Source organism: Myotis myotis, unplaced genomic scaffold, assembly GCF_014108235.1.
Source record: "Myotis myotis isolate mMyoMyo1 unplaced genomic scaffold, mMyoMyo1.p scaffold_m19_p_5, whole genome shotgun sequence".
Lineage (NCBI taxonomy): Eukaryota > Metazoa > Chordata > Mammalia > Chiroptera > Vespertilionidae > Myotis > Myotis myotis.
Window position 1 is genome coordinate 35,097,158 of NW_023416357.1, and position 1,153,433 is coordinate 36,250,590.

General features: G+C 41.5%; 2 protein-coding genes and 1 pseudogene across 10 annotated transcripts; 1 reads left to right on the forward strand and 2 right to left on the reverse strand.

Annotated features, from left to right (window-relative positions):
- The first annotated feature begins 95,887 nt into the window (after positions 1-95,887).
- Positions 95,888-616,997, forward strand: MAST4 (microtubule associated serine/threonine kinase family member 4). Of its 9 annotated transcripts, XM_036310366.1 has the most exons (31): positions 95,889-96,531; positions 239,876-240,029; positions 265,209-265,333; positions 368,928-368,959; positions 382,088-382,123; positions 514,048-514,136; positions 519,240-519,371; positions 539,362-539,431; positions 544,821-544,899; positions 551,102-551,259; positions 553,132-553,207; positions 555,178-555,387; positions 560,774-560,875; positions 563,521-563,653; positions 568,652-568,719; positions 570,938-571,023; positions 578,009-578,217; positions 579,945-580,083; positions 581,423-581,555; positions 582,393-582,558; positions 584,388-584,489; positions 590,376-590,498; positions 590,685-590,797; positions 593,054-593,181; positions 593,557-593,792; positions 598,064-598,264; positions 600,653-600,882; positions 601,473-601,595; positions 607,751-607,887; positions 610,097-610,278; positions 610,598-616,997. In XM_036310366.1, the coding sequence occupies exons 1-31, from the start codon at positions 96,184-96,186 to the stop codon at positions 614,476-614,478; spliced, it is 8,001 nt and encodes a 2,666-aa protein (XP_036166259.1). In that variant the 5' UTR covers positions 95,889-96,183; the 3' UTR covers positions 614,479-616,997. The 9 variants fall into 9 exon arrangements, with proteins under 9 accessions (XP_036166260.1, XP_036166259.1, XP_036166261.1 ...); XM_036310367.1 differs by lacking the exon at positions 519,240-519,371 and having other exon boundaries at positions 95,888-96,531; positions 610,598-614,478; XM_036310368.1 differs by lacking the exon at positions 598,064-598,264.
- Positions 616,998-625,725: 8,728 nt separating this feature from the next.
- CD180 (CD180 molecule) lies at positions 625,726-642,046 on the reverse strand. Its single transcript, XM_036310689.1, has 3 exons — positions 641,838-642,046; positions 631,333-631,499; positions 625,726-629,244 (listed from the first exon to the last, which is right to left on the reverse strand). The coding sequence occupies exons 1-3, from the start codon at positions 641,925-641,927 to the stop codon at positions 627,519-627,521; spliced, it is 1,983 nt and encodes a 660-aa protein (XP_036166582.1). The 5' UTR covers positions 641,928-642,046; the 3' UTR covers positions 625,726-627,518.
- Positions 642,047-916,379: 274,333 nt separating this feature from the next.
- LOC118657221 lies at positions 916,380-916,525 on the reverse strand (annotated as a pseudogene).
- Between the last annotated feature and the right edge of the window lie 236,908 nt (positions 916,526-1,153,433).

Below are 1,153,433 nucleotides of genomic sequence, written 5' to 3' on the forward strand. Positions count from 1 at the left end.
TACCATGATTAAATACAATGTGTTTCACCTTGCTTAGTATATCAAGGCTGTAATTCTTCTTTTTATTTTTTTAAAATATATTTTATTAATTTTATGTATTTATTTATTTATTTACAGAGAGGAAGGGAGAGGGATAGAGAGTTAGAAACATCGATGAGAGAGAAACATTGATCAGCTGCCTCCTGCACACCCCCTCCTGGGGATGTGCCCGCAACCAAGGTACATGCCCTTGACTGGAATCGAACCTGGGACCTTTCAGTCTGCAGGCCAACGCTCTATCCACTGAGCCAAACCAGTTACAGCAAGGCTGTAATTCTTTTTAAAATTAAAAGGTAAAGTCTAATGCATGCATTTACTAATTAATGATTTGAACACTAAAACATGTGCACAATGCCACATTTGTGCACACATATGGACAGCCTTAACTGACGTTTTTTGGGTAAATTATTTGGATCCTTCTTTAATTTATTGACTGAATAAATAAGAAGATTTCAAGGAAACTCCTGTCATTTCCCTGGAATGCATGATGTCCTTTCCTCAGCTTGGCAGTAAGGGGCCCTGACCTGCAGTGTACAACTTGGACATATTTTACACACACACACACACACACACACACACACACACACACACACACACACGTGCTGCTCAGTTTTTTCATAAACCTTGAATAACTTGAGTCTTCTGGGAGCTTACTTTCACTCAGAAGAAATATCACATTTCTTTGGTCCAGATTCAGCCAAATGACTTTTGTCTTCAGAAAAGTATCAACATGTACTGTAAACTATCATAGATCTGTAATTCCAGGACCTGAAAGATACTCCCTTTGGAAAGTAAACGTTAATAAAAATGTAAACAATTCCAATTTGACTCACAACATTATTACCAGGGCTCATTGCCTCAGAGAAACCATTACGATATCACAGGGGACTGTGGTAAGAATGCGTAACAACTCTACAGGTTGATGAAATGGTGTTTGCTTACAAAAAACAAACAAAAAACCCCCACAAATAGCTACAGCCATACTCAAAGCAATATACTTTATTACATTTAGGACTGTAAATTGGGTTCGGAAAAGTCAAAACTCCCTCCACCAGTCTTTATTTAAACAGCTCTAAGATTGGCAGGTTAGCAAATTTCTGCAGATTAGGGAGGAAAAACAAAAAAAGAGCACCATTCAGGAAAAGAAAAACCGACCCTTGGGATAAAATGTTCTTCAGAGAGGCTAGACATGTTAGCATCTTTCCTTCCTCAGCTCTTTCAGTTCTCATACTAGAAAATTACAGGAGTCCAGGCACACACAGTCACAAACGTTTGTCAGTGACATGTATTGGGTCTGTCCTCTGCGCGGGAGTGGGAATGGATGGTGGGAGAGATTCAAAAGAATGGCAAGGTCAGCTCTTCCTCTCAGACTATTGATGAAGAGAAATAAACATCTTCATAGAATAACACAGCAAGAGCACATGATAGAGTAAAATCTCTAGGTACATAATTAATGAGGGCTCATTGAGTAGAGGATTTAAGAGAACTGGGCCAAGTTAATCAGGGAACGTTCCTATGAAGTGATTCTGAAGACAGACTTGAAAGGTGAGCGAGAGTTTAATGGATCCGTGTGAGCAACCACATCCCTCATTGCTTGCCCATCCTACTGGAGGACTGGTGTGATATGGGCTGTGTGTGTATCCAATGTTACTTGTATTGGCTAATGGTCTGGCTGAAGGGAGATGGCATTATACTGCAGATGCTGTTGAAATATCTGCAGTCTGAGGGGAACAGGGGGATGTTTTGTTCCACAGGGGACAGGGGGTACTCTCTGATCCTTCTCTTCAAAAGCCAAATTCCAAGCCAACTGCAGATCCCACGATGGTGCAGATCCTTCTCAAGAAGAGGCAGCCGAGAGCAGCAAAGTTTGCTGGGCAATTGGAAACAGGAGTTTCTTCAGAGAAACCTTGGGGGCACCAGGAAAGGAAGAAAGGCCCTTTAGGGGAACACCCCCTGTGGACCGTGAAGGTGAGGGAGTGATAGGAACCAGGTGTTCCCTACAAGGTGGGATGGAAGGACATGCCCACACCTGCATCCACTCAGACACTATGGTCACTGCTAAGGAGCAGGCATTACGTGGTGGGAAAGCTGGGTGCTGGGAAAAGCCCTGGTAGGGTGTAGCGAGTGCTGTGACAGCGAGGACTGAGAACAGGATGGGACCCGGCGGCGTAATCTGCCTCGGAGACCTATGAATATGTCACAGGCTTGGTGAGTGACCTTTGACTTTCGAAGGGGGTCCTGAAGACCGAGTAGTCGTTTTGTAGGTAGAGAAAGCAGGGTGGGCATTTCAGGTGGTGGGACAAGCTGGTAAGAAAATATAGAAGCACGAAATGGGGGAGGTGTCCCAAAAGGCTGAATCTGCACCTTGGAGGGAGGGCCCCTGCCTCCTGGGTGGCGGAGAGAGAAGGAAGAAAATTTGGCTCCCCGACTTGTTAAAGCCAAGCAATAGAATGAATCCAGCTTCTAATTTGTGGAAAATCCCACGGGCAGGAGGACATGTTGGATGCACCATCAATGTGCCATCAGCAAAATCCAGACTGTTCAAGCTATTGATCCACCTTCCCAGGGAAAAGAAAAGGGCCGAGGGGGTATTTGCAGGTTTAAAGAGACATAAAACACATACTTTAAATAGGCAAGAGTAACCTATAGTTTTTATCACTTGGGTAAAAAACTGTAAAGGAACATAAGAAAAACTTCTATACAATTCAGAATGATAATCACTTCGAGAGGAAGGAAAGGGCTCCTGGGGTTGCTGGCAAAATCATTATTGACCTGAATGATAGTTATAAGGGTGTTTGCCTTAATCATTCATTAAGCTATAAATTTATTTTATGAGGTTTTTTGCATTTCTATATAAAAAGTTTTTATAATCAGGTATTGACTGATGCTTTTCTAAGAGTGAACTGACTTTCATGCAGAGATTGGGTAGTACATATGGAAGAGAGCTTACTGGAGCCAAACTGAGCACCAGGTTCTTTGTTTAAAAAAATAGAATTTATTGAGGTGACATCGGTTCACAAAACCATACAGGTTTCAACACAACATAATCTGCACACTGATTTGTGCACCCATCGCCCCAAGCAAAGTCTCTTTCCATCCCATTTCCGCGCCGCCCCCCCCCCTTTGCCCACCTCCACCTACTCTCACCTCCTTTCCCTCTGGCTATCGCCACACTGTTGTCTGTGTCTATATGTTGTATATATATGTGTTTTGCTTAATCCCTTAGTCTAGCCCCCTAACCCTCTTCCCCTCTGACAGCTGTCAGGCTGTTCCATGTAGCCATGCCTCTGGTTCTATTTTGTCTGTCAGTTTATTTTGTTCATTAGATTCCACATAGAAGTGAGACCATATGGTATTTGTCTTTCTCTGACTGGCTTATTTCACTTGGCATAATAATCTCCAGGTCTTTCCATGTTGTCACAAAAGTTATCTTTTTTTTAGTAGCCAAGTAGTATTCCACTGTGTAAATGTACCACAGCTTTCTACCCACTCATCTACTGATGGGCACCTGGGCTGTTTCCAGATCTAGGCTATTGTACCAAACAGCGCTGCCAGAATCATCTTAACTGAGCCAGAGTGACAGTGGCAGGAAAGACCAAACGCAGAAGGCGGAGACCAGTTCTGCCTCTCCCTGGCTGCTTGGAGCTCCAGCGCTGAGGGTACAGTGTGCTCTGCCTACTGAACCATCCAGCTTCCTCACTTGCCTTTTCAAAAGCAGAAAATTGTATTAAAAAACAAATGTATAACAAACAATACCTTTGACCCCAGGTTCCCCTGACCAGAAAGCCTCAGATCTTTACATCCTTCTTTGGTCCAGTAAGTTAATTTTAGGTAACTGAGCGGAAAGTATATTCATTAACTCTTCAGTTTGCCCAAGATGAGGATCAGGGTCTAGGGCAGAAAACAAGCAGGTGCAGGGAAACCCCATGTCTTTCTCACTAACCATCATCTCGGCGTTGAGTTGCAGATCACATCTCCCAGTTCCTCAGACAGTCACGCATGTTTGTTCTGTAGTAAGGAGTTAAGTATCTCAAACTGTGGATGACAGAGCTGAATGTACATGAGTGCAGTCAGATGTCAAGCAGGAATAATAAGAAAGCAATAAGTAATGTGGTTAAATAAATACGTTCCAAACTCCCTTCGTCTTCTTCAAACATCGAATGCAGGTGTATTCTGTCCTTATTAGCCAAGCATTTGCTCCTCTCTCGCGCCTCCCCTGGCACTGACGGAAGGAGCAGCATGTCTTGAAGAGTGCTTTCCCATAAACAGGCTGTCAGACTCTCTTAAATATAAACAAGTAAAAGTAACTAAGGACTGCTTACGTACGTTTATGCTTTTGATACTGGTCTCTGTAGAAATTCTGGTGCGCTCATTTTAATGAATAGGGTGCGGGCCTTGCTGTCCTTTACTCCTCACGCAAAGGCAGGAGGATATGGTGTGAATAACAAATCTAGGATCGGATGCTTGCAGTCAACAGAGCCTTTACAATGAACACTGTTCAATGTCATAGACAAGGTCAATTTGAAATTGTAATACCACTTGGCAGAGGAAGAAGAGACCGAGAAAGAGCCTTCAAACTTTGAAGGGGATTAGCCATCAAGAGTTAACCAGTATGTGTTAACTATTTTTATAAAAGAAGGCTCACTTTGAATGGTTCTCATGCTGAAAATCTGGGCAAGTAAAATCTCAGCTTTCTAGTACCCTTTTGAAATGAACAGGCCATTCCAAATAGCCAGACATTCTGGATAGCCAGAAATTCATCTAATTCAACACAAAATATTTTTAAAACAATGTTGAGTGAAAAACTTTCTGGAAAATGTTTTACACACTCCCCTGAATGTCCAATAGAAAGATTCCAGACTTTGGAGGGCAAGAGGGCGGGAATACCTACAGCCCTATTTACTAGTTGAGTGCCCTTTCTTACTATCTTTATTGAGCCTCAGTTTCTTAATTTGTAAATTGGGCATAATTGCAGTATATAGTAAGTCTTGGTTAATTGTAACAAACAGTAAGTACTCCTCACTATTGGGTTTTCTTAGGCCACCAGTCTGTTCCCACCTTCCATATGTTAGACATAGTCTGGGGAAACACCAATACCTGGAAGGATCATAGAAAGGATAGAAGGATACACTTGACTAAGTTGGAGGGTCCCTGATTTGAGAGGAGAGGGAATCAGGGGGGTTGGGTAGGGCTGGCTCTGAGGGCTGAGTAGGCAGCATTATGTGTGTGATTGAGAAAGTTCTCCTGGCCCCACTCTTTCCCATCTACCTACCGTAATCAGGATGCCTCCCTGGAGGTCAGACCTTAATTCTTTAGAAATTCCCTCTTAAACAGGGTCTTGGAAGATGTGGCAGATACCCATACGGATCCCCCTTTGAGGAAGGTCTCACTGCCCAGCTTCAAGTAGTGTTGCAGACTCCAGTTCTTTCCTCGGGGTCAGCTGCAGCTTTGGAGCCAAGATCATAGTCTTTCCGGGGCCATTGCCTGAGCAAGTGGATGGTAGTTGAGGGCATACTGTTTTCGAGGTGGCCCCCAGCCAATGACTGAGGAAGACGATGGAGCCAGGGTCTGGGGATTTCTGCCCAATGTTATTCTGCCCAAGGTTGTAGTTCTTTAACAGCAGCTTCCTGCTGGGATGCAGAGAGCTGGTCATATCTGCATCACAGTCTGAGAGTTCTCTTTGCCTAATCCTGTTTCGTTCCTTTCCCTTTCATAGGTGTTACTCCCTAGTAAACCTTTTGTACTTACTCCTCTTTCTCAGAATCTGTCTCCTTCCTGGTACTGAGGGAAGTCACACATCATCTGGGAAAGGGAGGGACTAGCACAGCATAGACTAGTGAGTCAATGACCAAGTGCTATGATCTGAATGTTTGTGTCTCCCCCACATTCATATATTGAAATCCTCACCCTCAATGTGATGGTATTAGGAGGTGAGGGCTGTGGGATCTTTGCCCTTATGAATGACATTAGCGTCCTACAAAAGAGGCCCACGAGAGCTCTTTTGTCCCTTCTACTATGTGAAGATACCGCCAGAAGTTGATAGTCTGCAACCCGGAAGAAGGCCTTCAGCCGCTGGAAATGGTCTGTCAATCATGTAGTCCTGCCTTTCCCATCATGGGGGTGGGGATAGGAAGGAGGTTGCATGATTCAGGCTGGCCAATCAGATTTCTCAGAATCCCTGGGTTTAGTGAATTCTCTGGGAAAGCATGTAACCCAAGGTGTGTGTGTGGGGGGGGTGGGGGTGGGGGGGGTGGGAAGGGAGTATATTCAGGGATAAATATGGATGCTGGGGGAGAGGGTTATCTTTTTTCTTACTGGGATTGGAAGCCAAAGGGTGGTGTAAACCCAAAGCCTCTGAGGGCATCTTTCCTACAATTTAGAGAGAGCCTGTCTGAGGATGAAGCCACTGTGATGATATAACTTGAGGACACTTTAGATCCATAGGAAAACTGAATTCTTATGTATCTGAAATGTGTAAGGGAGGTGTAAGGACAAGTCTTTTCTGTTTCCTTGAGCTATTTTGACTTAGGTCCCCGCTATTTATTATCTATGTGTAATTTAACTCAAATGATACCCAAATTTATCCTGGTGCTAAAACTGATATTGCATCTGAAAAGTGTTCAGCTGCTAAGCAAAACCTAATGTGATTCTTTTGAAAAATAAAACATTTTGTTTTTAATAGGGATGGCCTAATACTGTATACTCAACATTTCTTAACAAGAAACCAAAAAATAACTTTTCTTAGATTTGTCAAGTTCTATAACACCTTATTCTGACACCGAGTTAAGATATCCTGTCTGGGAAATATCTAAATTTTATAAAGAGTTGAGCATGAAAAGAAAATAACTAAAATATGACCATTGGGTAGCAACACTGAGCTGGGTTTCTCAGGGTCTGAAAGAAATGGTGAATGAAGATGTTTTAGATCGTAACCCTCTGTCTAAAATGATGGACTTCTTTCTGTCAAGGTAAAAGAATGTCCCCTGTTGAAATTGCTCATTAAAGATAGGTCCGAGTGGACATTTGAAAAAGCATCCCAGGAGTTAGTTCAACTGTGAAGTAATTTGTTAGTGCAATGCCGCTGAGACGAGGATGTTTACGAATGTCCAGAAAGGGGTTTTAGGTGACTCGCTTAAAAGAAAACCATCAACTTAAGCACAATTACTGTGCCCACAGATACCCTATATTCTTGGGAACAGGGAGGTGCAGGGACACGTCTTAATGATTCAATATAGAATATTGAAAAAGGAAGATTGTTGATTAATAATCCAGACCTGTTCATGGGATAAGGACACTGTCTCAGCCTGAAATCCCAGACTCGAATAACTGGCTTACCACACCTCTCCCGGCTTCTTTAGGCTCCACTGAGCTGCTGCAGCATTTTTCGTTGGCTTGATAAGACAGTTGCATTAGCTGGTGGTTAAGGTGGCTTCACTCTCCCAAAGTGTGGCTTCATCCTCCCTGGTTCTATGTTAATATGTCCAAAAGCGTCCTTGGAAGGGCCCTCTAGCACTTCTTGTTGAAAGATTGTGGTTTCTACTGTAAACAGCTCCTCCCTCCCCCCAACCTTGCCACCGAGGATTGATTGGAGAGATGCAGTCAGCCCTTGAGCTCACTTGTGAAGTCCCATTACCTGATTGTTAACTTCCTTAAGCTCTCTGTTCCACTGTCTCCCACTCTCCGTCACATCACAGCATTCAACAGCTCAGTTAACACATTAACAAGTAATTACTGTACATTTACATGTACCTGATACTGTTTTAGATACTGAGGATATAATGGTGATAAAATAGGCAATTATCTGATTTTTTAGAGTTCATATTCTCTGGATAACTTAGAAGCAAATATAGATGACAGGGGATTCCCCTCAACTAATTGCCCCACCCTATTCCATAAATAAACACCTCTATATTCACATGTATCCTTCCCCACTTCTTAGTGGAGAAGCTGTCCCTCTACCTGCGTAAGGCTAATCTCACTACCGTAGATATTTCCTATTGTTTCCTGGTCCCTTAATCAATTTCTCACTCATAAACCTTTGCCTTTTCTACTTTACCTCCTAGTTTCCCTTTGCATATAAATATATTGCAATTACAAGTAAAGGCCTCATACAGTTCTGTCTTTGGGTGGTGGTAGACTATAAAAACAGGTAAGGCAATACAGGTGGTGATTGCAATAATAGCAAATACACTGGTACTAACCACTGTACGCGAAGGCCTGTTATTTGTGCTTGTGCATTATTAATCAGTTTCATAGCACCCTTCTTGAACCGAAAAAAATTAAATTCTTGACCAACAGTGATCCCATGAAGACACTAGCAATTGGTCAAGTTTTTCTGAAATAATTAGCTCTTTCCAGCTATCTTAGTTTAGGCTGCTATGATAAAATACCAGACTGAGTGGCTTAACCGATACTTAATTTTATTTCACAGTTCTGGAGGGGAGGAGCCCACGACTGAGATGCTACTTTTTACTGGTTTTGAAAGTTAAACATTTTATTTTCATTGTCATTTATTAATTTTTAAATTTTAGACATGTACACCCGACTTAACAAAATCTAAATTGTCGTTGCCTAGTATTATAGTCTCATTTTATTTTTATGACTGTCAACATCAGTTATTGTTATTAAAACATATTTAATTTACCCACAGGAAATGGGTCTCTTTGCTCAGCAGTGCACTCAACTCCTTCCTTTGGGTTGAATTTCCTTCTTTGTGAAGTATGTGAAGTATATGAGTTGAATCTTTCAGTATTTGTTTCAAAATGTCTTTATTTTGGCCTCACTCTTGAATGATAATTTTTCAGGGTATAGAATTATGGGCTGCCTGTTATTTTCCTTCAGCCCTGTGAAAATTTGATTGTATTATTTCTTTCTTTTTTTTTTTTTTTTTGCATTCTATTTGTTGCCAATGAGAGATGTGCTATCAGCTATTCCTTTATAGATACTCTGTTCTCTCTGGTTGTTTATAAAATTTTTCTCTTCATTTTGGCATTTTGAAGTTTCATTAAAATGTGACTCAATGTGCTGTATTTATAATTATCTTGCTTGAGATTCAGTATGCTTCTTCAACCTAAGGATTAAATATTTTAAAATTCAGAAAAATTCTCTTCTCTTTTCTCAAATATTGACTTCGATTATCTCTGGACCAGGGGTCAGTAAACTATGGCCAGTGTCTGGTTTTGCAAATAAAGTTTTATTGAACACAGCCATGTCCATTTGTTTATGTACCTGTCTATGGCTGCTTCTGCACTACAACTGCAGAGCTGTTATTTGTTTCTTTTCAGATTTATTATTTGTTTCTTTTCAGATAAAACTTGCCAATCTCTGTCCTAGACTTTCATTCTGGAGCTTCCATTAAACATAAGTGGGCCCTAACCGGTTTGGCTCAGTGGATAGAGCGTCGGCCTACGGACTGGAGGGTCCCAGGTTCGATTCCGGTCAGGGGCATGTACCTTGGTTGTGGGCACATTCTCAGTGGGGGAAGTGCAGGAGGCAGCTGATCAATGTTTCTCGCTCATCGATGTTTCTGGCTCTCTGTCCCTCTCCCTTCCTCTCTGTAAAAAATCAATAAAATATATTTAAAACAAAACAAAACATAAGTGGATTTTCATTCTATCCCTTGTGTCTATTAATCTCTAGTTCTAGTTTTCTATAATTTTATTTCTCTGTGCTGCATTCTTGGTAATTTTTTTAAGTTCAGCATTTTTCTGTTATGTTTTGTGTAGCATTTTTATACAGATTTATCAGAAGTGGGGGGGTGGTTAACTCAGTTTGTCATGTTTTCAGAACCAGAGGTCTGATCTGTCTATTCCTTTCATACATCATCCTAACCAAAAGACTTATAGCTATTAACACGTGATCTGATCATATGTTAGTTGGAGTTCTCCTGATAAACAGAACCAATAGGATATCCATGTTTACTTTAAGGAATTGGCTCCCACAATTATGGAGGTTGGTAAGACCAAAATCTGCAGGTTGGAGTCTGGATACCTAGGAAAGAGCTAATGTTGCAGCTCAAGTCCAAAGGCAATCTGCGACAGAATTTCCTCTTGCTCAAGGGACATCAGTATTTTGTTCTATTCAGGCTTTTAACTGGTATGATCAGGCCCACGCATATTATGGTGGGCAATTTGCTTTCCTCAAAGTTCACTAATTTAAATATTAATCTCGTCCCAAAACACCCCCTCACAGAAGCATCCAGAATAATGTTGACCAGATATCTGGGCACTGTAGTACAACCAGTTGCCACATAAACTTAACCATCACAAGTTCACCCCCTGTCAACTTGACACCTATATTCACCTTCTTAAATCATGCTTAATTTCCAAATAAAGATAACAAGGTCATACTTATGCTTAACATGATACAACTATCCCCCAGACAACCAAAATACACTAATGCTTTCCACAGAAAAAGATGTAAAGTCCTTGGTGATGTTTTTTCTTCTTGATACCCTGTAACTGAAATATTATGATGTAAATTTAACAATTCTTAAAAATGATATAATATGATATGATATAATGTCAATACATCTTATGCTGCATTATTAGGGAATAAGAGGAAGAAGAAAACAAGACATTTGCTGTATACATGCAAACATATTCATAACAAAATAAGGAAGAAATACTCATGACAATTACATTGCTTGTTCTTATAACTGGTCATGTGGTTGTAGCTAGTATTTATAACTATTGTTTTCCACTGTCTATTCCATATTCCTTTCTCTCTCAGCAAGCACCTCATATGGTCATGGTTCTTTCTTTGCCTTGTGGGTTTACCTAAATCTTCTTTCTTGAGGAGCTGGGCCATTAGTAGTACTTCTTGAATTGGGCTATAGTAGTTTTTTAATTGACTTTAATCATAGGACCTGGTAATACTAAGAGATGTCCTAAGAGATTTCCTGTATTGCAGACACTCTTCCTTACCTTCAGTGTAGCCTAGCAGTCCAATTTCTCCTTGGTGGTCAGGATTAATTACCCCAGCCAACATGGTTACTCCTTTTTGCCTATTGATTTAGAGGTATAAGGAGCCCAGAGTGACTAGGTGGCAGTCTTCACTCCTCCTTCAATGGAATCATTGTTGTGTCTCCTGGTAGAGGTATTCCTCATTTTGGAGCTAAGACCTCTAGGCCACCAGAGGATAAGGTCTCAGGGATAGGAAACAAACATTTTGCTAGTCAGTCACTAAGGGTAATAGTGAGTGGTGCCAATCCCATTTCTACCCCTTGATTCCTGGCCCCCTGAGTGCTGGCTGGAGGAGAAAAGGGGCCAGATATTGGACACTGATTCAGAGCATATACCATCTCCTGGAGAACTCTGCCCACTCCCACTAGACATTGCCATCTAGCTGGTGCTGCAACTGAGTCTTCAAAAGACCATTCCATTGTCCTATCAAGCCAGTTGTTTCAGGAAGGTGAGGAACATGGTAAGACCAGTAAATTCCATGAGTATGGGCCCATTGCTGCACTTCATTTGCTGTGAAGTGATTTCCTTGATCAGTAGCAAGTCTGTGTAGACCAACATGACCATGGATAAGGCATTCTATAAGTGCCTGGATGATAGTTTTGGCAAAAAAAAAAAAAAAAAAAAAAAAAAAAAAAAAGGAAAAAAAAGGACTGCATTCAGGGAAGGCAAATCTGTACCCAGAGTGTTTTTATTTTTTTCTGGCACACAATGTACTAAGTCAGTTCTCTTTTCTAAAGCGGTATATAATCATAAACATAGCTAATTAACTTGTTGCAGTTACCAGAAATAAACTGAAACTGTAGAAAGCCTATGAAAGAATTAACAGTGTTTAAAACCAAGAAAAATGTAATAAATAACACCATTGAGTCCACAGGAGTATTGGAGCATTCATATTCCAGAAATCAACCGGAGCACAGAAATGATTGAGTTAAACATGTACAATATATACTCATTTCCCCTTGTATGAAACACAGATGACCCATATTTTAAACTAAAACACACACTGCTTTTAGTAAAAAAGCAAAGTCATTTAAAGCAGCTAATTAAAATCCACTTGAGCAATTACAGTGGGTAACAGGATCATAAGATCATTAACAGAATAGAAGCTTGCCTCTGAAACTTCCATATGATCTCATGGACTAGAGGTTGGCTGGTCGGGCTCCGCGGACATCAGATAGCTGAAGTTGCTAAACTCCATTAAGTCCTCAAATTTCAGTGTCCTAGTTTCTTTCTGCGAAGAACTAGAGCAAAAAAGAAAAAGCTATGGTAAGGCAAATATACCATGACCTGTGGTAAGAATTGGCCTGAAGTTTTAGGCATAAAAGCTTAGTGTTGGTTCTATATATATAGACACCATCTAGGTCAAGTACGTACTGAATGCTACATGTTAGTGCTTTGCTGGCTACTCTGGGGAAGGGCAAGAGAGGGATTGAATACTGTGAGATGCTTCCACCTAGGTGAAAAGACTTAGATAGGTGACAATTAAAGCCCAGGACAGTGTGCATCACAGGGCTAAATCAAGAGCACCAACTACTAAGGAATGAGTGCCTTCTGCGTGACAGAGCACCGATTAGCTGAGAGGCAGCCAATACTGGGGAACTGTGAGATGCTGACCGACAGGGTTCCCCACCCTTTAGTTGTTATTGACACCAGGGATGAACTCACATCTGGAAATATTATGTATATTTGATTCTCATTTATAAAGATAAAGACTTTTTATAATTTAAAGCACCGAGTTGTTTGTGTTGCCTGAAGTAAGAACTCCCGAGGAGCCCTGGCACTCCTTCCCGGCTTCAGTAATAAATTACACGCCTCAGGGGGCTCCTCTTCTTTCTCTGGCTATAAGTACATGCCTTAAAGGCCTGGACCCGGCAGCCCAGAGTAGGTGATACAAAGTGTGAAAAGACAGCATGGCAGGCAGCTTTGCCTCTGCCTGCCCTGGGAGCAGCATGCATCTTGGTGCACCCTCCTTGCCAGGGCTCTCCTCCCTAACTCTGGCCCCCAGACTCCCTGTGCCCAGACCTTTCAGCTGTGCCGGATCCTTTCTGTCTTTCCTGGTCTTCTGGATGCTACTTGCCAGACTGCTGAGGTTAATCCCCTGCTTCCAATTCTGTTTACTTCCCTTAATGGCCTTCATGGTTTCTCTGACCTGAGATACCAAGAGATCCTTCCTGTTGGTGGGACTCTGAGTCCTAAACATCACAGACCTCTGAATCCACTCTGCTCTGGGTCACTTCACTATGATGAACTGATATAAGAAGATAATTCTTTAAGGGATTGATTCCTTCGGGGCACATTGTTGGCATTCTGCTCTGCTCAGCCTTTAAATGAGGCTATTCCTCAGAGTCCTGTCCTCAGCCCACTTCTCTTTTCACCCCCACATGCTCTCCCTGGACAATCTTATTCACCCCTTCCCACCTTCATCTCCTCTCTGCTGACCTCCCAAGTCCCTCTTCCAGGCTTCAGAGTATGTGCTGGTGTGAGGAAGTCTGTGCAAGCCTTGAGCAGCAGTGCAAATGATCAAAGAGAAAATGGGTAGCTCTTAGAATTGTTGGAAAACAAGACTTGGAGAATGTGCTGGAAGAAGGGGAGGTCAAAGCTTAGCTCAGCCATGGTCCAGAGAGGTCCCTGCTGCCACAAGCATTGGACCCTGCAGTTTGCATTATTGGTGTTGTTCTTTGGAAAATGGGAGTTGTGGCTACCTTCAGAATGGACCCTCCACTGTCCTTGCTTCTTTGAGTCACTCATTCCTAATTCAAAGTCTCAGAAGGGTGCATTTGACTGGTCAACCCTAGATTATGCGTACATATCCTTGTTATAAGGGGCTAGGAAAGTAAACATCTAGCCTTTTAAGACTTTGCACTGGGAGGTGGGCTGTCTCTTATCAGGAATCCTTCAGTATGAAATTTCCCATCTACACAAAGCAGGAGACACAGACAGTGGAAATGAATCAGGGAAAAAGGGAGAGAGTCAACTGAAAGGAACAGATGAGAGGCCAAGTCCATCACATTTCCTATCACTTCAGCCTTTTCTTCTAGACCTTGACTATGGAGTGGTGCTTATTCTTACTGTTGAGAGAGAGGTGTGGTAATAGCTTCTTAGATGGTATCCAGTGGGCCATACCTTCTAGTATACATCCATTGAACTTGGGATGGACTGGGCCTCACTTTAACTATAGAATTTGGCAGAAATGACCTTATGCTAATCATGGGACTAAGTCTTGGGAGGACTTGGCAGCTTCCACTTCTGTGCTTTGGGGAATCCTGAGCTGCCATATTAGACGTGTGGCTACTCTGTTGGAGAGACCACAGGGAGAGGCCACAGGGAGAGGCCACAGGGAGAGGGAGAGGCTTCTGACACTAGAGACAGAAAGCACCCAACTGTCCCAGTGTCCCAGCTGCACCCATCTTCTAGCTGTCTCCCAAAAGGCACCCATCATATGCGAGAGCTAACCTGAATGTTCCAGTCCAATCAGGCCCCCGAAGACTGTGGCCCAGCTGATGTCAAGTAGAGCAGAACTGCCCAGAGGAGCCCAGCCATGGACCCAACATGGTTGTTGTTTAAAGTCACTGTTTGGACATGGTTTCTTACATAGTGAGAGAGAACTGAAACAGGGGTCATTGATTGTGTGTGTGGTCTTGTTCAATTATTCATTTGGCTGAATTCCACTTGCAGGCATTTAGTATGTTTTCCTGTGAGTTAGTATTAGCCATTGAATGCAGAACCCTTCTAGTTCACAACCAGTACAAGGCTTTGATTTTTTAAAAAAAGATGGGCTCATTTGCTGGCCCTTATCAATATTTGAAGCACAGACAAGCACATCCATAAAACCATAAGCTTCAGGCTATGCATTGAACTGGTTAGAGTCCTCCTGGTCTATTCTCCATCAGACTCAGCATAGCACAATTACCTTAGCCCATGAAGATACTTGTTAAAGACTCTGAAATAGAGTGATCTGAAATTCCTTTGGCAAGAAATACAGACAATGATAGGTAAGAGAAATGAAATTTTAATTTGAAGAAATTTTATGAAATAAGGAAATAACAGAAACCCGCAAAATCAAACAATGTCCCTCACCTTTACAGATGCTGTCATTTGATTCACTGGCAGGAGGGAATAAACCCTGTGTTATGTTGACATCGTATCCCCTTACATAGAATCTAGTTGTTGTTGAGAAGCCGCTGCCTGGCTAAGGGACTATATTTCCCAGCACCCCTGCATCTAGATGTGGCCACTTGACTAGTTCTCATCAATGACGGTCAGTAAAAGTGACGTCTGATGAGCCAAGGCTTTTCAGAGGTCATTCTACCTCTTCGTGCTCTCCCTCCCCTTGTGCTAGCTAGATAGAAGTGATTCCCAGGCCTTGGATAGCAGAACTCCCAGATGGAAGAAACCTTGATGTCTGAGTCACAGCAAAAAGTCATTTGACAACTAGGAACACCCACCGTGAAAAGTGACATGAAAGAAATAAATTTCTGTTGTGTTTGAGCTTTTTAAAAACTTGAGGTTTATTTGTTACAGCAGTTAGCATCCCCCTAATAAATATAGTTGTTCGTTCATTTGAAAATTCACTTATTTATTTTTTACTGATGAGATCACTAGTTTTGAAATTGTGGAGGCGAAAGATTCATTTTTCTTAGCTTTTGTCATATATATATATAATGGGGCTAACTCTATATGTCATAGGATTGTTGTTATATTAAATGAGATATTACAGCATCACATGTATTGAATGTTGCCGTGTGCCAGACCCTGTGCTAAATCCCATTGAGTCATCTCAATAGCCCTGTGAAGGAAGTTCTGTTAATATTTCTGTTTCACAGACATGAAAATGGAAGCTTAGTGAGGCTAAGTACCCATCCGATGTTATACAGCTAGTAATGGCAGGTCAGGATTTCAACCAAGGCCGCCTAACTTCAGAGGCCACGTGCCTAAGCACTTGGCCGCTTTGATTGGGACCAGCACAAAGCCTGACACACACAAAATGCACAATAAACATCAATTTTGTTTTCCTTCCACTTTAAAGAAAGAGGCAATATAAAACATAACTATAAATGTATGCTAAGTGCAACACACACACACACACACACGGCCTTACCTTTATTCATACTCCTATTCAGCTTGGTGTGTTTAAACTAGAAGTAAACTAGACTTTACTCGTGTTCACTGTTACTACACAGCATAACAGGTCTTCTTTGCTGGGAATGTCAGTATTTTGTGCTTACAGCCCGACAGCAACCACATGATCTGAAGGAGCAGTAGAAACACAGAAGAAATGAATCCCAAAATGATTAAAGCATTTTGGAGTTGCTTGTGCAACATTCATGTTATCGACCTGCTGGGTGAAAATTGACAGAAAACCCACCTCAGGATGGACTTACCACAGGAAGGGCTGGAATGCTGGGTCCCTGAAGTCTTTCTCATTTCATTTAATATACCACATATTTCTTGAAACAAACTAGGTTAACACATTCAGTCAGAGGCATATCTTGGAAATAGACTGACCTTTATATGCGGCATTTTATACACCCGAAGTACTTTTTAAAAAAACTTATAAACCATCATAGGACTGCTAGTGCTTCCTCTAAAATCACATCAGCGATTATTAGATTGTCTACAGAACCAAGCTCAGAGTGCAAATTTTGCAAAAGGTGCAGCAATTTGCCTCATTCTAATTGCTACACCAAGAGCAATTTGTCTTCTGGGCTACAGAGCTGCTGAACCACTTTCTTCTTTCGCCTGAAGTTTCATCAAGGCAATATGCTTAATCAATGTTTGCTGATGTTTATGGTCTAATGCTTCCTGACAGCAGGTGCAAAAAAAGGGCTAAATTCCCATCTGCATAAACATCTTCCTTAAACCCCCCAGCATGCTGTTTTGCTGTAATTTTAGGAGACAGGTGATTTTTCATGGCACCTTCATGAGTGGCGTCGCCCCGTAGCTAGCTCCCTTTCCCTACCTGCTGTTCTCAGAAGCTGCGCTTTTGTTGCACCACTGCGGGCTGCTCCTCTCAGGCTGTCTGCTTGGCTTGTGGATGAACTCTCCTCAGTGCTCAGTTTCTACACTCTGGTCCAGGAAATGGACTCTATTCCTCAGCGATTTAGAAGTTGTTGTTACTCCATCAGTTAAGCCAAGCCTGGCATGGGCTATGGGGTTGCACCTTTTGGATATCAGCAGAGATCCGAAAGTAGCTTCATTGACCCAAAGGATCTATTTCCAACCGTCTACAATGGACGGGAATTTAACCGGGGGAAGTCAGTTACCCTTAATGTAGTCACTTGGCTAATTACCCATCGAGAACCCTGGAAATGTGCCTCTCACTACAGCTTTCTCCTCATTATTTGTTTACTGACGCAAAGCAGGCGGCTCACCTTTCTGCTCCCCATTAGGGAAGGGTAGTTTGTAAACGGAAGACGGCAGTCCAGGCTCCAGGCGAGCTTTTCTTTTTTTCACCGTGGCTTCTTCACTTCAGCTCATCTTAGATTCCTTCAGGAAAGGGAACAGTTCACCATCCCTTTCTGCGGAGGAGGGAAGGAAAGGAGGAGGGCCTGGCTTCCTGGAGAAACTCGTGTTGACCCCTGTGGGTTATCAGTGTTTCCATGTAAATTCCTGACCCCCTCATGTGCAGTGTTGTGCTAAAATCGTGTGAGCTCCAATGCACATCTTAAATTTTAAAATATTATACAAAGTTGAGGCACTATTTAATTCTGTAGAACTAAAATTTTGCACCATACCTGGACAGCAGTCTTCTTTGAATGTCAGGCAGCCCAAATAAAGGCAGCAGAACTAAACCACAACATTCGAAGACTTTTATTTGCTTGCTCTTAAGATGAGGAAAATAAACAACCGCCCTCATCAGAAACCTTTAAAGACTTTGTGAAGATATAATGCACATTTAAAAGTGTAACTGAGTGATGAATACACCACTGTTTTTACTAAGGCAGCTTTCCTCCTACCACCCGTAATTTCTAAAACACCACATGAAAATCTTGCTGAATCAGCTTAAAAATAAGAAACAAAAGAAAATGGGATGGGGGTGGGACTCAAGACCCTGCTGGGGGGAGGGAGGGCAGGGAGGGGGTTCAAAGGCCAGACATAAAACGACAAGCTAGAGAGAATGAAACAAAACCCGTGAGAGAAATCTCAAAAGAAGATGCATCAGAACCAATAGAAATTCAAGATCAATTGTGTCAGCAGATCAAAGACCAGACCTCGCCTGGTGAAGGGCATTAATGATCATCAGGGGAGAAGCATCCTACTTCCCAGAGTGAAACAGACACTTTGCTTCTTTATGGCGATCAGGCTGGCTTTTGAGGAGATAACAAAACTGAGCAAAGCAGGTACACTTACCCATAGACTGGGGTTAGAAATGGAGGGAAAGGTATATTAGCGTTGTAAAAGGTGTTAGAGCTCAGGTACTAGAGATCTTAGAGCAGTGATGGCGAACCTTTTGAGCTCAGTGTGTCAGCATTTTGAAAAACCCTAACTTAACTCTGGTGCCGTGTCACATATAGAAGTTTTTTGATATTTGCAACCATAGTAAAACAAAGACTTATATTTTTGATATTTATTTTGTATATTTAAATGCCATTTAACAAAGAAAAATCAACCAAAAAAATGAGTTCGCGTGTCACCTCTGACACGCGTGTCATAGGTTCGCCATCTCTGTCTTAGAGGCCAGGGTTCACTGTCCCATCAGAGGAGCTGTTCTACCCAACGGGATCTCATTCCCATTGGCAAGTACTGTGCAGGAAGAATTCCTCTGCCTGGCCTTCATTGAATAACCCTTGCTGCTTATCTGGCAGATAAGCAAGAAACCTGTTCCTCCATTTTAATGTAGCAGACTTAAATAAATGTATTGTTGGCAGAGAATCAAGACCGTGGAGTAATGGTAGCAATCATGATAGAAAGACTTGGCAAAAGCAACTGCACAGATTTGTCCAGACTCTATTTAGAGACCTGCATGAGATGAGGGTGATAGACTGCCAGTACTCTGCCTCACTGCCAGGAGTCTATATTCATCTCAGTACTGGAACATTACAACAATGCTCAAAATGAACACTACTGTTCTTGCAGTATGGGTGTTATGCATACCTGGCAAAAGCTTACCCAAGTGTGACTATAAAATGGAAGTCAGTTCTCTCTTACCTCAATAAGACAAGGGCCCATGTTCCTGATGGCCCACAGTCAACAGTAAAATAATCCTTGATTCCTAAGGAACAGAATGGTGTAAACAGCTAAAACATCATGAACAAGTGGGATTAAGCAGGTAATTCAAAACACAACTGAACTGTCATATAGTGGTTATCAATAAGGAGAATAGGGGACAATAGGACAGTTTATCTGTTAATTGAGTATTTTTGTAAGCTCTGTAATGATTATTATTGGAAAGTAAATGATCATTGGGGTTAAAGGAGAAAACTGAGCCACAGAGGGTAAGATCAGCCAGTCTGCTTTACAGAATGGGTAGGTGTGTCTTGGCTGATGATCTGGTTTCTGACCTAATTGTAACATAGTGCCACACCCCTGCTAAGTACATACAGTATTAGGAATTTTTTTTTTTACAGAGATAGTCCCAATAAGTCCGCAAATAGGTTTATGTGGGAAATTATCTCCATGAGGCTGAGCTAAACCTTCCCCAACCCCTCCAAATACCTATCAGTTAATAAAGGTTAGGCAGAAGATGGGTGAGAAATCTTAAAATTTGAGATTAAACTTGGGCTCCCTTAATTTCTTTGGCTTGAACAAAAAGAGAATAGTGAATCATCACTTAGAATAATTTCTTCAATAGAGAACGTGTAACATCCACAGCAATCATCTAGCACCCTTCTTACTTGTTGAATGAGGATTCAAAAGAGAGAATAAATGAGCTAATTTATTTTCAAAGTATTTTAAAATCTCCCAATCTGAGTGTGGACTCATCTATTGCTCCATGAAATACTTTACATTTTTGCTTTATATATTTTAACACTATTTTATTATATGCAGGCACCTTTTAAATAATTTTTCTTTTGGATGAATTGAACATTTTATCATTATAAAGTGAATGCCTTTATTCTTAATAATACTTTTTGCCTTAAGTTTTACTTTATCTGATATTAAAAGTTCACAGTTTTTAAAAAAAATTATGGTCAGTGTTTATCAGTGGTTCTCAACCTTCTGGCCCTTTAAATACAGTTCCTCATGTTGTGACCCAACCATAAAATCATTTTTGTTGCTACTTCATAACTGTAATGCTGCTACTGTTATGAATCGTAATGTAAATACCTGATATGCAGGATGGTCTTAGGTGACCCCTGTGAAAGGGTCATTTGACCGCCAAAGGGGTCGCAACCCACAGGTTGAGAACCGCTGGTTTAGATGCTATATATTTTTCTATTATAGTTTCAATCTTTTTATCTCTCTCTCTCTCTCTCTCTCTCTCTCTCTCTCTCTCTATATATATATATATATATATATATATATATATATATTTAAATATATTTTATTGATTTTTTACAGAGAGGAAGGGAGAGAGATAGAGAGTTAGAAACATCGATCAGCTGTCTCCTGCACATCCCCCACTGGGGAAATGCCCGCAACCCAGGTACATGCCCTTGACCGGAATCGAACCCGGGACCTTTCAGTCCGCAATGTGACTGAGGCTCTATCCACTGAGCCAAACCGGTTTCGGCATATCTCTTTATATTTTTAATGGTATCTCTCATAAGCATCCAATGTGTTTTTGCTTTATTTATTTTTTTAAATCTTGGCTGATGATCTTTGTCGCCGAGACATTTAGTTCATTTAATGTAGTTGCTGGTATATGGAGATTTAAATCTACCATTTTACTATATTCTTTCTATTCTCATCTTTCTTGCCACTTTTGGCATTGAGTAGTTTTCATTATTCCATGTCTCACCTACCTCCTAGCTCGGGAGCTATTCTGATGATTTATTGTTACATAACAAACCAACCCAAACATAATAACTTATAATAACAATTTTAGTTTGGTCATAATTTTGTTAGTCAGGATCTCAGGAAGGACTTAACTGGGCAGCTCATTTCTAATTCACGTGATATGGCTGTAGGATCAACTTGTAAGATGACTTCTTGACTCATATCCAATGCCATGGTGCTCCTTGGCCTCTTATTTAGACTGGCTTCTAGGTGGAAGCTGTCAGGCTAGTTCACAGCTTTCCCAGAATTGACACATTATCACTTCTGTCATATCCTACTAGTCAAAGGAGTCACAAGCCCACCCAGATTCAAGGGCGTGGAGAAGCAGAGCCTATCACGTATGAGAGGAGGGGCAGGGTCACATTGCCAAAAAATCATGTGGTCAGACAGATATTGCTGTGGCCATCATTAGAAAATACAATTTGCTACAGATTATACACAGATGTACATGTTTTACTGCTTTTGTTTGTTTTAGTGCTTACTCAGAAATGAAAACATATATACTGACTTATATGGTTAAGAAATTAATGCTTTTACTTCTTCCTGGCTAATGAAAAGAACTTAGAGCACTTTAAATCCCTCCATTCTTACATATATGCTATTGTTGTCATGTATTTTAATTCTATATCTACTTCAATCACACCAGAAATTATTATCACTGTTTTATATATTCTGTGTTCATTTATATTTTGGCCCTATGACTCTTTGGCTGCTTTTAGGATATTTATTTTTATTTTTTGTTTGCTTGCTTTTAGCAGTTCTATCATGCTGTACCTTGTTGTGATTTTCTTTTTCAAATCCTCACCTGAGGATATATTTATTGATTTTAGAGAGAGGAAAGGGGAGAGAGAGAGAGAGAGAGAGAGAGAGAGAGAGAGAGAGAGAGAGAGAGAGAGAAACTTCAATGTGAGAGAGAAACATTGATCATTTGCCCGTTGTAATGACCCCGGCTGGGAATCAACCCCAAAACCTAGATATGTGTCCTGACTGGGAATCAAACCCACAACCTTTTGGTGTACAAGACAGTGTTCCAACCAACTGAGCTACCTGGCCAGGGCTTGTTGTGATTTTCTAGTGAAGTCTTATGCTTCACATTTGTAGAGCTTCTTGAAAAGGAGGACTAATGATTTTCATTATTTGGGGGGGGGGGTGTTAGCCATTATCTGCTTAAATATTGCTATTGTCTTTTTATCTTTATTTTATCCTCTGGTGCTTCCACTACATATACATTAGATATTTTTCACTAAACTCCTATGTCTCTCACACTCTTTCCTAGTTTCTTCATCTTTTGTGTGTGTATGTGTATGTGTGTGTGTGTGTGTGTGTGTGTGTGTGTGTGTGATGAATTCTTTCCTCAACAGTATCTAACATGCAATAAGTTTATTATTTCAGCCATTACATTTTTTTTTTCAGTTTTAGAATTTACATCTTGTTCTTCTAAAATAATAGTGTCCAGATTTCACATGGAATAATGACTATTGTTTATCTTGGTTTGAAATTACATTGTCTTGTCTGTTCATTATGTTTCTGATTATGATTTTTTTATCTTTTACTTTTTAAAAATGTAGAAATAATTTGAAGCCTAAGGAGATTTACATTTAGTTTTGGTGGGCAATAAGGAACGTGGCTATCCCAGATCACTTTACTACTAATGTAGGTATTGGTATTAGTTACAGCTACTCAGTCCAAGGGAGCGTGAGGCTATTCTAGTCCACTGTTATCCCTAAGGCGTAGCCCTTAGGGGTTCCAACCAAAAGCATGGGAGTTCATCAGGGCTCCCCCTCCTTGGGGGGGGTCTTAGACTTAAATTTTTATTCTCTTGGAGAGGCTGACAAAAATCTGTATTTAATCTCTCAACTTCTCAGATGATTCTTTTAAGTGCCAGATGCTCCTAGGGGAGACACAGTTTTAAATGCTGAGCTGTTTCTTCTTCTTTTCTTGTATCTTTGTCTCACAATTTTTCATGGTCTTATTAGGTCCTCTATGCTCTCTAAGTTCCTCAAAAAGAGGGTTGTTCTGCATTACTCAGTCCAATACTAACCGAAGCAGGAGTCCTATTCTCAAAATATTTAATATTTATAAAATAAACTGAATTTTATTTCATCCTCACTAGAACTGGAATTGATTCAGAAAAAATACTAATAGTAATGAAGTATTTTCCAGCTTCAAGTTACTTTTTAAACATGATAGAATGTGTCTTATTTTCACAAAATTTAAAGCAACCAAAAACTGTTAAATAATAAATGGACTGACTCATTTTAAGTTCTATACCATTGGCACTCACCCATGTAAAATCTACATGACAAATTAAGCCTACTTTTCAAAATGAACTTTTATGCTTGAAGATAGAAGCAGAAAGTCAGTTTCCCAATCCAGAAAGGATAAATTCAGCACTGCCAATGGAATGGGCAATAGTTGATAACTGTCTGTGATGTTCACAGGCCAAGTGAATAGTAAGATCCAAAGAACATAATTTACTGTATGTGATCTATATATATCAAAGTCTAATATGCAAATTGTCCCCTTGGGAGTTTGACCGGGAGACTGGGAGTCCAATCGCTCGCTATGACATGCAGTGACCACCAGGGGGTGGTGTGGAATGAAGGGAGGCCCTGGCTGCAGCCGGAAGGCCCTGATCAGCCCTGATCACCGGCCAGGCTTAGGGACCCTACCTGTGCAGGAATTTCGTGCACTGGGCCTCTAGTCTATAATAATTATTGAGCAACCTCTGGCTCTAAGACAGTACAGGCATATCTCATATTGCACTTTGCTTTATTATACCTTGTAGTGATTGCATTCTTTTTTTTATTTTTATTTTTTACAAATTGAAGGTTTGTGTCAATCCTGCATTGAGCAAGTCTATTAGTGTCATTTTTCCAACAGGCGTAGATGATTAGCATTTTTTAGCAATAAAGTATTTTTTAATTAAGGTAGCTATATCTTTTTAGATGTAATGCTATTTCACATTTAATAGCCTACAGTATAATATAAATATAACTTTTATATGCATTGGGAAACCAAAAATTTATGTGAGTTGCTTTATTGTGATATTCACTTTATTGAAGTGGTCTGGAGCTAGGCCTGCAATAGCTTCAAGGTATACCTCTATCTTAAGTCCCACAGGAGTAATTATCTGTTATCCAAATCAGATTGCTACCTGACATAACGTTTTATATGACTTGGTATATCTATAGTACAATAAGACAAAGGTGTGATGATTGTCAGAACAGGCAAATACCCCAATGAAACAAAAAGGAAGCCTAATAAAAGACTCCTAAGTACCCAAAAACTTGGTATATAATGAGGTGACATCTAAGTAATTTTGGGACTAATGGCTTTCTGTTTGAAAAATGAAAATTGATCCTCCACATCAAGTAGAGTAAAAACCTAAGTGTAAAAGGTAAAGTTATAAAGTTAACGGAAGAAAATGGTGGAGAATATCTTTGTCACCCTGAATAAGAATTTAACTCAAAAAAGCACAAAGCATAAACGGAAAAAATGATGAGTTACATAAATATTAAAGACTGCCTAATAACAAAGGGAACCATGATTAAAGTTAACAGATGAGTAACCTTCTGGGAAAATATATTTACAACATCTAAAACAGAAGGAATACATAGTGGACACAGCGTATTACTACCTCTAAGAGGATTTCCTGGACTTTCTGTCTAAAATACTACTGCCTCCTTACTATTTATTCCTTTAACTTACTTTATTTTTCTTCATAACACTTATCAAAACCCAACATTATTTGATTACTAGAGGCCAGGTGCATGAATTTGTGTACCAGTGGGGTCTCTCGGCCTGGCCTGTGGGATCGGGTTGAAACTGGCTCTCCGACATCCCCTGAGGGGTCCTGGATTGCGAGAGGGCACAGGCCAGGTCGGGGGATCCCACTGGTGCACGATCAGGGCCGGGAAGGGACGCGGGAGGTTGGCCAGCCAGCGAGGGATTGCAGGAGAGCTCCGGGGCGTGTCCAGCCCAGCTTGCTCAGTCCCCATCAGCCAGACCCTAGCAGCCAGCTAACTACCCGTTGGAGCATCTGCTCTCTGATGGTCAGTGCACATCATAGCAACTGGTCAACTGGTTGACTGTCTGCCCCATGGTGGTCAGTGCACATCATAGTGAGAGATTGAGGGGATTTAGCATATCATTAGCATATTATGCTTTGATTGGTTGAACAGCCAACCAGACAACTGGACACTTAGCATATTAGGCTTTTATTATATAGGATTTGTTCAATGTTTTTTTCCTAAATATATTCTAAGCTCTATGAAATCAGGACTTCTTTTCTGTTTTGCTTACTTTACTGTCTTAGTATCTAGAATAGTAGATGTTCAATAAAAATTTGTTACGTGAATGAATGACTAACAGAACTCCTCCAAATGGACATGAAAAACAGCAGAATCCCATAGAAGAGTATCAAAGGAGATGAGTAGGCAATTATCAGAAAGAGAAAACTTAATGGCTAATAAATACATAAAGACATGATTAATCTCACATCAGAAGGGTATAAATGAAAAAAGTATGAAATAACATTCTATGTCTATTAGATTGGAAAAAATTTGACAGTCAGAAAACTAGGGAAGTAGAAACCTTCAAGCCCTGCTGGTGGGAGTGTAAACTGGTGCAGCCATTCTGGAGAGCCATCTGAAAGTAGTCAGTGAAATTAAGTATGCATGTATCCTACTACTCCCGTGATCCCACTCCTGGATGTATACCCAAATAACTCCCACACTGATCCAAAAAAGGAAATGTCTGTAGATATCCATTGAAGCATTGTTTGTGGTTGCAAAGAGTAGAAAACATCCTTTATGTCCTTCACTAAAGAACTTGATCACTCTAGTATGTTACATGCATACCATGAAATATGCAACAGTCAGACATAAAAAACTAAACTTACATATAGCAACATGGAAAGGGTTTTTATTTCCTTTTTCCTCATTAAAATAAAGTAATAGAATATTTAAAACTCTACATGTGTGTGGCTTGAGTGGTATCATCAATGTTTTTGTAAATACTATGTTTTCCTATTTAGCTTAATTCCAACAATTTTATACTTTAATAAAACATTCTAAAGATTGCCAAAAAACCTCAACAGTTATCTATAAGCAGGTAGACAAAATCAGACAAAATAAGTGACTCTCTGTTGATTACATATTTCCTCTGAGTCTGTGGCTCTTGATAGGAAAAGATCCCCCAACTAAAAAAAAACTTCTCCCCCTAGCAATTTTAGGATCCTAAAAACCACCAGGTCTAATCAATTTGCTTATATACTTATTTTAAATTGAGGAGAATCATTTTCATTAGCAGTCTCTGGTTAGTTTTAGATGCTGTTCAATATCTACTTTGGGAAATTATGGGATACCTGGTGTTGTTCCCAGGTCTTAATTTGCGTCATATCTTTCATATTGGATGGCATTCACTAGATAAGTGCTTCTCCAACTGGGAATCTTATTAAAATGCAGATTTGGATTCAGTAGGTTTGGAAAGAACCTGAGAATCTGTATTTTGGCAAAATCCCAGATGTGGCCAACACTCTGGATCCTCAGACCACACTTTGGGTAGCGAGGCTCACCTGGAACACCCGTGGAAGGACTTATTCTTAGGGTATCTGAGAGCTCATCCTGGGCCCAGTACAATCCTTGGATCCACACATTTATCAAAAGATTGATGAGAAGACAGCTGCACTCTGTGGTATTGCAAGAGCTTGCTCCTCAGTGCCATCCTGGAGAAAGGTAAACATGGTCCTCCAAAGAGCTCAGGCTCTAATCTCTGCTTATTACACATCTGAGCCATTTTTAATAACATAATGGTGATAGCTTGAAATCAGCCTTGGTGGTAATATTTCCACCATGGAAATTGGCAACTGCTACCAATCAGGGCTTTTCCTCCCGAGCATACCACTCTGACCCCAGTGCTCCGCAGGGAGACACTGCAGGTCCCTTTGAGGGACTGGTCCAGGGATGGAAGCGTAAGTCCCAACCATGGTTTCTGGTTGGAATAAGAGTCTAATTATAGAGAAAACACATAGTAACTGGTCCACCTAGAAGGATGTAACAGAAAAAGAGAGAGTGTTACATGGGAAAATAGGAAATAGGGCTTTAAAAATACAACTAATTTCCCCTACACCCCTTTCATTCCTTTAGATCTATTGGGACTCATCAGTCCTCTCTCTAGTCATATACAGGCCAACATTAAAAGAACATTATGCCTGCAGTGAGGGGTCTGTAGTCGACACTGATGAACACTTAGGAACAACTATATCATTTTAAGTATTCATAGAAATTAAAAACAGGGAAGAAAAAATAGAGAAAATATATTATTTAAAACAGGAACACTTTCATTAAAGAATTAGTAAGTCTTTAGTTAGCTAGGAGCACAGCGGAATCCGTACAGTAACTAGGGAGTTGAGTTCTTATTAAGAGACCATTATATGGGCTTATTTAATGGCTTTAGAGAAGTTCTATACATTTTTTTTTTTTTTTGGCCACAATTTCCTAACATGTAAAATATGGGAGGCTATTTTCCAAATTATTTCTATGATTATCTTCAGGGCAGTGGGATTATGATACTAATTTATTTTACATGTTAATATATATTAATACCTATATTAATGTCTTATATGTTAAAAATGAAGATATATTATAAAAAGAATAACACACACACATATACATATATATTTTTTGTTTTCTGTGTTTAAGCCTGTCACTTTCAACACTATAAGACCTCAGAGTCATAAGACAACGTATACAGAAAAGAGAATTAAGGGATGAATTTGATTGTTCTTCAGTATTGCTGTAGAACTTCGTATCTGAAATGTATTTGGAATGCAACTACTAAATAAGACTTCTCACAGTTCCACCAGGCTTCCCTTAGATGACGCATTGAAGTTTCAGGGTGAGCCGATTCATGGAGTCTGTTGAAAGTGAAGTTTTCCTATCTCACTGTCCAGTACTTCATTCCTGGTTTATGCTGCTTCTTTCAGTCCTTAAAACCCTGTAACTTGCACAGGAACAGGGCTTGCCAGCTGGATCCAGGGTTACAGCAAACTAAGTATTGACATCACCGGGCCAAACACAGAGCCAAGGAAATGAACATGCCTGATATATGTGTGTCCTGATTTACTTTGGAACCTATTCCATGGCTCACAAGAAGTCCGTTGTACTTTTTCCATTTTGCATCCCAAAACCCACATACTGGCCCAAGGCTAGAGTGTTATAAATGGTGAGGAAGGACAGGAAAGCCGGTCATAGCCTATGTACTTTGAGCTGTCTGATTAGGGAGAGATTATATATTTGGTGTTATGCTTTGAATATTTTAACTCCGGGATTTCCATGCTTGACTGTGTGACTTCACCTGGCTATAATTTGCATTTTACTGAAAGAGTCCACAGAGCACGAACCCATTTGGAGACATTACCTCATCAGTCCTCCCTGTGGTCCTTTGGGAGACATGGGGTCAGGCGTTTTGGGGACGAGAAAGCGGAAAGCAGGCTTTTCAAAAAGAAACGCAACTCAGAGATGTGGGCCCCAATTCAGAAAGGAACGTGGTGTCCATTGTGAGACACCGGCAGGAGGGTAACCCCTTCATTTCAGTTCACCCCCCGTTTCTGATCCACACAGTGGGTCCAAGGTACTTTGTGGTGGGCATTCTGCTCTTTGTCTTTCTCTTTCCCCACAATTTCTTTCACTCCCCAGCGTATCCCAATGTTTTTTTGACTTTAGCTCAAACATATAAACTATCTGATTGGTCCCCTAAATGTCAACCTGTGGTGTTTAATCTCTTTGTCCAAATTGTAAACTTTTAGTCACAGAGATGGTATTTCATGATTTAAGCCATTACTCAGAGCACGGGCCTGGCAGAGCACAGCTCACGCCCACCTCTGTCCACTTCATCCCTCACGATCCCTTTGCCCAGCATTGTTTTTCTAATCTCTGCTTATTGCTCAGCATGTCTTCCCTATTAGAATGTAAGCTTCTTAAAGACAGGAACTTTTTCTGTTTTGTTCATTGCTGCCTCCCAAGTGCCTACTATAGGGTCTGGCACATAGGAGACCCTCAGTAAGTATTCATTGAAGAAAAGAATTAATGTTTCTAGGAAAAGCTTAGTAAATGCCTGGATATATCTTTTTATTATTACTGATTGTTGGGGCTGGTTCTCCAATTATTCTGTTCTGTTTCTTTTCTCTTCTCCTCAGAGTGGCCAAACAAGAGAGCACAAGTGATGACTTTTGGGTTTACAGAGATGATGAGTTCATACTAAATGGCTTAAGAAAATGTACCAACTAATAATGGGTCCAGGGAGGGTGGCACTGAAATGCAAATAGGGACTAGAGTGCGTGGCATTTCCTTGGACTTGGCACAAGCAAGATACTAGTTGGGGAACCTGGGGTGCAGAGAGATGAAATAATCTAGTCAGAAGTGCACAGCTAAGTGATGTCTGAGCCGCCTTCTAGTGGGTGCAGAGTCATCTTTAAGAAGTATTTACTTAAAATAGATCTACTGGGACTCACATTGACTAAGCTTCCATAGCTTCTCAGAATCCCAAGAGTATCTGAGCTAGTTTTACAGTTGGTGATCACAGAGAATCACAGCATTTTGTACAGATTCTGGTCACAGTTGCTTAAACCAGGTTATACCTGGGTTTAGATTCGTGAAGGAAACATTTCAGGAAGACAAAGTCTCTAATATCATGGGGCACGGAGGTACAGATCCACCTGTTCCGGTAGATACTAGGATCGCTAGGGCCTGTGCATCCACGAATCATCCCCGTGGCCAGTGCTCTTTAGGACCCACACTTTGCAGCTCTCTTTTGAAAAGCTGAGCAGGGATAGAGTCAGACACTTGCCACCAGGTTGAAAGTTCGATTGCTGCTTCTTGACAAGGAGCAAGGCAGGAACGCTGTGCACGTCACCCAAGTGCGCTCTGAACTAAGGTCAATGCTCTCCTCGACTCGGACTCGTGGTAACCCCTGCCTGTGGACGGCTTTCTGGGCCTCATCTCCTCTGAGGCTGGGCATGGGGACAGAAAGAACACTGGAGTGAATCCAAGAGGTCTAGAGACAAATGAAAACCTTCGTTCCAACTTGAATCAAATTAATACTCTTTGAGGGTATGGTATTATGGACATATTAACTTTGACATTATAAGTCCATTCAGGAATAGACTACTTAGCAACATATGTCTTTCTAGCAGAAAGAAAGATACTGTAATGGCAAGGTACTGCTCGTTACTACCTGTATGCTAGCCTTTCTCTCCCCTCTGCATTCACTCTTTAATCCATCCTTTTCTCTTGATCCCACCTTCTTCTTTGCCTCCGCCCCCTCCCTCCCTCTCGCCTTCCTTTCTCCCTTTTCCCTCTTTCTTTCTTGGATCTTAGGCCTGCCAGGGTCACTCACAATCATCTTAGTTGTCTCACCAACAGGCAGGACTAAAAGAAGTTCCTGGCCTCTCCACTAATATAGTTGTCAAGATATTTTTCAATGTGGTAATTTCTCTTTATTCAAAGAAAGAGAATATCCAAGGCTGTACTTTCTTGTTTCTGTAAAAATTACCACAAACTCAGTGGTTTAAAACAACACAAACTTATTATCTTATTTTTGGAAGTGAAGAAGTCCTAAAAATCAAGGAATCAGCAGGGTTGAGTTCCATCTGGAGAATCCATTCTCTTTTCCAGCTTCCAGAGGCTGTCTGCATTCCATGGCTGATGGTATCCTCCATCCATCTTCAAAGCCAATAGCATAGCATCTTCAAATCTCTCTCTCTCTCTCTCTCTCTCTCTCTCTCTCTCTCTCTCTCTCTCTCTCTCTCTCTTACACACACACACACACACACACACACACACACACACACACACACACACCCTCTGCTTTAATCATAATATCTCCTTCTCCGGCTCCAACCCCTCTGCCCCATTCTTATACGGACCTTTGTGATTACAGTGGGACTACTTGGGTAATTCAGGTTAATCTCCCCATGCCAAGCTCCTAAGCTTAATCACATCTGAAAAGTCTCTTTTGCCATTTCACATGGACATCTTTGGGAGCTGTTATTCTTCCTACCACAGCCGGGAAGCCAGTGATCCCAGAAGTAAGTTATTGGCTTGAGCATTCTCATTCAAAGGACAAGCAGCTTGAGGACCTCTTGTGGGAAGGAGCTCAGTTTCCAAAAATAAAACTAATAAAACACACAGGCAGGGTCATGCCTAGAGATAGGATTTTAGTTGCTTCTGGGTGAGTTTCAGTCTCACAGTGGTTTGGTTTGGGGAAAGCTGTGGCAGCAGCATGGTCAAGCAGATCTTCAGAATAAACCAGACTCAGGGTTTGAAGTTCAACTCTGGCACTTGGGACGGGACCTTGGGTATATTTGCTTAATTAGTAGCAAATCTTTTTTTGCTTGACTATAACATGGGGATGATAATTCTTCCCTATAGAGTTAGAAGACTGAAAAAAATGTTGCATACTAATATGCATACTATTGTGCCTGGCACATAGAGGATGCTTCATAAACATTATTTCTTTCAACCTTTTCTTAGTGATTAGACCAAAGGTCAAGAATAGAAATGCCAGTGTGGCCAAAAGTAATTAGGTTGGGAGTATCAAACAGATGTTGAGCAATGGAGTTGAAAATAAACTCAGAGGATTCATCAACAGAATCCAATGGGAACTGACAAAATCTATTTCTTCTCATGTAGCTTTAGTCTAATTACATTTTATGTCTCTAAATTGAATGAGGATGTGTAAGGGAAGGCTTGACCTGTCTCATGCCTGTGCCTGAAGAATTGTAGAAACCAAAGAGAATTTTGGTCCTTTTTAAATTAGACAGAAACATATTCTTTAGGATTCAGTGGGTCTTTAGGTACCACCCAGAACATCCTCCTAGTAAATGTCAGCATATTATACTTGTCTTTGCTTAAACACTTCCCACATGAGAAGTTCACCATGTTTTGAAGTAATTCATTGCATTATTGGCTTGTTCTAATTAGAAAGTTCCTCCTTCTTTTAAGCCAGGAAACTGATTTCCACTTTTGATTTTAATTCTGTCCTCTAAACTTATAAAAACCTAATATAATTTTCATAACAATTCTACAGATACACCCACCTTGAGTCTCCCTTCCTCCTTCCTTTCCCTTCTTCCCTCCTTCTTTCCTTCCTTCCTTCCTTCCTTCCTCCCTTCCTTCCTTCCTCCCTTCCTTCCTTCCTTCCTTCCTTCCTTCCTTCCTTCCTTCCTTCCTTCCATCTTTTCTAAATTAGAATTGCAAAGTTTCTCCAACCATTTGTTATTTACCACTCTTCAGATCTTTCAAAATCTTCAAGCTGTTGTTCTTTTATTGCACTCTAGTTTATCAATGTTTCCCATAAAAGATGTCACCTAGAACTAAACATAATAGTTCAGATGTGCTTGGATTCATGCACGGTATGCTGAGACTTATATTTCTGTTGGATCTGGATTCTATTGCCACAGATGAAGTCTGATTTCATCAGTTTTTTAAAAAGTAGCCTCATAACACTGGCATTTGGCTTATTCTGAGCTTGCAGTCAATCAAATCACCAGGTGCTTTGTAAACAACCTTTATTTTCCCCATCCTTACCTGTCCAATTGATGTATCATAATGTTTGTCCTACAAACAATATCATAAAATGATAGATGAAAATTAAATAGGTGACCCAAGGTCTTACTGCTCTGACATCAGCAATTTTCAGTTGTCCATGTTCCTTTTTAGTCCTTACTCATCAGTTTTCATAAATTTTATATAGTTTTCAATGTAATCTAGATAATTTTTCACATTTTGACTTTAAAGGCTAACATATGAATATTTTCCTAAGTGACTACATTATTTTTTATAATTACAGTTATGTGCCACTTAATGACAGGAATACCTTCTGAGAAATATGTTGTTAGGCAATTTCATTGTTGTCTGAACATCATAGAGTACACTTACACAAACCTAGATGGTACTGCCTACTACACACATAGACTACCTGGCACAGCCTATAAGCCTGTGTAGCATGTTACTGTACAAAACAACATGAGATTGAATCAAGCACAAGAGAAAATTTTTTTCATAAACAGAAAAAATATACTCCAAAATAATGATAAAAAGTATAGTAAGTACATAGACCAGTAACAGTCATTTATTATTAACTAGAGCAGCCGTGGGCAAACTACGGCCCGCGGGCCAGATCCGGCCTGTTTGAAATGAATAAAACTAAAAAAAAAAAAAAGACCGTACCCTTTTATGTAATGATGTTTACTTTGAATTTATATTAATTCACACAAACACTCCATCCATGCTTTTGTTCTGGCCCTCCGGTCCAGTTTAAGAACCCATTGTGGCCTTTGAGTCAAAAAGTTTGCCCACCCCTGAACTAGAGGCCCAGTGCATAAATTCGTGCACAGGTGGGGTCCAGCTGGCTTGCCCCAATGGGGGCCTATCGGGCTGGGATGGTGGGGGGAGGGGCTGCAGGCAGTTGGTTGGCCAGTCCCGCCCCCATCAGGGTGTTGGGGGCTGATCGGGGGCGGGGCTGGCCAGGGGGAGGGACCGATTGGGGCCCGGATCAGGCTGGTTGGCTGCCACAGTGTGTGCCATAGCCACCAGTCGTTCTGGTCGTTCTGGTCATTCTGCCATTCCAGTTGTTGGGCTTTTATATATATAGATGGGACCACTGTCACATATACAGTCCTTTGTTATGTGTGCATGACTATATACATTTCAATAGCTGCATTAGATTCCATAGTAAGATGAACCATATTTATTCAACCAGTCCCTATCTCAGAATTTATACAGAAAATGTTTTCTTTTGGGGGATTTTTATATAGTCCTTGAAATCAAGTGACTTTTTGGACCTAAATCAGGGTTTTATATTTCTCTATTTTAGATTTCTTCCTTTTTAGTTTTATTCCTGCTTCCAACTTTTGTGGGTCCACTCTCTAATTCCCCATCCCTTTGCTCTTAACATATCTCAATTCATAGCAAATGAAGAAGTAGACAAGACTCTGTGACTTTAAGCTCTACTTTCCATAATAATTCCTACATTGAGTTCATAACTGTATCAGCCTGACACAATAGCCCTTCTCAGCATCAGCCTATGAGCTCCTATTTCGGGAGCAGTTAGGAAATCCATCCCCACCCCCAAACACTCCTTTTTGGCTGATGTCTGCAATTAATGGAGGCCACATTCTGTAAGTTCCTTGGGGGCAGCCTCTGTGTCACTTTCACTTACTGTATTTCCACTTCCTCAGGAAGGTTCTCAGCGAATGCTTATTAGTAGAAAGAATGAAAGAATATAATTAAAGATAAGACTTAACAACTAAAATCAGCCTGGGGGAGAGACCACTTCGTTCACACTAATGAGTAAATTGCTGGTATTAGATATTTCCCTGGGCATTGGCTTTACTATGAGGAAGAGGGGGTGGGAGGCACTCAGGTCCTGTTTAGGAAAAGACAGCGATAGACTTGGGACACCTAAAATAGGTACCTCATAATTTTGCCCAGGGTCAGCCTTGGACTTTATAAACCCAGACTATTAGTGCTGTGACTAACCACAGAGACTTGGAACTTATAGAGCTCATAGATTCTGCATTCAAATGTGTGGGGTGCTTTGTGGCCTCTTTATCTTGGGCTAATGCTACCAAACAACAAAAGTTGCCTTTGATATGACTACAGAAATATTGGGGGGGGGGGTGTTGGGGCGGGGGGGAAGAGAGGGAGTAAGGAAAAATGGGAAATAGTAAAAACTGATAGTATAAATACTGAGCGCTACTACTTCTTTACTGAAAAGCTAGTAGGGTACAGATGGTAGATCAATACCCTCTCCTGGTATACCTCACTCAAGTCAGGGCCTGATGTAGGTGAGTAGGTATGTTAGAGTGACCAACTGTCTGAGTTAGCCTATTAGCCTAGGATTCTCATGGTTTAAAGACCAAAAGTTTCATAACCCAGGTGCCCTGCAGTTCTGGGAAAACTGAGACAGCTACTCACCCTTCTCCAAAAACTGCCAGCAGTCTTCGTTGAATTGTCTGAGAATTAAATTGAGAAAGGGTAAAATAGCCCCAGCTCCCTGGCCTATGGAGAGTAAAGGGAGGTCTCCTCTCTGCCTTCCTTATTGGAGCTGAATCAAAGTTCTATATGGAATGCTTTGAGAAGTTATGCCCGGAGAACTTCCCTGTCCAACCTTGTCTCCCCCATGGACTCATCAACTTGCCTAAGACACCTTTGGAGCCTGAATAGCTACTCCTAGAAAATCATCTTTAAATGTAAGTGCCACTGCAGGTGAACTCACTAGTACTCCCATCCCCATTTGTGTGGGTGAGTTTACCAAACCCTCACTTAGAAACGTGTTCTGAAATTAGAAGACAGCAGACAGGAGAATCTAATGGGGCCATGGCAGTAAGTGTATCTGGGAGTGGTACTTCACTGGACGCCTCAGTGGTACCTGCTGTCCAGCCCGGGCAGTGAAGAGACTCCGGGTACCCTGGAAGAGACTCACCAATTATTTATAATCCAACTTGGATATATGTTGACTCTTCTTTGGGTTCCAGAATAGAGACACTCTCCCAGTTACCATCTTAGACCTTGAACATTTGGATGATTAGCTGGAATCTGATTTCCCTCTTGCCACTGCATGACTGCACTGCCCTGTGTTTGCTCTCGTTTATTCGACCACCACCAAACATCTCCTGGAGGCAGACTTATCTTTATTGTCCTTTCTTTTCCCTTTCTGCTTTGCTATGCACAGATCAATTCATTCCTTCTATACACACACGCTCTTTTTAACTTCTTTCCCCTTATTTATAGTTTCTCGGAAAGATCTTTTTGCCATGTTATCCCCTCTTTCCCTTCCTGTGCTCCTTTTTTGAGTACATATATTCATCTGTGTGTGTTCATACATGTGCACATCTGCATCGATATCCTCCCAGTCTACTTATATACAGCTGTTTCAAGCAAAAAGGAGGGGCAGAGACTTGAAGTTAAACATAAAGACTCAGAGCCCCCACATTTTAGAGAATTTAAAGGTGCTCAGAAGATTTCCTTCATAATTTTTATAAAAATCTTCATCTGCCCCTATATTCTCCACAAATTCAGCCAGCTTTTCTTAGACGCTGCTATTCAATATAAACAGGAGAAAAAAATTTCCTACTAATTTTCCCCATTTTGTTTTGTTTTGTTTTTGCGTGTTTTTTGTTTTTTTTTTTTTTTTTTTTTTTTATGAGAGCTAGCATTGTAGTAGTACTCTTTCCTATTTTTCATTATAAGTCTAAGGCACATGCAGCAATATTATATGTTAAATAAGGTTTTGTGGCCAGTGTGAAAATGTAAGGCACCAATTTATTAGGAATGATCAGAGACAGAGAAAAAGCAGGTGTGAGGTGCTTTCTAGGATGAGACTAGATGTTTGAGACCATAAAAGAGACAAGCACATCTGGCTTTTGAGCTTTGGCCCTTGGTTATGGGAGGAGCCTCAGAAATCTTTAAGAGAGACCTGAAACCAGGCATGTGCTTAAAAAAGAGCAGCGGGCTCCAGTATGCTCTCGCAAGTTCTATTATATTACGGCGGTTCCAGCCTGGGACCATCACTGAGGGTTGGACTGAGAGAACATAAACCCTGTTTAACAGGAAATGCTGAGAATTGTGGGTCTATGTGCAATCTCGACGTGTCCCAGACCATATGGAAAGAGCATTCGTTGGTCTCACCTTTCCAGCAGATCTGCTTCCCAGGGGCCTGACTGCTGGGATGCGGGGGGCGGTGGTGGGCCATTGGAGTTCCAAACAACGGATTCAAGTTGCATTTGTATGCGGAGACTTCTTGTGTTTTACAAAGATCTTTTTATTAATTCACACGGCAAACCTGTAAAACATAGCTATTACCATATTTTATAGATGCTAAGTAATTTGCCAGAGTTAATAGCATATTTGACTTCTCCCCCCCCCACCCCCCCGCTCTGCTTCAAAGAATCAAAGCCCTGCTGAATTTTCCTTCAACATGCTACTCACACTCACTGTTCCCTTTTCATTCCACTGCTACCCACTCTATTCCGCCCCTGCGTCACTTCCCCCTCCACCCCTGCACACACTCCTGTCTCCAGCCTGCCTCGGCCTCAGTATATCCAAATATCCAAATATCGCGGCAAGGGCTCAATGCGAGATTCATTGTCATAGCACTGCTCTAGCTCAGTTCCCCATTAAAATCATCCAGGGACACTCCCATCCCGCTACAGGATAAGGACCAGGCCCTTCCGCCTGCCATTCAGGGTCTGTGGTGGCATTTCTCAGCCTTCCCTAGGAGTTTCCCTCACCCTGCACCACAGGCAAACGCTTACATTCGTTGCATTTCAAGTAACACTCGCAGTCCATATTCGCACTTCTGCTTGTCATGGTTCCCACCTGACATTCCACCATCTTCTCCCCTCTCTCCATCTAAGCCTGTGCGGCTGGGACCTCTCCTTCCTGTGAGAATCCACACCTGGCGTCCACAGCAGCCCCTGGCTATTAATAATGCAGCCCCGGCGACACCTCTTTCATAGCTGTTTAATATTGTTGCTTCGCTCTTTATGGTTATTAACTTTTCATGAATTTCCCCATTTTTCATGTTCTCGCGGTTGTGTAGGCAAGAATCATGCTTTCGCCTATTTTGATGTAGCAGGATAATATCGTGAAATATTCATCTCTGCGCCTGTGTTTCCCTCTTGTCCTTGCCCGTGACTTTCCTCCTCTCAGCAGAGGCATCTATGTCGCCTCGGGGAGGAAAACGAGAGCAAAAGAAAAAGCAAGAAACCCTTAAAGGTCCAGGTTTCCACCTTTAGCTTTCCAAACAGATTTTCTGGTCACCCAAAGGGGAAGTCTGAGGGCTTTCTCCCATACCCAGGGTTTATACTGTAACCATGGAATTGGAAAGTGAATGTGACATTTTGCCCGTGGTCCACTCAGCCCATGGAAGCCAGCATCTGCCTCAAGATTTTCTGAGACCCAGTCAAAATGACCCACGTGGCACCTTCAGCCATAACATGGTCCGGGGAGTGCATAACAAACACCAGCCCTGAAAGAGGGTGGAGGGCTTTGATCCCCGGGGAAGAGGGAAGCGGGAAAGGAGAATCCCAGCTGGAACACTTGGGAGGACAGGCAATGGGAACGCCCCCCCCCCCCCCCCCGTAGTCCCTTACATCCTGGATCGGTGCTGGCCAAGATGGTGGCCGCTGGCCACCTGTGACTAGTAAGTACTGGACATGCAGCAAGCGACCACGGAATTGGATTTCAGTAGCTGCATGTGGCCAGTGGCTATTGTACTGGAGAGAGCAGCTCTAAAGCACCTGACCACAGTCTGACTGATTCCATGACTCACAGTGTCTCCACCTTTTCTGGCACATAATAGGCTCTCAATAAATATTTCTAGAATGAATTCATGACACACATTCTAAAAGCAATAAATACGTATTGACCACTTGTTCAAAATAGACCTGAAGCCTCTTAGCTTCACTGCTCTCTGTTCTACTGATCATATAGAAGCCACTGCAGCTTATTCCATTTAAAAAAATGTTATAGGAATTGATTTTTCTCAGGTGCATAATTCCCAGGCCATCAACATCAACAGATAGGCAGCTATTGAGCCTGACAATCACAGCGCTGCTTGGAATCTGAAAGCACCTAGATCAAGTTGCCAAGGTTTCAAATCACTCCCTATGCAACACACTGGAGGGAGCTCCCGGTTACGTGCTTCCTCGCTTCTCCCAGTGTGGTTTAGTGTTGGTTTATGCTACATTTGTAACCTGATTGTCCCAGGCCTGACCAACCTGTGGATAAAGAGATACAGTCATATTGATATTCAAATCACAGCAGCCTCAGTAGAGCTTCAGTCCCTCTCTGGGTCTCTGGTGTTCCTACCATTATTGCTACTGCTGCTGCCTTGTAAGACATCACACAGGCACTAGGCACGGCTGCTTCCCCTGGGAGCTGCTCGAAGCCCTGGGATGCCCAGGCTCCCTTGTGGCCCAGGGCTGACCTCCACGTTTCTTCCTGGAGCAGCTGCTTATGTTCTGAGTCCCATCACAGTTTTCATTTTGTTTTATTTTGTTTCAATGAACATAAATCTTTCAGATTCTTGCCCTCCGCACTCCTTTGGGGGATCAAAACCAGTTCATTAGGCAGAAGGACTAAGCTGAATGAAATGATCAACAAATACTTGTGGATTCTATTATGTGTAAAGCTTTTATTTTTTTAAAATCAATGTATATTGAATATATACCATAACATTTAATATCCAGACATTTTGCTACACTCCCATCTTCGATGTCTCTTTCCTTCATCTAGAAATTCTGAAACTTCTGTGCATGGAGCGCGATACGCATAAGGATCACCAGTTACACAGGCAGCCAGACACTGAAACCAAACTTGGGCTCAGCTGGGAAAAATGATAAATCATTCCTTTAATCCAGGGGTTGTCAGACCTGTACCGAATTACCTGGAGGGCTTACTAAAACACAGCTTTCTGGGCTCTACCTGCAGAGTTTCTGATTTAGCAAGTCTTGGGTGGAACCCAAGAATTTGCATTTCCAACAAGTTCCCAGGTAATGCTGATGCTGGTCTGGAAAACACACTTTTCCAGAACCATTAGCTCTCTGGGAAAACAATTTACAGATTCATGATAGTCCTCCGACTTCATGTCACCTTTGTTTTTACATGCCCTGAAACATTAGTTGGTAAAGACCTTTCTTGCCTGAAGCCAACCAGATGATGAGTTTGAAACATGAGGAGAATTCTCAACACCTTCATTCATAGTTCTAAACAGATGATCAATTTAAGGTTCTTACACGCTTTTGGATGGCTTAGTGTAGAGGTGGCAGAAAGCAGTGATTCACGGAGGAGTCAAGGCACTGAGTGCTTTCAGTAAGCCTGAAACACTTGACTAATTAGGTGGAGCTCTGTCTGCTGCAGGAACCCACAGGAGATTGTTGTCCTAATTATATAATATAAATTATCCCCAAACAAGGTCAGACAGAATATGACTCCTTTGCTTTTCATTATTTAGGTGAAATTTTCCCAAAGCCACAAAACATTGACTCAGTTCAATTAATTCATTAAGAAATCCAGTTATCTTACAGATGTTTTATCCACAGTTCAAAGGTCAGATGGATGAAATTTTAAATATCAACAGATACTTTGCTGTCAGGAAAAGACAGCTTCACTCGAAACATTTTAGGAACCTAGAGTTTTCTGTGTTTAATCACCCTTCTAATCAATAAATTCTTCGTTTAGTGGCCAAACTTCACTATCGTAATTTAAACTAATTTCTTCTTGTTTCTATCTTGTGTAGGGAATGAACAATGCTGGTAATTATCTTTTGGTAATTACTCTTAATTTATTTGAAGACAGCCACTCTTTATCTTTTTCTTTTTCATGCAAAATTACCTCTGACCCTATTTAAAGCTTCCCTCATAGATCCTACTTTTAATCTTCTTAATTTGTTCATAACTGTCCTATAGAACCTATTTTTTTTCCCCCTCAGGCCCTTCTTTTAAGGCCCTTGCCGGGGTCCTGCCCCAGCAGGTCCAGGGGTCCCCAAAGGTGTGGACGGAGTCGGCGAAGAAGAGATGACATGGAGACAGCGTTCAGTTGATCAGCAGCCTAGCCAGGATCTCCAGCCAGGATCTCCAGCCAAGTTCTGGTCTGGATCTCCAGCGAAGTTCTGGTTCGGATCTCCAGCCAGGTTCTGTATCCATGTTGTCTTGCTAGGTTCTCCAGCCAGGTTCTCCAGGTTCTCCAGCCAGGTTCAGTCACCAAGTTCTAGTCAGGTTCTCTTGCCATGTTCTATAGTCAGGTTCAGTCCAGGATCTTTTGCCATGTTCTCTCCAGTGAAGTTCTTCTGTCTCTAGAGAACGTTCTGTGTAGGTTCTGTGCCTAGGTTCTGTGCCTAGGTTCTGTCTCTTCGTTCTGTCTTCTTACATCTGTATTCATACCAGTTGATTCCAATCCTATCAATCTCTATTTCAAAGGTTAGGGCGTTTCTTATCTCCATTCCAGGGAGTAAAGATTATGTAGCTTAAGCATGATTGTTTGTAGTTAAAGTGATTAACTACCCACCTGGCACTTAGTTAAGAGGTTTTATTCCCTCCCTAACTTCAGGGGAAAATCCCTACCTGGGGAAACAACCTATCTCAGAGACCTTGGTTAAAACACATAGTGCCAAGAAGGTGAGCAAACATATTAAGAACAGTATGCCATATATGCCAGGTCCCTTGAAACAGCAAGCATGGACCGGCTCCCGGCAGGCCCTCACCCAAACTCTGAATCCCTGGCTCCCACAGATGTGCCCACATCACCTGGGCCCCCAGCTGTGAGAGCCCCTAGCCCTGTGATTCCTGGGTCCCCAGCCTTGTTCTGCTAAGTCTCCAACCTGTGAAGTACCACACCCACATCTTTTCAGGTTTGGAATATGCTCATGTTGTAGAGTTTTATTTTTAATAATTATTTTTTAAAAATATATGAATTAAAAGAAGCCATTAGATTTATAGAAATTGACTCAGTTCACAGTTAAGTAAAATGTGTACTGGGTTTGATTAATGAATGCAGTTCTGGTTCATGTTTTTTTGGGCTCACTCTGATTTGTTTTATATTTTACATAAACAAAAGTTAAGGCAGCTCTCATGGGTGTGTGATAAAAATACTTTTTAAAAAATCGTGAGAAATCTCTAGCTCTAGGCTACCCCTAGGGAAACATCAGGATATAGCTAACAATTGCAGTGTCCTTTGACCTGCGGTCTCTCAGCCTCCTTTCTTCCAATGGGTTCTTTGTGGCTCAAGCCCTTGACAGCATTACCATTTGTTCATCTCGTAGTGATGATGGTACTTGAAGAAGAGGTCTTTTCTCACAAATTACACTTGCATCAGCATATGTTATAAGAAACTTACACCTGGCACTTTCATTTCTGCCTGCTTCTCTTTTATGATATTGTTTAAACTTTACTCCTTCATATGCTATCTTTTGCATTTCCAGAAAATGTTGTTTTTATTTTAAACAATTACTTCTTAAAAGAGAAAAATCATTTCTATATATCCACATAATTACATTTCTGGCTCTCTTTATTATTTTATGCATTCCATCTGGTATGACTTCCCTAGTGCCTGAAGAACTTCCTGTAACATTGCTTATCATTCACATTGGCCAGCAGTGAGTTTTGTTTAAAATATCTTTAGTGCACTTTCAAATTTGAAAGTTATTTTTTAAATAGGTAAGAATTTTAGGTTGCTGTTTTTTTTCCTTTTCATATTTTAAAGATGACTTTTCACTGTTTTCTGATTGAATAGGTTCTGATAGGAAGCTTGTTATAATTCTTGTCATTATTGCTCTGTACCTACAGTATCATTTTCCTCTGACTTCTTTAACATTCTTTTCTCTTTATCACTGGCTTTAGTGATTTAATTACAATGTGTGTTTTTTAATACTTATTTTGCTCAAATTCATTGAGTTTCTTGAATCTGTGAGTGTACAGATTTTATCAAATTTGGAAAATTTTGACCATTATTTCCTTACATATTTTTGTTCCCTTCCCCCTTTTTTTCTGAGCCTCCAATTAGCTCACTTGATAGTGTTCCATGGGTCACTGATGCTCTCTTCATATTATTTTAGTTGCTTTTCTGTTTCATTTTGGATATTTTTATTATTATGCCTTCACGATCATTGAATTTTCCTCTGCTCTTCTGTTAATCCCATGCAGCGTATTTTCATTTCGCATGCTGGATTTTTTTTTTAGTAGTTCATTTTGGTCTTTTTATATCTTCCATTTTTCTTCACATCATGATCGTGTTCTTCTTTACCTTCTTAAACATATGGAACATATTTATAATAGCTCTTCTTCTTTTTTTTTTTTTTTTTAGATTCTTGTCTGCTAGTTCCACTCCCTCTGTCATTTTTGGATCTGTTTCTATCAATCAAGTTCTCTCCTGACTTTAGGTCTTATTTTCCTACTTCTTTGCATGCCTACTAATTTGTTATTAGATGCTAGTTGTTGCAAATTTTTGGAATTAGTTGAAAACTTTATAGACTTCCTTTTAAATTTGGTTAGGACAATTCCAGACTGGCCTTTAGTAGAGGTTAAAGAATAGGGGAGGATTCTACTCTGTCTTGTAGATTATTATGACTTTCTATGCTTGCCCTGAGTGAACTCTGGAAGTCATTTTGCTTACTCCTCCTTGATGATTATTTTTCTGGATTCGGGTAGTTTCTGCTCAGACATACACAGATCAGTACTCAGCCAAAGGCTCAAGGCAGAAATGCCCTCCTGGCAGTAAGCTTGTACAATCGTTCAGTCAACTTCGCTTGTTTTCATTCTGTTAGAAGCCACCGTTCCTTGCTATCTGTTGTTCAATGTCTGAGTGTGAGACAGATTGTAAGACAACCCTCAATGATCTCACCTTGGGCCATCCACATTTTGTGTAACTCTCCTCTCTCTCTTTTTTATTCTTTACCCAGGGGTATTTTTCCATTGATTTTAGACAGAGTGGAAGGGAGGGAGGGAGAGAGAGAAAGATCAGCACTGTGAAAGAGACACATTGGCTGCCTCCCACTTGCGCTCTGACTGGGACCAGGGATTGAACCTACAACCAAGGAATTGAACCTGAGACCCTTCGGTCCTCAGTCTGACATTCTAACCACTGAGCAAATCAGCCAGGGTGTAACTCTCTTCTCTTGAGTGGGAGTTGGATCTAGTGACTAGCAAGTAGGACATTGCAAATGTGATAAAATATCACTTCCATATTACAGAAGGCTACAGAAGACTATGACTTCCATCCACTAGCAGACTCTTACTGGTTTTGATGAAGCAAGCTGCCATGTTACACAGGCCTACATGGCAAGGAACCCGGATCAGCCTCCGGCTAATTCGCAGAGAATAGCGGAAGCCCTTGGTCCAACTGCCCATAAAGAGCTGAGTCTTGCAACATGAGTGAGGGCCCAGTAGAGCATTCAGATGAGACCATGGCACTGGCCAACACCTCAGCTGCAGCCTTGGGAGAAACCCTGAGCTAGAGGATCATTCTTGACATTGGTGATCTTGTAATTTTGTAATTTTGTAATAGGTAACCGTGCCTGAACTCCTGAACCATAAAACTGTAAGATAATAAATGTGTGTTGTTTTAAGCTGCTAAAATTTGGGGTAACTTGTTACTCAGTCCTTGATAACTAAAACATTCTGAAAATAATCACCTCACAGCCAAGGCCGGTTTGGCTCAGTGGATAGAGCGTCGGCCTGTGGACTGAGAGGTCCCGGGTTCGATTCCGGTGAAGGGCATGTGCCTGGGTTGCGGGCACATCCCCAGTGGGAGATGTGCAGGAGGCAGCTGATCGATGTTTCTCTCTCATTGATGTTTCTGACTCTCTATCTCTCTCCCTTCCTCTCTGTGAAAAATCAATAAAATATATTTTAAAAAAAATAATAATCACCTCACATATAATGTCTGTTTTTGTACTGTCATTTAGGGCAGGAGGATAAATTAAGTCTCTTTTACCCCATCTTCGTCAGAAAGAAGTCCCAGACCATTCAAATTAAAACCCAGATATTAATATTTTGTAAAGCGTCTAGATCAGCCGTGGGCAAACTACGGCCCGCGGGCCGGATCCGGCCCGTTTGAAATGAATAAAACTAAAAAAAAAAAAAAGACTGTACCCTTTTATTTAATGATGTTTACTTTGAATTTATATTAGTTCACACAAACACTCCATCCATGCTTTTGTTCCGGCCCTTCGGTCCAGTTTAAGAACCCATTGTGGCCCTCGAGTCAAAAAGTTTGCCCACCCCTGTTCTAGATAGTATCAATATACAAACAACTATGAAAGCCAATACCTTAGATCAGTGATTCTTGGCCTTTCATGTGCATTGAATCACCAAAGGATCTTATTAAAATCAAGATTCTGATTCAGTAATTCTGAAGCAAGACCTGGGATTGTGGATTTGCAACAAACTCCCACATCATGCTGATGCTGCTGGTTTGTGGACCACACTTTGAATAGCAAGGACTTAGATTATTGGGCGTCTTCTGTTTTTCAATCTATTGAAAAATTTGTAACAATTTTTCCTTTGTATCTGTACCAAAAGATATTTGAATAGCTCCACTCTGTCTTATTCACTCTCCATTAACTGATGTCTGATTCATTAATTCAGCAAATATTTATTTTAAAGCTCTTGTGTGATAGATGAAGTAGCTAAATGAATGAGACACAGCCCCTCTATCCCTTGCAATCTGAAGCCATTCTCCCTTTGGTGGAACAAGCAGATGTGTGAGGAAATACATTGTAAAGCAGGCTAATAAGTGCAAAAGTAGAAGCACAAATGAATTACAAATCCTCTTAGGGTGCAGTGGTCAAGAAGGCTTCTAGCAGAGAGGATGCTTGAGTTGAGTTTGGAGAGGTGGATGGCCTCCCCGGTGTGTAAGTTGGAGAGAATGGAATACTGGAACTTTACCTCTCACTACTTGAGCACCTTAATCCTGGCGGCTCATTCCCTCATGCAAATGATTCCTGGTGGTCTGCCCTGAGGTCTCCGAACCCTGAGATCAGTATGCAGATTAGGTCCCTTCCTCTGTAGCCCTCGCTGTCTTCACCCTCTGTGTTTAAGCAAACAAACTTAAGAAATATCTCTTAATTTTAGCCCCAAGTTAGTTTTATTACAGAAAAGTTACAGATGTCCAAAATTATCATTCTTCATCCTAATCTCTACCCATTTTTCTCAGGGTGGGATGGAGAAGAGAGCAGATAGACAATAGCATGCTTCACATGTATTGTATCCATAGTCCCATCCCTGACTTTACCTTGAGGAGAATTATTTGTTCTGAAATCCCTTTCAGCACTTTCCCAAAATATCTCAGTTGGGCGAATGAAAGTAACAGGTGAACTTTATGTAGAAACAAAGCAGAAAAATTTTAAGCTTTGCTCTGTTAGGATCACAAGTAAGAGACTATTAATTTCCTTTGTAGAACAGCCAGTGCAATATAGGCTTATGAGTCTACAATAACCCAGAGGTTATTTTTCCCTTGAGGCGGAAAAATCAGCCCTTCAATATCTCTCAAAAAATTTTTTGATAATAATTGGAGAGTAGAGCAAGACTCGCTCCTCCTCATAGTTAGAATACGAGGCTCACTTGCTGTTCTTATACATCTGAGGCTAACCCCAACTCAGTCCCCAGAAAAGGTGTGATTAGAGACCAGAGAGCTGGTAAGTAGTCCAGCAAAATCCTTGCACCTGCTCACATATTATAAGGGCACTGAAATCGTAGAATCAAATAGGGGTTTGGCATTCATCTTTGGTAGATTAATTTTCTTCTCATCATTAAGGACTCACTGGTTTACCCTCCCAAAGTCTAAGGAAAGAATCCAAGTGAATAATTGCTGTTTGAAGTTCATCACTCTGATTGTGACCATGATGAAGGGAGTAGGTAGGGCAGTGTATTAGTGAGCTTTTGCTGTGTAGCACACCGCTCCAAAATTTAGTGGCCTAAAGCAATGGTACAGTCAAACATCACATGTACATTTATCCAAATTATAAAGTATTATAATTTCAGTTGAGCATGTATAATTTCTCACCATTCTGTGGATTTTATGAGCATTTCTTATCTAAACCAGATTATCTGGGGCTGCATGCTTTAGGTTGGTGTCACTCAGCTGTCTGGATGACTTAGGAGTGGCTGGAATAGAGCCTCTACCTATTAGGTCACTCAGCTTCCAGAAGGCCAGCCTGGACTTGGTCACACAGTGGTGGAAGAGTTCCCAGACAACATCAAGAGATGTAAACTCCAGCCCTAGAGGGTTTGGCTCAGTGGATAGAGCATCGGCCTGCGGACGGAAGGATCCAGGTCCCCTGGGTTGCAGGCTTGGTCCAACATGCAGGAGGCAGCCAATCAATGATTCCCTCTCATCACTGATGTTTCTATCTCTCTCTTCCTCTCCCTTCCTCTCTGAAATCAATAAAATATTTTTAAAAAAATAAAAAAGAGATGTACACTCCAGTGTGCAAGCAGTTTGCAAGCTTCTGCTGGCATCACATTTGCTGGTGATCATTTGCCAACGTGAGTCACATGGCCATGCTCAGATTCAAGTAATGAAGAAACAGACCCACCTCTTGATGGGAAGAGCGGCAAAGTCGCATTGGAAAGAGCATGCATGTGAGGAATTGCAATCCTTAGCAGTCACAGCTTGCTTCTCCTGTTCTCAACAGCCTGGGCACATCATCTCACACACCGGTTACTCCAGGCAGCAAGTAAGTACAGACTGGTCATTAATGGTAATTTTCAGAATTACTTGCTATCAGTCTCCGACCACGTACCACTAGGTTTCCACTCTGCCTACACCACTCTTGTCTCTTACCCCAAACACCCAACATCTCCGGCCTCTGTATGTGCAGTTTCATCAGGCCTGAAAGCCCATCTACAGTGTCCTCATCTAATGAACTCTTAGGTGTATGTTAATCGCTAGCTGAAGTATCACTGCTATTGAAGCCTTTCGTGACCTCCATAGTCGATTTTCCTGAGCTCCTACCGCTGTTCTCTCAGATCACAGAGTTTATCAAAAATCCTTCACCAATCATTCCCACTGGGCTATGGATCTCAAAGGTCAGGAAAGGCATTTTGTTTTATTCATCTCTGTATTCCTGGAGCCTAGCCCAAGGTCTGGCTCACAGTAGACGCCCAGTAATTGTTGATTATGTGATACATAGCATAAATAATGCTGCACTCAGCTCATTTGCAGTCTGTTTGGAAAGAGAAACATTCACATGTGAGTCATCTAGAGAACAATAGAAATTATTTGCTATAAGAATCAAGAGGAGGGAAACATATCTCCTGATTCAATTTACCCACCTTAAGTCCTTTGCTTTCCATTATTTCTTTGTGTCTCTCTCTACCCCCAAACCTAATCTGTCATCATTTTTCATGGCTCTGGAAACAAACACTTTGTGTTCTAATTTCACTCACGTACTGCCTTTGCACAAGTTATTTAACCTCTGAAAGTTGCAGTGTCCTCATCTATTTTCTGGGGATCTATGAGGATCGAATAAGTTAAGAGACCTACAAGTACTTAGCAAGGTGCTCAATAAATGTTAGTTTTTATTGATGCTTATAATATTATTGTAATTATTAGATTTCCAAATGTACCTACCCTTCCTGCTTTTGTCCCAGCCCTTATCATTCCTTTCTTGGGCCATTGCAATCACCTTCTCAGGACTATTCCCCCTAAACCATCCTCCAACTTTTACCTGATTGTCTTTTCTGAAGAACAAACCCGACCACTTCTTTTACATGCTTCAAAACCTCCCTTGGCTGCCCTTTGCCTGAAGATTCAAGTTTAAATTGCTCAGCATTCCTCCAGCAATACCAGACAATCTGCAGTTCCCCGAATGTGCCCTGCTATTTTAAACATCCTTGCTTTGCACAGAGGCAGTTTACAATGATGACATGAGGCTTATGAGACAGGGTCCCTCATTTGCACATGCACCTCCAAGTGCTTGACATCTTCTCCAGGACTTAGAGAAAGTAGCAGCTCAGCTGGGCGTCTGAGCCAAAGAGCACTGTGGAACCCAGGGATGGCAGTCCCGAAGGTTCAGGTGGGGCCAGTGGGCTTCCAGCACTGCCTCCCCTTCTATCCAGCCCTCAGTGACGCCCTGCCCCTGCAACCCCATTGTGCACCCAGGCCTTGTCTTTGATCCCCAGAGAAGATTTGAACTAGAAGTGTCTCCACCCCTGCTTGGGGACCACTGTGACTACAATCCCACCCCCAACCCAGGGCCACCACCGGGGGATGGGGAACCTCTCAGGCTTCCCTCTGGCTGGGAAAGAGGCTGCAGAGGAAGTTACAGAGGAGTCATGGCTGATAACAAAGTTGTGAATCCAAAACAAACTTCTAAAACTCTCAGTAACAACAACCAGATTTCTCCTGAGCATACCAGAGGAGAGATGGAATCATCTTCCTAGTCTCTCCCCAGAAAAAGATATTACAAAAGCAGTGAAAGAGCAGGAGGCCGAAATGTAGGGGGGAAGTATCACAGCGGTGGTTCAGGCAGTTAATTCACTGATCATAGTAACAACAACAACAATCATAACAATATGTTGTTCTTCTGGAATTTGTGGTGCTCCTGGTACTTAGCAGCTTTTGAAATTTTTAAATTTTGCCTAACTCCATAGTTGTAACATTGCATTTTTTCTAAGTCATGGACCCCAAATGGTATTAGGTTCAGGCTCCACACACTGAATCTGTTGCTATAGCACATGGGGCTCCTTCTTTGCAGGGCACTCATTTCCCCTGAAGACACAGACCCCCTTTCCTGGCTGATCACTGTACATCGTGCGGGCACCATTCCTGCTGCGTGGAGCACTCCATCAGAAATCGTTTACCACCGCCCGCTCTGGACTTGTTCAGGGCAGGAGGCGCTTTGGCCCAGCTTTGTAGTCCCTCTACCTAACTTCTGTCTGCTACATCACAGGGGCTTCACAAATGTTTCTTGAATACATGAATGAATACATAAGTGGATGAAGTAAACAGCTGGATATAATGGACAGTGAATGGGCATAATCAGAGACAGTTTCATGGAGACATGGAATCTGATACCTTAGAAGATGATTATTGTATGACTTGGAAGAGAAGAGGTGCGTGGACATGCTTGGTAATGAGATCAGCACAAACAGAAGGCAGGTCAGGTTGTCAGGGTGATGGTGGAAAGAAGGGGTGACACTAAAGGGATAGCACTATACAGGGAACTTTCTGGAATGATGAAACTGTTTTGTATCTTGACTTTGGTGGTGGTTACATGAGCCTATCTATGTGTTAACATTTGTAAAACTGCACGTCAAAAGAAAAAATAAACTTTACTGTATGATAATTTTAAACAAAATGTGTATAGAAACTACCAGGATAAGAAAGACATTCACTTTAGGATATTAATCAGGGACAACAGTGGGCTCTCTGCCCTCACCAAAGCCAAGGCTGAGAGAGGCAGGGAGTCACATCCATGGTGATCAAAATGTTTTCTGGACATTTTTGCAAGGGAACCCACAGAAGATTGTGTTTCCATTCTTTTAGCTGATCCTTCTTACGCAGACCAACATCAGAGCAAAGGGCTGTGCGTCACTTGGAAATAACGAACAATGGCCTCAGGTAGAGAAAGGGGTATGTCAGATGTGTGGCTTTTCTAAACCTAAAATATTTGCTTTCAGTGCACTCAGCAGGATTATAATTCCAGGGTGTTAAACCTTTGGAAGTGTCATGCCTGCTCAGCACTCCCCTTGATAATCATTAAAAAAACAACAGCTTTATTGAGATATAATTTACATAGTCCCCAAGTATGCTATCATAACCACTAATCTAATTTCAGAAGATTGTCATACCCAATAAGAAACCCAGTATACATTAGCTGCGACTTTCCATACTGCTCTCCTTCAGCCCCTGGCAACCACGAATCTACTTTTTGTTTCTATGGAGTTGCCTATTCTCGACATTTCATATAAGTGGAATCATATGACACATGGTCTTTTGTAACTGGCTTCTTTTACTTAGCATCATGTTTTCAAGGACCATCTGTGTTGAAGCATGTATCAATACTGCAGTCCTTTTTATGGCTGAATAGTATTCCATTGTTTATCCATTCATCAGTTGACAGACACCTGATTTGTTTCAACTTTTTGGCTATTATGAATAATGCTTCAGTGAATACTCATGTATAGTCTTTTATGTGGAAAGATGTTTTCAAGTATCTTGGATACATACCTAGGACAGGTATTGTTGGGTCATATAGTAATTCTATGTTTAGCTGTCTGAGAAACTGCTAGACCATTTTCCAAAGTGGCTGCACCATTTTACATGCTCACCAACAGTATGGAGGGCTCTCCGAATAAGAACTGAAAAATATATGTAAGTGTAAGGATGCTATAGACTACATGGGAGAATATCCTATTCCTACTAACAACCCTGACAAGTCTGAAACCCTGTGTTATTTTTGGAATTATTATATTGAACTTCGAGCTGGTAGGTCTATTTTTTAGGGCCACAGCTGTATAGAACAGAAGGAATAGCATGCTGTGCGTGCAGCCCTGGGTTCTGGTTCTTCTGCTGCAGTTCGCTTTAGCTTGGTTCGTGTAAGCTGCTTGAGGTCTCAGGGCCTGAGCTAAAGAGATTGGACTGAAGAACCCCTGCAACCTCTGATCCTGTGAGATCCTGTGAATGAGAAGGGCTCTGTGCAAGCCAAATACCCTGCCTTTGCAAGAAGTACGGACACAACTTTCGGAAAGCGCAGTGTACATGCAGTGTAGTCACAGCTACCAGGCCACCAGGGCCTCCTGATGGAGGACACGCGTGGGGTTTGATTTTAAATTCCTACCTACGAGCTTGTATGGTCTTGGTCTTCAAAGATCATGGAGGGGCAGGTGATCATATGACAAGATGTTGTACTGGAGCATGTGTTCTGGATGAGGATTGGTTTTTCCAGATAATTCATCTGAGCAGAGGTAATATAAACTCACCATCTCCTGAATATTGCTGACACACAGCCTAGGGAGTTTCTCCTTTAGGCTTCTCCTTCCCCGGCCTCATGACTATCCTGAAGTAGGCTGGGGAAGGCCCCCTGAAAGGCCTGTAGCTATGGGCTCAGAGCCTCTGCTTAGCAGCAGGTGACTGCACATCTTGACTTGCCCATGACAGAATCTGTTTATACATGTTATTCCAGACCAATTATTAATGGGCCCTTTTCCTCTCTTAACTCCCCTGGCTTAGATAGTACATTATATACAGTAAACCCTTGCTTGGTTAGGGGTTTTTTAGTTAGGTTCTGTGGCTTTAGACAAAACAAAGTATGGTGAAACCAGTTTTTCCATAGGCTGATTGATATAAACAAGAGTTAAGTGCCTACAGCATTTCATCAACCTTATAATAAAACAAAATTAAATGAAATGACATATTTTATGACTTGGTGTAGTCACTATAAGAGCATATTATTCCTAGGTCCTTTATCCCAATGTTGTTGTTTTTTTGGTAGTAAAATAATTTAAAATGTTATTTAATTAAGTCCCCTCACTTGCTTCATTTTCTTGCCTTAATAACATATTAGCTTTCATTTATTTCATACCCACATGCAGCATACTCTGGGCCAAGATTTTATATATGAAATCTTATTCACAGCCCCTTGTTAGGGTGAGAACTGTTAACCCCCCTTTACAGATGGAGAAACTGAGGCTCTGAGAGGAAAAGTAGCAGATCCAGAACTTGAACACAGGTCTATTGGCAACAGTAATCTTTTATCAGTGTGCCTCTGTGTGTTCAAAAACAAAACGAAGTATTTTAAACCTTCAGGAAATAAAATTTGTCTTATTTGTGTTTTTAGATTCATAGTGCTGAAAACAAAATTAATGAAGCACTTTAAATCCTTGCATGGACACCCATTGTGCATTCTCTCAGTTCCTCAGTCTTCTCTTCGGAAAAATGGGGCTATTAATAGTCCCTCTCCCTGTAGGGTATTGTTGGGATTAAGAGTTAATACGTGTAAAGTGTTTACTTAGAACAGTGCCCGGCACATTGAAATCCCTCCATAAATGTTAGTGTTACCATTGCCGTCACCGTCACCATCATCATTTATACTTGGCTTAAGTGCCACCGTTGTGTGCGATGCTCAGATAAAGCTGCTGCTCCAACTGCTCTCTGCCATGATTAGCTGTTCCTGACTGCCACACCCTCCCCTGCCTGCCACTTTCCCCTTACCTTGCCATCTGTCTCTGGTTATATTAACTTTTCATTAACATCCCTTTGCTGTTATAATTTCAGTGAGCACAAAATATATAGGACATTTGTGTCTTTACTGTAGAAGCGTGTTTTTGCTTTATCTACCCACTGATTTACCCAACTTTGTAAAACTGGAGGGTTCGGTGGTAACACCTGAAACATAACTTGGAAAAGGAAACTAAGGGATCCAAGACAATTTCTCAATTTTGCAGTAATTCAAAGTATCATTTCACCCCTCAGTTTCTCTCTATATAAAACAGATAGAACAATGGTTTCAGGATTCTTATGTGGACATTATAGTCTTAAAATGAAGGAATGGTATTTAACTATTGACTTGATTTAGGCATCACAATGGTTGAGAAACTTGAAAAGTTATTGAGACTCATATAGAAAACATTTTTAAAGTTAAAAATAACTTTTCCCTATGACCCCAAAGAATAACATGTTCGTTGTTATATGAATTGTTTGTGTGTATTTTTATGTGTATTTATACATATACATATATGCAAAAACAAAAGTGAGATGAAACTGAAGTAGTTTTGCAGCCTTTTTTCTACTCTACAAAGTATTCTAAAGCTCTTTCTGTTTCAATAATATTCAACCCATTTCCAATTATTTTTGGCAGCAGAACTAATTTTCCAAACAGAACCACCCTATATGAAATGCATAAAGTTGAAGCTGTTGAGGTTGGAGCAGAAATGTGAGATCCAGGCATCACCCACTCAGGCTTCCACTGGGTTTCTTTCTTCTTCACCCTTCACCCCATTGCCCCTGAGACAATATCAAGGAACCTTGTGGATCCAATCAACAGTCATGATGGATGTGCCATAATATATTTAACCAATCTCTCTTCATTTAGATTATGTCTAATTTTCCCTGTTATAAACAACACTGCAATGAACATCTTTATAGCTTATCTTGGCACATACACTTCTTGGCATATATGCTTTTTTATATACTTATTTATTCCTTTGGACATTTTTTAAAAGCAGAAATTCTAGGTCATATTTTAAGTGTTTTTTTTTTTTAAATAATAGTGTGAAAATTGTCCTTTAGAAAGTCTGTATAAATTAACTTCCTAACCCTGGGTTTTTTTCATTAAAAATAAAATCCTAGCCAATGTGTTGGTTAATAGTGAAATCAGAACACTTAGAACCCACACTGACACCATTAAACTAAGAGAGGAAGAGACAGGATCTCCCACCCCAAAAGGATTTTGTTTTTAATGCTTGCACACAACTTCAAAGCAAAAGTTCTACCCTCAAAGAGCTTGCATTTTACAGTTTAAAAAAGAAAAGTGTGGAGAAAATCCTGCATATTTTATGAACTGGACGCAGAACAGGTCTAACATAGCAAACACTCTTTTTTTAAAAATGTTTTTATTGATTTTAGAGAGAGAGAAAGGGAGTAGAATAGATAGAAACATCAACGAAAGTGTAACATTGACCCACTGCCTCCTGTACACCCTCTATTGGGGATTGAGCCCTAAAACCCAGGCATATGCCCTGACCAGGAATGAAACCTATAACCTCTTGATTCATGGGTCAATGTGCAACTATTGAGCCACATTTGCTGGGCAGCAAATAATCTTGAAGTAGGAATCAAGAGTCAACTTGGCTTTAATGATGTTGGCACTTCTGTAGGTATTGCTGGTAAGAACAGATACAACTTGATAATAATGTAGCTTTACTCACCATCATGATCATACATTTGGCCCACTGGGCACTGGGCCTATCAGTTTAGTGGTCTCACTTCAATGTGAGGAAGAGTCCTTGAAAAAGCCACACAGGACACCCTCCACTGAATCACTACGGTTACCCAGAGGTCATCTGTCATATCACCAGCCCTCTAATCTTGAGATACTATAGTGTCAATAAAGTCACACTAGATGGGGACAGCAGCCTTGGATGCTATAGAAGGGAAACGTCATCTCCTTCAAGTTGGGTAGAATTTTTCTTCCCTTTTTTCCTCTTAAAGAAGAGATCAGCTTAATTTTCTAAGGAGGTTCTGTGTTCTTTGCATTAACTGTATTGAGAAGTTTGTGAGGTCTCTACAGATTTCTCTTCAGAGAGAAACTAACTTGATGAAATAGTTGGTGTTGAGAACCTTGGGTACATAGCAATTCTTTACTTTTTATTTGCTTCTTCCTGTTATAGTAGGTCACCAAGGGTCCCTATACTAGCATTGTGCATGAATTTGAAAAGGCTTTTTAATTAAACCCAGTAAAAGTCCTTCCATAGATGATTTCCTAAATATAAATCATCCTAAGTTTCCTTTATACCATAGGTTGCAAGAGACTCCTATCTCCCAGCCCAATGCTATACCTGGCAGGGCAATTAAACTAACTGCTCTTTTGATGACCCAAAGCACACCTCATCCAATTGACTAACTGTCCTGAAGATTCTCAACATTAGCTGCACACTGGACTCTTTTGGAGAAAATTAGAAACAGATACCTGGGCCCAGCCCCCGGTCTTCTGACATAACTGGCCTGGGGGGTGGGGAGGGGCCTGGACATAGGGTTGTTTTGAGAGCTCCCCATGTGGTCCTATGTGGAGCCAGGATTGAGAATCCAGACTTAACCCAGCACTTCTCTGACTTCATATTTTTGTCTAAGAATTGGGTTGAATATAAAGTAGCCACTTTAAGGAGACTAGGAAAAATAAAGAAAGCGATTGGAGGAGAAATTTTTTCTGTATTTTAAGAATGTCTGTTTCACTCAACTAAAATGAAGCATAAATATTGGGACAAGGTCAGGGTTCTCTGTCATTGACTTACCTGGAGGAAAGTTGAGCATTGGGAGAGGACGTGGGCAGTGTGGGAGGAGACAATATGAAATTCATGTCAGTTTAACATACGTAACGCCTTCTTACAGCAGTATTGCTAAGTGGCCAGAGTGGTTAGAGCAATCATCCAAGCTAAGTAGTTCTTGGCACTTCAGGAGAAGGCCTTACTTTTTCCTCAATCAAGCGCTTAATTGCTTAATTTGTCTGGAATCTCATTGTGGAACTCATTACTAAATCCATCAGGGCCCAGAGGGTGTCAGAATGATTTAGCAGTCTTATAAATTTCTCTATATTCTCTAGTAATTCTCATTGTCTGTTAAATGCTTTAGAATGACAGGAAGATATAACTTATCAAAATGACTGGGAATGACATTGAAAACATCTTTAAAAAAAAAAAAGAGGAAAGAGCTTTGAAAAGCCTTTTAAACACCTCAAATTAATATTTAACTAAGTTAGCACAAACCTGTTTTTATTCAAACCCTTGATTGTATTATTAGAAGCAATTGCTTATCTGGGTTTCCGAAGCTTGGTTTAGGCAGGTTACTCACTTCCATGTCTCATTCATATAAACTTTATATTAAGTTATATTAATTGCATTGTAACTGTTAAGGTTTTGCAAATTAGACAGGAACCTTCAGAAAGGAGAGGTATGCTCCTTTTTTTTTTTTTCATCTTCAAATATATTAGTCCTATTAAAAATATCATTATCACTAATGTCAAATGGTCTTTTGGTACCTAATGATCTTGACAAGAACAAAAACAACCATGTGGATTTGGAACCAGGAGAGAATAGGGTCATTTATCTGCGGTGCTGTGGGAGAGACATTTTCTTTTTCAATTTTCTTCCTCCTTTTTCATATTACAATTACTGTTTGGGTTCATAATGACAAGTCCCATCATTATGACTTTTCCAGCTCACAAGCTGGAGAAAGATTAATGGTAGAAGAAAATACAGTCTTTGAGCATTAGCGCTACATCGAGCAGAAGTACATGAAATCCATTTATAAGATTTATGCTTGTGATGGAGAAAAAGTGGCACAAGGTATAAAATGTTAAGATGTAGAACCTGAAATGTTCGCAGGTGACATGCAAATTTCATTCATTCACTCATTCAACAAATCTCGAGCATCAATTCTGTGTGCATGTCACACATGAAAATAAAAATAAACCCTGGTAAGACCCCATCTGAAAGGACAAGGGGTGGAGAGCATGCACAGGGTGCTAGAGGAATGGGGGAGGTACTAACTTGGTTTTACCTATCCTAAAAGCTAGAATTTTAATTCTAATTATCTTGGTTTACCCTACATAATAAAAGCCTAATATGCTAAGTGTCTGGTCGTCTGTTCAACCAATCAAAGCTTAACATGCTAATGATATGCTAATGCTGCTCAACGGCTTGCTATGAGATGCACTGACCACCAGGGGGCAGACAGTTGACCGGTTGACCAGTCACTATGACGTGCACTGACCACCAGGGGGCAGATGCTCCTACCAGTAGGTTACCTTGCTGCGGGGGTCTGGCCCATCAGGACTAAGCAAGACAGGCCAGATATGCCCTGGAGCCCTCCTGTGGTCCCTCCCTGGCTGGCCAACCTCTCGTGTCCCTCTCCGGTCCCAATTGTGCACTGGTAGGGTCCCTAGGCCTGGCCTGTATCCTCTCGCAATCCGGGACCCCTCGGGGATGTCAGAGAGCTGGTTTCGGCCCCATCCCACAGGCCAGGCCGAGGGACCCCACTGGTGCATGAATTCATGCACTGGGCCTCTAGTGTGTTTATTATAATGGTAGCTAAAGGTTGTTTACCACAAATCTTTGTTGAGAATAAATGAATCTATAAATGAGAACTGTATATTTACTAATTCATTGTAGTACACAATGAGTCTAATATAAGCCTTTAATTTCTCCACACTAAAAAAAAATAGGTAAGCCTTCTTTAACTATTATAACAAAGAACACGTTTGGATTTTTCCCAAAGTGATTGTGTGCCTCTGTGGTATCCTCCTATGATGGGTTTAGAGGTGCCTCCTGGCTGCAGGTCTCTTATTACTGAGCCAGAGAATTATTAGACTTTGTTCACCTTGGGACGGACTGCTCTACCTCTGGTTTACTAGAGCTCTCTAAATGTCTCCGTGGGATTTTTTTTTCTCAGCCCTGTAGCTTTGGGTGGGGCATTTAAAAAACCCTTTGAAGCAAAAGAGTCATTTCCTGCTTGGAGGTCTAACAATTATAAAGAGCTTTGTCATTGCTCAGAAATAGGGAGTCCATGACAATTGTGCAACATCGTTTAATACTATCCCAGGTAGAAGGAGGTTAGAAGTAGCTTAGAGGTGTTGCCCTTTAATCACTTCTTTCTCAATATCATTTGGAAGACAGTCAACACTGTGCTAATCACTGGAGACGCAACAATTCAGTCTTTGTCCCCAAAGACTCACAGTCTGGTAAGGCAGTCAGTCAGGTGGTGACTATAATAGAGGAATGCAGATGGTGGTGGTGGTGGGGAGGGGGGTTTGCTATAGGATCACAAAAAAAGGTTACATAACCCAGAAAGGCTAAAAGCATTTAAAATTTTGCTAAATAGCACAATTTTAGAAAATTGATCACTCCAAAATAAGCTGGGAACTTTCTCCAAAAATGTTTAATTCTATATTAAAATATAAACTGGTAAATCTTGTGCTCTGTTTGTCATAGTGGTATCCTGTTATTATTTAATTTCATGAACCCTTAAAATGTGAAGTATATGATCAGAAGGATATTAGGAAAGATTTCCCACAAAGATCCTATCAGAGCTGGGGCGTAAGGAACCAATGACAGCAAGCCAAAGAAAGCCAAGAAGCAGAGCGGGAGTATTCTTTGCAAAGGAAATAGCACTCACAAAGGCTGGGACACCAGCGGTGGTGGTTTAGGAAAGTTGGGTGGATGCTTTCTATCAGGCACTGGGGAGAGGAAGGCATAGGAGTGAGAGGGAATGAGGCTGGAAAGGTAATCAGGGGTGTGGTCATGGAGAAACTTATGTGCTCAGTAAGGAGTTAGAGTTTATCTTGAGGACATTGGAGGAAGAAGAGATGATAAAGTCCTTTGACAGGAATGGGATAAGACCAGGTTTGTATTTAAGAACAGCCCAACTGGTATGGCTCAGTGGTTGAGGGCAACCTATGAACCAGGAGATCACAGTTTGGTTCCCAGTTAGGGCACATGTCTGGGTTGCGGGCTCAGTCCCCAGTGGGGCCGTGCAGGACTCAGCCGATCAATGATTCTCTCTCATCATTGATGTTTCTCTTTCTCCCTTTCTCTCTGAAAACAATATATATATATATATATATATATATATATATATATATATATATATATAAACACACATATATATATACACACATATATATACATATATATACATATATATATATATATATATATATATATAATTTTAAAAATAAAATAAAATAAGAACACTCTACCTGCAACTTGGAGGACGACTGGGAGGGCTAATACTGGAGAAAGACCAAGGGAAGGCTGATGCAATAAACCAAGGAAGGGAAGCTGGTGGCCTGACCTTAGGCTAGGAGAAGAGTAGAAGATAAAAAGAAATAATGGGCTGGATTGATAATTACTTGGGCTCGATTTGGTGACCAGCCAATGAAGGGACGAGGGAGAGGGGGAAATCTTATTCAGCCTTGGCCATCAGCCTATGAGTACTCAATCTGATAGACCAACAGTAAGGAAAGAAATGATAACAAACTGAGTAAACAGATACATTCCCCTCCTTTGTCATCAATACCACATTTTGAGTATTTTTATATCTTTTTCTCCCTCAAAATTTTATTATTTGTTCTGAACAAGTAATATATGCACATAGCTCAAAGCTCTAAAAATCTGAACAAGGTATACATTGAGAAGCCTCACTCCTTGCCATCGACTTGTTTCTTGTGTACCTTTCCAGGGTCTCTATGCAGATGCCCATGTACACAGGTTTCTCCTTTGGCCAGCTCCAGCCCATAGAGGGAACAGTTTGTAGTTCTGGAACCCAGAGCGCCCAGCTTAAGCAAGTTAACACAGCACATTCCAACCTAGGATTGTATGGTTTGATGCATTTTCATCTGGCTTCCCTTCCAATGGCAAGAGCATTTTCCTATATCATTGAATATTCTTCCAAATTAACTTAGAAGAAATTCTGATGAACCATTATTTATTTAACCATCCCTCTAGTATTGGTAAGTTAGGATATTTTTCTGTTTTTCTATATTACAGATAGTGCTGTAGGAACTCTATGCATGCAAACATTTGTCATGCATAGAGTTTCCTGGAAATGGATTCCTAGAAGGGTAGTGCTGAGTTAAAGGAAGTGAAATTCTACAGATCCCAGTGGTTCCTGCCAAACTGCTTTTCAGAAATGATGTGTCAGCTTTCATTCCCATTAACACTAGGTCCTGGCCAATACTGAATACTATGCCTTAAATCTTTCCAAAGAGGCACTTACTATTTCTGATGTTAGGGATCATGGTTGCTTGAGAACGGATATGAGGTGAGCTTGCTGCAACCCTCACCTCGGCTGGCTGGCTGGGCTGATGACACCTTCCTTCCTTTATCTCCATGGTGCCTGCACCTTCAGAAGCTGCGCTCTTGCCAAAAGGGGACTGCCTCTTCTGAGCGGGAATCCAGCATTTTCCAGTCAAAAACTTTGGGGAATATATTGCTTAAAATTAAATATGTCCTCACTTGTGTACAAGGAAAACTGAGAAACATATAGAGAAACAGAACCGAAATGAGAGCAAGGAACTTTTCCAATTATAACCAGCAAGTTCCTAGCAGCATCTCCATTAGCATTTCAATCATGACTGAAGGCTTTTCAAAGTATCTACATTGTACCAAAAACTAGATTCTGCATCAAACATAGCAAAGGCATGATCTTTGACTTACTGCTAAAACACTAAAACACATTACCTGGCTAATTCCCGTTGCAAATCTTTGAATTAATCAGGATCTCTTTATGGCACACTATTTTAAATCATCTTCTTGATTCTCAGCTTTATTGCAGAGCTTAACCAGCAAGAGAACTCACCTCTGTGGCACAGCCAACCAACACTTCACATAGATGAATGAACTATTACTACACCTCTCGATCAGATGTATTAATCATAAGCATTTGGGAACGTTCTAGATTGAGATCACAACCGTTCTCATAGAGGTCTGTAGGAATTCTACCCACTTATTCATTTTATAAAACATTAAAAAACTGTGTAGCTCTACTCCTTTTGGGGAATTACCTTGTTGGAATAACTTTGTTCATTGAGGGCAGGGGGGCAAGTGGGCAAGTTTTGCTGAACTACAACCACACAGTTTCTCTCTAGGATCTCTAACCAGATAGAGCGTCTCTATTTCTAAAGGGAAGCTCTTGCATAATGGCAATGAAAAGAGAATTTGGTGTAAATGATGTTTGTAGTTTATTAAGCATCTCACAGATGATAAAAAAAATCTAGTCATCTCTAACTCATATTGTGACCTTATTAAATAATTTTCTCTTCATTTAATCAAGTCGTATATCACCAGATGGAAGAAGGGATTTATTTGATTGAACTTTTTTCAAGGACATCTTGAGTCTTATAAGTACCGAGGATATGATACTTCTATTTTAACAGTTTCCCAGTTCAGCAAGGAGCAAATGGTCCATGAGGCATTGTCTTTACTAAAATATAGGTCTGTCTGTACAACGTAAACACGTAGCTAAAACACGAAAGACATTGGCACTTGAAGTTGTGGACATGATCGATGCTTTAAGAGAGGCTTGTAGCAAATACCTTTGGAATTAGCATATAAATTCAAGGATACTGTAATATGTCACAGTGACATTTCTGGAAAACTGGGATGAGACCGTGGGCAGAGCATTAAAGTCAACCCAATAGAAATAGAAATAGAATGTGAACCACATATGTAACAAAATTTTCTAGTAGCCACATCATAAAAAAGTACAAAGAAACAAGTGGAATTAATTTAATAAGTTTTTATTTATCCCACTATATCCAAAATATTATCATTTCAACATGTAATCAGTATAAAAATTAGTAATGAGAATTTACTACTTATTCCTGTATTAATTATTTGAAATACAGTGTGCATTTTATACTTACATATATCTCAGTTTGACAAGTTACATTCCCAGTGTTCAATAGCCTTTGATAGCACAAGGATAGACTTACTAGTAAACTGAACATATTTCTAGATGCCTCCCTAGCCTATCTTCACCCCAATCTTAAATTTCAAATGGTCAGCCTTACCCTCAGATCTCTATAAGTAACTCTTTTGCAATGCCTCCGGGTCTCATTCTTTTATTATTATTATTATTATTATTATTATTATTATTATTATTATTTTCCTCTCCTTTTTTTCCCCTTTATTGAATAAGATATTACAAATGTGTCCTTATCCCCCCAATGTCCCCTCATCCCCCGAATCCTGCCCTCCCCCTCCCCCCCTGTTGTCCACATCCATCACTTATGCTTATATGCATGCATACAAGTCCTTTGGTTGATCTTTCCCCCTCATCCCCACCCTCCCCCGCTTTCCCTCCGAGTTTTGAGCATCTGATCGATGCTTCTCTGTCTCTACATCTGTTTTTGTTCATCGGTTTACGTTGTTCATTATAATCCACAAATGAGTGAGAGCATGTGATATTTATCTTCCTCTGACTAACTTATTTCACTTAGCATAATGCTCTCCAGCTCCATCCATGCTGTTGCAAATGGTAGGAGTTCCTTCCTTTTTTTACCCTATTCTTTTTTTCTCCACTTTCTCTCCTTAGGTCTTAAGGCTTTATTTAAGTGCTGATGCCTCCCAAATTTATGCCTCCAGCCCAAACCTCTCCTCTGATCTCTAGACCAGTGGTTCTCAACCTTCCTAATGCCACGACCCTTTAATACAGTTCCTCATGTTGTGGTGAGCCCAACCATAAAATTATTTTTGTTGCTACTTCATAACTGTAATTTTGCTACTGTTATGAATCGTAATGTAAATATCTGATATGCAGGATGTATTTTCATTGTTACAAATTGAACATAATTAAAGCATAGTGATTAATCACAAAAACAATATGTAATTATAAATGTGTTTTCCAATGGTCTTAGGCGACACCTGTGACAGGGTCATTTGACCTCCAAAGGGGTCGTGACCCACAGGTTGAGAACCACTGCTCTAGACCCTCATATCCAACTAAATACTCAACATTTCTTCTTGGACCTATAACAAACACCAAAAATATAATGTGACCAAAATAAGTATTGATTAGCAACTCCCAGCATAATCACCACATTTGCTCTCCCATAAGCCTTCTTAATTGTACCACTGCCTACACCAGTGATGGCAAACCTATGACATGCGTGTCAGAGGTGACATGCGAACTCATTTTTTTGGTTGATAGTTCTTTGTTAAATGGCATTTAAATATATAAAATAAATATCAAAAATATACATCTTTGTTTTACTATGGTTGCAAATATCAAAAAATTTCTATATGTGACATGGCACCAGAGTTAAGTTAGGGTTTTTCGAAATGCTGACACGCCAAGCTCACAAGGTTCGCCATCACTGGCCTACACAGTTGTTCAGCTTAATACTTCTCTTTCCCACTCACCCACACCTAGTCCATCAGCCACCTCTGTTGACTTCCTCCATAATGTATCTGTTTTCAAACTCCTCTCACCTCCACTATCATAACTCGAGTCCAGGATGCCATCATCTCCCTCTGGATTACTACAGCCATCTCTTCACTAGTCAGTTGCCCATGGCCTAGTCTCCATTTATCAGCCAGATTGAGCTTTAAAGCATAAGTCATCATATCTCTCCCTTGCTAATAAGGCAGCGGTTCTCAACCTGTGGGTCGCAAACAATGAAAATACATCCTGCTTATCAAATATTTACATTACGATTCATAACAGTAGCAAAATTACAGTTATGAAGTAGCAACGAAAATAATTTTATGGTTTGGGGTCACCACAACATGAGGAACTGTATTAAAGGGTCGCGGCATTAGGAAGGCTGAGGTCTCCATTGGTAATAGGACATGAAAAGATACTCAACATCATTAGTCATTAAAGACATGCAAATGAAGTCCACAATGAGATACCATTTTACACCCACTAGAATGGCTTTCCTAAATAACACACAACCACAAATGGTGAGTATGTTGAGTAATGGGAACCCTCATACACTGCTGGTGGGAATGTAAAATGGTGCAGCCACTTTGGAAAACAGTTTGGCAGTTTCTCATAAAACTCCCATACCACCTAGCTTTTCCACTTTTAGATATCTACCCAAGAGGAATGAAAACATAACCACATAGAGACTTGCATGCAAGTGTTCATAGCACCATCATTCACAATAGCCAAACTCTGGAGCAACCTTGATGTTGGTGTTTATCCATTCATCAACAGGTAAATGGATAAACAAATAGTGGTACAGCCACACAATGGAACACTATTCCCCAATAAAAAGGAACAACCTACTGGCATGCTATGGAGCCTCAAAAACATTATGCTGAGTGAAAGAAGCCAGAAATAGGAGACCATGTATTGGGTGATCCCATTTATATGAGATGCCCAGAAAAGACAAATTTAAAGAGGCAAAAAATAGGTTAGCATTTGCATGGGGCTGAAGGTGGGAATGGGGAATACCTTACCTGGAAGTGGGCATGAGCGGTCTTATTGGGAGGATGGAAATGTTCTAAAACTGATTCATGCTGATGGTTGCACCCCTCTGTTGAGTTATTAAAAAAAAAACATGTTGAATTGCTCACTTGAAATAGATTAATTTTATGATATGTAAAATATCCCTTAATGAAGATTTTTATTTATTTTTTTATTTCACTTATTTTATTTTTTTACAATATACAAAATGAATCTATTACCAGATTGTAGCTACAAAATAATTAGCCATTTACATGCATGCAATAAACATTAATATTTCAAGAAAAACAATTTTAAATATAATAATGTTACATGCAATAAACATTAATTGAATCGCTCACTTGAAATAGATTAATTTTATGGTATGTAAAATAGCCCTTAAAAAGATTTTAAAAAACACACACAAAAACCTCCATTATGCTTAGAATAAAACCCAGACTCCTTACCGTGGTCCACATGCCCTATCCGTGGTTGGCAAACTGCGGCTCGCGAGCCACATGTGGCTCTTTGGCCCCTTGAGTGTGGCTCTTCCTAAGCCTTAGGAGTACCCTAATTAAGTTAATAACAATGTACCTACCTATATAGTTTAAGTTTAAAAAATTTGGCTCTCTCTCTTGGAACCAAGATGGCGGCATAGGTTAACGCTGGAGTTTGCTGCTTTGAACAACTACTTCAAAAGTGAAACCAAAAAACGGAAGGGACATCACCCAGAACCACAGGAACGCTGCCTGAGTGGAAGTCCTACAACTAGGAGGAAAGAGAAACGCATACGGACACTCAGAGGAGGCGCAGTGCTGAAGTCAAATTCTGAGGTGCGGAGTGCGCGAGCGGGCTGGCGGCGGAGGGCGCGGTTGGCGTTTTCAATCGGGAGGGAGTCGCAGACTCTGAGCTCCAGATCCGGGCGAGTCTTTAGGGACCCAGACTCAAACGGGAGAAGCGGGACTGTCTGGCTTCGGTCAGAGCGAGTGCAGCTTTCTCTCTGAGCTTTGCAGCGGGTGCTGGGACTCAGAGAGGCAGAGCCCCTGGGGACAGGACTGAGAGCCGCCATAACTGCTCTCTCCGGCCCACCCTGTTGATCCTGTGCGACCCGCCCCGCCCAAGCCCTGCACACAGGCATTTGCCGGATAGCCTCAGGCAAAGGCTAGATTAGCACCTCCCTAGAGGACAGAAGTTCTCTCACTGCTGACACAGCTGATTCTCATAGCCACTTGGCCTGGAGGTCAAACCCTCCCTGGAATTAGCTACAACAATCAAGATTTAACTATAAGACTGTGAACAAAGACCACTAGGGGGTGCACCAAGGAAGCATAACAAAATGCGGAGACAAAGAAACAGGACAAAATTGTCAATGGAAGATATAGAGTTCAGAACCACACTTTTAAGGTCTCTCAAGAACTGTTTAGAAGCCTTCGATAAACTTAATGAGATCTACAAGAAAACTAATAAGACCCTCGATCTTATATTGGGGAACCAACTAGAAATTAAGCATACACGGACTGAAATAACGAATATTATACAGACTCCCGACAGCAGACCAGAGGAGCGCAAGAATCAAGTCAATGATTTGAAATGCGAGGAAGCAAAAAACACCCAACCGGAAAAGCAAAATGAAAAAAGAATCCAAAAATGCGAGGATAGTGTAAGGAGCCTCTGGGACAGCTTCAAGCGTACCAACATCAGAATTATAGGGGTGCCAGAAGATGAGAGAGAGCAAGATATTGAAAACCTATTTGAAGAAATAATGACAGAAAACTTCCCCCACCTGGTGAAAGAAATGGACTTACAGGTCCAAGAAGCGCGGAGAACCCCAAACAAAAGGAATCCAAAGAGGACCACACCAAGACACATCATAATTAAAATGCCAAGAGCAAAAGATAAAGAGAGAATCTTAAAAACAGCAAGAGAAAGAAACTCAGTTACCTACAAGGGAATACCCATACGACTGTCAGCTGATTTCTCAACAGAAACTTTGCAGGCCAGAAGGGAGTGGCAAGAAATATTCAAAGTGATGAATACCAAGAACCTACAACCAAGATTACTTTATCCAGCAAAGCTATCATTCAGAATTGAAGGTCAGATAAAGAGCTTCACAGATAAGGAAAAGCTAAAGGAGTTCATCACCACCAAACCAGGATTATATGAAATGCTGAAAGGTATCCTTTAAGAAGGGGAAGAGGAAGAAAAAGGTAAAGATACAAATTATGAACAACAAATATGCATCTATCAACAAGTGAATCTAAGAATCAAGTGAATAAATAATCTGATGAACAGAATGAACTGTTGATTATAATAGAATCAGGGACATAGAAAGGGAATGGACTGACTATTCCTGGGGGGGAAAGGGGTGTGGGAGATGCGGGAAGAGACTGGACAAAAATCGTGCACCTATGGATGAGGACAGTGGGTGGGGAGTGAGGGCGGAGGGTGGGGCGGGAACTGGGAGGAGGGGAGTTATGGGGGGGAAAAAAAAAGAGGAACAAATGTAATAATCTGAACAATAAAGATTTAATTAAAAATAAAAAAAATAAAAAAATAAAAAAAAAAAATAAAAAATTTGGCTCTCAAAAGAAATTTCAATCATTGTGCTGTTGATATTTGGCTCTGTTGACTAATGAGTTTGCCGACCACTGTGTGGTTGACCTTTATCTATCACTCAGACCTCGTTTTCTGCTGGCCTCTTTGCTCATAGCGCCAGCAGCTGCAATGTTCCTTTAGTCTACTCCTCTAACATGCCAAGTGCATTTCTGTTTTTAGGCATTTGTTCCTTTGCTAGGATTGCTGGTCCCTCAGATTTCCACAGGCTTGCCTCCTTTTCAACATTCAGGACTCAATTCAGAAATCAACCCCAACTCCATGTGAGCCGAAGCAACCACCTACCCGCCGTAGTCCAAGTCGTCCTGTCAATGCTACCTGCTTATTCTCTTTATGTCAGTGCCTGAAATTCTTTCAAACTTTTCTTCTGCAAAAATAATAAAGAATAATTATGTCTGTCCTTTTGCCTCCTGGGGCTGTCTTTGAGGGCCGGTTCAGAATTTATGTGGAATCACTTTGAACACAGAGCTTACTGCTATTATTTTTCTAAGAGGATTACCTCATGGTTCCTTGGGACCATCCTTCTGTTTACATATGCTGGGGTCAAGAAAATACTATAAATTAACGACTGAGTTGTACACTCTGTATACACTGAGATAAGTGAGACAAAGCATAGAATGGTGGTGGTTCAAGGAAACCAATGCTCTACTGCTGTGTAAGGCACACACTGTCTCTGCTTCTGTAAGTGAAAGAGGACCTCATGCAGCCTCATAGGAAACCATCTATTCTTCTGGTGACAATGAGCAATCTGTAGGGAAGTAGATCTGTTTGTTTGTCTGTTGCCCTTGCTATGGGAAGTGGGACAAAGCCAGGGCACTTGCTATATTTGCTGAGAGAATAAAACCCCAAATTCCAAATACAAGAAAGTAGACTTCAGAACTGGATTATTTCACATAAGTTGCTAAATGAATATCCAGAGGGTTAACAACTTTTCATGGCCCTTAACTAAGCTGCTGAATAAGAAGTTATCTTCACCTCTTTTTTTTCTTGCTCTCTCTCCCTCCCTCCCTTGCTCCCTCCCTTCCTCTCTCCCTCTCCCTTCTCTTTCTTTCTCTCTCCCTCTCCCTTCTCTTTCTTTCTCTCTCCCTTTCTCTCTCCCTTTCTTTCTTTCTTCCTTCCCTCCTTCCTTCCTTCCTTCCTTCCTTCCTTCCTTCCTTCCTTCCTTCCTTCCTTCCTTCCTTTCTTTCTCTTCTTTCTTTCTTTCTTTCCTTCTTTTCCTCCCTCCATCCCTCCCTCCCTCCCTCCCTTCCTTCCTTCCTTCCATCCTTCCATCCTTCCATAATATAATTTTTAAGACAATTTATTCAGAGTAGTTTTATTTTTACAGAAAAATTTAAAGGGAGATGTGGAGATTTCCCCTATAATCCGTACACCCACTCATGCATAGCCTACCCTATTATCAACATCAGAATTTGAACCTGCATTTGAACACATTATAATCACCCCAAGTCCATAGTTTACATTAGGGTTCACTCTTGGTGTTGATATTCTATGGGTTGAGACAAATGTATAATGACCTGTATCCATCATTGAAGTGTCACACAGAGAATTTGCATTGTTCTAAAAATCCTCTGTACTCTGTCTGTTTATCTCCTCTGATCTTTTTACTCTCTTCATAGTTTTGTCTTTTCCAGAATGACATATAGATGGAATTATATATAGTATGTAACCTTTTCAGATTAGCTTCTTTTGCATTTAACACTCCTACTCCTCATTTTATGGCTGGATAGCTCCTTTTTTTTTTTTTTTTTTTTTTTTAGCACTGAATAATATTTCATTGTGTGAATGCACCACAGTTTATTTATCTGTTCATATATTCAAGGACATCTTTGTTGCTCCCAAGTTTTGCCAATTATGAAAAAAGTACAGTAAACTTTTAAGTACAGGTTTTTTTTGGACATAAGTTTTCAACTCCTCTGAGTGCAATAGCTGGATATGTGGTAAGAGTATGTTTAGTTTTGTTTAAAACCACCAAACTGTCTTCCATAGTATCTGTACCATTTTGCATTCCCATCAGCAGTAAATCAGCGATTCTATTACTCCACAGCCTCACCAGCATTTGATATCAGTGCTCTGAATTTTAGCCCTTCTGATAGGTATGAGTTGTATCACACTGTTGTTTTCATTTGGATTTCCCTGATGACCTATGATGTGAAACATCTTTTCAAATGCTTATTTGCCTTCTGTATAGCTTCTTTGCTGAAATTTAACAAAATCTGGATGTCTTTCTAGGTTCAGGTCTCTGGCTCATTTTAAAATCTTGTTTTCCTTCTTGTTGAGTTTTAAGAGTTCTTTGTATATTTGCAAAAGACACATCTAGTCATATACTATGTCTAGATGTGTCTTTTGCAAATACTTTCTCCCAGTCTGCAGCTTGTCTTCTCTTTCTCTTGGTATTATCTTTCACGGAGCAGAAGTTTTTAATTTTAATGAAGTTCAGCTAATCAATTGTTTCTTTCATGGATTGCACCTTTGGTGTTGTATCTAAAAAGTTATCACAATACCCAGGGTCATTTGGGGTTTTATGTATGTTCTAGGAGTTTTATAGTTTTGCATTTTACATTTAGGCCTATGATTTATTTTGAGTTAATTTTTGTGAAGGTATAAGGTCTGTGTATAGATTCTTTTTTTTTTTTGCATGTGGATGTTGAAGTTGTTCCAGCACCATTTGTTGAAAAGACTATCTATTCTTTATTCTTTTTCTTTTTAAAATGTACACCTTTAGCAACTATGCTGGATGTTCTCTTGGTAATTTTTTTAAAAGCAATCAAAATCCTCTCCTTCTCAAACTAAAATACAATTTCCCAACTGCCTCAACATTGTAAAACTTTAATTCCCTTAAAAATTCAATAATGTGACAAGTGTGTCTTGTACTTAAAATTGTAGTTTCTTGTTACCCTTTAACTTGGATATTATTTTTTCCAGGAAAAAATACTCCATTCAAAATGTTCCTCCGTTACAGCATTGGGAATATAGTCAATAATATTGTAATAACTTTGTGAGGTGTCAGATGGTACTAGATTTATCAGGGTGATCCCTTTGTAAGGTATATAAATGTCTAATCACTATGCTGTACACCTGAAACTAATATAATGTTGTATGTCAACTGTAATTGAAAAATAAAAAAAAAATAAAAATATTTTCCTGGCGAGGGAAGATGGCGGCGGTATAGGCAGACGCGTCCCAGGTCGTGTCCCTGAGCAAATGGAGTGAGCAGCTGAAACTAGTAACATCCACCCGAATTGGCGAAATTCCTCAGCTGGCGAGACGGTTTGCAGCCGGGAAGACCAGAACTCCCCTGGAAAGGTAAAAAAAACCAGGGATTTGGGCAGGAAAGTTTGCCAGACCTCTGAGCCCAGAGAGTCGGAGGGAGACCACGTGGCAGACAGCCGCGTCCCTTGGGACAGGCACAGCCCCTAACAGGGGAAAGGAGAACCGCAGGATTCCTGGCGCCGCCGGGGGAATTGAGAGCTGGGTTCTGTGATCACGGAGGACTGAGCCTAAAGGGGGCAGCCTGAAGAGCTGACCAGACCATGCAGTCCCTGTAAGAGAAGAAGCTTACAGAAACCAAGCCTTCCCCGTTTCCGCGGCCGGCGTTTGTTTGTTTGTTTTCACTGAATCCTGTTCATGGGACATTTCGGATACAGACACTCACCTGTGCTGAAGAGAGGAAGAGGGTGCGGAGGATTGGAATCTGGGGAGAGACTGAAGAGAGAAGGGGGGCCGGGAGAGGTGGCAGCGAATTGAGTGCTGAGACATCCCTGAGCCCAGGACTGAGGCAGCCATTCTCTCCGGAGAGTGAGACTCCTCCCCCCAGCCCCCAGGCAAGGAGCACAGCCACACCCAGATTCCACCCTGTAGGAGATCAAGGATTAAAATAACCTGATCAGTCCCTGGGAGTTAACAGGGTCTGGCCTATAGAGGGATTTTCAATCCCAGCAACAACACAGCACTGGTAACTCTTACGCAGCCAGCTCTGGGCAGTGAACTTCCACTGGACAGAGAGGCCCTATAGCCTCAGAGGCCAACCCCAGAACACTGCCACCCAGAGGCTGACCCACAAACTGACTCTTTGCTAAACACAAAATAAGGCAGTCTGGGAAACAAATGCGGCTTGCTTTAAAATAAGGACTGTGGTTTACAACACAGAGGAACAGGGTATCGCAGGGAAACTCAACACTCTCCTGAATACCTGGCAGGTCTAAGGCGAGCCACACTGAAGAATAGAAGAACCGAAGGACCTTCACTACTGCAATATTTTTTTTTTCTTTTTTCGCCTTTTAACTAAGAAACCAATTTTTTTTTTCTTCTTCTTCTTTTTTTTTTTCCTCTTCTTTTTTCCATCACCTGATTTTACCCTTTTAATTACTACCTTCTTATTTTTAACCAGCATTATTACTGCTACCATCTTACCATTTTTTTTTAAAGTGCCATTTTATTTTCTCTTTATTTTATTTTGGGATTAGTGTTCTCCATTCTATTTTCATCGTTATATTATTGGTTGTTTCTAGTTTGTATTCATCTCCAGGGAGCTGTTGCTGGAATTTGTTGGGATTAATGGCTGTTCTATAGGAGTATTCTCCTCATATAAAAAAGTCTCTTCCCCTCTTCCACTTCATTCTCTCTTTTCGCTCTTTTTTTTTCTTTTCTTTTCTTTTCTCGCTTTTATTTTCCCCCCTCCTTTTTCCCAATTTCATTTTTGCACTCCTTTTTTTGGTCCCTAATTTTCTTTTCTTTTTTCTCTTTTCTCTTTTTCTCTTCCTTCTTCCTTATCCCCTAATTCTCTTAATTCAGGTGGTCACCTTTATTTGGGGTTATTAATATCGTGAATATATTTGTGTATAGTGCCTGGTACGTGGTGCCTTGTTGTGTTGTATTTTGTGCCTTTAAAACAACGCAGCAGATCCAAGCAACAGCAACCTCCTGAGCACCACACCCTCTGCTGAGGAACAGCAGCTGTACGTGAAACCTTGCCCCACCAGCCAGAAGAGCCACCACAGCTGTGAACAGCACCCTCCAGAGGAGCTGCTGCCAACTGAAGAGCAGCTGCTACCGCAACCGCCCGAAGAGCAACCACAGACAAAGGAGTCACTGCCACCAAGGGAGCAGCCACTGAACAACTCAACGTCTAGATATGTCAGCGAGATCAAACATGGGTAGACAAAGAAACCCCCAAAGGAAAGAGAAGGAGGACTCTCCAGAAAAGCAGCTAAGTAATACAGAGGCATGCAACATGACAGAAAAAGAATTCAGAATAAGGGTCCTAGAGTGCATAAACCGGATGGAGGAAAAAATCGACAACCTCTCCAAGAAGCAAGAAGAAACAGATGAAAAAATCGATAACATATGGAAGAAGCTAGAAGAAACAGATGAAAAAATCAACAACTTAAGTAAGACCCAAGAAGAAATGAAGAGTGATATAGCTGCAATGAAAAACTCCATTGAAAGTATCAACAGTAGACTAGGAGAAGCGGAGGACCGAATTAGTGATTTAGAAGACAAGGAAGCAAAACACACCCAAAACGTACTGCAATTGGAGAAAAAAATGAAAAGACAGGAGGAGAGCCTAAGGGAGCTTTGGGACAACATGAAACGAAACAACATACGAATAATAGGGGTACCAGAACAACAGAAGGATGAACAAGGATTAGAAAACCTATTAGAAGAAATAATATCAGAAAACTTCCCTGAGGCGGGGAAGAAAAAAGTCACACAAGCCCAGAGAGTCCCAAACAAGGTGAACCCAAAAAGACCCACACCAAGACACATCATAATTACCATGGCAAATGTTCAGGACAAAGAGAGAATCTTACAGGCTGCAAGAGAGAAACGGAAAGTTACATACAAGGGATCTCCCATTAGATTGTCAAATGATTTCTCAACAGAAACACATCAGGCCAGAAAAGAATGGACGGAAATTTACAAAGTGATGCAAAGCAAAGGACTGAATCCAAGAATACTCTATCCAGCAAGGCTATCATTCAAACTTGAAGGGGAAATAAGAAGCTTCACAGACAAAAAAAGGCTAAGGGAGTTTATCACCACCAAGCCAGCAATGCAAGGAATGCTAAAGGGACTGGTATAAAAATAAGAAATAAAAAGCTCAGAAAGAAAACAGCCACACAAAAACAGAAATGCCTACAAACAAGTACCTTTCAATAATAACTTTAAACGTAAACGGACTAAATGCTCCAAACAAAAGACATCAAGTGGCTGAATGGATAAAAAAACATGACCCATACATCTGCTGTCTACAAGAAACCCACCTCATTAGAAGGGACTCACACAGACTGAAAGTGAAAGGATGGAAAAATATCTTTCAGGCAAATGGAAAGGAAAAGAAAGCTGGGGTAGCAATACTTATATCGGACAAAATAGACCTCAAAGTGAAGGCCATAACAAGAGATAAGGAAGGCCACTTCATAATACTAAAGGGATCAATACAACAAGAAGATATAACCCTGGTAAACATATATGCACCCAATGCAGGAGCACCCAAATTCATAAAAAAACTCCTGGAAGATATCAAAGGAGAGATCGACAACAATACAATCATAGTAGGGGACTTTAATACACCACTGACAGCACTGGATAAGTCCTCTAGACAAATAATCAGCAAAGATACAGCAATCCTAAATGACTCACTAGATCAGATGGACTTAATAGACATCTTCAGAACACTTCACCCGAAAGCCAGGGAATATACATTCTACTCAAATGCTCATAGGACATATTCAAAAATAGACCATATATTGGGTCACAAGCAAAGTATCCCCAAATTCAAGAAAATTGAAATCATAAAAAGCGTCTTCGCAGACCACGATGGCATAATATTAGAAATAAACTACAATAAAAACAACCCAAAATACTCAAACACCTGGAAGCTGAATAGCATGCTATTAAATATTGATTGGGTTACCAATGAAATCAAAGAAGAAATTCGAAACACCCTGGAAACTAATGACAATGAAAACACAACAATCCAAAACCTATGGGACACAATGAAAGCAGTCCTGAGAGGGAAGTTTATAGCTCTACAGGCCTATCTCAAAAAACAAGAAAAAATGGTAGTAAATCATCTAACTCTACAACTCAAAGAATTAGAAAGAGAGCAACAAGAAAACCCCAGAGTGAGCAGAAGGAAGGAGATAATAAAGATTAGAGCAGAAATAAATGACATAGAGACCAAAAAAACAATACAGAAAATCAATGAAACCAAGAGCTGGTTCTTTGAAAGGATAAACAAGATTGACAAACCTCTAGCCAGACTCACCAAGAAGCAAAGAGAGAGGACCCAAATAAACAAAATCAGAAACGATAGAGGCGAAATAACAACAGACCCCACAGAAATACAAATGATTGTTAAAAAATACTATGGACAGCTCTACTCCAACAAACTAGACAACCTGGAGGAAATGGACAAATTCCTAGAAAAATACAACATTCCAAAACTCAATCAGGAAGAATCTAAAAATCTCAACAGGCCAATAACTATGGAAGAAATTGAAGCAGTCATCAAAAAGCTTCCAGCAAACAAAAGCCCAGGACCAGACGGCTTCACAGGGGAGTTTTACCAAACATTCAAGGAAGAACTGAAACCTATCCTCCTCAGACTACTACAAAAAATTCAAGAGGAAGGAACACTTCCAAGCTCATTCTATGAAGCCAGCATCACCCTAATACCAAAACCAGGTAAAGACAACACAATGAAAGAGAATTACAGGCCAATATCCCTCATGAACATAGATGCCAAAATCCTCAACAAAATCTTAGCAAATCGGATCCAGCAGTACATCAGAAAGATCATACACCATGACCAAGTAGGATTTATCCCAGGGATGCAAGGATGGTACAATATCCGCAAATCAATAAACGTGATACATCACATAAACAAATTGAAAGAAAAAAACCACATGGTCATATCAATTGATGCAGAAAAAGCATTTGACAAAATTCAACACCCATTTTTGATAAAAGCTCTCAGCAAGGTGGGAGTAGAAGGATCATACCTCAACATAATAAAAGCCATATATGACAGGCCCACAGCCAACATCATACTCAATGGACAAAAACTAACACCATTTCCCCTAAGAACAGGAACAAGACAGGGATGCCCCCTCTCACCACTCCTGTTCAACATAGTACTGGAAGTGTTAGCCATTGCAATTCGGCAAGAAGAAGAAATAAAAGGCATCCAAATTGGAAAAGAGGAAGTAAAACTGTCCTTATTTGCAGACGACATGATATTATACATACAAAACCCTAGAGACTCCATCAAAAAGCTACTGGACTTAATACATGAATTTGGCAATGTAGCAGGATACAAAATTAACCCCAAGAAATCCGAGGCATTTCTATACACCAATAGTGAACTTTCAGAAAGAGAGATTATAAAAACAATCCCGTTTACCATCGCACCAAAAAAATTAAGCTACCTAGGAATAAACTTAACTAAAGAGGTAAAAGACCTCTACTCAGAAAACTACAGGACGTTGAAAAAAGATATAGAGGAAGACATAAACAGATGGAAGAACATACCGTGTTCATGGATTGGTAGAATCAACATCATTAAAATGTCCATACTACCCAAAGCAATCTATAAATTCAACGCACTTCCCATTAAAATACCAACGGCATACTTCAGAGATCTAGAACGAACTCTCCAAAAATTCATCTGGAATAAAAAAAGACCTCGAATAGCTGCAGCAATCCTGAAAAAGACCAAAGTAGGTGGGATCTCAATACCAGATATCAAGATGTATTACAAAGCCACTGTTCTCAAAACTGCCTGGTACTGGCACAAGAATAGGCATATAGATCAATGGAATAGAATAGAGAGCCCAGAAATCGGCCCGAACCAATATGCTCAATTAATATTTGACAAAGGAGGCAAGAACATACAATGGAGCCAAGATAGTCTCTTCAATAAATGGTGCTGGGAAAATTGGACAGATATATGCAAGAAAATGAAACTAGACCACCAACTTACACCATACACAAAAATAAACTCAAAATGGATAAAGGACTTAAATGTACGACAGGAAACCATAAAAATTCTAGAAGAATCCAAAGGCAACAAAATCTCAGACATATGCCGAAGCAATTTCTTCACTGATACAGCTCCTAGGGCACTTGAAACGAAAGAGAAAATGAACAAATGGGACTACATCAAAATAAAAAGCTTCTGCACAGCAAAAGAAACCATCAACAAAACAACGAGAAAACCCACTGTGTGGGAAAACATATTTGCCAATGTCATATCCGATAAGGGCCTAATCTCCAAAATTTATAGGGAACTCATACAACTTAACAAAAGGAAGATAAACAATCCAATCAAAAAATGGGCAAAGGACCTAAATAGACACCTTTCAAAAGAGGACATTCAGAAAGCCAAGAGACATATGAAAACATGCTCAAAGTCACTAATCATCCGAGAGATGCAAATCAAAACAACAATGAGGTACCATCTCACACCTGTCAGACTGGCTATCATCAACAAATCAACAAACGACAAGTGCTGGAGAGGATGTGGAGAAAAAGGAACACTTGTGCACTGCTGGTGGGAATGCAGACTGGTGCAGCCACTATGGAAGACAGTATGGAGTTTCCTTAAAAAACTGAAAATGGAACTCCCATTTGACCCTGTGATCCCACTTCTAGGAATATATCCCAAGAAACCAGAAACACCAATCAGAAAGGATATATGCACCCCTATGTTCATAGCAGCACAATTCACCATAGCTAAGATCTGGAAACAGCCTAAGTGCCCATCAGTAGATGAATGGATCAGAAAACTGTGGTACATCTACACGATGGAATACTATGCTGCTCTAAAAAGGAAGGAACTCTTACCATTTGCAACGTCATGGATGGAACTGGAGAGCATTATGCTAAGTGAAATAAGCCAGTCAATGAAGGAAAAATACCACATGATCTCACTCATTCATGGATAATAGAGACCATTATAAACTTTTGAACAATAATAGATACAGAGGCAGAGCTGCCTCAAACAGATTGTCAAACTGCAGCAGGAAGGCCGGGGAGGGTTTCGGGGCAGGAGGTAGGGGGGTAAGAGATCAACTAAAGGACTTGTATGCATGCATATAAGCATAACCAGTGGACATAAGACATTGGGGGATAGGGGAGGCTAGGGGACTGTCTAGGGCGGGGGGATAAAATGGACACATATGTAATACCCTTTGTAATACTTTAAGCAATAAAAAAAAATAAAAATAAAAAAAATAATAAAAAAAAATATTTTCCCCTTAAAATTTTGAGGAGGTTTCCTAGTGTTTGTTGGTATCCAGTGTTTCTGATAAGAAGTCTGATGCCAAATTGGTTCTCATTCTGAGTCATCTTTTCTCTCTTTCTCTCAATGGGAACTTTCTCTTTATCCTTGGTATTTTGCAATTTTGTTAAGATCTGCTTGGCGTTCTGTGGGTTCTTTCAATCTGAAACATGTGTCATTTTTTGGCTTTGAGAATTTTTCTTGTATTATTTCTTTGATTTCTGCCTCTTCATTTTTATTATTCTCCCATTCTGGAGATCCTCTTAAACCATTCCCACACCCATGTATTTTTTCTACTTGATTTTGGCTATGGTTTTTGTTACCAATGTGATCACATCATCTTTGATTATTACAGAGTTTTTTCAAAATTTCTGGGTTGCTGATAACACACTAACTTTTCGAGGACAGACAGTTTGTATGTGAGTGAATTTGTTTCTTGTGATTTGAAGCTGGGATTAGAACTATGTGACTAATATGCCATATTGACCCAGGTTCCCAGGTGACCATTTCTTTAAGGCTGGATCCTGTCTGTCTCACATGTGGAAGCTCCATATTTTAGGATTTTGGAATGCCTCCCTCAGATAAACTTTATGAAGAAGTATGATTTTTATGGACATAGAATGAAAAAATTATTCTTTTATTGCATTGGTTCCATTCTAGTCTGCCATGTTGCTTTTGGGGTTCTACTTTCTGTTAATAGTTGTGACTGTTCTTAATATTCCATTATTTTATATGGAATATACATATAGTCTTCATCAGGTTCAAGTTTTCATTCTGTAATTTTTCAAAATCTTGAAATGAAATGTTCCTTTTATGCTGTTCAGGCCTGGAGGCAGGGGCTTTTTAAAACATGCTGCCTGGAGACTTAACCTTATGTCAGCAGCACCTTTATAACTTCTGAACATTTTAGGGGGAGAGAGAACATTAAAGAAAGAAAGAGGTCATGCGTCTCAACTCTATAGTCCTGGGAACCAGTCAAAGGAATAATTATGTTCCAGCCAGAGTAATCAGAGCAGATATGGCTAATAGGTTTCAACTTGAGTTGAAATAAATGATTGATAGGGGCTGCCTGGAGCACAGCTGTGTTGGAAAAGATTTTGAGGCCACATCTGGGTTCACAGGACAAAGTGTGATTAATGATGTCTGCCATGGCTGTGAGAGGGGGCAGCAATGGTAGCCATGCCATGTATTTCTAATCCCTGAATAAGAATCTCCTGGCGAATAGAACTGTTCATCCATAAGGCTGCCAGATTTTACTTGGGAGAGTATGGGCATATTCTTCTGACAGCATGGAGATAAGATGCTAATGGTATTTGGGCTGATTTTATTCAACTAGTCGTCAGAATGATTTGCTGACTTGCCGGAGCCAATACGTTGAAGAATAAAGTATGTCGGATCTGTGCATCTACTGCTTGATTCCAATATAAGCATAGAACCGTAATGCCTCCCAGTGCAGGCACAAACAGGATTTTATTCAGAAAAAAATGGACTATTAGATGGTCTGAATTATCAGTCTAATAAAAATTGTCCTGTGCCTTCGAAGGCAATTTTTCACTTGCTTGATTTTACACTTTGTTCAGTCAATATACAAAGGTATGAAGAAGAGAGTAGTATTGACTTATAATACTTCCCTAGATGATATTGCTGTATAATCTTCTAGTCTCTTTTCCATGTACACGTTCAAATTTAATGGGATCAGACTATGCATCCTGTTTTTCACTTAAATTTTTCATTTAACAAAATATCGACCTCTTTCTAAGTTAAAAATAAATATGACTGATTATAGTATTTAATGACTAATATATTACCATATAAACATACACCATCATTTATTTAATCAAACTTCATAGGTTGTTTCTCATACTTTGGCATTATAAACAACACTTTGGTGAGTACCGTTGTACATAAATATTTGCGCACTGATTATTTCCTTATAATAATTTTCTAGAAGAGCATTTGCTAGGTCAAATATATAAATTTATGTTTTCATTTTAAGAGTTTTGATGCTGTCTTCAGAAGGTATTAACAAGATGTGTAATAAATCTTAAAGAGAGTGGCATAGCACAATAACATTTTTAAGATCACCACGCTGAGTGAAGAGCCTGAACTATTATTCCCCACCCACCACTGACAGTCTCTTTTCCTCCTTCATAATGTTATGTATCTTGATTGTGGAAATCATTACAACTCAGAAGTACAGCTATGCACTTGGGGCCTATGGAGGGGAGCCAGGTAGAATCGCAGCTATTTGACCAAACAGCTTCCCAGGGCCAGCTGTCCCCAGACCGCTGGGCTCCAGGGAGGGACTGGGCATTCTTCCTTGTACTTTCTAGGACATGCGAGGCTCATGTGGACAGAGTGTGCAGGCCCCCAGTTCCATCCAGTCTCTGAGGTTCCTGCAGGGCTCTGTTTGGAAGGCTGGGGAATGGAGGGTGGTGAAGTCTGGAAGAATCTAGGGTACAGCTTCAAAATTTTCATTCTCCCCATTAATTTTTGTGTTGTTGCCTTTGAAACACTGGTAACCAAAGCAACTAGGATAACTACCTCTGCACATTGGAATGCACAGTGAGCTATCATGAAGGCGTGATGAAAGACTGTTAGCACACATGATTTACAGGGCGAGTTTCCAAACACACCCAGTCTGAGCAGGTGAAATGAATGGACAGTTATTATCAGTGATAACTGAATTTAGTTTCCAACCTAGAAAATCTTAGTGGTAAATACACACACACACACACACACACACACACACACACACACACACATCTCCCAATAGATGAGAAAAGTACAATTTTTCACATTCCATTTATTTTTTTTAAAATGTTGATAGTAGAAAATTATTTTTACAAATTCTCAATATAAAACTTCAGGTAAAAAATTTCCAGAAATAAATTTCCATATATTTCTAAATTCCCAATTGTGTATGGGGTTTTCTGTTTGTCTCTCTCCACCCCCAAGCCCCCCACCCCCGCCTCCCCAGCTCCCCGCCCAGTCTGGTCCTCTATAAAGTCAGTAAGGGTTTGTAGAGGGTGGTGTGCCATAGACCCACCCACTTTGAGCATGAGCAGGAGACTAAAGCTGCAAACGCATCCCTAAAATACTTAGGTAGTCATAAATCAGGTATCAGTAACAGACACTCCCCTTCTTGTAAACCATCTGCATTATCTCATACAGAAAACTGTCAGCTACTCCCTCATCTGCACTCTCCCACTCCATCTAAGAACCTCTTTTCCTACCTTTTGTTAGTCAACAAACATGTATTCATTTCTCACAGGGGACCCAACAAGGTATTAGGCATTTGCTATTAAGTCCTTTCACTCACCATAAGTATTACATCAAAATTATTTTTTTCTGACCATAGGACCAATTATTTCCTCTGTTCTGTTTTTTTCTTACCCGTTTTGTTCTTTCCTCTTTCATTGACTTGAAGCACCCCAATCTCTCTTTGAAGCAATCAGTTTAGCCTTCTTTTTTTTCTCTTGTTTTCTTTAGTAGCTTTTTAATTTCTTATTTATTTCTCTCACCATTTATTTATTTTCAACAATTTTATTTTCCCAACTTTGCTGCATTCCCAGATCGCCACATAAGATTTGATTGGTTCTTACCTTCCAATCAATCTCTCTACCTTCCTTGTGAAAACAAAACAGAAACTCTGTCAGGGGCCAGTGTTTACCTCTAGATTATCACTTTCCTTTCCTACAAGTGGAATATTCATCCAATAAGGAGACATCATTCTCTATTTCTTTTTAAAAACCATCTGTTCTAACTAGAAAGGGTAACTTTTGATACGCTTTGCTCTGTAACCATAGCCCATTTAAAGCAGTTTTACATGAAATCATGCTGGATTGATTGCTGAATGGGAGAGTCAGGTTTCCTCCAAAGAGAAAGACAGAGTTGGAGAGGTGGTAGAATGGACACTTCCAGTTAAGGGCAGAGTGTTCCAGGGTACTCATGCTGTGATTGCAGAGCTGCTACATGTCTATATTCTCTCTCTCTCTCTCTCTCTCTCTCTCTCTCTCTCTCTCTTTCTCAATTTCCACTAAGATTTCTAAAAAAAGAAAAGAACAGAACAGAAAAAAAGAACAAGGGTGTGCTATAAACAGAAAAGAGTTAGAACTTGTGGAAAACTGCTTTTGCAGTAGCCTGGGAAAATATCCAATTAGAAGAATATTCCTTAATCAGAAATAGCCGAAGGTGTGTCAGTTATGGAAGGTGGTCCAGAAACATGGGGTTTGATTCTTGGGAAGGTAAAGAGTAATTAATTCTATTTAAACTCAGGATAAACCAGGGATTATATTAAGCAGTGATTAACAACAAAAATGATGGGAAAGAAGGACGTAATTGTATCAAGAATCTTATATTTCCTTAATTACATCCTAATTATATGTCATTTTTAAACAGAGCAATTAGTAATGTGGGCTTGTCTGTTTTAGCAAAGAGTTGTACTTTCTTGTAAAGAAGCATAAAGTCAGGGGGAAACATACTAATCTTTATTTATTATTTAATAATGCCTATGGGACACCATTTTGGGAGGAAGCAAAGTCATAACCAATAATAACACTCTGACAACTGAAACTATTTATAGTTTAAATGTTTATAGTTTAAGTTCTAGTCATGGAATAAAGAGTCCTTTAAGAGTTGACCTTGGAAACCCAAATTTGGAAAATGGTAGCAAATCTTAGGCCAACTAAGTTGCCTTTTTAGTAACAAAAATTCATAGCAATGTTTTAAATTATATATGATTTTATTATTAACTCTGTGCATAACCAATACAGGGTGGGTCAAAGTAGGTTTAATCTTATATATTACTATTTATTCTTATATATTACTATTTATTAATCTGTATTACTTTCCATATGAACAACTGTAAACCTACTTTTGACCGACCCTGTGTAATTAATTGTATAATAGTTTTGAAATATTATTTGATTTTTTTTTTTTTTGTTCCTGGAAAATCTTAATTGTCCTGATTTCTCCCCATTGTATCAATGGCATTTAGAAATGGCAAGGACAATCTAAAATAAAGCAATTTGCACTTTCAAAAAACTTATTGAAGTACAGAGTAAAGAAAGTAGTCTGAAAGCAAAATCAGGTTTGATTTTCAAGAGCTCTTAAGGCTCTTAAGAGAGAGTAGATTTAGATTCTGAAAACTTGGCTTCATGTATGAGAGTCTATGCCCTGCATTGGTGTTGTGACATAGTAAGAAATCTATAAGTGTTTTTCTTTTTGTGTGTGTAAATTTAGAGGATTTATACCATGAGCTCTGAAGAAGCTCCGTGTCTACTTTGGCCAGTGGGTAGTAGAGTGGCGTGACTGAGGGAGCTGTGCAGGGGCCCAGGATCCTGCCCACCAGAGCGGAGAATAAGGTGAGCGGCTGAGAGGAGGGCAAAGGAGTGACTAGCAGAACAGTTGTGACCTTAGAAAGAACAGTTGGGCATGAGCATGAGATTTGTGGAGGGAGGCCTAGGAGGTGGCCCTGGAAAGATAGAGGGGCCTTGCGTGCTAAGCTAAGAGTTTTGGCCTTTGTCTATTGACATGCAGGGGAATGGCATGATCAGGGCAGTATTTTTGGAAGGTTAATCTGACACAGGATGCAAGATGAATGGGAAGGGCTGGACTATCAACTAGGAACTCATTTAGAGGGCTGTTGCAGTAATCTTGGAGGTGATGAAACTTAGGGAAGCCGAATTTGACATGGAAAAGAAGGGACAAATGGGAGAGTTATGTGAAGGAAAAGCAACAAGACTTGATGACCAACGGGGTAGGGAAGGGATCATGAGAGCTGGTGAGTTGTCTGCTTCCTACAGAGGAAAAACAATATAGAGCAGGTTTCCTGTGCCAGTGGCAAGCTGAAGAATTGTTTAACTCCCAGGGTGGGAGGTAGTATCTGATTGAGCAGGTAACATTAATCTTCATCCACGCAATCTAATGTGTAAAAAAAACTAGTTTGGAATTAGAAGTGGCTATAGTTGGAAGACACATCATGGGAAAAGCAGTTTTCAAAATTTTCCCTTGGTCTCTCCTCCATGCCACCTGCTTAATAAATATCACATGTTGAATTCTCTTATCATAGATACCACCATAATTGTTCACTTCTTTATACTTTTCTTTATGAAAACCACTCAAGAAAAAAACAACAACAACAGCACAACTATAACATCAAGAACAACCATCAATAATTGAACTTCACACTACCTCGAGGTTCACCCTATTTGAGAAGTACTCTCTGCTTCCCTTGTTGATAATCCATATTTCCATTGGTATGAACAGCCTGAGCTATGGAAATTACTCAATGGTTTTATTTATGGCCTATTCCACAGCTTTGAAATTAAGTTTACATCCGGTGTTAGTAGCTATTCATTACCTTTCTAAAATGCCATTTTAAAAACTGATTGCTTGGGGACTAGATGGCAAAGAAGGGGACATTTCACACACAGATGGTTGGCCCTGTTCATAAAATGCTACATTTAGACATTCTTCTATATTTATGGTGTGTACTGCTACTTCTCCTAGAGGGCCAGTAAACTCTCCTGGGTTTCTTTGCATCTCCTTGTTTTAAAACAGTCGTTATCCTGTTTCTGGAGTAAAGCTTTTGTGTTCTGTAAAAATAATATGCATGTTGACAGCAAGACATAAATAATGAACCATCTAAAGCAACATTCCAGCTAGCTAACACAATTTGAGAGACTTATCTATACTGGAATTTAAAAAAAAAATGGAAAGGGGAAAGAAGCAACCTACTAGAAATGAAAAACTAAGAAATAAACATGTTTTTCACAAAGAACATCCTGTGTATGGATGCCTGTGAGCTTCAAAAATCACTCAGTCCTAGAAGCTGTAAACCTAGTCTTGGCTGAGGTGCTTTTCTTTTCCCCGAAGAGGTCATAACAGGTGTATATACAGATCTATGGAGCCTTTCTGTTGGAGAAATGAAAGTACTTCCAAAACAATCTTATAACATTGTGATGGAGGAAATGATGGCAGGTTTTATATTACTCCCATCACACAGGTGATGGAGGCCCGGATAAATGGTGCTGGTGACAAAGTCACAAATAGATGCTAGGCCTTCTGATATATGGCTAATACTTCAGTAGTTAAATGAAAAATATGTTCCTATTTTGCTCAGCCCTTTCTCATCTTTCAGAAAGCAACTTTTTAACTCTTGCTCATTCCTACACAGACATGTATTTCCCCTGCCTGGAAATAGGTCTTTTGACTTATATTTAAAATTTGAATCTTATATTGAAAATGATATCATAGTCAATAAGTGCAAATATCAAAAATAAAAACAATTAACTGGTGTACAAACCCCTTCCCAACAACAGCTTTATGATTATAAACTGATCTGGAACTTTGGGTAGTACAGTTGTCCACTAGTGCTTGGGGGTCATATATGCCCCTTTGGAACTGATAAAAGCTATATATAGATGACCTCCCCAGAGAGATTCACATCCATAATTACAAGGGCTTCTGAAGCCAGTACTACCTTCAGCAGGTCCATGAAGGCCCTGGTTAAGAATCCAACAGAGTAGAAAGAACATAACTTGGGAGAGAACTTAGATAAAATCCGAGCCCCACCTTCCTATTGACTTTAAGAAAAAGGATTTCTTCATCTATAAAATGGGAATTGTACCCTTGAATTGGGATTGAGGAAATGAAATACTTAGTGCATGTAAAGCACTTAGCACAGTGTCTAGCATAGGTAATGTGCTCCATACGTGAGAATTCTTTTCTCTTATGAGATATTTATCAGGGAATGACTGATGCTGGCACAGGCATCCTGAAGCTGGCACTCTGGCCCACTTCTACCTGATGGCTGCAAATATTATGCCAGGGGGAAGATTAATACAATGAATCAAGAGTTGGAGCCTTTTAAAGTCTAAATCATCCTGGTTGACCCTGTTAGTCAAATCTTTTGACACTCTTTCTACATTGCGATGGTTCCCCATGGTGTGAATCCCATCTGCCCAAGATAGAACACAAAGCTCCCACGTTTCTCACTTTCCGTCGCCTCCCTGATGCAGCCATGTGACTCAAGTTCTGCTAATCAGATGCACATACAGAGATGTAGATACAGAAGTGATTTATGTGAGGAAGCAGGTGGGATGCAGGGCATCCGTTCTGCAGGCACAGATGGTGGGAAGAGGCAGTGTGGTTCTGGAATCATCAGGAGCAGAGAATTCCTTCCCAGCCAGTTCTGCACAGAGGTTCTGGGGATTGTTCTTGGAGGCTCACTTCAGAGCCTGTTTCTTCAGTTCTTCCAAAGATTGTGAATATTCTTAATCTTTATTAAATTACTTCCTACGCTAACTGGATAGAATAGGTTCTGTGGTTGGCAACTAAGAACCCTGACTTTAGCAATGCTGAAATGTCTGTTTCATTTCATCTTCCCTGCCACAACAATTTCTTTGCATTAATTTTGCAGCATAACCTAATGTAATAAAGGACCCTAATTTCTTTCCATAAGAATAGAATTTCCATAAGAATGGGGCTTTCTATAAATAAGGCACAGACTCTTCTCACCCTGACTAGGATCCTGAGTGGTGCCTTTGGGCTGCCTGCAGGGAGGTTCTTATAGCTCACAATAGCATCTCAAGAGGCTGGACCAAATTGTCTCAATGACTCCTCAAGTTGTTTGTTTGTTTCGTTTTTTTTCCACCCTATTCTCATTACATGCAGACAGTTCTTACTCTTTTGGCTGTTTTAGGAAGGCAAAGAATTGGAAAGAAACTTCTGTGAGCATGGCAGTAATAGTGGTTTGAGCTGAAGATTTTTAAGGCAATTATTATTTTATTAAAATGAGGGACTCTTCAGGAATGAGGCCACCTTGTTACATAAACAGATTTTTCCTCCTAAAATATTTTTTGATGGTTTTAATCAACCTATACATGTCTTAGACTAAACAAACATCAGATAAATAGAGTTTTAGTAAAGCTGGTTTAACGTCATATGGTGGCACCTGGGCCGGTGTGGCTCACTTGGTTGGAGCGCCATTCCATATACCAAAAGGTGGCAGGTTCAATTCCCAGTCAGGTTGTGTGTTCGATCCCTAATTGGGGCACATGCAGTACACAACTGAATGATGTTTCTATCTCTCTCTTTCTGGAACCAATAAAAAAAATTTTTTTTAAGTCATGTGGTGGTAATGTCTTATGCATTCATTCAGTAAGTATCGTGAACTATACTCTATGTCAGAGATTGTGCTAGGTTTTAGCAAAATAAGGTGCTAGATAAATAAGATTAGGTATGCTTGTACCCTTAAGAATCTCATAACTTAGTATAAAGACAGACTGATAATTCCAACAGAGTGTGGTGCTAGAATCTGTTTCTGCCATAATTGCAAATAGGGTGTTTTGTTTTTTTTGTTTTTTACCAGGGCACTCTTTTTCTCAAATATTTTAGTAAGAGTGATCCCTATTATAACTGAAACAATAATGATTTTGTAAAATGTGATGGAAGCAGCACTGTTATTGAGGTCAGGAATACTGTATCTTTCTGTTTAGTATCACTGATAGCTTTTGGATGGCATTCAGATGTCTTTTTCCCACCTGGTCTGGGTGACCAGGGGATTCAGGACAGCACACATGTTTCTTAAGGTTCCTTGGTGGCAAGCAATAGCTGATTTTAACTAATTCAATCAGAAGGAAATTTTACTGGTAGCTCAGAAAATCAAAGGGAAAGCCCAAGAATGCAAGTTGGAATAGTACTGGAACCACAGTAGCTCTGGATCTAGTCAATGGGAGCTAATCAATAGCTCTGTCCAGACACCCCGTCCCTGTATTTTCTCAAGATTCAGAGTTCAAGGATAGCCCACTCCTGGATGAAGGTCATCAAGATTACTCAAAAGGAAATAAGTAACTCCTTAAAAATAAATTCTGCTTTTACCAAAAGAAGGCAGAATGAATATAGGAAATCCAGATACCAAATATGTCTACCATGATGTTTATGCTCCAAGTGTATGGTCCCCATGGATGTTTTCCTGGATGTAGCATTGATGTTGTTACAGCATTGCTCCTTATTCAACCACCTTAAGCTATTCCACTTGATGAGGGAAAGATAAGAAAAACTGATTTTCCTTGAGTAAGAAGAAAGGAGGGAAGGAGTCCAACCACTGACTTCTGGAATAGTAGTTTTCAACCTTGGCTACCATTAGATTCACCTAGGAACTTCTGCTTTTTAACTATTCATTTTATTTTGAACTAATTTTAGATTTTCAGAAAGTTTGAAAAATAGCACAAAGAGTTTCCTAATATCCCTTCCCCTGCTTTCCCTGATTATAACATCTTATATAACCACTAGAGGCCTGGTGCATGAATTTGTGCATGGGTGGGATCCAGCCGACCCGCTCTGATGGGGGCCCATCGGGCTGGGCCAGTGGGGAAGAGGGGTTATGGGTGGTTGGCTGGCTGGATCTGCCCCCAATTGGGGTGTTGGGGGCCCATCAGGGGTCAGGCCGGCTTGGGGGTTGGTGGTGATCAGGGCCTGGATCAGGCTGGTTGGCTGCCGCAGTGCACATCATAGCCACCGGTCGTTCTGGTTGTCCTGCCATTCTGGTCGCTGGATATCTACACTTATAAAAGAGAAACATGGTAATTGGCATACGACTGCTACCCTTTTCATTGGCTACTCAGTGAGATATGCAAATTAACTGTCAGCCAAGATGGCGGCCAGCAGCCAGGCAGCTTGAAACTAACATGAGGCTTGCTTGCCTCAGTGATGGAGGAAACCAACGTTCCCCGCCTGCAGCTGCAGGCCTCTGAGCGGGCAGTTTAAGAAACTCTGTAACAAATACCGCCGGACTTCAGCCAGCAGATTCGCAACATTGTAAGCAAAGCCCAGAAACCTACTTTCAGTCTAAGAGCTGGAGCCAAGCCTCAAGCTAAAGCTGGCCCAGAATAAAAAAAGAAAAAAAAGAAAAAAAGGAGCAGTTGGGAGCTTCAGTCACCCACAGCCTGAAAACAGCTCTCAGCCCCTCACCCAGACTGGCCAGGCACCCCAGTGGGGACCCCCACCCTGAAGGGTGTGTGACCAGCTGCAAACAGCCATCATCCCCTCACCCAGGCTGGCCAGGCACCCCAGTGGGGACCCCCACCCTGATCCGGGACACCCTTCAGGGCAAACCAGCCGGCACCCACCCATGCACCAGGCCTCTACCCTATATAGTAAAAGGGTAATATGCCTCCCAGCACCAGGATCAGCGGAGCCGCGAGGTCTCCTGGCACCAGAATCAGCGTGACAGGGGTCAGCGCCCAAACCCCCTGATCGCCCTGCGGCTCTGTGTGTGACAGGGTGCAGCGCCCCAACCCCCTGATCGGCCCTGCTCTGTGTGTGACAGGGTGCGGCGCCCCAACCCCCCCCCCCCCCCCCCTACGGGCCCTGCTCCGTGTGTGACGGGGTAGAGCCATAACCTCCCCATCGGCCCTGCCCTGAGTGTGAGAGTGGCGGCACCCCAACCCCCTGATCGGCCCTGTTCTGTGGGTGCTAGAGGGCGGTGCCCCAACCCCGATGGGCCCTGCAACCCCCTGATTGGCCCTGCTCTGTGCGTGACAGGGTACAGAACCCCAACCCCCCTGATGGGCCCTGCTCTGTGCATGACAAGGGGTGGCGCCACAACCTCCCCATCGACCCTGCCTTGAGTGTGACAGGGGACGGTGCCCCAACCCCCCAATTGGCCCTACCCTGAGCGTGACTGAGGGTGGCATCACAACCTCCCGATCACCCTGCTCTGTGCATGACAGGGGGTGGCGCCCCAACTCCCCAATCGGCCCTGCTCTGAGCCCAACCAGGGGCTGCACCTAGGGATTGGGCCTGCCCTCTGCCACCAGGGAGCAGGCCTAAGCCAGCAGGTCGTTATCTCCCGAGGGGTCCCAGACTGCGAGAGGGCACAGGCCGGGCTGAGGGACCCCCCTCCCCTCCCGAGTGCACAAATTTTTGTGCACCGGGCCTCTGGTATATATATATATATAGATATATAGATATATATCTATATCTATATATCTATACCTATCTATCTATCTATCTATCTATCTATCTATCTATCTATCTATCTATCTATACACATATATATGAATTATCAAGAACAGTCTTTAATATTGGTATAATATTATTAACCAAGCTATTGATTTTATTCAAATTTCACCATTCCCCCCCCCCCCCCCCCCCACTAACATATTTTTTGTTCCAGGATACTATTTAGGATCCCACATTGTATCTAGTTTATTTAGTTGTGACTTTTTAGTTTCTGAAACAGTTTTTCCCACTTTCTTCATCTTTCATAACCTTGATTTTGTTGAAGAGTACTGATCAGTAATATTGTACAATGTCCCACAATTTGGGTCTCTTGTGTTTTGTTACAGTTGGAGTGAGGTTATGCATTTTTATCAAGAATGCCACAAAAATGATGTTGTACATCGTAGCAAGAGATTCAGGATGTTGAGATGTTTTCTTACCAGTGATATTTACATTGTTAAGTTGGTGTCTGCAGGGTTTCTTTGCTGTAAAATTACTGTATCTTACTCTATATTGGTAAGTTTCATGAGAAGAGTACTTTTTGAATCTATGTAAATCCTTTTTCTCCTCTTCTGCTTGCTAATTTGAGCATACATTTTTGGGTGTTGTCTGCAACAGTTATTCCTTTGATGTTTGCCTAATTCTCTATTTCCCTCTTTCTTTCTACATTTATTAATTGGAATTAGTTGTGAGGATGAGTTATCTCTGCTCCTCCATTTACTTTTTTATTTCACTATTTGTATGAGTTTGGACTTATGGATTTTATTTTATTCTATGGTTGAAAAGCCAACACTACCATGATTTCTTTTGTTTCTAAGATTGTTCTAGCTTTGACCATTGGGAGTTCCTCTAGGTTGCACCTGTGTTCTTCTGACGAGTCCTACCTTTCTTTGAGAATTTCCTTAACGAGTTGTTCCAGGCTCATCCCTGCCCTGACCCTAAAATACACCTTTTCCCAGCTGGGGAATTTGTTAAATCCTAGTGTGGAGGCCCCAACCCAAACCAGTAAAATCAAAAGATCTGGGGATGGAACACCAGTATATCTTAAAGTTCCACAGGTAATTCCAATGCAGCGCCAAGTTTGAGAACCAAATTAGAGCAGCACTTTACTAACTTCAATGTGGCTATGGGTTCCTGGGAATTTTGTTAAGGATCTGGCAGAGTAGGTGTGGGATGGGGACTGAGATTCTGCATTTCTTAGAAGCTCTTGGGACGGCTTACTGGCAAACCACTCTTCGAGGGGTAAGGGACTAGAAGACATGATTTCCTTAAGAACAACAACAGCAACAACAACAACAACAAAACACCTTAAAATTACCCCTAGGGATACAAACTGGCTGATGGTTGTGGAGAGAGTTGCTACTTGCTAGGTTACTATTCAGCATCATGTTATTTTCTAATGACTTGGTGTTAGTGGTGAAAGGGACTGCTTGCCATGCAGTGTGGACAGGGTCATGGAGATTGCTCTAAGAACTGGACATGGAAGAGGAAGCCACTCTACTCTGAAAGCAAACCACTAGAATGAATGAAAATGAGTGAAAGTGTTTGCTTGTCTTCTATTTCCCAAACAGGCAGAGAGTACTGAATAAATCTTTTTGAAAAATGAGGAGTGATAATAAAAGAACATTTCATGCTGGAGGCATAACAAAAAAAAAAATCCCAGATGTGAATATCCATCTTACCCATCTTGGGAAGACAAATACAAAAGATTGTAGTCTTCTGTGGGAAATAGGTCACCATTTTGGATTTTGTTTAAACAGAATCCTCGAGGGAACATTATCCTCAGTTCTTTTTGTGTATTAATTCAGTTTTTCCAGCTGTTTTCAGTGCATATTCCTGTCCAGCTGCTAAGCCGCCTTGGTCTTCCCTAGGTAGTTGTTCTCTGGGAGATAAGAACAAAGGGGCCTGAAGAGACATAAACTACAGTCAGCCAAGCTCCTTTAGTCCCCTTCTATAGGGCCATGCACATTTGCTTCATAAAATGGCTCTTTGATCTCCAACTTAGGATCATCTTTAGTAATCCTCAAGTTTTAGTATAATTGACACTTACTTATGGGGCTTAAAATATACTGATTCCCAAATCTTTGGGTTGGACCAGGAACCAGCACCCCATCTTCCCTTGCTTGCATCCTGGTGATCTGATGAGGTGTTCCACATACAGAACTTTGAGAAACGTTGATCTAAGAGATGAGATCAGCAGCATCCTCCCCTTTGGCCCATTGTAGGCTTATTTTAATTTGCTAACATAGCTTAGTTTCCCATTCTTTTTAACCTTTACGTCAAAGACTCCAACAGCTGCAAATCACATTATTACTCTCCTGCCCTATCCTTTTAAATAATCATTTTAAAATCCTTCTACTTTCCTTCTGGAACCTTGTCCTGTAACCCTTCCTTTCGTAGAGCCTCAGACAAACAAAAGCTATGAGGGCTTTTCCTCCTGGTTGGCTGGCTGGAACTGCCATGGTCTGCAGCATGCTACACCCTCTCGTGCAAATCAGAAACCCCCATCTAGGTAGCTCAAGGGCCACCTTTTCATCAATGTTCATTTTCTCTTGAAATTGTACTTCATTGGTCATGGACAGCAGGCAAATCCAGCACTGATAATAATAATAAAAACCTACCAAGGATGAATAATTTCATCATCGTCATAAACCAAGATAATATATTTAGGACATTTTAAATATATGTCATAGGAACATATTTACTTATAATTTTGCAGAAATGTTCATTCTGAGTTTTGATGTTCTAATTTTAAGTATGTAAGAAAGAAAGGTAATTTTATTTCAATCGTATTAATTCCCAAACCTAACTAAGCCTTGGGAGAAAGGCCATGACACTGGAAATAGACTAAGGGTGTGATGACTTGTCTTTGAATACCCTCCATCTCTCAGAGAGGAGCTTGCCATTCTCTCTGAGCTGCACACACATAGTAGAGACAACAGAGACTCCCCAAGGCAATGTCTCCCATCACTTAGGACAGTGGTTGGCAAACCGCGGCTCGCGAGCCACATGCGGCTCTTTGGCCCCTTCAGTGTGGCTCTTACACAAAATACCGGCTCTTCTACAAAATACCAACTTCTGCACATGGGCCACGAAGTTTCAATCACACTGTACGTGCGCGCCTGCACATAGTATTTTGTGGAAGAGACACACTCAAGGGGCCTAAGAGCCACATGTGGCTCTCGAGCCACGGTTTGACTACCGCGGACTTAGGAGAACTGAGGCAAGTGATCACACAAAACACAGCAAGCACTTTGTCAGTGCCCAGGGGTGCACGTCCCTGAACCAAAGGACTGGGAGTATGTCTGAAAGAAAGTCTGGACCCCATTACCTTGGAGTAAGCTGACCTGTCCTTCCTTGTCTGTAGGCTAATCTGGTTCTGCCATGTAAAGCTACACTATCGGCTTCCCAGGAGTTATGACTAAGTCCTTTTTATTCTTCTGACTCTTGTCTACAGTGACACTGCAGGAAAAAAGGCCATGCTATTATACCCATCTCTGGTCCCAAAGTCTCCAACATTAGGGACATTTATGAGAAGTTCTCTTGGCGGATGCTTGCCTAGCCATGGAAAAAGATGTTTATAACTTAATTACAGTAATAAGAAAGGTGAGCTGTAGGATTTAGATAAAAACTGATTTGGATCTAGTGGTCTGGCTGTACCCCAGTATTTGTCTGTAGGTATAATCAGGATACAGTTGGGGAACTAGTCTGACCTTCTGATCATCTTCTATTTAAGAGTCTATACAAAAGACTGGAGTCTTCTGTGGGAAATAGGCCACCATTTTTGAGTTTGCCCAGTTCTGGTCTAGAAATTCTCGCCTAAACCATAGTCATACTTTCCTCCTGGGTCAGCTGTGGAGATGATCAAGTACTGGTACACTGCTTTTGCTTATGTGTCAAAGTGGAGTGTGACATACATTTAGCTGATAGTAACCAGCAGTTTTATTTTCCATTAAACTATCACAAAAATGTTAGACTGCAATGCTTATAGGAAGGTAAGTATTGTTTCATGGAATTTCATTTATATTTGTATGTATGTATATATGTCATGAAGTGCAATGTCAAATATATTGCTTATTTGGAGTTAACATTTAAAAAGTTCAAGAAATATTGAGCTAGGACTTGACTTTGGTCTGTAGAGATTAAAAGCATGAATGCTGGGGCCTAACTGTTTAAGTTTGAATCCTGGCTCCATCTCTTGCCAGTTGTGTGACTTTGGGAAAATTACTTAACTTCTCTGTGCCATAGTTTTCACACATTTCACATATGTGTATGTGAAAATAATAATAGCTGAGTCCCCAGTACTGGATTGTGTGAGAAGCAACCGATTGTTGTTTCTCATCTCTCTTTCTCTCTCTCAAAAAGAAATCAATAAAAACATATCTTCAGGAGAGGATTAAAAAAAAGAAAATTAACATTTGTATAGTGCTTAAACTCTTGCCTGGCACATAATAAGTGCCTTGTAAATTGCATGTGTGTGGGGGGGTGGGAGGGGGCAAATCTGTTCCTTTATATTCTTTTACATACTGAATCAAGACAACAAAGTCCCTGCCTACGGATATTTATAATTAACATTATGCATATGTACTCAAAAAAGTTTTATGTTCTGAGTGGCATTATACTGGAATGTTTTAGAAAGTGTACTTCAGAATGAGACTGCTGGGTTCAAACCACAGTCCTACCACTCGCTTGCTGTGTGACCATTGGCAAGTTATTTGACTTTGCAGACCCTTGGTTTCCCAATCTATAAAGTAGGGCTAATAGACTCTAATAAGGTTGTTGCCACGATTAAATGAGACCATCCATAGACGATGCTTAGAGCTCAGACTATAATCGCTATTATCATTCCTCCTGTTAGTAGTTCAGATCATGTCATTGCTTCTTATTCCCCTCCTGCTCTTTCACGTGCATGGCTTGCTTAAGTCATCATTTCACTTAGGCTGTGGTGAATCGGCCACATAGGGGCTCAGATAAAGACCTGTATTGCTGACTGGAAAAGCGACTGTGAAGCCTAGGGTTGACTCAGACTGCCCCACTGTGCTTTCTCTTCAGCCTTGCTCTCACAAGTAATTCAAGTCACTTAGAATCATCCTTTTGCCTCAGCAGGTCTTCACAGCCGCGCAGATAATTCTGAAGTGTCACAAAGCAAGCCTGAGAGCCCAAGTCCATTTTGCAGTATGACTACTATGGCCATGGGTCACGTCCTATTTCCTCCCCCTTCATCTCTAGGGAGGAAACTGATCAGGACAAAGCATGCTGTCTAATATGATTAAGCGTTTTGTATGATGTATCACTTTTAAATACCGTGATAGCATAAAAGGGCTCATTAGCTGAAAGGGATTTCAACTCGAGTCCTTCAGTTCTTAAGGACCTTTGGGAAAACTGTTCTGACAAAGAGAAATCTAAGATTCTCGGGCACTCAGCTTGAGGAGCTGGTGACTGTTTTGCTGTAACTCTCTCCTCTTCTCCATGGCACATTGTTCCTATAGCACTACTCAGCTTTCAAAAATTGAAAATGGAGCTATATTATGCAGCATCAATCTCTTGCTTGACCATAAGCTCCTCAAGGGCAGAGAACCTGCCTTATTCATCTTTGTAGCCCCTGCAAGCACCTGGCACACATCTCAATCAACGTCTGTGGAATTGAATCTGTTTGAATTTATATCCCGGGTCACACTGCCAGAGCTCAGGATAGAACCGGAGCTGAAAGCAAGTGAGGAATCATTTATTTCCCACTGCTGAGCCAAGGGCTCGCCTCTGAGTAATTCAAGTCATCCCATCACCCCCAAAGCTGCCTCCTCCAGCCCCAGAAAGGGCCTTAACATGATTCTATTGGTGCCTTTGGTGAGAGTTCTTTCTCCTAATTGTGAGAAGTAAGGAAAATGAAGCACCCAGTTCTTCATCTTGCTGATTGATAATCCAGGGCTAGGAGAAAGAAAACGGGAAATGTGAACCTTTTCCATCCTCTGCTTCGCTGATGTGGGGGTGACAGGCCATGGGAAGCCACGGAGCCCGTTCTCGTTCAGCTCTGTCTAGTACCGGCACAGTGCTGGGTGCACTCGTGGTCCTAATTAAATATAGGAACATAACTGGTTATTTCCCTCCCTTTCCAAAGGTACAAGTCTTGGACTTAACTTTTTATTCTGTAAACAGAAATAAAGACAGGAAAATGTCTTTTTGAAAACTCTCCATGTGTCTAAGCCAGGCCGCCTGCTGAAGCTTTATATATATATTTGCTCTAATTCTGCCCATAGTCAGACAAGTATCAATGTCTCCATTTCCAGTTGAGGAAACTGAGGTCCAAGGAACTTAAATGAAGAATCCGGGACTGGAGATCAGCTCTGATTGGACCCACTCACTATACCATGTAGTTTCCCCCCTTTCTCCTCCAAAATGCGGTTGGATGCGTGTGTGCGCGTGACCGTGTGTGTGTGTGTGTGTGTGTGTGTTTCCTTTTCTCATCAAAGTCGCGCTACTTCTCCTTCTGGCCAGTTTCCTCGGATCTACTTCTTCTAAACAAAGTCCAGTTCTCCAAGGTCTCACCGCTCCGCGGCCATCTCCCGGTGGCGTTCCGAGGGCAGCCCGCCACTCCTGCGCTAAGTTCGGAACCCCAGCCTTTGGCTCGCACCCGGGAGGCGCGCGCCTCGCCCAGCAGCCGCGGCCCCAGCGAGCCAACCGGACCCGGCGCTCCCGCCGGACCCCGCCGCCTCCGCCTCGGCCCCGCCCCGCTACCTGACGCCCGTGCGGCCCGGGCGCCGCAGCCCCCGCCCCCCGGCGCGCCCGCCCTGCCATTGGCTTCCCCGGCTGCCCGTCTCCCCGCCCCGCGCGGTCCCGCAGGCAGGTTTGCTGGGGAAGCCGCAGTCCCGGCGGCTGGGGCGCAGCGCGGGAGGACTGTTCGGCGCGGAGCGCGGACACCAGCCGGCATGTCCCCGCGCGCGGGAACCCCCACCGGCCCGTGGGCCCGGGCGGCCGCTAACTTGGCGGCGGGCTCCGGCGACCGTGCCGGGGCCATGTAGTCGCCGGCGGGGCTCCCCGCAGCCCGGGAGCGACCACGACCGCGAGCCGGAGCCGAGCAGCCCGCGGCTTTCCCCAGAGGCGCTGAGTGCGCGCCGCGCCCCCGCCGCCCCTCCGGTGGCACTTTGGCCCGGAGCGGGAGATGGGGGAGAAAGTTTCCGAGGCGCCCGATCCGGTGCCCCGCGGCTGCAGCGGCTACGGCGCCCGGACTCCCGCCCCTGCGGCGACCGCCGCGTCCTCGCAGGGCGCTTCCTCGGCCGAGTCCTCGTCGGGCTCAGAAACTCTGTCGGAGGAAGGGGAGCCCGGCGGCTTCTCCTGCCAGCGGCCGCCGCCGCCGCCGCCGGGCGGCGCCCTGGGCACCCGGCCGCCCGCCGCGTGGGCTCCCACCCGCGCGCTCCTGGAGCTCGGAGTCTCCGCGCCGCCGCCCGGAGGAGCCGCGCCGCCCGCGCCCCGAGGCAGCAGCGCGTCCCAGGAGGAGCAAGATGAGGAGGTGGGCGCCGCCTCCCCCCTCAGCCCTCGGGGTCCCGGCTGCCCGGCGAACCCTGTTCTCCACTCCGCACGCGGGTGGTGGGCTGGGCTCACTGGGGCATGGAGAGGGGAGGGACCCCAGGCGCTCTGTCCCGAGCGGGGCTGTAACAGGAGCCTCCCGGTGGGCCGGTGCTGCCGGATGGTGTGCTTTTAAAACGGCCGAGCAGCAAACTTCTCACCTTCTGTGTTTGCTGTCGAGGCTCTGTGAATGGATGTGATCTGCAGACCGGGCTTGTCCCCACAACTAACATCTCAGTCTCCGAGTGGGTGTGGCTTTCCACCGGAGCGCTTGGGTGGAGGGGGAGTGTGTTGACGCGATGGGTGTGAGAGGGAGAGATGGGGTGTTGCGGGTGGAGGGCGGGTGGAGCCGTCCCCGCGGTGCGTTTCAGCGGCGCCCCCCTCCCGGGATCGCCCCAGGATGGTTTTGGCTGGTCCCCGCCGCGGCCCTCCTGCGGACTCCCAGCCCTTGGCCGGCGGCGCCGAGGGGAGGGGCGCATCGGCAGCTTCCATTTGGACTTGTTTCAGGGTGCCCAGATGTGTGCTGGTCGCCAAACTAAATAGGGACCACCTTCCCGGGACAGTGCCATCCTAGTTTCCTGGGAAGGATGTTCCTCCAAAACTTGTGGGTTGCATCCTAGACATTGAAATGCACGTGACTGGTGTCTTCTGCCTGCTTTCTCTGGCCTCCTCTCCCCAGGCCTCCCACCCTCCCCTCCCCCTTTGGAGGGAAGACACTTCAGGAAGCATAAGGTTCTTCATGCCTTGAAGATTGTTTGCTTTGGACGTTTCTTGCGGGGAAGTCATCTTGATTAGGCAGAGCCATAAATAAAACATCACACTAACACAGCCTCCTTGTGAAGTTAATTCCTCAGTGCCAGAGTGGTATTTTCCTTCTCTCCGATGGGATTAGCTGTAGTAAATGTCTTTTTTTTCTCTCAGAGATTCTGCAAGCTGAGGCCATTGCCCTGACAGTAGCCCCCTGAGACCTCAGCCTGGAGGCAAAAACTAGATCTAGCACAAGGTGAGGAGTCCAGGTCCTAGCCTGGCAGGGAGGGGGCAAACCCTAGCCGGTGCTGGGTTCAGCCCAGTCTCTGGCAGTAACCATGACCCATCCCCCATTCCCCTGGAGGAGGGCAAGGATGCTGGTGTGGAGACTGCTTTCTAGAACTGCCTCTGCTCCTGAGCTGTGACATTTTGGGTGAGTTGGTTCCTTCCCCTGAAGTTCAGTTCAATAATTTTTGACCAATGAACTTCAAGGTAAAAATCATTTATATGTGTCCACGTCTCCATGGTCTGATCAGGAATTTAATTTGGATCCAGAGTTCAGGTTGGTTCTTGGGACCAGATGGCAGGAGTTAGGCTGAGTGCCACACCCACCATGGAGCTACCTGAGCAGACCGTGGACTCAACCAGGGTTCCTTAGTGGTTGCATCTCCTTTTGAAGATGCCAGGCATGTGCTTTTCACGCTTTTTATATTTGTTTGCCCTGCGACACCTGCCTCAGTTTTCAGAAATGTGCACACTTGTCACTGGCAGCTGGCGGTATGCCGTAACATTGATTTACCGCGAGATTCTAGTAACTATTGTCATTGGTAGAGAAGGTGGTAGAGTTAGTTGCGCTATGTTTTCTGTGTAGCTAGGAAGGTGCTCCTTGGTACACGCCATGGTCTTGCAGATCCTAGGCAGGGGATGTTGGGAACTTCTCACTTTTGACCTGGATTCTGTAGCTGATGTATTGCCTGGCCCCAGGGTGACAGTGTTTTACTTTTCCGGAAGTGAACGTCATGACAGCTTATTTCACAGGCAATGCAGGTGAGGATTGGTTGATTGAATCACATTTTGGAAAGTGGAATGGCAAAATGACATTGGTCAGTATTTGTGAGATCTCAGAATTGGATGTCAACTGATACACTGTTGCAATTTATTATGTAACTTCTGGTAACCTGTAGCAGGGGGTGCGGGAATTGTCCAGAAGTGGGAATCTTGATTTGCTTTGAGAATTTTAAAGTGAAAAAACTGAGGTTCCCCACCTCCATCTCCCTCAGGTTTAGGGAAGTGATAGTCCTGGTGAAAGGGGTTGAAGTGCAGTGCACATTTGTGGGTTCATACACTGGTGATGGTATGGTGCAGGGGTTCTTAACCTTTTGGGAGGAGGGCCTTCGGGAATCTGATGAAAGCTCTCCACTCTCTGCTCAGAAAACACACACTATTCTAGAGGTTTCACTTTCGGGTTTCAGTTCAGTGAAAGACCTGAGCTTGATTCTCAGCTCTACCACCTTAACTAGATGTGGGGTTGTGGATCATTCAACTAACATAAGCCCCAGTTTTTTGCCTCTTACGTGGGAATAATAGCAATAGAGTTGCTACACATTTTATACACACCATCTAATTTAATCCTAGCATAATATCTAGCATATAGCATTGGGTGCTAGGTAAATGGTAATTTTTCAAGTTCATTTGTGATAAAATTTGTGAAATGGAAGTATAAGCTTGGGCAGGCTTATTTATGCATAATTAATCTACCGTATACTTTCAGAGACCCTGAGGTTGTCTATTCAGTTTATTTCCATTTTATTAGCATGAGGTGGGAAACAGTTTTTATTTGTATCAGGTTGTATTATAGCAAGGCACAGAGTATACAGCACTAAAAGGTTTAAGTACAGTCAATAAAATGCAAAGAGGTTCATTTAGATTTTTAAAATCGTTATGTCTAACTTGGGAGAGTCATTGTTTTTCCAAAGTTATTTTTACACTAACTTACTGCATGAATTTTATAAAGCCACAAAATTAAAGTTTCTAGCATATTAGTACAGTGCTAGCTTTTTTTGACAACTTTGTTAAAGCTGTTTTCAATAAATCTAGTAATGTTAACAGTGTTTGATCAATTTTATATATTATTTTACTGTTACTATTTGTGTAAATTTACAAAGTCTTGTAGACTTCAGTCAGCCCTTTAAGCTTTTGGTGCTTATAAACAATACCAGTACTAGTGTCTTGGTGCACAGATTTGTGCACATTGAAAGGAAATTAATTAGAATAAATATTTTAATATCGTTATTTGCCCTTTCTCTCCAATAGAAGTGTCAACCAAATTCACGGTCGACAATGACAGATTGAAACACATGCGTGCAATTGGCGCCAGCGAGCGCTTTATATGTATTGTGCATGCGTGCGTCAACTTAGCCTTTTATATAGAGAGAATAAACTTGCTTAATTAGACCTGCTTTCTGATGTAGCTAAACTTTTTCCAGCCCAGTGAAGCACCCCAACTTCTCTTTCAGGTAATTGTCAGCAACACAGCAGTAAATATCAACATGAAGCACATTATTATTGTAGTTCAAGCAGGGAGAACAAAGGGTAAATATTTAACTGCAGCAGTGTTTGACTATATTCTGCGCAGTGAGAAAACCTGAAGTCATTTTCAAGGTCCACCATTTCTTCTTTTTAGTTGGGTCAAGTTTCTAAACTTTGTAAATCTCCGTTTTCTGGCTAATGAAAACAGAATTCAACTGAGTCTCCTATCTACCTACTCCAGGACTTCTGTGAGGACCAAATGAGATGAGGCACGTGAAAACGCTTCACAAACATTTGGTTAAAGTATAAAATGTTTGCACCTGGCTGTAAAGCAAGTTGTGTTCCTGAGCTGAAGAGACTGCAAGGACGCTAGTGGTAGCTAGAAAGAGGAAGCCAGGCATTGCTACGTGATGTCATTACCCCGCACCCACAGTGACCATTTCTGGGCTGGGCTGGGCTGGACTGTGGTCCGCATGTTGCGCCATGGGGTCTTGGCAGCGTTGGCTATGATTTCGTGGGGTGTCGCTCCAGGGTGGTGATGGGTCCTGTGTCCCACTTGGGGTTTGTCTGCACCAGGTCCGTGGTGCTGTTTATTTTTAAATGGCCAGTGTGCATCATGGCAGCTTCTGCATTGAGCATCTGCTCCCTGGTGGTCAGTGCACATTATAGGTACCGGTTGGATGGACACTTAGCCTTTTATATACATAGATAGGTAGACCTGGGAGATTTTACAAGGACAGTTCCAGACCTCCACAATAAAGCAAGTGGTAATCTTTTTGCTGGTGGAGGGTCTTGTCTTCAACTTGTAAAACAATGCAGTATCTGTGAAGTGCAATAAAGTAAAGCCAAATAAAAGGAGGTGATAGTTTTATGTACTTAATTAGTGTCAAACACATGAGAGTTAGCCATGGCATATGATTTTTTGTTTAAATAAACTTCATCTGACTTTAGCACTTCTTTCTGAAGCCTGCGGATTTGGGGTTTGTGGGTGTTGAGGGGTGGTGGGCTGCGTTTCTGACAGTTAGACAATCTGGATTGGACTGTTGTTCCTCTGACCACAGCTCTGAGCTTTGCTCTAGGCATCCTGCCCTGTCCCTTCCCAAAGAACCCTGTGATGACTAATAAAATCCTCGGTGCCGTTTGCTGTGTGTCAGTGAACTTGGGGCCGTTTCTGTATGCCTGCCACAGTGCCTCTAATATATTAGTGGGGGCTCAGTAACTGTATCCTGAATGATGAGGAGAAAGCGACATCTTTGAAAATAGTTACACATTTGATGGAAGGGTGACTGTGTGTGTATTTAATTGCTTTGCCCATTGTGATTTTTGTTTAAGTTTCTTGATCTTTTATATATATATATATATATATATATATATATATATATATATTTAAACCCACCTCAATCATAGTGAAAATGTGTGAACAGTTTTTCTAGGTAATTTTTGAACACAGTTAAATCCCCGAGGATCCACTCAGAATGCCTGTGAAGGGACTTGTGTGTTATCTTTGTTTTCCACTGTGTATTCGAACTTGAAACTTTCAGGGATTCTTAGAATGGCAGAAAAAAAGGCTTAGTAGTTGAAAGGATTTACAACTCAATATAGAGTGTCTCCTTTACCCTCTGCTACACTAAAGGGTTTATTTTATTGGCTTACGTTTGGAAACAGTGTCCCTTATTAACAATAGGCACAATTATGGGTTGTCTTTTAACTGTTCTAGTAAAAGGAGTTTGAGGATTGTTTCTAATATCATTTTGGATGTGTGTGGGTCCCTCACGTGATAGTAATGCAGTAGATGAATTTCTAGTGCTCACTGGTTAAGAGAATAAATAGCAAAAAACAGCCATCAATTTAGTAAAGCTTCTTATTGAATTTGAGTTTTATTAATCACAGCAGCTATGTGCTTTGAGAAAAAGAAAGTAGTGCATAGATCTTGGCATATTTATTATTTAGTCTGCTTTTTGACTCATTACTTCCATAAGAGTCACGAGTTCAGAAAATCAGTCACTGAGCTCTGGGCACTGAGGACACGAAGGCAGGCAAGACGGAGATGGTTTTGACCTCACAAAGCTTCCAGTGTAGTGGAAGTGATGGTCACTAAGCACACGGTTATTAATTAATGGGGTTCAAAGGTCTTCACTGGTGTATGGGGAACAGGCTGTGAGGGGTGTATGTGTGACGGCCTTGTGTAACTCATTTAGTCTGGGGGAACTGCCTCCCTGAGGACACTGACATTTGAGCTGAGACCAGAAAGGACAAGGAGGAGTTAGGTGGGAGAAGGGGCGAGATAGGACTGATGCAGGTAGCAGGAGGCTCCAAAGCAGAAGAGAGGATGGTGGGTCTGCTTGGCATGGTGGAGAAGAGAGCATGGCGTCAAGTGATGCTGTAAAGAGAAGCAGCCCCTAGGTCAATGATGGCGAACCTTTTGAGCTCGGCGTGTCAACATTTTGAAAAACCCTAACTTAACTCTGGTGCCGTGTCACATATAGAAATTTTTTGATATTTGCAACCATAGTAAAACAAAGATTTATTTTTTTGATATTTATTTTATATATTTAAATGCCATTTAACAAAGAAAAATCAACCAAAAAAATGAGTTCACGTGTCACCTCTGACACGCGTGTCATAGGTTCGCCATCACTGCCCTAGGTCTAAGGGCATGGGGAGCCACGGAAGGATTTGAAGCAAGGCAGTGCCATGACCGGATTTGCATGTTGGGAAGGCCAGGTAGCATGAAGGGAGCTGCTGGTGTAGCCTGTTTAAACGTCCCAGAGTCGGAATGGATAACCTGAGAAGGTGGCATGGTACTGAATGCTTTGTGGAGGGTACAGGGGGCTCCTTCCTGGTAGTTCAGGCACTCCAGGGAAACACATGGGAAGTACAACAGGAAAAGAATTTAGGTCTGTTCAAGAGACTATCTTAGTGTGAACACTAATTCTACTTTTCATTGTGATATTGCGCTGAACCTAGTATTTTCTTGAAGGAAAACTAGTATATTAACATGAATGGACTTGAGAAGAGGGCCTCGAAAGGTAAATTGCAGGGGAACGTTTACTTGAGGTGAGCAGCGTGGAGATGGCTCTGAACTTGTGTGAGAGTCTCCGGTGACAGGAAGGGTGATGTTCTAGACCAGCACACATGACCAGGGTGTGCTTGTTGGCTTGGATTTTCCTAGAGAAGGAAGGGTCAGCATCAGAGAACTAAGGCTTTCACCCTTACCCCCTTCTGGCCTGAGCTGTTCTCAGAAGTGTCAACTGTTTATATTGCCAGTGCTTTGGGGCCAGTGACAAAGGCTGTCTATCCCCTCAGACTTAGTGGGTACTGGATGTGAGTGCAGTTGATTTTAAGTTTGTCCCTGTGAGGAAGGGTGTGGAATCAGTGCCATGCATGGTGCAGAGCACAAATAGTGGGAAGAATCCTGCTCTAAAATGTCTCCCAGTGAGAAGGGTCCTTAACCAGGTGGCCTGGCATGAGACAAAACTGAGTACTGTGTGTGTGCGCGCGCGTATATGTGTGTGGTGTGCACACATGCACAACATGTAGAAGAGATGATTGTACTTTTTAGATGAAAGACACCCCATGCCATTGATAATCACATTCCCACATCTGTAGTGTTGCCTGAAGAGGGCTTGTGCTCCTCCCTTCATCCCTTCAGAGCCGAAGCCAGTGTTTCCCTGCTCTGGGATCAGGGTCTGTGGAGAGAGCCAAAGGGTACAGACTAATGACCTTGGTTCAGCCACGTATAGGCCATGTGACTTTGCAAAGGTTATTACTACTGAGACTGTCCCCTCATTTGTAAATGGGCATGCCAATATTTATTACAGGGCTTGTTATGAGAATTAATGGAATTTGCTATTGTTACGGAGTGTGGCCATGCTGGTTTATGCAGAATATCAGTGCCATAGGCAGGACTCGCCGGAGCCCAGAGGTCCCTTCGCTGAGGGAGCATGCTCCCAGCATGTTTGTTGGTAGTCCCGGCAGGTCCTTTCATTCATGAGTAGGTTGTGTAAGTTATCACTTTTAATTTCATGGACAGAGCATTCTTACGATGCACTCACAAGCAAAGTTTTATGGTGTATGGTTCATTAACCCTTTTATTAAGACACTATCTCTCCTTTGCTCATGGAACCTGCTCTTAGGGATCACTTATTAAATAATGCCCTAAAAGACTCTATGAACATTTTCATTACTAGCTACACCCCCAGAATTAGTCGGAAGGCAGCATGTCAGCCATGTGGTGAGGTCGGTGAGAAGACCATGTACTTCACTTAAGCTTCCAAGGTAATGATTTAGAGGCTGAGAAGAAAGTAACAAGGAAATTCAGTGATTTTCTGGAAGCCAACCTTGGTTCATATAAGCATTGCAGGCGGAATTGGGGGGGGAGGGGTGCGGTTAGGCAGGTGGTCCAGGGGCCACCCTAACCTGGCAGAGGGGAAATATGTTAGAAGTGCAATAGATCATAAAAATGCAAGAACTCATGTATGTAAATTGCCCCCCCAAAATTCTGTTTTGTCCCTTTGAGACAGTGTAAACAATTCACGTTTTAAGGCAAATATGCAAATCACCCAGGAGCACTTTTGATATAACTCAAATGCTGGCACCTCCCAAGACTGCAATTCATTTCCCTTCTGCCAGCCCTGTGCTCTGCCTCCACACCTGTTCAGTTGATATTTACACAACTTTGCATTGTTTAGTTCAAAGATTCTTGTTCTCTTTTATGTCTCCGATATTTTGTCTGGTTTCTTATCTGGCAATGTTATTTTGGGGTGAAGCATAACACAAAATATGATTCAGCAGAAATCTCATTCTCTGGCAGCTGCTGTGTACTTGTTTCCTTTCCTCTCTTTGCCCTTCTCGTTAGTTCTCTCACCCGGTTCAGAATTCCTGGGAGAGATTGGACAGTAGTCACCTGTGCTTCCAGGGTTGGAGAGAAAACTTCCCTAAATGTGAATTGTTGGTTCAGGACCGTGGTCAGCAGTGCACCCCCCAAAGTCACATTTAAATGTATAGAACTTGTGTGACATTCCTGATGGCTCCTCCACCTTCTCTTATCGAAAAGCTTCACTCTTATTCAATGATTTGAATTCATAACCAGACACATGTCTTTGAGACAGCTTATAAATTTGTACCCTAAGCCTGTACTCCTTTGCTAGCCCATCAATTCCCCTCTTGGACACAGTCGATATAATTTTGATTATGGTACTTACTTCCAGTGAACCTGTCAGCCTAAATGTTTTGAACTGATATTGGGGAAAGGAAGAGGTGGGGAGGTGGGGAGGAAACTAGCAAGACTGACATATTGGCTTTCTTTTCTTAAATTTCATAGGCTATCATGTGGACAATGAAATTTTTGTAATTTTGCAGTATTTTTGGTGAGTGGCAAGCTCACAGGTGTTTTGGCTTCTGCTGTAGAACTTGATCAGCTGCTTTTCTAATAAGCTGAGAAGTTAGGTATGTAGTTCAACCCTGGATGATGATTTTGTGCCTTTCTATGTTTATTTGAAAAATAATACTATCATTTCTCGGGCTTCTGGTGTTAACAGTTGTCTTTTTGGGTGTTTCTTTATGCGGAGATGCCACACCTTCAGTGAGTGATACAGCAAGGGCCCCAGTGCCTCATCAGTGGTAGGGAAATAGAGTCAAATTGGGTTAGAATTGTGGTTAACATCTTCTGTCACTGTACACTGCCATTGAAACATATTCACAGAAATTGCAAATTTAAAATGGCTTCTTAAGGCAAACAATACTGGCCAAACTATATTAAGGTATTGAAATAGACTGCAGTGTGGGGAAATCCATTTTGTGTAGACGGTTAAGTGATGGTTTTTACCAATAGGCTCTTTATGAATACGTTGGTTCCATAGGAATCTGTCTGGCTCCCATACACAGAAACTCGTAAGATTTGTTTTGTCGCTCTCTGAGTTGTAGCTGCAGTGCTTAATTGAAATCACCTGAGGTTTAGTTTTAGCCATCACCCCAGGCTTCGTTTTAAAAGGGCAGCTCAGAGGAGACTCACTTAGAGGCTGCCACGACGGGGAGCACTGCTCCAGAGAAGAGGGCAGCTTGTTTGGAGAGAAAGGACCACTGAATAAGCTCCACCTAAGGACGAGAACTTCAGACTCATCTCAGGTGAGTAACGCACCTATGGGGAAGACCCAAGAAAATGCCGACCTTCCTGTTCTTGTGGCTTTTATCAGAGTAGTAAGTGGAAGCGCCCTGCTGTCTGTGCCACCTTAGTTTAAAGACTGAGCAGGTGTGTGAGCCCGAGAGTGAAGGAGATTGAGAAGGAAAGTATTTGTCAAGTAAGGAAGATAGTCATCGCTTTGCCCTAGGTTCCACTACTTTAACTTATTTATCTATTGTTTGAAATTTTACCCTTGTCAACTTTATTTAATGAACCACCTTATTTCCTTGGCAATTCTTGGGTCTTATTTCTCCCTAATAAGCGACCCCAGTTCTCTTTCATCGTGGGCATGGGTGGGTCCTAGCCATGGTGCCCATTCTCTAGCAATAGGAGGAAAAGAGATAAAATGGAAATTACTTTGAACTCCCTTGGTTTTCTCTACTAAAACGTCAGTATCACTTTTGTTTTCAAGAGTTCTGCTTTTGAAATTAAAACATTTCTACCTGGAGAACACTGAGGGCAACAGTTTTAGGATTTTGGAATAAGACAGATAGGCTAGTAGAGTAGTGACATGGTACTTTGGTAACCTGCTAACATCATAGTTTTTTAAATTCCCTTAGAATTATTTCCCAGTCATCACTTTCTGTGTATTAGGTTACCTGTCACTCCTTGTTCTGATTCATCCATGTTTCCTTCCACCCCTTCTATAGCTGGGTCATCGGAATTTTAAAAAGAAAGGCGGAACCACTTTGGTGGGGAATTGTAATAAAACGTTTGTTACACAGAATGTTTTGGGGAAAGGCCTTTTGGTTACTGAATTTTATGATTTCACCAAAATGGGAATTTTATGATTCACTAAAAATTAATTTGAAAGCTCTTTTTGTTCTCACTTTGTTGCTTACTCTTTTGCCTTAGAATGTCATGGCACGGTGTTCCTGCCTTATTATTCTGTGCTGAACAAGCTAGATTTTAAAAACATGATTGGACATCTTGTAGTGCTTTAGGGCTCTCCCTTTGCACATCAATCATCTTTGAAGACCATCGAAGACATAAAAGTGTGTATGCAGAGGTAGAAAGTGAGTATGAAATGGCATGTGCTATTAACAAGAGTAGACAATCTTGATTTCTTTTTTTAACTTTAAAAGTTGAAACTAGCAGGGTTTTGCTGCATTACCTTTGTTCCTGGGATATGCCACACCATGTATATATTGTCAGTATTTGTATGGTGTTTAATAGTTTGTACAGCCTTTTCTGATACTATTTCAACTGTTCTCTCATTCCCATTTTGTACACATTTCTTTTTGTAGTAGAGTTAGTAGTAATCTCTCTCTCTCTCTCTCTCTCTCTCTCTCTCTCTCTCCACTGTGGGCTCCTCAAGTGGGAGCAATGTCATATCAACTCAAATCTCTGCAGCAGGGAGAGTGTGTGGCATATAGTGGGAATTAATCCATTGCACCAAATGGCAGTTGAGGCATATTGTGTGTCAAGACAGCTTTCTGAGTGTTTTACATGCATTTGCTCATTTAATTACCATGCTGTAGCTAAGTCATCTTCTCAATGTTATACAAACGAGGAGGAGAATAGTGGGAAGAGATTGGGAGAGGACAGGTTTACAAAGACCATTGAGGGAACTGTGCATTCCCTAAGGTCCCAGCCTCTTGGTCATCTTCGTATCTCAGATCTGAACAAAGATGTGGCACGCAGTAAATGATGGTTGAATGCATGATCGTTGAGGAATGAAAACACCACTTGCAGATAGGTCCCTGTGCATTTGGTATCTAAGAGCTTGAATTAAGTGTCTGTAGAACATTCGTTGAGGTCCCGGCTAAGATTTAACAGGCCTCCGATCTGGGTTTCAGATGGTCAGTTTAATGGGTTGAGTGAGTTTGTTCAAATGAAAGGTTTTGACTATAAATCAATACTTATTTTCCTGTTAACTTTGGTAAACTGTTTTCTGTTTAGGTAATTTTTGATTATTCATTATAATCATGCTTGTAGCAGTAAGCCATTTTGGCTACATGTTTAAAGGAATTAATTTGTGATGATATATTAACAGCTAACCTTAAAATATTAGCAGTAACACTGGGTTGTACTCATTAGTGCTCAGGATAAAACTGCTGTCAGTGGACATGAGTTAGGATTTCTGGCAATTTTATGGGGAGAGTTGGCGTAGGAGTTGGAAGGCCTGAACTTTGCCTTGGCTTCTTGCTGGGCAAATTATCAGCCCCCACGGTCTTCACAGGTGATGAAGTAAGAGGTCCTTTCCACTTCAGTGCCAGTGGGATTCCCTCTTACTATAGAAACATCAATTTAAAAACTTAAAGTTCTATTGGTATGTCATTTGTTATAGAACTGTTCAGTCACATGTTTCTTTTGACAAACCTGACAGTTGTGTTTTCTGATTTGTGAATAGAAACATATAGTTAAAGGATTCTCTCAAGGACACTCACTCATGGATTCTTCCTTTTAGCTTATGCTGATGTGAACATGCAGAAGAAATATGGTTTACTTTTATGTTCCATTTCTGTTCATCTTTTAAAGTGATTTGGTATGTTCCTGTCAGTCATCAGAATACACGTGGAGGGTACCTGCTAGTCCCTGCAAGGGAATTTTATTCTGGATGACGAGTCAGCTGTGCATACTCTTGACACTACACCTTTCTGTTGGGGGCACCAGGCATTATTATTATTATTGTTCCAGGAAACTAGGAAGCATGGTTCTTGGTGCTAGCTCCTGGAGACTGCAGAACTAGATCTTTCCTCAGAACCACCTGCCAATCCTTTGGTCTGTGGCAGAACCTGCTTTCTTACTACAGGCTCCAAACAGAAAACACGTGGGTTTGTGATCTGCTTGCTGCCTGGAATTGCTCTAGTGGCCACATCACAGGTCTGTCATTCCCGTGTGCCGGACCGATAGGTTCTGATGTTTAAAAATCATTCTTTCATTTCAAAGATTGGTATGGTCTCTGCTCCCCTAGGCAGCAGGGCCCTCCTATACTGTTCTGGACCCTCACTGCTCAGGCCTGGAAGTGGATTAAAGTTTGTTTGCAAAGTTAAATCTGAATCTGTCATATAGAGAACATTGTGATGGTTTCCAGATGGTGGTGATGGGGGCAGGGGCGGGGGGCGCAGGGGGCTGGGTGGAAAAGGTGAAAGGAATTAAGATGCATAAATTATCAGTTATAAAAACAGTCACGGGGACAAAGTACAGCATCGGGAACATAGTCACTAATATTCTAATAACTGTATGATGTGAGATGGGTAATTCTAATAACTATGTGAGGTGTCAGGCGGGTAATAGACTTATGAAGGTGGTCACTTTGTATGCTATGTAAATGTCTAATCACTATGCTGTACACTTGAAACTCATATGTCAACCATAATTGAAAAATAAATAAAGATTTAAAAAATCAGAATCTATCAGGAAAAGTTGCTTTTTATCAGTCAACTGATTTTTATTATTATGTATTACTATTGTCTTAACCAGAGGCTGGTGGCTCCATCCTAAGCTGTTAGCATGAGCTTTCAGAGTTGTCTTCCGTTTGTTTGCGAGTCAGTTGTGTGCAACTTGGAGCGTGGAGTCTCATAGAGGTAGTTTTAAATAGTGATTCAGCTTCCAAATCAGCCTACAAAAGCCTACTTAACCTCCAGAATGGGTGATAAAGTCCTAGTAATGCGATGATGGTGCTGGACATGGTGAAGAAAGTGTTTTAGGTCTGGAAGGTCAAGGCTGCTTTGCACCCTGCCTTAAGTTGCCCTTGGCCAGATTGGGAGCAGAGCCTGGGCCTCTGGCTCTGTCAGTGCTCCTGCCCGCTGGGCAGTGCTGCTGCTGGCTTTCTGCTAACCGTAGGTTCCTTGTCGTGGGCGAGTCTTTTCTACAGTGTTGGGGGCACTGGAGGTGGCACTACAATGTGGCACGAGTACATTGACTGGTAATTCTCAACATTGGCCCACCTGGATGAGCTGGACCTGCCTCCCAGGTGTTCTGGGTTAGGGAACAGGTGAGTTGGCAGAAAGGGAACCCAAACACCAAGTCTTCAAGCCAGCCACATAGTGGCTCTGGGTGTCTGCCTGGAGATATGGCAGTGCCCTTTCTTAGTCTTTAGGACACCGTCATGGGTGCCCAAGACTCCTTCCTATTTGGGGCAAATCCTTTTAACCTAAAGCAATATCTCCTGCCACTTTCCTGTTCATTTCTAAGTCGTGAGGATGTATTGTACAGCTTGATGACTATTGTTAATACTGTATCACATATTGAAAAGTTGCTGGGAGATATTTTTTTTTAAAAAATTTTATTTTATTGTTTAAAGTATTACAAATAGAAGTACATATGTCTCCTTTTTTCCCCATTGACCTTCCCCTGGCTTCTCTTACCACCCCCTCCACACCCCCACACATGCCCTCCCCTTCACCCCCAGTGCCTTGTGTCCATTGGTTATGCTTATATGCATCCATACAAGTCCTTCGGTTGATCTCCTACCTCCCCCCTCCCAACCCTGCTGGGAGAGATTTTAAAGGTTCTCATCACATGAAAATAATTTTGTAACTAGGTATGATGATGGATGTCAACTAGACTGATTGTGATGACCATTTCACAATATATATGAATAGCAAATCATGTACACCTGAAACGAATATAAAGTTATATGTCAGTTATACTCAATTAAAACATAATGTAGAAGGTGGTTATCTCAGAAAACCCATCAGAATGCCTTAAATTAACCAAGTACTATTAATATAGGGACCATTTATGTCCAAAACATTCTTTTTTGTGTTATAAAATTTGTTCATAGAACACATGAAGTTGTAAGTTGCAAGGTCTTGTCTCTCCCTCACCAGCAGACATTACATTCTCCCATGCTTTTTCTTTTAGTTTAACTCAGATGGCAGGATAGTTCCTGTAGATCAGTGGTTCTCAACCTTCCTAATGCCGCGACCCTTTAATACAGTTCCTCATGTTGTGATGGCCCCCAACCATAAAATTATTTTCGTTGCTACTTCATAATTGTAATTTTGCTACTGTTAGGAATTGTAATGTAAATATCTGGTATGCAGGATATATTTTCATTGTTACAAATTGAACATAATTAAAGCATAGTGATTAATCACAAAAACAATATGTAATTATATATGTGTTTTCCGATGGTCTTAGGTGACCCCCGTGAAAGGGTCATTCGACCCCCAAAGGGGTCTCGACCCACAGGCTGAGAACCGCTGCTGTAGATGAAGCTTTAAGTAATTGCCACGTCCTCATTCCACTGGGGACCTGTCACTTACATGTGTGTTTTTAGGGACCCCGTTCTCTTCTGAACCTTAACCCACAGTCTGAGGATGGGTGGCCTCCTCACTCTAACCAGAGGATGTTTTTATTCATTATGCCAGGAGCTGCTTGTTTTCTTTTTTCTTCTCGCTTCCTGTTTTACCCTGCCCTCCTCTGGGTAGATGGTTAAGGCTGTGTGGGATTAGTGTAATTTGTTCTTTTAAAGAGATGGGGAAGGGCCATCAAGATTGTTTATAGCATTTCCAGCAATGGGGCTGACTCCAGCAGAGCCCCGCTCAGTGTCTCCTTAGAGATTGTCTGTGGTAATTAAAAAGAAAGCAAAACAGATTTTTAAAATGATAAATACAGGCTTACCAAGTGATTCCATAATGGTAGGTGTGAGCCCTGCTGAGAAACGCCAGGCGTGCTCACTTTCTGCTCCTGAAAAACCTGTAATCAGATGGGTACTTTCTCCAATTGTTCAGATACCATTACCTGCAGTTTTTAGAAATTATTTTGACACTTAAGGACATCTAAGGATGTAAATTTAATTACCACTGCTGCTTTCTCTGTGGGCTTGGATGGAAAGTGGCAGATTCTGTAATAGAATTGCCACTGAAATGTAGTGTTTGGTTTTTTTAAATATATTTTTATTGATTTCAGAGAGGAAGAGAGAGCTAGCAGCATCAGTGATGAGAGAGAATCATTGATTGGCTGCCTCCTGTGCACCCCCTACTGGGGATCGAGCTGGCAACCCAGGCATGTGCCCTTGACCAGAATTGAACCTGGGAGCCTTCAGTCCCCAGGTGGATGCTCTATCCGCTGAGCCAAACCAGCTAGGGCTGAAATGTCATTTTTTTTAAAGTTAAATTTCAGGAGCGTTCCGAATTTTTTTCTAAACTGGCAATATGGACTGATGACTTTGAAGCATCACCGCCTTACGGTCTGGGGCAGGCAGAGTAATTTGGCTTTTGAGGGAGTAACTTTCAGTTGTGTTAAATCAGCTGCTTGCTTATGATACTATACAAAACTAGGGCTTTATTGCAGTGGGATTTTGGGTGTGGGGCTCATTTTAACCTACATGTGCAGGCTGGAGCGACGTATCTGGCATTATTGCAGTTCAGGGTGGTGAGTGAGCTGAGCGAAGACACCTTCCTGGGTTTCTTTTTTGAAGTACTTATCTTTCTTCCCTTGCCTGTTGGCCTACACATTTGAAGGCAGAAAGGGAGGAAATATTATGGAGTACTGGGTGGGTGGACATGGGATACTGGGATGTAAGGGCGTTACCTTAGCATGCTGTTTCAATAATAAATGCGGGTGAAGATGGCCTTGTTGGAGGTGAGATCCTATTCATCCTTGCTGTGGGCACAGCTGGTGTGAAAGTGCACATTGTTCTCCTTTGGCACATCAGTAGGTATGTATTGAACCTTCCTGCTTGCAAGGCTCTGTAGGAGTTGGAGGCTTGGAGGGAAGGGAGATGCAAAAGAAATAAAAAATCTGGTCAGTGCCTAAAGCAACGGGCTAGCAGTCAGAGTGCACACAGAGCGAGTTGGCCTGAATGTGCACAGTGCCTTGTCAACAAGTGAAAATGGGATTCAGACTGAAGTACATAATCATCGACCTGACGGGCTTCATCTGGAAGCGGTTTTCCTGGTGGCTTGAAGATGTAAGCATTGGACAGGAGAAAAGAACATTGTACCAGATGAAATGATTGGCCCTCTCAGAATATTCCTTCTATATATCTGCAGTTTTAGGAACGTCTCCTTTTTTCTCTTTAAAAGTAATAATATTTAGAAGCAATAGTAATTGGCAGGTTGGTTTTTCTACATGCGTATGGTTAACTCTTTGTGCCTGTGGAATTTAAAATGACTGGTACAAAAATGTATTACCAGGATGTAGTATTTTTCTAAAACCAGCTTACTCATGGCTGCATAATTTCTAATCAAGAATATTTTTTAAAGGTTCCTATTTCCCTAGATAATTAAGCAATGTTTACAACGAATATTTTCTTAGCCACTGTCTTAAGGAACTTTTTGGTGTTGTCTGTGGGGGTAGAGTTTGGGGAGAGAGTATGTTTGGTGAGAATTGACCAGGTAAGCCATTTTTGGTAGCATCTCTTGAGGCCAGCCCTTTTCCTGTTTTGGGATATCTTTCGGTTACTCATTACTTGAAATTTGCCAAGTTTAGAGCAATGATGTTTTTGGCCCAGCTGGAATTTAAAACACTCCATCTTTTTTTTTCCTTCTTCCTCCTCCTCAAAGTGCATTTGAAACACTTCTTAGAGATGCTCTCACCATCTGGGTCTTTGGCAGAATCATGGCCTCTGCCAGGGATGTGCCCCCAGTGCTGAGGACTTACCCTGTGCCCGAGGCAGCCCCTGACCCGAGCTCCCAGGCCTCTGAGCCATGTGGAGTGCCTGTAAGTCCTCCGCTTCCACAGACTGGATTTTATGAGGCACATCCTGTGATTTTATAAGGCAGTTTCTCCAGGCTTCAAACCTGTCAGGATAGCTCATTCCCAGTGTTTGCAGGCGGGGAGGGAAGTGAGCCAGCTGACAATAAAGCCTACTCTTTACAAAATTCTCAGGGTGTTATCTGTCTCCTTCAAGTTTCTGCAAGCGTGGGGGGAAATTCCTTCACCAAAGCATTAGTGATTGCCAATCATGGTCTACCAGTGTGGGGGGCCCTGTGTGACATGCAGTCCTTGTGTGGCATGGGGTCCCCCGTGATGTGGGAGCCACTTCTCAAAACCACACAAAATTACAAAGCAAGACAGCAGGGGTTCTGGGGGAAATGCGTTTATAGCATGAGCGGGGACAATGCAGAGGAGATGATGCTACTATAGGCGTCCAAGTCAAGGTGGAATGATTAGGACAGCTCTGCTCTTATAATTAACATCAGTCTCCCAAATGAACTCACGTGGAGCTTCATTCTCTTCCCTGGCCCAGCACACCTTATCCTTCCCTCTTCCCTCAGGAAAAAGAACGAAGCAGGCAGTCTGGGAGGCCCTAGGCGAGGGCCTGGCTGGTTCCTCTACTTCTTCAAAGAGTCTCTGTCCCAGTTATTTTTATTATAACCACAGTGCGCACTCTGGACTCCTGAAATTGACAGTTACAGCTGTGCTGTTCACCTCACCTTGGAAAAGGAAATATTCTGCCTCTCCACATATTTCTTGCAGACAGCTGGGGAACGCAGGAATTGGCAGGGGAGAAGCTGTTCCTATAAGACTTATCTTCTCGCAGGTGGAGTTTAAGGTGTCTGTGTCCCTTCTTGACATGTATTTGGGGTCTGGATTCTTTGACTCATGAGGAGGCAATGAGATCCCACTTTTAGATTAAGCGTTGAAACAAGTCTTATTGGCACGTTTCCATGTTGCAGAGCAGAAGACCATTCAAAGGGCCCCGTTTTTTCCATCCCTTGGAGAGCAAGTTCCTCCTATTTTTGGAGCTGACAGATCACTTTTGTGCCAAAAAGACTTGGTACTTTGCACACCTCCCAGTGTGAAGGGGCTGCGAGGACAGTGGTTTGGGGAGAGCAGGAGCCTCATGGTGCCCACGCAGGGAGAGGCCAGGGTCTCTTCTGCTGGAAGTGGTGGGGTTGCCTCCATAAGGGGTGGGTTTATCTGCATCTACAGACAGGGCCTCCTTTCTGATGCTGTGTTCAGGGGGCTCATGTGGCAGAATAGTTTTTTTAAGTCATTAAAGCTGTGCCTTGCTCTTTACTTTTTCTCCTCTCTGGTTTTTAAGCAGGAACTGTGACGGTTGTAATTCCTTGCCTTGGGGATATTTGCTTTGCAGAAAACTGAAGCAGTGAGAAGCAGAGGTTCTTCTCTGTCTCTTTATAAAACGCCTAAAGCCTTAGAAGAGAGACCGCCATGCCTCCTGGAGTGCAGGCTGGTTTCTCTTTGAGTGCAGGGAGAGAAAGGAAGCAGGTTCCCCGAAGGGGTTAAGGTTGGTGGGTTCTGAGCACAGGGGTTGGGATTCGGTAAACATCTCTGGTGGCAACATGAGGCGAGGAGGAGGCCACTGGCCACTTCCTGGGAAGGCTTGATTTTAGGTACCTGGGCTGCTTGCCTTGGCAAGGATTCCAGTGCCATGTGGGGGGCCTGGGAGCACAGCTGTGCTGGATTTCTAGGGCCTTTGGGGTCTGGTAGACCAGAAGGCTCAACAGTGGGCATGCTAGGCTAGGCTTTCCTTTGAGTGACATCCAGGAGTAACTGCATGCCTTACTATGGGCCTTAGAATCAGAATTAATTTGATTTCAAGAAAAGAGTGATTTTTTTTGTACTCCTGACTTTGTGAATTGAGGTTTCAGACCTCCTCTACTCATGAACATACCTAGAGGAGGTGTGATGATAGCCCATAAACTTAATCTGGGTCCTGCCCTCCTGTGTCCTGTTACTAAAATTACAGTGTGGTGATCCAGACAAATCAGAAGAAGGCACCAAGGGCTCAGCTTCTCCTAGCTCAGAGGCCTTGCCTCCACCCTTCCCTCCCCTTGTTTGGCCCCCAGCAAACACTGACTTCTTGCTTTGGGCATCGCCCTGCCTGTTAGTGCACTGACCTCGTAATGTTGGGATGTCTTTTCCCCTCGCTTGACTACAAGCTACACACGAGCAGAGACGCTGTCTTATTTATCTTGGTAGCCACAGCAGCTCAGCGTGCAATAAATCTTTGTTGAATAAATAAATGCACAGAGGAAACTTGATACCGTAGTAAGGGAGGTTGAGGCTCTAAGACAAGTGCCAGGCTGATGCAGGTGGAACAGGATGCAGGCAGGGACAGAATTTCCCCCACTCATCTTTCCCCCACTGTCAAGGTGAATGACTCAGAGTGGGATTCAAAGGAGAGATGACTTAAATTTTTTTGTTTGCTTTAAGTATTATGTATTCAGTTATATGTAAGAATCAGTGACTAGGAGTCTGCACTGCTGGCTGGCCAGTTAACCAGTTAGGCAGAACTGCCTGGAACAAGACCAGTTCAGGCTGGCTGGACATCAAGGGAGATATACAGGGCTCCTGGTTCTCCTACCTTAACTCCTGCGAGTGCTGGTCCAGGCGAGGGTGAAGCCCACAGCCCCCACGTGGCCTCCTTGGAGGTGAAGGGTGTCCTTCCTGGATTGCCAAGTTCCCAGAGGCCCTGAGGTGCCAGGGTTTTGCTTTCTCAGGCTCCCATGAGGAGCAGCTGACAGGGGCCTCTGTGTGAGTGAACGTGGGCTCTGTGTACCTCATCCCAGGAAGGGGCAAACGCTTAAAAATGCTTGCAAAAGCTTAAAAATGCTTGCAAAAGCAAATTCTGAAAAGACCAAGACTTCCTTGTGTAAATAGTTGGTAAGTAGCTCCTTTTTCTTTCCTGTTACTGATTAATTTCCCCAACAGCATTGCTGGTGGCTCTTCTTCACAATTGGTTGCTGAATTGCAGCGTTGAATTGCCTGTGTAATTCGGCACTATAACAACATATAAAGCCAGAAAAAAAATGGTTTATACCCGGGCAGCTGAGCCTTGAAAACTGACACCTTGCACTTTCACATCTGGGCTGAAGGAAGAGCATTAAATGTCTTTAATGATCTGATCGAATTTCTTCCTGAAGGTAAATGAACACATTCAAGTTGAGCATGAGGCACTGAAATTATCAACTGCGACCAGGGGCAGTACCTCCCTAAAAGATTTGGGTTTTCTGTTGCTGTTAATTAGATGTAACTCTCTGGCTATCTAGCTTTTGAAAATGTTTGTAGAGCATTTCGGCATATGCCTTATTGAAGGCCTACTATGTGCTGGGCACCGTGCTCATGCTTTGTGTACATTATAACTTTAAAACTTACCTGTGATCTTGCAAGGCAGGATCTCCATTTCACAGTTATGGAAAGGGAAGCTCACAGAGATTAGATAACTTGCTCACGGTTTGTCTGTTTCCAAAACCAGGGTTCTTTCCCACGGTGGGTCAGAAAGAGCAGAAAGGAGTTGACTTTTTCCCTAAAGTTATTCATGAACAGCTTTACCCATTTACTGTCAGCGACTTAAAAAAAATAATGTTACAAACTACGCAGAGCAGAATTGCAGAGGCCTGCCTGCATTCCTGGCTCCCAGAAGTGTGCGGGAAAATGAGACGGTGTTTGTTGGAAGCCACTAAGTTTGGGATAGCATGTCCCCCATGATGGATAACCAGCTCAGGTGGCCCTTGTTCTTTCTGGCCCTTTTGCCTGGGGTGCTCACCCTCTCCTCCCACAGTACCACCGTGAGGGGAGCATACCCAGGAAGCACGGAGGAGGATTGGCCAGGACCATTAACAAAATAAACACCAGTGCAAACTACTAAAGGGAGAAAGACAAAGGCAGGAGCACAATCAGCAGGATATTTGGCATGTCTTTCTGGCAGCTCGGGTTGAGAGGGAAATAGGTGCCACGGCAGTGTTTTGGTGTCGGCTTTGAGCACAGTTGGTTCGCGCTGGAGCTTTGACCCGTGCCTGTGCCTGCCAAAGGCTGCCCGGTGGCTCTGGTAGGGGCCCGCGGTGAAGAAGCATTGGCCTGTGGAGGAAGACTGTGTACTGCCCAGTGCCATCCACTGAGGGCTTTTATGAGCAGGAGCTGTGCCAGATGCTTTTTCTGCACGTGTCATCCTTTTCATCCTCACTGCAGGTTCCTGAGGTGCAGCCCCGAGTAAGTGAAATGCATTCCCACTTTACAGGCCAGGAAACAGATGTTTCAGGGAACTCAGGTATGGAGTTGGTACCTGGTCTTCTGGTTAGTGACAGGGATAGGATTTGAACTCTTCTGTTTGTCTTTCCAGATTTCTGCCCTTGCTAAACGTAACGTTTGGACAGACATTAACGTCTCATTACATAAACAAACAGTTTTGTCTGTATTGCCATTTAAAAGACTTCAGAGTAACTAGATATGACTTCTGATGTTTACCCCCATCATTTCTGATGGATCTTCAAATAACAAGGCGGTTATTAAAAGGTGTCATTTCATTAGGAGTATTGTGTCTTCCTTTAGTAGTATGAGGTTTGCTCGTGCACATTTTACAAAAAGAGAAGGATTGATTTTTGACTCAATTTTGCTGAACTGAAGGGTACTAGAATTGGGGGATGTGAGGACAGAGAAATGGAGAAGGAAGCCTACCTCTCACCCTTCCTAGGGCATCCATGTCTTTCTGTGGTTTGTAAGCCAGCAAAGTTCAACTAAGTTCCATTTATGAGTACAATATTCTCTTCATGGCAATGCTCTAAATGCCAGCCTGCCACCCCAAGGCAGGCCGATAGCCTATGTAGAGGATGGTGCGGATAGTGCAAACAGTGGCAAGAGATCAGTGGGTGAACAGACTAACACTCAACCCAATATATTTTTGTCATCATTTATTAGTATTTTGATCCTCAAATAGAAGTGTGACCAATAGCGAGAATAACTTTTACAGGAGTGACTGTAGTAGATGGTTTGTGACACTTGATAGGGTTCCTGTCCCTGAACCTGGATTCCCTAAACACGACAGGGCCTCCCTGGTGCTGAGTTACAGCCTCCCTACCTGTGAAGAGGGGATTCGGTGAGTGAGAGCCTGAGGGTGAATGTATTTCACTTACTCTGGGCTGTCAGGTCTTATCAACCTTTTGTTAGAAATATTTCTTCTCCCTGAAAACTCATAAAAATTCATGTTGTAATATCAATGCCTGCAGGATCCTGTAGAATTTTGTTGAGCTGCTTATACCCTTTTCTCCCTAATAGATATATCATCCTCCTCATATATGGGCATACAAATGTGTGCTTGTGAATTGATAGAGGCAGCTCATGTCTATGCCAAAGTGGGTTTGCTGAGGGAAATGAATAAACTAATTTCCCCCCCACTGGTTCAGTGTGACTAAGATAATTCTATGTATATTCTCAGGAGATTCCATTCTGGCAAATATTTTAAATTTCATTAACCTTGTATACATTTCACCAGATGCCTTTTCAGCACATCTGTGTATTTTGTTATCATAATAATGCTTTGCTGGTGTATCAGGAACAGTACAAAAGTGATTAATGGAGTTAACATTTTGTTATGATTAATATATTTAGCGAGGTCACCTTTCGTGATATTAGAAACAACAGATTTGTCAATTCTTACCAACACTGTGCATATTCTTATGCCCTTAAAAAGAAAGTATGGTGTTAGCCTAATGCATTATACCAGAATTTTAGTGTTTTAAATATAGGTCTTTAACTGAGAGAAACATTTAGGTTACTCTTTCCTTTTTTGTTTTAAACAAACAAAGAAAAATTGATTTGTTGGCATTTCCCCCCTGTTTGGTAGAGGAGAGGGGTAAATATTTAAAAATAACGGTGACTCACTAATTGTAGTGCATCATTACCAAAACATTCTGTGGGGAGAACCATATCCCATTATGCTTAACTATGTAAGATAGAACCTTGATACGTGTAGGGTGCATAGCTAGTCCTTTTCTCCAGCACTTTTATTATGCAACAATTGTCCAGTATTGTGTGGGCATATTTGTGAATGGGGAACATATGTAGATCTCTACTCTTTTTCTATCTTAAAACCATATAGAGCTATGCCTGGAAACTAATATGTTTTAAACCTCAGTACAATTTCAAATTTCAAGTACAGTTATGTAGGGCTTACCTCTTATTAAGAACAAAGAAGCTATCTTGTAAAACAAAACCAATGTGTAGCTTTTCTGGTAGTGGAGAAGAATTTGGCTCAGTGGACAGTAGTCTCATTTATGGAATGTTAATTACACATTGTGACTTAAAGTTTTTTATGAATTTTATAAGAAAATATTTCTGGTACTTATTTCTTATGTCCTTGCGTTCCCTGCTTCTGTGTGTCCTTCTTTTCTCCCACCTGCTACGAGGACAGTTCTGTTTTTACAGGTCCTGATTTTTTCCTCTGTCTCACCAGAAATGATAACTCATTTTGTTAGAATGGTAGTGATCTCAAAAGTGGAGGATTATGACTCCAGTTGGGGCTTAATCAGCCTGAGCAGGTGCATTCTAAGTAAGAGAGATACTGTTTTAATGCAAATGTCCCCCCTAATTCAGAGGAAGGGAGACATGGATAGGAATTGACATAGCAGTTAAGTCAGAATTGTTTCTAAATAGATTGTTTTTTTTTCCCCCCTGAATTCTCAGGGTACCAGCAGCAGTATCTGTTAATAAATGAAAGAAAAATCTAAAGGAAGAGAAGTTGAGGGTAGCTGTCTTAATTTCTTGCTCTGAGGGATCACAAATGCTTAAGATAAAGGAAGTCAGAGGCTCACATGAGGACTTGGGAGCCTCCTTGGTACAGTGCTCATTTTAGAGGGGAATTGGATTCTGGGACCCAAGATAAAGAGCAGATGATTACATTAAAATACCCCAAGCCCCACTATACGGTGATGGAACATGAGCCTTACCAGGGCTTTAGAGTGAGCCTTCAGAATTTTCCCTGCTCTTTCTTCGTTGACGTGTGCTAGTGGGTGAAAAGCAGGAAAATGTTTAGTGGTGCCTGAGGATCACAGCATGCAGAGTAAACCAGCACTTCTTGTTCGGTGAATAGAATCTTTGTGGCAAGTAAAATTGTACTTTGAATTTTAGTTAATTTTGGATTTTAGACAAATACTGGCATAGTGTTGTGATTGAAAAAAGCATTAGCCATATTCTCCTTCCTGGGTGGTTACTTGAGTGTGTGTAATTATTTATTATATTTATTATTATTTATTATAATAATTATTATATTTTATGTTTCAGGTGTTTTTCTGTACATTTAAAAATAAAAATGGTTTAAAGAACAGCCACCAATGAGTCCCAGATCTTCTAGCAGCTAGAATCTAGCTCACCATATGAATGCATTATTCATTCCTCCATCTGTTCAACAATACTTACTGAGCACCTACTATGCACCAGGCACTGTTACTGGCTCTGGGAATATGGTAATGAGCAAAAGAAGTAAAAGTCCCTGATCTCATTGAATGGAGACAATATGTTAAACAATGTGTTAGAGTCAGGGAGGGAGACCAGCAAACTTTTTCTGTAAAGGGCCGGACAGTAAACATCTTAGGCGCTGTGGGCCAGGGGTTTCTGTCACAGCTGTTCAACTCTGCCATTGTAGTGTGAAAACAGCCACAGACAACATGTACATAAATGAATATGGCTGTGTTCCAACAAAGCAATATTTACAAAATCAGGTGGTGTGGCCACAGCCCGTAGTTTTCAGATGGTAGTATGCCCTAAGGAGAAAAGAAAATGAAAAGCAGTTTGGACCAATGGGGTATGGGGTAAGGGGTGTTGCAATTTTTGACTGGAAAGGCCTCACTGAGAAGATGATTTATGTAAAGATCTGAAAAAAAAAATGATGTGTTCAGCCATGTGTATATCCTGGGAAAAGAATGAGGGAATAGCAAGTGCAAAGGCCGTGAGGTAGAACATACCTGGAGAACTGAAGGAATGGTAAGGCCCCAGGGTGTTTGGAGCAGAGCAAGTGGGGGGTGGGGGTGGGAGTGGTAGGAGATGAGATCACAGACAAAGGCTGAAGATGAGGGACAAGGTCCCATCATGTCACCTTGTAAGGCATTTAAAAAAATTGTAAGTCAGTTGGGTATTCCTGGAGGGTTTTGAGTAGAAGAGTAATATGATCTAATTGTTAACAAGATCACTGCTTCTCTATGGAAAACAGACTATTGGAGAGTTAGGGTGAAAACCCAGACAATCAATAAGAGGTAATTGAGGAAATCATGGTGGTGCTGGAGTGGGCTCCCGGAAGTGGAGGTGCTGAGAAGCAACCAGGCTCTGCATGTACATTGATCATAAACTCAACAGGGTTTGCTCATGGAGTAGAAGTGGGATATGAGACCTGGCGGAGTCAAAGAGGACCCCAACGTTTTTGGCCAGGTAAACTGGATGGGTGGGGTGCGATTTACTGAGTGGCAAAAATGGTTGGGCAGATAGCCCAATAGCCAGCAATCTTACTGCACAGAACCCCTGGCCCAATAAAGCATACAGCCTGAGGTTCAAGACTAAGCATGGCGTGTCATCTCCTGGATTTGCGTGGGCCGAGGTCAGTGATGGCGAACCTATGACACGCGTGTCAAAGGTGACACGCGAACTCATTTTTTTGGTTGATTTTTCTTTGATAAATGGCATTTAAATACATAAAATAAATATCAAAAATATACGTCTTTGTTTTACTATGGTTGCAAAGATCAAAAAATTTCTATATGTGACATGGCACCAGAGTTAAGTTAGGGTTTTTCAAAATGCTGACACTCTGAGCTCAAAAGGTTCGCCATCACTGGCCTGTGTGGCCATAAGTGCCCTGTTCCTAAAGCTGCAGTCCTTACTGTCCATGCTGGGACTTATTCACAGCTCCCAGACTGTTGCTGAAGTTCATGCTTTGTGCTACTGTGGGTTTCCAAGAGTCCTGAGCTCTTATGGGGTAGGTGAAGATTCCATATACAAATCTTTGTGTGAGTCCTTTTTGATCTATAAAGTTATCCTGATATTCAGTGGGTCCCAAGTGATCCCTCAAACTTAGGGAGATGTGTGGACTGACATCTGGTGGTTACAAGAGCCAAAGGTCTTATATGAATCATGGATTTCACACACTATTGATGGTTCTGGCTGTGTTGAAGAAGGTGCAATATTCTCCCACTCCACTGTTACTGTGCGTGTGAATAACATGTAAAATTCAGTGCCAATAAGCAATTTAGGACAGTCTTGTCTGCTTAGAGCAGTGATCGGCAAACTCATTAGTCAACAGAGCCAAATATCAACAGTACTTCAAAATAGACTCGCCCAGGCTGAAAACTGACTTCTGCGCATGGGCCACGAAGTGTCAATCACACTGTACGTGCGCCTGCTCATGGTATTTTGTGGAAGAGCCACACTCAAGGGGCCAAAGAACCTCATGTGGCTCGCGAGCCGCAGTTTGCCAACCACGGGCTTAGAGCATTCTGTAAGTTGTCTGCTAAAATATCTGCAGGGTATTTCACGAGTACTTGCTCAATTTATGGCAGTTAAAGTGCAATACTGATTTGAAGGCAGTGAGTGGTGGTTCTTGCTTCGATTGAGACAGATGCTTTGGTCTTACTTTTATCTCATTAGGGAATTGTCTGTCGGTGTTCATAATGCTCTGCTGTATGGTATAGAAGGAATTAAGTTCTTTCAAGAGGTGGTGGTTGAGATTTCTATTAGTCATGGAAGTGGAGAAGTGAAGAAGGTAGTATAAATGAATCTGGAGGTGAGGAAAGACTTTCAGGCTAGAGAGAGACATTCAGGGAGTCATTGGTGGTAGATAAAGTAGTGGGTCAGTGCGATCAGCAAGGGAATTAGCGGAGGTAGAAGAGAATGAAATGCTGGGGTACATTGGAGCTTATAGTTCAGGGAGATGAGCAACTGGCAAAGGAGATCAGGATGGGTGGCCAAGGAGTAGATTTAAGAAGAAATCCAGTGGTGTGCTGGAGGCCCAGTAAGGATGATGTTTGAGGAGGATGATGGGTCGCCATGTCCAGGGCTGCTGAAAGGTCAAGGAAGGCCAGGCTGAGAAGTGAGTCTTTACCAGGGCACAAGTCTTCGATGACCTCAGAGCAGTGTGGATCGAGTGGTGTGTTCATGAAGAATTTTTAGATCAGTGGCTGCAAATAATGAAAACTTGGCACATATGATTTGGGCATCTGTGACCTGCCATTTTTCTTCTCACCACTTAGCAGCATCATTACTTTGTATTAATGGATAAAGAACAAATAACCTTCTATAGTACAGTTCAGAGCCTATCCACTAAGGAGGCTGAAATGGGAAGAGGTGAAGCTTCTTTTCACAAACTTGCGTTGATCTTTCCCATTTCAGCCGTGTGACTTTGGGGCCCTGCTGTTGTCAGTACAGTTTCAGTGGGCTCACATCACGCTCTTTCAGAGTTGTTAGAAATCTGGACAGATTTATTAAAAACCCTCAGGTCCCCTCGGGGCACAGTGCCAGCTGTGCTTCCTGTGTTTTTTGTTTGTTTGTTTTCCAAGTAGTAGATCACAGAGCTATGAGACAAGGAACAAGGAAGGCTCTTGTCAGTAGCTCAAAGGTGTAGGGGACATTGTAACCCACCTGTTTAGCCAGAATCACATGCTGCTTATGTAAAGATTACTTCACCTAACAGGGGCAGGTTGAACTTCTCCCTGTCGATTGTACAGGGAGTTTTTACTTGTGCTTAGAGGATAAATACCTAGATCAGGAAATTGGAGCAAAGGGAAACTTAAAGGTAGAAGGGGGAAAAAGTCATAGGGAGTCCTGCCTGGGTGGTTCTCGTTCTCAATCATATCCTTGGTGAGGATTTACAAAAGAAAAAGTCAGGGAGAAGTTAGTGCACAAGAATATATGGGAGCAGGTCCTAAGTAGTTGCTGGAAGAGGGCCAAGACTCAGTTATGAAATTCATAGATTTAAGCAGCCTGGGCTTGGAAGGAAACGCGATTGTGAAGTGACTCAGTATGCTGAAGGCAGAAACAAAACAGTTACTCAGGCGAAACAGGGCTTTTCTTGGTATGAGACATTTTCCTACGACATAGGGAATGTTGAATTATGAGTCTACAATCTCCTCCACAGTGTCTCTACTATCGATATTCCAGAGTTACCCAGAATTATATCTTACACTGATGGATAATGCGAAAGCATGATTATATTCAGGATCCAAACAATTCTATTGTGTGTGTGTGGTTTTTTTTGGTGTGTGTGTGTGTGTGTGTGTGTGTGTGTGTGTGTGTTTGAGAAAACCTTCATTACTGATATTCGAGGTTGTCAATTTGTCATCTCCATGTATTTTGACAGTTGAGTGAGTGGAGTGCAAGCTGAGGGCTTCTTGGGTTATTAAGAAGCCTCGTGGGGCTGTGTGCCTGCATGGATGACCACCACGATGGGGCGGGGAGGCAAGGGAGGGCTGTGTTGCTTTCTCCCTGGAATCCCTTTACACCAACAAAAACATACTTGGCATAGAAAACTATCTTCTCTTGGCCCCAGAGTCCTTTAGAAGCCCCTTTGTAAGTTCTGGTTTTGACACTGATGGCTTTAGTGAAAACTAGGAAAGGTGAGGTTGGAAGAAACACACTTCCAGGGAGGCCCTACATCTGATACCTGCGTGGTTAGCTCTGTGATGAGCCTGCCAGAGCTCTGACTCCCACACCCACCCGTGGACCAGCCTTTTCCTTTGTTAGCGTTTTTCTTTTCAGACCCACCTGTCTTACTCTTTTTAAGTTTTAGCAAATTACTTAGAGCATTTCATATTAACATTATGAACCATTTCCACCTGGGCCCATCCACATCTCCATTTATCTCTGTGCAAGGATTTCAGATAAAGCTTCAGTATGTTTTACAGCATATACAGCTGCAGTCTGCCTGTCTCTCATTGGTTTCCTTTGGTATAACACAGTCTTTAGGGAAACACTCGGAGGTATTGTCAGACCGCTAAGAATTGCCTGGGGGCTGGGCAGGAATGACTGAGAATGTGTGGACTAACATTAAAGCAACTCACTAAAAAGCTAGAACTTACTAATTTTAACTGTAAGGAATGCCTATGAGTCGTTCATACTCACATTTGAATAGGAATGTGTTTTTATTTTGAAACTTTAAAATATTGGAGCCCTGGCCAGAGTGGCTCAGTTAGTTGAGCATCGGCCTATGCACCAAAAGGTCGCTGGTTCAATTCCCAGTCAGGGCACATGCCCAGGTTCTGGGTTCAGTCCCCAGTTGGGGTGTTTATGGGAGGCAACACATCGATGTTCTCTTTCTCCCATTCCCTTCCTTTCTCTCTAGAAATAAATAAAAACATATTTTAAAAATATTTGAGTTAACTATTTTATTCACTTTCAAGTAACAAGGATGGAATGGTGGGCTTTTTCAGAATGAGGTGAAGGTTAGATCACCCATTTTTAACTCATGTTAGGGCAGCGGATCTCACTCCTGGTTGCCATTTGAGTTTGGGGGTAAAAAAATTCCCTGGCCCTACCCCAGACCAATTAAGTCCCTCTCTCTGGGTTGGAGCCTGGGTATTGCTTCCGTTCCCAGGGGACTGGAAAGTGCAGCAGGGCTGAGAATAGCTGTTCAAGGATGTCACAAACTCTGGCCATCGGAATGCAGATTCAAACGGTAGCTGGATGTAAAGCGTAAATGGACCCTCCAGATGATCCATTTTGTTCTACAGAGTTATGCTCAATCCACATTCTGTGTTCATGGGTGTATTTAGGAAAAGTATGACCTTTTGACATGTGCAGTGGGTAATAGTAATAATTTGGATTTTATGCTGGGAGTTGGTTTGGGTAACAGCTGGACTGAAGTTTGTCCCTGTTCTACCTTGAAGAAGACTTATAAGCAACATAAACAAGGTTGGGCAGGGAGTTGAATATAGTTGATAAAACCAACTCATACGCACTTCACAGCATATATAAAATTCAAACTATTTGTGCATTAATTATATGTCATTTTCTCTAAAGGTTCCTTGAGACTCTGCCTGGAAAACCTCGTCAGTGAGTTTTTGTCACAGTGTATGTACAGTTAAACTTGGCTACTGGAGCTGTTTCAGATGATTCAGTTTTCCCAGCTAGCTCAGAGTTTACCTATGAGAGAGCATCAGAACTTAAAAAAAGGAGGAAGAAGAGGTGGCTGCAGAGAGTAGTCTCTGCATCTCTGCTGCCTTATAGATTTCTAAGGATAATTCAGCTACTTCCTGCTGACTCAGACCAGCGTTGCAGACATAGTAACCTGGCTGGGTCACGAAGGTGCTGCGTTCAGGAGCACGGGGAGGGTGGGGAGGACTGTTGTCCTTTTACTAAGTGCCCTCAGACTGCTGTGCTTTGTATTCCATCTTATTTCCATCGTTTGTCTATAGTTGTCCCATTTTTTCCTTTTAATTTATTCCTTCTAATCTGCCCTGGACCTGGAAACCAAGTAATTATTAGTTAGAGTTGTGGGCCAAATAAGAATAAATAGGCTGTCAGTAAAGAAGACCTTTTAAAGAATAAAATCTATTAATTGCAGTGAATAGACTTACTTTTGTTTGTTTGTTTGTTTACTTCTGTTTCTGCAGCCATGTTCTAGGAAGGTGGGCAATTTCTAAATTGGGGGTAAAAACTTACTATATGTTAAAATAAAGGCAATGAAGCAGGGCCTTAAAATGAAAAATATTCTGGAATTTGGATTTTTATGTTTTATATACCCATGTATCTTGAAATCTGAATCCTGCATTTCAGAATGTGAACTTGCTGAGGAGATATACATGGACACAGAAGAAAGGGAGAAGCCAAAAGGGGACCCAGCCCCCACCCGTGTGGCTCAGTGGTTGAGCGCTGACCTATGTATGAATCAGGAGGTCATGGTTGGATTTCGGGTCAAGGCATGTGAATGGGTTGCAGGCTCGATCCCCAATGTGGGGCATGCAGGAGGCAGCCAGTCAGTGATTCTCTCTCATCATTGATGTTTCTATCTTTCTCTCACTCTCCCTTCCTCTCTGAAATCAATAAAAATATATTTAAAAACCAAAAAAACCAAAATGGGACCCAGTGCCACAGTGAGCTAGCTGTGGGAGACCAGGGTTAGGAGAGTGAGTGTGAAGGATTTATTTCATGCCCGTTCTGTGATAGACAGTGTTCTAAGTGCTTTACATGTGTTATAAGCCCCTCAATAACATGCTCTAAAATGGTAACTTTAGCTCTACAGCTGTTGGTGATTCTTGGGCATCGTGGAGCTAGTCAATGGCAAAAGCTTGCCGTATACATAATTCCACAATAACAATATTTTGTATTTTTACGTGATTTAATGTTTGGACCCTCCTAATAATGCTGTGATTGGATTTTATTGTATTGATTAATTTAATTCTTGAGATAGCCTGTGAGGTAGGTTATAACACCATCCCATTTTATAGATGAGGAAACTGAAGCAAAGGGAATTTTAGTAACTCCCCCAGAGTCTCTCAGTTAAGATTTGGCAGTGGGGGTTTGAACCGAATTTAGACAGTCTCATGACTCTGTGCTTTCACAAGCTATCTCTATTGCCTTGAGAAATGTGTGGGGGTGTTATATTTACTAGGAACCCAATTCGGAGTTTTTATTAACAAACAACAATATACTAAACCTTTCCATGAATAAAATTTTCTTCTTTGAATTATTTTCCTGGGAAAAAAAACTCCCATAAACAGAATCGTTGGTGTTATAGGTAGAATTGTAACTACCAAAAATTTGTATGTTGAAGTCTGAACCCCCATACCTCAGAATGTGACCTTATTTGAAAATAGATATTGCTGATGTAATTAGCTAAGGATGAGGCCATCCTGAGGTAGAATGGGCTCCTAATCCATTATCACTGGCATCTTGATAAAAAGGGGAAATTTGGCCACAAGTGCCCCGGAGGAGAATGCTGTGAGGGTTGGAGGTATGCTGCCACAAGCAAAGAAACACCAAAAGCAAGGAGGGAGGCCTGGAACAGAGCCTTCCCCAGTGCTTCCGTGGTAGCTCAGTTCTGCTCACACCCCGACCTCAGACTCTAGCTTCCAGAACTTTGAACAATAAATTTCTGATGTTTAAGCCACCATTTTGCGGTGATTTGTTACATCAGCCATAGGAAACTAATACAGATTCCTGGAAAAAAATTCTCCTAGGTCAAAGAGTAATCCTAAACTCACTGCTATGCAGTATCTCTCCAAAGCTCTGATTGAGAAACTAGTAGAGATGCCTATCATTTCCTCATGGCCCACACCCTTCCCACAGTTGGTCAGTGGTAGCTTTCAGTACCATGTGACCAGCCCCGCAGCTGATTAGACTAGGCTGGGCATCTGGCCCCAGGAAAGACAATCAGATAGACTTTTCAAATGTTCTGCAATCAGGATCTGAAGAGTTGTTAGGGAGCTGAGAGGAAAGGTCATGAGAATATGAGGATTAAGGCCACTCTTTGGCAGGAGCCTTGAAGTGGTTGCTTGTAAACAGGTGAATGAATAGAGACGCTAAGATTTTAGCAGCAGAGGAGAGTGAAGCAGAAATGGGACATTTATAGAGACCGATGGCTGCTGGGTATGCAAGAGAATTGTAGAGCTGATGCCTTGATTGTTGATGGTGTACAATTTTGGGGTTGTATTTTTCTTGGTGCCCAGTTGTCCTTATTGCATTTGAACTTGGAGAGATGCCTCTGTTGGCTTTGATTAAATTCCTTGTGCGTTTCAATTCTGATAGCCAAATGAACCCAGACTAAAATAGGAAAGTGATGTGTGGAAGGTTGCCTGAAGGATAGGTAGTATATATGTCCTTGTGTAATTTCCAAAACCTATCCCTGGATAGAGCCCAAAGAGCTGTGTATCCGGCCACATCATATTGGCATTCTTAGAGTTATATTGACACATTTGTCTTTGGTTGTCATGAATGCCCTCAGTATTCTTGTGGCTCTGATCAGTATTGTCAAACGATTTTTTAAAAGGGATGTATCACTGCATCTTACAAAGTTTGAGCGTAACTGTTTTACTGCAATTTACCATCAGTGAATAATGTAATGTTTTAAAATTGTTGATAATTTTAAGTGTAAAATTAAGTCTATTTTTCAGTATGTATTTTTTTTATCATACAAGCAGTTTTATGTTTTTTCCCCCTTTCTATTTGCTAACCAATAGTTTATATTAATTTCCTTTGTAGCCTACTAATCACTTATCTTTTAATAGTTTGGTGTGTGTCTTGCATATTTGTGGATTTGACTTAAGAGATCCATAGAATCCCTTCCCCCAAAGCAATTATTCGCACATCTATCCAGAGGGCACACTTAACTTCTGGTTGTTTTATATGAGGAATTGTGTTTTGGCCAGTGGCATTCCACAAATCCAGAAGGAAAGGTAGGAAGGAGTTGACATCTGCCCTGGGACTGTCCCCCAAAGCCTGGCCTTGGGAACAACATAGTAGCTTTGGATCTCTCAGGGGGACAAACCGGTTTGAATAAGTTGTGTCCAATTGGAGAGCATTTTCAAAATAAACATCCATACAACTCTCCTCCCTTAGTCTGTAGAATCATTCCCTGGGGGTGAATGTGATTTTCATAACAGTTATATTCACTTCCGAGGGTGTTTGTGCTTTGTCTAATTGGATATGTGTCTTACAGGCTGATTTTTAATTTTTATCCTGCATTTCTTACACAGAACCTTACATAGAGTAAAAAATGACAGTGATCCATTGACTCCTTCCAATCTGGGGAGATTTACTGCTCTGTTCTCTCCCGAAGAGACTGCTCTTACTTTACTCTAGGAAATGTGTGATAGCTGCCTTATTTTTAAGTTGTAAACCTGGTTATCTTAGGCTCGTGTTAAGGAGAAGGCAGGCTTGAGGCATAGCCATGCTGCTATCAATAGTTCTGTTGTTGATTGCTTTCTGAAGAAAGCTGTAGGAAAAAATGCAGAATTATTTCCTTAGCGCTTTCCATTTATTCTTCTGTAAAGTACACCTCCTGGGTGTTAGAGAGCTTGGAGTATTTTAAAAATACCAACCTTAATGATGCCATTATTAGTACATATGATGGTAATATTACTGGGAGACACCATAGTGGTTGAACAGGGACTTTGCAGCAAGCTGACCTACTATGAAGTGGGGGTGGGATATCTCTCTCATAAGGTGTTTCTTGAATAGAGGGAAGCTGTTAACTATTTTATACTCCCCTACATCGATCTGGCATAGATCTTATCCCCAGGTGCACATGTGTGCAACCTAGTCATCTCTTTTCTGAATAGTGTATCCAGGTAGTTTGTTTAAAAGTTCTATTGCTTAACTTATACTAGTAGTTTCATAGAATTCAAACACTATTCAAGTAGTGTTTATTGGAGACTTGGTTAGTTTTTGTCTGCAACCGGGGTGCTGCCTTTGTTTTTTAATTAACTTTTTTATATACATGCATATCATCTAATTTCTTAGATATTTAAAAAATTTGTTGCTGGAGCAATTCAACTCCCCAGATGGCCGAGTTCCTGAAAACCTAGCTTTAGACCTGTGACAGTCAGTCTTATCCAAAAGGCCAGGAAGTGATTTTAGACTCTTGAAATGAATTCTTCGGAATGGTGCTTGGTTGGAGGCCGCTAGCTTCCACCATGGCACATTCCCGGGAAAAGTCCCCTAAAACCTTTCTTTGCTGGGAGGATCCTGTTACACAGTCTCCTGTTAGGAAGACATAGGGAAGAAGTTTCCCTTGAGAGCTGAGTAAGCAGTTTGTTTGTTCTGAGGAACATTGTTTTTCATGCAATGGAGCCTGTTTCTTTCCCATGCTACCTATGAGCATGCTAAAGAGCCTAATTTCTGGCCTGCCTATCTATAGAGCACAGAACCTTAAATCATATGTTTTTACTTATTTTTAAAAAAACTTAAACTGTTTCAGCCTCATCTTTTTAAAATCTAAAAAAAAATAAAGTAATTTGTCCATTTTCCCCCTTAACTTTCTAGTAGAAAATTGTCCATTTCCCCCCTTCTTCCTAGTAGAAAAATGCACACATTTTATGCACTGCTTTAAGTGCTTTTGTGGACATAACCAGGGAAAAATAATTGTAAGAGGCCCTAGTGCCTGTGGAAGCACAGCCTCCTGAGCATGATCAGCAATGCCTGGTGGAAGGTGTTGCCCCCTGGGTGCAGCCGCCTCACCCCCGGTGTGAATGCGCAGGTACACCAAGCAGAGCCTCTCTGCTTCCCTGACCTGGGATAGCCCTCAGTGCTCCCTGTCCCCAGCACCTGCTGGTCCTGCCCTATCAGTGTCCCATCTGGGTCATTTCCGAAGTGCTGAGCTCCGAGTCAGCCTCCAGACTCAACCCTGTCATCCCAGTGTTTACTTTGAAAAGCTGAGGGTCTAGGTTCACAAGTGAGAGAGGTGTACAGTGTCTCGTTTTTGTACATCAGGTCCATCGATCCACATCGGCTAGGCTGTACTGCTGATACAAACACCATCACATTTTCCTGGCATAACACACCATCATGATACCTGTCTGTCGCAGGTCCACAGGGGCGTTGTGGTCACCTGGGGAACCAGACTCCCTGAGCAGCCTCCCTGTCTAACCTTGCTGGGAACGGTGCCGGAGGTAAAGGACTCTGGGGATTTCCATCAGCAGTTAAATGTGCTGCCCTGGAAACGGCACTGCCACTTCTGCTCACAACTTGGCTGGTACTTGTTACGTGCCCTACAACCAGGAAGTGCAGTGCTGTTCTGTGCCTGGAGAAGGAGAGAACTAGAAATATGTGGTCAGTGACACCAGTAAGTATCACACTAATGAATGGGTTTTGAAATTAGCATGATGGTTTGTTGTTTATACTCTTCTCCTTAGCTTTGTCTCCTCCCCCACAGATTAATATCGCAGGATATGTGAACTTCAGCAAAACAATACATGAAAAGTTTGGGGTAGAAATTAGTACACAGATGTAAAGTGGAACCAGGTATGCAAGTATTGCAGAATGCATGTCAAAATGAACAGTGTAGCCCTGACCGGTTTGGCTCAGTGGATAGAGCGTTGGCCTGTGGACTGAAGGGTCCCAGGTTTGATTCCGATCAAGGGCATGTACCTTGATTGTGGGCCCATCCCCAGTGGGCAGTGTGCAGGAGGCAGCTGATCGATGTTTCTCTCTCATTGATGTTTCTAACTCTCTATCCCTCTTCCTTCCTATAGTTTATGTAAAAAATCAATAAACTATATTAAAAAACAAACAAAAAAACCCCGAACAGTGTATTTGTTAAAGAAGTGAATTATATGGGAAGTTAAACTTTCTCACAGCCCATGTGAATGGAGACGCGTGAGAAGGAAACTTGGACCATAAGATGGGAGTTCTCAACCCGGATTATGAGAAGTTGTATCTGAAGTCCTTGAGATTGTTTGTAAAGTGGAGGGTGTGCATGGGCAGAGAGGAGCTATGGCTTTCATCAGATTCTCAGGGGCCTATGTGATCAGACCCCAAGATTAGAAACCACAGTCATAAGGTAAAGGTAGACCGATTAGTTAGAAGAAACACTACCGATATCTGATCTAAGCCCAGGCAAAGATTCGTCCCAGGAATAGTAGCGATTCCCCTCCCTTACAGCAGACACCATGATGAATTTTATAGGCATGTTTATGACAGCATGCCACAGTATATAGACTGATGGATGTCCATGGAAGCGAATCCAGGAAGAGCAAGCTTCTAAGGGGCAGTAGGTTTGGTACCCAGTGGTGGTTGTGGTGGTGGTTGGGGCCAGATTGGTCTCTGCTGATCTGGCCTATTGTAGACGCAGAATCCAAAAGAAAATGTGGATTCCATAACCTTACTTTGTTTCAACCAGCGTTTGATAAGTATTCAGTGGTTATGACAGTGAGATTATAGTTACTAATAGAACCTGGGGTATAGCTTTTCTTGTGTTGCATATTTAATATGGACATACGGCCAGGATATATACCAAAGAGAAGGGCATGCCATCTCTATCGGGAGAGAGCTAAAGGTGTATCACTTAAGAGGATGCTTAGTTTTCATCTTATTCTATAACCCAGAACATTTTAACATGGGAATTGCATTTTTAAAAGATAAAAACTTTTTATAATTATACAAGTAACATGTTATTTTTGTTAAAAATATTAGAGCTGTGGCCAGTGTGGCTCAATTAATTGAGCATCTTTCCATCCACTGAAGGGTCCCCAGTTTGACCCCCATTTGGGGCATGTGCCCAATTGTGGGTTGTCCCTGGTTAGGGTGCATTGGGGAGGCAGCTGATTGATGCTTCTCTCTCTCTCTCTCTCTCTTCCTCTCTCTCTCTCTCTCTCTCATACCTTTTCCCTTCCTCTCTCTATAAAAATCAGTAAAAACATTAAAAAATTAAAAAATGAGACTATAAAAATAAAAGTTATTTGTATGCAACCTAGAGGTGACACTATTGTGGAAATGTTGGTAGCCTTCTAGATATTATGTACATATACATACTTAAAAAAACAACACAACAGGACGTGCTCAGCTGGAGTAGCTCAGTTGATTGAGCTTTGTCCTGTGCACCAAAAGGTTGCCAGTTCGATTCCCAGGCGGGGCACATACAGAAGGCAGCCAAGTGATGTTTCTCTCTCACATGGATGTTTCTCCCTCTCTCTAAGCATGTCCGTGGGTGAGGGTTAAACAAAAAAGCAAACAAACAAAAAACAAGGTGTGGCTTCATAAAAGGCTCATAAAATACATACATGTTAGTAGTCTAGTTTTTCCACTTAATACATCTTAAGTATTTCCAGAAAAAAGTATTTTCAGAAAAAAGTAGACTTTTGTTTTAAATGATTTTACATTGTATGGATGTACCATAATTTAACTTACTTCCTTTAGGATGTGTGGATTATTTTCATTCATTAAAAGAATGACAGTTGTAAACAATGTTTTATTCATACGCTTTGTGTAAATTATTGCGCACTTGTGTTATCTTCCTTTTAGGATAAATTTTCAGATGTTGAATTGCTGGGACAAAGAGTAGATATATTTTTTTAAGATGTTGGATATGTATGCTACATTGTTCTTCAGAAAAGCAATATAATGTATATTAGTATTTCTCTCACACTTTTACTTATATTAAGTGGTATTATCTTTTCTTAAAGTGTGTTTATCTGATAGATGACATTGTTTCAATTTGCAGTTCTTTGATTACTAGTGAAGCTGTAAATTGTCTTATATTTCTGGGCAGTTTATTTTTTCCCCTCTAACTTGCTTATCTGTGTCCTTTGACATTTTTCTATTGGGTCTCTTTCTTAGTAATTTGTAGGAGTTCTGTGTATTTTTAGAGTACTGAGCTCTTTCTGTGAATGTTAGTAAGCGATATATTAATGGGGGGATTTAGCCATTTTATTGTAGCTTGAAAGTTTTAGCTTTTATGTTAAAACTTTCTTTCATGCCTATTGACATATTTTCTCTGTTTTCTTGATTAAATTTGTATTGATTTTGTTTCTGTTTCACTCTAAGAATCTTCCAGGGTGCCTTTCCTTGTGGAAGCTCCTGCTCAGGCATTCTTTAACTTTCCACGTGTTCTGAGCCCATTGGCAGTCTGGGAGGCCGGGGGTGGTCCAGGCAGTGGAGTTCCAAGGAAGGGGTGGTGGGAGCAATCCACTCTGGGTGTAGGCAAAATCGGGATGCATGGCCTGGAGAGAATTTAAAAATAATACTAAAAGTGACAAAAGGACAGCCTCCTCTTCATTGTCACCATGTGCTGTGAATTCTTAACAAGTCAGTGATAGAATTCTTCTCCCAACTGGATGAGTTTCTTCCACTTTTTTTTTTTTTTTTAATTTCTGAGAGGAAGGGAGAGGGAGAGAGAGATAGAAACATCAATGATGAGAAAGGATCATTGATTGGCTGCCTCTTGCACGCCCCCCCACTGGTGATCGAGCCTGCAACCCCGGCATGTGCCCTTGACTGGAATCTAACCCCAGACCCCTCAGTCTGCAGGCCGGTGCTCTATCCACTGAGCCAAACTGGCCAGGGCTCTTCCACCTTTTACCTCTTCATTATAGTCACTCATAGTATGTGGGTCCTTGCACATTCATGACCCCCTGAATTTTATCTTTGGATTGTTTGGGGGTCCATGAACCAAAGGGCCCTTTATAAATAGAACATTTCAATATTAGTCATATGTAAAGTTCAAGGCAGCAAAAGGAATTAAAAGGAGTGAGAATCTAAAACGGAAACTAAACAACATGGAGATTTGAAGGGTTTTAATGTCTTCTGTGTTAATTTATTGGTGTTCGGATATGCCATCACCATCAGACACGGCAGCAGGCTGTATCTTTACATTTGTTTTTGGCTTCAGCTGCTTTTTTATACCAGGTTTTCCCTTTTGACATTCTGTTTTTGTTCTACTAGTCAAAATGAGTTTTTCCTTTTTTATTTTTTTAAGAACATATTCCTCCTGGGTTCACTCTGTCTCCAAAAAAATGAAGCTGTTTTCCTTCTGTTTAAGTCATCATTAAGTATAAATGCAAATGGAAAATCCATTCACATTCCTAACTTGTTGCTGATGCTTCTAAGGGATTTATTGGGAAGGAAAGAAGAGCAGGGTTTGATTTGTATCATAGTCAAGTGACCCAAGTAGTTTTCAGAAGTAGAAAATGAATTTTGACCAAGAGTTGTGATATTTTTTACAGTTATGCATTTCTTAATAGCGGGGATATGTTCCGAGAAATGCCTCATTAGGCAATTTTGTCATTGTGTGAACAGCACCGTGCACGCACACAAACCTAGCCAGCAGTCGCCAACCTTTCGGACCTCACGGACCACCAGTGGTGACCGCTGGACAGACTACTACACACCTAGGCTATATGCTACAGCCTGTTGCTCCTGGGCAACAAGCCTGGACAGTGTGTGACTGTACTGAATTCTGTAGGAAATGATAACCTAATGGTAAATATTTGTGTATCTACACATAGGAAAGGCTCAGTAAAAAATGCAGTATAAAAGATAAAAACCGGTACACCTGTATGGAGCACCAACCATGACTGTAGACCACAGGACTAGAAGCTGCTCTGGTGAGTCAGCGAGTGAGTGGTGAGTGATGTAAAGGCCTAGAATATTCCTATACACAACTGTAGACTTCATAAACACTGCACACTAAGGCTACACTAAATTTATAAAAAAGTATTCTTTGATAATTAACCTTAGCTTACTGTAACTCTTACTCTACAAACTTGAAATTTTTTAAAAAACTTTTTGACTCTTTTGTAACAACACTTAGTTTAAAACACAAACACATTGAATTGCGGCACAAAAATATTTTTATATCCTTATTCTATAACCTTTTACCTATATTTTTTTACTTTTAAAACATTTCTGTTAAAAACTAAGACACTAACACACATTAGCCTAGGTTAGGATCGCCACTGTCACTATCTTTTGTTTCTCCGTCTTGTTCCACTGGAAGGCCTGCTGGGGCACGGAGCTGTCAATCTCCTGTGATAACAATGCCTTCTTCTGCAGCACGTCCGGAAGGCCCTGTTAAGGTGACTGTTATCGAGAAGATAAAAAATAGCATGTTGGAGAGGATGTGGAGAAAAGGGAACCCTCTTACACTGTTGGTGGGATTGTAAAGTGGTACAGACAATATGGAAAATAGTATGGAGTTTCCCCAAAAATGTAAACTAGAACCACCATATGATCTAGCAATTTCTGTTTTAATGAGATGAAAACTGAGCTGGGGCTTCAGGGAGGTGGCAGTGGTGGGCAGTCTAGAGTTATAAAATATTTATTTGTTTTTTTATCAACTACATATGTTCACCATTCACAACTGATGGAACATGGTTAGAGAAGTTGTTTTAATGGTTTAACTAATTTAGAGAATGCCTGCATGTAAAGAGAGACTTTATTTAACAAAGTTTTTTCTCCCGAGTAAAATGTCTTAAAAGCACTATTATAGTATTTGCTTAGCTTCCTGTTTGTTATTAAAAGAAGTACAGGCAAATTAAAGCTGAAGTTATATGCTTTTATGATAATAAGCCATTTTGAACTGCTTGGAATTCTCTGACAGAGTTTGTAATTTTATTTTGAATTTTTACTTTTCAAACATTGAAAACTTATTTTGTTCTTTAAATTTTAGTTCATTTCACATTTCTTTCTCTTTCCTTTTTCTTTGGTAGGATATTCTTCACAGATTTGAAATTTTTTCCATCTTTACCTGGTAGTTTTAAAACATTTTACAGAGAAATATTTTCTTTATTCATGTAAGACTTAAAATAGTTGTACCTTTTGTTCCATATTGCTCATACTCTGATTTTACAATAACAGGCTAAAATGTTCTGGAATGAAGATTGATAGCATAGGCAATTATAAGGCATTTTCTAACAGTGGAAACAATGTCCTTTTTTTGTACATCTCCTCCACCCCCAATTGTTTCATATCATTCCCTCCACAATGTGCAGTGGATTAATGTTATAAACCCTTCTTTTTGTCATTCAGTCAGATAACTGGTTGAGGAAACTTTATCATCGATAAAGGATATACTTAAAAATATTTTGTGATAAATCATTTTGATTGTTTTCAGAGCTCTACTTTTAATAAGGGATGCCACTGGTTATAGTAGACATCAGAAATTGAATTGTGACAGCAACATATATTTTAAATCTCAATTATAGACTCTGATTTTAATTCTTCTTGCTGAGCTTTGAGCTTCTCTAAGTGCTAAAAATTCCTTCAATTGCTAGCTTTTAAAAAGTGACATTCTGTGGCTACTTAACTTGTCATTTTTGCTCATGTAGGAGTAACAAAAACATGGTGATAATGTGTAAATCTAATGTAATTTTTCCAGAAAGCTATTATTATTATTTTAGGGAAGAATACAGCATTCATTATCTTTGTTCATAGAGATACTATTAATTTCTTTATTAATCTGTTTTAACACCAAGTATTAGAAAATCATTGTACCCTTTATTTTCCATTTAACTCTAATTCATGTCTCACTCACTCCTCGGCTTCAGTGGGGGATGATGTCAGATGTGCCACGAGCACTTTATGAAACCATTTATCACGACTGTGGAATACAGCTCAATAACTCAAGAATGCGATAGCCCCAAGCAGCTACCCGGGCTGACAGAAGTGCATGTCAGGCTCCAGGCCGCCGTCATGTTTCTTTGCAATGCCCAGCTTGCAGCCTATAACTTTTAAAAGCCTATTGTTATCAATGTGACCGAAAATTTAAATGACTCAAAATAACCTTTAAATAAGGTGTCCAACTTAGCTATTTGTCTAAGTCATTGCTGTGAATTTCAAGCATAGAGCTTTGCCCCATGCTTCCAAATGGAGTATAACACCGATTGGCTTTCCCAGTGCATGCAACTGCCACTGTAGGACTAAAATCTGGGATTATGAATGTCAGGGCTTCATGAACAAATTTCCAAATGACCTTCGTATACAGAATTGCTGGCCAAGTAAGCTGCCTGTTCATAACCTGTGTCCCATTCTCTTCTGAAAAACTTGGGCGTTTTTCAAAAGTTGGCTCCAGGATCACTGATGGAGACATCATTGAAATATTTTGTCCTCCCAAAACAAATTATAAAATCTTTAAAGAAATGGTTATTTAAAACTGCATATTTTGGCCTCTGGTTCACCCCTTCCTCCCACTCCCAAGTGGCTGCTCTGTGTCTGTCCTTGAGTCCAACTAAAGAATTAATTTCAAAATATCTGGTAGGATGCTTTTACCAAATGACTTAAGATATTGAATAAAAAACCGATAGGAACAAGAGCTATGTATGTGTTTACCATATACTGAAGGTTGAAAGTGATCATCCAATGTTTTGCATAGATCAACTAATTCTTAAAAGAAAAATTATCTGTAATGTTTGCATTGTTTCAAATAAGGAAAAAATGATTTGAATAATCCAATAGAACTGGCCCAAGTTGTTTGAAGTTTGATTGAAGACTTAGTGTCTGCAGAATCAAGCAGAATTCTTGAGGCATGGGGGGATGGGTTCCAGGCTCCCTGGATGAGGTGTAGGAAGTAAAGGCCCATTATATACTCACAGACTACCGCGTCTCTCGCCACAGGCAGGCTATAATTGCTTCTTGAGAATTTACTGAACCATTCAGAGAATTTACTGGACCATTCAGTTTTCATGCCTCTACCTTTGCTGTCTCAAACATAAGGGAAAAGACTGAGTTTTTGAGTTGCAGTTTAGAAATATAGGAGTCAGGTAGGAATTAGACCTACCTCTAATAACCTGCAGTTTAATTATATGTGATAAATCATTTGCATATCGATATTCTACAATTTGTGAGAAATTCCTAACTTTGAGTGGTGAATGTAGCCAGTGAGTGTGTGCATGTGTATGTGTGTAGTTGCACTCAGTATTTACATGCTATTTCAGGTTTTGTGGCCATGTGGTGACTTTGGCCATAATATTTTTAAAAATCTGAATTCAGAAGCTGCTTTTTGTGATAGGTCCTAGTCATTTTAAGGAAGTCTCACTCAGTTATTTTATTTTATTTTATTTTTTATCCAAGTTTGCTGTGGTGTGATTAGAACATGAAGATTTGGGAAAGTTTAACTTGATATGGCAGAGATTCTGCTGCAGAAAGAAATATTTGGTGAAAAAGAATCAAGTGCACAGGATGCTCACGAGTGAAGTTGAGCCGTAGCAGGAAAATGAAATGGGGTGCCTATTTTATGTGTCTCCAACAGCTTATATTTTAGATTTTATGCCAGAAATGCCTTAGGTGCATATTTAACAGTAGCAGAAAAAGACAGTAACGGCTTAGTGATTTAACTTACTTTTTTTTTTTTTTAATTAAATGATTCTATCCTGTCTGGCATTTCTACTGAGTTTTTTTTTTTTTTTTTTATAATTTATTTTTTATCCAAGTCTCTGAAGAGAATGGGCCTATTAATTTTAGTATTTCATTGCAGGCTAACAATCTCAGAAGGACAGACTCATGCTCGATTGAACTGTACCCCGAGATATTTCTAAATGAAAGCCTTGTCAAATATATTTTCCTCCAGTGTTTCAATATTTGAATTGTCGTCTAGTAAGAATGACTTTAGTTGGCTGGATTTACAGTGTGGCCAAAAAGGAAGTTTGTTTTTACATTATTTTCAGGGTAGTCATATTTATAGAATTAATTATTGAATCAAAAATCTTAGATTAAGACTTGTTGTTTTATGATTGTGATCATCCACTACCAATTGGGACTGTTTAAATTAAAAGAGCCAATTTTAGAATAGCTTGACATTTCATTTTTCTACTTTAAATTGCTTGTTTTAGCTGGCTGGTTTTGGACATACCTTTGTAACTGTAAGTAATAGGCTTACACTTTGGATTTTCAAGAGTCTATAAAGGAAGTGGTATCCTCCACCAGTGTGTGTCCTCTCCCTTGGTTGGGAGCACAGGGCGATCCTGCTTTTGTGATGCAACGCTTCCTAGAGGTCCTGGGCCAAACGCTGAATTAATCCACTTGGATGTCCTCCTGCATAGACAGTACTTGTGCATAAATGCTCTTCTGAAATGCAAACTGAATTTGAGCGGCTGAGTTTTGCTTCTGGGACATGTTCAGGGTTGTCTGGCAGGTGAATGGATAAAGCTGCAAATGAGAGGTGAGAACAATGGCAGTAATCAGTGTCTGAGCACAGATGTTGGACAGTCTCTAGGCTTTGTGCCTGGGTTGCATAGATGAATAGGACCTCTTCCTGTGAACAGCCCCCACTTGATACAGGGGGAGCAGAATGGGCTGTTTCCTGGCCCAGCTGGTGTTCCAAGCCAGCTATGATGCCTTGTGATCCAATCACCTGTCAAATCCTGCTCATTGTTCCTGTAGATTTTTTTTTTTTAAATTCTAGCAGCCTTCCTCATCACTTCAGTTGAATTTTTGGGAGTATTCTCTGCTTAGAGATCCCATGAACGCCCCAAGGGGCCTTTCCTTTGTGCTTGTGTACACCCTGCCACTGGCCTTTCGCTGGCCCCTCAGCACCATGGATTACATAATAGCCCCTAGAGCAGTGGTTCTCAACCTTCCTAATGCTGCGACCCTTTAATACAGTTCCTCATGTTGTGGTGACCCCCAACCATAAAATTATTTTTGTTGCTACTTCATAACTGTAATTTTGCTACTGTTATGAATTGTAATGTAAATATCTGATATGCAGGATGTATTTTCATTGTTCGCGACCCACAGGTTGAGAACTGCTACGAGTCTAGAGTTACATATTTATTCTCCTAGTCTATAAATACGTGGACTGCATTTCTCCTTTCATTGCTGAATCCATGGTGCCTGACACTGTGCCTGGTGCGTTGTAAGGCTAAATAAGTTCTTGTTGCGTTCCCTGCGCAGGCCACCCTTCTGTAACATCACATTTGGTCCTTAGTACTGCTATTTCACTATACATCTCTTTAAAAATTAAATTTATTACCCTGGCTCTTTTGGCCCCGTTGATTGGAGCGTCATCTTGTATGTCAATGGGTGGCAGTTTTGGTTCCTGGTCAGGGCACATGCCTACGTTGCGGGTTCAGCCCCCGGTCGGGGTGCATGCGGGGGGACAGCTGATTTTTGTTTCTCTCTCCCCCCTCCTTCTCTCCCCCCTCCCTCTCTCCCCCTAAGGAAACAATTTAAATTTATTGAGGTGACATTGGTTAATAAGTTTCAAGTGTACAATTCTATATACATCATCTATATATTGCATTGTGTACTCACCACCCAAGTTTGGTTCATTACACTCTTTGAGAATGGCATTGATATTATTCTCTCTGTGGGTGCCCATCAGCTTCTCACTTCCAGGGCCTAGACCACTTCACCTATTTTTTTTTCTGTCCCACCTTTTCAGATAGACTAATCGACCAAACCCCAATTTACCATGTGTTTCAGTCAGCCATTGCCGCAATAATGTTGAGTAACTAACTCTCTCCTAAATCTGCTCATTCAATCAGGATTGTTCTCAGACTCAGGTTCTCTTGGTTGCCTGTGGATTGGCTGATCGAGGCTGGGCTCAGCTAGTGGCTCTGCTTCTGATTGTGGTCTGGCTGGACTTGCCTCCTTGCTGTGAGCTGGGCTCAGACCTGCTGCATATGTGTTCTTTCTGGGGCCCCAGCTGAAAGGGTGGACGCTTCCAGGAATCACTTCTGGTGATAAGAAGCTTAACCAGCTGTCCAGAAGAAGAGATCCGCCCATTCCTGTGGTGCATGTATTCCTCTCATGGCTGATTTCAGACTACCTGTATGACGTCACTGGGAAGAGCTGCACAGTAGCACACCATTATATAGTACTTTTCATCACGCAGGTTCAACAGATAACCTCAAAAGCACATTTAGCAGTAAAATGTCATAGAATAATTAGGAAGTTACGAATTTGAGTACCTTTTAAAATATAATTTATCTTTAACTCTTGGTAATTTAATTCTTATTAATGGAGGTTTTTAACAATAATCTGTAAATCCCTGAAGACTTAATCAGCTTTCCTGAACTGGTATAAGCTGGCTCCAGTACATCACTGGGTTAACCCACACAATGTGCAAGAAAGCCTAGGCCTAGGACGTTCACATTGTCACTTCTGTTCACACTTCATTGGTCACAGCAAGTCCTATGGCAGAGCTCAAAGTAACTGGGTGGGGAAGCACCCTGCCTCCAGAGGGGGGCCTGCAGTCTCATGACAAAGGGTGTGGCTAAATGGAGGGAACAATGGGGGCCAGTGAGTCAGTCTACTAAACATGTTGCCTGCTGGCCATGGCTACCTGTTGAAACAATATCTGTACCAGGTTAATTGCTCTTAACCCTGTTTTTGAAATGCTTAAGTCATACTTCTTATGGGAGCACCTTTGAATATCAATTCTGTTAGCAGATCTGCTTCTGATAATTTTTTGAAGTGTGTCTCATACAGTGTAATTTGGGAAAGATTTAGGGTTAAAAATTGAAGTCTGAATTTTTGCTTTGTATGTTTATAATTTTGCCAGGCAGTGTCTGGCAGCTATAGAGGCAGGATTGTCATTTTCTAGTATGCTGCTCCTTTATCATTCAGTATATTCTTATGCTAATTTTTCTCTCTAAAGTCTTTTGTCTGATATTAATGTTTAGTCTTACTCTCCCTTTATGTTTTTGCCCTCTGTGTCCTAAGTAACACTGATAGCTTCATAAAATTTGCCAAAAAATTTTTTTGATGGTTGATTCGATTCTAATGTTTTTTGATGGTTGATTGACTTCTAATTTACTTTTTTGATGGTTGATTTACTTATAAACACTACTAATGATAGTATTCATAATGATTGGTACTATTGATGTGTTCATTGGATAAATTTCAGATATATTAGATAACAGTAGATAGCTGAAACCGGTTTGGCTCAGTGGATAGAGCGTCGGCCTGCGGACTGAAAGGTCCCAGGTTCGATTCCGGTCAAGGGCATGTACCTGGGTTTCGGGCACATCCCCGGTGGGGGATGTGCAGGAGGCGGCTGGTCGATGTTTCTCTCTCATCGATGTTTCTGACTCTCTATCTCTCTCTCTTCCTCTCTGTAAAAAATCAATAAAATATATTAAAAAAAAAAAAGACACCTTGGATGTTCATGTGTCATCTTTAAAAAAACAAACAAAAACAAAACAAAACAAAACAAAAAAACCAGTAGATAAACAGATTACTTTTATTCAAGACAAGGAAGGTCTTAAAAGGACTTTTAAAAAATCCCTACTTAGAATTGTCCAAGATATAATTTTTTAAAACCATATATAGTATATTCTGTTTTACAAATTGCATTTATATTATTATATATCTATTTTTTTTCACAATTCCCCCAAAATTAGTGGCTTAAAAACAACAAACATTTATTACCTCCTAGATTCTGGTGATCAGGAGCCTAGCTGTGGGTTAGCTAGGTACCTTGATGTTTTCATACGACTAGACTCCTCAAAGTGTCAGCCAGGCCTGACGTCTCCTCTGAGTCCTCAGCTGGGAGAGGAGCCACTTCCTTGCTCACTCACAGACTTGTTGGCGGGATTCCGTTCTTGGCAACTGTTGGACTGAGCACCTCAGTTCCTCACAGGCTGCTGGCCAGAGAACTCCCTCAGTTCCTTGCTGTGTGGGGTCTCCATAGGGCAGGCAAGACAAAAGCCACTGTCTTTTCATAACCTGATCTTGGAAGTGATATCCATAGCTTGCCTGGCTCTGTTCATTAGCAACAAGTCACTAGGTCCAGCCCACAGTTAAGGGGCAGGAAGCATTACCGAAAGGCATGGATGTGAGGAGACGGTGATTGTTGGGGTCTATGTTAGCAGTTCCCCACCACAGTGGGAAGTCCCTATTTTTCAGGCTAGGAAGTGAGTGACTGGAGAGGTTAAATTATTTGTTTCAAGGTCAGGATGCAACAAATATTGTAACTGGTTCTTCAGGTTGGAATCTTCTCCATCCCAGAAGACAATTTGAATCACTGCAGTCAAAGCTAATGCTGGGATGTTAATTGCAAGAAGGAGGTGTTCATTGTACCACATCACCCTCTACAGTGCCAGAAATGTAGTCAGTATTCCAAAAATACTTGCACTGATGAATGATTAAATGACAGTGTAGTATGACTTTCTTAAATGTTCTGTTCCTGTAGTTTTCTTTGTGTTTGGTTCCTTAACTACAGACAAAGATATCTTATAATATAACAAATTCACTTAAATATTTTTCAAGCTTTTAAAAACTGCTTGCTCTCCATTGCCCGAGTCTGAAAACTAAAGTAATATAACTAATTTGTTGACAAAGCAGTTTCAGTTAGAATTTTGTGTTTACTTCAGAATAAGGTATAAAGAACAATTTGTGAGTATCCATAAATACCCACTTATCTACCTAATATCCATATTGCCTAAGAAATCGAATTCAATCTTTAATGCCACCTAAGAGATAGTAACATAGTTTTTCTGTCTTTTGACAGCTAGTCCTTTGGTCATAATTGGTCTTAAGAGTCCAGTGTTTTTCTTTTTAGTAATAAGGATGGCTTTTGGGATTTGGGCGTAAACGAGTATTATCTTTAATTTTCTTTAGGTTCTTTTTTTATTTAAGGAAAATATATTGTTTTATTTTAGGCAAGTACCTCCATTGCTTGCTTCTCTGCTTTAAGTACCAGCCTTGAACATTTGGATTAGTGTGATTTTGAGCTTTGCCTTGTTAGTGTGGATCCTGGTGCCTTTGAGAGGCCACGTGGCTCTGTTCTTTTGCACGTCTTTAGGGAATAGTTTGTGTAGGAGTCTGTGGCTGTTGAAAGGGGCAGAGCTGTGACAGGTTTTCAGTGGTTCTTTCTTGTGATCAGCCTCATTTACCTAGTGTGCAGTGTTACCGGTTGGTAGAAGGATTTAACATTTGTCATTAACAGTAAGTACTGTGTTGTTCTCATCTCCCAGGCATGTAGTATATATTCATCGAGGCAAAGAAAACATGTTTATAATTATTCCCACTGAAACCATATAATTTCTCCCTTTGGCTTTTCTTCTTTTCCAACGTAGAAAGGGCCGTTGTGGGAACTTGCACAGTTGTCAGTATTTGTTACTTCTCTCTTCTCCCTTGTGACCGCCGCCGCCTCTTTGTTGGCCTCCAGTCTTGTGTTACTTGGTTGATTGTAACTACGAGGCTGATATTAACCAGTGCCACCAGCATACTCCCCACTGACCCTGTGGAGGTTTTCTTTTGACAATGGCATCGAATGGAAAGGCTTCCCTCTTGTGTTCAAGGCTCTTCCTAATTTGGCCTCTCATTTCATAATCTGTTTCCAGGCTGCCCAGCCGGTTCTCTTCAGCAGCGTGAGTCTTGCATGTGTCATTTCCGCATAGGCCAGGCTTATTCACATCTCCTTCCTTGGCATATGCTCTGTCAGCTTCCTCTCATTGGGGAATGCCATCTGGGCTGTTCTCTAGCCTAATTTAATTCATCCACCAAAGACCAGCACAAGTCTCACTTTGTCCATGTAACTTTCTCTGGTGGCTGCTTTCATCCATCCATTCATCCATCCATTCATTCATCTCTCTCAACCCTGATTCCTTTCCTGTTAGGTGCTTGTAATTGATACTATGCCTTTTTAGTGTATTGTGTCTTGTTTCCCAAATAGATGGTAAGTTCCATACAATTGTAAGTTTCCCGAACAAAATTGTTGGTGTTAAATTATAATTCCATATGGAGGACCATGTCTGTTGTTCCCCCATGGAGCCTGACACTATGTGGAAGCACATAAACATCCCAAATTTCATTGATTAATTCAACGCATATATATTGAGTACTTGGTGTTTTATGAGACACTGCACTAGATATTTGGCCTCCATTGAAGAATGACTAAATAAAGTCCCTGTCCTCCTGTGGCTGGAAGACTGGTGAAGGAGACAGATATTAAATAAATAATGTTGTGCTACTGCTATGAAGGAAGCAGTGTGCTGTGATAAAGAAGGGACTTTAGATGGGACAGTCAGGGGTGACCTCTCTGGGAGATAATGTTTAATAAAGTACTGATGGTAAAGCTTTGTGCCAGAAAAACAAACAAACCAACAAAAAAAAGAAGAAATACCAGATAATTCTCCACTAAGTATCCTGAAGGGAAAGTGGTATCCATCAAGCATCCTATACTCTTGGTCTCTGTTGTAGGACAACCAGAGATGGTTTGGTTCTGAAGGACTGTGGTTGCTATGGAGTAGATAAATCTCTTTAGGAGCTTCTTGAAGGGACTGGGGCTCCAGATGGTGATGGGCCATCAGAGAAGAGACGGGAAGGGAGTTTGAGGGGAGGAAGTCGAGGATGCCGACAGTGGCAATTGTTGATTCAGAGAAGGGATGAGGAGGTGAGGGCACGGTTCAGATGGACAGGGTAGGTAGGAAAAAATGGAAGGTTTAACTGTTGCTGAAATCTTTTTTGAATACAAATTAAGTATCAAAGATAAAAATGAAGTTTAGAGAAATGAACAATTTAATCACTGTGTGCTCATACAGTGATGAAATAGAACAAATAAACTTTTTCACTTTATTGATTGGTGGCTTTATTCAGAATTATATTCAGACTAGAGGCCCAGTGCACGAATTTGTGCACTGGTGGGGTCCAGCCAGCCCACTCCGATGGGGGCCATCAGGGGCGGTCTGGCTGGGGCAAGGGGCCATGGTCAGGGCCGGCCAGGGTGAGGGACTGTGGGTAGTTTGCTGGCCAGCTCCACCTCTGATTGGGTGGGGGTGCCCACTCAGGGGCGGGGCCTCCAGGGTGAGGGGCCACAGGCATCGCAGTTGTTCTGCTGTTTGGTCAATTTGCATATTACCCTTTTATTATATAGGATTATTTTTTTTAGCAGGAAATAAGATTCAGCAAAAAGATGAGAATCACGCAAAATTAAATAGGAAGGTTCTGGGTTGCTGGGATATGCTTTCTCTTTATTCTATGATGCTTAGTGGCCAAGTGAACATGTCATGATTTTTTTTTTTAAATTTAAATTATTTATTGTTTGAAGTTTTACATATGTCTCCTTTTTCCTCCATTGTCCTCTCCCTGGCAGCTTCCACCCCCCAGCACATGCCCTCAGCTGCCCCCCAACCCCTACTGTCTGTCCGTTGGTTATGCTTATATGCATGCATACAAGTCCTTTGGAATTTCTAAACAGACTCAGTTTGTCAACTTGCTGACGCTGAAATTGGGACAGTTGATGAGAAATCTATAGAACTAGTTCTAATTATAATTACTTCAATATTAATAATAACAGCTAATATTTATTTAGGGCTTGACTAAATGTCAGGCATGGAGCTAAATGATTTTTATATTCATTACTTGATTTAACCGTAACCACTCACAGCAACATTCTGAGGTAGACACTGCCTTTAGTGCTGTATCAGGTCAGGCATGTTGCATTGTAATTGAAGTCTTAGAACTTGGGTATTAAAAGCTTCAAAACTGTCTTTAGGGTATTAATGTTTTCATTAGAAGATTGCTACCTTTTAAACAATGTTTTAAATTTAGAATCGAGGAACTCTTCCTAGAAGGATAGTCCTTAAGCACTTTGTAGCTGAGGGAGCTGAAGGACAGAGATGTGAACTTAAGTCAATCACTGGGAGGTGGCAGAACTGGCACCGGCCCAGTTACTTAGTTCCCAGTCAGGAATAAAAGGAGGCAAAGAATCCTTTTTGGAAATGAAGTCACTAGAAAGAGTAGTAATCTGGAGGTTAGTGAATTTGCCAAAGACCAATAATCTTGATGCTGAGGTAACCTTTTGTCACAAGTTTCTTTTTCAGGAAACCAATAGGGTTCCAGCTGCCTTGTAGCAAATACCCACTCTGAGGGTGCTCTGAGGAGAGAAGGCAAAGGGAACACTCAATAGATTTCTCTCAAGGTGTTTATACCTCAATTTGGGAATCAAGATGCATCACTTGGTGATTATGCTGTAGTTAGTCATGTATCACAGTGCAGTGTAAAGTGCCTGTGTGTTAACGTGCAGGTGTTAACAGTGGCAATGTGGAAATTGGCTCATGAATAAACAGGCCCACCCAGCTGACACATGATAATGCCTTTTCTGACGGCAAAGAATGGCGTGATTCGGAACTTTTACTGTGCTAACAAAAAATGAAATTCACAAACCATTAGCAATATGTCCCCCCACCCCCTTTTTTTTTTAACTTGAAAATGTTTGTTGAAAATTTCAGCCCTTGGAAATACAGGATTGCAAAAGTTGGTTTACAGTTCGTATGGAAAAAAGACATGCAGGTTATGATTAGTACAACAGCTTTAGTAACTTTTGTGAACTCACAACTGTCAACCTACTTTTGCCTACCCTGTAGAAAGGCTTTCAAAGATCAAGAGAGGTTTATGAAAGTTGGGAATGGCATCTTCAAATAGATGAGCCAAGAACCTTGTCATGAAAAAAGTGGTGCATGTGACTTAGCAGAAGAGGCAAGCAAGGCAGGCTTGCTGGAGGCGGCCGCACATGGGCCCAGGTGTGGAGGTGGAAACTCTGTAGGGCAGTGGTTCTCAACCTTCCTAATGCCGTGACCCTTTAATACAGTTCCTCATGTTGTGGTGACCCCCAACCATAAAATTATTTTCGTTGCTACTTCATAACTGTAATTTTGCTACTGTTATGAATCGTAATGTAAATATCTGATCTGCAGGATGTATTTTCATTGTTACAAATTGAACATAATTAAAGCATAGTGATTAATCACAAAACAATATGTAATTATAGATGTGTTTTGCGATGGTCTTAGGCGACCCCTGTGAAAGGGTCGTTCGACCCCCAAAGGGGTCGTGATCCACAGGTTGAGAACTGCTGCTGTAGGGGCTGTGTGAGGGCAGAGACCTTTCTGCTTTGTGCTTGTCTTAACAATGGGCCACTGCATGTCAGTTATTGTTCAGGGTTTGGTTTTTGTGTGTGTTTTTAATAACTCTGACATATGAATGCTATCTCTGTATTATCTTTTATAAGATTTATCTTCTCTAGCATATTTTCTACTAAAATTGCCTGTTTACTTGCTGATGTGGTTGGGAATGTTGTTGAATCCTGTTCCATTAAATTCCACATTTAACCCTTTTCCATTTATTCAGTAATTGAAATAGCTTCTCTAGGTATGTTAACTCTGTTTCAAACAGTGGAAAATAAGCTTGTGTGCATACCCATCAGTCACAGGGTTATCTGGTCCTTTGTAATTGGGGAAGAGGAAGCCTTGAGGAATATTGATGAGACGACAGTGTGGGTGGGACTCTACATTCGATTAAAGGAACTCTGATAACCTCAGTTGATTAGGTTCATTGGTTTCCCCATGTAATGGGGAGACAATTCTAAGATAGCGTGCGCTATTGGCTAAAAGAATGCTTTTTGCATTGCATGTACATTTCCTTGCTTATGTGACTTGACTTTATGGAAAAAGAGTATCTCCCAGTTTAAAAATACTCTAAAGTGTTAGGCTTACGTATATTTTGAAAATTGCTAAATGCAATGTTATCTATTTCTACTGCCTTGGGAAGGAAAAATGCCTTTGTTTATACCTGTGAGACCTAATTCTTGGGCATATAGTGTATGTCAGTTCAAATATTGGGTATATTGGTTTCATTTTCCCAAGCAAAATTGTGTTTTGAGAGCGTGCATGCCCTACTTTGCCCAGTAGTATCCAAGATCTCTTTCTTTTTATATATTTATTTATTTTGCAGTTGTTGAGTATTATATACGAAGTCTTTTTCTTAATTTTTAAAATCATTTTTAAATTATAGTTGATATACGATATTATATTAATTTCAGGTATACAACATAGTGATTAGACACTTATATACCTTATGAAGTGAACACCCTGATAAGTCTGGTACCCATTTGGCACCGGATATGGTTCTTACAGTATTATTGACTGTATCCCCCTTGCTCTACTTCACACCCCTGTGACTGTTTTTATAACTGGCAGTTTGTACATTTTAATCCCTTCTCCCTTTTCATCCACCCTCCCAACCCTCCTCCCATCTGGCAACTATCAAAATGTTCTCTGTATCTATGAGTTTGTGTCTGTTTTATTTGTTTATTTTGCTTTGTGTTTTAGATTCCACATATAAGTGAAACCAGATGATATTTGTCTCTCTATCTGTTTCACTTGGCAAATTATTTACCATATTTCTGAGAAGATTTAGTAAAGGTAGGAAACATAAATAAAACTTCCAGGGGTTTTTTGTTATTTCTACTTTATAGAGCGATTTCTGATCGGCTACACAAAGCTGATCTGTCTTTGCCTTCTATGAACAACTGAATTTACTCACCGTTCATTGTTGTTGGATGTTTGGATGCCCAACCTAAATCAATAGCCTATCTAGTTTACTGGGTGACAAGCATAGATAAAAAATTATCATTGTTTTAACAGAGGACATTGTCTTATCACCAAGGAGAATATCTGCAGCATCTCTAATAGGCTAGAAACCTGCCACCTGATCAGAATTGGACACTGCCCAGAGACCCCTTAACATTCTAATTGTATCCTCATAAAATAAATGTAACGCTACCCCAATTTTGCTTAGAGAAGAAATTGCACGTTCTGTATTCATGTGCTGATATTCCATCCCCCCCTTGATTCAGTAGCAATATTTTTCTTCAGCATTTTATACCAAAGTGAAATCCGTATTAGTAATATAATTCCCCATATACATTTTCAGCTAATCGAATTTTGCTTTTGTAAATGCATGGCCCTGAATGAAAGATGTGTGTGTGTGTGTGTGTGTGTGTGTGTGTGTGTGTGAGTATTATCAGCAAGGGAAGTTTAATTTCCATTCAGCTTGAGTTCTGCTTATTTCTATATGCTCTTTCTTCCTACTTTGCTGCCTGTCATTTTCCTTGTTAACCATGAAGACGACTGGAAAATGTGCCTTGGTTACTAATGGGTATGAAGGTTCTTCAGTTCTATTCCAGTGTGATAAAACATAGAAACAGTTAAAAAATGGAACCTACCCACACAGGAGGTGGCAAAGGAGGAAGGTTAAAAAGTTGAAAGATGCTTTCTTAAAATCTTCTATGTGCTTCTTTATGGAGGTCAATGTTTGTGTTAAATTATACAAAGAACAATGGTATACAAATTTAGTGTCTGCATAGAAACATTTATTTTATGGATACTAGTAGGCTTTGGATTATCCGTTTGCATTTCCAGTATAAGGTGCTGCCACTTCATTACCCGCTGATCGCTTGTGAAAAGAAGCACTAATAGGAATGTGTATGATGTATGAAGAGAGCTGAGGAATAGGAGTAACTGCAGGCTGCATTATCCTGCTTTTTAAATTTGCATCATGAAAATACATAGGTTAAGTAGATGGTTTTTAGGCTTAATTGTGAATGTACCACCTTGATTCCCCAGCTAAACAGTTTAGGTTGGCATGTCTGGGCTAACTAGGGGTGCAGTTCCTTTCTAGAAAAGACAGTGTCACAAAGACCAGCCTGTTATGTAAGTGAAACTGTTAATTGTAGAATGGATATAGATACCCCACCTTTATTTCCTTTTAAATCAATATCAACTTAAATATAAGCAAGTGGAATTGTCAAGGCAACAACTGGCATATAGTCTTTCATGAGAACACTGTACTGAGCGGAGAACCAGTAAGCGATATTTTTAACTGAACTTGTAAAAAGGTGGTATTTTTTAAGGAAGCATTATGAGCCTGCCAGGTGTGGTGGGAAAAGGCCTGGTCTCTGAGTCCAGACACCGAGTCTTCTTTGGGTCATTCACTCAGTGACAGTTGCATGCCACTTAGGTGCCAGATACTGGGCTCTAGCTCAGTGGTCAGCAGCAAAGAAGTTGTATTCTCAGAGCAGCCTGCAAGGTAGGTGGAAAAGCTCTTGCTGTCTAGTAGCTGGGAAGTAGCCAGGCTGGGACTTGAACTTGGTCATCTGATTTCTAATCTGCCATCTCTGATACACCATATTGCCATACAATACCCACCTCATGTGGATGCTATAGTTTAATCAAACAATGCATGTGCAAACAAATGCTGAACTACGTGTTAAAGTGCTTTTCCTATGTAGACTGGCCTTGGTATCCAGGATTGAAAGATTTCTAGGCATGTGGTGACTAAAGCAACTCTTTGTTTTCCTCTAAAGATTTTATTTAAAGTCAACTTGGCTTTGTGTATATGCTATGCAGTAAATTTTGATGCATTTTCTATGATATTGGTAATAGTGAATGCCATCATATATTCATTGAATTATTCATTTAATCATTAGCAAACATTGGTTGATATATTTTTCATGTCTCTCATAGACTCTAGGGATGCAAAGATGAAGAAAGCTTAGGCAACATGGATGGTTTATAGCCATGCAAGAGGTACATGGACAGCGCATGATGAGGCTGCGTAGAGCATGACGTCGTACAGATGTGGCTGGAGCACTGAGGGGCTAATCTTCTCGGAGAGATGAACCCCTGGTCTGGGTCTTCTGTGGTCAGTGGGTGTTTGCTGGGTAGGACAGTGATGGAAGGACTGCCTCAGCGTATGGCAGAGTGCTCGGGAAGGCAGAGCTGTGGTTCACCTCGTGCAGTACCCAGGGCTGGGGAATCTGCACAAACATGACACCCATGAGCAGTAGCCTCTCTTTCCTCCAAAACCAGAGGGCCATGGGATTGTGCAGGTCAAGCCTCAAAGCATCTCCAACCCTACAGTGAGTAGGGTTTAGTAAAACTTGATTGTTGTCTGCAGTAACTCCAAATCTGAGAGAAATACAATAAGTCTGGTCTGGCTTGCTGACCATGGTGTAGGAAACATCGTCTTCACGTTACAAGTCAATGTTTTTTTGCAAGTTTTGGGAGGGTTTTTAATTTCTGAGATTCAACTATTTTTTTTATTTTTGCAAATATTTTAGAAGTATTATCCTATACTAATAAAAGGCAAACATGCAAATTGACCGTACTTTTGCTATGCCTTAAGCCACACCCACCAGCCAATCAGAGCGACTATATGCAAATTAACTCAACCAAGATGGCGGCCGGCAGCCACAGAGCTGGAGCGAGCAGGAGGCTTGCTTGCTCTAGTGATAGAGGAGGCCAAGGTTCCCCGCCTGTCGCAGCCCAGCTCTGAGCATCACTGAAAGCAACAAAGTTTCAATTATAGAAGGTAAATAAACCCCAGATACCTGCTTTCAGCCAGCTGTGGCCAGGGAGCTGGAGCGAGCAGGAGTGGGTTGCCCCTGGCGATGGAGGAAGCCAAGCTTTCCGAAGGCCTCCGCTAAAGGCAACAAAGTTTCAATTATAGAAGGTAAATAAATCCTAGAATAAAAAAAGAAAAGAAAAAAAGGAGGGGCTGGGAGCTTACATCGCCAGGGTGCTTGGCCAGCCTGAAAACGGCCCTCAGCCCCTCACCCAGACTGGCCAGGCACCCCAGTGGGGACCCCCCACCCTAAAGGGGGTGTGGCCAGCCTGAAAACAGCCATCAGCCCCTCACCCAGGCTGGCCAAACCTCCATGGGGTGAGGGTCCCCACTGGGGTGGACATCCTCTGAGGTCCCACACTGCAAGAGGGCATAGGCTGGGCTGAGGGACCCCCTGAGTGCACAAATTTTTGTGCACTGGGCCTCTAGTTTATATGTAAATAACTGACTTATTAAATACCAGGTTGAAAGGAATACAATTAAATTCTATAATTCAAACTTTTTATTAGTGATGTTTGAATTTTGCAAACCTCGTATGAATTTTTTTTTTAGGTAATTTTATTTACTAAAAGAATGTGTCATCTTTAAAGTTTAATCTCTCTTAGCATCAGACAGTAATTTGTCTTGCAGAACTGCTGCCTTGCTAAAATGCGTGAAAAATCAGAGATGAGCATGCATTCGTTTTTGTTTTTATAAATATGCCAGGTTAATAAGTTGAGGGAAAGCACTATCGAAATTGGTTATTTCCTTGCATCCACTTATCCTCACTAACAACTGTATCAATTGAGGGTTTGATTTGGCATCAGGAATTGCAACCTAAACACAGTGGCTTTCATCTAGTGAGAGTCTGTTTCTCTCCCTGAAGGAAACTGATGAAGGCAGTGCATACCTGAGGAGCTGGCTCCGGGGTTGGCGTTCCCTCTGACCCAGACCTTTCTCCCCTTATTGTCAGCTGCCCTTGGGGTGTGCCTGTCTACCTCACGATGGCTGCCCTGCTACCGGCATTGCCTCTACATTCCAGGCAGGATGAAGGGGATGGGTAAAACTCATGCTCCTAAGCCTGCCGACTAGAACTCCACTTAACCACTGTTTTATTCATGTCACTGGGTGGAACTGTTATGTGGCCATTCCTAGTTGTATAGGAGACCAGAGAATGTTGATTTTTTTTTTCTTTAGCTGGACATCTTGCTGTTCTGAAATAAATCAGGGCTCTGCTAGTGAGAAAGAAGGAGAAAAGGATATTTGGTAGGCAACTATAATGTGTGTCACCATACCCAATCGAAGGATCTTCAGATACGCCTGTTCAGATCTTTCATGCATTTGCCGCATCACCTTGGAGATGGAATGAATATTCCCTTTGGTGAGAAGATGGGCTGAAAAAGAAAATATAAATAAAGCCAAAGCAGACATTTGTCTTTTCTATTAATAAATTGGGAAATAAAATAGGCTCCACAAATACTTTTTTTGAGTTTTTTATTGTTGATACTATTAGATGTCCCCCGCTGCCCATCTCCTTTCCCACCTCCACCTGCCCCCCTTTCCCTTCCCTTTCTTAACATTTTAAACAGAAGGGTGTATTCTGAAATATTGAGCAAGATGGCATTCCAAGAGCTACGGTCAATTTTAGGTCCACCTCAGCTTTTATTTTGCAGGAAACGGCAGGATGTAATAATATTCTCCATTACAAGCTTGCTTTTTGTCCTATAAATAGCACTTTCTGGATGCTAACCAAACCCAAAGGAAGGCATGCATTATAGGTGGCCTTTTTTTTTAGTGGTGGTGGTAATCAAAACAGGTAGGTTTTCCCTATACCGTGCCTAGTATTCAGGGTGGTATTTAGCTTTTAATTTTTTTTAAGAGCACCTAACATGTATCCGGGCTGTTCTAGGCTTCGGGGATACAGCAGTGAGGAAAACAGACCAACATCTCTATCCTCACAGAACTTGTAATCTAGAGTGTTAAATGAGCTCTCCATTACCTAATAATTGAGGTTGTTAAAAATTCTTTGGACTGTGACTGCCCTTCAGTTTTGCTTTTGTATCTTCGAAACTTTTGTTGGCTATATGTGAGACATAATGGTTAATTGATTAAGCTATAGTTTTGGATTTCAGAGAGGTGGCACACAGGCAATCAAAAGTTGTGAGCAGAAAGAACACTTTAGAGTCTGTCAGATTATTTCATTTTAAGCTCTTCATTTCACATTTCCATCATGTAAAGTGCCTTAATTACAGAATCCTCTTCTTTTCCCAATTAAATATTATAATACAGTCATGGATTTTAGTTCTTTAGGCACTTCTTTAATGTGTTGAAGAGCACTTAATAGTCTGAACTTGGGGCCTGTAAATAGTTTATTTAAAATTAAGGGGACAGTAGTATTACAAAAGATCTATAGTCAGGTCATTAGAAGGCTAGGCATGCTGGATGTCTCTTACTGCTTCTCCTAGTTTAAAGACAATGAAAAGAAGTACTTGGAAAAAATTCTTCTAGACTGTAGATCGTTAGCAGAGAATGTAATTTTTATAAAGAAATATTTGGGTGATCTCTGAAAGATATTTATGCCTCGGCCAGGTGGCTCAGTTGGTTGGAGCTTCGTCCCATACACCAAAAGGATGCAGGTTCGATTCCCATTCAGGGCATCGAACCTGCCTAGGTTGCATTTCAATCCCCCCAGGGATGGATATGGGAGGCAACTGATTGATGTTTCTCTCTCTCACATCAATGTTTTTCTCTCTCTCTCCCTCTCTCTCTCTCTAAAAAATAAAATAAAATAAACACATCCTCAGATCAGGATTTTAAAAAAGATATTTATTCAGCTATGCTTCTTTGATAATTTTGATCTTTGATTGCCAAACCCTCAGTTTTGTATGCTACTTTGGGCGTGCATGTTTAGTATTTAACAAATTCTATATTCTAAGAAAGATATACATTTTAGGAATGATTTTCACCTGTTCATATAAGTCAGACAGATACAAATTAATCAGTTCACTTGGTTCCCCTCCCTCCCTTCCTCCCTCCCCCCTCCCTCCCTCCCTCCCTCCCTCCTCCCTCCTTCCTTCCCCTCCTCTCCCTCTTCCTTCCCTCTTCCCCTCCTTCCCTCCCTCCCTCCCTCCTTTCCCCCCTTCCTTCCTTAATAGTTATTTGAATACCTTCACAGACCAGGCTCTGATTTCTCAGCACTGAGCCAAGCAGATAAAATTCTTGCTTACAAGGAGCTTGAAGTCTAGAAGGGGAGACAGTTAAACAAAATTAATAAAACATATACTTAGTGCCAATTGGTGATAACTGCCATGGAGAAAACAAAGCAGGGCAGGAGGGATAAGAACTGATGGAAGGAGTTGCTGGGTTTTTTTTATTGGTCACTTATGGGGAGCCTCCTTGAGAAGGTGACATTTGGATAAAGACCTAAAGGGAGTGAGGGAGGGAGTCCCATGGCTGTCGGGGGAGCATGTTTAGAATAGAAGGCACTGAAGATGCACATCCTGAAATGACAGTGTGTCTGACTTCTTACTGTGGCTGGAGTGGAGTGAGCACGTGACAGGAATTGGGGGATGAGCTCAGAGAGATAACCGGAAGAACGTAGGGCGCCCTGTGGACTATTTTAAAAACTTTGCTTTTTATACCAGTTGAGAAAAGAGGCCGATGGAAAGTTTTGAACAAAGGAGCAAAAGGTATTTCTTTAGTCTTAAAGCCAGGATCATGCTGGCTACTGTGTGAACAGATTGTGAGAAGCCAAGGTAGGAGTAGGAAGGCCCAGCTGGGAAGTTAGTGCAGTAATACAGGTGAGAGGGGGTGGTGCCTGGGCCAGCCAGGTGGCGGAAGCAAGGGCTGTGAGAAGTGGCTGCATCCTGGCTATATTTTGAAAGTAGATCCAAGGATTTGCTGATGGGCCGGATGTAGGGTGTAAGGAAGAAAGGAGACAAGGAGAAGTTCTAAGTTTCTGATCCAAGGAGAATTGAATTGGCATGTACTAGGATGTGGAAAATTGCTAGAGGAGAAGGTGATAAAATTAAGAGTTTGGTTGTAGACATATTGCCTTTGATACCCTTATGAGATGGTCAACTGTAGATATCCAGTAGGCAGTGGGGTATAAGAATTTGAAGTTAAGGGGAGATCAGCGCTGGAAATACTAATTTAGAAGTTATTATCATAGAGGACATATTTAAGGACATGGGACTGGATGAGGATATGAAAGCAGTGAGTGTAGTTAGGAGAGAGAAAGACAAAGAAAAGACTTGTCTAAATATTAAGAAGAGAAAAGAAATAGAAACAAATCAGCAGGGAATTCAGAAAATGAAACTTTAAAATGACTAAGTATCTTTAAAGTGTTAAAGGATGAGATTGAGAATTTTGTCAGAGTACCAGAAATTAGAAAAACAAGAGGAAATGTTATAACCAAAGAATGAAATAATAAAAAATAAAGAACTTAATGGATGGTTTTAATAGAAGATGGTACTCATTTGAAAAGTTAGTCAGGTAAGCATATTCTTAACATACAATCCAGCAATAGGGCTCCAATACCAATCCCTGGGGTTTACCCCTTGAAGTTCTGACTTAATCGGTCTAGGTTCAGATCCCTAGACCATTAGTACTTTATTAAAAACAAACACACTTCACCCTGCCAGTGTGGCTCAGTGGTTGACATTGACCCATGAACCAGGAGGTTGAGGTTTGATTCCCGGTCAGGGCACATGCCCGGGTTGTGGGCTCCAATCTGGTAGGGGGCATGCAGGAGCCAGCCGATCGATGATTTCTCTCTCATCATTAAAGTTTCTCTCTCTCTCTCTCTCTCTCTCTCTCTCTCTCTCTCTCTCTCTCTCTCTCTCTCTCTCCCTTCCTCTCTCTGAAATAAATAAAAACATATTTTAAAAAACAAACAAACAAACATACTTCAATTATTCCAACTTGTAGCCGAGGTTGCCCTGGCTTTTAAGAAGGTGAGATGAATTCAGCCACTCAGCATTCCCTCCCTCGAGAAGCTTCGTTCTAGGCTTCAGTTTGCCGAGACCATGTTTACAAATGTGCCTTGGGTTGTGCCTTTAAGACTTGGCTCATATTTTCATCCTAGATGACTTTGAAATGTGTGTGATGGTAATGATGTTTATCTCTACAGACCCCTAACCAGCTGAACAAAGTATGTATCGTTCTTGTTTCCCATGCCATATCTGGTAATCTATATTCTGCTGTGTGATTCGCTCTTATGGAACTTTGTAGTCTGGGAAAAAATTGCACAAATCACAACAAATGAATTGCGAGGCCTGCCAAAATCAAATGGAATATTCATTCCTGCACATTTGCTTTTTATGTGACATAAAATGTACAGCCTTTGGGACAGTTGCTCTCACACTGACTGTGTTATGGCAAGGAAAGCTAATTTAGCAGAGAAATTGGCTGGAGTGTCTCCTCTAATAGAAATAAACACAAAACCACTTGAGTGTCTCTTCTTTTCAAGGACTGCTGTTTTTCCATAAAATTTACAAGCCTACAGATCAATACAGAAGCCCCTGTAATTCATGTGGCTGTGACTTTATAATTTTAAATATTATTTCCCCATAAACGAATAGGACTGGGAACTATGAGGCCGTTTTAAAATCACAGCATGCAAATGAAATTTAGGAATCAACTTTTGGCATCGTTAGTCAAGGGCCAAATGAGTGAAGAGACATTGCGGTGTAGCAAGTGCTGGGGTTGCATGAAGGGAACACTACCTGTCTGCTCCATACTTTTAGTCCGGGGAATGGGGCTGCTGCTACTAATAGCAAATCCGACAAATGATAATTGAATTTCTGTTCTCCAGCAAGTGGTGATAGGATTTGGTATTCACATTGTCAAAATGCAATTCATTTCTACCTATTCATCTGAATTTGAAAATGGTAAGGGCCAGCCCCATGATTGATCAACAGTGAGACTAGCTTTTAAAACCGTTTCATTTTGGAGTTTGCGTTAACAATTGATGACTTAATTTTTGCCTCATGCATTGAACTTTAGATTGCTTCATTCATGGAATCACTTTCTATTCATTCCGTATTAAGGAAAATCTCCCACTGGAATTCCAACGAGGGGGAAGAGGTTCTCTGGCCTCAGTGAACTGGCTCCTGGCTTTGCACCAAACCTGGCCACTTAGAGTGCAGTCACAGTTGTGCTAATTTGCAATGATTTTATTTTGTATTGACCGCAATTTGAGATGCAAGGAAAGAACAAGAGTTATAATTTTATTTTTGGTTTTTATATTCTGTAAATTAGACATCAGTACTCATGGTCAGGAAACTTAATGTAGTTAACTCTAAATTTTAAGTGGGATTTATGTATAGTTTGTATCTTGAGAAAGTCTCCTTTACTGCCCTTTTGAGTATTAGCATTACCTTTGTTTAATGACTTGCTTTGACATTTTAGGTCTCTCGCTTGTGGCAAGTACTCCAGATGTTTGAAACCCCATCTCCAACCTTTTCTTCCCCCTTTTTGGAAAGGGTTTGAAAGATGGCTTTTTGGGAAGGGTTTGAAGATGGCTTTTCTGCGTAGGTGGGTCGTTTGTACCCATGCAAGAAAGGGCTGGCATGGGTTGCAGGAGATGCCGAGGGGGGGATTCTTAGGGAGAACTAAGCAGCTTTACCACCCATCCTACTTAGTCTCCCAAGACGGCCAGTCTCCTCTGTGAAATGGGACAGTAATAGTACACGCCCCACAAGGGTGTTGCGAGGTCTGAATGTTAATTCATGTAAGAGCTTGGAAGAGTGCCTGGCATGTAGGAAGTGTGGACATGTTAACTGCTTTTGGTTTGATATCATTTTGTTTAAGAGAATCTTCAGGAATCTAGACTTCCTATATTAAGAAAGCTGCCCATGCCTGTAAAATATGGTTTGCTTAATATTCAGAGGTAGTCGGAGGAAGAAGCTGGGGGAGGAGGAAACGTAGCCTTGGCCAGATTTAATCACCAGCTGCTGGTTGCTCAGAGACTAGGAATGGGAGACGTTAGCCGGGCTGTTGTGGCAGAGAGGGGAGGAATCCCGTGGGAAAGATACCTGAAAGCTATCCTAGACTTGCAGAGGAAGAAAAGGCAGGAAGTGTCTGAAAGCCCTAGGAATTAAGAACTCAGTGGCTATAGTGAGAATGCAGCATCCATAGAATAATTTCCTTTACGTAAATCTTATTCTAGTGCCTGTATAAAAATTGTTAGAGGAAAACTGGAGAACCAGCATGAGAGAATGTTTCTCTATCCAGCATCTGTTACATCTGCTGAGTTTTCAGAGAAGCTAGTCATGAAGAGATAAAGGATAGTCTTCTCAGATAATCTCTAACTGGTGTGCCCTGGGGCTGAGTTATTGCCTGCAGACTCACATTCTAGCATTCTAGAAAAATGCTGCTAGAATGGGTGCTCCTGGTGGGGAGAGGGAGTCATATGGATCAGTTGTTAACGTGAAAAGTGTCCATTTTCACATAGTCTTTGTTTCTTTGTGAGGCTGCCTGGCTAAAGCAGGGCTGGGCTGCTTGGGGTGGGGCCCGAGTTGGGAACGGTGGTTGAGAGAGGGAGCTGGTGAGGTTGCATACAAAAGACTGTAGAGTGTCGTATTAGTTTGGAGATTCTCTCCTTGGGCTCAGCAGTGGTGGGGGGATAGGGAGCAAAGACCCAGAGAGCAGGAGTGAGCCAAGGCTGGCAGCTGCCTGGGTTGGGCACGCTGACAGGTGAGGGGAGTGTGGACCTGATGTCATTGTGTGGAGAAGGTGTTGGAAGTGATTCTGCAGTGCCCATCAGGAGGACAGGAACTTGTTGAGGGCTTGAGAGCTCTGCAGGCACCAAGAAGAATGATTCCTGGAATGAGTGAGCTAGTGCAGTGGGGAGCATGAGGGAAGAATTATACTTTTGGCCTCGGTTACTGGGGTTGGCATTTGAAAGAGGGTGACATTGGAGTTGCGCCCCGAATGAAGAATAGAAGTTTGCCAGGAGACAATGGGGCAAAGGCAGAGGTAGAGGACACAAGCATATCTCCCGAGTGTGGGCTTGCATGTCTGCCCAGCATTTAGGGAGCAAGGAGAAGTGATCAGAGATGAGCCTGGGAAGCCAGGCGACTGCTGGGATGTGCGGGGCTTTGCAGTGCCTTGTTCCGGGTTTGCTCGTTTACACTGCGGAATTGGGGTGATTCCCAGGGAAGGTGTGGCAATTAACCTTCTGCACTATGTGGTTATAATTTCTGTGAAGCTATTACAGAAGTTGACAGTCCTGTGTGTCCTGATCTTACTCAAAAGCAAGTATAAGAACAATTGCTCCAAGGTCAGATATAAATGGCTGTTGGAACAACTGTTATTTAGAATTACTCATGGCTCCCTGGATTCTTCTCCAGTGTGTCTGCTTGGCCATGTGCGGGTCTCAGTTTTAAGAAATATATAATTAAAATCTTTAATTTTTTAAATACAGTCATATTAATTTAATAATTTACCAAGCCCTAATCTTTGCTTTACTTTGTCCCGGGGGGAGAGGGGGATCACTTCTAACAGAGTTTGTTGTAAATCAGGACTCTGGAAGCCACTTAATTATGCTACCTGCTGCACATAATCTGTCATCTTATTACCATATTTTGGATAAAACATGCTAACTAATGAGAAAGTTTTGGCTGGAGAAATCTCAGAAAAACTTTTATTGAAGGTGTATAGAAAATTAAGCAAAGTATTTTTTATTTTTCATTGAGGCTTGCACCCAGCCGATGTCACTAGAACTATTTTGTACTACTGATCTCCTAATAAGGAGAGGCACAGGATCCCTTCCAAAGAAGATGAAGGGCTACTATTAGAGAAGGGATTATGCATTTTTTTTTTTGCTCGTTTGAAATGGAAAAGGTGACATAAAGATGTTAACTTGAAATTTTTGAACAAACCCCAAACATTACTCATGTACTGCGCTTGCCTGGGACAGTCCCCATTTTCACTTGTCTCAGCATAATTATTAATAGCGCCCCTTTCACTCTAAAATGTCCCAGTTTGGAAAGATAAATTATTTGGTCACTTTATCCATACACAGGCCTACCTCCCTGGCACAACTATTTTTACTTTGTTTGTTGTTATTTATACTTTGACCAAATGCATTGCTCTCATAGTGTGCATGCCATCTCATAGTCTTTGCCACCTAATACTGTCTTATAAATATTTTTCTATATTGCTGCATAGTTCCTGTGTATTCTCATTGCTATTGTATCATTTAGGAACACAGTTAGCCAGAACTCAACTCATAGTTTCTTACCCAGTAAGGATTTTGTTTATTTTACTCAACAAAAATGTAGACATAGATGGTCTTGGGCTGCTTAAGGACGTTAGAGACACTGTCTTCCCATTCCGCCTTCTTTAGGGTAAGGTTTTTATCTTGCCTCATTTCAGTCATTGCCTCTATTTCCAGTGGGAAGATGGAAGGAACAAAAGAGGCCCTGCCAGCTAAGTCTGTTCCCTAGGGCACTCCTGTGAATGTCTCATTGGCCAGTAATAGATCCCATGCTCACCCCTACCCACAAGAGTTTCTGGGAAACTTTGAAAGGCTATGTTAAAGGATGACAAGGAAGAAGGAGCTATAAATAAATGGTCACCAGTCCACAGTCTACCACAGCTGTAAAAATTCTTTTGTTTGATGGGGAAATGTGGTTTTTGGAATAATAATTTTCTTTCAAGAGTTAACCATGCCGCACTGCTAATAACCCTGTAACATCCATGACTGAGCAAGAATTATGAAAAGTTAAATTGAGTTTCCTCAAGTGTGGTCCAGTGGATTTTACATAATGTCCAACTTAATTTCCCCCCTAATTTCATTCTGAAAAGAAAGCTAACTGATTCAGCAACTGTTTCAAGGGTGTGTGTTTCATTAGCTTAGATTGTGTTAAGCATGACCAACTCACAAGGTACTTAATGTCATTAAAATTTGGAAAACATGCTGTTTAATTTTTAAAAGCATCTTATCTCAAATATCTACGTTGGCAAACCGATTTTAATTTCTCCCATTTTTAGCTGAACTAGAAACTCACCAAAGATGTGCATGAATATTTTAATTCTTTCATCTCCTTTTAAGTGCCTTAATTTTGTTTGATGTAAATACATAATGTGTTTTATGATACCTGATGCTGCTGTGAATCCAAACCATGTTCTGTTGATGTTGGCTGCAAGTCATGAAATATAATTGAATTACATAGACCTGGGTTTTAGCTTGTGTATATTTGTGCATAGCCTTCCCCAGCTCCCTCTCTCATTCCCAAGGGAAGATTGCCCCTAACCATGGACGCCTGGGAAATAGAATATTTTTGCAAGTTGAAAGTTTTATTAGATGATATGTTCTTCCTTTTTTCTTCCTCCTCCTTTTATCCCACGGTCAATTCTTATTTTCTCCTATCCCCTACAGGCCGTCACTTTCACTTTAACGTGCATTTTTTTAGATCAATAAGCTATTGTAAAATAACTATCATAAAAATAATGCATCTGGATTTTATGTTTTATTATACTTTATATTGCACCTATTTATATTATTTGCATCTTTAAATATTCTATGTCCCCAAGGATGATGGAATAAAGTAGGAAAGAGAAAGGATGCATAATATTTTAAACTTCGTGTAATATAAATCTTTTCTACTTTTTTTCCGCCCCATACAGTTTTTCTAAGATCAATTTCCTGTTGCTCTGTGTATACGGAGTCTGTGTTTCAAGCTGTGCCTGGCTGCATCTGCCATAGTTTACTTCGCTACTTATCAGGGATGGGCACTGAGGCGGCCTCCTGACCACGCCCAGCATTTTCCTCCTGCTTCCTGTAGCCCTGTAATGGTATGGCGGTCTTTCCCCCAGGCCTCTCTCATGTGCCCTGGGCACGCCTTTACATTTTGTTATTTCCTTGCTCATTTGACCTTGGGAGAGGTGCACTTGCCAGCATGGTGATCAGTGTCAGGGGCCAGCTTTATCAGAGCAGCCTCACCCAAGGCCAGGGGCCTCCACGAACAATGTTCCAATGGGCATCCCTGTCCATGTTGCCTTATGGGTCTGGGAGAGAATTTCCATGGGACTTACATATAGAAGGGGAATGGCTGGGTCATGGGCTAATGCTATACATCTTTTTATTCAGTAGGGTCTGAGTGCTCTCTGTTCCCCTGGCAGTTGCATGAAGTTTCCCCAGTCCCTACATACCTGTCTGCACCTGGTATCTTCCAGCTTTCTGATATATGCCAATCTGATAGGTGTAAAATAGTAACTCTTTGTTCTAATGGGCTTTTCTCTGACTAATAATGTGTTGAGCATGGCATCAAATGCAGTATTTCGTGTGTGTGTCTCTTCAGTAGATTGCTGGCTCATATCCTTTGCTCTTTTTTCTATTGGAGTTATCTTTCCTTTGTTAATTTGTAGAGGTTTTTTTTTATATATTGTAGAAATGAGTCTTTGTTATTTTTCTACATTAAGAATATCTGCTTACATTTTCTCAGCTGTTTATTAAATTTGTCCATGTGTCCGTCTTTAGACAGAAATTCTCATTTTTTGGTGTTTTCATTGTTTTTTTTCTGTTGCTTTTGTTTTTGTAGATTCCTAGGCCACCAACCTTGTTCATTTCTTTTTATGGTGTTAGATTTTCTAAAAGCATTTATTATATCTTAAGTTTGAAGAAACATCATTTTACTTGGCACCTTCCGAAATCACTGTGCCTCTCTGATGCATAAATTTTATTATTTTTTAAAATATATTTTATTGATTTTTTACAGAGAGGAAGGGAGAGGGACAGAGAGTTAGAAACATCGATGAGAGAGAAACATCGATCAGCTGCCTCATGCACACTCCCCACCGGGGATGTGCCTGCAACCAAGGTACATGCCCTTGACCGGAATCAAACCTGGGACCTTTCAGTCCGCAGGCCAACGCTCTGTCCACTGAGCCAAACCGGTTAGGGCTAAATTGTTATATTTTATCTATTGGAACTATAATGGTCTAGATTTTTTTAAGATCTGCAGGCAGAGTATTTTAAACCTAATTGAAATAGAAGTTGAAAGTTTTAGCTTGTCTTAGGGGTTTTGAGCCTCCGTCTCTCATTAGCATAACAAAGTGGTCATCTACATGAAACTGTACCTTGCATTTTTATGTTCAGTTAGGATTTTAAAAACAGCATTATATAGTGGAAGGCTCTCTAGATTACATAAAGTCTGAAAAAGTCATGAGATAGAAAAGTATATTAATGTAGCCTTGCTTCCCCAGAAAAGAACTTAGGTATGTAATGTGAAAGCTAAAACTTGACAAGAATGTGGCTAGCAATCAAGTCATAGAATCTGATGTTCTCTTAAAAACAGGAATGGATATACTGCTGGGAGTTTTGAGAGCCTAAACTTGGGAAGGATGACTGGGGAATACAATGTTTTATTGACTGTGCTGGAACAAAGTGTCATGATGAATTTTAGGTGGGGAGGGGAGAGATGAGAGGTTTTAAGAGAGTATCTTCTTTTTTACTACACCTAGAGGGCAACTACCTGCCTAGTTTGTTGTGAGAGTTTTTGGACCCTTGTGGTCTAAGACCACTTAGCTTATTCCAAGAAAGTGCACGGAGATACAAGCCTATTTCTTGGAGTGTCTAAATTTTTGGTTTGCTTGTGCTTTATTACAGAGAATGGTAGGGTGGAAAGGGCAAGAACAAACTTGGTAAGAGGGATTAGAAACCTAAGATGAGTGAGAAACTTGGACAAAAGCACCTTTTGGTATAAATGAGTCTAGATTCTCTGTTTTGGATGAATTACATCCCAGTGTCCCGAAAAAACCTGGAGATGGAATTTCTAAACTTAGATGCGACCTATTTTTCCTGCTGGGGAGTGAGAACGGTGCCAGGAGTGGAGATAATGGTGTCTAATTTTTAAAAGGGATAAGAAGGGAATTTTTCCACATTGGTATTGTCTCTAGGCAGAATCCTAGACTGATTCATTGATATATCGTGAGGCTGTTATCAGTAAAGCATTCTTGGCCATGGCCCACAGAATCCGATTCTGAATAACTTTTTCAAAAAAGTATTGGACATGTTGATGGGAAGACTGGAAGCCTGTCTCAGGAAATGGCAGACACCCGGGGAGGCCAGGTTGCTAAACACACAGCCAGCCTATGCTGAGGGAAAGGGACTGTCAGAAAGCTGCCCCTGGGGCCCGCTACTAGACATCCACTGCTGGGCTCTGCCAGCAGTACGCATTCTGAACCGACCTGGCTTCTCTGTGCTCTAAGCAGAGTCCTGGATAGACACAGCTGCTTGCTGAGCTTCAATAAGTCAATGCTCTAGTTGCCGGTGGGAGAATATGCATAGATTTAGCTTCATTTTACCTTTCTTAGAAGAAGGTGAAGTTTCCCCATCTCTCCTAAGTCTCTCTCACTTGGTAGAACCCTCAAACACAGGACGCATGTTCAGAAATTGGAGAGCCCATGGGAACTGTAAGTGGTCACTATGGCGGTCAGAGGAAAAGAAGAATGCCAGTGAGAAATGGCATGGCTAACGGGCCATTCATATCCCATGAAACATCCTTATGGATGGGATTGCTTAGTTAGAATGGTACAAAACAGTTACTCCTGAATTTTAGAAAGGCCTTTGCTAAACTTCCTGACAAAAGTCTCATGTACAAGTCATGCTGATCGGACATTTGACCTCAAAAAGCATTGGGTAATGTGAGCAATGCCTTGAGGCAAATCAAGTGGGAGAGCCTGGGCTCCTTAGTGACCTGGCCAAGAATATCAGGGGAGAGCACATCTGGGGACGCTCATCAAGTCTGCTCTTGAAGTTAAGTGGGAAGGGATAGTGAGTGCACTGGGAACAGAGTGAATCTAACAGGATGAAATGTAATGGGGAATAAATATCACATCTTGTTCTGAGGTTCTGAGCAGCAGCTTCATTTTGTGATGGATGGGGAAGTCCCCTCTGCGCAGCATCAAAGCGAAGATGTCACTAACCTTTAGTTGAATGGGAGCACTATATACGTCGGTAGTTCGATGTCTTTAAAAACACTCCTCAGGTGACCTACTGTGTGTTAGTGAAAATAGAGTGTCTATCCCAGGGGAGAGATTTTCCCGATTTTCTGTGTGGAACAGATGACATAGGTGGTCATCAATTCTGGCCACACTCAAGAATGCCTCTTTTTTTTTTTTTTTTTGGTAGAGAGTGACCATAATGCAAGCTGATATAAAAGCCTGGCATCTGAAGGGCAGAGGAAGGACTGATTGTTCCCTTGGAGACCTGGGAGACGGGGTAGGGTTGCTATTTGCAGATACAGGCAGGTATCTGGAAGCAGCAGCAGGTGGCACAGAGGGTGAACTAAAGGCAGTGGATGTTAGTTCCAAAGCTGGAGTTTTCTCACACCAAGAGCTGGCTGCAGCTTGAAGGGCAATAGTAAGTTGCATGTCACTTGTGTCCACTCACTGTGACCAACGAGGCATTTCACGAGCATTTTTGCCCATATTACTCCCACGGGCCTTAAGATTCCCTGATTGTTGAAGCTTCCCAAAGCGCTTTCTTCACAAGGCTATTGAAAATTTTATTATCTGCATGAGGCTGGTGAAAGACTCAGAATAGCTTTCAGATCTGGGAATATTAATTCATTATAACGCTGGAAGGGAAGGTCTTAATAAAGAGTGACATGAGATGATAAATATTTGATTTGAAGAGGTAGGATCCTAAACCAGTCGGCAGAGCCCTTGCTGAGAAGGAAGTTTTTTCTTAATTGGCACCAGGCTGCCATTACACAAGTGGCAGCCCTTCAGGAGGCTCGTAGTTTTCACATTAACGGGGTTTTACTTTCAACTTACTTCCATCCTTTAAGATGTCAGTGTGTTGGAATTGCCTGGCTGATGAAGTAAATTCTGAAGATAATTGTTATGGGAGTTTAACTTGCCAGAGACCTAGACAAGTCTCTTTCATACTTTAAAACATATAAACAAGTTGCAAAATAATGGCTCTGTCAAGAAAATTACATCTTGATTCATCATCCAGTGTTGGGAGTTGGGCTAAAGAGTTTGCTCATAAGACATCTCCTTTTTGAAGGTCATTTAGTGGAGGAGCAGCTTGTAGGGTTTTGTATGCTTTATACCTGTGTTGCTCGTGATGCTCTGAATGAACATCCATGAGTGCCTCCTGCACCCATTATTGTGGCTGAGGACTTCTGGCTCAGATACCCAGAATGGGAATAAAAATTTTTTAAAGTGGTGGTGTTTTTAAGGTTTTGGGCCTTGACGATGCAAACAAGTGCCTGTGTCTTCTCCAGCAGTAATATTTATTGAGAGAGATTAACATAAAAATAGCTAGCTTGCAGCATGATTTGAAAATTACAGCCTTGTCAAGGATCCCCAAGTTATAACGGCTGGAGATGTGCAGACACTGCATTGGAGAAGTCGGTACTCAGCCCTGTATTAATTTCAGTCCTTTGACATTTCTCCTTCCCATTCTGTAATCTCTCTTTTAGGTTATTGTTCCTGGATAATGAAAGACCATCTGAAGATAAACACTGCTGGTTCTCCATTTGGGGTTTGCTCAAAGTATATGCATTTGTTCATTTGTTCAAAATGTGGTCAGTATTTGAGTGCCTACTGTGTGTCAGGGCAGCAGTGGTGATTAAAAAAATAATTTAGATCTCGAGGCTAGTAAAATTAGAAAAGGAATTCTGATCTCTGTTTTAGCTGCTTTGCAAAGGGAGGTTGGGATGCCCAGAGGAAGGGTGTCTGTCTGGGGAGATCTTCCAAGGAAGGGCTGTTTGAGCCCAGTCTGGAACGGTGGGTAGAAACGAGCCAGGCACACTTAAGAAAGGGTAACCCAGTGGAGAGATCAGAGCAGCATCTGCAGAGGTTTGGAGGAGGAGGAGAAGGAGGGGAAGGGGGGGGGGGAGGGGGAGAGGAGGGCGAGGGGGAGGAGGAGGAGGAGGAGGAGGAGGAGGAGGAAGAGGAAGAGGGAGAGTCAGGAGATGCCACTGGCAAGGATACAGTTTAAACTTGAGGGTAGGGCTCTTGCAATGTAGTTCAATCAGAATCACCCGATGAACTTGTTGAAAGTGTAGGTTCCTGGACCCCCCCCCCCCCCCAACCCCCGCCAACCCCTGCCTTCCCTCAGATAAGACTCTCTGGAGGTGTGGCCAGGTGTATCTGATTGTGACATCTGACAGTTTGGGGCCCTCTTCTGTGGGAGTTGGGGAATTGAACAATGTAAAGCAGGTGAGTGCCATGGTCAGGGTAGATTTTAGGAAGGTTACACTGACAGTGGAGATAGATGAAAGTGATTGAGACTCCAGGCAGACTGGATATTGTGATAGCTCAGGAGAGAGAGGAGGGCAGGAATTAAAGCAGCAGTGGCTTCAGAGAGGAGGGGGCAGATCTACAGAGTATGTAGGAGCTAGAGTTGGCCAGATGCAGTGATCAAATAGATGAGGTGGAGTGGGGTGAGCTCCTGGTTTCTGGTAGATATCAGGGGGCCTTTGGGTTCAGAGAGATGCTCCAGGAGCCCTATGGCAGGAGCCGTGCTGGGGCAGGCGGGCTCCGAGCATCTTCCGGGCGAGGTTTGCCCTCTCTGCTTCCCTAACTGAGGAGAGAAGCAGTTAGAAGGCCTATATGTAGACCCCACGGAAGAGGAGGTTTGGTGAGTTTTTTTCTTTCCAGTTGCCTTAACCTCTTACCCCTCTTCCTTCACCACTGCTGAAGTTTGATAAACATGTCAATCTTAAAGCAAACGTGTTGTAGGAAATGCACCCAAAGTTACACCGGTCCAGTGATTCTAAAGACAGGGGAGTGGTAGGCTTCTCGGCAGGGTTGCCGACTTTCCAGTGTTGGGGAGGCCATTAACTCTGCACGTTGGAGCATGTACGCTCTCCCTGTGGCCCTGCAGCAGGTGCGCGGGCGGCTCTGTGCAGGACTGTCCTTTGGGTCTCACCTTGACTGATGCTGCTGGTGGAATTCATTGTCCTCCAAAGCCCATATTCTGACTCACTAAGCTCAGTGCGGGCTATTTTCTTCACGTTATTTTATGTTTTATTATGTCCTCAGGATTTAATGTTTGATATTACTTCCATATTATTTTTCTATTATACACAAATTTACGAATTCCCTAAGTCCCCTTTGGTAATGACTGATCATGTGCACCTTGAGGAAGGAAGCACCTTCCATCTTTAACAGAGAGCCAGACTTAATGGTTTGGATCGGGCCTCTGGCATCAGTCGGAAACGGTGTGTTTACATTGAAGGCTGGGCCGGGAATGCACTTTGCTGTGAACCCGGGTCCCTTTCAGTGTATGAGTTCCTGACCCCTTTCATACTGGAGAGATGCACTAAATTGAGGCGGAGTTCTGTTGACTTTTTTTGGTAGGATTCACTGGTTTGTAATCAAATGTAATTGGTTGTCTTAGAAGGAAACAAGGGAAGAGCGAGGTAGCAGATGCTAAACCTGTGTGTGGGCTGTCATTCACTGTCCTCCAGGGTGCCCCTGATCGAATTGACAGTCCCCTCCATGCCTGCTGCCTGCGCCCTCCCTCGGGAATTAAAGAGGGAATGAGAATGTCAGTTCAGCATCTCGCTGAGAGCTGGTGCTAACCACAGATCTTATTTTAGGGCAAGGCCTTTCCCCTCCAGCTTCCTTAGTCCCTATTAATTCAGACACTTTATTTACTGAGCAAACAAGCTGTGATTTCACAGAGAACACTGAACAGGTGCTGTGCTTCTGGGGGTGGGGGGCAGCTCTTAGGTTTTCCTCTATTTTTTGTGGTGTCACACCCCCACCGCCCATCAGAAGGCTAAATCTGAAGTAGAAAAAAAATCAAGACCACAGTGATTCAGTGGTCTTGATGGAAGCTCTTTTCACCTGAAAGGTCTCCCAGGAGCCTTCTGCAGAGAAGGAGTGCCCTTGACTTGGAGCAAGTGCACTGGAAGCTAAATGCTCAGTCTGAGGAGCCTAAGGGCATGGGCCCTGCCACCTGGGCCAGGTGTTGACACCCTCTGTGCTGGGAGCTTGCACCTCCAACCTCCCAGTCAAGGTGCCAATGCCTTTGGCCACGGGGATCATGGCAGAGTATGTTTTCTTCAATTCCATGAGGTACGAACAACCTGATATTCCCCAGTCCAGTTCTCCCTTATCTCTTCATGAAGAGGCCCACACATATGCATAGCAAAGGTGCTAACTTTGAGAGTTCATGACGCTAAAGGTACAGGTCTATTGGGCTTACTATCAAAAGCACGTTCCACAGTCACAGTATTTCCAAGCTAGAAGGGACCCTCAGAGATCACTTCCGGTCTTCTCATTTCACAGAAAAAGAAAGACCCAGAGAGTTCAATTGAGTTGCCCAGGTACTGTCACTTCTCAACAAGAGAGTCAGGACTTAAACCCAGGTCTCCAGCTCTTCATCGAAAATTGCTTCCCCAGCCGCTGGGCAGGGTGACTCATGTCTGTGTTTGGTCCGGTGTGGCCTGAGCTGCCTGCAGCAGATCACCTGGGACCCACTGAGAATGCAGGTTTCTGGGCCCCGCTCAGGAATGACTGAGTCAGCATCCGGAGGGGTTGGGCTCGGCGACCTGCATCTGAAACAGACTTCCCAAGTGACTTTTGCCACACTGATGTTTGAAAACTGCTGACAGAAGACCCTGGGATTTAACTTTGGCTCTGACCTTCCCGTGTTCAGTCGAAGACTTAATCCTGAACGTGCTTCTTTGGCCCTAATTGCTTTATATTTGTGCTTCTCATACTAAGGGGCCAAGCTTTGCTGATGGGAGGGAATTGCAGGTGGGGTCTGGATGCTTCAGGAATGGACTGTGGTGGTGCCAGTGCAGTCATGTGACGCTGGTCTCCCTGTACCTCTGTCTTCTCTCTTCTCCCAAACTGCCTCTCCATGAAGCGACAACAGCAAACTTATTTTCAGTTGTCACTGCTTTCCTGTATGTCTCTTCCTCTTAATGGCATTCTGTACCCACCCTTACTCTACACCCCCAAATAGTGTTACCACCATCAGCTCCTCCACTTGGGATTGTTCCAGGGGATGGGTGATGCCGGGTGAAGCCTCAGTTAAGGCAACTGGTAATTCAGGATTATATGGGAGGCTGGGAGAGCGGGACAGTCGTGTGTGTGTGTATTTTAATTGTGTTTATGTGTAGACAGGTGTCAAGGCTTCACTACAGATCATAACCATGCTTGTTCCCTGACCTGTATGAAAGCATCTGGGTTGGACCGGTCTGTGCTGCTCCCTACTTATGCAGGGACAGAAGTTTTCAGGGTGCCCAATAGATACATCAAAGCCAAGAGTGGGTATGAGTGGACCCACAGTCCAGGAAAGGATTAGAAGGTGTTAGGACGTGCCTGGCCTGGGGAGCTTGGTGCCTAAACTGTGGGGTCACAGAGGTTAATTTCACCAGCATTTTCATTAATCCCAGTTATAGTTTAAGTGCTTTCATAGGCTATGAGTTCCAAAAGGACAATGTGAGGAATCACCTGGACAGGAAAAGCTTTCACACGTGAAAGGTGCTATGTCACTGCTGATGCTATAGCAGCGAATTACATCAAGAGAGAAGCTAAAAATAAAGGTGAGTTCTGTTTAGTTTGGGCTCTGGAGTCAGACCTGGTATGAATTTCAGACCGCTGTTTGACTAACATTATAACTGGGAATAGAGAACTATAGTGGGCCTATCTCTTAGAATTGTTAAAGTAGACAGTATGGAAAAGAATTGGGTATAGTGACTGGCACAGAATCACAAGGGAATAGATGCTACGCATTATTATTGCCCAGAGGGGAGCGAGTGCCTTTGGTAATCACCTGCTTATCTGAAGAGGTAAAAGGCATTGGGGGGGCCAATAATTGCAAAGGAAACAAAACCATCTGGTCTTATTCCCTCAAAAGCCAACCTTTCAAGAGGTTTTGTTTGTTTTTTGGATTCTAGCTTGTTCGTTGGCTGTTGGTAATGGATGGAGTGAAAGATGGAGAAGGGAGGGTGGGGCCTTTGGGGGGAAAGGAGGAACCCCTAGCAGAGACCCAGCAGCCCAGGCTCACCTTGATTGGAAAACGAGATCCCGAGTCTTAGAAATGGGCATTCACTTCCTTCTCATGATGACCAGCTGCCTCACTGTCCCAGCACACAAGCTGCTCTTCTCCAGGGTCTTAGCGCCTTCATTCTGGCTGCCATGTAAGAGATCAAACTCCCTAATTTCCACCCAACTCTAGCTATGAAGTTAACCCTTTGGTGTCACGTAGGCTGAAGCAAGAAGACTATCACCATGAGAACTGACATTTGGATGCCCCTTTTTTATTCCTTTTGACCATTATTCTGGTACTTTGGAGCCTTAGATACTTTCTGCTAGCGGGGAGCATTGGTATTTAAAAGGTGTAGGTATCCAGAGACATAGAAGCATGGAAAAGACTGACAAATTTCAGAGAGAAGGCAGGGGTGGTGGGGTGGTGGAGCGTGATTAACCTGGGAACTTATGTGCGTTTATGCATTGCCCATGGATACAGCAGTAGAGCGGTGAAGGCCTTGGATGGGCGGTTATAGGGTCAATGGGAAAAAACCCCAAACAAACAAAGGGGACATCTGTAATATTTTCAACAATAAAGATTAAGAAAAAGGTACAGGTAGTAGTGTTTGCCAGATTAACCTGTCTTCAAACTGCTGTTCTTACGTATACTGTCCTGTTCTCTCTCAGTTGACTAGCCTTCACTCCTTTCAGCTGGGATTAGGGCTGATGGGTCACTAAAAGCAATAAAAGAAGATTGTTCCCAGGGAGACTTGCTTAGCATGCTAGCAGGCCTTGGCAGACTTCCCTGGTCAGCTGTGCATACCTAAAGGCCATGTGCCAAATATGTGTTAGGTGGCCTGCCTTGGGGCCTCTAAAGGTTACCTGCCTCCCAGAGGCTTACCTGAAGCTGGGATGTGGATTGCCCCAGAGCGAGCTGGACCCCTGGGGCACATCCTCCAGCTCCCTATCTGGCTCTGAGATAACAGGTGGGCCAAGACTGAATGTCATCCTCCCCTTGGCACTGTGAGATGTACTGACCTTTGATGCAGAACCTGCTATCACATTGGCTGGGAACTGAGCATGCTCTTCATGATGAAAGGAAAGTTGGAGTGGAGCCGGGGGTGTGAGCTGGGAAGACAGATATTACACTTGGGAATCGCGGTATCCGAGCACACAAGTCTTGAGTGGTTTTCATCCTAATCTCTTGGATTTTGGAGAAGAGGCTTGGCTGCCTTAAGCACTAACGCAGCGGCCTGTTTGAGAAGGCAGTGGGTCAGTGGGTTCTGTGCCACATCTGACGAAAGTGAGGCGCTTGCTCTGCAGAGACTGTTTCAACATCTTTCCATCTAAATAGGGCACAGATCAGGGTGGCCAGCCTGCCTGTCGCACTTGAGTCTAACGATGAAACTGGAGGAAAGGGGAGGAGTCTGGTTCACAAGCACTGTGGGGAAAATGGAGTCATTTCTTGAATATTTCAGCTATACCGGGAGCTTTTTTGTTTTGTTCTGTTTTGTTTTTTATGTTCTGCTCTCAAAGAGCACTGATTAATTATTCACAGACAGTTAAGAATTAAGAATTTCATTTGAAACAATGGTGGGTTCAATTTAACTGTGTTTGGAAATCAGATGTATACATTTCTCTGGAAGGAATTGAAAAATACATGTATGCATACATATACACGTGAATGTGGGTGTGGGTGCATGTGTATGTTTTATACACACACATTTGGCCAAAAGACAGGGTTGAAGAAGTTGCCTAAAGGGCTAGTTGCCAGTAGGATGTCTAATTAGTCGTGCATATAAAATTTAAAAAAGGCTTTGTCAATTATGAGCAGAAGGAGTTTTTATTTCCATGGTGGTGTTCCTGGAAAGAGTAAGGGCTGGCAACGTTGAGGGTTTCTAGAAGAAGAGGGAGAGGAAGAGCTATGCACAGGGGCCACTTTCTTGACGGTTTAGAAAAGCTGCAGAGAACCAGTATTTGTGGGTGTTGAGTCAGCACCAGCTGATTCTTGCTGGAGATAAAGGCCACGAAGCTGGCCTCTGGGACTCCACTAGTTCTTATAGTGTAAGAACAAGAACAAATGGGTGTGGGCATGTGTCCTTAACTAAATAATAGCTACCCACATGGGTAAGCAAGTCTACACAGATAATCTGGTAAATGATAAAGCAGTGTTGGCAAACCTTTTGAGCTTGGCGTGTCAGCATTTTGAAAAACCCTAACTTAACTCTGGTGCCATGTCACATATAGAAATTTTTTGATATTTGCAACCATAGTAAAACAAAGACTTATGTTTTTGATATTTATTTTATATATTTAAATGCCATTTAACAAAGAAAAATCAACCAAAAAAATGAGTTCGCATGTCACCTCTGACACGCGTGTCATAGGTTCGCCAACCTTTAGCAGCTAAAGGTTCAGAGAAGATGAAATGGGAGGAGCTGGAAGCAGGGTATAAGAACTAGGAAATAAAACATTTGCATAGTCATTTTCATGGAGACAAGCATAATTGACCACTTTGTTTTTCTTCTTAGAGATTTTTTTTTTTCTAAAAGAAATCATTTGTAGCCCTAGCTGGTTTGGCTCAGTGCATAGAGCGTTGGCCTGCGGACTGACTGAAGGGTCCTGGGTTTGATTCTGGTCAAGGGCACGTACCTTGGTTGCAGGCTCCTCCCCAGCCCCGGCCCTGGTAGATGTGTTTCTCTCACATCAATATTTCTGTCTTTCACTCTTCCACTCTCCTTAAAAATCAATGGAAAAATATCCTTGGGTGAGGATTAACAAAAAGAAAAAAGAAAAATCATTGATAAAATAAGACAGTGGATAGTAAAGAAAAATTCCCCTACAGAATGGCCATGGGTGAGTGTATCATAGAAACAGCGAGATTCATCCTTTGTTTCATCGTGGAGAACCGTGTTTGGGAGAGGGGTCTGATCTCTGTGTCCATCACTACAGAGGGAGAATGTCCTTTCTAATGAAGGTTTCTGTAGAGGAAAGGGTGATGCTTGATTCCATCAAAGCACAGAGGTTAAAAATGTGGGCACTAGAGCCAGACCACCTGGGCTAAAGTCTTGGCCCAGCAGTAGTTTTGTGATCTGGGGGGTACTACTAAACTCTCTAAGCCTCAGTTTCCTTACCAGTAAAATGGGATTAATCATGTTACTTAACCTTATAGTGTGGTTATAAGATTAACTGAATTAATATGTTTAAGTGCTTAGAACAGTACACAGCAGAATAATCTGAATTTAACAAATGTTAGCCATGAGTCGTTACTACTGCTATTATTATTGTTATTATGTTATTTTTATAGCTGTGTGCACTTTCAAAAGTCTATGAAATTTTTATAATAATGTCTTTTTCTGAGTAAGCAACATGAAGATTTGTAATGAATTTACTAATTTGGAGATTTAAAAATTTGTCATGAAAGTAAAGCTATTTTAATAAGATTTCAAGGAAGGCCTCCGGTTTATAGTTCTTCCCCCCCCCCCCCCCCAGGAGTTTTCCCCCTATTAGCTCTGCTGATAGGCAGGGACTTAACAGCAGCACATTTCACAACATCAGAATTCCAGCTGCATGCTTCAAGTTGGGCAGCTTCCTCATTAGCCCATATTCAACTCTTCCCTATGAGTCTTTCCCCCTCCCACCCTTCTTTTATGTACTTTATTTAAAAATTATTTTGCATACCCCAGTTTCTCCCCACTTCATTTAAATAGTCTCCCCTATCCCAGCCTTGTAGGAGCTTTTCGTGGTCAAGAATTACAGCATCTATATTTCTTATATTGCCAAATAACTTAATTTGGTACCTTATACATAGACAGTGTTTATACAACGTAATGTATAAGCATTTCAGCTAAACTTTTTCTTTTATTGCTAGAGGTTTTAAATCGGTTGCTTTTTGTAAGATTAAAGTCAAGTGTGCAAAGAATGTTCTTTCCTAAAAATATCAATTTTTTAGCAGATTGGTGGAAATCCTAACTTCAGTTACCTACCTGAAGTTGATTTTGTAACTTTCTAGTTTTCTAGCAGCTGTTTTTTTAAAAGGCAAAACTGACTTTAAAACAATGATACTAAATTCAATTGATATTCTAATCCAAATGAAAACCCTTTTGCTTATAACATCTGTCATTTGTGAAGGCCATGCAGCAGTTTTCCGGGTGCATTTGTGTGGCACCAAACATTAGCTTGTGAGTATACTGCATAACTAGCCACACGGCCCTCATGTCCAAATCTTATGTCCACCAGGATTGTCAGGCTTTTCTAATGTGGCGCCAACCTCTGGTTTGGTTGGACGTTAATGCAGCATGACTCACTCCCCAGTTAAGTTCATATGAACTTCACATTCATTCTTTACACAGTTCCCACTAGGTGCAGATGTCTCTGCCTCGGAGCATGTCCATGCCAAGTAGACTAAAGGGGAGGACCTATTTCCAAGAGCATTATAATATCAGTGACACTGGCCACATCAGTAAGGGTGACTGCAGCTTTGACATGCCCACTCCTATGGGTATGAAGTAACCTTAGGAATGTTCTGGCAGTCCTATCTCCTGAAGTACCATTACTGTTCATGGTTTCAGACCAAGTTTGGATAAGCTGAGCCTTCCTGGCCAGGCCAATTCCTAGATTGTAGGGCTGAGTTCTGCAGAGGTTGAACCTGCAGCGATGGCTGGGATTCTTTGTTATGGTGCGAGGGTAAGAATAAAAGGGGTTGCTGGCTCTTTATACTTTACTAGAGGCCTGAGGCACGAATTCGTGCACGGTGGGATACCTCAGTCTGGCCGGCAATCGGGGCCAATCGTGGCCAGCTGGCCAGAGGAGAGGGACTGCGGGAGGTTGGCCAGCTGGCCAGGGGAGAGGGACTGCGGGAGGTTGGCCAGCTGGCCAGGGGAGAGGGACTGCGGGAGGTTGGCCGGCCACAGGAGGTTGGCTGTGGGAGTGCACTGACCACCAGGGGGCAGCTCCTGTGTTGAGCATCTGCCCCCTGGTGGTCAGTGCATGTCATAGCGAATGGTTGACCGGTTGTTCGGTCAACTGGTCGTAAAGGTCGCTTAGGCTTTTATATATATAGATTCTATTTCCTCAGACAAGAAAAGTACCAGTCTTTCCATAGACGCTCTCAGATGGTTAGTGAAAAGAGTGATATCTTTTCTAGAACTCTGGAATGAGACAAGAAGGAAAGTATGATTGCTCTATTGTACATGATTAACTCGTGGGGAAATTATTCACATTCAAGGTTCATCGATTTTAGAGGCTGAGACATAAGAGATGGGGAAGAACCTTTCTTGGCCCAAGACTGGCCACTAAGAACAACAGTACAACCCAGTGAGAGTCTTTCCATGGTAGCCCCTCTAGCATCAGTGGACCAGGGATGGAATTAACTGAAGAGGAACAGTTTGTAAAATTTGGTATAAAAGATCTACTTTTAAATTCATATTCCTAACTTCTCTTCATCAGAATGGAACCACAAAAGGGCTTCTTCCAGACTGAACAAGTAGTTTATTTTAAGCATTTTATACTAACCTTGGAAAAGAAATTATAAAGGAGGATGTGAGGGTCTTTAGTAACATTGTTTTAAGAGTCGGCAATGGCTCTGCTTAAACGGTTTAAGCTTTTTGCAATTTAAGCTTTAGTGAAAATGAAATGTTGGTTACTTTGATCTTCATAAAAATTCTTCATATTCTTGAAGACCAGTAATTTCTCCTCAGTATTCTTTCCTTTGGGCTATCCAATCTCATGTTGCATTATTATTTATCTTAGATCTCCTCTGAAACATCTGTGAGCTCTTAGAAGAGAGACCTGGGCCACATTTAGTCAGTTCTGCCTCCTGATCAGGGCTTCTTCAATCCCAAGGAGAGGGGGTGACCGTTCTCCAGGAGCACCCACAGTTACCATACCCCAGTGACAGCTGTGCTTGTGTCCATTCTCTTCACTTCTGTACACTGACTCTTCTTATTGCTTTTAGTTAAGTGTTCCCTTTCCAGAGCCTTCACGTCCTCTTACTTCGCTTTCTTCCTAGACCTACCACTGCTCTATCTTTCCTGTTAAACTTCAGCCTAGCACCTTATAGTTTGTTTGACCTACCTTGGTCTTGAAATCCACTGGCTTCCAAGTCCTTGGGAATGCCAAGCCTGCCCTGGTCCAGCATAGGCTGGTTACCTTCAGGTTTGTCTGTCCCTGAGGTTGATGAATAACATCTGCAGTGACTACATAACCTTAGCTCTGCATTTCAGATTAAACAGTTTACTTTTTATCCTAGCAATCATTAAAGGGACAGTGCCTGGTCATGTAGTATATTGTACAGTACTATCCTCATGGAAAGCATATGTGTTACGAGATCTCAAATTGCATTCTATAGAGCCACTGAGTCACATAGATCTTTCAAGTTTTTGTTTTTTCACGTGATCTCAAATTATATTCTGTAGAGCTCACTAACATAGATCTTTCAGGCTTTGTTTTTTCACGTGATTTGGGTGCACCTAGAATTGGCCTTGTCAGTTGGAAAGCGTTAAGTGCGTTATAGTCGTGTCCTGTGGAAACTTTTTGGAGCAGTTAGAGCCCTTGCAGTTGCATTAATCATTATAAGTAATAATTAATCTGTGTGGGGCTATGAGAAAGCTCTGATTTAGGGAAACTCTGTTCCCCCGCTTGCTGGGCATGTGACCTTGGGCAAATCATTGAGCTTTTAATGTCTCAGTTTCTTTGTAAAATGAGAACCATGCTAACCTGCCTTGTCCACCTCAAAGGATCTCTTCTCTAATTTGAGAATAAATAATGAATAAAGAAGTAGTTACAGAACTTGGAATATTTTCTCTGTGTAAGGTATTTAGTGCTGCTATTTAATAAGTATTTATAGAATTGAAGTCTGGGCAGGAGATGAATTTTTACGATTCTCATATTATTTTAGGAACCACATAATCTTACTGAGGAATTACATGAGTTTGTTTTCATTGTCCAAGGTTAGAAAGTATTTGCTGTAATTTTCCTTTAGTTACTGCTTCCCAGCCTTGGGCTAAAACTTCACATGCCTTTGGGTATCAGTTTTCAGAAGATGTCCCAACTCCTCTTCTCTTTCTTTAAATCTTAGAATGACACTTCATTGCTTCCTTCTTTTGTCTTGATTATGAGTTGTTCATTCCAGAAGTTGACCCTTTATGGGCCTTTTTTGTGTACTTGTTTGAGTTCTGAGAGAAGAAAGCACCATTGTTTAAATAACTTTTAAAACTAGCACTGTTGAAAATGTGAGGAGGTGACTTTTAAGAGAGCTTGAGCAATAGAACTTATGGTGAAGGTGTTGCCTCTACTTTACCGACCTTATTCTTGTTGTTATGGAAGTGGGACTGTGTCCATTGGTGGCTCTGCTGACAGTATTTTATGCAGGATGGCTACTTTTCCTCCAGCATCATGAGAGCTGATGGCTACTTTTCCTCCAGCATCTGAGGGCTGTGGGATGTCTTGAAGAGGAATATTGAGTAGCTGCTTTCAATTTAGGCTAGTAAATATGAACTGGGCATTTTTCAATAACTTATTGTGTGACTCTTATTGGGTACACTTTGCAAAATGACTTATATAGTATTGTTTCATTGAACTTTATTTTATGCTCCCAATAACTTACTCAGAGTGACAGTCACTTAGAGGGTAATTTAGGTTAACAACTTGCCTAGGGCCCCCAAACCAGGAACTGCAATTATTATTATTGTTGTCAAGCATTAGAATTGAGTTGGTTTTCTCTTCCCATAAATTTTATATCCTAAGAAATTTTTAATAATTAAAAATTACTTTTGGAAAAAGTAGGAAATTTCAGATTCCTTTGCAGGAAAATTCTTAATTAAGAAATCATTTTAAATCACAGCTTTTCCCAACTATCTTAACTCCCCTAGGGTTTTTGTTAATGACAAAGAAATATATGATGTTGAGACTATTTTTAGTGCGTACAGATTAAATTAAATAATTTTTTCCAGATAGATGGGTTACAATAGGTAAAATAAAAAAGTCTAGCCCTAGCCCGTTTGGCTCAGAGGATAGACTGAGTGTCAGCCCGCAGATGAAGGGTCCCAAATTCAATTCCGGTCAAGAGCACATACCTCGGTTGCAGGCTCGATCCCCGGCCCTGGTTGGGGCGTGTACGGGAAGCAACCAACCGATGTGTCTCTCTCACATCAATGTTTCTCTCTCTATTTCTTCCCCTCCCTTTCACTCTCTCTAAAAATCAATGGAAAAAAATATCTTCAGTGAGGAAAAACCAAAACCAAAGCAAACGACCTCCCCCAAAGTTTACTTAGAAATTGAGTTTGGCAACAGCCACCTTTTAGTTATTCATGATAATGATTGTGATGTCCCAGATTGAGGGTCTGTTGGTAATGTACAGTTAATGGTACCCAATTTTATTTTTACTCAGATCAAGGGAGAAATTTTATGTGTGTGTATGTGTTTGTATGTGTATATATACATATAACAAAATTATTATATGTAAAATTATATATAATTTTTGTTATAGGAACCCAAGGACATATACAGAATATCCCTAGTTGAAAGCCTTATTTTAGTGTAGCTTTGAAAGATATTGAATGTTATGCTATACCCTTAGGTACATTAAAATATAACTCATTCTTATTTTCTTTCTCTCTCTCTCTCTCTCTCTCTCTCTCTCTCTCTCTCTCTCTCTCTCTCTCTCTCTCTCTCTCTCTCATTTTCTCTGTTGAGAATTCAATCCCACAGAAAGAGAATCCCAAAGAGTTATAATACTAACTTCGCGGTAACTGAACCAGAGGCTCAGGCACAGTTATTCTTTTCACTGCTTTTTCACATCCGCCTTTTCCTATATAAACACTTTTGTGCTCAGAATCTTTTTTTTTTTTTTTTGGTTCTTTTTTGTTCAAGTCCACCTTTCTTTTGCTGTATCTCTTGTTTGCTCTTATTTTAGGCCTATCCTGAATCACATAGGCAAGACCTGGCTTGCAGTTTAGCTCATGTTCATCTTCCATCCCTGGTAGGTGTTCTTTGTGTAAGGCAGTGGGTGTGTTTTACCATGAGAACACTTAAACTTGCCTTTTCCTGCTTGTGGAGAGTGGAGTCATTAAACCATTTTGCTGGAGATTCTATTATATAAAACAATCACCTTGTTTGTAATTCAGTCATCATCTTTTGATTCTTAGCCATTCCGATAGCTGAACTCTCTCCATCCGAATCCTATACAATTTTTGCTGTCTCTCTTTTTTTTAGTATTCGAAGTGTCTTTAATCTTGGTAAAACTCTCTAAGCCTTAAACTTGGATGTGATATGCATACACGTTTTGAATTTTGTGGTAATCTTATTAGGCTGTCCAATTTTAACAGATTTCATCAGAATTTTAGAAGGCAGAAGGTCAGACAGAAGCCGAGAAGAACTGCTTATTGGAAGGCTCTATCAATAGTAAAAATATTTATTACTTTATTTTTCTTTTTAAGCTTGCCAGTGCATTCTTGTGTGGTACACTTAGCACACTTAGAAGCCTGCCTTTCTAGCTGGTTCATCCTGGATTAAGATTCTCCTGCTTGGAATGAAGTGTCTCCTCTCTGTGGCCTTTGCCTCTGAATATTCATCAGTTGTGACATGAAGCACAACAGGCTATGAGGACTTGCATTCCCTGTATGGAAAGGAGGCTGTGAAATCTCTTTAAAAAGTGTATACATTAGTATATTAGAATTTCTGGATAACATGTTCAAATGTCCTTTCATTTTATATAATGGATTGCTTAATTTATAGCCTTTTAGGTCTTTAAATATTAACATACTGAGAAGTAGAACTTGGTTATGACTTAAGACTGAGACAAGCAAATAAAATGTTTTTAATCTTTTGTGTTGCATTATAAATGCTGTTTACATTAGCTATTTTTAATATAATGAAGTACATTTATTATTATATAACTCATTAAAAAACAATATAATGAATAATTAAAATATAGTTTATCATTAACTACTAGTACTATTGAAGTCACTACTAGTACATATTTTAACTATGATTTTAACAAGTACTGATTAGCTGAAGTTTGAGTTTTAGTAACCGAACAACCTTGGCAGAGATTGGATATCTTTCCAATGATCCTTATAACCTTTGAGATAAGTTATATAACTTGCTTCTCTGTAAATTTATCTGAAACACAATCTGAGAGATTATGGCACTGATGCTTGCTGTCTTATAGCACCTGGCTGGGTTTTCTTTTGTGTTGTTTGCCCCTGGTCCATTTCATCATTCGTACAAGCTCTGCACCTCTTAGAACTAATTTTCTCTTTCACTTGACTTTCCTGCTGCTCTGCGTCTCATGCCAGCAAAGCCAGCATTGGTTTTGCTTTTCTAGTTCTTCGTGGTCCATTAGACCTTGATTTTCTGACCTGGCTCCATGAGCTTCTCACGGGCTTAAGGCCACCGCTATTTGAACTTAGATGTTTCTTTAGTTAGGGCTTCATTTCAAAGATCATTTTCCCTTTTTTTAGAACTTGGTTTTCAGTCAACACAACATAAATAATGGAAAAAGAAGTGGAATAAGGTCAAGTCCTAATGCTGGAATTTCACGGCCTTGAGCAAGGCACTTAACCTTTCTTAACCTCTGTCTGCTCTTTCACCAAATGGAAATGGCGATCATACCTACCTTTTAAGGCTGATGTTAAAGTGAAAATGTCCTATGAGTATTATTGCCTTTCAGAAGACTCTGATTTACCAAAACTATGGACTTTTCAAGGTAAAACTTTTCTTAAAAATATATATTTTTTTTATTGATTTCAGAGAGGAAAGGAGAGGGAGAGAGAGATAGAAACATCAGTGATGAGAGGGAATCATCAATTAGCTGCCTCCTGCACACATCCCACTTGGGACTGAGCCCATAACCAGGGCATGTGCCCTGACTGGGAATCAAGCTATGACCTCCAGGTTCATAGGTCAATGCTAAACCATTGAGCCACACCAGCCGGGCTCAAGGTAAAACTTTTTTAAAAATTAAATTCACACACAATTCAAATTTTACTAGACTTTTATATTTTATTTTATTTTCATTCACTTTTGTATTCACTTTTATTATTTTGTGTATTTTTTTCTGCTACTAAAAAATATTTCTCACCTTGGAAGTGTTCTGAAAGAGGACTGTTCTTGCTCTGATCATTGAGGGTCCTGAATGAGTAGGCTAAGTAGACTGAGCTTTGATGATTGGAAAAGTCCCTGATGTTGATTTGCTCCTTGGCCCTTTCCTCTTTCTTCCATAAGTAGATGGAGCATACGACTGTGGACCTACTGGGAGTGTGTAACGCCCTCAAGTAAAGCAGAGCATCTTCACCCCAAGCGGTCTCTCACCTTTCTGACATAGGATTCACTCTTTTCTTTTTTTAATTCACTCACTACCACCAAGAGTTTATTGAGACCCATCTGTGGTCCAGGCTCTGAAGGTAGCCTTCTTCTCATGGAGCTGACATAGAGGCATAGGAATGAAGATGGATAACACACAAACAATAACAGTCAGTGTTCAGGGGTGTCAGTGCCAGGATACACATTGAAGCAGGGTAGAAGGGGCAGAGGGACTGTGTGTGTGTGTGTGTGTGTGGGGGGTGGTGATATGTTAGAAAAGTTGGTCAGAAAAGGCCTTTCAGGTAGGGTGACATCTGCATAGAGGCCAGAATGAAGTGATTGGGCCAGCTGTTTTGATATCTGTGGCAGGAGCCCCCCAGGCAAAGGAACAGCCAGTGCAAAGGCCCTGAGGTGGGTCTGTGTTTGATGCGTGTGAAGAAAACGAGGTTAGTGTGGATCAAATGAAGTGCGCAGGAGGGATCTGATGGTAGGAAAGGAGATCAGTGACTGCATGAGGCAGGGCTTTGAGGCTATTGTCAAGGATTTGGACTTCTATACTGAGAAGAGGTGAAGCAAATGGAGGGTTTGGTCAGAGGACTGTTGTGATAAGGCTTACATTTTATTTTATTTTTTTAAAATATATTTTATTGATTTTTTACAGAGAGGAAGGGAGAGGGATAGAGAGTTAGAAACATCGATGAGAGAGAAACATCAATCAGCTGCCTCCTGCACACTCCCCACTGGGGATGTGCCTGCAACCAAGGTACATGCCCTTGACTGGAATCGAACCTGGGACCCTTGAGTCCACAGGCCAACGCTCTATCCACTGAGCCAAACCGGTTAGGGCAAGGCTTACATTTTAGCAGGATCTCTCTGGCTACTGTGCTGAGAATAGACTACAGGGAAGATGGACGGAAGCAGGGAGATCAGTGAAGAGTCTGTTGTAACACTTGAGAAGGAAGACGACCATGACTTCGACCAGGAAGCCGTGACATGGGACCAGAAACTGGACATATTTAAAGTTAGATCTGTCAGGATTGGTTATGGACTGAATGCATGGCCTTGTGGCTCCCCCCTTCCTGGCCGAGTGGCTGGCATAGCGCACATCACCTCACTTCTCCTACCCTTTATCATAGGTGGGCTGGGTGGTGAAGGAGGGAGAGTAAGTTCTCAGCTTTGCAAAAATGTCTTCGGTACTTGGAGAAAGGCTCATTTTCCAGCAAACTGATCCAGGAAGAAGATGACACTGAATTGATAAGAGTTCTTCATTTTAAGCTCACTTTGCACAGCATTTATGACATAAGCAACCTTAAATTCTTTAAAAAAAAGTCACTAAAGCACTAGCCAGATGGTTCAGTTGGTTGGAGTATTGTCCCTTGCACCAAAAGGGGTTTATTTCTCGTCAGGGCTCATGCATATGTTGTGGGTTTGACCCCTGGTCGCAATATGTGTGGGAGGCAACCTATCTCTCTCTCTCTCTCTCTCTCTCTCTCTCTCTCTCTCTCTCTCTCTCTCTCTTTCTCTCTCTCCCCCCTCCCCCTTCCTCTCTCTTTAAAATAAATAAAAGTATATCCTCAGGTGAGAATTAAAAAAAAATATGAAGTCATTTTAAAAAGTCAAGATAATATTGGAAGTAGTACATAGTATCTGAAAGAAGTGTGATCATTCTTATAAAAATGGCTCTACAATTTGAGGAATATCTGGGTTTATTAGTTAGACCTCTTGTGGGAATGGGGTGCAGGATAAGGAATGGAAGCAGCAAGGTTAAAGCTTTCTTTTTCTTGACAGTAAACCTGCTTTCTTGGGGTGAACTCTACAGGTATGTACTAATGGTGTGTGGTTGTTGTTTTAACAGCTTTATTGGGGTATATAATTCACATACCATAAAATACACCCATTTTTAGTGTATAATTCAATAATTTTTAGTAGATACATATACAGAGTTGTGCAACCATCCCCCTAATCTAATTTTAGATCATTTCTCAAAGATCCTTTGCCCCCATTTGCAATAATTTTCTGTTCCATCTATGCAGTGGAGTGGTTATGATCTTTTGAGGAGTGTTCGAAGTTCAGAAATACCCATTTAATTTGTACATAAAAGAGCAAATCAGGGAAAAAAATTGTGTTTGTGCTCCAGTTTGAACTCTTGAGGCAATCAGAAAATGTGAGCTGTCTCGAAAAACAAAGATTGTAGTATTTTTAGTCACAACTTTTATGGGAACCTGAAGCATTAATGCCTGTGAACACCATCGGGATGTCCATATCTCATGTAAAGTGCCAGAATACTGCAGATGGATGAAGTTGGTTGGTGAGGTTTTAGTGATTGCCAGAGTGGAAGAGGCCAGAGGCTCGAATGGACTAATTTTCATCAACAATATAATTTTGTTCCAGGACTAGAATGTTCCAGAGTTTATTATTGAGACACAGACTTCTTGAGTACCTGATTTTTCCCCTGTAAATATTTATCTCATTTTATTATGCTACTAGAGGCCCGGTGCATGAATTCGTGCACCGTGGGGTCCCTCGGTTTGGCCAGAAGGATCGGGCCAAAAGTTGCTCTCTGACATCCCCTGAGGGGTCCCAGATTGCGAGAGGGCACAGGCCAGGCCAAGGAACCCACCGGTGCACGATCGGGGCTGGGGAGGGATGCGGGAGGTTGGCCAGCTGGGGAGGGACCATGGGAGGGCTCCAGGGGATGTCCGGCCTGTCTCGCTCAGTCTTGATTGGCTGGACCCCAGTAGCAAGCTAACCTACAGGTCAGAGCATCTGCCCCCTGGTGGTCAGTGCACGTCATAGCGAGTGGTTGAGTGGCCTTAGCATATCATTAGCATATTGCCCTTTGATTGGTTGAACGGTTGAACGTTCGACCGGACACTTAGCATATTAGGCTTTTATTATATAGGATATGTTCGAAGTATCAAAGTCAACCTTCTAAAAGTACATTCAGTTGGGTTAACTAGTTTGCTTATCAGAAATGAGCTGTAGTATACTGAGTACTTACTAAGTGCTAAGTGTTCAACCTCAGTTTCCTCACTTGTGAAATGGGGATCCTCCCAACTATGTCATGGCTTGTTATAAAGACTATATTACGTAATGTATGCAAAGCACTTAGTCATGGCTATAAACAAATAACTGTTTAATAATCAGTGGCCATTATTATGCCATTATTATAATTAATAACTGTTACTCTTGTCTATAGTGTTGGGCCCCAGTTTTGAACTACAGGCTAGACTTTGTATACCCTGAAGCTGCTGTGCCAGCCTTCTGCCTTCTCCCCATGCTTGCTGCTCTACTGTCCCATTCTTCAGAGCCTGCTACTGATCACGACTGTTCCCGCTTCTCCACTTGCTTCTTTTGTGTCTTTTCTTCCCATGTGCTAGAGCTCACTGTCTTCCAGGGAAACAGTGAGAGAGAAGATATATATATGTTAGGGTGCTGGGTGCTCTGAAAGAGGGCTCATCTAATCCAGATCCAGAGCTTCCTGGTCTGGGATCAAGCATAAATGTTGGTTGCCCACCATACCACGGAAACTGCCCTGCCACAGTCATGGCTCCTCTGGGAATCTAGTTCTTGGATGGGGATTCATTCCAGAAATGCTCTGGAAGTCACCTCTGGAGAGCAGGTATTGGAGGGGCAGGTTTGGTGCTTTTTATTGACATGTGGTCATTTGGAATTCTGCTTGCACAGATACATTTGAGATTATCTAAAGATTAAACTTCCTGTGTGCTGTCTGCATGTCCCTGTAGCTTTCTTTTTTTCTGTTTTTCATGGGTATAGCATGAGCATGTTTAGAATGATAATGCCAGAAACCTCACCATAATTAAATACACATGCTGCTTCAGGTCTGTAGAAGTCCCAGGTGTGTTTCTAATCTCTGCCTTACTAGTACAGAGGAATTTTTTAAAAGATAAAAACAAAAGATATAAATGATAAAAAAAAAAAATCTGAGCCAAATACGTAATTATCCAGGCAAATGCTGTGGTTGTGCTACTGGATGGCATAGTCAGATGTTTCATAGGAGCAGTTTCAGGTTCCCCCAAGTCGGCTCTGACAGCTCCATTTAGGATGCTGTAAAATGAAAGCCCAGTTGACTGTAGAACTGCATTTTCAGAATGCATTCTTATAGCCATACTAGAGGCCCAATGCACAAAATTCATGCAAGGAGCTCAGCCCTCCCAGCCCCAGCTGCCTTGGCTGGCCCTCACAGCCCCGACTTCATCCAGAAGGTCATCCGGACAGTCGGTTGTTCGGATGGTCGTTCTGCTGTTCGGTCTAATTAACGTATTAGCTCTTTATTATATAGGATGCCTGCCATTTGCCCTTAGATATTGTTTAAAATCCAAGCACTCATACTTTTCTATTTTCAATCAGAAGACATGTTTCTAGGGTTCCTTTAAAATATTTACTTTGCTGTAATGAAGGGCCAATCAGTCACTCAACCAAATGTAATCAGAAAATTAAAAGTTCTTTTACATAAAGTAATAATAATAGCTAGCATTTTAAAATATTTGCAGTGGGTTGGGCAGTGTGTTGAAAGCTTTATGTAGATTATTCTGTGTTGTTCTCCAATACTCTTGGAGGTAGGTACGGTTGTCTCTATAATACAGGTAGGGAATCAAGACTCTGGAAGGTGAAGTAACTTTATTATGGTCACACACGCTACAATGGCAGTGTCAGATTCCAAAACCCTGTGGCATTCACAGATACACATGTTACTTTGGGTCTTAAACTGTACACAATTTGAGAATCAGTTAAGGCCCTGGCCCATGTGGCTCACTTGGTTGGGTGTTGTCCTGTGCACCCAAAGGCTGCTGGTTTGATTCCTAGTCAGGGCATATGCCTGGGTTGTGGGATCAGTCAGCTGATTGCTGTTCCAAGCTTACATCAGTATTTCTCTCTTTCTCCCTCTCTCTCTAAAAATCAATTAAGAATCATAAAAAAAGTAGAATCAGTTAAGGAGTTTGATTAATCGGAAGATGCCTGGGCAGTACTCTAAGATTCAATTAGTAAATCTAGGTGTGGCCCAGGAATCTGCATCTTTACCCGCCACCCCCATGCTAGTTGAGTTGATCCAGACTTCTCTAAGAAATATAGCTATGCTCTCCCAAGCGTCTTTTTCATCTTCGGTAGCACAAAGGACTTTAGGGGGACACAGAGACCTTCATGATCTAATCTGTGTATGTGATGATGACTGTAAATCCATGCCTGGGTCAGAGAGGACTCAATAAATATCACAAGGTGAGTTGGAGGACAGAGTGAAGCCCTAAACCCACCCTTTATTTGTGAAACTATGTGACATAGAAAGACAATTTATAATTTTAATTCATTGCAAAAGGAAGCAGCCTTTGAGCTTAATAAGACATGTTATCTATATGTTCTTTTCAGGAATGTTTATTACTTGTCATAATGAATCTTATCCATAACCTTCTGTTACTGAATGACATTCCACAAAAATGTAGAATTTTCAAGGAAAATGTGTTCTGAGTAATAATGGAAGAGAGAAAGAATAATTTTTTTTTTGTTCCTTAAAATGATCAGATAAAACCCTCAAACTAATGATTCATAAACATTCTTCATCTTTGATTAGTCCATTTCATTCTTCAAGACAGGCATTTTGAATAATTGCCATTATGTAAAAAGGGAATTTAATTCTCTGGGTTTGGTTCACAGAGTTTGACTTAGATTTATAAATATCCAAAGCTGAATTACTTATTGTCTATTACATGTTTTGACCACAAGAAACTTTTCTCTTAGGCCTCATTTGAATACCTAATAAAATAATAATAATAATAATAATAATAGTAATACAATAGCTTTATGGTAAGTTGTAAAACAAGAAACTACAATGCAGTGCTAGCCTTTCAAAGCTATTGTAATTTTTTTACTTGTAATTATTCTGACTGTAACTCTGAAAGCTTTGAATTATAGAAACCATGTGACTTTGCATTCAGATTCATTCTGATCTGATTTGCCAGAGGAAGCAATGGTTGATTTTAAAACAAACAAACAGGGAAATATTGTATGTTTGTTTTAACCTCTACCATGATATATGTTGGTTATCCTATATAATAAAAGTGTAGTATGCCAATTGTCCCCTCGACTGGGACTTCGTCTGGGAGTTCGACAAGGGGGCAGGCTGGCCGGGGGAAAGGAGGGAATATCCAGCCGGCAGCCACTAGGGACTCTACCTGTGCACGAATTTCATGCACTGGGCCTCTAGTGTTTTATAATATACTAGAGGCCCGGTGCACAAAAATTTGTTCACTTCGGGGGTAGGGGGGTTCCTCAGCCTGGCCTGTGCCCTCTCGCAGTCTGGGACCCCTCGGGAGATAACGACCTGCTGGCTTAGGCCTGTTCCCGGGTGACAGAGGGCAGGCCCAATCCCTAGGTGCAGCACCTGGTTGGGCTCAGAGCAGGGCCGATTGGGGAGTTGGGGCGCCGCCCCCTGTCATGCACAGAGCAGGGCGATCGGGAGGTTGTGATGCCACTCTCAGTCACGCTCAGGGTAGGGCCGATTGGGGGGTTGGGGCACCGCCCCCTGTCACACTCAAGGCAGGGTTGATGGGGAGGTTGTGGTACCACCCCCTGTCACGCACAGAGCAGGGCCAATCAGGGGGTTGGGGCACTGCCCCCTGTCACTCACAGAGCAGGGCCCATCAGGGGGGTTGGGGCTCTGTACCCTGTCATGCACAGAGCAGGGCCAATCATGGGGTTGGGGCGCTGCCCCCTGTCACGCACAGGGTAGGGCCCATCAGGGGGGTTGGGGCTCTGTACCCTGTCATGCACAGAGCAGGGCCAATCAGGGGGTTGGGGCGCTGCCCCCTGTCACGCACAGAGCAGGGCCCATCATGGGGGTTGGGGCTCTGTACCCTGTCATGCACAGAGCAGGGCCCATCAGGGGGTTGGGGCGCTGCCCCCTGTCATGCACAGAGTAGGGCCCATCAGGGGGTTGGGGGCGCCGCCCTCTATCACCCACAGAGCAGGGCCGATCAGGGGGTTGGGGCACCGCCACTCTCACACTCAGGGCAGGGCCGATGGGGAGGTTATGGCTCTACCCCGTCACACACACAGCAGGGCCCGTGGGGGGTGGGGGGTTGGGGCGCCGCACCCTGTCACACAGATCAGGGCCGATCAGGGGGTTGGGGCACTGCACCCTGTCACACAGAGAGCCACAGGGCGATCGGGGTTGGAAAGCTCCCCCGTATCAGGCACAGAGCAGGGCTGATCAGGGGGTTGGGGCGCCTTCCCCTGTCACAAACAGAGCAGGGTGGATAGGGAGGTTGTGGCCCCTCACCCTGTCACACACAGAGCCGCAGGGCGATCAGGGGGTTTGGGCGCTGCCCCCTGTCACGCTGATCCCGGTGCCGGGAGGCCTTGCGGCTCCGCTGATCCTGGTGCTGGGAGGCATATTACCCTTTTACTATATAGGGTAGAGGCCTGGTGCATGGGTGGGTGCTGGCTGGTTTGCCCTGAAGAGTGTCCTGGATCAGGGTGGGGGTCACCACTGGGGTGCCTGGCCAGCCTGGGTGAGGGGATGATGGCTGTTTGCAGCTGGTCACACACCCTTCAGGGTGGGGGTCCCCACTGGGGTGCCTGGCCAGCCTGGGTGAGGGGATGATAGCTGTTTGCAGCTGGTCACACATCCTTCAGGGTGGGGGTCCCCACTGGGGTGCCTGGCCAGTCTGGGTGAGGGGCTGAGGGCTGTTTGCAGGCTGGGGGTGACTGAAGCTCCCAACCGCTCCTTTTTTTCTTTCTTTTTTTTTTTATTCTGGGCCACCTTTAGCTTTGAGGCTTGGCTCCAGCTCTTAGGCCTCTGCTGCTGAAAGTAGGTTTCTGGCCTTTGCTTACAATGTTGCGATCCTGCTGGCTGAAGCCAGCGGACTAAAGCAGGTTTCTGGGGTTTTGTTTAGCTTCTATATTTGTTACATAGTTGCTTATAGTTGCAGCTCAGAGGCCTGCAGCGGCAGGCGGGGAATGTTGGAGTCCTCCGTCACTGAAGCAAGCAAGCCTCATGTTAGTTTCAAGCTGCCTGGCTGCCGGCCGCCATCTTGGCTGGCAGTTAATTTGCATATCTCGCTGATTAGCCAATGGGAAGGGTAGCAGTCGTACGCCAATTACCATGTTTCTCTTTTATTAGATAGGATACTGTGTCAAGGTTAAAGTATTTATACTTTTTATTCTTTCATTTGGTAAGAGAACAAAAGAAAGGATACAGTAGTAGCATCATGATCTTGTTGGCTGGGCAGGGCTTTCCTCAGTGGTCATTGTCTTTCCCATCATCTTCTCTAGATGGGAGTCTACAGGCTCACCTGCATCTTCCTTAGTCCAGTGGAGTCACTAGAACATCTCTAGTAAATTCTTACTGTACTTTTGTTACTATAAAATAATAGAATGGATTTTTAGGAAAAAAGGGAGTCTAGCTCTAGAGTCCTTTTATTTGTAAACACATATTATATTCTTTCTGTTAGAAACATTGATTTATTTTTGTTTGCCAGAGACCTAAATCTTCCTGTTTCCTTATCGACTGTTTGGGTGCCGCCAGGGCCTCCTTATCTTTGTTTCTTTCCCTCACTGTGTGAGAACACAGGCTCTGGGATTGCTCCCAGCCAGTACTTCCCTGAGAGGGGTTTATTTTATGAGTCATTTGGATCTAATGCTTAAAGAGAAAAAACAACATGTAGTTCTTTTTTTTGAGCAGAACTCTTGTTGATATATAATATTTGGAGAGGAAAGTATACACATTATATGGGTATAATTTACTGAATTTTCTTAGAGTACGTGATAGCCCTGTAATCAGGACCCATAATAAGAGACTATTATCCAAATGTCCCTTTACCTCCCTTCAAGTCAGTGCCACCTCCTGGAGACACTTGCTGTTCTAACCGTTTGCATTAGTTTGGCCTGTTTTTGAGCTTTTGTAAATGTCATTATACAGTATGTCCCATTGAGTCTTGCTGTGTTTACCAAATGCTATCTATGCCTGTACGAAACTTGCTTATATGCTCTATTCTTTCTCATTTCTGTATAGCATCCCATTGCATTTGTTTCCTAATGCTGTTGTAAATTATCACAAAGTTAATGGTTTAAACCAGCACAGCTTAATCCTTTTGCAGGTCAGAATTCTGACATCGGTTTTCCTGGGCTAGGGTGGAGGGATTGTCAGGCTCCTCCCTTTTGTAGATACTGAGGAGAGAATTTGTTCCTTTGTCTTTTCCAGCTTCTAGAGGCTGCTTATTCTCCCTGGCTTGACATTGCTTCTTCATCTTCAAACCATGGCACTCCAGCGTCTGTGTCCTCTTCGCATCCCCTCTTTTCTTCCTTCTTCAAATTTCGTCTGCTCTCTTTTAAGGACACTTTTGACTATATTTAGGCCAATCTAGATAACCTCTACATCTCAAGATTCTTAACTTTATCACACCCCCACAATCCTTTTGCCATGTAAGGTAGCATTTACAGGTCCCAGGGATTAGGATGTGGAATTTTGGGAGGAGGGCATTCTTCTGAATACCACACCCGGTATGTGAAGGTACTGTCATTTATCCATTCTACCATTACTGGGCATTTGTGTGGTTTTCAATTTGGAGCTATTATGAGTCATGCTGCCATGAGCATTATTTTACATAACTTATAACCATATGTGTGTATGTGTCTCTGTGTGTGTGTGCGTGTACATGTGCACTCACACTCATTTCATGGTGTATATATCTGGGAGTTGGTCATATAGTAATGTGTAAGTTCAACCATAGGAGTTAGTACCAAAAGTGTTGTACCAACTTATACCCTTCTTAGCAGCATAAGAGATGCTGAATATACCATAAAGAATAGAGCATAGTTTGGACCTGGAAGCTTGTTCCAGAATTTTTCCCATTGATATAGCCCCATTTTAGACCATTTGTTTATAATCCAGGATTTTCTGAAGTTTGTTTTGTGAACAGGGACCTGAGAGGTACGGTCAGAGAAAAGGCCTCTTTATCTAATGACTTGGGGAAATATTGAATCCTGCTGGGATGTTCTCTTTGCAGATGGACATGTTAAAGGTTTTAAGCTTGTATTGTTTGTGTTTGACTTATGTTTTCCAAGTGGATTTAACTTTGACTCAGTTTCCCTTCATTGAGGTCTAAGAAAAAAAAAAAAGAGTTCCAATAAATACTCTTTGAAAATTCTAAAATAACCTATAACTCAGAGTGATTTCTTATTTTTGAAAAAGAAGTTTTAGGTTCATAGAAAAATTAGGAGGAAGTTACAGAGATTTCTTATATATTCCCTGCCCCCACACATGAATAACCTCCCCATCATCAACATCCCCGACCTGAGTGGTATATTTGTTAAAATTGATGAACCTACAATGACACATCATAATCACCCACGCTCCATTTTGTACCAGGGTTCATTCTAGAATCTAGAATAGATGTTGTACATTCTCTGGGTTTGGACAAATGTGGAATGACCGGCATTCACCGTTACAGTATCATGCAGAGTAGTTTCACTGCCCTGAAAATTCTCTGTGTTCCACCTACTCATCCCTTTCTTCAACCCCTGACAACCCCTGATCTTTTTACTATCTTCCTACTTTGTCTTTTCCAGAATGTCATGGAGTTAGAATCATAAAGTATACAGCCTTTTCAGATTGGCTTCTTTTACTTGGTAATATATATTTAAGGCTCCTCCATGTCTTTTTCATGGCTTGATAGCCCATTTCTTTTTAGTGCTGAATAATGTTGCATTGTCTGGATGTGCAAAGTTAATTTCTCCATTCACCTGGATATTGCAGGACATCTTGGTTGCTTCCAAATTTGGCAATTATGAATAAAGCTATAATAAGCATCCACATCCAGGTCGTTGTGCGGTCATAAGTTTTCAACTCCTTTGTATAAATACGCGGGAGCATGATTGCTGGATCATATAGTAAAAGTATGCTTAGTTTTGTAAGAAATTACCAGACTTTCTACCGAAGTGGCCTTACCATTTTGCACTCCTGCCAGCAGTGAATGAGAGCCCCTGTTGTCCCACATCCTTGCCAGAATTTGCTTTGTTAGCATTTTGGATTGTAGCCACTCTAATAGGTATGTATGGCATTTCATTGTTGTTTTTTTAATTTACATTTCCCAGGTGACATAGGACGTGCAGTATTTTTTTCTGTTTGCCATCTGTATGTCTTCGATTCATTTTTTAATTGGATTGTTTGTTTTGTTTCATTGAGTTTTAAGAGTTCTTTGTATATTTTGGATAACAATCCTTGATCAGATGTGTCTTTTGCAAATATTTTCTCCCAGTCCGTGGCCTGTCTTCTCATTCTCTTAACAGCATCTTTCTCAGAGTAGAAGTTTTTAATTTTAGTGAAGTGCAGCTTACCAATAGTTTCTTTCATGGATCATGTGTTTGGTGTTGTATTTTAAAAGTCATTGCCATATCCAAGGTCATCTAGGTTTTCACCTGTGTTCTAGGAGTTTTATAGTTTTGGTTTCACTTTCAGGTCTATGATCCAATTTGAGTTTATTTTTACAAAGGTTGTAAGGTGTGTGTCTAGATTCATTTTCTTGTACGGGGATGATGTTCCAGCACCATTTGTTGAAAAGACTATCTTTGTCCCATTGTATTGCCTTAGCTCCATTGTTAAAGATCAGTTGACTGTATTTATGTGTGTCTATTTCTGGGCTCTAGGTTCTGTTCCATGGATTTATCTGTCTGTTCTTTCATTAATAGCATACGATCTTGATTACTGTAGCTTTGTAGTGAGTCTTAAAGTCAGGTAGTGTCATTCTTCCAACTTTGTTCTTCTCTGTAAAGTGTGTTGATTATTCTGGGTTTTTTTTTTTGCCTCTCTGTAACACTTTAGAATCAGTCTGTCAATATCTAAAAAAATTCTTTCTGTGATTTTAATTGGGAATGCATTGAATCTGTAGATCAAATTGGGAAGAACTGACATCTTGGCAATAATGATTCACAATAAAAACTTAATGGAAAGTTTTACAGCTTTCTTTTAGAAGGTAAAAACACGAGTTATGTCTTTGACTATTCTCTCCATGATGTAAAGATCTACCTATAGAAAATTAGAAGCCATCAGAAAATGGGTTGAATTTGCTTCTATTTAGTTTTCTTTTAGTGAGGCCTATACTTTTGGCACTGATTTGCATTACTGTAATATTAAATTTTGTACCAAGTATAAAAATGATTTCTGTTCACTTAGAGCAGTGTTGGTGGGATTCGTCCAAAAGTATCTGCTCCTGGTGTACTTTGTCTCCATACATGATCTCACCTCTACCTGTTTCTCTTCTCTAAACCAGCCTGTGGTGGAGGGACCATCTTGCCTTTGTCTGTTCTTCCTCTTGGTCTGTTTTGTTTTGATATTTTTTTCTTGTTTGTGTTTGGATTGCCCTCCTTGTACCACTTTTAATTTTTTTAAATATGTTTTTTATTGATTTTAGATAGAGAGGAAGGGAGCGGGAGAGAGAGAGAAACATCAATTGGTTGGACCGCATGAGCCCTGACCAGGAATTGAACCAGCGACCTTTTGGTGCATGGGATGATGCTCAACCAACTGATCCACACTGGTCAGGGCAAAAAAAAATTCTGTTTTAGATGGTGCATTCTTGCTTTGATGCACTTTGAGTGGGAGGCCTGGCTCACTGGGTCACCTGTGCACTCAGGTTTGGTTGCTGTACTTTGTGGTGGGGGTTATCCCCGTGTCTCTGCTGGGCTTGTTTTTTCTTCTCCACTAAAGAGATGAGGGAGAGGCTTCTCTGTTATGCATTCTCCCTCCCCTTCTGCCTGTATTTGAATGTTTCCTCTACCTCAGGACAGGCCTCTGGCGCACTTGGCCCTTGAAATCAGCAAACTTGGGCCGGGTGTTACTTCTGAGGTACTTGGAGACTTTCCAAGATGTTCTAAGCCCATGAAGAATTATAAGGAAACTCTTTCAGATCTTCACCTTTTCTGTGCATTCTTTCCTAAAATGGATCTGCCCAGGAACAAACCTATACTAACGGGTGGCCTGACTTTACCTCTCGCCAGTCTCATCGAGGTGTATTGTCACAGGAAATAACCTGCCCCACCCCAAGGTGCTGGACAAAAGAACCATTAGAATATTGGCTTGACCTTGAGAAAGAGAATGAATTTATCTACTTGGAAATTAATCCTTTTACAAATAAAGTGGCTTCTAATTTTTTTAAAAAATATATTTTATTGATTTTTTACAGAGAGGAAGGGAGAGGGATAGAGAGCCAGAAACATCAATGAGAGAGAAACATCCATCAGCTGCCTTCTGCACACCTCCCACTGGAGACGTGCCCGCAACCAAGGTACATGCCCTTGACTGGAATCAAACCTGGGACCTTTCAGTCTGCAGGCCGACACTCTATCCACTGAGCCAAACCGGTCAGGGCTCTGATTTTTTTTTAAACTGAAGATGACCCTAAATAATTTATCCAGGAACAGGGATTACTATATAAAATTTTGTTTAATTATCTATGATTAGGGGGCCTAAATCTTAGAAGGTGCTCAAAGAATTAAGTGCTCCTGGTATAATAAAACTTCCATTCCCATCAACTTACTTACATGAATAACTTTTTTTAGTTTATATTTCTAATACAAAGAAATGGAATAGAATGGCTATTGAAAAGTTCTTATTCTAATCATAAAAAATAGTCATGGTTACATGAAATACTTGGAAAAAAACCTATCACCATTTATCTCATTGAGAAATGTGTTTCCAATAAAAAGTCTTTAATTTTTAATTATAAAATTAGACATTTGTTAAAATACATTCTATTAGATACATTCTTTAATTATAAAATTAGACATTTGTTAAAATACATTCCAGTTGTGATAATTGGATAAAATGAAATTAGAACCATTTAGGATCATTTAGTCACAGTGAACAAAAATATTTACTTTTTATAACTATTTTTGTTGTGCAGAAGTATGATAGTATAATTAATAAAAAAACTAAAAGCATAGATGTGTTACATTAGGATAAACTTATGTCGAGGAAATGCAAGTTAAAGGAAAACAGGAACTATAAATATAGGTGTCAAATCAGTATGGTATTTTAGATAAGAATGGACACATTTGCACTCTTGAAATGAAAGCAGTTTCATTTTAAATGTCAATATTTATGAAATGCTAGAAATTAGATCCATGCCATTATTTAAACCTAGGGTGAACAAGTTTATATGTCTACTTTAAATTATGTTAGGACCTAATTCCTTGGATGCGTTTGGAAACAAAGATGTTTGTAGACTACTTCTGCAAGGAACTTAACCTGGGCAGGTAGGACTCATGACATTCCTTGTTCTGTTTTTCTGGCCCATCACCTTGACCACATTAATCAGTGTAGTGGAGCCCCATTACCAGAACTGATGTCTCGTTTATCAGTTATATCTTTCCCTTCTGTTTTGACTCAGTCGCCAATAAGCCAACATTCATTCAGTGATCACCTGCCTCTTATGTGCTCAGTTTGGGTCTCTGAGATGGAGAGGAAAGCGTTCTCAAAGAGTTTTGTCTGTCAGGGGAGACTGGCCGTCCGACCGTTGGCTATGACCACTCAACTAGAGGGAAGCAGAGGTTCCCGTGGTGCAAAGGATCCTAGAGGAGGGCTTCCTAGGGGAGTTTGGACTTCATCTAATTCAAGTCCTCAAGGATGAGGACCCAGGACTGGACCAGGACTATTAGCCAGGTTGAGGAGGATGGAGAGGAAAGCTTCACTTCTGGTGGAAATGCTGCTATTGAGGTAGAAAGATGGCCAACATTCCTGCCCCATTCTCTACCTCCCCACAAAAGGAATGCCTATTTTTGTAGCCTTTTAAACATTTCCTCTTGAAAAATGTTTCTTATCTAGGCAAAGGACAAAGTATTTTTAACATTATAAAGTCATAGTTTATGCTCCTATCCATAAAAAAATGACTCCTTTGGCACTTTTATTTTTGACTATTTTCTAGCAAATTGTGGGTGAGGAGCATATCCAATGTATTAGTTTTGACATATGGTTACACCCAGTCAGCCTCAGCCGAGCTGTCTCTGGGGACTGCAGAGGCAGAGCTAAATTTCCCAAGTTGGAAAAGAAGCTTTCAGAAATGAATTTCTCGTTTCATTCTGAGTGACTTTGCTGCTATTTCCCGGGGGAAGTTGCTAGGCATTTAATAGATCTCCATGTTAGGAAAATTCTTCCGAGCACTCAGTCTTAGGCGTTTTTCCCCCTCTGTTGGCCACAGTTTTGTGTTATGGAGCCTGTATCTAATTTCCTTTAAGTTCATTTTTGTAAAATGTGCCTAGAAGATGATCTCTACCCATTGTCGTTGGGGTAGCACTCAGGTATTAGTTGTCTTATCATTCCCAGTTAGAGAAAGTCCTGCCCCCTGGTCCAAGGAAGGGAAGAGGCCATGTGACAAGGGCTCCAGGCCTGGTTCCCACCACTCTGCACAGCTCTCAGCCTTCCTCCCTCCCTGAGCTCTTGCCGGGACATGAGAGACTTCCTTTCAGCTGTGACAGTGTTTTGTTGCTCTTGGCCATTGTATAGCAGCTCATATCCTGTGTGTTTTCAAAATGTCCTTCTTTCAGAGACTCTTTTCAGTATCTATGGGCTTTATATGGAGTGACCAATATGTATATTTAAAACTAGTGTTTTGTTAGCTTTTCTAGGAAAATAAAGCATAAGCAAAATGAAAGGCTCTATATTGGGTAGCTTTTTTTTTAAACCCTTAAAGCTAGCCTTTAAATACATGTTGTTTAATTATAATGCCTTCTTGCTCATAAAATCAGACACATGGCCTGTTTTATGTGCTGGTATTTTGTTAGTTCAGTAGGGGCTTTTCTCAGCCAAGGCTCTTTGGTATCTATTAAACCTGGCAGTCCTGTGAGGGCTGGGAGCCGGTTCAGAGGTATGACTGGCTGAGGGTGTGGAGGTGGCAACCTCAGGGCCACTGGCTCTGCCCAGGTCACCTGGGACAGGTATGGCTGCTGCATCTCTCAGGAGGTTATTTTCTTCTTCTTCTTTTTTTTTTCAAGGCAAAGATATCTTTATTTCTGAGATCAATAGTGTGTAATACCAGAAGATTCATCAAACTGTAGCAATGGTTTTAATAAAACAACTTTCTACACTAAGCCTTCACCACAACATGCCATGTATAAAAATCTCTACTCTGTCCTCTGTTTACATTTCCTTTAAAATACCATTGTTTTAAATCTCCCCCAGTAAGTATCTATGCTGGGGTCCAACCCCAGCAGGTCCAGGGGTCCCCAAAGGTGTGGATGGAGTCGGCGAAGAAGGAATGACACGGAGACAGCGTTCAGTTGATCAGCAGCCTAGCCAGGATCTCTAGCCAAGTTCTGGTCAGGATCTCCAGCGAAGTTCTGGTTAGGATCTCCAGCCAGGTTCTGTGTCCATGTTTGCTGGGGTCCAACCCCAGCAGGTCCAGGGGTCCCCAAAGGTATGGACGGAGTCAGAGAAGAAGGAACGACACGGAGACAGCGTTCAGTTGATCAGCAGCCTAACCAGGATCTCTAGCCAGGTTCTGGTCAGGATCTCCAGCGAAGTTCTGGTTAGGATCTCCAGCCAGGTTCTGTGTCCATGTTCTCTTGCTAGGTTCTCCAGGTTCTCCAGCCAGGTTCTGTAGCCATGTTCCCTCGCTAGGTTCTCCAGCCAGGTTCTGTCCAGGTTCTCCAGCCAGGTTCAGTTGCCAGGTTCAGTCACCAGGTTCTAGTCAGGTTCTCTTGCCAATTTCTGTAGTCAGGTTCAGTCCAGGATATTTCGCCATGTTCTCCCCAGCGAAGTTCTTCTGTCTCTAGAGAACGTTCTGTGTAGGTTCTGTGCCTCCTGGTTCTGTCTTCTAAGTTCTGTGTTGTTACATCTGTATTTATACCAGTTGATTCCAATCCTATCAATCTCTATTCCAAAGGTTAGGGCGTTTCTTATCTCCATTCCAGGGAGTAAAGATTATGTAGCTTAAGCATGATTGTTCGTAGTTAAAGTGATTAATTACTCGCCTGGCACTTAGTTAAGGGGTTTTATTCCCTCCCTAACTTCAGGGGAAAATCCCTACCTGGGGAAACAACCTTTCTCAGAGAGATGACCTTGGTTAAAACACATAGTGCCAAGAAGGTGAGCAAACATATTAAGAACAGTATGCCATATATGCCAGGTCCCTTGAAACAGCAAGGATGGACTGGCTCCTGGCAAATTCCCCCTTTTTTATTTTTTAAAGGCAGGCATTAAAAAGAAAAACCCCAAATGCTCTCTTGTATCCATTTTAAGAGTAGGATTGGCGCTTTCCGCTATTATCTGAGTCCTGATCTATCACCCCAGGGAGAGCTTGCCAATCCTGCACTTTCCCGGGGTGGAAAGGCTGCAGTGGGGTTAAGGATAAGGCTCCTTGGGCCTACCTTCTCCCATGCCTTTACATTTACCTTTCCTTCCTCAGAAAAGCATGGACATACTTCTTGTATAAAACATTCTGTCTGGGAGTAACCTTAATTCCTCTGCTAGCAAGTATATGTGTTAAAAGATCAATACAGAGTCTTATTTCTTTAGACTCAGTATGGCACATCTTCTTAATCTAAAGATCAATACAGAGTCTTCTTTCTTTGGACTCAGTATGGCACATCTTCTCAATCTAAGTTCTGTACTATCCACCTTCTTACCCTACTTATCCTCTATAGGGGAGTCTGCAGTACCCTGGTGGAGTCCTATCCATCCCGAGTGTGGGGTTCTCAATGGGGGGGGCTTACCTAGGAGAATCCTGTTCCAGGGGTTCCCAAAGGTGTGGACAGAGTCGGCGAAGACTATCCACCCTCTTCCTACGGTGGAGTCCTATCAGTCCCGAGTGCGGGGCGCTTACCTAGGGGTCCCTGTTCGGGTGCCAGATGCTGGGGTCCAACCCCAGCAGGTCCAGGGGTCCCCAAAGGTGTGGACGGAGTTGGCGAAGAAGGAATGACACGGAGACAGCGTTCAGTTGATCAGCAGCCTAGCCAGGATCTCTAGCCAAGTTCTGGTCAGGATCTCCAGTGAAGTTCTGGTTAGGATCTCCAGCCAGGTTCCGTGTCCATGTTCTCTTGCTAGGTTCTCCAGCCAGGTTCTCCAGCCAGGTTCTGTAGCCATGTTCCCTCGCTAGGTTCTCCAGCCAGGTTCTGTCCAGGTTCTCCAGCCAGGTTCCGTCACCAGGTTCTAGTCAGGTTCTCTTGCCATGTTCTATCCACGTTCTGTAGCCAGGTTCTGTCTCTAGGTTCTTCAGCCAGGTTCTCTCGCTAGGTTCTGTCTCTAGGTTCTGTGTGGGTTCTGTGTCTAGGTTCTGTGTCAGGAGGCTATTTTCAGAGAAAGGAGCTGTGGGCTTGTTGGACAACCTCAGATATATCCATTACTGGGTGGTTGTGTATGTTTGAAAATAATACATTGGGTTGTTTCAAGAAATATTAATGTTTGGGTTTTTCACTAATCCCTAATCTCCCCAAATTTATCTGCATTGTGTCCAATATGTATGCAACCTGCATGTGATGTCATGCTCCCTCTTGGTTACACTCTCTGCTGCTCCATTTCTCTCCTGTGACTCTTGCTTGACTTCCAGTTGCGTTCTTCAGTGAAGCCTTGCAGTTTGGAAGAGTGCATTTACCTTATTCTTAGGAATACCTTTGTGTATATTCACGTGCTTAACTGTTTGGCTCTGAACTCCCTCTTCTTTTAGTGGTTTACACCAATTACAGTTATATCCTGGCATTTTTTTAAAAAAGAAACATCAAATTTCCTGAATTCCCTGGAGGAGAAGCAGAGGATATTTTAGACATAAAACGGTTGAAGTGAGTTACAGAAGTGAGCTGCATGTTATTTTGGAAATTATTTTCCTTTAGGAAAGCGAAGAATCCAGCCACCGTGGATGACATACAGTTGCCTTGCATTAGGGTTAATTATTACCAAGGGACACCACCGTGGTTACTGCCCGGTGGTAGGTGGTTTAAAAGCTTTCTCAAACCTCAAGAGTTGCAATCAAGGATGCAACTAAATTCTTTCTGGAGGGTAATGAATTCAACTCCTAATGAGCCTTCTTCCCAATAAGCAAAGCTGGAAAGGGAAAACAAGTGTTTTGAACTTTTTTTTTCCTCCTTAAGCTGAAGAATTTCCTATTTGGAAACTATCAGCTGAGCAAACATTAAGACCAAATGTTTAATGGGTTACACATTATCCTGAATTGTTTACAAAATGAGATGAAATATTCTTGCTTTACTGTTTAGTGTTTTACAGATTGGCTATTCTTAATTCATTGGAATTTAGGCAAACATCAAGATCTATTACATTGTCAGAACAAAATGCAATTAAAGCAGATTTTTTTTTCTTAGAGTGTTTGTGTTTTGTGTTACATTTCAGAAAGGTTTGTGATCAACCTGCCTGAATTTATCTTCAAGTGGTTTGAAGCATTGGCTGTAGTCATTGGGCGATTACCTCCCCTGAGGACAGGAAAGAGTTACTTTTATAGAAATATTAAGTGTCAGAGTCAGGAACACACATCTGCATTTTAATGTAGTACTACCAATAATATAGCAGTTAAAGTTTATTCAGCACTTACTATGTGTTTCTAAAGTTAATGGCAGGCCTTCAGTAGTTCATTGTGATCTCAGATGTTGGTTAGTAATAAATATTTTTATGTGAATTTATTACATTTTTTTAAATCAGGAATAATTTTTAAAAGTTTTTCAAATGCAATTTTACACCTAACTATATTATCCATTCTAGCTATGTGTGATTCGGTAATTTTTTAGAATTTTTATTTATAAATAAGATGAATTTATATTGTCATATTTTTTTAAGTTTTAATGTCATTATACTGAGTTTTATACAACGAAGTGGGAAACTTCCTTTGATTTTTTTAAGTACCATGTAACATTGTAAATTTCATTTAGTGTTTCAAATTTTCAGCATAAAATTGTATATATTCCCTTATACTTGTATTAAATTTCCTTTGTCTCTTTGGCGATACATATCCCATTTTTTTTATTTCCAGTGTTGTGAATTGTATTTTCTCTTTCTTGATGAGCTTTGCAAGAGGTTTGTATATTTTATTGATCTTTTCAAAGAACCAGCTGTTCTACTGTTTATATTCTAATCCCTTCATGCTTTTATCTTTTAATAATTCTTCCTTTTGCTTCCCTTAGGTTTATTTGATTGGGGTTTTTTTAAGCTTATTGAGTTGAATGATTTAATTTTTTTGATTAATAATGAAAATGCCTTTTTTAAGGTGACATTTTCTGACCTTCTCTCTCCTCAAGCTTTAAACATATCTCCTCTATTTTCACTCTTAGCTGATAAACAGGTTCCTACATTGGGAGAAAATTGAAACAGTCAGAAGGGAGCTTCTGGAGATTCCCAGACCCATGTCTGAACCCCACATCTGCATCCCTGTCTTCTCTCTTTCTGCTTATTGCATAGATAACAATTCATGCTATTCATAAAATAGTCATAGTTAACTATTCATGCTCCTGTTTAAAGCCAGTTCCTCTGCAAGTGCCTCCATCCTGTCTCCTCTAGTGTGGTCAAAAAAAACTACCCCACAAGGGGTAACATTTAGCGTCTTGAGACGCTGTTTAAGGGTATAAAACTGTAACTAGTAGCCCAGCTGGTGTGGCTCAGAGGTTGAGTGTCAACCCAGGAACCAAGAGGTCACCGGTTCGATTACCAGTCAAGGCACATGCCCGGGTTGCAAGCTTGATTCCCAGAAGGGTGGGTGCAGGAGGCAGCTGATTGATGAAGTTCTCTCTCATCGATGTTTCCATCTCTCTATCCCTCTCCTTTCCTGTGTCTCTAAAAATCAATAAAAATATATTTTAAAAAATTGAAACTAGTAGATAAATAAATCCTGGAGATCTAATGTACAGCCTAGTGATTATAGTAAACAATACTGCATTATATACCTCAAAGTTGCTAAGAGACTGGATCTCAATTGTTCTCACCACAAAAAGAAATGATAATTATGTAAGGCGATAGAGGTATTATCTAATGCTATGGTACCGATCTTATCAAATCAATACATTGTACACCTTAAATTTATGCAATATGTCAATTAACCTCAAAGATAGAAACCACCGAGATATTCTCTTACAACTCAGATTTTCCTTCTCCTAGATTATGCCTGTCTTTACCAAGCATGCCCTTATGGCTCCATCTCTCATAAACCTTCTCTTGCTCTCACTTTTCTATCAGATACCCACAATTTTATTGCTCTACTGAGCAGACTATGCCAACGAGTTATTTCTACTCACGGTCACAGATTCATCTTTCTCTAGTCTGTCTTGAACCTACCTTATAAGGCCTTCATCCCCTCACTCCATAGAAACCACTCTTGTTGAGGTTGTCAGGAACCTCCACTGGTCATTGAACTGGAGTGGTGACCACTTTTCAGACCTCATATAACACAGTCCTTCCTCTTTTGTCCTCTTGTGGTCTTCACTTGGCCTCTAGGGCACCTCAAACTTTTGGTTGTCTTGCAACCATATTGGTTGCTCCTTGTCACTCTCCTTTGTTGGTGCCTCCTTTGTTCTCGACCTCTTAATATTGGAGTGCTGGAGCACCCCAGAATATATTCTTAGCCCTCCTCTTTTGTCTTCTACAATGGCTACCATCTAAGTACTCGTGGTCCCTGCATTTATATCTCTAGTCCTGAACTCTCTCCCACATTCCAGAGGAGCATGTCCAACTGCCTGCTCTTTATCTCTACTTGAATGTTTAATAGGCATCTCCAACTTAGTGTATCCCAACTGAACTTTTTACCCATTTCCAAAGTCTTCTCTATCTTAGTACATGGCTACTGCATCTTTCTGGTTGCTCATGCTATGCTGAAACCATCCTTCATTGTTTATTTTCTCTTATACCATGTCCAGGTCATTGGACAATTCTCCTGGTTTTACCTTCATATACATCTAGAATCTGGTTACTTCTTACCTTTTCTACTGCCTCTACACTGGTCTGTGTCACCACTGTCTCTCACTGTACTGCTGTAATCTCCTAAGTGGTCTCCCTGCCTGCATCGCTGCCCGCTTTGGTCTGTGCTCAGCCCAAGTGACCCTTCAACAATGTTGGCCAGCCCACCTTTCCGCTCAAAACTTTGCTGTTGGTCTACATCGCAGAGTGAATGCCAAAGTCCTTACACATGACTCACCTTCTCTTTCTTCTCAGACCTTACCCACTCCTACTTTTCCCTCCCTCACTCCACTCCAACCACCTGGCTTCCCTGATGTTCTTCGGATGTGCCAGACCTACTGTTGCCTCAGGACCTCTGCTATGGTTGTTTCAAGCCTCTGTTAGAAATTCTCCTCTAGCTCTTCAGGAAGCTAGTTCCCTCAACCCCATAACTGTTCTCCAAACACCATCTTCTCCTTGAGGCTTATGCTGACCACTCTATTTAAAACTGCAGCCCCTGCCCTCAACTCCCAGCACCGTTTATCTTGCTCTTTTTATTGTCTACCAAATTTGTAACTTACTGTTTTTATTTATTGCCTAACTTCCTCATTAGAATGTAAATTCTAGGAGGGCAGGGACCTTTGTCTCTGTTTTTCATTAATGTGTCCCAAGCACATAGAATAGCGCTCAGCACATGGAGGAAACTCAATGATTATTTGTCAAACACATGATGAACAAGGGCTGTGATTTCGGTGTGAGAAATATTGGCCACAGCTCATAAATTTTGATGTTCAACATACTCATTGTCTAGAGTTTCTAAATAGTTTTTTGGTATTTATAGTCTCTTTCTGAATGGAGAGAGATGACCATTTAGGGAGGCAGTCACAGTTGTGGTAGCAAGGACAAGGTGTTCGGGAGCAATGCCCTTCTTACTTCCCCAGGGTGGAGAATAGGACAACTGCTATATATTTTAGTGGAAAAGGGATGTGCTTGAGTCAGGGACATGGTAGAAAAATGATGAAGCACTGTCCCACCTTTTAAAATGAAATCCATTAGTGAAGTGAAGTGAGGGTGCGCTCTAAAGCAGAAGCATGGGTGTATTTCTGTCTTATTACAGTGGGTACTTTCCAGATTCTGGCAGTGGTGTGTGTTTGCAGCAGGCTTTGCTTTTGGAGGTGCTGGGAATAGTCACTCCTTTCTACATCTTCAGTGACATTTTAGCGAGAAGTTGGGAGAGACAGCACTAGCAACTTAGATACACACAATTTTTAATCAGAAATCTCATGTGAGTTCATGGATAAGCCTTTGTCCAGAATGTTGGTCAACCATGTTTAGGTCCTTAAAGTGTCTTCTTCCTGTTGCTTAGTCAAATGGTTATTCTGAAAAACCATGAGGACTGTTTTTAGAATCCTTGACTTTAGCTCTGCCATTAAGTCCTGAGCAAGGGCCCCAATCTGCGCTTGTTTCATGACTGTAGAAAGGGCAGTGCTGCAGGCTGATTGGCTGACAGGAGGCTTGGCTATGGCTCTGCTGACATTGCCTTTTCAGAGAACTTCTTCCTAGAATCCTCCAGAAATTACGTAGAACTTTAGTGATATGAAAAAGGCTAATTATTTTTCGTTTTGGATATTGAAGAGAAGTGTAAAGAATATGATAAATTAAAGGAAAGTGGTTATTCCCTTAGGAAAACATTGAGCTTTCCTTGTGGCTCTGTGACTATAGGACAGTGGAAATCTTCAGAGGTGATCCTTGTGTACTTTTCCCAAGAATGATCTCAAATTGATTATTTCTTCTTTCAAATCAGATCACATATTATTTTTCTCACTTAACCAGATCATTTAAGAGGGAAGACCAAATTACTCACTACCAAATCACTTTTTATATTAAAACATTATTCTTCATGAAGCTGACATCTCTTAGTTTGTCTCCTATTAAAAAAATGAAAATGCTTTAGGAAGAACATTTGGTGCTGGCGAAATTTACACCAGGCATAGTCTTCCCTAAGCAGTTGGTGGAACACCTCCGCCTTCTCCCTTTGCCAAATAACATGGTCAGGATATTTCTGGGGATGGTGAGCTGGAGGGAAACAAGAGAGATATTTTGAAAGATTGACTCTGGGATATACAGTATGAAATTGTCCCTTTTAGTGGAATTATTCTCATTTCCAATCCGACATGGCGACTCTACATTGACACACCTTCCTAAGCAAGGTATTAATTTTCTTCCTTGTGGAGGAAAGAATTCTTATTCATTCTTTTCTCTTTCATTTTACAACAGTTACATCAATATTTAATCCTCCATATTTTGGTTGTAAGTTGTTGATTCAAAAATATGTTTATAAGATGTGGAGCACAAAAATATAGGCAGGTTTTGTGTATTGAACTGTATTCCTGGTTAACCAAGATGTCACAGTGAGAGCACATTTTAAACTCAGATATAGTCAACTAGACTGGTGGACTTTTGACTGTTAGTGATGAGTTCTGGATTTGGGTGTGGGTCGTTCTAACTTAGTAACTGGCAGCTATATTTGTGTATTATGAAATGTAAAAGCCTTCCAACTAGTGTTATCTTAAATGGTCCTTCTGTAGGCTACAACCACCCATTTGCTTCTCTTTAAATGTTCAATTGTTTTTCTTTTTGAGAACAATGAAAAATGGTTGTTTTCTTAGTTTCACCTAAATCTTCCTTGTGCTTAATGAAATATTATGTCATTTTTAAGAAATACTGGTATTTTTCTAGTCATGTGTTTTTACAGAGTTTTTTTCTCTCTTTAAGTTTCTGCCAGTTTTGTTTAATTTATATCTTCAGGATGAAGTGATATACTTTTCTTATTAGGGCATCTGTATTAATCTTTTATTTGATCAGAAGAAATATTTTTTATATGGCTTCATATTTCTTTGCTGGGTTCTAGTATTGTTTACAAATTTGTGTTTAACAGAAATTGCTGTAGTACATGTGTGAGATTTAGTTTTAAGCTTCAAGAACATATGCATATTTTATCATTCTCTTTACATTCTTAATCTGATTTTTAAAATGATTATAAATATTGGATGTGTCCATGACTTGTTATCAAGTAAAAGCCCCTTCTTTCAGAAAATAAGATGCCAGATAATTCATTTGCTTCAAATGCCTGCAGAGTTTTAATGGTTCTAATGTCAACAAATACGAATGCTGAAAATGTGGATATTCAAAGCTCTTTATATTATCATAGCAAATTAGCTCTTTATATCTTCATAGAAAATTAATAGTATTCACTTCCAAAAGACAACAGATACCTAAAAAAATTTTAAATGGCCTGCCCATAACACAGATATAGTGATCTAAAATTTCTGCTTTCCTTTTGCTTGGTTAATTGGTCTGTTGAGCCTTATGTCTTTGTGTCCTTGTGTCTACTAAAAGGAGGAAAGTATAAGGCAAAAATTAGAATGCATTCTATGTGAGTTTCTAAACTCAATTCTTAAAATGCAAACAGTTATTGTGTACCAACGCTGCAGCAGAGACAATGATATGTGCTAAAGACTCAAAGTAGAATTACTTGCAGCCTCTGATCTTGATGATATTCACTCATTTATTCATTAAACAAGTATTTATTGATTGCCTCTTCTGTGTCAGGTACTGGAATATAGCAGGAATAAAACAGAACAGAAATGGAATTGACATTCCTCTTTGGTGGAGACAGACATTAAACAAGATTTAAGTTAAAAATATGCATACATTTACTAACATTGTACATGTATATGCATATATATAATATATCAGGGGTCCTCAAACTACGGCCTGCGGGCCACATGCGGCCCGCCGAAAACATTTGTTTTTTTACTTCAAAATAAGATATGTGCAGTGTGCATAGGAATTTGTTCATAGTTTTTTTTTTAAACTATAGTCCGGCCCTCCAACAGTCTGAGGGACAGTGAACTGGGCCCCTGTTTAAAAAGTTTGAGGACCCCTGCAATATATGTTTACATATAACTAACATATATGTAAATGTATATGTACATAAATATAAGCCAGGAAGTGGTTGGTGATGAGAAAAAAAAGAAGCCCATGAAGAGAGCTGGGAAAGGGGTGGGGAAGCAATGGTAGGTTGAAAATTTAGTTAGTTAAGGTGGTCAGGTCAGGTCTCATTGAGAAGGTGACATTTGAGTAAAGACCTAGCAGAAGGAGATTAAAACTTTCCCTAGTGGAAGAGATAGGCATTCAGGAAATCTAATCTTCATGAGGTAAGAGATCAGACAGGGTGTGCCAGGTGCCAGAAGCCCAGAGAGTCACATAACCACATGCAGGATTCCGGGAAGACTCTGAGTGCGGTTCTAGAGGTAGCACATGACCACAGGTACGGAGGTGAGAGACCGCAGGTTACACAGGACATGATAGCTGCTTGGTGTTCCTGCTGAGTAGTGATTGAGGCTGGAGTTGTAGATGAATTCGGAAGGTGCTTGGGGTTGATTTGTGGGGTGCCTTGCACACCATGCTGAGGGAGCTTTGCTTTGATTCTGTAGGCGATGAAGACTTTCAAGCTACAGATTGAAAGGGTCAGGTCTGCCTATTGAATCGATCATTCTGGCAAAGGAGTGGAGTTTGATGTAAGGAGACATGTCAGTATAATGGAGATCTGTTTGGAGGCTGTTCTAATGGTGCTGGTGAGAGATGTTGACCTAGGAAGTGGTGTACAGGGGGTCGGGATTTGGGGGTATAGAGATCAGGATATTTAGGAAGTAATCTCAGCAGACCTTGGCAGTTTCACGTAAAGGTGAGAGGAGTCAAGTACCTTTTCTAACCTACAGTAAGAAATACATTTTGTATCACAACTTAGTACACATGCTACAAATATACATCTAACTGGTAATAGAATATGTTGCTGAAACAAATGGTTAATAAACCATTTTTTTTTTTTTGCCTCACTATATGTAGTATACTCTGATATTTTTTCTTCTCCTTCAATGTCTTTGAAATGCTGGCCTTGACTTGCTAAATTGATTGTACTGATGGGCCCTGACCCGTAATATGGAAAACGCCTACACAGATCTCTTCAGGTTATCTTCAGTAGACAGGATATCCCCCCCCCCCGCTCTCAGTTCTTTGTGGTCTCATATCTCCAGACGCCTTCCACTCTGAGCAGGGGGAGAGGGAGGAGGCAGTAAAAAGTGTTGTTTCCAAGTTCAGGGCACTGTGGAAACATTCATTTGAGGAAATAGTGTGTGAAATCAACTGATACCGCCTTAGTAGGACAGTTACAGAGGTGCGCACAGTGTGTCCTTGCCAGTTGCCTACATAAGTTCTCTCTGCTGAAAGGGTGGTTCATTGTGCTGGAAACATTGTTTATGTGGATTTTTTGCGGGGAGGGGATGGGGGAAAAGGGTATGTCCTCTTTCTTTTTCTACTCTGTTTGTTGCTAAAATCTAGATTCAGAATGGCAGCAGTTGGGGTCCTGGAATATGATATTTGCCTATGGTACTCTGGTTGGACTCTTGAAAACATTGTTGGTTTTCTCTGACCGCATAACTCAGGTTTTTCAGCTATTTGTGGGAGATATGATGCCACTGCATAGGGAGCATTTTTAATAAATGGCTATTGTCGTTTTCCTCATTAATGTGCTTTTGGCACCAAAATACTTTCACTTTAATTAGCACTAGGACAGATGTGGAATCTTTCTGTGCTTCATAGATAGAATAAGCTAAAATTAAAGTTATCCTGTTGGTGTGTACGGGAATTTTTACCGGAGTATAAATTTCCATGAAAAATAAAGATGCATTTGAATTCAGGAAGAAAGATACTAAAATACATCCCAGTTGAGATGTTTCTAGAGGTGGCTTCTGAAGGACCTTGGTTCTGAATATGCTTAGTGTGAGCAAAGCTTTTAACCAGTACTGGCCTTCTGCCCCCTAATTGACATACATTTACATATCATATTGAATATCTTTGCGTAGTCCTTTGCATAGATTTCCAGTGAATTTTGGGTGATTAAGGTTAAATTTTTTAATATACAATTTCTTTAAATGATGGGAAAATCATGGACATACAAGATGGGTTTTTATTGAAAAGTGAAAGACTTTAGCTCAAAGAAATTACTGGTAGAAGTCTATGGAAATAGGTAGCAGAGGACATCTTCATCAGAAGAATTTTACTGAGACCAATTTTCACTTTCCCTTTAAGTAAAATGTAGAAAAATGGTTGAAGGAACCTCGTTTTATTTTGGAAGGGGTTAGCAAAGTGCTCCTTAATGAATGCCATGATGTCTTTCTTTACCCCAGTAGATGCTAAACATAACTTTCTAAAGAATAAGGTGGAGGGTATGGAGGTGTAAGCTAAGAGAGGAGGAAGGAGAGGGGATTGCTGAGTGTTCGGTGGTCCCTGGGTTTTCTTCAGTACCATTTGCTATTTGGTAGTTTTTGTTCTGTCTGCTTTATAAATACAATACCATATTTTCAGTGGAGTTAAATGAAGCAAAAACATATTTAGCTCTTCAATTTGCCTTTTGGAAAAGGGAAAGACATGGAGCAGCACTTAATTGACCCATTGAAAAGGAAGGATAAGATAAACGTGTGTTTTATTCCAGTGAATACAATGATTATGCAATTAGGGATATTTAGTTATGGATTTTGCGCTGCAATCTGAGTGAGAATAGAATGGTTTTTATTGATGCTGGGCTCTTACGGGGAGGGCTGCCAATTAAATGGTGGAGTACCTTAGGAACTGTGTGTGTGTGTGTGTGTGTGTGTGTGTGAATGTAAGCATTTAAATTACAAATAAAATAATTTGAAGAAGCTTTGTTTCAGTGAAATTAAAGAAGTGATGGTGTTGATTAGCTTAGTTAGACTTCTATATATTTACACAATTTGGTACTTGTCTTGCTTCTGTTATACTGCACGCCCAAGCACTTGGCCTGACTGTAGTGCTCTTTTTTCATAATGAAATGTGTATTAACTATGCAGGCCCTTCATAGAGCAGCGTTTTAATCATTCTCTATTGATTTATACGTCACTTCATGCTGGTAGGGAGGGGTTCTCATCCTAAGTCTGCTTTGCTGGCTTCTCACTCTCTCTGCCTGACTTGCATAATGCTTTGGGACTCTTAAAATTTTCCTCCTGTGGGAAATAGTCATGATTAGGAAGCCACCAAAGGTCAGCTGTGTTGTTGCTTTCTCTCAGCTTTCTGTGGAACAGAAGGCAAATAATGAGCTTAGAGAAATATTGTCATTGTCCATAAGGGATAATGGGATCAGAACTTATTTTAAATTAATAAATGCTGAGTTTCCAGCTTTGGCATGAGCCTGAATGATTTATTGCAAGCCCAATGCCAAGAGAATGTTTTGCATTTACCAAAGGAGTTGGGGTAATGACGAGAGGACTCTCAGTGGTGCCTGAATTTCCTGTTGGAAGAGCATTGTAGCCAGGGCCCAGCAGCCTGTGAACAGAGGTTTGGTCTTTGAACCTAGGGTTGTTGCTACAAGCAGGCCCATACAACTGGGAATATTTTATTTTTGGTCTTTTGTCTTAATTTGAGTGAGAGGATATGTGCATCTGGTTGATGTGGATGAAGGAGGCCTACATGGACTTGAATAAATAAACTGAATCCCTTGCCTTCCACCTGCAACTTTGAGAATCTCATTTGGATTGAAAGGCTAGAGCTAGATTTTGCATATGGAGAAAATTCTGCTCACTTCGTTGTTATTCATAGTCAAATCCCCAAATCTCCTCCCTGAAGAGATGTATTCTTCCCAGCAAATTAAAACATCCTTGGTTTTAGAGGCCAAATGATGATGGTGTCAACTATGGATGAAGACAAATAGGTAATTCTTTTCTCAATTTATACAGTCCTCCCCACTTCTATTCAGAGTGGGGGAGTTTGCTCATTGAAAAGGAGTCCCAGTGTTTCATTCCTCTCCTCTCCGTAGGTTATAGCACTGTGTTAATCTCCTGGTGAGGTAATGGAGGGAAATGTTTGAAAATGTGATAGCTCATTATAAGGGCATTTGACATAAGCATATTTGCTGATGACGGATTGCCCGTCTGTTGTAATTTAAAGGGATTCTGAGCATTAGTTAAGGCAGTCATTTTCCTCACATTAATCAGTTAGGATCAGGGTGGCCTAAATTACAAATATCTTTCAAAGTCTCTAAGTAAAATGTAGATTTTGGAAGCTGGTTATCATATGAAAATACTTATACTTTATTCTTATCTACTGTGTTTTTTTTTCTTCTTTTCGCTTAATTGAATTCTTATGGAAAAAGACATGGGTTAACAATATGCCATTTTATTTCATGTACCCAAATATACCCTCAAAATGGTAAAAACAGTATTTTTGGACACATTTTAGGAAGTAAAAACAGGGGCTAGAACAGAATATTGACTTAAGATTTCCAAGATATTGTTAGTAGAAGCAGCTATCAAAATCCTAATCTAAATAGGTATTGGAACTTTAATCAAGTAAGTCTTTAGTGAGACCTAGTTACACAAATGCCTTAAAATAGGCACTAGCCTACCTGTGAAAATGATTGGAGTAGTTATGTTTTCATTTATGGAAAAACATCATGGATGTGCCCCAGGCGAGTAATTGTTGTTTAGAGGCATTTTGGAGCTCCCAAAGAGTTGCACAATTGCATAATAACACTTCAGTTTCCTCGTGACATGCTTTATTATAAAGCAGCATTGGGTGCAGCTTAGCAATATCCAAAGATCAGAACAGCTGTTATGTGCAGAGCCACTGGGGTGTATCTGTCAGATGTTTGCATATAGAACAAGGTGTTGCAGTTAACGTGTCATGATAGTTTAATTACATCACCTTTCTTGGGAGTTCGCTTGATTCCTGGTTCCAGAGCATCCAGTGAGACGGAAACTTATCAATTTTTCTCTCTGTAGTAGCATTTGCTTCCATGATTGTTTGGCTAGGTTAGAGCTGCTCATTTCTAAAACATACACAGAAAAAAAAATAAGAAAAAATATGCACAACATTCAGCTCACCTTCTCTATGGCATTTACTTTCCAACCACTCTGTCCTTTTTTTCTTCCAACTTTTCTTTTTAAAAAGAGTCAGCTTAGCCTGGCTAATGTAACTCAGTGGCTGAATGTAGACCTATGAACCAGGAGGTCACGATTTGATTCCTGGTCAGGGCACATGCTTGGGTTGCGGGCTCAGTCCCCAGTTGGGGGTGTGCAGGAGGAAGCTGATCATGACTCTCTCATCATTGACGTTTCTATCTCTCGTTCTCTCTCCCTTCCTCTGAAATAAATAAGAATATAGTATATTTATATAACAGATTCAGCTTTTCCTCTGGTTACAGTCTTCTCATCATCCTGCTCCTGACTATTGGTGGCCTCTTCATTGTCTATACTCTCATTTTACTTATTTCTGTATTGCCAACTCCCAAATAGATTGCTTCTATCAGATTTCTTTCCCTGCTCCTCACAGCTGGATTTATCCCCGCTTTCTTGACTTAGCCATTAGGGTATCCTAGAGACAACTTCAATACACCTTGTTGAAGAATGATTTTCTTATTTTTTTTCTTAAGCCCACCACACCTGCGCTGCCCATGAGAAGCCCATAGGGTAAGGACCCCCCCAGGGATCTGTGACTTTCTGTTTCCTGTTGCCTTCTGTCCCCTCAGGCACAAAGATGTGTCACTCTACTTTAAAAACATCTGCCTGTCTGCTCTTCCCCTTCCTCACACAGACTCTGCTTTCTCAACAGCCTTCCTCACTGTCCCCTCTCCTGCTTCCTCCACTGTCCAGTTCACCCCTACACAGCTGCTCTGTCTTCTTTCCAAGGTGTGTGACTAATTTGTTCTATTTCTTGGCTCAATAGTGTTCAGTTCCCCATTGTTTTCAAGATGCAGCTTGCCCTTGTCAGCACCGTGTGCAGGACCCTTCACAAGCCGGTCTTCCCTTCTTATCCAGCGGCGGCTCCCTCCCTCTCCATCTCTCTCCCAGCCCTCACACTGCGGCCCCACTGTCTTCACCATCCATCCCTCTGCGCCCCACTCATGCCAGGCGTCCTTGCTTTGCACGCATTGTTGCCCTGAAGGAAAAGCTTCCTGATGTTGCCTTGTCTTCCTTGAAGCTTCGCTGACCTGGGCCCTCTTTGTTCTCTAGCACATTGTATGTATCTCTCTCCTAGCACATCACTCTGTGCTGTAGTTATTTACCTAGGAAGCTGACTTTTGACTGGTTTCTTGAAGTCAGAGGCTGTGCTTAATGAGCTTTGTACCTGGTACATGATGGATAGGCAACATTTGATTCATTGAATGAAAAACACCTGCAGATGGCTCAGCATCTGGATGTGTTGGGCATGGGAATGGAGATCGTCCCTTTTCAGAGCCATGGTCTGTTCTAGCTCACTAGGAAAGAAGTGGATCGGGTGGAACCAGTGTAGTTTGTGGACTGGGTTGTTGATCAGCTTCCTTCTTTCTCCTCCCCAACTACATCTTCTCTTTAGTACTTATGTCATTCAGTTTCTAAAGGCCCTCTTCTTTTTAAAAATGTGAAATTCATTCTTATGTTCCCATTGGGAAGGCCTGCTGTTCTCCACAGTCCCCCCCCTCTCCCTCTTTCTTACCATCATATTCAGGTCATTTTATTATGTTTATGTTTTTTATGCTTCATAAGCAGCCATGGATGGCCTTCTAAGACAGTATTTTCTGTACCACAAGTCTTCAGGTTCACTTTCTACAGAGCTACAGACTTTTGTTTTCACCAAATACAAGTGGTTTCCTCTTGTCTAGCAAACCTCGAAATCACATATAACATTTTTCAATAAACACCTCCCTCGAACTGTGTTCTCTCTCTCCTCCCCCCTCTTTTCTCCCTCTCTCTCTTTCTCTCTCTTACACACACACGTATACACACACATACACAACCCCTCCACACACACACATACACAGAGTTGTCTAATTCTGTGTTTTCTAGTTCTATATTTACAAATATAATTCCATATAATTCTCTTTCTTCAAGCAGACCATTTATTTCCCAATTTCTACCATCTGAAGTTCTTATCCCTTATGGCAAGGGATATCCCTTATCCCTTATCCCTTATTTTTCTTGGAACCCATTATAGGTCATAAAGTATATGTTTATTTTTTGTTAGTTTTATTAGTTTAATGGGGTTTAGTTTATTGGGTTATGATTATATCTTTGTTAAAAATGAAATCATAATAGGGAATATTCAAAAATGCATATTGAAATAAGGCTGAATTATTGCCTTGTGAAATGTGTCAGGTATATGCCTACTGGAAAATTATCTAAAATACTAGAGGCCTGGTGCACGAATTCGTGCATGGGTGGGGTCCCTCAGCCTGGCCTGCGCCCTCTCACAATCTGGGACCCCTGGGCGGGATGTAGCAGTGCCGAAGCTGCAGGCGGCCGGGGAGGAGCCCCAGCTGGGGCCGGGCACAGCTCCGCTGCTGCTCATCCTGCCCTGCTATTTCTATTGCCGCCATCGCCTCTGCCCAGTAGCGCTGCCAAGGAGGCAGGAGAGGCTCCTGCCACAGCTGTGCTCACCAGCTGTGAGCCCTGCTGGCTGAGCGGCACTCCTGCTGTGGGAGCGCACTGACCACCAGGGGGAAGCTCCTGCATTGAGCGTCTGCCCCCTGGTGGTCAGTGCACATAGTAGCGACTGGTCGACTGGTCATTCCGGTCGTTCTAGTTGTTCGGTTTTAGTGGTCGCTTAGGCTTTTATATATAGAGATCTTAGTATCACTTGTGGTCAAATAATTTTGAAAGTTACTGACATATAGTAATAGAAAACAATTGGTATCTTTAATATATATTTCATAGCTACTTCCTTCTTGTCACAAAATAATAAACTGATGCATAACTCCACCATACAAGCATTTGCCATCACCTTCCTTTTTACCAAATCTCTTGAAAAATTATGGCTCAAACTTTGCTTTTTTCTGTACATTCTTTATGAAAAGTTGTTGCCCTGCTTTGATTATTTAATCACATATATTTTGTAATTCTTCTATAGTTCCTGTGTGAGTCTTAAAATTCTCCAATTTCTCAAATTACAAACTTTTTTTGGATTTTTTTTAGAGCATCCCGAGCAACAAATACAATAATAGAACTTAGAGGACCAAAAGGAGAAATGAACTTAGATGATTTGACCAATCCCTTAACTTTCCAGGTGAAGAAAGTGGAGCTTTCCAGAAAGGTCATATTTTCAAGTAGACCTAATTTCCAGTCATGAGCCAAAAGGAATTAGGAAGCATATAATGAAATGAGTCTCTGGGAAAAATAATATGAGAATGAAAACCGAAATTATATCTCATTGCAGTAATGGTATGACTTTTTCACAATACTTATGACTATGTGCAGCATGACTTCATGTGTGACTATGGAAAATATGTGGGCCATAAATGTAAATAAATAGGTCTCTCTTCTAGAGGTCATTTTTTTCTGTGTTACTCCACTGAATTCTTCAAGGCTAAAGCATGCCTTATTATTTTAGTACTTCTTTCTCTGAAGAGCGTATATACATATTAGGAATTCAGTATAAGTTATCTTTGGTATTATGGGCTGTATTATGTGATGTGGGGCCATTTATCCATTGTGCTCAAAATTCTTAATTTAACTGTTTCCTATTTGCTTGGTGTCAATTTGTGTTCTTTTATAAGTAGGAGAACTTAGCTGAAAAGAGTTCACCTCTGAACCTATGTGCTTTCTGTTCAGGACTAATGAGATTCTCAGTGTTTCCTGGGTTCTCACTTCCTGAGTAGAGCTGTCCAATGGAACTCTCTGAGATGACAGAAACGTTCTGTATTCTGCAATCTCCAGTATGGCAGCCATAGGCATAGATGGCCTTTAAACTTGTAGAAAGAGGCTAGTACAAGTTAGGAACTGGGTTTTCAGTTCCATCAATTTAGACTGGAATAGCCACATGTGGGTAGTGCCTACTCCATTGGACAGCACTGTGCTGGAAGCTTGGAAACATATCACTGTATGTTTCTTTCTTTCCTGTTTTCTAGCCCTGTCCTAACTCTCCTCACCACTACGGTGTCAGTCTGTCTCTCTGTTCTCATTATTCCTCACTTCTCCCACCTGACACCACCTCTTGGCATTCATGCTCCACCCTAAGGCACCTGGTCTGCCCTGGGTCTGAGAACACGTTTCCTGGAAGACATTGCAGAAATGAGATGAGAAAGAATTTTTTAAAATCTCTGGTGCCTAATGCACTTGTCATTTATGTTTGCTTTTTGACAGCATAAATACAGTGTATGTAGGGAAACTGAGCTTTTAAAAAAAAATTCACACGAACTGTTTTCTACTAAGAGCAAAGCCTAAAATTATTTAAACCATTGTAACTAATGAGGAGTGCTCAGCTTGCTATTTTGGAGCTACAGAAAAATTTTTATATTCAGAATTAATCATACACAATAACTGCACCTCATATAAGGATGAGGTTGAAAATGTGGATCTTTCAAATTTAGCTTTTGTGCAAATTTCATTTCAGTTCAGTTATTATTACCTGTAAACAGTGATGCCAGAAATCTTAGTAAATGTTACTTTTATATGAATGTATTTTGTCTTCTGTAGTATCTGGTGTTTGATAAGAGCAAAGGTTTTTTTTGGTGTTTTTTTTTTTTTTCTGCTTGGAAGAGAGGTTAGGTTAATATCTAATGTTATATTATTTAGTAAATTTATTAAACAATATTCTGCATGCTCTTTTCCTAGTAGATCAAGAAATGCTTACCTAAAATCCTTGACCTTGAGGATTTACAGATAGCCTGAGATTGTTAGCAAAATTATGTATTTACTTATATGTGTATTTATTGGGGAGAAGAGCTCTAATTTTTGAAGAAGCTGGGACCTCAAAGGTTAAGAGGCCCTTGTGCAGTGAGCTGTTGGTGGTTGCGGGGCTATGTGCACTGTCACTCTGTCCTGCCATCCCAGGTCCAGGGCCTTCAGAGACAGTAAGCACTCAGGAGGTACCTTCAGAATAGAAGTGGGAACCACTTCTTTCATTGCAGATACACTGCTTTTCTTTTAATTGAGGCCAGAGGAATTGATGATAACTTTTACTTTTCAATGCTTCTGATGTTAGGTTTTTGTTGTTCTTGGTACCATGATAGGAACATTTAATCCTAGAGGAAATAGCTATGGGATTTGGGGGATCTGCAGAAGTTAATTTTCTCATTTCCACGGCCTACGGCTGGCTTTCTGGTGAGGCTAATTCCTCTGTAAACCTCAGCATCATCTTGTTTTAACCTCACCTGATCCTCATCTCATTGTCCTGTCCTCATCCAGGCTGGGACTCAGTGAACCTTTTTCCCAGAAATTAGACCTCAGACTGTTTAATGACCATATCCTGCTCTCACTTACACCCTGAGTTAGGACAGAGACAGAAGATGCAAAATGCCAGAAGGTGGAGAATACTTTGGTAACCACCGGTTTTATTTTCTTTGCTTTTGTCCTTTTGTGTGTATGCCTTGGCTTATATGTGCTTCCTGCTGGGACACACACACAATTGGAGCTGGGTTTTTATTTAACAAGATAGTAAATTATCTAGAAATCAAATGCAAGTTCTGAGGAGAAGTAGAAAGTCAACAACTATATTTAGCTGCTGAAGAAGGCAATGGCTTAGGGCCAGAGGAAGGGATTCCTGCTAGAGTTATTCTGCTACATTCTTTAAGTCTTTTTTGGAAATAGAATAGGAATGAAGAAAGATACAGGTCATCATTACACAGTTCTGTGTTTGGGTACTGTTACTTGTGGCCCAGACATCTTTTTAATTTAATTTTTAATTTTCTGGTTTGCCGTTCTTCAAGAGTTTCTTGAGCCATGCGTAGTGAAAGGCCTATCATAGATGGTGTGATACAAAGACATGAAACTGGTTTTCTCATGTGATACATGGAAGGCTGTTTTCAACAGATCACAACAGCAATGAAGGGAAGTACTATCTTATACTTCAATATGACAAACAGAACACTGAGGATTAGGGACCCCAGGAGTGCTGTATGTGATTGAGCATGTGTGTGGTTGCTCAGTTATTTCCAGACCATCAGGGTCAGTGTGTCATCCATCCCATGTAGTACTGTGAACATGCCATTCACACAACATACACACACCTGCACACACTCAGGCCAGAGGACGTTTAATATATTTGTTACATTTTTCTATGTAAGGGATTATCCCCCAAATTTAGCAGCTTTAAAAAAAAAAAGTAAAATCAAACCTAGTGAATTATCATCGCAAAACTTTGAAAGAAAAATAGCTTATTGATTTTTAGAAAGAGAGGAAGAGAGATGGCGAGAAAGAGAAACATCAGTACGAGAGGGTAACGTCGATCGACTGCCCCCTACCTGGGATCAAGCTTACAACTGGGGCAGACTGGGAATTGAACAGGCAACTTTTCAGTTCACTGGATGATGCCACATCATTCAGGGTGAAAAGCTTTTTGTGTGAGTAAATCAGGAGCAGCTTAGCTGGTTGGTTCTTGCTCTAGGTCATTCATCAGGTCGATATCTAGCACAGTTACTGTTTTAGCCTCCGGGTGTTCACCAGAACAAAACGGACCCTAATCTCTCCCTTTCTGAAATTTATATTCTAATGGAAGAGGGAAACAATAAGCAAACAAATAAAATGCACAGTGTGTTAGATGACAGGAATTTTGCGGGGGGGGGGGGATATAAAGCAGAAGGGTAAAGTGTGTGGGGGTGGGGAAGGTGTTTCTCTATATAGTTTTCTTGTTATTTTATTTATTTATTTTTGTTTCTATATTTTAAAGGTATTTGGGGGAGGCCAGAGTAGGTAGTTGTGATGTTTCCTTTCAGTGTGAAGATGATGTGGCTCAGATCTGCCTTCTTACTTTTGGTGGTGGTGAATATTTAGCTACTGCAGGCCTTCTGCACTACCAGCCCCATCATACTCTTAGGCTTCAGGCAGGTTCCTTTCATCTCTCCTCTTTGACCTTTTATTTCTACCAGTAACTTGATCATATACCCTTGTTGATGATTAAATTCTGGTTATGAGATATGTAACGACATAAGATTCTGAAATGTAAGACTCCACGAGAGGTTTTAGGTAGATTGCTTCCCTCTCTCAGGGCAGTTATTGAAGTCTTGAATTATTGATACCTTCCTTGTCATTTTCCTACAGATCTTATTTTTTTCCTTGGTGTTAATTAGCTGCAGAGATGAAGGGTGCTTTATTATCAAGTGAAAAAAGTCACTTAATTACGTTGCTGTGATTTGTATAAAGTCTTTCCTGAATTTTCAAAAATGATTCTCAGAGTTGACTTTCCTGTTTTTTTCCTATGTTCTTATTCCTTTGGGAAATGTGGAAATAAGACATAAATGCCCAGTTTTTAGTGAAATATTATTTATGTAACAACATGTAAAATTATCTTACGCTTCCAGATAGTCCTGTGGTTACGCCTCCCTGCCTAGGTAGAGGGCACCCACCTGTTTCACCTCATCTTTCTCCAGTTGCTGGAATAGAAGCTATTCTTGTTTACCCTCCTGACCTCGCCACCCCTGATGGCAGGGCTTCTTGGGGGAAAAGAGGAGATGGGAGAGACTGGTTCGCCTAATCAGAAGGGAATAGCAACAGCGTGTAAAGAATGACAGGGCCCCTTCCTCATCCAGCTCCAGGGAATGTTCTTACATCGCTAATCGTAATCCCCCTCTCATTTTACATGAATGGAGCGATTTTAACCTTCTTTCAGTCTTTTCATTCCCTGTCAGTGGTGCATCTCTTAACCTGCTAGTGATACCTGTCACCTAATAATACTCTCAAGTATAAGCAGACATTCATTTTTGTGACATATGTATTAAATGTTGACTATGTCAGCTCTTTTGCTAAACTTTGGGAGGCACAAATAAGAGATTAGAATTCACAGGGGGCAGCAAACATACTAACCAAAAATGGGATTATGTTTTCCCCTTAAACACTAAAATGGGGGAATCAGCAAAGTATTTTTGTACTTTTTCCCCACTGAACAGAGAAAGTTATTTTCCATCACTCTTGCCATTTTTCCATTCCAATTTCTGTGTGCTTCTTGCTCACTAGTACATGTTAGAATTTTGTTGTAAATGATTTTTATAGGTTCCTTAGTATTATTATATATTGAGGTCTACACTGGGGAAATGACTCCGTCGTCTACCTGAGAAATTGTGGTGGCAAACCAAGAATCCAACTGCCTGAGGACTCCTCGATCTCCGGGAAGAACTAACTCTGTATCCATGTAAATGGTTGCTTTAGGACTAATCAGTTGTGCTCAGGAAACCATCTTTACTTGTGAGCAAAGCAGGAAAAGCTGATACAAACTCTTGAAAGAGAGAGAAGACTGATGAGGGCACCAGAGCTGTGTTGAGGCAGGAAAGAATAGGAAGTCGCTGTATACCTTGTCTCAGGACGTTGGCTAAAGATTGATCCTGAGGAACCCAGGGCAGTAGTACATGGTTTCTCTTAACTTGATATCGTGCCTGCTGTGGAAACTCCTCAAGCAGCTCCTGCGTTGTGCCATGCAGAAAGCCACATGGGAGATGGAGTATTTTTCTACTTCAGTATTCTCGCTAAGTTTCCTCTCCCAGCAATAGAGTGTGCAGAGTGTTTGTGTCAGAGCCTGGCATGCAGAAGACCTTCTGTAAATATTAGTTCCCTTTCTCCTTTTCCTTTTGCAAGCTATTTCCCTCCATCGGTGAGTCTTCCATAGCTCAGTGATTTTTGGGGGGAGGTAATCTTAGGAGGCTGTGTATGGTGGTCCACATACAGAGTGAAACAGGAAGCAGGCCCCATGCAGTCTCTCTCATCCATCCAGGTGGCCTGCACCTGGGACCAGGTATAACAGTGACATAAAGCTGTGTGTATAGCTGGGTGATAGTGCTAGTGCTGCCTGCATGGAAGATGGAATGAGAAACATGGTCTGACAGCTAACCATGCATCACAATCTTTATTGCTCATTAGCTCTGATACCCTGGGCAAGTCACTTAAGCGAGTGCTGTGCCTATCTGGGGAGGGTCTGGTGGATTGAGACCCTGGGGAAAGGGGCCATTGTCCTGCCACCTTGCTGGCTTTTCCTGGAAGCTCTTTCCCCTGCCCAGCTCTTTCCCTCCTTCTAGGTCTCTTCAAATGGCCCTGTTTCAGAGAGATGACCTCTGACCCCTCCTATAATGGAGTGGCCCTCATTCTCTGTCCCATATCCTGCACTGCTGTTTCACAGCACTTACTACCACTGAAAGAAAGGGATGTTGCTTTGATCACCGCTCTCTTCGTAGTGCTTGGCAAATAGTAGATGCTCAGTGAATTTACCGAGGACATCAAGCTCTGGCAAACTTGTTCAGTAAAGGGCCAGATAGTAAATATTTTAGGTTTCCAGACCATGCAGAACGGCTCAGCTGTGCTGTTGTAGGCAGAGTGTGGACAGTATGTAAATGAATGAGTGTGGCTGTGGTCCATTATTTTATTTGGCATGCGGTCCCAGGAATATCAATAAATGGTGAAGATCAGGGATGGACCTTTAGTGGCTGTGGTGGTTTGAGCTTGTGGGAATGGGGCCTCTTAGCAGTAGAGGTGATGATAACTATTGGAGGAATATGCCAAATTAGAGGACAAAGAAAATCCACAGTCCTGATGGGGAGGCCATCAGGCTTCTGAAAGCCATGATGATACAGTTAGTTGGGGGATCGTGTGCATCACCAGCCAGACCAGTCAGTGGGCATGGCCGTGTCAATGAAAGTTACGCTTTCATATGCTGTGAACTGCTTTTTGTTAATCTTTAAATAAACACTTACATGGCAGAGGAAGGAATTCATTGTTTACAATCCCCTTAAATGGAGAAGAAATCTAACTCACCTACCTGGAAGTACAGGTTCTGACATACGACAGTCCTAGATTTATTGAAAGGAAGACAGACTGTTGTACCCCCATCATTCTCTGTTCTCCAGCAGATTTCAAGCTCACACTTGAAACTTTCACACTAATTCAGTGTGTCTCTTGATTCCAGCCTTTAGAGTTGATGTTTTCAATGCACAGCCCTTCCACTGAGTCTCAGGCAAGAATGGGAAGACAAAGGCCTGGGCGTGGGAGCCGGGCCTGGGTCAGATGCTCATTGTCAGGTTGCTTTCTGGGTCATCTGCCTGAGTCTGTTTCAGACGGCTGGGAACATCGTGGTTTGTCCTTCGGTAACCTGGAGAACGTTTTCTTCCTGCCAGATGGGGAAGGGTGGGGGTCACAGCAGAGGGCTCTTGGTTGGAGCCACGTCCTTTCATGAGGAATAGGTAAAAACACGTGAGGAGGTTCCTCTAAAGCAGTGGTTCTCAACCTTCTGGCCCTTTAAATGCAGTTCCTCATGTTGTGACCCAACCATAAAATTATTTTCGTTGCTACTTCATAACTGTAATGTTGCTACTGTTATGAATCGTAATGTAAATATCTGATATGCAGGATGGTCTTAGGCGACCCCTGTGAAAGGGTCGTTCGACCACCAAAGGGGTCGCAACCCACAGGTTGAGAACCGCTGATGTAAAGGGTGATCAGCCAATCCGACCTTTAGTTGACAGTGTAATCAGTCATCAGAGTGATTAAGTTACTCACGTGCTCTTGACCCAAGTGAATAGTAGAACATGAAGAAAGTTAAGATGGGTTCATTTTCTGCAGAATCTAACAAGCTATTAATTGCTCTCCTTTCCCCTTTTTCTTCTGTCTTCCTCATTGCCTTCCCCACCTCCTTCTTCCTTCCTCTTATATGTTTTTGTGTGTCATTTTCTCTTTCCATGTTTCTGTAGTTCATGTTCTCCTGGGGCCTGGCAGTTTAAATTTGGCCTGACAGTTGGGGCCTGGGAGCCTGGTGGTGGATGATGACTTGGATTCAGCCCTGGGACGGTGTGAACTGAACAAAGGAATGCTGGGATATTAGTACCATTACCCAAAGCTCTAAAGCAAGCCCTCAGCCCAGATGTGACTCCCAGCGGCGGCAGGGCAGACGTGTGGCAGTTCCCTGGGCAGGCAGGTAACACTGAGGCCTGGCATGTCAGCATCTGGCCCTTAGGAGGCTCCATCTCAGAGGCAGGAAGCAGTCAGTGCAAGACCCTGGGCACAAGGCAGCCCCCAGACCTCGAGTTCTGAGGGTACAGGTCAGGGAGACTAGTCATCAAGACGCAGAGGGTACAGCCCAGGGAAATGTAGACACCAGGGTGGGAACCAGGTCAGGTAGAAATCCAGGCGTCAGATGGATTTAGTGCTGAGCCGGGAGCTACTGACTTAAGGTCTCAGAATTGATTTATTATTATGGAATATATTTATTTATAATTATTTAATGGTGCATTTATGATTTAGTATAGTTATTTATTTATTATTGGTTATTTTTGCTAAGAGAGATTGGTCGTAGGCTGTATGGTGGGACACAACCCGGAATGGATGGAGGAAATGACATGGGGACAGGAGCCAGGCAGACATTCACTTCCTTGAAGAGCTCTTGTTCATTGCATTCACCTCATCCTCTCCCTTCCCCTTTCTCCCTCGGCCCTTTCCTTCTCTTTCTTCTCTGGTCCCTTCATGCTCTCTGGTTATTTTTTCCCTCTTTAAGAAGCCACAGTAGATAATTGCATGGCCCTGCACCTCTTTGCCCCTAGCTCTCCTTTTAGTTTGCTTACTATCTGCCAATTTCTCAGCGATTGTTTTTCCTGTTCTTCTAAGTTATTTCCATTTTAACCAGGTGAGGCCCTTAAGCTGCTGAGAACTCGTGACTCACAGTTCTTAAGAAAGCTTTTCTTAAGAACATTTATTTTGCCTCTTGGGTCAGAGTTCAGTTTGTTCCTGCTACCCACGGGAATCTTGCTCAACAGCCCGTTTTTCCTCTTAGTGTAAAATCATGAGATGAATATTCATTTATATGTTTGTCCAGTTGAGGAGTTTAACATTATTTTACAAGAAGAGTGTATTTTGAAGTTTTTCCCAGAACCTTGTATAAAGATTATTTTTAGCTCTCATGGATGTTATTGAACAGAAGTTTCAGCCCTTTACTGTTTTCTTTCATGGTTCTGATAAAATGAGCTAGGCTAAGAAAGGGTAGGGAAGGGGAAGGAATAAACATTTGAGTGCCTTTTCAGTTAATCCATCAGAATCCTGTGAGGAGAGTGTAATTATCCTTATTTTATAGTGAAAATATAATTTGTTCCCTTTATATGGCCAATAAGTGGCTGGATTCGAACCCAGCTGTGGGCCTGTCTGACGCCACGGCCTTCCTCCTCTGTACTGCTTCTGGTTCCCTCAGGACACGGGATGTGATGCCCTGCACTTCTCCAAGAGCCCCTGGCCCTGCTCAGAGAGTTGGTGTCAAAGAGCAGTAGGTGGTTAGGATCATAGAGGCCCAGTCATGCCACATGGTGCCGATGGTGGGAGAAACTCTGCTCTCCCTCTTACACCTTAAGACCAGGTGGGGGCCTTTGAAAAGCCCCAAACCGGAAGGCATATTAGCAACTGTTTACACACCACTCTATGCCCTCTCTGGACTGGCTTCTGGGTACCTGAGAAGATCATAGTCTATGTGGGTACATGCAAGTCAACCCCTTCTACATTTCAGTCATTAATCCCAGCATTGCTCAGCTAACCTAGCAAGGAAAAGAAATCAACTAGGTGTTGGCCACAACGCTGCTCAAAGCCGCTGTAGTCCCAATACCTGGCTCTACCCCTGCATTTGCCATATTGTGTTATGGTTGCATTGGTGTGTCTGTCTCCTACATGCCTGAGGAAATGCCCTGAGGAAAATGCTGTATCTACTCTGTTCTCTATCTGCAGCCCTTAACACAGTATTCAGTCCACAGTAGATAATTGGCTAAAATTTGTTTAAAAAACAACTCTGAGTGGAAGGCGTGTATGAATGAAAACTCACAGAAAAATCATACAAGTGGATTATAATAGAGTGATGGGTGTCAATGGGCTGCAGAGGCAAGGTGAGTAAGGAAGCAGGGGTGATAGGCAGTAGACTGTAGGTCTGGAAATGTGGGTCCTGGCCTGGATTTATGCACCAGGTGTCTTTGTAAATGTGGGCAGTTCATGGGCCTCCGTCTTCCCCCAAACAGCAAATCAGACTATAGGTGATTTTTAGGTCTTTTCCACTGCTAGTATTTTGTGATTCTATAATTCCAATTTAAGGATTGCAGCTATAGAAGCCCTAGAAACTGGTAGTGTAGGCTGTCAATTAGGACTGAAATGGACCATTTGAATTGATTGACCCAGCGTCCATGACCCACCCAGTCTTCTCTGGGGAGTCTTCCCATTCCGTGATGGAAGAGGAAATTAAGGTTAACTTTCTGGGGCTCCAACTGTAGAGCAGTTTAACAGTGGCTTTGATGTGCTTCGCCACTGGGAGCCCCTCTCTAGGAGACCGTTGGGGACAGTGGAAGGAGCTCGGGCTATAGAGTTAGGAATCTTGGGCTTGATTCCTTTTGCGCCACCTATGGAACTGATAGCTGTGGAGGGTTAATCTTTCTGAATCTGCTTTCTCACTGGTGAAATGGGAATAATGCCACTACCTAACTGGGGGTCTACCCTCTGCTAGAGGGAGAGGTGAACGCATTTTCCCCTTTGACGTTCAATGGAAGGACGATGGCTGGTGAGGAGTATTCTCTTCCTGCTTTGTAAACCGTGGCCAGAATCTTTACTTATGTCACTGATGGGGACATGGCGGTACCAGGGAAATTTAATGAGTTCAGATAAGTAAACAACTCCAGGCATAGATTAGATCCCTATATAAAGGTCAGGGAAACATCTAGAATATTAAAGCGACAGAAAACAGATGATGCGTGTGTAAAGTCAAATCTGTGCACCCTCCGAGCTTTCCCCAGTGTCATTGTTCCTAAACTAAACTTTGAGAAGTGCTGCGTTTTAAAAAAAACTGTAATATAATGTTTTAAAACTGTAATGTAATATTAGCTCTATTTTTTTTTTTTTTACATCTGTAGACTATTGAACTTATTGCTTAATGTAAACACCACAGTAACAATTAAACGCCTGCTGTGTGGTGCTCTGTCCTTGGGACTGTGATGATATTGCTGGGGGTGGACGTGTGTATGTAGAGATGTTCATAAGCAAAAGAATTGACTTTCTTGAAGTTGGGTTGACAGACAAAAGTGAGATACTGATATCAAAGTGCTAATTTACATACTTCTCAGGGAAGGGAAGAAAGAAAATCAATTCTCTTAAGGAATGAAGTGTGATGCAGCTCTGTTTAGGTGAATGCAATTGTAGTTTTCTCTAATAATGTGTATTAGGATGTTTCTGAAACACTTTTTGTATTGTGAATTGAAGTTTGTGATTCAAAGAATTAATTACAAAACTAAAGATGGAAAATGATATTGGTATCTAGTACATCTAGTTTAAACACATTCTATTGATGTGTTAATTTTTCAAAACATGGATTCGTTGAGAAAGTGAATTGCAATAAACTCTTAATAGGTTGGGTAAATTAATGTGGCTCAGGAAATTATTCGCCTAACAAATCTTGTTGACATTGAACATTTTTTGCTAAGATTCTATCTGTGCTCTTCCTCTGTCCCCCTTCTTGTTCTCAAAGGGTTTTAGGACGACCTGCAATAACAGATAACTCAGCAAGAATCACTTAAAAATAGGTGAAGATAGACCAAAAAAAAAAGTAAGCGTAGAGCAGTTTCTTAACATGGCTTTGCTGACATTTGGCGACACATAGGTCTTTGTTATTGGGGGCTGTCTTGGCCATTGCAGATTGTTCAGTAGCGTCTGTGGTCTCTAGCCAGTAGGTACTGGCAGCATCCCCTGTCACTGCTAAGTTGTGACAACTAAGGATGGTTTCAGACATTGCCAGATATCCTCTGGGTGACAAAATTACCACAAGTTGTATAGAAAGTGTCTTAGTTGAAGCTATGTAACAGACTACCACAGACTGGTGGCTTATAAACAACAGAAATTTATTTCTCACAGTCCTGGAGCCTTGAAGTCCATGATCAAGGCACTGGAAAGTTTGATATCTGGTGAGGGCTCGCTTCCTGACTCATGGACAGTCATCTTCTCACTGTGTCCTCACACGGGGGATAGTGGAAGGCACAGGGAGTTTTCTGGGGTCTCCTTTACAAGGGCACTAATCCCATTCATGTGGGCTCCCCCTCATGAACTAATCACCTTCCAAAGCCCCTATCTCCAAATAGCATCACCTTGAGGGTTAGGGTTCAAAATATGAATTTGGGGGTGGGAACACGGCATTCAGTTCATAGCAGAGGGTGAGGTGAAGCCAGAGTGAAGGTAGTGCAGGAACCAGATCCATGAAGTCTTGATAGAGGTTGGCCATGCCACACTCACCGGGGTGGTGGACTGCAAGTGATTTCCAGCGACCGAATTGGAGAAGCCTGATGAGTTATGTGGCTTATGGGGTCCCCAGGATGAAATATACCATAACCCAGCAGAAGCACATCTATTTCTAATGTGGACACTGACAGCATTTTCTCCAGGTTTCTGTCCCCCTGAGAATGAAGCTCCAGAACGGTGGAATTTTTGCCTATTTTCTCCCCTTCTGAGGAATACCTGGCACACAGTTGCTTAATAAATATTTTTAGAAAGAGATAAATATTGACAAGGAAGATCCTGTTTAATAAAGGCCCTTCCTTACATGTTTATAGAACAGAATGGCAAGACTTATAGGGCTAAATATTACAGTATCATTAAATGGAAGCATGCTTTCTGGGTGGCGTGATCTAAAGTGAATGTTGGCAAAAATCAATTAAATGGGTCCCAGCACAATGTGGTCCAGGATTGTAGTAGCTCTCTCAGTGTCTGACTCAATCCGTAGTTAGGTTCTAAGATGCTGGGGGCCAGGAGCTGGCATATTCTTCAGGTAGTGGTGAGACTTAAATGTTAGTTAAGACTAAGGGAGGAGGAGACTTGAGCTGAGCTATGGTGACAGTTATCACCAGCATTATTAGTTATTGAGTGCTTATATGTGCTGAATGCTGTGTCAAGCCCCTTTTGTCCATCATCGCTCTGCATCCTCACCGCCTCTGTGGTCTGTACTTCAGAGAGGCGGGAACTGGCTTGTCCAAGGCATGGCCCTGCGATTCTGTCCCTGACAATTCAAATTTGGACTGGACTCCTCACCTCTCTACCTCTCTGTCTCATGCCTACTGCAAACCTCCTAGCGCTGGGTGATCAAGACCCAGGGGTTCGTGCTCTTGAACATGATGTGAGAGGTACAGACAGAAATAATTCTAAAGCAGTTCAAACCATGTTCTCATTTGAGCCATAAAGGGAAAAATGAAAACTCCGTACAATTGTAATCAGTTTAATTTTCTTGGAAACAATTTATGATGAAATACACCTGCAGTGATGTTTGTGGATGAGGGGACTTCCTCTATAGAAATGTCATAACCAGCACAACTAACATCCATTGTGTGCTTACTGTACATCACACACTGTTTTAAGTGCTTTACACATATGAATTCCTTTCATTTTTAAAGCAATCTCAGGATATAGGTAGCATTATTACTAACATTTTGTGGATGAGAAAATAGGCTTAGAGATAATTATGTCTTAATTAGGATAGTAAGTGTTGGTGTTTCTAACGACTGTGGAGTTAGTATGAATCCAGTAATGACTGTCTTAACTATATAACCTTATTGCATCAAGTTTTAAATGTTGTTTATAGCTTTGGTTTAAAAGTAAATATAATCCACATATAAGTGAAATCATATGGTATTTGTCTTTCCCTGACTGGCTTAGTTGACTTAGCATAATACTCTCCAGGTCTATCCATGGTGTCACAAAAGATAAGAAATAATTTTTTTTTAAAGTAAATATAATCCAATTTTGAAATAGTCACTTCAGATTGCCAGTTTCACTCCACTTTGGATGTTGGTGATGGAGCAGTTCATTAATTATGAACATTGTCTATGCAGTTTTATAATTATTCCTATACTTTCATATCTTTGGTTTCTTAGAATATTTAATATCAAGAAACAGAATAACTGAACAATGTCTTTGTAACCCTATGGTGAGGCTCTTTCTCTCTCTCATTTTTAATCATAAAAAAAGACTTTACTGGCGAGCCCTCATTGTGTATGCGGATGACATTGTGATCCCTTTGAACTAATGAACTTTGGCCTTAGGGCACATGCATTCTGAATGGGTCTTTAAAATGCATGTGCCACACCATGAGAGTAAGTGAGGAATTACGGAAAGGAGGACTGGGGGTAGGGAAAGGCTTGGATTGATAGACACAAGTGAATATGCTAGTTAGGAGATAGTTAAAAGGTCGAATAATTAATTATTTAGGAATCACCTTCAAAGGTAGCAGTGTTCAAAAATTAGCATATTAGTTTGTATATGGAAAAGATTCTTTGAAAAGATGTCATTTGCTATAACCTAAGGGTCTTTTCTTATACCTGACATGTTCGATTTTGTCAGAGTACTATAGATTTCACTTTAGCCTTTTCACCTTGAGTAACATTCAATACAATTTTATTCTGATTTTTCCAACAGTAAAAACGCTTTGTGGCATGTGTTCCTTATTTATCTGTTGTTATATCTTTTACTAAATACCAGATATTTGCAATTCATTTTTTTCTTAAAACAAGTTTTTAAAATTCTTTATTGTCTAAAGTATTACCTAAGTCTCCTTTTCCCTCATTGACCTCTCCCCGGCCACCCCCACCCCCCTACTGTCTGTGTCCATTGGTATGCTCATATGCATACATACAAGTCCTTTGGTTCATCTCTTACCCCCTCACCCCCCCCCCCCATTCCCTCGTAGGTTGGACAGTCTGTTCAATGCTTCTATGACTCTGGTTCTATTTTTGTTCATCAGTTTATGTGTTCATTATATTCCACAAATGAGTGAGATCATGTGATATTTATCTTTCTCCGACTGGCTTATTTCCCTTAGCATAATTCTCTCCAGTTCCATCTATGCTGTTGCAAATGGCAAGAATTCCTTCTTTTTTACAGCAGCATAGTATTCCATTGTGTAGATGTACCACAGTTTTCTAAACTACTCACCTGTTGATGGGCACTTAGGCTGTTTCCAAATCTTAGCTATTGTAAATTGTGCTGCTATGAACATAGGGGTGCATAAATCCTTTCTGATTGGTGTTTCTGTTTTCTTGGGACATAGTCCTAGAAGTTGGCTTTTTTTTTCCCCAAAAAATATTTACAGGGTGCCTTTTATGAAGAGCAGTGGACCTAGTAGAGCTGTGGACAAAACAGACTAGTGTATTATTTCATGTAATCTGCATGCTAGTGGGAGGAGGATAATGAACAAATAGAAAAGATCCAGCATATCATGTGGTGATAGATGCTCTGAAGAAAAACAGAGAAGGGAATAAAGTGGTGGGTGTGCTGTTTCATGTGGGGTGATCAGAGGAGGTCCCCCTGAATGTGTCACAATGGAATAGAGACTTGGAGGTTGCAGGGAGCACAGTAGCTAATATCTGGAGTGTGTGCCAGGCAATGATCAGTGGATGGGATCTGGGTGGGAAGATGCCTGGACCATCTGAGGTCTGGCAACAGACTGAGGTGGATTGAGTGGAGCAGTAGGGGTGAGGATCAGAGAGGTAGGGGAGATAGGACTTTCAGGGCATCATCAGGACTTCGGAGCCCAACCAGTGTGGCTCAGTTGGTTGAGTGTTGTCCCATGTGCCAAGAGTCACTGGTTCAATTCTTGGTCAAGGCACATGCCAGGGGTCCCAGCTTAATCCCCAGGAGGGAGCATGTGGGAGGCAGGCAATTGATGTTTAAGGCTTTGCATTTTGTTGTGGGTAAAGGAGAAGCCATGGGGGACGCCTGCAGAGGATTTGGAACCTCTGCCTGGTGCTCTCCTAGGGCCTTGGCTGCTGTGCTGAGACTAGGGTGGAGGCTATTGCAAGAGAGATACCCTGATGGCAGGACAGAGTGGTAGCAAGAAGTGATTGGATTCTGGATATATTTTGGAGGTTGAGTTAGAGGATTTGCTGATTGGATATGGAGTAAGAAGAGAAGTTTCCAAGAACTGTAAGGTTTGTGATGGGTGTAGCTAGAAAAAAGGAGCTCCCATTAGTTGAAATTGGAGAAGCTTACCAGAGGGGAGGAAAGGAAGGGGGTTGGTTGGGGGACTGGGTGAAAAAGGTGAAGGGATTGAGAAGTACAAATTGGTAGTTACAGAATAGTCACAGAGATGTAAAGTACAGCCTAGGAAATAAAGTCAATAATTTTGTAATAACTGTGTATGGTGCCAGTTGGGTACTGGAGATATCAGGGGGATCCCTTTGTAAAGTATATGATTGTCTAACCACTATGCTGTACCCCTGAGACTAATTCAAAATAGTATTGAATGCAAACTGAAATTCTGAAAAAAGTTAAATTAAAAATATGTTTATTCTCATATCAACATTGTTAATATTTAGAAACGATAAATTAGAGAACTCATGTACTTGGGCATGAACGTATCTGGAGATGAGGTTGGAGAAGTTGTCAGTTAAGAAGGCTGCAGGTTCAATAGTCATTGAAAATTACTACATGCCTTTAAGAAGAAAATTACTATGTGCCTTTTACTAGGGAATAGCCATAGAATAAGAAACCCCTGGACCCTGGTTGGAGATGGTGGTGGTGGTGATGGCAGAGACACTCAACAAAAATAGGGGCCAGTCTCGTGAACCATGTACCTTTGCTTTTCATTTATCTTCACTGATGGCAGAAGCCACAGTGTAATCGCGGTGAATTCTTCGTTTTTTGTGTTTTTTTTTTCCTAGCCTGATACTTTGTAAAACAGAAGACAGTGGGTGGAGATGTAGAAAACTGTAGACATTGAATTTTGGTGATTATTATTTCTATAGCACTGATAATTTTAGAAACCTTCCCCCAAACCTGCGTTAGGCTTAGAGTAGCTGTGCACCTTTCGTTCTCTAAGATGCTTATATGTTTCCTGTGAAAAATGGCTAGCAAGAGCAGTTGTGTAACACTCACATGTAAGTGATATGCTAGGTCCCTAGCTGTCTGACTTCTAAATTTATTAATATGCCTCTTCCAGTGGTTTTGTGGCTCTTGGAACTACAGGAAACTGACATAGGAAGTTAGGACCAAATCTAGCACACCACGAAGCAATATTTGCGATTGGTGAGTGAGGTAAGGACCCATTTCTGGAGAATGCACGCCAATCCAGGATACTTTGTGGCTCTCGAGGCCTGCTAGGGAAGCACACGACCAAGGAGTCTGTCTGGCGCCTTGGAGTCCACTGTCTGCTTAGTGCGGGGAATTAGAAGTGTTTGAAGCAGGAATGACCATCTCATGCTTGGATGTCCTTGAACATCAGCGAAAGTTCAAAGACAACCTCTGTCTTTATAGTTGAGCTCCTTGTAGTATGAAGACTTTGGAAAAGTTGAAGAAGATTAAACGGAAATCATTTAAAGAGCAGTGTGTAAAGTGATAGGTTTGATGTAACCTAAAAGCTCTAGAGTGTGATGGAACGTTTTTAGAGGGATCCTGAGTGTTTGAATCAGGACAAAGAATGAAAAATAAATTGCAGGGCTGCAGTAGACCATTGTGAGAAGCTTTGACAAACTGTAGAAAGAAAAGCAGAGCCAGTGACAACGCGGCAAATTTGGAAAAATGATCTATTTAGAGAGAGCCCTGTTGGGAGAGGGATTGGATGTGAAGAAGGAAGTGGATCCTGGAACATTGCACTATATTTATAGTTTTTCTGCTTGTATTGTGTTTGGAACATTGGCAGCCCGCACAGGTCACTGCCTCAGTTTTTCCAGATTGAAAACTCTACTCCACTCTTGGGGTTGTGATTCTGATGAAAAACGCTGGCTTATTAATAGTTTTTGGCAACATATATGTGAGCAAACATTTTCTTTTTTATTTTTCTACATTTTCTCCTTGATCTCTTTCTCTTCTTTCTACATGTGTTTCATATTTTTTATGGCTTTTTGGGAAATATGTAAGGAAGGCTCGTAATTCCTAGTTAGGGATTATCTTTTTTTTTTCCTCTGCTGGTTTTTCCACCACTGTTAATTTGTGATATAACAATCTTCCCTAGAGTCATTCATTGTAATTTTGCAAGCTGAAAATTTTAACGTCAGGTGAAAAATATGTGACAGAAGTTGATGAACCTTAAACAATAAATATTTGTATTTTATGCTGCTGCAACTAGTAATTAAAAGAAAATAACTGAGTAGAATGGACCTTAACATGCTTGATTGCTCTGAGGGGTTCTTGATGCATTTACAGGGTGAGTAGCTATTATGGAACATTTTGCTGAATGTCTATAATACATTGCCACCTTGTGGCTGCAAGTTTTCTTTTTACATGTAAGAGCACATTTTTAATATGAAGTGTATCTGATATAATCTTATATTTTTCCTAGTATTTATACTTTACTTTGATAAAATATTTGAGGCATAGAGTATAGGGAGGGAGCACTTAAGAGCACATCCTTGTTCTTAGAAGAGGCATGATTAAGTATCTAGAAGTGAAGATCTACAATGTCTGCATCTAACTGTGTGCTTGGGATAGGGACAGAAAAAGAATGAGAGAACTAAGTCAATATGGGAAAACTTAGCAATTCACCTTTGGTAAAGGGAATATGGGTGTTCATTGTATTACTCATGACTTTTCTATTGTTGCAAAAGTTCTTCTGAAATTAAAAAAAAAAAATTGATAGTTTAAAAAAATTGGGGTAAGGATATAAATGGAGCCCAGAAGGAGACAAAAAGAACCTCTGCATTGTGTAATGACCTGCTATGTCTGGGCCACTGACTGGGCTCTACTCTTTCTAGTAGCTGATATCACTGTCCGGGTTCCCTTGTTACAATTCATTGTCCAGGGGGCTTAAGGGCAAAAATGTGTAAGACTAGATAGAAATTCCTCCTTGTAGGACGCTTCATGCAGTGAACAGCAGCCTCAAACCAATACCTTCCAGAAGTGCAACCTGGAATCCCTTTGTCCTGATATGGCTTGATCCTGAAGTGACTACACTGCTAGCTTTCTGGATACCTCTCAACAAAATACCAAGTGGCGATGAAATACAGTAAAATACTGACTTGCAATGAATTCGAGATTGTACGTACTGACAAGTTCTTGAAATCCAGCGGTTCCAGTGGAGCCTGAGGGAGAGTTGACATCTGGTAATAGCTGATCCAATACGGTCTCTTCCGTCTCAACCAGCTTGGGAGGAGTCACTCATAGGCAGGGCCACATTTCTTTGTGTGCCATGGATTTGAACGTGCTGCGGTGCATAGACGGGCAAATGGATGACTTTATTCCTGAATGTATTCCTCCAATAAATACATCCGTGATAATATCAATCGAAAACAGTGCAGACAGTTATAACCAGATGACTATCTCTATCATGAAAACAAAACATATCACAATCAAACACCCCTAAAAATGCCTGGTCTTGAGTGCTGTTACCCAGTCCTTTTCTATTTTTAAATTTCTACAAAGTTGGCCCTCTTCTGTGGCCATTTAAATTTCCATGAATATCTTTTGCACTTCCTTTAAATTTCTTAATAACTATCTGGATATATAGTATGTGCACATGAATATTTCTGTCCTTAGTAACTGCCTAGACACATATATATGCACATAGGCTTACTTGAAGGTGATCATTTAAGGAGATAAGGCCCTATTCACCGGTGAAAGGTTTTCTTATAAAAGTAGGACAGATCTTGAAGTAAGTGTTGTGACACAGGGGACTCTTGTAGAAAGCTGTCTCTTGAAGGGATGTTGGTTTCTCTGATTCTTGTGACAGGTTTTCTTTTAAAAGCAATAAAGTGATATAGGGATGTATTGATTTCCATTATGGGCTGTGGTGCTAGAAATTTCCCTCCCCTATGTCTATGAGCATCAAAAGCTTGTGAATTTTTGTGGGAACAACTAAATTAGTAATCTATTGATTCTCTGTAGAGCAATATTCTTTATTTTGGTGGGGGCGGGGGATCAAGGCCCACAGAAAGATACGTATTTTACGTAGTGACTCAGGACACACACATATACATGGGTAACTTAAGAAAAAAATGTCATGAAACAAAACTTCCCCTTCCTTCACTGGATTTTGATAATTTCTGTTCTGTTGTGTTAAAAATACTGATCACAATCTACTAAACTTGCTTTCATGATCCACTAAGGCAGCAATTTAAAACATGCAATACCTGACTATTTAGTCAGGGGCATTGACCTCTTTCCCCTTAGATTGTCAAATAAAAAGAAATCACAGCAGCCAACACAATAGCCGTCTGGTGTGAATGAATCAAAATTATACCCTTTTTAAAAATCAGATCGGCAAAAAATATTTTTTTGTGTGTGTGCCACAGAAATTTAGTAATTAGTATATGTGTCATGAGTTGAAGAAGGTTGAGAATCGCTGCATGAATGCTTTGTGACCCACCGCTCGAAAAGCCCTGCTAGTGAGGTTTTGAGCCAGCCAGACTCTGTCAGATGGAAGACACACAGTGAAATCCTGAATGCTCTCAACTGGCCAAATTAAAAACAGGGCCAGGAAGGAAGGACTTAGAGAAGGAAAAGGAAGGAGGAAGGTGTGCCTGGTTGGTCTCTCATTCTGGTGGTGTTGGGAGCGTCCCCAGCGAGTGATGCCCTGTCTTTCTCTCTGCAGCTTGACCACATACTGTCCCCACCACCCATGCCATGTCGGAAGTGCAGCAACCCGGACCTGGCCTCGGGCCCTGGAAAGTCCCTGAAGTTCAAAAGCCAGCTGAGCGAGGATGGACGACAGCTGCGGCGGGGGAGCCTGGGAGGTGCGCTGACAGGTGAGTCACCAGTGATATGTGTAGGAGGGATTTTGTTTATACCCTGGAGGGTCCTGAACGGTGCCCATGCCGTTCCAGGTGCAAACATCAGCCTGCTTAAGAATGGTCTTGCCTCTCTGCAGACCATGTGGTAAAATCTAGTCCAAACCAGATAGCAGTTAAATTGAGGATCTTATTAGTAAGCTTTACTGAAATATAACTTACATGCAGTAATATAAACTCATTTTCACTGTATGTGTGGGTGGGTTCTGGTGAATTTATATGCCAGACCACCACCAAAACCCAGACAAGAAATATTCTCTGTGCCCCTTCCTAGTCATCCCCGCCCCCTACCCCCCAATCCTTGACCCCAGGCAACCATAGCTGTGCGTTCTGTCACTATAAATTAGACTGACAGTATCTTAAGAATTTCATATGGATGGAGTCACACAGGCCATGCTCTTTTGTCCCTGGCTTCATGGGCTCAGTATAATGTTTTTAAGATTCATCCACGTTGTGAATGTCAGTGGTGTATGTTGAACTGTATAAGGAACTGCCAAACTGCTTCCAAAACTGTGACATTTTACATCCCCAACAACAACAGGCAAGTGATCTAATTGCTCAGCATCCTTGCCAACCTGTGGTGTGGCCAGTCTTTTTGTATTTTAGCCATTTTAATGGGTAGATAGTCATACTACATTGTGGTCTTAATTTATATTTTCTTGACAACTAAATGTGGTCAAACATCTTTCCATATGCTTATTGGACTTCATATATCTTCTTTTGTAAAGTGTCTTTTCAAATCTTTCACCTGTTTTTCAATCCTGTTGTTAAAATTAAATTAATTAAAAATTTCAAATCTAGAAAACCCACAAGACACTATTATTGACTTGAAAGATAGCCAAATTAATATAACTTGGGTTTTTAATAACTAACTCATCATGTAAATTTCATGTTATTAAACTTAACTTTAAATCACTAAAGGTTAGATACTAAAGATTATTGGTCTAATCCAGCCGTGGGCAAACTATGGCCCACGGGCCGGATCCGGCCCGTTTGAAATGAATAAAACTAAAAAAAAAAAAAAAAACCGTACCCTTTTATGTAATGATGTTTACTTTGAATTTATATTAGTTCACACAAACACTCCATCCATGCTTTTGTTCCGGCCCTCCTGTCCAGTTTAAGAACCCATTGTGGCCCTCGAGTCAAAAAGTTTGCCCACCCCTGGTCTAATCCTTATTTTATGGGTGGGAAATTAAATCTTAAAAGTTAAAAGGCTCATTCATCCCTATGCTTATTAATTTCACTTAAGAAATTTACTTACTTTGCTTAAACTTTTTTTGTTACCAATAGGAGGGGCAGGAATGGTTCTTTCCAATTTTCGCTAAAGCAGTTTATTTAAAGTTTTAAAATAATGCGAGGGCATAACTCTTGATGCAGACATATGGCCTGGAACATGAAATTGTCTTTAGCTTTAAGCGGGGGAAAAGCTGGACTTGATTATCATTTCATAATTTACGCAGCTCTAGCAATTCCATACTTATGTAATTTAGCTTGCTATATAATTACTTTAGGTAGTTAAGTCTTTGGTCAGAGAATTTTAAAAAAAATATTCAGTAGTATTTGGAAGAACTTAAATGCATTGGATATCAGCCTGTTTATCAACATAGTTGTTTGAAAATTTTTAAAAAAAATATATTTCTTTATTGATTTCAGGGAAGAAGGGAGAAGGAGAGAGATAGAAACATCAATGATGAGAGAGAATCATTGATTGGCTGCCTCCTGCACACCTCACACTGGGGATGGAGCCCGCAACCCAGGCATGTGCCCTTGGCCAGAATCGAACCTGGGACCCTTCAGTCCACAGGCTGATGCTCTATCCACTGAGCCAAGCCAGCTAGGGCTGTTTGAAAGTTTTATTGGAATATAAAGAAAACATTCTTAATTGGTCATCAATACATTAATGAGATAATGTATGCAAAACATTTAGCCCAGGGATGGGTGGATACTAGCATTCTGTGTGTAACTAACTGAATTTGGGGTATTTGCAGTTGCTAGAGAACTTGGGCTTGTGGACATCAGCGTGGAATCCTCATCCACTGAGTCTCCTTGGAGTCAGGCACCGTGCCAGTGTCAGGAGTGAGCAGGGGAAAGGAAGCATCATCTCTGATCTTTCAGAAACATAGTTTCCACTTGTTTTAGGCAACTGTTAATAATCACATAAGATCTTACCTTGGGACATACCCTACTTAAATCAAGTCAAACTGATTTTGCCATAAAAAATGTGTCCCTGATATATTCTGTTACTTAAAGACCAGCTACCTTCCTATTGCAAAACTTTGTTTTAATCGAAGGATCTTCTCTTTGGCAGTTTTCTACTGGTTCCTTAGAACAAAGACTTTGTGAAGGACTAGTTCACAGTTTGAAAATTTTGCCACCTAATTATCCTAAGTTATGATAAGTTTCCTTAAACTCTTAACTCTTTGAAAGGAAGATCTGTGATCTTTTCATCTACTATCCCTAATAACATTGACAGCTAACATCAAGAACTTAACTATGCAGAAGGCACTGTTCTTAGGAGGTTACATGTATTGATTTACTTAATCTTTACTACATCTCTATGCATTTATGAGGGAGGAACTCCTAGCCCCCTTTTATAGATGACAACACTGAGGCCCAAACCAGTTGAGTAAATTGCACAAGATCAAGCTTTGAATCCAGGCATTGAGGCTCCGGGGTCCATGCTTGTAACCATCACTCTGTTCTTAGCACAGTAAACACTCATGAGGTTTTCAGTAAATTCCAGCAGGATTAATTGGAGTGACTCCTAGGTGGGAAAATGTTTGCTCAGTTGGAATCTGGGGCTGACTCAATCTGTAGGTCCCCTACTCCCTTATTTGCAAAAGTAAATTAAAACTAGGCAATTAATACATATTAAAAACCTTAAAATTTATACATTTGTTAACCCAGCAAATCCAATTCTCAGATTTCATTCCCGGGAAAATAGTCATGAATATATGCAGAAAATGAACTCTAGTTATATTTAGAGCAGCACCATTTATAATAATAAAAAATGCATATCATCTACATAACTAGCAAAAGAATATTGGTTAACCATAATATGGTATACACATAAAATGAAAAGTAATCGTAAACATTTAAAACCATGCTGTAAAATAATATGTTTTAACATTGAAAGAGCCTCACTACATTTTTTATGTGAAATCCCATTATTGAATGGTCATGTAGTAACTCTTGCTTCATAGGACTGACTGTAATTGTAGTGAAATAATTTTATATTTCATAAGAGAAGGGGAAACAACCTCTGCCTGCTGAAGAGTTTTCTCAAACTGGATGATGGTTGACTGGTTCCCGTTATAAATGGGCATGTGGGGAATGCTATGGCCTTTTTCCAGCCCGCAATCCAGTCCATGACACACTTTTTCTTCCTGATTTTTTTGTGTGGCACTTGGTAGTGCATCAGTTGGTGACACGAATGCTGTATAACCACAGAATTTCAGTGGTAGACAACAGTAAGTGTTTTTTGCTCATGTGGCCGCAGGTCAGCTGGGTTTGGGGTGATTTAGCCTGAGTTCTGCTGGGGTTGGTTCTAGATTGCAGTTTGGGTTCAGCTCTGCTCCGTGTCTGATTTCGTTGGGCATCACGTTCTCCTGCTAAAAAACAGGAGCATGCGGGTGCACATCCTCCTGCATAGGCATGTTTAAAGCTGGCATCATAGCTGCTAATTTTCTATTGGCCAAAGCAAGTCATATGGTCAAGCCCAGAGTCAAGGGGTAGAAGCATGCTCCACCCACCTTGACACCTTGGCAAAGATACAGATGTAGAATGCAACTAACTAGAGGGGAGGGAAAAATTGGGACTAATAAGTCCGTCTATCATAGTTAGCCTCTCACTCTCTTATTTAAACGTCTTTTACAGTATAAATACTTATATTTTCCTATTTTTAATGATAAATATAATATGTGTTCAATGTGGAAAATTTCAAAAAAGACAGAGCACTATAAAGAAAAAAGCCCATCATCTCAGCATGCATACAAACTGGTTGAACTCTGACATTTTCTTACTTAACTAAAGTTTTGAATCAATCTCTTAAGGGTATTAGATGAAAAGAAAAAGCAACCAGTACCTTTTTTGCAGGACTGGCATTTAAACAACAGACCCAGAGTTGATGGTGCCCATCGCTGCTTACCTATATTTTTTGTTGTTGTTAGCTGATGGTGCTTTCTGCCTTGCTGGCCTGCAGCATGCTAAATAGGCCCCAGGAAGCATCCTGTAAACATTGACTGAGCTGTGGAGCCCCCTGATGAGGAAGGCAGCATTATTCTAGTCATTATTCAGGCCCTTCCAGTCTGGGCATGGGCATGTGGTAATGCTCCTGACAGTTCACAGCGAGGGAGCTGCAGCATGAAGGGCAGAACCTCAGGATCCAGAGTCCTGGCTTGCTGATATGCAAATATGCCCTGAATCCTAGTCTTGCCTTCCATGCTGTGGTATACGGATGTGGCAGCCCTAACAGTCGGAAAAGGAGGGCTTCTCTTCCTTGGGAAGAGTTGTATTTCTCAAAACACGTTTGAGCTGTTCGGAATGTAAAACAAAGAGGGATCTATGTATGTGTGTGTGACTTGCATATAATAAGGAATCAGTTCTGCTGACAGTATAACGTAGAATTATGGTGCTCTGTCTTGGGAGGAAAATTGAGAAATTTTTCTCTTTTGGACTATGGAAATCAGTTTGGAATAAGATTTGGAAATACAAAAAAAAAAGGCATTTCAGAGTGAATTTTGTTTGAAGAGGGAAAGTAAAAACAACACAACCTCCGAAAACATCCTTTTCTTTAAAATTAACCTGGGGGACATAGGGTTTGCATGCAGTGTAGAGTTGAACAGGTTTCTCATGCTAAAAGTCTCCCTAGCTTAGCGGGCAAGTCTGGAATAATTCAGATTGAAGCAAATTTACATAAAATGTGACTGTTTTATGGGTGGACTTGGTATTTAGTAAATATTGCCGTAAATACCTCCCATGCTGACTAGATTTCTTTACTTTTGTAATAATACCGATGGAAAAATGGTGTGTTGTTACATTACATGCCATAACAAGCAAAGCCCCCCAAATCAATGTCTTAACACAACAGTCATTTATTTCTTTCCTATGTAAATGTTTTGGGTTGCTGACAGCTCTCTTTCTCCTGGTGAGTGAGGGACCCACACTCCTTCCATCTTCTGATTTTGCTCTTTATGGCCTTAAGATACTCTACTTCCAACTGGTGGAAGTGGAAAGAGGGAGGAGAAACCTTTTTAACTTCTTAAAAGTCCCAGCCTGGAAGAGCCATACTTTTTATCCATTTACATTCTTTTGGCAAGATCCCAGCACATGGTCACAGCGGAATGCAAGGCTGTTGTGGGGCCACTAGGATGGTCCCTGCTGGGGTGTTGCCGCTGAGTTCACTGACATAAGAGGCAGGGGCAACATAATACTTACTAAAGGAAAACCAGGTGAAATAGGTTTTAATAAAGAAATAGGAGGTGATGAACTTCGTCTTTAGTGTGTTAAGTTTGAAATGCTTACAAAATATAGTAAATAGATACTTCAAGTAGGACTGTGGAATCACAGCGATAGAGAGAATCATATTTGGAGGAGAAAGGATTGGCTTCATCTGAGAGTGGTGTGAGAACAAGAACTCACCCTTGGCTTTAGCAGGGTAGTCACTGGTTACCGTAGGAGAGTAGTGAAGTGTGGGTGGGTGAAGAGCAATGGTAATGAAAGAATTAGAGGTAGCTGATGTGTTGGTGGTTAAGTCTGTAGATGGCTCTTTTGAGAAGTCATGCTGTGAAAGGGACAAGAGAAATAGAGTATGAGCTGAAAGGGCGTGAGGCTCAGAGGGAGGCATCGTAGCATCAGGGTCATGCAGGCATGTGTGTAAGTTCGGAAGACAGAGATGGTAGCCAAAAAGTGAAGTGGTTTGGAGGAACCCAGCAGGGTATCCAGGGAACATGTGATAGGAAGAGAGCCTTTTATAGGAAGAGAGCCACTTCCTCTATTGTGACGGGGGAAGGAGGAGAAAACGATGCAAAAGCAGGTAGTTTAGGTACCTCCACACCATGGAATATTGCTCAGCAATAAAAAGGAACAAACTATTGATGCCTCTGGCAACCTGGGTGAATCTCCAGAGAACTATGCTATTTGAAAAAAAAAAAAAAAAAAAGCCTATCCTAGGGGGTTCCGCACTCTATAATTCCATTTGTATATAACACTCTTGGGACAACAAAATTATAGAAGTGGGGAACTCACTAATGGTTGCCAGGATTTAAGGAGGGCAGTGGGAGGGAAGCAGGTGTGACTGTAAGTGGGAAGCATGAGTGGTTCTGTGGTGTTGGAAATGTTCTGTAACTTGGCTGTATCAATGTCATTGTTCTGGTCGTGATAGTGAACTATAGTTTTGCAAGATGTTACCATCAAGAGAAACTGGTAAAGGGTACCTGGGCCTCTCTGCATTATGTCTTACAACTGCAAGTGAATCTACACTCCTCTCAAAATAAATTTTATTTTTAATAGGGAATATAGTCAGTGATATTGTAATAGCTATATATGCTGTCAGGTGGGTACTATACTTAATCTGGCTGTTATATAAATGTCTAATCAATATGTTGTACACCTGAAGCTAATATATATTGAATATCAACTGTAATCGAAAAATATTCAAGATATCCTATTTTTAAAATGTCCCCTTTCTAGATCACCGATTTTAATAAATTTGCCTTTAATAAAAAGCAGGTATTTTAATAGATGGACAGTATTGCCCCAATACATTTAATTTTTAAAATAAATGTGGTGGCTTCACTTTTCTCAATGCATAATGAGACCTCTGGGTGTGGTAGGGAGGGTTAGGTAGGAGTTGAGTAGAGAAGGAAGTTGAATAATCTTGGAGGACAGGGCGGATTTCTTGGATGCACTGACCAGCCATCGAAGGTCTGAGACTATAAAAGTGAAAAGTCTGTCTACATATTTGAGGAAAGCATTAAGACACCAGGGAAATCTGTGTACCAGAAACAGTAGTTTCACAGAATATAACAGAGAGGCCTGGTCAGGGGTCATCAAGACAAAGGTGGGGAGGGTGGAGCTGAGCTACATAAGCATGAGCAGAGTTTGGTGTCTCTGGAGGGAGTTCTCAGGGGTAGAGCTAGAGTCCCTGGGAATGTGGAAGGAGAGTGGAAGCAGGGACCTGGGTGTGTGGTGGGGTTGGGGCCTGAGCAGTCACTACCCAATTTTCCGAGTCACCAAGGGATCAAGAAGCAAATCCATTTGCATCTTCTTCCTGGTTTGAGTGTAGGATTTTAAGTAGCCTTTAAAACCACTTGCTGTCTTCACCACTCCTATGTCAGTTTGTGTCGAGATATTTTGCTTTCTAGGTGTTCTAATTTGAAGATGACTCTTTTGGCATATTTTTATGTTTGCAGTTTCTCCCAGTCAGGGCAGGAAGATCTTGGGAGACTTAGTCTTAATGGGGCTCACATCTGTTGGCCAGTTCCTTTGGCAGATGCTGCCTCCCAGTGGCTTCCTGTCAGGGAGCCTTCTGTTTAGCTCCTCTCCCATGCAGATGGCCTACCAATGGCCCATTGCTCCCTCTAAAAGGTCAGTCACATGGTGTTTCCCAGGTTCCTGGTTACCTGCTGTCTAGGAACTGCCCAGCTCACCTTGCTCAGAGCCAAGGTACAAAGTCCTAACGGAAGTTCAAATCTCTCCTTCAGGCATTTTACACCAATGAAACCTACCCAAGAAGTGATGATGTCTAGCATGATGAGAGAATTAATTAAGGAAAGAATCTAAATGAGGACTTGAAAATCATTGAATGCATTTCTCTTGTACTGGGAATCAGATGAGAGACTGGGCTGTTTGCTTTGATGTGTGTGTGAGCTCCAGAGAGTGCTGGGAGCCAAGCTAGATCAGCAAATCTGGCTCTCCAGAAAACTGTTTTACAGTTCTGGACCAGGTCAGGCTTAAAAGACTTAAAAATTAGTCCAGAGTGTTAAGATGTTATTGATAGAAGGCCCAGTTTCTCTTAAGAATGCTGAAGTACCTTCTACAGAGCAAAAGGTAACTCGGGTCTTAAATCGTTGTTTACAGAATTTTAGAATTGCTAGGACCGGAAAGCATTTGCACATTGAGACTCAGTTAAACCATTAACACCTGCAAAATAAGTGTGCCTTCTTGACCTTTGACCCAGTATGTTGGATGTGGCAAATCAAATATAGTAATGGAAATTCTTCAAAATACACCAAAGATGAAAGTGTTTAATGGTCATTGACAGTTTTGCTGGCATTATTTTAAGTGGTTTATATCTAAACATATTTATACTAGAGGCCCAGTGCATGAAATTTGTACATGGGTAGGGTCCCTAGGCCTGGCCTCAATCAGGGCCGGCTGGGGCCTTCCTTTGTTCCGCATCGCCCCCTGGTGGTCAGCACATGTCATAGCAGGTGGTCAAACTCCCAAGGGGACAGTTTGCATATTAGCCTTTTATTATATAGGACAGCGGTTCTCAACCTGTGGGTTGCGACCCCTTTGGGGGTCGAACTACCCTTTCACAGGGGTTGCCTAAGATCATCGCAAAACACATATATAATTACATATTTTTTTGTGATTAATCACTATGGTTTAATTATGTTCAATTTGTAACAGTGAAAATACATCCTGCCTATCAGATATTTACATTATGATTCCTAACAGTAGCAAAATTACAGTTATGAAGTAGCAACGAAAATAATTTTATGGTTGGGGGTCACCACAACATGAGACACTGTATTAAAGGGTCGCATCATTAGGAAGGTTGAGAACCACTGATATAGGATAAGGAGGCTGTCTTTACTAATTAGGTTGATGAAGAAGCTTTACAGAAACAAACCAAAGATGTATGAATATTATTAGGATCCACAAAGCACTAGATATTCCTCTTTCTTTCCCAATTTCTCCCAATCTCTTCCAATATCCATCTCTTTTCCTCTTTTCCTCTCCCTTCATATTTCTTATGGTCTAGAATGATTCTATAAATAATGGATTTCAGTTATTCCTGAGAGACAAATGAATTTATTGAATCCATATATGAAAAATTTAAGTTGTTCTTAAAATTCCCTTTATAATAGAAAATTGATTTCAGGTGCCTTAAAAAATTTTTTTTTTAGCATTTTATCAAGGGGTTGAATTTTTTATTTTTTTAAAAAATATATTTTATTGATTTTTTACAGAGAGGAAGGGAGAGAGATAGAGAGAAACATCGATCAGCTGCCTCCTGCACATCTCCCACTGGGGATGTGCCCGCAACCCAGGTACATGCCCTTGACCGGAATCGAACCTGGGACCTCTCAGTCCGCAGGCCGACGCTCTATCAACTGAGCCAAACCGGTTTCAGCTGGGGTTGAATTTTTTAAAGGGGTATAATCATGTTCCTTTTTGTTTTCTCTCCACTGGTGGTTTTTTGTACTTCCCTGAAAATATGTTTTGTTCTGATAGGATGTACTGAGGCCTACTCACGACTGGACATGGTTTTCCTATCTTGCATGCACTGTGTATTTTTAGGTTCTGAAAAGCATGCGGATTCAAAGCTTATCTTCTCAGTTCCTCATATATGTAATTTACAAGAAATAAAGTGCTTTTAGCTTGCTGTGACTCTTTAGCATATGTGAGGAAGCCACAAAAATGCAAATGATTATATTACAGTTAGTGTGAAATATAAATAATGAAAAATTAGTATTGACTATGAAATTGCACACACCACACTCCTTTAGTTATGATTGGGGAGAGGGAGATAAGGCTGGGGCAGGCAAAGCAGATGGTAGGTGCTATCATTTCACGTCACCCTGGACCCCACATACGCAGTTGGATATAATAACTGGCTCTTCTGCTGACATTTTCTTACGTGCAAACTGCAGTGCAGTGCAGCGGTGCAGGGGAGGCGCTGAGGTGCTTGTGCTGGAATTGGTAAATTAGACCTATGTCATTCCTCCGGTCAACACCCACGTGGAGGTGGTGTGTGAAGTAGCAGCTGGGGCGGGGGGCAGGGGGAGAAGTAGATCAGAGAGAGAATGGGGTGTACAGATAGGAAGCCAGTGGCTTGGCTGAGTGGAAATAGCATCCGGACGTCTCCTACACCACCGTTTCAAGAGGTGATGGGAAGGACAGGAAATGGGGAGCTGAGGCCCAGATTCCGGCCCCAAGTCCACCACTGAGTAGCCATACCCTTGTTTCTGGTTCTCAGTTTTCTCATCTGTAAAATGAGTGGGTGGGGCCAGATACTCTCAAGGCCCCTTGTTGGAATAGTAAATTTTCAGCTGCCAAGAAGAGAGAGGGAAAGTCTGTGCAGGCTGGTTTCCCTTCATTTCCTTCCATATACACGCCCATTCTTTCACCGTGGGTGGGTGAACACCCCCACGGCCTCCCTCCCAGGAGGCTGGCTGTGATGTCCTGTGGCTGTCCTCTGAAGCTGGGCACACCAGCACCCATCTCTGTTTAAAACTTATTTTCAGTGGCTGATCAAAGGTCAGAAATGGAGGCTTTTTTTAAACTTCCTGGATGGAGACTGATAATGAAGCTGAGTTTATGTCAACTCCCCAGAAAAAAAGAGGAGGCCAAGAAATGCAAATGCCACCAACAGGGGATTTTAAAGATTTATAACAATTAGTGTTTCTGATACAGTAATGACGCTGGTGGTGGTAGCGGCATTTGTCTTTGTCAAACTCCATTGTCATTCAAGCACTTAATCTCCGTGTACTGCCAGGACTAAATTCATTTCCTTGTGTCTGCCTAGTGGATAATTTTTCTGCCCTTTGACAGTCCTGTCTCAGGTGCCTGCCTCACACCAGGGCCTGAAGGGAGAGCTGAGGGTAAGTCCCCTCCTGGCCTTTAACTCATTGCTGACGTGCTCGCTGGGTGTGTGTGTTGGGGCGGAGGGGGGGGTGGTCGGGAGGGAGGGGGGGGAGGGGAGTAAAACTTTTGAAAAGAGAGAACACTGGCATTTAAATGTCTCTTTCCCTCTTTTTGAATAAGAACACAGGTGGAATCAGGACCGCTATAAATGATGAACCTGGCACCAAATTAGACTTGAAGATGGGTTTTGCTTAAGGTAGCACAGCTTCCAGCATCCAAGTCCCTGTACAGGGAAGGCATGTACTTATGTTAAGTAACATACTTGGAGATTCACATACATGGAGATTCGTATGTGTTTACATGTATGCATGCATACATGGCACTATGCCCTTGGTTTTTATTTCCTGTCCTCTAAGCAGATGTGCCTGCATTTTTGTCATAAATTACTCTAGAGTAACAATTGTGTCATTTCCCTTTTATTAAAATCCTGAAATGAATTTCTCTGAGCTCAGGAGAAGGAAATGAATTGGCTTAGTCTAATAAATTTGAATTCTTTCTTTTAAGTAAAGAGAGCTGGGCATCGCACTGTGTATCTGTCTTTGCTTCGGTTACCACAAACCTCTGTTCAAAAGAACTCTGCTGTTAAGTCTTTGCTCCATTTTACTAGCTGTGGCTGTACAAACCCAGAGCGGCGAGACCCCACAGTGGGAGTGTAATACAGGGAAAGAATCTCTAACATCCCTTATCACATTCCCATTCCATTCCAAACACCTTCATTTCACTTTTGCTGATTGCTTCTCAGGAATGCTTTAGGATTTCCACCCCACTACCCTCTTATATTGTTCTCTTATTACAAGATGGATCACTTTTAACTTCCTATTACTTATGTATCTATCATCCCTTTTACTCCTTTATAAATTCTTTGAAGACCCATTCTTTACATCTTAAAGCAATACCCCCTGCTTTGCAAACTCTGAATGATCTGTAAATGGAGTTGCCATGCAACCTAGAGGGTAAACCTTTTGAAAAGAGAGAACAGTATCATTTAAATATATGTTTCCCTCTTTTTGAGTAAGTGAAATAAGTCAGACAGAGAGAGATGAATACTATATAATTTCACTTACATGTGGAATCTAAAGAACAAAATAAGCACAACAAAGAGAAACAAACTCATAGATACAGGGAACATTTGGATGGTTGCCAGATGGGAGAAGGTTTGTGGGGGAGGGAGGTAGGTAAAAAAGGGGAAGGGGTTGAGATGTACAAATTGCCAGTTAGAAAGGGTGGTGGATATACGGCGTGCAGCATAGAGAATGTAGTCAATGACATTGGATGGCTGTGCATGGTGGCAGACGGGTACTGCACTTGTCGAGGCGATCTCTTTGTGAGTTATATCCGTGTCTAATCACTCTGTTGTACACCTGAAACTAATATAATATTGTATGCCATCTGTAATTGAAAAGAAATAAAAAAAATGGGGGAAATGGTATTGCTTATAAAATACATGGCATCTAATTAAATGTTAAGTTCAGATAAACAGCTAATATTTTTAGTATACTTATGTCCAATGTAACATTTGGGGCATGTGTATTAGAATTTGTTTGAATTCAAGTTTATTCAGGTGTCCTGTATTTTCACTTGTAAAATCCGGCCACTCTATCAGTAAATGCTGGGTTGGTTCTGGACGTGGGCATTATCACATGTCTTCTCAAAGGTGTGGATAGGAATGATGTGGTAGGCAGGAGGTCAGAGCCCCTGCACATGGACATTAGTACAGTGTCCTTTTCTTAATTTCCCCCCATCGGGAGGGGGGTCACCTTGGTGGTCCAGGTCATCAGGGAGTTGCTGGCCAAGGCTGGGTCTCACTGCAGAATGGGGGAGTGTGCTGGGTGCTGGTCTGCTGAAAGGCAGCTGTTACAATCCCTGCAATATCGAGGCTTCCCAAGCTCCCGTTCAGTTGTGAACTCGCGGGGCCCTCATATCCGCCCTTATTGGAATTTGACTGGGAGAGGTAATCTCATTGGATAAGAAGAAATATTTCTTTTCTAAGAACAAGTGAAGAGGAAAGAAAAGAAAGGAAAGGCCAGATGCACCTTGGAGAAGGACCATCTGTGAAGTTGACCCTGAGCAGATCTGATATATGATATACACTTTGATGTGGAAAACTGGGTGCATAAGCCCCACTGCCATGTGTTCTACAGTCACAGTGCTCTCTGTGGATTCAAATAGTAGGAGATTAAGTGCATTTAATGGGATGGCTAGAAAAAATAACGACCAGGCTCTCCGTCTTGAGAGATGGCCATTTGGAGGGTGATTGGAATCACCAAATGGCCATTCCCCCACCTGAGCACCGTGACACACTGCTTCCCCATAAGCATGGCTACAGTCTCTAAAAAGGAATGTTAGGCAGCCTAGTAGCCTAGTGATACTGTTACTTTAAGACAGAGGTTGGACTTTGTGGCTGCTTAATGTCATCCGAGCTTTCAGAAGAAGCCAGTGGCTGAACGATAGACCAGAAATGGAAACGTTGAATTCCAACCCTACACTGGTCATTACTCTCCAAGCAGTGCTGAGGCAATCGTCACCCTAATCTTGGCTTTGATTTTTCTCTTAAAAACAAGGGCAGCCCTAGCCGGTTTGGCTCAGTGGATAGAGCGTTGGCCTGCGAACTGAAAAGTCCCAGGTTCGATTCTGGTCAAGGGCACATGCCCCGGTTGTGGGCTCGATCGCCAGTGGGGGACTTGCAGGAGGCAGCTGATCCATGATTCTCTCTCATCATGGACGTTTCTCTCTCTCTCTCCTTCTTCCTTCCTCTCTGAAAAAAAAATATATTAAAAACAACAACAATAAAAAACAAGGACAATGTTCTGTTCTGTTTTGGAGAGCACTTAGTGATTTGTTAGAATTTCATTCAGAGCACGGGGTTGCAGTTGGGATGACAGTGGTCACTAGATTCTGTTGCTTTTAAACCAGGTCGAGTGAACCAGGCTTTTAGTGAGGGAGGAAGGAGACCGGGGGAACAGTCCCTGATTGCGCTCTCTCACCCCCAAAATTGGGGCCTGTAATACGCTACCATTGGAGACGCTGGAGGCGATCTATACGATATTTTTAAAGAGACATTTTATAGTTGTTCTAGATTCTTTGCTTATTCAACCATCAGTATCAACAAACATTTCTTAAGGCAAAAATATTAGATTTTTTTAGGGAGCATACACAGACGTTGTTATTGAGGAGGAAGAATTTGAAATCTGTTTGGATTAAAAGCCAGCATGGAACAAAAACTGTTCCAAATAAATACATGTGGAAATACACTGTTAGGTGAATTAGATTTATATAGATGTTTCCTTGCAAAAATAGAGGACTTGTTGGGAAATTTGGACTTGTCTAGAAATTTCTGTGTAGATGGGAAATGTATTTTATCTCCTCTGTGGCTACCTTTGTTCTTTTTGTTTCTTTTATGAAACTCCTGATCCCAGCTCCTCCGTGGCCTCTGTCACAACTGTTTAGATGTAGGGCAGTTGTCAGAAATGTTTAGCATCTCACTGCTGCCAGTGACATTTCCGCGTGTCAGTGAAAGCATCTTAGTGTGCAAAAGGACATTATTGAGTAGGATTCGTAATTTCTCCAAAAAGTGAGATGCTAAATACAAATTGTCCTCTAGTATCCCGACAGTTAGTCAGCTTACTTTGAAAATACACAGTACTTTGTGGATGTGTTGGACTCTTTTGGAGATGGGTTTTGGAAGAGAAAAATCGAAGGCAGAGGTGATGTGATGTTCTCTGTATCGAGTTTAAGGACGCTGACTCTTTTTCATAATTGTTATTGTTACAAAACAAACAACTGAACCAAAATTGAATACTCTTCCAGGCAGACTGGAACTAAACAATGGAAAAATGGGAGCCCTGGTAGAAATACAAATGAGAGACAGAATGGAGAGTTAATATGCACAGACGTAAGTATGTGGTTCTGTAAAAGTACAGGCGGTTCTGTGTGCGGGCTGTGATGGAGGGGTGCAAGGGCAGATGACTTCGGTCCCAGGTGACACAGAGTTGACAGTGCGGAAGAGCATGCTGTGCACAGAAGTAAATGTCACTCTGTACACACGCAGCTGCATGGAAGCAGATGGCTGTGGATTTCATGCCCGTGATGCCAAGATGGGCAAAGCATCCTGGATGGGGACCTGAACCCACCAACGGTGTGTTCACAGGGATCTGGGGCACTTGACCTGTGCTACCCCTGCCTTTATCACTAGGAATTTGGAAGCTCTGAGGGGAAAATAATGTATCCAGGGTTCCCTAGCGAATACATGGTGAAACCAGGATGCAAACTCGTGTCTTGATTGGTTTCCCACTCGGTGCTGCCATGTCCATTTGCCAAATGGAATGAGAGCCAGTTTTTCCCGAAGTGCCCTGGGTGGAGAGGATCTGATCCAGTCTGACGGGGACACCACGGAGTGCCCTGGCCCGGAGGTGCTGAGCAATGGAAAGTCAAGGGGATAAAAAGCCCTTGTTTATTGCTGGCCTTCTATTTGCCAAATGGTAGGATAGCCTCCCTATTTATATTCTAAATTAGTCCTCACAATCGCCCTATGAGGTTGACCAGTGCTCTCCACTTTACAGAATGTCTGTGGGAAACTGAGGCTTAGGAGGCTAAGAAGCCTGACCAAAGTCACACAGCTACCCCATGATGGTAGTTAGCCTTTGAATTTTGCATCTGAACCTCGTGACTGGGGTTGTCGAATGGACTTGAATTTAACAGTGTCATTCCATGAGTTTAAAAATTGAATGTATTTCCAGGATCCAGAGGGACCCATGAACATGTTGGGTGGCATGACATTTTGGAAAGGATTTGGCTAAATGGGCTGAGAAGTACAAGTATCACAGGGGAGGAGGAGATGACTCTTACTGTTTTGAAGAGGGCAAGATACCAGTCCTCGGGGAGGTTTTAGGAAGGTGGAGAGGAGGCAGATGGGGGAGCAGAAGGAGAAAGAGGAAGAGAGGACGGGAAGCTGACAAGGAGTTTAGCAGCTGCTCCCCTTATCTGCAGCTGACTCTGAGAAAAAATGGTTCTATTTATTTGCCGTTTCCTTCCATATATCTTCCCAGCAGCATTCATCAATATCTGTCATTTCCCAGGGGGTTTGGACATGTCTAGCAATTCATTCTGCTGCATTATATTTCAATACGCGGATGGAGGCAGCCGGATTGCAGATGTTAACTCTGACCTGTGCCCAGCCTCACTTAGATACCGCCAGCACCCAGCCCAGCGTCTGGGTGCCCTCACTTAGACATTCTGAGCAACACTGCTTGATGCCCGTTCTTGTTACCATGTTCTCATTAGAGTTGGCTCTATTTACTACTTCCTCAGAAATCAATTTGAAGTTGTCACGTTAGCCTTTGGTCTCTACAGCTAGAGTTTTACAGCCAAATCATTATGTTTCATGTGGGGTTTCTTTTTGGTAAGAATGTTAAATCCAGAGACTCACCACCGGAGGGGAGGCCACCTGGGTGGTCCAGGTCATCAGGGAGTTGCCGGCCAAGGCTGAGGCTCACTGCAGAATGGGGGAGTGTGCTGGGTGCTGGTCTGCTGAAAGGCAGCGGTGATAATCCCAGCAACATCGAGGCTTCCCAAGCTCCCATTCAGATATGAACTCCCTGGGCCCTCATCTCCGCCGTTATTTGAATTTGACTGGGAGAGGTAATCTCATTGGATGAGAAGAAATATTTCTTTTCTAAGAACAAGTGAAGAGGAAAGAAAAGAAAGGAGAGGCCAAATGCATTTCTCTGTAAGAATGGATTCAAATTGGGTCCCTTTACAACAGTGTGTTGGCATCGTTGTCTTTTTGTCATAAAATGGCAAGAGTGACAGGGTGGCTCTGTGTGACTGAGGGCGACAAGACCTCTGCTCCTTTGCACCATCTTTCCACGTCACCCACGCCGAGAGTCGTTTTAACTTAAAGCTGCAGCCACAGTGGCAGTGGCAGTGGCAGTGGCAGCACAAGATACAGCTCACTGCCTCATGTTTGTCCAAAGGCTTTGATTGCTGTGGTGGACACGTGTGTTTGCCATTTTCCCACAGTCACCAGCTCTCTCACAGGAGAGCATTGGGTGTTAGTAACTCTTGAAATATTGGCCATGTACCCAGTCAGTCTGGGACGGCCCTAACTTACGTTCTGCTACCTGCCCTGCTTGCAGTAAGCCTCCTTTTATTTTTTTTAATTTTTAAAAAAAATATATTTTATTGATTTTTTACAGAGAGGAAGGGAGAGGGATAGAGAGTTAGAAACATCGATGAGAGAGAAACATCGATCAGCTGCCTCCCGCACACTCCCCACTGGGGATGTGCCCGCAACCAACGTACATGCCCTTGACCGGAATCGAACCTGGGACCCTTGAGTCCGCAGGCCGACGCTCCATCCACTGAGCCAAACCAGTCAGGGCAGTAAGCGTCCTTTTAAAGTGGCCTCCTAACTCTGTCGCCAGGCCTGCGGTTGGTACTGTTACCTTGCCATTTAATATTAAACATAGAATGCTGGTGATGAGTGCACTTGGGCATCTCTGTGGGATTGGTAAACAAAACAGAAGGAGTTCAGAGACTGCTGCGTTGGGCGGTGAATTTGATTCAGAACTTGAGGCCCCATTGGCATCACCCTATGCCCTGACTACCAACCTCCCAAAATACATGCATGCCCTCTCCCTTCACCTTGCGGTTTCCTTGTGAAGCGGGGAACCTCTGGCTAGTAGGCAGTGGTAACTTCAAGGTCTCAGGGTCCAAGCTCTGCTTTGGACTTTTCTTGTGTGAGTAAACACAGACCACTTTTTTTTTTTTTTTTTTTTTAAGGATAGAACAGCAGCACAATATAGAAGTCAGTGAACGTCAGCACCCACTGGTCACAGGTCTGTTGGTTTCTCAAATTATATTTATTTATGCCATTAAGAAGAATGATTTAGCAGCATTATTGATGCTGTCTAGGTATAGTTATTCTTTTGCAACGGGGACAAGAAATTGGAAGCCAGTCATCCATGTGAGAGGGAGATGAAAGGAGCCATGTCTCTGTGGTAGTAGCACACTGAGGATGAATAAGGGGGCTGTAATTGCCTGTGGGCGTGACAGCCGCGATGATGAGGGACCCAGTGTTTAGGAGTGAGCAATGGGGCGTAGAAGAGGAATATCTTGATGATGATGGAGTGCACTCGAGGGCAGTGGCTGCTGACTCATGGATTCCATCCACATTCAGCCAGTGACTTACCATGGTCTTTAACCTTCCTCCATGGAAGGTTCTTAAAACACACAGTTCCTCTGACTTGTAAATGATCCAAAGGACTTAAGTCATTAAGTGTGATTTGTAAGAGCAGTTGCTGATGTAGTTTAATGTAGATAACTCCTTTTGGACCACAAAAAGGACCCCCTGATTTTTTCCTCTGTAAGGTGCAGTGTTTTGGGCTAAGCCAGAGATGGTGGCTTTGTGTGTGGTAAAATATACATAACAAAATTTATCATTTTAACCATTTTTATGTGTACATTCAGTACATTCACAGTGTTGTGCAACCGTCACCATTATCTACCTCCAGAACTTTTCATCATCCCAAACTGAAACTCAGTACCATTTAAACAATGACCTCCTCATTCTCTCCTCTCCCCAGTGCCCAGTAAACACTTATACTTTTTGACTCAATGAATTTGATTATTCCAGGAACCTCATGTAAGTGAAATGTTAACAACATTTGTCTTTTGTTGTCTGACTTATTTCATTTAGCATGTCTTAGGGGTTCATCCATGTCGTAGCGTGTGTCAGAATTTCCTTCCTTCTAAAGGCTGAAGCACATTCCGTTGTATGTATATACCACATTCATCCATCAATGGACATTTGGGTTGTTTCCACATTTTGGCTATTATGAATAATGCTGCTATGAATATGGGTGTACAGGTATCTGTTGAAGTCACTGCTTTCAACTCGTGTGTGTATTCGCAGAAGTGGAATTAAGCAAGGGAGGTGTTAGTTAGCAATGGAGAGGATGAAACGGTGGTTCTGTCCCTCCTCCCAACTTAGTGGTAGAGGTGAACTTTCTGTGAGAGCTTCAGTATTTACCCAGGTGGGCAGCATAGGGTGAGAGCTGTGAGCATGTGGCCCCATCTTCCTGCTCATGGTTCCAGCACAGGGCTAGCTTCCCATTGCTCTTTTTGTCCCAGCCCCTTCGTCTCTGTAATGCTACCTCCATTCTCCTTCCCCCCCTATGTGTAGCTCCCCCACCTCACCAAAACCCTCAAGAGCAACGCAGTCGTCCCCTGAGCTTCCCTTTGCTCCTGGTTGGTACCTTGGAGGGATGCCAAACCTTTTCCGAGTTCTGTGTGGAGCTGAGCACCAAAGCCTTAGGCTGCTTTGTGATGTGGCCACCAGGTCTTACTTTCCCTTGAATGTCCTGTATGTGCTCCAAGGTAAATAACCGGCAATGTAAGACTGTGGACTGGCTGATACTGGTAGATCTATGTTGTAGTTCAGGTGCTACGGAACTTCTTTACTGGAAGCTTTTAAATCTAGTCAGGCACCATTATTCCCTGGTGGTAAAATACATCTCCAGAGGCTATATTTAATTCTTTATACAGCCATTCTGCTAAAATTATTGCTGGCCTGATATTTTTGTACTTCAGAGGGATACTTTAAGCTTAGGGGTGCTTTGAAAGCATGGGTATATCTCCTGTTTGAAAACATGCATTTATGGAGGATTTGCTTCTTGTTTCTTGGAATTCAGGATGGCAACAAAGGAAAACACATTTTAGAAAAGAAGCTATGAGTAGCCTAGGAACAATCTGGGTCTAGGCTCAGTAACCTACTTATTTTTATGTATAATCTTAAAAGGCTCCAGACCTTCTTACTCACTCTGTTAAGTAGAGGCCCCGTGACCAAACAGTAACACACGCCAGTACAAAAAGGCCATTCAAAGAACCCACACCTCTGTGGTTGAAACCTGACCAGTTCTTCTGTCACTCTGGCCAACTGACTCCAGCTCTAATACGGACTCTGTTATTGCCTCTAAAGTTCTTATTATGCCAGTAGAACATATTTATTAAGTGTTTCAATAAACTCACAGGAGTTTTAGAGCTGTATTTCCGAAAATCACAGAGCTGATCAAAGTTACAGCTGTAACAACAGGCCCCATTCGGTATTAAAACATAGCTTCCAGATTGCCAGGGAAGCTCACCTCTCATACAACTAATTGGGAATGGTGTTATCCATTAATTTCCACCCTGTGCAGCTGAATAATGTGGTTGACAGATGCTAATTTTCTTAAATTGTAGGCAGCAAATGATGCATGAATACAACAGCAACACACTTTTTTAGAGGCTCTTGGTAGTCATCAGAAAGGGAATTTATATAAAGTTTGATGTAATCACTACCAACTATGGCACAATGTTAGTGCCTTCTAATGACTGCCTTAGATCCATCTGTTGTCCTTTCTTCCCTAATAACACTAATGGGGGTCTAGGCAGGAATAAAACATCCCATGTGTTAGGCTAACCAACCCTCCAATTTGTAACATTCATATGATTCCTAAGGACAAGGCTCATACAAGAATAATGACATCTAAAATCTAGCCCGCGATGGCATTATAAACATTTCATTATAGATGTGTATACATGCTTCCTCATTGAATTGTTTTTTCCAGTGGCTTAACACCATTTTACTTCTTGCTCACCTTATAATTCATTGTGTGTTGGGTAGCCCTTTGTATTTCTTATTTATTTCAAAGTTTACATTTATTGAATGTTCCTTGTGTAAAAATCCTTTCTGTTTTGATTTACAACCACTGCATAAATGTACCCCTATTTTACAGCTGAGGAGCCTGGGGCTTGGAGAAGTCTATGAATATGTGATGGAGTCTGTGTTGGGGCAGAATTGGCACTCAGCAGTCTGACTCTAGAGTCCACCATGACTTAGAGACATTAATTTTACTGTTAACTGCCAAGGACCTCTATGTCCTATTAAACTCAGTTCAAACTCTGTTCTAAAATTGATCAACTATTGACCATCTAAAGGTCTCCTTGTGGGTTAGGATCTGTTAAGTCACAAAGACTTAAAGGCTGATAAGTCTCTCCTCGACCAAATTCTAGCCATGCATTTTCAAGCCCTCTTTCTCCACTAGCCCTTAACCTTGACCATTAAAGATTTGAACACACACTTATATAGTTTCTAACAGCTCAAGGCTACATCCTCAGGATGACCCTAACTCCCTTATAGTGCCTACCTGAGAAAACTCAAGGCTGCCAAAAATTTGCTGCTTGTTCTGGCCACCAGGTAGGATCTGTGTCTCCCTGACTCTGTGGGAGGGTGGAATCCTAACTTCCATGATCGCCAGCTAGCAGACAGAGCTGGCTCGATCGCAGTTGCACTGACTAACCCTTTGCAAATTTTCCCTTCCCTGACTCAGCTGAGCCTCCACTGGCTCCCTGCCCTCTTCCCTGCTTCTCCTGTTAAAACACCCAGTTACTTCTGTATAAATTGAAGGTGAATTCAGTTCACACTGGACTCTTTTTTCCTGTGGCAGTAGTTCTTACTGATTAAAATCTGTCCTTACCACTTCAAGTAGTGTCCAGCTTTGCTTATCTTTGACAAGGCACACCTATGGTCTTTTTACCAAGATGAGACTCATGCAAGAGGTAGCAGCAAATGAAATGTATGTGTCGTGTTGGCCTGAGGGATTTCAGAGGAGAGGATGGCATGTGTGTCCTGTTAGCAAGGGTCTCTGCTTGCTGTAAACTGCCCTGTGAGAGCTAACAACAGTGAAGTGTTCAAAGTATGGTTTGAGTCTATAGAGAGAACAAAGTGGCCCTGGTTCCTGGTGCCCCCTCCCCTAGTGCTTTTTCTAGGTCTGTCCACAGCAAGCATGTCAAACTTGTGGGCTGCAAGTCGCATGCCTTGTTTTTTTGGCCCGTGTTAGCCTTTGAGTTTGACATGCTTGGTCCAGAGTCTGACCTCCCACCTGAACATGCCGGGCTCATTGAGCTTGGATCCTAGCAGATGAATTTCTTGCACTGAGGATATATTCAGAAACTGTGCCTGCTTCTGTCCTGCTTTCCCACTGGGAGAGAGGGAGCCTTACCCAGTCATAGCTGCCATGACTTTCAGGTTGGGACCATAATGAGGGTCCTCGTTCTCCTTAGAACTTCTCCCCTGCTTCTTGCTTCCTCACTCCACCCAGACCCTGTGGAGAGCCATGGCCATCACCCACTCCCCTCCCTGATGTGGCCTCAGGAACTGCCATTATGAGGAGTGTGAGGAATATGCTCTTGGCTTGTTTGCCATGTTAGATTTTGGAGCATTTTTTTATAGGAATCACTAAAAGCAGTATTATACAGGGTATCCCCAAAAGTGTATACACACTTTTCCTTGATAGCTCAATTGATATTTCTTTCTTTTCAGATTTAACCCGTTGGAATTAATAACTATTCAAAGTATGTATACATTTCTTGGGACACCCTTTATAATGTCATATAAAGAAATTAGTAGAGAATAATTTAATACAACTGCATATACCTGCCAGCCAGCTCTTTCAAAGCTTAATATTTGCCACATTCTTTAGCTACATTAGAAAAACTTAATATTAAATCTATTAAAACCACAAGTGAAAACTTATTATTCCCTGCAGATAAGTTTTAAAACAATGAAATATTATAGCATACTTCTCCCTGGACTCAGTTCCCATTTTCCCTGCCAGAGAGAACAACAGTTTTGCAAGAAATACTGTTCTTTATTGCAATATTGTTCAATAGTTTTCTCCAGTTCTTTTGTGATCTGGCCAAGGAGTCCATTGCCATGGTTTATTTTGTTGCTGTGGTGGTGAGGGTGTATCGGTGGAGTTGTAAAGCTCTTATGAGCATGTGAGTAGTAATAGTATATTGGCTGCCTTCCATGTCCCAGGCTGAGTGCCTTACGTGCATTATCTCATTTAATCCCATCTGCATGTTATTTTCTTTTAAATATAAAGTCATCCTTTCTTATACCTAGTTTTTCACCTTAGCATATGTGATGAATATTTTCCTGTGATAGGATTTGGGCTTCAAAGTAAGAATCCAGGTTTTGCTCACTTATCAGCTATGTGCCCTGGTCTAATTACGTAACCTCTCTGTGCTTTAAAGTGGAGATAATATTACCTGGTACCCCATAGGGTTGCTAAGACGTGGCAGTGTCTGGCATATAGTAATGTCTCAATATATTTTAACTATTATGCTATAATACAAATTAAATTTAAGAAGATAATCTGGTTAGTTTTATGTTTCCCATTTAAGTGCATTTTAGTCAACAAATGTTTATTGAGCACTTACTATATGCCAGGCACTGTGCCAGGGACTATGCCAGGTACTAGGAATACAGAAATGAATACCTATTTCTTCATCTTGGGGATTATAGGGAGATAGTCTAATAGTTATTTTCTAGTAAAAGAGAAAAGGACTGAATTACAGAATTTTTTAGTGACTTACAATATTTAGCCTTTATACTTTTTATGATGATGTTACATTCTTCAAGTGTTCTTGTATCTACCTTGCTTGGTTTTAAAATGAAGCATCTGAGCCAGAACAGTGATGAGGTTAGACTCCCTCCATCATATAAACTTTGACTTTAGGTAGCTTCTATACCTCCTATCAGGCCTCTCTCTGAAATGTGTACAAAGAAAATATAAAGCATAGAATACAGGAAAAGACACAGGAAGGACCAGAAGGAAAAAAAAAACACACCAAAAACGTATGGGTTCTGATTACTGGAGGTTGGTATATTTTTAACATGTGATGCTTTTCAAATACCGAGAGTTAATTCTCTGTTAAAGAAACCATTTATTTATGTAATAATGGTTAGCATTCCTAAATGCAGACGGGGCAGATTTCCCAAAGCCCCTATTAGTCTAGCTTTTAGTTCACGTTTCAAACTAAGGCAAGAAAAAAAAAATCTAGACTTTAAATGTAACATATCTTACACAACATATATCTCACTAACCCCCCCGCTGGCCTGGTCGCCCCATGCAGCCTGTTTGGCCATCCGTTTGGTTGTTTCGGTGGTGACGGTTGCTTAGGCTTTTATATATATAGATTAGACCTCTACATGGACAATGTGGGAGCTTCCCCTAGCTCCTATACTTTGATATTGTTGGTAGTTAGAATGGATACTAATAGCTAACTAGCTAATATATTGCAATATTTATTAACCAGTGGGACATGCCTGTGAAGTGTATGCCACAGGTACGGGAGTGAGCCTCTTTTACAAGGAACAGATCTGTTGGGGGAGAATCCAAGGAACAAATGTCACCTCTGCTCCAGGACTACTAGCCACACATGTGGCTGCAGTCCCTCCTGATTCTGAGTGGTATGAAGCTGGAGTCCCCACAGACACAGCCCTTGGATGCGACACCACAGACTGCCTGCCATCTTATTGTCCCTATATGTTTTATGGGAAAGAAGTGCCCACTTGTTCTTTCATCACCCAAGAAATATTTAATGAGCACTGACTACGGCCAGTCATTGTGCTAGTATTGGGACAAAGCAGATAAAAATCAAACATGGCCTCTGCTTTTACTGAGCTTCATTACTATGTGAATACTCATAACTACATCCCAACTTCCTGAAGTCAAAAAGCCTTACTTCTTGTGCATTGATAACTGGTCCTGTCCCTGTACTTAGAAATTAATACAGTGTGAATTGGTTCAACTGTTTGACTTTCAAAGGCATACATATATATTAGAGTTCAAGGTTGATGTGAGTTGCTCAGTGAAGCTCAACTGACATTGATGTCCTGATTTATGCAAATGGATACAATTATGTGTCCTGTGGACATGGTTGGATGACCAACCAGTGCTTCAGAGAGAGAAGCACCAGCCCCATTTCACTGAAAGAATTCCAACTCTTCCTTTTGTTGGTCATGATCTCCACTTTGAGGACTCTTTTCCAGATGAATCCTCAATCACTTTTCATATTAGACATTTTAAAAGTACAGTTATAACTGCATAAGCTTATTTCTAAGATGCTAGGAATGCTTTGTGTATTATATTCATCCTCAGCACATTTGGTGGAATAGGCAGCAGTAACAAGATACTTCATTCTGCCTTGGCTGAAAGCTACAGATGCTGGGGATGAAGAGGTACTCTTGGGTTTATGTGGGAAATCAGGGTCAGAACTTGTCTTAATTAAAACAATTTGCCTCCGGTTGCTTTTGGTAAATGTAATTATTGGCAAACGTTATATAGAAGAATGGTCAAGAAGAGATCTCCCGTTTCCATGGAGGTGTTACTGTCCTGCCTGTCACTTACATTGTCTTCTCTTTAACCCCGACAGGAAGGTACCTCCTTCCTAACCCCACCGCAGGACAGACCTGGTCAGCATCTGCGGAGACGTCCAACCTCGTGCGCATGCGCAGCCAGGCCTTGGGCCAGTCGGCACCCTCGCTCACGGCCAGTCTGGTAAGTGTGTCTGTGGGCTCTGTCTGTGGTGGGTTGGGTTTTACCCGTCTTGCCACCTCGCTAGGGACTATTTTAAGTTTATTGACTTTAAGTAGAATTGAACCTACAGTTAACATTGAGCGCAGATTTGGCAATGTGAAATACCTTGCTTTCAGTGTGCTCATTTCTCCAAGTGCCAACCCCTAACCCCAAAACCTAATTTGGAGTATTTCTTTCAGTTTTTCTCTGTCTCCACTCTTCCCTCAAAAGAAAGGAAGATGTTTCTAAGCTTTAAAACAATTCAAAGTAAAAGAGAAGTGGCAAGAGTAAGAAAAATAATAGAACACCAACTGGTCCTTTACTAGATTCAACTATTAACCTCTCGCCCAACTTGCTTTATCATTTGCTTTCTCTCCCTCTATACAGACACAGGCATATACATATATGTGTACATGCACACATGCTTTTTTAAACTGTTTGGGAGTAGCTTGTATATATTATAGCCTTTTGTTATCAGTTTTCAATTTTAGTAAATTTATGGCTGATAAAAGCCCTTTATCTACTCTTCCATCTGCATTCCAGTTTTATCAATTGGCTCAATAATGTCCTCTATAACATTATCCCTCCCCCCGAACAGGATCCAGTCCAGAATCATGCATTGAATTTAATTGTCATATCTACTTAGTTCCCTTTAATCTGGAATTATTTCCAGAGCCTTTATTTACCACTTTGACATCAAGATCTTTGAGGACTATATACTCCCATCCATGTGTTTTAATGGAATATTTCGCATATTACATGTTGCTTATATGTTTGATATTTCCTCATGGTGAGATTTATGTCTTTGCATCCCAATCTAGAATATCACATTGGGTCTGCCATCTGCAGACACATATGTCTATCTGTCCCTCATTGTGAAGTTAATTTTTCCCCCTAGTCAAGGTTTTGACAGATGTCTCCACTGTAGTTAGACTTTTGCTCTTGTATTCAATAAGCATTCTGTGGGGAGATACTTTCAGGCCATGCAAACATGTTTCTCCTCATCAAAAATTCCCCCCTAGATTTCCAGAACATGGTGGTTCTTGCCAGGCCCCTTCTTTTCTGTGATAATTGAAAATGGTCATTATTACAACTCTAGCACTTTCTCCATATTTACCAGTTGGCACATGATACAAATATTTGCGTATTTTTTGGCAGCATGGACTCCCACATTCCTTTTATTTTTTTCAATGTACACCTTTATTTTTAACCATGATCCTTCCTAGAATTTTGTGTTCTAGTGGGCTCATTACTTTTCTACTTTAACCTTTGGCCTAGGAGTGTTTACAAGTTATTTTTGCATTGGTGGGAGGGGTTGTATAGTATGGGAATAGATTTTTAAACATATTTTACTGATGATGCAAATAATATGTAAGTCGGTGCATTATGATGCCTTTTAATTTGATGTATTGATAATAGGTTATTTTGGGTATATGGGAATCATTCAATAATGCAGAGAGATGTGAGTTAGGTCCTGATTTTGCCATTAGATAGTGTGTACACTTGAGCAAGTCACTTAGTTTCTCAGATTTTATCATCTCATCTGCAACTGCAAGATGAAAAGAGGCATAAACAGTCTCTGGAATTCAACTTTGGAATTCCCGAATCTACTTTTCAAATAATAAAGATTCTGAATGGTATTGAATAATTATCCATAAAAAGTTTCTTTCAGGATATATTATGATTTCAAAATTGACTATGCTCTTTAAGCCAAAGTTTACTGTCTTCCTTTTATGAAAAATTTGGGACTTATTTTAAATGTGCACTTAAAGTGATGATCACACTTTCCTCCATCTCATCCCCAAGTTCAAAGTTACTTTTTTTTCTTGGGGAATTTTATCAAAAGCTTATTTTACTGTAAGTATTTACTTTTTAAGGAACATTTCTCACAATTAGTGATTTTTTTTTTAAAAGTGTCTTTTGGGGTCAATGCAATATTATTCTTAACATTTTAAAATAGTAATCTTGTATGTTTGTTGCCAAGAAAATCATTCTGATTAAAGCAACACTGTTAAAAGTAAGATATATACTGGTATATACAGTATGTCTCATTTAGAAGTTTCATGATTTCCGAGTTGTAGTTTAAGGAAAACTATTTGTGAGCTGTTTGACCAAGTCTCTGTCCCCCAACCTGAGAGCAACAGCCGATGGAGGAGGGCTGCCGGGCTGAGACCCTCCTGATTCCCTCGTTGTTCTGCTTGAATTGGTCGAGGTTTCTATGCCATATCATTTATTTCAGTGTGTCACTGTATGTACCCTTTGCAGAAGTGTTATTAGTTAACCCCTAGAGTGCCAGGGAGCGCGATCGAGCGCCTCCTGCAGTGTCACTATTAGATGCTAGTAGTTCACTCTTTATTGACAGATGGCACCTCAGTGCAGATTGCTTATGATGCCAAATGTTTGTAGTTCTACAATTGACCACTAGCATTTATCTGCCTAATTTTTTACAGGTACTACGATTTTATGAAGTTTACTCAGATTTTGTAGCCCTAAAGCTTCGAAATGGCGTCCAGTTATAAGTCTGCTTTTATTAGTGATGATGATATTGCTAAATATGTCAATTCTTGCTGTGAAGATGACGATTTTGTGGAAGATATTGGAGAAGGGTGTCCCTCTATTTTAACATTATATGTTTTGTTAAATTTTTTTTTCTACTACTAGTATTTTATAATACAATCAGCAAACAATATATGTCAAAGATGAAAACAAATGTAGTAAAGGTTTCCTTAAGTTTTTGAATATGTAACTTCACTTACTTGTGATTCATAATTTTTTTTCCTAAACTGCTGTAAAATCAGCAAAAATGCCTTGGCAATTTTAGCATAGTTCCTAGGATATTGGTTGGCACTCAAAGGGTTAATGTTTTTGGATTGGATTATGTTTAAAGTGCCTCTGCTGATTACAACTAACAGATTTGGTAATGATGCTGAGAGGTGGAAATATACACCTGTTAGAATTTACTTTCTTTTTCTTTTTTTTTTTTTGGGGGGGGGTAACATCCTATATAATAAAGAGCTAATATGCTAATTAGACTGAACAGCAGAACAACCGTCTGGACGACCTTCTGGATGAAGCTGGGGCTGCGAGGGCATACCCTTGCACTAATTTCGTGCATTGGGCTTTTAGTTGTTTAATAAAATTATATAGGTTTCAGGTATAGAATTCTATAATAGATCATCTGTATATTGTATTGTGTGTTCACCAGCTCAAGTCAAGTCTCCTTCCATCACCACTTATCTCCCCTTTACCCTCTTCTATCCCCTTTCCCTCTGCTAATCACCCTACTGATGTCTGTGTCTATGAGTTTTGTTTTTCCTTTGCTGAATCCCTTCACCTTTTTCATCCAGCCCCCAACCCACTCACCTATGACAGCTGTCAGTCCTCTGATATCTATGAGTCTGTTTCTGTTTTGTTTGTTAGTTCATTTTGTTCATTAGATTCCACCTATAAGTGAAATCATATGATACTTGTCTTTCTCTGACTGGCCTTTTCTCTCTTCTTCCTCCTCCTTGTTTCTTTCTTTATTTTCTAAACAAGCTGATGTTTTTGGAGGTGCTCTGTACAATAGAACATGATTCTCTTGGACCCTCTCCTGGCCACGTCTCTCACCCCCAGCTCCCCATCTTAGAGCTGTAAGCCAGCCTTCTCCTCCTGACTCTCCTTGGCGTGTATCATGGCACACCTTTGTTTTAATTCTTTGTGTTTATGCCTAATACCCCCCTGCTAGACTGCAAGCTCCTTCAGGGCAGAATTCCTGTCTGGTTGGCTTTCTGCTCCTCACTGCTCCTAGCACAAAGCCTTGCGTATAGGAGGCATTCAATAAATAATGCCGATGGGACAAATAATTATTCCTAGGAAGTGACAGATTCCTTTACTTGCAAGGCGAGAGTGATGGTGCGATTCTCTTTGCTGTAATGGGTGGCCTAATAAGATCATCCATCTAAAACCTCTTTGGTTTTGTTGTTCACGGCATCTTACAATTGTGATTAGCCTTAAAGTCCATGTAATGGGCCAAATCCCATTTAGTTCTACATCAGCCGTTCAAAAATTAGGCTGACAAAATTATGAAGAGATTACAGTGCCCACATTCAAGGAGATTTTATTAATCTGCCTGTAAGCAGTCATGTAGCAGATTGGCTTAAATATTTTGTTGATTCACTGAAAAAGTGAGTCGAAGCAAAGTGTGTGTTCAAGTGTGTAAAAATGGGAAAAATAGGGATCAAAGCGGCATATGTCCAAATAACGGCATTACAAGTTGATTTAACAAAATTTTATGTTCAGCACAACATACATTTCAGAAAAGTAGAGGCCTGAGAGGGATTCGTATGTTAGTAAGATATAAATGAAGGCCCCATGGTTTGGTCGGTATGAATTTTAGTAAATGCATGACCTATAGTGATTTAAATGCCATAGGCAAGCTTGAAGGTAATACTAACTACCTTCTCAAAAAGGAGATTAATTCCTAGCCCAAAGTATCTAGTTTTCCTTGGCGATGCTAAATGTAGCTGTGCTCCCTCTCCCAGACATTTGGGGCATTTCAGATAAATGACATGTTGCCAATTCATCCTAAGTAGCCTGGTTGCTGGCAGAATACATGCTCAGCCAGTGTCCGCCTGCTGGGACACCAGCCGGGAGTGCTGATGAAGTGTCAGATGTATACTTCATATACATTAATCTGGAGAGGGGAAAACTCATTTCCCCATTTGCTTCCTCCATCTTTCTGTCCCTCCACACACACACGGGTAGTTTATCAAAGAAGTCATAGTCGTCAAAAGCAGGGGGGTTTAGACAGATGCTGCTTTCCGGCAACACATGGGCATTTCAGGAGGCAAAAGCAGGACCAGTGGTGACTTACTTTTCTTTAGGAAAATAGGGTTGTGAGCTCGGATGGTTCAAGTTTAGAAATAGTGTATGTGGTCATCCACTTCTTTTGTACTTTGGGGTAATAGATAGATGGCAGAAACACAGTGAAAATTAGTTTTCAGTTTTCCCCTCCAGTTTTCTGTGTGTTTTGAATCATGAGACTGATGTTTTGTTTGTGTGAACATCCTGTCACATTCTTTCTTATTGGGTCTTTCTTGACCATCCTATTTGAAACTGTTCCCACATTGTATGCCCCCCCTCCCCGTGTTACTCATTCACATTTCTCCATAGCTTTAGTTCCTTCCAATAGTCTACATAATTTACCTTATTGTATATCTCTTAATATTTAATGAGAAATTCATGAGGGTGAAGATATTTTTTTTGTCTTCCCAGCTACTTCTTCAGGTGCTCAATGAAGACTTATTAAATGCTTGAGCATGTATATTTCCTTTCTATAAATTTTTTGTACCCTAAATGGACTCCTGTTTATTTTTTGTTGTTTTGCTCTGTGATTAACTTTTGGGGTTTATATTATTTATTCCACTGAAGAAGCTATTGTTCAAGCCCAAGAGCAGTTCACTATGCAAACTGAATTCAGGAATTAAACTATAGTTGTTCAGTTGGAAAATGAGAATGGGGGCGGGGGGTGGAAAGCAGTGTGGTTAAGAGATCAACTCTAGTTTCTGCTACTTGTTAGCTGTGCGAACCTCAGTTTCTTCATCTGTGTAGTGGGTCTAATGGTTGTGGTAACCTCATAAAGTTATTGCGAGGATTAAATGAATGAGCTTTTATGTGCTACTTTGCACAGTGCCTGTCACTCAAATGCTGGAGTCAGTGTTCCTGGGGTTGGTAGGAAAAATGTTTCTTGGGGGTTATCAGCTGGGCGTGGTTGAGATGGTATTATCAGAAGGGAGGGAGACAAGCACTTACCTCTCAGATCATTTGATTTCATTTTTGTCCTTATCCCTTGCATCATGGTGGATTACTTTGTTTCTTTCTTCCTCATTTTCTCTCAAAATTCATCAACCCAACCAACTGGAAGATATCTTTCTAGAAGAGTTAACTGTATTGAAGCAAGGGTGTGCTTTTAAATATTGTTTTTCAACTTTTGATATTAGGTTAAATGATATAATTTTGTTTCTTCAGTGACCCTCTTTTGACATTGTATCCATTCCTTTTAATGGAAAATTTATGTTTCATGATGTACAATAAATATTAAAACCAAGCTATTTAAACTAATCTATTCAAAGAGCCTTGATGAATATTCATCTTTTCCATTTTCAAAAATGCATTATGAAGAGCCAGGGCAAATTCACTAAATGTATGCAAAAGTGCATTTTTCTTTTTTAATTCATTCAGAATGTACTGACATAATGTCAGCATTTATTTAGGCTAGAGACTTTATTTGCAGCCATTTAATATTATATCAATACTTCATTAGCCTTATAGCTCAAAAACAAAAACCTGAGCTGAAGTCCAATTAGTTTACTCCGAGAGAGTACCTGCTAAATATTGATGTCGGGACAATTTGAATGCCCTTGGATAAATTGCTTAACAAAAGTTGCAGAATACAACTATGAATTAACATCTCTCCTTAGCCATTATGACTCAATTGAAAGGCTGCATAATATTCTAATGTATGGATTTCTCCCAGTCTATAAAGCTATGTCACCCTTTCGGTTATTTCCAAGTTTTCCCTCTTGCAAATAATGGTGATGAGCAGGCTTTTAATAAGTCCTTGTCACCTCTAATTATTTTTTCAGGGTATATTCTTGGAGCAGGATTACTATGGTAAAGGATGTGAGGATGATGGAGCTTCCTCGGACTTTGGCTAAATCGTTTCTTGGAATGCTCTGCACATTTATATTTCCATACATTGAGAAAGTGTGTCTCCCCTGTACTGTGGCCAGCAGTCAGTATTGCCTCCTTAATAAAAGGTAACCTTGCTAGTTCACTAGGTGGAAATAATCTTTTTTACATCTATTGTTGATTTCCAGTGAAGTCGATATGCTAATTGGACACGTTGAACTCGTACACCAAAGCCCTCAGATAAAGCAAATACGAAACTGGGCTTATCCACGCTTCCTCCTATAACGTCTTCCTTCCGTTCCCTAAACCAGCTTACTATAGCAACTGTGGGTATCCTCCCCGGCTCTTGGGATTCAGGAACAGCTGAGTGTGATTATAATGTATGTAGCTGATGGCATTATTCCACAGTTCAACATTTTTTTTCATCTGGAAAGTAGTAATCTCAATTGTGAAGTAGTGCCTTCAGCTGTGGACATTATACTTGGAGTCTCAGGGGTGCTTGTATTCCAGGAGCAATACATCTTTGAATTATTACCCTCTGAGCTAGGTTCTGTTTATAGTGAAGGGATGAATTTTCATAACTCAGCTCCAAAATAGCGAAAGGGAGCCCTGAGCAGATTATTACAGGGCAGGACTAATCCATGAAGATAAATCTCATTATAGGCTCACCTGGGCCCAGCCACAGAGTAGTTGGTTTAACCGAGTCTGTAAATCAAAGATAGGCTTAAAAACAAACTATAAAATGCTCACTGTAATCTAACTACTGCCTCTATGAAGAGAGACTCTAAATGTGCATCCTTACTCTACACATGCTTGGCTGTCATGAGAATAATGAGCAGAAAACATGTGAAGTATGCTGTGATTCAGACTATGAATGAATAAACTACTTATTTGGGAGGAGAGATTTCTTTTAATGGAAATCCACCCAGAAAAAGTCACGTAAAAGTTCCCATCCCAATTTTCTCTTTCTCACATTTTGCAAAGATTAAAAATATTCATTACCTTATGTATGGGTCATCCTTCCTGGGAAGGATGGGGTGCCTGCCGGAATAGCTCTGTGTGTTTGGGGGCCTAGACAGACTGGTTGAGTGAAGACTTACTGTTATCAAAGGCCATAAATATTCTATGAGATTTAAAGAGAAAAGATGCATGCCCTCTTTTCATTGTTTACAATCATAGAGGGGAATGAAACAAATTTATTACTGCAATACCATGTGTGTGTGTGTGTGTGTGTGTGTGTGCGCGCATGCGTGCACACGCACACACACACTAAAGCTTAGCTTTCATTTATAACCCACTTACCCAAATGCGGACCTATTTTAAAAGTGGCCAACCTGTTCGCCAAGCATTATGAGTTGTTGCTGGCACTTATTCCTCACTGTGACTTTAGCATCAAGGACAGTGCCTGGTATGCCTTTGGTACTCACATTTTGGTTGTTTTTTTTAACAAACTAGAGGCCCGATGCACGAAATTCATGCACAGGTAGGGTCCCAGGCCTGGCCGGCGATCAGGGCTGATCTGTGGGGCAGCCTGCAGCGCAATTGGGCGGCCCTTGCTGGCACCTGCCTTGGCTGGCCTGGCGCTGCCCACTCCCCAGCCCCGCCCCCCACCGCCACCAGTTGTGTCCCTCTGCTGGCAACTGCCTTGGCTGGCCTGGGACATGTGGGCTGGGGGCAGCTCCTGTGTTGAGTGTCTGCCCCCTGGTGGTCAGTGCATGTCATAGCGACTGGTCATTCCTCAGGTTATTCTGCCATTAGGTCGATTTGCATATTAGGCTTTTATTATATAGGATGTTGAGGAGGTCTTGATTCCAAGTTTCAATAGTTTTCTGAGGTTCCTGTTGTTCTGCTTCCAAGCCCAGACTAGTTGAGTGGTTGGGATATCAAGGATTTGATTGGGTTGTGTGTGTGTGTGTGTGGGGGGGGGGCATGCTTGGGATCAAGGTGATGAAGCAGTCATGGCAGCCATCATGGAAGTGTCTCTTGGTGTAGTGATGATCAGGTACCACTCTGGTGGACTCCTGGTGTGACACAGCTTGTCCTTTCTGGTGTCCCTTGGCCTCCATGGTAAAGTATCAGCACTTGCCTATTTGCTATCTTATTGCCAAAAGGATTCTACAGCTTAGGAGAAACCAAGAAACCCATAGTAATTAGACAGTGGCTTGTGGGAGGGAAGATATTAAGATGGAACATTTCCCTTCTTGGAAAAAATGAAAAATTATTTTAATTCATAGACTTCTTGAGCTTCCTGGTTATTATGGATCTGGAAAAGCCAACATACTTCAACATCTTATTTTTTTAGATATACTTTGGTGGTTAGTGGAATGAGCATTAGTGGTAATTGTACTTATTCCTTGTATCTAGTGTTGGATTCTGAATCAGTGTATTTGTTCATTATGCTCATTTTTCAGTTACTTGATTATGTTACTGGAGTCCCTATTATATAAGTAGTATTCATACCTCCATGGGGAAAATGTGATGCATAGTCTTGCTAATTTTTAAAGGAGCTTCTGACCTGGTTGAAATAAGACTTCTGAGAAATCAGAGAGCAAAGTAGAAGATAATATACTGGATAGATTGCAGCTGTGAAAAAGGATAGATATGGAAGAATGGCATGGGCTGTGGTTTCTGGCACGTGTTGGTTAGGCAAGCTTCAAGGCATAGTGGACCTGTGTCCACGGAGAAATGGGGTGGGGTGATCAGCGTGGTGTGGATAGAAATGTTTCTTCTTAACATGCTGTTTCTATAATAATTAGGGAGGCAACGCTCTACATGAAATTCCAGAGGCTTATGGATATCAGTGGTAGAAGGTTTTTATGTCATCTGATCCCTAGAAGACTACCTACCATCTATCTCTTAGTGAGAAGAATGTTCTAATAAGAGGTGGATGGGGAGCCTTTAAGCACTCAATCAACCGATTTCTTTTTACATAGGAAATTTCCAGGCAGAAAGCCTGGTATCTTCAGGTGTTTTAGTCAAAAGGAAATGAAGTCTTTATTTTTGTTAGATTCAATGATGAGATGATAATGAAGGCTCATGGGTCATGAGGTCTTCTCTTTGTGGTCTGGACTATGTTAGTTTGTTTTTAAGGAAAGAACTGAGCAGTGTGGTAGGTCTAATTTAGTTATTTGTAATATACTAAATTCTTTTATTGTTCAGGGCACATTAGCCTCCATTTAAAGAAAAAAAACATAAACAGTGGCTGCTAAGTAGCAGAGAATATGTTTACAAATAATATGCAGAGGCATAAAGCCCTTGCTTAAGTCTAACCTCACCCCTGGACTGATCATCATTCCCCGTTTGCTTTCTACGAGCCTTACCTTCTGTTCCTTCTTTCATTTACCTATTTTCTTTATTTCTATACCTTTCTTTCTATCCAAGATGATTCTCTATTAAAACTTAAATTGTTCTCTGGGTGGTGTATATCCTAACAATTTAGGAATCTAAGATACTACATTATTGTTTGTACTGTAGAATTCTGCATTCACTAAGTAATAATAGGGTTTTAACATGTCATGGGTATATATATCGCCAAGAAAAGAGGAGTATATATTTAATGCTCTTTTTGCAAGAATGAATGCTTCTTCTAGAATTCGTGTGAAGTATCTCTTCATTGCATGAAACCAACTTGTTTTTCTTTCATCTTAGATGTCCCTTGCTTGCTTATATAGGTGCTCTTAAGTATTTGGATTTCTTTCCTTGTTTCTTTGTATAAGTGTGTTTTTGTTTGTTTGTTTTGGTTCCTAGACACAAGCATTGATGTTTTAATCTGATAAATAATATGAACCAGTGATACAATTTTGTCCCCCTCTCTTTACGTAGCTCTGATCAAAAATCACTAATTAAACTTTAAGGAACTTCTGTGTTTTCCCCATTTGCTAGAAAACATCCATGCCCGTGACAGGTTCCCTTGATGGAGAGTCGAGGGTTTCTCATCTTAAATGCTTCTAAAGTTTGGCAAAATAACTTGGGCAATAGTGAACCACCTGCCATTCCTCTAAGGGCCTCGGATTCCTCGTCTCATGCCCTTCCTTGTTCTGGAAAGAAAATGCCTTTGTATGCAACTCCCTTCTTTTTGCCTGGCCAATGCCTGTGTGCAGTTTAGAATAACGCTTCTTCCAGGAAGTCTTCCTTGACATCCCTGCCCACCCCCACCCCCACCTGGGTTATGAATTGTGCATATCTGAGCCAAAGCATTTATCATATAGGACTGTAACTGTCACTTTACTTGCCTTCTCCCCCTTCCCTCCTTATTCCCCAAACGTCTGATTGCCTAGAGAGCACAGGAAAATGATCTGAGCTGATGAAGATGTGAGCCTGGAATATTAAATTGGATGGGCTCTTAGAAATGACACTGGATGAACTGTCATGGGCTTATAGGAGTTGTGCCCATAGCACTTCTGTGCATTTTAATTGACCTGTGAGAGCCTTGCTTCTGAAAATGAATCCTGGAATTGGAGAATTTTATGGGAGGAACAGACCTCTCTCCTTGCCTAGAGAGATCGTGTGTTGCCATGGCCTTTATCTAATTGTGAGCATTTTTTCACAAGCCTCGATTTAGAATTTAACGATTGTTGGTAGTTAGAGTGATGTTTAAGAGCATGGGCCCCAGAGCCAGGCTGCCTGGGTTGGAGCCTGGACTTTACCATGTACTGGATGTGTGACCTTGACCTTCCGAGAAACATAGCCTCTGAAAAATGGGACTGTTACTGTGACCTACCTGACAGGGTTGTTGCTGGAATCAAGTGAGATGGTACACGTAAGGCCCTTGGAACCCACAGGAAGAGCCCAGTAATGTGGACTGTTGTTATCTTGTTCAAGAGCAGTAAGCTTATGTATTTATTAAACCAGGGAACTTTAGTTTTATTAAATTAATATCTGAAGTGTATGGATTAAAGAATGGATGAAGCTGGCTTTGTAAATATGAGTTTCTCTATGATTATTTTCCGATAAATATAGTTCTACTATGTTTTCTGCAGGATAATTTGTAAGGCATGAAGCTTGTTTGAAATGAAAAGTTATGGGGGAAAAGATAATGTGGTATTTTCAACATGTAATAAACTTTCAGGGTTGATGTCATTAAATAGTAAAAAGCAAAAAATGCAACCAGAAAAAGGACACCTCAACTCTTTCTTTACATTCCTTTCATTGGATTACATCAAAGACTAGGGTCTTCTTTTTGTATCGAATATATGACTTGCTTTCTTTTCAGTTGACATTTTGTAAACCACTTATCACAGTGCCTGTATATTTGGACATTTATAATATGAACATCTATTTTACTGAGAATATTAATATTGCCTTTTTTTTGCCATTGCTAAATGTTGCTATTGTTCATCCAGGTGTAACAAAGGATACCTGTTTGGCTTCTAACATTTCTGCTGGCTGACCCCATCAATGAAACATTTTTTAGTATGCATGCTAATATGTGACTATATTTTAAAATGATTTACATGTATTTAGTGGTGGTATTTAAAGATATTTTAACAGATAGAGAACGTTTAGTATAGGGTTCCAGCATTGGCCTGAAGGCAGCTTAGTTTGCCAGGCGTTAACCATTTAGTTGCCACATCATGGATAGGTCCTGGGGAAGGAAATGGCACTCACACTGCCAACCTGTAAGGAGGTGTTTTAGCCATCAGAACTGGTGTTTATCAGCTGATTATCAATGTGAATATCAACTTATGAATGTACTAAATCCCACACAAAGAGGAGACAGAGAAAATGGAAATGGAACCCGGCCGGCATGGCTCAGTGGTTGAGCGTTGACCTATGAACAAGGAGATCACGGTTTGATTCCCGGTCAGGGGGTACATGCCGGGTTGCGGGCTCAATCCCCAGTGTGGGGCATGCAGGAGGCAGCTAGCTGATCAATGATTCTCTTTCATCATTGATGTTTCTATCTCTTTCTCCCTCTTGTTTCCTCTCTGAAATCAATAAGAATATATTTTAAAAAATAATGGAAATGGAAACTGATAATCTAATTTTTCCTAAATCCCATTTGGGAATATTGTGTACCCTTCTGGTACCCATATTCCAATTTATGTATCCTTAGAATACTCTACAAGGTCTGCCTTCTGAACCTACCACAATAGAGCTTTATTGATTAAAAAGAGTTTTGAATATTCAGTGAGGCTGTCTTTTATTTTTTGGAAAGGTTTATTTATTTTACTTGTAAGAGGAAGGAATAGCAGATCTTTGCTACACATCATTAACTGCCACTAAATTGACACAAATGTTGACAGTTATTACAAGAACTGTTTCAAAGCTAATTATGTTAATTAGAATGTAACATGCCAGTAATTGCATGTATTCAAATATCATACCATCACTTTTTGTATTTTCTTCTCCAGATGTAAGACAATCATTCATTTGTTCTGTGAAAAGCTGTAGAAGTATAGCTAAGATAACAAATAATTGCCAGCAAATCAAATTGGTTCTTTAGAAATATGCTCTAATTGGTTAGCTGTGTAAAAAACAGAAACAAATGTTAGCATGTTAAGCATATAAAATAGGAACATTGCTTATGAAATCCTTAGTTTAGGCTTTTCATTTAAATATTTCTTCTTATTGCAATTAATATTATCATTTGGTTTATGACCCCTAAAAATATATTTCCTTTCAGCATTTCTTGGAGTTTTAATTTAGCTTCCTTATACATGTTAGTGGATTTGCAATTTAGATTTTAATTTGATTTCCATTCTTTAAAATGCCATTTTTCTTGCATTTCATTTTTATTTAAAGTATGCTTCTCTCTGTATTCCTGGAAGCTAGACATAAACAAACTACTAGAAAAATCAGGTTTTTAAGTGAGCTGAGAATATAAAACATTTTAATAGGCATTTCACATAACTAAACTAAGTATTTGAGAGCCCAACTAGAGAATAATGGCTCTTTGGAAACAAACTTTATGGGATGTAGTGTTCCTAATTTACCCTCTGTTACAGTTCCTTAAAGATAACATTTCTGTGGTTGATTTTAAATCCTTGCTACTTCTTATATGTGTAGAGTGTTAACTATGCCTCTATCTGATGATTTTGGTTGGAGTCATATCTACTTGAAGACAAAGTTTTAGTCTCTGGTTTTCTTAGAGTTTTGAGTATATATATGTTTTTATTAATTTTAGAGAGGAAGGAAGGCAGAGGGAGAGAAACATTGATGAGAGAGAAAGACATGGATCAGCTGCCTGCCACACCCCCCTTACTGGGGAATGGAGCCCACAACCCAGGTGTGTGCCCGCCCTGACTGGGAATTGAACTGCCCCTCTCTCGGGGCATGGGATGATGCCCAACCACTGAACCACACTGGCCAGGACAAGTATATATTTTTGATGTGTTTCCTCCTCTAATTTGAGTGCCTGGGGGTGTGTTTTCCATTTGTGATCCACATAAATCGGCATAACTCTTTTCATGTCATGGCTTTAATCTCTAGGATTTGCAGCATACCTCTCTCAGTGAACTCATGGTCTGGCCCCAGCATGATGTGCTCAGAAGAGAAGAGCATTTTTTCTTAATGCCGCCTACAACCATCACTGTGTAATTCTGCTGGCAGATGCTGTGTTCTGCCTATTTTTCTGCTAAGGTTTTTGTTCAGCATTTATAGAGCTCTTGTCATCCTTTGCGTATAGGCCCTTTGTCTTGCTTTCTTTACTAACGGTTCTTCAAAACATGGCAGATGATGAAAACACGGGCCTGTTGGAGTTGGGAAACCTAGGACTGAATTCTAGTAGTGACATTTCTTGGCTCAGTAATTTTGGATGGTTGTCACATAACCTCCATGAGCCCTGGTTGTCTTCATTAGTAAAATGGGAATGGTTAATCCTGACAGCACTGTTGTACCAATTAAAGAACATAACATGCCAGAGGTGATTGCTAAGTATTAGGCATTCTTTGTATGTTTCTCTGTTTCTGGACTCTGTATCCTGAAGTTGGTCAGTTTGTCTATCTGTGCCAATATCACTGTTTTCTTAATTATTGTAACTTCATAACAAGTCTTATTAATAACTGGTCAAGAAAGTTCCCTTATGTCATTGTTATTCTTCAAGAGTGTTGGCTATATTGGACATGTTTATCTTCTGTATAAATTCACTTGTAAAGTTCTGCAAGCTGATTGAGATTTTGATTAGAATTACATTAAATCCAGAGATCAATTTGGGAAATTGACATTTTTATGATGAAGTTTTACTATTGGAGAGCATAGTATATTGCTTCATTTACTTAGGACTTCTTTAATGTTTTGTAATAAGTTTTTATTATTTTGTGTAGGAAGAATTTGTGTATTTTTTGTTAGATTTATTCTTAAGAGTTTTAAATAACATCCCTTAAAAATAAATATGTATACCTGTTTGCTAGTGTATGGAAATTCAATTGGCTTTTGTATATAAATTTTTAAATTAATTAACCTTGCTAATCCTTATTGATTCTTATCTGTAAACTATGGGAATGGGAATATTTTGTAGAAAATGGAAATCTGCAAATGGCAGCTTTCTTTCTTTTCCTATCTTTGTGTCTTTTATTTATTTATTTTGTATTAATTCACTAACTGGGACGTCTCGGATGATGTTGTATAGAAGGATGGTACTATGCATTTTTTAAAAAAAAATACATTTGTATTGATTTCAGAGAGGAAGGAAGAAGGAGGGAGAGAGTGATAGAAACATCAATGATGAGAGAGAATCAGTGATTGGCTACCTCCACCATGCCCCCGACTGGAGATTGAGCTCCCATCTGGTCATGTGCCCTGACCAAGAGTTGAATCATGACCTCCTGATTCATAGGTCGATGCTCAATCACTGAGCCACGCCAGATGGGGTGATACCATGCATTCTTGTCTTGTTCTTAAACATAAAGAGAATATTTTGGACGTTTCTGGTTAAGTATGATGAATCCTACGGTGCCTTTTCTGGGGGAGGGGTACTCTGTATCACCTGAAGAATGCCTTTTTTTGTTTGCTTAATTTTTTTTTATATCAAATGCTTTCTCTGTGTTTGTTGATGGCCATTATTAATCTTATACTTTTAAAGAATTACAGTGTCATGGCAACTTAAAAAATACATGTCTGTATTCAGTTTACTAGTATTTTGTTTAGGATTTACCATCTATGTTTGTAAGTAGTATTAGCTTATAGTTTTCTTTCATTGTGTTTCCTTTGTTAGATTATGTGAACTCAACAAAATGAATTAGGAATGTATCAGCCATTGCTATGATCCTACAGTAATTGCTGTATAATCCACCACGCTTTTTCAGTGGCTCTTGTCAGTGATAGTTATTTCCTGCTATGGTTGTGTGGGGTGGCTGGGCTGGCTGCTTTGGGGCTGTGATTCTGTGGGTTGGGCTGGCTTACTTGCAGACTGCTGGTCAGAGTCCTGCCTGCTCTACATGTCTTGCTCTGGGACCCAGGACGAGGGGCAGCACTTACCTGTGGTGTGGTGTTCTCATGCTGCAGGTTGGAAACCCGTAGAGGGAAGAGCAGAAACACTGACTGATTCTTAAGACCTGTTTTGCTGTGGCCATTGGTGAAAGCAAGCCACATGGTTAAATGCAGCATGCGTGAGGGGGAGAGTGGGAACAATGGAGTATTTGCTAAACAGTGATTTTTTCCCCCTACCACAGGGAAAGTTCCTCCTCTTGCTAATCTCTGTAAAAGTCTGTGTAAGAATCATTGATTTGGTTCTTGACGATTCCCAATGTTACCTGTCTGGACCTGGTCATTTCTTTGCAGGGGCACTTTTGACGGATCCAAGTTTTTAAATGATTATAAGGCTATTCAGATTTTTAATTTCTTCTCAAATCAACTTGGTATTTTGTAATTTTGTGTGTTTATTTAATCTAAGTCTGTAAATTATGTTTATTGTGTGTGACATCTGCAGTTTTAACTTCCTTTTTAAATATTGTTTAGTAGTGTCTTCTCTCCCTTTTTTTCCTCATGATTAATTTTACCAGAGGTTTATTTTATTAATATTGGGTGGCTTTTAGATTTCATGTCATGCTTAAAAAGATTTTGTTTTCCTTCTCAGATTCTAAAAAGTTTTCTTCTCATATTTTTATGGGCTCACCAGTTATTCCAGCACTGTTATTAACATCTCTTAACCCCTCACCTAAAACATCACTTTTGTTGTAAATACAAAATACATATGGGCCTCTTTCTTGACTCTGTTCTATTCCTTTGATTTGTCTCCCTGTATGTATATCCTATAATCTAATTCTTAAAAAAAATTATACATATATATATATATATATATATATATATATTTCAGAGAGGAAGGGAGAGGGAGAGAGAGAGATAGAAACATCAATGATGAGAGAGAATCATTGATTGGCTGCCACCTGCATGTCTCCTATTGGGGATTGAGCCTACAACCCGGGCATGTGCCCTGACTGGGAATCGAACCCATGACCTCCTGGCTCATAGGTTGATGCTCAACCACTAAGCCATGCCAGCTTGGCTAATTCTTATAGTTTTGTGCTATTTTTAATATCTAGAAGGCCTGGTAGAAGAGCTTCATAACTCTTGTAGTAAAATTTATCTTCAGTTACATTTAGAAAACTGCCCCTCATTTTAATATTTTTCTATCTCTGGAAGTAACTACATTATTTTCTTTGAAAATCAGTGAGCGAGAGAAAAAAATCATCCCTTGTGAAACTATTAAACATTCCCTGCTTTATAAAATTCACTAGAGGCCCGGTGCACAAAATGTGTGCACTCGGGGGGTGGGGGGGCGGGTCCCTCAGCCTGGATTGCGAGAGGTTGCAAGCCAGGCCGGTGCACTATCGGGGCAGGGGAGGGACGCAAGAGATTGGCCAGCTGGGGAGGGACCATGGGAAGGCTCCAGAGCGTGTCCGGCCTGTCTCGCTCAGTCCTGATGGGCCAGACCCCAGTAGCAAGCTAACCTACAGGTCGGAACATCTGCCCCCTGGTGGTCAGTGCACGTCATAGCGATTGGTTGATTGGTCGACTGTCTGCCCCCTGGTGCTCAGTACACATCATAGCAAGTGGTTGAGCAGCCTTAGCACATCATTAGCATATTACGCTAATCTGCCAGGGACAGGAGCTGGGATTGCAAGGCCCAGGCCTCCCTCTGCATGTGCAGATTTGCCTCCTTGGCCAGCATCCGGGGCTGCCACTGAGATTTCATGAAGGGAGTGGCGAGCTTCATTATCCCTTGCAGTTGTGAAGTCATAGATGCCACCAACGGCTACGCTAGCTGTAGAGATCCTCTGCTAGAGAAAGGTTTTCTTGGTGGCAGTGTCACAAGAGCCAACAGAAGGAGAAGTGAAAAGTTAATGACCGCACCACTTTGCTGGCATGAGCTGTTTTCTCAGACTGCGTTTATTCTGAGTTATTCAGAACATCCCCTGCCTCTGGCTGACGTGAAGGATGTGTGCAGAGGGGGATGGGCACTGACAGCGCACAAGGAATAATTCCCTCATCCATCAGGCCTGACAACCCTTGGACTTGTCTTCCTGTCAGAGACCTGAGCGGGATGGAACGGCCTCCACTTGTCTGGCATTTTCAACTAATCTGAATCTGATATGAAATTAACTAGATGCCACTGAAGTTGCTGGTGGCAACAGTTCTCACTGAAGTCCTAAGCTTACAACCTGTCTGCCCAGGCTGAAGGATGTGACAAATAGGCATCTGAATTAACGCCCATCCTCTGAGCCCGTCAGTGCTGAAATCTCTTCATTATGAGGCAAAGATTGGGGATCCGATATCAGGGCCCATGACCCCACACCTTTGCGCAGGTAGAACTTTATTTGGCTTTCTGTCTCAGGAATCTTCGATCCAGCTGGTCAAGTGGGAAATTCAGGATTAGATAACTTCTGTGCTCTTTATTTTTTATATTGAAAAATTAAGTTTAGCCCTAACCAGTTTGGCTCAGCGGATAGAGCGTCGGCCTGCAGACTCAAGGGTCCTGGGTTCGATTCCGGTCAAGGGCATGTACCTTGGTTGTAGGCACATCCCCAGTGGGGAGTGTGCAGGAGGCAGCTGATCGATGTTTCTCTCTCATCGATGTTTCTAACTCTCTATCCCTCTCCGTTCCTCTCTGTAAAAAAATCAATAAAATATATTAAAGATGTATTTAAAAAAAGAAAAGTTAAGTTTATTCTTCTATGATAAGATGGTACCTTCCCATAGGAAATTTTTTAGCAGTAGGGATAAAAATCATGCATAATACACAGCCATTCTTAACATCTCTAAACGTAGATTTTCTTTCTCTTTCCGTACCTCCCAGTAACTTGTGACAGCACAGATGCACTTTTCATTGCTCAGATCTCCTGTTTCTCCCAGGACACCAGCCTCAGGCTGATTACCTGTCTGAATTACCTTCCCCCTCAGGCTTTCTTTCTGCCCACTTTCCTAGTCTGTAGTTCATATCTCAGGAACTCAAGGGGTTTCCTTCTCTCAGCAGGTGCTAACCTTGTCCGAAGGCATGTGGCCATTCCTACCCATATTTTATTCATGTCATCTCTTCCCTCTCATTCTCCTAATTCCTTGCGCCCACATTTCCTGTCACAAAGGAGTTTACATTCTTCTGCTTATGGGAATTGTGCTGCTGAGGGAGCTCTGGGTGGTCGGGCATTTCCTTCCTGTATGCCTTCTCCTCAAACCAGTAGGGACCTGGCTCCTGAAAGCATGTCCCTGGGGCAGCTCTTTTCCTAAGGCTGCGAAGTGCTCCACTTCCACTGCCTTTAGCCCTTTTGCATCGGCTGCATTAACATCAAAGGCGATATCCCTTAGGTATCTCTAGATGGCAGCATCTACCTCTCTCTGCCTCCAGGCAAGGCTAGAAAAGAATAGTGGACTCTAGTCCCAAGGATGATGTATAGTGTCGCCCTGTTCTTTACAGCGCGTGCCTCCCCTTGCCTTTTCTCCCGTTTCTAAGTGCGTGTTGAACTTTGCAGTCATGGAGTCGGAGTGTCCAGTGCATCATTTTCCTGGGTTCTTCAACAGTCTCCTACTTCTGCAGCCAGAGAGAGACATGCATTGAATTATTCAGTCGTGTTTAATTCAGTGGGATCTAACTGTGAGGAGTGTTGCTTGAAAATGGAGGTGTTTTGGTAGTAACTTCTTTAAGGAATGCTCCTGAGGGCTGGTGGGGATACCGGTGGAAGGTGGCCGCAATGCCCAGTGCTGGGCCCTTTCCCCTCACAATCTGGGACCGCTGGCTCCTAACCGCTCACCTGCCTGCCTGCTTGGTTGCCCCTAACCACTCTGTCTGCCGGCCTTCTCGCCCCCAACTGCCCCTTCTTGCTGGCCTGATCGCCCCCAACTGCCCCCCCCCCTGCTGGCCTGATCGCTCCCAACTGCTGCCCGCCCCACCTCCCCCTGCCAGCCTGCTTGTCCCCAACTGCCACCCTGCTGGCCTGCTTTCCCCCAACTGCCCTCCCCTCCTGGCCTGATCGCCCCTAACCGCCTCTGTCTTGGCCCTGCCACCATGGCTTTGTCCAGAAGGATGTCAGGAAGGTCTCCCAGTCTAATTAGCATATTACTCTTTTATTAGTATAGATATATTTTATTATGCTAGACCAAGCATGTCAAACTAGTGGCGGGCGGGTGCTAGACTATTTGGCTAGTTGCAATTCTTTTACCCGTCTGCTCCCCCATGAAACTCTGGACTCTCGGCCGTCCGGCAGGGCCGTGTTTTGTGTCTTCCCTTGGCCTAGATCAGGCCTGACACCAAAAGGTGCCCTGGAAACCATGCTTACACTTATAGCATCCTCCTTGCCCTACATTTGATTGTGGTGCCTGACACCATAGCACAAACCTTTAGCTCAGAATATTTACACACACATTCTCCCTGCCTTAACTTCTGTGTTCCGGTGGAATTGTGTTTAGTTGATTTAAACAAAATATCAGACAGCTCAGCAGGTGCCTGCCTTGCATTGGATGTGGTGGCTGCGTCCCAGGTCAGCCTTTTCTCCGCTGCTGTGCAAATTAAACCCCCATCAAAGAGGTGAGCCAGGCTCTGACTCGGAAGATGCCTCTTTGTACTTCATTGGGAAATGTGCAGGTTGAAGGGGAACTTCTTTCTGAAGGATATCTTTTAGATGAGACCCGGGATTTCTCCCAGGGTTAGGAGAGATCATTGCTAACTGCAGACCCACCAGAGCCTGCCTGTAGGCCTGCAAATGGCCGTTTACCCTGCGTTTTTCTTACTTAGTGCCTTTCTCCAGACTTTGAAACTGATGTGCACACAAAATGCGGCATTTCGACAGAGAGCTTTGGGCTCAGAGGGAAAGGCATATTAACTTATTTGGGAGAGAACGTCCATGGAGCTGGCTCTTCAGTGATTGCGAATCAGAAATGCTTTTGCCACGTCACTTTTCTAATAAACCAGGGAGCTCCAAGTTTCAAATAAACAAAAGAGAGAGCCTCTGGTCATTCGTGATATTAATACAAATTCGGCACTGTATCGCCCTGATTGGCAATTGATCAGCAACAACCTCACAGTGTCCTCCTTTGGGGGCTGATCTGCCTGGGAGGAGAGAACAAAGCTCATTCGTTCCACCGATACGATCCTTCCTTCAGTGCTGCCTGACTTATATTGTCACCATAACTATTTTTTAATACAAGGACGTAGGAAAAAGAAAAAATTAATTAGCCCACAGTGTTGCTACCCCCTGTGACATTTTTTTATAAAAAGTAATACATATGCAATATTAGGGCATCCCAAGAATACAGAAAGGTATAAAATGCAATTCATTGCTCTTCCTGGTCCTTCTCCACAAAGGTAGTCCATTGTTACTTGTTTCCTGTCAGTCATTGCAGGAAAAATAAGTATGTGTCTGACTCCATAAGTATATACAAGAAAAAATGTATACACTGTTTGAGCCTCACTTTTTAATTTAATATGGAAATCCCTCATGTTGGAATATACAACTCTTCTGGTCCCTTTTAATGGTCGTATTTCATCCCGTGGAGACACCAGCAGACTCTCCCACTGGTGGGAAAGCCCTGGGACCGGGCCCACCTGACCTCTGCTGTGAGAATGCTCGCACACAGTTATTTTTAGTTGTAGGATGATATGTGGTTGTTGGTGAGGTCAGCTTCCCAGTGTCTAATCAGGATGACTCAGGGTGCATTGCGTTGTGTTAAAGAAATGCTAAGCTGTCATTACAGATACACTCAGAGCTCTCACTGGCTTAGAAGTGTATTTGCTGCTGTCATTGTTTACTTCAATAACCAGTAGAAGTTCATTTCTTCTTCACCTACAGGCCATGCTGGCAGAGATGTGTTCTGCTCCATGCAGTCATTCAGGGATTCAGGCCGACGTGATTTCTGCCATCTTTATGTCCCTTCCAAGGTTCCCCTGGGTATTGACACTCAGAGAGTACTAGTTTTTGGTGAGGGATTTCATGGCAAGTGCTAATGGTCCACATCTTGTTGAGTGGCACACATCTACCCCATAGTCTGTTGTCCTGAGCTCAGCCTTGTGACCACACCCAACTGCCAGAGAGGCTGGGAAATGAATTCTAGCTGCGTGTCTGTAGGCCAAAGGAAAAGGTTTGACGAGCAAGTAAATTGCCAGTGAGCATGGCCAAAAACATGGCTGGGAATGCCACCAAAGGCTCTGTTGTCGCCAGAAGTGGTGCCTCTGGCTGCCTGTCTTCTTCGCTGTTCCCGGCATTGAGTCTATGGGCAGTAATCCTAGAAAGGGTGCTTTCTCTCTGTTCTGCAGCTCCTCCGCCCACCCTCACCCCGCACAGTTCTTTAAGGACTGGGATGGAGTACTGGCTGTATGCAGAGATCTTAATCCAAACAGCTGGCTGAACCTGGGAAGATAAGAGAGGAAGCAAAATGAGATGGGAGGGGTTTTCTGAGTCCCCCAAAGGCCTTTCCCATGAAAGAGACATTTGGGGAAGGCTGCTCTCAGTCCATGGAGCAACTGTGTTCATTCCCGAAGTGCTCCTGTTGCAGGAAACACAGCCGGGGGTTTTCCAGGTGATGAATTTCTGGAAAAGAGTAGAGCTGAGCCTGGACAGGAGCCCAGCAGAGGCCCAGAGACCGCTCCGGGCAGCGTGGTGCATGCTTGGTCTCTCTGTGCTGCCACCCGGCTCCCTGGCAGCTGGTCCCTGAGCGCTGGAGAGAGGTATCAGCTATGCTCCGCTGCCCTCGCCTCTGCTGCCCAGAAACCCCGTCCGGTTGTGGCAAAGAGGCATGGTTACGGCCACGTGCAGCCTGAGTACTTAGAGCTAGGAAAGATAATATATTGCTCTGTATCAGCACTCTGTTTTTTTTTCTTTAATGATAGCATTTTAGGGTGGCGGTGAAAAATAAAAAACTGCCAGCGCTAGTCTTGGTGTATGGATATGTTTTCAGAGTGAGAAACACTTAAAAGACAGACTCGTCTAAACACGTTCAAACTTTAACTGAGAAAATGATCCAGGAAATGTTGGAAAATAGGTATTTTGTTCCTTGACACACCCCCTTCCTTTGCCACATTTTCTTGTGTTGACTCAGATAAGTTGGATGCATATCAAGGCTGGGGAAAGCCTCAGAGTATTTCTGATGTCTTCATAGAACATGTGCCACATTGTGAGTAGGTTAACACCCGCTATCTTAAGCCTTTTAGTAGTCAGTTCTGTCAAGAAAACATAATCTGCTCAGCATCTTGGTTTAGTCCTGCGTTGGGTCCTAGAGCAGGTGTTTGTAAAGGAGGCAAATGGACACATTAAGAGGCTTACAAAGACCTTTCCTGTTACACTCAAATGATGAAGGCACTGCACACTCCTTAAATAATGGTGCCTGCCAGGTTTTTGGACACTTTTCTAAGAAAGGAGAAAAGATATTTAAAAGATAGCTGCAAATGCAACAGGGCCTGACAGGGAACCTGGTGACTTCAGGAATCAATACCGTAATTGTGCACCGGTGCTATAATTTATCAAAGTACTTCAAAGTATTCTGCAAAGGAGTTCAGGGGCGCTCTGATTTTACAAATGAAGCCACTGATGGCTGACGGTAGACTGCCTCTTAGCCACAGTGTAGGTCTGTGTTAGAGTCAGGAGGCAGAGAACAGCTAACAACAACATAAAAGGCCAGAGAAGGCCAGTTGGGTAAATGTGTGGCCTTCTGCATCAGCCTACCGTCGATAAGTAAGATGACATCACAGCCAGGGGGTGCCGAGCTGACCACACCAGACCAGGAAGTATGCCAGGAGCCAATCGATAGAAGATGTATTACTGAAAATTAATATTCTGCTGCTGAATTATCCTCATTGATTCAGGGATTTTGAAAGTGGCCGTAGATAATTTCATGAACAAAAGCATTCGTGTTTCTTGAGCAGAAGACCAAAATAACAGCGGAAATCCCATCTCTCACACAGCACCTTGATCCTTGGAAACAAAGCTTGCACTGCGCATCCCCAGGAGGGCCTGCCCGGGTTTGCCAGGAGACGTGGCCATCTCGCAAAGCCACTGTGGTCAAGCTTCGTTTGCCATGGTCGATCTTCGCTCTGATAGAGCCTGTGTTTACTCATTACTCAGAGGAAGCATCATCTACACAGAGGAAGAGTAGATGTGCTGGCCATGCGGGTGGGAAGCAGGGCCAGTAGAGTGATGCAATGCTGGGGGTGGAAAGGGGAATTCTGAGAGTTTGGGATTCGAAGATTCCCCCACATTGCCCCTGGGAGGGAGTGATGCTGAGTGGCTGCTGGTGAGTGTCCGTGGGTTTGGGGAGCCGCTGCCCTTGGCCATGCATGGCTACTCCTCATATTCCCCCCGTCCCCCCTGTTCTGTCATTTTCCTTCTGAGGTCTCCCCCTCTCTCGTAGGGAAGTGTACTGTTTAGAGCCCCTACAGGGAGAATGGTGCTGAGAGGCAGCACCACGGGGTCTGGTGCTCACGTCTCTCAAGGAAGGATCTGCAGTGGATGGTCTCCTGGAGCGATTCCAGGGCTTGGCTAGGACTGACCATCCTTGCCGAAGCATTTCCTGGGAAATGTCAATGAGAACAACTCTTTTGCTGTTTTCAGTTTTTAAAGAGGCCTATTTCTGATAAAAATATTCTTGGGAAATCTTGCTCAATATATAGTTATTGACTGTTTACCACCTCAGGGAGCTTTTTATCTCATAATTTTTCTACTAAGTTGAAAAAAAACATTTTTGTTTGCGCTGTATTTTCATAAATATCTATAGTAAGGATTTTAGAGACATGTTCACAATTGGTGAATTAAGATGAAGAGTCTATTTGTTTTTGTATTCTTTTAACTTTTCTGTAGGTTTGAAAAATTTCAAAATAAAATATTGGAGGGTTAAAACAGGCAGGTGTATTTTCTCGCTAGTGGAAACTAAGACAGATGAAATGATTTATTAAATGACTTTCCTGAGGGCAATCAAGAGTTCATGGAAGCACCTAGAATAGATCTCAGTTGCTCAGAAACCATCCTTGTGCTTTTTAGGCTATATCTCCTACTGAAAGGAAGGGCAGGTGTGGGAAGGCTTTTCCTCCAGGTTCTGCTTCTGAACAAAGTGTCTCTGAGCCTGGTGACATTGCTGTGTGTTTCCACAGACAAATCAGCCAAGTGGGCAAAGCAGGAGGCAGGTACCTGTCAGCTTTATAAACTGCTATTTGAATGGCATTAGGTGAGTATTTCATCCATTGAGAAGAAACGGGTGGTTCTAGTTCTGAACCGAGAGAATTTTCATTTCGGACCTTCTTAAATAGAAAAAGGAGTTTATGATAAGCAGTATTTAGCAGAGGAGCAAGGAATGTTCGCAACAAATCTGATAGTCTGAAGGGGAGACAAAATCAGAATCGCACAGCGAACCCCTCCCTTGGTTTTGGAATGGAGGGTTTCCTTGGAAGGGCATCGGGAACAGTAGACAGAGCTGAGAAGGTCTTTAATCATCGTCCTTGTCTAGCACCCCTGGGGCTTTAGGACAGGGATGTTGAACATGTTCTGTGCTCCACCCGATCCCAGGCCTGTGTGGGTTTCCAGGGCAGCTTCACATGAACCGGCAGTCCTACTTGCCTGGTGCACCCCCCATCCTGCCCCCCATCTCAGATCTCTCCACGGAGCCTCAGAGAACGAGGGCCCCCAGACATTTTTCAGAGTTTGGTGGTGTTACCTGGCCTAGTAAGCAAGCTGAAATGAAAGCATCTGAGTATGGTTGGTGTGCATCTCATTGACTTCATGGCATTTGTAAAAAGCTGAGATTCCGTTACTCTGTGTAGTCAGTGCTAGGTGAGCCTCTGGGTGGACCCTCAGCTTGGGAGGGAAGCAGTCACTTGCGTCCTAGTTTCAAGAAAGCAGCGTCCTCTTGTGAGTCTTTCATGACTTTGGTTGCCTGCCTTTAGCCTCACCAAGCATGGCGAGCAGCCATAAGTATGCGATAGAGGACCACACTCTGCTCAGTATCGTTCATAGCATCACTCCTACCACACCCTTGAGGGGACAGACTCTGCTTCTTGTTAGATTATCCTCCTTTGGAAAACATTTTTGCTGATCTTAATCTCCATTAACTCAGAAAATCAAGTTTTTTTCTTTACTTTTCCCCCATCACCATTTACCTCCTCCCCTGCAATCGCCACAGAGTTATCTGTGTCTATGAGTTCTTTATCTTATTTGCTCAATCCATCCACCCCCATCCCCACCCCCAGACCAGCGCTGTCTGCCTGCTCTCTATCTATGAGTCTGTCTCTATTAGAAAATCAAGTTTTAGAAGCTAGAACAAGGTGAAGTGCGCTGATGCAAATTGAAATTTGTCCAGTAGGTGGCGCATCAGCAAATCTCGTGTGCCAGGAATAGAAGCCAGTATGTTGAGGATTCTGTGAGAGAAAGGGACACCCTGTGTGCGAGGTGGTTCACTACGTCAGTGGGACCAACGGTTGGGCTATTTAAAACTACTTTTCTTGTAAGAAAACTCTCAGGAAGAGCCTTTTTAAAGCTAATTTCCAGTTGAAACTAAAATGTATTATCATGTCCTTCGGAGATATTTTTCCAGGACATTTGGCTGCAGATCACACCTGGAAATAAGAGAATGCTGTTAATCTTCATAGCATTTTGAGTTTTAGAGAAAAATCCATGGTAGGCGTTTGGCATCCTAAATTTATGTATTTGAATTATGTTCACAAAGTGGTGCATACTTGAGCTGAAGAAAGTCCTTCCAGTGACTTTTTAAAAAAAAATGTAGTGGAACATGTTAGGTGTAACTTCCTGAAGGAATGGGCTTCATGTCTCGGGAATGCATTATTAGTAACTCTTACTGCACCGGAGCTCAGTCAGTGACTTCATGCTGAGAGTGTACGAGTTATGGTTCTTATACTCCAAGATGGCTGCAAACGCTTCTTTGGAAGGAAGCAGCATGCTTCCTTAATACAAATGTCCCCTCTAAACACGGAGTAGTGAACTTAGCAACCCGTAAAACAGAGGCAAATCAAGATTTAAAACAACAACAACAACACAAAAAAACCTGCCTTCCAGTAAAGTATTAGAATTTCATTATATTTTTTTCCCCCAAAGATACGTATATTTTTCCTGATGGGATTTAGGCTCAGGAATCTATGTGTATTATTTCACAAAAATAGAATCAGATTTAATCTATTAATTTAGTCTGTAGCTAAAACAATCAGGATATAAACATCCTATTGTATCGGGTTTTCTTTAGAGGACAGTGAGAGAACACAATTAGCGGGCTCCTCACACATGTCCTTTTCTGCAGTCTCCGAGGAGAGTGGTGACAGGCTTTTGGGGTTGTCAGGCGAGGTATGAAATCATCACCAGAGTTCCGGCGGCATTGGACAAACCGCGAGAAGGAAAAGATGAAGGGTCCTGTCTGCTTTTAATGATTGAGTCGTGTAATGTGTTTAGAGAGAGAGACTAAGGCAGCAGGGACTCATCCAGTTCACTGAACTTCAGTTTTAGAAGAAGAGTGTACAAAAAGTGCCTGTCTTTCCGTGACAGTGCTAGTCTGTGGTGAAAGGGAGACTACAAATCCTTCCTTTGCCTTGCTATTTCCCATGACCCTTTTCTCAAGTCGTATACTAATCCCCCAAAGGGAAGATTACAGGACCTCAGGGGTAAGAAGTTCTCTGCTACTAGCCCTGTTAGACCAGTGGTTCTCAAACTTGTCCGCAAGGTGGAATCATCACCTGGGGAGCTTCAGGAACTTCTGGCGCCTGGACCCACCCTGGAGATTGTGATTTAATTGGTCTGGGTGTGATTGCAGCTTTTGGAATTTCTAAAAGACCTTCCAGTGATTCTAATATGCAGATAAACTTTAGAGGCCACCTTTACCTCCTCTCCCAAAGCCTGCTTTATTCTTGGCCCATCTTCTGAGTCCATCCTTCCTGGGAGTACCAGGACCTTGAGTGTGTGTATGTGTGTGTGTCCCAGTGTCTCCACCAAGCTCCCTGTATTTTGTTTATATGCTCATGGGTCTTGGGATCCTGGTGAGACTGAGTCATTTTTCTCTTTCTATTCTCAGCATCCATCTTATTTTTTTTTAAATATATTTTATTGATTTTTTACAGAGAGGAAGGGTGAGGGATAGAGAGCCAGAAACATCAATGATAGAGAAACATTGATCAGCTGCCTCCTGCACGCCCCCCACTGGGGATGTGCCCGCAACCAAGGTACATGCCCTTGACCGGAATCGAACCCAGGACCCTTGAGTCCGCAGGCCGACGCTCTATCCACTGAGCCAAACCGGCTCTGGCAGCATCCATCTTAATGCCTGGCTCACAGTAGATGTTCAGCGATTGGTTTTTGAATCAAGGGTATATTGTTTCTTCGAAACACATTGTGCATTAAGAGTACATAGTAATATAATGAGATATATATATATATATATATATATATATATATATATATATATATATTAATACTAGAGGCCCGTTACAGGAAGATTCCTGCAAGAATAGGGCTTCCTGAGACCGGAGCGAAGCAGAGAAGGGAGTGAAGCCCACCAAGGAGGCCTTTGCTCCCTTCTCCGCTGCCTTGCTCCCTCCCTTCCCCGCCGCCTCGGCTCCCTCCTGTGTCCGCTGCCTCGCTCCCTTCCTTCTCTGCCACTTCGCTCCCTCCCGTGTCCGCTGCCTCAGCTCTGCTCCCGTCTCTGCTACCTCTGATCCGTTCCCTTCTCCGCTGCTCGGCTCCCTTCTGCAGTGCTTGGCTTCCTTCTACACTGTCTTCAGTCTTTGCTGGGTGCCTGTGTATGCAAATTAACCGCCATCTTTGTTGGGTTAATTTGCATACGCTTCTGATTGGCTGGTGGGCATAGCGAAGGTATGGTCAATTAGCATCTTTGTCTTTTATTAGTGTGTGTATATATATATATATATATATATATATATATATATATATATAGTAATATAATGATTTAAACAAATTGATTCATGCACTTCTGACTCAAGGCATTTTTATTACGCAGGCAGGTATTTCTTCTTTCTTTGCAGAGTATAGATTTCCTAATCTCCTATCTTTTCCTAAAGCAGTGAAAAGTATATAAAATTAAAGAGGAATATGTTCTGTTGTGTAGCATTAGCTTGAGTCACAAAAGCCAGCATTAGATAAGGGACAGAGGTCAATTAAGACTGTGTTCAATAAAGCTCAAGGAATTGGCTGTTAAGTTTGTCGATTTCTAGCAGAATGATTTCCCATTGCCTTACTTAAAGAATATTAATTTATCTAATTGGTAATAATGTGGTCAATTTATTGTAGCTTTAAAAATGCAAATCAACTACCATATCAGAATATTCACTGACATGCTGGAGACTTTTAAATTTTTATTTTATTTTTATTAGGTGATAATGGGAGGCAAATTGTTAATGTTTGATTCTGGCAAAATACAATTAGTTTCTGTGAAACACATTGTGCATTAATGATATCGTTAAAATTAATGAATATAAATGAGTAAGCTGGGGATTTCAAATAGGAAATAGTGACTTTATATCAGTCTGTGAAACTTGAGATAGATTCCCTTGATTTTTAAGGATAATGTGCTGGAGCCCTGGTATGTTTGTGTATAGACTAGAGAGAAATTAAATCAGCTACCAGAAGGATCAAAGTTTTTAAACATTCACTGTCGTTTTTGGTAAGACTGTGGTGTATTGATTTCAGTTAAAGAAAGCCACCCACTAATTTTACATTAAGAACTATTTTAAAGACAGCTTTTAATAGAAATTTCCAGGTCCTGTATGCATAAAAGTGCATGTACATTTTGGTGTTTAAAAAAATAAGGGTAATAAATCACTGTTCATTAAAATTAGATATTGATTTTAATGGTATTGTAGATTCCAGATGTCCTCTAATAAACATCTGTTACATTTATAATTTTAAAATATTATTACAAAAGCTAGACAAGTATTTATTTTCCTTGCTCTAGAAAGGTGATGGCACAGGAAAAACAGAAAGAGGTCTTAGGGAAGAGTTGTGGACTAAATGTATAACATGACCCCAAGAACCATATGGTATTTTGGGTATTAAAGGCTGACATAAGTTCTTGTAGTATAGAGAGAAACTTTGTCACTAAAACCCAAAACCAAAACACAGATTTACCTACAGTCTGCGCACTTGTAAGTTAAGTGCTGTGTTTTCAACCTCCTCCTGCTGAGCTGGACAGATGAAAATCCCGTGTCTTTAGGGAGTGCTGAACGTGACTGCTTCATAAGTAAGTATCCTTGGTCTGACCTTCATTCACTCTTTCTTTCGCTCCCTTTATATGCGTGTGGACGTGTGGTACACACACATTTGGGTTTTATTATGTGTGTCTATTGGCAAGTTTTGCAGGACGTCCTTGCCCTCGAGGTGCTCGGAGTCGGGTGCGATGGGTGAGGACTGTCAGAGGAAAGGGGGTATTTGGGCACATGGCTGCTGTCTGCGCTCTGGGACCCAGCTTGAGAAGCCTGAATTCTTTTGCTAGCTCTGCCTTTTTGCTGTTTTCATGACCTTGGGCTCTTCTTCTAACCTCGTTGCTTCACTTTCCTTGTTGGTAAATTGGACCAGTCTCTTCCCTTTCCACTTCACAAGACACTGATGAGGATTAATGAGGTAGAATCCGGAGCACATTTTGTGTTTCTCCGAAGAGCACATTTATGGGAAGGTAGGAGAGAGGGTTAATATCATAGGGAGTGGGGGGCACACACTACTTGCCGTGTTATATGGCAGGGTCTCAAGGGGTCCTTGCTCTCCATCGGCTGAGAATGAGTGGCAGGCAGCAGCCCCATTTCTGTTCACTTCGAAGTTGAAGGACGTATTAGCTCAGGATGATGGAGAAAAAGCCCAACCAAATGTGGGAGTAGGAATGACAAGCAGGGCCCAGGCAACATCTGACTTCTGCATGCTTGCCCGAAAGAAACCTGGATGTTTTTTAAAACTATTTTATGTTTATAAACTCACCTGTCAGACCTGTTTGGCTCTCCAGTATTTATAGAGAGTCACCAGAAATGCTTGACTGTGTGCGCATAGTGCAAACAAGGCCAGCATGAGGCTCCCAGCCCAAACCTCCATGTTCGTCTAACCTAATGCCTTGGGGTAGAAAGAGGCTGCAGGTATGACCGCAGGGTGTAAACGGTCGGCTTGCATGAGTCTCTGCAGACCTATATTGTGATGCCTATGAATGCAAGCATGTGGACATGGACAGAATGATTGATGACTTCACGTATGGAATCCCATCCGAATTTCATTTAGCCTGCTGTCTTTGGCCAATCAGGTTTTTAATTTCAAGGTGACTCACTTTTTTGTCTCCTTAGAAGATTTTCCACATTTTCCCCACCCACCTTGTGCTTACTTTTTTTTGAGAATTTTAGCTACGTAACAGTGCCTTTAACTTAGAACTTAGCTGCTTGCCACTGCAGGATTACAAATAGGAGTTTAATATGTGTGTAGCCTGAAAGTGCTTTTATAATCCCTGACTCAGTAGCTAGACTTGGACTCCCATGATGGAGTTCAAACTTTAAAAAAATAATCCTTCTTCATCTTTATCTCTAGGTATATCTTGTCACTTTAGGAATACTTTTAGGAGTATCACTCTGTTTAAAAAACTCAAAAATGCTTAATTAATTCCAGGAGTTTTATCACCATATATACATATTGACATCTCTGTTTCTAAAGCTCATGTCCTTGATGGACCTCTTACAGTGGCAATACTGTCAACATCGCTTCACTCATCTCCCATCTTCATCTGTATATTAATATGAATATAAGTGTTTGCTAAATATTAGCTCATGGTCCCAGTGTTAGCTGTGTATCCTTTAGAGGTAAAGGGCCATAATTGAAAAAAATATATTGGAGCTATTTCCAATAGTCAGATCTTCATAAATGCTCTTGTATGAGAAAAATGAAGTTGTATTACCCAGTTTTATTAGAAATGCTATATTTTGTTGGATCCGTGTGTTCGCAAAGTAGAGAATATTTTCCTGCTGTGATTGATGTTAGGGCATTTATGAGGATAGTCTGCTATATTTCATATGTATATGAGAGTGTCATTGTTAAAATGTTCAAAGCAAAATTATGTATGTGGTTTATATTTTATTATTTCCTCCTAGGATGTAATTTTTCCAGTACCATGATTCCTGTCACGTTGTCAGTAGTGATTTGATGGCTAATATGCCAGAAATAATTAGATAAAAAAAGGTGATGCAAACGTCAAGGCAGTATAGCTTCCTTGTGAAACGCCTTAGCAAAACCATGCATGCTACATTGTAGAAATCACCAATTGCATACATTTAAAAAGTCTCCAGGATTACAGGCAGGATGGAAAATGGAACTAGATGCAGGAAGTGTGGGCTGCGGCATATTTTATAGGTACAGTTTTGCTACTGACCCCACCTGCAATTTTTGCTAAATGAAATGTGCTTTAGAAAATCCCTGTCTTTGGATGAATTCAGACTTTGGTGTATTGTCAGTGGGAAGGTTTTAGATCTTCTCTTTCCTTTTTGAGTGGGAAAAATTCCACTTTCCCCTGGTAGGCAGCCTGCCTTTGTTTTAGTCTTCTTTCCTGACAGGTTTAAATTTTGTCTTCTTTGGGGACAAAAAGACATATGATAGGAACTGCTATTTCTTTAACCTTGTCGACCTTAGAGATTGGACTTTTACTTTACATTTTCTAATGACTGTTTAAAAAATATAGGTGATTTGTGCTTTCAATGTTTGTTCCTGAGTGTAAGTCCCTGACTTTAATAAAATGGAACCTACTTCCAGGAGTCTTTTTACTTTTGAGTATTGATGACACTGGTGATAAGTATCTGGTTCATTTGTGTGTGACTTTGATAAATAGTAGTATTTCTAAAGATTAGACATAATGACATTGGACAGTAATATTGTAATATTACAGCATTGCTATTAGGAATGAAGATGAGTGTCAACCGTAGCCAAGTGTTTAACCTACTGTCGGAATTGACATGAGGATGACTATGTTCCCGCCTCGGCTCAGCACATCCCTGGTGTCAGAGGGCAGCTTTCTGACGTGGCAGAGTGGCTGTGAGGAGAGAATGCTGGGAGCTCAGCCCAGCCCTCGGCCTCTCTGTGTTCCTGGGCTGGCAAAGGAGCCTCAGTCCAGGAAGGTCGCTGAGTGGCATGGGAAGCAGATGCGTGGAGGGACGATAATGGCCTGGAAGGGAGGGGAGTTTGGAGACATGCCGGTGGGGTCATCGGGAGGGACCAGGTGTCCAGAGTGAGTGGTGTGGGCTGCTCTTACCTGGAGGCAGTGGGACTAAATTCCCAGCAGGCGGCTTCTTCCTCTTGCCCAGCTTCCTGATCCTCAGCCCATAGTAATACCTTCACTCCACATGGGAGGGAAGGGACTTGCCCCAAGCTTCCCGAGTTTCTTCTTTGCAGAGCCTGCCCAGGGACTTGGTGTCAGGGTAAGGTTCTTTTTTCTAAGGAGGCTGCAGAGTCATGACTTACAGAAAACAAAGGGGAAATGTCAGGGTTGGGAATTCCCTTGCCTGTCTTCTTCTCAGCACTGCTCAGGAGGGGGCGAGCCGCCTGGCCTGAGTCATTTCACCTGAAAGGAAAGTCATGTAAAGAGTGCCCTCGATGGTAGCTTCCAGAAAAGATGAAGAGTGTCAGGCTGGCAAATGAAGATCTGCTCAGAGCCCCACAGGTTCATGGGTTGTGTATCATGCCTGGAAGAATATGAAAGGGTGCCCTTGGTTTCATGGAATTCCCATGATTGTGAATAAATATATGTTATATTTAGAACTGCGTGATTTTGGAGCAAGAGGGTGAAGGGTTCACAGTCAGAGTGGAGCCCCTGAAGCCTCAGAGACATTTAAGAAGGAAGTAGAGAACTTGTCTCTGGCCACCCTCTTCTACCTGCTCCTGCCCTGGGGATGGGGGTGGGGGCTCTCTGGTTTCTGCCCTAAAGCAGCTGAGACCTGGTTGCTTATCTCTTTTAGAGATACATGTCCCATGGAAGCTGGGATTCCAAATGCTCTTTCTGGTATGTTCGGATCATTGACAGCTTAAAGTACGGTAATTTACCCTTAGAAGCTAAAGACTATGACACTTTTCATGTGATCCTTCACCTCGAAAGCATGTTTCCTTTCTCTGTTTAAACACTAAGAGGCAGTAGAGTGGTGACAGCAGTGGTTCCCAACCTTTCTTTGGCCATGCCCCACCCAAGCATCCCTAAAATCATGATGCCTCCCTCCCTTCACCCCCATGCCATGTAATTCTTATTATTCAAAAAGTGAACTCCTGTTCACATGGAAGAAGCCTAAAAGGCGATTAATTTGGTCTAAACAAGCTTCCAAAGAACATGGCATCCATGAGAGAGAGAAATAAAAGAATGAAAGGACAGGTGAAGTACTGAGGAAGAAATCACTAAGAAATTGTTAAAAAAAGTAATAAAAATATGAAGTGATATGAAAAAATAGTAAATAAAGTTTCAAAACATGCAGAGAACTGAAATGCACAAATATGTCACAATATATATTTACACACTGTATATGAGGCCCCTAGAACCATAAGAAATGCCAGAAATTCACTGTTAATAACTCATTCTCAGATTGCCCCCCTGTGGGGCATGTGCCGCACATTGGGAACCACTGAGTTAGAGTTGGCCTGTCAGGGATTGTATTCCAGTTCTGCCTTTCCTTGGCTGTTTGATCTGAGGAAGTTACTTACCTCTCTGAGTGTCAGTTTCCTCATCTGTAAAATGCGTATAATCACATGCCTAATGAAGATCAAATGAGATGACTTGTATAAACTAGTTAGAGTAGTTATTGGCACGTAGTATGTGATCAGTAAATGTTGGTTATTATTATTAATATTTAGAAGTGAAACATGGAGGAAAATAAAGTACACCAATTAAGAAGGAATTTAAGTGTAAACCCTGAAATGTGTATTTGAACAAATATCACAGGTGCATTGGTCACTGACATCCAGGGTTCTCTTTACTTCTTAAACTGACAGAGAGGTAAGATTATGTTGACACTCTCATGAGCAGTCTGTTTCTCCTCTGTAACTTTTAATGACCTTTATATTACCTTTTAAAAATATAACACACTCATTGGCCACTGGCATCTGTCCTGGAGTGGAAGAAGTAATCAATAGATGAGTGGAAGGATTTATCCACTGGGCCGTACTGGCTTTCCTTGTAAATGAACACACATAGAGACATATGAACCTTTCGGTCTATTGTCTAAAAGCAATAGACAGGATGTGGTAGTTAATGCATTTTGTGGCTGTCTACCCTGCTAAGAAGCAGTGATTGCTGCCACACATACATGGGAAAACATTAGGGGAAATCCCACCGCAAACTGTGGCGATGACTTTGGAAATCACATTCCCAGCACGCTGAGGACTGATTTGTGGGAGGCGGGGTGGGTAACAGCAGTGCCCTTCTGACTCACCTTCCTCTGGCTAATCCGGAGGGAAAAGCCTCCTCCCCAGCAGGAAAGGGTCCTATCCGTGCCCTCACCTTCAGCTTGGCTTCAGCATGGGCCGTCCAGGAGCAGGAGGCTGAGCACTGCTGGCGGGGAGTGGATTCTGCTGTGTAGGGCAGTGGGCAAGGCTAAGTTCGCAGACATCCCCCATCTCTGTGTTCTCACAGCAGCTCCCCGGTGAGCTGGAGAGTGGGTAAAATTGGAAGGTACCTTTGCTTTAGAGTAACCAACGTGGAACTAGTGGAGAGAATCAACTTGTTTCTAAATTTGTGAGAAATAGCTGGCCATGTAAATCAGGTGACAACTTGATCCTTGAGCCAACGGATACTACTCTGGATGAAGATCACAAAATCTCATTCTAACCCTTTGCGAAAATATGTGCAAACAAATGCTTCCCTCCCCTTCCCTGATTTTTCTGTTGGGGTTTGGTATTGTTTTTGTTTCCATGAGTCATTTATTGTAATAATTAATAAAATTACATTTGACCTACATTAAAGTGTTCCTAGATTTTGAGTATCCTATGAAGTAAATCATGCCTACCATAGAGTAGGCATATAGTGTACCCATGCAAATAATTTTAAAAAATCAAGTGCCAGGAAGCCACTGGTGTCAGCTTATAAGGAATGAGAAGGTCTACCAGATTTTATTTGAATACACATGTAAAAGGTTGGCACTTTGTGAATTGACTTGAAATAGTGTGAGCCTATTTCATGAAGGTATAAAATTGCAGGAAAAAATGAGTTTATTAATGGAAATTAGGCTAGATCCTAATTATTACCTGTGAATAGTGTCATCATTTGAAGTTTTTATTGCATTTTAACACATGGTTTATCTTGATGAGCGAATATATAGCGAAGGGTAAATGTAGCAATTTTCCTTTTACTATTCCCTCTGCTAAGCCATTATTGCTTGATGTTATTTTTCAGCAGCCTTTCATTTTTGTCCCAAATGTTTTTGCCTCTGGCTGGTTTTATTTCTTTAAAATGTATGTGTATCACTTCTCAAAGTGATACATTTTGACAGGTAATCGATATTTTTTCATGCCAGATTTGCTGGTGCAATGGCTGTAATCCCCATCTTAGACTTAGTTAATGGTTGAATATGAACCTAGATTTTTATCTCAAAATATTCCTGTTAAGAAACACACTTTTCAGCTTAGCCGAATTCCTTTCTTGCACTCCCACCCACCGGCCACCTCTCACTGCCAAGCGCCTGAGATGCAGAGCGTGCCCTCCTCTGGACACACATCGCCTGGCTTTTTGGCAATGTGTCCTCGAAATGTCTTCTGATGGCCTGTCCAACCCTTACTCGACTGGTCACAGAAAAGATACTTTTCTTTTCCTCCTGGCAACCTAGGATCTTTATTTGAAGAGGGAACTGCCCCCTCCTTCTCTGTAGTGAGAACCTGGTGTCCTCCATTAGACCCCACGCTTTCTGGAAGGACCAGCTCAATGAAGGCCACAGTCCTCAGAGCACATGCGTAGATACGCACACCCTGCTTGGTTTTTGCTTTGAAAAGCTCAGCCTCTTTGGTCAAGACACTTTGTTTTTTAACCTCAGGACGTCCTCATGCCCCTATGTGCAGGTGCCAGTGCCATCCTAAGTGGGTAGATGTCTCTGCCCTCTGCCAAGGCTGTTTGTCTGAGGTGGCACTTCACACTCAGGGGACTGTCTCTGGTCCTCTCTCAGGCAGGTGACCTGAGGAAGCAGGGGCAACAACTGTCATTTCTTTTGTTTTTATGGAGGAGAAAGGTATTCTTTCTTCAGGAAAAGATGAAAGTGCACCTGGGCCTGTCAAGGATGGGACCACGAGCTTACAGGTTGCCCACAGGTAGCTGCCCATCTCTCCCTCCCTGCCCATAGAGCTGCCTTTTTTTTTCTTCCCTTCCCTTCCCTTCCCTTCCCTCCCCTTCCCTTCCCTTCCCTTCCCTTCCCTTCCCTTCCCTTCCCTTCCCTTCCCTTCCCTTCCCTCCCCTCCCCTCCCCTCCCCTCCCCTCCCCTCCCCTCCCCTCCCCTCCCCTCCCCTCCCTTTTGCTTTTCACTTTAAAGGAAAATGTATAGTTCTTAAAAATCTGTTTTAAACATTTGTTTCTGCTAGTTTGTTGGTTTCATATCAGCTTGAGCGAGGCCCAGTCTGGTGCTGCCTCTTTGCTTTGGAGATGGCATTGCTTCTCCACATGTGAGTGAGAACGAAAGGCGCTCTCTCTCTCTGTGGTGTTCTTCCTTAAGTGGTATCGAATGAGACTCTGCAGAGGAAGAACACACTGACACCCTTCTCCACTGATGCCTCTGCCAGTCGGTGGTACATTTTTTGACAGGGTTTCTCTTTGTATGTCTGGAGACATATGCAAAGATCGTTAGGGAACGTAAAACGCAATCAACTTCCTTAGTGGTTAGATTCATAAATCCCTGAGCTATTTTTAATGACATAATCTAATCAATTGATAGCAGGCCTTAATAGTGTGTTGACAGCCAGAAAGAGACAAAAAGCTGGTATAATAGCAGGTGGATGGGTAAGGAACCATTGCACACATCCCTCTCCACCCCCACATTTAGAAATCTCTAGATAGCTGCATTAAGTAAAATCTAGGAATTACTGATTTTTTAAAAAAATTATGCCTGCCTTTCTGACTATTTTTCTTTCAAGAAAGACTTTTGTCTAATGGGATGTGGTTCCCAGGAAAACTGCAGATATCTGCCTCTCAGAACCAAACTGTTCTCTCAATTTAAATATCTTTAGGATGGAAATCAAGGGGGAATAATTTGTTATAAATTGGTAGTATTATATATTGTCCCTCCTGTGCCAGGCCAGTAATGAAAACTTAATATTCATCTCTTGGTTGCTTTGAATTGAAATAAGATGAGGATGCGCGGGGTAAACAAGCTGAAACAGACTGTGAAATTGCACATGATGGGAATCTTTTTTTTTTTTTTAGCTGCTTATAGACTATAAATAGATTAATATTCCAACTAATGATAGCTCTTAGAATTTCTTCTCCCTTTTTACATTTTGGTCAGGTGGCAAAAGAACTAAGTTGTTATCGCTAGGGAAATGAAAATCTAAAATGTTTCTATCTTTGGGCTAGGAATTGACTGACCAGGTATTGATGTAAATGAATGGGCTTTCACCAGGGAGGTGTAAAGTGTTCCTCCATGGCTGCGGAGCTGCCTCCCTGAGCCCTCCGTTTTCAGGATTTTAGGCAGCCTGTGTGTGTGTGTGTGCATGCGCGCGCGCGATCTGCTACATTTTTTTTCATTGATGCCATCAGAAGGGATGGGCGCCGGGCATGGTGGTGCTGCTTGGCTGACCAGCTGTGCCCGGGTTCCCCACCGTCCCAGTCAGCGGCTGCCTTTTCCAGAGGTGTCTGTCACCGCTGATTTACTTCGCCACTTTGACCTTATAGTTGCTTCCGAAGGGGCTTGACCCAAAGCCACTGCTGAGAGCCATTCACGGGTCACCGGGAATGCCCGAGCCTGCATTTGCAGAAGAACACACAGGGACCCCACGATTTCCTGTCTAATACAAGAAGAGCCTCCTCCGCCCGGGTGAATGCACTGGGTGCCGAGCCCACTTGCTGCGCGCTCCCACCGAACTGCAAGCCTCCGCGATCTCCGAAGTTGCTGGAGTGAATAACTAAGCGGGACCAGCTGACTGCCGGCGCCAATCAGCTAGAGCGTGATGTAAGTGCTCCCGCTGCCGGCTCGGAATTAGCGTGCAGAGTAGAGGTAGCGCAGCATGGCTAGACTGTTGTGAGGCTCAGAGGAAGCGGAGGGGGAGATGGATGAGTCCAGCATTCTAAGACGAAGAGGGCTCCAGGTAGGAGATCCTTCCCTTCTTGAAATGTAGTACCGTCACCGGCCAGCCATGGAGGATTTCAAAGTTCCCTTTGCGTTCCTCTCCTGGGCACAAATATGTGCACCTTTCTTGGTATCCACTTGGCAACGTGATACGCGAAGTCTCTAGTTACCGGGCTCAGTGACACATCCCAGGGTCCAATGAGGAAGGCTCTTTTGTCAGAGGCAGTAGATGCAACTTTTAGTTTGCTACTTTGTTGGCTGGTTGTTTTTCTGCCGGTTGTTCAAGAATAGTTCAATCGTGGCTGGCAGTGACAGCTGATGAGCCGATTTGGCGTTCTCTCAAGTGCGGGGAAGTCTGTGGAGGGTGGCAACTCCGTTCAGTTCTGGAAACACAGGGCTCAGTTTTGTGTGGGGATCGACCCCAGTGCCGGGCAGCATCTGTCTGGTCGCCTTACAGATGTGTGCAGCTGGGGAGTGTTCCTCCTGTCAGTAAGATGAAAGTTTCTGCTGGCAGCTCCATCCCCGTTCTCTGTCATTTGTTTATGTTGAGATGAGGAAAAGATATGTTGTATCTTATTTCCTTGTTTTTTGTGCCCAAGTTTCTCTAATTAAATTACTCTGACTTTAGTGTTCAAATGTATTCCAAGTTAAAACTTGGCAAATTGGAAAACTTGGAAAAAAACATCTGTTGGCAGTTTGTAAGTTTAAGGAAGCCAAGACATAAGTATGTTCAAAATTAGTATGTTTAACTCCTTGGTAACTGTTTTTTCTTCTGTGTAAGTCATATTTTCCTCTATGAAAGAATGTAATCACTGGCCATTGTTAAACTCTCACTTATTATTTTTGAAAATTTTAAAAAATTTCATGCTTGAGAGTACAGAATATACAGCACATTTAGAAATGTTTTCAAATGTTCCTTAATGGTCTTTGACAGCTGGTCTGGTTGTCTGCTTTTTGTTCTTGACATCAATTGCTAATATTATTCATATTATTCTAATATTATGTTATAGGTAAACAAAGGCGTATTTGCAGGTAAACAAAAGAGGGATTGAAGAAGTTTGGGTTAAATGTCATCTATTGTTACAAACCTAAGTAAACAGCCTGTCTCTTTAATGATTTCAGTGTGGTCATTGTTTTGAACGCACAGTGCGGTTAGTCACTCACTGCCTTGGGTTTCCTTTTCTTTGTTTTCATCACATCTATAAAGTTCTCGAAATGCACAGCTGTTTGTGCGGGGCCACATCCTCTTTGGGTCACCGGTTAAATATGAAAAGGCCCTTTGTTATGAAGATGATAAACTCTATTCATCTTCTAATGGTTCTGATGATTCGCAGATTGATGGCAGTTCTGAGAGTTTTCTCCTTCCTTTAATTCACTTGAGTTTTTAAATGTATTTTCAATAAGGCACTCTTTTTTCGTGGTTTGTTTCTGTAATACATATTATCACAGCTTCAGAGGACATAGTTGAAATGTGGTGCTCATGAAGAGTACAGATTTCATAGACCTTTAATTTTAGAAAAAGTCATTATTGTTGCTATTTAAAGTAATAGCTATTTTCTATCTAAGAGCTTTGCAACAAAACAAAGGAAGCATTGCTTGTTATGTATGTAGTGCTTATAGTGTTAGATCTTTGTTGTACTTAGCATACTTTTACTACACTTGCTATCATCTATATAATGTATAAAGCATGTCTGCTTTCTATTATGAGTAAAATAAATGTCTTCACTTTGTGAAAGATAACAATATAAAAGTGCTTAAAAGTTCTGCCATCTCATTATGACTTTCCTTTTGCTTAAACAAAGCCTGTTTTGTTTTCCACTCCCATTATATCGAATTTTGTTTAAAAAGTCATCATATATGCAGAATAGCTTTGGCAGAAATTTCAATATAAGAAAACTATTTACAAAATACAAGGGCATAGTATTTATTTGTATTACAAAAGCTGCCACTGTGTAGTTCACAGGAGTAACGCCACCTAGTGAGTTTAAGAATTAAGTTAATTTACAGATGCATACTCTGTGAAACATTTCTGCATGCAAATGAGGTACACCTGTAGGGAAGGTAGGCTAACACCTACACCTTTGTATTCCTCTTCTACTAGGCCATCTTGAGCAAGTCACATACGCTCTCAGTGTCTGTTTATTCTGTAAAATGCACACCGTAACATGTGACTTTTGAATGGACTAAATAGGAGGTGGGTATAATGAGTTTTTAAAGTTAAAGGCCACATAATAAATACACTATCATGTAATAGGTACTCAATAAATATCATGTTCTTGAAAAGTGAGGGATGATTTCTATTCTTTATAACATCCATATTATTACTAGTGAGATGAAATTGTTATTTGAATTTGTCTTTAAGTTAGAAGAATCACTAGTAAAGACAGCATTCTTTATTTATAGGGGTTATTATGACAGGCTATATAGGCTTTATATAATAAGAGTCTGTTGATCTGTCACACTGAATAATGCTTAGTATTAAATGCTTAGAGCTGGAACTGACCAGTTCTTTATATAACTTAAAGTCGAGTGTGAAAAATCTGGAGTACACAAATATTCCAATTCTCTGAAATCTAACTTGATAATAATGCAGCACGTTCAGCATAAAACAATGCAGTATATGTGTAGAACCTATTTTTAGAATTCTGGTACCTCTAGCTCTTAAAACAAGGCATGCTAGTGGTGTTTTAAAAAATTTGGACTTTGAAATATTGTTTTTAGTCAGAACATAGAATTCCTCAAGGCATGACTACCTCATAGAATCGCAACACAGCTGAGTTGTTCATTGGAGGTGACTGCGCTTTTCCATCTTTTCTGTGGTCTGTTAATATTTCCAGGACCGCTGATAGCGTCTCAGTCACTGCCATGGAAATGAGAACGAGAGAAAGAGGCCCCATTGGCTCCCTCTGTTAGAATCTGGGAAACTTTTCATATTGCATCTCCAAACATGGGACATTCTGAGGGATGGGTAGGCTCGGGCAGACCTTGGACTTGGGCAATTTGAATTTCTCGACAGGTCTCATTCGTCAAAGGATAACTGGCTCCTTTTGGGCCTCATGTCCCTCAGACGTGGGACATATTTTTTAACTGCCAGGGAAAATTGTTTTAGTGATTTCTGTTACATGTTTCCCTTTTATTTGTTTTAATGAACGTGTCCCTCTCCCTAATGTGATGGATCCCAAGGCGAGAAAAGCATGAACAACAGGCATCACTGAAGTGGGGAGGAGACACCACAGAGGGAGGTGCCCAGAGAGGCCTCCTGTGAGCGCCTTCCTGTGTCCTCTTGTGATTTGTTCCCCTGGTGTCACCTTCTATTGATCTCCCCACTCCCTAAGTAAACATCACCATTGCAGTCCACTTCTAGACCGTCACAGGCGGCTAGAATATTAAACAAATGTTTCCTATATAATGCAGTCAGTTAACAACTGAATTTTTATACTTTAAACTTCTGGATTTGTGTTCAGGTTTTTTTTTTTTTTTTTTTTTTTTTTTTTTTTTTTTTTTTTTTTGCTTCCTTTTGCTTCTTTTCCTGTCATGCATGACCGCCCCGTCCCCCCCCCCCCCCCCCCCGCCACCCCCCGCTTTCTTATTTGAAACAGCAGCATCCTTAGCTTGGCCTAGGCTCTGATTTTCCACTGGCCTTGCTCTGGCATTCAGTGTAGAAAGCAGAGAAGCAGGTAGATGCTCACACCTGACTGGGTGTCACACTACCTGTGCCGAATGCCTGAATGTAGGTCATGTAGCTCACAGTGTCGCAGTGCTCCTCACTTTCATGTGGTTCCGGGTGTGTTTGCCCTCTACCTGAGCTTTAAGAGCAGGGTCATTGCATGGGAGCGTTCCTCTGTCCTTACTCATCTGAAGACTCTGAGTGGTTGTAAGGAAGAAGTCTAGCTAGAGTCTGACCACAGAAACACTGACGATAATCAGACTTTGGGGTAAGGTGCTTCTGGTTTTCAGAGGTCCCCAAAAAGGTATATAGATACTTGTTTGGGACAGAAAAGAATCAAGATGCTAAGTGAACTTTTGGTAGCTGTGAGAACCTGGTTCCTCGGGCCAGTTGTGGCCACATCTCAGTGGTGTTTCTTATCCATCGTAGTTCAGTTTCTGTCTCTGAGATGGAAATAAGATACTCTAGTTTTAGTTTCCTGATCCACAGGGGATAAGGATGGAGTGCCCTCAGAATCTTATGTTCCCTCACATTTTTATTTTGCAACTCTAAGAATTCTAAGAATTAGTTTTCGTAACATACTCCCCTCCCCATAGTGTAAAATAAACAAATTTAAAAGGAAAACAGTTGGTGATGAGACCAGAAACGTAGACAGGCTGAATTAGGGACAATCTGTGCATTTTTACTCAGTCCCACGGGAGCTAATGGACAGCCACGTGGGCATTTTAAACCCGGGACTGAGGTGGGGATCGAGGCTCACAGGCAGGCAGGTTGCAGAAGGGACTGTTGTGTGATGCATTACTTTAAATTACTGAACTGATGAGTGTCTTCCTCTGAAACTATAGAGTCAGGTATGTGTCCAGTGACAACGAATGGCTCTGGGACAGTAGACCAGTTTCTTAACCCTCTGATCTCTGTGCCCACCTCTATAGGAGATTTAACACTGAGGTGTTGAGAGATGGAAGATTAAACATCTTCTAGTGCAGTATCTGGCACATAGTACTTATTCAGTTAACCCTAATTCATTTCCTTCTGTATTGCTACAGGGTCTCCCATAGTGTGGTTTTAAAGAATTAGATATGGCTACCAGGCAGGGTTCAGGAAATAAAAAAGGTGACATGCCTGAATTGGGTAATCTGAGGAGCGTTTAATAAAAGAACTGTTTAAAATGTGTAGGGCGAGTTTAAGGAATGGTGCAATACCAAGGGCTGGAAGCAACAGGAGGCCACTGACATCGCTAGGCCTGAAGGAGGGAGGGACACAGCAGTTCCAGAACCTGGGGACAGAAAAGGCAGGTGGCAGGTACCTTAAGTGAAGGGACACAAGCCACTTATGGTGACTCCACAGGGAGGTGACAGGGAGACATCGCAACCTTCCTTTCCTTCATCCTCCTAACTCCCGCTGGTGCTCCCCATTAGCAAACACACCCAGAAGCCCTCGGGGCAAGGGAGCCTGCAGGTGTCATCAAGTAGGCGAACTCCAAGGCCCAGCACAGGGTGGAGAGCAGGTCTGGATGGGCAGGGGAAGTGCGTGCAGCTTGGCTTGTAATGAACTTTCGTTGAACTGCCCCCCCTGGCTCTTAGCGTTTTACCAGCCAGAGTCAGTGTGCGGACTTCCTAGTGTAGATCTCTGGGGCCTGAGTTGAGTTCAAGTGACTGAACAGATTCAGAGCTGCTTTTTTTTGTGTGTGTGTGAAAATTCATGGCCCCCAGTGGGTTCCCATTTTGTGTAATGATGTCTTTCCAATTAGGCTCTTACTCCTCCTGGGACATGTTAGTTTGCCCCCTGCCCCTTTAGTATCTGCAGCACATGGGTCTCCTTTGAATCAGTGAGCAGGGCACCTGCACTTTAGGTCCCGCAAGCAGCCTCACTTCTGCATTGCTCTGCTCTGCGGATCCTGAGTGACTTGTGAGAGGGATAGCCCAAAAGACCTCTTGCCATTCATTTCCCAGATTCCCTGAAGTCTGCCTATCGCAGGTCCTATTGCACTTAGACCGTCCATCTCTGCTCCCCTCGGAGTCCCTTTACAGAATTACAAGTTCACATTATGTCCTTGGCTTTTATTGAAGGTTTCTGAAAGCAATGGCTGTGAGAGAACACTCTGCACTTTGTGTAAATCTCCCCTGGAAGCTCTATCCATTATGTTGTGTGTTGTCTCTTAGAGCAGGCCCACCTGAGAAATTAGCTTGGAGTTCAGTGCTCAGGAACTTTCTTTCCCCCTCGGCGCACCGGCTTGCTTCTCAGAATCAGATAGACAGCTGGCTGTGTGTTTCTGCTGCTCGTCACTGATTAGAACAGGATCTCATAGTTGTGATAGTTTTCGAGATAAAATGAGCCACCGCTTCTTCACTGTTTAGCTCTTAGTTCCTTCTCTTAAGAATTGTGTGGTTTTATGTATTATGTATTTTTTTAAGTTTTAAGTGGCCTGAAGAGATCTTTCTAGCCTAAGATCCAACAATATAATACTGTTGCATTTAAAACAGTGAAATTTAAATGAATAATTTTTGAAGAAGACAAAAGGAGACTAAAAGACCAGCTAATCAACCAACTAGATAAACTATAAAAATTGAGAATTACATGAATTTACAAAGATCAATATGCACACAGCCACCAGTCAAATTATTGTTGGCACTGGAGACTAATGAAATCAATTAAAGTATTTGAGTTTACTTGAAACACATTTCAAATAAATTATGAGTAACAATAAAGCTTTCCATAGTGTCTTAGAAGTCATATTACTTGTCTTGAAAGCAACCAAAAGCATGGAGACTGGCAAATAGCTTGTGAGACACTCAGGCTAGAAGACAGCGTTGCCATTAAAAGCATGCTTCGGACAAATATTGCATAAGGGGGAACGCTGGCAATAATAATGCCAAGTAAAAAAAAGAACAGGTTACTCAGTTGTATACATAATATCTGTACAATTCCAAAAAAATGGGCAGCATGCATATACATACATACACATACATATGTGTGCGAGGCAAGGGAGAGAGAGAGAGGGGGGGGGGGGGGGAGAGAGAGGAGAGAGAGAGAGAGAGAGAGAGAGAGAGAGAGAGAGAGAGAGAGACACATAGCCCCAGGGGACAGAAGGAAAAAACATGCCTGAGCTTTGGAGCGTTCAAGGCCATCCTTGCTGGTTGATGTTGGCCAGGTTAGTTAGTTCCTCACCAATAAAATACCCTTAGTTCCAGAGGTGCTGAGGATGAATTAAAATGAGGTAGAAAATGGCTAAAAAATATCCATCATATCTGACGATTATTAAGAATCTATTTTCTTTTTATTTGTTATTATCATTAAAATAACCAGAAGAAAATGCACTAACATGTTAATTCATTATATCTTGATGGTGGAATCATAAGACTTACTTTTCTTTGAACTGTTCTATTATAAGCATTTGTTACCTTTATAATCAGTTGAAGAAGTAGATTTGGGGACGCTATTTTTTAATGTTTTTGTTTCATTGTCTAAGAAAAACTTTATATTCCTCACCACCATCAGTGAAATGCTCTTAAAGACAGTTCTTTGTTTGGGGCATTTTTTTTTTTGGAATTGAGAAAGGTAAATCAATTCAGGTTATGCATAGCTCCAAACGTTAGGACAGTGATTCAACGGAGACAGCCCTTTTGCACCACCTGAGAACTTTCTGAAGCCTAAGGCCTAGCAATCTATGTCATTTCGATTCGCATCTCTCAGTGGGGTGCAGTGAAGGTTGAGACCTGCTAATCCTGCGGGATTTCAGGTCCAAGGAACTCTCAGATTTGGGAACGTACCACTTCTATTTCTCCAAACATAAGGTTTGGCCTCCTTTCTTCCAGTGAGAGCTGGGTTTATTTTATTTTTAAAACATTTTTATTGATTTTTTTTTTAGAGAGAAGGGAGAGGGAGAGAGAGAAAACCATCGACGTGAAAGGGAAATATTGATTGGATGCCTCTTGCATGCCCCTTACTGGGAATTGAGCCCACAAACCATGGGTTTATTTTTATGGAGCAGTGGATGAAGGGTATTCACTCTTTTTTTAAAATATATTTTATTGATTTTTTACAGAGAGGAATAGAGAGTTAGAAACATCAATGAGATTGAAACATCGATCAGCTGCCTCCTGCACACCACCCCCTTCCGGGGATGTGCCCGCAACCAAGGTACATGTCCTTGCCTGGAATCGAACCCGGGACCCTTTAGTCCGCAGGCCGATGCTCTAGCCACTGAGCCAAACCAGTTAGGACAGGGTATTCACTCTTGACTCCCCACATAATGGCAGTAGTAATGAGAGAGCTCAATCATTAGCCAACACACCTTCAAGGGGCAATTACAGCGGTGTGGCTGGAGGCAGCCCTAGACCATTACCCTGAAAGGACCCAGGGCACTGGTGGCTGTCGAGGTGCAATTTTACCTGTTTTAAATTGCTAGCACATGCTCAATGGTTCACGTCAGGAAACCACCTCGAAGGCATGGTGAGATAGTTGCTTTACCCCTTGGAGCATTCTCCTAATGCTAGAGATAACAAACGCCTGTGATTTGGAACCCGTACCATAGATACTCTTCAGTAATGTACATGCTTGAGTTCTCCAAACATTTGCTCTTCTACTTAACTGTGAGTGTGAATGCTTTTGATTCAAGCTCTCAGGGACAGACTCCATCCCGGCCCTTTCTTTCAATGAATGTTTAATAATAAGAATAGCAACAGCAACGTATATTGAACAGGGTTATGTCTTATAAATATATTCCAGGCTCCAACAGTACAAAATTGAGTGGAATATGGTAGCGACCTGTGAGGGGTTTATAGCATGGTGGGGAGACCGACAGCAGTTTCTGAAAAGCTATTGCCGAAACTCATGTCAGCCACAGTGCCTGCCGATGTGCCCAGCTCTGCGGCGGGCGGCTGGGAGGCTTCGTGGAGGTGGGGATATTTCTGCTTGTTGGAGAGGGATGAACAGGTACTGGTTAGGCAGGAAGGGCGTTTCAGGCAGTGGAAACAGCAGGGTTTGTGAAGGTGTGATGACTACACGGGGTGCACCCTTTTCAGGTAGTCACAAGCAGAGTCCCGAGAATGATGCCATATTGAAGGGTTTGGATTTTCATCTAACAATAGGAAGCCACTTGGAAGATTTTAAGCAGGGCACAGAAATATTTTACCAGCGGTCAACGGTTCTGTCGACCATTCATGACAAATGCCTGAGAAGAGGCTGAGAAGCGAGGAGGTTAGAGGTGAGGAGGTGAGAGGTGATGCTGCTGGACTGAGATGCTGACAGTGAAGTGGAGAGAAGCCAACGGAGGGAAGAATTAGCGGGACTTGGTGACGTGTTAGGATGGTTGGCAAAAGGGATGGACGAAGCTGTAGATGACTCCCAGGTTCCAGGTGTTAGAATTAGAAACAAATGAGAGCGAGGCAGAAAACTGATTTGGATGGTGAGAATATGCTTGTTGGCTGTGTATCTTGATTTTGAAGCACCCATGGTGCCTGCAAGGTAGAGATTTCAGCAAACAGTTGGATATACGGACTTACACTTCCAGTGAGAGGTCATGCCTGAATATAGATTCCTAAGTCATCTGCTTCAAGTAATTAATTGAAATAGACTGAATAAAGAGAGAGTTTCTCCCAGACTGATAGATTTGTGTTAGAATAGTTTTCAAAAAATTACTATGAAGTGTATTTTAACACTTATTTTGTAGGACTGGTTAAAATTACATAGAGAGCAAAGTAGTTTTATGCTTTAGTATCAGGCCTTGAAAATAATGTTTCCAATTTTGAAGATACATTTTTTTTTTTTTTTTGCAAATTGCTTCCAACTTTGACAACTTGCCTACAAGTTTCATCACAATACAATTTTGAAGAGGCACGATGAAACATCTCAAACTAGAGGCTGTAATGGAAAAAGCAATTCATTCTTAAATGAGGATGATGAGGTTGGTACTATATTGCTTGAAACAGTGAATTTAAAACCTGAGTGAGACTACATCAAACTCAGCCAAGATTTTTGTTCCATTTGAATGGAGTATCTGTAATTGAAGATAGGGGTGCAACCAAGAAAGGCACATGATATAAGTAAATTTTATCAATTTTCTGACATACTGTTTCTAATTGGTTTATGTCTGTTCAAAGACATTAAATCAGATTGGTAAAACCAACTGAACTTTCCCTCCCTCCCTCCCTCCCTCCCTCCCTCCCTTCCTCCCTCCTTTCCTCCCTCCCTCCCCCCCTCCCTTCCTTCCTTCCTTCCTTCCTTCCTTCCTTCCTTCCTTCCTTCCTTCCTTCCTCCCTCCCTCCCTCCCTCCCTCCCTCCCTCCCTCCCTCCCTTCCTTCCTTCCTTCCTTCCTTCCTTCCTTCCTTCCTTCCTTCCATCCATCCATAACAAATGAAGATCAAAGCTTAACTTCATTAGCTGCAACACTTTCTGAGTTCCTGCCTGGTAATTGAGTATGTTGAGGACATGTAAATCCTTAGGAAAGTGATGGGGAGTTGAAGATAGAGTGTATTACAATGGTCTTGAAATGATTATAGAAAACATTAAGTATTTTTAAGGGATTTTTTTTTTTAGCTTAGCACCCAAAGTTAGTGAGATATAAGCTAAGTCTAGAAATACTTTATATCATTTTCATCTTAATGATACTTTTCATGATGAGATAGTGCTAGTTTTATATTTTCCAGTTGTCCAGTTTCTTAATTTTAGCATTGTTATGTTGGTGAAGATGGAATAATACTATTGACTTGACTTTGGTTCTCAACTTTCTGGCCCTTTAAGTACAGTTCCTCATGTTGTGACCCCCCAACCATAAAATTATTTTCGTTTCTACTTCATAACTGTAATGTTGCTACTGTTATGATTCGTAATGTAAATATCTGATATGCAGGATAGTCTCAGGCGACCCAAAGGGGTCGCGACCCACAGGTTGAGAACCGCTGGTTTACACTTTTCTATTAAAACTTTATTTCAAATATACATTGTTAAGCTCACAGATTCATTCCCCACTAACTGATTAGCAATCCAACTTAAAGACATTATGGTAAATACATATCAAATTTGGATACCCTGATAGATTCAATTATTTTCTTAAATTTTCAGTCCTCTGTGATAGAAGCACACATTTACTCTCATGCCGGCCAGAGACCCTTTTCCCCACTTGATTCTGTCTCAGCTGTGGATTGGCTTTGGCCAATGAGCTGTTAGTGAATGTGTCACAAGCAGAGGCTTGACATATGCTTGTGCAGTTGAACTTGCCATCTTGCACTTTGGTAATCTACCATGAGAAGAACATGCCCTGGTAGCCACTGCCCATTTAGTCTGGTTCTAGAACAAACCCCTGTGGTGCTGACCTGTATAAACCTGCAGCCAGGAACCAAGCCCAGCAGACCTACAATCTACCTGCAAATGTGAGAATAAAGCTATTGTCGTAAACCACTCCTTTTGTGGTGGGTGCTGCCCAGCGTTATGATGACAGTGATGACTGATACTGAGGCCAGCTTGTGTTGTGATGAAGAGCAGTGGCATCGACGTCTGCGAGACTGATGTGTGAATGTGGGTCCACCATCTACTGGCTTCATGATTCTGGGCATGCTACTCTCTTCTAAGCTGTAGTTTTGCCATCGGGAATCTGCTTACCCCTCAGGAATGTTGTAAAAAGCAATAAGATGTAGGCATGTAAGTCACTTTGAACAGTGTCAGCGGACAGTAAGAACACAGGACGTAGTCATGGCTGCTGTTGCTGTTCCTCGACAGCAGAGCCTGCCTCTTCCTCTGCTCTCCTGGCACCTTGTAGCTTTGCCACATCCTGGCGCTGTGACTGGAGCAAATCACCATTTTCCTGAGGCTTAGTTTTTTGTGTTTTTTTTCCTATGAAATGATGACCCTGCCTTGGCTGGTGTGGCTCATTTGGTTGGAGCTTCATCCTGTGCACCAAAGGGTCACTGGTTCAATTCCCAGTCAGGGCACATACTCAGGTTGCAGGCTTGATCCCTGGTTGGCATTTATAGGAGGCAACCAATCGATGTTTCTCCCCCACATGGATCGTTCTCTCTCTCCCTCTCCCTTCCTCTCTTTCTCTAAAGAATTAATTTTAAAAAAGTCAATAAATATATATCCTCCTTGAGAATTAAAAAAATAAAATAATAAATAAAAAATAAATACATGAATGAATGAGTGAGTGAATGAATGAATGAATGAATGAATAAATAAATAAATAGATAAATAAATAAAATGACACTGACACTTGGCTGGCAGGATTGTTATGAGGACTACAGCAAAGGAAGGCGAATTTCTAACTGTCCTAGTCAGTTCAAGCTGCTATAACAAAATAACCCAGATGGGGTGGCTTAAAAATAACCATGTGTTTCTCCTAGTTTTTCAGGCTGGGAAGTTCAAGGTCAAGGTACCACAGATTCCAAATCTGGTGAGATCCCACTCCCTGGTTTGTGGATGCCACTTCCTGGCTGTATGTTCAGATGGTGCAGACAGAGATCTCATGGCTCTTCCTCTTTTTATAAGCACATCAATTCCATCATGAGAACCCCACACTCATGACCTCATGACTTCTTCACATGCTGATTACCTCCCAACGGCCCCATCTCCACACACAATCAGGATCAGGGCTTCCATATATGCATTGGGGTGGGGAGGGCACAAACATTCAGTCCATAGCACTGAACATGGTGAGGTGAGTGGGCACTTAGTAAAAGCAGCTTTACTATTATGTTCCCTATCCATGTATTTCTTCCTTCCTTTATTTCTTTCAGCTGAAGCCTCCATTCCTAGTTTTTGAGTGCCTACTCTGAGCCAAGCATAACATCTTCCACTTTTTACTTTCCTATTAGTTTTTAGATTCCCTACTTTTATGAAAAGGAAAGGCAAAGACGGTCAAAGGCAGAAAATGAAAGAATAAAAGTGCCGCAATTGGAAAGGCACGATATGTAATATTTGTGTATTAAATATATTTATGCTCCTGTGCACATGAGACAGTAACTTTTTTGGAATAAGGGCATTTCTAAAGGGCACAGAGTGGCTAACGTGGAGCCAGTAAAGGCTTTCAACCACAGGATTGAAAATGCTACTGAGGAGAGAGTCAGTGTCAGAGTGCATGAAGGGGCTGAGGAGTGGAGTGACGGGGGGCTCGTATTCATAGCATGTCTGTATTAATCAGGGTAGCGGAGCTGGCATAGACAATTTTGCCTCTGTTTAAAAGCACAAAAAACTGCTAAACTTACCTTTTTGCCGGCAATTACAGTGTTTAGATGTGGTCTGGCTTTTGCCTATTTTCTTCTTTTGTGCGAGTCTTTTATTCTTTCTTGTCTATTTCATTTCCCTGTGTGTGCTCACTCCCCACATCACCTCTTAGCTCCTGGAGTTGTACGCTTCCTATCCAGAGTTTGTTTCCTAGAAAACCTGTGTCCTCAACATACTTGCTTTGAAATTATTTCGATCTGTGTCCGCTGGAATAGGTTCAGAGATGTGGCTATTAACTTCTATTTGCCACTTTCTCTAGAAGCTAATTGACTGATTTGGGGTGGAGGAGAGATGAGAGTCTATACATTTGACCAATTTCACAGAGCTTACCTTGCAAGCGATTGAAATGCAAATACAGGCAACTCAAAGAAGAATTCACACATTCAGTTCTTTGTTTTCTTCCAGAAAAAAAAATAAGCATTCAAAATTCATGCACATTCTATTATTCATGTGCTTTATATTTAGGTTCCACTTGTATGTCTAGATAAATCTTATCGCCATTATTTAAAATTTCATGAACGAAACTTTGCATCTCTAATGCCACCCTAGCCTAGACAACTTGAAGCCATCAAAATTATTTGGAATGTAGCACTTAAATGAGATCTTGTGTGTTTCTGTGGAGATGCATTTACATATACACCTATGCTGTGGCGTTTATCCACAGCTGTTTATATTTAAATCTACTCTGTGTAAAATGGGCAAGAATTCCAAAACTCCTCCTGTTGTTTTATCCCAGAAAAACCTGAATTGTTAGTATGTGGAAGTGGCAAGGCTTCTGTGAGACGGAGCGTTGATGTCGACACAGGTTTTCTTTGTTTCATAGTTGTCCTGTTAGTGGTCCTGACACGGGTCCTCTTACCTGTGCTGTCATCCACCCCTTCCCGTTTGTCAAGTACTTTAAAAGAATACTGTGTGTCAGCAAGGAGGTTCCTAGGGTCTTTGATCTTCTCTCCAGTCTGGCCTCCTGGAGCAGCTAATGATTTCAGGAATTCCCTTTTCCTGAGCTGTGGTCACCTCACCAGAGCAGAGTGGGGAATGTTTCCCAGCCACATCCAGAGCCCTCCCCAGCCAGCTTCCTGCGGCTGCCACTTGGTGATGGGATTAACTTTCTCTGATATAGCCTTCCGTTGTGAGAGGCCCACTGTCCGGCGTTATGTTTGGAAGAAGGGACATAGTCTTACGTGAAATCCCTTGTTAAGCCTTGTGTCCTCCTGGAGGAGTATTGGGGATGCTTTGAATTAAGCTTTCTGTCACCTTCTGGGAGCCATATGACAATGGACTCAAGGGTTCTGTAACTTCCAAGTAGGGTCAGGTCTGGGAAACTAACACATGTCCGTGTTTGGAATTGGGCCAGAGTACATCCGTGCCCATGCTTGGAGCAGAAAGGAGTTGCACCAGTTTTGTGATTGGGCACTGTCTCTTGCTTTTAGCAGTTATCTCAGTCTTCAGCTGCTCTGTCAGGCCCTCAGAGTTGCTCCAGTGGATATGATGGGTGGGGGTGGCGGTGAGGATATGCTGGGGTGGGGAGGGGTGGTGGTGAACAGTGGCTGCATCATTTCCTGTCTGCTCACATGAGGAGGGTGTCCTTGATTACAGTACTCCTTCCTGTCATTGTCAGATGCTTTCCTTAAGTTGTTCTCAACTAAAAACTGGTGTGAAGTCCGGCATTCATCTTTCACAACTGGACCCCGCCAGCTGTGTGTGTGTGTGTGTGTGTGTGTGTGTGTGTGTGTGTGTGTGTGTCTTGGGGCTGTTGGGGCTGTTGATTTCTGCTTTCCACAGTTTGCCCCCTAGGTTTCCTCTGTTATGGACTGTAACTGGAAACCTTCAGGCACATACTTATTTAATGTTCTTTCTTGTCTTTATTAAAAACAGCATTGCTTTGGACATTGCCTAAGAATATTGCTTTGATTTGAGAAAGCATCTTTGGATTTTATCACCCAACAGGTATTTGTCATGTGGTTTTAATTTGTGTGCAAGGTTTGGGGATACAGGGGCACACACGATCCAAAACCTTTCATCTTTGGGAGCTTATGGCCCAAAAGTGGGGAAGGCAGACTAGTAACTAGACAATTACACGCAGAGTGATAAGTGTTATGATGGTGAGCCTGTCACATAGTAGCTATTTAATGAATAGATGGGTGAGGAATAGGGTGAGTATATTGGATGCCAGGGCACATAAGAGGACACTTACCCCACCATGGGATTATCTGAAGCATAACATCAATGATGGAGAGTGGCAATTGATTTCTGTTCTGTTCTGTTAAGTTTCAGGAAGTTCAAGGAGAGATAGCTAGTAGACAAGAAGGCTCTGTATGAGCTTGGAGAGATAAGGACAAAAATGTCCTGGAGATAGAGATCGAGGGGGCATTATCCTATGGGTGTGTACTGAGGCCTTGGATATGCATGAAATCACCGAGTGAGAGTCTGAGAAAAAAGGAGAACCTAGAGCCCTAGTGGACATGGTCAGTGGTTAGAGCATCACGCTGTGCACCCCAGGGTCATGGGTTCCATTCCTAGTCATGGGCACGTACCTGGATTGCAGGTTTGATTCCCAGTAGGGGCACATGCAGAAGGCAACAAATTGATGTGTCTCTCTTACATCAGTGTTACTCTCTCTCTCCTCTCTCCCTCCCTCCCTCCCTCCCTCCCTCCCTCCCTCCCTCCCTCCCCCTCTCTCTCCCTTCTACTCTCTCTGAAAATCAATGAAGAAAATATCCTCAGGTGAGCATTAGAGAAAAAAAAAAGGACCTAGAAAATAACCCTGACCAATTATGGTCAGTAGTATTTAGGAGCACTTTATTAAGGACCAAATTAATAAGTTAAAAAAATAGAGAGATGGGTTCATTGACAGCGTATATTGGCTCCTACTTTGTGCTGGGACCTAAGGGTGCTCTTCTTTTTTTTTTTTAAAATATATATTTTTATTGATTTTTTACAGAGAGGAAGGGAGAGAGATAGAGAGCTAGAAACATCGATGAGAGAGAAACATCGATCAGCTGCCTCCTGCACATCTCCCACTGGGGATGTGCCCGCAACCCAGGTACATGCCCTTGACCGGAATCGAACCTGGGACCTTTCAGTCCGCAGGCCGACGCTCTATCCACTGAGCCAAACCGGTTTCGGCCTAAGGGTGCTCTTCTGATAGCTATGGTGATCCTCATAAACACGAACACTCGTTGAGCTCCTACGTGCCAGCCACCGTTCTGTGTGCTTTACACATGACAGCTCATTTCACTTCTGCAACCACCCCTCCCTTGAGAAAGGTACTGTTACCCTCCACTTTCTGAGGTGAAAGTTGAGGAGTTAACTTTCTGGGTCTCAAAGGTTATACACTTATTAAATGGCAGAGCCTGACTTCAAAAACTAGATGCCACGATTCAAGTCCTGGCAGTGTGACCACATTCTTAAGGGCCTTATGTTTTTTTTTTGCCTGTCCGAGGTGGGAAAGGCAGAGAGCCCAACTGATAATTCTCATCTGGGACAAGTTCCGTAGAGGTTGTGTCTAGGATAAGATGGATAAGATGGGTGTGGCAGGGTGCTCCTGTGAAGGGAGGAGCTGCATAGAAGTCTGAGCTCCCTTCATCCACACTCTCCTAGTCACTTTGAGGCGTACAAGTGATATATTTGTGCAACACTATGCTTAGATATCAGCGCTAGGTATTTTATCCAATGGGAAGCAGGATGAAACCCACTGCCCTAAGAGGCAGGCTGTGTTGTGTTGGTCTATGGAAGGTCCTCTAGTTTGTTGCTAGAAAATAACAACTTGGGCTCTAGAGAAAATATGGCTAATCTATGATTGTAAATTATGTAATTGTGTCAGAAGAGATATATTATAGTTTTAAATCTCTGAGACATCCTCTTGAAGCCTGGAGGGACTTCATAAACTACTTGGTGTATGGAGAGCCATGCTATTAAACAGGAAGAAGTGAATAACTCAGAGCAAAAAGGTGGAAGGTTTTAAATTGTAGTTGCTATTTAAGGTACTCCTCCTTCTTTAAAGATAGTGTGAAAGACCTCCAAAGAGATCCGGAGATAAAATGGTGTCTAGGAACAGTTCTTGCTTTTATTATGGAAAGTAATTTTGAGTTGGAGCCTATAGCTTTGTATGACTTAACCAGACTGAGACCTTACCGAGTTAGAAGCCGTGGTCCTCCGATGCGGAATACTTGTGTGGCATCCATTCCTTTCTTCTTCCTTCTTAGTGGCTCCTGATTTGCATCTGGTTGTGGGAGAGCTAACTCTTGTCCAGATCTACGGGAGCATGTGATATAAACTGGGACAACCTGCATATTCTATCCCATGGACCCCAGTGATTGCAGGGATGGCATGGGACCTAAATGGAGTCTTGTGTCGCTTTATTGGGAACGTTGAGGCAAAGATGCTTTTTCTTTCTTTTCTTTTTTTTTAAAGACTAGTTTATTGATTTTTTTTTTTTTTTTGAGAGAGAGAGAGAGAAAGGGAGAGAAACATCTGTGTGAGAGCACAACATCTATCAGCTGCTCCTACACGCCCGCTACTGGAGGGGGGGTGGTGGATCTCCTAACCTGGGCAGGCATGTGCCCTTGACTGGGAAGTGAACCAGCAATCTCCTGGTGCACAGGATGGCTGAGCCACACTGACCAGGGCACAGATGATTTTTATTCTTGGGGGTTAATTTAGAGAGACATACCCTGAGAGTAGTTCAAAGCTATGTTGGGTGTATGAAGAATGCTTGCTTAGAGAGATGGCAGTGCCATGAAAAGTAGGGCCAAGAGATGCAAAGAAACCTGGTCCTCAATAATGTAAGGCTGCTGAATCAACTTTTAAATTAAACCAGTGGGTATCTCTTATATTGTGTAAGCTGCTCTGTGTTGGGTAGTTTGTGACTTGGAACAAAAAGAATCTTACTTTGTGGTTTTTATTTAGTTACTATTTGCTTAAGGTGGTGAGTTTTCCTTTTGACTATTCAGAAATTTTTAGTTTAATGCCAAAGTAAATTTAGTATGTTTCTCCCTTAAAATATGTTGAAGATGCCCTAACCGGTTTGGCTCAGTGAATAGAGCTTCAGCCTGCTGGCTGAAGGGTCCCAGGTTCGATTCCGGTCAAAGGCATGTACCTTGGTTGCGGGCACATCTCCAGTAGGGGGTGTGCAGGAGGCAGCTGATCGATGTTTCTAATTCTCTATCCCTCTCCCTTCCTCTCTGTAAAAAAAATCAATAAAAATATATTAAAAAAAATATGTTGAAGAGTATGTTTGTGCTTTTACTCTGTTAACCTCGTAAAAGCAGGCAGCTATTTTGTTTGTTTAGCAAGTAAAGAATTATTAGGCATGACTCCTCTAGCGATCAGTTAGCCTCAGTTGTTATAATTTTTATCCTAAATGGTTTGACAGTGATAAATAGCTGAAGTGGCAAGTCCACATAAAACTTTATATGGTTATTGTCTTTTATCATTGCTACTCTAAACAGATTGTTCACATCTGTTGGCGCTTAGCTGCAGTGTGTGAGGGGTAGGAAGTGTGGAAGGAGGCTGTTCTGGCTAGCGATTTTTTCTTAATCCTCCATTTCTTTTTCATCTTTTCTTCTCTGTTTTCCTCTTCTTTCTGGTACATTGACTTTATGAAACATTCTCAAATTTGTGGTTTGTGGTGCTGCTCACAATGGAAAATTCAGTTCCTAAAGTGCTCTTGCCAAACCACATGTTTGTCCGTAGCTGCACGTTTGTACACAGGGCACAGGCTGGGCCATGGCTGGTGTGCTCCGAGCAGAGAGCTGTGTCACTCACGTGCAGGCGGTTGGCTTTCATGCCGCCCACCCCACCTTCATGTTCCTTTCACATCATCAGTTGATGAGGTGGAATCTTGGTGAAGGTCCAAGTCTCTGCAAAATAGGAAACCTATTTGACTCAGTGAAAGTAATCGGGATAATTGGGGGTGTCTTGATGTGGGTTCTCTTGATTCTTTTGGACATCTTTGAGTTGTGATGTAGCCACACTGGTGTTCTACGCCTTAGAGGTTGACCAGGAAGCATTCTGTGCAGAGCTGATTGAGATTTTGAAGGTTCTGTCTAACTTTGCCCTGTTTACTCCATTCTGCTTCCTACCCCCTGGGAGCTTGAGGAGGCAGCAGAGCCTGAATCTGTTATCTGATCTTCACCAAGGAAACACCCTGCCCTCTGCTTGGAGCTGTCTGCCTCTCCAGACCCCTCCCTTTGCTGCCTCCCTCTCTCTCCTGCATCCTACTTCCCTGCCCATCTTGGTCCTCCTCCTGGCCTTTCCCTCCTTCCTCTTCCCCACCTTCCTTTTCTCTTCCCCTGTATTTTTATTTACTCCACCTCCTCCTCTTTCGGAAATTATTCGGACTATTTCCCCCCTAGAGAAGCAATTTTTTACTCTAAACACCCAAGCCAGCGTAAGGTGTCCCCTCTGCAGGTCCCTAGCACCTGCCCCGGTCCTATCACAATTGCCCATTCTCTTGTCTCTCTCCACACCCAGAGTCTGTAAACTTCTTGAGATTAACAAAGTGTCCTGTCCCCTGTTCTATCCCAAATACATGGTCAGACATGCGGTAAATGATTAATAAAATTTATTTTCAAAGTTTAAGTTTCAGGTGATTTTGATTCTCTTTGTGTCTTTGAGATGTTCTATTGTGAACCTGTCATGTATTATTTTTTTAAAATCAGAACAGAAAGTTTAGAAAGAAATATAATTTGATAAAAGCTGTGTGTGAAATAAAGGAGAATCTGTCAAGGTCCATTCGGATGTTAATGGGGTCCTTGGCACAAAGCATATTACCTCACAGGCATGAGGCAATTACTTACAGTGGTTGCATCAGCCAGAATAAAGATGATGAGTTCTGGATCCCTGCCCTGCACATCCTCTGACTCACTGCAGCATCCCAGGTAAAGACTCAGTCTGAGTTGCCTTTGACTCTGTGACTCCTCCAGGGTCGAGGTGTGGAGATTTTCTGTCAAAAAGTGTTAATGTTCCTCCAACAACTCAGGCCTGGGGTGCTTAGAAATAGAGAATCATAGAATTTTAAGTCCAAGAGAGAAACCTTAGATGTAATCTAGCTTAATTCCTCCATCTTTCGGCTAAGAACCCTGCGTTTCAGAGAAATGAAGTGACTGACCTGAAGTTATCGAAGTAGCAACTATCAGGATCAAGGTGCTTTCATTCCTAGTCTGTGCACTCTGCCACCCTATGCATAGCAAATGCTGGAGTTCTTTTCTGTGGCTGTGCTTGAACTTTTAAATACAGTCATACCTTGGAGATAGTGTGGGTGCTGTTCCAGATCACCACAGTGAAGCGAGCCATAATCTTTTTGCTGGTAGGTGCTCTTGCCATCAAGTTATAAAAAGCACAACATCTGTGAAGTGCAATAAAATGAGGTGTGCTTGCTGTAACTTTTAAATAAGAAAGTGGTTCATGCCTAACGAAATGATCCCATTTCAAAAAGTGCACCAATATCCTAGAGTGAGTCTTCTGATTTAATGTAATTGTAGAAGCCTGTCCTAAGTTGGGCCTCCCCTCACTTTCTAGCCTTTGAATAAATATGTATTCTTTTAACTGTTTAATATACAGTTTAGGAAAGTGAAGCAAACGAAAACATCCTCAGGGATTAGAAACATAAGATACACGTATAAAGCCCACTAGGAGCCAATAAGGAGTGGTGGGGCCTGTGGTCAAACGGGAGAGCACATGTCCTGGCCAAAGTCATCAAATTGCATTTTTACTTGGAAATCCTAATAGGACTTATCTGTAGTCTTGGATACTTGTGTCTGTGTTTCCTTTCAAATCTAGACCCTCAAATATACATATGGAGGGAGGGAAGGAGAGAGGGAGGGAGGGAGGTGTGGGAGTGGGGAGAGAGAGAGAGAGAGAGAGAGAGAGAGAGAGAGAGAGAGAGAGAAAGAATAAACCCATTTTAAGCCTTTTTTTTTTTTTTTTTATATTGCTTCCAAGTGGGAAGAATTTTCTCTTGGAATGGGGAGAGGGTTCCTCTTGCCAGTAGAGGTTGCTTAGGCAGTATTTATACTCAGTGCAGGCTGAGCATTTCCCCATAGATGGTAATCTCAGTCTTTTACCATTTAGAATGGTTAAAGTCATTCTAAAAAGAAAGGAGATTTTAGCACAGTAGTCCATCTTGACCTTGCTGTGTGTGTGCGTCTGTATGTGTGTGAGTGTGTGTGTGTGTGTGTGTGTGTGTGTGTGTAAGAACCACAATCTTAGCTATTATTTATCTCACTATCTATATTCATGTATCGATGGAAAGACTTAGCAGATAGGCTCTGAGAAGAGAAAAAGAAGCCAGTAGGGCAACCCCTTAACTAGGGTTTAATGAGAGAGTAGGCAGGGGCAGCCCGTCTAATTGATTAGTCTGCTAGGCAATTTGAACCAACTCTTAGTTACAAATTTTTGTTACGCAAAATTTAACACCCGTGACAAGAGCCACGCGGATGCTGCGAGTGGCCTCTGATGCGTGCTCTCTGCGCTGGCCGTTGCTCTTACAGGACAGTTTAATTTGTGTGAGATGCTGTTTCAGCTTGCTGTCTCTTTCATTCCTTGGGACATGACTCATTAGAGTCACCATGTTCTTACTGTTTAAAACCTGTGCTCCATGGCCAGACCCCTCTGTGTGTTTATTGGCACAGCGTATCCCTGGGCTGTTACGGAGTGTGCGCTCCTCTCTGTCGAGTCTCTTCATATCGTGTATCTTGCTGCATACTTCCTCCTGCACGTGGGCATGAATTATTGCAGAAAAATTCTTTTCAAGAGCAGTTTCCATATAGACCCTCCCTTTGGACTGTTTTAAGATTTGCGAAGTGGAACTTAATTTCATTGTATTGTTTATTTTTAGAGCTACAGAGGTTCTGGAGAATAACCTGGTTTGAATGGCCTTGTTGTGTAGCCCAAAGAGGTTATCCAACAACTAGCTAAACTGTTATTTTTAGTGGATAATGATTTCCATGAACAGTTTTAGTATTGGGTTCAATACAGTGAAATACTTTGAAAATGCATAATAATAACCTTCCATAGAGTAATGGATACCAACTGAATATTAGATGCTCTGCTAGACTCTTTATGTATATTAGCTCTAATCCTCAAAATGATCTGGCTAGATATTATTACCCCCTTTTATAGAAGAGGAAACTGAGGCTCAGAGATGTTCAATAAATTGCCAGGACATCATATGGCTTGTCTGTGTGGACACAAACCTGTAGTTCTTTGGCTTCACAATTTATACTTTTATCCCCTATACAATGGTCTGGCCTTTCCTTATTCCAAAGTGGTTGGGTTGAAAAACATTTTGCATAGCTAAAATCCATTTATTTATGCTATTCCCCCCCCCCCAAAAAAAATTAAACACAGCTAAATTTGCATATAGACGTTATCATTCCAGTGCAAATTCCCAAAGCTCATTTGTGCGCTGTGAATTTACAAAAGTTGCAGGGATATGTGTTAGCATTCTCCAGAGGACACCCTAATAAGGTATAAACGATCTTCTTCCCACCCTAAATAGAATTCCCATTATATTCCTTTCGGTGAGGGAGGAAAGGAATATGTGGAAAATGTGCTGAGATGCAGAGGAAGAGTACAGTGTCACTGCATCTGAAACTAGAAAACAAATTGGATGACATCTTCTTCTTCACAGTGTCTAGTAGGTGGCATCCCCTGGTTGAAGGCAAAAGGGAGTCTAAGAGAGGGTGGTTAATACATCTCAAGTTCTTTTGTGATCCCCCCACCTCTGTTCTGAATCTTATATTCCATGGCCTTACGCCATGACTAGTGGACGTCAAGGTATTGCTACTAATGAAAGTTGACATTTGCTCAAGTCATGGCTGGTTAAAGACGATCGTAGGAATGGGAAGAGAACAGAGGCCTGTTCGAAAAGGCTTCATAGCCAGTGTGATAATTTAGTTAACTTCTCCCTGGAATGTTTAATTATTCTACTCATACAGTTTTGTTGGTACAAGTGTGACTATGTATGATTCTGTATATAACTGAAGAATCATTTCCCCTTATCTTTCTTTTTGTATGTACTCCAATGGTCATATTTCTTTTATATTTTCCTTGAACTGTGTGAGATACTGTGGGAAAGCTGATGTTATTTTTTAAAATAAACAAATAGCACAAAAGCAATATTTTATGAATAAGCAAGAGAATGCCCCTGCTTTTATCTGTTTGTTCTTCCCAATTAGTGTCATGCGAAAAGGAAAAGATCTGTCACAAAAGATGGAAGTCACACTTAAGTATTATTGTTCAGTGATGTTTAGGTGCTTATCCTGGATTTGCACAATGGTTACCGAGTCTCATCGGAGAGTAAGAGGAGAATGTAGACTTCCAAGTAGTTAAGTTGGAAAATATTACATAATGTTTGGACATAAAGTTTTCCAAATCACTGCTTCATGGGTTTTCTGCCTGTGGGAATCGTTTTTTGAATGAATGGAAGGAAAAGGCCCAATTCCTGTAAGAATTTTTGTGGTGAAGAAAATCAGAATTCATTTCTAAATATATAAGTTATGTTTTGAGTAGATGGAACAAACCTTTAGGTATCTTGCATTGAACACAAAATGTATTAATATAGCAAAGACATTTAGTTATATATTTAATAAACTACTTATAAAGTCAGCAGACATTAAACATTTGTAATAAGTCATAGCTTAAAATAAGTTAGTGAGGTTGCATAAACAGGTTAGACAAAAATTTTGCAAGCTTGCCTTTTCCAAAGAAGGTAGGGGCAGTGTCTCCTTGAGGTTAGCTTTTGTATCTATACCACCTAGCACGTAGTATATGTTTATTGAATGAGTTCATGAAAGAATTAGAATTACACATCAGATATGCTGTTTGGCACTTAACTATTAAAAAATAGTAGAATCCGTGAATTAGAAAAAAAATCACTCTGAGCTGGATTAGGTGGCGTTTGTCTCTTACTTAGTCTTCTTCTGCAAGCAGAGCGGGAGACAAGGACTTGGGGGCAAGTAGGAGGCATGTGGAAGGGAAGCCATGAAAGATTGCTGCAATGGTGTCACTTCACAGGGTCCTGCTGAGACACATCAAAAGGAACCCTCCCAGAACTGTCCGTCTGAAGGACTTCTTACAGGAAGGCTGAGCTTACCCACCACCATCTCTTGTCCCCCAGTAGTTGAAGGTTGTCCACGAGGCATTAACTCCTCCTCACTCTAAGTTCAGCAGGTTCCCATGGTCTCGGAGAATGCCTACAGCGAAGTATAAAAATGCATGTGGCTGTGATTGAAATGGGACACTGTTAGCACCAGCTTGGTCTGAGCTTGCTGCAGCTGAGGCTGATGTCAGGGTTGGGGAACGAGATTTATGTTATTTTCTTTATTTTTCCCTCTTGAAGGAAAGGCAAGTGAGATATTGATCTCAGTTTTGAAGAGTTACTAATTGCCCTCACATGTGCCAGTCAATGTCAGTGCTGTCTGGAGGACAAGATTAGAAATTCCTGTGTGTTGTCTTCATCAGGAAGACACATACTGGCTGATTCCCTTCCTGATTTTAAGTCTCATTTTCTTTGTATATGACTTTGAATCAAACACTATGCATTTGCACAAAAATGGCCCTTATGCCCATGTTATTGCAGGACGATCTTTGGATTGTGCTTCAAGTGTTGATCTAGACAAGAGTCATGGTAACACGTTACAATGACCAGCTGTTAAATGTGGTCTTTTAAAAATGTGAAACTTTCATAACAATACTGGAAAGTATAGGGAATGATAAACCAAACACCTGTATACCTGACATCTAGAGTTAGGAAACGTTTTGTCATTTTTCTTCAGACAATATTTTTTAATGAAAGCAATTGAACATAGTAACAAGGGTGTGTGTGTGTGTGTGTGTGTGTGTGTGTGTGTGTGTGTGTGTTTTAACATAAATATAACATGACTGAAAACTCATCCTAGAACTTTGTTTCCTCATCCATGTTCCCTCCCATGTTTTTGGCTCTCTGAGAATTAGACAGTCGTGCAATAAGGTTATGCATGTTTTTTATAAAATATCTCGGCTCACCCTGGCCAGTGTGGCTCAGTTGGTTGAACATTGTTCTGTGCACCAAAAAGGTTCGATTCCCAGTCAAAGCATGTACCCTGGTTATGGGCTCAATTCCGGAGGGGGTGTGCAGGAGGCAGCTGATTGATGTGTTTTTCTCGCATTGGTGTTTCTCTACCTACACCCCCCTCTCCCTTCTTCTCTTCTTTTTTTTTTTTTAATATATTTTTTATTGATTAAGATATTACCTATGTGTCCTTGTCCCCACGTTACCCTCTACCCCCCCCCACCCCCGCTCATGCCCTCACCCCCCCCCCCCGTTGTCCATGTCCATTGATTAGGCCTATATGCTTGCATACAAGTCCTTTGGTTGATGTTTCCCCCTTACCCCCACCCTCCCCTACCTTCCCTCCAAGGCCCGACAGTCCAATCAATGCCTCTCCGTCTCTGGATCAGTCCTTGTTCATCAGTTTATGTTGTTCATTATATTCCACAAATGAGTGATATCCTGTGGTATTTATCCGCTCTCCAGTTCCATCCATGCTGTGGCAAATGGTAAGAGTTCCTTTTTCTTCTTCCTCTTCTTAAAGAATACCTTTCAGCATTTCATATAATGCTGGTTTGGTGGTGATGAACTCCTTTAGCTTTTTCTTATCCGTGAAGCTCTTTATCTGACCTTCAATTCTGAATGATAGCTTTGCTGGATAAAGTAATCTTGGTTGCAGGTTCTTGCTCTTCATCACTTTGAATATTTCTTGCCACTCTCTTCTGGCCTGCATGGTTTCTGTTGAGAAATCAGCTGACAGTCGTATGGGTACTCCCTTGTAGGTAACTGACTGTCTTTCTCTTGCTGCTTTTAAGATTCTCTCTTTATCTTTTGCTCTTGGCATTTTAATTATGATGTGTCTTGGTGTGGTCCTCTTTGGATTCCTTTTGTTTGGGGTTCTCTGCACTTCCTGGACTTGTAAGTCCATTTCTTTCACCAGGTAGGGGAAGTTTTCTGTCATTATTTCTTCAAAAAGGTTTTCAATATCTTGCCCTCTCTCTCCTTCTGGTACCCCTATAATTCTGATGTTGGTACGCTTGAAGTTGTCCCAGAGGTTCCTTACACTATCTTCATATTTTTGGAATCTCTTTTCTTTTTTCTTTTTCGGTTGGGTATTTTTTGTTTCTTTGTATTTCAAATCTTTGACTTGATTCTTGGGATCCTCTTGTCTGCTGCTGGATCTCTGTAAATTATTCTTTATTTCAGTCAGTGTATGCTTAATTTCTAGTTGGTCCTTTTTCATGTCCTCCATGGTCTCACTATACTTATTGAGGGATTCATTAAATTTATCGGCGGTTTCCATAAAATTCTTGAAAAACCTTATAAACGTGGCCTTGAACTCTATATCCAGTCGTTTGCTTTCCTCCATTTCTGCCATTTGTGACCTGTTTCTTTGTCTCCGCATTTTGGCAGCTTCCCTGTGTTGATAGAGTGGCCCTGCGTGCCAGGTGTCCTGTAGGGCCCAGTAGCTCAGCCTCCCCAGTTACCTGAGGTGGACACTCTTGGTGCACTCTTGGTGCCTTGGTTGTTGTAGGATCACTGGGAGGAATTGAACTCCAGGCCAATTGGCTGTGAGAATCAGCTGTGTCTAAAGTGGGAGAACTTCTGTGCTGAAGACACCCCTCTGGGGCGAGACTTGCTTCAGTGGGGCTTTGGTGCTCACTGAGTCTGCTCCCTGAGTGTGTCCCTTATGGATCTGAGGAGTTGCAATCTGGATGGTCCCCCTCTGACCACTGGGTACAGTGGTTCCTGGATCTAAGGAGGTGCTAATTCAGCCTCTGCCTGAGGCCACACAGCAGGAGCCACGAAGAGGCTCAGCTGTGAAGCAATGCAAGCCGCTGCGGGGCCTTGGGCCTTCTCTTGGAAGTTCCCGGTCTGCCTGGCTTGGCTGCAGTTAGGTACATTCACATGCAAAAGCCTCTGCCGCAGCCTGGGTGGGGCGGGGTCTCAGGGAATCAAAGGGCGGATCAAGGAGCTATGGCTGTATCTCTGCCCGGAGTCGCGGGTCTCAGTGACCCGCTAATTGCTGCAAGCACCTCTGAGGGAAAGCCGCCTTCAAGTTCGCCCGCTGCCGGACAGACCAGCTTCTCCCCGTATGAGTCCTGGGTCCCCAGAGACTTCCCGGAACCGGAGTTCAGAGCAGTCGGGAGCTTGTGATTCAAAAAGACAGCCGCGTCCTCAGGTGCCATCCCCTTTCCGCGCGCGCGAGCCGCCGTACCTCTGCACTTCACCTCCGCAGCGCCTCTGGCTCTCAGCGTGCTTTTCTTTCCTTCTAGTTGTAGAATTTACACTCAGCCAGCCTTCCTGTTGTTCTGGATGATGTTTGCTCTGTCCTTTGCGGTAATTTTCAATTGTTGTGAGAGGCGGCAATTTCCCAGTGTTTACCTATGCCGCCATCTTAGTTTCTCCCACCTTCTTCTCTTCTTAAAATTAATAAGAAAATATTTAAAAATAAATAAAATATCTCAGCACATTGAGGTCACTGAACTTAAAAAGCCAAGTTGATCAGCTACCTTGAAAAAGTGGTTCAATATATATTATTATTGCTTAATTAAGACCAGTGAGAGGCTCTTTGGGGTAGTGGTTGAAAGCACAGACTCTGTGGCTAGTCTTGCCTGGATTTGAATCTCAGCTCCACTTCTTACCTGTTCTGTGACTTAAGACACATTTTTTTAATGACTTTATACCTTTATTTTCTCATCTGTAAAATGGGGATAATAATAGTGCTCATTTCATAAAGCTGTTATGAGGATTAACATAGTTAATGCATGTAATGTGTACTAGAGCCTAGCATACAGTAAGGCTATATACAACTGTTTCTTATTTAAAAACTCATTCACAAGAACATTTACTCTCCTCTAAGGACCTTGCAACTTGATTGAGACAATAACATCTGCTACCCTGCTTTGTTGCTGTTATTCAAGGAAAGAGGTTCATCTGCCTTAGACCCAGCAATTCCACTTCTGGTTATATATCTGAAGAAACCCAAAATACTAATTCAAAAGAATATATGCACCCCTATGTTCATTGCAGCATTATTTACAATAGTCAAGCTCTAGAAGCAACCCAAGTTCCCACCAGTAGACAAGTGGATAAAAAGTGGTGGTACAAATGTACAATGGAATATTACTTGACTGCAAAAAAAAATGAAATCTTACAATTTGTGACAGCGTGGATGAACCTAGATGGTATTATGCTAGTGAAATAAGTCTGTCAGAGAAACAAGTATCATAAGTTTTCACTTATATGTGAATCTAAAGAACAATATAAATGAACAACAACAACAAAAAAGACTGAAACAGACTCATAGATACAGAGAACAGACTGATGGGTGCCAGAGGGGAGTGGAGTTGGTGGACTGGGTGAAAAAGGTGACAGGACTGAGAAACAATTGGTAGTTACAGAATAGTCATGGGGATGTAAAGAACAGCATAGGGAATGTAGTCAGTAATATTGCAATAACTATATATGGTGCCAGGTAGGTACTGGAAATATTTGGGGAACACTTTGTAAAGTATATGATTGTATGGACACTGTGCTATACACCAGAAACGAATACAAAATAATATATATATAAAAGCTCAGTGACCGAAACGACAGAAAGACCAGTTGTTATAATGTGTACTGCAGCAGCCAACTGGCTCAACTGAGGCCCCGATCGCCCCCTCCCACCTCCCGGGGCCCCTCCCCTTGGCCAGCCTGGTCCCCAATCAGCCCCCCGCCCTGACTGGGGGCAGGGCTGGCCGGCCAACCGCCCGTTGCCTCTTCTTTCCCCTGCAGCTGGCCTGGCCCCAATTGGCCCCCATAGGGGCGGGCCAGCCAGACCCCACCCACGCAAGAATTCCTGCACCGGGACTCTAGTATTGAATATAAACAAAAAGTGTGTAAGCTGCAGGACAAAAAGAAATAAATGGGATAAAAGAAAAAAGAGGTTCACATTTATAGAAGTGTGGCTCATAGCGGGAAGTCACAGAGTACCTCTCATTCCCCTGGGAGTGTTTAGGCTGAAGTAGTCCTTTAAGATTACGTATGAAGGAGTTAAAGACAAAAGTCTTACGAGGTTTCTTTAAATATCTCTTTCAGCTGCATAAGATTAGCACATTTTTTCTTGGCAAGGGGCACCTTTTCCTTCTCTGCTGGAGTAGCTTTTCGTCAGCAGCCTTTCTTGTTTTTCTTCCCCACACTTCCTCTGCTTCTCTCTGTCATCTGTCCTCCTTCCATGCCCCACGCTTCCGCACTTCCCTCCCACCACTTCCCCATCCTCTGACAAAACACATAAAAATAAAAAATCCCTAGTTCGCTGATTGTGGAGCCCGCTTCCTTCCTATTTTGCATTCCCCTGGGCAGACGTCTGGGACAATCGCCTGGGAGGCACAGCAGCCTGGGAAAGTCACGGTGTCACTGGAAGGCCGAGCTCCATCATGCGGTCCGATGCAGGGCCGGCTCACTGAGGCAGTGCTGGGCCTGCTGCTCAGGGGTGGCTATGCGGCCATGTGCCTCCAGTCTGTTGTCACTGCTCAGTTCTTTTCAGAGAGCTTAGTTAGCCCAGGATTTGCTTTACAACTAGAGGTACCTCTTGGATGCTTTTGTTACATGGGATTTTTTTTCAGTGTTAGAACAGAGGATCTGAGCCATGGGTCACCCCCACACGACCTGGGACTCCCGGGTTGGATCTCGGCTCCATTGCTATGTTCATTCACAGATGTAGAAAATGCTCTAAGTCCTCACGAAGTCAGCTATGTGGAGTCTATAACGACCAGTGTGAAGTGGGTCAGTGTCAGAGGCGCTATGTATAAGTCAGCATTTACTGTGAGCCACCTCCTTACTGCGGGCCTGTGCTGAATATGCTATAGGTGTCCTTTTTTCTTACAACCCTACAGAGGTAGCTGTTCTACCCATTTTACAGATGCAAACATCTGTGGGTCTTTTGGACCTTTCCCATGATGATAGCATGCCTTCATGCTGTGTGTACTCCACAGGGCAGAGCCCAGCAGTGGAACTACTGTGGAGAGACCAGAGTGCAGTGTTGCACAGTCTCCAGATTACAGGTCTGTCTTGGTGAGACTGGAAGATGAAATTATAGAATTGGCAGCCTGAACATGAGGATGGTTCTGTTTGTACCTGCCTAACAGGGTCATGTCTTCTAAGCATGTAGAGCAGTGGTTCTCAACCTTCTGGCCCTTTAAATACAATTCCTTCTGTTGTGACCCAACCATAAAATTATTTTCGTTGCTACTTCATAACTGTAATGTTGCTACTGTTATGAATCGTAATGTAAATATCTGATATGCAGGATGGTCTTAGGTGTCCCCTGTGAAAGGGTCATTTGACCGCCAAAAGGGTCGAGACCCACAGGTTGAGAACTGCTCATCTAGAGCCTTATTGAGAGGGAGTCACAAGACAGCCTTTCATCTGCATACCCCACCCAGGAATGTACAGTGACCATGCTTGTGGAAAGGACAGACAGCACTGTCATTGTCCTATGGGCTAGCAGTGTTGTATCAGGTGTTCGTTGTTGTCATTATGATTGGGGTGTGTTTGTCGGACTTTATCTGTTTCACAACTGCGAGGTGACAGAGAGGCCATTTGACAACATCCTGCCCATATCTGCAGAGCCAGGCTTCCCCCCATTCTGGCACCCTGGCCATTTCCCCCAGTGCCTGCTGGAATAGGTGAAACTAAGAACAGCTTGGAGGGCGGTAGTGCAGCCCTTGCCGCATTTGAACCCCAAGAAGTCTAATTATTAGAGCCATATTACTTGCTGGCAATAATTTGCTTTGGGTACATCTTGGAGTTATGTTGAAAATTTTATTTTGTCTTCAGAAAATTAGTAAAACTTTAAATTCCACCCTCCCCCAGATTTCCCTGTGGAGACTTGGTTTTCTTAATTTAGCTATCTTGTAATTTTCCTCATTAAAATATGTGTGGCGTGTGATATCATTAGATTTTTTTTTCTAAATTGGAGTGACTTAAGTGGGCTGACATATGTGCTGCAGTATAATTGTGCTGTGTTTTTGGAGCCCAAGTCAGTAATTACATCCATAAACTTATTGTCTATGGTAAAATATGTTAACTGGTCTCTGACATAAAATTCATTAATTTGAATCAATATATAATGTTCTGAAATGCTCTAACAAAGGATCAATGACTGATGGGTATGATATAGTCCAAGACCCAAACTTACTTTATGAACAGCAGTAAACATAAACATTGTCTAATAGGAAGTCAATACTATGATTCCCAAAACACACATACTATGGAGCTTACAAGAAATTTGAACTATGACATGAGCTCAGTAATTGAATTCACTCATTTTTAAAACCGGGTATCCTGAATATGCTTCATCTTTGCAATTCTGGGCTACCTTTCAGAAAGGGTCTTGGAACTTTAACCTCGAAAATGCAACATGCTAAATGTGGATGCTGAGGTCCGGAAGGTTGGGGTGAGGAGGAGCCTGGCCCTCGGTGAGGTCTCCTTTGCTCCCTAAACCTCAGGTAGTGAAGAGCGACCTTCTCCATGGAATCATGGTGGACTCCATGCAGACTGGCTTTCTACCTTCCTCATGTGGACCAAACACCTGTAAAAGGCAGATTGAAATGTACCTGGGTTGAGAAGTAAATTTGAATTCAAAGTAAGAATTTCATCAGGAATCCAACCCTAGGATTTTATTTTGACTTGAGATTACAAAGCTACCCAAATTACATTAAAGCGAAACCTTGAAGAAAGGAAACCCCATCATTATCTAAGTGGTGCTTCACAGATAATCTCTAGCTCACCCCCTCAGCACTTCTGGGAAGTGGGATCCACAGAAGAAAAATACTTTGTGGCCTCTCCTCTCATCATACTAATGCATGGGTCCTATTCGGTGGGTAAGGACAGGTTTCAGGTGGAACAGCACATGCTGTTTCAGAAGTGGGACTGAGCAAAGAAGGGAAAAGGGAAGCCGATCCTGTGGTTGCTGCTGTTAACTTTGCCTCAGTGATCTGTGGGTACCTAATATCTCCTTTTTTTTTTTAAATTAAATCTTTATTGTTCAGATTATTACAGTTGCTCTTTTTTCCCATCATAGCTCCCCTCCACCCGGTTCCCACCCCATCCTCCACCCTTACCTCCCCCACCACTGTCCACATCCATAGGTGTACAATTTTTGTCCAGTCTCTTCCCGAACCCCCCACACCTCTTTCCCCCGCCCCGAGAATAGTAAGTCCATTCCCTTTCTATGCCCCTGATTCTATTATATGCACCAGTTTATTCTGTTCATCAGATTATTTATTCACTTGATTTTTAGATTCACTTGTTGATAGATGAGTATTTGTTGTTCATAATTTGTATCTTTACCTTTTTCTTCTTCTTCCTCTTCTTAAAGGATACCTTTCAGCATTTCATATAATACTGGTTTGGAGGTGATGAACTCCTTTAGCTTTTTCTTATCTGTGAAGCTCTTTATCTGACCTTCAATTCTGAATGATAGCTTTGCTGGGTATAGTAATCTTGGTTGTAGGTTCTTGGTATTCATCACTTCGAATATTTCTTGCCACTCCCTTCTGGCCTGCATAGTTTCTGTTGAGAAATCAGCTGACAGTCGTATGGGTACTCCCTTGTAGGTAACTGACTGTCTTTCTCTTGCTGCTTTTAAAATTCTCTGTTTGTCTTTTGCTCTTGGCATTTTAATTATGATGTGTCTTGGTGTGGTCCTCTTTGGATTCCTTTTGTTTGGGGTTCTCTGCGCTTCCTGGACCTGTAAGTCTATTTCTTTCACCAGGTAGGGGAAGTTTTCTGTCATTATTGCTTCAAATAGGTTTTCAATATCTTGCTCTCTTTCTTCTTCTGGCACCCCTATAATTCGGATATTGGTATGCTTGAAGTTGTCCCAGAGGCTCCTTACACTATCTTCATATTTTTGGATTCTTTTTTCTTTCTGTTTTCCAGTTGGGTGTTTTTTGCTTCTTCGTATTTCAAATCTTTGACTTGATTCTTGCGATCCTCTAGTCTGCTGTTGGAACTCTGTATATTATTCTTTATTTCAGTCAGTGTATGCTTATTTCTGATTGGTCCTTTTTCATAACATCGAGGGTCTTACTAGATTTCTTGAGGGTCTCATTAAATTTATCGGCAGTTTCTAGAAAATTCTTGAAAAAACTTATAACCGTGGTTTTGAACTCTTTATCCAGTAGTTTTCTTTCCTCCATTTCTGTCATTTGTGACCTGTTTCTTTTTTTTTTAATTAAATCTTTATTGTTCAGATTATTACATTTGTTCCTCTTTTTTCCCCCCATAACTCCCCTCCTCCCAGTTCCCGCTCTACCCTCCGCCCTCACTCCCCACCCACTGTCCTCATCCATAGGTGCACGATTTTTGTCCAGTCTCTTCCCGCATCTCCCACACCCCTTTTCCCCCCAAGAATAGTCAGTCCATTCCCTTTCTATGTCCCTGATTCTATTATGATTACCAGATTATTTATTCACTTGATTCTTAGATTCACTTGTTGATGGATGCATGTTTGTTGTTCATAATTTGTATCTTTACCTTTTTCTTCTTCTTCCTCTTCTTAAAGGATACCTACAGCATTTCATATAATACTGGTTTGGTGGTGATGAACTCCTTTAGCTTTTCCTTATCTCTGAAGCTCTTTATCTGACCTTCAGTTCTGAATGATAGCTTTGCTGGATAAAGTAATCTTGGTTGTAGGTTCTTGGTATTCATCACTTTGAATATTTCTTGCCATTCCCTTCTGGCCTGCAAAGTTTCTGTTGAGAAATCAGCTGACAGTCGTATGGGTATTCCCTTGTAGGTAACTGAGTTTCTTTCTCTTGCTGCTTTTAAGATTCTCTGTTTGTCTTTTGCTCTTGGCATTTTAATTATGATGTGTCTTGGTGTGGTCCTCTTTGGATTCCTTTTGTTTGGGGTTCTCTGCGCTTCCTGGACCTGTAAGTCTATTTCTTTCACCAGGTGGGGGAAGTTTTCTGTCATTATTTCTTCAAATAGGTTTTCAATATCTTGGTCTCTCTCATCTTCTGGCACCCCTATAATTCTGATGTTGGTACGCTTGAAGCTGTCCCAGAGGCTCCTTACACTATCTTCATATTTTCGGATTCTTTTTTCATTTTGCTTTTCTGGTTGGGTGTTTTTTGCTTCTTCGCATTTCAAATCTTTGACTTGATTCTTGCGCTCCTCTGGTCTGCTGTTGGGAGTCTGTATAGTATTCATTATTTCAGTCTGTGTATGCTTAATTTCTAGTTGGTTCTTTATCATAACATCAAGGGTCTCATTAGATTTCTGGAGGATCTCACTACATTTATCGGCGGCTTCTAGACAGTTCTTAAGAGACCTTAAATGTGTGGTTCTGAACTCAATATCCTCCATTGACAGTTTTGTCCTGTTTCTTTGTCTCCACATTTTTTATGCTTTCTTGGTGCACCCCCTAGTGGTCTTTGTGCGCAGTCTTGTTATAGTTAAGCCTTGATTGTTGTCAGCAGTACTGGGGGAAATTTGACCTCCAGGCTAACTGGCTATGAGAGTCCGCTGTGTCTGCAGTGGGAGAGCTTCTGTGCTGGATCTCTAGGGTGGTGCTTATCTAGCATTTGCCTGAGGCTATCCGGCAAATGGCTCTGCGCAGGGCTTGGGCGGGGCGGGTCCCCAGGGATCTACAGGGCGGGCCGGAGCGAGCAGTTATGGCTGCTCTCAGTTCCGTCCCTAGGGGCTCTGCCTCACAGAGTCCCAGCAACCGCTGCAAACCTCGGAGAGAAAGCTGCCTTCGAGTTCTGACCGAAGCCAGACAGTCCCGCTTCTCCCGTTTGAGTCTGGGTCCCTAGAGACTTGCCCAGATCTGGAGCTCAGAGTCTGAAACTCCCTCCCGATTGAAAACAACAACCATGCCCTCCACCTCCAGCCCGCTCCTCGCGCACTCCGCACCTGAGTATTTCACTTCAGCACTGCGCCTCCTCTGAGTCTGGGTATGATATTCTCTTTCCTCCTAGTTGTAGAATTTCCACTCAGGCAGCCTTCCTGTGGTTCTGGATGATGTCCGTTCCGTCTTTTAGTTGTTTTTTGAAGTGGTTGTTCGAGGCAGCAATCTCCGGCGTTAACCTATGCCGCCATCTTGGTTTCTCTGTGTCTCTCCTAATATCTCCTTTCTGACCTCCAGTCACTTTTCACCTTTCCCCATACGTCCCTCTCTCTGTCTCTCTTTTCCCTCTTCCTCTCCTTCCTGGCCTTCCTCCCTCCCTCCCCTCCTACTCCCTCTCCCTTCATCACTTCTCTTCCTTTCTCTGTCTTCCCCTCCCTGGGTGAAAGGTGTTGCCCTTTCCTGGAGAACACTGAGGAAGGCAGATTTAGGGGACAAAGGTCAAGAATTGGGTCATGGACGTGTGACATTTGCAATCTCTGTTTGACATCTCAGAGTAGACAGTTGGAATTGACGGGGAGATGTTATGGTAGAATCATAAATACCAGGTTATGGTGACCTCTCCTCTCCCCGCCAAAGAAAAACCAACCAAACAAGCAAAACAAAACTGCAGAGCCTGGGCTGCTCACTCCCACCGTCTGCCACTGGCATGGCATGGACACCACTGGTTGCCACGGATAACTCCAGTCAGCACACAGGTATTTTTATAGCATTTAACATATAAACATGTAAGTGGCACAACAAAGCCATGATTTCAAGATGTCATCATTAAAATGGAAGTATTTGAGTTTAAAAAAATGGAGAAATCTTTTAAAATAAATTAAGAGAAGAATTGTATACATAGTAGATGTAATAGTTCACATAGTATATGGATATAGGGAAATGAATAGGCAATGACTGAAGTTTGGGACACAACTTGGAGCATTTGTAAGGGGTTTCTAGTTGACTCCTATGTCATCACAATTAAGAACCATTCCCTTGGTGTGGTTTTATAGCTGCACATTAAATCATCCATTTTTCGGGGAAGACCAGCATTTGTTTAAGGAGGAACTGGACTGTATTAGAATATAGAGTGCATTGCTGGCAGTATTGGCAACTACTGTTTCATGATGTGGAAAATGTGAGAGCATCCGCCTGAGAAAAGCTAGGAAGCCACTGTCTCAGAGTTTGCACTCAGAGGTAGGTGTCCCTTCCAGGCCCACCTGACTCTCCTTTGAGACAACTTGAAAAACCTGGGTTTGAGAGGAGACAAGAAAAAATTATGTACTTGCATCTTTACAATGTTATTAATTATGAAGGTTTCCTAAATTACTGTATTAGTTCCAGGGGTTTTAGAAGCCTATGGTGTTATGCCCGAAAATGTGCTCTACATTCCAAATGGCACATTTCTTCCTTATTCATTTGGGTTTCTGATTCCTGTTTTGATATGCTTGGTAATTGTTAAGTCTCCTCAGCTTGTGAATATTTTCAGTTTATTTTGGCTTTCCATGGTCCTAGATTGCTTTACCGATGCACAGGGGGCCCCTTTACTCGGCCTGTTTAAGTATAGTGTTTACTAAGGGCTTCAATAGGGGGTGAAATATATATGATAGGTAAAAGTATGTCTAAGAGTTGGGTGAAAAGCTGTATTTTTATCTGAGAATGCGTGTGATTCTTTTCAGAATTAAAACTCTTCTCTCTCTCTCTCTCTCTCTCTCTCTCTCTCTCTCTCTCTCTCTCTCTCTCTCTTTCTTCCTTTCCTTATGTTAAAATCTCTAGACTGGAAAGGTCTAATGGCAGATTTAAAAATAATAATGGGACCAGTGCCAAAATTATGGATAAACTTAGTTTTAAATTTTCCTTGTGACTCTGATTTTGAGATAAAGTAATTTATACCTGGTTTAAAGAATTAGGCTTTTAAATAATATGATGTCAGCCACTAAAGTTATTGGGCACCCATTATTTCACACCTGATATATTATTTTCCACAAGGTATTCTTGTAAATATGCTTATAAGATGCAAATTAGGCTAAAGTACTATGCTTTCAGATCTGTAATGTTTAGGGAGCCATAATTTCTTTAAAAAGTATGATCTGCAGTGGTAAGGGATGTTTATAGTTTCTAAAGTGACTTACTTAACAGGAGAGGGCTTGATGAAAGCATTTAGCATGGGGATGAAATATGTCTCATTAAATTTCCAGATCTGCACATGTCAACACTCCTTTTGTCATCTTTTAATAGTTTATTTACATAACTGAAGGCTGCCACTTTTATTAGTGGGGGTTATCACAGCAAAATGATTTTGGTTGAGTTGACCTAAGCAATATAATGTGCTTCCTTTTCCACAAAAGTAATGGTGAGAAATCCAACCCTCCTTGTCCCACCCCCACCTCTAGTAGTAAAGGAACCCTATTTGCATATGTAAATAAGCTGTTCAGTTGAGAGCCCGGTGGGGGCCCACCCAGGTCTTTAATCTGTTTTTTGCTGATGTTGATGGCATTAGCCTGGAGCTCACTGGTACCTGGAGACTGATGTCTCAGTCTGGAATGACAGATACCACAATCTGAAGGCTAGCTGTCATTTAGGAGGAGAAATGGATTCTTGTCACTAAGAATTTGGGTAAAGAAATTGAAGGCACAAATTTTGTCTTTAATGTTGGCCTGAGTGATAGAACTTAATGTTTTTCTTGAACATGGAAAAGTATACGTAGAAATTTGTTTTATGGGGCCCTTGGTTTCCTGCAATACCATGTATGAGAGCTCTGTTTGCGCTCCTAAGCTGTGAAGGATTTCATCATTGAGCTGATGGAGCTGGCTATGTATGCTCAGAGATGCATTGTTTGTCCTCCCCGCTCCCTGTCCATGGCCTGTCAGGGACTCTGGCCGCTAACAGGACAGGCAAGGGAAAGGAAAAGCTTTTAATAAGTTAAGATCTCTCTAAAGTGAAGAAGCAGGCATGTTCAACTTCTAATGAATTAAATTCTTCTCCAAGGTTTCTATCTGGGACCTCGCTGTGTACGCCTTTGCACAAAGCCTCAGCAGCGCCAAACTAAGTACAACACCTGAGCCACGGACCACCACCACCTTTTTTTCCTACCATAAAATACAATGTGACTATTTTATTTACAATTAAGATTAACTTAAGAAATGAGTCATATGGAGAAAAGCTTGCTGTGAGCTGCTCCCAGTTCCTTTATTTTCACTCCATAGGCAATTCATTAAAATGACATTAATCTTCCAGGCTGTTCTTTGGTTTCTATTAAGATGTATTACTGGAATCTGTGTAAATATATTGATTATTTCATAGACCTATTTGTTCATCAAAAGCTGACTATTACAGATTTATTGTACTTGATAGTAAATGAGATAAAATGGAGACCAGGTTTCAAAAACCCGCCTACACCCTCTCCTCCCCTGAAGGGTGTGCTGCTCTCATTACATCAGCCTTCCACATGCTGGGGGTTGGAGAGTCAGATTCTAGGTTTAATATCAACATCTGTCCCCTGCTGAGTTCATGGTGCAATTAGCTAATTAAAATAAGATAACATTTTCACCTTGGAGTCTGAAAAAGAGCAATAAACCACAGGCCCAGGATTTAGTTAATTTGCGCATTGACTGTAATTGTGTATTTAACGCCGAAATTAATTTTTTTTCCTGAAGAGCGGGAGCCTGGCACTGTGCATTGGAACTCTTACATGGGTTGTAATCATTCCAGAGGGACTTAATAAGGGTGGATAGTTCTCCAGATACGTTTAATGAGGATAATTATTTATTTACATCTCACTTTTTTTAGGGAGTAAAAAGCACTAAAACCACTTTCTGATAGACCATAAAGTTTAAAGGAGAATTTTCAGATCAAGCCAAATAATCTGTGATTTCTTTTTTTTTGAGAAGCTATTTCTTATGTAAAAACAATTGATTGTATTGATTGGGAAGTCATCCTCCCTTTTTTCTTGGTTTTGTTTGGCCAGGTATTCAGTGAATTAATGAGCATCATTTCTGCCATTAAAGCTCTGATACATTTTCTAGGTCAGCTGAATTTTAAGACTCTTTTCTGGCTTTTTTTCTTTTTCTTTTCTTTTTTTTTCAGAAGAGGGTAGGGAAAGAATGCATGTTGGCAGGACAGTTACTAGGAAAATATAATACTGACTTGCAATCCGCTACTTATGACATTTCCTTTTCAAAAGGTAAGCATTATACTTTGGACAGCGAAGCAGTGATTGTTGGCAATTCAAGTAGGTGTGATTGATCCATGTCTTAAAAGTAATAGAGCTGTTATTCTAGCAGAGGAAAAGAATTCTTAGTATTATAATGTAGACATTGCATTTTTACCTGAGTAGAAGGTCTTCTCACTGTCTTTCAGCACACAGCCAAGCAGATGCTAAGCTCATCTGAAGGCCATTTGGCTCCCTGTGTTGTTTCTCAGTTGCTCCATAGGTTTAAGCCCCCAAGGGATTTCTGAAATATCTCTGTTGCTTCATCTCCCCATCCCTGGAGTTGATGCTCACAGTGGACAGTGCTTGCTTCTTAAATCCTTGCTTACTATTGTCCAACTTTGAAAGATGGAGAAATGAAACACTCTATCTTTTATGGAGACCCCAAATTTCCCCTTCAAAATATAATTTCTTGTGTGTGGAGTTTTCTTTTTCTTTTTTCTGTGTGTGTATGTGTGTGTGTCTTTGACATGGAGTGAGTAGTGGGGAGGTGTTAAATCTTTCTTTGTGATCTATTTGTCACACATAGAGAAGTTAGCAGGATTGGACTAACCTTCTATAGTTTAAGTTATGAACTTAATGCTAAATCTCTGTTTGAACCAGTAAAATTTAATTGCATTTAGGGGCAGAGGTTTTGGCGGCTGCCCGACAGCAGGAATTCTGCCAGGATGCTGGAGAAAGGAACTTCCAAGACAGGAGATTTCTTTTCATGGCTTTAGGGAAAACTGTGATTTATTTTTTTGATGTCCAAATGCCCCCTCATGCCTTCTGTGATTCTTGGAAGATGGACTTCATGTTCAGGCAAATCATGTTCCAGTTTTCCCTTATCCTTGAAACATCATTAGAGACACTATCAGAAGAGAGAAAAATGAAGATTTGGTGGGAACTGCCTTATTGCTGGGCTGTGTCCATGGCTTTATCACACACCTACATATGCAAGGCTGTTTTCAACAAAATGACTACACATGGCATGTGCTTTGTGGGGGGGAGGGGGGGGACCTATCATGTGTTTTTATGATTAGATTTTAGCTAAACAAAGTACAGTGCTCTTAAACGCTGTCCCTCTCCCTTTTCTGGCCATTTCCCATCATCCCCCACCCGCCCACTCCCTCCCACCTGTCACTCATCCCCATCGTCACTCACTGTCAGGAAGGGCAGCCTCCGAAGAACCATTTCAGCTCAGCCCGACATCGCCAGAGACTAGTGGACCCTGCAGCTTCAAAAGTGAGTGTGTCCCGCGCCCGGCGGCGGGGGTGCATGGCCACGCGGTCCCTCTGCGGAAAATGGGGATGCGGCTTTATTGACGTTCATGTCTGTGGAGGCCTCAAGTGAGGCCGAGTCTTCTCTGTTAACTCAAGACCATCCGCACCAGTGGAGTTCTGGTAAATAGGTATCAACCGGCTCTGAAAACAAAGGAAACCCTGCTAGTGGTCACCTTTGCTGGTTTCTGTGGTGTAAGGACTCCACCAGGGCCGACTTCAAGGAGCAGTGGGAGGACTCTGAATCGGAGCTGGGGAGAGATGCTCAGCAGAGCGCCATTCATACTTCCCCCATAGGGATACAGCTGATGTAAACACCAGTGAAATGTAGCAAAATAAATGAATACATTTTGACAATTACTTTTGATTGCAACATAATGTATTTAATTGTAAGTGTAGGTATTTTTAAACAAGAATAATGACTGTGTTTAACAACTGACTAGTAAAAATACCCCCAAGGTTTACTGAGCTGGGGTGGGTCGGTTCCCGTGCAGCTGCGGTGTGTGTTACCTATCCGTTACGTATTTGTTGAGAATAGTCTTAAGCCACTTTGGTCACGTCCACACTTTCATTCTGTTTGACAAGCAGCAATAGCCACAGAAAGGTTTGGGGCAAGGTTCTGCTCCATGCGGACTTTTATGAAGCAAACATTTGTTAGCAAACAGGCACAACGCATTCCTGCAGCCTGTCCCTAAACTCCCTGACATCCCTGCTCTCTGGCCTTGGAAGTGCTCTAGTCCAGCTGTAGCCACCCGGTGGTCTGTGAGGCCAGAAAGGTTGGCCACCGCTGCAGTCTAGTCAGACCTTTTGGGAAAGTTCCCCTCCAGGTGGATCACCTGGCAACTCTCAAAGGCAGGGCTCTCACCGTTGAAGTGAGTGCATCACACGGCAGCTCTGCTCTGACCCAAGGACCTTTGGACCTTGGGTGCCCGTCCTTAGAACCATAGGCTCTTCTTCATTCAAGGGTGAAGGATGTCTCTAAAGTGATTTTGCCAGTTCGCTTACCTTAAATACCACTCGTTTCAACAGTGAAATCCTGTTTTTAATATCCATCATGCTGACTATGAAGCCACAGATTCTGATTTCAGCAAAGAAAATTCATTTCAGTATGCCAGTTAGACTCTCTGGCCTTGACTGAGAGATAGCTTCATCTGAGGTAAGGCTGGTTGACTCCCCTAGGGGAGTAAATTCTGATTGAGCCCCCTGACTGTGTATAGAATATCCTTTTAACTAATACATAGTGCAGTTGACCCTTGAACAATGCAAGGGTTAGGGGCACTGACCCCATTCCCTCCAGTCAAAAATCCATATATAACTTCAGACTCTGCAGAACTTAACTACTAATAGCCTACTGTTGACTGGAATCCTTATTCATAACATAAACAGTTTATTAACACATGTTTTGCATGTTCTATGTATCAAATACTATATATTACAATAAAGTAATATAGAGAAAAGAAAATGTTATTAAAATCATAAGGAAGAGAAAATATATTTATGGTATTTATTGAAAAAAATCTATAAAAAAGTGGACCCACGCAGTTTAAACCCCTGTTGTCCAAGGGTTAAATGCATCCTATTCCCTGTGCTGAGTACTTGAAAATGGACTCCAGACGTCATAGCCGCTTGTTACACTGCGTTAGTGCTGAGGCTGTCTCTCCTCCACGCCCCAAGCTCACTCACTTGGGCTCAGGATCCTGGTGATGAAGTCATGGGTGTTTTGTTGGTATGTGAGGGGCAAAAAGGAACGAACCAGCTTTGAATAGGTCAGATGGTATCATCATGTAAGATGCGAACTTGGCCAGGGGAGAGCATGGCTCAGAGCGCAGCAGGTCCCTATGGGGCCCCAGCTAAGAGTTCGGCCAGTGCAGCACTAACACGTGATGTGACGTAGCTCACCCGCGGTCCTCCCCAGCAGGCACCTCTTGGTCAGTGCTGTCGTAGGGCTGCACTCAGCATATGCCTTTGCTCCTCCTTGCTCTTTTTTTCTGTATTCATGCCATTCTGCCTTGGCATTTTCAGAACCGTGCCACACCATGCGAAGTGCTGTATATTACCCTGTAAGTCAGCTCGTTTCCTCCTGTTGCTGGTGAGAGTCTTTTTGTTGTCCCGGTTTGTTGTGGCTGAGAATCATGGCTTCTTTTCTTAGACAGAAACTCTAAGAGGAACTCATTAAACTGCTATAAAGATGTCCGGTGCCTTAATGTGCTGTGTAAATAGGTTCAGCCGTGTTACCAAATAAAATTTAAAGGTCAGAGTCTTTGCTCCCCAAAATAGTGCAGTCATAGAAATTTGAGAAGGGCCTGAAAATCTTTTCTCCGTTAAGAAGTGACGGGAAAGCCACGGTTTGCTAGGCGGATGTGTTACCTGGACAGTAAATAGCAAATGGAAATGTGCACGTGTGTCACCGGTGACCTTTCCGTCTAAGCACATTGGTTTGGAATTTGCACTATATTATTTTCAACTCAGTAACCTGAATTGTAGCAAATTGTAACTCTTGCAAATTACAGGCACCCATGTTCTGGGGGTCTGTGACACGTTATGGCAAACCAGCTCCCAAATCTTTTGAGAACATTGATTTCATTGTGAGTCCGCATCACATAATCTTAGAAGAAATGTGAGCAAGTAGACACATTTAGTTTCCCAGCAGCCACAGGGAGGGATGGAAAAAATACACTCAATTGGGCTGGACATGGGGCTTTGTCATAAACCAGCTCTGGCCTTGCGGAGCCACATTACACTGAGCCTCCATTGCTCTAGGTTTTCTCGCCCAGAAAAAGAGGAGAGTTTATGAAAGGAGAGAGTTCTCTTAATTAAATTATGGAATTATTTTTCTTTTCCATCAAAGCTATTTATAGCGAGCTACTTTACCATTTAATCTGAGATTTTTGAATGGTATTTCTCAATCCTAAAATCCTTCTACAAATGGCATCATTTGTCATTACTTGCAAAGCACAATTATTAAGCAGTCTTCTATCAGCATCTTCAGTGGAAGTTAATTGTTTAAAAATATGTTTTTATTTATTTTTTTAGGAGAGAGGAAGGGAGAGAAATAGAGAGAAATATCTATGAGACAGAGACACCAATCGGCTGTCTCCTGAACGCCTTCTACTGGGGATTGAGCCCGCAACCTGGGACTTCTTGGTGCATGGGAAGATGCTCAATTGCAGAGCCACACCAGCCAGGCAGAAGTTAATTTTTAAAACAGAATTACTTTAAAGCTATGGTGAAAATATATAAACCAGAAATAAGGGGCTTGTTTGCTCAAGGAGTAGCTTTTTTTTTTTTTTCACCCTGAATTTTTTTCTTTAGTCTCAGAAAGCCTTTTGTGCTTTCTGAGTATAGGAAAGCAAGCTTTTAAAACTGTTTTATTTGAATAAGAGTAAAGGGTTAGGGGGAAATGAAAGGTACCTAATGTACCTCTAATTGCCTATGCTTGTCCACTGGGAATTTTTAAAGTGTCTTTCACTTTCAAACTCTGCTTACCTGTCTCTGCTCCAGTATGAATGCTGTAACATAGCAAATGAACAAAGAATGAAGCAAAACAGGCAATAGAAATAACAGTTCAAAGACCACAGAGCTGTTATTTGTGAAGCTGGTAAAGGCCTCTGTTAAATAAAAATCAATTTGATGTGGGCGCATCAAGGACACGATCTGGGGAGACAGGAGGTGGGCAGAAAAGGACCTGGGTGTACAAAGGATTAGTTTTCAAATCTCCTGACATTTCAGCACAAAAGGATGATGAAGATTTCTTCTAGATGAGCTGTCATTTTCCATTGGAAGCTTTGCTGATCCAGAAAAACATAGGTTCATAAAGATTGCATTGAAATTTTGAGCGTGTGAGAGTAAATAGTGGTAGGCAGAGCATCTAATAAATTTCAAACCCAGAAAGTGTTGTAACATTCTATTCTTGTTTAAAAAGGCAAACCAAATTACCCACGTGCACAGATAATCCAACTACCAAAAACCTGCGTATAATTCTAAAACACACTGTTTCAGTCTGCTGGAGGGCTTGAAAAATCCTTTCTACTAATTCTCAGTGATTTCTTTATCTTTTACTAATGAGAACAAGGTTTATAAAACCCAGCCTCCCCTGCTGGGAATATAAGCCCAGAGCTATCTCAGAGCAGATGGTTTTCTTTTCTCACTGCCATAAACCTTTTAGGATTGATCCTTTTTTCATTTTTACCTATCTGAGGAGTAAATGTCTTTGAGACCTTAGAAACCCAGTGTTCAGAGGGGACAAGAAGCTGCATTGACCTGAGTTCATAGTTGCAAAGATGATGGAGAATAAAGGCAATGAAATCCTGGAATTGTGTTTCTGTCTGTAATAGCAAAAGAAAATAGGTTGATTTTTAAGCATGAAGGGGATAGGCTTTAAAATAACTACATTTTTGAGCCTTATTATGCAGTGAGTTTCTGGATGGTAATTAACACCTTCCTAGTCCCAGGAATTTCAAGTGTTAAAGAATAATTTCTTCCATTTTGGAGGATGTACTGCTTGTTACTATATTTAAAGATGTAGAAAGATGGGGAAGGGGTTGGGAAGACTGGTTGCCATAATTATTCTGGGAGTATTTAAGTCACTTAGATGTTGTACTATGTAAACTTTTTTTACAAAGACTTCTAGGGGGCGATCCATCTCTATTAGAAAATTTTGAAGCCGCTTACAGTTTTTGTTTGTTTTTACATCAGCCATCTATCTACCAATTACCTTTGGTCCCAGTGAAAATGGGCATTTATCTCCTATCTGAGATTTATTAGCTGTGACTTTGGGCCAATTACTTACTCACCCTGAGAAAGCGTCAGTTTCCTCATCTGAAAAATGGGGAAGAAGAAAATAATATCTATCTCATCAGATTGTTTTGAGGAATCAATGAGATAATGCATGAATAGTTTCTATGGCTCAGCCGGGCAGTTAACGAGTACCAAATTGTAGCTATCCTTTAAGTTGTGATTGCTTTCATCATGGTTATTAGGTTATCATTATTCAAATTTCCCAGGGTATTTTTTCCCCCCATTTTGTAAGTTAAGAGGTCAGGACCAGATGATCTTTGAGATAGAATGTCTGCATTGTTGTATGTCTGTACAGTTCCATTTGTTTTTGATTGTCTAACGCGTATTCAGCCGTAGGTTAGGCACAGCGGAATATAACTTGCAGGATTTGGTTCTTACCTTCAGGAATGTGATAATTAGCAGAGAAATAAAGCAGAGACGATAGGAAATTGTATGGTAACGATATTGTATGGTTATAGTGTTTATTTGGAACTGAGGGAGATCTGTGAGTGGCTGTGGGGAAAGGCTTCCTGGAGCTGCCAGGTTTCCATCTGGGCCTTGAAAACAGGGCTAGACTTTCTAAGCAGCGTGAGTGTGGGCAGGAACATTATAGAATGTGTGTGGCCAAGTTATCTGCAGAATCAGAATGGAGGGAACATGACTTGATGTGGATATGGAAGGTAAGCTTGTGTCATGCACCGCCCCCTAATGGTGGAACCTGTGTGTGCCTGGAGATCATGCAGGCCTGCTTCCTAACTCCGTATCCTAGCTCTGTGCCGAGGGAAAGTCTCCTGTGTCTTCATCAGTACAGTGGGCGGATGACACTATCTACCTCATTAAGAATGTTGTTATAATTAAATGGCCTGGTGCAGCCATCCCACAGAGTAATGGCTTTAAGGAGCAATAAAATGGTAGGACTTAAGTTAAATTAGATGTAGTCTGCTCTATGACCCAGCAGTCCCCAACCGAAAGGTGGCCTCTGTCCAAGGAGACAGCTTGTTCTTGCAGCATTGTTGTGTCAGAAAGTTTGGGGATGCTGTGGGCGTAGACAGTTGAGAGAGTGATGGGGAAAATAGGGTGGTTACTGTCACATAACACCCAGCAATTAGAAGCAACAACCTGAAGGACACACAGCAATATGGATGAAGCCTGAAACACTGTTGCTGTGTGAAAACAAGTAAAAAAATAAGAATTCTCTGGTACCATACCTTTAATGTCAATGAAAAATACATGCCCAGCATGCAATTTACCTTTTCTAGGAGCTCATACAAAGAGCTGAATATCCATGAGGCACATTTAGAAAGGTTGCTTGGAAGCAGAGAAAGGCCATAGGAGCGGAAAAGTATATAAGTAAGTAAACTAATGGGTGATGATCATGTACAGAGAGGCACAGACAACTTATGAAGGGAAGCAGAAAAGCTTTCAATGAGTTTAAGGCAACTTCCTGTTATCAATAGATAAAGCAGATTGAGCTTTAGGCTTGTGATAGACAAAAGCAAATAAGTAGATAAACACCTACATGGTTTGATTGTAAGAAACACCTTGCCATGGCAGATGGATGACATTTTCATTTCTCCTCTAGTCATTCTTTAACTCTTCTGGACAACTACCTTTGTTGTTCAATAGCTCCTACAGGCCACGTGTGCCTGTGAGCAGAACAAAGCTATGACAGTGCACATCATATTACAAGGATAATGTTTTCCCACATCTCAAATGGTCAGTTCCCTTCTTCATGTTCAAGAAGTCTCATGTTGCAATTTTTGGGCTACACCTTTAATGTGATCTGGCAAACTTATGCACAGTTCACTGCCTTTGGCAAGACAGCACAGAGAGGTTAAATAACTTGCACAAGGTCCCAGAGACAGTAAAGCTAGAATCCAGACCCAGTTTGTCCCTGTACTGAGCCACGATGCCATGCTCCTTGCCACTGTCATCTACTGTTACCTATTGGGGTTACCAGCTGGGACCTCGGTTCTTCTTGTCAATTCAGAAAAGATTTTAAGGTCAACAAAAATGAAAGTAAAGCAAATTGGGATTTACTGAAGCTACACCCCAAGTGAGGAACAGACCAGTTGAGACAGACAATGGCCCTGAACACCTGGGTTATATGGTTTAATAGTTTATATGGATGGAGACTTTTATTTGCATTCAGGACGATTGACAGAAAAGAGTTATATAACTGTATTTCTTCTGCACATGCCCTTACCCATAATGCATACAGAAAAAACCATGGGGTAGGGGGGGCACTAAACGGGGAGGTCAAAACTGCAATGCAAATCCTATCTAATAATAGACAAACATGGTAATTGACCATACCTCCGCTATGCTTCCCATTGGCTAATCAGCAGGATATGCAAATTAACTGCTAACAAAGATGGCGGCCGGCAGCCATGCAGCTGAAGCGAACATGAGGCTTGCTTGCTCCAGTGATGGAGGAAGCCAAGGTTCCCCGCCTGCCGCGGCCTAGCTCTGAGCTCCGGAAGCAACAATGTTTCAGTTATAGAAGCTAAACAAACCCAGATACCTGCTTTCAGCCAGCCACGGCCTCAGAGCTGGAGCGAGCAGGACAGCAACAATGTTTCAATTATAGAAGCCAAACAAACCCCAGATACCTGCTTTCAGCCAGCCACGGCCTCAGAGCTGGAGCCAGGCCTCAGAGCTAGAGCCGGCTCTCAGCTCCAGTGACAGCTATAGAAGGTAAATAAATCCCAGAGGAAAAAAAGAAAAGAAAAAAAAAAAGAGGCTGGGAGCTTCAGTCGCCCGCCAGCCTGAAAACGGCCCTCAGCCCCTCACCCAGACTGGCCTGGCACCCCAGTGGGGACCCCCACCCTGAAGGGGGTGTGACCAGCTGCAAACAGCCATCAGCCCATCATCCAGGCTGGCCAGGCACCCAAGCGGGACCCCCACCCTGATCCGGGACACCCTTCAGGGCTAACCAGCCGGCCCCCACCCATGCACCAGGCCTCTATCCTATATAGTAAAAGGGTAATATGCAAACTGACCCTAACAGCAGAAAGACTGGGAATGACTGGTCACTATGACACACACTGACCACCACGGGGCAGATGCTCAATGCAGGAGCTGCCCTCTGGTGGTCATTGTGCTCCCACAGGGGGAGCTCTGCTCAGCCACAAGCCAGGCTGTTTGCTGCCAGTACAGCAGTGGTGGTGGTGGGAGCCTCTCCTGCCTACTCAGCAGTGCCAAGGATGTCTGACTGCAGTTTAGGCCTACTCCTCGCTGGCAAATGGACATCCTCCGAGGGCTGCCGGGCTGCCAGAGGGATGTCTGATTGCCATCTTAGGCCCAATCCCCCGGTGAGCAGGCCTAAGCCAGCAAGTGGTCACCCCTGAGGGGTCCCAGACTGCGAGAGGGGACAGACCAGGCTGAGGGACTCCCTACCCCTGAGTGCACAAATTTTTGTGCACCAGGCCTCTAGTTTTATTATAATTAGCCCAGGACCCTAGTAAGATCGCATTGAGGTCATGCATGTCATTTTCCGCTGAGATTGTGCCAAGAAACAGCTGGTTCAGAACCTGCCCACCGGTGGTCTTCTGGCTGCTGGGCTGCCCATAGAGAGGGTATCTGAAGGTAATGTTGGTCTGACCCCTGTCAGGGCCCCTGGGCGGGCCCCACCCCAGCTGCTCCTGACGAACTTCCTACCTAGCCTACCGGGGATCGGCCTCTTTCCCAGGGACGTCCTGTGCAGTGCAGGGTTTTCCAGGCTCAGAAGGAAGGCGCCCACTATGCCCAAGGTGAAGCCCTTTCAGCCTCAAATGCGGAGATGTCCTTGGACCCAGGTATGACTCTCAGGTCACTGACTCCACATCACTGTGGACCTACGTCCTGTTGCCAAGCTGTCTGAAAAATGTCTATTCTCCTTAATGTGTCCGTCCCAATTTACGAGACTTCTTGTCTCTTTTGGCTTTACCAGAACTCCAGATCCCAAGCAGTTCAATCGAAAAATGAACAGAGAACACCCCAATTTCTTTCAGCCTATTATCGCTCAGACACATACAAGTCATTTTCAGGGAAGTGGACTCTAATTTATTTCCCATGAGGCTGTCTATACAGCGAGTATCAACACAGTACTAAAACATTCAGAATTACAGGGCTGAGACGTGTCCTTTTGGAGTTCAGTTCAATAACCAGGGGGTCCTAGAGCAAATGAAGCCTGGAACATTGCTGGAGGCAAAAATGGCAAAACCAAAGCTGTCCTACTTTGGACACATCAGGAGAAGGCAGGGTTCCTAGGAAAACACAGCAGTGCAGGGAAAACAGAAGGCAGCAGGGAAAGAGGAGATCATGGGAGGTGGTTGACTCCATAAAAGAGCTATAGGCCTGCATCTACAGGAGCTTGAAGACCGGATGTTGTGGGCGTCACTTGTTCATAGGGTTGCCAGGAGTTGGACTGACTCAATGGCATGTAACAATAAGCACAGCCCTCAGTACACACATCCATTTGGTGGCCAAGCACTGTGGGATTTAGTGCTTAGAGTTAAAGATGAGTATAGCAGGCTCCCTAATCTCTTTATAAACATCTTTTTATTGAATTATAACATATACACAGATACTGTCCTACAGACCTGAGACACAAATTGTTTTTTTCTGTAAGAGTAACACATATTTAAACAGTGCAGATACCAATGTGTTTTCACACACTGACCATAGCCATGTAACTCAGCAATAAAAAATAATAAAAGGACAGCATTAGCAGCACCCAAAGACCCCTTCATGATCCTTCTAGCAATATTTAGAATGTTTTAAATTTCTATTGTTTGTCTTCAAAGTCTTATGTCTTTCCTGATACTGCTTTCCAACATTCTGATTTATTATTCAGTAAAGTGATATTTGTTTGGTTTCCCTTTGTTTTTAAGAAAAGGGTGTAATTTGGCTTCAAAATACTGGTAAGATAAAGAACAAGTGTAAAGATCACAGTCATTATGGCTTTTAATATTTCAGTTGCTGAAATTTCTATTTTAAGTTCATTTGAATGTTGTGACCTACACCATTAAGGAGAAAAAACTAGTTTGGCCTGTTTCTCTTTCCTAATCGATTTTGCAGCAGTTTTCTTCCCAGCACCCCCTTTTCCCCAGCTAGTCAAGATTAATTTGCATAGATGACTTGGTACAGCCCCACCCCTGTTGTCCTTATGTGGATTACTTTTTCCCAAGGGCTTTGAAAAGCTGGTGAGTTACATTTGTTGACTTTTCTCAGTCATCAGAGTTGTGCTTGCCAAAGACTTGTGTAACAAGCAATTGGCCAAGATGAGATTAGCAATTTATTTGGAGGAAGGGTATAGGAAACCTTTTAAATTTAGAGGTGAAAAGATCACAGACTGGGTTAAGTACAGGTTACCCAATTTGGCTCTAGATTTATGAAGAATTACGGAAATCATCCCTTTGCCTTCAAGGACTTCTGTGTCCTGTTTGCCCGTATATCCCTCTACCCCTCAGGCAAAAAGAAAAAAAAATCAAAACATAACCAGCAACTCTAAAAAAGTAATTGAGACTTTTAGCCAGGCAGGTGTTGTCTTGCCTGGGGATTCTGTGGCTTCTAATAGGGATTTGGAAGGATTTTGTTTCCAACAGCACATGAGGAGAGCAGCCTGATCAGCTCAGACACATTTGTTGGCCATGGTCAGAGGCCATGGTGCTTTCTGTAACTGGCTTGAGTATCTTGCTAACTCCATAGCTTGTTTTAACATAGTTTTCACAGTAATTTAAAATTATATATATATATATATATATATATATATATATATTTTTTTTTTTTTTTGATTATAGAGAGAGGAAGGGAGAAAGATAGGTGGAAACATTGATGAGAGGGAAACATCGATTGGCTGCCTCCTGCACACCCCTACTGGGGATTGAACCCGCACTGGGCATGTGCCCTGACTGGGAACCAAACTGGTGACCCCTTGTTTCATGGGTTGGTGCTCACTGATCCACACCAGTAGGGCTCTTGTTAATTTTTTGTAGGTGCTCGCCTCCCATTACTTCATACACATTTACCTACTTCCTGCCTGAAAAGAGATTTGCTTATGATGTGCCCAAGGATGTTTTTTTGCTGTTTATTCTGCTCAGGATACACTGAGCCTCATGCATATGTGGGTTGATGCCCTTCTTTACTTTTTGGGAAATCCTTGACTATTATCTTTTCAGCTATATCTTCTACCTCATTTTCTCTCCTCTCCTTCTGGGACTCCACTTATACCTGCATTAGGCAGTTTGATGTTATCCTACATGTCTTAGGCATTCTTTTTGTTTTGTTTTTATTGTTAGCTTTATTCTTTTGGTGATTTGTTTTGATAACTTCTATCATTTTAACTTCAACTTTGCTCAGTCAGCTGCTAAGTCCCTTTCATTCTGGCATCTTTCAGTCCAGTGTTCCCCTTTTGTTCTTTACTATTATTAAAATTTCTACCTCTGCACTGAAATTTCTCATGTCGTCACTCATGTCATCATATGTGTTTGCCACTGTATCATTTAGCATAATTATTTTTGAGTCTTTGATGATGATGATGCTATCTCTGCATCTGCATGTATTGCCTGTTTCTTTTCTTGACCATAAGTCATAAAGAATACTTAGACCCAGCTCAAGTAGAGAGCAGCATGACTCAGCACCACATTCAGGTAGAAAACAGCATGACTCATCACCTCATTCAGGTAGAAAGCAGCATGACTCAGCACCCTATTCAAGTGGTGTCACAGAGGAGAAATACCCCTTTTTCTGATGCTATTATTTACCTCAATTTCTACTGGGCTTCTATTCAAAATGTTTGGCTTGTACTCAAAATTATAGACACATGAAGAAGCAAAGTCTCCTCTATTTCTGGACTTCCCCTTTCACTTAGGATGTAGACACCATTATCATTACCTTAACAATAAAAACAAGCTGGGTAAGTTATATATTCATAGTTTGAAAAATCATTTCAAAAGCTAAGGTCATCAGTACACCTAGAAAAGGTAAATTACAGCAAGTGGTAAACTCTTGAAAGGAAGAAAGAGGCCCACAGCCAGCTTTCCACCTGGTGGAGTGGTAGGAGGAGGGGGAACTGGCCATGGAGGGTTGGGAGGAGCCAGACAAACCAGTAACATGCTTTCATTTCTTGCTTTCCTTCATAGCTCCATTCATGTTGTTGAGAGAAGTGGTCGTTTGTGCTTGTCTGCATCCTTAGTGGAAGCAGAAGTCTCAGAAATAGGAATTTTGTCCAAGGAGATCAGGAAGTTTGCCAATAGGGAAAAGAGAACAAAGATAAGCCTTGGCCATTGATAAATAGGGACCCAGCTTTGTTATTCTGCGAGTTATAAACACATGGGCATGGTAACAGCCCTTACTTCCTGGGGTTATCTTTCTAATGAATGATGGGCCTGTGGCATGCTAGTCATGTGCTTGTATGCTTTGTGTTCGTTTCTTTGTAGATTGAATCACTGGGATGCACAGGAATTTGTTGGTAGTCCTCATTTTCGGTGTTCTCTTGGATTTGTTGTGCAGTGCAAGGTATTCTGGGGCTACCTGATTGAATTACAGTGTAGAGTGCCTACATCTTTCATCAGAGTGCAATACAAGACTGTGAAATTCAAAGTTACTAAGGGCAGTCACTGGTGAAGTGCATGGAAATAGTTTGCTATTTGCTTTTTTTGTGGTCATCGTATCATTGTACTAAAATAAAGGTTTAGTTAAACCTACATCTCTCTCTCAAAGCATGTGTGTGTGCCTAAGGGGTAATCAATCCATGGTCCCATTCACTGGGGGAATACTGCATATCGTGCCTGTTGCTCTTGTTAAACAAAATGCTAATAATGTCCCACTGACATGGCTCCGTGGTTGAGTGTCAACCTAGGAACCAGGAAGTCACAGTTAGATTCCAAGTCAGGGCACATACCCAGATTGTGGTCTCAATCCCCAGTAAGGGGCATGCAGGAGGCAGCCAATCAATGATTCTCTCTCATCATTGATGTTTCTATCTCTCTGTCCCTCTCCCTTCCTCTCTGAAATCAATAAAATAAATATATTTAAAAAAAATGCTAATAATTGTAAAAATCTCAGAGAAATCTTACACTAAGTAAGTTTTCTGAGCTCTATTTAACTAGGTGTTTCTGAGTCTTTGAATACAAAACATTTTCCCAGGAACTTGAAGTTTTTCCTGTCAAGTAATAACCATTGACAAAGTTCTTTAGGAAATGTGGAGTTAAGTGGACCCTGTTGCTCTTTATTTCAGGGGAGATGAATAATTCATCCTGGCTGCCATTCGGAAACCTAGGAAACATCTTCCCCACTGCTTTCTGATAAGGAAGCTTGAATTTTTGGAGGAAGAAAGAGCTCTAACCCATCAGGTCACAGTATTCTTGCCTCGGGCCTCCTGCTTAGAACAGCGTAATGTTAGAGTGCGATGCCGTTGTAGGTGTACACCAGTCTTGGCTGCCTAACTCGCCCAAGGACTATCCTGGTTTGCTAGCCCCGGAAAATAAGCCAGGTCAGCTGTCATTTCCCTGCAAATGAAAAAAGACAGCTCGCTGCCTGGACTGCAGTCCGAAGGAAAGGTCAATCAATACATTACCTTTCCTCCGTGTGTTCCTTGCCTGCCAGGCTGAGTTGTGCCTTCTCACTAGTGGTGGTAATCTCTTCTGCTAAATTTTGTTTTAACCTTGCAAATAGGTTAAAGGAAGGACACGGTTAATAACGTCTTCTCTCATATACCTCTGAGCATATATTGGGGCAGAACCTTGCTGCAACCCCCCACCCCCCAGCCATGCATACTCCTGCTTGAATGGGGAGTTATGCAAGTAGCTGACTTTATTTATTATGGGACTTTCTCCTAGAGCTCTGTCATGCTCTCACATAGAATGCAAACATTTTTGTGATTTTTTTTTTTGACAGTAGCTGGGATCTCTGTGGAATAGGTTTTTGTTTTTTTTTTTTTAAACATTTCTCAGTCAATATGTTTACTGGACTTCGCCAGCCATGCAGTGTGATATGGTACATCACCAATACTTGAATAGTCTGCAACAGGAGGTCAGAATGGAGCATAGATTTTCTAACACAGCATGTTAGATGAAATGATTTTGTGTACTTTGAAGTGGAAAATTCAATCAGAATTTTCCACACTTTTTAGTTAAAGAAACACTGTTATTTATTGATGAAAGGTGGACTGAGAAAAAATACAGAATGCAAACACAGTAGACAACACATCTAGCATTATTCCTGGTCATAGAAAGAAATACTTTCTCTCATATAAATATAATGAAAGCTACACCAGATAAAAAGGGTCTGCTTAAAGTACATACTATAGCATGCTGGGAACATATGCCAACTTGGTTAGCATGTGTGCAGATAAAAATGGAATATGACTTTTTAAGAGGTTTGTTTTTCATTGAGATGGACACCGTGCTTAATAAAAGGCAATTACAACTGCCCAGGTCAGCTATTTTGGCTTAGTTTTAAAGTAGCAGAGCTCATTTAAAAAGCACCTGAGCATATCAGTAAGAAACTCCAGGATAAATTCCCTAAGCTTTCATTCAAGTAGGCTTAGAGAATATTTAAACATATTATTAGTTTTCATCTGTCTTTTGGTGCATGGGAGATACATCAGCATAACTACCTATTATGTAGATGAACACTTTATACTTTCAAATTGTAAAACTTCAGGGTTGCAATGTCAGATTTGTGCATGAATATTTAAGATAGAATAATAACCTAATATTAGTGTGCTCAATGTGTACCAGTCACTTCTCTAGACACTTTGTGTGTATTATTTAATCCACATCAAAACTGTGAGCTCTTCCTATCTATAATTTCCCGTGAGGGTAAGTAATTTGCTCAGGGCTATACGCCTAAGCCAGTCTCCTTCTGGGCCACTGTGCTTGGTGGCCTCCTTGTGGTTCTGCCCCCTCAATGCATTCATTGGTGGGCCAAAGGACTCCATGGGTTAGCAACTTAATTCAGTTAGCTAGCGTATAGCACATTGGATTTTTATATTTAGATAAAAGAGACATATACCTCTTACATGTGGAATCTAAAATAATTGAACTTGTAAAAAACAACACAGAGGAATGGTGGTCTCCAGGAGTGAGTTGGGGGACTGGGAGAGGTGTTGTTTAAGGGAACATACTTGTAACTAGTAGATAAATAAGTCCTGGAAATCGAATTCACAGCACAGTGATTATAGATCCCAAACCTGTATTATAAACGTTAAGCTTGCTAAGAGACTAGATCTTAATTGTCCCTACTACTGGAGGAAATGATAATTATGTGACACAGTAGAAGTGTCACATATGCTACAGTGGCAGTCATATTGCAATATAAATGAGTCCTATCATTATGTTGTACACCTTAAACTTGTACAATGTTATATGTCAATTATATCTCAAAAAAGACATAATTCTTTAGCAGTCTGTTTTACTTAGTTACTGTTTTTATTCTGATTGATATATAATTCAATTCAGTGTAATTCCATTTATCTTTTCAAACTAGCATTTAAAGCAATAGAACCATTTAGAAGTGTTAGGGAAAATTCATCAGCTTGTCTAGAGTGTGGCTTTGAGAGGCTGCCTATGACTGTATGCTTCAATGTTCTGAAGTTGATTTCCCCTCTTTGTTCATACCATTTTATAGTAGTGTCAGGTCTTACTTTCTTTCTTTCTTTTTTTAACTTATATTCTATAGGCAGCGAGTCCAGACTCAACTATCAATTCCAGATTCCCAAGGTAATCCAGTGTAATTCAGTGTGAGGACACACAGCTTCTGTGAAACACAGTAATCATGTCAGTACAATAAGGCCCAGGGTGCCTTTTATTTTTCAAAGGAAGAACCTAAAACCAAAGTGGAAGCCACCCAAGTTCACCCCTGAATTACAGGTGGAAGCATTCACATATTTTAAGGGGGAAATCTTCCTGCTTGTTAACGAATTTTTTAGTTAACAAAAATAAGAGGCCATCTTATCAAAAAGTCCTTAGGTCTCAAATGTAAATGTCCACCCTTGTTGTAGTCCTTGTGATCAGAAAACATCGCCAGACTTTGGGAACATCATTTTGACTTTGGGAGGATTCTGTATTTGCGGTGAGAACAGAATTTAGTCTTTGGGAAGAAGCAATTAAAAAAAAAATCTAAAACTTCACCCAGTTATAATATTTTCTGCTAATTAACGGCCACAAATGTGATGCCATTAAATTTGAAGTCTCTTTGGTTAACTTCAAAGTTATTAACACACACGGTGCAGCTCTCCCAAATCTATTTTGGAAAAAGGAACCACACCGGCAGATCTATAATCAATGCTTCCAGGGCTTTTGTTTCTCAAAGAACCTAATCCTAATTTAAGGAGCGTTTGGTCACTTTCTTTGGGTAACCAGCCCTGCTAATGCTGAGAGCTGATGGCTCCAGGGTTGTCTTGGTGCCCTGGTGTGCCCTGGGAGACACTGCTCCGAAGCTGACTTGCACAGCTCAGTACTATTTTTGGAGAGTATCAGAAATGTTTTTAGCTGCAAATAACAAAACATTCAGCTAATAGCAGCTTAAATAACTAAGGATTTATTATTTGCCACTTAAAAATTTCTGTTGGTTGAGTGTCCAGATTGGTGTGGAATGGACACTGTCATCAAGGCTACTTTGGTCTTTGCTTGGCTGTCCTTAAGGTGAGGCCTCTGACCTTGAGCAAATCACAGCCCAATTTTTCCAAGATTCAGCTTCTGCAGCAGAAAAAAAAAATGGTGGTAAGCCTTCCTGTAATCGCAGGGTCGGGGAAAGGCTGAAATACGTCCTGTGGGAGAAAATGTGTACACAGTGCCTGGGGCTTCCTAGAGCAAGGCTGATTTTTGATGCCGTGGCAGCAGCCAGGGCAGCACCTGTTTCCGCAGTGGTGAGGGAGGGAAGGTGAGAAGTAGGGAGTAGGGGAGCCTGTCTATCCTGGGTTCTTCAGTCTTGGTGTTGCCAGTGCCAGCCAGCATACGTTCAGCTGATGTTACTTCAAGTAGAACATTGGAAGAAATACTTTATAAAAAGTCAGATACCGTACCCTTTCACAAATAGAACCTATTATTACTAAGTAAAATATATCCTGTAGAAGCCAATTGTTTATTTTATTCTGTGACCTCTTTACAATAAATTTCACTACCATTAACGGCTTAAGTCACATTATTGATTATTTGAATATGTGTGCCATTAATCTTCCATCGCCCTCTCATACATTTTATTATGTACATTTTAAGTGTTGTCTTTTGCATTTAGATGGAGAAGAATGGTCAGGCAAAAGCAGACTTGTGGGTATTAGCTTCATACAGCACTTCAAGAGCTCCCTAGAGTTGATTTGCCTGTAAATTTCTGTGCTAAAATGGGCTTTCAGAATAGTGACTGCTGAACTACGAGGTGTCCTTAGTAAATAAAAATGATTAATCTCAGCTGAATAAATCCACTTTCACTGGTCAGATAGTCTCATCCAATTCTCTTCCCCAGCTCTATAAAAAGCCTTTTTCTTTTTTGTATTAAGGTTGTCTGTAATTTTAATGGGACCTTTGAATTATCTGATTTTTAAAAATTGGTTCATAAAAGGATATTGATTTTTTAAATTGGGGTGATTGAAATATTGTTTATGGGCAAACTGGTTTTCATTGAAACCACTGTCAAGAAAACTCATGTAAACCTGCATTAAGATACACTTAAAAGTGATTACAACTTTTTCTTTTTTTTTAAACTCCTAATGCTGGACTCTGGATTGCTCAGTGATGTTGGTGTGGAAATACGAGGGAACTGAAAGTTAAAAGTGAAAATCGGTTGAGTAGGATTCTTTCTAGTTGCTTAATTTTATTCCCAGTCATTGATGTTTACTTCTTTCCAAGGGCATTTTCCTGGGTAATGAGAAAATTCTAAACTCAAATAAGGCTTTCGAACATTGAAGAAGTTTGCTGCTGTTCTGTTGAAGAATCTTACAGATTTATAGTGATCCTAAGAGGTGTCTCATATCCACTATATTAACTAGCTTTTTAGAAGCTTATGAACATTGTAGCTTTTATTGATCCTAGGGAATTGTACCCACGATAAGCAATAAAAGTCGATGGTAACTTTCTTGCCATATAGGGGTGTGCAGATCAATATTTTGAATTTACTGTAATTTGCTGGTAATGGATGGAAGGACTGAAGAAATTGCGGAGCCTTGTGTGGCACAGCTGTGTAGTGTTGCCTTGTTATCTGAGCTCTCTGTAGGTCTCAGGCTTTCCCAAGCAACAAGAAACACAGCTAAGTGGCAGGGCTGATATGCGTATTTATCAAGAGCCTTCACATGCCTCTTCTAAGGGAAAAAAGAAAATCACAAAACTTGTCCATGATGACCTTAATTTTATAGTCCTGAAGGACCTCTAAATGGGCACTGCCTTAAAGATGATTAAAATCCTAAGTATCCAGCATCTGTGTTTGACCTCCTTCTGCCCGAGGAACTTTCCTGCTGATGAGTAATGGTGTGTGAGTTCACAGAAGCCTCATTTGTTTTGAATCTTCCAGTTGCTTCACAGACTGTGCCCAGGTTCTGCCCTGAGAGAGGAGGGCGGGGCCTGGGCACTTGCTCTTTGATTCCACCCAACCTCTCTCTATCAGAGCCCTCGCTTGTGCTCTAGGGTGTCTCCCCTACTGTGAGAGATGTCTGGGGTGCTCTCCTGTTCAAATGTAGGCCAGGAGTTTTCATGAATCTTCTTAACACCTTATGACATAAACTGTAGTAGCTTCATTTTATAATTTAGGAAACTGAGAAGTTAAGGGAAGCTTTCAAGGGCACTTTCAGCATTAGCTAAGATTAGACTATAGGTAGGTCTGAATCTAGGTTTTGTGCATGAATCACAGTGAAGTATACAATTCGTTTAAATAGGGATTTTTTTTTAGGGTAATGTTTGGTTAGTCTTTTTTTTTTTTTAATATATTTTATTGATTTTTTACAGAGAGGAAGGGAGAGAGATAGAGAGCTAGAAACATCGATGAGAGAGAAACATCGATCAGCTGCCTCCTGCACATCCCCCACTGGGGATGTGCCTGCAACCCAGGTACATGCCCTTGACCGGAATCGAACCTGGGACCCTTGAGTCTGCAGGCCGACACTCTATCCACTGAGCCAAACCGGTTTTGGCGGTTAGTCTTGTTTAGCTTCATTTGTTGTGAAGCATTGTGGCTTCCTAATGTGATCAAAACTGGTTTCCTTAATTTCAAAAATGACATACGTTTGCTTGAAAGAAATAGTTCTTCTGTTCTTTGAGCACAAAATAAGCACAGAAAATACAATATGACTGTGAGGTAGAAGCTAACAACTTGGAGTAAATAAGTGCATTTCCCTTATTATGTAATAGGCACTCAATAAACTGGGGATGTTGTTAATATACTAGAGGCCTGATGCATGAAATTCGTGCAAGAGTAGGCCTTCGCAGCCCCGGCTGCCTTGGCCTTTGCAGTCCCAGCTTCGTCCAGAAGGTCTTCCGGATGGTTGTTCCACTGTTCGGTTGATTTGCATATTACGTTTTTATTATTATAGATGTTCTAGTTATTTGGCAAACCCTGCAGGGAAACATGGAAACTTTTGACTTAGGAGGCAGATATCCCTTATAGAATACTGAGTTGGAAGGCAGTAGGTATATAAATATCTCGTAACCAAGCTTAATTTATTGACGTCCAGGGTATAACATGTTAGGAAGCATCAAAAACCACAGTGATTGACTGGAAAGGAAGCTTGTTTCGTTTGCTCATTTACTTTGGGGTTAGCTGATTATTTGACTTGTTACGCTTTTCTCCTTTAAAAGGCCTGTGTTAAAAGTAATGTATTTGCAAGGCTTTGCTCCAAGTAAAATCAGAATCTATAAAAATAATTTAAGTGTGAAATTTGCTTAGAAAGAGCTGCAAAGATCTTTTGTGTCCCTCCCTCCTGAGGGTGATTGCCAGCCAGTGTGTTATCAACTATGAATGCAGCTTGGTGCCCTTCATGAGGGGAGTCCACAGTACAAATACACCGGGTCTTACTTGGTGATGAAAAGTAATTAAACTGCCCAGCACTAAGGCTGATATGGATTCAAGGACAAGCTAAGCCATTTACCCAGCTCCGTGACCTTGTGTAAGCTGCTTAACCTGCCTCCGCCTCAGTTCCCTAAAGTGGAGATAATAGTGAAGATTCAATACGATAATGTATGTTACTCCTCAGGAAATGTTGGGCACTGCTGTTCAGCACACGAAGGCAGATGCATTTAGTAAAGAAAAACAGTTTCCACCATTTGTGTAAAAATTTAAAGTGGGAAAGGGGTTTGGTGTTTAACTTCCAAGCAAGAAAGACCTGGAATGGCAACCTTTGCTTTTATCTTACTTTTGCAACTTGCTCTCATGTTCCTGTCCATCACTGAGCTAACTTGAGTGGTTTCTGCCATCCCCTCATTTACATTCAGATTGCCATTATTTAACTTCTGGGAGGCCTCCAGTGCGCTAGGATGTCCCCTTTTCCCTAATCTCTGCATGGCGCACCTTGTCTTTAGCTCCAGAAGTTAAGCATTCCTGCTCTTCTCCTTCAGGTTCTGTGCACACGTTTGTCTCTTGAATTTGCCCCTCGCCACCCTCCCCACTGCCTCTTTCTTTGGTCTTGGCACTTGGTCCTGAATCCTGGACAGTGGAATAAGCCCCTAATTCCTTTCCCATTTGTTCCCAGTGAGCCCTTTGGCACCCTGATGCCAGAGTGATCCCCTTGAACGTGCTGATTCGGCCATGTTTTCTCCTGTTTAGTGTTCCATGAGTTCCCCCTTGTCCATAGGACAAAGGCAGACCCTTTCAAAAACCTTCTATGACTTGGCCCTGTCCCTGCATCCATACTCACGTCCTGGTGGTGGTTACTTTCTCCTCCTGTCCCAGCCATTCCAGTCTTCCCAGGAGCTGTGTACAGTTTCACTCCACCCGACCTTGCCACATCTGTGCCCACTTCTGGGATGCTCCTCTCCTCGCCCACACCTGAGGCTGCCTAGCCAGCTCCCAGACGACGCTTAATAAAGCTGAGGCTCAAGTATTGTGTCACCTGGGAATATTTGAATCCCAAGGAACAGAAAACACAAGTTAAACTACTTTAAACAATAAAGGAACTTGATTGGCTGGTGTAACTGAGAAATCCAGGTAATTGGCAAGGCTAGAACCATTGTCTCAAAGATAGCACCCAACACCCAGTTTCTGTCTGTTTCTTTTATGCCACCTTTCATGTCTATCAAATAGTGGCCATTAGGTTCCTAGGGTGAATGATGCCCCTTCTTTCCTGCTAGTTCTCTTGGAAAAAGAAAGGGAGTTCTTCCCCAGGAATCCCCAGCAAACATTGTTTTGCGTCTTGTTTTCCCAGACTGAATCTCCGACCGTCTTTGAACCAATTGCTTTGTCCAAGCATGAGTGTTGCCATTCGCTTACTCTTGAGGTTGAGCATAATGTCAGTTCCGCCAGATTTTGTCATCGTGAATAATGGGGACCATCACTGGGCGAGAATCAGTCCTGACCCTCCGCCCTTCATACTGCTGCGTACTTTTAAAAGACCTCTGTTCCAGGCCTTTCCACACTACACTAGTATTTTATAGCGAGTATAGTCCTTTATCCCCAGTGCCTCTAATGTTTACCTGATGCTAAATTTTTAACACATATTTCAAATATATATGCACAAACTTTGGTTTATGACTGTGACCGATACCAAATGTCTGATCTAACTAGGTATTTGTTAGTGGCCTTATCATGACATTAGGAAAGTACAACAAGGACACACACACCGAGTACCACAGGGACCTGGGCAGTAAATGCCTTGACGCTGCTCACTTAGATTGAGTGGTACAGACCTTATCAGCATGTGGTCCCCACGTATCAGGGCAGCCGCACTCCTCGCTCTGCCTGCAATTGCTTCGCCTGCCTGGTATTTGCAGCTCCTGTTCACAAGGTCTTGGCCACAGCACAGTCATTCCTCTCACTTTATTACCATCACATCTGATTCCAATTTGCTACCAAATTGAGTTTCCAGTCCCGAGCCTGACATTCAAGCCGTCAGGTGGATTAGCTCCTCCGGCTCGGTTAGCTTGGAAGCGTCAGGTCAGCTGACAGCGGCCTATTGCATGTCCTTGCGCCTCATCTCTGAGCCTGGGCTGCTGTCCCGCAGAGCCGCAGTGCTGGGCTGCACACCGTAACCTTTCTTCTTGTTTAGAACTCATAATTCTAGACGAACTCGAAAGACTGATTAAAAACAGAGCTGGTGTTTATCCCCTATCTTGCTGTTTCAGCGTTTCCCTGCCCACCCAGAGCAGAGCAGCCAGTGGATGGTGGAGTCATTTGGTGAAATATGATTGATCCAACTCTTTGGGATCACTCATTATGCCTTTTCCCTTTTATAGTGATCTATTTGCATATAAAGTTGAAGTGACGTCTGACATTTTCTTTCTGTTATTAATGCTAACATCTCAGGTACCCTTCCTTTTCTTTAATCTGCTGAATCCAGTAAGAGTCAACTTACTGCACAGAGTAGTGTTTCTTTATTGGACCCCTTGGCGTCTTGCTGTGCAGTGGGTCTCAAAGTCTTTTCTACAAGGAACAGTCCGGTGAACAAGTACTTCTAGGAAGGTCTCTCATTTCTTTTTAAAATCTGAATACAAAACTAATTTCTCAGGGCTTGTCAGAGCCAAAATGCACAAATAGAAAGTTACTCATTGGTTTTGCATTTCCGTTGCAGTTCTGAAGGAAAACTGTTATAGTCAGAGGCTTTAGTCAGTGAAGGTATATTTACGTTTCAGAATCCGGGAGCCAAGTTCAGCAAACACTATAATTTCATGGAGCTAATCAAGGCTTAAGCAATGAAGCAAAACAAAACAGCAAAAAAAGCATGTCACCACTGACCCCTACAGACCTTGAAAGAAAGTTTGCTATTGGAAGAAGGAAAAAGATACTCTGTTCCTAAAATTGTTGATTGTTTCTTCTTGCCATTAAACGGTGATGTGATTATTATAACCCTGTATCAAATACATTTGCCACTTAATCGGTCCGGCATCATATCTAAAGCAGTTATCCTCCCCTCCAGCCTGCGACGCTCAGGCCACGTTCTGTGGAGCGAACTGCATTGTCTGGAAGTGAGATGGCAGGCCGCTGTCCTGGTAGGCACTGAAGGAGCCCATAAAAATAGGGAACAGGAAAGGTGAGTTTGAAGCTGAGGGGAAAACACTTTTGAAAAGATAACGCTTGAGCTCCTGCAAGGCAGAGACATAAACTATAGTTATGGGAATGGAAAACCAAATTAGCCGAGCCTTTAGCATTTACAGTGTGTCCTTTTCGAATTTAAATAGTCCAGTAACTCATTGCTCCGTATTCTTTAATTATTGTCATCAGGTAATCCTTCTTGAGTCCCGTGGATTTGAAAACTTCATTAATGGGCGGAGGTACTCCTGTGTCCCTTTGTGTTTATTTGTTTGCTTGTTGTTGTTTTCCCACAGCCCCTCTGTAGTTAGGTTCATAATGGTCTTAATTAGAGATAAGTGTGAGAGCACCCTTTTAAAGCTAGAAAGTGCTCTATTGATTGGTGTTGCTGTCTAGTTACCTTTTTAGAGGTTCATTAACCTACTTCAAATATCCCAAGTCATAATTCACATTTATTTAAAAAATAACACCAGAAAGAAGTCTTTTGATTTATTTTTGAAAATAAAGTGTAATTTGGGTATGCACAATGTTTTGGCATGAGTCTGTTTCTGTTGGGGACAACTTGTCTGACTTAACTGTTCTTTTCATTTCACAAGAGTAGCCCTTTGCAGCCCCGGCTGCCTCGGCCGGCCCTCACAGTCACAACAGTCGTTCCAACTGTTCCGCTGTTCACTTGATTTGCATATTACGATTTTATTATTATAGATAATCCCACAAGACTTTTCCTCCTTCTGTCTGTTTCTTCTTTGGATAAGGCCTTTGGTTCATCAGATTTGTCTTATGCTCAGTTATAGGGCCAGATAACTCAACTCAGTATTTTACTGTCATTGCTTTGTGAGGAGTGGTGTCTCCTGCTCTGGAATTTAGGTAAACAGTGTTTGTATCTTGAACACAATAGATAAAAAGAATAATATAAGGAGAGATCCAGCATAAAATTATGACATTAAAATTTCTTATGTATAGCAAATGCCAAATTACGCATAAGGAAGGACAATACATTTCTTATTATAATTTCCTGTCCCAGTGGTCTGAGGGAATGTAGCTTCTCATATATATCTTTGTGTGTTTTTTCTGTTGCAGAAGGAGCTAAGTCTTCCCAGGAGAGGAAGTTTGTAAGTAGCACGATTCTGTTCCTTTTTTGGGGGGTGTTGGGGGGTGGGGGGAAGGTACAGTTTGTAAAGTGATTATTCTCTGACTTGTTAGATTTTCAGTGGCAAATGGAAAATGAATGATAATCAACCAAATTAGGAAAACCAAAAAGTGCGTTTCTTTATAAATGTTCAACATTAGTGATTTCAAAGTAACTTGAAAGTTTTCAGGTTGTTTTTAATTTCCTTATTGGCATTGTAAACCAAAATGCATATTTATTCCTAGAAGAATCTTAATTTAAATTTTAAAATTCTATGTAAACAAGCAAAAACATTATTTGGTCTGCAGATAGTATAAATTGGTCTGAATCAAGAATTATGATCTGGAAATCTCTGATTGTTCTTTATACTATGGATTTCATGCAGAGTAAATAATGCAGTTTATATTTGAATTAAGGAAGACTTTGAATGAACTGAGCTCTCTACTGTTAGATCTAGGTCTTAATGAACTGATCCTTGTAAGGCTTTTGTATTTAAAATAGCAGATTTATAACTCTTGACCTGATTTCTTCATAGTGGTTTTCAACCTTTTCTTTGCATACATCTTCCTTTTAGCCTTTAATAGCTCACACTTTTTTTTTTTCTGTTTCTGAATTAGTATGTTTTCTATAAACTATTAAAGTAATGTTAATTAGCAAATTACATTCCCCATATCTGTTTAAGGGCCAAATCTCTTTTAATATTTGTGTAAGTCTCAATTTGTTAATGTTAACATGAGTTGATAGGGGGAATATAAAGAAAATATTAAATTTCTCTACTTGAGAGTATGAATCTTTAATAAAAAATTAAAAATGATGGCCTAGATTTGTTTGGAGTCTATGCTCTGACTACTCAATAACAGAAAGTTAGAATTACACTTAAGCCATTTAAAATCCCCTTCCTAATAAAAATCAGTGATCAGTCAGAATATGGGAATAAAGCACGGTACATATCTCAACAGAAATCTACACTTTTTATTATTAGAGAAATTAATACTTCTAAGTGAAGCAAACCAAAAATAAGCATGTTATTTTGAATTTTCAATTAAATCCAAATATCCCCCAAAGAATTAATGATGTATGATATAGATGTTCTGGGACTTACCGTCACTCAGCATTTTCCGTGACCATCAGACAGATGCCAGTAATTACTTTTCTCATGCAAGGTTCTTTTATGACTTTGAGAAAACAAAATACTTTTAAAAATAAATGCTACAGTGGTTTAAATACAAATCAAATGAAGAAGGGCACAAGTGTGTCTTTTTTTAAAAATATATTTTATTGATTTTTTACAGAGAGGAAGGGAGAGGGATAGAAAGTTAGAAACATTGATGAGAGAGAAACATTGATCAGCTGCCTTCTGCACACCCCCTATTGGAAATGTGCCCGCAACCAAGGTACTTGCCCTTGACTGGAATCGAACCTGGGACCCTTCTATCTGCAGGCCGATGCTCTATCCACTGAGCCAAACCAGTTAGGGCAAGTGTGTCTTTATTAGGTATTGATGCTTGCCAACATAATGGTACCCGATTATTAAACCTGCTACCACTTTCTCAGTTTATTTACTGCATAAATGCTTTCAGATCTCTTAGCACCTTCTCCCAGAAAGAATAGGGATTTGATCCCAATGTGCTGTGGAATCTTCTTTCTATGGGAACAGTGAGCAGTGGCATGGTGTGCTGTATTCCTCATTGCCTCTGATTACACAGAGATGGGACTGAACCTGTCGGGGTGTGCACCTTCAGACAGCCTGCGCTCTCCCAAGGGGCTTTTGTTGTATCTGCCACTTCTGATTTGTATGTTTTGAAAGATAATATTTAAAAAATGCATTTACATCATTGAGACACATGAATTCATCAGATTAAAAACATTATTTTAAGTAAGCTTGAAGATAATTTTATGTCTAGAATCATAGGAACATAATATTTAGATATATATTAAGTTTTTATAAATAAAAGACAGAAAATAGGCTTTTTAAATTACGAATCCTATATAATAAAGCCTAATTGCAAATTGACCAAACGGCAGAATGACTGGTCGCTATGATGCACACTGACCACCAGGGGGCAGACGTTCAATACAGGAGCTGCCCCCTGGTGGTCAGTGCGCTCCCACAGCGGGGGAAGGGGGGAGCACCGCTCATCCAGAAGCCAGAGTCACAGCTGGCGAGTGCAGTGGCAGTGGCGGGAGCCTCTCCTGACTCCGCTGCAGGCGGGCGGTAAGGAGCAAGGGGTCCTGGACTGCAAGAGCCCTGGACTGTGAGAGGGATGTCTGACTGCCGGCAGGTGGACATCCCCCGACGGGTGCCAGACTGTGAGAGAGTGCAGGCCAGGCTGAGGGAAACCCCCCTCCCCCAATGCACAAATTTTGTGCACCGGTCCTCTAGTTTTAAAAAAGCAAACCATATTCTGTTTAAGAAAAAAGAAATTTAGATCCTCATTAGTTTATAATTTATTATCATTTTCTCAAGAACTATCTGAAGTCTGCGCTGATTCATATATGACTTAAAAGGTTGCAAAGGCAATGACTCTGAACTTTTTTTTTTTTTTTTTTTTTTTTTTTTTATGGTGCAAAGGGCAACAGACCAGAGAAGTCAAGGGAATTAACTTTCTGGATGAGATGTTACTAAATAATCAAGTGATCCCAGATCAATCTTCCAGAGACTTTTCCAGCCCATTACCAAATTCAAGGCTGCAGATTCCATCTCTGTTCTGGCCCCTGGGGTAGCTGGATTTGCATTCGTCCTCTTCTTCCTTTCAAAGAGGAATTTAGCCATTTGCCAAGGCTCTTAATCCCAGATTCTCCCAGCACTTTTCCTCTTTTTCAGTGGAACTGAAGTTGCCATACTCTTTGCTAGCCTTCCTCTCAGCTGCCTCTCAAAATCTATGCATTCTTTAAGTAGATCATGATATAGTTATATAATGAAATACTATACAGCAGGCAGAATGAATGATCTAGAGCAGTGGTTCTCAACCTTGGCTGCACATTAAAATCACCTGGGAGTCTTTTTAAAATCCTGATTTCTGGGCCTCATCCTCCAGAAATTCTGTTTCTTTGTTACTGATGTTGTGGCCCCACCCCATAACAAAGAAACGGAATTTCCGGAGGATGAGGCCCAGAAATCAGGATTTTAAAAAGACTCCCAGGTGATTTTAATGTGCAGCCAAGGTTGAGAACCACTGCTCTAGAGTATATGTATCAATGAATATAACTATCAAAAATAGAATGCTGAGCAGAGTTAAAAGCACATTCGAGGTATAAGATAGTATTTTCATTGTAAAATTTAAACATATGCAAAGCAAGATAGACTGTTATTTCTGGATACAAACACCTACAGTCAAAGTCTAAAAACATTTATGGGAAGCATTTTTACAATACAGCTTACTTATCAGTGCAGGGAGTGAAAGAAATGGAATTTGAGAAAGCCGTACAGAAAGTTTCATGTGTATCATTAATGTGGTGGTGTGTTCGTAATCTTCCCTCTACATTTTGATATTCTTGGAGTATGTTATTTAAAATTTTCAGTAATTATATGCAGGTGGAATTCTAACTGCTTTACCCAAATACTTATGGAGACTTAAAGATAATTTGGAGAAAAATTTTGCAGTGATTAGAATAGCCGCTGTGGCCGTACCTGTTGGTTAATGCCAAAATCCTAGGGAGAGTTATGATGATAAATTTTGGTACTTGAAATACTTTATGGTAGACTGACTGACCTGGAGGTTGAAGGGGTAAGGCAAATGAGATGATGGCATATATAATGTACAGGTGACATTTCACTGTAGACCTAGATTTGTTGTTTTGATTTAGTCTTTTAAGAGAAATGACTCTAACAATTCTTTGTTTTCCACAAGCTGGCCTGCAGGGTAAGGTACACAGTGTAGATGTTTGTAGATCGTTTCCAAGTCCGTCTCCCCTTGCTAGACTGTGAGCTTCCCAGCCCAGTGAATCACCTGCTTTTTCACTCTAGTTTAGTGATGGTGAACCTTTTGAGCTCGGCGTGTCAGCATTTTGAAAAACCCTAACTTAACTCTGGTGCCGTGTCACATATAGAAATGAAATTTTTTGATATTTGCAACCATAGTAAAACAAAGATTTATATTTTCGATATTTATTTTATATATTTAAATGCCATTTAACAAAGAAAAATCAGCCAAAAAAATGAGTTCGCATGTCACCTCTGACACGCGTGTCAACGGGTTCGCCATCACTGCTCTAGTTCTTCACAGTATCCGCTACCTGAGGGCCAGGAGCTGCAAGCTCAGTCCTTCTTGATTTAAATTCAGTGTGCAACACATAGGCGCTCCTGACATTCTTTTGATTTTTCTCATAACGCACATCTAAACTGTCCATATTTATGAAGGTGCCAGTAGAGCTGTGGGCCTGTCTCATATTTAGAACATGGGTCCTGAAAGGATGTTTCTAAGTGGAAAAACTCTCTGGGAGGTGTTTTCAGGCAGGGAAAGTGGAAAAAGGCTAAAAGCCTAAGGTGTGAGTTAATGGATGGTTCAGGGGCAAAACTGTTGTGTTCCTGGCAGCTACCCTTCATTTACAAAGGACCTCTTTGTGTTTGTTAATTGCCCAGTCAGCAGCTCTCCAAGATACAGAGAGCTTCACTTTTCATGGCATTCCCTGGAGAGAGGAGCAGGAATGGCTGGGCCAGCTCCCTTGCCTCCTCCAATCTTGTTTTGTAATGGACTTTCACATTTCCCTACACAGAGAAGGAAACTTGCTCTGTCTATTCTCAGCAAGTAAATTCTCCTTCCTACTTAAACTAGCCTTTCTTCTCCACCTTTCCATCGTGAGCACTGTTTCATGGAGCCCCACAGGGCTCGATTCATGCAACTCTCTGCAATTATCTATTCTAGTAGAAACGGTGGCTGACACTTGGCCAGTTTCTTGACTGGATGGGTTTTGGCCATACCCAGTTGACAGGGGTGTCCAGTGGCAGAGACCCAGAGAGAAGCAGCCCCTAGGTGCTCAGAAGCCCTGGAAAAGTGTGTTCTGCCTGCTGAGGAATTGCTGGGAGTATTGCAGTTACTAGAATGCAGCTTAGCAATCCTTTTTGGCTTAGTTTAATTTATACTAGCATCTAGTAACTCTCGCTCTCTATGGATTTGTGTTCCTTCTTCGTCACCCTTCCCTTTCATCATGGTTCTGGAAGTGGCAGGGCTCTTGCAGGGCTGGCCATGGAATCGGTAGTGCAGGTGTGTACTGTTGTACACTATTTCCAGGTCTGCAAGGACGTTCGCCTCCCTCTCCACAACAAAGTCAGGCGTCTGAAACACACCTACCACAGTGCTGGACGTCCCAGGACTAGAAACCCATTCACTTGCATCTTAGTGATGTTTTCTCTTCAGTGTCTCACTGGAGTGCATGTTCCTTGGGGCGGGGTGTCTCTGAGCTGCGTTTAGCACAGCGGAAGACCATTCATTAAAGGATGACTACAGAGGGACAGGGTGACTGAGAGGGGAGCAGCTGTCGGGAACCTTTTTGCCACATGTAAGTGAAGAAATGTATGAAAGGGTGAGGGACTTCTTTCAGTTCTTTCTGATTTTGTCTTTCTTGGGCAGGGCAGGACAGGGTGTCCAAGTATGGGGTGGAAGATGACAGTGGGCAGAAGGAGAGGGTTTTGTCACAGAGTGGATACGACCGCAGAGGCAAAGGACCTGATTGTTCCTAGAAACTTCTGGGTGAGCTGGGCCTGCTGGACTGAAGAGATAGTTTGTCTCATATTGATGTATTGAAAGGAGTAATGGACATATATAGGTTTGTGTACTTTTTAAAAAGAAGACATTCAGGCCGATTGTGTTTCAGCCAGAATATACTGCCTGGACGGACCCTTTGGGAAAGTAGTTTGAATAAAATGAGGCTATTCCAGAATACAAGGAGAGGGAATCACCTTGGCTTTACAACTGAGTTGAGTTAGATTTATCAGATTTTCAGTAAGGTGAAGGCAACATTTCCTGAGAGGGAAAGAGCTTAATTAAAATAAAATAAAAAACATGTAAACCATATTTGGATGAGTTTTAAAATAAATTTAGTTTTCTTCATTGCACTTTCTTCTCTCCCATCCCCACAAATATTGAAGCAAGAATTTCAAAATATCTAATGTCGAAGCCAAATGGAAGTCCAATGTCGTTTTGAATGTTAGAAACCCAGAAACAAAAGAAAAACATGGAGTGTTGCATCCGAATTAGCATTTAAAGTGGCATGTTTATATAAAGAGAGCACGGTGTAATATATCCTGGGAGTAAAGAGAGGATTTCAGACTGTGGAGGAATGTCAATTGCATTTATATATTCATCGAATAGGCAGTTGGGTATTTGTATGTTCTGGCAGCATCCCTTATCACGCCTGCGTTCGTCTTCTGTGAAGTGGATAGGAGAGCGGACCTGGGAGATAGAAACAGTGTAGGATTGATCATCTTCCCTTTGACAATTGTAGGAAGACCTTAGCTTTGCTTCGGGAGCTTTATCAGAATATGTGCTTTGCAAACACACTTGGGAATGCACAGCAGGATCTGTGTGTGTGTTTGTTTGGGTGGAGGCAGGGGAAGCCCGAGGCTTGTGATTCTCAAGGTGAATCCAAAATGTCACCCCAATTAAGAACTATTGTTCTTAGGAGAGCTTTAGGGTGTAACAAAGGCACGAGGGGAAGTTTTCTACTTCATATTTACTAGAATAACTTTTAGCAAACCTGAGTCAGATGGGAATTAGGGGAAGTTTTTAGTGAGCACTCCTTTTCAGCGAGGCGTGGACAGGCGCCACTGAAGCAGGCAGATGGCTGTGTTTTCTCTCTAGTGCCACCTCCCAGGTCTGCTACTCCATGGGCATTTCAGAGCATGGACGCAGTAGCCACACTACCTGGGTTCCAACCATCTACCTGTCATTGAGCCAGCCATGTGACCTTCAGAAAGTTATTTCACCTCTATGCGTTTTTAGTATTTCCCTCTGTAAAATGGGAATACTGTTGTCTCCTGGAGTGTTTTGAAGATATTATCTGTTAATATTTGTAAAGTGTTTATAACAGTGTTTGGCATGCATTATTTTATTAATAAATAAAACATATTGCAAGTATTTTATTAAATAAATAAAATACATTGGGAATGAAGCTTTCCCCCAATCACTTATTTTTGTCCTGTAGAGTTAGACCACAATATAGGCTGAGGAAGTTCCTTTAAAATATATATATATATATATATATATATATATATATATATATATATATATATTTTTTTTTTTATTTTTTTTTTTATTGATTTTTTACAGAGAGGAAGGGAGAGGGATAGAGAGTTAGAAACATCGATGAGAGAGAAACATCGATCAGTTGCCTCCTGCACGCCCCCTACTGGGGCTTTGCCCACAGCTAAGGTACATGCCCTTGACTGGAATCGAACCTGGGACCCTTGAGTCCGCAGGCTGATGCTCTATCCACTGAGCCAAACCGGTTAGGGCTGAGGAAGTTCCTTTAAAGCCAGATCATTTGAGCTGCATTTTCTGAGGGACTGTTTACAAATCTTCTGTCAGTGAAGGTGTGTTAAAGAGGTCAGTTGACCCCATATTTGTGGGAATCCACATTTACCCATGAAGATCCACCTTGGTTATGAGTTTCCTAGGTGCCCTGTGGGGACAGACCCACAGGTGTTCTGTTCTGCATCATCAGGCTGTGAAGGAACAGGCTGTGCTAGCGGCCCCTCCTCCAGGGCAATTCATCCTTTTCGGCCTGCCCATCCTCAGCACGAAGACAGGTTACTTCTTGACACTGTGCTTTGGGACAGACAGGCTTTGAGGAAAGTGAGGTAGGATATTATAGATGTCCATGTGGAGACTTTTAATCCTAAGATGGCAAAGCTGGAAGAAATCTTAACAGAAATCTGATGAGAATACTTCTCTTTGGTAAGTGAGGGACCAGCTCTGAGGATTCGGGATTCTCTTGTGCTCAGAGAGCTCCTTGGCTATGAGCTGGGACTAGGATTTGGGGTTCCTACCCACCAGGAACTGGGAAGCACCCTTTGCTTATTAAGGGCAAGTCTATTTTGTTAGAAGTAAGAGAACATCCGCAAGGATGTGGCTGCATTTTGTACTGTAAGATGTGAGTTTTAGCACTGACATCCACAGCGTGGACCAAATAAAGGGGGCACTTCACAGACATGCTTGACTTCACCCGCTTGTCACGGTTTCTTTGAACATTTTACAAAGCATGGCCTCAACCTCTTCTTAAGAGTTTACTCTTAAAACTGCAACCAAAGGGAAGACCTCAGAGTCTCACACCAGCACCACCAGGATGCTGTTTGCTCAGACAAATAAGAGACGTGTGACAGTCACACTGGTGGGATGTGGCATTCCCAGCTGCAGTAACTGGCAGTCCCCAAATGGGTGCATACCTAATGAGACATTTGAGCTGGGCAGCTGCATTCTGTATTGTTCTCTGTGCCCCATTGTGCTGCCTGGGCCTCTGGCTAACTGTGGGGAGGTGGGTGGTACCTGGAAGAGCTCATTGTGTCTTGGAGTTTCTCCTTACCCTCTCTGCCCTTCTGACTCCCGACAGTTCAGCTCCCTGCTCTTTGCTCTTGCTGGCAGCCCACTGTCGGACCTGACCAGCCGGGTCAAGTTATTTCAGGGTTTCCTTCTCTGCTGTCTGCACAGAATTCCCTCTGGGAATTCGGGAGGGTCATTTCTTTCACCTGAATTCACATGCATTGTCTTTACCATGTTGTTCTATAAAGTCACCACTTCTGGAATGAGGTTGAGGACTTCTCCATGCAGGTGTGGGAACCCAAGACATGCACATAGCACATGCCGGAAATGCACACTCCTCTTCCCAGGGGCCTTCTGGTACAGCTTCACCTCCTACATCACCCAGGTAAATTTTGACCAAAGGACTTGTAGGCAGATAACTCTCTAAGCACAATTGCAGGAGAGAAAAAAACGTTTTATTTAGCATATTCTCTGAATTTTATTTGCAAGTGGACATGGGTGGCATCCATTCGACCAAGCACAGAAGGATAAATTTTACTGTTTTAAGAATGAAAATCCTAAGAAGAAAATCAAATATGCATATTCTATTCAGGGAAAGATTTTTAAATGCCTTTATTCTAGGAATATAAATTTTTCTTTCAAGAACTACTTGTAGATGTAGTAGATGCTTATGTGAAGGTGTTCTTACCCTGTTGGAAAATATTCACTTGGCATATGCTTTGTGCTCTTCATGGTGCAGGAAAAATGATTTCTGACTTCCGTGGTACCACAGAGACCAACAGGATTAACCTTATGGTGGCACTAGCACTGAATGCCGGACTCTCACTAAACCCTGATTTTCCAGTGCAGTCTTTATTGTCATCGGTGGTGGTGGGATGTGCTTTTACTTAGGAGGTTAGCTTGAGACAGAGGTTATCTTTTGGATTTCTTTTTATTTTTCAAAAGCTGAGGGCGGTATTTGCTTTGAGGAGTTGGCACCTCATGGCATCCTCGTATAGCTGCTGTGGAACAAATGATGTTTACTGCGGGGGCAGTGGGGACCTTGGCGCTGGCAGGAGGAGAAGGGAGGGAGCGTGCTGCTCCTCTCCTCCGCTCTCCTTGGCCTCGCTGCAGAGGCGCTGAACAGCATTTGCTCTGCATGGGGCACATGAGCGAGTTCGCCAGGGGTTTTGTGTTGCAGGGTAAAAAGCATCATGTTTAGAAGCTTAACAAATCAAGTATCAATTATCTGGGAGAATAAGCAGAAGGTTCTTTACGTCTAGGGCAAATTAGTTTAAACTGCTAAAACCAGTCCTTGTGGATTAAAGAAGCACTTGGAAGCAATGGAGTATATTTTACAAATGCACTTGACATTGTATACTGAAATGAAATGAATAGATCCGTGCACGGGTTCCACATCTTAGGGGAACAGTGGTGGCTTTCTTAGGTGGGATTCCAAGGTATTACCAATTTGTATGTAAATGCACTTGCTTTGGATAGAGTCACAGGAAAAGCTATTGTCATCAAACATCTGGTTAAAAAGCATGGTACTTAATTATTATCTTTGAGGGTTCAGGCCACTTGGCTCTATTCTAATTTCTTTCCCCCCCAGAAAGCTGTTGGTCGGACAATATCTTTAAGATCACAGTAGGATGGTGATAGCGATGTTTGTCTTGGGAAACAGTTAAAGGGGAAATTAAAGCAAAGATAATTTAAATTGGTACTTAACTGCCCAACATGCACCTTTTATCTACTATTTAACATCGCCTAGGCTGAGTACCCAAGAATTGTGAATTCTATGTGTCATAAACCCCAGCAGATTTTAAAACAACAAAACAAACAAAAAAGTGCATCATGAAATTCCACGTAGCATGAGCCAATTTCAGCTGTCCCAGGAGCGGCAGAACCCTGCGTGGTCTAGTAGTTAATGTTCCCCAGCAGCTAACAATGCTTCCCACGCCGCACCCCCCTCCCACGCCCCCCTTTTTTTAAATAGCATTATTGAAGCATAATTGACTACAATAAACTGCACTCAGAGTACAAGTTTATAAATAGATGTATGTATATATCTGAAACTACCACCACAATCAAGGTAGTGGAGTACCCACCTTCCCCAGAAGTTTCCTCTTACCAGTTTATAATCGCTCCTTCCACCCTCACATGCCCAGTCAGTTACTAATACTTTCCATACCTAAAGATCAGTTTGCATTTTCTAAAATTTTAAATAAATGAAAGAGTACTGCAAAAAAAGAGTACTTTTTATGGTCTGGTTTATTTTATTCAGCACAGTCATTTTGAAATTATGTTTGTATTGCTAAGTAATATCCTATTAAGTGGGTACAGCATCGTTGGATTATCCATTCACTTGCTGATGGACATTTGAGTGGCTTATAGGTTTTGGCCGTTATAAATAAGCTACTATTCATTGGTGGATTTCCTCTCAGCCTGTGGCTTTTATTTTCAGTCTCTTTATAGCATTTATTGAAAAGCAAAGTTTTAAATTTTGATGAAGTCTAATTTATCTCCTGAGTTTTTTCCTCAGAAGATTTCTAGTTTTCAACTTTACATTTAGGTCTGTGATTCATTCTGAGTTAATGTTGTATACAGGGTGAAGTATGGCTTGAAGGTCATGTTCTTAAGTATAGTACATATTTGTTCCAACGTCATTTGTGGGACAGACTGTCCTTTCTCCACTGCGTCACTTTGTACCTTGTTGAAAATAACTGTCCATATATTTGTGTGTTTAGTTACAGACTTTCTTTTCTGTTCCATTGGCCTATTTGTCTTCATAGCAACACCACACTATTTTATTTTTATAGCCTTATAAGAACTTTAGATAGCAGATATTGTTAGTTCTTCAACTTTGTTCATTTTTTTTTAAGGTTTTTTTTGGCTAATTTAGGTTTTTAATTTTGGAATCATTTTCTACAAAAATGGTCTGTTGAGACTTTTATTGGAATTGCATTACATGTATAGATCAATTGAGGAAACTGTGAAGAGTTTTCCAGTGGTATAATAACACTCTAGTCTTAGAAATAAATTAGGGAGAATCATGTGTGAGTTGATACAGTGTGGAGACACTGGGGTAAAACTGTCCCCCAATATGTGTTGTTGGAAGAGGTGGGTTACCCAGCTGGGGGAGACTGAGTTGAGAAATGAGTGACTACAAATGAGCAAATACTTGGTCAGAAAAAGTCCCCTCAGGGAAGCCCAAGAGAAATGGTTGGATGCGTAGTTCTGGGAGCAGCGCAGGTAAAGATTTCAAGCTGAAGTCAGAGGGGAATAGCCACATTTCTTCTGGAAAGAACTGCAGCGGACAGCTCAGGCTCAGCATAGTCGGGGAATTGAGGAGGAAGCATGTGACCAGATGAGCTTCAGGTGTGTAAGCTCAGGTGTTCACCTCTAGTGGGTGAGAGGGCCACACATAGAACGGTGGTGATCAGGGAATAGTTAGGGAGGGTTGGCCTTAGGCTTTAACAGTCCCCACAGTGACTGAGTCTTAGAAAAACAAGGAAGGTCGATTGTACATTTCAACTGATTGTTGGTCTAAAGCAGTGGTTCCCAACCAGAGGTGATTTTGTCCCCTCAGGGAAGATTTGACAATGTCTAGAGACATTTTTAATGGTCACAACTACTGGGGAGTGTGGCTTCTCCTATCATCTAGAAAGCAGAGGCCAGGGATGTTGTTAAACATCCTACGGAGCACAGGACAACAGCAACTCTCTGCAATAAAGACTTATCTACCCAAAATGTCAATAGTACCAAAGTTGGGGAACCTGATCCCGAGAGGGTGGACCGGTAAAGATGGCGGCAGGAGAGTGGAAGTCATTGATTGCTCTGACGCCTCAGGCCTGTGTTGTCTGGAGGAGGAACACTGTCTGTGTGGTGACCGTGGAAAGGTACCCTGCATGACCAGGAGGTAGTTTGTGGAAATCTTCTTTGGGCATATTTCCAAAAGATGTCTAAAATTATTATCATCAAATAAAACTAGTTTACAAAAGCATGCCTTGACTACAAATGATTGAAATCAGTGTTCACCAACCATCTGCATTAATTCACTTCAGGAGAATGTTTGTTTGTTTATTTACTATTTTACTAAGAGATGAATGTCTGGAAACACTGCTGCTCTACTACCAGTAAGAAACGCTAATGATTTTTCTTAAATATATTTTTTAAATTATGAAATTAATGTGGTGCTATAGTAACTAGTGAAACAGCACTAAGATACACTAAGAGAAATAAGTAATCCTCATCTCTTCCAGTCCCTGTGTCCATTCACAACCCCAGGTGGCCACTGTCTGCCTTCAGCGTTTCTCTGTAATCTTCCGTCCCTTATACAGTGCACGAGTGCATGCCCACCCATCATTTTCTTGCCCTTGTTGCTGCTCTCTTCAGAATGACATTGTAGCACTCACTCTTCAATTTGCTTTTCTCCCAATGTTAGTCTTCCAAGGTAGATTTATCTCATTCTTCTTTATAATTATATACTATTCTTTATTACAGATATATCACATTTTATTTAACCATTTTCCTATTGGCAGTCATTCATGTTATTACCAGCCCTTTCCTTCCTCTGCCCCACCATAAACAATGCTGCAATAAACATCTTGGTACCTATGTCCTTACATACTGGTCCTTTTTTTTTTTCCCTATAGGATAGATTCCCAGAAGTGGAATTGCTTGGTCAAACGGTATGTGTATTTTTAATTTTAATAGATATTGTTAGATTATTTTCCGCAAAGGACTAGCAAGTCACATTTGCACATAAGAGCACCCATTTCCTACATTCTCACCAGCACTGGATGCTACCATTCCTTTTAATTCGTGCCAATCTTATTATCTCCGACCATTACTTTAATTTGCGTTTTCTGCAGTACCATTGATGTGGAGCATATTTTCATATGTTTATTGTCCATTTGAATTTCTCTTTGTTTCATTTCATGTTCATTTCCACTGCCCATTTATTTTTTTTTGTAGTGTTTTTGTTTCACAGTTCCGAAAAGCTATTTATTGTGTTTTAGAAATGTTAATACTCTGTTGTATTTTTGCAAATATATCTTTACAGTTTTTGTCTCTGTGTATATGCTTTTTGCCAAATGAAAATTGTTTATTATTATTCAATCAAATATGTTCGTCTTTTTTTTATTGTTTCTTAATCTGTTTTGTGCAAGGTGGTGTCGTCCATCACAAGGTCATACAAATATTCTCATAAATTTTCTTCCCAACTTTTTTAAACATTAAGTCTTACTCCAGTTTTAAATTTTATACATGATATGAGGTAGGAGTCTGTCTTTTCTTTTTTTCCAGTTACTTAAGTCCTAGTTATAACAAGAAATTTAATTTTTCATGGGACTAAAATGTTACCTTTGTCACATAAATATTTGGATCATTTCTGGACTCTCTCTTCTGATCTCTGTATGTCTGTTTCTGTTCCAAAACCATTCTGTTTTGAATGCTATGGCTTTCTATTGAATTGTAATGTCTGGTAAGTTCTCCTTAACTGGCCTTTTTTAAAATACTTTTCATGGTTGTTTTTAAACCATTTATTTTTCTGGCTAAGTTAAATTTAAAATTTTGGGACTTTTTTCTTAAGTGTTTTCAATATAAAAGATAATATAACAATGAATATGATAAATATAACAAAAATTACTGTTTTGTAGTTTGTGGAATCTTAAAGACAATACTTAATTTTAAATTCATGTAAATGTGAATAGTAACTTATTTGGGTTCACTGATATTCTTAATTGCTTTTGGAAACTTTAGTTGTTATAATATTAAGGTGATAAATACCTTTCTGTTTTTCTAATGGCATTTGAAATATTGGAGATAAACACTAAAACTGCCTGTGATAAGAAATAATAGTAATATGGTCCTATAAATGAACACATATACAAATACATATGAGGTTTGTATTTTGCTTATGAAAGCAAAGAGGCATCCCTTGTAAGTTCTATCCCTGTTCACTTGGTTATAAAGAAAAAACACAAAACCATTAGTTTGTTCTATAGCCAAAAGTGTAATGATGAAATAATTAATGTATTGTGATTATTATTGAATAGTATACTTGGAAAAATTACAACTATGTTTTAAAAAATGAGATTCCTAGTACTTTCAATATTATAATTTAAATAAATGGATTGCTATGGCAATTTTTGCATGTGTATAAATATTAAAGATGAAAATTTAAAAAGAGGAGGATATTAATGAAAATTATTCACATAAGGAAAAAAAGGACTTAGTAAATTTAGAGTTACATTTAAACCTATATGAACTTACAATCTTTAAAAAATTTATCTATTTATTTGCTTATGTATTTTTAGGTATATTTTTATTGGTTTCAGAGAGGAAGGGAGAAGGATAGAGAGATAGAAACATCAATGATGAGGGAGAATCACTGATCAGCTGCCTCCTGCATGCCCCACACTGAGGATCTAGCCTGCAACCCAGACATGTGCCCTGACTGGGAATCAAACCGTGACCTCCTGGATCATATGTCTCATGTGGCTCACTCAATCACTGAGCCACGCTGGTCAGGCTGTTTATTTATTTTTTTAATCCTCACCCAAGGATATGCTTATTGATTTTTAGAGAGAGAGAGGGAGAGAGAAAGGGGCAGAGAGAACTGGTAGGTGGGAAGAGAGAGAGAGAGAGAGAGAGTATGTGAGAGAGTAACATTGATCGGCTGCTTCCCATACAGGCCCTCACCTGGGATCAAACTTGAAACCTAGGCATCTGCCTTAACTGGGAATGAATCGCAGCCCTTCTAGTGCACGGTATGATGCTCCAGCCAACTGAGCCACCTGGACCATGCTGAACTTAGAATCTTTATTAAATGAAAATCAAATACAATTTTCTGCTCTGTTCTAAAGAAGGTAATGAACAGTTACCTTCCAGCTTCTATTCCATACTCATATGAAACATCATACTAGGTACTCCCTCCCTGCACCCCAATTTTTGTTTCTAATATTACTTTCCACTAAAGTGCATCAAGACTCTTTCTGGAACTTAGGGAAAAATTACTGGTTTGGAATAGGTGTTTTGTTTGTTTGGTTGGGTTTTTTGTTTTTGCTAAAGAACAGGCATGCTTTCAATGGTGTGTGGAGGTTGAGCTATAAAGGACAGATGAGCCAAATTGAAGGCACTTCTGCTGGCCAATAGTGGACATCTAAGTGACAGAGGGAATGGTAATTATAAGGCCTTGAACAAGTTAAGCCTTGCAAAAGCCAGCAGTCAATCATGTTATATCAAAGGTGACAAATGGCATAAATTGTGCTAATTAAAAGCCATATCATGTGTCGAAATAAGCTGTATTTTGGTCAATTCAAATTGTGTTTGCTGCACTCAAGTTTTAATCATCATCAAAATTGACAGATGTGACAAATATAAAAAGATATAACTAGAATATATTTTAAATGTAATTATGCATGTGTGTTAAGCATCTGTAGCCTATCACTGGAACTTAAAATCACAGTAAAAACAATAAAATAAGGGTATCATAAAATTACTAATAAAACAATGTTGCCTTTATAATACTGTCAAATATTTAAACCTTTAATTTGCTCCGGGCTGCCCAGTTCTAAAGACTCTGAAAGGATAGAGTTTAAATTAGGATAGAGAACCTCTCTGCTTTTATACAACAAAGAAACATAAGCAACCACCTGTGAATGGGGTTGGAGTGACTACAGGCGTCCACAGGCAATAAACAGAGTAGTTTTTATTCCTGAAGCCAGAACATCTTGGCAGTGTTGTTGCAGTGTTTCAATGTATTCAAAAAGTCGCCATAATTAGGGGATGTGAAGTGATAAACTAGGAAGACATAAGCACTAGAATAATTAAAATGGTGCTCACAGGACTTGAGAAATGAGGAGAGGGTGATGCCCCAATGTTGAGTAAAAATAACCATGTGTTGATTCATATGCGTGTCATGAAGAGCCCCTCTGCCTCACATAAAGATACTAGACAAGTGATGATATTACTGAGCTGACCGAGAAACAATGACGTACCTCCAAAAACATTTCAGGTATTATGTTCTGACAGGCCAGGGCTATCTTTTCTGGACCTATTAAGGTAAACTGGAACCCATCTTCATTCATAGGTATCCTTAATCTACATCAAACTAAAATAAGACAACTTTATGTGATGATACTTTTAAAAGATGAAAAAAATTTTACAACTGAAAACAAAACAAAACAACCAACTAAACAAAGCTGAGCCGAATGCATGTTTTCTACACATTAATTATCCGTTTAAGACTTGCAAAAGTTGCCTACAAGTGGCCGAGGGAAAATGGGAACTTTACTTGACGTTGTTCTAACTTCATACTATCCTCTTGTTCTTGTTAAAATGTTACCCTCCTTAAATACTACCTTTGTGTGTTTGGTGCTTTCTTAAAATGTTCTCAACATAAAATCTCACCAGTTTCCCATCTTTAGTTTGTCTGGATCCACCACTGGAATATGTTCAGCCTCCTACACGTAGGATGTAGAGCAAAGCATTGAAGAGCCACGAGATCCCATGCAAGCGTGAGACTCCCAGATTGCTTCCGTTTTACACAGGTTTGCCGGCGGTGGAGTGTTGTCACCAGAGAAGATGTCGTTCCTTGGGAGTGAGGACTCACTCTCCCTGGGCTCCTCCTAGAGATTATAAATCAGCTCTGAGTGTGACTAAGCACTTGGTTGTTCTGCTGCTGGGGCTTCTGGCCATTAGGAAAGGTGTTAAGTCTGTTCCATATATTCAGATGCAACCGCCCGTCAGTAGTCATTGACCTTTGTTCACCGTGCCTTAAGGAGGATGGCTGCCTCTTTAGGGAAACCTGCTGTGAGCTGGGACATGTGCTGCAGCTGCATTGCACTTCCAGGTTGTTATGTCAAAGGATGACTTTTTACCAGAAAACTTACATACTTACTAGAGGCCCGGTGCACGAAATTTGTGTGTGTGTTTGGGGGGGGGTCCCTCAGCCCAGCCTGCACCCTCTCCAATCTGGGATCCCTCGAGGGATGTCCGACTGCCGGTTTAGGCCTGATCCCCGGGATTGAACCTAAATGAGCAGTCGGACATCCCTCTCACAGTCATGGACCACTGGCTCCTAATCACTTACCTGCCTGCCTGCCTGGTTGCCCCTAACTGTCCCCCCCCCCCCCCCAGAGCCAGCCTGATCACCCCTCACTGCCTCTGCATGCTGCATATCGCCCCTAACTGTCCCCTGGTGGCCTGGTCGCCCCTAACTGTCCTCTGCTGCTGGCCAGGCTGGCCAGGTCGCCCCCAACTGCCCCCTCACTGCCGGCCTGGTTGCTCCTAACTGCTTCCTCCCCACTAGCCTGGTCACCCCTTACTGCCCTCCCTACTGGCCTGGTCACCCCCAACTGCTCCCTCTGCCAGCCTGGTTGCCCCTAACTTCCCCCCCCTGCCAGCCTGGTCACCCCCACCTACCCCCCTGTCGGCCTGATCGCCCCACGCAGCCTGTTTGTTCAGTTGCTTGGTCATCCCTCACTAACCTCCCTTGCCAGCCTGTTTGTAGGCAGCCATCTTGTGAGGGTGTGAGGGTTAATTTGCATATTACCTCTTTATTCTATAGGAGGATATGCATAGCCCTGGACATGGGCAGTAGGGTAGTAAAGAACTGGGGAGGGTGGGTATGGGCTGGGAGGATGGGGCTAAAGGGGGGGAGTGGGAAAAAATGGGAAAAAAAGGGAAAAAAGGGATGACTTTTTAAAATGACAATTAAATTTGGCCTCTAGGTATTAATCCCTACAATATTTTTATACATCTAAATATTTAAATGTGAATCTCCTTGAGTTTTCTGTTGTCATTTCTGCTAACATTGAAATTCTAATGAATGAAATAACTATTTGCAAAGAAACGTTAAAAAAAAATACATTGGTCTCTTCTAGTATTGGCTTTGTTAGGGGTCAGCTTACTATTTCTTAGAAAGAGATCGGACTATTGAAATGTATTGAATAGAAACTTCACAAGTGAAGAGGGCCTGTCAAAGAGATGGAAAGTACAGATATTTTAAATATAATTGCAGTTGTATTCAGTAGTGGGGAAAGAGAAAAGTCAAAGTGTTTCTTTTGAATGCCATCCTGAAGTGCAGGATATTTTGTAAGAATGAGTAGAATAGCCGCAGGCTGGAGGGCACCTCAGCATTCTCCAATTTAGGACAGCACACATCCCCAAGCCCCAATTTATCTGACCAGGCCTCCACCAGCTCTGTGAAGGCCCCTCCGTTTTCATCTTCTTAGACCTCCAGCCATGGAGCATAAGAGCACACCTGTAGGGGCACGGTGACAGAACAAATATTTTCTTTTCCGTGGTGCTTTCAGAAGAAGCCTTTTATCTCCTCGACGGCTAGGCTCCTTGGATGTCTGAACAATGAAGAATCTGAGGGAGCTGTGTCTACAGCTGAACCCTGGGAGCTGCACAGGCTTTGAAATGGATGACTGCACATTGCAGGGCCACAGAAAGGGGGGTTTCTCATAGTTTCTGCATTGATGTCTGCCAGTCAGATGGCTTTGTAAAAGGAGCCCAAAGCACTGTAACTGATTAAAAGAAATGCCAGATAGTCGAAGGCTTTCATACCCAACGTGGGCCTGGCAGAAAGAATTGTTCTCTTGGGGTACGTTAATGTTGGGGAATCTCACTCTCTGGTCTTTAGGGGTCAGCTAGTGACCACTGAGACAGGTGTTGGCAGCGGGAACCTTCAGAATGGAGGCTGAAAAAAACCTCTCCAGCAGCCATTGGCAGAACGGCCTCGAGAAGAGATGAAGCTGCTTGTGGGAGAGGGCTTTGGCGGTTGTGGGCACTCTGAGGTTGTGGCTCACACACTTCACGCTACCCTCTCATTCTTGGCCTCTTTCGGCTGTGGTCCCGGATCTGCATGTCCTGAAACCCCAGAGATCCCATTGCCTCACACCTCAGGCCAACTCTCAGCCCGTTTCTCTGTAGCCTGTAAATGACTCTATTGAGGACTTCGTTGCTCTTGCTTTTTTTGTTGCCTGTGTACAAATCCCCCTGCCCATGTTTGTAACCCTGAGCACTGACCTTAGCCTAAGAACGCAGTCCTATATTTCAAGTTGTTGGTGGGGAGGTTGAGGGGGGAGGAGGGGGGTGTGTGGATGAAACTTGGCCTTGTAGTTAGAGGGATTCAGAGTTGTAACAAATTGTTGTCTGGCTCTATAACCTACCATCCAATTATTGGGAAATGGGGTTTGGAGCAGAACGAAGAAAAATCTCATCTTCAGATGAGCTTTAAAAACCTGTCATAAAAGAGGTAGCTGGCCCTGGGTTCAGTTGTTTTTCCATCATCAGGAGACACTCAAATCCTTCAGTGTATGTGGTGTGATAGAGGTTTAAAAACCAAGCCCTCACAAGCCCATTTTCTCCCTGTCGCCATCTCCTCTGATGGACTCATGAGATCTGGTGGTGCTTTGCTGTCAGAGCCGTGGTGGCCACGGACCAGGACCTGTGTCTCATTGAAATAGCTCATTTCACCAGCTTGTGCATTTTGACCTCTCTGAACTGCTATGGGTCCTCTCAAAGAGGGAAGTAATTCAAACCAGGATGCATTTCCAAGAATTGTTTTTGGAGAATAAACTGATATGTGTATCCCTATTATTATGGTCTTTTAAAAATTTTTTACTAATAACGTAGAATTCGTAGTGTTTAGTAAGTTAGGCAGTAATTGATCTTTGTAGAAAATAATAATTTGAATAATACTCCTGTCAATCACAAAGGTGGTCACCAGAAACCACAGACAGGAAAAAAAAAGTACATTGCCAATTATCACTTAAAGAAAAGGTAGTTTAAAAAGCAGGGAATTGAGATTTCACTTGTACCTCTCGATGTATTGAATAACTTTTTCGTTTAGGTATTTTCAGCTTTACCGCCTCTTAGCGTTAAAGAAATGGGGTAGCATTTTATTTTACCATAAAAATTCTTCTAACATGAAGCATTAATCATTTTTCCTGACTATTTCCGTTGTAGAAATACATAGAAGTATGAAGAATAAGAGTTTGTATGTATCCATGATCTCATCTCACGAGCCTTTTATTGTGTTTTTTCAGGCTGTGTCCTAAATCCTGTTACTTGATGATTATTGATTCTCGGTGAGCGTTTTCTTTCCAGCTGGGAAATGCTTTCTCGAGCTGACAGGCCTGTGTGAGTGCAGTGCCCTTCTTACCCACAGAACGGGCTGTCTCTTTAAGCAGAAACAGCCCTGGGAGGGAAGTGCCAGACTGTTTCCAATGGCCACCTATAGTTGTGTAGGGCACCGAGGCAGTTCCTTACTTTCAGTAATTCATTTTTTAAAATTCCAAACGGTTCCATTTTTCCAACAGCTGTTGGTGATATTTGTTTAGGATCAGGGAAGTTTGCACTTTTTATGTGCCAGAAATCACTCTGAACAACACATTTTAATAGGTTCCAGTAGTCAACAAAGAGATGCTATGTTCATTTAGGGAATACAACAGATTTTTCTTTGTTTTGCTTTAACACTTGGGGCTTTCTAAGATTTCCCCAGAAACCAGCGCTGCAGCCGTTCTTAGCCAGGCTGTGATTTGGAGAGTGATTTATCGATCAGGGAGGGTTTCCCAGAGTGCCTCAGGGTATATCCTTAGTGGAACTTAGTTCGCACTGCCCTGCTGGAGTGGAGGCTCCTGGGGCCGGGGAGTGTGGCTCCAGCCCCATTCTCCATGCCTGGAATCATGCCTGGCATGCAACAGTTCCACAAATATTCGTAGAATATTGCTTTGTGTGTTTTAAAATCACGTATCTTCCTTGCTGCTTAACACTCTCAGGGGCTAGCCGATTAGTTGATTGAGCAGTTATTGAATTCCTCCTTTACGTTGTTGAAACTTTTGTTAAGGGTGTGCTGAACTCCAAATATGATGGTGGATGTTGGTTTCTCCACTTAACATATTTGATTTTAGTGGAATTTCATTTGATTTTTTGCATTTATGTCTTTTCTGAAAACAGATAAGAGTGAAGGATTTATTATTGACTAATATTTTAATGTTCTCTAGTCCTTTACTAGTAATATAAAGGAGTGCAGTTTAAATGTAATGTTATCCTAAGTTCTGATTTGTCTATCTGGGGATTTTGCCAAAGAGCATTTTAAGTATGAGTGATGCAGGCTTCCGTTTATCAACCTGATTTGAGTGCCAGAAGTAGCTAGCCATTCACAGTGTACTTCTCATTGACCTGGCTTGAATTCCTTACATCACAGCATTACTGGGAGAAAGGAGGCAAGTGACACAGATGAATAAAATAGATATTAGTTGATAGGAATAAAATTAAGCTCTTTGCAGTTACTCCCATGGTATGAATTACTCTCATGGTATGGATACACTTATCTGATAACTATTCTTTTGCTAGAGGAGGGAAATAAAGGAAAGAGATAAGGGGTTTTTAAAAAGTAACCAGTGGGACCGGGAAGGATGAGCACCATTATTTTAAATGGTTGTTTTTATTGTAGAAGTATACAGGCATGTGCAAGAATACTACTAGTAAACACCGCATTCATATTGTAGGTTACCTCAGGAGGAAGAAGGGAGCTGAGGTCAGGGGCAGATGCTGGGGGCCTCAACAGAGCTTTGATGTATGAAGTTGAGTAGTTGATCTTTAGGCAGATGTTCATTATGTTATTCCCTCCCTAGATTGTTTTAAATCAAAAAGTGAAAATAAAAAAAATGGAGAGTGGATGCGCATGAAGTGAGATGTCCTCTAGCTCACTTTTGGCATTAAAAGGTTCAGCTTTCTATACCAGCTTTTTCAGCCTCTGCACTTTCCAGTGTTTTCCGGACGGATCCTGTGTCCAAAGGCCCAGGAGAGGGAAAGAATGGAGAGGCGTCATGGAAGCACGAACACATGCCTAAGAGATACTGACAGATAGAATACACTTAGATACTGGGACTTGTTAAGTCCTCAGAGGTGTGATTACAATGCCTCCCAATACATACTCATTTACTCTTATTCCTCTTTACTCAGTTCTGCTTCTACAGAAGCTTTCGGCAGCTCCATCTGCAGTTCTGTTACCTGCACAGACTTTGAAACATAGGTACCCAATTTAGCAGCGCCTGGCTTCTCATCATCTTGGTCATAGTGATAGATGATCCTTTTCAGAGTAGAAGGTCCTGTTTTGCCCCCCCCCCTCCCCCCCAAACTCCGCCCTCAGTGAATGTTCCTGGAGCCACTCTGGAACCTGCATGTAAATGATGGGGGCTGAAAGTGATGGGTGTTGAGAGTCCCTGGGGGCACACACAGGTGTGGACACCTGAGAGAAAGGGAGCATTGTGCTGGGCCCTGGGAGATGGGTGAAGATGTCCCGGCCACCCCGTGTGTTAGTTTGCTAGGGCTGCTGTAACAAAGTGTCACAAACTGGGGCTTAAACAACAGGAATGTATTGTCTCGAAGTTTCTGAGGCTGAAGTCCAAGATCAAGGTGTCTGCAGGGTTGGGTGCCCATGAGGACTATGAGGGAGAATCGGTTCCAGGTCTTTCTCCTGGCTTCTGGTGGTTTGCTGGCACTCTTTGCTGTTTCTGGGCTTGCATAGGCATCACCTCGATCTCTGTCTTCATTGAGCCATGTGGCATTTTCCTTGTGTGCATCTGTGTCCTAATTTCCCCCTTTTATAAGGACACAATCTTACTGGACTAGGGACCACCCTTATGACCTCATCCTAACTTTGTCATCTGCAAAGACCCTCTTTCTAACTAAGGTCACATTCACAGGGACTGGGGGTTAGGACTTCAACATCTGGCGGGGGTAGACACAGTCCAATCCATAACCCCTGCCCCTCCATTCTCATCGCACTCGTCACATCTGGAAGGCAGATTCCACCTGCCTATAGGCATTGTGCAGCTCTCACTTGTGATCTGTGGAATTTCTCCTCCTTTTCTCACCAAATTCCTCTGAATGGGCACCATAGCCCTGCTGGCAGTGAAAGGACTGTGGAAAACCAGGGATAAGACAAGTTATTTGTTAGATAACAATTGAAGGTGCATTTGCCAGAGAACAAAGCCAGGAAGAAATATGAGTTGCTCCTTGCTACTGACTCTTTTTCCTTCTATCCAGGCTCTTACGCACACCTCATTAGAGCAAAGACTAATCTATCGAAATCCAATCAATTCCACTTTCGATGATGGCAGATGAATACTATTTCTACTACATTCCCTGTGAAATAGGGCCTTGTGGATAAACCTGGAAGCCTCCTCCCTCCCCCTACTTATAACATGTTTCTTCAAGAATGTGGTCTGGAGTCCTAACCTTAAGGCTGCACCGTCAAACCACAGCCCATTGTGCTGCTGAGAGGAGCAGGGAAAGTGGGGTTGGGTGGGACCAGAGTGCATGGAGCTTTCTCCCTCCCACGTCAGGGGGAGGTGCAGAGGGACACTGAGCAAGTGTGCTTCTGTACAGGAGGTTGTCACCTCACTGGGCAGTGATGTCATTTTGGTGAACAAGATTGACCTTTATGTCCAGAATTAAAACTGGCTGAGGCACTAGCAGGGACATCCAGCTGTATACCTGGTATCCACAATCCCTGCTGCTCTACTGATCAAACTCTGGGTTTTGTCAGGGTGGTAAAGTGCTCAGCTAAAAACCTGTAACTACCAGCCTCCTTCCCTCACAGCTGTTATAGTCACGGGAGTACATTTGGCCAATGGGACATAAACAGAAGTTGCTCAAGGGTGAGGACCCTTTTTCTACTCTTCACTGCCGCCTTCTGAGTGGAATGCATTTGTGTTGGCTGGAGCTCCAGCAGCCATATTGGCCTATGAGGTGAACACTAGGGTAGACGACCTGCTAAGGATGATAGAACTGAAAGGTAGAAGTGGTTTGAGTGTGATGATTGGTAGCCAGCACAGCAGCCTTGGGTTCCTGCTTCTGAACCTGTTTTACACAAGAGAGCTATTTTGGTTAAGCTACACATGTAAGTTGCCAGTTATATGCAGCTGCAGTTACACCTAATCCTGATTTGATCCAAAGACCCTTCCCACAGGAACCCAAATCACTGCCCTTTAGAGACTTCCGTATATCAGAAAGGAAAGGCCCTTCCAAGGAGAATGAAGAAAAGAGGATTTCTTTCTGAGGTGTGAAGAGCAGCCTGCTGTGTCCCATGACATCTTTTTCCTGGACATTGCTTATCTGAGGTGGAAGAGAAGACTCCAGCTCTGTGTTCCCTTTAGCTGATTCCTTTACTAGTATTTATTCAACACTCTGTTTCCTAGTAGCACAGAAGGCGTTCATCATTACCATTTTCTGCCAACTAACATTCAGTTTCAGTAGCATCACCATCTTGGCAGTGCAACACTGTTGGGAGTACCTCGTTGCTTTTCACTGTTGTTTCAGAAAGTTGGCGAGAAAACAGAAAAGAACGTGCTGATGTCAGTGACTAGAAGTGTAGCTCTCCTAAACTTAATAGCTGACACCAGAGGGAGATTATTTGACTCTCCAAAAAAAAAGGATGACTCGCTTCCATCAGGCATACATTGTAGGAGGGCCGGTGATGAGTGTAGTTGACTCTAAATGAAAAGAATAAAATTAAAGGGTGTGGACAGACTGGAAGTATATCGGAGATGGGGGTATGAGGGATAATTAAGAAATTTGAATTTTTCAGTCTCTCAAGGAATAAAAAATTCCCTGATAATATGTATTGGACTCTGACATGTTTTCAGGAATGTGTGAAGCAGGGAAGTAGAGACTTGCCTTTATGGGTGGGTTCACAGTTTTTAGCCCCCGATTCTCTGATGTGCTGTAGTGAATTGGGAGGAAACATGTTGGGGTGAGCTGCTGGGACAGCACTGTGGAGGACGGTTACAACGTGGTTGCGGCAGAGCTAAGGTTGTATGCTTGGTGCTGTGGTGGGGCCCCCTCCCCACAGCTGTGTTGGCTAAATAAGGGTTATCCCAAAGCTTTCTTGATCCATCCTGAATTATTCATGTTTCTCCACATTGCATCTCTGGATTCACCGCTAGTCCTCAGACAAGCATTTTCATGGAGGTCCAGATTTAGAGGCAACATATTCTTTAGAACCAATTTTATCTCTAATGAGGTGAAGTCATTTTCTAAGTGTTTCATTTAAAGTCACAATGATGTGAGGCCCTAAAAAGTATCTGTTGCTTGAGGAATTTAGAAGGCAATTAATACTGTCCATTTAAAGTATGTAAAATATATTTTCTTACTGAGTTTGTTTTTCTTTATTTTATTTTTAAGGGATTTCAAATATTCACTAAGGCTTTTAAAGGTCCCGTCTAACCTCAGTTCCTATTACACTATTTCCCCCAAGCTATCAATTTTATCAACTGTATGTTCACCTTCCTTGGTGCTCATCAGGATCCTAATTCTTCGTGGCGGGAGAGGAATTTCTGCACTGATTTGGATAAATGTCTTCTTTCCTTTCCTTTCTTTTTGGAGGGGGTCAGGGAGTGATGAGGTGGATCAAAAGAGCCCAGCTCACTCTAATCCAAACAGTTTTCTTACCACATTCCTGCTGAAGTTAGTATTAGTTATCACTTGTAGATAAGATTGGATTACTTATAGATAAGATTACTTTGGATTTCAGTGATTAATTTCTAGTTGTTAATCTGCAGCCATCTAGAAGGTTTGAAAATTGTTTTGTTTATCCATAGTCTCACTGGCCTCCATCACCAAAAATATTCAGATTGTATTGAAGACAGTGCTGCTGCCTGGAAGGCGTGCGCATATTAAGATATTGTGAAAAGTGACGGCATCTAGTTTCTCAAGTGTAGGTCTCTGGTAGGTGCCCACTGAAATTCCGTCCACTGTGGGGATGCTGACACCTGGCCATCCTGTTGGATGGTCTCACCAGTCTTTCAAGTGGCTGGAAGGAGCCCTGGAGCCGTGTCATGTTCCAGAAATTAGGGGGAGACTATCCCAAGAGGTTAGTATCCGGCTTTATTCTTTCAGAGATGGTGGTGAAAGCTACCTTTAAACAATAACAAAGCTGGTAAGAAATAACATACTGCCCACCTCCCATGAACTACGCCTCCAGAATTGCTATGTGTAAAATCTTAATCGAGGCTTTTTATAGGTAAGTCTGTTTTTCAAACTTTACTTTGGATTATTTGAGAGGCTTCTGGAGCTGACTAGGTGAGAAGTCTTCACCAGGAAAAGCTCTGTCACCTTTCCTGGGAGAGATGCCAAAACCTCCTCAGAGATCGGCCTTTTCACTGGGAATTCTTGGGCAGGGAGAGAGGGCTCAGCCTGAGAAATGAATGTCTTGTTTTAATCTCTGCTTTGCTTATCCACCTAGTAATTTACAATGTCATGTCCACGGAAGACTTCGGTTTCATTCTTTTTGTTAGAGGTGGATGGTGTGATTTTAGAAGTGGAGGTAACTGAGAACTCTAGGCCACCCACAGCTTGTGTCTTTCAAGAAATAACATGGTTGGTTTTGTTATGAAAAGAAAAAGGAAAAAGGAGAGGAAAAAGGAGATGAAATAAACTTGTGTTAAAATTGTGCTTGCAGTTTGAATTTAATTCCCTGCATGACTGGTTCTTACTTAAGGCCAGAAATGATGAAACCTTCATCTGAAAGCTGCAGTCTAAATAGAGCAGGTGATATTGGGGTTGGTAATTAGCTATGCATGGGTCATGGGTTGGCGATTAGTTCTGTTTCTTAGAGCATGTCTGCAATCTTTGATATCTGCTTAAGTTATGTAAATAATTTGCAGTTTTTATTATGATTTTTCTATTAATCTTTGGCAGAGTGAAATTTCATATTTTCTCTATGACAAACCATGAAATTTAGCAATTAAATCCTTTTACTTATTCAGAGTCTACATTTGAATAAATAAACTTCAACAAAACATTGTATTGGGCTTTTATAATTTTACGTAGTGATTCTTTTGCAACCAGTTAATGTAAAGGACTCTTCATAATTATTTCTAATCTGATAGTTATATTCTTTAATTCTCACCTACCAAGGAATCATATTTGAAACTCTTGGACACTGAAGCCAGAGGTCTTTGTGGCCTTTCAAAGGCTAATATGTCTAACCTTTTGCATATATCAAGTTTATTATCATTTTATTACCACATTTAACCCTCCATAGATTCTGTCCATATCTTTCATTGGAGTAAATTAAGTACTTACATTTCTGATAAGTTCCTCTGCCTACATTGCACTTATATGCCCCTCTTATGTAGAAAAATTTCTGATAAATAAATATATTTTGGTGGTGATGATCTATTTTTGTAATTTGACTCTTTACAAGTGAAATCATAAAGTTTGGAATTGTGTATACTAGTATTTGGGCAAAATTTCCCCACCAACCCTATATAAATAGTTGTTCCTAACCCTTTTACTGACCTAACAAGGTATTTTCAAACTTAGTCCCTACTTATTTCTTACCTGGTTGTATGTCATTATCTCATTTCCACTTATTAATTAAATAGAATAAGTCACCTCTTATGAACTATTCTTATTCTCTAATTATTTAGGTGCTCTCATCCTGGGATCTGTGGACAGTTTTCTGGAATCTATGAACTGCCTGAAATTGTATATCAGTGTGTTGTGTGTGTTGTGTGTGTGTTGTATAGCTTTCCTCTGATTTTCAAAAGCCTGCTTGACTACCCATAGTTAAGGACTGTTTTGTTTCCCTCAGATAGGCCTATTTTGTCTACCTAGATCAGTGATGGCAATCCTTTTGAGCTCGGCGTGTCAGCGTTTTGAAAAACCCTAAGTTAACTCTGGTGCCGTGTCACATATAGAAATTTTTTGATCTTTGCAACCATAGTAAAACAAAGATTTATATTTTTGACATTTATTTTATATATTTAAATGCCATTTAACAAAGAAAAATCAACCAAAAAAATGAGTTCGCGTGTCACCTCTGACACGCGTGTCGTAGGTTCGCCATCACTGCTCTAGATGTTAAGCTTCGGAAGTCATGTAAATGCTTGCATTGAATAGTTTTACCACTACAGCTAAAACAACACAACAAAACTGTAAAGAGAAATGTTTAAAATAGCAATATCATTTAATATTACATATGAATGATGATGCTTTGCTGAAAAGAAATATCCTTAGATACATGAATGTGCTGTTGTCTGCTACAGCACTGCTTCCTTTATTAGTTTGTTTTTGGAAATGTTTATTTTATGCAATGGAAAACTCTGTTCTTCTCTGACTTTTCTGATAAGAACCTTGAGTGGTGGTTCCCTAGTGCCCCATGATACCATGTGGCCCTCACGTTGAGTTTTTAGTATTTAGGCCTCTCATCTTTTCTCATTCCCTCAGGGCAAGTGAAACAGTAACACTTGTCCGTAACTTGATCATTAACACAGTGGAAATATGGCACTGAAATAATGGAGCAATCTGAAATTAAGGGTAGTCATTACACAGTTCTTATTCCTTAAGACTATCAATGAAATGTCAACAAAACTTTTTAAGAATGTATTAAATATTCATATTTCCCTGAGAATCATTTTTAGATTCCAGCTTGAGGAGCACTGGCATAGAGTACATGATGGGCCAGAATTGGTGTAATTGCTTTTAGTGCATTAATGGATGTGACTTGATTTATAAGTAGACTGATTTAATATTTATACTTAAAATAGGTGAGCCTACGTTTAATTAATCCTTGTCTTCACTCTCTTTACTGAAATAGTTACTTATACCTAAGCTTTGTATTTTTTTTTAACTTGGCCTTGATTGTCTCTTATTCAAAACCCAGCCTTGCTTTTAGCTGTCTCACCTGCTGTAGGTACACTAACCTGGCAGCAAAGGAGGGGTCCCAAGGACAGGTGGGGAAGAACGTTGGCGAACCCGAGTATTAGTGAGTTCAAAGGTGGTGGACCTCTGCAGTGAGTGGCAAAGTGCTCCTCTCTACTTGGTAATTCCATATTTCTTGAAGATATTTTTCCAAAACATCTGTATTGGGTAGCAGTAACTACTATAGTTAAGATCATATGCTTATTTCCAGAGGCAAGGCTGTCTTCTAGTCCATTTCTCCCACCTCGTAGCTATGTGCCTTTGCTTTCCTTAAAATAGCCATGATGGAAGTAGGACTAGTATGAGGATTCAGTGACATAGTGCATCAAAAATGCCCTGCACAGTGCTCGACATTAAATGTTTGCTGACTCCTACTAGGACTACTGGTACTATAAGAAAAATATTCAAAGTATTTGATTTTTTGATTCATTTTACAGACTGCATGGACCAGTAAAGGTCTGGGAAGAGGCTCTCCCATTTCTCAATGAGATGTTGATATTGTGTAGTGTGGTGTTTTTAGCCTAGCAGCAGTTGATGTACTCATATTATTATTAGCTCCTTTATCAGAGGGATTACTTATCTCCCAAGGCCAGTTATATGGTGACCTTGCAGCCTCCTTGCTATCCACGGAATCTGCCCTTTTGCCCTTTTCCAACCTAGTTATCCCTCAACTGCTTTAAATTCTCTGAGCTATTTGTCCAGCTCTGTTCTTTCTTCCCTCTCTATCCTGAGGGACCCCACGGTGAGCTTTGCCAGGTCAGTACTCAGTGTGATGCTTAGTCCTACTGCAGCTGTAGCTACATTTGCTGCTGCTGCTGCCAAGTGCTTCCCCCATAGACATTTTCCTCTGAGTCCTTAATTGTAGGCTAGGTCGTATTATCTCTGTATTATCTCCTCTTAACTGATGTGAAAACCAAGGCCCAGAGGTGGTAAGTCACTTGCCTAGGTCTTCATCACTCCTTTGACTACCCGCTTTATCTCTTGTTGTTCTGCTATGCCCATCTTAAAAGTAAGTGTTAATTTGGGGGTTATGCATTTGGGGTGAATTGCATCGATGGGAACTTACATGTAACAGCCTGAATTTAAATCCTGGCTTTACCACTTAATAGCTACATGACCTTCGGCAGTTGCTTCATTATACAGTAGACATGGTCATAATGGCACCTGAATCTTGAATTATTATAAGGATTAAATGAAATATTTGTAAAAGTTCTTGAACAATTCCTGGTATATATTAAGCATTGTGTAGGTTTGTTCAATAAATAAAATGACTTCATAATGTAAGTCAGTGACAAAGTCTTTTACATTTTCTTGGACTTTATGTATTTACTAGAGGCCTGGTGCACGAATTCGTTCATGGGTGGGGTCCCTCTGCCTGGCTGGCGATCAGGGCTGATCTGGGCCATCTAGCCCAGTCCTCATGGGAGGTTGGCTGGGAAGGGACCGTGGGAGAGCTCCAGGGCATGTCCAGTCCGTCTCGCTCAGTCCCGATCAGCCGGACCCCAGCAGCAAGCTAACCTACCGGTCAGAGCATCTGCCCCCTGGTGGTTAGTGCATTTCATAGCGAGCGGTTGAGCAGTCGACTGTCCCCTGGTGGTCAGTGCATGTCATAGCGAGTGGTTGAGCGGCCTTAGCATATCATTAGCATATTATGCTTTGATTGGTTGAGCGGACACCTGGATGACTGGGCACTTAGCATATTAGGCTTTTATTATATAGGATGTGTGAGCTGTTCAGGCTACTTAACTCTTTTGTTAACTCCAGTAATTTTTCAATTGATTCTGTTTGGCTTTCTAAATATCTATATAAAAAGCCTAAGCTACTGAAGGAGTGGTCGACTGGTCGCTATGACACGCACTGACCACTAGGGGGCAGACACTCAATGCAGGAGCTGCCCCCTGGTGGTCAGTGCACTCCCACCGCCAACCTCCCACAGCCCCAATCAGCCCACATCGCCAGCCAGGCCAAGTGACCCCGCCCATGCACAGATTCGTGCACCGGACCTCTAGTAAAATTATATCATGTACAAATAACAGTATGTATTCTTTTTCCAATATTTTTACCTGATATTTAACTGACATATTACATTGAACCCTATTACCAAATAAGCACTATACAACATAATTCTAAATTACATTCACAAAAATAATGTCATTATTTTTTATATTCCAGACTGTCATATATATGTTTGTATGTGAATATATCTTATAATTACCCTTGTATATAGTTTGTTTGACAAAATCTCTTGGAGATAGCTTTGTGTCCTTAGTTAAGTTTCTTCTTGGACTTGGTTTAATTATGTCAGGGCACTTGATGCCCAGAAATTAATTAATGTATTCATTGTCTGATTTGTAAGTTAAGCATTTATTTAGGTATAATTAAGTAGCCAGCAGCTTTTATGCAATTTGAGGTCATCACTCTGTTGATTCTAATATGAGAGTATATTTGGGTGTGAGAGTGAGAGAGAGCAAGTGTGGTGTTTCCTTAAAGATCTAAAATTGTTCGATTATCGGCATACATAGGTGCAAAATATTTTCAATGATTTCTCCCCATTGTGGTAGAGCAGCCATGATGGATAGCATGCCTCTGTTTGGTTAAGGCTAATTATGTCATGGAAGGTCGTTCCCCTAAGGACTACTTACTTATTATGGCTTTGGAGACTGACCATCCTAGTTCTACCACTTACCACCCCACTTAACTCTGGACAAGTTAAGTAAGCTTTGTAGGTCTTCATTTCATTACCAATGAAATGAGGTTGATGATAGTATCTCCTTCCTAGAATTAAACGTGAAAATGCATGTCGAGGGCAGGCACGGATAAATGAAAGCAGTGCTTAGCATTCTGGTAAAACGTGCCGGTTCACATTGTGGTGAAAAGTGCAGAGTGGTGAGCAAATAGCGACCAAACATGAACATGCAGAGGCCACACCCTGAGATGAAGGAGCACTGGGAGAGTCTTCCCTGTTTCCTAAGGTTGTTACTGCTTTTAAAACGTAAGCAGTGACTGCAGGGAAGTTTCAGGTGTCAATATAGCTCTTGTTGTACATTATCTTGTGGAATCTGCAGCGCAACAGTGGAAAGAGATTTATAACAAATTAAGATAGTAGCAAATTCCAACAGGCTCATTTGTTTAACGAACTGCAAGGTGAATCCACTTTCTCAAGTTTTTTGTCTTTAGGCAAACGTTTTAACTAATAGTATTTAAAACTTTTTAAAAATATGTTTTTATTGATTTCAGAGAGGAAGGGAGAGGGAGATACAGATAGAAACATCAATGATGAGGGAGAATCACTGATTGGCTGCCTCCCACACACCCTGCATAGGGGATCCAGCCTGGGCTGCATTGAAAACTTTCTAGTATTTATCTGAGTATTTCCGTCCTATCTCCTGAAACAGGGGGCTATCAGTTAGAGTGCTGAAAAGTATATGCTTATAGAAACCGTCTGCTGTCTTTTCCCTATGGTAGCGTTCTGAAATGTTTTGCGGCTGCGCTTGATGCATATGCTTTTCTTTTTTAATAATCAAAGTTAGAACATGATAAAATGATAGAAATTTCAGAATAATTCTGAAGCAGCAAAAGTATGCTTTGCATTCACTGGTCTTCTCTAAGTCAGTTTCAGATTTCAGGTAACCCCAAGGTTTCTTGTAAAGTTAATCTTACATAGATGTCAAGACTTTTCAAAATATAGGTAACACTCTCCCTACTTTTTGCTTTATGGCTTTGTTAGAGTTGATGTGTAGAATTCCTATTTCTAAAACACTGTGGGGATATTTTCAGATTTGCTGTTTTAAAAAAATAGGTCACAGTTTTGTATTTTTATTCTGAATGTCTTTGGTGTAGCTAATTGCTTTCTGCCTCGCCGCCGCGCAGGTTATGTTGCAGATTTGGTTACTAAAATATGCTTTTTTCCCCCCACCAATAGAGAAAATTGGTTCTGAATAGCCTATGAGAAGCAGTAACTTTCATTGAATACCAGTATAGGTGTTTCAAAGGTCACTGAATGTTTTAAAAGTAAAAATCTTTAAATGCCACTTTTAGATTATACTCTTTTGCTAATTAAAAGATTCCATCATCATAGTGAAGTTAAAACTTTTATTAAGTTGGTATAATTTGGCTTTAAATTGAAACTTCGTGTTAGAGTAATAGAAGGCACTAGAACTTTCTAAATAAAATTGTTTCTTTCCAGGAGGTAATGTTTGTAAAGCATCTATCAGAGTGCACAGTGCATCTCGCATCTCTCCCCTCTCTTTTCCTTTCTCCTTCCCATAGGTGTATACTGTGTTACTTCTGATGCCTCTTTCCCCAAGAAGTATAGAAACATAAATTTATAGCTACCTTCTGTATATTTTTCTATTGCTGTGTAGTAAATTATCGTAAACCTAATGGCTTAAAACAACACTCATTTATTATCTCACAGTGATGAAGTCTGAACAGGGCTCAGCTGGATTCTTTCCCCAGCTCACAGGCTGTCAGAATTCAGTTTCTCACCATTGCAGAGTTCAGAGGGACTTGATCTTCTCCAGGGCAGGCAGGAGAAGCCATTCTGACGTTTCACCTTCTTTTAAAGGACTTACCTGAGTAGGTCAGGCCCACTTGGGGTAATCTCATTTTTATTGACTCAGCTGCTTAATAACCAAATCATGGGAGTGGTATTCCATCATCTTCACAGGCCTGCCCACTGTGGACAGGGAAGGGGAGTGTATAAGAGTGTAATTTAGTGGGGGCCTTAGAAATCTGCCTCCTGGGATTTTTCCACTTTTCTGTGGGAAGGCGAATACATGAGCGTCTGTTGACAACCTCCTGGTTGCTAGGCACAGTGTTATGACCTGCATTATACAAATGAGTAAACTTAGACTCAGGGAGACTGAATCACTGGCACAGGGTCTCACTGACTCCAAGAGCCAAACAGAACCTTGGAGCCCAGATCTCCAAGTGAATGAGGGCCTCATTTTTAGATGCTCTTTCATGAACAGTCTGGGGTTTTCAAATGAGCTTTTGTTTTTAACAGTCCACATTCAGATTGGTTGTTTAAAACCTATGAACCCATTTCTCCAGGGACGCCATGCTCTAAATGATGGTGAGTTCCCATCTACAGAATCCAACTTAACCCACACTCTCAGGAAAATTGTCTTTGGAGAATCCAGAACTTGGGTCTTAATCCCCGAACCCCATGGAGGCAAGCAAAGCCCCTGGCCCCGTGGAGCTGCCGCGGCCGCCTTGTGTGTACAGCCCCTGAGAGATGGCAGTCCGCAAGGCCCAGGCCACCCAAGGGGGACAGGAGCAGGTGCTGCCCTCAGTGACAGGAGAATCTCCCAGCATGTGACATTGGGAGATTAATTTGTAAAGTTAATCTTACATAGATTTATTTTGTCAATTAGGTAATTATCTTATACTCTATTACAGAATCATATTAGAGCTGAATTATCTTTTACATAGAATCAGTTGTCTTAACTATATCAGGTGTTGATATGGTGCCATTCAACTTCCATAAGAGGTTGTGTTTGAAACTTTGTGACCATGATTTTTATTGATTTCTTTTTTTTTAGAGGAAGGGAGAGGGAGAGAGAGATAGAAATATCAATGATGATAGACAATCATTGTTCTGCTACCTCCTGCATGGCCCCTACTGGGGATCAAGCTCACAACCCAGGCATGCATCCTGACCAGGAATTGAACCAGTGACCTTTTGGTTCATGGGTCGTCACTCAACCACAGAGCCACACTGGCCGGACTGACCACCATTTTTATTCTTCGGTTACTTTTCTTCAGCCATGTTGTTTTAAATCTGTATCAAAAGGTGACTTATAGTGCTTATATCCAACTGATATCTACATATTCGGTAGAATTGTTTCAAAATAATGTAGCTGCAGCTTCTCTTTTTCTCTCCTTCCCACCTTGAGTCCCATCTACTTCTTCCTGTCTTTAATATGTGTTGAGAGAAGAGGGGGGCATGAACGACTGGCTGGGCACCCCCTCAGCAAGCAGGAAGCACTCTCAGGCTGGAATGATTGAGGAGGCGCACGTGACTGGAACCCAGGAGGACCAGTGTCTGTGGGAGGTCAGATGGAAAGTGGCTGGGAAGGAAAAATGAGCGAAGGAATGTCTGCGGTTCCTTTTTTTTAACCCTTTTTGTTGCGCTGGCTTTTCTTTTATGCCTCAGTGTCATGCTTGGTGGCTTCGATGCAATTATTGAACCGTATGGATCTGAAGAACTAAGAATGGACTTTGGCCTAAATTTAAACTTTTTTTAACATCCTGAATTTTACTTTCTTTTCATTCACTGCCTCTGGTACAATGAATGAATGAATGAGTTCTATTCCCTTTTGATCTTCATTTCAGGCTATTCAAAACGTATGGCTGACAGCCTTCAAAGGAAGGGCGCAATGAGATGTTTTATTCAGCGTATCGCTGCTCGGCCCTTCACCGCAGCGATTCCAATAGCTGTGAGGTGCCGAGAGGCTGTCGGGGATTAGCCACCCATGGGTGACAGGTGGTACCATGTGGTACCTGTTCCAGGTGGAGTGGAAATGACTGCAGCAGCCTCTGGTTCATGGAGGTTTGTGTGCTCCCCACGTCATGCTCAAAGTTCCATCTAAGTCAGTGGTTCTCAACCTTGGCTGCACATTATAATCACCTGGGGATCTTTTTAAAATCCTGATATCTGGGCCTCATCCTCCAGAAATTCTGTTTCTTTGTTATGGGGTGAGGCCACAACAAAGACGGGCTTCCAGGCTCAAAGGCTGAGCTCCCAAGTCTGCTGAGCAGACAGAAAGGAAGGTGAAGTCAAGAATCTTCCTGATTCTGACCTGTTATGGGGTGAGGCCACAACAATAGTAACAAAGAAACAGAATATCCGGAGGATGAAGCCCAGAAATCAGGATTTTTAAAAAGATCCCCAGGTGATTCTAATGTGCAGCCAAGGTTGAGAACCACTGGTCTAAATTCTTTAGTCAGATTCCCGTCTTCCCTCATGGAGTAAAAATGACCTACAATGCAATTAACAGTGAGAAATGCATAAAAGTACAGAGTAGCTTCTAAAGCAGATTGTTTTAAATAATTCTGTGCCTTTGGGACCAACGGCACCTCCTTTTGCCCTCCTCCTTGAGGCTGTCCACCTCCTCTGTCACTGGCTGCAGGATTGTTCCCTTAGTGCCCCCTAATGACATGTAAATAACATGAATGATTACAGCTTGATTATGGGTCCAGTATTTATGAGGCTCCTGGTAACTTGCTGCATAAATTTAAGTCTGTGAGTAAATTCTCTTAGGGACAGTCAATGTGAGAGGATTTTATTTTTCTTCCCTGTTTTTTATGACGTACTAATTCTTTTCACCTCTGAATTCTTTATTGTTGTTTCTGCCCTGGAAGAAGTGGGGCCCTGGAAAATGGATATATTTTTTTCTGAATGACTTTTATGGTCCCTGTAGGGTTCGGAGCAGATCTGAGTTTCTGCCTGATCCTGACCTGTCAAAGGAACGTTGAAATGAAGGAACATAGTATCCATTTCCGCATGAACTAAAATGTGGGAACATTTCTCTCTCCTGCCTCTTCTCATAAAGCACGTCCAATTTCCAGTCTGTGCTTTTATGAAAATCACAGGGGAACAGGTTTACACTGTTTTCTGATTGCTGAGGTGTTTCAGTGTTTTAAGCGTTCTGCTTTGACATCTAGATTTTGGGAGCTAGCCTCCCACTCGTTGCACTACATCCTGCAGACTTTACTTTCTAGAAGAATTTATTATAGCAAAACTTCCATAGGACGTCTCTTCTCTGCCATAGTCCTTGTTAATCCTGCAAAGCATGCTCTATGGCAAGAGACAGACCAACCCTTTAAGCTTACACATTGTTACCAAAGCCTAGTTGGCCCACAGGAAAAGAAAGTGAAATTGTAATATGGGTTTGAGACCAGTGGGTACATTTCACATTTTAATGTTGAATTGCAAGAATTGCACCCTTAGAGGCAATAGCCTATGATATGAGGAGGCAGCTTGGGACTGACATTGGTAAAGACACATTAGCATTTATTTAATTACTAGAGGCCCGGTGCACAAAAATTTGTGCACTCGGGGCGAGGAGGGGCGGGGGTCCCTCAGCCCGGCCTATGCCCTCTTGCAGTCTGGGATCCCTCAGAGGATGTCCACCTGCTGGCTTAGTGCTGCTCCCTGGGGGGATCGGGCCCAAGTTGGCAGTCAGACATCCCTCTGGCAGCCTGGCAGCCTTCGGGGTATTTCCACATGCCAGGAGGGAGCAGACCTAAGCTGCAGTCGGACATTCTTAGTGCTTCCGAGGAGGCAGGAGAGGCTCCCGCCACCAATGCTGTGCTGACAGCCATCAGCCTGGCTGTGGCTGAGCAGAGCTCCCCCTGTGGGAGCGCACTGACCACCAGGGGGCAGCTCCTGCATTGAGCATCTGCCCCCTGGTGGTCACTGTGTGTCATAGTGAACAGTCATTCCCAGTCATTCTGTTTTTAGGGTCAATTTGCATATTACCCTTTTATTATATAGAATAGAGGCCTGGTGCATGGGTGGGGGCCGACTGGTTTGCCCTGAAGGATGTCCTGGATCAGGGTGGGGGTCCTGCTGGGGTACCTGGCCAGCCTGGGTGAGTGGCTGATGGCTGTTTGTAGGCTGGTCAAGCCCCCCAGTGGGGACCCTCACCCCATGGGGGTTTGGCCAGCCTGGGTGAGGGGCTGATGGCTGTTTTCAGGCTGGCCACAGCCCCTTCAGGGTGGGGGTCCCCACTGGGGTGCCTGGCCAGCCTGGGTGAGGGGCTGATGGCTATTTTCAGACTGACCAAGTGCCCCAGTGACCAAAGCTTCCATCCTTTCCTGTTTTTGTTTTTGTTTTTTATTCGCTCCAGCTCTGTGGCCATGGCGACTGGAAGCAGGTATCTGGGGTTTATTTACCTTCTATAATTGAAACTTTGTTGCCTTGAGAGGAGCCAGCAGCTGCCCGGGAAGCTTGGCTTCTTCCATCACTGGGGCAACCAAGCCTCCTGCTTGCTCCAGCTCCGTGGCTGCCGGCTGCCATCTTGGTTGGGTTAATTTGCATATAGTCACTCTGATTGGCTGGTGGGTGTGGTTGGGGCATAGCAAAGGTACAGTCAGTTTGCATGTTTGTCTATTAGGTAAGAGTAGAGGCCTGGTGCATGAAAATTTGTGCACTTGGGGGCAGTGGGGGGCTCCCTCAGCTTGGCCTGCACCCTCTGGCAGCCCAGGAGCCCCCGGGGGATGTCCAACTGAGGCTTAGGGCCGCTCCCCATGGAGAGCACAGGCCTAAGCCACAGTCAGACATCCTTAGCACTGCCAAGGAGGTGGGAGAGGCTCCTGCCACTTTTACTGCACTCGCAGCTGTCAGCCTGGCTTGTGGCTGAGCGGAGGTCCCCCTGTGGGAGCACACTGACCACCAGGGGGCAGCTCCTGCATTGAGCATCTGTCCCCAGGTGGTCAGTGTGCATCATAGCGACTGGTTATTCCTGGTCGTTCCGCTGTTATGGTCAATTTGCATATTACCCTTATATTATATAGGATCTCATGTAGTATAGGGACTTAAAAAATTGTCTTCCCTGCAAGATATGCAGGAAAATAGAGTGTCTAGTTGACCGCCTTCTCATACAAAGTTACTATCTGTCTTATCCACAAGGTTCGTGTCCCAGGTCCTGTCCCTTTCTCAGAACCACCTTTGTAAAGAAGGGGGCCAGGTGATGAAGGAGACGGGCTTCCAGGCTCAAAGGCTGAGCTCCCAAGTCTGGTGAGCAGACAGAAAGGAAGGTGAAGTCAAGAACCCAGGTCATGTTTGGAATTGGGCTGTCTGTCACAAAATCAAAGCCTGAGCCCTGTGGGAATGATGAGGGATATATATACGGTTTGATTCCCAGTTTTAGGTTGTCTGGGAAGGGGTGCGGCATCACTGGTATCCAGATATAAACTCTCTGTCACTAGAGATTCCTCTTGGGTTCTTTGCTCTTTGGCATAATCTAAATACATAAAAGGCTAATATGCTAAGTGTCTGACCGTCTGATTGGTCACTGTGTCGCGCATTGACCACCAGGGGGAAGACACTCAACGCAGGAGCTGCTATGATGCGCACTGGCCATTTACAGAGAAACAGTGGCTGTGAGCACCAGGTAATGACGTCACATAGCAACACCCAGCTTCCTCTTCCTGGTAATAGGCCATTTAACAATAAACAGCACCACGGACCTGGCACCCACAAAGCAACACTCGGCTTCCCCCACGTGGGACACAGGCCCCGCCACCAAACCCGGAGTGACAGCCCACCAAATCGCAGAAGACGCTGCTGAGACCCCATGGCGCAAAATGCGGCCCACAGCCCAGCCCAGCCCGGAAACGGTGACTGTGGGCACTGGGTAACGATGTCACGTAGCAACACCCAGCTTCCTCTCTCTAGCGACTAGCCTCCTGCTGGGGTCCAACCCCAGCAGGTCCAGGGGTTCCCAAAGGCGTAGACGGAGTTGGCGAAGAAGGAAGGACACGGAGACAGTGTTCAGTTGATCAGCAGCCTAGCCAGGATCTCCAGCCAAGTTCTGGTCTGGATCTCCAGAGAGGTTCTGCTGTTTATTGTCTTGTTATATCCGTATTTATACCAGTTGATTTTAATTCTGTCAATTTCTATTACAAAGGTTAAGGCGTTTCTTATCTCCATTCCAGGGAGTAAAGATTATGTAGCTTAAGCATGATTGTTTGTAGTTAAAGTGATTAACTACCCGCCTGGCACTTAGTTAAGGAGTTTCATCCCCTCCCTAACTTCAGGGAAAAATCCCTACCTGGGGAAACAACCTTTCTCGGAGAGGTGACCTTGGTTAAAACACACAGCGCTAAGGGGAGCAAACATATTAAGAACAGTATGCTATATACGCCAGGTCCCTTGAAACATATGCTGTGCAGATGTTTCTATCCTGCAGCGACTGTGTCAAGCAGCAAGGATGGACCGGCTTCCGGCATCCTCCTTGGAGTTTCTTCAGCCCAGGAACATGACTTGGTTTATAGCCAGGTGGAAACATTGTACCCTTTAACCAAATGTCTGTGAAGCATTTTCCCATGCCTCATCTTATTTGATCCTCAGAGAAGTCCTGGAGTAGGTAGATAGGAGACTCAGTAGAATCCTATTTTCTTTTCATTAGCTAGAAAACAGAGATTTAGAAAGCTTAGAAACTTAACCCAACTGAAAAGGTGGACCTTGAAAATGACTTCAGGTTTTCTCACTGCACAGAATATAGTCAAACACTGCTGCAGTTAAATATTTTACCCTCTGTTCTCCCTGTGTGATCTACAATAATAATCTGCTTTGTGTTGATATTTGCTGCTGTGTTGCTGACAATTATCTGAAAGAGAAGTTGGGGTGCTTCACTGGGCTGGAAAAAGTTTAGCTAAATCAGAAAGCAGGTCTAATTAAGCAATTTATCTATATATATAAAGCTCTCGCTGGTGCCAATTGCACGTGTGTGTTTTGATCTGTCATTGTCAATCATGAATTTGGTTGACATTTCTATTAAGAGAAAGGGTGAATAGTGATATTAAAATATTTCTTCTAATTAATTTTCTTTCAATGTGCACGAATTTGTCCACCAGGCTTCTAGTTACCAATATTTGTGGTTTGACACTTCTTCTTTCCCACATCCTGAAACCCAAAGCCGTTTTGTTGCCTCTGCCCTGGTCCAGGATAGGGCAAAGCACTTGAGCCTCTCTCACTCAAGGTCACTCTTGGCTTACCTTCAGAGCAGTGACATGACTATTGTTGCTATTCACAGATGATACCATTTGCATCAGGAGCTTGGACAGAGTTAAGTAAGGCACATTGGGCTTCTCAAGATAGCCCAGAGAAATTCTGGTTTCTCTTGCCCAAGGTGATAACCAAGCCTTCTAGAACTAATGTCCCAGTTAAATGTAATGCCTTCACCCACTGTGACTATACTTTCAGTAATCTTGGTTAACTATTAATGAAGTCTTTGCTTTGTCAAGCATTTATGGGATGCCTCCCATGTGTGAGCATTGTGCTAATTAAGCAGCTAGTATAAAATGGTAAACAGAAAAGGCATGATCCCTGCCCTTTATGGGGTTTATATTAATATTTATTATTTTAAATGTACCTTGATTGTGATAGATGCTCTGAAGAAAAAGAGTAGAATGTTCTAGGTGAGGATAATTGTGGGTCTAATTTAAAATGGGAGGTCAGGGAACATTGCTTTGAGCAAGTGATACTTATGCTGAGGTCAGTATTTTAGTTTACTAGTAGTAGAATAGAAGAAGGAATTTTTTTAATGTGAAATTTGGGTAGTTCTGTTCTATCACAGGGTTCTTTCAGCAGTTGAAATTATAGAACCTTTAGTTATATTTAAACCTCACAGTGCTACTCAAGAAATAAACTTTAGTTATTACCAAAAATAAAACAAAAACAAAAAAAGCCCCAAACCAAGTAGAATAATTTAAATTGTATACAATTTTTATGAATAATAATTTATGTTAAGGGAAAGAACATTGAAAACTGATTGAATATGGAAATAATGGGAGTTAGAAATAAATGTACTAATAGAGAATGAAGAAAATTATTTTCTTTGGAAATAGGAAAGGTCTGAGTTCAAACTAATAAACTATGAGTAAGTAATCTGAGACAGAGAGTCTTCAGAGATGAGTAAGATTCCAACCCTCTGCAAGTATACCTTTTAGTTCACAAACAAATGCTGCGCTTCTACATTCCTTGAAACCAAAAGCATTCGATATATTGTGCAAGGGGCACTTGCTGTTTCAGAGGGAGCAGGTGTTTTAACACAGTGTTATCAGTTTGAGGTCAAGTAAATACAAATAAAGTTAATTAGGACTTGAATGCATCTATACTGAATGTTATATGCTATAAATGAAGAATATATCTTCCCACTTCACCTTCTAATACTTAAGGAACATTCGTGCAATCGATCCTTCATTAGGCTGTAGAAAACAATCTCAATAAATTATCAAAGCATGCTATTAAAGCTTCTCTTCTTTTCCCAGCTGGGTGACCTTGGACAGGTTAATTACTACCTCTCTACCTCCCTTTCCTGGCTTGTAAAATGGGGATAAGAATGCCAATAGGTAGAAGTATATGAAATTGACACATCAGTGTGAAATGTTATAGCACAGTACTAGAAATTCATAATGTTAACATTTTCAAGTTTTGGAAATACATTCTCCTGGAGAAAATTGGACTAAAAGAAAAACATAAAAATTCCAACTAGAAAGTCTATAGAGGATAATAATAATGGTTAAGCCAAATGTTACACATTTAATAATTTATTCATGTTCTGTTCAAGATAAAATGAAAAATTGGAAATATGTTTTTAGCCTATTCCTGCAGCATGCATTTTGTGTGTTCAGGTGACCCACCTCCATGTATAGCTCAGTGATCACTTGATAGTCTTGCTAATTTCTTTGATCTTTAGGATTTATGAGTTGCATATTTCAGCAATTCTTAGTGTTCCTGGAAAGGTGATATATTTGCATGGAACGATTATAATTTTATTTGACTATTTCTGGAAGAGATACACTTGGAGAAGAATTTTCAGGAAAAAGTGATATTTGTATTTCGGATTGCATTCTCTTTTGATTTTCTTCTTTGTACTTGGGAGCAGCTTATACAAGCTGCAAACAATAGTTGAATGTGAGGGAGATGAGACAGAGTATACTCTTTAAAATCTTTAAAAAATGCACAATGAAAAATATGTGAAAATATCACATTAACAGCATGCACTTCTCTTTGCATTGCTTGGCTAATGGAAATAAACAGGAATAAGGCCTCTTCTTCTTTGCTCACATAAAAATGCCTGATGTCCAAGCATGTATGGTGACCACAAAGCCAACATTAGTCTTTCCATTTTAATTGCATCTCTTATTGTTTAGTAGAACTTGGAATGTGAGGATAAAAATCAATAGAAGGATTGTCATTAAGGCTGTTGAGCAGTAAACTTGTTCCTCTCTCTCTTCCGTCCTCCCCTCCCTTTCTTTTCCCAGAATATAGCCAATAAAATCGTTTTCATAAAATTCTATTTTAAGCCAGGAAAACATTTTATAATAAAATAAGGAAAGATTAATATTTTTATTGTCTCCAGTATTTGAACATGCAGTCTAAAGAAATCACATGTGTTTTCCATCGCTCTGCTAGTCTCCACAGCATTGCATCCAGTTATCTAAGTCTGCTGTGTTGTTGCCATTACTTCCAGTGGGTCATCTATTATGGATTGTTAAGTCATCATAGTATTTCATAACTAAAGGGTATGCTTCACTTGGAATTATGTAAGATAGGGTGTATGGGGGAAAATTTTCAGAAACATGAGCATTTTTTAAAGAAAAATGTAGCCCTTCGGTTATGATGCAAACATTGGTGCCCCTTCCTCACTCATTGTCTTTCTCAAGTTTCAAAACACGCTACCAAAAATGTTGATGGCATTTACCTAAAAGAGCTAAACCATTGCATGTGGCCTTTTATGTTTATAATTCATCTGAATGCTTCTTTCTATCACCTGCTCTAAATGTACCATTCCACCTTTCTATATAAAAGGTCATATTTTTCTTTCATTTGTGAATCTGCCCTTTTAGTTTTCTAGAATTCTAACTCACCTGACCACTCTCGGTCTTAGACTGAAAACAGAAATCTTCTTCTGTGACTTGTTCTTAAGACTCTGTTCTCTGGATCAATAAAGAGACCTTTTCCTTCCCTGATCTCAGAAATGCTGTCTGCTTTCTCTCCTTTTTCTCTGTAAAGGGGAGAAGGGGCAGCTCTCAGCCCTAACCCACCCCACAGATGTCTCTCACACTAAGGATTCAGGATGTGTGTGCTGTTGAGGAACACAGCTATGCTCAGGGCATGGAGACACCACTCTGCGTTCAGTGGGCAACCAGAATCCTGGAAGTGGAGAGACTTTGCATCTATGTATACAATTCTCATGGAGCTTCAATTGTGAAAAAGTCTTAGCTGTATAATTAACAACTTGAGAAATCAAAAAAATACTAAAAATCAGACAGACATTATTAGGATAGCCTATTAAAGATGGGCCTTTCTCTAATAAGGAACTCTGCTACTGTGGGCTGAGCTCTTGAAAGAAGAAGGTGCAGCTGATAATAGATCAGCCACAGGTAAATTCAGCAGGCGACAAAAAATGGGAAATAGTAAGGATGGCGCTATCCTCCACAGCCCGGATAGTGTGTTGGAATAGGAGATAACCCTGGTGTTGCTGAGTGTGGAAATAGAAGAATTCGTTATCAGTTATCACCTCTAAAGAGTGCTTTGTCGTTTGTGAAGCATCTTCACAGGTCCTGTGTCATTTAATTTAATATTTTTGTTGGCAATTTTTGACATTCAGAGTTTTTCAACAAGCATCTGTGCTCCACAATGCTATTGAAAATCCTTTTTGGTGAATTAAATGTGTTGAATATGTTACCTAGAAAATTCTCCTAGGATATTTTTTTTTTCAAATAACTCAATGCCTATACTTTATGATCTGGAAAGTATAGTGTACTGTAATAAAAAGAATGAAGCAATTGGGTTCAGAAAATCTGATTTATAATCCTGGCTTAATCCCTTACTCACTGGGCAACTTACTAACTTGGGCAAGTAATAATTATTTTGGTCCCAGGTAATGCCATAAACTTTACCCATTTATTTTAGGATTCTGTGTTTTCTATATGTTTGTGTTCTTATTTTCCCATGGATTGTCATTTTATTCCATTTTCTTTTTCCTCTGGTTCTGATTCAGTTTACTTTTACTTTGCTTCATTTGTTACTTAAATGAATAATTATTGAGTATTACATGTTTGTGTATTTATGTGTTGCCTCAAATTCTGCCTGGAGTGATACAGTATATAAACAACTTTTTTAAAAGAGGGAGTTTATTTGAGAAGTGTTTGAGGAAGCTGTCAGACCTTTAAAATAGATTCTTCGCTTTCCTGAGAGATAGATGTAACTTGAGACGATGAGGAATCCCCAAATTCACAAGCTGGAGTGATTCTCACACACTGGGCACCTCCATGTAACCAGCTCGTAGGTCAAGACCTGAAACATTACTTCTGCCTCAGAAGTCCTTCCTGCCACTACCGTCCAGACACCACCCCACCCCATGACCACTGTCCTGACTTCTCACTGTATAGTGTGGTTTCTCTTGATTTTGAATTCCATGTAAGTGGAGTCATAGGATAGCTGCACTTTCTTGCATGTTCTTTTTTTTTAAATTATGGTAAAATATGCATAACAAAATTTACCATTTTAACCTTTTTAAATGTACAGTTCTGGGGCATTAAGCACCTTCACATTGTTGCAGCCATCCCCACTGGGCATCCACAGAACGTTTTCATCCTTCCAAACACTAACTCTCCACTTCTCTCTCCCCCAGCTCTTGGCAACCACCCCTCTACTTTTTCTCTATGGATTTGTCTACTTAGGTACCTAATTTAAGTGCAGTTATACAATATTTGTCCAGTCGTGGCTGTCTTATTTTACCTAGCATGGTATCTTCAGAGTTCATCAATGTTATAGTGTATGTCAAAATTCCCTTCCCTTTGAAGGCTCAGTGACATTCTGTTTTTACATATATCCTATTTTGTTTATTTGTTCATCTGTTGAAGGACACCTCATTTGCTTCCACCTTTTGGCTATTGTGAAAATACTAGGAAGATGATTGTACAAATATCTGTTCAAGTCTTTGCTTTTACAAGTTGTGTGTATTCCCAGGAGTGGATTGCTAGACCATACGGTAATTTTTAATTTTTGGAGGAATCACTGTATCGTTTTTCCACACTGGTGGCCTCATTTTATGTTCCCACAGTTAAGGGTTCCACTTAACTTTCCTCCACATTCTGTATGTAAGATTCGTCGACTTTGGTGTGTCGTTGTAGGTCATTTTTCTCATTGCTGTGTAGCATTCCATATGTAAATGAGCCACTGTATTTCTAACCATTCTCCTGTTGGTGGGCATTTAGGTGATCTCATACTACTATTGCAGGGCATGTGACCATGAGGTCTCGGAGTCCTGTCGTTTTGTTTAGTTGTTTCACTTTCTTGCATAGTGGAAAGGAAAGTGGTTATCAAGAAATAATTTGTGCAACTGACAAAACTTCCTGATTGTGGCACTTGGTAATCTTTAGTATCACAAGTGGCAATGTCCAGCCCAGATTAGCCTGCGAGAAGGAGCTTGCTGGGTCACTTACCCGGAAGGTTTAGGTGTCCAGCTTCAGGTATGGCTTGGTCCACGGCCCCAACAATTTCATTTATACTCAGCTCTGCTTTTGTCTGTGTTGCTTCCATAGTAGACAACCAATACCTGGAAATTGGACAAAATTCCCATAAGAGTGAGTAAAGCAACATCCAAACATACAGCGAGGGATTACTGGTGTCTGGCAGTTTGTCTTTTCTTTCTTTTTAATACTAATCTTATTCTTGTCAACATAATGTATCTACCTAATTTTGAAAGTTGCTGCGAGGCTTATGAAAAGCTAGAGAGGCCTGCCTCTCCCTCTCACCCTGTAGTCCTGCTTATGTGAGTGGACTGCTTCAAATCTCAGGGCTCTTTAACGGTGTTCTCCAAAGGGCAAAATAATGCATTTGTGCTGCTCTTTCTCATTTGTCAGTTGCGTACACTACATGCTGACTTCCTGTGATGGACCATGAGAATTGAACTCTTGGTCTGTCTCCTCTACCTCATTTTTGCATTTTCCAACTGCCCAAAATAGTTATGTCACTATTGTAGTATGAGTTTTGTTTACAACAATATTCACTGTTCATATTCGTTTATCTACGTATTAGTTTCCTATTGCTCCTGTGACAGATTACCACAAACTTAGTATTTTAAAGCAACACACACTTATTATCGTACATTTTTGGGGGCCAGAGGTCCCAAACAGATCCTCTGGGGCTAAAATCAAAGGCTGCTTTCCTCCCGGAGGCTCGAGGCGGGAGTCGGGTCTTTTCCTCCTGCAGCCTCTGGAGGCTTCATCCTTCTGACCTCTGCTCGAGTCACTGACATCGGCTTCTCTGACTTGACATTGACTTCTCCTGCCCTCCCCCATCCTGATTTTCCTTATAAGGACCCTCGTGATCACATTGGATCCACAGGTAAATCCAAACCACTCTTCTTAAGACCCTTAATTTAATCAGACCAGTGAACCCCTTTTGCCATGTAATCTATTCTCAGATTCTGGGGATTATGACATCTTTAGAGGGGTCCTTATTCTGCCTACACACACACATTGTATGTATATGTATATGTATATGTATATGTATATGTATATGTATATGTATATGTATATGTATATATATGTGTATGTATGTATATATACATATATATATATATATTCTTCTGCTTCTCCACCTCCTACTCAACTGTGAGCACCTTTAAGAATATATAAATAATTGAACATTCAAGGAGAGTGATGCTCACTATCACTCTTGCCTTAGGGTTTTATATATTCCTTGTGGAAGCCTTGAATCTAGAGAGGAGAAAAAAATGAGAAAATATGGGCTTGGAGAGATCTGTTCTTTGAATTTTATAGAAGTCAAAACCCTTATGTTTAAATTCTATCTGCCCTTGTGCCTCAGATCCAGGTACATGGCTGGTCTTGTGAGCCCGTCCCTTCCACCTTGGCCCCGAGCAGCTGTAGAGCTCATTTTGTATGTAGTTTGGGTCATCTTTGCGGGATCCCATATCTAGGTTACTGTTCAGGTCTGGCATGGAGAGCCTGGTAATTGGGTTTCTGTGACTTAGAGACACTTTTGAGCTCTGGCTATAAAAAGCCATTTCCCCTGCAGACAGAAAGAAGCATATAGATACACTAAGGTTAGTAGCATTGCCGAGAGAGGAAATATGGAATGAGAAATAAAACAATAGGACTGCTCTTTATTTTTCCTGAGCCAAGTGCAATGAAATCAGAACCAGAAATGCTTAGAATTGGTGAATGATGCAGACATTGGCCCTTGTCTTTAAAGCAGGTTTTCTAGATTGGGGATGGGGCTGAATAATCTTTCCTTGTTGAAGGCTGTCCTGTGCATTGCAGGCTATTGAGCGATATCCCTAGCCTCTGCCCACCAGATACCAGTAGCAGAAATACTCTCCCCCCCCCCCCCCCCCCCAGCTCCCAGTTGCGACAGCCAGACATGTCTCCAGATGCGGCCAACCCAGGTTGAGAGCTGCTACTCTAGAGAATACCTCGAAGGACCCAGGTGTCAGCTGTTGCCACTGGGTTTTGTCCAACTCTATTTTGTCACCATTAATGTGACTGTGGCGTTCCCTTCCTGTGAGGGCAGAAGGTTGTTTACCTTCAGCCTTGTTGTATGTCTTCTTAGTCATACCAGAGTGCTTTAAATCAGTGCTCTCCCCACCCACCCGCTAACACAGGGCACACTGCTCTAGTGTAACCCTGGGTTCCTCCTCTGGCGCATGCCTTCCAGCCAGCAGGGCCTTTCTGGGTTTTCCTGTAGCAGCTGAACTGGTCCCAGTTCTCTAGTTCTTGGAGGTCAGTGGCTGAGGTGGTTGTTGCGACACTCTTTAGTTACCTAACACTGTGGAGAGCTGTAATTACGAGGAAAAGGAGGGTGGGTCTCTTAGGTTGGTGGTTTCAGCAATATAGGGTGGGTCATTCATTCATTTTTCAGCAAATTCATTGAATACCGTGTGGGCTGTTCCTGGAACTGGAGATGTACACAATGCACTTCCCTTCTTGGAGCCTCCTCTTATTGAGGCAGAGACCCTGTGTAGTCAAGGCTGGTATGTGTTGTTTGATTTATAGTTTGAATGACATCAGGACCTCAGAACTTTGTATGTTGCAATTAGTTGAAGTGACTCTTAAGTCTCTTTTAATCTGTAGGTTCTCCCTCTATCTCTCTTATTTCCCTACTTTGACAATTTTTGATTGAGAAGCCAGGTTGCTGTTAGAGGGGCAGTGTGTCACCGTCTAGCTCAGCCGTGGGCAAACTACGGCCCGCGGGCCGGGTCTGGCCTGTTTGAAATGAATAAAACTAAAAAAAAAAAAAAGACCGTACCCTTTTATGTAATGATGTTTACTTTGAATTTATATTACTTCACACAAACACTCCATCCATGCTTTTGTTCCGGCCCTCCGGTCCAGTTTAAGAACCCATTGTGGCCCTCGAGTCAAAAAGTTTGCCCAACCCTAGTCTAGCTATTGCTGGTCATCTCGGTGATATTGTTTCCCATGTTCCTTTGTCCCTGAATTTCCTGTAAGTTGATGTTTTGATGGAGAGGCTTGGCCGTGACCCTGGGGATGTGGCTTTTCGGGTAAGACCACGCCACAGGCGTTTCATCGTGAGGCACATAATGAGCCGTCCTCTTTCTCTTCCAGGGTCAGTCGTCAGTGATGGTCATAGCCTGGATCCATTGACTTATTAGGGTTTGAAATATGTGATTTTCTAATTCTGTCTTTCCTCCTTTACTTACCAGTTGGAGTACATCTATAAAGAGAACCATTTTCCTAACTAAGAGTTTCAATTCATAGGGAAATCAGGATAAGTGCTTGATTTTTTTTTTTCTTTTCCTTTACCAGTTTTCAGAGTTAATGGAGTAGTTCCTTGGTATCTCCCAAAGGTGACCCTGGCTGGCTGGCTTGCTTTCCTCCATCCTTTCTTCCTTCTCTTAAACATTTGATATTTTTAATATATTACTGTTACCATTCCTACTGATGCTTGATTATCCTTTTTTTTTTTTTTTTTTTTTTTTGGCCAAGTTTGCTAAGTTTTTGGCTTTTACTGAGAGTAAGAGGAAAGCTATTGGAGGGTTTTGAACACAGGAGTGGTATGTTCTGGAAGAGATGATTCTGGAGTTTGTGTGGCTGACAGAAGTGTAGAGGGTACCAGGGAGGAAGTAGAGAGCCTAGTTACCAGGAAGTTACAGTAATCCAGTCATGACATGGTGTATCTTGGATCAGGGTGTTCAGGTGGAAAGAATGGTGAGATTCTGGATATTTTCCATTTCATAGAAGCTTGTTTGGGGAGGAGGGGAGGATGTGGAGCAAAGTTGATACCTCCTCATGTTCCATTTAATCTTTATTATTCCTTACTGCTATGCCTTTATATGAATTAAATTCTTCATTTATGTTACTATCTGCCTCCCTGTTGTCACTAACCAGTGACTGTGTTCCCAGTGTGGATTCGTTACCTCTAAAGGGAGGAGGGGTGGTTAGTTCTGTGAGCTCACCTAGGAGAAGTGGGCTCCTGGTTGAAATACCCAGAGCAAGCTGGCAGGTGAGGGTTTAGAGAGGGGTTGTAGGAGTCTCCTGGGCACTTCCTCTCGCCCACATGTACCTCTGTAGAGTTACATACAAGGGAACCCACTAAGTGGTACAGAGCTGAAGGGGATTTTGTGAAAATGAGGGAAAAGTGGGGTCGAAGCTGCCCAGAGCCATGATGCAGGCTTGGGTTTCAGCACTCACTTCCCCCTTTGCCCAGCACCCTGTCCAGGGCTCCACCTGAGCATGCCCAGGGTCCCTGAGGCAAAGGCCCAGGGATAGAAGTGAGCACACCAGAATCTTATCCCAGCCCTGTGCCAGCTGTGTGCCCTCAGTGCCTTCCGCTGTGAAGCGGTGGGGTTTGCAAGTACTTAACACTTCTTTCACCGCAGCTTGGCCCTGTGTGTGGGGACTTGAGGTGCTGGAACATGAGAGTTCTTGCTAACATAAAATTCTAATTTGTTCTAGTATTTCTTCTCAACAAGTCCGTGGTTGCCAGATTTTAAAATGCATTAGAGGAAGTGAGTCAGATACCTTCTTCATACATGACAGTGAAAGTACACTCAGTCCCAAGTTCTGAATGCTGTGAAAAATTGTGTTCTTTAAGTAAATAAACACAGGGTGAAGCTCTCAGGCTTCAGAATACACATTCCCCCTTTCCTGCCTCATTCGTGTTTGGTTCCTTTCGTAAAGTATGTAGCACTGTGATGTTCTTCAAAATCAGCTTGCAGATAGAAAACTGCGGGCTCCTATCGCTTGCATTTCCAGTTGGTATTTCCCTACCGCCCGGCGCTGCCGGTCACAGAAGTCTTTGCCTCGGAGTTCAGCTTCCCCCCAATTAATGCAGTTAGTTTATTCCTCTTTCTGAGGATTGCCATATATAGAAAAAAAATCTGATTATGTTCACGGGGCAGTCATTCCCATGTCTCTCTTGAGGAACATGAGTGATTTTGTTACTCCCACCACGAGCAAGCGGAACCTCCTCGGGGCGTCTGGCTTCCATCGGAGAGCATCCCTGGAAGGTGGGGAGTAGTTGAGATTCGCTGAGATAAACTCTTTTGCAAGTATGATACTGTGGCTTTATTTTTCTTCCCTGCCTGCCTGGTGCCAAGGACTCTGCATTTCACTGAGGTGAAAACTGGGTCTGTGAGTGGAGTGACTTTCTTTAAAAAAAAAAAAAAAATCAGAAGCCAATTACTTGATATGCAGAGCTGAAAGCCTCATTCCCTTAACGGAATCAGTGCAGTGTGCACTGCCGGGAACCTGAGCCGAGCGGCTGGCATCTCTTGATTACAGCTGGAGGTGGAAGGACCCAAACTTGCAGGCTCTCCCTCCCCCTCGAGAGATTGTTAGTCCAGTCCTTCACAGAGGTTCGCTTTGGCTCTCTGTCATCACCCGGACGCTGGCGGGGGCTGAGTGTCATGGTTACAATAGAGTGTGCTAACATATCACAACCATGAAAGCCCAGCGGGAAAGGCTGCAGATTCCGGGGCTGACCTTGGAGTAAGTATTGTCTGTCTTTAATATTGTAATGCTCTCTGCATGGCACTCGCTTTCCTGCCACCAATAGCTCTTTAGCATTTGTTGGTACTGACAGCCTCGGAGCACTGCAGTGCGAGGTGGAGGAACATGTCTTAAACGCATGGCATTCGGTTTCAGCTGCTGGGGAAACCCAGACCCTGCGTTTTTTGCATTGCAGTGTGAGGAAAAGCATTGCTGCATTATTGAAAGTTACTAAACCTCAGTGCTGGAAACATCTTAACAGCTCATTTGGAAAGAATGTGTCAGCAGGCCATGGTGTCTCTGTCTTTCTCTCTTTCTCTCTACTGTTTGTTTATCCCCGAGCTGTCTTTTCCTAAAGAAAGGCCTCTGTCTGCATTGAATGATAGAAGACATGGCAAGGGATTAGAGTGAAGAGAAGGGTTATTTGTGACATTCATTAGATGCCATCCATGTTTTATCTATGCAACAGAATATTAATGAACTGTAGTACATTTTGAATCCTTTCTGCAGATCCTCCAGCCACTGCTTACAGTGTGTTTACCTAGTTGAGCTCTGTGTTTGCTTAGCTGTTTTGTTTTGTTTTTAACCCATTAACTCATCTGACCACCTTCTGAGTTGATGTCACCTCCTGAAAATGTCCACATCTTATCTGTGGCGCAGAAGTTAAACATCTGTGTAGCAGGAAGTGTCAGCAAATTTTTATTTTAAATCTGTTAGTCAAAGATGCAGACGCCTGAGTTCATCTGTGCTGGCACACTTAAAATAATAACTGGTAAAATGTAAATCGGTAGAAAAGCATAAATATCCTTTTTTCTAACTTACAGCATAGATACGAAATTACATTTTGGTTGAAATCTGTACAACCCAAATTATCTCATACTGGACTGCTTCTAGGAAGAGGATGATGCCCAGTTCCTAATATTATTTCTCTCGAATTCTGTAGATGTGTCATGCAAGAGAAATTATTTCCTTCATTAGTAAATTAATAAAACCAGGACATTTCTGAAGTGATTGGAACACTTTTCTAATCAGTTCTTGTTCTAAAATTGTATACCAATTTAATACTAACGAGACTCACTTATAAAAAGTTAGAGGGCTCTTCCAACCTTCTTGCTAGATGTGGTATTTTTCATAATAGAGATATAAACAGTATTTACCTATCATCCTAGTATTTTGCCCCCATCTCCATCCATCCCAAAATTCAGCCCTCACCACGATGGTGAGTATTTTAATGGCATACATGGACTTTCCTACTTAACCCTCCTCTCTCCAGCATTCTGGAAATCTCAGCTGAAATACCTATAGCTCTGTGCTTAAGACCCAGATTTTGCTTTTACCTGCTTCTTGTTGTGCTGCTTCCTTGTTTTCTTTGGACTTAATATATATCATTTCATACGATGCCTTCCTTCCTTCCCTCCCTCCCTCCCTCCCCCTCCATCCCCCCTCCTTTTTCCTTCTTCTTTCCTTCTATCCTTTCTTTCTTTTTCAGCATCTTAACCACATCAAGAGACACTTCAAAGTAACTTTTAAAAATACAAACTCTGTTGTATCAAGTGTTCTGTTTATAATTTGGAAGGCCAAGGTATGCCACCTCAGTCCTGATGATTTGGCCAAGGGTGACACAGGGCATGTGGGTCAGCGGCACAGGGGATTCCCTGGGTTGTGTTTTGGTTTCAGGCCACACACCCTCAGTAGAGCCTCTACCCTCCTAAATACTAATGTGCCTTTAAAATAGGCGACTCCTCCGCTTCGGCTTGAGGTAAGAGAACATAGTATCACCCTTAAATGTCATTGCAGTGTGAGCCTGGAGTTTGATTTGAACCTTTTATTCAACTGGAGATGTAAAGTTACTCTTAGGTAAGCACAGCTAATTTTACATTCACTCATGGAGGAAGCTAGTTCTGCCGTGTTGGGTAAAGTCAGTTTCCAAACACTGCAAAGAAAGGTTATAATGGGAAGCCTTCCCATAGATTTTACTGAAAGAAGATTTAATGTATATAATTTTCATTATTTGGGGCCCTTATGGCAGACCATATGTGTAGAAGACTTTTTGGATGTTCTCTCATGAGACATTATTATTGTTCTTTCAGGAAAGTTTATTCCATAGGTACTGCAGCCAGGAACTACTCTACTAGCAGATTGTGTACCCTGTAGATTCAATTTAGAATCTTCCATGTCTCTTGTCAGTAGCATGGAACATTTTTTGATTCGAGTTTCAGAAATTGAGATCCTGGCTGTGAGACACCAAATATGTAAATATTTCAGAAATTAATGGATCACTTATGTAGAGGTTTATGACTTGTAGCTAGCCTAAGCATGGCTTTCCAGTTTCTGAGGAAGAAAGTGGGTTGTTTTTCTTCTTTCTCTTTTTTGATTACGTGTGGAATTACATTCATGGACACCGTGCAGCACAGTGATGGCGAACCTTGTGAGCTCAGCGTGTCAGCATTTTGAAAAACCCTAACTTAACCCTGGTGCCGTGTCACATATAGAAATTTTTTGATATTTGCAACCATAGTAAAACAAAGATTTATATTTTTGATATTTATTTTATATATTTAAATGCCATTTAACAAAGAAAAATCAACCAAAAAAATGAGTTCGCATGTCACCTCTGACATACGTGTCATAGGTTCGCCATCACTGGAGTAGCACATCGTACAGGCCTCAGCTTGGAGACCTGGGGTGGTGTCGGTGCCTAACCATGTTTATTTTAGGCCTGGAAGGTGACAGATAAGACTGGCCTAGATACCTTGATGGCTTTATCAGCTGGCATTCCTGAGAGCTTTCCAGTGAGCTGCTAAGTTCGAGTACAGTATGTTTAAGGGCAGCAGCTTTCGAACGTGCTCTGAATATATGAGGACACCTGTTTCTTGGTTTACCAAGAGCTGGCCCCAAACCAGAGAATGGTTTTAGAAGCTATAAAACATTTTATTGAATAAATTAGAGCATTTTGAGCAATAATTTTATATTTCAGTAAGTCAAGTACAGCCAGTTCTCAACTATCCATGTAATGGGAAACAGCGATGGCGAAAAGAATTGGGGCAGCCCAAATCTGACTTCTTAGTAGCTGCTGCCACTGCTCGATTCAGTGAAGAGGCACAACCAGCCTGAATAACCAGTAGACAGCTCTGTTCCAAAACCCCTTTCGCAGAGTAGGAACGCAGGGTGTGGCGTAGTCATGGTCCGTGGAGAGGCAGAATGTTCTAGAAGAGATCCATTGCACTGTAGCGGGAGGACCTCGTACTCGCTGCAGCTTTAGAACCTGGGCTAGAATCCCACATTAATTCTTATTTTGATTTTGCCATGTAAACGTAATTGGGAGTTGACTAGTATTAACTTCATACTTTGATAGATCTGTTGGAAAAATTCTTATAAGTAAGATATCTGACAAACATAAGTTTTCTTTCTTCTCTGAAAGAGACAGGAGTCCAAAAGAGGGGAAAAGATAAAGGCACTAGCAACTTATCACCCCAAGATGGATATTTGAGAGTTGGCTGGTACATGCATTTGGTGGTGTGGATGGGATGGAGGGGGGTGGGGATTACTGTAGTCCATTGATAGATGCACTTGAAAAAAATCTCTATGTAAGATTTAGTTTATAGCTCTATGTAAGAGATTTTGTAGATATTTATTATGAATATAAGTATATTAGATCATTGCCCCTGAGGATCAGAGAAATGTTTTGGGGTGCTTTTCCTATGATTTAAAGGCATCCCTTCCTATATGGAAGGGTTTGTCACTTCGCTATTTAAAAACTACAGTATTTAACCTGAGTTTTCTATTATGTGATAACCACTTCCCTTTGGTGCTCTAAAATTTTGCCATTGATTCTAAATCAGAAATAAAATGTGCTCCATATAAAACAGCACTGCGTTTTCCTTGCAAAAATCACATGTCAAAAATATCTGCCAGGTTGCTTTGTGACAAAGGACAGGCACAAATGAAAATGGCAGCAGTGGTGTTGAGCATGTAGATTTCAGCAGGAAGCCTTGTACTGGTTCTGCGTTTAAAAGCTGAAAAAGGACAAGTGATGAGATGATTGCCCAGTGGTATTGATAGGCACGCTGGAGCGGTTCTGGCCTAAAGGGAACACCGTCCCTTAAATGAGCTATGCTATTTTTGCTGCCACCATTTCTCCCACTTGGAATGACATTATTTTAACTTTCAGTCTCACTCCACGGAGCCTGAGTCCAACCCCATCCAGCCCAGGCAGTCCCTGTAGTCCTCTCTTCGCTTTTCACTTCTGGAGGTAAGCACGCTCCAGTGCCTGCCGAGGCCGCTGTCTCTCCCCCCCCCCCACCCCCCACCTCCCCCCATGGTCTTTGCGCACTTTGGACTCTGCGATGCACAATAAACAGTTTCTTCTTAATTGTTGTCCTCGCCGTGACGTGGAGGGTGAGGAGACCGGTTGAGTTGTTTGCTGGATGACTTATAGGCACACAGAGCGGGCACTGTGCTTGTTCCATTTAGCATCTCTTGCTGATACTTCACTCAGTGTCTGATGATTAGTTGTTTGTTGGACTCCCGTGTGACTATTACAGTGTTACCTATTGCTTTCTTAGCAAATGATCTGCACTAAATTCCACAACTTTTTATGAATCTTGCATAATGGTGCAATTTATTACAATTTCTAGAAAACATTTTCTAACCCATGTTAGAGTATCCTAATATCTGTTGCCACAAATGATTTTATATTCTGTTATTTATAGGACAAAGTATTTAACTTGTGTAAATGGATTATTATATTTTTAAGTGGTTTTATTTTTTTAGGACACCCAGTTACATACACGCCCACCCCCTCATTCATTGACTGAAACATAAATTCTTTAGGAGCTCTACTTGTATTTTAGCCCAGTTTGTTACAGAATACATGATAGAAAATACTGATGGTATTGTATGTATAGTACATGTGTTCTAATGGAGTTTTCATTAATTCAATATCAATGAGTATAGTGTGTCTCCTGTTATCTAATAAGAGACACATAAAGTAACCAGCATTCCTTATTCCTTCCTTCCTTTTTTTTTTTAATTATAGGGATAAAGTAGAATCAAACTCTCAGTTGATAGAAAGAATAATTTAAATTCTTTATTAATGTATATGTTTTATTTCATATATGTAAGCAAATGAAGAATTTGCCACGCATGGCCAGTGCGTTAAAAATAGGAACTTAGAAGCTTTATGCTTAGTTGATATCAGTACCATAATTTAACAATTTATTCCTCTCATTTTTTCTAAAATAAGATTTAACTAAAATCTGTGAAGAAGAATTGAATAGGGAAATGAATTAATGGCTTTGAACTTTGGTTCTACTCTTTTGCTGATAGGATTATATTTATTATTTATAAAAATGACTTTCAACCTGGAAGTTCCATGTGATAGCTTTTACGAAGCTCTGAATAGAATAGGTCCTAAAACACAGGAAAGTTTTTTGGCAATCCAGAGAATTGCATGGCACATGTAATTTGTCTATTTTTGGTGACCCAACCACAGGTAATTGGACTGTCTTCTGAACTTTCTTCTTCAGTATAGCATGTCTTCATCAAATGCTCACATTTGCTTTTCTTTTTTACTTCTTAAAGACAATGGGCTATTCAAAATGAAGCTGCTCTCACTAGTGGAGGAGGAAAGGGTCAGACTACAGGCCGGGGCAGTACAGAGGATGATGAGGCTCTGAAGAGTCTTTTTGGAGGAAGGGTTTTTGGACCTGATGATATTTGAGCTGGACCTGGACAGATCTTGGGGTTTCAGTGGGGAGAGATGGTGGTGAAGGACAAAACCAGACAAAGACTAAAAGAGAGGCAAGGAGCTGAGAGAGTGTGGCACATTGTAGCAAAGGTGTGTGCAGCTGGAACACAGGGCGGATGGAACAGAGAAAAGCATAGAGTTGTACACAGCTTGATGTGGACTTAAAAATGGATTTGGAAAGATGCTATGTAGGGCCTTGAATACTGAGCTAAAAAGTTTGACTTTCATTATGCCAAGGTTCAAGTGTACTGGAAGATTTTTTTTTGAATAAGGAAATAACCAATCTGAGCTCAGACTGAGAAAATTTACCTTTACTAGTATTAAGAATCGGTTGAATTGTAGGCAGAAACTGCAGTGAGGATGCTGGCACAATATTCCATGAGTCAATTGCAATGAATTAAATTGACATTTACAAAATACAGTTGACCAAATGTTTCTAGCTACATTATCCCATTCAGTTTAATCCACCTGACACCACTACGAGGCAGGAAAGCATATTGCTTCTGTTTATGGATGAAGATGCTAACACACTTAGAATTTAAGTCACTTAATTAGCCTGCGATTCAAAATGAAGTCTCGGATCTTCCCACTGCGGCTACCTTAAGACATACCTATTGCTATGAGATCATGAATATGGAGTTTTAATTACTGGTTTAGGTAGACCTTGTGACCTCCTTGAGTCATTTCTGTTTTCCCCAGTGCCTCTCTCAATGCCTGGCATATAGTAAGTGTTTGAAAAATGTTTATTAAAGAAGGAATAAATGAATTGAAAATAGAAGCTATATGAACAGTGCTCTTCAGAAATCAACCACCGGGTAAATATACAGTAATACAATTGTGATTCTCACTCACAGACCCAGAGTGTGGGAGAGGACCTGCTCCACGCAGTCATGGAGGGATTCAGGGAATCTTCAACAGCTGGCCTTCGAGGTTGGCTGATGGTCCCAGACCCTGTGCACCCTGTTAGAAGACATGAACATCCAGCTGTTGGTGCGAGGGAAAAGAGAGTGGGAGGTGGTGCAATGCCAGACGTGAAGAAGATTGCCCAGAACTTAGTATTCTGACTACACCTAAGGACAAGGAAGGCCAGAACGTATAGCTCACCTAGCAATCTTTGTCACAGAAATTGATGGAAAAAAGGTGTCCATAGTAGGCGTTCAGTCAATATTTTTAAATGCATGATTGACACTGAGATTTCTAGCCTTCACTGAGTGGGACCCAAGAAAGCAGAGTTGGAGAGAGAGGCAAATTTAGTGATGATGAGCAATGAAGTCATCTCTAGGCAGAGCTATGTGGTTGGCAGCGTGGAATTGGGTTTATCTGATAGTGGGCCCTAAAATGATTGCCTGATATGAATTGGAGAGATTCCAAATATGTTCATGATGTTATCACAGAAGAGCATGCGTTGCATCCCTGAAGAGGATTTTCTTTTTCTTCCATCGATTGTGATGGAGCAGATTTCTCTTTTGTTTCTTCTCTGGGAGGGGGGTTTGGAGGTCTGAGGGAGACTGGTGGTGGCGAGCATAACGTGTCTGTGCCTTCTGGAGGCGCTGACACGGAGTTTCTAAAAGGGCAATGAAGACTGCTCCTTTCACAGAAAAGCCCGGAGCAGGCTGTGCTGAGAGGTGAGAGGCCCTCCTCTTCCCGGGCGTTTCCGGCTCAGGCCTCCAGAAGGTACGCAGGGAGAAGAGATCTGCAGCTTCCCTGGCAGCTCAGTGTTGCTAAGTGAAAGTTAAGCTTAGTTTGTTTTGTCCGGGGAATGCAACTTCGCACTGCCGCTGAGAGGTTCCAGCCAGGCAAAGCTTGGCTCAGTGTGAGGGGTAGAATGTTCTAAGCAAGCTTTCTGCCTGTAGAATGGGCTGCCGCATCAGACCATCCATTTCGTGCCACCGGAAGTTTTCACCGGAAGGCCAAGTTCCCACCCACCTGGGAAGAGGCAGGGGTCATTCCTGCATTGAGCAGAGTATTAGACCACATTTTCCCCAAAGGACCTTCCATCCTGAAATTCCGGTGTTTTCATGGTCTTCCTGCAGGACTGGAGCGAGAGAGAGGCAAAATACACAATTTATCCACAAGCTAAAAAAAAAAGAAAAAGAAAAAAGGCCCAAATATCAGTTTATTGTACCAACGTGACAGAGAACATTTTTAGAACCTTAAGTGGAATCTCCGTATTTCTTCCCTTTCCTTCTTCTGAAGCAACTGTAGCCACTCAGGATTTCCATGGTCTGCACTACTCCCATGGACCACCCTTTGGTGGGGGTGCATATAAGGATGCTGTCAGTGCCTGTGAGTGATGTGGGTGTGCCCTGTGCCAGCTGGTCATCGGGACTGTGATTAGAGAGCAGGATTGCAAAGGAGCTCCCTCAGGTTACACTCTCAGTATCTTTCCTGGCACTGAGCATGCCTTCCCCTCAATAGGGACCCAGGAAGTAGTGGGGGCCCGCCACCATGGCTCAGTGACATTCTATCACAACACAGGGATGTACTCTCATTTTTCCACTTCACACCCCACCTTCTGAGTGGATGGCAACCATCAGAGCATCTGCTGCACTTCCTGTACTCCTTCTATTTCACTTCTTCCCACCTTTTATTGGCCTTCTGTTTGGTTCCTGGAGTTGGTAGACAAACAGTCAGCTCTGCCGAGTGGCAGTGGAGCGGGTATTCCATTCCTTCTCCCAAGGCACCCCCTCCCTGTTTCAGCAGAGAACACACACGCCACATGGCTAGTAGGACACAGTACGAGTGTCTGAGAATATTGTCACTGTGCTATAATTTCATGGTGACAATCATTTTGGTCTGCTGGTGTTTTTTTTCAAATGTGTAACCACACACCGAAAATAGTGCCTGACACTCCAGTATGTATGAATGGAATGAATGACTGTTATTCGCTGGAACTCAAGCCTAGTCTCATGTTTTCACATATGTGGTACGTAAGCCCTGAGATGGTGCCGGCACCTTGGGAAGTAGGGCATGCATTTTGATTCTTCCATAAATATTAAATGATGGCTGTCAAAATGTGAAGACCGAGTATCTGTTATAAATGAAGGTTCAAGGACAAAGGAGAAAGTCTTTATTAAAGAAAGGTAAACCTCAGGGTGTATTGGAGAACGTGTCTGGATATGATATGGGGCAGAGAAAATGATCTAGAAGTCATGGCAGACCACATGCCAAAGAGGATCAATCACCAGAAAGAACAGGTGGTTAGAATGTAAGCTCTGAGGGTGGAGGCCTGTCTCCCTACCACAGCACTGGGCATACAGTGGATAGCTAACAAAATTAAATAGTTGTGGCCATTAAATGTGCTTTGAACCAGACAGTTTGACTTGGGGATGTTAGGGGGCTACTTTGAAGAAACAGAAGTCCTTCAGTTCTTCAGTGAAGTTCGTATCCCTCTTGGGGTGAGTCTGGCCTAGTCTACAGCTGGGTCACTGCTGCCCTTTTCGATGGTGACCCTGTTCTCCAGGGCACCGCAGACCCCATCCAGCCGGCTTCCTTCATCCCCATTACCTGCCGGGCCCTGGAGGAACTGAGTGTGGGAGCCCAACAGACCAGGAGGCGGTGCTTGGGTCCTGGTCACTGCCCCCACCACATCCAAGCCTCCTGACCTTGCCCAAGTGATGAACTTCATGGACCTTCATTGTCTTCATCTACAAATCCCCAACCTCACTGACAATGTAAGAGCAAGGATCATAGCTTAGAATCTATATTAGCAAGAATGGGACCTGTGAGGGTCCTCAGGGTAGTGGGTGGGACAGGCAGGCAGTATCTTAACAGAGGAGGCATGTGGGACCATTGTCCGTTTTTCTAGGAGCTTGTCCGTTTGTTCTGATGCTGTTGGAATGGCTACCAAGTATCCACAGCTGCCTGAATTCCCCTCACTTCACTTGTTGCCATGGTGAGGGGCAGACATAATAAGCATTTACCAAATACCTGGCAATATGTTATGATTCTGTGTCTCCTTTTCACAGGGAACCTGTACGTGTGGGAAAGTCACCTGGCTGCTAACCCTTTTTAGTTTCATTTACTTTGTAGGATGAGCAGGACCATTTGTCTTTTTTTATTCTCTCTCCTTTTTCCTTCTTTCACTTCATGAAGAACATTGTAAAAATATGAAGAAACTGGTACCAGATGGCAAATTTTTCCCGGGCTTGTGTGAATGTGATGGTTTAATGAATTGTCTTCTGCATCCCTGAGTTTTATTTCTGAGTTGTGATGGAGGACCGGGTCTGCTTCGTGCAGACACTCAGAGGAGCAGCTACCAAGCAGAGATGAGCTTGATTGTGAGCACTCGGCTGGTCCTGTGGGTGTGGGCTGAGCTGACGTCACCACAGGGCAGCGGTAGCAGTGTGGCAGACAGGTGGCACTCCTCTGGGCCTCATCGGGTTCTTGCCACCCCCTGGGGGCTTCTGTTGCTTATAAGAATCCAAAGAAGGGAGCATGAGACGCCATGTCTCTGATACGAAGGGGATGGGGGTGGGAGCATAACAGACTCATGTGTTAGCAGTAATGAGGACCAGTGAGTATAAACATTTACTGTGGAAAGATGCTTAGGTGGTTTCCTTCAGTCTTTCTGGAGCACATTATTTTTTGAACTGGTATTATAAATTACCTCTTATAAAGAGCCAGAGGATGACATCTTGTGAGATCAGAGGGAAACAGAGCTTCCTAGTCCACTGGGACCCAGGAGCACGTAGTCCTTCAGAGCCGTGTGCAGGCCCGTGGAGGAGCCTGCATGTGCCTCGCCCGATAGCTGTGCGGGGCTTCTGTTTTCGTCATGATGATTCTCAAGTTATTGTGTGTCCACTTTTTCATGTTGACATTCCTATTTGGTCTACTGACTTGAGTAGGAGGCCAGAATGACTAGCTCAGGTATTTGCATGTGCTGTGACTTAGTGCTCCAGGAATTCCCTGCTCTACATGGAGTTCCCTACTGTGGGGCGGGGAACCCTACAAGTTTGGACCAAAAATTATACCCACGTATCAATGTCTAGAAAGTGGCCTGGCCTGGTTCACACTCGAGCACCCATAGAGAGAGCCCACACTCTTATTCTGGGGCATAAAACTGCGCCGTCTACATTTCCCTTCCACACGTTTCAGTTTGCAGTCACTTAAATCCGCATTCGGAATAGACTATCCATTTCCAGGGGAGGGGATTTTGTTTGCTCGCTCTGCTTAGTTCATTTCACTGTACACATACATTTTCAGGGCTCTGTTGAGAGTATAATTTCGGGGTTGGGGAACATGTTTTAAGTTGTGGTGCCCTATATTCCTATTTTTATTAAATTTATTTTAGATGAGGCCCAGAATGATGCAATGAGGTTTAAATCGGTCTCATTTGGAAATCAGGCCATGGGCCCCAGCGGCTCTGATGTCTGCCGCTGCTCTGACCTGAGCAGTCTGTGCTGGGTCCCCTCAGCCCGGGACCTGCTGTGGGAGGGGGGTGGGGGGTGACGGTGCCTCGTCCTGCTGTGATGGTCCCAGACCCTGTGCGCCCTGTTAGAAGACAAGCCTCTTCAGGCCGGGAAAGGAACCTCACCCCATGGGCAAGGAGCCAGGACACTTCCCTTCTAGCACCTGCCATCCAACACTCCTTGGGGGTCTAATCACTCCAGCATGTTCATGATTACACAGGCTTTCTCCACCAAATATTGTGCTTACTTTATTTAATCAGCTTTTGGAATTTTGGTTTCAGAATACATTAGAATGACTATATAGACCCTCAGTAGTTATCTCTTATTTACCAGATTATCTTGGGGTAAATGAAAAAGTTACTTTGGTGTGTGTGGGCCAGCGGGAGGTTCTGCCCTATATTTCATTTTGTTACTGCATTACTTTGGAACCAGGAAAAAAGACATTTCACATCGTTTTTAAAAACCGATTTCCTACATTTAAAATGTGGCTACAGCCATTAACACCCGCCCTGTTGATATGAGAATCAGTTGTGATATTCTTTGAAAGCACGAGATGGTGATGATACTGTGAAGCGCAGAGGTGCCTTAGTACGAGGAGTAATGCAAATGCAGAATTAAAAAAAGAAATTCTCAAGCTTCTCCAGCAGAGACATGGGGGCAATAATACTACTTGGAGGTGTTACAAGAATTAATTAGGTTATGCTTGTGAAACGTTCTAAGATGTGTTCTGTTTTATTATCATTAGCTTACTTTTGTTCTTGGAAACTCAGCATTCACAATGAACTGTAACACCTGACTTTTGTATCAAAGATGTTGCATTTTCTAATTGAACATGAGCGTGCATGATGAGATATTATGAAACTGGGATAAACGTACGAATGGTCCCGGGTGAAAAGGAGATGAGAAGAATTTCGTGGGTTTGTAGGCTTCTCTGTAACTTTTCCCATGACAATATACTCAGCTGAATTATTACTAAACCCCCAAATTGGCAAGGATATGCCTATTTTCTTCACCACTGGGTCCCTGGTGTCCTTTACATAGCACATTCTCAACAAATACTTGTTGGAAAAGTGAATGAATGAATTTTCCCCCATCTGGAGGCTACATCGAGCTCTTTCAGATAAGCCACTGCTTTCCTGTTTCTTGCGCTGAGATGAATCAGGCTGCAGGGGTTCATGCTCCTTGGTCAGGAGTCCATTGCAAGTTGCTTCTAGTCATTTCCCTGCCTTTGGCTTCTGGTCAGAGTTGCAACTGTAACTAACAGTGCATCGCATGTGACAGTCCCTGCAAGGCGCTTGGCAAGGGTAGTGGAAGCATGTGTGGTGTAGTCTCTCCTCCAGCTTCCCGAACAGAAGGGCTGGCTATTTTAGAATTTAAAAATGAAGCACTTGACACTATGCTAGAGTTTTTACATGGGATCGCATGCTGGGAACTAGAATTGAGTAGAGTAAAGGTTTTGTTTTTCTGAATGAGCAAATAAGTAAATAGTACCTTAAAATGCCTTTGTGGGACTAGGAGAGTATGAGAGTTGTTATCCTCGAAGAGTTTCTAGCATAGCTGGGATGATGAGAATTAAGAAAAGAATACAGGGCAGGATTTGGGTCTTCACACCCAATGCAGTTGATGGGTGTGGTGGACAAGCTGTCAGATCCCAATCCCTGGAACTTGTAAGCGTTATCTTATTGGGAAAAACAGTTTGTGCATATGTGATGAGGGATTTTGAATGAGGGGAATATGCTGGATTGTCCCGGTGGTTCCTAAGTCCAAACAGGTCTCCTTGTAAGAGGAACAGAGGGAGATTTGACGACAGAGAAGCTGGAAGAAGCAAGAAGCAGGTTCTCCCCTGGCATCTCCGGAGGAAACGTGGCCTCGGTTTTGACCCACTGATGCCGATCTTGGACTTCCGGCCACGAGAGCTGAGAGAGAATGTATTTTTTTAAAATATATTTTTAATTTTTTTTTTTTTTTTATTGATTTCAGAGAAGAAGAGAGAGGGAGAGAGAGATATAAACATCAGTGAGGAGAGAGAATTATTGATCGGCCTCCTCCTGCACAGTCCCTACTGGGGATCAAGCCCACAGCCCAGACATGTACCCTGATCCAGAATTAATTGTGACTTCCTGGTTCATGGGTCAATGCTCAACCACTGAGCCATGCCAGCTGGGCGAGAATGTATTTTTGTTGCCTTAAGCCACCAAGCGTGTGGTAATTTATTACAGCAGCTATAGAAACCAAGTATAATAGTGAATTGTGCATTCGTTTTTACTGTGACTGTCTCATGCCCTGTGAGAGCCGTGTGATGAGCACTTTTACCTCCATCTCATAGAAGAAGCCACAAGGACCAAGGGTCACGTGGCTCGAACCAGCTTTTCTGATTCTTGGTCCAGTTCTCCTCTTACTTTACTTAGTACCATGCCTCTTCCCAAAAGCTAAAGACAGTGAACAGCACAGACTGCTCATAAAGTTGTTCATAAAGGAGACCGACCACCGCAGCCAGAAGGATTGGGGCAGACATGAGAGAGATGGAACCCCCGGGGCGTCCAACAGGATAAAGACACTTAAAGCTGGAAGGTGATGAATTCTGGTTCCCACAGCCCAGGGAACTTAATCCCTCGTCGGGTGCTGTTTCGCCTTGCAGATTTTGGGTGCCTTTGAGCATGTGTGTGTCCACGTGTCTGTGTATTCTTGGAGGAGAGAGTCCCTTGTTGGGTAGATGGCGGTAGATTCTGCTCCCATCTCATGAAATGATCGCCTCTTCCACGTGACGGCGCCTCCTGACATGGGGGCCCTGATGATGGGGGCCCTGGCTGGGTAAGCCTGCACATGGCCCCAGATAAAAGCTGAGGATGTAACTGCGGTTCCAGCCTGTGGGGCCTTAACCCTTGTAGGAAAGCGCTTGGTGTGGCTCACTCCTCTCCGGCAGCCACTGAGGTCCTCCTTCCGCAGACCCTGCTGCGGATCTATGCTCTCGGCCTCATGGCTCCCACTACCTATGCCAGGGATGGGGCTTCCTGTTCTCTAATTTATTCCACCGTCTTGCTTCTGTGAGCCAGGGGTGCTGCTGGGGAGATGAAGATAACATCTCTCCCCTCAGGGAGCTTTCAAAAGTGTATGGGAAACAGACAAAGAAGCTGTGTGACTGAAGTGTGATCCCAATAACAGAGCGATGCTGACCCCATGCTGCTCCCTCTGCATGGGCCCTGGGAGAATGAAGTCCTATTTATGGAGGGGACTCTGCAGGCTCTGCCTGAGCCAGAGTGTGGAAGAGGTCCGAGGCTGTGGCGTCTGGAGGAAGGGCTGGACAATTAACCTCCCCACGTGCAGATCTGGGTATTTTTTGTGCGATGATTAGAATGTGCTTTGGTTTACCCAGCCTTTACCTGCTACTTTTCTGGAACTTTCAGCACTAGCTAGGAGTCATGCTCATATGGGCTTTCTATTTAACTCAGTCTGAGATAGAGTAAGGATAACTCGGTGCCCTTTTTATCCTTTTAATAGCCAATGACTACCATCCTAAACTCCTTTTTATCTCTATTCTTCTGATGATGAGAAGAATAAAAGGAGCTCAATTTTATAGAAATTGTACAAAGACCAGCATCTGAGAGCTTGAACAAACCCCAGAACTATATGACATTGGATTATGTATGGGGTCAGCATCAGGGAGTGACATAGACCATCTCACTTTTGTTACTTGGGGGATTCTTTTTAATGGCATGCATCTTCTAGAATACCCGACATGATCTCTCTCTCTCTCTCTCTCTCTCTCTCTCTCTCTCTCTCTCTCTCTCTCTCTTATCCTCACTCGGGATGTGTTTTTATTGATTTTTAAAGAGAGGAATGGGGGGAGAGAGAGAGAGAGAGAAACATCGATGTAAGAAACATATGACGAGGGATTAAATCCACAGCTTAGGTATACACCCTGACCAGGAATCAAACCCACAACCCTTTAGTGGGATGGTGCTCCAACCAACTGAGCCCCACGGCCAGGGCCCCCACATGATCTTTTGATTGAATATATCTCTTGATTGAGAAAAGACAGGAATCAGAAAAGGACCGTGAATTCTAGAACATTTACAATTTTCTAATTCATTGATCGCAATAGCAGCTATAGACATTTGGGAAAAAATGCTACTGCCTCTATGTGTGTGACTTTGTTTATTCAGGCAATTGGCAGTGTTTGGGATCTCAGATTCTTCATCATAGCTTCCGGGGAGTGAGTCACTGTCCTCCACCTTAGTAGCCCATCAGGCTGTACTCTGAGCTTACACTGGCTATTGTTTCCTTCCCAAAGGAAGAAAGATTATAAATCACCAAAGTTAGAAAAAATGTGAGATTCCATTTGATGCCATATTATTTTATGAAAATGGAACTGAAATAGTTAAACAGTGGCTCTTGGCTAACACAGCAGTGACTGCAGAGGATTTGAACTCAGTGCTCGGAGCGCTGTGATTATTCTGTCTCCTAAGGTGTTTTCATTTCTTTCCTCTGCTTCTTTGGAGCCTCTAGGTAGATTTCATTTTTCAGTGCAGAACCTATAGCCTAAAGTAGTGTTGTCATCTATTGGGGTGATCACTATGTAAGTTATAGAAATTTCTAATTAGTATGTTGTACAAGTGAAACTAATACAATATTGTATGTCAACTGTAGTTGAAAAATAAAATAGTGTTGTCATAAAATTACACACATAAAATTATATTGCTTGCTTTATTTTGAGCACTATTTTATAATATGCACAAGTTTGAGTTTGGTTATGAATGAATATGAGAGGATATATTTTGAAGTTATTGTGATCATTTTAACACAGTATAAAAATCAGAAACAATCTTTTCAGTCAAGTAAAATGAATTCCTTTATTCTTCTTTTCTCTCTAAACAGTATAGAGTTTCTTAAGAGCGTCCAAGGTTGGTGACCCTTGGGTGAGTTGTGGTAATGAGAGTAATGTACCAAAAAAGGCAAGACCTGATATGTGCCTCTTTTTCTTTACTCTGTGTGACAGTCAGTCTCCTTAGAAAGTCATCTGAAGGCTGTTTGTAAACTGGAGCAGAACAGTCAGCAAATACAACCACCTCTGGTTGGTTTGCTCTACTAATGCGTGGAGGCAGCCGGAAGAAAAGGTGTTCTGATTTTCTTGTTTTAAGTAACCCTTTGGTTGGGCCCGGCTACCTGAAAAAATAAATTGTAAAGGTCATAGTATGAAGGCTACAAAATGGTAAAACCAGAGGATTGGGTATTTAAAAGCAGAATTTGAATTGGACTATGAAGGTTGATTAGGGGCAAAGTACGTGAGAGGAGGAAGGAAAGCCAGCGGGGATGAGCAGATAGGTAGGAAAGGAAGGAATGATGGGACATGTTCAGGGGTGGGGAGGAGCCACCTTCCCGGGAGCTTCAGGAACATTAGACTGTAGGTGGAGAGGGGGGTTTCCTGGGAAAGAAAGGTGGGGAACAAACTGTAGAGTATCTCACAAGCCAGTCTACAAGCCTTGGGTTTTATTTTTCAGTGTGGGACATGTCTGAGGTTTTAAACCAGGAAAATGGTAGTTTTAGCAGGAATTGGAGCAACATAGTGCTCATGGAGTGGAGAGAAGCGAAGTGCAGAAGAGCAACAGTGAAGAACAGAACTTGGAAGCTGGCAGAGAAGGAGAAGGAAGGCCAGGAAGGATGCTGGAAAGAAGCGTCCACGGGACCTGCTGAAGGTGGGAGGCGTTCTGAAGGTCAGAGGAGTTGCAGTATCTCAGAGACAAATAGGGGAGTTGGAGAAGCATCCGTTTGGGAGATAACGATTTCACTTTGAATTACGTTTGGAAATGTCCAATCTGAACTTGATGGCATAGTGGCTGAGTGGCAGCACCCAGCACGCCACTGGCGATGGATTCCCAGAATGGAGAAGTTTCCAGGATGTCGGTATTATGTGGATGAAGGTGTGGGAGGTAGCAACAGAGACAGTAAGGCCTCTTTCAAATTGAGAGTGGGAGGCAGATGCTCTGCAAAATCCACCTTGCTCATTATTCTTGTGGTTTGTGTCTAGACGAAGGATAAACAGTGAACAGTTTCCAGTCCAGGGAACAGGGGCGAGCCTTGAGGAGGCGTGTTTAGCTGCGACCTGCAACTGAGCTTTCCTGAGTCCATTTAACTGGGGAATAAGCCTAGTGCTCTGATTGGAGAAACACCTGAATAGCCTGAAGTTCCAATTTGGGCCCACAGCCTCCAGGCCCCCTAGCGATGCCCCAGAAACCAGGCAGAAGAACCTCTTCTACTTATGATGCCAGCAAGGAGCCTGGGAGTTCTAGGGGTAGCGAAAGTCTCGGTATTGTGGAGGTGGCCTGCAGGGGTGGCTGTTAGTCAGGCCACTGTTCTTTTCTCAAGAAAGAATGAGGAGAACCCTGCTAAAGAAAAAAAAAAATAGCACTGGACCCAGGTCCCAAAGCTCTGTGCATTTGACTGTGGGAGAGATCATTTGGGCACAAAAACTTTAAAGGTAGAATTTTGTAATCTGCTGTCATTCCCATGTTACCTCATGATAAAATAGAATGTGTGACTTTGTGAAGCATTGCTTACTTTTAAGGCTTCCACTGTCAGGTACTTGCCAAATGTTAGCTAGAATATATTGATTTGATGAAAGAAATTATTTAATATTGATGCTTTTATTTATTGGAACTTTTCTGCCTAATGTAGAAATCTTCATTTTGGAAAGTCATCTAATCTAATAAAAGAGAAACATGCAAATTGACCGCACCTCTTCTATGCCCCAAGCCACGCCCACCAGCCAATCAGAGCGACTATATGCAAATTAACCCAACCAAGATGGCGGCTGGTAGCCACAGAGCTGGAGCAAGCAGGAGGCTTGGTTGCCCTGGCGATGGAGAAGCCAAGCTTCCCACCTGCCCTGGCCGCTGTGGCCTCCGCTAAAGGCAACAAAGTTTCAATTATAGAAGATAAATAAATCCCAGATACCTGCTTCCAGCCAGCCTCCGCTGGGAGCTTGGGTGGATGGGGGCCATGGCCAGCCTGCAAACAGCCACCAGCCTCTCACCCAGACTGGCCAGGCACCCCAGCAGGACCCCCAACCCTGAAGGGGGTGTGGCCAGCCTGAAAACGGCCCTCAGCCCCTCACCCAGGCTGGCCAGGCACCCCAGTGGGACTCCCACCCTGATCCGGGACACCCTTCAGGGCAAACCAACCGGCCCCCACCCGTGCACCAGGCCTCTATCCTATAAAATAAAAGGGTAATATGCAAATTGGCCCTAACAGCAGAACGACTGGGAATGACTGGTCACTGTGACACATACTGACTACCAGGGGGCAGATGCTCAATGCAGGAGCTGCCCCTTGGTGGTCAGTGTGCTCCTACAGGGGGAGCTTTGCTCAGCCACAAGCCAAGCTGATGGCTGCCAGTACAGCAGTGGTGGTGGGAGCCTCTCCCGCCTCCTCAGCAGCACTAAGGATGTCCGACTGCAGCTTAGGCCTGCTCCCTGCTGGCAAGTGGACATCCCCTGAGGGCTCCCGGGCTGCCAGAGGTATGTCTGACTGCCAGCTTAAGCCCAAACCCCCGGGGAGCGGGCCTAAGCCAGCAGGTGGTCATCCCCTGAGGGGTCCCAGACTGCGAGGGGGCATAGGCTGGGCTGAGGGACCCCCCCCAACCCCCCCGAGGGCACAAATTTTTGTGCACCAGGCCTCTAGTTCAACTATAAGTCAATTGCTCGTTTCTCTATTCTCAGGATGGGTAATAACAGATACTTCTTTCCAACTACTCTCTTGTAAGATCCACTCAGAAGTCTGCGTTGAGAAGGATTCTGAAGAAAGTTAGTGGCAAAAAACAAAAACAAAACCTATATGTGTGGTCAGCAGTACTTACTGTGGTTATGGTAGGGATAAGAATGGGGGTAGATTTGCCAGTGGAAATTGTGTTCTGGAATTGGCATAGTTGCATTGAATTTGTTTTGCAGAAATTGGCCAGGAGCTTCAGGTACTTTTGAAAAAACAAAGTCCTAGTTTGTTATCTTTGGGGACCATGCATGTCATTGCCCTATACATTGATTTGGGTTGGTGAGAGATAAGGAAGGCTGGGGTCAGCCTTATTTGTGCTCCACTTAATTTTGTGATTTCATTTTTGAAGAGATTCTCTGACCCACTTTGATTCTGAGCATGGTGCAGTGGTATTGCTTCTGAAGAAGCATTAAAAATGCAGCCTGATTGCCAAGATCAGTCTGGCTCAGTAATTGTAAGTGCTCCCCAGTTTAGGGACACGTCTCACAAACTCTAACTGATTCCTAACAGCCCAATGAGGTCATTCTTCCTGTTTACTTATTGGAACTTCATCCCATCATTTATTTCTGTATAATGCGTGAGGGTGTGAGGCCTCCACGTGGTGGGAGTAGGTAGAAGACGTAGTTAGTCAGCAGTGTGATTCCCATTTTATGGGTGAGGAAATCAGGATTTACAGAGATGAAGTTACTAATCCAGAGTGTCACAAACTAGAACGTGGCAAAGCCAGGACCCCGCTTCTCCAGTATGATGGCCTTGCTCATCTTAGCTTTCTGTGGGTGATAACTTCCTTTCCCGTTAACATCCTCAGCCTTATTCCATTCTGAACCATGGCTTCAGTTTGTGTGCGTGTGCGTGTGCATGTGCGTGTGCGTGTGCGTGCATATGTGTGTCTGTACTCACTCATCTTTAACTTCTTCATTTTTCTTTACTTTAAGGAGACTGGAATTGATTCTAATCCCCACTTATCCACAGTCTCACTTTCCAATGTTTCAGTTACCTGCAGCCAACTGCAGCCCAAAAATATGAAATGGAAAATTCCAAAAATAAACAAGTCATAAATTTTCAATTACATGTTGTTCTAAGTAGCATGATGAAATCTCACGCCATCCACTCCATCCTGTCTGGGACATGAATCATCCCTTTGTCCAGTGTATCCATGCTGTATGTGTAGTACAATGAAATATTGTGAGAGAGAGGCCACATTCAAATAACTTTTATTATTATCTTGTTATAATTGCTCTATTTTATTGTTCTTGTTATTAATCTCTTACTGTGCCTAACTTATAAATTTAACTTTTTCATGGATATGTCTGTACAGGAGAAAACATAGTTTATATAGGTTTGGTACTATCCATAATTTCAGGTGTCCACTGGGGATCTTGGAATGCTTCCCCCACAGGTAAGGGGGAGCACTGCAATTATTTGGTACATTGTCTCAGGTGGTGTGGATGGTCACTCAGAAATGTAATCGAGTGATATGAATGTGTCTGGACACAGTTACCTGCATAGGAAGGAAAATTATGTCATAAAAGAGTATTTAAGGATGACGGGAAATTTTTGTTATTTATCAAAGGGCATATATCTGCAGCCATCATGACAATCTGTTGGAATCTCCTGTTGATAGTCAGGGAAAAGCGAGTCCTAAAAAAATGACATCAATAAAAATCACCTAGAGAGCTGACATTAGAAACAAAACTCATGTTTCCCGTGAGGCCATCGTGCCGCAGCTTCAGCCCCAACCCAGGCTGTCTCGGCTTTGGAAACGGCATCTTGCTCTGACAGCCTTGTGTTCTCCTCACTGAAATTTTGGCAGCCGATATCAGCACATCAGTTACTGTCCTTTCCCTCCTATAGGAAATGATAGGACTGCAGCTATGTTAGCTCATATTTTCTCCCTCATTAAAGTGCCTATCTGCAGTTTCTTCCAAGGAGGTTGCCAGTGTTGGAGTGTGGTGCCCTTTTGCTGGTGATTAATTTGCTCAATTCCTTAGGGTTCATGGTCTAGTTAAATTTAGTTTCAATATCAATCTAAAGTACACTAAACTATGTATCAGGGAATGCTACCCCACTGATCAGAGAGTTATAGTTTTGATTTAGCACAGAGCATTCATGCAGCATTTTTATTTAAGGAGCTCAGTGGTGAGTATTGCTTTGACTGTGTAGTCAGTTTCATTTCTCAGGGGTGGCTGGACAGGTTTAAAGTTCCAGCCTTTGGCTGCCAGTGTGCATTTCTTATGCTCTCAACAACGAAGTGTAGCTTCTTCATTAGGAGGATCTGAAATGTCACTAGCGCCATTACAAATGGCAGCACCTGTGGCTGAGACCTCATGTCAAATTGTGGTAGAGTATAGTTCTGGAGACACTAGTTGATGTCAGCTATCTTTGTGGGACTTCTTCTCCATGATCACAGATGGCTGCTAGTTAGCTCTGTTCCGGAAATCCGAATGTGTGACTCTGGCTTGGGATTTTGACAGAAGCTGGGATTTGGGATGCTAATTTAAAGGTGAATAGACAGTTATTCAATTAAATATCTCTAGGCACGCATGGCTTTGCCACTTGCTTTAAGGGACTTGGGGCTAGTTTCATAGTATCTCTGAGCCTCAGTTTTCCTTATCTACATAATGGGGTTGCTAATACATATCTTTCAGTATCGACAATGACTGAGTACTAGGCCCAGTTTCTATCAAACTGTCGATGAGGAGGGGGCTTGGGGTTATTTACTTATGTAATGTGACATTGTCAGAGGGTCTGTTCCAGTGGCATGCCTTTTACACAGTCTAATTAAAGATAGAAATTCTGGAACAGTACAACGATGTATTCTATAACATCAGACTATGGAGCATGGAGTCTGGAATGTCATTACATGTAAAGAGAGAGAGGACAGAGAGATTTTGGACCATACATCTCAAAGTCTTTTGGCCAAAAATGTTAAGGAATACACAGGGAGACAAAAATGTTGGGCCTGAACTTTGTTCATACCACCCTCATTCAATTTGAGTATCAACTACTGACAAGGCTGTGTCTAGTCCCTGAGGATACAGCAATGAACAGGATGGAGAATGTCTCTGCTCTCATGTAGCTTATGTCCTGGTGGGGGATGGGAAGAGGTAGAAAGCGGACCTATCATAAAAATAAGAGGAAAACACCATAGAGTAACAAGTGATATGCGGAGAAATTAAGCACATTGGCCTGGTGGCTTCTTTCCCTCCGAAGGCGTGGCGTGGCATGCGAGTTGGACCTAATGAACAGAAGAAGACAGCCAGCGGAATACCTGAGCAAAGCATCCAGGGAGAAAGGGCAGCCTAAAGAAGACAGGCCTGGGCAAGGGGAAGGTGTGAATGAGGTGGGAGGTGGGCAGGGCCAGGTCTGAAGTTTGAGTCTGGAATAGGCTTTTCCCTAAGCCTGATGGGGAAGCCCTGGAGGTTTTGAAATGGGGCAGTAACATGATATGATTTGCATTTTTTGTTTCCTCTCATCGCTTTTGTAGTGGATGCGCTAAACTCAATTTCGAGGTTTAGGAAGTAGTCTAGATGAGAGGTAATGGCGGCTGGACCACAGGGTAAACGATGAAGGCAGTATTCTGAAAGGAGGATACCCAGCAGGGCTCACCAGGGAATGAGTGGCAGGAGTGGGTTCTGGGGAAACCCCTTCAAGGTCAACCCCTAGACTGTGGGCTGGAGAAACAGAGTAGATGGTGGGTCTGTTTCCCAAGGTGGGGAAGACTTGGGGAAGAGCAGCTTGTGTAGAATATCAAGAGTGTGGTTTTGTTCATGTTAAATTTGAGATGCCTGCATGATACCCGTGTGGAGTCTGGAATTCCAAAGAAAGGTTAGTCTGGAGAAGCAAATGTGAGATGTGTAGGCAAGTAGGTGGTACCTACAGCCAGGAGTCTGTATGAAATGAGCTAGTGAGAAGTGGCTCCCGGAAAGACCCTGAGAGGCCACAAATACAGATGTCAGGCTGAGGGCCTGGAGATGTGGCCAGGAGTAGAAGGAAAACCAGGCAAGCGGTTTCACAGAAGTGAAAGCAAGTTTCAAGCAGGAGAGCGGTCCCCTGTGCAGAACAATGAGAGGTCAGTGCTGATCTGTGCATAGGCCATGGAATTAGGCCGGGGGTAGGGGTGGGGAGAAGCAGGTAGGTGGGTGGGTGGGGGGGGTGGAATAATGCAGGTGCTAGAAGAAACACTTAATAAAGGACAGAGGCCCTTATGATACTTTATTTTTTAAAAAAATTTTTTTTTTATTGATTTCAGAGAGGGAGAGGGAGAGGCAGAGATAGAAACATCAATGATGAAAATCAGTGATTGGTTGCCTCCTGCACGCCCCCTACTGGGGATCGAGCTCACAACCTGGGCATGTGCCCTTGACTGGAATCGAACCAGGGACCCTTCAGTCCACAGGCTGATGCTCTATCCACTGAGCCAAGCCAGCTAAGGCATGATACTTTATTTTCACTTATGTTGACCATCCTCTAATTATGTCTAGCTTGAGGGGCTCTAGATTCTCCTCCTGGAAAATTGGAAGAGACCTCACAACTGTCCTTTCCGAGGTGTTTGTCCCCCCTGTGGCCAAATCAGGTGCCGGGAGCCGGTCCATGCTTGCTGTTTCAAGGGACCTGGCATATATGGCATACTGTTCTTAATATGTTTGCTCACCTTCTTGGCACTATGTGTTTTAACCAAGGTCTATGAGAAAGGTTGTTTCCCCAGGTAGGGAAGGAGTTAGGGAGGGAATAAAACCTCTTAACTAAGTGCCAGGTGGGTAATTAATCACTTTAACTATGAACAATCATGCTTAAGCTACATAATCTTTACTCCCTGGAATGGAGATAAGAAACGCCCTAACCTTTGTAATAGAGATTGATAGGATTGAATCAACTGGTATAAATACAGATGTAATAAGACAGCAAGAGACAGAACTTAGAATACAGAGCTTAGAACACAGAACTAAGAAGACAGAACCTACACAGAACCCACAGACAGAAGAACTTCGCTGGAAAGAACATGGCAAAAGATCCTGGACTGAACCTGACTACAGAAATGGGCAAGAGAACCTGACTAGAACCTGGTGACTGAACCTGGCTGGAGAACCTAGCAAGAGAACATGGACACAGAACCTGGCTGGAGATCTGAAGCAGAACCTCTCTGGAGATCCAGACCAGAACTTGGCTGGAGATCCTGGCTAGAGATCCTGGCTAGGCTGCTGATCAACTGAACACTGTCTCCGTGTCATTCCTTCTTCGCCGACTCCGTCCACACCTTTGGGGACCCCTGGACCTGCTGGGGCAGGACTCCGGCAATCAGGTTTATCTTCCAGGCCAACCTTATGTGAGCAGTAGGTCTGGGGTGGTTTTAAAACTTTACCTAGTTCTCTTCCTCCCACTAGTAGCATGTCTGTGTAGGTAAAACCCTTGAGGGAGGTACCATAAAAGTCAGGCTGGGAGGAAGGATAAGATTTCTGGAGGTGGAATGAGGGTGTGGAGGTAGGAAGGGGAACAGAAACAATTCAGTTGCGAGCGGGGGTGGGGAAGTCAGGAATGTATTTAACACTATAGTGAAAACTCCAATAAGCAGCACATCGACAGTGGAAACCTGGGCTTCACTATTCCTTGCACACTGCCCACCTCTAAAAGAGATCTGACCTTGTAGAACCCCTCAGTCATCTTACAAACATGTATCGATTGCCAATGATGACCCCACAGTAGAGTTGGGGCTACCTAGATGGGTGACCCATGACCTTCCCTCAGGGAAGATGGACATGAAAACAGTTCACTGTAATATACTAACAGAAAAGGAGAGAGGGGATTAATTCTGTCTGATTTAGTTCCAACAGGGGAGATGCTAGTTGCCTGTAGGATGAAAAGATGTCAACCAGGAAGCAGCCCCTCCTGGACAGAGAGCACAGCAGGTGCAGCCAGTCTGAGGGCACATGATGTGGTTGCAGCAAAGAGAGCGGAGCCCTGTGAGCTCTGCTCAGTGAGCACAGTGGTGGGGACTTAACCGAAGGGACACGTGTGAAATGCTGAGGCTAGACAGGGAGGCTGAGACCAAACGGGGCTTTATTTCTGTAGGCAGGAGTGATCATAGGTTTCTTTGTTTTTTTGTGTGTGTGGTTTTTTTTTGTGTTTTTTTTTAAGGATAATTTATCAGTAATTACAGATTTCCTTTGGCTTAAAAATATAGTTCTTTTTTTTTTTTTTTTAAAGAACATACACTCTTTTAAAATTACCTTAATTTTTAGAGCAGTGTTAGGTTTACAACAAAATTAGGAAGATAGAGATTTGTCACATATACCATATGCCACTGTCCCCATACATGTGGCATAGCCTCCCCCATTATCAGCATTTCCCACCAGAGTGGTACCTTGGTTAAAATGGATAAACCTTCATTCACACATTATTCTCACTCAAAGTCCATAATCTACACTAGGCTTTACTCTTGGTGTACATTCTGTGGGCTTTAACAAATGTATAATGACATGTATTCATCATTATGCTATCATACAGAGTATTTTCAATGCCCTAAAAATCCTCTGTACCCTGTCTATCCATCCTTCCCTCCACCTCAAACCCCTGGAGACTACCAGTCTTTTTACTGTCTCCATAGTTTTGCCTTTATCCAGAATGTCATTTGGTTGGAATTATACAGTATGTAGCTTCGTCAGATTGGCTCCTTTCACTTAGTAATATGCATTTAAGATTCCTCCTTGGCTTTTCATAACTTGACTAGAGGCCTGGTGCACAAAATTTGTGCACAGTGGGTGCGGTGTCCCTCAGCCCGGCCTATACCCTCTCCAATCTGGGACCCCTTGGGGGATGTCCGACTGCTGGTTTAGGCACGATCCCACAGGCAGTCAGGCATCCCTCTCACAATCCAGGACTGCTGGCTCCTAACCATTCACCTCCCTGCCTGCCTGATTGCCCCTAACCTCTTCTGCCTGCCAGCCTGATCGCCCCCTAACCGCTCCCATGCCAGCCTGATTGACGCCTAACCCTTCTCCTGTCAGCCTGATCGCCTCCAACTGCCCACCCCTGCCGGCTTGATGGCCCCCAACTGCCCTCCCCTGCAGGCCCGATGGCCCCCAACTGCCCTCCCCTGCAGGCCTGATCGTGCCCCCAACTGTCCTCCCCTGCAGGCCCGATGGCCCCCAACTGCCCTCCCCTGCAGGCCTGATCGTGCCCCCAACTGCCCTCCCCTGCAGGCCCGATGGCCCCCAACTGCCCTCCCCTGCAGGCCTGATCGTGCCCCCAACTGTCCTCCCCTGCCAGCCTAATGACGCCCAACTGCCCCCAACTGCCCTCCCCTGCTGGTCTTTTCACCCCCAACTGCCTTCCCCTGCTGGCCTGATCGCCCACAACTGCCCTCCCCTGCCGGCCATCTTGTGGTGACCATCTTCTGGCAGCCATCTTGTGATGATATCACACGATGGCACCTAGGCTTTTGTTATATAGGATAGTTCACTTCTTTTTAGCACTAAATAACATTTCTTTGTCTGGGTGTACCACAGTTTATCCATTCACCAATGAAAGACATCTTGGTTGTTTCCACGTTTCAGCAATTATGAATATAGCTGCTCTAAACATCTGCATGCAGGTTTTTGTGTGGACACAAGTTTCCAGGTCTTTTGTGTAAATTCCAAGGAGTGCAGTTGCTGGGTCATATGGTAATAGTATGTTTAGTCTTGTGGAGATCATAGGTTTCTAAACAGAGAAATAATTCATCTTTGTTATAGAAAATTTGTAAATATAGATGTCAGTCTGTCTATTCCTCTGCTTATTTCTAGCCCTGTGTGTCCAAAGGCTGAGAGAACTTCATCCCCTTCGATGAATTGCTACCACATCAAATAAAATGTCTAAAACTGATATTTTTCCCTATCTGTTTTGTTTCACACAAATATTAATATGCATGTGTATACTCTTATATACTGCTAATATCCTAAGTATGAAATTATGTAGATTTACTAGATTTTTCATATGCTAGAAAAATATTTCTTTTCTTTTTTGTCCTGTTTCTTTTTAAAAAATATATACTTTTTATTGTTGATAATATTACAGATATCTCCCCTTTCTCCCCTCTCCGTCCCCCCTTCCCAGCAGAAAATATTTATTGTCTTTTGTATATTTAATAGCATGAAAGAATAAAATATAATCTTTAGGGGGTGTATTTTATAAGGGGCTTTTTAAGTTATATGTGTATATATATGTGTGTATAAAGTTTATGTGAAAAAAGATAGGAGAGCCTTAGTTTAGAAAGATCTTCTGCCTTGTAGGTGACTATTGTTTAGCCTTAAATGAATGTATAAATGAACAATAAGTCACATGTTTACGTGTATTTTACAGCACATAGTCTATGCCAGTGATGGTGAACCTATAACACGCGGGTCAGAGGTGACACGCGAACTCATTTTTTGGTTGATTTTTCTTTGTTAAATGTCATTTAAATCTATAAAATAAATATAAAAAATATACGTCTTTGTTTTACTATGGTTGCAAAGATCAAAAAATTTCTATATGTGACATGGCACCAGAGTTAAGTTAGGGTTTTTCAAAATGCTGACACGCCGAGCTCAAAAGGTATGCCATCACTGGTCTTTGCTGATAAATCATGTGCAGTGTGTTCTTAAAATCAGAACCTTTCAGAAGAGCTGGATGCCCGAGTGGCTGAAATGGAGGAGGACGTAAACTGCTAAAAAAAATGATTTCAATACTCTTAAGGAAGATATAGTTTCTTTGTTATATATTCCGTATGTAACCAAGTGTAGTAAGAGAGGTGGTATTTCTTCTCCTTTCGTTTCTGTCTCCTGTACCCCTGAGAAGTTAAATGTTTTAAGGAAAACACTCCAATGGATCATGTCAAATATTTGGTTTGGTAGGATTAATATTTTACTGCAGAGCGACAGTGGGAGTACTGTCCTAGTTTTAGAGACGATTATGTAAACTAATGAGCCCCATCCATTAAAAAACTTAGGGGAAGGAAGGCTATTTATCATGTGGATTGCACTGACTGTACTTTGAGGACATGGAAGTAGGCATTAAATACTTACAGTGGGGTTACATTTAATTAACAGTGCTCTTTTTGTGATAGTAAGGTTAATAATTATCACAGTGCATACATGTTTCATATTTCTTTATTTTAAAAACGAAAACCTCAATGGTTTGTTCTTCTGTGCCAACTGGCTTAAAATTGACTTTTCACTTAAGTTGACTCTTCTCTGAATTATTTCCAGTACAACAGACCTAAAGAGTTACACTTGCCTGGGGGAGTTGTAACTGCATATCTCAGCCACTAGAGGGAAGTGACACTAGTATTTATTCTGAGGAGAAGTGTTTAATCTCTCCAATCCTTTGCCTACTCATTGACCCTTAACCTGGAAGGGGGTTACCTTTAGCATTGGGATCATCCCTGCTCATGTTCTACAGAAGAATCTCTGGGAAGGAGGAGGCAGCATTAAGGGCTTTGGTCTAGGACTTGGTGTATGGATATGTCTGCCCGAAATGTGGGGTCCATCCAATTCCTTCAAGACGGTTTTGCTGGGGAAAGTGGGTTATTCTTCCAGAATCATTTCATCCGTTGGGTTTGAAAGAACAGCATGAGTAATACTTTCTAGGTTATCAGGCACTATTCTCAACACTTAAGAAATACTAACATTCCTGACAACTGTCCTGTGAGGAAAAACCTCTTATTTTCATTTTACAGAACAGGAAACTAAGGCACTTAGACATTAATAACTCACCCAAGATCACAGAACTAATTAGTGTTGATGCTGTAATTACAAACCCAGGCAGTGGCTCTAATCTATGTTCTCAACCACTGTGTGATATTGTTTATTCATACACACCCAGTTTTCCAGTAATGAAGAGGCATTCATAGAATTATGACGGATTTGAGTCTGCAAAGTGAAAAGATATTTTGGCTAAAAAAAAAAAACAAAAAAGAAAATTGCAGAATCAAAATCTATACTATATTTTAGATAAAGCATATATTTTTTACATTTGAACATGTCTGAAATCAGGCTATGGCTTATAGTTTTGTTTGAGAAAATAAGATATTTGTCTATAAACATAACAACTTCATTAATTGCTACATTTATCCATAACGGAAGTGTAATATTTGAAAACAACTTCTATTTTAGATCTTTACACTTCATGAGAATTTCCAAGTATGTGCGATGACTGCTTACATATGAAGCAAAAATATAAAGTACACATTTCATAGGAAAAAAGGTTTAATGTGGGACGTGTTAATGTTTGACAGTCTGTCAGGTAAGGGTTCCAAGAACCTTGACATTTTTTTAAAATATATTTTATTGATTTTTTACAGAGAGGAAGGGAGAGGGATAGAGAGCTAGAAACATCGATGAGAGAGAAACATCAATCATCTGCCTCCTGCACACCCTCTACTGGGGATGTGCCTGCAACCAAGGTACATGCCCTTGACTGGAATCAAACCTGGGACCTTTCAGTCCGCAGGCTGACGCTCTATCCACTGAGCCAAACCGGTCAGGGCACCTTGACATTTTTATATGGCCCTGAATTCTGCCTCTTCTCAGATTCTCAGAAGCATCTTGTGACCATGACTGTCTCTCTTGACCTCTCCTTATGCATAGTCTGTTAAGGCTGCTTATTTTTCCTTTAGGAAGCCTGTTGTTCTCTCAAGACTTCAAAAATAGTAACATTATAGAACATCTGGGGAGAGCTGTTTGTCTTCAGAGTGATTTTGCCCTGTCACTGATCAGTTGAAGTTCTCACTGTCTCACTGAAGTATGTGACAGCCCAGAATTATTCAGACAAATGGGGCAGAGTCTGTGGCATTTGGAAACAGAGGCACAAGAGTAGTGCCTGTGTGTGTTTGGCCAAAACTCATATTGGCACACACGTGTAGCCCTGTGAAAAACGCTATATCCCATGGTAAAGTGGTATTCCCCCCCCCCCCCCCCTGATATTTTGAAACCAGCTCTCTCAGGAAAGAAAAATACTTTCAGGTACATTTTTAAGGAAGTTCCCAAGAATCTGCAATTAAACACATATTCGTACTTTTCTCGAGGAAGAAGGGAACATTTTTCTAGAATAAGTAAAACACTTTTCTTTAGTTCAAACATAAAATAATTTTTAGACCATCTAGCTTAAACCTCCCTTTTAAATGTTATTTGATTCCCTGTCTCATTTTCATTAATTTTTAAAATCTGTATCAATTTCAGAATAGTCAAAGACTATATGTATATATACACACTGAGAATTTTGATTTTGTAGCTTCAGCCCAGATCTCTCCCTGAGGGCATTGCTCTCCTGCAAGCCCACACAGGTTTCAGAGGGAAATGCAGACGTGAAATTCAGACTTAGGGTTTGCCAGTTGTTGACAACTCTATGGAAGGTTCAGTGTGATAAGAAGTCAAAATAATTTCATAAGGTGAAATTCATTACTCATGCCTTGCTTATTCTCTTTACCAAAGAAATAAAAATATATTTTATATGGCCTTAGAAAACTGATAATAAACTTTAATTAGAACTATATCCTATTTATGAAGTCAGTTTTCATACCCAAATTTAAAGAGCCATAGGGCCACAACCATTATATGCTATTTCATCTCTCAGTGGATGACTCATTTATCTGGCCATATTTCTCTATGAGGTTGTTTGTTTGTTGTTATTACCTAACTAATCTTGCAAACTTCTAAATATGAATCGATTCTAGAGTTTCCTATAATCTAGAAACTTAGTCAACAGGAAGATTAGATGTGATTTCCTTGTGGACAAGCAAATTTTTAAAATTCTATTGGGCTTTTTCTAGGAAAATAGCATGTTATGACTTCCGTTATTTCCTGAAATGCTGATTCTTTGACTGAAAAGTAAAAATAATCAAGATTCAGAATTGTGTCAGTGGAAGTGTCTCAGACATGACTGAAATATAGGACCTTAAATTCTGACTTTATTCAAAGATGCAATTACGCCCTAATCTACTCTGAGGTAGCGAGTGGGGTGGAAGAAGACCTGTTTTGACTCTAGGCATAGATATTATTCTGAGACTTATTATTCATTTATAAAAAGTAGCTGTTTCGGTTGCATACTCTGGCCTATTCATCCGTTTATTATTTTCCACTTGTTCTTTGATTCTCTTGGAAGTAGTACATTGAAAAAAGTTCAGTAATTTATTGCATGGCTCAGATTTATGAGACATCACAAAGACTTCGTTTCCCCTTTCCCTCCAAATTGTTCTTGTTTCAATACTTATGTTAACCAATAGGCTCAAACCGTAGATCACATGTTGACTGGTGGGTATTACCTGTCTTAGATTTTGCATACATATACTAAAATAACCTTTGTGATTTGGGAGACTGGGCCAGAGCTCTCCAATTGTTATGAAAATTACATGCAACAGGATTTGTTCCCCAGTATAGCTGAAAATGACAAATAATCCCTCAAGTTTTAGCTACCCTAAAGATACCTGGAAGCTCAATGAAATGAATCTGCCCCTATTTCTGGGGTAGAAGTTCTGACAGAATCTTTTAGCCATGAATTCTACAGTACTGTTTTAAAACTGTGGTATACTAGGCAATGACGAAGGGTAAATAGAAGAAATGGTTATTTTCCAAGGGAGAGAGAGCACTTTGAGAATGTCAGATGCCACCCAGGTGTTCAGTGATGATTATGTTTATCTTTTAGCCCCTGGCAATTTATCATTTAGTGTTTCTGAACAATTGAAGGTTGTCTCTCCCTGAGCCCCCATCGATAGCCTGGATCCTCCCCTTTTTTTCCTGTGTATTTCTGTATCAAGTGGTGTTGTTTGAAGGTAGTTGGAATTGCTTCAGGGAAGACAGATTGGCAGCAAGTCAAATGAATATCATCATGGAGTATGTTACCAAAGATCAGGAAATAACTGTTAAAATATATAATGTGCTATGGTATATATTAAAACAACCACAGCAGAAATGAAAGAGTAGAGTAAATCACTTAGGTTGAACTGTTTTCAGGGTGCCTATAAATTTGCTGTATACATATGTTGACCTCAAACAAATAGCCAGATATTTCTCTAGCAAAATGGGTTTATTCAGAACCACAAAGAATTACAATTTGGGACATGCAGGTTAATGGTGATCTATGTGCAAATCTAGAGAGCAAGGAGAGAGAAATGTGTTTTCATAGAGGAAAGGGGGTAGTTTGGTGGCGGGGGGTGGTGGTGGTGGTTGTAAACAGAGTCCATTGGAGGAAAGTGGGAGATTGAAGTGTCGTGGCTTTTTATTGGTTGAGTTTTAACAGTCTTTCATTGGCTGAGAGGTTGCTGGGTTGGAAAAGATCCTCCTTCTTCCCACTGGAGTAATAGAGTAGTAAAACATTGGAGATGGAAGGTACCTCTCTTCCTGTTTGAGGTAATTGACAATGAGTGGTAGGTTGTGAGAGCTCCCACTACAGGACAACTCCAGTTTAAATGAGGTTTCTGTCTATTCATCATTACACATATATGATTTTATATGCTTGTAATCATACCATAGCTATACATTTTTATGTTTTTTTAATGTAACATTACCATGCTATATATAATCTACTAGAGGCCTGGTGCATGAAATTTGTGCATGGGGCAGTGGGGGGGGGGGGGAGCATCCCTCAGCCCAGCCTGCACCCTCTCCAATCTGGGACCCCTCAAGGGATGTCCGACTGCCCGTTTAGGCCTGTGGGATCAGGCCTAAACGGGCAGTCGGACATTCCTCTTGCAATCGGGTACCACTGGCTCCTAATCACTCACCTGCTGCCTGCCTAATCGCCCCTAACCACTTAACCTGCCTGCCTGATGCCCTCAACTACTCTCCTGCTGACCTGATTGCCCCTAACCGCCTCTGCCTGCCTGCCTGATTGTCCCTAACTGCTCTCCCCTGCAGGCCTGATTCCTTTAACTGCTCTCCCCTGCTGGCCTGATCCCTCTAACTGCTCTCCCCTGCCGGCCTGATCCTCCTAACTGCTCTCCCCTGCTAGCCTGATCCCCCTAACTGCTCTCCCCTGCCGGCCTGATCACTCCTAAACACCCCTGCCTCGGCCCCACCACCATGGCTTTGTCTGGAATGATGTCCGGAAGATGTGCAGTCTAATTAGCATATTACCCTTTTATTAGTATAGATAATGATTATTTTTGGTATCTTTATAATTCATAAATAAGTCATCTACCTATGATGCCTGGGTGGAAAATAAAAAAGACAGTAGTATCTACACCTGGTCCTGACAGTGGTTCCAATGCAAGGTTTTGCATTTCCACTTCTGTTTTTCGGTCACCACTCTTTGGGAAGCCCACCTCCATATTCTGATGCTTAGCATCATCCATTAAACTCAGACTCCTGCAGTTGTGGGTGAACTCTGCCCAACACCTACTCCTTATACCTTTTCCCAAAACTTTCAGTCCTCTTTAAAATGTAAAGCCAGCTGGGTGGTCACTTCTTCAGCATTATCAACTAAAACTTTAATTCTTAGTTAACCCTTTACATGGGATTGGTTGGCTACAGAATAGGAGCAAGAGCAAGATGTAGGAATGGGCATCTGCCAAAGAGAAGAGAGGTATTAGGAGAGGTGATGGACAGAGGAGGCTGATTGTCAAGCATCGCTCACATTGGCTAGCTGTTCACTTTTGCAGTTCTTTCTATATGAGGTAGAAGGTTTTGCGGTGGAAGCTAGCGTATCTGAGCTCTGAGCCCTGGGCTGGGTAACCTGCAAACCACAAACCTGGAGCACTCCTGCTGTGGCCCTCTCAATTCTCATCTGTTCCCTGCAGTGTGGAGCTTGTCAGTCATGTCCCCAGTAGGACTGAGTTTCCAACCTTGGAAAAAGGTCACCCTGCCCTAGTTCCTGTTTTCAGTCCTCTTTACAGAGGAAACAAGGTGACACTTTACTTCAGCCATACTTGTTGTGAAGGAAAGTAAAAAGCTAGTAGTGTTTTAAAATCTGCCTAAAAATGATAGGCTTGCGTTTTTATTATCTTTTTTCTTAATCATCATGAAGATCAATAATGACCTTGCTTTAAAAGAAAATGCATCCAACCAATTGACAAAAGCGGCATGGTTGCAGAAACATCCCCTCTAGGGCTTGTATATAAAAGCTGGAAAAATACAAACATAACCGTGTGTGTGTTGTTTTTTTTAACTAAACTTAGAAAATAATGGGCGTACATCCATACATTCTGCTGAGTTTCTGCTGTGTATTTTGAGGCATACACAGATGAAAAGAAATTGTCCTTGCGCTCCGAGAGCTTAAAGCCTAGTGGAGAACTGGACCCATAAGCACCCCATGGGGCTACTGGAGAATGACTGCTATACAAGAGGCAGGGGCAAGCCTAAAACTCATTGGAGATCCAGGAGAGAAAACACTTCTGTTTGCAAGGGAAAGTCAGGCAGACTTTGCTGGAGAGGTGACCTTACACCTCACATGTGAAAGATGAACAGAAGTTTTGCAGGCAAAGGATGTGGGAATTCTAGAAACAGGGGTGTGCAGAGGCAATGAGGTGTGGCCCAGCTACTGTGTCTGGGGATCTTAAAGTCATTCGATATTTTTGACAAGTGCATAATTTATTACTATTGGAGCATAAACCACAAGGAGATGTGTCAAAGGATGAGGAAGGAGAGGTAACAAGGGATTCCATCATAAAGTATTCTCTTTGGAGAGGTTTTGATTTTCCTATGAAAAACCTCTCATGCTTTAGCGTGCTTAAGGATACCCTGGGCATTTTGGTAGAATGCAGATTCTTGGGCTTTATTCCGAGAAAAGCTGGATCAACAGTGTGGAGAAGCCTCACATAGTCTGTATTTCTGACAAGCACTCCAGATAGTTTAATGGTGGGAGGGCAGACACCATACTTGAAGAAATATTGCTGGCACAGTGGGTGCCATGAGCTGGGTTTCCTGGGAGAGGGAAGAGATTGCACAGCCCACACACAGTGGAGCTGGGCAGCTGTGGGAGAACAGTTTGGGTGGGAGCCATAAGGGTGCGGTATCAATCCAGGCAAGAGGTCATGGAGGCATGACTGGAGTGTGGCCTGTTGTTCTTTTATCATCTTATATACAGCAAAAACTTCCCCAGTTCACTTTTCTTCTAGTATCTAATTTTCCAAACTGGCTTACAGTAAAACCTCGATATAACAGACTAATTTGGGTGAGGGGTGTGTCCGTTAAAGCAGGAAATCCGTTATATAATAAAGTAGGTTTTCCAAATGTGTATGTTAAAAAAATTGACAAATTAGTTAGCTTGTGTAATTAAACTCGAGTATGTATGAAAAGTTTAATTTCATGGAAAAGTTTCTATATATATTATCATAATTTTAAATTTATACTGAGTAGGTCTAGTAAATGCATGCATTCACAAGTCATCTCAAGTAAATAAATGCACACGCTGGGCGTGGCTTAGCGCATGTGGAACATTGACCATGTGTGTTAAAACTGCTGGAGAGAGTCACGCCTTGAGACAGCAGAGCCAATCACGGCTGGAAATGTGGTGTGATCACCTGCTAATCATTCTCCAAACATCGTTTACTCGTGGTGACTCTTGGATGTAAACATGTAGACTATAATTGTAGATATGTAATATTTATGTCAGCGAAATTACTATAGTGTTTTTTCCAACATATGGTCTATTTGCTAAAATTTGTTAAAAATAGTGAATTAATAACGACAACAACAACACACACAAAAAAAACCCCTGTTAATTTAGTACTATAAGCAAATCTTGGATAAAAGCATTTAAAAATTAACAGGGTATTAATTTTCACATATGACATAGGGACCCCAAATTTTGTCTGTTAAATCTGAAGTTTTTGCCTGCAAAATCGAGAGTTTACTGTCTTTTTCTGCCACTTCTAAGTAAGGATTGCTCTACTCTCTTTAGTTTTCTATGCCTGCTTTTGTTTTTCTTTATCCTTGGTGTTTTAGCATTCTTTGTAATTCTGTATGTAGTTCATTTCCTAAGAGCCACTTATAGAGACAATTCTTCACAATAGATATTAATCCATCACCCATCTGCCACTATATTGGATGGCATGATTGGCTAGTAGTATAACTCTTTTTCTTTAAGTTTCTGGTAACTATGAACTTTCATATGGTTGTCGTCTGTGACATGCATGACAATACATTGGTTCAAGACATATTTCTCTGGTTGGTGCCAGAAACTTGGTCTTTGCTTTTCAGTCCTAACAGTATAGCTAACCAAAGACAGTAACATCTGAATTATCTACCCTCATGGAAAATAACAAGGTTGTGTATATTGCAGAGAGGGGAGAGGCAATCCCAAATTATAGCTAATATAATTTGAAATTAAGCACATCATTTTTTACCTTATACATATTTGGTTGATATTAAAAGTGAGCTTTTCAAAAGTACATGATTTTTCTGAGCAATGAAGAAAACTTTCATGTACAGTAGAATGGAGTGAAGCAGGTCTGAAATTCAAAACTCCTTGGGTAAAATGTACAGCCAGACCAATCTACAAATAATAACATATATATTCAACCTAAAGCAAGCCACCATACGGATTTATAACCCAGTAAGCTTTAAAAACACCTATTTCCCTAGTTGCCATAAACAGGTAAAGATTTATGTGTAGAAAACAGGTATTTTTTCATTTTTATATTTTAAAATTCCCAGGAGTTGGAAAGATTTCTTTGAAAGCAGTTTTAGTAGTTATGTCTAAGGTTTGAATAGCTTGCATATATGCATTTTATTTTATTTGTCAAAAGCTATCAATCAAATTTTATAAAAATTCCTGAGTAAAACTGTGTATTCCAAAGTTTACAAATTCTTGAAAAATATTCAAAAATCATCAGGAACATGAACTTTCAGGTCATGAATCAAAGACTCTGTCAGATGTGTGGCTTCTGGAAGTAAAGGTTTTCAATCTTAATTAAAAATAATATAGAATCATAAAAAATATAAAAGTATAAAGAGGAATAAAATCAACCATAATCCCACACTCATAATGTTCACTAAGAATAATTTGTTTAGTTCCAACTTTTAAACTGATATATATTATAAACAATTTATTATCATGGAAGTGCTCCACTTTTTTCTGTTTTTTAAACATATCTCAGAAGCATTTATCATTTATTAGATAATTTTTTAAAACATTGTTTTTGTTTCCTATGGCCACTGTGACAAATTACTATTGTAATAAATTATGACAAAGTTGTTTAAAACAGCATATATTTTGTCCTCTGAGAGTTCTAGAGATCAGAAGTCTCCAACCAGTTGTCCTGGGCCAACATCAAAGTCTCAGGAGGGTTAAGCTCCTTAGCAACCCTAGGATGGAGGCTTTCTGGCCTTTCTCAGCTTCTAGAGCTGCATGCTGCATTCCTTGGCTCAGGGCCCCTTCCTCCATCTTCAAAACCAGCAGCACAGACAGCATCTTGCTTCAGTGTCACATTGCTTTCTTTCCTTGTCCAGTATTCTTCTGCTTCCTCTTATAAAGACGTATGATTACATCTAAGGCCCACCCAAGTTTTCTAGGATAACCTCCTGGTCTCCAGATCCTTAATTTAATCATGTCTGCAAAGTTCCTCTTTACATGTAAGATACCATATTCATAAGTTCCAGGGTTCAGAAGCTGGATAGCTTTAGAATATATTATTCTGTCTACCACAATGGTCTTTTATTGGTTTTATCATTTCATTTGTTGGCTATTTATTAACAATTGTCCTTGTTTTATACCTTTGGATCCCCCCCCCCCGTATTTTGCTATTATAAGGAATTGTGAGATTAATTTCCATATGAATAAATTTTTGTGCACATACTTGATTATATTTGTGTAAATCTTAGGATGTCAACTTACATATACTACATGTATACATGTGTATATTAGATATATATGCATATATGCACACAACACATAGGTATATGTCTGTGTATAAGTGTTCTCATTCTCCAGGTTGCTTTCCAGAAAATCGGTAGAGAGAGCTTATCTCCTTGTACTTTTTAAAAATATATATATTTTATTGATTTTTTTACAGAGAGGAAGGGAGAGGGATAGAGAGTTAAGAAACATTGATGAGAGAGAAACATCGATCAGCTGCCTCCTACACACCTCCCACTGAGGATGTGCCCGCAACCAAGGTACATGCCCTTGACCAGAATCAAACCTGGGACCTTTCAGTCCTCAGGCCGATGCTCTATCCACTGAGCCAAACCAGTCAGGGCATCTCCTTGCACTTTTGCTAGCACTGAGTATTGTCTTTTTTTAATCTTTGCCAGTTAAATGGGTAATAATATCTGATTGATGCTTTAATTGCATTTCTATGATAGTTAGACTGAACACTTTTCATGCCTAACATATTTATTCTCCTATGAATTAATATTTCTCTTAAATTTTTTGTTGGTATAAAAATGGCATAACTTAATAGATAGATATACTAAAGCTTGCTTGAGAACTCCTTGGCTAAAAATATTTTGTCTTCACTGACATATTGCCTCAATTTGTGTAATAATTTGAGTAAACTTTAACAATGGAATAAAATTCTGATTGCTATGGAAGCATATGGTTTCTACTTCTGTCTGCATATGTTCCCTGTATGGTATATTCATGGAAATTCTCACCTCTTATTTTAATGGGATAATTTCCCATAACTTAAGATGTGTGACCTGGAAAAATATCCAAAAAAAGAAGAACTGATAAATTAACCTTAATCCTATATTACAGAAAGGTCTTAGTGTACTTACTACAGGGCTTAATATAACTTACACTGACCCACTTGAACCAAATTGGCACTTCTTATAATTGTCTTGTTAATTCATGCTCAGGAGCTGGATGACAAACGATTTATCTTAGAACTAAGCTTCTAGAACAAGAAATACCATGTCCTTGAAGTTCATGCCAGACTGAGATCTTAGGCAGTTATTAATAGCGGAGGGTCACTGTTACAGCTAAAAAACATTTGGCATTTCTTACAAACCAGTTTATACATATTCATGTGTACATACAGCTATATATATATGATCTATATTTTCTGAGATTTTGAAATTTGAGATAATAGACCTGCCTAACAGGTGCAGCATAGATAGATAATGGAACAGCAGACTCATGAAACTCCAAGAGAAAGAGACAGAAAAAATCTTGTGAAGACATATTCATCATGTGTCTTCAAAATATCAGGATTCTAGACCTAACTTTGCTATCAGGCATCTTTCTAACCTTGTGCAAAGCCTTTCTCCCTTGCCCTAACATTCCTTCTAATGCTTGTATTGAGGGTTTAAAAATGAAGGAGATACAGCCCCTGCCCTCAAGGGTCTCTCACTCCAAGGAGGACTAAGCTGAAAACAAGCAGAGCCCAGTAGAGGAATACCTAACCCAATGGGGATCAGGAGGCTCCCAGGAAGGCTGCCTAGAATAAGTGGCAACAAGTTTGGTCTTAAAGAAAGAGAGCAGTTAGCCCTCCATTTGTCAGATGAGGGTGCTGATCTCCAAGCCTTGTTCTCGGGTCCATGATTGGATAGCTTAGCTCTATTGGAAGCCAGGGCTCAGTGTGGTCAATGGATGGGCCTTTCAGAAGGCGGGTTTAGATGGAAAGAGACATTCCTCACTGGCTGTCTCTGTGTCACCTTCCTACGGGATGACCCCTCCAGCCCTGTAAGGATGATATACCTTTTCTGTCCATTTCCTCTTTCAGGGAGTGGAATTCTGTAAGACTAAGCGCTGGGGCTTCTCCCAAGGCCTTTCCCTACTTGAAAGTCAGAAGAGTGTTGGGTGATATGCTTAGAAGCAGTGATTATGAAACCCTCCCGGCCCCACATGCTGGGCCACCTTCACGCATGCTCTGTGCTACTTCTCTATCACACAAGCCAAGGAGTCAGTCATTTGGGAGAGAAGTACTTCACTTCCCATATCTATCTGCTCTCTCCTCTTAGATTTTGTAAAGTTATTGGTTATTTGCTACATTTTCTGAGCTTATGATTCTCCCGGGATCCAGGGAATACATGAGGAAAATGTTACATTCTCTCCCCATTTTGGCCAGTCTTTGGCTTGTTCTTTCTCATCTTGGATCTTATCCTTCAACCTGCTCTTGGAGATTATGTAGTTCTCTGTTCAACCCATCTCTGTTTAACTGGTTTAAAAATATAAATCAATTAAAAAAATATATTTTTATTGATTTCAAAGAGAAAGGAAGTGGGAGAGAGAGATAGAAACAATGATTGGCTGCCTCTTGCACATCCCCTACTGGGGATTGAGCCGCAACCCAGGTGTGTGCCCTGACTGGGAATCAAACTGTAACCTCCTTCCTCGTTCATAGGTGGATACTCAACCACTGAGCCTCATTAGCCATTTTACTTTGTTTCATTTTTTTTTAATCTATTCACTCTAGAAATCTTAATCTTTCTACCTTGTGATATTACTTAAAAAGTAGTTTTAATATGCCAAGGATGATACAACCTTAATTATTCATCTCTTGTTTTTTAATATTTAGATCTATCCCGCAAGTTAATTTCATTTAACTTTTTATCTTCCTTTATATTTTAGTAATGTGAGAGAAAGAAATTCTTTACTAATAACACTAGAAGAGCTTTCTTCCAACCTGCCTCCATTGATACAACTTTCTTCAGATTTCTAGCCCAGTCCTGAAAGCTTATTTCCCAAGATGTACAGTGATTACAAGGATTGCTCATTCAAGATGGGCCATTTTGTATTTGCCCTCTGACCTTCACCTCTCAAGACAACATTTGGAAGGTGACCAAAGTAGACCTGTCTTGGGTCTACTTTAGACAGCTTTGGGGAGGTGGTCACTTGTAGGTGCTCTGAAGATGGTGGTATATGGAAATCAATATTAATTTCTAGCAGAATCCCTAGATAAGGCCAAGATCAGGTAGAATATGTTTGGAAACTCAATATGAACCCCACTTTCCTTAACGTCTTCTCATTGGACATGGCCTTGTGGCCCGAGGGGAGCTGACAGCTTCTCAGGCCTCACACCTATAATAGTAAACTTAGTCTCCCATGGTGTCTAAGTTCAAGGCGAGGCTCCAGGGATATTTAACACTGTTCTGTGTAGGATGAGGGGAAACCCTACGGAGTGGGGCAGAGGGTGATAAGTAGAGAAAATTGAAGTCAGTGGAAAGGATCTGGATTTTTTTATATGTAGGACTAGGGTACATAATGAAGAACTTGCCCATTTCTGAAATACTCATTGAGTCCTAAGCTAGTATTTCAGTAGCGTGCAAGCTTGTTTTTTAATCTTATTTACCTTTCTCATAAAAACAATGTCAGGTAATAACATCCTGATGAAATGAATGAGCGTCCAGGATCACAAAGCTTGCCCATTGCTGTGTAGGCTTAGTTGTGCAATAAGTAGAAAATCTTGCTAAATATATGTATATTGACCTAGATCAACTATTGTCTTAAGAATTTCCAATAATCTCAATTCCCTCTTAGTCCTATAGCCAGAGTTTTACCACAGTTGCAAGTAAACTATACTCTAGTTTCTGCCAATATAATTATTTTATCTGTAGGAAAATGTCAGTAGTTCTGACAATTTTAATTCTTGTGTTTACTGACTACATTACCTTCTGAATCATAGGTTCCCCAAGCAAGTCAAACAGGTTAAAAGACAAGTCACACCTACTCTTAATCTTAAATGAGTGTGGGAATGTATCAGCCACTTTCACTGTATTAACTAGTTCATTTCTGGATCCTCATTACTTTACCTATTTTTATTTTTTCATTTTTGATACAACCCAAATTCTCCCAAGCCCTTTAAGTATAAAAAACATATAAAGTTACATAGCTAAAAATACTCATGTCCTTCCTTGCCCATCCTTCAAGAATCTGCATGATGGGCTCCCCAAAATATACAGAGTGGAGATAGTAATGACATCTGCCGACCACAGGTTAGGATATGCATCATTCAATCAAGAGAAGAAATAAATATTTCCTGTCATTGATTTGTCCATCTTAGGTGCTGCCCAAATGCATGGGCTTTTCTAGAAGGAACATAAAGAGTACAAGAGTTCAGAGGTACAGAATTATCAGGTCTTAAAATCATCCAGAACTTGAGTCCCACCCACGTCATCTCCTTCAAGTTACCTCTGCTCAGACACCTTATAGGAAGTCCTCTCTTGTTTCAGCCATTTTCACCCCTGAATCCAAAGATTCTTCCACATAGTAGTTATTTCACTATTTAGGGACCTCTCTCACTTGTTCTCTAAATTTTCTCTTCTTCACTTCAACACAGAGTTCCTTCAACCCATAATTCATATAGCACGCATTCAAGTCCCCTTTCTCCTTCTTGATTATTCTTTTCTGGGAAGCTTCAGATATGTAATTATTCCTCTTAAACTCAGATACCTAAAAGTGAGCACAAAAATGATTCCCTGGGCTTGCCTTTGGGGATAGGGATGGGGGGAATTCAAAGAATTTCCCTTAGATTGGACTTGGTTGTGACATTTCTTAGAGCCATGTGACATTTCTGAGGAATGTTAGCACATCTGTTTTCAGTTACAGAATGTATATAAAAGTGAGTCAATCAGAGAAAGTCTTTAGAATTTAAAAATATCCTCATGGGTTTCTTAAGAATTTAGGATTGTTTGAGAAAATCAACTGACCTGCTAATACTGATAATTTCAGGACATCCTGAGAGAAAGAATAGATAACTGAGCATCTGAAGCATCTCCATTCAAAGAGCATTCATTAAATGCTTCTATAGCTCAGGAACTGTCAGATTTTGGAAATACAAAAATCAATAAAACATGATTTTACCCTTGAGGAACTAGCAGACTACTAGGGAAGACAGCAGTAAACAGTCAATTGTAATTCATTGTGACCAGCACATAAAAGTAGAGGGTGGTGGTGGTGTGTGTGTGTGTGGGGGAGTTCCTTTGTTTCAGTCTTACATCTCTCAGCATAGTATTCTCTTAGCTTCTGCATATTGCCAACGTTTACGTGAAATGTGTTTTAGACACTGCTGGAAGGGACTTACGTATATCATTTCATTTACGTAGGTCAGCCTCATAGAGGTTGGTCCTATCATGGACCCCATAAAAACAGGGAAAATAGGCAGAGATTGTCAGCCTTTTAAAAATAACTTTTTAAATACTTACAAACATTTTCCTAAGAATAAATGACTTAGTATGGGGCAAAAATACTGGACTAAGCCCATAAGTATCTGGTGAAGTGTATTTTGTCACTTGTGAAGTTGAGAAAATATTGCCTTATTGGTCTACCTTTGTGGGTTTCAAGGATCTTAAGAGGCTCTGTAAGCATTTGAGGAGATAATGCATAATAAAGACCTGTACAAGAGTTATCATCAGAAATCCTTAGAGTCCTTGGGGTGGAAATACTTCTGTGGGTTACAAGAATTGGATACAGAGTCCCCACGTGGACTCCTGTACTTTGTTTACCCTGTCTTCCTTGTCAGCTGCCCCACCCCTTCTTGTAACCCTCCTATTGCTATTAGCAAGTTTGTTCCCAGTATTTACTGGGTAAACTAAACCATTTTACAAGCTACTTTTGCTTAATTAAAAAAAGTAGCATCTCTTGCAATATTACACCAGATTTAAGACAGCTAATTTAAATTCCTTTTTTTTTCTTCTTTATAGACTTTTATACAAATCTTTGTCAGTTTGGGGAGTTATTTGAATACCACGCCCTTCTTCAAAATGAGTAACAGTGACATCTATTCAACCCCCCCTTCATTCCTTCCATTCAAGCTGTAATGCACTGGGAAGGGAAATAATCCTAGCATTTGTTAAATAAATGCAGGCGGTGTCTTGAATCATGGCGGTTGGCCATTTTCTAGATAAGTCCTTGCAGTCTGAAGCCGAACAGGTGTGCACTGTGGTAATTCAGCTGCATAAAACTCATAAATGTAGTTTACTGAGGTGAGGGTGGAAGCTTGTTGGCGTGGTTTTCCTACCCAACAAACAGCGTCTCCGCGGGTCATGACTGACTTCCTTGGAGTATGTTCATGGTGACCCATTCTGCAGTGAATCACAGATTAGCCTTCAGGTGCGGGAGCCCACACTTCCCCGCTCCTGGAGCAGCTGGATTTATTTATTTATTTTGGGGGAATGATCCATTTGGGGCTCGGGGCGGGGGGCGCAGCGGAGGCGGAGACGCTCCGGTGTCCTGGCTCCTTGGTCTGGGCTTTCACCCAGGTCCGCGCTGCTCCCTTTCCCACGAGGCCCCGCTCTGCTCCCCCAGGGGTGTCCGTGGGTGGGGAGGGGTCCCCGCAGCCCACGCCCTCCCAGCGCCAGGCTGGGAGGCCACACAAAGGTGTCCCGCTCAAGTGGGCCAGGACACCAGTTTTGTAAAAGTGCTTGTAAGTTTCCTTTTGGGGGGGAGGGGGAGCAAAAGAGGAGCTTTTTCCATGGGAGTTCTTTTCCTTGTATGAAGATACCAAAAGGAAACTCAACACTGGGCATGTTCGGATGTTGAATGGTTTCCTGATAAGCAACAGCCTCCCGGAACCAAAGACTTAAAATAGCAGTCTTCCCCGACCCCCCCGCGGGCGCTGCAAATGGTATCTGCCAAAGAGATGACAAAGTACCTTGGACCGAATCGCACACAGACAGCATTTGGAGCAGAACGCAGGGCCCAACTCTTGTACTTACGGTGCAGAGCCGGCCGAGGCTGCCCAGGAGGGGGCAGACCCGAGAGGAAATAAGTTTCCTGAACCCCGGAGAAACGGCTGTGCGTGCATGAAAGGCTGGGGCGGCACAGCTCCGCGTTGTTCCGGAGATCCCAGGTCGCAGCAGCACGCTCCTCTGCAGGGAGTGAGTAGGTCGAGGGGAGCTTCCCCTCTCCCCTCCCCGTTTTGATCCGATAGCCTCGAACCCGCAGCGGATTCAAGAAAGGAATGGATATGTCTGACCCCAATTTTTGGACTGTGCTCTCAAACTTTACTTTGCCTCATTTGAGGAGTGGGAACAGGCTGCGGCGAACACAAAGGTAAAAACGCGGGGGTCCTTGGCCAGGAGAGGGAATGCCTTGTTTATTGGGTGACAGTTTGAAAAGTTAATACCCTGCCTACGGGGGGCCCTGTTTCAGGTATTCTCTCCTCCTCCTGGATTTCGGGGGGCGGGGAATCCTGATGAATGCAATTCTCGGGGTTCTTTGAAAATGTGGATGGCATGAGGTTGAATTGTGAGTGGTGAGGAGAGAAAGGGAGAAGAGACTTTGAGTCTATCTCTTTGATCTGATCATGTTTGTCCATTTCATCCACCCAGACATCAGGGCTTCTGCTTCTCTTCGGAGAGCCTATCATATGCCCCTTTTATTAAATATTTGACCTTTATAAGATGCACATGTACTGTTCAAAGATAGTTCAGGTTATCCTGTTTTGAATTGTCTGCTTAAAGAGACAGGTCTGTATAACTTTGCCATTTGTTTTTTGTGTTTTGTTTTGTTTTGTTTTGTTTTGTTTTGTTTTGTTTTAATACGGGGCTGGCCTTTTCATTTGGTAACATATAGTTTATGGAATAGGTGGGAGGGAAAAAGACTCAATAAAAAGCAAGATGAAGCTCATGCCATAAGTGGAAGGCAGGTTGCAGTGGTTGCTGACACTTGGATTGAGAGAGCGTGATTTTAAAGGAGCCGTTTCTCCTCTCTCCCCGTTCGTGTCTAGCACAGAAAGGGGCATTATTGTGGTTTTGGGGGAGCACACCCTCTGAGTTGTGTAAATACAGGCTCTTTGTTTTTCTTCAAAACTTGCCTTGCGCATACACGTGAACATGCATGGGAGCAATGGTGCAGTCGGATCAACAGGATGCAGGCTATCAGATCTGGAGCTTCATAATCTTTGTTCTGCAGTGTTTAAAGAACACACCAAAAAGTGGCTCGTTCTGTCTGGTTATGCCTGTGACCTTTTGTAGCATAAATGCAGATAGTTAATACTTTGGAGAACTTAGTTGTTTGTTTTATTTTTAAATTTCCCCATGGTATTTTGAACATTTCAGAAGCATCTGGAATCTCACATAGATGCTGTTTATACATACGCATATACAGTATATTGATCAAGCCAAACGCAAGCGTATGTCTGTGTGTGTGTAAGAGAGAGAGAGATCCTTAGGTCAAATTTACCTTCTAATGCAGCTTGAACAGTGTTGGTACCACTAAGCCATGTTAGATTCTAAAGTGGTGCCTTTTAAACAGGGTGACTATGTTCTTCTCATTATAGTTATGTTCAGGGACACTCTTGGGATTGGTCATTTTTGTTCAAGCTGTGTCACCCATGCACCACCCCCCCCAAACAACAAATCAGTTGAAGAGAATCACGCTGTACACGAACAAGGCCACTACTCCTCAAGACTGTAAACCTTGTAACTTCTTACCTTTTCCGTTTGCCAGGAGCCCTTACTATGTGTAAGTGGTGTAGTCCTGGCTGTGAGGCAGGCTCTTCTCTCTCCACAGTCAGTTCTCCCAGAGATAAGTCTGCACTGGCATCCGGCCTGTGTGTGTAAACCTGAAAAGCAGTTGGCGCCTTTCTTCCTTCTACCTACCTGTTGATAGTATTATTGACAGTCAAATGCATGAGGAATTCTCAGGCTGGTCTTATCTCAGCTTTAGGGAAATATCTCTCCTGTCCAGAACACTCCAATTCAGACAGCTCCCCCTGGCAGGGAGCCTGGGTTTGAAAGTCACCTGGGTTCTTTCCAGCAAAACGGGAGAGTGGGGGTTGGGGGGTGGAGGGGCGGTCTCTCCACTCCCCTTTCTGCAATTGAGGGGGAAGGGGATTTTCTTCTCTACCTTCCAACAGTAGTGGTTGTCACAGCCTGTTTGTGACCGGGGTTTTCTAAGATTCACAGTCTGGAAATATGTGTCCTGAAGATCATCTGTACGTATCTCTACTTATCGTTGGTCTCCAAAGGCCAGCATTGCTTTATATTTATTATGTAGATTCAGAGAGATGCAGGCAGATGTCCTCTTCCCCAGGGCAGTGTGTGTAGCTGTTGCATTCCCTTATGATACAGAGATCCATTCCGGCGCGGTGACCTTCCCTGAGGACATGGAGCATATGCTTACAGTGTGACTCTTTCCCTCCCGTGACCTCCCTTGACTGCTCTAAGTCCTGTGTCATCTCCAAGGCCCACAGGAACCCTGCTCCTGATGTGGCTGACCAGATTCCCGAAAGCTGCCCTTTCAAAAGGATCTTTTCATGCCCAAGGTGTCTTTTCCTTCTCCAGCTTCTCGGAGGGCATGCCCGTGTCCGGGGGAGGATGCCTTGCCCTTGCCCTTGCCCTTGCCCGCAGTTGGATGTGCGTTATTCCTTGGAATATCTCTCCTGCCCAAGCCTAGCTTCTTTTCTGCACATGCACTGACTTTCATTAATCTTGCATATTTTATCCCAGGGACTTGTTCTGATTAACATTGTAATTTAGAGGGCTTCATCTTAACCTTTTTTTTAATATCAGTGTCTGTGTCTATCAAAGAGCGTAATCTGGCTTTGAGCCTCTGAATGAGCATCTTAGAGCTTCTAGGGACAGGATGCGTGTACCACTTACCTTAGAAAAGAGAGCTTGAATGGGTTCAGACTCTCCTTAAATCTGTGTTTGGAAGGAATTGCCATCATGGAAGACCTTTGGTTTGCTCCATCGCTTCCGCCTGGCCAGTTCAGCATGACACTGGTTTGTTGGCTTGTCCTCTCACAGGAAAACTTTAAAGGTCTCTCTTCCACCTCAGCACCCCACCTGGGCCTATAACTCCCTGGATTCTTGGGGAAAGATGCCTACAGACTTACTCCCAGGCTTAGACTCTTGAACGTAAAGCCTGGGTTCCTGTGCTGTGTCCCAAAGGTGATATATTGTTCGCATGATTTTCTGTCTTGACCTTGGCAGACATTGGTGACTTTGCTGTTTTTGTTCTAAAGCTCACATGCTCCATTGGAAACAGTTTCTTCTTTTTTATGACTGGCTTTGCACTTCTCTCCCCCTTTCTTTTCCTCAAGGCAGTCACCATGCAACCATTTATTTACCTGCTGCTTTGAGGGACAGAAATCTAGGCTGAATGGATAGATTATTTTAACCAAAATGTATTATTTTAAACTGAAGTAATAATTGCATGCTTTAGAGACTGTAAATTTCATAGGTCTGTGATAGTCTATTCACTTGAAGAACCCATCACACCTTAGAATGGAAATGAGTTTGCCTGCTTTATTTATGTTACTACTTAATGTTTATAACATCTTTTCCCGTTGGATTCAAAATGTTGTGGGAAAGGGATCGAGCTTCTTTTCCTTATTATCTCTCTATGTCACACCACAGAGAAAGGGCTACCACTGATTTCTAAATGCTGCTGCTCCGATGAGGTTCACCTTTGCTAAAGTACAGTCTGGTGAATCTAGGAGATGCTTGATTTTTAATTTTGATTGTCAGAAATCTGCATGTTCTCATTGGGCGTAAGTGATAACCTTCAAACCTCAATGACCTAAATCAGTAAAACCCTTATCCATGCCTATGGGCAGTGTGACTCAGTAAGTAACTTTGAGCAAGTTTCCAAATATATGTTTCTGAGAACCCATGGGATAAAAGTTTTTTTGTTTTTTTTTTTTCTTTTTTGCTGAATTCACATTACTCAGCAGTTGCTATGAACAGCAGGTATATTCAGGGATCTTCAGTTAACTGCTGTAGTTGTCAGAATGCATTGCATTTTTATGTACACTGCATCTTCTCTTCACTAACATCTGTAGTGTTTGTTTTGTAAGTTTTTCTTTTTGTTTTGCTCATTAATATATATCTTTAAAAAGTATGGCAAATACACTTCTCTCCTGACCTGACATGTCAAGTATGAGTGAACTTGTACTCACCCCTTTTATGAAAAGCCCAGGTAAACCCATATTTCTGGAGCATCTATTATGTGCCTGGGCACTGTGACCCAAAGCTGCCTTCAGTGAAAATATGCAAATGAATCATTTGCAAACTAGACTACAGAGAAGTATTTACAAGGTACGCATAAACCGTAGGAGTGGTCAGTAGGTAAGACAGACTTTGGTCTCAAGGAGACACACCACATGGAACAGGCAACACCTCAGGGTCACAGGATAGGTTGGTATTTATCAGATAAGGACTGGGCCTTTCAAAGGGGCAAAAGAAACAGTGTGTCCAAAGGCATGGTGGCCTTGGCAGCACGAAGTTCAAGGGACTATACAGTATTGCTGGAGCATAAAGAACCAGAAGCATAATTCAGTCTTACTGAAGCGTGAAGTTTGAGGCGGTAATATAACGTAGCACAAGGGTTAAGGGGGTTGATCTGAAGCCAGTTCACCCTGGTTTGAATGATAATGGGTAAGCTAATGTCTTTGGACTTCAGTTGCTCCATCTATAAAATAGGGACAAGTAAATTACTTATCCCATAAGATGGTTGTAAAGATTAAAATGTGTTCATAGGTATCAAATGCCCAATGCAATGACTGGCATATAAAAACTCTCAATAAATTCCAACTATTAATATTGTTACTCTCGGTGCAACAAGGAGATGAGTGGTGGGCAAGGAGGCTGAGGTGAGTTGAAACACTTGGTATTTGTGGGAGGTTGTCCTTTATCCTTGGGAGAGAGACATGTCTAGCTGCACTGAGAGCTTAAGTCTGGTAGTGGAGGGTGAGACCTAGAAACCAGTTAATACGTTATTGCTGTAGCCCATATAAAGGGTTCTGCAGGCCTGAGCAAAGGATATGGTGAGATTATGCCTCTGAGAGATACTAAAGATATAAAATTGACAGAAGTTGATGAGCCATTGGCTCTGAGGGATGAAGAAAGATTTCACAATGGCCCTGGGATTTTTGACTTGAGGAACCAGGGAGATGGAGCAACCAGCTATCTATGTAAATAGATACATAGGAGGGGAAGCTGTAAGAACTTGTACTGGCCCCTTTCATCCTCAGAAGCGCAGTTAATCCACATGATTGAGCACCTGTTGTGTGCCGATTACCATGGTGTGTTGATTCTTTCATTCAGCTAATATCTGTAGCACCAATGCCCGGCGCTGGGCAAAGGACATAGTAATGAACAAGACAGAGTGCTTGGGTTGCACAAATGAACCAACATCTAAGTAAGTCAGTTTCCAAATGGTGGTCAGTATTTGAAGGCAATACGAGCTGAGAACTAACAGTGTGGGAGCCTCCTTTAGATGATGTGGTCAGGGAACGCCTTTGAGGAGGTATTATTTAAGGGGAGACTGGAAGGATGAGAAAGAGCTGTCTGTGGGAAGAGTTTGGGGGCAGGCATCTGAGAATACTCAAGCCTCTGGGGCAGGAAAGAAAGAGCCCCAGGCAGGCAGTTGGATGTGTCGGTCCAGGCACTCTGGGAGGCTGGACCAGAAATAATAGACTTGGGAGTCATCATTAGGACTGTCTGAGACATACGTCAGATTAATCTGTGGGAGAACTAGAGATGCCCCACTTAAGGACTGGGCGGAGATGCAGGTAGGCACAGAAAGACGACTGGGAGGAGAGTCCTGTAGAAAGGAAGGAAGCCAGCAGAGTGTTCTCACGGAGAGTCCAAGAGGAGAATTGTCAACACTCACTCCACAGGGAGATGAGCACATGCACCCTATCTGACAACTGGGAAGTTACGATGACTTCAGCGAGAACACCAGCAGCAGCAATGGGGTGGGCGTGGGGTGGTAACGAGCCAGAAAACAGGAGTGAAGTGCGGAATTGGAGACCTTGGCTGGTAACCACTCTCTGTGGGTAGTTAAATGCAGCACTGACACGTCATTGTGTCCTACAGCCTCTGCATATTCACAGCTGGCCGGGCAGCCCTCTTCCCTGAATCATATCCCCTTACTCACTGCTGCTCACTTGCTTCATCGCCCAAATAGGCTATGACAGTTTCCTTCTCACCTCCTGTCTGGAAGCTCCAATTGTTTCCACAGCCTGATGAGTACCTGCTTTCTCATGTGTTGACCGTTGAAGTTTCTCTTTCTCTAAAGCCCTGCCTCTGAGCTTCTCTGGCCTCCACCCACCGCCACTCTGTCTCCTCCCCAGCCCGGGCAGTGTACCCTGCCTGCCCCTCCAGCCTCTTCCGCAGGTGGCTGAAGCTGCAGCCCTCGCCGCCCCTCCTCTCATCCCCTCCACGCCTGACCTGCAGGCTCTGCCCCTCCCCGAGTCTCTGTGCCCATTTGCTCCCACTCCTTGCTTTGCCCAGGCCTGTTTCATGCAGTTCCTTTCATCCTTTTCCTTTTTTTCATGCCCCGGACTGTACTTTCCATGGGCTCGCCCTTTAATCCTTGTGTCACAGTCCCGGCCCACTCCAGAGCAGAGCCTTCGCAGACTCTGTGCACCACAAACTACTGAAGCTCAGGTACAAAGGACCCGAGCAGGCAAATGCACATTTTGAAAATGTTGCGTTTCGCCTCTAGTGTGCAGCTTACAAGAGATTACAGATTGTTTGTTTTGCCCCTTGACTATGTAGGTCTTTTGTGGGGACAAGGGAGGCAGAAAGGAAGGGAGGAGGAATGAGAGATAATGATAGATAGAGAGACAGAGAGAGAAAAAGAGAGAGAGGTGAGAGTGCAAAAAGTAGATTTCAAAAGTTTGTTAAATACATCTCATATGCCCCATGGCAGGCCTGGGCTATCCATTGCTCTAATTTGTCAATCCTGGGGAAGGGGGGTGTCAGTGAGTTCACAGTGAGTGGGTGTAACATTATATGCTTTTATGGCTTTGCTTGCTTCTCTTTACACATCTATCCTGGTATCAGAAGCCTAAGTAATTCTTTTGAAACAGGGGAACCGTAAGCCTTAAGATAGAGACCATCTGCCTCTGGACTGAAACTGACAGGTGTTGGCAGTGAGAAGTCATTTGAGCCCCTGTGTGAAGAAGGAGATGGCCCCTAGAGAGGAAGCTTGGCATAGGACTCCTGAATAATTTGGGAGATTCTTCCTTGTGTTGGTTGAAAAGGAAATAGGCTGGTGTCTCAGGGAGATTAAGACTGGAGGCCCTGAACCCCCACGTCCCCCAAACACACCCATCTCCAGTGTGGGTGAGCACCCACCAAGCTATTTAATCTGAGCTGTCTTTACTACCTTCAGCCTAGTCATTTGGGAGTGACATCATGGTAACTGAGTAATCCCTTTGAAAGTTAAGTAGTCAAGACAAGATATTAAAATGGTCCTGGGGCTACCTGGATGAAAGTAGTAGGCACAGGATGTGATTAATATCATTTATTAAAAGCAAAGTCACTCTCAAGCAGTAGAAGTCCTAAGTCCTGGCTGTGGAGTAGCAAATTTGGTTTTTGTGATAAGGGGCACATTGTGTAACCAGAGATCTCTAAGTAAGAGTTCACTCTGGTTGTTAACACTTGCAGTCCTGGCGCTTTATTCTCCTTTTCTCTACCTTGGTAATTAGGAAAGCTCCCTTGTGAACTTGGCTGTAAATTCTGAAAATGTTGACCTTAAACCTGACTAACAGAATGAGAGGACCTATGGGAGTTTTAGCTACACTAATGGCTATCGGACATGCTTATTAGAGGAGGTAATTATGCCAATATCAAACTGAAGCATCATGTTGTTTTGTTTTAAAGAGAAAAGGCCCAAGGAGGGAATTTAGGCTTTGATCTGCTTTTGAAGGTAAAATAGATTGGTAAGAAGAGTAGACCATCAGTAATGTTTATCTCTTAAGTTCCCCCGTTGCTTGCTTTATTATAGAATCCTGGGACTTTCTCCATTCTGCTGATCTTGTGGTTTTACATTTGTTAGAGTTGGGGGTCTCTTAGGAAACTGTAGTTGCAGGCAAAAGTAAGGGCAAAGTCTAGAGCTTGACATACGATAGGGCCACCACCATGTGCGTTCTGAAATTCTCAAATAGCTTTTAGCTCTTGGCAGGTGAGAACAAGCTCCATGTCCCTGGAACTTTCAAACCTGACAGGAAGTTCCCACTGCAGGTATCTCTGGGAGGGTGATGTCTTAGGTTCTGAGTGAATCACATGGGCGGAGGGAATGAAGAGCTAATGAAACCTGCTGGCGTCTCTTAGGGTCACAGAATCAGAGGGAGGAAATCTGAGGCGAAGTCACCAGGCTCATCTTGCCTGATGAATGAGGAGTTGCTGAAGCTGTCTTTGCTGTGCTTTATTCTAATTTTAAACATTGCAGTGCATGTTGATGTCTCAGGACCCCGACTTTGACCTTACCGCATTTCTCTCGTGGGAGTCTCTATTAGAATATTCTCTAGCCACTGCCGGGTTTCTTAGCTACTCAATCTAAAGAAAATCACTGAATCTGTAGCTTGCATAAAACTCACCTATCTCCCTTTCACATTCATATCTTTTAAAATGTTATATGATGGGTATCTTTAAATTAGAATTTATAATTATGCATGTGTTCTTTTTACGGATGTGTGGAGGGGTTAAGGGAAAAAAGTATGTTTGTCATGGGAATAAAGCACTCTAGGAAATATGGTAAATGAAACCTTTGTTACCGTAAAACAATAGCTATTAAGTGACTATTATGTAATGTTATTTCTTACATCTGATCTGGAATAGCTTGTTGATCTTGGAACTCAAGATATAATTCCTGTAAAAGTACTACTTTCACTTGGCTTATCTCAAGATTTTTGATACAGAATCAAAGACTTCCAAGTATATTACCTAGGGTAGGCACCTAGCACTGGGAATAGATTTATTTATTTATTTTTTTGCATGGAGGATTAGTGTTATCCATTTGTCATTCTCCATTCTCGTACCCACTCAATTAACACAAATTATTTGCCAATCCAAAAATTAGTCCATTGTAAAATTGACCTATGCCTGCTCATCCACTCCAAAGGGCAGGCAGGTGGCAAAATACTAGTAGCTGATTGGCACACTCACCAGACTTGGCAGGGTGAATGGATGAATATGAATTTACATTTTTCATAAATGACAGGTCCTTTAGCAATGGAATTTTTAAAAATCTTTGATCTCAAATGTCCATAGTGGCCAGTGGTGGGGGCAGATAGAGTATAGGATAGTTCAGAGTATTTTAGGTCCTAGTTCCTGGTATGCATTCTGCAAAATGAGCTTTACGCTTTTGAATTATAATTCCCTATGTGTTTTCGGATTTGATGTCAGGGGTTAGGTGTTTGTACCACAAAGTTAGTAAGGAATAAGAGTTGCCATATTTTTACTGTGTGAACTTTGTCCGTGGCAGTCTTTCTCAATATATGTCTTCCTCCTGTCAGTTTCAGATAAGTTAGCCTTGGAAATCTGGGGCTTTTAAGGTGAAAAGTTAGGAGGTTTTGAAAAGCCTTCTTACCATAGGAATCAGGCACAAGATCCGAGTGCTGCTCTCCTCAGTCCAGTTCTTGGATCTTAGTGTCTTTTATGTCATGTGACCAACAGGGCCATTGTCAAGACGCCCTTGTGAGAAGTAGACTTCAGTTTTCTTTGCAATTGTGATTGATTAGTTATCATGTGATAGCTTCTTAACGGAAACTCTTTAGACAAGAGAAATTGTGGTTCGTTTTACCTTTTGAGTATTAACCTTACAATCAGTCTACCATCTCACAGCAAACCTTTTGGAGGTCAAAAAGTACAGATAATTGAGCTGGTTAAATGCTCATATGAAGCAGCTTTTTATGCCATTCCTAGGAAATGCAAACATTCCATGGAGCGGGTGCCAGGTTAAAAATCCATGAAGAAAAGGGTCTGACTTTTGGCACTGAGAGACATATTCAAAAATGTTGTGTTCAAGCCAGAGTAAATATATGTGCCCTTTACTCTTTCTTTCAGTTAGCAGAAGTCACTTCTAAACACTTATTTTGGCATTAAGGAAGCTCGTCATGACCTATTGTTCCAGAAAGATTATAGTTCTCATTTTAAGCCAGTTTTCTAGTTCCCATGTGAGCTGCATGCCCAGCCTGGAGCAGAGGAAATAAGCTTCGCCTTTCAAACCTTCCATTCTTTTAGGTGTGTCCAGCAGGCAGTGGCTTGTAGCTGTTCCTTCAGCCACTTAACAGGTTTGATTTCAAATCTCTTTCCTAAGAAACTAACATGTTTGGAGGGGATTCATGGCCCAGCATTTATGGATTTTGTTGGGAAGTTCCAGGTGTGTATCTATCTTAAACTCTATGCTAAGGCCTACGGGACTACAATGATTTTGGTTTTGTTTCGCTTTGGTTTGGTTTTGCCTTCACTTTGTAGCATTTCTTATGATGCCTTAGGGATCGGATTGGGAGGGGATAGACCCCAGTCCTGAAGGCCAGGTAGCTCCTCTTCCAAGTCCTTTTCTTTGGCTGCCTTACAGGCACTGAAGGGGAGTCAAATGATTACAAACTGGGTCAAAAGGTAGAGAAACCATGAGCCAAGATCTGGGGGTTTAATCTCAGAAATAGGGGAAGTTGGTTAAAGATCCTTGGAGGGGTTATATATGAGTCACACACCTCTGTGTGACCCTTTTCCTGCTTCGTGGCTTGTGGTGGAACTTGAATCACCTTCTGAAACCGGTAGCCTAATACCCTAGTTTGACTATGTTTGACTTGTGTGGACAAGGTCTGGGAATTTATTGAATCATCTCATTTATTCATTTACGTACCAAATATTTATCAAGTACCTTTTATGTGACCAGAGCTATGATTACCACCTGGGCAAGAAAGATATGTACGCATGATCCTTTTCTTCAAGTAGCTCAGTCTAATAGGTTTAGAAAGCAACATAGACAGAATTACAATAATGTGTAGTAACCGGTAATTGTACCAGTATCAGCAGAGGAGGAGGTAGAAGGACAATATCTGCTGAGGCAGTTTGGCGTATGTTGCCTCATTTGCTCCTATCTGTAGTATCTGTGATACAGATGGAAAAAAGTGAGGCACGGAGAAATGAATTGTCTCCAGATCTCACTAGTAGTAAGTGGTAAACCTGGATAAAAACACTTTAGTATCCTGTCTCCAAAGGAAATAGAGCTCCAACAATATTCTAATTATTAAAAGTCATATTTGTAAAGTAAGATTTGAGTCTCTTAATTCTTATAGTACAGTAGCCTCCCAGCAATTCAAGGATAATTTTTACCTTTGCTATAGAAATGCCCCCACTGTCTGAGGAAAGAGGGTGACAAATAGAATTGGGTTTACTTCGTTTTAAAGTTGCCACCTGCTGATTCTCTTTCCCATTAATGGAAATTGCATATGTTTTCTCCTATAATTCTCTCATCTTAAAGCATCACAGTTTATAATAGTATTTGAGTGGGCTTGTGCTTTTAAAATTGAGGTTTTACTTACAGTGGAGCTCTGAACAGCTGCTATCTTACAGGCCTGCTGAATGAATAGCACCCCACAGCACACACACTTTTTCTGAGATTTCCCTGTGTTTATTATAAAACCCTGTGCATTCACATGAGAGTATATATTATGCACACATCTCAAAACCCTGGTCTTGTAATAGTGCATGCAGGTCATTTCGTAGAAGGGCTAACAGTTCTTGCATCTTAGATGGCATTGTAGTGTGATTGCCAGAACAGATCTGTTGGGACATTTTAGAGATGAATTACTTACAGGCAGGCTCCTTCTTTACCTTTTAAAAATATAATAATTCCTGTTGAATTATGTTAATGTTAACTAAGTTTTTAAAGGGGTGAGTTGGTGGCACTTAAATATATCTTTTCCTTTGGGAAAATCATTGTAGAGAACTAAGAAATAATTGCTTTGTTATGCACAAAACAATTGTATGAGAAGCAAGTATACACAATATACAATACGCAAAATGGCACAAGCATTGTGTTCAGAATTCCCTACTCTGCAGAGACCCTTCACAGGCCATCTCTTGGCTCTTAGTGGTACAATATGTGAGCTGCTTGCTAAAGTGAAAGAAGCCTTCCTTTCAGGTGCTTTTTAAATGTGAAAGAGGTGTTTTTCATGGCCACTCACCCAGGCCCCAGACTTCTTCACATTCCTGCTAATGAGGTTTTATCACTTCGGTTTACTCACGTTAGAAAAAGGAAGTCCAGGCAGCTAGGTCTGCTTTATTTTCTAAATATAGTTAATGAGATACAATTTACATACACAGTAAAACCTTCCTTTTTAGGTGTGCAGTCTTATGAATTCTGGCAAATACAGTCATATGACTATCATTACAATTAAGATACAGAATGTTTGTATCACCTCAGAAAGTTTCAGTTGTTTTTAATTGTTTGATAATGCTAATATAAGATTAGAATAATATGTTTTATTTTGCTCACTCCTGGTCCCCCTTTTTTAAAAAAATTAGTTCCATATTAATTAAGATTTGATTTTTTTATCTAGTGTCCTTTTTCTGTCCCAGGATCCCAGCTAGGATACCTTGTTACACTGTGTTCATCCTTTTTAAAAAGCGGTTTGATTAGGAAGATGATTAACACATAGTTTGATTACATGGTTGATAATGTCAAGTGGGTACCAGGGAAATGCATCAGACTGAGATATTTGAAAGAAAAGCACAAACTACATCAATTATGTGGCCCATCATTAATATATAATAGCCCCTTTGATGCTACATAGGTGAAGAAGTTATAAGACAACAGATCAACAAATTTGACCAGCAGAAAATTGTTAAAAATAATTTGGAGTTGTTTATTGGTGAAGGAAACGGGGCCATGAAGTGGAAGATTTGGAAGACAGAGTTGAAAACATAGATTATGGTTGTTGGAAAATGAATATAGAGCGCTGGAAGGAATCTTGGAGTTTTAAATGCAAGTGAAGACAGAACAAAACATACGTTTTACAAAAGATAAATGCACGATACCTTAATTTGCTTTATAAAATAATTTGTTGTTGTTGTTAATCCTCACCCAAGGATATTTCTCCCATTGATTTATAGAGAGAGTTGAAGGGAAGGAGGTAGAAACAGCGATGTGAGAGAGACACATGGATTGGTTGCCTCCCCATGTGCCCCAACTGGGGCTGAGGATCAAACCTGCAACCCAGGTATGTGCCCTTGACTGGGAATCAAACCCGAGACCCTTTGGTTGCGTGGGTCAGCACTCAAATCACTGAGCAACACTGGCCAGGGCACTTTGTAAAAATAATTTATCATGACTTTCCACTATTTTTATTATATTTTAATTTCAGTGAAATGTAGATCGCTTTCAAAATAAAATTAACCTTAAAACATGCTCAGGAATGGAGAAAATATAACAACCATAAAGAAAAAAAACACCCAAAGTCTAGAACTCAAGCATAACCACTATTAAAAATGTGGGGTTATCCTTCCAAGGTTTTTATCTGGGCACCTGTATGCACAAAACTCATATTTTATTGTACCTCCTGTTTTATAAACTGCTTTTTTTCCTTAAAGAGATTCTTTAAATACCTAGCTTTACAATAGTATAATTTCCAGAAAATTTGATAACTATCTGTAATATAAAAGAAGGTATAGGACATTTACCTGTAAAGTTGTGGGGAAGCATTCACACCTGTGCTCTGAGAGCCACTGAACCAAGGCATGACCTCACCTGCCATGGGAGTGGCCACAGCCAGCTCACTGGTTAGCATTGAGGGCGAGGCCATTGGCACTAGCAATGTCGCCTTGGATGGTCTCACACTCTAGGCCTTGTTTTTCTCCACCTGTATTCAAATCACTCTTGAAAGGTTCCCTTTAAAAATACTATTGCTAACTTAGAGAGATTCCAATTACCATCTCCCCACAGGTTTAAATGTTAAACCTCAAGATCTAAACTTTATCCCTTATGTATATGAGCAGGTTTGCCAGATGGCGGGCCAATTAATATATTTTTGCAAGGTGTAGAAATGTTTTTTTCTCCATTGGGGAACAATGAATCCATCTGCTCCACATCTTCCTTTCCCTGGTGTCCTTTGGGAAAAATCATCATTTAATTTTCATAAGTAATGTGCAGCTCTCTAAGTGATACTTTCTGCTTTTTAAGGGAGCTGGTTTTAATAGTTGAAACTTTTTATTACTCTAAGGATTTAAAAAAGAAACCCCTATGTTATATATTAAGATATGTGGGCATCTAAGTTTCATCCAGAATATTATTTTTGAACATCGGGCATACAGAATCATGGGTTAAAAACTGATTCATAGAAGGCTTAACTTGGAAGAGACTTTCAGAAACATCTAGTTGAACCCCCTTATTGTAAGATGAGGAAATTAATGTTTAGGTACCAAAGTTTCAAGCTGGTAAACTACTTGGAACCTGGTTTTCAGGTTCCAAATGAGGACAACACTGGTGAAAATAAACCTTTGATCTCTCAAGGGGAATAAAAGGAATGAGAACCTTGGATAAGGTTCACACACGTATTTATTGCTTATTCTCCCTTGAGTTTCAGGTACTGAACTCTACCCATTACCCCTGTAGTTTCTTTTCATAGTCAAGTGGCATTTCAGATCAGAGGGTAATTAGTTGTCTATGTGTTGCCTCCAATTCTGCTAAAGTTCCTGAAGGACAAGTGCCACATCCTTTATTTTTATTTTTAAATGTTTTCATTATTAATTTTAAAGAGAGAGAAAGGAAGAGGGAGAGAGAGAAATATGTATCTGAGAGGGTCACATTGATCGATTGCCTCCTGTAGGCCCCCCACTGGGCATCTAGCCCATAAAAGGTATGTGCCCTGACTGGGAATCGAACTGGCGACCTCTCAGTGCATGGGATGATGCTCAACCAACTGAGCCACACTGTCCAGGGTGCCACATCCTTTAGTAAGCTTTTATATAGTGTTCTCTCTGGGCATGGAAAGAATGAGTTGCTGAATATATGAATGTTAGTGGGTTGTTTTGCCAAATCCTCTCAGGGAGTATTGGAATTCTAAGAGAGTGATCACATGATAGTTTTGCCATAATCTGACACTTTGCAATACAGAATTTGGTTCCCTTTCCCTTATGGTATGGATGAGTTCAGTACTGAATATTCCAAAGCTTTTGGGAGGAGTGGTTTACCTATAGCCCTGTTTACCAGCATTTTTGCTGTCTTCCCTATTTTGTCATAGATAGGTATAGATTTAAATAAGAGGAAGGATTTAGACTTTTTTTTTTCTTTCGCTCAAGTTGACTTCTCTTTGTCATCTGTAGTCAACAATGTGTATTCAGTTCATTTAGTAGAAAGACTTCATATTTTGGATTTAGGCAAACTGTGACTGGAATCCTGGCTCTGAAGCAAATGAGACAGGTGACCATGGCAGGTCCCCTTACTGATGATACTTGTTTTTCCATCGTTAAGTAGGAAAAATAACCATCATATCTTTTTTGTGCCTTAAGTAAGATACCTTGTGAAGCCCTTAGGTCAGAGGTAGACATACTGCAGCCAACAGGCCAAATCTAGCATGCCGCCTGTTTTTGTACATAAAGCTTTAGTAGAACCCAGCCACACAAGTGCATTTAGGAGTTGTCTATGGCTACTTGTGCTACAGTAGCAGAATCCAGGAGTTGTACCTTGAGACTCTGGCCTTCCAAACCCCAAATATGTACCATATGGCCCTTTTCAGAAAGACTTTGCCAATCTAGGACCTAGTACAATGCCTAGCAAATATAGATACTCCATAAATGTTCATTTTGCCTTCTTCTCATTGATTAGTTCAGGTTCAATTTTACTCTTTAGGCACTCTTTAAAGAAAAATAGTTCAGGTGTGGCCTTCTCTCATAATTCTTCTAAAGCCCCTGCCCACTTCTGGAGTATGGCCAAAGCCTTGAGCCATGACACAAGACAGAACACACTGAAAGAGGCCTCTCCATGGGGCCAACACCCTGATATGCAGCATGTCTTGGCTTGTATTGGGTGCTGTGCATGTTGTAGGAATAGAACTTCCTTTAATCCATGTGTAAAAACAGGCATGCTATGTCGTTTGCAACATGTCTCAATTTAGTTTAGATTATATCTCACTCTGTAGTACGGGGTATGTCTAATCTATACTTCTTCAAAAGCTTCTCAGTATAACCCCTAAAACTGGATTATTTTTCCATTTCTAAATACACTAAAAAATTATGATTGCACATTCTGTACTGTGTTCAGCAAAGGCCTTTCTGAAATCTTAAAGCAGGAGTTTTCTGAAGTGGCTCCAGGCTATTTGAAAGAGAAAGTTCTCAAAGGATTGATACCTTTTTTGTTTTTTTGTGTTGTGTTTTAAGTAAAACATACTCAGAGTTCCTCACAGTTTTGATTAGGGACACCCTGGTGTCTAGTAGAAAGTGAAGACCCAAGTCAGCTGGTGGATGTGCCCAATGAGGACTTGATTGCTGGCTCCGCTCCACCTTCCACAGGGAGTAGAGAGAAAGGCGGAGACTTCTGAGAGCTGTTAAAGGACAATTATGTTTGTTTGTTATTTAATTATTTAATTCATGCACCAGTGGGGTCCCTTGGCCTGGCCTGCGGGATCTGGCCAAAACAGGCTCCCCCCAACATCCCCTGAGGAGGCCCGGATTGCGAGAGGGTGCAGGCCAGGCCGAGGGACCCCACCTGTGCACGATCAGGGCCCGGGAGGTTCTCGGAGGTTGGCCACGGAAGGGCTCCAGGGTGTGTCCAGCCCCTCTCGCTCAATCCCCATCAGCTGGACCCCAGCAGCAAGCTAACCTACCGGTCTAAGCGTCTGCCCCCTGGCTGTCAATACATGTCATAGCAACTGGTCGACCAGTTGACTGTCTGACCCCTGATGGTCAGTGTACATCACTGCGAGCGGTTGAGTGGCCTTAGTATATCATTAGCATATTATGCTTTAATTGGTTGAATGGACGACCGGACACTTAGCATATTAGGTAGGCTTTTATTATATAGTATGGTATTGAGGAATGTTTTCTCAGAATAATAAAGGGATTTAAAACAATATTTTAACATGACCTGTGTCTTTAAAAAGAATGTCATGAAGAAGGTTTCTCTTCCAGCACTTTTCAGTGTCTCTAGTGCTTTCTCTACAGGCCTGTTAGCATTTATCCCAACATGTTGAAATTCTGTGTGCACTTGTCTGAATTCCCAGCTGATTGTGAATGTCTTGAGGCAGAGACTCTGTGCCAGCATAGTGCCTGGCACATAATAGACACTTAATAAAGGTTTATTGAATGAAAGCACTCCCCAGTGAGCATATTCATGCATATAGCTTTTTCTGTCTTTTGGAACTATTTCCTTAGGATTATTTCCCAGAATAGAGATTTCTAGGCCAAAGTGACGTGAACATGTTTATGAATCTTGATACATAAATGCCAAGTCGCTCTTATGTCTACTTGAGGTTCCTTCCAAGTTTGTGACTCTCATATTGCATGGTACATTATTGCTAGATTGTCAGTCTGGTGTTCCATATTTTCTCTAGCAAAAGAAAAAAAAGAAGAAGAAGAAAATGATAGGAGAGTACATCATCGCCAGATTCAAGTCTGGAATGAACATTGCATGTGCTTTAGGATGAAAATCTTCTAAAAGAATAGAAATCCTTCCTGTGGAACTTGGGAAATGGAGGGAAGTAGGAAGCAGATATAGGATAAAAGCTATTGTTATTTGGGCAAATAACTCCTAGAGTTTTATGACTGCTCTGAACTTTTACTGTACTGTTACCAATATTTCAGGAAAACAATTAAATGACTTTTACTTGCTTTTTCCCTTCAACACATTTAATGTTCACATATGAAACATTACTAAATGCAAATTGCTATTCATGCACATTCCAAGGTCTGCTTTTTATCAAGCTTTGGAACTGTTTGTCTAATGTATTATGCATTTCCATTTTCAATTGATCTGATTTGTGTGTGTGAAATAAGATTGAACCTCCTTGTTGTGACCTTGGGTGACACTAGCTTTTTTTGAGTTTGTTGTTATTTCCCTCCCTCATCTAGTACTTGGCAGGCTTATAAGTTACCAACGATAAATGGCCATATCTGCCTATTGTTGCAAGTAAGCTATTGATGAACACACTGAGTCATCTGAATGCCACCTTATAGATAACACAGAAAGTTTGTGGAGACTGAGGATTCTACCGAATAGCTTTCTTTGAATAAGGTTCAATAGGTATTCTAAAAAATTTATCAGTCTTTTGTGTTATATGTTCCATTGCATATAAATTCTTTTCTACACATACCAATAGCAATGAGTGAGTGAGTATAAGAAGGGAAGGGATGATGGATTTAAGAGCCCAGCTCTTTAAACAGTGCCTGGAACATGCTTACATTACATGCTCTTTCTTTGGGGGATCCTCTACATTTTTTCTTTGCAAGGGTCAGTAAAGCCATGAAATATAATGAAAGGAGTCCTGAAGTGTGACCAGGGGATCTGGTTTCTGGTCACACTTCTGTTACTAACTAGTTGTGTGACATTGGCAAGACTTCCTGGGCCCTCCACTGCTTGCCTGTTCATTTTAAAACCATGGATTCCATTGGGCGTGTGGTGAAGCCTGTGGACCACTTTTGAGAATAATGTTTTAAAATGCATAAAATAAAATATGCAGTAGGATGATAAGGGAAATCAGTCATATTGAAATAGCCACTTAGACTATTTTTAAAATTTTGATATATGTGATGCATTATTAGCACATCAGATCAAGATCTCTAGAGGCAGGTGCAGTAACTACCATAATTTTGAAATGATAATGAGTATATGTGGTTTATTATTATTATTTAAATTCTTTATTGTTTAAAGTATTACATGTTTCCTTTTTCCCCCATTGACCTCTCCCCAACCATTCCCACCCCCCAGCACATGCCCTTACCCTACTGTCTGTGTTCATGCATTATACTTATATGCATGCACACAAGTCCTTTGGTGTCTCATAAATGATTTTTTATTATACTTGCAGTAAGTATAACATCATACAAAATATGTGATTTCCATTGGTGACAGAATTAAAAGGTCTGCTAATACTGAGAATGTACATGAAGGAAATGATACATTTTGATATATTTCCGTTTGTGATTAGTGGAAAACCACAAAACAATCCAAGTTCATAGACCCAATAGATTCTGTTCATAGTCCCCTTAGAAGTCCATGGACTCTAGGTTAGGAATGGCTGGATCAGCAGCTGCCGTCCCTGGCAGCTTAGACACTGTATTACAGAGAAAGGCTAACCCAGATGGCCTCTTCAGTTTGTCAGAACACCAACTTTAGGCCTGGCAGAGTTAAGCAGATCTTATGCCAGAAAAATAACCTTTGATTCACCTGGGAGTCAAGCTGGGAATTAAGCAGTGAGAAATGTGCTGGGTTTTCATCAGTTACTTTTATAGCATGTACCTGGAAAGCCCAGGAGTGTATTAAAACAAACACCAGCACCATGAGTGTGTTGATCGTCACCCTGACCATTTGCCTTTGGAGGCACCTAAAGATCAGGGCTTGTGGGAATGTGGTCCTGTCCCTGCTCTGTGTGTAGTAAGTTGTGTCCTTTACTCAGAGGAGCCTGTGTCTCAGCATCTTGCTATCAGAGCATCACCATCTCTTTGTCATAACCACATATTCCTCTAATTAAATAGGGCCATGAAGTTACAAAATCGTGTGCTATCTACTACCAGCATGATCGTATTGTGCAGCTGGAAAGGAATATCTTTGTCATACAAAGACATTAGGGAATAATGGTGATAAAGCTCTTCTCATGTACTAGTGTTGAAGGCATTTTCAAGAGGTTATAAGCACGCCAGTAATGAATGTCGGCATATGTTCTGAATGAGAAGAATGGCAAGCAAAACTGACCCTCAGACTTTCAGAAATGGAAGCCATTCCTTTTCATTACCTACCTACCCACCTTCAACTTTGCATTTTCGGGAGAATATTTTTTTTGGAAGAGAGAATGCTTTTACTGGTAAATGTCACACCACTTGCCCATTATGGCATCATCTCGCAATATTAGTTTCTAATAGAAAGGAGGGTTCTTTTTGGCTTTGCAGTTGCATTGAAAAATGCCTCCATGTTAATCTGGGTGCAAACTTTTAGCCTAGTAGACCTGGAAGTGGAGCAAATTGCTGAGGTTTGACTTGTCCATATGTTTGGGAAAGGTAATTCATGCAACCGTAAGAATACTTTGTAAACATGGAATTATTTTCAGGTTAAAAGATCCTCTACCAAATTAGATAGGAAGCTCGAAGCAGAGGCTGTCAGCAGTTTTTCCTCCTTTAGTTGCTGCTCTGGATCAATATCTTTTATTGACTTTTTAAGGGTTTGCATGCAATTTTCTATCATGGTCGTTTATGCTAATCAGTATGAAACAGAATAATTGTAAATCATAGCCCCTTAGGCACATATTTCCCTCCTGTTATACTTGAGACCCCGGAATTCTGTTCAAAAGAGATGAAAAAACAATCCATCAGTTTTGAGTGACTCAGGAACTGACACATGTGGATGGCAAGGACTTTTTCCTTCTTTATCTTTGGGCTTCACCATATATTTTAATTTAAATGCAAGTGAAACTGAAACTCCCTATGAAAAGAAATCAGGTTTCAATTAGCCAGTTACTTTTATTTGTGAAAATCCAAATATATCATGTTAAATAAACTATATCTTATTTTAATGTTTTTACATAAGAGTATTAAAAGTTATCTTCATCAGGTAAGCATGTTTATGTAATTATTTTAAGTTATCAGAGTTATAACTCGAAGATGTATAAGGATATTTATTTATTTTTATTGAATTTATTTGGGTGACATTGGTTAATAAAATTATATAGATTTCGGGTGTACATTTCTATAATACATCATCGGTATATTTTTTTTTTTTTTTAAATATATATTTTATTGATTTTTTACAGAGAGGAAGGGAAAGAGATAGAGAGTTAGAAACATCGATGAGAGAGAAACATCGATCAGCTGCCTCCTGCACATCTCCCCCGGGAGATGTGCCCGCAACCCAGGTACATGCCCTTGACCGGAATCGAACCTGGGACCTTTCAGTCCGCAGGCTGACGCTCTATCCACTGAGCCAAACCGGTTTTGGCATCATCGGTATATTGTATTACGTGTTTACTACCCCAAGTCAAGTCTCCTTCCATCACCATTTATCCCCTTTACCTCTACTATCTCCCTCTACCCCTTACCCTCTGGTAATCACCTCAGAGTTGTTGATGAATATGAGTTGTTTCCCTTTTTTAACTTAATTCCTTCACCTTTTCACCCAGCCCTGCAAACCCCTCCCCTTTGACAGTTGTCAGTGTGTATATTTATTATTTACATATTTAATAATACAGTTCAAATAGTTAGTGTAGAAGACTGCCATTTTTACTTTAATGTTGTACTCAGACAGTTTGACTACTGTTCACATTTATTTGAGATGCAGAACTCATTGAAATATACAGTTATTACAAAAGCAAAGTAAAGTATATCTGTCTTAACCAGTAGCTCAGACATGCGTGCTTTGTTCTCATCAGAGTCCCAACTATGCTGTGGGAGCAAAGTCGACCCCAGCCGTATTCCATGAATGTCAGTGTGTTGAGCGTAGAAGGGTCTGAAGGGGCTAATGGGACCTCATGGAACACTCCCGAAGAAACCCCATTTAGAGATGGTCTTGGACATGGTCCCTGGATGTCACTACCCATAGAACTGCATGAAGATGGGAAAGCTTTTTTTCTAGTTTTCTTTAGATCATTCCAAATAAAAATTTGACTGTCGGCATGAAAAGTGGAATCTCCATTCCTTAAGGATGATAAACCTTTTCCCCAGGAGAGTTTTCAGTCTAGAAAAGGTTTGTGATTGTCAGTGAATAGAGAGTTGGATAAGGAAGGGGTGATTTGGCTCTTAGTCTGTTTTTAAGCAATTTATGTATGAAACATTCTGACTTCCTGGAAGCCAACCCTTACGGTTGGATCTGTTGCTATGGCCACCTCTGAGTTTAAGAGAATAGCCCTAAAGCAGGGGAAATTCCACTTGGGAGATATGAGGAAGGTGCAGCCTGCTCCCATCCTCTGCATCTATTAGTGCATGAATTCAGTAAGTATTACTTGAGCCCCTTTCTTACATTAGGCATTGTGCAGAGGAGGCAGTGGCAAGGGAGACAGATAGTTCCTGCCCACTTGAAAGCTTGCGGTTTCATGGGGCATGTGGTGTGGGTGGGTATCGGGGGAGGAAGACACAAAGGATTAACAAGAATTTATAACATTGCCTGTGATTATATGTCTGTGCTTACCTCCTCTTAGCCATGTTGTAGAGGGGCGAATAAATAGGGTTCTGAAGGCATTCCAGAGACATGTAACAAAAAGTGGCTGTCAGGGAAATAAACCAGATTGGTGGGTAAGAGAGGAGTCAATGAAAGGTGGAAGAGAATAGTCCAGGCAAAGAGACAAATGCCCCAATGAGCCTGTAGAGTAAGAGTTGAGGAGAAACTGATTACAGTGATAAGCAGAGGCCTGGAATTTACTCTGCGGGCAGCAGGAACCACTGATGGGTTTTACACAGGGCAATGATGCGATCACACCTTCCCATTGAAAAAATTGTTGACAGTTGGAGGTACAGTTGGAATTGGGCAAGCTTCATTCAGTAGGCTTCCAGGCCAGAGATGATGGTGATACCACAACCAGGTTGGTGGCTGTGAGGGTAAAGGGACATGTTCAGGAAATGGAATCGATGAGACTGGATCATCAGTTAGATGACTAGAGTGAGGAGGGAAAACAAGTTTGTTCCTGTTTTCTGCTATAGGCTGTTGGATAATGGTGCCCATCACTGAAACTAGAGACACTTGGAGCTGGACAGGTTGGGTATAGATGATAAGTTCAGTTGGGGACTCATTGAATTGGAGCCTCTGTAGACACATGGGTGGAGATGTGCAGCTGACTGTTGGATGCAGAGTTTGGAACGTAGCAAAGAGTTCCAGGTTGGGGATTAAGATTGATGAAGGGTCCCAGAGTTAATGTTGATTATTCCCCTTCCAGGGGTCTCAGGTTTTCAGGGCTGCCTGGACTCAGGGACTGAATCTAATCTTTCAGGCCCTCTGTGTTTCCAAGTGAAATGAAGGTGGGGGTGGGGAGATGATGTGCACGTGGTATAAATAGTATTTCTGAGACAGGAAAAGCCACAGAACTATATACTTATCTTTCTGTAGCCATGTGTGCTTTCCTTCACTTTGATTAGTGTTTGGGATTTAAGCATCTTTTATTATAGGAGAATTTGATTGCTACTGTAGGTTCATGGTATCATTGGCCTTTTCATTGTAGTTAAAAGTAAATTGGAACTTCACTATCCTGTTTATTTTATTTCTATGGAAAAAGAAGGATTGAGAGATGATAGGAGTTGAGTAGGAAATTGGGTTGAAAAGTTTTGTGACATAGTGTTAGTGTTTTCTGATTGTTGCGTTTTGTTTATTTTGCTTTTTCTCTCTTCACAAGAACAAAAAGCATTTTCTATTTAAAAGTCCTCCGTTAACAGCCTTGCTTTTGGGTCCACGTAGAAGAAAAGGGAATAGTAGGAGTTTTAAAAGGAAAGCATATGGAGTAAAGAGTAGGAGGGGAAAAAAAAACAAGTTCATTTTTGTTGAGTTTATAATTTGATGCTAACCACATCATTGAAATAGCTGTCTGTGACCTTGAAAAATTTGTGCCATGTGTAGGTCTATACAAAGTTGATCTGAAAATAAGTTTTATACATTTTGGACTCCTCTGAATTACATACTATAGAATTTCATTTAATGAAATTTTAAATTTAAATTAAAGAATGTAGACATGTTTAAATTTGAAATTTACTTTGATTTCATGATTCAATGTGAAATGTATATTTAGGAACATCTAGAGATTTACAAATCCACATGTCTAATTAAGTATATATTTTTATTATCTAAATGCTTTATATACATGTGGCTAGATATCATTCATTCACATTCTTCACATCCTTAAATGTGAATTTCCCAGAGTAATACAGCATCAAAGCTTTGTAATTTAGTAATTCCATTAAACAATACCTCTATTTCATATTCTTTTGCTTCACAGTCTCAGGGGCAGTATTTAATGGTTTAGGGTTGTTTTAAACTTTGGCTTGAACCAGGTTAGCACTGAGTGTAAGATCTGAGGTGACCAACTGATGGCTATTGGATAGCTCTTGTTAATGACATTTTCATAAGTTTGGTTCTAGAAGAGGTAACCATAGCCCCAGTGGTCAAAATGGATCATCGCAGTGACATTTTTACTCAGGGATAACAACAACAACAAGAATCTTTTGATTTCTGTAAATTGTCAGAGGCCTGGGGCTGAGTTTTGGAATAAAACCTGTTTTATATATAGTAATGAGACTGTGGTTTTAAACCCTTTCATTCTATTTTGCAGTTTCGACTAGCTTTAGTTTAAAACATTGAAACCATATGAGCTTTATATATTTGGAGCACCTACAGTCTTGTGAATGTTCTTTGCCTCACCACTTGCCTATCCTGAGTATTGTGTCACGCATAATGTCTCATTGTATAGAGCCATGGGTATATTTTTATTTAGTATCTTGGTTCAGTAGTGCATTGAGCTAAAGAGGCCAAGGTCACAGGGTTGCCCTCATGCCAGTCAGCTCTTACAGTGAAAAGCATGTTTCCTATAGCTTCAGAACTGGCTGATAATATTTGACTAATTTTGTTTCAAGCATGGATGAGGCTACCTAACTCATTAACTGTACTGGAAAAAAAAATAAAACTGCTGTCCATTGGGTGGAATCTTTCCAAATGGGGACAATACGTTTTCCTGTGTGAAGGAAAGCGTTTACTTTCATCTCTGAATGCTCCCCCACTGGAGTAAAATGCATGCATTATTTCAACAGGCTTACTTTAATGAAAGGTCCTGGTGGATAGAGACCGTGGGTCTCCATAGCACCGCCCCACCTGGGGTCCTGCATTGACCTCACTGGCTCCTCCAGGAGAAAGCAGGAGGCATTTCCCAGAGTAGATAGCAGAGGAGGGTCATCTCTTGTCACCTCTTTAACCTGATTTATTGCCTTTGAATTTTTAAATAAGGACATATTTTAAGTTCCGTCTGGGGACTGAGAGCTCTGATCATTCATGCAGTGAACTTTGAATAAGTTGGTAAGATTGGCTGGACCCTATTATCATAATAGATGGTGACTATCTGACATTTGCAATGGTATGCCCCATTTGCACGAAAATAAATGAATTTGTATTTAAAAATAATTTACCAGATTTCTTTTTCTATCGGCGCTAAAGTAGAGGTTATTTGCATGCAAAGTTAACAACTGAAAAACTGCATGCAGACTTAGTGAAGATTTGTTGAATATATGTTAATTGGTGCAACCCCGTTAAACCTGATTGCATCGATCTGTTAGCTGCAGAAAGGGCAGGAATCACTTTACTCTTGTGGACCTGCAGTCTGAGTGGCTAGATTTTCTAAATACACAAGGATTTTTATGAAGTGCATATTATTTGTCAGGCCTGTTGACCTGCCTGCTCGCTGATCATTTTGTAGGCCAGGATGGTGGTTCTCGCTCTGAGTCAGTTCTAAGTCAGTTTTAATTCTAGCTCCTTTCCTTAGAGAACTAATTTGTAGCACTCTTCTAGGTGGAGAATTAGATCACTGGTCTCCTTTGCTGCCCATGATACACGTGGAAATGAGTCAGTGGAAAATTCACTTACTCATCGTGACCTACTTCTGTCACTTGCATTGAAGGTGTGCTTATTTGTCAGAAGCCATCTGTCCCCCTTCCAGAAACTCTTGCTCCGTTGCTATTTTAACCCCTGAGCCTATAGGTTCTTCGAGAATATTTAGTTACCTGGATCTGCCCATCAGTTACTCTGTTGCACATATAATCCTTTTAGATTGAGCCCCGTAGGCAAGGGCTAGAGTCTGACTTTGTGTAACTCTCAGCACATCCTGACCCACGATCACTGCTTTCTGATGAAGATTCTAGGCTTTTGGGGAGAAACTTTAAATAGGAATTATCACTGATTTAGGAAAGGAAGCCGAAAAGATTAGGCCAGGGTTTAGTATGACCAGATTCTTCCCTCCCCCATTTTAGCAAAACTTTCCTTTTCTCATTTTTATTAGCTTATTCAGTCATTCATTTATTCAACAAGGTTTAATCTCATGTGCCGTTGGGGTCAGGTATTGCGACTGGGGTCACGAACAGAATAAGTTGATACTTGCTGGCAAGGAGTTTATAAGAGTAAGACCAGTTTGAAACAGCATTTTAAACATGGGGATGTGCAGACTATTCCACACCAAGATCAAAATGAGGACTATTTCTTGCCTGGCTTTGTTCCTCTCCGCACCAGCCCTGTCTCTCTTGGGCGAGAGTTTGCCTGCTCCACAGGCCATGCATGTCAGATTGTGAAACGGTTACCAGAGAACTTTATGCAAATGCTGAGAAGGTTCATTGAAAATAACAGAATTCTCTACTCCAGAAAAAGCAAATATATATTTTATTATGTACAAATACACAGACACATATGTATAGAAACTACAAACAACATGTAGTAGTTCAGACTTATTGCTGCTTATTTTATGTCCAATATTATACATTCCGCAAAGTATTAGACATTGTGTACCATTTTAACACATTAAACAGGATAAATTTCAATTGGGCATTGTTTAAGATACCTAGTTTATGTCTTAGAATAACCTGGAAATGCTTATTGCCCTGGTCTAACCATATTTACAGACTCAGATTAGGAATGGATAGCCTTACCTACAGTAAATGTGTAGAGAAAGTAAGCTAGAAACCCACATTTGATGAATAGAATAGTATTCTTTTTGAAACCCATCTCTTTCTTGGCAGTTAAATAGTTCTTACTGTAAATAAGTCACTCTTTTTTTTATTTTTAAAATAATATTTTCCATCACCATTTATCCCCCCTATACCGTCCTCCACCTGCCCCCCACCTCCCTCTGGATTCACCACACTGTTGTCCATGAGTTCTTTCTCCTCTTTTTTCCTTTTTGCTCAATCCCTCCCCCAGCTGTCAGCCTGCTCTCTATCTATCTATGAGTCCACCTCTAGATTACACACACACACACACACACACACACACACACACACAAAGAAAGAAAAAACTTGCTGACTTTATAGCACTTTTAAAAAGTGTCAACTATTAACATTAAATTAACAGAGTGGAATGTTGTTCTCTGCTGACTGATAGAGTTGTGAACATTACTTTATTTGGGTCTTAATTTCTCTGTGCTTCTTACAGATTGTAAGATCCCTCTCCTTTTTGGGAAGAATGTGTAGAGAAGAAATTCAGGATCAGGCTGAGCTTGCTTGTCATGATACGATGCAGTGTAGGCATGGCTTATAGTTTAGAAAATGTTCTGTGCTTTCCGACAAAGACCCAGAAGCTTCTGGTCAAAGTCCTAGTGAAGCTGCCAGTGCCAAAGTAACTGAGAACTAGTTCAGCAGAGTGAGTGCCCTATGAATGGGTCACATTAGCATGATCTAGATTTTGCAATATGATCGCTGATTAACTTTGACTCTACTGTGGGAAGACAGTCTGCCTGTGTTCATTTTCTCATTACAGTTTCACCTTTATCCTTGCTTTTGCAACCACTTTCTGTGATAAGCAAAGTTCAAGTTTCAAAGGAAAGTATCAGGTTATTGTCAAGTAATATGGCTTTGTGAATTCGCATCTACATACGCCATCCATCTGGAGATGCATACAAACAATGAAGTCCAAGAACAGGTCTTTACACGATATTACATTTCATTATAGGTATGACCTTGTTTATCTGTTTGGTTCTCCATGAAAGAGGCCCTTCATGGCAGTTTACTTTTCACACCAGACCACATTTCAAACAAGAGATTAGAGCATAAGCCAGTTGGCCAGTGACTTAGGTATAAAACGTCTTATCTGGCTTTGTGCAATCTCTTCATTCAAAACAACTTACCTAAAAGGCTTTTATCTTTTGTTGTAGTGTCATCACCAGCCACACCTAGATATTTAGAATTATTCTTTAGAGCTTATTCAGATGTTTTCTGCTAAGCTGCTTTATGTAAGGTGTTGAAAGCAACATATTCTTTCTGGGCCATGAACTCCTAGGTGATTGATGTGCTTTCTGTCACCACAAAAGTATGACATCTCTACAACCTTTGGGAAAGGCTCAGGCAGGAAGTGGATGGGGTTCCTGCCAAGCAGTACTTGTGGGCATTTGGAAGTGTGTGTGGAGGGTACATCACAATGATTCCCAAACCACATGTTGCTTCCTTCTACCTGCGGTGCCAGATTCCTAACTTAAATCTCTCCATTGATTCTATAGCCAGGAGTTCTGTGGTAAGGATCAGGTGACCTTCCCCCAATCTCGGGCTGTGCAGTAACACATGGTTCATTCTAACCCAGTGGTTCTCAACCTTCTGGCCCTTTAAATACAGTTCCTCATGTTGTGACCCCCAACCATAAAATTATTTTCATTGCTACTTCATAACTGTAATTTTGCTAGTTATGAATGTAATGTAAATATCTGATATGCAGGATGGTCTTAGGTGACCCCTGTGAAAGGGTCGTTCCACCCCCAAAGAGGTTGCGACCCACAGGTTGAGAACCACTGTTAACCCCTCTACTGGGAGCTTTATCCTTTCTTCACTCGTGACAGTGATCCCACTTAGGTTTGGCTTTGCTGCTTCAACTGTATAAGTTTCCAAAAATTGAATGTGAGACACTTTACTGGTGTATTCCAATGCCATGTGGTAATCGCCACCCGAATATAAATCTCGTAATTAAGGCTCTAAAAAGAGTGAGTATATTTAACAACAGATGCTGGGGAAAGACGCACATAGAGTTCTTGATTAGTTTAGAGTAGCTGCTGATGTCTAGCGCTGTGCAGATAGTGTGCTCTATGTGGATGTTCTAAGAGGTAGTCTTCGTTTATGAGTGCCCTCGTGTGACTCGGGGGTTAATTTATAAACAGAATTCTAAGGACTGCTCCTTCCGAGTGCACCATTGAGATCGCCCATCTTCGCTTTCAGACCTCTGCAGCTCCGGGAGTGCATACCGGGTTTTTACTGGCATTTTCAGTCAAGGAGACCGTTTTCCTTTGGTTTTGCTATGTGTCGAGTTGACCAAGCTGCCGAAGTCTGCTATGTCTCCCCCGCATCATTAATAACTATTAGAACTAGGCTGGCCCGGCTTTGATTAGCAATATGGTGCCTCACAACCAGCAGCAAAGCCAAACCTAAGAGGAATCACTGTCACGTGTGAAGAAAGCATAATTAAAGGACTCAGGCGAGTCCTTCCATTAGCAAATTGTATGGTCAGCATTCTGTGCTTTGTTTTTCATTTTAAATCGGGTTCTGAGTAGGGATAGGCTTCTGCTATAATAACTAAATGACATTTTTTGATGATGTCTTCAGAGGCAGTTTGCCGATATTCACTGAGTGAGTTGAGGCTGGCTGGTACTTCTCAAGCAAGAGAGATTACTTTACTGGGGTAAGGTTGACATACAAAAAGCTGTACATGTTAATGTATACAACTTAATTAGGTGGAAGATAGTGTACAGGCGTACAACCATCATCATAGTCTACACTGTCATGTAGCTGCTGGCTGTAACCTTTCTGATGGGGTCAGATGACATGGACACCAGCACTTGCTCTCTACATACCTGAGTTGCTTATAGTCGAAGCCCACTGGGAACAGGGAGGCCTGTCCTAAGCTGGTACCTGGCACTTCTGGATGCCTACAGGGGGCACACACATCTGTAACTGGCACTTGCAGAGCAAGGTTGGCTCCTGTTCTTATTCTTTCCTGCTCACCTTTATCCCCAGCCACATGCATGTCCAGCACGAGGCCGCGTCCTGTGCCTCTTGGAGCCCTGCGTTGGAAGGGAGTGGGCACAGGTCCTGGTCGTTCACACAGTCAGCGCCACAGCCAGACTCCTCTGCCTTCTCTCCATCCCCCACCCCAGCAGGACAGCTCACCACACCTGTTTCTCCCTTCCATCCCCTGTAAGGGTATCACTCGGGCAGCTCTGTCCTGATCGAGGACAGGGTGAGCTCCCCTCAGCTACCTCCTCACTCCTGCTTTCGCTCCTGAAACAGAGCCACTGAACCCCTCTGCAGGCCCGGGATCCCAGGCTCTGAACACACAGACCTCCTGGAATGAGGGAAGGAAAACATACTGTTCATTCTCTTCCAGGAGAAAGAGTGCCGCAAATGAGTATCTCAAATTATCTTGTCACCGGATACATTGTCATCACTCCCTCCTTGCCTCCATTCCTCTTGGGACTGGTGGCTAGCAGTATTAAACTGACATCTGCTTTTCTCTGTAAAACAAACACATATTTTCCCAGACTAAGAGGTTATAGGATTCATGATTAAAATATGTTGAAAACTAAAGCACAAGTGCACACACATTTAGACTCACATCTTCCCACGACAGGGAAGTAATCGCCATTATGACTTAGTGCCTTTCCTTCCAGTGCATTTCCTTTGCATTCTTTGTGTTTTAATTATGTTTGCTATCTGGCTTTGGACCCTACGTTTTTCACCGATGTCTTTGTAAGCATTTTTGGAATCATAGCCCATCTTGGGATGGTAGCACAGCTTAATTACCTATTTCATTCAGGGTTTTTAGGAGAACAAGATTGATGATTCAGAACCATCCTTTGTTCTCTATCACCTCAGAAAGAGTTATGGGTAGGCGGGGGCTGGTAAATTGGCTTGATTAAAAACAAACAAACAAAAACTTCCAGAGAGAGGGGCCAGGCAGGCGTAGGTGGTCTAAAGAGAGGAGAAAAGTGTGTGGGAAAGCAGAGAGGTTTGGTTGCAGACTCCAGCTTTTCGGTTGGGGGTGGTGAGGAGTCAGTTCTCGGCCAGCCTCAGTCCCTGAGCCTCTCAGGATGACCCTTTCCTCCGTCAGTCCTGGGCTTTCTCATCACTGGACCTCAGGCGAGTGTGGCTCAGGCAGAGACAGGTCTTTATCATGGGGTAGGCGTGTAAGTACATGCACTTCATTCCAAAGATAAAAAGCATTTGGAGGACAGAAAGACCAAAAAATGAGCTATCCTACCCAAAGTTGCCAACCCTATTTCTATTCCTGAATCTTATCAATTTTTAAAAAAGCATTTTAAAAAAGGGTAGGGAAGTAGTTACAAATTGATTAACTCTTTCTCATAGATGAGTTAGAGATTAATCTTTTGGAGGTACAATCATTTCTTGCAAGGAGGTAGAAAACTAATCAAAGTTCTCTCTCTAAGAGGAAGTTTCAACAATTCAGAAATGACTGATCTCAGAAGGAAGGCAGTGACAGTGAAGGCGGGGGGCTTGGGGCATAGAGTTATTTATAATTAATATATTTAATATACCATTGATGCTATGGTGCCAGACTCATTGCCAGTATTTTTTTTTTTTAACTAGAATACAAACATTAATTATTGGTTCTACTGGCATTTGCTATAATACAATAATTGGAAAACTTATAAAACTTATTCATAGATGGAGTTATATGTTTTTGTTGAATAATGTATTGTGGACACATTCGGTAATCTTCCTGGCATCTCCCCCAACCCTTCATTCTCTATTTCCTGTTTCTCAGTGATACCATGTTTCTTGTGCTAAGTGTCTCTATTCTGTAGCAGTTACTTGAGAAAATGCCCTCCCCTGACTAAGATGGGAACAATTTGCCTACCCAGATATGAAACCTTTCTTTAGCAGGTGCATTTCTCATTTAGATGATTACATGTTAGTTTATTTCATTTCGTTTTGGTCTTCAGTGTGTGTGGTGTGTGTTTTATAAAATGACTGCCTCGTTTCCGTCAAACCTTGGGTAGACAGATTTTTCTTTGTCTTCTCAAATACACAATGTCCCCTAACCGAACAATGAAACTATTTAAAAATGCAGGGAAATGTCTCCCTGCCCAGATTTCCTGATTGCAGACGCATAAGCACATCTCCTGGGTCCTGTACCCTTGCTCCCTCTCCCTGGGACAGAGCCACTCTGGAAAAAATGTTGGGGACTTTTGGTGGTGCGCCTCAGAAACACAAGTTAAGACAGAAAACCAAGTTGGTGGAGATACCTTTGTCTGATGACACTTTTTATCACCAGGTGCTCGTCTCCAATTTGCTCAAAGCTGACATGACCTATTGCTTTCTTTTAAGTTATTTTAAAATATTGAGTCTTTCAGATAAAAAAAAAAAACGGGTGTGACTTTTCCCCCTAACTAAAATGAGAAATAATTTTTGTCATCTGAAGAACATAGCACCACACTTTTGGTGTATTGTGTGTGAGAGGCAGATAAGCTAACAGCACAAATGGTTTTGCTCTTACTGTGTAATTATGTGAGTTCAGAAACTTTGGTGCCTACTCGAATAAACAGTCATAGCGGATGAAAGCTGAAGACTGAGGCAGAAAACACTCTGTTCTACGTCAGCCCTCCAGTTTTGTTATTAACTGAGACTGAAAATATTATGTGGCCGCAAAGCCCCAGGAATGGCTCATTTCTGAGCTACGGACAGATTTTATTTTCAAGATCCCTGCATTGCATCATTGTCTTCATATGTCTCTTGATCTTTCAATAGGATTTAGGGTCTATTTTAAAAATGATAAGCAAAAGTAGCCTGTGGAAGATTCCCCATTCATTTCTTTCTTAGTATCAATGATTTGTTTTATTAAAGTGAAATACCCTAATTCTAGTCTTGATACGCAATATGATTTCCTATGAGTGAGTTACTCAGAATCCTTCTCTTTTTTTTTTAAATTCATATTGTTGAAAGTGTTACGTAGGTCTTCCTTTTCCCCCCAAATATGGAAATTTTATACAGCAGGGTGCTATCTCTCTATACCATTGAACTTCTACTTAGACCTGTTTTCCCTGAGAAGGCCGGGGATTCCATAACTTTAATAAACAGGAATCCAGGAACACAATGAGCAGGAACTCTCTGAGTCACTGCAGGGAATGTCCAATGCCTGTAGGTTGGATGCCTGGTGACTTGGGTGAAGAGGAGGAGTTGGTGTGTTAGTCTGGAGCTCCAGGTTCTTACTTATAAGGGCCAAACCCCAGGCAAGGGACAAATGACCTCACCTCTTTAAACACAGGCCTGGGCCTATGAGAAATAGATGGCCACGCCCCTACAAGGCAGGCCCGTGCTTTGAAGGGAGTGAAGCATGAAGCTTTTCCTTAGTAACTGACGCTTCTCTGACTTGGCACTGGGACTTGTCCCAGCTCCTGCCATAGATTTATGTAATTCACACAACTTAGAGACACCTTTTTCTACACACAGACACATTCCTATATGAGTTCTCTTAAGAGTCTGGAAGGTCTCTGCGGAGCAAGAATGGGGGAAGATGCCAGACTAAAGGAATGATACCTTGAAAGACTAAGGTACAACAGAAGTATCCAAGATTTGGGGTCACAAGATTATAGAAGTTGTAGATTTTGTGTTGGATTTGTTTTATGTTGAGATGTTTCATTTCTAAGTACTTCAACTTAAAGAAAAACAGCTTGTCTCAATAATAGTCAATGTGTTTATTATATGCTTTAGATCTTCTGCTGGACAGATTTGATTCCTAATGCATTTAGTCCTTTTCTTCAAAGCCAGTGCATGAAAAGATATTTCACATCACAAATTTGACTCCTATGTTCTCTAGTAAAGAGCCAGATCTAGAAATAGAGAAGCAAAAAATAGCCATGTTAAAGGGGGCATGATCCAGAAATGTGGATTTAATTTTGAAATCTATTGAGAAACAGGGGAATAAAAAAATCTGATTTACACATGGTTGTGTCTGACTAGGCCAGCTGGCCCGGACAGGGATAAGGAAGAGCAGCCTGCTTGCCATGATAACCCATGTGTTGGGTCATCTGCCTTTGTTTCCTTGAGAATCCTCTGTGAAGGAGGGACTGTCCAAATCATGACATCTCACCTGTCTGTCTACCACGAGCCTGAAAACTGTCTACAAGTATATTCCAGGATAAACAGCACGCCCTGTGGTGACATGGAGGGGTCTGTCCATCGGGGTCAGGCTTGCTGCCTCTAGAAAATCTCTCAGTCTGATGTGAAGCTTTACAGCTTGACCCACCTCCTGTATTGGACCATCAGGCTGCAGGCTCAGAACTCTGGTTTGCTTCGTACCCAAGAGCAGCTCCATGTCTTAGGCATGGATCCATAGTCACCACGCTCGCCAAGTGCTGTCTGGGACCAGAATGCTAAGGTTAATTTACAAGGATATAGACAGTTAATATTGGGCTTAGGCCCCTTAATGTTCTTATTCTTCACCTTATAGAGATTTAACAGAATGGTTAAAGCACAGGCTCTGAATGAAGGCAGATTGCCTGGGTTTGGATTCCAATTCTACCCCTTACGTGTGTGTCATCTTAAACAGTTTCTAAACTTCTCAGTTCTTCAGTTTTCGCACCTATAAGGTACAGATCAAAATAAGTCTTGCCTCCTAAGGTTATCATGAACATTAAGCCTTTGCTTGGCATGTGTTAAATAAACACTTGGTCAAAGTGAGCAGTTGTTGTTGCTGCTCCTGTGAGTCACATTGGGACAGAACTCTCCATGAAGCTGGTCGGAAGCTTGTTTGGGCAGGATGGTAGCAGAGCGAGGCACGTTCGATGGCTTAAATGCTTAATGCCGTTGGGCAAAGGTGGACAGATGCACATGGTTTGGGCAGTTGATCTGCAACACTGAAGTCTGGTGGGTGCAGTCCTTGCTTGTCCCTCTACCTTAACGTTGCCGGTTTGAAGCCCTTGGCCAGTGCTTCTTTGGACTCTTGAACCTGTGGTTCTACAGCTTTTGTCTTTCTGTTTCTAAAGCCAACCAGTCATACATTTTTTTACTGTTAAATTCTTTCTGTACTGTGATAACATTTACATTTACTATCAAGCTTAGCTGCCTTAGAACCAGTCTCTTTAGCTTTTACATAATTCAGTGTATTAATTTTAGAAGTTAATTCTGTGGGAAGTCTTATGCTACTTGTTCCAAGATCCTTGAGGGAAAGCTTTGGTATAACACTCTAAGAATGAAGACATATATGCATGAAAGAATGTATGCAAAAGAGAAAGACCAAAATGCTTTCTTTTGACACCTAATATTTTGAAGCACTTGCTATGTGCCAAGCACTAGGATAGTATCTTTACATTCTTTATCTCATTTAATTTCCCCATAGCCCTCTGAGGTAGCTTATATTTTTAAACCCATTGTACAGAGCAGTAAATTGAGGCTCAAGGGAGTTAGAATTTGAAGTCAGATCTACCAGTGGCGTTTCATAACTGTACTCCCCTAAGAAATAGCCAAGTGAAATCTAAAAGAACTGTCTCTTCCTTTGTGGAATTGAATCCTTATGCATTTGCATGAGAAGTAGTTAGATTTATCTTCACATCTAATGGAGATCTCTAACTTTGAATGTGCCCTGGTTGTGGCCCCTGTGCTCTAGCTGGTGGTGCTGCCTTGGCAGTCAGTGCCTCATCTTCCGAAGCTAAAATTCTGTTCCCCCGCTCACAAATGGCAAGAGCGAGGAACAGTCATGACCCAGGCTGAATACTGAGCAACTTCAAGTATCTTCTGGTATCTCCCCAGCCCAACTGTCTTCAGCAACAGAATTGGTTCCTTGTGGCCAATTTCATCTTTGCAAAATGAGACCAACTAAGAAAACATCAGTGGATGCAAATGAGGAAAGAAAAGACATCTGCCAAGTTAATTAAGAGGAAACATTCCTTTGACCTCTTGTTTTTTTTTGTTTCTTTTTTTCCTGTGTGTTCTGCCAAGGTGGGGTGGTCTCCCCTCCTCAGAGGGCTGCATCCTTTTCGTGTTGTAAACAAATAGTGGGGGTGGGGTGGGGAGAGGGGCTGAGTGCTTCAGTGTGGGATGAACACAAAGTAATTTTAATATCCATTTGGCAGTTTTCCTGTTGTTTCTCCAGTTAGGAAACATTTTCTTCTACTTCTGCCCATTATCACAGCTTTGACATTCATGTCATTAACAGAATGTCATTTTGCAAGATACCAAATTAGGCGCAGCTAGCAACAAAACATACTGAACAGGAAGATAATGGCTTTTTGCCCACGTCTCTTTCTCCCCGAAAAGAACAAAGTGGAGCTCTGATGTCGGCCGTGTGTGGGTGTGTGTGTGTGTGTGTGTGTGTGTGTGATGCTTTAGAGCTGGAAGGGTGTAAATAAATAGTCGTGCTGTTCACTCTGGGCTTGACATACATTTCTGATGAGTGTCAGAAAAGGAGACCTGGTAGTTCTGGAAGTAAAGTCCCCTCCCTTTTGTGGGTGAGAGAGGAGTGGCCTCAGATTCCTCTGAACCCGAGAGAAGGAGCAGAGTTTTGCTTTTTTTGGGTAGTGCTTAGCTATGTAGCTAAATTCCTCTCCTAGACTAAAATATAGCCACAGAGTCCAATGTTTGTAGCTATAGCAAGTTAAGCTGAGGTGTGATTTCTGTATGGGGAAGCCTGTATGTAAAACATTATATTAGTTCAGCTGATACACACACACACACACACACACACACACACACACACACGATTTGGATAGAAGAAAACCTTCTAATCCACCTTCACGAAGCTGTGCACCATCTCTTAAAAGCAATAAACATAGGAGATAATAAGTACAGGGGAAAGGAGTTCATAGTAAAATTTTATTATGGTCTTTCCAAAAAGGCAGGTCAGAACATCAGAGTTAAGGTGTTGCGTTTACTCTGATTTGGCACTGCTACCACTTTCTATGGCTTTTTAAAGGTATATTTCCTTACCTCTGGCTAACAGAGAATAATCCAGTGCTATTAAATTAAATTGATTCAAAGTAATTTTTATAGTTGGACTTTGGACATGGTTTTGTTTTTGTTTTTTTGCTACTTAAAAAGAACGTATCCAGTTGTGACTTTTACCCATGTTAAGCATGAAAATGGGAGTTTTAAAATAATGTGTCTCATACATCCCCCTCAACACACACACACACACACACACACACACACACACACACACACACACACAGTGGAAGTTTAAAAAAAAACTTGGTTTGTATTTTCTTTGGCTCCCCAACATACCTATAGGCTTATCATTGGTCCCTGACCACAAATGCCCTGAGGACAACCAAAGTCTTGGGTGTTTGACCCTGACCCTTTTACCCAGGTTTAAAATTGGGGCCCTGCCCCCACCCCTCCCAGCGGTCCTCATTGCCAATTTGGTAGCCCAACCACAGGCAGGCTCGTCGGTGGGTACCAGCTCTTTACCCTTCCAGGACAGGTCAGACACAGTTTTGAAGGAATCCACACAGTGTTTGGGCCAGATCAACCTTTGAAGCAGTTTCCCAAGATACAGCACATGCCTTTCAACTATTAGGTCAGAATTAATTACATTGGCTTCTCAGCACTCTTCACTCCCTCAGCCCAAGGAGGAACAGTCTGTGCTGTGTCTGTTTCAGGTGGGGTTTGATCTCTTATACTCTTGAGTAATCATGAGCCCAGAAGTCATCTCCTCGTTGACTCTGTCCCCTTCTAAGTGTCCTCATCCGAACAGATGGCCTGCCCTGATGTTTTAGGGCTCCTCAGCAGGCACACAGGCTTGGTACCTCCTCTGATTTGGGTTACAGATAAATAACACTAAAAAAAAATTCACAGGTGTTCAGGCCCCTTCTCACTTGGATTACTTTTTACTTCACACATTTTTATCAGTTGAACTTAGCCTGCTACTATAAATCTCACATCATTTCCAAACTCCTACTTGACTTTGGCCATTGTATGATGTCCCTCTTTTAATTCCACTGATTGCCCTACTATAATTTTATTCAGGGTGACATGTTTATAGGTTTTCCCGGTAAGGAAAACCAGCATATACCCAGCACCGCAAACCTGTCAGCTCTGTGTGTTTGCTTAGTCTAAGCTAATATCATTAGGCTATATTATAATACCATCCTGGGTCAGTTTAGTCTTGTAAATTAGACTATGTTTGTCCTCCATGTTAAATTATAAACTTCCTAGAGGCAGGAAACATATTTAATTAGTCATTGCAAAATATTTATTGATTCTATATTCAAATCATTTTTATTTCCTGTATTTTTCTGGGTATCCAGAGATTTGCTGTAATATAGATAATAATCTTTGATCTTAAGGTATTTATCCCCCATTCTAGATTGTAATCTCCTTGTGGAATTTTTGGTTATGTTTGTTCACCAAATGGGTGATGACAGTGTGATGTTCTGCCTGCCAGGATCACGGTGGTGCAACATGGTGAATGTCAGCTACCTATCAGTCACATGCTAACATGACATCAGAGCTCACTGTGCCAGCCACATGGAAATTGCTCCATTGGTGTGTCTCGCTTTGAAATAGGATCAAAATGGAATAGCCAAGAAGAAATCAGATTAAAAAATGTTTACTGTGTCAGGCGGATCACTGAAATTAAGGGCTTATTTAGGGAAGACCAGTGAAGTGGCAGGACAGTTTGCCATAGTATCTGTCTATATATATAAAACCTTAGTATGCAAATAGACTGAACGGCAGAACAACTGAACAACCGGTCACTATGACATGTGCTGACCACTAAGGGGTGCGTGCGGAACATGGCGGGCGTCAGCAGCAGGCAGCAGAATGCAGAACATGGTGGGCTTTGGCCACAGTGGGATGGTGGAGCAGGTGAGCAAGGGTGCCAGACCAAGGCGGGGCGAGCCTCTGGTGGTTACTGAAAATTCTTTGATCCCATGCACTGTGGTCCTGCCTGGTGCTCGCACCTGCTGCTAGCGCCGGCCCCGCTCACACACCCAGCCAGCTTTGGAGCAGCCACTAGCACCCGCTGACGGCATCCTGTGCGGGTCCCAATTGCTCGGTGCTGTCAGCAGGTGTGAGCGGCGACTGCTGGCCCGATCGCCCCTGAGGGCTTCTCCACCTCCCCCTGCTCCTGAGGGGCCATAGGGGCAGCAGCTGCCGCTTGCACCCACTGACAGCGCCGGCCCCACTCGCACCTGCTGCTGGCACTGGCTCCACTTGCTCCACGCTGTCAGCAGGTGCGAGCGGGGCTGGTGCCATCAGCACGTGGGAGCGGGGCTGCCGGCAGACAGAGGACAAGGGGCTGTGGTGGGAGGGGCAGGGTGAGGGCGCAGAGGATGGGCCGAGACCCACCCCTGTGCCCACTGCAGCCTCGCGGCCCACAGTTCCTTTCAAGGTGCACGAGACTAGTATACTATAAAGTTATAGTGTTTATTATTTATGAAAACACTAGAGGCCCGGTGCACGAAATTCGTGCATGGTGGGGGTATCCCTCAACCCAGCCTGCACCCTCTCCAATCTGGGATCCCTCTCACAATCCAGGACTGCTGGCACCCAACTGCTCACCTGCCTATCTGCTTGCTGCCTGATTGTCCCTAACCACTTCTGCCTGCCAGCCTGATCACCCCCTAACCACTCCCCTGCCAGCCTGATTGATGCCTAACTGCTCCCCTGCTGGCCCGATTGCCCGTAACTGCCCTCCCTGTCAGCCTGATCACCCCTAACTGCCCTCCCCTGCTGGCCTGGTCACCCCCAGCTGCCCTCCCCTGCAGGCCTGATTGCCCACAACTGCCCTCCCCTGCAGGCCTGGTCACCCCCAACTGCCCTCCCTTTCAGGCCTGGTCCCTCCCAATAGCCCTCCCGTGCTGACCTGATCGCCTACAACTGCCCTCCCCTGCAGGCCATCTTGTGGCCACTTGGGGGCGGCCATCTTGTGTGTTGGAGTGACGGTCAATTTGTATATTACCTCTTTATTAGATAGGATGTTTCCAAGATGAATGGGGTTTTATCTCACATTTTAGATAGCAACAGATTAGTGTATGTACCTCTCTTCCAGATTCTGCCTTATCTGTGAATCAATCTTCTCTCTTCTTTTATACTTTAAACACTCTTAGAATGTCTTCTTCATTTTCTTATCTACCAATAATATTTTGTACAAAGGAGTAGATGTTCCAGAAAATTTGTTACCTTGAATACTTTCTTGCTATTATCTGTATGTTCAGCCATCTCCCTCTTTGTCTATGAATACAGCAAATTGAGCCAGACCTCACTACAGGCTTATCTTAATAGATTATATATAATTCTAAGAAATATTGTATATAGTAATATATATATTGATTTTTCTCAGAGTTTTTGAAAGCCTGGAGACCTATCCCTTTATCCAGGCATATAATTAGCCTAAAGTTTTTGCTCCTAGATGAAAATAGTATGAGCAACCATTCATTTCCATTGTAATCAATGCCTTCAAAAAGGAATTTTTCTACTAATGGAAAAGTTAAATTCAAGTATCCAGCTGATAATATCAGTAATAAGCATTCATAATTACAAACCCCAGGACCTATGAACTAGGTCATTACATTGATGCATGTATGCAAAAGCCTGAAGTGCTCAGACTTGGTAGTCAATTATCAGCACTGCTATTTTCCCAGTTTTGTGGGGAAGAGCATGGACTGGGCCTGGCGGTGTGGTGCAGTGGTTAAGCATCGACCTATGCACCGAAAGGTCACCAGTTTGAATCCTGCTCAGGGCACTTGTTTGGGTTGCAGCTTCAGTCCCCAGTTATGGGCGTGCAGGAGGCAACCTATTGATGTTCCTCTTTTTCTCCCTCTCTCTCTAAAAATTAATAAAAACATATTTTTTTTAAAAAAAGAGTTACAGACTGGTATAATACTTGCCTTGAATTTGGGGGCCTTTTTTGGGAGTATGAATTAATTTTAAAATAAAATGCTTTATTTTAAAGTAGGATTACAGGAGATGTCTGTGATTAGGGCTGCACATCAACTTAACGTCCTCACTGATCTCTCTACGCCCTTTTTTGGTTATTTCAATTCAGCAGCCAAAATGGTTCTCCTAAAAGTCAGATTATGTTCAAAACCTTCCAAAGGCTTCGCTTTTCACTGAGACTAAAAACCAGTGCTCATACTGTGGCCTGGAACTGCCAGAGATCTGTGCCCTGTCCTCTCCGCTGTCCACTTTTGCTGCTTGTCTCTGGCCCACTTCACTCCGGCCACGCTGGCCTGCTTGCTGTTCCTGGGCACACCTGCCTCCGGGCCTTTGCTCCTATGGACGCTCACTCCACCTCAACCTTCTGGTCTTATTCAGATTTCACCTCTCCAGTGAGGCCTTTCCTGACCACCTATTTAAAATGGTGATTTTTCACACCTGCACTCCTTGTCTTTCCGCATTATTTTTCTCTATCACCATCTCCCATACTCTAAATTAGACTAGTTTATTGTATTTGTCATCTGTTTCCTCCTGCAGAATGGGATCACCTTGAGGGCAGCAGGGATTCTGTGTGTTTAGAATAGTACCTAGCATATATTAGGGACTCAAAAACTGATTTGTGGAATGGATTAATGAAAGCCAGCATGGAGCCTTGGGGAAGACACTGGTATTGCCTTAACTTCACATAAGTCACAAAGTATGTCTCAGAGACAGAAACATTAATGCTTTGTTCTCTGCGCCTCATAAAGAGAACTGAGCAAGATTTGGGCGGGGAAGTGTCCAAATAAGATTTTAAGGAAGATTTGCTTTATGTTGTGTAATATATTTTTTCCTTTCAAATATATCCTCAGAGATATTTTTCAAGGCTTTTGTGATCACATTTGCAAATGCATAAAGGCCTAGATATTTCATGTTGCAAAAAGGAAAAAGAAATCTATAATGTACTTGTAGTACATTTAAAACCCTAAAATTTATTTCAAATGAATAATCTAAAAAAGGAATGAATTAGACTCATTTTTATGTTGCCATGGTTAAATCTCAAAAAAATATAATGTCAAGTGGAAAAAAATATATAGTTACAGAATCTATAATGTATAGAGTGTGAAAGTATAGTTTATACAAAAACCAAAAGCATGACTGTCATTGAAGTACAAAGTGAACATGTGTCAAAGATTTTATTTCAGTTATTAATGACAGTAGCAGTAACATATTAAAATGGGTTCAAAGAAGATTTTGAAAACCAGACATATGTATATTTTTAATTAGGAATGATGAAATGGATTTGCTAGTAGATGCAAAACTGATTCATATCTTGTAGTACATGATATTAAATGTTTGGGTTTATCTTTCCATGGAGTGAATATTGATTATACCTGTACCATACAAAGTTAATTTATACTAGTAATACCATGGACAAGAATCATTTGTATTACTACCAGTTTTCCACAACTTAACTTCTATCCCTTCAGAGTTTTTAAATAGCCTAATCAATAGAAAGATAATGAAAGATACTCTTATGGGCTCACTACCCCGGGGGTTCACTATAGTTCTCAACCTTCCTAATGCCGCGACCCTTTAATACAGTTCCTCATGTTGTGGTGACCCCCAATTTCATTGTTACAAATTGAACATAATTAAAGCATAGTGATTAATCACAAAAACAATATGTAAAAACAATATGTGTTTTCCGATGGTCTTAGGCGACCCCTGTGAAAGGGTCGTTCGACCCCCAAAGGGGTTGCGACCCACAGGTTGAGAACCGCTGCTATAGAGCCTAAGCCACTGAAAGGAAAGCCACTCATCTCTTTTGCGTAGTCCCGGGCCTTTGCCAGTTGTTCCTGATATGCGATACTACTAGTGAAAATGTGAACACGCATACAGATGTTGTTCATAGGTATCCATGTATCTACAAAGGACCAGCAATGGATGGGAAAGCTATAAGTCACAGTTCCTTTAGTAGTTGCATAGTTGGGGACTGGAAAGTTGGTTTTGATGTCAGAGGCACATTTCTCCCTATCATATGTATACTAGAGGCCTGGTGCATGAATTCGTGCATGGGTGGGGTCTGGCCAGCCCGCCCCGATCGGGGCCTGTCAGGGTAGGCTGGGGCTGCAGGCAATTGGCTGGCTGGCCCTGCCCCCGATTGGGGTGGGGGTGGGGGGTCAATCGGGGGCGGGGCCGGCCAGGGGGGCAGGCAGTTGGGGCCCAGATCAGGCTAATTGGCTACTGCAGTATGTGTCATAGCCACTGGTCATTCTGGTTGTTCTGGTCATTCCGCCATTCCGGTCTCTGGGCATTTATAAATATATATATATATAAATGTATATATATAATAGGTGTTTATTCCAGGTGGTGGGATAATTGCTACATTATGTTTATATATTTTCTATATTTTTAAAATTTCATTGACCAAAAAGTATATATACTAGTATGTTTGCAACTGTTTCTCTAATCTGATCCAGCCCTGTCATTGTAGAGACAAGGAAACAGAAGCCCGCTGGGCTTATAACCTGTACGCAGCAGCCCTGCATTGGCTGGACAAGTCCTGGCTCCTGGTCTTGCCCAGCTTTTCTCCACATGAGCCTTCTTTGTTTAAGGAATACTCAAATGTTCATATTCTATTAAGGTATTAGGAAATAGTTAGCAGATGTTCATATCCAGCTAAGCTTTGGTGTGTAATTGGCCTCTTGTGCAAATTTATCAAATTTTTCATCAAGATGAATTAATAAATTATAACCTCGCCTCTGAGAATTCCTGGGGCTGTTCTTATGCAGTTCACGGTGTGATCACTGCCCCTCAGTTGCGGTCAGTCGGATTCCATAATGAGCGTTGACCTTTCAAGTCAGCCAGGAATGTTAGAAACCACTGCCTGTTGGGGCTGCCTCTCCTCGGCTTGTCTTGCCATGATCAGACACGATTGGTATTCATGTCTCAAAATGAATGTAATTTAAAATTAAGCTGGGGTTCAGCTACTCTGAACAGTTGCTAAAGGCCACAGCCTGGTGGGCCTCACGGCTTTCACAGCCCTGGTTGGGGATAATTAGCAGGTTTTTCTGCCAGGAGAGATGTGACAAAGCCAGATGTGAAACATTTACAGGTCCCTGCAAGCCCTTCCTGTGGAACCCTGAGCATGAGAACCACCTAGGCGGAAATAGAGTGTGGGTGCTTTGGACCAAACATGTGGTCACGGCATTACCCCCCACCCCCTTCCTCAGCCTGGCAGCCCTCTTTGTCCTTCACACTGAGTCAGGCCTGACTTAGAGGATGAAATGCGTGCTCCGTCTCTATCTTCCTAGCAAAGGGAAGGCACTGTTGGCAATAGTTAGGAGATCGTGAAACTGCTTTGGTGGATGGGAACAGTGAACTCAAGGAGCAGGCGTGGTGCCCTGTTCAATCCTCGCTTCACCTGCCTGAGCCAAAAAAACATGCAAATAAAGCACTTCCTTCTGATAGCCACCTATCACCAAGTGCCATTTCCACCTGAGTGCCTGCCCCGCTGTGAGGTTCTCAATGAGTGTTGTCTCTGCTTGCCTTGCCTCCCAGCCCGCAGGGGCCAACCAGCCCTGCTCACTCAAAAGTACTGCTGTTGCCCTGGTAGGTGTGGCTCAGTTGGTTGGGTGTTGTCCCGTGCACCAAAAGGTCGTTAGTTCGATTCCAGGTCAGGGCACATGTACAGGTTGCCAGCTTGATCCCCCATGGGGAGCATGCAGGAGATGAAGGAGGCAGCTGATCAATGTTTGGCTCTTGCGTCAATCAATCTCTCTCTCTCTCTCTCTCTCTCTCTCTCTCTCTCTCTCTCTCTCTCTCTCTCTCCTCTTTTGTAAAAAAAAAAAATCAATTAATAAAAGTACTGCCATAGTCTTTCCACCTTCCCATTCTTCTCAGATCACTGGTCCACACTATATGCTTTCTGGCACTTTAAGGTAAAACAGGAACATCACTTCTGTAGCAGAAAGCTCTTAACTTTTTAAAAATTTATCCTCACCCGAGCATTTGAGCTTGCACAGATTTATCTCCAGCTTTTAGCCTTAGGAACAAAGGTATATAATTCCCAAGTGAAACTGAAGGACAGATGGACTCAAGTTTCTGCTCAAGTTCATTCCCAAAAGCCTTCTTTCTCCTCCACTCTTTAAGAAGAAAGGGAAGCCCCTCACCCTGAAAGCCAAAGGCCGGGTGTCCACTTCCCACAAAGCACCTCCTCGTCCTCCTCGGTTCTCCAGTTGAAGCAACACACGGAGACACCTACTCTGCCTGCGATCACAGGCTCTGCTTGTTCTCTCAGTGTGGAAGGTTGCGCAGTGATGGCACAGTTCTCTACTTGCAAAATCTAATTTAGCCAGAGCGGACAGCCATCTAAACTTGGGACAAAGGCAAAGTGGTCTTTGCATCAAGTTGGGCTGATGGTGCCAGTAAGCATTTCTTTTGTTTTGTTGCGGGGCGGGGGGGGGGGGGGGGGGGGGCGGCACGTGACAGTGCCTGAGAGAAAGCAAGGCTGAATCAACTTAGTCATGCTGCTGAAAGGGAAGGGACCTTGATTTTGCCCAAGTGGCGATGTTTCCACTGTTTTATCATTTTATGGATCAAATGAGTGTAGTGTAGTCACCAGCACCTGAAGGGCTGCCTCACACTGCCATAGGCGTCTCCTTTCATCAGCAGAAAAGAGTGTGACACCTGGATGAATAAATAATGGCAGTAGAGGTCAGCTCAGCATCTTGCACCTGTGTCATTATTAATGTGGGCAGTGTCATGTGCTGAGACAATCCAGGTAATAAATACTCATAGGTCCTTTCTACCCAGAGTTTTCTTACTGTGGGATTAAATGTAGATTTCAATTCATTTATTGGGAGTCAGGTACCTAGACAATAAGATAAGGTGACTCTCAGAGACATCAGACCCAGGTAGTATTGAGATCAAATGACCACTCTTCCCCTCCAACCTTGCAAAATTACCTACAGAATATCTTAGTAGGGTCCTAGAATTTTGAAAGTAATTATATATCAAGATCTAGGTATTTTGAGGTTAAATACAGTATAAAATGCCCCATTACCTTTAAGAATGTTAGCAACAACTAAATTAACTGTTGAGGCCAAGACCCTACTCGATGAGCGTAGAGATTTATTTTGTGTACTTACGGAAATGTATCTTGACCTGTATTTTATCAAGTCTTGATTTGCCACACTGAGGAGTATATCATGTTTAACATGTTCCTGTTTGATTGTTGAGAGATTCACGGAAGTTCCAAGTCTGTTATCTGGGAACTTTTTTAATACTCTCTAGCAACATGCTCAAGATCCATATGAGGTTAGAGAAGACACTCCCAGCTCTGATTGTTAAAGCATTTGCCAGTAACATTTGCCAGTTATTTAAGGTTTAGTGTAACAGACTACCAGTACCTTAAATGTGGTAAACTGTTAAAATTCTGAAAGCAGTTTGTTTTTAACTTCTTTTAACTTTCTCTTGTATTCATAGATGAAGAATTCTTATTTTTTTCGCTCTAAATTGCATTTATAGTCATCTGGTTGTAACGATTACGAACCTTTATAGAGAGAAGGCAAACACAGGATGAATATAATATAAAGTTTTTTCATATTTTATATTTTCATATTGACCAAGCAAGTATATTCCATTTTCTGGTTTTGTTTAGATATTTCTTTTTGAGATTTTTTAAAATCACATTTTAGAAATGAATACTTTTCTACCCTTTTATGATAGACTTTTAAATAACTGATTAAAATGTTAGATTTTTTGTTTGTGTTTTCTTTGTTATAAATCTAAATTTTTGGTTATTTTGTTTGTTGTGGTAGTGTACTAGTCATTCTATATCTCTTAAAGAAATTTCAATTTTTTAAAGTTTTCTTTAAGAAATATTTTCTAAATATTAGGTTTACATCAGCATATTTCACTAATATCCCTATTTAAGATATTCATCAGATTACTATTTCTGTTTATTTACATTTTAATTTGATTTACATATATAAACAATAATTGAATATCAATAGAAAATCTTCATAAATGATGTAGAACAAATACTAAATATAAAAAAATAATACCAATAGCCACTTTTTTGGATAGCTAACCCTCGTTTCAATTAATTTGCTCAAATTAACAAATAACTTGGCTGAGATTTGCAGGGTATAAATCTGTCTCTTTAAATTTATTTTATTAACACCAGCAAGTTGGTATACTTAAAATATCTGTATTAAAATGAAAGGAGACATTAATTTGAATTAACACTAAGTATAGTATACAGTTTATTTGTAAAACAATCACACTATCTGATTTAATAATTATGAATGTAATAGGTTGAATACAGTTCTTGATAGATGAGTTGGTAATAACACAATCCACCTTCATAATTAAGTATCAAGGGTCTATTCTTATTCAACAGCTTCTTTAAGGCTGAGTAAACATGATCTTAATTATACTCACAGATTATGCTACAGGATGTTGATTGCTCCAGTAAGGAAAATAAAATGATGCAGCCTCACCTTAAGAAATTATAAATATGGGCATGTTAACAAATGATGACAAGCAGCAAACATCTAAGAGAGAGGATTGGTTTGCAAGCCAATATTGCTGAGAGAAATTGTGCTTGGTTTAGAAATGCATTATTTGCATATTTAGAAATGTCCCTTTCAAACATCTTCTACACACTCTCAAATATATCTAATGTAGAAGTCAGGTGCAAATTCCTGTTTCAAGAACCTGCTCTAACAGGTATATTTTTTTTTCTTTTTTTTATTGCTTAAAGTATTACAAAGAGTATTACATATGTCTCCTTTTTTTCCCCCCGCCCTTGACAATCCCCTGGCCTCCCCTACCCCCCAGTGTCTTATGTCCATTGGTTATGCTTATATGCATGCATACAAGTCCTTCGGTATATTCTTAATTAAAAAGACATTACAGTAAACCTTTAATGAAGGCAGCCCACAGGTAGGAGAAGGAACCAGAGTGCCCTGAAACTTATTATAGGTGAATTCATTTATTATCTTTCTAACGTCGGTGCTGATAGTAAAGAATGAAGTGCCAACCTGTAGCAAAGGAAAGCAAATGGAAATAACACCCACTTCACCATCAACCAGCTTTGCATGTGTCGTATTCTTTGAGGCTTGTGAAAGTTACATTGGAATAAGATTGGCTATTTTATAATTTTCTACTAGCAGAAACAGGAAAAGATAGGTGCCCTATGTCCATATGTAGCAACTTATTTCCATTCATGGAGTACCAGGATAAAAACGGTTGGGAGTGTGCCTGTGAAAATAGGCCTTCACTGTTATTTACATGCAAACAGGAATCTGTTTTTAAAATTCCAAAATATGTACTTTAATTAGGAATTTGAATGCTGTATACAAGATGAAAAATGAATGAGTAGTGAAATACATTTATCTTAGGCATCGGCTGTTGCATTGACAAAAGGCACAAATGTGAAATTTGTCTAAATAATTAGATTTTTAATTAGTGCATCATTGTAAGATTAATGTCATTGCGCTTCATTGCATGTAATTTTGTATTAGAAATTTCATGTCAACAAAGATGCTACCTGTGGTTTGCTGATTTGAAGCCCTAATTTATCACTTGCATGTGTGGCATGTCACATATTTGCAGTCAAGACCTGAAAGAAGGCTTTTGATTATAGCTTCACTGGTGGTGAGGAATATTGATGATGTGATACTACATGAATACTTTATATTTTCTAATATTCAAGAGGCAGACACCCCTCAAATATTAGTGAGTACATATCGACTTGCAAAAATGTTGTTAATAGTATGAGCTGATAGGTAGTTTAACCTCTAGTCTGTGCCTGTATTGAATATGCCTGAATTATTATTATTACTATTATTTTTATTATTATTAATCTAATGCTATATTATATTTTTAAAACTTCGTTTTTTTTCCTTTCCTTTTGACAGTTGCCGAACAAGCAACCGAAAAAGCTTAATAGGCAATGGGCAGTCAGCAGCATTGCCCCGACCACACTCACCTCTCTCGGCTCATGCAGGTAACTAGTTCTCTTTCCTGGAGTTTTGTTTTACTTCTTTTTGATAGTTGTTTTATGTGTGGGTTGTGGGTGTGTGTGTGTGTATGTGTGTGTGTGTGTGTGTGTGGGTGGGTGTGTGTCTTTCAAAATAATCTGGGCATTTTGAAACTCAGGTGTGTCTTCATGTCTTTTTAGCCTGGTTTTCCTGGTGGTTTCTCACTAAGTTGTTCTTTCTGATGTTAGCCCAAACATCACAGTGTTTGGACTCTAAAATTGAGAATTTCTTTTTATATGGGGTCCTTTTTCAATTATTTATTTCTCAGTTTCCCAATGTGTGGATGATGCAAGACATGTTTGCACATTAGGATTATCTTTGAGAAGCGCAGACATGTTAGTTCACATGAAGAGGATTTGTGTTAAGAACTTTAGGGGAAGAAAAATATCTTTTATCTATCCTTCCAAGTTCTCCACTGGGAGCCCCATAACCAGAAACAGACTGACAACAGGAACGCATACCAACTTACGTAATGTAAGCTTTACGTAACACGGGAGCCTTCACAAGGAAGTGAAGACCCAAAGAAACAGTTAAACTGAGTGTTTTTATGCTAGGTTTAATGAAGAGTGGGAAGTTGTACAAAAAACGTGATAGGGCAGAGGTAATTTCAGTTAACTGTGATAAACTGAAATTAGCAAGGCCGATTCTTCACATTCCTCTATGTTCCTTATCTTTAGAGATGATAAGGTTTCTTTACTCCAGGCATAGGACAGTACCTTCCACAGGAGGGTTTTATGACTTGCTTTAGGGCAGGTCTTCTTGCACACACCTTTTCTCACATTCCTTCAGCTTGAAATAGTCAGTATGCCAAGATGACGTATTTTGGGGTTACATGTCCTATAGTCTGTCAGAACTAGCCAGCATTTTTTTCCTGCTAAAGTTGAACTAAGATATACACACACACACACGCACATATACATACATATATATATATACACACACACACACACACACGTATACATACATACATACACACACATATGTGCTATTACAAACAATGCTGCTACAAGCAGTCTAGAACAGCCGTGGGCAAACTACGGCCCACAGGCCAGATCCAGTCCGTTTGAAATGAATAAAACTAAAAAAAAAAAAAGACCGTACCCTTTTATGTAATGATGTTTACTTTGAATTTATATTAGTTCACACAAACACTCCATCCATGCTTTTGTTCCAGCCCTCCGGTCCAGTTTAAGAACCCATTGTGGCCCTCGAGTCAAAAAGTTTGCCCACCCCTGGTCTAGAACATGCCTCCTCTTGTATGTGTGCATTGTGTTCTCTAAAGTTATACCTGTTGGCGGCATATATAATTATTTCTTTCATCCAGAACCATTGTAGGACAATAAAGATTCAAGAGATGAGCCCCTTGGGCTCAGGTACTAATTATAAGGAAGATAGAGCCATATTACAAAAACTTCAGTGAAAACTGCTGTATGTTTAAAGTTCTATCCAAGATGGTACAAAGAAGAGAAGGGTTAATTCCAATCAGGAAAGTCCGGGAGAGTTTGAAGGAACTACTTGCTTAAGATGTTGAAAGATGAGTAAGACTTTGACAGGAAGAAACGGGAATTCCCAGTGTGTGGCTAGAGCTGGGGAGGTGTATGCTTGATTGTAACAGAAGATAAAGGTGGAAAGAGAAACAAAAGGCAGAGAGGAGAAGGAATTTTGACCTTGAATGCCTTTCAAGGATTTTGAGGAAGATCCGTGTTTTAGGAAGATGTCTTCAGGATTGTGAAGAATGATGGGTTGACAGTATGAGCACTTCCTCTATTATACTATTGTGAAAACTCTGACTTCACACTGAGGGGCTTTCAGATGATGATTTCGCATTTGAAAGCAGGGCTGTGACTCTTCCTCAGAAGTCCTTTTGCTTGGGCAGGTGGTACTCAACCTGAGAGTGGGTGTTATCTGTGACATATTTGGGGAGAAGGGAGAGACAGAGGTAGCTGCCTCAGTGGAGTAACATTTTGTTTTATTCATAGTAATAAATAAAAGATGGTAAAGTAGAAAAGGTAAAATTGTGGTACTGTAGCAAGACCGCTAAAGTTCAGAAATGCCACTCGCGGGTAAAACTGGAGAGAATCGTAGGAAAGCATGCTCTAGGCTGCTCATAGCAGTGTTCTGTGTAATAGCTGACCATTTGAAGCAACCTAAACATTTATCAGTTGGAAAATGGAGAAATGAATTGTGGCATAGTCACCCACAGAACACTGTGCACATAGCAGAAAATGAACTAGCCCTGCACATCTCCACATGCGTGAAACTCGAAGGTAGTATTGGGCAACAAAAGCAAGGTACAAAAAGATATTATTTAAACCATTCATATAAGGCTAACATGATGCTACAAAGAATATTTTGTTTAGGGATACACACATACACATAAATATGTATGTTTATGTGCATATATGTTTATAGTAAGAGTATAAAGGAAAACAGTAATTTTAAAGGCCAATTTCATGAGAGCTGTGAGGGGGATATAATCGGGGAGAATGATAGCAGTTGGTAATATTGTGTTTCCAGAGCTGTGTGATGAATACACAGCTATAATGTTACCATTTATACTTTGGAGACTTATGTTATATCATTGTTATAAAATCAAAAGCTGACAGAGGGCCAAGTGAGGCCACATACCTGAGTGGAGGCTGAAATTCTTTTTTTCATCTTTATATTCCTCCATCACAGGGCCTGATGGTCTATACTAGGTGCTGAGTAAATTATGAAGTCTATTTGTTACATATAATTCGATAGTGATTAATATAAATTAACCTTACTCCTCTTTATAGTGTTCTGTAGTAATTGTGCCACACTTTATGTGCCTTTTGATTACTCTTTATTACTGTGATTGTCTTCAATTCTCATATTGAGATTAGAGAAAATGTGGTTAAGACTTTAATGATCCTCTTAATTCTTTTCTGTATGTAGACTTGGGTTGAATTCCTTCCCCTTCAAACATCATTTTAGGATTTAATCAGAGGAGTGGGAAGAGAGGAGCCTTTCTTTCAGGTTCTGAGAGTACTTTTCCTTATGTTACGGAGCCCACAGGTTGTTATTCACCCAGAAGCTGTAGAAGTCTGTCAGACTTTTTGTGAGAAATGGCATTCATCACAGTCTGGTAGATTGCTATTTCTGTATAAAAAGAAGAAAATGTAAATTAAGGAAAGGACCATTCTCATGCCTTGATATGTGAAATGCCTCCCCACTCACCATGCCTCTTAGCTCTGACTGTCCATTGCTACCTTCTCTGTCGTGTATGTGATACACAGAATGCCAGGTGAGGGTTCCTGGAGACTTCTAGGAAAACAAGAGGAAGGAAAACTGCCTTCTCTCAATGCTTATGCATCCAAAATATAGAGTTATGCTTTCTATTTTTCTTAGTTAGAGATAATATGTCAGGCCACTCATTGCTGACACATGACTTTACGCCCATCACGTGACTCAGTGGAGATGAGAACTTTATTTGTGTCCTGAGGAAAAGGAATACTGGCACAGTGTTCTGCAGCTTATCTCCACACACAAAGCAGTGCTTGTTGAAAGCCAGGGATTCCTCAAAGAACGGTGAACAGGATAGTCCCATTTTAATAAAAAAGGGAAGGTTGAATATCCTAGGCTCCTATTTCCAGGAAGATTCTAAGCATGAAATTTAATCCAGAAGCCCCAAAGAAAAGACTGGTGTGCCTCTCCTACAATGAAAATTTCTGCGTAATAAACAAAATCAAAAGAAAAATTGTGAAAATGTCTCATGCTTATAACTGACCAACATCGGATTGCCTTAATATAGAAAGAGCTTGTGTAAATTAATGTGAAAATTGATGAGTGCACCAAGAGAAAAATGAGCAAAAGATGTAAATGGCATGTCACAGGAAAAAAATTGAACAACAAAAACGTGTGAAATGTTCACTCATCGTAATCCCAAGAGAAATGTGAACCAGGATAATGAGATACTATGGTTCATCTAGCATATTGTCAAAAAAAGGTTAAAAATTGGTAGACTCCAACAAGAGCCAAGTTGTGGTGAAGCAGTTCCTCTCATATACTATCGCATTCATCATTGAGGTACTCCTGTGGAGGGATTTTGCAGACGAAATTAAAGTCCCAAGTCAGATAATCTTTTATACAGAGATTATTTGAGTGGGCCTGACCCAAACGTATGAGCCCTTTAAAAGAAAGCATTTTCTCTGGTTAGGGCAGAGCAGTTAGAGATAGATGTGAGCCTGAGGTTGATTGGACGTGGCAATTGTGGACTTGGAGTTAGGAGAGGGCAGAGTCCAGAAGCGGGCAGCAAGCAGCCTTAGGCTGACAGCCAGGATGAAATGGAGACCTCAGTCCTGTCACCTCAGTGATCTGACTCTCCACAACCTGTATGACCTGGGAAGTGGATTCTTTCCCAGCCTCCAGATAAGAGCCCAGCCCTGCTGACACTGTGATTGTGGCCACATGATACCCTGAGAAGGAAAACTGGGTGAGGGTTCCTAGGGAACTGGGAGCTGGTGGTTTTCTACCTTTCTTTGATTTTGGCTTGATGATCCATTGAGAGCCTCCTGAGCTCAAACAAGTGAAGCCTACCTAAGATTAATAAATAGGTTATCATTTTTTAAGCCATTACATGTTTGGTAATTTATTACATAGCAATAGAAAACTAATATAGGTATTGCTTTGCTTATTGGTTTTATTTTAGAGTCCTAGTATATTGTAAAGTCACTGTATGCTAAGTTCATTACCTTCCTATTCCCCAAAGATAAGCATTTCTACTTTGCTCCTTCTCCTTCCAAAAGTTCTTATGAATGTGTGTAAACATATTTTCTTGAATAACCAAGGTACAGGGATCTTCTGGAGACCATTTTAAAATTCTGCCGACCACAGTATTACTTCCGTATTGTATTGGATTCTAATGGTAAAAGTATGAGCTCTAAAAGTAATTATGCTTATAGAGGGTGATCCACAGGCTAGATGTAGATAAATAACCGAGACCTACTGATGCTAGGCTTTTAAAGTCCTAAGAGCAAATATTGCCCTATTGGCCAAAATTCCTAACCTTTTGTGTCTTCAAAAATTGTTTTACTGTGAATTTGCAGGTGATTACGTAGATTCATTTGTAAGAGGATTTTTGGAAGAAAAGATGGAAAGAAGTATCAATTTCCTATTGGACACCTCTGGAAATTACTCAAGACAGGAAATACCTTTAAAAAGTTCACATAACCTAGTAGGTTAGTATCTAGTATATATATATCATTAGTCATCACTGTACTTGCTGCTTCTCTGTTCACCAAGACCCTCTTCGAAGATGTAACTGACCTAAAATTGACATTTCTATCAGTCTTGCAGCACAAGGGTTTCCTTTTCTCTAACCCTTACCAGTACTTCTTATTTCTTGTGTCCTTGATAATAGCCATTGTAACAGGTATGAGGTAAATTCTTTTTTAAAAAAATATTTTATTGATTTTAGAGAGGAAAAGAGAGGGAGAGAGAGATAAAAATATCGATGATGAGAGAGAATCATTGATTGGCTGCCTCCTGCATGCCCGTGACTAGGGATCAAGCCTGTATCCTGGGCATGTACCCTTGGCCGGAATCAAACCTGGGACCATTCAGTCCGCAGGCTGACGCTCTATCCATTGAGCCAAACGAGCTAGGGCTGAGGTAAATTCTTAGTATGTTTAATGTGCTTGTTTATTAATCTTTTGTAATGTCACTAATATCTTTTTGTAATACGCTGTTTGACTTTTTAAAATTAATTTAATTTTTAAATTATTTTTATTTTTTTTAATTACAGTTGACATACACTATTATATTAGTTTCAGGTGTACACCCCAGTGGTTAGATGTTGCATAACTTACTAAGTGATCATCCCAATAAATGTCCTATAAATCTGACATCACACATAGTTACTAGAATATTGTTGACTATATTCCCTATACTGTACTTTACATCCCCAGGACTGTTCTGTAACTACCAGTTTGTACTTCTTAATCCCTTCACCTTTTCACCCATCCCCCAAACCCCTTCCCTTCTGACAAAATGTTCCCTCCATCTGAGTCTGTTTCTGCTCTGCTTATTTGCTTGTTTTATTTTTTAGATTCAATCGCTGATAAATATGTATTTACTGCCATTTTGTTGTTCAATTTTTTTTTATCTTTTTTTATTCTTCTTAAAGAAAAGCCTCTAACTTTTCATTTAATACTGGTTTGGTGGTGATGAACTCCTTTAGCTTTTTCTTGTTATTTTACTTTTTGATTAATGTAATATTTTTTTTTTCATTCTTTTGTGGCACAGTTTGTCAGTATTTTTCTTTCTGATTTCTTCCATTTTTGTCGTCATTGTGTCTAGTTGTAGAGTTTCATTTTATGGACGAGGCGGGGCTTGCTCTGAGCATCACCTGTTCTGACCTCGCTGCTTCCCTGCCCTCTTTGCTTGATAAGTTTGGTATCAGTGAAGCATTTCCTTACTCATACTCCTTAATATGTCATATGGGGTGGTGTTTTTTTCCAAGCAGTGACCAAGGTTTTCACTACAAGATTTTTCCTGAATCTTGCCTTCAAAGGTGAGACAATAGCAATAAAAAAAAAAGGCATCAAAACAGTTTCTCTCTACGCCCTAGACAACTAGGGGAGGTTATGCACTTACGCATTTCTGTTCAGATGTTCGCAGTACCATTAGTTCACATGCCACTCTCAGAGGGCAAGCTGTTCCTCATGACTTTTAGGTTGCTGGTGGGAACAGCTTGGTCAATAGAGATGAATGATCTTCAGGTATCAGTGGAAGATTTCTCCTTGGCTAAGGTGAGACTGGGGACAGAGCCTTGAATGTAATAGTGCCTGTGTTTTATCTATTTTGTGACTTTCATTCAAAAGCTATTAGCAGGTTTTTCATGCTTGAAATATTATTTGCCAAACTGTTTAAATCTGCTTTGGAGATCTTTAACAAAAGTGTTCATTCAGCAAGGCAGTCACCTCCTTTGGCCAAGTAGACATGATGGTCCAAGACAAATGTATTCCTACCTTCCTTCTATTTGGGTAATAGAACAAGGCTAATTGTGTGCCCATGGAGTCATGGCAAATTGATTGTTAGCTGTAGTAGAAATTAAGTGTCCTGATGCCCCATACAACCACTCTTTCTTTAAAAAGATAGAAACGTCTTTTTCTATCAAGAAAAAAGACATGGTCACTCATTGGCATTTTTTTTCTAATTATAAGCAGATTACAACAAAATCAACTTAACCGTATAAAACTTGTGTTCAGTTCAGAGCACCTTGAAGTATTCCTCAGAGGTTTCATTTCATGTAGGTTACAATCAGCAAATCATTTAGTCAGCTCTGGGTGGGACGTCACCCGGGACTCATCTGGTTTTATTAAAACCTTCAGAAGGACCGAGACCCAGAGCTTCTTAATCTAGTGTGTGCGCCCAAGTTTTATAATTTTACAATGCAGCTGTTCTGTGATTTCAGTTATTTCATAAATCAGTTTCTCTGAATTATGGAGAATGCCATCTTTCTTATTCTCTGCTGCACACACAGTTTTATATTTTAATCCCTAGCCTTTGTGTAACTGCCAATTGTTGGCCTGAGCAATGACACATCTTGCCCTTCCTGCTTAAGAAAAAGGATGATAAAATCAGACGGACTGACGTCAGCGTGTTTTCCTCATTGGGGTATTGCTTTGTGTGGAATCAGTAATGACGGGTATATACCAGAATCATGACTATGTGTTAACTTTTTCATAAAGATCCCTCTGCCCTGTGACTTCCATTTATCATTTTGGTCCTTTGAGAAGACTGCAATGTTTATGTGTAATTTATTCCTAATAATAGTTTAATGACTGACATCTTTCATATTCCCCTGCTCTCTAAATGTAGAATTTAACCTGAATGGCCTCTGAGTTAGCTTTTTAGCTTCTCCATTATAAACTGAAGCTTTTGGAAGCTGATGTCTAAATTTAATTTTAAAGCTCCTCTGTGTTAACAAAAGTGGTATTAGTTTGTGGGGTTTTGTTTTGTTTTAGTACATGGGTTTTTCATCCATAAGGAAAGACTCTTTATTCTTTTTTTAAATCAAAATGTTGCAGTTTTTTTGTGTTTATGCATCAACTATGGATTTGCTTTGATTTGGTTTGATTGCTAAAGTAATAGATATATCTTAATTGCGTGTTTTCCAAGTTAGAGTTGACAGTATTTAGTGATACATTGGATGTGGGGTGAGGGAGAGGTCATCAAAGGTGGCTTCCAGCCGTCTTGCTGAGAATATGGATGGAGGGCAGGGGCATTTCCCAGGGCAGAGGAAAGGAGAACAGATAAGAGCTGAATGCTTAAGAGTTCATGTTGCTGCATAATGGATTGAAGATACCAATGAGCTACCTAAGTGACAAACTGTGTTGTTCTATGGGTGTGGAACTGAAGGGGTTGAATCTGTGCTGGTGATACCAGTTTGTTCATAGACAGTGTTTAAAACCCTGGGAAGGGATGAAATCATTGAGAGAAAAAGTTTTGGAGTGAGAAGACAGAACCTGGGGTTGAGTCTAGTGCAAACACTTAGAGGTTCTGGAAGGACAAGTATCCAGCAAGAAACTGAGAAAAAACAATGTGAGAGGCAGGAGGGCAAGAGGAGAATCCAAGGGAAGACAGGGCTCCAGGAAGAGCCAGTGGTTATCAAGTTGATAGAGTATGATTTATATTTCATTATTTTTAAAAGATATAAATGACATGTATTATGTCTTCTAAATACCTGAAAGTTTATATTATTAACATTGCCCACCTCCCCCAAAAAACCCTTCCTTTCTTATCTACTATTAGAAAAATGGGAGATTCCTTTATGTTGAGGATTGCTTTTATTCTAAGATCTATGATAAATGATCACCAGGAAAATAGAAGGTGCATTTAAAATCCTTGCTAAATCTATTCTCTCCTCACCCTCGAGGTTTCAGAGCCTGTTGCTCTGAGACTGGACCGCGTTGGGGACTGTCACGTGACTGGTTTTTCTGGTACTGTGGTGCTTCTGCCACCCTCTTGACCAGCGTAGCCCGGGTTAGCTCTGAACTTGAGTTAGTAACCCTCAGCTGTATGTAAACACAGACTACCTGAAGCCCAGTCGCTGGCAAGAGTATGGATTCGGGTCACAGAAAAATGAACTGTTCCACAGAGCTAAAGAACTTGGGGCTTCTGTTCACATGGGGATCAGCCCTCCGTCTTCATTAAGCGCCCAGTGCCCCTGATAGAAGGGTAAGCATAAGCAAAGTGGCCTTTACCTATTGGGCAACCTGCCAGAGAGGGTTAGCAATCTACATTTCCAATTTAACTGCATATGCTAAAGAGCATTTTCTTAAATACCACGTATAGCAATACCATCCCTATCTTCGAACTTACTCTGGCATCATTATAGTATCGGCTTAATGATGCTTTACTGCAAATTCGTGTATTTACTGCAGCAATATGTGAGTGCTTCTTTACAAAAGCCATGCAAATTGCAGGCTTCTCAAGTTCTAAGCTGTTATGTTAGGAGTACCAGTGGGTGAATTACAGAACTTGTCCTAAGATGCTGGGTGTGCGTGCACTGTGGTAACCCTCACCAGTTCAGAGGGCTCAGCTACAGGGAAGAGCTACCATACACACCTCTGCTTTGGAGTTGCGAGCCCAATTGGTTTCCTTGGACTAGGGAAGAGAGAGGTGGAGAAAATGTAGAAGAGTGTACGTACAAGAAAAGTCATAGAGTTTAGGAAGAAAAGATGAGATTTGCTTTAAAAAAATCTGAATTATTTTAGGTTTCTAAAAATTGTATTTCAAACCCTTTTTTTCTATTTATAAAAGCTGTGCATATTTATTGTAGGTAATTTGGAAAATGAAAGAAAATATAAAAATCATCTATATTTCTTTCCATCAGAGCTAACTACTTAACATTTGGATTTTTTGTCTAAATGTGTACTTTTTATGTATTGACATTTTTATAATATCTATTACATTTGTGTATACTACATAAATTTGTGTATGTAAACATAAATTAATATGTAAACATACATCTGTGTATATATGTATAAGTATGGGATCATAGATATAATTTTCTCTAGATCATTTTCTTTCTATATTATTTTGAGATTTTTACATATCATTAAATGTCTTTTCCCCCACAATGCTTCATTTTAATGAGTACAAGATATTCCAGCTCATGAATGTGTGATAGTTACCTTCCCCTAATGAATATTTTGGCTGCTTCCAGCTTTTTATTCTTATAAGTAATGTTGTAGTGAATAGTATTATACAAAATTCTTTGTGACCAGCACTGATTAGTTTCTGAGTTTAATCTGGGAAGTTATTCATTAAAGGGCTGGCCTTCTATTGTTTTGTATTTGTATTGTTGGCCGTCCATTGTTGTCTGACTTCCATTTTTGCGGCCCTAAGAGTCAGAGATTGGGTCCACAGGAAATGCTCCTTAATGCTTGCTGCAAATGACATTTAATAAGCATCAAGAATGTGTTGTGAAGTCACCAAAATATCTTGATGTGTATCTCAGTGCATCTCAAGTGTGTTCTCTCCAGGTGAAACAATAGTTAGTCCCATTAAACTTCCAGGAACTCTGTGCCCAGTGACATGGTGGCCTGGCGAGTCGTTGAGGTAGATGAGGAAGGGACTATTAGAGGAAGCTGGAGAGCTGCTCACTTCACACTGTGTGCCTGCTTTCCCAGGCATGGAGCGCTAGACCCTCACGTAGAAAGCTCCAGCTACTGTGTAACTCCAGCATCCTGTCACCGAGCCCTGTTAATTCTGAGATCTCTCACAGCTGGTCGAGTACTAAATGGTGTATGTAATAAACACTGGGCCTCAGGGTCAGGGTCAGGGTCAGGGTCTGGGTTTTGCTCACCTCTGCCAGGTATCAGCGGTGCTCCTTTGAGCAGATCATTTCCTAGGTCTCAACCTCCTTTTCTCTAAAGTGGAAATAGTAGAACTGGCCCTTGCAGTCTCAAATGAAAGATTACATGTGACAGTATTTGCAATATTATAAAGTGCCAAGCAGTGTGAGGTTTTAAGAAACGACTAAAGTATTATTATAACCAATCTGAATTCATGATGTGGTTCAAATGATAGGACACCATAGTGTGTAAATTCAAAGCAAATTCAAACATGGGCTTGTTAGAGTCTCCGGGTGGATTGGACAGTGGGATGTGGCATCCTTGTGACCGTCTGCTGGGACACCCTTGGGGGAGCCTGTGGGATTTCATTTTGGCACACCAGCCTTTCAGGTCCCTCAGCTGGTGCACGTCCTCTGGCTTAGAGCTGATGTGGGAAATGAACAGCATTTTATAACAAGTCAACCCCAGTGGGTCAGACCACAACAGTTCCAGGAGTGCTGCCTCGGGGATAGGGAGTAGGGGGGTGATTTGGGAGTGGGGTTCACAGCCCCCCCAAGTCCACTTTTGCTTCAGCCAGAGAACATCAGCCTTTGTCACAGTTTGGGCTGAAGAGTAATTTTTTGCTTGAGTTGAAGATAAAGATCAGGACCAGGTCTGGAACCCTGCTCACTCACTGCCTCTTGCCTCCTTCCCAGCGAGGCCCTGGGGTCTGGCCCTGAAGGTGCTCTCTGGAGGGATCAGGAAAGATCTGGGATGTCCCCAGAGTGAGCTATGATTCACTCTTCACTCTGGGGCCCGAACACGGTGTCTGGATTAATGCTTTTCATGCATGTTTCTTCTGTCCCACTCTGTCAAAGAACGTGGGCCCCCACCTGAAGAGGGGATGGGGGAGAGGTTACTTTTCCAAAAAGAGGCACATAGATTTACAGGTATTTAGTTGTTACAGTCACCATTTGCAATATTGATGTGTTTTAAGGATAGAGAATATTAGGAGTTTAAAATTCTGGAGTTAACCCCATACACAAAATTAAGACACTAATAAATGAGAAAATATCTGCAATAAATATAATGGGCAGACGTTTACTATTATCTATATACTAGAGGCCTGGTGCACAGATTTGTGCACTGGTGGGGTCCCTCAGCCTGGCCTGCGGGGATCGGGCTGATACTGGCTCTCCGATATCTCCTGAGGGGTCCCAGATTGCAAGAGGGCACAGGCCAGACCAAGGGACCCCACCAGTGCATGATCAGGGCCGAGGAGGGACCGCAGGAGGGCTTCAGGGCATGTCCAGCCCATCTCGCCCAGTCCCAATCAGTTGGACCCCAGCAGCAAGCTAACCTACGGGTCAGAGCATATGCCCCCTGGTGGTCAGTGTGCATCATCGTAACTTGTCAAATGGTTGGACACTTAACATATTAGGCTTTTATTATATAGGATTGCCAGTGCGCGTCATATGTACTGGATGGATGGATGGTCACTTAGCCTTTTATATATATATAGACTAGAGGCCTGATGCATGAAAATTCATGCAAGAGTAGGCCTTCCTTTCCCCGGCTGCAGGCACTGGTTTCCCTCTGGGACCCGGGCTTCTCTCCTCCAGCCGCCCGCAGGCACCCGGGACCTGGGCTGGCTTCCCTTGGGCCACCCACAGGCACCCAGGACCCAGGCTGGCTTCCCTCTGGCCCCAGCTTCATCAGGAAGGATGTCTGGTCTAATTAGCATATTACCCTTTTATTATTATAGATATAAACGGCTAATATGCAAAGTGTCCCCTTGGGAGTTCATTCGGGAGTTCGGTCATTCGCTATAATGTGCACTGACCACCAGGGGGTGGCACGGAACAAAGGAAGGCCCCAGCTGGCAGCCGGCAACCAGGGAAGGAAGGCCCCGGCTAGCAGCCGGAAGGCCCTGATCGGCCCTGATCACCGGCCTAGGGACCCTACCCGGGCATGAATTTCATGCACCGCACCTCTAGTGAAATTATAAAGAGATCTTTTAAATGGATGTAAGAAAAAATTCTAATGCCTCATTGAATAAACAGGCAAAGGACAAGTACTGGCAGCTCACCAACAGAAGTAGAAATGACCAGTAAACAAGTGAAAAGTTTAATCTCTCACTGAGCAAATAAATGCAAATCACAATAATGAAATGCCATTTTCACCTGATTTGCAAATATTAAAAAGCACACCTGGTAATAAATATTTTTGGTGATGGTATAGTGAAACGGGTATTCTCAGTACATTATTTAAAGTTGACAATCTTTTTAGTAGGCACAGTGATAGTTTATGTCAAGAAACCTAAAAATAGTTCATATCACTTGAACTATTACTTGAACTTTATGGAATATAATTAAAGGAAATGATAACAAAAGTACTCAGAAGTATATTTCAGGTTGTTAAATGCAGCATTATTTGTAATAGTACAAAATTGGAAATAGCCTAAACTTTAAATAGAAAGAAGGGTGACTGTTGAATTGTGATCCATCTGTATAATGAGTAATTTGTAGCCGTTAAAATATCATCACAGTAAAAAATATTTAATGGCATAGGAAAATTATAATTACAATGTAGCTATAAAGAGCAGGATACAAAAATGAATATGGTTTATGATCCTATTTAAAAGTATGCTTTGCATATACACATACACACTATCAAAAACAGACGGGAGAAACCACAGTATTACATTAGTAGGATTACCAATTTCACTGTTAAAACTTAATCTATTTTCCAAGTCCTTCATGTGTTACCTTTAGAATTAGGTTTTGAAGTTATTTCCAACGTGAGCAGTTCTTTTTCTATGGATTTTAAACATTACACCCGCAAAATCCCAGGTGCACATTGCTCCCCCCTCTCCATCTGCCTCCAGTTTAAAGCAGTTAAACAGCTTCATGTTTAGCATTTTCCAATATCGGTCGCAGTACTAAAGTTAGCCCTCAGTCTAATTCATCCTTGGCCAGCCCCCGGTGGTGGTGGGCATATGCCACCACCTTCTACCTGCCACCACCTAGGAAGGCCTAAGTCTGCCAGGGGGAGTGTGGGGTCTGGGTGAGACTGGAGTGTTGTGACATAGATTGCTGAATAACAATCTTTTTTCTTTTTGTTCTGAATAATTGTGGTTGGAAAACATTATTCAAATTACTAAGCCATTTAGTAGAATGTTTTTGGTAAAAAAATAAAATAAAAGATGCTAGTTAAAAATGCCCTAAGACTCCAAGTTGTACCTCTATCCTGTAGGGGAAATATCAAATATTTGTTTTGCTGTGGCTTCATATCATAAACTGTAAAAACTAAGCCCTCACGAGCCATTATCTAGTCCATTTTCCACCTGATAGCACATTTTTAATGTTAGGTTTTTAAATCATTCTATGAAATGATTAGCTGTTATAACACTTGCAGTTTCTTACCTTTACAATTACAATTTGATTAAATGGATAACCAAATGTAGATGTGGTTATTCATTATCTTTATGTTGTATCTCGGTCAAACAGCCAGCTATTCCTACTCCAGCCCCTGGGAAACCAGCTCAGGTCCATCCTTGGCTGAGACTTGCTGAGGAGGACTAAGGCGAGGCGCTGCCCACTGCCTGACACCGTGGTCCTGGCCGGCCCAGTCCAGTGACTTCTTTGTGTTCAGCCTGAGCACCCCACAGCATTTGGTGCCGGGAAGCATTTCCTGCTTCCTGGAAATTGCTCTTCCCTGGCTCCCTGTGACACTTCCTTCTGTGTGTCCATCCTCCTTGTGGGCTCCTTTTTGTTTCCTGCCCGTTTTAACTACTGGGATCCCTCTGTTTACACCCTTTACTCGTGACCAGCACTCTCTGCCCAAGGTCTGCTTCGCGCACGTGCTGAAGTCCACAGCTTTCCCTTCGACCTGGACATCGTCCTGAGCACGCCGGTGCTATTTACTGGAGCTCTTTCCGTCTGAGGATGCCCCAGCAGCACCTGTTGCCAACACCGCGTTTGTCACCACCACCGGTCTGTTAGAAGACGAACGCAGCAACTCAGTACAGTTACCCAGTTACCCGCTGCTCCCCGAGCTGGCAACCTCGGCCTCATATTCTGATACGCCCTCCCTGTTAACCCTTTGCGGTCGTATTAAATTTGGACATGGGTGTCGTACTGGTCGGAATTAATTTCCATTGAAAGAGCAGTGATACATAACATGCAAGATTATGAAGGATAAACAAGATTTATTAATTCTTTTTTGGAACTACGTCACTACTAGTAGAATCACTACAAACGTTATCACTTTCTACGTCAGAGTCAGTATTCAAGGTGCCAAAATAAAACTCTTCATCGTTACTTTCAGATTCACAGTACACTTCTTTCGGTAACTTTCTTTTTGCCATTTTGGAATATTATTTTGAAATATCTTAACAAGCGAGAATGCCTAATTACAGTTAAACGTAATTTGTAAAGCTTTATTTGAAATTCTGCGAAGTATCTCCGAAGCTTGTCGATTTCTTCACTCTCTAAAGGCGACTGACTCGCCACGGTGTTTTGCATGGCGAGTGTGGAACGACCGCGTTTGTTTATATTGAGTTTCGATATCTCCAATTTGTCGGGGCAGTGTTTTGGTTCGTGACAAGGTCGCTTAGACACTTAAGAGCTTTCAGAGAAATTATGAACTGATACATGAATGAATAGAGTTAAGATTCGTATGGCTCCTTGCTGTGGTGGCTGAGAGCAGACATACGACCGGAAGGGTAAAAAAGCTTTGGTGGCTGAGAGTAGATAAATGACCGCAAAGGGTTAAGTCTGACTTTGCCTCTGATGCATTTCTGCACCTGGCTCCTCTCCCCAGCCCTGGCTCAGGACTTCTGTAGTAGAATGAGATGGAGCTCTCTCTCTGTGCCTCCTCTCCTTGCCTGTGACACTTCCATCAAATCCCTCATATTATTGAAGCTATTTTTTTAAAAGACATGCACTTAATTATGTCTTTTAACTAAAGAAACACATCCCATGGGTTGCCTTGATATACATGAGTGTGGTGGTTCCCAGAGTGCGGTCGCCAGACCACCTGCAGCAGCAGCAGGAGACCCAGTTGGCAATACAAACTCTCGGGCTCCAACCCAGACCTACTGATTAAGTCACTGCTGGGGGTGCCCAGGAATCCATGGCCTAGCAAGTCCTCAAGGTGATTCTGATGCACTCTACAGTTGAAGAACCTACTACGGGTTCTAAAGCATGGCTGTACATTAGAATCACCAGTGGAACTTAAAACACACACACACACACACACAAAAGCTCAGGCCTCAGACCAATTAAATCAGAAACGTCAAGTGTCTGGCCTGGCATCAGTATGTAGCTTTCTAAAAGCTCCCCAGGGGATTCTGATACATAGGAAAGTTAGAGAACAACTTAATCGGTAAAATTCACTTTCTCAGTGGAATCTGAAGCATTCTTTCTCAGACTTGAATGCACATGGGAATCACCTGTGAAGCTTTACAAATGACTGATGCCTGCCCCCCACCACACCCCATTCTGATTTCCTTGGACTGGAGTGTGACTTGGCCATCGGGTTTTGTTTTATGTTCCCCAGACTATTATGTTATAAAGTGAAGCCAAAATTAAGAATCACCATCCTAAAGCTCAAATGCTGAAACTATAGTGTGCCTAAGAATCACCTGGAGTATTTGATAAAAATAGAGACCTCAGGGTTCCACCCAGGTGATGACTCACCTGGAATACTGCCCTAAAGGTTATTTCCAAGGGGTCCTCAGACTTTTCTAGTTTGAGTTTTTTGTGTTTGTTTTTTTTAAGAGAGAAAGAATGGGAAGGATGGAGGTAGAGAGAGGGGGTGGGGGAAAGAGGTTGGTTGCACATGCCCCTATCAGGGCCAGGGATCGAACCTGCAATCCTGGTATGTGCCCTTGACCAGGAATCCAGCCTGTGACCTTTGGTATGTGGGCCAGTGTTCCAATGACTGAGCCACACTGGCCAGAGTTCTAGTCTGTTCTTTATCCTCTATGCTCTCCACAAATCACTGCCCTGCCCTAATTGCATCAAATTAGTTCCTTAAATATTTGGAGAAAATGTGGATTATTCAAGCCGATAAACGGTCTTAAATCAATCGATTAGCAACTTGGAAAAAAAGTAGACTGCTATTTTACTGCTTACACCCAAAAAGTTTCACATAGTTAAAAAAAACTTAATTAAGAAAAGAACCCATAAAAGTACTATAAAAATACGGTTTCTTTTAAAAAATAATTTGGAAGTAAAGAAACACAATAAAGGAAGACCACCAGGAGGCTCGGAAATGTTATAATTTCTTCTTACAAAACTATTGAAATTATGGACAATATGAATGTCCCTATATACAAAAATGCTAAAAAATAAAAAATAAAAAATGGAAAGAGCAAAATTCAGACAATTTTCTAACTGTTGGCCAGAGTTTCTATATCAGAATACCTTTATCTTCCATATTCTTTATGTTTCAAAGCTCCAATTATACCTAATTTTTTATTCAGAGAGCCTTAAAGACCCTGTCTTGCTTTTTGAGAGAGTAATTACAACTTTTTTACACTGCCTGAATACACCCCGACATCTCTGAAGGGTTCAACACATTGTAATTAATAACTGTGGCTCCTTAAGATAGTAAAAAAGGTTGATATTTGCACATACCGAATCTCAGAGAAGCTTGTTCTCAGGGTTGAAACAAGCTTCCTTCACCCCATCCATCAATTACTTAGGATCCTGCGCTAAAAATATCATGGACACATGTATAGAACTAAATAGAATAAGTCCTCAAATGGACAGGTCCCTGTCAGGACTGAGGGCAAGTCATATTTTCTGCAATGAGGAATGACTAGAATAGTTAGAGGGATCACATGTTTGCTTCTAATAATCACTTGTTAAATTGAAACCCCATGCTCTGATTTTAACTGTCATAATAATTTTAAATGTTTTACTATTACATGGACCAAGTAATAGGCATTCTGCCTATGAAAAAAAATGAAAGCATGAGATGTGCAGTTTTAAATCCAATGTCTCATTCATTTATTTTTAGGTATTGAACAAAAGGAACACTGGATGTTTCAACTGAATAATCAAATGATTAAAGTTGGTACTAAACCTGTAAAAAAGATTTTGATTTATGGATGCTTTCTTTCCCATGTTTTTCTTTTATAGAGACTTTTACTCTTAACCCAAGAACATGGGAATGATATACAATTTAGGTTGAGGATGTTCCTGTTTTAGAGGAAGGGAGAAATTGTGGAAATGATTGTGTTTAGAGGAGAGGAGCTATGTGGGTTGGGTAGGGTACCTGTAATAACTTACTTGATTAAGCTGAGAGCACACCTGTGGGCAGGTGGCCATGTTTTCAGAGTGTCGACATGGTAGGCAGGTATTTGTTTGGGTTGATAGGGGAGGGATCTCAGGTCTTAGTCCTGTTTTGAGAAAACTTGGAAGTCAGAGAGCAGTGAATGTGTGAAAGGGGCGTTGAACTAGTTCGTATACCGGAGACAAGGAAGAGGGAAGTTGGCTTATAGAAGGAAATAGGAAAGTAGGAGGGGAAATCCAAGACTTCCTAGTTAAGAGCTCTAAAGGGCAAGTGGAAGTGTTGGAATAGGTTTGCAGTGTACCAGGAAATCCTAGGGCCATGGCTGTCCACCTGGCTGCATTTTAGAACCACCTCATTTAAAAGAGGGTGTAGTAGGGCCTGGCCATCAGCATTTTTAAAGCTTCCCTAGTGATTCTCCTATACACCCCAGATTGGGAACTGTTTATTTAGCTAAGGAAATGGAAGAGGGAAGTAAGGCAAAAACATTAGAGGAGAAAGACCATGGATTTTCAAGATCTGTATGGTTTATGGAAGCTGAAAGTCAGAATTCAGACTTGTTAGATAACTGGCACCTTACATATTATTTTATTATGAAGCTGTAGAGTTGAGTGTCTTTTATTTTTATAAATCTGAACATACTAGTATTTCTGGAATTAGAAACTGAAAAAAAGGATTAACAATTTAAAAGAAAAAATACTTACACATTCTTGCTTCTTTCAGATAGAATTCCTCTATAGCAGAGGCCAGAGGAACATTTAGCGTGTGTTAAATGAGACCGCTTTACATTTACTATTCACTTTTTAACTGAGAGCAGCTGAAAGGAAGAGGCTTATAATAGAGAATACATTCAGATTACATTCTGTGCAGGTTATATGGACGTGCATTTCACTTACATACTTCCCCTTTGACTAGAAATTACTCAGCAATTGAAGCAAACACTCTGAGGAGAACCGATTTCCTGGTAGCATCCATCCCTCTTCTAGGTAAAAAGGGAAATTCTTTGTATCTAATTATGGTAAAGAATTGAAATCCCTTCATGCAAGACAGAAAAATATAACATTCATACCCCAGGTTATATTCTTTACCTCAATCTTTTATCCAGTTTGGAGACTAATTAACTATCTCAGACTAATAGACTGCATTGAGTTTCATAAAATTGCATGGAACTACTGTTACAGTGGCTATGGTCTCGCCTCACCTTCCTTGACCTTACAGCTGCTACTCGGTAACTTTAAGCAAAGGCTAAAATTAACCTCCTCCCTATTGCTGGGAAGATGAATTACTGTAGATGGGAAGAAAACATACAACTAAAAATCAACTTTCTTCATCACTCCTGACATTCGCCAGTCTTTACCCGGGATCACCTTGAGATGTGACACCAATTCAGAGTAATAAGGAAAGGTCAACGGAAAGCTCAGACCTTCTCAAGAACCCATTATAACGCATCTCCAAGGGATTCGAGTCAATGCCATAGCATTTCAAATACAGGACACAAATTCCAGGGAATGGCTTCATGAAATGAAGACAACAGGCATCGGTGAGAGCTGTATGACATAGAAATTGACCTGTTTGGGGAACTCTCCCTCACTCCCTACATCTTCTCCCCCCTGCAACTTCATCACCATTCCTTAGAAAGCTTACATGCACAGTTGTTAAGAGTGTTACAACACAGTGCTCTGAGAGTATTTTAGTAAGTAGTTTTGATACATTAAGGGCTTCTGTTTAAGAAAGTTTCTTTTTCACAGGAATTAGGATCCAGAATTGGTTTCATAAAATGAGTCTAGAGTTGATGGGGTGTACAGATCTGCATCTTATCAGTAGATTTTTAGTTTTTTGGGTCCTGTTTGCCTATTTAATCTGTTCTACCAGGTAGTTCAAACCTCTGTGCATAAATAGAACTTAACATGTAAATTATTAAATCAGAAAAAAATCATATGTTTCTAGTTTACTACATAACAGGTCTAGGTTAGGCACTGAGAAATCAAAATATACTTTTTGTTTGTCTACCCATATAACCAGAATTTCTCCCTCACCAGCATTTAGAATTACAAATCAGTGAGAGAAAGATAAAAATAGAATATAGTGCACATGTCATTATATTTCGTTTAGTTTTACCAATGGTGACAGGAGACAGAGTGATTGAAATGATCCGTACCCAAACTTCAGTACTTAGCATATAGAATTGTCCTTCTCTGCAAACCTCTTCCGAGCACTATTGGCTGGTTTGAGCATCTGAAACCAGTTAGGACTGTTAACTCTGTCAGGCACTAAATAACGTGAGCTGGAAAACTGTTCCATGCTCTCAAGTACAATTAAAAAAACTATAACCGTTTGTAAGTGTTTAATTAAGTAATATAAGTGTTACATATGAGAACTAGAACCGAATGTGACGTTTTTGTATATAATTGCACATAGTGTGGACTAGGAGTACATTTTAGCATATTCGAAATTATTTGTGGCGGTGCCTCCGTTCAGTAAAAGACTAAAGCCTACCCAGGTATTCAAGTTTTGCTCTTAATTCTCTCTCACACTCCCAAGCCCTATCCTCCCTCATTCTTCCCCATCTCAGTTAATTCACTATCTACCCCTTTGCTTAGTCCTCAAAACCAAAGAGGTTCCGAGATCCTGGAGTTTAAGAAAGCTTTGGTTCATTGTGTGTGATCCCCTCTACTTGAAAACCCAGGCAGATAAGCCTGCTTCTCTTGGCCTGCTGTGGACACTTCACAGCTTACCAGGGACAGTTCCACTGAAGGCCAGTCAAGGTTTTCCTGTGTCCACTTAGATTCTGAGCAGCTGTCCAGGTTTAATGAATATCCTGCCATGACATCTGGAAAGGAGCCAGTTTCTGAGACAGCTGTCTAAGTGAAAGGAAGATTTTTAACTCTGGCATCAGCCGGGTCTGGGAGGCAAACTTCTCAGGAGATTTGAACTGTTGTTTTTGAAAGTTCATTCAGCCCGAGGTTCCCCCATAACTGGCATTCCTCCTGTAAGAAGATCCGCGGTTGGATGGGTGAAGTTAGGTCTGCAGGTTTTTAAGCAGTGCCAGTTGCCGAAAACCTCCAACACTCATTGTTAAGGTTTAAAACATCGCAAGTCATTTGGGCAGATCAGTCAACAATAGCAACAAGGATTCAAGTGGGGGCTTCTCTTTGATCCTCTGGGAATTTCACATGGCAGTTATCATTAATTCTTGGATTCCCTCAGTCCTGATAGAAAAATCAAGGCAACCAAAAACGATCATTTTGCGAACAGACAGCTATTAAAAGCGCATTAATAATCTATAGTGGGTATAGCATATGCCTTTTAAAAAGATGTGCAGCCTGTTTCTCTGTGGTGAAGACACAGGACTTCTCCAGCCTAATTACAAAGCAATCAAACAATTTAATTAATCTGGAAATCACTTTCTTAACAATAACTGCCTCGAAAATGAGGCACCCTGTGCAGCGCCATTAGGTAAAGTACCATTTTGATATATGCTTGTTTATTAGCCTCGCTAGTTCCCCCTGGGGATCACAGAGTTAATTACCTACCCAGCCGCCTGACCACTGCTAAGGTGTTCTTCACCAGGTCAGAAACATCTGCAGCGGTGCCAGCAGTCGGTAAAGTGTCCTAGCTCTCAAACATCCGAGAGGCAGCAAGTCCCCGGGAGCAGCAGGATTTGAGTCATAAGCAAGTGCAGCACATATGGGCAGAGAATTAACTGGCACCAGTTTTCATTTGAAGGTCTCTCAGGTATTGCTCTGCAGATGGGGGGATGAATTTGGAAAGCCGTGCTGTGAGGAGTGAAGGTCATGTATAGGACTTTGGTTTCGATCCTTCTTGCCTTCTCACCCCGGGGAAGCTCTGTGCTTGTCCACAGCAGTCTGGCCCTCACCTCTGAGATAGGAATATACAAGGTGTGCTTTATAATTTGATCTGTTCTAAATTAGCGGTTATTTTGATCACTATATAACTAAATAGTGTCCCTGAGTCTTCAAAGACTGAGTCGATAACAGAAATCAATGTTTATTTTAAGTAAGAACAAAAGACTTCAAAGATTGACTTCTACCTACCTGATCTGCTAACCTTGTAATTTCTCTCAAAGGAAATGTGAGGAATGTTTTTGGTAATAAAAGACAAAAATCTGCACAATACTCATCTGCCATTTTCTTCTGTGACCCGCCCACCCCACTTCTCTCAAAATTCTCTGTCAATGGGATAGCCATTCTCCCAATCTACCCACATTGGAAACAAGGGTCATTTGTAGTCTGTAACCTTTTTCATCACTTATTTCTAGCTTATCACCAATTATACTTGGTTTGCTCACCTAACAGTTTTTCTATTGTCTTTTCATGTCTTAGCCTAGCTCCTCCTCAGCCATTCCCTTGCCCACCCACCCAGCGCAGTCATGCCAGGTTAAAATCTCTAGCATCTCTCTCTTGCCTCCATACATCTCTTTAGGCTTCCCACTAGCTAGTACCAGTACATGTAGTTGACAGTTCCCTGCTTCCAGGGAGCATGTCTCTCTTGCATCTGGGTTGTTTCTGTCCCCTTCCTGAGCCCTTCTATTTCGTCTCTTACCTCCAGCTTGCTGAGCTGCCCTCAAATTAAGCTAGTCTCTTGACCTTAAGGAGTTGCCAGGTATTCTGTTCACAACACCCTCATTTTCTCTAATAGCTCACTATACTTAAGAGCCTTTGAAATAATGTGGTGTGTGTGTGTGTGTGTGTGTGTGTGTGTGAATTTCAGTTTAGTTTTTCAATCTGACATGAAACAAGAAGAAAGATGTATGAATAGTAAGACAGAACAGAAGGCTGTGTAGTTTTGAAGTTGAAGGGGTGGGAATTTGGGTTAGGTTTTACAGCAGGGTAGGAGTTCATGAGAAGAAAATGAGGAACATGTTCAATGAATGGGCCTAGAAAAGCAGCACAAGATGGAAACGCAGAACCTGAAGGTTTTTCTTTCTTTTTTTTTTTTTTTAAGCAGATTTAAGTTAACTTGCCTCTGTATTTCTATCTCTGCCCATTCATTCTCAAAGTGATGGGTCACTGTGTATTATAAAATGTTACAAGGCTTCCTGGGGACCACTCATTAAACTTTCTAAAAGTGAAAAGGGTTTTAAGCTAATTCCTTGTTTTTCCCTTCTTCCAACTCTTAAATATATTCACTAAGCACTCTGTAGTTAGTGTAGTTGATCTCAGATAATCTCCAGATACAGTGCTCTCTTTACAAAGAACACAGGGCTAGGAACTGGTGACAAGTTCCGTTGGCCTTATTATTTGTTCTGAGTGAATAGGCTCGCAGGGATTGTTCTGAAAGCGCCTCGGCTTCCAACAATCATTTTGTTTCTCCTAATAATTTACTGGCAGTGTGAGCAAAGTGAACATTTTTTCCCGAGTGGAAAACAAAATTTACATGAAGATTTCTGGCAGTAGATTGGTTTCTCTTTAAAAAAAAATTTTTTTTTCTAGCCACCCTGAAATTATTGAGACCTTTTAAGGAATATGAAGAGTGATGTACCACCTAGGTTGGGGAGGGGGACGAGGGGAACAAAGGCTGTTGAGAGAAGTTGAAAGCACTTAATTTAGCCATGTAGATAAATGGACAGAAATAGTCCTGGATTGCTGGATGGCAAAAACAGAATCCATTCTCCAGGGGCCCAAGGAACAGCAGATGCAAAGGCAGATACATTTGATTACAGCGGGGGGGGGGGGGGGGGGGGGGGCGGCGGGGGGGGAATGCTTCTCAACTCTCTACCCACAAAGAAACGGGCTTTCCCGAGCTTCCCAGTTAATGGCCCTGATTGTGCTATCTGTCATAAAGTTAATGGCATCTGTTGAAGGCATCGCTGTGAAATTTGCAACCTTGAGTTAATTGAAAAATTTCAGTAGCGGTGTAGCCAATCCGAAACTCCTCAAGGTAACAGTAAACTTACCCTCTTTAATGTGTTGGTCTATTCTTTTGGCACAGAGGTAATAAATTGTTTACCTCTACGAGGAGGTACTGACTCTAACGTGCAGTCTTGTATTCCTTACACCTAATTACAATTGTCACTTCGATTGCAAAACCAGTAATGTGGCAACTGGCTTGCTGTTAAGGATTAAAAATACCTTCCTGATTATTTTCCCTGTTTCCAGAACGTACAGGATTAGTTTGCAGCCTTTCCTCACCTCCTTATTGAAACCAGCCTCAGTCCCATTGGGTCCTCAGATAATGCTGCCAATCTAATTAAACATGGGGAGGGAAGCAGGGTGGTCTGGAGTGTCCTCGGCTTCCCCACACCAGCTGCCTGCCAAGCTTTCTGAGTGATCAGCAGCCGGCTGCGTGTTCTCACGGCCCCCACGGAGCTGTCCTCCTTAGAGTGAGCCGTCCGTCTGTGCTCTGTCCCCCCAGAAGGTCTTGGGGAGGCCCCCTGTCAGCCTGTGTGTGACTGTGGCTTTTAAAGCCTGCCTGGCCAGTTACATCCCAGCTGCTTAGGAGCAGAGGGCTCTGTTGAAGAAAGTATTGGTAAGGGCGAATCCTACTGGGCCACTTTGGCCATGCTGAGATCGACCTGGGCTATTTGAGACATAGGCCTAGACTGCAGTATTTATGACTAGTTCTAACATATCCATCCACCTTTAAAATATATACTAGGGAATATGAGGATTTATTTTCCAGAACTCAGACTTTTATTCTGTTTACTACAAATTAAAGCCACTAAAGTTCCCTCTCTAAAATAGAAAGCCCATCCCACCCGGACCCCTTGAAGCAGACACTTCCACATCCATCCTGCTGTTTGAAATGCTAGCACATCTGGGAGGGTGGAAACCCAAACATTCGTGTGTCCGTTATACTGTAGGACTGGAATATTTAGGTTATTAAAAATGTGGAGGGCTGCTGGCTGGTGATATAGGGGAATGAGGTGATTCATGTACCTTGTACACTTGAAATGCTGTGCTGGAACTCTGTCCTTCCCCCCAGATTCCTGCTGCAGGTAAAACTAAAGCATTTTGCAAAAGTGGACAGAAACTTAACTACTAAAGAGAAGAAGATTCTGGATGTGGATAATGATGCAAAAACAAGATCATGTTGTAAACTTTGTCCTTCTTTCTCTCTGCAGGCAATAGCCCTCAAGATAGCCCAAGAAATTTCTCCCCCAGTGCCTCAGCCCATTTTTCATTTGCACGGAGGTAAGGACTTCTTGTGAGTTGAATAACAAAATGTTATGTAGAGAATCACAATCCCACTCCCCTCAACTTTCCCTTGAACCCCCTGCCCCCTTGCCTTCTGCCTTGTGGGGTCCTGCTTGTTACATACCGTAGGACCTTCTCTGAACTCCCCTGGCCAAAGATAGCATTGGCTATCGCAGAACTTTGCTATAGCTCTTGCTTTAATCGTTTTAGAGATGATTTCTGCCTTGTGTTAGAGTTCTCTCTACCTCTCGGTCCTTCACTCGATGGTGGGCTCCCACCGATAACAGGAAATGACCATTTCCATCTTTTCCCCCATGCTTATTAGTACATGCCTTATACGTGCTTAATGCTCAACAGATTTTTAGTGAATTTGCTGAGCTTACAGTATAAGGACTTGATTCATCTATGTGTCCTGGGGCAATATTTTATTGTTGTTGTTGTTTTTGAAATGCACTTTTTAAAAAATAAAAATGACTTTTGGGGGGTCACAAGGTATCAACTCTAAAATGTCCCTTTACTTGAGATCATCAAGCCATCGTTTGATCGATCCCCGTGAGATAAAGCCATGCAGAAGCCATAGGAAGGTTTATGTTTTCTATTGTAGTTAGAATTGGGCACCAATATCGAGGATATCTGCCTCATAGCTGGGTCGTTGAATCAAGAGCAGTGTTGTCCTCCAAGGACAGCAGGGCATATAATCTCACATAGAAACTTTTCAGGGCCAGATCTTCTATTATGATTTCGCCAAGTGAGAGGGGCCTACCCAGCCACCTTTCCTGTGTCTGTCCACGGAATTAGTGTACTTTACCCTGTCAGATTCAAACCTCCACCTTCCTGGCCTGATCGTACCTCTCACATACGTACCCTGTCCTTTCCTGCCCAGAAATAACACACAGAAAACAAAATGCCCTTTCACTGAGGCCTCTGAATATTCAGGATAAATTCAATTGATGGTCTGAATGTCCTAGATATTTGCTGAATTTTCCTCAGAGATCTAGCTATACCTTGAAGTGGATTAAAGTAGCACTAAAAGACACATAGTAAGTTAAAGAATAGATTTGCTTTAATACTTGTTACTGACTGGCAAAACTGCAGTGTCCTCACTGCCATTTGTCAGCATGTAGTGCATTTTATATTCCTGAATCCAGAGGAGAGGATCTGTTTGCAGTATTTTCAGACTTCTCTGTAAGTAAGATTCCCTTGTAAACATTGTCCCGCCCCCCCCCCCCCCCCCCCCCACACACACACACTGTGTGTTTAAATGTTCATGTGTGAGGCCTCGGCCCTCCACCGTGAGGAGGACACAGAGGAATTAAGACATGATCTTCCAGAACTTCCTGAGACCCATACCCTGATTTCCCCTAGTCCAGCTTTTCTTCTTTGAGCTCCTTGTTTTAAGCACTGTAAGGAAAATGGGGAAATAAACTGGTCCCACAAGGCCTGCGTTTGCCCAGTGACTATTAATTCATGGCGGTGCTACTCCTATCAATGAAAACAAAAAAACTTTAAAAAATTGACAAACAGGAACCCACCATAGTCTTTAAAACACACATCTCTCTCTCTCTTTCTTCTTAAAGAGAATGCATTTAATTATTTTAAGTAATAAGAAAAATGCAATCTCATTACAGCATGCATTTAAACATGACAGAAATCATAGCCTCTTAATCCTGCCAGATTTATGAAAATGAAGAGAATCTAATAATTAAGTGGGTGACTGGAAGACAGATGAATCTGGTTTCTTAGCTATTAAAAAAATACACAAACCCCCAGGCATGCTAATTTTTTTTACAAATAAACCATAAACCGTGACAGCAGATTATCATGGGAGACCTCTAGTTCATTTTGCATGAATTTCCAGATGGAACTCTCTCCACACTCTTCAGAAAGTATTAATTTAGACAGGATATGAGTGATCATCTTTTTAAACTTTTATTCAAGTAAATAGAACCCGTGTTTGCTGTGAAAACTCCAGTTGGCATATTTTTATTTACCTAGGGTCTGTCTCTTGCATTTTAAAGCTCAGTTTCATTTAGAAAACATGGAAATTCCTCTCCGGGTCCTCCATTGGCTTCCATTCGGTAGAAATTTCTGAGCCTAAAAAGTAATGCCGTTCCGAGACTTCCACATTTTATTATTTTGTGTATTTGGTCCAACAGAGGAGAGATTGCCCTGTTTTTCAACTTACTCTTGGGTATAGGGATGAAGATCAGATGATTAATCGTTTCTGATCTTAAACCATGTGATAAATAATACTCCCCCTGTAGACATCCTCTGTAATGTCATAGTTTAATTTCAGACTCAAAAGTATGATGGACACCCTTGCTTTCCAAATTACCTAACACATATTTGAGAGTAAATTCATCTAGTTATTTTTTTTAATATCAAGTTAAAACAAAAGGATGAAAATAAGCATTGTAGTATAGTTGAGTTTGTCCAAAGCAAGGAAACACATGTTTACTTTGCTAACTACAGTACTGCTAACTACAGTCCATCTGATTGTGGAGTTACTTAACTTTTTTTCCTTGATGGGAAGAATAACATGGTTCTGCCTTTCCCAGAAGTTGTGGAGATTTATTCTTTATAAATTGCTTCCACTCTCGGGCTTATAAGCCCTGAATAAAGCCATGTGTGTCTCCTACTTGCCTTGTTGTTATTTACCAGGTTAAATATCAGGATATATTTCCACAGGCAAATGACTAGAACAGACTTGCTTGCTGAGTTCAGGTTAAAAGGCACTTGTTGAGCGCCAGTGGGCAGAGCAACCTACTAGTTATGTTCTGAATTCTTTCTGGAGTGAACTTTAGTTGGCTACATTATATTAGCTTAGTCCAACTTCAACTAGAATATAAAATGCACCACCCAGGTGACTATACCAATTAAACAAAGAAATCTGCTTCCTTTTCTTACAGTTATAGCAGCCAGGTTGATATGAGAACTTTTCATTCTTTCTTTGTTGTTCACCATAGTAATCTAAATTTTTGTGAGTGGTGTTGAGATGTTTTGTGGGGTTTTTTTTGCCCATCTCTTTGTATCCCGTGTTCCCATCAGATGTTTTCTCCTTCTTACTTTTTTATTTAGCAGAACACTGAGATTTCCACCCACATAGAAAAAGCTTTTTTTCCAAAAAGCCTTGTTGTTTTGGCAAGAATATCATCTTCTCTTCAGATAACATTTTATTGGTAGCTACTGCAAAGAAAAGACAACATTGTTAGTGGGATCCAAATTGCACTTTTGAGATAGCTTTCTTGAAGAAAGGGGCATTCTCTCTGAAGTACTATATATAGCATCTATAGTAACTTCTGATGTGCGGTTGTCATGGTAATAAAAATGCAATGGTCCTGTGTGCTCCATTTGAGTAAATAGACAAGGACAACTTAGGGAACTTTATGAGACATAAATTATCTCTGGTCTGTGTATGCACAAGGTCCCGAACACATTTTTGTTTAAACATCTTTCTGGTTGTGTGTTTCCTGGAATAAGCAAATGCGATTTATGCTTCAGAACTAATAAGAACATGACTCCTCTTGGAATTGTTCATTCATCTGAAATAAGTTCATCGATACCTGAGGGAAAGGAGAGTTAATGAATCACAAAACAAAATCATGGTGGGGGAAATTCTGTCCCTTACTCTTTCCAGAGACTAGTTTACGATAATTGCTATTAAATGTACTGAATAATCCTTTTAAAATCATAGCCTTTTCTTTTAAAAATTGGAGGTGTTTAAACTACAAAGTACAAGCATTGGTTTTTAAGTCTGTCATAAGTAGCCAAAGAAAACAGGACCACCTGTGTCCTTTTATTTGACAGTTGGATATCTTTAGAAGCATGTTACTATAATTGTCTTCTTCTTAAGTCTTGAACATTTTCAATGGTTTAAAAATACTTTTAAAGAATATATGACTTAATTCTCCCCTGGCATATTTCCCTGAATTCTCCCCCTAATTCTTCTCTCTGGTATATTTACAAACATCTTATTTTGCTTTTTTCTCTTAAAACATTCTTGATTCAATTGTACTCCAATCATGGTCACAGAAATGACAGGTAAATGTTACTGAAATCTTCACATTGTAGTCCCGCTGTGATTTGTCCACTTGGAACTCTCCATTTCGTCTTTGTGGACCATTTGCATTTCTCAGAGGCAGCATCCATGGTAGCCTAGGATTACATTTTCCCTTGAACGTAATTTAGGCTGAACTGTCAGTTTTTTTTACATGAACATTTAATTGTGACATTTGTCAAATTCAAGTCTAATGCTGTTAAATTCCCTGACTTCAACCTAATGGTGAATATGTCTGATAAACGTGGTCCACTCTCATCTCTCATGTAGTAAATTAATATAATCATCAATTATAAAAAGTCTGTATTTGACACTCCATCTGAGGATGCAGTGTAGCTCTTTATAGAGTAATTTTTTCCTGTTTCCTCCTCACTAATAAAGCAATGGCTCTGGAAGGTCAGAGAGTTCAGAAAATTTGCTTTCTGGTGTCTCCTCGCCTTAACAACAGTATTGTCTCTACTACTTCATTAACTCTTCTGAGACCCTTGTAATGACGCTAATTCATTCAACCCAGAGAGCTACCCGTCCCATCACCATTTGGAAGTAAAACTACTCTCTTTAAGACTCCTGGCAGCTTTGGCTCTACGACTGGGGCAGATAACTCCACTCTTTGCATTCAGTTTCGTCCCAGGCACAACATTTTTATTCTACCCCCCGCTGTCGGTTAGAGCAGGCTGCATACTCATAAACTCTGCAAGAGGCTTTAGTTGAAACACCTTCTAAAGCCAGGTCATGTCAGAATGGAATCACTCTTAAGAGATTCTGAGCATAAGGTCAGACACTTTCTTAGTGCCAAAGTCATTTGCCACTTAAGGCTTGAGCCAGCCATGAGCTTGCTGATCCTTTCTTCCCCAGGCAGGATGAGTAGGACTATTCCCTGGGAAACAATAAGCGGAACTGTCTTTAGGATGTAAGGAAAGTCCCCACCGGCTTGCAGCACGCCGAATCCAGGCCCTTCCAGATCACGCCCCCGTTATCAGTTTCCAGATTAGAGTGTTTTCCTCCTCCCTTTCTGTTTTTATTCGTGTGAATCTGCTGAGTCTGACCATTGTAATTATTCCAGGTATTCATTTTGTCAAAGTGTATTAGTGAGAGATCAATAATATGGATCCACCCATTCACTTTCTCCTCGTTTGGGCATATTGATTCAGTTTAAATAAAAGTCAACCTGCTGTATAATTTTTGTTTATTCTGGCCCCTGCTGAACATTTCCACATCCTCACTGACCATGTTTGTGTCATTTGTTTGACTGAAAGTACTTGGTTTCCCTGGGATTCCCGGGTCACGGCACTCCACTGTTGGCCTAAACTAATCTCATATTCTCAACAGGACTGATGGACGCCGCTGGTCCCTGGCTTCTCTCCCCTCCTCTGGCTATGGGACAAACACGCCCAGCTCCACCGTCTCTGTAAGTGTCTGACGTTCCCCTCTCCCTCACCACCTACAGCTCTTACGCCGGCCATGTTTTCTCTGGGTGTTTCCGGGTTGGGAGGAGAGGATAAATGCTGTATGTCTGTCACTCTGAATAGGTTATGCATCAACTGATGAGCTAACAAACACAAAAAGGACATCCTTTTGGCAGCAAGCTTTATTTTATGCTATGGTGCGCCAATTGAGTCCCAGGATCACAAGTTTGAAGATGAGGAGCTTTCCTTTTCATACCACTTGTAGTTTGGGGTGGAAAACACAATCTCGTTTTATTGCTTTGGTTCCACACCGGTGATAGTAATACTGACAATGCCATTTGGTGGCTTGGGTCTTGTTTTCTTGTGGGGCTTAGATGCAGAGTATTTGTATGTTTGGGGTGTTTTTTGTTTTGTTTGTTTTTCTTCTTCAAAGAAAAAAAAATGGCCGGCCTTAAATTTATCTGTGCCTTCTGGATAAGAAATTCCTTTTAAGGAGAGATTAAAAGAACCTCCTAGTAACTTAAGATAAAGAAAGAGACAAGATGAGACCATGAAAAAGGATGGAGGAAGGAGGATGTTCTCTTGCTGCAAGCGCGATAGTATTTCAACAAGAGCCCTAATAATGCCTGGCAAGGACTCGGCAGGTCAGATAGGTGCTTTCTCAGTTTAAATTAGTGATGCTGTGGGATCTCTGTCTCTGCAGAGCCTTAGCTGCTGGTCATTTATGAAGACATGGTGTGTTGTATGCGTTCAGTGAATACCCACGGGGTGGTCCGGATGCTCTGTCCCAGCCAGGAGTGCCACCTGGTGACTTTAGAACCGCGTTTGATTCATTTCCATTTTGTCAAAATTTGTGGTTTATTGAGGAGGGCTGTCCATCCACTTTTTTTTTCCCCACAGACCTAAGTACCATGCTAGGCATTATAAAGTCAGCCACTTAATAACACTTAAATTGAAAAGAAACTACAATTAAATGTATAAAATCTAACTGGTATCATTACTATCTTATATGTTTCTGAATTCCAGATGCAAAATATGTGGGCTTTTGGAGCCCCTTTAAAAGTGACTTATTAAAATCTGTTGGATTATTTTTACCATTTCCTTATAGCATTTTATTGAGGGGAAGTCATTTATTTTCCTATCTATTGTTCCATTTTGTTGTGGTATATGAGTTTATTGTCCATTTAGGTCATGTTTGTGAAACATCTTGACAACCGTGAGTAGTTTCAATGGCACATCCTTCTCACAGCAGAAAAGGATGCTTGAAACTCCTAAATGGCTCCAGTGGATAAAGAGGTCACTAAATGACAGTAAAGTCACCCTCGGTTAATGTGTCAGTAACTGTCATTGGTTACTGGCTCATTTTTAGATGTTGAAAACATGGAGAACCACAGTGTGAAAATAAATGCCAAAATTTATTGACCAAAAAGAACAAAAGTGGAATTTTCTAAATTGTAAGTGCTCTTCTTCCCTAGACCCTTGGGCCTCTCCAATCAGAACCCAGTCATCAATAAACAGAATGCTTGGTTCTTTGGTGGCTTTCCCATACATATTCTCATTTAATCCTCCCCATGCCCTAAATGTATATCATGTCTTTTAACTCCACATCATTTTTTATTTCAACTATATTGCCTTGTTTTGCCCTTCAGTCAAATTTTATTATAATTGAGACATCAAAATTTCTCTTTTGCCAAAAAAATAGGGAAGAGTACAGGATCTTTCTTTTTCTATCTCCAACTAGTAAATCATACACCACTTTTAAAAGTGTACCTATTTTTTTTAAAGGATGAGCTACGTAGAACCAGGCTGTGTTTCATAGAAATGATTTTTAAAAACAAGTTTTAAATAAATACTTATTATGTGCCTGGCACTAGCCTAATTTTTTGTAATGCATTTGTTCATTTAATCCTAGCAATATACCCTGTAATGTAGTTGCTGTTCTTTTTCTCCATTTTATGGATCAAAAATGTGAGGCACAGAGAATGAACTGAGGGGCTGTGTATACCAACTCCCTTGTTTTAACAGTGAAAACACAGTAAATGAGCTAGACTCAGGCTCCTGGCTCCTTTTAAGGAATTTACATGGTGTTTCTTCAAACAAACCTTGTGATTTATAAACTTGACCTAGCCATCTGTCAGAATGGAGTCCCTGCTGTCCCTGACTTCCATATGTGCCTAAGGAAGAGCCCCCTGGGACAGTGGTTAGTCACACACATACTCTGTGTTTCTAACAGCTTCTGGCCAGAGGTAAGACAGCTTTTCTCTTGTGTGTATTTTATTGAAGTGGTGGCATATCACTGTTGACCTCCTATTCCTGTTTTGTCCTTCAAAATGAAATTTTAGCTTTCAGAATCACTCCGAAGGACACAAGACACTCTTTCATTTGTGGAGTGTAGGTGCTGTCACACAGAGGTTCAGCTGCCTTTTCTCCCTATTGGTTGTTGCTGAAAATTATGACTGAAAAGTTGAAGAGTTACTTCTCATTTTCCTGTTTCTTTGTGTTCTTGTATCTTAAATATTAGGGCAAAAACTTAGCAAAATTGCTTATTAGTCTCTTTTTCTTCTAATCTAATCTGAATCACTTTTAGATTCTCAATTTCTGGGTTTACTTATTTAGTCAATCAGAAATGCATTTTAGTTATTTTTTAAATAAAAATACAGAATATGTACAAATAAAACTACAGACACTTTGAAAATACAGTGTAAGTTTTACAGAAAATTGTGTTGTTAGCTGAATTCCAGAACTTCTTAGGCTGGAATGTAAATATCATGTCTTTGTTGTTGGATATTATGGAAACTGCAAAACTGGCTAGTGTTAAAAATGCTATGTTCCTAAATTGGAAAGATTTGATCATATGAAGTTTAATCAGTCCTTCCAGAGAATACTTAGTGTTGCAACTTATTTTAACTTCAAATTTTGAAGTTAAAATTAATTTGTGGAATTTTTAAAGAATATTCAAATAACATTCATAATTTTTAATTTTAAAATAAGTCATATGGAATTGCAGCAATGGGAGGATCCTTCCCTATATTTCTTACCAGATAAATTATTTTCTGCTGGGGGAAACAGGAAATCAGAAATGCCTTAAATATGAGATATGACTCTAAAATGATATTACTTGAAACAGATAACAAGTAAAAAATTATGCATACATTTGAACACTGTTCTCTGCAAAATGGTTATCTTGAGAGACTAAAGGCTTATTTGAATGACTAGAGGCCCGGTGCACGAATTCGTGCATAGGTGGGGCCAGGCCAGTTTAGGGGAGGGGCCGCAGGCGGTTGGCCAGCCGGCCCCGCCCCTGATCCTGGTAGGGGAGCCAATCGGGGGTGGGGCTGTCCAGGGTGGACCGGCAGGCTGTTGGCAGGCCACCCCTGCCCTCAATCAGGAGCGGGGCTGGTCAGGGAGAGGGGCCATGGTGGTTGGCCGTCCAGCCCCACCCCCTGGTTGAACTCCCGGTCAAACTCCCGGTCGAGGGGCCAATTTGCATATTAGCCTTTTATTATATAGGATATCATTACTAAGAACATTTTGGAGTGACTTCTTATTGCCTTGAGAACTAGCAGCACAGTTTTTGTGTCAGTCTTCACTCTTTGAAAGTGGATTTGACTTATGATACAGTCAAAGGTCATATGCAAACTAGTTGGGTGAGACTCATTAGCACCACACTTAGAGAACATGCTAAAAATGTAAAGTAATGAGCTCAGCTAATTAAGAAAGTAATTCTTGAAATTCTTCTAAAAGTGGTGTTCCAAGGATGTTTTGACCAGTGGAGGTATCTTTTCAATGGGGTATGAGGTCTTGCTGGGGGCAGTACCTACACCCTCTGTTGTCTTGGACGCTCTCTCCACTGGCTTTGCATCCCTTACTGCTGAAACTGAGCCTTGCATTTCTCTATTGTCCCATACCCACTCACTGCTTGGGCCCCATTTGGTGCCTTTTGACTCCCCAGGGCATTCTGGGGGCCTACAGTTGTTCCCAGTGCTTGGACTAATCCTGTTGTCACCTGTTCCTATTCGCACCTCGCTTGCTCTCACTGAGATGAGGCTCTCTCCCCAGAGCAGCTCCGAGCTTCCAAGCTTCTTTAATAACGTGGAGGTTACACGACTCACACCCCTGCACCATTGTTTTACATATTCCCCATCACACATTCCTTATGGAATTCAGTTATATGGCTGTATATGGCATAACCACATTATTTTCCTCTTAGCGTTAACTCCTGTTAACATTTTTGTTACCTTTGCTGCAACTATTTTTAAAGACACATTTTTATTTTGTTTAGCAAATAAAATGTTAATTATACCACAAAAGCCCCTCCCACCCAATCCCTTCCTTTCTCCTCCTGCCCTCCACAGAGGGAACCCCCCCATTGGAGTCTCTTGGGATCATTCTCATGCAAGTGCATAATATCTTATGTGAACTTCTGGAGCCTGCTACAAACTAATTTGGAATTAATGTTCACATTTTAGAAAGGTAACATGATCCCTGTACTGTACACAATAGCCCAGCAGCAACTGGCCCAGCAGCTCATAATCAAATGTATTAAATTTCTACAGCAACCTGAATCAACATTCACACTAAGTGGATTAAATACATATTTTTAAGTAGCTTGCCATCCGTTCAGTTGATGCTTTGCCATCAAAGGGGATTACTATACACTTATGAATTAACTTATGGGTTTTGGGGTTTTGAAATCTTAGATACAGAATTATGGACCTGGATTTACCTTTGAGATATATGTACAGATTCTTAATTCTCTTTTTCTGTTTGTTAATTTCCTTATTTTTGCTTTTATCACAGCTGCTTCTCTCCTGCTTGGGTTTTTATTCTTTTGCCTATTTCTTGAGTTGTTGTGTGTGGTTGTTTTTTCATAGTGAAGGGTTTAAAGGTTGTGCCTGTACTTTCTGAATGGAGTTATGGTTTATCTCATAAACCTGTCTAGTAGTGTTCTCATTTTAATGGTTTATAAAATGATCTCATTACATTAGAAAAATCTCTATCTCTGTATGTACTTGGTACGGTGGTCTATAATTTCTGGGTATCAGGATATTTTTAAGCTCTAGTCACTCATTTCTAGTGTCACTGCATTGCGATTTCAGTGTTTATGAAGTGTGCTCTTAACCTAATGACTTTTAAATGAAAAATAGCCTCTTATAACTGAATTTTTAAAAGAGTGGTATCTTTCCAAATATGTTTATTCTAACCATGTTTCTGTTATTCAAAAATTTCTCAATCTCTTGTTAGAATTGCTTACAGAGTTCATCATCCAATAAAAACATCAGTCTCTGTTTTATAGTTTTATTCTTCAGATTGATTAAAAGCAGTGTGATTTAACCATTCACCTTTTCTACCTTTCCTTGCTCCAAGTATTGAATGAACATTTTCAAAGAGTAAATCTAACCTCAAGGGATTTAAAACTCACCGCCACTTAAACTATTAAAAAAAATAATAGTCTTAGTCAAAGAAAAAAGGGGGGGAAAAATCCAGTTTTTAAAACAATGGCATTGTTGAGAAAAGAATCTTTCTTTGTTCCTTTTTTCACCCAGGACACATATCCGTGGTAGTTGCATCAAAGGGCAGCATGCTTTGTAAAGAGTTCTCAGTTCCTAATTTATGATAACGCATCATACAAGTCACAGTCACAGTGCTTGATTATAAGCCACAGTAGACATAAGTGTACTGTACTCCATTGAGAGCTAATCTGTCACTTAATGCACCCAAATTCTCATTCCAATTGTTACTGTCTTGCTTTGGCTTTGACTGGGTCCTATCCATTTTCAGAGCCTGGGTTTTCTCCAGAGAGAAAACTCTTTGGGAAAATCATCCTATAGACCAATGAGACGAAATACAGAAACCCTTTTGACCTCCCAGAGAAAGTATTAAGGTGTTATCATGTAGGCAGTAGTTATTTATAACGTGAAAAGGAAACAGTGTAAAATGATGGGATATCAAGCTTTAATGCTTATACACACACACACACACACACAAATACGCATTGAAAGACATTTTTTAATTGAATTTATTTGGGCTTATGTTTGTTAATAACATTATATAAGTGTAAGGGCTATAATTCTATAGCACATTATCTGTATATTGTATTGTGTGTTCCTCATCCCAAGTCATGTCTCCTTCCATCACCATTTATCCCCCCCACCCCCTACTGTTCTTAAGGTAGTCACATAACTTGTCTCTGGTTTGTTTTAGTCATCCTGTTCCTCCCAGGAGAAGTTGCACCAGTTACCATACCAACCAACGCCAGATGAATTACACTTCTTATCGAAACATTTTTGTACTACCGAAAGCATCGCCACGGAGAACAGATGCAGGAACACCCCTATGCGCCCCCGTTCCCGAAGTCTGAGGTGTGTAGACCCAATTGAAAAATGTTGCTTAATTGGATTGCCTCTTTTCAATCCTTTCAAGGGAAGACTTTTGGTCCTGTAATTCATGTATGCATTCATTGATTTGTGAACTGCTGTAACTATAGTGTGATTTTCCCATCTGCACAGGATGTTGTTAATTACCATTGAAAGAGGTCGTATTATTTTTCTTTTAAATTCTTACAATTCCTACGAATTGCTGTAGTAGCAGTAATTACAGTGGCTAAAGGATCTGTAAGACCTTCTAGCCTTTGGAAATTTCAAGATGATCGAATTATGGTGCAAGAGGAGTTAATAATTTAAGAGGGAGAAGTTGGGCTGAAAGGGAAGACAACACATTGAGATTCACATGTGGTATTTAGATTCTACATTACAAAAGCCCTCCGAGATCTTTCGTTCTTTTCTCCAGGATTTTGAACAAACTGTTAGCAGTCTGTGTCCCTTGAATTTTGTGGATGCCCAATGTAGTTCAAATTTTTTGACAAAAAAAGTAGAGCCAGTTTTATTTTGACCTTATTTCAAAAGTCACAGTTTGATGGTTGAGGAAGCAGACTCTAAAGCAGAGATCGGGATGTTTATGAGGAGTGCTTGGGATCCACCCCTGCGGAAGGAGGGGAAGCAGCATGGGGCACAGGGAGATGTGTAGCTGATCCCACAGGGAGCTCTGGGGTGACATGACCCATCGGAGTTGTACCTCCAGGCCCAATGGCCCTTCCTTTACATCTCCACCTCAGTCGCTGGATGTACTCCCCTGAAAAGGGCATGGCCTTGGGTGAGGTGACTCTGAAGCTGAGGCCATCGCTAAAGGGACCAACCCCTGTCTCAGCAACTGCAGGGGCATTCGGCAGCCATCTCTGGGTCCAGCAAGTACCAGATCTGATGGTATAGAATTGGTGCACTTTGACATATTAAGGTTTTATTATAAAAAAAATATTTTGTCAGGAGTACAATTGAATATTAAAGTTTACTCAGAAGGGGTTTTTTTCCCCTCTGTATCCTTCATATTTAGTATCATAAACTGATAACAAATATCACCACATTTGGTAATTGTAGGATGTGTTAGAATATTTTGAGATACAGAATAAAAGACCAATTTTATGCCTGCATTTAATGACATTGCATGTTACTACACAGCTGCCCTTTCGTTTTATGAAAGGAGTCTCTAGGATCTCTAGTGCAAACAATGTCCTCCTGGGCATGTAAATACTCACACGGAAGTTGCACAACTACACACCATTAAGAAGGAACACAGACCTGCTACTGAAACAAAGAAAAATGACCACAGTTGTATGCCTGTTTCATATGGTACATAGCGCCCACCTCGGCATCCCAAATAAATGTTTGCTAGGCTAGAAAATGGATTTCAGTGCTGACACCTGTGCGTGGAAGGCTCCTAACCCTCTCCAGCGGGCCGTGGCGGAGCGCAGGTGTATGATGAAAGTGTGAAATCAGACACTTCCACGCGGGCTTGAGGTTGTTTCTGTGGCCACCCTAACCACTTTTATAGTGCAGTTCACTAATGGGTTTCCCGAACTCATGCTCAGGTGCAGGCTCCGTACAGAATATAAGCTCAATTTAAGACTGTTTCCTCAGTTCTGCAGTGCAGCTGTAATTAATATGCGGCATTCCACTTTTCGAACTTGCTTGTCGAATCCTCATGAGGGTGTCTCTATGTTTGTGGGCAGGTGTGTGTGCACTAATGAATGATTTTGTAGTTTAGTACCTAATACATTTGTTTTGTTTTTTTACAAAGGTCGCATAGTACTTTCGATGCAACCAATTGTTTATAAATAAAAGGCTTATTTTCATTTCACGCTGTGGCAAGTTTAAAAGGGTAATTTGCTTTGCTTGCAGCCCTGGACGTTCTCCCGCCTGCTGTGACCATGAAATAATTATGATGAACCATGTCTACAAAGAAAGGTTCCCAAAGGTAATGAGTTGAATTGAAGATGCCTGGCATTGGAACAAACAGGCACCACAGGTTTAGTGTCCGTAAGGTGGTTGTAAGGGATGGAATGGTTCAATCTAGAAATGACCTGCATACAATAGCACAGCCTCCTTAGAAAGATGGAATCACTAAACATGTTGACAAACTGCTGAGAGCTAGCCACACAGTCTGGTGCTGAACTGGCCCCAAGTGAGCCCTGCTGTTGTAGCACCACTGGGGCCTCTCGCCCCTGGTGCTCTCCGTGCCCATGCTCTGGGCCCGCAGTCTTGTTAAGCAGAGACTGTGTCCTTCCTTAGAAGCCTGGTATGTCATGGAAATCTTTTTTTTTTTTTTTAGCCTAATGTTTTGTTTTTATGACTTCGTATCTCTTTGCCAATTACATATCTAACCTTAATAGTGCCATGTTCCCCATTAGAGTGGCTAAAGGAATTTTTTAAATAAAATGTGTTTGTTTGTTTTTCATTTTAGAGAGAGAGGAAGGGAGAGGGAGAGAGAAACATTGATGTGAGAGGAAAACATTGATCTGCTGCCTCCTGCACACCCCCTACTGGAGATCAACCATGCAACCGGGGCATGTGCCCTGACCAGCATCAAACCCGAAGCCTCTTGGTGTGTGGGACAGAGCTCAACCAACCAAGTCACACTGGCCAGGGCTTGCAAAAGGGATTTGAACTGAGCCTGAAAGGCCTGGATGAATGGTTGTTGCCAGGCACCCTGGCTGCAAGAAGCTGCTGTCCGGTAGTTTCTGACACCTCATTTCCACAGCTTTTCCACCAAAGTGTCCTGCACATGTGGGAGAAGGCAATTTCTCCGTTTTGTCACTTTTCCTCCCCCCCACCCCCTATCATTACAGCCCTAGGCAAGAGAACAAAAGGAAATCTTTGGTTTCATAGATCAAGAGTAGAGTACTTATTTTTGTAATGAACCCAACATTGATGCCATTGATTAAAGCCATTTCAGCTATTTATCACATGTCACTTGGTTCCCAGGGAAGCGGGTCCTGACTGTAGTTAATACGGGTTAGGACTTCAGAGGGGGCAGGAGGCAGAGGGAACCTCCCTGATTAGGCAGCCAACAGTGAGGAGTATTGACTAGGCAATGGGGCATCACAGGCAAGGAAATGGACGTTGGAAAGGACATTGTAGATTTACGTTACCAAGGGAACCCCCTTGGCCTTTTGCACATGTCACGCAGCTTTTTGAGGAAAGGATCAAGGTGGTGTAAGATGCTGGTTCCTGGTACATGAAAACAGCCGAGGACACACTTGGCCTGCCCTATGGGGCTCCAGTGACAGTCCCGATGGTGGAATAGGTAGAAAGAGAGCCATTCAATGCTTTTGACAGTGTCTTTAAAAGAACTGAAGATCTGAAATGAAAGCATAACATTTCACGGACAGTAAGTTACCTGAAGAAGGTTACATGGGCTATTTTACATGGGCATAGGAAAAAAGCAATTATTGCCCTGGGACGTTCAGTTTCCCTTCCATACCTCAGATCTTTCTTCCACATGGTGTGACCTCTTTTTTTTTGTTCAAATAGACTGTTTTTTTGGGCAGTTTTCAGTTCACTGCAAAATTGAGCAGAAAGCACAGAGTTCCCAAATACTCCCTGACCCCACACATGCACAACCCCCTCCCATCAATGTCCCCCACCACAGTAGCCCCTTTGTTACAAAGGATGAACCTGCAAGGTCACCTCATCATCACCTAAAGCCCATACTTTATGTCAGGGTTCACTCTCCGTGCTGTACATTCCACAGGCTTTGAGGAATGTATGGTGACGTGTGCACCAGTATAGTATCATTCAGAAACGAGGCTTCTTTCGAATTTAATTTCTAGAATTATGTTTAAAAACTTGAGGAAGTATCTGAAAATGCAAGAGAAGCGTGCTGATAGAATTGTCCAGATGTGTGTTTCCTTGTTACATCTGTGTGTGCACATCTTCTCTAAACAGGCCACCGCGCAGATGGAAGACCGTCTGACGGACATCATCACCAGCTACTCCCCTGACCACGTGCTCCCCCTGGCAGATGGGGTGCTCAGTTTCACTCACCACCAGATTATTGAGCTGGCTCGAGATTGCTTGGATAAATCCCACCAGGGCCTCATCACCTCACGATACTTCCTTGAATTGCAGCACAAATTAGATAAGTTGCTACAGGAGGTAAGGACCATGCGGCATATAGAGTTTGCTGACTTATTTTGCCTTTCCCCTGAAAAAAAATTTTTTTTTTTATGAGAGCATTTGCTTAAGTTTTAACCATGCGATGGAGTTCATATTCCAGGGAAGCAAAAAAGAAGCAGGGAAAAAATACCACCTGATTGCTACTTGCCATAAATGGATTCCGGTCCTCATTTATAGTAATAGAAAGTTAATGTAATAACCTTTACAGAAAGAAACCTTGGGACCCAACAGCTCATGGCTCCAGGATAAGTGGATTGTGAAGGATTTTGAAGCAACGATTCCCCCCCATCCCTTAGCCATAACATTATAAATTGCCTGAGTGCATGTGTGTTATTTGATGATGCTATCTAGTTCTAATATCTGGAAAAGCTAAATGGAAAATTGCTGCCTTCTTCCAGGCTGTTGTGTCCTATTAATTAACCTGCATGTGGTATTGGGTGGTAAATGGCAACTTAGATTTTCATTAGTGTCAGTTCTTCTTCAAACGAAATATCCAATTTCCGAAATGATAGGTAAACACAGGGCTTGTCTAGGTCTTACTCCTGCAGGCCTCACTCCTGATAATCCCCGGGACCGGAAGGGAGTGTGCACAGTGGAATGGCATTAGTGCTTAATGTTGCTATTCTGATTGAAATTGATAAGCCACAGCCTACAAGTAAAACCTATTTAGCCTATATAGTAGGGTATATTGTATTTCTGTATCTCATAGGGAATAAATTATGCCCATGTAAACATAATCGAAGATGGTTTTCTGTAAGTATGAATATGTGAATAATTGCATGAAGCTGAAGGAAAATATTAGCATCTTAGTTATCTAGAAATTCATCCATCCTTGACCCTACCAAATTTAGTTGTGGCAAGATGAGAAGATCCCTCTCTGTGTAGCAGCTATTTTATCCCCTCTCCCATCCTAATCTCCCAACTGAGTTTTCTGATCTCTGTTTCCATTTCTCACATTCCAACCTATTGCAACCACTAAGGCAGTGTTTCTCTGACTGACTTTGGGGATAAACACATTGTTTTATTTTATTTTTTAATTTTTGCTGTTAATTTCCAATTTGATATGGACCAATTCTCCTATAAATTAAAATGAAAATTAATTTACAAGCAAATGATCATGCATTTGGGTTCCAGCCGTGGAGAATGGCTGTGAGGGTTGCTAAATGCTTAGTCTCAGTAATTGCACTTCTCTCATCACAGACTGATAACGGCTCGTGGCCTGCCCCCAGTCTTCCGGCCGTTTGCGTAGCACGGCACTAGGTCATCATGTCTGTGTGGGCAGAGATATTGTCTGTTACATTCACCGAGGATAAGGTGCCACACAGTGGGGACTCCGTCCACATGTGCAGAATAACTGGCTTCTGACTCACTCTCACTAAAGTCACTGATATGAGTTCAAATCCTCCCTCCTGTTCTTTTACCAGGCTCAGGCCCTTGTCCTCACTGGTCTGCCCCCTTCTATTCCTCACCCCTCAAATTCATACTTCTGTGCAACTGCAAGAACATCTATCTAACAACCTTTAGTGGCTCCATTCTGCCTACAAGTAAAAACCATAACGTGGCCTGTGTCACTCTCCTCATCTCAATACATTTAACTACAATACACTATATTGATCTGTTTGGAGGCCTCAGCTCACCAGCATGCCGTGGGCTCTTTGAGGGACAAGGATCGCCCTCAAATCATCTCTAACTCCCTGGTACCTGGCCCCAGGCTTGATGTTTACTTGGCTCTTCAGTAACTGGGAGGGAGGCAGGTGAGAGGAAGAGGATGCATGTGTATGCATGCCAAAATATCCCATCCGTTCTGATCTGTTGTCAGGTAATCTAATTCTGCTGTTCCTTTTAATTAAGTCAACTTCTAGAAAATGCAGGAAACACTATACATGTTACTTTTATGAGAATACCTTAAAAATTATATTTGTTGCCCTGACCAGTTTGGCTCAGTGGATAGAGCGTCGGCCTGCAGACTCAAGGGTCCCGGGTTCAATTCCAGTCAAGGGCATGTACCTTGGTTGCGGGCACATCCCCAGTAGGGAGTGTGCAGGAGGCAGCTGATCAATGTTTCTCTCTCATCAATGTTTCTAACTCCCTATCCCTCTCCCTTCCTCTCTGTAAAAAATCAATAACATATATTAAAAAAAATAAAAATAAATAAAAAAAATAAAAATTATATTTGTTAAATGGAGACTTTCTAAACAGAAGAGACCTCTGCACGATACTCTTTCTAAATTCCATGTTCTGTCCCAGGAGGTTATTATAATTACTAGCTTAGTCCTGTTTTTCCTTCCTTCATGGACATTCCCCAAAAAGGGTACTATCAATACAAAAAGCAACTTACACTGAAATCTTTCACTTAATTTTGTTTCTGTATGAGAGATCTGACGGATTGTTTGTGACAATTAAAAAATCTTAGGGTTCCAAAAATCACCGGAATGGACCACATAATAAATAAAAAAAATGTTGATTTTTAGAGAAATTTCTTTTTGGGGGCAGAGAAGCATGTGTACTTGTGGCATAAAGGGCATTGTTGGGTCTGAATAAGAATGTTTTCTTATTTATCTTGACAGATAAACATTTCCTTCAGTCCTTTTGTGAAAATCAGAACTATCTTCACAATCACATTCACAATGTCCTTTCAGAGTTTGGCGCTAAAAGGTCACAGGGAATTGTGGGACTTGCTTTGCCTTCCCCACGATGCACTGCTGTCAGTTCCCAGCTGTGACATTGTGTGCCCACCTGGCTCGCCTCCCAGCCGCTTTTCCCATTGTCAGTCTCTTGCATACCCAAACCAGGTCTCCCTGGGTTTGGATAGCTTGATTAAACTGATGCCTTTTAAAGTACTGACATCTAGGTCAGTTCCTGATACATGCTTTTATGTCTCCATTCTTTTTTTCTTTTTTTCACTTAGGTGTACTTAGCCAAAGAAAATGAAATACATAGGAAGCTATAACCTGCCCTCAAATCTGGGTCTCAGTATTTTTTACAGTGGCCAACACTTAAAATACAAACACAGGTATCAGTAAGCATTGGAGCTTGTTGTTGGCAGCCAAGAATATATTACTCTTCTCATGCTGTGTGTATGGTTCTGATTAGAGTTATTTTAATGAAGCTTCCCCATTCCTCCTCAATAATGTTAGGAGATAAAGTATTATCTGAGTTAATATAACCCATTGTATGTTTTGGCCTTATTATGGCTGATAATTCTTGGAAGTAAGAATGAATGGATTATTACAGTTTTTAAAATGGAATTTGTATAATCTAAACTGAATATTTAAAAAAAATTTAAATATAGAATTCTTATTTCTCTTTGAAGAGACTAACAAAATATGCAGACTTTTTAGATTTTTTTTTTTTTTTTGCATTTCTGAATTTATAAAGCAGTAATTATTAGAGTATCTAGCCCAAATTGTCAATCAGAATGTTAGGTGGTGGCCCTAGCTGGTTTGGGTCAGTGGATAGAGTGTCAGGCTGCGGACTGAAGAGTCCTGGGTTCGATTCCAGTCAAAGGCACATGCCTGGGTTGTGAGCTCGATCCCCAGTAGAGGGCATGCAGGAGGCAGCCGATCAATGATTCTCTCTCACTGATGTTTCTAACTCTCCCTCTCCCTTCTTCTCTGAAGTCAATAAAAATATATATATATATTTTTAAAAAGTTAGGTGGGGCCCAGCTGGTATGGCTCAGTGGTTGAGTGTTTACCTATGAACCAGGAGGTCATGGTTCAATTCCCAGTCAGGGCATATGTCCAGGTTGTGAGCTTGATCCTCAGTGTGGGGAATGCAGGAAGCAACCAATCTATGGTTATCTCTCATCATTGATGATTCTCTCCCTCTCTCTCTCTCTCTCTCTCTCTCTCTCTCTCTCTCTCTCTCTTTCTCTCTCTCTCTCCCCTTTTCTTACTCTCTGAAATCAATAAAAATACATTTTTTAAAAAGTTAGGTGGGAATGTTTTATTTTATCTTAAGGGAAAACTATAAAGAAGATGTATAACCACATTTCTTGGCACTCATTATATCTTCCAAAATCTTTTTATTGTAAAACAAAAATTGGAAAGAAAACTTAAAGATAGCTTAAATATTATGTATATCTCCTTATGTATGTTTCAACAGTCTTACTGGTTACCAGGACCTATAGTTATAGTTACTAGTTGGTTTGCTTTGAACACATTCTATTCTAACACTATTCACCAATGGTCTTTTTTGGGGGGAGGGGGGGTGTTGTTGTTTTTTTTAATGTTAGCTGTTTTGCTTTTGCTGGTATATGATTTTTGTACCTACATTTTAGGAAATTGCCTTTGATTTGGTGGCTTAAATTCAATAATCATATTACTGCTAAATAGAACCATTTTTCAAATATAACCAATTCTGTTTATGGGAAGGCTGATTCTTGTCAGAATTAAGCACCTTCAGTAATGATTTTAAATGCTTATTACTATGTCTGTGCAATTATATTCTGTTGTACCAGCATCACCTTGATTTTTTAATCCTTGCAAGAAAGTAAATCATAAAAATGTTAAAATAAAGCCTAAAAGTAAACATGCACAGAAGTTTACATTTAAACTTTTTAAACTTTTGTTTTAGGTGTCCTTTGATACAAATTTACCTAATTTCTTCAAGAAAATGTCATTGAAAATTAAAATGATTCTAAATAAACAGAGTTTTGTCCTCAGGCTATTTGTTGTGCATTGACTGCTCATGTAGGCAACATGCGTAATAAAATTTTAAAAGACTTTAAGTCAGTTAAATTTTATTGAGTTCCGTGGCTAGGTACTATTTATTCAGTATGTGAAATCGAAATCATATGTATGTATCCAAGTTTAAACCGTATCCACCTAATATTGGAAAAAAGAAATGCACACTTTTTTACATGTTATGAAATAACTAATGTATAGACTAAACATATTGTATATGTAAAATGTCTTTTGTGAATGTGTTAAATACCCATCGTCTGTGTTACAAAAGTGGTCCTTCATTCACTCTGTTAGCTGCTTCCTACACGTAAGATGTTACATCTGGAAAATCAGCTTCCTTGGCAGCTGCCCACTCTACTTGTACCACAGACTTAATGTGTCATAAACTTTTAATGTCTCCTGCCTTCATGGTTCACATTAGGGGCCCTAATATTTGATTTTTAACAGAGAGAATTAATCAAAGCTTTGCAATTAAAATTTAGCTAATAGAGCCATTTTGGAGATATAGAAGTTTAATAGTGTCCATTTATGTAGAGCTAATGTCCACTTATCAATCTTTTAAAAGTATTTTCTAAATCGCTTAATGTTTGAATATTTGCAATTATCCAATTAGCATGCTTTGCTGAGTTTCTTTTCTGTTTAATGGAGCAACTCTGTGTCATCATTCTTTCTCATAGGCTCATGAACGTTCAGAAAGTAGTGAACTGGCTTTTATCAAACAACTAGTCCGAAAGATCCTGATCGTTATCGCCCGCCCCGCGCGGTTACTGGAGTGCCTGGTAAGTTGCCCCTAGAGGTGACTCCATTATTTATTGTTAACTGTGGAAAAGCCATGACCGTCAGCTCCAATTCCCTTTGGCTCCAAAGACCAGCGCTGAACAGAGTCCATGGGAACTATAATTTATGATGACATCCATGTGTGACTTGTTTTCTGGCTCTAAGTAAGAATTCGAGGACTTGTGCTGTAGTAAGTGATAGTCACATTCTGACCAAACTTAACAGCTGAACGTGAAATATGTGCGTCACCCTATCTCAGTGTAATACTCTGTTACCGCTGATTTACATTCTTGCTGAGCCTCACTTTTTCGGTGTTGCCCAGATGCAAAGAAACAGAAATGAGAGGTCTGATATACGGTAACTTGTGGTTATAATTATTATTTGTTTGTTAAAATTTGCCATGTTAGAAATCTGTTCTAGTCAGCAGCCCATATGGGAGAACGCAATAGGACCTCATCCAGATCTGAAGACATGACTTAGAGTTTAGTTCATTTTATCTGTTTGTTTTTTGTTTTTGTTTTTGTTTTGGTCAGTGATTATTTTTCTGTTTTAAAATTTCTGTTTTATGTAATTCTCATGGAGATTTTATGAAATACTGAACAAATACGAAGCTTTGAACATAAGAATGGTTTTTAAAAGAGCTTAGCATACTATGAACACTAACTTTTAATTGCACTAGCCATTAAAACATTTTATAACTCGGTGTACAATACAACTTTTCAGAATTATACATACCCCCTCACCACACACATATTAACATTCAAAGCTTTCTATAATAGTGACATGTTCACAGCCTCATTAATAAATACAAATGCATAGTGAGATGTGGCAGAGAAGAAACCTTGAGAAAGGTGAGGGAATTGGGATGAGGCCTCTCCATCGATGGCCAGGAGCCTTAGAGCCACAGAATCAAAAGGACCACTTGGCATTGAGTGGTCCTGGAAAGATAAAGGGGCAAAAAGACTGATGCCTCGGGAGAGGAGGAGCTTGTGTGACTGGCAAATGTGGTTGAAGAAAGACTTGTTATTCATTCTCCCAGTGAACCTTGTGCACCACATGCGTATACCTCCTGCAGTGACTTAATCTGGGGGGAAATACCATTTAGCATAAAAACTCGTTTCTCTGGACAGCTGCAGATAGGCTCAGAGGAGATCTGGCCTTAGAAAGGAAATGAATCCTTTACAGTAATCACTCCTAACCAGAAGAGAGAGAGTAAAAGCATAGCCTCTCAAAGATAGAAACAAGTGAATGCAGAAGTAGATTTAAAAATGTTGCTTTCAGAATTGTTGAAAGTTCAGCTGAAACTGGAATTTCTGAATTTTCAGGATGTGTTTCTCACCAGTGGTCTTATCTGCCAGTGGCTCTCACCAATGGTCTTATCTGTCAATGTCTTATGTGTGTCTAAGGCACCGAGTGTATACATTGGTTTGGCTAGACTCCATTTGCAGCAAGCTTTTTAATAGGGCCTTTATTTATTATTTTTCTTATTAACTTTCTCATTTTATTTTTTCCATCACCATTTATCTTAGAAACTCTTTAAGTAATTGTCAGGTGAAATTCTAAGATTCCAAAGTTGCATGCTTTTGGGACATTAATCAACATAGGAAAAATTCTGGAGGGAAAAAAATCTAGGAAGTATAACTGAAAATAGCAACTGTGCTTTAAATCTGTGAGCATAATTGTTTATAGCACATAAATCCTTCTAGAGTGATGTGATTCTAAAGCTTTTTACTTCGTGCTAGACACCACAGACACCAAGGAAAGTAAAAATACATAGGAAAAAATGTGCTACCGGTTTTGAAAAATAGGCAGAGGTAATTGGAAGCACTAAGTTCACATTTTTCTTTCTTAACCTTCTCATTATATGAATGTTAATGACTTAATTTTAGAGTTTACTGATAAAAGAGTGGTAATTTTGAACTTTTTCCTTCTAATATCTTTGGACACTCCTGTACTAAGGGAGTTTCTGGCAAAACTTTTGACAAAATATGTTCTAATATTACTTGTTTGGTGTGTGGCTCTTTGTGGGGAGAGAGAAACTGGATCTTTTGGATGAGATTCCCAGAGTTTAAAACTTTGCTAAAGAGGCACAATTAGCCGGGGCCGGTTTGGCTCAGTGGATAGAGCGTCGGCCTGCGGACTGAGGGGTCCCAGGTTCGATTCCGGTCAGGGGCATGTGCCTTGGTTGCACATTCCAGTAGGAGATGTGCAGAGGGCGGCTGATCGATGTTTCTCTCTCATCGATGTTTCTAACTCTCTATCTCTCTCCCTTCCTCTCTGTGAAAAATCAATAAAATATATATTTAAAAAAAAAAAAGAGGCACAATTAAAAATTCAGACCTGTTTACTTTCAGTAAGATAGATATCTTAAAAGTGGAGATAGTACCTTCAAAGTTGCATTACAAGGACATTGGGAATGGTTATTCTATCTGGGTTACCAAGTACACAAATGTATTGTCTTAGAAAAATGAATAGTCTTTGAATATGAAGGGAGAATTATATACTTTTTAAGGCCATTTACCTCCTTTCTGCATAAATAACCCACACCCATGTACACCCAGCAGTTGCTTGTGGATGGGACTTACATAATAAAACCTTTAACAGTTTTGACTCAAAGAAGTGTCCATCTGTGTTTGTCTTCTGCTAGGAATTTGATCCTGAAGAATTTTACTACCTACTGGAAGCAGCAGAGGGCCATGCAAAAGAAGGACAGGGTATTAAAACGGACATTCCCAGGTACATCATTAGCCAGCTGGGACTCAACAAGGACCCTCTGGAAGGTGAGTACCCTGGTGGGGCTGACCTTCCACTTGCTTATGCACTGCGAGCTCATGGAAGAACTTAGCGACAAATCTCTTCTTTTTCTTTTTTTTCTTAAGTTTTTGGCTCTGTCTATTGAAAAGTCCAAATTTGGGGACCAATGGTGATTGAAGGAAACAGGTACAAGTTGAGCCCTGAGGAGCAAGTGAGCACGCCCCATACCTTTGTGTTTACCTAGGGTACGGGGCCTGCCCTGAAATCCTAGTGGCCTATTGGCTTGACAGTGCCCGTGTCCCAGGAGGTTAGATTGCAGTCTTTCCAAGTATTTTTCTCTCGTGCAACGCTCAGTTGAGTTCTCCTCAGGGGTGCTTTTAATTTTGAAAATGTTGCTAAATAAATTAATTATAACTAATATAAAAGTGACAATTAAATTTAAAGTAATTTGGGGATAAGCTGATGATAGATTACTTCAAATCAGGAACAGTGGTGGTAGATATATATTGCTAAAAAAGACTTGAATAATCTATCTATCTATCTATCTATCTCTAAGCTAAGTGACCGGAACAACCAGAATGACCGGTCTCTACGACATGCACTGCAGCCAGCCAACCTCCCGTGGCCTCTCCCCCTGGCCGCCTGGCCCCATCAGCCCCGATCAGGGCAGGCCAGCTGGCCCCCACCCATGCACGAATCCGTACACTGGGCCTCTAGTGGTAATATAGAAGAGAGCCAGGGGGGTGTATCTTAAAGCTTACATAAGGATTTATGATTGCTTCAGATAAAAAATACAGGTCTACTGCTATTAAATACAAAGAAGAGGAAGCATTCTCTTTGTGATTTTTTGAAAATCAAATATTAGGCAATAATTCCTCCCCTACCTTTTCCTGCTCTTTATTGTTTGGGATTGTCATTGAAAACATTTAAGTTATATACTGTCTAAAAAGACTCAACAATCATAGACTCCTTCATTCAACATCACCTTCCAGGTTCATTACCTTGAATTTGCAAACTGTATGTCTTGCTAAATTGTCTGTAATGAAGGTAACTGTTAGCATAGGCGTCTGTCCATGTGCAGCCGGGGAACCTGCTGCTCTCCACCCTGCTACTCTGTGCGCCCCTGCTTTGTTTGCACTTACGGCCATCGGATCTTTGCTTCCAGGGAAAGGATGCATGCTTTCCTGGGAGATAAAGCCAGGAAAACGTATACTGTACTGAAAGCAGTGCCATGACAGACTCAGCAGTTATCAGAGACTGGTGGATGCTGCTCTGAAGCGTTCCCTGGGGAGAGATTTCCCCCATGGCTTTTAAATTACCATCGCTACCTTTTTGAATCATGAGTCTTCAGAAATGGTTTAAATCAATGAAATAAAAAGGGCAGATGTTTAATGGTATTTAGATGAGTTTTAAAAATCTCTTCAGGCATTACAAAATGATGCCTCAGGTTCCTGCTTCAAAAGCTGACTCTTGGTTCCATCCCATTACTACCCACTGCTTGCAAATAATATGTATTTCCCAGATAATAGTTATTTAGCAGAAATTCTATTTAAAACAGAACCATTTTTTAATTTGTTTTTTTATGAAAATAATTGGAGTGGGGGAGGCTGTCAAAGTAGATTATAGTGACTCTTCACGCTGGAGAAGTTGTCTGTGTCAGCCCTTGAATTGTAGACTCAGAGCTCTCAGTTTGCTTAGCTAAAGAGCAGTAAATATCACTGTAGGCTCAACTTTGGTGGATAAATAATCTCAGGCCCATTTACATACCTTCAGAAAGTCTAAAAAATTAATAGTGATAAGTTTTAAGTTCAGTAATACAAATTGATCACTAGGAATTGTTTTTTTAACTCTTGATTCATATCTGAGGATAGTTTTTAATCTATTTGTTATCACTCAAAATGTGATTATTACAAACTGATCCACATTTTCTTCCCCTTCTTGTCTCTGTCTACACTAATATATCTGAAGCCTGACCTTTGACGGTGAGGAATGAGGGTCTGGAGTGGGCCCACCCAGAACTGGGCCCTGGCAGCCAGCCTTGCAGGCTGTGTGACCTTGACCATGCTAAAGAGCCTGTTTGTGCCTTGGTGTTCTTTCCATAAAAATGGGGTCATAGTGTTGCCTATTCAAAGAATTGTTTTCAGGGTTTATGAGTTTATCTCTGGACCCAAGAGGTAGTAATGCTTAATAAATGTGAGCTGCTGTTACCATTTTATTTAAACCATATTACAATCACCTCTTTCCTTGAAAACCCCTCCATCTGAATACATTTTGGTTCACCTCCTTGTTCATAAATCTGAAATGCTAGTCACATAGGATGTTGACAGCATTTGAATGACATCAAGAAAGCATACCGTTTGTACTGAGCTCATTTTTATCCTTTATTCTCAGTTCCTACAGGGAAACTGAGAAAGTGAGTGTCAGTCTCCAGTTATTGTCAAATCTGGAGTTTATTTTTATCCAGAGGCAACATTTCACTGTTGTTTTGCTTCATATCTTTATGTGTAATCTTTCCCCCCAAAAGGATAATTATATTTATAAGAACATAAATACATGAAATAAGAGCCTAAGAAATAATTTTAGATGCATACAGAAATATCCATCTAAAAACTGTAACTTTTTATTATACATGTTCAAGTTTGAAAACATTAGAAAATGCAAATTACCTGTGATCCTACCACTCAGAGATAATCCCTACCAAAGTTCAGGAGAAAATTCTTTCATGTCCTTTTTTTAATAAAACATGTTTTTTAAGTATAAAAATCTAAATGAACAGTAAACTGAATTAGATTTGAGTCTTCAAGGTTGCATCCCAGTGTAGGTTGAATAATTTGACAACTTTGTCTCTTTTAACTAGACCACCATGGTAAGAAGCTGGTGTCAAGCATGTGGCATCCAGCCCAGGATTAAGTATATAATATACTCAGTAATATTAAATAACCATCAACAGTCAGTGAACACTTAATTTTTGTTACTCAACATTCTTAGAGCTTCACATGCATTATCATAAAAGTAATACTCATAAAGAGCTCATCTACTGATGGACATTTGGGGTGCTATTAAAAACAATGCTGCCATGAATGTAGGGGTCCATATATATAGTATTGTTGCCACCTTACAGAGAAAGACCCCAAGGTTAGAAGGTCACTAGTAAGTGTTGATAATGGTGATAACCCACATCTTTGCATCCCCAAGTCCCTCTTAACCACTTAGTATTACTTTTCTTTCTGACAAACTGCAAATTCTTAGTGTACTAGGTGATCTATCTCTTAGTGGACATGAAGGAATGCAAGAAGGTATACTAACTACAACTTGAGAATCACCTCTGAGCTGTAGTCAGTGCTTCTTTGATGCCTGTCAGAGCCTGGGAAGACTTGCCTCTCTTGGCTGTCTGATTGTAAATACGCACAGTCGTTGACCCCCGAACCGGTTCTAAGCTGTGGTGGTTGTGTTAGGCCAGCGGCTCTCAACCTGTGGGTCGCGACCTCTTTGGGGGTCGAACGACCCTTTCACAGGGGTCGCCTAAGACCATCGGGAAACACATATATAATTACATACTGTTTTTGTGATTAATCACTATGCTTTAATTATGTTCAATTTGTAACAATGAAATTGGGGGTCACCACACCATGAGGAACTGTATTAAAGGGTCGCGGCATTAGGAAGGTTGAGAACCGCTGTGTCAGGCAGTGAATCCTGCTAGCTAAAGCAGAGGCCCAGATCTAAAGCACCTACGTCTATAGGTGTTCATAAGAAATGAGGCTCCATGGGACTACATCAAACTAAAAAGTTTTTGCCAAGCAAAGGAAACCATCAAAAAATGAAAAGAGAACCCACTGAATGGGAGAATATATTCGCCAATGAAACATCTGATAAAGATTAACATCCCAAACTTATAAAGAACTTATAAAACTCAACACACACACACACACACACACACACACACACACACACACACACATCACACCAAACAATCCAATTAAAAAATGGGTGAAAGACCTGAAAAGACACTTCCCCAAAGAGGACATACAGATGGCCAATAGACATATGTAAAAAATGCAAATCAAAACGTCAATGAGATATCTCCTCACACCTGTCAGAATAGCTGTCATCAACAAATCAACAAACAACATGTGTTGGCAAGGATGTGGAGAAAAGGGAACCCTCGTGCACTGCTGGTGGGAATACAGGCTGGTGCAGCCACTGTGGAAAGTAGTATGGAATTTATTCAAAAAATTAAAAATGGAGCTGCTTTATGACCCAGTGATCCTACTTCTAGGAATATACCTGAAGAAACCCGAAACACTGATTTGAAAAACTACATGAAGCCCTATGTTCATAGCAGCATTGTTTTTAGTAGCACCCCAGGTGCCCATCAGTAGATGAGTGTATAAAATAGCCGTGGAACATTTACACAATGGAATACTAGCTGGCCAGAAAATAAAAGGAAAAAAGAAGGAAATCTTACACTTTGTGATAGCATGGGTGGACCTGGAGAGTGTTACGCCAAGTGAAATAAGGCAGTCAGAGAAAGACAAGTACCTATGATTTCACTCATATGTGGAATCTAATGAACAAAATAAACTAACAAAACAGAAACAGACACAGATACAGAGAACAGACTGGCAGTTGTCAGAGGAGGGGTTTGGGAGGCCGTTTGAAAAAGGTGAAGGGATTAAGAAAAAATAAAGCAAACAAAACTTAATGACACAGACAACAGTTGGTGATTGAAGGAGAGTTGACTTGGGATGGTGAACACACAATACAGTATACAGATGATAAAAAAAAAAAAAGAAAGAAAGAAATGAGGTTCCAGGGAAAGACTTGTAATGAATAATTTCCAAATGTCAGTTGTTGGCTCTTGCCATTTTGAAGATTTTTCTATGGGTTCATTACAACATAGAGTAAATTTTTCTTTTTTTCATATTGGAAAAATTATTTTTCTGTCGTGACAGCATGTATTCTTGTCTAAATGCAATTGTCCTATTTTTCTTAAACTTTGCTGTTTGTTTGTTTTACCTTAGAAATGGCTCAGTTGGGAAACTATAATAGCGGGACAGCAGAAACACCGGAAACAGATGAATCAGTGAGTGTAAGTATCTTTCTTGATGAAATATGATGTTAGTTTTTCTGTTTATGGCATCTGGAGATTTGGGCTGTGTTAATTACTTTATTTGTTCAACAAATATTTATTGTGCATTCCATGTGTAAGGCACTAGGCATAAAATTTTAGCCCCTCCCTTCAAAGAGAAAGGATCTTTGCTTCCAGTGAAGTGATGCATTCATTACTGGGAGATAATAAAATACAATTATGCAAAAACAGTTAAAATGATAAACTTGAATGAGATCTATGAAGAAAAAGGGCCATGTGCTACTAGAACATAACATGAAGAGATTTACCTTCGTCTTGAGAGTCCCAAAAGACACTTGCGCTTGAGATGTGAGGTGTTACTAGGATGAGAAAGGGCAGAGGGAACATGGCAGGCTGAGGGAAATCACAGGCAAAGACTGTGATGCAAGGGAGCAGAGTGCATCTGAGGACTAAGAGCAAGGGACACTGCAGAGACTGGAGAGGTTGGTTAAGAAGGGACTCAGAAGTCCTTGTTCATCTTTTGTCAATTTTTTTCTTTCAAAACAATGGGAAGTAATTGAGTTTTGGAGGAAATATATGGGTATGTGGGGTGGAGGGAGTCACAGGGAGATGACCCAATCTGAGTTCCAGCTTGAAAGAAATCACACGGATTACAAGGAGAAGGCAGGGGTGGCCATGGGAAGCCAGTGTAGAGGCTGATGCAGCGCCCAGGTGAGAGGTCCCAGATGCTCTGCGATTCTCCCTAATTTTGAGCACCAGAAGACGAATCAGGTGGAGCAGGCTGGGGGGATCAGGAAAGAGGAGCAGCCATGTAACCTAAGAATCAAGGCTCTGGAGTCAAACTGCTCGATTTGAAACCTGGCTCCACCTCTTACTAACTGTGGGTTCTCTTTGTGCATCAGCGGTTTTTTGTTTGTTTATCTGCAGAATAGATAGAAAAGTTTAAAGGAGATAGTTTGTGTAAAATGGTTAGGACAGCAGCACTAAGTCAATGTTAAATGAATGGTAGCTTTTTCTGTTTATTATAACTGTCATAATTTTGAATGTGTTGAGACTGAAGTCCCTCTGAGACATCCAAGAAGAGCCTTCAAACTAGCAGCTATGTACAGGGTGTAGTATCCTTTGGCACATGGAGGAGGGGTTTTAGGTAGAGGTTCGAATGACTTAGGAGCCATTCATTGGCATAAATGAGGTCACTCTCGGGTAGGGAAGAGTTAATGAGACAAGTTGGCCCCAGTCTTGAATTATATTTTCTGAAATGGGGCATTGGCAGGTGATGGCTAGATCTAGGTCCTGTGGCCAGAGGCCAAGGGAAGATAGAGAAGAGAGTTGGTTGTTTGAGTTGAGGAGGTCAAGTAGCCCAGAGGCCAGGATGCTATGTGAGTTGTCTGTGTAGACACTGAAGGCACCCAGATGGTGAGAGAATGTGGGCAGAAAGGTAGGTTGGAAGCTGAGTATCCAAGTCTTGCAAAGATGAGTGGATGACAGGGTCAGCGATGACAGCTCTGAATGGGGGAGGGTGGCGTTTCTTCTCAGATTGTAGGAAAGGAAGTCTGGGCTCTGCAGTAGCAGCAAAGAGGCTGGTAACACCCTCTCAATGCTAAGGATACATGGAGTATGTGAAAACAATTTTTTAGCAGCACTTTTTTTGTTCTTATCCTTTGAACTAAACTTTTAAAGAGCTCTCTTTTTGAACACTAAGATTAAACTATAGTAAGATTGATGGTATGGAATTAGAGAAAGGCAGACATCCTATGTTTGGGTGTCCCATTGGCTGCCGACTACCTTTTCCAAGCAAGAAAGGCTGCCACAGGAATGAAATAGCCGTGCTCTGGTCTGGAACAGAGAAGACACAGCATCCGAGGCCCAAGGAGAGCCACTCTAACCTGCTCTTTCTGGCCAACTGAAGCCAGAGGAACTTGAAATCTCAAACTTTAAAAGACTAGGATGAGGCTAACCTGAATAGTTAATAGCGGTGAATTAAAATTGGGAATTTTCAAACACTTGGTGCCTTCAGCTCCTGGAAATGTGGGTGCACTTAAGTGAAACTTAGACACTGCTCTAGAAAATTGATCTTGGAAGCTGTCCTTCAGGTTCCTGTGCTAGAATATGGCTCTTCGACATATTAAACAACAGAGCATGTAATTAAAATATTATTGATTTGGCTGTGGTGCTTGAATTCTCAACTATTTTTTAACTTCCATATTTTGTTTCCAAGAGCTCAAATGCTTCCCTGAAACTTCGAAGGAAACCTCGGGAAAGTGATTTTGAAACGATTAAGTTGATTAGCAATGGAGCCTATGGGTAAGTAATTAAAGAAAACTCTGTTGTATTTTAACACACTAAAGTACTGTATTCTTCACCTTTATCTTATGTCAAATAGCTGTTGTATAGGGACTTTAGTTTTTACATCTCTGCTCATTCATTGATGGGTATAACATGTAGCCAAAATCATTTTTCCCTGGATACTCCATCAGAAAACATATCAGGTGGCCTGAGAGTTATTTTAGAGGATCAGAGAGGATGAATTCAAAAGTAAAGATTTATAAAGTAAAAGAAATTTTGTATATATGCCTGTTTCTGCCTCCTTTACTCTGCCCTTTTGGGTTCAGAAGTAACTGTCTCTTGGTTGATATAGATATATGTATGAATATATGTTTAGATACTCACACACATACATACCCAGATATAGTATACTAGAGGCCCGGTGCACAAATTTGTGCACGGGTAGGGTCCAGCCAACCAGCCCCAGTCGGGGCTGATTGGGCCGGGCCGTCCAGGGGGAGGGGCTGCAGGTGGTTGGCAGGCCGGCCCCACCCCCTGGTTGAACTTCAGTCAAACTCCCGGTGGAGGGGACAATTTGCATATTACCCTTTTATTATACAGGAGGATATGTATCTGAACATATATATTAGCATCTGAACAAGAATAAATATGTTTGAATATGTATAAATTCACATATAGTATTCCTGCTTGAGAATTAGCCAGTACTTCCTCTCTGACCAGCTCTCAACCTAGTAGAGAAGTATTTAGATAAAAAGGTTGGTTGAAAATTAAGAGCAGTACATTTCTTTGAGTCTTTATATTACACCAGGATTGTTTTTCAGTTGAACACTGTGTTATATAATCTGATGACATTAGTGGTCCCTCTTCCTTAATCCATTTTTATAGACACGAGACTTTACTCTCATGGCAAAGGGCCAATAGTGACAGGATCCTTCTGAGTTTCTCATAAATAGTTTAAAAGGGTAATTAATACACAAACTATGTCCTGATCCATTTTAGATGGCCCAAGAACTCTAGTTTAATTAAGTATTAATCCCAGTTCCATCTGTATATGGAAAGCAATAAACAATCTCCTAGACATTTATTGCCATTTATCACACAGTGAGCAGATGAGATAAAAGTGATTTTTGTTGTGCCACAAGGGATGTTTCTCCTTACAATTTTTTTTTACCTCTAATATTTTCCACACCATTAATTTAGAGAAGAACTTAAATATTTGTGGTCTTTCCTATGCTTCACTGATTTGCTTTCAGGATATGTCAAGTGACATATTTCCTGATGTGGCTTATAAATGCTCTCTTGTGATGTTTGTTTGTTTGGGGGATACTTTATGTCCTTCAAGAATCTCATTGAAACTTTTCACTTAAGAAGATTATTTTAGCATGCACTTATTTGTGGGTTTTGTTTATTATTTGTATTTCTTTTTAGTTTTGGAGACCCTATGAGGATTTCTTACTTCATTGGAGAGAAGGCTGGACTTTGATTTAATGGGCCGATGGTTTGAGCACTGCTAGGTTTAATTGGCAGTGGAATTCTGGAATAAGATGATCTGTGAAGCACCGTTTTTATAAAACGTGGGCATAGATCTTAGCAGTATTTGGAGTTCTAATTGGTTGAGTAAACTCATTTGTAGTGCAGTTAAAGCACTGTATAGTAGATGAGGTATATCACACTTTGGGGAATGGCTGGGAATATACAAGAAGTTAAACAAGCTAGGAATCAGTAAACACCCAGGATGCAGGCCAAGTCGTTAATGGGCTCACAAGCTGCCTGCAGGAGCCTCTGCCAATCAACTGAAACTTTCTTTCCTCTTTGGCTCTTCTCAGATTTAATCTCTAATTACATTTTTGACAGATTTCCTTTAAGTAATAATTATTTCTCATTTGAATTTGAATGGAGCTATGCCCATTGGTCCACCCAATCAAAGTGCTGACTGCAGGCTTCCCTGGCTGCTGAACAAGTGGACCCTCTGTGGGAGGCTTTCGTAGGCAACTCTGTGACAGTGTCGCGTTCACGTCAGTGACTCGTGGTGACACTGATTTTGAGAACTGGTTGTGCTGAGAACTAATCCTCTCATTAGGACGAGCTTCTTCCTCCATGTCATGCTAAAGCACGTCGTGGTTTTCTCCGCATCCTGCTTACTGACAATTCATATCACAAAGCCAACTTGCTAATTTGATAAGCATCTGATTTCCTTCTCTATTTAATGTTTCGGATGCCTGACTGGAAATTAAACATCCCTTCATGCCAGTGTGGCACTTTGTAGAAAGCTAACACTCAGTGTGTGCCTCATCGTCCAGTTACCTGATCTGTGTTGTCTCCCACAGGAGCCTGTGGGCAGTTGATGTTACTTCCTCTTGGCTGGGGCGGGAGGGGCTCGGGCAAGGTCACGGGCACTGACCCCACACAGAGCTCTTTCCTGACAGGAGGTGTTCTTGTGCTATAACCTCTGGTCATCTTAATTGGGGTGTCGAGGTCTTCAGTTGAGCACTTGCACTTGGATTTTTAAATGACAACTTTGAATGTTTTTAAAGTGAAAGCATAAAGTGACTAAAAATTCTAAAGAGTAAAAAAACATTAAACTTGAAAGGCACAACGTTTCTCCCCCACTTTGCTTTCCTTCTAGCCTTGACGCAGTTGTTCTCTTTTAACCTCAAAGGTCAGGAGATGTGCCCTGTGACAGGTGCCCCGTTGCCGCACACTCTCTCCCCCAGCCTTTCCTCTCGGCTTCCCTCCAACACATGCACTCCCATTCCCATGTGCAGCTTTGTGCTGGGCTCTCGGATTCAGGCATAATTTTATACGCATCAGACATTCACACTCCCGATTGGACAGATTCATTCTGCTCCAGATCCTGTCAGCGTCTGATTCCACCCCCCACCCACCCCACACACACCTCTCAGTTCTACACGGTGGCACGGAGCTTGGCCCAGAGAGAACCCAAGCCCCAGGCGCCCCTGCTCCCTGCATCACCTCCCACCCTTGAATTTTTCTATTTCACAGGGTGGTCCGTGTAGGAAAAGAGAGAGAGAAGCAGCCTTTTCAAGGAAAACCACCCTGGGGGTCAGAAAGCAAAGAGGTGTGGGGCTGAATCACTCCACTCCAGTTTTATCATCTAGGGAGGTTTACAGCTCTGCTTAGCAGTGTTAGATGTCTGTCTATTGGCTGCTATCTGCCTCTCTTTGTTTCTCTTTTCAATCTCTCTCTCTCTCTCTCTCTCTCTCTCTCTCTCTCTCTCTCTCTCTCTCCTTACTTAAAGTAGACTTGGAACCTTGATTAACGAGAAAGGTGTATGTGGAAGACAGCAATTATTACTAAATAAACAAATGTCAGCACTAAGAAATAATATTCCTAAAGCGATACAAACATGCAAAAATGAAGAACGTAAGACAAAAGAAATTCTAATTAAGAAGTCTAGTTGACTTTTGCAACTTGATCAAGATACGTGTGTCCTGAGGCAGAGGTAGCTCTAGCTACCCAAAGGATTAGTTTCACTTGGTTTACGTCAGTTCCCTAAGGATTAGCTGATCATTTGAAGCACATCATAGCAAGGGGAAAGCAGAAAGTCAAATCAAACGTCATGAACTCAAAATCTGAGAAGAAAGGTTGCAGCAGTTTTTCACACAGTGCCACCAAAAACCTAGTCTGGATGGTGGTCAAGTAGGGCCTGAGGCAGCATTCTCTTCTGTTCTTTCATAAAGTTGTGTACAGCTCCATCCTTCTTCCCCTGCTTCCTGTTGCTCTCAGACATACTGCTGAACAGTTATTCATGTGAGAAATGGTGATGCTTGACAGAAAATCAAAATGGCAACCTTCTGAGAGGCCAGCAGTGGAGTTAGTGATGTCATATGTCTGGGTCCTCAGCACCAAGCCTGCTCAGTATTAAATATTGGAAGGAGACCTGGAAAGTAAGCGCTATTCCAGTCACTCTCCTGGATAGGCAAGTGATAATATAAGGATACTATCTTTCTTTTAACATTTTGAGTTCCAAATTTCAGTAACTATTTCAAAAACTCCTCTTCATGGCAATGTTTGTTTACCGGTGCTTGTCTTACATCGAGGGGAAGGCCAAGTTATTTCCTAGGCTCCCATGCATCTGCCTGTCCTGCTCCCAGCATCTGTGTAGGAGAAACTCAGGTTTTCTTTGGATTTTGATTTTATTCAATCAGTAGTTGAAAAAAGAAAAGCCTTTAATCTGATTTAGAAAGAATAAATAGTGGGTTGGTTAACTAAAAAGTTGGTCAAAGTAGGAAATCATTAATAAATGATATGTACTTTAAACATTTTAATTTAAACTAAATATATGCAAATTTACTAGTCTTTTGATGTAAGGCCTTTTTACGACAGCCACTATAAACACTTATACATTGTCTCTGTTTTCCAACTTAACTTCTTTAAAGATGAAGAACTTGAGCCATCTGAATGTAAGAATCTAGATTTTTATTGTTTTCTTAACTTTTGGAAATCTTTTCACCCATACTAAAACAATAGGAATTATATTTAGTAACTCACTTTCCAAAACATTCTATTTAATCTATATAATAAAAGCCTAAATGACCATTATGGCGGAACAACTGGAATAACTGGTCTCTATGATGCGCACTGACCACCAGGGGGCAGACGCTCAACACAGGAGCGTCTGCCCCCTGGTGGTCATTGTGAGTGCCACTCAGCCAGAAGCCGGGCTCACAGCTGGCAAGCGCACTACCGAGTGGTAGCAGCAGGCACAGCAGGTCAGGATGAGCATGAGCGGCACAGCACCCGGCCTTGACTCGGGCTCCTCCCTGGCCACCTGCTGGACTGCAAGGGGGATGTCCGACTGCCAGCTTAGGCCCGATCCCGGTGCCGTTCTCTGTAGAAGGCAGTCAGTCTGAACAACTCAGTGACTCAGGGAAGTGTAGGGAACTCAGGGTGAGCCTGCCTCCATGCTTGACTTACCCACTCGATGGTGTTCACAGGACAGACCATGGTGGCCCAGCCCGCCCATGCACGTGCAGCAGCTGCTGAAGCTCAAGCAGCAGGTCATGCAGCAGTAAAAGGTCATCCAGCCACAAACGGGCAGGCAGACATCCCCAAAGGGGCCCCAGACTGTGAGAGGACATAGGCCGGGGTGAGGGACCCCCCCCCACCACCACCATGTGCACGAATTTTGTGCACCGGCCTCTAATTTTCTTATAAACAGCAATGCTTTTCCTTCTCACCCTCATGTTTCATCTGTCTAAATATTTTTTTACATTAGTTAATCATGATATCAAGCCTAGACAGAAAAACAGGTGTGGAAATCAGCTCAGCTGGTGGGAGCCTGGGTTTGGAGGCATCCTGACATGGTCCTAGCCCATGCAGTAAGCATGAGCACCCAGTAGGTCAGCTTCCGTGTCAGGGTGTTATGCTATGGGAATAACAGCTCCAGGTTATGCCTTAACATAGTTATGTAGAGTGAGGTTAAGAGTGCTTTAAAGAAAGTAAAGGAAGAAGTAGAATACCAAAGAAATGATGAGAAAGAAAAAAAGGAGTAAAGAAAAAAAAGTAATGTTTAAACAGAGACCCAAAATATGGGATTTTGTGAATGAAAGGAAAAGTTGGATACAAAGAGAAGACAAAAATAGAGATACACATACTTGAAAGAAAAATGAATTCCTGGTTGAACAGTTAAGGGGAAAATGGGAGCTTTGATTAAACCTAAGTGGAATATACTTAAAATTTATGTCAGTGGACCATCCTGTTGTATGGGCTAAGCAGGAATATAGGGTGTCTTAGTCCCCCTATATTCATTTCTCGGACAGCGAAAATAACTAGTGGAAAATGCATCTCAGAACAGATGACCCCTAGTTTTAGGAGGTGGACCATTGGGTATATCTTACTGTGATTGATTGCTTTTAGGTAAATAACTGCTTATTTGATGATTGCATTTGTTGCAGGGTAGCCTCATATAACCTATTACACAATTCTAATGACTGATGGCTCTTTGGGTAAATTATTACTTATCTGAGCATTACCTAACCTGGGAGTTCAAATCTGTTCTCCCACAATAATGACAAGTGAGGAGAAGCTAATGAGAAAAGAAGTTAGTCCAAGGCATTTTCCTCGTTGCTCGCCATTTCCAGGTGGGATTTTAAGACTCCTCCTAATTATTCCTTTTCTCTACAACATTCACAGCCTCAGGGAGTTCAGTGCAAGGTCGTGGAATATGGGGAAGGTCATTCAGTCCCTCCTGTGGAGTATTTAAGTGAGGCTTTTGGCACAGATTCAACGCAGCCTACAAATTTTACCATTAAGTTGCCTGACACCTTGGCCAGAGGTTGGATGGGGCAGCAGTCAGTGTATTATGGCCTCCTTTTGTGTTGGGAAATGCATTTTCTGTTGAACCAGGCACAGGTGTTCCTCATGCCAAGAGTTGCAGTGAGGAAATATACTATTCTTTGCTGCCAAACAGCCTTAGTTGACCTATGATACACTCCTCATGTATCTGGAAATTTCATGGGAAGTAAATGTCTCTCAAGTTGGAAGGCAACTACTCTAAAAAGCGATGCTCCTTTTGCAGATTCCAAAGGTATCACATAGGAAATATTTGCTGTAGTCAGTGGAGGAAAATGCCTAACAGGTTTCTAATGTTAGGAAGGACCTTGCTCTCAAGGTCTGCATGCACTTCCGTTAATGCTCTCCTGTTCTGACTTCTGTATTGGATTTTGTTTTGCTTGTGGAACTGAAAACATCAGGTAGCTCTTGGAAAACAGCCCACTCTGGAGACATGTTCTTCCTTCAGCAGTGAAGATGGATTTGCTGTCTTATGTATGACCTGTGATCTTTATTGAAGGAATTTTCTTAAAAAATCAATCTAGCCAAAGGCTCTTGGCCTGGGCGGATGTTGGTAGCAGCCAGCATAGCTTGTGTGAGTTGAACTCCGCCTGGCACGTGAACTGAAACAGAGTACCCGATCACATGGTTACTGAACTCAGAAGCACCCCGTCTTCCTGTGAACCCCAACTCTCATGCTCCTTTTCAGGGCAGTCTACTTTGTCCGGCATAAGGAGTCCCGGCAGCGCTTCGCCATGAAGAAGATCAATAAACAGAACCTCCTTCTCCGGAACCAGGTCCAGCAGGCCTTCGTGGAGCGGGACATCCTGACGTTTGCGGAGAACCCCTTTGTGGTCAGCATGTACTGCTCCTTTGAAACGAGGCGCCACTTGTGCATGGTCATGGAATATGTGGAAGGTAAGGCAGTCTGACACGGAGAACGGACCCCTGGCCCAGAGACGCCTCGCTCATTGGTGTGCCTGAAGCTCTCTGTATTTGGGTGACATTATGGCTGTGTTCATCCAGGAACCGGAGCCAGGCAAGGAGATGGATGCGTCCCTGTCATTATCTTGTGATAATTGCTTTTAAGGAGCCTGCTCTACTATAACAGGGGAAATTAGTGCTACTAGTATTTGGAAAAAGATTGTTGTTCTTTTTTAATAGCTTTTAATTCTTATTATCTCCTCTCAATTGGTCATTAAATTTAGAATATAGGTGATGAGATTGTTTCTACTTATTTTTACCATATATCATAACAGCATTCATCACAATTGATCTCTTAAAAAATTAATTAGAAGTACATCCTTTCTACACTGTCCCTCCAGGGAGCATGCCCACACCTTTCCCTCCAGGCCTGCCCCCACAGGCCTGCATCTCCTAAACTCTAAGGGACCCCCAGAGACTTGCAACCAGGGAGCAATGAGCAGCGGCAGCTCATCCCAGATAACCCCTGGATCCTGTCTCCAAGCCCCCTTTTCTCTGACTTCCCAGAGAGCTGACAGAAGTGCAGCCTTGGATCACTTCTGTCACTGTGACCTTTTTAAAAATATATGTTTTTTATTGATTTTAGAGAGAGAGAGATAAAGTGAGGAGAGAGAGAAACAATTGACATGAGGGAAACATTGGTGTGAGAGAGAAACTTGGATCGGTTGCCTCATACACACCCCACCTGGGATTGAACCCGCAACCTAGGTATGCACCCTTACTGGGAATTGAACCAGCAACCCTTTGGTACATGGGAGGATGCTCAACGAACTGAGCCGCACCAGCCAGTGTTGTCACTGTGACTTTCATTTCTCAGTAACTTGTTGACATAAACAGTTAATAAAATGAATTGATCGACAAGGGTCAAAACGATTTTTAAAGCATCTAATTTAAGCTCTTATAATAGTTTGAACAGAATCCCAAAACTATGAAACTGGAAGAAACCTTAAATATATTTTAGTCCAACCATTTCCTTTTGCAGATGAATGAACTGAAACCCAAGAAGCGGGGAGACTTACTAGATACTCAGTGTAGATATAAGACAAAAATATAGCTTGTCTGATTACTACCCATCAGTGTTTTCACCATACCAGTACTTTGCTTTATTAACCTTTGTTTGTGGTTATTTTAACAACTAACATTTATCCTGTGTTCAGTGTGTGTTGGCAATATCCTCAAATCTTTACATAGATTGCTTCACCTAATCTCCACAATAATCCTAGGAGGAATGACACTGTTACTATCCTATTACTGATGAGAGAACCAAGATGGGTTTCCCTAAGATCTGCCCACCTGTAACACTCAGAGGCTAGGATTGAACTCAGGCAGCCAGATTCCAAAATCTGTGGTTTTCACGGGCATATTTTAAATTGTCACCATGTTCCTAAAGTTATGCTAGCAGTTTTTCAATTTTCAATTCCACATCAGAGCCAGACCTGCTCTCTTCGGAGTACTGCTTCTTGAATAAAAATCTATATTTTCTCCACACCACATCTTAATGAGAAGCATGATTCCTTAACACACGGTCTCCACGTATGAATATGATATGCTGTGCCTGTGGGTAAAGGCCATTCTGCTTTGAAAATCTGAAGACTAAACTGCTGGCCTTCTTTAATCCTAGCCAATGCTATACTGCTCAGTCTTTTCCTTGTGTTTCCTAGGGGGTGACTGTGCTACCTTAATGAAGAACATGGGTCCTCTCCCTGTTGATATGGCCCGGATGTACTTTGCTGAGACGGTCCTGGCCTTGGAATATCTGCACAATTATGGAATTGTCCACCGGGATTTGAAGCCAGACAAGTATGTGCACTGATGAAATATATCTTTTTTTTTTTACACAATATAAAAGCTTTCTTAGGTCTATAAAACTCTTTTCTTTTAACGCTGTTTTACACATTTTAAAATCTTCCCATAATGTGCCCAAAGGAGTTATTTTAAAGTATATATGGTAATCCTTTAAAGCTATGATGCTTATAATAATAGCTTATAGGGAACAAAAGAAAAGATGACTTTGAAGCCAGGGTTAGTTGTTCTTTAAAAGGCTTTATTCTATAAACTAGTGAACAGTTACATACACTGCTATTAGTTTTCTGGATAGTTTCTATCATACTTACATAATCTTTTCCTACTGAAAGGTGATATGCTTGATATTCGATTCTATTTTACTCATAATTTAATGTAAAAATTTTTAATCTATATAGAGTTCATTATGGTATCTGATTTGAGACACAGATAGACTATTTTTCTCCAAATGACTAGTTATTCATCTTGATGCCAGTTATTAAATGTTTCATGCTTTCTTCACATCTGAAAAGCTTCTAAATGCATTACCTGTTAGTATGTATAGCTTTTATGTACGCAGAGAATTGAATGATACATATAACTCATGTTCATTCCAGAAAATTTGGAAAGTGGAAAAAAACCATTTTTCTTTATATATTTTTAGTAATGCACAACATTACTGAGCAAAGACAAGTATTAGAATTTTAGCATATTTCCTTTTAGTACCTTATTTACCTCAACTCCTCTGTTCCTGTAATTGTTAATTAATTAACATTTTGATTTTCTTCTAAAATGAAAAATTTTAAAAATATAAACTCATAAAGCTGTCAAACGTGAATGTGTTGCATGTATAAGAAATGTAGGTTTTGTGCTAATGAGTAGAAATTTAAATTCAACCCAGAAGTTGAAATCTAAAACAATGCTACATTTTCGAGTCCACGTTCCTTATCTTGTGTCTCATTTGAGTCACAGATGGGTTGCTTATCTTAGTTCCTGATGTGTGACGTGGTATATTATTGTAGCCCTTTCTCTTCTGTTTTCTTATTCTGAAAATAGATGTCAGAGTTTCACACTGGAATTTTCTGAGAGTTTCAGGTTGTAGATGATAGTGTATGTGGCTGCTCCAGCAAAGATCAGCCAGGCTTGGTCTCTGGCCTTCCCTTGTGAATTACCCTCAGCTGCCAGATGCACGTATTTGACATCTTCCTGTGACTTTATCTCTTCCCGGGCTGGGTTTCTCATAAGGTTGACACCTATATACTAAAGAGTCTTACAGTTGACAAGAGAAGGGTGAGTGTTAAAAAAACAGAATGAGCTGCAAAGTGAGTGTTGTAATGTATGTCCTTCTGCCTCATAGTTTGTTGGTCACCTCCATGGGACACATCAAGCTGACAGATTTTGGATTATCCAAGGTGGGACTGATGAGCATGACTACCAATCTTTATGAGGGTCATATTGAGAAGGATGCTCGCGAGTTCCTAGACAAACAGGTAAGCGTGCGTGCTGTTCATGTCTACAGAGAAATACAAAGTGCGACATTGCCAGTGAATTTCGGATCAACATCAGTACCGAGGGTTTAGATGTCTATATAGGCCTTACATTTAATAAAGTGTAAATTGCCTCCATTTTTCTCCATGGGCCTCTTTGAACTCTCCATTCCTCCCCCAACATTATGGTCTATTAGCAAGATGAACGGCCTAATTGCACACAAGTAAGAGTGTGAGAGAGACAAATGGAAAACTGTTTTTGTAAGGAATTCAGGAGTCTCAGTAGAGTACTCGTGAAGCTCATGATGCATCGTGCAATCACGGGTGCTAAAATCCGAGCCATGGCCCATTTCCCTTTAAGCATGCCTCATTACCATGTGCCCACAATCTGTTCATTGTAAAGTTACTTACGGTAAACACATCTCAACTGTCATGCTTTTATAAAGTATCCAGGATGTGAATATATTTGGGCCATACAAATGCTAAAACTATCTCTGAGAGTGACAGATAAAAAAGGCATGATTTTAAATTTAAGGCTTACAGATGTTTTTAATACTGTAAAATAGGCAAAGCTACCAACAGGGTCAAGCGATTGGTTTGAAATGGCACGTTACAGATAGTTTGACATTAGGGTAGAATTGTAAACTTCCCTTCTTCGGTATTTACAGGATTTATTGCCTTTGGTATTAGGAATGCGAACTTATCAGTGCTGTTTTTACGTTCTTTGTCCATGTGGTTGAGCAGGTGCACTCTGGGCAAAATAATTGATGCTTGGCCCTGCTGCTCATTTTAATTTACGTCCAGTATTCCAATTATTCTAATATTGCAATCATCTTTTAGGTCTGCGGCACACCTGAATACATTGCCCCAGAAGTGATTCTGAGGCAGGGCTATGGGAAGCCTGTGGACTGGTGGGCCATGGGCATTATCCTCTATGAATTTCTGGTTGGATGCGTGCCATTCTTTGGGGACACTCCAGAAGAGCTATTTGGACAAGTCATCAGTGGTAAATATCATCAGGCATTATCTTTAAGCCCCTGTTGGGAAGCAGCCATTTAATGTAATTTTATGAAGTATCACTGAATTGACTACTAAAATGTTAACCTTTGTCAAACAATTTAGCCAACAGATTAAAAGAACTCACTCATCATCGCACATAACTGACTTTCATAATATCGAGAGAGCAATTTGGCTTGAAAATTGATCTGAGGAACTTTTGTTAACATGGAATTTGGAAATATACTGGCAATGTAACTGATTTTTATGGTGTGCTTTTTCCGCAAAAGAAATTGGTGTGGGACTTGCAAATGAGTTCATTGCTGTCCAGTCTTCCTTTCCATAATAGCAAAGTTGCGCCCGGGAAGAGAAGGTTAATGTGGGTAACATTTACATAAATGGGAAAAATGGCTAAAGGCACAACAAAGAAATTAACAAAAATGTAATAAATCCTAAAACAAATGTCTACCAAATAATAAATAATGAGAATGGGAAGGAAGCAAATTTAATCCACAGATTGTTAATGATTTCATTGGTAGTTATTATGGTGGAATGTTATTTCTGTAACAGCTGTTCATCTTTCATTTAAAATTCAATAACCTTTAGATCTTAACCTGCAAAGCTGACCCTAACTATTATGTGGCTCCTGGCAAAACTAAATGGTAATTAAATAGGCTCTATTACTACCCTACCTGCTGTGTTTATAAATTTACCCTAAGCATAGATCAAAAAAGCCTCTTTTCTCAAAGTTTGTCAGTCATTACTAATATCCCCATCACCTTCCTCTGGTTCATTCTGGACTGCATTTATGGGATCCAACCATGGGAATGGGAGGGGATTCATTTTGGAGCCTTTTAACCACAGCATTATTTTCTGTCATTGACTTTGCAAGTCAGGCGTATTTGTAAACTTTAACAAAGTAGATTTGTGAGTTGCCTGCAGTGAATAACCCTTTTATACAATATCTGAGCTGTTTATGGATTTATAACTAGGCTGTTTTCTGACATTCCAAGGCCTGAATGGCAAGAGGAATCAACTGTTTAATTAACACAAGCAGCAAATGCTGGCTTTGTTCTCCATGCCTTACGGCTCAGATGCATATTCATGTTTTATTTTCCAAATCAGATTTAAACTGCAGCAGAGGAAGCTAGAGGCAGGCACACACAGAAATAACTCATGTTTTTATTGCATTTCCATACACACAAGCATGCATACCTATCTTTAGGCAAACGCCTTTAGAATGTAGAACATAGTCTAATATTTATGACAGATTTTAAATACTTCCATTACTATGATTACTTTGAACTTTTTTTTTTTCTTCTTTGGCATTAGCATTTGGACCTTTCCTTTGTCTCTGCAAATAGTTACATTTACGAAATTACTTTCTGCTTCTTGGAGCTGCAGAACTCTATAGTTGAGGATAGTAGGAGAGCAAGCCTTACTCAGATGATCCCTGAATGGGTGACTACCTGAAATGCAGGTGTTTAGAGTTGCCCCTCTATGACGTCATTTTCATAACTAGAAAGAGCAATTTGTTGTGAGCCATTTTCACCAAAGAAATATGAATGAACAAGGTGAAGGAAAGATAGCGCTTATTGAGCAGTGTCTCCCTGCCTTGCTGAAAGCTGTGCTCTTTGTGTCTTATGAAACAGGCTTCTAAAACTTGCCTGAGCCTAAGAATCAACCGGAGAGCCTGTTAACATGCTCTCTCTGATTCAGTGGGTCTGGGGTGGGGCCTGAAAGCCTGCCTTTCTAACAAACTCCCAGGGCACGTCCATGTGTTGGGGCATGGACCACCATTTGAGCAATAAAGTTGTAAACGACTTCCCTTCCTTCTAGATGAGATCAACTGGCCCGAGAAGGATGAGGCACCACCGCCAGACGCCCAAGATCTGATCACCTTGCTGCTCAGGCAGAACCCCCTGGAGAGACTGGGAACAGGTTAGAGCACATGTGCTTTAATTTTGCTAATACGCAGGAAATAATGTCTGTGTGGAGCACTCAGAGGTTTGTGTTTGTCTCTCTCTCTCTCATTTTTTTTTTTTTGCATAGGAAACATCTGTTAGTTGATGTAGAACATGACCACAACACATTATAACAATAGTATTTTGGATTTTTTTTTTTTTCTGACTCAGAGCAGTACACACACTAGGAGCATGGGGTGATATTGTTCGTTCGTCTTTGTTGTTGTTGTTGCAAAGCAGAAATTATTCTTAATTTGTTTCAATGAATAAAATTTCTCTGGAAGAAAAATCTCAAAGTCCATGTCACTCTTCGATCCTGCAAAGCATGGGTCTTAAATAATTCAAAACAGAGGATTAGAGATGTCCAGCTTTTTTGTTTGGAGTTTTTTAAAAAAAATCTGTATCCCCAGAAAGATTGGACCCAGCGTGTTATTAACTACAGGCTTTGAACTGATTACTGGGAAGGAGTGCCTGGGGTTGGACCACGCTGTGCCATTGTGGTGATCAGTGCCAAGGCCAAAGAAAGAGGATAAACTCTGGACTTTCAGGATTAAGGCGATAATAGATTTGTTAGTTGCTGATTATTTTTCCTGACAGTTGTGCTACCAGTTTTTTATTTCTGCTTCCTCTTTTCCTTTTCTTCCTTATATTCTGATATTCTGAATAAATAGACTTAGAGATCCCAAGATAGAGTTCCAGCCCACCTCACTATGCAGATTTTTATAGATGAAACTAAATACTGAATATAAACACATACAACACACACACAGTAGAGAGTAGGCACAATTTCCAACAGTAGAAATTGGCTTGATGGGTTGTTTACTGAGCCATTTCATTCTACTGCATTTTAATAGGAATATCAGAAAACTTGGAAGAAATGAGTCTTTCCCTCCTTCTTTTCAGGACAAAAACCATTTGCAACAGCTCCAAATATTTATCTCACATCGTTCCCCACATTTGCCCATAGCTTCTCTAGCTGGAGAGTTCTGTTCTTGCTGAAGTAAGGAATGCTACACCTCCAGAGTTTATGATGATTCATTAAAACCCATGGGCCAAATCTTTATTTCGTAAATAAAGGTTTATTGAAACACAGTGATGCCATTCATTCACATTGTTTGTGGCTGCCTTCATGCTGTCGTGGCAAAGTTGAGTAGTCATGACAGACTGGACGGCCCATAAAGCCTAAAATATTTCCTATTTGGCTCTTTACAGAAAAGTCTTACAGACTGAGTTAGAGAATCAGAATTTAAAATCAGGGCTCAATTGGGAAAACCGTTTTGAGTTGAATCTCTCACTGGAGTCCCATGTGCTCCTTTGCTTTTTCTTAAAAAAAAAAAAAAAATGTTTTTATTGATTCTTAGAGAGGAAGGGAGAGGGATAGAAAGATAGAATCATCAATTGGCTGCCTCCTGCATGCCCCCTACTGAGGATTGAGTCTGCAACCCTGGCATGAGCCATGATTGGGAATTGAACATGACCTCCTGGTTCATGGGTCGACGCTCGTCCACTGAGCCACATCGGCCGGGCCCCTTTGCCTTTTTCAGTGGATGAGTGTGCCTTAAACTAGGGAAGGTAGCATCAGTGAAGGTAAGGGCACAAAGGCTGGAGTCAGATTGAGTTTAAATCTCAGCTGTGGTCCTGGTCGGGTAGTCAGTTGGTTAGAGCATCATCCCGATATGCCAAGGTTTCGGGTTCAGTTCCCAGTCAGGGTGCATACTAGAATCAGTCCATAAGTGCATAAACAAGGGGAACAACAAATCAATGTTTCTCTCTACAAAAAACAAAAAACAAAAACAACAACAACAAAAAACCCAATCAATCAATAAATAATTATAAATCTCAGCTGTGTGACCATGGGCCGTTTGTTTCCCTTTCTGTGCCTCATGTCCTCACCTATAAAATGAAGCAGGTAGTAGCACCTCCCAGGATCATTGCAAGGATAATAATAGAACCACAAGGACACTGCCACTGCTGGCACGTCGTCTTCATTTTCTGCGTGTGTCATCTCATGCTTTCCCCTGTGGACTCATGGGATAAAGAAATGGTGGCGCCCCTCCCCCACCTTGGAGATGATTGAACTCCGTGAACAAAGTCCTTTACCTTTCTTCTCTCTCTGTCTGGTTTTCCTCTTCTCCAAAGTGACTAGCAAACTTGTTATTTCCCTGTGTGACCTGTAGTCAGATGTGCTTTATGGTTCAAAAGATAAGAGCAGCTGTCAAAGAACTGGTGTCAGGGCTCCATGTGGGGCAGAGTTTTGAGGAGTGATTTTTACTCGCTGGAGAAGCAACGGCATTTTAACAGCGCCCTGCAACAATGCACATACCTATCTGTACGTCCCAAGCAAGTGTCCCAGAGAACCGTTGTCCTAGGTCTGACCAAAATCATATTATAATCAGCCCACCCTTTCTGAAGAGTCCCCTTCAGTGTTCATGTCAGGTTGGAGTTTTCCCCACTTTAATAGTTTGTCCATTTCCCTCTAAGCATACCTGGCTTCTTGATGGCCCTTGATTTAGCGAGACAGGGCCATCGTGATGGTCAGCACATCCATGTTTGTATATCACATGCTGCAAGTTCTCTCTCTGCACATTTTCCCCTTGACTGCTACTTTCGGTCTATTCAGTTTGACAATTTGGGAAACAAATCTCCCAGCACAAGCTCGAAGGAGACATTTGAAAGCCCCTGCCCAAGCTCTCAGCATGGTCAAGAAGTGCTTCCAGTTGGGTTCGGAGGGAGAGGCTGAGAATCCCTCGGGCCTGCCATGCTGCCTCCAGGGACAGCATTTTGGATTTAATGCATATTTAGCGGGCAAAATAATGCACTGTGAAAATGTGCAAATGCACACTTGCCCCAAGAGACTAGAAAGGCTGAGAAAAGGAGTGTGAAGACCATAATGGATGTTTAAGAAGCTTGCATGAAAGGAGAGAAGCGCTCAAGGGAGAACGTTAGTGCCAAGGCATAACCTGCAATTTGGGAACTTGTTGAACTTGACTTTTGAACTTGTAGAGTATTGAGTGGCAGCCTGGCCCATTGGATTTTAGAGCTGCTCAGATGTGACCAACTTCTACCCATGTACCATGGACTCCCACCATGTACTGGAGGTCTGGAGTGGTTTCTTCATTGCCCCAAATCTCAGTTTTCTAATCTATAAAAGGGGCATGTTATACACCTCACAGGGTTTTGTGAGGACTAAATGCAAACGTGTTTGTGAAGGTATCTAGTACATTAACCTAGTACAGCGGTTCTCAACCTGTGGGTCGCGACCCCTTTGGCGGTCGAGTGACCCTTTCACAGGGGTCGCCTAAGACCATCCTGCATATCAGATATTTACATTACGATTCATAACAGTAGCAACATTACAGTTACGAAGTAGCAACGAAAATAATTTTATGGTTGGGTCACAACATGAGGAACTGTATTTAAAGGGCCAGAAGGTTGAGAACCACTGACCTAGTACATAATAGGAGCTCAAGAAGTGATTGGTTTCACTTCTCTACCCGGCGAATTCTTATGAGAGCATCATTTGCGTGAGTCCTGTGTCTGATGATTGCATTTGGCTCATCATGCCATCACCCTTATTGTGCCAACAGTTTAGCCGAGAGATAATTTCCCCTGGTGTGTCCTTTTCACTGTTTTGTTCCCCATCTCTCCAAAAGTTCATGAGAAACAAGACCAGGGATAAGCACCCTTCACTCAGCGGGGCACAAAGGCCAGAGGGTGAGGAGTGTGAGCTGGGTCAGCAGTTGGCTGACTCGCTGGGGAACACCCGTTTGTCATACACTCTCACCAGCTAGTGCTCCAAAGGGTGGTAGGCAGGGGAGTGAAAAGCAGACACTCTGGACGTGGATCAGAAGTGCCCTTTGAGCCCTTGGCTCAGGGAACTGTGCTGTTCCGGGTAAATCAGAGCTGCCGTTTGGTGTGGCCATATGAGCAGCAGCTGAAATGATGGTCGTTGCAGCATGATGTGTGGTGACCATTAAGTAGGGCTTGACTCTGGGCCACACGATGAGGAAGTTGTCCTTGACACAGTGAGGAAGTTGGATAGATAAATATTTAAGCCCTTTAACTTCTCCGAGATGAGAGCACTAAAAGAAAATGTGGCTGGCAGCTGCGTTCGGGACGTTGATTGGATGACAGCCGGGGTGCATGGAGGACTGGAGTTGGACTGTGCAAAGGTGCCGTGACAGCAGCCTCAGGAATAGGCTCTTCGGCTCCATTCCCCAGGATCGGCAATTGTGAATCCATCTGCAAAGAAGACAAGAAAGATGGCAGGGCAGGATCTGAACTAAAACACACCTCCCTTCTATGACCTATGGCTTATGGCACAGAAGGTGGACGTGGGTGTTTTTAGTCAGACCTCATCCAGCCCTCTAAACCTTACTCTCAGGGTTTGTGGTCCAGTTTCTTGTTGCTTACTCTTAGTTCCCCTACCCAGAGATGGAGTTGGTAGTGCCTGCTGTGGGGGGTTACTTTCAGTGACGGGTTAAAGGAACCGCAGTGCCTCTGGTCTCCGGTGCAGTACTTGTCAGGCCTCTGGTGACGCTGCCAGTACTTCGCTGTTGTCATCAGCATCCGACTTCAGCGTTGTGCTGTGAGCACGGGGAAGGCCTGCATGCGACCTGGATAAAGACTCCACTTAAATGCTTTGTAAAGTAGAACCCATTTCCGCTTCTGGGGGTGATTTCCCACTCTGCTCTTTTCTCTCAGAAGACTAGTTTCCCTGGCTGGGTTTAGAGGTCTGACCTGCACTGTGGACTGGAGGGGACTGCTGGGGACAGAGCCCCATTCGAACCATGCAGACAGCCCCACCCCTCCACTCCAAGACCCATACCCATTATTTATCCATCTTGCATTTCTCATTCTGCTCCTCCTGTGGCCCCCTGAGGACAGGAGGAGAAGCGTGGGTGACAAGTGCATTAGCAAAGCATTTACATCACACCCAGAGAGCATCTCCTGGCAGGGAGGCTGACTAGACCTTGGTATCAGTCTTGGGAGAATCTCTCTCTTCTGGGTGATTTCTCAGGGTCCATTCTACCTTATGTCCCTTACCAACAGTGTGTGTGTGTTTGTGGCAAGGCAGCGGCCTCATTCTCATACTCTGACTTTATAGCACATGCACCTTCTCTTCACATGGGCACAGCCTGATATTTTGATGGGACCTGCCCTTCACAATCACTCTTTGAAATCATGAACTGAATTAAAAACATTATTTCACTGAATTGTACTATCATGCTGAGTTGGGAAAAAGAAGCCTAAAACTTAGGAATGGTGATTGATTTTCATTCAATGCACTATAAACCTATCAAATGGGTTTCCTGTTTCTTAGTTAAGAATTTGTAATCCACAGAATCTAATTCCTACCTATGTTAATGAGCAATCCAATAAAATTGAATGGTAACCATTATATACTATTTAGGGAAAAATGCATCTCTATTAACCCAACCTCCAGGGGAAATATTGCTGTGAACACATTTTGTGCCTTGTTAGAACTTTTGTGGGTTTGTAATGAACAAGTGTGCTTGCGGCCAACGTGCGTCCATTTCCCCAGGTTCGGCTTAATGTGATTTTAAGTGGCCACATCATTAACCTTTGAAAAATGGAAAAAGCCCTGGAAAAGTTAACAATGAAGAACCATGCCAGGGCAGCTGCTTTTAGCAACATCAAATCTGCTGATAAAGTATGGGGGGAATATGGAGGTGTTTTGGTTGAGGAATGAGAAAGTGAGATTTCCATGACATTTTTCTCTCTGTGTTGGTTTTGGGGTTGGAGGGGGATGAGTATTGTTCTTCAAAACACTTATTTCCCTTTACTTGGATGAGAATTTAACCCTTTTGCTTCTGTCCTTCCCCACGTCTCCCCACCCCAGGTGGCGCATATGAGGTCAAACAACATCGCTTCTTCCGGTCCTTAGACTGGAACAGTTTGCTGAGACAGAAGGCGGAATTTATTCCCCAACTGGAATCCGAAGATGACACGAGTTATTTTGATAGTACGTGCATTACCTGACATAAAACATGGCAGAAAATTATCTCTACTTTTCATAGGATCCTCCAAGTCTAGAACCCATGAGTTCTTAGACATACTGTTGCTTTGGTACAGAAAGGAATCATTAAAATACCGAAATTGAACCCTGAAATCCTGAGTAATTGGAATTGTTTCCAAACGTTTCTTGCAGCTCGGTCTGAGAAGTATCACCACATGGAGACGGAGGAAGAAGACGACACGAATGATGAAGACTTCAACGTGGAGATAAGGCAGTTTTCCTCGTGTTCACATAGGTTCTCAAAAGTAAGTGAAATATGGCACAAATACACAGGCTCTCTCTGAGGGACGCTGCCACTGGCCAGATGTGTGGTACCCCTAAACAGTTATCAAAACCACCCACAGTATTTTGGAGCTCGGGGTCTCCTATACTTAAAATTCCTTTTTATTTAGCAAAAGTGACCCCACCATCTTGATAATCCAGAGTCCGTACCCCTCAGGAGTATATTTCCTAGTTTCATTCTCCACAAATTTAGCTTTTTTCTCGGAGACACAGACTTGCCACTCATAGTCATCAGTGGGGTACAGTATAGCTATATGTGTGCTGATTTCGCCTTGCGTGCCCTGGTGTGGCTCGGTGCCAGGCTGTGGAGGCACCCACCCCTTTATTTTATGTTGTAATGAAGAACGTTGGACTAGTGCCGTGGTCGGCAAACCGCGGCTCGCGAGCCACATGCGGCTCTTTGGCCCTTTGAGTGTGGCTCTTCCACAAAATACCACGTGCGGGTGCGCACGTACAGTGAGATTGAAACTTCGTGGCCCATGCGCAGAAGTCGGTATTTTGTGGAAGAGCCACACTCAAAAGGCCAAAGAGCCACATGTGGCTTCCGAGCCGCGGTAGTTTGCCCACCACTGGGCTAGTGTATACAGAGCCTTCACTCTGTATGGATTACAACTCATAAGAGAAGGCTTAGTCCTTGACATAAGCTAAGACCCTTGGGGGTGGTTGATTGAAAGCCTGGTAACCAGTCATAGAAAATGTAAGTTATATTAAAGTGGCCGTTAAAAGTGAAGCTAGACTTTTGGAAATGATAAAACCGTGGTCGGCAAACTGCGGCTCACGAGCCACATGCAGCTTTTTGGCCCCTTGAGTGTGGCTCTTCCACAAAATACCACGTGCGGGCGCACGTACAGTGCGATTGAAACTTCGTGGCCCATGTGCAGAAGTCGGTTTTCAGCCTGGGCGAGTCTATTTTGAAGAAGTACTGTTGATATTTGGCTCTGTTGACTAATGAGTTTGCCGACCACTGTGATAGAAGATGATAAAATTGATGTTTGAGAAAGATGCTGCCTTTTTTCTGATAATGGTAAGATTAAAACAAGCAATCAAAACCAAGAAACCTGATATTTCCAACACAAGGCAGCGGGGCCCTGGGAAGATGGACAAGAGCCTAGAAGGCACCTGCCTCCCTTTGCTGTTTGCGGTAGCTGTGCCTTGGCCATGGCGTTGGCATTTTGCATGAATGCTGTTTAGCTCTTCTGTAGCATGTAGTGATTTTAGTGTCCTGCACCTTTTTCTGAGTGACTACCAAGACTGCACCGGCAAAGGGGCCAGCACAGCCCTCCCTGTTTGTCGGAAGGACGAGCAGAGGTGGGGATTTCCCTGGAGGGTATGGTGGCAGGTGTGCCCGAGCCAGGACCCGAGCGTTGACATCACTGAGTGCTGACTTTCCCCAGCACCTGTCCTCTGCCCATCAAAGCCAGCCCCTCCACTCTGTTTCCTTCCCGCGGTCTCCTGTTCTTGCCACTCTCCTCCTAACCCCAGTAAATGTAGATGATGTAAGAGCCATTCCCAGGAGAGTGGCGAAAGGCTGAGCTGGGCAGTAGGCAGTGCCTTCTGGGCTGGGCTCTCAGCTTCCTTGGTTACCTTCCATCTTCCCTGTGGGTCAGCAGAGGTCTCCGATTTCTCAGCTCTGATCCTCTGCAGAAATCCCAGTACCAACATAGGAAACTGCCTGACTGTGCATGTAATTTATAAGCCAAACTAGTATCTCTGACTCACAACCAAATATGGACTGAATCCGCCCCCCCTCCCGCTCCACCCCACACATACCTGAAACAAGTCATTTATCCTTCTCTTCACACGCAATTCCAATTCATTTTTCTTCTTCCCACCCCTACCTGGTGGTCATTAACTCTTTTTCTCTGGTTCTCTTTTGCCGATTGACTTCTTGGTTAAAAAGTAATCTAAGGTGTGCATCGATCTCCAGGCCTAGAAACCCCAATGCATCTATGGATTTTGTTTGCAGCTACAAAATTCATTCCGGATATGGTGAGAGATTGATCCATTCATAGCTCCCTTCTCCAAAAGAAAGAAAAAAAAAGTTACACATTGACCATTCATCTCAGGACCGAGTAAACAGCATTGGAAAGTACCTTCTGGATACAGTCCCAGTTCATGCTTTAGTCATGTTCTCAGGGTTTGCTCCCGAGATTTGGGTATTTTTTTCTGACAGACTCTTTCAAGACAATATTAATAAGCACTGACTCTTTGCCCTCCAGGTTTTCAGCAGCATAGATCGAATAACTCAGAATGCAGGAGAAGAGAAGGAAGACCCTGGGGACAAAACCAAAAGCACCACTTTGCCATCCACGGAAACGTTAAGCTGGAGTTCAGAATATTCTGAAATGTATGTGAAATGCCTGTTAAGAAACATAAGCCGCAGCTACTAGAGCTGTGGTTCTTAAACCTGAGTGTGCAACAGAGTCACCGGGAGGCCTGTGAAAACACAGGGTGCTGGGCCCGTCCTCCATATCTGATCCCCTAGACCATGAGGGTGAGGGAGAAGGATAGGGGGACCTGAGAGTGAATCTGTGACCCGTTCCCAGGTGATGTCGGTGCTGCAGGCCTAGAGGCCACACTTTGAGAACCACTGCACTAGACATGTCTTCGTTAGACTTATCTAACTTCCATGTGTACCTGGTTTCTTACAAATTCACCTTGAACAGTGTCCAGGTATGTATGCATGACTTTGTGTGTGTTTTTTTGTTTTTTTTCAATTAAGGCAACAGTTATCCACATCCACCTCTTCAGATACTGAAAGCAACAAACATAAGCTCAGTTCTGGCCTGCTTCCCAAACTGGCTATTTCAGCGGAGGCAGAACCAGATGAGGCCGCTCCCTGCCCCAGCGACCTCCGCGAGGAGCCAGAGAAGCCAGTCCTTCCTCCTGCTGAGTGTGCTCAGGAGGAGCCTGAGGTCACCACCCCAGCCAGCACCATCAGCAGCTCCACCCTGTCAGGTAAGCCCTGGGGTGGGGCCTGCCACCCAAACATCACCCCCTCATCCTGGGGCTGGCCTAGCCAGGTAGTGTTTCACGCTGCTCCACTCCAACTTCTTGGGCTTGGTGGATGAGCTCTAAGAACTAAGATCAGATGTGTCAGACCCTCCTGAGTGCATGGCCCTGCAGCAAACCATCCTTGCTTCAGCTTCACCGGAGAGCCCACCTCAGCTTCCACAGCTGGGTCAGTGGGATCCTGTGGTGACGGTCAGGACATACCAAGGAAGCATGACCTCTAGTGTTGGTGCAAAGGCAGGTCTTAGGGAGCTGCATCTAACTCACAGTTAGGATAAGGGACAATATCAGATAGTCAAATGGTCAAAATTACCCTAAAAGATGCTGTAAATCACCCGTAAGGCAGTAGAGCAGAAGCCACTTTTCCCCCTTGTGTTGCAGTAGTGGTTTTGTGACAGGGCCAAACCCAATACTTAGCTCTCTGCACTAGACTCTGAGCCAGCGCAGCAGGGCACCTACAGCTGGGAGGTGCAGGATGGCTTTACTGCTCCTGGGACCCAGCGGGGAGGGGGGTCAGAAATACCTACCAGATTGGTGCTTTATGTGCATAGGAAACAACCCCACTGCAGACAGAAGCTGCCTTCCCAGCCTGGTAACTGGAGTGAGGAACTCCTGAGGCAACTTGGACTGTGCGGGGGACGGCCCGAGGGCCTGGGCCTTGTCTGCGCACGTACTTGGCCACGTTGCTTTTGCGTGAAGTGAGCTCCCTGCCAACAGGAATGGCGGCTTCCTGTGTGTTTTTAATGTTTACTGTAGCATAGATACTTGCTGGCCCTTAAAAACGGAGGCGTTCTCATTAGATAATCAAGCGTTCACTTCCCTCAGAGCAAACCCTTAGGTGAATTTAAAATATTATTTGGTTTATAAAAATTTTATGCATAGCATATCCTTCCCCAGAGCAATGTGCATTTATTCTTTAAAAAAACACACACATGGATGTGGCTTAGGGTTGCTGTCATGTCATAAATGTTTTCATTAAGCCATATTCAATATGTTATGTTGCTAACCATAAATGATTCCAAGAGTTTCCATGAATATTTTTTTAAACTAACTAAATATTCATAGTGTAATTTTTTAAAAATCGCTTTAAGAAAACAAGTTTGTTTGGGTGGGTTTATTTTAGCCTCTTTAAAAAGTTTGGTTCTAGGAAGGAGACTTGACTTGGGGTGGAAAACACACAATACAATGTACAAATGATGTATTACAGAATTGTACAGTTGATACCTATATTATTTTATTAACCAATGTCACTCCAATAATATCAATAAGTAAGTAAGAAAAAAAGTTTAGTTCTATAGAGGAACTTCATATGTACTTATAGTTTATCGTGGGTGGAAATAATGTGGGGTTTTTTTTCTTTCCCCTGGTCACCTTAGTTCTGTTTCCATTAGAATAATTCCACTTGTCCAAATCCTATAAAGCCAAGAGAATAGCAGTGTATTAATAGTGTAGAAACAACATAGTAATCTAGGATCCCTGACCATTTTTAGTTCAACTTGGTAATCAAATCAGTATTTTATATTTCTAGTTACTAAGGTCTGTATTTGTTTCTAAGTTTATTTTCTTGCTCTGAATAGAGTATATTTACCTCCATTTAAAACTTATTCTTAATACGGTGAATTGCTGATGATCTCTTAGTCTCTTCAGCCTACTCACTATCAGAAAGGTAGGAGGTAAAGGGAGGGGAATGGTGTCTAAGCATTTGATAGATGACTTTCATAATTAAAAAAAAAAAAGACGGCCTAGGTCCTGCCATGCATTTTGATTAATAGATTCAAACCACCTTTCTCTCTGGCTCCCCCATACACTCACTAAAAATAATCAAAGACCTTGGGGGCTGCACAGAATAGAGAGATGAGCTGATTTGCTCATAGCCAAGGGTAATTAGGGAATCTGAAAGCCGTGACTGCAGGAAAATTAAATTTGTTGATTTTCATATTTCTCCACCATCAAGAAGAAAGAACCCTTGACATTTCTAGAACATTAAGGTGACATTATCCGCCATTGGCAGAGAGGAGGCACGTGCTCAGTGCAGTGCTGTGAAATGCGATGGCGAGGCGAGAGGAGAGCGGGTCAAGGGGACACTCTCTGTTCACACTCTGGCCTTTAGGGAAGGGTTTCTCTTTTTTCATGACCACATTGTATGTGGATCAGAAAAAAGTAAAAGTCCTGAAGTAGTGCTCCATTGCATCCAACGGAGTATTCATTGTCAGGAGATTCAGCTTTTCGGTTTATACTCGCCAGGGGTCAGTGATCTTATCCAAACAAATTAGAAAGGAGAAGGGAGTGTGTACCTTACCCCGAAGTAAGCTTGAGGTTGTTGAGGTGAGGTTTTGATTTGTGAAGCAGTTTTTTATCAAGTCCTTCAGCAATGGATTTCTTTATTTAGAATGAATGGAACTGGTATACTGTTAAGCAAGACTGAGTTTGGCATAAAGAAAGACTGTTGGAAGCAGCCTTAAGACTGTCTTCCTTTGTCGGTCAGAGGGGTGTTGCATACAAGTCCACGCGTCTTTTCCTGTACCCACGCAAGGAGGTGGCCACAGACAGGGCTGTGCCCTCGCCCACTCTCTCAAATCCCAGGCTTGCCTTAGCTTGCACCCCCTTCTGGAGTCTGTGCCACCCCCCGTAACCTAGGGCCAAACTTCAACTGTGCATTCGAGTGGTGTGTAGGTAGCATTGTGACAGGAGTGTTAGTTAAGTCTAATTAGGCACAGCACTTTTCAAGGCAAAGGATGTCCTATGGTCAGCACTTTAAAATGTGCTGGCTGGTCTTTCAAAAGATCATTTATAATGGTATTAAATTCTCTATATGGATTAGATATCTTAAGGTGATGATAGTTTGGATGATTTATTAAAGCACAGGCTCATAATTTAGCATTTAGAAGTAAAAATGAAATAAGCATTTATTTTTCTGGGAAAAAAAAACCCCACAAGATATAGCATCAGTAATTTTAAAAAGAAAAAATAAAACAACAACAAAAAAGCAAAAAGCACTGGTAGCCTGTGAAAGAAAGAGAAGTAGAGGCCAGGGTGGCCACTTAACTTCCCTCTGGGGGCCTCGGCACCTCACTCTGAGCAAGAACATTTTTACTTCTGGACTGTGCAGTCACCTGACCGACATCGGTGATTGTCCATCTCTGCGCCCTCCCATGAGGTTATAATCTCTGATCATCCTCTGCTGAAGGCACTTCTCAGTTTAACTAAAAATATCTCCTCCAGTTAATAAGAAAGGTTAATAAGATTTAAAAACAGGCATGGCTGGCGTAGAGGGGAAGGGAGCCTCTTCCCACTGGTCTATTAACTTGAGGGCAGATCAGCATGCAGCACACTGTCTAGTGCAGCAGTTCTCAACCTGTGGGTCGCAACCCCTTTGGGGGTCGAACGACCCTTTCTCAGGGGTCGCCTAAGACCATCGGAAAACACATATATAATTACATATTGTTTTTGTGATTAATCACTATGCTTTAATTATGTTCAGTTTGTAACAATGAAATTGGGGATCACCACAACATGAGGAACTGTATTAAAGGGTCGTGGCATTAGGAAGGTTGAGAACCACTGGTCTAGAGTAAAAGCCAGGAAGGAGTAGTGAGCCACTGAGTAGCGTAGCCAGTAATATCCTTTGTCTTGTCCTATGAAATTTACAAGGAGCTTAGAGAATGAAAGGGGTGAGGAGTCAAAGGAGACACTTAGGTACTTTTTGTAAGTTACATACCTAAGCCTAGTGTGAGGTGTGTACTAGGAAGATGGTGGGAGATCACATGGGCTTACGTCTACGTGACATGATTAAATGACATCAGATATCAAAAACCATCATGACCAGCATTCCTAGTGAGGATCATTGCTATCAGAGGACTGTATACAGTAGGAGGTCATGGTGTGCACAAAGGTGATGCTTGCTTCCTAGCATGGTGGAGGGGGGCAGACGAGGGTTGTAAAATATAGATTCTAGAAAGTAATTATTCTACTCAAACGTAGCCATTGATGTTAGCAGGCATATTCAAGTAGAATGAAACCCCTTTCATCTTTCCTCTCCACGTCACCTTTCTCAAACCAGTTGTGTTTTTGATGTTTGCTGACACCGTCCGGATCAAGAGTCACATGGGAGTATGTTTCCCAGTGTTTGTCCTTCCTTCTCTCTCTCTTTTCCCCTTTCCCCTCCTCCCCTACCCCAAATTTTTCTTGAACGTGTTTATCCCTTCTTCTTTGTGCAGTTGGCAGTTTTTCAGAGCACTTGGATCAGATAAATGGACGAAGCGAGTGTGTGGACAATACAGATAATCCCTCCAAGCCACCCAGTGAACCCGCTTCTCACATGGCTCGGCAGCGCTTAGAAAGCACAGAAAAAAAGAAAATCGCGGGGAAAGTCACCAAGTCCCTTTCCGCCAGTGCTCTGTCCCTCATGATCCCAGGAGGTAGCGCGGCGTCTGCTCGCATGAACTCGTGTGGTTTCTGCATGTACCCCCCCCCCCCCCCACCCAGTGTGGAATGCTGACTGAGGTACAGGACTGCTTAGAGCAATAAGCAAGGGGTCCCAGCCCAGCTCGATAGAGCTCCTCCTGGAGGCCCCCAAGCTCCCAGAGAGCAGTGGGCCTCACGTCTTCTCCCGTCTTCCTGCATCAGGAGACGAGGCAGCCTTCCCTCCCAACAAAGCCTTATTTCTTTTATTTGTTTTCTTTCCTTTTCTTTTCTTCCCCTTCCAGGTTAAGGGATAAATTTCCCTCCTGAATAATTTTTCTTCCCAACACTATGCCTCATTTATATACTTTACAGAGCTATTTACAGCATCTGTGTTGGAAAGCTGAGTCTAGTTTTTTCATCTAATTAATGAGGAAATAGACAGAGAAAACATACCTTTTTATTTCTGGGATGCAAAGAGTCACAGACAGCACTGAAATTATAAGTTTTCCCAGCCCTGTCTGTTGAGCTATGCTTCCTCCTACTGGTAGTCAAATCATTTTCCGCCCTATATTAGAAAACGGGGGTTAATTATGGTTTTATTGAATTGCAGTGTTTTTTCACAACTTGATTTTGCCTCTAATAGTCACTAAGTCGGTAGTAATTCCACTGGCAGAGATGAGATATGCACCCTGGTGGTTGGTTGTGGCTTATCATTCAAGCGACAGCGTGGTAGAGTGAAAGAGGCAATTGGACTCCATGGCAGATGGCTTGCACGCGGAAGAATCTAGACCATGTATAAAAGAGATTATTTACATTTTTGAAATGGGTGCAGAAAGAAACCGGATATAAACAAATGCTCATTTGGGGGTAGCGCTCACCTTACCATGTTCTGTTTGCTGGGAGGCATCCATTTGGCATCATAAAGCAAACCCGTACCCCTTTAGCTTACGTGACTGTCCGTACCCAAAGGCAGTGGCCCCAGTGCAGCTGCTGCCGGGAAGGTAAGTGTGGAGTGGCCCAGTCACTTCTGAAAGCTGGCGAGAAAGCCCGCATCTGGGTAAAGTAGGGCAACTATTTAACTTGGGGAGATAAGGGAAACCATCATGAGGTAAAGGACCCAAGGCAAGCATGTCAAACTCGTGGCCGGCGGGCCTTTTAAAGGAGGCGTGCGTCCCGCCGGCCGCAAGTTGACTTGATCCAAGTCCTGGCTTTCCATCAATTTGGATCGCATACCCACCCCGTCCTCTTCTCGCTTGCATGTTTTGAAGTCCCCCGCCCACCAGTGTATGTCTTTTGAAGGTCGCCAGCAAAAGAACGAGTGGCCGCATGAGGTCAGAGAGTGAAGGGGCATGGGCAGTGGCACATTTAGCTTACTGCTCTGCTTTGCACAGATGTCAGAATGGGAACGAGTGAGGGTACGGAAGCTCTCAGCCTCCTGTGGCCACACGGCGACTCGCCACCCTGCTGCGTCTTCCGCAGCGTGGCATTCTGTAGCCTCGCTCCCGCTGAGCTCACATTTCAACCGCAGCATCCTTTGTAGGTTATTCTTTTTCTCACATGCACAGTTTCACATGACCAGTGGAAATCTGTGTAGATTCACACGGCTGGAACAATGATAGGAACTATATATTACAAGGCGTTTGCTTATAAAACAAGGAAAGGGAGCAGAATCGGTGCTTTGGATTGTGAACCAAGTTCCTTTCAAATTTCTGTTTCACCTGCATTGTCCCCTCAGAAACCTTATTAGAAATGCAGGTGATACAGGAAGAGAATCATTTGTAACCATAGTAATAAGGAGTGATTCTTTTATAAAAAAAAAAAGTTACCATTTCAGTGCTTTCTTGATTCAATGTTTTAGTCAGTACTAATTCAATGATATGATGTAAAAACAGTGGGGAAATTACACCTTTCTTTCCTGGCCAGGGGTGTTTGAAAAGGACCACGTCAAAGTTGTTTAGGGCAAGAGTTGGAGCCTGAGAATCTTTCACTCTAGTCCACACAGTCTGCTCTGTGGGCGTGAACTTCAAATTCGTGCATCTATGAGTTGTTTCTTTAAGTGAAATAAAATGCATTAAATAGCATCACAGCTAGATAGTAGCTAAGTGTTGTGTGTGTTTTAATTAGCATAGAGAACTAAGAAATGATACCTTTAGTTTATGAAATGAAAGCTCATTAAAATACAGACACTTTCGAAGTTTCGTTGGCAGACCTCTGTTTTGAAATCCATACTGCTTACCCATAGGGATATTTTTATATTATTTCTCCTTTACTTTTCTGCTAGAATGAATGCATTTGTTTTGCAACCATGCTCCCAATCCCAGCAGGGCTGACGTGGTGAGGGCTGGCTGCATGCATGCGTGTGTGGCCAGCATGGGTGTTGATGACTGGCTTCTTTGTTGCAGATATGTTTGCCGTTTCCCCACTGGGGAGTCCAATGTCTCCCCACTCCCTGTCCTCGGACCCTTCTTCTTCACGGGATTCCTCTCCCAGCCGGGACTCGTCGGCAGCCTCTGCCAGTCCGCATCAGCCCGTGGTCATCCACAGTTCGGGGAAGAACTATGGGTTCACCATCCGAGCCATCCGGGTGTACGTGGGTGACAGTGACGTCTATACAGTGCACCACATCGTTTGGGTAAGACCAGCAGTCTCTCGTCCTTGTTGCTTTTTATTCCCAGCCAAACTGGGGAATGGGTGAGTTGGCTAAGACAGACATAACGGCGAATATATTTCCTGTGAAGCTGGTATTTGGGACCTGTTCCACTTTCCTTTCGTGCTTTTTCCCTTGATTTATAGGACACAATTGAATTTAGCAAAAAGAAATCCTTTCGCATAGTTCTATCCAGATTTTACATTTGATTGTCTACTCTTTGTACCAAGCTGGTTGAAAGGGCCAAAGACAATCCTATTTCCATCCTTCTTTATTCTCTTGTTCTTGTTTTTTTTCCCTGTGTGTTTGTTTGTTTTTTCTTGACCGCCTTTAAAAACAAAAACAAAAAAAAACCACAAAAACGACCTTCGTAATATCCTGAATTTTTTTAAGAAAACATAGAAATTACCCTGTTTTAGGATGATGACAGTAGAAGCAGGAAACATGCCTTTTTAATACTCTTAGGAGCTTAGGATCATTTGGTACTTAACTTGGAATAGTCTGGCACTAGAAGCAGTAGGCTTAGGGTTGTCATTGGTTTGCTTACTAATATGCCCTCTCCTCTTGGACTTCAGAACGTAGAAGAAGGAAGCCCAGCCTGCCAGGCGGGCCTGAAGGCCGGGGACCTGATCACACACATCAATGGAGAGCCGGTGCACGGACTCGTCCACACGGAAGTGATAGAGCTCTTGCTGAAGGTACTGTCTTTATGTCACGACCATGCAGATGGGCAGAGCCAGAAGGAACTGGTACCAAGAATTACATGCCTGGGTCCCAGGGTCCTTCTTCAGCGCACGCCACACATGCAGGCTCATTACTGAGGACTTAGTCAGTAGTCTGGGGTTTATTGTCAAAGACAAAGATAGGAATTCTCTGGGTTTATATCATGAATATCTGCATAATCACCTCCTAATTTAATTTTGCCTCTTATCCTAAATTATAAAGAAAAATTTGTTTTTTGTACTTCACATAGAAAAATCTGGTTGGAAGTCAAGTACAGGTGATTTTGCTCAGGAACATTCAAGAGGTTTTATTCTAGTGGAGTAAGACAGAGTGGTGTAAAGCTATGGGGTCTGATCTGAAAGTTGAGCCTGAGAGCTGGGTTTCCTCGGAAAGACAGAATTGTGAATGGAAACATGTCTACTACCAATTGTATACATAGGTGGTAATGGAAGAATGGGTTCTGGCAACCAGTAGCCATTTCCCTCCATGCAAATGACTTTGCATAGAGGTCACTTTCTACTTAAAGCTGAATAAAGCCCAGGGAGGAGGAAGACCACGGGAAGCATGAAAGGAGAGGAGAGTGAATATTACGTGGATTCCCTTCCTTTTTCTGAGTTCTTTGCTTTGCCACCTGCTGACACCAGAATATAAAGTTTTAGCTCCAATCATAGATTTGATTAAAACAAATAAAGATGAATTTGAGATTGATGTTACATTTTGTTAAGAAACAAGGCTAATTTTCCTGCAATTAGAGTGCAGTGTCTCTAGTTGTAGGATTGCTTTACAGTTCAACAGATTTTCAGATGACCTCCTCCTTGCTCCCTGAGCACCGTAAGGGGCTGCCAGGCACCTGGTGTGAGCCTGCGCCGCAGCTCACCTGGGGCCTATGGAGAGGAAGCTTGTGCACATACCTGCCATTTAGATAGCATGCACTCAGACCATTCCTAGAGCACCGGCCCTGAGCAGGTACCATAAGAAAGTAGCAGCACAGGAATTAAGGTATAATTCTTGCCCTCAAGGAGTATGGAAGATATGTAAATGGATAAAATTCAACTAAACCATTCAGGGCTATAGCAGAGGGAGGAATCTCATACTTTTGGAGAAAACATTCTGTGAGTGGAAGAGGCATCACAGAGAAATGATGTTTAACTAGAACTTGAAAGAAAATGAGGAACTTGGGAGGTATGACAGGGAAATGGGTGTGGAAAGCCTTTCAGAATAAGTTCAGTTCAGTGACCTTTTTCCTCCTTCTTTGTCATTCCCTGAGTCTGGCCCAGGTACCGAGAGTAGAATAGCGTGTATGTTCAAGGGTCCATTGTGAAGTAGCAGGTTGTAGAGAAGTTATTGCCATTGACTGATGCGCAGCATTAATGAGATACTCGTCTTGGGCTCAGGTGTCCCGTGGGCTGGGGGCTAGACTCGCTGGCATCCATGCTCACAGGGCATCCTCTAAGTCTAGATAGCTTTCTCACCTACACCAGGGAACAGGGCTGACTATGAGAGAGCATTGCAGAGCCCTGGGCAGTGTTAGAGATCAGCCGTGGGCGTGTTGAACACACAGCAGACCGGACAGCAGCCTGTAGGAGAGATGCTGAGACATAATTGATTATTTTCATCATCTATTTGATAAAGTATTCTAACAGGATCCTGTGTCTTAAAACCTCCCTTTATGCTTCGTTGAAACTTGGATGTCCATGTCTCTGGCAAGGTCTCTTGGCAGAGTCACACGGTTCCATCTATAGCATCTGGTTACAGAGTGCTTCCATTCCTGCACCTAGTCAGTGTGTTCTCTGAAGCTGCCTGCTGCCTGCATAGACACGCTGGAGTGGCGAGCCATTGGCACCCTTCGGAGCCACGCACGCTGTCACAGATCCAAGCAGAGGATCCTGCCTCTTGTTCATAAAGGAAGCACTCAAGAGGAGTAGCCAGTGTAATGAAACAAAGAGGATGCGAGGGATTTAATTATCTTCCCAGTGAACTGTGTAATCATGCAGCTTTTTTCCAAATTTACCCAGCAGTCTTCGACAGCGTGCAAAGTGCCTAGTGTCAGCATGGGCTCCTCCGCGCCATCGCTGGCGGGGCGTTGGTTTGAGAGCTGTGTTTCAGCGTGCTTGGATGCTGCTTACGTGGGGTATTATACTCACAGACTACTTTACAAAAGCTCATGCACTCTTAGCAAAAGGAGGAAGAGCCATCACACAGGGCTGCATGTGTGTATTTAGAAACACACTACTTATGTATCGTTCCGACTGTGAGCATGGTTAGTGTATTCCATGTTTGTTTCATGGCCTCGCTGTAGTGGCCAGTGGAGGCCGTATTAACCCAGTCTTATCTCCTGCTCACGTGATAACCTGCCTGGCTTAGCCTCTCTAATCCAGGAAACTCTCTTCTCAACCAGGCTGCCTTCTTAGGATAGCGCTAGTTTAAATCCCCAGTGCATAAGACAAGCCCTATAAAGCACAATTTTCATTTGCATGAACTCTGGGGAACCTCTGGATACTAAAGTGGGGACCATCAAATAGCCTCATTATTACCACCCTCACATAACTGCTGAGCCCCGAAATGTGCAGAGCATTGTGCTAAGGACTGCAAGGGTCCTCCAGCAAATGACACGCAAGCGTAATAGGAAATAGTGCTTTAGGTGACTAGGCTCAGGGAATCCTCATACCCTGGGAGGTAGGCACTTTGAATATAAATGCCCCCTGTACAGGGGAAGAGGTACAGCAGAGAGGTGTTAGCCAAGCAGCCCAAGCTTGTCTGCCAGGAAGGAGCAGAAGAGGATCTGCACCCGGCACTGCAGGCCTGAGCACTGTTCCAGAGTGCTCCTCCATTACGTTCTCTGATTGCCAGGAACTTAACGTCCGATGTTCCCAGGGGAGACAGTGGCAATTCCAGGCAACAGTCCAAGTGTTAAACATAAGCAACAGACTGTACCTATGGCCCGAGTTCTGAAGGAGTGACGGCCTTCCTCCAGGTGGACTGGTGTGAGGAGTTAGGGGTCATTGTGACGGGCTGTGAAGGCTGGTGTTTAGTATGTGGGAAGGGGAGGCAATACAAAGAGAGGGCATTAAATCACAAGGAGATTACATCACAGGAGAGCTCAAGTGCTAGAGATGCATGAGTACACCAATGTGGCTAGAGCCTGGGTTCAGAAAAGGGATGCAGTGGGCAGCTGGCTGGGGCCACGTTGTGGAGGGTGCGGATCAGGGCAAGGACACGGTTGTGCAGGAAGATGCTCTTCCCCATGTGCACTTTGCAAAGAAATAAATGGGAGAACAGTCTAGCTCAAGGTACCCAAGGCCAACAGCTAACTAATGTGGAGCCAGATGGAGAGAAGAGATTGGGTAGATGACTTCTGCTCTGTGTTCAGTTCCATCAGCTGAAATAATTTCCCTCCCACTGTGCCCTAATCACACAAATGGTTTGAAGTAAAAGAGGACTAACTGAACATTTAACAGTCTGCTGGCCCCGTTTTTGTTATTTTTAAACAAGTACCCCAGAATTTCTCTGATGAGAGGTTGCTCATTCGCCAACAGAACGTCCAGTCCGAGTTTAGGCAGCACTCGCTATAGCTGATGCATCCACCAGGTGGCAGGCTTCCTACTTGTCACCTATTCTCTGTGAAGCTATCTTCTAGTCATTTATCATTTCCACAATCATTAATGTTTCTAACTAGCTATTGGTATTCTGCATCTTTGTATCTGGGGACATTGTCTCTTATTGTATTTCCATAAGTTGGGTGAATTGTCCTCTGGAATAGCCACATGTAGAAACAAGAAAGAGAAAACTGGGTTTGGTTTTCGTAGGCAAAGGGGACATTTGTATAGTCTAGTGATGTGTTCTGGTTTAGCATTCCTGGTTATAACTGTATTTATTTTCTAAAGTGTTTTGATATATCTCCTTAATTCCTTCTTGACAGTCTGATTCTATGATTGTTCAGGGCCTGTTCCATCACCACCACTTTTTCTCAAGTACAAGCCGTGCACTCTGCTGGGAACACGACAGATGGGAGGGCCAGGGCCTGCCCTGCCCATAAGGAGCGGGCAGTGGAGATGAGGGTCAGGACAGCCAGCTCTGGGCTCTTGCACTGGTGCTGTGGCCCTGGGAAGGACGAATGTCTGTGAATCCGCCTTCCTTTCCTATAATGCAATAACCTTTCCTATAACCAATCTCTTCGCACCTCATAGGGTTGTAAAACAATAACCCTCGTGGCCTGGTAAAAGAACACATGTGAAAAATACTTCAATATCCATACGCGCTTTTAAAATACCAGGTGGCATCATTATCTTCTTCTAAACACATAGAAGTCGATGTTAATTATGATAGAAAAGTATAGACTGGATTCGGTAGCCCATAAGACAGAACACCACAGTGATCATTATGGCCCTGTGTGTCCACTCTGAGTGAGTGTGGAGAAAGATCGGAAAGCACTGCAATGAAAGATAAGCTCCAAACGCCACATTTTTGCCCTTATCCTTCACCTGAGGCATAGGAAAAAACAAAATTTTAGTACGCTTTCACTCAGTTTGTGAAGAGAAGGAATACCCCATCCCAAACAACCTTCATTGGTAGACCTTTCATATTTACAAGAATTTTCTATTTAAATATAAGTAGAATGCCAGTCTCTACTATCAGATAAAGGTTTATTTTTAAAGTTTTGTCATTTTGCATATAGAATATATAATTTATTCTCTCATAATGAAAAATAATTTTTTCTCTTTCAATTTCAAATCCATTTCCATAAAACATTTTTATAATTATGGCATTAGGTATGGGACTATATATTCTTAACTATATAAAGAACTCTAAAATCAATAACAAAATACTAAGACTCTCAGATACTAAATTAGATGTAAGATGTGAACAGAACATTTCCTAAAGAAACACAGATGACCAAAATCAGTGACACAACATTCAGCCTGTTAATTGTCAAGGAATGAAGATTAAAACTTGACATAACTTTTTCCTATAAAATTGGTAATTTGCTTAATGTCAATATTCAGTTCTGACAGGCCTGTGGTAAGATAGGTACCCGTGTGCTGCTGGCAAGAGTGTGAACTGACATAAACCCTCTGGGAAATAGTGTACCAGTCTGTACGGGGTCTTTAAGAAGTTCGGATAGGCCGCGTGATTCAGTGCCTGGAGTCTAATTGCCCAGTTTAAGGAAAATGTCAGAGGTTAGGACAGTGATATGTAGACAAGGACATTTATTTCAACTCTTATATAGATTGAAAAGTAGAAAGCAGTAGCAGTAGCGAGATAGTTAAATTTTGATCCACCCATCTCACAGAATATTATAATACAGCCAATTAAAATGCATTCTTAAAGAATATTCAGTGATGAAGGCAAAGTGTTTCAAAGTTTTATAATGTGAAATGAGAAGGACAACAACATAAAACTAGATGTTAGAATAATTTAAGATTTAGATTGTTTATGAACCCCCTGCCCAGGACTGCGTGAAAGTGCACGAGGCCCACGGGATGACCTCACCACAGGTGCCTGGGTGGGGAGAGGCTGCTGCGTGCTCACTGGCATAAACTTTCCAGCTCGGCAGGTTTTATGGTGATAGAAAAGGAACCTTTTAAAATAATGAAAAAATGAGTCTCTTTCAGTTTTGTTACTCTTTGATTTCTAGGTCAAAGGAAAAGCACAAACATGAGAAAAAAAGAAAAGTAAATCAACCACGGAGACAGCTCTGGGCACATTATTTATGCTCCATGCATGTGGGTGACGCTGCCTATTATTTATAGAGCCTTTCCGGGGGTCCCCGGGGGGCTGAGGGCTTCACCGACGCTGTCCTTCATGTGGTCCTCAGAGGAGCCCTGGAGAAGGCATGATTCAGCTGTGAGGTAGCACAGGAAGTGGAGGCGAGGGAGGAGGAGCAGCCGGCTCAGGTCTCAGAGCTCGGATTTGAACTCAGATCAGAGCCCACCCTCTTAAAGAAACCTTCCATTGTGTCTCCACCCAGTTTGCATTCTCCAGGACTTCCTAGTGTAAAGGGTTATTTAGAAATAGAGGTCCTTTTGTGTGTATGTCCTTATGTATCTTTGTGTTTGAGCCTCCTATCTCTGTTCTCATCTTGTTTTATTACAGCATTTCCCTTTAATACCATCTCTTTTTTTTTTCATAGAGTGGGAATAAGGTGTCAATCACTACGACCCCATTTGAAAACACATCAATCAAAACGGGACCAGCCAGGAGAAACAGCTATAAGAGCCGGATGGTGAGGCGGAGCAAGAAATCTAAGAAGAAAGAGAGTCTAGAACGGTTAGTTCAAGCAGTGTTATTCTTTGGGAGTTCAGTGGATACCCATGTGGGAGGAGAGTTAGTCCCTACCTAATTTAAATGCTATAGATGAGCGATTTTTATGCTGTGGTTCACATATAGTTATACATGGAAGTTCATATTCGTAATAGCATTATTTTTCATAGTGGAAAGGTTTATGTAGCTATGTTGTAAACCTCACCGTTGTGATTCAGGTTGCTTTATCTCACGTGTTAGAGCTGTGAAAAGCTCTTGGGTGTTTCCTAAGCCTCTAGACTTCATTCCATGTGAGTTGGATTTGAGGAACTGGACCCTCAAGCAATTCTTAACATTAAATCTACATTTAATAATGTCCTTTGCACTATCGAAAAACAGCTGGTATTTTTTAAATGCCAGGTATTCGGAAATAACTGCATCTTAAGAGCATCCAAATAAGCCTAGAAATAAAAGGGCTTTGTCTTACTGACTGGAAGTTTGGCCAGGCTATTGTGGGCTGTCTGGGAGGCATCGTGGGTACCCCTCTGCTGCATGCAAGATGCGGTAGACGTCCCTGGCGGGGCGTTTCTTGCCAGGCAGCTGTCGGAATGTGCTCCCTGCAGGATGCTGCAGCAGCTCTCCCTTCCCCTCTTGAATCTGATGTGTCTGATCATAGTCAGAGGGTTTTTTGTGACAGAAATGTAGGAGGAAAAGGCAAATGTAAAAGGGATGCTCATCAACTCCTGGAAAGACAAAGCTGTACAAGAAAGGAAATAGAATTAAGCTTCCCATGGCCCAGCTGTGAACAATACTTACAACAAAGAAAACACCAGCCTTTTTTTTTTTTTTAATATATTTTATTGATTTTTTACAGAGAGGAAGGGAGAGAGATAGTTAGAAACATCGATGAGAGAGAAACATCCATCAGCTGCCTCCTGCACATCTCCTACTGGGGATGTGCCCGAAACCAAGGTGCATGCCCTTGACCGGAATCAAACCCAGGACCCTTCAGTCCGCAGGCTGAAGCTCTATCCACTGAGCCAAACCGGTTTCGGCCCAGCCTTTTTTTTGTTTAACCAAAAATTTTTTTTATCTATTGAGAGGAATAAAAAAAAGGGGAAGTGTATTTGGTCAGAAGGTGGAAGGGGGTTGCAGAAGAGGTTAGTTCTCATCTTCTGTGGTAGGACAGCAGCAGATACTTTCTGAGACAGAAAAACTAAAAAGTAATGTAAACTCACTGCTTAGCAATGTGCAGACTGATGAGATGGGCGAAGACACACTCCTTGTCTCTGGAGAGGGGGCAAAAGAAGGCAGAGGATGGGGGTGGTGATTTTTCACTCTAAGCTTATAAAATGGTTTGGCTTTTTAACCCACGTGGCCGCATTACTTTTATTAAAATTACACACGCATGCAGCACAACACATACATTCTGAGATGCTCCCTTTTTTATGTGTGCCTTCTATTTCGTTTGTGCTGTAAGTCAGATAAAGCACGCTGTTCCCAGGGGTAGCAGTGTTTGCCCTTCTTGCTTATGCTCCCCGGGGTGGGTCGGGCTTGCGGGAGGGTGAAGGAGGCCTGCGCAGCCGCCTGCACCTCGGAGCCGCGGGAGGCTGCCCCTTCTGCTCGAGGCTGTGCTTGTTGGGCACTGAGTACACATTCGCTTCTGCTGCAGCGAGGCTGCTGCTGCCCTGCTGATAGGATAAGCTTCAGTTCACCTTTCCCGCGTGTCTATGGAAATGTGCAGCCTGCGCTGTCATTAGCATAGTCAGGAGCCCACAGCGGGATAAGCCCAGCAAACAGCCCCTCACAGATAAAGCCTCTGCCCAGTGTGTCACCACTAAAGAATCCTACATCCGAGGTGGTTTTTCCTCCAGAGGTTCCCTGGGTATTATCTCTTAGTGAAGGTGTGTCAGCATCTGGGGGCACGTACTCAGAAGCCTTCAGGCAAAAAACACCCTCCTCATAAACCTGACAGTAAATAAACGAATATATACTTAATGTATTTCCCCAGCTCCTCTTAAAGGGTTTGGAATTCAGCGAGCTCCCATAGTGTGCTATCTTCCTTTCTAAGTCATCCACACATTTTTAATAGAACAGTGGGAGCCTACTCGTCAATAGGATCTGCCATCATATCACGCCCCCGGCACAGGGGTGTGACTGGAACGCAGGAATTGTGCGGAGGCAGGAGCGGCTCTGGACAGGGAACCTGATCCGTTCTCTCCTGTTTTCACTCTAGGAGGAGATCCCTTTTCAAAAAACTAGCTAAGCAGCCTTCTCCTCTGCTCCACACCAGCCGAAGTTTCTCCTGCTTGAACCGATCGCTGTCGTCGGGGGAGAGCCTCCCGGGGTCCCCCACTCACAGCCTGTCTCCCCGATCTCCCACGCCCAGCTACCGCTCCACCCCCGACTTCCCATCCGGTGAGTGAGTCTCCTGGACAGGACAGCAAGGGGGAGTTGGGAGGAGGTCAAAGTCACCGTCTTAAATCCCGAAACCCCTGAGGATTATTCCTGCCTGGAGGTCATTAGATAGGGCTCTTCGGACCATTAAAATAAGACAGGAAGTGTTGGGTTAAAACTTAGTGTAGGGAGGTTTATCCAAAAAGCGTTCATTCTTTAGAGTTGGATGCTGACAGCTTGCTGACCTTGGCCTGACCTCTGCCTGAAGCAGTTTGGGCTGGAGGGTGGGAAGGGGAGGGAAGGTGGCCGTTGCTTACAGCATTCTGTTTTCTACCCCCAGGCACTAACTCCTCGCAGAGCAGCTCCCCAAGTTCTAGTGCCCCCAACTCCCCAGCGGGGTCAGGACACATCCGGCCCAGCACGCTCCACGGTCTGGCCCCCAAACTCAGCGGACAGCGCTACCGGTCGGGAAGGCGTAAGTCCGCTGGCAACATCCCGCTCTCCCCGCTGGCCCGGACCCCGTCTCCAACACCACAGCCCACCTCCCCGCAGCGGTCCCCGTCCCCTCTGCTGGGACCCCCCCTGGGCAATGCCAAGATCGTGCAAGCCTTTCCCAGCAAAATGCACTCCCCTCCCACCATCGTCAGACACATCGTGAGGCCCAAGAGCGCCGAGCCGCCGCGGTCCCCGCTGCTCAAGCGCGTGCAGTCCGAGGAGAAGCTCTCCCCCGCCTACGGCAGCGACAAGAAGCACCTGTGCTCCCGCAAGCACAGCCTGGAGGTGACCCAGGAGGAGGTGCAGCGGGAGCCCTCCCAGCGGGAAGTGACCCTGCAGAGCCTGGAGGAGACCGCGTGCGACACGCCCGCCCTCAGCCGGGCCAGGCCCGTGGAGCAGGGCTGCCTGAAGCGCCCCGCCTCCCGGAAGCTGGGCCGGCAGGAGTCCGTGGACGACCTGGACCGAGAGAAGCTGAAGGCCAAGGTGGTGGTGAAGAAACCAGACGGCTTCCCGGAGAAACCCGAACCCCATCTGAAGTCCCACGCACTCGGGAGCGACTCGGAAAACCACTCTGCGGTGAGGCGAGAGGAGCGGGAGAAGAAAATGTACCCGAAGACGTTGGAAAGGTCCAATCATTTTGAGAACAAAGCAGCCGGGCAGGAGGCCCCGGCCCCGGGCGGCCTGCTGAAGGGTGCGCTCCACAAGCCGGCCGGCGCCTCGGGCGGGACGGCAGCGGGCCGGGGCCAGGCCCCCGCGGACCACAGCCAGGGCACCTGCGACTGCAAACCAGCCTCTGTGCCCAGCACCTTTCAAGACGGCCCCTGTCCCTCCCCCGACAGGTCCGCCTCCGGGAGGGGGGACACTGTGGAGAAGGCTCCCCAGGCCAAGGAGTGTCTCCGATGTGAAAAGTTAGACAGCAAGCTGGCCAGCATGGACTACCTCCGCAAGAAAGTGTCCCTCGAAGACAAAGATGACAACCTCTGTCTCGTGCTCAAGCCCAAGATGACCTCCAGCGCCCATGAGTGCCTGCCCGGGAGCGCGGCCCGGCCCACGGGCGGGCAGCAGGAGGCGCCGGCCTCCGAGAGCCGGGCATTCAGCAGCAGCGCCCATGCAGCTCCGATGGGCGGCGTGGTGTTCGTCCCTCTCAAGGCCTTGGCCGGCCGGGTGGACGGTGGGGCAGAGAAGCCGGGCCCGGTGGCTCCCGAGCCCCCTGTCCGGAAAAGCCCCTCCGAGTACAAGCTGGAAGGTAGGTCTGTGTCCTGCCTGAAGCCCCTCGAGGGCACGTTGGACATTGCTCTCCTGTCTGGACCTCAGGCCTCCAAGATGGAGCTGCCTTCCCCCGAACCCACGCAGAGCCCCGGCCCCGGCCCGGGCGGTGCCCTGGGGCCCGCTGCGCCGCCCGCCCTTCCCAGCGATGGGAGGAAGGGAGATGCTGCTGGTCAGAGGGAGTCCTCCCCTGCTGTCTTCAAGGTGAACAAGTCGTACCTGCTCGAGCCTCGGTTCCTGCCACCCAGCCGGGGTCTCCAGAATTCACCATCGGCTCCCCAGCCTGACGCAGCGCTGAAGCAGGACAGGAACGTTTCCCAGGCCACCAGGAGCCCCACAACAGACACAGAAAATGATCCCCAGCGGAGAGAGGGTGGGCCCAGCAAACGCCAAGATCCCAGCTCCAACACCAAATGCCTGCCCGCGCTGGGGCAGACCCTGCGTGGTGCCGACCCATCCAGGGCCCCGGGCCCGCCCCCACCCGAAGGTGTCCCCTCACGGGAGAAGCCGAGTGGGAGGGAACCGGAGAGGGGCCCTTCCACAGCCAGAACAGAGCCGCAGGCTGCAAGGGCCGCTGTCCGCAGAGAGCCCTCCGTGGAGCCGAGCCCTCCACAAGCTGCTAAAACCAGTGACAACAGAAGTCTCCCGTCTGTGGGAGGAGCCCGCTCAGATGGCCACACACAGACCCTGGCCACGGAGAAAGCCCGGGGGCCTTGCGGGAAACCAAGCCACAGGGATGGCCGAGAGGAGCTGAGGCCGCCGGCCAGAGAGGACCCCTCTTTGCACACCGTGGGGACGGGGACGCCTTGTGAGCGGGAGCTGGGCAAGGGAAGCGGCCCGGAACCCACATCGCAAGCCCCTTCTGCCAGGCAGTCTCTGCAGCCTCCAGAGGGTGGGAAGAGTGACAGGCTCCGCAGTTTCCCTTCTTTGCAAAGAGACGATCCCCGGGAACCGGAGAGGAAAGAACAGCTCCAGCAGCGGCTCAGCAGCGGCTCTCAGCTCCCACCCATCACCAAGGACCTGCCCAGCCCGGCTCGGCAGCCCTGCGGTGCACCCAGCCCCTCCTCAGACAGAGAGCTGGGTAGCAAGCCCTGGGCTGCAGAGCCCAGCCTGGGCCTCCCAGACCCGCCCCGGCCCGCTGCTGTGCATGGTGAGAGCAGCCACAAGCCCGGGCCTGCCCCCGACCCGAGCCCTGCAAAGTCCAAGCACCCAGACCGGCCTCTCGCCTCCCAGAGGCTGGGTATGGGGGCTGCGGTGGCCAAAGAGCCTGGCACACAGCCTCCCAGCGGCCCCAGCTCCCCCAGCGGCCCCAGCCGAGACGGGAAGGGCAGCAGTAAGGGCGTGTCGAATGTGTACCCTGCCCTCCCAGGTTCCCAGCACACAGCCAGCCATGTGATCGGCCAGGGAGGAAGTGGGCCCTCAGGCTCACTGCCCCCCCGAGCGGGTCCCCTGGACACCAAGCTGAAGCCCACTGAAGGCGGGCGTGCCCCGGAGGCGCTGGAGAGGCCGGTGCATCCGCCACGGCAAGGACACCCCGGGGTCAGCGAATCTGTAGACCAGAAACTTCCCACTGTCAGTGAAAAGCTCAACCTGTCTCCAAAGCACCCCAAACCACCCACTGTGAGAGACGGCCCCCCGCCGTGCAGACAGACAGACAAGAGCCCTAGTCCCCTGGCCGCCACCGCAGACAGGAAGTCTGAAGGGAAGAAATGCATGGAAGCACTTTATGGTCCCACGGACGGCAGGAAGCTGGAGGCCAGCCTGCCCCTGGCACAGGGCGAGGCCAAGCTGAGGGGCACGGAGAGGCCGGCAGGGGCCGCGGGGAAGGGCCTGCCAGACGCCAAGGGGAGAGGGCTCAGTGCCCAGAAGCCACCGCCCGAGGCAGGCAAGCCCAGCGGCATGAAGCGGTCACCCTCGGCCATCGGGCAGAGTTCCTTCCGGCCCACTGCCCTCCCGGAGAAGTGTCTGAGCACCTCCTCCAGCTTTCCCGAGGCCAGGCCAGGTGCTCGCGAGGCTCCCACGACCAGCAGCGACCCCGCCTCGGCCAAGACCAGCGGGGCCACGGCCGAGCCCACAGCCCCCAGCAGCAGGGACCAGAGGAAACCCCCCTCTGGGGGCGATGGCGGGAGCCACATGACAAAGAGCGACTCCCTGCCCTCCTTCAGGAGCTCCTCCATCACGGTGGAGTTACAGCACCCCAACCCAACCACGGCGTGGGGCGCCGGGCCCCGGGACAGGGCCCTCTCAGTAACTGCCCCCCCAGGAGAAACCAAAGAGAGAGAGCCTGCCCCGGCCCAGCCTCAGACCAGGAAACAGAACGCGGGCAGAGAAGTGACCAAGCCGTCCCCCGCGCCCAGCACAGACCGCCCCGTCGCCCTTTCTTCCGAGAAGGACTCCGTGGTCCGGCAGAGGCGGGGGAAAGAGGGTTTGCGGAGCAGCCCTCACAAAAAGGCCTCCTAAGGGGGCAGGCCCTGGGGGACCCTCCCGGAACGTGTCACTGAGTCCTGACTACCTTTCGAAACCAGCACTGTGGGAGCATCGCAGGCCGAGCCTGGAGTCTCGCCGAAGGAGGGGAGAGGGAGAGAAGGTGGAAAGAAAGGAACCTTCTTCCAAATGCCTGCCCCGTGGTCACCGGTATAGCTGTTACCAGATAGTGTTTGTACAAGAAACAAGAAACACCTTCACAGCCGAGGGTTGTTGAGGAAAGGATTTTCTCTGTAAATATCTGGCCATGTGTTGGGTTTGGGATGTAGAGTCTGTACCTTGCTGCTGATTGTGTCATTTATGACAGCTTTTCTTTTAAAAAAAAGAAAAAAGAAGATTTTTGCTTTACCACTTACCATGATGTAGTACTGAAGCAAAAGGTTAAAACCAATGTATGTGAAAGTAGAGATCCACCCATGTTCGTGTATATACACGCATCCACCACATGTGTTTGTCTGTGGTTTGAGAGACTGTTTCAAGACTACACGTTCCTAAGTTAAAACACCCTAAGTAGAGGTAAAGATGCAAGAAAGCCCTACCCACCGTAGCTTGTGAGTTTTTATGTGCATTTGTAACCAGAGATGTTGATAGGACTGTGTCTGGCTGCCCGTGTTTCCAGATCCAAAGCAAGAGGTTCTCTAATTGCTGCATTTAGACCCCTCCTCCATCAGGAAGGGCCAGACCGTGGAGGTAGCCACGTTCGTTTCACGGTCATCCTACCTAGTGGGCATTTCGCGCCCGGGTCCGCCTGTCTGAAGGCCAGCCGTCCTCGTCTGTGGCTGTGTGTCTGTCGGGTCTTCACCCCAGGGGGAGCGGGGTCTATAAACACACATGATCTTGATGTCTGTTCTCCTGCATTTTCTCCTGCTCATGCTCTTAAACTCAGGCCTTTCTGCTGTGAGTCGCTAGTCTAAGAAGCACACGTTTTGTAGTCCTGCACCAGCTCTGCTCTCAGACAAAAAGGGACATTACTGGCTGCACGCAACTCTGCCAGGACCTAGGTTGAGTTTTACTCGGTTGAGCATCAGGCATTGGAAGAGGTTTTAAATTTGCTTTTGGACGGGAAAGGGGGCGGGGGTAGATTTTGGCATCACAGCATATATATTAAGAAATAATCAGGACATCAAGATACCTTTTAATACATAGCTGGGGCCTTATGTTGTAGATGAAGCTTGCTGTTTTTAGCAAGTTCCTGGGTTTCACATTCATTTCGGACGCATCGAGTAGCTCCATACATTTCATAACACGATCTCTTTATTTGTATGCAAAAAAAAAAAAGACTGTATTAATAAAGAGCAGCATTTTTGTAACAAAAAGACCTGTTGGAGCTATTTTGGTGCTTGAATGTGACTGTCCTTTTTACTTTTGCTAAGCCTTATTTAAATTTTGTATACCATGGAATATGTAGAAGTTGTCCAATCATTTTAGTGCTGAAGGGGTTTTTCTGTTTGTTTTCCGTTGCAGTTTTCCTGGTGGTTTGTATTGTATTGTAAGATGTCGCTTGCTGACATAAGTACTAAGGCACTAAGTACTAAGAGAAAATACGCACAGATAAGTATTTATAAGATGCTTGGGATCTATAGCAGGAATGTTTGTTTTGTTTTTATAAGAGGAAAAAAAATTGCCAATGAATACTAACTCAGCACCCAAGCCCCCTCGGGGATGTCTTAGTATCTTTAGGCTATAAAATTCTTCATCTAAGCACAGCATCATCCTATGGCCCTGTGGATTGTAAATCATTTATTGGGGCCGTAAACTCCACTCCAAAAACAAAGGCATAATTTAACTAACTTGGTTGTCCTTCACTGTAAAATGAGTTGGCAATGACAAAAGGGAAACAAAAAAAAAGAGTAGGAAAAGTCTTCTTGCCCCTATCTTTTCCCATGTAGTTTTAGCCATTCCCCGTCAGTTGTAGAAGAAACAAATATAAGAACTTAAGTGGGTTTCAAAAGTGGTCTCAACATTTATAATTCATATCTGTGTCTGTTGGTTGTCATAACCCAAGGCTTCTGCACTCAGACATCAAGACAGGGCTTTCGGGGAGGCAGTTCATGGTTTACAGCCGTTGCTTCTTAACTGTCCAGTTTCCTTTAAAGCACAGCTAGGTGCTTGTTTACAAACGACATATCTATGTATATTTTGTATAGTATATTATCATTTTTGCCAAATACGTTTTTGCATTTTGGATGAGTAAAGAGTACTAAGGTTGCGTTCACGTGATAACTGTCTGTTGTTGGTAACCTCTCCGGTCAGCTGGTAGAAACCCTCCTGTGTTCCCTCTGGTCCATCTCCTGTGATTGTAAGACGTGCCCCTCAGTAGTGCTCCCAACGATAGATTTACCAGCTTAACGTTTGTTAGGATCTGTGCAATAAAGTGTTTGCAGTCTTATTTTCTCTAAGAAATTCCCTATGGATGTCCTAATTGTTGTATATTGAAATATTTATACTTATGCGGTCGCATAACATTGAAATAAAAATTTAGCATGAAAAGATAATGGCTAATAAGGTGTGGTTTTTTTGCATAGACACACATACATACTATCTCTAAAATGTTAGTGAATATAACTATATTATGGAAATCATGGGTTTTTGCAGATTGCTCTGTTGAGCGGAAAGGTTTGCCAATTTTTTTTTTAACTTACACAAACATGTTCCATTCATTCTGCAAGATTAAGTCTCCTTTAACTCCTTCCTGTTTTCTAACAACCTTCTTCCTTGCCTGCAAAACTTTTCAGCTGCCACATTCACCATCTCCCTACGGTCTCAGGAAAAGTTGTCCTTTCTCAGTGACACCACCTCCCACTAGTCTCCCAGAGCCTTGCTCCATCAATCACCATTTGTCCTCTCATCTTTCCTTTTCTTCCCTCCTGTCTCCTCATAATTAAAAACCATTGAAGCCATAAGGAAGGAAAGAAGCAACCCAACACTTATTGTCTACCTATAATAGATAGATAGATGGTAGAATTATATATATTACAAGAGGCCCATTGCACAAAGATTCGTGCAAGAATAGGCCTTCCTTCCCCTGGCTGCTGGCACCGGTTTCCCTCCAGCACCCAGGACCTGGGCCTTCACTCTGGCCGCCACCTCCCGCCTTCGTTCCGGGCTGGCCGCCGCCATCTTTGTTGCATTAATTTGCATATTCCCTCCTTATTGGCTGTGGGCGCTGCCATCTTTGTTGTGAAGTGATGGTCAATTTGCATATTCCATCCTTATTACATAGGAAATATGAAATATCAGACATTTATATATATTATATATAATATATTATATATATTTATATATATTTAAATATATTATATATTTATATATATATTTAAATATATATATTTATATATAATATATATATCATATAATATATAAATATATAAATATATATATTGTCTAATATATATGTGCTTAGTCCTGGGCAAAATAATATATATGTGCTTAGTCCTGGGCAAGATAGATGCTTTTCATCAACCATCTCATTTGAGCCCAAACACAATCCTCAGACCAGATGATGGTGGCACCCCATTTTACAGGTGAGGAAACAGACCCAGACAGGCTATGTAATTTCTTAACGTACAGCCTGTAAAGAGGTTGGGTTAGAATCTAGATTTTTTCTGGTCCGAAAGCTCTTGACCTTTATAAGCATTACCAGATGTCATGTAATTTAATTCAGATCCAGGGACCTCTGGGAATGAGGTACGCCACTTCATCTTTTTTACATGCTGAAAAAAATTCAGCAACTGAATTTTTGGTGCAAAATTACTAATGTGATGATTGGTGGGAAATCATGAGCCAAGGAAGCTATTCGTTCTAGGTAATAGGCTCCTTTATTAATTCTAAATTAATCAGTAGGCAATTTCCCATCTAGGATTTTCAGTTCACAAATGTAACATAAAAAAGTGTCGCTGTATTAACTGCAGAAATATGCTTCCTTCAGTATAGACCTGCTATTAATGAACTTAGTGGTAAGACAGTTCTCAAATTTAACTTCCCTCCTGCCATATGTTTTTTTAATTGTTGACACTATTACAGATGTCTTTCATTTCCTCCCCCCCTTTTAATTCATTCCTCCACGCAGTCATTTTGTGCCTCTAACCCCAGTTAATACTGAACACACCGTCTATATTATGACCACAGCTTTGTTGAATCTCAGTTTCATTGCTGTTTGAATGTCAGTCAGTGTGGCCCAGGTTCAAGTTCTATGGCCCTTCAACTCTAGCCTGGAGTCATCAGCACCAGCCCTCAGAGGAAGACATCTCACGGATCCCGGCACCACATGTTCCGAAAGACAAGAGCGTTGTTTCCTAACGTCACGGGCTGGCGGCGGGCTGTCAATTCCAATATGTGGATGCAGGCAAGCACTTCCAAAAGGGGGTTTGCTCCCAAGACTGCAGTTCCCTGAACACTCCCTTACATGCCAGTCAAGGCTGCTCAGATGTGGGAAGAGAAAGATCTGTTGCATTTGGTTACTCTTTGTTGCCCCACACAGCTTTACAAAAAGTTGATTAATTGTAAAGCTGAAAGCCTTGAACAGATTTCATTAAGCGCTGCCTGGAGATGGCTGTCAGCAGCCGGGAGGCAAAGGACGAAGAGTCTGCATGGCCTGAAGCCGGCAGCTGCGGCTTCCAACTCTTCCTGTCAGGCTGGCTTCACCAGGGCCGCCAGCCCTGACCTGTCTAAATCTTTGCCTGGAAGCCATCCCTTCGGAACACACACACTGTGTAAACTGCTGTGCAGAAGTGGCTTTCCTGGCCTGGAAACAGATTTACTCCTGTTGGGACCAAGGGCAGTTCATGCGGACACCCGTCCACGTCCATCAGCGCAGCGCCATCCGTAATGCGAGTCCCAGCTCTCTGGACCGTTCAAGTGGGCAGCCTTAGAATAAGTGGGGCTCCCTCTGTCCTCGAGGAAAAGGAAAGAGCAACCCCTAAAACTGGGGTCTGACTGTGTACATTGGAAAACAAAGCCTTAGGAAGAAGTCACCTTTTAGTACCAGTAAATTCTCATAGCCAGTGACCTCTTTATTATTATACTTCTGTAAAAGCAAAAATATTCTTAAGCCCTGGCTGGTTTTGCCCAGTGGATAGAGCGTCGGCCTGCGGACTAAAGGGTCCCAGGTTCGATTCTGGTCAAGGGCACATGCCCGGGTTGCAGGTTCAATCCCCAGTGGGGGGCATTCAGGAGGCAGCCAGTCAGTGATTCTCTCTCATCATTGATGTTTCTATCTCTCCCTCTTCCTCTCTGAAATCAATAAAAGTATATAAAAAAAATTGCCTTTAAGAGAGAACCTCTTATTTCCTCTTTATTGCATGGTGCATAGCTATTGAAGGCAAATTAGCAATACAGAAAAGCAAGAAGAAAAATGTTTGAATCACTGAAATCCCATCAGCCCTGTCATTCCCCCACTTACAGAGAATTTTTTATTTTTCCAAAAAAATGAAATAATAGATGGCGTGTTTGGTAACCTGCTCTTTTGCTTAGTATTAAATCACAACTGTATTTCAATTTCTATAAATACAGGCCTGCAATATTACATGCAATGGCTGTATGGCATTTCATTTTATGGGTGTGCCATATTGGTGTTTTTCATGTGCACACATGCAGTAGAGACCCTCAGGGGCAAATGATTGAGGTCATCCTACTCCACAGTTCCTGGCACATCGACCTTGGCTTATACCAAGGTTCATTTAATTGATTCCTACACTCCCTCCCATCTCCTCCTCCCACTCCATAGGCAACCATGCTACATGGGTGATCTTTCTGTGTTCTCACAAAATAGGTGTTATTTTGTGTGCATGTACTTTAATTTATAGAACTATTCATGTTAACATGCCATTTTGGGTTTGTTTTTCCATCAAGCCCTGCATGTTGGTTTGCAAACTGGCCCCGTACTCGGAGGCCAAGGAGAGACCGAAGGACGAGGCAGACCACTCCAGCCTGGTAGGTAGCAGTTTTAATAAGCAAGAGAACGTACAAACAAGTCTGGTCTTGGGTGGCCACACAAGAGTAGATCTTCTCACCCGCCTGCCAGAATGTTAAAAGTTTATATAGAGGCCTTAATTGGGTTCAGTCATACATAGTGCCTAGATGACCTCAACAACACCTTCCTTTCTCAGGCTGTGTCCTTGAACATGGCTCCCACTGTGGGACCACTGGGCAGAGTATACATTCTAAGGACAGGGGAGGGGGTGAGGCTCCTCCAGTTGTCAGGGTACAGCTTGTGGGTCAACTGGCGGTCACATCCCCTCAATGACTTCCCCCAACACTGTGTGTTTAAGATTCCGTTACGCTGCTATAGCCATACTGAACCCATTGCTACTAACTACTCTTATACCCCATGGAGGGTGTCTTCCACATTCTACCTGTCCATTTTCCTAGTGATGAACACTCAAGTTGGAATTCCCCTCTCCATAAATAGTGCTGCACTGAATAGCATACTGGAAATGTGGAACTTTCTTGGGTATATGCCCTCAACAGAATTTGTGGATCATGAATTTAATTTGACTAATTATTGCTACGTGGTCTTAGTGGCTGCTCCAGTCTGTACCCAGAAGCAGTGCATGCAGTTCCTATACCCCCCACCACCCCCGCACTATTCCCCAGCTTTCTCTTTTTGCCAGGATAATAGATACAAAACTTTATCTCATTTTAACTTATATTTCCCTATTTTCTAGTAGAATCAACATGTTTATAATGTTATCCCACCTAAGAACATGGAATGTCTCCCCATTTGTTCAGAGTATCCCCTATTATCTAACCATTGATCTATTGTTGGATATCAGGTTGTTCCCAAGGACAAGAGAAAGAGGAAAAGGGAGACCCAAGCTGCTTAGAAAGCCCATGAACCAACGTGAAGGGAAAAGGAAAAGACGGATGGATGCTCCAGCAGCCCCTGCCCTCTGCTCACCTTTGTAGGATGTCTTGAACAGTCAAGTACTTAAGGAATATTACCTAGAGAACGGGGGAATCACAAGAGATATTCAATGAAGTTCACTATGTAATCTCAAATGGGAAATGATGGCTTTTGAAAATAATCTGTACATGAGTTCTTCCCTTTTTCAAGACCCACAGTATTTAATATATTATTTACAATTGTGATGAGCTGGGCCGAAGGGGGAAGTGTGTGTGGCAGAGCAGGCCAGTTCAGGAGCAGAGCCTGTGGCCTGGCAGTGAGGCCCAGGAGGTGAGCAAACTACCGGCCCAGCAGGTCTCACCTTTGGGTTCCAAGGCTCCTCAGTCCTCTTTTCCCTTTTGTTAGGACATTTCCTCTTAGAGAATGTGGATCTTCTTCAGCTCTTTTGACTCAGGTAAGCCTAACACATGCTTCTGCTTTTTTTTTGGATCAAATTCAGATTAGGGAAAGATATTACATGAAATCATTAGGCTGAGAGTCCCAGGCCAACCCCAGTCTAACGGAATCCCAAAATCTAGGGTGGGGCATGGGAATCTGTTTTGTAAAGGACCGGCCAGGTGATTCTGGTGATAAATCATTATCTGGGAGCCCCACTGTTTGGTCCATTCCCCTGCAGCCTTCCCAGTGATGGCGAACCTATGACACGCGTGTCAGAGGTGACACGCGAACTCATTTTTTGGGGTTGATTTTTCTTTGTTAAATGGCATTTAAATATATAAAATAAATATCAAAAATATACATCTTTGTTTTACTATGGTTGCAAATATCAAAAAATTTCTATATGTGACACGGCACCAGAGTTAAGTTAGGGTTTTTCAAAATGCTGACACACTGAGCTCAAAAGGTTCGCCATCGCTGAGTTAGACAGTCTAACTCTGAACTCATCAGGCACTTGTTTCCAGTTGACATCCAGCACCCCCAGCCATGTCTCGCTTAGAACTAATCACATCTTCTCTTGATGTAATTCAAGTTAATATTCCCTTCAGCATTCAGAGCAGATAGAAAACAGCATCAGCTACCCCTCCTGCATCGTATACTAATATATATAAAACATTAAAAAGCCATTTCTGACATACTTTTGTAAACTTGAAAATTGGAAACAGCACTTATGGGAGAATTGAACCAGAAGGAATGATGTGACCATTTCCTGTGTTGAAGTTTCACAGGTCATGCCTGTGTTGGGTCGGCGCTGTGTCCAGGTAGCAGCGATGGCTGCCAGCTTGGCAGGGGGGAAATTTGTGCCCAGATTGTGGGAGTCGCAGCCCACGCAGGGTCCTCTGTGATGGAGGCCAGTCAGTTTTTATGGACTTCAATGCTATTTGCTTCAGCACACTTTGAAATGCAGGGTCAGCTCACTGAGCTACAACATGCAATAATAACACATTTTTATAGGACTGCCTTGTCAGAGCAGCAACAACACGCGATACATAAAACCAATAAACACGCCGTGTCTACAGATTCTATCCAGTAACCAGGATAAAGCAATAAAACTGACTGCAGCCATCAAAAAGCTCCCTTCCTGACTTTGTCAGGTGAATTTACTGTTGCTTAAAACAGAGTGTCACGGAGCCTCAGATCAGTGTGCAGTGATGGAGCAGCAAGTTACACCACATGGAGGGGCGAGGGCCTGGTGAATGCAAGCAAGATGGGCAGGTGTGTTTGCTAGGGCTTGGGACCCTCTAGTCCAGTGGTTCTCAACCTTCCTAATGCTGTGACCCTTTAATACAGCGCCTCATGTTGTGGTGACCCCCAATTTCATTGTTACAAATTGAACCATTAAAGCATAGTGATTAATCACAAAACAATATGTAATTATATATGTGTTTTCTGATGGTCTTAGGCGACCCCTGTGAAAGGGTCGTTCGACCCCCCAGAGGGGTCGCGACCCACAGGTTGAGAACCGCTGCTCTAAGCTTTAAGGTGATGCAATTCACATTAAAGATAGTCTAAGGATGCTTTGGTTTTCCCAAGTTACTCATTACATATCATGTGTGACGGTGGGCTATGGGGTGGCAGGTTAGCCAAGAGTATTTCCTGGCTGCTGCTTATAGCCTTGAGGCAGGAAAGAGCTTACATTTGCTGGAATACACAGGGGATGCAGTGGGTTGGTGCAACCTTAGCCTGGATTCCTAGTGTGTGGACTTCTGTACTCTCTGATGGAAAGAAAGGAAATAACAAAGTAAGGAAGCACAGCGGGAGAGAAGGAAAAAAGGAAGGAAGGAGGGGAAGTGACATCAAGGAAAGAAAAACAAAGAAAAGAGAGGGAGGGAGCTGCCAGTGAGCGTACCGTTTGCATCTTCATGGTCACCACCAGAAATATTTCCCAGTTTCCAGAGCTCCTCATCTTACAAACAAATGAACATAACACAACGAAACAGCTATGAGTTGTACCACATTCCTGCCTAGATATGCCAAGGTGAATGTGTCCTGCAGGAGAGTGGCAGCCGGGTGTTGTGCCTATCAGGAGGCTCTCTCCCACTTTGGAGAGTGAGAGGCCTGAGCTTTCTAAACCAGTGCTGCCCCAGGGCCCAGAAGAAGAGACCTTCCCTGTGGCAGCAGCTGGGCAGCTGCCTGGAGGAGCCCCTGCTCTGCACACCTAGAGCCTGGCAGAGGCAGCCATGCCCACTTCCACATTAGGTCCCTCTGAGCCTGAAACTCAAGGACAACCTGCTTCAGGGGCTGCCAGACTTCAGACTCATACCAACCCGGATGTGGCTCTGATTGGCCCTCTCAGAAGGATGCCCCACCATCCTAGGCCCCTGAAGAAATAAAGACGGCTCAGGCGTGTGTCTCAATGTCCTCATATCTTCAGGCACATTCTCCTTTGACACCCGTCCTTAAATAATTGCCTCTCAAATGCTTCCTGGGGAAGCTGAGGAAACCTCCCCTCTTAGACACCTGTTCTCCCAAATGCTGATATTCAAGATCATTAAAGCAGTTAATTGTGTGATGATTCAATACATTGGCAGAGTATGCTGTGCTTGCCCACCCTCCTGGCATCTCCCCAGGCACCTGGGGCTCAGAGGGTTTGGTACCCATTTGTCTCTGCACCTGTCTTGGCTTTGATGGAGAGATGCCTTTGAACTCAGGAGTTAATGGAAGTTAACTAAAGATGGAGGAACACGATGGGAGATCTTGAACACTTCTCTCTGCTTCCAGGATGTAAGGGGAAGGAGATGCATCCTGAGAGAGTGTGCCAGCTAGGCCCTCAGGAAACTGCAGCCTGGAGTTCGAAGGGAATCCCACTTCTCACCAATCCTCAGGCAGGAGTGGGGAGGTGAGTGAGGCACCCACCTTGGGCACAAAATTTAAGGGGGGCACCAAAAACTCAGTAATGAGGATAAATAATGTTTTAATGCAACATTAAAGAAATAAAAACTAATGCAAAGTATCCACAGTGAACAAAACATCAACATTTGAAACAAAGGCAAGACTGGTATTACTAATTTTTTCCTTTTCTTTTCATGGTTCATCATGGCACTGTTATGGATCCTGTCTTTATTTAGTTTTTTTTAATTTTTATTTCTTGATTTTTTTAGAGAGAGGGAGGGAGAGAGACATTGATTCATTATTCCACTTATTTATGCATTCATTGGTTGATTCTTTTTCTTCTTTTTTTATATTTTATTTATTTTTGCAGAGAAGAAGGGAGAGGGATAGAGAGTTAGAAACATCGATGAGAGAGAAACATCAATCAGCTGCCTCCTGCACAACCCCTACTGGGGATGTGCCTGCAACCAAGGTACATGCCCTTGACCGGATTTGAACCTGGGACCCTTCAGTCTGCAGACAGATGCTCTATCCACTAAGCCAAACTGGTTAGGGCTGGTTGATTCTTTTGTGTGCCCTGACTGGGGACTGAACCTGCAACTTGGCACATCGGGACAAAGCTCTAACCAACTGAGTTACCCGGCCAGGGCTTGTTTAAAATTTTAATGTTTTACCATCAATTATTTTTGCATTAAAGTGTTTAAAATATTGTACTAATTTTTTTTGTCTTGATCACTGAGTTTTTTGGTTCTCCCTTATTTTTTTTTCCCTTTATTAGATGTCTCTATTTTTGCCCCTTTGCCTGTTCCACCCAGCCCCTAGCCCCCTTCCCTCTGGCTGTCACTACACTGTTGTCTGTGCCTGTGGGTTATACATATATGTTGTTTGGCTAATCCCTTCACCTTCCTTCATCTAGTCCTCCTCTCCCTGTCCCCTCTGACAGCATCAGTCTGTTCCACGTATCCATGACTCTGTTTTTATTTTGTTCATCAGTTTATTTTATTCATTAGATTGCACAAATGAGCGAGATCATATGGTACTTGTCTTTCTCTGACTGGCTTATTCCACTTAGCATAATAATCCCTAGGTCCATCCAGGCTGTTGCAAAAGGTAAGAGATCCTTCTTTTTTTACAGCCACGTGGTATTCCAGGGTATAAATGTTCTACAGCATTTTATCAGCTCATCTACTAATGGGCAGTTGGGCTGTTTCCAGATCCTGGCTATTCATGGTAAATAACTTGGTCCTCCCTTAAATTTTGCACCCAAGGCAAAGGCCTCACTCACCTTACCCTAGCTCCTGCCTTGTGTCCCTAACCAGGAACCAGTGGGAAAACTTGGCCTCCTCTCTAGTACAAAATACCCCCTAAGACTACTGAGGTTTTTCAGTGAAGATTTGTGACTTCACTTCACTATTCCCTTGTCTTTCCTGCTGTTTCTGGGCATATACAAGTGAAAAGGAGTTAGTTCCCAAGTTTCTACTCTGTTATTGTGTCTCACTACTATGCCCTCAGCCTAAGGGCCAAACAATTCAGATTAGATATCACTCAAATTTTCCTTTGATATCCAATCAGAATTTCATAACTATAAGTTACCATTGCAAGCCTACAACTGGTTATAGAACTTAATCAAGGTCCTGTAAATGCAGCACCGGAGTACAAGGGCTACCCTGTCCATCCATGCAGACTTCAGAGAGCGAGCCCTGAAGGAGGGTGACTCTTTGGGCCTTGGGGAGGCCCAGGTCATCACACTGGAGCTTCCATGTCCTCTTTCTCTATCATATTCAGTGGTCCTGTCCCCTCTGTGTCGCTGGTACTATCTTTACTGACACCCCAGCCTCAACAGAAACTACTCACTGAGCCAGCTTATTGTGCTCTTGACAGACAGCTGGCATACGGAGCTGCTTTCTCCCACTGGTCTTCATTGTAAATGTGTTATCTCAATTGCTGTCCCAGGTGAATCGGCATTTGAGAGCTGGCCTGGAAGGCAAACCACCATTTATCTCACGATTCCTGTGGGAAAGACTCTTTGAAGGACTGGCCTCCACATGAGAAGTGTACTTGCACCACAGCCCACCTGGGAGTTGGGCTCTGTAACCAAACAGTGAGGCACCTGGTTGGCTGCAGGGGCTTGCTTGCAGGTGAGCTGGCCAATGTAGCAAAAACCCTAAACCCTGGGGAAGGGAGGAGCCGGGGGAGGATGTCATTTTTTTTTCTGTAGCTATTTGCATCCTAGTGGCATTTGTAGAGACTGCAGACACCTAAGGATTAGGGAGATTAATGGAGTCCATTTGATGGTAAGGTTCAGTTCTCAGCCTCTTCTTCTAAATTCATTGTTTCCTCTTTTTCATTTAAAATGAACATTAAGACTTTATCCACAACAAGTTCCCCAAACAGCTACATTACTGGGAACTCAGACCCAAGCACAGTGCCCCAACGGTGCAAGAGAGAGTTGGGAGCTGGGGTCCTCAGAGCTGCCAGGTTGTGGGCGTTGGTGGTCTCCCTTTAGGGTCAAGGTGGGAGGTGCTCCGAAGGGTGTTCAGGAGTGGGAGGGAGGTGCCCCCCTAGTGGGTGACTGCCTGGGCCTTGCCCTGCCACAGGTCCTCCCTCTACTTCCACCCACTTCCATGTGAGGAGATGGCTGGGTGTTTCTCACAGCTGCATCTGTCCCTCATTTACTTTCCAGGGGGAGTGACATTAGTCCCGGGACTCAGAAAAACACAGAAAATCCCTGCCCGGCGCCAGGGACCAATCTGTCAAATCTGGCCCCTAACAGACAACAGTCTCTCTATTTGGGGCAATTCGGCCAAACACATTTATTTGCCATCTCTAGACATCTTCAGCACTAAATGTGCTGGTATTTCCACCTAAGAAGGAATTTAACTGCAAAAATGAGCAGGATGGTGAACAAGAATAAAAATACCACGAGAAAAAAAATGCCCACGGCCGTAATCCCACAGGACAGCTCGACCTCAGACAGCTTGACTCCCCTTAAAGATGGGGGGTTCGCACACACTGTCTCCTCCACGTCCTCGAGTTTGTGCAGGTTTTCTCTGTACCAGGTTATGAAACGAACATTTGAGCAAGTGCAGTCCAGAGGGTTGTGACTTAAATTAATGGTGCTCTGCTGGGACAAGATGGGGAGGAGACGGGGTGGGATGATTTGAATGCTGTTGGTGGCCAGGTTGAGGTAGAGCCCCTTCAGGTAGCCAAGAGCATCGATGCTGTTTTCTGTCAGGCTGTTGTGGCTTAAGTCTATGCGAGTCACATTCCCAAGGCTGTGGAAGGCCTGCTGTTCTATAGAGAGGAGCTCACAGGAGGATAAAATCAGCACCTCCAAGCCGGCTACTGTCTGAAGAAGGTTGGTCTTGGAGAGTCTCCCATCTTGAAATCTATTTCCCTGTAAATTCAGGTGCCGGAGACCCTCCAGGCCTTCCAGCAGGTGCTGATTGCTGGCGTCGAGGAGGCAGTGGGAGAGATTCAGGACCTGCAGGAGAGGGAGGTTTTGGAAAGGACTTTGTGACGCCATAACAGTCAGGTGAGTAAATGCCAAATCCAGGACTTCCAGCTTAGGACTCTCTTGGAATGCCTGACGCCGGAGACCAATGGACACAGCGTAGCTCAGGTTTAGGTACTGCAAGTGGTGCAGGCTTTTGAGCGGCAGATTGCAGCAGTCAGAAGCCTTTATGCCATTGTGGCTTAAATCAAGTCTCTGGAGATTTGCTAGTTTTTCCAAACACCCAGCACCGAGGTCAAGTACCCCCAGGTTGCCTTTGATAGAGAGGTCTGTGAGGGCCGGGAAACTGGCAGCATTGATTTGACACAATTGCTCAAAATGATTTACATTGAGAACTAATTTCCTGAGCGAGTTCATACCCTGAATCCCAGAGGGTAACTCTCTCAAGTGAGTTGCCGTCAGGTCCAATTCCCGGAGGGGCGTGAAGCACTGAAATGTGGTAGCTGACAAGTCAGAGAAATGGTACTTGCGCAGGCTGATGCTCTCCACAGACATTTCACAGAGTCCCTCGAGCATGGCTGGAGTCAGGTCCTGGCTCTCAGTGTCCTCGTATGTCCCCAGCCAGAGAGACCGAGTAGTAGAGTTCTGTAGACCTTTCAATATGACAGACACGTCAAGCATCCCTCCGAATCGCAGACTTTGGAAGACTTTTGCATGGAAAGCCCCAGGCTCCATGCCTTTAATGTCATTGCTATCAAGGTTGAGGCTGAGGTTGGTGGCCCCCAGAGTGTTCAGGTCTTCACGAGAGAGGAAGTGGAGAGCATTATTCTGAAAATCCAGAACCTTCAGATTCTGTGTTGGGAAGTTTCCTGGGAACTTCATGGAGGAAATATGGTTGCTTCCAAGATACAAACTTTCCAAGTTTTCCAGATTGTGCACTGGGATAAACTCGAGATTGGATATCCCCGTTTGGATTAAGAAAAGGTGCTTCAGTGCCCTGGGCCCAAGGAGGGATGTTTCGGCCATGAATATCAGGGGATTTCCAGTCAGCACAAGGGTGTCCAATTGGTGATGGCTTTGAAAAGTGTCTTCATGTATCCAATTGATCTGGCACCTTGTAAAGGTAATAGTATTTAACAATAACTAATTAGAAAAAAGCAGAAGACATTCTGTCACCGTGAGCTACATTTAAAAAGTCATGGTTTGTGTATAGTAAAAACAGTGTACATTGTCATTCAAAGTAAAACATGAAAAACATTCTTCAGTAGCTACAGGTGGCCTCTTGAATTAATGACTAGCCTCAATTCTAAACACACTAATTTAGATTCCCCGCCCTCCCCTAAATATCTTGCCCCTTTAGGTTAAACTGTAAGAAGTTTGTGTTTGGAACCTAGAGAACAATTAGTGGTTTGCTTGTTGAAAAAAAAATATCAAACTATTATTTACTATTTTAAGTAATAGAAAATGTTACATATAAAGCATAATATATATGATATATATGTGTGTGTGCGCGCGTGTGTGTTATATAGGATGCATAGTGATGATATTTACATAGGAATCTGTGTCATCCTGGTCAAGTTACAACTTTTTTCAACCTCTATTTTTTCATCTATAAAGTATAGAAATAATGATTACTTTGTAGAATGGTTGTGAGTGCATTTCTTCTCCATAGAAATATGCAACACTAGAGCTGAAAAGACACCCCTACTGGTACTGAACCTAATGATATTGGACAGTACACACACATATACAACACACCTACCCTCAAGGTCAAGGGGAATTCCTTAGAAATGAATTGTGGAAAGGAAGCCTGAATCCATAGCAGCAAGTGAGCCCTAGAGCTAGCTTTGCCACATCTGCCAATATCTGTAAGTCCCTAGTAGCCTAGAGCCTGGCTTTTAACGAGCCACATGTGTCAGTGGCAGAAGACAAAGCTTGGGGATAGGCTAGGAGGTCCTCTCAAAACCTGCTCATTACCATGACCCTCAAAAGGGATCCTTCAGTGGGTGACATTAAAAAAGAAGCTCACAGAGGGAGACCTCGGGATATGTGTTTGTCTTGGCCTTGGCTCTGAATGGAATAAGGACAACAATAACAAGGAAAGACTCTCCTCTGAGATCCCCTAACCATAAGCTTCTACTCAGGAGGATTGTGGCATGGTTTATGCCACCTCTGTAGACCTCCCCAAAGAAACCCAAGTGGAAAATTGGGTTTGAAAGTTTGAAGTTGTTCCAGGATGGCAGTAACTTCAGGTAACTGGCAGAAGGAAATAGAAAACTTTTCCAGATCGGTGTACTTACATTTTAATAAGGAAAACTTTCAACTTTACATAAAAGCAAAGAGAAAAATACAATAAACCTTCATACATCTATCACACAGATGCAGTAATTCTCAAGATTTTGCCACATATGCTCTCTGCTTCATCTAGTCCCAACTCTATCTCCTGAATTGTTTTAAAGCAAATTTTAGCTATCCCATACATATTTGAGTAGGCATCTGCAAAAAACATTGAGGCTTATTTTCAATAGCCAAAATGCCATTGTCACATATAGAAATATTAACAATTCATTGGTATTATTTAATTCCAGGAAAGCATTTTAAACAAAGATTTACACATATTTCCAAAAGATAAATGAGCTCAAAATAAAAATTCAATAAAGACATAAGGGAAACACATTAGCCAAAGTCAGCAAAAAATAATAATAATTTAAAAATCTATGGAATTAGGTTAAAAAAGCTGATATAAGAATTATCATGTATTTGATAATATATATGATATATAAAGAATATAGAAAATGAATTATATAGTATCAGAACATATGATAAATATATTTATATCAAACAAGTTTCACATATTTAAAGAAAATAGTAAAAATCAACAGTCTGATGAAAGAAAAAATATTAAAACTGATCTGCTATATTTGTAAGCTTTGTTTTCAGTTTTATCATCATTATTCCTTAGAACTTAAGCAGCATGACTGAGCCAGTCTAGTTCGACAATTTCCTTTCTACTCCATTGTTTGTTTGTTTGTTTGTTTGTTTAATTACATTGCACCTGCATAAAACTATTTCATGGGAGAGGTACACACACAGGATAAGCTGACGGTCCCTGTGCCCTCAAAGGTCCTGGATGCACTTGGAATGCAAGTTGTGCTTTTCCCTAAGTAAAACATCAGTGCATGTAGGGAACTCAGATACATACCTGGTTAAATCCAAAAAGATCAGATTTGTGAGTCTGCAGAAAGTTGTGCTCTGAATTGCAGGCAAGAAGTTAAAACTGAATTCCAAAAATTCTGTTGTGTTTGGTAGAGTGCCAGGAATCTCTCTGAGACCTAAATTTTCACAATTGTATATTTTGTTGGCTTCTTTCTGATGAGATAAACAATGTAAATTAATATCAGACTTCATAATTTGATTGCAAATTTATGAATGTGGTATTTTTTTGAGCATCAATCCCACTTCTAGGAGTCTTTACCAAGTATATATGACATGCATAAGATGATTCATTTAAGCATTTTTTATATTAGAAGATTGACAATACCCAGCTTATCCATCACTATGGGATTAATTGAACAAAACATGGTACAGTCACAAAAGGGAACCTTCAGCAGCTGAAAATGAAATGACTGAGATTTCCACACACTGATAGGGCGTGATATCCAGGTATATTGTGTGGTGAAAAAAGCAAGGTGTCAAATGTACATATGTAGTATAGACGGTAAATGGGATGTAGTATGTAATGTATTGTATACTATCTTTTCTGTAAGATAGGTATGTATGTATTTTATTATATTTGCAGAAAGAAAACATGGGGGAAAAACTCAAAACTGGCTGTCTTGAAGGGGAGAGATGAACCAGGTAGAGGAGCAAGAATGGAAGCAAGACTTCTTTGAATATACTTTGTTTCATAGGTTTCATTTTGGATGCCTGAAAATGTTTTAAATCACTCTAGATTAGCATCAGCAAAATTAGACAACCAGACATCCACACTTTCTGATGTGATGTAAGGACACAGTACCACCTATGAGGTATTCTTGCCCCCCTCTCCCCCAGTTAAAGCTTGAACCCAACCATGACTTTAGGCTTAACTTCCATAAGTGATGTGGGGGATTTAAGTTCAATAGCACCACAAGGTAGCAATTAGCCAAATGCAGGACATTCTGTAGAACAACTGACTTTGCTTTATGGGATGTGAATGCTGTGGGCAGAAATGGAGAGGGGAGGGCGTGGGAGGAGACAGAAAACTGTTCTTGTAAAAAAAGAGACATAAGTAAAAGCTATTTAAGAGACATAACCAACAAATAATAGAGTAGCCCTTGTTTAGATCCTGGTCCAAATAATGCACTTAGGAAAAGACTTTTATAGAGTATCGAGGAACTTTGAATGTAGACAGGATATTAGAACTACTAAAGAATTATAAATGTTAATGATAAGAGAAACGTTCTTAATTTTTGAGATGCATTTTGAATATTTAGGGATAAAATGATATAATGTTTGAGATTTGCTTTCAAATACTCTGTCAAAAGGGGAGGAGAGGAATAGGTAGATGAGATCAGCAGGTAAAATGTTGATGGTTGTTGAATGTTGAGTGATACATACATAGAGATCCCTTGTAAGTAACTAGTTATGTATATGTGGTTAGAAATTTTCTAGCCCTAGCCACTTTGGCTCAGTGGATAGAGCATCGGCCGGAGGATCCCTGGTTCAATTCTGGTCAAGGGCACATACCTTGGTTGCAGGCTCCTCCCCGTCCAGGACCCTGGTCAGGGCTCATGCAGGAGGCAACCAATCCATGTGTTTCTCTCACATCAGTGTTTCTCTCTGTCTTTCCCTCTCTCTTCCACACTCTCTAAAAATCAATGGAAAAATATCCTCAGATGAGGATTTAAAAAAAGTGAAAAAAAAAAGAAATTTTCTAAATATAACGTGTAAACGAGCTAGCAATGTGGCACAGACTTTAGGTCATGGGGCTGTGCAGCCTTGGAGTGTGAATTTATTTTGGATCTCAGGAGCCACAGACTACTGGTTTTTGGGGTACAGCCCTGCACATAAGTCCAGAGCACTGCCTGATCCTGCGTCCCAAGTGAGTCAAGTATTCAGAAATCTGCCATTAACTGCCTGTTAGGTTCCCCAACTCAAGTTATAAATCTTGGACCAACTGGGTAAAAATGGGAAGGGGTTGGTTAGACATCTATAGAATTACAGGGTCATGGTTTATTTGAATGATGCCTTAGGATAAAGCATAGTGGGCAGGTATAAAGACCTGATGGTGTCTATTATGAAATAATCTCCAAGGAAAATGCACTTGGGGGCCATTTTTCAGATCTTCTACGGCACCATGTGGTTTCACCCAACCTTTCAGACCCTGCCTTTCCCCCGACCATCCCGTGGTCTCACTAGAGGCCCCTCGGAGACCGCCCTGGTCTGGGGAAGACCTGCCCATCAAACTGGAGACCAGCAGCTTTCCTTACTGTGAGTTGCACACAGCCCTGCGTAGCTGGAAGCAGAAGAGTCCCCACATTCTCTTTGCTCTGAAGCGTGATGTTTTAGAGATGCCGCCACTTTAATTGCTTTTTGCTTTCTCGCTCCAGTCTCTGCTTGTGATGCACATTTTGTAGTTGCAGTGAGCGTGGTCACCTACTAGAAACCACCGTGTCTTCCATATTGTGACAATATTATGAAGGTCACAGATGAACATGCTGTATTCGTATTTCTTTGTAATTCATTTTTCGTTTTATAGGCCCAAAGCCCTCCAGGCACTGCCACGAATCCCCCTAATGTCCTTGAAATGCATACTTTGCGTTGATAACTTATATTTAGCTGACTAGTTATACATATGGGGAAAAGCACATGTTGCTAGACTCCTCTTTGGTGCCCATGAACATGGATGACTCAGAGAGGAGATGGATATGCAGCTTTTGCCCCAATAGCTGTTAAGATTCGATTAGCTTTGGGGGGGCATTTTTCTTTCCTGGTCTCCATTGGCCTAGCTGATGCCACATACACGTGGAGAAAGGGGCCTTTCCTCAATTCGTGCTGCTCTATTCTGGCCCCACAGCCAAAGGCTCCGCTCTGGCAATTCCCTCCTCCTGATTATAAACGTGCCTGCGACACCTAAACTGCTCCTCTTTGGAGCTTTACTAAGCACTTTATTGCATTAAAGCGATTGGAGAAGTTGAGGATTGAGTTGGAGCTCTATGAGCCGGTGGCCTGAGGGAGCTGCTAGCAAAAGGAGAGGCGCGTGGAGGAAGGAGCTCAGTTTGAACCCAGTGAGCGTCCAGGGACCAGTGAATCTCACACTGTGGAGGAGTATTGGGAAGCCACCAGGAGCGCGGGCCATAACATTCCTCTCTAGTTAGGGAGACACTGCCTTTGATTCCTGGGACAAAGAGGCAAATGGCAAGAACTGTAGCTTATACGAGAATTTAAAAGGCAAACACATTTCAAGAATGCACGGACCTCTCTTTGGCTTTCATGTTCACTCTCCTGCACAGTCAGAATTACCATTGCAGATATTACAGGTGGTGATGCCCAAACTCCTCCTGCTCTAAGGCAGTATACGCATGCACACACACGCACACTCATTCTTCTTTCTTTTTTTTAATCCTCACCAGAGGATATGTTTTTATTGATTTGAGAGAGAGAGGAAGGAAGAGAGAGAAAGAGTGAGAAACATCAATATGAGAGAGGAACATCGATCAGTTGCCTCCTGTGCATGCCCTGACCGGGGATGGGACCTTCAACCTAGGTATGAGTCCTGACTGGGAGTTGAGCCCGAAACCTTTTGGTGCATGGGATGATGCTCCAGCCTACTGAGCCACTTGGCCAGGGCTCATTATTTTTGTTTTTGAGCGTAATTTGCAGATGCCATGACCCTTTTCCCCTAAATCTTTTAAGGAAAAGGATATTCTTATACAACCACAGTACCATTACCAAAAATTCATAATATTTAACGTTCATGTATATTATTATCAACACAGTTTATAATATTCAAATTATCTTCAAATTTTTCCAATAATCCTAATATTGCCTATGATAGTAATTTTTGCTTTTCCAATTCAGGATCACACATTGCATTTATTTTTCTTGTCTCTTTAGTCTCCTCTAATCTGAGACTACTCTTCAGCCTTTCATTAGCTCTCATGGCATTGATTTTTTAAAGAAAAACGAACACAGGCTCATAGTTTATAGGATGTCCCACATTTAGGGTTTTTTTTGTTTTTGTTTTTGTTTTTACCTGTCCTCATAATTTGATTCAGGTTATACATTTTGGGCAGAAACACTACATCAGGGAAGTTATGTATTTCTGGCTGTCAGGATTCATATCAAAACTTTTTTTTAATCCTCATCTGAGGATATTTTTCCGATTGCTTTTCAGAGAGAATGGAAGGGAGGGACGGAGAGGGAAAGCAAGAGGGAGAGAGGGAATGGGGGGGGGGGGGAGAGAGAGAGAGAGAGAAAGAGAAAGAGAATCATGAAACATCAATGTGAGAGAGAGACATTGACTGGTTGCCTCCTGCACAGGCCCAGACTGGGGGTGGGGAGTGAATCCACAACCCTTCCATGTGCAGGCTGATGCTCTAACCATTGAATAACACCAGCCAGGGCTCATATTAAAACTTTTTGAGAGCGCACTCTGAAAGCAGAGCAGAGGATTTCAGGACAGCAGAATGATAATGCAACAGAGAAGTAAAGGACAGAGTGCGGAGAAGAAATTCAGTGTGGCCACTGTCATTTTGCTCAGGGCCAGGCTGGCTACCAGGGCCACGTGTTCAGTTGCTTTTCCAGACAGATACCCACCACCACTCCGGACATGACCACTTCCTCTAAACCCAGCCTAATTCTCCAGATCTCCATATGAGGTCAGCTTCCAAAGTCGCTTTCTCACCCTTCTGCTTTGGTTGGTTCCACCTCAGATAGCGCCCTTCTGGATGTGAATGCAGTTAGCAGGCCCATGCAAGGCTGCATGGTATTGAGGACAGCTGCCCCTGTCACCCCCATTCCACAACATGGGCATTTACTCAGGACCACTGTGCACTGGGACCTGCACCAACCACTTTGTCTCTAGCTTCATGTCAGAGCCGTGCCTTGTACACCGAGCAGGGCTCCCAAGTGTTGTATCCATGCTTGCAATCCCTTTTCCCTGCAGGCATTCATTTGCATTTTTTCAATCAGGATCTTATTTTGCTTCTTTCTGCTGTATCTCTAACTCCCTGCCGATCCCATTGTATTTTCTCTTCTCACAAGTGTTGAAATCATTTTCTAATTTAGATCCTTTGCGTTTCACTCTAGTGCCAATTCCCACCTTTACGGACGGCTCATCTGTGTACTTGGCACACACAGCAGCTAGGCCTCCCCCCAGCTCCCCCCATGCACAAGTCTGGGAGGCTGAACCCTGGCCCACCCCCGTTAACCACCCCTTTTCCCAGAGATAGTGATTTGGCTGAGCCAAATCCTAGAGTAACAATCACTCTCTGCAAATAAAAGAAAACATTCCCAAAAGGGCACCATCCTAAAACACTGTTGTCAATCTGAGTCCTCTGAGCAAAGGGCATTCCCATTGTGTGCAGTTCATTTTCTCTCTGTCTGCAGTCAGACTGCCTGGGTTCAAGTCCAAGCTGTGTTCTCTGAGCCTCCTTTCCCTCCAACTGTAAATGGAGGACAATAACCCTCTTTGCAGGCCAACTCTGAGGATTAATTGAATAATGTATGTCTAGCACTCCCAAGAGGAGTTAGTATTTCACTGGATCATCACAGCAGCATGCCATTGTCTAGAGCAGTGGTTCTCAACCTTCTGGCCCTTTAAATACAGTTCCTCATGTTGTGACCCAACCATAAAATTATTTTTGTTGCTACTTCATAACTGTAATGTTGCGACTTTTATGAATCATAACGTAAATATCTGATATGCAGGATGATCTTAGGCGACCCCTGTGAAAGGGTTGTTTGACCGCCAAAGGGGTCACGACCCACAGGTTGAGAATCGCTGATCTAGAGCTATTAGGAAGCCTTTGTCTCTCTGAACTTGGAGTTCTCCTAAAAAGAAGCTCTACTAAGCACACACCCCTCCTTCTCATACCTAGGATTGAAGGACTGTCTCCTACCATGGTTCTGAATGCACAGAACAGCTGAGATGAGCCCATTTGAAATGAGGAGGTATGCCCACACTCCCAAGCCTTTAGTCAAGAGCACACCTAAAATGTCACCAGAATCCAAGTCACAGAACACTGAATTCCAGCTACACCTCACATATTTGTCAGCCTCCAAAGACTTGGTCATGGTTCTAATTTTGTTACTCATGTTACACACACACTGACACACACACACACACACACACACACACACACACACACACACAGAAAGAACATATAGTATTTAGCAATGGAAGATTCTACATGGAGTGTTGATAGGTGTTTACTGTATTATTTCTAGAACTTGTCTAAATTTGAAATGTTTTCAAACAAAAAAATTTATTAAAACATTCACTTTGACTCCTCCCTCACTTCATATGTAAAAAATAATTTCAGATGGATCTTAGATCTAAATGTGAAACCTAGAAATAGAAGTAAATACAAAACAATAAAACTCCTAGAAAAAAATCATAGGATAATATCTTCATGGCCTTGAGTAGGCAAAAATTTTTTAAACAGGACAGAAAGGCACTGAAAGAACAGCACCAATAATAAATCCAGCTACATTAAAATTAAGGATTTCTGTTCATCACTAGGAACCTGAAACCTGTATAGTTTTATTAACCAATGTCACCACAATATATTCAGTTTTTTTAAAAAAAGAACTCTTGAAAAAGGAGAGTTTGATGAGCTTCCAAATCCCAGAGTAACAATTATTCTCTGCAAACAAGACAAAACATTCCCAAGAGGGCACAGTCCTCCCATACATTCATACGGCAGGAGGGTGGTGTACCTCAGTTCCATGGGGACAGAAGATCCTGCTGTCCAGACCCTTCTGGACCCAGCTCTATATGCCTCTTTATCTGTATCATTTATAATCCTATGCAATAAAGAGCTAATATGCAAATGGTGATCACGCCCTGGTGCCCTTGCGCCGGGGCCGGGGGACCTGAGGCCATGCCCCCTGCCCTGGCACCGGGACTGGGGGACCTGAGGCTGCACCCCCTGCCCAGTGCTGGGCCGGGGGACCTGATGCTGTGCCCCCCGCCCGGTGCCGGGCCAGGGGACCTGAGGCTGAGGAGGGTGGGGCTGGCTGGGTCTGGGTCTCGCACAATTTTGAGGCACATGCGGGTGGGCGGGGACTTGACTCTGGGTCCCTTGGCGTGCCCCAGACTCTGACAGGAGGGAGATTTTCATATACATTTTACTAATTTTCTTTCATCTCTGACACTTCTATTATAGAGAAAGGGCAAATAGCAATATTAAAATATTTCCTCTAATTAATTCCCTTTTAATGTGCACAAATTTTGTGCACCAGGCCACTAGTATATTTTATAATAAGCTGATAAACATAAAAAGAGAGAGATCACTAGGAAAGTGGAAAGGCAAGCCACAGAGTGGGAGAAGATATTTGCAATCTGATTAAGGACTTCTAGCCACAGTACATAAAAAACTCTTGCAACTCAATAAAAAAAGAGACACTCAAAAGAATATGGGCAAAAGACTTGAAAAGGTACTTCACACATATAAGGATATGCAAATGACCAACAAAAGCATGAAAATGGAATCAATTTAATTCTTTGTCAGGAAAATAAAAATTAAATTCCAGTGAAATACCACTATCTATCCAACAGAATGGGTTTTTAAAACAAACATTTGCAAATATTAGTGAGACTATGGAAAAAACAGAACTCATAGACATTGCTGATGAATATAAATGTGTCTCAACAATTTGGAAACTGGCAGTATCTGCTAAAGTTAAACATGTGTATACCCTATGAAGAAATGCATCCACTCCCTGGAATACACCTAATAAAGATTTGCATAGTTGCTTACTAAAGACAGATAAGAATTCCAAAGCAGCAGCATTCGTAATAGCCAAAGTAATTGACAACAATTAAAACTCCATTAAAAGTCAATCTGTGGTGATGGAAGTTAAAGAACTGGACATCCTTGGGTGCGAGTGACTAGGAGGAGGTTGGAAGGGGCTCCGAGGTGCTGAGAAAGTTTTGTTTCTTCATCTGTGTGCTGGTCACACCGATGTATGTACTGAGTGAAAACTCACTGAACTGTATACTTAGGACTAGTGAACTTTTCCACATATATGTTTTACTTTAATAGAAAGTTTACTAAACTCAAAACAAAACCTTGTTTTTAAAATAGAGCTTGATGAGCTAATGGTGGTCACATGAACATATATACACGGCATGGTTAGTTATGCTCACGCTGGAGGGGAAGAACTAAAGAGGAAAGGAAAGCAAGGCGGGGGGAGAGGCTAATCGGGATCATTTGCGCTCGAAGAAGGGCCAAACCCTAAGTCAAAGTTTCCTCTCCCACCATTCCCACTTTATCCCATATGCCTGCAGCCTAGAAGTGCCTCACCTTCTCCAGGCCTGACCTAACGCTGCAGCAAGCTCTCCTTTTGCTGCTCAACAACTCTCACCCATCTTTGTATCTCCCAACAACCTCCGCAGTACTCACACAGAGTGAGGGCTCAATACACAGCCTTTGAACCCTGCAGCCAAGAACTCATACATGATAAGGAGGTCCAGGAAAATGTAGATCCAATGTTAATTGTATAGGTAGGTCCCAGGGCATTTAAAACCCAAGTTATTTCAGAGGGAGGGCTGTACAGAGGTCGTTGTATTGGAAGGTTTCAATAGAAACTTGGCCAAAAAGGAAAGCTCGCTGCAGCACAGGGCCAGGCCTGGAGATCCTGGGACCCTCAGCATCACTCTTTCCACCTGACTATCTCAGAAGGCCCTGGAGCAGGCAGCAAAGGGACCAGGGTGCTCGCCTTGCCTCTTTCCCTTCCCTCTGCCAGGAAGGGGTCATTCGCAGAAAGGAACTGGCAGCTCTCGGCCTGATGTCCTCACTAGGAAGCTAGACTGGTCTAGTGTTTCCAAGGGCTTCCCAGATCTTCCGGGACTCCCTATGGGCTTCAGAAGGGCTGGTGAAGCTTTGCAGGAACGTGGGGATTTATGAGCTGAATGGGTCTTAAGAGTGGTGGTTAAACAAATCTGCTCCCCCATGAGCTGGAATGTAATGGTGATACTATCTTATGTGAGGATGTTGTCAGAGGTGGATGGCCTACCTCCCTGATCACTGAGGAGGTGGTGTCCCCACTCCCATCCTCCTACATGTCTGTGTGAACATGACCTTCCAACCGGAATGAGGAGGAGGCAGCTGGCAAGGCTTTTGGGGCTGATAAATCTTACTCCCTTCTGCTATGGGATGAATTGTGCACCTCCCTCCCCCAAGCAAATTTGTATGTTGAATCCCAACAAGGTCGCTCAGAATGTGACTTTATTTGGATATAGAATCTTGAAATAGGTAATTAAATTAAGATGAGATCACTAGTGTGGGCCCTAATCCAATGTGACTGCTGTTTTTAGAAGAATAAATGTGGAGACAGGCATGTACAGAGGGAAGACTAGGTGAAGACACAGGTAGAAGTCAGCCATCAACAAGCCAAGGAGAGAGATCTTGGAAGAAATCAATCCTGCCAACACCTTGATGTTGGATTATTAGCTTTCAGAACTGTGAGAAAATTAGATTCTTTTGTTTAAGCCTCCCAGTCTATGGTACTTACATGCTACAGCAGCCAGAACAGTCATCCACCTTCCCAGCCTTCATTTCCCCTGGGCATTGTGCCTCCTCTCAATCTTAGCGCATCCTGATTCCATCCTAATACCAGACTAACAGGGTTGTTCCTTTCTGTCCCAGTCTTGACTGGATTCTTCCTCTTGCCTGGCAGGTATGTACCCTGTTCTCCCTTATCATTCTCCTGCCCATGGCTCCCAACCACCTTTCTGCTTCTCCTACCTCCACTTCTGCTTCTAGCCCCAGCCCTTGTCCGACAGGCCATGTGGTGCTGTGCACTTGCTGGGGTCAGAGGCAGTGAGGCAGCCTGAAACATTTTAGAAGATGGCAGGAGACTGAGGCCTTTCTTGCTCTCTCTCACCACCTCTTCCAAGAATTTCCCACAGGTTGATAAATACTGTGATGGTCCAAAACAGAAGGTGCGATTTGGCTCTGTTCTCCGATGCCACTCTGGTGGGTTAGGAAAGCAGATGGAGGGCGGTCCAACTCGGGGAGAATGCCAGACTCACCCAGAGTGATCCTCATATGCTCCGAAACCTGGCACGGATTAACCCTACTAATCCCCACCCGAGAGCCAGGAAACTGAAGGACTGTTTGGAGTAATGGCCGTGTGCTGGGATGTTGGACAAATAGCTCCTCTGTGCTGGGAACAGGTTCGTAAGTCTTCTCTTTGCACTGGGTCCCTGTCAATATTTTATGTCCCAATTAGGGTTATTTTGGGGGCATTGTTTGCAGAGGAGGAAGACTCTAACCTCTTCCTGCTAAGGATCTGTGAGATCATCCCCTGGCTGAGCTCTTGGCTCCTTCTTCACAATAAAAATAATAATAATAACAAATAAAAAAAATTCTACACCCCTCATTGCCCTTACAAAACAGTGGATATTGGGATGCCAAGGCTCAGATGGGACTGCAGGCTGAATCTCAGAATTTCCAGGCCATTTAATCTGGATAAAGACAGAAAGTTTGGACTCACCTCCATGCACGTCTGATCCGAGGATGTGGTGGCTTTATAGCTGGCAGAAAACAGCACGGCCACCAGGAGGCAGCTGACAGGGGGTGCCATCACAGGACCAGTGCCACCGCAGCTGAGAAATCAGCCAGGCTGTGATGGCCTCAGTAAGCAGCAGCCAGAGAGGTGCTCAGAAGGGTGATCTGCGAACAAGAAATGCTCTGACTGCTCAGCGTTTGGTGGCTCTGTGCTGCAAAAAGGGAAGTCCCTTTACATACCACCCACCCTCGCCAAAAATAGCTGAGGACCCAGCCCCACTGTGGCCCAGTGCGCTTCCTGGCAGACGTGAATCACTCGTGCAGCCCTCTCGAGCTGGTCACGCTGGCTCTCAGTGGGGTGGTTTCTATGGACTTTAGGCTGCCTTCAAGGGTTTGGCTAACTCCAGTGTCTTTGGGTCCCTTTCCCCCAGAGAGGCTGTGGACACAGGCAGCTGTCCTCACGAAAGAGGCCACTGGGTTGGTTGCCCTAGGCGAGTGGCCAGGAGAGGTGCTATGGCATGCTGGATGAGTAAGGCACTCTGCAGGCCTGATGGAAGGACTGAGCCCAGGGGTGGTGCTGCTGGAGCTGGGACCTGGAGCAAGAGAGACAGGTCATCCTAGAAAGCGAGTGTAACACTGCATGGCCACCTCGCCAATACCCACCTCTGGTGTGATCAGAGGAGGACAAACCCATCCCTGACCTGGTGACTCAGGCCTGCTGTCGCAGCAGCAGTGGAGTCCCCTTGTGTTCCCTGCCAACCTGACGCAGCAGAGGACACTGCTGTGTGCCCAGCAGGCTGGCTAAGAGAGAGCAGAGCTGAGGATGTCAGCCTTGGCTCTGTTTCACCTTAGAAATTGCTTTGAAGCAGGATTGTAAAACCCCCTATTATGGTGCAATATGTGGTAGTGATTAAAGAAAGTGAAACTTCAAGCATTTCTCACTGGGCTGGATTTAGCTACCTCAAACCTTGTTTTTCTCCAACCTTCTGGCCTAGCCTATCTAATAAACAGGGAATATGCAAATTGACCGTCACATCATCACAAAGATGGTGGCACCCATATCCTCAAGATGGCAGTGCCCAGTCCCCTCAGTCCCGCTGGAGTCCCCCAGTTCTTTCAGCCCAGCTGGGGGGTGGGGAGGCAGCATGCACATGGTGCAGCAGGACCCACCCTCAGTCCCCCAGCTGCCCAGGGCCATCCCGAGGCACAGGCAAGCCTTGGATGTTGGCTGCCCAGCCACCTAGGGTCAGCCCAAGGCACAGGCAAGCCTCAGATGGCGGCTACTCAGCCACCCAGGGCCACCCGAGGCTCAGGTAACCAGGGCTGGCAGAGGCTTGTGCTGTTGGCAGTGGCAGCAGCAGAGGTGTGATGGGGGCGTCGCCATCCCCTGATCGCCGGGTTGCCTCTTGCCCCTGAGGGCTCCCGGACTGTGAGAGGGGGCAGGCCAGTCTGAGGGACCCCCCTCCAGTGCATGAATTTTCATGCACCAGGCCTCTAGTAGGAGATATTTAGCATTACTGTTCTCCCATTATATTTCTGAGAGCCCAATTTTAGCATCAGAGTCACAGTGACTTGAGATGCTACTACTAATACTACCAGTACTGTGTTACTACCACTAGTACAATAATTTATGTTAACTGCCATTTATTGAGCACTTACTATGTGTTAGTCACTGGGCTGGGGTATTGTTTTGTCCCCTTGTGTGTCTCTTTATCACATATTCTATCAAAGAGGTGTTTTTATGTATCCTATTATATAGATGCAGAAACAGATGCTTAGAGAAATGAAATGACATCTCCCAGCCCAACTAGAACATGGTGGATTAGGGCTTAGATCCAGTCTCACTGCAGAGAATGTGCTTTTACTCTCCAGAGTTTAAGAAAGCAAACGGTGCTTTTGGCAGAACGTGGTCTAAGCAAACCCAGACTGATGACAAACAGCCTTGCTTTAGGGAAGGCATGCATCGGGGTGTAATGGGAGGAGTCTGGACCAGAAGGAGACCCAGAGCCATCGCTTATCAATAGAATACTGTTCTATTTCCCACCTGAAAAATAGAACAGGAATTCCAACTCCTGTTCAGCTGACATCACAGGGTAATTATGAGACTCAAAAGAGAGTTTACATGACAATGCTTTCTTAACCTTAAAGTCCTACATAAATAAGAAGAATGTGAGGAAAAGACTCCTCTGAGTAACCACTTCCAATGTCATGTAAATATCACTCTCAGGAAATTGTCTCCTGCCCCAGAGACATTGAAGAGGTGTATTACTTTCCTTCTTAGAGAAAGGTTTGATAGCTCAGTTAAGGTTTTGTCACTTTCTGAGGCCACTGTATTTGCATATGATTTGCATGCGTTTGCATAATGAATTCAAAAGACTCACTGCAAGTCTATAAGAGTAAAAGAAAATAAATGAATACGAGTAACCTTCTGCCACAGCATTTAAATCAAATATTCAGGGCATAATACCCTGAAATAGGAAATAGATTAAAATTTAAACTATTGCAAACAGATAGGAAGATAGGTTTTAGAGTTCGGAGGCAAGAACGAAACCTTATTTGGTCCGAAGTTGTAAAGAATCACATACTCTTAAAGGTCACCCCATCCTAATGATTTTCATGCCTGAATTATCTCCTCCATACTCCTCACTCCACGCCTTCAAGTGGCCAAAAACACACACACTACATTACCTTCCAGTCTTTTCTGAAGTGCCTCAGGTGACAGAAAGCTTACTCTTCCCCCAACAAATTGTTTTGGCAAATCTTGACTGTTTAAAAAGTTTTATCTTATTCTGAACTGCTAGTCTTTCTAACTTTTCCAGGAGCTTTCCTGTTTCCTCAGACCAACAGAACAAGGTCAAGCCATTTTCTACTCGCTAGTCCTCCATGTATTTGAAACTAGTTACTATGTCCCTAAATCATCCTCTTTCTGGGTTAAAAAGCTCTAGTTTCTTCACATGTGTTGTGAGTTCATGCATTATGGTCCCTAGCAGTCTGTTCATCTGAATATTTTCGAAATCTCTCATGAAAAGCTGACTTGAATTCTGGTCCTGGCTTTGCCATTAACCAGTCGTGTGTGCTTGGGAAGGTTTCCCTGGTCTTCCTTTGCTTATCTATAAAATTAGAGGCCTTGTGCATGAAATTTGTGCACTTTTGGGGTGCCCTTGGCCCGGCCTGTGCCCTCTTGCAGTCTGGGAGCCCTCAGGGGATGTCCAACTGATGGCTTAGGCCTGGGAAGCAGGCCTAAGCTGGCAGCCAGACATCCTTAGTGCTGCCACAGAGGTGGTAGAGGCTCCCACCACTGCCGCTGAACTTGCCAGCTGTGAGCCTGGCTTTTGGCTGCGTGGCGCTCCCCCTGTGGGAGTACACTGACCACCAGGGGGCAGCTCGTGTGCTGAGCATCTGTCCCCTGGTGGTCAGTATGCGTCATAGCAACCGGTCGTTCTGCCGTTCGGTCAATTTGCATATTAGTCTTTTATTATATAGGATGATGGCATTGGACTAGCTCCATGGTCGGCAAACTGCGGCTCACGAGCCACATGTGGCTCTTTGGCCCCTTGAGTGTGGCTCTTCCACAAAATACACATGCGGGTGCGCACATACAGTGCGATTGAAACTTTGTGGCCCATGTGCAGAAGTTGGTTTTCGGCCTGGGCGAGTCTATTTTGAAGAAGTACTGTTGATATTTGGCTCTGTTGACTAATGAGTTTGGCGACCACTGGACTAGCTTATCTCAAAGGCACCTCTTCATTGAAAAACCCATTACTCTACTTCAGAACAATGATTTCCATTTTACTGATGTAACAGTCATTGGCTTGAGCCAATAAAATGGAGTTACATTAGCTTTTTGCTGACAATTGCTCTTTCTTTCCTACTCTGGATGGTCTTACCTCTTCTTGGGAAGCAAAAATAGAGAGGTTTGGCTGGAGCAAAGGGCATCATGATTGTTAACAGTCCTGATTTAGTCACAGTGCCTTTAAGGGATGGCACTGCCCACACCCATTCTAAAAACAGTTCTTGCAGAGATAAGTAGAGGGAAAGAGAAAGTGAGGCAAAGCACCAGAAACTCACTTATTTCTACTGACCAGTAACCATGCCAGTGGAGGAAAAAAAGATTTGTGGACCCAGGACATTTTCATAAAATTTAAGACTCATATATTACACTAGAGGCCCAATGCATGAATTCGTGCATGGGTGGGGTCCCTCGGGATGGCCTACAGGGATTGGGCCCCAGCTCGTGCCCCCAGCCTCGCAGCCCCGCCTGGTACCCCGCCTTGGCCTGGTGCCACCCCCTCACCTGCTCCACCATTCCACCTGCAGGGCAATCTATTGGGGCCGGGCTCCCGCATGGCTCCCTCAGTGCCTGGGAGCCTGTGGTTGCCCCACCCCCCACTGCTGCCACTGGTCACCATCTGCGGGGTGATCAGTGAGGTGATTGGGACCCTGCTCACACCTGCCTTGACCTGGCACTGCCCGCTCACCTGCTCCACCATTCCGCCATGGTCCCACTCTTGTCAGGGCCCATCGGGGCCAGCAGTGCCTCCACTGCCGCCTGCTGCTAAAGCCATGTCGTCGATGCCTGCCATGTTCCACAGCACCCCCTGGTGGTCAGTGCACCTCATAGCGAGCGGTCGAACTCCTGGTCAAACAACTGCCCGAGGGGACAATTTGCATATTAGGCTTTTATTATATAGGATACTTATACACATTCTACACCATTCTTTTTTGTTGCTGTTCTGCCTTTTAATCCACCAGGTTTCCATGCAACTCATCCCTTGGGGCAGCTGCCACCCATGAATGACTCCCTACAACTGCCCCCTTTTGGATCGGGGAGGCCTGTGCACTCACTTCCTTGTGTTTCTGGGTCATTGTGATCTGGGAGGGAGGTGGGGACCTGGGAGAGCTTGTTTGTTCTTCCAGCCCTTTCTTCACATTAACCTATGTCCTTTATTTCAAGGGTGAGCAAAACAAAATATGCTATTAGGATCTAATGTTAGCAAAGAACTAGATGTTTAATGTTCATTACAGCTGATGAGCACCTGTTGGCATTAAGCTGTTCTATCTTTTTTCCCTTCTGTACGTGTGGTTTTTGTTCTGCTTTTTGGTCATGCCTGCTTCCCCCTCCACCCCAGATGGGTTACATCTACTTGCATCTACATGTCTACTTTAACTTGAATGTTCTAATGCACTTTATTGTTACTTCTCTACATTTGTTTGTTGATTTTACCCAATTATTATGACACAAGATTCAGAGCCATAATGGCTGGAAGCAAAGCCCTCTCAAGGTGGTCCTGCCCCCTCTCTGAGGGGTTCTCCCGCTGTGCTGCCTCCTGGGCACCTGGGGAAAGAGCCCTCAGGCCTCGCACACTGCTACACTGCTGCCTCTGGGGTTGGTGGTTCTTGTGAAGTCACCAGGCTGGACGAGCAAGCGATGCTGTGCTCCATTCCCACTGGGGAGGGGACCTGGCTGTTCTCACATCCTGCATGAGTCCAGACTCAGTTTTATGGATGGCTTCACATCGTCACTCTTCATCCTGCCGCTCCAACACTGGCTACTTCTCTGGCCTGTTGTTGATGGCACCACCATCAACAAAGCAGATGCAGTGTCTTCATATAGCTTAGCCAGCTCCCCTCCACCACGAAAGTCACTCTGGCCTTGTCACATCTCAGAGCCCAAGCCTTCTGGGCTTCTGTCTGCGTTTCCTGCCCCAGGATTCATCTCTTCCCCTGATGACTGAACTGTCTGATTTTTCCCAAATCTAGGTTTCACTATTATCTGTGGTCATCTGGTTACATCTTAATATATATATATACACACACACACACACACACACACATACACACACACACACACACACACACACACTAGAGGCCCAGTGCATGAAATTAGTCCACGGATAGAGTCCCTAGGCCTGGCTAGTGATCAGGGCCAATCAGGGCCTCTGGCTGCCCGCTGGGGCCTTCCTTCATTCCGCACAGCCCCCTGGTGGTCAGTGCACATCATAGCAAGTGATCAAACCCCTGGTCTCCCGGTCTCCTGGTTGAACTCATGAGGGGACACTTTGCATATTAACTATATATATATGGTTCTTGAAATAAATTTAACTTGTTAGAATATTTGTCAAGCTTTAATTTCTACATATTTGTCAAGCTTTAATTTCTACTTAACCATTAGATCAGTGCCATTTACTAACTTCTCTTTCAAATGGTGTATTTCTATGTTAAAGGCACCCCTGGGGTTTTTTCTCCCAAGCTTTAAATGAATGTGATGTTAACAGGCAGTGGGATATGGGAACTAGAGAGCAGGGCTGGGGATTGAGATTCCCAAATAAACTCTCAACTCGGAAATAAAGTCATCCTAACAGCAATACATTAACATCAGAAATTTTAAAGCTAAAAATAAGATTCTAAATAATCTAATCCAACTCTGTCATTTTTTTATTTCTTAAAGAATGTACAAGAACAACCGTCTAACATTCCCTAGAGTTGAGATCCCTCATATTATTATCAAGCCGTTTACTTTTAGGCCCTCTGGGACCTTTTTCACATCCTGTTTCCTGCCCAGCTTTTTTCAGTGAGCACTGCATAGAGTAAATCTTGCAGCTCTTTGCAGTGAAGCGGGGAGGGAAGGATTTTCTGAACTAGCCAAGCGTAGGCGGCACCTTCTGTAAATGGCAACGTGACATCCTGTCCTCACCCAGGTGAACCCCAGACGCCCCGTGGGAGGACAGGACGCATCGGCGGGCTGGATGGTGGTGGTGTGAGGGGAGCCTATCCGTTCCTCTGCTCCATGCAGGGCGCTGACTTCCTGTGTGAGTGGGATTAGCAGCACACAGTCAAGCAACAGCCTCCACTGGTGTCCAACTTCAGACACAGATTCTACCGATGTCAGACAAGTCGTTAGCCTCTCAGCATCTTAACTTCCATAAATGAGATGTTCTGTCTGCCCTGAGCCCTTGTGGAACAAGGGTAACCCACAAAGGACTACGGAGGAAGATTCATTATTTCTAATTTAAAGCGTGTGCCAGTGGCCAAGCTGGTCCCTTGTCCTCGGTCAGGTTTGTATTTTTTTAAAATATTTTTTTATTTACTTCAGGGAGAAAGGGAGAGGGAGAGAGAGATAGAAACATCAATGATGAGAAAGAATCATTGATCGGTTGACTCCTGCACATCCCACACTGGGGATTGAGCCCGAAACCCGGGCATGTGCCCTGACCGGGAATCAAACCATGAGCTCCCGGTTCATGAGTCAACGCTCAACCACTGAGCACACTGGCCAGGTAGGTTTGTAATTTTAAGGAGCAGCTCCTCGGAAGACAAAGTAAAGCTCAGGACAAAAATAAGCGGACTCCTAAGGAACAGTGGCAGAGAACCCTCACCAAGTGCCATGCACCCATGTGAGCACCTGACATGCATTATCTTGTATAACCCTCAGAACAGCTTGTTGAGGTAGGTCCTATTCTTACCCCAAATCTGGAGGTGAATCACCTGAGCTCAGAGTGGTTCAGGGACATGCACAAGGTCACAGTTCACAAAGTGGAAGGGTAGGATGCCCAGCTGGATTTGTCTGATCCCAGAGTCTTACCCCTCACCACACTGCCTCTCCAGAAACTCCCCGGCTTGTAGTGGGAAGAATCGCAGAGCCCTCCATGGAGGGCAGGCTTTGCATGGCGAGAGTGCCCCAGGCACGCAGGTTTCCAGTTTGCTATCCTCTGCAGGGACCCTTCCTGGCACTTATTGGACAACCACATTTTCATAGGATGAAGAGATGTCAGCCTTAGAAATGTAGTCAGCTGGACCGAAAGCAATCAAGATGCCATCTGGACAAACTCTGACTTCCTGCCCAGAAGATAAAGACATCTGGACTTAGGAAATGCCAAGGACATGCTGTCTTGGTCCCTGGGCCTGTGGGCTGCTCCTCGCTTCACTCAGACACATTTTCTTAATTGTGCAGCATCGACTGCTCTGAGTGACTGCGGGGGCCGCTGAGTGCCTGATTCGGCCGGCCACTAAATGCTTCCCTGCTCATGACCAGTGACCACCGTGAGCCGCAGGGACTCTCCAGTGCTAAGGAGATGGACTGACTGCAAAGGCCACTGGAAATGGTCCTCGTTAATGATGGAGCAGGAGGTGGCCGTCCCAGGCCCAATTTATTGCTGTAATTAGGACACATCATGACTGCTGATCGTTAAGTAGGGATGAGAGGAAATATTTGTACATGCAAAGAAGCTAATTAAGGTGGCTCACCAGGTTTGCATAGCTGATCCGTGTTTACTGCTGCTCCTTCCTCCTGTGCGGGAGGCTCTCCAGCCACGTGAACTCTTGAGCACTCAGCCTGCGTGTGGGTTTCTGGCCGGAGAACCAAAGAGCTTGGAGAAGAGCTGAGGGACTAGAAGTTTAGGGTTAAAAGACCCTGCACAGAGGGCTTTTATTGTGGCCACATCTGAACGTGTTTTCTGCACCCAATCCTAGAGAAGGCTTGACTATCACACACCAACTTCTATTTTAAAGCAGATCTCGGGTCCCTCCAACGCCAAAGCCACTGAATTTGGCAGGGTTGGAACCAAACTCTTTTCCCCTTGACTCTCCCCCACCCAGAAAGAGGTACTATCAGCCCCAAGTAGACTCCTGAAATCCCAATCCCCATAAATGGCACTAATGAAACCTGATCCAAATACTCCTCTCAGCTCCTGCATAGTAGGAATAGATGGAAGGTGTTTGGTTTGGGGAAAGATTTGCTAGTCTGGGGCAATTTACATTTGAGAATCTTTTTATTTCAAAATCATGAAAACTATTGCATGTACAAGTGTTTTCCAAGTTACTATTATTTCTGACTTAAAAACGAAACCAAACCAATCTCAGTAGTGGGACTTCATCCGTTTAGGCAGAGCTGGATGGAGGGTGGCCAGACCTTGCCATCCCGCTGGCTCTGTGCTTAGAAAAGGCCTCTTGGTTCTTCTCCTTTGCCTCTCTCATAGTTTGCACTTCTTTTCTTGCCTGTCTTCCGTTTCACTTCCTTTTCTGAAAATCTTTTTCCTGTAAGGCCTATTGTGTTAGCATGTGGTTCTTGCTTCAGTTGTGTCTCTAATTTCCTTCCATCGGATTTTTATAATCCTTTTTATTTTTGAACCTCACTTTTAGACATGGCTTTTCATCATCTCATCAACCCATTTGTCCTTTACTCATCTGAACATTTTTTCTGTGGGATCATCATGCTTCTTTTTCTCGGGAAGGCCCAGGGAGGACCCATTTGTTTTCTCTTCTTAGAACTTTTGTTTTATAGGCTCCCAGTCTTCTGAGGTTGCCCAGATGGATGATCAGGTCAGCAGCCGAAGTTGGAGAGGGAGGACGCCTCAGATCTCAGCTCGGAGTCTCCTCCACCTCCCGGCCTGGAACCCAGTGGTCCTCTGAGCCTGACCAATGGCATGTGCCTGGTTGGAGGTAAGTCAGGGAATGGTAGCCTGAGACCCCCTGGGACACAGCCCTGACATTGACCAACACAATAGGCCGTTCACCTCTAAGATGGTAGAAATCTAATTCTTGGCATTTTTGTTTTTAAATGAGATGCAAGTATATGCAATATGTAGGAAAAAAATAGGAGGCAAATAACAGTATGTCTTGGGATCCTCAAAAAGGAGAGAAAATTCATTTGTATTGCTGAATAAACATCTATTGTGATAAAACTAGCCATAAGTAGACGTTAAGGTAAGAGCAAAAGTCTTAACACAGAGATTCCCACAGTGGTCACGTACGGGAAAACAGTAAGATTGTAGCTTCAACTCTAGCATAGTCTTCCTCTTTGGAACATGATTTGTTCCTGTTGTACTCTGTTATTAACAAACAAACAAAAAAAAAAGAAGAAGAAGAAGAAAGAGGAAATTCTAAGACTTCATCTTCTAAATATAGTTTAATTTGCTTTAAACAAATCTACATGGAAATTGAAATTTGTAGAACTGATAAAATACAATGCTCTATTTTATCAAAGGACTCTATGACTACATAGTATTGTAGGATTCCTTGAAACTGTAACCAAATCTACTGCAGTTTTTGATGACGCGATTTTTCAAAATTTAGCTACACATGTAATCTGTTGCGCAAAGTGAGGCTGACTTGTAGCTTTGAAATGTGCACATTAATATTCAAGAACCAATAAGAAACCAAACAGATGACCAAAAGTGTTTGCTTCGTGGGAGTCAGTAGTGTCAAAAGCGGACTTTGAGCTGGCTGTCCCAGTGTCCTGGCTGTGGCTTTCTGCGGCAAAGGACCTCTCCTCCCCCCGCAACAACCTGGATGGGGCAATGCAGCTGTATAGTGTCTAGAGAGGGGGCCTGTGATGTCAAAATGGGGTGCTACTCTGGGAATGACTGAACTACCACCACTATTGAGACCTGCGGCAGGTTATGGCACACGCTAACCCTGGGCTTCAGGCTGTTTTTCTGCAGGAAATAGAGTGGGCAGCTGGCCACCAGGGCAGGAGATGGCCCATCCCCCATCCAGGAAACCAGCCCGACCACAGGTCACAGTTCCAGAGCAGATGACCTTTTGTTGAGGTGTTACTTTTTTCTTTATAGTTTCATTGCAAAATTGGGATTGGGAGTCTTTTAAAAAAATGACTTAGAATGCCAACCATTTACCATTTTCATAAGAAAATTGGGAAAAAATAGTTACCATTTTTTTTCTCTTGAGAAAATAATCATAATACCTAGCACACAGTGCTTACTATGGCCAGGTACTGTTCTAAGTACTTTTTACAAATACTAACTCATTTAATCTGTATGAGTAGTCATTTCTGGGTAAAGAAACAGAAAGAAGCTAAACAGGTTGCTCAAGGTCCTTCAGCTGTGTGGCTCAGACAGGCTGAGCCTGGGAGTCCACCACCACAGATAAAACAGAGGTGACAGGGAAGAAGGGAAAAGGCCAGCGCAATGACTAGTTTGGCCTATGCTCTGAAGAAACCTTTGAACCCTGTTCTCCATCCCCACCCGTCTCTGAAACTGACCCCAGGACAGGGTCTGAAGGGGCCAGCACCTGAGAGAGAGAGAGAGGTCTGGCTTGAGAAGCAAGGCATCCGTTGCATATGGAGAAAGCTCTGGGTGAAATGCCAGAGACCTCCCAAGCCACACTATCTTCCTAGGACTTGGATCCACTTTCCCGTTGGGCTAGTAATGAATAATGCTCGTTTGGTCAGGGTCTCATGGTCAAGAACAGAACAATGTTTGGAGAATGCCAGCCCACTGCTCTGTGGCCTCCAGGCCAGCCTCATTCCCTAGTCTTTTTTTTTTTTTTTTGGTCCTACACCCAGTCTCCTGTTGTCTCATTAAAAGTCCCATTGCCTAGACTAGCTGTTCTCTGTGCTGGTCATGGTGACACAGGAAACGGCAGGGAAGCCAGGAAGTTTGTGTTTTGGACACTTAAATGGTACTAGTTTAGTTCCTAATAATATCCAGCTACTGGCAGTTATTTTGCAAATGTTAGCCCTGCCACCTAGTGACCACTTTCTGAATGTCACACGCAGATGACCGTGTGGAAAATTCTGGGTTGACTTCACTGTTGCCTGTTGCTGGCAGCTCTGAGATTTCCCCTGCTCAGCTGCTGCGATGTCACTGCCTTTTCAGTGTTAGCCAGGCCCATAGAATTATAGCTGAGTTGTATTTTCCCCACAAAGTAAGGTGCTCGGAGTCCAATGAACATGTCTCAAGAACATCCTATGTGCCAAGTACTATGATGGGAGGAGACTTTTGTCCCCTCAAGGGTAAGAGTCCCGCTACTCCTTTGCACTTGCTTCTAGTATAGCTCCTGAATCTTCTGTGTACTTGTGTGACGCCCTGCTCCATTGAATTGTGAGATCTGTGAGGACAAGTCTTGCTTATGTTTTATCACCACAGCCTCTTTATTGTCTGTCTGACAAATGTCGGTTGAAAGGGTGGATGGTATAGCTATAAATTCACAGCCCTTTCCAGAACTCTTGCCACATTTCTCCAGGTGGGGCATCGTCCCTTCTCTACTCTCAGCATGCACTGTCATCTTCTCTTCCTTTTCTTTAGCTCTCAGTCTCCCCTTCATCCCATTATATGCTCAGAACATGCTTAGCTCGTGACCTTGTCTTGAATTTTGGAAATACAAAGGCAACGTTGGGAACTCCCTAACTTACACCCATCAAACTTCCAAACCTACTTCCCTTTGCCTACACCTGCTCTCCCTTGGACCCAATGCCATGCCTTCCAGATGTGCTCTGCATCCCCCAGACCATTCAGTGGAACCCCCTGGGAAGCTTTAACAAGGATTGATGTCTGGGCCCCACCTCAGCAAATCTGACGTCATTGATCTTGGGTGCAGGCTGGGCATGGAGATTTTACAATTATCCCTGCGGATCTGAAACTACAGCCCGGATTGAGATCTGCTCTTCACGGCTCTCCTTTCAGCTTTCTCAGGCTTCAGCAGGCAATCCCACCCTCAGCTGCATTTCCAATTGTTTCCACTCTATTGGGTCATTTCCAAGTTATGCACAATGCCCTCACCTCTCCTGCCTGAAAATGGGAACTAAAAAGCCTCCCTCAGTCCAGTATCCCCCACAACTCTCTGCTCTTTATGTGTTTTCTAAGCCAAACAAACTCCAAGAATAAGTTGCCTGCACAGGCTGTCTCGGCTTCCTCATTATCCCTTTCCTCTGAAATCTGTTCCAGGCCAGGTCCTGGCCGCCCTGTCATTCCAAAACACTCACCTCCCCTGTCCTCCAGGAACCTGTGCTTCCCTGCTCTTTCTCAGGCGACCTTTCTGCCTGACCTGTCAGTGTTGAGAGTTGACCTTTCTGCCTGACCTCTCAGTGTTGAGAGTTCCTCAGGATGCATGCTTGGCCATCTTTCTGTCTCACTACACTTCTCACGCTTTCCAGTCTCTGGGACCCGAGGACTCAATGCCTGCAGAGACCATTTCGCCAGTCCCACATCTGCACATCTGGACCCCTGTTTTGCCTGCCTCGCTATGAGGTGTGTGACAGGCATCTTTGATTTCATGTCCAAACTGAATTTTGATGCCCCCCTCCCAGCAACCCCCCACCTTAGCTGCTCCTCTTGCAGTGACTCCCAATGCCTCAGTTTCCTGTGGCTTCTGCAACAAATTACAGCAACAGGTTGGCTTAAAACAGCACATGTTTATGCTTTCACAGTCCTGGAGGCCAGAAATCGAAAACCAGTTCCACCAGACTGAAATCAAGGTGTCAGCAGGACTACACTTCCTCTGGAGTCTTCCAGGTGAATCTGTTCCTTTATTCTCAGTTTTTAGTGGCTGTCAGCATTCCTGGGGTAGCAGTGAGGGTTTTCCAGGGACACAAAACCAAGGGTGTGTGTATGTGTAGCTCTATTATAAGGAACTGGTTTGTGCAACTATGGAAAGTAAGAAGTCACAAGATCTGCAGTTGGCAAGCTAGAGACTCAGAGGGCCGAGGGTGTAAATGCCAGTCTGAGGGCAGGAGAAGATGGTCTAGTTCCAGCAGCCAAGCAGGAGGGCTTCCCTCACACTCAGCCTTTCGATTCAGGTGCTCAGTTGATTGGATGAGGCTCGCCCACATCAGGAAGGGCAATCTGCTTTACTCAGTCTACCAATCCAGATGTAAATCTCACCCACAGCACCCTCACAGACACACCCAGCATGGTGTCTGGCCAAATGTCTGGGCACCCCATGGCCCAGTCCAGTTGACACATAAAATCAACCATCACACTTGGCTGTGCCGAATTACTCTAATCTTCAAATCTCTCTCTGTTCTATTTTACACTGACTTGTTGTGTTTGTGTTGTTGTTGTTGTTGTTGTTGTGTGTGTGTGTGTGTGTGTGTGTAACTTTTAACCTCTCTCTGCTTCTCTCTTATAATACACTAGAGGCCCAGTGCACAAATTTTGTGCACTGGGGGAGGGGGATGTCCCTCAGCCCAACCTGCACCCTCTCCAATCTGGGACCCCTCGGGGGATGTCCAACTGCCCGTTTAGGCTCGATCCCTCTCACAATAGGGACTGCTGGCTCCCAACTGTTCACCTGCCTGCCTGCCTGATTGCCCCTAACCGCTTCTGCCTGCCAGCCTGATCACCCCCTAATCACTCCTCTGCCAGCCTGATCGATGCCTAACTGCTCCCCTGCCAGCCCAATCGCCCCCAACTACCCTCCCCTGCTGGCCTGGTCACCCCCAATTGCCCTCCCCTGCAGGCCTGGTTGCCCCAAACTGCCCTCCCTTGCAGGCCTGGTCACCCCTAATTGCCCTCCCCTGCCAGCCATCTTGTGTCCACATGAGGGTGACCATCTTTGACCACATCGGGGCGGCCATCCTGTGTGTTGGAATGATGGTCAATTTGCATATCACCTCTTTATTATATAGAATGTATTTAGGGCCCACCCAGATAATCTCTGGATCTTTAAATTAATCACACCTGCAAATACACCTTTTCCAGGTAAGGCAGCATTTACAGATACCACCTATTAGGACATAAGATATCTTTTGAGGGGCCATTATTCATCCTACTAATTCATACAAAGGACACTTGAATCTACCCAGTTGCTTAAACCAAAATTTGAGACTCACCTTTGTCATAAAATTCTCCCCAACCCTATCTAATCCATTAATGATTTCTATATTTTCTATCTCTTAAATAATGGTGAATCTGCTCAGCTCTTTCCATCTCTGTCATCAACCCCACCCAAAACACAATGTCTTTCCTAGACTATTTACTAGTACACTTATGTCAGCGGTAATTATCTCCTTACCTGTGCAGTTATTTGTGAAGTATCTGTCTCCAGTCATTAAACTGTAAGTTCCATGATGCAGGGTCACTTATGTTTTGTTCACCATTATATTTTAGACCCCAGCACAGTGCTTGGTATCATGTAGGTGCTCAATAAACACTGACCATATGTATGAATGAATGGATGGCACATTTCCTGCCATTTGCTCATTTAAACTATGTGTATTGATAACTGCCTATAAGCCAGACATTCTAGTAGGCTCAAAGAATCCAGCAATGAACAAATTACATACAACTCCTTGCTCTCATGAAACTTTGCATTTTAGTGTGGGGAAAAACAGGGAGCATAATATATGATAAGTGCATTCCATATATGTATATGTGCTAACATGTACCAATAGAAAGTGATACATGAGCCCTAACCAGTTTGGCTCAGAAGATAGAGCGTCAGCCTGCGGACTCAAAGGTCCCAGGTTTGATTCTGGTCAAGGGCATGTACCTTGGTTGCGGGCACATCCTCATTAGGGGGTGTGCAGGAGGCAGCTGATCGATGTTTCTCTCTCATCGATGTTTCTAACTCTCTATCCCTCTCCCTTCCACTTTGTAAAAAAAAAAAAAAAAAAATCAATAAAATATATTAAAAATATAAAAATACTAAAAAAAGAAAGTGATACATGACATGGAAAAGAACAGAGCAGTCCCAAGGGAATTTGTATGCACTTGTGGATTTGGATGGGGTGGAGCTTTCTGAAATGGGGGCATTTGAGAGGAGGCCTGAAGGAGGTGAGGGGGGTGAACCATGACTGTATCTGGGGAAAGAGCTTCCAGGCCAAGGACAATGCATTTGAGGAGGTTCTGGGATAGGAGAGGTCCCGGGCAGTTCATGGGGGAGGAGGCCGGTGTGGCTGGAGTGAGTGAGGGCTGAGAGGATCCTGTGTAAGAGCCTGTGAGACAAGGAACGACCTTGGCTTTTCCTCCGAGTGAGATGGGGATCCTTCGGCGGGGTTCTGGCAGAGAACAGACACCGTCTGACTTATACTTTATACGTGTCCCTTGGCTGCTCTTTGGATTGTAGTGGAGCAATCAGGGAACAAGAACCTCTGGGAAGTTATTTCAGTAATCAAGGCAGAAGGGGGCAGCGGCTTGGACCAGGTGGTGAGAAATAGGCAGAATTTGGATATATTTTGAAGATAGGGTCCTGATGGATTGGATGTTGGCGGAAAGAGAGAGGGAAGGACAGCTATCAAGAGTGATGCCAAGGTTTTTGGCTTGAGCAACTGGAAGCCAGACTAAACTCAGAGTTTTGTCTGGAACGTCTACCCCAAACATCTTAATTCCCTAAAGTCACTGGAACGGCTCAACAGCCCTGGACTTCGCAGACAGCTGCACATAGCTGTCATCCATCCTTCCCTGGAGAGTGTCTGACCCTTTCCTAAGCCTATGCCCCACTCCCCGCTCACATCTGTGCACGGGGACTGGGTCAGGTCGCCTTCAGCACAATGCTCGGCCCACGGCCCACATTCCACCCGTGACTCCCAGCCACAGGGCATCCCTGGCCTTCGTCTCCAGGCCTGAGCCAGGACACCTGTGCAGGGTACCCTTCCCGCCAGCGGCGTTGCGCTCACACCCAGGGCTCTCGGAGGTCTGGGCCAGAACAAGTGTCTCCTGCTCTGGTCCAGTGTGGTTGAAGTCATTCAGTAGCCTCCAGTCTCCGCCGGCCCAGGTGCCTGGCCCCGTGCCACTGGAGGTAATGTGCCGTTGACTCGCTTCCCCCTGGAGTTTTAATATCCTCGCTGACAGGGCCTCGGGGCGGGCCTGTGAGTCAGGCTCCATGGACGGCCATTCGGTTAAGAAGCTGCAGCTGTTAGGAAAGAGGCTCGTTTTCCCTCCAAGTGCATTATGCGGAAGGTATCGGGTGCTGCAGGGCTTTGGGAAATGTTTGGATCGCCAGTGGCAGGAACAGTTGTCTGGGACAGGCCCTGTTTTGACCCAGGCCCTCACCCACCTAAGCCTCTCTGCGAGGTGCACACGAGGTCAAACAGCTCAAGTTCCTTCCCCCAGCGAGGCTGGGGGCACCGCTGTTTCCCCCAGTGCTCAGTGGCCAGGTGGGCCCTGCGTGTGAGCACAGATGTCTGTGAGCCCCAAACCCCTGTGTACGCGCAAAGAAAAGTCTCTAGGGCAGCGGTTCTCAACCTGTGGGTCGTGACCCCTTTGGGGGTCAAACGACCCTTTCATAGGGGTCGCCTAAGACCATCTGAAAACACATATATAATTACATATTGTTTTTGTGATTAATCACTATGCTTTAATTATGTTCATTTTGTAATAATGAAAATATATCCTGCATATCAGATATTTACATTACAATTCATAACAGTAGCAAAATTGCAGTTATGAAGTAGCAACGAAAAGAATTTTATGGTTGGGGGTCACCACAACATGAGGAGCTGTATTAAAGAGTCGCGACATTAGGAAGGTTGAGAACCACTGCTCTAGGGGGAATGATTTCAATAGACTCTACTATTTGTTCAGGAGCCCTCAGTGTTTGTTTATTTTTTTAGTTAAATATGTTTTTATTGATTTTTAGAGAGAGAGGACATCAGAGGGTTAGAGAAATAGAAACATGAATGAGAGAGAAATATCATCCATCAGCAGCCTCCTGCACGGGCCCCCTACTGGGTAGGGATCAAGCCCACAACCCCGGCATGTGCCCTGATGGGAATCAAACCAGTGACCTCCTGGTTCATGGGTTGATGCTCACCCACTGAGCCATACCTGCTGGGCGGCCAGTGTTTATTGAGGTCACCAGCTTCCTTCCTAAATGCAGGGGCAGGCTCTCCCAAATTCCACAGACCTCCCTCTCCCCCTCTAAAAAACGAACTCTAATCCAAAAGCTCTGAGCCTGCCCTGAGCCTCCCCTTCCCCCCACTCCCCTCCCCAAACCTGGTTGGTATCTGGCCTGGCGCATTCTGGGTCGATGGCTGTCAGCCTGGAAAGTGAAAGGCTCTGCAGGTCAGCAAACAACCCACAGTAAGTGCCGCAGCCCCCAGTTAGGGAACTGAGAATGGCGCACGCAGACAGAATATCTGAGCTGGAAGCTGATGGTGAGGGGGAACCGAGACTCCAGTGTCGCCCCACAAAGCCCTCGGAACACCCAGCCTTGCCCTTGCCCCAATCAGCTTCCTAATTCTCTCCTCCTGTGAGCTCAGAGGTGCGGGACCGGAGCCAAAGGTGAGGACTTCACCTTTCCTTCCAGAAACACCCTGTGGCCAGTGCAGAGCCGAGCCAGCCTCTGCGAAGCGGGTTGGGTGCTGACTCCACAGGGCGCCGTGTAATGGGGGGATCTAGCTTTCAGTACCTTGTGTCCAAAGTGTGAGGAGACATTTTTCTCCGTTTTCTGGAAGTGGCTGCAGCCAGACCCTTTATGGCACCTTTACCCGCCCACCTATTATTTAGACCCGGTGGGATGGGAAAGGGAGGTGGGGCTTCATTTAGGGGCGCTGTGGTGGCAGTGCTTCCTGCTAATGTCACACAAGGGGTGGGGGAGTGACAGCCACGTCTGCAGGCTGTCTCTGGGCATATGGGTGGGAAGGGGCATCTTTGCGCTCTGGTCCCGCAGAACCAGCATTTCCCTGAGTGCTCCTGGGTCCCCTGGGTGTACACGCCTGGATGCTGGGAGGTCCTCTGACAGACATGTGAAGAGCTGTCTATTTAGCATTTACTATGGGCCAGGCACCACCTTCCATGTGTTAACAGATTTACAAGGTACTGAATGGCATTGAGAACAAAAACCAAGTAGCACAAGAGTGTGCATTGCGTTCTTTGTTCCTATAAAAATAATTATATTATATATATGTATTTGCAAGGGAGGAAACAATTCTGAAAAGGTACCCCCAAATGGCATAGTGATTGTATTTCAAGGGGCTGAGAGAACCATGGTGCGGGAGGGAGGCTTTTCATTCAGTGCACTTTTATCTGCTTAACTTATTTTTAACCATGTGGGATGTGCTCCAGTTTCAATTAAAAAAACACACAGACACACAAACCCACTGCATTTATTTTTAAGGCGAACGAAAATAGTCCAAGGCAGCTGTGTGCATCCGAGGCCGTGGGCTGAATCCTGGAGGAGGCCAAGTCCAAGGTAATAAAGAGGCTAGAGTACCAGGGGACAGGATGGAGGGGCGAGTCTTTGAGAGAACAAAGGAGTTCAGCATTCTGGTGACTCGGCAGTATTTGCATCTCAAATTGGAAGAACAGGAAGTAGTAGTTAAAGTCAAGCTAAAATGAGAACTGTGAGCTTGCACCTGTAACTTGTCCACTACGTATATATCATTCTTTTTTTTTAGAAAAAAAGATATATGTATATATATATATATATATATATTTATTGATTTCAGAGGGGAAGGGAGAGAGGGATAGAAACATCAATGATGAGAGAGAATCATTGATTGGCTGTCTCCTGCATGTCCCTTACTGGGGATTGAGCCCACAACCTGTGCATGTGCCCTGACCTGGAATCGAACCATCACTTCCTGGTTCATAGTCCGACGCTCAACCACTGAGCCATGCCAGCTGGGCCATATATATCATTCTAATCCCAAGATCGCCTTGGCCTGAGAGACAAGCAGGCCTCACTTTCTCGTGCTACCAGACTCAGCTGGGGAACACCCATGACGCGATTATTATTACTATTACTGGCCCTGCCGTCTGGTCTTCAGATATGCGGATGGAAGTCACTGTGTGGGGTGATGAGGGGCCCAGGACAAATGCCTGCCACTCACAGAAACCCATTGTCTTACAGAAATAACACAGGCACCACAAGCTCCAACGAGGCTCCTCTGTGATAAGTCCCGCCAGAGCAAGAGATAGAAAAGGGTTACATTAGTCAGGGAGCAGTCGGGACATTTGAAAAGGGCTTTGCTTGCCATTTAGAATTTTAATAGAGGAAAGAGGATATTTCATGCAGGAGGCTGGCTTAAGCAAAGAGAAAGAGGTGTGTGCTCAGAAACAGGTAAGTAAGTTTGGTTGAAATGCAGGGGGTTGAGAAGGCAGTGGAAGGAGATCAGGCTGAAAGGCAGGAGGAGTCAGCCGACAGAGGGTCTTGAGATCCAATCTGAAGCCACTTAGCTGATCTGAGGACAGGAGGGCCAGGACTGGAGCCCTCCAGGACGATGCTTCTGGTGGCACAGTGGGGGTGAAGAAATGAAGGCCTGAGCCCGGGAGCGGGATCGGTAGGCTCTGTGAGTCATCTTCCAGCTGAGAGCTCCTGAGAGTCAAGGAGGAAGAAAGAGGAGGTGGAGCCATTCCTGACAGACCTCGAAGGGCACAGAGGAGAAGTGATGATGGATTGGGTGTTGGGAGAGAGGGAACAGTTGGTGATGTTTTGAGGCTGGTTGGTTAAGAGGAAGAGAAATGGGATAAGTGAGTTCGGTGGCAACATGCTAAGGGAAGAGATGAGTCAGCACGGGTTTTTTTTTTTGTGGGGGGGGGTAGGGAGCGGGGTTCTTGTGCTCAAATACACAGAAGTTTGAGACTGGTGTTGAGGAGAGAAGCTGCGAGTTTGGGGGAGTGAGCTCTGTAGTGGGGATAGTTGAAGCCCAGAGATTAGATGATTTCTGTAACTAGAGATTTTTGAAAGAGAAAGAAGAAAATGATCAAGTAAGATAAGCCTAAGAAAGAGGAGACAAGACAGAACAGTGAAGAGAGGGCGGTGTCCCAGAATTTGTCAGGACAGTTCAGCACTAGAGTTTGAGATAAAATATGCTCCCCCGCCCTCACGCTTGAGGAAAGTGAGTTGAGAAAGGCCATTGCTTGTGGTAGCGAAGAGGGCCCCAATGGCTTGGATGAGAACTGGTTTTGGAGACTGTTGGGTAAAGGAAGCCACAGGTTTAAAGCATACTTTGCAAATTTCAGGGCCATAGCTAAAATCAGAAGAGGTATTTAATCTTCAATATTTAAAAAATCAAATCAAGTGATAATTGTTAAATTTCACATTTAAAAATTGTTAAATTTAAAAATTGTTAAATTTCACATGAAACGCTCATATTCCAAATCAAAGTGATCTGGCTCCCTAGGGCAGTGATGGCGAACCTATGACACGCGTGTCAGAGGTGACATGCGAACTCATTTTATTGGTTGATTTTTCTTTGTTACATGGCATTTAAATATATAAAATAAATATCAAAAATATAAGTCTTTGTTTTACTATGGTTGCAAATATCAAAAAATTTCTATATGTGACACGGCACCAGAGTTAAGTTAGGGTTTTTCAAAATGCTGACACACCAAGCTCAAAAGGTTCGCCATCATTGTCCTAGGGGCTGGGTGTTGGCCAGAGCCCCTGTCAGCGGTGCCGTGGGAGGGAAATGGGAGTGGGGTCCCTCTGGGTTCCCTCCCTCCAGATTTCCTCCACGGCACCCAGCCTTCTCGCATTTCTACCACCTGTCTGTTTGCACTGTGGGTTAAGGCATGTGGGCATGGTGAAGAAATATAGGTCATTTACTCTTACAAGTAGATTTACTTGTTGAAAAGCTTGGAGATAATGTGCAGAAGAGAAAGAAGATGGTCAATCAGGGTGCCAGTGAAGAGGAGATGGGTGTGTCAGAGTAGAGGAGACTTGGGCTCCATTCAGTGTTGCCCAAGAGGAAGAATGTGAGTACGGAATAGGAGAGTAGAGAGGTGAGGGAGGAACTGGCCAATGAAACCAAACTTATATGTGGAAGCTAAGGAAGAAAGACATATGGAAAGGAAGGGAACCTCTCTGCTTCTGAAACAGGAGAGAGAAGCAACAGAAGGAGTAAGTGGGTGGACCAACTTTGCGATGGAGAGGAGGGAATGTGCCGGAAAAACTGGGATTGGTCTTACGTGGGGACATGCTAATAAAATGGGGCTAAGGTCACGGCGAGGCCTGGACATGTGGGTGGGATTCTGGGGCAAGGCAATAGTTGGCAGACTTCCAGTGGCTATTCTTTAAGGGTTTATTCAATGGTCATTTTGTGATGACAAGGAGAAGCCGACTTTCTCTGAAAAAAATTGCACACCTATATTTCTATTTAAAAATTACAGTTTCTTACATGCACTGATTATAACATAACATTCGGCCTTCAGTAAAATTGTCTTCCACCTCACATGTTTTCTGTAGTGATAAGTAACTCCTGTTTGCAAAGTGTAGGAAACGCTTTTTGTTCAAAAAGGTATTTAAACATTTTTATTTCTGACTTTTATGATAACAAAACGTTTCCCATTTTTCTTTAGTTCTCTCTCAAAATTTTTTTTTCCCCCCTGAACTAGTCAACTTCATAGAAATCTTAGGTGAGGGCTTCCAATTGAGATAATGTTGATCGCTTGTTACTGATAAATAATATTACATTCTGCGGTGTTATGCATTGTGTTGGCCCCTCGGCCTGACCTTGGCTGTTCTGTCAGCTGATGTTCAGATCTGTAACCGCCTTCGGGCCGTGCAGTCTGCTGGGTGCACACAGGGAGAAGGCAGTGCCATGCAGGGTGCTTTTAAAGACACACATTGGGAGCCAGGACTGGATTACCCGTGTCCAATGATGCCAAGTTTCATATGCAAAGCTGACTCCCTAGCAACATAGTGCACGTGTCTTCTCCTGTTGGCGCACTGTATCGTCCTGAAAATGGGTACCTGTGGCAGTGCTTGGATGGCCATGCCTGTGTGTGGACTGGCGAGGTTTCAGGCTGTCCTGTGGGATGAGTTTGCGGTTGGTATTCCAGAGAATGCGAAAATACATCTGCTCAAGGCAAACAGAAGGAGCACTAAGTCTCAGAGAGGGACGTGCGGGTTTGTGGCAGGTGGACAAAGGAAGAGACCAGAGTGATTTTCTCAAGAGGCCACCAAGGCGAGCATGGGAATGACAGATCCGGAGAGCTCACGGTGGGCAAGCGGGGCCAGTCCCAGTGTGGACTGGTGGGGGCTTGGAGGGTGAGGGGAAGGAGAAGAATTATCATCAGATTTCAGACTTCTAGTCATTTTAGTGAATTATTAATTTTAGTGAAATGTTTTTAAAGTTGCTTTTTAAATTTTACAGAGGAAAGAAGAGAGGGAGAGGAGAGGGAGAGGGAGAGGGAGAGGGAGAGGGAGAGAGAGAGAGAGAGAGAGAGAGAGAGAGAGAGAGAGAGAGATTGATTTGTTGTTCCACTAATTTATGCATTCATTGATTTATTCTTGTATTGCCCTAATGTGGTGGGGGGTGGGGTGGGGGAGGATCGAATCCACAACCTTAGTTAATTGGGCAGATGCTCTAAAAACAACTGAGTTACCCAGCCACGGCTGAAGTTGTCTTTTTTTTTTTTTTTTTAGTTCTCACCCGAGGATATATTTTTTAATTGCTATTTTATAGAGAGAGCAAGAGGAGGGGAAAGTGAGAGAGAAAGAAACATCGATCAGTTGCCTCTCATACCCATCCTGCCTGGGGGATTGAACTCAAAACTTGGGTATGTGCCCTGACTGGGAGGGGTTAGAACCCCTACCCTTTGGTGCATGGGATGATGCTCCAAACAACTGGGCCACACCGGCCAGGGCTAAAGTTACTTTTTAAAAAACAGCTCCGTATTAAAAAATCCTTCTCTGTGATGTGTGAATTGCTTGAAGGACTGTCACTATGAGCTTCATGCAACTAAAAACACTTCCTGTTTCCAAGTTGTCTTTGTCTGATATGAACATCCAAATTGTAATGCATCTGTGGCAATTTACAAAAAAATAGATTTCTCACATGACTGAACATGACACAGCACTTTAACTTTCACTGCTGTCTTCCTGTCACTCAGTATGAGTGATAGAGTGACTGAGTAGCATCTGTCACTCATATATGCTGGGAGGTGGCAACTTATATTAATATAGTTAAATTTTGTTAAAGTTTTTTGTTCACGTTCATGGAGGGATAGACATTATCATCACTATGTCCATTTCTCAACCTCCCTGAGTCTTAGTTCCTTATTTTAATCAGTGACGGGTGATAGTGTGGGGGGTGGCCGGGGAGGTGGCCCAGATGGTCTTTAAAACGTTTTACTTTTTAAATGCCAGAGAACATGACAATAAGCTAGGATGGTATTTAGGACCGAGTTTGAATGTGCTATAAGATAAACTGAGGCATATTAAAATGTTTAAGAGCTTATTTGCACAAAAATGGATTCTAATCAGGCAGAGACAGGCCAGAGGTAGTTAGAGTTTTATAGAGAAGACTCAAAGCAAGTGAGAAAATTATGTGATTGGCTATAGCTTACCGTATTTTCCCATGTATAAGATGCTATTTTTTTCTAAAATCGTTAGACTGAAAATCGAGGGGTGTCTTATACATGGAAGTCAGATGAGGAGGGAGCTGCGGGTGCGTAGCTGCCCAGACCTTGTCAAACAGGCTTCCTCCAATCACCAGCTGTAATTGGAGGTGGAGGTGGAGAGTGCACAGATGCAACACGGACTGGAGCATCCTAAAGCCAAAAATAAAAAAATAAAAAGATAAATACCGGTAAGCGATTGTCGTACTCTGCAAAATTCACTGCTGTGAATGTAATCAGCTATGCAGAAGAGCATGGGAATAGAGCTGCAGAGAGACAATTTGGACTTCCTCCCACTGAGTGTATGATCAGACAGTGGAGAAAACAGGAAGAACAACTTAAGATGCCAAAAAAGAAGAAGGCCTTAAAAGGAAAACCAGCAAAATGTTTAGAATATTGATTTCTTAATTTTGGGTTGGAAAAGTGGGGGTTGTCTTATACATGGGTGGGGGGTCTTATACACAGAAAAATACTGTAAGCAGTTGCTTGTTAGGAAATCCAGCTGGCTGCTTGTGATTGGATGTCCTTAGATTTTCTTTTCTTTTTTTAAAAATATATTTTATTGATTTTTTACAGAGAAGAAGGGAGAGAGAGAGAGAGTTAGAAACATCAATGAGAGAGAAACATTGATCAGCTGCCTCCTGCACACCTACTACTGGGGATGTGCCCGCAACCAAGGTACATGCTCTTGACCGGAATCGAACCTGGGACCTTTCAGTCCGAAAGCCGACGCTCTATCCACTGAGCCAAACCGGTTAGGGCAGATTTTAATTTCTTAACCTTGAGGCATTTACAGGATTAGGTTTGGTTTGCTTATGTGGGCTGCCAAGACATTACAGCGAGCCCGGTCTAATGACCTCCGTGTTTAATTAATTTAACAAATGTGACTGGAATAGGAGGCAGCAGCACAAACTTCTCGGGTTGGAGCTCGTATTTGTTTGGTTTATGTAAGGAGAGCTAGGCCATATATAGCATTACTTCAAAAAACTCTTCTGAATTCCAACAAGGCAATTTTTGTCAATTACACGGGGAAAGCTCCTTCTAGCTGGAATATCCATCATTAGTCTTACATGCAGTAAAACTGTTTAGAGAACAGAGGGAGGCCTTGTGTAATCAGTGCGTAAGACATGTTTACTCTTGTTTTGTAGGATTCAGCATGGTAGTCCTACTTTAAATGATGTTGGAGCTTATGGGTTTTTCTTCCTTGTTTCCTTTGTGTTGTGGCTGCTGCTGCTGACCAGGACCCACAGGCAGGCTGTCTTTCCTCAAATGCTCCAGCCCCTGCAGGACCTGAAACTCAGAGGGAAATTCTTAGGGCATGTCATGGGACACAGTCGTTGTGGTTTTGCCTGTTTTCTCTGTTTTGTTTTTGTTGTGTGTGTGTTTGTGTGTATTTTATTTTGTTTTTGTGTAGTATTTTTAGTGTTTTTTTTTCTTGGAGCAGTCAGCCTCTAAGCAATGTCCTTCCAGAACTGACCACTGTTGTACATGGGAAAACTCTGGGAGAAAGAAAAACCTCACAGACTACCTGGATACCACCTTCCAATGGCCTCAGTCCCACTTCCCAAATCAGCATTTAATCTTCTCCACAGAAAGGGTCTGGTGCTGTTCCATCAGGTACACATGAATTTCTTGATCGGATGTCTGCAATGCCGGTTTGGTAGCCCAGCTGTTTTTCTGTCCTGTTCCACCTGCGCCACTCCAGACTGGAGCCTCCTGAGGTGATAAGGTATAGCCAGTAAACTCTGGTTTCCCGATGTTTAGCTACCAGGTCCCCTCAAACTTCATATCTGTGGGCACCTCAAAACATTATCCATTGCCGGGAGCCGGTCCATGCTTGCTGTTTCAAGGGACCTGGCATATATGGCATACTGTTCTTAATATGTTTGCTCACCTTCTTGGCACTATGTGTTTTAACCAAGGTCTCCTCTCTGAGAAAGGTTGTTTCCCCAGGTAGGGATTTTCCCCTGAAGTTAGGGAGGGAATAAAACCCCTCAACTAAGTGCCTGGCAGGTAATTAATCACTTTAACTATGAACAATCATGCTTAAGCTACATAATCTTTACTCCCTGGAATGGAGATAAGAAACGCCCTAACCTTTGTAATAGAAATTGATAGGATTGAATCAACTGGTATAAATACAGATGTAACAAGACAGCAAGACACAGAACTTAGAAGACAGAACCTACACAGAACCTAGACTCAGAACCTAGACACAGAACCTACACAGAACCTAGAGACAGAAGAACTTCGCTGGAGAGAACATGGCAAAAGATCCTGGACAGAATCTGGCCACAGAACCTAGAGACAGAACCTAGAGACAGAACCTAGCGAGACAACCTGGCTGAAGACCCTAGAGACAGAACCTGGCTACAGAACCTGGATAGAACATGGCAAGAGAACCTGACTAGAACCTGGTGACTGAACCTGGCTGGAGAACCTGGACAGAACCTGGCTGGAGAACCTAGCAAGAGAACATGGACACAGAACCTGGCTGGAGATCCTAACCAGAACTTCGCTGGAGTTCCTGACCAGAACTTGGCTAGAGATCCTGGCTAGGCTGCTGATTAGCTGAACGCTGTCTCCATGTCATTCCTTCTTCGCCGACTCCGTCCACACCTTTGGGGACCCCTGGACCTGCTGGGGTTGGACCCCAGCTATCCATAATATTCCAATATTATCCTTTACATTTTCTTCTTGGTTGATCTTGCTAGGGCTCCCAAAAAGATTGTTTTGCTTGTGTATTGTCTGTTGTTTGTTTTCTAGCTCTCATTTCGGCTGGCTAGTTGGATAGTTCTAGCAGTTCTAGTTTGTTTTGTTAGGGACCTGCTTCACACAGGTGTTGGGGGTTACAGTAGCTATTTAGTAGATGTCCCTGTGGACAGGGTGTTGTGTCATGCACTTTACATAGATCATTGCTAATCTTCCATGTGAGGAATGTATTATTTTACCAGTGATGAGGTGGAGGTGTGGAAAGGTCATGGGCCTTGCTCAGGGTCACACAGCTTCTACTGCTGACCATGAACTTGGAAGCAGCTGGTTGCCAAACCCGTGAGGCCTCCACTCTCCCATGCTGTCTCCCCACAGGGCCTGCAGGATTTCCATTTGCATTGATGGATCGATTTCTCTTGTCCCCAGCCTTTTCCTGTCCTTCCAGTCTCACTCATTGCTGCTCATCAGAATGTCCTCTCCATCCCCTCGGTCAGAACACATCCCTCCTCACACCTCCATTAAACACAGCTTCCCTGCAAAGCTCGTGCTAAGTAAACCTCACCCGACTCATTTAAACTTCCCGTTGCAGGTGTTATCTGATTATCACCAGGCTCAAGATAAGGCCTGAGAGCGTGATTTCATCCTTAAAGATAGTACAATTAATAAACAATGATTAACTTTAAAAGCAGAGTTGTCATGGTTTTTAATGATTTAAACCCAATTCCCAAAATAATACTAGGTGGCTCAGAACAGCATATGTAAAACTGTGCTGTCCACTGTACGTACATTAACCCTTTTCCCCATTAAACACCCATGAGATAAAGGTTGTTATTCTTTTCCAGGTTCACATAATGAGAAAGTAGCAGGTTTAAATTTGCCTTTCTACCCCATCTACCTGCCTCTTTACTAAGTTATTATAATAATTACCAGATACCTCTGTTATATTAGTGTTTGGAGGTTAGCATTAGCATAGAAATTTGCTCTGAGTTTCCTGGTAGGAAAGAAAAATACACACACACACACACACACACACACACACAGAGATGTTAGTGAAATATATATATTCTTACACATTTAAATATAAGTTTAAAATGCTACATTTGATGAGGAATTTTTTACTATATTAAAAAGTCAGGTTGTAATTTAAAAGATTGGAAGTCACTGCAATTCAATTAAAAAATGTTTTGAAATGTTTTAAAGGTAGACGATTTAAAGCACAGATTCAAATCCCACCTGCCTCTGCCCCTTCTTGGACCCATCTGAAGATCATCTCTCCCATTTGCAGAAAAACCTGTTGACCAAAGGCCCCTAATATGTGTGTACAATACAGTGATCCTATATCTCCTAGACCCGTGTCGGCAAACTGCGGCTCGCGAGCCACATGCGGCTCTTTGGCCCCCTGAGTGTGGCTCTTCCACAAAATACCACGTGCGGGTGCGCATACAGTGCGACTAAAACTTCGTGGCCCATGCGCAGCAGTCGGTTTTCGGCCCGGGCAAGTCTATTTTGAAGAAGTACTGTTGATATTTGGCTCTGTTGACTAATGAGTTTGCCGACCACTGTCCTAGACCATTTTGCATGCTGTTATATTTTTGTCTCCGCCTCTGCATTATAAATTCCTCATGGGTGGGGACCCTTGTCTAGTCCTCTCCCCTCTTTCCTGGGAACTGATCGGGGTCAGGCCTATCTGCTCACTAATTAGTGGGGGGCCGTCGGCAGTGCTCGGAGGCCTGAGAGCAGGGTCCATGAGAAGATGGGAAAGAGTGAGGAGGTCAGATGCCTCTCAGGAGAGCGTGGTTGTGCAGGAGGGAAATGGCTCCGTGGCCTCACCACCTGCTCACAGGACCTCTGTGTAGGCTTTTTCCTGACCTCAGACGTGGAAGTCACAGCACTGCATGTCCTTGCCCCGGCCTCCACCTGGGCGGGGACACTTGCGGGGTCACAAGGCATCCGTGATCTGCCCTGACTCCAGGTTGGGGTGACTATTCAGGCAGATATTTGTTTTTTGAACAACCAGACAGGCTGTCTCCTGAGATCTGACCCAAACTGGAATCTGGAGGAGATTCATCTGGCTTCACACCAAACGGAAACAACACTCGCAGCCAGGGCAGGGAGTCTCAGGACCCCTCAAGAAATGCTGCCGTCACCCCTGAGTCTGCATGCTCTTAGCTGGGGCTCCTGTGCTCCCCCCTGCACCTCCCCCCCCGCAACACAGTACCATGAATTGTTCTGTTATGGCAACCACAGTGGCTGAAGATTTACAAATAAGGGCATTCAGTAACATTGCAGTCATGTGAACATGTCATAGGTAGAAATGACAGAAGCGCATTCACAATATAGACAATATTTAGGTTGTAGAAAATTAGTGCAAACTCATGGAAATCTTAAAGCTGCTGGTTATTGGGTGTTGGCAATGACAAGACTGCAAGAATGTGAGGCACCTCTAATCGCCTGGATTCAGGGGTGGTGGGGAGGTGGTGGTGAAAAAGATAATGTCACTAAGAGCGAAGTAAAATGAAGCAGAGATTTAGCAAGGATGTTGTCCATCTTTGTCAATACTTTGGAAACAGGTGGTCTGCTAAGGCTAGCTGCGACGCACCATGGCCTTTCAGACCTGATGCCTCATCCCTTGTGTGTTATACAGTCTTCATTTGGGGTCTGGGCATGTACGTTAGCTTGAAGCAGAGCAGCTTGGCTAATTTCTCTCTCCCTCTCCCTCTCCCTCTCCCTCTCCCTCTCCCTCTCCCTCTCCCTCTCCTCTCCCTCTCCCTCTCCTCTCCCTCTCCCTCTCCCTCTCCCTCTCCCTCTCCCTCTCCCTCTCCCTCTCCCTCTCCCTCTCCCTCTCCCTCTCCCTCTCCCTCTCCCTCTCCCTCTCCCTCTCCCTCTCCCTCTCCCTCTCCCTCTCCCTCTCCCTCTCCCTCTCCCTCTCCCCCCACTCCTCACACACACACACAGCACGCACACACACTCACATTTCTATGAGGGAGGGCAAGATGGAACATAGAATATAGTTTAACTTTCAGAGCTTTAAATGAGAGTCTCTTTGTTAGTAAAAAGCAAACTAAACCAACTGGCCACAAGGTCACCATTCTCTGGAATGCAGAGTTGTTTGTCGCCAGTCAAACTGCCGCCTGGCGCTGGGTTTACATAATGTTTCAGCAAAAGGAAACAATGAGAACATTTACCATTAACCCGGGGCCTGAGCCATAAAATCAGAATGAGGAAGATCAGGGTCGCTAACTCTGGTCCTTAGGCCCTCGATAGACAGCCCTGCCCAGGACAGAACAGTGACTTAGACCAAGTTGTCCACATGGGTTAGACGCCGAGTATGTTGCCAGAGACTTGATGGAGAGGAAGATGCAAGGACCCAAGCCCGTCACAGGGCGTGCCTCCCAGGACCAGGCTGAGGTCTAGCTGTCAGACAGGAGACAAGTCATTGCTAAAGTGTTCATTTCAGACACAGTGTCCTGTGTGAGTGTAGCAGATACAAGTGCCCAGAGGAGTTAGCATTTGAGGTGAAATGTGAGGAGGGTCGAAGGTTCCCAGGGCCACAAGTTGGAGGTGATGGGTGGACACAAGGAAAAGTAAGTGCAGGGCGCGAGGAGCATTGCTGTGCCAGGAATTGTTAAACATAACGTGAGGGGGTGGCAGGAGGTGGGGGTGGGAAGGGGGTGGGAGAGGGCATCGGGTTTGAGTGGCTGCTCTGACTGGGACCCACAGACAAGCTGTCAGGCCCAGGTGAGTTGTCAGAGACCCGCACAGGCATCTGGAGGATTCACTAGCGGCCGATGGGACAGGGGTGCCGTGTGTGGTCAGCCCAGCTCTTCAGCGGGCTGCTGAGGGCCATTTCCAGTGCTGGGCAGCCAGGCTGTCAGCTCCCAGGGGTGCACCGTGGCCTGCTGCTCTGCCAGTGTCTGCAGCACAGCAGGGGCTCTTACTAAATGTGTGCTGGATAGAGCTGGGCACTGATACAGGAGCTGGGTGCTGCAGTGAGCACATCACCCAGCACCCTGTCCTTGAGGAGCATGATTCCAGGGGAGAGACAAGCAATCAGCCAAAGAAATGAAAAGCGTGGAAAGCTCTATGTCGAAACACACTGTCAGGAAAAATAAGCTGGGGGTGGGGGGTGGGTGCAATTTTAAAGGAGATGGTCAAGGAAGGTTCACAGAGCAATGACCTGCAGGAGTGGAGGGTGCCCTTTAGGACACGTGGGAGAAAAGCATTCTGGGAAGAGGGAAGAGTCAGGGCAGAAAGGTCGAGCTGGGTGTGCTGTCAGCGTGAGGAGAGCAGCAGGAGGCCAGCGTGCGGCGGTGAGGTGTGGAAGGTGGAGAAATGGGGCGAGGGCAGGGGTGTAGGGCTGGGGCCTTCATCTTCACTCTGAGTGAGAGGGAAGGTCCTGTTTACTGCCCCTGCTACCCTGTGCCATGCACCTTTCCCTCTCCTGCCCCTTCCAATCACAACTCGCTGGGGCTCAATGTGAGCTGTTGTGTAGGCAGCTGGCCCAGATACACGCAAAGGCCAATGCCACTGAAAGAAGAGGTAGAGGACCACTCTATAGTAAAAGGTCCTCAAGAGCTAGTAGCCAGCAAACGCAATGCTTTAATTCTTAGCCTAGGAGGGAGATTGGAATGTGGACTAATATTAGATGACCTTACGGAATTATTCTCCAGTTGTGTAGGTGTGAGCATTCTATTAAGGTGACAGAGGAGACTGTCCTCATTCTGAGGACACGCTGAAATAGTGAGGGGTGCAGTGCATGATGCCAGCAACTTTCAAATGATTCTATGACCACCCCCCCCCCCACACACAATCAAACAGATACACACATACATACATAATGCTCAAATATGAGCAATTGCTGCCTCTAGATGTAGACACTGGTTATACTAATCTAGCAACTTTCATTTTGGCAAAATTTCACATTTAAAAGACTGGCCAAACCCTCTCTGTTCTGGTGCTTTTCTTTTGGCTCTGCTCTTGGCTGCTGTTATTTATTCTCTGAGATCCTGTCCAGCCCCCTAGGCAGTTCATTTTCTCTGGATCTGCAGTGTTTTCTTCTGGAGACTTAAAGGAGACAGAGAGCATAGGGGTCTGGGTGGGAAGCTGGGTGAAGGGCATTCCAAACCCCCTTTGGCTGGGGGCGGGGGTAGCGGGGGTAGGAGGGCACCATTGTGACTCGAAGTATGGTGGATACCTCAGAGTTTTAACAGACGCTTCTAGGGCAAGGGAGGGCAGAGGAGAAATGCATTCCTCTCTGGAGTGCGTGCTGTTCCCAGATGTGGAGGCTCTAAATTATTCCACTGTTCACCTGCGGCGGAGCTTGACAAAAGGGTGATGTGATTTAGAAACTCAGCAGTCACCCAGAAAGTCTATTTCCAGCCCGGCGGCTACCAGGCAGTGTCAGGGGATTGGGCTCTGGTGTGTTAAATCCCAGATTTAATCTCGGGGCCACTATGTCTGTGAATATTAGAAAAGCTCCACTGCCCTTCGCACGGGTCACACCGATTCCTTACGGTGTTTTCCACCAGGAAGCAAGAAATCGTGCATCTAGAAAGCCGGGCCTGGCACCTTTGGGTCTCCTGATGAAATTTCAGCTTATGGTTAGGGAGGGAGCATTTCTACACACCCCCGCTGCCAGCCACGAAAGACAGGAAACAGAAAAATAACCCTGGAAAAGTAACTCAGATCTAAGAGGAAAGAAGAGGTGGTGATAGATAAAGGACTTTCTGAAGAGAAAGTTGTTCCCAGACTCTTGTTTTCAAAAAATCTTTTGTTTTGTTGCAGGAATAACAATGGAAGATACCAATCATTTGAAAGTATTGGAGGAGATAGAAAAATCATCACTGTTTGTAGATTTTTGTTTATTCTCAATAGAGATAATAATCATAGCCAATACAGCAAGAGCTAGCATTTATTGAGCACTTACTATGTGTCAGGCATAGTAAGCACTTTTTGCATTTAAGTAATTTAATTCTCTATGAGGTAGTTACTATTATTATCTTCATTTCTAGGGAACCGTGGGGCAGGGAAATTAAATGACTTGTATGAGGTCACATGACCAGTCGTTAACAGACAGGGTCTTGAGGTAAGCTAAATAAAACTTGATTCTGTTTTCCTAGAGTCATAGTTTTGTTTTTCTCCTCTCCCGGTGGTAAGGCTGTCCTGGTCCCTCTGCAGGACTATAGTATGTTGAAAATGCTGGTCCCATGCCTTCCTAGCAAACCAGGTCTCCGAGTAGCCTCTTTGGAGGAGTGGTCCCCAATTTGTGACTCTGTAACTTGAACCCCAATGATTTGCTGTAGTTGCTAACAACAGCTTGCCTCTGCTATATACTTCACATGTTTGATTTCAGCATTTAAAAAACTTTTTCATGACTCACAATTTAAAAAGTAGTGCTGCAAAGCAGGACTAAGTTGAACATATATATTTGGAATAGAAGTTTCCCCAAACAACACTTACTTTTATTATGTATGGTACACTTTGCTGTTTTCCATTTTATTCTATTTCATTTAAAGAATGTGACATGTTAATGGATTTTATGTTCTGCTAAATGACTTATAACCCATTTTTTAGAAAAACACTTCTCTAGCTGATTTCAGTTTTTACAGTAATCTAATGAACTCAATATGACTTTAGTACCCATTTTACAGATTAGAAAACTGAGCTCATTTGTTCAAGTCCCACAAAGAAACTGAAATCTGTGGTTTATATTCGGAATTACATTTCTTTTTAAAATGGACATCAGTTATGTTAGAAACAACTTTCCAAATTCTTATGTGCTGAGTGCATTGTCTGTCATCTGAATAAATACAAGTTCTTGCACGAGTGGCTATATGGGCACTGATCTAAGTCTAATACATGTAGATGGGGTTTTGACTTATAAAATTTAAATATTTCTAAGTAACTCTAAATTCATGGTAGCTTTTAGTTATTCAGTGTGTTTTCAATCAATTGATTTCTAATAACTTCTATTATATGGAGATCTGAGGAATTCTTTGAATTGGAGTTGCTTTTTTTCCAGGAAGAGGATTGAAACATGGAGGCCACACCTTCAGAAATGTGACCTGCAGGCTTAAGTGGGGATTTGTGAATTACATATTTAGTTTCACAGGCTAATTGAACTTTAGCACATGTGTCAATTTTTAGCGGACAATAAACCATAGCAATATTCCCAGCACAAATGAGTTTGCCAAATAGAAATGACTGATATTTTCATGTCACCTCACAGTGTTGCAGATATTTAAGAATATCATTCATGTTCATCATGCCATCGAAATTGTGCCAGTTACCAGAGTCCCCATTAGATCTTGATATTGTCCACCAATAAAGGAGCACATGCATTAGTATATCACAAAATTTGTTCTGCAGTAGTTTGGTGATTATACTTCACTATAATTTTATTTTATGCACTTGAATACATTACTATTTAGAAAATAGAAATAGGAAAGGGGTCCCCGGGTCTGAGCAGACTGCCCAAATGGCCCATGGTTTGAAAATAGATGGTGGCCTTGTCTTCATGAGGTGGAGGGACTTCAACACAAGCGGAGGGACTCTGGATTGTCTTTCTAGAAATGGGTCACATTTCTAGCTGTCCAACATCAGCATCAATTATGAACAGTCTAGCAAAGGGAGAAATGGGGCGCTTGCTCATTCTTGGCAACGTGGAAACTGGGGGAAGGAGGTTCTTTGCTCCTTTAAATCTTTCTCTCATGTCAGTATCTGGCCCTTAATGATCAATTTCACATCTTTGCCTTCTTCTTCCTCCATTGATATGTCCATACCTCTTGTATTTGCCGCTTATATTCACCTAAGGAGCCTTAGAATGAATCTGTTTTGCCAAACTTAAGCTGAGAAAGTCAACTTGCTTTTGGATGCCCAATGTTCATGGTCGTAATAAAAAGCCCAAGTGACTTGATTTTTCTTCTCAACAGGGTAGGAAAAACCTACCCTTCTGGACTGAGCCCTGGCATTAATCTTTCTAAATTATCATTCTGTTTCTCAGAAGTAAAGGGCCAGGGAAAATGACCCGTGATTTAAAGTGTTTCTAGGCCTGAGTTGTAAACTGCTGTGAGCACTAAATAATAAATAGCAGACACACACTCTCACAAAACTCTCCCCTTTGATGAAGCCTCGAGATGGTTTTCATTTAGTCTTGTGTTAAATTTAGCCACACTGTTCTGTACATTTACAGAAAAACCAATTCCTGTGTACTCTATGAATTGAAATGTTTGACAGAACTAAATTATTTTAATCTTGGGATCATCAAGATACAAGGGTTTAATTTACCTCTGGAATGCCTTTGAGATGGTATAAACTCCCTTCGATGTTATTGGCGTTATCTTCCTTAAGAGCAAATTGAATGACTCCCTTCCTTTTTAATAATCTTTCCATGTTCCCCTATTTTCAGTAAAATGGAGTTCAAGGTGCTCAGGATGGGACCCAGGGTTTCCTGGTCTGGGCTCTGTGACCTTTTCCTGGCTGACCATTCCCCGCACGTTATCAACGTTTTAACCTTTTAAGAGTCCTGGTATTCCCCTGCATGTGTTTTGGCTTCCCCAACTTCCATGACAGCATAGGTGATCTATTTTACTTCCTGAAAAATTCCTGTCAGTCCTTTGAAACCCCTCAGGCACCATCCTCTTTCTGAAGATTTCCCTTATATTGACTTCCAATCATGACTACCCATCATACAGCAGCAGGAGAGCCTGTCTGCGTTCACATATGAACTGATAGTGCTGAGCTGCGTGGATTAAAGTAGTTTTTGTACAGAGTGGTGTCCTCCTTCAAACTGGAATTCTCTTTGCACCCAAGAAAAGTGTCTTTGTTCCTTTATTCCTGGTGTCTACCGTGAGGCAGCCATTCTGATGTGGGATGAAGGGATCATGTAATCCTGTGAACCTAACGGATGGTGTGTTGGGAGGATGGTAGTAAAATTTAAGCATCACACATTGGAGGGGTCACTTCTTGTGCCCTTTCTTATGTCCTCTTAGTCTGCCCTTTGCCTCCAGCCATAGCTGTGACAGCTATGTGCAGCTCTGACCCACTAGCTCTTGCTATCTGAGCTGGGGCTTCTCTGAGGCTGTTGCTTGCAGAGACCTGGCCAGCCATCCTGCCGCATGGATGCCCTGGAAGTGGGCGTGAACGAAAACCCGAGGGGGCAATGATGGGAGTTGGTGGATAAATCCTCTCCCTCCGGCAATTTTTAGGGAGACATGGGAGCCCATTCTACAAGGCCACTCACAGCATCCCAGGGCCGTGGAGCTGCAGGTGCCCACACCAGTGACTGACGAGTGCTTGCATCGGCTTCGGCTTCTCCTCCTTCCCTGTTTCAATCTGCCTAATTCTCTACTCCTATTGCTTAAAATCACTTCCCAACATAAATGATCTTATTTCAGACGGTGTGTTTGGAGAGAACCTAGACTAAGAAGCCTTGACTGAAAACCAGCCCCATTGTGTTATATTTTTTATTTGAGGAAGGCTTGGAAACTATTTGCAAGTCTCACCAAGAAGCCATTAAATAACAACGGTATAGGATACAGGTCAACACGATAGCATCCACTATGTTGTATATAAATGTGCTCTAAAGTACAACATGTTTTGGGAATTAGCCTCCTTTTTCAGTCAGGAGACAGACTCAGACAGTTGCTCACTTTTGAGAAACACTTCTCCATAATTCTACAGCTGTGTCCTAGGTGGTAACTGAATAGGGATGTTTTGATCACAGCTTTGCAGATGGTGAGGCCCTGGTCACAGCAGATTTCTCTGAGCAAGTGGTGAGGCCCTAGCATGCACGTCTTTCCCACGGGAGGTCAGTGCAGGAGCTTGCGCGTGAAATTCTATGCTGATACCAGAGGGCTGGACGGCTTGCTCTGGTGTACGCATATGTGGGTGTCTGTGTGCGTGTGTGCTTATTTTTAAAGAACTAGATATAGATACCAATCTAATGATTTAAAATATTACACTCCTTGGATTACACATAGAAAAATGACATTTTTTTTTTGAGACTGGAAAGTATTTGGCAGTAAAATTGGCATCTGAAACCCTGTGCATTACCAAGTACTGAAATCACGGAAGTTTTGTGTCTTTTGCAGCTAGGAGAGACATCGGAGGTCACTCAGAGCTAGAGACCAGGTGCTTTCTCCCAGGACCAGGGCTAGAACCCTGGCCTTTAGAGTCCCCTTCTCGTGGTCCTTCTGGTATACCACACCGCCTTCTCTGCATGGCCCTTCTTTAAACCAGGGGTTGGCAGTCTTTGTAAAAGGCCAGATAGTAAATAATTCAGGCTCTGCAGGCCCATGGTTGCTGTTGCAGCCACTCAGCTCTGCCATTGTTGTGTCAGAGCAGCCGTAGAGGATACTGACATGAATGAGGCTGGCTGGGTTCCAGGAAAACTTTGTTTATAGACACAGGTGGTAAGATTCAACCTGGGGGCTATAGCTTGTTGACCCATGTTTTATACCATTGGAGTCATGGTGATTTCTGCTTTGTGGTCACCAAGAGGCTGCTGGGTCCTAGAGAGTTAAAGCCACCACCCAGCTTGGTGGGCAGCAGGGCCATTGCATCATGGCCCACACATGGTTGGGCTTCCTTCCAGGTCTGTATATGGTCAGACTCTGAGCCGGCAGCCAAGAGAGCGAGCCTGACACCCACAACACTCCAGTTTCCAGAAGGAATCACAAATTCCTTCCTGCGAAGATAAAGGAACAATTGTACCCCGGGAGGACTTACTGGAAAGTAATGCAGGGTCACCAGGAAGGGAAGGCATTCACTGCCCGGTCACAGTCTCGGCCTGGGGGAGTCACTCAGACCTGGGAAGGTCAGCTGTCTGAATCGGGTAGGCCTCCAGGGCCCTGCGCTCATGGACAATGCATTGGGTTTGGGTGATTTCTGTGGCTTACTCGGAGCTTCCTGTGGCTGCTCCCGTCATCCCTTCCTCCTCAGAGTCAGGTATATAGTTCCCTCCACTATCTCACCCTCATTTGTCATCTGCTGATGCTAAGCTTTTGTTTCTGTTAACCAAAATCTCCAGTAGACAAAGGTTACTTCTCTGTCACTTTCATCTTGCACAGAAGTTGACAACTTGATTTTTGATTCCCCCATCCCATTCTGCCATTTTCGGGTCTTGGACCCAGGTCTGAGGTCTTAGATAGAAGGACCTTGGCTTAAACCCTATGCCTATGCCAATGAAATGGATGATTGTCCCAGTGTATATGTATTCATGCATGTGCATGTGTGCACATGTGTGCATGTGTGTGCCTATGTGTGCATATGTGTGTGTATCTGAACTTGACCTTTAAATCAGGAGGTCACTGTCCCCTTGGGCCTCACCATTAGAGAAGGTCCTTCAGCTGAGGACCTTGGTTTGACTCATGAGTGGATATTCTGTGGCCATTATTCATTTTTTTAAAAAAATATATATTTATTGATTTCAGAGAGGAAGGGAGAGGGAGAGAGAGATAGAAACATCAATGATGAGAGAGAATCATTGATTGGCTGCCTCCTGCATGCCATCTACTGGGGATTGAGCCCATAACCTGGGCATGTGCCCTTGACTAGAATGGAACCTGGGACCCTTCAGTCCGCAGGCCAATGCTCCATCCACTGAGCCAAACCAGCTAGGGTTCTGTGGCCATTATTCTTGAGTCTTCTCTCTAGTCTTCTATTCTCATTGTTCATTATATGAATCCACATCATCACCTATGTTTCAAAGCTGAAAAGGTCAAGGACTTTCAAAGGCTAAATGAAGTTTTCAATGGATTGAATGATCTCATCCTCAAAAAAGCCCATGCATTGCCTGCTTCTAATGAATGTGTAAACCCTTGCAGGTGTAGTGATTTAGGAAAAACAATTGTGTTATTATTATTTTCCCCAAGTAGCCCTCTGGCCTTTGGAGAAAGGGATCCTGGTAGTTATTTGAGAGGGAGCAGAAACGAGGAAGAAGGAAGGAATATTTGATTATTTGTTCATAAACAAGCAATTCCTTTAGCACCTGGCTATGTTCTCTGCTGCTGTGAGGAGAATATCAATGGCTTTAATATTCCATTGTTTGTGCTGAGAAGCATTTGCTGGCTGGTCTGAGCTGCCTGGCTCTCAGAGTGGCAGCTCAGCAGGAAATGTGGCGCTATAAGGGGGAAACTCTCACCAAGATGCTCTAAATCAGGTTAGCTTTCTTTTAAAACCGACCTCTCCTTTTGCTTCTCCTTAATAAGTTTGGTTCATTTTAAGCTACACTTCTTTCCCCTAAAGACAGACATTCATATACTATGTACAGGTTCTACTTGGGCTCACATTACTGCTTGTCTGTTAGGGTTTATTTTTTAATGGCCTCTTTGAGTTTTGATGAAGTCCTTATCTTCAGTAACACTAATATTGAGGAATGAGGAATGAATTCAAATGAGAAAAAAAAAAGCATAAAAAAGAAGCAAGGAAGGTGGGGCTTCTAGGTGATGGCGGATGGATGAATTTGAAATGGCTTACTACCACAAGGTGGCGCTGCTAAAACACCTCATTTTAAAGTCCTAAAAAAGGTTGCAAAATTAAAGAGCCTTTTACAGAGAAAATACTTTATATCAAGAAAGTGGAGTGTGTGTGTGTGATGCTTATGTGTGTGCGCCTGTGTCTTTTTATTGAGGATGCGATTATTTTTGGAAAAGTAAATGTTATGGGGAGAAGTGATAGAATTGCATTGTTAATTTTGAGAGGGGTGTTTCACGATTGATACTCTTGTCATCCAAATATTAAATAATCTCATCGAATATTAAATATATTTAATCCCAAGCAGATCTTTCCTGGAATCTTCTGAATGTGCCATTGCAGTCATGAGATGGTGGGTTAAGTTAACCATTCCCTAACCCATTTTCATTCTCCATAGAGAGCTTGCACACCAGGGGCATTTATTTGAAAACAATTAGTGCCCCATTAGGGGAAACATGAAGCCTGCAGGGTCTCCGATGTCCTTGGCCACGTTGGGAACTTGGTGTGTGGAAAGCTGGCAAATTAATACTTGCACAATAATTCCTAAATTTAAAACATGTCTGTTAAGCGACTTCCTTGATGTCGGTGCCACTGTTATTAAAAGTGAATGTTTTCATGTTTGTGCATTGTGCGTGTGCACAGGGCACCCATTTACTGAAGGGCAGAGAGATGAAGAGCTGATAGTTTGCAAGTTTGTACATGAAACGGGAGTGTTGATACAGTGGTTCCGATAAGCGTGCGCTTGAAGAAAGGCCAGGAGTGGAAAGTGATCTAATGCAAGTGAGGAGAGGCGCCCAGAACTTCACATGGAGGCTTCCTTATTTCACCCCCATAGCAACCCTCAGTCAGATGATGTGAATATCTCTGCTCTTCAGGAGAGACTCTGAGAAGCTAAGTAACCTGTCAGCTGTCACAAAGCTGCTGTGTGGCAGAATCAGGAAATTATTCAAGGGAGAAAAATACAAGGAAGTGAAAGGGAAACGTCTAGGCTGTCTTGTACTTTGTATTTAGATAAAAACCTGGTGAAATAATGCGGATCTCTTTGGAAAAAAAAAAAAGAGCTGCTCTCTTCCAATGCCTGCTTCCCCCACAGCCAGATGAGGGCTGCACATATAGTAACACCCATGGATAGACACACACACACACACACACACACACACACACACACACACACACACATTTTTGTCTATTTCTCTTGTGTAATTTCCTGTTAATTTCTATCTTAGCATAATATTGTTTTTCTATCATCCACAAAGTAGGAGGCCTGGGACCATGGCTGGATTTTTGCCGTAGTTAAGGAAAGCAGTACAAGTCAGTCATGAAAACTGTAGCTGTGCTATCTCTCAGGTAATTCATGCTGCAAGGACATTGATCCAGCTGAAAATATAACTCATGATATAGAAATCAAGTGGTTCCTGCTTCAGGAAAAATTATGTTGATGAAAATAGAGAACTCCAAGTACGGTGATACATACTAGATACTCAACATGTTGGCAGAATCTGAGCCTACAGCAAATGTTTTTAAAAGGTGCTTTTTGTTGTTTTGAAGTGTTTAAGAGGACTATACATCTAGTATTAGATTTTCTAATAGAATTCTATTTAGGGTAGTACGTTTTAGCCTATAATTAGCAGAGGTGCCTCTGTGTCATCTGGAAAGCCGTGTGGAGGGAACGATTGTGTGTGGGCCGGTGACTGTGTAGTGGGGTGAGGGGCTCTGGTTGCCAACCACCCTCGCCCCCCCCCCTTCCTCTGGAGCAGAAGGCCAGCTACCTCCCATACATATAGAACGTTTGTGTATGTGGGCTAGTCAATTCTGATGTCAAGCCATCAGAACTGGGGATCTAAATGATTTATTTAGGACATTTCATCACACAGCCATACTTAAAAAATATTCAGATATTTTGGTGATTTAAAAAAAAGTTAGAATAGATCCTATGGCAATTGGAATGCAATGTGGCACAATATAAGAGAAGAAAAGAAATATCCTTATAGATCTTAGAGAGCTGCATCACAAAAGAATTGAATTCCTAGTTTGCATAAAAATGGCATCTCATTCTATGATGAAAAACCTTGATGTAAAAGTAAGAGCAACTGAGAACCATTCTGACTGCGTTGGGAGACCCGAGGCTTACGCTGATGTTTCTGATTGCATCCTCTAGTGGTTCTGAGCCATTGGAGGAGTGGCATGCATGTCGCTGCTCCTTTGCTCATTTCTTCACTCACGTATATCAGGAAGGGGTCTCCAAGGCCCGTTGTAGAGAAGTAGATTGGAAGACCTGGGTCACTGACAGTTGCAGGACTGCTTTGCTTATGGGAAAAGTGTTGTTTACATGGTAGCCTATTAGTTGTATTTTCAGGACATCTTTAGTGGTAAAAAAATGCCCCTGCTTGTTGTTAAAATTGCACTATTGCCATTTGCCCCTTTTGCTCATGATTTACTACAGTTGAAACTTGGTGTGCCTTGGTCTAGTTCCTAGTGCTTGAGGACCACGGGAAGCAGACAGGTAGGTACCTGCTTGATTCTTGACGCTATCGACATTCCTTGACATGTGGCATGGTACACGCTGCACTTCCTGGGTGATGCCCCGTCTAGCTGTCAGGCCCTCACCCAGAGGGCTGGGGGAGATACTTGGGAGAATTTCATTGATTTGGGCTCAAGGTCAAACAATCTGTTCTAGACCTTAGGAAACTTTGTTTAAGGAATCCTTCAGGGGCTCATAAAAGAGGTTTGGAGACTTGGCCCAGAGTTGGTTTGTTAATGAGACTTGAGTCATACCTTATCTTGGTATTTAATCACTTAATAAATTATTTCAATATGATATTTTCTTTTTTCTTAAAGAGAAGTTTCTTCCTGACAGTAAAGTGTTGCCAAGAATATAGCAGAGTCTTAGGTAATTTCCTGTGGAATATGCCTCTTGCATTTATTTTTATGACATCCCACCCCTCCCCAGTATGAAGAAACAACAGAGGGGAAAGGAACATTTAGGGAAAATAACCAAATGCAGGGTCAGGAATCAAACTGAGATTCTGGGGTCCCAAGTTCAGTCCACCATTTTGGCAATATTCATAGCCGACCAAGTATTTAATAGCTGGTCAACAAAAGCTTTAGACAGTGGCTCCATTTTTGAGATTCACATACACTAAAAACCAACCATTAGGGAGCAACACCCAATGTGTGTAATAAATAATACATTTATTACTAATTTATTGACACAAAACCTCATCCCATAAAGGAAATGCAGTGGTCTGCAACAATATACATACAATAAAGTAATGGTAAACTCCAAAATGAAGAGCTGAGAGACAGCTCAGGACAAGAGGCTGACACAGAGCTAACCCAGGGACATGCTACATGAGGGCTCATAAGCTGTGATGATACAGCCTCTCACCTGGTAGTGAGCCCAACTGAATCCAAGTGTAAAAATTCCACAGACAGAAAGTAAGGAATTCAGACGCCTTTCCTGACAAAGATATCCTCTCTCAGTGTGTAAAACTCTCACTACTTATTTCACTACACGTTAGATACCAAGAAAGGTTCATCGGGTTAACTGCTCCCTACATTAAATCACTGTCTATTGTTAGCGAATGAGGAGGAAACAGGTATGTCTTGTTGCCGAAGGGGGTCAGGTCAGGAGCTTAGCAGCTGAGAAGCAGGTGGTCAATCCCAGGGCCTTGTCACAGGCAAGGGCTCTGGTGACAGGCGTGACCTACACCATAGATTTGTGTTTTCTCACATTAGTCCTAGTAGAACAAATAGATTACAACATAAAAGGCAGCAAAGGATTTATAGTCGTTTGTAGAGAAATATGTATGCTTCTTTTTATGAAAAGAGAGAAACCTGGCAAGGGATGCCATCTTCTTCTAAGAACACAGAATGCTTTATTTAACATTAGCTCAAAGGATCATTCCAGAAAGGCCAATTAAGACACAGGGAAGCAAAGAATGTAGGTTACCATGATTTTATTTCAGTGTTGTGTAAACTTTTATGGGTCATGTTGTGCTGCAAAGAACAGGTGTCTGCAAGTGACCTCAGGTGCCCTAAGCTCAGCTTTTCATGCAAAGGGCGGCCTTTCTCCCGAGCAGGGAGGCCTGCGATCCAGCGAGCCTCACGATTGCTAGATGCTGCGTGGCTGGCTGGCTTTCCTGGACAAGGTCTGAACGCAGCTGGCCTCTAAACCCAGCCTACCTATAGCAGGAGTCTGTCTGCAAGTCCGGCAACAAACCCATTTTCTCCTTCACGGCCTTTGCACACACAGAGAGAAGAGGGGCTTGGTTTCCTTCCCGTGAGCCACACGGCGTGTCCAGCAGTTGCCCTGGCTTCCGCTCTATGGGGACAGTAGATGGCCCAGCCCCTCTGCTCTTGCTGATCCTCGCTGTTCAGGCCTCCACTTTCTTCAATAAAGTTTTTTCCTTCAACCGTATCCTGTGACATTGGACTTCCCTCTAAGGTACACGCATGGCAGGGTGCAATCTATGAGACCCACCTTTAGAATAATTGTAAAGGCGACACGAGTGATGATAGTCTTACACAGCCCAGGTTTCAATTGTGAGATTTAATAATACAGAGCAAAATGGCATGTTCTTCATGTTAAAAAATCCTCCTGTTTTAGAGTTAGCTCTCAACCCAGAGCCAATTGGCTCTTCTTCGGTACCATTATAGCCTCACAGGGTAAAATGCTCCCTCTGACTTAAAGTCTCATCTCTTTTTTTTAAAAAATATACTTTATTGATTTTTTATAGAGAGGAAGGGAGAGGGATAGAGAGTTAGAAACATCGATGAGCGAGAAACATTGATCAGCTGCCTCCTGCACACCCCCTACTGGGGATGTGCCCACAACCAAGGTACATGCCCTTGGCCGGAATCGAACCCAGGACCCTTTGGTCCACAGGCCAACACTCTATCCATTGAGCCAAACTGGTCAGGGCAAAGTCTCATCTCTTTACTGTTAGTTGGTTGCTCTCTGTAGGTGAGTACAAGCAGGCCATAACATGAAGGGTGCACAGTCAGATTTGGTGCTGACTCCTGAGGGAACGAGCAGAACAGTGGATGGTCCGGTCAGCGCCGTCACTGTTACTAGGATCATTCATCCGGCTGCATGGCGCTCTGCTCCTCGGGCAGCCTGGTAACAAATTCGGGCTCTAACATCATGAAAAATTCGTTAAGCCTTACGCAAGGGTAAAGTCATCACTCAGTTCCTCCTCTTTTTATTGTTGTTATTGTTGTTGGGACATTGGTTAATTCAGTTCTGTCCTCAGAATTGAACTTTAACCATGATTAGTGTTTGTGACAACCAAGGACATTGCTCGTGAATGAGGGAACATAGCACTGAACTGGTTTTCACAAGTCTTCCTTTCAGGCCACGTGCATGAATACAGTGGAAGCCTGTTGTTTTTTGTTTTCTTTCTTTCTTTAAACATAGTTTATTATGTAGATGTGGATAGGTCACAAGTCCATAATGTCCCTAAAACAGAACGTCTCTTTGTAATCAAAGCCTTGTACACATCAATGTTCAGCTCACTTATGGATATTGAGAGCTGTCTATTGACCACTTTCCATATTAACAAAAGGTTTTATTAAACCTTAGACAAAATCTAAAGCAGTAACTGAAATTGAACCCTGGGTACTATTTAAGTTGAAGTGCTTTGCAAAGGTAGATAATTATAATAATAGGTTGAGAATTATATATTATGAGATTTGCTCTCTTTAGTTCACTTTTAATCTCTAGCTACACAGAATTTTTTGATTATTGATTACATTCTTTGGTTCAATATTTTTAGTAGAATAATGAACACCCATGAATCCACTGCCCAATCTCAGAACAAGGACATCATCAAAAATAACATCTCCTAGTACTATTACTCTTTATGGTAAATTAACCTGTAATGCCCCTTACTGGTTGTTTTGTTATCATTATTATCATCATTATTATTTCCTTGAGCTGAGCAACACTTGAGAAAATAAATTGTAAAGATACATTGGCTATTAAATTTTACCCCCACAGGCTATATAACTTGCATGCCATACCATAGAAGATTAAGCTAATATAGCCAATTCAGGATACCTCCATCAGGAATTCCTGTGCTCCTTTGGGAGTTCTCTATTCGAGATTGCAGCTTCAACTGTATATTTAATGAGAGTCATACTCCTAGCAGGTATCAACATTCCATGTTCCTGCGTCTCCCTGGCCGTTTCGTTGCAATCTGTGGTTGTTAATTTGCTCATCTATTCATTTACTCACAGAACATTTCCTGAGAGCCAGGCACTGAGCTGGGGCTAGGGTTTTAAAGGCTGAGGGGTGGGGGTGGGGGGAGGAGTTGCAGAGAGGTCATCGTCATGGGAAGTGATGCGTTTGAGACCATCTCTGTCCTGGGAGGTGGTTTGGGCAGGAGAAGGTGAGGGCAGTGCTCTCTGTTCTGGGAGAGCTAGGGAAGACCACCAGGGGAGGGGAGCTTTGACATGGGGATCTTCCTGATGAAGAAGAGGTGGAGGGTTAAGGCAACATTGAATAAAGTTCCTCTAATGGAGAACCGGGAGGGAGATTTGAGACTACATCTTGGCTGCTGCTTCCTCCTCTGAAAGCCTGCTGACTCATCTGAGCTGTTTACACCTGCCACGCGCCGGAGACTGAGAAAGTGCAAAACTATGATGAGACCCCAAGCCTCAGCAGGGGTTGGTGCTGCGCAGATACTATTGGAGCAAAATTTTGTGAACAAACAGAAAGATGTATTTATCCTGTCTCAGAATCTGCAATGGGCAGATAAAACGAGGAGAGAAGCACTCGATTGTGAGAAACCATTGCGGGTCTCACATCTTGATTAACTCCAAAGATAAAAAGTGTATTGCAACGTTAGTAATATTACAATGGTTTCCCAGAAGCTATTGTCTTTCTGTCTGTTGTACAGGCACTCATTTCTGGGTCTTCTCTACAAGGGAAATGCAAAAGGCACTTGGAAAACCCAAGAACCTAATAGAATGCCATGTCCCTTGAGGTGGCTCCTTCATCTGTGAGCTAGAGATGATGGGAGAGAAGGGCCTGTAAACGAAGATGAGAAAAGCATCGTCTGGGCATACAGTGCATGTAATGAGGCTGCAGCAGCAATTCTTCGTTTCTTACAGTAATTGAGTCACATGTTTCTAATATGATTCTGCAGCCAGAGCAGACAGCAGCTTTCTGCAGACCCGAGTCTCTCAATTAGATTTCTGGGGCTTAGTCACAGGAAGCTATAGGAGGTTAAAGACTTAATCTTTCTCAATGGTGTGTGTCCTAAGAAAAATGATCAGTATGCAGTTTTCCTAACTGCCTCTCCATCTTTTAACATTTTATTTTCTCTGCTTTCTTCTGCCATCGCCATTAGGCTATTCATTATTGCAATTGTGATGAATGGGTGGACACTGTCTTTGTTCTCACTTTCTAGAATCATCCTCTAGAATTATCCTCTCATTAGGAGAGTCTTCCCTGGGTGCTGAGAAATCCACAGCTCACCTGGACTAACCCGAAATCCATGAACAGCCCTCTTAGGGGGACACCCAGATTAGGGTCACAAAATCCCTCTTCCTTCTCACAAACCCTAGTTTTAAAAAATTGCCCCCATGTAGTGGTAAGGAAGGCCATTCAGAAGTTTCATTTAAATTTCCTCTCAGGAGATGGGCTGCTCTCAGGGGCTGTGCTGAAAGTTATTTTCCGATTTCAGAGAGATCACTCAGTACTCAGGGGCAAAGGTAAGACAGCGAGCAGCGATGGTGGGGCCCGGGACACAGCCAAATCGACACTGAAGAGTGTGAAGCGTTATTTCCTGTACGGAGGCTTTACATTCTCGGGAGCATTAGAGTGGTGCTGTCTTATTTACTTCTTTTGGAACCGTGGGCCCCTCTGCACATGGAGATTTTGAGATCTGCCCTTTGCCAAGCAAGTTCTCAGGGTCTGTGCTCTGAGAACAGGTCAGCGTTTGTAATGACACCTGTAGAAAGTGGCAGGCAGGACTGGAAACCCAAGGACCAGGGCTCAATTTATGCATTGTCCTTTGAATATTAAGGTGAGTTGGATTGGATTTTTATCCATTTCACTTGTGTCAGTTTCTTCACAACTCATATTTACCTCTTCCACCTGCGGGACGAGGTAGGCACAAGGTGCGGCCGGGTGAAGAGAGTCTCTGCCCATCATCCCATTCAGGGCAGGGTTTATCCCTTCCTTTCCCACTGAAGACACAAGGTCATGGAGCAAAACATTTTAAAAATCTCCCTTGAGTTAGAACTGAATTACATAAAAGCTTTAATCAGCTTTACTTAGTTCCCTACAAATTTTAACTCCCCATTGGGTCCTCATTCAAACCCTGCAATGTAGGAACCGCTATTATCGTTCCATTGTACAGACAAGAAGACTGGGGCACAGAAGAATGAAGTAACTTTGCTGAGGTCACCCAGCTAAAGATGTGAAACAGGAATTCAAACCCGGCAGCACCCTGGAGTGGGTGCTCTCAGTTCCCGTGCTGGGCTGGTGCTCCTGCCTGGTGCTGGCTGCATCCTCTCTCGCACCTCTTGGAAAAACACGTTGTGTGTTAAAACTAAAAACAAACAAACAAACAACAAGCTCATGCATTACCTCTTCATAATAGCACCTGTACTGTTGCTATTCGGTGACCCACTATTTTCCAGGTAATATTTCAACTAAAGTGAGCCCTGATCCTCAGTAGGGCTGCTCACGATTTGCAGGGTGCCACAGACTAAGATTGTTAGCCTTTTCGGTGACCTGCCTGCCCTTCCTAAGATTTAAGAAACTTGTACCCATGTGCTTACCCCTCAAAAATATAAATAAAAGGGAAACAAATTGAACTGGTTTCTCAATTATAAATTCCAAAGGAAGCAAAGAAAAATCAATGGTGGTGTTTTGATAGTCAAGGTCAAAGAATTCATTTCCTTTTTGAGAATGAACCACTTCTACTGTGTCAGACTTTATAGCCTTATGTAATTTATGTACTCCCCTGATGTTGGAGGCTCATGGAAACTCAGCGAAATTGCTTCAGGAAACCACCATCATCCATGTATTTGAAGTTTTAATAGTCCTCTGGGGATTATGGTTAATGCTACCTTTCATAATTCCAGTGTGCTATGTGACATCTGAGCAATGAGTATTTTTCCCTAGGGTAGTATTAAGATTAAGACCCAAATTGTGTTGATCTATAGCAAAATGAAGTTGTTTTGTTGTTGACTTGTTCGACTGTCCTTGTCTTTGACTCCATGTTCCAATTTAAGGTAGAAAATAATTTGCTGACATGCTTATTCTGAATTTCAGAAATAAATTGCAACAAGGAGCCATCCCAAATGGTAGCACTCCCTACTTTGTACTAATTTGAAAGTCTTACTTAATCTAATACCGAGGCTCTCTGAGCAATAAATTCCATAGCTCCCTAGTTGAAATTTAGGTAAAGATGCTAGTTGGTGAGTGAAATAGCTCAGGAATGAGCAAAAACTAACATATCTTGGTACCTATTCTATACCAGGAATTATGTTGGTGCTTTGTACATGTTTTCTCATGTAATTCTCCTATGAGGCAGTTACTACTCACCCCATTTTATGACTAAAGGAAGCAGTATTCCAAGGCTTTCAGTATTTTTCCTGAGGAATCAAATTAAATGAGGATTGAGACTGAGATGCAAACACAGGTCCTTCAGGTTGTAGAATATGACCTGCTTGCACCGACCAAGGTGTAAGCAGAAGACCTGACTTTATTCACTGAATTATTCATTTCATAGATGTTTACTGAGCATCTGCTCTGTGCCAGGTACTTACCTAGACCCTAGGGACTCAACAGTGTTCAAGACAGATTAAGACTGTTTCTGAGACCCTGCCTTCACGATGGAGATGGGAGAGAGCCAGGTTGAGGGGAAATGATACACAATACACGAATAAATTAAAATTTTGTGCTAAATGTTTTTATAAAAATAAAACAGGAGGATGTGATAAGAGAGTAACAGGGTCTACTTTACCTTGGAAGGTAGGAAGGACCTTGAGTAGGTGACACTTCAGATGAGCTTTGAAGGATCAGAAGGAGCAGCGGCCTGGACCAGCAAGAGCCCCGGGCAGAGGAAGAGCTTGCAGAAAGACCCCGAGGAAATGGTCATGTGTGGAGCACGCTGAGACGGGAGGGCAGGTAGGAGATATGGTTGGAAAGGTACCTGGAGCCCAGATCATGTAGTGTCCTGTGGGCTAGAGTAAGGCATTTGGATTTAAGAAGCCCATGGAAGGTTTTAAGCAAGGAAGTGATATAATTTGTTCATTTTTGAAATTCAAAGAATGGATTAAAAGAAGGAGTGTGGAATCAGGAGGACCATAGAGGGAGAGCAGGAAGATCATAATAATAATAGCCCAGGCATTGACCAGGGTGCTGGTGGTGGAGGCGGGGAGTGGATGTTGAGGGATGCATCCTAGAGGCAGAGTTGTCAGGACTAGCTGCCTCTACTTACTAAGTTGCGTGGCTGATGAAATGGGAGAGTTTTAAATGACAATTACTGTCTTTGGGCATCGAGTTTACCTTTGTAAGAATGAGGCCAGCTTGATTTTAGTTGTGTAAATCTAAGTTTCACAATAGCCAGTTGTAAAATATAACAGAGAGAAGATGATTTTATTTAAGTAATACTACACATTATAATACATATGAAGAAAGTTAATACATTAGTGAGAAAAATAAAAGAAAACTTGAATAAATAGATATGCCTTGCTTGTTCCTAGAAGGAACAAGATTGTAAGGTTATCGATTCTTCCCAAATTATTCTAGTTATGTAATCTAATTCTAACCATAATACCAGAATAATTCTTAAATGCATTTAAATGAATAAACTGTTGATAGTACTGAAGGGATCATTGCCCTCTGAGGCATTAATATGGCTTATAAAGCTGTAATAACTAAAACAGATAATAGGGGTGGAGGAGTCAGGAGAAAAATCTATGGAATAGAGCAATAATTTTAGAAATGAGCATAAGTATATACAAAGTTTTTGTATAAAATAAATATGTAATTACAAATGAGTTATGAATTCATAGATTATTTAGCAAATGGTGTTTGGACATTTGGCTTAATATATTATAAGCAATAAAGTACATCTTACACCAATAAATTAATTATTAGATAAATTAAACATTTATTTCTAGATAAATTCAACATTTCAATATAAAAAATACTTTGAAGTACAAAAAGAAAATTTAGGTATTTTTTAAAATATATTTTATTGGTTTTTTACAGAGAGGAAAGGAGAGGGATAGAGAGTCAGAAACATCGATGAGGAGAAACATCGATCAGCTGCCTCCTGCACACTCCCTACTGGGGATGTGCCCGCAACCAAGGTACATGCCCTTGACCGGAATCAAACCTGGGACCCTTGAGTCTGCAGGCCGATGCTCTATCCACTGAGCCAAACCGGTTAGGGCAAATTTAGCTATTTTTATAGCCTTAAAGTTTTTTATAAGGATGATGTCAATGGCAGAAACCATAAAAAAGAGAAAAATACAAGGTTCTCTGCAATTAGAAGAACTCAGATTTATTTATGTGAATATTCTGTCCTCAAGGAGAGGGAGCATAAGTGCTTACTCCTAAATGTGGGTTTTTCATGGCGCCTCCCCCCATTCCCTCTGCCAAGAACACAGGGTAGAAAGGAGGGGAAATAAGAGTAAATGGAGAAACGACAAGCACTGCTTTGGCTGTTGATCAAGAGTCATGTTAATATATAGAATAAGCCATGTTAGCATACACTTGATACAATATGATGAAAATGGCACTTTACCTCTGGTCATCCACGCCAACCCCAAAATCTTTATCATGAGAAAAACATCAGATAAATCTCAATAGGGAATATTCTGCAAATTATCTGATTAGTACTCCACAAAACTGTCAAGATCAATAAAAGCAAGAAAAGTCTAAGACACGGCCACAGCCAAGAGGATTCAATAACGGTTCATTAACGGTAACGAACATACCACACTAAGTAAGGTAAGATGTAAATAAAAGGGGAAACTTGGTACAGGGTACATGGAACCTCTGTGCTATCTTTGTAATTTTTATATACATCTTAAACTGTTCTAAGAAATAAAATTTTAGTTTTAAAAACTTAAAGAGATAAAGCTCTTTGCAATTAAAAAAAAAAGAAAACAAATGAAAAATTAGAGAAATACACTTGACACATTGTTTTGGCAAATGATTACTGTGTAAGGAGCCCTTTCAGAAAAATGAGCTATGGACATGAGTAGAGAGTTCACAAAAAATGATACAAATACCAATAACCATATGAAAAATGTTCTACACCAGCACTAATTAAGGAAAAGCAAGTTAAACATCAAGAAGATCTTATTATTTCCCCTTTCAAATGGGCAAAGGTGATAAAACGCTAACACCCAATGTTGGTAATGGTGTGGGGAAGAGGATGCTGTTTACTATGCTGCTGACAGGAATGAAAATTCACACTTCCCAAGGCAATTTGGTAATATGTGAAAAATGAATATCTTGTTTCTAGGAATTTATCTTACAGATATAAAAATGTGTGTAAGAAGTTAGCTACTAGGATATTTATCACAGCACTCTCTAAAATGTCCAAAAAGAGGATGGATTATATACATTGTGGTGTAGGGATAACAATGGAAAAAGGCATCAAATATGATGGAGTAGAAGTGTACTTATTGATGTAGAAGACCTTCACGGTGCATTTCAAATGAAAACACAAAGCTTGTACAACAGCATGTTAAGCATGTCAAACCGTGAGTGTATATATAATGTGTCTTTGTTTGAGGAGGTTTCATCACATCTCTGAGTGAGTGTGATTACAATTGGTCTTGTTCCCCTTTTTACATAACTAATTAAAAACATTTTATTTTATCATGAGAATAACTTAAAGCATTGTAGCTAGGAGCATGGGCTCTGGGCTTAGAGGGACCGGTGTGTATTTACCAAGTGTCCTTGGACGCTGGTTAGCTAATGAAATCTCAGGTTTCTACCTACAAAACATTCATCATGACAACATCTATCTGACAGATAGTTGTGTTAAAATGCATAGAAAGTGCATAGCATATATTTGTCACAGCTGTTTGTTAATTATTTTATTTTTTACTGTTGATATTTTATCAGTTATAAAAAATACTTTTCTAAAACAATGGACTGACTCTATCATTTGATAAAAATTGGATAAAAGCATCAGCTTCTCTTCTTGGAGGGCCAAAACCAATAGCTTTTATTTCTTATTTCTCACATGTTCCCGATGTTATCTCTGCATTGCACAATGCAAGTTGCCGCCAGGCAGGGCAAGGCTGATACCACTCCTTGCTGGGATTATAAAATGACCTCGGCAATATTTCTGAGTGCAGTACCCCAAGGTTCCCACGTGCTCTACAGTTTCAGTTGGTCAGCTGTGAAAATACTTGGTTTGGGAGGAGAAAATAGGCCGAGTACAGTGGTACCAGAAAAACCCTAAGTGGCCTGTTTCCCTGAATGATGGATAAGCAAGATGGAGCATATTAAAGCAATAGTGAGGGCCTCTAAAAGTTTGGTTTGGTGCAAAGGGTTTGTGGTTCCTTCTGAAATATGCCCAGAAAGGGGCAGGGGGTCCAGTCTCTGGTTTATTTTATCACCAAAGATGTCTTTGTTTACACCTGTGGTCATGCCATACACGTTTCAAGAAGCAAAATTTCCAAAGTGCCTCTTAGGCTCTTGTTCAGTTACATATAGGGTTACCTGGGGTTTAAGAGGAGGAGGGAGGATTAATTATGCCTTAGATGAGTGTCTGGTTATTGTTGTTGGACTTTTTTTTTAAAAATTTATTTATTGCTTAAAGTATTACAAAGGGTATTACATATGTGACCATTTTACCCCCCCGCCCTAGACAGTCCCCTAGCCTCCCCTATCCCCTAGTGTCTTATGTCCATTGGTTATGCTTATATGCATGCATACAAGTCCTTTAGTTGATCTCTTACCCCCCTACCTCCTGCCCCCCAACCCTCCCCGGCCTTCCCGCTGTAGTTTGACAATCTGTTTGAGGCAGCTCTGCCTCTGTATCTATTATTGTTCAAAAGTTTATAATGGTCTCTATTATCCATGAATGAGTGAGATCATGTGGTATTTTTCCTTCATTGACTGGCTTATTTCACTTAGCATAATGCTCTCCAGTTCCATCCATGACGTTGCAAATGGTAAGAATTCCTTCCTTTTTAGAGCAGCATAGTATTCCATCGTGTAGATGTACCACAGTTTTCTAATCCATTCATCTACTGATGGGCACTTAGGCTGTTTCCAGATCTTAGCTATGGTGAATTGTGCTGCTATGAACATAGGGGTGCATATATCCTTTCTGATTGGTGTTTCTGGTTTCTTGGGATATATTCCTAGAAGTGGGATCACAGGGTCAAATGGGAGTTCCATTTTCAGTTTTTTAAGGAAACTCCATACTGTCTTCCATAGTGGCTGCACCAGTCTGCATTCCCACCAGCAGTGCACAAGTGTTCCTTTTTCTCCACATCCTCTCCAGCACTTGTCGTTTGTTGATTTGTTGATGATAGCCAGTCTGACAGGTGTGAGATGGTACCTCATTGTTGTTTTGATTTGCATCTCTTGGATGATTAGTGACTTTGAGCATGTTTTCATATGTCTCTTGGCTTTCTGAATGTCCTCTTTTGAAAGGTGTCTATTTAGGTCCTTTGCCCATTTTTTGATTGGATTGTTTATCTTCCTTTTGTTAAGTTGTATGAGTTCCCTATAAATTTTGGAGATTAGGCCCTTATCAGATATGACATTGGCAAATATGTTTTCCCACACAGTGGGTTTTCTTGTTGTTTTGTTGATGGTTTCTTTTGCTGTGCAGAAGCTTTTTATTTTGATGTAGTCCCCCACACGCCTTTTCTTCTCTTGCTCAATTACTTCTTCCTTCTTATCTGTGAAACACATCAACTGTTATAATTTCTTCATTCAGGAATGGGTAGATTTAACAGTTGTAAGAAGTTCTTTACCCATACTTATTTCATATTTTTGATATATTTAAACACATTGGCCCATCTGAAGACTGAAGGGAGTAGGTTGGTAATGAGTTACAGCACCTCTTTGCCTCGTTAAGGAATATCAACAGGCTTTTCATCTAGTCATTCAAGCTGTAAGTTAAGATAGTGAATAAATCCCTGGAACCAGGCGGTGGAATTGTTTTCCGCCAGGCATTCATTTGAGTCACAAAAGAAGAGCTGGATCCAATAAGATATATGCAGGCTGACAAGTGGCTTATTTAACTTAATATGGAAAAATATAAAATACTGGGAACTAGGTCAAAAATGGCAAAAAGGATTAGGGCTTAAATAGAGACAGGCTTCCAGACAATGAAGGGAAGAGAATCTGGCAGTAATAGCGTCTACAAAGCCCGACCCATCAGCTTCATGTCTGGCAGTAATTAGGAGGCCAAAGGAATACTGCGATGAATCAACTTGAGGAAGAATGAAAAAGAGAAAGGGTTGATGGGCTCTGTGGCGCTGGATGGCCTCACAGAGGAAGGGGAAGGCTCACAGGAGGCAGTCCCGGCATTAGGAGAAGATAGCAGGGAGCCTCCTCTCCGGCCTCTTTGTGGGTGGTCGGGTGATTGACACACGGGAGAGGAGTGGAGACAGAGGAGTAGATGGAACGCATGGTGAGAGTGGCAGGAGGTTTTCTATCACGGTGACCTGTTGGGAATTCAGGTGCTACCACCCTGACTTCTTGAGGTTCTCCGGTTTGCTCCCTATGGGTTTGTGGGCCACCTGTCCCTGCTAATTTCCATCCCTCTCCTTGAAACTAGACTCCAATGGGAGTCAGCTATTTGGAGTCCTTGTTAGGTAGGACCCCTCCATCTTTCTTAACATCCTGCCACTGAGTCTTTTTGCCCCCAGCCCCGTGTCTCCCAGGGAGGCCAAGCACTCTCAGACATGTCAGCCTTTTGGACCGGGTTTCCCAAGGCTTGCCAGTCGATTCCCTTATTCAACCAGGACATAGACCAGCTGGGTTTAGAGTGCAGCTGGATGCCTGTCAAGGCTCATCTGAGCTTCAGCTGCAGTGTATTTTTTTTTTTTTGCATTTTCCACATTAGGGATGCCAGTTCATGCTGGGAAGCCTAGCAGGGATCCCTTCTCTTCTATTTGCTCTGCAGAACACCATGTGCAAGGTGGTGTCTAGTCAACATGCTGCCGAAACAGGGGAATGAACTGTGCAGAAGGAGCTGTCAGTGCCAATGCACATGCTGAGCTCTGGAATCTGAATTCAGATGTGGCTCTTCTTTGTCATTTGAAACACACACACTCTCCCAGGAGGACTGGAAACGCAGAGTCCACCCGGTGCCTTTGTTGAGTCAATGCTCAGCAGGGGTGGGTGGAGACACTGAGGCATGATAGGAAGCATCAGACAGCCTAGCTTAGCAAGGTCCACACTGAGGGAGGGAAATTAACTCTCATATCCTCTCATATCCTCTTCTGACCGCTCCTTCCAACCTGGCTCCTCCTCCAGAGTCTTGAATCTTTGAGGATTCCTTAGACCTCCCCTTCCACTCCCCACATGTTTAGAAATCTGCCTGTTCTTCCGGTCTTTTATTCTAATTGCCTCTAGGCCAATTCAGGACTCATGAACTCTGAACAAATCCTATATAACAAAGAGGTGATATGCAAATTGACCATCACACCCTCGCACAAGATGGCCACCCGCATGTCGTCACAAGATAGCCACCCCCATGTCGTCACAAGATGGCCGCCACAAGATGGCCAGCAGGGGAGGGCAGTTAGGGGTAACCAGGCCAGCAGGGGAGGGCAGTTGGGGATGATCAGGCTGGCAGGAGGAGGGAAGTTGGGGGCAATCGGGCCTTCAGGGGAGCAGTTGTCAATCAAGCTGGCAGGGGAGTGGTTAGGGGTGATCAGGCAGGCAGGCAGAAGCGGTTGGGGTAATTAGGTAGGCAGGCAGGCGAGTGGTTGGGAGCCAGCAGTCCTGGATTGTGAGAGGGATGTCCAACTGCCGGTTTAGGCCCGATCCCAGAGGAATCGGGCCTAAATCGGCAGTCAGACATCCCCCAAGGAGTCCCAGATTTGAGAGGATGCAGGCTGGGCTGAGGGACACTCCCCCCTCCCAGTGCATGAATTTCATGCACTGGGCCTCTAGTGTGTGGATAATTGTGATGGTCTCCTCTCTGATGATCTCAAGTTCTATTTCAATATTTTTCACTTTTTCAGCCTCTCCACCTCTGTGGGCACAAACCTATGCTCTAACCGGACCAACTGAAAGTTCCTTGAAAGTTTCCATTCTCTGCGGTGTATTTATTGCCCCTCTCCCCTCCCCACCCACCCAGTCTTCAGTGACAAGACCCAGACCCTCTTCTTTTTGTCCTCTCTAAATTTGACTCATTCATCAAGTTCTTGCTCAAATGCAGACTCATCAAATATAGGGTGCCAGATAAAATACAGAATGCCCTATTAAATATAAATTTCAGATAAATGAATACTTTTTACTGTATATCTGGAATATTGCATGGGACATTTATATTAAAATATTTATTGTTTATCTAAAATTCAAATTTAACTGTGCATCTTGTACTCTAACTTGCTAAATCTGGAAACTATACTCCAAGAAGCCTTCACTGGTTTCTCTGACTTTTGTTCTTCCCAGAGCTAGATGTCTGTGGAAGACCTATAGCATTTATTCACAACCTTGAATTTTTTTACAAAAGGGTACATATAACTTTTTAGAAGAGGGTAGTCAATTAAAACCCAGCACTATTTGTACTCTTTAATTCAGTGATTACTGAACATTTAAGGCAGCTTGGGTACAAAGATAAAAATAGTGCTTGTTCACTTGTCCATTTTGATCTTTAGAGTCCACATATAAGTGAATCATATGGTATTTTTCCATGACTGACTTATTTCACTTAACATAATACCCTCTAGGTCCATCCATATCATTGCACATGGTAAGATTTCATTCTTTTTTATGGCCAAGTAATATTCCATTGTGTACTAGTTTATGTACCATAGGTTTTTTTTAATCCACTTGTTTACTGATGGGCACTTAGAATAGGTATGTACGGTGCTAGGTAGGTATAGTACTTATCAGGGGGATCACTTTGTAAATTATATAAATGTCTAACCTCTATGCTGTACACCTGAAGCTGATATAAATAATACTAAATGCCAAGTCTAATTGAAAAAAAATAGTGCTTGTTCTTCATGGTGCCTGGTTAGAGCAGCAGGCCCCACCAGCGCACAATGACAGTGCAGCATTCTGGTGGACGCAACAGACAGTTCACTGTTGGTTACAGGGTAACTTCTTGGAGGAGCTATGTCTTAAAGGAGTACTAGGTAAGTGGGAGGTGGAAAGAATCTCTTTTCTGGGCAGAGAGAGAAAGATTAAACAGAAGCCTGGGTGAGGGAGAGATGAGGGCGGGGCCAGGAAACTGGGAGAAGGTCATTGTTGTTTGAGGGGGAATTGTGGTATAAGATAGCACACCGTGCATCTGGAGGTTGGGTGGTTCAACATTTACCAGCACAGTGTGGAAGATGAGGTTCAGAACGAAGACAAAAACCAGATCGTATACATTTTGTACGTCATGCTCAGGAGGCTGAGCTTCATGCTGAAAGTTGCAGGAAGTCATTGGATCATTTAGAGAAGTGAAATGCTCAGTGTTAAATTTCATAAAGATAACTCAGAGAATGGGTTCATGCAACAAGTCCAATTCAAAGGTACTACAGTGATTCAGGCAAGAGATGCTGAGCTGGGTGGGATGGGGAGTTGGACATATTCAAGAGACTCAAAGGGCATAAAATCACCAGGACCTGGGGCCAAATGGGAAATGTGGGGTGACAGAGGGAGAGAAATAAACATTTCAGGTTTGGGCAGTGTCAGGGATGGCAGAGACATGCTTCAAGGTAGACATGCTTACAGGAAGGTAAGCAGGTTTTGGGCTGGGGATTAGGAGCACATCTGTCTGAATGTGTTTTATTTCACATGTGGCATCTATTATATCGAGTTGTATTTTGTTACTCATCTCTTCATGTGCTCTGTGCTCTCCCCAGGTGGACTCTGATCTTTCTGGGGTCCTGGGCCACATCATCCCCCCTGGGTGTGCCCCAGCGCCTTTAACTCATTTCCGCTCCTTGCACGCTCCCCTGGCCACACGCAAGTAGCGAAGCCCATGCTCAGCTCAGCCTGCTGGCAGCTGCGGCCGATCTGGGCTGCACAGCTGAGCATGGCAGGAGCTCTGAGCCAGGACACAATTTCACCCCAAAGATGTGTTTCTCCTCTGAAGGAAGCTGAACACCCGAGGCGACCTTGCCCCCTCTGGGAGGGAGGACCCGTCTCCTAGTGGCAGCAGGAGGCTGTGGGTCAGTGCGGGTGATGACCAGCCCTCAGAGACGCTGCCCTCTCTCTGCAGAAGCCCATAAATCCATTCATCGGGAGCAATTCCCTCTGGATCAAGAGCCCTCTTGCATTCCTGAAATCAGCGAAGGCAAAATGTACAAGGATTTCTGAGAAAAGGGAATGTGGTGTGAGCGTGATCCCTGGGTGTTACTCTGCACAGAGAAAGCCTTTTCTTCCCTCCCCTGAATGCTGTTCTCTGCTCTCAAGTTAACTCATGCACTGGACTGGGTCCAAGTACATTTTGTTTCTTGATTTCCAGCCAGGCTTCTCTCAGTTGTGGCACATTTCCCTTTTTGCACACCCCTCCTCCCCTGTCCTTTTTTTTTTTTTTTTTTAAATAATTATTTCGACTTTTCCACGTGACTGAACCGATACAGAGGACAACCCAGGGGCTTGGGTAGGGCTTTCCCGGGAGTGAGGCCCCAGGGGCAGAATATCCAGCCCCTCCCTCCCTCAGCAATGGCCTGCAGGGCAAGGTATGCCTGAAAGCAGCTGAAGCAGAAAACGTTTGAACTCTGCCCCCTGCAAATGACTTCCAGATGTGTCAACTCCAGCCTCCCCGTTGTCTGACTGTAGCCCTGCCAGCATACATCTGCAGAGTCCTAGTGCACAGGAAACATGAAAGGGTATCTTTTACCGCATCTGCTCTCTCTCCCCCGCTCTCCTGTCTCCTCTGACGTGGCCCTCCATTTCATCTCCCCTCCAACAAGTTCATTAAAGAGTCGCCACACACCTCTCCTCGGCCGACAGATGCCAGCTCACCTATCTCCTCCCAGAGCCTGCTCTTGGCTTTCTGGACAGCTGACCAAAGCCCTACAAGACTCACTAAAGATGCGTGTGGGACTTGCTGCCGGAGGAAAGAGCCGAGTTTCCTCTGCTGGGCTGGTGCCGGTTGGCAGGCTGCAAAGGGAGATTCTGGCCAGGAGGAGGGTGGGGCGAGCCCTGAAGGTGAAAACGCAGGCCTCTGTGAAGAGGTGCCTGCTGCTCAGCCGTGGGGGAGGGAGGTCTTTCAGGCACACCTCTTTCCATGGATATTCTGTTCTTGGGGAGGAATAAACAAGGCAGGTTTCTTTGAGACTGGGGGTGTTTAGGTGCAGTATGCGTTCCATCCCCACACCCGTTCTTCATGTAACTCAGGGGGAGGAAAGAGTCTGAGATCCTTTTAGCAAAATAGAGCCAGAGATTTTTACTGAGGCATCAGTCTCTGGAGGAAAAGGATTTCATTATTGTGGGAATAAATGCTTGACTTTCACTCTGCCCTTTATCCATATGGACCCTAAACTCTCTAGCTCAGCGGTTCTCAACCTGTGGGTCGCGACCCCTTTGGCGGTCGAACGACCCTTTCACAGGGGTCGCCTAAGACCATCCTGCATATCAGATATTTACATTACGATTCATAACAGTAGCAACATGACAGTTATGAAGTAGCAACGAAAATAATTTTATGGTTGGATCACAACATGAGGAACTGTATTTAAAGGGCCAGAAGGTTGAGAACCACTGCTCTAGCTCCAGACCAGGGCACATGGAATGGAGCCCAGGGACAGATCTGGGAGAGGGAGACAGAGGGTGCACCATCGAAGGACAGAGTTGAAAGAGCCTATGGGCTCAGGGGCTGAGAGAGGAAAGGTGAGAGGTCCCTGCTGACTCGGGACCCTGTCCAGCGTGCAGGCCCGCCTGGCAGGCAGCGAGCTCCCAGGGGTTAAGGAGAACTGCTTCTGATTATTCACCAGGCTTCTGGACCCTGGGTAGGACTGCCCTGCCTCTGACATGAAGGGCACAGTAGAGAGTGGTGACATTTACATTCTGCTTTCCTAGTCCCCAGCACCCAGTCTCTGGCTATCAGGTGAAGCCCTAAGATTTGGCTGGGTTGTTGCCATAGTAGCCTCCCTCTCACAAACAAACAAACAGACAGACAGACAGACAAACAAACAAACCAAAAAAAAACATGTCAGCCTCATGCTTCAAGCAGGGATTGCTCTAGAAAACAAGGGAGGAGGCCGAGCTGGCTCTGGAATTCCTCTCCTTTCACCCATATCTTTCCACGTGGCTCCCCCAAAGACATAGGAACAGTCGCTTCTTCCTAAAGAAGAACAGAATTTGTAGGTTCTTTCATATAACGATGGGTGGGTAAAGGGTAAACAAAATTTTCCTTCTGAATGAGAACTTGACTTTAGGTTAGCCGTATAGCTCTGTTACTGGCAACCTCTTAAGGGTAGGTTACAAGCTGTATTTCCAGGCCACATTGGTCCTCATACAAATGACCCCTGACTGGTAAATTGCATCAGGAAGGGGAGGAACTATATAGAGTCATGCTTTGTTAAGGACACCGTACTTTGGGCTTCCCTGAGTGTGGTGACTGTTGTAAGAGGTGCTCCTTGAGGGCCAAGCAAGCTACTTGGGAGTTGTTATTGGCTCCTTTGGGAAGTGAGGATTTTAAGCCAGGTTAGCTCCCACACCTGGCCAGTGTGGCTCTCCTCCCTATACCTCAGCTGTCCCTCGGGAGAAGTTAGTGATGGGCAGCCAATGTGGGCTGATCTAGTGATGTAGGACTTTCAGAGGTGACCTCTAGTCCTGCCCCCACAGCCTTCAGAGTAGACCAGCTGTGGCCTATAACTACCTTGATTGGGAGTGTCTAGTGGAGGCTACGTAGAACCGCTATAGAGGATATATAACTGACCTCCTGTTAATGCAGTGGTTCTCAACCTTGGCTGCACATTAGAATCACCTGGGAATCTTTTTAATCCGGAATGAGGCCCAGAAATCAGGATTTAAAAAGATTCCCAGGTGATTCTAATGTGCAGCCAAGGTTGAGAACCACTGGACTAGTGGGTGAAGGACAAACTCAGGAGTCCAGAAATCTACCCAGGGTGCCTCAAAACCACACTCACTGGGCACACACTGGCTTTAGGACTTTTAGTCTCACCTCAAATGCCCAGGAAGAAAATCAGTCGTATCTGATTTTGCTTTGCATGTACCTATCACCCAAAGCTGTTAGAGCTAAAAAAAATCACAATGGCCTTCCACTTAGGCCTTCTGACCATAAAGGCTCTAACTTCAGCATTCAGGGGACAAGTGTAAGGGATTTCCATCTTCTAAGTTTATGTATCCCAATTATAAACTCAGTTAGTGGAGAAATAACTATTAGTCCCACCCTAAGGTGGACTTGGGCCAGAATTTCATTTACCCATCCTCCACACTTTTCTAACCAGAGAACCATAGTAAATGACATTTTTAATATCTTGGTAGTGTTTAAGGTTTAGAACCCACATGCACCATTTCTTGAAACATCTCTCTATTCTCCTTTTCCCAATACACAGTTATTCTGGTAAGTGACCGTAGATTATTTGGGGAAGGACTGTGGGAATGCTTGTTGGATATACTTGTAATGGATTTACAGGGGTCTTCTTTAAGGAAACTCAGCCTCCCCTTCAATCAGTGGGGTTTGAGTCTAGGAACTCAATTGGGAACTCAGGCGAAGGCCATGATTTTTCCATTGTAGCATCTGACTTCAGCGTTCTACCCTCTAGCTCTGTTTATTTTTAATTGTTTTGTTTTTGTTTAAGAAATAAAAGTCAAGCAACACTCCACTCTTGTCCATCCCTGTTACTCCTCAGAATACTATCATCTACATTAGCCATCATCACAGGCTTGAAGCAAAGCCCTGTCAGTTGCACCTGTGTAAAGCTGCTCACGACCTGGGGTTCTGCTTCAGCAGTAGATAGGAGGAGACACGGAAGATCAGATTTGAAATGGAGCACAGGTGTGTCTGATATGCCTAAGCCGGGGGTCAGATTCTGTGTTGGACCCAGGCGATTTATCCCGCCTGGCATTGTGTAAACTCCACCTTCTAACCAATAGAGTGTGGCAATATTAACTAGCTTCTGACCAATAGAATAAGGCAATGTTGAAGGATGTCACGTCTGTGATTAGGTTACCAAAATTGTGAGTTCTGTCTTCCTAGGAAATTCTCTTTTTTTGTGTTGGCTTTGATTAAGCCAGCTGCCATGTTAGGGAGGGCCATATAGCAAGGAACTAAGTACAGCCTCCAGCCCACAGCCAGCAGAGCTTTCATTCCAATCGCCCGAGGAACACAATTCTGCCAATAACCAGGTAAGTGAGTTTGGAAGCAGATCCTCTCCTATTAAGCCTCAGATGGGACCCCCACCCTGTCTGACACTTCGGCTGCAGTCTTGTGGGAGACTGAAGCGAGGTCCAGCTAAGCCATTTCTGGGTTCCTGACTCACAGAAACTGTGAATTTTTTTAAAAAAAGTATATTGCTTTAAGCTGCTAAATTTTAGGGCAATTTGTTACTAGGATGACCGACAATTCCTATTTCCCTAGAAATGATGAGTGTCAGTAAACCCCACAAGCCCATATGTGTGATGCAGCAATAGGTAACTAATGCACTTATGCATATGTTATTTCTCACTTATGCAGGCGTATCTTCAAGATGTATTCCTAGAAGTGGGTTTTGGGGGATCTAAATGGTAAATTCATTTAGAATTTTATTAGATATTCCCAAATCCCCCCTTGTAGGGGTTGTACCGTTTTGTACTCATATTGAGAGTGCTTGTTTCTCCCTGCTCTCTTAACAGTTTGTTCCCATTATCTATTTATTTGACAATTAATTTAATATTTGATTGTAAGTGTAAGCTGGCTCAAATTATCTTAGAATAAGCAAATACATTTAAACAGCAATTAACAGTAATAGGATTAAAGTGCATGATTTATACTTCATTTATTCCTATGAACTATTTTTACTGAATTCACCAAGCAAAACAAATGAACCTAATTGAATAGAGTCAATCTATCATGGGTTGGGTTGGGGCATGTGTCTCTTTGACCTCCCTCCTCCATCACTTGGTTTCATGTAACTGGTTGACTAGACTTTCAGTTTCACATTCAATCTCTTGCTACATCATGAGTAGAGTTAGCCCAATGGCATGTTTATCTTGAGTATTGGACTGGGGCACCAAAGGAACATGTGATGCGGGAAAAAGAGATGGTGGTTTGAGTGGACCCCTTTGTGACTGCTAGCAGACTTGGCAGGTTACCAGGGAACAAGCACGGCTGTGTCAGGAAGCTGATGAGCTGGGTAACATCCGCCCTGTCTAAACAAGCAACACTAGCAGTCACGTGACCAAAGGCACGATGTTAGCATTGCAGTTTTGCAAGATAAACGGAAACTGCAGTTTTAGGAAAATATTTCGTTGTGGCTACTTAAAATACAGAACACATAATATTGTAGCAAAGCTATGTCTGTGGGCCAGCTTTGGCCTGCAGGCTGTCAGTGTGGGGCTATGGGAATGTGTAGAAGTGAAAAATGAGTCAGAATTTACTGGGCACCTATGGCCATTGCTTTCCACCTCATCCTGGGATAAATGTATTGCCAACTGAATTTACTGATAAGGACACTGAAGCGCAAGGAGCCTGAGGAGCTAGAACAGGATTGTGGCAGAAGCATGCTCAAGTCCTTGGCTGCCTAAACCTCTCTTTTCCACCCTCCCAAACGGAGGCCAGTGTGCCCTGTGGTGTGAGTGAGCTTTCAGTTTTGCTCAGAGAATGTTCCCGAGCTGAAATTAAAGTGCAATTGAAGTGACCTCCTGTTCCTCTCCATTTGGTGACCCAGTGGTGTGAGCGGGACAGACACGTTGTGTTTACGCTGGTCTGGCAGCATCCTGGGGGCGGGTCGCTGGGCAGTGCTCTGCAGAGCCCCTCCTTTGGGTGTGGACAGTGGCCTCCTTTCACCTGGAAGCGCACAGCAAAACCTCACCAGCTCGGGTGTCCCCTGGGCTGGTTTAACCCCCCTTTTCAGAAGCATTATTGGGGCTGAAGGAAACTCCAATGAGGGTAAATTAGATTAGGAGCCCAGGGTAGACGAACGGTCCTTCCCTCCGTCCTGTACCTGGCAGAGCCTGCAATCTTGCTGAACGTGCCCTGTGTGTATAGTCCTGGCACCCCCGATGATCACCCAGCACAGTCGGGGGGGGGGGGGGTGAATGGAGGTTTGTGACGGCTGTGAATGGGCTCTTGTCAACAGAAATGAGGCTGAGCTTCCGGCCCCCAGCAGCCAATCGTTGCAGTTGCTGGTCCTCTGAGGTTTTGAAACCTGCAGAGGCTCTTATTATTATTAATATTAATTATTATTATAATCATTCTTATGCCATTTTATGCATCTGCTTTTAGTCACTTGAATCATCACTTCTCCCTATTCTTTACCCTCATCTGGAACTTCACTTTTTAAATTTATTTTTATTTATTTTTATTGTCTAAAGTTTTACATATGTCTCCTTCTTCCCCAATTAACCCCCCACCCCCAGCCATTCCCACCCCGGGCAAGCCCCTACCGCTCCAGTGTCTGTGTCCATTGGTTATGCTAATATGCATGCATACAAGTCCTTTGGTTGCTCTCTAACCACCCTCCTTCCACTACCATTTGTCTCTGGATCTACTCTTGTTCATCAAATTATGTTGATCATTATATCCCACATTTGAGTGAGATCATGTGATATTTATTTTTCTCCGACTGGCTTATTTTGCTTAGCATAATGCTCTCCAGTGGAACTTCACTTTTTAAAAAAGATTTTTAGAGTTCACACCTCCATACCTGTTTTGTAGATTTAATTGTGTTTTCAATGATCAAGAGAAAATTATCTGAATTCTTTAGAGTAAAAATAAGTTGGCCTCTGAAAAATGCAAAAGTACTGAGTTTAGTAAGGAAGTATTTCAATGCTCTTTGAGCACATTGAGAAGTAATATAAGAGAATGGAGAAATGAGTCATTTGGCTGCTAAGGTGACTTTTTCCTGATTTTTAACAAGTAACAGGGCTGGGGGTTCTTTTCACGCAGTTCTGGAATGTAGAATGGTGTGATTTACAAGTTATACATTTCTATTCATTTTCACTTTAACTGAAAAAGGAAAGATTGGGGATTAGCAGATTAAAATAAGAGAAATCTTGTTCTGAGAAAGCTAAACCAGGGGAGAAATCAAGCTATCATTTTAGACTTTTCATGTTCAGCTCGCTCTTTCAAGTTTTTAGTATCATTTTGTTATTGGATGAAGTGTGTGTGGGGTGGTCCTTTTCCCCACTGGGTGCTGGGGGTGGAGTCCCTACAATATCTTGAGAAAAAGAATTTTCTGAGACTCACCAGGGCGAATGAGTGATTTTTATTTGTGTTGAATTACATCCCTAGGTTCCTAAAGTCCCATTTCCCTTAGTCCAGTCATAGGCGAAGTGTAGCTGGGTTTCAGTAAAGCTAGAAGCAAAGCCAGTGTCCAGAGTTGGATTTAGCATAGCATGAGGCTAGTTACAGTCCATTAGTCCATTGTATGTGGGGATCTGCGGATCTGCATGGCCCTGGGCCACACAGGAGAATGCAGGAGAGCATGCCCCAAGCAACAGGAGTCCCAAGAGTCCCCGAAAGCACAAGAGAGCGGATTGTTCGGGGGATTAAATGTCCCCAATCTTGGTGTGCGTGCAGTAGCCAAGCCCATTCTGGCCAATGACCTCTGTCCCCAGGTGTGCTTGACAGTATGCACCTTCCCTATATCACCCCAACTTTACAGGGCTTGCATCTATCTTCCCCTTTGTCCAGTCCCAGGGGACATTCCTATAATGTCTTCGCTTTTCTTTGGTCCTTTGTTGTTATTAATACCTAGGTTCCTTACAACAGTATCAATTCTATAAAGTTAATTAAGTCCTTCAATCAGGAATTGCTTTTTAAAAAATATATGTATACTAGAGGCCCGGTGTATGGGATGTGGGGTGTGGCCTGTGGGGATCGGCCCACTGTGGGAGCACCGCTCACCCCAGTCAAATGAGCAGCTGTGGAACATCAGAAAGAAGAAAAAGAGGTGGATTAGGGCACTTGAATACAAGTTGAATCAACTTTTAAAGGGCTTTCCCTGAAACGTTCCCCAGTAACTTCTGCTTAAATCTCGTTGGCCACCTGTGTCAGTAAAGGAGGCTTGGAAATGTGGTTTTTCAGCTGGCACGTTGCAGTGTCAAACTGTGTAGGAGTCTGTTGCTAGGGAAGAAAGGAGAATGGCTGCTGGGCGGGCAAGTAGCAGCCTCTGCGGCAGTCACTGTGTTTGACTTCCCTCTGGGCAGGCCTACCATGTGGGTGTGATGGTGAGGGCATGGGGAGCAATCCATGAAACAGGCTATGTTGGTCAGTATAATCCAAGAATCAGCCACACAGGGCCTACTTCTGCTGTGAAGTTAAGCACATCTACCCATATCCTTGTTTTACCGTATCATCATAATGTGGTGTATTGTTTTCCTATGGCTGCTGTAACATTATCATAAACTTAGTGGCTTAAGGCAACAGAAATTAATTTTTTTTTTACAATTCTGGAGGTCAGAAATCCAAGACCGATTTCACTGAGCTGAAATCAAGGTGTTGACAGGGCCGTGCTCCTTCTGAGGGTTCCAGGGGAGTATCCAATTCTTGCCTTCTCTAGCTTCTGTTGGTTGCCAGTAGTCTTTGGCTTGTGGCTGCATCACTCCAATCTCTGCCTCTATCTTTACATCTGTGTGTCTCAAAACTGCCTCCCTTATAAAGATACATGCGACTGAATTTAGGACAGACTACCCAGGATAAGGGTCTCTTCTCAAGATCCTTAACTTAATCACATCTTTTGCCATATAAGGTAACATTCATAGGTTCTGAGAATTAGAATGTGTACATATTTGGAGAAGAAATTGCCTTGTCTGGCACCTATTGAATTTTTTACTGGTTGATAACCCAGCTAAGACTAGTTGGTTTTCTCCCAAATATATGAAAAACATATTATATAAATATCAAAATCATAGAAAGAACCAGATATTTGCCTTCTCTTATACGTTGACATCGGCCAATGTTAAACTGACTTGTCACCTATTTGGCTCATACTTCTGGAGGTTTTTGTATGTTTTTCGAGGTGAAAGTCTTTTTTTCCCCCTCATTTTTAAAAAGTAAGGTTAATCTACACTAATAAAAGAGCAACATGGTAATTGGCGTACGACTGCTACCCTTCCCATTGGCTAATCAGGGTGATATGCAAATTAACTGTCAGCCAAGATGGCAGCCGGCAGCCAGGCAGCTTGAAACTAACATGAGGCTTGCTTGCTTCAGTGACGGAGGACTCCAATGTTCCCCGCCTGCCTTGCAGGCCTCTGAGCCTGCAGTTTCAAACATTGTAACAAATATAGATGCCCAGAAACCAGCTTTCAGCCTCTGGGATCTCAGAGCTGGAGTTGATACAGAGTTTCGAGAACCGAAACAAACCAGATACCTGCTTTCAGGAGTGGAGGCCTAAGAGCTGGAGCCTCAGGGCTAAAGGTGGCCCAGAATAAAAAAAAAAAAAAAAAAAGGAGCGGTTGGGAGCTTCAGTCCCAGCCTGAAAACAGCCCTCAGCCCCTCACCTAGACTGGCCAGGCACTCCAGTGGGGACCCCCACCCTGAAGGGTGTGTGACCAGCTGCAAACAGCCATCATCCCCTCACCCAGGCTGGCCAGGCACCCCAGTGGGGACCCCCACCCTGATCCAGGACACCCTTCAGGGCAAACCCGCCGGCACCCACCCGTGCACCAGGCTTCTACCCTATATAGTAAAAGGGTAATATGCCTCCCAGCACCGGGATCAGCGTGCCAGGGGGCAGCGCCCAAACCCCCTGATCGCCCTGCGGCTCTGTGTGTGACAGGGTGCGGGGCCACAACCTCCCTATCGGCCCTGCTCTGTTTGTGACAGGTGAAGGTGCCCCAACCCCCTGATCCTCCCTGCTCTGTGGGTGATAGAGGGCTGCGCCCCAACCCCCTGATCCGCCCTGCTCTGTGTGTGACAGGGGGCAGTGTGCCAACTCCCCTATTGGCCCTACTCTGTGCGTGACAGGGGGGAGCTCCTCAACCCCCTGATAGGCCCTGCTCTGTGCATGACAGGGGGGAGCTCTTCAACCCCCTGATGGGCCCTGCTCTGTGCGTGACAGGGGGGAGCTCCTCAACCCCCTGATGGGCCCTGCTCTGTGCATGACAGGGGGGAGCTCCCCAACCCCCTGATCGGCCCTGCTCTGTGCGTGACAGGGGGTGGCGCCACAACCTCCCCATCGACTCTGCCTTGAGTGTGACAGGGGGCGGTGCCCCAACCCCCCAATCGGCCCTACCCTGAGCGTGACTGAGGGTGGGATCACAACCTCCCAATCCGCCCTGCTCTGTGCATGACAGGGGGCGGCGCCCCAACTCCCCAATCGGCCCTGCTCTGAGCCCAACCAGGGGCTGCACCTAGGGATTGGGCCTGCCCTCTGCCACCCGGGAGCAGGCCTAAGCCAGCAGGGCATTATCTCCCGAGGGGTCCCAGACTGCGAGAGGGCACAGGCCGGGCTGAGGGATCCCCCCCCCCACCCCCCGAGTGCACAAATTTTTGTGCACCGGGCCTCTAGTTGAGATATAATTTACATGCTATAAAATTCATCCATTTTAGGTGTACAGTTCCATGACTTTTGACAAACATATATAGTTATGTAATCCCACCAAAGTCAAGTTATAGGAAATTTCTATAACCTCCAAATTTCTGCCAGGCCCTTTGGTAATTAATTCATTTCTGCCACCATACTCCCTAAAAGCAACTGATATGATTTTTCACTGCTTTAGATTTTGCCTTTTCAATAATGTCAGAAAAATAGAATCATATAGTATAGAGCCTTTTATGTATCACATATTTTACTTAAAATAATGCTTTTGAGACTTACTCATGTTGTTAAGTGTATCAGTAGTTTGTTCCTTTTTTACTGCAGAGTAGTATTTCAAAATATAGCTCTACCGCAATTTATCTCTCTCCCAGTTGATATTCACCTGGGTTGTTTCCAGGTTTTTATATATATATATATAATTATAAATACAGATGCTATAAACATTTGCCTATAGTTTTTTTGTGTGAATGTGTATTTTAATTTTTTTAAGATAAATACTGAGAAAAGAGTATTGCTGGGTTATATAGAAAATGTACATTGAATTTTCTAAGAAATGGCAGCATTTTCCAGCAGCTGCACCATTTTTTATGCCCACTTGACAATGCATAAGGGTTCCAGGGGCTTTTTCTTTTTTGCATCCTCATCAGCCCTAGGAATTGCCAGGTTTTTGTTTGTTTACATTCTGGTCGGTATATTGTGGTATCTTAACATACATTTCCCTAATGACTGATGGTGTTGAAAGTCCTTTAATGTGCTCATTTGCCACCTGTATCTCTTTTATGAAGTTTCTCTTTAAATCTTTTGCCCATTTTTAATTAAGGCTGTTTGTTTTCTTATTTTTTGTTTGTTTTCTTATTAAGTTATGAGAGGTTTTGTGTATTCTGGATACCAGTCCATTATCATATATACATCTGTGCATACTTTCTCACAATACACAGCTTCCCTTTTCATTTTCACCACTGCCTCTGATGCTGCTGAAACTTTTAATTTTTATGAAATCCTGTTTTATCAGTTTTCTCATACTTTTATTATCCAATCAAATAAATTTTTGTCTAACCCAATCTCTCAAAGATTTTCTCCATTGTTTTCTTCTACAAATTTTATAGATTTGGGATTTCGCACTTAGGTTTACGATCTATTTAAAGTCAGTTTTTGTGGGTAGTGTGAGTTGAGGTTCCTTTTTTTGCATATGGATGTCCAGATTTTCCAACACTACTTGTTGAAGATTCTCCTTACCTTAGCGCCTTTATCAAAAATCAATTGATAATTTATGTGTGGATCTATTTCTGGACTCTGTTCTATTCTCTTGTGTGTGTTTATCCTTTCTCTAGTACCCCACTGTCTTGATCATTGTAGTTTTATAGAGAGAGGGACAGAGAGAGAGAGAAACATCAAAATGAGAGAGAAACATCTATTGGTTGTCTCCTGTCCCAGTCCTGATGGGGGATGGAATCTGAAACCTGGGTATGTACCCTGACTGAGAATTGAACCCACCACCTTCGGTGTACAGGACGGTGCTCCAAACTGAGCCACACAACCCAGGGCCAGCCCCTTTTTCTATAACAACAAAATGGGGACCTTAACAGCACTTCCAATAAAGTGAGTACAGTCTTAATTGCTTCTTTGCTTTCATTTTAAGGTACTTTTGCTGATTAAGTGAAATAAAAAATGTAAAAATATTTTATAAATCATAAAGCACCATCCCAGCCTACCAAGCCTGTCACATGAACTGTAATCCTTCTTCCCTGGGGGAGGAAGGATGTAAGGAATGCATTGAAGATAATTCATAAAACTGAAGAAATTTAAAAATCGGTGCTATTTTACATGTGGCTCCATTACAGTTACCATGTGTCCTGAATTTCCTGAAACTACTCTCCCTCCCCCTTAAATTCCACGTGTCAGATTGTGCCCTGATTTTTGGTTCAGAAATATATTAATCACAGATATAATGCCTGTTTTATAGCAAAGTTCCTAAGCCTCATTGAAGCTAACAGGCTTCAGGATTATTTCTGTAATAATGTTAAGTTTTTTAGTTCTGAGAGATGTAGAAGGCTACTTGTGTGTATATATTACTTCTTTTGCTTTTGATGAGCCTGAAACACCGGTGTGTGTGTGTGTGTGTGTAAATATATATGATAGATATTTTTAATTGGTAAAAATGCTCTCCCTCTTTTTGGGAATAATATTCACATGATCAGTTTCATCTTTCCCTCCTTTGATATAAAATTGATTTTGACTCAACTAAACACAAAGGAGTGCCTTGTCTCAAATCTTTTCTTTCTCTCTTTTTTAGCTTTCCAGAAACTTGATCCAGCCATGTGACAATCTTCAATCTTGGCCAAAAGTTTGTTCCCAAATTGATATTATCCTATAGTCTAATCCCCAAAGAAATAGTTTTTGCTAAAGATTAAGGTTCTACTTTAAAAAGCAATTTCATAAAGGAAACATAAAAATATTGTCTCTGCAGTTACCTCTGAGCTGAGGAGCAAGCTTAACCCCACACAAGCAGGGACGCTGAACGAGACACACACATTATGCTCAGTGTTCACCACCTCGGCTGCCATCCTGTGCTTTCTCAGATGCAGAACCTTGGGGCTGATTTTGAAAGATTCTGTGTCTTCTCATACACAAGATTTTATTATTTTTAAAAATATATTTTTATTGATTTCAGAGAAGAAGGGAGAGGGAGAGATAGAAACATCAATGATGAGAGAGGATTACTGATCGGCTGCCTTCTGCATGCCCCCTGCTGGGGACCGAGCCCACAACCCAGGCATGTGCCCTGATCAGGAATCGAACTGTGACCTCTTGCTTCATAGGTCAATGCTCAACGACTGGCTAGGGCTCATACATAAGATTTTAAATTAGCGAGTCATTAACAATATACTACTTGTATGTCAGCTTCTTCCTGGCCATTTCTGAAGTCAACAATAAGCAGAAACTTCCCAAGTTACGTTTCCAAGGGCTTGTTGATCTGACTGCACTGACACAAACATAAAACCCAACAGGAGTTTCTAGCCTCAGGGACCACACCTGGATTTGGAGGCCTCCCTGGATGGGGATTCCGGATATTGGTGGGGAGGCTGAAAGAAATCAGTTCCTCCCCATCCCTGCCCACCCCTCTCTCTTCTTTCATCTCACTCCTCTTCGACCACTGAAGGGCCCTGCATCCTTCCCTAGGGAAACTGAGGAGCCCAGGATGGGCTGGTGTTGAAAGCCGGACACCCCAACCCACATGCAACCTGTCCCTTCCTCTGACTCTGCCCGAGGCCAGGTGGGCCCCAGGTGAAGTAAATACAGAGAAAAGGTTTTCAACAGATGTTTTACTGAACATATAACTCAAATCGTATGCAAACAATGACAAATGATGTCCTGGTTATGCCTGGTCATTTCTACGCAGGTGCTGGAAATGGGGGGAACAGAGAAAGGCTTATGTTGAATCAAGGTCTGGTGGTCTGACCACTGCATCATTGCCAGGCCTGACATTCTCCTACCTGGACACTCTTTTGGGTGAACAGGATATCAAGGAAAGAAATGAGACCTGTGTGCCCCTCCTCTGCCAGAGCCCCTTGGTTAGAGGGATGCTCAGGTGAGCTGTGGGAGGAGAGCAGAACCTCCCGGGGAGGCGGGGGGGAGGGGGGTGCTTCTGTCTTAGTGGGGAAAACAAGCCTCTTTCGTCTGGGTCTCAGGAAGAGACATCGAGAATGGTGCCTGTTCTTTACTCTTTCCCTGAGTGATCTTAGAGCGAGATGGGCAACTTTTCTGTCAAAAGCCAGATACTAAATATCTTAGGATTTGTGGGCCTAAGGTCTCTGTGGCAACTATTTAACCGTCCTTGTAACATAAAACTCAGCCACAGAGTACATGTAAATGAACAAATGGGGCTGTGTTCCAATACAACTTTATTTATAAAAAATGGACAAGCCATGCTGAGGTTGTAGGTCATACTAACACAGGCCGTAGGGGGGTGAACCTTGTCTTACAGCATCTTTGATGCCACTTGGGACTTGAAAGGGGAAGCACCTCTGTGGCTCCTTCCAGCCGCAAGAGCTTGGCTTTTGGTTAGAAGCCCTCGATCTGGCCAGCAATACCTCAGCCTCAGCTTTCCCACCCACTCTCGGGAGCCAGCCTCAGTTCCATAGCAGCCCAGTGTAGGAATGAGCGAATGATGGAAAAGTCCTCAAAAAACCACGAATTTAATTTCAAGTAGTTTTATTTCAACCTCCATTTTTCTCATCTTCATTGTGGTTTTAAAACATTTTCTTCTTTCTTAGCCACCTGTAACGAGAGTCTTACTGATTTGGAGAAATGCAGTGGTTTCAATGAGAGAAGCTTGTCACGTAGGTTTTGAAGTGAGAAGCCACTGAAAGGCAGCATGCTGAGGGAGCCCTTGGGCTCTGCTGGGGCTGCGTCAGCCGGCGGAGCGCTCTGTGAGTCCGCCTCCAAGCTCTGTCCGTCCGTTTCTCTGCTCTTGTCTCTGCACAGAAGAACACGTTTTCTCAGACGTCTTTTCACTTTTACTCTGATATATTGCTTTTGTGGAGCTTTAAATGGAAGAAATATTTTTGAACATCTATGTGTCAGACATGATTCTATACTTGAAAACATAATAAGCTCTTTAGACAACCTTCCTTGTGAGAATTGAACCACAACTTGTAACTTTTGTTTTCTTTTGGTCTGAACAATGTTTAACAGGCTTTTAATTTTGCTGCCTCTTCTTGGAGGAGTTCAGGCCCATGACCTCAAATAAAAGACCAATATGGAGGAGCAAGAAAAAATAAGAGTGGGTCACAAAGGACCCCTCTTTGCCTTTGTCTGCACTGATCCGTCCTTACAAAGGAGCTGACAGATAAGCTGACAACAGGCTCTCCTCCTCTGGCAGAGAATAGCACTACATCAGCACGGGCCCCACCCTGATTTTCTTTGGCAAAGGAAGGCAGTAGGCAATGGTTTTGCACTTTTAATGCATTGAGGTTTGAAAAGGATTTTGGAGTACCACTTAGAGGAAATTAGGTTGCAAATCATAGTGTCATTCTTCACTCAAAGGACACATGGCCTCTGAAAATTCTCAAAGGCTTTATCAGCCACATGCAAACCTTCAGCAAGCAAAGTCCTGTTCCTCAGCCTGCCCACTCAGGCACACGGCAGGGTCCAGGACCAGGCCGAGCTCCTGCAGATCAGAGGCATTCAGTGGGCCCAGAGAGGGTCAGCCCTCAGCCTGTCTACCTGGTAATGGTTGTTACCTATTCAGGGTCCGTCTCAACAAGGGAGCGGTTTTGGGCTGGGAAACTTTGTGCTTGAGTACAGCATAAATTGTTCCAGCCCAGAGGGAGGGAATATCAATGGGGTTCAGGATTTCATAACAGTGGCTAACAATTTGCTCTTTTTCAATTTCACTATCATCTGCAAATGTGGCATAATGCCTCCTGCCAACATTGCCTGCCACGGAGGGAGTCGGTGGCATAGGAATTGCAGCCCTAGGCCCACACTCCTGTTCTTTCTCACCACCTGCTGTCTCTACCTGCAAGAGTTAGTCATTATGTTTCTGCCTCTCCTCTCTCCAACACATGCACCCACACATGCATGAACACACACATGCACACACAAACACATGTGCATACACACACACACAATTTTGTAATTTCCCATACAAGACCCAGGGCAAGACATGGAGCTCATCCACAAATGACACAGAGGTCTTGACTACACCTAGATGTTCAGGTGACAGGAAAGACAACCTAGATATTAAGAAGATTGAGTACACCCTCAGAACCTTAAGCCCCAGGTAACTGTTCCTCTCATTTTCTGGCCAAACAAATACTAATAAAGGTAATTTGCATTTCTTTCCCTATCCCACCTCCTATCAAGAAATAGAATGATTGGTTCCATGTAAGATACAAAAAGAACTCATTTATTATATCAAATATGGATTGAGTGATTAGTACATGCTGGCCATGGAGCGAGAGATAAAGAATAGAGTGGTGAGGGGAAAAAATGATATTCCACTAGCTAGGTGTGTCACTAATTAGCTGTGTGACTGTGGGCAAGTCACCGAACCTCTCTGGGACTAGAGTGAATCTCTAGTATTGGCTTTCTCTCTGATAGTCTAAGAATTCAACAGAAATGGGAGAGGGAGAGGGAAAGGACAGCTTTGGTGTCAGTGACAGAATTGACTCCTGGAAGGATGTTCTGTTCAGCGGCAATACCCTCCAGAGGGAAGAATAAGGAAAGAGTAAATAAGGCAACATCTACCCTCACACAAGGAGGAATCAGCCCATTGGATGTGGAAGGCCCCTTCAAAAAAGGATCATTTGCTCCTTCAAAGGAAGGAACTCGTCTGCTGTGTAGATCATTCACAGAAGAAGGGGGAGGATGAAGGAGTTCTCTTCGGTTGGTTGCTGCCTTGGTCTTAGGCCCCTTCATCGAATAGACAAAGGGATCTATGTCCTTTTCAGCAAGTCCATGCTCCCTGAATTTTGAGGATTTAGAATGTAAGGTGTGAGGAGGAAAAACAAAGGTCTTGAAGTCACTAAGTGTAGCTGTGTGTCACACACTTTAATGTCTTAGTGTGTCTCTGTTTCCTCATTCTTAGAATTCTTCATGTTTGGGTTGTGCTTTATACTTATCCATGCCTATTTCACTCTACCATGGAGGTAGGTGGTAGGAAGGCAGGAGCTAATTGGCACCAATCCTTTGATAGTGGGCTATCCTATGACCAGCCCATCTATGAGGAGCAATGTACCAGGACCCTAGTCTATCTAGCATGACTTCTGAATTGATGTTTTAGGAGCCCTTCAACCTTGAGGTCCATCATAGTTATGATAGTTACAAAGGCAGTCATTACAAGTGCCATTGGTCATACTCAGTGCAAGGTTCCAACCCCACATATGACATGGGCTGGACTTATCTCTAGGAACGTATCACTCTGTTTCCCACTACTAGAAGAGCAAGCTCTTAGAATTCCCGAGGCATGCATGGCGGGTGGGTCCTAGATGCCTGGAGCTAGGACTTCCCAGGCGGTGGCTGTGTAGCTAGAGCACTGAGTGCAGAAGTCCTTGATTCTCCCATCTAGTTACCTGTAACCTTTCAGGATGGACTTAAGAATGAAACAGCAATTTTTCCTTCTCCCTCCCAATAGGATTTTGAAGGATCCTTGCTGTATTGTGCAATGAAAGCCCCCATTAGCAATGCAAGCACTTCAGAAGGCAGTGAGCGACTCTGACAAAGTCCAGAAATAGTGCTGAGGAAAATTGCTTTTATATCATTTTTGCTTAGAATGTCATGCTGTGAATAGTTATCATCTCAGCAGAAACATGGGGGAAAGATGGCATCTTTCTGGGCCTGTAGGGGCACTCTGCCTCCCGAAGTCACACCATGCCTGCCAGGCCTTCAGGAGCCACCAGCCACTCCAGGGCAGCTATTGGGGCACAACAGGGGAGTGAGCAAGTGACAGGAAGCCTGGAAAGGGACTTCTAGCTCAGTTTCAATAGTATCACAGTCAGCACATGTGCCCCAAGGAGGTGACACTGTTTTGTTTTTTCTTCCAAATAGACTCTTAAAACATTTTTAAATTGTGATGATATATATATATATATATATATATATATATATATATATATATAATATATCTCACAACATTTATCCTTTTAACCATTTCAAGTATATATTTTAAGGACATTGAATCCATTCAGTGTATACAACCATTACCACAATCCGTTTCCAGAACTCTCTCACCTTTTCAAACTGACACTGTACCCATTACACAATAACTCCCCATTGTCCCCTCCCCTGAGCTGCTGGGAGCCACCATTCTACTTTCCATCTCTGTGAATTTGACTACTCTAGGTTGAGTCATACAGTATTTCTTCTTTTGTGACTCGCTTATTGCAGTTAGCATGTCTTCAAGGTTCATCCATGTTGTGGCATATGTAGAATTTCCTTCCTTTTGATGACTGGATAATATTCCATCATATGTGTATACCACATTTTATTTATTCATTCATCTGTTGATGGGCACTTGGGTTGATTCTACCTTTTGACTATTCTGAATAATGCTGCTAGGAATTTGGTTGTATAAATATCTGTTCTAGTTTCTGCTTTCAGTTCTTTTGGGTACATATCCAGAAGTGGAATTGCCAAAAATAGACTTTAAAAATGAAAAGGGGAAGTCCTCAGGGGAGTTGGTTGTACAATGTATACTGTATCAGCAGATTGGAAGAGCAGGGACAGAGGCAAATGATTCAGGACTCTGCATCTAGAGGGACTGATGGAGGCAGTTGCCTCGGCAGCATGGGCAGGTGAGAGGGACAAGCTTCATCTTAATGGAGGTCAAGCTGGGAAAGTGGGGGATGGGACCCTGAGGTTCTCCTTGGCGAGGCTGTAGCCAGCTTTGAGGGAGCTCCAGAAAGCTAAGCCAGGGCTGCCAGCACTTCAGGAGCCATTCGAATGCCCACCACCAGGCGTTCAGGAAGAGAAACTGCACCTCATCTCCCCTTTGCTGCTGGTGAGGCCCTGCCATGGACAGCCTGCCCCTTGCCCAATGATGGCCCAGAGCCAGGATGACTGCTGGTTCTCCCGTGTAGAAATGAGGATGACTCTGTGCCAGGCTTAAAGCTGATCTGGGGCTGTGAGGGGATGGGCACATTTCTGTAGCTTCTTGGATTCATTTGGGAGCCAAATCGACTCCAGAGTTTAACACAGAACTCCTAGGGGGTCCCCCAAAGCTGGTTCACCTGTGTGCACCCTCCCAGCTGTAAGCCTTTGGGTAAGAGGGCAGATGAAGTGGACACAAGTTTGGGAGTCATGGCAAAGTCTTAGAATGGTTGCCCTGCTTGGCCTGAAATGATCTCATCTGATACCAGTACTTCCCCTCCTTGGGCCAGGCCCAGCCAGTGCCCCAGGGATCTGCATTTTTGTTCCTGCTGCCTCCCAACAGGCAATGACTAAAGCACCCAAGATAATGACCAATCTTGGAAAGACTTGCATTCTACATACTTGGTTAAAAATTTTTTTATGCAACTAGTGTTCTACTTTTTCCTAGAATCTTTGCCTCTCTAAGGACTAATTCTTGGTCTTGCAAAGTGAAGGAAGCAAGGGATCCAAAAACATATTGGTCCACAGTAACTTTCAATTAGCCCCCCCTAGCCAAGTGATAAAGATATATTGCATGTTCTAGGAGAGCCCACCCAAATCCTTGTTTGCTCTGTTGCCTAAAGGGGCCCCTAAAGGGGTTGTCCACTCCATAATAGCTTACACGTCAGGCCTGGATTTCAAGAGGATTCATTAGTCAGTGGCTGTGGTGGGGTGGGGAGGGGAGGGCTGGCCCCATGACAACTTGGATGGTTTGTTTGGAAAGAATGGCAGCCAGGTTCTGAATAGAGAGAGGGAATCGGGGACAGAGTTTTCAGTGAATGCTAAAGAGAATAAGATGAAATTGCTTCAGAAAGATGTCCAGCCAGCAGTAGACAAGCACATTTGTGCATGTGGTGGATGGTTCAGGCACAGTCACATCCAGGAGCGGACACACAGGGATAAATGGGAACTCACTTTACGAGTAGCCAGGCAGCTCTCATCAGGACGTTCTTTTCCCAGATTTAAAAAAAAAAAAAATCGATCTGTATATAAAACAGGATGCTCTTGTTTAGTATTCCAGATCCTTTACATTTTGCCCTTTGGCCCCTTTAGAGTGAGTGGCTTCAGAAGATAACCGATTTTTATGTCAGTTATCTTTGGGGCAAGATCTAAACAAAACAAAACAAAACCAAAAAAAAAAAAAAAAAAAAACAACAACAAAAAACAAAAAGAAAAGAAAGTTCTTTTAATGATTCACAAAGCACTGGAAAGAATCGTGCTTTAGGAATTGGGGGAATTGGAACTCGCTTTGGCTCTGCTGCTATGCTGGCTACTCAAAACTACAGATATTATTTAGCCATTGGGCACTCAGCTTCCTCAATTTATAATAGGGTAGGAGTGGGTGGGAGGCGGCTGGTTAGAGTCTTTTGCTCATGATCCACAGAGCTTCAGGGATCTTGTGAACCCTTCAAAACAGTTTGCAATGTTGTAGCTTTGTGCATATGAACATTTTTTCTTTTTTCTGGAGAGAAGGCTCATTGCTTTTGTCATATTCCAAAAAGTGGTCCATTGCTCCCCAAATGTCAAGAACTCCAGAACTGGGTCCCTAAATGTCTTAACTTTCTCTGCACATCTGTGATCCTAAGAATATTCTGGTTTGTTCTGAGAGGGGCTGTGAGGGTGTTTTCCCTACATCTGTTATGTTTTCATTGCAACATGAGAACAGATGCAGGTACAGGATCCTGCCCACTCTTGTTTCCTGGTCTTGGCAGGGCTCTCTGGGGGAAAAGCATTAAGAAGTAGGAAACAGGGGTCGTCACCCCTTTAATCTTCCCAGTTTCTGGCTGTGCCTGTTCATCCCACTCCTGCAAGGGGCTCAGACGGCTGTGGGAAGCCTGCGCAGGTTCCTGCTCTACACACTTCGCTGCTGGGTCCCTTGGATCTTTGCTCGAACCCTTCACCCAAATTGCCTATTGGACATCCCCTCCCTCATATAATTGACTTTAATTGAAAAGTGGGGAGTGAACTTTTATTACCCCCTCTGCCTCTGGTAAAGGAGCATCTATTGCTAAATGATTAACCTCTGGACATGCAGAAAGAGGTGAGGTTGGGGGGCTGTGTTGTTTCTGAAGGGAGAGTTCCGGGGCTGATTCTAGGCCAACTGGCTGGGAACACCCCCAGAAGGGGCACATCAGACCATTCTGCCCCGAGTGCTTTCAAAAAACAAAATCAAGTCAAGTGATCTTCTGTTCAACATACACAAAATCCACTGTTTCAAAACACTTTCAACGTGCAAAGGGGAGGAGACGGGGACATCTGCAATAGTGTCAACAATAAAAATAAAGGAAACTATAAACTTTCATCGTGACTTTTGTTCCCTTAGCTTTCTTGTTCCAAGGATTTTGCAGGGGATTACTGAGTGTTCTGCCTGTGTCTTCTGTCCCGAGTGTGACCCTCTCAGTGCAATGCCGTGACCAAAGCAGGATGGTCACAGGGGGAGCATGGGCCTCCTTACAGGAGTGGGCATGTGGGGGTGGGGAGATAATTTTGCCCGTATTTCCAACTGCTGCTCATCATGAATGGCTTTGCTTTCCTTGGACTGTGGGAAACTGTTCCCCAGAAGGGGCACCTGGCATTGTCTAACTCTGAGGCACAGGGCAAGGCAGTGGCTGGGCACTGCTGTCAAAGGCTCGCTGGTGTCTGCTTTGGGCCAGTGGCTAGTGCACCAGTGGGGGTGCAGTGATGAGATCTTCCTGGGTTTCCGGAGCTCTCTGATTTTGTTTGCAGAGGGAAAAAAATTCAATTTAAGCCACTTGGAATTCTGGAAACCATGGAATTTCTTTTTCCTTTCTTTTTCTTTTTTAAAGAAAGCTCTCCTTCATCTAAGACATATCAAGTACACTTTTTTTTTTAAGGAATTATTTTGTGGGTACAAATTCATGGATTTCATTTTACAGTTCTTACCTGTAATGTTTCAGGTGCAAAGCCACATGAATGAATGCCTCTCACCCCACACTTCAGGTTCCTATTTTTGTGCAAGATTCTTTTTCAGTGATTTTTGATAGCCAGGACGGTTCATCATTTCCCTTCCACTAGTGATTCTTTTTTCTTTTCTCCTTCTTCTCCTTCTTCTTCTTCTTCTTCTTCTTCTTCTTCTTCTTCTTCTTCTTCTTCTTCTTCTTCTTCTTCTCTCTCTCTCTCTCTCTCTCTCTCTCTCTCTCTCTCTCTCTCTCCCTCTCTCTCTCTCTCTCTCTCTCTCTCTCTCTCTCTCTCTCTCTCTCTCTCTCTCTTTAGCAGCTTTAGTATTTTCTCTAGAATATTTTAAGAAAGAACATGTATAGAAACATTTTATTCACATCACATGTTCTCCAAGCCCTCTTGTGGGATGAGGTTTAACTCCTGAACAGGGGCCCTTTGATAGCTAAAAATTTGGTGTTCAGCAATTATTGTTTTCTGAGAACTCCAAGTACACCAGCATTGCAGTTTTTGAAACAATCGCCTTTTCTCTGGTTTCTCATCTCACTTGGCTCCCACGGAGACACGAGACAGGCCCTCTGTTTCTGTTTAAGTAGAACATCTGACAGTTATGGCCCAGCTGGAAGCAGAGAGGTGGGATGGCTCAACCAGGAGCGAGCTAGCGCTCTCTCTCTCTCTCTCTCTCTTCCTTTCTTTCTTTTCAGCTTAAAATGTGATATGGGCTTGTTATATGTTTGTTTAATCTTAATTCAGGCTCCTGTATAAAAATCCTGATGGGAGAAAGAAAGCAAAACTTCAACATAAGTGTTGAACTTGGAATAAGAAACTTTAATCCTTGGAAAGATGATATTATGTAAATTGCAGATGGCAATGAATCACAGTCTATTCAGACAGTGGAGGAACATTGTATTTCCCACTCTAATATTCAGTTCACACAATCATACCTTAAAGTGACCTTCGAGTGCATATTTTTCCTAAATTTTCTTTAGGCCTATGTTTATTTGATTTGACTGAAACCCTAGCGGCCTGTATAAAGGGAACCAGATGTTTCCCTTTTACAGGAGGTGCACCTGATGGCCAGAGCCTGCGCAGGTTTGCTGGTGGCCAGCTGTTTGCTCGTGCTCTCAGCATCAGTATATATTTTAACTGCAGAGAACAAATAAAAGGCTCCATTTATTGGGCACTTTTGTGCTGGGCCCAGTGCTGGGTGCTTTCGGTTCATTGGCTGATTTATGACATCATCTCATGAGGTTGGTCTTACTGGCCCATTACTTTATTGAAGAGAAACCGAGGATCAGCAAAGAGGACTTTTCCAAGGTCACAGAAATAGAAATTAGAAAGCAAACCTGGGGTGTCTGCCAACAAATCATGACCATCTCAGATCACTTTGACCCAAATGTCAGTTGTACCCTCCTGCCACTTGGTGTGAATACATAAGATTGCTGTGAAACTCACTCCCATCCAAAAGGGGAGAAAGTTCAATGCACCTTGTGAGTTTCTGGGGACATATCCTCTGTGTAGGAGAGGTGGCTCATCTTAGCGATTAGGAGCATGAGCCCCGGGGGAGCGTGAGCAACCTGTCTGTGCCTTGCTGCCCTCATCTACAGCATGGAGATCAGAATGGTTTCTACTTCACAGGGCTGCTGTGAGGTTGGAACTAATTCATCCATGCTCAGCCCTAATGATTGCTATGGACGTTGCTTCTGGACCTGGGCTCCCGCTTCTGCTAAATGAATTCCCTTTACGAGGGTCTCTAGTTCTTGAATAGCTGGGCCCCACTCCCAGCATAGAATTCAGTCCTTTTGATTTCCATAAACTACCCATATTTCTCCAGATCTCTATGTGTGTCCTTAGTAGGTTTTACCAAGTGTTTGAGAGAATCAGAGAGGAATTACCTTTTCATTTCTCAGGAAAGCACATAGTTTCAGTTGAAAATCAGATGTTCTTATTTCTAAAGTCCATGTTATTCATGTCATAGCTTAATTGCCTTGTCTTCTGCTAATCCCTGTGCTCAAAGCCTCACACTCTACTTTATTAAGATGTTTCCATAAAGAAACAGTTTCCTAAAGAAAATTCAGGAGCTGGCTGTCAAGATAATTTCTTTTTAATTCTTGATACTGATTTCAAGAAAAGGAAACTATTTTTGTTGTTGGTCCTTCTTCCCTCCTTTTCTTTCCTTTTTCCTTCCTTCTTTCCTTCTTTCCTTCCTCCCTTCTTCCTTCCTTCCTTCCTTCCTTGTTTCAAAACATAAGAAAAATATAAAATTCACCTGATGGGTATTTTCTAATATCAAGAGAAATACGTGCCTTGAAGTATTGTTTTGTCCCTTTCCAGTGCTATTGAATTTTCAGAGAATCCTTTCTTTTCCTCCCAGTTGCCTCTTGGAGGAGTCTATGGGTGGAATTCACCTCCTAGTTCTTGTGCAGACTGAGCATGAAGCCCCTGGGGAGCCATTATCTGAGAGCAAGCTGTTCCCCTAAGCAGGACATGCTTAGAGTGCCCCTCACCTGGGGTGCCTCTCCCATCCTGGCTCTGTGGCCATGGGAGCAGGACCACTGGCTAGGCAAGGATGTCCTCTAAACTGCATCCCTCCCTTCAAGCTAGGAGCTCACTCCCTTGGGGAAGAGAAGCTGGTACAAGCAAAAATGTGGCAGGTGGCTAGAGGGAGGAGAGCCTGGATGAAAGAGGAGATGACTAAAGCTGGCTGACTCAGCAGGAGTAAGCTTAGTATACTGTGTGTGTGAGTGTGTGTGCACAAACACATACATGTTTACATACTTCTTTTTCTAATTATATAATTAATGCATATAAATAATTTTGGTTAGGAAATTTGGAAACTATGGAAAAACCCAAAGGAGATAATTATAAATAATCACAATTTCACCATGTAGAGAAATCCCTACTTAATATTGCCACATTTATTTCCAGTTATCTTTTTGTGACTACACATATGCATAAATAACACATATATTTCAGGTAAAAAATGACCTTACGCCTGCTCGTTATTGATAACTCTATTTAGGCCAAAATAGAATAAATATGGTTTTTGCCTGACACAGAGAACTTACTCATTGGCCTTTTCTGATTTTTCTAATATCCTTAGAGCTTCTAAACTCACCATTTAGTTTAATCTGCTCATCTCAATCATGTGCTTCTCAATGTTTGCATTCCTGCTCACCCTATTTCAGAATGCTTTCTGGACTCTAAAGTCAAGTCTGAGTAGCCTCAGTTCTCTGTACCCCAGCTGTCCCATCTTGAGTTTCACAAACAGGAGTGCCTCCTTCACAGTTGCCTGCGAAATAGATCATTTCAACATTCAAAAGCAAATTGGTGCAATATTAGACCTGGAGGTATAAGTCCACATTCAGATCCATTTCTTTAGACACAGTTATTTTTTTTAAATATATACTTATTTATTTCAGAGAGTAAGGGAGAGGGAGAGAGAGAGATAGAATCATCAATGATGAGAGAGAATCATTGATCAGTTGCCTCCTGCACACCCCCCATTGGGGATTGAGCCTGCAACCCAGGCATGTGCCCTTGACTGGAATTGAACTCAGGACCCTTCAGTCCCCAGGCTGACGCTCTATCCACTGAGCAAAACCAGCTAGGGAGACACAGTTTTATCATCTGCCAAATGGGATATTAAGAGTGAGTGGTGGGCCCAGGATTATTGTAAGGATTCAGTGAGATAACTTGGGCAATGTGCTCAGCACAATGGGCATGATATGGAGCACATTCAATTTATGAAAATCATGGTTCACCAACTGCGTGGCTGGAGAACAAGTAATATGCAGCATTCAAGTGATATTTTCCCAAGGTGAGCCATACAAGATGCAGCTCTTGGAAGGAGAGGTGAAATGGAAGTGATGGAACAGTACACTTCCTACCTGCTTGAGCATTTACTACCTTCCAAGCACTTCACAGGGGTTTGTTTAATTTTCACTGCAACCTTATGAAGTGGATACCACCACTCTATCAGTTAGAATATTTGAAATTGCCCGGGCAAAGCGGCTTAAACGATGAGAAAATTCATTCTCTCTCACAACAGCAAGTCCAGACTTAGAGCGGTCTGCAGAGTCGGATGATTAGCAATCCACATTGTCAAGTGCAGCTCTGTTTCTTTCCCTCTCATCTGTCATCCCTCCACTGGCTTCTCTCTCAAGCCAGAAGCACGATGGTGGCAGTAGTTCCAGACGTCAATGCCAGGCACAGCGAAGTCCAGAGTGAGGTCATCTCTCCGTGGGGCGCGCTCTTACAAGTGAGAAACATTCCCCCAGATGTCTGCAGCAGACTTTCCTTCACACTTCCGTGTTCAGAATGCTGCCTATTTCTGAACCAGTCATTAGAAAAGCGAACATCGTTACCCTTAGATCAATGAGGTCCACTGGCCCGAGGCTTATGACACCATGAGAGGAAGTGGGTATCTAGCAAAACTGGGGTCTTGTTAAGAAAGAAGAATGGGTGCTGGGTTGGCACCCATTAGCAGCCGATTAAAGGATCAACCCTATTTTTCCAGAGGAGAAAATTGTCAATCAAAGAGCTTAATAAGTGAAGTGATGTCCTGTGGCTGGTGAGGGGCAGAGACAAAAATGTAACCCATGTTTCATCTAACTAATGATAACACATCTCTAAAAACAGATAACTGTAGAGCTGTCCTGTGTCATTTGCAAATACTCAGAGCATGAGAGTGCATTGGCAGCAAGATTCCTTTAGGAGCTTGTAAAGGCTTATGGACTGACTAAAGCTGAAGACTTGGCAATGTGGAAGGCAGAGAATGCTGCGTGGAGCCAGCATGACCTGGCAAGGAGCCAGAAGTGGGGTGGTGCCACTGAAGACACAGTGGGGGAAAGAGGCTAATCCTTCAACAGTGACAGGTCATAGTAAGAACATGTGTAGTCCCATGCGGTGCCCAAGCTGCTGAATAGATAGCGAGACAAAGTGGTGTCCCTGTCATACACCAATGCTATTTTCAGTGCCAGCTTCCAGGTTCTGCATTCTTTACAGATGTTTACTTAGCTGTTCATTGTGAGATCAAATAGAGGTAAGCTCTCTTCTCATCAGTGTACATGGTGGAAAGGAGAATTTGAGGAGTCTAAGTTTAGCCTGAGGCCCGAAAGTTAGAACCTGAGTTCTTCCATGACCAGGAGTCATGTTCCTCTCTTTTCAGCAGCTCTGTCACTTGCCCCACTTTATGTGCCCATGGGTTCCATCCTTGACTTTCCCCTCATGTTCCATGTTCCATTCAACCCTGTCTTCAAAGAAAGCCTGAAGGCCTGTGATGCTTAGGTCTAGGTGTCAAACTCCTGTCTTTTGCCTCCATTCCAGGACTTGGTCCCAAGTACCTATGGACACCTTCACCTAATCACCCGAGAGGCTCTTCCAACTCAGTATGTGCAAAACCCTCACGGAAACCAAAATAAGAGCATTTGTTTCTATCCCATAGCTTTTCCTTCAAATAGGGTACCACCATCCAGCTGACAATGCAAGATGGAGTCCTCCCCTCATCTTGACTCCTGACTCCTAACTGATGTTTAAGTATTGGCCATGTTCTGCTAGTTCTAGTTCTCCTATCCAGCCACCCATATCTCTTCATTCCTATCGACTCTGTCCTAGTTTGGGTTTGCATTGTTTCATGCTCAGGCTATTTCAGTAGTCCTTGCCTATTCTCCCTCACTGTATCTCTCCCTCCCTCAACCCATTCTCCACACTGCCACTGACAGTATCTTTCTGAAGCACACACTTCACCTAATGTTCACCAAGTAAGCTCTTAACGGGTCTCCCAGTGTCTACAGGATAAACGCCCTTACCAGTCTGTTCCAGTTGTCTCTAGAGGACATTCTTATCCCTTAGACCAGTGATTTGCAACCTTTGCCATCTCATGGCATGCATAAACTAATCCTAAAATTCTGATGCACACTAATATATGTTGTGTGTGTGTGTGTGTGTGTGTGTGTGTGTGTGTGTGTATATATATATTTTTATATATATATTTTTGTCATATATATATATATATATATATATATATATATATATACAGTCGATCTGACAAAAAATAGGAATAATTTAGACTCATTCACACCAAACAGCTATTGTGTTGGCTGTTGTCATTTTTTGATAATCTAAGGGAAAACAAATTAGTGCCCCTGACTAAATAGTGAGGTGTTGCATACTTTAAAAATTCTTGTCACACACTGGTTGAAAATCACTGCCTTAGACCACTAATGCATATCTTTTAAGACCCAGCACACATATGCCTCCTGGATTCCCCAGATGGAGCCAATAATTTCCTCTTCTTTGCCCTTCTGGCATTTTGTGCATCCCCTGAGACATGCGTGCAGCATTACATTGCAGTGCATCTTTTTTTATTAGGTGTGCCCTCTAAACTGTGAGGATCATGGCCTCTTTACACTGTATTTGTAGTTCTCATTTAGTTAGTAAGGCCTGGAAGATAAGTGTTGTTGGATATAAAATAACTTCTTTCAGCTATGTATCTATGTATGGCAAACATTTGTGGTTAAACACCAAACTAATCAATGCCTCTGATTCAGTTGTTAACTTAAAAAAAAAAAATTGATTTCAGAGAGGAAGGGAGAGGGAGAGAGAGAGATAGAAACATCAACGATGAGAGAGAATCATTGATTGGCTGCCTCCTGCGTCCTCCACACCGGGGATCGAGCTGAGGTCATAGTTGACGCTCAACTACTGAGCCACACCGGCCGGGCAGTTGATCTTAACTTTAAAATAAAAACCAAAAAACTTCATACTGCTCACATAGGCAACACATATCCCTTGTAAGAATTCTTCTTTTGAGTTGTGGGCCCTTTCCTTAAACAAATGGTGTTGCCCATTTGTCCTCCATGTTCCTGGGAAATCACTGTCCTATCCCAGGATAGATGTTTGATGACATGAGAGTATCCGTTTCAAGTCTATATTTAATGCCAGGCCTTGTTCCTCATGACTATACTTGTATTAAGTCATTTCTTTGAATTATTTCAATAAGTCAGGGATCTTGGTATTGCTGTGCTGTTTCTCTAATTTACAAATGAAGAAACTGAAGCGCAGAGAGGCTAAGTCACTTGCCCTCAGTGAGTGATGGGGCGGGGAGAGGACCCAGGCTGCCCTGTTCCAGAGCCAGTGCTCTTGGACACACATGGAGCCCCTAAGGAGGGCCTCGTTTTCATCTTTGAGTCACTGTTAATCATTTGTTTTTACAAAAGATCTTGCACCTCAATAAAAGCATGAGTGGGGAGGAGCAAATATGAATGTGTTTGAATGTCCTGCTCTGGCATCTGCTGGCTGGGACTCAATTCTAATCAACACGTTCTTCCACTGATGCTTGGAATCAAATATTTGATCTCACACTCACCTACATTAACAAACAATTACTCCTCATGAAGAGAGAGAACAGGAGATCTGAGCCCTTAATTTGCTGAAGTATTTTCCCGTTGTGCACGTTAGTTCATTGCCTCACTTGCCCTCTTAAGAACTCATGCATCCTTGTTCTATCTACCCTGCTAAATGGCATGGAATCTTGCTGCAGACTGGAAATTCATCCACTTGGACCTCGAGGAAGACAGTAAACAGAATACAACCCCCAACCAGCAGGTGTTAAAGGAGGAAGGCTTTAATTATTCTGCTAGAATTTGAACCTGGGGTGCCAGGGGGTCTGAGCATTTCAAACCCTTGGGCTAAAAATAAAATCGGGAAACTTTCTGCTCTGTGTGTGTATGGAGGGGAGGGGTGGAGGCAGGTAGTGTAGAAGGAAAGGAATAAAATCAAATCCGCTCTCAACATCAAGGTTAACCATCCCTCTGCTCACACTTTGGAGAGAAGCAAAAGGATTCTGTAACTTCAGATATAACATAAGTTGCCCTAGAGGTCATGTTATAGACATTAGTATTCCTATTCTTCTCCTTTTTCCCTCTCCCTCCCCTTCTTTTTATATGGAGTTAGCCCATTGTTCATTCCTCTTCAGTCCTATTGAACAGTTCGCTGTTCCTTTGTATTTGTTCTGGGATCTTTTTGTGCTTTTGTGTGATCTCTCCTCACTAAGAAGGCCCACCCCTGGCCTTGGCACCTGCATATTTTCTCTGCACAGGACCTACTTAGGATACAAGGTGTGGGGCTTGGGGGCAGGCTCCCTCTGTGGTTGGGGAAGTGCTGTTTCCCGGGTCAGCCCTCCATAGCTTTCGGTCTGTACAGGGTGACCCCGCTCTTTCCTATTTGTGGGTTTGCCCTTTATCCTTTAGTCAGGTGTCCCTGCTTGGAATCAGGGACACTAAGTCAGGGCTGCTCCGGAGAAGCAGGAGACACTGGATGGAAGGAGTCATGAATTGGTGGGGCTGGAGCGGCCTAGGCCTGATCTGTTCAGGTCACATAATCTGATTTGATAAGCCCCATGGAGCGCTTAGAAGAGAGTTTGGCATAGTTAGGCAGTAACCAGTGAGCTCTCCCTTGTTTAGTTGCCCTCCTCCCTCCCCAAACACTTAAAACCTTCTCAGGCTTCTCAGTGGAGGGATGGTGCAGGGAGAGAGCTAGAAGTGTCCACTCAAACTCATTAGAATCCACTTGGTGATAGAATATTGTTTGCTAGATTCTAAACTGGCATGTCCTCATTTTACTATGCATAATGACTGCTATTGGGATACTTAAGTCTCATTGTCTCTCTTTGTGTAAGGCAGAGGGGGACAGGGTCCCAACACACAAACACACACACACACACACACACACACACACACACACACACACCAGGCCCCCTGATGATTTTCTGTCCCTGGAATGTGAAGGGGATAAAGTCCCACCTTTTGAATTCCAAGCCCAGTGGACCTGTGTTCCTCCACGCTAAGTTGCACCAACCTGCCCTCGCCAGTCCAGGCCTTTTGTGTGATTCAGAGCGTGGGGAGGCCTTCCCGCTGCTGCAGGAGAGAGAAGCCCTGCTGCAGGCTAACTCCCCAAGGCCAGGCATGGAACTTCCCTGGCAACTCAAACAGGGAATGATTCATTTCCTGTCATTAGGGCAAAAAAGATGTCATTCACAGAGTTCTCTAAGCTGGAAAAGCACATTATGCTTTAGCTCCATTATATTTATACTCCATTTCCTGATGGATGGCATCAGCCCTCCTAATTTCCTTTCAGTGGTGGTTCTCTTTGGGCTGATTCCAGATCGGGAGGGAGGCTGATGGAGCACATGTCGAGCTATCCAGGTGCCCGTGTGCCATTTGGGGGGAGAGCGGAGATGACACTAACTCAGCCCCGGATTACAGCAGTGGCACCTGCTTTCTCCTCAATGGTGATGTGTTCATGGTTAATCCTTAAGTTGCTATAGAACCTTTCTAAATATTTAGGTATTGGGTTTCAGGTTAAAGCTGTCATGTTCAGGCTCACCTGGGTATATATCAGCTAAAACAAAAGACAAGACAAATAAAAACCCAGAACCCAACCGCCCACTTAAATTGCAGTGGGTATTGTTTGTAGATTATTCCTTTTTGGGAAATAAATCTTTCCCAAGAAAAACAAGTTTGCATCAAATAGTCTCTTTAGTTCACTTTTTGATATTGCAGAATTATGTAATCATAGGTTTGAATTTACGGAATGCTCCCTTTCAAGGAGCTCCAAGAACTTAATATTTTTTATTTGTTTGCAGAATGCACTCAGGAGAAACATGAAAGTACTAAATTGCCCTTCTTAGAGATGGCAAAGGGCCTAGAGTCACAGAGAGGTTTGATGACTTGCCTAGGGTCACACAGCTAGAGTTGGGATCTGGTGTAAAAAGCACATGCTCACTGGGCATTGAATGATGCCAGCGCTTGACATGGACACTGTATCTAGCAGGGGTGGGCAAACTTTTTGACTCGAGGGCCACAATGGGTTCTTAAACTGGACCGGAGGGCCGGAACAAAAGCATGAATGGAGTGTTTGTGTGAACTAATATAAATTCAAAGTAAACATCATTACATAAAAGGGTACGGTCTTTTTTTTTTTTTAGTTTTATTCATTTCAAACGGGCCGGATCCGGCCCGCGGGCCATAGTTTGCCCACGGCTGATCTAGAGTGACTAATGATCTCTGTGTATGGGGTATCTGGCAAGTACACCCCAGGCTGAAGACCGGAGGTCAGCCCTGTCAGTGCCAGGGCAGCCACACGACTCACCTCATTTCACCACCAGAAGCGCTTTATGAGGTTGGCTTTGGTACCACAAATGGGAAAATTGGGACTCTCAGGGTCACAGAGCTGGCAGAGAGAGGGACAGGGTTTGTACTCACATCTGTCTGGCCCCACTCTATTGGCTGCCAGTGGATCATAGAAAAGCAAAGTTCTCTGGACATGGAAGAGGTATGGCAGGCAGGAGGTTCATGACATCTGGGAGCCGATGCTAAGAGCAACTGAAGAGTAAACATTTCAGATAAAATTTGACTTGCTAGTTTCCATTTACATTAAAATTAGTGTGTCTTTCCCTTTGGTACCCCCTCCCCCATCCCACCCCTTCCCATTAAGGAAGTGAAAGTTATTACCAGGGTTTTGCTACAAGTGGGAAAGGGAAGGAGCAGAGCGGAAGGAGACTGGTTAAAGAAGACTGCCCCACAGTGTGGCTGTTTGGCGTTGGAGGCATATGATTTTGGGCAAGGACACTGGGCAGCGAGAGAGAAGGGTGTGAAAGGCAGCCATTAACAAGATGTAATTAGCCTTGAAGAGCCCAGCAACTTCCTCACTTCAGTCAGAGAGATAGCAAATATCACTTAATGCCAACATGAACATTTCAGAGAGGAACATAAACAGAGAGAGAGAGAGAGAGAGAGAGAGAGAGATAGGTATATTTATTCAATTGTTTAATAGCCATGTGCCATACTAGGCTATAAGTTCAGACTGTGTGTCAGAAGTGTCTAGAATGCTTACCAATCTTGTTTACTATTATGGGCACACAGGAAGACTACATTTCCCAGCGTCCCTTGCAGGTAGATTGGTCACATGACTGGGCCCTGGTCAATGTAATAGCATGGAAGTGAGGTAATCGTTGTTAAAGTCTGGGTCCTGACAGGTGTACTGCCAGCCTGTACAGGACGTTGAGGCATAACATTTTATTGTATTAAGCAATTAAGATTTTGGGGTCCTCTCTCACAGCAGCTTCTATTAATTTCTCTGGTTGATACAGAAGGTAAGTAAAAAGAGGACAAAGACCAGTTTAGTTTTTGCCCACAATTTTATCCAGGGGTGATATTCAAAATGTTAACAGATGCCAGAATACTGGGACCAGTCGGTCCACACAAATGCTTACTGCAGTACTGAGGAGGGTCCTGGAGGCCCTCTGCATAACCAGGTGTTAACCCTTTAGCTGATGGATTTTGGGAAACGCTAGGGATCCCAGAAGGGGAGACATTGGTAGTATGGAAGAACTTCAATACTTTAACAGCCCACACTGCAGTACCTGTGCATGCCAATTTTATCCCTAATGCTTAGCACAGTCCTGGCATAAATAGGTGTCCAGTACCAATTGTTTTGAATTGAAGCCAGATCATTTGAATATGTGTAAATAGTGTCCTGATTGAGGACTGAGGGTACAAATTGCAGACATCTGGTGGGAGTCCTTCCTGGTGATCATGCATGGAATCTGGAGATATCCATGTGGGTTCTATTTGACCTACAATTGACCCTGGAAGAACATGGGTTTGAATTGCATGATCCACTTATATGTGATCTTTAAATAAAAAAATAATATATACAACCGGCCCTTCACATCCATAGATTCAACAACCACAGATAAAAAACACACACAGTATTTCCCAATTCTCAATCATGATTTTCCAATGGTGGACCAAGAATACAATTTTTGATTTGCAGTCAGTTGAATTCCTGGATATAAAGGGCCGACTGTAGAATAAAGTTATACAAGTGGGGCCTTGACTTACGAGTTTAATTCGTTCCGAGACCGAGCTCATTAAGGAGCTCGTTAACTCAAATTCCTCTGTCAACTCAATGCAAAAAATCAGCCGATAGACAGCTGGTATCTCAAAAACTCGTTAGTCGGGACACTCGTAAGTCAAGGCCCCACTGTATTTGAATTGTCGATTGCAAGGGATTGCACCCCTCACCTGTGTTGTTCAAAGATCAACTGTAGTTTTTTACCTTGAAAGATGGATGAGGCCCTCCTATTACAATGGTGAGTCTTTAACCTTTGTTGGGTTTCTGAATCCTTTTGGAGCTTGGTGAAATGTATGCGTTCCCTTCCTAAAGGAATGCACATATACACATAAATACGAGGATGTAGATATTAGGGTGTAGGGGTTCATGTGTCCTTTGAACTCCACCTCCAGGAATGAAAAGTAACACAAGGAGGAAAGCAATTCCTGGAAGTGGCTCAGTGTGGGCCAGGACTGTTTGCTTGCCTTTGAGCAAAGAATACATGTGCCTCATAAACATAGAACTTGGGAGGTTTCTATGACACCTGTAACTTCACTTCCACAATATTTTATTTTTCTACATTTCCATCTTCTTGCCTCTAGTGAATAGCAGCATAATCTAAAAAAAAAAGGGGGGGGGGAGGTTTGCAGCTTTATATAGCAATGAGTATTAGCATTTATGTCATAATTTTAAAATTGAGTTTGACTTACACACTAGGGCAGTATAAAAACCTGCATGTTATGACCATGTACTTCCTTCTGTGTCTCAGCTGCTTCTTAGAGAAACAAGAGGTTCTTCATGCTGCCAGAGCCTGTTTATTTTAACACCCACCCTCGAGGGGCCCGCCTTCCTGTTCCCCACTGGATCTGAAAACTGTTGGATGGTGAATCCTGCAGATCTAAAGGGAGGAATTTCTGGCGGTTGGAAGATTGAGTGATTCACTTCCTGACGTGAGAAAAATCTCATTCATAAATGTTCTCTCACTTGTAGCAACTTTAGCTTTAGTGGGTTTTTATTACCAGATCATTCCAGACCCTGACAAGTCTTTGGCACAGTCTGCAGGGATGTGAGGACACTTGTCATGTCATTCCACAGTGGCCTGACTGTAGAGTGAGCTGGGGCCACTCCAGGGACTAAAGATAGTCAGTCATTTTGAAGCAGAGGTCAAGGTGATGCTGGACAAAATGAAGTGGTAGGTTTTTTGTTTTTTTTCCCCAAGGTACTGGGAACTAAAAAATAACTCCCACTATGGTTAAAAGAATGTGTCTGTCTAGTCCTTTTGCTGTCAAATGAACCCCTATTTTCTCAAGGCTGAGAATTGCATGTTTGGGGGCAAAGGCTTTAGATATCCTTTGCAATTAGCGGTGACCCTGATGTCCTGGAAGATGAGTCCTGGACAGGGGCAGGCAGTGCTTCTGGGTGGCCAGAGCAGGGTTTCTGTGGAGAGCAGTAGTGAGAATAGAGCCCAGGGTTGGTCAAAGGAAAGGGTGGGGTGGGATTGAAATGCCTCAGTGAGAACTTGTGCTTAAATTTGTGATCCATAAGATACTCCTCACAATCTTTTGTGTATGAGAGTGAGGGAATGAGTGTTGAGGAGAGGACAGACGAGGCACATTTGGTGGGCGTGCTGAAAAAAATCACCTACTTCATGATTTCACCTTCAACGAATTTGCTGCTCAAACACATGGCAGTCCTCACCCTTGTGCCTGGTGGAGCCCCCAATACAGGTGGTGGGCAGAGCCCCGAGGCAGGGTTGGATCAGATAAGGAGGACCTGGTCCGGAATAGAGAGGTGAAGTGGAGGTCAGGCGTGAGGTGATAAAAAAAATACCTGGAACCAGAGAGAATGTCAAAGGCCATAGAATCAGGATTTGTCTGCGGCTGAGGAGCCTGTGGGATTTGGGGATCTCTGCAATGCAGCTGCCTAAAGTCAGTGCGTCTCCAGAGAAAGAACCAAGTCTATTGGACCTGCATGATAGGTGTTGGGCCTCAGGCCACCCGATTCTGTGCAGGGCTGTGGCAGCCCCATCTCCATGTAATGAGTCTCAGAGAGCTTTGGGTATTGACTCACCTCCTATGTCCTGACTCTCAATGCAGGAATGAAGTCGGTCCTGATCTAGTCAGTGGCCTCCAGGCTAGTGCTGGCCAGGGAGAGGACCTGCTTTTCACCCTGTTATAGAGTAACTAGTGTCTCGGGTGGCAAGCCTACCTACATGCTAAATGGAGACCCCAACGTGTGCCAGAGGAGCCCATGGCTGTGCAAGCTGAGGGTGTGTCTGCCTTCCTTTCTCCCACATGGAGGCTGGAAATCTGATAACCAGACTATGTGTGGAACTGAGGCCTGTGTGCTGGGCTTGAGGCTGTGCCCCGGCTCCCTCACTGAGATCTCTGCCATTCCACAAGGTGAGGGTCTCCTCTGTTCTTCAGGAGAACAGAGAAGAGAGCAGAAAAGGGGTAGGAACAGGTCCTGAGAGCACACTGTGCTGGGGAAACACCTTTTATGTTTGTCTATGGGTTGCGTGGGGAGACTGCTAAGAGAATAAGCAGAGTCAGATGTCTGAGATCTTATCTGGGCTCGGCCACTAACTGACCTTGGGCAGGTTTTTGACTCTTCCTTGAACCTGTGTCCTCCTCTCTAAAATGGGGAGAGGAAGCTTTCCCCTCATGCATTTGTTTTTAGTATTGAATGACATGGTATAGAAGAGGAATAGGTTAGTGTCTGACATAGAGTAAGCCCTCAGAAATGGTAGCTGCAACCATGATGGTACAATGACCTTGTTGCCAATACCGGTAACCCACTGCTGCCTCTTTTCACATTAGCAAAGAATCATTTCTCATATTAACCTGGGAGGTGACACTGAGTAGGGATATTTTGGTTAAGTTACTGAAGAGAGAGGATTTTGGCAGGTTGCCTGGAGGAGTGAGGGTGTACCGCTCCTGAAAAATGACTTCTTAGCTGGTGAAACCAATGTTCTTGGATGACTCAGTGGAGGAAGTGAGCTAAACACTTGATGATGAGGGAGAATTTCCTCCCCAGCTGTGACTGGTGAAACTATAGATCCAATGCCAGTGGTGAAGGTGGTAAGGGGTGAGGTGGAGGGAGAAGAGGGGGTGGGTGGGAGAGATCACTATTGGCTAGAAGCCAACCAGAACCTCTACTCAAACTGGAGACAGCTCAGATCATGAATCAGCATTAAAAGTCCCTTGTAAATACCATGTGTGCGGCCCCATGAAAAAGTCTGTCCTTCAGATGTGACATTTTAATACGATTAAAACTAGCCTTGACAAAGTAGAGCCAGATGGGGGGTGGGGGTGGCAGTCTGTGAACTGCTGCAGACTCTTTGTGAGGTGCAGAAAATATACAGGAATTCTCTCAATGGTCTCAGCAGACCAGTAATTGCAGATTTCGTGTAGTTCGAATGAGAAAACATTTTAGTTTGGCAGACACATCGGTGCTGTGTGTCCCCAAAGCCCCGTGGTACTTGCCTGCTTGGCTTTTGACCTCTGCGAAGTGGCACAGCAATCTGCAGTAATCACAGGAGATTCCAAATTGCCTATGGCTTAGTACCAGAAACATCTTAGCGCAGGGCTTAAGAAAACCTCACACACGAATTATGTGCTGAAAAAGGTCATTGGGTGGAATTTCCTTAAGGAGGATTCCAGGGTCTTAGAGAGGCCAGCAGCCCAAGGCCATTTTGACATCCTGCGGGGAACCCAGATTTTTCTGCATAATTTCCATGGAAAAGTGGGGAAGAATTCTGTAGCCAGGAAGTCTATGTGATTTTGGATTGCTTCCCCTCCTGACAGGGGGGCTTTGGTCAAGGGGATTCTAAGAGAGTGATGTAGATGGAAAAAGTGGGCAGCTTTTGAGGATTTAAAAATAACCATCACATTCTTGGGGTTCATGTGACTGGAACTCTACTGTGCGGTTTCTTTGAAGTGCTGGGTCCTTGGCCTGAATTCTTAAATCCATCTCACTGTGGCCTTTGGGAACAGAGCACTCAACTTCTGCCCTGGACATTTATGGTGGAGCAAAAGAGAGAAGAAGAGAATTCCATCCCTCAGTATTCACACTGTGTTTATATTAGACAGGGGGAGCTCTCACGTGAGAGGGTGTGTGCATGTCTTTGAGTTTGTGACATTGTCCTGGGTGCAGCCATAGTGCCATACTCACAAGGATGCACAAGATCACTCAGGCCAGGAGAGGCAGAAGATGGGAATTCCAGGGGCCTTCAGGTGCCCAAGGCAGGCAGCAAATCTGCATGTGCCTATTTCTAAGGCAAGGTCGAGGTGGTATGCCACGTGACTGGGTCTTACTGGCAGGGAAATAGCCCTAGAAGGTTTGAGGTGAACAGATTCTGTCAGAGTCAAGACTCTTTCTGAGCCAGTTCACCATTGAAGATGTCTTCTAAAATAACATCAGGACTTCCTACTCACTGGGCATTAGGATACATTTTAGGGTATCAATTCCTAATAGGATAGAACTTCTTAGATCTAGGTTTTAGACTCCGAGAACCTAGGAACTGATATCCAGATGTTAGCATAGCATTCTCCCTCCTGAGCTGCCCCTCTCCACATTGACAGTAACAATGAATGATCAGTTATTAGGGATTTCTCTCATCATGTTTTCTGGTTACTTTATTCCTGGTAATGCCTCTACTTTTCTAGGATAGAAAATGAAGGCCTGTTCTTTGGTCCTGTGGAGGGTTTTACATTTGCTGGTACAACCTATAGAGTATAGAACTTACTGTTGGTCATAAGTATAATTTGCCAAATACTTCTAGTTCTTCTGTGTCCTTTGTGCACGTATAAGCTGCATATCCTAGCCCTCTTGTATTTGTGAGGGTCCATTTAAATAGCCCTGGCCAAGGAGTTGTGAGCGAAGTGGCATGCCTTACTTCTGAGCTGGAATATCTCTTTGTCCATGTGAGGCCCTCCAGAGCTCTCCCTTTCCTCTGGGGAATGCTCACAATAGTGACTTGACCATGATAAACAAACCCTTTATGCTGACCCAGGATAAGCAATCTACATTGCTTTTAAGTCACTAAGATTTTGGAATCATTTATTTTGGCAGCATAACCTGGCGTATCCTGACTAATTTAGGCAGTTACCTTTTATGAGAATTGGGTCTGCTTTCCCTGTGGTGGAGTAAACTGCTGTGATTGTAGAGTTTTCAGAAAGGCTATGCTACCTTAAAATATCCCCACCGCCTTATAACCCCCACCCCACCCCTGAACTTGCCACACCTACCTGAAACCATGTGACTTAGGGAAAACCTCTTTTGTCTTTCTGAGCCTTTGCTTTCTGACCTTAAAATAAGGGGCTGGATGAGATGACCTCCAGGGCCACAGCTGGCTCTCTGCCATATGTCTCCATGGTACACTGGTCTCCTAGACACCTCTCTGGTAAGGCTAACAGCCTGCGATGGCAGAGTCCATAAATCTCTCTCTAAGGCCTCAAATGCTGTGCCCTTTGCCCTATCTCCAAGGTCTCTGCAAGTTTTCATTTAACTTCATCATTCAGTCGTGAGGAGTTCAACTGTCATCTCCCCAGATGGGACTCTTTTGAAACCCCAAGGGAACACAAGTCACTCACTCTCATGTCATCCAATTTCATTTTTACTAAGGCCCGACCAGTGCTTGCAGTGGTCACATCTAATTATTATTTTATTGTTTATTGTCTGTTTCCCTTTCTAGAAAATACACTGCACTGGGGCATGAACCTTGCCTTTTCGTTCAGTGCTATAAACCCCGCACTTAAACCCGAGCCTGGCACGCGTAGCCTCTAAGTTAATCCTGGCTGAATTATTGCCTCCTTTGCTGGGGCTCTGGAAACAAAATGAAACAGCAGCCCCAGCCATTTGTGAGCGGCCCTGGGTGTCACAGTAAGCGAGCTGCCACCATAGCCTGCCCTTCCGGGCAGAGTATGCATACAAGAGCCAAGAGCTGGTTTGTGGGGAACCCAATGAAAACAGAGGCACTTCCCCTGGTGGTTCCTACAGCTGGGGAATGAAACCCATAGATGCATTCCTGTCAAGGTAAAGTCTGGGGACTTGCCAGCAGCAAATGCAGTCTGCCTGCTTGAGAGGAGCAGGGCCGCAAATGGGGACAGGGAGAGTGGCCAGGGACCCTGGGAGCACCGGGGGCTTTTGTAGCTCTCTGCCTCTGGATGCAGACAAGGTCTGGAGTTAATGCTGCTTTATTTATTTGCTCAGAATGATCATCACACGTTGGGAGAAGGGCTTTTAAAGCCATGTCTTCATTCCCAAGACTCCCACTGTATACATTTGGCAGTGAATTTCCAAGGGGGTGCATAAACATTGCTCTCATAAAATCTTGGTCTTCTTTTTGTGATCCACTATCTCATAAAGTGAAATAAAACCCTGACAACAGAAGCACATTTGGTTCTGTACGGGAGGACAGACTAGCCCTTTAAGTAGGATCCACATTTTCATGCAATGAGTTAGAAAGGGTCAATTTGGAAGCAGACATATCTGCCTTCTCTCACTTCCAGGTGATATGAAATAGAAAAGCCAGAATATTGGAGAACTTGTTTTTACAGTGTCTGACTTTATTTTTAAATATATTTTTATTGATTTCAGAGAGGAAGAGAGAGGGAGAGAGAGAAAGAAATAGAAACATCAAAGAGGGAGAATCATTGATTGGCTGTCTCCTGCACGCCCCCAACTGGGGATTGAGCCCACAGCCTGGGCAGGTGCCCTTGACTGGAATCCAACCCGGGACCCTTCAATCTGCAGGCCAATGCTCTATCCACTGAGCTAAACCAGCTAGGGTGGTGCCTGACTTTTTTAGAAAAATTAATTGCTAAAGATCTGGTCTGTTGAGTATCAATAACGTGGTCCTAAAACCTACATGGATGTTGGGCCAAAGCTGCCTGAGCAACTTGGAGGGCAATTAAGTTGATCTGGTGTTTTGATATTGTCTTTAAGTCTATGGAGAGGCAATACAGTCAAATTTCTAATTAAGAAACTAGGATTGATTTACTTAAAAAAATTAGCTTTAGGCATTGTGCATTTTTTATTTTCTTCTTCAAGAACATGGAGGGAATGACCAAGTCACTGGCACTCACTTTTATACCCAAGCCACCTCAGGCTGCAGGAGAGGACTTCCAACCGCCCAGGGCACTTGGCTTGCATATGATATGACTGGTGAGCTGGGGCTGCTCTCCGCTCAGTGCAGAGAATTGGGATCCAAGAACTCTCAGCATAGGGCCAGTCTATTCAGGGCCCACTGTTGGCAGAGTGGCAAACTGCTCTTTTGTGGGAAGTGGGGGAAGTCACAGTTGGTGGTCTGTTCCTTGATGGACACAATGAAGAGGCAAGATGGTCCCTTTTCACCAGCCCAGGGCAAGAATTTAGGCTTTGCCTCTTGCCTCCAGGTATTCCACTAACGGGCCCTAGCCTCCAAGTCAGCCTGCCAACCCTCTGTGACTCAGCTCTTTCCTTTGTCATAGGGGTGCTCAGATTAATTCAGGGGCTGTGAGGCATGTCTAAAGAGGCCTTTGAAAATGCTGGCTCATGTAGAATGGCTGGCTGTAGTCTGTGTTTTGGGAACTGGCACAAAGGTTGGGGAATTTCCCCTTCTTGGGTGGCGGTCTGTGGCTTTCTGTACAGAACGTAGGGCTGGCATAGCATAGAGTTTCCTGATCTTGTCCCCTTTCTTTTGGGACCTGGTCCCCATGGTTAGGATCCCTCCTCTCCCGCACTCCCTGGCAGCCATAGCACATAAGCCCTACCATGTCCCAAGTCTCTTCTTACCTCCTTCTATTTCTCACATAAAGTCACTTTTGCATGTGTCAAAGGATTTGAACAGATGGTTTACATCAAAGGAAATGCAGGAAGGAAAACATGTAGAATAAATACATGGCTTTGAAATAATTGAGGAAATGAGAATGAAAACAACTTGATTCAGCAGAATTAGCTTAACTGATCAAACCTAGTAGGCTAAGGGGACTCTTATACTTGAATTGCTCTGTAAGTGGTTCTCCATTGTTCTAGTCCTTCTGGGCAGTGATCTGGTATGGCACAGCAACAGTCACACACTCACCGTGAGGAATATACCCCCAAAGAAAGAGGATGATTTATTAGAAATGTCCATAGCTGTGAAGTGTGCCCATTACTCTACACCAAAGAGAACAATCACCCAAGTGATGATGAGTAAAGCAGCGTTTATGTAAACTCGGATTCTGCATTACTATGGAATGTTATGTATTGGTGAGTCTCAGAATAGGGGGCAGTAGTGAGAGGGGTACTTGACTACGACTCTACAAGATGTTGTCACTGGTAGAAGGTTGTCACTTTTGTTAGGTATCTTTGAACAGAAAGAAGGATAAAAATTACTGTTATATATAATTTTCTAAATGTTAACATTTAAGTTCATGCAAGGACATGATATATGTGACATGATGTTTATTTAAAAATACTTTGTAAGCAATGATTATAATTGTGTGAAAAGGCATTTATTGGTCCATATGACTCTCCAAAATGCACTTGGAGTGATGGACACTAATATGGATTTGTTTCCATATTTGTTTATTATGAAACATGAGGTTTTATAATAAAACTAGAGGCCTGGTGCACAAAAATTTGTGCATGTGGGGGGGGGGGGGAGGGGGTCCCTCAGCCCGGCCTGTGCCCTCTCACAGTCTGGGACCCCTTGGGAGATAACGACCTGCTGGCTTAGGCCTGCTCCCGGGTGGCAGAGGGCAGGCCCAATCCCTAGGTGCAGCCCCTGGTTGGGCTCAGAGCAGGGCCGATCAAGGGGTTGGGGCGCCGCCACTGTCACACTCAGGGCAGGGCCAATGGGGAGGTTATGGCTCTACCCCGTCACAGAGCAGGGCCCGTGGGTGGGGGCGGGGTTGGGGCGCTGCACCCTGTCACACACAGAGCAGGGCCGATCAGGAGGTTAGGGTGCTGCATCCTGTCACACACAGAGCCGCAGGGTGATCAGGGGGTTGGGGAGCTCCCCCCTATCAAGCACAGAGCAGGGCTGATCAGGGGGCTGGGGCGCCTTCCCCTGTCACAAACAGGGCAGGGCGGATAGGGAGGTTGTGGCCCCGCCCCCTGTCACACACAGAGCTGCAGGGCGATCAGGGGGTTTGGTCGCTGCCCCCTGTCACGCTGCTCCAGGGGCCAGGAGTCCTCGAAGCTCTGCTGATCCTGGTGCTGAGTGGCATATGACCCTTTTACTATATAGGATAGAGGCCTGGTGCATGGGTGGGGGCCAGCTGGTTTGCCCTGAAGGGTGTCCTGGATCAGGGTGGGGGTCCCCACTGGGGTGCCTGGCCAGCCTGGATGAGGGGATGATGGCTGTTTGCAGCTGGTCACACCCCCTTCAGGGTGGGGGTCCCCACTGGGGTGCCTGGCTAGTCTGGGTAAGGGGCTGAGGGCCGTTTTCAGGCTTGTGGGTGACTGAAGATCACAACCTGTCCTTTTTTTCTTTTTTTTTTTTTATTCTAGGCCAGCTTTTGCTCTGAGGCTTGGCTCCCGCTCTGAGGCCTCGGCTGCTGAAAGCAGGTATCTGGTTTGTTTGGGTTCTATAATTGTAACACTGTTGCGGTCCTGCTCATTCCAGCTCTGAGATTCCAGCTGGCTGAAAGCAGGGATCTGCATTTGTTCTATAATTGAAACAATGTTGTGGTCCTGCTGGCTGAAGCCCGGCTGGCTGAAAGCAGGTTTCTGGGGTTTTGTTTAGCTTCTATATTTGTAACAATGTTTCTTAAACTGCAAGCTCAGAGGCCGGCAAGGCAGGCGGGGAACGTTAGCTTCCTCTGTCACTGAAGCAAGCAAGCCTCCTGTTCACTTCAAGCTGCCTGGCTGCCGGCCGCCATCTTGGTTGGCAGTTAATTTGCATATCCTGCTGATTAGCCAATTGGAAGGGTAGCGGAGGTATGGCTAATTACCATGTTTCTCTATTATTAGATAGGATGATAATAACAACGCAAACAGAACAAGTCCCAACCATTTTGCAGTGTGTCTCTTCAGGGCAGAGAGAGGGAATTTGGTTCTTTTTTCCTAGCACCTGGCAAAATGCCTGGCACACATTATGTGCTCAGTTGGCTGAAAGTTGCAAGTGATATGCAATTGCATTAGAACCAGGCTTGCTGTCCATGGATCTGGGCAAATATATTGACTGGCTAATATATAACCATTCCTTGTCCTGTCTTTCCCACTTAATTTCTTAAAAAAGGAATTCATTGCCAGAAATTAAAATAACCTGTCAGTGAGGGAAGAAGGGACTAGATGATTTGGGGAGAAAGACCTTTATTTGCCATTAAAATGACAGAGTAAAGATAGCTGAATAAACCTCCTAGTAGGCCTGGTCCTGGCTGAACAGTAACGGGTCAGAATGCTATTTCTCTGCCATGATCCACCTTATGATGTCCTAGCGTGACCCACTAGGCCCATTATATGAGGCAGAGTGAGCCATACAAGGAGTCTGACTGAAGGGACTTCTGTATGGTCATGCTTTTATCATCGCCTCATATAATAAGCTGAGACTTTCCCTGAAACAAAATTCAGGAAATAGTGTGGCTCTTCAGGCTAGAAGAGGGAGATGCTTCCTCTTCTACTCTCAAAGGCAACACTAATGTCATGGGTTGGAGGGGAGTGAGTTTCTGAACACAGTACGGTTAAGGATAGAGGCTCCTTCTGTCCTAGCTTCTCTGGCACTGGGGTGGAGCTGTGATATTTTCTTATAAGCACCGCGCGCTAACCGATTGCGCCACTGGAGCTTCTGAGCTGTGATATTTTCATGGAGATGTGTGTGTGTGTGTGTGTGTGTGTGTGTGTGTGTGTGTGTGTACGTACTGCAAGTACACTGTAACTTACTGTAGTAGCATTCGGACCCAGCTACAATGATATAAATAGAGCTGCATGTAACATGTATGGAGGGAGATTTCCTCCATTTTCTGGGAACCTGAGATGTCTCAGTTTAATCAGCAGAGGTGGAGCCTTAGCTCAGACTTACTAGAAAATAGCCCGAGGGAGAAGCTTAGGTGCTTCCCTAGGTTTTATAGGGGGTATCATTCCAGGGAAGCAAGAGGCAGCAGAAAGAAGGATGTGAAGCAGGGAGGGAGGGAGGAAGGGAGGGAGAGAAAGTACAAGGGGATGTGTTACAGAGCAGACCACAGCTTTATGCACAGCTGACTTCTCTGTTATTTGGGGGATATCTTCACAGAGGCCTTATGAAGAGGTGTCTCAGAACTGCCCCCCAACCCCCGCACTCTGGGGTGTGTAACTGGCCATTCTGGGAAATGGTTGGGGAGCCAGGGCCTTTGTTAGTCCAGCCAGCCAGTGCACAGGTCTCTCCTTGTCATCTGTGGCATGGGGTCCTGTTGTCGTGGTGATGGCAATAGCACCAACAGCAGATGTTCGAACTGTGGGGACATCTTGAGCTATTGCAAGTGCTTCCATGTTTAGGAAGCAAGGAATGAGGCACCTGTTTAAGGCTTAAAGGCCCAAGCAGCACAAACTTGGTCCAGTGCAGGTGGGCCTCAAGGCCTTCATTCTGCATCAAGCTGAGGTGCTCACTAGGACTGTTTCTTGCTGAGTCAGCATTATTGGAGTCAAATAAGGGAAGACAAATAGTCACTCGTTCTTGATAAAGGAGCTTGAGGTCATTTAATTAGAATACTTAATAATAAGTGGCCTACTTTTTATATCCCATCTTAGTGAAAATGGAGCTATCCAAGAGCTGTAAGTATTCGCAAAACTTGATTAAGTTTCTAGTTATGAATGAATTCCTTTTCAGAGTAAAAAGAGGAAACACAGAAGGTAGAAGAATAAAAAAGGGTATTTATTATTAGAATGTTCCTTGGTAGTGATTTTGTTTAAGTCAGTGCCAATGTGATGGCACAAATAATGGTACAAGTTGGGAGGGCTCAGCACATGTATAGAGACATATGCATTCCAAGTTTCCAGCTTTGCGCAGCCCTGGAGTTAAGAGCACTGGGATCCATACCCTTCCCATCTGTAATGCCTTGCCTCATATGTGCCATGCTGTTCCGGGGAGTAAGTAATAATTGGTTGTGGAAAACCTGAATGCTGACATATATGATGTGGATGCTATTTGTATTCTCTCATTCAATGACCAATGAATATTTACTAAGTACTAAATTGGGTTTTAAATGATCTTTGGTTGAGGCTCAACCCATGGGTTTTATCTTGATATTATGTATTTTTAAACTTTGAGGTTAAATTCAATCAATGAACTTTCCATTTAGAATGTCTGGCATTTCTCCCATGAGTACCATCAGTTAAATATAAGATAGCAAGATTAAATTCTCATATGTCAAATATTTCCCATCTTGAAGATTTGGTTTGCCTTCTGGGCTTATGATGAACATCTCATTTGTAATCTGTTTAACTGGCCTCATCGTCTTTGTGAATGTATAGCCATGGCTATTTGAGAAGGTAATAGCATTAGGCCACAAAAGGAATAATTGGTTTGATATGTGAATTGATTAGGACGTAATCAATGAAGGCTAAGAAAATTTATGTTTCTGTGTGGGTAAAAGGAGTTTCATATTATTTGGAGATGAAATAGTAGATCTCTGGGTCTTTTTTATTTTCCCGGTGGTTTTATTTATTTTTATTTTTGTGGCTGGACAAGATTGGTATTTATTTTCTGCAGTATTCTGTGGCATTAACCCATTGTACACCATAAGCGTCTGTAGATGCAAGCGGCAGACCTTCCCCACACGCCACGCGTGTCTATAAAAAAATGTTTTCCCTAAGTGACAGCCCTGACCAACTTTAAAATCACTTTTCATGAGAATTTTCAGCTGAAAATATTCAAGAACACCTGAACTGTGAATAATATGTTTATTTTTATAATATTCATTGCAAATTCATTTTTTAATTAAATTCAAAATATCGTGGCGTGTGGGGATGGTTTCTGTTTTGGACGTGTGGTAGTTAACTGGTTAATCACATCCTGTTTCATTTTAGGGCTATTCATTTCACATTACTCACTTTCCACCTAGGTTTTAAGGTCCTACAAGGACCTTATCTTAATTTCTGTTGTGTCCCTCATAGGGTTTTTAATTTCATAATTCTTGCATCTTGATTGTATACGAACTGAAAATTCTAGTGAATAATCCAGAATTAGCTAAAGGTGTGTTTCAATCACTTCAGAACTCTACAACTTTTCAGAAGTATCCTTGATTCACACCTTAATAAAGATTCTTATAAATCATGTGTGAGGAACCATCTGAAAGTAGCAGTCACTCTGACTTCTCAGTGACACTAAAGATGCATTCCAAGGGTGCCTGATGACAGAGCCCATCAATTATGTCTGCTGATGTCCTTGACCTTCTAGAAACCATAACCATCTGCATACCTGCTTCCTCTGAGCAGATTCCTTTAATTGCTTGGCAAACACTGATTCATGGGATACCCTGAAAACCAGGCTGATCCCAGGAAACTGACAGACAGGATTCAGATGGGCTTTTGCAAAGAAAAGCAGGGTGTCTAAATTCCCATGGAGCCAAGTTTCCCGTGGAGAAGGATGACTATTCATTTGGTCCTGCATAGTCACACCTGAGTTTCTATGGGAGGATCATGGCAGAGGTCCTAGTAGTTGTGAACACCTGCAACCTTCCAAAGTCATGTCAAGAGACAAGGCTTAGCAGACAGTGCTCTGGAACTCACATGGAAGGCTTTTTGAGCAGTTTGTACATATTCTGGTCAGTCATCTTTGTGTCGGTCTTTTTTCCTGGTTGCTTTGAGCCACAAGGTTCCATCTACTCAGCTGAGCTTTGAAGGTTAGACTGGACACTGATAATCAACTCTCAGCCCAACGGGTCTTGAATGTAGAAGGCCAGGGAGCTGTATTTCCCCAACATACCCAGCCTTTAGGGCATGGCAGTGTAGGAATATATGCGACCACGTGAAACTGCTTTTCTTCTTTGAATTTTGAACCCCCCAAACCTTTCTGAAGGGTATCCCAATGAGTCTATGCTGCCTGATACCACTTCCTGGGACCTTCTCCAGGGTTTTGAGAAAAGTATCCCTGGGGAAATTATATACTCGTAACATCCGAATGGAGGAGAGAAGAATGGACCCTTCAGCCATGTCACGGGGTGTCATAAGCACTCAGAACAGCAGTATTTTCTGGGGGCTTACTTAGCGCTCTCCTTTAGAGGGACCTGCCTGTGCAGGTAGGCTCCTAAGGTGTGTGAGTTTCCCTCCTCCCCTCCCTGTCATGAATATGCATGAATTTGGCTATAATTAGGTCACAGAACAGATGCTATTAATCATGTCATTACCAGGGGAGATGGTATATGGCACCGCATAAGCAAAGGTACAAGGTTTTATCGACATGTGGAACTTCTTGCTTTCATTTATCATGAGTTTGTAAAGGAAGGCCTAGTATAAAACTGAAATACCTGCTATCTGTGTAAAATGGGGGCTCTCTCAAGAACAGCTGCTATCTGGCCTGGGAGGACTTGACTTCTTGGGCCCATCATGATTAAATAACAGCAACTCGAAAATAGCCTTGGTACTCAGTGCCCCTTGCCATTCCTCATTATTGTCTGAATGTCTTTGATTGCCCAAGGGTGCATTTTTCCTTGCTGTTATTGGTTTAGTTATGGCAATGCCATCCTATGGGAGAGAACTAATTAACCTGCTGTCAAGAAATCAACTCTGCCATATTGCCTGTGACATTAATGACTCTGTGTGTTTTGGGTAAGTTTTTAAAGGCACTTTTCTGTTTTGTTATTATTGTGGACACCTTGAGAGAAAACCAGCTTCTAGCAAATGCAGATGTGTGCAACCCTCTGAGGTTGATATGGGTATTGGACTGCTATTGATTATTATCCTATCTAATAAAGAGGGAATATGCTAAATGACCCTCATACCATCCTAAAGATGGCGGCGTCCACAGCCAATAAGGAAGGAATATGCTAATTGACTGCCCCACCCTCAAATATGGCAGCACCCACAGCCAATAAGGAGGGAATATACTAATTGACTGCTAAGCCCTCAAAGATAGCAGCGCCCACAGCCACAAGATAGGGGTGGCAGGAGCAGCAAGGCCAGGCCTGCCCCTAGATGGGCCTGGCCGCTCCCTGTGCCTGCCTTTGGAGACCCCCCAGTCCCCTCTGCAACCCCAGCTGCCCAGGGCTGCCTGAGGCTCAGGTAACCAGGGCCTGCTGAGGCTTGCACTGTTGGCAGTGGCAGCTGCAGAGGTGTAATGGGGCATCGCCTTCCCCTGATTGCTGGGTTGCCTCCTGCCCCTGAGGGCTGCGGGACTATGAGAGTGGGCAGGCCGGGCTGAGGGACTCCTGCCTCCAGTGCATGAATTTTCATGCACCGGGCCTCTAGTTATAAATAAAGTGATGATAAACAGAGGGCAGTTTAGTGAAATACAAAAACATTCTCACAGGAGGAGTGTTTGCTTTCTGAAGTAAGTGGAAAGGAGATATTAAAATCAGGAGGGAGAAGGAAGGAGAGGAAGGGGCAGGAAGCTAACATTCATTGAATGCCTACCATGTACAAGGCGATTCATACCTTCACAACCCTGCAAATTTGGATTTATTCTCCTTGCTGTACAGATGACAAAATTCGAGGTTCTGAGAGGTTGTAAAAGTAAAACACAGAGCCGGTGTGTTTTGCTCAGTGGTTACACTGAGATTGGCATGATTTTCACAAACAATTATATAGTGCTTGATTTCTGGATATTTTAGTTAATTGATCTAAAAATTTTTGATCAATTGATTTCTGTTAATTGCATCTGAAGTCATTGTAAAATTGAAGGGATGATTTTCAAAACAGGAAAGTTTGGATGAGGGGAGAAAAGGAGGGCAAAGCAAATCTTCAGAGCATGGCCAGATACATAGAAACTTAATTTGCTTCAAGATTCATCTACAGCCGACCCCTCTCTCTCTCTCCCTCTTTCTCTCTCCCTCTTTCTCATTATCTCTCTTTCCCTTTCCCTATCCCTTTCTCTTTCTCTTTTCCTTTCTCTGTCTCTGTCTTTCTATCTCTGTCTTCCATAGTATTTCAGTATGGGCTTCTAGCAATATCATTCACTTTGAGTTCAAATCCCTTTTGGTTATCTGACAAAGGAAGGTTTAACAATTAAGTCTTAGATGGATGTTGAAACATCTATTCAAAAGTAGTTAATCCTATGTAAATGGTACTTCTAAATTGCTGTTAAATGTTATAAGGCCTACAGTTTCATATAATTAATCACTTTTAAAACAACTACTCAGCAGCAAGAATCCCCATGAGAGGGAAAAATGTAGCTTTTTAAAGAGGTGCTAGTGAATTTCCTGATATTCTTTTCTCTATTGGAACAGATATGGTGCAGTTACATGATTTTACTCCCCTGAAACATAGTGGGGCTGATTTGAAGATACCTAAATTAATTAGAAAAGATATTATTCTTGCCTGGAGCAAATGTATAACTACAGAAAATACTTGCAGTTGCGTGTATTAGTCACTATCAAATGCTATATGCTTATGAGACTCTCCAAGTTTTCGCCTGGTTGTCTGAGTGAATGGAAGCTGGTGCATGGCCAGACCAAGGTCTTCTGCTACTTTCCCATGATAACCCAAATGCTTATCTTAAAAATAGCTGATCTATTGAGTTTAATGTGGACTCCCAGTGTCCCCTCTTTAACAATAGATGCAGGTGATGGCCTCTGTTTACAAATAATTTCATTCTGAGTCAGTTTTGTGGAGTGCCTACTGTGTGCTCGCTAAAAGGAGGTTTTAGAGTGGATCGCTGTTCCAGAGTGACATGGTCTCTGTGGTCTGTTTAATGATTCCTCCTCAAGTTTATTACCAGAGTTTTATATATGTCATTTGTTTCCTATTTTATGCTGTTCCAAATTGTAAACATGCCACAAGTAATTTCCCCTTCTCTTCTTCTTCTAAACCTTATTTATTTTCTTTGGCATGCTTACAGACACGTCTTGATGTTCTGAGGCTCTGTCACTTGTGTGCCCCTCTGGGATCAGACTGAGCTTGCCTGTGAAAATTGGCACCTTTGAGATCTCATGCAAAAGGTCTCCAAACCAGCATGCCAGACCTGGGAAATGCCATCCCATTGTTCCATCGAGTGAATGTGGGCCATGATGAGACAGAGTGATGGATAGACTGTGATTCTTTGATGCTGTGGATGAACATTTTTTAAAAAATAACTTTTAACTTGGGAATAATGTGAGATTTGTAGAAAAGTGACCAAGCCAATACAGAGAGTTTCCATACACTGTTCACCCAGTTGTCTCCATTGCTAATATCTTACGTTACCATAGTACATTTGTCAAAACTAACAAGCCAACATTGCTGCAGTATTATTAAGCAGACTCCACATTTTATTTGTATTTTGCAAGTTTCCACATGAATGTCTCTTTTCTGTGCCAGGATGCAGCCCAGGGTTCCACACTGCATTTTGTTTTCATGTCTCCGCAGTCTCTGCTGTCTGATAGTATCTCAGTTTTTCTTGTTTTGTTTTTGTCTTTTGTTTTGTTTTTAGGACTTTGACAGTCTTAAAAAGTCTGGCCAGGTATTTTGTAAATGTTCCTATTTTGGATGTGTCTGATGTTTCTCTCATGGTTAGACTGGGTTATAGGTTTTGGGGAAGAAAACCACAGAGTATGTCCCTCCTTATCAACATGAGATACAGTGGGGCCTTGACTTACGAGTGTCCTGACTAACGAGTTTTTTGAGATACCAGCTGTATCTCAGCTGATTTTTTGCATTGAGTTGATAGAGTAATTTGAGTTAACGAGCTCGGTCCCGGAACAAATTAAACTCGTAAGTCAAGGCCCCACTGTATTATTATTTGGGGGAGGGGTACACGATATCAACATGACTTTTCACTGATGAGGCTGACCTTGATCATTTGGTGAAGGTAGTATTTGCCTGGTTTCTTCACTGTCAAGTTATTATTTTTCATTTTCTATTCTCTCTTTCTATTCTCTCTCAGTGATGCAAATCACTGACTCTAGCCCATGTTCAAGAGAGAGTGGATTAGGCTCCACTTCCCAGAGCGGGGATATCTACTTAGAGTTTTTGGAATTCTTCTTTAAAAGGATTGGTCTTCTTTCTCCTGAATGATTTTTTTTACGATGCTGACGTAATGGAAACCTTCTGAATCGGTAACATATCCAGTGCTGTTTGTTTGGGAGAAGTATAAACTTTGATTTCCCCACCTGTTTCCTTGGGAGCATTAGGAGACATGAGAAAATTTCTGGGGCAGTCATTTCTGCCTCAAACCAGGAAAGATCTTTAGATCCTCTCTGGATTTGTCCAAGCATGTTTTCCCCATATGCCCACCTGGAGCCTGCACCAGTTCTTCAAGGTCATGCCCCTAGTCCCAGGACCCTGGAATTCTCTGCCCAATGGATCTCCATGGTCCTCTTCTCCAGGTCTGTTTTCAGAAGGCAGACTGGGCCACTGGTGTATGAACTTCATGGCCTTTGGGGTGGTCAAACGGCTTCTGTGGACAGAAGTCTGGGTGTCCACATAGGTGTAGGTAAAGGGGCAGGATAGAGCTGGTTTGGGAAGACAAGGCAGCAACAATTCACATGTCAGAGACTGAATATCATTCTCTGATATCACGTTTTGATTCAAATTCTGAGAATTCTATTTTGGAATCTGGCCTCCAGGTTGTAGAAAAATTATATCCATTAAGATAGGGGAATAGAATAAATTTTATTTAATAGTTTGTTTGGTTGGGTTATAATTTAGACACGAGGCATGTGGACCTCCATTTACACTCCTTCCCAAAGCTCTGAAATTATTTGAGTCAGGTCTGCTTATGTACAATGTTAAGTGGAGAAAATGTCCAGGCTATTGGCCATAATCTGCTCCCAGCTCCAGCAACCGGGGATGCACACCCCCCAGACAACAGCAGTCACTGTGGCTTGGGGACCTTCCCTTGGGACACAATTCCCTTGTGAAACATGGGGGGAGGGCTTCTCTGCTGTCATAATACAGGCTTGTCTTTGCTTTAGTCTAATCCCCTTTATCCACCTAAATCCCATTCTCACTCTTCTCCACCTATCCAACGCTCCACTATTTGAAATTCTTTTTTCATGAAGTTTTTCTTCATTTTACAAATCCCATTTTCAGAAATGTGATATTGTAACTCATTTGTAGCTGTGGGTTTTAATAGGTTACTGCCCTTTTCCCTTGGGTACTTTGAATGCAGTTCTGATATAAGCCACTAGGTAAACAGTGGCTCCTGGACTAGGGGGTCTTTGTGGTCCCCCAGTCTAGGTTCTCACAAAGCAGAGTTAACTGAGAACTCAGCATAGTTTCACACGCAATGTGGCTAAGTATAGCCATTTTATTCTAAAATCTATTTAAATAAGGTCTATCTATCTATCTATCTATCTATCTATCTATCTATCTATCTATCTATCAAAGGCCTGGTGCACTAGTGGGATCCCTCAGCCTGGCCTGTGGGATCAGGCCGAAACCAGCTCTCTGACATCCCCCAAGGGTCCTGGATTGCACAGGCCAGGCAGAGTGGCCCCACTGGTGCACGATTGGGGCCAGGGGGAGTGACATGGGAGGTTAGCTAGCTGGGGAGGGACCACAGGAGAGCTCCAGGGTGTGTCCGGCTCATCTTGCTCAGTCCCAATTGGCCAAACCCCAGCAGCAAGCTAACCTGCCAGTTGGAGCGTCTTCCCCCTGGTGGTCAGTGCACATCATAGCGAGCAGTTGAGCGACCTTAGCCTATCAATAGCATATTATGCTTTGATTGGTTGAATGGCCAACTGGTCAACTGGACACTTAGCATATTAGGCTTTTATTATATAGGATATATATATATGCCTGATAGAAATGTTATGAGTACGTACAAGATAGATGGTTAGTCACTGATCATTATTGACTCCCTGATAAAATCATGATTTTCTGTTAGGTTTATTAGTGTGGTTTCTCTAATTCATCTGCAATCACTTATCTGAATCAAAGGCTTTTTTGAGGGAATATGAAGAACTCTAGGATTTCAAGTAACCCTAGGAGGGGCTAAAATCCTGTAGTTGTATCCTAATCAAAGAGACTTATTGGCTTATAATGGCCATTTTCCCTTTCCAACCATGCATGGGGCCTCAGTTCTCCTCTCTCATGACCTCTTCTTCTCATTTTTGGGGCTGAGCCAAAATCCACAGGAGGTAAATTAACCAAAGAATGTCCAGGTTGGAAGGACTCTTTCCCCTTTCTTGGCCCTGCTAACACTGTCTTTTTTCAGTAAATTATTAAAGGTATATTGTTATTACTAGTTTTTTATAGGTTTGCTCTGAGGAATTAATGTCATCCATCTTTAAAGCTGCTACACATATATAAAAGTCAGAATCCATAACATCATCCATTTCCACTTACTAATAGTTTTCTGATTCAAATTGTTCCTTCAGCACCAACTGTCAAATTGAATAAACTCCGTGTGGATTACATTTAACATTGTTGCTGTTGATTAGTATTATAGGAGTATGGCTTCCTACTCTGGGGCTCCAGTCTGGCAACAGAAGGAATGGAAGGGATTTTGGGGGGATAATACACTAGAGGTTCCAATAAATGACTTTGAAATGGACTCTTGGGAAGCAACTTCTAAGCTGGTGACAGCATCTGCTTTTTATGATTGACTTATAACATAGAGTCGGCGCACAGAGGCAGGCAGTGAGCTCTGTTGAACTGAGGGTGTTCCAATGTGGCTTTAAAACAATTTTGTTTCTAGCTCATGAGATGGAGAATTGAGATGAACAGTGCTGAGAATGGTTCCTGGCATCACCCAGAAGCATCCATTATATTTTTTTAGAAGAGACAAGTTGCTGCCCTGACCAGTTTGGCTCAGTGGATAGAGCGTCGACCTGTGGACTGAAGGGTCTCAGGTTCGAATTCCAGTCAAGGGCATGTACCTTGGTTGTGGGCACATCCCCAGTAGAGGGTGTGCAGGAGGCAGCTGATCGATGTTTCTCTCTCATTGATGTTTCTAACTCTCTACCCCCCTCCCTTTCTCTCTGTAAAAAATCAGTAAAATATATTTTTAAAAAAGAGAGACAAATTGCTGAGAAAATAAATGCTATTTGGCTAGGTATTGCGAGGAGTTAAAAAGGCAGTCATGGTCCATAGGTAATGTTCTGTCTATAGAGGCAGGTAAGAAAAATAGAAAATGCAAACATGTATAACTGCATCTACATGTCCATCATCCTGAGAGCTAAATAATTGTTGCTGGTGGAAACAGAATGAATAACGAGGCCGAGTGGGGTCAGTCAATAACCACCCAGAATAAATTGCTAATCAGAAACGGAGTTAGCACAGGCTGATAAATAACAAGGTTAGTTGATCTGAAGAAGGAACCTGCTTCCCCTCATGTCGGTAATTATATCAATACAGAGAAAGACAACTTGGCTTTCACTTCGTTACAGCCAGATGATGTTGTAAATCAATTACAGTTCGCAGGCACCCTCTCCTGAAGTCGCCTGCCTGGCGGGGTATACGTGGCAGCTGATCCCAGCTTGCATTGCTGGAGCAGTTTAATTATCGTCTTGGTATCTAGCATGTATCCGCGCAAGGGAGCTTGAGCTCAAGTCTCCATACAGCTATGCTTTCAGACTTCACTGTGTACACTCATTACATGGGGATCTTGTTAAAATGCAGATACTGATTCAATAGGTTGGGGGAGGGGCTTACAATTGTTTCTAATAAGCTCTTAGGTGACACTGACATTGCTGGTCCATGGAACACACTTTAAACAGAAGAACACTGGGAGAAGGAGAGTCTATCAATGGGACCGAGAGGCCGTGGGATAGAAGGAAGAAATGCGTGTATGTACTCCTTCTTCGTAGTCCCTCTTGTTTTGAGTTTTTCTCTTCCCTCCCTTCAGGGCTGTCTACCTGTTCCCTTCCACCCCCCACCTCCTGTGCATACACTAGGCCCAGAGATTTGGGGTCAGCCACTGTGAGCTGGGTCTTGGCATTGGTGTTTTAAACTGCTTCGAGATGATTGTCACATGCAGGCCAATTGGAAAGACACTGATTTGTCATCTTTTAAAAATAACATTTATTTTTGAACCTGTCTTAATTCAACACATAGAATTGCTCTATGTAATCATCAATGCTACCTTTGTTGGTGGTAAACTATATCTAATATGTAACCGAGTTTATCTTTGCCCCACTTTGGATATTCCCAGAGAAGCGGAGTGGTATTGCTTGTTACCTGGACACCTGGGTGCTCCTCACGGCCGCCTAAGTGGACTCGCCTTCCTGTTGGTCCTCACACTGCACTGGTTCTCTAGCTTCGTCTGTCCTGTCACCAAGAGCTTGTTCCAGGTGCCCAACTCTAGGCCCCATCCTGGAATCTGCTTTCCAATAAGACCCCACTTTCACACTTGAGCGCGTTGCTCTCTGAGTAGCACCTTCGTCTGCTCCTGACTGTGCAGGGAGGGCCCCTCAGCTCAGGGCTCCCAAGTCTGCTGAGAGGGCGGAGCCTGCTTCCATTCACCGCTTCCTCCCTGTGCCCACAGGGCGCTTGCCGGTCAATCAGAGGCTGGTGCAGCATCTTTCATCTTGTGAAACCAGGCATTTGTTGTGTGGAAATGTTTCTTTTAAGAAGTCAAGTCTGGTTAAATGCATTTGCTTTTGGGTCCGCACTGCTTCCAGAATGCCAGGGTAGGTGTGTATGTGGGGCAGGGCTGCACTGACATTCCCCCTTGGCGGTTGGTTCCCTGTCTGGTGGAGCATCTCGCATTCTATTTGTAGGGCTTCTGCTCAAATTGCATAATGACAACACTCTGGGGCTCCTTTGCCTCTTTCTAGAATATCACGTTGACAGCCCAGGTTTCATAAATGTCCCCACTGATGAATGGAGATATCTTTACTCAAAAACGAACATGCCAAAGGCAGTCAGACTATTTTCCCCTGCAGCTTCCTGTCATTTGTGGTGTTCTCTCCATAAACCACAGGGTTCAGCACTGACTGGCGGCTGTTTACAGAGCTCCGGAGATAATTAAGTCGAATTGGATCTGCTCTCTTAGTATGGTGAGGAAATACACTGACATCCATTATGTACAAGCTGGAGGGGTGGAGGGTGTGTGATTCTTGTCAGTTTTGATACATGCTCAGGCCTGGGAGCTTGTGAAGGGGAAAATGTCTGTGGGTGAATACAGGCGCTAGGTCAGAAGCAGAACCGCTGCTGGACCCCCAGGCACTGAGGTTTGGAAGAGAGGAGAGTGGGGGCCCTAACTCTGTGGCTGGGCTGAGAGGAACTCACAGAGTGGAAGGGAGCACTGTCTGGAGAGTCCCGGCTGGGCGGGGAGTCAGTGGGGAGTACCAACACTCTGGTGTGAATGTGGCAAAAATATCCTCTCTACAAGGCCATGTTGCCCCACCTTCCACCACCACCTTCCCCCGATCCCGTCAGCTCTACCCATGACTCTGTTTTATTTTATTTTGCTTTTTCATAAAATCGATCACATTCTGAAGTAATCCTATTTATTTGGTTACTTGCTTATTATTTGTTTTCTCCCCTTGAATTTCAGGTTAATGAGAACGGGACTTTACCTGTCTGCTCATTGCTACACATTTAGTGCTTGGTACAGTGACTAGAAAATATTAGCAGTTGCATTAGTTTCCTGTGGCTGCCATAACAAATCATCACAAACTGAGTGGCTTAAAACAACAGAAATTTTCTCTCTCACATTCAGGCGTGCAGAAGTCAGAAATCTAGGCGCTGGCAGCGGCGGCTCTTCTGGAAGCTCCAGGCACAATCTGTCCCATGCCTCTCCGCCGCTGGTGGTTCCTGGAAGTCCTTGGAGTTAGTTCCTTGACTTGTATCTGCATCACTCTAATCTCTGTCTTCATCGTCACCTGGCCTTCTTCCCATGTTTATCTCTGCATGTCCTCTCCACTTCTCCTTTTTTTTTTTTTTAATTTTTATTGAATTTTAGAGAGAGAGAAAGGGAGAGGAAGAGAGAAACCTTGAGGGTGTTAATGCTCACGAAGACATAGTTCAGGGAAAAAGACAACAGCCCCAGCAACTAGTTGTGAGCCTTTAAGTAATGACCCACAGAAGAGACAAGTTGCTGAGAAAAAAGATGTCTGATTGAGGTGGTGGGTGGCAGTCTGGAGAGACTTTTGTGGTGTGTAAGTATCTCCATCAAGATTCAGCAATAGTTAAGGGAGGACAATTCCCCAAAGACTGGACTTCTTGAAGTTCTGCAGAATGGGTTTTCAGACCATGGCGTTAAAGGCAAGAATGACTCCAGGCAATTAGGGAGCCTGGCCCCTGAATTGCACTCTTATTCATATTCTTCCAGAGTCCCTGGCTTTTCACTTTTGATATATTCTGAGTCAAATTGTGTGCTGCTGTTGCACTTTTTATCACATCGTTATTCACTGACCACGGCTAATTTGCTTCTCCCATTGATCTGCTTGTTGCTTCTAAAGTGCCACATCAACACCCCCTGCCCCAGCGAAGTGCGGTTGCATGGCCAAGCCAAGGCCGAGGCCTGGCAGCCAGCTTGAGCAGCACTGTGTGTGGGACCGTGTGGGACTGGGGCTTTGCCAGGTCCTGAAAGGCAGTCAATCATGTTCACTCAAAAGGGCCGGCTGTGGTTAGGCATTGCATGGAAGAATAATTAGCATGTGATTTTAAAGTGTTCCTTAATTCAGAGTAGCTGTATTTGTTTTTATGTAAGTAACTGACAGTGTCCTGGTGAGCGGACTCTGGAAATGAATGTTTCAAAACAAGGGTCCTCTTAGAAAATGACTGGATATTTGCACATGTTTGCATTGTGTGATCATCACACTTGTGAGTAAAGAGAAACGTGGTCAACCGTATGACTGATCTGTACCCGCCCCTGACTGTGAGGAGGTTTGCTCTGCTCCAGAGTGAGGGAGGCCCAGGGTTGACTGAGGTGCTTGCACGTGCAAAGGCGCCCGCGGTCACCTAGTTCAGCCCAAGGACCCCTTCTGCTTCAGAGTCAATGACATCTTCTGCTACGCAGCAGAAGGCTGGATTTGAACTTTTTATGGGCTCTGATAACAGCTGGCAATTCATTTCCCCTTCCGTTTCCCTGCCACCCACAGCCTCCCAAGAGGCAGGATGAAAGAGAATGTCATTGCTCTTCCTTTCTTCTCTGGCTTTGATTTCCTCCTCTTCCTCTGTGTTTCTGAAACTTTAAAGCAAGAAAATAAATAAAAACACACTTCATCCTCATTCTAAGCCTTGCTCTCCTTTCTGGGACCCTCCCAACCCCCAACCCCAATTGTGCTACACGATCTCCCTGCTCACTCTCTTCTCAGTCCCTCCTTCTCTTTCTCTCTTTGTATTATTTAGGATTTGGTTTGGCTGCTTCCGAGTAGAACAAATAACAATGGCTCAAATTAGATAAATGTTTAACCCTCAGATGACAATGTATGCATGTGTGTGATCAGGGGGACTGGGCAAATCGGCTGTTTGGGCGTCTAGGGACCCAGGCTTCTTGTCCTGCCTTCCAAGGGTGTCCATCCTTATGCTTCTGGTCACTGTTGATACTCCATGGCCCCCAGCATCTGAGTTCTCTCCCAGAGGAAGGGAGGAGGAAGATGTGGAAGGAAAGCACAACCTGGTCGTTCCTGGAAATTGCCCTCGGCAGGTCCACTGACATCTTTTGGCCACATCTAGTTGCAAGACAGGCTGGAAGAGGACGTCTCTAGCTGACAGCCACGTGTTCAGTTACAACTAAGGGGCTTTATGGTCACAGGAAGAAAGTGGAGAATGATGTGAGGGGACAAATATCTGTCTGTGCCATACTCTCATGCCTTAAACTTTGTATTGAAAATGACTGAAGATTGGAGTAAAGCAGACTAGACGGAAGTTGCTGATGGGTAAGAATTAGGAAAAAGTGATAAACTGTGTCAGTAAGTCCAAATATTTTAACCACTCAACCATGTTCTATAAATATACAAACTCCAGAACTGCTACTCAGCAGGTTTTATGGGGATCATAAGGAATTCAACTTCATGGGCATTGATGCCAAGCTGACATGGGTTCCAACCCAGCTCTCCCTCTCACTTGCTCTGTTAGACTTTGGCACATGACCTAACTTCCCTAAACTTAGACTTCCACATCTGTGGGGTTAATAATGATACCTACTTTATTGTGATGGTTATAGATAGTAAGAGAATTGATTCTTATGATGCTTGGTAGAATGTGAGCTCTCAAGGGATCTTGGCTAGTATTGTTTCCCATAGGTAGACATTGTTTTGGAAGCTGTATATGCTATCCCTAAATTAGAAGTCCACAATGGAAATAGCACTCACAATAATGTCCAGGTGGAAGGGATGGGGATGCAGCTCTGTGATGAGCTGAGGGAGCAAAGGAAGGGCCTTTTTGGGTGTGGATGGTGGGTCTTTCTAGAAGGAGATCCTGAAGACAAGGATCTGGGAGGTGGTCCCAGGAAATACTAGTGGTAAAGGGGGAAGAGAGAGAGGGAAGGGAAGGAAGCTGACAGTGGCATTATTGAGCGGATAACCGCTATACTACGCAGCCAGGGCTCCACCCTGCTGGGAGTTCTAAGGGACAGTGTAGAAATGTCTCAGGTTATCCCACCCAGCTAGCAACTCACTAACTTCCACAAGTTATATGTAGAGGTCTGCTCCAGGGGATATTAACTCCCTAGCATTTCTGCCCTCCCACCATCCAGCTTAAGAGGGCCAAAGAAAGCCCTCAGGCAAAGAGACAGGGGCATGCAGGTGGCAGCCATTGGCTGGGTTGCTGCTAAGGGGGCATAGGTCAGGAACCCATAGGCTGGCCTCTGTTACCCTGGATGGCCTCACCCAGGGCATAGACTTTCCCCCGGTGGTCTGGGGGTGCTGCCTGTTAAGGTGGAAGAGAATGCCTGTGCGCTGTCATTTGCCAGCTATGCTGTGACTCTGTGTGTTTGAGGATAATTCGACCATTTGCAGTGTTTAATAGCAACCAGATTTTCTTGGTAAGTGCTATGAATCAATGCCCAAGACCTTCTATTTTTTTTTCCTGAAATACAGGTTGAGTGGTGAGTGGCCTTGTACCTCCTGGATCAAGATAATGTGGCAGTTTACCTTGCAGACTTAAGGTAACATTCCTACTCTGCTTAATCATAATGATGATCATGATTGATTGCGTGCTCTTGTGGTACCAGGAACTGTGCTAATCACATTGCGATGTGTCCTCATTTAGTGCTCATGACTTCCCCAGCATAGATGCATTATTCCCATTTTACAGAGGAAGAAATTGAGGTTTAAGGGTTAGGACAGTATGTCAGATGATTGTTTCTTTGCTTGTATGAGGCGATGAATGATTATGCCATGAATGTACTCAGGAGTCTAGGTGAGTTTTGTAAGCCTTAAACTCCCTGAAGAAAGATGTCACATCGACCCACATCGAGACCTTATCTTGTCCTGCTTACCCTCTAATTTTGTGTCATTACCTCTTTTCCTCCCCCCCCACCTCTCTCTCTCTCTCTCTCTCTCTCTCTCTCTCTCTCTCTCTCTCTCTCTCTCTCTCTTGCTTCTCAAATCTATGAAGCCTGTCAAAGGAAAGAAAAATCACTGGAGGTTAGCCTGTCAAATGCTTACATATGCTGTAAAAATGAGAGCAGAAAGAAACAGGCTATTTGTGAAGGATGCTTCAACGAAACCGTGCCCATCTTAGTGTGTGGCAGTCTTGAGACAAGCTCTGTAATTTACACACAGGATGCTCTGTGTAGAAGACCAGCCTTTCAATTTACTTTCAAAAATAAATCCAGTACTTCCGAAAGGTCTTCTTCCTGTTGAGAAGACTCAGAGTGCGCACATTCACAATGGCTTTCTGGTGGGTCTGCCTTAACACTGTCAGAGCTGGCCCACCTGGGAAGCTGCTAAGTAGATGCGATGTGTTTTACATTCCTGGCCCTTTTTCCAGGCTGCCATTCTGAGTGCCAGTGGGAAGAGCAAGTCGTGTTATGTGGACATATTTCCAATCTGTTAGCTCAACATTCACCTTTTTTTTTATATACAGACTAATAAATAGCCCTCAGATGGCAATGCGTTCTAATTGTCGCCGAGGAGGAGAAACAAATCTTGGAGCCAGTTACTTAGGTGCACAGAGCTCCACTCCCTGCGACCCCTGGGGGCACTCTGGTCCTTCTGATAAATACTTTTTCAACGAAAGGTCTGATTGAATTTGCGCTGGGCAGCTCCCGTGGTGAATATTGGTAAAAACTCTCGGATGGGAGATGCTTGTTAGCCACTGGATACCCCGTGAGGTTTCTCTCATAAATGTGCACAGCAGGCTGGTGTGAGGAGTGTAACCTTCTTTTGAGGTGTGAAAATGCATGAACTTGTGCTATTATTTTGAAGTCACGACTAACGCTGGAGTGAGCAATGTGGAATAAATACACACATGCCAGTCTGCACTATGAACAGCTTTTATAACCTCTTCTCTTTTCCCTGCTGTTGAAAGCACTCTTGCAATGGCTTCCTTTTACGCTTTAAAGAATAAGTTTATATGGCAATTTATATGTCAACACATATACATTTAAAAATAAAGCACCAACCTTCTGTTTTAATTACACCCATTTGTTCATTACCATTACCTGAGCAGTGACTGTGCTGGGCCCAGTGCTTGAGTCCGAGGTACATAAAGACAAAGATGACATAAACCCTGACCTCAAGAAACTCACAGCATTACTCATAAAGTAAATTAATGTTATTGTATTGCAGGACCTCTTGGGTGTAAATAAAGAGTGAAGAGACACCTTATAATTCATACAACTTATCCAGATTTAAATGATATCCCCTTCAAAAGCAGTAATTGTATATAAGGCCTTTTACTAGCACATGGGCTTGCTTTGCACAGTAATGATATTAAAGAGAGACCATGTTTTCATCATGAATGTCAGTATTCAAACTCTAAATCACTCTGCTATAGGCCTGCAGCATAGAATTTGATTATACTTTTTTTTTTTTTTTTTTGCATCGAGGGAAATTTCAAAAGCCTACGGTACTGGTGTGTGTTATTGATAGCAACCCTACAGATGGACCTGGATTGCCTTAACTCTTTCCTTTTCACATTCCTTTGCAGTGAGAGAGGTGCCTCGTTTGTCCCAGGTTAATTCCTGTATCTTTTCTCCGCTTCCAATCCCTTGCTACCCCTCTGAGAGGTCTATCTCAAGTCCCTGCCCCCCTTCCTGCTTGGAAATAAGGTGAATTCCATCAAGATGTCAAAGGGTTCTAAACTCTCCAGATTAAGACTTCCTGAACCCATGCCCTGTCAGGTAACTGTCCTATGGTTTCCTGTCTCTTTATCACCAACCTTCTAGAATGAGTTAGCCAGAGTTTTTCCATTTCAATGCACCATCATGACACTGAAAAGACTTCCATCAATGTGCTAATGACCTCTTTGTTGCAAAGCTAATGAATAGTTTTCATTTTTATTTACTTTATTTCTCTGCACCATTTACTCTTGGACTCATTAACTTTTTCATTAACTTAAAAAAATATGTACAAATGTAATACACATTTAATATTCCATCAATACTGGGTCACACTAAGTGGTAATTTACACTCCCCTTCTCCTCTCTATGATTCTCCAGTCTCACTTGTTAAGGCCCACTTTTTGACAGTCTCTTGCATATCCTAGAAATACTCAGTTCAGATTCAACATGAAAAAAAATGCAATGAGATCATACCACACATATTGTTCTTCAACCTGCTCTTTTTATGTAATGTGTGTTGAACATCTTTACACATTGGCATGTATACATTCAGTTTTTTATAACAGCAGCACATTATTGTGAAGTCCATCCCTTTGAAAAGACTGCCCTGCAGACCACAGCAGTGCTCCCCCTTTCTCTGTAGGCATCTTCTCAGCCTCTTCTGCAACAGTAGTTTCTGGACCCTGTTTTAGAGCTTCAGAGCCACAGCTCCAGCCTTCAAGGTAGATGTCACCTCTTCCCACTCACTGTCACATGCTGACATGCCATTTACTCTCTAAGCTGTACCTCCTATCCACATTTCCTTTCTAATTTTCATACTTAATTGCCCGCTGCATACTTCCACTTGAATACAAGAATTTAACACACCAGGAATTTAGCTTATTATCTCTCTTTGTTCCCATTCCCTAAACCTGCTTCTTCTCCCTAGTTTTCTATCATAGTCAATGCTATTCCCAGCAGACAAATCCCTAAGGTCAAATACTTGGGGTTATTTTATTTTTTTTTAAATCAAAAGGCTTATTTATTTATTTTTAATTTATTACATTTATCTTCATTGTTGAAAGTAATAGTTGTATCCCCCCCCATTGACCCCTTCTTGCCCACCCCATTGTTATTTTTTTAAAAGTCATTTTATATAATATTCACAGCTGTTTTAATAAGGGTATGTCCTGATACTCTCTATAAATAAACAACCAAGTCGAAATGTCCTGTTTTGGTAAAAATGATCCCAAGTACATGTTGTATTGCTTTCTATTGGCAATTGGAGAAGGACTGCGAAGTAGGGATGAGATAGGACAGAGAGTAGCAGCAGTTCTTTCAATTGTGGAATAGTCATTTCAGCTGCTGGTGGCCGTGTTTCAGGGCAGCGGAAGGAACTGAGTATCAGGCATTGTTTTGGGTGCTTCCTATGCACATATTAGAGTATAGATATTATTATCCTCATTTTGCCTGGGAAGGAATGAATGATCAGGGAAAATAACTGGTTCAAGGCTGTATTGTGTAGGTTGCAGACATTCACAACTCGTAAAGCCCCCAATGCAGGAAGATTTCTTAAGAAAAAGATGAGCCATACACATGATTTGGGGAACACAATGCCTTTATCATAGTGGGTTTTTTTTTTCCAGTGCCAATAATCACAATATTTTTCCAGCAAGATACTTATGTTTTGTCTTTTTTCTCCACTTGCTCAAATGAGCCAGAGACTTTTAAAAGCTTAAAAAGGTAATTGGATAAACTGTCCTTATAAAAGCGCACAGGGCTTAAGGAGGTTTGACTGTTCCAGCTCATGGTGAAGAGGAGAATTCTATTTTTAAGATGATTACATGTTACTTTTGATAAAGCAAAAACATTCACAAACACAGGCATAGATTGAGATTGGTCTGCTGAGCCGGCTGCTGCCTGAGATTAACTTGTAATGACTCTTGGGAGCAGTGAGTCCTGTAGGAAGTTAATGAGTGAAGAAAGAGCAGACTAGCTCAGTGGGTCCCCCTTCACATGTAACTCAACACTGCCTTAACCTAGAAGGCCTGCTTGAGTGATGACTATGTTGCTTATTGATGGTTAAGAAAGGTCATATAGGAGGCCCTGGGAAACATCAACTAAAGTTGTATAGCTACTTGCAATGTATTATTTCACTCTCTGAGTGCGTCCATAACTTGTATCGAATGGAAATTCATTGATTGCTCCTTCTCAGTGTTCTTTGCTGGTTTCTTCACATCTATATTCCAGACCTCTGCACTTCTCAGGGCCAGGACCCATCTGCATTCTCTCCATCTGCAGTCACTATCCATGTTATCCCAGCTCATTAAGTACCATCTGGAAGGTGATGACTTCCAACGTGAAATCCTCAGTCCAACCTCCAAATACATTTCTAATGGCCTCCTTGACATTTCCTCTTGATGTCTAATAGACTTTTTAAACTCATGTCCAAAGTGGACTAATCTGATCACCATTCTCCCACCTTCCATTAGCCCATCTTTTCCAGATCTGAAAAACCCCCCACAAAACAAAACAAAATAAAACAAAAAAAAACACAAACAACAACCAAAAAACCTTTCTTTCCAGTTGCTCAGGCTAGAGAATTTTTAAGTCATCTCTGATTCCTCTTTCTCTCACTCTCTACATCTAAACTACCAACATCAAATCCTGTTGGCTCTATCTCCAAAATATATCTTGAAGCCAACCACTTCTCATCATATGTATTTCTGTCATCCTGGCCCAAGCCACTGTCTCCTCTTATCACCATTGTTCCTCTTCTCAACACAGCAGTCACAGTGATTCTTTTCAATAGACTTAAAATGCTTTACGTTCTTCTGCTCAGAACCCTTTAATGGTTGTTGAACACAAGTTGAAATCCTTATAGTGGTCTTCTCCTCTCCGTGACCCACACCCCTCTGCCACCCCAGCTCCTCTTACCTCCTTTATGATTCTCTTTACTCCAGCCACACTGATCTCTCTGTTAGTCATTAGACATGCCAGGTACAACTCTGACTAAAAGGGTTTGTTAAAACATGGATTTCTGGACCCCCTCTCCAGAGTTTGTGATTCATCAGGGCTCAGGGCCAGAAATATGACTGGTAATTTGCATTACTAAAAGATTTCAAGTGCCCGTTGTTTCTGGGATTTCAGGGACCACACCTTGAGAACCACGGGTAGTTTGCTGATCAACCAGATCTCTGGGTGGGTGGGTGCAGGCCATGATTTATGATATGATTTAAATTCATATCATAATTTCTATGATATGAATACTCCCACCATGGCCAATTTCCGGTTCCCAGCATGCCATCAACTGGCTCACAAAATTTCTAAAACTTTATCAACTGGATCTCACTAGCACATACTGGAATGGAACCACTGGTCTAGAACAGCTCTCGGGCCTACTTGGGGGAGAGGGTTGAGGAGAAAGCTATTGCTTATTCTATACTTACTACATCCTAGCCACTGTTTTTTGGTCCTTGACATAAAATATTACATTTGGTCATCATGACAATTCTTTGAGATTACTTCTTGTTATTTCCATTTCTTAGACAAGGAAATTGAAAAGTCAAATTACATCTCTGAGTCCCTCTCCTTTCAAATAAAAAAATATAGTACCACCCTGAATTTTTGGGGTGGTACCATCGCATTGGGGCCATCATTGTAAGGCTAGGAGATGAAAAATGTGTGAAGCTAAAAGTAACCTATAAAAGATAGAGGTGTAGTTTGGCCTGAGATGACTAAATTCTCTTGAACTGGAGTTTTGGAAGGCAGCCCCAAACATGTACAGAGGGTAGGTTAACTACGTGGGGGCTGCAGCTCTCAGAGCTGATCATAGCCCATGGGCCAAGTGCAGCTAGAGAATATGTTTCTTCCCTTAGTTACTGCCTGATAATCCAGGAACTAGTAAATGCAGATCAAAGGAGACTGCAAAGCTCATATATTGAGAATTCTGGTGCCAGGTGCTAAAACAACCTTCCTTTGCGGGCAAGTGAATTCTCTCAATTGATGGAACAGAAGTTGCTCCAGGCAAAGGCCCCACTTTTTCCCCCTGCTTAATTGCCTCGCTATCCTCATTCTGGATTGAGCTTCAATCACTTTACTTTCTAAGCTTGGAACCCCTGGGACAGGTTTCCACTGGCATGCTTTGTAAGCAATGGGGGCGATTATCCAGGCATCAAAATTGCTTTTCTCAGGTCTTTTCTAGCCAAGCCCAGTCTCTGTTCCTTCAAATTGCCTGGAACACTGCACTCTACCTCACCATCCTGTGCCAGTGGAGACCTGAATGTTACAGACCTTATGCTGACCCCAAAGTTCAAGGCAATGCAAAGCAAAGTCCAGTGAGATGAAAATCAAGTTGCATATTCTAAGCTGCCTTGATCTTTTATTTTATTTAAAAATTTTTATTTTTCAATTATAGTCGACATACAATATTATATTGATTTTAGGTATATGACCTTATATATCTTGACATTATATATCTTATGAAGTGATCACCCCAATAAATCTAGTACCCACCTGACACCATATACAGTTGTTATACTAGATCTTCATACTTTTTTATTGGGCTATTAGATGGAGAGTTTCTGGACTCCTGCTGTTCTTGAGGCTTTTCAGTGGGGCTTAGAGTATCAGAGAAGTAACCCTGAAGAAGGTCGGAAGGGCTCCATCTTTTCCACAGATGGGAAAGCAAAGGATACCTCATTTTTAAGAATCATTACTCACTCATTTATTCATTCAAATGCCATCAGAGCAAGTACAGGGCAACTAGAGGAGGGAGATATCACTGAGGGAACACTTCTTGGAAAGCTTTAGGAAGGATTTTTGGAGATGTAGTTATGAGGTCATGGTATATGAAAGGAAGAGGGAGGCCCAAGGCCTTTATGTAACAAAAACACCCGAATGTCAGAATGTTGTTTTTTTTTTACCTATCCTATAGGACAAAATCAACTTAAAGCCATCAAAAAGCAGAGTTTTCCTAACTTGTTCTGCCCCATCTCAGGGCTTTCTGATACCCTGAAGGTGGATTAAGAAGTGTGCCGCCATTTCCTTTTCTCCCACTATACCTCAAGACCAAAGAACAGAATGCAACAAAATCACTACTTCTCATCTGCAGGGTCACTTGAGTGGATCTTAAATATCAGATAAAGAAATAAAATGTCACCTTTACTATGATAAAACCTTAGCTTGAATGGTGGCCGTCTGACTCTAGGTAAGATGGCCTAGTGATGCTGAACCCAATCTTGCCTACCCGAGCCCTGGCAAAGAGAAACAGTGGTGTTGTGGTCCACAGAGTGAAAGAAACAAGATGCTGGGAGAAGTGGGCTCAGTTTATTTTTCTCATTACCCCTTCTCTTCCCTAGATATAGTGAGAAAAGGAGGGGAGATAGACTAGGATTGTTACCCCAGGAGAGCCCCCTCTACCTGGGACATTAGGAGTGAGGAAGAAGCAGTTAGCTCTACTGTCAGAAAAGGAAAAGGCAGCCAGGGCATGTGGCTGTGCAGAATGTCCTCAGTAGAGACCAGGCAAGTCTTCCACAAAACAGAACCATTAGGACACATTTCCAGCGGGCATTTCTTCTTCCCCCTTGTATGAGGTGTTGAGAGGGGAAAAACTTACCTCACAGAAACTTTAGTCCCTGGCAGGCCACCCTCTGAGGGTTTCATTGACAGTCCTTTCTGGCAGTCATGAATAAGAAGAGGTAAAAGAAAAAGCTCCTGGCTCAGAGAGACAGGGTTCTGGGGCCTCTGAGGCTTTGGGGATAAAGCAGATTTTAACCTGCCTCCATCTCTCCAGGACTTTATTAAAAGAAGAAAGGATAATGGGGATTTTGTAGGGTGGGAGTAGAATAAGGCTGAGTTTGTGCTCTCTTATGCATTCAAGAGAGAGAGAGAGAGAGAGAGAGAGAGAGAGAGAGAAGGAAAGGAGGACCAAATATGGAATTGGACTTCATTTCCAAGCGTGAACCTTCATCACTTTCATCAGTAGCCATCTGGCATGCCGTGTTCCGTGGCATTTCTGTAAAATGACTGGCAACCTCCAACAGTTTCCTTGGCACTTCACTGAGAAGCCTTCGTTCTTAGCAGTGTGCTAGAAATAGTCCAAACACAACCCAGGCAGGTAATGATACTTATATAATCAGCACCTTATTCAATCCCAATACAATGAAACCCTCATCCCTGTGTGACGCTTCCAGATGCATATTTAGAACTTCTTTGTTTTGACTCTGTCTCATGAGACTTCTTAAAAGAGATGCCAATAATGGGGGAAAATAACTGCACACACACACACACACACACACACACACACACACACACACACACACACACACATCCTCCCCTCCTTTGGATTCTACATCACTGTATTCATATACCCTTAGAGAACTTATTATATGGTGCTATAACTATCTGTTTATATATCTTCCCATAGATTTTAGTGCTTAGAGGAGAGAAAACACACCCTTTTCATCTGTGTACCCTCATCATTGAGCACAGATGCTGAAGAAAGATTTGGATGGACAAATGTTTCAGCTTTATGCTCTGTATTCTTAGTACAATTGGCTCACAACAGGTTACTAATCACTCTTTTTCAGAATGTAAGTGAAACTTTGTTTCAAGATCATTCTGAAGAGGATTCTGGCCCCCTACCTCGACCCCAAGAAGTATGGGTCTTTCTCAAGGTGCTATGTGGGGAAACAAACCAACAGCCCAAATGGACCAATAACCCCAATACACATTCCACAAGCACAAATGTGTTATTCTGATGCTAAAGCCAGTATTTAGAACTGACAATTTGATTGGACTGACTTAATCCAAGAATTTATTCAGACTTTCAAGGGACCAAAATGAATCTCTCAGCATTTTGGAAGAGGAAAGAATGTACATTTGAACAAAATAGCACACACACACACAATTTGAAATGCCCATCAAAGTTTATGATAATAATGTCTAAGAAGTTTACTTTATGCTAGAGAGAAGAGGAAACACACAGGACCAAGATTTGGACAGAGCTAAGTTCTCTGAGGAAAGGAGCCTGTAGAGTGGTATGCCCCTCCGACATTCTATTAAAAATATTTCTGATTGAGCAGATAGTTTCCATTAATTTCATTTATATGTTAAAGAGAGCTCTATATACTTATTATATGGTAGACCTGGTTTCTAAATCCTCCATGTATGTATATATACCTGTGGGTACACATGCATACCATCTACTCACTAATATCCAATGATGTGGAATGCCATGCCAAATAAAATGAGAGCATGTGTAGACCCCAGGTAATGGCTAAATTATATATAACAATGTTTGATATAGTAACTTCCTGGGCAAGTGATGAACTTGAACTCCATTCTGGAGATTGTTATCATGGTTTTGACTTGTAATGGATTTTTTTTTTTTTTTTTTTGTAAGAGTGTTCAGAGCATTAATGCTCTGATGTAGAGTGGCTTATCTAGTAGGCAGTGCTTCCTAACACTGTGTTGATTTTGATAATATTTGTTTGTGTTGGCATTTGGATATCTTCTGCCAGGATCTACCTTGCAGAAATTTCACTATTCAAATGCACATGTAAATACCAAGAAAATCTGGAATATCTGTATAGAGCATGCATTTTCAGCATTATTGCCTCCAACAAGGATGTTTGGTTTGTTAAACTAGCTAGATATCACCTTTGCAAAGCAGCGATTTTCCCAAGCTTAAAAACCACACAGGCTCCTTTTAAAAGCAAGAGCAGATTCTTCAAGATTCCCTTGGAGGCACTTGGCACCCTACTTGATTGACTTTGTCTAAAAAAATTGGGGTTTTAACTCATAAAATATCTTTAATAAGGAAATATCAAAGGCCCATGCTTCTTCTGAAAGAAGGATATATAGCAATCATTTGGTAGATTTTTACAATCATGGTTATGAAGGAAGTTGAGAACAAAGAGTAAACCCATAAATGATTTCCATTGAACTCTACCCTCCAAAAATCTGGATATTTTGAATCTCAAGTAAACGATAAAAAATAAAGAATTAATAGTTTCTCACTTTAAAGATCTAAAGACCAAAGAGAAGTAAGTTTTTGCATTGTGTACAGACAGTTATATTAAACCTCACTTTAAAAATTGCAGCTCTTTGCCAGGTCTCAAGCCTGCCAGACTCCCCCATCAGATTTTGGACTCGCCCAATCTCCACAACCCATGAGCCAATTCTTTTACATATGGGATCTAGTTGTTGTCATTGGATGGGAGTATGTGGCAGATTCAAATTTAAAATATCACAAAATAACCTAAAGTAGAATTATTTTATTTAAGAGAAAAATACTAAGGAAATGTATAAAAATGCAAAAGAGAGTGGAAGGTAACCTTGAGGTTCATGGAGAAGAAACAGGTGTTTGAGAAGAACAGCAGGCAAAGACTGTATCCAGGGCCTGATCTAGAAATGTGCCAGCAGGTATCGATGGAACACACATAATCCAATCTTTAATTCTCTCAAGGAAGGTGGGGGGAAGGAGGAGAAGGATGGACCATGTCTCTATTTTGTAATGCATAACACATGAGATATGTTTTTTATCAACACTATGCCAAAAAGATTTTGACCCACCTGGTTGTTAAGATGAGTGGGTTTGTGAAACAATTAGCATATGGAATAGATTATGAAGAAGGTCATTTTAGCATCTGGCTTACGAAATTCCACATTTCCTATGACTCTAGAACATAAGAAGAGCAGTTCTCATAACAGATTAAAGCCAATAACATTTGAAGAATGACTAATTTCCACCCAGGGTCACCCTTGTATTTATTAACATGGTATCGATTTCCTGTTTGTTTTTTTTCTGAGCCAATGTGAAAAATGATCTTCAACCCCTATAAAAGTCATGAGGACTAACTAGACAGACAAGTGAATATTGACGAAAGAACCTAATTCTTTCTATTCTTTTCAACTTTTTTGTGTGCTATTTATATGGGTTGATGAATTTCTTAGAGACAGAATCACTGGTTAAGTTCGAAGTGCTGACAAGTAGTAAAGTTTAGCTTAAGAAGCTCAGAAGCTCCATTTTCTCCCCCTTTTATATACAGAAATTTTTGGAAAAAGGACACCATGCAAAATCCTTGGAAGTTTAAACTACATAAGATATTTTTAAATAAAAGGGATTAGATTGACATATTTTACTCTTCATAAAAATATAGTCAAATTGCTTAGCATTTTTAGGCTGCAGGATATGTTAGAGACCTATATATTATAAATTTATTTTTAAAAACTTTTGAAAGAGAATTATGAAAAAGCAATAAAAATTATAATTGCTATTGAACAAACAAATAATACCACCTTCCCAAACACAATAAATAACCATAGCTGAACCTTGAACAGTGCAAGTGTTAGGGGCACCAAGCCCCCACACAGCTAAAAATCTGTGTGTAACTTTTGACTCCCCTGAAACAGTGCCCCTTGGTATCCATGGGGAATTGGTTTTATGAAATCCCACAGAGAAAAAACTGCTAATGCTCAAGTCCCTTATATGAGATGATGTAGATCAATGCATACAGTTGGCTTTCTGCATCCAGAGACTCCCAACCACTGATGGAAAACAGCATAGCTATTTGCTGTAAAAAAAAAAAAAAAAAAAAAAATCAGCATGAACCCATGAAGTTCAAACCTGTGCTGTTCAAGGGTAAGCTATAGTTGTAAAGCATGAAGGCATTTAAAATTTTATCTGGTTCATGAGTCAGGTGAAAAATAAAATGCAATTAGCAAAAATGTTCTAGTCTAGGGGTTGATAAACTATGGCCTGTAGGCCAAATCCAGTCCAGCATGGAGCTAAGATTTTTATATTCTTAGAAGGTTGTAAGACATATAATAAAGAATATGCAACATAAGCCATATGTGGCCTAAAAAGCATAAAATACTTACAATCATTCTCTTTTCAGAAAAAGTGTGCTGACTCCAATATATTCTAAATAAGAAAGGGTTCCATCACCTCTGCGATCCCTAGAAAACTGCTCTGAGCCAGCTCCCTTATCTGTGACTTTGGAATCGTTAAACCTGATAATCTCACAAAAAAAAAAAAAAAATGGGAAGTTTGAAAACCATCACCTACAACTAGGCATTGTTAGGAAGTATCACCCAAAACTTGTAGCCTTTTTCCATTGAAAAAATATGCATTTTGATGGGACTGCTTTTAAATTGGAGGAGGGGGGAAAAAGTAGACTCCTATTTTGTAGTGACTTTATTTTGAGGGAAAAATTTTAAATTGTTAGCTTTGAGTACATGTTGGACATTGTCATTAAATCAGACCCTAGTCCTTTGAACCACGTCTGAGCTCTGGCTAACATTGTTGGGCACACAAAATCTACCTTCAAAGATTGTGTCAATCATCATGAACAGCAAAGGACTATGTTTCTGAGTGTAGGAAGGGGAGATTATTTAAAATATCGGAAATCAAACTCCTTTTGAGACCATCACTTTGGAAGTGTGAAGATGAAACAGGGTCCTTTCCAGTTGGGAAATTATAAGGCTGAGACACATGGGAAATACCAGTGTCTGGAACAGGGGATCAGTAGAAATTAAGATCAACTTCCTCCTGAGAACTGAGAAAGATGAGAGGAGACCCAAAGTCTATGCAAATATGCTGAGGGTATCTGTTGGCATGAGGGAGCAGAGTGAGGCAATTAAATGATCAACAAATCAAAGTAATTAAAATGATCATGTATTAAACATTTAGCACACTTCAGATCTGGGCTGGCTAACCATGTACTTACATAATCTCATTTAATCTCCTGAACCACATTATGAGAAGGACATAATTCTATAGGTGAAGAAATGAGCAAGATTACAGTGATGTTAAGTAACTTGTATAAGGTCAAGCCTGATGAGAGGAACCAGGAGGGCTTCAGGAGGAGATGAAACAGGGACAGAGCAGGCAGGTAAATAGATAACTGGCTGAAGTTCTGAAACCACAATCTTGATAATAAAACATCTGGATTTTATCATGTGGATTGCATCTGTCACCCTGGTGATATCCTAACTAAAGTGATTTAAATCAAGAAAACTGCTGGTGGTTTAGTAGTGAATTAGTAGGCGAGAGGAGGATGCAGAAGTTTAAAGCGTTGTTTTTTTTAATCCTCACAGAAGAATATGGGTTTTTGTTGTTGTTATTTTTAATTGATTTTGAGAGAGAGAGGAAGGGAGAGGGAGAGAGAGAAACATTGATTGGTTGCCTCCCATATGCACCCCAACAGAGGATGTATACTGGGTATGTGCCATGACCCCCTGACCAAGAATTGAACCCTCAACCTTTCAGTGTATGGGGAGATGCTCCAACCAACTGAGCCACACCAGCCAGGGTAAGAGGGTTATGTGTGTGTGTTTTAAACAATTGTCTCATGTGCAAATTAGTGAAATAATTAATAAGTTTTCCTTACTTGATTAAAGTAGATTCTTTAGCCTAGTTTACTTGAAAGTAATAAAGCCTCAAATATTTTACGATCTACTTTGTTGTGAATTCTGCCAATATAATTATCCACAGGAAATACTAATTTAAATAAATCAAGAATGGGCCCGCTGTGCATAGACTCAGAAGTTAGAAGAGCACCTCCACCTCTATTCAGGAAGATCTCAGACGCCCACTTCATAGTATTTCATAGTGTAGGACATGGGAGAAATTTTAGGGAATACTTAGTTCAGCTTCCCTTATTTATAAAAGCAGAGAGGCCCTGTGATTTGCTCAAGGTCAGACAGTGCATTTGGCAATGCAGACGGAGTGGTGGCTTTGAACTGTGCACCCTCAGATGTAGCTGCCTCTCAATGCTCTGTCTGCCAGAGAGCCAAGTCTGAGCCCATATAGATATTCCACAAGGAGTCCAACTGGCCCCTTGGTGGTAAAGTAGCAACATTGGGCCTGTCTTGAAAGGTCCAATGGCTCATCCTTACAGGCATAGATATATACTCTGTGTACATGTTTGTCTTTCCTGTCTGCTAAACATCCATTCAGAGACTCACAGGATGCCTGACCCACAGACATGGGACCCATCATGTCTCTGACTTTATAGCAAAGAAGGAGTGGGGTCATGACCACAGGACCCACTGATCTTATCACACACCGCACTGCCACCATCCAGAAGGAGCTGACCTCAAAAAACAGCCATCTGAAGGCATGGCTGAAGCACTAGCTTGGAGGCAACTCTATGAAAGAGTAGAGTGCTATCACTCAAGATGCAATATATATGCATTAATTCAAGACCTTTCTATGACACTGTGTCCACAATAGAAAAAATACATGAATCTGGGAAATGAAGGGTGGCTGCAGAAGTGGCTCCACTTACCATCACTCCCAGTGACCCCTGGAAATGCTGTCCCTAGGCTTGCAGGTTTGAAGCAAATAACCTTCTGCCAAAGGATACAGTCAGGTCCCTCTGAAGTCCAAGTTACCCCTGTTGCCAAAGCACTTTGAACATCTTGTGTTCACGGGCCAGTAGGCACAAAGAACAGTCATATTCTGGCAGGAAATGCTAACCAGCAGGGGTAGTAGGGCTGCATTTGCACAACATGGGGAGGGAGGAATGTGCGCGCAACCTTTCTGATCTGCTTTGGCATCTGCTGGCACTCCGTTACCCCATTAGAGCTGTGAACAGGTACGTGCAGGAACCTCGGGGTCAGAAGGGTATGATGTCTCAGAAACAGTGGAAGTTCGGGTCTCACTACCAGATAAGCCACTCAAATCTGCCGAGGTGGTAGCAGGGGTGAGGGGATTTCGAATGGATGGTATGAGAGCTTGTTAGAGCCCTCTGACCAACTGATTTCCTTCAGTAAGAGATGCCCCCCAGCAACCATGGAGGAGCTGCTCCTAAGCCTGTGTGCGGAGTAAGCCCATGCAGCACAAGTGTAATATGGTGGCCATGGACATGAATGCTCAGATCTCCTGCTGCAGGAGCATAATTGACGGACAGCCCAGCTCTGTACTTCAGGATCCACCACCAGGTTCCCACTGCAGCCACACTTCCCACAGGCTTCTCTCAGTCAATGACTGAGCACAGCGAGGGACTAATTCAGGCCCTTCCCTGTGATATGTGGGACCCCTCTGATGGGTAACTTTGGCTAGAGGACTTTCCATAGGTCTGGCCAAGACGTTCTTGGAATAGCACTGCAGTCTGGGACTCTCCTGCCCCAAATCCTTTCATCCCCCTCTCTTCCACAGGACTCAGACCCACATCACAGTCTCAAGGTTCTCCCCTACCTTCCCTGGCTCCTATCCCTGTACCCTTCACAAGTATTTCCTCCACCAAATCTCCTATATAGCCAATCCTATCTTGGTCTCTGCTTCTCAGAAGCCCTGAACTAACACAGTGGTGCTCATTACCTTCGTAACGAAGTTTCTGATTGCTGATACTGGATGTGACTACCTTCTGGGTTGTGTCTTCTTCCTCCCGCTCCCAACAGCAATTCTCAATTCTCCGAACCCCAAATTTATTCCCCGTGGAGTGGATACCTCTCAAAGGCCCTTTGGTTCCTCCTTCTGCTAAGTTTGTAATGTCTAAAACCTGGAGTTAAAGTCCATAAACCCTCTTCAGTAGACTATTTGCTACCCTCAGCCTCTTTTCTTAAAGTGCCTTATTCTAGAACTCTGCTTCATAGTGAATCCCGTCACTGAGGGTCATTCCCAAAGGGCAGTGACCAGGCCTGTCCTGCAGACATGTGAAGACCCAGACTTGTCATGGTCTCAAACTGTCCCTCCTAAGTTCAGCACTCTTTCCAGGTATTCAATTAATCCTTACAACAGTCTCTGATGTATGAACTCTTAGTCTCCACTTTTATAGATGAGAAAATAAGGGACAGATAATTTAAATAACTTGCCCATGAACCTAAGAACTAGTAAATTCTATGGAAGGGGGAATTGAACCAAGACAAATTGTGAAAAAGAGAAAGGAGTTGATAATTAGAGGAAGAGATTAGGTCTAAAGAAGGCCTATTTTTTTTTTTGCTTGTTTGTTTGTTTTAATAAAAGAGACGAGTTCCTCAGACCCCCCTCCCAATTCTGGACTTACTTTTTTAAATCAGTAAAATACATATGTTAGACCAAATGATTTTCTGTTTATTTGTGTGTGGGGTTTTTTCTTGCTTATTTGTTTGTGTGATAACAGCAAGATACCCCCTGAGCTGTAGAATTCTCTGTGACTCTCAGTCTTTCCTGCCTTGTCTACTTTCAGCTCTTCTTGGGTTGACACTTAGAGCACCACAGACATTCTTAGTTTGCATATATACCAGCCCCAAACTATAACCCCTGATGCTTCAAAATAACTGATTGCTTTCTCTCTCTTATTCTTTGTCTTTAAACAAAAAGAAAGAGAATATACAAACTCTTATAAGACCCTACATAATACAAAGCTGGAATAGATGGATAATTTTCTTATCTGAGTTTTTGGACACCATGTGTGAGCCCTCTGGCAATGTGTGCAGCGTAGGGATGGTGAGGGAACTTTCTCTGTAAAGTCCCTTCATGCCACCAGCCTGGGGCCCTCCTGACACCCGGCATCTTGCAGCAGAGTTAGAGGGAGCCTTGAGGATTTGTGCAGGTGGGACAGAACAAAAGGACAGAAACAGCTGATCAGCTTTTAATGTCTAGGTGGCTAAATCAGGATTAACCTTTTTCTGGCTTTTGTGCTGATAAGATTTACAGCCCTGCATGTCTCCCAGCTTAGAAGCAGTCTTTCTACTAAATAAGATTTGTACTGTTTCATAAATATTAGCCTAGCTACACATCACTAGTTAAAAACTAATAATGCCCTTGACTTGAAATCTATAGGTTAACTTCCAATTCTGTTTGAATTAATTGGATTGCTATTAGGAGGATACAAATCTTTGTCCATTTGTTTAAAGTCATACATTAATGGAAAAGGTAAAACACTGCAGACATATTCTCCAATCTCCTTTTCCAATGTACCTATGGATGATGTCATCTTTCTTCCCACACAATACTTAAGTACTTGATAGCACTTGTCTGCCCATTATTTAAACTGCAGCAAGAGCTTAAATGTATATGTCAAGGATGAATCGCTACAATCCTTCTAAATGTCTAAGGATCTTCATCTTGGGGGAAAGAAGATTTGTAAAGTTATACTACACTGCAGGCACTTTATGTAAACCTATTTAATTCTTAAAATAGCCTGTGTTAAAATGAGGACTGCCATTCAAAGATGGCAAGTAACTTGCCTACGGCAGGTGGAAGAGCCAGCTTTAGACTCATATTGTGACTCCATACCCAATACTTTATTCCCCCTATGTGTTAATGCATTTACTTTAAAGCCGCCATAGAAGAGCGTGAAGGACCCTGGACTCTTGAGGCAGAAATATCTGCCATCAAAAGATGTCTCTGCAGCTCCTGTAGTTGCATGACCCTTGGAAGTCATTGACTCTTAGCCTCTACTTCCTTATCTGTAACATGGTGATAATGTTCAACATACAGCTGTTTCAGTGATGGCATAAGCTAGTGCAGGTAAAACATTTAGCATGTTGTCTGGTGCATAGTTAGCTCTCATTCAGTGATACTGATGCCTAGGTCTCTTTTTGTTTCCTGTTTTAAGTCAGGCCAATTGGATGTTCTTGGCAGAGTAGCTCAAGGGGAATACATTTTTAAAAATATATTTTTTGTAGTATGTTTCAAACCTCCCTGATGTTATGTTTTTCCACATCTCCTCTTGTAACAGAGTTCTATTATACACAAACAAATTTTCACAAGAATAGAAATAAAGTTTCTGGACTAGTTGGATGCTGATCAATATCCACTAATTGCAGACACTGGCACTTGGTTAATGGCCTTGTATTATATCACCAGCTGGGTTCACCTAGTCATTGCTCATTTATTTAAGGATTCTTTTTGTTCCAGTTTTTCTGAAGACCAGACCAGGAGGCTTGAGTCAAAGTTGGAAACCCTGTAGTGTTATAATTTGGACATTTGGAGAGTTAAGATGTGGGATGAGATCTCAAGGATAAGTTAAAAGGACTGACTCCACCTCTGAGGACACACTCTGTGCTGTCAGAGAGAACCGCACCATCAGATAGGGCTTTGGGCCCTTCACTGACCCACACTCTAGATGGCACCCTGCATGGACGCGTCGAATTCCTATCTGTAGGAAAAAAGGATTAGAATTAGAGTTGTCCCACACTAAGGAAGCCATGTACAAGAAGAGTTGGTGAGTTTATAATTTGATGCATACCCTGCCTTTGATTATTGTTAACATCATTCTTTATTTTCTTCAGTTTTATCTTATTTTGATGGTTCTAGGTACCTATTGTCCTTGGATAAACTATAATTTTTATTTCCTGTAAAATAGTATTCCTTTTTACTTACATAATTTACTCTGTAGACGCATAAATAATGTGCATTGATTATGTAGAGAAAACGTGTGAATATATAACAACTATTTCCTGGCTTTGTAACATTGACATTTGATTTTAAGGGGAAAGTGTGCTTTAACGTCCTTTGTCCTCTGAATCAAGCCATATAATTTTCATCACTATCAATACTGCTCAGTTGTAGGTGGAGAAAGAAAAGACCACAATGTGCTGATTTGATTGCATAAACGTTTGTTTCTATTCACACTGTGCGCAGACTGTCATGTGAAATATATACAAAGGCTTAGGCCTTCATAGCCTGAGCATTTATTCCATGCATCCACTTGATTCATCTTTGTTTTACTGCTTGGAGGCTGGCATTTGTGCACAGATTGCTGTGAAACTGCCCATTAGCAGAGAGTCTGAGAAATGGCTTGGGCAGATGTAGGCAGATGATGGGTTAACAGCCTCTTTGTGTCAATGTCCACATTCTGGAGCTGAGAGAAAACAGGATTGCTCCACCACTCATAACTTATCAGTTATGTGCATATATATTTTTGTGTAAGTATATATGAACCTACAGAAAGATATAGACAGATACACAGTCAACTTTCAACATTGATTATCATAGGTGGTTAGGATGAAGTATTAACTTTTTACATATACTATTATATATCGTCTGAGTTGTTATATCAAACACATAGTACTTAAATACTCCAATCAAATGCAACAAAAGGCAAATCCCATCTAATAAAGAGGGAATATGCTAATTGACTGGCATGCTTTCAAAGATGGTGGTGCCCAGTCCCCTCAGCCCTGCCAGGGTGGCAGGTGTGTGGCATGGCTGGGCCCACCCCACGTGCCTGCCTCTGGAGTCCCTCAGTCCCCTCAGCCCCCCAGCTGCCCAGGGCCAGCCTGAAGTGCAGACAAGCCTCAGATGGCGGCTGCCCAGCTGACGCCCGAGGCACAGGCAAGCCTCGGATGGTAGCTGCCCAGCCGCCCAGGGCTGGCCTGAGGTGCAGTCAAGCCTTGGATGTTGACTGCCCAGCCACCAAGGGGCAGCCCAAGGCTCAGGTAACCAGGGCTGGCTGAGGCTTGTGCTGCTGGCAGTGGCAGCAGCAGAGGTGTGATGGGGGCATCGCCTTCCCCTGATCACCAGGTCGCCTCTTGTCCCTGAGGGCTCCCAGATTGTGAGAGGGGGCAGGCCGGGCTGAGGGACCCCCTGCTCCAGTGCATGAATTTTCATGCACGGGGCCTCTAGTATATAAAGAAAAAGAGTTGTGAACTAAATCACTGCTTAAAACTTAATGCACAAATAATGCATCTGTGGGTCTTATTAAGCTGCATGTTCTGATCCACTAAGTCTGGGGTGGAGCCTCTGTTGCTGTTGTGCTAACAGATTCCAGGTGATGCTAATGCCATGGACCACACCATGGACCACAAGGAATTAAGACTAGAAATAGTTAGCAGGACTTGTTGTTCATTGGGAAAATCAAGAAGGCAATAATGCTGTTGTTGATTTTTATTTCAGCATCAGTTCCTCCTACAAAACTAGAGAAGAGTCTAGTAATTACTCAACTCTAGATAAAATTTAAAATACTTCTTCAACTCAGGCCAGGGGGACAGCTTAACAGGCAGTTGATTCCTGCAGCACAGTTCTAGCATAGAGTAAGCATCCCATATAGACAGTTACATTTAAAACAACCCAGCATTCATTTGGTCTAAAAGAAATTGCTTTAGAAGAATTAGATGCAGCTTGTATCCTCAAAGAATTATCTTGTAGAAATAAGATCTAAAAATAATTTGTGCCCAGCAGAAAGTAGGTGTGGTTCATAGGAAAGTGAGAGACAGGGCAACTTGAAGACAAGTATAAGGTAAGTACAAGGGCATGCAAAGAGGGCTGGGTGACCAGGCAGGAGGCTGAACCTGGACTAAACTTACAGACCTAGAAGGGTTGGATGGTGTGAAGAGCATAGGTTACCTCTTAGATGAAGTCATTATTCCAGAGGGTAACTCTTGGGTGCCTAAAAGAAGCTTAGAGTTTTTCTAAGCTTCACGTTTCATGCAACCAAAGTGGGATTAGCTACTGATTAGCTAGGACTTGCTGACTAGGATCAGCTCTGTTCGGCAAAATCTCATTCTCCTCATCCCATCCTTATATTCAATTACTTTGACTAAAATAAGTATTTGGGTTGTGAGTGCCAGATGGTCAGCTTTCATTTCTCTTGAAGAGCTGTTCATTAAAGTGGATTAGGGAGAAAAATACTTGGTAGGAAATGTATAAATAAGTAAATTACTTATTATACCTTTGTGCTGTGATTTGAAGATTCCATAAGGGAAATAGAAAAATACAGAAATACTGCTTAACTCAAATTCCCACTGCTCTCAAAGCTGATTAGGCAGACGGTGGGCCAGACTGGCTGCCTCTTCAGATGCAGTGCTGCAAGCAGGTAATGACTTGTTTGGACTATGGACTTGTTAGTAATGTTTTGTCCCTTGTTCTAATTCAAATGGGTAGCTTTTAATAAATATTATCATTCTCATGGATTTTACAACATGCATTTTGTTTGCATATGACTATTTCATTTAGAAATCCAACCATTTTCTGATAAAGGACAAAATGAAATTTGAATGAAATCTAGTGAGAAGAAAAAATTTCCATGATGGAAATTGATCATTTTCGGTGATTGCTCATTAACTAAAAGGATCTCTGAGATTTTTCTGAACTTATAAGTTTCTCAACTCTAAATTTCCATGAAGATGATAATATAAGCAGGTTCTACGTATGCAACACAATGGGGAAAACTGTGTAATTTAGGCTGCTAACACATTTTTATTTGAAAAATGTTTATTTAAACTGACAAAGAGCATCTTTTTGCTTATTTTTGTAGTTAAAGATTTTTAATTTACAGTTGCGCATTTAACTGTAAAGAAAAAAAATAGACTCATGAAATATCTATTTTTAGCATATATGTTAACTCAAGTAGAAATTATTCAGTCTGCCAATGGTCTTTTAATGAAACCAGAGCAGGAATGCCTGAAATTAATCAATAGTGGTTCTTAGTCATAATAGAATGCAAACCATCTACTCTGAGGGGAAAAAAGTCATAATTTATTTGGTTGGCCTTTCTCTTTTCAATGTGAAGAATTTTAGAAAATAGCACAGGTAACTTTTAAAATGTTTGCCTAGAATTATGACACCTGTGCTTTGGATGAAAAACAGTGCATTTTTGCTATGCCACAGTTGTAAATAAACTTAGTTTTAAAACACCATTTTATTTAATTGCAAATACGTAGTGACAACAGTAACAAAACAACAAGAAACTATCTTTACCACCCAAATATCAACCAACAAAAATTCCTGTACCTTTCTTACACTGGTTTAGTTCTAATGTTTTCTAGAACTTCTCCGTGGGGAAAGGGAAGTCAATGCTGTCTTAATTTTTAGCCAATTTCTCATTTCTTTCCTCCATCCAACTCTTATATGCACATAGATAGCACTCAGTGAGAAAGGAACCTTCGGAAGACTACTGGACATATGTCTGCAAATGTGATTCATTATTTTTTCACTATGTGGAAATTTTAACTACTTCTGCAGGATGTGTGAATCTCATGAGATTACAGACAGTGAATTCCCACGTCTATATAGTGGATAGCACACATGGCCTTTTGTGTCATGTAATTGAGCAAATCCTCAGGAAATCCAGGCTATCTTAGTGCCCTGAGTTTACATTCAAAAGAGAGGAATCATGTGGTAGAATCATTTCTGTCCAAGAAACTGATGCCTGGGTTGTACCTCAATCCCTCCCCTGACACAATTTTTACTAAAGTTACCAATAACTTCCCAAATTGCTAAATCTAATAGACATTTTACTCATTTTATGTGACCTCTCAGTGGTTAACTCTTCCCTCTCCAAAAAAGTGTATCGTTTTCATGGTAACCCCCTTTTTAAATCCTTTTTTCTCTGATGGCTTTTCTCAGGCTCCTTTGAAGGTGTCTCCTTCCCTTATCAGTCAATAACTGTTGGAACTACAGGGCTCAGTCTTGGGTCCATTTCTAGTCTTACTTGACATCCTTCCTCTGGGCACTTTCATCTACATAATGGTTTCAATGCCAACTATATGACCAATTCCCAATTTCAATCTCAAGCTCACATGAAGACTAGAACCTAAAAGGATGTTCTAAAATTCACTTCAATGAACCATTGAAATCTCAGTCTTCATTGGTTTTCCTCCTCTCAGTAAATAGCACTTCTATCAATCCGCTTGTATGAGCCAGAAACTGGACTTCTATCTCTCCTCACTGCCCACATCCTGATGATACTTTCTTCTAGCATATCTTGAATCTCTGTTTCCCCATCTCTGCCTTCCCCTCCCTGGATGAATTCAAAATCACATTTCTTTCACAGCTTCCTGTTTTGAGCTTCCTAATTGTTCCTTATTATCTTAATAGCTCTTCAAATCTTACCTTTCTTCTTTTCCTAATGTTTGTATAAATACAGCGATTCTCTGATTGTGTACATCTCTTCTAAGCTGTCTGGTTAGTGAAATCATGTTGGTAGTTTGAAATCAGCCATGGTGAGAGTATTTACACCATAGAAATTAGTAAATAATCAGACACCTGTCTTCTCTGCTCATTGTTAAACATTTACTTCCAAACCACTGTATATTTACTGACCCATTGTGTTAGGCACCTTTTTGCTATCTGGTTTATGCTTTATCTCATTTGATATAATAATGTTGTAGATATTGTCATATCCTCATTTCAAAAGTAAGAAAGTAACTTTGGGATGGCTGAGTTCTCATCACCTGTAGCACATATGTAGCTTAGTTGGCACTTACATATTTTTATATGGTTAAAAAAATATCTTGGTGAAAATAGAACTAAAAAGAAACATTACCTTTTGTTAAGTTGTATGAGTTCCCTATAAATTGTGGAGGTTAAACCCTTATCAGAGGTAACATTGGCAAATATGTTCTCCCATGCAGTGGGCTTTCTTATTGTTTTGTTGATGGTTTCTTTTGCTGTGCAGAAGCTTTTTGTTTTGATGTAGTCCCATTTGTTTATTTTCTCCTAGTTTCTATTGTCCTAGGAGCTGTATTAGTAAAGATATTGCTATGACATTTGTCTGCTATTTGGCTGCCTATGGATTCTTCTAAGATTTTTATGGTTTCCCATCTTACATTTAAGTCCTTTATCCATTTTGAGTTTATTTTTGTGTATGGTGTAAGTTGCAACCCAATAAAAAATGGGCAAAGAACCTAAATAGACACTTTTCAGAAGAGGACATACAGAAGGCTAAGGGACATATGAAAACATGCTCAAAGTCACTAATCATCCAAGAGATGCAAATCAAAACAACGAGGTACCATCTCACACCTATCAGAATGGCTATCATCAACAAATCAACAAACAACAAGTGTTGGAGAGGATGCAGAAAAAAAAGGAACCCTTGTGCACTGCTGGTGGGAATGCAGACTGGTACAGCCATGGTGGAAAACAGTATGGGGTTTCCTCAAAAAATTAAAAATGGAACTTCCATTTGACCCAGTAATCCCACTTCTAGGAATATAACCCAAGAAAACAGAAACTCCAATCAGAAAGGACATATGCACCCCTATGTTCATAGCAGCACAATTTACAATAGCTAAGATTTGGAAACAGCCTAAGTGCCCATCAGCAGATGAGTGGATTAGAAAACTGTGGTACATCTACACAATGGAATACTGCACTGCTGTAAAAAAGAAGGAATTCTTACCATTTGCAACAGCATGGATGGAACTGGAGAGCATTATGCTAAGCAAAATAAACCAGTCAGAGAAAGATAAATATCACATGATCTCACTCATTTGTGGAATATAATGAACAACATAAACTGATGAATAAAAAATAGAACCAGTCATAGACACATCGAACAGACTGTCCAACCTATGAGGGAAGACGAAGGGTGAGGGGGTAAGAGATCAACCAAAGGACTTGTATGCATGCATATGAGCATAACCAATGGACACAGGTCGGCGGGGGCAGGGGGGAGGGTGAGGGCATGTGCTGGGGAGTGGGGGCCGCTGGTGAGAGGTCAATGGGGGGCGGGGAAGGAGACTTATGTAATACTTTAAAAAATAAAGAATTTAAATAAAAAAGAAAAAGAAAAATACTGGCGAGGCATCCCAAGGCATGTCCTTGGAAAGCAAATGATATGATGTCCCCTTTTAGCCACCTTTGACTAATTATGCTAATTATAAAAGAAGCTTCAGGGATCAAAATTGTTTACTTAACTTTTACCCTAAGACTTAGTTTTGATTTGCTAAACAGAGGCACAGTATGGATATTAAACCATTTCTGTATCTGTAATGGGTATCTATGCAAATAGAAGAGAAAAATTGGTTGGATGTTTATGGGACTTGATCCTAAGAGTGATTCCTTTTATCAAAAGACTTTAGAAATAAGGCCTAAAACCAGTGTAAACTTTAGTTATACTTAATATATATGTATTTAAATTTATCTTTGTTGTTGAAAGTATTACAAATATCCCCCATTTAACCCTAATTGACCCTCTCCCCTCCCCCCCAGGCCTACTACACTATTGAAAGTGGTATGCCAATACTTTAAAAAATATTGTCCTCATTAATTGATAAATGGTACAATGTATCTCATTTTGCTCCATTTCCCCACACCGTACCCCTGTACTATTTTCCCCTTTCTCCAGTGCAACTGGCATGTAAAATTTTTCTTGGCAAGGAGTTAAAAAAAAAGAAAATATTAATTTATTTGAACTGGTTAGATAAAAACTGTCTGTGTGCTGGTGTGAATTTTCAGCATGTTCTGATCCATAAAAAAACAAATAAAGAATTTTTGAGTGCTAGTGATCATGAAAAAGGTGGCATTTTAGGCTAGGATTGATCTTCTCTGGTTATAATGCTTTTAAAAAAAATATATTTTGATTTATTTCAGAGAGGAAAGAAGAGAGATAGAGACAGAAACATCAATTGATGAGAAAGAATCATTGATCAGCTGCCTCCCACATTCCCCACACTGAGGATTGAGCCCATAACCCAGGCATATGCCCTGACTGGGAATTGAACCATGACCTCCTTGTCTATAGGTTGACACTCAACCACTGAGCCATGCCAGCTGGGCTGGTTGTAATGCTTTTAATTGTGGAGGTGCTTCTTGCCCCAATGACTACTAAATGCTTTTACTTTTCAAGGGAAATTTGTTCTATAATATTCTTTAACAATTTTTAATTGAATTTATCATGGTGACATCTATAATAATAAAAGTATAATATGCAAATTGACCAAATGGCCAGACAGTGGAATGACTGTCCAGACTACCACACTATGATACCCATTGGCATCAGGACAGCCAAGGCAGGTGTGATTGATCGCAGATTCCCAGGATCAATTGCCCCACAGAGGGAGGCTCAGGCTACCTGGCCCGCAGCACTGCCGCGGGTGGGCGGGGCCTCCCTCTGTTGGGTGATTGATTGTGGAGCTCCCAGACTGTGAGAGGATGCAGGCTGGGCTGAGGGACTCCCTCCCTCCACTCCGAGTGCACAAATTTTGTGCACCAGGCCTCTAGTTCAGCCGTGGGCAAACTACGGCCCGCGGGCTGGATCCGGCCCGTTTGAGATGAATAAAACTAAAAAAAAAAAAGACCGTATCCTTTTATGTAATGATGTTTACTTTGAATTTATATTAGTTCACACAAACACTCCATCCATGTTTTTGTTCTGGCCCTCCGGTCTAGTTTAAGAACCCATTGAGGCCCTCGAGTCAAAAAGTTTGCCCACCCCTGCTCTAGTTGGTTAATAAATTTATATAGGTTTCAAGTGTACAATTCTATAATACATCATCTGTATGTTGTATTATGTATTTGCCATCCTAAGTCAAATCTCCTTCCATCACCATTTATCCCCCCTTTATCCTCTTCTGCCTCTCCCTACCCCTCCTTTCCCTCTGGTAATCACATGTTGTTGTGTCTATGAGTTTGTTGTGTGTTTTTGTTTTGTTTTGTTTTGTTTTTGAATAATCCCTTTATCTTTTTCACCTAACTCCCAACCCCCTCATCTCTGATAGCTGTCAGTCTGTTCTCTGTATCTATGAGTCTGTTTTTATTTTGTTAGTTTATTTTGTTCATTAGATTCCATAAATGAGTGAAATTATATTGTCTTGTCTTTCTCTGACTGGCTTATTTCACTTAGCATAATGCTCTAAATCAGAAGCTTCTAAAGTGACCATCTTGGCCTTCTTAGTGTGGTTTTTCACTGCTTTTTACTGTAAACTATATTAGCTGCATTATTTACTAAAGAATCTTTTGTGGACTATTCTAAAGACCTAACTATTATCTTTAACAATTATTTTAAGGGGAAAATTGACCCAACTTTCAAGTTTAAGTTTACAGATTAAATTTGGAACATAATATATTTAAAAGCTGTGGATTGCAAAAAAGGTAGAGTTGTTTATTTAATTTATGCTGAACACCTATTATTAGCAACGTTTATTCAGAGGAAACAAAATTCTGACCCTGGTAGGAATATATAATCTGTCAGGGAACTTGTAATTTTGTGAAACCATTAATAAGATCTAACGTGCATGTTTGAGTGCTAAATAGGTGGTATCAAATGTTATTGAAGGTCAGAACCTATAAAATGACTCAACTGAAAGAATGTATTGCATTCTGTCCAGACCTGCCTGTACTTGAACTACTTGCATTGTTTAAGAATTACAGAAATTCTTAATTGCTAGAGAATTGCTGGAAGATAGAGGTAGAGTCCAGCCAGTGTAGCTCAATGATTGAATGTCGACCCATGAAACAGGAGGTCAATGTTCAATTCCTGGGTTGTGGGCTGGATCCCCAGTAGGGGTTGTGCAGGAAGCAGATGATGGATGATTCTCTTTCATCATTGATGTTCTTCTCTCTCTCTCTCTCTCTCTCTCTCTCTCTCTCTCTCTCTCTCTCTCTCTCTCCCCCTCTCCCTTTCTCTCTTCAAAATCAATAAAAATATATATTTTTTAAAAAGATAGAGGTAAAGCAAGTATAAGCAACCTTTTTTCATGTTAAAAGCCAGTTAATAATTATTTTAGGCTTTGAGACCATATGATCTGTGGCACAACCACTCATGTCTCTTTTTGCAGCACAGAAGCAGCCACAGATATACATACAGGAATGGCCAAGGCTTTGTTTCAATAAAACTTTATTTACCAAAAAATAAGGGGAAAAAAAAGAAAAAAAAGAAAAAGCAGTAGGCCAGATTTGGCCTGTGGGTTGTAGTTCCAAATCTTGAACTAGAACCCAGGTTGGTATGTATTATGATCTGTTTCTATACACAGCACTTCTGACATCAAGCAAGTGGGAGCTTGTCCTCACAACAACCAAATTCTCCAGCTCTTCAGACACTAACTAGGTGTCCCAATTCAAGTCTGACACTATCTACCAAAAGTTAGCACAGACCACAGGTTAGGGACTCAGTCCCATAAGACTGCTTCTCCTTTCTATGTCAGTCACAAGTCCCAGACCACCAGTACTTCTGACTGACTGGCTATAATTCAGGGGTTCCCACAACCCCCTCCCAGGTTCAGTAATTTGCTAAAATGACTAACAGGATTCAGTAAAGTGCTCTACTTACTATTACAGATTTTCTATAAAGGGTACAATTCAGGAACAGACAAATGGAAGAGATGCATAGGCCCAGGTATGAGGGGAAGGGTTCATAGAGCTTCCTCCCCTTCCCAGGCATGCCATCTGAGTGTTGATGGGCTGCATTTTGAAGGGTTTACTTCGTAGCTGACAGGTAGGTTTCCCCCAAACTGATGACAAGAGAGAATGTAATGGAAACAATTCCAGGTCCCACTGTTACCAGAAAGGGGACCTGAGGGGGTCTGTCTAGGGCTGGCTGATAGTGTGTGGGTTCTTGACCTCCTTAAAACAGGGGGGTCCAGAATTCCAAGGGAACTCTCCCAGGTTCACTGGAAGCAAACTGAGGAGCTAGCAGGGTACAGTGGACCCCTGCTGGTACCTGGCAGGGCTCCAAGTCTGTGAGGTGGTCCTGGGTGGGCTTCTCTGGAATCCCACCACTCTATGCCACAATAGGACAATCCAGTTCACAGCAAGTGAGCCAGCTGGGCTGCATGGGCTCTGGAAGATCCCATTTTTGGTGCCAGAAGATGTTACCAGGCAGGGGACCTCTCCCTGAGTGGGTCTGCCCAGGGCCAGCTGGTAGTGTGTAGGTTCTTAACTTCATGCAGGAAAGATTTCACAACTCGAGTCTGCTGACCATTTTTGATGTGGATGCTCCTATTACCTTCTGTCATGGAAGATCTGAATATGACAGCTTGACCATTCCCATCAGGGTCACTCGTGAGCTTTCCAGCTTTTGAAAAAAAGTTAATGTTGAATGCTCCTCAGAAATGGCGAAGAAGGCTTCTGTGAGAGAGGACGAAAGTAGTTCCCCGAGGGAGAAGTAATTAAGATGCTCTGTGATTAAGCCTTTCCCGTCTTGGTCACTTCTTGCTTCTAGCCTTGGTGTAAATCTTCATAATGTAACTATGAAGTTTGTAATTAAATTATCCTGGCCACTTTGGAGTGTACCAGGAATGTTTTAATTACTTTTTATGGGTTATTGTCATGTATTTCCTCAGGGGGCTGTCTCCTTTGAGCAATTCCATTCTTTTGAATTATATGTTGCTATTCTTAAAATAGACTTATATTTCTCTCCCTCCCATATTATGTTTTAACTAAACTGAGTGCAGAATCTCTTTGAGGATCATTGTGTAGGAGGTCCCAGTACTGTTAATTCTTTTGAAAAGGATGAAAGCTGGAAGTAAGGAGAGAGGACACACAAGAAAGACAACTTAATGCGAGAGGCAATAAAAGAAAGCTGTTAAAGCTTTCAAAACTCAAAAAGCCTGCTTGAATGAACGGTCCGATGAACATACTAAGACCTCACCCAACAAATCTTAAGAGACAAGGTTAGCTCACTCAGCCCTTCTGTACTTGGGATTGGACCTTGCACTCTAATTGCCCTGATCTGCTTGTGTGATCTACCTTTGTCCCCTGGTATTCAGTTGAATTGTCTTTCTTGAATCCAGTAGGTCTCAGTTGATTAAAAACAGTAAGTGATGTTAGTATCTGTTTGTGGAGCACATCTCTATGATGATGATGCCATTTACCATGCCATCTCTTCTGTGGCCGTGAAATTGCAGCCAGCAGTTAGTTACTTCACAGCAGTCACAAGAGGAATTCCATGAGAACCACTAGTTTATCTTCTCATGAAAGGAAGTCCTTGTGGGAGTCCTAAATATACCCTTAGCAGTGAAATTTAGAATTTTCTGGACCATGTATCTGAAGTTTATTGTCTTCTCTGCTTGTACTCACCCTAGAAACCCGTAAATTTCTGAGCTGACCAGGTAGAAGGGATAGTTTGCAGTCCGGGGTGTGACTCACAAATACAGAAACAAAAGCAAAAATTCAAATGTTATCCAAAACTTGACTCCATCTTTTTTTTTTTTTTTTAAATCCTCACCAGAGAATATTTTTTCCATTGATTTTTTTTTTTTATTTAGAAAAAGTGGAAGGGAGGGAGGGGGGAGGGAGAGAGAGAGAAACATCAATGTGAGGGAGACATAGATGGTTGCCTCCCACACGGGGCTCAAGCCTGCAACCAAAGTACATACTCTTGACCCAGAACCAAACCCATGACCCTTTGGTCCGAGGGCTGATGCTCTAACCATTGAGAAAACTGGCCAGGGCTTGATGCCATCTTTATATTTGCAGGGTAGTCTACTTGATGAATTAGAGCTTAGTGAGTTTGAATTTGGTCTACATGTGGAAGGTGGGAAAGCATAAAGGATCAAGTTAAATGTCAGAGAGCAAGAAGCAGCTCTGTCTGACTGCAAACTGTTTCCCTCCCAAAGACAAAGTATTGTTGAGATGCTGTCTTACTTGTAGGAATATCCAAGAAAGGGTCCTTCTGCTGTTGCTCTTTATTTTATGTTCTACTAGTTTCTGATGCTTCCAGGCCTAAGAGGTTTGAATTCATTGTACTGAGTGAAGAATAAAGAGGTTTTGGCTCTTTGGATTTTTTTCTTAGAAATCAAAACATAAATTTTTGTCATTAGAGGCAGTGGTTATGTGAACAGTTTTGTTTTCTCTAAGCCCATGCAGCCGTGGAACTGGGGAGGGACAGGAAGGAGGTGGTGGTGGCCCAGCAGGTGTCCTTTACCAGAGGGACATAATCTCTCTCAGCTTGATCCACAAAGGACAGTTCTCAATTACCCCTACCGACCCTCCTTTTTCTTGGTAAGCACAGAAGAATTTGGAGTGGAAGATTCTTTTTTTAATTATCTTAAGGAGAAGTATAATACTTTTCCCCTATTAATTAAAATCTTATTTTAGTACCCTTTGATGAGAGCTACAGAAATATTTGCCAGGACAAGGAGGTTTGTCTTCTAAAATCCCTTCCATTCCTTCATCTCCCAGTTTTCTGCTATTTCTCTCACCAAACATAGCAAAATGGAGGTACATTGTGTACCAGGAAAAGAGCTAGGTATGTATATTGCATGGCACTTGATAATCTGATGAAATAGTTCTTGTTTGGATCCAAGACTGAGTTGAAATTATGTCCATTCCTGGGAGAAGTAAATCTCATTGTTGAAGATTTTCTCATGGGCCCTGGTTGGAAAATTCTGATTAGAGTGTAGGATGATAAAAAGAGGAGTGAGCCCCTCAGAGAACTGAGCCTGTTGCCCCTCCTTTAATATTGGTATTTTTCCATTTCCTCACTTCTTTCTTAATCGAAGGAGACTCCCTGGGCATTCTCACCCAATCCCATAGCCTAAGTTTTCTACTATATATACTTACAATTCCAAAATCTATACCTTCACCCAAGATCTCTTTCCTGAAGTCATTTCCTTTCTCCTTCAATCAGTTGTTCCTCCTATGTTCCTAAACACTGTTAATAGTAACACCATACACTGGCTGCCCAATTGCCCGCTCTACCTCAGAGGAACAGCTCACATCCATCTATTCTCTTCATTCCTAACGCCACCTCTCTGGCTCTGGTCTTCATCATTTCTTCCTGCATCTATCATCATTAGTAGATCGATCCCTGCCTCTCTGTATCTCAGTCCTGAACATCATTTTGTTTCCCAGGTTGACTGAGCTATAATTGATGTACAATATATTGCACACACGTAAAGTATGCAACTTGAGGAATTTCAAAACCATCACTATAATAGAGATAATGGACATAACCTGTGCTCCTGTGTAATCTCTCCCTCACTCCCCTCCCCAGAAACCTTCCATTCCTGGGCAGTCATGGATCTTCTTTATGCTATTACAGATCAGTTTGCATTTCCTAGAATGTGATATAAGTGGAATGTTCTCTCTCTTTCTGACTTCTTTCACTCAGCACAGTTATGTTTTCCCACCCCCTGCCCCAGCCTCTTTTATGATCTTTTTGCTTATCACTGGTTTCTAACCAATTGGATTATGATAAAACTTAGGTTCATTACATGCATGCCTCTTGCACTTGGGGTTCATTTAACTCCTTGAGTCTGTGGATTTGTAGTATATATTCCGTTTGGAAAACTTTGCTTTCAAAAATTATTTTTTCAAATATTTTTCTGTCCAACATCATTATTTCTTTCTCTCTAGGACTGAATGCATACATATCAGGAAGCTTGAAGTTATCCCACAGCTCACTAACACTTATTTCCATTCTTGTTGAGATAAGGGGGCTTTTTTTTTTTTTCTCTGTGTGTGTCATTTTGGATAGTTCATTACTATGTTTTCAGATGCATTGATGCTATTTTTCAGTAGTGTCAATTTTTTGTTAATCCTATCCAGTTTATTTTTCATCATAGACATTGTAGTATTATTTTTGTCTCTAGATGTTGAACTTAGGTGTTTTAAAAAATATCCTTTATATCTCTCCTTAACATGCTCAAACATTACTTTGACTTTTGCATGTTTGGAATATATATATATTTTATATATATATATAAAAGCATATATGCAAATTGACCAGGCAACAGAATGACCAGTTGCTATGATGTGCACTGAACACCACTGGGTAGATACTCAATGCAGGAGCTGCCCCCAGCCCGCAGGCCCTGATCACGTGATTGGGGCCTGCTGGCCAACCTCTTAGTCCCTCCCCCTGGCCAACAGGCTCCCATTGCCCAATGGGGAGTGGGGAACTGGGGATGGGTGTCGGCGGAGGCAGATGGCGCCAGGCCAAGGCTAGTGCGAGCGAGTGAGGCCCGATTATCCCCTCATTTTGCCCCCCCCCCCACAGGGTAACTGGCGAGGGGAGGGGGGGGCAGGGCCGGCTGCAGCCCTGATCACAGGCCAGGCCTAGAGACCATAGCCATGCTCAAATTCCATGTGCCGGGCATCTAGAATAGTTATAACTTTTAATGTACTTGCCTACCAATTCTGAAATCTTTGTCATTTCTCAAAGTCTGTTTCTATTGATTGATTTTTCTCCTTATTATGAAGCCTAGAACCTTTCTCCACACAGGAATCTGGGCAATTTATTTCCCCCTTCTCTCTGGAGTCATGGACACTACCTGTTGTCAATGACTGAAAACCTTGTTTCATATATTGTGTCTAGGGTATTTTTGTTGTTGTTTTTTAATGTGTTTCAGGCCGAAGGTTAAATCTGATTCCTATTATTTCATCTTGGCCCCAACCAAAGCTTTTCTGTAACTTATTTATTTTTGTACTGTTGTCTGAATTATGGTTCTAAATCTCTAGTCTAATTTTATCACACTACTACTTAAAAACCTTTGGTGATAACTTTTCATCTGGAAATCAAAGTCCTAACCTTTACTAGAGTTTCTAAGGCTCTTCACATTATGGCTCTTTCTACACTCATCTCTGACTATTAACTCCTCCCTTCCTCATGCCACATCCTACACAAGCAGGTGCCCTAGAATCAAGCCACGCTTGATGGAACCACAGTTCCTGGATTAAACCATCCTTGTGTTTTGGTCATTTTTTTTCTTTGTGCATCTTCCTATCCCTTCTCAGACTGATGTGATTTTACCTGCTCTGCAAATCTATATGTTCTAGTTCAAATACAATGTCTTCTGTAAATCTTTCTGTGATTTTCTCCCTACTGTTCTTGGCAAGATTAATAAATAGCCTGGGGTTTCCTCACCAGAACAATTCTGCTCCACGTGGTGCTCTCACCATAGTGCTCACTAGTTTCCCCTGCTAGACTGAAAGCTTCTCAGAGCAGGACTTAGAAAATTTATTCTGTGGAGGGACCGGTAGTAAATATTTTAGAGTTTGAGGGCTCTACAGGTCTTCGTTGTATATTATTATTATTTTTATAACTCTTTGAAATATACAATTGATTCTTAGCTTTGGGGCCAAGCAAAAACATGCTGCCGCAGGCTGCAGTCTGCTGACCTTGGCCTTAGAATAGAGAGGTTATATTTCATTCTTTCACTCAGTAGATTGCCTGACTCTGAGAAGAAGCTCAATAAAATTGTGCAGTTCTTTAATAATGAACATCAAGTAGCTTATAACATTTGAATATGTCATATGTGACAGTAATTCTTCCAAGAACTTCGTGTAGGTTATGTCATTTGGTTTGCACAAAATCAGGTCATATTGTCAGCACCATTTTATAGATGGAGCCGCCCCAGCATCCAGAAGCTGAGGGCCTTGCCAGAGACCATGCAGCTGCGTGTCTTTAAGAAGTTAGAAAAGAAGTAGGACTGGGATGAGGCAATTGTTTATGTTCTTCTTCTGCTGGGTTAGGCTCCCAAAGAGGACAGGATGTTCCTGCAATTGATGTATTCGGCATCCTTCTCTCTGAGGGAAAGCAAAGGTAGATCAGCATGGATCCATAGAGCCTTTAAACTAAGGATTGCATGAGGTTCAGGGATAGATAGCCACATCTGTTCACTTTTAGGTATACTGTATAGTTTGGGTAAAATGACAAAATTGGGTTTGTAAGATAGGTATTACTTTTTAAAATATGAAAAATATTGTATGTATTACACTCATCATATATTTTTAAATCTAGAGAACTCCTGCTCCTCTTTAAATAGGATAATATCCTTCAAACAAAATACTTTGCCCAAATTAGTTGTCTTCAAAGCATATCTGGTTGAGTTAGAAGCTGAAGAAACATCATTTGAAGCCACACACAAATGTTTTATTTTATTTTTTTAAATTTGTTCCTTTTCCAAAAAGGAAAAGATAATTACCTTTGTGTTTTATAAAGAAACGTTACCTCATGGCTGACAGTTGGCAACTGAGTGAACTAATATGAGCTGATATTAAGAATTTTGATGATGCCTTTTGGAAATCCCAACAGACTAAACTCTTTAGCACAGAGGAATCAGAGCTGCAATAATCAATCAAACCACCATCAGGAACAGAAATGTCCTTCGAACAGCTGCCATTTACAATGAAATGGTAATGATCTCTATAGGAAAAATTGCAGAGGCATAAAAAGCACCTGCTGTCAAAATCAACTTTTCAAAAAGCAGAAGCTGTTTCACTGCCATACTTTTAAGTAATAATAATTATTAGGACAATTGAAAGCAAATTAGCAGATGATTTGCAATTAAATATACAATATTTTTACATCAAGAGAAGTTTTGTGCAGACAGTTAATGTTCCCCCCTGGGAATTAATGTGCTTTATCAAATGGCAACTGTGTTCTTCTCTGTGCTGAATTCTGCCAGTTGGAAGACAGACGCCAGAGGGCCACCGGGGACCAGAGGCACTGGCCCCGAGGCTGCACCAAAGCAAGGGCCTCATCTTTGTAATTATGTAACTGGCATTTATTTTAGTTTCTAAATATGAATCTCTGACTTTTCATCACTGACATATCTCCTTCCTTCCAGCATTTTATGTCACTGATGTCATTGTATCCCTACATGCTGTTATTGACAGCCAAACAACCAAAAAGCAATAAAGAAAACAAAAAAATGGTATGGTAGCAGCATAAGATGGACTACAGATAGATTGCTATGGCGTGCTCACTGCCTATTCTCGTAAATGTCAGGGTTACCTCCAAGAAGCAGGGAGAATTGGAGCTGTAAATGTGCTTCTACATTCCTTTATAATTGACTCCTGCCCTCTGTCCTTCTATGAGAACACATGATTCCTAATCACTGGTTCAGTTTAAGTTGGGTCTTGTGGCCGAAAGCTGAGAGGACTGGTACTGAGTCAGCTTGACTGGCCAGGGGAGAGTTGGGCGGGGTCAACTATTGAGCCCACATCCTTGGTTTACCTGGAATAAAGCCACACACCTCCCAGGGTAAAGTGAGCTGTCACACAATGAGGACAGGGCTGAGAGCCCGTTTCCCTTACAGAATTTAATAATAAACTTCTTCTATTTCATCTGGGGAGCAACAGTGTATGAAATAGCAGGTGGGGCTGAGAGGTCACAGCATGCTTCTCTCGTAAGTGAGGTCATGGGATACTTATTTGGTCAATAGAGTTGATTATTTAGTAATGCATTTCTAAAGAATTAAGCATATGGTATAGGTAAGTTGGGGACATTTATTTCACTTATTACATATTTTCTTTACCTGCTTATTACTTTGCTTGTTACATATACAAGCAGAGCTTCCCTGAAAGAATCAGAATCTAGGTAATGATTTGCTCATTTGTCCTTCATTAGCATGTGTTACATTCAATTAGGGGTCAGATTTTCTCATGCCCTTGATGATAGGGTGAGCCCCTGGGGAAATGACACTGACACTACTTCTTTGTGGCTAGGGTGACATATCAAATTTGCATGGGGCTTTCCTGCATGGCTCTCTCCTCCCTGATTCCACTGACATCTTCATTTTCGCCTCTTGGAGCCAGTTCTTAGTTTCCACAGCATGTACTCTCCAATCTCATTCCCTTTCTACGTGGACAGGCTTTGTTTTTAACCCTTTCTAGTTCTTCTTCTTTTCCATTTCATTGTTCCACCAGGGCCTGACCTCACGCTCCCCTCACCCACTCTGCTTGGGAAATGCCATGGCACCAACTTTCACCCTAACAAGTCTGTGTCACTAGCCCCAAACACTCCCTCAAATACCTTTGTTCATGGGTTCCATTTCAAAGTAACAGGCCCTAAACTCATGATTTTTCTTCCAAACCTGCCCCACAATTTCCCTCCTCCATCCTTTGACAGTTGCCTCTGCATCTGCCTGGCAACCAGGCTTGGAGTCTCAGCATCCACTTTGACTCATCCTTCATCCTTGCTTCTCATCATTGGCTATGTCATGCCAATCTTATTTCTGAATGGTTAAGAAACAGGGTTCTGGAGCCAGAGGTTATGTCCCTTATTGGGTGACTTCAGGCAGTTTTTAACCTTTCTGTGCCTCAGTTTCTGCATATATAAAACTGAAAACTAGAACTTCTTTCATACCACTATTGTGAGGATTAAATGAGTTATTTACTTATTCTCTGAACCAGGGGGCACACTGAACAGTCAATAGATGTATTATTATAATTATTATTAGTTTTTACATGTGCTCCCCTTTCTCTATGCCTACTTGAATGATGCTAATCCAGGTACTTGTTAGTTGGATATTAAGGTAGTTCCTAATTGACCTTCCTAAGTATCTTCTTGGTCCAATGCACTGTATATGTTGCTGCCAGATTTATTGAAAAGACAGCAAAGATTTTTATTCTCCTGGTCAAAACGATTTACATCAGAAAACAAAGTCTTTAACTCCATTGTTTGGCACTGAAGATTCTGTACTATTTTCCATTGTCATTTACTTCTAGTCCTCTCCAAGGACCTTTCACTCCAGCCAGGGTGAGTGGTTTACATTTCTCCATATATGTTCTGCACCTGCCCACCTCCTTGTTGTTGCTCACAGTGGACCATCTACCAGGATCACCTTCCTTTTCACACTCTTCTATTATGTGACCAGGACATCCTTATTCTTGAGGGCCTGCTCACATGGCTCTGTCCTTGGAGACATCTTTTATCAGTTCCATGGCTCCATAAGAAGTACCATACCCTTCCTCTGACCTCCCCTAGCAACTTACCTGTATAATGTTTATTATTCTCTTTACTTTCTGCTATATGTTTTAGTTACCAAAGTGTCTTTATTATTCATAAGTTTATAGCAAATTTATACTTCATACAACTTTAGATTCTTCTCAAAACTACACAGTTTCTTATTTATAGTCAGTGGTCAGTAAACAATGGTTGAGTGAATGAGTGACCCTCCTTGGTCTCTGGGTCCTGCAAGGAGCTTACAGCTGGTAGATGGCCAATATGTCTTAAAATATCTGAAGTGATTTGACAAAAGAAACAAAGAAAAATTTATTCTTTATTCCCAGCCAACATTCTTTACTATTCATGGTAAAGCCTCTCTGACTCTTTCTAGTAAGAGTTGCACTTGAACTATTAGAAACCATAACATTTGGTAGTCAACAAAGATCTTAGAGGGACTGCCAACCCTGTGTCAAGAAAACGGAGACCCAGAGGGAAGGAGGGACTAATCAAGATGCAGATCAAGCCTGGCTAGTGTGCCTCAGTGGTTGAGCATTGATCCATGAACGAGGAGGTCACAGTTCAATTCTCCATTGGGCCACATGCCTGGGTTTTGGGCTCAATCATCAGTAGGGGACGTGCAGGCGGCAGCCTATGAATGGTTCTCTCCCATCATTGATGTTTCTCTCTCTCTCCCTCACCCTCTCTCTAAAATCAATGAAAATGTATTTTTTAAGAAAGATGCAGATCAAGTTATTGGTATCTGAGTATCTCTGAGTAGCTGAGACTGCTGATGAGTTCTGTATTCTTGGTCTAGTATGTTTTCCTTTTGATTGTTCTAAAATAATCTTTTCATGGTCTAGTACAGTGGTTCTCAACCTGTAGGTTGCGACCCCTTTCGGGGTCGAATGACCCTTTCACAGAGGTCGCCTTAGACCATCGGAAAACACATATATAATTACATATTGTTTTTGTGATTAATCACTATGCTTTAATTATGTTCAATTTGTAACAATGAAAATACATCCTGCATATCAGATATTTACATTACGATTCATAACAGTAGCAAAATTACAGTTATGAAGTAGCAACGAAAATAATTTTATGGTTGGGGGTCACCACAACATGAGTAACTGTATTAAAGGGTCACGGCATTAGGAAGGTTGAGAACCACTGGTCTAGGAGCAGTAATCAGAGAGCTTGAATCAAGTTTCTTTCAAACTCTAAAATAATTTCCAAAGAGAAAAATTATTCACCATTTATAAAGAAGATATAATTAGCATAACGGTACATCTTAAAGAATGAGACCATTTAGACTGATGAATATTTGTGATATTCAACTATAAGAAACATTAGGAACACTGGAAGCAATGGGAAAGGAAGACATTAATGAATATAGGTTCTTCTTGGATGACAACAGCTGACACACACTTTCCACATTAGGACTGGTAATCTGCACGTTGCCTTCCCTTCCCTCTCTCGCAAAGTCACGGTTTCTTCCCTCTTTCTCCCAGAGGATGATTTTCCTCATCTGTAAAATGTAGATTGTAATGTTAACCTCATTGGCTCCATGAGAAGTTAATAAGAGAATAGATATGAAGCACCTGATACAAAGTAAGCACATACGACTATTGGTCCCCATTTCTGCTTTGTCTTACAGCTAAAAGATGGCAAATGCATCACATGCATGTTACCATTCCCTAACTTATTCCCAAATTAGACATGTCAAAATCTTTCTAATGCTTTCTGGCTGAGCACAGGAGAGCCTTCAAATCCCTTCATAACAATACTCCAGGCAGCTGCTATCAATCAGATGTTCACACATGAGATGAGACTTGTCATCTTGTCCTGGGTAAATGGGAGATAATGTTTTCCCATTTCTAGATATAGTTCAGCCACATCTGTCTGCTTAGTCTACCCCTCCGCCCATCAGTCTAGCACTTTGCCTTCACTTTGTTTTAGCTCAGGTCTTAGCCATGTTCTTGCATGATTATTTCTTTCTCATATTCTAAAACTGTTCCAAGAAATCAAAGCTATGATTTGCTAGGGTTTGGATATATAAAGTTATATTGTGCTGAATTGATTGTAGTAACTTTATGACTTTGGTTATTCCTCTATTTTTTTTTTCAAAAGAAAGAGCATTTTCCTTTTATCAAAAAATATGAAAAATTTTAGTTCAAAGCACATTTTTTGAAAGTTTAAGACAAACCTGAAAAACAGAAAAATTAGATTCTGAAATTACATAGACACTTTCCTATAAGTCATAGAAACCTTACTTTGACAATTTTGAGGGTTTGGGAATTCCTTTATTAATTTCTAGTTCTTAACTGTATAATCTGTAAAACCAGTATAAACATTTCTGCTTGCTGTGAGGACTTACAGGAGATATTTCATGAAGCGTGTTTATTGAACTCAGAGCCTGTTCCTGATTTAGGATTTAAACAATCACAGGAATTATTAATTTATCCAAGTGTACTTTCAATGTAAAAAATGAGAAAAATAATTCCGTAAAATGCCCACTGGGAAAACAGCATCTCATTTTCTTTTTCTGAAGGAATTCATGACCTTTGATAAAAATCTAAAACTTAAGAAAATGTTGCTTAATGAGCTAGTGTGCCAGACTTGGAGATGTAATAAAAGGGTTTCTATATTTGAATCCCGTTTCTTTCTTTCTTTTTTTTTAAATAAAATAATTACCTTCTAATAGTCTACAGAAAGCTAAGACAATTTTTTGAAAAATAATTAACCCTAGTAAATGGTATAATGAAACTGATTGTAAAAGTTTTGGCTCAGTAAGCATTATAAGTATACTTTAAATTTAAATGTATCTCAATGGAAGGATATATACTAAACTAAAACTGATATATGGTTGATGGTGTTGAGGATAGAATTAGAGGTGAAGGGAAAGATTTTCTTTAATTACACATTAAAGAAATATAAATATATTTGTATTACTTGAAATATAGCAACAAGTATGTACTATTATTTTTGATAGTGAAACCTTAAAAGGCCATTAAATTTTTAATACCAGTCTCTTAGTTTTGGCCCTTGGTAAAATTGTGATGCAGCTGAAGTTTGTGGTCTGCCTATTCATTCTGTTAGATTTGATTCCATTTCTCTCTCCCATTATTGAAACGTCCATGTTATTTTTCTATCAAAATTTACTGCCAAAAAGGGTAAAGTCATAATCTCTTAAATATAATTTCTAATAGCATACACTTTTACCTTTCTAAAATATGTTTATTATTCAACAAAGATCAAAATAATAAGGTCAGGCATTAAGATCCCCTTGCTCAAATTTCTATTATCAGCAAGAGGAGGGGTTTTAAGTGAGAGAGTCTTTCCAGCTTCACAAATTCATTTCATTTAGATGTTACAAGTGGTCTGTTCTGCTTTGTGCATGAATCTGGACCTGGGTACTGGACCATATGGCAGGATAATTGATTGACTGACGCTGGTGGTTCTGCACCAGAATACAAGGTGGGGCAAAAGTAGGTTTACAGTTGTGAGTACACAAAAAAATTTATTCTTGTATTATTATTTATTAGTAACTGTATTATTTTTCATACAAACAAGTGTAAACCTACTTTTGCCCCACCCTGTATGTAGATCATATACGCCTTTACGAGGACTTTAATTTTTCTCCCCTAGTAAAGTGAAAAGCCATTGCAGCACTTCGAGAAGATCAGTGACGGTATCTGCCTTAGTTTTCAAACGGTTACTCTGTGTGTCAGAAGTAAGGATTGAAAACAGAAAGAGCAGTTAGAGACTATTGCAATACTATTACTCTAGTTGAGAGGTGACGGCAGCTTGAGTAGAGTAGGAGCACTGATGATAGTAAGAATTGGTCAGATTCTGGATATATTTGAAGGCAGAGCCAACAGGATTTCCTGGTGGATTGGCTATAAGATGCAAGAGTCTGTGCAAGTAGAAGGATGTTGTTGGCCAGGCAATCAGAAGGATAACGTTGTCATCATCTGTGATGCTAATTAGTATTTCATATCAATTCTTTTCAGCCAGGCACAGGTGAAAATTTCTCTGGTCCTAGTCTTGATCATCCCTCCTTGTCCACCTCCTACATTTGAAACTGCAGGCTTCCTGTTTCTTCTGATTTGTATCTGATTTCGGTCAAAGGAATAACCTTGTATCAGAAGTAAAAGACACTGAAAAGAGGGTTTTTTAAATCATTCTCTTCAATTGCTGAAAGTTCAAATATAAGCTCAGAATCTTCATAAACTGTCTAAATAAAACTAATATGATGTATGTTCTGATTAGTATTCACACACCCGTATAGTACTAGAATTAAGGAGACGCAGCGCTCTCATATCTGCACTGCACATACATGCCTGCTATAGAACTCTGGAGATTTTAGGAGTGCCTGTTTTTACCTCTGCAATGTGTCAGCACTGCTGTATTAAATGCTACCCTAGGCCCAAAAGACATCAGTGTTGTGTTTTATTTTCATGTAAATATCTCCTGTCTCCTACCCATTTATGCATGGATGGCATCAGACAAATCAAGCCACTGTGAGAACGCTGCTAGTCATACATCATCATTTATCTACATTTCCCATACCAAGAATATTACCTGTTTCTTATCCATCTAATTAAGAAGAAGACTAGAGAAGACATTTGTTCATTGCTCCTTTAAAAATATTTTCTATCTGGCCATGACTGTAGGACAAGTAAGGTTTCTGTTTTGTAAGAACATTATTATGTACTTTTTCTTTGATACCCCAATGGCATGAGAACATTTTGTAATCATATTTTCTGAGAACAGTTAAAGAAATCAATGGAAACCAGGCTGAATGGCTGTAAATGTTCTGGAACAACTGTTAAATAGAACCGAGGGACTAAAGAGAAGAGGGCTGGGGATGCTTTATGCTGCAGGCCTTTTTACAAAGGATATTGATAGAATATTTTTTCAAGGACTAGGATAAATCAGTTCCCTTTAACAAACTATTTTAGTCCTTGCATGATCATTCCTTCTTTTCTTCTTTGTCTGATTAGTATTCCCACTAATCACAATGAGGAACACAATCTTTAATAAAAAGATTCTTACTTTCATGCACCACACAATGCCCTTAATGAAGACAATACAACAAATAATGTAATTGGCCTGCATAGGACCTACACACCATTTTTCCAACTTTCCACAGAAAAAAAAGAGAAAGCAACTTAATGTGCCTATCAAGAAGAATGGCAACATGCATTTTCTCTTTATATATTTTCTCTCTCCCTCTCCTTATCCCCTCACACACTTGCACAGCATATACACAATGGCAGTTCCTGCAGTTAGAGTAAAGTGGTTTTTCAAAACATGACAGGAAATGTACTAAAGGAAAGGAAAGTGAGAACTGGCCACTTGAGACTAGTAGATCTGTAAACTTCTCAGACCTCTGTTTCCTCAGGAAGAAAAGTAAGTAACAGACTTTGCCATTTCATGCTGAGTGTAAGAGTTACAAGTAGTGTTAGAACCACCTTCCCTTCTTATCTCCACAGCTCCAGGCAGGAGACCATTCTGACTACCTCCTCATGAACACAATATAAGCAGCGTGACCATGTGTCCCAGTCATGGTGTATGACTCTGGTCCTTGCATATTTATTAAAACTGTCAGATTCCCAGTATGAACAATAAATAATCATTCTAGCTACAGAGAATCTGATCTCCAAAAGAAGTTGCGCTTTGACTCAATGAAGGGCCTAAATGTCACCTGAAAGGTTATCAGATGCGTAGAGATGATAATCATGCCCAAGAACAGATTTAGACTGGTCAGCAACCCAGGTGGTCAACTTCTGAGGTCCCATTCCCTATGAAGCCACCTTGCCAAGGTCTGGTTTGGTTTTATGCTTCTTCTAGTCTTCTTAAAACAAAAAAGAAATGTTGCCACCAGTAAATGCCTGTTTTGGGCTGGGGGGGGGGGGGGTATAATTTAATCAGGATTAGAAGTGTATAGGTTCCAAATTTCAGATACTGGAAAGTTTTAGATATTTAAGAGTTTCTGTTGGTGTGTGTGTGTGTGTGTGTGTGTGTGTGTGTGTGTGTGTGTGTATTTTCCTTCTACTTGGAAAAAGAAACCTCTAGTGATGGTCTTAGAGTTCCATCCATGACATAGGAATTATCATCACATTTATCTTTCCTCCATTAACAAATATAAAACTGGATGAAATATTTGAAGCAGCTTTTTTTAGGCATTGGCAAACAGCACGAGCCTGTGATCCTTGCGAGAAGAGAAATAAACAAGGTGAACTCCACATTTACCCTGGCTCTCTGAGTTGGGGTACTTGCCAAGTGACAACACATGGAAAAAGAGGCCACACAGAAAACAGCTCTCTTTCTGGACAAAGAAAATAGATTTCAAAGTTTGTGGGGTGTTGAACCTTGCAAGATAGGGCATCAGAATACAGGATAATGTACAGAGAAGGAATTTCAGAAATCTGAAGATAGGTTTCTCTGCGTCTATAGCCGATTATGCATGTGAGACTGCCAGTCCTGGCAAAAATAGTTACTCTTAGATGAATGAGGATTCTGAAAGTAGCCTAGGATTTGGAGATGTTGGAATTCCAACACTCAGAGGGGAGAGACCTCAATGAACATATTAAGTGTTTGGTTGAGATGCCAGAAGGCCATGCCTTAGGAGTGGGCTACGTTAGCCCTGCAATGAGGGTTACTCTAGCCCGTCCCAGCATTAGTTCTTTCATCCCTTTCATTATATACCCGGAAGAAATGAAAGCAACTTCCCCTAGAAATATTTCTTAAGGTATATTTAAGGCAGCTTTATTATTAACAGCCTCTAACTGAAAACAACCCAAATATTCATCAGCAGGATAATGAATAAACAATTGTGGTGTATTCATACAGTGTGATACTACTCAGCAGTAAAAAGGAATGACGTGCCAATACACCTACTAACATGGATGGCTCTCAAAAACATGCTGAGTGAAAGAAACCAGACCCACAGAAGAGTTTATATTGGAAGCCTCCATTTTTATGAAATTCTATTACAGGCAAAACTGTTTTATGGAGACAGAAATCAGTAGTGTTGTGGCCTCTTTTGGGGATAGACAGCAATTGACTGGAAGGGGCAATAGGAAAAATTCTCAGGTGATGAAAAAGTATATCTTGACAGGGGTAGTGGTTACACAGAATTATACATTTGTCAAAATTTATCAAACTGTACAATTAAGAATAAAACATAAATTAAAATGAACTAATAATAGAAAAAAAGAATGGCCACAAAAGAAGCATCTACTTTCTCCCCAGGGAGTATAGCAGAAGGAAGGGCACTTCCTCCATCTTGAGGGCTGGGAAGGGAGGGCTGAGGGAGTTTTCTGCTTCTCTACCTAGAAATTCATTGGTTTAGCATGAAAGACATAAGAACTATGAGATGTCTTGGACCTCAGTCACTCTAAGGTGGAGGGTGTAGTGGCACTGAATGGAGGTGTTTTGGGTCAGTTACAAGGTGACTCAGAGTTCATTTCCTTTCTGAATTATAGCTCATTTTCAAAAGTGTTGTCCAGAACTAGTTTGGAAATAGAATGGTGGATTGGGCACTGGGCCTTAAATCTAACTCTGTTTTCCCAAGTAAATGTATTTGTGTCAGATTTTTAACCACTGTAGGCTTCAGCTATGGAATAATAAAAATTTTATCAGATGATACTTGTCAAGGATATTGAGAGAAAGGGATAAAAATGCGCTGAGGAAAATATTGATCATTATTTTATAACTATAAAATGCTCCCTCCCTCTCTCTCCCAATGAAATTGGGCTAAAGTTTGCTAAAGTGACTGTGTAACTGTTGAAGCATTCACTAGACTCTGACCCTCCTTCCACATTTGTTTTTAGGATTTAGAGGTTTTTTTTCCTTTTTGGACAAGATGTACTTTTAATAAGCAATGCTTTTGTAAGCCTTGTAGTTCAGATTGAAGGATGATTTTATTTAGAGAGAAACACTTAAAGCCCATAGTTAATGTATTTTCAGATTCTTACAAGACTCTTAGGATAAAAAGTCTTATTAAATTAATATGTCATAAAAAATTGTAATTCAACCAAGGTCTAAACATTCAAATTCCTTCATTATGCTTCCATATACCTCTGGGCTTTTTCCTTCAGCTGTTATTTCTGCCTTGGCATGCCAATGGCCACCTTCAGGGCCCAGTAATGGCTGCTGTCTTCCTCTAAGACCCACCTCCACGGGGCTGTAGTTAAGCTTTGGTTGTTGATCACTTTCTCTTCGGTGCTTTGATAACTAGGTTGTAGACACCTTGAGGTCAGGGACTGTGCTTTATTTGTCTTTAACTCCAAGTGTAGTGTATAGCATGCCATGCCTAATGTGTGCTAAATACACAAACAAATGAGAGAATAAACTATGAATGAGTTTGCTTTTATATCTGGAATAAATGAATGACCAAGAATGGATATGAAATCTTTTGTTTATGTGACATAAAAGGAGTCACTTTCTTTTATCACTTGTCATCATGGGGTTGTGTCCCAGCTGAATTTCTCAGCTACCCAATGTAAGGCTAGTTTCACCATCAAGCTTTGGGGCTTGGTATAAAACATAATATGATTATCTAGCTTTTGTGAAGAGGATTATCATGTCTGATTGAGAAACATTGCCCAGTAATTAGTCTTAGGCTGCATTCTGGTTAGTTGAAGGACCAACATATGTTTGACTGCCCTAATTCTCACTAGAGACTGGGTCCTTTGGAGATTAAAAACACCAATATTGTCTGTGATCCATAAATGGATCTTTTGTATCATAGCTAGAAATTTTCAACCCCACAGTCACTTTCCTGGGCTTCCTGGCTGGGAAAGGGGAAGCACAAGGATATCTTGTGGGGGATGGGGAGGAGGAGGGAAGACTGTCTGGATATTGTAAAGTTTCAAGATCCAGCGCATTGTTTTGGCGATTCTCAGTGTTCTTGCAATTACTTATGTAGCATGCGCTTTCCTGATGAGATACTAAGCTACAAAGGGACTGGATTACTACATGTTTTGTCACTCTGTATTCCCCACATCCACTCAATTCAATTTGTGAGCAAGTATTAAGTAATAGTGAAATAAAGGAATGAATTGGGATATGCAATGCAGATAAAATGCTACTTAAGAGTAATCTTCGATCCTGATACTAATAAAGCTAAACATGTATTTTTTATCTGGACAGTTCTTACATCACTTATTTTCCACTTATATTGTATTTATTTAAGTACTACTAGATTGTCAAATCTTGGTCCAGAGGAAATACTTCCAACTTACCTTTACATTTCCTACATTGCCTATGCATGTTCAGCAGTAAATTAGATCACTTTCTGAATGAGTGAATGAATCCTAAGAAGCCCTGTGATGTTTACTGGTACCTTCCTGTTAATATTGAGAAAGCAAGGGATTTTACCTCTATCTGTATCAAATCAATCAAACATTTAGTCAATGGCCACTGCTTTTTTTCCTGGGCATGAGACATGTGGGGGCTCTGCGGGAGACATTGTTTAAGTAGGATACACTGTGGGCAAGCACATCCCTCAGTGAGTTCCTAATTCCATTATTCACAACTTCTAAAATTACATCGCCCTTCTATCAGAAAAGTGTGCTGATTCCCATGGAGCGCTGACAGGCCAAAGATGCTCTTAATTACATATCAGTTTAGCTTATGACTGATCAGCCACAGGATCACATTAAATGTGTGGCCCTTGAGCTATGGTCCTTGGCATTTGGCCTATAATGATGGGAGTAAAAAGGTTCACTATTTGCTCCCACCGTGGGGAAGGCTTTGGCAGAGAGGTCTTTGAGCTTTCACTGACTCCTTGGACAACCTCATTTATCCTGAGGTTATGTATGTCTCAACCCAAAGTCAACCCACCATGTCCCTGCCTTCTTGCAGAGTCTTTCCTGAGCTAAACTCTAAAAACATCTTATATTTTCAAGTAGGACCAAATGGCCTATTTCTCAGATTCACTGGGGGGGGGGGGGAGTGGGGGTGACACATAGGTTTTGAATCCTTTTTGTTTATTGGAGTGGTAAAATAGCAAACCAGAATGAGGGACAGAGATTAGCAGAACGTTCTCTAACGAGAACCAGAGAAGAAAAAGTACTAGGTGGAGAAACAGGGAAGAGCCAGAACTTGGTCTGTCTGAGAGGCCAAAGGCATGGAAAAGTTTTAAGAAGGGGAAATTAATAGGGTAAAGGGCCATGTAGAGAATGCAGACAACAGGGACTGAGTAAAGAAGCACTTGGCTTGCCAGGAAGGGGCTATTGGCGACTCTAAAGTGTGCCATTTCAGGAGAGTGGTAAGGAAAAAAGCTAATTAAAAAGAGAAGATGAAAAAAACAAGTGATGAAAAAAATTAAAGCCATGACCATAACCTGCTTATTCTAGAAATGTGGCCATGTTCTCTGGAAATCATTTTTCATGTCAGTTACCTTTACTTTTCCATTCTGTTGGCCCACTTTGAGTTATAAAAGCCTTTCATTGGAGTTAGGGAGGGAAAGGAATTTCCTGTAGCTGGGGAATTGGGCAGAGCTGGCAAGATCACCTCTTTGGCCATCTTCACACTCAACTTCTTCCTCTCTTTTAATAACATTGGATGATGATGAGTGGTTCTGTTTTGACATTAGAACTATCATGATTTCCACATGCAATAAAAGTAAGATGTGAGTTCCTAAAAGGGAGAATTTGTTGAAGTACCAAAGTGACAGAGGAGAGAGGGGAGAGAGGGGGAAGCTTGTGGGAGTTTGCTGAGAAGGCTAAGATTTGGGGGATGTGATGGTGGAGGCCAAGGGTAATGCATTTATTTTAGAGGCAGAGTTTAGGGGCATAGTGGTTGGCCTTGGCTTTGAGTTAGATGGATGGGTTTGTTTGTTGATACTCTCATAATGCAAGTCAAGAGAAAAGATTATTATGTTAGTGGTTTTGCTCCTCTGAGTTCCTGTGGCTGTGTGCAGCTCTGATTTAGCCTGGAATGGGCCCAGGGGAGTTTTTGTGGAAACTAGTGTTATGTGAAGGAAGGCCTGTTTACCATTTGCCTCTTATATTGATTCAAGAGATGGAATAGGGAAGGTCACTGGATGACCTGGAAGGTCAGGAAGCCTAGGTTCTGGTAACCATTCTGTCTGTTATTTCTATTATTTACTTATGATCCTCATCAAACAACCCAACATCTGTAAATCTTAGTTTTCTAGTCTATAAAATGGCATTAATAATACCTGCCTATATTTTAGGGTATTGTAAGCTCAGATGAAATATGTTAAAAATACTTTGAAACCGAAGAGTGCATTATAAATAAAATGTAATATTATCAATCAAGAAAAGAAGAGAAGTGGAAGACAATGAAGAACCAAGGCAGAGACAAACATCCCACCCCTTCCCCATTGCCCTCATCCCTATAAGAGTTGTTATGAACCTGCTTCCTTTGTGGGCCCCATAATTCACCTGAACTTATTTTACTCAGAGCCAGGAAGTAAAGGGGCGGGCTCTAAAGTAAGAAATTGAAGTTCTGGGATCAGGTAGAAGCTTTAGTTTGTACAAAATGCCTTTCATTAGACCTAGCATATATTTAGCACACAGCACATGTTTATATCATTCCGTTTTCTGACCTCCTCTCCTTCCATCTATACTCTGGCCTTATTAATGCTACTCAGCAATAGGTCCAGGTTTGTGGGACCAAAAGCATATACAACATTGGCCCATCTCTTTTTTAAAATATATTTTTTATTGATTTTTTACAGAGAGGAAGGGAGGGGGATAGAGAGTTAGAAACATTGATGAGAGAGAAACATCGATCAGCTGCCTCCTGCACACCCGCTACTGGGGATGTGCCCACAACCAAGGTACATGCCCTTGATCAGAATTGAACCTGGGACCCTTCAGTCCGCAGGCCGACGCTCTATCCACTGAGCCAAACCGGTCAGGGCTTGGCCCATCTCTTTAAGCAGAAAATTACAATATCTTCTTTCACGACCCTGATCAGAGCATGGTCCATTGAGAAGATCACTAGCAACAACTGAAGGCTTTGAAGGGGGTCTACACGAGTGAAGTTTCTTGAAGCTTAAATATTAGTCGCTTCATACAGAATCTGGCTCAGATGGTGGTGAAATGCTCATTGCTATGTTCAGCAACTCCTGTTCGTTTTGTATGTGTGTGCGTGCATGCTAATGCACACGTGTGTGAATTCACACATACCCAATCTCCCAAAAGAACTGCATGGTGTGTATATTTCTGACATTTAAAAAATTAAAGTAAGTTAAATATAATTTTGATTTGAGAATTTTGTGGCATCTCTTGCAATCATTTGGGAACCTTGAACTTCTAAACTAATGTGAGTGAGAGTCTCTGCCCATGTCATTTTGTACTTAAAATTGCCTGGAAATCCCAACTTATAAAATGTGTCACTTAGGTTACAAAATATTTTGCTATTTTTGCTACTTATTGTGATAAAACAGAAAATAAGTCATTTCGTGCAGCCCACTGCCTTCAGCAGAGCACATAGAAATCACCGCTGACAGGCAAGGACGACCCCAGAGAGGAGCACTCCTCACCCTGCTTTGAGAGCTACTCCATTAGGACTTTCCACTTCTGACTAACCCACAGTCCCCAGGATGTAACAACATTACATGAGCTGCCATTCAGAATGCACTGGTTTATGAAAGCCAAGAAGATGTCTACTGTTTGCTAACATTGCTGACAGTTTAGGAAAACTCCTTCGAATTTCTCTAATCTGTTTCCCCATTTTGTTTGTTTGTTTTGTTTTTAGTAAAATTGACAGATCCCTCCAGCCTGTGTCAGACCATTGCCAGTTTCTAGTTAGTGAAATCATTGTCTGTCATCTACCATGCACCACCTTTATGAGAAAGAGCCATAAAAAAGGCTGTTTTCCTGGAAATTAATGGCAGTGTTCTGGGTAATTGAAGAGAAAACTTAGTTTTTAGTTTGACTTTTATTTTTTATAATATATTTTTATAGATTCCAGAGAGGAAGGGAGAGAGAGAAAGAGAGAGAGAGAGGGTGAGAGAGAGAGAGAGAGAGAGAGAGAGAGAGAGAGAGAGGTCAACGATGAGAGAGAATCATTGATTGGCTGCCTCCTGCACACCCCACACATGGAATCGAGCCTGCAACCCGCGCATGTGCTCTGACCAGGAATCCAGCTGTTACCTCTTGGTTCATAGATGGATGCTCAGCCACTGAGCCACACGGCTGGGCAGTTTTCGGTTTGGCTTCAAAGTATATTTTTTACTGTTATTATAAAATATACAGAAAACTTAGAAAGGAAATGAATGTAGAAAGAAAACAGAAGTCATCAATATTTTACAACCCAAATATAACAACTATTAATATTTTGATGTTTCTTCTATTTTCCTGTTTAAATATATAACAGATATTTGCAGCAGAGAGAATATTTTACCCTCCCCTTTTTTCTACTTAGTAATATATAATGAACATTTTCCCATACCACTAAAATTCATTAAAAAACACGAATTTTAATAAACATATGATGCTTCATCTTAAGAATGTGCTTTTGTTCATTGCTATTTTTCTTCTACCTAGTTCTTATTTGTGTAGGGCTTGTAGAACATTAATAGTAGTTTTTATGTATTTTTTAAATTAATCAAGTAATACACCAATGTATTTTCATTTTAAAAGTCTCAAATAATTAGATTAAGTCCTTATCTTATCATCAGAAGCAACTGTTGTTATCAATTTTGCATGCACCTTTCCAGACGTTTTTCCATTCATTTGCTATAATATGTATGCATTTAGAAAATAGTTTTTCATGGTTTATGCTTCCTTATAATTTATTTAACAAGCCCTTTACTATTTATTATTTCTAATTTTTATTATCATAAATAATAACAAATAGATTTACATATGTTGAACACATCTCTGTTTATTTCTTTGAAATAAATTTATAGGATTGATGGGCCAAAGTGTGTAGTTTTATGGATATTATTTTCAGAAGATAGTATATATTGACATATGTCTTTCATAATTGCCAACCTGGAAGTTTTTTTAAAAAATATATTTTATTGATTTTTTACAGAGAGGAAGGGAAAGGGATAGGGAGTTAGAAACATTGATGAGAGAGAAACATCGATCAGCTGCCTCCTGCACACTCCCTACTGGGCATGTGCCCACAACCACGGCACATGCCCTTGATCAGAATCGAACCTGGGACCCTTCAGTCCACAGGCCAACGCTCTATCCACTGAGCCAAACCAGTCAGGGCCAACCTGGAAGTTGTTTGTAATGAATCAATGTACTCATCTGTCTAATAAACAAGAAAAAAAAGGGAAAAAAAGCAATTGAAAATTTGGAGAGAAGGTTATAGAATAAAACTAGGGCACTTCTAAAACATAGTGTTGTTCTGAGTTACTGATTGTGCGTCAAGCATTAGTTGATGAAATCACCAAGCTAAATCTTCACTAGGCAGGTAATTCAGGAGGAAAGATACAGACTGATAATCTGAATACATGAGTAATTTCTCTATATTGAGAATTGCTGTAATCACTCCTAGATTTGGCATCTCATATCGCTTTTTCATTTTATATACTGTTTTGCTTTTAGCTTAGCATTCCATTATTACTTTTTTCTTGAAAACTCATCCTCTCAGTAAGCTTGTTCTGTGCATGTAAAATATAGAATGGGATATTTGTGGTTATTTTATGAATTTAATTAGGCTCCTACTTTTTATCACTGAGTTGACTAAATTTTAGTACTTGAAAATTGAAATAGATGCTTGTTAATGGAAGCATATTAAAATACACATAGAGACATAATAAACCCAGTTCATAATATTTTACCTAATCTTTTTAATTTGGAAAATCCTCTTGAGAAATTATATTGCTTGCTACAAAGAAATGCTTACCTGATAGTCAGCAATTCCTGAAATTTAAAGACAGTTATATTGTTTTGCTAGTTTCAAGGAAAACAGAATTAAATACTTTTATTTTAAAATCATGTATAATGTAATTTATTTTTTAAATTATTTTTATCTGTTGATACGCATTTAAAAAAAACCTATAGTCTGAAATGTTTGCCATATATTAAGGGCTATTTCTGAGTAATACAATTTTTTTAAAATCCTCACCTGAGGTTATTTTTTTCATTGAGTTTTAGAGAGAGTGGAAGGGAAGGAGAGAGAGAGAGAGGAGAGAGAGCGAGAGGAAGAGAGAGAGAGAGAGAGAGAGAGAGAGAGAGCGAGAGAGAGAGAGAGAGATTAATGAGACACCCAGGTACGTGCCCTTGACCTGAAATCTAACCTTTGACCCTTTGTTTGGCAGTCTGACTCTCTAACCACTGAGTAAAATGGGCCAGGGCATGGATGATAGAATTTTAGATGATTCTTTGCATTCTTCTACTATCCTTATTTTTTGAATTTTAAATACCAAGCATGCATCATTTTTACAAAGCTATTAAGTGGCTTTAAAAGACTTATTGCATCAATTTATACTCCTAGTATCATTGTATGAAGCATAGGTCTTAATATACTTACCCATACCCTTTTGATTTTTATTAAATCTTTTTTTTAAAGGGAGAAAGCGATAGAGATAGAGAGAGACAGAAGAAGAAGCATTGATGTGAGAGAGAAGCATTGATTGGTTGCTTCCCATACTCCCCTGACAGGGAATCAAACCCACCACCTGGGTATGTGTCCTGACCATGAACTGAACCTGCCACCTTTTGGTGTATGGGATGATGCTTCAACTAATTGAGCCACGCCAGCCAGGGCTAATATTCACTCTTTCTTTTTTTTAATATATTTTATTGATTTTTTACAGAGAGGAAGGGAAAGGGATAGAGAGTTAGAAACATTGATGAGAGAGAAACATTGATCAGCCGCCTCCTGCACACCCCCTACTGAGGATGTGCCTGCAACCCAGGTACATGCCCTTGACCGGAATCGAACCTGGGACCCTTCAGTCCACAGGCCAACGCTCTATCCACTGAGCCAAACCGGTCAGGGCAATATTAACTCTTGATGGGTAAAAAAGATGTTTAACTATCATGGTTTGTATTTCTATAATTATTAGCTAAAATAATTTTTCATTGTTTTTTATTAAATATACCTCACTGGTAAAAATGCTTTGTCAACTTTTCTAGATTTGTCAGTATCAGTAGCACGAAGAACGCCTTAAAGTCTTTTCATTAATCACTTTTCTAAAATTAAATTTTTTATTTAGATAAGTTGTAAGAAAAAATACAGATTAATCCCCTGTACGTTTTGCCAAGTTTTCCCCAATGGTAATATTTTGCAAACGACAGTAACATATTATTACAACCAGGATACTGGCATTGATAGAATTCAGTAATCTTAATTCAGATTTTCCCAGTTTTACTCGCACCACTGTGTGTGTATTAAGTTCAATAAATTTTTTTTAAAGGGGGGGGGGGGAGAGAGAGAGAGAGAGAGAGAGAGAGAGAGAGAGAGAGAGAGAGAGAGAGAGAAACATCAATAATGAAAGAGAATCATTGATTGGCTGCCTTTTGCACACCCCCTACTGGGGATGGAGCCTGCAACCCAGGCATGTGCTCTTGGCTGGAATCGAACCTGGGACCTTTTGGTCCACAGGCTGACGCTCTATCCACTGAGCCAAACCAGCTAGGGCAAGTTCAATAAATTTTATCACCTGTATAAGTTGGCATATTCACCACCACAGTCAAAATACTCAGCAATGCCAACCAACAACACAAAGATTCCTTTTGTTGCCCTTTTATAATCACAACCACCTTCTTCTTGCACTTCCCCCACAAGCCTCTGCAACCACTAATCTGCCCTTCATTTCTAAAATGTATCCTTTCAAAGATGTTACAAAAATAGAGTTTTATAGTATGTAACCTGAACATTTTGTAAGGTTGAAAAAACTTGAATGTCACGTGTCGGAATGGGTTTTCTTTCTTTTCTTTTTTTTTTTTCTCCCCTCATAACTGAGAGCAATTACCCAGACTTCCTTGGCTTCGCTTTTCTCTTCTAAAACTCTTGGCTTCTAGAACCCTACCGCTTGTCAAAGACTCTCATTCTCATTTCAAGTGATTTCTGGCTGTTAGAAATTGGTTTTGAAGAGTAGTAAGAGCATGAAATGGCTGTGGCCAATGTTGAAAAGGAAATGAAATAAAACCTTGTCTCAAGTTATGAGAGAGAGAAAAATCCCACAGAGTAGTGAGGGCTAAAATGAATATTTCAAGACTGTCCTGACTCTTCTCCATCGTATGTGCCCACAGGGGACCTGTAACCGAGGTCCAGAATTCTGCCAGAGGCTCATTTTCAACAGGACATGGCAGTGTTGTCAGAAACTTGAAGGAAAGAAAAAGACTTCTTTTTCTCTGCTATCTTTCATCAAAGAAAGCCACACCAGGGACACACATGTAGATTTCCTCATTTTCCTAGTGTGCCATCATGTCCAGATGTCTGGTATCTCTTGGGCTATCCAAGTCCTACTCTGGACTGTTCCTGGGAAAAGGGTTCCCTGCCTGTACTGCCCACACTGTAGATGGTTTATTTCAATATGACTGTCATATGTTGATAAATTAAGCTATTTTTTCCCTGCTGGAGTTGGAGCTTTTGAAATATAACCAAGCTTAAGTAAATTCATAAGAAATATTTGCAAAATGCATTTCAAATATCTGTTTATAAGGAGGAAAAAAAGATAGATGGATATTAAACTACTAGAGTAGATATTAACATTAGAGTAGTATTTTTATTATAGTAAGTAGCATCTCATATTTCAACATTGTTCAGTGGGTGAAATACAGCTTATTTTTTTCAAGTGATATCATTTATCATTGCAGTCCTTATGTCTCTGGGAAATAAAAATATATACCAACCAATTCAGGTCCTTTGATGCCCCCATTTTCCCTTAACCGAATCCAAGTTCCAGGTTTTATCTTGTGCCATGGGTGTGTCAGTTCAGGTGATTAGGGGAGGTGGGGAGAAGTTAAGCATTGGGGAGACTTGATTAAGACCATAGGACCTGATTGTGGAATATCAGAGGGAAGGCAGGGGTGGTTGGGTGTGTAGGAAGAGATCAACCAAAGAACTTGTATGCGTATATGCATAACCCATGGACACATACAGTAACATGGTAAAGGCCTGGGGTGGAGGGGTGGGGTGGACTAGAAGGGGTCAGTGGGGAAAAAGGGGCCATCTGTAATACTTTCAACAATAAAGATTAAAAAAAAAAAGACCTTAAGACCTGATCAACATTTAAAAAAGGGTTTTCCCTCCTCTTGTAGGGTTATCAAGGCTGATCTTAAGTCAGACTAAGGTCAGCAAAGCACCCTTTGGAAACTGTGTAGTACACTTCCAGCAGGGGTCAGTTTTCTCTCAGAGCATGCATTTTAAAAACAAAAAATTCGCTTGTGTTATACTGCTGAGTGAAAATGAAAATTCAGCATTATGTATATAATCTAGTTGTAAATATAGAAAAATTATGACAGAAAAATAAAAATAGAAGGATATATACCTGCCAATTAAGAGTGACTGTTTTAGATGGTGGATCTAAGGCTTATTTTGATTATTGTTGTTTTTAGTCTTATGTGGTCAAATTTTATTCAAATGCACATTTTACTTTTAGAATAGAACATATAAAGCATACTTAACTAAAGTTGTATCCCTTCTTTTTTCTTTTTATTAATAACTTGAGTTGCAAAAAAGCTACTATAAATTACAGAGAGAGTTTATAAGCAGCATTCCTTTTTTATTTATTTTTATTTTTTTATTTTATTTTTTTAAAAATATATATTTTATTGATTTTTTACAGAGAGGAAGAGAGAGAGATAGAGAGTTAAAAACATCAACGAGAGAGAAACATTGATCAGCTGCCTCCTGCCCATCTCCTACTGGGGATGTGCCCGCAACCCAGGTACATGCCCTTGACTGGAATCGAACCTGGGACCTTTCAGTCCGCAAGCTGATGCTCTATCCACTGAGCCAAACCGGTTTCGGCAGCATTCCTTGATTCTTAGCTACTTTCATTTGAAAAGAAATATATACATTTAAGTAAAATACTATCTATTTAGGATGTAATTTCTCGTCTCTCTTAATACAAAGCACTATCGAGTACCGTATAAACAGTGTTAGACCAGAGCTGGGCAATGGAAACCTCAGCTGCACGTGTGCTCCAATCTTCTACGTGACCCTGGCGACAGCTCGCTCCCTGCTTCATTTGCCCACATGTGATACAGAAAAGACTGGGCCAGCTGATGCCTCTCGTCCTTTCTGCTTCTAAAATGCTCTTGTAGCCGAAACCGGTTTGGCTCAGTGGATAGAGCGTCGGCCTGCGGACTGAAAGGTCCCAGGTTCGATTCTGGTCAAGGGCATGTACCTGGGTTGCGGGCATATCCCCAGTAGGAGATGTGCAGGAGGCAGCTGATCGATGTTTCTCTCTCATCGATGTTTCTAATTCTCTATCTCTCTCCCTTCCTCTCTGTAAAAAATCAATAAAATATATTTTTTAAAAAATGCTCTTGCAGTGTCCTCTCTGCTTCTAAGGCTTTCTATCTTCTCTAGTGTCTCTCTGCCTCTCTCCTCTCTAATGATATAGATAGACAATGGTCCAAGATATTGTAGCCTTGGGATTTTAGCAGGCATGTGAGAAAATATTTTTAACATAAGCAACACTACATATGAGAGTTTTTGTGACATTTATGAGTCTGTGCTATGACTGTATTTTTGCTGATGCATCAGCACCATTTTAGTTCTGTTTTTTCAACTCTAAGAGCCAAAGATTTTAAAGTTCAGAAATATGTGTGTGTGTGTTTAAATCATTTTGAGGCCACCTACAAAGTGATTGGCCACGATCAGAAATGGTAGCATTTATACATTTACTGCTGCTTCCTGGGGGACATGTGATGGGATTCTATAGGAAGAGTCGTGCTGTTGGGGATGTGCTCTTAGCTAATCATCCAAATAGTGAATCTTCTAACTTGTTGAAAGAATGTTCTGATACATCCTTGATAAGGTCCTTTTGTGTTTTTGAGACTTACTCTCATGGTCTTATTTGTTCAGCCAGTTTGACCACTGCTGATATACTTGGAGTTCTGTTTGGCAATTGTTTTGAAGTTGAAGTATCTGAAACACCAGCATATTTATTGATAGGGACAATGCCATAAAGAGTAGTTAAATTTCCAGGCAAATCTATAGTCTATTTAAGTCATGAGATAACTAAATATGCTCACTGGCAATAAAATAAGAGAAAAAGAGTAATGCTGTCACAATATTGGTAAAAAGAGAGGGTGGGATGTTATTACAACTTACTCTTAGATGACTGTGCTTAAGGGATAGGAGGATAAGGAAGTAGATAAAAACTTTGGAGAAGATTTTAGATTTGTGAGTGCCTTTAAGGCAGTGGTTCTCAACCTTCCTAATGCCGCGACCCTTTAATACAGTTCCTCATGTTGTGGTGACCCCCAACTTCATTGTTACAAATTGAACATAATTAAAGCATAGTGATTAATCACAAAACAATATGTAATTATATATGTTTTTCCGATGATCCTAGGCGACCCCTATGAAAGGGTCGTTCGACCCTCAAAGGGGTCGCGACCCACAGGTTGAGAACCGCTACTTTAAGGGCTTTGCAGATGCATGTTTTATTATATCTATTTTTTTTAAAAAAATATTTTTATTGATTTCAGAGAGGACGGGAGAGGAAGAGAGAGATAGTAACATCAATGATGAGAGGAAATCATTGATTGGCTGCCTCCTGCACATTGGACCGAGCCCGCAACCCAGGCATGTGCCCTTGCCCGGAATTAAGCCTGGGACTCTTTGGTCCACAGGCCAACACTCTAGCCACTGAGCCAAACTGGCTAGGGCTATATCTAATTTTATTTAAAAGGTAAATGCTTCCCTTTTGTTTGATATGGTTGTGCTAATAAGAGTTTTTATACTTCTAGAATTCCAAAACAACATGAACATTTTTGTTGTTGTTTGTATATACAACCAAAAGAGATGAGAGATTTTGCTGAAGAAATTAGGTAAGAGTTAGAGCAAAAGTGAGAGAAAAAAAAAAAAAAAGGAGAAGAGGGAAATAAGCTATAGAGAAAATATATGTTTACTTTGTAAATAGAGATCACTTGACCTATAATTACTTTAAAAATGGGATATTAGTAGCATGTGAGGAAATTTTTTTAACATAAGCAACAGCCTTGCAAGTGGAAAAAACGATTGTGAGGAAAAGATTTTGAATGAGAGATTTTCTTCTGCCAGTCACCAGTGGCACCATTAACTCAGACCGACATGGTGTATGGGAGAAGGAAGAAACCATTTGACCAGCTACAAGCTAATGTGCCTGAAAGACACTGGGAATTTGACACATGCTTTGTATTCTTCTGATGTAAAGTCCATTTTTTTCAGGTGAAAAATGGCTTAGGCATGCTTTTGAGACAATGACGTTAGAATGCTTTTGCAGAACACAAAAGTGAATGCACCGTGTAATTATTATTAATTTTTTCACTCTCAGTGTTTCTCCTTTCCTGTTGTTTTCATGGCATTGCCAGTGTAACTCTGCAGGGCCTCTTCTCTTAGGTCTAGTTATTCCTGAAATCCCGTTATGCGGGGTGTAAGGAGCATTGCAAGAGTGGTTTTAAGTAACCCGCTGTTTACTATGGCTCGGACAGCTTGCCCATTTATTTAGGCTCTGCCCTATTGCTGTTCCACCTTTCCTGTATTTTGCTTCTTTGTTTCATGACACAGTCAGTCACTGGGGTGACATACATTTGTTAGCCACCATAACAGAAAGCTTGTTTCCTATTATCCATGGAGCTGGAATTTAAGTTCAACCTTGGCTGAAGTGAGGAGGAAGTCCTGGATTTGACACTGCTGAGGGACTTGGAAACATGGGTGTTTTCAAAATATGTCACCAGGTCATTAATTAAACACTAAAGCACTTCCACTTTGACTCATATAAAATACACATGATTTAAATCTTCTTGAAAACTTCTAAGGGCTCTAATCTCAATAGTTAGAATAACAGAAAATAATATGTATGTTTTTCCAGTCTGTGAAAGGAGGAATAATAGACCTGAGAAAACTTTCATTGCCCAGCTAATGATGCTGACATAATTGATTTAACATGCCCACTGATTGGAAGAGTTTGGCCGTATAAAGCTTTGTAAGTCCTGCCTATGGGATTCCCTTTGAATCACATTGGATTTGTTCTTAGTGGATGTTGAAGGAGCTCCAAAGTAGACATTCGTTCCCCAGAGGGGGTAAAATCTGACTTGTCTAAAGTTCTTGGAGAAGTGAGAAATACCATGGCATCCTACTTATTTTGTACTTTCTACTTGGAACTGCAGCTCTGAAACACTTCAATGAAATTGTTCCATTGCATCACCCAACTCAAATCAGTGTATGCAAAGCTTTTTCTCCTGATTTCTGAATTTATGACTCCCACGTGAACTGAAACTGGTGATTTCTTTCTGCCCAGTAGCAATTTGGAGAGGGTGCTTGTGAAATGTTGTCCAAGTAGAATTTTAGAGGTGTTCTTTTTCCTGGGATATAGCAAGCAGGGTGGGCAAACATGGCTAGCATCATAATCCCTTCGTTGGATGCACATTAAACTACCCTAATTCCACACTGATGTTTCTGAACGTCTTTATATAAGAACCTTGAAAAATACGATATATGCATACATGTCCTAATCCTTTTTAGCCTTGACACAGGATTGAACATGACCATGTATTTAAAGCTCATTAGTAAAGTATATTTTACTATTAAAAATTAATAAAGGCAATTTTTCTATTTTCTTTGTAATTTACCACCACCTTAGTGGCTATCAATGTAAAAAGGCAATATGAAGTCACACAAAATAAAGTTTGTTTTTAAAAGTCTCTTTAATAACAATAATTTAATTATACTATATTAATTTCCACTAACTATTCCATTAGTACTTACTAGAGAAGCCACTTAAAGAGTAAGCTGTACTCTGCCAGGACCTTCACCATAGAGTAAAAGTGGTTCTGATGGCTAATGTGTGTTTTGCTTGTATAGGGGTATATCCTGTGGCAGGTAATATGGATATATTTTGATGAGTGGTCCAGTAGGGGGGGGGGGGAGAGCATCTGGTTAGGAGCACCACATTAATTTTTTAAGAAAAAAAGTAGAAACAACATAATTCAAGTGTAAATTAGCAGAGATGGAAGTGTGTAGAGAAAAGAACTATAACTATACACTCAGATTCAGAATGGTTCCCTAAGCATGTGGTATAGAAATGCCTGAATTATCCAACATCTCTGAACCTGTTGTTTCAACTATAAAATGCAGACAATAACCATTTGCTGTAAAAATTAGATGAGGTATACTCTATGAAATGTTTGACAGACTGTAAGATCCTGTATAATTGCAATATGCCTAGCAACTATTCTTGAACTTTGGTCAGACTGATACTGATTTCTTTAAGAGACTTTATTTGATAAAAATTTGACTTCTAGCCTGGCTGGTGTTGCTCAGTGGTTGAGTGTCAACCTATGAACTAGGAAATCATAGTTCAATTCCTGGTCAGGGCACATGGCACAGGCCTGGATTGTGGGCTCGGTCCATAGTGTGGGGTGTGCAGGAGGCAGCTGATCAAATGATTCTCTCTCATCATTGATGTTTCTTTCTCTCCCTCCCTTCCTCTCTGAAATCAATAAAAAATATATTTTAAAAAAATTGACTTTTAAATGAATAATTATAAATTTGTAGAATTGAGGCCTAAAATGTGGGTCTATATTTGTAAGGATAACAAACACATAACAGTCATGTTGACTTGTACTCCACCACTCTCTCTAGATGGAACTATTGAAGACAGTTAGACCCACAGAGATTATACCAAAGCTTGATTGTGCCATTTATTATCTGTGTGATGTGAGGTTAATTCCTGGACTTCTCTGAGGCGCTTTTTTTTTTCCTGAATGGTCAACCACAGTTGACCATTGGTAACTAAAACAGCAGAAATTGAAATTCGGATAAGGGGGAAGTACTGTACATGGTTTTGGCAAACTTGCAAGTGCAATCTACATGCAAGGATTTTAATCTCAAGAGAGTTCCAGGATTTCATGTGATTGCTCATTAAAGTGCCTAGAGAGCTGGGATGTGAAATCCACATTTCATAATCCTTGGCCTTGGCCAGTCATCTGAGATATCACCCCATTGGGAGTACATAGGACTTTGACCACATTGCTTAACTGAGTGCCATGGGAGGTGTTGGCTCATCCAGCCAAATATTTCTATGAATCTGATAAGAGCTGGCCTAGTTGACTTCCATGGTCCCAATCCTGAGAATTTAGAATTCCAAAATTAAAACAAGAAAAGGTCTTCTGCAAATTAAATGAGCTTGAAGATAAAGTCTTCAAGGTTATTTAGTATTAGCATTTTATAATAGAGCAGTTGCAAAGAAAGTCAAACACAATCACCACCAGTGTTTAGAGCAGGCTCCAATGTCCCACAAGAAATGGAGAACTCTTTTTCATTTTAACCATAGGAATTGGAATTGATTATTTCTTCATCCATATGGTTTGTGTCTGGAAATATCCCAGGATCCTCAAGCCGAGCAGGTCATTCTTACCCCACCCTGTTATTCCCTTGAAGTTTACTCTCATTCTCCTCTTCTTTTTATCATTTCTACAGGCTCCCAACCATTCTCTTCCTCTTGGCATTCTTCCTCACATTCTCCTTGTCCCCATCTCCCAATACTCCCTGCTCTTTCTCATTTGCTGAGTATTAATTATGCACATCGAAAGTATTGAGAATTAGGGTCAGTAACTAATTCTTCCATATTATTTTCCAGCAGCAAACAAGTTTTACCTGGGAAGTGTGGGGAAAGGGGCCAGGAGGGCATGGTTCTGATGACAGCAGAGATCAACCATTTTGGATAGATTAAACAATTTTCTCTTTCGAACAGACTGCCTGCTCTTCATCTCTCTGGAAGAGCCTATCATGCTTTGGGGTTCCCTTCCCCCACCCTTTCCAGGCTGCCCTCTGGCTGTCCTTCAGCTGCCTTGCCTCCCTTCTCTTTAAGGCATCAGTGCTGGCTGCATAGCTCTCCCTGTGCCTTCCCAAATTCTTCACACTTCTGTTACCAGTTTGGGGATGATTCATGATGTCTGTATCCAAAAAATTAGTTCTAGAAAAAGATCTCCCTGATTTCCTTGTCTCGTTTGTTTGAGGTGTTCACTATCTTAACCATAGGATGGGTCAGGAGAAAAGTTAAGATTCTTGCTGGCCCTTCCCTTGCTTTACGCGTGCTTTGCCATGTTTGCTGAGATTTCCAAACCTGTTATGAAAGTCTTGGTCTAAAATATAAATATTCCCTCTGAGTTATTCTGTTCATTTCACATTCAAAATAAAACAAATGTGTGCTATTGTTTATTTTGCAGTGCTCTTGCTTTCAGCTAAAAATTGCATTAATGATATTTGAGGAATTAAAATTCTTCATTTGGCCTCATCAGATTATTTTGTGTCATTCCTTCACTTTTCTTTGGATAGTATCATAGTAGCTCTTGGTGTAGTTAGGAAAGTTGTTTTCTGCTCTCAGATTAAAGTCTGCCTTTCTTTCCCTTTGCTATGTCATTCTTAATTATGTCCCCTTCCTCCTTACAAGACCACCCAGAATAATTCTCCCTCTTGAGTGTTTACAACCTTCAAAATCTTGCACAACATAAATGAAAACCAGCTGAATATTTGAACTTTGCAAGTACAATCATTAAAGGACAGTCAATGCAGTGCATGGCTATGATGAAGAAAACTGTGGTTTTGACATGATTGTTCTGATAAATTTAGGTGGTTCTTGAGTCATTGGTTCTGCAGCCTGAACTCTCAGAAATCCCGTGAATGTCTGATACTGGTACAGGTTGAATTCTCTCACATTTTTCGTAGGACTTCACTAATGTCCGTGACAGTAACAATACCTGGAATCTTTTATTCAAATGTGTGATTTTTTCCTCTGCTTGGTTTTTGACAAATGGACAAGGTGCTTCTATTGATAACATTGTATGGCAGGATTTGAAAGTTCTTATTTAAGCAAAGAACTTGGGAAACATGTTTCACAGAATATCACAGTTTGTTCAGATGTAGTACAAGGTATGTAGGATGTATAATTTTACTTCAGTGAAGAAAATTAGTAAAGACAAGTTGGCGGAACTAGTGAATTATGTGACAGGGTGAGAATAATAAAACCCCATGTTAACATAAAACGTAAATAAATTTGTTTGTGTACTTTGGTATGTATTACCATTAGTTGTGTCAATAAACATTCTACATTTACTAGGTTTTATAAACATTTCTTAGTATCAGGGCTTCATGTGGAAAATAATAATAAAGCAACAGTGCTTTTCAAATGTTTACTACATATCTGGCACTGTATTTAGCACCTACACATGTTACCTTATTTTATTCTCAGGACAACTCAGTGCAGTATATGTTATCATTGTCATTCTCATTCTATGTATCTGGGGCTCTGGTTAGAGAGACTGATAACTTGCTTACGTTACCCAGTAGGTGAAGGCAGAGTTACAGCCCCTGTGCACAAGCATATTGCTAACCTGAAGGAAAACTCACCCTTGAATAAGCTAGGAGACTCCCACAGTGGGTGCCATGCTCACCTGTGGGAGGTGGATTCCTCTTCCTGTCAAAGCTATGAACCTGGCTCCTTTTAGGGAGGGATGGAATGTCCTTTATACTTCTTTTGAATATCTCTTTTCCCTGAGCAGACTGGAATTTACCCCCCCACACACACTTTTTTCATAGTCTTAAATGGTTTAATTGTTCTTACTTTATATCCCAGTGAGACCCAATCAAATATGCTCCCTGGCTGAGAGTGAGAGTAAAAGATGGGCAGAGGGTCCAGTTTGGGTTAGCAGCCAGCGTGAGAGTAACGAAAGTGATGATATAAATGTGGAGTGGTGAAGCTACAGTGCTGTGTCAACATTCTGTTTATTTCAACACTTGGGGCTTAAGGAAAGCCAAAATGTTGGTGGACCACTCTGCTTATGTTGCTTGTGGAGCAGCTCTATGTGTAATGCAATAATTCTAAAAAACCAGGCTTCTGTTCTATAAAACTTTAAAGATTATGTTCAGTTCTCACACAGAGTTTTACAGGGCTCCCCGGGTAAATGTTGGTGTCCCTGGAGGAGAGCAGCGGGGTCTTTAAGGAGAAGAGAATTATTGAGGCCAGATCAGCCAGCGATTTCAGAGTGATTCGGCTCAGGGCAGCCGTTATCGGTGTGATTGATTACAGCAACACGACCCACATTAGGAGCGTTTTTCTGGTTAACTGCCTGATGCTATTTTATTTTATCCTCAGGAAACGCAGTCTAGGATTACTTACACTGACAAAGAAAAGAGTTTTCACTTGCAAAAATTTTGGTAATTTACATATTTTCTGAACAGGACTAGTAATCATTTACTATGATTTGCAAAACCATGGGAAAGTAAAATGGTGTTTTGTTACATTGTGTACTATATGCAAAAATCATTATATTACTTTGCCGTCTATTAATGTACCATCGAATACTTTCTAATGTAGAAACTGTTGAAACCCATTTTGTTTCTTTGAAAAATACTCTTTGAACAGAGGGCATTAATGCAGCCACAAACTATAAGCTCAAAGTGTTGAAGAAAATTTCTTGCTAGTAAATGTCCTGCCCAGGTAACATTTTCTTGGATCAGCAGCATTAATAAATTCTGTTTGAGATTCATTTTCATTATATAAATGTTGACCTAAGATGTGTTATACGGGGATTAGTCCACTCTCTGTGGTGTTTTATTTTTAATCTCAAGGTGATGAAGGGAGGCACCCCCAAACTGATGAAATCTGAACCTCATGCAGCATGGGGCGTGGGGCATGGGCATGGGGCGTGGTGCATGGGCATGGGGCGTGGGGCGTGGGGTGTGGGGCGTGGGGCATGGGCATGCAGCATGGGGCGTGGGGCATGGGCATGGGGCGTGGGGCGTGGGGCATGGGCATGGGCATGGGGCGTGGGGCATGGGCATGGGGTGTGGGGTATGGGCGTGGGGCATGGGTTATGCAGCATGGGGCGTGGGGCATGGGCATGGGCATGGGGTGTGGGGTATGGGCGTGGGGCATGGGCATGGGCATGGGGTGTGGGGTATGGGGCATGGGCATGGGGCATGGGGCGTGGGGCATGGGCATGGGATGGGGCATGGGCATGGGCATGGGGCGTGGGGCATGGGCATGCAGCATGGGGTGTGGGGCATGGGCATGGGGCGTGGGGTATGGGCGTGGGGCATGGGCATGCAGCATGGGGCGTGGGGCATGGGCATGGGCATGGGGTGTGGGGTATGGGCGTGGGGCATGGGCATGCAGCATGGGGCGTAGGGCATGGGGCATGGGCATGGGGCATGGGGCGTGGGGCATGGGCATGGGTGTGGGGCATGGGCATGCAGCATGGGGTGTGGGGCATGGGCATGGGGCGTGGGGTATGGGCGTGGGGCATGGGCATGCAGCATGGGGCGTGGGGCATGGGGCATGGGCATGGGGCGTGGGGCATGGGCATGCAGCATAGGGCGTGGGACATGGGGCATGGGCATGGGGCATGGGGCATGGGCATGGGGTGTGGGGCGTGGGGCGTGGGGCGTGGGGCATGGGGCATGGGGCATGGGGCATGTAAGTCTCATCCAAGCAATTCTCAGGTGTGAGCTGCCTGCAGAGTGAACTGATGTCAGAAGAGTTAAAGGGTCAGGCATAGAGAAAAGGCACCGGTGAGCAGTGCCAGCCTCTCCGGCACTGCTCCAGGCCTGGTCCCATGTGCTTTGCTTCCCTGTGGTACTTCTCAGTGCCCCTCTCTGCTTCAGCTCCAAACTTTAGCTGGGGTTTTCATTTCACCTGTGGAGGCCTAACGCCCGACTCACTCTCAGAACCAACCTGGGAACAAATACCCTTCAATTTTACAAACTTGCCACTGGATGAGGAGGTCTTCTGCTCCTGCACCACTGCACCCCTGAGGGTCCTGCCTTGGCAGGCAGGAGAGATCAGAGTTCTGGCTGGAAGCAGCCCACAGAGTCTCTGGAACCATCTCCTCCTAAGGGTGCATTGCTTAATAATGAGCTGGAACACAGGATCTATCAGTCAGGAGCTGAAACTAACAGCCCCCACACGCTATTTTAGATGCCTAATATGGATGCTCTGGTTCAGGGTGGGCCCTTCTTTCAGAGTTGGGAAAACCTGCCATGTGGGTGGTCTTGGGGGTTCCGCTTGAGGATGGAAAACTTGTCCGTTTATATTTCTATCAGAAATGTCCTTTGTTTCTCACTCTTATTTGGTTAGAACTGCGACCTACATTTTTCTCTGATATTTCAGGCGTAGCCAGGCCTGAGACTCCAGAGCCATCTGAGATGTGAACATGTGTTTACTACCATCTAGGGCATACATAAAAAAGGACAAAGCTCCCTTTACTAACCTTTTTGTAAACTTTCCTTCCAAAAAGCCCATGAATATGGTTTCTGACAGCTCACGTGGAGCCATAATCCAACACAAATGATTTCAGTTCCTATTTGGTCCACAGGGTACACGTGATATTTTGCACTGTGCGTTTCAAATGTATGGGATTTATTTTCATGCTGCATAGGTGTAATCAAGTGAAACACATTTCAGTGGCGCAGGGAAGGTGACCCAACAGCTGTCTAAATTCATTCTCTCGCCTCCGTTTCCATCCTTCTGGGTGGTTTCACCATGAGTGTAATGAGCTAACCAGTTGCTTGATTGACTGGCAAGAGAGTTCCTAGTTATCAGAACTAGTAGCTTTATAACCCTTTATTGAAAGTCAGCAGAGCCCTGTGGCCATCCAAATAACTCTGAAATTGAACAAACTCTCACACAAAGCTGTGTTCCTGTAGAAAATTGCAAGAGCAATATAAGAGAGCTGAGGCTTTTCTTGAAAGAATGAGGGTAATTAGGAACTTAAGCTCATATTTTGGAGGGTGATCATGTGTCTCAGCCTATACTATTGCCCTGACATAATCATTTGAGGTTCTTCTTATGACTCTCAAAAGTGCCTGGGTTTGGGCAATTAATTTTATGGTCACCATAATAATATGGTCACATGGGAACTTGGAGCTGGAGCACTGCCTATGTAATCATAATATGAATATTAGAGTCTACATGCAAGATGTAAACCTGATAACACACATGACTTGCAGAATCATTAACATTCTCATAAGTTCTGTACTAATACATGTTCTTTCTCAGGTGTCTAGTATCTGAGTATTTAATTATGTCCTATGTACAGGCTTGAATTAATCACAGCTTAATGTTTATTATGTATGCCTATTCTCATTTTAAACAGAGTAGAGGTGTTTCCGAATAACAAGCCAAAAAGAAAAAAAACCTGAGGAAAATTTGTGAAAGAAAGAAATAAGGTTAATAAAAGTAAGATGAAACCTGGGGCATAGTTATTCCTCCAAATGTATGCTTTAAAGCCCAATTTTTGTTTTGGAGCTTCCCGGCAGCCAGTGAAAAGAAACATGACCAGTTGCATGATTCATAGGATCCACAGGGAAGAAAAAAGAATGGCATGGGTATGAGAGAGCTTTATGCTGTTCAGTACAGATACTAAGTACAGTGGACGCTTAAAGGTGCTTAGGAAACTCCAGCCCAGCCCCTTGTTGTTCTTCCTTTGGCAGCCCTACCATGGCAATTCCCCTCAACTTGTTCCCCAAACTCCACTCTCACGATATTTCCTTGCACCATTTCCCCCCTGACCACCAACTATACCGGAGTGCAATGGGAAACTTCCTATGTAAGCCTCAGCAGTCACTGACTTAACTTATCAACCAGAGGTCCATTTGCTTTTAAATTAATCTGACTCAGTATATGTCATCCTTAGCCACTTCCCAAAACACCAGCTTCTCCAGGAATCCATCCTATTACTAATGTCTTTTATTGCCTTGTGTATTCTGCTCCTCATCCTTTTTTCTTCTACTGCCCTTTACCCCAATTCCTCATACCAGGCTTCCCTTCACCAATCTCTCCAATATCGTCTTTTCTGAATCTTCCTCCAGTGTATTGCCATCATAGAAACCTGGCTGGTTTCTGAAAACACCACTTTGTTTTATATTGTGATGCTCTCTCTGCCACATGCCACATACCATTAGAACAGATTTGGATTGGATTCCCCTAAATTTCTATTTCTACTTCCAGGTCAATATATACCCATTCCTGTATAAAACAATGCTTATCCTTTACGGTCCATACCATTGGAATCATCCTTCTTTTGACCCAACTCATGCACACAAGTCACACTCTTGCTTATCACTCCAATGTCTAGATGGACCATACTCCTAGTGCCTTAGCTTCTACATTTCTTAATCTCCTAGTTTCTTTTGCCTCCACTTTAGCAATTTACTCCCCTGGCCACATTCCAGAAGAATTTATCCTCTGAAATCCTAGCTTTTATCTCATACTATTCATCTATCAATCTTACCTCTTTGCCTCCCTCAACCTTCCCGTCCAGTTCAGGGAGACTTCAGTGTTTTGAATCCTCTGTTATATACAGGTCTATTACCACTTTAGAGTCTGTTTCCTCCTCTCTTTCAATACCTCCTGGCCTCACAATACCTTACTTCCTAATTATTTCACCCCCTGGTCTTTCTACTGCATTCTACTCACAATATCCAATTCAGGATCCCTTTAAACATCTCTTCTACACTTAGACTTCTGGTCACAGCTAAAGAAAAGCTCACTCCATTCAAGTGTTCATATTGATATTAATGAAGCTCGGCCTGGTTGGGGTGATCCTTTAGTCTGCAACCAGTCAGCTTTTGCTCAAATCCTTCTGATGGCCTTTCTAGAACTTCCTCCTGCCGTGCATCTACGAGCACCTTGAATTCAATTTCTGGCCCTGGCTGGTACAATATAGTAAGTGTTGAACTAAGTATTGAGTAAATGTTGTTGAATGAATGAAACCTTCATACTAATCTTATTTTTTTAATCTCACCTCCTCATTCACTGCCAACTGATAACCATGCCTCCTTTTTCATGGAGAAGATAGAAGCCCATCCTAAGATCTCACTAAACTTTCTGCACCTCTCCTTTCCTTTATTTGTAACTCAATGAAAAAGCCAACCACTCACTTGTCCAGAGATAATCTCTTCAACTGTGCTCTGAACCCCTTTGTTGACTATACTTCCCAATTCCTCTGAACACACACTCATTCTGTGAACTCTACTTTATAAGTGGTTTCTCCTTATTACTAGATCTTCAGTTATTTCATTTTTAATGATCTTTCCTCTCAGCACATACTCTCTTTGTTCTCTTTTGAAACTACTCTTGCCAAGGTTCCCAAATTGTCAAATCTAGTGGATAATCCTCCATGTTATTCTCTCAATCTTCTCTCTTGATTATTTCCTTTGTTTACACTATCCTGTTTATATGACCCTTCGCTGCTGTGTCTTAATTGCCTCTTCTCAGATGCCGTTATTGATAGATAGATATCTCCCCACTAATTCATGCTTCTGGTGGACATATTTCCCAGAGTTCAATTCTCTTTCCTCTACTATACCCTCTCCTTCACTGACCTCAGCTACATTTACAGTTTTGATCATAGACACTGTGATGATCCCAAGAGCACATCTCCATTTGGGACCTCCCACTTGGAGTCTGATTACAAAGAAATCACTTATTTCCGGATGATCTATAGATACTTCACCATCAAACATGTCTAAAACCAAACTAAAACCTCTAAATTCTTGTCATATTTGTTACTTGTAATTGATGCTCATTAAACCTGGAAATACCTAAGTCCCTCCTTTCTCTCTCCCCGCAGCACCCAGTTCATCTTTAAATCCAGTTGATTCTGCCTCCTCATTACCTGTCATTTTCATGCTCTTCCTTCTATTTATATTGTCATTATCTTAGTTCAGGCTGTCATTATTTGTTATCTAAGTTACCATATCAGGTTCCTAACTGGTCTCATTGTCACTTAAATGCATCCATCATATAACTAACTGGTAGTGATTTTTCTGAAAGGAAAATCTGAACACATTATGCCCCTGCTTAAAATCCATCCACGTCTCCTATACCACTTGAGATCAAGTTCAAACTTCCTAATAGGATGCCCAAGACCCATATGATGTGACCACTCCCCACTTTATAGCATCATCACTCAGACGTAGCAAAATCACATAATTTCTCCCGGTGCTCTTACATTTTGACTTGGTATAAGCTGCTTATTTGTCCAACCTGCTCTGTTCCTACTTCTCCCCCTGGCCAGATCACCTTTTCCAGAAAGCCTTTCCTAAACTTTCCAGAATATGTCAGGCCCCATAGCATATATTTTCAGGTGCTGCCATTTCTCATCTGCTGTAAGACTGTGGGCACCGCCCTAACCGGTTTGGCTCAGTGAATAGAGCGTCGGCCTGCAGACTGAAAGGTCCCAGGTTCGATTCCGGTCAAGGGCATGTACCTTGATTGTGGGCACATCCCCAGTAGAAGGTGTGCAGGAGGCAGCTGATTGATGTTTCTAACTCTCTATCCCTCTCCCTTCCTCTCTGTAAAAAATCAATAAAATATATTAAAAAAAAAAAAAGACTCTGGGCACCTCAAATAGGAATTTTCTCTCTTATCATTATTTGTAAGCCAACCCTACCTCTTGCCTCACTTATCGGAGTTTTCACAAATATAATTTTTTACTCTGTAAATACATTCTAGAGACCAGTTTAAATAGTATCCGATGAAAGCACAATCTTAAGGCAATAGCTTGTCACTGCTACGATGCATAAATATACTCAGTGATGCCAGGAGGGTGAAAGGACCACGTCCATGTAGCTTTTTGCCACCAGGGCACTGTTGGAGTACCGGTGTCATCTGTGACCTTTTGCTGTACCCATTTGCAGCAACAGCTTAAAAGCAACGTTGGGCATACTGAAAGTGCATAAATTTAATGGTTCAATTATGCATTGCATATTGATAGGTAAAATATAACATTATGAATAGAGAGATACAGTGTGATAATTTACCACAAGTTTTCATTATTTCAGAAAATGTTCTCTACAGAAGCTTTGGTTAACTTTTCACACCATTACTGTACAACTCCTAGCAGTTTCATAATTCCCTGTATCATTAAATTCTGTTCAATTTCTCACTTCCTAAATGCATTTTGGCTCGTGTGAGATGATATTTCCAGCTCCTCAGCACTTCAGTATTTACTGGGCCTACCTGTCATGAGAGGATGTGACCCAGGCAGATTAAAATCTTATTTCTAGGTCTGCAACAGGGCACCCCCACGATGTTTAACTTTGGACTTATGACCTTCCCATCTGGGACTCCAGGACACCTGATTTGCATCAGCTATATACAATGTCAAGCTCTTTGGAAGCCCAGAATCACATACTTTTGAGGGAAGGAAATTTAGCAATATGCTAATTTTTCATTATGGATTATACCTATAGTGCGGAGTGTGCTCTAGCTTTCTCTTTCCTTTTTTCCTTTATTTGAAAAACGTTTCCTGTTTATATGAACTAGGGTGATCCAGGGGCCTCAACACACAATAAATCCTGCAGAGCAAAGGCAGACTAACATAGGAAAACATTTTCCCCCAGTGCAAGGAACCAGGCTGCTCTGAAGCCTGCAATATGGTTTTTATGTTTGTTTGTGGGGTTTTTTTGTTTGTTTGTTTTCAATTTTTTTCCAATTCCTTAGTGTGGGTTGTACACAAGGAAGCACCAAAAACTGCAGACCATTTTTTCTCCAATACTCAAAAAAGCTCTAGGAAGCAGATCAGAGATTATGGATAGGAATAGAATCAGACATGACTTAATGACAGGTTTAACTATGAAGAGAATCAAAGGGAAAGTTACTTCTGCAGTCGCTCCTTGCTTTCTATATCTGAGCTTTCCAAGATAAAATATAAGAAATTGTTTATGTTTGATCTATAAGATGAACTGCATTTGGAGAAGTGATTTTTTCTCTGCCTTTTTGATTATTTGTTTACTTTATTAGAATGGTCCAAATAATAGAATATTATTGTATTAGGCTTTCTACTCAAAACTTGTGTTTTATAGATGAAGAAACTGAGGCCGAGAGAGATGATAGGTCTTCTTTTTTTCTAATGTATTGTGGCTTTTTTCTTTCCCAATGATCTCTAATGCTTTTAAAGATACGTTCATACCCATTGCCTGCCACCCCACCCATCTCCCCAATCACACTTTCATGTAGCCCATCCTGGTTTTAGCAGTAGCAGACTGGGTGTAATGCTGAGGTTCCTGAAGTGCCCTCCAGTAGTAATTGTGCAACAACAAGTCAAATCTCTTTCTCTGCAGTCATTTCAGAAGAGGGTAAACTGCACAGGCTCATGCTCCTCAAGCTCTTCCTATGGTAGAAGGAGAAATTTACAAGAAAGCACATCTCAAATATGTGAGACCATCCGTGATGCTCAATGAAGGGTATACAAGATCCAATTTCTGAAGAAAAATCCAGGAATTTCTAAGAAGAGTTTGTTTTATAGCAAGTAAAAGGGCAAGAGGAGGTACAAAGATGGAGACAAGAAAAAGCAAGTGTCTACAGAGAAGGGTTAAAAGATAGGCAACTCCCTGAGGCGACCAGATGGCCCAGATCTGGGCAATAAATCTCTTGACAGTTTTTCAATGTCTAAGAAACCTGTGTTTATAAGTCACCAACAACACCTGCTCAAGTTTCACTTTTGGGTTACTTGGGTTCTGTAGAATTTAGCTTGAGTTTTAAAGGGTGATGAGTGACTAGTGAAGTTGACCCCAATCTCTACTGGATTTTTCAAATTAAGTGAATTGTATTTTGCACAGATAATGTGTGTGGGTAAAGTATCTGGCATCAGCTTATTTGAGAAGGAATAAACGATGAAATGAACTCTTAATCTGTCCATTAGCTTTTTATTTTGAACTAATTATAGACTCACAATGAGTTGCGAAAAAATAATACCTGAAGGTCCCATGTGCTCTTCATCCAGCTACCTTTCACCTCCCATTATGGTAACATTCTACAGAACTAGAGTTCATTATTACAACGAGGAAATTGACATTGGCATAATGCAATTACCTAGACTACAGATCTTACTCAAATTTCACCAGTTTTTATAAGTCCTCATTTTGTATGTGCGTAATACTAAGAAATTTTATCCCATGTATAGATTCATGCATAGATCCACCTCTACAACAAGATACAGACCATTCCATTCCATCGCTACAAAAGGACCCCTTCACACTGCTGCTCAGTAGTTATCTTTCTTTAACTTTTTATCGGATCGAATGAACCATGGAGCCTTTTTTTCTTTATTGTTCTTCATGAGCCAGTGAACATTTTTTTTCTTCCAGGGAAAAAGATAAAAATTGTTTTTTCTTTAAATAACATTGTAAAAAATTGAGATGAAACTTCCCATAAAATTATATGAAGTAGGTGATATAAACCATATGGTATATGGCATAGTTCAAACTCCTGATGTTATTCTTGAAATGCCAAAGAAACCCTTTGACAGGTAGGAAGCCCCACTTTTCACAGGTGTGAGTGACAGGTTTGTAGAGTAAAAAGGTGCTGTGTCAAATGTAGTGAAAGCTGCTCTGTCTGGTTTTCTTGAGTGAGGATTTTGACCAAACCATGCAACTTTTTTCTATTTATAGAGGTAAAATTGATGTCCCAAATTCTACCTTTTCTATTACATAGCTTGGATAGACTGAAGAGTGTCTTAAAGGTGCATACTTCCTTCAATACAGAAGGAAAAGACATTTTTGGAAGTTCTTAATCTAAAAGTTAAAAAGTTAAAACTCAGATGGTCTTTAGATTAAGTAGTTTAATGTAAATTTTTGTATTGAGTTGGCATCAGAAATGTTTCTATAAACCCCCAAGAAGCAATAGAGCAAGTCACTCTATCCTGTTAATTAACTAGATTAACTTCTAGTTGGTGGGGTTTGTATTTAGCTGAGACCACACACATTCTTATTATGTTTCCTGGGGAAAGCTGTTACAGGGATGGACTATAAACACAGCCAGGCCTTACTCTCTTCAAGATTAGGGTTTGGTAGATGTGACTCTGTTTACCACGGGGGACACCTCCCCACACTCACTGTGCCACACTGTACCGCAGAGGAAGGCTCCCCATTGCTCTGCCCAACAGTCTGAGGGGAAGTGTTGTATGAGGCAGAGTTGGGCCCACTGAGAACTTCTTCCTTAGAGAGGTTAGTTAAGAATGGCAAAGCTTGAATCACAGAAGTCCCTAAAATCAGAAGATCATCAATTATTGTAGGATCAGTGGTTTTCAAGCTTTATCATAGATCATTATGGCTGAGATGCCTATTAAAAATGTCTCAAGCTAAATATTTCTGCATAGGGAGGCCTTGCAGATGTTCTTGCCCATAGGCCATATTCAGGGAAATGTGCCCCATAATTGAGTAGTCTGCCATCCTCATTTTGATTGCAATGGAAACTAAAAGAGAGAAGTGATTAAATGCCATCTAAAAATCACAGTGTTTTGCAACTTGTCTCCTGCCTTCCAAATTAACTTGTATTGGAATGATGACCAAGAACCTCACTTTTTTAAAGAGAAGGAAAAAAAATGCATGATTACGGGCATAGGAAAATTTTCTCTTAAACGGAAAAAAGAAAAGTTGGTCTGGAAATTGTGAAATCTTGGAGCAGCATGTCAGACACTAAACAGAAAAAGCTGCCTATGTGGAAAGAATGCAGAGGCAACATGGCACTGGGAGCCACACGATTCCAAGGACAAGGTCTCCGAATTCAAATGATAAACTGTGTTTACACAGTTTCCCAGGAGTTCAAAGCATTTGGTAGACTATATTTTTATTGTGAATAATTCTTACACTAAACTCATTATTATTGATTCTATCTTGCTGCCATGGAGACTAAAACACAAAGAGACACGTCTGGTTTGCGGCAATGAAGACTACAGTGCACACAGCTAGTGGCCGGGTAACTACACCAGCCTTTCCTGGGTGGATACCCACCATAATTAGACAAATCCAATGCTTCTTCATGGACCCACTTGGCATCAGAGAGTAACTCTCAATGTGATCTGAGAATACACCTCACCAATATAGGCTTGAGATTCAGACTTTTTTTTTATTGTTTATAACTCCTTTTATTATTTATGGCGGCATGGTGGTCATTTGTGCATTTGGTGACTCTCGTAGCATAGAAAATAGTAGGAACTCCATTGGCAGGTTTACAAGGTGGACTGAAAGAGAATTGAGAAATTGGTGACATGTATAGACAACTATTTTGAGAAGTTTGACAGTGTAGAGAAGGGGTAATCAGAGAGGTGAATAGATGGGAAACATAGTTCCAGAGAGTAGTTTTCATTGTGATTGATCTTCTTGTCATGATTGTATTTATGGCAAAGAGCCAGATTATTTTAAAATGCTGATAAGAATAACTCATCATGGACTGAAAATTTTAAGATACAGAAGAGACAAGGAATGATCACAAGTATTTGATTGTTTCAAGATATTCCGACAATATTTTTAAAAGACATACTGTTTTAAGGATAGCTGTGAAACTGTCTGAGAACTCATGCAGATTGGCTATATCATAACAGTGCCCAGGGCTGGGAGTAGTGAAAGTAGAGCGGAGAAGGAGAAGTGAGTTAATTCACTTTTTAACTTTACCTAATGCTGCTAGTGTGTAAAGTACAATGCGGCTAGTGTTTAAAGTAACTACCTGTAGAACCATAGAAAAATGGTCTTGGATCCCTTATTTTCAGTATACAAATTCTTTCCTCTTTTTGTGAATTCATTCTCAGGTTTAAATTGAGCCCGAAAGTATGAGCCTTACTTTTCTTTTAGTTTTTGGTAGTTGGGGACAATAATAAAATCCCCAAAAAACTATCACATGATCTCACTCATTTATGGAATTTAATGAACAACATAAACTAATTAGCAAAAACAGATCCAGAGACAGAGAAGCATCGATCAGACTGTCAAACCCTGCCTAGAGGGAAGGTAGGGGAGGGTGGGGGTAAGGAGGAAAGATCAACCAAACGACGTGTATGCATGCATATAAGCCTAACTAATGGACACAGACAACAGGGGGGCGAGGGCATGAGTTGGAGAGGTCGGGGGGTTATGGTGGGATAAGGACACATATGTAATACCTTAATCAATAAAGAAATTTAAAAATACAACAACTATATAGTACTATGTAAGGCTAAAACAATCAATATGTTGCAGTACCCGAAAATAACTTTTTTTAATAAGATGCATGCTTTGCCAATGTGAGTTATAAATTTCTTGGATTTGTTTACTATTCTATACTCTTACAAGAAATTCCTACTATCCAATTATTTATTCAACCATTATTTATTGAACATCTACTATTATATGCTACCACTGTGCCAAGGGTCTAGGGAAACAACGGTGATATTGCTCAAAATGAATAACCTATTTCCCTGTTTTTAACAAAAAGTGTTATATGTTTACTTTTTCTATTTATATAAAATTAAGTGTTGCTTTACCTTATAACTTTTAAGCAAATAGTCTCATTAGAAGAATTGACTTACCCACTATAAAGAATCAAAGTCAAATAGAAATTGTTTGATGAACTAAAGATGTGAACAATATTTGCCCAAATATTTTCTTGGTCTAAGGAATGAATCTTTTTTTATTTTGCCATAAATATATTTCTTTAGTCATGTGTTTTTATATTCGTGATCTTCAGTATTAGACTCGATTATCTCTCTAAGTGCAGCTTCTCTGTGTAATTTTATTTCTGTTATATTAGCCATGTAGTTTTTACTTCCCTAGAAAGAAGTATAAAATTGAAAATGATAACTTCTATTTATCATTAAAATGGAAAGAATTAATGCCATATTTGCTCCTGTCTTCAGCCTGAACTTTTTAATATAGTTTCCATGGGGGGAAATTTGTGCAACAATATTTCCATATTACATTATAAAATTATTTTTCTTAAAATGTACATAGAATATTTGTTTCATCAGAACAACTTTCCCTTCTTTCATTCCACCAAGTTGTTTGGTAGTTTAGATAATCCAATTTAGAAATGGAGAAATTCACATATAGAAAGATATGAAATGATATTCTCAAGTGAATACATTTAATTTGTGACTCAGATGTTACAGAATTGGTGGTGGTTTTTTTTTCACCAAGTCACATAAGCATTTGACTTATGAAATAGAGCATATTTACAGTGCTGAAATGTCCCCTCAATTTTATAATAATGCATGAGATGTGTGAAGACTTTGCAAGTCATACCATATGGAGATGCTACTTCCAGCAGACCATGAATATTTGTATGCATCTGAAATTAATAATAAGATATCACTTGCAGTGCTACATTTAAATCTATCCTGAATATCTATTTGCAGATTTATTGACTGAAAAATATTTACTTGTTCATTGCAACACCTCTTCAATCTGTCCATGTCTTATTAAAATTGCACGTCTAAGTACAAAGTGGTATCATTAAGTATCACCATTGGGTTGGTGAGGCAAGTTTAATTGGGTAAAGTTTATGTTTGAAACATGTGACACTAACTATCTTTTTAGGTTGAATTTTACTCATTTCAATAACAGGGTTGTTTTGATAATAGCTATTGAGTGTTTGTGTTGAATGCTATCTGAACTTCACCCCACATATGTGGATTAATAGTGATATTAACTATTTGCATAGGACATTATTATTTTCAAAGGACTTTAACAGATGTCTCATAAACTGAGTGGACATATAATACTTATTAGGGAGGCAATAAGCACCAGGCATCCATACAGAGCTTAACTACTCAACTTAAGCAAATTCGAGCAGCTTTTTTTTTTTTTTTTTTTTTTTTAACCTAAGCCTTGATAGTGTCCCTATTGGCGGCAGCTGGAAGACCTGGAAGTTTCCTTCATAAGCCTGTCCTCATTTTTTTTCAGCTTATCTCAGTCCTAACACTTTTTTCAGGTTTGAATTCAAACCAACCTTTTAAAAATAAATATTCCTGATTTTTCCAGTCCAATTACCTCTCTTATTTCTGGTTTCCCAGATCATTTATAGTCAGCATTCCATTATTTTTTAAAATTTATCTTTATTGTTGAAAGTATTACAGATGTTCTCTTTGTTTATTTATTTGTTTGTTTTCCTATTGACCCCTCCACCCCCCACTTGCCCTTCCTAGGCCTTCACCACTCTATTGTCATTGTGCATGGGTTATGCATATATGCATATAAGTTCTCCAGTTAATCACTCCCCACCCCCACATTCCCTCTGAGATTTATTAGTCTATTTCAGGCTTCTATGTTTCTGAATCTATTTTATTCATCAGCTTATATTTTTCATTAGATTCCACATATAAATGAGATCATGTGATACTTGTCTTTCTCTGACTGGCTTATTTAACTTAGCATAATACTCTCCGGGTCCCTCCATGCTGTCTCAAAGGGTAAGAGATCATTTTTTACTGCTTCATAGTATTCCATGGTGTAAATGTACCACAGCTAAGTTTCTATGAAAATTGAGACTTTTGTTTTTGCAGCCACATAAACTTAAACCTTGTTATTTGGCCCATGTTAGCCTTGAGTTTGACATGCTTGATCTAGGATAAGTGTGCTTCTGGTCAAGGCAGTAATACACTTTCTCTTCTCCTGTAAACAAGTAGAAATCTGGAAAAAATACAAAGCACTCTGGTTTCGGACAATTGGAAAACAGGATTGTGTCCCATGAAAGAAGGGAACCAAGCAAGGTAAACTCTGACTCATCCTCTACCTGTAGGTGTTCAGTGGACCCTGGTCCAGAGAGAGGCTCCCGTAGAGCATTGGTGGTTTCACTGAATTGAAGTGACAGAGGCCAGAGTCTATATAAATGGAGGAAACTGATAGTGGTGGGGCAGAGTACCAGAGAGAGGAAGCTTCTCAGAGAGAGAGCCCCAGAACTCAGCAGGCGTGGGGGGGGGGGGGGGCAGAGGGGCCTCTTAAGTATTCTCATGAAAACTAAACTGTGTAGGTACAGGGTGATACTCCAAGAGGACAAAGAATGACCAAGAAGCTACAAGCCAAACAATATCAAGAGATCATATTGGTCTGGGAGACAATCTAGAATGGAGAGACTCAGGGGACACACAGGCATTGGGTAGAGATTCCCAAAAGGTCAAACTTCAGAACCCTGGCTGAATTAGTCCTGCACTCACAACACCTAAAAACAAAGCTTAAAAGGAAAAAGCTGATCTTTTCTATTCAACTGCCCAAAATCAAAAGAGAACATTCTTCAAAGGAAGATAGTACAGTTTAGATAACAACATAGCATTCATAAGGCAGCAGCCAATCTAAAAGTAATAGCAATAAAAAGAAGCAAAAAACATGTGAACAACAATCAAAAGACAATTCAGGCATAAAAAATAGACCCAGAAGTGATAGAGATGATGGAATTAGATAAAATCGGAATGTCTACTATATTAATGTAAGCACCTAACAAGTGTGAAAGAGAATGACTTGAAAAGAGCTCTTTTAAATATTCTATAATTTAAAGTAAAACATAAACATATTGAGGAGAAGAATAGAACATAGAAAACATACGTGTAGCTTCCAGAGCTGAAAAAATAAATATATGAGTTAAAAATTTCAAGGATAGGTTTATTATCTTAGACAATGAAGAAAAAATAGATCAGTGAACTTGAAGGAGCAATAATTGCTACTATCCAGAATGAAGTACTTGTATCTTATAAATACTCATGAAATGAGTTTTATAATTCAATAACAACAAGTTAAGCAAACCAATTGAAAATGGGCAAAATTTGAACAGACATTGCACAAAAGAAGATCTACAAATGGCCAATTAGACATGAAAAGATACTATTATTAGTCATCAGAAAAATGGAAGTTAAGATGACAGTGAAATACCACTCTATATCATTAGAAAGGCTATAACAAACTGACAGTGTTTCTGAGAATGTGCAGTAACTGGAAATCTCAGTCATCACTGGTGATAGTATAAAATGGAACAGCCACTTTCGAAAATAATCTGCCAGTTCCTGAAAAAGTTAAAATACACTTACTCGATGACTGAGATAAATGGCTTTTAAACCTTTTTTGAAAAGCTATTGAACAATGAGAAAAAAACACACACAACACACTCTTTCAGTCTATACCACTGTGCCTATCATGCTTTGTTGAACTCCCATTCTCCCATTTCTTCCCGATTCTCCATCACAGAAGTCTGTTCAATAAAAATACTAGACATTTTTAAGGGCTTATTTGAACAAAAATTTATTTGAATCAGGCAGCATCAAACCAAAAGTGATTAGAAGTGCTGTGCAGACAGGAGCGGGAGGAGAGGTTTTTATGGGGCAAACACAGAAGCGAAGTAAGGAAATTAGTGATTGGCAAGAATTTAAAGCCTAGATGGCTGACTGGGTTTGGTTCTCCTTGGGTTTGATTTTGTGACCTTGAGGCGTTTAGGTTTGGGTTTGCTCAGCACGCCATTACCATATAAGACACCCCATTCTAATGGCCTCCTGGGTTAATTTATTTAACAAATCCAAGCACTTAAGTGATTAAGCAGGAGCTTATTGCATTCGAGGAGGAGGCAAATCACAGGGTAGAACAAGCGGAAATCATGTCTAGCTATGAAAGAAGCAGAAAGCCAGGAAAACTCACGTGTCATCATTGCCTTTGTGCATAGTTGTAATGCTCCCATTGATTACTCAGGTTTTAAATTAGGCACAGTTTATCTCTGAAGGATTATTCAGTGTTATTAAGAAGGAAAAGTTGTATGGACAATGGCATCATAACAGTGTGTTATATGAGTTCATGTGTATTTCTGACAGAAGTGTTGACACTTTGATGTGCTCAGTCTTATTTCCCTAAGGTTTAAATCAGAGGGCAAGGATAACCTCTTCAGCATCTACTGTATTAATGTAAGCACCTCATCCAACGTGAAGGACAGAGATAGTGCTATTAATGTAAGCATCTCATCCAACGTGAAGGACAGAGATAGTGCTCTATCAGCTTAGATGATTGCTTGTTCAGTTTGTCAGTTAGGATTAGTCTTGGCAGAATTCCCTGAACAGAAAACCCAAAGGACTGTGGCATTAAATAGACACTGATTTCCCTTTTCTCTCCTGTAAGAAGTAGAAAGTTCAGAGCTGGCAGATCAGGGTCGTAGCTGTCAGCGACCAGCCTCCTCTTTCTTCTGCTTCATCATCCTTTGCATCTTTCATGCATCTGCAAAATGGTCCATAGTGACTGCTGGAGTGTTCCTGTCCATCACGTGTGTATCTCAGTCACAAAGAAGTGGTTGCAGTGGTGGCGAGGGCTGCAAACAAGCACCTGCCTGGGGAGGCGGGTGCCTTTAAAGAGCTTTCCCAGATATCCCACCCAATTGTTTCCACTTTAGTCTCACTGGTCACTACTAGTTTTAGAAAGACTAGGAAATACACTCTTTTATCTGGGCAAATTGCCCTCCAAAATAAAATCAGATTCTGTAAGTAAGGATGAGAGAGGGGAATGCAAACTGGGTGGTCAAATAGCCACCTGTGCCAAGATCCATTTTTCAGAATCTCAGGTTTGTGAAGGCTGATGTGGCTATTGCCAGCCGGGTGACTGTGTTTTCCCTTATTTCTAATTTATGTGTGTGTGGGGGAAATTACTGAGTCAACCATTAGGCATAGAAAACCCTTGACCTCCCAAACTGGCCACATCAAAGAAGGACCCTTTTTCAATAAGACTGCCAAGTAAACAATGTTTCCCAAGAATGTGTCTTTTTGTAAAGTTCGTATGAATTCGATAATCTTCTGAACCGTCTTTTGGTTATATCAACTGGTTCTCTTCCCATGATAAAATATTCACAGTGGCAAGCCCTGGAGTTCTTGAGTTTCTGTGTGTACTTCTGTAGTGTTGCGATATTTTTCTTGGCATATAGGAGAAAGAGCTTCCCTTGTAAAGAAACATATTGAAACAGAGAAGCCTCCTTAATAAAGTCTCCTTAATAAAGATCTTATGGGTGATGCAAAGGTACATGATTACAAATCAGCCTCCGGGATCCTTATGCCAAATGGTCGGTGCTGAAGGAGAGTTAGGAGTGCTTTGAAGTGCCTGGGAGAAGTGCCTGTAAGTCAGATAAGCCAGACTGGTCCTCTTCCAAAAAGTTAGAATGGGCCAAATCGCCTACAAAACACAAATAGACAACTGCTCTTTATTTAATTTAGAAGTGCTAGTTATACTGATGCCCAAATGACTAGAGATAATAATTAGCATTAGCTGCCAAGCTCCCAGCAAAACTGAGGAAATTGAATTATTACTTTCTTCCTCTCTCAAATAAAATAATTGGCTATTTTTCTAGATTCTTTTGATCTGCAGCAGGAGAAATGTTCTATTTGTAAGCACTGCTATTATCAACAATAATGGAAAGGACAGTAAATGGCACCCAGGCATCAGCTCTGTGGCAGGTGCTATGCTGAATGAAGTTTAAGTATGGTTTCTGCCCTGTGGCCTAGATCAATTTTGCAGCCATTATTCTGTTTCATGTAGTTTCAGGACTAAATGGGCAGTTGTGTAGTTAGGGTCTTGCCAGTGCATTTGTCCACAGCAGCATCCACTTTTGTGATGATTCATAAGTACGAAATTGAATGGGAAGAGGAAAAATAAATGAATCACAAAGCCTGTTAGAGGCCCTTGAAAGTCCAGCCCAAATGCTAGTAAATGCTAAAGGGGAACATATTTACTATAGTAGAGATAGATTAAATGGACTAAATTGGTAGATAATTGGGAAAGGCATGTGGGAAAATTGAATGAGTGTAATGGGTAAATAGCATAGTACAAATGGACAAGTTTCTGAGGTCTAAATTGGGTACAGCTAAGGCCAGTGCTTACATCACCCAGATGAAGAGACTGCAGTTTGCTAGGGCCAGAATGTTTCTGCAAGCCAGGCACATCTGGTTTGAAGTGACTTTAACTTTTTGATGCCTTTCAGAGAAATGCTTTAATTAGGCACCGAGATGGGGGTGCATTGCCAGATAATGGGTCCATGAGATGCTAAGAGACCACAGACTCATCTGCTCATCCCAGAGGAAAGGTGCATGCCCTTAAACTGTGGCATGCTGGCTCTAATTAGCATCCCTTTTTACTGATTTTGTTCGCACTAAGTCATTGTTGCAGTCATTTCTTCATTAATTGATTTATTTAACAATTATTTAATAATTGCTATCTACAAAATGATAGAAAATAAATCAGATTTTAAATAAAAAGTCATTGTAACTGTCTGAAGGGTCAAGATATTTATATTATGTTTAGAAAGATAAAATATAAGGCACATTTATTATATAGGTCCTTCAAGAAAATTGGGGTGATAAATAACAGTTAGGTCACTGGTAGTATTAGCTATTTGAGTCATTTTTTCTAGGAGGTTTTTAACATTTTCTTTGAGGACTGTAACAAGGTATAGGATATTAAGATTAAGAATTGTACCCGGCTGGCATGACTCAGTAGTTGAGCATTGACCTATGAACCAGAAGGTCACAGTTCAATTCCCAGTCAGGGCACATGCCCAGGTTGTGGCTCAATCCCCATTGTTGAGCATGCAGGAGGCAGCCAGATAATCAATGATCCTCTCTCATCATTGCTGTTTCTATCTCTCTCTATCGCTCCCTTCCTCTCTGAAATCAATAAAAACGTATTTTTTTAAAAAAACAAACCAACCATCAGCCTACTTTCTTTGTGGTTCATAGATATCAATTAATTTTTTCTAATTATGTGGCTGACAAAGTAATGGTAACCGCATTGTATATTCTTTATGGTTTAGCACTAGTGGATTTGCCTCATTTTGCAAAAGGTTGTTTATCTCTAGTGAACTGACTTTTAGTTAAATTAATATTCTGATTAACTGAGCATTTTCATATATGAATTTGAATGTAATACAATACAGTTAGCAACAACACTATCCCAGAAATGATTTAATCGTATTTAAATATGTAGGTACCTCAATAATTTTCAAACTTAAGCACAAAAACAAAAAACACTAGAATCAACCCAGTTATTATTATGCAGGACTACACATATGGGAAGTGAAGCTGTGCCTATACTAAACCTAGGGCATCCAGTCTTACACAATTCCAGTGTTTGCATGTAGAAATGACTGTTTCCAAAACTAAATGCCATTTAACAGAAAGGGAGAGAATATATAGAAATAAGGGGAAAACATTCCTTCTTAGTGAGCCCTATCCCCTCTTGTAATTTCCAATATTTTGTTTCTAAACAACACTCAGTGAGATTTCTCCACTGAAGACTTGGGCTGCTCTGGGGACATCTCTCTAAGTTGATTCATGAAATCCCTTTAAAACTCTCTAATGTACACTAATAAGTGAGTGTAGCAAGATTGCAGGATATGAAGTCAATACACAAAAATAAATTGTATGTCTATATACAAGCCGTGAAAATTTAGAAACCAAAATTTAAATGCATTACCTTTTACAATAGAATTAAAATATGAAATACTTAAGTACACATCTTATACAATATGTACAAGGTCCCTATATTTAAAACTACAAAATATTGTGAAAAAAATTTTTCATAAAGACCTAAGTAGTGGAAAGGCATACCATGTTTATGGACTAGAAATTTTAACACAGTAGAGATGTCAACTATCCCCAAAATTATCTATAGATTTAATAAAAATTCTACCCAGTAGGATTATATGTACACATACACAAGTTGATTCTAGAACTTAAAGGGCAAAAAAATCTATAATAACTAAAACAATTTAGATGAAAAATTTGAAGCGTAAGAAGCTAATAACTTGCCCTTAGTCATTCAACTAGAAGAGCAGAATAGAAATTCAAGCCTATGTTCATGATCTGACTACTTAAGCATCAACCTTTTTACCAGCAAACCTTTCATGCTCTGTAAAAATAAAGCACAGAAATGCTTACTAAAACAGCACAAAGTGGATGTAAGAATGTCAGACATTGTGTAGGAGTTCAAAAGTTGTCATAATTAGTCTTCTAGAATCTTGGCATTTTTGTAATTCTTTCTTCATTAAATTTTACCTCATGACAGCCTTGTCCTTAGAAAGAAGCTAGTAATTTCTACAAACCATTCAGCTGCACTTTTGAGTGGAATGTTTATTGTCATTCTTTTCCCCTTTAATTTCCTCTTTGGCCAAGGTGTTATTCAGGAGAGCATTTTCTGTTTTCAAATATATTTATAAATTAACCTTTAATTATTGATTTCCATCTAAATCGCATTGTCTAGTATAGTCTTTGTTATACAGATCATGTAACACTTTGGAGACTTACTTTGTGGCCTGGTTTGTAGTCAACTTTTATAAAGTTTCCACATGATCTGAAAAAAATTATGTTAGTTGCATGATTGTTCTAAATATATATATATATTCTAAATATATATATATATATATATATATATATATATATATATATATGATATATATATATCTTACTGATTTTTTATTTAAATCTCATATAGTTCAGGTAGTTTCTTTGCCTGATAGAGGAGTATTAAAAAATCCTACTCTGGTATTTTGAATTGGTTAATTCTTCATTATTATTCTATCTGCTTTTATTCCATTTATATTGAGACTCTCTCTGTTACTTATAGTAAAAACTTCATACTTGGTAGAATTCCTTGATAGGGTAAGTCTTTTATTATAAGAAATTATTGTTCCTTTGATCCTTATCTCTAGTAACAGTGAACAATTTTACCTTAAATTCTACATTGTCTCCATTATTTTTGCCATAGCAGCTATTTGCCCAGTAGAACTTTTCCATGCCTTTTCTTTCAGCATTTCTGAATGCTTTGTGTGTGTGTGTGTGTGTGTGTGTTTTGTGTGTGTGTGTGTGTGTGTGTGTGTTTTAGAGAGAGAATTTAACTGCATTTTAATATGCCTATGGCTAACTTTCTGCACTATCTTGGCTGGAAGTCCTCTGCTGGGCTTTTGTTGGGAGTTGGAAGTGAAGGTCGGAATGCTGGTATTCCATGTTACTGATCCCTGTGAACACTGGTGACCCTGTGGTCTCATGGTGTGGTTGAACAGAAGGAAGATCGCCCTAACTCTTCTTGGCATTTGGTTAGTAGAGGGCTCTGCGGGTAAAGCCAGGACTCTCTTGAAAATTCAGGGGACTTCTTTTGTAAAGGGTGATTGAAAAAATGTAGCCAGTAAATTTTCTTCTGAATAAATATAAGGAAAACCAGTGACCTATAGTGAAAGAAAAACCCTCACTGAATATGCTACAACGAGTGATTTTTTAAATAATAAAGAATAATACAAACTGCAACAAGAGAGAGAACAAATAGATTATAGCCAGGAGTAACTTACCTCAGAAGACAATCTGAGATCATTTTAGGGACCTGTGCATTTTGTACTTTCCCTGGGAAGCACTGAAAGTAAATTTTAGTGGTTTCTCTAAGAGTTCTGCTTAATGGCTTGGCATCTTGGTAATTTACCCCAATGCCTGCTTGATAGAAGCTCTCCACACAGGTAATCATTTCTCTTTGACCTGCTTTGCCATGATTACATTTTTAATACTTAAGAACATCTTCCTTCTAATTATACCCTTCTGGCTTGACTGATGCAAGAGTTGCAGCAGTAAATTAAGTCAGCATGATAACTCAATCCAGTGCATGCGCAACTGAAACTACCTTGTGAAGGACACAGTGTTCTGTCTCGTGTGCAAAGGGTATGTGGAATGGGGCAACCACGGATGAGCTGAAAATGTCTTTATTAAATGAGTCTCATTTTAAATATGGAAACTGATCTGGGGGGTTTAGGTGTCCAATATTAATATCTTTTGTACATGTTTGTATGGGAGTATTTCTGGGTCAAATTAGTACATTCAGAGTAAAATAGACATTGTTTATGCTCTAAAAACCAGTGTAAATGTCTGTAAATAAAACAGCAGTGAAGAAAAGGCATAGCTTTATGATGGATGGTTCTCAGTTGTCCAGACTGCTGATGTTGGTTTCTCCTTCTAATATCTTTTTCATCAAAATCTTTAAAGAAACAAAGTCTACCCACACCGAACCTTCCTATCTCTGTGCTATTTCTTCTTTAGCAGAATTTTATTTTATCCACACAGCTGCTGGGCAAGAGATACTACTTATATTTTAATTCTTCTATCCCAGGAGGAACGTATTTTTAACTTTTTACTGTTGTCCTAAGAATGACAAGACAAGCAGGAGAGATTTCTTTTTCTTGGAGGGATGGGGGCAGGGGGAGGGGGAGATGGTAGTCCTAACACCCTATAATTGTTTCCCTACAGATGATAATAAAATATTGATTAGACAATTACCATTTGAAAGCACGTTAGGGTATCACAAGCATAAATTTAAGGAACAGGCTCTACAACATTAGGATGACCTCAAAGTATGTTTACACACTAAATTGTCTGAGCCTAGCCTATGATCGCTTTATGCTTTTAATACTCATGGAAGTTTTGCTAGGTACTGTATTCCCTTCTAGGAGGCTCATTGCAGAAGCTCCAAACCTTTGGGAAATAGTCACTGCTTAAACTCAGGAACTAGAAGTGTTTAGAGAAAGGCAGTTGATATCTGGTTGATAAGCGATAGCAATATGGTCATTCAATATGGTCACATTTGCTCTCTGCCTGCCTATGCCATAGCTAGTTATTTTTTTTAAATATATTTTATTGATTTTTTACAGAGAGGAAGGGAGAGGGATAGAGAGTTAGAAACATCTATGAGAGAGAAACATCGATCAGCTGCCTCCTGCACACCCCCCCACTGGGGATGTGCCCGCAACCAAGGTACATGCCCTTGACCGGAATCGAACCTGGGACCCTTCAGTCCGCAGGCCGACGCTCCATCCACTGAGCCAAACTGGTTAGGGCAATAGCTAGTTATTTTTGACAGCTTTCACTGTTCCACAGTTATAAATTAATGAAGCCAATGAAAACTCTTTAGTTTAAGATTCTTGTATTTCATCTCAAAGTCACCTAAACTTGAACTTTTTGAGCAAGATTCTTTCAGAGATACACTAAGAAGAACCTTCACACTATGACCTTGCTCATGCTCACCTCCATGGCCTAGTTGAGCTGAGAGTAGCTGCAATGCTAGGAGAATAGGTTCAGCATCCCAGGCACCCTGTAGTTAAATCCATGGGTTTGCCTGCAAGGAGAGTTTGGGTTTAAGTCTACCCAGAACAGAACACAGGAGAACACAAGGCCACACCAGGCATAGCACTTTCCCCAACGCCTATGGCTCAAACCTCAAAACATTTTCCTCAGTTTGCTTTTATAAACTTTCGTTTTGGTCACTGTGACCAATATTGACATCTCTTCATTAATGCTAGGTAATGAGGCAGAGACCAGATATGGTAAATCCTTTGGATTTGAGCACAGAGATTATAATGCCTGGAGAGCACCCTACTATTGCCCAAAGTCCGCTCCCTCTGTTGGAAGTTCACTTAATATGATGAATGTAGTAGGCTACTGGGAAGGGTCTGACTCACAGGAATGTTGCACCTTTTGTTTAAAAAGCCCTGTTTTTGTGAAAAGGGGAGAGGGGCTCTTTTATAAAAGCAAATGATGTTTTTGCCTCATAAAATATTGAGAGATGGAGGTATCTATACCTACTCATATGCACATACAAGTCTACTCGATAGATTGGTGAGCAAGTCAGAGAATACATCTTATGAGCTTGGGCATTTAGTGCTTTCAAGTTTATGGAGACTGATGAAAATAAAAGTAATCCCTAACTGAGAGACTTTTCATAATTGATGGTTTTTAGACTTCAGAGACAAGAATTAACTCTCTGATCTTTTGGGTGTTCAGGGAGAACAGGAAAATCAGGCTCTGCTTTTATCTGTCATGTGATACATTCTTTATTTATAGCCTAGCCCAGAGCATTGGGGACCCCGTGTCTTCCCATGTGTGCAAAGTATGTGCTCCTTGGAGGTTAAAATCAAAGATCTTGGCTTTATTTTACGAACAGCATGTGCTAGGCTACTTGTTTTAATGTTTCAGATTTTCCATATTGTAGTAATCAGAGAGAGAGAGAGAGAGAGAGAGAGAGAGAGAGAGAGAGAGAGAGAGAGAGAGAAACATCAGTGTGAGAGCAAAACATCAATTGGTTGCCTCCTGCATCAGATTGAATGTGCAACCTGAGTGTGCCCTGACCAGGAATCAAACCTGCAACCCTTCCCGCACAGGACAATGTTCCAACCAACTGAGCCACACCAGCCAGGGCTGTGGCTTTGCTTTTAATGAATAGTATGAAAGATTAAAGTACGATGGCTTAATTATCAAAGCCAATGTTCCTGTTAAAAAACTTATAAAAATGTTTTGATTAAATTTTGAATATTTTTTTGCAAGGCAACTGGGCTAGATAGAAGACAAATTTCCTTAACAACAGAAACTTGGGCAAAGACTTTCTTCCCATGGCTTCCTTGCATACTGTGATAAAGGAAGTATGCAATCCTGAGCAAGCAAATTAATTTTACAGAACACTTAGAAGCTGACTTTAAAGTATCAGTAGAAGCCATTGAAAAACTGTTGAGTGCTTTTAGTGAAAATTCTACTTACTGCCCAGCTGTAACTAACAGATGTAGTGTTACAACTGGCAAGGAGTCAGATTGTTAAGAGGAGGACAGCTAACAGAGTGTAACATGATGAATCCAGGGCAAACATGATTCTCATGTCTTGATTCCAGATTGGGACTATCTGTTTGGATGTAAAGTACATTATCCAGATCCCCTCTCTTAGAAATTATTCCAGAAATTTGTCCAGAGATCATAATACATCCCACAAACCCATAAGTTATTTTCTGAGCACTTTACTTATGAGTATGATGGCCACATAAGTTATTGTAGAAAATTCTGTTTGGGAAGACTGTGAAATCAAATGGAATGATGAGACTCTACTGGGCGCAGGAGAAGTATGCCCACTGTACTTGTGAAGATGTAACTCGCCCGATGGGCTAGGTATCTGAGATAGAGTGACTTGTGGTTCCTCCACCACCTCTCAGCACGAACAGAACAAGTTGCTTATTGATAATATTTCCATTTCTCATTCCTTTTATACATTCCTGTCCAGCCAGAAGCAAGCTACTGCAGGCGAATCTTCTTGAAAGACAGAAATAACTAAACTCAGGTTTTTGCATTCATTTGTTAATTTTGCAGACATTTGTTAAACTCTTTTAAAGCAGCATTTACCTTTAGCAGTGTCTAGGTGAGTGGCTTTTTATCTACATCTCGTTGTAACACAGTTGTGTGGTGTGTCAGAAGCAATAGGTGAGGTACCAAAATTTGTAAGATATTTTTGTCTAAAGTCAAGTGAATTCAGGGTTATTACTGTGATATAACTCCCACTTACTTGTATTTCAAAATGTTTTCTAGAGTAACAGAAGGAGTCAGAGCTTGAGAACCAGCCTATCTCTGATGCTATTGTGTCTCTTACCTGTGTTTAGCCAGTGAAAAAGTTGAGGATCCGTATTCCACTTATTGACTGCTGTATAACAAATCAGTCCAAACATAATGGCTTACAATAAAAACATTTATTTTGCTCATGAATCTGCAACTTAGGTAGGGCTCAGTGGGGTTAGCTTTCTTTTGCTATACTCAGAAAAGCTGGGTTGGCTCTAAGGCTAGAGGCTGGAAGCATCTGAGATCTTGCTCACTCTTATCTCTAGGGAAGAAATGTGAATTGTTATGGCCAGAGGACTGTGGCACACTGTATTTTTCAAAAGTGACCATAGCTATATTTCTGGTCCTACATTCTCTTCTAGAAATTTCACACTCATTCATCAATAAGTGCGAGTCTGTGTTCTTTTCCCTTGATTTTTGGGGAAGATGGTGAGTGCTCTGACATAGAGTACAGCAGACATCTTGCCAGCTTTGACTTTCGAGGCTGGGCTACAAAAGGTATATGGCTTTCCACCTGTCTCTCTCAGAATGCACACCCTTAGAAGCCCGGGCCAAACAGAAGGAAGACATGGGTAAGTCTTTGGCCAGCAATCCCAGCTGAGTCCTCAACCAACAACTAGGTTCAATCATGAGACATCTGAGTCAATGAGCCTTCACTCACTCTAGTTCTCAGGTTTCAAGCCATCCCAGCTGATGCTTTGTGGAGTAGAGACAAACTATCCCCCCATAGAGTCCTGTCCAAATTGCAGAAATAAATAGGTAACAGCAACAGATAGAAAAAACATTAAAGATGAAAGAAAGAAAGGATGTGTTCAACATTTTCGGAAGATCCCAGAGATTACCCTGAGACAAAAGTGGCTTTATTCATCATCCCTGCTGATATATTTTTCTTGTATGATTAGAAATGGACACGAATCTCTTGTCAAATCACACCCTTCCCCCAAAATGTATGTACTCTGACTCTCTTCTCTTTTCTAGAAAGTACTCTTGCTGTAGAGCATAGACTCAACACAGCTAAGCTGATAATTTGCAGACTTCGATTATTTTGAACAATGTGTGCCACAAATTCTTCACCTCTATCCTTTAATATATTTCTGAGTTGCTAAAAGAGATAATCTTAAACTCTATTTTTAAGATATATAGTAATGATAGGATAATATTCTTATTTTATCAATGTTGGTGGGTGCTGAGATTTCAGGGCTTTGTTTTAGTTTAATGAACACAAGGATATTATATGACAACATGTAACCTAGGTTCTTTCAGTAGGATCTGCTGTCTTCACCATATTCCATGTTAAGTAGGAACACATTGACATATGAATTTGCTTCTAAAATGTCACTATGTTTTTTATTCATCATAAGAATTCTGATGTCAGATTTTCACCTTTCAGAGATAATAAATGATAGATAATGCTGTACAATTTCAAAAAGATTCATCATGAAATCAAATTGTTCCTATAGAGGAAGCCATCATGCTTTTATCTTCTCTGTGAAGATTGCAAAGGACTTGCACAAAAGACCATCTAGAGCAATCATTCTCAAACTGTGTATGAATCACTGGATTCATTAGGTGACTTGTTCATAATTGATTATTGTGCCACAACACCTGAGTTTTTGATTCAGTAGTACAATGGAGCCCAAGAATTTGCATTTCTAACAGTGCTGCTACTCCAGGGACTGTGCAGTGAATACTTGAAAACTACTCATCTAAAGAAACAAGATAAAGTCCTATTGTGTACAGAGCTTTTTCTAACCACCACTTTGTGAAATATACTCTAAATTTAAAACAGCTTTCAACTCACCACATGACAAATAGTTTTCATTCATTGATGGGTTAGATAAGCCATTTCTCTTATCCACATTTCTTCTCATATTGGCATACAGTTAGAAAAGAAACAAATTGGTTCTTTCAGTTTGAATGTCATCCAGTTCTAAATGGGTCCTAAAATTGAGGATGTGCCATGAGAAATGTAGGCATTTTTCACTAGTGTACAACCAGAAAATTTGGTTAGTTTTGCCAATTTGGTTATAAAATAGCCAGAATTCTGTCTCAGATATTTTGGTAATAAAAGATACAATGGGCAAAGTTAAATTATCCCTGGGGGCTCAAAGAACAAACTAGTTCTGGTCTAGATCACTTGGATGAGTCTTTAAGAAAACATCAGTGTTCTCAGGAAAAGTATGAAAGGGCCCCTCTGCTTAACTGCTAAGATAAAAATAGATCTGAGGATTTTCTTTTCTTTCTAAATATTTCCAATTAACTTAACCTAATAGGATTATTCAAAGAAATGGCCTGGTCAGCAATAGAATCATTTAGGCCCTTCAGTTCATGGATTTTCCATGGACTTTTCCTCATTTTTGTCCTTGCTTTAGTTTTTTCATTCTAATTTAACTATTTCAAATATGAACAATTTTAATTAGCATTTTCCATGGTGGACTTCCTATTAGTACTTTTCTAAATTTCTCATTTACTTTAGAAATTTTTCTATATTATTTAAAAAGAAATATATGTATTTATTATAGAGAAACACTCAAAACTGTTAAGGAAAATTAATATCCCAAAGGCTATCATTGCAGTAAAAATTACAGTAAATATTGTGATAATTTCCTTTATATTCATTTTCTATATATATATATATATATATATATATATACTTACTTAAATATATTTATAATTTTCAAAAATGTAAATTAAGGATCATATAGATTTTTAAATAAGTCAAATTGTTTTTAAAAATTAAACATGCAAATAGAAAAACTGAAGAAAATGATAACTTACTTATAATGCCCCATCCCCAGATATTTATTTTTCTGAAAATAGAATTTTCTGCACATAATGCTTTGCTACCTTTTTTTTTACTCAATAAATTTACTATAGTAAACATTTGTGCGTATATTTTTTTCTTGGATATATTATAAATGAATTCATACATTAAAATGAACAATATTTTCAAAGCATTTGCAAATAAATATCCTTGTACCAATTTATTCTTTCACCAACAACATGTGAGAGAATTTTATTCCCTCACTTTTAAATATACTATTATCTCTTTAGAATCTTTAGCATTTTGATAAGCTAAAAATATTGTGGTGTTATGTATTGTAATGCTTTCCTTGTTTAATAAACACAATTTTCATAATATGTTGGTCATTTATATTTTTTTTCTCCAAATTTTCCGGCCATAGGTGATAACTATTTATTATTATATTTATTTGTAGGCAAATCATTATATCTTAAGCATAGTTGCAATTTTTGAAAAGCAGTGTATGTATGATTTGCCTTGTCAATTATCCAGAGTATTTTTTTTTCTACATAGAAGTTTAAATTTTTATGACATTAAATGCAAAAGTATTTTTTTAAATTTATGTTCTCTGAAGAGGGACAGAAGATTTTTGTTATTATTTTTTACCTATGAATAACACCATATGTCTTTTCATAGTTGATAGTCTTAATGAAACCATTCTCTTCCTTTTATGCATACATTTTTGTAATTAGATCAAGATATGCACAGTCCCAGCCTCTCCCAGAATCATCTCTATGCTTCTACTCAGGCATCTCCTCAATCCCAAAGGTAACCAGACTTTGATTTTTTATCAAAATAAACTAGTTTGCTTTTTTCCCCACTCCTTTTTTTATTATTGACACTATTTTTTTAAAGTATATTTTTATCGATTTCAGAGATGAAGGGAGAGGGAGAGAGAGAGATAGAAACCTCAAGGATGAGAGAGAATCATCAATTGGCTGCCTCCTGCACACCTCCCACTGGGGACAGAGCCTGCAACCCAGGCATGTGCCCTGACCAGGAATTGAACACGATCTCCTATGTCCTGTGTCTCCTATGTCTCAGATACCCCTTCTTCTACCCCCCTTCCTACCACCTCCCTCCCCGCGCCATTCTTCACCACACTGTTGTCTGTGTCCAAAATGATAAAGTTAATTTCAACTTTACCAATAATTAGATTTGGTATAAATGGTCTAACATTCCAATTAAAAGAAGTTAAACAGAATGTATTAAAACATACTTGTGCTCACACATGCATGACCCAAATATGCACCACTAACAGCAGACACTTCAAATATAAAGACATAGGTAGTTTGAAAGCAAAAGAATGGGAAACAATAGATCATGCAGACACTTCCTCTTGAGGGCTCCCATGACTACTGTACTTTCCTTACAAAGATGGGATTTTCTTATAGAGCTCAAAAAGGGGAAGGCAAAAAAGAAACTAAAGGAGAAAAGCAGAAAAGAAGAGATGGGAGAAAGAGCTAGGAAATAGTAGGAAGATAGGGAGAAAAGAAAATGGGAAGTAGAGGAAGGGAAAGAGAGGGTTTAGAAATTTAAAGGAGAAAATAAAGGCGACAGGAGAGGGGGCAGAGTAGGGAGCAGGAAAGAACCGCGGAGGACACGGTAAGATGGAGAAAGTTACTGCTGTAACTTCCTCAGTAATTTCTCTTCGGGCCTCACGTTTCTGTAAGACCCAACTCTCAATTGCTGACAATCTCTTCTAGAATAGACCACTGCCCAACCTGTACCTTTTCATTTTTTCTATACATTACTGAGGTTTTTTTAGGGCCTATAAAATGGGCCTTTGCTGGGTTAGGAGATACAGCAAAATGCTCCAAAATACAATTATCTCCATTGTCTTTAGCCACTTGTTGGAAATGTTAAATACTTAATTCCAGAACACAGGGCAACACTCAATCTGCGAAGGGAGAGATTTAATAGGTGATTTCTCCACTAGAGGGATTTGAAACCAACTTCATGAGCAGGTTTTATATTTAAAATGACTGAAACTAGTATTGCTGGCAGCACCAAGTGCAAATACGTGTGATAAGATTGGTAATATGAAGGGTCATGAAAGTTTGGAACCTACTGATTTTCAGCAAAAATATACTAGATAGAAGCAAAGAGAATTCAGTGATTGTTTTCTTTATGACAAGATTTTTTCATAATAAGAAATAGGTAAAATATCTGAAGTTCAATATTAAAGGTTAGTATTAAATATTAACGCCTAATATTAGTAGATACATTTTAGGTCTCTGTTGCCTTTAATCATTTTTTACCTTGTTTTTCTCTCATACTTTTATTAAAGGAGGCAGACCTTTCCTTTCCAAAGTTGTGGTCTTCTTAGTAGCAGCCAAAATCTTACTATGGGATGAACTTTGGGATTTTGGGGCATCCGGGACATGATAATAAAAAATTATATATATTCTAGTAAATGTTGACGTAAAGCTCTATATTCTTAAAAAATCTTTCTCTTTCTGGTCCTGGAAAGTGATTTCTATAGTGGGATTTCTGTATAGACTGGCAAGAAGTTGGATGCGACAAGCCCTGTACTGTGAGATCTTATCTGCAGAGCATAAACAGTCAAGCCTGGAAGATGTATCTGTGGTGATTGGGTTTGCATCTGACCTGGTCCTTTTTAAGAAAAATCTGGGGAATGGAGCCCCAGACCAACATGAGAGCCTGGGTCAGACCTGCTCTGATATCTTATTTCCTTTCCTTCTCTCATAAGGCAACACCTTCTGACTGTGAAGCTGGCCTTTAGCATCCATCGTTCAGATGCAAAATTTAACACATGGAGATAGAGGAGGCTGCGAAGCAAACTGAGAATATCTGACTATTAAGAAAGTTGTACCAAGCAGGGAAATATTTCTTTAAGGAAAAATAAATTCAGAAGGAAGACGTTTAGAAGAGGATATAATTCCGTATCCAAACAAGTCTTGTCAAGTTTAAAAAGTACAATTTAGAAAATTAATGGTTAGGAATTCAGTGGGGCATGCTCATCAGCAAAATGCTGTCACGTTTGAAACAATATCCGCGGCTGGAGCCAGGCAGGGGCCTATCATTACAGGCCTAGAAGGGGATATTTTCTTAGCTATATTAATTCTCATAAAACAAAAATAATTCATTTTCCACTTTTGTTTTTATTTTCCCCATTGAAACTGAAAAGCCAGTAAATGGAAAATGAGTGGATTAAATTAACTTTATCTAGGAGAAAAGTCATTAGATATTATACAGTTTATAGTCATAATAAATAGCATATGTGACATGAGGAATCTTATATAATTATTGGTATACCTCACTGTCTTCCAAGAGAACGCTGGCTCTTGAAATACAAAATATGTACAGTTAATAAGCCATTGGGGGAATTCTGCTGGAAGTATTTGCAGAGCTGACTGGAGTGACACTTATGGATCTGATTCATATACTGCACAGGGCAGGTAGCCTTGCCAAGTAAACCACAGTTGGCCACACCAAGGACATTTGCACGAGCCTGTTCCCTCTGTGCCAGCTCAGTCAATCCCCAGGGAGGCCCATTTGTAGATGGCAGCAGCTCCCTCAGCACACAGACCCCAGACTCACCATCTGGCTTACAGGATTCTGGAGCCAGTGCAGCATGATTCTCCGCAGACGCACCAGCCAGTGACACTGAGCATGCGGACACCGACAGCTGTCTCTGGTCAGAGACCCTGGAGAGGCAGAAGGAGGAAGGGCCATCCCTGGGACATGGGTTCTCCACTAGAGGAGCAGCTGTCTCCACCTGCACAAGTCCAAACCATCCCCTCCTGCTCAAGCAGGTGCCAATGCACCGTTTATTCCTACACTCATGGCCAGTCCCCACCCCCCACCCCCCCCACGGGGGCAGGGGGAGCATTTACTAAATTCTCTCACTTTCTACAGAGAATCTGAGACCTACCCTATAATAGAAGAAGGAGAAATAGGGTTTTTGTCAGTTCTGGTTCAACCTTTGCCTCCAGTGACATCCACCACACAGATCTGGAAATCCCCCTCCCCCCGGCACCCCAAGCTCCTCCCAGTTGGCTTTGCTTTTTGTCCCACTGCCCAAGGTTGCATGCCAGCTCTGAGTTCATTGCATCTGGGTCAGACACCTTGGCCTTGAACCTGTCTGGCTGACAAGGTGACCTAGGAGTGAAATTCAGTGTCAGGACCCACAGCGTCTGCCTGTGATTTGTGAGTGGAAGGAAGATGTCAAGCATGTGTGTAGGAAGTCTAATGAGTCATCCTTTTGTATTGTGCTGGTTGGGCCTTGTCTTGCCCAGCACCACTTAGAGCTTTTGTTGGTGGACCGCATTGCCTTCAATTGAACCACATGATGTGCTTAAGGATCACTTATCCCAGCAACATGGCCTCTCTTCAGGAGGCAGCCAAGCTTCCTACATTTCAGTAACTTTCCTACTGCTGAAAACCAAGCCCTTCTGCAGGACCCGGGTCCTTAGAGCAGCGAGCCTGCTCTGTAGGCTCGGTGGCTCTGAGAGACCATTGGGGGGGGGGGGGGGGATGAAAAGGATCGGGATGGTATTGTTTCTGGCCTTGGCACAGGCCCTGGCTGTAATGTGATAATCCCAGCAGGCCAGCCCATAGAGAGGAGGCTGCCAGCATGCTGTGCTCGGGGATAAACTCCTGACCTCCTAGCTTTTCTCCCTCCTCCCCCAAAACGACTTTGTTTAAAATGCTAGTTGTTCTGTCATAAATTTTTCTTTAGTGAAGAGTTTTGGCTCCCGTGTGAGTTAATGTGGTTTGAAATGAAATAGGGGGAAAAAATCAGAACATATTGGTTTAGCCAAGATCCAATGCCTAACCAAGGAGAAGTGGAAAAAGGCTGGAGAAGGCAAAGTACAGGGTTCGGTAGAAGAGTTTTATTCACACATTCTTTTTAGCTGGGTAGCGCATTACTTGTTGATAATATAGTGTTTTGGAAGTGTCTTTTTCTTTACCAGAATTTCTCCAGGTAGTGGGCTAGGAAGAATATGCATTTTGATGATAGTTAGCACTGTATTCTTTGGGTTTTCAAACCCATTTGTGAGATGCTTCTCGGACATCCCCCGGACAATCCTGAATGCGTCTGCATGGCACAGTAGCCACCGATTTTTAGTGTCTGATCTTTCAACTGTGCCTATAGGTCAAGGATAAGCTTCTGATGTGTCTCTGTTTCTGTCCTCAGCGTGGGGAGAGGTCCTCCTGTGCTCTGGGATGCCTTCGGTAGTTTTCCATGAAAGTTTAAGATGAATGTAAAAATAAATGACATGCGGATTTGTACACTTTGAAAGGGTGAATTATGTAAATAGCAATGTCATTTTTAAAAAGAAAGAAAAAGACAAGCAATCATTCACATGCAGTATATTTTTCTCATTAAAAAACAGGCATATCACACAAGCTTCTCTGAATCTTGATTTCCTTGCTGAACCATACACTAGAGAAAAGCCTCCAAATCAATTGGTGTCTGTCTAATGCAGCCGTGGGCAAACTACGGTCCGCGGGCCAGATCCGGCCCGTTTGAAATGAATAAAATTAAAAAAAAAAAAAAAAAAAAGACCGTACCCTTTTATGTAATGATGTTTACTTTGAATTTATATTAGTTCACACAAACACTCCATCCATGCTTTTGTTCCGGCCCTCCGGTCCAGTTTAAGAACCTATTGTGGCCCTTGAGTCAAAAAGTTTGCCCACCCCTGGTTTAATGCATTCTTTTTAATACTGCCAAATTCATTTTATGAATATAACGACATTTATTTAAGAATTCTTGCCTGGCTGGTGTGGCTCAGTGGTTGAGCATGACCTATGAACCAGGAGGTCATAGTTCGATTTCCAGTCAAGGCACATGCTCAGGTTGTGGTGTTGAACTGCAGTGTGGGGCTTGTAGGAGGCAGCCAATCAATGATTCTCTCTCATCATTGATATTTCTATTTCCGTCTCCCTCTCCCTTTCTGAAATAAATAAAAATATATTAAAAAAAAAAAAAGAATTCTGCCCTAGCCGGTTTGGGTCAGTGGATAGAGTGTCAGCCTGTGGACCGAAGGGTCCTGGGTTCAATTCTGGTCAAGGGAACATAACTTGGTTGGGGGCTCCTATCTGGCCCGGGCCCTGGTCGGAGCTCATGCAGAAGGTAACTAATCAATGTGTTTCTCTCACATTGACATTTCCCTCTGTCTTTCCCTCTCTCCCAGTCTCTTTAAAAATCAATGGAAAAATATCCTCAGAGCACCCAAATACATAAAAAAAAACTCCTGGAAGATATCAAGGGAGAGATTGACAACAATACAATCATAGTAAGGGACTTTAATTCACCACTGACATCACTGGATAAATCCTCTAGACCAGGGGTCCTCAAACTTTTTAAACAGGGGGCCAGTTCACTGTCCCTCAGACCATTGGAGGGCCGGACTATAGTTTAAAAAAAACTATGAACAAATTCCTATGCACACTGCACATATCTTATTTTGAAGTAAAAAAACAAAACGGGAACAAATACAATATTTGTATTTGCATGTGGCCCACGGGCCGTAGTTTGAGGACCCCTGCTCTAGACAGAAAATCAGCAAAGAAATAGAAATCCTAAATGACTGACTAGATCAGATGGACTTAATTGACATCTTCAGAACTTTTCACCCCAAAGACATCTTATACATTCTTCTCAAGTGCACATGGGACATTTTCAAAAACAGACCACATATTGGTCACAAGCAAAGTCTCCCCAAATTCAAGAAGATTGAAATCATACCAAGCATCTTCTCAGACCACAATGGCATAATATTAGAAATAAACTATAATAAAAACAATCCAAAACACTCAAACATTTGGAAGCTGAATAGCACGTTATTAAATATTGATTGGGTTACCAATGAGATCAAAGAATAAATTAAAAACATCCTGGAAACTAATGACAATGAAAACACAACAATCCAAAACCTATGGGACACAATGAACGCACTCCTTTGAGGGAAGTTTATAGCTTTACGGGCCTACCTCAAAAAATCTGAAAAAATGGTAGTAAATCATCTAACTCTACAACTCAAAGAATTAGAAAGAGATCAACAAGAAAAGCCCAGAGTGAGCAGAAGGAAGGAGATAATAAAGATTAGAGCAGAAATAAATGACATAGATAAAAAAAAAAATTACAAAAGATCAATGAAACCAAGAGCTGGTTCTTTGAAAGGATAAACAAGATTGATGAACTTCTAGCCAGGCTCACCAAGAAGCAAAGAGAGAGGACCCAAATAAACAAAATCAGAAATGATAGAGGCAAAATGACGACAGACCCCACAGAAATACAAATGATTGTTAAAAAATGCTATGAACAACTCTACTCCAACAAACTAGACAACCTGGAGGAAATGGACATATTCCTAGAAAAATATAACCTTCCAAAACTCAATCAGGAAGAATCTGAAAATCTCAATAGGCCAATAACTATGAAAGAAATTGAAGCAGTAATCAAAAAGCTTCCAGCAAACAAAAGCCCGAGGCCAGATGGCTTCACAGGGGAGTTTTACCAAACATTCAAGGAAGAACTAAAACCTATCCTCCTCAGATTATTCCAGAAAATTCAAGAGGAAGGAACACTTCCAAGCTCATTCTATGAAGCCAGCATCACCCTAATACCAAAACCAGGTAAAGACAACACAATGAAAGAGTATTACAGGCCAATATCCCTCATGAACATAGATGCCAAAATCCTCAACAAAATCTTAGCAAATTGGATCCAGCAGTACATCAGAAAGATCATACACCATGACCAAGTAGGATTTTTCCCAGGGATGCAAGGATGGTACAATATCTGCAAATCAGTAAATGTGATACATCACATAAACAAATTGAGAGGAAAAAAAACACATAGTCATATCAATTGGTGCAGAAAAAGCATTTGAAAATGCAACACCCATTTTTGATAAAAACTCTCAACAAGGTGGGAATAGAAGGATCATACCTCAACTTAATAAAAGCCATATATGACAAACCCACAGCAAACATCATACTCAATGTGCAAAAACTAAAACCATTTCCCTTAAGAACAGGAACAAGACAGAGGTGCCCACTCTCACCACTCCTGTTCGACATAGTACTGGAAGTATTAGCCATTGAGATTAGACAAGAAGAAGAAATAAAAGGCATCCAAATCGGAAAAGAAGTAAAACTGTCCTTATTTGCAGATGACATGATATTGTATATAAAAAACCCTAAAGACTCCATCAAAAAACTATTAGACTTAATAAATGAATTCGGCAATGTAGAAGGATACAAAATTAACGCCAAGAAATCTGTGGCGTTTCTATACACCAATAGTTAACTTACAGAAAGAGAGACTAAAAAAAACAATCCCATTTACCATCATACCAAAAAAATTTAAGATACCTAGGAATAAACTTAACTAAAGAAGTAAAAGACCTCTACTCAGAAAACTACAGGATGTTGAAAAAAGAGATAGAGGAAGACATAAACAGATGGAAGAACATACCATGTTCATGGATTGGTAGAATCAACATCATTAAAATGTCCATACTACCCAAAGCAATCTATAAATTCAACACACTCCCCATTAAAATACCAACGGCATATTTCACAGACCTAGAACAAAGTCTCCAAAAATTCATCTGGAATAACAAAAGACCCCGCATAGCTGCATTGATCCTGAGAAAGAAGAACAAAGTAGGTGGGATCTCAATACCAGATATCAAGCTGTATTACAAAGCCACTGTTCTCAAAACTGCCTGGTACTGGCACAAGAACAGACATATAGATCAATGGAATAGAATAGAGAATCCAGAAATTGACCCGAACCAATATGCTCAATTATTATTTGACAAAGGAGGCAAAAACATACATTGGAGTTAAGACAGTCTCTTCAATAAATGGTGTTGGGAAAATTGGACAGATACATGCAAAAAAATGAAACTAGACCACCAACTTACACCATACACAAAAATAAACTCAAAATGGATAAAGGACTTAAATGTAAGATGGGAAACCATAAAAATATTAGAGGAATCCAAAGGCAACAAAATCTCAGACATATGCCAAAGCAATTTCTTCACTGATATAGCTCCTAGGGCATTGGAAACTAAAGAGAAAATAAGCAAATGGGACTACATCGAAATAAAAAGCTTCAGCACAGCAAAAGAAACCATCAACAAAACAACAAGAAAGTCCACTGCATGGGAGAACATATTTGCCAATGCTATCACTGATAAGGGTTTAATCTCCAACATTTATAGGGAACTCATACAACTTAACAAAAGGAAGATAAACAATCCAATCAAAAAATGGGCAAAGGACCTAAATAGACACTTTTCAAAAGAGGACATTCAGAAAGCCAAGAGACATATGAAAACATGTTCAAAGTCACTAATCATCTGAGAGATGCAAATCAAACAACAATGAGGTACCATCTCACACCTGTCAGAATGGCTTTCATCAACAAATCAACAAACGACAAGTGCTAGAGAGGATGCAGAGAAAAAGGAACCCTCCTGCACTGCTGGTGGGAATGCAGACTGGTACAGCCACTATGAAAGACAGTATGGAGTTCCCTCAAAAAGTTAAAAATGGAACTTCCATTTGACCCAGTGATCCCACTTCTAGGAATATATCCCAAGAAACCAGAAACACCAATCAGAATAGGATATATGCATCCCTATATTCATAGCAGCACAATTTACCATAGTGAAGATCTGGAAACAGCTTAAGTGCCCATCAGCAGATGAATGGATTAGAAAACTGTGGTACATCTACACAATGGAATACTACACTGCTGTAAAAAAGAAGGAATTCTTACCATTTGCAACAGCATGGATGGAACTGGAGAGCATTATGCTAAGTGAAATAAGCCAGTCAATGAAAGAAAAATACCACATGATCTCACTCATTCATGGATAATAGAGACCATTATAAACTGATGAACAAAAATAGATACAGAGGCAGAGCAGCATCAAACAGACTGTCAAACTACAGTGGGAAGGCTGGGAAGGGTTGAGGGTAGGGTAAGAGATCAACCGAAGGACTTGTATGCATGCATATAAGCATAACTAATGGATACAAAACACTGGGGGGTAGGGGAGGCCGGGGAAAGGTCAAGGGGAAAAAAAAAGGAGACGTATGTAATACTCTTTGTAATACTTTAAGGCAAGCAATATAACAAAATTAAAAAAAAGAAAAATATCCTCAGGTGAGGATTAAAATAATAAATAAATAATAAAAAGAATTCCTCTTTTGATAAACATTCATTTTCTTTATATTTCTCATTAAATAATTCTCAATTTAAATGCTTTATAAATATATCCTTTTATAGATTAGTACTATTATTTCTATAAAATGTATTAATAGGAGTGGAATTGTGTGGATTATGGTATACATATTTTCAATTTAATAAATACTGTAGATTGCTTTCCAAAAAAGCTTTAGTAATTCACATTTCCACAAACAATATAGTAGAATTTTTCTTTAATCCCCCCTAAAATAGATATTATTATTTTTGACAATCTGATGGATGTAAATTATTCACTCTTGCTTCAATAGGGTTGAATTTTTTTTTGGTATTCTGCTTTAAATTGACTATATCTATTACTCCAACATTATAGGGTTGTTGCATTTTGTTGTTAATTTGTAAGAGCTATTTGTGTGCTAAAGATATTAATCATTTACCTGTCATGTGTGTTGTAAATATTTTTATCAATGTAGTCCCTTTTTCAAATAAAAATTTTAATTTTAAATATTTCTGTACATCTATATTTTCATTTTTGTGTGTCTGGTTCACAGAATTGGTAAAACAGTCTCCCTGTCTCTAGGATTGTACATATAGAAATTTTAAAGAATTATATTATTTTAATTTTTACACATAAATCTTTAATTCATTGTTGGGTCCAGCCCCAACAGGTTCAGGGGTTCCCAAAGGTGTGGACGGAGTCAGCGAAGAAGGAATGACATGGAGGCAGCGTTCAGTTGATCAGCATAGCGAGGTTCTCTCTCCTTTTTCCTGTTACATCTATATTTATACCAGTTGATTTTAATCCTATCCATTCTATTCCAAAGGTTAGGGCATTTGTTATCTCCATTCCAAAGTCACTACTCTATTGTTCTGTTAAGCTACAAGAAAGTAACTGAAGGAGATTATCCTAAGTAAAGATTATGTAGTTTAAGCATAATTGTTCATAGTTAAAGTGATTAATTACCTGCCTGGCACTTAGTTAAGGGGTTTTACTGATTTATTCCCTTCCTTAGTCCTGTTAATCCCTAACTCCAGGGAAAAATCCTTACCTGGGGAAACAACCTTTCTCGGAGAGGTGACCTTGGTTAAAACACATAGCGCTAAGAAGGGGAGCAAACATACTAAGAACAGTATGTCATATACCCCAGGTCCCTTGAAACATATGCTGTGCAGATGTTTCTTCCCTGCAGTGGCTGTGTCAAGCAGCAAGGATGGACCGGCTTCCGGCAAATTCCCCCTTTTTTATTTTTTAAATGATAGCACGTGTAAATCAGTGGCCACCTCTCAGATTGGGTTGTTTAAGACTTGGAAAACCTGTTTGTGACTTTGCCAACAGGTCAGTCCGAGGCTTAACCCTATATCGGCTCCCCACAATTCATCTGAAATTTATTTTTGCATTTGGTATGAATTAAGGGCTCAACTTCATTTTCCACCAGTTGTTCTAGCTCCATTTATGAAATAAACCATCTCTTCCCACTGATTTAAACATCACCTTCATCATGTATTATACTCCAGTTTATATTAAGTTTTATTTCTTTACACTTTCTTTTATTCCACTTACTTGTGGATTTCTATGCCAAGGCCATAGTCTTTTGTTAGCAGTAGCTTTCTAGAATGATTTAACTTTTGATAATGCAAGATCTCCCTTCAATATTTTAATGGCCAGGAAGAAACATAGGAAAAATACCCACTAGCTTATTTACATTAGCTCATGAGAGGCACCATTAGGAGGTATTGAAGTGGTTGTAAAGGGTAAAGATGGAGAGGGCAGAGAGAAGACAAGTTAAAAAAAAAAAAGACACAGGATAAAAGCTATCACATGGTAAAATAATCCTATATAATAAAAGAGTAATATGCAAATTAACCCTAACAGCAGAACGACTGGGAATGACTGGTCACTATGACACACATTGACCACCAGGGGGCAGATGCTCAATGCTGGAGATGCCCCCTGGTGGTCAGTGCGCTCCCACAGGGGGAGCTCTGCTCAGCCACAAGCCAGGCTGCCAGCTGCCAGCACAGTGGTGGTGGCAGCAGCCTCTCCCGCCTCCTCAGCAGCACTAAGGATGTCCAACTGCAGCTTAGGCCTGCTGCCCGCTGGCAAGTGGACATCACTCAAGGGCTCCCAGGCTGCCAGAGGGATGTCTGACTGTCAGGTTAGGCCCAATCACCTGGGGAGCAGGCCTAAGCCAGCAGGTGGACATCTCCCAAGGGGTCCCAGACTGTGAGAGGGCACAGGCTGGGCTGAGGGACCGCCCCCCCGAGTGCACAAATTTTTGTGCACTGGGCCTCTAGTATGTAAGATAAAATCTCACCCACCTCATGTTTTTCCCTTCTACTTCTTAGAGGATGATGGAATGAATATTAGCAGTGAGTACATTACCATCATCATGCTCATGTCCAAATGAGCATCGCTGCTGTGGTTTGTAAGGCCCATGAGAAAATGGCTAAAATCTCTGGCCTACTAGCTCGAAGCGAGTTTAAGCTCTGAATTCAGAGATGAATGCAGGTGGTAAAAAGTGGCCTTCTGAATGGAGAATCTTCTTTTCTCCAAAATAATCAATCATACTAAATTATTAACACAGACTTGGACATTGTTTTGAAAGGTTGAATATATTGGTAGACTCAACTTATTATTGCACATTTGTATTGCATTCTTTATTAAAATAGTTAAATGCACAATAAGAATACTGTTTGATGAAAAAGCTTGGATTTTCCCCTTGTGTGAAAGGATCCTTTTTGTCTCACAAGCTTTTATTTACACCAGCTCTCCCAAGGATCTCTCCATCTGCTTGTTCTTTCTCATGGTCTCAATCAGAAGTCTATGTTAAGAGTGCAAATTTACATAATTGGCTATTCCTAATTGGAATGGATGTATTTTAACTCCCGTTGGGAAGCATATAGTAAAACAACAACAACAAAACAAAGAACTCCACATTGTAGATTTTCAGAAGCCTTATTATTAATTTGTTCTTTCACATCCTCTCTTTTTTCTATTCCTGAAGCTTCTTTAGTCTTTATGATTATTTTTCTTGTTTAGTTAATTTGATTATATTCTCTAGGAACCCATTATGGATGTACCCTTTATGCTATTGTCAATGATAATATATAATGAGAGCCTTCATTTGATGTGTAGATTTTGTGTTAAAAAAATGGATGGAAAAATTTAATGAAGCAATTTTAGTGGAGCAATTAGTAATTGTTATTGTATGTGAATCTTAATATGGGAAATTGGGAGTGATTTGTAGAAATAAGAAGATGTGGAAAAGTCCAAATGCCTACTTTCTTTTTCTTTATGCTTCGCCTATTAATATATTTACATTCCTCCTACTAGGGTGGCATATATATATATATATATATATATATATATATATATATATATATATATCCTTGAACAAAAGTATATATCATAGACTGCATTTCTTTATATTGATTTTTTGAATGTTTGAGTCAGAATCATTGGGAAGATTTGCATGAACTGGAGCTCTAAATTGTTAATGTGAAAAAAATGTCAAGAATGATAAATGAGATGAAGGTTTCAAATGATAGATGTTCAGTTTTAAGTAGTGCTGCCATTGCCCTCTGAAACTACATCAAAAGAAATATTTCAAACCCCCTTGTCCAGCTCCTCTGAGGAGTTTTTACACAACAGACTCTTAATTGGCTGTCAGTGGGCAACACCTAGTTCTTTTCCATCCATTAGATGTGGGAGAAAAAAGAGAGGTATAAACTAAACAGTATAATATTGTTGGAAATTGTCTTATAAACATAAGCTTTGATTCCACATCTGTAGACTTGATACTAAGGAGAAGATTCTCCTCCCACTCCTTTCACCCGTTTTCTAAAGCTGGTTTCAATTCAAGATGAAAAGAAAGTTCTAAAATTTAAGATTATTTTAATATCAAAGGGAGACAATGAAAAATGCATTTTCATCAAAAGTGTAGTAAGGTTAGGTTTTCTTTTAAAATTAAGCTTAAAAGCCCTACCCCCAAATTTTAGCACAGAAACTCAGAAAAGATAGGGGCAACATTTTTTAACCCAGGAAATTGTGTTGTGTTAACCTGAAACTATTAATATTAATATGCAATATTAATATGCAAAAAGAATGTTACTATAAATAAAAAGGGGAAAATGTATTTCTAAAAATCTTAAAAATAAGAAATCAAAGAAAAAAGCAACCTTTTGAATTTAGTTCAAAATGTTTGGAGATGAGTAAGATAATGAGGAAGGGGAAAGACTATATAATAGGAACATATTTCTAAAATTATCCAACATTTTTCTCCAAATATTTTTCATTTCCTCTCCTGTCATTCAATTTGGTAGCCAAAGCTTATTGTTTCCTAGATGCTTTTTGGGTTGAATACGTTAAAGATCTAAGATTTAAGCGAAACAGGTGGCATGGATTTGAGGAGAGTGGAGCTCTCTCTGGACAATAGGAAGATTTCCTTGGGCTAAGAAAGAGAGAGGCTCTGCATCCTGGACAGTGGGGCCCTGGAGCCTGCTTCCCAGACAGTCCCATGAAGGTAATGAACACTAGATGGACCTGAGAGACACTAGAAACAGCTTGGTATCCATTATGGCAGCATTTCAACAAGATGCTAGGCTGCTACTTTCGCACAGATGCACCAGCACGGCCCCGGAGTCCTAGAGGAGAGACGTTTTAGAAGTAGTAGAGAAGACCCCGTCCTACAAGAGCCAAGCAGAGGGCCGAGGGCTCTCTAAAGTATTCCAGGGACCAAGTTGCTGACCAAACATGATAATGCATAGATTAGTACCTTCTCGTGTGGACAGAAGAAGAATGTCACTCACTCTGCCATGCCTTCAGGCTTGGTCAGGCCCCTAGAACTTAGACTTGAAGATGAGAGGAAGCGAGGTCATGGTATAGTAATGGAAATTAGCTTCTGTCATGTGACTTGATGGGGGTTTATGTTGAAATTCAGTTGAGTTATAGACTACTAAGTTATAGTATTTTATTTACCTAAGGGTGTGGATTGAGATTTAAAATCACTATATTTGGAAAAAAGAAAAAAAAAAAAGAGAATGAGTATTATAATGTGAGTTGACTTCTACTTTTTTACCTTTAGCTGAAGCTGTGAAGGAGGGTTCCCTTTTCTTCAACAGGAACAGAATGTCCTTTGATGGCTGTTTTAAAGCATAATCTGTAACAACAGAATGGTAAGAACTAGAAAGAGCTCCTAATGGCTGTCTCCATGGTCTGCAGTGAGATACTCTATAGCATGAAGCTTCCCTTCAGTGAGGCGGCACATTTTTTTCTTCTCCTTTTTTTTTGTTAATCGTCACCTGACAATATTTTTCCATTGATTTTTAGAGAATGGAAGGGAGGGGGAGAGAGAGAGAGAAAGAGAGAGAGAGAGAGAGAGAGAGAGAGAGAGAGAGAGAGAGAGAGACATCAATGTGAGAGAGACACATCCATTGATTGGTTGCCTCCCGCATACACCCTGACTGGGCCAGGATGGAACCTGCGACCTAGGCACATGCCTTTGACCAGAATCGAAGCTGTGACCCTTCAGTCCATGGACTGAGGCTCTATCCACTGAGCCAAACTGACAAGGGCTACATATTTTTTCCTTCTCTTTCACTTGATTTGTTCTGTTTGGTTATATATTAAGGGTGTCTTCTGTTTTATTGCAGAAAATAAGTAATATTTTATTTTATTTTATTATTTTTTAAATATATTTTTTATTGATTTTTTACAGAGAGGAAGGGAGAGAGATAGAGAGTTAGAAACATCGATGAGAGAGAAACATCAATCAGCCGCCTGCTGCACATCTACTGGGGATGTGCCTGCAACCCAGGTACATGCCCTTGACCGGAATCGAACCCAGGACCTTTCAGTCCTCAGGCCGAGGCTCTATCCACTGAGCCAAACCGGTTTCGGCATAAGTAATATTTTAATATGTATCTTTGCTCTGATATAGGCAAGTACTTTAAAACTTCTACTTTAGTTTACCTGCTTCTACAGCTTTAAATTTATTTTTATCTCTTTGTTTTATTCTCATTACCTTAACACTATTGCCATTTAAATTTTTACTTATTTTTTTTTCTGTTTTAAATTTGTTTTACTTTATTTGCTGCTGTTATCTTCTGTTATAACCCTTTTTTCCTTTCTGGCTTTGTGTTTTGAATATATTGTCATTCAAATATTTCCCCTTCAAGGAAGTGTGACTTATTTACTAATTATTGAACAAGAAGCAGGATAGAAGGATGGTGATAGCGGAGGTTATGGACAGAGAGGTTAAAGCTGAAAGAAGGTGATACTGTCTGGCCTAGTGCATGCTTGCTGATATTAACATCACATTTTTTTCAGGTTAAAATTATTTTAGCTTTGGCTTATGACTTAGAATTTTGAAAGTGCCCAGTTTTCTCTTTCTGAACTGGAGGACCCTCGAACTGACTTCTGAGAAAAATCTTTGGCTTGCTTATGGGTTGACCTTCCACTCACTTCCATTCTACCATGGGGAGCACTGTGTGCTTGTGGGGCTTTTCAACTCTCAGAGAAAAGTAGCGGGGCTCGGTGAAGAATATACACCATTCTCACAACATCTTTGAAGAGCAATTTGAAAGTTTATGCCAGAATTTGAAATAAAACAGAGCAATTCCACATTGAAGAATGTTAAAAAATGTGGAAATGCAAAAGTACACAAGAATATTATTAAACACTATAAGTCACAGCCATAAATTGAAAAGAGAAAATTTACATGCTCACTTGGTATGAGTTTCATTTTCTTTAAGTCCATACTAAAGTTTATTTTTATGAAGTAGATATTGCATTAAAGGCTAAGACAAGATTACACCAGAAAAGAAACAATAGCTTAATCTTATTTATAAATATTGATACAGAGGTCTTTTAAAAAGTGAAATGTTTATATACTTAATGATAAGCAGACTCCATTGGTACATTACAAAAGAAACATGTATAAGTGGAATTTATTTCAGTAATGCAAAGATGGTTTAATATTAAAAAATACATTAAAATGTACCATGCTATTAGTGTTACATTTCATATGATCATTTTCAAGGATGCAGAAAAGGCCTAGGAAAAAAATCAACAACAAACAATGTTTAAAACACTTAATAAAATGGAATAGATGACTTATTTCACTTAACATAATACTCTCAAGATCCATCCATGTGCTCTCAAATGGCAATATCTCATCATTTTTTATGGCTGAATAGTATTCCATTACATAAATATACCACATCTTCTTTATACACTCATCTATTAAAGAACCAGGTCTTGTTTTTGTGAATAAGGCTGCAATGAACATAGGGGAACATAGATCTTTATAAATAAGTGTTTCCAAAATGTTGGGAAGAAACCCAGAAGAAGAATTGCTGGGTTATATGATAGCTCTATGCTTACTTTTTTGAGGAACCGCTATACTATTTTTCACAGAGGCTGCACCAATTTACATTCCTAATAGCAGTATACAAGGGTTTCCTTTTCTCCACATCTTCTCCAACACTTGTTATTTCTTTTCTTCTTGATAATAGCCATTCTAACATGAATGAGGTGGTATTTCTTTGTGGTTTTGATTTGCATTTTCCTCATAGCTAGTGAAGTAGTCTTTTCATATACCTGTTGTTTATCTGTATGTCAGTTAAGGTCCTCTGCTCATCTTTAAATGGGATTTTTTTATTGTTATTGAGTTGTGTGAGTTCTTTATATATTTTGGATATTAGCCCCTTCGCAGAGATATTGTTTGAAAATATCTTCTCCCATTCAGTTGGTTGCCTATTTGTTTTGCTGATGGTTTCTTTTGCTGTGCAGAAGCTTTTTAGTTTGATAAGCGTCCCATTCATTAATTTTTGCTTTTGCTTCCTTTGCCTTTGGGGTCAACTTGACAAGAACCATATGCTTCCACTTGTTTGGGGGATGTAAAACAAAGCAACAAATGAGCAAAGCAAACTCAGACACAGACAGCAGTATGTGATTAGCAGAGGGGAAGGGGGTTGTAGGAGGATGGAGAGGGCTAAGGTGAACAAATATATGATGATGGAAGGAGACTAAACTTTGGGTGGTAAGCACAGAATACTTATGTTCAGATGATGTATTATCGACGTGTATACTTGGAACTTATCTGATGTTATTAACCAATGTTACCCCAATAAATTTAATTTTTTAAAAATCCACTTATACATTTACAGTACAGTGTTTCTGGGTAAATGGGTAACTTGTGGGAGATATCCATCATCTTTTATACTAAACTTAATATATTACAGAACACACTTCTGTTATATTGTAACAAAACTTACACAGGATTTATCTTATCTTTTTTTCCCAAACATATGACAAAATCATATTGCTAGAAAAATTTACCGTATTTAAATAATATTTAAAATATTGTAGCCTCACAATGTGATTTATAAGCCACTATGAACAAATAATTCTATTGATTAAATAAATAAATAAAATGAAATTAATTGATATTTCTTAATAAGGATAAAATACATTTATAACAAAGACCACTTTATGATTCAGGAATTCCACTATAACAAACTCTTGCACATTAGCAGCATTGTTTATAGCACCAAAGAGCTGGAAATAAGCTAAATAATCTTCAACAAGTACTGCGATGTATTCATTCAATAGGCTAGCATACAATAGTTGATATGAATTAACTAGAGCTAAACAGATTGGCCGTGTACCTCTCTGTTAATTTCTATCTGTGTGAACTTGGCAAATCTGCTTAATGCCCCTGGGCTATCGGTGTTCCTATCTGTAAAGTAGAGGTAATAATAACTGCCCTGCAGTGTTGTAGTCAGAATTAGAGGTGATATAGGTATAGAGTTCTTTGCACGGTGTGAAACATGGCAGGCACTCAAATGATGATTATCTCAGAAGTGCACCAACACTGCCAAGCTTACTTAACTAGGTTATAGCATGTGAAAGAAATAGAGCTTTAGTAATAAGACAAGAGATACCAGACCCTTTTCATTATATTGCCTTAGCTGAGGTCCACATCTCTTACTGTTTGAATTACAGCAACAACGTCCTATCTGATCTCCCTGATTCCAGTCTGTTTCTTTTTATCCAGGGGTTTTCAAACCATGGGTCACATCCCAATAGAGGGTTGTAAAATAAATTTAGTGGGCCAAGACCAGAATTTTAAAAACTGACACAGAGTAGAAAGTAACATTTAGTGCCACTTTATGTTGTTTTGTGAAATTATTCTTTAGTTCTCTTTCTGTGTTTAAGTGCACTAGGTTGCTATGTCAGAGCATTTACAATGGGTGACAAAGTTTGGGTATCTCTGCATGTGGTTCATTCTCTACACTTCAGCCGGAATCATCTGCTGTGATGCCAATTTGGTTATGTCACTTTCCCATCTATTCTTTTATGTCTCTCAATGGCTTTCATGAAAAAGCCTAAATTCCTTACACCCAAGACCCTTCAAGGTCTCATCTTTAGGTATTTCTCATCCTGTCTCATCTCCACAGCCTCCAGATTACCCCAGCTGGCACCATAGTGATCTCTTTGCAGCTCCTTTAGAGAGATTATCTGTGAATTTGATATAAATAAAATATGTTATTACTCTTCAAAGATGGATTTTATGGGTTTTATTTCACATTTTACCTGTCATTTCTTGTCTGTTGATCATCTTTTTTTTTTTTTTTTTTTTTTTTATGGCTAATGGCTTTGTTAATGGCTTTGTATAGTGAGAATGGGAAGACATCAAAACAAAATGATAGTGGCGTTCTATTCACCCCTCACTATCTGCCGAGCACTGTAAAAAGTGTTGTTACATGCACTATGCATCACCCCACTAAATCCTATACCAACTCTATGAGCCTTGATTGGGGAAATTGAAGTCTGACAAGGTAAAGCAAGCTGCCAGTTACATAATTAGAGGTAGTTTCTTATACTTTATATTTAAAAAATGGCAGAAATATGGTTGGAGAGAAGGTAGTAATGAGGAGCTAAAATGAGAATTTGAATTTATCTTTGTAGTTGATTTCTCCAAAGAAATACACTCTCTCTGTTCATGGATTATAGAGAGTATTTTGGACAATGGATGTCTTACTGTACTTCATAGAGCAGGGGTCCTCAAACTTTGGCCCGTGGGCCACATGCAAATACAAATATTGTATATGTTCCCGTTTTGTTTTTTTACTTCAAAATAAGATATGTGCAGTGAGCATAGGAATTTGTTCATAGTTTTTTTTTTTTTTTTTAAACTATAGTCCAGCCCTCCAACGGTCTGAGGGACAGTGAACTGGCCCCCTGTTTAAAAAGTTTGAGGACCCCTGTCATAGAGTTTTTGCTTGTTTGGTGCATTTTGCTGGACAATATATGAGTTACTAAAAATCAAGAAACTAATTTCATTCATTCATTTATTTATATTTTAGTGTCTGAAGACATAAACAAAAATAGGAAAATAACGATCAGTTAATCAAGGAGCTAGACATGTAAATAAAAGTTATAGCTTTGTAATCAGAGATATAATTGATATGAACATATGCAACAATAAAAAAAATAAAATGACTACTTAAGCATTTAACTCTTCCTGAAGGTATCTGGGAAGACATTATAAAGAGGTGGCACTTGAACTGAGTACTGAAGGATGTGTAAGAGATTGCCAGTTTCTTTTTTTTTTTAAAAAAATATAATTTTTATTGATTTCACAGAGGAAGAAAGAAGGAGAGAGAGATAGAAACATCAATGATGAGAGAGAATCATTGATCAGCTGCCTCCTGCACGCCCCACTCTGAGGGTCGAGCCTGCAACCTGAGCATGTGCCCTGACTGGAAATTGAACCCGTGACCTCCTGGTTCATAGGTCTACACTCAATCACTGAGCCACACCAGCCAGGCGCCAGTTTATTTCTTAAAAGCATGTTAAATAAATATGGAGCCTATGGCAGCAGTGGCTCAAGAAACTGCTGAAAAGAACAGATACCCAAAAAGTTGATAGAAGCAATAGCCAAGTGATCAGCATTACTGCAGAACATTACAACTTCCTGCACATAACATATTCCCTAGGCTTTAAAATCTGCTGAAATGACAAGTAAGAAATAAGCTTGTTTTATGAATTTTGATGGGAGTTGATGGTGGGGAATGATGGAAGTATTGGGAGTGAAGAAGTTTGAAACCACTATTCTGAAGTAGGAGGTGCGTCATGATTTTCTTTGTTTTCAGATTTTCTTTCATTTTATGTGGAGCGAGGCACAACCATAGCAGTGTTGTTGCCTTGATAAGGATTCTCATTCTTCTGTCCCTCACCCCCTCCTCACCTGCTCCAGAATCCTCCACAATAGCATTAGCCAGAAGACCCAAGGAATATCAGAAATAAACTGGGAACTTCTCAGAAGTACTAATTTGAGGGAAAGCCCCAATGGATCTCTCAGCTTTTGTTTTGGCACATGTGAAATAATAGAAAAAGAGTAAAATCAAGAATAGAATGTGTTTTGCTTTTCCAGATCTGCTTGGTACAAGTGCAGAAGAGTCTGCAGATGGAGGCTCACAGATGGAAGCCCGCTGATCATACAGCTGTTTCTTTGTTGGTATGAAAACCCCACTGTGGGTGGGAGCAATGGAGGAAGAGACAATATTAGAATGCATTGGCGTTTTAATTATACCTACCATAATTCCAATGTTCTGTTCTGTGGTGAATTGTTTGGGGAGTTGCCTTGAAATTAGAATCTAATTTTGCAAACTTGAATCAATTAAAGTAGTACTGTTTAGAAATACACAGAGAAGCATGTTTGCAAAAGATTTTCCAGTAATCTTGCTTTGTGATGTTTAGAGTTCCTCTGGTGACTCTTGGGTTGGAGAGGAGAAGGCCAAGATTGAAAGTGCCCCATTTCTGTTTCCTAGGGTGGTCCACTACAGAACATCCTTAACTCCTTGAACTATTGAAACTGTCTCTAAATACTTTTACCGGAAGCCAGGCTTGCCAGGCATGAATTCAAGTCGCCTGAAAGAGGTAATGTAACTCTAAGCTCATGCTACCATTTCTACTTTCCGGGAATGGAAACTTGACAGCCAAATAAGTATTCTACATACCAGCGCTCATACTTAATTTCATTTCACAAGTTATTATGAGCTTGCTGTGTTCCGGGCACAGGAGTGAGTGAGAGAGAGAGACACTGTTTTTGCCCTCCTAGAGCTTATGGTCTAGTAAAGGAAACATAGATTAAATGAATTAATTAAATATAGAGTGGTAAGTGTAGTAAATGCAAAATAAAGAGTAATATAAGCATATAGAAGTGTAGCCAGAAATAGATTAGGGTGTCAACAAGGGCTCTTCTGAGCAACCTAAGTTTTGCCTACTGAACAGTTATGTAGGTTAAGAAGGAGAGGGAAAGAGCTCCAATAGGGGGAACATAATGTGTGAGATTCTGTGGCTGAAAGAAGAGTGACTTGTTTGAGGAACAGAGAGAAGGCCGGTTTGGTTGGAGCACAGAGACTGAGGCCAGGAGACCTGGAAATGAGCAAGAAATTGAATGAAGAGAGCCTTGTAAGCAATACTAATGATATTTCCCTTTATTCTAAGAGCAATGGGAACCTAGAGATATTAAATAGGGGAGTGGCATGCTCCAATGTGAGCATATTTAAAAATCCATATGGTGACTGTGTGTTGGTTGATTTGGAAGGTGGCAAGTCTGGAAGCAGATTTAGTCAAGAGGTGCTGGTGCCAGTGGTGATAGAGAGACTCTCACAGAACCTATAGAGATTTAAGAATCACATCAGCAAAGTTAGATGACCAATTAGATATTAATTATTAAAGAGGAAGTGGTATTGGATATATTTGCCATAGGCATACATGTACAAAATGTGGTTATCTGTATAAAGTCAAGAGATCTAGCCATTGTTACTAACTCAACTTTGTATAACTAATTTTATAAGGAAAATAGAGCTACGAAAGGAGACATTAAATGGGCTATTTGATTGGATTCTTCTTCCTAGTAACTTAGAGTTGTGAGAAGTGGAAATTTTGCTCCTTCCATGTATATCTCATTATACCAATCATTAAAGAATAAAGTATACATGCTATTTTGCTCTATAAAATAAAGGTACTTTTTCATTATATTAAAAAAATAAGAGAAAGTGGTATTAAGGATAAACCCAAGTTTTCTCAATGAACAAATGGGTTATTGGGTTGTGTCTTTTGTTGACATTAAAACCCAAAAGAAGGGCCAGGCTTGGTGAGTGGGTACAAAGCAGGAAAATTGCAAGTTTAAGTTTGAAAGTTGAATTTGAGGTGCCTCTGAAGACACCAGGTGAAGTGACAGAATGAAAATGGAAGAGTGGAAGGGCTGAAGTGAGGTGAACCTGAATCTGTAATCCCTATTCTGCCACTTAGGAACCATGAGACCTTGGACAAGTTCTTAAATCTGGTTATGCATCAATTTCCTCATCAATAAAATGGAGAGGACAAGAACAGTACCTACAGTAAGTTGTTGTAAAGATTAAGTGAAAACACACATCAAACTAACAGTAGACACTTGGTGGGGTGGGGCCATAAGATGAGGTTGTATAGGAAGGAGAACAGTAGATAGCCTGAGATGACTCTTCATCTTTTATCATTTAATTTTTAAAAGAATGTATATGTTATTATATATATATATATGTATATATAAAAGAATTAAATATGAAAACATATGAAAGACCAAATTGAAAATATACATGCATACCTCTTTGGTACAGCAGTTGTTGACTAGTTAATAACTATTAGCTGTCTATAGACATAGGGATGGGACCTGGAGCTCAGAGAGAGTTCTAGTCTAGAGATGTGCCTTTAGCAGCCCTTGCATTGTGACAGTAACTAAAGCCATAGGAGTGGATGAAATCATTTGGAGAGAGATTGTTGGGTAAAAGAGGGCCAAGGGTTGAACTTTGAGGAATTCCAACTGTTAAAGATCAAGTAGAGGAAAAGGAATCAGCAAAGGAGCCTTTGAAGGGTCAGTCAGCAAAGCAGGAGAGAAACTGCTCATCTGAGCAAGGTGAGCTTGCATTCAAAGGAAGAGGTACACACTATGGCATGTTGTTACAAGCTGTAATGAAAGGAAAACTACAAAGTATACCTTGGATAAACTGAACTGGAGACTTGAGCAGGCTCTTTAGATAATCAGGCAATCACATTTTTGAGAAACTATCTGGTCCTTTAATTCAAATAAAATCTTGGCTTCTGTCCTAGAAACTGGGTCAGTTGGTTGGTCATCTGGAAGTTGGTTCCATATTTCTTATGAGATTCTCTGTCTCTAAAGAGGTGCTACTTAAAACTGAGTAAATGTATGTAAAATGAAAAATTATCACTGATGTCAGAGAGAAAATAAAAACGGTGCAAAGAAAGGAAATTTCATTCTGCTTATTCATAGTTCTGGCCAATGTATAACCTTTAATTTTTTAACAAAAATATATTTTATTTTCTTGAATCACAATTCCATAAACAAATATCTGTCATCCTAATTTTCTTTTTTATATAAGCTGGCAATTTCCCCCTTATATTTGGAAAGAATGATTGTCCTACCTCATAGAAAAGAGATACATCTTCTTTATAAGATATATATACTAGAGGCCCGGTGCATGAAATTCTTGTACTGGGGAGGGGTGGGATCCCTCATTCCAGCCTGTGCTCTCTCACAGTCCAGGAGCCCTCGGGGGATGTCTGAGGGGAGCGGGGCCAAGCCATCGGCTGGACATCCTTAGCACTGCCGCAGAAGCGGGAGAGGCTGCTGCCACCGCTGCTGCATTCACCAGCCGTGAGCCCACTTCAGGGCTTCTGGCTGAGTGGTGCTCCCCTTGTGGGAGCACACTGACCACCAGAGGGCAGCTTCTGCATTAAGCACCTGCCCCCTAGTTGTCAGTGCGCATCATAGCGATTGGTCATTCCACCATTCGGTTGATTTGCATATTAGCCTTTTATTATATAGGACTAGAGGCCCGGTACACAAAAATTTGTGCACTCGGGGGGGGGGGGGGGCGGTCCCTCAGCCCAGCCTGCGCCCATTTGCAGTCCAGGACCCCTTGCGGGATGTCCACCTGTTGACTTAGGCCCACTCCCCAGGGGATCAGGCCTAAGCTTGCAGTCAGACATCCTTCTGGCAGCCAGGGAGCCCTCGGGGGATGTCCGACTAAAGGCTTAGGCCCCAAAGGGATCGGTCCTAAACTGTTAGTTGGACATTCTTAGTGCTGCCACAGAGGTGGGAGAGGCTCCTGCTACCACCTCTGCACTGGCCAGCCATGAGCCAGCTTCTGGCTGAGTGGCACAACTCCTTGGTCTGACCTAAACCCTAGAGATTAGTACTTCATTTTACAACTTTTTCTCGGTTTATAGGCAGCAGCAAACTCAGACCACACAGTTGGGTATGCAAGAAATGTTGCTTTCTTTATTGTTTAGTAACCAAACCTAACTTCAACTTCAACCCCCATTCTGCCAAGTGAAAAAACAAAAGCAAAATATTATTTAACTTAGGTTCCCCACCCCCTTCTCTGGAGTTGTACTTCCATGTCAGACAGTTTATATCTCAGGCAGAGGTGCCAAAGAACCGAGCAGGGTCAAGGACATCTAGACCTCAGTCTTCTGTCTGGGCTGGCCCCCACCCAGCTGCCCTTGACCCTCACCTCAGAGCTCAAGTCCATGCTGATCCCTGGTATATTCTCCTCATCTGGGCCTTGAGGCCTCTTGAGTCCAATTCGCTCTCTCCCTCCCTCCCTGCCACCTTCTCTCTCTCACACAAAGAGCTATTGGGCTTTCTGGGGTGAGGTCCTCTGACACCTCCTCAGCCCCATTGCACGGACACCATCTTGGTGCCTGGGTCATGGCCACAAAGCTGTGTGGCTGCTCTCAGACCCTCTGTCTCCTGCTGCCTTAGGGAGTGACGCAGCAGGAGGGGAGGGTCAGTCCTTTATACATGGCCTCCAACCAACACTCAGTGTTCCTTCCCTCTAGTTCTCCTTCTCCTCCTCACCCCAGTCCAGGCACGTCTATGTGCAAGGCAGGGGAGGGTGGGAGGCAGGGGTGTCTGACCCAGCACACAGGCTTCCGGATCCACTGCTCCCCCAGGAGGTCTTCCACGCTCTGGACCTTGACACCCAGAACCTGTCCCCTCTCAGCTGCAGGTCTTTGCCTGCAGTGGTCAAGTCTGTTTAAAGCAGTGACTCTCAACCTTGGCTGCACATTAGAGTCACCTGGGAATCTTTTTAAAATTCTGATTTCTGGGCCTCATCCTCTGGAAATTCTGTTTCTTTGTTATGGGGTGAGGCCACAACATTAGTAACAAAGAAACAGAATTTCCAGAGGATGAGGCCCAGAAATTATGATTTTAAAAATATTTCCAGGTGATTCTAATGTGCAGCCAAGGTTGAGAACCACTGGTTTAGAGGCTTGAAGTCAAGAAGTGGCTCTTTGTTCTCTGCTTTCTGGAGGCGGTCAGCGTGGAACATTCCTGCCTGGACTGGGGAGGGTTCTCTGGGTGTTAAGAATACCAGGAGGGGGAGCACAGACTCCTCCAAGAGCTCCGAGAGGGGAAAGGCAGCAGCCCCTCACCTCTAACCCTGGGACGTTTCCTTAGAAGCAGAAGCCTCGTCCCATGCAGGGGCCTGTGCTGGCTGCCTCAGTTTCTCAGAGACAAAGAATTTGATGAACGTCTTTTCCCCACTGCAGTAGCTGCTTCATTTGTTCGCTCTCGCATTTTTCATTTTTCATTAGCTCCTAAATCGCCCCTGTGGCTGCAAACCTGTTGTGCCTGACTCAGCCAGCGGGGGGCTATGGGGGCGGTGCAGGGACAGGGGAAGGGGGAGGGGGGGGCCAGCCTGCAGGGAGGGTCAGTGGTGCCTGCCGGGCTGTCTCAGAGGATGTGGCTTAGGTTAGGTCCTGTCCTTTGGTGACTTTCGGAGGGGAGGCCATGTCCTCCGCTCCCCACTTTGACTCAGGGCTGAAAGTTCTCCTTGCTCTCTGGCCTCAACTCAGTGGATCATGGTGGGATGCGGCAGGCAGGCGGCTTCTGCGGCTGCACACGGGTACCGGCCTGCAGCCCAGGACCCGGATACCCGGATCCGGGTCCCGGATGGCAGGCAGGCGGCTTCTGGGGTCGCACACGGGGGCCTGGATGGCGGCTTGCACCAGCTCGTGCTGTCCTGCCCTGCCTGCAGTATGCAAATTGGCTGCTATCTTTGTTGGTGGTTAATTTGCATATCACGCTGATTAGCCCATGGGAGGTGTAGCAAAGGTACGGTCAATTACCATGTTTGTCTATTATTAGATAGGATACCACTTCATTTCAGATATGTGGAAATTTTCCAAAGAGAGAAATAGGTTTAATTCTATTTTTTCAAGTAGATAGTATTTTACTTTTTAAGGCATTAAAATGCTACTTTTATTGGGAAATAAAGTTATTAACCCTAGTCACACCATGGAGAGACTGGGAAATGAAAGAAGTAAATGGGTTGTGATGACTTTGTAGTTTCAGATGGTATTCTAAAGGGCAAGGGCCCTAGCTCCACGTTCTGCTTGGATTCGGAGCCAAGGCTGTTGAGAAAGTAAGAAGGGGACGCGTTAAAAAGCACCTCCTACTTTGCATCAGTTCTGCACATTCAGGGTGCAGCAGAGCACCAAGCTCATGGTCCTGTGTTTTGCAGCGTAACTTCCTACTAGCCTAGTTTTGAATCCCAGGCAAGTCATTTACTGTGTGAACACAACCCCTTCTGAATCTATGATTGGAAATAACAGTCCCACCTTCCTCCTAAGTTTGTTAGGAGGAGTGAATAAGTTAATGCAGGCAAAGCACTTGGCATACCGGAAACTCTCATATAGACCATGGCCAGTGTTCTGAAACATGAGAATTCCCTCAGTAGAACTGTTAATTTGTTCATTTTTACCTTTCCAAAATTTCTTTAGGAAATGTCTTTCTATTCTCTCTAATTTGCTTTCTCCCAAACTTCAAATTATCTTTATAAACATTATAACTGAGTTATGGGAAAAATAAATTTTCTATTTTTTTTAAAGCTCAACCTCATTTTTGAGACTTTATTCTGCTAGAGATAATGCCCATCATTTTGAGGATATCTCTCTGTCCTCGCCCCCATCCTTTCCTGAGAGTTATATGTAAATGTGTGACACATACATGATGCCAAAGTTTGGCAAGGAAGGACATTTGTTCTTTTTTTTTCTTCAAAGATTTGTATTGATTTTTTAGAGGGGGAGGGGGAGAGAGAGAGAGAGAGAGAGAGAGAGAGAGAGAGAGAGAGAGAGAGAAAGAAACATCAATGTGAGACTGAACAATGCAAGAACTGATTGCTACATTCATTTTCTACCTTGGTCCTGATCATCCATCATTACTAGTCCCACTGTGGTCCTGTGTGTGGCCCTATCATGTCTGATGTCTCCCCTAATTGCCTGGGTTCCAGGACTTGGGATTCCTTCTCTAGGACAGGGAAGCTATGCTTTCTTCCCAGGTTCACCCAGTTATTTGGTCTGTATCCCAAGCTACTAATTTCTCTTGCGGGTTATTTCCACTCTCCCACTTGTCACATCCCTCATCTGTAACAATGATCATAGCCAGTTACCTACTTGGTTAGGAATAAAGGAAAGAAACCACCCCAGAGGAAAGAACCAAAGGCCAGTATCTCAAATGCACTGCTCTGCCCCTTGGGTTTACAGATATATTATGCAAGTCAGTGCTTTCAACCATGGAGCACACTACGGTGATATGTAGAGAATGAAATGTCATGCAGAATTTATTGTGTATATTCCACTCAGCAGAAAGACATTTTAAAAGTGCAAGTTGCGTTTTTCTTAGAATGGACCATTACTGTATATAGTACTGACATTGAATTTTAAAATCTCTCATAAGTAATGCAAGAGGGCTCATTACACAACTTAGTGAGGGGAACCTTGAAGTCAAAATCATCACACCTATATCAAAGAGGCAGACAAGGCCTGAAACATTACACATGCTTTGAAAAATAAATCCATTCTCTCTGGTGTTTATGTTTTGACTAAAAGCCGATTTCATGCTTTTAGCTATTATAAGAACTTTTCTCGAATTTTTCTGAGCCCAATACTTCTGGAGAATTTAGCATGTGGAGGAAAAATGTCTACCTTTACTCACTATGGTCTACTAGTAAATGTGGCTTTCCTTTTGGCTATTTCCTGCATTAACAGTATTTGATAGGAAAATAATTCAAAATTTAGTTTTCAAAGGGGGACAAAGAGCTTGGGAGGCATTATTTACCTACTAGACTGAAGCAGACCTGGGTGGCCATCTGGTGCACCATGTTTTTTGAGTAATTAGCATGCATCCACACTTTTATTTTGTTTCCTTTCTGAAGTGAATCTGGAAATGTGTGCTAACAGACTTTAATAAAGGAGCCAATATTAAAAAATGATTACACTCTTCCCCTTGTGAAAAACAGTGGGGGGAAAAAAAAAACACAAAAAAACTTTGTTTTGCCACCAAAGGCAAAGCTGCCTTGATAGCTGCCAAATACTCTGGGTCCCAGACGGAATTGCTTATTCTCTTTAGTCACCACATTTGGTGAACAACGTCGTAGGCCCAATATTCCCCCTTCCTTTCCATCAGGCTTGTCATTCAGAGCCTTCAGAGCATTTGCGTGAGCCAGTGTTCATGGCCACAGTGGTACAGCCCCATTTGTGGACTGGGTTTTGATTCTGGGATTAGTTCTGACTGGTTAATAGTTTGGGTTTGTTTTTGCAAATGACTTTATCATAACTATAAATTCAAGTGAGTCAGCCTCCTGACTAGTGGCTCAGGGTGTCTGTGTGTTGGCAATATATATTCGATTTAATCTATAGGGAGAAGGAATTATTCTTCCTGGCATAAAGCCTTCCAGGGGAATTCAACAAATAGGTCACCTATGCAAGTTTAAACAATCTCTTTCTGGACGGTTTTACTTTATGATGTTAGTGCAGTTGCTTCATCCACAAAATATCTGGACATATTTTAAGTCAACCTGAACAAATAGCTGAGAGAAGTCAGGCTTTCTTGATGAGCATAAGTGAGTACATTCAGTATATAAATAAAGTTTGCAGCTGAAAAGAGTGGTTAAGGGGTGAGGGCGAGACTTAAATAAAATTTTATGGTAGCACATTAATCTCACAGCATGAAAATTTAAAACTAAATGGATTACTCTTAACAAATTCATATTTAATATTTACTTTGTAAAAACGTAGAAACATTGGCTACTTTGGGTGAACACAAATCCTTTCTTGATTTAAGAGCATTTCTAACAAGATATTATATAGAATTATATTCACTACACACATATTCTAAAGGCATTATTACATTCCACTTTTACAGATGAAAAAACTGAGGCTTAGAAACAAATTACTTGTCCATATTTACTTGGCTAGATAGGTTTTAAACTTAAATGGACCCAAGATTCATTTAGTTCCTCCTGCTCTTCCTTTCTCCTTGAATTGCTTATGCCTGCCATGATTCTGTCTGGGTACAAAGATGCATAAGGCATACAAAACCAAAATAGCCAAGCTAAAATGATTTTATTTAATGTGGGAAGAGTATAAGACAATACGAGTCATAGGGGTGTGGATATGGGGATGCCAAGAGTAGACTTCAAGTTTGTGTGTGATATGTGTGTCTGTGTATATACATATGTACATGTATGATGTATTGGAGGACTGGGGTCTAGGGAGTTCTAAAGAATCACAGGAATAGATAATTTTGTAAATCTTTTCCCTAACAAAAATAAGATGTGATGATTGCATTGTTGTTCCCCATGGGCTCTCTTCTATCAATTCCAATGGCACCAGAGAAAAGCCACAGCTGGGGCTAATTCTGAGATCAAGATGTCTGCAAATAGAACTAAGAGTAGACATGGGTGAGCAGGCTGCGATCATTCAGCCTGTGATGGAGGGTGAGAGAGATTCTTCAGGTCTCCTGCCCTTCTTATTCCTTCTTTTTTCTCTAATCTTATACAGAAGAAGGAAGGAAGGAATGGGGTGGAGTGAAAGGAACCCTTTCAAAAGTTTCCTGGCAAGGAGCCATTTGTGGGCAAGTTGAATTTTCCTAGACCAGTATGTTAATTTTTCTAGTTTGTTTCTTCCTAAATGCATTACTATAATGGAGTAAACCAGCTTTCTTCTTTCCTGTAACTGCATAACTTGGTCTCCTTAGGAAAAGAGAGAGCGCAAGCTGAAGTGATCAGAGCTTCTATGCCCTGCTGTGTCCTTTGGGTCCTCCGAGCACCAAGATAGGATTCAGGGTGTCAGAGATATATTGAGGGTAATGCTCATGAAAAAGAAAATGAAGAAGAAGCTAGAATAAACAAGAAAAAGCTTTAGATCAGGATGTAGGTATGCTGTCTATAAAAGGAGAAGAGAAGGTAAAGAGTTCTAGGTAGCAAATGCTTCAGACAGTAGTGCAGCTCTGCAGGCCAGTCCATTAGGTGCTGGGGCACAAATATTATCCATAGAGGCATTCCATATTGTCAGAAATGGTGCCCTAGTAGCTCTGCTGGGCTGAGGCGCTGGGTAGAAACTGCCCAGGAAGAGTGTAACCTTGGCTCAAACATTGCTGATCGCAGCTAAGGGGCAAGTTCTTTCTTGAAGGCAGATATGGACAGCACACCTCCTTGGCTGCCACACAAGGCTAGAAATAGGGTGAGGCTGACCCTGTGGCCACACCCCCAGGACAGCCTGAACCCTGTTGTCATGCATAAAATGCCACGGAAGAGTGTTTAGTCCTTCCAATTACTATAAAAATCCCACGGAGAGCTATCCTGTTTTACAAACTACCAGAGAAAATAATTTTAGAATGTTTTTTATTCTAAAGAGGTGATCATTTTACATCTACATTTAGCACTCATGGTCTGAGAAAATTCTTCTGAAAGATAATGTTTTAAATCTCTTGCTCTTCTCTGTTCAACCCATTTCATGTGGCTTGACTTAGTGGGAAAGAGGCACAGCCGATTTTCATCTTCCCTGTAATGAATGCTTCCTTTTGCTTGTTTTTTTTTTTTTTTTTTTTTTTTTTTTTAAATATATTTTATTGACTTTTTACAGAGAGGAAGGGAGAGAGATAGAGAGTCAGAAACATCGATGAGAGAGAAACATCAACCAGCCGCCTCCTGCACATCCCCCACCGGGGATGTGCCCGCAACCCAGGTACATGCCCTTGACCGGAATCGAACCTGGGACCTTTCAGTCCGCAGGCCGACGCTCTATCCACTGAGCCAAACCGGTTTCGGCTTGCTTGTTTTTTTTAATCAAGGTTAAAGTAGCCCAACTGATTTTAACTTTATATAGTGGTCTCATCTTTTTAGGATATATATATATATATATATATATATATATGTATATTATAATATATAGTTATTAGTATATCTCTAATATTGAGCAGGGGTCCTCAAACTACAGCCCGTGGGCCACATGCAAATACAAATATTGTATTTGTTCCCGTTTTGTTTTTTTACTTCAAAGTAAGATATGTGCAGTGTGCATAGGAATTTGTTCATAGTTTTTTTTAAACTATAGTCCGGCCCTCCAACGGTCTAAGGGACAGTGAACTGGCCCCCTGTTTAAAAAGTTTGAGGACCCTTGATATAGAGCATAGATATGTATTTATTAATACACACATATATTTATCCCCAGAGAATTTTTTGGCTATGCTTTGCTTTATTGCTAATGCATTGCTAATAGAGCTAATTGCCATAAAAAAAAAATTCTGGAAGACATATTAGAAACTACAGATGAGCGCTTCTCAATGCTACATTCATTGAAAAACTAAGCTGTGAAAATAAATACACTGCAAAAAATCAATCCTGGGTTTTAAGCCAACTCTGCCATTAACTAGCTGGATGACCTTGGATATGTCATAGAGCCTTCTCTGTAAGATGAGGAGCTTAAGTGAGGTGAAATCCAAGGTTTTTCCTGCTCCAACAGCCTCTAACAGTGGTTTCCAAACTGTTCATGCCTGGAGTTCCAGGATTTCATAAAAGTGTTACTGGATTGAGAGAAAGATGTCCAAGGGAGAGCTCTGAGTGAACCATGATCCAGGCCTCCCATCCCCCACTTCAAACAGAGCCCCTTAGGTTTGATCTGTTTTCCTTAGTTGAATTTCAGCATAAAATTCCCATTTTCAACAAAAACTTTAAATATTGCAAATGTCTCTCTCTGATAAGAGGCAGGATTAACTAAATCATGGGTAGATGTAATCTAATAGGGAAAAACAATGTGTTTGTTTACTGGTTAAAATACCCATATATATAAAAGAGTAATATGCAAATCAACTGAATCGCAGAATGACCAGAATGACCACTCGACCCGCCGCTATGAGGTGCACTGACCACCTCCCAGTTCCTCTCTCGGGGCTGGCAGGCTCCGATCGCCTGATGGCGAACAGGGAACCAGGTGTGGGTGGCGGTTGGGGGGGGGGGAGGTGCTGGCTACCAGCAGCCAGGGAAGATGGCCCTGATCACAGGCCAGGCCTAGGGACCGTACCTGTGCACGAATTTCATGTGCTGGGCCTCTAGTTTTTATTATAAAATGTGATATTCAGAAAATTGTTTAATTAATTGTAGGTACATTTTAATATTTGTCTGTAAAGCAAACACCCATATAACTCTGCCAAGTCATGAAATAGAACATTAAGGAATCACAGAATTTCTCATATATTCTTTACTATTCTGTCATCACTACATTATTATAAAGTAACTTAGGGCATCTAGGGCAACTCTGACCTTACTTTTCTAGCACTCATCTTATTCTTTAGATTTTATTTTTTACTGGTATATGCATCCTTAAAAATTAGATTAGTACTGCCTGTTCTTGAACTGTATGTAAATAGAGGACTGAAATTACTATTTTATGACTTTGTTTTTCCTGCACACACATTTATAAGTTTATCTACAGATCTGTAATTTATTCAAATCTATTTTAATGTAGTATCTCACTGTAAGAACATAAAACATTTTATATATTTGTTCTAATAGTGAGCATATGGATTCTTTCAAAAAGTTTGTAATTATGAGTAATATTGCTATGAATGTTTTAAAATGAGAATCTTGGTGCACATAAGCAAACATGTCTTTAAGGTACAATATGTACAGGAGTGGGATAGCTGGATTGTTGTGTTTGCATATATTTCATTTTACCAGATAATGACTCACAGTTTTCCAACATTGCCATAAAAATGTTCACTCCTACCAGTAGAGTAGATTCTAATACTTACATAATTGCCTACTTTAAGCATTGTCAGACTTTTATTTTTTCCCAATTTGATGGGTGAGTAGTGGCATCTCCTCATGACTGTACTTTTTGTTTTTCTAATGTACCACCCCTTTTCTTTGTGTGACTGGCTACTTGAGTTTCTTCTTTTGTGATGTGCCTATAAATTATTTGCTCATTTTTCTACTGAGTTGCAAGACACAAGATCAATATATAAAAATAATGTAAACATTATTAAAAACAATCTGAACATAAAATTAAGAAAATAATTCCACTCTCAATAGCACAAATATAAAAGTAAAATGTTGAGTAATAGAATTTTAAAAAGAACAAGACATACAACAACAAAACTTTATTTAAATAACTTAAGTAAGACATAAATAAATAGAAAAATATTCCATGTACCTGGATTGAAAGGCTTACTACTGTTAAGATGGCTATACTTTTCAAAATAATCTACATAGTGCAATCCCTATCAAAACCTAAGCTGCATTTTTAGCATTAATTGGTAAGCTTATTCTAAAATTCATATGGAGCCCTAGATGGTTTGGCTCAGTGGATAGAGCTTCAGCCTGCGGAGTGAAGTGTCTTGAGTTCGATTCCAGTCAAGGGCACATGCCCAGGTTGTGGGCTCAATCCCCAGTAGGGGGCATGCACGAGGCAGCCAATCAATGATTCTCTATCATCATTGATGTTTCTATCTCTCTCTCCCTCTCCTTTCCTCTCTGAAATCAATAAAAATATATTAAAAGAAAAATATTCATATGGAATTTCAAGGAACCCAGAATAGCCAAACAATCTTGAGACAAAAGAACATAGGTGGAGGTCTGACACTTTCCAGTTTCAAAACTTGTTACAAAGTTACAATAATTGAGACAGTATAGTACTGCCACAAGAATAGGTACATTGATCACTGGAATAAAGTTGAGAATGCAGAAATAAATTCTTACACTTATGGTCAATTGATTTTTAACAAGGGTGCCAAGACCAATAAATAGGGGAAAGAACAGTCTTTTCAACAAAGGGTGCCGGGAAGTTGAATATCCACATTCTAAATAAATAACAAAGTCTTGATGGAGGGATGTTTAGGGATGACACATTTTTATTTGTGTGTTTGTTTATTTTTAATATGTTTTTTATTGATGTTAGGGAGAGAGGAAGGGAGATGGAGAGAGAGATAGAAACATGGATAAGAAACAACAACATTGATCAGCTGCCTCCTGCACACTCCCTACTGGGGATTGAGCCAGCAACCTGGGCATGTGCCCTGACTGGGAATCCAGCCAGCAACCTCTTGGTGCATGGGTCAGTGCTCAACCACTGAGCCACACTGGCTGGGCAAGGCATAGCTTTTAATCTGGTGAACTATGTGGTGGAGAGGAAAGCAGCAGTAAGAGAAGTCCTCCAAAAAGGCCAGGATTAGCTCAAGGGTTTACATATTTAATCAGAAGAGATGGGAAACTATAATTTGCCCCACTGGGTACTTATAATCACTGAGAATTTTCCAGGCTTCTAATTCTCATCAAATTTAGAATATGGTTCAATCTCTGGAAATTAATAATTCATTACGATTTATCTTTAGAATCCTATTAAAGCTACAATGGTTTTAGTAAAAAAAATAAAATAAAATAAAGGAATGAATTTGAATTTCTACCTGAGACCGTACACAAAAAAGACTCAAGATAAATCGTACTAGTAGTTCTAAGTGTAAGAGCTAAAGCTATAAAAGTCTCAGAAGAAAGTTTGAGAGTAAATATTTGTAACCTTAGGTTAGGCAATGGTTTCTCAGATACAAAGCCAAAAGCACAGATGACACACACACAAAAAGATAAATTGGACTTCATCAAAATTAAAGACTTTTGTGCTTCAAAGGACACCATAATGAAAGTAGAAAGACAATACTGAGAATGGGAGAAAAATCTTTGCAAATTATGTATTTGACATGACACTTTTATCCAGATACATAAAAGACTCATAAGTCAACAATATAAAAAAGCCCAATTAAAAAATACCAGCAAAGGATTTTAATAAGACAGTTGTCTAGAGAAGATATAATAAACTAGGGGCCCGGTGCACGAAATTTGTGCACTGGGTGTGTGTGTGTGGGGGGGAGTGTCCCTCAGCCCAGCCTGCCCCCTCTCACATACTGGGAGCCCTCAGGCGTTGACCCCCATCACCCTCCAATCGCAGGATCGGCCCCTTGCCCAGGCCTGACGCCTCTGACAGAGGCGTCAGGCCTGGGCAGGGGACCCTCATTTCCCCCCATCACTGGTTCTGCCTCCAGCCCAGGCCTGATGCCTCTGGCCCAGGCGTCAGGCCTGGGCAGGGGACCCCCAGACCCCTCCGATTGCTGGCTCTGCCCCTTGCCCAGGCCTGATGCCTTGGCCAGAGGCGTTGACCCCCATCACCCTCCGATCGCCTGATCAGCCCCTTGCCCAGGCCTGACGCCTCCGCCAGAGGTGTCAGGCTTGGACAGGGGACCCCCACCTCCCCCCGATCACTGGCTCTGGAATCATGCCTGGGCAGGGAATCATGCCTGGGCAGGGGACCCCCATCTCCCTCTGATTGCTTGCTCCACCCCCCGCCCAAGCCTGACGCCTCTGACCCAGGCTTCAGGCCTGGGCAAGGGGACCATCATATCCCCCCAATCCCTGGCTCCGCCCCCCACCCAGGCATGATGCCTCGGTCAGAGGAGTTGATCCTCATCACCCTCCGATCACCAATCACCGGATTGGCCCCTTGACCAGGCCTGAGGCCTCCGGCAGAGGTGTCAGGATCCCCAGCTCGCGGTTGCAGGCTCCGCCCCTGCCCAGGCCTAACGCCTCTGGCCTAGGTGCCCGGCCCGGGCAGCTGGGACCCACAGTGGCAGCAGGGGGCGCCGCAATCGTGGGCTCCGCTTTAGGCCCAGGCAAGGGACCCCTAGCTCCTGGGACTGCCAGCTTCGACCGTGCCCAGCTCCCATCGCTGGCTCCACCCCTACTTCCTGCTATCACTTCCTGCCCCCCAGCTCTTAGCTCCCCCCTGGGTTTCCAATCACTGTCAGTGGCAGGGGGCTTCTTCCTGCTTTCCCTTTCGCCTCCCTGCGTTGTGCCTACATATGCAAATTAACTGCCATCTTGTTGGCAGTTAACTGCCAATCTTAGTTGGCAGTTAATTTGCATATAGCCCTGATTAGCCAATGAAAAGGGTAGCGTCGTACGCCAATTACCATTTTTCTCTTTTATTAGTGTAGATGGCCATTAAGCACTTGAAAATATGGTCAACATCATTAGTCATTACAAAAATGCAAATCTAAACCACCTTGGGAAACCACTTCACAATCACGAAGATGGCTAAAATAAAAAAAATTAAAAATTAAAAAAAATGGCAGGCAATAACAAGGGCTAAAAGGTTTGTGGAGAAATTGAAAACTTCATATATTGCTGGTGAGAATGTAAAATGATACAGCCGCTATGGAAAACAGTTTGTCAGTTCTTCCAAATGTTAAACATTGCATAGAAGTAGAGACAGCAGGGAACTTTGTCATATCCCTAACATCAAAAGGAAAATGCCCAACTTTTCACCATTATACATGATATTGGCTTTCCATAGCTACCCTTTAGGAGATCAAGGATGTTTCCCTCTGTAGCGTATAGAATCGTTGATTTTAATATTTCACTCCCTCCTTATTTTATAATCATACTTTAGATACTCTGTCATATGGAGTAAATTCAAAATAACACACAGGGGAGATAACAAAGCGTAAGATTATTCTAGGCTCCTGATATTTTCGGATAATGAAAATGGCGACACTGGGGCTTCTACTTTCTTTTTATTCCTGTCAGTGATATGCTCCACATTCCATTTTCTGATTCACCATGAGCTACAATATTAAAGATCCCTCCATTCCAAAGCAGACCCTCCTTTCCATTGGGAATATAGTACAGGCAGTAAAAGAACCATCCCATCCACTGTGATTCACTATGAGCATCCATTAGAACATCTAAGGACGTCTAGGTACTCATCTAGCTTTTTCTTTTCTGTTTTTTTTAATTTAAGTTGTTGACAATGACAGCAATCAGATCGTTCCAGAAAAAAATTGCTTAGGGCCACTGTGTAAAACAAAATACTGAGCTGAATAAATCTTGAGGCTCTCTGAGTATGCTATTTCTTATTAGAATCCAGCCAGGTAATTCCCACCACAGCTGTCACATCGTTCTTCAAATAAAGACATCTCTGCTTGTCCTCCTGGCTGTATCGTTTGGCTTCCTAGTCTGGCTGTCAATTTGTACTTTTCCTTTTCACAAAGGGCTCCTATATGCTCCTGCCCTCTGCTTGATAGAGGCTTTTCTCATGTCTATACAGAGGCGGCTGTGATATTTGTGGTACGTGGTTTAACATTAAGAAGAAAGTAAACTAGTTTAATAAGCAGAGCTCCTAATAGATTGTAGAACCTTGGGAATTTCTCCTTTCCCCCTCACCCCACAGTCATGCCTGGAGGCACCTCCAAATAGCGATGATTCTGACTGACGGCATGGCAGCGCCTAAGGGCCCATCTGTCACAGGCACTCATTTCCGGGCTGCTTGTCCTGTGCCAGATGTGGCCCCTGAGACTAGAGTTTGGCTGGGCTCCAAGTGCCCTTTCTAGTTTCTGTCCTGGGGATTTTATATATGATCTGCAGGTGTTGCTGATATAATTTGTCTGGGAATTGTATGTCATGTCATGCTTACTAACCTGGATTTTCTTGAGGTCAGTGTAGTACAAGGGAAAACCCTAGAAGTGGAATTACTGATGATTATATAATGAAATAGCATCCTAGAAATAGCTTTATGTGCCTATTACTGGGATGAAAGCATATGGTTATCTCTGATTTAGATTTGCTTTTGAAAATTAATTTAATTTGGAATGAGAGATCCAGGCCAACATTTAGAATCAAACATATGATTATAATTTTAGAATTATGAAGAGAGATGATCTGACCTCTTCTGCGGATTTTAGAGATAAAGGTTTGAAAGGAGGGAGGGGGTGCCCTAACTGGTTTTGCTCAGTGGATAGAGCATGGGCCTGCAGACTGAAGGGTCCCAGGATCAATTCCAGTCAAGGACACATGCCTGGTTGTGGGCTCAATCCCCAGGAGGGGGCGTGCAGGAGGCAGCTAATCAATGATTCTCATCATTGATGTTTCTATCTCTCTCTCCCTCTCCCTTCTTCTCTGAAATTAACAAAAGTATTTAAAAAAAAAAAAAAGAAAGGGGGGAGGGGGTGATCTTGACTTGAGATGGTCTGGTAGGAGCAGATGCTGGGACTGAAATTCAGGAGGAGTTTTAATCACACTGACTGAACGTACATTTCCCATGGCTATTGTGTTGACTTGTGCAGTTCATTTCAAGCGCTTGAACATCTGTTTCCACATTTTCTCCTAAAACCCACGAGGTGAATAGAATATAATAAACCACATATCAGTAAAGAAGAGTGATTTCTTCTTTAATATGACTATAAAATGACTTCATTTCAGGATTTCAATTTATCTAGGTTTATGATAAAAGAATGCCAATGAAAAATAGCACAGCTTATTCTAATAATGTAGAGTATTCCTTCATCTGTTCCCAGGAAACAAGGATGTCACTATCTCAGTTAAGTCAATGGCAATCCTTCCGACGGTGTTCTGTTTTATGGTGAGAAATTAAGAAACCAAAGTCCAGAGGATGGAGCGATGTGCCCAAGTTTACTTGACAGAAAGACATACCATTTGGACCTGAATGTAAATTATGGATCTTAATCCATCTTGCGTGTACTACTATACAAACTTAGCATAGCCGCAGGTTGGCAGGCAACTTTAGACATTAATGCAATCTCTAAGTAGTAAATGTCACTGTTCCTTCAAAAGAGATCAAAACAGTGAAAAGTATTACTTAACTGTTTCTTTGCAGTCAGGAGGATTTAAGTTTAATTTTTTGGCTCTAGTCAAGGAATCCCATTCATTGTCTGTTCAAGAAAGTCTTCCTAATGCCGCGACCCTGTAATACAGTTCCTCATGTTGTGGTGACCCCCGACCATGAAATTATTTTTGTTGCTACTTCATAACTGTAATTTTGCTACTGTTATGAATCATAATATAAATATCTGATATGCTATATGTATTTTCCGATGGTCGCGACCCACAGGTTGAGAACCGCTGGTAAATTCCTATAGCAATGAATTAGCAAAGAAGCAAACAAGAACATAGAAGAGTCCATGACACTAAAAAAAAAAAAAAAAAAAAGTTAAAAAGTCCTGGGATGCAGTATATAAAACCTGGAATAAATGCCTTTGAGTTTTGAAATTTAGCTTCTGAGAGAGATGGCATAACTACACAGGCTGTACCTGCAATGATTGGTATTTTGGGTTGAATAACAGTGGAGTGTGCAGTGAATGCTGTTCTACAGGATTCCTGCAGATGATCAGTACAGCCATAGATGTTTTATGGAGAATGAATGTTTATTATATGCCCAGGATTCTCTTAGTTCGATTATTGGTAATTGCGTGTAGGAAGACTGGGTGGAGAAAGAGAGAAAGAAAATGAACCGAGAGGAACTATGAATTGAAAAAGAGGAGAGCAAGACTTCTCAGAGGAGATTATATGCATTATTTGAGTTTACCTCCCATCCTTTCTCAACTTGTTGAAAATGCAAGGCCTTGTTAATGTACAAGCTGTCAAACTCAATCGCCACTTTGATTTCTCTGGAGCTTTTTTTAGAAAATATTTTTATTGATTTCAGAGAGGAAAGGAGGGAGCAGGAGAGAGACAAAAACATCAATGATGAGAGAGAAGAGAGAATCATTGATTGGCTGCTTCCTGCACACCCCCCACTGGGGATTGAGCCCTCAACCTGGGCATGTGCCCCAACCAGGAATCCAACTGTGACCTCCAGATTTATAGGTTGAGTAACACTGGCAGGGTCTCTCTGGAGCTTTTTGAGCTTGTTGACCATCTTTCATCTTTTGATAAAATGCTTTTTCTTTGGTTCCTTCATATCCTATTCCTTCATTTGTAATCCCCTATTCAGGCTACTTTAATCTACGTATTTCTTACCAGTAAATGTCCTAGTTTTCCCCCAAATAAATCAGCAATATAAAACACCCCTGCATCTTCATGATATAATATGTCCAAATGCTATTTGTCATAACAAATGTGCATGGAATGAACTCTCCTATTAAAAGTCAGATTCCCAAAATAAAATATAAAAAAAACGTTAAAAATAAAGGGAATAAAATAAATAAAAATAAACATTAACTATTAGAATTAGGAATTGCCATGCTAACATTAACAAAAAAATATTTAAGTATAAAGTATTATAAAAAACTAAAAAGATTATATTTCTTATATTGGTTGATGACAAAATTTATGTTGAAAATAAACACTGCTGACAAATACATTTTTGTGTATTTGCTTGTTTTATTGACTGGCAGCCTGATTGGAATGTAAGCTTCACAAAGGCAGGAACATTGTAGAGATTAAAGTGACATTGCCAAGCACAATGGCACGCAGCTGTAGTGAAAGATTTTAACTCAGTCTTAGATTACATAGCCAAAAATCAAACAAAATATAAAGAAATAGAGGATAAACTGATGACCAAAGTAGATCCAAAAACATGTATGCATAGAACAGACTGACAGATCTCAGAGGGAAGGGGCATGTGTGGGGTGGTGGGGGAGGAGAGATTAACGAAAGAATTTATATGCATATATGCATAGCCCATGGACACAGACCATCCTGTGGGGCAGGCCTGGGGTGGTGTGGGCGCTGGATGGAGGGGGGCAAAGGGGAAAAACGGGGGACATCTATAATACTGTCAATAATTAAAAATTTTAGAAAGGAGAAAGATGAACTAAATGATATAATTAACAAAGTTGGTTTATAGATGCCGGGGTCGAACCCCAGCAGGTCCAGGGGTCCCCAAAGGTGTAGACGGAGTCGGCGAAGAAGGAAGGACACGGAGACAGTGTTCAGTTGATCAGCAGCCTAGCCAGGATCTCCAGCCAGGATCTCCAGCCAAGTTCTGGTCTGGATCTCCAGCAAAGTTCTGCTTAGGATCTCCTGCCAGGTTCTGTCCAAGTTCTCCAGCCAGGTTCAGTCCAGGTTCTCCAGCCAGGTTCTGTAGCCATGTTCCCTCACTAGGTTCTCCAGCCAGGTTCTGTCCAAGTTCTCCAGCCAGGTTCAGTCCAGGTTCTCCAGCCAGGTTCAGTCACCAGGGTCTAGTCAGGTTCTCTTGCCAATTTCTGTAGTCAGGTTCAGTCCAGGATCTTTTGCCATGTTCTCTCAATCTAAGTTCTGTGTTCTAAGTTCTGTGTTCTAAGTTCTGGCTCTCTTGGTTCCGTATTCTAAGTTCTGTGTCTTGCTGTCTTATTACATCTGTATTTATACCAGTTGATTCAATCCTATCAATCTCTATTACAAAGGCTAGGGCGTTTCTTATCTCCATTCCAGGGAGTAAAGATTATGTAGCTTAAGCATGATTGTTCGTAGTTAAAGTGATTAATTACCCGCCTGGCACTTAGTTAAGAGGTTTTATTCCCTCCCTAACTTCAGGGGAAAATCCCTACTTGGGGAAACAACCTTTCTCAGAGAGGAGACCCTGGTTAAAACACATAGTGCCAAGAAGGTGAGAAAACATTTTAAGAACAGTATGCCATATATGCCAGGTCCTTTGAAACAGCAAGCATGGACCGGCTCCCGGCATATAGATATATCCTGGATTATGTCTCTAGCAGCAGAAAATTAACTAATTTAACGAAAGTTTAGTTAGCACCTGCTAGCACTCATGACTCTTAACATCATCAAATTTGTGGGTTGTGGAATATAATGCAATAAAAGTATTTCCTTTCTTACCACTGTCTCAGACCACACTCTCTTTTTTAAAAAATATATTTTTATTGATTTCAGAGAGGAAGGGAGAGGGAGAGAGATAGAAACATCAATGATGAAAGAGAAGCATTGATTGGCTGCCTCCTGCACACCCCACACTGGGGATAGAGCTGAGGTCATAGTCTACACTGAATCCACGGAGCCAAACCGGCTTGGGCACCACACACTCTCTTGAGGAAACTGAGTGTCTTAAAGGGTCCTCTGCACCCAGTCATAATCAGTCACTGCCAGAAGTGAGTTCTGACCACCACATTAACTGATCACTCGCTTCATATGTGAAAAATGGTAAAAATGAATAAACTTTAAAGTTTAGTAGCTGCATGCAGAAAATGTAAAGAAAAAAAAAAGTCTGAGACTTTACAAAATCTTAGAAAGGAGGGAGAGAAAAGAAACATTTTAAAATCAAACATTTAAAGGCTGTGGAAAAATGAGAAAACAGCATGAAATTATAAACCATTCACAAGAGAATAATTTCAGTAATCACTTCAGCACTTGACTGATTTGGCAAGATCCATTTTTTATAGAAATTTTAAGATTTTACATAATATGCACTTATATATATTCAAAACTATGCCGAGAAAGAAATATTTGGCTCATTGACTTGCATATTTTTGTAATGGCTATAGGATGAGTAAAATAGTTTCTAAATTAATTTGATTCAGTTTCATAATAAAATGTAGAAAGGAGAGATAAGGCAAACGTAAAGTAACAGTAAGCATTTGGTATAGACTTCTGTGATTCAAGTTAAACACTATTATGATACTAACCAATGAATTTTAGACCACAGAATGTCATTTTCATTGGCAATGTTAAGTACCAAGACATTTGTTGGATGATAAATACAATAAACATAGTTCACAAAAGCAGTTCTGAAATTATACAGAAGAGAAATTCATGACTCCAAAGAAACCACTTTACAGAGAAGGAACAATTTTACAAGGAATTTTTTTAATTCCCAAAAAAGTTGAGTTAGAAATGATTTCTCATCTAATAGAAAGTGAGTTCCTAATTTATAATTTGATACTCTAGTCCCCAATCTGACATGAAATTCATTCATATTTTTTAGTTATGCAGTAAATCTCTATGTATAACGAATAATCAAGTAAGTTTAAATGCAGTGTGAATTATCAATAACCGTTTCACTGTATGGTATATCTAAGATCCTTAAAAAATATGCTCCCCCCTCCCTCTTGGTCACAATTATTGTAGGAAATCTAAAACTATAGCCAATTAAGTAAAATAAATTTTTTTTTAAAAAAATAGCATATACCAAGGACCTAGTCTGCATTTAGATTTTATTTGAGAAAGTGACTTTTTAACATGAGATCTGAAGGATGAGTTAGAGCTTAAATGAAAAGTGAGATAAGATTCACAAATGGGGAATAGTGTACGCAAAGGCCCCAATATGGAAAGTAATTAGAGTATATTTTCATAAATTTAGGGGAAAGATAAAAAATGCTTCTTTATATCAAATTGTCAATACCAATCACCCTGGAGAAAGAGGTACTTTCATTTACTATTTTATATAATTGTTTAAGTGGTAAGATTATGGTGCATTTAGGCCTCATTCAAAGCAAAGAAAAACAAATTCCACTCAATACATATACACCTGTAAGAGTGAAGTTAAGGAAAGGTATCCATTTCAGAAGCTCTAATCTAGGGTGCTTCTCAAAAGTGGTTCTCCAAATGTAACAGACATGCAGATTTCCAGGAATTGTGTTAAAACATAGATTTGCAATCAGAAGGTCCAGACTGTGACTTGAATATATGCACTTTGAACAAGCTCCCAACTGATGCCAATGCTCAGCATCCTTGAGGAGCCAAGTCCAAATGATTAAAATGGACTGTCAGAAATGAGAATCACAGAGCTAGAGAGATCAGCTGTTAGGTCATCCTGTTCCCTGGTTCCTCTTCTCCACCAGTCTCATCACTTCTCCAATTCTCAGCCTAGGGAAGCCTTCCACAATCAGGTGTAGAGGTTCCTTTAATGTGTCTCAGTACCAGAGGTTCTCAGACTAGTATCAAACAGAATCCCCTGTGGGTGATATGCAGCTTCCTGAGCCCCACTTCAGAGGAGAAGTAGCACCTTGGTCTAAAGTGGTCTCTGGAAATCCATGGCTTCCCAGAAGATGTAGGAGGTTCTGGGATCCACTTGAGAAATGTGCTATAGCTCCTCTATCATCAAGCATGGCATTCCCCAAACGTTTGGCATACAAATGAGTAAATGAGTGTAGGTTTCCTTTCTCCCTTTTCATTTGTGATTATAAGAGTGTAAATGTTCAATTTAGAAGATAAGGAGATACTAAAAAATATAGAGAAGTAGGAGAAAATCATTGTCATCTTGCCACTGAAAGGCAAACATTTTTTACTTTTAGCATCTTTTTTTTCTGGTGCTCTTTTTTTTTTTTATACATTTGCTTCACTGGGCTCAGAATATATTGTATATATTCTACCCTAAAAGTTTTTGGACTAAGAGAAGGTAAGGATGTGTTCCATGGCAGTCATTGTTGAATTGAATGCATTCTTTCAAAAGGTTGGGAAGAACCTTTCAAATGTTTACATACCTAATTACTGACTCATTCTTTTTAAATATATATATATATATATATATATATATATATATATATATATATATATATTGATTCCAGAGAGGGAGAGAGAGATAGAAACATCAATGATGAGAGATAATCATTGATGGGCTGACTCCTGCACCACCCATACTGGGAATCGAGCTAGCTGGCAACCCAGGCATGTGCCCTGACTGGGAATCAAACCATGACCTCCTGGTTCATAGGTTGATGCTCAACCACTGAGCCACTTTGGCCAGGCCTGACTTATTCTTTGACAGCAGACTAATTTAACCTCCCCCCAAAAAATTATTATCAGAATTTTGGGATTCTGTAATTCATATCTACAGTTCATATTTCATCTCTGAAAAGACCAATCCAAGTACAAAAATAATTTATTTCTCAGAAATTTGCAACTGAAGTGTTTCTAGAAGTAGACATTTTATTCCTATAGTTAAACCATGATGACTTCTATTTGTTAGTTATGTTCTTCTTTTTTACTTCTAGCCCGAACACTGGGACTTAATTATTAGCTTTTTAGTGACCTGCCATTTATTGGAAGATGTTGACATTTGCACAGCAGTATTACAAGAAAGGGACTTGCATATTGAGCACCCTAGCTTACCTCTTTGTCCTTGAAAATCCCAGGCAAAGGCATCATCTTACTTTTAATTGTTCAAATCATGTGGTCTTCTCTCACTTGGCAAAACAGAGAAGATGGATGAGTGAGATGTGATTTTTTTGTGCCAGCAGTACTCTATTTATTCCTGTTGATTCTTTTCTAAAAAGTATATTAGATAGCTTATGTCTTTATCCCTCTTTTCCCCTTACAAATAAGCATAAGTTATTACTCTTCCTATTATATTCAGAGATAGATTTAAAACTATCAGTTTGTATTCTGTGTTGATGAACAAAAGCTGCTAATTTATAGAAAATACAAATTGGTTTTCTAAGAGACAATTTAACAATAATCTAGCCCTAAGTAGCCCAGAAGATTTCTATCAAATTTTTTATTGATTTGGATTTACTTCCAAGAAGTAATTTAGTCTTTAGAAGAAAAATGACTCAATGGAATATCAATATAACAAATAGAAAATACCTCTCCCCATTCTCAGGGAAATTGGTTCAACCTTGTAATCATAGGCATTTGTTGTTTTTAAGCTTTGATAAGAGTGAGGATGCATTCTTCTGCACAAGGACAATTTGTAGAAGAAGGAATAATAAAAGATAACATATATTTGGGCTTTGTAATGCTCAGTTAGAACTCTGAGTGCTCTGAAATACTGTCATTTGTACGTGGTCACAATAGCGTGGGGTAATCAATAAGTACAAACAAGACCTTGTGGGTGGTCGCTCTGGATGATTCATTCGGGCCAGGTGGGAGGGAATGAGCATAAATAGTGTTTACTGAGCTTTATTCATCTCCAGGTATCACTGTGCCTGAGGACCTGAAGTGACTTCTAACGCTACCCTAAACTCACCTCTCCACACTCAGAACTTTAATTTTCTTAACTTTATATGTCCAAACAGAGAGGAATGGAACATGATCATTGAAATCAGTTGTGAACTAAGGCACAGAACATTATCATTTGTTTACAATTGGTCTGCTCATGCAGATGAGCGTGTTTGGGATCATTAATTTATAATGTAGTAGCCAGATCGATCATCCCGATAATCATTTTAAAAAACATTATAGGTAGACAGATAGGTAATGTGCCTAAATACTTCTAGTAACTCTCAAGACAGAAACAAGCTAAAAAGTTACTTTTCATAGTTAAACTTTACATTTTGGAAAATTGCATTTTATAGACTTAGGACTGACTTTTTTCTAAGAGTTCAAGGCTCATAAGTATATTCAATTCCATAGCAAAAACTACATATTTCTCTAGGTTATACATTGCCTAGGAAAGTGTTTTCAAAAACTAAATATACTCGTCAACCTTCTCAATGTTTAGAAAATACTAGCAGAGGAAATGTGTTTTTAATTTTTGTTGTTTCTAAGAAGCAAAGACCCTTGAACTTCTCATTTCCAATTCCTTAGAAAGAGAATTTGGAGTCAATTCTTTCCAGAAACCAATGATCTCTATTTTTAGCTTCTGCTGATTAAGACCATGTTATCTAAACAGGAAGAGAGTAAACTGCGTGTACCCTCTATTCCTGCACAGTGCTTGAGGGGTTTCCATGATACAGACAGGATGTCATACTGGATAGATGCATGGACAGTAAATCACTCTTATTTGCGTTCACTGAGGAACATTATTGAGTCAGTTTGGGTCAACATTTCTTTGACTCGTGCTTTTATTTCGTGCTTTTTAAGGGGAAATATAGTTAAAGTCTTGTGTCATTAAGATTTCTTTTTGCTAGCATGGACCTTTAAAATTTATTTGAGTAGCAAGAGTGAGACAGAGATGGAAGTTCATTAAGGCTTTAAAAAGCCCCATGAAATCATAACCTACATTGGTAGATATTGACATTATGGCCTAAGAGATGGGATTCGGGGAGTGAGAAGTAGTAAATATGGCAGGTGGATGCTGAAGGGGGAGACAGAAGGAGAGTAATGGTTAGACTCAAAACCAGAGCTTTGTGGAAATAGGAAGCAGAAGAGATGGAAGCAGAGGAACCTCTCCTTATAGGGAAGGGATCAAAAGCATAAATGTGCCAAACACAAGAAATAAAGAAGTTACCGTTAGTAAAATGTTGATGTGTCATGATTTAGTAAGAGAGACTGGGAAGAATAAGGATTATCTGGTTGCAAATTCAGAAATAGGTTTGGCAATTTATGCTTAAAACAGTAGGAGAAAAATAAAGGAGAAACAGCTGTTGTTGTATCGAGTTAAAGGACAAGATAGACTCACTGGGAATGAGAAGACCCCAGGCTTCTCACAGACAAGGCAAAGCAGACTGTCACTTTCTCTGCATCAGGCAGGTGGTGCTCAGGGAGAAAGAACCACTTTAGGAGAGTGCAGCTGAGTCAGCAGGGAATGGGCAGGTAAGAGCCGAAGCACTTGGAGGGGACAGCACCTGGATTTCCCACAGCTGTTGGCTATCTTAAATCTTATTTCTTCCTGAGACCCCAATGCTCTCTACTCTCTCTGCAGGTTCTGTAAAGAATGACAACTTTAAAAAACTCCAGATGGCTTTGAAAAAATTTGAAAGTCATCCAAGGTGCACTATATGCCTTTGTAGATACTCCATGTGAAGCTCATTGGAAAACTATAGTTTCTCTGTTTGGATTATGTCTCAGGGATGAGCTGCAGTTGCCAGCACACACATACAATTTAAAAATTAAAAGGAAGCCAGCCATAGCCCATGTGTACTCAGAAGAAAGAAGTCAACGTAAGTTCTTGCAGCCTGGTTGGCCTTGGTTTGCATCACTTTACCCTGCCTGGCCTTGTGAGCAGAAGGCAGAGGACACAGAGATCAGCAGAATAACCCATTCTCTGCTTCTCAGATATCCATTTATAACGTATTCCTGCAGCAGACTTACTGTGCTTGCATAGGAAATTGAACGTAGCAGGGCCTCATTGGAATCTATTAGAAAGATTTATAGACTCAACCAATTTTGTCTAGTTTTTGGACAGTTATATAGAAATTCAATCTCAGGAGTGAACTATGTTGAAATGGCTGTAATGACAATCAACAAGTGAAGGCAGCTATGTACTTTTAGATAATGGAGAGATTGCGTAAAGCTAAATTATAAATTCTGTTTTTCAAGGAACAAAGTGATTAGGAATCAAAGACTATTGTGTGTATCATTTGTATTCCCTGGTTTCTTGGAAGGAAATAATCCAAAGTTTTAAATTATAATGCAAGAACTTTGAAGGATAAGATACATTCACATGAGGATTTATGTTGTGGAAAAAGCAAAGGGTATGTGTGTGTGAATGAGAGAGAGAGAGAGAAGGAATAAAATGTTCTCTTGATATGTTGACTGATTTAAAACAAGATGATTTGTGCTAAAAATATATTTTTCAGGCTGTCCAGCCCTCCTGTCAGCAGACAGGTTGGCAGGGAAGAACATGTGGGTGACTGTGGAGGGAAAGGGGGTGAATAGAAAAGTCCAGGTGTTACATGAGTGTTACTTTTGACCATGCTTAAACTTATGAGAAGATATTTTATTTTTAACACCATTGCCACATCGGTACATTCTGTATCCCATCTGTGGACATGAGGGATGGATGGGTACTTAGAGAAACTGGTTCAGTTGGCACAGTTGATCCAGCTGAAATATTCTTGCTTTGGGGGGGATTTTTATCTCCTTCCAGGATAATAATGACAGGTGTCAGGATTTTTATAATAATTCTAGCCATTTAGTGAAAAATTGCAATATCATCCTCCAGTCACCTGGGAGGCTCTTTGCACTCTAATTTCCGGTGTTGACAGAAATACTTGCAGCAGTCATCGGGTCATCAGGGAGGTACAGCGTGCTCATGATCATTTAGTTTTCCCCAAACCCACAGGCAAGAAGATTTTCAAGGGATTCAAAGAAGCTTATGGATTGGAAGAGGACTGAAATCACGCATTGGTTATTGATAGGACACTGTTATCATTAGGAAATTATTTAGACACGGGCAGAAATATGCAGCTAAAAATCCCCAGTAACTGGCTTTTTGAACTATCTAGTGATATGTAACTCTAAGAGCAAGAGGGAAATCCAGAAATTTGCTGTTGGCTTTTTTGAGGCAAGAATAGTGTTTTCCTAACTTCAGTCACTCATGTTCCATCTTCACAATTTTTGCAACATCTAAAAACACCTGGACTGCTACTTGCTAAATATTTTATTTAAATCGGCTCACTTTTGCTTAAATACATTTGCTTGAAGCAATGTTAAATACAATGAAAGTAAATCAATGTCATTAAGTTAGGGCTGCATATTGTTATTGTCTAGGGCTCTGCCTCAGTTCTGTGTTCTTCCTGTTAAAAAAAAAAAAAGAAAGCCAGTAGTGTTAGAGGAGAGTGTCAGGGATTGTTGCTGAGACTTCTCCTAGAAGGAATCAGAAATATTAGGAGAAAACAAAAAGAAAATAATATTTAAGGCACAATTTCTGAATTTTCTGCAAGCATTTGCATGGAGTCCAAATCACCTTCCATACCCCCAGATTGGCCTCTCACCTTCAGGCAACTCTAGAATGAGGGGGAGTGGGCATGTCAGTGTAATCTCAAGATATGTGTTCTGTTGAACCCCTGCCAAAGGCAGGCAGGTGACTCAGACTATGCAGCTGGACAGATGTCACCACAGAAGAATGGATAAAGGTAACTACTGGCAGAAGACTGCCACCCAAGACAGCCATCTTCCTCTGCTTTTCCAGCCTTCCTGCTTCCCAGAGAACTTTAGGGAATTACATTTAGGATGAGATGATGGTCAGAAGGTAAAGGAAACTTCTAGTTCTTTTACAAACATGTGATTGACAACTTTCCTACCACTAGCATTTAGGATCATATATATTTTACTACAAATGTACACATAATAATGATTTTATATGAGTTTATTTGTATGCTTATTGATTACTTGATTGATTGTTTCCACTACTAAAACCTAAGCCTTGCGTGTAGGTATCTTGGTCTGTTTTGTTCATAGCCATATAAAATATCTGGCATATAGTAGGTGCTAAATAAATATTTGTTTAGTGAATATAGATGAACAAAAGAACTTCCTTTCAGAAAGGAATTTGATCATAAAAATGGATTTTAATTCACCTATACACATTGATATTTAAGAGGGTCAGTTAAATTATGTTTGATATATGATCCAATGTGAAAAATGTGTGTTTGTTGCCTAAAACAAATTGGCATAGAGTTTGAGAAGATTTTATTTTCAGGGATGGAAATATGGATCTGATGTTTTACTCTGTCACAGCCTTGTAGCAGAAGCTTCCCAGCAAGTCTTACAATGTTGACTTTGTCATGTCACAGTAACAATATTCTGAACTCTCTACAATGAAGTGATGAAATCAATCCACCCCCAAGCAATAGAGCTTTGCTTACCTGTGCTTAAGCAGAGCATGGGCCCTTTCTGGAAAGCTAAACTGAGGCAATGAGGTGGGCAGGATTCCCAAGGTGCAATCCATTGAATGTAACTCTGTGGAATAATAATGGGCATATGGAAAGAATAAAGGAGAGGGGAAACTGGTCGAACTAGGTGGAGGTAATGCTGGGTCCAACAAAGTCAGGCAGCCTATTTACTGCACTGACAGGCTAATGTGCCCAAGTATATTTCATGACAGGATCCCACTCCACCTACCCACTCACCCCAGGATCCACCTACAGGACTGATGATGTAACAGGCTCACTCTGGAAGCCTTGGCGTGTCGCTGTGAGCTGCCAGGAAGTCCTTCCAGACAGCTTTCCTGGGATGAAGCACAGATTCATGGCTCTTTCTGAGCAAAGGCATAGAGTCAAAGAGGGAAGACAAGGTCTGTGTCTCCCTTCTCTGACAGGCTCAGCCAACACTACCTCCCTGCAGGGGCAGACGTCCTGTGTAAGAAGTGTAGTCTACTGCTGCTTGATACAATGACGGAGGGAGTGAGAAGAAAAACGAACCATGTCCCAAATCCTGCCTTTCCATGACCTTCAGTGGCTATGGATACTTTCTGGGTCCCAGGTTCCCTCTTTGTAAACAGAGGGAGTTAGATTAAGCCATCTTTGAAGTCCCTTCCCATCAACATTCAAAAGTTAAATGGCCTTTGGATGTCAGTGCCAGCTCTTATGGTTGTTTTATTCTAAAGGACAAACAGATAAGACCCAGATGAGGGAAGAATAGCTAATGATTTGAAGGTTGGAAGTTCCTGGCTGCATAATGATTTTCATACCTAGGGTGCAAAGCCTTTACAAAGCCACCTTCCCTAATGAGTCTGTCAATAGACATCTGCAGACAACATTCAAACACGAATCCTGTGCCCAGCAGGTAAGAGCAAAGCCCCATGATACTTATTTATAATGCTTTTTTTTTTGTGGTCATTTTTTGGTTCTGTAGCAAGGACAAAAGTTAACTTTTAATGTTTCTCAAGTTAATGTTACTTGACATGACGTCCTTGATCTAAAGCCAAGAGGATTCTTGAATTTTAAATTGAAGCTCCCAGTGACTCAAACTTTAATTTGACACACCTCTTGGCTCAGACTACTGATAATTAGTCCACTAAACATTAAGGAACTATATACCCTCAAGCCTTCAAAATAAATATTGCAGCAGTGAAGATGTAATTTATTATGATAATTGCCGAAAGTTTCCCAAATACAGGGACAAGTTACAATGCTTTGCTCTCTGTCATCTGCTTGTGGCTTTTTAACCTGAGTCTCCCTATGATCCAAACTATAAAATTCCAAGGAAGTGAGGTGGGATAGTAAGCAAACTAGAGGTAAAATTAGAGTTGGTTTTTCTGACTCAAACTAAAATGGAATTTGGAGCTCTTGGTGCTAGTTCTGCATTTACCACTAATTAACTGGATATTACTTGCCTGCACTTCAGTTTCTGGTATAAGGGGGGTGGAGGGGTAGGGAATTAACCAAAGAATTTATATTCATGTATGCATAACCCATGGACACAGACAATAGTGCAGTGAAGGCCCGGGGCAGGAGTGGGGTATAATGGGGTGTAGGAGTGGGGGGAAAAGGAGGGACATCTGTAATACTTTCAACAATAAAGATAAATTAAAATAATAAAGGTGCTAGAGGAGAAAAATCTGAGACATTCCTGTTTTCTTTTTTTTGGGTTTTTTTTTTTTAAAGCATTTATTTTTATGTTCAGGGGATGAGATTAGGATAGGAAGGGAGGGGTTGGGTAAATATTCACAGGGAAGCAGGGAGGGGGAAGAATGTGGGCTTAGCCTGGGCTCAGCGCTTTAAAGGTGATTTCTGAGCAGGAAGGCAAGGGCATGCCCCTGGGAGGGGCTTTCCAGGTGATAGTAACTTTCTTCTTCTTAAACCAGGTAAAGGAGCATTATTTGTTTTGTCATGATTTATAACTACTCCTATTTTTCATATTCTTTTTATCTAGTCACTACCCAGCATTCAGTACACATTAAAACCAAAGTAAAAATATGTAAATATGAATAATAAAAAGACTTTAAAAAAAAAAAGAATGCCTTACCTTTATGAGTAATGTGAATATATTTTAGTTTTTTTCAATAGCTTTTACCACCATTATGACTTTTTCTTCCTGATCCCTTACGAAGTGGCTTCATGCCCCACCTCTCTTCCCCCAGCCATCCTCATAGCAATATCAGATTCTCTGAAGGCTCTCACACTTTCTAACACACTTATTCTGCCTGGAGTGCCTCCCCTAGCCTGCTCAAAGCATCTCTACTTAGTCTTTCCATGTGTAGCTCTAGGGCTTCTGTGAAGCTTTCTCCATCTCGCCTGGCTGACTTAGGTGCTCCTTCGCCCCCATTGAATATGCATTGTGTGTCTGCACGGATGCAGGTGTATATTGTTCTGATTTACACACCTGGCTCCTGCTGGATTGTAAACTCCTTGAGGGCAGAGGTGAAATTTTTATTGTTCACAATCAACCTGATTTTCCATCTATCCACCTTCATCTAGCCTATTATTTATCCAGTCTCTCTCTTCTTTCTTCATGTATACTTCAGGTGTTTGTAAAACCTGGCTGGTAACTGAAAGTAGTCATAAAGACATAGACTATATCTTCATTAGTTCAAAGAGCAGGAATGGCATGGAGGAGCTGAGCAGTGGCTAGGAAGGGTGTTGAATAAACAGAGGTGAAAGAAATTTTTGTTTATTTTATTGATTTATTTGGGTGGCCTTGGTTAATAAAATTATAAAGGTTTTCAAGTGTACAATTCTAAAATGCATCATCTGTATATTGTATTGTGTGTTCACCACCCCAAGTCAAGTCTCCTTCCATCACCCTTTATCCCCCTTACACCCTCTCCTACCTCCCTCCACCACCTTTCCTTCTGGCAATCACACTATTGTTTGTGCCTATGAGGTGTTACGTGGGGCTTTTTTTTTTTTTTTTTGCTTATTCCCTTCACCTTTTTCACCAGCCCCCCGCCCCCTCGCTTCCATATCTTGGCCATTGAAAATAGCACTGCAGTGAACAGAGGGGTACATATATTCTTTCGAATTAGTATTTCAGGTTCCTTCGAATATATTTCTAGAAGTGGAATTACTGAGTCATAAGGTAGTTCCATTTTTAATTTTTGAAGAAACTCCAAACTGTTTTCCACAGTGACTGCATCAGTCTGCATTCCTGTTAACAGTGCATGAGGGTTCTCTTTTCTCCATATTTTCACCAATACTTGTTTGTTGATTTGTTGATGATAGCCATTTTGGCAGGAGTGAGGTGATATCTCATTGTGGTTTTAATTTGTATCTCTCTGATGGTTAGCGACTTGAGCATCTTTTCATTGTCTGTTGGCCAACTGCATGTCTTCTTTAGAGAAGTGTCTATTCACTTTCTTTTACTTGGATTTTGGTTTTGTTTGTGTTGTTACATATGTTATTCATAAATTTTGGATATTAACCCCTTATCAGATGTATCATTGATTAATGTGTTCTCCCATTCAGTGGGTTGTCTTTTCATTTTGTTTATGGTTTCCTTTGCTATGCAAAAACTTTTTAGTTCCATTTGTTTATTTTTCTTTTGTTTTCCTTGCTCACAGAGATACATCAGAAAAAACATTGCTATGAGAAATGTTCAAGACTTACAGCTTATTTTTTCTTCTAGGATTTTTATGGTTTTGAGACTTACAAATTAAGTCTTTAATCCATTTTGAGTTTATTTGTGTGTGAGGTGTAAGAAGGTGGTCTAGTTTTCTTTTTTTTTTTTTTTTTGCATGTATCTGTCCAATTTGCATGTAAATTCTGCCCAACAGAATTTATTGAATAGATTGTCTTTAACATATTGTATGCTTTTGCCTCCTTTGTCAAAATAGTAATTGGCCATAAAGGTGTGGGTTTAGTATTTCTGGGTACTCTATTCTGTTCCACTGATATTTATGTCTGCTTTTATTTCAGTACTGTAGTGTTTTGATTTCCACAGCCTTGCAATATAGTTTGATATTGAGTAGTGTGATTCCTTTAACTTTGTTCTTCTTTCTCAAGATTGCTATGGCTATAAGAGGTCTTTTATGGTTCCAAGTAAATTTTTGAATTATTTGTTTTAGTTCTGTGAACTATGGCATTGGTGTCTTAAAAGTAATTATGTTGTCTATAGATTGCTTTGTGTATTATGGACATTTTAATGATGATAATTCTTCCTATCCTTGAACATGGTATATGCTTCCACTTATTTGTATCTTCTTCAGTTTCTTTCTTCAGTGAAATTTTGTTAATTGGACCTGGGCTTGACATTAAGAATGTTATGGGGGATGGTGTGGGCAGCAAGCTTAGTCACCAGCATTACTTGCTTATGACTAAGGAGGTTCAGAAAGTTTCTAGAAGTTGTGACCTGGGCACTTGGGCTTTAACTCTCAACCTCTTTTTAAAAAATATATTTATTGATTTTTTTACAGAGGAAAAGAGAGGGATAGAGAGTTAGAAACATCGACGAGAGAGAAATATCAATCAGCTGCCTCCTGCACACCTCCTACTAGGGATGTGCCCGCAACCAAGGTACATGCCCTTCATCGGAATCGAACCTGGGACCTTTCAGTCCTCAGGCTGACGCTCTATCCACTGAGCCAAACTGGTTAGGGCTCAACCTCTTTTGATGCAGAAAACGCTTTTTATTGTTACTTTTTACAAATATGTTTTATTAATCTTTAGAGAGAGAGAGGAAGTGAGAGGGATAGAGAGATAGAAACATTGATGAGAGAGAAGCATCATGGATAGGCTGCCTCCTGCATGCCCCCTATAGGGAGATCAAGCCTGTAACCTGGGCATGTGCCCTGACTGAAAATTGAACCAGTGACCTCTTGGTTCATGTGTCAGTGCTCAACCATTGAGCGATACTGACCATGCTATTGTTACATTTTCTTACACTGAGTCAAGTAAGTATAAGATTATTCATAAAGAATATGTTTAAGTCTAAATTTATCTAGAATATATATTTAAAGCATTTCAAGTTTCAGGGGAAATGTCATGCACATATACACATATGCACCAAACCCAAAAATACACCTAATCATTTCTTTCCCAGAGGGTTTTATTCCTATTTTCTTTCCACACTGTGTGAAATGACTCTCTCTAATTACTTTTTACTGAGGTGTGACTTCTTGTCTTTGCTGGGGGACCCTGCACTTCTCTGGCTCTTGCATCTGACTACACCCCGTTCTCTGGCTGGCTTCTCTCGGATCCTACCCTTATGCGTCTGGATTAAATTTTGCTTGGTTAATCAAGACTGCAACCTTCCCATGTGGGTGGGAGCTGAAAATGGGTTTTCATCATAATGCATAAACTTGGATACCATAGCATTTACCCCTCCTGTGACTTCTTGGGACCTGGGACACATGTCTACTGTCATAATCTCTTTAGTACCTCCCTCATCCACAGACTAAAGTACAAAGGTTGTATTTTTTCTCATTTCCACCCAGCTCCTTGCTCAGTGAGTATAAAATTTAGTTAAATTATTTGTTGTTAAGCTGTTGTCAAACCATTGAAATATTTACTTAGCTATTTCTGCTCAGCATTTTGCCCTTTAATCGCTTCATCTCTCTCTTGTGAATTATATTTAAAAATATTAAATATTGTCACAGTGCCAGGAATGAATTTTGGTGTGAATGTATCTTGACCAAGGACTGCTGTTGCTGATCTACATATAGAAACCGTGTTTTCATATCTTTTATTCAGGAACATTGTGTGACCATACTTTTTTTCAATTAGCAAATTTATTTCTATAAATACACTTACAAAGATATGAAGATCAATTCAAATTTGGATTTCCATTTAATGAGTGTTCACAACTAATTAAATACAGATAATACCATTAGGATTATATCAATAAAGATATATCAATAAAATGGATACAATTATGCAGTGGCAATAAACAAGCAAAATTAGTGCTTTAAAACAATGGGCTTTATTTCTCACTCATGCTACATGTGTATATGGGTTTCCAGAGCTCTGTCCCACATCGTTTCACTTAGGTTTGCAGGATGGTGGAGCCTCTACCATCTGGAGCATCATGAATCTGTAAAGGGAGGCAGTAGTGCAGCACTCTAGTTACTAAAGGCTTCAATCAGGAAATGCAAAACGTTACTTCAGCTTATATTTTATTGCTCAAAGCAAGTCACTTGGTTTTCTGAACTCCAAAGGGACATTATAGTACAATTTCTATGCCAAAAAAGAGAAGAAATATTTGGTGAACAGAACTAATGTCTCCCTCAGTCTGTATTCTATGATCAAATATTCAGCTCACTTTCTGTCCCTTGGCCAAGTGACGTACGTAGTAGTACCAATTCCAGGGAAAGGAAGACTAGCCATGGAAGTACAGTAGGTCCTCGGGTTACGTCGGAGATCCGTTCCTATGGCGCGACATAACGCGATTTTCGCCGTAAGTCGGAGCCCACCTACATAAGCACCTACGTCACTCTCATGGAGCACATACACAGCAGGAATGAAGTGAAACAGTAAAAAAAAATTAAAAGAAAGATAACAATTCCTGACTTTTACTTGTGGGAAATAAACAATAAAAAACATAAAGCCCATATGTACATACGTTGAAATGATGGAACTTTTTTTAATAAATAAATGGGAGATGGCAACGTAACCACGAAACGACGTACGTCGAGCCCGACGTAACCCGAGGACTGTCTGTACTCATAATTTCACAAAGCAGGCATGAAAGCATGATAAATTAGAAAAAAAATTGATAAACTGGAACTCATGAAAATTTTTAAAAAATTTACGCTGCAAAATGCCCTGTTAAGAAAATGAGAAGACAAGCTACAGACAGGGAGAAAACATTTACAAACCACATGTTCAACAAAAGACTAGTGTCTAGAATACATGAAAGACTCTCAAAGTTTAACAATAGAAAAACAAAAATCTAAATGGGCAGAAGTCATGAAGAGGACGTATAGATGAAAAAATAAGCACAAGAAAAGGTATTTACGGTAAATAAAAGGTAATGACATCACCAAATGCTAAAAGAGGTGCAGAGAAACTCATCACGCATACATTGCCGGCAGGAATGGCATTGCAGCTCTGGAAAACAGTTTGGCAGTTTCTTATAAAACGAGCCACGTGCATTAGTTTGCTAGGGCTGCTGTAACAAATCACCACAGACTGGGTGGCTTAAACAACAGAAATATATTTTCTAGTAGTCCTGGAGTCTAGAAATCCAAGATCAAAGCGTTAGCCAGCCTTATTTTGAGGCCTCTCCCCTTGGCTTGCAGATGGCTGCCTTCTCAGTGTGTCTTCACATGGTAGCCTCTTGGTCTGTGAGTTGTCTGCATTTTAACCCCATCTTCTTATAAAGACAACAGCCATAGGGGATTAAGGCCCACTCATATGACATCATTTTACCGTAGTTACCTCCCTATTTCTGAAGGCTGGGGACTGAAGCTTTAAGACATGAATTTTGGGAAGACACAATTCATTCCGAGGCACCATGCCATGACCATATAACCTAACAATTGCATATAGTAAGCATTCATCCTAGAAAAAGTAAGATTTGTCTTTAAAAAATGACACACATAAATGTTCCAGTGTTTAGCTGTATTCCTACTAGCTAAACACTGGAAACAACCCAGGTGTCCTTTAAAGGGCAAATGGTTAAACAAACTGGTACAACCCATACCATCGAATACTATTCAGCAATAAAAAGAAATGATTTATTGATATACATGACAACTTGGATAAACCTCCAGGGTATTATATTGAGTGAAAAATCCTATATAATAAAAATCATACTATGTGATTTCTTGAAATCATACTATATATTATTCTTGAAAAGATAAAATAGAAGGGAGAACAGATTAGTGATTTCCAGGAATTAGGGTGTGAGGAGAGGGGGGTGGTTATAGCTATGAAAGGGCAATATAAGGGATACTTGTGGTGATAGAAATATTCTATATCTTGACTCTATCAACATCAAACATTTTTTTCTAAGTGTTTCATTTTGCTCTGTTTTTCTTCATGCGTTTTGCTAGGTGTTTATTAATGTTTTTGATCTTTTAAAGAACCAATTTTTGGTTTTTTGCTCTATTTTTTCCCATTGGTATCTGCTCTTCTTTATAACATTCTGTTGAAAGCCTGTCTCTGGAAGCAGACCCTGTGATGGAGTTTGGCACATAGTATATTTATTAAAGACTAGCTCCCATGGAAGAGAGGAGGCTGAAACCTCATTGTCTAGAGGGGAAAATTGTGACTGAGCCTGAAAAAGCTCAGAGCTTGAGGGGCATTTAGGGATGTCCTGCACTGGTCTGAAGTGTCCGGGACTATCCACTTCCAATGCAATCACTCACTGCATATGAGCTGCCCGAGAAGAGCATGCCCTTGGGTGAGGAAGTTCTCTGCAACTGAGGCAAACCTTGGTGGAGCTGGGCAGCCAGGGGCTATCCACTAGATAGCTAGACAGTGGATCTTCTTTGATATTGGTGGAGCATCTGAGTGCACATCCTTGGATTCACCACCATTTTCTTTCTAGTACTCTCATGCCTGTATTTTGCGTGGAATGTACTCCTTTCAAGGATGGTGACCCCCTAAGTCTCATCCAGCTAATGCATCCGGTTTGAAGGTCACTGTCTCTGGTAGAAGGCGGTTTTCTATATCATGTCTTGATTTAGCTTCTCAAGGTCAATTAATAAGCTAAAAGAAAAAGTTTTACTTCCTTCTGGCTTGCTGAGAGCACAAGCACAGTAACAGAGAAGACTGAAGGAGGTTCAGACCAGTTGCCATGGGCAGTGTTCTAGGGAGTTAATAAAAAATCAATAAAGACCAGTAGTTATATAGCTGCCCTAATCAACCTTAGAGATTCCTTTGATTAAAATACTCTTAGCTGGGAGCATATTTTATGTTAGCATAGGTCAGTGGTTCTCAACCTTCTGGCCCTTTAAATACAGTTCCTCATGTTGTGACCCAACCATAAAATTATTTTTGTTGCTACTTCATAACTGTCAGGTTGCTACTGTTATGAATCGTAATGTAAATGTCTGACATGCAGGATAGTCTTAGGCGACCCCTGTGAAAGGGTCGTTCGACCGCCAAAGGGGTCGCGACCCATAGGTTGAGAACCGCTGGCATAGGTGCTATTCCAAATTAGTTCTACATTTACATATGCTTTAACAGAAAAATACAACTTTAATTTTCAAATTAATCTCAATAGAGTTTAATGTTAGCTTGGTTCTAAAAAACCATTATTAATTCAAGCTCTTCCACCATGCAATTTATTGCAAACACCCTTCAAGTGTCCAAAGGCAGACCACCTTTGCTTTTTGTAGGATGTAAGTTGGAAAAGGTATACCATGGGTTCATAATAAATATTGTTTACTGATGGCCTTAATCACCTTGATTGTATGAAACACTGAAATGATACAGAGTTTGATCCAAAGTACAAGAACATTGAAATGGCTGACTAATGACTAAAGCAATTCTTACGTGCACAATTACTATGGGTTAGGGATGAGTCATATGGGTAGAATTATAGAGAAATGCACATGTTTTTCCTGTCCATTTTACACCTGATCTGGAAAGCATAATGATGTCTTTCATTGCTCCATGGTTTTCAAGCCAACACATTTTCAAATCACTCACTCTTACTCTCAAAGTAAGTTATTTTTTTTATGTGCCCCAGGCATGAAACAGCTCTGGCCACCAACCCAGGCATCAGGCTAGGATGAATTAGGGACTTTACATCTGCTTCACCCCTCACTGACATAAGAGCAACACCACCAATCAGGAGTCTCATTGCCCATTGCCAGGGGGTAAAGTAAAAATAAACAAACAAAAACTCAAATCTAAACAAGCTTAGTTCTATGGTGTGGGAGTGAAGTAAGAAGCTATTTCTACAGAGTATGCTGTCCGGGCTCATCTCGCGGCATTGGGGAACTTGAAGGGAGCTCAAGAAAATCTGAAAACTTGTGAACATGAATTGGAAGTAAAAGTCATTCAATTTGAACCTCAGGTCCCCATGTTTCCATACTATAGTCATTGCTCACATTTATTTGCTTAGTATTAAAATCAAATGAACATTGTTTTATTACAGCTGTTTAGGTTTTGATAAATGACAAACAGCATTTTTTCTTTCCAAACAGTGAAAGACATCAAATTCAGACATTAGAGGGGGGAAACAACAAAACAAAACAAAAAAACCTCCATGAGATTGAGAGAGACTAACAGGAAGTGGGTTGATTCACTTCAGAATTCTATTTATAAACAGACCAAATCAGATGGACCTTAAGCCAGAGGGTGGCCACATCTTGCTCCCATAAACACACAGGCTCTAATCACCTTCAAATGACATCTTCCTGGCCTTTGTTTGGTTTTATGCAGAGTAAAGTCCATCAGCTATTTATATTCCTGCCAGTTTAAAATGATGGGCCAGATTTCTGGGGCTTTTATTTTTAACAAAAATGTTGAAGTCAATTTATTTCACCCTGATCCTGCTGTCAAAAAGCTGTAACTACTGCAATGGCTAAGAGTATAAAGAGGTGACTGCCTTGGATTATTAGTGAGCCAGTGTCTTTGCTGCCTAAAAGTATATATAAAAAAAAAGAAAGAAAAGAAAAAAAAGTATTTTAATTCCTTTATTAAAAGAAGTTTACATAAACACAAAATTTTTCAAAAAGGCACAATAAAGTATCCAAACTTTTCATATTTCAGCTATTTGATTTTTGTTAAGAGGAACAAATACAATTTTTTTTTTCATTTATTATTGGAGAGGATGACACCTGTTTTCTAGTCATGTCAGGATCGCCACATCTTCTAGAAATGCCTCTTCTTCATACTAGTGAGTCATGTGTCCTCTCCTCTGCCCTGAGATCTGAGGTTTGAGCGGTTAAATTCCCTGCCCCTGTGCACGGATCTGAAACTGATAAACCAGAGACTTCTGGATTTCTTGAGAGTGAGAATAGATCAGCTCCTCTCAGGTGGTGGAGGTTGTCAACTGTACAGCTTGAGTGCAGTCGATGTCCATGTCTCCATTTCTTTGCAGAAAAGCAGGCTCTGGTAAGAGAGATTAAAGCCAACATGTGGTGACAGGCTGAGCCAATTCTTTATGTTTGGGACCAACTGTGTTTTTAATGGTGCACAGACAAACCACATTATGTCCAAATTTGGGGGCTAATATCTTACAGTTATGGAGTGTCAGATCCCACAAGAGTATTTTAAAATCATTTCCACTTACTGTTATTGGAAAATGACTGTGAGTCATTTATAGAGTCATAAGTATAGAAAACCTATAAAGGGTATTATTGTTCCTTTAGCAAACATTTATTGACCCATGATCAGTATTCAGGCTTTGTGGGAACAACAAACAACGCATAGGACAGTGTCAAGGAACTTACAATCTTAAAGGGGAGATAAGAAAAAAACAACTTTACACCATTTAAATATGTGTATGTGATAACTGTCAATCCTGATGGATAAAATGATACATTATAAAGATCAAAGCATTAGGACCTTTAAGCCTCCAGTCAAGATAGCATTATGAGTTCAGAGTATAAAACTCTCTTTTCCACTCATAAGCTTACACCGTGATAACCGGAGGTGCCCTACTAGACCCCGTAACCGCAATGAGGTGGAGGCAACTGGGAGATGAGAAGCAGAATCCTCACCCAGGTCTATCTTACGGTAGACCTATTGAATCCATAGAGCTACCTGGTGGTACTCCATTTCCCAAATGCATAATCAGGGTGGACATACTGAGCAACTGAAAAAACTTCACATTTATTATTTGACCTGTGGAAAAGAGTAGAAAAGACCATTTTCTTGGAAGCCCCTGAAAATGTTCCCCTTCCCAGCCAAGACTGTAAATTTAAAAAATTTTCTAAAAAGATGCATCCTTGATGAAACAGCAGAAATTATTCTCTCTCTCTCTTTCTCTCTCTCGTATATAAATGAGTTATGTATAATCCTTCAAAATATGTGGGATTAAGAGAGAAAGCAGTGTTTAAGAAAAAAAGAAAGATTTAAAAAATATGTTAGAAAAAAAGAAAGATTTAAAATCAATAATCTAACCTTTTGCCATAGGGAACTAGAAAAACAAGAGCAAATTAAATTTAATACAAGCAGTAGAAAAGAAACAATAAAAAGTAGAGAAGAGCTTTGCTGGTGGAGCTCAATGGGTAGAGCATCAGTATGCAAACCAAAGGGTTAGGGGCTCGACTCCTGGTTGAGGGCATGTACCTGGGTTGTAAGTTTGATTCCTAGCACTATCGGGGGGGTGTGCAGATGGCAACCAATCGATGTGTCTCTCTCACATCGATGTTTATCTTTCTCTCTCTGCCCTTCTCCTTCCTCCCTTCCACTCTCTCTAAAATTCAGTGGAGAAAATATCCTTGGGGTGAGAATTAACAACAACAAAATGCCCTCTTAATTTAAAACAACAAATAAAATACTCCCGTAAATTTTTTAAAAAATGAAAATGGAAAGGCCAATGTTACTAGACACTACAAATTAAATACAGAATTTAAAACCACAGTGAGAGACTATTATATATGTACCAGAATGGCTACATTTTAAAAAGCTAAAAATGCCTAGTGCTGACAAGGAGCTATCAAGACATAAATTATCTTATACATTCGTACTTTGCTGCTGGGAGTGCAAAAAGTACAGCTACTTTGAAAACCAGGTTCTTATAAAGGTCAACATATACTACCATATGGCACAATAATATGACTTCTATTTACCCAAGATAATTGAAAACATATGTACAAGAATGTTTATAGTAGTTTTATTCATAATTGCCCCAAACTGGAAACAACCCAGATGTTCATCATCTAGTGAATGGATAAATTATAGTCTATCAATACAATGGAATACTACTCAACAATAAACAGGAATGCAACAACCGGAAGGAACTTTCAAAGCCATATATATACATCCCACGTTCAAAGGCTGTTAAATTGCATTGTTTACCCATATCTTCAGAAAAAAATCACTTCTACTGTCGTGGTAAACAACCTGCTTCCCTATTTATAATGGTCTGGCCCTCTAGCAACTTCAGTGTGAAATTATAGCTAATTTGCCTACGAATGTCAGATGGTCATAATAATCTGGTCACTCAGTGTACTATATGAAAGAAGTCAGATAAAACGCTATTAAAAAGACAATCCAATTGAAATGTAAATGAATGGTGTGGCCACTTTGAAAAACTGTGTATCAATTGCTCAAGAAGGTAAAACATAGTTTCCATATGAGCCAGAAAGTCCACTTGTATGTATATAGACCCACAGAAATTTAAAACATATGTTCACACAAAAACTTTTACATAAACATTCATAGTAGCATTGTTCGTAATAGCCAAAAAGTAGAAACAACTCAAATGTTCATCAACTGATCAATGAATGAACAAATTGTGGTATATCCATACAGTGGAATGTTATTCAACTATGTAAAGGAATGGAGTACTGATACATCTTACCACATGGAGAAACCTTGAAAGCAGTGTGCTAAGTGAAAGAAGCCAATACAAAAGGCTTCTTTTGTTAAAAAAAAAAAAAAAGCCGATACACATTGTATGATTCCATGTGGGAATGAGAAGGAACCGTTAATGGGCATGTTTTTTTGTTGTTGTTTTGTTTTTAAACAGGTGAATTTGTTCTGGAGTCTGTCATTGCTGATAGTTGCACAACTTTCCATATGTACTAAACACCATAAATTATACACTTAAAAGGGATGAATCTTAGGGTATGTGAATTAGATAGGTATTAACTTTTTAAAAATGCAGTACGCTATGTGATTTTATTTATATGATGCTCTATAAAAGACAAAAATCTTTTCATAGTAACAGAAATCAAATCCTAAGGCCTGAGAGTTGCAGGAAGGGATTCACTAAAAAGGGGCATGGAGAGACTGGAGTAATGGCAAATTCTGTATTTTCATTGTGTTGTTGGTTGTAGGACTGAACTTAACCAAACCAAAATGAAAACAAGAGAGAGAGAATGAAGAGACTGTCTAAACCATATATCACAGATAAACTTCTGGGTTTTTTTGGAACCAGTAGAAAAAAACAGGAGCTTAGGCTTCCCATAGTCCTAAATGTATCTCCTCAGACCAATACTTGTAGATCTGTGACTTTGGTGTGACTCTTAATCTCGATGAGCTTCAGTGTCTTCATCTGTAAATTGCTAGAGAAAGGCATAAAAAAAGTGATTAATGATGATGAAATACCCACTACTTATCAGAGATTAAGCTGAACACTTTTTAATAATATTTAATTCTAAAAATATATATATAGGTAGGGCCAAAAAATAGGGCAGAACTTTTATAAAATGTTTAAGTTTAGAAAATGCAAGAATAGTTGATATACTAGTATGTACTCTATCCAAGCATTTGAAAGCATCATACAAAAAACATCTCAAAGGAGCCTGCTTGGGGTGAAGAGTAGTTAGTGACAAGTGTGGCTCTCAGAGAAACATTTTTCTGATGGAAAGATGACCTTTGCAAAGTTTCAGGAGGACTGTGAATAGTTAAGTAGGCTGACAACTGCTTATTTTCTGTTTTGACTGTGAAAGGCAAACAAAACTCATGCCGGGCAGGGCAGAACTGATAGCAACTTAACACCCAATACCTAGTCAATTAATGAGAGCTGAGCTCAATTAGCAGCAACTCACGGGAGTGACTCCTTGGGTTTGGGAGCTGACAGAGCAGCCTGGATCAGCTTCCTGAGCTCACAGCCTGGATCAGCTCTCCGCACAACATGAGAACAAGGTAGATTTCTCCTTGGGCAGGAATAGGAGACTAGGATTTGACTAGGCAGCAACTGGTTGAAATTTGGTCCGAAAAAACCCTTGCTCTCCTCCTTTTATTGAAATCCCAGTGAGTTTTACAGGCTCCTCTGAGTGTCCTCTTCATTGCTGAAACTGAAGCCACTGCTCTGGCCTCTTGCATTCTTTCTGTCTGCCACATGGTTTTTCAGTTTGTAAATACGCTGTCTTGACTGAGGTCTCTGATTCTTTTTATCCCAAGCTAATCGTGTCTAGTAGGTGAAATGTGTATTCCCGAGGGCAGGGGGATATCATCATGTACTTGCTCTTTATCCCTCTTGGCACCTGGCACATTGGCATCTAAACTAACTTCTGATGAGTTGACCAGATTTATTTGAACTCTTGAAATACATAAACTTGTCCGACCCCTCAGATATCTGTCCCTAGAACTCTTATCAGGGCTGAAGTTATGACCCTTTTCCCATTTTTGTTGAGACAAAACCTCTGGCTAAAGAGATAGGTGGGCTTTGGCCAGGCATAATTTCTCTGAGCCTCAGTTCCCCACTATAAAATGAGCTAAAACAGAGTTTCTTCCTGTATTGCTGTGAAAAGTGTTGATAATGTAGCACAGCACTGCACAGTGGGTGCTCAACAAAGGGTAGCGATGACTGGCATTTTCTCTCCCAGATATGATTATTCGCAACTGTAACAAAAAGGACACGGGAAGTAAGTGGAAGAGGGAAGGGTCCTCTTTTGTGAAACTGTTGCCATGAAAACTTTGCAGGTGATTGTGGGGAATAGCTTGAATGAAGCATTCTGCAGAAGTCTTAGCAAAACAGTATTAAGCCAGAGGAGCCATTGATGGAGTCAGGCCATGCAGTGAGATATGAAAGGAGAAAGAGTCTCCTGTGTGTGCGCCTAAACAGCTCATTTTGTTTGGCATTTCTTTGTAAGCAATTGAAGTGTTTCTTCAAAATATATTATAGCAAGGAAGAAGCTACTAATTAAAGATTCCTGCTTACAAAATTAGTTTAAAAGTACAATCAGTTTTCAGAGTTCTTTGCTTCGTGCATTACTTAATTTGCGAGTTTCAGGTTGGTATGGCCCCTGGAAGCAAAAGCAGGTGCTTTTCCTTCTGTGCCACCAAAGTGCTGGCATCATAAAGCACAGGAGGAAGCAGAACAATCGTACCATTGTTTTCAAACTCCTCAAAGAGGATTTCAGAGGACCATAAGCTGTGAATAAATTTCTAGAGGCAGGTGCAACACATGCAATTACTTTTCCATTCCCATCCCTTTTTATTGGTTGAGAGCACTTACAGATTATTCACTGATTTTTCCTGGCAGAGGCTTTTTGTGAGAAAGAAATATATGCACTGGTACTATCAGAAAACAGCAATTAAACATTATTTGAGATTTCTCTAATCGGAAGGGAAAGAAATACAGTGAAAAAATAACAATCTCTCCAATTTAAAGAATTTCAAGTAGTTCTCATTAAAAGTTTTAAATGGTCACTGTATTCATTTTATAAAGATGCTGGATTACCAGGACTCATGACTCAGACTCAATACGGTCTTTCTCCAAGGAAATCTTGTTTCACTCCTGAAAGCCCATCTTATTGATCTGAACCTTAGTTGGCATTGCTTTGCTTTCATCCATATTCCTTAGCCCTCCCACAGTCTTCCTAGAGTCCAGCTCCCTGGTACAGCACGTTTAGACCTTCACGGACAAGCATAGACTGGGTGTGAAGGGCAATACTGAGAGAACCTAAGACTTGAGAAACAGAATCTCCTTATTTCGTCTGGTTGCAGTAGAGGGCATTTGTACAAGATGGAAATGGCTGCTTCTCATGGGGTCTCCTAAACATCCACCCTACCCCCTCCCTTCTGCCACAATAACTACTTTTGCTTTAACATCTTGAAGAATTAAAGGATACCACTGTTTAATTATAACAGGCTGTAGAAATGCTTTTCTCGTGGTCACAGAATTATGGCTAAGGCCAAAAGTGGATACCAAAATCACCAACAACCCAATTTATGAAGTCTAGAGAGCTGCCGGTATTTACAGGCATTCCCCCAGCCCAAAAGGCTTATCAAGAGACCCCGAATCAGCTCTGTCAATCCAACCACATTCCTTCTCCCCACCTGATCATGACAGAAAGGGTAATGGGGTGGAGAGAGCCTGGCCACCCTTAGGAAGTGTAGTGTTCTTACAGAGAAGTGCTCTCTTTTACATTGTGCCAGTGACCTGGGGGCCTTGACTTCCCTGAAGCCCATGCAGGAAGGTCTCCAGAGAATCACCAGTTAAATTGGGGGTGCTGCCATTTCGTTAACCTATTAGGTAACTGCGTAAGTAGGGGAAGTGGAGAAAAGGAATTGGAGAGTAACTGTGGGCCAAGAGGAGAGATAGAGACCAAGCAGCCTATATTCCTACCTCATAGCATGGCAAGAATGTGTAAACTATTTTCAGATTGAGTGAACTGACAAAGGATAGGTTAGATGGGGAAACGAGGCTCAACAAAGCACATTTGGTGCACAGTTGTTTGAAAAAAAAAAAAAAAGATGTCATGTGTTGATATCCCAAGGAATTGAGACTGTTCAAAAAACTGTTTACTTCTTTTTATCAGCACATAGTCATGTAATGGGCACAGGGTAGATCCCAGAAGGAAGGAGGTTCCATTAGGAAGAATCGCATTAGCAAGGACAAGGTAGGGAATGAGGCAGTCAGGGAAGCAAGAGGATACAGGATCATTTCACAGTTTTCTCCGTAAGCTAATCTTGCCCTCGTTGCTGAGAAACCAAGTCAACTCTTAGGGATTGTAAAAGAAAACCCCCACCATTCATCCTTCATCCCACAGTGACCTAATGAATACCACCTGCATACAAGATGCTAACTGTGATGGAGGCACACACAACGGAGCTATGCAACTGCCCTGAGAGAGTCTGCTGGGAAAGATCTGCACATAAATTACAATGGCACGCTCTTGTATTTGCATAATGCTTTATAATTTACAAGGTGTTTTCACATGTTTGATTTCAGCACATTGCTCTCAGATAGGCCATTCTTTTTTAGATGAGGAAATTCAAATTCAGCAAGGTTAAGTAAAAAAGACTCACAGCCAGCAAGCAGAGACGTGAACCACGTCTTCTGAATTCCAAGTGTTATTTCCACGGCATTTCATTGCTTCCTAGCATTCATAAAATGCAGTGTGTGGTATGGAGTGAATATACAGTATTGTGCCAAAGAATGGGGGTTGTCAAAGTTTTTCTTAAAGGTCCAGATAGTATTTTAGGCTTTGCAGACTATAGGGTCTCTGTTGCAACTACTTTATTCTGTCCATAGTGTGAAGGAATCTGTCAGTGACACATCAATGAATGGGTGTGGCTGTGTGCCAACAATACTTTTTATACAAAAAATAGGCAGCAGTTCAGATTTGTCCCATACTTTGTCTAGCTTTGTTGGAGGATCATAGAAGGACAGTGGTGTACTGGTAAATATTTACCAACGATCTCTGGGGGGGATACAAGCCTGATATGTAATGTTTGCCAGTGTCTGTGATGTAAATACTCTCAACATGGCTGATTTCAAGCTACCAGCATGAAATCACTGAATGATGAGTTGGGAAGAGGTATGGATAAGCCATCCCCAACACATCACTGCCTAAGAGTGCCACTGAAGACTTTCAGGCTATGGGTAGGATATCAACCGGTGAAAATAGAATATGGGTGGAGGAGAAAGAACAAGAGACACATCAAAAGACTGGACAAGTGCCAAGCATGTTCTGGAAATGACGGCCAGCTCAGTTGGTCTTAAGCACAGAGTGTGCATGGCGGGTAAATTGTTGCACAGGTCTAGAATGCAGACAGCCTTAACTGCCAGCTAAGGAAGCTGGATTTGTTGAGTAGGGTCCCTGTGGCCTGTGAAGTTTTTTAACCTGAGGACAGGTACGGTCAGAGCTTTATTTGTTAATATGTCTCTAGCAGCCATCAGAAATTGGTACCAGGAAAACTGGAGGCACTGATGAAAGAAAGAACCTTTATTGAGATGCTATACAGGACAGTTAGAGATGATAAATTAAAACAATCAATCCAGTTTGGTCAGCAATCTAGGAGAAAGTAGGATAATTTCCCACCAAAGTAGTGCTGGTCTGGTATGTTCTTTTTCCTGTTTTCTCTCCTTTCCTCCAACCCTTTCTTCTTATTCATCATAGATTGGCTATAGTCTAGTGGGTTCTCACCTTGGGAGTGCATCAGAATCACCTGGAAGCCTTGTTAAAGGGGGCCCTGTGACTCAAACCCACATCTTCTGAATCCCAAGTCCTGTTATTTCCATGACATGTCACTGCATCCTAGTGCTCATAGGAAGCAGTGTGTGATAAGTAGTGAATTTTAAATAGAATGCTAAGATGCAGAGCAGGGGCCTCACCTCGAGAGTTGCTGCTTCAATAGGTCTGAGATAAAGCCTGAAAATGTGCAGTTCTAACAAATTCCTACATGATATTAAAACTGCTGTCTCTGTAACCACACTTTGAGAACCACTGTTATAACAAACTAGAGGCCCGGTGCACAAAAATTTGTGCACTAGGGGGGAGGTGGGGTCCCTCAGCCCGGCCTGTGCCCTCTCACAGTCTGGGACCCCTCGGGAGATAACGACCTGCTGGCTTAGGCCTGCTCCCAGGTGGCAGAGGGCAGGCCTAATCCCTAGGTGCAGCCCCTGGTCGTGCTCAGAGCAGGGCCTATTGGGGAGTTGGGGCGCCGCCCCCTGTCATGCACAGAGCAGGGCAGATTGGGAGGTTGTGATGCCACCTCAGTCATGCTCAGGGTAGGGCCAATTGGAGGGTTGGGGCACCGTCCCCTGTCACAATCAAGGCAGGGTCGATGGGGAGGTTGCGGCGCCACCCCCTGTCACGCACAGAGCAGGGCCAATCAGGGGGTTGGGGCGCTGCGCCCTGTCACACACAGAGCAGGGCCCATCAGGGGGTTGGGGCACCGCCCTCTATCACCCACAGAGCAGGGCCGATCAGGGGGTTGGGGCGCCGCCACTCTCACACTCAGGGCAGGGCTGATGGGGAGGTTATGGCTCTACCCCGTCACACACAGAGCAGGGCCCGTGGGGGGGGGGGTTTGGGGGAGCTCCCCCCTATCAGGCACAGAGCAGGGCTGCTCAGGGGGTTGGGTCCCTGCCCCCTGTCACACACAGAGCCACAGGGCAATCAGGGGGTTTGGGCGCTGCCCCCTGTCATGCTGATCCCGGTGCCAGGAGGCATATTACCCTTTTACTATATAGGGTAGAGCCTGGTGCATGGGTGGGGCCAGCTGGTTTGCCCTGAAGGGTGTCCTGGATCAGGGTGGGGGTCCCCACTGGGGTGCCTGGCCAGTCTGGGTGAGGGGCTTAGGGCTGTTTTCAGGCTGGGAGTGACTGAAATTCCCAACCGCTCCTTTTTTTCTTTTTTTTTCTTTTTTTATTCTGGGCCAGCTTTACCTTGAGGCTTGGCTCCAGCTCTTAGGCCTGCCTCCGCGGCTGAAAGTAGGTTTCTGGCCTTTGCTTACAATGTTGCGAATCTGCTGGCTGAAGTCCGGCGGTATTTGTTACAATGTTTCTTAAACTGCCCGCTCAGAGGCCTGCAGCCGCAGGCGGGGAACGTTGGTTTCCTCCAATGATCCTCCGTCACTGAAGCAAGCAAGCCTCATGTTAGTTTCAAGCTGCCTGGCTGCCGGCCGCCATCTTGGCTGACAGTTAATTTGCATATCTCGCTGATTAGCCAATGAAAAGGGTAGCGGTTGTACGCCAATTACCATGTTTCTCTTTTATTAGTGTAGATACTATGACTCTTCAATATCGGTATTTTAGTCATCTCAAAACCAAGTATGGAGCACTGAACTCATTATCCACTCCCTGCCAAACTCCCCCCCACCCCCACTATAATAAGTGGAAGCACATTTCACCTACTTTTTCTAGCAAAAAGCCTCAAATTCTTTCTTTTCTCTTCTCTTTTACTCTCCCTCCTTAGCTAGTTAAGTCATCAAGCCCTGCTGCTTTTATTTACTAAGTCTCTCTTCAATCCATCTACCATTCTTCAGTTGTTGCCTCCTTCACTTAGGCACCATCACCTTCTGTATGGGGTCCTAGATTCTATTCCCACTTGTCTTTCTCATTCTCTGCACCATGTGCCAGGTGATCTTATAAAACAAATATGATCATGTCTCTCCTCACTGAGAAGCACTTGTTTTCACTTGCCCTTGGAATAAAGCTCCAAATCGAACGTGGTCTGCAAGGCTGTGTCATGTGACTGTGTGTTTCTTTACACTCACTTCAGAGCACACCTTTCGCTGTCTACACTCCCATCACACCGATATCCTGTCAGCTTTTTGAGACCATCATTCTTTTTCTGGAGGCAAGACCTTTGGCATGCAGCCTAGAACACTCTTCTTCACACTTTTCTGTACAAGTAGCCATCTCTCAAATATCAACTTAGGTGTCCCTTCCTCAAGGAAGTGTTAACTTACCCTCTAGATTAGGTTACATGGGTTCACTATACTTGTTTAAGGCAACTATGCTTCTCATCATAATACCCTCTTCAAAATGAAATGGCTGCTCTGAGTTATGAATTCTCTGCTAGAATCCAAGATCTCTTAAGAGTGAGCCTGTCTGCCTGTATACCAGCCTTTCCCTAGTACTTAGCTCTATGCTCATTGCATTATAGGAACTCAGTATTTGTTGACTCATAGTCCTTCCTTCATTACTTTCTCCCTCTATGTTTTTTTCCATCTCTTGAAGTCTACAGAAAACATTAGTAGTTCCTTATCCAATATTTATTTCCTAATCCTCTGCTAATAAAGCCCTGATTTTGTTCAAGTTTATGCCTGTAATGTGGCCAGAGACAGTGAGGAGATTCGGTGTGGAGAAAGTTATTTTATTTCTAGTACTGATGTAGGATTAAAAACAAAACAAAAAGATACTAAAGTTAAAAGCAACAAAACTATTGATTCTTCAGTATGAAAAACTCATCCATTCATCTATTCACCCATCCAACAAATATTACTCTATATGAAACTGTACGAGGCTAATTAGATACCAATGGTGAGCAAAACAGATATGATTCCTTCCCTTTTGAACAAGTTGGAGTTGCCAGGTAGTGTGTATGTGTTGAGAGTGGGCAGTGGTGTTTCAGACAGGGGCAGTATCATGTGTAAAAACCTGAAATTGAGAGTCTGAATGACTTGTTGGGGGAACTGAAAACAGTTGAGTTGGTTAGAGCAGAGAATGAGGCAGAAGTGAGTTATGTCACCTAAAATGTACATAGAAGCAGATTGTGAAGGGCTTTATTAGCCACATTAAGGAATTTATTCTTAAAATAATGGGCAATTTTGGAAGGATTTGAACTAAAGCAGGGCATTTTATCAGGATCCACCTGGTAGTAGTGCAGAGATTAACCTGAAATGGTGAGAGAGAAAGCAGGGAAAATAAATCAATCCGGTTGTTCCAAATTTTCTCCCCATCGTGAAACACATGGGGGAAAAAAGATGATGTTTTTCTACATATTGTGTAAATTGGAGGAGTTTTGCAGCCCCTGACTAGGCTTTCAGCTGTTGGAGGGGACAGGCCTGGGGACCACTTCTTCCAGACCAGTAGGCTACTCCAAGGGCTGAAGAGAATCAATAGCTAGACATGTCAGCATACCTGTAAACCATTTTCTACACATCTGTCAGAAAGCTGTTATTTGATCCTATCTCTGGTGCTTACATTCTCTCTTTTAAGAACATCAATGGGAAATGCAAATAACCTCAAAGATAAGGAGGGCTTTTGGCTAAATTTCTATGGAGTCTCCCCCTTTCCAACTCCCTCCTAACACCCCCCCCCCACCCCACCCCCGCCTAGTTCTCTCCTTGTGGCTTCTAGATAACTCAAGGCTTCTAGGTAATTGGGGCTTCTAGATAGATACCTTTTTCTACCTCCTTTCAACTCTACACAGCCACCCTTCCATGCACGGTCTTGCAGGGCTCTACTTCAAGAACATGACAGTGAGTACAACAGTGATAAAGCCAATGACTTCAGGCACACCAATGTGTAAGTCAGCACAGGGTTATCCCACAAGAATAACACAAAAGTGTCAAGAAGGTCATTAATGTGAAATTACGCTAGTGGATTTTCTGATGGGAGCACACTAAACTGACTGAGGTGAAAAAGTGGAGAGGACTTGGAAGGAAGTAGCAAGGACACCCACAGAGCCCCTGCCTATAAAGCTTGCTGCTGGCTCAGTAATTTGCCAGGTAGATTAAGGTACTTCATTTGCATAAAAATGAGCTAGGCCTTGCTGGAGCCTGCAGTGCCTCCAGGATGCACCTCCATATTAAACAATACTTGGTAATTAAAGAGAGTTTGTTTCATCAAAAGGCTTCATGGAGAGCTTTAACAAGCATTTAGTAATTAAATTTCAAAACACCTCTCTGAAGCAAGAAGTGCCCTATTTTTCTGCCTTTTTCAGAAGGACACCTAGTGAGATATGAACAGGGCAAATGACTTGTGACAATGGACATCTTGGAAAAGCAAGTAAATTTCTGACTTTGGTGATATCAGATATGTCACCAGCACTCTTTCCATTTTGTTTGTTTGTTTCTTATACTTACAGTTGGGGCCCTAATACCTGGGCATTCTCATTCAGGGTTAGGACTTATCTTTACATAAGTGTTTCTGAGTGTGTCTTTATGTAGACTGCATTTGTTCCCGAAGGCTGCCATAACAGAATCCCACAGACTGGGTGGCTTAGACAATAGAATTTTATTTTCCCGCAGGTCTGGAGGCTAGAAGTTGGGGATCAAGGTGTTGGCAGGATTAGTTCCTCCTGAGGCTTCCTTCTCTCCTTGGCTTGTTGATGGCCATGTTTTCCTTGTGTCTTTACATGGTCTTCTTTCTGTACTTGTCTGTGTCCAGCATTCTTCTTTTTATAAGTACACCAGTCAGACTGGCTTAGGGTTCACCCTAGTAGCCTCATTTTAATTTAATCAAATCTATAAAGACTCTGTTTCCAAATATGGTCATGTACTGAGAGTTAGAACTTCAACAGGACTCTTCTTTGGGGAGGAGGGGTGGCATAATTCAGCTAATAGCATAGACCAAAAGTTTTGTTCCACTGCTCTAGACTGACTTACCAGTTGTGGATATTAAAGACTAGATGTTCCTGCCCTTTGTTTTATGATGAAAGAAGCCTAGTGACCAACAACTTTTGGAAGTAGAGTGGTGGTCAGCACCACACTTTCTCATTACAATGCAGTAGGGCAGGAGCATTCAGGTCTTATTCATTATCCATCCACAGAGCTGACAACAGTGCCAGGTGCTCAATCATTGTGGGTCAGATAAATGAATGAATGGATGGGTGGGAGAATGAGTGAATTCAGGCTTGTTTCCCCTCTGGCACTCTTTCTCACATTATCAGAAAAGGTTATTTTCAAGTTGTGAGAGGGAAAATGCAATGAGGATGCAGGAAATATACATGATCTTCCTGAGAGGCAGTTTGGATAAGCCTGGTGGAAGGTGAGAGGCATTTTCCCTCTGGAACAAATAGAGATAGTTTCCTCCATAAAAGTAGACAGGAAAACTACTCTTGGCTAGAATCATCAGATGAGGGGAGTTTTTGCTCTTCTCAATTTTCTTAATATATGTTTGCCAACTTATGCCACTCTCTTAATCAGCAATGCAGAATCAATCATATATCTACCTACACAGCATTTATGGCTTTGTCCAGGGCCTGGGAAAGGTTCCTAATCCTATTTTACAGGAATGGGCAAAAGTAGATTTACAGTTGTAATGTAAATAAATAACAAAATAATCTCTCTATATAAAAGCCTAAGTGACTGGCTGACCGGCTGACTGTTTGACCGTTCCACTGTCTGACTAGTAGCTATGATATGCACTAGAGAGCAGACACTCGATGCAGGAGCAGAAACCACAGGCATGGAAACATGGAATAGACTGATGAATCTCAGAGGGAAGGGGGGAGGAGGGAAGGCAGGAAGAGATTAACCAAAGAACTTACATGCATACTAGAGGCCCAGTGCATGGATTTGTGCACCGGTGGAGTCCCTCAGCCTGGCCTGCACCCTCTCGCAATCTGGGACCCCTTGGGGGATGTCAGAGAGCCAGTTTTGGCCTGATCCCAGCAGGCCAGGCCGAGGGATCCCACTGGTGCACAAATCCGTACACCAGGCCTCTAGTTAATAAATAAGATTAAACAAAAACTCTGTTTTGCATACTCACAGCTGTAAACCTATTTTTTCCCATCCCTGTATGTATTATTGAGATGGGGGAACTATTTGTAGCTTTGCTACTGAAGATGCCTAACTTGGAAGATGTGAGTGCCTCGTAGTTCTGCCACCATCATTGTGTAGCGGGGGACTAGAGATTAGGGGTAATTTGTATCCCTAAGCATCTACCTGTAAATGGTAAGCTTACTCTTCTTACCAGTTTGATTCAGAAGCAAGAGATTCTAGAATCTCTGGTTTATTTAACTCTGCCCATCTCTATCCTATAGAACTAACTTCCCTGAGAACATGAGACTAATCAGACTTGCCCATAGCCTGCCATATTTCCGGTGGCATTGGGGTTCTGAAGAGGCTATGAGGATCCACTGTATGCCAGGGTGGTCCCCCCTCTAGTCCATTCTGGTGAAGTTTTAGCAGTCAGTGGCTGCAATAATATATTATAAATGTCTCACAAGGTTTTTAAACCTAACAAATAGATTATGTCATTTTCCAAAAACTGAGGTGTGTCAACTACAAAGGGAGAGATGTTTTCCTGGTGGGATTTAGCCCCTCCCCCATCTTTTATACCGCTGTCTCAGTGTTTACACCAGTGTCCTGCACACACACATTCCCATTTTACCATATGGACTCACCTATTTGAGGTTTGAAGCCCTCTGGAATATGGGAGCAGCTTCCTCACGTTGATGCCTTCCACCAGTCTCCCTAACCCCGTGGTTCTCAACCAAGGGCAATTTTGCCCCAGTCTCCCCAGAAGACATCAGTAATGTCTGGAGACCGTTTGGTTGTCACATCTGGAGGTTTGGACTGGCATCCAGTGGGTAGAGGTCGGGGATGCTGCTAGACACCCTGCACAGGAACCACCATCCCCAACAGAGAATGACCTGACCAACATGGTAACAGTGCTGAGGTTGAGAAGCCTTGCTATAAGCAATGACTGCCTCTTTACTTTACCCCAAGTTCATGGTCTGGAATTCCGTCGTGCTGTTCCTTTACTTCAGCTCTTTAAAAAAGAGGCGATCCCCTCACTCTCTACCCACCTCCTGAGCCTTCCTTCTCCCTCCAGGACTCCACTCCAGCACACATCTCCTTCACTCCATCCCATGTAACCCCTCTTTCTCTGACACCCTTTATTGTTCCTCCTGTAATTTCTTCTTTGTCTATAAATATGGCTCAGGTTTTCCTAACTTAGTAGGCATCCCCAAAATAGATATTAAATGACTGATGACTCAAAAACTCTTCTATAAATGTTGAAATGCACACTTTTTTGTTCTTCTGCAAAATTTCTCATATGAATAGAATTGTTTTCTTCCACTTTCCTTCCCCACCGCCACTCTTTATTCTGGCCTCACTTTGACTTCAGGCTTCACTGGACATTTAGTATTTTGGTCATTTGCTTTTCCTAAGGCTCTCTTCTTCCTTGCCTGCCAGGTATGCAATTCCCTACCTCTGAAGCTGCTCTGCTGTCTCTCTTTAATAATTGTTAATTGGTAACATTCAGAAGTTGTTGTTTTCTTTCAACTGAATTTTCTTGCCACATGGTGTGGATAACACCTCTCCCAGCATCTGATGTGTGAATAGTGCATTGGCAACAGGTTTTGGGCAGCAATGGAAATCTCTTTCAACAACATCTTATAAATCACAAACTGCCATCTTTGCCTTTGAGCCCTGCCTCCAACAGGGACAGGTGAACGTTTACTGGGGTCCTCTCACTGTCCTCGATAGCCACGCTCCTTCTCCCCATGTGATTGGCTCATCTTATACTACACCTCACAGACTTCATTCACTAGGATGGGTTCAATTTTTACTGTTATGCACACAAACCTCTTATCTACATACCCAACAACATTTTCTCTTAGCATCATAGAACACTCCTATATTTTTCTCTGAACTTCTTAACATTATCTGGCCTAACTACGCATGTGGTGCAACGTTTGGATTTTTGCTGGCTTCTGCAGCAGGTGTGGCCAGACTGGTCTGCCCATTGGAACCATCCCTGCTAAGGTATGACTGGTTTTGTCTGACTATGAGGAGTCTTCTAATACACAAAGTCCACTCGCTGCCACCTTTAATTTCCTGCCCACAAAGGCATCTCCATCCTTCCCTGAGCCTTTGCTCAGGACCTTTGTGTCTCCTCATGAACAACAGAAGGATTTCTTGGGTTCCTTCACATTCCATGCAAAATGTAGTGGGCTGAAATGCTTGTGTATCCTCTTTCCTACTGCCGCTTTTCCCAATAATATCACTTATATATTACATTGGTCTTGCTGCCAAATTGTAGGCTTGGGTTCCTAAGGTGTTACAGGCTACTCTTCACGGTGACTAGGAGGTAGGCCACTACCTCTCAGTGTCACTCATCTAATACTCATCTAATGTTTCTAAAGTTTCTTTCCCCCTACCTCCCTGACACCTCCTCTCTCCCCACAAGATTGGGGCACAGACTGAAGATAGGAAGGATGAAATCCAAGTGTGGGTTCCATTTCTAATCTCACTCTCTCCTTTGCCCCACTATCCCTCAGATCAGAAGAACTGAACTTTAGGGTGTGTGTGTGTGTGTGTGTATGTATGTATGTTTTCCATCTGTCCCTAGCCTGGCATGGAGTAAGTATAATAACCTCCACACTCATTTTGGAGATTGGGTTGGCGCAGGCAATTCTAGCCCTTGGTGATTGAATCCTCTTTTATAAATGCCTGTACCACTTTTAGTCTATAACCCTCAAAGATGATGCATTATTGTATTGTTCATTATATTATTATGTTTATGTCTTACCTCTACAACTTGATTGCATGGCTCTCCAGGACTGTAGACCCTTAATGTGATATCATAGAAAGATATTTGGTCTTTGTTCCCAGAGAACTTTTAAAAACCTTGGCAAAGAATTTTTGAAAAACATTGGGATTTTCTAAGTGATAAGGCTGATGGGAGCATCTTTATTTTCTAAGGAGGTGACTCTTGGTAGACCTGTAGATGGTTTCAGGATGGGAGTTGGTCATCAGAAAAACAAAGCCTTGAACTTTAATCGAAGTTTGTAATTTTCAGCCCCACTCCCTAACCTATAGGGAGGAGAAAGGAGCTAGAGATCAAGTTAATCACCAATGGTCAATACTTTTATTAATCTTGCCTATGTAAGGAAACCTCTTAAAAACCCCTAAATGATTCAGGGAACTTCTGGGTTAGTGAACACATCGATGTGCTGGAGGGTGGCACACCCTCCAATGCCTTCTCCTATACATCTGTCCCATTTGGTGGTTCCTGAGTTGTGTTCTTTATAATAAACTGGCAAATCTAAGTAAAGTGTATTCCTGAGTTCTGTGAGCCATTCTAGAAAATTATCAAATCTGAGGTTGTGGGAAATCCCAGTGGATAGCCATTTGGTCAGAAGTGTGGAAGGCTGGGACTTGCAGCTGCCTTCTGAAGTCGGTGGGTCAGTCCCCTGGGACTGATCCCGAACCTGTCTGTGCTAACTCTGGGCAGTTGGTGTCAGAATTAAATTAAATTGTTGGACAACCAGTTAGTGTCTGGAGCATCTGAGAATCAGTTGCTATAAGTGGGGAAAACCCTCTTGTTTGGTGTCAGAAGTGTTATGAGTGAAAACAGCTCACATTTATCTTTGCCTTTCCAAGGCTGGAGTATACCATCTATTTCAGTAGTTTCGATAGACTCTCTCCTAGTGGCAGAGAAAATGCTTTGAACCACCGGGGGTTAGTCAGGTGGGAAAGACATTGTGGTCATTTTGAGTTGAAACTCAAGAAAAGAGTCAGAAACTAGTCAAACTTTATTCTCATAGGGTATTTAAAATTTTTTAAATTTGATTTTAGAGAGAGAGGGAGAGAAACAGCAACATGAGAGGGAAACATCAATTGGTTGCCACCCATGCTCATCCCTACCACAGCCTGACTGGGAATCGAACCCATGACCTTATGGTGCATGGAACAATGCTCCAACCAACTGAGCTACACTGGGCTTTCTTTTATAATCCATGAATGGAGAGCATTGCATTTTGTTTAAGTCCAGGTGCTTAGCTATTTCAATTCCTTTATAAATAGAGGTCATGGAGCCTCAGATGGTGATAGTATTCTCAGCTTTATATTTGGCTTATGCAGTAACCATGAGTGAGGTCCAGGATCTCCATTTTGGGAGCCCAGTACCCCATGCATATGGAGTAGAAGTAGTACAAATGGGGAGATAGGAGGCATCCTAATAAAGTGTAAGTAATGATCCCAAACCAAGATTTTGAGTGAAACTCAATCTGATTGGTAAATTAAAATGGAACACTTTGTTCAAAGACTGTTATTGCCTTCCACCAATTTTATTTGCCTCACTTATGATGAAAGACTTCCTAAAAGCTGTTGGCTGCTGATACATCAGGAAACACCCCCCCCCCCCATACACACACACATACACACACACACACACACACACACACACACACACACACACAAGTAAGTTGCAGTAAAGACACAATACTCAATGTCTGATGTGTGTCCAATGAACTAGCAATAAACTGAATGTCAATTGAAATCTTTCCTGTGGGAACCATATGAGGCACAAATTACTTACCTCTGCCATTCATCTAACATTCAGATATTTTCCTTTAATTTTCCAAAGACTAAAGTGTGGAGATAAATAGTCCTATTCATTTACTGAGATGCAGAAAAACTAATATTCTACCTTTCCTTCTTCTTGCTTCTGCCATCCAGCTACATGCTCCTGTGAGGTCTCCTCAGGGAACTCTCCAATAATTCCATGCATGGAAGGAAGATGGACAAAGGTAACTGGATTTGGTATAAGTAATTGCATTTCATTTTCTCCTCTGAGTCCAACTCTACTGTTGGATTTGAATGGGATATAAACTCTTGAATTCATTAGAAATGCCACATGGTGGCCATCTGTTGCAGATATAGCTATTGGCTCACTCAACTTCTTTCCAACCCCCTTGAAGCATGCTTTGCATCAGGGGTGCTGTGGTCTTCAGAACAGCAGTTTCAGCATCACCTCAGAACTTGTTAGAAATTTAAATTCTCAGGCCCCACTCCAGAGCTACTGAATCAGAAATTCCAGAAGTGGGCCTTAGCAATCAGTGTTTTAACAAGCCCTCCAGGTGACTCTGATGCATGCTAAAATTTCAGAACCACCGCAGTACATCTCTGCTGCTCAAAGTGTCATCTGCATCTGCATCAGCACCACCTGAGAGCTTGTGACAACTGCAGAATCTTGCACCCCAACTCAGGCAAACTGAATTAGAATCTGCAGTTTTACACAATACCAGATTATTCCAATGTACAATGAAGTTTGAGAAGCCATGCCTTATGTCTGACTTAACACTGGCTTCATATAGGAATCACCTGTAGTGTTAAAAAAAAAAAGAAGAAGAAGAAGCCATAGAGCTTTAAATTAACTTATAGCCTGGGATTTGAATTCTATAATCTGCTGAAATGGTTTTAATATGCAGCAACATTTGAGAACCACAGGCCTAGGTCATGCTAGAGACTGGGAATCTAAACATTATATTTTCACATCTTTTATGTTCAAATGACCTAATATCCGTCAATAGACCCTTGAATAACATGGGTTTGAACTGCACAGATTCACTTAAACCCAGAGTTTGTACAATTGACCAATGCAGTTCAAACCTGCATTGTTCAAGGGCCAACTGGTGTTTGGGAGTCCATGTATGCTGAGGGCTGACTTCAATTATATGTGGATTTTTGAGTTTTGAGTAGTTGGCAACCTAACCCCATATTGTTCAAGGTAAATGTATCTGAGGATAATTTGCAAGGCATACCTGATGGTCATAAAATCTTGTGTTCTAACACTTGCCCCATTCAAGTCTTAAAAACCCTTCTCATTTGGAAAGGCAAAACTGATTTTTTTACCCCCTAGCTAAGAAATATGAAATGATTTTTTTTCCACTTACTTCAGGAGTCAAAACCAAGCTGGGTTTTATTCTATAAATTCATATATTTGCTTATATCTAGCTACCAAAGAAATAGAGCCAAATTTAGTAAGAAATATTATTTGATTTTTTAAATAATGTTTGTGATGACTACGGTCTTTTATATTAGGCATTTTTTTATTTTTCAAAAGCATTTTCTGCACATATTAGTAAAGCAGTGGTTCTCAACCTTCTGGCCCTTTAAATACAGTTCCTCATGTTGTGACCCAACCATAAAATTATTTTTGTTGCTACTTCATAACTTTCATGTTGCTACTGTTATGAATCGTAATGTAAATATCTGATATGCAGGATGGTCTTAGGCGACCCCTGTGAAAGGGTCGTTCGATCGCCAAAGGGGTCGCGACCCACAGGTTGGGAACCGCTGTAGTAAAGGGTAAGGATGGCTTTTGGTGTCTTGTAAATTGATGATCTAGCCAGAGGACGAATAGGAAGAGAGAAAACAGGAAAAGGGGAGGGTGACAGGCAGACTGAGGAAGAGGAAATGCCCAACATCACCCAGGTAACCACGGATTCCCTGTTTGTGTGAGATAGAAGATGCCTGCAGGCTCCCACTCTGCATTTTAAATACAATCTTTAATTTCCCTAAATGTGTTTTTGGATGTCCCCTTCCATGTTGGTGGCTAGAAGTTCTTAAAGCTTCCCCCAGAAGCTGTTTAGATGGAATCTCCTGCTCAGGGGTGAGTGACCCTTCTATACAGCATTTTCTCACAGTGACCATTTCCTAAAGAAACAGAGTAGCCAGAGTCAATGAGCCATCTTTTACAAGACCATCCCAAAAGCTTCTTGTAGATTATCTTAGTGTCTTTCCCAAACTGAGCTATGTTTACCGGCAAAGAAGGCAGGGTAAGTGATTGAAGACAATTTCTTATTTGGGCTCTCCCAAGTAAGGAGGTGCCCTTCCCCATTCCCTTTGATCTTTCTTTGAAATCATCTCAAAGAGTAGCCCCCCTTGTGCAACAGCTTTATTCCCAGATGGAGCTGGAGTATGTGCAGTTAGACTTGAACTTATATAGGAGGTGGAAGGAGAGACCTGGCAGCCTAGATTGGACCGAGACAAATGTGATCTTTCTGAAGTCAGGTTCTCCAAATACATGAGCATTAAATTGTCTTTATCTACAATGAGTCAGAGGTAAATCCCACGTGGAGGTTGACATGGACTTGGAGACACAAGTTTTACTTATACTCTCATACTGCATGTGTGTTTGCCATATTTAATTTGTTGTTGGTTTTATGCATTTTTATTTCACTAGTTGTGGAGGTTTGTGGCTTGTCTTTTAACTTCGGTACAAAGGAAATTTTAGAACACCAAAACATTTTCCAGATAATTTCTAAATGAACTGGGTCCCCAACTAATTTGATTTGTAGGAAATAAAGAACAAAGGCTTGTTAACAGAGGGCTTTAAATATAATTACTCACACGTGCAAACATGTTTTCAGCGTGAGCTCTCAATGAAGGCATATCGTGCAATACTTTCATGCTCTCACTGTTGCCCATTAAAAAAAAAAAAAGCCCTGTGCCATATGCAGGTGTGATTATACAGTCAACTGCCAATTCTGACTGGCTCAAGGATCCTTTTTAAAATGTCCAGATGGATATGAATGTCATATTTGGCAGTTAAATTATAGAGCCCAATATATCCCTTTTAAGTGCTAAGGCACTGAAGCAGAATATTGATATTTCCCCCCACCCCCCACCCCTGAATGGATTTCAAAGGGACAGTTTGGTTTTTAAGCTGGGAATTATATTTCCTTATTTCTTTTGAATCTCGGGATAAACTTTGTTCTGACTTTTATCTCTTATCTTCAGTCCAAATGTCTTATGAACCACATCAAAAAATAATTTTTTTGGTGGATAAGCAAATTTAAGTCAGAAATTGACTTTGAGGGTGACATGGTATCTTTAAACAACTGAAAGGGAGAGCGATGGCACTTAGCTTGCCTGGGTAGCCAGCCAGAGCCTGCCATCTGCCCTCCAGAGACGTGGTTTACAGGAGAAGGGCATTAAAACAGAACAGAGGGACAGAGAGACGTCTCCTTGATTCTTGATGTTAGGATCACATACACGCACATCTGTGCTCCCAAAAGAACAAGGCTCAGAGGCAACTTACTATCAGCACTGCTGTGGGAAAAGAATCATAAATATCATTGTTACTATTTCCTGTTGCCCAGATTTCAAGTCCTCGGTGGTAGTCAGGAAACTCGAGATGATCGGTCAACTTTTCCAACCACGTGCATAGCTGATAGAACATGGGTTTGCCTTATCTAATGTGTGATGCAGGGCTTCCGTCTGGCAGATAGAAGCATCTGCAACACATCCATAGAGCAATGCCCAGGGTGGGCCTCTCAACAAGATTGCTGAAGTGGGACCCTGTCCCCTATAGACCCGACATAGCATACGTAGGTCCTTCCGGTATGGGGAGGGGTAGAAGAGAGGAAATGTTGCTTTAAAATAGTGCCTAACACAGTCCCAGTGTAAGGCAACCATGTGATGGTATTTGTAGTGATGCCATGGGGGTGAGCTGTCAAGTGGTCCAAGATTCTCATTGTTCCCCAGTCAGATAATAGCCAAACCTCACTTATGCACCTATCATATTAGGAAATATGGTCAGAATAAACATTTTGATGAAATGTAATAGGAATAATAGAAAATATGTGAGTCCTGTGACTTCATATAATTTTTTAAAATATTTTTAAGTGTAAACAGAAAGGAAGCAGGTTGTAGGGATGAGATTCAAGCAGTGACCTTACATTGTCCGGCTTGAAGGTGAGTCCTCTGTAGGCAGCTGCTCTCTGAACCTTAGCATATCTGCTTCTTCCTTCCATAGGTACAGCTTAAGGACTCGTCCAGATAATACACTTTATTTCAGATGAGCATCACAAAAATGAGTAGGCATGATGCATAGACATCTCAAGTGTAACATGCCTCAAATCGAATTCCTGATCTGGCTGAAAGCCCATGTTCTGTCTCACTGAGAGCAAGTCCAGCCTTCTCATTACTCAGGCTGCAAACCTTAACATCGCCCCGATTCTTTACTTTCTCTTACACCTACATCCAGTCTGCCCCAAATCCTCCTGCTTCTATCTCCAAAATACTTTTCATCACTCCCACGATTACTGCCCTGGCTCTGAGTTAGTATCATCCACCCCTGAATTATTATAATAACATTTCTACTGACAACTTTGTGAACCCAGAGTTTGTTCTCAACCAGAGGAGCTTTTCAAACATAAATTGGATCAAGTCACTTTTCTTTTTTTCTTTTTTAAAATATATTTTATTGATATTTTACAGAGAGGAAGGGAGAGGGATAAAGAGTTAGAAATATCGATGAGAGAGAAACATCGATCAGCTTCCTCGTGCACACCCCCTACTGGGGATGTGCCCACAACCAAGGTACATGCCCTTGACCAGGATCGAACTTGGGACCCTTGAGTCCTCAGGCTGACGCTCTAGCCACTGAGCCAAACTGATTAGGGCTCAAGTCACTTTTCTATGCCAAACCCTCCAATGGTTTCCCATTTCATTCAGAGTAAAAGCCCAAGTCCTTGTCAGGGGTACCTTATCAGGGCCCATGACCTCATCCCTTACAAGTCTTTTACTCCAATGAATTCTTTGTTGCTCTTTACACATTCTAGGCATGCTGCTGCCTGACTACCTTGCATTGCTGTTCTCTCTGCCTAGAATGATCTTCCCTCAGATGTGACTGCCTTGCTCTCTCTCACTCTTTTCTTATATGTTACCTTCTCAATGAGGCCTGCACTGACCACCACATTTATTATGATAATCGAGCCTCTTCAGCACTCCTAACTCCCCCGTAATATCTTACTTCCTCTATGTCTTTTCTCCTGACTACGTATCACTTTAAATCATATTGTACCATTTACTCATTTATTATGTCCACTACCCCCAATAGACGATAGACACCGTGAAGGCAGGGATTTTACTGGTTTGTTCACCTCAGGTAAACTAAGTGCCTGGAACAGTGTTGGCACATAGTGGGTGCTCAACATATTTGTTGAGTGAATGACGTCACCTCAGCCATAAAGACATCAGATTATACTTTCATATCTAGGCCTATTTATAAGGGGTTCACACATTTGTGTGGCATAATTTAAGCCACACAAAACCCTGTGTGTCAGGCATTATAATCATCCCAAGGTAAAGAATGAGAAAGGTTGTAAAGAGCCTACTTTAACACAACAGGAAGTGGTAGGGCCAGAACTAAAACCCACCTCTCCTGCTGCAGAGCTCAGGTGCCTCACCCCTGTTCTGCTTCTCACTTACATGAATCTTCTAAACATGAGCCCTCCTACCTGCCACTTTCTCTCTTCTTTCCTTCCCCTCTGATTCCAGATGTTGCATGTTCTTTCCCACTGCTCGGGTCAGACTCTCTAGTTGCTGTACGGTTTTGAAAACGTCTTATATGAACCTAAAATAAAATCTTCTGATTTTTGATCGAGTGTTCTTCTATGGCACCAGGCTAACTTGACTACATCAATACAGACTGATGGTGTTTGAGCTTGCATGCAAAGAGATGCATATCATAAACTTCCAGTAAGGAGCATGAGACTGCCTATGTTTTGAGAACAGGTGTGATTTAGTTCCAATCAGAATTATTTTTAACTCAACTTGTTTTTCATGGGGTACAATTATACAAAACACTGGGAAAAACAAATCAGTAATCAAGCTATGTTGGCTAAGAAATAAGTTCATGCTGGACCTGGGGCTTGTCTATATTTGCTTCTTTCGGGTTACCTAATCCTGATGTGCTTTTACTTCTTGCTGATGTCCAAAGGTTAGGTCAGGTTCGAGGAACCTAGAGACTGCAACTAAGAATTTGAGGCATATTTTAAATCTCACTGGTAGATAAAAAATGATTACTGTGAGTGGCAAAATGTAGTCTTTAGCATTGTGATTCAGGAATGTATTGGAGGGAGAAATCCATGATCAGTAGAGGAGTCGGATTGTGCTCATTTTCTTCCAGCTTGCCTGCACTGGTGCCCAGGTATGGAAATGGCAAATGCTCTTTGCCTATATCAAATTCCCCCAAAGACTGGAACAATGCTGGACCTTTCCGTAGAATTGACTTATATCTTGCCCTCACCTGCTGGTTCTTCCCTTGCCCTAGTCATCTCCCCCTCTTAACTCTTTTGTTATTTTTTTTAATTTTTCAATTAACTTTACAGTCAATCTTATTTTGTATTAGTTTAGGTGTATAGCATAGTGGTTAGACAATCATATACTTTATGAAGTGATCCCCCAAATATTTTAAGTACTCACCTGGTGATTACATAGTTATTACAATATGAAAGAACACCTAAGTAAATATTTTCTATGCTGTGCTTCACATCCCCATGACTATTTTGTAACTATCAATTCTTAATTTCTTTAACTTTTTCACCCAGTCCCCCAAACCCCCACCTCTCTGGAAACTATCACCCCTCTTAACCCTTTACTTGAATGATACTGACCACTTCTTACATTTCTCTTCTTTCTTTTTTAAGAACTGCTTTTAAAATGATCTATAGGTGTAACATCAGAAAGATATTAAGAACATCTGCTCTCACCATTCTATTCAACATTGTACTGGAGGCTAGGCAGTGCAATTAGACCAATACTGAATGGATGAATGTATGTATGTATGTATGTATGTATGTATGTATGTATGTATGGTTGGATGGATGAATGAGTGGATGAATGAAAAAAAAGGCATCTAAGCTGAAAAGGAAAAAGCAGAACTATCATTATTCAACAGACAACATAATCAACTATGTATAAAATCTGATCGAATCTATAAGAAAAACTACTATAACTAACAAATAAATTTAGAAAGATTGCAGGATACAAAATCAATATAAAATATTCTATTGTATTTCTATATACTAGCATGGAACAACGAAAAATTAAATAGATAATATCCAAAACATTAAATGCTTAGGAATAAATCTGACAAAAGATGAAAAAGATTTGTACATTAAAAACTATAATACTATGCTGAGAGAAATTAAAGAACATCTAAGTAAATGGAGAGATATATTCATGAGCAAACTACTCAGTGTTGTTGAGATAACACCTTTTTTTCTAAATTTATCTATAGATTCAATGCAATTCCTATCAAACTCTCAGCAATTAGCAGGCTAACTCCAAAATTCACACGTAAATGCAAAGGATATAAGATAGCCAAAATAACTTTGACAAATGGAACAAAGTTGGAGGATTAACACAATCTACTTTATACACTATTATGAAACTAAGTAATCAAGACACTATGGAATTGGTATAAGATTAACAAATAGATCAATGGAACAGCATAGAGAGAATGGAACTAGACCCACATATACAGGGGTGATATGTAAAATAATGTAATAACTAATAAATAATATTATAATAATAAACTGTATTTCACAACTGTAAACCCACTTTTGCCCCACCCCACATATGACAACTGATTTTTGATAAAGTATAATGGCAATTTAGTGTAAGAAGAATAGCCTTTTCAACAATTAGATATTTATTCACATGCAAAAAAGCCCTTCAATTTACAACTCACACCATATGCAAACATAAATTCAAAATGGATTACAGATTTAACTAAAACCTAAAATTTTTAAACTTCTAATAGAAAACATAAGTGAAAACCTTTGTGACTTTGGGTTAGTCAAAGATTTTTAGCTATGACACCAAAACAGTCCATACAAAAATAAATTGATAAGTTGCATTTCATTCAAATGAAAAAGTTGTGCCCTTGTAAGACTATGTTAAAAAAAAATGAAAAACAAGCCACAGACTAAGGGAAAACATGTGCAAATCTATATCTGATGGAGGATTTATGTGCAAAATATTTAAAAAACACAAAACTCTGTAAAGAGAAAACAACCCAGCTAAACAATGGACAAGAGATATGAACAACACTTAGAGGTCAAGTAAGCACAAGAAAATATATTTAGTATTATTTGTCATTGGGAAAACATAAATTAAAAGCATAAGGCCCTTCCACTCTACAGCTATTAGAATGATTTAAATTAAAAAGACTAACAATACAAAGTGTTGACAAGGATGTGGAGCAACTGGAATCCTCAAATACCACTGGTGGGAATGTTAAATGGTACAACTACTTTAGAAAAATTTAATGGTTTCTTTAAAATTTAAACAAACATGTATCATATAGTCCACTGTTTACCCAAGAGAAATAAAATCATATGTTCTACAAAGATTTGAGCATGAGGAGTTATAACCAAAAACTGAATATGACAGGAATCCACTAATAGATAAATGGATAAATGAATGGTATATCTATATAATGAAATATTGTTCAGCAATAAAAAGATATGAAGCTACAGTATGAGTTATAATATGGATGCATCTCAAAATAATTATGCTGAGTGAAAGAAGCCAGACAAAAACTGTATGTTCCATTTGTAGGAAATTCTACAAAGTGCAAATTAGCCCATATGACGGTAGAGTGGTTGCCTAGGTTGGGAGTAGAGAATATCGGGAGGGAGGGATTACAGAGAGGCATGAATAGACTTTTGGTGGTGATGGATATGCTCATTATCTTGATTGCGGTGATGGTTTCATAGGTGAATACATCTGTCAGAACTTATCAGACTATGTACTTTACATATGTAAGTTTTACGGTATATCAATTATACTTCAATAAAACTGTTTAAAAGCAAAGGGTATTGAGGGAAAACCTCTTTCCACTTTCAGTCTCTTACTAACTCTTCATAATGTTTATAATGGCAACTGAGGATCTTACTTTCCCTATATGATAATCACTTCCTCTGAGAAATCTCATTTATGATTTTATAGTCTTCCAATTATTTCACCATTCTTACTTCTACCACAATGTTTTAATCTCCATCCTTTCTGTTTCCCTGGTAAGGATATCACTTTCTGCTCAATATGTTCATTCTGCTGGCTCCTTTCAGAAAGATAGTTGAATTTCCATGTAATTTTATAAATGTGAGAGGAATTGCCTTTTCACAAAGTCATGAAATTTTCCTTGGGGAGTCACAGGAAGAAACAAAATGAATCAGATCCTGCTCAGCACTGAGCATGCCAAGGACAAATCCTCTAGGTTTTCCCTTCTTCTCCACAAAACTACTGGATTCAACATGTTTTTTGTTTTGTTTTGTTTTTTGAACAGAGCAAACAAAGTCTTTATTCTCTTTGAGGTTACATTCTCCTGGCGATGGGGAAGGAGACTGCCCACAAGCAGTCTAAACGCATGTAATGTAATGCCAGTTAATTATATATGCTATGAGGAAAAAAGAAAAAGCAGGCCCTACAACAGGAATAAGTGATAGTATATTCCAGAAACAGAAAGAAAGCCACTGAACTAAATTGAAGAAGAGGAGAGACGATCAGGCAGATGTTAGATGTTTAGTCAAGAACAGATTATGAAGGGTTTTGCAGGCTGTGGTAAGGTCATAGGTACATAGGCTTTTATTTTTTAATTCAAATCATTTTTTATTTTTCAGTTATAGTTGACATACTTATATTAGTTTCAGGAGTACACCTGCAGTGATTGACATTACATAATTATATTCCTAAGTTATCATCCTGATAAATCTCATACCCACCTGGCACTGTACAGAGTTATTAGAATATTATTAACTACTAGAGGCCCGGTGCATGACATTCATGCACTGGAGGTGGGGGAGGTCCCTCAGCCCTGTCTGTGCCCTCTCACAGTCCAGGACCACTCAGGGGACAGCCTAAGCCAGCAGGCGGACATCCCCAGAGGGGTCCTTAGAGCTGCCACAGAAGCAGGAGAGGCTCCCGCCACTGCCACTGCATGTGAGCCAGACTTCTGGCTGAACAGTGCTCACTCCGCTGCACTTGCCAGCTGTGAGCCCAGCTGCTGGCTTAGTGGCACTCCCCCTGTGAGAGCACACTGACCACCAGGGGGCATCTCCTGCATTGAGTGTCTGCCCCCTGGTGATCAGTGAGCATCATAGCAACTGGTCGTTCCACCATTTGGTCAATTTGCATTTTAGGGTTTTATTATATAGGATATTTCCTATGCTGTATTTACATCCCCATGACAATTCTGTAATAACCAATTTTACTTTATTTTTTTACTTTTCTTGTGAATGTCACTCACACAGGTGGGCTGGTTTGGCTGGGGACCCTCATTCCAAGTGAGAAATTTTCCACTTATGAAATCTATTCTTGTTCTAGCTGAAGAGAAAATCCACTTATATCTCTATGTAGCAACCTTTCATTGTTTACCTCTGTGTGACAGGAAGATTAAACCAGATATAGAGATTAGCAAAATTACTTCAAAGGAAATTTCAGTTGACTGAATCTTTTCTCTCATTAAACTATGAAGCATGTTGAAGCTTCAAACATTCCTTTGACATTTTTACTCTTAGTGTTCATCAGTATTAGTGTATTGGAGTCCTGATTTCACATGGGAAGAGTGAAGGAAATTTTGGTAGGAACTCATTCTAAATATTTTCAGAACTTGGAAGACCACAGTTCTAAGCTCTGCCCAGTTTCTTATGGAAATGACCAAAGAGAGTCTCAAGGAAAAAAATCACTTACTACAAAAATTTTACACTTGAGCTTCTTTGAAATATTATCTCTGCTAGTAGAAAGTTTACCCTGGCTTTTTTCCCCCCTCTCTCAAAATAAAACAGCTTAAATATTACTATTGGCTGGAAGAATGAGAGAAATAAAAAGTGGCATTTGCCCGTTGGGTAACTTTGGCAAATTAATTGGTTTCTCTATACCTTAGTTTTCTCATCTTTAAATCAGGGATAAATGGTTTCTTGAAAAATTGTTTCATGTTGAAGACATTTGTATTCCACATCTGAGTTTTCACTTCTTCTACCATGGAACAATAGATAGAAAAGCTTCTAAATATAAAACTCATTCAAAACAAAATGGCGTTTAGTAATAAAATGTTGGCTACACGTTATATAATATTTGATTCATAGAGAAAAGTACATAACATATATGTACACCAGAAGCATAGCAAAAATTGACCATCTATGAACCCACTACTATCTGTCAAAGTTGCACATGTGCTCCCCAGTCCCATCATCCTGCCTATCCCATTGCCAAGAGGTAACTGCTGTCCTGAATTTGGGGCTTTCAGTCTTTCGTCTTTTTTCCCAATAATTTTACTCCATTTGTAAGATGAATAACACCTCCTGGTGCCTTCCTGCTCTTCGCACCTTCGGGCATGAAATGTTAATTTATCCTGTGGTGATAGCTCCCTGTCCATGTTTTTCCTGGTAGCTGGGGGGGGGGGGGGGGGGAGCAGTGAGCATCATGTGTCCTACACTTGGCTTCTTCTAGAATGATATGCTACCTGCACACATTCCTGCCCATTGTTTCTTCCTTTTTGCTTAAACTTTTCATTTCTTTTGATAATGTAGATACTTGTTATGTTTTATGATTCTTTGAGCAATAGTTTTACTAATATCAAATTTAATTAATTTATTTTGAATTTTATTTTTTAATGTACCTTTGTTGTTGAAAGTATTACTAATGTCCCCTTCTTTTTCCCCCATTGACCCTCTTCACCCTGCTACCACCCTCTCCCCAGACCTTCACCATACTATTGTCTGTGCCATGGGCTATGCATATATGCATATAAATTCTTCAGGTTAATCTCTTCCCAGCCTCCCCTCCCCCAAGTTCCCTGTGAAAGATGTCACTCTGTTGCATGCTTCAGTGCCTCTGGATCTATTTTGTTCATCAGTTTATTCTGAATGTAATTTTAATAATTACTTTTAATTTATATTTAACTTAATATTTATTTTTATGAAGTAACCCATAACCACATTATCTGATTAGTCATAAACAAAGACTTCCTGAATGTTTCCATGTGCAGGGTACTGAACTGGGTGCTGTGGCTACAAAGATAAACACAGCGATTAGTGGACAGATGATAACCAGGTGCCTCCATTATGGCACGATGCGTTCTATGTAGAGATGTGAGGAAACACAGGCGAGAAAGGAACGGTCTCTGGTTGGAAGAGTCGAGAAAGGGGCCACAGAGGTGTGGTAATGACTCAGCTACACTTCAACAGATGACATTGCCAGCTGGAGAAATGGAAGAAAGGCAGATAGGGAGAGCCCACTGCTAATCCCAGATGTGTTTTGGTGGGAATGTACTGGGCTGCAGGAACATTCCCCTCGGGAGCCACAAGTCATCTGGTAGGCTGCATAGAGGTATGATAGGATTGAGAAAAATCTGATTGGACAACCCCACCCCCTTCCCCCCTCCCTCCCTCCAACACACACACACTCTTCTACTTGTTTTCAGACAAGGAGGAATGTCCTACTCAGGAGACGCAAAAGCTGATTTGGCAGAAATTGTCTGGTGCTGTGGGTTGTCCTGACCTTGTGATTATAGAGCATGACCCAACTGAGTCGGTGTGTCCTGCTAGATAGAGCCCTTGCCCTTGGCTTTCTTATCCCCAGTGAGGCATGAGCTGAGGTCGGAGGCTGTTCTCTTAGGGGCCTTTGGAGCATGTAACTGCCAACCCAATTCTTCAGTGCTAACAGACAATTTGCATGTGTAGGAAATGGAAATACCCAAGCTAGGCTCTCGCCAGTACTTTGACTGCCATCACCAGGAAACAGTTAATGAGCACTTTCACCAAGTTGAGCTGATTGGTTGGAATTTTTCCCCTTCCATTTCCTGGAGGGAAAAGGACAGGTGAAATCAGCAAGAAAAGTAACAAGTTCCTTGCCTGGCTGCCAAAAGCTAGACTCTGTCTAGGAAAGACACGTCCTGGGAACATGTGACTTCCCTGCATGGTTGCCCCTCCTGTGAATTGAACCAGCTTGTCACCCTTGTCTGGTCACTGTTCTTAAAGCCTTGTATGTTTATGTCACCAATGGGTGAGGTAGTGTGACCAGGTGAGAATTAGCAATGTCTCCCATAGCAAATACAAAATGTCTCTGCAAAGTCCCCTGCCTCAGCTCACGGAGTGGTGAAGGAGTTAAGTGAAAGAGGTTTTGAAAGAGAAACTGACATTTAAAACCAAAGCCATGCTAAAGATGAAGACTAGGTTAGACTTTTATTTTAGGCACACGTTTTCCTTTCCTTCCCTATCTAGACTGGGAAGAAGCTAATCAGTTCACATAGGTGGTACCATATCACACTAAGGAAACACATCAAATATTTCAAAGTCTGTTTAATGTGAGAGCTATTAAATAACACCTAATGTCAACTTTGCATATAAAATTTTACTAGTTTTTTTTCCCAAATGGTTTTGTTTTATTTTTTGCTCCAGAGTTAAATTATTTCTAACTGTGTGTGTGTGGGGGGGGGGGGGGGGCAAATAGCTTGCAGTGGAATATTCTTTTATAGCTTAAGGAACCCAACAGTTATTATGTCTCATAATGTGTCTTAAAATAGTAGCACCATTTTTCACATCTCATCTTAGCTTGTAATATGCTATGTCACATGCATGACAAACTTTGGAGGAAGTTGGGGTCTTACTCCTTAAGTTCTGATTTGGAGAACTATAAAAAACATGGGCTAATAAGTAAGATAGACACATAATTATATCTTGACCCCACCCATAAGTAGCTGAGTGACACTGAGATATTCTTAAATGTCCTCAATCCTCATTTTCCTCATAGTTATCAAGCAAATCAGGAATTGGCAAATGTTGTCTGCACGGGTCCAAGTAATAGACAGTTCAGGCTTTGCAGGAAGAGTGGTCTCTGCTTAATGACTCACTCCTGCAGTTGTAGAAGGAAAGCAGCTCTAGACAATAAACAAACGAGCATGGCTGTGTCCCAATACCATTCTATTTAAAAAAAAAAAAAAAAGCTATAGGCTGCATCTGGTCCATGGACTGTAGTTTGCTGACCCCTGATATAAATAATGATGCCTTCCTCCAAGAGGGGTTATGAGGACGCATGCTATATGTCCAGTGATCAGGACAGTGTCTGGCATGCCACCAGTTCCCTTATCCCATGCCTCAGATTCCCTTCACTGCCCCTTCTGACCCAAGTTAGAATGTGCTTAGGTAATAGGATGTGTTTGTCAGCAGGGCACCAGACTGTTCTGGAGAAAATGTCTCTTTGCATTCTTCTTATTAAGTGTGAAAGTACTTTTAAAGCTCTGAGAAGAGAATGAATGCCAATTGTTGTATTTTTCCTTCCTGGTGTCAGGGCAAGGAAAGGAAAAAGCATTCCCAAAGGAAATGACCCCTTGGCCCAAGGCAGCCTCTTTATTAAATCTTGCTGCAGAGCTTGGAGAAAAAAGCAGAGCTGATTGGACAGTGTCCTTTTTCCCCTTCTGGATAAGTTTTCTGATTTTGTGATAAAGAAGGTCAGGGTACATGTAAAGATTTTAGCTTGAGAAAAATGTGGCATGGCTGAACAATTTCTGTTTCTAGGAAAATATCTGTTGCTGTTGAATTGATATCAAGAAATGAAAGCTACTCTCTCATTGGGATAGGGAATAGCTCTAAAATAACATTTATTAGGAGTATTTTACATTTACAAAGTAATACATTTCTACTCCAGAAAATTTGGAACAAGTAGGAAAGCCCTCCCTCTCCCAAGAAAGCAAAAACAAAACCCATAAATTTTAACTCTCCCCATCTAATGTGGACATTAGGTCTTTTACCCCTTCTTGTCTTTTATACTAGATGGAGCCTCTTTCTATCTTTTTGTTTAAAAAATTGGAATTATACCTGATATTCAAAAGGTAACATTTGTAAACTGCTCTTTTCACAGTAACAGAAGAGAGTGAACACATCCCCGTGTCTTTCAAAACCTTTTACGGCAACATTTTTAATGGCTGCAGAGGATTGTAAAGGTTGAGATAGCACACTTTGTCTTAATTAGAAAAGGAGAGAGAGAGAGAGAGAGAGAGAGAGAGAGAGAGAGAGAGAGAGAGAGAGATTGATTAAGACTTCAATCTGTTTGTCTCCTTTTTAAAGTGGTGAAAGGCTTGATGCTGGAGAATCATAAGATTGTCCTTTCCAGCCGGGTCAGGCTGAAGTTGAGACAACTGAGCCCGAGTCCGATGTGGCAATAGGAAAACAGGGTGCTCACCCTGGCAACCAACCTGTTCTAGCTGGGCCATTGCTCTGCCACAAGGCTGCATGGTGACAGTTCAGGGGTTGACGGCATCTGCTCATGTTGCATAGTCAACACATGCATGCCCTATCTTGATTAATTAGGTCGTTTCATCTTAGACATTCTCCTGCCACAGAACATTCCGTGCTTGTTACCCCAGGGATAACCTCTGAGGACTAGTCAATCTGTAACTCTTAGAGTACTGAACATGTCCGTCCTCTCTAAAGACACAAAGCCATGCATTAATAACATGTAATAGTCTAACATTGGTGTTTGGTTAGGCATGAAACATTTTAGGTTAGCACTTAATCCTTTTTTGTAGCATTAATGAATAGGATTAGAGTTGGATTTAAGGATTTGTGAAATGACAAAGTCCAGTGACCTTAATTACTCTAATCTTATCTGACCTAGATGAATGAAATCTATTTCCAGCACATAAAACGATAAGCATTGTTACCTTATAATGCGTAAACTGCTGGTCAGATCTTTGATGTTTAAAAAAAAAAAGAGAAGTAATAAAATACAAACTAACTTATGCATAAATCTCCAAAAGCAAAATTAAGGGCACCTCAAGCCTGGGCACATAACATCTTCCTCCCAGTACTTTTCTAATTTGGAATTACAGTCACTTTCTTGCCCCTAATTATAAAAGTTTTACCTAGCCATTGTGAAAACAGCAGGTAGTGAAGACAAAACCTATAAATAGAGACAGTATAACCATACAAATGTATGCAATGTTCACATTTTGACTTATATCCTTCCAGGGAATTTTCTTCTACGCATATATACATAGAAATATATATTTATTTTCCTAACATGTAGGAACGGGATCATGCGATACATACTACTTAATCGCATTCCTTTTTCATGATAAAAAATAAATATGTCTTGGGCTGATAGTGTCCTTCTTCCTCCCTTCAGACCATAAGGACTTAATTGCTTTTGATCCTCTCCCGAGCGGCCGTTACCGCCCCAGCTTCTTGAGGTCTCTCCCAAGATGGGAGATAATGCCGCCTCCCCCAGATGTGCTTTCCTCACTGTCAGGAAGCCCATGTACAGACCACTGTTAAGGATTTCACTGCTAATTGAGGAGGAAAACAGATGATAAAAAAATAACCACTATGGCAGATTCTAAAGATTTGACATAGTGGGACCTTCCTGGTTGCCTGGCCGGGTGGTCCCTGTACTGCCGGTCATCTTTAATCATGGGTAGAAAGCTCATCAAACTCCCCCTCTCCCTCTCCTCCCCCTTTTCTACCTGCAGCCTCAGAAGGTCAGTGATTCCCAAGCTATGTGTGGGCAAGATCCAGTTGCTGTTTTGTTTTTAAGTAATCTTCTTTTTGTGGTAAAATATATATATGCAAAATTCACCATTTTACCATTTGTAAGTGTAGACAGTTCAGAGGGATTAAGTGTGTTCACGTTATTGCGCAGCTATCACCACTGCCCATATCCTGAACTCGTTTCATTTTTCAAACTCTGTACTCACTAAACAATAACTCCCCATTTTCCTCTCCTTCCACCCCCTGACAGCCACCATTTTATTTTTGTTCTTATTTCATTTAATTTTTATTAAATGAATGCATTAGTCTTCAGGTAGCTTTCTTTTTCTTCTTTTTTCCCCATTAATCTCCATCCAAGGATACATTCATTGATTTTAAAGAGAGAGGAAGGGAGACAGGGAGAGAGAAAAACATCAATGTGAAAGAGACATATTGATCGGTTGCCTCCCATATGTGCCCCAACTGGGACTCAAACCTGCAACTAAGGTATATGCCCTGACCAGGAATTTAACTCGCAACCTTTTTGGCATATGGGACAATGCTCCAGCCAACTGAACCACCTGGCCAGGGCACCACTATTCTATTGTTTGACTATTTCAATTTCACTATTCTAGGTACCACATGTAAGCAAAATCATACAATATTTGTCTTTTTATGAGTATTGGCTTATTTTAGTTACATAATATCTTTAAGGTTCATTCATATTATAGCATGTCAGAATTTCCTTTCTTTTTAAGGCTAAATAATATTCCATTGTATAAAATACAACTTTTTAAAAATCCATTCATTTGTCCATAAACAGTTGAGTTGCTTCCACCTTTTGGCTATTGTGAATAGTACTGCTATGAATATCAGTGTACAAATGTCTGAGTCCCTGCTTTCAATATGTATCCAGAAGTGAAATTGGTGGGACATAAGATAATTCTGTTGGTAATTTTTTGAGGAACCACCATACTGTTTTCTATAGAGGCTGAACCACTTTTTTTTTTCCCCATTAGAGACCTGATGCATGAAATTTGTGCACTGGGGTGTGTGTGTGTGTGGGGGGGGGCCCTCAGCCCTGCCTGTGCCCTCTCATAGTCTAGAAGCCCCATGATCAACCCATGATCAATCGCCCAAAAGAGGCAGGCCCTACTCACCTGACCAGGGCTCTGTGATGGATTGCCCCCGCAGAGGGAGGCCGCACCCACCCACCACAGCCCTCCGGGTGGTGGCCTGGGCCTTCCTCTGCAGGATGATCATGGGGCAATGGCCGGGCCCCCGACCAATTGCATTGCACCCACCTTGGCTGGCCTGGCACCAGTGGGTGTCGTAGCGTGGTTGTCTGGACAGTTGTTCTGCTGTTCGGTTGCTTGGTCAATTTGCATATTATGCTTTTATTATTATAGATTAATGATTCACAAAGGTTCCATTTTATCCCTCACCAGAACTTATTTTCTGGGGCTTGTTGTTGTGTCTAAGAGCCATTCTAATGAGTATGAGGTGGCATCTTATTTTGGTTTTAATTTGCATTTCCCAAACGATTAGCTATTTAGAGCATGTTTTTATGCGCTTATTAGCCATTTGTATATTCTCTTTATTTAAGTCATTCTTCATTTTCTAATTGAGTTGTTTGGTTTTTGTTAATGTTTTGCTTTTTTTTTTTTTTTAAGCTTTTACTCTATTGTAGATTGATCCTTTTATAAAATATAGTAAAATTACTAGCAGTGAATTGCTGGACATCAAGATCAAGGATGTTAAGATAAAATCCTAGGATATCTGTTTCTAGCCAAAATGAAATAAAGGAGAGTGATTCACTCTTCCACATTAAGCGATTAAGAAACCAGAAAAATATGGCTTTCAGATATTGGACAAAAGTCCTTCTGGGAGATTGATCCCTTCAGAGAAGGGAAACAAACAAACAAAGTAAGTTCTACTATTGCCTTAGTTTACTGCTTGGCGGCAGCCTAAATGCACACCTTAGAGGATCACACTGATCCCTGGTAACGGAACTGTGTGCCAGAACCAAGCCCACTGCTATGTGAAGAAACAAGCAAAAGCCAGCACCCAACAGCGAGAATTTACACTCCCCACGATCCAATACAAAACATTACCAAGTATGAAAAGAAGAAAAAAAAATTGGAAAAAAAATAAACTGTTAGAAGATAAATTATAATAAAAATGAAACAGGAAAAAAAAATAAAAAAATATAAGACTCATTAAAAAAAATATATCAGATTTAGCCCTGGCCAATTTTTCTCAGTGGTTAGAGCATCAGTCCATGGACCAAAGGGGGTTGCAGGTTCAATCCCTGGCCCGGTTGGGGCTGGATCAGGAGGCAACCAATCGATGTGTCTCTCTCACATCGATATTTCTCTCTCTCTCTCTCTTTTTTCTCTCTCTCCTCCTTTCTCCCTCTCCTCTATTCCCTATATTCCACTCTGTCTGATAATCAATAGAAAAAATATCCTTGGGTGAGGATGAAAAAATATATCAGATTTAATGGACATAGAACTATTACTCTGTCAAATTGCTATAAAAGTTTCTAAATGCTCACTTCTGATCTCTGTACTTATCACTGCATGAACTGGTAACAAATCACAGGCCATGTCCTGGTCTGTAGACCACACTTGGTGTAGCCCTGCTTATACCTCTTCTATGAGCCCCAGCAGATTGACTTCAATATGTGGTTAGGGCAAAAAAAAAAAAAAATCACATTGGAATGTATGGCCATACAAGAGCCCTGTGTCCCTAAGTGAGTTACACGTTTCCAAGAATTTCGCACTGAGTGACTCCCACCTCAGTGGCATTTCAGCGCCATGCCAGAACCCGAGGGACACCTGAGGTGAAGACTGGAGCCCTCAGAGTGAAGTGCGGCAGGGAGATTCATGAGAAGCTAATTGGCACAGTCATTTTCGACAAGCAGACACAGAAGGTTTTAGGTAAAGCCCTTCTGAGCCTAATAATTTCCTCTTTAGCCAAGACTTCAAAAGAAACTGCACTAAATCATTTTGGAAATAGGTCCTCGGTCCCAAGATGCTGAGAACTATTTACTTAATGCACTGAATTACATACATATTGTAACCGCGAACTATGAAGACGTGATTGAAAGAGCCACCACAGAGCTGTGCACCAGCTAGCTACCCATCTGAGGCCAGTGTCCATGGACACAAGTTCCAGAGAGAATGGAGTGTGTTATGTCCTGTTCATTAGCAGCAGCTTTCCCTTGCAGTCCTGACGATTGCTGCTCAGCTATCCAAGTCAAAACTGTGTTGTGTGATGAAGCTTGGAGGAGATAGGAAACAAATACAAAATAAATTGATAGAAACTGGCTGATATGCAGATATCATTGAATATATTTACATACAAGGGGCCCAGTGCAGGAATTCATGCACCTTGAAAGGAATTGTGGGCCACGAGGCTGCAGTGGGCACAGGGGTGGGTCTCGGCCCATCCTCTGCACCCCTGCCCGGCCCCTCCCGCCATGGTCTCCGGTCCCCTCTCTGCTGGCAGCCCCGCTCCTGCTGCCGTAGCTCTCACACACTGACGGCGACAGCCCCGCTTGCACCCGCTGTTGGCGCCAGCCCCAATAGCTCCACGCCTTTAGCAGGTGCAAGGGGCAGCTGCTGCCCCAATCGCCCCTCGGGAGCAGGAAGAGGTGGAGAAGCCCTCAGGGGTGATCAGGGCTGGCAACTGCCCTTCGCACTCGCTGACGGTGCTGAGCGATTGGGGCCAGTGCTGGGTGCCAGCAGCGGTGCTGGCACCGGCAGAAGGTGCGAGCACCGGCAGGACTGCAGCATGTGGAGGCAAAGAATTTTCAGTAACCACCAGAGGCTCGCCCTGATGACAGCAACTGGTGCCCTGTTTGGTCTGATGCCCCTGCTCACCTGCTCCACCATCCCACTGCAGATGACGCCTGCCATGTTCCGTGCTCTGCCGCCTGCTGCTGATGCCCACCATGTTCCACGCGTGCCCCCTGGTGGTCAGCACACATCATAGCGACCGGTTGTTTGGTTGTTCTGCCATTCAGTCTATTTGCATATTAGGGTTTTATATAGAGAGATATTGGCACGTGGTAAGTGTTCAATAAATGTTAACTATATCTAGGCCTGTGCATCTATAGATGTTTACTTATCCTTTCAGTCATTCAAATCTCCAAAAATATATAGTGCCCTAGTGATCACTTTAAAATTACACAATTGAGCTTTTTTACATTAAAAGTTTTGATATAATTTTACAGAACGTAGCACTGTTGAACTCATGTTAGACAAGTTTCATTATTTTTTTTGTGGCAAAAGCCTATCTCCCCAAGAGCAAGGAGTTGAGTCCTTTGGGGTGGGCGCTACAATCAATGTGCAAGGTCAGGTTGCCTTACATCTACTTCATGATCTGCAGAGGCCCATCATGCCCTTTGGTCCCCCGACAGAATCCATGTCCTGTGACTGGGTAATTTTTGTCTCTTGGTGAGAAAAACAATTATGTGGCGGAGCACTGAGCAATGCCTGCCTTGGTGGGGTGTCACCACATGGACCTAGAGTGCTCAGAAGAATGACAGTGGTGATGCGTTAACGAGGTGAGATCGACCGCAACAGGTGGCAAATCATCTTTTCCTGTTTTAATTGCAAGTCCACGTCTCTTCATCTGCTGTGCAAAATAGAATCGCATGGTTATTATAATAAAGTCCTGGAGGATGTCTTGCTGAGATATGTGAAGAGGCGCCTCTGACTTGAGCATTCATATCTGAAACTCTTGGTGAGCACCTGGCCTGGTTACAGACAACTGTAGCCAGTCTGAGAAATAGCACCTTTCCTGTTTTCAGTGGGAGACTGCCCTGTGGGTGGCTGAGTGACTGTATGTATTTCAGTGGGTACTCCCTGTATGAATGTGGAAACTTCTCATAAGGTGACAAGTGGCCACTAGGGATGAATGCTTTAATTACTTTTGGTGACAGAAAGTAAAATTATCTTGAAATAGATCAGAGGTCTTGTCCATAGAGAAAGAACTCTTTTTGTTATCCTTATACTTGGCCAAATTGGTTTTCTGAAATAAGAACATAATATTCCTGAGAGACTGGGTATTCATATTGAATTTTTTTCATTTAAAAATAATCATTTAAGGGTAGAGGTGAGGTCTCGTGCTAAACTAGGAGTGATAAAAACATAGATAATAATAAATTTAATTTTTGTTTTTTTGCTTCCTAACTTACTTTCTTGACATTCCCTACATTTCTATTATTGGTCACTTTTTTTTGTGGTCTCTGTGTCCTCTTTTTGACACCCTCAGCCAGTATCTTGGTTTCAAATATCACCACTGCTTTGTAGAAAACAATTGAATCTCTCTGTAGCCATGGGATTTCTTGTGTGAGATAATCTCTATCATCTAAGCCATTTTGGTTTAATATTCTCTTACTTGCATCTTGACTCTTTTCCCTCTAAACAATAATAGGAAAATGAATCATTCTAAAGCCAAGTCATGATCCTGTTATTCCCATGCTCAGAAATCTCAGTAGTTTCCTACTGCCTACCAAAGAACTTCACTTTTGTGAGGCCTGTTTTCATTTAAGACTTTCCTAAATGTTGTCCCAACTTACCTTTCCAAGCTTATTTTTCAAGAGCTTCATTTACATGGTCCCTTCCAGTGATTAAAACAGTTGAAGAGCTGAAGCAAGGAAAGGGAAGATGAGGAGGTACCACCCAGCCTAGCAACTGGCTGGTCCTGGACCAAACCCTGCCCTGACTTCCCTGTCCCAGGAGAAGGTACACTTGGCCATCCCAACAACCCCCCTCAAAACTCAGCAGAGGTAGCATTCGCAAGGCTGGAGGCCCGAGGGGTTCAGACTCCTTCTCGGTGCTGGAAAATGCCATGCCTTCAGTGTTTATGGACGCAGAAGTGCCGGAGGTCATACCCGAGTTGGATCTGTTTTCTAGTCCTCCATTTGAGAAGCCCAGCCAAAGACTAGAACAGTTCCCATAAGGGGAAGTCACAGGCCATATAAGCCTTGGGTTCCCAGACAAACCAGCCCCCAGAATGGCATTAGCGTTGCTTGGCATTGGAAGTCCTGGGTCAGGGGAAACTCTGGACTTCCTTCCAGGTACAAGTCCACACAAGTCCATACTCCTCAGCCCAATGAGATCACTGGATTCTCTCAAGCAAGAGTGAAGTATTAATGATACATACTAAAGAGGGCAGGGGGACAGATAAAAGGGACTAACTTCAGCATAGGGTAGAGATAGCAAGGAGATCTTTTTTTTAAAAAATAAAGAAGTTTAGGACGTTTGCTTTTTTAGTTTAAGTGTTCCTCAGCTCTGTCTGTCTGTCTGTCTATACAAATCCATCTCCCTTACTTTTTGCCATTTCCTTTGTTTACTGTTTCCTTTCCCAATGTCCCTGTCCTCTCAGGCCCTGTTTCCCTCCCCTCATTTCCCCTCAGCTGCATTTTGGAGAGAGAAATCTAGGGAACCCTCAGCTTCCCTTCTGAGTGTCCTCCTTCTTTGGGGGAGGGTGAGTAAGTTCTGCTCTTGGGATACCCTGTGGCTCTTTTTCTTCACCAATATGCCCTCCTTCCCTCCTCCCCATTTCTGTTTTCTGTCCTTTTATTCAGAATTCCCAGGTGAATTTTATTACTTGGGGAGTGGAACAGATGCTAAAAGTTATCCAGGATTTTGTTTTCTTTTTCTTTTTTAAATTTGTGGTTACTTCCCTTTCTTTTTCTTCCCACGCAAATGGAGTTCTGTGGAACTTCCATTAAATCTGGTACAAAACCACTTGCTGGGGCTGTGACATCAAGAAAATGAAATCAACTTTCTTCCAATTTTTAAAAGAATACTTTAAAGCTTAACCCCAAAACGACTTCCACGAGACTCTTCCTGATCCCCAGGAAGACCAAATGCCATTTTCCTTGGAACTTGCGACTGACCCCTAACACTTTCTTCTTATAAGATTATTTTTTTATGTTTTATGTTTCCTTCACGTTGAAACTACGTGAGAGTTGGGTCTAAGTCTGATTCAACGTTGGATGCTCCACAGTGTTTTGCAAATAGATACTCACTGAACGTTAGGCAGATGCATATGTTTTTTTCTCTAACCACTTCAAATGATCCCTAGTGTGGGGAATGGTGAAGGAGCAATGAAAACAAGCCTCACAAGTTAGGACCTGCCACTCAATTTATGAAATTAGAAAAAAAGTAGACTCAAGTAGAACACAACCCCAGCTATAAATAGCTTCAGAGAAACTCAGCAACAGATGACAGAGGGGTTTGTGTGAGTTTACAAGGTGCTAAGGGTAAAATGCTGGGGTCCCTGAAAAAGAAAGGGAAGTTTATAAAGTTTGCTCCTTACCCGCAGAGGCAGGCAATATCAGGCCTTACTCTGTCTAAGTTCAGGCTGCTATGAAAAATCTCAGAATAGACTGAGTGGCTTCATCAACAAACACTTACTTCTCACGGTGCTGGAGGTTGGCAGTCCAATCATTTGGTGCCAGGTGAGGGCCCTCGTCCTGGTTCATAGAAGGCTGTCTCCTCACTTGTCCTCACATGGTGGACCCCAATGGGGCTCTATGAGGTCCCTTATAGGGGCACTAATCCCATTCATTAGGGCTCCACCCTCTTGACCTAAAGCCTCACCTCCAGATACCATGACATTGGAGAAGAAATGTCAACATGTGAGTTGTCGAGAGATGCAAGCAGTCTGTCTCACTGTGGTTCCACATTGGCTCTGGCCTCCCTCCTCCATCAGATAAGTGAAAGGCCGTGCTGGTGACAGACCGGCACTGCCAGCAGTGCCTCTCGAAGCTGTGGAAACTGGGCATCTTAATAAAAATCTTCCTCACAGTGGCCGTCAGGAACAGTTGGAGGTTAAAATGATCAGATTGGAGCCATTATAAAATAACTTTTATGTGGCATCCCCAAATAAGTTTCTTATTCAAAGACATTCCAGTCCCTGCATAATTAAATGAGGATTAGAAGTACAGAGTGAGTGTGGAGGAGAGAAAAAGGGCTGCAGTGTCTTTCCATTTCAGAAAATATTTTGAATATGTGTCAACATCTTAATTTGTTGCAGCCATCCTTTTTTTTTTTAAAAAAAAAAGAAATATTTTTATTGATTTCAGAGAGGAAGGGAAAGGGCGAAAGAGAGATAGAAACATAAATGATGAGAGAATCATTGAATGGCTGCCTCCTACACATCCCCTACTAGGGGTCGAGCCTGCCACCTGGGCATGTGCCCTGACCAGGAATCAAACCAGGACCTCTTGGTTCATAGGTAGACACTCAACCACTGAGCCATGCCAGCAGCCAGGCCAGCCATTCTTTTCTTTAGTTACTATTTACTATACTTTATTTAGATTCAAGAATGAATCTTCTGAAGACTCTTTATTTTAAAATTGTTTCTGTGAAATCTGCTCCGGTATGGCACCCTGGAAGCAGTCAGACAAACTAGGACAATGAATATGTGCTTTTAAGAAAAGCCATTTCTGAGATTCTTAGCTTCTAAATGCAATGACAAGGAAAAAACCCGTGGCATTGCTGCTAGGGGCACCCCATGCAAGCCCCAGCCAGTCCACCTGGAATTTTGTCACTCTGAAAGCGCTGTGTTTACTCACAGGCCTACTCACTTTAAAGGAACCCAACTTACAAAACTTTAGACTTCCCAGCTAGCAGAGTGGGCAGAGTGATTATCTGTGAAAGGGAAGGATTCTTTCTCATGCCAATACCTAAAAGAACAAGCTACTTCAGTACATTTTTGTTGTTGTTGTTGTTGTTGTTGTTGTTGTTAATCCTCACCCCAGGATATTTTTTCATTGATTTTTAGAGAGAGTGGAAGGGAGGGGGAGAGAGAAAAACATCCATTGGTTGGCTCCCACACACACCCTAACTGGGCCAGTGATGGAGCCTGCAACCTAGGTACTTGCCCTTGATCTGAATCTAACCCATGACCCTTCAGTCCTCAGGTTCTTGGGCCGAAGCTCTAATCACTGAGTAACTGGCTAGTACCCCTTAGCACGTTTTAAAGGTTGAAAACATTTATTTCCCAGAGCTCTGGTTTGCTGGAAATGTGGTACACATATCTTCTCTTCATTGTTCTAGCACAGACCTTGATAACTTCTGAAGCCAGTTTGAAGCAGGGTGAAGAGCTAATGGTCTGTGTGATGTACTGTGTGGCTCATGAGCCTAGAATAAGAGACCAAAGAACAAAATAACTATCTAGCATTGCTTTGCTACGAAGCTCAAAACAGTCATTTTGTTTTGCTCTCGGGGCAATTGTATTAAGCAGCCTGCTCCATGGAAAGTAGTTTGGGTTTCTGCGAAGAAAGAAATTATAGTTTGGCTTGACAGAATAGCATATTACATAGGGAGAACATCAGATCATGAGAGAATATCGAAGCTTAACTGGTCCTTGGCATTCTCTTAATCAGTCCAAATCCTTCCTACTGTAGATGCAAAAAGTATGGCAAGGCATCTTAATTTTACCTGCCCAGCATGTCTTCTCCTCTTCCCAAGTGAGCCTTGAAAATGGGTTCGCTTCCAACAAAGAGTTCCAAAGGGGATGGCTTCATTAGTGCAGGCCTCCCAGGTGGCTCCTCTGAGGGGTCCCAACCGAGGGCACCTTGGCTGCCTTCAATTTTCCATGTATGGTGGGTGCCAGGGAAAAGCGGTTTATCACTTAATTGAAAGAATGTCCCATATTTATTATTGTCATCAAATAGAGCAGGTTCGGGGCATTTGGGGTTTGGGTTTTTTGTCTTTGTGGGGGGTTTATTTTTTTGGTTTGGGTTTGGTTTGGTTTGGTTCATTTCCTTTGCTTTGGCCTGGGTAAGGTAGAACAGAGAATGGAATTAGAAATTGTGAAGCATAATCATGCAGTCACAGGCACACACATTTAACTGTAGCTTTGAGTTTTAACTTGTCTGAGTAGTGTCTAAGCCACCCAGTTCTTCTATCTGCAGTGCAACCTGAAAAATAAAGGGTGAAACGTCTCTGGGCTGAGCCCTCGCCCTGTACCCTGTCTGGTGCTCTAATCAGTGGGGATGGCGAATGTGCTGCAGTAGCATGTTATAGAGACGTGTTCTGTCTTGGAAATAAGTGAGATACTTCTGGTAAAAATAGATACAGAGATTAGTGGTGGATAAATCTCATTCAGTGTGGAATCTGGGTTGCCTACATCGGAGTGTTTCAGGAGTTCTGAAGATTAATCACAGATTATAGAACCATTTGAGGATTAAACAACTCATCAAATCCAGGAAAAAAAAACATGGTCTTTAAAGACTTTCCCTCCAACCCCCACCCCCGAATCCCAAATACAAATATATATCCCCTAAGGGCTCAGGCTACTCCTAATTCCCTCCAACAAATCTGAGACCAGAGTCAGCTTCCCTGAGCACATTAGGATGGTGAACGATGTAAAATCTGGGGACCTGCTAGGTGGTGCCGGTGAAATAGCTTCCACCTGAGAATAGATGTAAGATTTGTATGGTAGAGATGAACTTTAAATTTTCAATGACATAGCTTCTCCATTTCTTTGGGAGAAGAGAAGGCTCTTCACTTACCTTTTGCTCAGATATCTCACAAGTTCTTATTCATAGGCACATATTTATAGAACTCTAAAAGAAAGCTAAAAACCATCACATCTTAGTTCCTATAAACAGAATACATGGACATTGTTGTTAGTTGTCCCTTGTCCATTTCAGATTATTATATTAATAGAGGCCCAGTGCACAAAATTTGTGCATGGGTAGGATCCCTAGTGGCTGCCGGCTGCTGGCCAGGACCTCCCTTCCCCTGGCTGCAGGCCGCCAGAGCCTTCCTTCGTTCTGTGCCACCCCTGGTGGTCAGCGCATGTCATAGCAAGTGGTTGAATTCCTAGTCAGTCAAACTCTCAAGGGGACAATTTGCATATTATATAGGATCATCTTTAGACACAGGATAGATTGTCAGTAAGAAACGGTAGTTTGGATTCAAGCAGATAGAAGCTTATACCCTAGTTCAAGTACTTCCTAGATTTCTGACCTTAAGAATATTGCTTAGGCTTTTAAAACCAAGCCTTTTCTTTTAAAATCAAATATTTTGTATTGTACATAATTGTTTGTGCTACCCTTTTAAAAAATTTTACCCATCCACCCCCGTTTGGCAACCATCAGCTTGTTTCTGTTTTATTTTGTGTATTCATTTGTTGTTGGTTTTTTTTTTTTTTAAATTCCACATATAAGTGAAATCATATGGTATTTGTCTTTCTCTGTCTGACTTATTTCACTTGCTATAATACCCTCTAGGTCTACCCATGCTGCAAATGGCAGATTTAATTCTTTTTTTATTGCTGAGTAATATTTCATTATATAAATGTACCACATCTTCTTTGAACTACAGGTGGTTTTCTTTTAATTTGTAAAATGGAAATAATATCTAATGAGTTTGTGTGAGAATGAGAATGTTGTGAAATTGTACATACACACATACACAAACAGTATTTAGTATAATATCTGACATAAAGTAAATAATCCACAAATGATCTTAAAAAAAAAAATCCAACAGTTGAGGTGCCCTCTTTTCACCTATTACCCTCATGGATGTGATATTGAGAAACTGCTCACTGATGCGGTCCTTTCCCACCTCCTTACTGACACATTCACAAACATCAAACTCTATAGCAAAAACTTACAAAGTAAAAGTTACCCTTTGCAAAATTTATCCAAAGTGAATGGAAGTGAGAGCAAGAATGGAAGTAACAAGAATAAATATTTACAAGTCTTTACTGCATATAAAAGGCTTCCAAAACAATCTATTCACTCTTTGATAATAAGTCTATGGCCTTAATATTATTCATCCTCATATTACAGATAAAAAATATGACTCAGACGGGTTGAGTGATTTTTGGCTAAAACCATACAACTTATCCATGTCAAAGCCGGAACTCATGTCTCTGATTCCAAGTCCCTGGGGCTACATAGTTACGGAGGCCCAAGGAGTCCACGCAAGACTGGAAAAAACTTCCAAGTGATTAACCATGTTGGTTGCATTATGGGCTTCTCTCCTGTTTGTGGATTTAACTTTCTCACCAAGGATTATTAAAGAAAGTCACCTAAGCCTCTTCACAAAGCTTAAAAATTCCTGGTTATGTGACAGATGATGAAGTACACAAGGCTTTCTTTTGAATGGATTCCAAAGGTCTGGAACTTAAACAGCTGTGATGGAGAGCAAGGCTCTGTGTTATAAGGCTCATGTGAACACTTGTCTGGATCTCTGCAGGGACAGGGACCTTGTCTTCTGCATCTTTGCATCCCAGGGCTTGGCCCAGAGCCTGGCACACAGGGAGCACCAGTTGGGGTTTGAGCGTGAGGGCTGAGCACAGTTACCATCAGGTCCGCCTTTGTGGCAGTGAGTAGACCAGATAGCCAGTCATGAGAAAACATATCCCATGGCAATTTTTCAATTTTTACTTCTCAATCCAAGCCACTAACCCAGATAATGAGACGACAGAGCCCTCCAGCCTCTCTATCTCCCATCAGTTCTTTCTTCCTGGTTCCCTTCTGGTTTCTTTGCAGGAAGAGTTGCTTTTGTAGATATGCCTGAGCTAGAGCTGCAGGTCTTGTTTGTTTCAACAGGGAAAAGAATTTTAAAATGAGGACATTAAACCTCCTTCTCCTTTGAGTCACTTGAATAACAGTGTTGACTCAAAGCTTCGCCATTTAGAAGACCGGCACTGACCGGTGGAGCGGTGCGGTGGCCTTGGCACCAGCTGGGGAAGGAAGGAGTGACACCAGGCTGAAATCTCTGCCCTGTTATATAACCACGGCTGAACTTATTGACCAGTTAGTGTGCTGATCACTTTCCACACATTTAACTTTCAATGGAGGGTTCCTATTAGTACTCTCATTTTCCAGTTGAGGAACTTGGAGCATGCCCAAGGTCACAGGGAGTAAGGGGCAGATCTGCAGTGAAACAAAGAAACTGGACTTCACAGTGTGTGTTCTTAACTAAACTGCCTGACCTTGGGCAAGTGAAAGGCCCTCTCAGCACCTCCATTTCTTCATCAGGGAAATTGTATGAACAACTCCTTCCTTAGATTGATAAAAATAGACATTGAGATAATACACAAACAACACTTGACACTTAGTAGGTGTTTAGGGTATATCAGTTCTCTCCCCTCCCTCACATAATCTGAGGTTGAAGAGCATCACCTCTTGAGCAATCCTTTAAAAATGCAAAGCTCAAATTACTCCAAACCACACAGGAGCCAATGACAATAAAGATGATTTGTTCAAACTTATTATTTTATTTCAATAAAAGACACGTCTCCAGTTTCCTCAGCAGACCCACAGAGCCAACCCAAACTGAAAACACATGCAGTGATTGCAAGACACTTTGAGAACCAGGAAATACCTTCCCAAAATGACTTGCTTCTTAGCCAAAGCAGACATGGTTGAACAATACAGCAGTGCAGCTGTGGCCTGCAGGGCGCACAGTGGGGCTTCATGCTTCGGGAGCAAATGGAAACACTGGGCCTCGCTTGCCAGCTGGCACCCACACTCCAGGGACAAGATATGCGTGGCCTTGCCTTCCAAGTTGAGAGCAGTTGCTGGCAGTACACTGTGAGCTTGTCAAGTTAAGGGAATATTTTCTTTAAAGGCCCATCACTGTTTTTCTTTAAATGGTAGCCACCGAAAAGTTATGCAAACACTTCAGCTGTGGAATATTTAATCTGACATTTGGCATGGCTCCCTTGTTGATCCAAGACATGAAGTATGCAGTATATTCCTCACAGTTGTTTCATTACTTACTCTAAAAAGATAAACCAGATACAACAATTTAATTTTTCTTCTCCTTAATTTTAACTGGGTTTCTACCTGGATCCATTCTTGATTCCCAAGTAATGGGATGACAGTTATGAACCACAAGGCCATAAGATGGCTCATTTAATGGTGGTGGAGGGGGAGGGTGTGGGGGGGTGGATTTGATCCTTTTGGGGGCCTAATGAAAGCTTTGGAAGTCCCTGTGGTTGTGGTTTTCTCAAGTGTTCTGCAGTTCTCCTTGGGCCTGGGTTTCATGTGTTCTCATGGAAACATTGCCAGCACTGTCCCCTCCTCTTCTTGGTCACTGGGTTTTTAGCAAGAGGAGAACAAGCCCCTGCCTGAGTCTCCCACCCATTCACATTGGACACGCATCTGGTGCACGTGCTCTTTGCTCATCCCCGGAGCTTTGCTCACCCTGGTCCTCCTTTAACCATCTCACTCAGATGTGTTTTCCTAACCCTCCTGTGGGTTCTCTTTGAATATCAATCACATGGTTTCTCATCCTCTACAGGCAGAATACATTGCCACCCATCAAAAAACACGCCCATGCTAAAAGGCTGAGGTAGCGGGCAGTTCCCATTTCTTACCCTGTGGAGAAAGGATGCAGTCTTGGCCAACATTCCAAAGAGAAGGAGAACCTTGACTAATGTTCCTTCACCAAATAGGCCAGTTGCTTAATGTAAATAGACTTCATTCCTAACGTCCCATCCTTTTTGCAGGTGGGCCAGTAAGGCTAAAAAGCACTAGAAATCAGAGCGAAATGCAGACTACTTCTTCATCCTCCTCCTTCAATGCTCATTGTTATGACAACACTGATTCAAACGTCAGGTCGGTTGGCTCCAGGCAAGGGCATAATTCTGCTTCATAGAAATACTGAAACTGTTCATCCTTTAAAAAGTGGTGGGTGGTAGAGAGAAGAGAATCCAATGGACATGTTAAGAACAGAACCAAAGAAAAACAACAACAAAAAACAACCCTGAAACTGCTCAAGTGATCTCGAGACTGACAAATCTGGACGTTTTCTTAGCTCTGATTCAAGTTCCTTAGCTCTGATTCAAATAAAACAAATCATTTATTTCTTTCTCATGGAAAACTCAAAGGACACAAACCTGAGCATTAAGAGCCATGTCCCAGTTTGTTCTTTTATGGCTTTTTAGAGCTAGAGGGATTCAGGTAGGTAAGACATAATCTCCTCACCTCATAAAACTTTAGCCAACAGATGAAAATGTGCTTGAAGTCAGGGAAATGCTATAAGCATGGGCCTTTCTAGCAGGTATAAAATTGAGTAAATATGTTCCTATTGTCAATTTGTATTAAAAATACCTGTGGATATTATTAATAGCAGTTTTTCACAGATAATGGGATAACAGGGAATTTCTACTTTCTCTTTCTAATCCTCAGCCTCCTCTTTCTCTTTTATATTTTTTGACGTGAATATTTGTTTCTTATATAAAAGAAAAAATTGAAACTAAAGGTGCATTATCCATCCAAGGACCTAGTCGCAAATGAGGCCACTCTGACAGGCCTCCCTGGAATGTGGAATCCAGGTCAGGAGGCTTCTGTGGGAAGTTGCCAGCAGCCCTTCTACCCGGGGGCACCATCCTCCAGCTCTTCACCCACTCTCTCCAAGCCTTATCTGTGTAGGAAGGAATTCATCTCTTGTCCTCATCATGGACCAGTTGTAAGTGAAATCAGAGCTACCCTAAATCATAGGCCAAGACTATCTAATAGAAATCGCTTCCCCGAGTTTTCTCAAAGGGTTTTCAGTTGTGAATTGTCTTCAAGGAAGAGGCAGGGCATTTCTCAGACAATAAATGATGAGTGGTATAAGGTATTACATGTTTCCTTAGGCTCCGTAAACGGTAACCTACTATGGATATTGAGTAACTCTTTAGGATTTAGGATGGCAGAGTACTGGCATGTTGCATGCTGACCCTAGTTGACTGGGGAAAGTTTCTGGAATGCTCTGTGGAGAAGGAGTGGGAGGAGTGGGCTTGGTGGTAATGCTTGGACACGATGAGCAGTATCTGCCAAGTGTCTAATGCACCAATATTGAGGTACAATTGGTTTTACATGGTCAAGCCTAGTCTCGTATTTGACTAAGCAAGTTTCCAGGGATTTGTGTAGTGATCAAAGTATCTTTCCCACAATATTTGGTTGGACAATATCTAAGCATATCCTAGGAATGAAACTATTTCTATTTCTCTGCCTACTTGACTGCTTTCATGCATGTCCAGGAGCCTCAGGGTCACTGGCCAGAGCCGTGTGATGATTTCATGATCTGTGCTGGAGGCTGCGATGTCTGTTATGGTCTTGATGCACACTGTACCTTCCTTTAGAAAGCCAGAATCATGAGCCTCCATTCACAATTGATCTTAAAAGAAAGTGAAAGGGGATGGAAACAAGAGGTTTATAGATCATAAGAATGCTACTTTTAATAATTTTCCTTTATATTTGCATTTTCTCCAGCTTCATAACACTTTACCACATCAAAGGGAGTTTTAAACCAGGATAATTGTATGAGAGTAGCGTTAAAATATCTACATCATCTTTTGCCATTAGAGTTCAAAAGCTTTCTTATTTTTATATATAGATTGTGGTGTATTTAATACTCAGAGTGGAAAACTTAGAGAAATGAACTGAAATTATATTCCTATGGAAAAAAAAAATACTTTTCTTTCTGCCATATTGCTGCAACAGAAATTTATCTGGCAAAGTAAATCGCAATATTGCTCCCAGCAGAAGAATTCTGCATATGTGAAAAAGAGTGTAATTGCTTTTTCAAAATCAAAAAAGAAAAAGAAAAAAGAGAGCAAATTGGAAAGTGTGTTGCCATAACCACAGTTAAGCTCCATATGTATGAAACCTAACTTATGAAAAGTCACATTTTTTTAAACAGATGAAGAAAGTAGTGAACTGTCTCAAGGTATTAAACCCTAAAAGGGTTAGGTACATACAGGACTCACTAAAAAGTAAATAAACAAAAAATAATAATAAGATCCAGAACTTCTAATATTGAAAACACAGGGATTTAGGAGGATTACAGGTAGGGAAGAATATATAAGAAAATCATACCAACACTTAATCTTTGCAATACGGTCAATATGGCACTATAAAATTTCTGATATTTTCTATCAGAAAAAAAAAAAACAACCCAAAAAACCTTTGAATCAAAGTGAAGACAGATTCAGTGAACTACTGTACAACTGAGAGAATACTGGGGCAGCACGAGTTGTGACAAGTAAGAAGAAAACATTATGGAAAATTACTCTAAATATCCCTCAGTTTAAAAGGACAAGGACTGAAAGAGTTGGGAGACTATGGGAAAAACCACTACAATTAGGACTGGCCTCTGTGCTGCATTTATATGTCATAGACCCCTTGAGAAAAGCAAGGGATCCACCCCTCTATCTATTCTTTGTCTCTGAAGGTGATTAACAACGGTAATATGGAAAAGCAACGTCTAGAATTTGGATCGTTGAAGAGACAGGACTCAACTCATTTGGAACTATTTTTGTGGCTCCATGTTACAATTACAGGCTCATGGTAATACGGTGATATGTGAAGGGGAGAAGCTGGTGATGGAGAAAAAATATATATATTTTTCTTTATGAAATAGAAAGAACATAATAGTGGGAATTTCTTGATGTTGAATTTATATACAAGTATGACTGAGTAAAACAATGTACTCCCAAGTCAGTGGGACTAAAACTTGGTGAAATAATTTCATAAATATATAGAAAAACCTTTCATTCATAAAATTATTTAATTATTAAGGCTCAGAATCCTCAGCTACCTCCTCCACCAAAGGCTGCTGAGTGGCCTTAAATGGGTGACCAGATTCCATTGGCTTGTCCAGCCATGTATTTGGAGAGATCCAAAGAGGAGACAGGAAACTTACCCAAGTACATGAGGAAATGCAAGAAGGATCCATTTAGGCTATTTAGTGTTTGTTTGTTTATTTTAAAATGATAGTTAAAGATAGCCTTCTTTTTAACTGAAAAAGGGGAGAAATATGACTTGTGAAAAAAATATGTAATAAAAAAAGGAAAATAAATACTACATTTCAAAATAAAGCATAATTTTTGAAAATATGTATTCTGGGAAACAAAAAAAACCTAGGTAATAAATGATGCCTTTTAAAGGGATATCAGAAAAAAGAGAGAATCATGGATTCTAACAAAAAGGAGATAAAAGATGAAATGATAAGTAAATAGACTGAAATTTAAAAGTCTCAGCTTAGCTATAAAAAGGAGTTAATTCAAAAATTTGAATGGTATTACAAGTCAAAAGAGAAAAGATAGAAGGAAATCGACAATGCACAAAGACAGACCAGTAACATGAAAAATGAGCCATAGGAAATTCTAAGCATGCAGAAGGAAAGACAGAAAGCTAGAAATAATTAGAAGGTAATACATACAAAATGCTAAAGCAAATCCTGCATATGGATATAACTTTGATACCAAAATCACATGAGAAAAGTATAAGTAAAAACACTGAGTCCGATCACTCTATGATGGTAGACGTGAGATACTAAAAACATTAGATAATTGAATCCAGTATGTGCATGTGAGTACATGAGTGTTGTGGTTTGTCTAACAGGATCTATTTACTAAAGTACCGGGATACTTCTAAAAGGTACAAGGTCTCTATTATGTGGACACTAAAGCCATCTGTCTAAGCAAGATTCTGCCTTATATAAGAGTCTTCCAATCTTGGAATACACTTTTCCAGCATTCTCTCTAGCCATGGGTTTCTTGTTACAAGGGAAAGAGAATTAATGATACAAGATAAAATTATAAATATAATGTGTCTACTTTACTTCTAATGTAACCACTTTGATAAAAGATGCAGAAAAAGAAGTGTTTGGCCAAAAGAAGGCAGTCAGGATCCGATCCCCTTCAGCAGGAGGGAAGATTGGGAATCGGGTCTGTCCAGTTGATCCTTGGCCAGAAAACACATCAGCACTTTGGGGTGATGACTGCACTTCATGGTATAACTTCACATTTCATTAAATTACAAAATGTAATTCAATATGACTGAGGTAATGAGGCTTAATGTGTTGGCTTGGTACAAGTTAATAGATGCAAATCGCTAGTGGTGCTTAACCCAGCATTCTGGTCAGAGCCTACGTGACTGGGGAACCTTTTGGTTCTCATCTAAATTCCGAGATAGTGATTTTATTTCTTTAGACACATCATAAATTTCCAACTCTATATTTGCTGTGATAATTTATAATCATAAAAATAGCCAACTATTCTTCCATAGCCAGTCTTTTTTTAAAATCTTTATCAGATAGCTTGGTAGTTAAGAATGTGGTCTAGGGAACCCTAACAGCAGGATTCAAATTTTGCCCTTGCCATTTTAAGCTGTGTGACTGACCTCGGGCAAAGCAATTACTTTTGGGTGAGCCTTATTTTTCTCAACTATAATGTTTTCTCATTGAATTAATTAAATGAACTAATTTATGTGAAGTACATAGATCAATATCTGGAATTTGTTAGCTCTTACTAAATATTCATTCCTTTGGTAGCAGTCTCTGGAATAATCCTGTTTAGGGGCCAGGTCCCCTCAAAAAATACAACCTCATCTATACTAATAAAAGGGTAATATGCTAATTAGACTGGACATCTTCCGGACATCATTCTGGACATCCTTCCTGACAAAGCTGGGGCTGGAGGGAAGCCAGCTGGGTCCCGGGTGCCTGTGGGCAGCCGGGGGAGGGAAGCCACCCAGGGTCCCGGTGCCGGAGGAAAGCCAGTGCCAGCAGCCAGGGGAAGGAAGGCCTACTCTTGCACAAATTTTTGTGCATCAGGCCTCCAGTTTCTAAATAAATGGAAATAAGTAGACTTTAAATATAAACTGGCTGACAAAAGTCAATTATAATATAGGAGTTTAAATGTAGCTTCTAACATTTTTGTTAAAGTGTAAAAATGGAAAATCTTTTACCATTATTTTTTAATAATTGATGGGTGACATGCGTTAACAGCTGAGCCTGTGGATAGCTGACCTGAATGGTGCCACTGTGGTTGGGCTTGCTGAGACCTGCATGCCCGGGGAGTTACAGCTCCTTCCTGGACTGGACACAATAGGCCTTATGTCCTTGGGACCATGTAGGCTGACAAAAGAGCTCCACCCACCTCCTCAGCAAGCTCAGCAGCCCCATGCTGGCCTGAGGGGTGAAAGGGTCTGTGGGTGAACACTTGGTTGTGCAGAAAAAAGAACTCTGGGAACAAAAACTCCTGTTTAATTGAGCTGTTATATCATATGGATTTATTCAGATACATATTAAATATTTCATTACCAGACACTGTGTTAGATTTTAAATTCAATGATGGGCAGTACGTGATAGTGTTTCAAGGATACATAAGATGAAGTCCTGAACTAAAAAGAAGTTTTATTATTTATTCCCAGTTTCATTGCCATATAATTTACCCTGTTTAAGATGTACAATTTATTGATTTGATACACTTATATACTGCAAAACGATTACTATCATAGCTTAGCTAACATCTCCATCATGTCGCATAATTACCATTTCTGTTTTGTGTTAAGAACATTTAAGATGTACTCTTTTAGCCACTTTCAAGTATATAATATGAAGTATTGTTAACTGCCATCACCATGCTGTACCTTAGATCCCCAGAACTTAGTCTAAAAAGAATTTTTAATTTAAAAAAAAGGGGATAAGAGCTTTCCATTATAATTTTCATATAAAAATCTTTTAATTCAGTAAGTTCATGGATTGCTAATAAAGTTTTATATTATGTAATATATTTTTGCATTAAATATATCTCTATACCTATATATAGTTTCTGCCATTATAATGTATCTTTATTACTTTGCTAAGGAAAAACAGTATCTCATTTCATTTTGCATTCTTTGATTACGAGTGAAAGTGAATATTTCAATGTATTTCTTCTTTTGTTGAGAGTATTATAGATGTCTCCTTTTACCCCCCATTGCCCCTCTGTACCTGGTTCCTGCCTAGCACTAGGCCTTCGCCACCCTACTGTCTGTGTCGATAGGAAATGCATATATTCATATAAGTTATTTGGTTAATCTCTTCCCACCCCCCTTCTCTCTGAGATTCATCTGCCTGTTCCATGTTTCCATGTCTCTGGTTCTATTTTATTCATCAGTTTATTTTGTTCATTAGATTCTTTGTTCATTTATTTTGATTTTTAGATTCAATTGTTGATAGATATGTATTTATTGCCATTTTATTGTTCATATGTTTATCTTTTATTTTTCTTCTTCCTCTTTTTTTATTTTTATTTTTTTCTTCCTCTTCTTAAATAATACCCTTCAACATTTCACATAATACTGTCTTGATATATCATGAACTCCTTTAGCCTTTTCTTGTCTGTGAAGTTCTTTATCTGCCCTTCAATTCTACATGATAGCTTTGCTGGGTAGAGTAATCTTGGTTGTAGGTTCTTGCTATTCATCACTTTGAATATTTCTTGCCCTTCCCTCTGGCCTGAAAAATCCCTGTTGATAAATCAGCTGTGCATTTCTTATTTATGGTTTTGCCCATTGGTATTGGCATCTCTTTTTTAAGTTAAAAAAAACAACAACAACTGTATTTTATGTTATATGTTATTGATATGTATTTTGTTTTCTTTTTGTTTTTTTTATTGATGCTAAGATTGTTGTTTCACATATAAAAATATTTTTTATGTTGACCAATCTATTATTTTTCCTTTTATGGCTCTGCCTTTGATGTAAGGCTTATTAATACTTCTCTCATCTAGTACATAATAAGCAAGTGTTATTTTCTTTGACTGTACTTATAGGATTTTTTTAAACATATGCTTTTAATCTAAAATATATTTTGAGATATGGTAGCTTGGAGAGAAAATCATTATTTTTTTAATTAGCCAGTCAACCTGATACTATATATTGAATAATATAACATTACATGAATTACATAAACTAAAAGTAGTTATTTTAACTTTTTAAATAAGATAACCTAATACTTATATGTGAATTAAAAAGAATATAAAGAAGCAGTAGAAATTTTAAAAACTGTTAAACTTCAGCCAAATTTTCTTTAAAATTAGAGCTGTTGGTTGGATACTAAAAGTTCATCCTGAGTTAAAAGAGATTATGAAAATTATTAAGATATTGGGGTTATTTTATTTTTTAAGCTACATATTCTTTACATGAGAGTAAGTTTAAATTTCCCAAAGGTAAATTTTGATCAGTTGTCTCTGAAAAAAGTGTAGAAAAAAATGTCAGAAAATAACTTTTATGTAAACCCTTTTATTTTTTATAATAGAAAAACAATTTTTAAGATGCAAACACATTTTTAGATGATTTTTAAAATAAATAATTAAAAGGAAAAGACTGTTCTGTGAACAAATATGTTATCAAAATGTCAAATTACTGTCAGGAAAAGTACAAACCCATCACAAGGAAATGATTCCATTTTCTGTTATTGACCCAAAGCCATTCCGTATGAATTCTGAGTGACTGTTGATTGTTTGCTCTCTCAATCAGTAGAGGTGTAGCTTTGTGTTTTCTTAGACATTCTTTGCTAAAGATCATGCCATATTTGGGTAATAGTTTTTTGTATGTACTTTTTCTAATGACCGTGCTTTGTTCTTATTTATCAGAAGAGATATATGCCTTCATTTTACCAATATCACATTATACTTCTAAATCACATGATTTGTGTAATGATACCTATTTTCTTACTGAAGATGTTCTTCCTGTAGCCCTGTTCGTTCTAATATGTGCCAACATTGGTCAGCCTGCTGTGTAACTGTCACAGTGGACTTCTTGCATCACTTCTTGGTTGCATTGTACATTCTATCTTGTATCTTGAGTCTTTGTCTCTCTTCTGTCATGTTTTATAGTAGTTTCATTGAGACATAATTCACAACCCATACAATTCCCCCACTCAGTGGTTTTCAGTATAGTCAGAGATTATAACCATTGCTATAATAATTTTAAAACACTTTCATCACCCCAGAAGAAACTACATACTCATTAGCAGTCATTCCTCATTTCTTCTCACCCAACACCCACCCCAGCCCTAGGCAACCACTAATCTACTTTCTACCTCTATATGGTTGTCTGTTCTGGACGTTTCATTTAAACAGTCATATATGTGGTATTTTGCATCTGGCATCTTTCACTTAATGTTTTCAAGTTTCATCCACACAGAAGCATGTATCAATACTCATTCATTTTTATTGCTGGACAAGACAGTAATGCATCACTTAATGACAGGGATACCTCTGAAAAAGGCATCATTAGGTGATTGCGTCGTTGTGAGAACATCACAGACTGCACTTACACAAACCTGGATGACAGGGTCCGTCTAGTACATACCTACGCTATGTTGTACAGCCTATTGCTCCTAGACTACCAGCCTGTATGTCATATTACTAGACAAAACAACATGAGATTGAATTAAAAAAAAAAGAAAATGATGCAATTAAGATATGTGTTACACATGAGATGCATGAGGCTGCTGCCAGTGTAATACAGCATACTGTTTTTGTTTTGTAAATATATTTTTATTGATTTTAGAGAGCGAAGAAGGGAGAGGGGGGGGGGAGAGAGAGAGAGAGAGAGAGAGAGAGATAAACATTGATGTAAGAAACATTGATCAGCTGCCCCCTGCATACTCCCTACTGAGAATCATGCCCATAATCCAGGCATGTGCCCTGACCAGGAATCAAACCAGCAACATTTTGGTGCATGGGACAATGTTCAACCAACTGAGCCACACCATCCAGGACATGACATACTGTTTTTGTTTTTTAAAATATATTTTATTGATATTTTACAGAGAGGAAGGGAGAGGGATAGAGAGTTAGAAGCATCGATGAGAGAGAAACATCGATCAGCTGCCTCCTACACCCCTCCCTTCCCCCCCCGCCCCCGCCACTGGGGATGTGCCTGACCGGAATCAAACCTGGGACCTTTCAGTCCGCAGGCCGACGCTCTATCCACTGAGCCAAACTGGTTAGGGCATGACTTACTGTTTTATAGCAAACATTTTGTGTAAGTAGAAAGAGTACATTCTAAAATAATGATAAAAAGTATAGTATATACATAAGCCAGAAACAGTTGTTTATCATTATCAAATATTATGTACTGTACATTATTGTGTGTGCTGCACTTTTCTATGACTGGCAGTGCAGTAGATTTGTTTACCAGCATCATTTTAAAATCCCACCAGCAGTGTAGGAAGGTTCCAGTTTCTTTACTTCCTCACCGACACTTGTTATTATAGTCATCCTAGTGGGTATAAAGTGATATTTCATTGTCATTTTGATTTGCATTTCTGTTACTTTTTAATTTTGCTAGAGTACATCCCAAAGTAATTTGTTTCTAAGAAAAATATTTGTATGTGCAAAATGCCATTTGGGGGAGGGTTTATATTTTACTACTTATTCTTATCAAAGTCATATATTTAATCCACTTTAGCCATTTCTTCTTAATTAGTGAACATACTCCCTGCAGAGTATTTTCTATTTGTTATTTGCTCTTTTTCATTTCTCTATATAGTGTACTCACAAAGAAAATATTGATGGGTTTAGAGGGAAAGCATAGAGTGCATAAAACTGGCAGTACATTACAAATTTCTTTTTTCTGAAAAATTTAATTGTAATATTTTGGCAAAAAGGAAGACATGCTTACCAAAAAATGACTGGTGATTGAAGAAACAAATGTAGGTCCTGGAATATTCTACAAGCAGAAGAATAGCAACCGAAAATAACAACCCCAAAACGCCTAGTGGTTTAGTTTTATATAACGATTTTATTATGAGCTATATCAAAAAAAGATAGAATTTATAACTGAGCAGAATTTAAGTACTGCTTAAATTAAATTACTGACCCAGACTTTTCCTGTTTGTAGTCATTAAGTAGTGGGTATTTCTAACATGCTCAGTGTATCAAAGTCTGGGTGCACGAGGAGGCCTGCCTCATTTATGTTTCTGAGCTACTCACAGGCATGTTAGAGCAAGAAAAATTAAGAGGTTCTGATCTAGTCCAACCCCTTATTTTAGAGGTGAGGAAATCAAGGTCTAGAAAGACAAGTCTAAAAACATGTTAGCAAGAGGAAGCTGAAGGAAGGTCTCACAAGTCTTCGTTCAGGACTCTCAACTACCCAATGTTTCTTGAGGTAGTGAAACACATCCCTTTTAATATAGCCACACACAGGCATCCATGTAGCTCCACACAATCTCCCCTGAAATGCTGAGTCCCAGTTATTGACCCCAAGTTAGAACATCCTCCTCATCACCTCATCACACACTACTGAGAGTCCTGTGGTGCAGAGCAATAGAAGATCTTAGCACCACTTAATGTTGCTTTATCATCTCATTTTTGCTTCTAGTTATGCTATTTTAAAAACTAGCTCAAATGAGAAAAATGTGTATGTGTGGGGGGGCGGAGAGAGAGGTTGCCTCGCTGAATGTTTCAAACAGCTTTGTATCTGATTGGAGTCAGCCACCATTGTCTGGTATTTCCAAAATACTACATCTCTGTTAGGGCCCTTATTCTCTGCCTAGAACCCTGGCAGGCACTCTTCTGGGTGGATGCTCTCTGGGAAGTGTTAACAGCAAAGTATCGATCTTCACATTTTGTGCCTGCTCGCAGTCCATTCTCATGCTGTTTCTCTCTCCTCCTTTTCTTTGTCTTTCAATATTATTCCTTCCAGACCTCTGCCCACCCAGTGAAACCACTCACTGCTGCCCAAGAATCCACATCTACTTTTTCCTTCAACCACTTCTCCTTCCACACTGGGTGAATATGCAGATGCATCCCCTTAAACTCTGCCCATCAGCAGGGGTTTTCCTCAGTACCCTTTTTCTGGACCTTCCCTGAGTAAGAATGTAGTACAGTAACAGACCATTTTCAGCTTGTACCCACATTTGAATGGACTCATCTATGAACAACCTCCGTCTTTTAATTTCTTCTTCAGCTGGTCTGACGGACTCCCATGCAGTCATAGGTGTGATCTAAAGGAAAGAAGTCAGTGGCAAGGTGGTTGATGATGACATGGTAGCCTGAGCCTCTTGGTTACTTATGTAACCAGCTTACTTGTGTCTGGCCTTGATCATTTTTGATCCTGGATGCACCATTTCCATTTAGGATGGGTTGCTATTGAGACTGTATGACCGTGGCCTGGTGGGCAGAACCCAGTTATAACAGACAGCTGTGGCTTCATAGTCACTTCATAGTTAGGAGCCCAATCTCTGTCAGGGCTCAGTAGCACAGCAGTGATTGTATTTTAAATGCCGTATGTGATTCTGGACTTCAGATGGCCTGGCTTGCTCCAGATCTGCAGCAGTCTACATTGCGATGTTCCTGTAAGGGCTGGCTAGACTAGAACCTGCACTGAATGTCTCTCTTTGCCTCAGGCACCTGTAGTACCCGAGTGTTAGCTGGATTTATGGTCTGCAGTACAGGGCCGATGATTCCATGGCCTGCATTTGCTACACTGAGTTCCACTCAAAGCTCGTAGTCTTCGTGTTACTTAGCAAAAGGATCAGAACAATATTCCCAAGTGTGAAATATACTGCATCTAGAATCCATGCTTCCCACTCAGCGGCAGGAGGGACATGATGCAATCATCTGTCCTACTTTAGAGGAATGCCTAAGCATGTCTAGTCCTCTGGATTATTCAGAGCTTCACCAGCGTGGAAGAAACTCAGATCTTCATAGAGTTTATCTCCCACCATCAGGAGCAAAAGTGTTTTACAATGGCCTCCCAATCCGATGAAGATGTCATCAGTACAGTGGCCCCATGTGAGGTTCTGTGGAATGTCTGGATGGTTCTGGTCCCTTTACAGTGCATGTTGACACAGGGTTAGAGAACTGACAGAGCCCTGAGGCAAGATCTTAAATATTATCTTTCCTGCATGCATGGAATGGCTTTTGAGCCTCATTCTTGATAGGAATGGAAAGAAGGCATTTGCCAGATTATGTTCCTGAGGCCATGACCATCTGCTAGGGCAGAATTACCACATCTGATACAGCATCTACAATTGATTCTGGTGCTTGGCTGAGTTAGTGGTAGTCCACTCTCATCTAGCAGAATCCATGTAATTTTTGTAGGGGCCAGACTTGTGAATTAATTGGAGATAAGAAGGCGACTACCACCTTAGGTTTTAAGGTAACACTAACCGCAGACATTCTGCTCAGGATGTCAAAGTCTTTTTTGATTTGCTCTCTTGGACAGAGGAAGGGGCAATTTCATAAACTTCTGCTTTGCCTTAACCGCTATAATAGCTATTTTACCACAGGCCAAGGAACTAATGTAGAGTTCCTGGCAACTCCTAAGCATGACCCTTCAAAATGTATATTTGCCACATGGGGAAATGACCACCACTGGACCCTCGGTGAGCCAGACTTGGGACACGACTCCATTTATTACCTGGAATTCAGGTATCACAATTCTAACAAGGGCAATAATGATGCTTTAAGTCATCGATGTTAACATAAAACCTTTGCCAAAAGTCCTCAAGATGTCTGGCTATGGCTCTGTGTCTAGTATACGGTTATCCAAGGAAGTGGATGTTGTTCCTTGCTGATTGGGAACCCAATCCTGTTCACCCTCTTTGCTGTGTAGCAGGGTTCTTTCTGATCAGAACACGGCTTCTCTTTCTGTCAGTGAGTTGGATCTGAGATACAGGCTCAAGTTTAGAAGTTTAGAAACTGATCTTTGTGAAGCAAATTGGTTGGGGTTGAGAATTCAACCTTCTCTTCAGCTCTACTCCCCTTACAGTTAAATTTTTCTGGTTCTCAAATTTTTCTGCCCTTCAGTTGCTTGAGATGAATCTTTCTCTCTCTTATGCTGCCAGTAAACCCCTCTAACTTTCACATTGTGTCTCATGTTGGGCATTAATCTTCCTCAGCATTTTGCTGTCTATCCCATCTGGTGCTGTCAGCACCAGAGTAGCCATCCAATTTCATAATCACTATGATTCCTACTTTCCCCATACTGCTCAAATTCTCCTCAGATATTGCACCAGCCAGTGCATTCTTTTTAGCTGTTATGACAATCGCACCAATGCAGCACACCAGGGGCTGTTAGTTCTCTACTTACCACTAGTGACTGTGTTCTCATGGCCACCTGGCTGCATATCATTGAGTTCAAAGATTCCATTTTAGAGTCTGCCTCCTAGGACCACCCTTGGTATTAACTCTCTTTTGTCAGTCCCCCAGAAAATAATCTCTGGGGTAGAGATCTGTATGCAGAAAGCTTGCGGGGAAAGCAAGAGAATCAGGCTATGAGATGGAGACGTTGAACTACAATGTGGAAGCAACAGGCTTTAGCTGGTCCCATTGGGATCCGTGGTACCGCAATGATGCTCCTATAAAGGTTGCTGGCGAGTACTAGAGCTGTATTCAGGTAACTGTGTACTCACTGTTCTCCAGCAGAATTTTCAACTGTATTTGTCAAAATCAGAAATACTAGCACCACTGAGTTTGCCTATGTGGAGCATGGATTCACCATTTCTTTTCAGCCCTTTCCCACAAGCCATTCCATTCCATTGGGGAATTCCAACTTTCAAGCCTAGGAAAAAATATCAACATGGCTAACAAGAAAATTAGTAAATATAGGTTACAAGAGATTAAGTATGAACTATGTTGTTGTTTACCTAACCCTAAGGATGTGACCAAGAAAAATAAATAGTACCTTTGTTGTACAAGACCTCTTATGTAAAGCAATTAATTTGACTAATCACCCATACATGTGGTTAATAAATTAAACAATATATCAGCTAAAGAAAGACAATGCCCTCTAGATACCCATGTTGCAAGAGCTGCCACTTAATGACAAGTACTCTGTAGAACAAGTTGAAGAAGAAAACATCATTGGAGTTCTTTTCCAAGTAAAGAAAATAAGACAAAACACTCACAAACAATTATAAACAAATTTCTCTAAGTTGTGAGATTATTAGCAGGGGCCTATTAACCACAAGGAACTAGGGCAGCAATCACTTGGTAATTATACTAGGAACACTTTTATTAACTTAAAACCAATTCCCAGAACTAGTCATAAGAACAAGCATGATTAACATAAAACCAGAGAGCGATGCTTAGGAGGATGAACTCGGGAAACCCAAGCTCTGTTGGGTGGTGGAGACTTCGGAGAATTCGTGGTATCAGAACATTCCCAGGAGTTGCTTTTGAAGGCCTGAGTGCAGTTAAGCCGCTGGTGTTGTGTGTTGCAGACGTAGCATCAGGTCCCTGGCAGGCTGGACTGGAATGAAGGAAATGATTACCTTGAGACATTTGTCACACCATGTGGCAGGTGGAGATTTCTCAGGATGCCATCCAACTGCTCCTCAGCACGGGAACTCTTCTAGTGAGAGTCACTTGATACATGAAGCTTGTGAAGGAGTTCAAATTCTCGTAGATGACTATATTATCCAGATCAAAAGACGACAACCTGAGCACTTTGCAAGAGCCAAGCCAAGAAAAAAAAGTGCTACCTACAGTGAGGATAAACTAGGAATTTTATGTCCAACAAGAATCATAGAAACAATAGTCAATGGATTGATATTTACTGGCTAAAATGTAGGATCCAGGTTAGATTAGTATTGAATATTACTTCTGTCCCTGTTGTTATTTTCATCATAATTAGAACAAAATATTAATTGTGTTACTATGATAATGTGCTTATATGCCAGGGACTGTGTCTTCTGCTTTTCCTGCTTTAGGATGTTTAATGAACATTTGCTGAATGAAGGGGTGAGTTAATTCTCCCAGCCACCCTGCAAGGATTACAGATGAGAAGTTAAACATCTTGCTCAAGTTGCCACTGCCAATAGGCAAAAGAGCTAAAAATCAATTACATATCTACCTCGTTAAAATCCCATGAATTTTTCCACTCTGATGGTTTGCCTATGAAGCTGAAGAAAGAGTTAAGTTATAAGCCATCAGTAACCACTCCAACAATAGTATTGAAGTGGAATAAGAGAGAGAGTAGCTGAGAGGAGTTCACCAAGGAGAGTCTAAACAGTGGCTAGAGACATGGAAATGACAGGAGGGGGCAGGCAGACAGACGGAAGCCCAGTAAGATGGAATGTGCTGAACTTGACTTAGGTGCTCACTCTCTGACCTCAGACATCACACATCTGCCTGTCATGAGGCATGCATTGTCTCCCCTAGGTGCTGGCTTCGTATCTCTGGCTGCTGCTCTCTATAGGATATTCTATTTCTAGGGTTGAGAAGGTTGGGGAATGGATGAGAGGCTTGTGCAGTATGGCTGTGGTCCTGGGTGCAGGTCTTCCTTGACTCTGAATGCCTGTGCGGTAGTGGTTTGCATAAGGTCTTCTCTCACTTTATGCACGGAAAGGAGTGGTCTAAGCAGCCAGCACTTTTTACCTTTATGGACTTTCAATTATATCCAACTGTGGGAATAATGAGCTTGGCAAATGATGACCCCTTTGGCATTATGCCTACAACTCACCACCCCGACCCCCTTGCTTGAAGAACAATAGTCCAGCAAATGTTTATTCTCTAGGAGTGGGAGCTCTTTTTGTTCCAGCCAGATAGCATTTTGTCTCACCCCATGCCAGTAGACATCACTGCAGAGCTTCTAAGTTATTATATCAAGCAGCTATTCCGTTAGGCTATTAGGGTACAAGAATTAATCTGATGCCAATGCCATCTTGCTGATGCCACCCAGTGTCGCACATGTGCAGGGAGATTTTGAAGCTTAGCCAATGGACTTTGTTTTACAAATGCAGCTGATTCTCAGTTATCCTGGCTAATGAGGCACAGAAGCTGCCTGAGAATAATGATAGGTAAGTCTCAAGCTGCATTCAGCAAAGCATGTCACCTACAGGAGGGTTATAATAAGAGTATGTGTCTCTGGATATAAATGGACACCTAGGCTGCATTTTGAATGTACATTTCCAAATTCATGTTCAACACATTATAGCACAAGCAGATGGACTTAACTCCAGAAAGCCAAGGAGAGCTGCCAGAGAGCCCAACCTAACAGATTGCTATAGCCATCTAAGCAGGTCAAGTAGGACCTCCTGCAGGCTTCTGGGAAAGCGCTGAGATTTTATTATATAGTTTCACCAATCTCCAGTTCCGCACAAGTGTTGCTAGGGTTGTAGAGAAACAGTATGCTTTGACTCTAGAACACCAGAAAAGGAAAAGGCAACATGTTAAAACAATTCTGGGTAAAATTCCAACCATGGGCGCATTTCATGTACTTCATCATGGAAATCTGTTGCAATTATCACCAACAAAATCAAGTGTCTTCTATTAAGTATGTTCCAGAGAAACATACATTGTTTCCAAATTACCATGGCTTCCTCCAGTCTTGTAACCGACTATAATTTTTTCCACAAGGGTTATTAAGTAATTTTGTTTGTCTAAAGCTGCCCAGCAAATGTCCCTTCCAAATATTATTCTTTTATATATTTGTGTTTAGAGTAGAGTGTGTTGAATGACGTCTCATTGTTAGGCCAGCTTTCTTAATCCCATGAAATAATAGGGGATGGTTGGGGCAGGGGTGGGGATGGTTGGGGCAGGGGTGGGGATGGGTGGCCAGACCTATGAAGAAGATTTCCAGATATTCATAGTGGAAGTGGATCGTTATGGCCTCTCCCAGAGAGGCAGGATCACATGCTGATTGTTGCCTTGGCACTGCCCAAAGTGACTCTTGATAGGCATCTGGGGTGTGTCACAAATTCTTTGTCTCTAGACTTTAGACTCACCTCACTCATGCCATCATCCCTGCCTTGGCCTCTACTCCAGCCCCCAGGGAAGCCCATGCTGGTCCAAGTTCCATTTCAGATCCTTAATACTTAACCCCTCCGATGCCACAGAAAAATCTTTATTGAGGAAGACCTGCTGGCCCAAAGCCCCAGTCAAGTCTCTCATTCTGTGATTCTTCCCCTCCTCCCAGGTCTTTCATTGTTCTCATTTTATTATTCCAAACTTGCAATATAAAGGTGAGAGTTCTGGAAATCCAACCTGAAGAGCCTTCTGAAAGGTTATGTGCAATTGAGCAGGGTAAGTTGTCTCGCCATTGCTTATTATTTTCTGTGCTGTGGCTTTCTAGATGCCAAAGTAGTCAAGCCTATGAGGAGCTGGCCATGGGATAAGCATTATAGTAGGTTAAAGCTCGGTGTTTGGGAGGTGGTGTGGAAGAAGGGTGTCTCTTTGTTCTGTATGATGGGTGATTATTATTTAGTACACAATGAAAAACTGGCCTAGCTTAGCCTTTTTTCTGCATTCCAAAACTATAAATTTTTCCTTAAATTATAGTCTATAGACAATTATTATCTCATGAAATAAAATTAACTTATTGGACCATGACCAGAGTTTTTAAATAATGAAATAGATCTGTAGTAAGCATAGATTCTTTCACATACACATATAGGAAATGAGTTTGTACTGAATCAAGATGTAGAATGCATTTCTTACCTTAGATTGAGTTAAACAAAACAAAACATAACATAAAAACAAGAGTCAGTGTTCTACATCAATACTCACATACTCAGAGACCTACCGGGAATAAGCAAGTAACATAAATTTTTGCTCAGGCCAGGGCCCAGTCAGAACAAGGCTGTGAGCATTATAGATTACTGGGGAGTGCATGCCCCATCTAAAGGCAGGAACCATAAAATATTTTAAAACACAAAGTCCACTGTGCAGTCCTAAAAGAACACATCAGTATAGCAGCCCCTTACTTCCTACAGGGGTCTGCTTAGAAGGCATTTTTTTCAGGGAAACCTTCTACAAACTAGATAAGGATCCCCTGTTATTCGGTATTCTAGCACTATATACTTTCCATTGAACCAGTCATCACAATCTTATCTAATGATCCCTGAGACTATGTGTTTCATGATTGACAATCTATAAAATCAGAGCCTGTGTCTGCCCAGGTCACTTCTGTGGCCCCAGTGCCCTATGCATGGCCTGACACATAATAGGCACATAGAGAATATGTGTGGGGTGTCTGAATAGACTCTTTAGGAGGAATATTAAGGAGTACATGTTTAGTTCTGCAGAGTAAAAATGTTATTCTTTGAAATCATTTTTAAAATGCATTTACTTGGCAAACATGTATTGGACATCTACCAGTTTCTAAGTCTTGCACTATACGTTGAAGATTAAAAAAAAAAAAAAAATAGATGATGTGGTAGCCACTGGCCTCATGGAGATTCACAATCTAATTAGTCAATATATTTTTAAAATATTTTTAAACATTAAATATTACTGGATATTTAAACAATTATAATATTTTAACACTTAAATATTACAGAACTTATGAAGCTAATCAGAGTGCCTTTTTAAAATTAAAAAAAGCTTCCCAACAAATTTGTAAAATGCAGCATTTAGTTTGTTCTTATTCTGTTTATCATATTTACACGCACTACTATCATTAACATTTTATTTTCCATTGGCACAATCCCTTCTCCCCTCTGATGGGTTCATGAGAAGAGAAAACACACACACACACACACAATCAGAACCATGCTTGTGCAGTACCTGCCAAATCAAAAGCAAAGAAGGAGCTAATTTGGGATTATGAAAATAGCAATGTATTGGCATTAAGTATAACAGATCTGAATCTTTTTTACCGATCAGTGAGTTCACTTGGGAAGGAGCCAGTAAGCCTGTTGTACAACTATATGATGTAGTTGGCCTCTGGAATAGGAACAAAAGGTAAAAGTGGAAATGGAAAATGAGAGTTTATGGCTACCAAGAATAGTCTGACTGTGACTCTTGATGGGCCCTATGGTATTACAGAAGCAAGGGAAGATTAGAGGAAACCATAGTCTCTGAGGTATCATTTTTCCTTGGCTTTAGGGGAAGAAGGTAGAATAAGTTTTAGTCTTAATTCCAATATTTCCTCATTTTTTATTGGACAAGTTACTTAAAAACAGCCGAATAGACTGAACATGCTGCATGGGGTGACAAGACCAGCAGAGGGGTTAGTGAGGGATGACCAAATAACTGAGCAACAGGCTGCTTGGGGCAACCAGGCCGGAAGGGGGGCAGTTGGAGGCGACTAGGCTGGCGGGGGGGAGGGGGGGAGTTAGGGGAGACCAGGCCAGCAGGGAGGGCAGTAAGGGGCAACCATGCTGGTGGGGGAGGACAGTTAGGGGCAACCAGGCCGGCGGGGCAAGCAGTTGGGGGTGACTGGCTGGCAAAAGGGGTAGTTAGGGGTGATCAGGTCGGCAGGCAGAGGCGGTTAGGGGTGATCAGGATGGAAGGGGGGCCAGTTAGGGGCAATCAGGCAGGCAGGTAGGTGAGCAGTTAAGAGTCAGCAGTCCTAGATTGTGAGAGGGATGTCCGACTGCCAGTTTAGGCCTGATCCTGGCCTAAACCGGCAGTCGGACATCCCCTGAGGGGTCCCGGATTGGAAATGGTGCAGGCTGGGCTGAGGGGACCCCCCTTCCCCCATGCATGAATTTCGTACACCTGGCCTCTAGTATAAATATAATAAAAGTTGTTGACTTTTAAAATATTGCTAAAAATTACATGTAAAGCCTCAACAAATTTTTTAAAATTGAAATCATACAAAGTATGCCCCTTCCCAACCACAATAAAATAAAAAAAAATCAAAACAAGGAAATTTGGTAAATTCATAAAGATGTGGAAATTAAATAATATACTCCTAAATAATCAATGAATCAATGAGAAAATCAAAAAGATTAATATAAAACACATTGAGATGAATGAAAATGAAGACACAAAACACAAAAACTTATAAGATGCAGTTAAAGAAGTATTAGAGGGAAATTTATAGCTATGAAGACATATATTAAAAAAGAGGAAATAAGTCAATAACCTAAGCATACATCTGATGACACTGGAAAAATAAGAGCAAAGTAAATATAAAACAGGTGGAAGGAAGGAAATTCTAAGGATTAGAGTAGAAATTAATGAAATAAAGGATATATGAAAAATAGAGAAAATCAACAGTGTTCTAAAATTTATTGTGCTAATGACTACACAACTCAGAATATATGAAAACTATTTAATTGTATACTTTACATGGCGAATTAAATCTCAAAGAAGCTGTGACCAAAAGAAAATTTGTAAAAACCTGCATTTGTTTTTCTATTTCAAAATCTGGATATCTGTCCTATAGAAACACTTACATATGTTCACTATTGAGTGAGTAAAAGGATATTCATTAAAAATAATTTTAATTTTACCAATGGGAAGGATAAATAATTTGTGGTAAATCCATACTATGAAATACTACACTGTCATTAAAGAATGAGATAGATATTTTTGTATTAACCCAGGTAAATCTACATTATTAAGTCAGAAAAGCAAGTTGTCAAAAAATATGTAAAGTATGATCCCATTCATGAACAAAGCTTTCATATACACATTATGTATGTAAACACACAGAGGAAGGACTGATAAATGTATATCAAACTATTGAAGTAGTTTTTCCTGAGATAAGGGGATTAGTAGGTAGACGGGATGTTGAGCAGGGAAGTTGGACACAAAGGTGTACACTGGCCTCTGTAAGGAAAAGGTATCTTCAGACAAAAAGGTAAAGCAGACAACTCCGTAGAATATAACAGAATTTATTGTAGGGTTATTTACTTGTGGGAAGATTGGGTCATAGCAGAACAGTTTCACTTACTTATCCAATGCCCATCTCCTCATTCCCTCACTATTCATCACTGAGACTCACAAGAGGAGAAGCATGAAAGCAGAAATGGCATTTCCTTTTCTCCCTACTTGTAGTCAAGCTGAACCAATAATGGAATCACAAGTAAATCTGTAATTTAATTGGGAACATGAGAATTCAGGGATTTCAAAGCTTAACTTCTAGCTCATTAGAGCACTGATTGCCCATCAGAGTTTGGACTTCAGATTAACATGGCATTATCTCTATACAGTAGTAAGCTGATTTTTCTATCCACCTGTTCATGCTTCCTTCTTAGTGAGCTGTTTCTTGAATTCACATTTCTTTTTCCTTCACCGTTCATGGCAATATCTGAGCATGAAAGTGCTTCCTTCAATTTATAACTCCAACAAACCAAGATAAAGTATAGCAATGGGATGAATTCTTGGATCTTTCTTCATATGCAAGCATACTAAGCTTGAGGGCAGAAAAGGTTAAGCTGTTTTTGAAAGCACAATGCATTTTTAAATTTTATTTCTTTGCCCACAAGAGAACTATCTGGAAGACCAAACAGAGAACAAAGAGGCACCTAAAGAGGATTAGTAGCAAAAACACCTAAAGGAAGAGCACTATAGGTAGGATATGAGGTGTTCATTGGTTAAGAGTTGGGAAAATTACCATTTCCATGTTGCTCAGTGGTTAGAACATTGGCCCATGCACCAAGAGTCTTGGGTTCAATTCTAGTCAAGGACATGTACCTGGGTTGCAGGTTCGATCCTGCCTGTGGGAGGCAACCAATCAGTGTATCTCACATTAATGTTTCTCTCACTCCCCTTCCCTCTCTGCTCCCTCCCTTCCACTCTCTCTAAAAATCAATTATATATATATATATATATATATATATATATATATATATATATATATATATCTTCAGGTGAGGCTTAACAACAACAAAAAATTTAAAAAGAGTTGGAAAAACTAATTTCATCTTCATAAATCCAGAGGGATTTCGTAACAGAAAGGAACATAGACTCTAGTCCTAAATCTACGAGGCACCATTTAGTTTTATGCACTTTAATATCTTCCAAGGTGAACTGAATTTAGGTATTAAAATGGGTGAAAGATAATTCTAATTTGCCATTGTTTAATACTCCCCAAGGAGATGCTGAATTAAGGTAGACATAACATTCTTATCATTTCAGAGCCCTAAGGTCTTCTAATCTCGTCCACATCTTTCTTGCTTCCATTTAAATGTTATGCCTCCTTTGTGGCGCTTGGAGGAAAGTAGAGGCTGCCTCTGCTTGGGAAGATTGAGGCTTCTGCTGCCCCCCAGCTCTGCACTGGGCTGCGGCAGGGCCTCACAGTGTGCTTTACTATCAGGTGCAAAACACAGCGTTCTGTAAACACTTCTAAGGACTATTATAAAGTACTCAGGCTGCCCGGCTAATCAGATCCTAGACGAGCTGAACACTCCTCACCCTGTCATAACAGCATACATGTTGCCTGCGGGTCTAGCTGTTAAAATGACAGAGCAATGCTCCTCAGCAGGTTGGGTGGTGCACAGGGGCCCGTGACTCACCCGTCAGTTAGTTCTAACAGACAGGTTTGGGAAATGTGCTGGTGAGGCTCCGGCTAGGTGGATACCACATGCTGCTCTGTCCTGTCTGAATCACTCAGAAGCAGTCTTAAGCCCTGTGTGTCTACTTGGCATGGAGGTGGGGCGGATGAAGAACGTGGGGTCAGAATAGGGGTAGTGATTTCTAAAGTCCTTGTGTGGAACCGGGTATCTCAGTCAGTGCATGTAGTCTGAAGCCAAACTACCAGACCAAGTTGGGGAAGGTTACTTGTTGTTTGGGCAGGTTTTATTCTTTGGGTTTTATACAAATTCGAAGGCAACAAACAAGAAACCAGCATTTTTCTTTCATAGATTATCTCATCTCATTCCTGATTTCAGTAGATACCACTGTGTCAACTGAATGAAAGAAATATACTGTCTATCTGTCCATGTCCTGTATTTCCATAAACACATATTTTTAAAAATATATATTTATTATTGACAATACTGCAGATATCTCCCATCCCCCTCCTCCGACCTTTACCTTCCTCTTCCCAGCCCCTAAACATGTAATTTTACTTATCCTGCAAGGTAGTAATTATCCCAATAAAACAATGATGAAATATTAATACAGATGAAACTCTGAAACTGACTCTACCGAGGGCAATATAAAGCTTATTTTTTTCTATTCCTGAAGCGGTTTGCATTATGTTTCCTAGGCCTCGGGGATAATTAAAATTCTTTCACTACACAAGTGTCGCATGAAATGTGTTAATGAGATTGTTTTCTGAAATGCAGAAGTGTCCTGGCATGGAGTTTAAGTGCATGCTGCACACTCCCAACCAATTATCATACAAAATGCCACTATTTCTCTTTGTCACACAGCACCTGAAGAGACAACATTAGACTCAACCGCATAATTCTGGCTTCGTTTTCATGTCTGATACTAGAGTAATGTTGTGAGGCATTGACTTAGCAAGGAGGGTAAACGTTTGTTTTAAATGTGCTTTCTTTTCCGTGGCCCTTTGGAAATATACCTAAATTAAGAAGCGCTCCATCGGTCTCTTCGGGAGAGCGAGCATGTGTTTGCACACACACACACTTTGGCTTGTTCCCTCTTCCTCCCTGTGGTGATTTTGATGAGGTGAGGGTTTGTGCTGGCAGAATTCTGAAGTGTGGACAAATTGTGCTGCACTTTTATCAATGCAGCATGGAAGGCATGACTGGACTATTGTAGAGAATGTGATTTATGTCTGCTCAAGCTTTGTGTTAGTGTGCGAGGGCTGCCATAACAAAGCACCACCAATTGGCTGGCTTGAACAACAGAAGTTTACTGTCTCGCAGTTCTGGAGGCTGGAAGTCTGAGATCCAGGTGTTGGCAGAGCTGGCTCCTTCTGAGGGCTATGAAGAAAAACCTGCTCCAGGCCTCTCTCTTCACTTCAGGTGCTTTGCTGGCAACCTTGGGCGTACCTTGGCTTGTAGATCTCTGCCTTTATCTTTACCGAGCGTTGTGTCTGTGTGTGTGTGTGTGTGTGTGTGTGTGTGTGTGTGTGTGTGTGTGTGTCCAAACATCCCCTTTAAGACATCAGTCATATTGGATTAGGAGCCCACCCACCCTACTCCAGTATGACCACCTCATCTTAACTAATTTCATCTGCAATGATCATATTTCCAGATAAGGCCCCATTCTGAGATACCGTACTAGGGATTAGGATTTCACCAAATGAATTCTGGAGGGACACAATTCAACCCATAAAAGCGTCACATAAATAATAAAGTATGGAATTAAATGCATATATATCGTATTGTAAGCTCAAAATAATAGAGGAGTTGATTTTTTAAGAGTAGTGTACTGTTGTTGTTTTTTTAATTCCTAGTAACTCCTCCAAGACTCTTGTGTCTTCCTTTACCAAGCACTAGGAAAAAGAGTTATAACTAGCAGCAAAGGCCTTTCTGCCCACCAAACTTCGGCCCAATATTTCCCAGTATAGTATGTAAAAAAAGGACTCTGATTACCAAGTTCTCTTCACTCCAGTCACTGTTTCCTTCACCACTTCTGTTAATTTTATAAACATATGAGAGTATGCGCTTAACAGAAGAGCACAATCTTTATTGGTTATCTGACCCGGGTCAGGTATCTATTAAAATGAGCCCAGAGACTTCTTCAAATTCATATAGTGCATCGAGTCAGAGATTTAAAACTCAGAGCATGTAAGCTGTCTTTTTTCTGCCAAGGGCCATTTGGATATTTATAACATTATTTGTGGGCCACACACAAGTATCAACTTAAAAATTAGCCTGCTACACTTGGTCAAACATTGAATTAACTCACCCCCAATGCCCTGGCAGGGCCAGACCAAATGATTTTGCGGGCCTTATATGGCCCACAGGCCAGACACTCCCCAATCCTGTCTAGACCCTAAAGAATGCTGTAAAGAATAAAGGATAGTAAGTTGGAATTTTTGTAGTAAATGTCATATTGAAAGGTATGGCTGACCAGAACTTCATTCATTATTGCAAGACACATAGCTAAGAGCTGTGTGGTCAGCAAACTGCAGTTCGCGAGCCACATGTGGCTCTTTGGCCCCTTGAGTGTGGCTCTTCCTAAGCTTTAGGAGTACCCTAATTAAGTTAATAACAATGTACCTACCTATATAGTTTAAGTTTAAAAAATTTGGCTCTCAAAAGAAATTTTAATCATTGTACTGTTGATATTTGGCTCTGTTGACTAATGAGTTTGCCGAACACTGGTTAGAGAAATCAGGGATTAGGACTAAAATGCATAAGAGATGGTAGGAAAGGAATGCATTTATTTGTAGGTGTTAGAGATAGTTCAGTCTAGCAGGCAGAATAGAGTATCTGAAAGGCCAGGCAGTAGGTAGCAGGTGGCATGCCAGGCTGGCACAGCACTGGGGAGGCCCAACTTGAAGTCACAGGGATGGGTGGTGGAACTTGGCCTGAGGGAATCAAGAAGCAGGTGGTGAACAGAATCACAGGCAAGCAGTTGAAATTTGAGAAGTCAGACCCAAGCCACAATGCTTCTGGTAGGATTTTTCTCTCAAGCATGGTGGAAATTGACATTTTAACTTTTCACTCCATCTCTTTCTGGTGGAGTCCTGTCATTGTGGTATTGTTCTAATTCTCCCCAATTCTCCAGTTTGCTGTTCCTTCATTAAAACCCATTTGCCTTGCATTTCAAGAAAAGAATGGTGATCATACAGGGGCAGATTCAGTAGAGCAGTGGAACTAGAGGTCTAATGGAAGTGGGCTCAGGAGAGAATGGGAATAAGAAGTAGGGAATCTGAGAGGAGACAGACACATGAGTGGTCCCTAGAAGTGGACTGAACCATCCTCTGGACTCTGACTCTGCCACCCCCCTCTCTCTGGAAGTTAGCTCACCTAACTCCTTCCTTTCAATAGCATCCATACACCAATGACTCCTCGGGTGGTATCTTCTAGCCCCGTGGTCGGCAAACTCATTAGTCAACAGAGCCAAATATCAACAGTACAACGATTGAAATTTCTTTTGAGAGCCAAATGTTTTAAACTTAAACTATAGAGGTAGGTACATTGTTATTAACTTAATTAGGGTGCTCCTAAGCTGGCCTTTGCTAAAAACGTCCTCAATCTGATTGAGGTACGTTCTCTGAGGTCGACCCCTTCCAACTCTCCCATCCACACTGGTCTTGTATACTTGTTTCAGATAGACAAGTCTGGATGGGAGAGTTGGAAGGGGTCGACCTCAGAGAACGTACCTCAAAACAATGTACCTCCCCCGTGGTGCGTATCCTGCGGCCCACCTCCACCGCGTCTCCAGTCGCCCGACTGACACCCCCCACTTCTTCTAAAGCCACTTCTTCAAAGTAGACTTGCCCAGGCCGAAAAATGACTTCTGCGCACGGGCCACGAAGTTTCAATCACCCTGTACGTACGCGCCCACACATGGTATTTTGTGGAAGAGCCACACTCAAGGGACCAAAGAGCCCCATGTGGCTCACGAGCCGTGGTTTGCCGACCACTGTTCTATCCTGACTCGCTCCTGAGCTTCAGGCTCATATTTGCAACTGTTCATGAGCTATTCCCGCGTCTATCCACAACAGAATCGATCCTCTACACATTCGCCAGTGGGATTTTCTAAAACTGTGAAGTACCTGGTAGACCACGCCATTCCCTTATTTAAAGGTTCCCAGTGGCTTTGTAAGCTACTTGGAGTAAAATGCAAATTCCTTATGATGGACTTCAAGGTCCTGCACAATCTTCCTCCCTGACCTCACTGCCTACCACCTTCCACTTCTCACCCTGTGCTCCAGCCACATTGCTGGACTTATCTGTGTGTTGAGCCAGCTCCCGAATGATGAACTTGCTGTTTATTCTATCTGGAATAATCACCCACCAGATCTGCACTTGGCTGCCTCCTTCTCATCATTCACGTCCAAGTCGATAGGTCCATTCTTCCTCAGAGTGGCCTTTCCTGGACACACAATCTAAAGCAGCAGAGTCCCTCCACCCAGGAACTCTCACAGAACTCTGGTTAACTTGTTTCGTAATATCTTGCTTCCTTGTTTATGACAATATTGCCTGTTTCTACTCCCACCCTCCCACCTCAAATTTTATCGTAACTCAAGAATAGAGACCAGGGTGGTTTGGTCTTTTTCTCTGGGAGAGAGGGGCTTTGTTTGGTTTTGATTCTTTGTAAGGCTTGGCACAGCATGGCCAGTATTCAAAATAGGACCAGATTTAGTAAACATTTGTTGAATAAGTGACTGAAAATATGTCTAGCACAGGGGTGGGCAAACTTTTTGACTCGAGGGCCACAATGGGTTCTTAAACTGGACCGGAGGGCTGGAACAAAAGCATGGATGGAGTGTTTGTGTGAACTAATATAAATTCAAAGTAAACATCATTACATAAAAGGGTACGGTCTTTTTTTTTTTTTTAGTTTTATTCATTTCAAACGGGCCAGATCCAGCCCGCGGGCCGTAGTTTGCCCACGGCTGGCTAGCATCTAATCAGTTCTTACCACCTCCCTGCTTCTGTGCTGGTATAAGCTACCATCTTCTTGTCCCTCAGTTACTGAAATAGCCTTCTAATTTGTTTCCCTTCTTTTGAGTTTGCCTGCCTCAGTCTGATCTCAACACAGCAGTCAGAGTGAACTCATTAAAAAGGAAATAAACACTTCTCTGTTCAAAATCCTCCAATGACTTCTCATCTCAGAGTAAAAGGCAAAGTTCTTACTGTAGCTTGATCCTTTGCTACCTCAAATTTCATCACCTATTACTCTCTCCCTTCCTTAGTGCATTCCATTTATAGTGACCTCCTCAATGTTCCCCAAGGGCACCCAGCTTGTTTCTGCTTCAGAAATGTTGCACTTGCTTTTTTTTTTTTTTTTTTTCAGAATGGAAAGTTCTTTTCCCAGGTGGCTTGCTCTTTCACCTCCTTTAAGTCTTAGGTAAAATGTCACTTTAACATTAAGACTAGAGGCCCGGTGCATGAAATTTGTGCACACGAGGTGGGGTCCCTCAGCCCAGTCTGTGCCCTCTTGCGGTCCGAGAGCCCTCAGGAGATGTCTGACTGATGGCTTAGCCTTCAGTCAGACATCCTTATCGCTGTCGAGGAGGCAGGAGAGGCTCCTGGACCACTGCTGGACTCACAGCCATGAGCCTGGCTTCTGGCTGAACAGTGCTCCCCCTATGGGAGAGCACTCACCAGCAGGGGAAAGCTCCTGTGTTGAGTAGGATTGGGTCAAATCTGGCTCTCCGACATCCTCCACTCCACGGGGTCCCGGATTGCAAGAGGGTTCAGGCCAGGCCGAGAGACCCCACTGGTGTGCACAGTTGGGGCTGGGGAGGGACTCAGAAAGCTGGGCAGTCAGGGAGGGACCATGGGAGGGCTCCAGAGCATGTCTGGCTTATCTTGCTTAGTCCCCATTGGCCGGACTACAGCAGCAAGCTAACCTACCAGTCGGAATATCTGGCCCCTGGTGGTCAGTGCACATCATAGCAAGTGGTTGAGCAAACTTAGCATATCATTAGCATATTACCCTTTGATGGGTTGAACGGACAACCAGACACTTAGCATATTAGGTTTTTATTATATAGGATATGTATAGGCTGCCATAACATAAAGATTCAAAACCAGCCCCATCTTTAAAAAATACAGTATTGGTCAAGATTCAAACATTTAGCTCAATTTGATCTTTATGAGAAATTCTGATATTATTTACGTTGCATTAAATATTACGCTATTTCAGCCCTAGCTGGTTTGGCTCAGTGGATAGAGCGTCGGCCTATGGATTGAGGTGTCCTGGGTTTGATTCAAATGAAGGCACATGTCTGGGTTGCAGGCTCAATCCCCAGTAGGGGGTATGCAGGAGGCAGCCAATCAATGATTCTTCCTCATCATTGATGTTTCTCTCTCTCTCTCTCCTTCTCCCTTCCTCTCTGAAATCAATAAAAATGTATATATTTTTAAATTATGTTATTTCAGCTCACAAGTAATGAGTCCAGTCTATTGACTACAGTCTGAGATATGTCTCTTGAGCATTAATTCTTTTTTAAATTATTTTTATCGATTTGTTAGACACAAAGATAACGTTACTCCACTGTAGATTTGCTTCATGATTCTCATAGATAAAGTGCCTCCCAAGGTGAGCTTTCATAAGTAAATGATGTAACATGGGTGAGAAACTAATGACACACAGGTAGCAACATTAGAAAATCAATATTTTTACATTATAGCATATTCTAATAGAGAATATAAAATTGTGTTCAAATAATTAGGTAATAAATCAAATCTATAAGAAATTTATAAGAAACAAATAAATAAAATCCAAGCAGATTAACACAAGTTAAACAGAACTTTTAAAGTTAAAGCAACAAACACTATCTTATGGGATATGTTAGAAACAGCTAAAGTAACAATATTGAACTAGAAGATAGATCTGAGGAAATTAATTAAAATGCAATTAAGGAGGATAAAAAAATAATAATAAACATGAAAAAGAGTTAGGGACATGAAGGAGAGAATGAGAAGGGATAATATATGGCTACTAAAAGTTCAAAAGTATAAAGAACAACAATGATGAGGAGTCAAATATTAACAAGATGATGGCTGAGAATATTGTAAAACTGATGAAAAACATAAATCCTTAGATCCAAGAATAAAAAGTTTTAAATAAGACAAATAAAGGAAAAATATTGACAATAGATTTCTCATGGTAACAATAGAGGCCATAGTACAATTAAATTATATCTTCAAATTGCTGAGAGAATATAACTGTCAAGCTAGAATTATAAACTAGACAAACTATCAATCAAGAGTGAAAACATAATAAGAACAATTTTAGACAAAAGGGACATAGGGACTTTGCCACCCATGTATCCTTACTAAAGCAATTATTAAAGGATTTATCCCAGAAAGAAGAAAATTGAACCCAGAAGGAAGAAGAGGGTTTCCAAAATCAATAGTGGGCAAAACAATTGGCAAACAAAGGGTAAACAAAACGCATATTAGCAATATACAAAATAAAGTTAATTATGACAATATGAGGTTCATATAAAGAGAGTTGAAGTAAAAAATGTGACGTTAAAGAAGGAAGAGTGGGTAATCAGAGTTAATGTTTCTAAAGTCCTTGAACTGTTTAGAAATGTGGTAACATTATGGATTCAATTTTGACTTCGTTCAGACAGGCATGCATGTTCCAAATTAAAGGGTAAACCATAAAGATTAAATGTATAATTCCTTAACCAATGAAAGAAAGAATTAAGGAAAATAAGTAAGTCTAATATTAGTTCTGAAAGGGGAAAAAGAAAAATATGTGATTTAGAAAGCATAAAATAAAGTGTTAGCAATGAATACTATCAGGAATACAATAACTTCCAATGAATTAACTTCAACAGTTAAAAGACAAGGATTGTCAGATTGGAGTAAGGAAAATCCTATTTGATATTTACAAAAGTTATACTTAGTCTTATTCTAGTCTAAGAATAGACTAGTCTGCTTGGGCTACCATAACAAAATGCCAGACTTGGTGGCTTAACCAACAGAAATGTGTTTTCTCACAGTTCTGGAGGCTAGAGTCCAAGATTAAGATGCTGTCAGGGTTAGTTTCTGGTGAGATCTCTCTTCTTAGCCTGTAGATGTTCACTTTCCTACTATTTGCTCATATGGCCTTTCATCAGTAAATACACAGAGACAGAAAGGAGGAGAGGAGGAAAGGGGGGCAGAGAAAGGGAGAGGAAAGTTTCTGGTGTCTGTTCTTAAAAGGACACTGATTCTATTGGACCAAAGCCTCACCCATATGACCTCATTTAAACTTAGTTACTTTCTTAAAGACCCATCTCCAAATACAGGCACATTGTAGGGTTTTAACATATGAATTTGGGGGGGGGGGGCGGCCACAAATATTCAGTACATAACATTGGTCTTCCAGAAGACAGAACACAAGGCAAGGATTTCAACACTGACACTTTATTTGGTAGTGTAAGCAGGAGGGTGAGTGGGGGAGGGAAAACAAGTAAAGCACTAAAGACGAAGAACATAGTTAGAGGACTCCCAATACCTAAGTTCAAGATGTACTATAAAGCTACTGTAATCAAGGCAATGTGGTATTGGTGAAACAATAAACAGATTATTGAAACAAAATAGAGAGCCCAGAAAGAGACCCACACAAGTATAATCAATTGATCTTTGACCAAAGAGAAAAGGCAATTCAGTAGAGAAAGGCTAGTCTTTTTAGCAGATAGTGCTGGATGGCAATAACTGGATGACCATACACACAAAATGAATCTAGGTACAGACCTTACTCCTGCCACAAAAATTAATTCAAAATGGGCCATAGAGCTAAATGTCAAATGAAAATTATAAAGCTTCTAGAAGGAAACATGGGAGGAAACCCTGTGAAATTGGGTTTGGAGATAGCTACAACACTGTAAATACAACCCAAAAATAAAATTCAGTAAAACATAATTAAAATTTGAAACCTACTGCTCTGCAAAAGAGATGAATTGAAAACTCTTACTTGAAAAGCAAAACTTTAAATGTATAAGAAGAAAAGGTAATAGCATTATGAATTATTAAGGAATTATTTCTCAACTAAGATAGAGAAAAACAAACTAAAATGTGAAGAATGACAACTTTGACTACAATATCATTAATAATAAATAAAAACTCTTTTAATAATAATAAAAGCTTCTTTGTGACAGAAATACTTGTCACACATTGGGGGGAAAGTATTTGTAACTTACTTATCAGAAAAAGAATAAAGTTCTAGAGTACATTTTAAAACCTGAAAATCAGTAAGGAACATGCAATCAACCCACTAGAAAAAGGGTCAACTTTTATCATGCAGATCACAAAGGGGGAAAAATAATGCACAGTAAACATGTGGAAAATCTGTTCACCCTCCCCAGTATTCAGGAAAACACAAAATAAAGCAACTTTAAACACTCCCAACATATAAAATGAAACTACCTTGATAACACCAACTCCTGGCAAGAATGTGGAGAAACAGGCACTTTTGCACATTGCTTGTGGGAGTTTCATTATGACAACCAACTGTAGAGTAAATAATTTGACAATATATAGTCAAGTTGAAGATGTGTTTGCCCCACTGTCTGCCTTTTCCTTTCTGGATTTCTTCTGTAGGGGAGTCTCAAACATGAGAACAAAGAGATAGGTACAGTGACGTTCTCTGTAGTAATGTTTTTAATAGCAAAAATTGTGGAGACCATTTACCTGTCCTTCAGTAGGGGAATGGTTACTCAATTGGCTGTTCACACACTGAAGCTATATGTAGGAGTCTAAAGAAATAAATTTCATCTATACATTTCAACATGGAAAGATCTAATAAAATATGGAGTGATATATATAAATTGCAGAAGATAAATAGTGATATTCTATATGAAATTTAAAACCCAAAATATTAGACCAAATTTTTTACAAATGTTTACTATAAATATAGTAAAAGTACAAGTATATGCATAGAAGTGGTTCACCAACTTTAAGATGCTGTATGCTCTAAGAATGGGGGGAACACAGAGGGGGTAGATCTCTGACTACCTCTAAAATATTTTATTTCTTATAAAAATAGAGAAATACAAAGTAATTTTTTAAATGACAAAATTCTCTTCATCTTGGGTTCATAGGTGTTTGTTATATTATTTTCTATATAGTTTCATTTATTTCAAACATACTTCTTTATATTAAAGTATAACATGCTTTCTGAAATGACACAAATTTTGACCTTATATCGCTTAATGGATTATCACAGGAAGTGTGCCTGCAGCCGTGGGCAAACTACAGCCCGCAGGCCGGATTCGGCCCGTTTGAAATGAATAAAACTATTGGAAAAAAAGACCGTACCCTTTTATGTAATGATGTTTACTTTGAATTTTTATTAGTTCACACAAACACTCCATCCATGCTTCTGTTCCGGCCCTCCGGTCCAGTTTAAGAACCCATTGTGGCCCTCGAGTCAAAAAGTTTGCCCACCCGAGGAGAGGGTACACTGCTTAGCTTCTCTTCAGAATCTACAGATGCCCTTAGGAGCAAAGCAAACCAAAATGTCTCAGCTTCCTTCTTCTCTTAGATACAGCCTCAGTATTTTTCACTGGCTTCTTTTCTGTGATAACTTCAAATATTTGAAATTTTTGGTCTAGCTTTTCTAATTGTTCTTCTAAATTACCAAGCCCATTCCCACCCCCAATAAAACAAAACTTTTATAAACTTTTACACACACACACACACACACACACACACACACACACACACACACTAATAGCAAATCCAAGGGACTGAGTAGCATGCTAAATGTTGCAACAAGCAAAAATGACATAAAAGTTTAGCCTAACATCAGGGAGGAACTGACAAGGATGGACAACTAGTACCATTAGTTCAAGGTGCTTGTCTTTGGTGATTGATAAATAGACGGGAAGCATCCTGAACTTTACCAACACACATAAAGTGGTATCTGGAAGGAAGTTTTGTCCCTAAAATAATACGACCGTTGACTGCCAGGTGAATCAGTAAGAGAATTAGGCATTAAAAATAAGAGAAGACCCATCAAGTTTTACCATGAGCACATAGCTTCCAGTTCAAAGACTACATTTCCAGCCTCCCTTTCAGCAGGGTATGGTCAAGTGACCAAGCTCAGCCCAAATGCATGTGAATCAAAGTGATGTGTAAAGATTCTGAAACCTGAAACCAGCCCTTAAAGAAAAGGGACAGGCCCTTTCTCACCTGAAGGCCGAGCTGCAGTAGCTATTATGGAGAACAAATACAAGATAAGGATTGAGATGGGCAGATCAAAAAACTGAGAGTCTGGGTCCCTGTCACCCTCGCCACAATTATATGAAAGAGGATTTCCCTTCTGTTGAGCCATTGTTATTTTTGTATCTTTGTTACAGAATCCAAGCTTGTAAGCTAACTATTACACCATCTGAAACACGATTCCCAAATGTCTTTTAGAGTCAAAATCCATTAGACCTTCTCCTTAGTGTTCTGTCATTTCACACTGATGCTCTGAGGACCCTGTTCCTGTCCAGTGCTTATTTGCACTGCTGGTATAATTATTTCCATATTAATGAAGACACTGGAAATCTGCTTCCAAATGTTTTCATTTTTTACAGGCTATCTCTTCTTTTCCTTGTCTAGTCTATAATACAATGAAGAAACTACAATCTATTTTTGCCCCAAGGTACTGGATATTATGACTTAGCTTTGGATCAGTTTAATGGTATTTTTTTTCCTTTTTCCCCCAGATATGTCTTTAAATATTAATCAGAAAAATCATTACAGTGATTTTTTCACTGTGTATAGAAATAAGAAATCCTTTCTGCAGAAAGTTATCTGTAACTGTCTGTGTGATTCAGAGCCTGAATAGTGGTTTCATTAACTATAATTTGCAAATCCCATGGTCTGTCATTGGCTCCTGTTTTTCATTTTTCAGTTTATCCAGATTGACCAAGAGCTAATCATAACTTTTTTTGCTAATAGTCTTGGATTACTTCAGCCACTTGTCTGACAAGTTGAGGATGTGGAAAATACTATGTATTTCAAATCTGGCTAGACTCCCCCAGGGGAAAAAGAATCAAAAGGTCAGTCCACCCTGGCTGGGTGGCTCAGTTGGTTGGCACAATGTCTGGTACACCAAATGGCTAGAGGGTTCGCTTCCAGGTCAGGGCACATACCCAGGTTTCAGGTTCCATTCCTGGCCTTGGTGCCCACGGGTGAAGATTTACCAGTAAAAAAAAAGAAAGAAAGAAATGGTCACCCCAGTGTAAAGAACACTTATTGTCATGAATGATGCTTTCTACTTAGTTGAATTCATTCCTTTTCAATACCCAGCACCTACAAATTATCTGGGCGTTAGGAGAATCAAGATATTTGTAAAATTCATCTGGGTTGACATGACATGTTCACCAAATGTATGAAGTTTTTCACGCTAAGATATTTTTACAATATGATCCTTTCCTCTAATATGTGTATTCAAGCCAAAAACTATATTATTCTTATAAACAAATTAAAAGAAATGATTAGAAATTTGAGAAAATACTCATGTTTAAAAGCGACTGCCATTTAAATGTCCATGATTCCTTTTTTAATCTTCATTGAAGTACATGTCTAAACATCCTCAGTTGGAATAGTGCTTAACGACTCTAATGACTTTATAATTGTATGGAAACCATTAAAAAAACATACATGTGTTTGCTTTACTAGGGAAGAACACCAGAGTTCAAGAATATAAAATTCTGAGATGCGGGTTTTGTGGTAAGAGGAAACTGTGCTTGGGTTATGTATTACACAAACCCTAATCATTTCATTCCCAAGCAGCACTGCTAGATTTGGGGGGAAAGAATTAAAGCTTATTCTCTCATTAGCACAGGCTTTACTGTCCTATGATGTCTTCTTTTATTTATTTTTTCATTATTTTTTTACCCTCAACCAAAGATATGTTTCCATTGATTTTTAAAGAGAGAGGAAAGGAGTGAAACAGAGACACAGAGAAACATCAATATGAGAGAGACACATTGATCTATTGCTTCCTGGACCCACCCCAACCAGGGATTGAACCCTCAACCTACATAGGTACACTGACTGGGAATCAAACCTGCAACCTTTTGGTGTATGGGGCAATGTTCCAATGAAATGAGCCACCCAGGGCTCTTTTCTTATTTCTTTACTTCTTTTTGTTAAATGAGTCTCTAATTTACTGGAACAGCATGAAATCCCATCCTTGTTTAATTTTTCCGTATTAATGGTTGGTATGAAAAAAATATTACCTCCCCAGATTTGAGTTGTGCTGCCAGTGTTGTTTGAACATTTACATTTTCATTGCTAAAATGAAGACAAATACTGTCACAAAAAAATATTCTCTTTCCTTCAGTTGCTGGTAAAAAAAAAAAAAAAATGCAAAAGCAGCTATGAGCTGAGATGAAGTTTTGAAAGGAAAATAGCATTCAAGAGCCCAAGCATTCCAGAATTTTAATTTTCCCTTAGTCAAAAGCAACATTGCAGAACAAACAGAAACACCCCCTCTTTAGATGCAATTAATCATTTTCTTAGACTTTAATTTTCATTGCTACCCTGACAGAGGATGGGCGCACATGTGTTTGCAGTCATACACATTTTCTTTTCTTGTCCATAGAACACTGAAACCACAACATGAGACCAAGAGTCTTCCTGTGAATTAGGAAGGATATATTTGCCACAGAATTATCCATGCAAAAGAACATTAGAGTTTCTGAAATAACCCTAGTGTCTTTAAAATCAATCAAGTAATCAGTGGGAATTTACTACGTGCCGTGAGCCACGCTCATCTCTGTAGAGGAAAACACACAATCCTTTGTTCATGAAGGAAGTGAGGAGGAAATGGGGCACATATTAAAAATAAGAGAATAATGACAAGTCAAAGAGTCAAAGAGCTGTGGACCCAGAGAGCATTGTTTTGACCCAAATTACTTTCCTTGAATTAGATTCTGGAATGATGCCATTGGTGTGCTTTGAGGGATTTCTAAAAAACAACCTGAATGAAACTTGCTACAGTATTTATTGAAAGTTGTTGAGACTGTCGTATGCCTTAAATAGACAAATAAGCTAAAATTTCTGAAATAACAAGGAGTTGTGAGATAGAGATAAAAGCGTTAAAGGTATGAGAGAAAAACAGGGATACTCAGGAGCGTCCTCTTGGAGGAGGTAAGACCTGAGCTGAGCCTTGAAAATATAGCCGAGTTATGACTCTGAAAAAGGCACTAAAAGAGTCAAGGCTGGAATATCGTTCATTAACTCAATAGATATTTCATACACATGCCATACTGTGGACCAAACTCTGAAAAGACCACAACAAAATCAGGCAACTTTCTGCCCTTGGGGAGGTTATATTCTAGTGAAGAAGAGGCAAGATAAGGTCATAAAATATTTAACTTGGCCATTCCTTTTTTTCCTGCATTTCCTGATCATAACAACATCAGGCAGAACAATACAGAAAACCAGTTTTGTTATGGCATGGAGAGAAGAAAATAAACAGAAAAGATTCCCTGTTCTTTTTCTTTTTTTATTTCTCCCAAACCAGGAAAATCAGGATAGATCCTGAGGGGAGGAGTATAGGAGCTTATGACATGAACAATGTATACCACACACACACACACACACACACACACACACACACACGCACGCACATACACACACACACGCACACACACACAAAAGAGAATAGAATATTGATGAGATGTATCTGTGCTATAAAGAGAAAGATAGGTTGTGAAGTGGTATCTTGGAGGAGGTACTCAGGAAATTGGGGGAGTCAAGGAGAGAGGAAGCTTTAACAAAAAGAGAATTCCAGTAACTGCTCTGCAGTGGTCAGAAGCGGGGACCACGTGGAAGCTGAGCGAGTGCCCACATACCTGTGGCCTTGGCCTGGAAGTGCCTGTTGGCTCTGCAGAGGAGGCACCTGCTCTCATCATAGTGCCTAAAGGCCATCCCTCAGGCAGCTGCTTACCTGTCATGATCATACAACTAAAGGATGCCTGACTCTCACTTGAAAGTAGCTGAGACTCTGTGAACTACTCAGGACACTAACTTCTTGCCACACACAGAAGAAGGTGTGAGTTCTGGAAACTGGAGGAGGGGTGGTGATAAGGAAGGGAAGAGCCATCACTAGTTCTTGGGTTGGCCGAATGTTAGACAACCTCTCCTTGTTACATGCTCCTACACGTGCATGAGCATGGGCACACACACATGTGCAAGTACATACAGCTGCAGAAAGGGTTGTTCAGGTCAAATAAAACATAACTGTGAGAATTTTTTTGACACCTTAAAACCTGGGAGTGTATATGGGAGAAAGAATGGCTGCCCTCAGTGTTTTCCAAACTTACCTAATTGTGAAAATCACCTGAAGCCATTGTTGAAATGCCAGTTTCCAGGCACCTGTCCTTGCAGGTTCAGTAGCTTGGCCCTAGACCTGGGAATCTGTGCTTTGGGCCAGAGTCCCCTATGAGGCATAAGGTTTGGGAAACACTGCTTCATCCAGTGTGGCCAAAGGCTACACACTCTCCCCAGTCTAGCACTCACCAGGGACCTCACTAGTTGACCTTGGGGTTCCCTCCAGTTGAACCTTCATGTTGCCTCTGGATTCTCTGCAACAGCGTTCAAGGCGGTCACTACCAAGCTCTCATAGTCACTATATGAGAGACGACAGAAACAATCTAGCGCTCCATTGTAATGAATGGGTGAACGGCTCCTGATGTGAATTCATATTTTTTAACTGCTCATGGAAAGGATTGAATGAGTTACCGCATGCCTGGTCTATGGGAAAAGACACACTCTTGCTTGTGCAGGCTCTAGTTTTCAAGATCTAGTGGGTCTCTGGCATTGACCTTATACATTCCCTCATGAATATGTTGAAAATAATAGCCTAAGATATGATGTGTCTGAGGCTATAAACAAAGTTTTACAATATGCTTGCCTACAAGACCACAGGGAACTTGTCTATAGCGCCAGGGGCTCCAGCTGATTCCTTAGTGAAACCACATTGTTTAAAAAGGGGGCTTATTAGCTAGCTAGCCAGCCTTGTAGCTAAAGAGGATAATTAGCTAGGACCCCACTGGATTTAAGCTGCCATAGTCTGTATTCCCTTTCCAGGAAGAGTTTTCACATAAGTGGGTGCTGCCTTTCCAGGTAGCCTGGCAAACTGGTTATGATGGCTCAGCTTGGAAGTCACACAGATTTACATTCAATCCCATTCAACTGATTTGCATCTCAGTGACCTTGGGCAAATGTCTTAACCTCCTGCCTCCTATTTTCCTTTCTGCAAAGTTGGGATAAAGATAGTACCTAGCTCATGGGTTGTTTGTTAGGACCTATCCAGATAATAAATATAGAGCATCTAATCTGGTTCCTACATATTGTGTCACCATATAGAAATTTCTATCAGTATTCCTAGTCATAAAATTCCCCTTGCTGTCAAAACCTGACCAGGGAGTGTGTGTGTGTGTGTGTGTGTGTGTGTGTGTGTGTGTGTGTGTGTGTGTGTGAGAGAGAGAGAGAGAGAGAGAGAGAGAGAGAGAGAGAGAGAGAGAGAGCTATATAAAGATTGGACTGTAGAATATTCCCTAGTTTACCCAATCTTAATATTATCTCCTTTCCTCTGATTCACTATTTAAAGGCTTTTCATTGGGTTTTTTCGGACTTTGGGAATTACTTCAGGACACCTGAAAGTATGTAAATTGCTTTTACCTAGCACAAACACTAACAACTACAATGTGGTTTTTCTTCATGTGGCCAGGAAACCAAATTGCTACATATTGAGTCATTTCCTTCAAAAAACATTTGTTGAACATAAGACTAAGTCAAGTCCCTCTAATAAATGTTCTCATAACATTTTTTTCAAAGTATTTATAGTTGTAATGTTCTATTCATTTGTGTGAATATTGGCTTATGAGTCTTTTTTTTTTCATCACCAGTTTAAACCTAACTGGAATGGGCAATAGATCTACTTGCCACCAACTTATCCCCAGCACAGAGCAGGCGCCCAATGAATGTTTAGAGGCAGAACACTGCTGGTGCTAACCACATGCCCTAGGGCCCATTTACTGTTTCTGTCTGTCCCTTCCCTGGCTTCTGTGGGCTTTTGCGTTTTTTGGTTTTTGTTTTAATCTTTATTGTTGAGAATATTACAAATGTTTTTCCTTTTTCCCCCTTGTCCATCACCACCTGGTTCCCACCACCACCCTATTGTCTTGTTCATGGGCAATATAAATATACATATAAGTTCTTTAGTTAATCTCTTCCCTGCCCCCTTCCCCCTTTCCTCTGAGATTCGTCAGTCTGTTCCATGTTTCCATGCCTCTGGTTCTATTTTATTCATCAGTTTATTGTGTTCATTAGATTCCACATATAAGTGACAATTGTCTTTCTCTGACTGGCTTATTTCACTCAGAATAATCATCTCCAGGTACCTGTATGCTGTCTCAAAGGATAATAGATCCTTCTTTTTTATAGCTGCATAGGATTCCATGGTGTAAATGTACTGCTTTTTTATCATCCACTCATCTAATGATGGGCATCTGGGCTGTTTCTAGATCTTAGCTGTTATAAATTATGCTGCTATGAACATAAGGGTGCATATATTTTTTCTGATTGGTGTTTCGTGATTCTTAGGTTAGATTCCTAGAAGTACGATCACTGTTGACCCAGCTTTTGCTTGTAATGGCCTGCACTTTGATTTGCTTTGAGGTAGTCCCTTGGGGACATCTAGAGCCTCATTGACAGAATATTTAGAGAGCTGGAAGTGCCTAGGGTTTTATATCTTCCCAACCCATCCTTAGCCAATGGCCCAGCCCCTGACCTCAAAGGTGAAAAACTTTGAGGTGTAAGTCATAATCCCAGGTTTTTGTACAGAATGAACTTGAAGCCTTCATGAAACTTTTCCTGAAGTCATACCCCTCTCCTGCTCTGCTGTCTGAATCCCCTTGTGAGTTTCTCCTGCATAGTTTCAATAAATCACTTGCGTACAAATCCTCAACTCATATTTTGCTTGTGAAGATCCCAATTTAAGACATTAAGTAAACTCTTTTTTTAGTAACAAAGTGTCCCTGAAAAGTAGGAAGTTTTTTATTCACTTACTAGGTTTTTCCAGGGCTTATAAAGAATATTGGTACAGGGTTAAGGTTTGCATTGTGTATGTTCTATCAGACACTAGATATGCATCAGAGATTCATCAATAGGATAGGGAAGCTGGAATAGCTCTCTCTACAGGTAACAAATAACTGTGGGCAATAAGGGCAGAAGAAAGTGTGATGCTGATATGGGCTTTTGAATCTGTATCAAGAGCATCTTTGATTTGCTGATACATGGCACACTTGAGAGCACTGTTTTCTTGGTAAATGGGGATTAAAAAACCTTGGCTGCTAGCCAAGTCATGAAAAGAAATGCATATTTTTCTTAGGTGTGTCTAAGCCATTTTTAAAAAACCCTTTGAAAAGCTGAGCTATATAAACATGGAAGGAAATAGCCAAAGAAATTTCAGCTTTGTAACTGTGAAGGCCGCATGAAAAGGCAATAGAGATTTTTGCAAGCTGTCAGAAAAGACCTGGGGTGTGCATGAGTGTGATTACAAGTGTGAATGTTTGCAGGGGATTGGGCCCATGTTAGAGCAGTTTATTTTTGACAGCAAAGAAAAAAGAGAATTCTTTAATGTGACGACATTTCAAATAAGATCATGGAATATTTCAGAGGGATAAAGCATGAACTAAATTATAATAGAGCTATTCCCATTTCCAGAACCACAATAAGCAATAAGATGCCTACACATTCGTTTATAGATGGATAGGTATATACACATTCACTTAGTAAAAATTCCAAAAGCAACCCACTCCCGTAGGCATAACTAAAAGTACTCACTTTAACCCTTGAATCAGAAAACAAATTCTCCTGGCTTAAAACACTTCTTTACAAATCCTAAAGAGTTTGGCACCATTCCAAATTTTAGTCAAGCAATAAAATATTCTGTGAGAATGTAACTTTCTGGATTGTCATGTCAAGATTGGTTTGATGCTAGCCCAGCTGTGGAATTAAGAAAGCTTGACTATAATATAGCCTCCTGTGACTTTGAGGATTTGTATTCTTCTGTAGACTTAGTGCCATATAAATGTCAGTGTGATTATCTGCTGTGCAGATAAACTTTTATTTAGTTACATAATTTTGGTTTTTAATGCTATAAAATATATAAATAACTTTAAAACACTGGGGAGGGGGAGGGGAGAGGATGAAATAAAGGCAAATATCCACAAACATTTTATCTAAAGAATTCTATTGGAACTACCAAGAAACTAGAGACTTATACTTGGGGCTCATACCTTGAGTTCTGTACTTCAGAGGCCAGAAGTAGGCTATTGGTGTCTTATTCCTTTTGGAGTAAAAGTCCTTTTCTAGTCATATTTGATCACTTTTATTCCATCACTGGCACAAACACTCCAGAATAGCCAATCAAACAGTAAGAAACTGAAGAGAATCCACTATCCATTATCCTTTTTATAAGATCCTCTGCCTTACTTTCTTTAGTTGTGTGTATGTGTTTTCTGAGAAAGGGAATTCAAAACCTTTTAGAGTAAAAATACATATTTCTGCTTTATTGAATAAATGAGGTCCAGGAAAGTGAACTTGTTTATCTGATTTCACAGACAGTGGTAGAGTGAGGACCACAATTCAAAACTTGTGATTCTCAGTCCTAGCTCCTTTTACCAACCAGCATTACCTCTTTCCAGGGCTTTGATATAGTGCTCTATCCTATCACTCGATCACTATTTGTTTATTTATTACCTGTTGATGAACATTTGATTTATTTCCAGTTTTGGGGCTATGAACATTTCTATACAAGTCTTTGTATGACTCATGCTTTTATTTTATCTTGTAACTACTGAGTAGTGAACTAGCATGTATTTAACTTTAAAAGAAATTGCCAAACTATATTCCCACTTGACTGTGCCATTTTACATTCCCATCAGTACTGTAAGAGAGCTCCCAGTTTTTTGAAGTTCTTTCCATGCTTGGTATGGCCAGACATTTTAATTTTAGCCATTATATTAGGTGTGTAGTAGTATCTTATTGGTGTTTTAATTTGTGTTTTCCTATGGCTAATAATGCTGAACATGTTCTCGTGTTCTTAATGGCCATCTATATATCTTCTTTGCCATCTAGATATCAAATTTTTGCCTATTTTTTAAAAAACTAGATAATTTTTTTCTTATTACCTTTTGAGACTTCTTTATATAATCTAGATACAAATTCTTTGTCTAATACATGATTTGAAATATTTTCTTTACATCTATCTTATTTTTAATTTTCTAAGAGTATCTATCAAAAATATCAAAGTTTTAAATTCCCTAAAGTCTAATTTATAAATTTTTAATATTATGGATAACACTTTTGATGTCATATCTAAGAAATCATCAACCAACCCAAGGTCACAAAGACATTTCCCTGTTTTCTTTCAAATGATGCTTTTTTATTATTTTATTTTACTTTAAGTCTATGATTCAATTGAGTTAATTTTTGTATATGATGCAAGGTATGGTTAAAAATTTATTCATTGTATTTGAATTAGCAACTTTTCCAGCACTACTGGTTGAAAAGATAACCATTCATCATTGCATTACCTTTGTTGAAAATCAGTTTTCCATCTATGTGTGTGTCTATTTCTGTATTCAATTCTGTTCAATTTATATATTTGTATATATAACTTTGTATATATTCTGTAGATTTAGTGCCATATAAATGTCAGTGTGATTATCTGCTGTGCAGATAAACTTTTATTTAGTTACATAATTTTGGTTCTTACTGCTATAAAATATATAAATAACTTTGAAACACTGGGAAGGGGGAGGAATGAAATAAAGGCAAATATCCAGTCAGCGCCACCCTGTCATGACTAATGAAGTTTTATAATAATCTTAAAATCGGGTAGTGTTATTCTCCAACTTTGTTCTTCTTTTTCAGAATCATTTTGGCTACAGTAGGTTCTTTACATTTCCATATGAATGTCAGTATCAGCTTGCCAATTTCTATTAAAAGAAGCCTAAAAATATTTGGGCCTTATTTTTATGTTCAATCTGACAATTACTCCCTTGTAATTAGGGTGTTTAGAGCATTCCCATTTAATGTGATTATTGATGTGATTAGGTATAATTCCATTATCATGTCATTTATTTTATCTTTACTCCATTTAGTCTTTGTTCTTTTCCTCTTTTTCTTCTTTTCTAGGATCAGCGGAATATTTCTCAATTCCACTTTATCTCCTTTGTTGGCTAATTAGCTCTAAATCTTCATTTTGTTTTTTTAGAAGCTGCTTTAGGGTTTATAGTATACATTGCTAACTTATCACACTCCACATTTAAGTGATATTGTGCCACTTCATGTATATTTTAAGAAGTTTATAATAGTACACTTCAAATTTCCCAGACTTAATTTTGGCACCATTTGTGTGTTTCAATATTGTTTATCTGTTACAAACCCCATACTACATTGAAATAGCCAATTATCTATTAAAATTATTTAAGTCACAAGAAAACAATATTATATACTTACTCATATTGTTCCCATTCTGGTGCTCTGCATTCCTTTGTGTAGATCCATAGTCCAGATGATAACATTGTTTTTGTGCTTTGAGAATTTCCCTCCACATTTCTTGTAGTGTGTTTCTGTTGGTGATGAAGTCTTCCAGCTCTTGTATGATTGAATATGTCTTTTTTTCCCTTTGTGTTTGAAAAATATTTAACTGGGGAATAAAATTTTAGGTTGACATTTTTTCTTTTGAATGTTGCTCACTATGTTTTTCCAGTTTCTTATTAAAAAAGAAAATCTGCTGTATTCTTTGTCTTTATTTCTCTGTATATAACACACCTATTTTTTAATTGTTTTTAATATTTTCTTTTATCACTGTTTTTTTTAAAATATATTTTATTGATTTTTTACAGAGAGTAAGGGAGAGGGATAGAGAGTTAGAAACATTGATTACAGAGAAACATCTATCAGCTGCCTCCTGCACAGTCCCTGCTGGGGATGTGCCTGCAACCAAGGTACATGCCCTTGACTGGAATTGAACCTGGGACCCTTGAGTCCGCAGGCCGACACTCTATCCACTGAGCCAAACCGGTTTGGGCTTTATCACTGTTTTTGAGAAATTTTATAATGTGCCTTAGTATAATCTTTTTTTCTCACGTTTTTGTGGGTATATGTGTGTGTTTGTGCTGCGTTTTATGTAGCATTTTGGTTCTATGGGTTTATAGTTTTATCAAATCTTGGGGAAAATACTGTTATTTATTCAAATATTTTTCTATCACCCCCTGTTTTTCAGAGACTTCAATTACACATCTATTAATCCACTTGAAATTGTTCCACAAGTCACTAATATTCATTTTACGTTGGGGGATTATTTTATCTCTTTGTGCTTAATTTTGAACGGTTTTCATGGCTATAACTTTAAGTCTACTGTTCTCTACTTCTGCCATGTCTAATCTGAAGTTTATTTTTTCACTGAAGATATTGTAGTTTTCCTCTTTAAAATCTAGATCTGAGCTTTTTTTATGTTTTCATGTCTCAACTTCTTGAATATATGGAATACCGTTATAATAACTGTTTGAAATCTTTGCTAATTCTAACATCTGTGTCAGTTGTGGGTCAGTTATGATTAAGTTTTCTTCTCATTATGAGTCATGTTTTCCTTCCTTTTTTAATACCTGGCAATATTGTATTGGATGTTAGGGATTATACATTTTTCTTTGCTAGCTATGGGATATTTTTGTCTGTCTATAAATATCCTTATGTTTTATTCTGGGACACACTTATTTGGAAACCATTTGATTTTTTCAAGTCTTCCTTTGAAGTTCTATTATGCAGTATTAGAGCTGTGTCCAGTTTAGATGTAATTATTCTCTGCTACTGAGGCAGACCCTTCTCAGTACTCTCCCAAGTTCATGTGACTTACAGTGTTTTCCACTCCGGCTGTTACGAACGGGAACTTTCTGACTCTGTGCGTGGCAGGTACTGTTCTTTCCAGTCCTGTGGCTGAATTTTCCCCAATCTCAATTACTTTCATCACATGTGTAGGCTATCAATACTCTGTTGAACTTGAGGGGGACCCTCTGTAGTTCCCTGAAGTTCTCTTCCTATGTGACTCTCTTTTCTCTGTACTTTGTCTTATGAACTCCAGCTGCCTCAGTGTCCCCAGACACTCAGCCCTATCTCTTCAATGCAGGGATTTTGCTGGACCTTCCCTGTTACCCCTCTCTGTTCCATAACCAAAAACCTGTCTCCAGGCAGTTAGCTGGGGCAGTCAGAGGACTCACCACATTCATTGCTCAGACGCCAGGAGTCACCAGCCATTGTCTAATACCCAGTATCTTAGAAGCCAATGCTTTATATATTTTATATTTTTATTTATGTGGGACAAGAGAGAAAACTCCATTTTGGCCTGAAGTGACAGTCCTAGCATGACATTTAATCCCGTTTTACTCCATGTTCCAGATACAAAAATTCAGGCTTGATGAGGGTAGATAACGTAATCAACATCGCACACCTGGTAAGGGCGGTGGCCAGCATGTGGAATCAGGCATGCTGTGGAGATCACAATGGAGATTTTGAATCTAGGCATGATGTGGAGATCACAATGGAGACTTCACTGCAACATATTTTTAAACAGAGGATGTAATTCTCTAACCATTCCAGCTAACAGAGTACTTACTGTAGCTACTTGAGTGACTTTTTAGTACTGAGCCCCCTGCAGGAGTTCATGACTTTAACTCATTTTCATATGTATTACTCTACAATGCATGATATCCTTTCCTAACTGACCTTTCAAAAGTAAAGAATCCACTATTCCTGTTATAAAAGCATTTTTTATCAAATCATTCCGCACTTCTCTTTGCTTTTCCATTGTACTGTGCATGAATGTGGCCAGAGGAAATTGTCCATCTGCCACATAACACATGGTTCCTTTCTCTACAGTGACTGGGGGACCACAGCTCTATCTCCAGATTTTAGAGAAAACAATGCTTCTATGCAGACATTCAGAACCATGTGCTAAAGCATATTGGTTGCAAAATAGTATTGGTCCCTCAGCCTCTGCCAGCAAAGGCAAAAGCAAAGTTTCACCAAACAGTCTCACTTTTTTTTCAAACCCGAGGGTTTTATTATTTTACTGAAATTCATAAAAGTTTATTTTTTCCTGAAAATCCTAGCATTATATTTAACACAGATTAATTCAAAAGTTTGAATACCTTTAGGAGTATTTCTGATAGATACTGTATATAAATTATCTGCTGATTACATAGCTGAATTAAAATGAAGCAGCGAGTGAGCCAGTGGCCTTTCTATTGTTGATTAGTCCAGTTGGCAGGCTTGAGTGTCTATGAGAAATGAGCAAGACCTAGGAGAAGTGCAGCTGGGAAACACAGAGGCTGCACATAACGAATAGAGTTGTGAACCGTCAGCATATTTATGAGGTTACCCTCGACGTGGCTGCTTTTAAAAAGGCAGCATTGAAAGATTTTCTTATGCATCTGAAAAGAGCTGGATGTGTATTTCACACTCTGTGGAGGAGGAACTAGATCCCTCTTTGGGAAAGGGCTGGATGAGGCTCCTTTCTTGCCCTGTGACTTCTTAAACATCTTCATTTACATATGCAAAGGGTTCGGAGGCTTGCTGTCTGGGGAGTATACCTGTGAAGCTGTTTATCTCCTTGACAAGCTGAGAAATTTCTACTTGGTTTGGCTTAATTGTGTGTTCTTTTATTTTATACATTATCCTCATTTTGAAAGACACTGAGCTGCTCTTGAATGCATTGATTGGGAGGATTCATTTTCATCACTTTCTAAAAGAGAGATACATGTACCTGCTAGACTTTCTGGTACAGGGAAGATAATTCAATTTGAAATTCACTGAAGTAGACCCCGGAGTTCCCATCAACACTCAGTATCATCTTATGAAGCGTGCTGCATATCACTTGGGATTGTTCTGTGTACTGAATTAATTTCAGGGACTTAACTGCATAGGTCAGTGAACACATAGAAAGCTCTTCATGTTCAAAAATAATCTGGTGTTATAAATTTGAAAATATAAGTCTACATTCCTAAAGGAGTTTACAATCCAGCTGGGGAAACAAAACAAAAATATATAGATCAATTAAGTGCTGAACTGTATGGTGCTCATTTTATAGGCAATAAGAAATTAGGAGGAAAATTTATACTGTCTAGAGTAGTAGAAGGTAGCTTTATGTAAGAGATAAAAAATGCTGGGTAGACTGAGAAGAGAGAAGTTCTTACAAATGATGAAAAGCAGCAGAGGCAGAGGCAAGAAGCTGGAAATAAGAGCAGAATGTATGAAAGGAAGTGAATGGTTAAGGAATCCTGGTGGGGAGTGCTGGGAAATAAAATTGCTATCATATGATGAATAGCTAAGAAAGCCAAACAAAGAATTTATAACTAATGCCAAAGATAACAGGAAGCCACTGTAGATTTTTGAACAGATGACAACTATAAGTACAGTTTTATGAAGATTAGCCTGGCAGTGATGTGCAAGGTGAATGAGGGAGAAGATGAATGAGAGAGACCAACGTAAGGCTAAGTGGAGTTATTCAATTTAGGACTATATCAGGGATTTGAGAAAAGATGAAAAAGGTGGAAAGGACCAGTTAATACTCTGAAGGAATAAATACACTGAAGGAGGCTTGAGTCCAGCTGCCATGGCTCAGTAGCTGAACACTGACCTATGAACCAGGAGGTCATGGTTCAATTCCTGGTCAGGGCACATTGCCCTGGCTCAATCCCCAGTGTGGGGCATGCAGGAGACAGCCGATCAATAGTTCTCTCTCATCACTGATATTTCTAACTCTCTCTCCCTTCTTCTCTGAAATCAATAAAAATATTTAAAAAAAAAAAAAAAAGAAGAAGGCTTCAGTGTTCCACCTTTCATTGTTCTCCATAACCCTAAGTGGAGGTTTCAGAAGCAGGGCAAGTAGTGCCCAGTTCTCTCAGATCATCTTATGTAGATGTTTGGCGACTCACTGTCTTTGGGTGCCATCTCTGTGATAACTGAACTTTCCCCCAGAAGTGATAGAGTCTGGCATGCTCTTTAAATTCATGAGGATTAGAACATTGATTCATTTTTCTTTCCTTCTGAGAATAGGATAAAAATTTTAAAAGGTAAAAGTGAGAAACTAGAAGCAATAATGACAAAATAAAGGAAAAAGAATTTTCAGGAAGGAAAAGAAAGCAATGGGGAGTCATAGAGGAAATGAAGGAAAAGAAAAAAAGAAGAGAGAGGATAAGAAGCAAATTACCCAGCTCTTGGAAGTTTGAATTACCTTGGCGAAGTTGTAGTCCCAGAGTAACATCTGTGTTCTGCCAGAAGAATGATAGCATTGTAGAGCTCAGAAATCTCTCCTTTCCCTTCTTGATTCTTGAAAAAACCACAAACACATCTAAACACACATTTTTAACTTCTAAGTATCTAAAAACATATAAAACTAATAAAGCAAAACATTTTTAAAAACCAAAAATATTCCTTCTTAATGGTTAATACCTTCAATATTTAAAATACTTCCCAAATATATATCATGCTTACAGAATTTGAGACTGGATATTATAAAAATATCCATTCTTCATAAGTTAATGCATAAGTTTAATAAAACATAAACATAAAAAATATATAATTCCAGAAGAATTTTCGAACTTAATAAAATGATTCTACAGTTCATCTGCAAACTTATGTGGGGTTGTGAATGATTTTGTCATTTAGGAGTTTTATTTTCCAAATTGTATCTAATGAGTGTATATCACATCTGAAAAAATACTCAATAATAATATAAATGCTTAATGCCTGTTTAATAAGTGCAGAATATGGTGTTTAGAATATGTGTAATCTTTTGTATATGTGGCTGTTTTGATGAGGAAAATACTAGAGGAATAAAACAAGTGTCACAGATCTCAAAGAAAGAGATTCCTCTAACGGGGCCTGGGAGTCAGGACAGTCACTGCTATCCATATGTGAAGTTCCACCTCAGTAACGCACTACAATCAGGATTATAATATGTTCACTTGAAATTGAGATGGTGCGCCTTCTGCCCTCTGGGAGACCTTTACCATTATTTATTATTAGAAGCTAATTGGAAACACCCCAAATTCATTGAGGCTTCATAGATCCCACTCTTCTGGAAACTGTTGCCTTTGGTGTCTAGCTTTGCACTCTCTCAGGGAAACCTCTGTTTTCAGCTTTGGGAGGCTGAAAAATAAAATGCCGGATAATAAATCATGAGAGCGGTTCCTAGTCATGAGGGTGGTGACAGTGCCTGAGGATTCCTGTCTAGATTCATTTATTTTTTCCTAGAATAAACATTGAAACAGAATGTAGGTTTTGTAATAGAGAAAACCTTGTGTACAGGAAACAGCATGAGATTTGAAATCCAAAGACCTGGTTTGGGTCACACCTCCCCCTCTGCCGAATGGAGTGATATGGAGTGAATCAGTTTATTACACAGGTTCTTCTTATCATTCACTGAGTGGGCCAATATTTATTGCTTTCCTACCATGTATCAAGCACTGTCTTCATGTTAAAAATCAGTAAAGAAGAAAGAAAAAGCCCATGCCTCTATAGATCTTACATTCTAGTTACAGACACAGAGAGCAACATCAAAATAACCAAATAAGGAGTAATATAATTTTAAAATAGTTAAAATTGCTCGCAGAAAGATAAGACAGGATAAGTGACAAAAAGTATAGGGAAGGAGGGGAGTGGATTAGAGGTTTGATGAGATGGTTGGAGAAAGAAAGCCTTTCTGAGGTTGGAATGTTCAAGCAGCATGAACGCAGGGAGTCAGCCCTGCAAAGGTGAGGAGGAGATGTTTGAGGCAGGAAGTAATTGCAAGGGCCCAGGGCTTTGGAAAGAACATCAAAAAGGCCAGTGTAGCTAGTGCGAATGAGCAAAGGGAGAAGGTGCTAGGAGTTGAGATCAACGTGGTAACACCAACCTCACCACCAGAGATCTATCATGGAGATGAAATGAGGTGTGAGGACAGCCACAGGGTTCCTAACAACTCTCTACAAATGTTAGAGGGTAGCAAGGAAATGGAGCCCTGGTGTCCTTGTCATTGTCCATAGCCATCTGTTTCAAGCACGTAGTAGAGGTTTTGTGTTTGGATAGAGGGAATTTGGCAGCTGAGATTTTCCTTTGGAGGTTTTACCAGCACCAGTCCACTTGGGGCTCAGCAGAGGCCACACTGGGTTCTGTACAAGGTGTTTATTTCCTGTGTAGAGCCGTCTCAGTCAGCAGCTGGCCAGCACCAACAGCTGGTTTCTTCATGCATTAGGCATTTGGCACATAAGTATGCACGTCTGCCATTCACACTTGGGGTGTTATGTACAAGAACAAGAAATTCTTCTGGTAACACAAGAAATTATTAGCAACTCTTTGGTAATGCACGGCTTGGTCTAAGGACAATGTCTGCAAGGAAAGTTTCATTTCCAAATATATGCAGTTATGCTAGGGCAACACTTACCATTTTACCTTTATCATGCCCTTTCCATCTGGGCTCAACTGCATGTGCAATCTTTCATCTGCTTACCATTTGGAGAGGTATGATCACTAGAGAATGATATGGGAAACCAGGCTCAGTCATAATCACCCTTTCCCACAGTCTGAAAGGGAGTAACACTCACTTGGTTTAGCATTTGACAACATAATACAGGGTTGTCAGACTGGTGTCTCTTTCCAGATCATCACCTCCCTTCTGCTACTCTGCTATTAGTCTTGACCTCTTTACTCTTTCTCCTGTCACTGCAACTCTGCCTACCCCTTCCTGCCGTCCCAGCTCACACTGTACTTTTCTGGGACCAGGAGTGTGGGAAAAGGCGGGAGAAACTGCTGTGCTCATTTTCCAAGGTGTTCATTGTCTCAGTGTCTTGGTATGGAAACACCTGCCTGTCCTCAGGCCTCTAGGAAGGCACTACAGTTCACCAATAGTCTCTCTCATCAACCTTGGGCTCACAGAGTGCATGTGAAACCCATCCAAGTTCAAGTGGGCTTGAGAGCTTTTCAAATATGCTTTCCCATTGTTAATCTGCACATTCATCTGCACATCTGGTTTGGAAAATCTCAAGCTACAAGATCAGCTCTTCTTAGGCTGGCTAGTGTGCCACTGTCATAAAGGCGAGTGCAAATATGGGAGAAGGGGCTGTAAGGGGCAACTCCCCTTCCCACTCACTGCCCTCTGGACAGGAGCTCTTCATTATGGGGGTTTGTTGAGTTTCAGTCACTTAGATAACATTGAAAGTGGTATATCAGGAAAGTGATGAGATAAAACGTTAGTCACAATCCCTAGTCACTTAAAGCACGCACTGCCTAGTGTGTGTAACTGAACTTAAAAGAAAGCCAACTTCGCCATTAGCCACTCATCTAGGCAAAGCCTTTGGTGCCGAGCCAGAAGCTAAGACTGCCAATTTGATCTTCCAGGTCCCACTGATCTTCCCAGATAGAAATGGACAGCTATCACACCGCGGGCCACAGGCATTGGTTGCCAATTGGGAATATCATCAGAACACTTTCTTAAAAGGGTCATTGGGTAAGTCATTTGGATGTTGCTTGCAACTCCGTCTGTTCTTCATCCCGAGAGTTCATGTGTTGGCTTCCTGAGGGCTGGCCCTTAAATCTACCAGATCTTGAACATATGAACATAATCAGATTTGTTTGAACTTTGGAAAATTATACTTCCAAACCCACAGTTGTTTTTATACAGGTGAAATCTGATAAAACAAAATTTTAAGGGTAGAATGAAATGTTCAGAGATGGAAAATATTCTAACAAGCCCACTGCTTCCTCTGGGGTAGGAGCAGAAGAGTAAAGGGCCCAGATTTCAACCTAATAATGTGGCCTCCCCAAGTTTTCACTGATTATGTAAGTCCCTCCCTTGAGGATTATTATTTATTTTATTTTTTGGGTCCACAGCTTGTGACTACTTTCTCCTCTTCCTCGCTTTCAGCCACTATGTTATTTTATTACTTTCTTTCCATTTCAGTCCCCTGGTTAACAGCGAGAGCACCAGGAGTCTAAGTTCTGACTTTAAACTTGTAGAGGTTCCATCCCCAATCCTTTATACACTTTCCCTTGATGAATTCATTCCAACAAATATTTACCAAAAGTCAGTTAATATTAGCAGTGAGATTACAAAGATGAGTATGTTCTGGTCCCCACTTTAGTGGATCTTAGAATCTAGCAGAAGAGACAGACATTGAGGAGATAATTTTAGTAATTTCAATATAACATAAATTTCTAGCACTGAACTAGAAATTTGCCTCCTGTGCTATGGGAACACAGAATAGAGTGCCCCATGTAGCTCAGCCTAAAAGCCCAGGAAAGACTTTCTGTGAGAGATAATAACTAAATTGGGTCTTAAAGGAAGGGTGATAATAAGAGATGGAGGGATGAATAGAAACAAAAGCAGAAAGTCATAAAACAGTATAGTGTCTACATAAAACAGTAGGTATTAGTTAATCATAAAGTGTGAGTCAAGAAGTAGCAAGCAATGGAGTTGTTGAGGTTGGTGGGTAAGTGCTAGGCACTAAAAACCTGTAGGCCAGGCACAAGAACCTAAATTCTATAGGTGATGTGCAGTTCTTGAATGTATTTAAATGGGGAATAATGTGGTATGATTTAAATTTTAGATAGATAGCTTTTGAAAGGTTTGAAGTATGAATTCCAAAAGGATAATATAGAAGACTGGAAGAGATGAGGTATGTGGCAATTGGAATTAGTATAGAGATGATGAATGGGGATGGAAAGAAAGGATAAAACTGAGAGATTCTGGATATGGTGATTGATTGGGTGTCGGGGAGGTAAGGAAGAATGATAAGTTAAAGTTAATTCACATTTCTACGTCGTGTTGGGGTGAATAATGAAGCTATCAATTAGATCAAGCACTGAGAGTGAATGTGAATGCCATGTGAGCAGCAGTGGAGCACAGGGCATCCAAGGTGGCAGAATTCATGATGCCACATCCAGTAGTGACTGGCAGGGCTGCTCTTAGAGATGTCATGTCTAAGACACAAACACAGCTCATTCTGGAGCTCTGCTAAGTCTTCTAAAAAAAGTGAAAATATCCAAAGACAAATTTCTGACTTGGAAATGTTATGAGTGGTATTCTCTCTCTGACCCCCACTCTCCCACCCCCAAACCTTGACATCCTGTAATTACCATATCATTAGAAATGTGTTTCCTTAAGTCCAAAGTTCCATTGACAGTACCATGAAAATTTATTCTTGAAGCATCCTTCTCCCATTTCTAATTATTCCCATACAGTGTGATGGAAACCTGGTTAGAATGAAATTCCCTTCCCACCTTTGTTGTAAAGTCCACATCTTTAAATATCTCTGATATATATATATATATATATATATATATATATCTCCAGAATTAGAACTTACAAATTTTGAGACTGCAGTAAAAAGCAGTTGCGTTTGCTTGTTCATGGAGGAAGCTCATTGGTGATAGCCTTTTGTCTCTTGGCTTCTCTTCCTTCCTGACCCCAATTTCCTTTTGAAGATTTCAGTAATTCCATTTGAAAACAAAAAGCATGTTTTACAAAGAGATATTAAAGTTTACTTGCCAAAGGTATGATTAGGCAGGTGGATGAACTACAATAGTTTGATTTCAGTCAAAACTGCCCTTTGGACCAGCACTATCAAATGAAAATACAATGGGAGCCATAATATTTAATCTTAAATTTTCTAGTAGTCCCATTGAAAAAGTAAAAAGAAATAAGTGAAATTAATTTTAATAATATATTTTATTCAACCCAATATATCCACAATATTATCATTTTCATAGTATTTAACCAATGCGAATATATATTAGCAAAGGCTGTGTTTTTCTTTCCTGTGAAATGTTAAGAATCTGGTGTGTTTTATGCTTAGAGTACATCTCAATTCAGATACTAAACTTTCATCAGAAATCCTTGATCTGTATTTAGAGTTCATAAAATTAAAGTTTAAATAGTATGTACCCATGTTGTTCCAAACCTTTGTCGCACGGTCTGCATTTTAAGTACTCATAGGCACCTGTAGCATTGTGTTGGCCAGAGCAGCTCTAGACCTTCTGTCCTTCCTCTCTCCAACTCTCCCAATGCTGTAAATGAACTTGAGGCAACTAAATATCTGGGAGATATTTATGAACGTTTTGCCAATCACCCCCGCCTTTGAGATCAAACCTGTAAGCTCTAGTTAATGGAGATATCAAAGGAGCTCAGTCAGGTTCCTGAGCATCTTTGAAGGAAGGAGGAAAGGTCTTGAGATAGTGAAATAACAGAAAACAAAAACACTTGATCAAGACAAGCAGAGGTATCTGGTAGGTCTCCTATAAAATGACTTTGTGTTAAATTTAAAACATTGATTGTGTTGTGAAATCTTTTTATAATGTGAAAGGAGCCTCAAAGGTAAGTTTTTGCTGTTGTTGCTTGGTTGGTTGATTGATTGTTTTACCTTGTATTCAAACGCATGATCTTAGAAATTTTACAAATTCCCATTTGAACTAAGAAAAATGCTCCAGTATAAACCTAGTTACTCTCAGAAGTTAAGAATTCTTATTATTACAATGAATCTGGATTCCACTACCAGCGAAAGTGTATGGACCATAGTGTATGCTATACCTAGGTTTAGTAGTCAGAAAGATTGTTTCTTTGCCATCAAATATTTTTTTAATTTTGGCAGTGGTGAAGGAGTGAGTGGTGAAAAAGCAAGGAGTCATTCTTTGCTCCTTCTCACTCAGTGAACTTTCCAGTGGGATGAGCCTGACAAAACTTTAAGCTTGTCCCCTCACTGCCCTGTGAGTCAGCATACAGGGTGTGGAATGGGAGCCAAGGAGGAGAAGATGATGGTGGGCAATTTCAAGCCCCCGTAGGCACCTCCTGGTCTACTTCTTTCTTCTCTGTCTTTTGTGGCAAGGTTCTCCTCCTCTTAGCGATTATTTAACAAACTCTTGTCATATGACTCTTATGACATGTCCAGGAAACACTGGCCTTTCATTTGTTTTCCTTTTGAAATGTTTTGGACCAGTTCTCAGGAGTTTGCTATCTGCTGTCCTCTCTCCCATCCTCTAACTCATCATTTTCTAATCCCCTTTTTTGAGAGTTTGAGCTCACATTGTGTTTACCATTCACATTTAGACAAAGGAAAACATTTCAGCTTTTTGACTGTGGTTTTTCTGGTTCTGAGTACCAGTCCGTTAAACTTAGTTAATAATCATTTATAGAACATCTGCTCTGTGCTAGGAGCCTTGCTGGCACTTTGATTTCAAACATACAATATAACACTCAGGTGAGGAGAAAACAAAAATGCTGGGCTTTCTTCCATGCACAAACCAGAGTCATGTGAATACTGAATTGGCCAGATAACCCTAAAAGACAAATTGGGTGCAGTGTATATAAATATGCCTTTGTTCTCAAAAGGTACGTTGGTGATCTGGTTATTTGCACTCTGATCTTGTGACACACCAAGCGGACATTTTATGAGAACAAAGTCAAGAATGAATGGAAATTTTTTAAAAAAAAGGTCTTGCCGGCTCGTTGCTTTGGACTTCTGACTGCTTAGTCTTATCATGATATCATGACAGCTGGCGTGAAGGCTTCATTTAAAGGCATTTCATTAAATGAATTCACTTATTTCTATCCAGTTGGAAACATGGATCCTGGGATTTAATATATCTTACTCCTAGAATGTATTTTTCCATTAAATACCTAGAAACAACCTAAGTGGGGAAAATGGAATGCGTTGAAAATGCTACTATGTATGGTGGGAACTAGAATTGCCTGGGCATCACTTCATACATTTTATAATTATCTGAACACTATGCTGTAGACCTCAAACTATTATAAAATAATATTGAATGTCAACTGTCATTGAAAAAATTTTTTAAAAGAAACTTATAAGAACAAAATGTAACTTGAGCGCGATGTCACATTAAATCAGAGACGGATTTTGGTAGGTAGGTTGGGAAGTGGGAGTGGCTGACTGGCGCCTAAGGCAGAAAAGGGGAGAAGGAGCAAGAAGAAGGGCCCGCCTGACTGGAGAAATCAACCCTAGAGAGGAAAACAGCCTCTGGAGGGACACACATCCATTTCCCCAGCCTCTGCGCCTGGCATCTCTACCCCCCTGTTCTAAATTCCCCTCTCCCACGTATTCACGCCTCCGTCTGGTGTGAGGCTTCTGTGAGCGTGTTATTTTTACCTTCCTATTTTTACCCTCTGTGAGAACATTGTTTTACCTTGGGTGCCTCACACAACAGCTGTCAGTCCTTTGAAGGGGAAAGACACCTTCCATGGCAACATAAGTGCCCATCACCTCTGGCCACAGTTCTTTCCTGACCAAAAAGTAAAAAATAATCACTGAGAGCTAACAAAGCAATCAGGGTAGAAGTCAAACAAAAGTGCGCACAAATTGGAGGAAGTGTAGAGAGTGAGATTGCCTTGCAAGACTTAAAGATAAGAAAAGGGGGAGTATCTTTTGTGATGGAGAATAGACATCAGCTGGATTTCATCAGGACCTATCTTGCTCCTGAGAGCAATGTGCAGCTGATGAAGAAAAAATTATGTATGTGATGGTGTGAATCAGCCCTGCACATCAGCACTGAGAGAAGGAAAGGAATTGCAGCTGCATTGAGGGAAAATACGGGATTCCAAAACAGGAGCGCAGGTCCTAATGCGACTCCTTTCCCAGCGGAGTGATCCTGGGAACATCACTGAGCTCTCTGAGCTTCGCTGTCTTCATGCATAAAATATTCTCAGGTTAGGTTTTTGACCTGTTAGGTTTTTTCAGCTCTAAAACTTTTCTCTGTTCTTACCTATTATGTTCCTAAAACCTTAAAAAGAAGAGTTAGGAAATTATTCACTAAAACCTAAAATAAAAGGCTTGGATTTTCACCATTTATATGGTTGGGGTGGGCAAAAGGGAGGTGAATCTATGGAATTAGTTTTGTTGATGCAGCGAACATTGGTGTGGGGGTAGGTAACCTATCAAGATCTTCAAAAATAGTCACATTGCCTTGTATTTATATTCCAGGTTGTTCTTTACAAAATCATCGCAAATCTATTGCCTTGTTTGATATTTATTGTAGTTGGGAGAAATAGACAGGAAATTGTAAATCTGTTACCTTGTTTGATATTTACAGCAATTAGTAGAAATGGGTTGGAAAGTTATTCTTACCAGCAACATTAAACTCAGAAAGTTTAAATGATTTTCTGAGTCACAGGGCTGGTTAATGATAAGGCTGGGACTAGATTTCATTTCAGACCCTCCACAGGCACTGGCCTGTGTTTTTTGCAAGGCCTTCCCAGCAGTATGCTGCAACAGGGGGAAACTGCCTGAGTTGTCACATCCCTGAATGATGTCCAAAGGCGGGTACAGCTTCTTACATAGGAATGCACTTTTCTCTGGTCAACTCATGGCTGTCTTTTATTCAGGAACCTCCAGAATAGGGTGCAAACACCCTAGGGAGTGCACAAGGTGATGCATTAGGGTGCAGGGGGAACTATTAAGGCAAATTCTATTTATTTTGCATCACTCTTTTAATTTCTATTTTTGTATGTTTTTAAAGAACATAATATGCTAGCACAAAATATCAACACAAGTAGTACAAGAATCCTATATAATAAAATACTAATACACTAAGTGTCCAACCATTTGTTTGACTGTTTGACCAGTCACTATGATGTGCACTGACCACCAGGGGGGAGACACTCCGACTGGTAGATTAGCTTGCTGCTGAGATCCAGCTGATCGGGACTGGACGAGATGGGCCAGACACACCTGGAGCTCTCCCACGGTCCCTCCCCAGCCCTATCGTGCACCGGTGGAGCCCCTCAGTCTGGCCTGCACCCTCTCACAATCCGGGACCCCGTAGGGGATGTCGGAGAGCCAGTTTCAGCTTGATCCCCACAGGCCAGGCCGAGGAACCCCTCCATTGCATGAATCCATGCACTGGGCCTCTACTATAATTTATAAGCAGGACCATATGCTTTACTGATTAAATCCATGACCAAAAATTTTGGACACTATGTTTTAGAAAAGTGCCGGAAAAGAGGATTAAATAAGCCATATTGCTATTCATAGGAGATCCTCCTTTTCTTATCTCTGACAATTACTGGGGGATAGTGGGAAAGGTGGCAGCAAAGACCAGGTTCAATCAGCATCTTGAAGAAAATCCAGAAAAGAAGACTCACAAATGGAGCTGCTCTGGCCGACCTGGGGCAGCTGGTCACATGCTTCCCAGCAACACAAAGGTCTCTCTGTTTCTCCCTCACACACTGCAGCTCATTGTCCATCATAATCAACAATGCCTTTCAGCTGTTCTTGCCGCCACTTTCTCCTGTCTTTCTAGTCTACTAGGCAATAAATATAAGGTAAAAATTCACAAGCCTTTAAAAGATAAGATTGAAAGAGAGAAAAATACGTTCTGATCAAGGAACCTATAGGTCCTTTCTAACAGAAAGAAAAAAAATCTAGGCTACCCAGAGAAAATAACTGGACAATTTTTATATTATTCATAACTTAAAAAGTAATTGCCAACTGGTTGTTATTGTTTTTTAAAGATCCTTATACTATAAGGATCCTTATACTATAAGTTTATAAAATAGGCAAGGAAGGTGCTTAGGAGGAGGTCAATTATTTCCTCTCCCCTTTGGGCTCCAGGAAGGTAGTGCACCCAGAATTATTGAATTACTAACACAGAAACTAAAAAGGAGTGGCCTGTGGTATGAAATAAATAAATACACTTATAATGGCAAGTTGAAGGTCATCTCTAAGGGTCCATATGTGGGACTATTTCAAGGGAAAATAGCTGTAGACGGGATGAAATGTTTCCTTTACATATTATAATAGTGCAGCACAAAGGGAGTCCATCTAGGGATCATGGTCACAGTACACCTGTGTCATTAAACTGCTTTCTTCCCCTGTAATTGTAGGTAGATATTAAAGACACCAGATCATTGTTATGGTATTTTATAGTCAGCAGAGGCCATAGATATCATCTTGTGCCAGCCTGGTTGGTGTAACAGGGCCTTGCCAGGAACGCACCTGAGTATGTCTGCTGTGTAGTTAGAGGGTGTGGTGCTCTGGGTGGGGGAGGACAATGTCTTTGGTATCTCCTTCTACTTCTGTGTCTAAACTCCTTGCATAGACTTCTTAATTTCACTCTATAGAGAAAATGTATTGTCCCCTTTAGCACTTATTAATTAAGCAAACATTATTGTATTTACTAGATGCCCGCACTACTTTAAGTGCTAGAGATCTAAGATTAATAAAATACTATCCCTCAAAGGGTGTACAGTCTGATTAAGATGAGACACTTAGAGTTAATGTTAATTATCAGTATTAAGCAACAGATGAACTAAGACAAGTGAGTGGTAACTTCAATAAGTGCTATTATGTTCCTTGGAGGGAAAGAAAAAGCTCTCTTGTCTTGCAAAAAAACAAACAAACAAACAAAGGCATTATGGTTTCTCTGTGGTATCCATGTCTACTTTCCTTTAATCTGGATGCCCTCTGAGTATGGACGTATGACCCAGGAGGTCACTGTTCAATTCCTGGTCAGGATACTTGCTGGGTTGTAGGAATTATCCCCCACAGGCGGCGTGGAAGAGAAAGCCGATGGATGATTCTCTCTCATCGTGGATGTTTCTATCTCTCTCCCTCTCCCTTTCTCTCTGAAATCAATAAAAGTATATTTTTAAAAAACAGTGGGATAGAGTATACAGCTTAAAAGCACAGAGTTGTGACTTCTGTGTGTCTTCCCACCTCAGAGCTTGCAGCCATGCTTTCATTAGTGCACCTATAGAATCACACAGGGAGGGACTGAGATGCGGAGAACAAGGGTAAACACAAAAATTGGGAAAATGTGTTGTTGGCAAACCAAACTGAATACTGACGCTGACACATGATAACCACTTGGGTGTGTGTTGTTTAAATGAGAAGAAGGTAGTTTAAACAAAACTGAAACTCTGTACCGTTAAAGAACAACTCCCCACTTCCTCTCCTGCAGCCCCTGGCAACCACCATCCTACTTTTTGTATCTATGTTTTTGACTAGTCTAGGTACCTCATATAATTGGAATCATAAAAGTATTTGTCTTTCTGTGACTGGCTTATTTCAGTTAATATATTATTCTCAAGTTTTACCTACGTATGTTGTGACACATGTCAGGATTTCCTTTAAACGATGGAATTGTATGTATATATCACATTTTGTTTATCCAGTGGACACTTAGATTGCTTCCACATTTTAGATATTATAAATAATGCTATGAACATAGATGTATAATATCTCTTTGAAACTTTTAAAAAATTATTTTAAGTACATACACAATGTTAATTCTATTTTTTATTTTTTTTCTGAAACTACTGTTCTATTCTCTACAGAAACTATACCATTTTACATTCCCACCAAGAGTGGGAAGGATTCCACCGGAAGTTGAAAGCCTTCAACAGACTCCAGACTTCCGAATAGTTGAATAGACAACTTCTGCCAGTACAATTGTTGTCTATGTGGGGAGACAGATTTATGGTGCTTCCTAATCTACCATCGTCCCAGAACCCTCCTTTCCCATAGCTTTTTAACCTGCTTTCCTTCTAATTGTCATCTTTTCTATCTGGTAGCTTATAATTAATTTTTATTTTTTAAAATATATTTTTTTTATTGATTTCAGAGAGGAAATGAGAGGGAGAGAGAGAAAGAAACATCAATGATGAGAGAGAATCACTGATCGGCTGCCTCCTCACTCCCCCCAACGGGGGATGGAGCCTGCAACCCGGGCATGTGCCCTGACTGGGGATTGAACTGTGATTTACTGGTTCATAGGTCAACACTCAACCACTGAGCAATACTGGCCAGGCTTAATTTTTTTAAAAAAACTTGATGTATAAAATAATTTAATTTCTAAGTCTGGATTTATTTATTTGACTAAGTGCTGTGTGTGCACTTTAAATCTGAAAAATCAAGTGTTTCTTTAATTCTGGACCATACATTTTGCCATTCTTCCGTTGAATAGTGCTCTTCTCTCATTTCCCCTATTTTCCTTTCCTGGTTGCCCCTGTTGGAAATATTTTATCTTCCATCTTTATCAAATGTCCTTTTACATTTTAAAATCTATTTTTATCTCTGTACATGTTTTTGGATCAATTCCTTAGAACTGTCTTTTAATATACTAATTCTCTGCTTAATTGATTTTGTTTAGTATTTTAAGGAGGAGGTGCTCTTTGTTTATCAACTTGAGTATCCCCAAAACACTAATTTTAAATTAGTGTTCAGATTGCTGTATTGTTTCTGTCTTTGGGTAAACTCATCATCAGTTTGCTGATTTTATTGGTGTTTGTATTTCTCTTCTGTGTGGAACTTTTATTTGAAGGTTTATCTTGAGTAGCAGTGTTATTTTTCTTCTTCTCTTTTGAAAACCAACTACCAGCTCCATCTACCAATTTTGTGGTTGCTTCCACCCTTTTCCACAGGACTAATAATTCAGACTCAGGCCTTCTATTGGATATTCAGGGTATCTATGCTGAAGAATATTGAACATATTATACAATCAAACCCTAAGATAATAAACAGCTTGGCTAAACTGGCATTGAGATGATATTTCTCCCTCCTGTCTCCCAATCCACATAGCTTTACAGAAATTTTGTAGCCCAAGGTAATGGAAGCAAATAGTTTTTTCCAGCTTCTTTTACAGGGCAGGAATAAGCCAGTCTCTAGGCTTGTGTTCCTCAGCCTTACAACAGGCAGTTTTAGTCCCTATTCTCCCACAGGCATCAATATCCTCAGCATCCACTGCCAGACCTAGAGCCCCCAAGGTCCCCAGCCCAATATCTCTCAGCTTCAGCCTATATTTTTGCTAGACAGTTCATACTCCTCTCTGGTCCATGAAAATGTCTATCTTATTTTTATCATATCTGGGGTGTTTTTTTTCTTATTTTTAAAATACATCATTGTTATATGTTTGTAACATTTGGAGTGTCTAAGATTACGAATTCTCAATGCTATTATTAGGAATACAAGTTGATCTTCAATGCTCTGTTTTAATTCATTATGTAACACCAAAGATAATACAAGTACATATCCAAGCAAACGAGAAGAGATGAAGGTCATGGAAGCAGTGCAAAGGCCAACATCTCAGTTATTTTTATTCTATCTATACTGTCTCATAATAGCTGAAGTAGAAAAGAATTGCACAACATTCTTTAATTGATTATAGAATTCATTTGTCATACTAAATGCCCAGGAGAGCCCAATGACATAATGAGAGTCCATGTCTAACTGGTTCTCCTTCAGGCAAGGATTCTCTTTGGTACTAAGTACTCTCTTTTATTACAAATGCTTTTAATCCTTATACTCTATTTAGGGATTTTCTAAGTCCTTTCTGTTACAAATTACATAAGTAGAATAGGAGAGAAAAAATGGCAGAGACTGTGTAAATTCTTTAGGTACTAACAGGCTTAGTTTTCTCAATGTAAGAGATACTAAATATTTAGGTTTCTTCTCTATTTTTTCTAAACTAAATGGAAAACTAGTATTATACATTTATTGCTTAGTATAAAAATGAGTTTCTGTGTGTTTTTTTTTCTATTTTTTAAGCAATAGATGAATGGGATTTTTTTTTTAATTATTAGTTAAGGTATTACAAATGTGTCCTCATCCCCCCCATTAACCCCCAACCTCCCCCCCCCCACCCCGCACACTCATGCTCCCATCCCCCTGTTGTCCATGTCCATTGGTTTGGCTTATATACATGTATACAAGTCCTTCGATTGATCTCTTCCCCTTACCCCCGCCCTCCCCTACTTTCCTTCTGGGGATTGATAGCCTGATCACTGTTTCTTAGTCTTTGGATCTGTCCCTTTTCATCAGTCTATGTTGTTCTCTATAATCCACAAATGAGTGAGATCATGTGGTATTTATCTTTCTCTGACTGGCTTATTTCACTTAGCATAATGCTCTCCAGTTCCATCCATGCTGTTGCAAAAGGCAAGAGTTCCTTTTTTTTTTTTTTTTTTACCGCAGCATAGTATTCCATTGTGTATATGTACCACAGTTTTCTAATCCATTCATCTACTGATGGGCACTTAGGCTGTTTCCAAATCTTAGCTATGGTGAATTGTGCTGCTATGAACATAGGGGTGCATATATCCTTTCTGATTGGCGTTTCTGGTTTCTTGGGATATATTCCTAGTAGTGGGATCACTGGGTCAAATGGGAGTTCCATTTTTAGTCTTCTGAGGTAGCTCCATACTGTTCTCCACAGTGGCTGCACCAGTCTGCATTCCCACCAGCAGTGCAGAAGGGTTCCTTTTTCTCCACATCCTCTCCAACACTTGTTGTTGTTGATTTGTTGATGATAGCCATTCTGACAGGTGTGAGATGGTAACGCATTGTCGTTTTGATTTGCATCTCTCGTATAATTAGTGACTTTGAGCATGTTTTCATATGTCTTTCGGCCTTCTGTATGTCCTCTTTCGAAAAGTGTCTATCTAGATCCGTTGCCATTTTTTTATTGGATTGTTTATCTTCCTTTTGTTACGTTTCATGAGATCCCTGTAAATGTTGGAAATTAAACCCTTATCGGTGGTATCATTGGCAAATATGTTCTCCCATGTAGTGGGTCTTCTTGTTGTTTTCTTGAAGGTTTCCTTTGCTGTGAAAAAGCTCTTTATTTTGATGTAGTCCCATTTGTTTATTTTCTCTTTAGTTTCCATTGCCCTAGGAGCATTATCAGAGAAGAAATTCCTTCGGCATATGTTTGCGATTTCGCTGCCTGTGGATTCCTCTAGTATTTTTATGATTTCCTGTCTTACGTTTAAGTCTTTTATCCATTTTGAGTTTATTTTTGTGTATGGTGTGAGTTGGTGGTCTAGTTTCATCTTTTTGCATATATCTGTCCAATTTTCCCTACACCATTTATTGAAGAGACTGTCTTGACTCCATTGTATGCTCTTGCCTCCTTTGTCGAATATTAATTGGGCATAGTGGTTTGGGTCGATTTCTGGGGTCTCTATTCTATTCCATTGATCTATATGTCTGTTCTTGTGCCAGTACCAAGCTGTTTTAAGAACAGTGGCTTTGTAATACAGTTTGATATCTGGTATTGAGATTTTTTAAGCAACGGGTGAATGGGATTTTTGAAAAATCAAACAGAAAAAATAGCTCATAGTTTGAAAAGCAAGTCACTCTCCCACCTCAGACAGCTATTTCTCTCCTTGGAGGTCACTTTTTTTCCCACATAAATAAGTATATGACATCCATATTTTGACACATTACTTTCCCATTTAATGTACTTGGAGATTTTTTTCAATATTAACATATATAGATTGGCTTTCTTTTTAATAGCTGCAGAGCATTCTGTTTTAAGGGTATCTATAATTTATATAATCTGTCTCTTATTTATAGTTATTCAGGTTATTTCTAGACTCTTGCAACTATAAACCAGTATACAGTGAAAATCCTTATAAATACAATTTTTTTTAATATATTTTATTGATTTTTTACAGAGAAGAAGGGAGAGAGATAGAGAGTTAGAAACATCGATCAGCTGCCTCCTGCACACCTCCCACTGGGGATGTGCCCACAACCCAGGTACATGCCCTTTACTGGAATCGAACCTGGAACCCTTCAGTCCGCAGACGGATGCTCTATCCACTGAGCCAAACCGGTTTCGGCTTGTAAATACAATTTTGCTCACATATACATGTATCTTATGTCCCATTGGCTCTACTAGGGTAGAAAAGAGAATTGTAAAGACAGAGTTTGTTCCTGAAAATCTAGGAGAATTCTCATAATTAAGATAACGAGTTCTTGTAACAGCCTCTACTTCCCCGCATTGTACTCTACTCACTTAATTGTGTGTGGCCTCATCGTCCATGTCCTATGAGAACTACATGAAGACAAGGCCCAAGTCTTGTCTGCATTTTGTTCAGCATGTTTATAGGTATTTGGTGGTGCTGAATGAGTGAGTTGGTGAATCAATGAATAAATGAATGAATGAAACCTGAGGATCTGGCCCTTAGTCGGTTCTTTCCTTGAACAACACAGGTACTCTAACCTCAACCTGTCTTAATAACAAAAAAAAACTTTTTAGGCTGTTGGTTCCACATCTGATTTCCTGCATATTTTATCACTAATCTGAGCTTCCCTTTTATTTAATTACTCTACTCTTTTCTGCCTACACTGTGGTAGACATCCATGTAGGATAGACATCCACATGGAATTGTTTGTGAAATTTTCGTGTTAAAATAGGAGAGAGAGTTTGCTCTGAGGAACTTTTCAGGGTAAATTCTATTGTTGTTTATGTATTGGGAAGGCGGAAGGTAGCACTCTACTTGTGATGCTATAAAAGGCTTTATAGAGTATTCAATTTGCTTCATTGTTGATATGAAACCATTATGTCCTATCTATTTGGGGACCAGATATCATGTTTAAAAATGCTTCCCACAGAGCAATTCAGAGAAAAGTACACTGTACCATTGAAGTGCTAAATGTTGACTATTTCTATAATGAAAAAGTACAGAGAGTTCCATTTATGTTTATCCTTTTATTGCAAATTACCACAACCTGGTCAAAAAATTCTCTCTGTGGTGGCAGAATATCTGCCAGAAAGTGAGTCTGTTGAAAGGGCCACACCAAATCCAACATCATGGGCCAGCCCTGACCACAGCCGGGTAGTGTGAAGAGGGCTGACAGCCACACGGTCACCACCCAGGCTGGAGAGGAAGGCAGCGTGAGGTGCTAATGGAAAAATCCAACTTCCCTCTCTTCCAAAGATGATGAGCAAAACCAAAATGGAGTTTTCCCTGGTAAGTTTTAAATAACTCTCATTTTCAGAATTGGAGCTATTTACTAGGCTTTTGCATCTTTGAGTCTTTTTACATATTTCTTTCTGTACAATAAATCCCTTTTAAAAGGCTTGTGTTTGCCTAGTAATAATGACTTGATTCTATTATTTTATGTGAGGGGTTTAGTTAGTGCTGTGTTAGTTTCCTATGGCTGCTATAACAATAGACCACACACTTCATGGCTCAAACAATAGAGATCTATTGTCTCACAGTTCTGGAGGCTAGAAGTCTGAGATCAAGGTATTGGCAGAGTTGGTTCCTTCTGAGGACTGTGTGGGAGAGTATGTTCCATGCTCTTGCCCAGCTTCCGGTGGTTTGCTGGTGATCATTGGTATTGCCTGGATTGTAGAAGCATAACCCTGATCTCTGCCTTCATCTTCACATGGCATTTTCCTTGTCCTTGTTTTAGGTTCTAAATTTCCCCTATTTATCAGGACACCAGTCATATTGGGTTAGGGCTCACCCTAAAGACCTCATCTTAATGACATCTGCATTGATACTATTTCCAAATAAGGTCACATTCAGAGGTACTGAAGGCTAAGATTTCAACACAACAATGTGGATGAAACATAGTTCGACCCTTAACAGTCACCAATACTACACTGCACCATTCTGAAGGGCTGTATCTGTGTCATATGATTCCTGGGGTCATGCATAGGGAATGCATTGAACTTAGTAAGCATTCAATAAATTATGGCAGAATTCCTTAGAATTATGGCATAGAATCCCTCAACAGAGATCCCTGTGACCTAGAGCCAAAAAGTACTGTGAGGGTCAGTACTATGGGAAATATTTGTTGCAACTAAATTTCCTTTGTGAAGCCAAGGCCTTCTACTCGTGCAACTCTTGGTTGATCTTAAAGTTCTTAGATTCCAAATAAGTCTTTGTTTTCTTATAGAAATAAAGTAGGACTAAATAACTCCAAAGGAAAATGTAGGGGGAGGGAGGTGAAGAACAGGAAAAAGTAGGTAAGTATCTGCAAGGAAAATCTTTTAGAGCTTATGGGCACCTAAGACATCTCTACTTCATGCTAGCTTTAACTTAACACAAAACAGTCACAAGAAATTGGTAGAAGAAATGAAAAGGAAAATTAAGATAGGCAAAATGGATAAGCCAAACAAACAAAGTCAGCTTTGTTAATGGGCAAACAGTTAGCAACTATTAGGGATGTCCAGTAAGAATCAACTAGAAATTATGCCTTGACTTTAAGTCAAGGCAATGTCTCTTAATCTCCCTTTGCACATGGGGAGGCTGGTGCTGCTGAGAAGAATCCATTAAGATGGGGATTGCAGACTCACTTTTGCCAGGTCAACAACTGGAAAAGGAGTTCGAGGGCTTGGCCACTGAGCCGCACATGACTTTCAAGAACCTTAGGTCTTCTGTCTGTGTAGGCCCCTTCCTCTAAACCAGTGGTTGGCAAACTGTGACTCGCAAGCCACATGCGGCTCTTTGGCCCCTTGAGTGTGACTCTTTCACAAAATACCACTTGCGAGCGTGCACGTACAGTGCAATTGAAACTTTGTGGCCCATGTGCAGAAGTAGGTATTTTGTGGAAGAGCCACACTCAAGGGGCCAAAGAGCTGCATGTGGCTCGCAAGCCGCAGTTTGCCGACCACTACTCTAAACAAACACAAAAATCAAGAATTATATTGATTGATAGTGTTGGTATAAAGATTAATAGTAATAATAATATAATCAAAGTATATATTAAAACATTATTTTTGACCTAAGTGTTTATTTTTTTTCTTCTGATTTTAAAAGCAATTAGAACATTTTCATGGGTCCCTGAGAGTATCTTGAGCCATAGGCACTGTGCCTAATGAATGAGCCAATCCTGCCTGCCCAGACCAGGCCTGCCTCTGGCCTTGGACGTCAACCCAGGTGTATGATTTACATGGTGGCAGAAAATAGAAGAATGTCCATGACCTTTCATACCTGCTTCCGTGAGGTAGTCAGAGAAGACATAGGAATCATCTATGTCCTGCTTATGGGGGAAAGTAATTCCTCCCCTAGTGAGTGAGGCCCAGTGTAAGCCCTGTACTCTACCCAGTTCCATGAGAGTGGAGGAGGGGCGCCATTCCCACCACTTCTGTTGAATTCAGGCTGCATCCTTCTTCCCCCTAATCTGTTCTCTTCATTCCTACACACCACATATACAAGTCAAGCAAAGATGCAGCAGAGGTGGCCTGAGTAGGTCAGATGGATTTCAGAAGTAGGGAGAAGCAGAGCAGTGGGAAAGGATGAGTTTAGAGGGAGATTTTCCTAGGATCCTGCAAAAGAAAGTCTCAGTTGGGGGATAGAAAGTGAAAGGGAAGAGGAATCACATCTTTGAAGGGGGTTTAGTCTGTTCTGAGCATTTTGCTACCCATTTTTCATTTGTTATCATGTTTAATTCTATGAACAATATGGTCCAGAACATCATCACCTTCTCTCAAAGATGAAGGAGAAGGGGGCTGTTAAGTAGCAGAGTCCAGATCAAGGTTAGGCTTTTCTAGCTCTCACAATGAGATGTGGGATTTTACTATAATTTGGTTGAGATTTCAGTTCAAACAATTTGTAAAGAAGGCAAGACTGTGAAAAGGAGAAGTGAAAAAATATTCCCATGCAGGAGAGATTTGCCTTTGCAGAGAGAGCCTTAGAAGATTCAACTATTACTCTATGTATCTCTGCAGGTTCATTTACCCACAGGCTGCCATTGATGTCTCATAGAAATCCGGAACCTCAGGTCAATATGATGATTATCATAACTTTTTCTGCACTAAATAGCTGGATTAAGAAAAAGCCGTTTTTCCACCACTGAACCATGGTTCTCTTTAAATTTTTTATTTTTATTTAAATAACTTTGCTTCAAAAAATCTTCTTTGAGACTTAATTTAACTTTTATAGTAACAAACACATAAACATTTTGTCTGGCTTTATGAATTAAATTAAGGACTCCTGAGTGCATTACTGCCTTTGTTAAAACAAAATAAAACAAAGCAAAACCACTTGACAAGCTCCCTTTTCTCCAATATTCTATTTGTCTGCTATTTAGGCCTCAGAAAGCCCAGTGCTAGGCAGGCTCCTCTGGATGTCATGATTAACTAGTTATTCAGCACACAGTTACTGGATGTAATTTAGACAGTTTTTCATTATTTGTTTTTGTTATGGAAATGGCTTTACTAATTTTAAAGAATTTCTTCCTAACTCTTTTTCCTCCTTTAAAAACATAACTTTGGCCCTGGCCAGCGTGGTTCAGGTTCAGTCCCCAGGCAGCCAATGATATTCTCTCTCGCATCAATGTATCTCCCTCTCTCTCCTTTCCCCTCTCTCTAAAATCAATGAACATATCCTTGGGTGAGAACTAAAAAAGAAAATCAAACATAAGTTTGATGATTCACCTCTGTGTAAACTGTGGGTTTCAGATACCTTCCTTTATCATAAACACAATATACTTACTCTATGTTAGCAGTGGAAGTACCCATAAGAGTTTTGTAAGAGTTTATATTTTCCTTAAAAGTGAGACACTTCATGATTAGAAGATATTTGCAAACATAGGCCTCAACAGGAAAGAATGTTTAAAAATTCACCTATGAAACAGGTAGGAAGACTACATAGAAGAGAGAGATTTATCATAGCATTACATACGTGTGTTTTCTTCCTTCTGGCTTTAGGGAACCAACATGTGCACCACTGCGTCTCAGTAGATGCTTGTAACTTAAAAGCCCGATTCAGCTGTATAGATATTTCTGCGAGTATGGTTAACTGCTACCCATTAAATTGTGGTGCTTTATATCATTTTGACTTAAAAGATTGATTACCTTTAGTTGAATAAACAAAGAACTTAAATGCATATATGTATAACCCGTGGACATAGATAATAGTGCAGTGAAGGCCTGGGAGCTTGTGGGATGGGGAGTGGAGGAGGTCATTGGGGTAAAGAGGGGGAGATCTGTAATATTTTCAACAATAACAATAAATTTTTAAAAATAAATATTAAATGTATAATATTAACATAACATAATATAATATTGTGATATTGTAATATATAATAAATATGTATTTGATCTTCATCCTATTTCTAGCACAGAGCTCCTAAAACTCTTATAGTTTCCTAAGCATAAGAGTAATGGGAGTGACTTTGTCTTTTGTCCTCAGTTCCAGAAATCACTTCAGACCATAAAGGTGAAAGGAGTATCTTGTTATTCATAACAAGCCACTTCAACCACATCTGAATTTATGTTAATGAGGTGACTTTTAGAAAGGCCCTAAGAATGCGGGCTGGTTGCCAGGGGAACAAACCATGAGTAGAGGGTTGTTACTTACCCACCGTTCAACCTCCAGGGAGGGGAGGATTGGAGATCAAATCAAACAGTGGCAATGATTTAATCATGCCTGTATAATGCAGGCCCCCTAGACCCAGAAGGTCAGGGTTGAGAGAGCTTCTTCATTGGTGGACACACGGAGGTCCTAGGAGAGTAGTGGGCTCAGAGAGGGCATGGAAGCTCCGCGCCCCTTCCCACAGATCTTGCCCTATGGATCTCTTCCATCTGGCTGCTCCCGAGTTGCATTTTTTTATAATAATGAACATATGACATACCCACTAAATCCATAAATATTCTCAATTACTTCCTGGATTAGCTTTGGTCTTTCTTTATTGACTGGCCCTAAGTGGCCTGGGCATTCTTGGGACTTTGGGCCAAGTTGGAACAAAGCTGACCACCCAAGCCTCCATGGGCAGATACACCATTACCATTCTAGTCACAGATGAAGGTTCTGGAAACAGCATTCATAGCTAAATCCCTGGCTAGTTACATTAATCCTATTTAAAGTCTTGTAACTCAACCTATTTTTGGTTTGACTTTTTGACACTATCCTGACCTCTCCCCTTCACCTCATACAATATGTGGTAGGGCCTCTTTTATTGAAATGAATTAAAATTGTGTCTTGAGAGTGTTATGAATTATTGCTTAAGGTCATTAATCGTCTATTACATTTCTCTAACTCTCAGAGTCTTAGTCAGTGTCTATCTGGTATTTACCTATGGTGGCAGCAGTGTATGAAAGCTTACATTAGCTCAAAGGATGAGTCATCAACACATCCAAATGGTTAGTTAGAAATAGTTGACTGGCAGCAAGTCAGAGCTGAGTACTAGATTTGTACCACTACTCACATATGGAATTCACCTGCTTCCTCTCATGCCTCCCTCCTCAGCTCCACCCCTAGGGCTTTCTATTGCACATGGAAAAAAGGATGTGTTGTGTTTAGGAGTGTGTGGTGCCAACATCCTAGTGGATCACCTATTTTAACCAATCCCTTCCATCTCCTCACTGTTTTGTTCCTCACTCTTTTTAGAAGGGGTGCCTAATTGGGTAATCATTATTGTAGGTATGTAGATTTCTTGAAAGTGTTTTGTGTTTGGAATGGAGATGAACATTTATGGAGAAAATATATTTTTAAAATCAGGCAAACCTGAGACACCGAAGAGAAACCACCTGTTTATCTGAATCCCTCAATTGAGAACCTTGAAAATAAGAAAAGAGAGTTCGTTATTTGCCTGCGGCAAAAGAAGGACTGAAAAAAAAAAAAAAAAAGGACTGAATTTTCCCAAAGACAATGATTTTTATGAAAAGCAGGCCTTGCAGAAAATGATGTGTGACTCCTGATTTCCATTTAATCCTAATCTTTTTGTTCTGTTATGCCTGGACATTTAGGTTTAAATTATTTCCATGACTAAATTAATAGCTATTTAAACACTTTAAGTTGATTCTCTTCAGAGATTGTTTACTCTCACAGCCTGTTTACATGTGGTAAGTCATTACTTCATTGTGTTCTTTTAATTTTTTGAGGACTGTTTTTTGACTAGGGTTACTTTTTTTAAACAAAGAAACAAAATCAAAAGTTTGAGCTTCTCTAGAAAAGAGCAGTGTAAATAGGGGCCTCCTCGCTAGAATGTGGTGGTGGGAGGTTAAATGTTAGGCTCTCTGTCAATGTCAAAGCTGCAACTGGGCATCATGATAAGATGGCATCTCACCTGGGGTCCTCTCTACCCAGAGAGGCTTGAAGTGCAGTTAACAAGAATCAAACTAATGGAAAACAGAATTTTGGTGTTGCTGGAATATGTAGAAAAATGTGGAGTCTAAAGAAATATTTCTCCCACTAAGACAGCACTGAGGAAAATTATTATTTTCCATCTGCCTATTTCTTAGTCTCAGTGTGAAGTGAAAGCAAAGTTTTAAAACCTTTTCTTCACTCAAAATAAATATATTTCAAAAAATCCCTATGTAGAAAATAAAGCAATTAAGAACTGTCTGACTGTGAGGATCTGGCCCCACTCAGCTTTAAAGCAACAACTTCCTTACTTTGCATCAAGATATGCATAAGCATCGGGCTCTGATCAGCCAACTTGCTGAGTGACTTGACATTTTTATAAATAAATATATAAATATTTAAGCCGGCATAAAATATCCTTTGTAATTATAAACACGGGAAACTGTATGAGATGAAAGTGAGTGTTCTGCAAAGCAAGGCTTGAGCAGTTGGTATGCTTTGAAACTGGGAGACCTTAGGAAAATTAAATCTACTAAAACACCGTAACTAGTTTTTTCAAAGGCCTGGTGTTTCTTAAATTTCTTCAGCTTCCTAGTTTAGAAATACAAAGAGGCTTGAATTCATTGTATACAAGCAGCATGTGTATCATCTAATATTATGGCACCTTTAAAAAAGTTTTTGAGCAAAAACAACTGATTAGAAAGTTTAACTTTTACTTTAAAAGGATATGTGAAAGTTCTTGATACCTATGTTAATGTGTGACACACAAGAAATTACTAATCACTAGTTAGTTTAATTTAACTAATTAGATATTTACTCAGCAGCTATAGATGCCTAGTCCCAGGCTATGAACTATTAGAAAAGTTAACACTGGGAAGCAAGATTTTGGAAATAATTTGATATGAAAACACTTTTTTGAAAGCATTAGACAGCATGTATTGAAGCCTCAAATTAATTTTATCAAATTCTAAATGTGATACAGATTAAGCAATAGAGATATTAGAAATTGAGATGTTCATGTTGTAAGAAAACATCAGTATAGGCAATATAGATGATTTAAGAATATTTATAGACCCCCTCAAAATTGGTAGAATTTTGGCAGGTAAAGGAAGATAGCTATAGCAGAGCGAGTTCATAGCAGAGAAGAACCACAGTGAATTCATGAATTATATCCCTGGTTATTCTTTTAAGAGCATAGTTAATATCTCTCAATGCTTTGTAAATAGTAGACGATTCTTTTTTTGATGCGTGTGTTATCCCAGTTGTTGGTTTGTTTAGTAAGCAGCTGTTTTTCTCACTGAGAGCTCTCAGCACATGCAGGTGATATTAGATGCTATTTCTTTACACTAGCTCTGTCTGTATTTTGGACAGGATTAGCTACATAATTTGCAGGGTGAAGTGCAAAATGAAAATGAGGTCTTCCTGTTCAAAAATTGTGAAGAGTTTCAAGATGAGGACAGCAGAACACTAAACTAAGCATGAGGCTTTCTAAGGAAGCGGCCCTGTACAACTATGCAAGCCTCACACACATGAAGCTAGTATGTATGTGTGTGTGTGTGTGTATATATCTGACCCAGGGGGTCAACCTAAAGAAAAATTCCCTAGCTCATGCCATACCAGCAGCATCAAAAGCTAAGCTGAAGGGTGTGTCCACTAAAGCGTGTGTCCACTAAAGCCCAAGGACTTTGAGATGGCAGTGGCCAAGGTCATGCGGAAGGATAGTGAGAAAAACATGTCCAATAGGACGCTAAGGAAGTGAGTTGGATGTCCCTCATGTGGATCTCTTAAATAAGCTCTGCAGGACAACCCAAAAATAAATTAATATATATGTATCTATATTTATAAAGTTACAACATATGTATAAATTTGTACAATATTTAGCCAGCATAATTGCACAGACACATATATGACTTAATATGGGAAACAGAATTCTGAAACCTTTTGGAATGATAGTCTTGGGCAAATGAACAGGTAAAAGATCGGTTGCCACTACCCATAAATTAGATCATACAGCATGTTATGTATCATTCAACATATATCCTCTGAGCATCTAGGCCAGGCAGATACTTTTTGTGCTGCGGAGATACAACAGAGAACAAGGTAAACAGAGTCCCTGCTCTCAGAGAGCTTTTGTGCTATTGAATTTCTGAAATCTTCACAAATTTGCTTAGCCTTCACTTTGCTTTCTTTGCTTTCATGTTGAAACCCCTGGCTCAGAAGCAAAACTTCGTATTCTCGACACTGTTTAGAACTGAGTAGAACCAGCACTCTCTGGAAAAGAATGTGCTGAAAGTCTGTCCTGCAGAGGTTTCCAAGCTGAAGACACTCCTCGGAGCACTTTCCATGAGGTCAGATGGCTCCTTCCCTGAGAGAGTTTAATGGGGAAGGAAGACAGCTCCCTTATCTTTGGTCAGAGGGCAACTACCACAACCCTAAGGGACACAAATGTGCCCTAAAAGTCAAGAGCATCCATCTTACAAAAATTAACAACCTTGCTTTTCACCCTCCCAAAGAATGTCCTGGTCTGGTTTGGCCTTTCTGTGCCGAATTCCATTCCAGAACCCCAGTTAAAATGTTCTCAAGGGCCGACCAGAGATTCCTCCTCCTTTCTCCGGGCTGGTACAACTTGACCGCTGCTTGACATCAAGGTCAACTGGAGACTGGGAACAGTTATGTAAGTGCGTTGTAAATTGAATTAGGGCTGTTCATGAGCCCAGACCAAGTAACCAGGGCAGCTCCAGGCCAGAGCAGCAACGTGTCCCCAGGAGACAGCATTGGAAGAACCGCTTACTGGTGAAAGGAAATAATGTATCACAGGCGAAGAAAAGCACAACCCATCTCTCCCCAGTCCCTGTGAAGTCTGGGCTTTTGCCTACCCTGTCCTGTGGAAAGGAAGGAAGAGGCATTCAGAGGGAGATGGTGTCAGTGTGGCAGGCGGGCATCGAAGAAACAGCAGCATGCAGTGTATACACACACAGAGAATGAGAATGAGAAAAAGAAATTATTTTTAAAATCAGAAAGACACCACCCATAGAAGAGAAATACGCAGGCTTACTCATGGGAAAAGGACTCCTCTGGCAGTCTTCTGGGCATTGGAGAATGGGCGAGAGAGTCCACTGCAAGACCACACCCTTCTCCAATGACCAGTTGTTCTGGAGAGAATACATGCACACAGGTCTTAAGTGGGGGGGGGGGGGGGGCGCTGAAACATCTGTTGACACCTCTGATGACCCAGAACATTCTTTCCCAAAGTAAGATGCTATGCTACAGAGAGGGGGAAAATAGAATGTGGATTTTCTTCACAGGCAAATGAAGACAGAGGTAACTTTTGGATAGAAAAAAAAGGTAACAAAACCATATCATGACCTTGGTCTATGCTGACATGACCATCTTTTTGTTTTCATTTATTTTTTTTCAATTACATAACATGACCATCCTTAGAAGCAGATGAGAGGCAGAATAATGTAAAGCCGAAAGCTTAGACTCTGGTCCACTGGGACCTAACCATAACTCCGTCTCTTACTAAGTGCTTGACGTGTGGCCAGGTTCTTAAACTCCTTCTGAGCTCTAGCTTTCTCATCTGTCAAAGGGGATCATTACAGTAGCTACCTGAAAAGGGCTCTTATGAGATTCAGTGAAGTCAATGGAAATAGTGTTTGAAAATTAGATACATAAAGACTTGCAAATACTAGTGCTAACAGCTAAAAGTTATTGGAGTTCAGACACTGGTCATCCACACAATGAAAAAGATGAACATAATTCACCTACAAACAGCCTGAGCTTCTTCTCCTGGCAAACACAATTTAAAGATATTGACACATCATTCTCAACCTCTCCTCTTTCTGCTCCTTTTCAAATCAGAATACTGTGCTGACCACTAGACATGATATAACAAGGTGAGCTCAGAGCTGGAGATTAGGAGAGTCAGGCTTTTGTACATGGCCTTCAGAAATGACAGAAAGTCCAGGATGTGTTATTTCACCCAAAGCAGCTTACAATCTAATATGTTCATAGTTCGGAGGCCTATTGAAGCCAACTCCTTGTGATGGGCTGTCCAGAGGTAAATAGCAGTCTAATGGGGCCACATCACTCTCAGAGTTGGTTTTCTCATCTGTGAACTCATCAGGTCCTCAACTGAACTGAATCAATGAATTAATAATCATTTCTTACAGTACTGCCTCCCCTTCTGCCCCTGGTTTGGTATTTTTCCAAGTCTGTAGGCCCTTCCTGGCTCCAGACCGATAACCTTCTCTAAACCCCAGGAACGCCCCCAATACGCTGTCTAAATTCTACAGATCTCAGCTCTGAAGCCAAGTAAGAAAAGCCAGGGACACATGTTAAAAGTTGCACTGCCACCTGAGACCTTTCTTGTTGTTGTTGTTATAAATTTTCAACAGGGATTAAATGCACACTCAGAGCTTGATTGGACAACAACCTTTTTTCCCCCTGAAGGACCCTGCCAGTGTTTTGAGCAATGAGAAGGCAGGTCATTGCCGGGTTTGTGCAGTGCATTTGGGGGGGAATGGGAAAAGGGGAAGAAAGGTCAGCTTTTGTAAGGTGTGATTTAATTTTTAAAATGCTTATGCTGCTCTTTATAAAATATCCATTTAGCTGGATTGCTTTCTTGCTGACAAAAGAAGCAATTGCTGCATATAAAGTAAATCAGATTAAAACTCTCTCTCTCTGTTCCTGTCAAGGTAAAGGATGCAGACCCCAGGAACAGCACACATTTTGATTCCTAGTGTGTGCAAATGATTGTTTATGTGCTATCTGGTGCCAAGACCCACAGAAGGCTCTTGTGCTGCCCTGTAAAAGCAGAGAGAATGGAAAGCTTTTCTGTAGGCACAAAAAGTTATTTTTTTTTATTTCTTATTCTCTTTCACAGTGGTAGCTATTACATTGTAATTTTCTTGACATTTTGTTGGCAGCCAAAAATGACAGAAATAATATCCCTTGCTTACAGTGTGCAGTTCCGATTCATTTTGTTTAGCTCAAGTCGCCTTGTGTAATAAAGGCAGCAGCTGCTAGACCTTATGCAGAGATATAAACTTGCAAGTTCTTTTAAGCAAGTCCTTAATCAGAAAGGTAGAGCAAGTTCAAACCTTCTCTTCCCTTTTTTTCCTAGCAGGGTTTCTTGTACACAGCGAATAGCAAGAAATGAACACAGCTTTAGTAGTTATCATTGACATATCTTCTCTTCAGTGTATAATTGAGTAAACAACCTCCTTTGGGCCAGTCAAATACTCTTATCTGGACAAGAGATCATGAGTCCTAAACACAGGTCAAGGTATGGGGCCTGAGATGGCCACATACCTGAGAATAGATGGTTTCTGAGGATCTGGAATGGGTGTGAGGAGCTGCCAGGAGCCAGGGACCATTAAGTCAATGGTTTCCAGTGGTCAGCAAGCTCATTAGTCAACAGAGCCAAATATCCACAGTACAACGATTAAAATTTCTTTTGAGAGCCAAATTTTTTAAACTTAAACTATATAGGTAGGTACATTGTTATTAACTTAATTAGGGTACTCCTAAGGCTTAGGAAGAGCCACACTCAAGGGGCCAAAGAGCCGCATGTGGCTCGTGAGCCGCAGTTTGTCGACCACGGGTTTAGTCAAAGCATGAAGTCAAAGAGCCAGGCAGGCACACTAAGGTCTGGGCATGTGCAGACCCCAGTCTTCAAGGGAAGTGGTCACCTTGAGACCCCAACAGATAAGGTGGTTCAGGTTGCTATATGTCCGAACAGATGGACAGGAATCAGGGGGCACGTTGTAGCCAAAAGATAGAGCACAAGAAAGGCAAGGTGAGAGGGCTTGGTTTCTGTATCATTTTCACTTGGTGGGAAGCCAGAGTGAGCAATTCCAATCATTGCCAACGTCCTCATTCCTACAAATCGGAGCACCTTGTAAGTACTCAGAGGCCTGGTAAAAAGCCTGGCCTGCCCAGAGGGTCCAAGAGTTGTGCTCAGTTCCAGATGTCGCGGGTGCTCCAGTAGTAGAGCAAGTGATAGGAATTGCCCCAGACACAGCATGTGCTGCCTGGACAACAGAGAGTAATAACAGATCAAGTTCCGTCATTGAGTTCAGGGATTATGATTTTGCAAGATAGGCAGTTACAAGCATCTAAAGTGCATTAGAGATCATTTGTGGGGGATACTGAATGATAAAATAATATTAATAGTGATGATGATATGATCATGACTATAAGAGTGGTAGTTTTAATTAGAGAAAGGAGGAGGAGAACGGGAGGCATGCAGTAGCTCATTTATTTGTAATGGGCTAAATGAGCTCAAATTCATTTTGGCAAAGGAATGGATTAATTCATGAGGGCAGAGACCATGTCTATCTTTTTCCTTACTTCATGCTCAGTGTCTTGAATAGCACTGCCCCCAACCTTAGATGTGCTCTTAACATGATAGAATTGACTGATAGTGACCATGACCTATGACCGTGCCAGGGATGATGTGGATTGGTGTGAAGTGTGTCTCACTGGGTGACAACATCCATAGCACAGACTTGAGATAAATGGTGGTTTGGCCCTTATCCATTCATACCTCATTTATTTTTTGAGGCAGGACATTTTGCCTCATTGATTTTCCCTGCTCATCGAGTTCCATTAGCCTATTCATTAGTGATGGCTTCATTCCCTTCCCATATCATCTGCCTCCTGAATGACACTTCTTTGTGTCATTAGCGCTGACCATGCTTGCTGGTTATCAGTGAAATGTGGTATTACCAACAGGGCCTGCTGGCTGGCAAGTAGCCCTTCTCTGTCACGTTGGCATCCACAGTAAGGAAACAGCAATTTCAATTACAAAGAACTAAGAGCATTGGATTGTCTCACTGACATTATAGCATTATAGCTCTAGTCTCTCTCTCTCGCTCTTGCTCTCTCTCTCTCTCGCTCGCTCGCTCTCGCTCTCTCTTATTATGGGCTGGCACCTTTGAGTTACCTCAGGTATGTCAAACTCAGTTGCCTAAATATGAACAAATTATCATAACCCCAAGCCTGCTCTTGCTCCTGACTTCATTTTCCCACTGGAACCACTACCAACCATCAACCCAAGTAGAATCATCTTGGACTCTTTGTTTTGCCCTTCCCCACATCTGATCAGGCCCCAAGGTTTAACCCTGCTTCCGGAGGAACAACTCTTGCACCCTCCCTTGTCTCCTTTGCTCTTGGCATTGCTTCAGTATTGCTCCTTGTTATCTCCCACCTGGGCTGAGCCCCTGCTATTTCTGGACTCCAGATATTTCCATCCTTCCAACTCCTCTTCTCCAGGGCACAGCGAGGGTGCAGAGTGCCTGTGGAAAGGTTAAGGGAAGACAGACTCTCAGCATGCAAGAGAGTAATAATAGCAAACAGTTAGTGGGAACATGGATTGAGCACTTTCTATGTGCCAGACACTGATTTATTCATATTTCATTACCTTTATTAATGCTCACAGAAACCCAAAGGTTGGTACCATTATCTTCATTTTATAGTAAGTATGAGTCACGTAGCTAGGAAGTGTCAAAACTGGGACTCCAACCCAGGTTTGTCTCATTCTAAAGTTCATGTCTTTTCGCTATACCATTCTACTTTTCTAGTTGCTCTAGACCAGTGGTGCTCAACCTGTGGGTCACAACCCCTTTAGGTGTCGAACAACCCTTTCACAGGGGTCACCTAAGACCATCAGAAAACACATATATAATTACATATTGTTTTTGTGATTAATCACTATGCTTTAATTATGTTCAATTTGTAACAATGAAAATACATCTTGCATATCAGATATTTACATTACGATTCATAACAGTAGCAAAATTACAGTTATGAAGTAGCAGCGAAAATAATTTTATGGTTGGGGGTCACCACAACATGAGGAACTGTGTTAAAAGGTCGCAGCATTAGGTTGAGAACCACTGCTCTAGACCAAGCATGTCAAACTCACGGCCTGTGGACCGCATGCAGCCCACAATGAATATTTTTGTGGCCCAGCCAATATAACAGTATGAAGAAACGTTTTAATAAAAATTTCGCAACTTAATTTTTACAACATCTTGTTATATATAATTATTAATAACTAGAGGCCCAGTGCACAAATTCATGCATAGGTGGAGTCCAGCTGGCCCGACTCCACTCGGTGGATTGGGGCCAGGCCTGTCGGGAGGAGGAGATGGTGGGAGGTTGGCCGGCCAGCCCGCCCTGATCAGGGCCTGATCAGGGCCAGACCAGCTGTGGGGAGGGGCTGCAGGTGATTGGCCAGCCGGCCCTGCCCCCATTGGGGTGGGGGGGGGCTGATTGGTGGTGGGGCCAGCCATGGAGAGGGGCTGTGGGCAATGGGCCAGTCACCCCACTCCCGAATGGGGCGGGAGGGACTGATCGGGGCCATCAGCCTAAGGGAGGGGCCATGGGTGGTTGGCTGGTCAGCCCTGCCCCTGATCAGAGTTGGGGGGCCGATCCAGGGTGGAGTTGGCTAGGGGGATAGGCTGCAGTTGATCAGGATGGTGGGGGCCCATTGGGGACGGGGCCAGCTTGGGGGGGAGCTGCAGGCAGTTGGCCAGCTGGCTGTGCCCCTGATCAGGATGAGGGGCCAATCTGGGGTGGGGCTGGGCAGAGGGAGGGGCTACAGGTTGGCCAGCCAGCCCTGCCCCCTATCAGGGTAGAGGGGGCAATCAGGGGCGGGCCCGGCTTGGGGGAGGGGCTGTGGGAGGTTGGCCGGCCAGTCCCACCCCCTGATCATGCCAGTTCGCTGGCCACAGTGGGCATCATAGTGACCAGTCGTTCCAGTCATTAAGGTGTTCCAGTTGCTGGCTTTTTATATATATAGATGGACTACAACATTCGCTAATGACTGATTACTATAATCATGTTGCATTCATTTCCTTTAGCACCTTATGCGTAGGCATACCGTTTCTCTCCACTAATACTAGTAGTGAATATTTTAGCAGCCAATTGCCACATCATTAGTCTTGGACTGACTTGTTTGGTGTGTGCAACAGGAAATATTTCACTTTCAGAGAACAAGAAAAATAGGTTTATTTGCATTATGCTTGTTAATTTGTGCAGTTATTCAGTGTCTGGTAAGTTAATGTTCAAGAAAAAATATTAATTTTTATTAAAATGTTCTATTATTTTATGTTAATGATTACTCATTTATTTCAGCCCTTTGTATTCAGCATGTCTCTATCAGAATAAACCTAGGTTTCTATGAAAATTGAGGCTTTTGGTTTTTTTGCGGCCCACATAAGCTTAAACCTTGTTTATTTGGCCCGTGTTAGCCTTTGAGCTTGATATGCTTGCTCTAGACCAGAAGTTCCAAATCTCCCAGAGAGCTTGTTAAAACACTGATTGCTATCCCTCTCTCTTCCCCGAGTTTCTGATTTAGCAGGTCTAGTGCAGTGATGGTGAACCTATGACACGCGTGTCAGAGGTGACACGCGAACTCATTTTTTGTTTGATTTTTCTTTGTTAAATGGCATTTAAATATATAAAATAAATATCAAAAATATAAATCTTTGTTTTACTATGGTTGCAAATATCAAAAAATTTCTATATGTGACACGGCACCAGAGTTAAGTTAGGGTTTTTCAAAATGCTGACACGCCGAGCTCAAAAGGTTCACCATCACTGGTCTAGTGTGAAGAATTTGCATTTCTCACAAGTTCCCAGGAGATGCTGCTGCCCCTGACCCAGGGGCCACACTTGCACAGCCATCGCTCCAGGTGCCATTTGTTTACATCACTTTCTCCTTAGACACAGCACACCTGTTTCCGAACTCAGACATAGATTCAGACTGGTTTCAAATCCTGCATCTGCCACTCACTTGCTCTGTGTCTGTGGGCGATAAGATTTAACCTCACTAAACCTCAGTCCCGGCTTCCATAAAATGGGGATGTCTGAGGACTCAAAATCATGTATATAAAGCTCTAGGCTTTGCAACTCGCGAAAAGTAGAACTTAATAAATGCCCACTGTTTACAAGTATCTGAAATGACCCATTTTAGTTATTTATGCCTTTTTGCTGTTTCTCTCCCTGCCACCCCCTCTCTCACCATCATAATCACTTTGCACTCAATATTTTTTAGATTTGAACTGATGTTCTCCAGATCTTTGACAACTCACGCCTCACCACTCAGATTTCAATTGAAATCAACCACCTCAGAGAGACTTGGAGCCTAGAGGCGGGAGCCCCTGGGCACAGGAGCATTAAGTACTGATCTAATATCAGGACTGATTATAGATCTAATCAAGTTTTATTTTCTTTTTTTTTTTCTACATTCTATTGTAACTTTTGGCTTTGAAGATAATTATCCACTGTCCCTAAGTTTTCACATTTATTGGCATAAACAAATTTATGGTATGTTATTAATATACTAGAGGCCCAATGCACGAAAATTCATGCAAGAGTAGGCCTTCCTCACCCCAGCTGCCAGCACTGGCTTCCCTCAGGCACTCAGGACCTGGGCTTCCCTCCTCTCCAGGACCCCAGCCAGCTTCCCTCGGGCCCTGTCCCCTGACAGGAAGGACATACGGACATTTGGAAAGTCATTCAGCTGTCTGGTCTAATTACCATATTACCCTTTTATTATTATAGATTTTTAATCTTCTGCTATTAGTATTGTACCCCTTCACTCTAATACTTTTTATAACTTCTCTCTTTTTTTGTTGATCATTCTTGTCGAGATTTGTCTAATTAGTCCTTTAAAAGTCAACTTTCTGGTAATATCTTTGTTTTTCATTGATTTGTATGATTTATTTCATTTCTTCCTTCCTTGCTTCTTTCCTTCTCCCCCTAACTCCTTAAGTTGGATACTCAGATCTTTATTCATAATTTTTTCTGCATTTCTTCTAAAAGCGTTTAAAGGTGTACATGTCCCTTGAATTTCACTTACCTCACTCTCATGGTAGTGTGTTTCCTATATGTCTCCCAATATTTTCGAACAATTTGAACAACCTAAATCTGTGGGAATTCAGGGGGCCTGTTTCAGACTCAGCAGAGGGCTATCCTTGGCTTTGGCCAGGAGCCCAGGGCACTGGACATTGTGTGTTAATTTCTCGGTTTGGGGTTTCCCAGGTCACACGGGTGGGATAGATTTAAACCTCAAACCCACACAAGGGCAGGGCTATGGCAAAGCATTCTCAGGAGAGACCCTTGTTTGCTTCCTCCTGGACATACGACAGAAGTTCTCTGTGTTCCCCTTCCAAGGGTAGGTGGAAGGATTTCTATCTCACCCTTCCACTCAGTGGGTAGCAGTTCAGAAGCCCAGAATTTGTGGGGCTTTTCAGTTCTCATGCTCCTCCCTGCAAGGGCTCTGCCGTCTTTGTCTCCTCTACCTTGTGAAGCCATGAAAGCGCCATATTGGGTTATGTCCTCAGGGAGATGCTGGGCTCAGAATGATTTTAAATGATTGCATACATGGTACTTCTTGTATTTGCTCTCTAGAAGTTTTCCTCACTCTCTTGCTAGTTTAGCTATGCATCCGAAAAGAAAAAAAAATATCTGTATTCTTTCCAAACTATGTGCCATATGTGGTTGGGGCATAAAAGAGAGGCTATTTATGGATCAGTTTAATATATCACCAGAAATTGAAGTAGCTCTTTAGGATATCATTGCCTTTTATCTTCTCCATATTACTCATCAGTACCTGAATGTACTTTATTTGCCTATGTGTTTATTTCCTGTTCCTCATCTCCCAGTTAAATGCAAGAAATTTGATGACAAGGACTCTGTTTTGTCCGCTGGCCTGTCAGTGTGAGAGTAGTCGCTGCAGGTGGCAGGTGGCAGAGTGCTCTAAGGTGCTAGACGCAGCCTCTGTTTCCTTATACAAAACAGTTGCTGTCATTGAGTAAGACTCAATCAAAACTTCTTGATTGATTGACCTACAAGTAATTTATGTATTAAAAATGCATAAATCTGTAAGTTTAAGTATTCACATAGTGGACTGTATTCCATGAAAACTTTTCATCTAATTATTTGTATACATAGTCATTAATATGAAAAAATATCTATGAGATATTAAGATAGAAAATCAGATTATAAAATAGCATGTGTACCCCCATTATAAAATACACACATGCACACATGTTTATTGTATGTGTGTGTGAAAGATAGACACACAAAAATTAACTGTTCCTCACAGGTTAGTAGGATTTTACATAAAATAATAAAAGCGTAATGTGCTAATTAGACCAGACGTCCTTCTGGACATCCTTCCAGATGACTTTCCAGATGAAGCCAGGGCTGAGAGGGAAGCCATGGTCCCGGGTGCCAGAGGGAAGCCCTTGCCAGCAACCAGGGGAAAGAAGGCCTACTCTTGCATGAATTTCATGCATCAGGCCTCTAGTATTTTTATAATAAGAGGAGTGTAAAAAACACTTATTAGTGTCTAGGCTATTTGTTTCCTTATTTTGAGGTGCATATTACAGGAAAAGTTTTATTTTTTTCTTTCTTCCTGAGGACTCAGCTTTATATTATGTGCATTTATTTCTCCTTTTCGTCAAAGCAAAAATAAGCCATTTTCAGGCTTCATCCCTAATATTATTCTGCTCAGTATGTTTTCTTTAACAACATTAGCATCTTTTAACTTAGCACTACACACACAAGATTTATGTAAAGATCTGCTGAAACTCAGCTCAAGTCTGTTCTAGATTTGGTACTTTGTCAACTTTAATTTTGTTACCCTTGTTTTGTGGGAAGACAGGACAGCACAATCTGTTCCAACTGACCTCATGGGAGGAAAGGGATACCATCAACCCTTTTTCTCCTCTGCCACGACAGCTTTTGTCAGCATAAATGTTCACTCTATTACATGGTTATGCTGGATATCGCCTATCTTTAAGAATAGCCAGAAATACTGTTAAGAATCCTCTTCCTTCTCAACTGCCTACCATGCACATCAGTGGTAGAGTCAGGAGCTGGGGACACGAAGTGAGTAAAAATCACCTCCTGCCCTTCACGCCCACAGAGATGTTAAAAAATATACTAACAAAATGGTGTCACCCATGCTATGTGTGAAATGCTTTAGGAATTCAGAGAAGGTGCTTGTGAGATGGATGAAGGTGAAGCAATCATCTGCCTACTGTTTATATTTCAGCCTTATTCACCACCATTACCACTTTTACTCTAGCAGCATTCTATTTCTCATAGTTTTTCACAGACACTAGGCTATGTTTATGTTATTATTTATACTGTACCCTCTGCCTGGAGTCTCTTTTTTTCTCTTTTCTAGTCAAATTCCTACTTATCCTTTGTAATTTTCCTTCATGAAACTCTTCCTAACCACCCATCCCCAGGCACATTGGTTCTATACATTCACTCATTCATTTAATAAGCATTTATTGAGTACCTGCTATCTGCCAGTCACTGTGCTAGATCTAGAGAGACAGTGGTGAAAAGAAATGCTGTGTCTTGTCCTCGGTGTTCTTATATCCAAATGAGGGAGACAGGTGGTAGACAAAAGCAAACAAGTCAACAAAAGAGACAGTTGGTCATCATTGGTATGAAGAAAATAAGCATGAGAGAACACTTGATACTGGAGGTAGAGGGAAGCACAGTCATGCAAGTGTGTTCCTAGGGGAGGGAGAAGTCTATACAAAGTCCTCTTCTTGCTCTTGTAGTGCCCAATATTTCTCCTTAGTTTTTCCTTTATCTGTTGTAAGTATTGGCTGATAGGTCTCTCCTCTCAAACTGGACTCTGTGGTCCCTATGGAGAGAAGACATCATTCATCTTTGCATCTCTATTGCGTGGGGCCTGACACATTGTCATGCTCAGTAAATACTCGCTGAATGAAGGGCTAGGTGGATAAATGGATGGATGAGGAAAATGCAAAAGATTGAGGAGATATTTAAGTGGCTTCATAAGTGAAGTGGCATTTAAATTGTTTCTTGAGGGAGGAGATGGATTGTTTTCTTTCAGAATAGCTAGGCTAAGGAAAGGCACCCCAGGTAGAGGCAAAAAAAAATTTTGCAAAGGTTAAAAAAATTTTAAATACATATTGAGTTTAGGAAACAACAAATACTTGCCTGATGGCCAAAACCGGTTTAGCTCGGTGGATAGAGCGTCGGCCTGCGGACTGAAGGGTCCCAGGTTCGATTCCGGTCAAGGGCATGTACCTTGGTTGCGGGCACATCCCCAGTAGGAGGTGTGCAGGAGGCAGCTGGTCGATGTTTCTCTCTCATCGATGTTTCTAACTCTCTATCCCTCTCCCTTCCTCTCTGTAAAAAATCAATAAAAATATATTTTTTAAAAAATGCTTGCCTAATGAAGAGGAAGTGTAAGTGGTAGGAGAGAGTTGAAGATAGTCAAGGTTGGCCCCACAAGGACTGACTAGTATAATTTCTATGGCAGATAATGCTGAACCGCCCAGGTACTGAGAAAAAACACACACATCTGTTACTTGAATTGTTATACAAGTTAAGGTGACCCAACCTGCTAAACCCTCAACATCTTAGTCGCTTTAGACAACTTAAGTTCATTTCTAGATGATGAATACATGTATTTAAAAGACAGTCTTTAAGTTATTTGAAGAGTCGGTATCCTTCCATCTTATGGCTCCTCCAAGCCACACAAATTCCATCCAGCCAACTGGGAAAGAGAAAAAGAGAAGACGTATATTTGGGCCAATCCTGAATGTGGTCTGCATCACTTTTGCCCACATTCTGTTAGTATGAATTCTGTTGGCATGAATTCAGTCACAAGGTCACACCTAGCTGCAAGGAAGGCTGGGATATGTAGTCTAGCTATGTGCCCAGGAGAAAGAGGAAATGGGCTTGATGAATGCTTTGTCAGTCTCTGCCACATTTGTCAAAGGGAAAATATGTTAACCTGGACCCACATGTAAGAAATAAAGTAAGTCTTAGGGCACATGGTAGCAGCAATTACAGGTGACTAATGCCTCAGCTTTCTCCTCTTCAGCCCACTACTGAGGATAGTTATGTCATTTAAGAAATCAGCTCCTGTTTGACATATATTTCCTTGGGGACGATTCGCATACTTAATTTGGTATTGTCACTCCTATATTGTGCATTCTTTTTGTATATGACCACATGGTTCCATTAACACCAACAGGGAGTTGGGAGTATAAACTCTGAAGTATTGGCAATCACTATAATCCTTATTATAATAATACTAGAGGCCCGGTGCATGGATTTGTGTACCAGTGGCGTCCCTTGGCCTGGCCTGCACCCTCTCTCAATCTGGGATCCCTCGGGGGATATTGGACTGCTGGTTTCTGCCCAATCCCCACAGGCCAGGCTGAGGAACCCCACCAAGCAATGAATCCATGCACCAGGCCTCTAGTATGCATATAGGATCTTTGGTTAATCTCTTCCCGCCTCCTCCCCTTACCCCTGCCCCCTTTCCTTTGAGATTCATCAGTCTGTTCCATGTTTCCATGCCTGTGAGTTGAGTGTTTGCCCCCTGGTGGTTGTGCGCATCATAGCTACTGGCTGAATGGTTGAATCATTGCTTAGGCTTTTATATAGATAGATATAGATATAGATATAGATATAGATATAGATATAGATATAGATATAGATATAGATATAGATATAGATATAGATGATATAGATATAAATACAGACATAGATATATAGATATAGATATAGATATAGATATAGATATAGATATAGATATAGATATAGATATAGATATAGATATAGATATAGATATAATTATAGCAATGTCAATAATCCTTAGGTGTATGTGCTTCTTTCTAACACATTTTACCACATAGGCAGAAATAACTACATATTTCATCAAACAACTATGGGGGTTTTATTTATTTTGTTATTATTTTTAAATTATTTTAAATTTTAACTAGATTTTAGAGGAACTATAACTTCTATTAGGAATCAGAGAGCCAATAAAAGAGAAAAGAAGTACAAAAATACTAGATGGTGGTAATATTCCTGGACTCATAATTTATCAGTGTGAAACCAAGTTTTCACTACATCATAATTTGATCATCTGATGTTGTGTGGAGCATACCCTTTGTGTAATGAAATTTCCTAGCAAGGTAGAAATTTTTGTTTGTGTCATGTTCACCTAATATCTCCATACCCACAACCGTACCCATATGGTCTCCCTTCTCTACCATTTCTTCTGCTATAATCTCATCTGCTAGCTCCATCATAAGATAAAAACAATTAAATGGGTGAGGGGAAAGAATAAATAAAATTAGAACACCAATTTTACCCTGGCCAGTGTGGCCCAGTTGGTTGAGTGTCAACCTTTGCACCAAGAGGTCGCCGATTCGATTCCTGGTCAGGGCGCATGCCCGGGTTGCAGGTTTGGTCCCCAGTCAGGGTGCATACAGAAATTGGTGTTTCTCTCTTCCTCTCTCTTTCTCTCTACGATCAATAAAACAGAAAGAAAATCAATTTTATTGTGGCTGTTGTGTCCCAACTCTACCTTCAACCCTTTTGTGAATATTTATCTCTTTGTAAACTCCGCCTGAGCAGGACTGTGTTATTCTCACTAGTGCTGTGGGTGCTGAGCGTGGTTCTTGACTGGAACTCTGTGACACAGGAGGACAGAAAAAGGACAAGCGGGAAAGGAAATATTGAAAGGTCACATAGTGCAGTATGCCTAAATTGGCAGTGACTTCTAGATCTTAGAAAGTCAACTATAAGAAAACTAATGAATTCTAGAAGTAAGGATATTTTATCTTTGATATTAAAACCACTTCTGCTGCATTATATACAGCTTGGACCTTCTTTTAATAAAATATGTATAAATACATATTAGTTCTATGTAATTATATGTAAGTATAGAGAAATATTTAAAATAATATATAAACTAAATGTTAACAATGGTTTCATTTGGGTGATGGATTTAAGGCTGATATGCATTCTGTTCTTTATAATTTTCTACGTCTTCAAAAGGGATTTTACAATGAATATTTTCATCATCGCTATAAAAATGTAAATGTCATTAAGGAAAGAAGTAGGAAATAAGGAAAAATAAAGGAATTCTCCTTCAAGTCTTCTTCAACTCTTTTTAAAACATGATCCTGATTTCTCTCTCCATACCTGAAGCAGCACTAACTCAACCCGACAATGTGTCTACCATGCCCATGTCTAGCCCTTTTTGGACCAACAAACTGGGTCCAATAAGTATTCTTTTGGAACTGGGATGTATATTCCAGAGTTTATCAGTAGAATCTAAATTACCTGATATTTTGCAGTCATAATTAGCATACTTAATCATTTAACGCCATTTTTGTGGCTTGTTCTAAACTCCATAGGTCATTTCTGAATTCTGGCAAGCTCCTCTGCATAGAGGTAGACATCTAAGCTGGGTCTGAAAGTGACAGGTCTTGGTGAGAGTGAGGTGTCCAGGTAGCATCCCACGATGTTGTTTGCATAACTGAATAGGCAGTGTTGTCCTTCACTGAGATGTGGAACTCTGGAAGAAGACTAATTTTAAGCAGGATTGCTGGAGGTGGAGGTCGTAAGTCTAAGTTTATGCATCTTAGAGTTAAAATGTCTCTGGAAATTGGAGAGAGGATGTCAAATAGACAGATGGATATATGAGCTGAAGTATCTAGCCTGGATATACAAACTTGTGCTTCATTTGCCAATGGGGATAACTGAAGTTGTTAGCATAGATGATATCTGAGAGGAAGAAAATATTAAAGAATAGTGGAGGGCCTGGTACCAACCTAGAGAATCCCAATGTTTAATGGCAGGTTAGTAGGAAACAAGCCAGCAAAGGATACTGAAAAGAAGCACCCCGAGAAGTAGGACAAAAAAGCTATGAGAGCATTAGGTCCCGGGAGCCAACGTGAGAAAAATATATCAAGGAGTGTGTTGTTAAAACTTCAGAAGCCACTGACAAGCCAGCTAAGATAAGGAATAAAAAATAGTCTTTGGGTCTAGAAACAAGTAGTCACTGGTAACCAGAGCAAAACAAGAAAAAAAAGGAAGACAGAAAAATGATGTGGCCAGAATTTATATTGGAGTGGACTGAAATAAATGGAGGGGGAGGAAATAGAATGAATGAGAAACTAGACAACTTACTTTGGCTGTGAAAGGGAGTGAGGGATCTGGGGAAGAGATGGATAGAGGAGAGGAATTCAGCAAGAAAAAAAAGTAATTTGGGAGGGCTGGGGGTTCTGAGAGACTCAAGATTTTGTCTGAGAAATTATTCAGTGTTTGAAAAGGATATAACTGAGTATACTTTCAGTAGCATGCTGGGCTGTACTTTTTCCATTTTATTTTTTCCCAATTTACAGTTCTGTAGTGGCAGAGGTTAACATGGAGATCTTGATCTAGTAAAGATGCAAATATTACTGCCTGGAGTGAATAGATTACTAATGGAAACCAGGTTTATGGAGCCATTGGACATTAACTACTATTGTATCTGACCCAGAAATCCTATACTAATATTTCTTTGTTAAATTGACTCTATAGAAACATTTCAAGTGCTCTTTGCATTGGCCTAACATCTTATTTGCTCCTCCATTAGTTGCTGCGTTAAATAGAATCCTTGTTAGGTGTTTGTTTTATGTGTGCCGGAGAATCATGATCTTCACCTTTTGGAAAATTATACTTTAACAATTGTCAAGCCAATTAAAAGAGGAAACTTGGGAGAGCAGATCTGGCACCAGCTTTGTGAAGGCGGAGGAGTAGATTCAGGACAGGGTAGGGCGCAGAGCCGTATGAAGGCGGGAGAAGTCTGTGCAATCCTAGCTGAGAAAAATCCTAGGAGGAATGTGAACTTCCCAAACACAAAGCCATAACTATTTAGGGTTTTCCGTTTGAAGCATATGGAATTTGCATTATGAATTCATGAAGAAAGGTTGGGCAATACTTATTTTAACTGCTAGAGTGAAAAGGTGAGAGGGCAAAGACTGAGCAAAGTAAGGGGCATTCAAACACATGTGTGAATGGGAATCCAAATGCCATAGATTGCTTGAACTCATAAAGTCTTTCAATTTCCAAATTGATCTGTTGATTTCTGGGCAGAGTTCAGCAAGCTTCACTGGAGCATCTCGCTAAGTTCAGAGCCTCGCCACCTCCTAATGACCCAGCACTAATGTGGGCCATGTTCCACGCAGCCCAGGAATGAAGTGGTCATGATGGAAATAGAGCAGATGTGGCTACAGGCAGCAGCACAGCATACCCCGAGCTCCCAAAATAAACTTGCTTACATAACATGTGAAAACCTCCCAATCACTCCCTCGGCTTCTTTTGGCAGAACAGCTGATTTCCACCAGGAGGAAATATTCCACTCTCCAAGATAAGGGGCTCCGCTCACTAGCATTTCTGTCCCTCCCACAATCATTCCCTTTATGAACCTCCATCACGAAGGTGTTTTTTGGCTCCTTTTGCTACATGGAGATGGTAATTGTGGGGGTCAAATTAGTCAGCAAAAGCTGCTCAGCTAACTCCCTGGCCGGCCTTTTCCCACCCAGGGTCTCATTATCTTGCAGAGTTCCTTCTAAGGAGCCACTGTAAGCTGCTTCTTGGGAATATGGTTTATTCACACAGGCCTACCTCTTGCTGTGATCTTTATGTTGTAAATTTATTCAAGGCAGGGATCTGACCACAAATTTTTTTCTACTGCAGTGCTCTTTCAAACAGAAAGCAAAATTGTTTTGGGGGAACAAGACTAATAATGATGATAAAGACAAGAAGGCACATAAATATGGGGGGGAATGTCCTGCTGCCACCCAGGGGAGGAAGGCTGTAGACAATCCTGGCTAATGGCCTGACACCGTGTGGAAGCAGCACCAGATACAGTGCGTGGATTTGGGGTCCACTAACACTAGAAGACAAGCTCTTCCGGGCTTCGAATTTCTGTGCATTGCAAATGACTAGTTAGGCTAGACATCTGGTTACAATGTCTGACTTTTTTTTTTTTTAAAGAGCATACTTTCTTATTGGCCTTTCTCTTTCTCTGTATAAAATCCAGATTCCCTATCCTACTTTATCACTTGCGATTTGCAATAAATATAAGGAGGTCAAACAGTTGCATGTGTTGCTACATAAAACCAAGCGGGCGGGGCGCGGGGGGATGGTTAGCGGCAGCAGAATTAGACAGTTACCCAACATGTGCAGCTCAGGGAGAGGGAGGAGGAAACACTTAGTGGGAAGCCCAAATATTTTTACTTGCTGCAGAGGAAATGGATCATCCTCAGGCCATCATCTTTTGTGAAGTGGAGGAGGGAGCCAGGGAAGGGAGGTAAAGAGGTGGCTGGAGGGCCCACTCTCACACATCCCACTGCCCTTGGTAATAACAATAACCACCATGTATAAACGATCGTGGTGTGCCAGCCTCGAGCTAAGTGCTTTCTGTACAGTGACAGTCTAATTTAATCAGCCCCTTATGAGGTAGGTCTCAGTAACTTATTTTTTTTTAAATCATTTATTGGTTGATTTTGTCTCTGCAAAGCACATTAGTCATTCATAATTTAAATATTGGACTCCATTAGGTACCATTTTTACACTTTTCCTCCCTCTTGCAGTAAAAATATAGTAAGTAATTTGCTTGGAAAAAAAAAAACGATGAACAAGTGTTCTGGTTTCCTCTCCTTTGGTTAATAAGTGTACCTCAGTGGTAGCAGTTTATAAATCCATAGGTTGCCTGGCCAGCATGGCTTAGTGGTTGAGCACTGACCTATGAACCAGGAGGTCCTGGTTCGATTCCCAGTCAGGTCACATGCCAGGTTGCAGGCTATATCCCCAGGCTGGGGCGTGCCAGAGGCAGCTGGTCAATGATTCTCTCTCATCATTAATGTCTCTATCTCTTTTTCTCCCTCTTCCTTTCTCTCTGAAATCAATAAAAATATATTTTTTAAATATTAAAAAATCCATAGACAGTAGGCCGAAGACTGAGTTTCAATGGGTCTTCCATTGAAAAGTGCAAATAAGCTATGGAACCTACTCTCTCTATACCTCTCCTCTCTATATCCTAACCTATGTGTCAAACTTTCTACTGGTTAAAAACTGAGACTTAGAGAAGTTAAGTAACTTGCCTCAAATCACCCAGCTGGCAGGAAGTGGAGTCCACATTCAAATCCCAGGCTTGACTCCATCACCTTACCCTTAATCATTAGGTTATTAGTGCCATAGAAAATTGGCAGTTATTCAGCCTCCTTTAGTCCAACTTGGGGTGGAAGCACAAATCCCCTTGATAACGGACCACATCCAGGGCCACCTGTGACTATAACCTCCAGAAAGGGAGTCCCACTGGGTAGCTTGGTATTTCTCAAACCGGACACCTGTACCCAGAGCATGTTCATCCTAACAGCCCTGCGTACCCAGGAGACAGTCAACACCATCGTCTAAACAGGCCTCCTCTTCCAGACAATTATACTTAAAGGGTTGGAAGAGAAGTTATATTTTTATATTAAAGTAAACAAATACAGCATAAGGTTAATTGCAACATTGTGATTCATTTTTTAAGGTAAAGCACAAGACCTTATTAATTAGCACTTGCATCACACAGCCTTATGCTGCAACACCATCCCTTGCCCAACTGCCTTCACCACCAGGGTCCTGTCCTTAGAAGGACTTCAAAGCAAAAGAGCTGGTTTAGCGGACTACGCATATTCTTTGGAACTCGAGTTCAAGGCTTATTCCCTATTGCTACTACTAATCTGTGACCAATCCCATCTCGAGCAAGTTACTTAGCCTCTCCGCACCTCATTTCCTCTTCCGTAAAATAAGGCCAGGCCAACGTCTCAGTTGGGAAGAGGATGCAATGAAACAAGTGTCCAGCACAGTTCCTGACATCATAGTCAGAACACTTTCCTTCCCACCTTCCCTGAAACCCTTCTCCTTAAGCAGAAACAATCTCCTGGCGTCACAAAGAGGCCCCCATTTGGTACTGAAGCTTCTTGAACCTCCACTTACGGCGCCCTTAACAGGCTCATTAATGACCTCACTAGAGAACAGGGAGTATGAGGTTCAGCTCTGTCTGTTTCCTCCATGCCCCTGTCCCCACCCAGGTTTGCTCCTGGAGAGCTGGAATTCCTCCCACCTGTGAAACCTGCCTGCTGGCTGTGCACTACAAATGGCTTATCTGCTCGTTCAGTCCACTCTTACAGTTGGTAGGAATCCCAAAGCAAAAGGCCTCTTAGGTGCCTCAGGAGGAACACAGGAGACCTAAAGCGGCCAGGGATTGGGGTTTCTCTCGGAAGAGGACCTTACCATCTTAGTGGTAACTAACTTGTAAGTGTGTTCCAGTTGGAAGAAAGAGGTAGCTCCTGGATCCTAGAAACACTACCTTTATTTGGGGCTGTTGCAATTGATCACTGATTTAGGGTAGGAGCAGTCCATTGGTCAGTGTCAGAAATAGGAAACTGAGATTTGCAAACGAAGAGCCATACCTCCTCAGCAGGTGCCTCTAATGGACACTGCATCCGTATGCTGTGCGCTCTCCTTGGCTCTCCTTGCACGGACGGACGGAAGTGGCAACGGAAACAAAGGGCCCAGGTGGACCCCAGGCTGTACCCCTGTCACACAGCTGACGGCTCATGTCTCCGAATCCCAGGGGATGGCCAGTTGGAGTGGAGTTACAGGGTTGGTGAGTTTAAAAAAAAAGATTTTATTATGATAACAGAATGTTTTTGTTTTTGTTTTTTAAAAAGAGGAGGTGAATGGCAGGTGCCCCCTTGGAAGCCACTTGACTGCATTGTTAGAGAAAGCATGTCCCTTTGCTCAAGAAACAGCCAGCTCCCCAGGTGGCGCATGGGTAAGGTTTCCCAGCGGGCACCTTTCTGACCTGCTGAGGAAGTCAGAACAATGTAGGTCTCTTTGTTTCTTCTAACAACCACATAGCTCACACCCGATCCAACTACCTCCCCTGGTGCCTTTCTCTGGAGTGCAGGGTCAGCATCCTTTGGACTCAGCTTCCCAGACTAAAAGGAGGAGGCCCAGCCAGGCTGCCACGGGGAGTCCTCGCCTGCTGCAGAGTCCACAGGGGCTTTTTCCTCGCCTCTTTGAGGATGAGGGCAGAGAGACAGTGAGCTGTGTGCCCAGGAGGGTCAGGGGAACAGCTCCTCATCCCTCAACGTCACCACAGGTAGTTCAGTAAACTGGATGCCCGGATGTCTCTCTCATCTAAGCCCCTCACTCAGACCCCTATGAGATAGCAGATAAAACCCTCTCTCTCTATGACAAGGCTGGTGGTTCCTTCAGCCAGTGGATGGTTTGTAAACTCTTTTGAGGGGTAAAAATCTCAAGTCCTGAATATACACAGGTGGAGTTCATATGCCTTTAAAATTCTCTTATATGTGGATTTTACTCTTCAGCACATTATAGTAGGATAAACTCTTTGAAAACTATGCCTAAGTCCATGAATGCTGGGGAACAAAGGAAGGGATCTGCTGCTGGCCAAGGCTGTTGTTATATGGTCGGTGCTTCCAAAATACTCTTCCCTCTGTTTAATGAGCAAAAGCTCTGGATAACCCTGTGGAAGGGACTGGTGCAACAGTGGTCATTATCTTCATTTTATCCATAAAGTGTCAAGAGATAAAGCAGTGTGCTGAAGTTCCTGGGGCCTCTGCTTGGACATGGGCCTTGCACCTTTCGACCTCCAAGCAGGAGGGTGGACCTATCCCCCTAAGCTTCGACCTCTAACCCAGTTACTCATCTGCTGAAGTGGGTTCTTCCCTTGACTGTGTCTGCCCACATTAACCATCTCTAATTTACACCTTTGTTTATTAAATCCTGTTTTAGAAGAGATGAGATGCAGAGAGAGAGAACTTAAGAAGAGAAAATATTCATATCATCAGTCATTATGTCCTCACCAGATGGAATGAAAATAAAGAAACATTTAGAAGTTCTTTCTTGCTCGGATGAGTTGAAGGAATGTCCCTATGTGGCTTGCATGGCCAGAGAAGGAAAATATTCCTCTTTCAAGGGGTACTTCCTCCCCTTTAAGCTGGCACGAAATGCTTCAATAACAGGTTGTACTGAATGTTACTTCAAAGACCTGGGGTTGGCACATTGGATACTCTTGCCACAAACTGTATCCAAAAATGATTTAACTTCCCCAGTTAGTGATGTGTACAAATGACACACACACCGCTAACCACACATGCACACAATGTATGAACTCCCACATTCCTGACTTCTTATTCCAGCCAGAGACTTTTTTTTTTTCAGAGCTGAAGAGAAATGAATCAAGTTTGCAAAAGGGTATGTGTAAAAATGCCAAAGGAAAAATGAGAATCAGATGCTTTTAAAGCCAGGGCCTGGAGTCCTTTGCTGAGATGGTCTGTGTTCTTCCAGGCCTTCTCTCATTAGAGGTGATCAGGAAGCCGCCATCCAGTCCTGTAGACTGAGGGTGTATAGGTTGTGGTAGGAGAAGAAGAGTTGCTGGGAATTCTTGAGAATGGTTATGAAATCGCTAAACCTTCCGAAGGAAAGGCATTCCAGGCTAATTCTTATGGGTGTAGCATCTAAGCAGCACAAAATATTATTCTGTATCATCGCTGTTCACTTCCCGCCAGTGAGATTCTTGAAAAAAGAAGCCATTCCCCACCCAAATGAATCCCCTGTTAGCATGACTGAGACTAGGGGAAAATATATATCTTCTCAGCCTCATGCCTTAATAGACTCACAAAAAGATTTACTGGGGACATGGAATGGTGGGAAGGTAATAGTTTGCACTGGGGTTTTTATTTTGATAAATCCCTGATGTGAATTTCTGTGTTCCGAGCCAGCTTCTCACCAGCAGAGTTAACACGCTCTCTGCTGTTGCTGTCACAGCACAGTATGGATCACAGTGCAGAGCAAACTCAGCTGCCTTCTCTGGAAATCACTGCAGTGGGGCAACGTGGGTTCACTGACAAGATAGCCGGCCTTAGGAGTGTTCTGTCGATGGTGACTTGGCATGTTTTATATGTGCCACTGTTTATAAGTCCACGTATTGGATAACATTTAGAAAATCTATTATGGACTAGTGGGATATTAAAAACCTGGACCAAGTATTCATCACTATAGAGTCCTTATACTTTTCTTTAAACCTTGATTTGAATGCTAAATACTTAACTAGGACCATGTGGGCTATTGTCATTTTTTTATTTGAATGGGACATTGTGATTATTCAAGGGAGAAACAGTTCTGAGTAGTACCGTGGAGTAGGAAATGTGATAAGTAGCTAGAGAAATATGTCAGCCCCATAGGTACACAGTGCTCCCCATCTTTTCTAAGGAATGGCAGTGTTGACAGGTAGTAAGCCATGCTCTTTCCATGATATGCATGGCAATAATCTCTGCTTGACTGTGATTAATTAAAGCAGAAATCACAACTTAGATAAATATGGGAACACAGGATTAAAAACACCTGATACCACACAAAAGGCTATCACTCCTGTCCTGGTGTCCCCAGAATCACAATACCAAATGTTGACAAGTCTAGTCCTGGTCAATAAAATACTCTTGTAGTGTGATTTCTGAGAGAAATATTGGGTTTGCAATGCATCATCGCTTTCAGTTATTTCAAATTGTTCTTGGAACTGCCTTTACCCACCATTATTCTTTAAAAAAAATAATACTGAGGGATTCCTAAAGCAACCATGATCCTCCCTGCTTTTCAAACAATCCCCTTTCTATCACATCTGGCATGAGAGAGCAGAATGTGGCCCACTCTGAAGTTTGACATTACAAACGGTGTTAGGAATGAGAACGGTGAAATGGTTAGTCATGGTGTAGACCAGTGGTTCTCAACCTTCCTAATGCCTCGACCCTTTAATACAGTTCCTCATGTTGTGGTGACCCCCGATTTCATTGTTACAAATTGAACGTAATTAAAGCATAGTGACTAATCACAAAAACAATATGTAATTATATATGTGTTTTCCGATGGTCTTAGGCGACCCCTGTGAAAGGGGTCGCGACCCACAGGTTGAGAACCGCTGGTGTAGACAATTGAGAAACATCAATCATCAGTATTGGACCAAACATGAAGATCTGGGTTTTGTGGGGTGTTTTTTTTTTAAAGAAATGTTAACTGTCTAAATTTTCGAGTAATGTCTAACTCCTTGCCATTGAGTTTGAGATTGAGGCAATAACAGGAGGCCCCTTGTGGTCTTTAGAGAGTTGCTATAATGTCTTCATTTTGCAGATGAGAGCTCAATGTCCGAGAAGTGACTTGCTCAAGGAGTTGTAGAGGAGAGCTGGCCTCCTTCCTAGAGCCTTAACTCTCTGCTCCTTGCTCTATCCCTTTCTGACATCTGGCCTGAGTTTTTGCCATCATCCTTTTTGTTGTCTAGGGAATTCTCATTAAGTGGGAGATTTTAAGCAGGATGCCCAACATATATTTTTCTGTAGAATTTGGGTAAACAAGTATACAAAACATACACATTATCTACAAACGAAAAGTGCTTCACAAGGCGATAATATATAAGGTGTTATAATCACCACATATCTTAATTTGTAAGATGCCATCAAATACAGAACACATCACTGATTAAATAACTTTTCAGGGTGGGGGAAAGAAATTCTATATAAAGGCACATATCCCTTCTCAGATGCATTCCACTGTAGGAAATGTGAAAATATGAAGCTTATATATGTTAGAATAAAAGAAAAAAAGGAATTGCCATTATATTTCCCCTACTAAAACATGTATTCTTTTCAAGCTATTCCATTTTCAGAGCAAAATATAATCTATAGCAGATGATTCATCATGTCTGTGTCTAGCACCCTTGCATTTCTGTAAAAGCCTTTGAAAATAAATTGAAATGAAATGTAAGGGGTGATGCCTCTGGGAGTTTGAGTCCCTCAGAAGTGGTGTCTTCCTGCCTTTAAAAGTACAAATGCAAAATTGGGTTCATCACCTTTCAGCAGGAAGGCAGAGATAAATTATGATTTCTTCCTACTCAAAAACTCTATTTTTTATTAAAATTAAGAAGAAAGTGAAAATGCTCCAATTGACATAACTGCTCAATAGTAGTAACAATAAAGCACTCCTGGGACCAGGACTCTTCCTCAAGAAATAAAGCAATGCACTCAATAATCAAGTGAAATGAGTCTGGGAGAGAGGAGTGGATAGTAACTAAACCACCGTCTCCTGACTCATTATATTTAGTTCAATCACATTATATAACCAACAGACTTTTTTGCTTAGTAATCCCATAAGAATTTTAAGGGCTTGCCTCGAATGGACAGAGGTCAAATCATAAGTCACCAATGATCAGTTCTGTGATAAAGAAATTTTGGCCTTGAAGCTACCAGGATTTTATTCATGTAAATGTATTCATGTAAATTGTCTGTAAAATCAGATCCACGCTTAACATAGAGACAAAAATAACAACAGCAACAACAATAATTATTATAATAATGAAAATGGGCACTAGAGAACAGACATGTTGCTGAACTGGGAGAGCAATCTGGAGATGAACTTGTGGAAGAGCTCAACATCCCTCTCACCTGAAAGGCTTCAGCATGGAAATGAGGGGAGCAGGCTTGCTGCAGGCCTGTGAGGGAAAAATACAGGTGCTCCCCTCCCCCTCTGGGGGGATTGGGGTGGGTGCTCAGGCCTCCTGAAATGGCAAATTCTTTGCTTGCTGTGGAGATGTTAACTCTGACCTCACAATACCCGCCTGGGGCTCTGGCTTACTATTGGCCATGTTTCCTGGATGAAAATGAAAGAGTCATTTGCTTCTAGTTTGGAGCTTAATAGCATGCTGAAAAGATCAGATCTCCTTGGCTATTGGGGAAGATCCTTGAGGGTGGACCGGGAGAGAAGTGAAAAGAGAAAGAAAGAAGGCAACTCTGCCCCATCCAGTGCCTATCTGATCTGTAACTCTATGCCAGGGGTCCTCACACTGGGGTGCTGAAAGGATGTTCTCATTACCTAATGCAGGAGACCTGGCCATTGTCCTTGCTTCTGTAGCTGAAGCTTCCAGGTGCAAGCCAGAGAGCTGTCAGGTAGAGAGAGTGCCTTGTGGAACAGCGGAAGGCACTATGGAAATGAAGGTAACCTGGGCCTGTCAACTCCAATTACAGAGAGCACACACAAAAGTCACATCACATGGTATGTTTCCCTGCCACTGCCGCGTACTCCCAGGCATATGGAAAGCTTGAGTTCTCACTAGCCAGAAAACAAGAAGGAAGAAAGATGTGCTCCCATCAGGATCAACTTGATCTTCTTGGAGTAATAGTAGAAAATGCCCCCCACCTTTTTTTTTCTTTTTTCTTTTTTTCCAAAAAGTTGTTAAAGAGAACCTGGAGCATCTTTGTTAATAACCAGCCAGAGAAATCTTGTTCAAAATAGACTGGTAGCTTTTGGCTTAAAATGTTTGGAAAAATCTAGGTGTTACCAGAGCTTCAGAGCCATTTCGTGAGGAGACTGATGGGGGAATGCAGAAGTCTGTCTTGTGCCGGCTGATTCATCTCTTACTCACTGGGAACTGTGCACCGTTTTCGTAATCTTCTCGGGCCTGTGTTTGTATTTTTCCTGTTGAATTACTTGCTGTGGCTCCTAGAAGGGGAAAGAAGGGGTGAATTCAGTATGTACAACCAGGCTCATATTGACTCCAAGTGCAGATTTGGTTCATTTTGAATGAAATAGATAGAGAAGGAAAATAATTGGCATTATATTAGTATTAAGAGTCCTGAGGTCCTTCCCATTTCTGTCATGGCCTTTATGTACCTCACTGACTGACACTTTCTGAGCCTCCATCCATCATAAGACACAGGAGGGATCAGAAATCGCAACATTTAAGCTTCTTTGTTGTTCTAAGTCTCTGATTATTGGATTTATTAGCCTTCACCTTAATTGCCTCGTTGCTAGCACCTTTACCTTCTTTTGTAGAGACTATTGTGTTGAGTTTCCCCCTCCTCCTCTAGCACTGTACTCCAAATTCTCCTGCCTGTCTGCCCCAAACCATTTCTCTCTTTCAATGACTTTCTCTGCTTTTCTTTGCACTTTCCCAGTTCCATCCCAGGGTAGAGAGCAACACTGCGGAGTGGGCTCAAAGGAAAGCCTGACTGGGGCTGAGGTGGGAGAAGCACCCAGGGCATCCATCTCCATGTTGGACAAACCCAAGCATTGGATGCCAGGTTAAGCTGACTGCCTAAGGCAGTGGTCGGCAAACTCATTAGTGAACAGAGCCAAATAGCAACAGTACAACGACTGAAATTTCTTTTGAGAGTCAAATTTTAAAACTTAAACTATATAGGTAGGTACACTGTTATTAACTTAATTAGGGTACTCCTAGGGCTGAGGAAGAGCCACACTCAAGGGGCCAAAGAGCCACATGTGGTTCGCAAGCCGCAGTTTGCCGACCACTGGACTGGGGGAGGGAGCCCAGCCTGTCTTGGCCAGGCCACCGGGGTCAGTGCCTTTGCTCCAGCAATGTCCTTCACCTCAGCACCTTCCTAGCTAAAAAAAAAAAAAAAAAGAAAAAAGAAAGAACGAACTGGATCCACTGGCTGAGTGCTAGGTCAGCTGCAGGATAAATTCTTCTGAGAGGATCACATCCTTTAGGGCCGTGCTTGCTCCAGGCAATTCTGACTGCATTTCACACTTGGGCAGTTTGTTTTTATTCCGTCCTTTCATACAATACAAAGAAGCCTCTCCTTTCAGAGTCCATCTGAGGGGCCCTGCTCCATTTAAAAACGTTTAACTTTGTATGTAAGTCTTACTCTCCAGTGGGGAGCCACTCGCGCCCAGTTGGCTTGTCCGGCTCCCTCTTCCATTAGCAGATCATTAATAGACCAGTTAATAAGTAACATCAGGCTAACACTGACTTCGTAGAATTCAGTATGTACAGCCAGGCTCATATTGACTCATTGATAAGTGCAGATTTGGTTTATTTTGAGTAAAATAGATTCAAAGGGAGGGAATTAGTATTATTGTGTGGTGAGAACTGGCCAGGTTGAATCAGTGAAAAATCTGAATGAAGAAAGGTTTTTTCAATATTGATTTTTATTTCATGGATTAATAATTATTGTAATTATCATTATTGAGTATCTGTTCTGTGTCAGACACTAATCTAGGTTTTATATATATATTTCATATGTCTTTTAACAGTGGATAAGTTAGAACAGGTGGCTAAAAAAAATACCAAGTAAGAGGACTCCTTAACTATATTCCAATAAACAGATGGATTCTGTGACCTCTCCTGGAATACTTAGTCTTTGACAGGGATTAAAAGCACACAGGCCTCCAGGATCAGGGCCATTCACATACATGAGTGAAGAGAGGTGGGTGTGAGGCAATAGTGAGTGAAAGCGACTGTGGTGAACTGGAGAGTGCACACTCCAGCTGGTGGTTACCTTGCTGAAGTGTAGTTGTTTTCCCTGATCTTCTGATGTTTTCTTCAGAAATGTCAATAGGTTTGTGGTATCCCCGTCTTTTCTAAAAAATATATTTTATTGATTTTTTACAGAGAGGAAGGGAGAGGGATAGAGAGTTAGAAACATCGATGAGAGAGAAACATCAAACAGCTGCCTCCTGCACACCCCCTACTGGGGATATGCCCGCAACCAAGGTACATGTCCTTGACCGGAATCAAACCTGGGACCCTTCAGTCTGCAGGCCAATGCTCTATCCCCTGAGCCAAACCGGTTAGGGCTGGTATCCCCTCTTGTTTCTGAAACACTGAACAGGCCAAACAAGAAACATCTGAGAGACAGATGTGTCTTCCTGGTCTCTAGTTCATGACCTTTGCCCTCTACTACTTATTTGACACATCACATACCACCGTTTTGTCACAGGTAATCTCCTAGACCAGTGGTTCTCAACCTGTGGGTCAAGACCCCTTTAGGGATCAAACGACCCTTTCACAGGGATTGCCTAAGACAGCCGTGGGCAAACTACGGCCCACAGGCCGGATCCGGCCGGTTTGAAATGAATAAAACTAAAAAAAAAAAAAAGACCATACCCTTTTATGTAATGATGTTTACTTTGAATTTATATTAGTTCACACAAACACTCCATCCATGCTTTTGTTCCGGCCCTCCAGTCCAGTTTAAGAACCCATTGTGGCCCTCGAGTCAAAAAGTTTGCCCACCCCTGGCCTAAGACCATCGGAAAACACATATTGAATATATAATTACATATTGTTTTTGTGATTAATCACTATGCTTTAATTATGTTCAATTTGTAACAATGAAAATACATCCTGCATATCAGATATTTACGTTACGGTTCATAACAGTAGCAAAATTACAGTTATAAAGTAGCAACGAAAATAATTTTATGGTTGGGAGTCACCACAACATGAGGAACTGTATTAAAGGGTGGTGGCATTAGGAAGGTTGAGAACCACTGTCCTAGACTGTGTTCAGGGAGTCACCAGCTTTAGAGCACATGCTATCACTTCTTAACAAATGACCACTCTGACAAGGGACTCATTTCCCTTCTCTGTGACTCTTCTCCTTCACGCCACCAGAACCTTCCATTATCAAGCATTCAGCTCTTCCATCTTCCTTGAGATGGTTTCCCTCCTTTCTATTTTTCTCGAATTGCCCCATGACCAGTAATGACAGAGATTTGACAGGCTGTTCTTGAAGCTGCAGGTCCTTCATCCCTGGTTGAAAATGGAATAATGCAATGCATAGTCTTTTAAGTCTGGCTTATTTTACCTGCATAATATTTTTGAGGTTCATTGATGGTGTAGCAGGTATCAGTTTTATTTCTTTTTGTTCATGAAGAGTATTATATTGTTTCCACATTTTGTTTATTGATTTGGATTATTTCCAGTTTGGGGCTACTATAATAAAGCTCTGATAAACATTTATGCACAAGTTTTTAGGAGGACATATGATTTTATGTAGATACTTTGGAGTGGAATTCCTGGGTTGTATGGTTTTTAAGAAACTGATTTTTAAAAAGTGGCTATGCCAGTTTATATTTTCACCAGGAATGTATAGCTGTCTCTCGATATCCTATCCAAGAGGATTGGTTATAGGACTCCCATAGGTGCCAAAATCCAAAAATGCTCAGTTCTCTTAAATAAAACTAGAGGCCCAGTGAATGGATCCCTCAGCCTGGCATGCACCCTCTCACAATCTGGGACACCCCAGGGGATGTCAGACTGCCGGTTTCGGCCCGATCCCCACAGGCCAGACTGAGGGACCCCATCGGTGCATGGATGGGCCTCCAATATGCATATAAGATCTTTGGTAAATCTCTTCCTACCTTCCCTCCTCCCCCCTTCCCTCTGGGATTCATCAGTCTGTTCCATGTTTTCATGCCTGTGCATTGAGCGTCTGTCCCCTGGTGGTCAATGAGCATCATAGCTACTGGTCATATGGTCAAACAGTTGCTTAGGCTTATATATATACTAGAGGCCCGGTGCACAAAAATTTGTGCACTCGGGGGGGGGGGGGGTGTCCCTCAGCCCTGCCTGTGCCCTCTCGCAGTCTGGGACCCCTCGGGAAATAACGACCTGCTGGCTTAGGCCTGCTCCCAGGTGGCAGAGGGCAGGCCTAATCCCTAGGTGCAGCCCCTGGTCAGGCTCAGAGCAGGGCAGATTGGGGAGTTGGGACGCCGCCCCCTGTCATGCACAGAGCAGGGCGGATCAGGAGGTTGCGATGCCACCCTCAGTCACGCTCATGGTAGGGCCGATTGGGGGGTTGGGGCACCACCCCCTGTCACACTCAAGGCAGGGTCAATGGGGAGGTTGCGGCGCCACCCCCTGTCACGCACAGAGCAGGGCCAATCCGGGGGTTGAGGAGCTCTCCCCTGTCACTCACAGAATAGGGCCGATAGGGGAGTTGGGGCACCGCCCCCTGTCACACACAGAGCAGGGTGGATCAGGGGGTTGGGGCGCCGCCCTCTATCACCCACAGAGCAGGGCTGATCAGGAGGTTGGGGCGCTGCCACTGTCACACTCAGGGCAGGGCCAATGGGGAGGTTATGGCTCTACCCCATCACACACAGAGTAGGGCCCGTGGGGGGGGGAGGGGTTGGGGCGCCGCCTTCTATCAGCCACAGAGCAGGGCCGATTAGGGGGTTGGGGCACCGCCACTGTCACACTCAAGGCAGGGCTGATGGGGAGGTTATGGCTCTACCCCGTCACACACAGAGCAAGGCCCGTGAGGGAGGGGGGTTGGGGCGCCGCACCCTGTCACACACAGAGCCACAGGGCGATCAGGGGGTTGGGGAGCTCCACTGTATCAGGCACAGAGCAGGGCCGATAGGGAGGTTGTGGCCCCACCCCCTGTCACACACAGAGCCGCAGGGCGATCAGGGGATTTGGGTGCTACTCCCTGTCACGCTGATCCCGGTGCCGGGAGGCCTCGCGGCTCCACTGATCCCGGTGCTGGGAGGCATATTACCCTTTTACTATATAGGATAGAGGCCTGGTGCATGTGTGGGGGCCGGCTGGTTTGCCTTGAAGGGTGTCCTGCATCAGGGTGGGGGTCCCCACTGGGATGCCTGGCCAGCCTGGGTGAGGGGCTGAGGGCTGTTTGCAGCTGGTCACACACCCTTCAGGGTGGGGGTCCCCACTGGGGTTCCTGGCCAGCCTGGGTGAGGGGATGATGGCTGTTTGCAGCTGGTCACACACCCCATTGGGGTGCCTGGCCAGTCTGGGTGAGGGGCTGAGGGCTTTGTTCAGGCTGGCGGGTGACGGAAGCTCCCAACCGCTCCTTTTTTTCTTTTTCTTTTTTTATTCTGGGCCAGCTTTAGCTCTGAGGCTCCAGCTCTTAGGCCTCCGCTCCTGAAAGCAGGTATCTGGTTTGTTTCGGTTCTATAATTGAAACTCTGTATCAACTCCAGCTCTGAGATCCTGGGCTCGCTGAAAGCAGGTTTCTGGGGTTTTGTTTAGCTTCTATATTCATTACAATGTTTCTTAAACTGCAGGCTCAGAGGCCGGCAAGGCAGGCGGGGAACGTTGGAGTCCTCAGTCACTAAAGCAAGCAAGCCTCATGTTAGTTTCAAGCTGCCTGGCTGCCGGACGCCATCTTGGCTGGCAGTTAATTTGCATATCTTGCTGATTAGCCAATGGGATTGGTAGCGGTCGTACGCCAATTACCATGTTTCTCTTTTTTTAGATAGGATTAGTCATACAGACCAACCCTGAGACTGCATGGAAAAAGATTACACAGGGTGTGAGTAAATGAGGTAGGGATTGTTGAGAGCCATCTTAAAGGATAGCTACCTTAGCATAAACTTAACAAATATGCTAACTTAACAAATATAGTTACTAAATTCACTTCATAGTTGTTAGCAGGCCATTTTTGTTTCTTTTGTACATTCCTTAGGATTTCTACCTGTACAACCATATTGTCTATGATAAAACATTTTATTTCTTTACTAGTCTTTACCAATGCAGGTGTTTTTTTCTTGTGTTATGGACTTTTCACAACCTTTACTACAATGATGAATACAAATAACGGGAGACTTTATTACTGTCTTATTCCCAATCTTGGGGGTGGGGGAAAATGTTTTAAGTATGCATTAAGATACTTTTGTGGATTACTTTATTGTCTTGTAAAGTTTTCTTTTCTATATTTAGTTTAATGACTTAAAATATATAAATGAATAGTGAATTTAGATCTATTGAGATGACCACATTTTATTCTTTTTCTTTAAAATTGTTGAGTGGGCCCAGCCAGCATGGCTCAGTGGTTGAGCATTGACCTATGAACCAGGAGGTCATGGTTTGATTCCTGATCAGGGCACATTCATTCATCTTTTCTTCAGTAGTGTTCAATCTGCTGTTACACCCATTCAGGAAATTTTTCATTTCAGTTTTTATATTTCTTATAATTTTTATTTAATTCTTTTCGCTACTTTCCTTTTATTGGCTGAGATTTTTCCATCTGTATAAATGTTTAAAAACCCTTGTACCAGTTTCAACATCTGTGTTATATCTGAGTCTGTTTCTATTCATTGCCTTTTCTCCTGATTATGGTGACATTTTCCTGCTCTTATTTATGCTTAGTAATTTTGATTGCCTGCTGGACATTGTGGGTGCCATTGTTAAGAGTCTAGATTTTGTTGTTTCTCTAAAGAATTTTTCTGGAAGGCAGCTAGTCTTTCATTGGATCTTAGTGAGGCTTGTTTTTAAGGCTATTTTGGGCTGAGTCTAGATAGCCTTACTCTGAGGCATGGTTGTTTTGTTATTACAACTGAAAGACCAGGGTATTTAGTGAGGTCTCCACATTGGCTGAAATTCCAGTCTTACCCAGGCTAGTGTGATCTTTGGAGTCTCTGTTCAACTAACAGTTCCCTAGTAGCTTCCTTCTCAGGATTCATGGAACCTCATCCTGTGCATACCTGCCTTAGTATTCATCCAAAGACCCAGTCATCTCTATGGGCAGATTGTTTCTCTGTGTAGCTCCCTCACCTCCAATATCTTGTCCCAGAAATTGTAGGTGTCTTGTCTGTTACAAATGTTAATTTCTGTGTAGTGTTTTTTGTTTTGTTTTGTTTTTTAACTGATGATCTGAAGCTGAATGAGATCATTGTTCTTTGTTCAAGTTCCACTTCCTTGTGTCACAGTTCGAAAAGGACCTTCAGATGAGAAGCCCAAGTAAACATTTAGGTTATCTTGTGTGTTTCCCTTCTCTCAATATTACAGCTCTGTACCATGTGTTAATCAATGCCTGAAAATAGTTGCTATGTATAACCAGGTTTATAATTCTTTACAATTAAGGAGTAACATTAATACATGTTGTACCCTATCATGGTTGGAACTAAAAGTTTTACATTTCTGTCTTTCTGTTTGTTGTTTTTCATTTTTGTCATGAACTTCCTATGTACCCTTTTAATATTTTTCTCTTAAGGTTTTCATAGTTTTCCTAATATGATATTAAGCAGTAATAATTTTCTTGAAATAACATTTTATAGTTTGCTATTGTTTTTTTAATTTTGCTTATCTGAGAAAAGACATAGTTTTTAAATGTTTATGTAGTCAAATCTATCAATCCTTTCTTCTATGGTTTCTGCTGGAGTTATGTAAAAAAGTCCTTCTTCAGCACCAAATTATTTAAACTCCTCTATTTCTCACAGCGCCTATGTAACCTTTAAAACCTTTAAATACTTAATTCAGCTGGAATTTATATGGGCGAAAAATATGAGGTAAGGATTTAACTTCATTTTTGTTCACAAAGAGTTAGGTAACTTTTCTAACAATTTTTGAACTAATCTATCCTTTCTATCATTGATTATAGATGTCAACTTTCCTACATGTTAATTTTTTTAATGTGAAGGTATCTATTTCGACTCTGTCTATTCCAGTCTATTAATCTGTCTGCTTATTTTTACACTACTATCACAATAAATGTAGTTGCATGATGGTATAATTCCTCCTCATATTTTTTGGTGTATATTTACCTAACTATCTGAACATAGTTTACTAAATTTGGATTGTACTGTTTATGTAATGTGTTAGCCTTCATTTTTTTTAAGAAGTCATATTTCCAAAAATTAAATTATTTACACACATGAATTTAAGTGACTGAATATTCCATTATATACTAGTATGTTCAATACTTTAGCCCAGTGGTTCTCAACCTGTGGGTTGCGACCCCTTTGGCGGGGGTCCCGAATGACCCTTTCATAGGGGTCGCCTAAGACCATCCTGCATATCAGATATTTACATTACCATTCATAACAGTAACAACATTACGGTTATGAAGTAGCAACAAAAATAATTTTATGGTTGGGTCACAACATGAGAAACTGTATTTAAAGGGCCATAAGGTTGAGAACCACTGCTTTAGCCAATTCTTTATTTCCTTGTATTTACTTTACATCTCCTTACGATATTTTAAAGGTTCTTGAAACATACATTCTGATTGCTTTCTAGAAGGTCTGTTTTATCTATGTATCTATCTATCTATCTATCTATCTATCTATCTATCTATCTATCTATCATCTATCTATCTATCTATCTATCTATCTATCTATCTATCTATCTATCTATAAAGCCAGTGTCTGTGAAGACCAGGATGACCAAACAACCGGTCACCATGAGGTGCATTGAGCACCTCTCGGTCCCTCCCCCACAGCCCACAGGCTCCAATCACAGCAAGGCGGGCGGCGGGCAGGTGGGTGGGGCTGCAAGCAGCAGTGGGCTACCACATGCGATTTTGCATGCTGGGCCTCTAGTTTTAAAATATTACCAGATAGTATGAGGGTGGTTAAAAGATTAGAGTTGGGGAATTGCATTCATTTTATTAAATTACTTAAACTTCTCCTATGTGCCTAGGTCTGGGTTCATATATAAAATAAGTGTGTGACAGACACCATTATTGCCTTTAAAAGGCTTTTAAGGAAATAAAGTATGATTCTAACTAAGCCTTTAGTGTAGGTAAGCAGAGCCTTGTGAAAGTCTCCATCCCAACATCTGCTTTCTTGAGATAACAGAAACAGAGAACAAAGACTAAAACAAAAGTTTTAAAAGTGTTATTGTTCTCAGAAATCACTTCACTTTACAAAAGTGCTTGCCAAAAAATCATTTCAGAATATTTTTGCTTTCAAATAAATATTTTATATCTTATGCTATTGCTTAATGCAGTAATAGCGTGCTTCAAAATCCATGAGACAATGTATTACCAGTAATACATTATTAAAATACATGAATACTTATATACTCATAAAATATAATTATAGATATATTAAAATGCAATTTATTTTAATAATATCATTATTAAATTTAATAAGCAATATTCTAAGATGTAAATACTATTTAATAAATTAATATTGTGAAACCTGAGAAAGAAGACACCTACTAAGAAGGGCTCCTGGTGGCTAACAGGGTTAAAAAAATTTTAAAAACAGAACCTAGCAGTCATTTCTACACTTGGGCCTGTCATGCAAACTGAATGTGCAGCGGAGACCTGCATTGAGCTGCCTTCCTCTGCAGTGAACTGCCTGCCTGCACTATTTCTGCCATCTGAGCCAGTCCTTATAAAAGAGTTCCTATTTCAACCAATAGAACTGAGGCTCTCCCTATCTAATGCAGCTACAACCAATCAGAATGGTTCTATTTTGACCAATCAGGACAGTACCTTTTGTACCAATCAAACTGTGAGGATTGAGTCTTCATTTGCATGAGGATGGGCCAGTAAGGGACCAAGAGTGGGGACTTCTGTCATATGAGCCAGCTCTCCTCTGGCTTGAAGAGACTACTTTCCCTTTCCACTGGAGGCTGAAGACCGTCCCCCTGGCTGAGCTGAAACACTGAAAATGTCTCAGCAGAGCAGAGCCGACCATCAAGGACCAAAGTAGAGCTGTGGAGGCAGAAAGGGGCCTGGCCCCGAGCTGTTTTATAGCTGAGCTGTCTTTATAGCCATGTTGTATCACAATTGAGCTGTTTTGCACTAAAGAGTTTCCTTCTTCACTGTACTCCAATTTGCAGATTCCTATTGGCATTGAATTGGTTGACAGAATATAATACAATTAAATAGTATTCAATAAAATGTTTGTTAAAATATGGAAGTATAATAAGTTATCAAATATTTGATACCATTATAACAACCTGTGTCTTGTTGAGTTTTCAGTCTGACTGTTATCTGAAGCATTGCTTCTTTCACTCAGTATATAGTTTCAAGATTCATTTGTGTTGTAGCATATATCAGAACTTGATTTCTTTTTATTGCTGAGTAACATTTTATTTTATTGATATATAGTCTTTTATTTATTCATTCATCAATTGGTGGTCTAATGACCTTTTTTTCAAAAAGTAGTATAGGGGTCACTCTAATAAAAATTACAGTGTAGTGAACAATTGACACATTTGAACATGTTATATGTTTGGGGGAATTTCTCTGCTTTTCTGTACTTGTATTCATATGTGTACAAGCAGGCAAATAGCCTTGGACTCGCTAGTGTAGCACTATGAATTGTCTATTCGTAAGCCAGTAACCCTGAAGAAGCAAGAGCCACAGAAAGACATTTGGCAATTGTACCAGACCCAGTTTCTATGCTCTCCCCACATTTATTCAGCTGTGCTGTAATATACTTTGCCCTGGTAGACACGTGACTACTCCGAGAGTTCCGGTTTTTTTGGCCTAGATCTTCAAAAACCCTTGGAATTTCCTGAGTGATAAAATGGACATTTTTGTTCATAATGAACCCTTTTGGACCACATCTGAGTTTATATTAGCAAGGTGACTCATGGCAAGCTGGGCCCTGAGATATGTTCAGGATGGGGGCTAGTTTCTTGAAAAATGAATGACATGATTAGAGGGTTGGAATTTCAGCCCTGCCCCCTACCCCTCAGAGAGGGAAGGATGACTAGAAATTAAGTTCAATCATAGGAACTCAATGATGGAATCAGGCATGCCTACACAATGAAACCTAGGTTAAAAACTGAACAACATGCAGAGGGAAACTCCTGGTTAGTGGATATATTAAAGTACTGGGAGGGTGGCATACCCTGATGCCACAGGGACAATGCTTCCCCCAAACCTTGGGTTATATGCCTCTTCTGTTTGGTTGCTCTTAAGGCGTATCCTTGGTAATGAAACTATCATTGTAAGTATGGCACTTTCAGTGAGTCCTGCTAGAGAATTATCCAATCTCAAGGGGAATCATGGAAGCACTCAATTTACAGATGGACGGTCAGAGTGTTGGGTGGGCCCTGGATAGTCTGTCTGATGTCTCATATGAGGACAGTCCTGTAGGTCTGAGCCCCTTAACCTCTGGGATATGATGCTAATTCCCTGGAGGCTAGTGTTAGAATTGATACTTTGCCCTTAGCCTGTGGGATTTGCGCTAACTCTAGGTAGCTAGAATCAGACTTGAATTGAGCTGTGGCATATCCAGTTGGGGTTAGAAAATTGCTCTTGGAAAGTACATGCTTCCTCCGGGGTTCAGATTCTCGCCTTGCTTCCTGGCTGGAGCAGCGCCAGTGAAGACATATTGTTCCTGCTTTATCTAGTAACACTGCTCGCTATCTCTGCTTTCCCAGTGGAGTATGGGCTCCAGCATGGCCTGTATTACCCGCACTTGGGTGAGGCTACAGCAGCTCTGGGACCCAGGTCCAAACCTACCAGACCCATAAAAACTTTGATTTCCTCAGTGGCTGCCTGGGAGATCCAGGTAGCACTACCCTAGTGTCCCGTAGGATGACCTTTCACCAAAGAAGAAAGTGCAAATCAGTCACTCATATTCCCTGCCACCAAGGAATTTTCCAAGACATGTTGTTTACAATCTTTCCAGAGATATCCCATGTGCCTGAATAGCCACTGAGTTTTGTTGAGTTTTGTTTGTGTGTTTGATTGTTTGTTTGTTTTTTGATGAATTGTAGCCATCTCAGTAATGCACTACTTTTCTGTTTTGCGTTGTCTTGGGGTCTGTTTTCTAGGGAAGCTGGAATAGAACAGAAGTGTAGTTAGCAAAATCCTGTTGTTAAAAGAATCTGTGGCTGATGGCTCAGTGGCAGCGTCCCATGTTCGCTGTGTACAATGTAAACTGAAACACCTGTGCCGACCTCAGAGGCAGGTTGGCTTCTGACAGTATATTTGGGCACTGTCCCCTGTTCTATAATCCACAAAGATGTTTTTAGTCCCCTCCTATAGATGTATTTGTAGCTAAAACCCCTGTCTTATATAGAAAAAGAAAAATTACAATCATGATTAGCAATCAAAACCTTCCTATTCTAGAGGTATTGATATCTTTCCTTCTACTAATGATAGTGATTGCTGATGACCAGTATATTTGCTTTTAAAAATGTCTTTATCTGTCCAGCTGGTGTGGCTCAGTGGTTGAGTGTCAACCTATGAACCATAGGTCACAGTTTGATACCCATTCAGGTCACATGCCCAGGTTGTGGGCTTGATCCTTAGTCGGGGGTATGCAGGAGGCAGCCAATCAATGATTGTCTCTTCTCATTGATGTTTCTATCTCTTTCTCCCTCTCCCTTCCTCTCTGAAATCAATAAAAATATATGTTTTTAAATGTCTTTATTTTGGAAAGTAAAAATTACCTCAATGCTCTAAAATAAAACAAAATAAACAAACAAAAGCAAAAATAAAAGACATGTTTACGAAATTCAAAACTCTTGGAACCACTGGGATTTCCCCACTAGAGGACAGGATCCAAGCTATCCATTCTGTGGCTTTTATTTGGCCCAGCTATAAAACCTATTGAGGCTGTTCTTTTCTACAACTATGAAAAGAAGTAATTAATTGGGAGCGCAGGGATTATTGGTGAACCAGGGAGGTGAACAAGTTTCTCTTGTTAGATGCTCATCCAGGATACAATGGGAATATTGCTCACTAGATCGAGACTCTGAAAAAAATATATATAGAAACCATTTCTCTCACACAGTTTTAATCTCTTTTCCATGTAAAAGTCACTCACACTGCAATACATCAGGCAGTCAGGTCACCTGTATCTAGTGTGAGTCGGACAGTCATTACTGAATCCATATCCTCTGCTAACTGGGACTATAATTGTTGTGTGTTTTTAAAGGAAGTATTGGGAAACCAAATCAGAGATGACAGATTTAGGGCTATCATAAAATGACGATTTAAGCTAATACTCTACCCCACTAAAAACATTAATCTGAACAAAATCTACAAAAAGACAACCATTTCAGTCATTGGAAATTGACTAAAGCATCAACCTATGAACCAAAAGATCACTGGATGGATTCCCAGTCAGGCACATGCCTTGGTTGTGGACTCAGTCCCAGGTAGGGGGTGTGTTTTTCTCTCATTGATGTTTCTATCTCTCTCTCCCTCCCTCTCTCACTCAAATCAATAAAAACATATTTAAAAAAAATAAAATAGGATCAAAAGAAGAAGGAGGAGGAATAACATTTATTGAGAATTCACTAAGACTTTTATAAAAATTTAAAAAGGAAAGATACACTAGAAAATGTCAATTATTTTTTTAATGTCAATCAGTTTCACAAATGTTTAAATATGAAATAAAAGCAAATATTAGAATAGTAAACAAAGTACATGTCATATACTCTTCAGAGTGATTTGAATTAGTTAACCCATTTAATCTTTTTCACTACCCTATGAGAAATCTTGATATTAGATGGCAGAAGAACTACTAGATTTGAGTCCTTGGTTCATTCCAGATTATGATGTCCTTGAAAAGCCAAATCCCCCAGGTATAATGATGGACCCTTTGGTAATCCTGGTAGAAACTGTTTCTGAAATAGCATAAGGATAGAGCTGATTAAAAGGACTTAAGAAAGAATAAATGGTCGTGAGCCTAAAGACCATATTTTAGAAATCTAAATGGGGAACAATAAACAAGTGGATGTCTCATTCAAAAGTATTTCACAATGTTAATATAACCCACACATTGTGAGGCAGGAAACAGTTAAAACATTTTAAAGTTTTAAATTTTAAAGGTTTAAATTTAAAGCCACACCCAGTGTGGCTCAGTGGTTGAGCATTGACCTATGAATCAGGAGGTCACGGTTCAATTCCAGGTCAGGGCACTTGCCTAGGTTGTGGGCTCAATCCCCTGTGTGGGGCATGCAGGAGGCAGCCAATCAATGATTCTCTTTCATCATTGATGTTTCTGTTTCTCTTACTTTCCTTTCCTCTCTGAAATAAATAAAAATATATTTTTAAAAAAAAACACATTTTAAGGTACAGAAAAGGCCTTCTGCACCAAGTCAGTGGTTTGAATGTGTGCCATACTATTTGAACACTAAGCAAGACCACTTTCCCTTTGCTCTACAGCTGTGCACAGAGGAGAGGGGCATTTCTACAGGGAGGGGCGCGACGTGGGGAGAAGCATAGAGAAAGAGTTTGTTGTTTCTGAGAGGACAGGCATCTCAGCATGAAGTCTTTCCTTCCCTCCCCACCTCCACCTTACCCCAAGAGAGCTTGGGAACATCATGCTGAAAGGGGAGCCAACATGACAAAGAAGATTGTGGAGATGCAAGAGAGAAAGCAGACTAGGGCGATGTGACCATCTGAGTGAGGAAACTGAGCGGATTGATTATGCGTGTGGACTCTGTAGCATGGCGGCTTGTATTTGAAACCTGGCTCCATCGGTTCACCAGTTATAACTTGGGCTGCTACTTTGCCTCTCCAAGCCTCAGTCTTCTGATCTGTGAAGCATGGATGATAATCCTATCTACTTCATTGGGATGATTGTAAGGATTGTTAACCTAGTGAAAGGCACAAAGTGCAAGGTAAGCATAAATTATCGTTATTCTGAGACTTAAAAATTACCATGCTTCTCGATAGCTAGCTAGCTAGCTATTATATAATTATATATATAATTCTGTGTATGGCTGAGCAGTGGTCCATATAATCAAAGAAGGAAGATAGGTAGCTAGGTGCAAGAGAAGATATGAATAGGAAGTTATTGGCATATGACCAAGAAGCCAGGGAAAGTCCCCTCGTTCAAAGTTCTCACCCCTGTGACAGGACCCAATGGCATGGCATGGATAGCAAGGGGCAGAATTACAACTGGCTCCTCACACAATTGCTTGTAACCTGCAACAAGTGGCTATTACTTATAGGAATGCACTGCAAATACAAACATTATTCTTCAGTGTGTATCCACCAACAGAATTATCTGGGGTGTATTTAAAAATGTACAGAATTCTAGACCCCGCTTCAGACCAAACTGAATTAGAATCTCTGGGAGATGCAGGTCACCCAGGACTGGGAGCTATTGCCTAAAAGCACTGATTTTCAAACTGAACTGTGTGTCATAATCACGAGAGCCTATTGAAATACAGGTTGTTGGACAACACTCCCTCTCGAGTTTGTGATTCAGTAGTTCTGAGATGGGGCCCTAGTCAATGTTCAATGTTCTTCAGCCAAAGACCACCAAGAATGCACCTGAAGTTGAACAAGTTGGTTTATTCTCTGCAACGAGGGGGGGCACCCACCTTGGGGAACCCTGAATGTGTCAGCATGCTAGGAACATCCTACTATGGGCTTTGGTTGAGTGATCTGAAAGAAGGTTGAAGCAAGTGGGAGTTTGCTCTATATTTGATGCTTCCAGGGAAGGGGAGCAAGTCTATGATTGGATATCTTAATATATTTTATCTTTAGGGAGGGGAGACCAGCAAGGAGATAAGCTATAATTGGTAGAGAAGTAGCAGCCACTCATTTTGGCCAAGAGGGGGTGTGTTCAGGAATCTGTGGGCTGCACGATGACCTCGTTTTTGTCTGTGTTTAGATAAAATATGAAGTGGCCTTGTTTTGTCTCATTTTATCATGGTCTCAGAATAACCTTGCGTGGGCTTGGTGTTCTGTGGAACTGTTTATGTTCAATAGGAGAATAACATGGCCAACTGTGAATGCCATGCCAGCTTTCAAGTGTCAGGTATTGCCCCCTACCCTATTTTTCCCTTCTCGCCAATTCCAGGTGATGCTGGTAATACTGGTGCAGAGACCACCAGACTTTGAGAACCACTGTCTAAGATCGTGAAGAGACCTGAGACCTATATTTGGAACAGGGGCAATAGAAAATATACATAAATACGGCTTTGGAAAGCAAGGGCACAGAGCTTCAAGGAGAGAAAAAAAAAACAACCCACACACATTAAGATTCACATAGCCTGGCAGATAATGTAGCTTGAGGAAACTGAGTCCAGCACTGATTAATGCAATACAGCAGCTGTAAAGATGGATAAGCTAGCATCATCTGGTTGTTCCTCCCCGGCTGCCTTCTTTAACCAGTTTCTAACTTAGAGCCTTCATGTCTACCATTTCTTTTGCCTGGTAACTGGCCCATTTCTCACCTCATTCTTACTTAGTCTTTATGTATCCTCTTAGAATGTCCCTTCTTCAGAGAGGCCTTTTCAGACACCGCCCCCCTTGACCCCTCGCCACACACACACACACACACACACACACACACACACACAAAGTTAACTTCCCTCTTCAACACTCTTCTATCACCCTCTTCTTTTTCTTCAATATGCCAATCATGATTTATAATCAGATATTTGTTACTCTTGGAGTTTTATTTTTCTGTCTCCCTCACTAAACGGTGCATTGCCTATGAATAGAGACTATGCCTAACTTGTCCATTGTCTCTTTCACATCTGGAAGAGTACTGGAAGGGAAGGACCCCCCTCCTTCTCCAGCCTGCACTGAAACACAGATGAGTCCCCATTTCCCTGTATCCAGTCCAATCCACACTGTAGCTTTAAAAATATTTATTGCTTTGGCTTGACAACGACACTCTTCTCTGGTTTTCATTGCTTATATAGATCCCGTAAAACACTTTATATCTTTATATGATTACTTCAATGAACAATATAAAGTGTTTGATGGAATATGCATGAGCAAAGAAACTTGAGCTCTCCATCCAAACAAATCATGATCTGTTATCACACTTGCCCTGTCTTGATTCAGTCTGATGGTTACTCTTTTCGTGTCCATTTTATAAGACCTATCAGGGACTAACTTTAAAATGAAATTTTTCCTTCGGACGTTTTATTTGTTTGAGACATTTCTTGGGTTTGTTGTTTCAGTTAGATGTTCTGACACACTTCCTTTAAACCTTCATCTGGGGCTGGGCTTGCTACAGCAGCTTCTTGGCTGTGGACGTGGCCAGGGAGAAGAGATTTTGCCAAGAATGAGATCCAGCAGAGCCTCAAGAGTTTTACATTTCAAGCCAAACTGGGTCCTGTTCAGGTCTGGTTTAGCTGGCTCCTGGACTCTGAATGAAAACACTTCAAAATGCTTATAAAATGGTAACAGAAGACTGCGGACATCACATGGCACTTACTGAACATCACTTTGAAGAGTTAAATGTAAATGAAACAGGAACATATGGATTCCATTGTCCTAAAAATACACAGGGGTTTAAAATAAAGGCAAATAAAGAAGTTCCTTGGTGACATGTGTTTTGGGGTTTGCTAAACCAAAGATGTTGGAAAGTTCTCCAAGACATTTATCAAGTCTAAAATGCATCTGGCTTCACCCACTCCCTCATGTGTGGTCAATGGGTTTGGTATGCCCACTCTTCCCTTGTGCTCTCCAAGCCATTTGCTCTTCTCCTCAGATGGAGCCAAGCTCACTGTCATTAGTATACACACATGTGAACAAAGCCCCGTGCTCCCCGAGCCTCGGGGAACATGTGTTCCCCAAGCAGAGCGAGGAGAGGCACTTCCTTTTCTCTCTGCCCCAATCCATCCCTCCGTCCTTTGTCCTACATGTTCTTTTAGAGCCTTGCCTTTTCCCTCTTCAGGAGCAGAGGAGCCATCCAGGACGGGCCTGCCAGTCTCAAAACGTGAACTGGGTTGATTGTGCTGATTCCTACTTGGCACAGTAGAATACAGACCCCTAGGTGTTCCTTAACTTTAGACCCTTCCAGCCAACTACACACACTGCTGCCACCAGAGCCCCTCCTGCGTGCTTCTGCCTGCTGGGACCCAGACTTGGAAATGAGAGAAGGGCTTCCTTCTATAATCACTCATGGGCTCAGAGGCTTCCTGAGTGGGAGAAGTCGCTAAACTCTCACGTTGCCTTTGACGCTGCTCTTCTTTTAAGCTGTTTGTGTCCGCATGGGCTTTGTTTTCCTGTGGTATGGAAGAAATACACTTTACCACAACAATAAAAAACGGTTCTGCAGCCTTGGTCTCAGGCACTTTGTCCATATTCTGTTGGCGGTGAAAATCACTGGCCTCCAAGGACCTTCAGGAAAACCATAGCCACCTCTTTTCAAAAGCTAAAGTGGACATTTGGGTATCCCTGGAGCAGTGGCTCTCAACCTTCCTAATGCCGCGACCCTTCGATACAGTTCCTCATGTTGTGGTGACCCCCAACCATAAAATTATTTTCGTTGCTACCTCATAACTGTAATTTTGCTACTGTTATGAATCGTAATGTAAATATCTGATATGCAGGATGTATTTAGGCGACCCGGTTCAACCCCCAAAGGGGTCGTGACCCACAGGTTGAGAACCGCTGCCCTAGAGGCTTCTAAGAACCTGCTTCCTCTTGACTCTTCAGCTCCTCCCAACTCCAGCAAACACCTGTGCACAGTGTGGCCCCATAGGAGCCTCAGGGTCGAGGGTCACCTGCTTTGCTTTCTTCCAGGTGAATGACCCAAACAAGCCAGGGAGCTTCCCTTACTTCGGTGAAGTGACTGTGTTGAGGCATTTAATGAGCATTGGGATGTCATGTACAATTTGTTTTGCTCATCTGATGGGAAAGAAGTGGCTTAGAATCCTGTTTTGTTTGGTTCTGGCTTTTCCTGCTCTAATGGTTTCTTCTTCTGCGCAACTATTTCTTGTTTCCGAGTGCTTTGTGGCTCATTTTAAGAAACCTGTCAGGATTTTCTTGGGTTAAGGGAATGCGGGTATGGAGGAAAGAATATCAAAGTGTGGGATAAGCAATAAAATGTCAGTTCAGATGGACAAGAAAAAGCCAGTTTCCACTCAAGGGAAAGTCAAGAATGAATCGTTGGTGCTAGAGACCTGACCAGCGAGTGGAATGAGACTCTTGCTCTGTTCTTGTCAGAAAGGATTATAAAATGGATCAAGAATGCATAAAACGCAGAATATGTTTTCCTTACTGTTCCCTGGAGCTTCCTTGTTCCAGTGTCAGTTCTTGTTCAGCAAGTAGGAGGGATTTGAATGCTGGGAGTAAAAGGGAAGCCTGCTCCTGTCTATCTGATATATTGGAAGAAAGAGTCAAGGACATCTTCCTTGATAGAACATGATCCCTATCAGGCTCCTAGTCAGCAAGATGGGGTGAGATCTCCTGGTGCGAAGTCCTACCACACGCAGAACTGTGTCCAGAGGCTCCGTCCATCGTCTCCATGCACTTCCATGCTTTCTGAGATTCCTGAAGATTTCAGAGGGACATTTGCATTGTCTACACCTTCTTGCTATTTGCAGTCATTTGCTGGTGTGTACAACCACAGCAACTCCCTCCCTTTCTCCCTCATCTCCAGTTGTGTATTATGCTCATGGCCATTACCAAATTCAATTATTGTGAAAAATGAGGGGAAAACTGAAATTAAATTAATCCAGACAAATGATTGGATTTAAGACTACAAAAAGCAGGCAACCTTGTGCACAGCCCTGTGTACAATCTGAGAAAGCTCTAAAATGTCATTTTCATTCCTATTCAAAGAATGACCAGACAAGATTAACCAAGGAACATTTGGGGGAGAGTTCTTTCCTGGTTGGCAGAAGGAAGGGGGAACGACCTCATAAATTTCTTCTATGACTGATTTTTTACAATTCTGTATGAGAACATTGGCTGTGTAGGCTTTGCCCCATGGTAAGCTGGTGTTCTTTAAGGGGAAATTCTTTACATACCCATGTAGCCTGGTGGCTTAGTTGATTCAGCCACGCTGTATATGTGGTGAGTGAAAAAAACTGACTCATTTTCTCACAGTTGCCTTCACAATGCGTCCTATTGCCTTAGCTCTGCAATTGCAGAAAGTAGGATGGAAGGGTAGTCTTTATCTTTTTGTTTCTCATTGCCACCCCTGCCCCTTCCCTAGATAAAATGAACTAGGTTTCACCAGCTGAAATCTATGAAAACATCTAGTCTGCTCCTAGCACCCTGCTACAACATTGAGTATCTGGCTTAGTGTTTTTGGTGCATAGCATCAACATGTGTGTGGCAAGAACATAAACTCTCCAATCCAAAGAACACTGTGATAAAACAGAAATGTTACTGCTTCACCTTGATGCACCTGCCATCAAATCTTATCAAGCACTTCCTAGAATTTTCTCTACATAGTTTATCCCTAGATGACCGTCATTTCTTCCTGTTTTGTCTACTTTGTCTATCTTTTGTAAGTCCTCTTATCTATCTTATTTCTCTGCAGTAAATGCCTAGGTTTGTCTGACCAACCTAACCCATTCTGATGGCTGATTTAGGGGAACTGCTGTGGTTTCTCCAACAGCACAGTCATTCTCACAACAGGTGCAACTGGTCCGTGACCTTCCTCCAAACTCACCTCATCCCCTACTCCCACTAGTAGACACTGCTGATTGGTCAGTGGTGGGCACCTGATTCAATCTGAGCCCATCAAAAGCTCTCTCCTAAGAATTTACATTCAACCCTCTGTCATACTGGTCTCCTAGACAAAGGAGATATGGCATTGAAAACCGTTGGCTATTGAATTTTGCAGGGAGGAATAGAATTTCTCACTATGTTGGGAAGAAGACAATGCTAATCTGTGAGTAAAAAATCAAGCATATAGACTGGGAGAAATATAAATGAGGTGAAAGTTAGAGATTTTCAAGTTCCCAGCTCTGGTCCCAGTGCCTTTCGAAGCCTGGCTGCATAAATGCCTTGAGGTCCAATAAGTTAATCCTGTATTATAATAATAATTTTCCTTTTTCTGATTACATTTCCTAGGGTTAGTTTCCATTATTGACAGCCCAAAGAATTCTAACCAATCCAATTTCCAAATAGCCTCTTAAAGCATACCTCCAGCTGCTTGAGCTAACCTGCCATTGCTCTGCCTGCGATGCCCACCTGCCCTTCTCTGATGAGCTAGTGCTCATTATCCTCCATAGATGCAGATGTTATCTGATGAACTTGGTAGCTCCTTGACTGTGGTCACTGTGTCTCATCCCTGGGACCTGGCACAGCAGGATTTTGCTAGAAGAGCACAATAAAATGTTGATTGGGTAGAATTATTCTGTGGTCGACTCTGCTGCCTAATTTTCAACTGCTGATCCATCCTCCTTTTGTGTGCTTCTCCTGTGTTTCTTCCCATTCAAGCACAGCCACTTTCCCAAAGCTAAGAAGAATCTATACTAAAAACCTGTGGCTTTCATTAGTCATTGCACTTTCTTCTGCCCCCACCCCACTTTTTTAACATCAGGTGAGCTCAATTCCAGTTAGCGTCTATTAGGCATTCATTTTTGGTTCTCTGAGCAATCCTGTGCTAATCTTCTCACTACATTGAGGCACTCCTGTGCTTGGAGTTACAGCTCAGAAAGAAAGAACACACACACTGCTTGTGGACAGCATAAATAGACAGGGGTATGCGGGATGCAAAGAAATGTCCCTGCACACATAGAAATTGATTTTCAGCATTGAGACTCTGAGAGTTCACTTACGGTATCTTTCATTGGGTCACAGTTAATCAGTTTTTGTGACATAACCTGTCAGTGAATTCTTACTAATCTTGAAGAAAAGTCTTATTTGTCTTTGTGGTTATTAATGGGTTTGTAAAATTGGATGGCAGGGTAAAATGAAGCCTGGAAACCTTACTTCTCCACGCTAGAGCAAAAAACAAAAACCACCTTGTCCCATACCATGGCTCATGGCTTGATCTATGGTTTTAGGATCTGTACACTTTAGGTGAGCAAGAAACCTGGTTTGTGAGGGGCCACCTTTCTCATCAGAGGGCTGGCCACTTACCATAAAAATGGAAATGCTCAGTGATTAAAAAGGGACAAAAAAACCATGCAGAATATACTCATATTTCTGAGCTTGTACGAGGCTGTGAGAATGTGACTTCTAAACACAAGTTCTCGTTTTCTCTGGCTACAAAGTGCCATTCAGTGTGTGAGAGTTCCATTCTCAGGGGTGAGTTCACCTTTTATTACCTTTTATCAGCGCAAAATTATGGGGCACCAGGTACTTTACTTCTTTATAACAGGGGGGGTCAAGTAGATAATTAATGAGAATTAATCTGTAAAAAGGAATACAATCTCCAATTCAAATCCTGGTTTATGATTTGGTTTATTATGCAAGTGTGAAACTTCAAAGGGAGCTAACGCAACATAGCACTTTAATTACATTTATTATATTTAAGAGCTCTATGGAAATTTTGCTTGCTGCCAAGAAATGGTTCTTGAGAACACTCTCCTCAGCAGGCTGCTGGGCCCCTGCTCCAGAGCACCTTCCCAGAGGAGCAGCTTGCACCTCCTTCATATCTGAGAAAGGTGCCAACAGCTGCAGTGGAACACTGGCTTGGGGAGTGGCCAGGGATATTTTCTCTTAACGAGGGTAAAAGCACAGCACCCAACAACCCCCCCCCACCCCCACCCCATGCCTCTGAATCCACACATTCCCAAGGGCAAACTGGAAAGCTTGCGTTTAGGGACAGGCTTTTGAGGAACCCACACCACAAGGTGTTGATTCTATGGTAACCTCAAAACTGGTCGCTTCCAGCACTTGGAAAACAAAACTAAACAGATAGAACACATGCATATATCTCCTTTTGTTGTAACTTCATTCAGAACTTTTTAAATTGTGCCAGGTTTGGCAGTAAGGATAGAGACCCTTTTTGAAGTAGCTGTATTGTTTCCCCACACTCTTATCTCCCTTAAAGCATGAAACTAAGGAAGAAGGATTCTTAGGTTAACATGACCTCGTGTCTGAATCCAGGGCTGAGGGCCAGGGTTCCTCCCATCTGATTTGAGCTCTGGTACCAACTTGTTCTATGGCCTTGGGCAAAGCTCCTCAGTCTCTGTGCTGGGTCTGTCCGCTCCTTTCATGACAAGGATGATGCCATCACGCTGACCTCATTGGGACATTGTGAGGACAAGTTGAAAGCTCTTTTTCTTTCTTTCTTTCTTCCTTCCTTTCTTTCTTTCTTTCTTTCTCTTTCTTTTTTTTTTTTTGTGTGTGTGTGTAAAAAAAAGTTTTGTGTTTCTGATGAAGGCAAGCTGAAGAAATGCTTAAAAAGGGGAAAGGTTAGAAAATTGGTTTATTTGTCTGGCATTGTAAGGGACAGAACAATATGTCCAAAGGTGTTCCTGCAAAAGGAAATAAAGTAGTGATATTTAAAAGTGGCTTTGTTAGGAGAGGAAATTGCCCTCCAGCTTGAATAGTTTGCCTTTTTATTTTACTCTTACCAATGGATTAGCATCATCTTTTTATAAGCCAGTGGTTCTCAACCTTCCTAATGCTGCGACCCTTTAATACAGTTCCTCATGTTGTGGTGACGCCCGATTTCATTGTTACAAATTGAACATAATTAAAGCATAGTGATTAATCACAAAAAATGATATGTAATTATATATGTGTTTTCCGATGGTCTTAGGCGACCCCAGTGAAAGGGTCGTTCGACCCCCAAAGGGGTCGCGACCCACAGGTTGAGAACCGCTGTTATAAGCGGTAAAATCTAGAGGTCATTGGACTAAGTTTACTTTACTTGGAATGAAGGGAAGAAAAAATATATGCCATTTCCTAAAGGGTATAGTCAGCATTGTGGAAAACAATAAAATATGGAGATTTAGATAAGACTGGGAAGTTGAGGGAATATTATAATTTTCTAAGTGTTATTAACAATTTTATTTATAGCATTGAAATTTGAGAGAGGAGAATCAACCTCATATCTAGTTCTGTGAGAGGAGGGTGAGCATTATTGCTCATTTAATAATTCAATAAACATGCATTGAACACGTTTATTGGGACATAGTTCTTGCCTTCAAAGAGCTTCGAGTTTATGAGAAAACATACAGATACACAAAATTGTTGCAAAGTAAATAATTTTGATGAGCACCATAGAGGCAGGTAATGGTACTATATGGGATAAGTAAGAGGAACATGTGGAAAACTCTTTGGAAGTCAGAATGTGTGGTACCTATTGAGATGATGAAACAATCACAGAATGCTTCTCAGATAAAGAGATGCGTAACAGTTTCCTGGGATTCAGAGGAGATTCAGAGAGGAAACGCAGAGGAACCCACACGTGCAAAGGTATCAGGCATGAAGCGGTAATAAATTCAGAAAGTGGTGCTATGGAGATGGAATTTCAGCTGCAACAAAGATGATGACACCAGAAAAGTTAGCAAGGGCCACCAGGGAGGGAGAAGAACTCTAATCACCCTGTGTTTTCATTCTTACTCCATCACTCAGGGCACTCGGGTGCAAGTGCTTCAGTTCCTTCATAAGTCAAAGGGGAATGATAAGAGGGTTGTTGTGAGAACCAAATGAGATAATCTATAATAATGAAAGGGTAATATGCTAATTAGATGAGGTGTCATTCCGGACAAAGCTGGGCCGTAGGGAAGCCCGGGTCCCAGATGCCAGAGGGAAGCCAGTGCCGGCAACCAGGGGAAGGAAGGCCTACTCTTGCATGAATTCCATGCATTGAGCCTCTAGTAAATAAATAAATAACCACAGAATGTATGGTACGGTATTTGATAATAAGGTCCAAGCAAAAATTTTGCAAACATATATTGGAATTGTAATCAAGTATGCTTATCCAATTTTAAGAGTAATTAAAAACCCAGAACCAGTAAAGAAAAAAGACTATACATTTATCCATATTGATTTTTTAAAAAATTCATCATGAAAGCAAACACCATAAGAAGTAAAATCAAAACTTAGAAAAGTATTTACAATTTGTGTCACAGATGAAGAGTTGATCTCTCTAGTTATGCAAAGGGTATCTGGAAATCAAGGTAAAAAATTCCAGTGATAAAAATAAATGGGCATGCACAGTTCATACACACATAATAAAAACGTAAATTAAAACTGATATCATTTCACACTTATAACTTTAGGGGAAAACACCCCAATAATACATTATATCTGTGAGACTGTTAGGAAATAAGCACTCTAATGCACTGCAGGTAAAAGTACAAAATTGAAATAACCTGAATAACCTTGAAGCTGGGAGATTTATCACAATTACAGATGCCTTTTTTCTTTGTTTCAGAAAACTCACTAAGAATCTTGCCCCCAGATCCTCTTTAGAAGTGCAAAATGACATATAGAGAAAGTTATTCTTTGTGACATTGTTTGTAATAGCAAAGGGTTCCTATTACAAGACAAGTGACAGCATTAGGGTATTTGGTTGAGTAAAATATGGTAGTAACATGCAACCAATAAAAAGGGTAAAGGAAGAAGCAGATAAGGTTGCTATATCCTAAGATGGAGATATCTCTAAGGCATAGTATGTTAAAAAAATATGACAGAATGGTTATGTAGCTTGCTACTGTTTATGTAAGAAAGTGTGATGATCAGAATATATACATGTAATTGCTTATAATTACAAAAATTATCTTAGAATACAGCCCTCTCTGGTTGAATCCTTTATACTTTGGGAGTACAAACAAATACCTATGGGGGGGGTGGAATAAAATAGGGTAGAGGGTATATTTTTAATAGGATATATTCTGTATACAAAGGGTACAAATGAATTTTCAACTACATTCAGTAGTTTTATTTTATAATTTATTTTACATTTATTTTGTAATAATACTGGTATTGCTATTTTGAAATGATTTTCTTTAAATAAAGCAAATACTAACTTATTTTAATGTTAGAAGTAAAATTTTCTAATGGGAAAGAAAATTTCAGTTATATAACCAAAGTTAAATAAAAACAATATAATATTTAAAAGGGATTTGAAATATCAGTATGAACCAGTAATTTAAAAAGCATGTTATTTATTATCTTGCACTGAAACTGCCTAGAAAGAAGGTCACCTTGGGAGCATCCACAGCCCTCATGCCCAGAGTAGTGTTTATACCATTTCCCCATAAAGGAGCCAGGATTCTTTAAGAAATATCTGGCTTCTGTTTTAGGACAGGAAGGGTACAAAATGAGGAGCCAAAAAGCTTTTGCACATTGATGTGATTCTATCAAATCGTATATAATCCAGCTTGTTATTATCCAACTGGCAAGAAATACCCAATTTGGGCATCAGAAAGAACACTGTTTATAACTGATATCGAATCTCTGAAAATCTGTAAGTCTACAAGAAGGCTCAAAGAGAAAGGCAGGAAAAATACACTGGTCACTATTTGAAGGGTCTGCTGAATCAAATTAATTTTAACAACTGGTCATTTAAAAGGAGGAAAAGAAGCATGTATTCTGTCTTTCTGGGAGAATTTGTATTTTGAGTTTGCCAAATAGTTTCAGTTGATAAGGGAGAGCTATTGATGTATATGAAAAGAACAATAGATTTAGAAAGTCATCATTATGCAACCACAAGTGATTTTTTTTTTTATCCAGACAGAACAATAATTGCTAATCAGTTAGGACAGGTTTTCTCCCTTATCATCTTGAGGTGAGTGGTTGATGAGACCTAGGCGTTGGTATGGTGGCCCATTACTCAAGGGAGAGAACCTCGCAATGAAAGGATGAGGCCGTCACTGATCCTCAATCTAGTATCGTTAATCGTGGGGCAATGCATGGAGTGCTATATGAAGTAAATTATGCCACATGGGATGTACTGTGTCCTTAATTTTAATCTATTAAAGCTCTTCTTGTTTATAGGAAATAAGGAGATAGAACGATAAACTAAATGATGTCTTCAGAAAGTGGTCAGACAAGTCATGGAAAGGAAAGACAACTGGTCAGGTGGGAGCAAAGATAGAGTGGAGTCATCCCCTCTATTTATTTTTTTTTCATACAGCCATGTAAATTACCTACTAAAAATGTGAGAACTAAATCAATTACTTAATAAAGAGTGATTAGATATTTTTATTATGTCTGCCACTTATGAAAAGGTTTGCTAATGAGTCAGAATGTGGTTTTTCCACTTTCCACTGTATCTCAAAGTCATGTTTACATAATTTAGCTCTAGCACTGGGCTGCTAAGAGTGACCTATTGCATAAAAACCTAACCCTGCCAGATAGGCAGGCTCAAGAGAAAGGAGAATAAGAAATTCCATTCTGGATGCCTAAAGAGAACATCAGCGAGCATAGGGACTGGATACTGATACTTCAGTTTCAATTTCTCATAAGGATCCGTAGCTCTCCTCTGCAGTTTAGGTTGGCCTGACCTGCTCTTGCAGCAGCAGAGGCCTGGTAGGTCAGCTTTCTCTTTGCTGCTTACTGATATTAAACAACAATCATTAAGAAGGCTCTTAGAAAGGTAGATTATCCAAATACAGAACTTAGGGCAAGTTGCAAAGGGAAGATGCACATGCAGATCAGATGGCTCTGCCCTTTCCAACGGGGTTTGGGCTCTGACTGGCAATTCTCAGTGTTTCTGCTTCTGTGCACATGTCAGGGGAATTAGATGGACCCAACCATCTGGTTGCCTACTTGCGCATGGCACAGATTTAATTTTTAAGTCATTAAGTAGAAGTGACTATTTAATCAATTTAAGTGAGATCCCAGTGATGGTTTGAGAAGACTTTTTCCAGGGAAGCTAGTTTGAAATTCTTCCATCTCTTTGTCTGTCTCTGTGTTGTTCCTGTGGTCATTACTAGTCTTTATTTGGTTTACAAGAATCATTAAAAATAAAATTCACTCACTGCCTTTTCCCCAGGACTCTAAGACTCAGGGAACAGAAGTTGCTGGTATTTGCAGGGATCAGAATTAAGAAAAAAAAAAATTCAAAGCCTGATATTTAACCTGGACAATCTCTTCTAGACAAAAACACCATTTCCTGAAGCAAATACAAAAAGAAAGTCAGGAAGCCAGAGAACATTTGGGTAAAGAGCTTTGAAGGAACCCCAAGTGAAATGTTCACAGACGTGAACAGTAGCAAAGAAGAGGGTGGATGTTGAAAGACAATATCTGGGGAGATTCTCAAGGGTGTCAAGACAACAACAAGGTAGATAGTTTCATGGGGAGCCTCATGAAGTCATTCATTCAACAAGTATTTTAATACCTTCTAAGTGTCAGGCACCATGCTAGTGCTAGGAATGCATGGTGAGATAAAGCAGACACAATCAGGGAGCTACTGGAGGAAAAGTGCATACATCACATAATAGCCCAAACATCGGGATCACAAGTGTGCTAATTGCTACAGAGGAGAGTTGTTTAGTGCTCTGAGCGTGTTGTATAGTAAGGAGAATTGTCAAAAAGGTCAGTGAAGGTTTCTCCAGAAGTGACATTCAAAATGAATCTTGAAGTGAAGGTGGGATGAAATTCAAGGCAGCAGAAAGGCATATGCAAAACTCCAGAGGTAAGAAGAGTATGGCTCAAGGGACAGAAAGAAGGCCAGAATGTGAGAGGACCTGGTACAAGATAAGAGTGATCATTCCCCATTGTTCTTTGCTAGGCATTGATGCTAACTATGTTCCAAACATTTTCTCCCTTTATGTTAATTCAGGGACTACATTACAGTGACTGTATGCCAGCTCAGTATGTTCATGGTCCAAAGCTAACAAATCAGGGGTGTGCTTGTCAGTCATTCATCAAAGATTAACTGTTACTTTATGCTAGGTTCTGAGCTAAGAGCTAGTGCTTTAAGCTACTCATATTCCTTCGAGTCTCAAAGTTTTGATTGGCCAATATTAGTGAAATATATCATTTGCTGTATATTCTGATAACTTAATGTTGAGACGGGATCCACCAGAAAAAGGAAGCTCTCTTGTAACCAGAATTATCATATGTTATCATGAGTTGTGGAATACAGTTATAGCATGATGTTTTCCAGTTCGTTGAGATTCCTTGACATACACTCGTAGTAAAGTACAATCCTACTGAAAAAGAGACCCAGCTTCTTCCTCCTTATATTACTCATCCGTTCATCTGTAGGACAGTCCTTTAACTCTCAAGCCCAGCTTATTTTTCCACAAATAGTAAACACTGGACCTTTAAATCTAGAACCCCCAGTAGGAATAAACAGATTTTCAGGTGAAAATGTTCCCCAATTAATGAGAGTTGTTTCATCCTTCTGAGGATAGTATTAAGAACAAGGTCCTTCAGCCCAATTTGGCTCAGTAGATAGAGTGTCAGCCTGCAGATTGAAGGGTCCCAGGTTCATTTCCAGTCAAGGGTATGTACCTAGGTTGCAGGCTCAATCCCTGGCCCTGGTCAGGAAGAGAGTGAAAGGCAACTAATCGATGTGTGTCTCACTTATATCGAAATTTCTCTCTGTGTGTCTCTCCCCACTCCCTTCTACTCTTTCTGAAAAAATCAATGGAAAAATATCCTCAGGTAAGGTTTAACAAAAATAAATAAATACATACATACATAAATAAATACATAAATAAATAGTGAGGAATAATTAAAAAAAAATAACAAGGTCTTTCAGTGTTTTTTTGCCCTCTAGTCAGCCTTTTCTTTCCAGACAGAAAGAGTCTGGGCCCCAAAATGTTCGATCTTGAGGGAAACTCCAACTTGGTAATGGATTATCAATATCGCAAGCGGTACCATAATGAGTAAAACAGGTTTATGACAGATGCAATTTCAATTCTAAAGTGATAAACCGTGATTGTGCCCTGTTTCTATTTCACTTCTAATTGGTTAATTTTTTAGATAAATTGGATTGGTACTGCTGCCTGCCTTCACAAATCAAAAGACAAACATCCTTAGGTAGTTTGGCTTTGCTAAGCAGTTATACTCCTGCCTGCCAACCTCCCATGCCTACATCATAGAATATTGACATAGAGTTTCTAGAAAACCCTGTAGTCTTTAGAACCTCCTTGTAAATCAATTAAAGGTGACCTAGTTGGTTGCATGGCAAAACCAGTCTACTTTTTCCCTCTACTTTATTTTGGGCTATACCTTTTCAAATTGTTGCCTGACATTAGTTTATAGACTCTGCATATGAATGGTGGTTCCCTCTTAGTTTGCCTGCATTGATCTGGTATGTTAATCTGGTGTATTAATACCACTATCGCTTGATTTCTAATTGTACAGTGTAATTCAACAAGGACTGGGAGCACCATTTTGTTCTAAGTCTGTAAAAGAGACAGAATATGATATAAAAAAGACCTGTTCAAGCATCTTAAAGTCTGTTGAAAAAGAAAATTAATGCACACAAACCAAGTAGAGGACTGCACTTTTGTTGTTTAGGACCTTCCTGTTCTTAAAGGTTTTCACTGTACTTGCCGTGAGGCTACCAAATGAACATTCTCTCCTTATCCTTGTCTCTGTCTCTGCATTCCTCCAGCTTTGGTTGGTTTTGTCCCTGCACCATCACGAGGCATAAAGTATGCCCCCCCAGAGTCTGAAATTGACTCACATCTCTGGAGTTTAGTAACTTCCCAGAAGATTTCAGGAGTCATAGAGGAGTGGCATCATTTTGCCTTCATGTTTTGACCTCGTACTGCTACCCCCTCCTTCCTTCCCCCTTCCTTCCCCTTCTGTCTTTTTACCTCAGCCTCTGGAGTAACCACTCTTTCCCCTTTCACACAAAATGGTTCACTGAACACTGCTAACTTTCTAGGAGGAAAAGTCATGGAGGTGGAGTCTATCACTTCAGAAAAGCAGGGGCTAGGATTTAACTTGTCTTGGACCCATCCCCTTCTCCCCCCAGAAGATCCTGAGGCAAAGAACTATTTCTTTATATAATCCCAGGAAATTAGATAAGAGAATGAGAAAGTGCGATAAGAAAGGGAAGGAAAGCGACCAGAGCTCAGAGTGCTGGGAAGCTCTGGGTGGAAAGGGTATTGAAGAAAATGTTTCTAAAGGCAGAATCATGCTTCTTGTACAAACATAAAATGAACACATGGCAAAGCCTTTTTTTTTTTAGCTTGTCAATTATAAGGGAACGAGTAAGATGTTACAACAAGGTCAAATGAAAATTTGACTTATTCTCCGCTGGACAAAATCCATTGACTTTATCGGGAGCTGAAAACATTTACTTTGCCATCAATGCTGTATAACTTAGGTTCTCTCTCTACAGATTGGTAGGATACCTAGTCAAAGACAATCAAAGTTTTACCTTTTTATAGAGCAGATTATGGCTCAAGAGTCACCAGACCAGAACTAGCATTTGCTTGAAAGAACAGCCAACTATCTCTATTGCCCATTCCAAAATATTTCACAATTTTTTATTTTTATTTTTATTTTTATTGGACAGCAATGCAAAGCTTGCCTCAGAGTTGTCCCACCTGAATGGTCAGGAAGCTGGAGAATTTATGCATTGATTCCAATCTGTTATTGAGTAGCCCTTCCAGCTGGCTCTGTGCATGGGCCAGCAATGGTCTCCTGACCATGAAAAAAGCCCTCAGGCAGTCACAGTGTTGGCAGGAATCAGCTCTCTGTGTGTAGAGGTGACTACCAAGGGGAACTGGGGGGAAGGGGAAGGGGAAAAAAGGAGAAAAGGAGCACCAATAGGCCAGTTATAGTCTTTTTCATTTACTGGTTGTTTTGTTGTTTTGTTTGTTTTACATTTTCCCTCAGAATGTAAGTTCCCTGAGGACCAGAAAATTTTCTGTCTTATTTTTCCCTGTCTCCCCAACACTTAGTCTAATGTCCATCCATGGTAGGTGACCAATAATTATCTGATGAATGTTGTTGAATACATATAGGCCTCAAACTGGGCCTTGAAAGCAGGTTGCAGTTCAGCCTTAGAGGAAGGGAGGATCTCTAAGAGGCTCATAAAGCCGGGGTTTGTGTAGTGTCCTTGGAACCAGTTACTTGCTCCATAGCCAGCCTCCACCCCACCCCAAGTCTTGTTCACATTAAGAACAGTGGAACACAAAGTACAGACTCTGCTTTCAACATACTTGAAAATGACCAGTAACACAATATTATACCTTCCACCCACTGTTAATGACTATGCACTTGATATGTTTATGCTCATACACACTAAGGCCCTTATATATACTTTCTAAGCCTCAGAGCAAAGAAAGTATAAAATAGCAGAAGGGCATTGTCTGTGGAGCACACAATGTGCATGTCAGGGCAGATAAAAGTCTGTGAAAAAACTAAACTGCATGTAGGCATCACTGAACAGACCCAAGGGACGTACTGGTTTATTAAGTAGCCAGATGGCCTTCCAGAGTAGCCAGAAGAGCAGACAGGCCCCAGATGACAAATGATGAAGGACCCTCCCTATGGGCATTTTTTGGAAACAACGTGTTGACATTAGGTAAGGAGCAAATCCATAACCTGAACTGTTCATGCAAATTCTTCAGAAAAGCAGGTGCTATTCACTGACCTTACCCCAATGAAATTTTGCCAGAGAAAATAGCCCAACTCTCTTTTAAATTCAATAGTAGACTTCGCTCCCCCGAAAAAATAACCACTTCAAAATAAAATTCCAAACGAAAAACAAAGTTGCAGAAAAAAAATAACTTGAAAATTGCCCTCCATTTGAAATGGCTGACAGATGTCTTACAGAAATTTGGAGTATTGTCTGGCTGCTTAGAATCTACTCATTTTAAATGGAGTGCTCATGAACACATCACCATTGTCAAATTATAAAATATCATTTTTTAAAGAACTATCAAATGGATATGTGGACCTTAAATAAACAAAAAGCCAGATATTTCTTTAGCAAAATGGCATTGTTTGGGAACAAAAAAGAATTGTTCAGGATAAGAAGTCCAAAAACAAACCGCATGCAGGTCCAGAGAAATGAAAGAGAGGTAGCTCTTTTATTAATTTGAGAGGTGTTGAATGGGACGAGTCCCTTGAAGGAGACTGAAAGTTGGAAGTATGGTGACTTTTCATTGGCTGAATTATGGCAGTCTCCCATTGGCTGAGCTATTACTGGGCAAAGATGAATCTTTTCTTCATCTAGAGGTAGTAATGTAGCATCTCTTCATGTAGGAAATGTAAGGTACATCTCTTTCTCTTGGGATCAATAATGTGCATTGAGTGGCATAAGCATGAAAGTTCTCTCTTCTAGTCTCCTGACTCCATCTTAAATGTGGTTTCTGTTCAATCATTTGCACAGATACATGAATTTATCTTGCTGTCAATCCTATGTACCAGTGACATTAAGTGATTTAAAAATTCAGAGAGAACACTGTAGATTACATAGTACTTATTTCTCAGAAGAAATTTTGGAGTGTATCCCTGATGATGTAAATGTTCTTCGTGTGTGTGTGTGTGTGTGTGTGTGTGTGTGTGTGTGTGTGTGTTCTGTTTTAATAGACATAGCTGGGTTCTTCAGGAAGAAATGGCTCTGAGAACGTGAACACTCTTTCTCCAGCTGAGTAACCCTTAGAAGGCCACCAGATACCCATAGAAAAAGTGGCAATGGGTAGTAGGCTGTACAATCTCCTCTTACAGGTCAAGAGTTTACACTTTGGGATTTCTTAGAAATTATCCAATCATTCACTCAGAAGAATTTTTTAAATTACTACTGTGTAACAGGCACTGATAAATGTTTTTAGAGAAGTGTGCTGCTTGTTTGTTTTTTTCATGGAACTTACCTATTTACTATGGAAAATAGTAGCAGAGGGATTAAAGACATACTTTACAAATCTCTAAGCAATGAATATACAAAATTTCCGAGCAAGGTTTTTACTGGGATATATGCTAGGAAAATAGAGAAATATATGAAGTAACTATGAAAATAGAATATGGGAACATGGTGAAGGGGATTGAAAAAAAAAATTATGGGCATTTCAAGGAAGCCAGCAATCTATCACTTGTCAACAAGAGCTTCCAGGGCATCTTCAATGCTCGGGGAAGGAAAGAAGTTTTAAGTGTAATGTTTCCCAGTGGGACCCCAGATTAAAGTAAGGATGCAATCCTGCAGAGATATCAGAATTAGTGAACTCCTATATGCAATGAAGAAGAGAAAAGTTAGGATAGAGCAGGAAGGTTTCCCAGAAAAAGAGTGTACTTGAGGGAATCTGGAATAGAAAGCAGGAAGCTGGGTTTTACTCTGGTTTCTTCTACCCAAGAGGTCACTCAGATGTAGAGCCAGATCAGATTGCTTCAGGGCCTTGCAGGCTGTAAAAATCAAGCTTCTTTACCACTAAGAGTGATTGCAGTGGGAATAATACAGTGCGTAGCAGTGTCCAGCGTTTAGTGTGAAAATAGGGATGTATGTGGCAAATAGAAAGTGGTGTTGAAATGTTCTATGACAATCAATTTCAGGAGGAGAAGCAGGAAATTGAGATTCTATCACCATGCCCTCTCTCTGAGTTATCACTGCCTGTCAGCAGATGTGAGGAATCTCTTCCTTAAAGCCCCACTTAGCAGACTGTTTTATTCCCTGCTGTTTACACTTGACGTCATGACATGTTCACCAGCTGCATCTGTTCAGGACCCAAATGTCCAGGAAGTGGATATTTTTTTTCTTCAGGTCCAGGTCAGCAAAAGCCTAATCTGGCAATTTGAGAACAAGGCCCACTCCACAATTATTCTCATTTCAGGGACATCTACATTGACAGAAATGACCCTGGACCCATGGTAAATGTGAAGCACATGCAGAATCCAGATAGCACGCACGGGTTGGGGGAGACATGGCAGATACACTGCAAGCTTTCCTGGGACCATAGGAATCCAGTACAGAAGAATTAGTGCCTGTTAATGTGCAGCTTCCAGGCTTGACAGTTGCAGCATCATGAGGAGCTTATGGGAAGGACAGACTCCGTGTCATCCAGGAGCAGGGGATGGCAGTATGGAAATGAGTGGCCAACACCTGGCTTCTATTTCCGACTCTGCCACAGACATCCTGGCAGTTTCTCCAGAAACTTTCAAGCTGTGGGTTTTAAATGGTTGGGGCACGTTAGCATTGTGGCTTTCTTTGCCCGTGGGAACAGAGAGATAGTTTCACTACTTTTTCCCCCCTTCTTTCCGAAATTCTCATCACCATCTTCTCTTCTCGTTTAGAATTTGATCAGGTGCTTTTGGGACAATCTGGAACTTAGTAAAGAGGACTCCCACTTTGATGTTGTGACACCAAGCTCTTCCTTCTGTGCTCAAAATCAGGTTAGAACAATGGTTACAAAGCACGATGCTACAGCTAAAGATTTCATGAGTTCTTTCTGCTTGGGGTGTGGACGCTTGTCTAACAGAAAATGTCCCCTTTGAGAACAGACATCCTCTCCAATGATAATAGGAGAATTTAACTCTATAGAGAATTCATAGAGTTCTAGAAATGTAGATGATTCATAGTTAATATACCCAGTATCGGTCATTCAAGATATGTGAATACACAGAAAAGAATTCCAGCATAAGTAAAACTATTACCGTATAGGACTCTGTTCAGCATACATATTTTTAAAAAAATAATACAGTTGGGAGTAAGCCCTACCAATCTTTTAAAGTTCACTACCTATGTAAATAAGCTGGCCAGACTCTATGAGACTTCACAGAGGCTCTCTGGCACAGAAGACTTCTCTAGGTAAACTGCCTGGAGAAAAATGGGAACAGAGAGTCTAGCTTGCAGAAATTAACTCCTTCTGGGCACAGTCATGATGTTTTCAAAGGGAGTAACGGATTAGGTTTGGAGGGCAGCTCAGTAGAGAGGAAGGAGCAAGGGACTATGAGCAAGAAGTCCTGGTTCCAATTTACTTACACCCTCGGAGACTCATTTTCCTCATCTGTAAATGGGGTGAATAATATTCCTGCTTGCACATCTCCCAGGACCAGTGTGGGGTAAGTACTAGTGAGGTCAAGAACTTCAATACTTTGAAAGACATTATGTCTTAATATATAACATTGTTATTGAGGTAGAAGAGAACGACTGTGGAAGAATTGGTTATTAGAGTGGGGTAGAAGCTTGAAGACCCAGGAAAAGAACACCAGTGTTACCCCAGGGCAAAGTACAGTTAAGGACATTTCAGCGCAAGAATCCGGGATCTGCCCTGGCTATTCTCAACCTTGTGTGACTGTGCAGTGGTGACTCTCAGCGTTCTTGGCACAGCAACCCCATGACGAAGATTAGCCAGGTGTTGGCTCTGCCTATATGCTGTGTCCAGCAATCCTGTTTACTACAAGGTCACCATATACACTATTTGAACCTCTCTTCTCTCCTGCCACTCCTGAGCTGAAGGCGGCAAATGGGACTAAAATGTCACCATTGCCATCCCATGCACATACTAGTAGTTGGGCCAGCAGAGCATCCACTTGCCACTGCTGAGCCCACTCCTGACTGCTCCAATTATAGCTTCTCCGTGGTTCCCTGTGTGTGTAGAAGGCATGAGAAGGAGTAGCTCACAAGGGGGAGATCCTGAGGAAGGCCTGGACTAGGCTGGTTGTACAGCTTCGTTTCTCAGCTTCCTGAGGCTGTGGCTCCTCAAACCATGGACAGTCCTCCTTTGCCACCTGGCTCTATGTTAGGCTCTGCTGGTAGGGGTCTGGAAGAAGGCTGCAAGGGACCTGCTCTTTCTCCTTTGTTACTTGTTCTTGTCTGTGTCTTTGCAGCATTTCTTCTTCCCCCAGTAGCAGCAGTTGAATTAAATGCATGGCCACTCTTCAAAAGACTGAGTTCAGTTTCCATGGGCTCCTCTTCCAAGTCTCTAACTTATTTTATTTTTTTAAAGCTACTTATGTATTTACTAGAAGCCTGGTGCACAGATTCATGCACTGGTGGGGTCTCTCGGCCTGGCCTCTGGAAATTGGGTCAAAACCAACTCTCTGACATCCTCCAAGGGGTCCTGGATTGCAAGGGGGCACAAGCCAGGCCGAGAGTCCCCACTGGTGCACAATTGGGGCCGGGGAGGGACCGTGAGAGGGATCCAGGGCACATCCAGACCATCTTGCCCAGTCCTAATCAGCTGGACCCCAGCAGCAAGCTAACCTACCGGTCAGAGCACCTGCCCCCTGGTGGTCAGTGTTCATGATAGCGACTGGCTGATTGGTCCAATGAATGGTCAGACACTTAGCATAATAGGCTTTTATTATATAGGATTTTATTTATTTATTTATTTATTTATTTATTTATTTATTTATTCATTTATTTATAGAGGGAGCTGTGATGTGAGAGCAAAACATTGATCAGCTGGCTCCTGCAGATGCCCTACTGGGGATTGAGCACACAATCCAAGCATGTTCCTTGACTGGGAATCCAACTGGTGACTTCTCGGTTCATGGAACAATGCCCAAACAACTGAGCCTCACCAGTCAGGGCTAAACTTTAAAAGTACCAAAATATCCCTTTATTCCTCATCTCTAGATGTAATAGCTGCCCCTGAAGTTACTGTCTGTGTGATATCCCAATACCCAATTCTTGCCTCTTCTAACACAGGCAGAACTTGCTTTGCACAATTTCAATATGCATGAATTTGTTACCACAATTTACTTAAATAACACTAGTTCCCCCACAACACAGTCAAATTTTAGTTGCCATGGTAGCTCATCTGTGAGTATAATTGCATAAAGCACAAACTTTGTTGCTAGCTCGTTAGTCCTCATTGGTGACCAATCACATCATCCTTTCTTGTTAAATCCAGCTCATTGGTTACTGTGCATCTGTCGTCCAATTCAGACACACAAACAAAGCATGTGGTTGCATTTTCTACTTGTCTTCCAATAATAAACCCACAAGTAATTGAAAGAGGAAATTGGCCAGTGAAGATGAAAATGCAGCAAAGAAATGAAAAGTGATATCACTAGAAGTGAAATTCAAATTGAACATAAATGGAGTTTTAGAAGAAATAGCTGAGCAGGGGAACATTAATATTTTGTTATGGTTTGAGAAATTGGATATTCAGAGGAACTTACTGGGGGTGGGGGCACGAACTTGTCAGTATAAATGGCGTAAAGGGTGAAGATGTCCCAGAGGAAAGGACACTGGCAAGACATTCACATTAAAGAACTTTAGAAGATGTTTTATGGCATTGAGAGCATGACAAATAAAATGTTAGAAACAAATATGACAATTTTCCAAGTCACAGAAAAGATCCTTCCTCAGTTTGGTAAATTATAAGACAAGAAGACAAGTCCTGTTCAAATAATTATTGAAAGATTTTTTTTATGAAGACATAAAATACTTTAAATCTCCATGTTTCTAATGTTTTAAATTATATGTACTAAATAAATGTTAGTTTTATTATTTCCTTATAGTAAAAGAAATGTTAGTTTTTCATTTCCTTATACATTCATGACTGACAGAAAGAAGAGACTTTTTAAAGTTTTGACCAAAAGATGTTATAGCTTATAGGACAATTATAGTTTTTGTTATTGACTATCAAGATTTCTTTGTATGGTTACAGCTTATGCAATCATTTTTTAAAATTATGTATTTTTATTGATTTCAAAGAGGAAGGGAGAGGGGGAGAGAGAGAAACATCAATTATGAAAATCATTGATTAGCTGCCTCCTGCATGCTACCGGTGATCAAGCCCGCAACCCGGCATGTGCCCTGACCAGGAATTGAACTGTGACCTCCTGGTTCATATATAGACACTCAACCACTGAGCCACACTGGCAAGGCCACAATCATTTTTACAGTCCTATATTGCCAGGTAAAGCAAAGGCTGCCTGTATCTGGTTAATAATAATCTATAGCAATCCTTTCTGTTTAAGGTATGGATTCTGTTCCTGGTCTGGATCTGGATCGATATGCCAGCCTATTGGGAATCCCTGCTTCTCATAACATTTTCTTGGCTTTTTACTGTTAGTAGGAAAGAGCAGTGAATGAAGAGGTGATAATACACTTAGATTGGAATCTAAGTTCTATTAATTTCCTGAACATACGTCACTTAACCTCTCTGAGTTCCTATTTCATCACATAAAAATGAAGTTCATAATAAAATCAGCTACTGTAAAAGTTACTCAGGGTCACAGACATGTGAAAGACATGTGAAAGACATGTATCAGTGAGCTACTAGGGTAGGCTGAATAATGGCCTCCAAAGAAATTCACATCCTAATGCCAAGAACCTGTGACTATTACCCTATATGGCAAAAGGGACTTCACAGATGTAATTAAGTTAAAGATATCAATATGGGAATATTATTCCGGATTATCTAGGTGAGTCCTAAATATATTTTTTTAATTTTGGGGGTGAGTCCTAAATATAGTCACAAGTATCTTTTTTTAAAAATATATTTCTTTATTGATTTCAGAGAGGAAGGGAGGAGAGAGAGATAGAATCAATGATGAGAGAGAATCATTGATCAGCTGCCTCCCGCACACCCCCCACTGGGGATTGAGCCCGCAACCCAGGCATGTGCCCTTGGCCGGAATCGAACCTGGGACCATTCAGTCCACAGGCTGACACTCTATCCACTGACCCAAGCCGGCCAGGGCACAAGTATAAGAGCGAGCTTGAGGGGTATTTGACTACAGAAGAGAAGATGAGGTAATGAAGGAAGCAGACACAGAATGATGCACTTTGAATGGAGGAAGTGCCCACAAGCCAACAAATACAAATGGCCATTATAAATGGAAAAAAGCAAGGAAATGGATTTTCCCCCATCCCCGGGGCTCCAGGAGGAACCAGCCCTGCGACACCTTAGCTTTAGCTCAATAAAACTGATTTTGGAATTATGACCTCCAGATCTGTAAGATAACATATCTTATTTTAAGCAACTGAATGTGCGATAATTTGTTACAGCAGCAATGGGAACTAATACAACTACAAAGTACAGATATTACTACTACAATCAGTGAAAGTGCTAATGCCGCCCTTTCTCACTTGTCTTTCCCTTGGATCCATCCTACTCAAAATTGAGACTTTTAGGAATTACTGGAAATGCTAAGTTGGAGGAAGACAGACAGCTGTGTATGTTCACCATTTGTCAAGGAGAACCAAGGAGGGTAAAACCCCATCTTCTGTTGCATACGTTCACATGTCCTGAGAATCATACTTTGTCCTAGTGAATTCTCTCCAGTGGAATGAAATCTTCTGTTCTTTACATCTTTTGCCAAGACGATGGAAGTAGCCCAGTTGAACCTTTCCTCTCGGCTTCCATTTCAATGTATTGTGCATAGTGAGAAGAACCTCTCTAGGCCTGCTCTCCTGGGTGACTTCATTGGAACTGTCTCCAGAGAAAAGAGTGTTTTGGCAAAGTTTTATGCAGGCTGAGATTTGATGCCCATAAAACAAGCTTCTAGAACTCCCAGCTAAGAAGTTGGAATGGCATGTTTGCATCACTGGCAGTAAATGGGTTATATGTGTGCCTAGGGGGTCCATAGAATGTCAACTCCAACCATTGTCTATCGTTTTGATCTCTGCCATTTAGTCATCTGGCTGCTTTAATTGTTGATTGACATATAAATGTTTTTAAAGAACAAAAACAAACAGTAATAACACTACAGTGGGTATGTCATTACCCACCTAGCCATGTCCAAAACAGGGCACTAGCCAGTACATAGCCTGCCATCTTTACAGGAAGAATCTAATATTATAGGGATGTTTTAGCATGTGCCATTCTGCTGGGTGGATCAGCTCAATCTGTCATTATGTACAAACTGGTGGCTCCAAAGGGAAGTTTCTCCAGCATCACCCCAACTGATCATTCCTCGTGGCCTCAACTGTTCCCCAGTGTTGTCAACTGGTTATGGCTCAGTGGAGAGCTGTAGCAGGGCAGTGTGCTAAAAGGAATGGACAAAAGTGTTAGTGCGAATGCTCCCTAGAGTATTCTCTAAAATTGCTCAGCAAAATCCAATCTTACACTTATCATAGTTGCAAAGGGAGAGACAACCTAACATTTGATGCCGCTCATATGAAGCAGTGAATCATACCCACCTTATGTCGTTTTTTTCTAAACATGTTGAAAACTAGTGTAATTATGAGAGGTTAATCAAGGAAATGCAGACTATGGGAAACTCTATAAGACAGCTCTTGGACTCTTCAAAAAAGCTAATATCATGAAAAAAAATAGCAGGAGTAGACGAGAATTTTCTAAGTTAAAAGGAAATAAAGAAACATAACAACCAAATATAGTGTGATAGCTTGCTTGGATTATTGGTTTTTAAAAACTCCTTTAAAATATGTCTAGGGGAAGATTGGGGAAATTTAAATGTGGAGAGCACATTAGAAAATATAGAAATACAGAATAAATGTTAATTTTCCCTGGGTGAGATAATATTCAGTTAGAAAAATATCCATATTCTTAAGAGATATATGCTGAAATATTTAGAAGTGAGGTATCATGATAACAGCCGTCTACTTTCATATATATCAATAACAAATAAATATCAGTAAAAGAGAGACAGAGAGAGCACAAATGTGGTAATACGTAAATTGCAGAATCCTGGTAAAGAGTAAATAGGTGTTCATTATACTGTTTTTCATCTTTTCTATAGATGTGATATTTTTCAAAATAATTGGGGGATTTAAAATATTTTTTATAAAAGTATTCAGAAGACTGTAGTAAATTATTCCTTCATTCTGAAAGCATATAGACACAACCTTTGAATCATATTGCAAATTCTCTTGTCTACCCGTTTTCAGTAAAATAATAATATTAACCATTAAGATAGATTTGATAGCCCCTTATGATATGCAGCTTTCTAGTGTTCAAAGTATGTTAATGCATTTATCTCATTTTATATGACTTGGCCACTGAACACAAAGGTCTTCATTATAGATGAAAACAAGTTGCCTGGCAAGTCCAGTTCTCTCCCCATTCCAAACTTGGCCCTGGTGATACCTGGCTTTCCTACGCAAACAGCCATCTATCATGGGAGCCCAGCCCTGGCTCAGTAAAGATCTGACTGTCCTGATTTAGCTCTGCTCCCCAGGTCCTAGGAGTTCTTATTCACAGATAATTTATGGATTATACCTGATGGGAAGGGGGCAACACTTTATCTGCTCAAATGAGACTGTTCTCCCAAACTAATTAAATCAGCAAAAAGTATGCAGAGTAGGTACTACATTAATTGCAAAGCTGACTTTTTGTTGTCACATACCATTGAGTCAGCTCTGACTTTTGATGTCCCTATGATTGAGTTGATGCCCAATGTCCTGTCCTCAACAGCCCTCCTCAATTCCTGTAGACCAGGGGTGGGCAAACTTTTTGACTCGAAGGCCACAACGGGTTCTTAAACTGGACTGGAGGGCCGGAACAAAAGCATGGATGGAGTGTTTGTGTGAACTAATATAAATTCAAAGTAAACATCATTACATAAAAGGGTACGGTCTTTTTTTTTTTTTTTTTTTTTTTTTAGTTTTATTCATTTCAAACGGGCCGAATCCGGCCCGTGGGCCGTAGTTTGCCCACGGCTGCTGTAGACTCATACCTATGACTTCTCTTTTGTAGTCAATCAATCTCATATTTTGTCCTCCTCTTTTCCTGCTGCCTTCTATTTTTCTCAGCACTATTGTCTTTTCCAAAGAACCCTGCCTTCTCATCATGTGCCCAAAGTAGGGCAGCTTCAGTTTCGTTATTTTTACCTCCAAGGATGTTTCAGGCTTAACTTGCTCTAGGACTCACTTGTTTGTCTTTTGGATGGTCCAGTGTATCTGTAGACCTCTCCTCCAAAACCATATTTCAAATGAATCAAATATTTTCCTGTCAGCCTTCTTCACTGGTCAGCTTTCTCATCCATGCATAGTAATTGGGAATAAGGGTATGGATCATCTTAGCATTGGTCTCTAATAACACATCTTTGTTCTTGGTGATTTTTCCTAATTCTTCTATTGCTGCCCTTCCGAATCTCAGCCTTCTCTTGATTTTTTGGCTGCAGTCTCCATTTGAATTGATGATTGAACCAAGGTAAACAAAGTCTTTAACAATTTCAATGTCTTCTTTGTCTTCATTAAAGTTATGTGTTTCTCTGTGGATTTTTAGGGACTGGAAAAGAATATAACTTAAAAAAAAAGTAATAAGCTCTTTTAAGGATCTTTTTATTTTTACAATTGGAAAAATTAATGATCTAAGTTACAGAACTATGAAATCCTACAGTGTATAGAACTCCTTTAAAGTCAGAGAGAATTTCACCTGATTTTTCCTAATATTTGCAGAGCTTGGAGAGACATAAATGAGGGTTAGGACAAAGGAATGTCATAGTTGAATGGTGACTAGAGTCATGGCTTATTGGCAGCAGACTTAATGTAAAACATGCACAATAGGGGGATTGTTTTAACAAGGAACAACAACAACAAAAAAAATCAGAAAACACTCAGTTCTCAAGCTTGCCATCAAAGGCTTGTGTTAATTTGTGTGGAGAAATTCTATACAGTGTACATACTAATGTAAAAAAAAAAATAGCAGCTCACTAAACTGTTAATTAGGTAATAATTATCCAAGGCAAAGTGTGGAATCCATAAAACACTCCAGAGACCTGTAGGTCAGCCCAAGAGTCTGATAACTCCTCCGAGTAGACTCTGACCCAAGATCTAAAATAATGGCATCAAATACGGTGTGATGTTAGAACAATGACACTAATCACTGTAACACTTCTGCAGGAACTTGTTACCATCCTGGGAATTTCAGTCAGCCTCAACCCTCCCATTAAAGCGGACAGACCCGCCACGCTTAGAGAAAGCCCTGTCTGAGCAGCCCGGGCTTCAGCCTCCAGAAAGCCTGGCAGTTTTTCTTACAACAGGAACCTGAGAAGGCCGATCAAATATTAATCAGTGATATTAATTGAGCACTTACTTCCTATGCACCAGGCCCTGTGTTAAGAGATTTATATGCAGACCTTCTCTAACACTGACAACAAACCAGTGGGATAGGTGCTATTATTTTTATTTATTTTGTAAGAGGAGGCTGAGTATTCAAAAAATCAGGCCACTTGCTCAAGTTTACACAAAGAGAGCAAGTAGCAAAGCCAGGGCTGGAACCTACTTCATCTGCTTCCAAGGCTTTTAAATATGCATGTTTACTCTTTCAAGCAGGAGATATAGCACACTAATTCTGTAATTTATAATAACCCCCTTTTTTATAGCTCTTCAGAGTTTATAAAAGTCATTGAAAATAGCATTTCGAATGTCCATCACAAGAATACAGTGGAATTGTCTGCATCTATAAAAAGAAGAACCTCACTGTGGGCAGGACCTTCCGGAGTAGCATGCAGGTCCAGGCTATCCAAGGCCACTGTCCCCCGTGACCCCACCCTGCGGCTGGCGCCAGCTCTTGCACAATTCTCACAAGTGCCCCGTGTTCTCCTTCGGCCTGTTCCTCCGGAATACAAATGAAAATGCAGGACTGGCCATCTCTTGGGAAGTTGCCTCATTTGCCATCTGTCTCTGACCTGCCCCTGCCCTAAAGCTCTTTGCCACACTCTGTTTTTCTGATCATCTTCCCTCTTTCTATTGATCCTCTTGGTGATTTCAGTTCGGTGGGATCATTGGCTCTTTGATTTCAGGAAATCTCTCTCCGCTTTAGCATTTATCAGCCCCCCCTCCCCTAATTAGAACAGTGTAGACAGCAAAACATCCACAAAGCCTGTAGTGCAATACAAATGATCTGCAGCTTTCAAATGTTTATTTTACTAATTATCTGCCAAAAAGGGATTTCTTTTGCTGCCTGGCGGAAGGTTTTTGAATCCACTTTGGCAGACAAAATTGCTTGGTTAGGTTGATCGATGTCAGCAGATCAGGGAGACTGGCCTTTGCTAAAACTTCATGGTCTTCTAGCAGGTATAGCAGAAGTCAAGCAGAAGTCAAGCAAAGGCTCAAGGGGAGGGGACCCAACAAAGCCTTGTGCAGTGAAAAGAGAGCAGGATTTTATGACAGTGCTCAGCAGCCACAGACACATTCCGAAAGACATCATAACTCACTACAGAATGAACTGCCATGGACAAGGTGATAATTGGGTTGTGTTTATAGGGTTCAGCAATAACTGAATGGGTGAGTGAACAAATGCGGAGACAAATATTAACAATGATGAGTGCTTTTTCATGTATATAAATTCGACCCATGGCTCTGTGGGGTGATAACTGTTATTTCAGTTTCATAGACAAGGAAACTCGGGCTCAATGGTTGAGATACCTGCCTAAGATGATCTGGCCAGAAGCTAGAGACTTCTGAATACAAATGTCTCTTACTTTGGATTGTTTAAAAATATACCTGTGATTGTTTTTATTCATATATAGGGAGGCCAACAGATCAGGAGACAGTTGCCATTGGAAAGATAGTTTGTTACATGGTGTTTTCAAGAGGAGGGTGCATGCCAGGCCTCGCAGGCCACCGGGAGAAGCGCCAGAGTAGGTCAGGAGGCAGAAGGAGAAAGCTCAGGCACAAGACTTCATTGTGGGGGTTGCAGGAAGGAATGAGCAAGGCAAGGTAAGTAGCAGAGTGGGCTTAGGACTGGATAGTTAGAATCTTTTTGGCAGGCTCTGGGCTACTGGGGTGGTCTCTAGTTGTCCTATACCTGACCCTGGAGTGATGCAACCCTAGGTCTGTCTGGTATCCATGCTAATGCTTTTTGCTATTAGTTATCCTGCCTTTTCAGTCGTCAATGTACATTTTCCTGCTAGGGCAAGGTACCACTTGTTTATAGCTGACATTGATGACTCAACAAATCCCCAAACCAAATGTGCTCTTTATTGAAGGGGTGGAATTCAGGGATAGAGCCTTAGGCTCTAAGAGAATGGGAAGGGAGGAAAGCTGAAGTGGGTGGAAGGAAGTGAGACGAGACCCTGGAGGAGCTAGAATATCTAGCAGAGAGGATCTGAGTTCATCATGGAGACAGCAAACAAGGACTCAGTTTCTAAAAGTGAGAGGCCGGGTGGAACTTGATAATAGAAGAACAAAGCAAAAGGCCAGCGCTGGAAGCTAGAATAAGGCCAGAGCAGGGTCAGCTGCTAGACCAGCGGGATGCAGAGCCTGGGAGCCCCTGAGGTGGAGTGTCTTCTGTTGGCTCATAAACCCAAAATGTTTCTGGGTCCTGGTTAAATCTATACCTCCGGGCAGGACCTAAGTATTCCACCCTCAGGAGTATATGCAGAGGCATAGCATCAGGGAAACCTCCAGAACATGCATTACAAATACTTGGTCACTAGTCTTCCAAGTCTACCATTAGGTCACCATTGACGTCAGAGCACCAACACCAAGGCTCAGCCCTGTGTGTTGAAGTAGGAGGAAGCCACCTGTATATGTGCTTTGCAGAGTGAATACCAAAAAAAAGATCCCATACGCATACACACATATTCTTAAATTAACACTCTGCTTTTCCTGGATGCCCCTCCATTATAGGCATTTCTTTGAATGAAGACACCATTTTTCTGAATGTTCTAGGTAAAATATTATGCTTACTGGGGTGGAATAAGAAGTTAACCCATTGATAGCCATTTTTATGATCTGTGAGGATATACAGTGGAGAATTTTGGTTGGCCTACCTGCCAGAGATAGGGATCTAAAGACACAATCAAATCACAGTGCAGGTACATTTTAATTTTGAAGTACAGCTAAGTAAGGCCCAGGAAGCTGCTGTAAGGAGAGACCCCAGTAGCTGAGGAGAATGAGGGTAAGAAACGATACCCATTGTGAGCCTTTCACGTACTAGTAATGTTACATACTCCATATATTATTTAACACAAAAAGAAATTGCAAAGTAGGTATCACAATTCCTTCTGTTAGCTCTGAAGAAATCAACGTTTAGGGGGTTAAAATAATTGCCCAAGATCCCTCAGCTAATTAATGGTGAAGCTAGAGTGAAAATCCAGATCGGCCTAACTCCAAAGCCCATGCTCTGTTCTTGTGCCACTGTACAGGAAATGCCAAAGATAAATCCGTCTTCCCTCATTTTCCCCAGAGTCACCCTAATGATAAACAGAATCGATGCACATCTGCAAAGTGGGTCTTTTAACATATGCCATGTCCACGGACTCTGACTCCCAGTCCCTGTAGACCAAGGGTATTTGATAATGTTCCACGGGGCCAATACTCAGGGTCACTGTTTTGGAATGCTAAATGCTTTCCTTCATTTTCAAATTGCTTTTCTGTTTAAGAAGCAACATGAAAAGCTTTTGAAGTCTCAAAAGTGACCGCAGGGAGACTTGTACATGGCATTTTGAACTGTGACTGTTGAGAAACAAATGTCTGTTTTTATTTTTAAATGTTCTTCAACTCATGAAGACATTTAAGAAACAAGAATGGGGCTTTTTAAAACATCCTACTTATCCCTGGAGTGATCTGTTCTCTGGAGAGCAAGAGCCAAAGGGTAGGCAAAGAGCTGCTTGGACTGGGTTCCATGGCCCATGGAGGGATCTCAGGATTAGGAGGCACTTCTCAGGGTCTGCCTTTGGCATGAATCTACTGAGACCTTCAAATGAAGAGTGCTGGCCTCAGGACTAGCCCAGGTAATAAGTCCACATTATTATAGCCATGTATTGAGGGCTTACATTACAGTTCCACTGCTCCACACCCCAGAACTACTACTAGAAAAGTAGTTCTGATTATGTCTAGACTTTGAGATAATATTGTGTTCCCTTTTCATCTGTTTTATATGGGAGCCACTGGAGAAATGATGACAGATGAATCTAAGAGGCAGTGAAAGATGCAAAGTAGGGTTGTAAGGTTGAAGATGACAGCACTATGCAAGGATTGAATCAGAAAACTGTTCGTAATCTGAACACTGCTTCTTAGTCAGGAAGAATTCTGAGTCATGAAGAATCTAAATGAAGCTTTTAAGCCAGTTGTTAACAAGTATTTGGTAAACCTAATGGGATAGCTGTTTTTGTTTTGTTTCACAGCTTAAGTGAAATCCTTTCAGCCACTTTTGAACCCAAGATATTGGGGGGGATAAGATTTTCTTTGTTTACCATTAGGGCAAATAAGAAGTCATGTTTCCTGTACCGTGTAACTGTAGAAAATGAAACTTCAGTCCTGAAGTATTAACAAAAAGTACATTTTTTAAATCATGAGATTAAAGTTTAAAAGAAGAGTTGACTACTTCAAAAAATACATAGAGGTTAAAATTACAAGAATCAGTTTTTATAGCCTCAGATTCATTCAGGGTGCCAAACTCAAGCTGTCTGCCACTTTCATTTGTGTTTCATGGTGACCTTGAACACATCAGTGCCTCTATTTTTCTTTCTGCAAATATTTGTAAAAAGCTAAACTTCAGATTGAGGGATTTGATTATTTCAACAATACTGTTACAGGACAAAACCCCTCAAATGAAAAATGTCAATAGGACAGAAAATTAGAAAACAAATAACAAAAACCATGTTAGTCTGGATATTTTTTTCCTGTCTCACTCTTTTCTCCCTTTAACTATTTAACTTATTCGGGTCTGTTTGCCTCTTGCAAACTCAGGGATACTGTCACAGGCAGGTGGGGATAGATTAGCTTAGTAGCAACAGAAGGGAGGAAAAAGGGGAAGCAAGTGGACCCAGCTACAAAATGTCTTGGACTTTCAGCTAATAAAGAATGTTCTTGAGGGACAGATGAATGGCAAACACAAACAGAAGTGAATGAAGCTCTGAGGACTAGTGCGGCAAATAATACTGCCTACCCTATTCAGTTGGTAGAGCTGCCCACAGCTGTACCTTGAGACAGATTCTTTGTTTGCTCTGTGCTCCCTGTGGAAGTGTGCTGTGCTGAATTAGTGATGCCTGACACAGACTTGGACAGGAGAGATGCTTCAAAAGAACTCTCTTAATTAAATATTATTCTCAAAACAACCCTGCGAGATAGATTCTATTAATCCCACTTTGTAGAAGATGAAAATGAGATTTAAAGAATTTAAGAAGATTTTCTAAGGAAATAATTGATGAGTGACAGGGCTGGGATTTGAACTTCCCTGTCTTTCTGCAAAGCTCATGTATTTCACACCAATTGAGATGACAGTCCCAGCATTGGCTACCTCATAGGGTTATAATAAGAAGGCTTTTGTGAGATGCTGTCTGGTAATATTCACAAAATATTATACTACAGAGAGTACTTATATGGCACCCATATACAGTGGGGCCTTGACTTACGAGTTTTTTTTTGTTTGTTTGTTTGTTTTGTTTTTTTTTTAATATATTTTATTGATTTTTTTACAGAGAGGAAGGGAGAGAGACAGAGAGTTAGAAACATCGATGAGAGAGAAACATCGATCAGCTGCCTCCTGCACATCTCCCACTGGGGATATGCCCGCAACCCAGGTACATGCCCTTGATCGGAATCGAACCTGGGACCCCTTAGTCCGCAGGCCGACGCTCTATCCACTGAGCCAAACCGGTCTCGGCGGCTTACGAGTTTAATTCATTCCGTGATGGAGCTTGTAACTCAAATTACTCGTATGTCAAATCAAAAAGTGAATGAGTGAGACACGTGATGCTGGGCTGATGTTGTGGCATTCACTGTGACATTCTCTGCGCCAACTAGTGGTGGGGTATCTGAAGCTGGTTCGTAACCCGAATTTTAGCTCGCAACTCAAAGCAAAAAATCGGCCGAGAGACCTCGAAAAACTTGTTAGTCAGGACACTCGTAAGTCAAGGCCCCACTGTATAATGTAAGGTTGGTCATCTTTCCATGTCTTGTCTCATGGGAATACTGCTGTCTGCCAATGACTCATTTTGGAACAGAGGCCAAGTTCCTATAAATCAATCAGTTCTGAGTATTTGCCTTCAAAGAGTTCTGTAAAATCACTTTTATAAAATTCCTCCTATTGAATGCTTCCCTCAGTTAAGTCTGTGAGAGAGCAATCGTTCTCCGTCGGCTGCTCTATAAAGTGCTGGAGTGGCCCGCTGGAACTAATGTTCCTCTAGAGGCCTTAATAGATTGCTGAAATTCTGAACTTTAATACTGCAATAACATTGGTTTTGCCTTAATATGCTATTTAAAAAGTTTTATAAAAATAAGCAACATTTCTATGCATACTTTCACATCCACAGCATATGTAGTTTTCTGTGAGCATTTTTCCATCCTTGAAATCATAAAAATGCAAAAATATGGAACTAATTTCATTGGAGACCATTACTAGAATGGTCTGGATTCCGACATTTGTCAATTAAATATGTTTTCAGAAGCGCCAGTGGACTGAATTGTGAAGGCTATTAACTCAAAGGAAATTGCTGAATGTCAGGTCATGAAAATATTATCATTCTCCCCCCCACACTACTTTCGACTTCTGTATTATATCTTAACTTTTTTCAAAACTATACCTAGGCTGAGGACAGAGGTTTGCAAATAACAATAAATTTCTAATTTTTCACAGTTGAAGCATATCAATTTAATAGTCAAATTTTATTCTCAAAGTTGAAAATATAACAAAAACCTAAATTTCATGCTATGAAAATACCACTGATTCACACCCATTAGGATGGCTATTATTAAAAACAAACAGTAACTAGTGCAGAATTTGGAACCCTTATATATTGCTGCTGTGGAAACAGTTTGTTATTTCCTCAAAAAGTTAACAGATTTCCTTATGATACAGCTATTCCACTTCAGGGATATGTCCAAAAGAATTGAAAGCACGGACTCAAAGACTTGTACACCAGTCTTCATAGCAGCATTATTCATGATAGCCAAAAGGTGGAAACAACCCAAATATCTATTAATAGAAGATTAGAGCCCGGTTGGCATGGCTCAATGGATGAGCGTCAACCTATGAACCAATAGATGAGGTTCGATTTCTGGTAAGTACACTTGCCCAGGTTGCAGACTCTCCAGTAGGGGATGTGCAGGAGGCAGCTAATCAATGATTCTCTCTCATCATTGATGTTTCTATCTCTCTCTCTCCCTGCCTCTCTGAAATCAATAAAAATATATTTTAAAAAATAGATGGATAGGCAAAATGTGGTATGTCCATACAATGGAATATTATTCAATCTTAAAAAGGAATGAAATTCTGATACATGCTATAACATGTATGAATCTTGAAAACATTATGCTAAGTGTAATAAGGCATTTACAAACTTTATACAAGGTACCTAGAATAGGCACAATTGTAGAAATTAGAAAAAAAGAGGGGTTGCTGGGGGGGGGGGCAGGACAAAATAGAGAGTTATTGTTTAATGGGTATAGTATTTCTATTTGGGATGATGAAAAAGTTCTGGAAATGGAAATGGTGATGGTTGCACAGTTTTGTAAAGATATTTTATATCACTGAATTGTATACTCAAAATAGCTAAGATTGTAAATTTCATGTTAATATATACTTGACCACAACAAAAAAATAAAAGGAGATTAATGATTTCTGAAGGTAGACAGTGTACCAGGCAGCACTTAATAAGTGAAACTTGCAATAACCATCAACACAATTTCTAATAACATCAAGATTTATAAGCCAAAATAAATATGTGATTTAAAAAAAAAAATAATGGCACTAATTCCACAGTCCCCTTTTCAGTGTTCCTGACATGAAATATTTACCAGGTGTTGATTTTGCAGCAAACAGACTATCTGGTGCTAGGGACACAAAAGTGACTAAGTGATAGTACCTAAAGGTAATTATAAGGAACACAGTAGCAGGGAACACAGACATACAAATCCACCATCCCAATATATTATAAAATGTTGGTAGAATCATTTATGTAGAATTATGTGCCAAAATGAATGACCCAAATTTGGGGTGAGTCTAAGAAGACTTCCCAGAAGTAGTGACATTCTTTCTTAGTCTTGAAAGACAAGTAAGAGTTTTCCAAGAGAAGGGAGTTCTGGAGAAAATGTCCTGGGCAGAAAGGATGCATTAGCTAGGACAGCCGCAGTCCTGGTGCAGAAGGCACAAGGCTATGGCAGGTGAACCTGGAGACATGAGCAGGTGCCAGATCACACCGGCCCTTGAATAGCTTATTAAAGGATAAAGACTTTCTCCTGGACTGCTTGCATCCTTTGAAACATTTGAAAAGGAAAGTACTGTCATCAAGATTTGTTTTAGAAAGATTATCTTCAGAGTTGAAGGTACATTGCATACAAGTAAGATACGAGGCAGGGAGAGTGATTAGATAATATTGCAAGTCTAATCCATCATTTCACTAAATACTTATTGCATGTCTGTGATGTGTCAGGCACTATTTCTAGCCTCTGGTAATACGGTAGTGAACAGAACAGAAAAAAATATCTTCCCTTATAGAGCTAGTAGAAAAAGAGAGAAAATAAAGTAAATCTAATGAGGCTATTAGACCTTTCTCTTAATTGGCTTGTGCTGCTTCCCAGACGATGACATGTATTGCTCCTTTTAATCTGAATTTCCTCTTCCTCGTGCATGTCTTTCTCACACGGGGAATCACCAGAAGCTTTTCCTGCTCTTAGATTTCAAACCTGATTTTCTTTAGAGCTATTGGAAAGTCCCACCTTCAGCTAGAAGTTGTCCTGAGTAAAGGGAACTGAGTGAAGGACACCTCATCTGCATTCCAAGCAAACCCGTTGCCCTCTCTCCTCAGAATGTGTGCGTTTAATCATGAAATGATGCGTATAGAACTCTCATTTCTATAAATCGACTAGTTAGGCTGATTGATGTCAATACACAATCATGTGTATTGCTCATCCCTTTCCCTGCCCTTAATCAGCTTCTTCTCAGGCTCACCTCTGTGACTGCTTTCCTCAAAACAATCCGGGCCTGGATTCTTTTGGGTTGGAGATAGAGTTTTTTAAAATTAATAATGCCATGTATTTAATAATTATTGATTTATAAACTATTCTATTAATTTTGAGTAATTTTATATTTTTCTACTAAGCTATTTTATGTGCTTTCAAATGTACTACTATAAAATTATTTATTTTATTCATTTACCATTTTAATTTCTAATGTGTCTTATCATTATACATATGAATATTTTTACTGCTAGCATATTACTTATGTGATTCTCTTTATTTCATGATCAGTTTGCCAGAGGTTTATCTATTTTATTATTTCCAGATCTTAAATAAGTTTTTGTTGGCATACTGTTCTTTTTTAATTAAGGAATAATTGACCTTTAATAAACTGCACATATTTAAAATATACAATTTGATAAGTTGTATCATATGTATATACCCAGGAAATCATTACCACAATCAACATAATGAAATGATCTATTACTTCTGAACATTTCACATTACCAGGAAATGTTTGGAGCTAATATATATTTGTAGCTACATGGAATATTAGAGCTTACTTTAGATTTCTTCACATTTGATTTAGTGAAGTGTCTAGGGAATATCCATGATTAGAGCTTATAAGTGTGAGATATTTAAAGAGAAGAAACCAGTGTGGATTTTGGAACCATCACACCTGCCCATTAAATGTCACTGACATAAATGACAGGTGGAGGAGAGGTCAATGGGAGGACACATTGTACAGAATTGCCTTCCAACTTCCGTGTCATTAGCATCAGAGCTTTGCCAGGAACTGGGATGAGAAATGCTACTTCTAGAGATATTGAGTAACCTCTCTCTGGGCACCTAAAAAAGGACCCACACACCGCCCTGGCCGGTTTTGCTCAGGTGTTAGAGCGCCAGCCCACACACCAAAGAGTGTCAGGTTCCATTCCTGCTCAAGAGCACATATCTGGGTTGTAGGTTTGAGCCCCAGCCCTGTCAGGCTGTGTGAGGTGGGCAACCAGTCAATGTGTCTGTCACATTGATGTTTCTCTTTCTCCCTTTCTCTCTTTCTCTGTCCATCTCTCTCCACCATCCCGCCCTCCCTTCTACTCTTTCTAAAAATCAATGGGAAAAATAACCTAGGGTGAGAATTAACGAAAAGAATAACAAATAAAAAGTACACACACACACATACACACACACATGCATGCGCGCGCACGCACGTACACATACCACCTGCCACCTTGGCTTCTGATTAAGGGCACCATATGAAACTTACTCCAAATGAGAGTGAGAATTGGGGATTCACAATAATACTGCTATTATGATTACTCAAAATACCTTTATTCAAGGCCACCCAGAAAGAACCTGACCCAGTTGTTCTCATATGCTCTTGTGGTTGAGTATATGGCTCCTATAATTTTTCATCACCTCAGATATTAGAATCAGGTAGCTTTGAAACAAATCTTGGAGCACACACATATTTGCACACATGGCTGAGGCCCTGAGGCCCATACTGGAGGGGAATGCCTGGGACTGGCACAGAATAGGACAGATGGCAAGAAGCATGCTCAGCCAAAATGATTGCTGCTCAGAGAGAAGTTGGCAACTCTTCAAGGACTGTCACCAGAGTCCTCAGCCAATCTGGGCCAGGATCATCAAGTTATAGAATATTGGCCTTAGAAAGGACTGTATAGAGAGCCATTGAATCCAACCCTCTCATTTTATGATGAAGAGACTGAAGCCTGAGTAATGTGACTTATCCCAAATCTCCCAGCTGATTCACACTTAGAGCCAAAACAAGAACTCAGGTCTCTGACCAACAGTCAAATGCTCTTCCTACAACACCATATTCTTTCCTATAATTATTTTCATATCTGCCACCACCTGCCCAAATGCTGTCTTGTTGAATATTAAAGTAAGTGAGTAAAAAACATGAGTCGACCTAAATTGCCTGAATAATTGTGACTGCTTATGCAGGCATGGTCCCATATGACATCTGAGAGTCCACACATGTTCAAGATACTAGTACTTTCAAATCATAAATCCATGTGAAAGTGAGTAAAGTGAATACCAAACAAAATACTTTCCTCCTCAGGACCTTCACATGCCTCACCATTTCTTCTAGATGTTCTTCACCCTCCCTGTACGTACTATCACTACAGTGCGAGCTGACCATGTCATGAGGAAGCACATTCTCTATTTGTGAAAGAAAATCAATGTATAGGTTCGTGATCTCTGGCCCAGGTTCTTAGGTTCACACTATAAAGTAACCAATAGCCAGCTCCATAAAAACAAAAGCACCAGTCTGGGCTATTGAGTCAGAAAAACGTGTGCTGAGAGACAACTTTGTTGTTGTTGTTGTTGCTCTATCACTTACAGAAAATTGCTAACCCCCAATTTCCTTGCTCAAAGAAAGGAAATTGTAACATCTTCCTTTCAGGACTCTTTAAGCTAACATGCAATGTTTCTGTATTTTAAGATATTTAATAAACACAAGTAGCTTTCTTTTCCCTGTCTCCTACTCCCCTGCCCAAAGAAGGGTTTAATGTTTTCGCAAAGATTATTCTTCAGATAAGATCCTATTTACTCTGGCCAGTTAGCAAAGAGCTTGCCTTGATCAGAACTATTTCCTAACTTCAGCTCAGCATCCGGGCCACTGATGGTTTTGGTTATTAACATCAAGAGAAGTTCCATACCTCTGAGGACGTGAGACAAATCTGGGCTGTAGGGTCAAGATAGGAGACTTTCAAGCAAGAGACAGCCAGCTTCTCCCACTGCTGAACTTGTCTATGGCATGCCTGCAGTGAGAAATCTGAAAGACACATTCTCATGGCTTCCTTGCACACTATAAACTAAGCAACATGAATGTTATTGAACATACAAAGCACACGAGTAGCAAGGTAAGTAGCTAACTGACACAAGTAAGGCAGCAAATCATCATCATGTTGGCACTCAAGTTCTCTTATTTAGCCCTAAGGAAAAAATAGCGACAGGTAGAACAAGAATCTAAAATGTTTGCGTTCATCCTGTGACTTCTCAGTTTATGCCCCAGTAATATTCACAGCCTGGTGAGCACTAATCACAGCAAGAAGCTGTACAAAACATTACGTACACATGATCTCACTTTATCATCTTATCAGACTCTGTTGAGGAAGTATTATCTCCAGTTTACTGATGAGGAGAATGAAGATCAGCCAGGTTAAGGAACTTGTCCAAGGTTATACAACTAGCAGTTGACACAGCTGAGATTAAAAAAAATAGACTGATTCTAAAATGCACTCCCAAGCCACTGAACTATTCTTCTTCCTTTGTGAAAGTTTGAAAAGCCAGGAAAAAAAACAAAAACAACAAAAAACAAACAGCAATCTAAGTGACTTTACAACTCAGTGAGGTCTACTTGATTCTAGCTCAGACACAGTCAAAATTAATTGCTGTATTAATTCACCAATCTATTTTTCCTGTTGTGGGTAAGAAATTATGAGCACTTATCCTCATTTTTTCCAAAGTATACAAAACACACCAGTGGTCTATTTCCAAGCCATCTCAAAGCTGGAAATTTTTCTAAAGCATTATGAAATCAATAGATCCATGCAGCTGTTTACCCAAACCATGTCTCCAAGTTACACAGCAGAATATGTTGTCTATAGATTAGAAACCTTACCTTTGTCCTCTGTGGCTAACCCAAAGTTTTCCAAGCCTTCATATATCTTAGATTCCATTTTCTGTCTGTCAGTCCATAAATAACTTGCTGAACACTTACTAAAATCCCACTGGGAATAGTAGGTAAGGTTCAAAGAAAATAGAGGTTTATGCTCCCATCCCCAAGAACATTCATTACAATCAATTTTGAGAAATAGACAATACGCTCAAGATAGAAATGTAAGATCACTTGAAATAATGTACAAACATATTCAAGTGCACTTGGTCATCATGACCCCATAAGAAGAAAAGTCATGTAACTTTTTACAGGGAACAACATAGTTGACTGTGGGAGGGGATGAGTGGAGTTTGATCTGAGCCAGGAGTTCTAGCCTTGATTTTGCTATAACTGACAGTGTGAGCTAGAGCTTACCAGTGAATCCTTCCAGAATTGGATTTCTTCTCCATAAAATGAAGCAGTTAGTTAAGAGCAGTGACTCTCAAACTATGCAAGGCCAAGAACCACTTCTTTCCCTCTCCTTCCAATAATCACAACATATGCTTGAATTGGATTTAAGCTGGAGGTGGAAGGAGGTGAAGATTCCCTCTATGGACCCTGAGAAATCTCTCAAGCTGTTCATGGGACTATGTGGTTCCCAAGGGCACAATTTGAAAACCTCTGGTCTAGATAGTATCTAAGGTACCTTCTTGCATTAATGTATGATGACTCTGTGGGCCATGGAACTATGTGGTTCCCAAGGTATGATATAGGTATGTTTTAGCCTGTGTTTCCCAAAGTTTGAGATAGACACTCCTGTGCTAGTGGTATCTTTGAGAATGTGATCCTTTAGAACAGAGGTGCATGATATAGGAGTAAAACATGGAAGGAAGGAAAACCTGTGTAAAAAATATGTTGTAGAGTTGGCTTCTGCTGTAGGCAACTGGTGGTCCACTCTACTGGGACCTTTGGAGGAATCTTATAAAATATGTCAAAGAACTGATCACATAGGGCAGCCAGGAAAGCATGTATGCTCCCATCTTCCAATGCTAAAGGATGGCCTCAGGCATCATCACCCTTCTGTTTCTGGTTCTGAATGTATAAGTGGGTCTCCAGCAATTCTGCAGAGTAGAGAAGAAGCAAGAGGTATCTGACTGGGACAGAGACAATGTGCTGGGAAGTCCTGACCCCTGAAAGCTGTGCTGACCTGATCAAAGTCTGCAGGGAACAAATCACCCACTGCAACGGTGGCCAGAGTAAAGATCAAGGCCAAGAGGATTCTGGAGAGGAATGTTACAGGTGTCCAGTAGAATATTCTTGTAACTTGAAAATAAACAAGTGTTAGATAAAACCATTTTCCACAGAGATATAATATCTGTGACAGGGGATAGGGAATATAGCTAAGGAAATATCAGAAGGAGCAGCAGAGAAAGTATTGCAAATATTATTATATATATTAATCCTTACCCAAGGATATTTTTTATTGATTTTAAAGAAAGGAGAAAGAGAGAGAAACATTTATCAGTTGCCGCCCATATGTACCCCATTGAATCCACAACCTAGGTATGTGCCCTGACCAGGAATCAAAACCATCAAAGCTGCAACCTTTTGGCTATGGGACAATGTTCCAACCAACTGAGCCACTCAGCCAGGGCTATCCACTTATATATATTTTTTTAAAGTCTCAGAATTCTTCAAATACAATCAACAATATCTGAAATCCCAGCCAGAATATAGAATGATCTAGTTTTCATTCTAGTATGTGCTTAATATTATTGCATTATTCTAGAATTAATCTGATTTTTGCAATATGGACAATAGCCAATCACTGCCTAGACATCATCTGTACTTAATAAACAACACATTTCCACCACTTATGTTTGAGATAATTTTAGTCATTTATTCAGAGCTGGAAGGAACCTTAGAAAATGATGGGTCAAACCAATGCCACTAAGTAACATAAGACTTCCCTCAAGAGCCTTCACTAGAAATAGTCATTCAGCATGTGCTGTCACCAGAGAATCAAGGTGAAATACCTGGCTTAGTTTTGAGCAACTCTTTTTGCCAGAGTGCTTACAGTTGTCATAAAGCTAGGCTGCTAATTTACCCTCCACCAGTAAGTGCTATCTAAGGCAAAACACACTTTAGCCTAAAAATTGTTAAGTTCAAGGATACTAGGTTTGAAAAACACTTTTTACCAATTCTCTACTACAAAAATCATATGATCCTGACTTGCTACTCCACTATAGCAGATAAATCATTGTCAATGTGAGCTTTCTGTGCCTTGAAGTATCTGTGATGGCTATAAAAAGAACTCTGTTTATGAATACTGCACACAATGGGTTCTCATTTTCTTTATACATCAAAGGCTGATGCCTATTAACTGAATAAAAATACTCGTGCACCAGGACAAAAATGATTAATCTAAAATTATGTACAGACTCTGATACTCATCTAACATGCCAAGACAATTTTGCATTCTAACCCAATTTCTCTTCTCTACACTCTCCCTAAAGGGAAAAGATAATTGGTACTTGGAAAGAAATTAAATTTATCTACACAATAAAGGGCTGAGAGGAATCTATGGAGGAGGAGAAGGAGGGAAAGGCTTTTTGGGTTTGTGCTGGAATTATGGATGAAGATCAGGAGAATCTGAATTGCTAGGATGAGTGAAGGAAATGAAGAGATGAGACAGATTTCAACATTTTTGTGGACTGGGAGTAATATTCTTAAATATTCTTTGCAGGAAATTATAGAGAAAGAAATTTCTTTATAATTTATGTTGCGCATTGAACTGTTTTTGTTAATTGATATGTGTGTTTTTTTGTGTTTATAGCAGTTATACTACTCTCCTCCAAGTAAAACCCAAGTTCAATAAGATCCAGCACTCACTTATGAAAAAAAATCTCAGCAAAGTGGAAATAAGGGAAATCAGACCTCAACATAATAAAGGCCATATATGACAAACCCACAGCCAACATCATACTCAATGGGATCATACTCAATCGGGCAAAAACTAAAAGTGTTTCCTTTAAGATTAGGGACAAGACAGAGATGTCTGCTTTCACCACTCTTATTCAACATAGTACTGGAAGTCCTAGCCACAGCAATCAGACAAGAAGGAGAAATAAAAGGCATCCGAATTGGAAAGAAGGAAATAAAACTGTCATTATTTGCAGATGATATGGAATTGTATATAGAAAACCCTATAGACCCCACTAAAAAACTACCAGATCTAATATTTGGATTTGGCAAAGAGCAGGATACAAAATTAGTATTCAGAAATCAGTTGCATTTTTATATAATAATGAATTATCAGAAAGATAAATTAAGAAAACAATCTTGTTTACTCTTATAACAACAACAAATATAAGGTGCCCAGGAATATATTTAACCAAAGAGGTAAAAGACGTGTACTTAGAAAATTATAAGATACTAAAGGAAGAAAATGAGGAAAATACGAATAAATAGAAGTACATATTGTGTTCATAGAAAGGAAAATTTAACATCATTAAAATGTCCCAAAGCAATCTATAGATTCCATGAAATTCCTATTAAAATACTAATGGCATACTTCACGGATCTAGAACAATATTCCAAAAATTTACATAGAACCCCAAAATGCCCTGAATAACCATAGCAATCTGGAGGAAGAAGAACAAAGTTGGCGATATCACACTACCTGATATCGAACTATACTATAAGTCCATAGTAATCAAAACAGCATAGTATTGGTACAAGAACAGGCATACAGATCAATGGAACAGAATTTAGAACACAAAAATAAACTCACACCTTTACAGTCAATTAAATTTGGCAAAGGAAGCAGGAGCATTCAATGGGGTAAAGACAGTCTCTTCAATAAATGGTGTTGGGAAAACTGGACAAATACATGCAGAAAAATGAAACTAGACCACCAACTTACACCATACACAAGAATAAACTCAGAATTTATAAAATACTTAACTATGTCATGAAAACATAAAATTCTTTAGCAGAAAACATAGGCAGCAGTATCTTTGCTGATCTATCTTCTGAGGCAAGGGAAACCAAGGGAAAAATAAACATATGGGGCTATATCAAACTAAAAAGCTTTTGCACAGCAAAAGAAACCATCAAAAATGAAATGAAAAGGGAGCCCACTGAAAAGAAGAACATATTTGCCAATGATACATCTGATAAGAGGTTAATTTCCAAAATATATAAAGAACTCATGCAACTCAACACCAAGACAAAAAAAATTAATAAATGGGCAAAGGACCTGCATAGACACTTCTTCAAAGAGAACATAGAGATGACCAATAGACATATGAAAAAAAATGTTCAACATCACTAATCCTCAGAGAGACACAAGTTAAAACCACAATGAAATATCACCTCACACCTGTCAACAAACAAGTGTTGGCAAGGATGTGGAGTGAAGGGAATCCTCCTGCACTGCTGGTGCAAATGCAGACTGGTGTGGCCACTGTGGAAAACAGTATGGAGTCTCCTTAAAAAATTAAAAATAGAATGCATTTTGACCCAGCAATCCCACTTCTGGGAATAGACATATGAAAAAACCTGAAACACTAATTCAAGAGAATATATGCACCCCTATGTTCATTGCAGCATTATTTATAATAGCAACAATCTGGAAACAACCCAAGTGCCATTCGTAGATGAGTGGATAAAAAAAAGCTGTGGTACATTTACACAATGTACCAACATGGATAGGCCTGGATATTTTTATGCTAAGTGAAATAAGCTTTAGCATAAAAAGAGAAAGACAAATACCATATGATCTCACTTATATGTGGAGCCTAATGAGTAAAATAAGCTGATGAACAAAATAGAAACAGACATGGATACATGGAGCGGACTGACAGCAGTTGGGGGGGGGAGGGTGTTGGGGAGCTGGGTGAAAAAGAAGGTGAAGGGATCAAGCAAAAAAACATATGTTTAACATACAGACACAGACAACAGTGTGGTGATAGCCAGAAAGGAAAGGGGTGGGGATAGGTAGACGTGGGCAAAGGGGAGACAAAAAAAAAAAGAAAGAAAGAAAGAAAGAAAGAAAGAAAGAAAGAAAGAAAGAAAGAAAGAAAGAAAGAAAGAAAGAAAGAAAGATACTGCCCAGCTGGTGTGATTCAGTGGTTGAGTGTTGACCTATGAACCAGGGGGTCATGGTTCGATTCCAGGTCAGGGCACATGCCTGCTCGATCTCCAGGGGGGATGTGCAAGAGGCAGCCAGTCAATGATTCTCTCTAATCACTGATGTTTCTCTCTCTCTCTCTCTCCCTTCCTCTCTGAAATCAATTAAAATACATAGATAGATATAGATATAGATATAGATATAGATATAGATATAGATATAGATATAGAGATATAGATATAGATATAGATATAGATATAGATATAGATATAGATATAGATATAGATATAGATATAGATATAGATATAGATTCTTATTTTCAAAACAAAAAGATACTAACCAGGTATGTGAAAATAGCCCAGTTGCTGATTTACTTGGCTTTATTTCTTGTTTTTTATATTTGTATTAGCTCCTTTTTTTTCACCATTACATATTTAAAACTCTTTCTTGGCTTAGCTTTTGAAATACTTCTTCTGAGTGTAACAGCCATTGTGGTTAAGTTTCCACTGCATTGTTAGTCATTTCATTTCATTCACCAAACACATATTGAGTGCCAACCATATGGCAGGGTTGACACTGAGAAACAGGGGTTGGAGATGAACAATGATCAGGCCTTGCTCTGAAAGCTCAAGAACTGCCAGTGGTGGTCCTGGCATCTTCTCCAGGGCACCTGAGCGGGAGTTTTTACAAATCCATATGTGGCAATATTGGTATTCACAGTATTACAGGCCATGGTTTTAGGAAGCTTATTATGCCTTTGATTGTCAAGTCAGGGCACCCACCAAGATAACTTCAACTTTGGATATATACTAGGGTGGGTGAAAAGTGAAAAATGTAGTCATTCATCCAGATACATTGCCAATATCTGGAAATTTCTGGGCAACTGTCTAATTTTCTTCACTTTCATCTTGATGTTTAGCCTCATAAAGCCATATGCTGAGTGTAAGCACTTGCAGAAATGCATATCCTTGGTTTCAAGGGCATTTGCATTTGATTGGAGGTGATAACACAACTGGAACTGAGTCGTGGCATTTGACGTATTCCTCCCATTCCAGTAAAAAAGGTTGGAGGATGTTCAACACCTGAAAGTAGCCAGAACTTCAAGTCGAACATTTCAGCAATAAATTTATCACTTCAGAACCTGAATTTTGTTGACATGTAAACTTTTTTAAAATAAATTCTTCAAGCTGGGAAGGTGCCCAGCATATTAAGCCTTGAACTATACAAAGAGAATCATATTGTAAATGGAAATAAGTTCTTTAATATAAACTGGGTGACCATTCAATCACTAAGCCTGGCTTTGCAGTATCCTATTTAATCCACTGAGTGTTCTGTTCTTTTCCGTTCATCTAACTTGAGCCATAAATATGTTGCTTCTCATTTTGCTCTCTGAGGATATTTCTTTTCCTTATCATGACTTAGAGACAGCCAGAAGAATAGTATTCATGCCTGTAAATGAATTATGAATCATTCAGTAGTTTTAGAATCCAAAGGGATAAGAAAAGCAATAATCCCAAATATTTCAATCATCCTGTTTTATGCCCCCTCCCCCCCCTTTTTTTTTTCAAGAAAATGCTATAATTTAAAAGCTTGCTACAAGCTTTTCTTAGTAAAGTCATGAACAGACATCCTGGAGAGACTAGGTAAGGATAAAAAAAGTGAGGCAAATGAACAAGAAAACCTGTTTAAATGCACCTTCATCAGATAAAATTTTGATGATCAATGTATGGGCCAGGATGGGAAGACAGGAAAGAATGGATTGTAGCTTTGTCTTCAAGGTGTAGCTTGCTGTTTCCACCAAATAGGAAGGCAGAGTGTCTCTTTTCTGTTTTGAGTCAGACCTAGCCAGGATGTCTGAAGGCCCATTCAAGAACCAAGGCTGGTCCAGTTGGAAATGACCTTGTGATCTGACAGAAAAGAGCATCTGTATTTGGGAAGCTCAGCCTGTGCCAAAAATAAAACTAGTGGAACTTGGGCACTGCTCTCCTATTCCAAGATAAACTAAATGAGTTAAGTAAGTAGTAAGTCTGAATTAACATTCAAAATCTTTGTTAGCTAAAAAGGGATCATTTACAAAAGAAAATGGTCACACCTTAGGTCAGACTTAAAGAGGAGAAACTGACTTATTATATATAAGTAACAATGTGGGGTTTTTTTAACCTACAGAGTTGTAAAAGCAATATACAAAGATCTTTTTTATGGTCAGTAGCTTCCTATTGTATATGCCAAAAATCATGTAAAGTATCTACAGTCTCATTAATAAATACTAGAGGTTATGTATTTTATGTGATGGTCCCACACATAGACTTTATTAGTAAAGATTTATTGATATAGATTTATTAGAAAGATAGTAAAGATTATCTCAGGAGGTCTGGTTCCCAGTCTTCCTATCTCCTGTCTCAAAGCCTATTTTTTAATCCCATAGCCATGTAACATTTAATTGCATCAGGTCCTTTCCAGTAGCTGTGCCAGAGACCATTGTTTATCTGCCAGTATCCATTTGCTTCTTCCTTCTTCTACAACTGTGATTTATTCCTAGGGTTTCCAGATTTAACAAACAAAAATACACATTGCCAAAATAAGCTTGACTTTTAGAAAAACAACAAAATTTTAGTATATGTCCCAAATATTGTATACTTATACAAAAATGTTTATCTGAAAATCTAATTTAATTGGCTATTCTCTATTTTATCATGCAACCTAACTAATTGCTTATATTTCTTCCCAGCTAAGACCACATTTCCAAGGCTCAGACTATGATGTGACCAAGTTCCAGTAATGAGGTGGAAGCTTATGTTGAGTGATGGTTCTACCATCTCCTTAAAAGAAAGAGCCATACTCTTCTCCTCCCTCCCCCATCCTCCACACTGTTGTCTGAGAAGCATAAGCTAGAAGAAGGAGAGAGGGGCTGTCTTGGCAATACCATAGCTCTAGTAGAGATGGAAGAAACCATGGTCCCCAGCAACATCATGTGGCTGACATGCCAGCCCTAAGCTGCCTTTCTGCAAACGTCCCTTAAGAGACAGGGGAGGGCAATGAAGAGAGCAAGACCAAATTCTGTCGTACTTAAACCACCATTATTTGGGGTTTTCTCTTATATTCCTTTGAATCCAATCCTAACTGATATACAGACTTTCCTCCTTAGAGGTTTGGGGACACACCCAAACCAAAATCTGTGGAAAGTAGAGTATTTGAAAGGCTCTGAATGGTCACAAGTCACATAGATCTTATTCTCTTTCTGACTTTCTCTCACACACATAGAGATTCACTTTCTTTTCTGAAACCTTGGGACTTCTAACTTCTGCTCTATCTTCTTCTTGACAGTACTCTGATTTAATTCTAAGAATCTAGAAAAAAAGAGTGCCCATGCCTAGAGAACTTGAATTTAAAGCTAAATTGTACTTAGGAATTTCATGTAAGAGGTTGCATGGTCATTTTGACAGAAATAGTTTGCTGATAGTTTTTAGTATGATGTCAGGTAGCAGGAGAAAAATAATTGATTAAAATAATTGAATATTTGGGATATTCAGATATGTAAAAATGAATTTCTGACAATAATGATACCTTGTATAAAGAGGAAGAGACCAATATATCATTCCTTGACATTTTCCCAGGTCAAAATACTTATATATAAATTAGTAGTCCAAATGGGCAATGTTGATTTTTTAATTCAGTGCTTGAAATTTGCCAATTCCAACATTTTTCTTGGTGCCATGAAAGATGTTGCCACTGGCAGGCATTCCCCAGTAAGTAGGAAGGCAAAAATAGTATCAAATGATGGAAGTAGGAGAACAGGAGTCTCTACATTTTCATTAATGGATCATTCAGTATCCTTGATTAAGAGACTAATTTTTCATACCTTAAAAGAGATATAGAAATGAGAAGAATCAAAGAAATATGACCTTCAAATGAAATAAGTAAAAGTAGAAGCATGGCAAGGATAAGATATTCAAAAGATTGTATATTACTTGAGTTGTTATAATAAAACACAACTGCCACTGGTAGACTTTTGAAAGGCTGAAAGTTTCAGAAACTGGTTAGGAAGTTAAAGTTATCTGTGGTGGGAATGCGTTGCATTCTCCCAAAATCCATGCCCACCCAGAACCTTAGAATGTGACCTATTTGGAAATAGTGTCTTTGCAAAAATAATTAGTTAAGTTGAGGTCATACTGGATTAAATGGGCTTTAAATTTAGTGCCTGATGTCTTTATAAGAAGAGAAGAGTTCATACAGAGGGACACACAGGAAAGGCCATGTGGCAACGGAGGCAGATGGTGGAGTGATGCAGGAATAAGCCAAGGAATGCCAAGGGCTGCTGGCAGTCACCAGAAGCTGGGAGAGAGTATGAATCAGATTCTCCCTCCGAGACTCCAGAAGGAATCAGTCCTGCTGACACCTTGATTTTGAACTTTTCACCTCCAGAACAGTGAGAGAATAAATTTTTGTTATATGAAGCCACCCAGTTTATGGTGCTTTATTACGGTAGCCCTAGGAAACTAATATATCATCTAATACCCCCATCTTTGAAAGCAAGATACTATACATATCTTGAAAAGATACCGCTAGACAATGGGGCAATCAGAAAATTCCAGTGCTTATTTTTCCACTTCTCTGGACACTAACCAATGGATGCTATTGAAAACCAATGTTTGCAGGCTCTTTGTTTATTTGAAGAGCTTTTATTCTGTCTGCCAAGTTGGAAGGACTCTTAAATTATGTCTTTTGTTGAAAGTCCAGTTGCTTTTATTTGCATTTTGTGGCTCCATTGCCTGTTGTTTTAGTTTTAAAGGAAAGGAAAGCAAAATGTTTTTTAAAAAATGAAGCAAAGCAAAGTTTCATCAGCATTTCAAGGTCTCTGAGATTCTCCAAACATAATAGCATAATCAGTGTCTCTTACATCCCAAGTGTGGGGGATCAGATATACATATATTAAAAGATAAAATACAAAATGTTAGAGAAGGTATTAAATACTGATCACATGAACTCTTAGTAATTGTTTTTCAAAATGTTGAAAGTAACCTGATGGAGTCAGATAAATATTACTTTATTATAATTTAGATATTGTACATTTTAAATATTCTTAAAAATTTGTTTAAATTTTTTTAACATTAAGAATTACTTTAGCTGTGGCTGTTGTCACTCAGTTGGTAGGCATCGTTCTGTGCTCCAGGAGGTCACTGGTCTGATTCCCAGTCAGGGCACATGCTTGGGCTGTGGACTTGATCCCTAGTAGGCAGCAGACCAATGTTACACTCTCACATCAATGTTTCTCTCTCCCTCTCCTTTCCTCTTTCTCAAAAATCAATAAACTATTCTAAAAAAAATACTTTAAAACAATATTTTGAGAGGTTATTCTAGGCAGTTAGTGGCAGCAGCAGGCAATTTTTTATATCTTCTGAATCCCCACATAAAAACAGATTAATTAGATCACAGAACCAATAACTCATGGTTGACCTTTACAGCAAAACTATGTGATAAGGAATCATCATAAACTCCCAAATATAAGCAGGCATAACAATACAAACTGATAGTCAGAAGACCAGCATGATCTCCATAACAGGGCAGGAGAAAGCAGAAGGGACAAGGGTGTGACTGCAAGACTTGAGAACTGGAGCGTTCCAAATGTTCTGATTATCACAGCACCACCTCTAGCAACTGTGCCTCTATGTGCTATCAAGCCCATGATATGGATTTAATCCCCCTACTGAGTGTTGCCAAAGGAATGGACTTGTGTTTGATCAAACCTCTGGATCCAGCTACCAATTTGCAGGAAATTTAGAAAATAGAGGAACATGTTGTATGAAACCAAAAATATATAGTCAACAAAAAATCCTGAGAGTGGAAAACTGTACAAATCAAATGCCCTAGTCACAGAAAAGCTGAAGGACAAGAAAGAGAGGGAAAGAAGCTGTGTAGATTTAAAGATTTAAAAAACATGCAGTTTTTTAAATGGGCAAAAAAAAAAGCTTTATGTCAATACATTTCAAAACCTTAAGATAAAAGAAAACATTAATAGCCATTTGACAATAGTTCAAAATTTAAACAGTAGTTTAAAATTTCCCTAATAAGAAAAAAAAAATCAGGTTTAGATAGTTTTATCAGAAAGATCTGTCAACTTGTGGATAAAAGTTTACCCCAATCTTATACAAGCAGGTCTACATAACTCAGCCTCCTTTGCTGTAGGTGTGGTCACGTGATTCAGTTTTTGAGAGTGGAATGTGGGTGGCTGTGATATGCTGTGCCATTACCAGACAACCCTGCACCTTGGAAACTTCCCATGTAATTCATGGCACTGTCTTTCTGTTTCCATTTCTGGCAGCTGGATGCCCAGTAAGTAGCAGAGGACTCCAAGGCCTTAAAGTACGGTAGAGACAGAAGGAGGAGTTTGTTCCCAATGACCATATGAAATACTGCCTGTGAATAAAGGAAACCCGATTAGACTTGCAAAAGTGATAAATACATTTTATTAGTTTCAGCCACTATGTTACAGCAGTTAGTGTTACTTATTGTAGCTTGTATGATACCAAACTCGACAAGCATGAGATTATAGAAAATTATATGCTAATCTCACTCAGGATCATAAGTACAAAAGACTGAAATAAAAAAAAAAGCAATCAACTCTTTTAGAATCTATTTGATACCTTAGTTCAGCTATCCTGAGTTTATATAGACAGTTTAAATACTATATTATCTATATCAGATGTGTTTCAAATAGAAGAAGTTTAGGGAGTGAGTACACAAAAAATAACTATGAGAATTCACAGACAAATATTAATATGATAAGTCAGTAAAACCATTGAGTATAAAAGTTAATGACACTTTTAATCAACAATATTCATATAGTGGGATATAATTTAAATATATATAACATACAATTGATATAATGTTCCTAGAACAAGGACATTATAAAAGTTAATGACACTTTTAATCAACAATATTCATCTAGTGGGATATAATTTAAATATATATAACATACAATTGATATAATGTTCCTAGAACAAGGAAATTTTTAAAATATGCATGAATTTCATAGGTTGTATTATCATTCAGCAAATATTCACTCTCTTCTCCCTGTCCATGAGAGGGGTATACTTGTTGTATCATTTATGACCATGTGAGTTGTGTCAGTTTTTAGCACACAAACAGAAATTGCTGATAGGCTTATGAGGGTTCCCTGGTAAATGACAAGCTTCTGTTCTGTTGCTTTTAAGATTTTCTCTTTGTCCTTACTTTTGACAGTTTCATTATAATGTGTCTTGGAGAACATCCCTTTGAGTTGAATTTGTTTGGAGACCTATGAGCTTCATGAACTTCGATCTCCAAATTTCTCTCCAGATTTGAAAAGTTCTCGGCCGTTATTTCTTTAAATTAGCTTTCTGTCCCTTTCTTCCTCCCCCATAATGTGTAGCTTGTCTCTTTTAATGGTATCCCCTATGTCCTGTAGGGTTTCTTTAATTCCTTTTTATTCTTTTTGCTCCTCTGACTTGATAATTTTAAATAATCTATTTTTGAGTCACTGATCCCTTCTTTCTGCTCGGTTGAGTGTGCTGCTAAAACCCTCTATTGAATTTTTTACTTTAGTCATTGTATTCTTCAGCTCCAAATGTGTTATATTCTTTTTTATGTTTCCATTTATTTGTTGAATTTCTCATTTTGTTCTTGCATTTTTTTTCCTGCTTTCATTAAATTGTTTATCTGTGTTCTCTTATAATTCTCTCTGAGCATTTCTAGGACACGTACTTTGAATTCTTTGTCAGCAATTAACGGATCTCAATTTCTTTAAATCAGTTACTGAAAGTTTGCTGTGTTCCCTTGGTGGTATCATTTTTTCCTGATTCTTCATGATCCCTGTAGCCTTGCATAGGTGTCTCGGCACATGATGAAGCAATCATCCCTTCCAGACTTTCTGGACTGACTTCAGTAAGGAAAGGCTTTCAGCTGTGATGAGGGCACACTGCTGTATGCGGTGACTCTGGGCCTGGTGGTGTGGGGCACCATGTGTAGGGGCATGTGGAGACTTTGGGCCCAGGGGCTCTGGTGTTGTGTCGACTTAAGCAGCTGGGCCCATGACTTCAACAACCTGTGTGGTCCTTGGTGAGAGCGGCGGGTGGAGGCATCCATAGTGGCTGCAGGTCATGCGCAGGAGCAGAGGCCCTGGCTGTCCTCGGGTGCTTGCATGACAGCAGGAGCTAGCCACAGCTGTGTGCGCAGCAGTGGAGGCTGCTAATGGGAGTTGGGGCTGGTGGCATGCAGAGGCAAAGCTACTGGGAAGAGCTGCAAGCCTGCATGGCAGTGCAGGCCGGTGGCAGGAGTTGTGGCTGGATCCAGGCCCACAAGCAGCTCTGAGGACCTTGATTGTTGGTATGCATTTTTACAGCCGCAGGGGCTCACCATGTGCATGTGTGTAGCAGTGGGGGTCAGTGGCAGGATGCAGGGCCAGTGCTGTGCAGGTGCTCAGCTGCAGGGACGACCTGCATGGGTCCTCTGCCGAGCAGGCCACTGCTGTCACTCATGTTCGTGACTGATACCGGTGTCCTCTGCCCTTGTTCCTTGTTCTTAGCCTTCTCTATATATCTAAGCTTTGCCGTTTCTGGGTGGGGTGAAACTGAGGTGGGCTCTTCATGTGGTGCCCTGAGAGATTGGGGAAGCTGGTTGCTCATACTGCTCTCCTTTTCCCAGCAAGAGGAAGTCTCTTGGGTTGGGCGTTCCCTCTTGGCTCTGGGCAGCGGTGGCCTGCGCAATGGCATGATGCATGAAAAATGAAATTCTTCCCCCTACCCTTTTTGTGGGGGTTTTCTCAGGTTTTTGGCTCCACTGTGTTCCTGAAGCTTTTTAAGTGGAGTCCTGAGCTATCCCGGAACGATTTTCAGTTGTGGATAGCTGCAGAATTGTTCTTTGGGTGGAGATGAAGGCTAGGGCCTCCTCCTCCACCATCTTGGCATGGTCACTTTATTTCTTTAAAAAATGTGACCAAGAGCTCATATTTGGCTGTTTTCATCTGTACAGATCCTGAAAGGCCTAAGCCAGTGATGGCGAACCTATGACACGCGTGTCAGAGGTGACACGCAAACTCATTTTTTTGGTTGATTTTTCTTTGTTAAAATGGCATTTAAATATATAAAATAAATATCAAAAATATAAGTCTTTGTTTTACTATGGTTGCAAATATCAAAAAATTTCTGTATGTGACACAGCACCAGAGTTACGTTAGGGTTTTTCAAAATGCTGACACGCCGAGCTCAAAAGGTTCGCCATCACTGGCCTAAGCTGAGGTGCATTCCTCCACAGAAGATTTGAGTTAGTTTTTCCAGGCACCCTGGACTATCCCTGATCCAGAAGTAATTTAATTTAATTTATTGACTTGAACTTCCCTGGACCATGCAAATGATATCAATTCAAATCCTTAATCTGTGTGTGAGCAGGCTTATGGTGACGACTTTCCGGAGGGTTGTTTTGTGTGTGTGTTTTCCCAAGCCAATACCTTAAACAGACAAGTTTTCTTGCCAGCTCCCTTTTTCAGGAGCAGGGCTTTCAGCCCACCCATCACTTGGCTGTGACCCTTCATAAATACAGGGTCTCAGTTCCATCTCCACACTTTATGTGGGCGGGACACAGCCTTCGTCTCTCATTCCTCCACCTGGATGCTAAACCCAGATCCTGAGTGCCTAGTGTTGGTGGATCCCGTCAATGTAGCTCTTGTCTCTGTTCTCTAGTCCACACTTATCACTCTGGTTTTGGTCCCCATATCTATCTATCTATCTATCTATCTATCTATCTATCTATCTTCCTCTCTCTCTCTCTCCCTCTCCCTCTCCCTGCCTATATTTATGAAAGGTTATTAGTAACCCTTAAATAGCATTGCTAGATGTTTGTAATAAAAAGGCTTTCCAGAATTCTTATTCATAATACTGCTGAAGTGGTAATAGCATTGAAAGCCATGGAACATTTGAAAGCTGTTTGAATATAATAATGCTTATATTAGTTATTATGCATCAAAACACACACAATAACTTAATGTTTCAGGTACACAATTACAGGACATTTTAGGATAGTGCTATTGCAGCTTCATTAACATCTGGCATTATATCAATTTTACAACCTGCCAATGTAGATTAACAGAGTGTTCAGATTTTGTCAACAAGTACTTAAGCCTCAACTGAGCAATTGGGGTCAAGAAAATCATGAGAAATTTTAAAGGAATTAAATCAGTTATTCTTGGATTCTTGGATTTCTAAAGCTGTCTTTGAGGTCACTGTCTTATTTCTATCACTAGCCACAGATTTCAAACCTGTTGACAATTTTTATCTTCGACAAGAAAACTTTTCTTGAATCTAGAAGTTTGTGTGCCATAATGACATAGATTTTAACTTTTCGCTCCAGGGGTAAAGGGGCTTAGTATTCACTGTCTCCCCAGATCCTCCCTCTGTCACAAGGAAGGGACAGTCACGTGCATTCTCTTAGAATCTGTGTTCGAATTGCATGGGCCCGAGAGCTCCAAGCACCCACCCTCCGAAACAGCAGAGCCACGGGCTTTCTGTGAACCCCATAGCATCCCTGGGGTTGGGTTCAGATCATGATATTCTGCTCCTCCCCCCCCCCCCCCCCCCCCGTGCCTGGCTCTCTCCCATGTGTGCCAGAGCCAAGTAGGAGCCTCAGACTATGGTGTAAGGCAGCGTGAACTTCCCACCCCTTGGCCCCCCAGACATCAGGCCTCTCTCTGCTTGGGGACAAGTTTGGGAGCAGAAGGTGGATTTTCCTTTTAGGCTCTTGGCCTTGGAGGCACTCATGTTCCTAGTGGGAAGTAATGCTGCCCTTGTCACAAGCTGACTGCACATGGGGCAGAGGAGATCTGCTCTCTCTTGCTCTGTGGAAGTGGCAAGCACACAGCTACCAAGTGGCACCTCTACCGGAGCCTCTCTGTTGGCAGCCCTGACTGGTCCTCACCCTGCCATGTCCTGGCCAGGAAGCTTTCTAGGCTGGGTGCACCTGTTGACAGAGGGGCTATGCCCATAGTCCTGGCCGCTGATCGTCCTGCCACAGGAGAGTGCGAGCATTGTTAAACCCCCATATGCCCAAATCTCCCTGGGTGGGGCAGAAGGAGGCAGAGGGGCTTCTAGAAACATGTGAATGCCTGCTGTGAATGAACCTCGTGCCAGTTAAGGCTTTCTACATGGGAAGGCAAAGAACTGTAAAGACTTCCTTCCTCCCTCAGAACATATAACCCACTGCACTGAAATCTGTTTAGCTGGACAGCTGGTCAGGGAAGCAGGTGTCAGGCTTATAGCAAACCCTCAAAGTCTGTTCACAGTCTTCCCTTCTCTTCCCTTAGGTGTCTCTATTCTGAGGTTGTATTTTGAACATACATTTCAAGAACAAGAAAGTAGATGTTTCTTATCCAAAGGTATATACACTGAGTGGCCAGATTATTATGACCACCCCATCAGTACTTCATTGACACTTCCAAAAATACTGAATATTGAAAACTTTCTAAGCAAATACTCTCAAGGTTTTATTATTATTATTATTATTATTATTATTATTATTTGCATAACTAATTCACTTCATTGTACTTAAGGGGGGGGGTCATAATAATCTGGCTGGTCATAATAACCTGGCCACTCAGTGTATATTATCTAAATATATGCCCTCTACCATTATAAAATAATATAGATACATGCCTCCTGTAATTTTAAATTTCAGCTTATAGTTCACAGCGATTCCAGCTTTCAAAAGTTTTTAAGTAATACTATGCATTAAATCGGCCATGGTCATTGACTTCCTCAGTGAACAACTAAATTCCACAAAAACAAACTAATTCAGTCATTCAACTAATATTGGTGAGCACTTACTACTACCAGGCACTGGGCTGGGTGTCAGGTATACAAGAGTGGAAACATCAGACAAGATTCCTCTCCATACAGAGTTTATATATTTTTTTAATTTATTGATTTTAGATAGGGGGAGAGGGAAAAAGCAGAGAGAGAGAAAAAAAGAGAGAGAGAAATATGGATTTGTTGTTCCACTTATTTATGCATTTATTGGTTGATTCTTGTAGAGCCCTGACCAGAGATTGAACCCGCAACCTTGGCATATTGGAATGATGGTCTAAACAACTGAGTTGCCCAGCCAGGGCCTAAAAATTATATTTTAATTGGAGAGACAGAGAAAGTAGCTACATATACAAATTAACTATGAACTGGGACAGGGACCATGAAAGGAAATACAAGGGGTGAGCTGGAGACCAATCTGTTTCTCATCACATTTATCATAACTGTCTGTTTGTTCTGTGTTCTCATTGGGCTACAAGAGGCTTCAGAGCCAACTAAGACTTCATCTCGACTCCCTTATGCTTAGGAGAATCCCTGATACACTGGTACTGAGAAACTGCAGAGTAAATGTACGAATGTTTGTGTTGGTCAATGAATTAACAAAGGATTGGGGCTTTGTTAAGAAACGGCTACACTTGGTACAAAATACAAAAAGTGCCAAGTACCGTCTACACTCTGTTTTCTTACTTACATTTTACATTTAATATTCAAGTTCTATGTTTTCATCCTAAATTCATTCAATTCATAAGCACATGTAGGTTTCCTGGCTGAACACACAATCCAGTTTTCCTAATTCTCTTCCGGTCAGACACAGAGAAGCACAGCAGGGGAGGAGTAAGTGTTAAGTGTGTAATCAGGGCTGGAAGGAAACGTGAGCCGGTCTGAGGAGCCTCTGGAAGCTTCAGTGGTAACTACGTTCCCTGTTCTCAGGTTTCCTGTCACCTTCCTCATAGCTGCCGGCACAGCGTGTTTCGGTCCCCACCTGCTGAAGGGCTAAGTGAGCAGCTGTGTTCTGTCCCTGTCCCTTCCCCAGGCCCCGCCCATCTCCACTCCCTTCCTTGAATTTCCTGTCCCATTGCAACTTCCCCAGAGGCCCCGGGGTGAACAGAGCTGGTATTTCTAAGTCCATCCCACAGTCTCCATGGTGACATTGGTCCCATGTGACTATGAGGCTCTTGACTGCAGGAAAATAGGTAGGCTGGACAGGGCCTGGGAAGATGAGTTTGCCCAAGACTAGATTGTGCTGTTTGGGGGAAACTGAAATGAGAGTGGTGATTGCCTTCTACTGACCAGCTTTACAAATGGAGAGGCTGAGGCCAGAAAGGTTAACGCCTGAGGGAGGTGGGAATGGTGGCCCAGGACTGGAACCACGCCACCTGGCAATGGCCTCAGTGCCCTGCCTCCTCCTCACACACCTTCACAGCACCTTTTCTCCAAGCCATATTGTAGCACTGAACAGACAAAACCTTGCAAGTGAGAATCGGAAGTTCATTTTTCCTTGGTCACAATCAAAATTGTACAGATACAACTGGAGCACTTTCAAGCACAGATGCTATTTCAACAATTAATGAAAGACGGGGCTCCTGCCCTAGAAATTCTCACAGTATAGTGGGGAAGCTATTGTAAAATTGTGAAACTAGGATGCTATTATTCAACAGAGGAAGAAAGAATGATACGGGAGGAAATATGATTTACGCCCATTGAATAGCTAATTGGAGGAAGAGCTAAGACTAAAAGCCAGGTCTCCTGACTCCCAGGCTGCTGTGTGTTCCATAGTATCCAACCCAACCGGCGCTATGTAACTACAATTGCAACAAGGAGAGACTGTCTATAGGGAAACATGGGTAGGGGCTTTGTGATGCTCCACCTCTGCTATCCCTAAAAGAAAAAGGGATCTAAAATAAGGCAAGCATCAGTGCAGATCCCAGGAGGAGGCAAGTCCTGAGCAAGGATTTATAGGTAGGTTACATTCGGGGAGGGGAGAAGAGAGAGAAAGAGAGAGAGAGAGAGAGAGAGAGACTGAGAATGAAAAGACCTTAAGGGGCTGCTAAGGAGACTCACAAACCAGAAGTGGAAAAGCTTTGGAAGAGCAGACAAGTTGCCAAGAACTGTTGAGATCATCTCAGTAGTTCAACATGCACAACTGAAAACCCACTGCCAGGCACTGTGCTAGTCATACTGCAGTATTCTTCCCACTCTGGCCACTAGATTCTTGATTCTAGAAACCAAATAAAGTTTGTCAAGTCTATTCATAGAAATAAAACCCAATGGGAACTTTAACTAGGAATTTTATGAAGACAGGAGGGTGTGATGAAAATAGCCGAAACCATATTTTGTTTTAAAAAATGAGATACTTCTTGATCCATACATGGGAACATGGACCTCTTAAATATGTACTCTGATGCTGATGTTAGGTAGTGGCTCCTCCTAACCTAAGAGGAGGCAATCGTCCTCAGCCCATAGAATTCAGGGAACATCAGAGCTAGCCATTAACAGCCTCTGTTCTGGGTCCCCTTGGCTCTGATCAGATCTGAGTGGAGATATTTGCTTCTTGTTTCAGAAACATTATTTCTAAGAGTTATTTTGCCCTTTAAAAATATGCATAACCCATGGACACAGACAATAATGTGGTGAAGGCCTCGGGGGGAGGGGAAGGTGACTACGGGGTAGATAGGATCAATGGGGAAAAGTGGGACATTTGTAATACTTTCAACAATAAAGATAAAAAATGTTTTAAATGCATTTAAATGTTTATCAGTTAAATCTCTTCTCCCCAGATAGTCTGCACACTCTGGTTGTGTGCGTAGTATTGTAGTCATCCAACAGTATGTCTGTGCTCCTTCCATAAGATACACCTTTTGTCCTGGCAGCCAGGGACTTCGTGAAGGAGTCTTGTGACTATCTGCTTCCTAGTAGGAGGGTTTTTGTTTGTTGATATTCTTTTTTAAATTTTAAATTCACTTCCTATCAGAGGATGAGATGGAAATGAATGCCATCATAGCCTTTTGCATCACCATTTAGCACCCACTTATGCCCAATAATATGTGGTGGACATTAGAAAACTCAGTTGAACCAGATAATTTGTTGGGTGTGAGTGAGGGAGAAGGGATTGAAGTGATGGAAGAACTAAAAGTATATCTCCTGCTAGGTCCCCACACCGTGGATATACTGAGTAGCATGACTTTCCTCTCCTCTTGCAAACTCCACTTTCAAAAGCATTGGGCATGTGCTACCTGAAGCCTGTCTGTAGCCACTTTGCACTCCCTTAGAAAGTGGCTGCCTTTGAGCTTATAAAGGTGCCCTCCTCAGGAACTCAAAGCAGATGTTTTAGGTGATTATCTGAGCTCTCTACTTTCAAGTTAGAAAACTAAGGGTGCACCATAAGACAATCTATAAGGAGCAGAAACAGAAAATGTTTATTTTTAATATTTTTCTTTCCCTTTCTTTTTTATTATAGAAAAATTCAAATATACAAAAAATTAACAGACTGGTCAAATGAACCCCATGTATACAAATATATTTTATTTTTATTTCACCATTTTGGTTCTATTTCATGAATTTTTATAATATAAATAATACATTGAGTAGCCCATGTATATAATATATAATAATGAATATAAACATAAATGTGAACATAAAACATAAATTTTGGGGAAGCATGCTTAAAAATGTTTTACAAGTAAGGATAGTACATCAAAAATGTTTGGAGATACTTCTGTTAATGATAGTCACAAGCCACTCCTAGGAATAATAATGAGAATTAATATGGACTAATGCTTACCTGCTTCAGGCACAGTGCTAATGGCTACCCTATAAGAAATTTCCACAGGGCCCATATTATACACTCTTCCTGTAATAACCATAACTGGAGTAGAAAATCTAAAACTGATGGACCTCAAATCACACATTTGATTCTACCTCCAAAAACAAAAAAAAAGGATCTTTCTAAAAACAAGTACCAAACCTTCCCGATATATTTTTAAATTTATGTTTATGTAGCATCTATTTTAAATAAGTACATATGCCCTTGGGGAAGTTGATATATTTTTTAGAAACTTTTATCATCTATAAATGAAGAAGTTAGAGGTTTGTGATCTCTAATATTCCTTCTAGCCCGAACATTTTATGAGCCCTTTCTATGAGGCTATAAATTGCTAAAATCAAAATCCAATCCAATTCATTATTTATGTGATATCTGTTTTGATAGCTAGAGGGACACACGTTCAGCAGACTGTTATCTTTATCACAATCATCAACATTTATCGAGGACCTCTGCTCTGTGACAAATGTCATGGAGCGTTACAAGAAATGAATGTGAAGGAGGCCCACATTTTGCAGATTCCATTCATAACTCCATGACAATCTCAGATCTCACACAGTCTGCCAGTGCCTGATCATGTCACTGTCCTTCTGTCACCCTCTCCCCTTAGGAGATATCGCCTTGGTGTCTGGGAGTTGGCACCCAGCTCAGCTGGCCGCAGGGATACTTGTAGCCTTGCAGGGATGGGCGTGTGGAATTCCTTTCAGGAAAGTGATAGGCACGTCACATGCTGGTGTTCAGGCTCTGACATGCCACAGATTAGCAGGCATGCCTCTGTTAAAACGCATGTGGCCGGCCTTTCACTCTGTGTCCTCAAACCTTCGGATGCTCTCCTACATTCTGTACAAGTCGTTTCCACCCTGTTAGAGCCTCTCTAGCTATTTTATTTTTAAAGATTCAAGTGCAAAAGAATGAAGCAGCAGTGAGTATGGCTTGCTTATTTTTATGACTCACTGTTTTTCCACTTTTCTGTCAAAGATGGCTTGGAGAAGAGAAGCTACAGGGACTAGGAACCCTTAAGAAAATGAAAGGGTTCAACATGCTCACCTTAGAAGATATTAGAGTATAGTGATTTTTTTTTTTTAAATGGGCTTTGGTATCAGACAGACATGGACTTAATTCTCTTGTTTCTAACACCCCACTGGCCATATAACACAGGGCAAGCTTATTTATCATAAAATTAGATAAATACTTATGTTATAAGGATAATGACAGAATAATACATGTAAGTTGCTTGGGAGAGTATCTGGTATCTAGTAACACTAAAGAATTAGAATCAATCACTACTTCATTGGTAATGTCTTTACTGAGTTATAAAGCTAAAGAGCCCCCTGAATTTTTCAGTGGCCAGTTCATCTTCAAAACTAATTGATACGGGCCAGTCGGTGTGGTTCAGTTGGTTGAGTGTCATCCCAGGCACCAAGAGATGGCCGGTTGATTCCCGGTCAAGTCACATGCCTGGGTTGCAGGCTCGATCTCCTAGTAGGGGGCGTGCAGGAGACCCCCAATCTGTCATCAATGTTTCTATCTCTCTCCCTCTCCCTTACTCTCTCTCTAAAAAAGTCATTTTAAAAAAGCTTAAAAAAACACTAATTGATATAACCAAGAATTGCAGATTGAAGGGTTGGGTGCCAGATGCCTATGGCTTGTCCTGTTCAACTCTGAGCATGTCAGCAAAGAAGAACCACACTACCTACTCCAAATTAGATTGACAATTTCTGAAGTTCCTATCCATCCCATTGATCTATATATTCCACAGAAATTTAATTAATTGGTATGATAATTCATTTAATATGTGATTCTTGTGGATTACTTGGAAATACTGTAATCATAACTTATCACTCCAATACAAGGAAAACTAGTTACCCTTTTAATGTGACATCATTTTGATTTTGTGAAGTTCACCATTTTCTGTGTGTGTGTGTTTTACCATGAGGCACAGTCACTTCTGGCTTCCTTGGAGTTTCTCTTCAGAATAATTCCTACAGCATTTATTACTTTATGTGCTTCTATCATCATAAGGCACTCCGTTCTTAATCTTATGTCTAAAAACTGGTTCCCTAACTTGAATATGATCTAGTTATCACCATCTCGTATATATAAACAAATTCAATTTCTATTCTGTACTTTAAAGGAAGTATGAACGAAAGTAATTAGACATCACATGAGGTCACTGCACATTCATGGAACAATGAAAATCACCAGCCTTTGTCTTTGACAAATGTTCTCTCATTCTGAGCCTTTCCCCTGACACCTTCCTCTTGCTCTCACATACTACTTGCAATCTCACCTTAAATGTCACTTATTCATAGAGCTAATAGGTCCCCTGCTCTATGTTCTCATTATGTCTAATAGTTTTAATTATATAATTATTAGCTTAATGTTGATCTCTTTTGCTAGATTCTAAGTTCTATGATGATGGTGACCATATTTGCTTTGCTCATTCCAGTATCCACAGGACTAGCATATAGTAAAAGCTCCATAAATCTTGGTTGACTAAACAACAGTTATTGGTATCTCCAACAAGGGAGGTTGCATAACATCAAGTTATGAGCTTGATTTAAAGTCAGAATGCCTCAGTCTAAATCTATCCATACCACTTATTATCTGTATGACCTTGGGCACAAAAATAAATTTGTCAGTGCCTCAGTTTATTTATCTATAACATGGGGAGAACAGCATCTTATAGCATAAGCTTTTGCAAGGATTAAGGATACAATGTGGTCACAAGAACTCAATGAATGTCAACTGTTATCATCATGATTACCATTGGAGAGGAAGGTGCTTGAAATGAAATAAAGATAAGGCATTGAAAATGTTAAAAATCTCACTTCCTATCAAGTTCTTTCTTAGATTCTTTTAAGTGACTACAAAAAAAAATATCTTTTAACCCTAAACAAAAAAGGAAACTTGAAGGAAATCATGTTTGACAACAATTCCTAATAGCATCAACTCTCCAGAAGAAGAAGTAGACACACACCCCCTTCCTTTTAAATACATGGACTGTTTATTCCTTTAGTCAAAAGTGCTTCCATTGAGAAAAAAAGTTACACAATCACAAATGAACTTCTAACAATGCCAGCAAACTTTCTGACATAGCAGCTCATTTCTGGCAAAGAATTATAGGTAGGATGAGTAGGAAAATAATGGGGGTGGAGAGGACAGTGGCTAACAGGAGCCTTGCATTTGCATACAAACCACTGGCCAGCAATGGCAGTCACCAGTCCTGACTCCACACCAAACGCCACGACCTGAGAAGTACCATCATCTTTGTCGCCATCATCAGCATCTTTACCACTTATATTTAACAGTAGTTGAGTGCCTGTCAGTTTAAACCTTACAATGAGTTTAGCCCTTGACTTGCAAGCTGTTCTCTACCTGAAGGTATGCCTAATTGATATACCTGTGCTTGATACTGCAGTATTTCTGTGGGAAAGAAAAACTAACCAAAAACACACTCTTCAACCATTAAAGGAGATGAGCCCCAGGATAAGCAACATTTAGTTAAAAACAAAACAAAACAAAACAAAAAACTACCTCTTCTTTCACTTACCCTTTCATGACATCAAAATTCTTCAAAAACTAAAAATTAAAAATCTCTTGCTATATGCCTGAGAAGTCCTATCTCTCCCTTGTTCTCAAGATACTTCCAGAAGCCTGACCTGATCCTGGAAGGAAGTCAGAGTGACTCAAACCCAGCACATACTCAGGAGACCCAGTGTTCCGTGTTGGCCTTGGTGCCTTACGCATTTCTTATAATCAATAGCTTCCGCATTCTAAAGTACAGGCAGCCAGGCCTCAAGCATCATTCTGCAACCAGGAAGGGTGCTACAACAAGCACAAATACACATGCAGCACCACAGAAGGGGGGGGGGGGGGGCGGGAAGAGAGGCAGGCATTAGAAGAAGCTCCTGGCAAAACAGAAAGCTTCTTCAGAATAACAAGTACCCTGCCTTTGCTTAAAAGCGGGGAAAGCAGTTGGAATCATGGTGCAGCCAGGGAATAGGAAGCAGGACCTCCCTGCTGTTGTATTACCTTTTTTTGCACTTGGATTTGTATTTCAGCAGAATTCAAAATGGCTGGTGGCAAAGCTGAGGAGGCCTCCAGGTCAAGACAAAGGTGGTTTCTAGTTTAGGGCCCCTCGTTGAGTTCCCCCAGATGAAGTACTCACTGACCTCTGAAAACCAGACTTGAGGGGTGACTCTCTCTCTACAAAGCAGCCATCCCGAGGTACCTCAAAGCAGGTACTTGAACTGGCAGCAACCACATCTATATAAATTAGGTGACAAGCATCAGCTTCCTCACTTGCAATCTGCTATTCCTGGAGATACTGATTTGGAGTCTCTCTAAGGCAACAATTGCTGCCAATGGTGTAAGATGGTGTAAATCCACATATCAACAGTACTCTAATGGGGAGGAAAGGCGAACATAAGAAACTCTGATGCCTGGATTTCTTATTATCTCAGAACTCTAAGTATTTGAATGACTATCCAGAATCAATGATTTCAGTGAATTGCTTCATTATGAAGAAAAACCACAATTTTTACATTTCTTTAATTTTATCAAAGCAAGTTAGAGGTTGAATAACCTTTTTACAAACCAATTTCTGCAGGTGGTGTTAATAGGTGTCACTGCAGCTTTGAAGAAGCTAGTGATTGATTCTGAAGTAGTGGGTTTTCATTGAGTTGACTGTTTTGCATTGTGCAAAAGTTGTAGCAACAGACAAGTGGCTTTTACAGATTTATTTCCACTTTAGTGGATAGCAAGCTCACATCCAAAACTTAGAGGAGGAGGAGAGGGAAGAAAAGATAGAAAAGAGGAAGGGAGACCAGTGACGAAGGGGAGTCTATTTGAGAACAAGCTCCTGGGCATATCTTTTGGAAGGTAGGTGAAGGAAGTAATACTGTTGAGAAGGACAGAGACATTTCCAGGCGAGCTGGTGAGGACCATGAAGCTTCTGGAAGAGGAGTGGGTGGATTGATATGCATCTACTCCAAATATTAGAGCGAGCGTTCCTTTGGTCGCCTGTGGGCAGAGGAACTGCTGAAGACCAGAGCCTGATGAAAAGCCCCCGCCAATAGCAATCCCAGTCAAGATGGTGATGTCTCTGGGCAAGAAGCTTTGCTTAATGTACTGAAACATCACCAGCACTCACTAAATGTTAAAGAACACAAATACTGGAATCACTTTTAAAACGTTTATCTAGCTGTTTCTCTTCAAATTTGGGTTGAATTTCCTTTCGCAATACGAATTATGTTTCTGCCAGTTTTAAAGTTTGCAGCTCCAGCTGTTGGGGAGTTGTGTAAGAGCAAAAGTGATAGAGAGTGGAAAATGCATTTTCCCCTTGGTTGCATAACTCCCTGAATGGAATGGGCGATGGGGTTGAAGTATCATCTGCCCACTCCTCCTGCCCCACACTGCTACTGCTATAAGCAAAAGGAATTTTTAAAAGGACATGAGAATGTTGTTGGACTCAAATTTAGTATGCCCAGGCACTTTTCAAAAGAAAGTTGCAAGTCACTAAAATAGGTTAAAGTAGAAAACAAATTCCCCTTAACTCAGGGGCTTTTCCTAAAAAAGATAAACTCAATACATTAAAAATATTGCTCATTATGGCTAGCATGATATTCTAATCTCATAATGTTCTGAGTATCTCTCTTCCTATTGGTCTTTAGTCCTTTCAGGACATAAAATTTATCTTTTTGTCTTTTTTCCCCACAGCAGGCATACAATAAAATCCAACAAATATTAAAAGCATGAATAAGGATTATAGGAAATGCACCTTTAGCTTGATATCTGCAGAAGCCTAGACATGATGCAATGACAGCTTTGGAGAGTAAGATTCAGAGGCTTGATTAAGACCAAACAGGTGTCATTTGCCCAATTTCCCTTTTTCCTTGTGACTCCAATTTCAAAAAGAATAGTAATAAAAACTAGGCAAGATCAGGTGATAGAAGTGGGCAAAGGTAGCAGTCTCAGTGAGCCCTTAGCAGCAACTTCAGAATGTCTTTGGGGTTTCAGATGCCAGTGGCCTGCCCTATCCATTTCTGGAAATGTCAGCTACCAGGCTGTATTAACGCTTCCCTAGAGCGCCCAGTGGCAATGACCATGATGAGCCTGGGCCCAACTGACCCCATATTCACCTAAGAATGGCCCCATCACCACTTGACAAAGTATATTCTGAGATCTAGGATATATTCAGTTGACAGTATGTTGTACCTATTTCAGAAATCTAAGAGATCCACCGTCAGGTAATAGATTCTACTCCAGTGGGGGGAAGGGGAAGCTAGAGAGAAATTCCAAAGAGTTAGCAAAAGGTGCTGGGAAGATGAGAGAGCAAGGACAGTCCTTGCTAACTTTAAAAAGGCACTTGTCTCTTCTTTGTGGTGAGACTAGCACTCATGGCATTCTTGGTGTTTCCTCTCCACCATCCCCATGTGGCCCTTCCATTTTTTCTGGTCTCCATCATCTATCAAAGAGAGCAAAGGAAGATTCATGCACTGAAAAAATGTTGAGTTAGAGGGCCACTAAGACCCTTTTAGCCCTCTGACTTCTGGTCTATACATATTTTAATAACCTTCTCATGAGTCTCTACTCATACTTTTTCTCTTAAGAATATTCCCCACTGTATCGAAGCATCAGTTTGCTTTACTGTCTGCTCAAAGGCTGAAAATGTCCTCCCATCTTTCCTTAGCCTACTGAATGAAGGTCTGCAGGACTGAGCCTGACTTTCATCACCCATCCAACTGTGGTCTAAACCTTCCTCTTCTGCCTTATCTGTTCTCTTGCCTGGAAACACTGTCCCCTTCTCAATCAGTCCCATTTTTGACATCCAGTCAAAGTACTTTTTATCTAATTTCTCCAAGCCATGATAATGCCTCACTACTCTGAAGTCCTGAAGAATGTAAGGAGGCTCATGTACTCTCAGCTTTCCAAGCCTTGCTGGAACCCTGGGTTAACTATGTGTAGGACAGAGTAGCTCCTACGTGTCACAGAAGTTGAAGGGAGCTCTTGTGGCAAGAAGAATACTGAGATAGAGTCAAAGGCCCATGGCGGAGGGCCAATGTGGCCAGTTGATGGCTCTGTGGTCTTGCCCAAGTGATTAACAACCTGATGTGGGAAAGGGTGGGAACACAACTCTGTAAGACATGCCAGAACCCTGGGATTGCAAATTGTTTTAACCATGTATTCAATATTTTAACTTTATGTTTTGGAGCACAAATTATTTTTGTAACAACAATTATAGAAACTAAGGTTTAACCAAATCTTGGCTGAAGAGTGCCCATAGAAATTAATTCTATTTTATTAAGTATTGATCCTTTTTAAATCCTCACTGAGGCTATGTTTTTATTGATTTTTTTTAGAGCGAGCAAGAGAGAGAGAGACAGAGAAAGAGAGAGAGAGACAGAGAAAGAAAGAGAAAGAGACAGAGAGAAACATTGATCAATTGCTTCCCGTACACACTCTGACTGGGAATCAAACCCGCAACCTTTAAGTACAGGATAATGCTCCAACCAACCAAGCCACTCAACCAGGACAGGTATTGATGATTCTTAATTGAAGGTGAAAGGTTGCCTCCCACACACACACAAACAGGGGATGTGGTAGGTTAGAATTTCTGAGAGACATGAAATTTTTGTGGTAAACATGGTGAAAGGTTACGAAAACTAGCAACTTGTTCTATCATAAATATTATTTTACGTAATATAGAGAAAACAAATTAATGATGGGGTTCTTGTGAAAGTTAAATGAGACAAGATCTGTGAAAGTGTTTGCAAACAGTAAAGTGCTGTTCAAATATAACATGTTTGAGTTTGTATATGAGAGTCTCATTATCTGAGATTAATCAGTATTTTTTTATTAAAAAAAAAAAAGCTTAAGTTGAATCCATTTAAAACAGGGACCAAAGAGAACATAGGAAATGGTGGGTAGAGGAGGGCACATAAAAAGTTTGATTTTAACTTGTCTTAGAAAATTAAAACTAAGAATTATGAACACAACTCATTTACCTTACATTTAATAAGCTTTATTTCTTCAAAGAAGTCTTCTGCCCCTTTCTCTTCTCCTTAGGAGACCCCTATAATGTGAAAGATATTCTACTTAATGTTATCCCTTACATATCTTAAGCTATCTTCATTTTTTTTTTAGTTCTTTTTTTTCTATTTCTTTCTGCTGCTCTGTTTAGGTGCGTTCCACTGCCCTTGTCTTGCAGGTTGCTGATCTGTTGTTCTGCTTCATCTAGTCTGTGTTGAATCTGGATATATTTTTCTAGTTCAGTTTTTATATTTTTCAGCTCTGTGACTTGTGTTTGGTATTTTCTTATATTTTCTATCTCTTCATTGAAGTTCTCATTGTGTTCATCTGTATCTTATCTTGAGTTTGGTGAGCATCTTTATGATTATTACTTTGAGCTCTTTTTTTTTTTTTTTTGATTGGATCATATTCCTTTATTTTCGCATTTTGCTTGA

Bases quoted from the DNA above. Each gene is read 5' to 3' on its own strand.
- MAST4 (XM_036310366.1), top strand. From the start codon at position 96,184: ATGGGGGAGAAAGTTTCCGAGGCGCCCGATCCGGTGCCCCGCGGCTGC. The intron at 96,532-239,875 runs GTGGGCGCCGCC...TTCTCTCTGCAG, and splicing joins AGGAGGAGCAAGATGAGGAG to CTTGACCACATACTGTCCCC. The intron at 555,388-560,773 runs GTAAGGACCATG...TCTTTCTCATAG, and splicing joins TAGATAAGTTGCTACAGGAG to GCTCATGAACGTTCAGAAAG.
- CD180 (XM_036310689.1), bottom strand. From the start codon at position 641,927: ATGGCACCCCCTGTCAGCTGCCTCCTGGTGGCCGTGCTGTTTTCTGCC. The intron at 631,500-641,837 runs GTGAGTCCAAAC...TTATCTCATCAG, and splicing joins CGGATCAGACGTGCATGGAG to AAAGAAGCCAACAAAATATA. The intron at 629,245-631,332 runs GTATGTATCTGA...TACCTTTACAAG, and splicing joins ATCTTTTTGGATTTAACCAG to GTGCCAGATCAATTGGATAC.